The sequence below is a fragment of the Mustela nivalis genome (genome assembly GCF_964662115.1).
Source record: "Mustela nivalis genome assembly, chromosome: 1".
Lineage (NCBI taxonomy): Eukaryota > Metazoa > Chordata > Mammalia > Carnivora > Mustelidae > Mustela > Mustela nivalis.
This window is the reverse complement of record NC_139020.1, coordinates 82,613,417-83,676,255: the sequence shown is the minus strand read 5'-3', so window position 1 is coordinate 83,676,255 and position 1,062,839 is coordinate 82,613,417. Positions and strand designations below refer to the sequence as shown.

The window sequence follows — 1,062,839 nt, the reverse complement described above, 5'->3', positions numbered from 1 at the left end:
GAGGTGCCTACAGTAGGGAAGTTCATTGAGACAGAACAAATAGTGGTTGCCAGTCTCTGGGGGAGGTGGAAATGCGGCGTTATTGTTTAATGAGTACAGAATTCCAGTTTGGGATGAATGAGGTCTAGAAATGGTAATGATGGTTGCACAGCACCATGGATATACTTAATGCCACTGAATCATACACTTAAAAATGATTAAAATGGTAAATTTTGTTCTTACCATTATTTTAGAAATATATCTAAAATAGGCAAAAAATTTTTCCTCATTCCTTTCCTGACTTGAGAATGTTCAGGCACTAGGTCCTGGAGTCTGAATTTGTGAAAATCTTAAATGATAAACCTTTTGGTCTACCTTAATTCAGTATGTCCTAAAATTATTGCCACAAAAGCTTTTGATCACTAACATGAAAACTCTTTAGAAAAAGTCCTCCATGAAGTAAATTTTGGAAAGGTAGATTATAGACTGGGTATATGCATATGCATTAGAACGTGATTACCTTGGGACGCCTGGGTGGCTCAGTTGGTTGAGCGGCTGCCTTCGGCTCAGGTCATGATCCTGGGGTCCTAGGATCGAGTCCCGCATCAGGCTCTTCGCTTGGTGGGGAGCCTGCTTCTCTCCCTTTCCCTGCTTGTGCCCTCTCTCTGTCTCTGTCAAATAAATAAATAAAAATCTTAAAAAGAAAGAAAAAGAAAGTGATTACCTCTCTCACCCCATTTTAATGAATATATTTAGATTTCTTTTATGAAAATATTTCTTTTCAGCGTATTTTTCTTTTTTTTTAAAAGATTTTATTTATTTATTTGACAGGCAGAGATTACAAGTAGGCTGAGAAGCAGGCAGAGAGCGAGAAGGAGGAAGCAGGCTCCCTGCTGAGCAGAGAGCCCGATGCAGGGCTAGATCCCAGGACCCTGGGATCATGACCTGAGCTGAAGGCAGAGGCTTTAACCCACTGAGCCACCCAGGTGCCCCAGCATATTTCTTTTCTTTACTGGAATGTTGCAATGTTCTGTTCTTCATCCAGCTGCTGGGTGTAAGAGTGAGTTCAGTTTGTGAGATATGATTGAGCAGTTTTCTTATAAGTTGTATTTATTTATACATTTTATATTGTTATATTCCAATAAAGAGTTTAAAAAGAAAAATGGTTAAAAGGGTAAATTTTATATTTATTTTACTATAATTTAAAAAGTTAAAAAATATGAAATATGTCTGTATTCTAACCATTCTGATACCAACAAGGTGTTCTACAATTCAATTCTGACATTACCCAGAGTTAGTGTCAGGTCCCACAAACTAGAGGACAGGATCTCCAACCAGACTGCTCGTATTTTAGTTGCCAGCCATATGCAGGGTCCCCAGGATAGCCACACTTCTGACTTGGCTGCAAATTTGAGGATTCCTACCATACCCACTTTAGGTTTGATAGGTCACTATAATGACTCACTGAACTCACTAAAATGCTTTACATTCAACTACAGTTTTATTATAAAAGACACAACCCAGGAGCAGCCAAGTAAAAGAGATGCATAGAGCAAGGTCCAAGAGAAAGGAGAGATCTGGGGGGACAGCAGGGCAGCATAGGGCTTCCATGCCCTCTCTTCATGTGATCCAGGACCGTCATCCTCTCCGTACATTGATGTGCTCACCAACCAGGAAGCTCTCAAAGGCCTTGCTGTCCTGAATTTTTTATCAGGGTTTTATTACATAGGCATATAATTGATTAAATCACTGGCCATGTGATCGAACTCTTTGTCTCCTTGGAGGCCAGGTGACTGAAGGTTTTAGCCCTCTAACCATGTGGTTTTTCTGCAGGCCAGTCATGCTGAAGCTGTCTAGCCCCCTTCACTCACTTACACACACACCACACCACACCACACCACACCACACATATTCCTCATTAGCATAACAAAGATACTCCTATCATTAAGGAAATTCAAAGGGTTTTGAAAGTTCTGTACCAGCCACCCCCTACACCCCCTAGGTCTGTGCCTGTATAACCCTATCCTGCATGAATGGTAGCAGGCTAAAGGGGAGGCACTTGCCAGGCTTGTGTTGTTGCTTGCAATCTAGACAAGCATAGTGGCTGAACCTAAGGTACCTTTCAAAAGTGAAAAGGTTTGGGTATAGATGGAAAGGAGGAAGACTGGCTAAGAATAAATAAATTTTATTCTTCACCTAAGACCAAATACATTCTTTATTATATCACAAGTTATCCCCTAGTCTTTGAACATGGGATCTTTTACAGCAAGGTACATACCTGACTGAGCATAAAAGATACAGCAACATTTAGAAGAGTCAATGTGGGGTAAAGATAAGCTATTAATCAATTTCCCAAAGCATTTGTTTATCAATAGAATTATCTTTTCAACAATGCCAGTGTGTAATAACTTATCACATTATCATATTCATAACCTGAAAAATAGATATTCAAAAGATATTGGCACATTACTAGAGTCCCATCCAGTCTCTAATAATTAGTCCAATTGTCATCACATCCTAGGACCAGAATGTCTCACAGTGAGTGCACTTAGGGTTGCAAGTTTCCTTCCATTTGTCAAGTTTCAAAAGCAGGAGTGGTCTCAGCTTCATACTTTCAGGCATCTGGTATAATTGAGCTAAAAGACAATCTCATCTCTAGCTCTAAGTTTCTTTCCAAGCATTAATATTGGAATTTTCTCATTGCAAAACAAATTTATTTATTCTTAGCCAGTCTTCCTCCTCTCCATCTATACCCAAACCTTTTCACTTTTGAAAGGTACCTTAGTTTCAGCCACTATGCTTGTCTAGATTGCAAGCAACAACACAAGCCTGGCAAGTGCCTCCCCTTTAGCCTGCTACCATTCATGCAGGATAGGGTTATACAGGCACAGACCTAGTCGGGCATTTCTATCCATAGGCTATATGGTTTATTCATTGTTAGGTCCTAAAATTGCCAGGAAGAGTGAAAGCACAGCGCACCCATCAGGCCCTTAGGAATTCTGACAAATATTTTATAACAGTTTGTTGCAGTTTGCTGCTCGGCCCACCCCGAGATACGGCTGCATGGTTCGGTAAGTGGTGCATGTGGCCTGGCTCTGTGTCCCCGTGGTCATCAACCTGGAGTCTCACGCACATCATGAACACCCTCCCAGGATCGTCAACACATACGGCACCTTCGGAAGCATTACCAGGGAGAGCACGGAGGGTCATCCTGCAGGGCACAGTCATCCCCAATGCCAGCATGCCTGCCACCCTGTGGGAGGACTATGAGTTGAAGTGCAATACGGGTGACCCAGGGTGGCGGCCAAGCTTCCTCTCCCCCTACCACCACCACCTGGACTGGCTCATGTGGTTCCTGGCCTTCCAGACCACATGGTCTACAAAGCACAGTAAATGGATCATCCACCCGGCAGCCAAGCTCCTGGCCAGAAACGGCACAGCTCTGTCCCTACGGTGCCGTCTCCTGGAGGCCCTCAGCCCTCCAGAACATAGGGCGCGCCCCAGGTGGGTCCAGGGAGAGCACTCCAGGCACAGGTTCAGCATCCCTGGAGGCCCGCACGCTGCCACCGGGAAGTGGTGTGTCTGCAGGAGGATCTACCCCCACCTCCCCCGCCCAGCCTCCGCAACCGGGAGAACTACTTCCGGTTAAGGGCGTGGCCACACCCGGAACTGCGGTGGAAGCCACCCCAGGTCGGTGCGGCACGGATAAAGCACGAAGGCCTGGGGAAAAAAAAGTTCCTTCTTCTAGCGCTGTAGTTGCAGCCTTGGCCCAGAGACCAGGCACCAGGCACCCCACCCCCATTTAGATAACCAGTGTTCGATTGCCTGTTCTAATCCTTTACCAAAGTACTACCCTGAGGAAGATACAGGAAGGAGTCCCTCTTTATCTGTGGTGTTCGTTTCCACCGTTTTAGATACTGGTGTCAGCCATGGCCCAGAAACAGGTGCTCCTCCTTCTGACCTTTTGTCAGATGGTCAGTAGTCGCCAAACACCATATCCCAATGCCTACATCATTCTCCTCACTTGATCTCATCACAAGAAGGGTGAGCACAGCACAATGAGATATTTTGAGAGACGGAGAGAGATGACATTCCCATAACTTTTATTGTAGTATATTGTTACAATTGTTTTTTGTTTTATTAGTTCTTCTCTTATTGTGCTTAATTTATAAATTATACATTATCCTCGGTATATATGTATAGGAAAGAATATAGTGTACTTAGGGTTTGGTACCACCTGCAGTTTCAGGTAAACATTGGGGATCTCAATGCATATCTCCCTGTGGACAAAGAGGGCTACTGTTTTTCTCTGCCCACTGTTGGGCATGATGGGCTATAGAGTGTGTTCCTTGGTCTGAAGAAATGTGACTCAGTGGTCCAGCTCAGTGCAATACCTTCTACTCCGGTTCTTCCATAGTACTCTGAACCTTTGCCTCTACCACCGGGTAAGCAAAGCTCAGCCCAGAGTCAGTGTCCATTTCTGTCAGGACCCACTTGTAGTCCCTAGTGCTCCAGGCATCAGTCGGACTTGCCGCTGTGCACAACGACTCCCTGCCGAGCAACCTCCCCATAGCCATCTGCAGTCCCTAAATCTCTCTTGTTGGCAGACAACAGTTCCTGTTGGCATTTTGTGCCTCCACAGATGCAAAAGGAATATGTCTAGAGTCAACCCCTCTTGCATTGTTTCAGTCCACTCACTTGATTCACCCAGTGGCTACCTCAAGTGGCACACCTGGGTGTCTGCTCACTATTTGTAAACATCTTCTGATGCTGGAAGAGGGTTCTTCTGATGGGCATTGACATGGCCTGTTTGAATGCACCACCCTTCAGATTTCCACAGTGATTTCCATATGGCCATGCCCTGGAAGAGCACCCGGTTCGTAGTCCAGTCTTCCACTGCCCATCCACCGCACCGTATGGCCGAGCCATTCCAGTGCCTGTGAGTAGGTCAAAATCCAGACATATGGGTAAACAGTGTGCAGTGCAGCTCACTGAGCAATTTGTTTTTTTACCTTTTGTGATCTGAGTGGTGGCCTTCCAAACCCAGTGTCTTGTGTTCCTGTTGGAACTGCCGTCCATAAGCCAAGCAGCTGTTTGTTGGTCTGTTGAGAGCTGTTAACAGGCTCTGTGCGAGTGATGGTAGAATCCTGCAGGTCCTCACATGGTTCCAGAGTCAATCCTGGGGCAGACAGGCTACCTGCTCATGAACATGTTGTGGAACTCTGTGTGTTGCCCTGATGGCGTGTTCCTGCTCAGACCATTTCTGTTCTATCACAGAATCTCCTGAGTGCTACCTTCCTCTTAGAGCATTTCTCTGACATCACCCAAGATAATCCTTATTTTATGTTTTTCAGTCAGAGGCAGTTTCACTTAGTGTCTGGTAGCAAGCTAGTCATTGCTCCTCCAAATGGAAATTGTCTTGTCCAGAGTTCCAGTAGCTGTCACTGGGAGGTGCTCCCACACTTTTGTCACAAGCCCCAGTCTGCACTCCACATGAGGCTCTTGCGCAGAGGATCTGTCCCTACCAGCACTCTAGCCTCTGTTCTATATTGCAAGGGCCTGAGCAATCTTACTCATTCCCATTTAGCGTGTCTAATGACTATGACTTGAAGGAAGGATTTACATGACTTCTGTTTTACAAGGCTAGGTTTATGTTCCCCGGTCAGACACAATATCCATTACCAAAATTCATTCTGATAAGAGTCATAACCACCTCACATAAAGATTGTTGAGATAGATCAATTTTTGTCCAGACTGTTACCTTAATCCCATCACCTCACCTCTTGGATTCCTCTGCCCTCTCCTCTCCATTATTCTTCCAGCATATCAATGTGTTTACCAGCTAGAAAAGTTCTCCCAGTCTCAGTGTCCCAAGTTTTGTTGTAGTTGTTGTGTACTCTTGATAAAATCACTGGCCTTGTCATTCATCTCTAGCCTTTGTCTTCTCCCTGGAGGCCAAGTGGCTTAGGAGTGTAGCCCTCTAATCACCTTGCTGCTTTTTCTAGTAACTAGCACCCACCCTGGAGCTACTAAGGGCTCCTAGAGTCACTTTATTAGTATAAGGTACTCCCCTCTCTCAAGAAATTCCAAGGGCTTTGGAAGTTCTGTGCCAAAAACCAGGGACAAAGACCAGAGATATTTTTTATTATATCACAATATCACTTTGACAGTCATAATGTGTATTTATGTCCTTTCGTCTTACACTTGAAAAAATATCTTATAGAAACATCTTGGTTGATTTAAACTAATAATTTCATACATTTTAGGGGAGCTTTTTAAATGTACATATAAATATTTTTATGTATTTCATAACCATCAAATAAGAAAGATTGTTCATACAGAATGCCTGGGGTCTGGCCCCATTACAGTTAAGTGAGATTTTGGGGGGCATGATGATCCCTCCAAAAATGCTTTGGCACAAAGACTGTGGTACATGGAACATTAAGTTATAATAACTGGAATATGAAACATAAGTTATAATAAAATTAAGAAAACATAAGCAAGTTTTAAAGCAAATGTATTTTAGAAAGTGGTTTACTATAGTAAACGGTTACCATGAATATCAATGGAAGAATATCTTCAAATATCTGTCATTTTTTACTTAGAGAAAATATATTCATTTCTGAAAACATATGGTACATAAATCCTGTTTAGATAAATACCTCAAACATATTTTTCTTGTCAATTCTTATACTGAAAAAAATCAGAATTTACAAGGTACAGAATATTAAAAAGTAATATCCATAATAAAAAATATATGGGTATATGGATTTGTTGATCTGCAGGTAGAAATGTGGCAAAATCACTTGTCAGATTTCTTTAAACACAGAAGCCAAAGAGAAGGTGATGAAGCAACTCTTTTTTTTTTTTTTTTTTTTAAAGAAACCCATCTTTACCTTCCCCTTGCCCACAGCCTGTATATTATCAGTATGTTCTGCTCAGTGGGCCAAAAAAAAGGTATAAGATTTTCACAAGCTTATATTGCCTGTCATTTTCTCATTTTGCCTTCTTTCCTCTAAAGCTACTCTGTTGCCACAACTTGGCCTGAGCTGCTGGACATCACTCTCTGACCATCTTACGCTAACCAAACACTGTATAATCTTTTAAATGTAGTGATTTCTAACATGGATGATTTCAAAATAATTTAGAGCAATTCAACTTTTCAGAGGCGTCTAGATATTCTAGATGATCAAAAACTGCTCTTTTATTCTAATAACTTCTACTGTAAAGTAACATTCATATTAAATTGTTTAATTGGAGAAACACTTTAATAGTTCTATGGAAATAAGGCAAATATAAAGTAGCTGTAAGCTTAGCTCCCATGTTTTAGCTAGCCAGAGTCCGCAGGGCCAGCTGCAGCTACAAAAACTAACCCCAGATCCTGCCTTGTTATTAAAAGGATTTTGAATTCTGAAAAAAGTAAAGTAAAATAAAAAATAAAATAGGGTGTAATGGGGTGGTGTCACTGAGAAGGTACAATTTGAGGAAACACTTCAAGGAAGTAATGCTCAATTTAAAGTTCTGCCAAATAACATATAGGAAAACTATCAAATAAAATTCCTATTCTGTGAGCTTATATAACCCTTCTTTAACATAATTTAAAACATGCTAATCTATAAAAGTCTAATCTATAAAATCTATAAAAATTCTGCATGGTTTTGACATAAATAGTACCCAATCATACATAACATGGCTTATCTGTGAATAGAATTTATTTACATGGTCATAGTAATGTAAACACTGAATATTTGTCTAACCAAATTATAATTATTTAGGTTCATAATGCCATATCTGAAACCCTTGGGCCAAATATGTTTCAGAATTCAAATTTGTGAGATGCATGGGTGGCTTAGTTGGTTAAGCATCTGCCTTTGGCTCAGGTCATGATCCCATGGTCCTAGGATCAAGTGCTGCACCGGGTTCCTTGCTCAGTGGGGAGCCTGCTTCTCCCTCTGCCTGCTGCTCCCCCAGCTTGTGCTCTCTCTTTCTCTCTCTGACAAGTAAATAATATCTTTAAAAAAATTCACATTTGTTTAAGAAACACAATGGATGTTCAAAATTTCTTGTAATACAACAAATAGATAATTACAGAACATCCCTAGAAGGGTCTTACCTGTCACTCCCTAATCAAACGTATCAGTATTTCTGCAGCTCACACATAATAATATTTCTGCAGCTCAATATGAATATTTATATTAAGCAATAAAAATTAGAAGTAGTTTCTCATCCGTTTTGCTGCCAAATGAGTTCAGGTGGGGTGAATTATGAAAAAATGTTTTGGAACTGGGGCTATGGGATTGTGGGTTTATTTTGGAGGAATTGAGTACATATATTGGAGAGGGATAGATGGAAGAGTAAAAAAAATTTTTTTATCTTCATTTTTTTCATAGTGGAAAGCAATAAATAATGCCAAAAAAATCAGGAAATAATAGACATGCTATTTAGTGATGTGGCAATAAACAGGAAGAGGGTCAGCTAAAAGAGCTGGAAGTGGCTGCTTCTAGTAAGAGAGAGGGGCACTGAGAAGGAGCTTAGTCCTGCTGTTTTTTATAGCAGATCTCATAGAACTATTTGTCTATTTAAATCTGTGCATATATAACTGACAAAAACAGAAATGGACTCTTAAGAGGAAGTATGCTAACCCCGTATCTGACAAGGGACTTGCACCAGAATACCTAAAAAACTATCAAATCTGAATGTAAAAAACAAATGATTCAATTAGAAAATGGGCAAAAGATATGAACAGACATTTTACCAAAGAGGATATACCGATGGCAAATAATGCACATGAAAAGGTGTTAAACACCTTAGTCATTAGGGGAATGCAAACTGCAACTTCAGCAATCAGAATGGCTAAAATAAAAACTGGTGATATCATGAAATGATGGTAAGGATATTGAGAAACTAGATCACTCATATATTGCTGGTAGGAACATAAAATGTTCCAGCCACTAACAGAAGGAGTATGGCAGTGTCTTGCAGACTAACCATGCACATACCACATAACCCAGCAATTACAGTCTTAGGCATTTATCCCAGAGAATTGAAAACTTATGTTCATGCAAAAAGCTGGTACACAAATGTTCATAGTAGCTCAATTCATAATAGCTAAGAGCTGAAAACAATGCAGAGAAGATGTTTTGGTGCGTGAATGGTTTAACAAATTGTGGTACATCCATATCATGAAATACTATTCAATAGTTAAAACTATTGCTATACACAACAACTTGGGTAGATCTCTAGGGGATTATGCCAACCAATCTCAAAAGTTTATTTACTGTACAATTCCATTTGTATGATGTTCTTAAAATAACAAAATATGGAGATGGAAAACAAATTATTGAATGTCAGCAGTTAAGGATTAACTGGAGGGTGTGCCTGTGGTTATAAGGCTATAATGGGTGGCATGAGGAGCCCTATAAAATGGAATGATGCTTTGTCTTGATTGTGGTGGTGGTTACATGAAGTTACACATGTGATAAGATTGCACAGAAACAGAAACCTTCGGTGCAAAATAATATTATATATATTTACCATGAATACATCTCTATGAAGTAAAAATATACAGAGAGTATTTTGGAAGGATATTCACCACACAGTGGTTAAAGCTCAAGTTGAAGAAGTAGGCAGGGATTGAGGGTGGTTGTGTTAGCAGGGGTTTTGTTGTAACGTTTTCTTTTTTAAAGAAAGTTACCTGGGTAACTAAAAATTTAATCAAAAAAGTACTGGAAGATCTATACATTTGTTGGAATATCTCAGTGTAGTGGCATAAACTATGGGTTTTAAAACAGGATTTTCTTGTATGCGTCTGTGCGTATTTATTTGTAATAGGATTTTATTACTTTTTTTTTCATTTAAGGACATTATATCATGGACGTTTTCCCATATTAATAGATTTCTTAGCACATCATTTTAAAAGCTGCAGAACTGGGGTGCCTGGGTAATGCACGCATTCGAGGGTGAGACTCTTGGCTGCGGCTCAGGTCTGATCTCAGGGTCATGAGATGGAGCCCACATCGGGCTCCACACTCAGTGGGGAGTCTGCTTGAGTTTTTCTCTCACTCTTCCTCTGCCTCTCCCCACTGTGCTGTCTCCGTTTCTCGCTGGCTACAGAATGTCTCTTTGTATGATGGAGCAGAATTTATTTAATCAGTGTCCTACTATTGGATAATTAGGGAGTGTTCAATACTCCACCATTAGCAGTGCTTCAAAGGTTATCTCTTGCAATCAGATCTTTGCACAGGACCTTGATTGATTATTTCCATGGAATAGATTCTCTGTGGGGGAACTGCTGAAACAAGGCTAGATATATTTTAAGGCTTTTGATAAGTACTAAAGGGCTTCTTTGGATGGATTCTGGAATTCAGGGCCTCCTCAAAGCTCAATGTAGAAAACTCCTTCAGGGCCTCAAAGTCAGACTTGATCCTTCCTTTTTCACCTCATATATAGATATAGATTGTACGCTGTGCGAGGCTGTGAGAGTTTTACCCACTGATGTACTACGTCTAGACTCCTTTTCAGAAGAAGAAATTGAGGCGCGAAGAAGTTAACAATTCAGCTGAAATCACAGCCCTAATAAGCAGTGGATGTGAGGTCATGAGCCTCAACAACCTGGTCCACTGCTGCTTCGGATTTTTAAAATTGATGGCATATAATTGACATATAATGCTGTATTTGTCTCAGGTGTACAACGTAATGATTTGGTATTTGTATATATTGTGAAATGATCACCACAATAGGTCTAGTTAACATCCCTTTTTCTTTATGGCTGAATAATATTCCATCTTATATTTATACACACCCCAATTTCCTTATCGATTCATCTGTTGTTTCTGTGTCTTGGCTATTATAAATAATGCTATAATGAACATAGAAGGGCAGATATTTTTTCAAGATAATAATATCATTTCTTTTGGATAAATACCCTCTATTGGAATTCCTTGATCTTATGAGAGTTCTGCTTTTAATTTTTTGAGTAGACGTCATACTGTTTTTCACAGTGACTGCACTGATTTATATTCCCATCAGTGCACAAAGGTTCCCTTTTCTCCATATCCTTACCAACTCTTGTTATTTCTTGTCATTCTGATAAATGCTATTATAACAGGTATAAGGTCAGATCTCATTGTGGTTTTGATTTGCATTTCCCTTACGATGAGCAATCTTGGGCACCTTTTCATGTACCTGTTGGCTGTTTGTAAGCCTTCTTTGGAAAAATGTCTGTTCAGGTCCTCTGCCCATTCTTAAAATAGGTTTTGTCTTGTTTTTGGTTTTTCTTTCTATTGACTAGTAGTTCTTTTTACATTTTGGATAGTAACTCCTTAGCAGATATATTATTTGCCAATATTTTTTCCCATTCCATAGGCTGCCTTTTCATTTTGTTGATGACTTTCTTTCCTATACAGAAAGAAGCTTTTTAGTTTAGTTTGATGTAGTCTTACTTACAGATTTTTGCTTTTGTTGACTTAGCTTTTGATGTCAAATCTAAAAAATCATTGCCTAAACCTGTGTCTAGGTGCATAACTCCTCTATGTTTCCTCCCAAGAGTTTTACGGTTTCAGGTCTTATATTCAAATCTTTAATCCATTTGAGCTATATTTGTGTATGGTCTAAGACAGTGGTCCGGTTTCATTCTTTTGCATGTAGCATGTGTTCAGTTTTCCCAGGACCCTTTACTGAAGAGGCTACCCTTTCTCCATTGCACATTTTGGCTCCTTTGTCATAAATTAATTGACCATATATGTGTGGCTTTATTTCTGGGCTCTCTATTCTGTTGCACTGACCTGTGTGTCTGTTTTTATGTCAATACCATGCTGTTTTGATTATTATAGCTTTATAATACAGTTTGAAACCAGGAAGTGTGATACCTCCAGCTTTGTTCTTCTTTCTCAAGATTCCTTCTGCTATTTAAGTCTTTTTGTGATTCCATATAAATTTTAGGATTTTTTTTGTCTATTTCTGTAAAAAATGACATTGAAATTTTATAGGGATTGCATTGAATCACTGTTTTGGATAAAATTAACACTTTAACAGTACCAGTTCTTCTAATCCATGAGCACAGAATACCATTTCACTTATTTGTGTCTTTGTTAGTTTCTTTCATCCAAGTCTTATAGTTTTCATTGTAAAGATCTTTCACTTCTTTGGTTAGATTTATTCCTATTTTTTTATGCAATTATGAGATTGTCTTAATTTCTCTTTCTGATAGTTGATTATTAGTGTATATAATTTTTGTATATTGATTTTGTTTCCTTCAACATTATTGTTTATTAGATCTAACAGCTTTTTTTTTTTTTTGGTAGAGTCTTTAGGGTTGCTGTGTGTGTTTAAATATAATTTTTGTAATTTAAAAAAGCAAGAAAATGGCTTTTAAAACACTTGAGGGAAATAACATTCATGGTAAAATACTAGAGAGTTATATAGTCATCCATTCCTCTAGAATATAACCCATTTGGGGATTGGACCAAAGCATTAGGAGTTGAGAGTTACTGCACTATATTATTTAGACTTATTGAAAAAATGCACTGAGCTATAATATTATATCTATAGTGAGTAATGAGGATCTAATGTTTATAAGCCTTATGGAACATAATTAATATAAAAATGGTTGAAAGTTATTCTTGACATTACAGTGTCTTTTTTTTTCTTTCTGTAATCTCTATGCACAATGTGAACTCAAAACACACAAAATCAAGAGTCACATGTTCTGAGCAGCTAGGTGCCCCTATAGTGTCTTCCTTATGAGAAGTCAGAGGAGAAACTTCTGCCAAATGTCAGTTCCAGAAAGATCTGTACTTCTCTCAAGCACCTGGTCTGGTCTTTACTTACAAACACTGAATCCTTTAATTGAACTTTTTCTTTGTATTTCCTGCCAAAAAGCTCAGAACCAAGGTATAACCTTATTTTTGCAGCTTTGCCTTTCTCCAATGCCTTTGTTCCTTCATTTACTTTTGGAGGATCTTGTTTTGTGTGTTCTTTTTGCAAATGACCTCAAGTATGTTTTTTGGTGGGTAGCTGAATGAATAGCGCATGGATGAGTGGATGGACAGATGGAAAGATGTATTTACAGTTTGATTTTTTCTTTTTTTTACCTTTAAGTTCTACCTTTTGGAGCTCTGTAAAGAAAGATTAATTCCACTTCTGTAAGTTTGCCTTTTAAATATTTCATGACAGTTATATTCCCTTGGCTTTCTCTTCTTCAAATTAAAAACTAGAATTGTCTATGTGAATTCTTTTATTTTTTAAAAATTTTTCTTTAAAGATTTTATTTATTTGTCAGAGAGAGAGAGAGAGAGAGAGAGAGAGAGAGAGAGAGCGTTGCACAAGCAGGCGGAGGCAGAGAGAGAAGCAGGCTCCCTGCTGAACAAGGAGCCGGATGCGAGACTTGATCCCAAGACCCTGGGATCGTGACCTGAGATGAAGGCAGGGGCTTAATCCACTGAGCCACCCAGGCATCCTTATATAAATGCTTTTCTATCAGACTCAGTTCTGTCATACCTGAGGTGGGTTTCAATGTCCCATCGGGCCATCCATTTGCTCTCATTGACCTGCTCTTCTCCACCTGTCCTTTTATCCCCCTCAGAAATGTGGACCCTCCTCTACACTTACAGCCGTCATGTCCACTCTCCAGGACCTACTTCCAAGACCACTGTTTCTACTTTGTCCTTGCCCACAGCTTCTCTGTGGATGAAGTCTCAAGATTCAGTATCCCAATCTCCTACTCCACTGGCCTAGCTTTCTAGTGTTTCTTACCTGTCTCCCACTGCACTGTTCCTTGAAATCAAGCTCTCCACACTCTCAACCCTTCCTATATTAGTCTGCCACTCCTGGTCCTTCCTTGCCTGCCCAAGCCCCATTTCTTTTTTCCTACACAGGCTTTCACCCACCGTGTAGTTGAGGCTTTCACCTCAACCAAAACCAGTTGACAATTTTTTAAGTAAAGTTAATATGAGACCTATAACATACCTTATTGTGACACCCAGCTGAGGTAGGTACTCTCCCCATTTTGCAGAAGAGAAAATAGCCTTAGAGAAATTAAGCAACTGGCTATGGCGGTCATATAACTAGTAAATCCAGTGTCTACACATTCACTGGGTAGTCTAAATCATGTTATTTCATATAAAGTCTTAACACACACTCATATTCTACCACAAGAATATAAATAGAATCTTAATTTGGGAAGCTCTTTTGTTCTTGTTTACATATTAGCTGGCACTAAGGATTTAGTGATAATGTTAGACTCTACAGTTCTTGTTTTTTATGCTGCGCATACAAAAAACAATCTGGCTTTTTTTTTTTTTTAAAGATATTGGACAAGATTTATGAGCTATTTTAAAGAAATGTTTTTCAATTTTTCAATTTAACAAAATCAGACTAGGAAGGAGGCACACTTGGTATTGAAGGACTTGGCTGAATGAAATGCAAAAAATAATATCTCTGTTGTATTCGTTGACCATTTCAGGTTTTATCCATAAAACTTTTCTGCCATTTCCACAGTAAAGATTTCTGGCCTAGTTTCTATTATTTTTTAAATAATAGTTCCTTTAAACAGCAAATGACAAATAATAGCTACCTTATTTCACTTGTGAAAAAACAAAAAGTAATTTTTTTTTATATAATTTTTTATTTTTTATAAACATATATTTTTATCCCCAGGGGTACAGGTCTGTGAATCACCAGGTTTACACACTTCACAGCACTCACCAAAGCACATACCCTCCCCAATGTCCATAATCCCACCCCCTTCTCCCAAACCCCCTCCCCCCAGCAACCCTCAGGGAGACAAACAAAAAGTAATTCTAACAAGATGCTGTGCAGCTCGAGCCACAGCTCCAATGGTAAGATATTCTGTGAGGTTAAATTAATTGCATGGCGAAAGTTTAGTGGTTCAGAGTAACAGCTCCGGAGTCTAATAGGCTGAATCTACTTCCTGGATCTTCTGCTTATCACCCATGTGACTTTGGGCACACTACTCTGCCTCTCTGTCTGCACTTTTCTCATCTGTAAAATGGGGTTAATAATCCTTGTTATCTGGGGGCACCTGGGTGACTTAGTCGGTTGAGCATCTGACTCTTGATTTTGGCTCTGGTCATGATTTCAGGGTCATTATATCACACTCCAGGTCGGGCTCTGCACTGAGTGGAACCTGCTTAAGATTCTCTCTCTTCTTCTGCCCCTCCCTTCACTTGTGCTCACACTCAATAAAGAAAATCTTAAAACAAAACAAAACAAACCCTTAGTTCCTCCTGTTATGAATTTTAAATGACATAATATATGTAAGATGCCTAGCCCAGTGCCTGGCATATGTAAGCATTCAACAAATTACAGTTATCATTGTTATAATTATCTTGGTAGCAAGTGAAGAGTGCTACCACCCACAGCAAATGACAAGCTTATGTCTAAAAATGTGCACATTTATATTTTATTCTTTGGAAAAATGGCTACAATATAAGCTGCTACCAAATTTTAAATCAGAGCTAGAAATGCTAGAAATGATATTTAAGTTATCAAAGTAAATTTTGAGAACTCACACACAGTACTATAAGTTTCAGGAATTAACTTATAGATTAAAATTAGGTGTCTACAGAAAGCTTTGGAGCACCCCAAAACAGAACCTGGAACCTGTAGAAACTCTCGGGCTCCTCAAGAGAGTGCTGCAAACACCTGAAGAAAAGGCAGAACTTGTGGAAGACCTGACAGGTATCAGGGAGCTCCCACAAACAAACACCAAAAGAAACAGGAACAAATAAATGGCAATTAGTTCCTCAGAAAGCTTAGGAGTGTGCCAAAGCACAAGCCAGACTCAGTAAAAACTAAGAATTCTGACAGGAATGCTGAGGGCACCTAAAATAAAACCAGAACCCATGGAAGACCTGGCAGCCATCAGAGAGCTCCTACAAACCTAAAGGAACAAACCAGTGATGGTAAGGTCCACGGAAAGCTTAGGAACGCTTGAAAGCAGACCCAGAACCAGTAGAAATTCTAACAGGCATCATCAGGAGGCTGCTGAAGACACTCAAGATAAAACCAGAGCCCTCCGAAGACCTGGCGGGTATCAAAGAATTCAGGGAAACACCAGCAGAACCAGAGAAATACATAAATGGTTGTGATGTCCACAAAAAGCTTAGAACAGTCCAAAGCACAAACCCGAATGATGAGGAAATCTAAGAATATTCAGGGTACAGCTGGAGAAGAACGAGGAAAGCGCAGACTCGGTGGAATATCTGAAGGCATCAGAGAGCATCTAAAAACACCAAAGCCAAGCAGCTACAACCAGAGAACAAAAGCAACAAGAACCCCTCATCTCCCAAGCGGAAATGTGGGAAAAGGTGAAACCTCACTCCGGGTGTCAAGAGACCGCCAAGGGCCTTAGGAAAACTACACAGTAAATGGTGGACCCCAGAATATAAGACAATCAAGAATAAGCTTGGGTTTCTCCCAGAGAGAAATGTGAATCCACTGAACTGACAACACTCAGGAAAATGCTGAAAACTTCTGTGGGAAACTTCTATGTGAACCCAGAAAAGACCCAACAGGCATCAACGGTCAAAACTCCTAAAGAAAAGAACCAAGTAGAAGACTTGACAGGTGTCAAAAACCTGCAAAACAGAGTTAGTCAAAGAACAAGATACACCCTAAAAAAAACAAAAAAGTTTCAAGAATCTGAACATTTGCTAGTCCAAGAGATAGTATGCAGAGATGAATGGAAGAAATAGGAACTTAATTTTCAAGCAGAGCTGAGTCAGCATTGTCCCTCTATCACGGATACAGGTGTAGAACCAATATAGAACTCAGGAGTCTCATTGCTTCTAGCAACAGAAAAATTTTCAAATAAAGTAAAATGGAAAGAATACTGTGCAGAGCTTCTAAGAGAAAAACTCAGAGAAGAGGAAGAACTCAGAGAAGAGGAAGAAGTAAATTGGTATAAATCAGAGAAAAGAGCAACTTGGAGTTCTAGATGTATTTTAGTGAAAACAAGTACTGAAAATTCAAAGCAAAGTAACAACATACAAAGAAAGAAAAATAAGAACTGGGAGAGATCAAGATAATGAAGGTGCTTGGTTAAGAAGTTGAAGAGGAAAAAAGTGATAAACTTTAGTCAGATGGCATAAATGTCCAGCATTGTAAAATTTTTGTTGTAAAATTAAAAGTGAATTCTGTAAGTAAAAAACAATAAATAAAATTAGGTTCTATATGTATTTAAATATAATCAAAGTATTGGTTTTATTTGACATTTGATTATTTTATAGGGAAATTTTTTTTTTTAAAGAAGACATTCTTTCCATCTCTATGGAAGAAAGGATATTTTAATTCCTTACAATTAGCTGGTTGCTGATTCATTCTTTGTTGATAAAATACCTTCCCTTAGCCTACTATCTTTTCCCAATGGATGAAAGGTGAATGAAAAAGTAAATTGCAAACTAGTGATACAACCTTGCCAAATATTCTATTACAGATTGGTTGTCTGCAACGTAGAGTTTTGGAGAGATGATTAATGCTGGGATACTCAAAATAAAACAACTTGTCATTGTTTCTTTCACTCTGGAAATCCAAATTAATTATGTTCATGACATTTTTACAGAAATCAGTGCAGAACATTGTTTAAATCTGAACACCATATTCATGTTTATAACATAATAAGTTCCAGCTGCGAACTCTTTCCTTTATTAATTCCACTTTAGAGAAACTGTATACATAAAGTACAACATTGAGGTACTTAGCATATTGCCTTTTAAACTGTTGGAGGCCATTTCCTTAATATTCCCTTCAGCCTCTACAGTTCAGTCTTGTTTTCCTTTTATAGCACACCTGATGCCTTTTGGCATAATTGCTAAAGCTGTCTTCATGGTTGAATTAATGGCCTCTTGAAACTATTATTCTATTTCAAGAAGACATTTCCCCCTTGTTTATGATATTGAACACCAACAACAAATTGCTTTTAAGCAACAGATTTCATGTGTGTGTGTGTATACATATATAATTAAATAATACACATAACTGAAAATTTTAAAGTCATGCTTTTAAGCAACTGATTTTATATATACATAAATATGTGCATATATATATACATATATATCTGTGCCCTCACCTATATAAAAAAATGTTGAAAACAAGTAAAATCACATCACAAATTATTTTGAGTTGAGAGAATAACTTTTCTACATTAATGCTTTCTACATTACTGTTTTTTACTAGTTCTAGGTAATAAATAACTGCCAGGTGAAATCTATAAAATTGTTACACCTAGATACTGCCCTTAGTGCTTTAAAAATGTTTCTATCCAGGCATTCAAGCACTGTGAATACACAGGTTCTGTGTGTTTTAACAGGGTATGGTGTGTGTGTGTGTGTGTTTGTAACCATGAAACATGTTCATTTGTCACTAAAAAATTAGTTTTTAAGAACTCCTCCTCCCCAAAATTGTGCTTGGTAAACAATGAAGTGCAAGAAAAAAACCAGAGTCAAACTTATTTTTATTAACTGAGAGATGTGCATAAAAGCTTGTGTGCTGTGTAAGAAGAAAACAAGTGTTAAATTTGTGGTGACTTTAAAATTCAGTGGAACCTCACTGCATGACTAGTATTACATTATAGACATTCTGAATTTTAGGGGGAGAAATGTTCCATAGTTGATACAAGGGAAATACACTTGATTCGTATTATAAATGTTTTTACAAGATTAGCTCCAAATGCTAATAACAGCAACATGTAGGATATACTACATATACTGGTACTTGAATGTTCACGTTGCTGTTTTGGATCTGGGTGAATTGTAAGATGTATCTAAAACATACCCTTAAAGGACAAATAATTTAAAAGATTATGGTAACTTTCCTGTTTGAATGGAGGGTGATATTGATAGCCACATGTAACTAAAATTTACAGTGTTTGAATAACATTAATGTGCAGTTACTCAATATGATGTGATTTCATTAAATCTTGTCCCATTCTCAATTTAAACAAATTGTCTCAACTCCTTATTGTTTTGCCAAACAGCTTAAAATTGCTTTTAAGTAAGAAAGAGACCCATATCATATTTTATTACATTGCCATATAGTCACACATCTGATACAGTTTGCACAGAGAAAGATTTTAATGTTTTTCTGTATTTTAATAATACTTCAAATGATTTTAATGACAGGATCATTAGCTTTTAGCAGCTTAGAGTAAACCATTCTCTTCTGTTACAATTCAGACTTCTTAGAACTGTCAGACTTTTTCTATTAGCATTTAAAACTTTAAGTCATTTTCTCAAATTAATTTCACAAATCACTTCTCAAATTAATCAAATCAGTTTCCTCTAATACAATCTCAGGATTGTCAACCTTTTTTCAATCATAAGAACAATGTTTCTAGATACATATATATGTAAGGTTCACACATATAAAATCTTAATATAACACTCATCCTTCTCCAAGCAGAGAAACATTTGTTTTCCTTTTCCTTTCATAAACTATAGTAATTATATGGTATACAATATGTATATATGTACATAGACTGTGCATATGTACATTATACATAATGCATTTTAATATTTTATATTACCATTTGCTTAAAGGACATTTCATAGAATGGTAGAGCTGATACAATGACATTCATTTTTTTCTTAGGATATGTTGACTAAATCCTTCTGTAGTACATTACTTGCACAATTATGGCTTTAAAGAGAAGTCACAAGTTCTTATGTTTTGTGTCATGTTGTGGAAGGTACTTCAAAATAAAGGGAAAAGCATATGACATCATGCTTCATGCCATGGTATGACATATTATGCATCAATCATTTCTACATACAACTATGTGGTGAGTGATACAATTAAGACCTAGACTACACAATCTATGCTCATTACAAAATGTTGTATATTATGCCACCGTACTAAAAATAAAATATATTCTTCTCAAATAGTGAAAATAAGATATCCTTCATGTGTTTTAGGTCACATCTGTTTTCTTCTTTGACCATGCCTCTTTTTTCCCCCATTGTAAATGAAATCATGTCCAATATTTTGTTAAACAATGACAGACAATTCCCAGACCATTAAGGGGAAGAGGGCCATAAAGAAGAAAAGACGTTTATCTTGTCATTAATTGCGCAAGTACACTCCTGATACGTTCAATACATGGCAAAAATACAAAAATAAAAGACAAATAAATAAAAATATCTTCTCAGTTATTGAGAAATCAGAAGTCCAGCTGTACCTTATTAAGAATACGATCTTCGATACACCTAATTCCTGTGTGTCTTCAATAGGTACAGCACCTAACTGGATATCACAGGTATCCCTCCCCGTATTGTGAGCCATCAGCGGTGACTATGCTTGGCCAGGAAGATACCAAGGGGGGGATTTTGGGTTCTCCGCAAGGGAGGGAGGGATTCAATCATACCTAGACGCTGCTCTCCCCGACCGCGCGCAGCAGTCTCCAGTCGCCGCTCGCCCCTACGGCTCCTCGCCCTCCGCCCATCTTGGGAGACCGTGACCTGTCCAGGCGAGAGGCAGAGGTATGGAACTGCGTCCCTTTCCCCGCATCCCCAAAGGTGACAGCCTTTCTCCCGACGCACTAAAGGGCTCACGTGTTCTCTTTGATTCGGAAAGCAGGCACTTACGAGTGAACACAGGTCTGAGGAGAGGCTGAGGGCGGGGACGTCCTTCGAAGTTGCGCTCCAGCCTCGTCCGCTTCTGTCGCCCCCGCCGTGCGAGCCTAACGTTTCCTTGAACCGAATGAAACGTAGGGAAACTTAAGATACCGGGGCAAGCGGGAGTGGGGGTGACTCCAACCCAGGCGACAGGCGATTCGGCCCGGGTGCCAGGCGGGGTCTGAGGCAGTCAGCGGTGGCAGCGGCCACCTCGGTCGTCGCGTCCCACCCGCAGCCCCCCTAGCCCCGTTCGGTCCGTGCGGTCCTCGAGCGGCCACAGACGCTCAGATGAGCGGGAAGCGGCCCTCGCCGCCGTCGGACTCCCCGGCGCCGCCGCCTCGCGGGCGGCCAAGCACCGACACGGGCAGCACGACCTCCCCGGGGCTGAGCTGCTGCAGCCGCATGGACTCCTCGTAGGTGGGCAGGTACTTGACCTCCTCGTAGCTGGGCAGCTGCAGGAAGACCGGCGAGACTACGCGAAGCTCGTGCTCCGAGGCGCAGGAGGGGGCCGAGCGCCCGCCGCCTCCCCGGCCTCGGCCCCCGCCGCCACTGTCCAGCAGCGAGTCCTGAGAGCCGGCGGCCGCCTCGTCGCGCAGTAGCGCGGGCGAGTCGTCGTCGTCGTCGGGCGGCCCCGCGGCCCCCGGCGGCCCTGCGCCCCCCGGCGGTCCGGGCCGTGCCTGCCCTGGCCGCGCCTGGCCTCGCGGGTACCTGCGTGGGCTGGGGCAGATGATGCGCTGCAGGAAGTAGCCGATGGCGAAGAGCACTAGCAGGATAAGCAGCCCAGAGAGCTTGCGGACGAACCAGCCCACGTTGTCTAGGAAGGCGTGCAGCGGCAGCTTGCAGCAGCGCACCGCTGTGGCGTTGGCCGCGTCGCAGCAGCGCTCCCGCTCGCCACACGCCAGCTCCGCGCAGCCCCCGCCGCCCCGCGAGGGCGCCACCAGCGCCAGCGCCAGCAGTAGCAGCAGCGGCAGCAGCGGCGGCGGTGCCGGCGCCACCGACAGGCCCTCCGCTGTGACCCCGGGTCCCCACATGGCCGGCGCAGACCGTCGCTAATGTCCGGGGAGGGGGTTGGGGGGATCCGTCTGTCCGCGTGTCCGTCGGCCCCTCCCCGGGCGCTGCGCTGGGTCCCGCGCGCCGCCTCCCGCGCCTCCGCTACCTGCGGCCGGAGCAGTCCTCACTTGGCCACGCTTGGGCGGAAGGAGGAGCCCGAGGCGCGCCCAGGCTGCGGGAGGCGGCCGCTTCTCGCAGCGGGAGCGGCCTCCTGAGTTTCTGACCTTAACCCCGCGCGCCCAGCCGCCCCGGCCCGCCTCAGGGCTCTCGGAGCCGCCCAAGATGGCAGAGGCAGCCTGTCCGTGACTGTCGTGGGCATTTTCGCCCCGCCGGCCGCACTCTTCCAAGCCCCCCTTGCCACCCTCCGGGGCTGGAAGGGTTAACGCTCCGCTCTGAGCCCGGGAGCCCCCTGATCTCGATTAATTCAGCCGTCGCGCTCTTCCCCGCCGCTCGGGCGGGGGGCTCTTGCTGGCGTAGGTGTCTCAGTTTTAAGTGATTGGATTTCCCCAGGAATGTTATTTAAATTGACTTGCGACTGGGATTCGCTTACCATCTTTCTTGTGATCTTTCTGATTAAAAATGGATGATGGCCACTAATGGCTAGCGCAGCCCCGCAGCCGTCCCAGAGCTTGGGGGATGGGGACCGCCGGATGGTTCCGGGCAGATGTTTGGGGCTGAGAAGTTGGAACTCCAGGAGACCTCCAGAACAGATAGAGAACTCCCCAGAGAGACTCAAGTCGAGGCACCAACACAAGTATCCCCGGGGAGGCAGGGGAGCCCTCTGGCAAGGTGACTCTAGTTGACCAAGGAGAGGACAGGGGGCCCCTATTTCCCCAGCGGCTCATCCTATAAGACCCCACTGCACCCGAGGCACAAAACAGGGATTTGGGTTTTGGGGTAGAAAGAGGCCTCTTCTCCAGCCTGAAAACACATCTGTGAAATGTCGAAGGGGAGTTGTAAGTGGTTGGCACTCTTCCTGAGCATTGATCTGCATAGAAAGGGTCTTTCTCAAGGTTATTCTTCTTTGCAAAGTTTGTCTTTAAAGGGAGTCTGTGGGCGCCTGGGTGGCTCAGTGGGTTGGAGCCTCTGCCTTGGGCTCAGGTCATGATCCCAGGTTTCTGGGATCTAGTCCATCATCATCATCATCATCATCAGGCTTTCTGCTCAGCAGGAAGCCTGCTTCCTCCTCTCTCTCTGCCTGCTTCTCTGCCTACTTGTGATCTCTGTCTGTGAAATAAATAAATAAAATCTTTAAAAAAAAAAAAAAATAAAGGGAGTCTGTGCTCTCTCAGCACAGGGGACTGAGTATGGGTCTGGGTCCTGGAAGTCACTACTTCTTGGGGATGGCCCTGAGGGCACTTGGGAGGGAAGGCAGTTAACCCGGTTTCAGACTCACAGTCTGCTGTGGGGTGGCCTTCAGCCGCCCCTTGGAGCCACACCATGGAGAAGCCAGGAGCTTGTGCTTTTATGAAAGAAGTCTGAAACAGTTATCTTTTTAGGATTAGGATTTATTCATTCCTTCACCCCTTAACCAATAGGACCCCTATAGAGAAATCAAGCAGGAAACTCCATAGTCATTGAGAGAAAAAAGTAAAAGCAAAGGAAAAGTGTAAAGAAAAGCAGGGTTCAAATGTAGGCCAGATAAAAGCAGACTTCTCTCAGAGTAAGTGACGCTGTATCTCCCTAATAGCCTTATGGACCAAGGTTAAGGGTGGTGGTTTGATTTAAACAGGCCATTGCCCTGTCTAAATGAAAGCATTTAAAATATTTCCGCTCCTGGGAACACTTTACTTTGCCTCATACTCCAAAACAATCCTTTCTCCCTCTGGAGAATCTTGGAAGTGTTGCTCAGACAAGTTACTTCATGTGAAACTTGGTTGGTCCTTCTTTCTAAGCTCTCCTGAAGCCACAACATTTCTCCGTGCCATGGTCTATTTCTCTGTAGAGAGACCTTAAACCAATTTTGTAAAGATTGATTATCAAGGGGTTTCAAATTGAAGTCAGATAAAGGAGTGGAAATGATTCATTTTTAAACAATGAACATTGCATTATTCTTTTACTCACTCATTCTTTTGTCAAATTTACATCAAACATCTTCTATAATCGAAGAACTCTGTTAGATATTCACCATTATGGGGAGAAAAAAAAAGAGATTCTTCCCCTAGCATGGAATAAACTGAGGTCTGCACTCCCAGCTGCTGCCACTAAACGGAGTAAAGAAGAGACTCATCCAAGGGCAACAAGTGGCAGTTTTCTCTTTGGTCCTGATTCACTCTTACTTTCCCAAAGAAAAAATGAATTAACAAGTTTCAAACAATCTTGAGGATGAAGGCAATTCATAGTTTGAGATGGGCTTCGATTATGAAGCTGAAGAAAATATCGAGACCTCTTTGGGTTTTTTATTATCCGATCTCTTAGGATTTCTGCTAGTAGTAGTAGGAGCAATGCAAAAATAAAGGAGGAATGGCATGGCTGGTGATACACAGGTGAAAGTGCGGGGCACCAGGGTGGTTCAGTCAGTTAAGCAGCTGCCTTCTGCTCAGGTCATGATCCCAGTGTCCTGGGACTGAGCCCAGCATCAGGCTCCTTGCTCAGCAGGAAACCTGCTTCTCCCTCTCCGTCTGCCACTCTCACTGCTTGTACTCTCTTTCTTTCTCTGTCAAATAAATAAACTCTTAAATAAAAAAAGTAGGTGAAAGCACCTTGCTTATTGTTATTTTGAAATTAAACAAACAGCATTGAATGGTTTAATTTCTGTCTGCCTTTAAGGTGTTAGGATTCGTTTGCATAATATTAGAACAGTAGAAGAACAACATAGATCTTACATAAAATAAGACGGTGTCAGAGTTACTTATATGAAAACAAATAAAAGGATGAGGTCTGCAAAATGAGTATGAAATGGATTTTTATTTGATTTTTTTCTTTCCAAATTGATAGCCTCAAAGTATCATCCATTAAAGACCCTCTACAGAAACTGGCACCTCTGTTTTTTTCTTCTCTAACCTCTCAGTCTCACTTAATTCATTTTTATTTGTAATATAATTTATAGTGTTTAACCTTTCGAAGGAAAGAAAAGAAACACTATAGCTTTAAAAGCTCCAGAAAAGACCTGATCTTTATTACTCAGCATCCTTATTCTTTATACTTTTTTAACACACAAATGAATGGAGTAGACTTCAGCTCACAGAAAGTCATAAATTCAACTTAGTGAGGAAGTTAGAACATAATTACATGTTCCATAGAATAATTGAAAGATAAAGGAAGATGACAATGTAAAAATGGAAAAGAAACCTCATTTTGTTGAAAATTGGCACTAAATTGTGTGTAAGTAAGTGTGTGCAAGAGATAAAAACAGATGGAAGGGGAATGGAGACTGTCTTTTATCCAAAAAACGTGGTGTCTTGGAGTATAGCTTGATAGACATTAAGAATATTAATTGCAGGGTGCCTGGGTGGCTCAGTCAGTTAAGCATCTGCCTTCCACTAGGGTCATGATCTCAGGAACCTAAGATTGAACCCCATGTGGGGCTCCCTGCTCAGCAGGAAGCATGCTTCTGTTTCTCTCTCTCCCTTTGCCTCTCCCTGCGCGCCCCCCCCCCAACCTTGAGCTCTCTCTCAAATAAATAAATAAGATCTTTTTAAAAAAGAATATTAATTGCTTTATCTTGCCATAATGCTTGAATAATTTTTTGAAAAATTTACCTTCCTCATTTATTTACACTCATATGAATAAATGTCAAATTAGCCACACTTTTTCACTTTTCAAAACAGAAGAAAGTAAACAGAATGCAAGAAAACTGGCTGCTGTTTTATTTATGCTTCTCGGAGCCATCCTGATAACTTGAGTGAAACTGGGTGGCCTTATCATTCAACTTTTTGTTCTATCACATGACACCTGGTCCAGAAGGGAATTTTTCTCTGAGCTCCACTGATTGTGAGTTGTACCTTCAAGCCTGTGAAACAATAGTTCTGCACTTTCCACATCCCTTCCTCAAAATGTGTAAACATGGGCATTTGGGACCTTGTAAACCTTCCAGTCTGTAGGAGCTCTTTATTAAGGGTATGTATGCTATTCCCTTACTACTAACTTGTTATTAAAATTGATTTATTAACCTTCTCATTTTATGGTTTCCCTCCCTGAGCTACAATAAATTAAGGGTTTTTTTTTGTAAATAGCATATATTTACATAAATGTGTCTATATAGAAATAATTTGTGATCTGAAGTAATTGGCTTTGAAGTTCTTTTCAGACCGTATTTCTTTCATCACTTATTTAATAAATACTTAATGAGGACTCACTTTTGAGCTAGGGGATACTATATTCTGTTTGGGGGATTCTATAAAAATCAAACTCTTCCCTTTCCCCAGGGAGCTTACTGAGGAGAGGAGAGAGAATAACAGACACTAATCAGTTAAACTAATGAATTCCTCATTCCAACAATGACCAGGATTATAAAGGAGAAGTTTAGCTTACTAACATTTTTTTTTACACTAGATATGATCTGGAAGGGGGGTGTGATAGGGGTATCAGCCAGAGAGTCTTCCCTAAGAAATAGTTCCTTAAGAAAAGACACGGTGAAGAGGAAAGATGTATTCCCAGCAGAGGAAACTGCATGGGGACAAGTTCCCAAGGTGGGAAGACCCTTCCCTCATCATCTCCTATGCTTGGGGGCAAAGCCTATGTCGTTTCTACTTCAACAGTTGAGATTCTCTCCTATATAGGCTTTAAGTAGAGTCAAGCCATCTCCCCCTGTTGTGCAATTTTTTTCCCCAAGATTTTATTTATTTATTTGACAGAGAGGGAGAGATCACAAGTAGGCAGACAGAGAGAGAGGAAGCAGGCTCCCCACTGAGCAGAGAGCCGGATGTAGGGCTTCATCCCAGGACCCTGAGATCATGACCTGAGCTGAAGGCAGAGGCTTAACTCACTGAGCCACCCAGGTGCCCCTGTTGTGCAATTTTTAGACAAATCTGGTTCTCTGCAGTGTCTGTAACAGGTTGTGTGAGGATAGTTACCTGTGCAGTCCTGTTCAGTTTCTTCTTGGAGACCAGGAAAGTTCCAGCAATGTGTCCTATTCTCTCCACCTCCACACCCCGAACTTGAAGTGGAGTTTGGATTTCCTTTCAACTCTATTAGTTGGCAGCTCGCTGACAAAAGGCTTCTTCAAGCCAAATGCTTGAAGTAGGAGAAAAGTCAATGTGGGATGTTTGTATCTTTTGTTCAGATGAGATGCAAAAGGAAATGGCAACCTTTCTCACCCACTTGAAATAAAAAACAAAAGGATGAGTACACTCAGAACCTTATGAACATAATACCTACATTTGTATTTGATCTTTCAGATTTTCAAAACACTTCTGCATGCATTGTTTGGTTTTCTCCTCACTACATTCCCATGAGATGGGCTGAACTTATTCTTACCCCCTTTTCCAGGTGAAGAGAGGTTAAAAAGCACCTGAATTCCAGAGCAAATCGGTGGCAGTCCTGAAACCTGAATCCAAGCCTACCTCAAAATTGTGAGTAGGCATCTTACTTCCTCTTGGCCATGTCTCAAGGGGCCCCTGTGGGGGAGGCACTTGTCTTCTCTCAAGACATTTCCAGTGTCTTGAGAGACCAGCCAAATTATAAGGAAAATGAGAGTCGAGCTGGACTGTGTTCTAGACAAGGAATACGAGATTCTTCTGAGGAAATAATTTCTGTCACTTCTGTGGCCATTTTCAGTAACACATTAATAATGGTTTAGATAATAATACGACAGGCCAGATATTTTTGTACGCATTTCTGTAAATAAAAAATAAATTCCCCTCCTTCATTGTTTCATTCTTTATCCATGAACTAAGCTACCAGTATGCTAAGTTTTATGCTGGAGAAAACAAGGATATATTGGGCTCTGAAACACAGTATGTATGAGTGACTTAACCTTCCCTGTTTAAATTTTGCTTCATACCAATTTATCAGTTAATTCCTCATGGCAAACTTTCTCTTTTTTGCTAGAGATATAAAAACTAAACCATAAATATTATGAGATATATTTAGTGAAGCCAAGAAGATCTGAAATTAGAATTCCAGTTATGTCAGCTGAATGAATTCATTCTCACTCATTCTTTTTTTAAATGGTCAGATTGTTGAAGTTAGAATATATTTGTCAGTAAGCTGATGTACCAGTCAAATGCTCACACTGGCAGAAAAATCATATAGTGTGAAATGAATAAGATGAAACATTTTTACGCTCCATTATTTTAACTTGAAACTAGTAATATACCCTTTGCCTCCCTTTCATTACAAGGAAAAATTGGATGTTAATACTGTCTTCTCAATATTCTCTGTACACCTGGATGGAGTGTGAAGTGATTGTTCTTGCTCTGTACTCTACCCTCAACTTTAGAGTTACGGGGCATCTGGACGAGTAGCACTGACTCTGAGCCGGCCATTCGTCCCAGGACAGGGCTTCCTGCTTCTATCGTTAATTGACATGGATAACTATCTTCCAAGACACTTGTAAAAATAGACCAAATATTCAAATTTTGGGTTAACAATTTCAACTGTAGATTTATCCAACTATGAATTTTTAAAAGGGCCTTTTTTCAAAATTTATTTTTTAATTTTTTTTTATTTTTTATAAACATACAATGTATTTTTATCCCCAGGGGTACAGGTCTGTGAATCGCCAGGTTTACACACTTCACAGCACTCACCATATGTACACCTCCCCAGTGTCCATAACCCACACCCCTCTTCCAACCCCCCTCCCCCCAGCAACCCTCAGTTTGTTTTGTGAGATTAAGAGTCACTTATGCTTTGTCTCCCTCCCAATCCTATCTTGTTTCATTTATTCTTCTCCTACCTCCTTACACCCCCATGTTGCATCTCCACTTCCTCATATCAGGGAGATCATATGAGAGTTGTCTTTCTCTGATTGACTTATTTCGCTAAGCATGATACCCTCTAGTTCCATCCACGTTGTCGCAAATGGCAAGATTTCATTTCTTTTGATGGCTGCATAGTATTCCGTTGTGTATATATACCACTTCTTCTTGATCCATTCATCTGTTGATGGACATCAACAGATGAATAGTTCTTTTCTTCTACTTCAAGAACTATGGTTCTTTGTATAGTTTGGCTATTGTAGACATTGCTGCTATAAACATTCAGGTGCACATGCCCCTTCGGATCACTATGTTTGTATCTTTAGGGTAAATACCCAGTAGTGCAATTTCTGGGTCATAGGGCAGTTCTATTTTCAACATTTTGAGGAACCTCCATGCTGTTTTCCAGAGTGGCTACACCAGCTTGCATTCCCACCAACAGTGTAGGAGGGTTCCCCTCTCTCCGCATCCTTGCCAGCATCTGTCATTTCCTGACTTGTTGATTTTAGCCATTCTGACTGGTGTGAGGTGATATCTCATTGTGGTTTTGATTTGTATTTCCCTGATGCCGAGAGATGTGGAGCACTTTTTCATGTGTCTGTTGGCCATCTGGATATCTTCTTTGCAGAAATGTCTGTTCATGTCTTCTGCCCATTTCTTGATTGGATTATTTGTTCTTTGGGTGTTGAGTTTGCTAAGTTCTTTATAGATTTTGGACACTAGCCCTTTATCTGATATGTCATTTGCAAATATTTTCTCCCATTCTGTCTGTTGTCTTTTGGTTTTGTTAACTGTTTCCTTTGCTGTGCAAAAGCTTTTTATCTTAATGAAATCCCAATAGTTCATTTTTGCCCTTGCTTCCCTTGCCTTTGGCGATGTTCCTAGGAAGATGTTGCTGCGGCTGAGGTCGAAGAGGTTGCTGCCTGTGTTCTCCTCAAGGATTTTGATGGATTCCTTTCGCACATTGAGGTCCTTCATCCATTTTGAGTCTATTTTTGTGTGTGGTATAAGGAAATGGTCCAATTTCATTTTTCTACATGTGGCTGTCCAATTTTCCCAACACCATTTATTGAAGAGGCTGTCTTTTTCCATTGGACATTCTTTCCTGCTTTGTCGAAGATTAGTTGACCATAGAGTTGAGGGTCTATTTCTGGGCTCTCTATTCTGTTCCATTGATCTATGTGTCTGTTTTTGTGCCAGTACCATGCTGTCTTGATGATGACATCTTTGTAATAGAGCTTGAAGTCCGGAATTGTGATGCCACCAACTTTGGCTTTCTTTTTCAATATCTCTTTGGCTATTCGAGGTGTTTTCTGGTTCCATATAAATTTCAGGATTATTTGTTCCATTTCTTTGAAAAAGATGGTTGGTACTTTGATAGGAATTGCATTACATTTGTAGATTGCTTTAGGTAGCATAGACATTTTCACAATATTTGTTCTTCCAATCCAGGAGCATGGAACATTTTTCCATTTCTTTGTATCTTCTTCAATTTCTTTCATGAGCACTTTATAGTTTTCTGAATATAGATTCTTAGCCTCTTTGGTTAGGTTAATTCCTAGGTATCTTATGGTTTTGGGTGCAATTGTAAATGGGATTGACTCCTTAATTTCTCTTTCTTCTGTCTTGTTGTTGGTGTAGAGAAATGCAACTGATTTCTGTGCATTGGTTTTATATCCTGACACATTACTGAATTCCTGTATAAGTTCTAGCAGTTTTGGAGTGGAGTCTTTTGGGTTTTCCACATATAGTATCATATCATCTGTGAAGAGTGATAGTTTGGCTTCTTCTTTGCTGATTTGGATGCCTTTAATTTCCTTTGGTTGTCTGATTGCTGAGGCTAGGACTTCTAGTACTATGTTGAATAGCAGTGGTGATAATGGACATCCCTGCCGTGTTCCTGACCTTAGCGGAAAAGCATTCAGTTTTTCTCCATTGAGAATGATATTTGCGGCGGGTTTTTCATAGATGGCTTTGATAATATTGAGGTATGTGCCCTCTATCCCTACACTTTGAAGACTTTTGATCAGGAAGGGATGCTGTACTTTGTCAAATGCTTTTTTAGCATCTATTGAGAGTATCATATGGTTCTTGTTCTTTCTTTTATTAATGTGTTGTATCACATTGATTGATTTGTGGATGTTGAACCAACCTTGCAGCCCTGGAATAAATCCCTTGGTCATGGTGAATACTCCTTTTAATGTACTGTTGAATCCTATTGGCTAGTATTTTGGTGAGAATTTTTGCATCTATGTTCATCAAGGATATTAGTCTGTAGTTCCCTTTTTTAATGGGATCCTTGTCTGGTTTTGGGATCAAGGTGATGCTGGCCTCATAAAATGAGTTTGGAAGTTTTCCTTCCATTTCTATTTTTTGGAACAGTTTCAGGAGAATAGGAATTAGTTCTTCTTTAAATGTTTGGTAGAATTCCCTTGAGAAGCCATCTGGCCATGGGCTTTTGTTTGTTTGGAGATTTTTGATGACTGTTTCAATCTCCTTACTAGTTATGGGTCTGTTCAGGCTTTCTATTTCTTCCTGGTTCAGTTGTGGTAGTTTATATGTTTCTAGGAATGCATCCATTTCTTCCAGATTGTCAAATTTGTTGGCGTAGAGTTGCTCATAGTATGTTCTTATAATTGTCTGTATTTCTTTAGTGTTCGTTGTGATCTCTCCTCTTTCATTCATGACTTTATTTATTTGGGTCCTTTCTCTTTTCTTTTTGATAAGTCTGGCCAGGGGTTTATCAATCTTATTAATTCTTTCAAAGAACCAGCTCCTAGTTTTGTTGATCTGTTCTATTGTTTTTTTGATTTCTGTTTCATTGATTTCTGCTCTGATCTTTATTATTTCTCTTCTCCTGCTGGGTTTAGGGTTTCTTTCTTGTTCTTTCTCCAGCTCCTTTAGGTGTAGGGTTAGGTTGTGTACTTGAGACTTTTTTTGTTTCTTGAGAAAGGCTTGTACCACATTTATTTTCCTCTCAGGACTGCCTTTGCTGTATCCCACAGATTTTGAACTGTTGTGTTTTCATTATCATTTGTTTCCATGAATTTTTTCAATTCTTCTTTAATTTCCTGGTTGACCCATTCTTTCTTCAGAAGGATGCTGTTTAGTCTCCATGTATTTGGGTTCTTTCCAAATTTCCTCTTGTGATTGAGTTCTAGCTTCAGATCATTGTGGTCTGAAAATATGCAGGGAATGATCCCAATCTTTTGATACTGGTTGAGACCTGATTTAGGACCCAGGATGAGATCTATTCTGGAGAATGTTCCTTGTGCACTAGAGAAGAATGTGTATTTTGTTGCTTTGGGATGAAATGTTCTGAAATATCTGTGATGTGCTTCTGGTCCAGTGTGTCATTTAAGGCCTTTATTTCCTTGTTGATCTTTTGTTTGGATGATCTGTCCATTTCAGTGAGGGGAGTGTTAAAGTCCCCTACTATTATTGTATTATTGTTGATGTGTTTCTTTGATTTTGTTAATAATTGGTTTGTGTAGTTGGCTGCTCCCACGTTAGGGGCATAGATATTTAAAATGTTAGATCTTCTTGTTGGACAGACCCTTTGGGTATGATATAGTGTCCTTCCTCATTTCTTATTATTGTCTTTGGCTTAAAATCTATTTGATCTGTTATAAGGATTGCCACCCCTGCTTTCTTCTGATGTCCATTAGTATGGTAAATTGTTTTCCACACCCTCACTTTAAATCTGGAGGTGTCTTCGGGTCTAAAATGAGTTTCTTGTAGGCAACATATTGATGGGTTTTGTTTTTTTATCTATTCTGATACCCTGTGTCTTTTGATTGGGGCATTTAGCCCATTAACATTCAGGGTAACTATTGAGAGATATGAATTTAGTGCCATTGTATTCCCTGTATGGTGACTGTTACTGTGTATGTCTCTGTTCCTTTCTGATCTACTACTTTTAGGCTCTCTCTTTGCTTAGAGGACCCCTTTCAATATTTCCTGTTGAGCTAGTTTGGTGTTTGCAAATTCTTTCAGTTTTTGTTTGTCCTGGAAGCTTTTTATCTCTCCTTCTATTTTCAATGATAGCCTAGCTGGATATAGTATTCTTGGCTGCATGTTTTTCTCATTTAGTGCTCTGAAAATATCATGCCAGCTCTTTCTGGCCTACTAGGTCTCTGTGGATAAGTCAGCTGCCAATCTAATATTTTTACCATTGTATGTGACAGACCTCTTTTCCTGGTCTGCTTTCAGGATTTTCTCTTTGTCACTAAGACTTGTAAATTTTGCTATTAGGTGACGGGGTGTGGACCTATTCTTGTTGATTTTGAGGGGGGTTCTCTATACCTCCTGGATTTTGATGCTCATTCCCTTTGCCATATTAGGGAAATTCTCTACAATAATTCTTTCCAATATACCTTCTGCTTCCCTCTCTCTTTCTTCTTCTTCTGGAATCCCAATTATTCTAATGTTATTTTGTTTTATGGTGTCACTTATTTCTCGAATTCTCCCCTCGTGGTCCAGTAACTGTTTGTCCCTCTTTTGCTCAGCTTCTTTATTCTCTGTCACTTTGTCTTCTATATCACTAATTCTTTCTTCTGCCTCATTTATCCTAGCAGTGAGAGCCTCCATTTTTTATTGCACCTCATTAATAGCTTTTTTGATTTCAACTTGGTTAGATTTTAGTTCTTTATTTCTCCAGAAAGGGCTTTTATATCTCCCGAGAGGGTTTCTCTAATATCTTCCATGCCTTTTTTTGAGCCCGGCTAGAACCTTGAGAATCATCATTCTGAACTCTAGATCTGACATATTACTGATGTCTGTATTGATTAGGTCCCTAGCCTTCGGTACTGCCTCTTGTTCTTTTTTTTTGTGGTGAATTTTTCTGCCTTGTCATTTTGTCCAGAAAAGAGTATATGAAGGAGCAAGTAAAATACTAAAAGGGTGGCAAAGACCCCAGGAAAATATGCTTTAACCAAATCAGAAAAGACCCCAAATCATGGGGGGGAGAAAGGGGATAAAAAGAGGTTCAGAAAAAAAAATTAAAAAAAGAAATAAAGAAAAAATATAAATGAAATATATGTATTAGATTAACTAGTTAAAAATGTTAAAAAAGAAAAGGGTAAAAGTTTTAAAAAAATTAGCAGAAGAAGAAAAAAATATTGAAAAAAAAATGAAATGAACTGCAAGACTAAAGAATCATGGGGAGAAAGCCATGAGTTCTGTGCTTTGCTTTCTCCTCCTCTGGAATTCTGCTGCTCTCCTTGGTATTGAATCTGCACTCCTTGGTAGGTGAACTTGGTCTTGGCTGGATTTCTTGTTGATCTTCTGGGGGAGGGGCCTGGTGTAGTGATTCTCAAGTGTCTTTGCCCCAGGCAGAATTGCTCCGCCCTTACCAGGGGCTGGGCTGAGTAATCCCCTCAGGTTTGCTTTGGGGAGGTTTTGTTCCCTGAGCGCTTTCCATAGAGTTCCGGAGGATGGGAATAGAAATGGCGGCCTTCCAGTCTCGAGCAGGGCAGAGCCGAGAGCTTGGGGACGCACTTCTCAGTGCACCCTGAGAGACTAGTGCCTAATCACTCCCGTCTCCCTGGCCTCCGGCTGTGCTCTGAGCTCACCCAGCCTGCGACCAGTTCAAGGTAACCCTGAGCTGAGAGCGCACCCCTCGGCTCTGTTTTTGTAGCCAGCTTCCCCGTTCTAATACCTGCAAGCTCTGCGACACTCAGACACCCCCGATCTTTCTGTGACCCTGCGGGACCTGGGGCCACGCTGACCCCGCATGGGCTTCACCCCTGTTTAGCCTCTGGAGCGATGTCCCTCAGCAGAACAGACTTTTAAAAGTCCTGAATTTTTTTTTAATTTTTTATTTTTTATAAACATATATTTTTATCCCCAGGGGTACAGGTGTGTGAATCACCAGGTTTACACACTTCACAGCACTCACCAAAGCACATACCCTCCCCAATGTTTATAATCCCACCCCCTTCTCCCAAATCCCCTCCCCCCACCAACCCTCAGTTTGTTTTGTGAGATTAAGAGTCACTTATGGTTTGTCTCCCTCCCAATCCCATCTGGTTTCATTTATTCTTCTCCTACTCACTTAAGTCTCCATGTTGCATCACCACTTCCTCATATCAGGGAGATCATATGATAGTTGTCTTTCTCCGCTTGACTTATTTCGCTAAGCATGATACGCTCTAGTTCCATCCATGTTGTCGCAAATGGCAAGATTTCATTTCTTTTGATGGCTGCATAGTATTCCATTGTGTATATATAGCACATCTTCTTGATCCATTCATCTGTTGATGAACATCTAGGTTCTTTCCATAGTTTGGCTATTGTGGACATTGCTGCTATAAACATTCGGGTGCACGTGCCCCTTTGGATCACTACGTTTGTATCTTTAGGGTAAATACCCAATAGTGCAATTGCTGGGTCATAAGGCAGTTCTATTTTCAACATTTTGAGGAACCTCCATGCTGTTTTCCAGAGTGGCTGCACCAGCTTGCATTCCCACCAACAGTGTATGAGGGTTCCCCTTTCTCCACATCCTCGCCAGCATCTGTCATTTCCTGACTTGTTGATTTTAGCCATTCTGACTGGTGTGAGGTGATATCTCATTGTGGTTTTGATTTGTATTTCCCTGATGCCGAGTGATATGGAGCACTTTTTCATGTGTCTGTTGGCCATCTGGATGTCTTCTTTGCAGAAATGTCTGTTCATGTCCTCTGCCCATTTCTTGATTAAATTATTTGTTCTTTGGGTGTTGAGTTTGCTAAGTTCTTTATAGATTCTGGACACTAGTCCTTTATCTGATATGTCGTTTGCAAATATCTTCTCCCATTCTGTCAGTTGTCTTTTGGTTTTGTTAACTATTTCCTTTGCTGTGCAAAAGCTTTTGATCTTGATGAAATCCCAATAGTTCATTTTTTCCCTTGCTTCCCTTGCCTTTGGCGATGTTTCTAGGAAGATGTTGCTGCGGCTGAGGTCGAAGAGGTTGCTGCCTGTGTTCTCCTCAAGGATTTTGATGGATTCCTTTCGCACATTGAGGTCCTTCATCCATTTTGAGTCTATTTTTGTGTGTGGTGTAAGGAAATGGTCCAATTTCATTTGTCTGCATGTGGCTGTCCAATTTTCCCAGCACCATTTATTGAAGAGGCTGTCTAAAAGTCCTGATTTAGTGCTCCGTTGCTCTGCTGCTTTCTGGGTGCTGGTTCCCTCCCTCCCCCCCTCCCCCGCGGTCTATCTTCCATCGCTTTGGATTCACTTCTCTGTCGGTCCTACCTTTCAGAAAGTGGTTGATTTTCTGTTTGCTGTTCTTCTTCTCTTCAATCTCCCATTGGATTTGTAGATGTTTGCAATGTTTAGATAAGCTATCTAGCTGATCTCCTGCTACCTGATGTAGTCTCAGCCTGCTACTTCTCTGCCATCTTGACTCCTCCCCCCTCTAAAAGGGCCTTTTGAGTATAATCTTAATCTTCTTTTTTTTTGTTAAAGATTTTTTTACATATTTTGACAGAGAGAGAGAGCGAGCAAGTGCATGTGCATGAGCACAAATGAGGGGAGGGACAGAGGAAGAAGCAGGCTCCCCATTGAGCAAGGAGCCCCATGCAGGACTCAATCCCCAGACCCTGGAATCATGACTTGAACCCAAAGCAGATGTTTCAATGACTGAGCCACCCAGGCACACTTACTCTGCCTTTTCATTTTTATTTTCCACTCCTTCTCTTCCTGCACCCTTTGCTTCAATAAATGACTACCTGACATAGATCTTCAACTCCCTGCTTAAGAGATGTTGTGCCTTCCCTTTGGCTGTGCCCTCCATCAGGGCACAATTCTCTTTTCCCATCTCCGCAGGTCCAAACCATAGCAGATGTAGCTCCAATGTCACCTACCCTCCATAATTTGTACTACGCACCCCCAAAGTCACTGTCCTCATTCAGAACTTATCTCTTTCTTTTAGGAACCTCCTTAATACCATCTCCTATTTGTGGCAATTCTCATTTTCTATCTTACTTCAGGAGGTTTTGTACCTATCTTAACCTTCAGGCTTCTAGAAATCAGTTCATGGCAGTAAGCTTTGTATCTGTGCCTCTGTAGAGCAGTGGTTTTCCATTTTTCTGTGAACTGACCCCTTTTGGACAACTTGGGAGGTCACCTGAAGGGTTTCCCTGCACCCACATTACCTCCTAACCCATTGCTATGCTATCCTATTGTTGGATTGTAACTCCTCTCTGCCTGCCTGTGCTCTCTTAGAAATTTGTGAGGCAAAGTTCTCAAAAGACAGCACGCCATCTTTCTATAGTCCTGATTTGCTGTTGGGTCACTCAGCAGGGTTTATGCTGCTGCACACAAGTCACAGAACGCATTCCGTTCACCCTCCCATGGGACAGGCATCCCCATATGTGTTGGGCTCACATGGGACAGCACGAACTGCTTAGCGTTGAGAAACACATCCATGAAGAGCTTCCAAAGCTCCAGAAAGCCATGGCCGCACCATGCAGGAAACTCCACCTTGGCAACTTATTCACAATAGACGCTGAATGCATTTTTACAGAATTAGTTTACCTAAGTTTATAATCTGCTTATATTTTCAACATGTACCCTTCTGAGTAACTATTGTATGGTTTTGCTACCTGCAGAATAAAGTATTTTACCTTACAAAATAAGCCATTACTTACTGGCAACCTGCCTACTCTTAGCACCTGGACCAGTCTGGGGTGATTTTGCCTTTAGATCCACTTCCAACCTTCACAGCTCTGTCCTGTATCATAGAAGACCTGATCCCTTGAGGGGATCAGGATTTTGGCAGCGTTCAGCCAGGGAGAGACTGGAAGCGGGTAAAGGGAGAAGCTGGGGTGGGAGGCCTGGAACTCTGGGCTCTTCCATGGCTCCCATGGACAGGTTTGCTGTGAGGGCTCTTGTAAAACCATTTCTTCCCTCCCATTGTTGCTAATCTCTGGGCTGCTTCACTCTCTCCTGGGAGTTTCTTAGCTCTTTCTCTGTAACCACTTTCTTGTATTTAATCTAAGTCCTTCTGTTTTAAATACTAAGAATGATTTCTTTTTCTGGTTGGAACTTGACTGATACGGTGGCCCTAAACCCCCTTCTATATAGCTCTAGGGATGTAGGCATAACAAATGATACGATTCCTCTGATTCTACAGATTGAAGGGAGTGGTGTTTTCTCCTTTCTTGCCTAAGTCTAGTCCCATTTCTCCCACCCATCTGCATGAAAAAGTTGGCCTCCATTGCTAGATAGTGTTAGTACAGCTCTGTGACCTTGACCACAGAATCTCTGAGTCTGTATTTCCTCTTCTGTAAAGTAAAGGATATAGTACCTACCTAACGGAGTGGTTATGAAGATTAAATGAATGGATGCATATGAAGTGCTTACAACAGTGCTTGGCACATAGCAAGGTCTATATAAGTGTCAGCTATTATTATTTAACCAAAAAGAGTACATTATCTTTTCTTGCCTGTTATTTTGATTCTGAAAATGGTGCAGTACAAAGCTAATTTGTCTTAGGGCTATCATGATTTTATTAGATTTGTAACTTGTCTTCCTGGATCAGCCAAAGACAAATGGAGCCCATTAACTTTGTAGAATTTAATATTTGGCCCTGAGCTTTATCATTGGCAATGCTATAAGAATTAGCCACATAAATTTGTTACTGCATTTGGAAAATGGCTGGAGGCATTATGTCTCCTATGAAATTTTCCCTTTGAATGATTACTTTTAGAATTCTGTCCAAAAAAGCCTTGTTTTCCTTATGGACTGGACCTGTTAAAACTTTATTCTTTTTCATCATGGTAATTATGTAAATGGCCACGAATCCCTTTTTGCTTTGGTTGCTGGGGAGCTCAGAGCGAAATATAAAGGTTAGTGACTTACATGCTGGTCCCTCCTTTTCTCCCTTCATATTTATGTTTCTTCTTTAGTATAGCCTTGGTTTTAAAAGTCAATTTATTTTTTAAGTCTTATTCATATTTTGCCATTTCTACTTATGTAACAAATTATAGCAAGTATTTCTGGAGTAAGTATGTGATGTAAATAAGTAATGCTAAATTTATAGGGTTTTTAGAGCATGTTGTGAGTTTCCAGTGTTATTCTGCATCACCGAATTTCTTTAGGGTATAATCTGAGTGTAAAAAATTATACTCTTAACTACAATATGTCTTGGGAAGTTCAAGTGGTTTGGTCACATGTCTCAGACATTTTTATCTCAGAACCAATTATAATAGCCCTTACCAAAGTCTCACAGAGGAGGAGTTCTTTGTGATGCCACTGCTATTTGGAAAAATAGTTTGATGACCAAGTAAGTTTGGAAAATGTCCAGTTGCAGAAAATTATGTCAGCTTCTTTAATTCAGGATTTTTCAGAGCCTTTAATTTGTTAAGGTACATTGTGATTCTCTAAATGGGAACAATATAAGTTAACATTTTTCTAATGTATGTGACCAAGGAACTCCCTCCACACTGTACTGACACTTTTTTTCTTAACTGAAACTCCAGTTAATATTTAAGAAGTGAGGGCTCTTTAAGATAGGCCAACGTCCCATAGACTGGGTTTTGCCAGACCAACAAAGCACGTACCATTTTTTCAATAAGTCCACAAGAAATTCTGAAAGGACTGTCCACCATCAGTTAAGAGCATTCCTTAGAATCATGAATCTTGAAGATTTTATTTTTAAAAAGTTCATCTTACTTTAATCATAAAATCAGATTATTTGGAAGGAAATACATATTTTTAGTGCTCAGTCCTCACTGTTTTCTGCTTCAAGTCTACTAGTCTGGACAGAAATATAAAATCAATGACTATGTCACTGACGTGACATTTAAGTTGTTCCGTATCACGGGGCCATGATTTAGTTTTAGACAGAGTCAGATTCAAAATGAGTCTAAAAATAGCATTAAAGGGATCAAGCTGTGAAAATGAGAATTTTTTAAATGACATATTTGGGAAATAAAAGTAATTGCTTTTGAGAACTTTTCCATATATAAACCTCAAACATGAGGCACAATTTTATTAAGATTGACAAGGCTAATCTATAATTAAAGCAGTTTGGAAAGACATTTACAGTGATTTACTTTTTCTTAAAGCTGCACAAAAATGGATCCTGCTAAGTGGAACTGTCTAATAATACAGCATTCTGGCTGCCGGTCTGTGCTTGGTTCCAGAGAGCACTGGCTCCAGAATTCCAGATTTCTCTGTTAATGTGGACATTTATTCCCTGTTACAGCACAGTTTTCCTATCATATTTCGAACACTAACACTTCTTTTGTACTTATATTTACGGAATGCTTGCACATGTGTTATCACGCTTGTTACAGCATGATGGATGAGGAAAGTGTTAGTAGGAACAATTGTGCTGGGTGTTTGGGAGTTCGAGCCATGGAGTCAGACGGACCTGAGCTTACCTGGCTCTAACATCAGTTCCACAGTCTCGGGGAGGCTACCTAACCACCCCAAACCTCGGTTTCCTCCTCTGTAAATGGGAGTAATAATAGAATCTAACTTTTAAGCTAATGTGAAGGTTAAATGAGATAATTCAAAGTGCTGGATGTATAGTAAATGTCCAATAAAAAATTATTTTAATGGATGTAGAAGAAAAATGAGACTCAAGGGTGATTTGTTAAAGATTACAGAAAAAAAGAAGAGCAAAGATTTGAACTCTGATCTTATTCTTTCCAGGAGGGCTTGGGGATCCCTTCCCGCCTGGTGAACTCACTGCTGACCCCACCTGACAAGGCTCCAGCATGTAACCTACCATAGCTTCGGTAGAGATGGTCTAAAGTACAGAGCTTTAGAATTAGGCAGACTTGCATTTATAGCCAAGTGGTGCCATTTATTAGCTCTGTGAAACTGGAGTCATGGTACCTTTTCAGGATCATTGTCAGGATTCAGTGAGATGATGTACTTCAAGTGGCTGGTACATGATAAGTTCTAGATAGATGCTGGTCATTGTTGAGAAGTGATGTGGGGTTATGGGGCCTCCGTCTCCATCTGGAGAGAACAGGAATTGCCCTAGTTCTTGTCCAGTGGGGTGGAGAGTTAGACTTGTATTTTATTCCCTCTACCCAGATATGAAGAAAGAGATAGAAAGGCTTTCTCATCCCCATTATTTTTTAACAACCTTGTTTATAAACTTTATCTGCATAATCCAAAATAAAATATTAAAGCTCCTTAATAGGCTCTTAAAAGTAATATTTTGGCAAGCTCTTCTGAGCATGTTTACTGCATCTTGGGTTTGTAGTTACAGTAAGTCAATATATGCTTCTAGATGTAATTGGAAATTTACACTTAAGTATCAGATGCTTAAAAGAACACCAGAGAATGGAACAGTCAGATGCCCCACCAAGGTTTGACATTAACTACTGTTGATTAGGAGTCATAGAAGCATTTAGGTGTTACAAAAATGATATCTTAAATTCTGTGGGCCTGGCAAGGAGGGCGAGGAGAAGCAGGAGGTACTCCCCTGGGAAGTGGGGGACAGCTCTACCAAAGAAGGGAAATGTGAGCCAGAGCTCGAAGGAGGAGTTGGGACAGGAAAAGACACTGAGAACTGTGGGTCACAATAATGTAAAGTGTGTACAACAGATCTTACAGTCTAAAGAATGAAGCAAATGTACATGAAATGGATTAAATGTGTCACCCCAAAATTAATATTTTGAAATCCTAACCCCAAGTGTGAAAATATTAGGAGATGGGGCCTTTGGGAAGTGATTAGTTTGTGAGGATGGAACCCCCATAAGTAGGATAACTGCTTTCATAAAAGGGACCCCAGAGAGCTCACTTACTCCTTCCATCACATGAGAATAAAATGAGAAGTTGGCAGTCTGCAATCCCACAGAGGGTCCTCATCGAAGCCCCACTGTATGGCACCCTGATCTTGGATTTTCCAGCCTCTCGAACTATGAGAAATAAGTTTTTGTTGTTTATAAGTGACCCAGGCTATGGTACTCTGTTTTAACAGCCTGAGCTGACTACCATAGCAAGGGCCTGAGAATATATGTAACTCTAAAATTGAATCAGCAATTCAGTTCTCCCCTGATCTATGCCAGTAACCATATATCCTTGCCTCTTGCCTCTCATCTCCAGCCCTCAACCCCCAGGGTAAAAGTAGGACATCCAAATTCCTTCAACATTGTGGCAGATTGTGTTTTCCAAAGATAACTGGACTGGAGTGTGTGTGTGTGTTCCATCTCATGTGTTGTTTTTTTTTTTTTTAAGATTTTATTTATTTATTTGACAGAGAGATCACAACTAGGCAGAGAGGCAGGCAGAGAGAGAGAGGGGGAAGCAGGCTCCCTGCTGAGCAGAGAGCCCAATGCGGGGGTCGATCCCAGGACCCTGAGATAATGACCTGAGCCAAAGGCAGTGGCTTAACCCACTGAGCCGCCCAGGTGCCCCTCATCTCATGCGTTCTTACAATGTGATATTAACATGCCTCCCTCAAGAGCTGGAGTTTATGGTCCCTTCCTTTGAACCAATAGAATGCAGCAGAAATGGCTCTGGATGACTTCCAAGGCTACGTCCTGAAAGGTAACATGGCACTTTCTCTTAGGACACTTGCCCTTAGAACTGTGTCGTGAGGAAACTCAGGCCACACAGAGAGGCCTCATGTGTATACTCCAGCTGATAGCCTAATCTAGACCCCCAGCCAACAGCCAGCGTCAACCACCAGACATGTGAATGAATGAGTCTTCTAAGGATTCTAGCTTCCTGCCAGCAGAGGCCACGGACATTGAGGACCAGAGCCAAAACAGCCTTCTGTGCCCCACTTGAATTCCTAGATCTGAATTCTTATTGTTGTCCTAAGCCTCTAAGTTTTTGGGAGATTTTCTTCATAGCCATAGTAATCAGAGCAAATATCTTTTCCCGGTTATTTCTGTGAATCCTGGGGGCGTTTCAAAGGTGTCTCATGAACAGTCCTCTCATGCTCTTCCTTTTCCTGTGCAATGGTTGCTGCTGAAGGGGCCATGCAAAGCACAATGGCTCGCTGCTGTCACCATTGCAGGGGCCCTGGTGTGATTAGCACCAGGTTAGGCTCCTGTGGGACCCTTCCTGTGTTGCTGGGGAATCTTGACAGTTGTTTGAAATAAGCTGGAGAGAAGCTGAAAGACCATTACGTGTGCCATGATTTAGTGGTTCGGGCATGTGCACTTAAGTGCTGTTCTGTGTCCTTTTGAATACAGCCTTGGCAGTGGGCTTCCGTGCTTGAGGTGGGGCAGGGGGCATTCGGTCACGGTGGATGCAGGAAGATCCTTGAGAAGTACAAACCGCAGATGACATTGCCCATTCGTCTGGTGCCTCTTCAGTGCTGGGATACAGCCTGCATACTCCACAGTCCCATCGTTAGGGACCCTCCAGAGAAACTCGGGGGGATGTGGTTTGGGAAATAGGAGCAGCCAGAAGAACTGGTATGTATTTTAGCAAGACGAGCCAGGAAAGCTACTCCCACTTCTGTAGCAGATGGCTTTGAAGGGGAAGCTCTTAGAATCTTGTCTGACTGCCGGCAACAGAAAACCTGACGAAATGGTGGCTTAAACAAAGGTGTGTTTTTATTTTTTTCTCAAGTAAAAGAAATCCGGAGGGAGGCAGCACAGAGCTGGGATGCTGCTCTGGGAGGTCATTTTGATGCCTTATGGTTCTATACATCATCTCCACCTCCAGATGTGATGACATCTGAGTTTCAGGCAGAAAAAAGGAAGAAGGACAAAATATTTTTTTAAAAAATGCAAATAAAGAAAAAAAATTATACTCTAGCTTTCTGCTATTGTCTTAAAAAGCTTTCCCAGAAGCTCTACATAAACAATTCTATTGACACCATATTGGCTAGGATGAGTTATGTACCCACCTCCCAGTTGCAAGGCATCTGGGAGAGGAAGTTTAGTAGCAGGCACATTCTAAACCTAACTAAATCACACTGGGGATCTGCTGGTAAAAAGTAGTGTCTGTCACAGGGGGTGTGGAGCCTCCCAAGTGTGGCATATTCCTGGGCAGATTTAGACAGGCTACATACTATGCTAGAAAAAAACACTAGCGTTGGAGTCGGAAGGACTCAGGTGAAGCACTGTTATGTGATGAGGGTAAAAAAACTCCCTTTTTCTGTGCCTCATTATCCCCAACTATAAGAGTTATATTATTCTAATCAAAAATGCACATAAAGGGGCATCTGGGTGGCTCAATCAGTTAAATGTCTGCCTTCAGCTCAGGTCATGATCCCAGAGTCCTGGGATGGAGACCCATGCCAGGCTCCTTGCCTGCTTCTCCTTCTGCCTACTCTACCTGCCGCTCTGCCTACTCATGCTCTTTGTCAAATAAATAAACAAAATCTTTTAAAAAAATGCACATAAAATGTCCAGTACAACCCCTGGACATTTGCAAAAAAAAGTAGATCCTCTTCCTTATAAGGGTCTCCAAGGGATGTCAGCTAGGATCTTCAGATTCAGGACCAATTAGTCTCTGCCAAGTTCCTGGACTCTTTTGCACAAGCAGGGAGTAAACCTTCCAACCATATTCTCAGTGAGAATGAGGGCCCCAAGGGATCTGAACCCCTGAATGCCTGGGGAGACAAATAAAACTCATGTAGCAGGATTGCAGACCTCAGGACACCGAGGTCCTCTAACTTCTCTCCTGAAGAAGTCCAGGGCTGTGTAGGCATATTAGGGATGCCTAATGAACAGTTCTGTGTTCAAAGAGGTGCTTATCTTAGATGGTTAGCATCTCTCCTTAGCCATAGGATGTGAACTACATGGAATACAGGGTAAGAGTGTCAACCGGTGGCAAGCTTAAAGCCTTAAAGGCCTTGATGAGTTTCTTGTCATGACAATGGAAACCATTTGCATTAAGAGACAATGAGATGGATGCTTATGGAGGAGAAGGCTGAGAGTCAGAAACAAGAAGATCCCCACAGATGCCATTTCCACAGTCTAGGCTTTCACATCTGTGAAATAAGAGCCAAGGCTCTGAAAGTATTTAAGGCTAGGATGGACAGACTTGTACATTGGACTTGTACAACAGAAGTTTACCTCTAGCCCTTAGAAAGTTCGAAGCAGGTCCTGACTGGAGCAAATCTCCTTCAAGCGTGATGTGGGAACCCAGACTGGGTTCACCTTAGGGTCCTTCATCATCAGTTTATCTGCTAAGCTGCCTACAGCTAGTTGAGGGGGAAGAGCATGGAGGATCTGGTGTGGGTGGTTCTTGTGGGTTAGTCCTAGAAGTGATGCATACTCCATTGACTGGAAATCAGTCACATGGCTATGTCTTATTCGAGGAGAGTCTGGAAAGTGCAATCCAGCTATGTACACTGGATTGATAGGGGAAAATGGAGTTAGTGGACTGCTAGCTGGTGGAAATGAGCACAGATACCAGGTTGAAGACGTAACCTTTGAATAATTAAACCTTAGAGCTAGAATGGATTTTTAAAGTGATTTAGTCTATCTCCCCTATCTTGAATTTAGTTCCATTGCAAATCAAGACAACATGCTTTATAGTCACTAGGCTAGACTTTGTGAAAGACCCCAAAAAAGAACTCAGTCTTCTTTGCCCTGTCCTTGCCCCTGTCCTGAAGGAATACACAGTGTGTGGGGGACAGGGGTGGGGAGGGAGCAAGAAGAAGGGGCAGATGTGTGTATAATGGAAGATAAGGCAGACAGACAGATGATTGCTAAGCAATGGGCATTTCAGAGGCATTTAATTTAAATGTTAGTTGTATATATAAGTGAGAAGATGATACTGCAAAGCCTGTAGCAGTTGATAATCATTAACTTTCAGACACGTGGTTCTTGAAGTGTGGTCCCTGGATCAGCAGCAGCAGGCTCATTTGGAAACATGTTAGAGCTGCAAATTCTCAGGCCATATATGAGATCTACTGAATGAGAACCGGCAGGGAAGGGCTCAGCAATCTGTGTTTTATTGAACCCTCCAGGCGATTCTAACAAAGAAAGTTGGAGAACTGTTGTTTTCAAGTATGTCAGTTCTTTACATTTTTTTCTTTGTTTGTTTGTTCTTTGTTTGTTTGGTCTGATGTTTAGACAGTAAGATATCCTACATCATGGGGGCACTTGGCTGGTTCAGTTGGTAGAGCATTTAACTCTTGATCTTGGGGTTGTAAATTTGAGCCCTAATTGTGTGTAGAGATTACTTAAAATCTTTGTTTAAAAAAAAAAAAGATAGTCTAGACCTGTTCTTCTCATGTTTGTTTGATGTTGTAAGGTTATTTCATAATCAAATATCGATAACATCTGAAACCTAATGAAATTACCTGAAGTTATATGGATTGTATTTTCAACAGTTTCCAAACTATTGTTTGTTAATGATCTGCTATTCGTTGGGATCACGAAAGCATTTAAATCTAAAGACCAGTCCTTATTGCACGGTTGGTCCTTGATGGTGTGGTAAACCTGCTATTTCATTTTGGAACTTTAGTTTTTCTAAGCCATGGCTCATATATTCCTCACTATACTTAAAATCAGTGGTACCAGGGAAACAACCAACCATCCATCATTGTCAGTCACTGTTTGAGGTCAGAAAGTTTCATTTGTCCAGTGGATCTCATGGCAATCACACCCTCATCCAAATGTCTTATCAGAGCAAAGGTCAGAGGGCAGTGCCATGAGGGGATGCTGACTGAGCCTTCAGGAAGAAGTGCTAACAGTGACGCTGGGTTAGAGAAAGTGGTGGCTTTTCTGAGATACAGGAGGTTTAGGACACCTGAGAATCTTGCTTCTCAATTCTACTTTTGCCACCACTGACTCTGAGACCCTCTTGGTTTCTAGTTTTGTAAAATGAAAGAGCTGGGTTTGTTCTGTAAGTCTTAACATCTTTGGAGCCATGGTCCCCTTGGAAATCTCTGGAAGCCCTCTGGGATACATCTACTCCCAGGTCCACAAGCAAGCCCTGGATAGGATGGTCTCTCTGAGCCTTTGCAGCCCCTGGTATTGTTCAAAGTTCTGATGCTTCTGTGAAAGCTACAGAAAGGGAAAGCTCATTTCTTAAATTCTGGAGAAGGACTTAAGACATTTTGCCATCCCTCACAACTCTATGGCTGCTTAAGGCACCTTAACCAGGATCTGTAAAGACCACCTTTAATCTAGTTTAACTAATCTAGTTAACAAAATAACCATAGTCTGGTAAAAGTGGTTGGTCTCAGGACAGAGAAATGAGAAACTCGTTGTTATCCTCTAGATGGGAAAAAAAGGCCAAGAATTCATACTTTATTTATGAAGTAAAAATAAAAGTTTTACATTTTCTTTAGGTTTGTTGTCATTTTTTTAATTTTCAACAATGTTAGACAGGAGGCAGCCAATCAGAACTGTGGAGCTCTTTGGTAGTAATTATCCTTCATCTGCTAATTTCTAAGCAGGAAAAATATGATTAAAATGAATTTCCGCACAGCTGTTGATTAGGCATAATGGCAAAGTAATCATCATAAAGCTAATAATCAGAGAGGAGCTAACATTTGGAAAGTTATTGTTGCATAACCAGAAGGCTCAAAAAGCCAAAAACAACAACCAACTAACTAGAAAATGACACCCCCCACACACTTTTTGCCTGCAAGTCAATGTCAATTAAACAGAGCAAATGAAAACCAGTTAATTACATCAATTTTGAGGTCAACTTTCAACAGCTCAAACCTCCATGATAAACAAACCACAATATTGAAAGCTCTTTTGAAAAATCAATAAATAAACAGCCATCATACCAGGAAAAGCTGGAACACATTTAACAGCACGTCAATAAATTCTAAACAAGCCTTGTACTTTGATTAGCTCAAACCCCCTGTTGCCTGCCCTCCCTTGCCCCCGATATACATTCCTGGTCCACTCAGGCAAGTGTGTCTGTGGCCTGGCGGTACCGCAGCTGTTCTCTGTGAATGTACAGCTCCTCCTGGAAAGTGGGGATTAATGAGCTCACAAGTGGGACAACACGTAACTTCAGATCTTGGTGATGATAACAAGGAGCTATTTAGGATGCTTGATAACAGAACCACTTTCTTATATTCATTATCCGGAAGTCCACAGTCAGTGTCATTAATGGAAAGTTGAGCTAATGTAGAGACGTTCTATTTTTTTTAAGTTTTTATTTATCATTTTTTGACAGACAGAGATCACAAGTAGGCAGAGAGGCAGGCAGAGAGAGAAAAGGGGAAGCAGGCTCCCTGCTGAGTAGAGAGCCCAATGCGGGACTCGATCCCAGGACCCTGGGATCATGACCTGAGCTGAAGGCAGACGCTTTAACCCACTGAGCAACCCAGGCACCCCTAATGTAGAGACATTCTAAGCAGAGTAAGAGTAAATGGGGTTCTTGGGTTGTCTTTCCTTATGATCCTGATTGAAGACCATTGGACAAGGTCTGTTAGGGTTCTAACCAAAATCCATTGGAAATCACTGGAGAGTCAAGGGTGAATGAGGGTGAATATATATGAAAGAGGGGTGGTTAGATACCCAGTGGCAGAGAAAATTGTGATCCAAAGGTATATATATTTGGGGTCTCAACATCCTTTGTTGTTTTCTACTTTTGGCTTCTCTTACTTTTTCTGTTTATCCATTTAAATTCCTCAGAATTATCTCCTTCCAGTGGGTAGAAGCACTAGATTTCCTCTGTCAAATGAACTGGGCTATTTCCCATGATGTCTGGTCATTCCAGGCAGATTTTCTCAGTGTAACCAACCCTACACTCCAACATTCTTCTTTTTAACTTTTCCTTTAAAAATAAATGTGCACTTCCAGAAGCCACTGAGTCCCATACTCTGGCCAACCACTGTTTTGAAACCATCCTGATGCTCTGCCATGTGATTTTATATTTTAATAGAAGGCTGAATATGGACTTCAAAATTATCTAACTCCTTTCCCATCATAAAAGCATGTCAACTCATTCATCTTAATTCCTCTAATAGCAGTCTTTTCAAGTGGATAAAATTCCACAATGTTGAAGTCAGTGCTTTACAAAGGCACTCACCACAAGACTCTACTTCCACAGAAACTCCAAATTTTTAGTGTTATGAGTGTTGGTCAATTTGACAACAGAAGAAGTATGGTCAAATATTTGAAACTTAGATAGAAATACAAATCAAAACCACAGTGAGATACCACCTCACACTGGTCAGAATGGCTGAAACGAACAACTGAGGAAACAACAGATGTTGGCAAGGGTGTGGAGAAAGGGGAACCCTCTTACGCTGTTGGTAGGAATGGAAACTGATGCAGTCATTCTGAAAAACCATGAGGTGGTTCCTCAAAATGTTAAAAATAGAACTGCCTTATGGCACAGTGATTGCACTACTAGGTATTTATCCAAAGGATACAAACATAGTGATTTGAAGGGGCATATGCACCCCAATGCTTATAGCAGCAATATCCACAGTAGCCAGACTATGGAAACAGACCAAGTGTCCACTGAAAGATGAGTGGATAAGAAGATGGGGGATATATATATATATATATATATATATATATATATATATTTCTAACCATTAAAAAGAATGAAATCTTGCCATTTGCAAAGACCTGAATGGAACTAGAGTATATTATGCTAAGTGAAATAAGTCAGTCAGAGAAAGACAAGTACCAAATTACTTCACTCATATGTAGAATTTAAGAAACAAAATTGATGAACATAGGGAAAGGGAAGGGAAAATAAAGTAAGATAAAAACAGAGAGGCAGGAAAACTGTAAGAGACTCTTAACTATAAGGAACAACTGAGGGTTGCTGGAGGAGAGGTGGGTGAGGGAATGGGGTGAATGGGTGATGGGCATGAAAGAGGGCATGTGATGTAATGAGCAGTGAGTGTTATATGCAACTGATGAATCACTAAATTCTACCCCTGAAATTAGTAATACACTATATGTTAACTAACTTGAATTAAAATAAATCTTTTTAAAAATATTCAAACTTTTGTTGAGATTAAGGAGTTTTCTAGGTCCCTTCCCCGCCCCCCCCCCGCCCCCCCCCGCCCCGGGATCACTTTGAGAAAAGGGAGGAAGATGTAGAAGTTCTGACTGGGAGAGCTGAGGATGGGAATTACAGTGGCTGCTGAATTAGCAGAAGATAGGCATAAGACTCTGTTGAATAATTTTGGTCAGTATTTTTCCTTAAGTTGTGGGCCTGATACTCATCTTTCTGTGTACAAGTGAGGCTAAGAATCATGTTTCCCCAGGACCAGATGTGAGTTCAGGTCCCTCCCCATTCTTGGTTCTGGGCCAGAACCAATTCCTTGCTACGCCCTTTTTGGAGGGGGCTCTTCTTCCCTGTCTGGTGAGGGATACCTAGCAGTGTGCCAGGAGGTTCCTAGAGAATGTCATGGGGTCTAAACAAGGGAAAACTACCCCATAGTTTCTTCCCTACCTCCTGTACTTCTACTCCCGTGTTTCAGGACATATCTATTAATGTCGTTGTGTAGAATGGCTTGAGGTTGACTAAGGTAAAGTTACTATAATCTTGAGATGTTAAGATCATTGTTTACTATAAGTCTTATTTCGGTAAGCATTGGAAGTTTTGCCAAAGGATGTCTAGGGCCCTCAGAACTACCTATTAAATCTTTGCTTCTCTCAGTCACCATGTTTTAGATTCTAGGTGGCCTCATTTTAGCTTGAATGAATTTCTCAAATTTCACCTGCTGTAGTGCAGATAAGCTTTCTGTCTCTCCTTCCTTTGCCATGGGTCGGAATGGGTGATGTTGAAGTATAGGGGAGAGATTGCAGAAGCTTACTTTGATCTAGTGTGAGAAAATAACTTCATGCTGATTCTCTGCTTGAGCTGATTATTAGACAATTAAGACAGTTTGATGGGCTGATTGGATTGATTGGATCCCCAAAACTAGCTTTTCTTTCTCAACCTTCTATACACTATTGCTACTGGTATTCTCAGCCAAGAGAGAGAGCAAGCATGAGCAGGGGAGGGGAGGTGGGTTGCAAAAGGAGAGGAGGAGTAACTCAAGAAGGCTCCATGCCCAGAATGGAGCCTGATGCAGGGCTTGATCCCATGACCCTGAGATCATGACCTGAGCCAGATATTCAATCATAAAACTTTCTATTTTAATAGGAAAATAGAAGCCAAACTTACAAGTCTACTGACATAAGCCTGCCTTCCCTCCTGTTTCAGTAGAGGAAGTGCCCCCTCCTTGCCTCCCACTTATGCCCTGACTCAACTCCCCTTTCACCTTCTCAAGGACCTTGGCCCTTTGTTTCTTCTCTCTGTCTCCTGAATCTTCAACCAGTCCTGCTCTACTAGATTACTGCTGTCAGCAGACACTCATGTCCTTAAAAACAAAAAATCACCTCCTTCAACCTGTAAGTCTCTCTCATTGCTTTCTCACTTCTCTTTCTTAATGCCAGCATCGAAGGTAGGAATGGCAGTAGGTCACCTGGACAAGGTAGTAAGAGAAGAAAACAAAATTCGATTTCTCACTACACGGGAAGGGGGAGTAGTGGTGGGTACATGTAGATGAGTGTGAGACAAGTGTGAGGATAAGTGTGTGTTTACTCATTTAATGAACATTTAGTGAGTACCTACCGTCTGCCAGATTCTCTGTTAGGTGCAGGGGACATAAGGCTGGCTGACAATTAGTCTCTTCCCTGTAAGGAGGGGGAGTGTAGGTGTAGAAAGGAGGCTTAGAGGACAAGTGAGGAAGTCAAGGCTTCAAGAGAAGTAACGGCCCCACCCACCCCAGTCACACAGATTCACATAGATTCTGGGTTAGTTATTAATGATCACTAGAATTATGGCCTCTCTTTTATGAGAGCTCCTGAGGTTTATTGAACCTCAATTCTATTCTATACAACTGCGTTCTCAGCTTTAGGCCCTGGTACCCTAGAGCACAGTAGGCCTTATACCTAGCCAGCTTTCGTGAAGCAGGTTGGGATCTTATTGGTAGTTAAATATTAGCACAGCTTTCCAAGATCCATAACCTGAAGCAAGTAGTTAGGCTCCAGATGATTCTATCAAAGTGTAAGCCCTGTGGGGAGCCTTCTACAGCAAACAACATGACTTCTTGCTTAAGAGTATATTTGGTTTACGTATAATGGCTATTTTTAAATGAAGGAAATTGTCTCTCTGTGTCCATGCTGTAAGATTGAGATCTTGAGAAGGTGGAGCACTTTTTGTTAAGACCTTTCATGTTCTGTATCATTTAAGGATGGTGTTGGGCTGCAGGCAAGAGGAGACATGACTGGCAGTGACTGAAAGAAGTCAGGGGATTAATTTATTTCCTGCATCAAGCAGTTCTGGGATAGGAGGACAGGCACCACAGGTCATGCCTAGACTTGTGGCAGCCATATTGTAACCAACTAGTCAAGAGCCAGATGTAAATGTAAAGATGGCAGAGCAGGAAAAGAAAAGGGGCCTCGATCCTTGGGGTCTTCATGTATCCTCCCAGATGATAGGAAGGAAGAAAAAGAGAAAGCAATGGGCAAGATGCCAAAGCATATGGCAGCCAAATCAGGGTCCTTTAAAGGAATTCCTGGGATCTCCACCCAGGGAATTTCATTTATATCTCGTTGGTCCATTTATATCTCATCATGTGGGCCTCTTAGCTACAAGAGAGGGGGGGAAACATTTTAGTTTTCTGGCCTTTTTATGAGAAGAAGACAAGGGAACATGATCTATGAATGACTTTTGGGTAACTAACAGTGTCTGCCACACACCCCATGTGATTTCTTTCTGAAGCAGGGGTTCTCAGCCTAGATGTACATGAGTATCCCTGGGGAGCTTTTAAAATTAAAGCCCAGGCTACCCTCAGGCTAGATAAATTAGAATCTCTGGGTGGGACCCAACATCAGTGATTGTTAAAGCTCCTCAGGTGATTTCAACATGCAGCCAATGTCTGGAGTCACTGCTACATTTTTACCTTCACGACTTGAAAGGGTGTCCGAAGCATCAGTTGTGACGTAATTCTCATTAGAAACAGCGATAGATCATAAAATGTTAGAAGTGGGCAGAACCTTAGTGATCACAGGACAGAATTCTCTCAAGGTCAAATATGTAGTCAGTGAACAGTTTGGAGGGGCTCATCTCCATCCCCTATTCCTACAACTGATAATATCCCCGCCACCACCCCAAGTTTCTCACTAAATCCAAACAAATGCAGTGTAAACTATGTGGCAGTTTGGGAAAATTTAACCTTTTTTTTTTTTTTAAGATTTTATTTATTTATTTGTCAGAGAGAAAGAGTACAAGCAGGGGGAGTAGCAGGCAGAGAGAGAAGCAGGCTCTCTCCCTACCGAGTAGGGAACCCAATGTGGGACTCAACCTGATGCCAGGATGCCAGGATTACAACCTGAGCCGAAGGCTGACGCCCAACCAACTGAGCCACGCAGATGTCCCAAGGGAAAATATAGCCTTGATCCAATGAGCACTGAAGGTTGAGGAGAACAGGTGACCTTGGACTGCAGCTGTCTCTTCTCGACTTCAGTAATGACACTCAGCCTGAAATCTAATTTGGAATGAGTAATTTCAATGTGTGTTTAATTCAAAGCCACTTCTTTGTAAAGAGGCTGCTTAGGGGCTTGAATTATTAAGGTTTTCTCTGTGAAAGCCGCCCTCACTCATCTACTCTCGGCACTGTTCACTGGGTATACAATGGCCAAAAAGCCCTAAGTAAACGCCCCTCATTCATCTGGAGGTTCTATCTTCCAAAGCCCAACAGCTGATCTGTCTGAACTTCTGGCAGTGTTGATTGACACAGGGTTTTCTAGACTGTTAGTGTGGAGACTGTCTCACAGATCATCTACCCATGCTGAAGCTTGGGGAGGTGGAATGACACACATTGAGACAATAGCTTCAACCTTTAGGCTAAATTGATGGGATGTTTGTATCTAGCAGAAACCTAATAAATGTTACCAAAGATATATTGGCGTCTACATATTGCCCTCCAACTTTTTGGCATAAATCTTTAAAGAATTCTGGACCCCAAGCAAGCCCATCTTGCGGGAATAACTCAGCTAGTGGAGGGAAAAGCAAACCCATATTTCTCTATGCGTTTCCCGGATTGATTGTTGGTACTGCTCAGCAACACGGGCAGCCCCTGCCAGAACCTAGCACATGCCTGGCCTGTGTGGGTTTGCTCTACCTGTGTGTTGGTCTGCACTGATCCTGGCAAGCCCTTCACTTTGCTACCCATTATTTAGAACTCCTGTGCAGAGTTACTTATTACCAGCTATAACATTTAAAGCAAAGCAATAAGAAATCAACTATCTTTGGGATGTATGTGAAAAAAACTTGTAGTAGCTGGAACTCATAGATAGACTGATGAGTGTTTTACGGTAATGTGCTCTCAAGTTCAAGTTCTTAAGTTCTCGAGGTGACGCAAAATGATTGATTCTGAAAATGAACACCGAGGAAATAAATTGATTCCTTTGAAGTAAGCGGACCATTAATTCTTGACCTTAAAATCTCTAAAATGTTTTAAAAGGAGTTGACTTAGCAAGTTACTGCATTTTATGGAATTAACTCTTTTCTCTTCTTTTGTTAATATATTATCTTACTGGGGGTTATCCACAAGCTTCAGGGTTTCTAGAAAAATAGGTTGGAGTTGGCTATATGCCACAGATGCAGTCAGAGGATGAAGGAAGGCATAGTGGGGGAATTAAATCCACAGAAAAGCTCAAAGCTGCCTTCCAGACCACCTTAGAAATTGGCCAGTTATTTTGGTCACGGTTCTAATTTGATCTTATTAGTGAGGCTGACTCTGTCCTATAAAAATCCCCAAGGCAGACTGACTTGACCCACCATGGCACAAGCTCCTTGCTTGGGATGTGCATATCCAGACAGACTTAGAGGGTCAGTTTTATTCTTTCTGGAAACTTCTCCCAGCTGCCACTGTAGAAGCTCTGGTGTAGGGGCCTAAACTTTATTCACTCACTTGGTCGTTCATTTTTATATTTAGTTAGCTAATGTTTAATGCTTGTCTGCTGTATGTTAGCAGGCCTGCCCCTAACATCTGTCAGGCTCTGGGTGACAGAATAATTGGAGGACCCCATACCACATGTCTAAATTTTAAGTTATAAATCAAAATAATGCACTGTTGTATAGCATACCCTTGTAGAGACCAGGAAGACCAGGCTCAAATGTGTAGTTCTAGGGCTTCTTGGAGTTGTGCATTGAAAATCGGTGGCTCGGAGAGCTTCCTTACCATCTCCAGACCTCTAGCTCTCAGCTGGAAATCCCTCCTTTTCCCCACTACCCTGCCCCCTTTGCCTAGGGGTCTGAGGAGCCTCAGCTGCACAGTCTTCCCCTTGTCCACTCCTCAGGCTCCAAGGTCTCGTACCAGTGGTGTGATCTGCCCTCGGGAAGATGAGGCTTACACAAGCCCTGACGTGGTTTACGGCCACGTGGCCAGGGAATTCCCAGCTCTGGAGTACCCACGGTGTCTACTAGAGGGGAAGGCAGTAGCTCTGGGTAGGCCAGGCCCTGTGGGCTCCTTATCCCACAGCGGGGGCACAGCTTCAAGAGCCTGAGGCAGGTCCTCTGGGGCCCTGGGCAAGGGTCTTAGCTGCAGAGTCTGAGGCTGGTGCTGTGTGCCAAGCGCTGGGAGCCAGTAGCAAACACAATTCCTGAGGTTTTTGCCTAAACGAGGGAAACAAAAATAAACAAAATGACTGAGGTAAGGAACATGAAGGCATTGAGCTGGGTGAAGAGAGAGTGGCTGGTGAATGCTTCCTTAGAGTAACCAGGGAAAGTTTCTTAGAGGCAGTGGTATATCTCCTGAAGTAACATCTTTCCCAGCCAAGGGAGCACAAAGGAGCACAAAGGCCCTAAGCTAGTTTTTCTGAAGCCCAGGGCGGTCGCCAGGGCTGGCAGCAGTGGGAAGTAAGCTGTGTCTGTCAAGGTCAGCAGTGGCTGTGCCATGCCTAAGAGGAGAGAAACACGGGCTAAGACTTAGAATAACAGCTGGAGGCTTGGGTTCTCTGCTCAACCATCAGCTGTCCCTGAGCAAAGCCTGTCCCCTGGCCTCCATCACCTTACCCGTAAACTCAAGATGGCTTATAACTTCCCCGTCTCCCTCAGAGCATTGCAGGAGGACTGGATGGAACACTGCTGCTCCAGATACTAGACGCTAACTAAGCAGTGATGAGCAGAGATGAGCTCGCCTGAGCTGTTTCAGGGGCTGCTGCTGGGAAAGGTTTGATAGTCACAGGAAGTATCTTGCTGTGGCTTCAGTGGGGGACTGTTTTTCAGGCAGACTCAAGGTCACCCCCCTACCTCCACTCGGATGGACTTTGAAGGCCACCTCGTGCACTGTGTATCCTGGCAGAGAGCAGAGGCTGCCCGGCCTGCCCAGAGCCGACGTCATTTGGACAAAGTGGCTCTTCTGCAGTCCTTCCTCTCGTGTCAACAAGTAAAACCCAACCTCCCTCAGAACATTCGCCCGCCAGGAGCCTAGGCAATGTGTAAGACTCAGATCCGGATGTTGGCACAAGGGCGGAGTGGGCCCACCAATCGCTGGCCCACCAGGACTGGCCAGGACCTGCCCTGAGACTGTCAGCCCAGCTGCTTCTGGCTAGGGAAGCTGCTTAATAAGAGGAACCGGAGGTCAACATTAAATCCTCATGTTTCTTTTGCAGGTTATCAGTCTATACTTTGCCTCACAAGTTACCTGTTATCAGCACAGACTGTGAGCTCAGACATTTCCGAAAGGTCCTTCTGCCCTCTCTCTACCAGGCCTCAAGTTAAGGCTCCCTCGAGGTGCTGTGTCATAGGAATGATTTCAGGGGTCACAGCTACCATCTGGTGACCACTTACTACGTGCCAGGACCCGTGCTGAACCCGAATCTCTCAATCACCCTCCCAGGGAGGCACTCATTATTATCCCACTTTCCAGATTTTTATCCCATTTTACAGAGGAAATGGGGACTTTAAGGGATTGAGGTCCCCGAAATATCCCCCAGAGGCCAAGGATGAGCCAAGAAAGGAAGGCCCAGGAGCAGAGTGATCAACAAACTGGATGATCAGACTAATTCGAAGTGGTCACTACTTGAGAACCACCTTGCAGGAGCCTCCTGCCGATGTCAATATCAGAACTGACAATTGAGGGGCACCTGGGTGGCTCAGTTGGTTAAGCAACTGCCTTTGGCTCAGGTCATGATCCCGGAGTCCCAGGATCGAGTCTCGCATTGGGCTCCAACTCTATGGGGAGTCTGCTAGTCCCTCTGACCTTCTCCCCTCTCATGCTCTCTCTCTCTGTCTCTCTCTCAAATAAATAAATAAAATATTAAAAAAAAAAAAAAGAAAGAAAGAACTGACAATTGAACATGAAGGTTAAATGGCTAATTTTAACTCAGTTCCAGTGCTTGGGCAAAATCATCTTAAAAAACATTTGTTTTCCAATGGGAGGAGACAGACCTGGCCCATTCGTTCAACTGAAACCATGTAACTGAAGATTTTCGCCCATTAATGATAGTAATGCTAACGATGGTCCAATTTACCTTAAGGTTATAGTTATCGTGGAAGGCATGGGGGTGAACAAAGACCGTTTGTTCCCTTGCTTAATGCCATAGGTTTAGGTTAAGTGTGTATGATGTGTCAACCCTTGAGTTAGGCAGTCAAAACCCATGTCCAAATGAGGTTTATGTTCCTGTTGTGGGAGGTGGGGGTGTGTGTGTAAATGTCACCACGTACCACACAAGTAATTTTCAAAAGTTTGAGAGTTGGGACATCTGGGTGGCTCAGTCAGTTAAGTGGCTACCTTCAGCTCAGGTCATGATCCCAGCGTGCTGGGATGGAGCCTCGCATCGGGGAGTCTGCTTCTCCCTCTCCCACTCCCCCTGCTTGTGCTCTCTCTCTCTCTCACACTCTGTCTCTCTCAAATAAATAAAGTATTTTTTAAAAAATTTCAAGAGTTGTAAGAGCTAGGTAGGACACCTGTGTCTCTGAGGGGTCTTTCAGTCTCTGAGGGGGACCTTCCATAGAACGGAGGACCAGGAATAGCCATCTGTTAAGGTACAGGAATAAAGGGAATTGGCAAGAAGTGGGGAGTAAGAAGAGGGTGCAAGTAGGCTGGGGCCATGTTTGCAGAGGCTCTGAGACAAGAATTTGGAGTGTAGAGAGAGGGCAGAGAGAAGGCTGGAGTGGCCAGGATGAGGGAATTGGGGGGCAGAAGCCTGGCGATAAGTAAGGCCCATCTAAGGCAGGTTAAGGATCTTTAATGTGAGCCTCAAAATAAAGCCAGAAGTGCAGAGAAGTATTACCAGCAGGACCAATCACATGGCAAGGCAAACCAGGTGAGATTTTGGGAGACAGGGATGTCTCCATTGCTTTTTCCTCAACTCCCCTGCCTCCCAATGTCTGAAATTTCACCACTAATTGCAGTCATTTTACTCTCCCATAATCCCCTGTTGAGATGCAGAAGGCACTCCAGTACTCCTGGGAGCAGGGGAGGGCTGCCAGCTCTAAAGAGGTCGCCACAGCAAAGGCTGAGTGAAGCTTGAAAAGCAGATCCCACAGTGTTTGGAGATAGCAAGGTGGCACAGGTGGTCTCATCGCGGAGGGGAAGCTGGAACAGCAAGGGAAGGGCAGGGCTCTGGGCCTCCTGTTTTCCCCGGAGCAGCCTTGACTGACAGCTGCACTAACTGTGGTTTCCATTGCTGATACATTATTATATGGCTGAATTGATAATGCTTTGGCAGCTCAATGTTTTATGACTGAAGACTCCCAGGGTGAAGGCAACCAGTTAAGGACCAAAACCAAGAATCCATGGAAGCGTACTGTTCCGCTCTCTCTGTGGGCCGGCGGAGCACGGGCCCTGCTCTCCACACAGAGGGGAAGCCCCTGCCAGCCTCCATCTCACGCCAGCTCTGACCTGCCTCTTCCAAGAGGTCTTTCATGCAGTCCCTCTCCCTTCTTGCTCTCCAAAGCCTCATGCTCCTTCCTGAAACCATTGTCAGCCCAAAGGACTTTATTCACAAGAGACCCCTCTAACCCCAAATTCATACATTCCTACGTTAGTACCTGAGAGCCGTGGCACTGAAGTGTCCTTTCCCTCGTTTCTTCTAAGAGATTGAATTCATTAAATGCCCTCTCTATCTGGTTAAGCTCCACATACACCTACCCCATTACTCAGCATGTCGCTCTTAGGGTTTTAGTCCAGAGAAGGGAGGGTGTAGGTTCACGAAAACATGTTTCGTGCATGACTATGGCAGCTTTATTTATAATTACCCCAGATTGAAAACAAACTCAAATAAATGACCATCAAGGTGAACAGATACGCGAACTGTAGTATCTTTGTACAGTGGAATATCACTCAGCAATGAAAAGGAACAGACCACGGATACATGAAGCAGCATGGATGAATCAGAAAGACATGCTGAGCAAAACAAGTCAGAGAGGAGAGCCTCCACACAGTACGATTATACGTAGAGGTCCAACCCCAGATGGAACAAATGTGTGGCTTAGAGGTCAGAATGCTGGTTGTTTCTGGCAGAGGAGGGGATTGACTGGGAAGGGGCAGGGGAAGCCTTCTGGGTGATCTACTTTTTAAAAACCTTAACCCAGGGAGTGCTTCCATGGGCATATCCATCTAAGAATTCATCAAGCTGTACATTAAGATCTGTACACTTTGCCATAGATAAGTTACACCTTGATTTTTTAAAAAAATGTTCATAAGCAAGGCGCTATGCCGTGCGCTGGGCCCAGCTGACATTGCCGAGGAGGGTCAGTGGCTCAGCAGGGGGTCAGAGCGGCTCCTCTCAGTGGGAAGCGGGCATCCCTGGGGGAAGCACTAGCCTGGGCCCCGGGTTCTCAAAGGCTCAAAGATGTATTTGGTGGTCACTGCTGTAGGCCCGCAAGGCACAGCTCTCTGGCATGGAACGGAGGGGGAGCTGAGAGGACCTCTGGGCAGGAAAGAGCCTTACTTCACCAGCGGCCAGTGACATGGGAGCCAGAAAAGCTGCTCAGCCATGGACAGGTGAGGAGCAGTGACCCACAGAGCCGAGAGGAAGGAGGTCACCTTACCAGGGAGATGACACACGGAGGAGCAACCAGAAAGCAAAAAGCAATTCCTTTTGATTTTTGGACGTGTACGGACATTATTGCACTTAGATCTCCTGACTCTGGAATGTAGGATTTGTTAGCCCTTCACAAACGGGAAACCGAGAGCTCAGGGACTTCTCTTGACGTGCTGGAGGGCAGCCAGCTGGTAAGTGCTGCATTCACCCCGGGCTTTGGGACCCCAGCCTCGTGCCCCACCTACTGCAGTCTCTGCCTGCAAGTCAGTTAAGGGCGCAACCAGTTTGATTGCTGATTACACAACCCGTGGGGGCGCATAGATAAAATAGCTTTGTTTTTCTGGATTTCTGTCCCCAACTGTGCTCTGCGGCTGGATGGAGGGCTCTCTTTAGCGTCATCTCAGTCTACTTCTGGAACTCTGCATTATTTCAGTTATTAAAATAGTGAGACCCAGTTGTTAAAATTCAGTTCTGTTTTAGAACTTCAACCTCATATTTGATTTCAAATCTTTCCTCCTTTCCTAAAATTCAGGCTAAGTTTGTGGCTCCAGGGCACTGGAGTGTGGGAGGGGGAGTGGTCTGCTCCCTTCACTGCCCCCCTTCTTTTACCATGCTTCTGCACAGAAGGAAGGCCCTGTCTCCTTAAGCAAGTGTGGCAACCCGTTGCCGCCATTACAAGATGGCGCCGGAGAGCCTCGTAAACAAGTGGTTGGACGCGTGGCCTTAAGCTTATTCTGCCCAGCAACAAGGCTGACCTACCATAGTGAGCCACGTACCCCAGAATGAGACACGCCCCAGCTAGCTTGTATATATGTGCAGCCCTGGCTCTACCCAGGCGCTTCCTGCTTCCATCACCCTACAAACCTCAACCAAGTGCACTTCAATAAAGCGTGATAGAGAAGAATCCTGTGTCGGTGGTCTTCCTTCCTCGCGGGCGAGCGTTGGCGGACCACAGCTGGTGCCGAGACCCGGGATAGTTCGGCGGACACCGCGGGGAGCCTAGAAAGGATTCAGAACTCTACATGCGAAGTGGTCGGCGCCGGTAAGTATTCCCCGGTATGTTATTTTGGACACTTGAGCCTTGGGTAGCTGCTATAGCTATAATTGTCCTTGCAGTTGTAGCCTTGCTTTTTTGCTTTTGGATACGTGAGTGCAAATATCCAGACTTCGTGAGCCCCATACAGGCACTATTAAAAGAGAGGGGGTTAAGGATCTCAGAGAGGACAGTCAAATCCGTTCTTAAAGACATAGATGAGTGTGCCCCGTGGTTTGCCGTGTCGGGGGACTTAAACCTTCCCTGCTGGGAAAAGTTAGGAAGAGATCTGGATGCAGCCAAGGCCAATCAGCAGCTTAAATCAGGCACCCTACCCTTATGGAGAGGTGTACATGCGTGTTTACGGGACGGAAAACACGTAGAGCATCTGAAAAAGGGCAGGCGTGCTTTAGCGGAACATCAGGACAGCCTTTCGGAATCAAGTAGTATAAAGGAAGGGGGAAACAAAAAACAAATGAAGAAGTCAGAAAAGGGATATAAAAGAGGAAGTGAAAAACAAAAGGAAACAGATGATAAAAGTAAGCACAAAAAACATCAGGCAACCGCTCCCAGTGCACCCATCTACCCGAGTTTAGATGAGTTCTATGAGGAATTTGCCGCTCTCAGTGTAAAGCAAGAGAGGGACTCGGGAGATGACTCACTAACGGAGGACGAGGAGGAGGAGTTAGAGGAAGAGGCGGCTAGATATGAGGAGGAGCGATATGGACTGCCGCCTCCGGCAAGAGCTCCGCCTCCGCCTTATCCAGGCAAGCAGAACGGAGGGGCCCATAGGCTCTCTCGAAAAACGCTCAGATGCCTTGCCGAGTTCACCCCGCTGGACGCTGTTGCGTTCCCTGTCTTTGAAAACCAAAACCAGCAAAGATATCATGAGCCCATACCCTACAAACAGTTGAAGGACTTAGTAGAGGCCGCCCGTACTTGGGGGCCCAATGCACAGTATACGTTAATTTTACTGGATAGGATCACCACTGCAGCCCTGACACCAAATGATTGGTGGGAGATAGCTCGAGCGTGCCTAAACACAGGACAGTATCTAGACTATAGAGCAGTGGTTACAGAAGCCGCGCATAATCAGGCGCGAGTGAATGCTCGTACACCAAACACAGCACCCTGGACTGCTGATATGCTACTGGGGCAGGGACAGTGGGCTGATAACCAGACGGCCTTCCCGGTGCCTGTTTATCAGCAGATCGTAGAAATATTTAAAAGAGCATGGAGGATGATACCTAAACGGGGAGAGGTATCAGGAAACCTGACTAAGATAATCCAAGGACCGAATGAGCCTTTTTCAGATTTTGTGGCTAGAATGATAGAGGTAGCTGGAAAAATTTTTGGAGACGCTCAGGAGGCCATGCCTCTAGTGCAACAGCTTGTTTATGAGCAATGCACTAAGGATTGCCAGCGAGCAATCACACCATGGAAAGGAAAAGGTTTAGATGCGTGGCTAAAGGCCTGCAGAGAGATAGGAGGACCACTCACCAATGAAGGACTGGCCAGAGCTATGATAGCGGCTACTAAGCACGGGAGACGTGATGGCTGCTTCATTTGCAGACAGCCGGGACACGTAAAGAGAAACTGTCCTAACAAGGAAGGCTTCAGGGCAAAGGGACCAAATACCAAGCAGCCAGGGACATGCCCAAGATGCAAGAAGGGGAAACATTGGGCCAATGAGTGTAGATCCACAAAAGACATTAATGGACAACCTATAAATAACCCATATGTCCCGGAGTCAAAAAACATGCAGAGGGGCCCACGCCCTCAGGGCCCGAAAATATATGGGGCGTTTCAGGAGGGGATCCTTCAGCCGCCGAGAGCACCCGACGAGCCACGACAGGCTCCGCGGGGCTGGACCTCTGCGCCACCGCCGGACTGGTTTTAACCCCTCGTATGGGTATACAAGCGGTTCCTACTGACATGTCAGGACCTCTTCCTGTAGGCTCGGCTGGGCTGGTTTTAGGCCGATCATCCAGCACCATGAGGGGCTTATTGGTCCTCCCCGGGATCATTGACCCAGACTATCAGGGTACAATTAGGGTTATGTGTCACTCACCTTTTGGCATTGTCTCCATTGCCCCTGGGGACAGAATAGCCCAGCTGGTAGTTCTCTCATCCTTGCATGACCGTTTCCCCGCCCAAAATAAGGTCAGAGGAGATAAGGGCTTTGGATACTCTGGAGTCGATATGGCCTACTTATCTTTGGAGCTAACAGGTCGCCCCATGTGTAGTTTGGAGATAGAAGGAAAGGCCTTCACCGGTCTAATAGATACGGGGGCTGACCGAAGCGTCATGAGCCAACGATTCTGGCCAAGGAATTGGCCGCTGCAAAAGGCCTCTCAAACATTACAGGGGCTAGGCTATCAAAACACACCTGAGATTAGTGCAAAAACTCTACATTGGAGGATGGAAGGGAACAAAGGGACCTTTCAGCCGTTCGTACTGGACCTTCCCATCAATCTCTGGGGAAGAGATGTCCAGAGTCAATTAAATCTAATTCTGACTAATGAGGGAATGTATTCCAAACAGAGCAAAGATTTGATGATGAAACAAGGCTATATGCCAGGCAAAGGCCTAGGTAAATACTTGCAGGGAGAATCAGAGCTAGTCAGTCCTAGCTTGAAAAATGATAGAAAGGGATTGGGTTTGAGCGCGCTAACCGCACGCTTAAAGAACTAATACAAAAACAAAAAGGGGGAATAGAGGCGGTTATGACCCCTCGAGATCGCCTATCCCTAGCAATCTTTACTATCAATTTTTTAATTCTGGATGCCAATGGCAAAAGTGCGGCAGATAGACACGCAGAAGAGGCTGAGGCCATAAAGGAACGTGTAATGTGGAAAGATATCCTGGATAACAAATGGTATGGACCGGATCCCGTGATTAGGAGATCCAGGGGAGCTGTTTGTGTTTTTCCACAGGACCGCTCGGATCCGGTGTGGGTGCCATCACGACTGACGCGAAAGTTGGATGAAAGAACCGATGACAACACCAAAGAAGCAGACATGGACTCCAACCCTGGAGATGCTGATAGTGCTGATGATCTGCCTGACCAGAGTTGAGGGAGCTACCTTTTGGGCCGTTTCAAGAACATGGCCCATCCCCATGCCAGTCACAAACGCGACAAAAACATTACCCCATCTGTATGTTCCAGAATGTGTTTTTGATTTACCCTGTAAACAAATCAATAATAAGGTACAGCGTTATAACGCTACAAATTTCAACCTTCAAGGCACCTTGTGCTTTACCACTCTCGGAGTAGGAGTCATGGGCATGCTAATGTTTGCAGGACTACTGGTGGCTTTGTTCTTAATTCTGAGGGTAATGAGGGCTCGCAGAAGAGAGAAGGTGGCCATAGCGCGTGCCTTTGCCGCTATAGAGGCTGGAACATCTCCCCAAGCTTGGCTCAGCATGTTAAATGAAACATAGGTTGTGCTCTTGCACTCGGAGGGCTTTGAGTAGCCCATTGCACCCGAATAGAGACAACCTTGCATTTTCCGCGGGTGGTTTGCATCTAGGAGTGCACAGGGTGAGCCACCCTGAAAGTCATGAGTGTCTGCATACGGGTACCTCCGTTTCTCTCCCGTCCCTAGGCAAAGGAGGACATGTTTACTAGGGGACACTCCTCTGATTTTAGCCATGACTGCAAAATAAAAGAAAAAGGGGGAGATGTGGCAACCCGTTGCCGCCATTACAAGATGGCGCCGGAGAGCCTCGTAAACAAGTGGTTGGACGCGTGGCCTTAAGCTTATTCTGCCCAGCAACAAGGCTGACCTACCATAGTGAGCCACGTACCCCAGAATGAGACACGCCCCAGCTAGCTTGTATATATGTGCAGCCCTGGCTCTACCCAGGCGCTTCCTGCTTCCATCACCCTACAAACCTCAACCAAGTGCACTTCAATAAAGCGTGATAGAGAAGAATCCTGTGTCGGTGGTCTTCCTTCCTCGCGGGCGAGCGTTGGCGGACCACAAGCAAGAGCCTGCCTTGAAGTTTGGTCCCCTTCTGATTGTTGTCACACGGATCCAGTTTCACTGCTGGCAGCCTCTCACCCCCGTGGTGCTCGATCTGTGGCGCTGGTGGCCCCTCCAAGACATGCCTTTCCCCAAGCTCCTCAGCTCTGCAGGCATTTTTATTCCAAACTCAGCCATCTGGTAACCTTGTAGCCCCAATCTCTTCCCTGCCTAGACTCCAAAGCTCCATGTGAAGACTGATCAGAGGCCTCTTGTATCTCTCTGAGACCTGGGAATGTAAGAAGTATCCTTACACCCCTCCCACCAGCCCATCTACCATGCCAGCTCCCCCCAGGGCACCTTGCCCAATTTGTAAGCACTTGGGTAGGAGCTCAGTGGCCAAGCAAATGGCTAAGGAAAGGACAAGACATCAGTCTTCCTTTCTGGACTAAAACCCAAACTTTACGAGCAAGTCTTTTTGAGGACCTCATTTCTAAACTTCAGTTTTTAATTAGGAATCCCTAAGGAACAAAACACCTACTCTTTCTCCCCTCTAGGGTGGAGAGAAAAGTGACTTACCCTTGTGAGTACTGTTCTCCCTCCAAAGTCCTCCACCTCCTCCTTACTCCCAATCCTCCTCTCCATGATGAAAACTCAAGCCAGCTCAACTATGGGGCTGTTTCTTGCCTGAAAGGGAGGCTTCTTTGAGCTAAGTCCTGGAGAATTTACTAATTTTATCAATGAGGCCTCTACCCGAGGGGTTATCTCTGAAGTACTCGGTACTTCAGATCCAAGGGTAGGAAAAAAATTCAGTCTTAAATTCTCACTAGCTCATAGTCACAGGTTTGCCACTGAAAGCCCTCTCTGTGGGAGCCTATGTTCCTGAGGTGGTAAAGTGGTTTTCTTCCTTTTATACACTGCCTATCATGCTGCATGGCTTAAGAAATGTCAACCCTCCAGGAGATTTGTCCTGTTAGAAAAGTCCTTCCAGACCCACCCTACCTTGCCCAGGGCAGTGGCTGACAGAGTTAGTCATGGTGAATGAAGAGTGCTTTCTGTTCAGGAGCTGCTTGGTGGGGAGGTAGGGATTGGTGGTTTGTTATTCATTTCTTGGGACTTATGGGACCATTGTGGGTATTATTGCCCCAGATTTAGGGGCATAAAACAACGACCATTTTGTTATGCTCACAGATTCTGTGGGCCAAGAATGTGAAATGGGCGCAACACAGATGGATTTTTTTTTCTGTCTGGGGCCTCAGCTGGGAAGACTGGAAGGCTAGGGCGATCTGAAGCTCCCATTCACATGCCTGGTGCCTGGGTGGGGGGGACTTGAAGACTAACTGCCAATGGGGCATCTGCAGGCCTCTTCCCTGCTGGCCTGTGTGTTCTCCCGCCATGGCAGCCTCACAAAAGCTGGAATTCTTACATGGTGGATTAGAGCTCCAAGGGTCAGTCCCTTGCCTTCCTAAGTGACAAGCTTTCCCAGATTCAAGCGGAGATGAATATGAGACGAGAGCTATTGTGGCCATCTTTGGAAAGTACAACCTGTCTTAGGAGCCCTCATGCTGTCTCCAGCCTTTTTTTTTTTCTTTTTAAGATTTATTTGTTTTGAGAGAGAGTGAAGGTGGGTGAGTGTGGGGGGAGGGCAGAGAGAGAGGGAGGCCAGAAGCAGACTCTGTACCGAGCACAGAACCCAATGCGGGGCTCGATCCCACAAGTCTGAGATCATGACCTGAGCCGAAACCAAGAGTCAGAGGCTTAACAGACTGTGCCCCTCAGGAACCCTACATCTCCAGGCTTTGTCATTTCACATTCCGACAGCGGCAGGTCGAAGAACCTTCATTCCAGACAAATGCATATCCACTAAAAGCACCAGGATGGGATCACTATACCACGGAACTACTGCATTCTAGTGACTGACTGAATATTGAAGTGCTGAGTGCAGAAAAAAAGAATTATTGTCCAGCTTGTTTCCCAGATACTCCCTGCTCACAGAAGGGAAGACTTCCCATAGACTACTTGTGGAAGTGCCTCTAAGCTTTACCTCAAGGTTAAAAGCACCCAGGGGCAAATATCTAACTTTGTGACTCTTCTTTGCCAACAGGGCAAAAATCCCTCAGAACATTATTTTGAATGTCTCCAATGGGACCACAAATGCCTGAATCTCCTGGCCCTCTTGCACGTGATGATCAGGACAGGGGCATCCGTGAGGGTCTGTGAAGCTAGGGCTAAAGCAGAGCTTATCCCTCTGAATCGTGGAGTTGCCCAAACCAGGAAGTGATGTGGAGCCAGAGAAGAGATGATGTCCAGGCAACCACATGGGGTTCCAGAGAAGAGGGAAGAAGTATTCATCAAAGTTTTGATTGAGCCTGGTATCTGAGAGATAAAGAGGAATGGGTTGGGAAGGAAATGGAGGAAGGGTCTAGACCTGTGCTGTCCAATGTGGTAGCTGTTAGCCACATGTGGCTATTTTTTTTTTATTTTTTAAGATTTATATTTATTTATTTTGAGACAGAGAGAGAGAGAGCAAGCATAAGCAGGGGGGAGAGCAGAGGGAGAAGGAGAGGCAGAGGCAGGCTCTCTGCTGATCAGGGAGCCTGATGCGTGACTCCATTCCAGGACCCTGGGATCATGGTCTGAGCTGAGGGCAGACCCCAAACTGAGCCACCTAGGCACCCCACATGTGGCTATTTAAATTTAAATTAGTTGGGGTGCCTGGGTGGCTCAGTGGGTTAAAGCTTCTGCCTTCGGCTCTGGTCATGATCCCAGGGTCCTGGGATGGAGCCCCGCATAGGGCTCTCTGCTCAGCGGGGAGCCTGCTTCCTTCCTCTCTCTCTCTCTGCCTGCCTCTCTGCCTACTTGTGATCTCTGTCAAATAAATAAATAAAATCTTTTAAAAAAATTTAAATGAGTTAAATAAAATGTTTAAAAATTCAGCTTCTCAGTCACACTGGCCACATTATAAGTGCTAAATAGTCATAGGTGGCTAGTGACTTCTGTTGTGGGTGGCACAGATTACAGAATATTTACATTACTACAGAAAGTTCTGTTGAACCGTGTTGACTCTAGAACAACAACCTGTAATAGGCAGCTTGTTTCATAAACCCACGTTAGCAGAGTTGAAGGAGAGGGGGGAGGGTAAGGGGCCAAGAGTCTATTGATTTTTTCCAGCATAACACAGAGTTATTGGAGCCAAGTCATAAGCTAGATCTATGGGGTACTCATGCTCAACGAATTTTTGTTGAATTAACGAGTGAGTGAGCCGGGCAGTGCTGTTTGGTGGGGGCGGAGTATAGGGAGGGAGACAGAAGGCATCTATAAAACAGAGAAGCTGAACTTTCTTGTTTTAGCAGCCCACTTACCAAAACAAAAGAAATTCTGAGGAGTTTCAGAGATGTTTTGAGTAGCGTCAGCAGTATTAGAATAAGTATAAAGCCTCTCAAATAACTGATTACAAAGGGACCACATTCAACTGGCTTGTTGTGTAACCACGATTAAGATTCCTCGCCACTCTAGGCTTTGGTTTCTTCTGCTCTAAAATAGAGTCAGGACTAAAGGCCATCTCAGCTTTTTCTGTGGGTCTACAGTTTGGATGTTTAAGATCCGTCTTTATCTTTATTAAAAGAACATTCCTGTCATAACTTGGAGTTGCCATGAAAGCAGAAAATAATCAGGGAGAGCAAATAGGTGTCATCTCATGAGACAGGTCTGATTACTTGGGAGAACTTGCTTGGAAAACTCTGCCAGGAAGAGTGTCAAGACCCTATCCAAGTTTGGATGATTAGCCACGTCTGCCACAAGGATGAGGCAGTGGAACACATGTCAACCCAGGCATTTTAGGTTTATGAACTGCCTAGCCCAGCCCCCGTTCTAAACATTTTCTCCATTGTTTACCTCTCTCACAAGTACTAGAAAACCCGGATATTGGCTTTCCTAGCTTTCTGCATCGAGGGGTGGCCTGTAATTGAGTTCCTATCTGGACATGTGTTGGTGACTGTTTTGTGACAGAGAACCACGGAGGTGCTGCCTCTGACTTTGCAGAGCTGCTAACCCACTGCCCCCAACTGCCTATCTCCAGACATCTTGTTAGGTGAGAAAAATGTGCCCTGCCCCCATTCAATTCAGCCCTCAAAGCTTGGGATTTCTATTATTGCCAGCTGAATGAATGCTTTCCTAATACATCCCAGATCCTACATCTGCTTTTCCAGGACAAATATAAACTGTCGTTGCTAAACTTCTCAGGGCTCTTCTTTCTCACTGAACTTCCTACTGTTGGTGGGGGTGGGGGTGGGGAGGTGTTCCACTTCCTCTCCTTTCTGTGGGAGTTTGAATTTATGATACAAATGATTGCTAATGTTCCAGAGACGTAGCCCTTCATCCACAATATTCTGTGAATATTAAAAACCTGGCTATGGAAGGAACACTGACCAGAAGGTCAGGAGGTGCAAGTTCCAGTCCTATCACTGCCGCCCACTATGTGTGCTCAGGCAAGTCACTTGGCCACACGGAACCCCAGCTGCACGTCTGCAAACTGGAGGACTGAATTAGGACATCTCCAAGGTCTCTTTTAGCTCTGACTCCTATGGATGCTGATGGAAATGGATGCAAACATGGTTGCTTTTTCTTTTGTTTCAAGCTGATTCCTGGGTATCTGGCATATTTTGACATCCAGAGACTCCAATAAGTACGCATTGTCAGAATCCATTCTTGCTGGTGAAGTACAGCTCTTTCTTCGTGCTGGGCGATAGTTTCTTGGCGAGGAATAACCAAGGAGTCTTGGGATGAGACAATCCTTGGATCAGACACAGGGCTCCCTCTCAGAACTGCTGTCCTGACATTTCTGTTTGTTCTGTTCTGCCCTTTGTCTGCCTGATATTTGACATTTAAGCGATCCTACAACCTGGGTTTGGGAAGTTCCCCCATGTTTTGGATTTCTGCTCCCTGGATTTGTCCTGCTCGGCCCCCCTGACTCCCTCTTCATTATTTTTCCACCTCTGATAACCCCTCCCCTTTCCTTAGTGCTCAACATTTCTCAACCTGAAATCTGCAGGGTGAGCCCTGCTCTCACTATAATCCCTGGTGACAGATGGAAACAATGGCATTGCCCATACAGAGAGCCTGAGATCTGTGTCCGCAAGTCCTCCCTCAGACTCCCCTAATCTTCACTACTAGAAGCTCCGGTTGCCTCCTTGTTAATGAGCAAGCATGAGGGTGTGGATAATGTTATCCCTACCCTGGTTCTCAGAGATGGCCAGCCACGTGCAGTCTGATCTACAAAGTAACTGCCTTGTAAACACACGGCAGCCAAGGAAAGTCCTCTCTGACTATGCTTCCTGTGGACTTTGAAACTCAAGTTTTGTTAGGTACACAGCGGATCCCAGCAATTTGATAACATTTCTATAGGAACCTCTTCAGCATTCACGTGAGCCACGCACGCAGGCACCTTGGTTACACCTCTGAGGTGTGGGATGGCGTGCTTATCTCCTGACTTTGCAAAAATTATCAGCTGTCCCCACCTGTGTTTCAATTTTCCCACTTGCCAAGGAAGAGGACTGAGCTGGCTTGGAAACCTCCCATAGATGAACAGCTGTAATGCATAATTCAGTCTATCTTGTTAACAAAATTCACTTAGGTGATCATTAAGTCTACTTGGCAATCAAAGGTTCACAGACTTTGAGTGGGAGATTTTACATCTTCCTGGGAAATGTGAGGAGACCTTTCCTCAGAATCAGATCTGCAGTCCTCGCTGCATTCTCATGGACCTTGGCTCACCCTTACCTGCATGGGTTCTCAGACCTTCTTCAGTGCCTAACTTCCCTTTAAGCTGTGAATGAACTGCCTGGATTTCTGATCTCTTCTGTTATTTGGCCTTTAATAACAGCATGCTCTTTGAAGCTTGTGTACTTTTATCTCTGATCTCTTGCGTGTTGTGGCTCTGATCATTTATATTTTCATACTACTGCCTATTTTTTTCCATTGCTAACATTTCTCTGGAGTAGTCCTGCTCACTATAACCCTTACCCAGGATAAAAGCCATATACAATGATATGTCTGTGTGCATCTACATGTAAATGTTTAATAACAGGCTAATAAATGGTTATCTCAGAGACTGGTTAATATTTCAGAATACAGTATAAACTCTCACATGAACTCAAACACAAGGTAATCAGCTTTCCTTTAGCTTAGATTAGCTAAATCTGTCTTGTAGAATAAAAAAGCAGAACCAGAAGTCTATTAGAATGTTAATGGGCCCACCTCAGCTGTCCCTCCCCTGCAGCCTTCTCAGAACATCTGTGTGGAAGAGATAGAAGTTATTTATTTATACTGCACATGATTATCGGAATAACTCCTGTCAAGTCTTCAAATGGATGCTTAAGTCTTGCTAAATATATCTGATGGAAACTTAAAAAAAATTTAGATCTCAGTTATAGTTGGCCCTTGAGATTCACATTCCATAAAGGCACATATTCGAAGATGAAGGGAGTTTCTTTCTGGCTTGGAAACCTCCCATCTCTGGCTCTGAAACCATTTTAGAAGCAAGATGACTCTGCAAGTTGGAACCGAACAAAAAGGATGTGAAACATTCTGCTGCAACCAAGTATTTCCTTCTAAGCTATGAAGAAGGGCAGATTCAGCACCTCCAAAAGATGGTGATACTTTCCTTCTCAGATTAGGTGATTTCTTCCAACAAGTTAGATAATTTCCCAAAGCAAGCTAAATTACTTAACTTCATTAAATCTTGAAAAATACTGCAACAAAATCCCATCAATGCCATGGATATGTCAGTTTCCAGATTCTGGACTTGGGTGTACTATTCAATGTCTTTACTATTCAGTGTCTTTATAGTGTGCATGTGTGTGTAAGAATAATAATGATTATTTGAACCTAATACTATTTTCTTTGTCATAAAGTAACTGACTAATGTTTAAAACAATAAACATGTCTTCACACCTTGCTGCAAAAAATAGTGAAAATCTACCTCAAGCCAGAGCAATAACCCAATGATAGCCCAAGTTACTCTTTGTAATACATGATACATATTAAGAACCATAACATCTTGAATCACTGAAATGTATAAAACCAATTATTACATTTGTAAGCCTGGAAAAAACTCAGAATAATGACCTGATGTAATAATAGCAATAAAAAAAGCATTTATTTTACAACAAACAGGTTTCCCAAACCAGAGTTTTAAGCAGTCACATTTCTCAGGGAGCAGTAATACTATTGCCATGGATTTTCCAGAGAACATTTCACTTCGTCGTTATTTATAACCTAGCTCAGCCTCTTTCTATTATTTATATTTAAATATAGAAAGAAATTTTTTCCCATTCTTCTCTTTGGATTTGTCTTTTCAACACCCACACAAATCCATGAGTCATAAATGAGACTATGAAAATGAATGGTCCCTGTCCCATAAGAACACTCTTTGGTGACCCATGTGAATTTAGATGATGTAATTGTCAAGGTAAGTTCAAACTGCAAGAGAAACAACGACATAATTCCATTATGTGAATTCCATTAACAAAGGCCAGGAACTATGAAGTTGAAAGATTGTCTATATGTCCTGATACAAAGAACAGATTTTATACACAAACACACTCATTTCTGAACTCTCACACACATACTGTAAAATGCATCTAGCTAAATAGAATGGGAGAGTGGGAGCCCAGCTTCTAATCTTAGCTCTCTGCTTCCTGATTGATTAGGTAATCTATGACCATCTGTGAAGCAGACATATTAATGTCTGTCTCGCCTCCCCCATAGGGTTGTTAAGATGGTCGAATGCAATAAAAAATGTAAAAGTGTTTTGCAAACTATAATGTGCCATCATAATTTTAAGATATGTTTATTACCATTTCTCCACTGAAATTTATTATATAGGCAGAAGAATGACTAGGCAGTGGAGTGAATTGACAGGCAGATTATGAATTTGTCTGCTACTGCAAACATATTTAATGCTAAACTTGGTCCCCAAGGATCTGATAATGAATATGGTCCTGTAATACAAAAAGCCATAATTGATCACCATATGTCAAGTCCAATTCAGCCTGAATGATCCAATGATGAATAAGAAACAAATGTCCAGTACAGAGAGATCTATTGCTTCTACAGATGAACTCAATTTACTTATACCCAAGCATGAGCTGCTCCTGCAAAACTCCATCTCAATGACTCTGCATCTTATAAAATCTTACAAGTGTTATTCCATCAACTTCATAAGAATATCTTTGTTTTAAAGATGGAGGAATTGAAGTCTTCAAATAATTTTCTTATTAAACTATATATTAAAATTTGGTCAGAGTTCTTATTACATGTCACTTTTATTGTATTGGACAGAAGTTGTTAAAGTATTTGAATTGCTTCTTGTTATGTTTTATCAAATGCATGGTTTATCAGATGAAAAAAAAATTTTGTGTGTGAAAAAATTTTCAGTGAATGCTAACATACACAATGAATATTCCAACAATATTAAAGAATATGTACTGAAAAGTTAGTGGCCCTACCAGGGCAACCCCCCAAATATTCAATTACCTTTCTTATAAGAATGTACTCTTACCGATCTGGTGTATCTATACATAAGTATATTACTTTAAAAAAATTCAAAGGGTTGCATAATAAGCATATTATTCCATATCTTTTTGACTTAACAATACATCTTGGGGGAGCACCTGGGTGACTCAGTTGCTAAACGTCAGCCTTTGGCTCACGTCCTAATCCCAGGGTCCTGGGATCAAGCCCTACATCAGACTCCCTGCTCTGCAGAAAGCCTGCTTCTCCATCTCCCACTCTTCCTGCTGTGTTTCCTCTCTCGGTCAAATAAATGAATAAAATCTTAAAAAAAAAATACATCTTGGAGGTAGTTCCGTACCAATTCCTGTAGATTTTGCTCCATATTTTTTTTCATATTTTTAATAGTATATAGTAATTTGTTCCATGTTTGGATGTATAGTATTTTACATACTTCCCTATTTATGAACAATATTTTGCTGCTACCAACAAGACTGAAACCCTGTACTTACATCGGTTTGCATAATATTTTAAAAGGAAAGAATGAATTGATATTCTCAGATTTCCTGAAATACAAATATAAGCAAAATAAAAATAAGGAATTATGCATAAATTTCTTAAGACTGGAAAAACTGGGGTGCCTGGGTGGCTTAGTCATTAAGTGTATGCCTTCAGCTCAGGTCATGATCCCAGGGTGCTGGGATGGAGCCCTGCATCAGGCTTCCTGCTTGATGTGGAGCCTGCTTCTTCCTCTCCACCCCTCCTGCTTGTGTTCCCTCTCTCGCTGTGTCTTTCTTTCTGTCAAATAAATAAATAAAATCTAAAAAAAAAAAAGATTGGAAAAACCTCTGGGTTGCTTTTTAACCAAATGATAAAAACAGGATTAAATACCATAATTTAAATAAATTTGATCCCATGCTGACTAACTTTTGGATGTCACATCTGATCACCCAAAATTCAATTATTCTGCAGCCAAGTTCAAGTGAAACTAGTGTTCCCACAACAGCAAACTTCTCATAAAAAGTAAGCAAACCAAAGTCATCTCCAGCAGGCAGAGGGAAAGCATGAAGAAGATAATTGTCAACTTTGCTAAATGAAAAAAACCTTGGGATTTTGTTATTTGGACTTGTTTCTGTGGCAAGTCTCAGGACATAGGACAACTTTACAAAAATAATATGTGTGTCATTTTATGGTTCAAACACTAGCAGGAATGTGAAGTTAAATCTGGCAACTGAGACTTGTAGGGGACTCTTGGATTATGATAGCAACTTTATTGAGATGTAATTTACATGCTGTAACACTTACCCATTTAAAATGTGCATTTTAATGACTCTTAGTATGTGGTCATCACCATAGACCAGTTTTAGACCATTTTCATCACCTCAGCAAGATTCCTTGTGCCTGCTTACCATTCATTTCCATTTCAGCCTAGCTGCAGGCCACCATTATTCTGCCTCCTGTCTCTAGAGCTCTGTTTATTTTAGGCATTAAATATAAATGGGATCATAGCATGGTATGGTCTTTTGCGACTGTCTTCTGTCACCTAACATAATGCTTCTGAGGTTCGTATTGTAGCATTATTAGCACTTGGGTTCCTTTTTACTGCTGAATAATATTCCATTGTATCAATGTACATACCCATTTTATTGATCCACGGTTCTTACGTAATTAAGGGAAGAATAATGGATTTTGCCTGTTGTAGAATCTGGTCCTCATTTGTAAAGATAGCATGCCTCTTTATGTCCGTTTTCAGGCTGTGTCATTTGCTAGTGGGAAGAAAGCATTTAGAAAACCCAGGTTCACTTTGGAGAAGTGGACTCGGGATATTTTTTATTCTTGTTTCCAAACTGCCTGTCCCTTTATTAAGACCGTACTTGGGAATATAGACAAGGGAGAGGCTTTCCTTGATAGCTGGGCTGCTGAAGACTAGAAGAAAGCATATTCCTCTAGGTTTTCATTTATTCTTTTAATTTTTAAAGACTAGTTTTGTATCTATAATGCAACATCAAAACTATTAGAATGAGCAGTCTTAAAATATGATACCTAGCCATTTTAGAAACTTTATTTGAGAGCGAGACTGTGCACACAGTGGGAAGGGACAGAGGGAATGGAAGAGAGAGAGAGTCCTAAGCAGACGTCATGCTGAGTGTGGAGCCCAGCATGGGACTTGATCTCATGATCCTGAGATCACAGCCTGAGCCGAAACCAAGGGGTTGATGCTTAACTGACTGAGCCACCCAGACGCCCCTAGGAACTATTTAGGTCATCTCTTTATCTACCTTACTTTATCAATCTGTTCCCTCTCCTGTCTTTGGCTTAATAGAGTTATGAACTCAGCGCGGGGTGAGGGCATAAAGGAAGCAAGAATGGCCAATAAGAAAAAGAACAATGGTAAGGTCTGTGCTTATATAGACAATGAGAATTAAAATGAGGTGTGGGCTGGACTCAAGTCTTCATATCTCTCCATTCTGAGGTCTGGCACTGAAGGTGGAATTGAGAAAAGGTCAATGTTATTCTTGTTTTTGTCACTCAGTCACCTTGAGGAATTTACGTAATGATTTTGCATCTCAGTTTTTGCCTTTGTGAAACAAACACTGGCTGCCCCAGAGGCCCCAGGGAGGGAGGGTGCCGCCCTCAGATGAGGTGGCGGGGTCTGCTTTCCCTGGTTCCCCATTCCCTTCACTGTATATTGGGACCACTGTGGTGGTGACGAAAAGGAGAGGGGACCATACCATGTGCCCACAGGTCCAAGACCCTCCTGAGCACACCCAAATGGACTGTACACCCCTCTCTAAGGTCTGGGGAAAGCCGGGCTGACCAGAGATTCTCCCAATTTATGTCTTCATTCAGAGGCTCAGTTTTCCTTACATTTTCTGCAATATTCACCTGATATCAATCTTCCTTCTTTGATGGATGCATTGTTTTTCTAGCTGTTTGGGAAGGATGTATTTACCTAAAAATGAATTGTACTCCTTATTATGCCAGTGCATTCTAGGATGACCCTTTTTGCTAGTGGGTATGAGACATTCTGGGGTCTGGTCCTGCGGTGTCTCTTACTAAGCTCCCCCTCTCCTGAAGAACCTGTTTCCCAAAGTTTCTGCATGGGGCAGATACACAATGGGGCATAAAATGGTTGTGAAAGGCTGAAATTTGTGGCTCACTGTAAAAATGCCAGCTATTTTAGTGATTATTTATCTTTGTTGCTTTTATGGCTATGTAGGTCCCGAGGCCTGATGGGAAGGATGGCGTTCTCTAAAGATGAATTGCACTTAACGTCTCTCATTTTCTCCACAGCCAACCCCGTGTGATTTCACCCTGATCCTAATTCCTTTCATTGGCTTAATGGCCATATTTCCTACTATGGATACAGACTCGGGGCGATGGATGTTTTTTATGGATTTTTCCCCTTTGGCCATATTTCCAAGTTGTAATGCCTCTTATGCTTGTGTTAGAGTTCTCTCAAAGAAGATTTCTAATGACCCTGCTCGCCAGTGTCCTGTTGGCCAAAGGACGTGCTGAGAGCCAGCCAGTCATAAAACTCTGCTGCCAGGAAATGAGACAGCAGTTAACAGACTGAAAGATTAGAGCCCCGCTCAAGGCTCTGTTCTTCCCAGCTCCATTCCTGACAGGCTTTGCCTCTTCTGCCTACTTAAACACATACTGTTTTCTTCTGATACCAGAAGTGAATAGGTGCTTGTAAATAATTCAAACAATCCAGAAACATATAACGTAGGAAGTCAAAAGTCATCTATAATCCCTTCCTCATAACTAATAGTGTGAACTATTTCTCTAGATTTTTAAAATGGCATATACCAACATATGCATTAGTTTTCCAAAGTAGAATCAAATTAGATACACAGTTCTGTACCTTGCGTTTTCACATCACATTACATAGGAGAATTTTTTTATCTTCAAATTTATTTTAGTCTTGTTAAAAGCTGTGGATATGGGGTGCCTGGGTGGCTCAGTTGGTTAAGTGTCTGCCTTAGGTCCTGGGATCAAGCCCCATGGTGGGCTCGCGGCTCAGCAGGGAGTCTGCTTCTCCCTCTTTCCCTCCTCCTCCTCCTCTGCTCTGTCTCTCAACTTTATCTTTCTCTCAAATAAATAAATAAATAACTTAAAAAAAAAAAAAAAGCTGTGGATGTGCCACACTTTAATTAGATCCCTGTGAAGGATATTTGGGTGGCTTCTAATATTTCAGTATTATAAAATGTATGACAACGAATATTTTTGTTTATATTTTTTTATTGGCTTGTCTGTTTTAGCTGGATAAGTCCCTAGATGTTTCAGCCTATTCTTGAACAGTGTTAAATTTTTAACTACAAAATAAAACAAAATATTTTGCCTTTTACTATTGGAGTATTAACTGCTGAATGAAGGCAGCTGGCAAAACAAAAGCATGTGAATAAAATCTGTGGATTGCTTTATTTTTTTTTTTTTAATTTTTAAGATTTTATTTATTTATTTGTCAGAAAGAGATCCAGTGAGAGAAGGAACACAAGCTGGGAGAGTGGGAAAGGAAGAAGCAGGCTTCTAGCTGAGCAGGGAGCCTGATGCAGGGCTCTATCTAGGACCCTAAGATTATGACCTGAGCCAAAGACAGACGCTTAACCAACTGAGCCACCCAGGTGCCCCTATGGATCATTTTCTATGCCTCTTGCCAGCTCTCATGGTTGTGGAGAACATAACAATTCCTAATCCCACTGACTTTACTTCTTGGATTCCTTGTTTAAAAAGGAAATAGATCTGGGATGACAGATTGATCTGGTTCTGGAACTGGTATGATTCCATTAATTATTAGAGAGTTAGTGTGGCCCAGAAGAGGAGAGATAGGGCTCTGAGACCAGCCTGCCTCATCTCACATCCCCGCCCTACTGCTTGCTTACCTTGTGGAAATAGAGGCAATGATAATGTCTACCTTGTAAGACACAGTGGGGATTCAGTGAATTAATACCTACTGAGCACTTAGAGCTATACTGGATGTATCATAAGTGCTCAGTATGTGGTAATTATCTCTACATTGAATACCAAAAATAACTAACCATTTATTGAGCACATATTCTGTTCTACACAGGGAGTAGGCACTTCACATAGGTTGTCTACTTTAATCCTCACAAAACTCTGCAAACGAGGTATTATCATCCCTACTTTGCAGATGAGGAAACTGAGAGTGAAAAGCTTAAATAATATGCTGGTTTCTATCCACCTTTCAATGAAGGAGTTGCCTCTCTGGTGGATGAGAACACTCCCTGCACTCAGTGTGCTCAAGAATTCCAGGGCTTATGTCTGAAGGCAGCGAGAAAGGATTCCATGCGGAATTCTTCAGGACCAACCAATGGCATTCACAATGATCCAACCAATGGATCAGAAACCATTGTCTGCGTGCAGTAGCTGTGGATTAAGAGTGCCCTCAGTGAAGTTTAGCCACAAGTATTTATAAGAAAACCCCATTTGTGTTTGATGTTGGCTGTATTAAAAACAATCTTTATGAAGTGAAAGCACAAGCCATATACTTCACTCTCCCCATTCTTGTTCACGTTGTTTCTCCAGGCTGAACTGATATCCTTTCTCTCTCCCAGAATCCTTTGCTTCACTCTTGTATCTTTGAGGGTCAGCCGATGCTACCACTGGTGAGAAGCCTCATCACTGACAAGGTGCTGCTCCTGCTTCAAAGTAACAGTCCATGCAGTGGTGTTTGTGCTCTGGTATGTGCTTCACTCATCTGTCTTCTATCTCTTGACTTGATCAGCTTGAGGAAAGGGTCCATTACTTACCATTTCTTTCTCATCCAACACATTTTTATTAAGCTTTTACTAAGTGCTAGTTCATTTGTGCACTAGATCTTATTCCCATCCTGTACATTCAAGACTTTGCTCTTGCAATTGTCTTTTTTCTCCCTCACACTCTAATCTTCCACCTCCATCTCCCTCTCTGTGCTAGGGCACTCCCATCAGCTTGCATCAAGTCTGCCTCTAGCCATAGCCCCATTTCTCTCTTCTGCTTTACTGAAGTGCCCCTTAGAAGATTTGCCTGTACTGATGTCTTACTACCTCACCTCCAAGTTCTTCTTTAGTCCACTCCAGTTCAGTTACTCTTTCATTGCCATCATTCCCTGCAAACACTCTGATGAAGCCACCAATGGCTGCCTCTTGTTCAATTCTTTTTTTTTTTTTTAAGATTTTATTTATTTATTTGACAGAGAGAAAGATCACAAGCAGGCAGAAAGAGAGAGAGAGAGAGAGAGGAGGAGGAAGCAGGCTCCCCACTGAGCAGAGAGCCCAATGCGGGGCTTGATCCCAGGACCCTGAGATCATGACCAGAGCCGAAGGCAGAGACTTTAACCTACTGAGCCACCCAGGCGCCCCTCTTGGTCAATTCTTGGCCCTCCTCTTCTGTGACCTCTCAGCCTCACTGGAGATGGTCTACCACTTTTTCCTTTGTGAAAGTCTTCTCTGAAGTTTTACAAGCTCATCTGCTTTCTTGTGAGAAAGTTTTGACTTTGGGGGTGCCTAGTGGCTCAGTTCAACGTCCAATGCTTGATTTCGGCTGAAGTCGTGATCTCTGGGTTGTGAGATTGAGCCTTACATTGAGCTTCATGCTTAGCAGGGAGTCTGCTTGAGATTTTTCTCTCTCCCTTTTCCTCTGCTCCTCCCCCTGCTCATGCACTCTCTCTCTAAAGTAAATAAGTAAATATTTTTTTAAAAAAGAAAAAGTTTTAATTTTTATAAAAGTTATATATGACACATCTTTTCACTATAGTTCCCTGCTCTCCCAGAGTTCATATCTCATTCATCTTTATTCTCTAGTATATATATACTATATAGTGTATATATGTGTGTATATATATATATATATATATATTCACACACGCACACACACACTAGCACAATGTCTAGTATAAGGAACATCTTATAAATTTATATGAAGTTACTTCATATATACATAAAAATGTGGATGTATTTTTGAAAACAGATGAATTGGCCAGAAATGGTTTAGAATTGTTCCATCTCAAATGTAGGAGCAAATAGAATAGAGGGGAAAGGGATGAGGAAGGATTTCTCTAAGCATACCTTTTTATAGTTTGAACTTTTGAACTTCCTAAGTGTTTTACATATTCAAAAAATAAACTTATGTGTATGATAAACACTAAGATTAGATTAAAAACAGAAACAAATCAATATAAGTGTATAACAAATTGATAACCTGGGAAAGAAAAAATAAATTCAGTTAACTTTTGAACACAGCAGTCTTCTTATTTTTAGTGGAGTATTCTGAGAACACAAAGAATGGCAAAGAAAGTTTGGACTTACAATAGGTTTGTGATAAGCAATGGTATTGGTGATGCAATTTAAAAATAATTTTGTGTATATTAATTGGGTTAGATCAAATTAATGAGCAGGAGTGTCTGGCTGGTTCACTCAGTAGGGCAATGCTGTTCTTGATCTGAGGATGGTGCGTTCAAGCCCATGTTGGGTATAAAGTCTTACTTAAAAAATAATTAATGAATATATTAATGCTTTTATGAACCAGACTTTTCACCATGGTTAAAGAGGGAGATACAAACATGGAATGGGGGAAGGCTAAGGGAAAACCCTGTGCTATTGGATTTGAATGGAAGGTATTGAATAAATGTGAGTGATTGTGTTCTAGTATGTACACTGAAAAAAACCTAGAAACAAGGATATGCCCTTATAGAAATGAGCACACCTAGAGCTCCGATCATGATTTCTGAATACCATTCCTCTCTAAAAAGAAACAGGATACCTTGGGAAAATGAGTGATTCCATGTTAAGGACAGAGAAAATACAACATAAGCCTAGAAAATTCCTTTGTGTCAGAAATGGGGTCATGTCAAAAAGCACAGCATGAAGGCAGTCCCACAGCCCAAATCTAACAATGTGAAAATCAAAAAGAATAATGGCAGGAGGAACGCCTGGGTGGCTCAGTTGGTTAAGTGTCTGCTCAGGTCATGATCCCAAGGTCCTGGAATGGAGCCCTGCATTGGGCTTCTTGCTCAACAGGGAACCTGCTTCTCCCTCTCCTTCTGTTCTACAGCTCCCCCTGCTTGTGCTCTCTCTCTCTGTCAAATAAATAAATAAAATCTTAAACAAACAAACAAAAATAATGGCAGTAGTGGATGGTAATTACTGAATACAGAAATTTATGAGGGCATCGTGATAATAAACAATAAAGAGAAAGGGGGAAAAGAAGAGAAAGCTTTTCTTTAGAGTTGAATGCCAGATAATAAATTTAAAACCAATTATAAAATCATTTTCAACCTCTGATTTCATAATTGTTTGAAAGGGTGTTGGGAAACAATACTCACATGGTCTCATGGTATCACCAAGGATTACTTATTAATTCCGAAGGGGAAAAGTATCTTTATGAGATATCTGGCCAACAACCTTAACCAAATGATCAAACTTAGTACTGTGAATAGTGAAGAACCCAGCACAAACCCGGCATTATGTTCTGCCTAATATGATGCAAGAAGAAGTACACAATGTTACCTACGGAGTGTTCTTGCCAAAAATGTTTAGTCTGGATGTAATCATAAGGAAACAATCAGGCTAATCTGGAACATGAGACCTTCCACAAGAAAACTGGACTCTTGAAGAAAATCATTATCTTAAATAGCAAAAACAAGGCAGGGAGACTGTTTTAAATAAAGGAGTCTAAAGAGACATGGCAGTTAAAGAGACTGCTGTAAAAAATTTTTTCAAAGATGTTTGGGGAAATTTGAATATGGACTATATATTAGATATGTTATTGAATTAGAATTAATCTTCTGTGAGGAAGAGGAAATTAAAAAATGGTTTCATTTTGCAAGATGAAAAGGTTTTGGAGATCTGTTGCACAGCAGTATGCATATAGCAAACATGACTGAACTGTACACTTAGAAAAATGATAAGAGGGTAACTTTTATTTTATTATTATTATATTTTCAAGATTTTATTTACTTATTTGAGAGAGCGAGAGAGAGCACAAACAGGGGGAGAGACAGAGAAAGAGGGAGAAGGAGGCTCGTGCTGAGTGGGGAGCCCAATGTGGGACTCGATCCCAGGACTCTGGGATCAGGACCCAAGCCAAAGGCAGAACACTTAATAGACTGAGCCATCCAGGCTTTCCTAAGATGATAAATTTTATGTTATGTGTTTTTTACTACAATTTTTAAAAAATTTTAAATCCTTAAATGGCCTATATAAGGATACTTGTAAAGAAATACATGTTGAAATATTTAGGGATCAAATGTCAAGCTATCTGTAATTTCTTTTCAAGTGGATTACTGGGGGAAAAAATGTGTGTGTGCTGTGGGTATGAGTGTTGAAAGAAAGATGAGTAAGCAGCAAAATGTGAACAAATGTCTCAATGATGCCTGTGCAGATGTTTATCATTCTCTTCTGTCCACTTTTCTATAAGTCTGAAAACTGTCCAACTAAATATTAGGGAAAAAGTAAGGCAATTACTCAGAACTGTATCCTGTTTTAATTTTCATTTCTTTCATAAGTCAGGTTGTATATTTTTCCTCATGTTGAATTACTAATTCTCATTTTAATTTTGTGACAGGTCTATATGACTCTTTATTTTTCAATGAGGTCTTAATTATTTCCCACCTACTTACATAAGCACTTTGTGGATATAAACATTAAAACCCTCAGCCATATTACTACAAATATCTTTTTCTCAGACTACTTTCCTTTAATGTTGGAGATCCTAGGTCTAGTCTGCATCCTCTTCTCTCTGCACTTTTCCCTGAGTAATCTTACTTAGTCCCACAGCTATAGAGATGATCTATATGCTAACAACGTCTAATTTTAGATCTATAACCATGACCTCTCTGGTGTTTTCCAGCAGCACCCCAGGGACAATACCAGACCTTGGCTTCTAAATACCATTTCCAACTAAAAGAAACCAAGCTTCCTTGGAGAAATGGCTAATTCTATAGTAAAAGTAAGGAAAATGTAGAAAATCTTGTATCAGAAAGCAAAGAAGGGTTCAAAGAACAATGGAAACCTGTTGAAGGACACAGGAGCCAGTTTGAAAGGGCTTCCAATGGCCGATTCTAGGACAATTAGAGCATCAAATAAATAATGATGGTCAAGAATACATGAGTCTACATGATATAAATCAGAAATTGGCTTTTCCGATAAAAGGCCTGAGAGTAAATATTTTAGGTTTGATGGGTCATGCAGTCTCTGACAACTGTTCAGTTCTGCCACTGTAGCACAAAAGGAGCCATAGACAGTACATAAATGAATGGCTGTGTTCCAATAAAACTTTATTTACAGAAATAGACCGCAGGCTCTATATGGCCCATGGGTCACAGTTTGCCCACCTCTACATCTCAATAAACAAATGAATAAATAAACAGCGAGAAGAGAAATCTCTTCATACAATAGAATGCCAACTAATAAACACAGAAGGAATAATGGAGTTAAAAATCTCAATGTGGCAACCATCATAGAAATTATTAATTCAGGCAAGAAACATCAATAGATGCTAAAGATAGTGCCTGAAAGAAAGATAAGGAATAGCTTATTTAAATAGTTGCAAAGTAGTTCTGTATAAAATTAATTAGAGAGGAGAGGTGAGATGAGGTGCAGTGAGAAATCTGCAGACCAAGTAACGGGACACATGGACGTCATTTGCAAGCTGACAGGATGCGCTGAGGACAACATAGCATCGCTCCTGTGATATTCCTGCCAAAGATTTATAACTGGGGTCTAAACATGAGGAAACATTAGGCAAACCTAAGAGAAGAACCCCAAGAGTGAGTTTGAGTGACTTGGGGGTTGATCAAGAAGAAAGATAGGCTCACAAGGTGATGTTGCACACCAAGATTCACTCGATAACACTTTGACAGATTTTCATGTGGGGGAAGTCCGTCACGGAACAATGATGTCCACAGGGCCTGTGGACAGGCAAGGAGAACAAGGAATCTCCCCGGAAGGAGGGGCTTTGGAGAGGGGCTTAGTGTCTGGGTGACGTTGCATGATTGGGTGACTCTAGGTCACAGTGCTCTGAAGAACAACAGTGGGCTGGGGGCTTTTATATCTACAGTTTATATTATTTATGACTGGCATATGTTGGGTGTAATTTCCCAGAGTAGGCAAAGTAGGCAGTCTCAGTGGCTAAAACCCTGCTTATCTGGGGCAATGTTGCAAACAAATGGAAGTGTAAAAATTTGAGTTTGGCATCAGTGGGCTTTTGAAGTTCCAGGCTGCTACGTCCTTGAAATATAGGACATACAGTGGAAGGTTTTGGGAATTGTGCCAGGACCAATCTTAGAGATGAGCGCTGCTTTTAGAGTGTAGTAAGATTAGAGTGGTGGAAACACTCTGGTCAGAAAAAAAACAAACTTCCTTACAGAGAGCATGGATACAAAGATTCTTGTGTGACAAAGTATTTTCTAATAGAGAGAACATGTATATTCTTGCTTCTCTTCAAGTGCTAACTTTTAGTCATGAAAGTACTTATGAATTAGTGTGGGTTGCAGCTGTTGCTCATAGTAACTGAAGACTATTTTTCAATTTAATATAATTCATATTACTCTTAAATTTGTATGCATATATGCATATTTGTGTGCATTTATGTGTATTTCTATGTATGTATATAAAACTTTAGATCTAAATTCATGAAACATGATTTTGATTCCCTACACTAGCAGCCGGATATATTTGAATGCTAGCATGGCAAATCATGATTTAAAAAATATTAAATAATATTTCATTGGTTCTTCAAGAAATTAAATAAAATTTAGTTCCATTTAAATCTGATAATTTAAAAATTGGTATATATGTTAACTGTAATTTGTCTGTAGCCTTCTAATTTAAGAGGTAATAAGAATAACTTATTTGCATTAATATGAAAAACAATTTTGATTTTTTTGCATTTTATTTTATATTTTGATGAAAATTTTAAGGTTTTGCAGGCAAGATAAACATGACATCAGGTGAGGTAGGCACAAGGCAAGATTTATTAAAGGTACTCTCCAGCAAAGTTTCAGGGCTCAGGAGAAGGGGAGCCAGGAAAGTTGCTCCGGGGGGAGGTGGGCACCCTTGGGCGAGGTTCCGCAACTTCAGAAAGGGGAGTCAGGGAAGTCACCCTGGGAGGGAGTCGAGTGGGTCTTTTATCTGGGTTAAGAGAGGGAATAGGTTCACAGCCATATAAGGTATGATATTTGGGGATTGGAGGGTTGGGGGAGTCCTGATGTTCCTGTTTCTTGCATAAGTGTCGGGTTACTTGTGGAGACGTGACCTGGGTATACATCCTTATGGCAGGAGAGTCACGGGTTAGGAAAGGCAGGGGCAGGGAGAGGGCCTGGATGATGGCGGCCCGGTGGTCATTTCTATTGTTCCTTCTGCATTCCTGGAGCTGCCGACCCAACAAAAATAAACTCCAATTTTGACTACTTTGAATATGCTTATATTTTATTTTTTAATCCATTAAATCTTTACTATTGGTGGAACATGAATTATGAGAACACTTAGGTATTAAACATAATTAGTGATTTTGCTAAAATAAAGGCACAGATAAACTTTATGGAATAAACATATAATACCTTATGAATTAGTTAGCTCTTTAATTTTATTCATCCAAATATTTCTGGCACATCCACAGAACATCCAGACTTATGCAATAATAAGTAAATTCAGTTATCTTTGATACTTCAATATTCCGTCATATTAAAAACATATCTTTACACGTAATTTTTTATTCTGTCATGGCATTTTATTTGTCAAGGTCAGTAGACAGGATATATTTTATTTTATAGTTTGTCATCTTGAATTATAAATTCTAATTATTTAGACAGTGATATATGAGACACCATTTGTAATATTGATCCATGCCCCACTATTGCTAGGGTCTGGCCTGGACTGAGGAACACTTTGTATTCCACTGACTTCAGGAAAACAAAGAAGAAAAAGCATTAGCCCAGTGGGGCAATGATTTACTTAAGTTTATATCTGTGTATGCTCTATCTCTTGTTATAATAAATTATAATTTTGTCTCTAATATCTTCTGAGAAGGATAAGACAATCTTTGAATTATTCAACCACTACAAAAGGTTGTTGTGAATCTCCCAGCGCTGTAACCTTTAACCATGAGCTTATAGTATCCACAAAGCTTATAAAATATGCTGGTTATAGTAGGTGGTATTTATTAGAGTATATCTCAACACTGAGTTGCTCTTTTGAGCTGTACACAAACTCACTACTGGGGTGTCATTACCTGGAAAAGAAAACAGAAGAGGAAGCATTGGTCTGGGGAAGGAGGACTGGTTAAGGTGAAGTAAATTCATTTTGTACTTTTTTGAGTTTTAGGATATATGAAATCTCAATAGATGGTTGCTCATCCTAAGCTTATGAAGGAAGTCTGAGCTGGAGGTTTAGATTTAGGACTCAACTGCATTCAAGAGGTGAAGACTAGGGGTTTGTGCAGGGCAAGACCATGGAGTGAAAAGAGGAGAGCTCCAAGGCTCCAGCTCCAAGGGCGACTCTAAGCGGTGAAGGAATGGGTAGGGAAAGAGGAACTGACAAGCGAGGCCAAGAGAACACTGTCAGAGGAGAAAGAAACCCAGGGAAACAGGGTGTTGCAGAAGCCAAAGAAGAGAGTTTCCTGAGAGAGTGACCAATCGTTTTGGCTGGGAATATGTGCCAAGGGGAGTGCGGCTGGGGCTGAGAACAAGCCACTGCATGTGGTCAGTGGAAGGGAATGAGAGGGGTTGGGAAATGGTAGTGTCAAAGGGTTGGTGGAAACAGAAGCAAGATTGCAATGAGTTGAAGGGTGAAGGTGTTACTAAGTGGGTCTTTTCTCTGTTTAAGAGGGTGACAGTGACGAGGAAGACTGAGTGGGGAGCATGACACAGGAGGGAGGAAGCGCCTTTCTCTCCCTCCCTCCCTTCTTTCCTTCTTATACAAGTTTGTGGAACACGGAGTGGAGAAGAAAAGGACTAAAGGTACAAGAGGGAATATAATCTATGCCTTGAAGTTCTGAAAGAGGCAGGGAGGATGAGATTCAGAAAGCTAGAGGAGTTATTTATCTCCACAAAGAAATTGAGCAATGTCTTCTTCTGAGGCAGAAAGCAGAAGCAGAAAAGATGATTAAAGATATGTTTGGAGACGGAGAGGATGAAAGCAGAAGCTCATTCCCAAGGGGTGGTTTCCACTTCATGAGAGATGTTTGAAATGGAAAATACCAGATGCCTATTTCCTAGCCCCCCCTTGCAGCCAAGATATTAGGGGCACGCTGTGGGTGCTGGCCAAGAAGACTTTACACCTCTTGCCACTTCCCTTAGACCAGGCACATCCCACCCCCCAGACTTGTGCCTCAGAGCACCCACATTTTGGAGTGCCTGACTCAAAATTTTCTAAGTCCCTGTGACTAGTCAGTGCCAGCAGTGCTGTTCATGAGAGGTGTCCTGAGCCTGGACTTGAATCTGCATGGGTTCTGTCTCTGTTTCTTCCCCTTGGAGGGAAACTGATCTCTATCCTTTCCCTTCATGATCATGGTTTATGAGATTCTGTGAGGTGCCATTAGCAGCAGGAGCAGTGGTTCTACTGCAGCATCCCTGAAGAACGGACATGGGGTCAGTGGCAGAGTGTGCAGAATTGTTCTCAGCACCGAAGGCAGTGGTATCTTTGGACTTAGCCTGGCTTTGGCTTTTGCAGGGCGGGCTTCATGGGCATGTGGGCTATAAAGTCAGCAAGTGCCCTGCACTTAAAAAGACCCTACACTTGGTTTGATGAATGATTGGCCATCGCTGTCTTAAAATTCTTACTAACTTTGAAAAGGGTACCTGCAAATTATGTAACTGGTGCTGCAACATTGATCTCACTGAAGATTTGCTTGTTGATCCTGACTGAGTAATCTAAACCTACTCTTTTAGCAAAATCTGGAAGTTTGGCTAATACTAATGGTGTGTGCCAGTAAACATTTAACAACCAGCTCTTTGAGTAGAAACAGACAAACCACCTGCCTTGTAGTGTTTGCCCATTCCCATGGTATAAATGTACTCACCATTGCTAAGTTCAATCTACCAACATGACATCCCTTAACATGGAGTTGGGAAGAGATATACAAAAGCACTATATGATATTTCTGCCATACAGATGTAATTCATATAATGACTTCAAGAGTATAGATATTAATAAGACATAAAATAATTAAGAGGTGTGTTTTGAGTTGAGTTTTGACCTTTGTTCTTGATACAATTTATTGAATTGTAAGTTTCTATAATCTAATTTAAATAATGGTCATGTTTAGTAATTAGCCCACAAAATTCTTGAAATTCTCTTTTTATTGAATTACTTTTCAGTTTAAGTCAACCAGAGTTGGTTTCTGCTGCTTTGCAACTAAGACCCTTGAGTGACAGGAGCAAGAATCATTAAATTCTTGTGCAGGGGACAGGAGGGCATCACCTCACTTGAAACAGGAAGTAGGTGGCAAAGCAGGAGGCTGACATTCTTGGCCTGCTTGTGATCCCATGGAGATAGGACTGGCCAAAGGAGAGTGAGAAGGAGTTATTAGCATGTGAGGGCAGTCCCAATGCCATGAATTATGTGCTTATATGTTAATTTCCAGGGTTCACACTGTAACTGCTTCAGAACCTTGGAGATGGTTGAGGCCAGTTCTCGGTAGGACAGTTAAGAAAAATTTAAGAGAAGAAATTGGATTTGAGCTGGTGTTGAAAGAGAAGCAAGGTTTGAGAAATCTTTATAAATTATAACAAATTAATATTAATTAATTAATATTAATTATAATAAACTAACTAATATAAATTATAAATGTGGGGATATCTTGAAACCCAGCTGCCCTGAAAAAGCACACTCTTGTTAACTAATAAGCAGGGGATTTTTTTGTTGTTGTTGTTTGTTTTGTTTTGGGGTTGGTTTTGGTTTGTTTGTTTGTTGGCATAGAAACCTCAGGAATATAAAATTATGAGTGAGGAAAGTTGGAGAAATCCAAATGTATTCTTTCCCATCAAGTCCCTGTTGTATCAGCCAAATAGTCTCAGTTAAGAATTTCTTTTTTTTATAATTTTTTAATTTTTTTTTAAAGATTTTATTTATTTATTTGACAGAGATCACAAGTAGGCGGAGAGGCAGGCAGAGAGAGAGGGGGAAGCAGGCTCCCTGCTGAGCAGAGAGCCCGATGCGGGGCTCTATCCTAGGACCCTGGGATTGTGACCTGAGCGGAAGGCAGAGGCTAAACCCACTGAGCCACCCAGGCGCCCCTCAGTTAAGAATTTCTAATCCCAAATGATGAATTCTCCTCATGCAGCCATACTATGAGGCAGGGTCTGTGTTATTCAGATGGGTTAGGGTATATGAAAGTACTGAAGAAGGCCATGAGCAGACAAAAGACCATGGTCACAGCCATCAGTGTTAAATTCTAATGATTATGAACTGATTGTATGCCCCTCCCCCATCTGCCTGCCCCATTCATATATTGAAGCTTTAATTCCCAAGGTGATTGTATTTGGAGATAGGGCTTTTAAGGAGGTAATTAAAGTTAAATGAGGTCAGAAAGTCATAAAGATGGGGTCCTAATCCAATAATAGTGGTGGACTTACAAGAAGAGAGAGAGAAGGGTATCTCCCTCCCACTGTACACACACACCGAGGAAAGGCCATGTGAGCCCAGAGAGAGGAGGCAGCAGTCTGCAGCCAGGAAGAGAGCCCTTACCCAAACCCAACCATGCTGGAATCCTGATTTCAGAGGTCCAGGCTCCAGAACTGTGAGAAAATTCATTTCTATTGTTTCAACCACCCAGTCTGTGGTATGTTGTTATGATACCCCAGGTCGACCACGGCACTAAGAGAAGGAAAAGCTGAAGCCATTTTGTAATTCTGTTTATAACTTTCATTCTGCTCTTATATTTAACCAAATACCTGAGCGATGCGACTCCCGCGAGTTTATATTTCTTCTCTGCTGGGACACGGAACATGTTTTCACATACTACAACTCAACTTAAATTTTAACTTGTCGAATATGAAATTTGTGGTCTCTCTCACTTAAAAGAATCTCCTTTAGAATACCCTGTCTCCTTCAGATATAAGTACATGATTTTCCTAATTACCTCCTGCTTTAAAATATACCTGGGGTTTATTTTAATCAGGTACAATACAGTAAGGTGATAGACACAGAGACAACTTCCTTGATGGAAGAGTTTATCTTCTTACAACTCCCAAGAGGAGGAGGCACACCACAGCACTCAGGCCAGATAGTAGAAACACCAGGGCTGGTTAGGAGGCAGGAAGAGTGAGAGAAATGCACAGGCCAGAGGATTTACTTTGGTTTTCATGGGAAGGAATGGGCAAAGTAAGGTAGATTCCCTGAGCAGGATTATGATTGGGTAGTTTGAATAATTATGGCGAGTCCTGGGCTATAGATATTGTCCCTAGTTGTCTGGAACCTGGCCTGGGGTGGTAGGTCAGGGTAGGATTTGGTTGGGGTATAAAAATTAGACAAAAGAGATGCTTCAGGATATGGGCTCTGGGTAGTTTGGTTTGTATATGAAAGGTACACGGGGAGACAAGTTGTTTACTATCTCTAGGAATTCACTAGTCCTGGGAGGGGCTCTCCAAGATTAGCGAGACCCTAGCAAGAGGTCAAAGCATTAAAAAAACAAAACAAAACAAAAAATATAAATGTGATGGTTAGTTTTATGTGATAACTTGATTGGGCCATAAGATTCCACATATTTGGCCAAACATTATTTTGGATATGTCTGTGGAGATATTTCCAGATGAGATGAACATTTGACTAAGCAGATTGAGTAGAGCAGATTGTTCTTCCTAACATGTGTAGGCCTCGTTCAATCAGTTGAAGACCTAACAAGAACAAAAAGGTCAACTCTCCTGCAAGTTAAAGGGAATTTCTCCTGTGTGACTGCCTTTGAACTGGGATATTGCTTTCTTCCTGCCTTCAGAATCAGATGGAATCATTAACTCTCCGTGGGTCTCCAGCCTGCTGGCTTTGGGACTGGAACTAAACCACCAGTTCTGCAGTGTCTCCACCCTGTGGACTGCAGATCTTGGAACTTGTTAGCTTCCATCATCATGTGACACACAAAAAAATTTCTTTCCTCTTCATCTTTGGTTGTCTCTGTTGCTTGTTGTCTGCTTGGGACAAGCCCTAAGCTGATGCATGCAGAGAGCTGATTGGCCCCATTGAGTCTTCTGGACATCATGCTGCACATGCTTGAAACCTCTGGCTTAGCCATTTGCCTCTGGTTCTGCAGTCCCAAAAAAATGTGGCTATGCCCCAAACCCAGCTTCTTCCAGGGATTATGGAAAATCTCAGTGCTCCGATTCCATCAGATGCATTATGTAGCCATGAGCAAGAATGAGAATGTATTGGCTTAATATCCTAGAATAGTGTTTGTCTTTTGGGTCCTTTCTCCTTCAGCTAAGGGTATGTTGAAGGGTAGGCACACAGTCAAAAGGGTAAGCCACAGTTCTAAATGACTTGTTGCTTCAGTTTGCAAAAGGCAGGTACTTACATGGATATTAACTGTGAAAAAGCATTGCCTGAAGTCTCTGGAGGGATAAATGTCTAAAAGAATGAACAGATACATTACCTGAGACTGTTCTTAATGGAGCAAGGTATTTATTTGGTCCAATTGGAGTGCTTAAAGTCAAAATAAAATTATGGCCAGACCACACTGATTGGCCTCTTGCCAAATCACACCTCAGGCAGAGATCCTGCCTTTCCGGAAGATGCCAATTTGCTAAGGTCACCTGTTTCAGTAGAAAGCAGGAAAAGGATGTGGTAGCAGCACACAAGAACCTTAACTTATGAGGTTCAGCTTTAAATCCCTGATGGGGAAGGAAAAACATGTATTGTTCCTACAGCTGTCTCTGATTTTCAAAAGAAATAAGTGGAAAAGGAATGATTTATTTTCTGTCTATAGTTTGTGTAATGAGCATCTGTTTTTATTTACTCGTTCAGGTCCATTCCCTCCCATTCACCTTCATTTCTCCTTGGAGTTTCCATTGACTGCCTCCTTAGAGAGACAGCTAACGATGTCCCCTGTTCTCCCTACCCAAGGATGGGGGTGGGGGGCAGTCAGTTAGACTTTCCTCTATCCATGCTGTGCAAAATGCAGCAGGGTGGGGGATGGATAGTCCTGGGGTGGGAGTACAACCTAAAATAGGTTGGTCAAGAATGGTCTCCCAGAGTGGGAGGGGTGGGGTGGCTGGGTGATGGACACTGGGGAGGGTATGTGCTATGGGGAGCACTGTGAATCGTGTAAGACTGATGAATCACAGATTGTACCCCTAAAACAAATACTACATTATATGTTTTAAAAAAAAAAAGGATTCTCTGAGAGTTAAGATTTGCCTGATGCTCTCTCCCAGAATAAACCCTGTTCCACCCATCCGGTCTTTCCCATCTCAGTTGATGGCATCTCCATCCTTTCAGCTGTACAGGCAAAAAAACAAACAAACAAATAAAATTGAACAATAGCTTGGAATAATCCCTCCCATTTGCTCATACCCCACATCTAATCAGTTACCATATCCTGTTTACCTTTGAAATATATCTAGAATCAGACCATTCTTCAGCACCTGCACAGTCACCAGACTGACCCAAGCCACCAGTGTCTCTTGCCTGTATGATTATAATAGCTCCTCCCTGCTCCTACCTTTGGTCTCTGCAGTCTGTTCTCAACACCATAGCCAGAGTATCGTCTACACAGAAGTCAGTTGACGTCACTCCTTTTTCAAACCCTTCTGTGACTCCCCATCATTCAGAGAAAGGGCACTCTTTACCACCATGGCCTACAAAACCCTAAATGACTTGGTTGTGTTCATGTGCATATCTTTGGTCATGTTCTCCTTTATTCACTCTGCTCAGAGCTGTCTGGCCTTCTCTTATTCCTCAGGTCTTCATGTACTTTTATGCCTCTCTAGAGCCCTTGCACATGCAGTTCCTAACTTTTGGATTATTCTTCTCCCACATAACATATGGCTCATAGGCTCAACCCCTTGTGTTTTTTTTTTTTTCTCTAGACTAGTCCAGCTATGCAGGTATAGGCAGAGTAGACAGAGTTGAGTTGAGATTGACCATGGAATTTAAACAGGGTGAAGAAACGAATGAGGGGAAGAGAGGACTATGGGACCAAGGTAATAGGGCAGATGGATTATCAGTCCAGCTGAGGTACCAGAAAGAGTGAAATGGAAAGACAGGGGGAGGTGTCAGAGAGTAGACTAGGGAGGTTGTAGGTGTTGCTAATGATGTGACTGGAATATGTCTCTGGATGTGAGTGGCCAAGGTAGGGGGGTAGGACAGGAGCAGTGAATGAGAAGAAAAAAAAACTGAGAAGCCAGCTTTGGGAGAGTCATCTGAGTGGATGTTGAAATCATCAAGAATTAAGGTAGGACCAGAATTGGAGAAAGCGACATTGAGCCAGGAGCTATCATCTTCAAGGTCTCAGGGGTGAGTCCCAGAGTTAGTAGATGACACAAGAAGATATATGGCTGTTCCCACCTGGTGACCTGAGACTTAAAGATGCTGGGGGTGTAGACAGTGAGGAAAGAAGGAGGTGAGGGGCGCCACCTCCCCAGATCCAGGGGCATGAGGCCTGTGAGGAGGACGTAGCTGCCAGGAGAGAGCATGGCAGGGGAGCAGTGTCCTCAGGGAACAGCAGGGTTCCCTGAGAGCAATGTGAAGGCTGCCTCTAGAGAGGGGGCTGGGAGAGTGGGAGATCTTTCTAGTGGCTCTGAGTTTCCTAAAGACCCAGGGGAAGGCTTTAGGAGTTTGGGAATACTGGGTCAGGGCAGGAAAGGGAGGCGACCTGGAGTCCTGGGTTCTTGTGAGGCCACATAAACAGGGGTAAAGGATATAATGAAATGAGTAATGGTGGTAAAACCCAAGTTCCTTCCACTAGTTGAAACTTGAGAAAAAATATTTTTTGAATTTGCAGCTGGAATGACTCAGCAAATCAACTTAGTAGACCACTATTATTAACAAAAGTAACTTTTTAAAGGTTTGTTTTTTAAAAAATATAAAAGCAATACATGTTCATGAGAAAAAATAATTCAAATAATTCAGAAGAGCATAAATCAAAAAAGAACCCCCTCTCCCCCTCCCCATTCTACTCTCAGTGGTAACTACAATGAAGTTTCCCAGGCATACTTTAGGGCATTTTCTACGCACATGAAAGCATGAAAGCATCTGCTTCATGTAGCTTTTAAGCAAATAGATGGGAGCATTACTGTTTCATAGCTTGGTTTCACCCCTTAGCAATACACTTGCTAACATTTTTCATACATATGTAAATTATATAATTCAGCTGCATACTATTTTATTATACACGACCTGTGTAACCAGCTCCCTATTGCTGGACATGTTTCTGGTTTGTTTGTTCGTTTTTCCAGTTTCTGGTGTTTTTTGTTTTTTTTTTTGCCTTATGAACAATTACTTCCATGACCATCCTTGAACATAAATCTTTGTTTTACTTCCAGTTCTATTTGCAAGTACAGAACAGCTATAATACCTAACTATGTGCACACTAGTGAGATTAAATCCATGTTAATGTTTTACCATAATTGCTTTAAATCAACTTTACTAGGTACCCCCACCTTGTTCTTCAAAGAAGCTGTGCCTATTTATACTCTCACCAGCAACTACAGGCATTCTCATTTTCCCACATCTTTAACAATACACGGTACTTTCAGACTTTTGTCTTGCCCATCTGCTGAGTAGGAAATAGTATTGTGTTGCTTTATTTTCATTTTCCTGAGTTTCAAAACCTTCTAATGTTTCTTGGCCATGAGGGTTTCCTTCGTTATGAAAAACCCACCCTTCAAATTTATCTTGATTCTGCTTGGTTACCTGCTCTTCCCAAAAGAGGTGGGATTAAGCTCTATGAGAAACCTTTGTTGAGCTTCATAGCTATCGTCCTTTGCATTCTTTTTTCTTTTCCTGTGATTGCTGTAGAAATCACACGATATAGCATTAACTTTGCATAGCCTTTCTAGAGTTTACTCGGAAGCAGGATGAGTGGGTGAGTGAAGTCTGTAACCACAGAGGCGGGGATGAGATCTCAGCTCTAGTACACACCAGCACAGTGGCCTAGGACCACTTAACCTGGTATATCACCGATTTATGGGGCTGTTGTAAGGATACAAATGCTTAATGCAGAGCCTGATACATAGTACCCAATAAATATTTGAGAAAGATCGTTCTGGTTACTACTGCAGTAGGGGAATAATAATTCATATCTTCATCCTTTTGATGTTATCTGAGGAATATACAGACCTAACCATTCTAAACTGATTTCTCTTTTTGATTCCTCCTAGTAAGTAACAAAACAGGTTATGTGTGATAGTTATCTACCAATAAAGAACTATCCCCACCTGCTGGCCATACTCACAAATTAAAAATAAAGGGCTCTCCAAATGTGATTGCTGAGGAAATCTTTCATTTTGCAGTTAACCATGACTTGTAGCAATCTTGGCAGCAGGGAGCACCCCACTTTTCTCTTATACCCTCCCTTTTCTCTTACCACTCCCCCCCCCACACACACACTCAAACAAACTAGCATCTCATCACACAGTGCTGGCTAATTGTTGACACATTTATTTAGTTGAGGCAAACATTTCTTTTCAGTTTGGAATTCAGATTTGTTTTAGATGCAGACTGGACATGTTTTCCTTCTTGCTGGCTTGGTTGTTTCATAGAGTTGGGCTTCCAAGTCTTGAATCTTGGTCCCAAGAAGGGGGCTGCACCTAATGTTTCTTTCTTTCTTTCTTTCTTTTTTTCCTTAAGACTGGCTCAAGTCACCCTCAGAACCAACAGGCATGGTATATAACTAATGCATTTCATGTTACTGACTACCATTGATGTAAAACAGGAAAGAAAATACCTCTTAATTGGCCATTCTATTTTTTAATTGCTTGAAGATGTTCTAAGACGAGCTAATAAATGGGCTGCTGGGGAGAGCTCTAGTTAAGTTCTGCTTGGAACAAAACTATTTCAGACTGAATCACGAAGGCCATGCTAGGAATTGGCCTTTGAGTCTGGAACCTTCTGAGATCAGTACATTCCATGAGAACTTTCTTTGAGGTACAGGAAAGTGGCCATTCAGATTCTGCTCTCGGTGGGGGAACCCCCATTGTTGCGGGTCACAGGGGCCTGGCTTAGTGCAGTGACTCAGGTCAGGATGGCAGGAGGGAGAGCAAAGAGTTGCACCAGCAGTCGATGCCGAGATCTTGCCTTTGGGGTTCCTAGGTAATTGGTGTCAACTGGTCTGCCCTCTTCTGCTTTCTCGCTACCAAGACAATACGGACTCAATCTGCGCAGGCTGGGAGGGCGCAAGCTTCTTCAGCCATCGAAGTAAATCCATTTCCCAGTTCCCAGCTCACATTCAGTGTGGCCCCACTGCGTGCCTACTCCCATAGGACTCCTCTCTGAGAAGCCCTCTCATGTCCTCATTGTCACTCTCACCCTTAATCACAGGTTTCTCCTGCCACCTACCAACCCTCTCACCATCTCTTCTCTGACTTCTCCCAAATCCCTCCCTATTCCTCCCGTGTCTCTTTCTGCTCTGTCTTGCCCTCTGCACCTCCGCAGTTGCCTGTTTGCTCCTTCTTTCCCTCCTCAGGGTTTCTTTCCCATGCTTTTGTAATGTCTTCAGGCAGCTTTTTGGCCATTAATGACACATTTTAATTTTTTATGGCTTCCTTTCCCCCGTGATACTGTAATACTTTGTTCAAGTTTCTAACATAGCCCCCACCACAGCATTTATGTGTTTGGATTCTTCTAGTCCAGACCCAGGTGTCCTAGATAGTGAGACACCTCACTGTATGCCCAGCTCCCAGCACAGCCCCCAGCACAGTGTAGGTGCTCAGTTTGCTGAACGAATGAGTAGTTCTGTTATTTCAAATCTTACTTGTTGCACAAGTTTGCTCTGATGTTTATTTTCCCCTGATTTCATCCGTGTCTAAAGACTCTTTTAATGCTTTCATTTCAAAGTACTTTTAGACTTTCAAAAAAGTTGTGAAACCAGTACCAAAAAATTCCCATCCACTCTTCCATTACATTCCCCAAACATTACACAACCCTAGTACATCTCCCATAACCATAGTAGGATGTTCAACACGAGGAAATAAACATCGATAGAATAAAATTAATCTACAGACCTTATTCAAATTTTGTCAATTGTCGCATTAATGCAACAATTTTTATGAACCAGGGTCCAGATCCAGGATCACACACGACATCAGGTAGCCACACCTCCTTCATCTCCTATAGTCTGGGACAATTCCTCAGTTTTTCTTTGTCTCTCATGACTTTAAAATGTTTGAAGGGCACTGGTCAGTTTTTTGGTACAATGGTCTCCCAACTGGGTTTGCACAGTTGTTTCCTCTTACTCGTCTTTAGGCTTTACACTTTTGCCAAGAATACCCTTCTCAGCATATCATCTCAGAGGGTGTGTGATGCACATGGGTCATTGCTGATCATGTAAACCTTCATCACATGGCTCAGGTGGTTCTGGTGGGTTTCTGCACTCTAAGGTTATTGTTTTTCCTTTGTAATTAAAAGTTAGTATAATGTAGGAATAAGTAAATATGCTGGTGCTCATTAAAATGCCCACGATTTTAGGATCCGTTGATGGTTCTGGACTGCTATGATTATTATCGTGGTATTTTCCAAATGGTGATCTCTATTTCCAAAGTTTTAAATAAGGCCAGGTAAAATGTCTTGCCCATGGTGAATCATCCAGGACCCAACCCCAGAAGTGACTCTAAAGCATTCTCCCAGTGAGCCTGAGCATTTGACGGAGCCACTCAGGGCCACAGATCTCTCTACACAGCTTGAGTCCATGGACTGACTGTTCCTTTCCCCTTTCTCCCCCCATCCACCCCTCCCCATCTCCTATTTGTAGATACAAATAGGATCTTCTGATGGGTGGTGGTGTTCCTGATGAGACACCAAGAAGGGCTATCACAAGTAAATTGATCACAACTTAATTATTAATTCATGCCCCTAAAGTACATACTGTGGAGATTAATGCTCAAAGCCAAAAGATCCTTGGCTCATTTTTAGAACCATTGTCTTAAAGGAGAGCTGCATAGACTAATAACAAGGTAGCATACAATAAACCAAGACCTACTGTCTTTGGGAGAAATGCTTCCTAATCCATTTGGAACTGTGTCATGATGACCTTGGGGATATTTTTTTAAAGTACCCAGCTAGAATTACTGAGTCTGAGGAAGGAGCTGAAGGTTCTGTGAAATTACAGAACCCTAATGCCATGGATCCTTCATGGTATGTCTGTTGGGCTCCATTAGTCCTTTCAATATAGCATGTTTATTATCTAGAAAAATTTTCGGATCCTTGGGCAGTGTGTCTGAAGAGAGAAAAAATTTCTTTTGTCATGTTTGCAAGAGTTGTTTTCAGTGGGACCCAATTTAGGTTACTAATTCTCTGGTTAGAGAGGTAAAGGTGGGCAAAACTCCAGACTTTTATGGGACTGCAAAGCAGACCACCAAATATTCTTGGTTGCAAGAGGATTCCTTGGGATAAATGAGTAAGTGGTCCTTGGGGTTTATAGACAGGATTGAAATAAAGACAAAAGAATGGCTATCTCTGGATCTGGGGTCCTTGGGCCACTGAAGAGAGTAGGGAAGTCCATGGAGGCAAAAGTCAATCAAAGATATGACCCTGTTTCTAGATGTTGTTTTAGGACCAGTGAAGGAGTCTCTTAATTAAGCTCCCCCCCAAACCAAGGAATTACAAAGGGGAATAAACAAGACCAAAAGGCCAGAGTTTGGCTGAAAGACACGTACACTTGGGGGACCAGTTGTTCCCCTGTCTTTCTCCTGTGTGGGAGCGCTATTGGCAGCCGCTAAGGATGGCGTGTGTCATCTGGAACCCGTGGGCGACGTGGCAGGGGCTGGCGGCAGCCCCAGGGTGACATTTATAGAATCAGGAAGAGTTAGATTCCAGCAACAAATGGGGTAGGGACGGGAAATTAATTCCTGCTGTGATTAGAACCCATGTCTGAGATTTTCCCCCACAGCCCAGGGAAACAAAGGTCACATTCATGAATAAGTTAAAAGCAAGAGCTATTTCTTCTTTTTGGGAATTCCTTCATACTGATCCTAGTATCTTTTGAAATCTGTAAGAAAAAATTGAAAAAATCTTCCCTAGGGTGGGAACAGGAAAAGCTTTATGTGCAAGTGGCAGTCCCGAGTGAATTTTTCAGAACCATTCAAGAACGAACTGCTGAAACACTGCCATAGCACAAAAGTTGTTTGTCATAAGAATCATATCCTAAACAGAGGCCTCCTTTGGAGCCATAGGACTGAGTTTCGTGTTTGGTAACTCATACATCCCTCTGGTTAGGAGCTGAAGATGCCCTTTGCTGAAAATAGTTCTGCCCCAAAGGGATGCACTGTGTAGGAATGAAGCCGCCTTTCTCCTGTTTCTTAGTCGGGTCTCTGGGACAAATGCCTTATGTCACAGCTCTGAGTTGGAATCTGACAAGGTCCCTTTAAGGCCTGGCTTCACCCAGCTGGGTTCTCTGAGAGACTGGCCACAGGGGATGCTTGGACACACATATCACTGCCGGGCACAGTGAGCTTGAAATAAGCAGGGCGCAGGTGGGATGCTTGGCTGGGCACTTGTAGTCAGGGAGGAGGATGAAGTCTGATCCTCACCCATCACTGAGCGCAGTTCGCTCGGGGGCCCGGTTCGACACAAAGGCCGTAGCCCAGAGAAGTGATTGGTGGGGATGCGCACAGAGCTACAGGCAAACGTTTTGCTCAGGACCTGTGTGGATTTGATCAGTCAGAGCTGTCTACAGCCCTGGCCTGACGTTGGGACTTGATCTGGAAAGGCACACTTGAAGAGGACTCAGAGACCCCGGCTGCAGGAAAGGGTAGTGACTGAGCCCCTGTCGAGGCCGTTTTTATTAGTTATATTAATAGTATTATTTCCTGTGTAGGAACCATTAGTTACACAATCCCAGAGGATCCATCCTCTTCTGGAATGCCCTGGGAACACATCAGGAGGAGAAGATAGGGCTAAATAGCCTTTCACTGAGTGTTACGCATTCATCCATTCAGCTATTCATGCTGTTGTTCAATGAGCATTCATCAAGGGCCTGGTAAGTGGCAAGCTCCGCTGGGTGCCAGGAATGACAGCAGTGAACAAGAGAGGCGAGGCCTCTGCCCTTGGGGAACATTGCAATGAGATACATTCTAGATATTAAGTGTTACAAAGGAAATGAGAAATGTCAAGGCAATAGAAAGTGCTTGGAGTTTGGGGAGGGAGGCCTTTGCTAAGGAAGGTCTCCCTGATCTGAAGGGCAGGCTGGGGCTCCTTATGTAAAAGCCTGAGGGCTGAGAATTCCAGGTGATGGGACAGTCTCCTGCAAAACTCCCATGGTAGGCCTGGGTTTGTCAAACCGGAAGAAGGGCAGAGCTCAGAGAGTGAAAGTGGGGTAGGCTGAGATGATGAATCTAGGTAAGGTCAGAGAGGCGGGAGGAGGCAGGGTCCTCAAGGGTCCTGCTACTTCTGATGTCATCCAGGTCAATCTTTCCAAGGTCTCTTCCCTAGACGCCTTGGTTTCATCTAAAGTCCAAGAGAACAGCAGGGTGGACAAGGCTCTGCACCCTCCCCTTACGTCCCCAGTTCAAACCAGAATGTCTCCCTCCCTCCTTCAGTTTTGCACTTTCAGATTCTGTGTATGATTTAGCCTCTCACCGGTTTCAAAGTTGTGGCAGATGAAAGATGGCCAGAAGTTCTTTCACTTCCCCATCAAGAGGTGGACTTTACTTACCCTGCTCTTAATCGAGGCTGCTCTCGTGACTGCTTTGCCCTAAGAATGTGGCAGAAGTGATGCTGCACCAGACTTTAAGATGACTGGCAGCTTCCACTTCTTCTTTGACAAGTGGGCTCTTGGGCCTCCACTGCCCTCGAAGAAGCCCTACCCTGCTGAAGAGACCATGTGGCCGTGAGCCAAGGAACCAGCCAAAGGGTAGACTGGAGGCATGGACATAGGTGTCCAAGTGAGTGGCTGCAGCCATCCCCTAGCCTGGTGAGCCATCCTAGGGGACATGGAGACACTGTCTCAGACATTCTGTCTCCAGCAGATGTCACGTGGAGCAGAGACCAGTCAATGCTGCTTGTCTTGTTGCGGACATCAGAACTGTGTTCAAAATAAAACACTCTTTTCTTCTGTATTCACTAGTGGTTTGTTACACAGCAGTAGACAACTGAAGCAAAGGTTTAAACAGGGTTTGAAAACCCTCCACCAAGCAAAGTCAATGGTCTTACAAGGAACTCAGAGAGCTTACATCTCACAACTAGGGAGGCAGTGGAGTATGGTGGATAGGACAAGAATTTTGGAAGAAGATGGCCTCAGGATTCTTTGCTTCTTCATTCCTTTTTTAGTAAAAAGATTTCTTTATATTAGAGAGAGGGAGTGAGCAGGGGGCAGAGGAAGAGAGAGTCTTAAGAGAGAGTCTTAAGTCTCCATCTGCTGGAGACAGAATGTCTGAGACAGTGTCTCCATGTCCCCTAGGATGGCTCACCAGGCTAGGGGATGGCTGCAGCCACTCACTTGGACGCCTATGTCCATGCCTCCAGTCTACCCTTTGGCTGGTTCCTTGGCTCACGGCCACATGGTCTCTTAAGGACTTCACACTGAGCGCAGTCTGATGCGGGACTTGATCTCAAGACCCTCAGATCACAGCTAGAGCTGGAACCGAGTCAGACACTTAACCAGCTGTGCCACCTGGGCACCCAACCCCAGCTTCTGCACTAAAATGCAAAGAACAATACATGTCTTAGAGACTTAAAATCTGTGGTAAGATCTTTGCACATAATAAGAGCTCATAAACTATAACTATTGCATGGTTATTAGGGCCCTTCCAGTGGGGGCTTGTAACAGTCTGTTGGCTTGGGAAGCCTATTTGGTGTGGCCAGAGCCCTGTCCCAGCCAAAGTCTGTGAGAACTCACAGCGTACACGGCAGCAGGAACAGGCGAGGTAACCCAAGCTCACAGGTTAATTCCCTTCTATATTAAGGCATTCGATGGACACAGAATTTCAACACTGAATTGGTACTGAGGACCCTTTGTCCTTTTCAGTTCTCCTTTGATCCTTCTGAAAAGTCAAAGCATAATTGCTAGTATGACTTGAACATCTAACACTTGCTAACCTACCTTCCTGTCTTTTTGCTTTCATTTTTGCAGAGACAGCTTCATGAAATGTATTTGGAAGGCTGCAGTATCTAAGACTAACATTGTTTGATAGCATTGTTTACTTTTCATTGTACTTAGCTTGGGGCCCATTACTAGCTTCCTTTCCCCCGCCCCCCACACACCTTGACATAAAGATTTCCCTGGAGGTAAGGAGGGAGAAGTAAATCAGCTTAAAGTAGAGTGCGATAAGAAATGGTGCAAGATGTGGCATGAAGGTCACAGAGAGTGGCCGCAAAGGCCACCGCAGCAACCGTCCCCACACACCGTGGGCCCTACTTTGGGTTGTCACCATCAAGAAAAGCTCACAAGCCTATCACACGGGTGTGCTTTCCCGCTCTGGCCCCTGCAGCCCGTGTTCACCATGGCCCCACTGAACCCAGAGGGGTCAGCCTGGGATGGTAAGAGGGAATGCCAGCTTCACGCTCTAACACAGGCTCCTGTTGTGCAGGCAACAGCCTCTTGGTTTCTGAGCCCTGGTGAAAGCCACGCTGGCCCATGAGCCACTGCGGCGGCCCCGGGACTCCTGCCCGGGCCGTTCTGTCGGCTCAGCTCTCTCTGACCTTCCTCCTGTCTGCCACTCTCGCCTCCCTAATGTGCTCAGCACTTTTTGCTGTTCTGTGATAGTCTCAAAGGGCATGGAGATGAGAGCTTTGCTGAAAATGTGCATCTCCTGCAGAAAAGGGCCACGGAACACTTAGAGAGGAAAAGGACAAAAGGATCAAAGTGGTTTTGGAACAGAAGAGGGAAGGAGGGACTATAAAATTTGAATGAAGTGCCTGGAGAAAAGAAGCAGGAGAAAGGAGATGGCTTTGTTCGGTATTTAGAGCTAAGAGGGGAGACAGCACAAGAACCGGGATGGAGATCTTTCAATTAAGGGCTGCTTAAAAAACGAGAAATGTTAATGTCACTCTAATATAGCCTCAAAACCTACCACCGTGATGATCTCGAAGCGAATGTGATCATAGCATTTTTGTCAGTGACACAGTATTTCTCCATGGCTCCTTTGTTCTCCTGGTATCTGCTCTCTGGTACCTCCTTACAGAGGCTTCGGGGAGCACAGGGTCTAAAACAGTGCTCTCCTGTCTCACTAGCTCTGATCCACTGCGTTTTTCTTTGGCACATTTACCATTACATAGAATGTTACTGGGTCTTTTATTTACTATCATTCTCTGCCTGTTAGATCGTAACTCTACAAATGCAGGGACTGGGCCTGTCACTTTGTATTCCCACTTCTCTTGGCATGGAAGAAGCACCTGATAAATAAACTTTGGGAGAATGAATTCAACTACTTAAGATTTATAAAGCCCCTAATAAGTACAAGACAATACTAGGAATCAAAGAGAAATCAGGTATATGTTCTGCCCTTGAGAAACTAGTAATAGTCACTGTCAGGTTTAGAGGACTTCATCCATACTGGGCGCCTATACATACAGTGTGATTTTATCTTCAATAACTAGGGGTGATATTTAATGTAAATATATTTAACAACAAGTGTTGTAGACATGGACCTATCCAAGTACCATGAACTAGAACTCAGAGGTATTAAATAATGTTGCAAAGATCTGAGACCCGGGAAATGGCAGTGCCAGAATTTGAATGAAGGTGTGGCTGATTTCAGTGCTCAGTCTCCTAATCCCACTATAGGGGTACCTATTGTCCTACTTGTAAACGTGTATTGGGCAACTACTGTGTGCACAAAAATTAAAATGATCTCCACCATCCGAGAGTTACGGGTCTCATGGGAAAGTTGAGGACTCTGCGTCCAGATAGCCCCTGGACTGGCCAGCCAACCACTTCTGCCTCTACTATTTTGCCTCTAACAGGTGGTGGGGCAAAGTCTGAACAAACAGAAAGAAGGGAGAAGGGCAGGGGTGTGGGGGAGTGCTGGGCAAACAGGCAGCTCCGAGGACATTTATAGAAGCCCAGAGAACAAGCAGAGGGAGGCTGGGTCCTTGGACAGCCACTGTGTTTCGTAGGGCCACCTCTCTGCTCACCTTCCTAGGTGACCTCCACCCCAAGGGTGCCTAGCCTGCAGTGGCAGTGGGCAGAATTCTCCCCAAGGATGATCTCTCGGGCCCAGCAGCAAAATCTGAATTTCATTTCACATGATGGCTGATACAAACAATACCACCCCACTCCAGGGGAAACTGGGACTGAGCCGTGGGCTGACTGAGAGCTTGCACCATATGCCGGGGTAGGGGATGCCAGCCTGATGTGCAGATGCCTCCTTCCTTGTGGTTCACAGGAGAGGAAATGGGCCACTTCCCATCTGAATTCCTCTCTGCGGCGGCAGTGGTCTGGTGTCACATCTTCAAGTTCACAGCTGTAATATGGAGGACAGCCTCTGACTCCCCTCCAACTTGACCGGAGCAGCAGCAGCAGCAACAGCAGCAACAGCAATGAACATTTAATAGGTCAAACCGCTAAGAGCTCAGGTTGGTTTTGTAGCTGTAGCCCCTGTTAATTATTATCCTAATAGGTCTCCTGAAGGCACTCCGCATTTCCCAACTGTAACAGTCACGGGGGGCCCTATCTGTCATACCCTTCCAGTATTAGCAGGGTTTGACTTCAGCTGCCATGGGCTTGGCTTACAGCATAGTTTCACCCTGGAGCTACTTTTGAGACAGTAATGATAGAATTAAGTCTGTGCTTCTGTGCCCTCAGTAACCTCTACTAATGTATGCCTGGAAATTCTAAATATCATCTGGGTAAGTAGGTAGTCAATTTTGTATCTTTGTATATGTTACAAAGAAGAGAATGTTACAAGAAGAGAATGAGGTTCAGGACAGCCAAGGAACTTGGCCACGGTCCCATGGCTACGGAGTAGTGGGACTGGGGTTCTAACCCAGGGAATTCTGATTCCAAAGTTCATTCTATAGCACCCTGCTGCCCTGACTGACAAGCTGCCCTATTTATTTATTTATTTTTATATGTTGTTTAATAGTTAAGCATTTTAAAAAAGATTTATTTAAGAGAGAGAGAGAGAACATGAGCTGGGGGAGGGGCCAAGAGAGAGGGAGAGAGAAAATCCCCAAGCTGATTCCCCACTGAGCACAGAGCCCCATGTGGGACTGGATCCCAGGACCCTGAGATCATGACCTGAGCGAGAATCAAGAGTCAGCCTCCTAATCAACTAATATCCCCAGGTGCCCCAAGTTGCCCCTATGGGAGATAGTCCATAAAAGGAGAATATTCAGTTATTTTTTTCAAATTTTATTTTTCATTTTTTAGGGAGTGAGAGAGAGCATGAGTGGGGGGAGGGGCAGAAGGAGAGGGAGAAGCAAACTCCCAGCTGAGCAGGGAGCCTGATGCCATGCGGGGCTTGAATCCATAACCCCGGGATCATGACCTGACTGGAAGGCAGACGCTTAACTGACTGAGCCACCCAGGGGCCCCAGAATACTAACCTTAAAGAAAGTAGAGAATGAGATGAGATCACTAGGTGAACCAAGGTAATATAGTTAAAAGGCAGTATTTAAAAAGCACCAGTGTGAATGAAACAAACTTGAAATACTGCAGGCATTCAGATAAAAGAAGAGATAGAGGCATGTGTATCTGGAAATACCAGACCTCCCAAAGCTTAGCGAGTTGAAGGAGGCCAAGAAGGATGGATAAATTGTGGAGCAAGAGGAGGAAGGAAAGTTCTATACAAGAGAGAACCTCCTTGCGGGGCCTGAAAGCGGAACCAGCCTGGGGCTTTCAGGGATCACATGGGCAACCAGCGAGGCTCTGTGGAGATGAGTGGGATGGAGGTTATGCGACAGGAGGTCATAAAAGGCCTGGCTGAGGAGTTTGGACTAGACCTTGAGTCAAGGCAGAGCCATGGAAAAGGAAGGAATCGGTTGTTTGCAGAAGCCGGTAAGTGGAGGAAGGTTGTGGAATGCTGAGGTTTTTAAAAAGATGGAATTGGTCGCAAGCAGTTAATGGTCCAGAGATTTGACTCAAGAAAGACGAAGATCTAGATATCAATTTAGTAGATATCCCATGGTTGCAGTTGGTCCTCCTTCTTGACTAGCAGGCCCCATAATAACTTTCCCGACTATAACTTTGATTGAGAAACGTGTTCATGTACTGTTTCAGTTCTGTGGACTAAAGATCAAGAGGGATGTCCTTCGGCCCTTAGGTCCAAGTCACTTTCTCTGGCCTCAGTTATTTTATCTGCAAAATGATAGCATCAGACAAGTCTCTGGAAGTCATCTGTGGTGATCACAAGCTCTTAATTTATATCCTACTTTTCATAAAGCCATTCTGTCCCCTCCTCCTTTTTTTCTTGGAGATTTTTTTGGGATATGTGAGCAGTTTTCCTTTCTGGGGTCTTTGGTCAGAGGGAACATAAGCCATCTGACCTACTTTTTACAGGGCCTGACTGCCTTTTCTTGTGTTTTGGCCAAAGCCTCACATCTCAAGGAATGTAGTTCTCTTCAACTGCGTGTGTGAGGACCCTAGTAGACCTAGTGTTCAAAAATCACCTCTTTGAATACACACTGAAATATTTATGGATAAAATGATAGGACATCTGGAAAGTGGGTAAGGTCTAGATGAAACCAGATTGGCCAGAACCCGATCATTACTGAAGCCGGGCGATGGTATGTGGGGTTTCATTATACTATCCTGGCTATCTTGGTAAATCTTTAAAACGTTTTCATTAATGAAAAGTTAAAAAAAGAAACACATGCCCTTCTTTGTTTCATGCTGCAGCATCCAGAAAGCCAAACTGTTGAGTATCCACAAAGCAGTATCCCAAAGCGATCTTGAGATGTGGGAAACAGTGAAGTTGATACAACAAAATAATTTACTGTAGAGTGTCTGAGGACACTGGCCTTGGATGACTTGTTGACAAGAACATCTCCATTTATTGCGAGCTGTTATTTTCCTGCCAGCAGTAAGACTCCACCTTCCACTTGTCTTTTCCTTCCCATTCCTTTGTTTGTGAGTTAACTTTCTCCCATGGGCAGAGAGAGCTGCTCTTTCAGGAACCATAAAGAAAGGATGACAGAGTCCTCCAAAGCAGCGGTTTTCTTTTCTATTTTTTTTCCTAAACCACAACTCAGAGTAAGAAATACACTTTTTATCATCACATACAAACACAGCTGGGCATGTAAGTTTCACAGGATAACACCCTTTCCTCAGTGAGGTACATTCTGATATTTTCTGTTCTGTTCTAGTCTAGTCTATTCTGTTCCAATATTTTAAAAGGTTGCTGTGATCCACTAAATTGATTTCAGAATCACTAATGGGTTGCAGCCTGCGGTTAAAAATTTTTGGTTAACGAAAAGATACATTGGGCAGGAAACTTAACATTTAAAACATCTGGCCTGGGGTTGAAGTCAGAGGCAGCTGGATCTCATTTGTATCTGACAGTGGAAAAGATCTCCACACTTTCTTTAAGTGGGTGGAAGGTCAGATCTACAATGCTAGGCAAGGATTGACTAAAGTATTAAATTTCAGGAGATGTGATAATTGATGGGCCCCATAACCAGGGAGGAATCACGAGTTGTGGACTTATGATGGGACTTTGGTTGAATTGGGCTCAGCCACACGCCATCTTGTAGTTTTACGTGGTGAAAATGGGAGTAACCCCATTATTCACACTCCACCATGGCTGTGGCTCAGCAGAAGCACCAGGTGATGGCATGAAGCCATCCATGTCCTTTGGAACTAGACAGACCTGAACTGACACCCCATGAACTCCTAACCACGTGATTTTAGACAGCTCACTCAACTCTCGGAATCTCAGCTTTTTTTTGTCCTCAGGATGGGGGTAATGATGCTACTGTATTAAATGAGATAAAATAGAGCATCTAACCAGAGTCGGACATAAGGGCAGACCTTCAACAGATGTCGCTGACCTCTTCTTCTACTAGCACTAGCACAGAGGTTGTGGAAATTTTCCTTCAAAGACTGCTCCATCTTGTGCCCTGTGTGAGGGATCTATCACCTCTGCTTTGCCTGGAGGTTTGCTGGAAGGGGAAAGAAAGACAGATCACCCATGTAGAAATAAGCATGAAGTGCTTGCCAAGAGAGGAGCCAGGCTGAGTGACCAAGTCACCATCATTCACTGGCTTTTAGGTCTTCAGTTCTTCAGGGAAAGGCTCTGTTCTAAAACTCTTGGCTTGTGTTCCTTAAAGATATTTCATTTCCTGGGCACCAACTCAGACCCACTGAATCCTAATCATCCCAACCCAGTGTCTAGTAATTCACCAAGTCCTTTCAAATTCGCTTAAATATCTCCCCAGGCCATCTCACTGTTTGCTGCCCCACCTGTGCACCTGTCAGTGGCATTCCTGGCTTCCAGTCTTGCTTGCTCTCCATCTGGTCTCTACTCGGCAGCCAGAGAGATAGTTTTACAATGCAAAAGTGATGCGGAGAATGTTGTGTAAAACATCTACTGATTTCACTATGCGTTTGGAACAAAGTCCAAACCCCTGAAATGTCTGCAACAAAGATCATCTTGACCTGGTTAACATTTTTTTTTTTAACCTAGTCAACCTTTGCATCTTCTCTTTTGCTCACCTGCCCCAGCCTCTGGACCTCCAATTCAGGGACGGTGTCTCTCCTGCTATCCATGTTGCTGACACCCAGCACATGGCCTGGAGCGAACTAGGCACAGAATGAAAGAGCAGTTGATGAGCGCCAACTAAAACTTTTCCATAAAGTTATGGCACATGACCCATTTCTGGACAAAATAACTTCTACGTCCTATGGCAAATTGTCTCTTAAAGTCTCTGTTACATTGTCTGCTGGTTGGTTAGAGAACAAATCAAGTGTCCTATAATTTCCAATGTTTTATATTTTGGTACAAGAATAATTTCAAGGTTTTTAATTTTTATTTATTTTTTGTTTTGGAGAATAAATGTAGTTTGGGTGCCTTTTCTATACTCCTCAAAATACTCCAAGTGATTGCTGGTAGTTTCTCATTGTTTCTAAAGCCTGGTCTTGCGCAGACATAATGGCTGAAGATTTCTCCTACTAGGGAGAATGTCACGCATTACAGTTTTCACTTCCGTTTAACCAGATTAAGTATTTAAGTGCTTTGTGCTCTGATTAGAGGTGTCCGTATATGAAGTGCTCCTTGAACAAAAGTTATGGATAGTCAAATGTAATGTAATTGACTAATATTCCATATTAAGGCAAAACCATGCACTTAAATAATTAGCTCAAAGTGGTTACAGAAGCAGAGTTAACAGATTTACTTTCATTTCATCTATGCCACTGGCGTTAGCTAACAACAGAACTCCGCCAACATGCTGTTTCACAGAACACTGGGGTCCAGGAATCTCGGGTTCCAGGCCATGCAAGTACCGCCCAGCCACCTCCCTCAGAAGGCATCAAAGAGCCGTCATCTCGGAATCAAGTTTTCTCCTATGGTTTGTTCCAAAGATTGAATAAGCATTCAAAATGGCACATCCTGGAGAAAATATGGGCAGTTTCCCTAAATTTTGGGGTGCCTACTGGAACAGTCATTCACAGAATTTTCTAAATAGTGATTCCCAAATCACTACGGATTTAGGATGCTGCAGAATCATTGGGGCAGCAGCTACATGTGAGAACAGCAAGCTTAGGCTTTGGGGCAGGCAGAAAACAGTTACTAGTTAGTGAAGCAGGTCACAGGAAACCTAATTTATAATGTCTTAAATAATAGTTTTCCCCACGTCACTAGATATCCAGAAGCAGAAGTTTCAGTAAGTCAAAGATGGGCATGTGGGCACTCGGATGCTTCCTCTTTCCAATCTGCCATCCTTAGTAGGTTGGCTTTCTGCTCCAATCCGCCATCCCAAGCTACAGTTCCAGCCACGTGTCAGCATTCTACGTAACAAAAAGGGAGAGGAGGCAGGCAAGCCACTGTGTCTCCCTTTATCAAGAGAAAACAAGGCTTTTCCGACCCTGCTATGCAGCGGACATCTGCTTGGATCTCACTGACTAGAACTGGGTCACATCCGCCCCACCCCGCCGACACGGCTCCAGCGAGACTGGGACAGTAGGGAAGGGGACTTTTGCCCTTGCCCTAGACTCAACCCTATCACAAAAATGTCCCCTTTTACTCCCTCCTTTCAGTAAACAAATGTTTTGTAATATTCCTTTATCCAGAGAGGCAATGAAGAGATCATATAACTGGTCTAGAGCCATGATTTTAGAAAACTGCCCTAAATGTAACATAAAAATGAGAATTAAGAGGAAATTAATTTAAATAATAGGAAAATAATTTACTTTAAGAAAATGTGTGCATTTCAATGTATAATTGCCTCTGTAGGACTCCGTTAGAAGGCATAATGTCACAGTCATGCGTTTGCACCTATTTTTAAGGAATAGTTGAGAAGAAAAAAGAAAAAAAGATCAGAAAATATTCCATACAAGAAGTACAGGAATATGAAAGAGCAGAGGTTCAAGTGTGCACTAGAATAAAAACCAGAGTAAGTATAAGTAGGAAAAAAACAGACTTGCTTACATAGAATAATAGAAAGGGAGAAAAACCTTAATGGTCCAGGCAAATTACAGGCTATGGAAGTGGAGACTATGAAAACTATGATGTTCTCTCAAGTGAGCCAAGCCTTATTGCTAAGAGCAGTGTCAAAAATGATTGTTATGACATGGGACAGGGAACTGGGGAAGTACCACAGAAAACCCATCTCCTGTCTTGAAGACTTAATGCATAAACACTTAGCCTTGAGGGCCCAAAAACAACACAAAACAAAGCAAAACAAACCCTTGGAGCCCTTGTGCTTCAATAAGCAATGAAACTAGAAGATGTTCTAGAAAAAAAAAATCATAATCAAAGAGGTTCTGGAGAAGGTTTTTGGTACTATCCTGGCCAGAGGATCAACATAAAGCTGAAACACAACAGGCAGACCCCAAATGAAAAAATGTCATTATTCTCACACCATAGATGTGTTATCATTGTGCTAAACCAAAAAAAAAAAAAAAAAAAAAAAGTAACATGGAATTATTTTGAAAACTTGTAAGAATGCATTTAACTCAGATTTCTGTGTGTCATGCATCTCCCTTTATTTAATAATATTCGATTCTGTTAGCAGGAACTCAAGCCCCCTTGGTCACCTAATTCCATGTGACAGCTGCAAAGTTGGGGTGTGGCCCTGTCAACTCACAGAGAAGCAGTGATGCCCAGCGGTGATGTCATTGTCTGTAATAGGGACTAGCTCCTGGTAAATTTCAAAACATCACGAACATAACACAGCTAGCACAATCTTTCCTCAATTTATGCAATTGCTGTACTTCTGGAAAATTTCAGTGTTGATGAAAGCTATGAAACATGTATTTGTCTTTCCTTGTTAAATGGAGTTTGATCGGGAGGCACAAACTATAGTTTTCCCACCTGCATGAATTTCCAGGGGGCATTAGAAGGATGTGCCATCTTTGTGCCACACCAGACAGTGGGGTCCCTCAGTCACTGTGACATTTACAGCCCCTTCCACCTTCTTTCCCCCACCAGACACATTTCCAAAGTCCCCTCTGGTGTGGTTAACCACCTTCCTGGAGAACCGCTGGCTCAGGCAAGTCACTCGTGGCCCACACTGGGTTGCACATAGTGTCTAGATGAACAAAATCAGGGCTCTGTACGCAAAGGGCCAGATGCTGGGCAGGCAAATAGTGATGTCATAGGTGCCACAGGGAGTGGAAGGGAACCGAAGCAGGGCCTCTCTAAAAACCCCTATCATGAAAGAGGAGGAGCTGAGGAAGGGGGGGGGGTGCCCCGTCCAGAGGAAGTGGGAGACAAGACAAGGGGACCTGGGTAAAGTGTGAATCTCAACCCCACCAGGGCCAGAGTCCCACAGAGAGAGGCCAGAGGCCAACCCTGGCACTCACACCTGGCTCCCAGCGGGAGCAGAAGGCATCTCCAAGTATGGAGCTGGTTCTGATGAAGGCGGTGGTGGCTGAGGAAGGCTAAGATGCACCCCCAACCCCAAACTTTGGCTGCACAGCAAACCCAGAGTAGGAACTTGTGCGCCTGGGGAACATGGCGGCAAATCGGGCTGCAGCTGTCAGGCCCCGCCTACTTCCCATGTGCAAGCAGACCTCTAATCTGAAAAAGCAGAACTACAGAAAATCTGTAGTTGGTTTCCTTCCTCCGTCTGTGGGATTTTAACAAGGGACCCACATGGTTGCTGCTAGAATCTATCTCCTCTCCCAATACTGGACACATAGAGACGGCTGCTCTCTATGGAGAAAAACCACCAGACCCAGTAAAAGTTTTTTTGTTTGTTTGTTTGTTTTAATGACAAGGGGGCCACCCTGACAAGTCAAAGTAAAAATGTTCCCTTCCGGAAGTATTATGTCAAGTCCAGTAGTAGGAAACCTTAAAGCATTTCTAATTTGTGTCCTCAGGGAGTTTAAGGGCATATTCCACACCCAAGATGCAGGAGCAGGTGGACACAGCAAAAGGGAGCGAGGGGTACAGGAAGAGTATTTAAGACACAGCAGCCACATCTGGAAAGGCATGGAGGCCAGTGGACACAGCTGGTACTAAATTAAGGCAAGAAGATCAAGGAGACATTTCCTCACAGTTGAACAGAGACAAAAATGACACAGAGAAGAGAGAAACCATGTGGCACAAATCCAGTAAGTCCAAATATATAGAGACTTCCACAATGAGAAAAGAGAGCAGATGCAGTGATTAAATCTGAGTGGATTAAATATGAGTTACTGTTCTTTTCTTCATCATACTTTTTGCTTTGCTTTCATTTCCTTCAAATGTTCATGGAATGTGCTACTAAACCCAGAAGACCATAAACTACAAGCACACAGTTCAGACAAGAAAATCTGTTTGGGGCACCTGTGTGGCTCCGTGGGTTAAAGCCCCTGCCTTTCGCTCAAGTCATGGTCCCGGAGTCCTGGGATTGAGCCCCGCCTCGGACTCTCTTTCCAGCGGGGAGCTTGCTTCCTCCTCACTCTCTCTCTCTCTGCCTGCCTCTCTGCCTGCCTGTTATCTCTGTCAAATAAATAAATAAATAAATAAAATATTTAGAAAAAAGAAAGAAAGAAAGAAAATCTGTCTAGAGGTCCTGTTTTCTTCATCTCTTGGTAGAGAAAAATCTTCTGGGGTTAGAAGGGATCTCCAGCGGATGGCCGGAAGTAAACAAGTATGCTTATCATTTTCAATCAAAGGTGAGCATTATCAGCTGGAGGAGAAGATCATCCGTTTGCTTGTTTCCTTCCAGCTTCCTGTCACATGTGGGGAAGGCAGAGCCAGAGCTGCTGCCTGTGGTCTTCCTCGAAAGCAAGCTCAATCCACGCATGATCTCCCTCATCTCACTGAGGGAGGTTCCTGGCAAAAGGGGATCCAACCTTGTCATGTTTAATTCCAGGCTCGCCGAGCATAATAAACTGCAGCTAAAGCCTGGAGGGCCGGAAGCTCATGTGGCTAATGAGGGAAAGGTTGGAGGTGTGATGCCAAGATGAGACTGGGACTTTTGTGCAGTGGAAGCCCCAGACCTTCTGTCTCAGGGCAGCCCTGGCTTCAGCAGCTGGTCATCAGGTCCTCTGGCCACAAGGCAGGGGCTCAAAGCAACTCTCACACCCGAGAAAACAGCTCGAGTCACTCGCTCTGCTAATGGCATGTAAGGGAGGGAAAGAGTGTCTTATTGCAAGGACTTTCTAGTAGTTCACAGTTTTCTTCTAAGTGGATTTAATGGGACATTTAATTTTCTCATGGCTCTCAATGAGAACAGCATTACACACCCAAGTTCTCCCAGCACTTCCCAAACGATCATTTGCACTATGGAAGGCTGCCCCTCCGAGGATGCAGAGACATTGATATTTTTACGTGAATGACATGGACTGTTTTTTTCATACTTGGATATGAATCCAGTCAGTAACGAGGTCAGTCTTTTTCTTCAGCATAAGCTTCTCAGGCGTATCCTAACAGGGTTGAAAATACTGGCATTTGCAAAGCCTAACAGTCTTCATGATGCCCTCCCCCTTAGTGATAATTAGTCTAGGTAAAGAACTCTGCCCATCACTGATGCCTGGATTGTGAAAATGTGGCACATCCATAAAATGGAATATTATTTGGCAGTAAAAAGAAATGAAGTACTTCTATCGGCTACAAGATTGGTTGAAATCTTTGAAAACATGCTAAGTGAAAGAGGACAGTAACAAAGGACCACATCGTGTATGATGCCATTCATATAAAATATCAGAAGAGGCGAATCTATAGAGACAGAAAGTAGGCTGCCCAGGGATGGTGGCAGGGTGAGGAGACTGGAGAGTTAAGGCCAAGGGTGTGGGTTCTCTTCTCGGGCTAATGAAGTGTTCCAAAATCGATTGTGGTGCTGGGTGCCTAACCGTGCAAATACATTAAAAGCCATGGAATTGTACCTTTTGAATGGTTGAATTATGTGGTATAAGAATTGTATCTCAATAAAGCTGTAAAAATTTTTTAAAAATAGGAAACCAGAGGCAGTCCCTCTTTTCTGGGCCTGTGCTTATACTTTGGGCCAGCTTTTATCTCCTCTTTATGGTTCTCAGATTCCTAGCTTCATGCTTCTGCCTTTGATGCCTGTCCCTTGTTGTCTTGTTTGGAATCTCCCCCCCCCCCCATTGGACCCAGCTTTTCATTTGGCTCTCAGTTCTGCTTGCTCTCTTAATTTTGGCAAATCTGCCGACCTTGGGTGAGAAACCCCACTTCCCTCTCCAGCCCCATGCCTCATCAGCAGGCTGTCCGTGATCTTGCATAATGGATGGGGAATTCAACAGAGGTTGGCCCGCAACCCTCTTCCAGAGTGGTTCCCCCTCCCCCGCACAGCCAAACGAGCTGGTTCTTTCTTATCACTGCCACCAAGTTCTGGGAGCACTGTGCTTTCTAAAGTAGCTTTCCCAGCTCGCCACTGTACTTTCCCACTCTCCGTTGCAATCCTGTGAAGTGGATACAGTATTACCATCCTTCTTGTACAGAGGAGACTGAGCCCCAAGAGGTTAACTGCCTTGTTCCAAGTCCCATATTGGATCACACATCTCAGATCTTCTGATTCTAGCTCCAGTGTTCTTTCCATTGATTTGGGACTCCCCAACACGAAATCCCGCTTCAGGAGGAATCTTTTCACTCCAAAGAAATTGGTTTCTTTGCTCTCTGCCCTGCCACTGCATTCGCTGAGGAACTACTCTGTGTTAGATGCTACTAAGAGCTAGAGATACACTTGAGAAAAAGATAAGCCCCCCACCCCCACAGACTATCAGACAAGGTGGACCCGCCTACCTCCTTATCTTTGCTCAAATAGTATCTCCACATAGCCTGGGCTCCTGTCCATCCCCTGGCCCCCACTACTGCCCACACCATCTGGCATGACTTCCTTGTCCTCTCCACCAGGTCAATGACTACCTAACCTTGAACACTCCCTCCCTAGGATAACACACTTCCTTGATAATACATAACCTCCCGGGAGATTTTTCTGCTTTCCTTTGGTGTTACATATAGGTTTAAATGACCTGAGTGTCCCTCCCCACAGAGAGGAAAATAAATTATCCTCTGAGCCCAAAGGGGCTCAGAGCAGAGGTGTACAAGTCACCTTAAAGATACAGAATGGCTCCCAGGTAGCCCTACTGCTGAAAACTTGATCAAGTGCACTAAATTATCTAAAGAAAGAAGCATCAGTAAGAGGCAGTAGGTAAGTTACGAAATTAGAGAAAGGATAATCCCTGAAACAAATGTTATTGGTACCTATTCGAACACTATTCTGGAAAAGGAGCGCCCAGCCAGACTGTGGTATAGGTATGACTATGTTGAAGTGGTCTAATGGGCCGTCCATATTTGCTGGGACCAAGCCCTTGACTCATGGACCTCCTGCCCTACTCTGAGGCCATGCTGCCAGAGAACTACCAGCAAACCTAGCCTTCTTGGCCTCTGGAGAGGAAGGGACTACTCAAGATGGCCTGTACCTCTGGCCCACCTGACAGGTCTATTGCTCAGTGGAAATTAGCAAATGAACTCATGACTTTGTACATCAGCCTCCTGTGGCCATGGGTCGGACAAATCTGGGACCCTCCCAAGGCTGAGTATCTGACCCACCAGGGCCTAGGACAAGCCCTGGGACCCCTGTAAATAGCCAGGGAAAATGGCCATGTGCGGCTGAGTGAACGACAAACCCACAACTAACCCCTCAAACCAACAACAAATGCTGGTTGGCTGATGCACTCCCCTGGGAGGAAGGCTTGGTGAAAAATCAAGCTTTGCCATTGCTCTCCGGAGGCCTAAGCACCTCTACTGATGTTGCCATTTTTGTTTCAGTAAAACAAAAAGATCAAGACCATGACACTTGATGGGGTAAACCTGGAAAGGACAAGCATTTGAACAAACCCGCATTTTCAGATGTATTTAGTCACAACCATATTTTGGTGGGCAGTGTCTTCACTTGCCATTATTTGATGTGATTTTCAAAAGCTGACCTCCCTGCATCCATGCTAAAGCTCCAACTTCTAGAACTTCAAGAAAAGGCCACCTGCAGAGAGGGACCATGGGCAGAAGTCCCCGTTTTTATTTTTTGCCAGAGGGCTTACCTACACAGGGGTAGGATAAGGTTGTTTTGTTTTTAAATGGGGGCTTTTATGGTCCTTCAGCTACATTTTATTATTTATTTGACCTTGAATGTTTTGCACACATTCATTTAAACTGCAAAGCCTCCATTATTAGATGAAAAAATACCTATTTCAGTCATGGTCACCTTGAACAATAATTTGGCCTTTTGATGAGAGAGCTCTGTGCAGATGCAGAAAGGCATACTGTTGTGGCTGAAGGCTAATGATAAATAATGGGTTACTTACATTAAGGTCTCTTCCAAATAAAGAAAGAAGAATCACATTTGGTAACACAATCATACAAGGGGCATCTATGTTTTCAGGCACCGACAAAATTGGAAAGAACTGTGAAGATTAAAGGAAACTTGAGAATTTTCTTTACTTTATCCTGCGTTCTAGGAGGGAAACAATAGTATCAGGTTGAAATAAATTAGCTTAATTCTGTTGTCTGGAATGTGTTCACTGGTAGTCTCTTTCTTCTATTTGTTGACTAATTGAATATAGATCCCATTAAAAGGCATTGGATTCATTTTTCATTGGAATGAAAGGAGCTCAATTTCCTACCAGAGCTGGCCTGATGAGACTATCTAACACACAGCTCAACGTGCTCAAAATCTGCCATTGAAACCCCAAGGAGTGCCAAGTCTTCTGTGACAGATGAGGGCACCCACCCACCCACACAGACACAGAGTTACATTTAAAAATATTTACATTATGGGGGCGCCTAAGTAGCTCAGTCGTTAAACGTCTGCCTTCGGCTTAGGTCATGATTCCCAAGTCCTGGGATCAGACCCCTCATTGGGCTCCCTGCTCAGCGGGGAGCCTGCTTCCTCTTCTCCCACTCCCCCTGCTTGTGTTCCCTCTCTCAGTGAGTGTCTGTGTCAAAGTAAATAAATAAATAAATCTTTTAAAAAAATGTACATTATGAAATAAATTGGTTGTTAGGCCCTTACAATTATCTTATTGTGAATTAGAAACCCTCTGAACAGAAAGTCTAATTTCAGAGTTTCCTTTTTCCTTCCTAACAAGTGTCTTACATTTATGAAGAACACGCTAAGAATAATAAACAGTCCAAGGGATGATTGTTAGATTTCAAACATGTGGAAATTTTAGCAAAAAAAAAAAAAGTAAAAAGCAGATCATAAATAACAACGAAGCTGAAAATTTAAGATTTTCATTGGGAGTATATTATCTTAGTTTAAACATGGGTAAACTTGAATTTGAATCTGAAATCAAACCTGTAGGGATTTCATTTATCACTTGCCACTCCATGTCATTTAATCTTCTCTTTTTGTATAATATGTATGTATTTTTTTTTTAAGATTTTATTTATTTATTTAACAGAGAGATCACAGTAGGTAGAGAGGCAGGCAGAGGCAGGGGGGAAGCAGGCTCCCTGCTGAGCAGAGAGCCCAATGCAGGGCTCGATGCCAGGACCCTGGGATCATGACCAGAGCAGAAGGCAGAGGCTTAACCCACTGAACCACCCAGGCACCTCATAAAATGTATGTCTTAGTAACAGAAAAAAGTCGATATAGTTTCTCCATGAAAGCTAAATGCATGTCTTTTTTTTTTTTCTTTTTTTAAGATTTTGTTTATGTATTTGTCAGAGAGCTAGGATCAAGCACAAGCAGGCGGAGAAGCAGGCTTCCTGGCTGAATAGGGAGTCCAACGCCGGACTCGATCCAGGGACCCCTGGGATCATGACCCTAGCTGAAAGCAGACGCCCAGGTATCCCTATGTCTTTTTCTTTTTCTTTTTTTTTTTTTCAAACATCTGTCACAAAAAGGCCTGAGATGGACACACAATTATCAAAGGCTGTTTCCCATGTAAAGTCCTCCTGGTTCCCCTTTCAACCAAACAAATCAAAGAGTTTCTACTCCACACTGCTTGCTGGGATCTCATGTGATCTCACAGTCCTATTCTTTGCTTTGCTTCTGGCTGAGTCATCCAAATCAACATACTCGGGGTGCAGAATCTCCGGGTGTCATATTCAGCAACTCGGTAGAGTCATAGAATTCAACCAGGCAGGATAATACATCAGTCTGAAATGTTTCACCCATTGTCCTGGCTCTCATCTGTGTGGGAAGCCAGATCTTTTAACCTGAGGGTTGAATAACAAGTTCTGGTCCCATTCCAAAGTACTTCTCCGCAACCTCCTGAAACCTATGCCCATGGCCCATTCCTGCCTTGAACTTCCACGTCTTCAGAGTTTTCCCAGCCCAGACCTTCACTTCCATTAGTTCCTGGCTGTCTGAGTTTTGTTTCTCTGAAGTCTTTGTTACCCTTTATCTCCACCTTCACAAATAAGAGCTTGGGAACCATGCTATATGTTAAGATGGGAAGAAAAAGAATAATCCCTTTGGGCTCAGAGGACTGGCAGTTGTACCCTTCCTTCCTCTCTCCTCCCTAGAAAATTTCTGGAGGAAAAGAGGGTTTGGTGGGTGGGTAGAAATTTTGGGAAAATGATGATATTGTGAAAGCTAGTGAGGCTTTTTTTTTTTTTTTTAAGATTTTGTTTATTTATTTGACAGACAGAGATCACAAGTAGGCAGAGAGGCAGGCAGACAGAGAGGAGGAAGCAGGCTCCCTGCTGAGCAGAGAGCCTGATGCGGGGCTCTATCCCAGGACCCCGGGATCATGACCTGAGCTGAAGGCAGAGGCTTTAACCCACCGAGGCACCCTCTAGTAAGGCTTTTTTGGTCAACCCTTTGGAGTCTTCTTGGCAAAGGACCAAGGGAGATGGTTATTGCATGGGGAGTTTGGGAATGGTGTCTCTGATGGGAAGGAGGCAGGAAGAGGCTCCTTAGGTCCTGGGCTTCAGGTATAAAGAGAGCCTCCTGGTTTCTTCTTCATGGTCTCACCCTCTTCCTGAGCCTAGAGGGTGGGCAAGGATCCTAGGAAAAGCCAGGCAATTGATCTTCCTAGAGGTTTTATTTTTCAGGATCCTACACTACATGTAGTTCTAGAGAGAAAGAAATCCTAAGCAGTGTAAAGGAGGAAAAAGTTTTCCCCAACCTTCTGGGGGTCCCTGGCTGGGTCTGAAAATTAAATGGACACAAGCAGATGAACAGGAGAAAAGCATACACATTTATTTAATATAGGTTTTATGGGATACAAGAGTCTTCATAAGTAAATGAAGATTCAAAGAAATAGTTAGATCAGAGTATTTTTATGCTAGGTTTGATGAAGAGCAAACAGTCATATAGCCATTCTCGTTGGGCCATGGCCACTCAACACATGCCTAGGAGGAAACTCTTCTGATTTTCCATCTACAAAAAGCTTGACCTCATGTTCATGGGGCCCCTTCTGCACCCCTAAATCGGCCATGGCACACAAGTGAGTCATCTGGGGGCATTGAGCCATGACAGCTCTTCAACCACTTTTCTCTTCGCTGAGCAGGCAAATTAATTTTTATGTGAAGCTTAATAGCATTTATGCTTCATTTCCTTCAGATGAACGTGTAACTGCTGAGGCACCAGAGGTAACATAGATACCGCATTCCAGAGGGCAGGCTTCCAAAGGACTGAGCAGAAAAGTATGGCAGACTCTTGAACTCTTCACCCACATCAAGGACATATAAAGGGCTGAAGGGAGTAAGGACAAGAGAGATATGGGGAAGAGGACTTTTGCAAAAAATATTATGGGTTCACTGGGAGTCTGATCCTGGCCAATGGTCAAGGAATGTCCTCCTCTCAAACCCTATGTAAGGAGTCGCAGGAGAGCCAGATGGGGGTCTAGACAGTTGGGTCACAGTGATCCGGGCTCAACTCTGGCCTGGGAAGTCAGCCTCAGTGGCCAACAGCTCTGGATGGTGAGCACAGGAAGGGCGTTAGGTTGGGACCAGATATTACTTGCACTTTGTCAGGTTAAGAGCACATGTTTCCTGTGCACCAAATGTAGGTCATAACTCAAGAGAGAGCTGGCTTAGGCTTATCTTAGGTTCTCCCCCAGAGATCCATACCAGGGCAAACAGAGCTGATAAGAGGTAGAGTTCCAGCTGGATTCCTGGGGGCTGGAATTCTAGGTCAGGTACCAGTGGAATAAAATGGAACTCACCTAGGGCAACATAGCTGCCAATTGGATAATCCATGTTTTCTGTGGAGGGTGAGCAGAGCTCTCCAAAGAACCTACAAAATATCTATGAGAAAGAGCATCTACTTTAAAAATCTGTCAGACTCAGAAAGCTTGCAGCCCACAGATGACAAAACAAGTCAATTCAGAGCTTTCCTGTGACCCAGTCCTGTGAGGCATCAGAAACCACAGCAGGTGAAGTACTAGAGGCAGAAATCGGTAGGGTAGGAACAAGAGAGAAAACAGCCTCTTCCCCAAACTGAGTCTTCCTGTCTGCAGCTGGCCCTGGGCACCATATACCCAAGGGGAACAGCTCAACTCTAAGCCACAGTTGGAGTTTTGGATTTTAATTTGGGAATAGACATAGTAAATACTGGATTCAGACTGGGTTTATAAGTTAAGAAGCAGACAGAGAAGTCATAGGACCTGCCTGACTTTTTATACAAGGGTAAGGGGAGAACTAATGCCACTAGATAAACTTAGAGCAATGGTGATAAGCACAATGAAGTTGTTATATGACAACATTCCAGAAGTAACATATGTTCATGGCTTGTTTCATGTCGTAAACACCCACTTATTGGTGTACACCTAGTGTCGGGGAGGCAGAGGTGAAATAACCACGTTCCTGACTCTGAGGAGCTTCGTCTTGCCAAGGAAGTGGACATTGCCTCTTCAGGGACATTCAGAGACTCAAGTTGCTTACAACTGCCTCTACGAAGTGGGAAGTGGTCTCACATACTGCCAATTCAGATCAGAAACTCACAGAGCCTCACTCTCCCCAAAGTCCTAGGGTACACCATAGATCAGGAAGGGGCCCCTGTAGGACATACCTCTAGTCATCATTCCCTGCTTCGGTGGCTGACCTCACTACTTGCAGTCTGAGGCTGCAGTCTGAGCCTCAGACCCTTGGGAGGTCGCTGCCAACAGGACTCCTCCAAGGGGAGGTGGAGGGATGCCTGTCACCACCCACGGAGAGTTATTCACGTGAATGTCAGGTCTGAAAGCCAAGCAGATAGTATCTGGACATTGAGTCAGCCACAGGTGTGGCCTGGAGAGGCAGGAATTAAAAAGAAAGATGCAAGGGCGCCTGGGTGGCTCCATTGGTTAAGTGTCTGCCTTTGGCTCAGGTCATGATCCCAGCATCCTGGGATCGAATCCTGCATGGGGCTTCCTGCTCCGTGAAGGGTCCACTTCTCCCTCTGCCTCAGCCTTTCTCTCTCTGTCTTTCATGAATAAATAAATAAAGTCTTAAAAAAAAAATAAGGAAGATGCATACAAAGCCTTATTATAGAGAGGAAAGGATAGAAGAACTGGGTGTAGGTGGGAAGACTGATCAGAAAAAGGTAGGGGGGCACCTGGGTGGCTCAGTGGGTTAAACCTCTACCTTCGGCTCAGGTCATGATCCTGGGGTCCTGGGATCAAGCCCCACTTCAGGCTCTCTGCTCAGCAGGGGGCCTGCTCCCCCCACCTCCCCACCCCCGCTCTCTCTGCCTGCTTCTCTACCTATTTGTGATCTCTCTATCTCTGTGTCAAATAAATAAAATTTTTAAAAATCTTAAAAAAAAAAAAAAGAAGAAGAAGAAAGGTAGGGCACAGGCCAAAGTGTCTCTCACAGGCAGGGTCTGTGAGAGGGATGGGAGTTACAACCGTTTAGCTGAGCGTGAGAAAGCTGAGCAGCCAGGTGTGGGAGTAGCCCATTAAAATAAAATGAAAGTAAATAGTCAAGGCTTTGTCACTGCCTGCAATGGTATAAGCAAGAGTATAAATCACAGAAAGCACCAGCTCCCTCGTAATCCATTTCCCCCTGGAACAGCGCATCAGCCGAGGGACAGGTGGCTCAGGGCACAGGTGGAGTGTTGGAAGGCTCGTCTGGCTGCTGAGGGAGATGAGGGAGCCTCAGACAGAAGGTCAGGGCAGTTCTGTGGCCCCAAGGGCCTGGTGTAAGGAGGGAGAGTTAGGAGTGGAAATTTAGGGAGTACTGAGTCCAAGTGGAGAAAAGGATCTTTACAGTTCTCCAGGTCTTTGATAAGGAGACTTCCAAAGGGAGGCTCCTGCGCTGGGAACTGGGAACTCAGTGTGCGGAAGAGCGAGGCTGGCTGGCAGGGGGGCTGCCCCCCATGTGGCCTGCCAGGGAAAGCCTTCATAGTTGCCTGTGTCGGGCCTGAAAAGTCACGGGTAGAATTTGGAGCTGGATTCTTTCAGAGTATCCAGACAATGTCCCTTCAACAGAGGTTCATGGCAAAATGGCTACGCTCACAAAGAGAGAGAGCCATGCTCCCGAAGAGGGAAACTTTAAACCTGAAATGCTTTCTTCCAGGCTGTCACTGGGATAATCAGTCCAGTTGTGGGTCTGGCTTTATTCAGGAAGGTGTGGGCCATGCCTCGTGCACGCGCAGCCTCTGTGGAAACGTGCGTTGTGCTGCCCAGTTCCCCTCCCTGTCCAGGGGCCGAAGCCCCAGCGAGGTCCAGGGCCCTGGGGTTGGGTTTCCAGTAGGAATGTTGAAGCCCAGGTGGTGCCTTACTTGGAGTGAGCAAACGCGAGGGTCGCTTTAACTGAGCAATGGTCGACTCTGTGGATTTCCATGTTAGGGAGTGGGGTGGTTAAAGATGGCTCTGGAGTCAGAATGTCTGGTTTATAGTCCCAGCTCTGCCAATAACTAGTAATGTAGCTTCGGTTCATCACATAAATTCCTGGGGCCCTAGTTTTCTCTTCTGTGTAACAGGCGTCTCAGCAGTATCTGCCTTACGCGGTTACAGTAAATGAAATGAGATCATGCATGTGAAGTGTTGAGCTGTAATATGTGCCCAATTGCAGTTACAGAAATGAGTTTGTTTATTCGGTTATCTTGGGGAGAGGGAATGGTGAGAGAGTGTGGGGGATGCACATCTCCACACCTTCCCAGCTTCATGGATATGACTCCTGAACCTAGAAGCTCAGTTCCCGCAGGGACAAGGACCTTTCCACCATATTCAAAAGGTATTGGAGAAACTTCAGGTCTCTGCCCAAATCCCTTCCAAGAGCATGTCCTGCCCTAGGTACTCAGGTAGAGGAACTATTTTAAATCTGAAAGGGATTGTCTTTTTCGCTTATGAATGAAGCCTGGTCTGAGAGTGCCTCATTCCAGGAAGTAAACCAACTCAGTGTGGACACCCTTCATTTGTTCCTATTAATAGTAGTTAAAGCTTATATGGTTTAAGACTTGCTTACGAGACATCCTCCAAGAAGAAAAAGGTTTTCTGCTTTTTTGCAATAGTAATTGCTACTCCATAATATTTTAAAAATTAACTTTATTGACATATAATCAACATACAAGAAACTGCACCTATTAAAATGCACAGTTCAGTGGAGCTAAAGGGGATTCTGCCACGTGAAATACGTTGGACACAGAAAGACAAAGACCATACCACTTACATGCAAAAATCTGAGAAGGAAAACAAGTGAATAAACAAACCAAAACCAAAAAAAAAAAAAAAAAAAAAAAAGGTCTGTAATACAAAGAACAAACTGATGGTTGCCAGATGGGAGGAAGGTGGGGGTATAGACAACATGCGTGAAGGGGAGTGGGAGGTACAGTCTTTCAGTTCCGGAATGTGTAAGTCGTGAGCATGAAATGTACAGCATAGGGAATACAGTCAATGGTTTGGAACAGAGTTGTATACCTGTAACCAAGGTAGAATTATGTGTCAGGTCTAGTTCAATTGAAAAGATAAACAGTGACCAGTCCGGTGAGTTTTGACAGATTTGACGGGCCTGTAAGACTATTGCCACAATTCAGATAAAAGAATATTTCTTTACCTCCAAAGGTTTCCCTGTGCCCCTTCCTTCCGGGATCCGGGCAACTACCACTTTACTGTCACTAGAGACAGGCATGCATTGTTTAGAATTTTATATGTAGGGAACGATATAGCATATACTCTTTTGTGTCTGGCTTCTTTCATCCCACATGATGATTTTGGTATTTCTCCTTGTTACATGTATCAGTAGCTCGTCCCTTTGTCGCTGGTCCCTTTGTCGCTGGTCCCTTGCTTGGTTAGACTACATTTTGTTTATCCATTCACCTGCTGGTGGACATTTGGGTTCTTTAAAATTACTAGCTATTATCAATAAGACTTCTAAGAACATTCATGTATAAATCTTTGTGTGGACATTAGATTTCATTTCTCTTCGTAAATATCTAGGAGTTGAGGGGCTGGATTATAAAGTAAGCGTATGTTTCTTAAGAAACTGTCAAACTGTATTCCAAAATAGCTGTGCCACTTTTCATCTCCACTAGATGAAAACTAGAGTCCCAAAAATGTAAGTGTTCTACATTTCTGTCAACACTTTAGATTGTCAGTCTTTTTAATTTTAGCCATTCTAATGTATCTCTGTGTGGTTTTTATTTGCATCGCCCTAATGATTAATGATGTTGAACATTTTTTCACGTACTTCAGCCTTTGGTGTTCTTTTGTGAAATGTTTGCGTGTCTATACTATTTTAAGTTTAAAAATGTGCTTTGGGGTCGCCTGGGTGGCTCAGTGGGTTAAGCCTCTGCCTTTGGCTCAGGTCATGTCCCCAGGTCCTGGGATCCAGCCCTGGCATCAGCTCTCTGCTCGGCAGGGAGTCTGCTTCCTCCTCTCTCTCTGCCTGCCTCTCTGCCTACTTATTTATTTATAAATAAATAAATATCTTTTTAAAAAAAAAAATGTGCCTTGAACAGTAATTTGAACTATCACTGGCCACACAAAATGACAACTGAGAAATCCCTTCTCTAAATCACCAGCATGCCATTCCTGTTAATGCTGCTTTAGAGACTCAACGTTAGAGCATTCCTAATTCTATTTCGCTATATCAATCTCTGTATTTTGCTGGATACCACTCCTCCTGGTCCTTTTCATATGTCGACTTTGAAATAGCCTGCCTCCTAATGAACTAATGTTCAGCTTTATGAATTTCACCGATGTGATGAGGGAGCAGAAGGCTGGGGAAGACACAGCATAAACTGACACCCCACAACCTACCCCCCCCACCCCACGTGTGACATTCTTCCTGGAATCTCCCAACTATCTTGGCATTAATGCCTTGCTAGAGGAGAAAAACAACCTTAACTTGACAATGGCAAGGCCTCTGATATCTTGTAGGTCTTCTTTAGCATATGAAAGTCTTTTGAAACCTCCTTTTTCTTTACTCTGCCAACCCCATGGTATATAATCAGCCACCCCTCACAACGTCAGTGCACCTGCTCTTTCTGTCCATGGCTCCTGTCCTTGTGCTTTAGTAAACCACCCTACCATTTTGCCCCAAAGATGTCTCAAGAATTCTTCATTGGTCGTTGGCCCTGGACTACACCCCACTGAACCTCATCTGTATTCCAAAATCCCCTCAGATGGCACCTGAATGTGGGGCTTTGAGTCTTTATATCTGGGCTCTGAGCTTCAGTGCAAAATTGGTAAGTACTTCCTCTTTTCCTTTACTGTTGTTCCAGGGACTCTTCAAGGATCTTTCCGGAGCATTTTCATGCCAACATCTCAGGCTGCAAGACTAGCCCATGGCTACTCCACGGGGCGGAGAAAGCCCACTTTTTGGCTGGAAGTTAGTACTCTGGTCGGAATGGCAATGAGACCCAGGAACATGAAGCCCTCTCTTTATTCCTGTCCTTACACACAAAGCTGTCTGTCTTGAGCACGGGACAGCCACCTAAGTCACCAGGACGGCTGCCAATCTTAAAACTCCATGTGAGGTTTCATCCCAGTTGATCTAATACGATCCCCCTCCACCTCCCTGGTCTAGCTACTTTTGGCTGGGGTACTTTCTCTTAGAGGCCCAAACCAGCTCCCAACCAGGAACCATTTCCTAGGGAAGTTGGCAGTCCTCACTGACATGTGTTAGAATGTCACTTAGACCGTAATGGATTTCTATCTTTACTGTTTTCTGTTAATGTCCTCTATTAAAGCTACTAAATTTGGTAATTTCCCCCTTGTAAAACTTTTCTAGTATTTTCCATGGGTTAAAATGCCAGGGCTGTATGAAACCTTCAGGACATAAGATAGCACGGCATGGGTGTTTCGGTCTGTTCACCAGGCACCCCTCGGCAGCCTAGGATGCGATGGGTAGGAGGCCAGCATCCCTCCTACGGGCCTTTTACAGCAGGAATGCCTTCACGGAAGGCAGGATTGTGATCAGTAGCGATGTCCTGTTTGAGGGACACTTTTGGTCGCTTCTGACACACATATCCTGCGTGGGATACCACCAAGGAGTTGGGGTGGGGGTGGGGGTAGGTTTTGGACCTTTTTTACTTTCCTGGGACCATGGCCTCAGTAGGCTTCTTTGGTTCTGCAAGGCCTCTACCTTGGGTGCCTTTTAACCCACTGGAAACGATTTGGATTGCAAAACGTAGGAAAGGCCTGAGCTCCTGTAACACTGCATGGCCTCAGTGGGAACTGTCAGCTAGATCTCCTCTGCAGGAAACAGAGCAAGTGGACCTAGGGGACCTTCATTGCTCATACCTAGGCCTTCATTGCTCTACACCAGGACCCCAACCTAAGGGCCTCTTGCAGAATGTGTTTGCCAAAGTACATCTGGCTAGTAAAATCTCTCTGGACGAATTGGAGGACTATTATCTAAGTTTCCTCCTAGTAAACCCAGGTTGGTGGAGGATACACTGGCCATGCCTAGCAATGGGGATCCTGACGCTCTCCTCTTCTACTAGATGTGGGAGCTTCTCCCTCACTCATTTCCCGGGTTAATGGCTGCACTTGGAGCCAACTGTGGTTAGTCTGCCTTGGGACGGGAACTTTATGGAATATTCCCAAGCAGCTGCTGAAACTCCTTTGTTTCGGGGAAATTTCCTGTCTTTTCTGGCCCAACATGGACATTCCCTCTAATTGGTGGGAAAACATGGCGTCTGCTCCTCTGTTGGAGCTGATGAGTTCTAGAACCCGGAATTCTTTTCTCTGCCTTCCGGCAGCACTTTGCCTCTTCTGTCTCCTCCTCCCCTTTCTCCTGGCTCCACACCACCTTGGGTGTGGCCTGCAAAACTGGCTTCTGGACCATCCTCAAGCCTCCTGCACCTTTGGATCCTCCTACCCTCACTGTCAAGGAGCAAAGAAGAGCACCCCATGAACTAATTAACAACGCTCCACTCCAGACTGCCCCACCAGTGTCTCAGGTGGAAACTGATGATGGGGAGGGTCCATGTGGACCACAGTTTCAGTATTTAAACCAAGTTAACTTTGTTGATTTAATTAAGAGACGTGTCTTTAAAGTTAATCAACCCTGAACGTGAAACTTTTATTCTACCAAGGTTTACTGAAGGTCAAATTCATGTTATCTCTGTTGTAATTTGTTAGCAAAAAGATGACTGATATGTTTCATTGTCTCAAAGTTTTCATGGCTAATCCTTAAAATAGCTTTCAAAGTCTTTGGTAACCTGAAACTTCAAAGTTTTACTTGGATGATAAATGGAATTAAGCTTATTGGACATGTAGGTCTTTTCCAGACAGGATACAGTGCTAAAGTCATTGGGCTTTGGTTTTTGCTTCTGACATCTTACTGCAAGAAACTAGGAATATTTGGGTCTCTTGGTAAACATGCTTTGTGCTTGACCAGTTCATAACTTGGCTATCTAAAGAATTCTGGTATACTTAGTTTTCACTGGAGACCAAGGTCTCTAAAGAATACAAAATTCTAAATGTAATTAAGACTGGGAAATCATTGGCAAGGGATTTTAGGGGTAGTCAGGATGGACTAAATTTGAAATGAATGGACTTTAAAGGACACCGGTTCAAGACTGAAATTCTCTGCTCAAAAGACAAGTTTTCTTAAATTGTTCATCTGCTCTGGATAAGAAAATGGTAAACACAGGGTTTTCCTCCTCTTTTTGTCTGCCCAGAAAATCGGTTTCTATAGATTTTATCTTCTATCATGTCTTCCACTACTTGTTTAAAACTTCTCAATAGTAAAGGAGCTAAGTTTTGCTAAGAACTATAGAACCAACCCTACATATTTGCCTTTCAAACCTCTCACTGTCAACCTTGGTTAAATAAAAATTTTTGTAATGATCTCTAATACTATTCAGTCCTGTGCTATAACTTTTCTAAGGTTTTAACAAACTTCCAAGATTTAAATTGTAAATGAATCTCTTTAACTCATTAGGCCTTTTATCTTGTATGCAGAGTCACTCGGGGAAGTACTGTTAAACAAATGATAAGCCTTTGGTTGGTTGGGTAAATGCTGGAACTATTCTGAAGGTTATATGCAATTCCTAAAGTTTAATATAAGTGTTATGTGTCAAAGAAATAAACCTAATTTCCTTGTAAACTCTCATCTCATCAGCTCTTTAACAATGTCTGTTTCTGAGGGTTTTTTTCGTCATTTATAATTGTTCTTACTGTCTTACAAACATCTTCGAGGAGGTTCCTATAAATGACTTTTAGGACAAAAAACAAGTATCAAAACTGAAATGTTTTACAGGACAATTTACAGAACTAACTAAAGCTGTATTCAAACTAAACAAGAATTAGTAACATGGGACTAAATGAAATAAAAGATTATAGGGTTGTGATTCTTGTTTGAAACATTGCTAGTTCTCTTCTGTTTACTCTTCCAGATTGAGGAAAACTCTTACCACATCAGTGATATACAGAAATAATAATAAAGCAAATTAAAGCTTCAACTTTTCTCTCTACTTGAACCCTCAAATTCAAAAGGTCTCAGTAAGTATTCTTCTATCACAATCATAGTCATTTGCATAAATTGAATAAGAATCTGTTCTCCTTTTAACAGGACAACATTGAAAACATTACTATTTTACCAAGGCTTTGACTGGAATGTCGTTATTTAAGAGAGACCTGCATAGACTCAGATATGACCAAACAGCTTTAAGGAATTGAGGTTGGCTTTATAAAACCTGGAGTCATAAAGCCCCTTGGAACTGTTGGCCTGATGCCTTGCTTGTAGAGCTCCCAGCAGTCTCACCAGGTGAGTAAATAATGTCACTTCCTGGCAGGTGCAGGAAACTTAGGATACTTTGAGAACCTCAGTAAAGAAGAATGCCCACATCTACAGGTATTGCAGGCATGTCTGATGATAAGTACTTGGCTTGGCTTGTGGCCTGGAGAGGCTACTAAAAGTTCAACCTAGAGCTTCCTTACAAAAGTTCCAGCAAAGCAGATCCTGAGAGATCAGTCATTATTCTTGCTGAGCTTATGTAAATAATTATGCCAACTTTTTAAAAATTGGACTTATTTTGCAGACTTTAGTCCTGATTTGGCTAGCTCTGGAAATGAGGGTTATTTTAGAGAGAAAAATTATGTTTCAATTGTAAGGGCCTATTTAGCCAGAGCAATTCCATCCGGTTAAACAGTGATTTTGTTGTTTATGCAGTAAAACTTAAACAGACCCTGCACTCCCCACCCCCACCACAGGGGACTTACTTAAAAGCAAGTTGGGGGAAACCAGTCCCAGGTAACAAAGCCCAAATACAAGGGCGGGTCAGGCCAGGTGGAGACATCCAATCAGTGGGGCGCACATACTGTCTCCCTAGCTACCAAGGAGTGTGAGCGCCGCCTTTTGGGTGCCAATTCTGACCAAGGGGATAGGCTATTTCAAATATCAACTATAAGGTAAATTGTGACTCAGTTGGTCACTTGTGTGTGACCTAGCATGACTGTGCAGTTTTCTCTGTGTATTACAATCTCATTGGCCACCTGTGTGGGGCCAGGCTCAACCACATGGGTTTTGCCCTTTGAAAGTTAGTCAGTAAGGCAGGGAGGGGTCACCCTCTCTGTAGGAGGTGACCCCGAACGGTTGGTTTGATGCTCAGTGCTTGGCCTTCTCTTTGTATCAGTCTTGCTCCTTTGATTACGGACATAACACAATAACCCACCATGGCAAATGTTAAATTCTAGATCTGATTGTCCTTAAATGTTTGTTTACCTAAGTTAGGCAACTTGAGGTGAAGTGAACTTCAGAGAAATTTCCACAATAGCCCATAGACAATCTTTGTGCTTTTTATTCTGTAGGACTAGTATCAGGACCCCATGGGCACATGATTATGTGATTGATTCCCCAACAACTGTATAATTCAACTAGCACCTTGACCAATTCTGTGTGGCTGGGGTGACAAAATGCTTCCCTAAAAGCCAGAGCATACGCCATTCCATAGGGTTAACCATGGGCTTGTAGAGGTAATGGATAGACCCCACTTGTGATTGGACTAGATGATGACTTGGGGATGCCCTTATCTCTTGACAAATCTTCCCCCATTTGCCAGCGATTCCTCTCAAGATAATAGGCTAGACCTCAGACAAAGAGGGCTTCTTGATAGTTTCATCCCTCATAGGTATTATAGGTTTTATTTATTCTAGAAGCCACCCCATGAATCTACAATTGCAGACAAAAGCTTTAGCTAAGTGTACAATAGCCCTCCTGGTAAAAGGAGTCTCAAAGCTCACTGTGGGACAGTCCCTGTCTGTAATGGCTTCACATCAGGTCCAGAATGTCTTAGAGACTAAAGGCCACCAATAGATGATGGGTTGCTGACTGTTAGACAACAGGCAATGCTTATAGATATGCCCGAACTAACACTTAAAACCTGTCAGATTTTAGCACAGCTACCCTTACACCTGGACCTGAACTTTGTATTTTTACAGAATGTAAGTGTTTAGAGGTTATTGCTCTCGTTTATTCTAGCTGACCAGATTTAAAAGATGCCCTTATTAAAATTGCAGCTGGTTTACCAATGGCAATAGTTTCATGGAAAAGGTGTTTTTTTAAAAAACAAAACAAAAAACAAAACAAAAACTGGGTGTGGTATAATCAGTCGAATTCAGACTTTTGAGGCCAAAGCCCTGTCAGCAAACACGGCTGCCCCCAAAACAGAATTAATAGCACCCACCTGTGCTTTGCAATTGCCAAAGCCTTAAAAATATTTATATTGACTCCAAACATGGCCTTTTCTAGTCCTATATGCCTGTGGAAAAATTTGAAGAAAAGGGAATTATTATCAAGCCCTAACTCCTAGTCAAATATGGGCCTAAAATTATTGCATGTTCAAAGAATGGCCCTCTAAAACCGAGTAGGCCTTGAAATACTGACTGCAGTTAAAAGAGGCCCTTCTAGAATTCTACTCTCTCTCTCAACAGGACCCAATGGCTATGCAGCCCTAACTTGTGTCTGCAGCTTCCCCCAGGATAGATAGGTCACTGTATTCTGGGTTTTGCCTGGATGTATAGATGCATTATTAAAACCATCACCAACCCAGCCAACCTTCCAGAATTAAACAACGGTGGACATGGTTTGTGTTACATTGGTATGACCACCTAACATCCATCTTATTCCCTCTTCAAGACTGGAGGATGTTTGGCACATGGAAGCTCTTAATCCTTAAATGGTCAAAGCCCTAAATGACCCTCAAAGTAGCCCTTTTCTATGAAGTGCTGTGGTAATACAAATGTGTATAGCAGCTTTACAAAATAGAATGGCAAACTAGACTAGGGATAGCATAAAAACAGGCCGTATATACAGGCCAGATTATTAAAAAATACTTGGGGGTTTCTAACTGACATGAATACTCAAATCGGTGCCTTAAATGATTCCTTTAGTGATTGTTTTAAATTTCTGGACTGGAAGAAATAAAGGTCAACTATCGAAGGTCTTTTCCTCAGACTTCTCTTTCTTTACTATATTAACCTTGTTTGTCATTTCTGGTGTCTCCCTGCCTAGTGCCAAGACTCCTTCACTGTGATTATTTCCAGCTAATAGATGATCCTTTCTACTCAGGGAGGTTCATATATGACCATATTGGATTCAGCTGCCTCCCCATTTTGTGACTCGCCTATACGTTCCCCAGCTGTCCAGTGTGGACACATAGCTAGGGACATCTCTATGCCCCTATTCAGCAGGAAGAAGTTACAGAAGATGAGACCTTCCACCTTCAATAACTTCAAATATATAAGGGTCAAAATTGTTCAGGGGAGAAATGATGAGGGAGCAGAAGGCTAGGGAAGACAAAGCATAAGATGACACCCTGCAACCTTAACCCTCCCGCCCCACTCCTGCCGCCCCGCGGGACATGTGTGACATTCTTCATGAATCTTCCAACTGTCTTCTCCTTACTGTCTTGCTAGAGGAGAAAAACAACCTTAACTTGACAATGGCAAGGTCTCTGGTGTCTTGTAGGTTGTCTTTAGCATATGGAAGTTGTTTTGAAACCTCCCTTGTCCTTACTCCGCCAGCCCCATAGTATATAAGCAGCCGTCCCTCACAACCCCAGTGCAGCAGCTCTTTCTGTCCCTGGGGCCTGTTCCTGTGCTTCAATAAACCATCCCACCATTCTGCACCTAAGACATCTCAAGAATTCTTTCTTGGTCAATGGCTCTGGATTCCACCCCACTCCAAAACCCCATCAGATGGAGATGGATTGCTTATCTAGTCTCTCCAAATTGGGAATTTGTACCAAATGGAAACTTTACAAGCTGTGTTGCAATGAATCTGTTTAAAGTTCAGAAATTCTATAAACAGATTTTATTTTTATCTTTATAGGGAGGATGATTATAGATGGGATAGAAGTAATTGAGAAAGGCAGGAAATGATTAGAGAAACATTTCCTCAGCTTGAAATTGTAATTTCATGCTCAGAGGGCCTCCTGTTCTTGGCACTGCTTTTTCTAGAGATTTGGGTGCAATTACTCATCACTGTGCTCCAGAGGAAAACTCAACCAGGGGATCGAGAGTAGCCAAAAAATGGAACATGTGCATTAGGCCAGATTGCCCTTTGATGAGCAAAAGTCAGGCTGAATCCCTGAAGAGTTGGATAGAGGGCAGGAAAGCTGAGGGACTATTAAGGAAATACAGTCAGCAAGATGAGGGGCTTACCAAGAATTATTACTAAGGGAGAAAAGTTGGAGCCAAGAAAACAGTAGGAACTTGACAAATGTGGTTGAAGGGGGGAAGAATTGTTCTGCTAAATGTTGATGTATAGCCAACCAAGTGTTGGCAAGACTATGCATTCCATATCGTTCCAGATGAACACTGCAGATGGGAGAGGATGTTCATCACCATTTTGTGTGAATAGATAACAGGGCTGAGAAAATTATAAGTATAGGAAAATGAAAAAATACCAGGATAGGAAGAAAACTTTTCCGAACTTATTTGGCCCTAGAGTAGCCTTCAAGGGCTCAGTGGTGATGAGTCTGGAATTCAACAGTCCAGGTGTGGTTACATACTCCCTGGGCTGCTGGTGAGCATGTGGCCTATGACAATTGGCCTTGGAGGCTGGTGATTCAGGGGAGCGGGGATCCTCTAGTGTGTTACCAGCCCAGCATCCAGAGTTTGCTTCAGCAAACCTCACCTCCAAAATAGGCAGTCCTTGGGACTGTTAATCGTGTCTCCTCACCTCCACACCAAGGGGAGTATATACTTGAGCCCCTACTTTTAGATCAGTTAGACTCCTGGTCATTCACTGAATGCTGTTTTTCAGCATAAGCAGGGGAGCGGGAAACAGGGAGAAGGAGGCTCCGGGCTGAGCAAGGAGTCTGATGCGGGGCACTGATCCCAAGACCTGAGGTGAAGGCAGATGCTTAAACAACTGAGTCACCCAGGCAACCCATTGTTTAATTAAGGTATAATTGATAAATTAGTTTCAGGTGTACAACATAATGATTCAATATGTGTATATATTGAGAAATGATCACAGTAAATCTGGTTATCACCCACCACACAGATTTCTTTTCTTTTTTCTTTTTTTTTTTTAATGAAGATTTTATTTATTTATTTGACAGACAGAGATCACAAGTAGGCAGAGAAGCAGGCAGAGAGAAGAGGGGGGAAGCAGGCTCCCCGCTGAGGAGAGAGCGCAATGCGGGCTCGATCCCAGGACCCTGGGATCATGACCGAGCCAAAGGCAGAGGCTGTAACCCACTGAGCCACCCAGGCGCCCCTAGTTTCAACTTTTTGAGGAACCTCCATACTGTTTTGCAGAGCGGCTGCATCAGCCTGCATTCCCACCAACAGTGTAGGAAGGTTCCCCTTTCTCTGCATCCTCACCATCTGTCATATCCTGACTTGTTCATTTTAGCCATTCTGTTTGATGTGAGGTGGTGTATATATACAACGGAATATTATGCAGCCTTCAAAAATTGAAATCTTGCCATTTGCAGTGATGCTGGTGGAACTAGAGGGTATTATTCTGATTTCATTCTGTGGAATTTGAGAAACAAATCAGAGGGTCATAGGGGAAGAGAGGGAGACAAACCATAAAAGACTCATAATCTCAGAAAATGAACTGAGGGTTGATGGAGTGGAGGAGGGTGGGGGGATGGGGTAACTGGGGGATGGACATTGGGGAGGCTATGTGTTATGAGTGCTGTGAATTGTGTAAGACTGATGAATCAGACCTAGGCCCCTAAAACAGTGTATTATATGTTAATTTTTTAAAATGGAGAAAAACAAGATCCTACAGTATTTGTCTTTCTCTGTCTAACTTGCTTCCCTTAATATAATACCATCAAGGTCCATACACTTTTGTTGAGAATGGCAAGATTTCTTTTTTTATGGCTGAGTACTATTCCAGTCTGTATATCAACACATGCATATATATGTATATATATCACATCTTTTCTATCCATCTGTCAGTGGACACTTAGGTTGCTTCCATATCTTGGCTATTGTAAATAGTATCGGAGCAAACATGGGAGTGCAGATATCTTTTTGAGCTAGTGTTACTTTTAGGGGGGTAAGTAGGCTCTATGTCCCACATGGGGCTTGAACTCATGACCCCAAGATCAAGAGTTGCATCCTCTACCGAAAGCCAGTTACCCCGGAGTTACCATTTTTGTTTTTTTCACCAGGAACTATTCTTAGGGCTTCACATATATTAACTCATTTATCCTCAGAACAACTCCACAAGGCAGGTATGTTTTACAGAGGAGTGAACTGGGGAAAAGAGAGCTAGATGATTTGCTCAGGATCAGGTAATCAGGAAGAGGTGAATCCAGGTTTGAACTTGGGCAGTCTGACTGATACTTGCTGGCTGCAGGAAGGACGGGGAGAGAGGTTATTTCAACTTTTCCAGTTTCTAAAGTAGAGACAGGAAAAGAAGGAGGTGGGAGATGTTGAATGAGTCACCTATGATGTCTGCCAAATCTGGTCAGGGTTTTTTTCCCCTCTTATTAACTGTTTCTTCCTCCCTGTCATGGCTCTACACATGCTTTAAACACTTCTCCAGTGTCCGACTGTTTCACACACCCTCATCTTTCAGAAGACTTGCATTTCTGGAGTCCTCATAGTCACGATGACATATGAAAATGACAGATGTGTTGACAGCCCCTGACAGCCGATGAGATACTGACCATGGTCTTTGATCACTGCTATGGAGACTAGTGTGCTTGGGGAGGGATGCTTGAATAAGGGGTGATTTCAGTAGATGGGCACCTCAAGAACTTATTTTCTTTTTTTTTTTTTTTTTTTTTTTTTTAAAGATTTTATTTATTTATTTGTCAGAGACAGAGGGAGAGAGAGTGAGCGAGCACACACAGACAAAGAGGCAGGCAGAGGCAGAGGCAGAGGGAGAAGCAGGCTCCCTGCCGAGCAAGGAGCCCGATGTGGGACTCGATCCCAGGACCCTGCAATCATGACCCGAGCCGAAGGCAGCTGCTTAACCAACTGAGCCACTCAGGCGTCCCAAGAACTTATTTTCTATATCATGTTTGCTTTCCTACATAACCTGGCATCCCAGATCCTTTAATAATGAGTACTAAGGTTGATGTAGGAAAGATGTTGGGATATGAAGTCGACTGCCAAGAAAGAATTCTGAGACATCTTTGGTGCAAAAAGGTGGTCTTACTAAAGCACAGGGACAGGACCCATAGGCAGGAAGGGTGGCCCATTACACACTTTCGAGTTGGAAAGGGATTAGGGATAGCATAAGTCCCTAAGGAATTTTGGAAGCAAGGTTTCCTGGACCTAGAGGGGGTTAGCTATGGTTGGGAAAAAGTCATTTATTACCATCTAATAAAACTTAAGTCATGAGAACCTTCAAATGTGTATTGGTGGGTCATATGCTTGGGGGATGATTGCCAACATGTATCTTGGAGGGGGGGTTAGAGATAAAAGAAATTTCTAAAGGAATTTTTATATATTAGACTTAAGGATCCTGGGGATTGGGCTAAGATTGCCTTTTGCCCTTAGCAGAGCATTAACATTGAGGCAGTTGAGTCCCTAGAGGAAAGTCTCTCTGCCTGTTTCAAGGACTTGTCAATGGGTTGTAGGAAGTACAGAAATGTAATAATTTTTCTTCTGCCTTTGTTTCCCACATAGGATCAAAGAACTCCTCGAATACAGAATTAGGTACCAGAGTAACCTAATATTTTCTTTCCTCCCCAGTCTCATGTCTCCCTTAAAGAGGATGTTCGGAGAATGTGGGGGAACATTTAACAATGACAAGAAAACCCTGTAGGTTTGAGGCCCACACTGGACTCCCAAGCTCATCCTTTCCTCAGGCCTCCAGGCTCCAGTCCATGGCTGGGTTTGAAGTCTGTCAGTGTCTCTAGACACAGCTCTCCTTAACCACCGCTGCTGTGGCCCAGGAGCTGACCACGGTTGTCCCCCTTCCCCCCAGCTACTAACTGACTTGAGCGCAAGGTCCTCCCCCTGTTGGTGCTGGTGTAGGCTGAGCTGCCGGAGCTGTTCTGGAGGTAAAGAAGGTGGTTCTTCCATGATGTTTCACAACCCTTTTTTTAGTCCTGGCATAGGGATATTGGTGATACCTTCTGCTCCCTGACCAGCATCAACTCACTATCTCCTGCGACTCCCTCAGGATACTGAGACAACTTGTCTCTGGATAGATTTGGAAGAATCTGGGGTAGGACCAGACAGCATCTAGCCCTCTACTAAAAGATAATTAAAATCATCATACACACAGAGTTTGCTCTTGGACAACATTGGTTCGAACTGGGTGGGTCCACTTATACATGGATTTTTTTTTTCCAGTAAATACAGTAAAATGCTGTACTATGCATGTATTTATGATTTTATTAATATTTTCTTTATTATAGGAATGAGGTAGATCACACACATAACAAACAAAATGTGTGTTAATCAACTTGTCATAGGGCATCTGGTCAACAGTAAGATTTTGGGGGAGTCAAAAGTTACAAGTGGATTTTTTTTGGGGGAAGATTTTATTTATTTGTCAGAAAGCACAAGCAAGGCAGAGTGGCAGGCAGAGGCTGAGAGAGAAGCAGGCTCCCTGCCAAGCAAGGAGCCTGATGTGGGACTGGATCCCAGCACCCAGGGACCATGATCTGAGCAGAAGGCAGAGGCTTAACCAACTGAGCCATCCAGGCAACCCTACATGTGGGTTTTTGACTGTGGGTGTCAGTGCCTCTAACCCCCATGATGTTCAAGGATCAATTGTATGTTTATGTTAAAGGTTTAATTTTACTCACTAATCAATGAAGAAACTAGGCAGGCATTATAACTCTTAAGAACAGATGCATTTATAGATCAGAAATATTGAAATTAATATGTGATTGGAAGCAAACTGGTTTTTCCACAGGGGCTAGGGAAATCAACTGGACGTTTTACAGGATAACATTTGCATGCTCATGAGAGCATTTTGCATTACTATCAACTATTTACAACTGAAAAGGTTGTAAAAAAAGCTCAGAGAGAGGGAGAGATTAGAATCAGAGAACTGAGGCTGTCCTTTGGTCTCTGCCGGGTTTCCCAGGAAGCAGGATCCTCTTTCTACAACCTTTACAGCTTCTCTTCCGCTGAATAGCCTACAGATTCCTTGTACCGGCCACAGGGTGACAGCCTTAATGCCAGGTTCCTGGATTAACAGGAGCTCCCACATTGTTCTTTTCCTGTTTTTCTCAGGTTCTCAGGGCCACTGGCTCCTGCACTCTTGGAGGCCTGCCAGAGTCCTAATATGGGATGTGGAAATCAGGCCTCTCCTGGAACGCTCGCGGTAAGTTGGACCCTTCATTTGTATTGCTGTATTGAGGGAGGGAAGCTTCTGATGTGGGAAACAAAGGCAGAAAAATTACTAAATGTAGCCCATTGACAAGTCCTTGAAACAGGCAGGGTGACATTCCTCTAGGGACTCAACTGCTTCAATGATAATACTTTGCTAAAGGCAAAAGGCAATCCTAGTCTGACACCCCACCCACCAACCCACCAGGGTCCTGTAATTCTACTTTAATGTATAAAAATTCCTTTGGAGATTTCCTTTATCTCTAACCCTCCCCCCCCCAATATCTGTTTTGGCAATCATCCCCCAAGCGTATGGCACTGATATACTTCTGAAGGGTCTCATGACTAAAGTTTAATTAGCTGATGATAAATGATCTTTTCCCAACAATAGCTAGCCCCCTCTAGGTCCTGGAAACCTTGCTTACAAAATAATTTAAATACTTATGCTGTCCCTAATCCCCACCCAAACTTGAAAGTATATAATGGGCCACTCCTTATGACCCCCCATGCAGCCCTTTCTGTTTTAATAAAATCACCTTTTTTGCACTAAAAATGTCTCAAGAATTCTTCCTTGGCCATTGGCTTCAAACCGTAATAACGTCTTTCCTACATCACTACTGGAAAGACTGGATAGGATCAAGTTGGGAAACATCTTCTGTGTCACACTGCAGATTTTGGTCTTGACCCCAAAGGCAGTGGAGGACAGCCACAGTCTTTCGAACAGATCAGTGCAGTCATCAGGGCTGGGTTTTGATGAGATAACTGGAGGTGGCATGAAGGACACACCGGAGAGAGGAAACCAAAGATATGCTCCAGATAGAGAACTGTCCCCGTAGATAACTATAGTAGGACATGAGCTAGGTATGGGAGACAGGAACAGAGCAAGGCCTGCTTGAGCAAAGTCCTCTATGTCCTGAGGCTTCTGTGTGACCCAGTAGACACTTGTTTATCAAACATTTACTCTCTTTCATTTTCCTGTGAATTGCATTTCTTTCTTTTGAAGTCCCAGACCCCTGTCCCCTTCTCCTTAGTTCAGAATGACATATACACTCCTTTTGCCGGAGTGTCTTTGGAATTTCCATGTCTGTGTGGATTCCCCATACACACAGGATTTTCTTCTGTTAATCTGCCTCATGTCAATTTGATTCTTAGTCCAGCTAGAAGGACCTTGAAGGCAGAGGTAAGTCTTCTTCCCCCATTAAGAAGGGGTCAGTTCATCCAGTCATTTTTGAGACGATTGAGCGACAGGCCCAAAATGGAGTCATTGATATAGGACTGTATCACCAAACGGAGACCTCATACCTAGCCTAACTGCAGTTTCAGCCTTTTCCAGGAATATAATCTTAACCAGACAGTCTGGAATTTCCTGGTCAGCACTAGGAAGGAAATCTGCCTGATAGACCCCTGTCATCCCCCAAAGGAAGGTGACCTTGGCTGAAAGAATCCATTCTTTGCTATTAACATCCTTGACCTGACCCCTTCTGTCTATAAAAATCTCCCAATTTGCACAACTCCTTGGAGCAATTTTCTGTTTGTTAGATGGGATGCTACCCAATTCATGAATCAGTGAGTAAAGCCAAACAGATCTCTAAATTTACTCAGTTGAATTTTGCTTTTTAACAAGACAATAGGAATTTGAAGTGTCTATGTCTGACTTTCACATAGGTAAGCAATGGGGTATCTGCGTGTCTTACCTAAGGGAAAGGTAGTTTTTCACAAGAGCCCTTTCTAGTAACACAGAAGGATGGAGGATTTCAGGAAACAAAGGGTTGGGAGGATTAATCCTCCCCATTTTCCAGAAGAACAGGGATCAGGTAAAGTTCAGTGTTGTCAGTGATTATGGATTTATAGATAAATCAAAGGTCCAGCCTTTGTGTAAAGAAATGATACATTATGGGGTGCCTGGGTGGCTCAGTGGGTTAAGCCTCTGCCTTCAGCCCAGGTCTCAGGGTCCTGGGATTGAGCCCTGCATCGGGCACTATGCTCAGCAGGGAGCCTGCTTCCCCCTACCCCTCCGCCTGCCTCTCTGCCTACTTGTGATCTCACTCTCTATCAAATAAATAAATAAAATTATAAAAAAAATGATACATTATGTTTAGGAGGAAGTTGGAATGTAGATATCCTGACTCCCAATATTGCAACTCACTCTTTTACAGAGGTTAAGAAATTCAAAGTCTCTCTGTATCACCCAAATCTCATTAACAAATGGGGAGGGCCAGGCCCTGCTGTAACCTGGAGAGCGTGTACCCCATCAAAAGGGGGGAATGCTCATGGGAAATGCGGGGCCCAACGTTGAAAGACGTCGTTTTCTTAATTTCAACAAGGGATTCTGATTACTTGTTTACATTTCTACAAATACATTTATTTATACAAAGTATCTAGAAATCTGATGGGAAACCAATTTGTTTTTAATTGAAGTGCAGTTGACATACAATCTTACATTAGTTTCAAGTATACAACATAGTGATTTGACATTTATACACACCAGGAAATGCTGAGCACGGGTGAGTGTTACCATGTATCACACAAAGTGATTAGAATATTATTGACTGTGTTCCCTCTGCTGCACTTTCCATCCCTGTGACTGACTGATTTTATGACTGCAAGTTTGTACCTCCGTCCCCTTCACCTATTCACCCATCTTCCCAGCTCCCTCTCCTGTGTCAAACCACCCGTTTTGTGCTTTGTATTTATGAGTCTGTTTCTGTTTGACTTGTTTTGTGTTTCGGATTCCACACATGAGTGAAATCATATGGTATTTGTCTCCTTCTGTCCGACTTACTTCACTTACCGTTATACCCTCTAGGTCTATCCACGTTGCCACAAATGGCAAGATTGTCAAGTAACATCTCCTAATTTAAGAGTTGAAGCTATCATAAATATCAGGAAACATACCAGGAAGATGACAGTTTGCAACCTCTCATGTAGAAGTCGCCCGGTTACAAACTTCCCTGCTCTTACTCTACTCCTTGCGACCGCCCACAAAAGAGGGCACAGCAGCAGGGACTACAGGTTCTCCAGAGGGGCTGACTGATGGCGTAGGGTTCCCCAGCTGGTAAGTAGCCTCACTCAAGTGGAAGCCAGCTCTGCATGACTGGGCCTTCTCTTCCTGGGTATGCCACACCCTCCCTTGCAGTCTGGTCCCAAGTCCCCTCTTCTATTGAGAAATGGGGAGGGAGGGTGAATGTTGTGTGGATAGCCATCATTTTCTCTCGAGTTCTAACACTCTGGGGGCCTTCTCTAGTTCTATTTGTAATTCCACCAAGGAATTCGGCAGGTTTGTAAGTTAATCCTAGCTCACTCGTTTCAGAAAATAGATTTTTCATTTTTCATTCCCAAGCTGGTCGTCTGTTTTCTCAGAAGCTGCCGTCTTCCCCATGTACAAAATCCGAAATGGCAATCGGAGTCTTAAGAGAGATGAAGGTGAAGAACAGACCAGAAAAGAAATAGTTATTTTATTGGTCAGCTGGCCAAGGAGCAGGACAAATATCAGTTATAAATAACAAAGGCCTTTAACTCACCGAGTTACCTTTTCTCTTATGATCAAGATAAAACTCAAGATTGACGATGTCCAGGGACGGGATAAGTTTTAGTTTCCAGAAAGCCCCCTTTGGCATCACACGAATAACAGGTTCCCAGCTGGTTATACTATTTCTCTGGTTCTTACAAATATCAGCTGCAATTAGGGATTCTCAGAAAGCTCCAGAAAATTGACTCTGTACAGAGTAAATTTCATCAAATGGAGGTTCTTTTCTTTTTTCACATTTTATTTTTAAGTAATCTCTGCACCCAATAGGGGGCTCAAACTTAACCACCCTGAGAGCAAGGATGCTCCACCATCCAAGCCAGCTGGGTGCCTTACTTGGGAGCTTCTGGTCTGGTCTTGTATTCTTGTATTCTCCAGGTCTGTCAAAACTTGAAGAGCTAACTGATGTAACAGGATAATGACACTAGCTCAAATGATTTCTGTTTCCTCTTTACCTTGCTTTGCAAGGAGAATTTTATTTTTCTGTACTGTGTAAGCAAAGTTTGAGAAATCTGGGAAGATAGCCAAGAAATGTAGTCCTCTGAAAAACAAACTGGGGGTATAAGAAGAATGACATTAACTGACTTCTGTGGAAATAACACATTTAAATGATGATGGGTAAGTAGGAAGCATTGGACTAGTGCAACGTTTTTTAAAGTGAATTGTAAATAGAAACTTACAAGAGTTTCATGACCAAATAATTTCTTCAAGTACTGGATTGTGATGTTGAAACACATTCATTTTTGTAGAGTTTCTCAGAACCTTTAATGTATTGATGTACATTGTGAACTTCGAGGAGAAGCTATAGTATGTAGTATTTTCCAAGTGTGTTTTACTATGGAATCATTTTTTAAAGATTTTATTCATTTATTTGAGAAAGAGAGAACACAAGGGGGAAAGGGACAGAAAGAAGGAGAAGCAGGCTCCCCATGCGGGGCTCCGTCCCCGGACTCCAGGATCATGACCAAAGGCAGACACTTAACTGACTGAACCACCCAGGCACCCCTGGAATCACATTTTGTAGACAAATCTACTCTGGCAAGCTCCATACTGGAGTATTTTCTTAATTTCAAAAGGGATTCTGATTTTCTGCTTGTACATATTTCCATAAGTAAGTTTATTTATACAAATAAATATTTGTACAAGTAAGTCTATTCATAAGGTGATTTGTACAGATGAATTTAAATGTCTCAGTATGTGCTGTACTTACAGTTTGAGGGGGAGAGCTGAAAAGAGAATTGGATAAGAGGTAGAATTTGTGCCAGGCCATCTGGGTGTTTCTCTGTCATGGGTGGGCTGCCATCATGAAATACCACAGCATGGGTGGCTTACACAACAGAAATCAGTTTTTTCCTAGTTCTGGAACCTAGAAGTCCAAGGTCAAGGCGTCAGCGGGGCTGGTTCTTCTTCCTTAGCTTGCGGATGGCCTCCTCCTCCCTGTGTCCTCATGTGGTCTTCCCTCTGTGCTTGTTTATATACCAATCCCCTCCTCTTATAAGAATAAAGTCATATTGGAGGCAGCCCACCCTAACGACTTCCTTTTACCTTACTTACCTCTTTATAGGCCTCGCCTCTGAATGTATTCACACTCTGAGGTACTGAGGGTTAGGACTTAACACATGAGTTTTGAGGGGACACAATTCAGCTCATAACAGTGGACTAGCAACATAAATACCCGGGAGCTGGCTATACATTTCACTGAGACCATAATCATCTTTGGACCCCATCCCAGGCCTTCTTGAGCAGGCTTTTTTTTTCTTTTAAGATTTTATTTATCTATCTATCTATCTATCTATCTGACAGTGAGAGAGGGAACACAAGTGGGGGGAGAGGGAGAAGGAGAAGCAGGCTTCCCACCGAGCAGGGAGCCCAATGCGGGGCTTGATCCCAGAACACTGGGGTCATGACCCGAGCCGAAGGCAGCCGCTTAATGACTGAGCCACCCAGACGCCCCTTGAGCAGGCTTTTGAACCTGAGATGAGGCTCAGAGGATGTTCCAGCTGGGAGAAACCAGTCTCACAGTCAGACACAGTCTCTCTGACCATTGTATTTCTCAGGAAACTTAATACATCAGCCTGCTGGTTTGTGAGCTAACCTCTTGAAAGTTTGGTTAAGATGACTTAGTTTCCCTGAACCTGATCACACCTAATTGGATGGATAAAATGTGTTTTTTAAACTAACAAAGCTGGGGACCAGATATTGCCCCTGCTGTGCCTCTACCAGGAGAGCCAAGAAAAAGGAATGAGGTCTGACTGAGGGTCAAGTATTCAGCAGGGACTGACTAGGCATAATAACAACTCACTATCCTGAACTGCACTGGGCCTTTCCCTTCGGCATCATCTCATCTGTTGCTTACAACATCTCTTTGAGATAAAGGTACTGTGATCATCTCTACATTAAAGATGAAGAAAGTGAATTCTACCTCTGAAACTAATAATACAGTATATGTTAATTAAATTGAATCTAAATCAAATTTTTATAAAAAGTTAAGGAAATAGAATTCTAAAGAAGGTACTTATGAGTCATACAAATAGGAAATAATTGGAAGCTTCCAAATGCTCTTAGCTACAATCCCACATATAGTTCATTGATCTCAATTTAGTGGGGGAGCAAAAACTGTTCCTCTATCCCCTTAGGTTCTGGAATGAGGGTCTGTGATTTAAACTGACAAAGGACAGGTTAACAGGAGAAAAGGCAGACAGATTCTATTAATATGGTTATCTGCATGGGGGCTTCACAGGAAGGATGCGAAAACCCAAAGTGGTGGTTAGATTTGGGGGCTTATATGTTATTTTAACAAACAATGATAAATTGTGGAGAAGTGATTAGATAAAGGAAAATGATGTTGGGGCTCTGAAGGACGGTCAAGTGCAGGAAGTTGATGAGGAACTAGGTGGTAGACAAGGGTGGTTTAGTATAATTTACTATGCTAAATCCAACTCCAGGCGCCCTCTGCAATGATTAAGCTGTTTCTCTTCCTGGTATGGGAGAGAGGAACAGCTTTACAAATGGAAATTTATGTCACTTCTGTGAAGGCGAATTTATGCCCTGCTTTTAGGTAGAGATGAGGAGGGCTCTTCCAATGTCTGCTGTTTCTCAGTTGCCTTTTGCTTAAACCAATAAAAATAATCCTTAGGCCAAAGTGGCCTTTTTTCAGGATGAAGTCTCTGGATTCCCTTCAGTTTCTACAATCTAAATTAGAGACAAGGAGAGAAAATGAAGGCGGGAGTCATCCCGGGTGATAAGGTTAATAAGGGGAAACCGGACGGTAAGCGGATCTTTCTGACTTCAGAAGTGCCGATAGATGTACTATATAAATAGAATTTTTAAAAAATAAATGTTTTGTTTCAGAACAGTTTTAGATTTACAAAAACATCACAAAGATAATGTAGTGTGTTCTCATACACTCCGCACCTAGGTTCCCCTATTACGAATGTCTTATATTAGTGTGGTACATTTGTTACAAACAGCAAATCAATATTTATACATTATTATTAACCAAAGTCCATACTTCATTCAGATTTCTTTAGTGTTTATCTAATGTCTCCCTCCTGTCCCATGATCCCAACAAGGAAACCACATTGCAATTGGCCGGGACTCCTCAGACCCCTGTTGTCTGTGTCAGTGTCTCCGACTTGAGTTTTTGATGGCCTTGACAGTTCTGAGGAGTACGGGTCAAGTACTTCGTAGATACTTGGGATTTGTCTCATCTTTTTCTCATGATTAGACTGGGGTTCCTCCTTTTGGGAAAAGGCCACAGAGGCAGAGGGCCATTTTCATCTCATATCAACAGTACGCCTTATCGACAGGATTTATCACTGTGGATGTACATAAGGCTTCTCCACTGTACATAAAGTGAATTTTTTAACTGCCTTTTCCATCTGGGTAGTACTTCATTCTCACATTTCTGTGCCGCAGCGGTCTCCAGGCTCGAGCGTTTACAATAACTCCATTGTGTTGATGTTCCCTGTAGTTCCTGCTTGTCGTTCTGCTTTTTAGGTGAGGGACTTGTTTTTGCTTTTGTCCTTTGTGAGCGAGTTTTTGCGCCTGTGTGGATGTGTGCCCCCACACATGAGCCCGTGTGTGTGTGTGTGTGTGTGTTTGTGTGTGTGTGTGTATGCGCGCGCCAGTGTCTGTGAAAGAGATTAAGTGGTCTTTTGGTGGTTTCGTTCATCTAAGGACTCTGCTGCCCAGAATCGAAGAGTTCTAAGAGGACTCCAGACCAGTGCTGGAGCAGGAACGAGCTGAGGGGACTGAGCAAGTGACCACTCAGGGCATCGAGGGGAGGTGAAAAGATTAGAAAAAACTCCCTGCGGGTCCCCGTTTTCTCAGTGATGAAGTAAGGTGCAAGAGTTGGATTCTGTGGATTCCAAGGTCACCTCGCACTCTGAAATTAGGGATCTGCGGTCAGAGGACCGGACAATAAGGTGGGTTCTCTCTTCCTGTATCAACTTTGTTTCTATAGTAGTTCATTACAAACGAAAGCATTTAAAAGAATCCTGATTCCTAGTCCCTGGAGGTATTTCTTTGGCTGGGGTCCCTGGTTTAATGAAGATGTAAACATTCTTGTGGGAACAGATCCCAGCTCGTTGCTTCGCCCACACTTGCTTCCACGGAGAAGCTTTGTCCCGTGCATTCTCAGCCTCTGCTGTGTTTTCTACATCTTTCTTGCTCCTTTGTGTCCAGCTGTGGTGAGAGAGACTCAAAAGGTTTATCGTTCATCCTCCAGCAGCATTTTTCCAAATCAAGGTGGGAACACACCCAGTACATAATCAGTCCCCTTTCTGGCCAAAGTTTTCCCCATTTTTGCATTTATTTTAACGTAAAAGTCAAAGTCCGAAAATCTTCATTTTTGCTGTGTGAACCTGAGAAAAGTCACAGTTCATTTTTTGTGTCCTTGGTCATCTGCCACAAAAAAACCCCTTGTGGAATGTATGCTTTTTAAAAGTTTCTTTAATTAAATCCTATATGCTAACTCAGTTACACTAAATACTGTGCGCTGTTGCAGTATTTCCTTTTTTGACAAAATACCTTAACAATTATGACAGTTAATTTTGTAAGTTAGCAACTTACCCATTTTAACAGGCACTGAATATGCTACATTTTGAGTCCCGGTAGAAAAGGGAAAAAACTAAGGAAATGTTATCGTACCCAGTTTGTCTTGCATTCATTTCCCTTCCTGAGTGGAGAATTAAGGTTAAATGGAGAATTAAGGTTATTCTTCTATCAATTTTTCCTTGTTTTTCTGTAGCCCCATTTAAGAAAAAAAACCTTTCATTTTGTGTTGTCAATTCCTTTGGGTTCACTTACATCAGCTTTGGCTGGGTTATGTTTAAAACATTTCAGAGGGGTAAATAATTTATTTGAAAGCCAGTGGAGAAAGGCACTTAGAAAAATTAAACCAAGTGAGTGCATTTGAAAGAAAAGATGTTACTGGGAACCAAATAGCTTAAAGGCGAGGGAGGCATCTCCATTTCAAAAGCAAAAGTAAATGTCATTTAAGTGTTAACCTTCTAATATATCCTTTCATGAATCTTGTTTGAATGTATCAATACAGATGAAAGTTACATGTCTGAACAAGTAAATATGTCTTTAAATGTTGGCTTAAAGAAATTCTTCTAAGCTTTGATACTGTCTTGTGACATGTTGATATCATATTACCATTGTGAATAGATTCACTAGTTCTTTAAATCATTAAATACCTTTCATGTTCAATTTGTACAAGTTCTCTGGGATTTTTGTAAACCTACCCTGGACTTTTTAAAATTTATTTTTATTCTAAACTCCCCGTATCTTACTCTACTATAATCATGTCTAGAACTGATTCTGTTATATTTAACAGATTTTCAACTTTGTAGCAATTTTCCGGGGGGGGGGGGGGGACCTGTCCTCAAATTTTTCAAGAAACATTCTTGTTGATTTGCCAGAAAAAGCCTGAGGTCCTGATTGAATGATTTGTCCCAGTGCACTCAAAAGGAGGAGTAAAAACCAGGGGCTTGCTGGATTTTTAGTGAGCAATGGACCTTCACAGGATAGCCACCAGGCCCTCGGTAGGCATGGCTGGAACTGACCTCAAGCCTGCGCCTGGCCTTTAGTGGTTTGGTATGTTCTGCTTCTCTTTTTAATGTCATAACTTTTGCATATATTATTTACTTGAAAATAGTCCCAAAGAAAACAATTGAAAGGCAACTGAATTTACTCTGTTTTATAACCTGGAAGTCTGAAAAGTTAAAAGATGCAGTCAAAATATATTCAGTGAAAGGTTTTGGCTAAAACCTAGCCAAACTGTGAGGTGGGAGAATTAGTCTGTGGATGTCCTTTTTTTTCAGCACCTCCCAAATGTAGTGCCCTCTCTTACAACCCCTTTTCTTCATTCCTCTGACCTACTATGGCCCAATCTATCTTGCATCCTCATACTCTTAAGCTATCAGTAACTGAGGGGTGCTTAGGTGGCTCAGTGGGTTAAAACCTCTGCCTTTGGCTCAGTTCATGGTCTTCATGTCCTGGGATTGAACCCCGCATAGGTCTCTCTGTTCAGTGGGGAGCCTGCTTCCCCCTCTCTGTCTACCTGCCTCTCTGCTTACTTGTGATCTCTCTGTCAAATAAATAAATAAGACCTTAAAAAAAAAAAGTTAACAGTGATTGATAGGGAACTATTTAATTTGCCTCCCACTCCCAACCCAAGGTGGCAGATTCTAAACTCCCCGGGGAGCCTTTTAAAAATGCAGCTTTTTGATTCCACTTTATATATATATATATATATATATATATATATATATATATATATACTTTTTAAACTCTATACTCTTTTTTTTTTCTTTTTGTTTTTTTGAAGATTTTATTTATTTATTTGACAGAGACACAGGGAGGGAGGGAATACAAGCAGGGGGAGTGGGAGAGGGAGAAGCAGGCTTTCTGCAGAGTAGGGAGCCGAATGAGGGGCTCGATTCCAGGACCCTGGGATCACAACCTGAGCCAAAGGCAGATGCCTAAGGACTGAGCTACCTGGGCACTCTCCACCCCGTATGTTATGAATAAGATCTCCCTGGGATGGGGCCTGGAAGTCTTTAAGTTTGAAAAGTTTCCGAGGTGATTCTGATGCTCAGCCTTGTTTGAGGAGCAATTTGCAAGGGGCATTACATTTACATGTCAAAGGGATAGAACTAGAAAGCATCTATCAGCTGTTGGGGGAAGCAGAGAATGGAGATATTTATGGGACCTGTAGCAAGAACAAATTTCAATGTCTATGTGATTGTGAATCATATGTATATATGATTGCAAATCAAACTTATTTATTTATTTATTTATTGAAAAAGATTATTTATTTATTTATTCGACAGACAGAGATCACAAGCAGGCAGAGAAACAGCCAGAGGGGTGGGGGGGGGGGCAAGCAGGCTCCCTGCAGAACAGAGAACCTGATGCGGGGCTCGATCCCAGGACTCTGGAATCGTGACCTGAGCTGAAGGCAGAGGCTTTAACCCACTGAGCCACCCAAGCGCCCCTAAACTGTTTTTTAAAAAGATTTTATTTATTTATTTGAGAGAGAGGGAGCGAGCACGAGGAAGGGGAGAGGCAGAAGGAGAGAGAAAGGGAGAAGCAGACTCTGCTGAGGAGGGAGCCTGATGTGGGGCTCCATCCCAGGACCCTGGGATCATGACCTGAGCTGAAGGCAGATGCTTAACTGACTGAGCCACCCAGGCGCCCCCAAATTAAACTGTTTTTATACTATTTATTATTATAAACATATCTACTAAAAAAATTAAAAAAATAAAATAAAATAAAAAATAGTCAAAACATACATTTGGATATAAATGAAAAGTAACTTCTCCCTGTTGCCTGCAGGAACTTGTCTGTTCTCATTCCTAACTATAGTCTATGGAGATCTGAGAAAATACAGCTGTCTGGCCGCTTCCCCAGAGCTACTGAGTCACAATGCCGAGGAACCTGAGCAGCTGTATTTTTAAAATTCTATAGCTGATCCTGATGTGCAGCTACATTTGAAATCCAGTGGTTCATGAGCTCTTTTATCACTTATTTATAAGGTCATCGGGTATTTGGTTTGGCTGGGAGTCTTTGTTTTTTCCTAAGATCCCTCAGCTTGGGCTCTAAGGAGAATCCTCACAAATCTGGCCAAGAACCTACTTGCCCCACAGTGTTTTTGTGTAACACTGGATCTTTTTGGCTGTAGACAAGCATCATGCAGGAAACATTGTGAAAATGTGATTATGAAATCATGGTAAGCATAGTAACATTAACATAAATCAGAGGAAAAGAAAAAAAAATTACCCATAAACCTTCTATCCACTGCAATAAAATCAAACTACTTTCATTTTTGCTCATGGCTTTTTCTGTCCATGTTAAGCATGGACACATAAACAATGGAAAAGTGAGTGGGCTTTCCCATGTATGTTTGCATCTCTCTGAGGTCAGACCAAAGTCATGGAAGAGTTGTTTTGGTTGGTATTTCCAGATGATCAAGCAATTACCCCAAATTATTTATTTGGCTTGGAATTTTCTAAAGAGATTTTTCTCATCCTCTACCAGAAGCTAAACGATACAATCTTTTATTCTCAACGCAGCTACTTAATATCCCCCGAGAATGTATTTTAAAGTTCTTTCAAAGCACGTTTTCCAAAAATTTCAAATCTATCTTTTTTCTTTCTTTTATTAGAAGCTGATGTGTGTCTAAAAAATGATAGCATATCATTGGATTGAAGGCTTTGTCTTCCAGTGTACCGCTCTGAGTTTGGATTTTTTTGGCATTTATTTTCAAATCTAAATATTTCTTCAATTGATCTGCCTGTAAGTCTGAGAGATGAAGGCGACAATAAATATCTTAAAGTCCAGAATTTAATTTTTTCTTTATTGTTTGAAAGACTTGATCACCCCCATAGTTAGAGTTTGTGCAACGTATTTGTGCTTTTTTATGCTTAGACACATGGCTAAGCAATTTTATCAAACCCACAAGGCTTCCGAGTAATGTGAGCCTCTGTGATTCCCTCAGGTTCTTTTTGATGCCATCAATATTTCATTGTTTACCATTTGCTTCATGGTTTGGCATTCTTCCTATCCTCCTCCCAACCCAGTAAAACTGTGGTGTGAGCAGCAGTTGCAGGGAATGAGGCCAGTGAGGCTGGTTGGAGCCTTCTAAAACAGAGGCCCAGGAACAGACGTCTCTACGTAGCTTAAAATGAGCCCTTTGGACTCTGTGGCCCATGAAAGAGAGCTGTGGGAGCTGGAGTTGAAATACGGGAGACCACGCAGTTTATGCAAAGAATCGTCTCTGATTTACTTGGAACTTCAGTGTTTCTGACATAAAACGTGACCCTTAGAAAATCGAACTGCATGGAAATCTGTTTAAGGATTTATAAGAATGTTCTCGACACAGACTCTAAAAACAATAAGTGAGTTGAGTTGGAAACTGGTTTTATACATTTACAGGGTACATTTCTTTGACAGCTAGCCCAATAAAAAGTGGGATTTTTATTCTGAAGTTGCCTTGGGCATCCAATAAAATTGTCTTTAATTATCCCTGACTTGGATGACTTTTGTCCCTGTGTGCTGCACAATAGGTCTTTATTGTGTATTACTGGCTACCTTTCATGCCAGTAATAAGAAAACTCTATTGTCATCCTCTGAGTATGGCTCCTCAGTAAGAGCAAATTCAGCTTGTCCTTTGATGCCTAAACTGGTACCTATTTCCCGTAAGGCCCTTTTCTGTCTTGGGGGTCAATGTGGTTGAGTCTACCATGCATTGTGTACTAATGGCCTGAGTACAGAGTGGATACATGTTTTGTACTCAGGAATGCTCCCCCCGGGGAGAGATGGGTGGTAGTCCTACGTGGATGTGCTATAGTCTGAATATGCCATTGGGCCTACCATAGCCTTCTTCAGTGGGGTGAGGCCATTCCCAGCGGAACTCGGCTCTACCATGTGATGCCCACTGCTTTATTCCCCCAGAAAGTCATCGTCTTTTCCTGTTCTGCTTAATACCTTGCCATCCACCAAAACAAGGGTAGTGTGTATGTGGGCTCAGGACACTGTGGCATCCTGGGTATACTCCTGCTATTTTTGAATCCTTATGACTGGAGACCTTCATAGGCATTTGATCTTCAAGGTTTACACAGTAATCAGTTGGCCAGAAGCAGTACATACACAATTCAATGGCCCAGTAGGAGTATTTTCTGGACATTGCTAACTTAATGATATTATTGGTACTAGATGTAAGGAAAATAAGAGCCAAAAGACACGGGAACATAACTAGAGTTCTGTTTGCTTCTTAATAATTGGTTCAGTTCATTATAGTAAGTGACTAAAATGTCACCCATTATAGTAGGTGACTAAAATAGCACCCAATGCTACTCAGGTCTGCAGATTTCTACTTGTCCTTGTCAGACTCCAAAAGCAGAGATGGTTTTGGCAAACATATGGCTTTACCCTTTCAGGCACCTGACAGAACTGTGCTAGGAGACAAGGTTCGTCTATAGCTTCGATCCTCACTAAAGGCACCAGCGCAACAATCGGATTTCTCCTGTTGCATAAACCCATTTATTTATTCCTTTACCCCCAGCTACTATTTCTCCTCTCCATGTGTCATTTGTTTTTACCCAAACTTTTCCACCATTTGAAGGGATGTGAGATTCAGCCACTGTTGCTGGTCTAAAGTGTTTCCCCCTCAATCCACTCCTCTACGAGTAGGATTTGTAGAGCACTGAGCAACACAGCTGCATTCCTGCTCAACCTGAATTTTTGCGAGATGAAGGGAAGGCAGCTCAGAGGTCCTTAGGAATTCTGGCACACAGATTTAAAGGTATAGTTAGAGTTCCTTGGTCAGGAGCATCTCTTCTTCCTTCTGCTTTTGGTACCCACAGTTGCAGTCCTGGACCCAGAATGATCACTACCAGTCAGAAAGAAAGTTGGGGTGACGTGGGAATAATCATATAGTCATACTAACACCCTCCCCATCCCCTGTCCCCCCAATCCTCCAGAGAAGCAGAGGAGTCTAATGAGTGGGGAGCCCTCCTTGGCTCCCCACATGCCGAGTGTGAGCACACAGGCCTTTCATGCCTTTATGCCCCCAGTTTTAGGCAATAAATGTTCAATTGTCCCTGCCAACTCTCTATCAAACCACTACTCCAAGAATGACATGCTAAGTCCATTTGTGTGAGATCTCTTTGCTTACTCTTGGGCACTATGGGCTGCAAAGTACATTCTTGCTCTGAAGAAATGTAACCCAGCAGTCCAAATTGTACAGTATCCTCTGCTCTGGTCCTTTGATAGTGTTTTGAGCATTTGCATTACCACTGGGTATGCAAAGCCCAGTCCAAATTAAGTGTCTGTTCCATCAGGACCAATTTATAGGCTTCTAGCTCTCCTGGCAATGGCCCAATATAGTCTGCTTGCCAGCTGTGCCCAAGAGTCTTCTCTCTGGGAATGTGCCCCACAGCTGCCTATAGCTTCTGTCTTCCGAGCTGGCAGACGGGACAGTTCTGGCTGGCATTTTGTGCCTCTGGGGGTGCAAGAGGAATAGGTTGATGATCAGCCCATCTCTGTGTTGCTGCAGCTACCCCCTTGGACCCAGTTGAACAGGCGAATGCACCGAGATAACCACTTGCTGATTCCAATCACCTTCCAATCTGGGAAAGAAATTCTTCGAATAGGGCATTGACATGTCCTATGTAACGCACCCCTTAAATTCCCATAGGTCTTTGTCTCATATGGACATCCCCTTAGTAATCCGATTTTTTCATTGTCCATCTGCCTGACTTTATGGCCAAGCCATGGGCCACTGCCCATGAGCCAGACAGACACACTCTAACTTCTGGGTTCTCACTGTTGTTCAGTTCCTCCATCAACGCAAGGAGAATAGACGTAATCCAGCCAGTTGTGCTGATTGGCTCTCACCTTCTTCAGTTATAGTTTTTCACCAGCTTGTCATCTGCAGCCTTCCAAATAGGATGCTGCTTGTACTGTAAACTGCCGTCCATAAACCACATAGCTTTTTGTTGGTCAGTCAAGAGTCATTTGTATGACACCACCAATGAGTCAGTAGCATCTAGAGGCTCCAAAAGTTGGCCCTGTAGAAACGAAGCCACCCACTCCCGGATATAATGAGAACCTCCCTTTGTTCCTCCAGGAGCATGTTCCTGAGGAGACCATTTTCATTTTATTATGAAACTCTTCACTGTACTGGTTTCCTTATTGGAATGTTTCTGTGACATCATCCAAGATATTATGCATATTTCAGGTTTCAAGATTATTTTGGGTCCTTCAGTTACAGACTCGGTTTCAATTAATGCCCATAAATAACAAGCCAATAACTGTCTCTCATATGACATGTACCATACTGCTGCATCTGGAAATTTTCTGTCCCCAAATCCCAGCAATCACTGCCGGGCAGTATTCATGGGCTATGGCCATAAGCTCTCGTCCGTGTTAAGTGTGAGTTTGCAGATACTTTCAACATTATCTCTGAGTGTGAATTATGAGAGCCCAATATTGATCGGACTATCACTCTTTGCTACTTTGAAGTCTCCCACTCACACAAGGACTCCTTTCAGGTAGTTTTATGAGGGGAGCGAGTGGTGCTCCCACGTGTGGAATCTGTGCCCTCCACACCCATGCACCGCCACAGGCACTGGGCTTCTTACTCAGTTCCAGGGCTAGGCAACGTCGACTGTTACCTTTGAGTTTTCTGTTGAATGTCAAAGGTGGCTCTCGCTCATGCTACTCCTAATAATTGTACTGTTTGGATGGGCTCTGAGATCTTTGCTGGATTTGTCAACCAGCCTGTGTTAGTTATGTGTGTCACCATTTCATTTAAGTAGTCACTCGTTCCTCAGTGTCTGACACTGTCATGATATCATCAGTGTAGTATATTATCAAACCAAAGTATGGCAGTAAACTGGTGACTCGAATAACCCTGTGGCAATGTAGTCATTGTAACCTGGGATCCTTCTATGAAGGCAAACTGTGGTTGGCTCATTTCTGAGACCATGATCAAGAAAAAAAGCATTTGCAAGATCTAGCACCAAGTACTGGTATCTTTGGCTTATATTTTTTGCAGTGTTGAAACCATACCAGGGACTGCTGATGCCGTAGGTGATAGTACTTTATTCAGGCCTTGATAATCTGCTATTTGTCTCTTTGAGTCATTTCTCTTTCTCATGGGCCACACAGGGCAAACCTACAGAGATGTCATTAAATAAAGTGGAAATCTCTTTAGTCTATGAGGCATCCAATAGTTGGGTCATATTAACAACCTGTGTGGGCACCAGCAAATCTATAGATTATGTCCAATTAATAACAGCCAAAGGGTAATTTCATTGCCTTCACTTTTATAATATAATATATAGGAAGTGTTCCCCAGTCAGACGTAATATCCATCCCCATCATGCATCCAGGTAAAGGAGACAAAACTATCTCACACAGTCTGTTCAGACAACCCAGTTTTTACCCAAACTTTGGACTGTTGCATCCTCGTATGCTCCCAAGATAACTGTGGCCCCCGTTAGGACCTCACCAATAGGTTTTGAAATTTCACATTGGGATCCTGCACTTAGGGAGTCCCAGAAAAAGTTGTGTCCAGCCCCTGGCCATTTTGACCACACATGTGCACATGGCATTGGGTCCCCAAGCCAGGGATCAGGCCAAGACACCCTGGTACTTTTATCAACCTTCATCCTGATTAACTTGCCTAACCGTTGGCACCAGTGATACAATGTCATGTTTTTCATGTTGGCTTGGCCTTCCAGCTCTTAAATTTCCTCCAAACTAGGGTAAATAGAGTGGATTTGTTTAGAGCCCTTCAGTGTCAGAGCACCAGCAGGAGCTGCTGTCTGTGCACTCGGTCTCCCATAGTGCAGCATGAAGATCAGTGTTTCAGCCTCATCAGTGTCCTCCTTCTTCGTTCCATTTCCTAATAACCATTTAAAGACTATCCTGCTGGGGCTCTTCCTAGACTATCCTCCTTTTCCCCCGTTCTTTAGTGAATGGGCCTAATTTTCTTAGACTACAGGTAAGCTGAGAAAACAATTCTGACATGGTATCTTGGACTGTTGCTTGTCTTTGCAATGGTATGTCTGTATGGGGTATCTATGCACAAGGGGCTCCCTTAGTCATGGCGTTTGCTATGACCTGGCTGGGGTATGTGAAGTGGATGGACTCTTGATCGTCATTAAGCCAAGCCAGCGTGGATTGCATATGCAGCCTTTGAGCTGTCTCATCTGGGCAGTTCCAGTCAGCGTTTCAGGATTGGGACCACCAAGGTACTAACTTATCTTGTAGATCGATTTCATCAGCTTCTTCACACCATGTCCTCTGGTTCAGTAGTCTTGGTTTTGCATTCCCTCTACACCCCCTGCCCTCTACCGTTCGGACTGCTTTCTTGGTGTCCAGAGATTGTAGAGGTGTTATCTATTGTTCGAGCGAAATTTATCCCTTTGGTAGTGGCCATGAGGCTAGCAGCCATAGCTCTGATGAGCCAAGTGGCCTGGCGCCAGGATTTGTTAAAATGCTCCCCTTTACTTTCACCAATTATTATAGATTAAAACAGCCAAGGGATTGTGTATTAAACTTCTTTCCCATCCTTTTCTATTTTTTTTCCTGTACCCAGTAAAGCCTGCCCTTTGGGAATTTGGTCTATCACTTCTGAATTCCGTTGGTAACGCTTATACCCAGTAACTGAGGGCCGTGTGGCTGCTGTCTCCCTTCCATCCTGAGAGATGAGACAGCTAATGTGAGGAGAGAAAACTAACATGCCCAAGGTCATACAGCAAAGAATGACAGAGCCAGTATTTGAAACCAAGCTTCTCCGACGCCAAGGCCTTGCCCTTAACCTTTAGCAAAACTCCCTCCTGTGAATAGATTGTAAACCTTAGAAGCTAGAAGCTTCTCCTGTTCCATCGGGCATTTATTCCATGATTCCACAGGGATTCCCTCTTTCCCACATTCCCTCCTCCTCTTTTTGTGACGGGCAGTCCACTCAATCTTGCTCAGCTTCAGATACACATTGGGCAACAGGAGCATTGTCTGGGCTCTCTTTGTGCCTTTGCTGTTTCCACCCCAAGGCCTCTGCTGGGCAGGAAGGGGCAGTTCAAATAGATCAGTAATTCTTCAACTTGGCTGCAAGTTGGCATTACTTTGGGAAACTTAAATAAATACTAATACCCAGGAGCACCTGGGTGACTCAGTCTGCCTTTGGCTTGGGTCATGATCCCGGGGTGCTGGGATAGATCCCCATGCCGAGCTCCCTGCTCCGCGGGAAGTCTGCTTCTCCCTCTGCCCGCTCCGCCCCGTCCCCCCTCCCCTCCCCTCAAGCTCTCAATCTCTCTCTCAAAAAAAAAGAAAAGGAAGGAAAAGAAAATTACTAATACCCAGTTCCACCCTTAAAGGTCTGATTTAGTTGGTTGATTTCTGTCTTAGTTTACTCAGGCTGCTGAACAGACTGCTGTAGACAGGGTGGCTTATAAAGAATAGAAATTTATTTCTTATCATTCTGGAGGCCGGGGAGTCCAAGATCCAGGCACCAGCAGATTCAGTGTGTGGTGAGAACCTGCTTCTGGATTTATAGACGGCTGTGTTTTTGCTCTGTCCTCACATGGTAGGAGGGGTGAAGTAGTTCTCCGGGACCCTCTTTTAGTAAGGGCACTCATCCCATTTAAGAGGGCTCCACCTTCCTGACCTAATCACCTCCCAAAGACCCCACTTCCAAATACCATCACTCTGGGGGCGAGGCTTCAACACAGGAATTTGGGGAGTACACGAACATTCATTCTCTAGCAGCTGTTTGTGGGTGGAATGGTCACTCCCAAAAAGGTGTGTTTACTCCCAGAACCTGTGAATGTCAACTCATTTGGAAAAAGGTCTTTGCAGATGTAATTAAGCCATCTTAAAGTAAGAGGAAATCATCCTGGATTATCCCAGTTGGCCCTAAATCCATGGACAAGTGCCCTTAGAGAGACACCAGGGAAGAGACAGAGGGAGAAAAGGAGGCTGCGGGAGGATGGGGTGGAGATCGCAGCCGTGTGGACACGAGCCCGGGAACATCTCGAGACCGCAGAAGCTGGAAGAGATGAAGAATTCTCCCCTAGAGCCTTCAGAGGAAGCACAGCCGTGCTCATACCTTGATGTCAAACCACCAGCCTCTAGAACTGTGAGAGAACAAACTTCTGTTGCATAAGCTACCATGCCTGCGGTAATTTGTTCACCGGTCCCGGGGAACGAACACAGTTGGGGTGTGGCCCGGGGCACTGCGTGTTTCTGAGAGTTCCCCTAGGGGTTCTAGTGTGCAGCCAGGGCTGGGAACCACTGGACGAGGGCATTTCAAAAGTGCCTCCCCTGGCAGTTTCCCTCAGCTTAGGGCTTAAATGCTTTCAGGAATATCATGATGTCTTCTCAATTACATTTGTGTTACCTTCGAGTGGAGTAAATACTTGATGCACTGTGGGAGCAGCTGGGGCATATAAAATCTATAGTGAGGAAATTAAAAGCTTTACATACAGATGTTTTGGTATCTGTACCTAATTCCGTACGCCCAGAATTTTTTTTCTTGAAGGCTCTTTGGGCTGTATCCGCAGCGTTGTTTGCTGCTGCTTTGTTGGGTTTCTGAGTTATCCTGTCTGCTGCTTCTCCTGCCTTCCTGTCGTCCTGCTGCTTGTCTCTGGGCAGTTTACTCAGGACTCCTCAGCACCCCTGGAAACCTGGCCTGAAGAAGGAGAGAGACCATGCCAGGTGCTCTGTCTACGGGGCTGAGGAAATGTTGTGTAGAGTGAGGAGGAAATGGCCAGGTGAGGTGAGGTTTCTGGGATTTTGCCCCTTCTCCACATCCCTGCACGGGGAGATAGTGTTTCCAATGTATATACACCTTTCCATATAAACCTTGAGAAAGAAGATGTTGGGGAATGAAAGAGATGCTTGTATTCAAGTACAGACTTTGTTACTCTTTTAGGGGACTGGGGATCAGTTAATTAATTGAACTGACAGTTTGAGAGCTTTCACGGGTTAGAATTCAACACAAGTTTAATAGTCTCTGAAGCCTGTGATTTCTTCACCATACCCTGCCTCTTCAAAAAAATACATGGCTATGTAAAAATATATATACTGATACTGATGTTTGTGTTTGCATTCTACAATGTGAATGACCCTTACAAACATGATGTCAACTGAAAGAAGACACAAAAAACTACATAATGTATGATTCTATTTATATAAAATGTCCAGGGACGCCTGGGTGACTCAGTTGTTTAGGCGTCTGCATTCAGCTCAGGTCATGATCCCAGGGTCCTGGAATTGAGTCCCACATCTGGCTGCTCAGAGGGGATTTTGCTCCCTCACCCTCTGTAGCTTCCCCTGCTTGTGCTCGCTCTCGCTCACTCTCTCAAATAAATAAATAAAATCTTAAAAAAAAAAAAAAAGTCCAGAAAAGACAAATCTGGAAAGATAGAAAGTAGATCAATGGTTGTCTGGAGTTGGGTGTGGTAATGGGTGTTAACTGTGATTGGGCAAGAGGGATCTTTTTGGGGTGATGGAAATGTTCTAATGGGTGAAAACGTGATGGTTGCACAACCTGGCCGAGTTTACTACAAACCATGGAATGTACATTTACAATTATTTTATAGTATATAAATGATACCTCCATAAACTTGCTTAAATATATATATATATGTATATGTATATATAATCTAATTTAACCCTGTTACTATGAGAGTACATGTTAAATTTTGTAATCTGTAGTGTAGACTTGTGGCAGAGCCTCATTTTCTCTGAAGGGCTGGGCATCATGAACCTGTCTAATCCTGTGAGGTCAAGAGGGTGGCACCTGCTCGAGTAATCCCAAGCCCAGGGAGTTTTTCTCACTAGATCTTCAGATTAGTCTATAGCCTTTCTCCTGCCAGAGAGTTTGGAAAAGTGATGCTGATTTTCTCCCCTTTCAGCATCCTATCAGGATATGTACAACAGTTTTATTGTAGAAATAATATAGGAGATTTTTTACAAGAAAGTCATTGAAACCATACCACTTCTATAGACTCTAAGTAGGATCTTGGCTTTACATTCTGTATCAGTCAGGATGGACTGGGTTATGCTGCAGTAATAAAAGCTATCCAAATTGCAGTGGCTTAAAAGAATAATAGTTTATTATTATTCTGCATTCATACACTGCATGACTTTGAGGGTTGGTGGGAGGGCTTTGCTCCATGTCATCTTTACTCGGGGACTCAGATGGACAGTCTCCACCATCTAAGACATTGCCAGTGTCATGGTATGAGGAAGAAAATATGGAGAAATACACATACTAGTTCTTAAATGTTTCTACCCAGAAGTCACAAACATCTTTTCCACTCATGTTTTATTGGACAGAGCGAGTCACATGACATCACCCAACTTCAAAAGAGCAGAGAAATGTATACCTCCTTCCTGTTGGGAAGTAAAAGGGAAGGGAAAGTGGGTGAACAGTAATGCTTGTTACATCCACTTTCACCAGAAGAGACATCCCAGTGGTAAGGACTCACAAGCTGCCCTCTGCTGGATGAGGGTGACTATATGTTCCCTTTTGCCTGAGGGGTTTTGTCAGGATGAGGCACTTTTAGTGCTAAAACTGGGAGAGTTTCAAGCCAATTGAGATGGTTGGTCACACTAGTTGAGTTTTGCTTTGAGTTGCACATCATGGGTATGAAAGATGGAGGGATCTCTTTGCCCATGAATACTGCTTTCAAAAAATCAAAGTTATAGTCCGGGCCCTAGAGTAAACCAGCAAACCCTTTTGAGTTTTTTTTTTTTTTAAGGTTATTTTAAGATTATTTTTTGAGGGGGGGGGGAAGCAAACTCTCCACTGAGCAGAGAGCCCAACTTGAGGCTCGATCCCAGGACCCTGAGATCATGATCTGAGCCAAAGGCAGATGGTTAACCAACTGAGCTTCCCAGGTACCCCATCCTTTTGGGTCTTTTAATTAAAAATTGAGGTTACTATAGAGACTGCTTTAAAAGTTCTCACTGGTCCCTAGCTCTAATAGGGAATCTGAGTACTTGTCTCCCTGGGCAGGGTCTGGAAAATTCCCTTGTTCATTCAAAAGCCATCAAGTTACTTTACCCCATCTTGAAAAGCTGATGAAGCTGAGCCTTGGAGCTGCTCACTGACATGGAGCCCTTAATGTGTTTGCATGGTCAATGTGTTTTATAAAGTTTTCAAATTAAGATATGTTTGTATTCATTTTCTAAAAGAGGGCTTCCCAAATTATATACTCTTTAGGTACCACAAAAACCTGGACTGATTCCAGATTGCATGAGAACATATCCACTGTGCTTCTCATGCCTCAGATGGAAAAAGGGCATGACTTTCCTCAGGAAAACCTTCCCCATCTTCCTGTGTAGCCTTTTCCCCTATTGTACATTTTCAGAGCACCATGTACTTCCTATTCATAATGTTTGGGCAATTATGTGATTAAAGTCTATCTCCCTTAAGAGGTTCTCCACTCCAGCAAGGCAGACCCCATCTCTACCTTCATTTGGCACTGTTTCTCCAATACCTACCTGCTTGCACCAGAGCTCAGTAAATGTTGCATAAAATAATATACACAGTGTATACAGCATGCATAAACAATTATTTTAGTTGAGTTTATTTTGAAGAATTTGTTGTATGCTTACAAATATCTGGAGACAACCTGAAGTTTTGTCAAATGAGGCTAGTGTCAGTGTTCTAGGCTACTATCTAAATATTGTATCTAGATAATGCAGGTTAACACACATCTGACACCAGTATGGTTATCATTTCTACCTAGGGAAATGAAACCTCAGTTGTCCAAGAATCTGAAACTATCTAATTTTAATATTCCATTTAGCTCCCAGAATTCCTTGAAATAGCCGTAAGAGAACGCACGGCGATAATATGATACCCAGCAAAATAATCCTTGTTATATGCTGACACTCTAATTCAAGTTTTATAGCCATCATACTGTTCTGTTTGTTGTACCTCCAATATAGTGCTTCAGTCATACAGTCCTTTCAGGATTAGCAGTAGTTACCATTTATGGAGCACTTATTTTGTGCTGGGCACTAAACTAGTGACTTTACATGCACTAGCTAAATCCTAACAATATGCTTATGATCCTACTATCCTCATTGTACAAAGAACATAACTGAGGCTCAGAGAGGACAAATAACTTGTCCAAGGTCATAGTCACAGAGAAGTTCAAGGAGGAGAAGGAGCCTGATTGTCCTAATATTCATTTTTCTTCTCTTTCTTAGTAAAAGCTCTCAATTTTAGGCAAATAAATGGATGTGAATAAAACTATTTCAGTTTAGAGAGGATGGTAGTCACATTTATTATCACATATTTGCATAACCAGGACTTCAGAATAGTAAAAAAAAAAAGAAAAGAAAAAGTAATAATCGTTCCTCTACCACTTTAGCTGAAAACTTGATTCCTTGGGCAGGCTTTGCCAAAAATATTTGACCTAGAGACCTCACCCAGTTAAAAACCCCGTTGAAAGGTCTTTCACTTGATGTAACATCAATGACAAAGGACTGGAGTTAGTGGAATTCATAAGAGATGATGAAGGCACCATTGGGTGTGGCCTACTGTTAAAAGAGATAAAAGGAAACTATTGTGTCTTTCTAGAAAATAAAATAGAAAAGACCCATTATTTAGACACTCAAAATAAACACTGATTTTGAGAACAGAAAACCTGAATTCTGGTCTAATCATTGTCCTGGTCCCTTGGCTAGCTGCCTTTTTACCTTCTAGAATTGGACACGGGAGCTTACAGAAGACTTTATAAAGTATGAGGACACAGAACAAATCATTGAATTGGTGGCCTAAAATTGTAGTTCTTCAAAAATAGTTCAGAAGAAATGCTTAACATTTTCTCAGACCCTTTCTGCAGGTGACTGTAAACACTGAAAGAATTTTAGTTTACTTAGTTCTTCCATCTGGGTTCCTGTGGTATTTTTTATTGCTCATTAATATTCACACCAGCATTGATACTAATTATTAACTTTTCCTGGCAGTAGTTTTACCATATCCCAAGGAGAGAAAGGGGATTCTGGGACCCACAGAATCATCATGGTGGTGACTCAGTCCCACCAGGAAGTGTATTTGTCAAACAATACAGGATTGATAAGGAGCACCTTTTACTGGAACAACACATTGCACTTTCAATTTACTTTCACAGGTATTAACTCACGTGACTGTGGTTATGGGTGACAGTAGTTTGAAGATTCGTGGTCTCAGCACTCGCAGACCGACCACTTTGTGCTTCTCTTTTCAGACCTATAAAGCAGACATAACACTACCTTCCTTCTCTATTACACGAGTTGTTCTGTGGCTCCAATGAGAACATGCATATAGGAGTGCTTTGCAAACTGTAAAGCTCAGTGTAAATAAAAAGTCATCATACTAAAATAATATGAAAGACGAGGAAACAGATATTCCTGAATTTGCTAAAGGTGATTGGGTAGGTAATGGTAGAGCTGGGCTCCAGCATTCCTCCAAAAAAGAAATACGTCGGGAGTGGAGATCTGCAGTTTTTTATGGCCAGCCAGCAGCTGCCCTTGCCTATGTTTTGAAGATTCCCTCCCCTTCTGAGGCACACCCCTCCTGTCACTTCTTAAACTGAATATACCGCTCTGTTTCCTTGGCCTCCTCTCAGGTGGGGAGCCCTAGCAACCTTCTGCATCTGCCTTATGCCTTGTCTGGGAAGCTAGAGGGATGAAGAAGGGATTAGACCCACACGGACTCCAGTGGTTAATGGAGTCTGCTGCCTCGTAGTGTCTGCCCAGGCTCCGGTCCTCACTGAGCCTGTCTGTGGGATGATTGGGGTGTGTTCCAGACAGCAATACCCCAAATCTGGCTCTCAGGCCTTCCTGGAGAGTCTGTGAACTACCCAGTGTCTTTAGGTCAGTGCTTCTCATAGCTGTGCAGTGCTTGCAGATCACCAGGAGGTTGTGTTAAAATGCTGATAGGGACTCAGTAGGTGTGGGTGGGCCTGGGATTCTGCACTTCTAACAAGTCTCCAGGTGATGCTGATGTCGCTGGCCTGCGGATCTCACTTTGTGTGGCAAGGCCTTTACTAAATTTGTTCTCAGTGCAAGCTAACACCCTGACCTTACTTACGGATTCTGTCATCAGAAATGAGGAGGTAGGATTTACATAAAATGATACTAAAAGGAACATTTCTAATTTTTCTGGAATTACAATTATCTTGTTGTCTCCTAAAAAAACCAAAAAAAAAAAAAAAACCAAAAAAACCTGGATGATATTTACTTTAAAAAAAAAAAGGTGAGTTAAAATTGTGTTGAGCAATATTTTGTCGTTCTGTACCAGTCCTAGAAATCATTGGAGACACGATGATGTGTCATGAAACTAGATCTGGAAATCAATCTTGGAGTAGTTACACTTCAGGTGCACTATTAGAATGCGGAAGTCAGGGATTGTAGGAGGGAAGAATGAAAACTTCCTAGCTGAAGTTAATTCCCTTGAATTCCTTCTCACACACTTTCTGTCTCTAAGTAAATGAAGACAATAGATAAAGTCTAGCTGGATAAAGGCAGAAACAGAATAGTCCTCCCCAAAATATAGTAACATTAGTTAACAACAGACGGCTAAAGACGAGTGTCCGAGTCAGCTTGGGCTGCCACAACAAAATGTCACAGCCCGGATGCTTAAACAACAGGCATTTATTTCTCACGGTTCTGGAAGCTGGGCAAGTCTGAGGTGCTGGTAGATTTGGTTTTTGGTGAGACTTCTCTTCCCGGCTTGCAAGTGGCCACTTTTGCGCTATTTCCTCACAAGATGAAAGGGAGTTCTGGTGTCTTCCTCTTTCCATAAAGATGCTTACCTCATTTTGGGGGTTGGGTCCCACCATCCTGACCTTATGTAAACCTAAGTACCTCCTAAAGGCCCCACATCCAGTATCACCACATCAGAGGGTAGGGTTTCAACATCTAAATTATGTGGGCAGGGGACACAAACATTCAGTCCATTACAACGAGATTCTTCTAGATAAATGATTTAACTTCAACGCTGGCAGTCTGGCAGTTCTGGGCAAAGGGCCGTGTTGTCAGTAGTGGTGTGTTTCACTGGAAGGAAGGTGTACCATTGTGAGCTCTGACTGACAGCGGAGCAGGGGGCAGCACTCCTTCTCCATGGGAGCTGGAGGACGGCTTGTTTTGTCATTTGGAAAAAACCGGTGCACAGCAAGTCCCTGGATGCCATGAAAAGCATCTTCAACAAAAAACTGGATGCCTCATTCTAGAAAACAAACATTGCAAAACTCCAAGGTGGCTCAGAACCCCAGGAAATAGATCAATGGCCTTTAGGAAGAAAACCAAGAGCTGTTTGAATACATAACTACAGACTTCCACTAGAAAATGTCAGTAGCAAAAGAACTTCTTAGGGTTGATATCTTGGCTGCATCTGCTTTTCCAGGCCTGGTACTGAAAACAAGAGTCTGTGACAGAGAGAAAACAGATGTGGAGAGAAACCTGAGTAGTTTTTGCCACACGTAAATCAGGAAATGCACGATCATCTCCTATTTACAACTTCAAGAAACGATTCTCAGTCCTACAGTATCTTTTTCTTTCTTTCTTCTTCTTCTTTTTTTTTTGTAAGTAAGCTCCATACACAGCATGGAGCGCAATTCAGGGTTTGAACCCACGACCCTGAGATCAATACCTGAGCTGAGACTGAGTTGGATGCTTAACCAACTGAGCCACCCAGGTGCCCCTGATGTTATAGGATTTAAGGAATTCTCCAAGATGGTTTCAGGAAACCCTCTTTCTTCAAATCTCTCTCCATTAACATTCCATTCTCTAAGAATTAAGATAAATAAACCTACTGTTTAATCTAAAAACAAGCACAACTCACATACAAACTTCATATAGTATCTTTAGTATCAAAATGAGATAAAAATTATATGAATTGAATAGTGCTAAATAGATAAATAGCAAAATTTGTCCTTAAGATGGATAGGCCTTTGAGATACACTATAGAGTAAAATCAAACTGAAAAACAATTACATATCACATAATTTTTGAGACAAACATATATAAAAATGGTATTTTCTGTAATATATAGGAAGATTTAGGGAAAAATGGTCTGGAATGAACACTCCTAACCGAGATGAGTACTTACCCCAAGGAAAGGACTAAACAACCACCATAAAACAAAAAATCCAAGCATGGGCTTTATCAACAGGAGTTTCCAAGAACAAGCCTCATTTGGGCCTCAGAGAGAGAAGACACACCATCTTCATGGGTTTAACCATATGTGTTGGGAAAAATAATAAACAAATATATTTAAATAAAAGGAGAGGAGTTGGAAAAGTAATCACTTTATCCCTTGCTGTCCTCTCCCATTCAAATGATGCTTTGGCCTCCACTTCCTCAGGCAAAGAGAGGCCAAAACTGAGTAAATTGAAGTAAATACAAACAATTTAATTCTTGGCCAGGGCTCCCTGATCATTTGCAGGACACAGGGCTATAGTAAAGACTAATCTCCATATGTAATATGTCTAAATATTTAAAGGTTAGATGAAATACATTCCATTTTCCTGACTTTACAGATATTCCTGTAAAATGATGTGGAAGACCAGGTGGAGTTAGACTTCTCAGAGTCCATCACCAGTGTGAGGCAGCATTAGGAGAGCTGGCTCGGGGTCCATGGGCCACCCTCTTGGTTTTCCACTGCTTGCTTTGTGCACATGGTGAAGGGCTTGTTACACACATGTGGACCACTCAGCTCCCACGTGGACCACCCAAGCGCCATCCATATCCCGTCAAGCAGCTGCCCTTGGTCTCCTCTTACTCTGGCCTGTGCACTCTGGGGGTACGCTCTACCCACAGAAAGTTGGACCTGGGAAAATGGTCTCTGCAGGCCCTAGAAGTGGGTTCAGGACCATTTGGAAAGGAAATCTGGGGTCTCCCATCTTGAGTCTGGTCTACAAACTGGGTGGGGGAAAAAGTCTCTAGAATGGCACATCCTTTGGGGCTCATTGGCTCCTCAACCTGTGGGAGGTACAAATGGAGGAGGAGGAGGAGGAGGCCCACAGTAGGGCCCACAGTTGGCCCTGGCCCATGGTCAGTACTGCTCTTTGCCTGGAGGACTCCTGGGCTCAGATATTGATTAGTTAGGGGATTTCAGGGGTTATTTTGACCACATTATATATAGAACCCAAGTTAGTGAATTAACTTCATTTTCTTCACTTTGTACAAAACATGGATAGTTAAAAATATGAGCAGCACAGTCAGCATCCAGACTTGCTCCTCTGTGAGAGATGCCCAGGACCGGGGCAGAGACGGATGAATGAAACCAGACCCACTTCTTTCATCTTACCATATCATTGCACCGGAATAGCAGGCAGAATTGTCAACACTGTGTTAACTGTTCTCTCTCCCTCTTTTGCAAACCAACTAAGGTTGAATTTACCGAAGCTGAAGCACAAGTGATGTGATTCCACGGCACTAACCAAAGCATCTTGTTTCCTGTTTGTATTAGTTATTTACCGCTGCAAAACAAATTACCCCCAAATTTAACAGCTTAAAACAACAAACATTTATTATGTCATAGTTTGCCTGGGTCAGGAATCTGGAAGTGACTTGGCGCACTGGGGCTGCAATCATGAAAAAGCTCAACTGCGGTAAAGGATCCCCTTCCAAGCTCACTCACCTGGTTGTTTATAGGCTTTGGTGCCTCACAGGCTGTTGGATCAAGAGTTTCAGTTCTCTGGGCCTCGGTTGCTTACCACACTACGTGGGCCTCCTGGAAGCCAAAGAAGGAAAATTTTAGGAAGGGGAGAATGGTCAAGTCAATGGCCTATGGAAAAGTATCCTTCAGATCTAGCAGCTGCAAGGTAACTGCTGACCTCAGCAAGAGTGGGCAGTGGGTCAGGAACAATGTTACAATTGGTTGAGAAGTCAATGGGAAGGAGGGAAAGGGAGATTTGGCTAGTGGAGTCCAAACCAGGGTTGGCCAACAGGGGCTGGGTTGGGCCACTTGGGGAGCTTATACAAAATATGCCAATGCCTTATAGTTAGTTATAATGTATTATATATTTGAAAGTTGCTAAGAGAGTATATCTGGAAGTTCTTATCATGAAAAAAAAGTCTGTAACTGTGCGGTGATGGATGTTTACTAGACTTATTATGGTGATTTCGCAATATATACAAATATGGAATCATTATGTTGTATACTTGAAATTGATACAGTGTTGTATGTCAATTATATCTTAATTAAAAAAATACCAGTTCCTAGACATCTTCCCTTTTGCGGGGAGGGACAACAAAGTTGAGGTTGAGAAAAGTTAAGTAACTTGCTCAAATTCCCATAGATAGAAGAGGGCAGAGCTGGGGTGAGAGCTCAGGCTCATCTGGAAGCCAAAGTTTGGTGGGTAGGCAATATTCTACTCTGGCTCCCCACAAGCCCATGTGAACATGAACCAGCCTTTCACTGACAGCTGGTGGCCTGGTGTGAGTTCCATTATATGATCTAGAACCCTAGTTAGCTTGTATGTAAAGAGGGTGTAATATTTACCTTGTGTTGTTATTGCAATGATTAAGTAAATTTATTTTTAATGCCCTCTTGCCAAAGACCACTTGGAATACACCTGTAGTTATGCAAGCTGGATTTATTACTCATTGCAGTGAGGGACACCATGAAGGTATCTCAGTGAAAGGATGTTAGAAAATATTATTAAAGGATCTGGGCTCTTGTTAACAGACTTGGATGCAGGTTTAAGAAAGCAGGGATCGTTCTATGAATGTGTGTCTTCATGAATCTTAGCCATAGGGAGGGCAGATTAGAGTAAGGCTAAGGCCATGAGTGGCCAAGAAGCAGCAGTCCCTCATATTAGTCAGGACAGCCGTGTGTTTGGTATTTTGTGGCTTGGATCATGTTCACATTTTGTCTATGTTCAGACATGATTGGTGAGTCTTGTCTTGTTCTTGTTTCTTGTGTTGTTCTTGGTCTTGTTCTTGTCTTGATCCATCGTGGTCCCTGAGAGGCCTTGTCTGATGCTGATGTTCTGTGAAACTGTTGATGTTCAGCGGGAGAACACCAAGGCCCAGTAAGAGTGCCAGGGTAGCTCTTAGAATATAAAGTATCGACTACAGTATTGGACTCACGTGTGTTCCACCAGCAGGGATTATGACTTTTATTATGCTCGCCCACATTGCCAGCTCAGGACCTTGGGTCATAGTGAGGCAGGCAGGGGGCTGAGACTTTTGCAGGAACCTAAAAGACAGATGTCTCTTCAAGCTGCAATGAACCACTTTCTTCCCCAGCTTCAGGCATTACATGAGGCCATTTCCAGGAGGTTGGGGGTATTTCAGCCTGGGGAGAATTTCAGAAACAGCAAAGAGAAGGCTGGCATCCTGGACTCTGCCTTTGCCTCCTTCCTCCAGTCACCCTGTACTGAGCCAGACCTGGGCTAGGTGCTGTGACAGCCACCACTTCATGGAAGACAGACAAGCAACCATGCTGAAAAACAGGGTAAAAGAGAACAGTGATAGGTGAGAGCCACCAACCGTCTAGGCAGTGGTTCTCACACTTTCCTGAGCATTGGAATCACATGGGAGCTTTAAAAATATTGCTGCCTGGGTCCCACTTCACTGGTTTAATTGGTTTGAGATGCTACGTGGGGCATTGCTATTTTAAAAACTCTCTGGGTGATTTAATACATTGCAAAGTTTGGGAACCACTGGTTTAATCCATCCATCTTCATGGTTTTTTTGGGGGGGGGTTAAGGCAGCTGTTAATCGGATAATAGCTGTGGCACCTCATTCCAGGCACTTGTATTTTAGATTCAAAACCTGACAATTTCAGGGGGTTTATAGATCCCAAGAAGCAAATTTGGGAACCTCTTGGGGGGGGGGTGTGTCTCATGGTTCCCAGCTGAAAATCCCCAGATACTGGAGTAGCCAGCCCCAATCTGGATGACTTGAGCTCTCTGACCCTTCTGAAAGAATGGCGCTGGTCCTTCTTCACAGAAACCGCGGGTTGGGGTCATCAAGCCGAGTTGCCTCAGGGCGAGGGTGCGGATCAGCAGCCAAGACTGGGCCGGTGTGCGCACGTGTGCGAGTGTGCACGCCGGTGTGCACGCCAGTGTGCGCGCGCGGGGCCGCTGGCGAGCGTGCGTTTCCGTTACCGGAGCCTCGGCAGCCTCAGGCTGCAGCGGCCGCTGCGGATGCGCGCCTAGCACCCCCTCCCAGCCAGTCCCCTCCCCCGGTGGCTCTCGCTCGCCCTCTTCCCTCCCCCGTCGGCCGCCTCCGAGTGTGCAGGGTAGCGCTCCCTCCGCGAGCCCCTCCAGCAGCCGCCCCGGCGCGCACTGAGCGCCGAGCCCGGGGCGCTTGGAGCCCCCTCCCAGCTGCAGAGCGACGATGAGCCGCGGCGTGGGGGTCGCGGAGAGCAGGTGAGCGCATCTGCGGGGCTGGGGGGTTCGGAAGGAGAAGGGGCGGAGCGGGCTCGCGCGACGGCTGGGCCCAACGTCGCGGAGTTGCAGAAAAGGCTTTGCTCCCTTCGGCAACCCCCAGACCCTCCCGGGCTCTCCCCTTGCCCTTCGCGGGCGCGGGCGGGGGCGGGGGCGAGGGCTCCACTCCCGTCCCGACATCCCCGCTCCGGCCGCGAAAACAAAGCACACTCCGGCGGCGGCGCCGGCCTCACGCGGGCCCAGAGCGTGGAGAGCCAGCGCCCCCCCCCCCCTTGCCCCACTCCTGCCCTCTAGTCCTGGCCCGGGGTCTCGGCGGGCCGCACCTGGGTAGGGCCCGCGGTGGCGGGGTCGCGCGCAGGTGCCCGCGCGGGAGGCGGCGGCGGCGCGCAGCTCCGGAGGCCGGGCGCTCCCGACCCAGAGGCGGGGCCTACAGGCGGCGCTGCTGTTGCCTGCGGCCGCGTTTCCCTGGCCGCCTGGGCTCGGCACCGCCGCGGTGGCAGGTGGGCCCGAGGTAGTTCTCGACCTCCTGGTGGAGCGGCTGCGGGCGGCCGGTGGGGGCCGTGGAGGGCAGGTCGCCCTGCGGCGCCCCCTTGCTCCCCGCGGTGGACTCGCGAGCTTCCCGCCTCCGCCGTGACTCTCCGCCCTCGAGGCTCGGTTTCTGCTGTCCTCATCTGCCCCTAGCTCCCGGGCTTCAGCTCTCGGGAGCCCCTGCGCCCTCCGTACTGGAAGAGGACTTGGGAGGTCGCTCCAGGAGGGTGCCCGGCGTTTTGCCAGACACTGTCGGCTTTTAAATTGTTGAGTCGAAGTCGAGGGTAGGATTGGTTCCCTTAACGCCCCCTCCCCGCCCCCACCTTGCCCAAGTGTGGCGGCCCTACCCGCGGCAGCCCCTCACCCCCGATGTGGCGCTAACACGTCTCCCGGACGGCAGGCTCCAATTAACATTGCTTGAAGGATTTCTGCTATTACTGTAAAGGGAGCCAATGCCTCTTTGTCACCAGACCTTTAAAAGTAGCTGCTTTTTACATGGGAATGTTTATTAAGAGCTAGTTTGGGGATGCTCTAAGGGTATTGTGGGCGTGTTCTCCAGTTACTATCATTTGCAAAAGGAGCTTTTAGCATCGGATGTAGTATTTCAGCAAGTGTGTGATGGGCACTTTGTGAAATATATCCTTTAGGTAATCCTTTTATTGCCGTTAAGCGCTTGCAGGAAGTCACCCAAAGCAGTGCAGAAACGCTCAGCAAGGATTCAGACTGCAGAAAATTTTCTTTTAGGACAGTCACTGCTGCAGAACCAAGTTTCTACAGGAACAACTAGAGCAAGGAGCGAGTGCCCAAGTTTAAAGTGTCTACGACTTAACTTTTTCGCGGGTCATTAAACATCAGGCCCAGTTTCTCACAGGGAGGAGGGAGGTTTTGTTTTTTTCTGCCACTGCCCTTTCTTTAAAACACTGTTGCAGTCAGGAAGGCAGCCTAGAAAAGTCTGTGTGTAGATAGGTTTGACTATTTGGTTTCCTGAGGTTAAGATCACGGGTAAAACCACAGGACACGAACTGAGTCCACATCGAGTATCAAAAACTGCTTACAGAGGATATTTACCCAACAGCAAGTCCTGGGAATGATTGTTAAAGAGCTCTGAATTAAATCTTTTCTAGAAGTCAAGTTTCCCCCTGCCAGAACAATAAAGAGAAGAAGTGAATTGAAATATAGTATGTGACATTAACACAGTTATTTACACAAACAGAGCTAACTGAATTTTTCTGCTGACTACCCAGAACTACCAGCCCCTGTTGGTATTGCTGGAGGATATGGACCCACCCCAACTCTTTCCACCAAAACTCCTTAGTCCCCCATCTCTGATCTTTCTGGCCTCTTCAGGGAGATTGTTCGTAATGTGTCATTTTCATGTTTCAGTATGGCAACAAAGTCCATAAAATTCAGTATCAGCCAAGGGTGAGGTGCCAGTCTCTGTAAACTGGAAAACACCCCACAGATGCTAGCTACTGTTGCTTATAATTTTTAGTAGCTGCACAGCATTCCCTTCTCACAGTTTTGGCCATTTAAACTGTTTCTTACAGATTTTTAAAAATACTGAGGCATAGAGTCTTTATGTCTACCCTGTTCTTTCTGTCGCATATTTGTTCAATGAACACTTTTTTTCCAGTGCAAATTATATGCCAGACCATGTGTTGGATGCTGGGGTTGTGGACTTCTTGGCTGTACACACCCCTTCACTCTCACTCATTGTTGTTTTTTTTTTTTTTTTTCAGTTCCCAGACTTGGAAACAAATTACAGTAGAGCAGTGCAATAACTGTATTCCTGCAGGTGTATATCACATGTTGTTTGTTCAGGGAGGGGAGAAGAGAAACAGGGTTGAGTCATGGGAATTCCCCCACCCCACACATCTTCAGCTCAGGAGAGCTCTCTTTGTTCACTCCGGGCACTCAGGATTTCTTTCTCTTTTCCTCCTTCCCTTCTTGTCTTCTCACTGCTGGAAATGTCCCAGCTGCCTCTCTTCTCCCTGCCAGCATGGTTCCAGCCCATTTCTCTCCTGGCCCCACTTCCCTTTGGAGTACGTTTTGCAAAGCTCTCACTGACAGGTACAAGGAGGAGGAAGGAAATAAACCCTGAAACTGTTTCCCCGCGTTCCTGCCGCCCCACAGCTAGCTGCCTTTTAGACCATATCCCCAGTGCAGTTAGCCACTTCATCTTGCCCTCCCACCAGCCAGGGTCCTTCTCCATTCACAACTCTGGCGTGTAAAGCTGAAGTTCTAGATACTTTCCTTTTCCTTTCCCTAGATGCCAAAAACCCTTTGTGTGTGTGTACACAATCAGACAGAAAACACAAGCATGGTAAGTTGAACATCACCAAGTGAACATTCTGTAACACACTGCCCAGGTCAAGACACAAAACATGGCACCCTAGATGGCCCTCTCATACTCTGATTACTCACAGTCATGTTTCTCCTTCCCAAAGGAACAAGAGATTAATTTTGCTTGTTTGTAAACTTTCTAAAAATAGCATCATGCAGCATATAATTTTCATGTCTGGCTTGTTTTGTGCAACATTATGTTTGTTTGGGATGGATCCACAGTGTGGGGTGTAAGCAGTTCTTTTCATTGTCCTTGCTCACGGTACTCCCTTATATGATAATGTCACATTTTTGTTCATCCATTTCTTACTCTTAGTGAGCATGATAGTTCCTTCCAGTTTTTGCCTAATACAAATAATATGCAGTGAGTCCTTCAGCCTTTTGTTACCCAAAGACCTACCAGTTCCACCATTATTTTTTCCTATTGGAGTAACTTAAAAAGGGGATGGGGTGGGTGAAGGAGCTGGCCGGTTGAGCCAGCTCCATGCATTTTCCATCTTTGCCAGCGCTAAGGACCTTTGGAAGAACCTAACACTTGCTTTCCTCCTGTTCCTGGGCCTTGATCCACTCTTTCCTGTCTCAGACAGTAGCTGCCCCGCTACTTCCAGTTCTTCTCTCCTGTCCATTTCTGCTGTACTTTGTCGTTCAGCTTAAATGTCACTTCCCCCGGGAGCCCTCCCCAATTCCTCAATCTTAGAGGAGCTCTCTTGTCATTTAAAAGTTACCTAGCTCCCTTGGAGGTTTTGGTCACCTAGTACTACAACTGCCTCTGCAGGGGTACTGGCTCTTGTGGCCTGGGGGACTGAGGTTTTCTTTGGGGAAATGCTTAGGCCTCTGGACTCAACACAAACAGTGTCTTAACCTGCAGGTTGTCAGAGGGTCGTACGCGTTCAGGCAGTTCCCGTGGAAGACGTTGAGGACAGCAGATTCTGGAATCCTGCACTATTGACTTCCTTCTCTGCTTTCACATTTTCAGTCTTCCCAGGATGGAAATGTAGAGACTACTCAGCAGACTGAATAATTGCCACTAGCCTCCTGGGGGTTACCATCAGTTTGGTCTCCCCCTCCCTGACCTTCCTCATCCCCTGCTTTGCTCCCCCTGACCACACTTGCTTTCCTCCTGTTCCTGGGCCTTGATCCACTCTTTCCTGTCTCAGACAGGAGCTGCCCCGCTACTTCCAGTTCTTCTCTCCTGTCCATTTCTGCTGTACTTTGTTGTTCAGCTTAAATGTCACTTCCCCCGGGAGCCCTCCCCAATTCCTCAATCTTAGAGGAGCTCTCTTGTCATTCTCTCAAGCACTTCCTGTCTCCGATACAGGAAGTCAGGCTTCACCATTAGGCTGATGGGCTGGGGAAGGCACAGACCTGTTCCTTTGTTTACTGGTATCTGGCACACACGCTCCACACGTATTAGTTGAATAAATTGATGAAGAAACCAGGAGACCTGGGACAAGTTGTGATATTGTGTCTGCTTATAGCTTGCTCTGTGATCGTGGGTATATATTCACTTACCCTCTCCTAGATTCCCTCTCCCCTTGTAGAATGATGCATCAGACTGGAAGATCTTGTAGGTTCCTTTCATTTTCAGCTTTTTCTGAGCCTAATAGCTAGAGGATCCTGTTTGTGGGGAAGCAGCACTCTTTGAAAATGCAAGATGGCCTTAGCATCATGGTTTAATTGGCTATGTAGTTAGCCATGTGCCTGTGATCTTAGCATAAGAGCTCAGTTCTTCCCAGTTCCTCAGAGCCTGCTCTGGGCTAACATTATACTTATGTTTATTTTTATTTTACTCTCCCTGACTCATATACAAATGTATTTGTTTTCTGATCTGTCTTCTTCCTCCCTTGGGACAAGGTTCATGTGTCTTGTGTTACTTTTATATCCCCTCTGCCTAGTGCAGCACCTGTCATAGGGTAAATAGGCGTTTGTTCTTCTGAGTTGATGGGAAAGAGATCTGTCTTATAGAGAATATTATTTGCATTGGGACTATGTCCTGGGAAGTATAGTTATTTCATGATTGTGCGTTTTAACTCTAGTTTGTGGCTAACATAAAATCTTTTTCACTTTCTTTAACTGATTTACTTATGGGTTTTACTTTACTTGTTATGGTCTGTTTTCTAGAAGGTTGATAGGGGCTAAAAGAAGTAAAACCTGGGGGTTACCATTAGTTTGGGTTTAATTCTGGTGAGAAGTTAGAGGAGGATTTGGGGCTTATTATGGATGTAATTATGCCTAAAAACTCTGTTTACCTACAGTGGAGAATTATCTTCATCGGCAGTAGGAACCTTAGTAGGAAGAAAGACTGGTGTTTTGTCATTATTCTGCTTGGCAGAATTTTTAGCTTTTTGTTGTTAAACTGTACTGATAAAAGTTTGGACTCTGCAATCAGATAGACCATGATTCTTGAATGAGTCACCCAAGATCTCTGAGCATTATTTCTTCTTCTGTGCGATGGGGATACTTACTAGCCCAGTGTTAGGCACTTAAAAGATGGTCATGATGTTTAAATGAGCTGATTGACATAAGGCTGAGTCCTTGGCTTAATTTCCAGCACACAGCAAACATTTAACACATACATAGTAAGACTTTATTTTTACTTTAAGGATTGTTAAAAATCTTTAGGTGGAGACTTATTACTTACAGAGCCAGATTGGAGTGAAATCATTCTTATGCCCAATAGTCACCTGCCCAGGCTGCACAGAGTCAAGCTGGCTGCCAAGGGGGGGAGATGGGGCTTCCTCCGAGAGCTTGGAATGCTTGTGTTCTGGTTCTCCTGCATCGCTCCTGCCCCGGGTGGGTTTGGCCACATGACGCAAGCAAGACCTCTGAGCTGCACGTGGGGATGGCAGTCCTGGCCACGTCTTCCTGGCAGAGTTCGTGTGAGGAACTGGTGCTCTTGTGGTTCTGAAAGCATTCTTGGAAGTTTTAAGGTCCTGAACCTATGTGAGGATTTGGTGTTGCTCTCAGGTTTCATTTAATTGCAGCTATGACTTAATTCTGACAACTGGTTTTACTCATTTGCACTTAGTTTCACAGAATCCACATTTTCCAACAAACAGGTAATAAACACTCACTTAATATTAGCACTTTGAAGTTTTTAAGCCCGTATTTTATGTCCTGTAGCAGCTCAGGAACGCGCATATATATATATACATATATATATGTATATATATACATATATATATATACACACACACACACACACATATATATATGTTAAGATTTTATTTATTTATTTGACAGAGATCACCAGTAGGCAGAGAGACAGGCAGAGAGAGAGGAGGAAGCAGGCTCCCTGCTGAGCAGACAGCCTGATGTGTGGCTCAATCCCAGGACCCTGAAATCATGACCTGAGCTGAAGGCAGAGGCTTAACCCCCTGAGCCACCCAGGCTCCCCGGCAACATTTATATTTGATGCTGGTGTTGGAACTGCAGGAAAATTCTACCTAGTAACAGTGATGAAATCCATATCAGTATTTAAGGATCTTCAGGTGCTAAATAGATGTCCCTGCCCCTTTCCTACTTCTCTCTAGTCCCTGAATTACACTGAGAGCATTTGGACTAGCTGCTCTCTTTTGATAGTTGCTGTGGTTTTGCTTTAGGACAGCGCCCATGATAGAAGAGAGGGTGGCCACCTAGCATTCATTCAGTTGCAAGGGGCCCTGTGGGTCCCCTGGAGTCTGGCTTTTCTGAGGCGGGGTGGGGGATGGGGGTGGGGGAGAGAGTTGCCTTGTTGTGGGGAGAGGAGCTTCGTCCTCCTCATCCGGTCTAAGCCCCACCCCCATCACTGTCCCTCGGTTGGTGCCTGGTGTCTCTGTGTGGGGGAGCTGGCCTTCTACCTCTGGGCCTCACTAATCTCATCTTGTACACCACTCACTCTCATCTACTTCATGGAGAAAATAAAGGCTTTATGCAGAGGCTTTCTGGGTTTTAGCAAAAGTTGTAGTATCTAAGCAGATGGATACATGTCTGAAAACAGATAAGCCGCTGCAGAAAGGGGAAAATGAAAGTGCTAGTAAGGAGAAAAATAGTTTTGTTGAGAACACAGAAGTGGGTTTTAACCAGGCATAATTTATGCAATAAGAATGACAAACTTTCAATCCATGTTCTCATAATTCAAATTAAAAGACATAGTGACTGCATTATAAGAGGTAGGAGTCTAGAGAAAGGAGGTGTCACATCTGGCTTATTCTTTTAGACATTTCATTAAAAACTATATTTTAGGGGCACCTGGGTGGCTCAGTGGGTTAAGCCTCTGCCTTTGGCTCATGTCATGATCTCAGGGTGCTGGGAACCAATCCCGCATCCGCTTCTCTGCTCAGCAAGGAACCTGCTTCTCCTTCTCTCTCTGCTTGCTTCTCTGCCCACTTGTGGTCTTTCTCTGTGTTCAATAAATAAATAAAATCTTTTATTTTTTAATTTTTTATTTAAAAAAATGTTTTTTAAAGATTTTATTTATTTATTTGACAGAGAGAGAGAGAGAGGGAAATCGTTAAGTAGGTAGAGAAGCAGCAGAGAGAGAGGGGGAAGGAAGTTCCCTGCCAAGCAGAGATCCCGATTTGATGCAGGGCTCAATCCCAGAACCCTGAGATCATGACCTGAGCCGAAGGCAGAGGCTTAACCCATTGAGCCACCCACCCGCTCCAATCAATAAAATCTTTAAAAAAAAAAAACAAACCAAAAACCATATTTTAGCCTTTCTTGGTTTCTTAAAGCATTTCCCAATTACAACTTCGCCACCATGGCCTGACCTTTTGAGCAAGAGTTGAGGATTAAAAAACAAAAGGATTTAAGTCTGAAAACGAGGATGTGTATATTTCCTAGAACCATGGAGCTTGGGAAATACCAAATATTTGGGGACGTTTACCTAAAATCTTGAGTTGAGGAGGCTTACAACACCAACATCTGGGCGTCCCAACTGACATGGGAGAAGAAGAGGGAGAGGGAAAGCAGTTGGTCAGCCGTCCTTGCTGGCTGGGTCCTCACTTTGCTCCCAGGGTTGGGATTTGGGGGTGGAGTGGTGGGCAGGGGGGGAAGGCACTGGGCCAGGCAAGTGTGTGGGCTTTGAAGTCATAAAGGGCTAGAGTCAGGTGCTCTTTCTCTAGTACTTAGCTCTGTGACCCTGAGGAAGTTAATTAAGCTGTCTGAGCCAGTCTCTGCATTAGTAAAATGGCCTTCAGAGACGTTTTTTGCGGTGATGGAATGAGAAAATAAAGATTTTAAACATGTATAAGTGCAAATAACATCATTGTTGTTTTCTTCCTCTCTTTTCATTTATTCCTCAAAGATTCTGATTCAGTGGGCCCAAAACAGCAGTTTTTAGAGCGTACCTCAAATAACTCTCATGTTCCTCAGACTATACCATGAGAAGTACTGTTCTTCCATGATGAATAGCAGTTTTGGCATCAAGGGGAGGGCCGGGCTGTCACTTCTCTGCACACACACCTCCCAGAGGTGCCCCAACACCCCCTGCAGAGTGCATGTTCACAGATCCTCCAAAGTTGGGGCACATGATTTGCAAGGCCATAGGCAGTGACCCTAGGTGGGGGTGGTGATACAGAGAGTGATGTGTGTGTGTGTGTGTGTGTGTGTGTGTGAGAGAGAGAGAGAGAGAGATCCAGGGTGTGCTTGGGACACCGAAGATCTTTCACTCTGGGTGAGCGCATGGAGGGGAGACACCAGAGCAGGGTGGAGGTCATTGTGCACCCTCCCAAAGAGCTTAGGTTTAGCTAGAAACCAGTGAGAAGCCACAGAAGGGTATGAGCAAAGGTGTGAGGAGACCACACTGATAGTCACTGATGAGCCAGGAGAGGGAGACTGCAGGCATGCATAGTAATTATGAGAAAATTACCTTGAGGGCCCATGGTGAGAGACGGGGTGGGGGGGTGGAGGGGAGCGCACTGGAACTGAGGGAGAGAGTGTATGCTGAGGAGGGGACAGATTTGAGAGGTGTCTAGAGGGAGGCTCAGGAGGACTGGCTGCTTGATGAGCAAGAGGGGGCAGGAGCTGGTGAGGGCCGAGGTCCCAGCTAGGTGCCCTCGGGATGTGATTCTCTGCAGAGACAGGTCAGGAGGAGCAGGTTCTCCCTGAAGACAGGTAGTAGCGTAGTTAATTTAAAGCGCTTAACAGCATAGCTAATTTAAAATATTTAATTTAAAGACCCTGGGCATCTGGGACTCCAAGAAGAGGACTGGGAAGGAGGTGCAGATTTAGGATCAGAAACCCTGTGTGAAGAGGCACCCTGAGGTGGTGTGAGGTGGGAAGACAAGGGCGCACAGGGGTGACTCCTGATCATGTAGCTGCTGCTACCCTGGGGGCTGATGGAGGCTGGTGGGGGGGTGAAGCACCCAGAGAGGGGGGAGGTCACTGCCACAGGGGAGGTGGGAGGTGGCAGCAGACCAGGTAAGAAGGGACGCGGAAGCCACGGAAAAGCCCGCCACCTGCTTCATCTTGTGAGGCCGTGGTCTCTGAGGACTGCAGAGGGCCCACTGGGTCTGTTGGCCAGGAGTCCGTGGCAGCGTGGGAGAGCAGAAGCCAGGTGGCTTTGAGTGCAGGGGGGATTGGGGAGAGGGAGAGTGGAGACCATGTGCATAGGGCATGGAGAGTTCAGGCATGGAGAGGACAAGGGAGAGGCCTTCTCGTTACATGCTTGCTACAGGAGCCCTCACTATTTGGGTGCCATATGTGAGGAAGAAGGCCAGGGAGGCAGAGCAAGATGACCAGGGAGAGGGAGGATGACTCACGCAACCAGATGGAGGGCTGGATGCCAGCGCGGGATGGGCAGTTAGGACTGTGTGCCTAGGGATGTGACAGAGGAAGGCCAGATGGCTGGGCATGGACTGGCAATCCCGTGAGCCTGGAAGGTGTGGTGCTGGCTCCTGGGGGTGTGATGGGACCAGAAGGGGTCAGGTGCACTCCCAAGAAGCCCCACTGATGAGTTTGGCCTGGCAGTACGTGGGGTCAGGCCACAGGTGGAGAGTGAGAGGGGCAGGAAAACCTTTGAGGAGGGAGAGAGTTCTTTAATTTGCAGCATTTCTGGAGAAACAATATAATGATCATTTTGAAGATTTTTGTAATTATTTTATATAAAATTAGTATCGGTTTTTCAAAGTCTTTTTCTTTTCTTGTTGCAGTGATGACCCTCACAATGCCCCTTCAGAAGGAAAAGGTACGGTACTCCTAAGTCAGTGTGGAGGTGTTAAAAAACTTACACTCTGTGGAGCATTTGCCGTTTTCGAGAATGATCATTTATTTTACTTATGTTGCATTCAGGCATTTCCCAACTGCTGCCTTGCAAGCCTGCCTCCTTACACGAAGGGCAAGGAGTGACTGAAGAAGGAGGCACGCCGCCCCAGACTGGTAGGTGGCAGTTTCCCTAAGCGAGGAAACCGACTAGGAGGCTGGTCTTGGTCTGCTTGGGACTTTGAAGCTGGGTGAATGTTCGTTCATACCTTGAGCGTTGTGTGTCAGGGTGAGTGCTGGCCAACTAAGGGGATAAGACAGGGCCTCCGTCTTCAAGGCCTCACAGACCAACTGCGAGACAAGCGGCCACTGTTTGCCAGTTGGTCCGTGTGACAGGAGGGGTCGCCGAGGAGGCGTGGCTAAGCCGGTGGGGAGGAGGACCACAGAAGTGACTTTGGGCTGGGTTTGCATGGATCCCTGGGAACTCCAGAGGTGAGGCTTGGTGGAGGGACTTCCGGGCAGTGGGAAGGTACCTGGAAAGGCTTGGAGAAGGAGCGGCAGTCATCCTGGCGTTCAAGTTTGGGGACTAGGGGAGTGGTTAAAATAGATTGATTCTAGGCCAGCGGTTCTCAGCCCTGGCTGCACGTGGCAGTCATCTGGAGACTTTAAAGGTAAATACTGCTGTTCAGGCCCCACCCCAGACCAGCTAAATCAGAACCTCTAGGGAAGGGCTGAGTCCGGGCATGGATGTGTTGAGAAAGCTTTCCCGGTGGTTCCAAGGTGCAGCGAGCATTGAGAGCCCCTGTTCTGTGCTTCTAGCCCTGCAAGTGGGCTGGCCTCCGCTTTCATGATTGGACAGTCGTGAGGAGAACGGTGTAAATACGTTGTGAAGTGTTTTACATAAATATATGTAAAGTATACATATACAAAATGAATAAAAAAATGAGTAAATACATGTAAACAAGTTAACATATATACGTGCCTGGCACATAGAACACTCAGAACAAGCTGCTGTGGGCTGCAATTATTCTTGTTCTCGACATTATTCTCAGATCTTTTCCTTCCTCCCTGTAACTGCTGCCACTCCTTCCCTACGAACATAGGGAGGGAGGGTTTGGGAATAATGCTAATAGCATTATTAGGGGGAGGGGGAGGCAGGGTCTGGAAACTGGGAGGTACAGAGAATGAGGAGTGGGGGTGGGGGAATGAGCCTGGCCGGCAGGTTGGGCCTGGGCTGCTCCTGGGGTCTGCCAGGAGAGGCCCAGGTGTCCCTGGAGGTGGCGGTCGGGATCCTACTGGGGAGTTGGTGCCACGCCTGCTGAGGGCTCTAGGGGGAAGAGAGGCTGGAAATGTGGGGCCTGGGGCATTAACTGGGGAGGGGGGTGGTGGGAGAAGAGAGGAGTGGCAAGGCCACCGGTGGAAAGCTTTGAGAGAGGTAGGAGAACCAGGACAGACATCTCGGGAGGGTCTTGTGGGCAGGAGGGAGTGATGGGTGTCTACCTGCAGGAGTTCTTTTCTGGGGGTTAGTGGTCCTTTAGAGACACCAGGGAGAGGATTTCCAGCAAGCTGTGGGAACAGAAGCGTGATTGCAGTGGACTGAGACGTGGAGTTGGGGGTGAGGAGGAGGAGGGAGCGTTCTTGGGGGCCACTTTTTCCAGAAGTAGTTGGATAATAGGGACTACATTTGTCCTGTGCTTCAGTCAGTGGCATGCCCACTCCAGGACTTCTGCACAGTTGTGTCACTGGCCTCGTGTGTGTGACATGTCCAGATGTGCAAATGCAGGAGCCAGACGGGAGCAGGGAGGGCGAGTCACCACTGAGAAGGGCTTGAGCAGCAACCAGAGGAAGTGATTCCCGCAGCCAGAGGGTTAACAGGAGCTCGTACTCAGTATGTTCTGTCCAGTTCCAGAGAAAAACAAGCCCCCTCTTAGAGAAACCAGACTGGTTTTGGACTCAATAGAATTTATTAAATTAGGAAGAAATTAGTTGAGTTTGCATCTATTTTATAATAGATATAATTAAAAAATAGTTCTTACTTTTTATTCACTGCGAACTTCCCTTGGCGTATGTTTCTGTTCAGGAGAGGACAGCAGTTCTGAGAGCAGCTCTGAGAGTGAATCTGGTGAGTAACGTACGCTTTTCCTTAATCACGGAATCCTGGTTGAACCTATGAGCCTTCATTTTTATTTTAAAGTAACGCACACATCCCTTATATGGTTTGAGGACCTATTACTAGCATGGTTTTCTGAAGTCCTGAAGAAGTGCCTACGTGGTAAATACTTTCCAGTTGGCAAGCGAAGTGGGAGGACAGGATGAGCTGAAGAAGAAAGGCAGGAAATGGTTGCTGGTGGCGAGAGCCAAGCATTTTACCTGTTCTCCCATTAGCCCGTGTTTCCTCTTGGTTGTCCAAAGAGTTTGATTTAGACTTCTTTGCTTTTTTGCAGATAATGAGGAACCAGAACCAGAACAAACAAGTGAGTATATCCTTCCTCTCAGTTTTATTTTTTGTTGTTGAAAGGAAGAAAGGGGAGGATAGCCTCTGGGATTTTTACATTACCGATCACTTGCTCGTTATCTTTCTCCCCGTGCAAAATTAAGGTGAACGTTAGGAAACTTCTCTAAGTGTTTTGGAAATGTGAACTCACTACACAGGGCAAAAAAAAAAGCATGTGCCTGTGATGTGCGTCGGTACCAAGACTGTACATGTGCTGTGCTGCTCTGAGGCCCCTGCCTGAGGGGCCGGCGGTAAGCGGCCGCAGCTTGCCTCGGTGGGGCCCGCTGCTCAGGATTGTGGCCCACTGACTGTCTGCCGCTGCAAGTGCTCCATTTGTGCTTGGGGGTTTCTGGCGTGCTGTTGTAGCTCTCCGTGAACAACTTGAGAATGAAACCACTTGAAGGGAATTCTAAATATAAAATATGGTTTTTGTCGAAAGTTTTGTGAGTGACTAAGCTTGTATTTTAAGTCATTTTCTTTTTACTGTAGGACCCTCCTCCCCCCTCCAGTTCTTAGACTCTGATCTGCCCCTGAATGCTGTAGCAGGGCAGTCAGAGGGCTCCTTTGCAGTACTTAAAATAAATGAAGTCTCTTCGCTCATAAGTCCTTAGATAGTCTGATTCTCTCTGCAATTTCTCAGTGGAGAACCTGTGATGGTAACTGTACGTTCTTGCAATCATGTTATACATTGAGGAGAAGCTGTGATAATGTGTGTAATAGTGTGTAGCACCCTCGTGGAGATGTCATATTCTGATAGCCATAAAGCAAAAATGTATGCCAACCCTCTCACCCCCAATTCTCTGTACATTATGGATTATTTCATCCTCCAAAATGCAGTCAAAAGTCCAGCCTCCGTAGATTGGATTAAAATAGAAATCAAACTAGAAAGCTGGCATTGGATCAGGTTTCTGCTGTTATCCCTGGTAATAACTGGGTAAAGGGCCGTAGAGACATGGAGTCCAGAGTCAGGACCCTCAGGGTCCAGAAGCTAGGCCAGGGCCAGGGCCTCACCCAGGCAGGCAACATAGGTGGAATGCAGTGTTCAGTGAGGCTCAAGATAGGCTCAGAATTGGTGCGGTCAGTGTGGTCAGCAGGGAAAACGTGGAGCACCGAGGGGCTGGCCCTTGGCTGGGTTAGACATCTTGGTATTCTCTGGCAGTCCCAAGTGTCCTGGCATCTTCTGTGGGCGGGCTGAGGATGCCTGTCTGTGGAGCGAGCCCCAGGTCATGGAAGAGTCCTGCCTTCCCCCAAGATTATTCTCTTTGTTAAAATGTCTGTGATTCTTCGCCTGCATTCTCAGGTCGGGTGGAAAGACCAGGTGGGCTGCCTTGGACTGTTCGCTCCTCTGTGCTCTAGCTAACAGGGCAGCCTACCCGTTCTCTTCCCAAGTGGATATGCTTGCTACTCACAGGCATGAACTCTGGGGTCACCCAACGATGCTTGAAGGGAAGCTGTGGTTGATAAGTTGGGGAGAATTACATCAATTTCTCTGCTTTGGCTGGGAAGACCTGGTCAGAGGCTCGGTGTTTGCTGGTTAGGATTCTCTGATCTCTTTCACTTTCTCTGCTCCTAAGGCAGAAAACCATGGGCTGTGGATGAAATACAACGCAGACATACAGCCAACCAATAAAGTAGAATTTTATGATCCTTTATAGGACAGTGACTGAGGAAATATGATTGGAGGGTAGTGTGGTGCAGGAGGTGGTCGGTATTTCAGATCTATAGTGTTCTGAGTCCAGGACTCTGAATACTTTTAATCTCTGTTGCCATGTGATCTTAATTTTTTTTTTTTTTTAAAGCTGGAGCTCCCGATAGGCTGACAAATGAGGCAGCTTGTGTGTGCTGGGGTGGAGCGCTGTCCTGGGGGGTGTCTGTACCTTCTGGGCGTGGGGGATGGCATAGGACCTTGTATATGTATTGATGAGTGCCTTACCCATGGGGTGACCCTTCCAGAGGTTGTTCAGACGTCTACAATATAAAACCAAGCATTTGACACATTAGGTCTTGCCGTAAGTGACAGGAATTGTTGTCTAAAATTTGTAAATTTTTTAATGAGTCCCACCTATCACCGTAGCAAAATAATAGTTAATAATAGTTATGTAACACTTACTGAATTAGGGCATGGTCATTTAATTTTCCTTAATTTTGGGGGGGGGATGGTATTATTCTAATCCCCATTTGATAGATGTGGAAAGTGAAGCATGGGGACACTTAGTAATGCCACCAGAGAGGTCAAGCTCATGCAACTAGTGACCAGTGTAGATAATAGAAAAATTCATTGCTGTTCCCTTTCTTTCTTTAAAAAAAAAAAAAGATTTTATTTGTTTATTGAGAGAGAGTGAGAGAGAGAGAGAGAATATGAGAGAGAGAGAACAAGAGCAGGGTGAGGGGCAGAGGGAGAAGTAGACACCCTGCTGTGCAGGGAGCCCAGTGTGGGGCTCAGTCCCAGTATTCCAGGATCATGACCTGAGCCGAAGGCAGATGCTTAACCGACTGAGCCACTCAGGTGCCCCTGCTTTCCCTTTCTTTTTTTTTTCTTTTTTAATTTTTTTTTCAGATTTTATTTATTTATTTGATAGAGATCCCAAGTAGGCAGAAAGGCAGGCAGAGAGAGAGGAGGAAGCAGGCTTGCAGAGAGCTGAAAGCCGGATGTGGGGCTCGATCCCAGGACCCTGGGATCATGACCTGAGCCGAAGACAGAGGCTTTAACCCACTGAGCCACCCAGGTACCCCTGCTTTCCCTTTCTTAATATATTTTGTAGTATGGAAGTCTAATCATTCAGAAAATAGTGACTGAGCACTTACTAGGCCCTAGGGTTACAGTCCTCATGAAGCTTACATTCTAGGGGGGAGAGAAACAGGAAGCAGAAGACACTAAACCACAGTGTGCAAGGTGGGGAGATGCCCTGAAGGAAATGAATATGTCAGGCAGGCCCTGTTTCAGGGAGGGGGAGTGTGCATTTGTATCAGAAAAGCCTCTCAGATAAGGGCACATTTGAGCAGAGACCACAAAGATGTGAGGGGGCAAGCAAGACGAATATTTGTGGGAGGAGACAGTATATGCAAAGTCAGGAGTGTGCTTTGGGGTGGAGACATGGCGGGAGGTGACTGGAGGGCAGCAGGTGCGGGGGGAGGCAGGCAGAAGATGAAGTAATGAAGAGCCAGACCATACAGGGCCTTTATCGGTGTGGAAGGAATCTGCATGCCAAATCAGAGACCCTTACAGTTGTTCCAGTTTAAATAGGCCTAAAATCTGATATCAGTTCTTTTCTTCCAAGCTAATGTCTAACCCTAATAGCTGGAGGGCTGATGCCAGCCGAGCATTATCTTGGGCCGTGGATGAATCTTCAGTGGAGGCTGCCGCTCTCCAGCGGAGACGCTGGCCCTGGGGAGGAATAACTGATGAGGAGATGGCTCATATGCCCTTTCTTGTCTTCACAGATGGGGAGCCAGGAGGGTCTTGCGTGGAGGAAGCTTCTGCTCAGAGTAAGAACAGGGCGACGTGCTTACCTCTGGTTCCTCTGCTGCTCTCCCGTGCTTGTGTGAAAGGAGGACGTGTGGGCCCCGTGTAAGGATGATGGCTGCAGAGAAAGATCACATAAAGTTTTATGTGCCGAGATGGGGCACACCAAAACTCGAGTCGCATTCAAGCCCGTTTTCACACTTTAGACCTAGAGTGGGATCGACAGACGTAGTGTCTCATGTGTCATTGGATTGACGTGTGGAGGTGTTTAAATACACGTTTAAAGTTCTGTGGGTTGGGAAGCTAAGGTGGGTGCTTGAGTCATGTACGATTTACCCCGTGACTGACTCCTGCCAATGCATGTGTGATCTCGTTCACAGCGGAAGAGTGGGAGGAGAAGGAATTGCCCAAAGAGCATTCGCATTCAGGTATAAACTGACATTTTCCAAAATATTCTTCCAAATATTGTTATTGCTCAGGGGCATGTGCCTTTGAACTTTGTCATCTCATCCTGTCACATATACTTACGAAAAAATTTGTATTCGAAAATGCCAACCACATTCATATACATAAAACTTTTTCTCTATCATTTAGAACTTCAAAAAATCCAACCTCACTGTGAACACTGCAATGTTGAAAATGTAAGTATATTTTCATTATAGAGTATGATTCTTTAATTTGCTTTAAGAAAGTAACATTACTTGTGTATTACCTGCTTTTATGTGTGTACTTTTTCTCCAGAAACAAAATGAGCAAGTGACCCCCAGGCCGCTTTCCAGGGAACAGTTTTTGTAAGTAGTTGTGAATAGAGAAGACTTAAACATCATCAGTAACTTAACTTCACACATAAAAATGACCCCAGGTAGGGGAAACACAGAACAACATAATTAATTTCACACACTTTATGTACTTCCTTGGGCTATTTTCTTTGGTAGTGATGCTTCTTCAGAATGCTATAGAATTTCATTAGTGCTTTTGAATGGAATTAAAAACACAAGTAGTTTTAAGAAATCCTCCCCGACCAAACATAAGGACTAAAAAGGTGTTCTTATCTGTCCAATGCAGACTGAAGTTGGACACAGAGGGAACTTACCAGTGCACGGAAACTGGTCTGATATTTGAAGTTAACAGAAAAGTTGACATCAAGTATTGCGTTTTGTCCTGGAGCAAATTTGCAGACCTGGTTGTTAAACCCTGGGTTGTCGGTGGACCCTTGTTTGATGTTAAATGTGACCCAACCTGTCTCACCTCCATTCAGTTTCCACATTCCCTCTGCTTGGGTCGTAAGTACTTGTTTCCTAAATGTCTAATTTTTGTGCATGTGTGTGTATGTGTGTGCAACCCGTGTCCTGCCCAGAGTGCTGATTTACCTTCATATTTTAACAGACCACAATGCCAATATGACGTTCAAAGTCTTACATGTTAAAAGTTCTGGGGCCTCATTAGAATCCACCATGGATCATTCTACAACCCACGTCAAATGGCGCGTGAGCTCTCTTTCTCCTGTGGGGCCGGTTATTCAAAGTGAAGAGACTGTATACCACCACGGGGCCGTGATTCTCTACAAAGCCATTGATCATAACCCATCCTTGTCTTTTCGGGTGTACATAGCAACCAATAACGAGTCGTTCATCAAGGTAAATTTAACGAGAATGAATAATAAGTGTCGATTACTTTGGGTTCCAACATGATGCCATGTGTGTGGGTCCCATTCTTGTTAACTGAAGCGTCTGCCCTCTGTGGGTCTCATTTGGCACTCACCTAGAGAGGTCAGAGGGTCAGTGCCTGGGGCGTGCCAAGTCCTCTGATTGCGGGAGGGTGGTCATTCCGATCCAAGCAGAAGGGGGCGGGGGTCTGGGACTTCAGTGGAAAGAAACGCAACTCACAGGAAAATGAAAAAGAATAAATGTTTGGTAAACAAGTGTCTCTTGGGCCACTCAGAGCCATGGGACATAGAGGACTTTGCTTAAACAGGCCTTGCTATGTTCCTCCCTGTCTTCCATACCTAGTTCATGTGCTAGTGTTGTTATCTCTAGTGACAGTTCTCTTTCTGGAGCAGGTCCTCTATCTGAATTCTTCTTTTCTTTTTTCTTTTTTTTTAAAGATTTTACTTATTTATTCGAGAGAGTGAGAGAGAGCATAAGACGGGGTGAGAGGCATTGGGAGAAGCAGGCTCCCTGCTGAGCGAGGAGCCTGATGCAGGACTAGATCTCAGGATCTGACTTGTGCCGAAGGCAGACGCTAAACTGACTGAGCCACGCCAGCTCCCTGTCCAAAGTCTTTTAGTCAGTTGTCAGGGAGGTTAGGAGCCTTTCCTGAATCTGCTGTGTTTCGGTTGCCTTTTTTAAAAAATTGTTTGAATTAGTTAATTTTTAAAAAAATTCCAGTATAGTTAATATACAATGTTATCTTGGTTTTAGGTGAGCAGTACAGGGATTCATCAATTCTATACATTACTCAGGGCTAATTGTGATAAGTGTACTCTTATCTCCTTCACCTATTCACTCATGCCCTCACCCTTGATTGCTTTTTAAAAATTTATTATTATTATTATATTAAAATTATTATTATTTTTTAAATTATTTATTATTTAAAAATAATCTTCATGCCAGAGTGGCCCATCTTGGGGTACCCAGCCCTTGGCCCCCTCCAAGGTCACACTGCCTATCTCCAGTGTTTTCAGGTTATAGTGTTTTGATGGCTTTAAACACAAGTTATATTGATTGTAATTGGCAATATATATTAAAATTTAAGAACTCTATTAAGTAATAGGTTTTTAGTTTCTTCCTAAGAAGGTAAATATGCTTCCTATAATCTTATTTAAGTTAATACTTTCAGCTGGGAAACGAGTCTTCAAATGGAGTCAAAAGAATCCCATGTAAATTCAATTAATTAAAAGGGTGTTCTCTCTCCTTCCTGGGAAGCTGGGTGAGGAGCTGATTCTGCCGCTGGAACAACGGGCGCACGGCACGGTTAGGGCAGGATGGGCTTCCTGTTGATGCTGTAGTTTTACACCTTCTGGGATTGACTTTTTTTTTCTGTGTAGGAAGATTTCCTTGCACTTTGCATTCAGAAAACCCAGATTTCATGTTCAGCTACATCTACAGCTGCTGCACAAGGGAGCCTGGGCCAAAGTCTCTCATTTGCCTTTGTGGGGCATTCGAACTATGCGTATAAAATCAGTAACCCGTCTGGGACAGTGGTGAGGCCAAGGCTGGAAACACATAGTGCTGGGTAGAAGCAAGCTCTGGGTCAAGGGGAACTGTGTACAATAGAGTAGTTGCTTTCTGTTCACACAATGGACAGATAATCAGTACAAACGTGTAAGGCTGGCACTCATTTAATTTTCTCAAATCCTTCAGAAGCAAACTTTTGGTGCTAGCCAGGGTGTGTGTGTGGTTGCTTTTGGCTGTAGTGCTTGAGCGAAAGAGGTTTGGAAACCTAGAAGCTTGCAGTGCGGGTCCGAGGTGATTTACTAGCCTCTGCGGTGTTTCTTTTTAGGGTGCCTGAAGGTGTTTCCATCACGGTCATTTTGTGGGGGGACATGACGAGAATGCTGGGGGCACGTGCACTGCCTGGGCACTTAACGGTTCTTACAGTTGTTACTGATGCATTTCACAGCCCAAACCTATTTCTGCCTTTAGGATATTTCCAAGTCAGTAAAGCACTCCTCTAAGAAATTCATGAAAATTGACAAGCCTCCTGTTTGCCAGAAGTTATTGGAGAATGGGAAGAAATACAGACTGATCAGTGAACCAGAAGCTGAAATCACCCCAGAGGTATATATCTTAAAAATAACCACTTGGAGTAGCAGCAGGAATGTATATTTTGTAGCTAAGGTTATTTTGAAGGTTTTTAAAAGAATTCATTTTGCTTTCATTTTTATTTACAGGAAAGCCATAGTTTTTCTAAACTTGTAGCTTATTCCAAAGATGCCGTTGAATTTCAGAATTAATTTGCCACCATTGCAGAAATAGGCTATTTAATATTTTTTCCTTTAGAAAGGTTTTACGTTTTCTTGAGTTCTTTAAATTAAATTCTTCAAACAGTGTTAGCTTCAAAGGAATAAAAACCCTCAGTTTAATCTTAAGTCACAGAGCACTGAAGGTTAATGGGAAAGAGTTGCTAACAAGGTGATCGGCTTTTTCTTATTGGAAGGCATTTGAAAAATAGTTATGGGAGCAAATTGTCAGTAGATTTCAACTATTCACTGTATACACCATGACATTTGTAGGCGATTTCGGTTTCCTGTAAGTGACAAAGTTATTTTTGAAACTTATTTTCATTGGGTGCCCTGACTGCGTGCTGCAGCTTAGCTAACTAGACATCTCTGTGGAAATTCTTTTTGTACACCCCTTTGTTTGTTTCTTAATCTGTGAAAAATTAAAAATGTGTTTTGATTCCATTACATTAAAATATGAAAGAAGAGGGAGCTGATGGGGGTGGCCCGTGTTGCATTATCGTATTAGCAGAGGCCTCTGGCCCTGTAGAAGTGGTCAGGTTGGGCAGACAGCCTTCCATACTTTCCTTTCCAGCTGCAAAGGGTTTCTTCCCACCGGGTGTTTTTTGAGTTTCACAACTTTGAGGCTGAAGAGAGCATCCTCCATTAACGTGCAGAGCAGGCTAGCGAGCTGCCTGGGTCCCACACCCAGGTGGCAGATGAGCCTGGCCCTGAGCCCACTCTGCCCTTGGCCCCTAATGCCACCATCTTTGCACTGGGATCTGAGAGGCTGATTCCTAGCCCTTGTGAGCTGATCAAGCCCTGGCAGGTGCCACCTCAAGGTGATCATGAGACACCAGCTGCAGTCTTGTCTGGGGGGTGGGATTAAATTCGAAGGGTTTGTTTAGGATGGTGTGATTCTTGGCCTTTGTTGCAAAATAGAATTTGCAGGGGAGCTTTGAAAAAAGTCTGTGGCCTGGGTCCTACCCCCAGAGATGCTGACTTAATTGCTCTGGGAGTGGTCTCGGCATTGGGCTTGTTAAAGTTCCCAGGGTGACTGTACTGTGCTGCCAAGATTGAGAGCCACTAGGAGAGGGAATAATACACACCGAATGGTCCATCTGTCTGGGAAGGGACTGAGGTGGTCCCTAGAGGTGTCACTTACACAAGATGGTGGTGGCGGGAGGGCTTTAAATAGTCCAGTTCTGTCACCAATTGTGTGCTCTCTCTTTACCAAATCTCTGGGCTAATGGGGCTAATCTCCCAGGATTGCCCTAATGATTATGCAAGGTAGTGGTTTTGGGGTACTCTGAGAGTTGTGAAACTCTGTTAAATCTAAGGTGTTCTTACTGATTTTAGACCATTCGTGATTTATTTAACTGACATATATCAAAAGTACCTATTACAAGTCAGTCTGGGATAAGAGCTAAAAGTTAAAAAATGAGTAAGTTGTGATCTTTTCCTTCAAAAGATGCTAGGATATAGAGAGATATACTATAGTCATGTAAAGAATAATTTTAATGTGTAATGAATTACCATAGAGATGGGTGCAGTGGGTTTCCGTGCAGAGTTCCTATGTGGAGACATTTGTTCTGGGTTGGAGGGGAGAGGGATTCACCAGGATAGACAACCTTCCTGGAAGAGGGAACTGAATGTGCCTAAGTGAGATGATGGGGATGTGCAGCTGGGCTCCAGGCACCAGACAAATGGGAATGGGAAATGGGAATGCAGAGGGCTTTGGGAGAGAAAGCTCTTGGCTTTGTAGGCCTTGGTGATCCATGGCGAGGATAATGCTAGTGGTTTATAATGGAAAGGGAGGGGACAGGGTAGGAATGTTGGTTTTTAAAGGTGATGCTCAGTGTAGTTCAATGATTTTTCTTTTCTTTTCTTTCTTTCTTTCTTTTTTTTTTTTTTTAAAGATTTTATTTATTTATTTGACAGAGAGAGATCACAAGTAGGCAGAGAGGCAGGCAGAGAGAGAGGGGGAAGCAGGCTCCCTGCTGAGCAGAGAGCCCGATGCGGGACTCGATCCCAGGACCCTGAGATCATGACCTGAGCTGAAGGCAGTGGTTTAACACACTGAGCCACCCAGGCGCCCACTTTTTTTTTTTTTTTTAAGTACATTTCTCCCTGCAGACTTGCTAGTGTCTGGAGAGGAGAGAAGGTCCAAGGCATAGGGCGGTCTATGTAGTGGTTAAGTGTAGTGGTTGTGTGTAGGTGCGAATTCAAATCTCCCACTTCCTAGATGTGGATTTGGCCAAGTTCGTTAGCTTCTCTGAGATCTTTATCCATAAAATAGCAATGAAAGGGTTTGTGGGGGCAAGGTGGTGTTCAGTGAGGAATGCGGACGAAATAAACAGTGTGGTTCTGTAAATGTCTTTAAATCGTTTCCAGGTTGTGGAATGATTGAAGTGAAACCAGTGAGGGAGTTTAAGAACACTTAGGAAAGGGTGATTAGTTTGGGAACATGAAACACTGAACCCAAGAAAGCGCTGAAAATTTACACCTTAAAAAAATCGGGCCAAAGTACTGGAAGCCTCAATGAGGGAGAAAAGCAGGTCTGAGTAAAGAAGGGCTGGAAGAAGCAGGAGAGTCAGAGGATCTGTGATTACGGGATGAGATCAGAATCGAAGTAAGCATTCCAGTCAGCGCTGACCCCTTTACCATTCCTTACTTGACATTTTATGTTGCCAACTAATGCAGCTTTTATTTAAAAAAAAAAAAAAAAAATCACTCTTTTTTTTTTTTTTTTTTAAGGAAATTGAATTTGTTGATGGTTCACTTTTAAAATTAAAAAGTTACATTGAAGTGTATTTGGAGCAACCAGTGGAATTTAAATTACTTCTAGTCGAAATGGATTCTGAGGAAATTGTGTGGAAAGCAAAACTGAGAGAATGTAAGTGTTTTGAATCTTGAATGAAAACTCAGGTTTGGGGGGCAGTGGGGGTAAGAAAACAAGTAGGATGATTGTTCCGTTACCATAACATCTAAAGATCGGATTAAGAGATGAAGAGTCCAGCGAGGCTCTGGTTCTCAGGCACCCACAGCCAGACCCCTTGGTCATTGGGTAGTTCAGTGAGGTGTGGACGCTTTAGGCAGCAGGTGGGCTTAGCCAATAGAGGGTTTGGGTTTTATTTTTTTCCCTCTCTTACCTTTCTGAGGTTTGGATCTCAGCCTTTTTTTTTTTTTTTTTAATTTAATTTTATTTTATTTTTTCAGTGTTCCAAGATTCATTGTTTATGCACCACACCCAGTGCTTCATGCAATACGTGCCCTCCTTAATACCCACCACCAGGCTCACCCATTCCCTCAAACCACCGCCCCCAAAACCCTCCCTTTGTTTCTCAGAGTCCACAGTCTCTCATGGTTTGTCTCCCTGTCTGATTTCCCCCAACTCACTTCTCCTCTCCAACTCCCAATGTCCTCCATGCTATTTGTTATGCTCCACAAGTAAGTGAAACCATATGATAATTGGCTGTCTCTGCTTGACTTATTTCACTCAGCATAATCTCCTCCTGTCCCGTCCATGTTGATACAAAAGTTGGGTATTCACCCTTTCTGGTGGAGGCATAATACTCCATTGTATATATGAACCATATCCTCTTTATCCATTTGTCTGTTGAAGGGCATCTTGGCTCCTTCCACAGTTTGGCGACTGTGGCCATTGCTGCTATGAACGTTGGGGTACAGGTGGCCCTTCTTTTCACTACATCTGTATCTTTTTGGTAAATATCCAGTAGTGCAATTGCAGGGTCATAAGGTAGCTCTATTTTTAATTTCTTAAGGAATCTCCACACTGTTTTCGAAAGTGGCTGCATTAACTGGCATTCCCACCAACAGTATAAGAGGGTTCCCCTTTCCCCACATCCTCTCCAACACATGTTTACTGCCTTGTTGATTTTGGACATTCTAACTGGTGTAAGGTGATATCTCAAGGTGGTTTTGATTTGAATCTCCCTGATATCTAATGATGATGAACATTTTTTCATATGTCTGTTAGCCACTTGTTTGTCTTCTTTGGAGAAATGTCTGTTCATATCTTCTGCCCATTTTTTTGACGTGATTATTTTGTGTGTGTTGAGTTTGAGGAGTTCTTTATAGATCTTGGATATCAGCCCTTTGTCTGTACTGTCATTTGCAAATATCTTCTCCCATTCTGTGGGTTGTCTCTTTGTTTTGTTGATTGTTTCCTTTGCTGTGCAAAAGCTTTTGATCTTGATGAAGTCCCAAAAGTTCATTTTTGCTTTGGTTTCCTTTGCCTTTGGAGACATGTCTTGAAAGAAGTTGCTGTGGCCAATGTTGAAGAGGTTACTGCCTTTGTTCTCCTCTAGGATTTTGATAGATTTCTGCCTCATGTTGAGGCCTTTTACCCATTTCAAGTTTATCTTTGTGTACGGTGTAAGAGAATGGTCGGGTTTCATTCTTCTATACATAGCTCTCCAATTAACCCAGCACCATTTATTGAAGAGACTGTCTTTTTCCCACTGCATATTTTTTCCTGCTTTGTAAAAGATTATTTGATCATAGAGTTTTGGGTCCATATCTGGGCTCTCTATCTGTTCCACTGGCCTATGTGTCTTTTTTTTGTGCCAGTACCATGTTGTCTTGGTGATCACAGCTTTGTAGTAAAGCTTGAAATCAGGCAATGTGATACCCTCAGTTTTGTTTTTCTTTTTTAACATTTCCTTAGCAATTCGGGAATCCCTTCTAGTTCTGTACAAATTTTAGGATTGTTTGTTCCAGCTCTTTGAAAAATTCTGGTAGAATTTTGATCAGGATGGCACTGAAAGTATAGATTGCTCTAGGCAGGATAGACATTTTAACAGTGTTTATTCTCCCAATTCATGAGCATGGAATGCTCTTCCATATTTTTGTGTCTTCTTCAATTTCTTTCATGAGTGTTCTGTAGTAAAGACCCCACCACAAAGGAGAATTTCAGACCAATATTCCTGATGAGTATGGATGCCAAGATTCTCAGCAAGATCCTAGCTAATAGGATCCAGCAATACGTTAAGAAGATTATACACCCTGACCAGGTAGGATTTATCCCTGGGATGCAAGGGCAGTTCAACATTTGCAAATCAATGTGATAGAACAAATCAGTAAGAGAAGAGAAAAGAACCACATGGTCCTCTCGGTTGATGCAGAAAAAGCATTTGACAAGATACAACATCCATTCTTGATTATGACAATTCAAAGTATAGGGATAGAGGGAACATTCTTCAAGTTTATAAAATACATCTATGAAAAACCCACAGCAAATATCATTCTCAATGGGGAAAAGCTGACAGCCTTCCCTTTGAGATCAGGAACAAGACAAGGATGCCCACTCTTGCCACTCTTGTTCAACATAGTACTAGAAGACCTAGCAAAAGCAACCAGACAACAAAGAGAAATAAAAGGTATTCAAATTGGCAAAGAAGAAGTCAAACTCTCTCTTCGCAGATGACATGATACTTTATTTGGAAAACCCGAAAGACTCCACCCCTAAACTACTAGAACTCATACAGCAATTCAGTAATGTGGCAGGATACAAAATCAATGCACAGAAATCAGTTGCTCTCTTATACACAACAATGAAAATATAAAAAGGGAAATTAGAAAATCGACTCCATTTACCATAGCACCAAGAACCATAAGATACCTGGGAATAAACCTAACCAAAGAGGTAAAGGATCTGTACTCGAGGATCTCATACATTTTTTTTTTTTTTTTTAATCTCATACATTTTAATATGAATGAGGGACATCCTGACAAAGTCTGTCCCATGACCTGGATGTACATCTGCATTTTGGCTGATCTCCTGCCTCATTTGCGTCCCCCTGTCTATCTGATCAGCGAACTGTCGCTCCTGCTGTGTGATTATGGCTCTGCGGTGGAAACGCTTTTCCTCGTTTAAGATTTTGGTGCTGGGAAGTCCTCCGGTGACAACCTCTTCAATATCCTCTCCTGCCCTGGGAGGAGTTGGAGAGGGCTGCCGCTGGTGTGGGCTGCCTCCGGAAGAGTGGAGATGGAGAGGCACACCCCCTAGCTGCCCTTAGCTGCCTCCTCAGGCAGGTCTGACCTTGACCTCCAGTTCTCTTTGAAGAAGGTTATTAAAACAACAGACATGTGTCTAGTGAGCACATTTTGGAGCTAAAAGGGAAGCAGAAGAGTGGATTGGGAGTGAGGTCCTCTGGGTTCTAGTTCCAGCCCTAGAATTGACCAGCTCTCTGTGGGAGTGTGGACAGGTCTCTGAACCTGCCTGTGGCTGTTGTAGCTTCCTTCACAAATGGCACAGGGTTCCCTCCTGTCAGTGCCACATGTCTGTAGTAGAAATTATTTTTTGCATCGTTTGCATTTTGAATTATAATACCTTAACTCTTTCCCGGTAATCATACGCAATCCAGTATCATTTCAAAAAACAGCATAAGTAGTAAGTGCCATGAGCAGGATATCGAGTTTTAACCCACTCTTCTATTCATTTCATCCTCCAGAATTTTTATTTGTTATACAAAAGTAATAACAACAAGGATCTGTTAAGTATTCTGTAAGCCTCTTCAACATCTGAACAATATTTGAGTCCATTTTCAGCTAGTTTCTTTTGTACTCATCGGGTCATGGATAGACAGATGAATTAGGTCTCTGCTAGTGATGACGTGGTGTGGGTGCTGTGTGCCGGGCACACCTGTATGTCTTCCTGCCGTGCAGACTGCTGCCTGTTAGGTCTGCATTTCCTCTCCTGTCTTTATACTCTAACAGAGAAACGGGATCGAAGCCTTTCGGAATTCTCAGTCCTTGTTTAAGCATGAGCCTTTTTGGTAGATGGGATTGATTCTTATTCTCAGTGTTATACTCTTAAATTAGCTAGTTTGAAGCAGGCTCTTTTATCTGAGCCAAAGTTATTTACCCATAATCTTCGTCGGGGCTGGGTCTTGTGGATTGTGTTGTTTTTTGGGTTTTCGTTATTTGTTCAAATAAATGAGCTTGAAAGACGTTAACTTTTTGGTCACAGCTAATGGTACTTTAATAGAGGTATTCAATATGTAGCAATCTGAGTAACATGTTTTCTGGGCTAAGAACCAGTCTCTTGGTCATTTTAAAGACCACTTTATAAGACCTCTTATGCTTGGTTTTTAAAAACATTTAATAATACTCTGCATGGTAAGGTGTTTCTGGGCTCCACTGTTTTGTAGGGGAGGAAGGGCTAACCTAATGGTTGGTTGAGATCGCTCTAGGGACCTACAGAAGGCCTGGGTGAGGCATAGTTACCTTAGAGAGCAGCGACTGCATCTCACACGGGGGAGGTGGTGTAGAGTCACAATGATGTGTTCAGACAGAACTCCCCAAGTACAGTGTTCCAGAGTGCAGAACAATAATATATGAGTTTGTTTTAGGTGGAGTACATGTAAGTACAATTTGAAATAAACAATGTTTATCTTTATGACTTCCTTATCGATATAGCAAGTGATACCAGTGTTCTGTTTGCAGTAGTTAGAGATGTGAATAAATAGCTTTTCACCTGGCATGTGGGTTTGGTAAGAATCCGAATAATTATATGCAGATGACTTGAGTTTGGGAAATTGCCTTGTAGGACCTGCTGGAACAAGTGCTCAGTATTTACCTCAAAGATATATGCTCGTTGGCATACATACCAAGTTATAATCCCAAACTCATATTTGAACTTCAGAGAGATTGCCAAGACTCTAGAGCTTTATATACTTTGATAAATTGATTTAAGTCAAATTTTGCCTGTTGCCCATTGCTGCTTATTATACTTTAACAGGTGACTGGGTTCAGCACGATCAGAATCAGAATATTTCGAAAAGAAGCACAAATGGTAAGTGCTAGTTAACTGGACATTGAGTGGGTTTTAACCTATTCTTTTATTTACTTATTTGTTTTTAAAAATTTTATTTATTTGACAGAGGGAGACACAGAGAGGGAACACAAGCAGGGAGAATGGGAGAGGGAGAAGCAGGCTTCCCGCCGAGCAGGGAGCCTGATGCAAGGCTCAATCCCAGGACCCTGGGATCATGACCTGAGCCAAAGGCAGATGCTTAATGACTGAGCCACCCAGGCTCCCTTTAACCTATTCTTTTATTCCTTCTGTCCACTAGAATTTATATTTTGCTGGGCAAATGTGATATTGCTACAGTCTGCTAAGTATTCTGTTATTCTCTTAGTCGCCTAAAAAACCTTTGAATTCATTTTCAATTTGTTTCCACCTGAATGATGATTTCTTTAAAAATCCAGGTTAAAGGTAGGTAGAAAATAAGAAACACAAGGGAAAGCCAATTTGGTGATTTTTTTTTTTTTTTTTTTTTTTAATTAAAGGTAACAGGCGACGAAAAATGACTAGCAGCTTACCTGATGAGGACATCTATGACAAGAGAATGAAGCAGGTTGACTCTTCAGGTGTGTAAAAAAGTCATCACTGGTTGTGAATCATTTTCCCTGGTTTTCCCCATTGATACTCATCCAAGCCCCTGTTTTTGGGTCAGTCTTCTGGGGCCACATCCCAGTTGTGCCTGCCCTCCCAGATACCCTCTCTGTGTCCCAGCTCCTCAGGCCTGGGGAAGGGTCCTGCTTGGTCTGCCCCACCCTTTTTCCAGTTTGAGTCCCCACTTCTCCCCTCCATCCAGTCTAAATAGAATGGGGCACCAGGGGGAGCTCCATTACAGTCTGTAAGGGTACAGGCCATCTTTACTTTTCCTGTAGCAATGAGCATGGAGCCTTTTATGTAGAAGATAATGAACGCCGACTGAATGAATGAAACACTGAATGGCCATGTGTGCGTTCCTTGGCTTCATGGTTACTAGCTCTCTCTGGGGTAAAGAGCCTCCAGCTCAATTATTGGAGGCAAGTCTCAATTTCTTACAATTAAATGGCAGAGACCAAGGCTTGATAGTTGTGAAAATATGATAGAGATTTAAAATGTTTAACAACAGTACTCCAAGCAGCCAGAAGATGGAGTATGTAGCTCAAAATTCAAGTCCAGCCAGAATTTACAAACTTAAGTTTAAAAACAGACTCAAATTATGTGACGCTCAAGGTCTCAAGGCTTCAGGGGCCTCCAGTAACTCCCTAAATTAACTGCTTCATCAAAATACCTTTTTTTATTGTAAGGTGTATGAATCTCTGAAAGCAGTTAAACTCTCTGTAAAGTAAAGCAAGATACTTTCTACTTTCTAGAACAGGAGACTGTGAGGATGACATGTGGATAATTTTTACTATGTATCACTGTAGAAATGTTTATTGTTGTTTTGTTAAGTAAACATCAAAATAAGTGAGGCTCTAGAATTATTTTAAAAACCTAACTAAATTGGAATATTTTTTCCTAGTTTTATTGAGATATGATTGACAAATAAAATTGTTTATACTTAAAGCGTACAATGTGATGATTTGATATACATATACATTGTAAAATATTTACCAGTCAAGTTAATTAGTACATCTATCACCTCACTTTTTTTTTTTTTTTTTTTTGGTGATGACAATACACAAGATCTACTCTCCTCAAATTACAAGTATATAATACAGAATTAACTCTAGTCACTATGTTATCCATTAGATCCTCAGACCGTGTTCATCTTATAGCTGGGATCCATTTTATATTAAACTGATACATTGGAAAAGTTTTTCTTGTTATATGCATTTAACTTTTGGCTATTTAAAATGATCTCCAATAGCAAGTAGGTAGAAATAGAATTAAAATGATTAAATGGTACCTGGAAGGAGTAAGGATTTCCAGCCTTTTTGGAGTTGACAGTGTGGTATCAAAATGACTTGGTGTAAGGATTTGCTTTAGTTTAGGAACTTACACAATGTTCTTTGAGATACGGAGTCACCCCCATTCTGGTGGTTTTACTCACTCTGTCAGTGTGATTGATGCTTTTTAAATATGGTCAGCACTCAGTCTCCGTAGAATCACCTGGAGATCTTGTTAAAGTTTAGGTTCAGAATCAGAAATAGTAGATTTGGGGATGGTCCTGAGAACTTGCATTTTTCCTGGATTCCCGGTGCAGCTTTCATTGCAGCAGCAGCAGTTGGGAGAGCTAGGAGCGATGCACCATGTCTCCAAAAGCCACTAGAGGGCGCAGGCCGTGGCTTAGACCCCATTCTTCAATCTAGAAGGTTAAGGATCTGTGAGGTGGGAAAAGGTCTCAGTGCAAAGTTTACATTCCTATTAGTAAATTGTCAGCGGCAGATGAGCCGAAATATTGTGGTTCTAGAGGAAGGGCAGAAAGTATGCTACCTCTCCCTTCTCATTTCACCTCTAGTATTTGTAATCCCTTTACCGATCCTTCCCTGAATGTAGGCAACCAGTGAACTTTGCTGCACTATTGCACAACCAACTGAAACACATGAAAAGAGAAAATCTAGCTTAGTTATAAGGCTCATAATTTTCATGGGGCCTATGGTTTAACAGTGGCAAACGTGTCCCTCCAAGCTTATGATGCTGTTTCTTAGAGATCAACAGATGTTACAGATACCATCTCATGACTCTTCTGTGGGGTGTGCTTTTCCCCCAAATGCCAGGAAATGGCATAATGGAGATTTCAATTCGGATGTCTTGCTGCTTGCTTTACTGGCCCTTCGGGTAGCATCTATGTGAGGCACTTACATTCGGATAAAGACACAGAGCTGGGCAGGGTGTAACTGTATATTTTTCTTTTGGGGCTGTATAAATGATTTTTGGTGTCTGATTTTTTTTTTTTTTTATTCCAACCCACCTTGTGCTGCTTTGTAAACAGTCTCTTTCTCTGAGTGACTGAATTACCATTGTGAACATTATACCCTGGTTTAATGTTATTGCACAAAATAATTCCCTTTGGTCCTTATAATCGTTTAGAAAACAGGGAGTTTTGGACACTTAAATATATTTTACAGGCAGTTAATATTACAAATCATTGCGTCCTTTTTTATAGAAGGAGAATACATTTTCATTATTAATTGCTATAAATGATTGGCATGTTGAGAGGAACGGTGGACTTCCTTGTTTGCTTTTAGATGGAGCAAAGACCAGAACCCTGTTAACAGACGCACAGTTGATCACTCTTGCTGCGAGGCTGGGGAGGGAGTGGATAAAAATTGCCATTGCCAACCTGGAGTTGGAAATTAGTGATATTGATGATATCCGGGAGAAGGAAGAAGATGTTACCATGTGTAACTTCAGGATGCTGAAGAAGTGGCAAGAAAAGGAGCAGGGTAATGCCACAGCCGAGAATTTATCCAAGTGCCTGAAGAACGTTTCTGTTGAAGTCCAAGATGTGCTGAAAGGTGAGCGGAAAATTATCTTCGTTGTTTACTTAGAATCAAGCTGTGTCTTTGCAAATAGCAAGTTTCTACCATAGAATGTGTTCCTTGTTTATTTGTGAGCTTGGGTTCAGAGAAAGGTGGTGAGGTCGAGTATGCCTGTGAACTGCCGTAAGTGGAGATCTAAATAAAGATGATTTGTGGGCGGGCTCAGAGGAATGGTTCAAATCCCATTCCAAGTGCTGGCTGGCTTGGGACTAGCAAATTGTTAACCTAACTGTAAGCCTCTCTGTTTCCCTCTGGCAAATGGATGCAAAAAACTCTATGTCCTGGGTTTATTGTGAGAGTGAAAAAAGATAATGCATGGAGAGCTCCAGGCAGGTAGTAAGGCTGGCAAAGGCAGCGGCCTGGTAGGTGGGTGGGTGGGGTGGGGGGTAGGTGGGATAAAGATGTTTGCTTTGGGTACTGGAGACATTCAGCCTCATAGGCCTTGTGGTGCAGAAGCAGTGCTGGGCGAGGCCACTCGGTGGCACCAGTGAGCCTCCAGTGGCAGAGAAAAGCAGAAAAGGCGAGTCCAGACTAAGGCTAAACTTTATAGACTTAATCCAGAAAACGACACAGTTCCTTCCTTTGTCTTTAATCACTTCTTTTTGTGTGTGTGGCTTGATTTGGCGTGTTGGTCAAACTGGTTCAAACCTTTGTTACCTATTGTTACTGTAGTTGAGGAATGCAGTGTTACTTCTCCACAGCCTCAGTAAGTCAGAGAGAGGGCTTTGTTGGAATTGTTTGGACTTTTTATTCCAAAAAGGATGTGAAGAATGTGTAGATGCCTCCACAAATTTATGTGAATGGTAAAATCATCCTGTGATCTGTCAGGATGCTTTGAGATACCATGATCATGTTTCCTCTGTAGATTTTGGATGCAGCAGCCGCAAGCAGATAGACTATTGAGTTTTGGTACCAATTTTCTCATTCATATTCCTGGATATGTTGAAATTTTGTAAATTACTGAGGCCCATGTGTGGAAATCTGCTTATTTGCATATAGATGTTTCTGCCTGTTGCCGACAATAGCCTCTGTGTTGTCATAACCAAATAATCACAGCCTCTTCCATCAAAGTAATAAGCCTTGAAAAGTCTCTCTCACAGGCTCTTTATAATGGGTTGTTATTCTGTTTTTTGTCTCTGCTCCTGATCTCACTAGACACCTGACTTATTGATACATTAGAACTGTAAAGGGGTTTGTGAAATTTTTTTTAGCGCTGAAAGAGATCGTAAAACTGGCTGATCAGCCCAATTTCCTCATTACATAGGACAACAAAACTCTTCTGAGTTAAAAACAAACAATCCAAAAAAAAAAAACAACTACCAAAAAAAATTTTACCAATATTTTGTGCCTTTGTGTGTGGCCAGAATATCCAGTTAGTTGGTGGAGTTTTGCATTTTTTATCAGGACGTTTTAGTATCTTGTAACCACAGTCTTGAATTTGCGATGGCTTATCTTCAGCTCAGGAAAATGCACCTATCACAGAAGATCGTTTTTGAAATTCCAAGTGATTGTCTATAAAAGCATGCTCCCTTTCCTGCCCAATAGTGAATCCCTGAATCTGTTTGATTCTCTCTGCTTTAGGTTTCTTACAGGAAAGGTGAAGTTTGGAAGATGAGCTGAAAAAGGAAGCCTCAGGAACTTTTATCTGCAAAAGACCACTTCAACTGGTAATTGGGTATGGACTTGATGAGACCTTGAACTGCACAGTCTGAAGGCAGCTCCTTTCACACAGGCGGAAACTCTGCAGCTCACATTATTCAGGGGCACAGAAAATGTAAAATATTTAGACAACTTAAGGCAGAAAAAATCTCTATAACATCGAGATTCATTTATTTATTTCTCTTTTTTTTTGCACCTCCTGCTCATGTCCTTCTTCCCCAACCAATATCTGTCCTTACAAAGGTGCTTAAAATGACTCTACTCAGTCAGGTGAGAAATGTGGTAATTTTCCTTTTGGAGTCTGCGAATTATGAAAGCAATTAAGTGGTAGTGTGCTTAAACTCATGCCGATGTAGTTGAGCTTTTTTTCATCGTGATATTAATAATGAAGAGAGATTTCCTTTTCTTTTAGCCCCCACTGTGACAGGCCTGTCACCAACCCCCCCCCCCCCCCAGGTACAATGTATCTTCTCAGGTGGGATGATTTCCATAGCTCACTTTACCAACCTATCTGGCTAGTGGTCTGTTAAATCGGTAAACCAATCATGTTACCTGGACCTGGAGTGATGAGAAGAAATGTAATCCTGTCCCCATCACACATTGGGGTGCACGCTCAGAGGCGATCTTATCTCAGGCGGTGAAGACGGATGGATGGTCAGAGAGTCCCTGGAAGTTTCATCAACCTTCCAAAATCACAAGGCCAAGCACTACATTTCTTGACTTTCACCCTGGGATCATTTACTTTCTGGGGGGACAAATGCCACTCAGAAGTCGCTGTAGAAGGACCAAGGGAAAACTGTCATGTCTTCTTGAAGAAGATTTGCCCCAGAGAATACTGAGCCACATTGGCTCTTGTTAATTGGTGAAATGGTTTTTTGGGGTCCGTATAGCCATTGTCACTCTCCCAGAATCATGCACGTAGTTGATTAACATTTTGGATATGTTTTGTTAACTTATTTGAAGAAACTATAAATTACCATCAGTCTACTGTAAGCATTAGCTGGAGAATAAAATAAATCTCAATGAATTAATCAGAGAAATACACTTAAACTATTGTTTTGCCTGTGAAGAACAGATTCACTTTATAGGGGAGAACATATTTTTAATTGTCAGGGATCCTGTGGAATTAAATCAGTGTCGCTTTATGAGTTTTTTTTTTAATTGTCCTATATTTTAGGAAACAAGGAATTTTAACATTCAGGAGTATAAATACTTTATTAAATAACTTGAATTTTTAAATGTTTATGATTTTTTTATAAGTTGTTTTCTGAAGAAAAGCATAATTTCAGAGGTGCTTTGTATGTATCTGGTTTCCCAACAATTTTCAACCTTTTTCATACTGTGGATGAAAGGAAGAAAAATAAATCTGTACAGTACTAATGTGTCTCCTTTGCATTATTGTTTACTTACAAAGCATCATATTTCTCGATTGCTATTATCTTGGCTGTTTGGGCATTAGCTGGTTTTGTCGCCGGCTCTCCAGTTCTTGGACTGGGACCCAGCATAAACCATGGTGAGCTGGTTCACCTGGGAGTTTGCAGAAATGCAGAATAACCTGCCCGTCCCCTTGTCCCCCTACTGTCCTCACTCCAGGAATGACAGCGACACTCCTGCCCCCTCGTTATTGGAAGGTATGTTTCTACTTAAAACCAGGTGGGTTCGTATTAGTTCCTTACCTGTGCATCTTCCTAACGGGACTTTTCTGCACATTTGGGACGCATTTTGTAATTTTATTGAATTGCTTTAGGGGGAAATTCTCCTCCCGTTCTTTGACATGTGGAAGCACGTTTTCACTCTCATTTTCTGCAGAGGCCATTGATTTGCTGATTTTTCAAGAGGTTCTCATGAGGATGGTCGTTTTCAGCTGTTGGCCTTGCCCGTTGCCCGTTGTTGGAAGTTCTTGGGGCTAAAGCAGCACACGGCCTGCTGAAGGGTGTGATCCCAACTGGGTAACTGCTGGGAGTTTATCTTTTCTAGCCCACACCCTGTGGTTGGAGTATTTCTGGTAACGGCTCTGGAGCTGCGGTCCTGGATTGAATTCTGAGCACGGAGTTCTGAGGTTTTTCCTGTTTCTTAATGAGGACATGCAGCTCTGCCCTGAAGCCCACTAGTGGAATTTAGATCCAGTGTGTTTCTCTTATGATGTGGATTCCTGGTGAGTTAGTCAGCCATCGTTCTTCTGTGGAAGTCCATTTGTGCTGTTTGCTATAAACTCTGGCTTGAGTTTCATTTTTATTTATTAATTTTTATTATTTATTTTTTTAAAAGATTCCATACATTTATTCAGCAGAGAGAGACAGTGAGAGAGAGAATATAAGCAGGGGGAGAAGGAGAGGGAGAAGCAGGCTTCCCGCAGAGCAGGGAGCCCGACGCCGTGCTGGATCACAGGACCCTGCGGCCAAGACCCAAGCTGAAGACAGACACTTAACAGACTGCATCACCCAGGCTCCCCTTGAGTTTCATTTTTAGAAGAGGGTATGCTGTATGCATTTACAGTGTTGCTTTATTTTCAAGCAAGTTGGGAAGTCTAAGAGATGGTTTTGTTACTTATAAAAACTCAACTGCTGGAGAAACTTGGACTAGTTCAGTGAGTTTTTGACTTTCCCTTAGCTGTAAAGGCTATTTGTGAAATCTCGTCTGGAACCTGCATGGATAAAGCGGTCAGAAGAGGAGCTTCTCTGGTAGGGGACTACTGGGGGTTATTGGGGGTTGTTGGGGAGCTTGGCTGGATCTCTGAACCACTCCTGTCGGGCAGTGTGGGAACCGGCCGGTGAGGTGATCGCCTGGGCCTCTTGGAACTACTGTCGAGAGAGACCGGTGCAAGGGGAAGTGGACGATACTTTGGTTCACCAGTGAGAGGGGTTGGCTTCTGAAGGACAGTGACCACATAATGCCAAGCTGTAGACATGTGGGCTATATATGTATCTACAGGCTTATGTATTTTGGATTTTTCCCAGTATAGGCACGCAAAAATTGTTTTGAAGTAAGCACACATGTGCATTTTTTACAATTAAAATTTTTTTTTGGTAATTGGGAATACTTTGATTTTTTAAAGACTGGAGACTTTCTTTATTCCCAGATTAGAAAAAGAAATGAGAAACATATGGGAGCCCATGAAGATTTGCCCTTCTCTCGCTTTCTACCACCTTTCAGTGCCAGGGCCTGAGAATACACAGACGTGGGTAACATGGCATTTCCTGTACTTGAAGTTTTCCTAGTGTTGCGAGGAGGAGACACGTATAGATAACCATGATGGTGTTTGTATGGTGGTGATGAAAATGTCCCTTGACTTACTGGGGCCCCTACTACCAAAGGTGAAAGGCTGCTATGGCTGCACAGGCCCGAGCCACGCCACCCCAGGGTCGAATCATGGTGTGTCACTTCCTCGTCATGCAAGCATCCATGGTTTCTTACCTGAGTTTCCTCATCTATAAAAAGGGGAAGGTTTCTCCTCGTAGGACTATTGAGAGGATTATATGCATTTGTGGTAAACACTTAGAAACACACCTAGCATTTAGTTAGCACCAAGTTAGCATTAGTTAATGTTGCTTCTAAAAAAGTTCACATGAATATATTTTCTGATGTTAAATTGATGTCATAATCACATTTACATTTTTAAAGTGATTTTATTTATTATTTTAGAGAGAGCAAGCGAGGGAAGGGGCAGAGGGAGAGAAAGAATCCCAAGCAGACTCTACACTGAACACAGAGCCCAGTGTGGGGTTCCAACCCATGAGCCTGATAGCATAACCTGAGCCAGAATTAAGAATCAGACGCGTAACAGACTGACCCACTCAGGTGCCCCTTCATATAGATATATTTTTAAGTAAGCTGTATGTCCAACGCAGGGCTTGAACTCACGATCCTGAGATCAAGACTCATGTGCTCTAATGACTGAGCCAGCCAGGTGAAAGAAGCTATTCCTATTTTTAATATCATATTAAAAAATACATAAATACAACGGAAATTTTTGACCTAGTCTCACCAAATACATTTCAACCAAAAAATTGATACAATTCAATTTTTGAAAATGTGGCTTTTAAAAGAAATTTAAATAGATGTTTAAATTTCTATTTATTTCAGCCAGCTGAGACTATTACAACAAAATACCACAGACTGGGTGGCTTAAATGAAAGACATTCATTCCCCATGGTTCTGAGGGCTGGGAAGTCCGAGGTGAGGGTACCCAAGGATTTGGTGTCTGGTGAGGGCTCTCATGGTGGTTTGTAGACAGCCACCTGTCACTGTGTCCCCACAGGGAGCTGGGGGGTTTCTCCCACTCTCTTCTTACAAGGGCATTTAACCTACCATCAGAACACGCTTATGACCTAACATACCTCCCAGTGCCTCACTTCTAAGTACCATCGCTTTGGGGGTCAGGGCTTCAACATAGGCATTTTAAGGGTCACAAACCTTCAGTCCGTGGCAATACTGTAAAGCACTCTGCCCTAAACTAGGAAGCCAGATCCCGCTGTAGAACCAAGTATTTGGTCTTCAAACAAGGACAGCACCTGAACGGTTCAGGGTGATACTGCCAAGGGGACTCACTAGTTTCTGTCCGTGCTGGCCCCAGACAAAGCTGGATTTTCTTCTCTTTCTGTCCCCATGTTTTTTTTCCTCATTGGGTTGTCTCAGGTGCTTTGGCATCTCTTGAGTTGTCCAATCCCTGCCTTTGGATGTCTGGCCAGACCATTATCCAGAACTGTTTCCTTCATCCTAAAGCTCTGCACCCTCTGGGGGGCAGCTGTCAGCTGTGATTTTTCATCTTAATTCTCTGATTAAGTCATTCTCAGGTGTGAGAAATTCTTTCACTGTTTATTTCCTTTCCAAAATAATTTGTTAATCAAGTGAATCTCTAACAGGCTAAGACTGGGGAATATTTTTAGGGGAAAGGTATCTCCATCCTACCATGTTCCTTTGCTTGCTATCCTTTATTCTGGGAGGGTAGGGGCTTGCACCAGACCCCTGGGGAGCCCCTGATGTGCTGAATGCTGAGCGGGGACCTACAGTTTTCTGAATTTCGCAGGTAAGAAAATAGTAGTGAAGGAGGGTTTTACCAATTCGGCCCAGTCACCAAGCCCAAAGACTACTAATAATTTTTAAAAATTGCTCACATTCATAGTGCATGTACTACATGTCAGGAACAGTGCTAGTGCTCGACATGAGCTGTTCTACGTAACCCTCCCTCTGACCCTCTGAGGAAGGTTCTAGCATCGTCTTCCCTTCTTAGGAGAAGAAACAAGGAGAGGTTAAAACAACTTGGTCATGTTATACAACTTGTAGACTGTAGGCCCAGGATTAAATGGAAAAAGAGAAGAACTAACCACATAATAAAGAATAGAAGAGGTTTCTCGGGCCAGTCATGCGTCTGAAGCATAGGTCATGGTAATTTCTAGAACCAAAGTAACACCTGTGTTCCTCTGTACAAGCCCTGTCCATAGACAGATGATCTGTTTGCCTCTCCTTGTTTCTAGGCACAGACAGCAGGCCAGTCATCATTCCTAGTGAAGGAAGGCAGCAACTCTAAGGCCCCAGGCCCATCACGCCATTGAGCTCTTCTTTCCATTATCAAAGCCACTGAAAACCAAACCCAACACTTAAGGCAAGAAACTCCTGTCTGTGAATCGCTCTCAGGTCATTCAAGTTTGTGGAGGAATCCCTCAAGATAAGGGGAGTATGTGTTGGGATGTAGTTTCTGATGACTTCTATCTGTGTATCCAGTGGGCAGGATGAGTCATTCTGCCACACAGATGAGGGGGCCTGGGGTAGCTGTACACATCCCCTCTCAGTCCTCAGGGATATGAGCTGGACTGTGGTGGGGAAGAGTCACATGAGGTAGGGGGCAGGACCCCCTAATTAGCTCCTTTCTTACGGCCTTTTCAGAGGAAGGAGGAAGATGATTATCAGAGCACTAAATTACATGGTATTTTGCCAGGTGAGTCTTTTAAAATTCACATGGTTTAGATAATTGAAAAGATGGAATTTAATATTGGGTCGTTAGGAGCACATCTCTTAAGTTAAAAAGTGGCAATTATCCATGTGGTTTAGGCAGAAGTTCTAGATCATTTGAAGCAAATGCAGAATTTTTCTCATTGTAACTGGGAAACAGCTTCCCCCTAAGGGCCCAAAGGGTCACAAAAATTAGAATAATTTAACTAGAAGACCTCTAAATGATGTTTTTCCCAGTTGAAGGATATTATGTATTTGTCTAGGGCACACAGTATGTTATGGTGCTGCAGTTAATGGGGAAAAAAACACTTTTATGTGTTTTACTTTTAGATGTAGATGTCGAACAAAACATACTCTCAAATACCATAACTCACTTGATGGCCTTAGTATTAAAGCATATCTAGTCTTCCAAGTCTCTTTTAAAATAAGAGATTAGAGGAAGTAGGACTTGGGTAAGAATATTGTGACATTCTTTCCAAGGAAATTTTGTTCACATTGGTGTTTTCAGTTTTCCCACAATGTGTATTTTAATGCTTAACGTATTCCAATCATATTAGAAAAAATGAGACTTATTTTATCCAATCATTTTATTTTTAGAACATAAGGTATTTCTCAAATCCATTTGATAATAAATACTTTAATAAATATGACATAAATAAATATAAGTTAATTCACATGCCGTCATGAACACAAAATTATATAAATAAGTATTTTAAAATAAATTATGCTTGAGTGTTTGTTTCTACAAACACTCTGGTACAGAAATAGCTTATAAATTCTTGCTCTTCTAGTAAAGGGAAAAGAAGAACATGTTGAGTGAGGACGTTTCCCTCTTTAGCAATTTGCTCATGAAAACTTAAAAACAACTTATCTGTAGAAAATGTGAAGTCTACTTGATCAAGGGCAACCTGGGGATGGAACAGTCACATTGTTCAGATTTTGGGGGGCAACTAATGTAAACAAGCATAAGAATGATCATACTAGCTTAGGCAGGACCAGGTCAAGGCAATCCCTTCTGGTTCTTAACCCACATCCTGTGAAAATATTTTTGATTCACATTATTTTAAGAATGGCTTTAAGGTCTGGAGGGACCTCAGCTTTTTAGGAAGAGTTCAGATAGCTCATCATTCTATCGATGGTCACGGCACGAATTCTGAAAGCATGAAGAAGTATGCAGAGCTTGATTTTAGTTTTATAAAAATCTGGTTCTTCAAGGGAAGATGTCTGTGGCACAGTCACACTGTTGAAATTCAGGGCCTATAAGGATAAATATTAAGGGTGACATACATGATATTCCCAATTAAAACATTCATCCGTAAAAATGGGTGAAGCCAATACATGTCTCAGAGTCTGCATCCCACTTCCTCATTACAACTCCTAAACCCGACCCAGATCTACTCTCAGCCAGATGGCCAGGCAGAACCTGAGAGAAGAAATACTCATTATCCAAGCACATGTATCTTCAGTGAGCTCTGAAAAGACCCTTAAAGCTATTTAGAAAATCGTCAGTGGGAGTTGCATTTTCAAAAGGAACAATTCTGTTCAGATGACATCTGCTGCAATATCTAATTAATTTGTATATGTTATACTAAGAAGCTAAGTCCTTTTTAGAACAGAGAGGTGATGGATCGCTATTGATTGGAACTCCCAGAGTAACGGACCTGTCTGCTACAGGCACTCGTTTGTGCCAGATACATAAACCTGGCCACGGAGTGCTCAGTGTTACCCTTTTATTTGATAACATAATGCAAGATCTTCTTTTTGCACAGGGATCAATATGTCCACTTGTTCCTTGCAAAAAGCCCAAGAGAAAGGTAGGGTGGGTGAAGTCACGCCATTTTACAAGGGAAAATCCTGAGTCCCAATGGGAGTGAATGGTTTGGGCACGGTTGGCTGATTCCTGGCAGAATGGATTCCAGTACTCAAATCATCTGAATCTTGGACGTGAAAATGAAATAACTCTCTAGATGCTAACATTCTTTGATAATTGCAGGCAACTCACTGCTGTATTTCCAGCAATAATTCGGCACAAAAAGAGAACTCATACTTCTTTTTATCCATGTGTTGGCCACCAAGGTATTCACCCTGCTCTTTCTTATGTGACTATTTCTGTTTTGTATTAGCATCCATGCTGGGGTGATTCAGAAAATTACAGAGCCAGTTCTTGTCTGTGAGTGACGTTGTGGATATCCCAGGTGATGGGTCATTGTTTTATGTCATACACATTTTAGTTCAGAAAGGGTCACACCTAGGTATCAGGCCCCACTTGTTTTCTCCCATAGTATTTGCAGATACGTCTAATGGCCCCTCAGTGCTCAGTGTTCAGAGTGAGGCAAGCGTTCAGAGTGAGCGAGAAGCTAAGAGTAGTGAAACCCCTCCGATGTGGGTTTCAATCCTGGCTCTGCCACTTACAAGCCACTTGGACAAGCAGTTAACTCTGAGCTTGGCTTTCCTCCTCTGAACACACCCCACATGGTGGTTGCAGGGATGGTAAGAGAGAATCTGTGAAAACATCTGCAGGGAGCCCAGTGTGTACCACACACTCAACAAGCGGGAGTCTGCTTGTCTTCCCCGAGGCCTACTCACGAGTGCCCCTTGTCGAGAGGCTCGGCAGCGGACAGAGGAGGGGGATTTCCGGCCTCTCCCAATCATCACAGACTCTGACTAGCCATCTCAGCGTGAAGAACGTGCTCTCCCTGGTAGTATGAAGGTCTTACCTGCAACAAGTCATCAATAGCCGTCAGCATGCTTTGATCCAGAAAGATCTGCCTCTTAGGATCCATTAAAAGCTTTGCGTTCATGGCCTTGAACTCCACCTGGTACATCTTCAAGTCCTCATAGATACTGCTAAGGCACAGGGTCTAAGTGATAGGACAAAATGGGGAAGGAGCCACTGAGATGGCTGAAAATGTTTCCCCCCCGCATTGCATCTGAGGAAAGACAATATTTGTGTCTTACCGTCATAAAGGAGGCCTTTCTGGAGGCCAGGCAACTCCCATTCTAGAAGAAAAAATAATGAGACATCAATGATATGAATTCATCATAGGGGCTGAAACCTTTAATTTCCTGACTTACAGTTATCAAAGAGATCTCTCTGGAAGCCAGGCAACTCTCATTCTAGAGAAAAAAAAAAAAAATCACATCAAAACTATTAATTCTTAATATACATTTTCCTGGCTTTTCTCAAACACATCTTTTTCATTGTAGTAAAAAACACATAACATAGAATTTACTATCTTGATTCCTCTTAAGCATACTATAGTTCAATAGTATTAAGTATATTCACATTGTTGTAAAACACATATTTGTTGTATGTCTATACATATTTTTTCAAATTCAGCTTCTGAAGTGGAACCTATTAAAATCTCCTGGTGATGGAGACCCGATACATGCACATTTTTGGAAGAAGATGAGGTTTGATGCCTAGCTCTTCCCTGTGTTACTTGCTTGGGGAAGAAAATCATCCACACCATGGTTAATTCCAGTGGTAAGCAGGCCTCCACGGTGCTGGTTTTATCCTTTGTGATATCTTCATGATCAATCTCTTCAGAAGTGCAGGAGTAAAGTTCTAGGGTTTGTTGGGCCTGTAAGAAACATAAAGAGTAACCCAGTTTATAATATTAATAAGGCACCTGGCCCTATAGGAAGCTGACACTGCAGGCTGCTTCTGACATCCACGTCTTTGACAGGTAGGAAATCTGGGATCTTCCTAAGACAAAAGGAAACAGGTCATTTACATTCTCTCTCCCTCCCTGCTCTCCCTTTGCCTAGGACGAATTTCTCTGAATGATCCACTTTTCCATTATGGAAACAGTATAAATCATTTCAACAGGCTATGCTAATCAGCGTCTACACCATGCTGTGACACTTGCTTCCGGTGAAAACAGGTTTTTTCCCTTTTGTCAAAGCACCTGGGTTTTATGAATATCCTTTTCAAGCAGAATGTCTAAAGGCAGAACTGTTAAGGTCCCAACTTGATGGATATAACAAACATGTAACCTAAAGACAAGTGGTTCACATACACACACGCAACCACACACACGGATGTCATCTTAGAAGCACGCTGGAAAGCACCGTTGAATAGATTTATGAAATTTATCTAAGAAGTCAGTAAATTTGATTGAAGACTGAGATCGTTTTTCCATTCATCAAGCCTAAGGTGTCCAAGGAGTCCCCCCTACTCTTATCTGTGGCTTCACTTTCCTTCACTTTACCTGCCAGTAACCGTGGTCTGGAAGGAGGTAATCTTCCTTCCGGCTCAGAGTCAAAAGCTTCCCAGTAGCCTAACAGCACATCACAATGCCTGTGGCTGCTCACTTCGCTTCAAGTCATCACACGGGCATTTTATCATCTCACATCATCACAAGAAAAAGGGTGAGTATGGTACAGTAAAATACATAGAAACCACATTCCCTTAACTTAAATTCTTATAATTGCTCTATTTTATCATCAATTATTATTGTCAATCTCTTACTGTACCTAGTTTAGAAATTAAACTTTATCATAGATATGTGTGTATAGGAAAAAACACAATATAGGATTCGGTACTGTCTGTGGTTCCAGAGGCCCACTGGGGGTCTTGGAAAGTATCCTCCATGGAGAAGGGGGGACCCACGGTACTAAGGAACAGGACGAAGAAGAGGACTGTCATCCCCCGCTCCCTTCCCAGATTCTAAGTTCAAGTGCAGAGACAGGAAAGTGCCCAAACGACAAGGAGCCATGTCAGCATGTAAGAAGTACTGAGAAGGGTATGAAGTCTTCTCCAGAGAGAAGACATCGGCATTAAGAGGATTAGAAGGCCTACCGGCAGAGGAGAGGAAATTTCAGGCAAAGGGAAGTGCAGGAGCCATAATTAAGGCTTGAGATGCAGAGCATGTTTGGAAACAAGTAGTAAAATCTCTGGGGTAAGCAGAATAATGCCCCATCCCCCCACCCTCCATCCACTTCCTAACCTCTGGAACTGGAGAAGAGGTTACATGGCCAAGGGGGAATTACAGTGGCTGATGAAATGAAGGTTGTTAATCAGCTTGCTTTAAATTGGGAAGTTATCTTGGATTATCTGGGTAGGTCCAATGTCATTGCTGGGTTGCTATAAATGGTAGGCGGCAGGAGTCAACGTCAGAGTCATGCATCGTGTGGGCAGCTCAGCAGGCCACTGCTGGCTTTGAGGCTGGAAGGGGGCCATTTACCAGGGACTGTGGGCTGCCTCTAGAAGCAGGAAAAGGCAAGAAAATGGATTCTCCCCTGGGGTCTCCAGAAAGGGACACAGCTCTGCTCCCATCTGGATTCTAGCTTATTTCAGATTTCAAACTCCAGGGTTATAAAATAATAAATTGGTGTTGTTTGAAGCCCCTTACTTTGAGGTATTTAGTTACAGCAGCAACCTGGAGCTATACACTGTTCCTGGAGGTACACACACACACACGCACACACACGTACACACACACACACACACACACACAAGCACCCAGGCAGCCGCCGTCCCGAGCAGGTGGTAAAGAGTTGGATTTGGAAATATGGGCCCTTCTCTCTTCAAGAGAAGCTGGAAATTTGGATTCTTACATAAAAGGCCCATTTTTTTTCAATGGTATCAAACTCAAAATCAAAGACAAAACGTCCGGGTCAAACTCCACACATCTGTGGGCTGTGAGCAGCATGCGTTTGCCACCTCTTTCTTCTGTAAGAAGCCAGCTGATTTGTTCTAGCAAATTTGACAAAGGAACGCTATAAAAAACTATCAAGTTGAGTCCTGCAATCTTTTGACCTTTAGAGCTGTACTGGGGAGTCGAAGGGTTAGCTTTTTCACATAAAGCATCTATTTAAATTGCAGCTCCTAAATTTTATCCAGATGGAAACTTTCTTCAGGAGTCCAAGAACTTTTCTCTGCAGTTTTCATTTGCTGAGCTGCCTTTTTAATTAAGATTGACTGAACTGTGAGGAGCAATTGGCATTGTGAAAGCCTAGAAGGGGGAAAGAATTCTTTAAGAAGGCCTTGTGGCCTTGGGTATATTTTAAGAGAGTCATAAAACAACAAGCTAGAAAATATTCAGGAAAGATTTACCAGAGAACAGGGAGCCAAAAGACAGCTTTTAAAACATCAGTCTTTGGCTGTTCCAGCAGAAGGTGTAGGTATAGAAGCACTTTCAAAAGGAAAAAAAAGGATGTTTTTGCATTAAAATATGAAACCTAAATAAGTGAATGAAGCTGTAAATTGTATTAGATAACCCGTGACACACCCACTGTCACAGGCCCCTGGGAACATGTTGCTCAGACAAAGAACTGTGTCACCACATTGGAAGCTGGTGAGTGATGCGTGGGGCAAATCTAATTCATCTTTGTAGCCCCTGGAGCACAGGGGCTGCACCTAATAACGCTTTCCTGGATTGATAAGTGTGTCAGAGAAAGAGTGTGGGCCTGACACAATTCCATCTCTGTTGGCAGGCTGCAGGGAACACTGTAAATATCCACTTTCCTCTGTGTAGACATAGCCAAAATGAGTGCCATTATAATTTATTACCACTCTTGCCTTCTCTGGAGACACAATTTCATTGAGACTCTTTAGCTAATAGTTGGGCCCTTTGTAAAGTTCCCTCTCCCCATCCTGACGGCTCCTGATTAACGTCCCCAATTTCTCTGCAGTTCTTTTCAGGTGATCAGGGGTTCAGAGAAACCCCTTCCCTAGAAAGGCCACAAAGTGGGGACAAGGATATTGAAAAACTCACCTTCTGAAGCGTGTTGCTGACAGCTCTCAGCAGGTTTTGGGAGTGGCTGAGGCACTGGAACATTCCTGGACTTGGGGACGCTGTGGGGAGGCTCCTGGCCAAACTGAGGTCGACCACGTGGTTTAGGAGGACCAAGATGGTCAGAAGGTAGAGGCCTGGAAAGGAAGAGGAGCAGGCTGAGCTCATCAGCTTGGTTTGCCCTACTGCTACCTTCCATCCATTCGGTCATCTGCACCCATCCACATCTTACCCTCACCAACCCCCCTCCAGCATCTCCAATCTTCCTTCCACACCTGAGAAATGAATCAAGTTCTTGGAAGGCAGTGCTCTGGTGTAGGGCTAGAAGGCAACTCCCTGTGAGGCCCCCCTAACGAGCTCGGACAAGGCGGCTGAATTCAGAGCTCACCCTCTATTTCACCAGTAGGGAAACTGAGGCCAGGTAGTGAAGTGACTAGCCCAGACTCGGCCAAGTGTTTTGGAAACAGTGGGGTGACAGCCTCACTTTGAAGCTGGCTGGGATCTGCCCTCTTCTAGCTGTAACTGAGGGACCCTGAGAAAGAAAGTTACCGCGAGGGGCCTCAGTTTCCAATCTGTGAAGTGGGCCCGATGGTAGCCCACAAGGCCGCTTCCAGATAAGGAGACAATGTCCTACTGAGCGCGCGGTAAGCACGCAGTCATTCCTTCTGTCACCCTGCACGAGGTTGCGGACTGCCTTCCGGTCTCCGCTGAGCCGGTCCCGGGCTGCTGCCGCGTCTCCCCGGGCTGCCGCCCCCTCCGCAGCCCAGCGAGCGCCGAGCCTCCCGGCGGGCGGGTTACTCACCGCGCGGCGGGCACATGCTGAGCGGGCGCGGCGTGGACCCCGGGCGGGCGCTGGACGCGGACTGAGGACGCAGCAGGTGAGGGCGGTGGTGGGAGGCCGCCCCGGGGGGTCACATTTTTATAATTGTCCCGAGGCGCGGCAGGACTTTCCCGGGACTCCGCTGTCCTGCTTGCTTTCTGTCTCTCTCTCTACATCAGCTTCTCGGTGACACGTGGAGCTGGGCCCGCGGGGTTTGCGGCGCTTTCGGATTAACTCCGCCGGTGCCCGGCCGCAGCCTTCTGGGGACGGCCCCGCCGCCTCCAGCCCGCCCAAAGCGAAAGCGAAATTGGCGCGGAGTCAGGGCGCAGGGTCCCCGGGCCAGCCCGACCCCTCGCCGGCCGCCGTCGGTCCCGGCCTCGGAGGCCCGCCCACCCCGCGCCCTCCGGCCCTCGCCCCGCCGCCCTGCAGCGCCCCCTTCCCACGGAGCGCCGAGTAGTGCCGCTCACTGTCCACCTGTGTCCGGGATGTGCCCTGATCGCGACCGCCCACCCAGCCCTGAGAGGGCCTTCGTCGGTCGTCCGCTCGCCGTGTATTCCTTCAGACGGTCCGCCGGTGCCGGTGCCCGCTGGGCACTGCTAAGCGTTTGACACCCACTGCTGAACAGGTCCCTTGGGGGGCACTCCCACACTAAATCTGACTCCGTGTATTTTATTCGCGTACCTATTTTAAATGTGAAAAGGGATGAAACCAGACTGGCGATGCAATAAACTGTTGTTCCGGAGAGTCCAGTTTCCTACAGGGAGAGAAGGGTATTATTTAGTGGGATGGATACACGGCGCCGTGGGAGAAGCCCAGAGAGAGGACACCTCAGCAGGACAAGGCGGTGAGGAGGCAATGAAGGCTCCGGGGAGCAGGGCCCTCCAGTATGCTTCTAGGGGCAGTAGACTGTGCCCAGTAAATGGGATGCAGGTTTTAGGTCGGGGGAACAGGGGTCTGAAGCACAGTCAGGGAGGGTAGTGGGAAGTGGGGATCTGGGGCTCCTGCCATCAGAGTGTGACGTCAGAGAGAGCGATGGGGCTGTGCTATGAGGGTAGTAGATGCCATGCTAAGGAACATCCGCTCTGAGGGTGGTGGGGAGCCTTCTCAGGTTTTAGGCAGGAGGCATGGTTAGAGAGGCATGATGGGAAGATTCCCTTCAGCAATAGTATGGAAGGTGGATCCCAGGCATCAGGAGTAGAGCACAGGGAGCAGCTGGGAGGTATGGCCAAAGCCTCAGTCAGAATGGGGAGGACAGAGTGGGCCAGAGAGACTTTCAGGGTGCTGAGGGGCCAAGACTTGGTAACTCCTTAGGTGTGATGGGCAGGAAGGTGTTGAGGATGGTGGAATGGGGGTTATCCCAGGGCCTAGGCAGGGGTTAGTGTAAGAGGGGAGCGAGTTTGGAGGAGACGGTGAGAAGTTCCATTTTGGATGTACTGGGTGTGAGGTTCCTGTGGGACTTTTCAGTTCACTCATCTCTACCACAAGTGTTAGTCACCCTGGGTATGTGTAAAAGGGAGGGGTGTGTTTGGTCACCTACTCAGAGCTTCGGATGGGTCTGACAGTGCTCAGGCCCCAGGACTGCATAATGGAGCCATCAGTACCCACTTCTGTGCAGATGAGCCCATCTTGAATAGGGAAAAGCCTTGAGGCTACAAAGAAGAGTAGATGCTTCCTCTTTCTCTCCTCTAGGTCCCTACTGAAGTCAGGATGGATGAGTCCCTGTAAACCTTGAGACACCGCCATGAGTACTAAGCAGGACCCATTGAAGATGGAGCGAAGAAGCCAATTAGAAGAAAGCTATGATAGGCCCTGGTCTGATTCAAGCTCTCTCAGTTGTTAGCATCAGGCTCCCAGGGCGGATCATCTATCTGTTCAAGGGTGAGGAGGCACCCACTATAGGGACTTTTAGATGTGTGTGAAATGAGAGCACTGGTTGCTCTCTAAGGCTCCTTGCAGTGGTGCTGTCTGTGAATTCCCCCATGGGGATAGAGACCCATGTGTTGTCAGAAACAATTGCATCCAGCAGATTGTGTGAAGCAAGTGACAGGTGCAGAGCTGTGTTGTTGCTATAGGGCACTAGGACGGAATTAAATATACTTAAAGTCAGAATGAAGTCAGATTCATCACAACTGAACTATGCCTCCCCTATGGAAAAGTAATTTCTGTGGCATAGATAAGTACAGGGCCTGTCTGCCTAGAATGGATTTTGGACCACCAAACACAATTTCTTTCTTTCTTTCTTTTTTAGATTTTATTTATTTGACAAACAGAGATCACAGGTAGGCAGAGAGGCAGCCAGAGAGAGAGGAAGGGAAGCAGGCTTCCTGCTGAGCAGAGAGCTTGATGCAGGGCTCGATCCCAGGACCCTGGAATCATGACCTGAGCCGAAGGCAGAGGCTTTAACCCACTGAGCCACCCAGGCGCCTCCCAAACACAATTTCTAACCTATGCTCTGTGAAACAGTTCTCTGATATGCTGTGTATAGTACAACCAAGATAAAATTAAAACTTTCTTCTGGGACAACACTGCTTTTTTAGACAAATTCTTTGCCCGTGATCACTACTACAGAGAGTCTACCATTTATTGGAAGTCTTGGCCAATGCTGTAAGGCAAGAATAAGAACACAGAGACTTAAAAATTGGAAAGGAAAAGACAAAATGGTCATTATTTTATAATGGGATACACAGTAGATATCCCCAAAAAAGGGGGGGGGCAACAGAAACAAGAGAAAAATGTAGAACTAATTAGAATTACTTAGAAAAATCACCGACTTCACTGGATGCAAATACCAAATTTTTTAAATCAACTACATTTCTGGAATTAAAAAAAAGAACACTGGGTGATGTATGGAATTGTTGAATCACTGTATTGTACACTCGAAGCTAATATAACACTGTATGTTAACTATACTGGAATCAAAATAAAAAAAAAAAAAACCCCGAACTACATTTCTCTACAACTGCAACAATCAATTAGAAAATATAATAAAAATAATATACCAAATAATGAATGAATGACAATACAAAGAAGATACCGTTCACAGTAACAGCCAAACTATAAAGTTACTCCCTGTAAATTGAGAGGCAGTCCAAGTGGTTAAGAGTATGGACTATAAACTGTTTGAAGCTAGGCTCTGTCACTTACTTTACTTACTTGTTATGAGTTCTTGGACAAGTTCCTTATTTCTCTGGGCTCAGTTTCTTCATTTGGAAAGTTATGGTGATAAAAGTTTAAATGGTGGTTGTGATTATTACATGAGTTAGTGTAAGTGTAGAATAGTCTTTGGAAAAAAATTTAAAAATCTAATCAAGAACATAGAGTGATTTAATTGAAATGGAAACACATTCCATACCCTTGGGAGGAAGATCTTAATACATAAAGAGCTCAAGTCTATTCTAATTAATTCACATATTCAATGCAATCCCAATGCAAATTACAAATAATTTTCTGAGGAACTTAATAATAAACCTACTCTAAAAAATATATATGTAACAATAAAAGTCTGTGAATATCCAAGCTAAACTTGTAGAGGAGGCATAAACAGGGGTATTAGTCCAGATACAAACATGCCATTCAAAGCAATAGTAATAAGAATAGTGTTTAGCAAAAGGATGGCCAAATAAACCATTGAAACGGAATAGAGAAATTAGAGACAGACTCGTACCTATGAGTAGTTAGTATAAGATTCAGATGGCACCCAGGTCAATGAGAAAAGCATGGATTGTTTAGCAGAAAATGTTCACTATGTGGTGAAATATAAAACTGGATTCCAACCTAAAACAGCATACAGAGATAGTAAAGCCACTTGGAGGACTAAATAGGAAAAATGGGAAAAAGTAAAATGGTTATAGTGCTCGATGAAAATGTAGGAGGCTATCTTTGTCACTCAAGAATGGGGAGGACTTCTCAAAAACAGCAAAGCCCCAGGCCATAAGGAAAATACTGATAAATTTGGTTACCGAAAAACTAAGAATTTTTTTTAAAAGATCTTATTTAGTTATCTGAGAGAGCTAGAGAGAGAGAGCACATGTGTGCATAAGCATGAGGGAAGGGCAGAGGGAGAGGGAGAAGCAGGTCCCCACTGAGCAGAGAGCCCTATATGGGGCTGGATCCTAGGACCCTGAGATCATGACCTGAGCCATAGACAGACACTTAACTGACTGAGCCACCCAGGTGCCCCCAAATGAAGAATTTCTGTAGTATTAATTCCTGTTAGTCATGGACAGTTAACAGGCCGCTGACTGATGGGGAGAAGACATTTTGCACTGTCCAATAGGAGAATAGACCTGGACCTCCTGCAAGTCAACAAGAAAAAGACAGAAACTCCAGTAAAAATTGGCAAAGCTAATGAACAGATGATTTACAGAGAGGAAACCCTCGAGGCTAATCAGCATAATGAGATGCTCGGATATATTATAATCAGAAAAACACAAGTGGAAAAACAATGTGATCACTTCATACATATTAGATTGGCAAAAATTAGAACATTGGATACTGACAAGTGTTGGGGGGAAATGTCAGATGGTAGAATGATTTATACAATGCAGGTAGACTGATGCAGCTATGTTCAGTCATGTGGCTCGGTCAGATTAAATATGTGCACACCTGATGACTCAGTGTTCTACCTTGGGTGTCTATCTCCAAGAGATTCTTACACAGGCTCACACAGGGACATATAGGAGAATGTCCAGCAAGTTATTCTTTGTAGCAGTGAGGAGTTAGAAGTAATCTGGGTATATCAGGTTCTGGACAACTCGAAATTAGAATTTTCCCCGAATCCGTCTCACGGGAGGAATGACCCATCTCTTCTGGCCAATACAGTTAGACAGGAAGACATTCAACTCAACTGTTTGTTATCATATACCTCTGTTTATTTGGTGACCCACTGCATGGGAAATTTATAGGGTCTGATAACACTGATCTCAGAGTGAGAAGGAAAATGGGACAGGAAAACACTGGGCATATTTGTACTTCTGAAAGGGAAGAGTTGAATCAGTTTTCTGTTCCCCAATGCTACCTTTTGGCAGGAGACCAAAGCTTTTTATTTAGCTAAGATTTCCAAAGAAACCCCAGGTGAAAACAGCAGCCCGGACCTTTACTGATATCCTACAATTTCATTTCCTCTGTTGTTTTTACATGAAATATCCCAGTGTTTCTTTCCTAAATAATGACACAAATTTACCCGATGTCAAGGGACTTCAAAGAATCTAGAACACATTCTGTATATTTATTCCAGTGGTAGTAATATCCTTTCAGACAACAAACAGAACAGTTTTGTTCCTCTCTAGAGCAGAAGACTAATGTTCCCACACTCAATAAGTATCTATATAAAAAATGTGAATGTATTCTCAAAAACAATTGAAAGTGATCTATTTTGGATTTCAGTAGAGCTAAACCGATTTCATGCCCCAGGTTTAGGGCCTCCATCTGATAAAAGGCTCTCTACAAATGGTTTCATTTATCTTGGGATCTCCTCAACCAAAAATTCTGGGACAGCCGAACGAGAAACTCATTGAATTCCACACCCAGTTCCAGCAGACTTTCCAAATTCATTGGAATGAAATTCTTAGTTAAGTTGCTCAGGGAGATTAAAAAACAACAACAACAAACTAAAAAACAAAAACTATTGATTTCTTTTGAGAGGCTACTGCTAAAATGTAGTAGGTCCCTACCTGTGAGGCCTGTTGGTGAATTATGCAGCTGCTTGCGCAACAACAGTTTCCAAACTGTAGCCATTGCCCCTGAAGTAAATATGTTTCCCTTGAAAGAATAAGAAAAATACCATTACGAAAATAATGTAAAAAGGGCAGAAAACACCTTTCAGAAGATCCTCTTTGCTTCCAGGTGGTAACTACGGAGGCTGCTATTTTCAGAATACTGAGGCTTCGTTTGTGGATACAACTATTGCATGACTTCAGCCTTCAGCTATAAACAGTTTTATTAAACTGGGAAGCTTGGTACTTTTCCCGACTGTGTTAGGGGATTTTGCACCCAGATATTACGTTGACTAGGAGTGAATCGAGAGGAGTGATCTTACTGGTTACTGATACCAGTTGATAGTACTTACTGACTACGTGTTATATGCCAGGGACTGTAGTGGGTGATTCAATATTATCCTTTCATTTAATCTTTATAACATCCTATGAGCTGGATACCGTTACTATCCCCACTTTACAGATGAGGAAACTGAGCTTTCATGAGGTTAAATAAATTTCCTAGGAGAGTGGGGCTGGGATTTGAATCCAGCCTATCTTTGTTAGTCTCTTAGCATATAATGGGGTAACAGGGAGGGTGGAGAGTATAGGAAGGGAGTGTAAATTAATATGACCTTTTTGGAAAGTACTTTTGAAATACTTGACAAAAGATTTTTTTTTTAAAGATTTTATTTATTTATTTGACAGACAGAGATCACAAATAGGCAGAGAAGCAGGCAGAGAGGGAGGAGGAAGCAGGCTCCCCGCTGAGCAGAGAGCCTGATGTGGGGCTCGATCCCAGGACCCTGGGATCATGACCTGAGCCAAAGGCAGAGGCTTTGACCCACTGAGGCACCCAGGCGCCCCGACAAAAGATTTTTAAAATATCATACATTTTGGCCAAACAGTTACACTTCTGGGCTCTGGTTCAGGGCATTGAAAAGAGACAATGATCATGTACAAGAGTCTTCACTGCAACACTGTGAGAGTTTATAATATAGGTTGAAAACAATTGTCTGTAATAGGCACATAATATAAATTATAGCAGAGGCATAGTTAAAACATTACATATCTTTTACTAAGAATATTAAAAACGTTATTGGGGGCGCCTGGTGGCTTAGTCAGTTGGGATCTGACTCTTGATTTCAGCTCAAGTTTTGGGTAGATGGGTTGTGTGATGGAGCTGCGTCAGGCTGCCCCCTCTGTGGGGAGTACACTTAGATTCTCTCCCTCTGTTCCTCCCATAACTCTCTCTCTCTCAAATAAATAAATAAATCTTAAAAAAAGAAATGTGTTATTGGGAAAAAGTCAGAACTTGTCAGGGGAAAAGAAAAATGTAAGACTATGTGTGTATAGTAGGATCAAAATTACATTTAAAATGGAAGAAAATCTAACAAAATTGCAGCAGTGGCTGTACCTGGATAATGGATTATTAGGTAATTTTTATTGTGTACCTTATGCTTTTCAGTATTGAAGCATTTTTCTACAATGCATATGAATTACTTTTATAACCCAAAGAAAACATTACTATTAATTTTGTTTGAAGAACAGTAAATTAACTAACATCGCAATTTCTATTGTCAGCAAATAACCTTTTCTCCTGAAGTTAATATTTTAAAACTTTCTTTGGGTTTTATTTAGTCTTATTTTTTTTCTATTACTTCTAAAGTATCACTGTAGCAGAAATTGTGAGCTCAGGAAGGTATGTTGGGGCAGAAGGAAGCTTTGGGTTTACTCAAACCTGTGTCCTAAATACTGTCAGTGCTCTCTTTTATCACATTTAAATTCCTTGGACCTTCCCCACAGATGTAAGAAGATGCCCAAAGTCAGGACTCAGGGAGCTGTCATCAAAGAGGTTCAGAACTGGAGAAGAGGGTCAGAATGTATCCTCTGAAATCGATGCTAATCACAATAATAGAAGAGCACTTTACAAAGTATAGGTGCTTTTAAAGAATATTTGTCAATACATTCTTTTGTTTATCCAGTAAATATTTATATTTATGCCACCTTCTGTGTTAAAGATTCTTTGTTAAGTGGCTTGGGAAAAATTATTATAAATCAGCTATAATGAGCCCATGTTGCTGCCTGAATTTTTATTAAGATGACAGAGGTTCCCAAGCCCGTGGGTGGCTCAGTCAGCTCAGCATTTGACTCTTGGTTTCCGGTCAGGTCATGATCTCAGGGTCACAAGATCGAGCCCCACATCAGGCTTCATGCTTAGCAGGGAGTCTGCATAAGACTTTCCCTCTCCACACTCTTTCTCTCTCAAATAAATAAATAAATCTTAAGGAAACAAACAACAACAACAAAAAGGTGATAGAGGTCTCCAATCAGGGAAGCAGAGAATTTCTGCTTCAGTTTAGTTAACCTGGAAGAAGGAGCTTGCACATTTGCTTAAGTTAGGAGGTATAGTAAGACCTCATAATGAGACTTATAAAATAAACTTAAGGAAAGCTTCAGTTATCTCCCAGGTAGTATTACCTGTGTCCCATCCTCACCAGCCCCCGGGTGTATGGCGGGAAAATGTGGGGAGGAAAACAGACATCCACTCAACAGTGTCTAATGAATAGGAGACCCAGAAGGGGCAAAACACAAAAGTAGATCTTGTCCCGTCTTTCTCCTTTTATAATACCCTCAGATCCCCTTGGCCAATATCATAATGAATCCAAACAGCTCTGCAAATGGACGGAAGCCCCTCACGGACGCTGCTCCTCGTGTGCACTCTCAGGTCTGATCTGGCTGCGTGTGCACCCACATTTCCCAAGACTCTCCAGCGTCACTGCCTTTCTGGCCTTGAAGCACGCTGCTGCTGGGCAGGTTCCCATGGCAGAGTCTTTGCACTTCCTGTTCCTTCTCCCTGTACCACTGTTACCCTCGGTTACCTTCCAGGACCGATCACAAGGCTCTTATCCTTGCTCCCTCACCACTTCGTGTAAAACGCGCTTTCCCCTCCGCGCACTCTGTGACTCTCCAGCCCACTACTATTTTATTTTGCTTTCCTATCAGTTACCCCTACTTGACATTATGTTACATGTTAGTGGTTTGTTTATTGTCTGTTATTCTATATTAGAAGGTACAGCCCCTGAGGTCAGGGACTATATAGAAAAGGGCGTGGTACATAGTCAATATTCCAGAAATAGTTCTTGAGTAAATAAATGAAGGGATATATTTTTCTGGAGGGCAGTTTGGAAGTAAGTATCAAAACATAAAATTATATATACTTAAAAAAAAGATTTAATTAATTAATTAATTTGATAGAAAGACACAGCGAGGGAGGAAACATAAGCAAGGGAGATTGGGAGAGGGAGAAGCAGGCTTCCTGCCAGGCAGAGAGCCTGAGGGGGGGACTCAATCCCAAGACTCCGGGATCATGACCTGAGTCGAAGGCAGATACTTAATGACTGAGCCACGCAGGTGCCCCATATATATACTTTTGACTTTGCCAATTCAACCTCTTAGATTGTATTTTGGAGATGATTATACAGATGGGAAATTATATGCATAATAAGGTTAATCACAGGATAGTTTATGGTATTAGAGAGAATCTAAATATCCATTAACAGAATATTGTGATATAGACAGACTGACATTATGATATGTAGGTCAATGTTTATCAATATGGAAAAATATTTACAACATATTATGAGGTGAGGAAAATTGATTCTGGAACAGCACATATGGAACAAATTAATAAAATTCTATCATACTTTGTATGTATCTGTGCATACAAGAATGTGTGGAAAGGTATTCACCAAAATAATAACAGTACTCTTGGTGGGTTGGAGTGGGATTTGGGGTAATTTTTACTTGTTTCCGTATTCTCTTCAGTATTTTAAAAAATAAATGAACTTGAATATTCTGAAAAACATTTTTAGGCAAAGCTAACAGAACTGTTTCATAGGTGAAATTTTCTTCTACTTTAGAATTTATGCTAGTGCATCTTAGGTCAAAGTAGCCCCCCCCCCCCATCAGTCAGACTCACTTCCTGTGATTCCAGTGAAAAGTGTTGCAGGGTTATCTCCCAGATCCTAAAGGGGTGGTGCACTGTGTTTCCCGGTGTCATTCTTTTCTGTATTGATCTTGCCACATTAGACTCTTACTGGACATATGTACAGAGAGCAGTTGCCTTCTAAGAGTCTTCCTGCCCCCTCCCGGCTCTCTCCTCTAGGGGAGCAAACCACAATGGCTTCCTGTGACCCAGAGGAAAGTTCAAGCTCCCAACTGGCTGGTCAGCCCTTCCACACAGAGCTTCTTTTTCTAACCTCACCCTCAAACCCAACCGTCTTCTGCCATTATATCTACCCAGTGTGTTTGGCTCTACCTTACATATTCATGCCTACCTTTCTCTCTGGATTTCCTTCCTCTCTACCTACTCTTCTCTAAGGCTCTTCTCACTTTTCATTTGTTTTCGTCTAAGCCTTAAAGAACTACCTTCCAGGAAAGCTGCAGTACTTACAAGCAGTATCAATTCTTAGCTTCTTAGAAAATTGGTTTCTTTTTATTTATGTATTGTGTCTGTATAACTGGTAAACTCTTTAAGGGCAGGAATATTTCTTACGCATCCCTGAATTATCCATAGCATCTATTTATTCATTCAACAAATATTAGTTGAGCACCTTCTTGTGCTAGGTTCTTGACTAGAGCAATGAATGCGCCAGGGCTTCTGATGCAGGAAGCTACTGAGAAGGGCCACCCTCGTCTGAGATCTCTTAACTGATAGTCTTCCTTTCAAACTGCACATCTACTAGTAATATTTTCTCTGTCCCTTTAGCAAGAGAATAATTTGTAGAGAAAAGGGATCAGCAACTAACACTTGTGTTTCTCTATTATTAAGGACTAACAAAAGGATTTTGAAAGGAGGTGGTCTCTTCTCTTGGTCTTTCAGGCACTGTAAACTCTAGCCTCTATAGAGGGAAGCCCCCAGATTTCTGATGAACAAGGTCCTTTAAACCAGGCAAGTTTTCTGCTGAAGAGAGTGGATAGCCATAATCCTGAAGGTGAGATCCTGACATTCATAGATTTCCTCTGTGAAATGCAGCAAAATGTAAGATCATGTCATATTGTACACATCCAAATTTTTCATGGATTAAAAAACCCATGAGGTTAAATCTAAGAATGCGGAGTCTATTGTTTCTTTCAAATACAAAATATGAAGTTATTATCATTAATAAGTTTGAGAAGTTGCATAAATATTAGTAAGCAATCAAATTCTCAACAGCTAAATTAATGAGATGCACACTATCTCAGTACTCACCCTAAGTGTTATCACCCTAAGTGTTATAGGGGGATCCTTGGCCAATAATTTCCCTTGCTTTGCCAGGCCTTAAAGTAAGTCTTTCGTTCTTTTTGGGGGGAAGTGAATGAAAGATTCAGAACCCTGAGAGACAAACATAATTCAAAAGGCTTTTCAGTAGAACTCCTTTTTGCTATCTACTCAAGATAACATTAAATAATAATTGGTAATGCTATTGCTGGATTTTTTCCCTCTGGTTGCAAAAGTCCAAATGGGGACAGACTCCTAACCCTTTACTTAAAACAAAAATAATTCTCAGTAGACATTGTTACAACTTTTCCTTTCTCATTTAAATACTGAAAGGTCAGCTTTATTTTTTAACAGAAATATCACAAGATAGCAAGCATCTGTAAGTTTTTGAGACATAGAACATGTTACAAAATTTTATAAAATGTCTTTTTAAAATTTTATTTTTTATTATGATTTTTAAAAATATTTTATTTATTTATTTGAGAGAAAGAGAGAGAGCACAAAAGCAAGGGGGAGGGGCAGAAAGGGAGGGAGAAGCAACCCCCCCCCCCCCCCCCCCCGCTGAGTAGGGAGCCTGATGAGGGGCTCGATTGGGATCATGACCTGAGCCGAAGGTAGATGCTTAACCAATTGAGCCACACAGGTGTCCCCAAAAATGTCTTTTTTTAAAAAAGGTATCAATATTTTAATGTATTTTTTTATTGAAGCATAGTTGACACACAATATTACATTATTTCCACGTATATAATATAGTGATTTAACAAGTCTCTATGTTATACTATGTTCACCACAAGAGTAGCTATCGTCTGTCACCATACAACATTATTACAGTACTGTTGACTATATTTCCTATGCTATACCTTTTATTCCCATGGCTTGTTCATGCTATAACTGGAAGGCTGTACCTCCCACTCCCCTTTACCCATTTTGCCTATCCCCCAATCCTCTTCCCCTCTGTCAACCATCAGTTTGTTCTCTGAATTTATGGGTCTATTTCTGCTTTTTGTTTGTCTATTTTGTTTTTTAGGTTCAATCTGTAAGTGAAATCATATGGCATTTTTTTGTTTGTTTGTTTGATTTATTTCACTTGGCACAATACCCTCTTTAATCCAACAATGTTGTTGTGAATGGTAAGATCTCATTCTTTTTTGTGGTTGAGAGATCCATTGTGTATGTGTTTGTGTGTGTATGTGTACCACGTGTTATCCATTCATCTATTGATAGACATGGGTTTCTTCTTACAAAGTACCTTATGCTTGCATTAATTCCCTTGTGGTAACATACATTATCCTTTGAGAATGAGATATGTTGCACCTAGAGCTCACATTATTCTCTCCGGAGATAGGTTACAGATGAAAGTAGTATTGTCTCAAGGTAACTAGCCAACAATTTTGGTCTATAGGTGTGGGATTTTTCAAAAAGTATCTTTATCCTCCCCCGCCCCCCACCTTCTTATCTTGGTTGGGAAAAATGACCATAAAGATGGTCGTGCATTGTATTACTAAGGATGTAAATACTGATGTTATTTTAAAGACAAAGGTAACAGCAGCTTAAATAAATTAGGCATTTCTGTAGCTCACTTTATTAACAATGTGGGTGGAAGTAGCCAAGGTGGGTTTGGTGGCAACATGGGGTTTGGGATCCAGGCTACTTTTATCTTCTTGGTCTGCCTTAACATGGAGCTTCCACCTTGTGGGTCAACATGGCTGCTGTAGCTCCAGCCATCACACTTGCATTTCAGGTGTTGGGAAGGGGATAAGTGGAAAGGGAGAGCATACTTCTTTTCCTCAATGGTATAACGCCAAAATTGCATACTTCATTCTATTTTCATTCCACTGGCCAGAATTTAGTCACATGACTACTCTAAGCTGCAAAGGGGTGAACAAAGAAATATCAGCTTTACCTAGGCAGCCATATGACAAGCTAAAGACTCTATTCACATGTGAGAAGATGAGGCTGGAAACAAGGAGACAATTGGCACTCCCATCTGATGTATGAACAAAGAAGGAAAAGAAAAAATGAAAGAATTTGGGAAGTTAAGAAAGAGAGTGAAAGAGAATGGGAGAAGGTAAGTTGAGATTGTATTGATGAAGGCAGACTACATTTTATGGTGTTTCTCATTTTCTTTTGTTCATTTACTTCTAGACTTCAGAGTTTATTTCTTATCACTGCAATTTACAGTGCTATATAACACACTTAAACTTCTGTTTCTTCTCAGAAGCTCTTAATTATTGAACTCCATTCAAGGAATAAGTAGTTGAGAGTGTTTTCAGCAAACTTGAAATTGTGGTAGGTGTTAGTCACACACTGGAGAAGAATAACGATCGGTTTCTGCCTTCAAAGAATGATATCAAAGTTTAGAGGGGGATAGATACCTACCAAATAATTAAACAATGATAATTGATATAAAATGAGAAGTATTATAGGGAACTATAATTGCATAGAGGTGAGTGCCCAGGCTATGCTGGGGAGAGAATAATTTCTCTTATTACATTCCTTTCTGAGCAAGATACCCATAGAAGTCCATTAGAAGAATAATTTTTCTGGATTGCATTGATTCCAAGAATGTTACACTGGAGGCTAAAAGTTCAAGCCCATTTCATTGAATCTAATGAAACAACCATATCTTGAGTATCTACTGTATCCGGGGTACTAGGCCAGACACAGTGGGGGCTACCAAAGAGAGTAAGAGTTGGTCTTGCATCATAAGTAGCTCATGCCCTGGTGAAGGAGACAACAGTGGACCTCAGGGCAACTGAGACCAGTTCTACCATGGTAAGGTCTCTGAGTCTCCAGGGAACTGAGCCTTGGCTAATGTGATGGGGTTAAAAGGGCCTTTTGGGAAGACACAGCTGGAACAAAGGGCAGGAACTGCAGGGTCTGTTTGAGGACTGACATTCAGTCAAATGTAGCAGAAGGGGTGGAGGTGGGGCAGAGGGGTGTCTGGTGACCCCAGGGCCATGCATAACAGATACTTCTGGAAAGGCAGAGGGCAGATGGGGTGGGGAGAAGCTTGACCACAATGCTAAGGAAGCTGAGTGTGGAGAGGAGGAATCTGAGGCCAAGGAAGCTAGAGGAGGCTTTAAAAATGGCTAGACAGAACACAGCAAAGAGAGAGTACTTGTTGAAGATGTTGAAGAGGCATCTTTGGGCTGAGCACCTGTCTGGATATTCACAGGCTTGTGGGTGGGGAGGGGAAGCACAGGAAAGAAAACATGGAGATTTTAAAAGCCTAAGTGATTAGGAAGGTGATGGTAACATTTAATGGTTTAGGGAAGAAAAGGAAGAAAGAGTGATTTATAAACACTACTCATTCACTCACCCCAACAGCATGTTCCTGTTCTTCACAGCACCTTGATTTTGTCAGAGGTCCAGCCCATTCTCAGCCCCCGAGTCACGTTCTAACTTGTGTGAGCTATCAGCTCAAGGCATCCTTCCCTGCAGACTGTTACTGGTCTAGGCGTGGGACTGGGGTGAGGACATAACACTTAAATTGGCTTTATCATTCTGGGTACGTATTGCGTGTTTGGGAAGGTATACATACTCTGGGTTGTGGGAATTAGACAGCACAGGGTGGAACTAAACACCCAGACTGAAAAGGGAATCCCCCAGGAATGAAAATGTATGAAGAAGATCATGGGGACAGAACAGTTCAGGAAATCAACCCCATCCGGTAGCTCTCTACTGGGCTCACCTGGACTTGAATCTCTGTGATCCTAAACAGATTATTGGACTGTGAGAACTGATCTGTGGACTGATGCCATGCTGGTCTGTCACTGGTCACTGGATGGCACACACAGGGTACAGATCTGACTAGCCCCGCAAAGTCACTGAACACTGAACTGTTGTTAGAACTACAACTCACAGAAGGTGGGTTGGAACTTGTGGATTGACCCCAATCAGGTCAATTGCCCGCTAAAAAAATATATCAAAATTTCCCATAGGCTTGAGGCATGAGCCCAGGTCTCCTTACATACATTTAGAATGTCAAAGGTACATTGCTTCTCGGCCTTTTGGCTAAGATCAAGTGTAGAATGTCAAAGGTACAATCCAAAATTACTCGTCATGGGGGTATAGCTCAGTGGTAGAGGATTTGACTGCAAAATCACTCGTCATAAGGAGATCCAGGACAATGTCATCTCACATAAAAAGCTAAGGGACAGATGCCACTGCTGAGATGACACAGATTTTGGCATTAAAAATTTTAAGGAGTCATTATAGAAATGCTCCAAGAAGTAAAGGCAAGCAGTCTGGAAATGAATGGGAAGGTAGAAACACTCAGCAAGGAAGTAGAAAAATATAAGAACTACTTGGAATTTTTAGAACTGAAAAATACAATAACTAAAAAAACAAAACAAAAAAAGAAACAAAAACAAACCAACTCTCCAGATGGACTGAATAGCAGGTCTCAGATAACCGAAGAAAGTGTGAGTACATTTGAAGACAAATCAATAGAAATTATCCAGTCTCAACAACAGAGAAAAAAAGATTTGGAGTGGGTAGTAAGAACAGAGCCCCTTTCTCCCGTGGGAGGAAATCAAAAGGTCTGACGTTCATGTCATCAGAGTCCCAGAAAGAGTGTGGAAGGAGGAAACTTCAGAAAAAACATTTGAAAGAAAAATGACTGAGAATGTCCCCAGTTTTCAAAATGAACAACAGAGACACAGGATAAAAGGAACAAGGCAAACAAAATGTCATAGAAGATGACCAAGGACTGTAAAGGTCTTGAACATAGGAACACCCAATACTACCTCTTACTTATTGTGTGACCTTGGGGAATTCTACATATCCTTCTAGGTCTCAGCTTCATCTGTAAAAATGGGTAGAATAAGACCTACCTAAAATAAAATATTATGAGGATTGAAAGCACTAATCTAATTTAAGCACTTAACGTAATTCCTGGCTCACAAGAGGCATTTAAAAAATAATAGCTTTGGGGGCCCCTGGGTGGCTCAGTGGGTTAAAGCTTCTGCCTTAGGCTCAGGTCATGGTCCCAGAGTCCTGGGATCGAGCCCCGCATCGGGCTCTCTGCTCGGCGGGGAGCCTGCTTCCTCCTCTTTTTCTCTGCCTACCTCTCTGCCTACTTGTGATCTCTGCCTGTCAAATAAATAAATAAAATCTTTTTAAAAAAATTAAAAAATAATAATAATAGCTTTTTAAAGGAGGAGAGTGGTCAGCCAAGATGTCAAGAATGGTAAGGACTGAACAGAGAACACAGGGTTCTGCAAAAAGGGGATCTAAGATGAGTTTGGTAGCATGGCCCGGGGGAATACTGACATTAATAAAAGGATGGAAAGAATGACTTAATATGTGAAAGATCCACACACACCTATAAAGATAAATATCTGAAAATTGCTAGATTTTCTATATACTAACTATAACCAGTGAGGAAACATAATGGGAAAAATATTGCATTCCTAATAACAACAAAAGAGATGAAATGTCTAGGAATAACTTAACAAAAAATATGAAAGATTTATATGAATAAATGACAAGATTTTACAAGATATAAAAGAAGGCTTCTATAAATAGAGCCATACCATGTTCTTGGATGGAAGAACAGAATATCATAAAGATGTCAATTCCTACCAAATTAATTTATAGTTATAACTCCAATCAAAATCCCCAAAGGGTTATTTTTGGAATATGACAAAATCATTCTGAAGTGCGTCTGGAGTATAACAGACAATATAACTAACACATTTTGAGGAAAAAAGAAGAAGAAGAAGAGGAATGTCTTTTACTTTCCCAGAAAGTAAAAGACAACAGAAAAGAACAATAATGTTACCAATTTGTTTCTACTGTTAGCGGAGAGTTTAGTGAAACAGGAGAGGCCGGAAGTAGCCCGTAGAACATCCACTGTGAGGACGAAGATGGTATCATAAAACAGGAGGGCAGCGAAGGGTTCTCTAGTGAGTGGTGGGAGATGTCGGTGGCGGGTGCGAGTGGGGTCGGAGGAAGGGATAGAGGGAAGCTGTTTTCCTGAGTGTGTGCTTCTAGGTACAGGGTCATTCACTGGAGTCCCACTGGAGTCCCACTGTCCCACTCCCAGGCCCTTGCTTTCTCCTTTCTAGAGGAGGGGGAAGGAAATGCCTGACTAAGGCGTTTAGAATTCTAAGAGAAACAAGAGAACTTGGGACTCCAGCTCTTCCTTCCCCATTTGGATCTGCTGGCCTGTCGATAAACTGGCTGCTGGTCTGCTGGCTGGTTATCTAAAATTACATGTTCTAATCAGCTTTACAGAATTAAGAAGACAACATCTGCCCACATTGTATCTTTATCTTGTAAGCAGTTTCTAATTCATGAGGGGGAAATGGTGTCATTGGTTGGTCCGGCGGAAACTCGAAAACCAGAACATTTAGTGGTTGGTTAGCTGGAGGAAATATTTATATGATCACACATGCCGGGCCTGCATATGAAGAACAACTTGCATGAATCTTGAACTATCAGAAACAAAAACTAGAAGACAGTGTCAAATTTCTGGGTCAGGGAAGACTCTTCAAAGCTAAAAGCAAATGCAAAGATTCCGAAGGCAATGATATATAGCTCTAACAAGATTTAAAAACAGTGGGTACAGGGACACCTGGTAGTGCAGTCAGTTAAATGTTGGACTTGGTTTTGGCTCAGGTCGTGATCTTGGAGTGGTGAGATTGTCCCATGTTGGGCTCCTCACTCAGTGCAGAGTCTGCTGAAGTTTCTCTCTCCCCCTCTTTCTGCCCACCCCCCAAGTAAGTCAGTCTTTAAAAACAGACAAACAAAGAACTGTGTATATATAAAAAGGCAAAAGTGAAGGAAAAGGCAGTCATCAAACTGGAAAATTACTTCTGCTGAATGTTACACATAATTACTACACTAAATTTATCAAATGCACACACTAAATGTTTAATAACATGGGGCACCTGGGGTGGCTCAGTCCATTAAGCATCTGATCATGATCCTAGGTCCTGGGATCAAGTCCACCTCGGGCTCCCTGTTCCTTGGGGGGCCTGCTTCTCCCTCTCCCTCTGCCTGCCACTCCCCCTGCTTGTGCTCACTCACTCTGTCTGTCAATATAAATAAATAAATAAATAAATAAATAAATAATGTTTAAGAACATGAATATCTCAATAGATGAATGAGAAAAGAAATATCAATAGGCAATTTGCAAATAGACAAGTACAAATAGTTAATGAATATGTGAAAAAATATTATATATAACATGAATGAGCAAAGAGATGCAGTTAAAATAAAACTATTCCTTGGCTATCCAGTTGGGGGAAAAAAATGATAAAATGAGAACATCTAGTCTTGGTGAGGGCATAATGAAATGATCACTGTGACTAGGAACATAAGTCAGTACAGCTTTTCTGAAAAGAAATTTGACAAAATTTATCATAAATCTTAAATATTTATACCATTTGACCCCAATAAATCTAGAAATCTACCAGACGGGATTCACAGAAAAGTAAAATAAAGATTTATGTCTCTAAGTTTTTATGATAACAAAATAACTGGAAAAATATATCTACATTCAATATTAGTATAGGTTAAGTACACTATTGTATAATGGAATATAACACAGCTATTAAGCTTCAGTTACAAAGAGCTTTTTAAAATCACTTAAGAGGGCGCCTGGGTGGCTCAGTGGGTTACGCCTCTGCCTTCAGCTCAGATCATGATCCCAGGGTCCTGGGATCGAGCCCCGCATCGGGCTCTCTGCTGGCAGGGAGCCTGCTTCCTCCTCTCTGCCTACTTGTGATCTCTGTCTGTCAAATAAATAAATAAAATCTTAAAAAAAAATAAAATAAAATCACTTAAGAACACTAAACCAACCAACCAACCCAACAACTCAAACTTACAACTGTCTCTATTAAGACAAAAGGATTTATTTTTATTTTTTATTTATTTTTTAAAGATTTATTTATTTATTTGATAGACAGAGATCACAAGTAGGCAGAGAGTCAGGCAGAGAGAGAGGAGGAAGCAGGCTTCCTGCTGAGCCGAGAGCCCGATGTGGGGCTTGATCCCAGGACCCTGGGATCATGACCCGAGCCGAAAGCAGAGGCTTTAACCCACTGAGCCACCCAGGCGCCCCACGACAAAAGGATTTAAGGCAGCTTGTGAGTAGACTAAAAATTCAGCAAGAGTGCTTACGTTAGAAGTAGGTGAGGGAAAGAGGCCAACAAATATACGGACAAAGTAAGAGCTGGAAAAATGTATGGTAAAAATGAAAACAACAGCTCAAGTCTGAACGTGGGCTATGGGTGGGCCATCAGTCTGGTTCTATGCAAATTCAAAAAGAAAGGCACTCTAGAACATCACAGTGTGGAATTTGCTAGGGAGGCAACATGAGCTAAACACAAAGATGGCTAGGTATGATCAAAGGCACACGTGAGGTTTAGCAATAGGGTTTTGTGGTGGGTCCACTTGGCAGACCTCAGCAGCCTGAAAATAGCAGAAGCCCCAGCATCAGAGGCTGAAAAAATGAGTGTTGGTTAAATTCAAGTCTGGAAATTGACAACAGCGAAGGTGGGAGAAACCAGGGTAGTAAAGGCACGTGGGGGGCTTGTTTGAGCAATCATTTTATTCATTCAACAGAATCAATAAGTTATTGACACATGCTGTGTGCCAGGCACTGTCCTAGTCACTCTGGGGATACATGAATGAACATAACAAAGATCTCTAACCCCAGGAGTGCGGTGGAGAGGGGACACAGAATCAATACTGAAGACCGTACACTTGTGTGGTTAGGAACAAAAGAAACCATGGGAATAAGGTAAAGGGAACGGGGGGTGTGGCCCGAGGTGGGTGTGGGTGTGTGGGCCCAAGGAGTGAAGACTAGAAGGAGGTGTAGGAGTGAGTCATGAAGATTTCTGGAGGAAGAAATCTGGAGATTTCTTCACCAGGGCTGAAGGCCTCTGGGCCACCAGCATCTAGAATGGGCAGGGAGGAAAGGAAGGTGGCGTGGGCACCTGAATGTTGGAAGGAGAGAATTAAGAGGGTCTAGGTACAGTTCTTGAGGGAAAGAGAAATCAGGAAGCTCTGCCAAGAGTGGGGAATTCCTGAGCTTAGAGTCTTAGAGATTCACAACCCTTATCTTAAACTACTCCCTTTCTTCACAGAACTATTTTTAAAATTTCCAATTATACTTGTCTCCAGAGGTATACTGCTCTTTCTGTGCCTTGATTTTAGAGCAAGTGCTATGTGGGCCTAGTGAAAATTAGGATTTTATAGGAGAGAACTCTTTGATAAAAAATTTTAAAAAGAATTGAGTGATTCACACATTTGAAAGTGCCTGCTTCAGAGGTTTAAAAACAAACAAACAAAAAAGAATTGCAGAGCACATAATTGTATAAACAGGATGATCACAACTTTGTCAGATTACAACATGATCCACAATCATGTGCTAGGACAAAAAAGAAAGGAGGATGGAAGAAAACATCAAATTATCTACTGCAGCTGGCTATCTTTGGGGGGTGGCATCATGTGAGTTGTCTTCCTATGTTCTTCTTGTTTTTTGATACTTTTATGATGGCTGAAGAATCTTCCACCGAAAGGTAGGGGAAGTCCTGCTAGAAAGAAAGAGAATGCGACAGATGAAAGACACAAACAGGTAATTAATGTAGGAAATAAAAACAGTAAAGGTAATATGAAAATAGACTCCACATCACTATAACCAAAGAAATGAAAACCGAGCATTTAAAATTTTATGTTTTGCTTATTACATTGGAAATTAAAATGTTTATATGCGGAACTGAAAAAAAATCAACAAAGAAATGGCTCAACAAAATTTTCTGGAACTAAAGGAAGCAGAAAAAGCCCACCTAGTGGCCATCAACATAGATGAAATCAGACATATCAAGGCATTGTCTCATTAGATTTCGTAACACAGGGGCGTCGATATGATCCTACAAGTTTCTAGAGAAAAGGAAAACAGATTATGTCACAAAGGGTGATGAGTCATAACAGTTCTGGATTTTTCACCAGCAAAACTAGAGGCTAGAAGAAAGTGGAGAAATGTTCTCAAGTATGTCAGAAACAAAATGTTTTACAACCTATAATTCACACCCACCAAGCTCTCAAGCAAATGAAGATGAGGACATTTTCGAGATCTTATAAATTTACCTGTGATCCATTCCTTTTGAAGGAAGGCTGCAGAAGGGTCTGCACCGCAAAACTCAGTAATAAACTAAACAAAAGGGGTGGGGGTGAAAGAAGAGACAGAGAGAAAGGAGCCTTGCAGGATGATGTCATCAGGTATCCCCCAAACGGCAGCTAGCTCTGATCAGAATAGGACAGAAGTCTCTAAGAGAAAATTCTTCCAGACTATGATTTGATACATTTCTCATGTTTCTGAACATCTGGAGAGGAATTTAGATGATTAATGGAGACTTTTTGGTTGAATAAGTAGTATGTTCAAATAGAAGTAAATAAAAATGGGTAGTTGTTAACTCCAGGGAAAGCCCAAAGTTGTACAAGAAAGAGAATATAAATTGTAAAGTACCATCTGACTCAGCCCTGAATAATGCTTAAATAGTCATCAGAGTGTAAACACTGAATATCTCTCTAACCAAAATTATGATGTAATTCTACTGGGAGAATGCAGGACTAGGAAGGGGCCCCTGTTTGGTGGGAAAAAGAGAACGATATCCTTCCTTCCAGAGAAGCAATATTTCTTCCATAATCCTTAAGGTAGATAGACACCCCTTCTCCCTTCGGGTACCCTTATATCTGGATGAGAAGTCGTCACAAGGGCAAGCAGCCTGAGGATCAAGGTGACCCGGTGAGGATAGATGACAGAGCGGAAATACAGAATCCATGTCCTTGGTGACCTGGCACCTACTTGGGGTGCAGGGACCGCCCTGATGACACTGTGAACATCTGTGGCTTACACACTCCAGCACTGTGCACAGCGATCACCACACATTGACACATCTTCTATACAAGACTTTTTGTAAAACTCGAAATGTGAAGAAAGATTCGTTAATGATTAGGACACATTATTTAGCACCGACAATGTGCTACGTCTTTAAGGCTACCTGAACTTTGATGGATTCCTATTCTAAAGAAACATGCTACTCTGTGCTACCTGTTTCAGAAATGCAGGACTGATAAAGAAATGAATACAGTCATTTGAATTTCTACAGGGACTTTCAACTGCATAAAATTACAAAAACAAAAACATTGTCCTTAACATCACAGGGCAAAAAATAAATAAGTAAAGATAAAGACAGAATTTTAAAAAATCATAACCACAAGTATTGGAACTAAGCTTATCTATGTTTGCTGGTATTAGTGGGGATAGCCAAAAAGGAACTCACCCACAACCCTTGACAACAGCTTGTGATTTTTGAGTTCCCGGATGTGGTAGATGCTATATTCAATATTTTACGTGCATCCTTTCATCTAATTTTTACAATTATCTTAGGAAGGGGTATTATTATTATTCCCATTTGTCTTGAGAAAAGCACAGCTCATGGAAGTAGGGTTTGAACTCAGTTATGCTTGGTTCCAGAGCCTGAGCCCTTAACTACTGTGCTATACACTCTTTCAGTAAGTGAAGAAACCTAATGTTTAATATGCCTCAATCATTTCTGAATAGATTTCCATACTAAATATGCAGTGTGGGGTATGTTGATGTGGGTCAGGGCTCTCTGATTGCGGGTATGCACACCTACTCTTCCTCTCAGCTCCAGATCTCTCTTTATGCTCACATGTAGTTGACCCTGGACTGGAGGTACTCTGTAAACACTGCTTTTACGTTTGTTTGGGATTTTAGTATTCTGTTTGTAGTCTTCTACTTACTCACCAAATCGTGATGTCTGGTTTTGATCCCATGCTCCCATAGCCTGGGGAATTGTGTCTCTCTCACCTGCTTGTTTCAGAGTTCCGTCACAGTCTTGAATTTTGCCAATCATTCCTGCACCCTGCAAGCAAGAAATGTGAGTGAGCAGAAGAAGCTCCGAAAGGGGGTGGGGATGACCAGACCCCACCCAGGCATGGAGCCTGGGAGCTGTCGGAACCAAGGGCTTGGGGCAGCAGAGACCCTTTGGGCACCAAAGCCAGAATCCTGGTCTGAATTCTCCTGTTCTGGCCACCGTTAGCCTGCTACCCTCCAAAGATTTTTCACTGGCTTGCCAAGGAAATCAGTACAAAATGGGTTTGTGAACAATGTCCCAGCATGCTCCTCACAAGCCCCGAAACGGGATTGGAAAGCATTAAACAGGATTGTATTGTCAATAAATGATATGTAAGAACGTCAACATAAAAAGCTTTTATGTTCGTCTCCACTATTTAATCTCTGCCGGTTCAGATGCACATCTTTCCTGCCCTGGTGTTAATAAACACTGACATCTGAAGCGAAGTAGGCTGTTTCTGTATCCTTTGAGAAGGGGAACGGAGGTGTCAAGGGAGTGCAGGAAGCAGAAATGGGAAAATGCTGTTCATCATAATGGCTGCTGATTAAAAATGCACAGGAATACCTCTCGGGCCATGCATTTGTGCAGCAGGCCTTCTGGATGGTAACAGTGTTTGTCAGATGGGACCTCGTGCTCTGGGGGCGCGGTCAGCCCAGCTGCGGACGCTGACTTGGAGGTGCTCCCCCAAGTTTCGCTTTTAGGGATAGCCTATACTAGAAGAGACCTTAGAAACCATCACAGTCAGGACACCTGGGTGGCTCAGTTGGTTAAGCATCTGCCTTTGCCTTAGGTCATGATCCCAGGGTCCTCGGATAGAGCCCCGCATTGGGCTCCCTGCTCAGTGAGAAGTCTGCTTCTCCCTTTGCCTGCCGCTTCCCAGGCTTGTGTACTCTCTCTCTGACTGACAAATAAGTAAATTCTTAAAAAAAAGAAGAAGAAGAAAGAAATTATCAGAATCAATGTTTTTGTTTTAGAGAAAGGGGAATATAATCCAGAGAGGGGAGGCAGCTTGCTAAGGTCAAAGTGATGGTCTAAGTGGGTTCATAACAGAAGTCAGGTTAACTGTTGACTGAACAGACAACCATATGGGTTAGTTAAAAGGACAGGCTCATGCTGTGAAAGACGGGTCATCTTTCTCTTAGGCACCCAGACACCTGAGGCAGACACACACAGCCATGTTCTGTTATATCTGAAGGGTCGGATCATGGGTGATTTTAATTTTCTTTTTGTCTCTTTCTTTTCTTTTTTCTTGTTTAAGTAAATAGTATTTTACTATCTCTTTTAAAGTGAGTTTTTATTGCTTTTTGTGCTTTTAAAAATAAGATAAAATATTTAAAACAGCATTTCAGGGTCCAGGATATGACCATGGGAATGGGTTGTTACGATCAAAGTGTGATGAAATTAGGGGTAGGCCTGGTGTTCACAATTGGAGGGGGCGTTGTGAGCTGATTTGATCATGTGGATGTTGAAGTCACTCATGGCAATGGTGTGAAATGGGTCAGAGAGAAAGTTGGAGTCAGGGCCTGAGTCTTCAGTCAATGGGCCAAGGTGGTAATGTGTGTGTGTGTGTGTGTGTGTGTGAGACAGAAAGAGAGAGAGAGAGTAAATCAAGATGGATAGTGGGTGGGGCGGGGTGGCTCAGTGGGTTAAAGCCCCTGTCTTCGGCTCAGGTCATGATCCCAGGGTTCTGGGATCGAGCCCCACATCAGGCTCTCTGCTTGGCAGGGAGCCTGCTTCCTCCTCTCTCTCTGCCTGCCTCTCAGCCTACTTGTGATCTCTGTCTGTCAAATAGATAAATAAAATCTTAAAAAAAAAAAAAAGATGGATAGTGGGTTACTGAGCTAGACAGCATGGATTCCAGTGGAAAATAAGAGTTATGCTCTGAAAGCAGCAACAAGGCCCTAAAAGGGGAGGAGAGAAGTAGATGAGAACCAGATCTCCACCAAGACAAGGAGATTGAGTGAATTATTTTGTGAAAGTTGAAAGTATGGGGAGCTTGCATTTTTCTTTTCCTTTCTTTCTATTATGAAGTATAACACACATAGAAAAAAGTACATCAAAACCTAAATGTACAGTATAACATAATTGTCTGGCATCTGGCCATGTAACCACCAGACTGTTGAAGAAATAGATTATTGCCGCACCACAGAAACACTCTGTGCGTGTTCCTTCCTCATCCTGTCCCCTTGCCTCAACCCTGGAATTAACTACTGCACTAACTTTTGAGGCCATTACTTCCTTTCATTTCTTTTCTTTTTTTTAAGAGTTTATTTATTTATTTATTTATTTATTTATTTGTCAGAGAGAGAGAGAATGCGAGCACAAGCAGGGGGAGTGGCAGGCAGAGGGAGAAGCAAGCTCCTTGCTGGGAAGAAGCCTAATGTGGGACTTGATCCCAGGATCCTGGGTCCATGACCCAAGCCAAGGGCAGACACTTAACCCACTGAGCCACCCACCCAGGCGCCCCTACTTCCTTTCTTTTCTTTGTAGTTATTACATATTATTTTTTTCATTCCATTTTTCCTTTCTACTTTTTTGGATGTTATAGATTACTTGAGACATGACAACTTATATCTTTAATGTATTAGTGTTTAATGCTACCCTCCCAAAGGACAATAAAAACAATTAGGATATTCTAATTCCATTTATTGCTTTCCTGACCTATATGTTATTATGTTATTGTTATGATATATTTTAATGTTCTATATTTTAAAAGCATCATTTTAATTTTCTATATTTTAAAAGCATTAACATTTTAACATTTAAAAGCATAAACATATATTTTAAAAGCAATAGCACTGTTATTATTTTACGCTGTCAGTGTTGATTTAGCTTTACATACACCCCCTTTACTACTTTCTTTACATTTCCTTCCTTCTGGTAGCTCAGACCTTTTACTTGTGGTCACCCCCCGCCCCCGCTTGCAAAAGTTATCCATCCTTCAGAATTTCCTCTCAAACGAGTGTGATGGTAGTGGCATCTCATGGTTTTTGTTAGTCTGGGATGTTTTTATTTCATCTTCTTTCTCGTATGATATATTTGTTGGGTGTAAAATTCAAGTGGCAGTAATCTTTCAGCTTTTTGGAGGTAGGGCTGCATTGTCTTCTGGTTTCCATTATTGCTGTTGAGAAATTGATTGTCAGTTTAATCTATGCTCCTTTGAAGTTGCTGCCTTTCTTCCTCTGGATGTTTTTAAGGTTTTAGTTTTCTGCACTCTCACTATAATGTGTTTAACATTCTTAGCTATATTGCTAGATATTGTAGTGATTTTTGAATTTTTTGATTGACATCTTTCACCAACTCTGGAACATTTTCAACCATTATCTCTTCAGATCTTATCTTGACCCCATAATATCTAACTTCTTCTGACACCAATTAAATACATGTTAGACTTTCTCCCTCTGTCCTGTTTCTTACCTTCTCTTCTGTGATTTCCACTTTTTTATCTTTCTATGCTCCACTGTGGATAATCTTTCTGACCCCTATTTCAGCTTACTAATTCTCTCTTCAGTGTCATTAAAACCCATATACTGCATTTTTTATTTGTTACTGCATTTTTCTTTCACAGAAGATCTATGTTTCTTTTCTTAATACATTATATTGCTTTTTTGGTGGTTTTATGTTCCTTGCAGTTACCTTCAAGCGTATCTTTCATAAACTTTAAACACAAGCATAATTGTTTTATAGTCTTTATCTGATATTTTCAGCATCTGAAGTTGTGCACAGGAGTTTTTGTTTATTGCTCATTGCTCTGGAGTTGCTGTGATTGTGCGTGTGTCATTACAGTTGAAAAAAATTGTAACCACAACTCAAAGACTACTATGAATTCTACAAAAATAATGTTCTTTGCTTCTGCTTCGAACCTTGGGACACTAATAACCTCAGACCAACTTGTCAGATTTAAGGACTGAGGTTCCCAGGGCAAGCCACTTTAGCTTCACTCTGCGGCTGCAGTCCTCGGAAGTCCTAGCTTACTATGGAATTTGTCCCTGTGTCTCCTGTTAGACCCTCTGCCTTGTGCAGGTCCACAGATTGGTAAACATGCCCTTCACCCACAAGGCCATTAAAACCAAAGTTTAAACTTTGCAGAACAGACCCATGCTCTTAGTATGTTTTCGTGCTTATTGAACTTACTGGACCATCAGAATTTCTCTTCAGTTTTATAATTCTTTGCTAACTTCTTTGATTCTTTCAAGAAGACTAAAAGTTAATTCAGCTCTTTTTTAGTTGTTTCCAACAGGAAGTTGTTCCAAACAACCTATGATATTACTAGAAATGGGGGGAGGGGTTTGGAGGTGTTTTTTGTTTTTTTTTTTTTTTTTGTGTGTGTGTGTGTGTGTGTGTGTGTTTTAACACAGAGTAAGGATTCCAGAGGGAATGGTAGAAAGTTCTCTTAGAAAAAGAATTACAGTGGAAATAGATGAGAAAGAAGCTCTAAAGAATACAGAATTAAGAATATGTGAGATGAGAAACTGAAAGCGGCTTTCCTTTTTTTATCATCAGGAATTATCGGATTAACTGGCTTCTAGTTTCCAGAGAAGACAGCCAAAGACCCCAGTGATATCAGTCCAACAACTGGTCAGACTTAGAGACTGGGATTGTGGACACCAGCTTTGCTATGAAAACAGCAAAGCTCTGAAAATCCATTGTTCTGGTGATCCTGGAAATTCCTCTTCCTGGGAGGCTGGGAAAGGAACTCTTAATTCCAAGAATGCTCACCTCTTGGTGGTGCCTGGGTGGCTCAGTGGGTTAAGCCTCTGCTTTTGGATTAGGTCATGATCTCAGGGTCCTGGGATCGAGTACCACATCGGGCTCCCTGCTGAGCAGAGAGCCTGCTTCCCCCTCTCTCTTGGCCTGCCTCTCTGCCTACTTGTGATCTTTCTGTCAAATAAATAAATAAAGTCTTTAAAAAAAAAAAAGAATGCTCACCTCTTGAAAACTTTAGTAGTGGTATTCAGTGGTTTGGAAGCCTCTGTGACCTCACTGTAATCTGGGATATTGGCAGGAATTATGAACATTGCTCATTTAAGAAGACTAATTTTAAATGGCTATAGAACTCTTGTAGTTGTAGCTATGTTTTATGGCACATCATTTGTGGTCCCTGGGATAAAGTGCTGAAATCCAGACCAGAGGATTATCCCAAGTATAACTTTTTTCCATGGGGAATAGACCACGCTTTTAATGTTGTACTTACAGACATATTCACACATGTACAAGGAAAAAAAAAAACAAAACTAAGAAAACACATCAAATACTGACAGGGAGTTTTTAATTCTTTATTTAGACTTTTCTTTGTTTTCCAAAATTTATACAATAAACATTTATTATTTGTATAATCAAAAAATAACAGAGGTTATTTTGGAACAGTAACAAGGTGCTGTCCACTCCACAGCTCAATCAGAACAATCCACATATTCTTTGTAATGTGGGGTTAGGATGTTATTACACCATAATTTTAAAATAGAATGTACTGAAGAGCAAGTACTCGAGATATGGGAGTAGGTATCTTCAGTTCTCAGATACAGGAAATAAGGTAAAAAACCAAGCACCTTCAGAGAAATTGGCCCCTGTCTTATCACAGGGCTTCCATTAGTCAAGGAGTAGTCACGCATTAACTTGAAGCTACTCTATGGAATCCGGAAAGACTTTTGATGGCTTGGCTCTCTGTCTCTGAAGTATTCTTCTGGACAGGAGCCCTGACCTGATCTCGATCTGTACAAAAATCTGAGAGAGAAGTGGGATGGGGCTGGGTGGGGTGAGCAGGAGGATGGGAGAGAGGAAGGGAGAGAAACATTAACTTGTTTCTTGATTCACTCTTGCTTTATAGCTGCACTTGATGGAAATATTTGTTCCTCAGGTAAAGGGTAAACATTTTAACTACTCATGAATCAGATCCTATAACTGCTGTGGATCAGTTTTTGGAAATGAAAACTTCAGAAGTCTCAGTTGGCAAGTTAGAGGGTCCCACTTTGTTTCCCCCCAGAAACAGAAATTCAGTGACTAGCAGCTACGTCAGGAGCTTTGTCATGGGAATACTTTGGGGGATCTTTGCTTTGACTTGGTTCTCTATCACCCAATGACTCTGGGAAAATTAACTCTCTTGGTTTCTGCTTCTGACATCCAGCTTCCTGGTGACTCCCAGTAATTGCTGTCTTCTCCTACTCATACCCATGTATAGTCCCCTCCCACACTGCACCAGGGTAAAAAAATAGGGACAAGTATTTTTTTTTTATACTGCATATGCAAGAAAGTGAGTTGTTGAAAGAAGTGACTTGAATAAATGGGCTAAAGAGAACAAGAATCTGGTGTCACCTGATACCAAATTCACCTTCGTGTGATGCTATTCCTTGGAGGGAGCAGAAATGAAATGAATGAAATCATTCATTTTGCATTCATTCAGATGGTTGCTCACAGGGTTAACCAGTGCCCTCACACCCAGAGGAAATGCACAAACATGTATTTACTCTTCAAAATTCTTTTCAGTTAAATACATTAATAAATGATGAGTAACTTCAAGAGGGATGTGTACCTCTCTATTCTCCCCTATCTTATTAATTAATCAACCCACCCCATTTTCTGTTGGCTCAGAGATAGATTTGCATAATATCATGGTTGCCATGGCTGATAACGTCCTTTGTTAGTTAACTCTTAAAGGAGGAGTTCTGAGAAAGCCTGTAAATGACCACATGAATTATGCATGAGGAACTCAAGTCATGCATATAAAATGGGCATTAAGAACACAAGTTTGACTCTCTTATTCTTTTATAAAGAACCCCACACAGGGCTTGCTAGCCTAATCTGTAGCTCTCTCATAGCATGAAATGGAGTTTGATTTATTGGTTTGAGCGAATTTATAAAATTTACAAAACGGAGATCACTAACCAAGAAAATCAAGTTATATAAACACAGTTAGCATCTGGCAAATAATAACATGCCTTCTACAATTTCTGTGTACCTTGTAGAACATTATATAATATTCTGTGCACATGGTGACTGATGAAATCTAACCCTTTCTTCTCCCACCCAACCAAGAAGAACCAGTTTTAGATTGGTGTGTGATTTGCTAAAGAGCTCAAATGTACCAGAAGAGATTCATATTCAAATCCCATCTCTTGTTCTCTAACCTTACTTTCTATGATCCTTTGAAGACAAAACTGAATTTGCACAGGAATAATCCTAAACCAAAAGGACAGACAACTATTGGTTTAGGTTGCTGTAGATGCAGGGGTGTCCTCTGCTCTTTAGCACGGCAAACAAACTCCCTTTCAATCTCTGCTGTCCAAGACCCAGTCCAGCTAGTTCAAACTCATCTTCTCAAATTCCAGGGCTATTATTCAAGGACATCTCTGTTTCCTCTATTTTTTGTCTGAGACAAAGGCAACTCTAGCATGGTCTGTTGGAAAAGGGCATCCCTACATGATTTGATTGAATCTTATTTGGAAGAATTCATTTTTGTTTTTCAGCCACCAGGTAACTTAAGAACCGCTTGCTGATGCTTTCTCATGAGGGCAATGGAAAAATTGAGATTTGGGTCAGCTGTGTGCATGCCTTGTCCAAACCATCACCCTTTCTCACAAGACTACTGCCACCCCTGGTGTGGTCTCCCTGACCTCACCTCTGACTCTTTGCAGCCCATTTTCCACTCAGCAGTTGGAACCTTCTGTTTTCTCCTCACACTTAGAGCAAAGTCCAAGCTCCTGACCGAAGCCTGTGAGGCCTTCCATGACGTGGCCCTCCTAGCTTTCCTAATTTTGTCCCACCTTCCTCCTGCCCACCATTTTTCAGCCCTTGTTCACTTTTGGTTTCTTGAACATATTATATTAAGTGCTCCTACCATTAGTAAGGTCCTTCATACTTGGTTTTTTGGCCTGGAATGATCACCCCAGTACCCTATCTTCAGCTTTCTAGCTCCTACTCTTCCTTTTCCTATTAAATGTCACTTCCCCCAGAAAATCCTTTCTTGACCATCCAATCTGAATCAGTAGTTAGCACATTACTTGGTTTTATTTTCATCTTATTACTTCCAGATATGTACTTATTTATTCAATCTGTTTTATTGTCTGTCTCCCCTCTACCAAACTATAAGCTTCAAAGGCAAGACCTTAAATTCTCCTAAAATGTTGACTGACACTAGTAGACATTCAGTGTTTGTCAAAGGAACAAAGGAATGAACGAATGCCTTTGTTTTAATTTTTATTGGTCATCTTAAAAAAAGTATGGTTGGTTTATTTCCATTTGGGTTGATTTTGTCATTTTATAAAAACCAATCTTTTCCAGTTTAAGTCAATTCATAGTTTAATAAAAACTACTACATGAACCAGCTCAAACTTTAGTAAGTTAGTTAGCTATACCACTCACGTATACAATTCAAATCTCTGACCAGATTCTTGAAAATATCATTTGAGTTACATTTGTTGGTTCTGAGATTGTTTTACTTTACTTTGGTCTAAGGGCCCATGGGGTACAAGTCCCGTGTCCTCTGTAAGTTTTCTTTGACTTCCTGCCCCCCAACGTACAGTATCATTCTCTTCATTGCCTCTTTCCTCTTTTATAGCACTTAGTATTCCAGTGACTCAGTGGGCTTTGGGTAGAAGTGGCTGTTAGATAGTGTTTGCTCTCTGGGGTGAATTTGCAGATAGGTTGTTAACTCTCTGAGTCTCTATTTCTCCTGGGTTCCTCTCTTGGACCCCTATACTATGTTTGTCCTATGGATAGTCTGTTGACAAGCAGACCCAATTCCAGTAGCTTTTTCTCCAGTTTTGTTTGTTTGTTTGTTTATAAGATTCTTATTTATTTGAGAGAGAGCAAGAGAGCACGCACAAGCAGGGGGAGTAGCAGGCAGAGGGAGAAACAGGATCTTGGCTGAACAGGGAGCCTGATGTGGGGCTAGATTCCAGGACCCTGGGGTCATGATCTGAGCCAAAAGCAGATGCTTAATGACTGAGCCACCCGGGTGCCCCCAGTTTTGTTTATTTTTAAATGAGTGTTTGCACCTAGCAGGGGTAGGCCCCCAGGACAGTCTATCTCTAATTTTGGCCATGGTCAGCGGCAATGGGCAGGGCAGAGTTCAAAGGGGGGCTCTTTCCAGGATGCCTGAAATGTATAGGGTGCTTCCCTTTTTCTTTACTGTTGAGATCACCCAGTAAAGTTATCCTTAGCCAGAAATAGCTCATAAAAAGATGAGAACTATATCCCTTTTCATCCCAAATAGCTTTGCGCAAAAGAAGGAGACCCTTCCAGCTGAGATAAAGCCTAATTTTAGTGGATGCTGCACAGCAGACCCATTACAAGCCCGCCTCCATGGACAGGGATCCATCAGGCTCTCTCAGCAGATAAATGATGATGCATTAGTGATAGACTTCTGACATCCTGGTCCCCTGAGAAAGGGTTTGAGTCTTGGGAGCAATTGTGTCCTTAGTGTAAAGATATGGTAAAAAACACTGCTTTTCTTAGCAGCAGGAGAGCCTTCCCCTCTCCATAGAGAGACCTTTAGTAGAGGTGATTCTTTTGATAAGATGCTCGGCATTAAGGTGGGGCATCTAAATTTTAATCTGGTTTTTGGGGCTGCCTTCTAAGGAAGGTGGTATTAGATGATTGAAACGTGCAGAGAAAACTCCTGCCTCTCATCTCTCAAATCAGTAAGGACCGTCTGCCACAGAGATGAATTCCTTTTGTGTTTTGAGAACTTTTCTGCCTTTCAGTACTTTTATTAAAACATAATTCTCCCTGACAAGGGTAAACTCTAAGACATTCATCAGGTGGTGGGCTGTGGGTATAACTCTCATATACACTCTGCAACGTCTCAGAATAATATAACTGGCTTATGGCATAGAACTCACCACGTTGTTTTTTTTTTTTTTTTTGTGGTTGTGACCCACCAGTGGACAGGACCCGAGAGCACAATTTATCTTAGTTATGTTTTTACCCTCAGGGCCTAGTAAAGTGCCTGGCACATGGTAAGTCCTTGATAAGTATTTCTGAATGAGTGACCAACATCGCTAAATGCTTCCAAATCTAGAAGCCAGCTGAGCCAAAGAGTAGTACACAGATGTTAGCTCAAGAATAGTTGTGGGGAGAGAGTCTCTATAAAGAAAAGCAAGAGGTTCCCAGGACTTCTGAATCTTTCACCCTTGGCCACATAAAACAGGGATGGTGACAAGGAGAGCTGCTTTGGCAGTGCAAAAGGGAAAGTTCTCAGGAAACACCATTGGTGTTTTTAATTTATTTTTTATTTGTTTATTTGACACAGAGAGATCACAAGTAGGCAGAGATGCAGGCAGAGAGAGAGGAGGAAGCAGGCGCCCTGCTGAGCAGAGAGCCCGATGCGGGGCTCGATCCCAGCACCCTGAGATCATGACCTGAGCCAAAGGCAGATGCTCAACCCACTGAGCCACCCAGGCGCCCACCATTGGTGTTTTTTAGACACTAACTTTCTCTGTCCTACTGACACAACGAGGCCCCTCTTTCTGTGACTGTGACACCTGAGCTAACCCTTTTCATCCCCTCACTCATCAGCAGAAGTCTCTTCTTGCTAAAGCATTTGGAGTGTGAATTCCAAAGATAACCCTGAGAACTGCCCTTCTCCAAACCAAGGGGATTAATGCAGGCTTCAGGGTGGGCTGTGCCCGAGATAATCGACAACATGATTTTCTCAGGTCACATCTCCCCCTGCAAGGAGGAGGCTGTTTTTCCTTGCTGGCCACGTGCTGCGGGCGGTGGCCTGTGGTGGCTGTGTGGCGGCACGATGGTCCCCGCGGCACAGGCTGTGAGGGAGCAGCAGGCCTCAGTCCCAGGCAGCCCCAAGCCCATAATGAGGCCAGAAGCCTCTGGCATGATCCCGGGGCCTTGGCCAGAATGCGCCATCCCTACAGCAGGGAGAGGGCAGTCAGCTGGGCAGAATGCATTTTGAAAGAGTTTCTAGTGTGCTGTCAAGAGGCATCTTTGTCACTGGGTGTTGCGTGGGTTCCTCCAGCAACTTTCTTTCCAGGAGCTGTTGCTGCCTCTGTCTGGGTTTAGTAACACCCGCAGCAGCATCTAATACCGATAGCACTTCCTGCGTGCTCAGCGTAGCTCTGAGTGCCTGGAGGTGTTTGAATTCATCCAGTGCTCATACCAACCCTAGGAGGTAAGCTCCAACATGTTTCCCATTTTACAGCTAGGAGCTGTATGACGAAGCATAGTTGAAAGGCTGTATGTCAGCTGTCCTCTTCCCATTGAAGAGTGCTGTATTGTAAAAAGTTGTATTGTAAAGTTGTATTGTAAATAGTTGTGAAGTAAAAACTTCACTTCAAGTGAAGTTGTCGTCCCTAAGACAACTTCACTTGAATTCCCACCAAGATACCTACTCAATTCTGCACCTTTTATCTTTTATCTTCTGCACCTGGCATCGGTTAACCACCATTTCAGCCACTTCTCACACCCCTGTCTTAGGAGTTAATCCACGCCTAACTTCACCACCACTCATGTCAGCAATGCCTGTCACCCTGCGTTCTATCAGCTGCTCTTGCTTCTTCTTCTTCGGGTGTGTTATGTTGTTTCCTTAAGTAGCTTGTAGATCTGGGAAGTTATCTCTAACTTCTATACTACCAGGATCCAGCCCAAGGCTGGGCAGAGAACAAACAGCTCAGAAATAGACTTTGCTGTTGATAGACTGCCATATTGTCTCCTCATAGCACAGGCTTCAAGGATTCTGGGGTCGGATGTAGACCTTCCTTAGAACTGTGGTCTCCTCCATTGTTGTCTGCCTCTCTTCTACACAATCTATAAATCTAGACTGACCTACTTTATTTTTTTAAGAAGAAAGATTTATTTAGTACATTTTAGAGAGAGAGAGAATGAGTCGGGGGGGCAGAGGGAGAGGGAGAGAGAGCCTCAAGCAGACTCTTTGTTGAGCGTGGAGCCTGATGCCAAGCTTGATCCATGACCCATGAGATCATGACCTGAGCTGATGCCAAGATACAAATGTTTAATCCACCACACAGGCACCCCCAGACTAACGTATTTTTTATAAAAATTTGATTTTTTAAATTTTTATAGACTTTTTAAAAGAGCAGTTTCAGAGTCATAGCAAAATTGAGTAGAAAGTACAGTGAGTTCCCATATACCCCTTGTGCCCACACATATCCTTTTCCCTTCATTTTCAACACCCCTCACTGGAGCGGTACATTTGTTAAAAGTAGTGAATGTACACTGACACATCATTATCACCCAGAGTCCATAGTTTACATATAATTCATGCTTGGTGTTATAGATTCAGTGGGTTTGGACCAATGCATAAGGACATGTATCTGTCATTACGACACCATACCGAGTAGCTTTACTGCCTAAAAAGCCCCTGTGCTCTGTCTATCCATCTCTCCTTCACCCCAAACCCTGGCAACTATGGTTCTTTACTGTCTCTATAGTTTTGTCCTTTCAAGAATGTCATCGAGTTGGAACCATACAGTAGATGGCCTTTTTAGATTCAACCTTCTACTTTTCATTTTTCAATTACTTCTTTAGTTGGACCTTTTTTTAAAATCCAGGATTTGGGTCCCTAGATATCTTGGCTAATCACACAGTGAGCATCGCCTGTAGGGTGTCCACATAGAGAGAATACAATGGACTACTCTGAGTGCGGGTCAAGGGTCAGAAATTCCCCTCCCCTCCCACCATATGTTGCAACTGCCCTTTAGGTTCAGATGTTGAAGTTCCCTGTTAAAATACAAACACAGTGGGGCGCCTGGGTGGCTCAGTCTTTAAGTGTCTGCCTTCCGCTTGGGTCATGATCCCAGAGTCCTGGGATCAAGCCCCACATTGGGCTCTCTGCTCAGCAGGAAGCCTTCTTCTCCCTTTCCTACTGCCCCTGCTTGTGATCCCTCTCTCACTGTGTCTCTCTCTGTCAAATAAATAAATATAACCTTTATTGAAAAAGAAAGCCAACATTGGTGGCATCACAATTCCGGACTTCAAGCTCTATTACAAAGCTGTCATCATCAAGACAGCATGGTACTGGCGCAAAAACAGACACATAGATCAATGGAACAGAATAGAGAGCCCAGAAATAGACCCTCAACTCTATGGTCAACTCATCTTCGACAAAGCAGGAAAGAATGTCCAATGGAAAAAAGACAGCCTCTTCAATAAATGGTGCTGGAAAAATTGGACAGGCACATGCAGAAAAATGAAATTGGACCATTTCCTTACACCACACACAAAAATAGACTCAAAATGGATGAAGGACCTCAATGTGCGAAAGGAATCCATCAAAATCCTTGAGGAGAACACAGGCAGCAACCTCTTCGACCTCAGCCGCAGCAACATCTTCCTAGGAACAACGCCAAAGGCAAGGGAAGCAAGGGCAAAAATGAACTATTGGGATTTCATCAAGATCAAAAGCTTTTGCACAGCAAAGGAAACAGTTAACAAATTCAAAAGACAACTGACAGAATGGGAGAAGATATTTGCAAACGACATATCAGATAAAGGACTAGTGTCCAGAATCTATAAAGAACTTAGCAAACTCAACACCCAAAGAACAAATAATCCAATCAAGAAATGGGCAGAGGACATGAACAGACATTTCTGCAAAGAAGACATCCAGATGGCCAACAGACACATGAAAAAGTGCTCCATATCACTCGGCATCCAGGGAAATACAAATCAAAACCACAATGTGATATCACCTCACACCAGTCAGAATGGCTAAAATCAACAAGTCAGGAAATGACAGATGCTGGCAAGGATGCGGAGAAAGGGGAACCTTCCTACACTGTTGGTGGGAATGCTAGCTGGTGCAACCTCTCTGGAAAACAGCATGGAGGTTCCTCAAAATGTTGAAAATAGAACTGCCCTATGACCCAGCAATTGCACTATTGGGTATTTACCCTAAAGATACAAACGTAGTGATCCAAAGGGGCACGTGTACCCGAATGTTTATAGCAGCAATGTCCACAATAGCCAAACTACGGAAAGGACCTAGATGTCCATCAACAGATGAATGGATCAAGAAGATGTGGTATATATACACAATGGAATACTATGCAGCCATCAAAAGAAATGAAATCTTGCCATTTGCGACAACATGGATGGAACTAGAGCGTATCATGCTTAGCGAAATAAGTCAAGCGGAGAAAGACAACTATCATATGATCTCCCTGATATGAGGAAGTGGTGATGCAACATGGGGGCTTAAGTGGGTACGAGAAGAATAAATGAAAGAAAATGGGATTGGGAGGGAGACAAACCATAAGTGACTCTTAATCTCACAAAACAAACTTAGGGTTGCTGGGGGGAGGGGGTTTGGGAGAAGGGGGTGGGGTTATGGACACTGGGGAGGGTATGTGCTTTGGTGAGAGCTGTGAAGTGTGTAAACCTGGTGATTCACAGACCTGTACTCCTGGGGATAAAAATATATGTTTATAAAAAATAAAAAATTATATAAAAAAAATAAATATAACCTTTAAAAAAATACAAACATAGTATTTGGAAGGGATGATAAACATTATTAACATTAATATGCTGGCTTAAAGTAGATGAGCAGAATAGGTAAAGGATATCATGGATTTCAAAAAATGTGGCCAAAAGTTAAGGCTTCTGGGAGTCAAGGAATAGCATGAGGGGTCCGCTGGGTTGTTTGTACTTAAACAGTCTCGAGTCTTTGAAAAGTAGAGAAAGATAAAAACAAAACAAAAACAAAAACACATGGCATGGGGAAAAGAATATGCTTTTGGAAGACAAAGAACAGAATGAAGAGTTCCCTAGTTTACTGGTTATCTATTTCTTTTTCTAATTAATATTTATTTATTTATTTATTTATTGAGATTGAGGGAGAGAGAGAGAGACAGCATGAGCAGAAGGGAGGGAGAGAGGGAGAAGGAGAGAGAGAGAATCCCAAGGAGGTGCCCAGCCCAGAGCCTGACCTGGGCCTCCATCTCACGACCCTGAGATCATGGCCTGAGCCGAATTCAAGAGTCGGATGTTAACTGACTCAACCACCCAGGTGCCCCTATTATTATCTATTTGTGTGTACCAAATTACCCCCACAACTTAGTGGTTTGAAAGAGTAAATATTTGTTATCTCACGGTCTCTATGTGTCAGGAGTTTGAGAGTAGGTTTTGGACAGTTATGGCTCAGAGCCTCCCATAACAGTGCCGTTAAAATGTTAGCTGAGGCTATCGCCACCTGAGTGCCTGACTGGGCTAGACCCCCTTCCAAGATGGCTCACTCACAATGCTGTTGACAGGAGCCTTGGGTTCTTTGCTGGCTGTTGAAAGGAGGTTGTAGTTCTCTCCTTGAGTGCCCTCACTACTTGTCTGTTGGCTTCCCTCAGATGAGTGAACCAGCAGACCCTTCTATGACCTGGTCACTGTGTGGTCATTTCTCCATATTCTGTTTGTTAGGAGAGAGTCACTAAGTCCAGTTCATGCTAAAGAGAAGAAGAATTGGTAGGCTCTGTTTTTTGTTTTGTTTTGTTTTGTTTTTTAAGGAGGAGTTTTGAAGACTTTGTGAATATATTTTAGAAACCTATGTGGTGTGTCCTTATACAGTGGTCACTTGGAAAAGTGGAGAGAGAGAAAAATGTGAAGGACTAGAAAAAGTAATCTCTTTAGTATTGAAGACCCAGCTGGAGTGCAGCTCTTCCACTCATCAGCTGGTGACCCCTAGAAAATCATGAGTGTTCTGAACCTTGGTTTCCATGATCAGAATTGTATGCTTTCCCTACAAGCTGCAAAGAGCCTTATAGAGGTCTAAGGGTGAAAGATATTTGTCCATCACAAAATGCTGTGCAGACTTAGGCTCCTTCTCTGTTCTGGCTGGCTTTCTGTGTAGTGGGGGGAAGAATCCATAGCAAAATTTATCTTCACTCAAGCTTTCCCTCTTCCCTTGTGGGCAGAACCCAAACCCCTATCCCCTTTCTCAACAGAAAGTGCAGGTCACGGAGCTCCTACCCAGTTTTCCTTCAGGATCAGGATTTTAGATTGCGGGGAGGAATTTTTAGGGTTAAGCCTTCTAGTTACACACACTTTCCCAAGCTCCCCTGGAAGCCTGGGGGAAACATTCTATACAAGTTTAGTCTCATTTCTTGCAGAAACAAGTTGACAACATCGCTAATTGAGATCGGATAGACTCCAGTTCAGAAATCAGATTTTGCATTTTTGTGCCAACAGAACATTTTATTTATAGTCTTTTCTCCCTATTGCTAAGCCATCCTGAACTTTCTGTTTTATTTTCTTACATGGTGGCAAATTTTCATCAAAATTACATAAAGACAGATTGGTCTATTGGGGATACTATCATTTTCCCTCCTTTCAACTTGCTTCCACTGGCCACTGCATTTCAGGTCCCTTCTTTAAAGAATTATTAGTGATTGAATCATCAAGCACTGAAAAATGTTTATCTTAGAGGCTTGTGATGAGAAGTTCAAGTGATGTGTTTGTTTAGTCCAAGAGACTGCTTGCCCCCTCCACTCACCTAAACGGTTTCCATGTTGGGAAGAATCTTGGAAATGGAAAAGAGAGTAGACGTTCAAGTTTCAGGGAGGGATAAATGAAATCGGTTTCAGCATTGTAGTCATCCGAGAAAGAATCATCTGAAGCACTTTCTAGATGTACACTTAAGAGGGGAAGAAATACACTTTGCAATTTAGAAATGGGCTCCTGCAAAGTTCATGGTAACCTTTATTTCTCAACCAAGCCAAAACCATCAGCTAATCCTGTGTGGCTGAACATGACACTATATTTTTTAGGTTCTTGATCTACTCAGTGTTTCTATTCCTTTGGAGGATAACGGGCCACAGCAGACTGAAACCAGATTATTTTTAAGGCAAATTTCCCCTGGCAACATACCAGGGGATTCCTATTGTCTTAGGGCATTCAAAACTGTCACAGCAAAATCAGTTCAAATCCTCTAGAAAATATTTAATAATAGATTATGATTTTTTTTTTAAAGAAATAGAAGGTTGGGGGAAAGTAGAGCAAGTGGAGTATTAACATGGCTCAAACTGGAAATCACTGATTTCCTACCCAATCCCCTTTCTTTTCTCTGGCAGATTGTCAGGTGTCTTGATATCAGGTCTCTTCTTTTACACTCTAGATTCTACAGAAACATGCCTCTAGTGCTGGACAGTAGGCCGCCCAATATCACTTGCAGTGAGGTACACCATGTGACTAAGTTCTGGAGCGTGGTGTGTTAAGTAGAAATAGTGTTTGCACCTTCCAGGGAATTTTCTGGAAAGGAGGTTTTCATGTTTTTCTCTTCTTTCTGTCTTCCTAATGACCGGAATCCAGATGTGACGGCTAGAATTGGAGCAGACATCTCGGATCAGGAGATGATATTGGAAATGGAAACCATACACAAGAGAGCCACAGGAGGGAAGGTATGTCAGTGAGTATCCTGGAGAGTGATGGCAGCCCTAGCCCATCCGTCAGCTCCACACACCCAGCTGAAAGGTGGTCCAGCTGGTGTCTTCTTGCTACCACGTTGCCTCAGGAGCAGGGTCATCTGGTGGTCAAGAATGCTAGCTCTCAATGTCAGGTGTTTCTGGCTTCCCCACTCACTGGCTGTATGACCTTGGGAAAAGTGTTTAACTACCCTATGATGATGTATTGCCATGTAACAAATTCCCTCCATTTTGCATACTCGTGAAGTTTAAGGTGAGAAATTTTGATGGGTCACCTATGGGCAGTTTGTCTCTGTTCTCTTATCTCTGGGGCCTTGGCTGGAAGATTCAAAGGTTGAGGGGTAATGTGACGGGTGGGGCCTGCAGTCATCCAGAGGCTCATTCACTCACATGTCAGGCTGTTGATATTAGTAGTCCGCCGGGACCTCAGCTGAGACTATGGGCCAGAGCACCTACATGTGGGCTCTTCGTGTGGTTTGGGCTTTTTCTACGTGGCAGTTGTATTTCAATAGTGAGTGTCCCAGGAGAGCAAGCCAAGTAGAAAGTGGATCACCTTTGCTAACCTAGTCCCAGGAGTTATACAGCATCACTTCCACCACATTCTGTCCACTGAGATTGCTACACAGGCCCAACCAGTCTCTAGGGGAGGAGAAACAGAGGCCAACGCTTGACAGGGAAGTGACAAGGTTTTTGAAGAGCATGCATGACTGGAAATATCATTGTAGTCAACCCTGGAGAAGAGAGTGTGCCATACTCTCCCAGGCTTCTGGTTCATCATCTGCAAATGAGGATAATCATGTGCACATCCTAAGTCAGAGGTCACACTGGAAATATTTAACCACGAGTATAGCAGGGACACCAACCATCACAACCATCTCTGGCTTCAATGGTTTAGTCCTGGAACGGTCCTGGAAGTTCCTAGGGAAGAGGAAAGTGTGAACATAAAGTCAAAGGGTGAACAAGGTGTTGTGTGCAGGGAGAGGGAGGGTGCTGTCACTGAGTGGTCTCAGGGCAGTGAATATGTACTAACTGGTGAAGAGACATGTCAGTAATTCCACAATCGACCCCTGCATCCTGGCCAAATGTCAGCTTTGCTTGTAGGATTGTTTGGAGGATTAAATAAGATACTGCATACAAAGCACTTGGCCCATGGTAAATATGGAATAAACGGCAGCTATTAGTTTTGTTGTGGTTCTCTTGCTACTTTTCCATTCTAATACGTAGCATAGAAATTAAAATCTTAAAAACAGGAGGTCCCTAATGCTTTCTCTTTCTTTTCACATGAGGACACACCCCACTTCCCCAAGAGCTTATAGACCATGTGAGCGTTGGAAGTCTTTACAAAACAAGTGGGTGACCTTTCGTTGGATAGATTATTTGTAAGAAATAAGGAGTCTGTTTCCCCCCCCCCTTTTATTGGAAACCACGAGTCGGTGACAGTATTGCTCTGCACAAGTCTCTTTAACTGCTGTACAAAGCTTGAAAATTTCCTAGATGTTTTGGTACACGTTGTCAGTGAATTGATGTGATAACGGAATAGAAACAAAAAAGTACTCTCCAGCTGTAATTTCAGAAGGGATTCCTGTGGCTTTATAGAGAAGTGTGCTTTGCACCATGGAACCCCACATCCTAAAATTAGAATAGGCTGTGAGAGACAGAGTGCAGATGTATAGTTCCTCATAGGATAGGAACCTTCTTTAATAATGAAATTATGCTAACAGGGCCTGACTCATTAGCACATTTCCTGGACATGAATGAGCCCCTCAGGGTTGGGCTGGCAGATATGTGAATTCTCTGGAAAAATGTGATTGATGCTGAAGGATTTTCCACAATGCTGTGTAGCCCCATTTTCTGCCAAGCCACATCAGTGGGAAAGGTCAATGGAAGGGTTGGCTAATAACTGACAGGAATGAAAGCTAACTTCAGTGTCGAGCAGCTACCCAATCATCTGGACCCGAGCACCCCTCGGGGTTCTCTCCTCAGTCTCTGAGTGACTCCCTGTTCACCATGGTGCCTTCTAGAATACTTTGGCAAAAAATGTAGGCTCCACACATGGTTCGTGCGGGGGTGCTCTGAGCAGGAGCTGCTGTAGCCGGGTTTCCTCCAGTTCAGGGATTAACCCAAGGCCACCTTCATGACGCCAGTACAGTGGGGAGTCTCGCCTTGTGGACTGAGCTTGGCTACGGTCACCTCGGCCCCGAGTTACACCTCCCGAATTAGCACAGAAAGGGTGCTGCTGTCAGGCCTGATTTCTCATTGCCCTCTCTTTCCAGGGCTGGCACTAAATTCCCTGGGGTAAAGTCAGGGTCAGCTCACAGGTGTTGTGTGGGTGAGGTTCAGAAATTCTTCACCAGCTTTCACTTGTTTCCCAGTGTGGCGCCCCAGCATCTTCTCCGGCCTCTGGGTGAGTTCTGAGTCACCCAGGCTTCTCTCTGCGGGGCCGAGCCCACCTTCGCCCCTCCCTCCGTGGCCAGCAGTCTCCATCCCAAACACAGAATCCTTTTTCCTCTGCCAGGCATTCGCCTGCTTGGACAGATGACAGGCCTCCTGGCAACTCTCGCTGGGCCCACCACTTATGAGATGGGAACACGTGTCTCCTAGTTCCTTTCCTGTAATTTGGAGACCTTCACTTAGCCCTGGTAATCAGAGGAAGATAAATTTTAATTGGGTTCAAAGCCAGACATTTATTATACAAGCAAATCTCATTAATCATTTAGTTCATGAAAGGCCCTAACAAAGTTAAATGTGGTCCTTCACCTAGCTGACCTTAACTGACAGTGGATTCAGTCTGTTTTTAATTTGCCAAACATTTACGAAAGGCCTGAGGCAAACAAGACACCACACTGTGGGGCCATAGTGATCGTACAAAGTTCTAGGCACCAGGGGCCCACAGTCCAGTGAGAGATAAATGAGATGGTGTCTGTTCTCCAGCTTCTCCAGTGGGCTCAGCGAGTCGATAAGAAAGACAACCTTGGTAGTGTTTGCATTTAGCTCAGTAATTGTGGGAACTCAGTAGTCCATATTTTGAAGAAACTTTACTTCAAAAATCAATGTCAGTGTTTTTCTTTATTTTTTTAAAAGATTTTTATTTATTTGTTTTAGAGAGAGAAAGAGCAAGCATGGGGGGTGGGGGGGTGCAGAGAGAGAGGGAGAGAGAGACTCCCAAGCCGACTCCACGCTGAGCCTGAGATGATGACCTGAGCCCAAAATCAAGAGTTACAGTCGCAACTGACTGAGCTACACTGGCGCCCCAAGGCCAGAGTTTCTCAAATGTTTACAGGCTGTGGTTTTTACATCATGTTCCGGTAAACATCTATACTTAAAAAAAAAGACTTCCAGCTGAAAATTGTTCCACAAAACAATATTGCTCATAATGTGTGGAACGTACTTTATTTTCTCTCTTTTTCTTCTCCCCCTCTCCTACCCTTTCTCTCTTGATGGTTAGTATCCACTAAAGTGATTTCACATATAACTACCAAGTTGTTTTTTTTTTTAAGATTTTATTTATTTACCAGAGAGAGAACACAAGTAGGCAGAGTGGCAGGCAGAGGCAGAGAGAGAAGCAGACTCCCCGCAGAGCAGAGCGCCCAATGTGTGGACTCAATCCCAGGATCCTGGATTCATGACCTGAGCCGAAGGCAGAGGCTTAACCGACTGAGCCACCCAGGTGTCCCTATAACTAACAAGTTTTTTTTCTTTTTAAAGATTTTATTCATTCATCTGACATAGATCACAAGTAGGCAGAGAGGCAGGCAGAGAGAGAGGGAGAAGCAGGCTCCCCGCTGAGCAGAGAGCCTAATGCAGAGCTCAATCCCAGCACCCTGAGATCATGACCTGAGCCAAAGGCAGAGGCTCTAACCCACTGAGCCACCCAGGTGCCCCAGTGTAACAAACAAGTTTTAAAAGCACAGCTCTAGAACACTGAACCAGAAGTTTTGAATTGTCAAGCATACTCTCGTAACAGCGGAGTGACTCATAATTACATGTTATGTTTGTATCTTTGTACTGTGTCCATGATAAAGGCGATTAGAGCCCAGAACTCAAGGTGGGATCACCAGCTGGTCCAAGACAGCTCACCTGGAGCACGATTCTGCTTTGCACCATTGGGCGAATTTATTTTTCTGTGGGTGTTGAAGCTTGCCAGATTACCCAGTGCAGGCAGCTGGTCTTGCTGCCTCCTATTACAACTTTATTCTATAATCCTTGGAGCTTCCTTGACACAATAAACCTAAACCCTTGAAAATTACTTCAAATTGCGTTTGGAGTCATTTTAGAAAATTCAACTTCAAAATCAGTTTGTGCTCATAATGAACACTCCGCTCGTGTTTAACACCATTCCATTTTTGGGGCTTGAGCCTCAGGAGTTGTTGGAAAAAATCTCTCAGTGTGGTGTAGTGGTTGTGTTTATGCTTGGAAGTCAGGCCTGCTGTTCAAGTATCTGAGCCTTCATTGGCTCATCTGATAAATGGGGGTGATAATAGTTCTGCTCTCACAGGAGAGAGGTGGGGAGTGAACGCTAGGGTGACTGTAACTTACTTTGCAGGGTGCCTGGCTTAGGGCAGATGTGCGGTGGCAACCGGGGTCCTTGGTGTCACCATCCCACACCACTGCGAGCTCATTGCCTTGTCCACCCTCTCACGTCAGCAGTCCCTGCCCTTGGCTCCCAGAGATGGTTTTGCTGACTATAGATACTTGACATTTTGAGACTTCCTTGTTTAGATCCTACTTGTTTCCTCCCCAGGTACTCTCCTTCACTTGTTGAAAGACAGAAGAAAACTTTTACAATAACAAGGAAGTGGAACTTCCCTGCTCTTTTAGGAGGATACGTAAGCAAGGGTGCCAGGCTCAAACTTCCCATAAATATCTTGATTTGAATTTTCATGGGGATGTCCTTCATGTAGGAGACTCACCCCTAAATGACAGAGAGTGACAGAAGACTCTTCAGTCTGCCTGCAGTTGAATTGAAGAGTGACAACACTGATTTGTGACTTGGGGAGGAGGAGAATGGGGAAAGTTGGGGTCCCACGAATAGCTAAAATCTGGAGAGCATTTAATATAAAATCTTTATTGTATACCTTATGCTCACATTACCCTATACCAAAAAACACAGACTTAGTCTTCTAGAAACCCGCCATCTAAATGAGAGTTAAAATGTATGTCTAGGTTCACATTTAAAAATAACCCAAGAGAACTGATGGGCTATTGGATAGTGGCACTTCATGTCTAGGACTTGGTGCAATGTGCTGTGACTTCTAGACATTGTGCAAACAGGAGGTGGGACTAGGGCTGGGTTCTTCTAGGAGTGAACTCTAGATAAGTGAACAGGGATGGTGAGGAAGTCTACACTGTGGCGGAGGGAGTTGTCTTGGGAGAAAGTGGGTGTCAAAGTGGAAATGGAATGGAGCACAGGGTGGTACGTGTAAGCAAATACACTGAGCAGCTGGATGGGGATCTGATCATACTCGATGACCACTATGCCTCATTTTATCCAGGGGTTTCATGTTCCTGCAACAAGCCTTTCACTAGAGTTACTAACAAGTAATGAAAGGACCAGGGCTAGATTAAGGTCAACTGGTACCCTAAACATAGCCAACAATGGTGTCCCCCTTGGCCCTTCCATTGCTGCAAATAAAGGGTCTGTTACACAAATCACTGGTTGGAAATAAAACACTCATGCCATGAGAGATGGAAAAAAAGAGAGAGATATCTGACAACATCTTCAAACCAAACTTAAAAGTTGAGTCACTGTGCCAAACAAAATGCTTGGGAAAAAAAAAAAAAAGATTGTATTTATTTATTAGAGAGAGAGCATGGGAGGTGAGGGGAGAGGGGCAGAAGTAGAAGTTGGCTTCCTACTGAGCAAGGAACCTGATGTGGGACTCGATCCCAGGACCCCAGGATCATGACTGGAGCCGAAGGCAGACACTTAACCAATTGAACTACCCAGGCACCCCAGAAAATGCCTTTTAAATGATACTGGTTAAGGGCACCTGAGTGGCTCAGTGGGTTAAAACCTCTGTCTTCGGCTCGGGTCATGATCCCAGGGTACTGGGATCAAGCCCCGCATCGGGCTCTCTGCCTGCTTCCTTCTCTCTCTCTCTCTCTCTCTCTGCCTACCTCTATGCCTACTTGTGATCTCTGTCTGTCAAATTAGTAAATAAAAAATCTTAAAAAAAATCTATGAAAAAAATGATACTGGTTAAAGGTGAACATAGGCAGATAAAGACAATTATGGGGGCACCTGGGTGGCTCAGTGGGTTAAAGCCTCTGCCTTCGGCTCAGGTCATGATCCCAGAGTCCTGGGATCCAGTCCCACATCGGGCTCTCTGCCTGCCTCTCTGTCTACCTGTGGTCTCTGTCAAATAAATAAATAAATAAATCTTAAAAAAAAAAAAGACAATTATGAAGACATTCCACTCAAGTCAAGAATAGCAGTGAAAGAATTAAGGGCATCAGCACGAGGAGGAAAACTCCAAGGTGTGCTTTCTCTTGGGCAATTAAGTAGAAGGAAGAAAGGAGAGTGAAAACTTTCCAGCGGTAGGTAAGGCTAAGTGGAAGGGGATGGCTGTGAGCTCCTTGAGGCAAGGCCTTTGTCTTATTCATCTTACTCTGACTTAGGCTCTGTCACATAGAATTCAGATTAACATTTATTGACTCTCTACTACATGCCAGTATTTGGAACTAGGAATAAAACAGAAACAAGACTGAGTCCTGCCTTGAGGGTACTCATAACCTGGTAAGGGAGTTAGGTATGTGAGGAGGTAAAATATTGTATGATAAAGTCAATGAGCAATTATTCACAAATAAGGTAGTCCCGGGGAGGTGATATGTGGGCTGGCTCTGAGGAACAGGAGAAGGCAAAGGGTTTATATGTTTTTAAAAAAGGATATTTTATGGGGCACCTGGGTGGCTCAGTTGGTTGAGTGTCTGCCTTTGGCTCAGGTCATGATCTCTGGGTTCTGGGATCAAATCCCATTGGGCTCCCAGCTTAGTGAGAAAGAAGTCTGCATCTGCCTCTCCCCTTGCTTGTGCTCCTGCTCTCTCTCTTTCTCTTTGTCTCTCTCAAATGAATATATAAGAAAAATCTTTTTTAAAAAAGGATATTTTAGACAAATCTGACTAGAAATCAATACATGTTTGGTGAATGAATGAAGAGGTGATTGAAGAACGTGTACCCATAGAGTATACAAACTTGGGATGGGGGCAGACACATAGTCTAGAGAGCAAGAGATTATCATTTTTGGTAAGTTTTGTACATAGAGAAACACTAAAAGCATTAGTCTTGACCTAAGATGCGATATTGCTGCCAAAGTCGCCGTAAGTGGACTATTTCATTTCTGTGTACACTGTGCTGGTAGAGAACTAGTTAGGCACTTTGTTTTGCTTTGTTTTTCAAACATTTTTAAAAACTTTAATTCAATTAATTCACATATAATGTATTATTTGTTTCAGAGGTAGAGGTCAGTGATTCATCAGTCTTACATAACACCCAGTGCTCATTACGGCACCCACCCTCCTTAATGTCCATCGCCCAGTTACCCCATCTCCTCACCCTCTTCCCTCCAGCAACCCTCAGTTTGTTCCCTATGATTAAGAATCTCTTATGGGGGGCGCCTGGGTGGCTCAGTGGGCTAAGGCCTCTGCCTTCAGCTTAGGTCATGATCCCAGGGTCCTGGGATCGAGCCCCGCGTCGGGCTCTCTGCTCAGCAGGGAGCCTGCTTCCTCCCCTCTCTCTGCCTGCCTCTCTGCCTACTTGTGATCTCTGTTAGGTAGATAAATGAAATCTTAAAAAAATAATAATAATCTCTTATGGTTTGTCTACCCTTCTGGATTTGTGTTGTTTTAGTCTTTCCTCTCTTCCCCTATGATCCTGTTTTGGTTCTTAAATTCTGCATATTAGTGAGACCATATGATAATTGTCTTTCCCTGACTGACTGATTTCATTTAGCATAATACCCTCTAGTTCCATCCATGTCATTGCAAATGGCATGATTTTATTTTGAAGGCTGTATAATATTCCATTGTGTGTGTGTGTGTGTGTGTGTGTATTATATATATATATTACACCCCATTGGTGTAATATATTGGTTGGTTCATCAATAGAAAGACCTCAAAGGACCTGTAGAAGCACAAGGTGTGTGTGATTCCAGTTAAAGGACTGGCTTAACACCAATATAAAACTCCCGATTTTTATATATCTATATCTACATCTTTCTCTTTCTCTCTCTCTCTCTCTGTGTGTGTGTGTATCTCATATATATGTCTTAATTATAAATACTTTTCTAAAATAGAAGCAATATGTGGAACAATATAAAATCTCCTAATCCTGCCCCCTCCTTCCCGAGGTGGATTGTTTCCGGAGTTGAGAGGTCAGCCAGACTTACAGGTATAAATCGATGGTTCCAGGAAAGGATCATTCCTATGAGGAATAGGAATGAGTGTACATTGCTTTCTTCTACTGCTGTCTATTTTACTTCACTTTGTCCTCAGGGAGTGGCCAGGGGAGCAGAGTTCTAGGGCCACAAGAAGCAGAAAAAGCTAAGTTGGGTCTCTGTGGCATCCTGCCAGGGTGGGGCGGGGACCTCTCTGCAGCATTAAGAACGAGGCAGGCCTTGTTTTGCAGGACATCCTGGGAGTCTTTATCCCTGATATCGTGACCACATTTACCACGGTGCCCAGCTGGAATCCCCACTCTGTTGGTAATGATATGGCTTGTATTTTTATAGCCCTTCTCAAAGCACTAGCATGCATATTATCTCGTTTGAAACTGACAGTAGCCTTGTTTTGTGCTTTATTTTTACAGATGAGGGAAAAGCAGCCCAGATCTCCAGACTATAAAAGGCCTCTGTGCTGAACCAGCCTGTCTGACTTGGCCAGAAAGCCAGCGTTCTCTCCCCAGAGGGAGACACATATGCCTACATGCATAGAAATTGGCTACTTTTTTTTCATAAAGAAAATGGGCTTAATTTTTTCCTAGTGCCATAGAAACTAAAATGCTTGGACATGTTTTTATATGCAGAAATATCCCCGCATTAGAAAGAAATAAAGTTCATTTAAGAAACAAATATGTCAGGGAGCCTGGGTGGCTCCGTAGGTTAAGCCTCTGCCTTCTGCTCAGGTCATGATCTCAGGGTCCTGGGATTGAGCCCTGAGCTGGGCTCTCTGCTCAGCAGGGAATCTGCTTCCCGCTCTCTCTCTGCCTGCCTCTCTGCCTACTTGTGATCTCTCTCTCTGTCAAATAAATAAAAAATAAAAAAAGAAACAAATATGTCCTTCTATAGGTATATGGAAAAAGGTGGCCACATAACCCAGTTTTGTCTTTTTTTTTTTTTTTTTAGATTTTATTTATTTATTTGACACAAAATAAAGGGGTTCAGGGACAGGGAACAGATCATTGCTGTAGGGCCATTTGCCTGTCATGCCAGTAGGCTCCTGTTTAAAAAAAAAATTCTTAGAATTTTAAACTTGTTCCTAAACTTTGAAGCAAGTTCTTTCACTCATTGGAATTACATACAAGAAAAAAACAAGTTGGCTCTGAGTAAAAGTACGAGGGTCACTGCAATGAGGATGGTGTGTACACTTCTGGCCGTCAATATCTCTTTTGGCCACTTAGACCGTTTCAACTTCATATTTCTTTTTTTTTAAACTTTTTTTTTTTTTAAGATTTTATTTATTTATTTGACAGAGAGATTACAAGTAGGCAGAGAGGCAGGCAGAGAGAGAGAGGAGGAAGAAGACTCCCTGCTGAGCAGAGAGCCAGATGCGGGACTCGATTCCAGGACCCTGAGATCATGACCTGAGCCGAAGGCAGTGGCTTAACCCACTGAGCCACCCAGGCGCCCCTCAACTTCATATTTCTTATCGGCTTCTGATAGTGATTTCTGGATAGATACAATATTATTATAATATTATTATACAATATTATTATACAATATTATTATACAATATTATTATAATTAACTGTACATGCATATAAGGCACAGATGCATGAAAAGTTGTGGATTCTTTTACATATATTGGCTCAAGCATTTTCTTGGCATCCACAGAAGGCAAGAGAGGCAGGTATCTCTAGTAAAGCATGGAAAACAGACAGAGCTCCAGTAAATGTGAATTTGTACCCAAGCTTCTAGCATACATACATACCCCTCAAAAGAAAGCTACTGCATGAAAACCATACTGATATTAAAACTGTGGGTGCCTAATTTTATTTGAATCAGGTATTTGGGGCCAGAAAATAACAATAAATCACCAAATAGTCTCTACTATCTGGGACTTCCCAATCAGTCAAGTTCTGTAAGGTCTATGGATCCTATAAAAGGCGAGTAGTTCTCACCTGTGTTGCTTTTTTGGGGGACTCCATGAAAAACTGATTGCACAGGTAGGAAATATTCATGTTTTGGAGTAAAATATGCATTATAAAATAATTATTTATTTTTATGTAGTTTTGAGTCAAAGATATGACTGACTAAAACATAGCAGATAAATCATATTGGAGGGAAAAAAGGAACGAGGTCAGTATTTCCCAAACCGAGTTCTTCAATATAATAGCGTTCCATGAAATGTTAATTGGTGTTCAGTGAAAAATAAGAGAAGGATCCCATGACCAAGCTTTGAGCAAATCGTCACCCTCTTGGAGATTTATAATGTGCACCAGAACTTTAAAGTTTTTGAGAAGTCTTGCAGATTTGTATTTAATTCATGTATTATTCAATTAACAGTACTTACTGTGTATCTATTGTGTGTCACTGGGATATAGTGATAAACCTAATATTTTCTCTTCTTAACTGATCATGGAATCCTGGCATTAGTTTAATCCACTAACACAACTTGTTTCAAAGAGCGCCATTTGTACAATGTTGGCTAAGTCTTCCTGATCTTATGTTAGCTTTCCTGCCAGTATCACTTGGGAGCTTTTCCTCCCAGAGAATAGAAGTCTTATTCAGGGAGTTGAATTGTGGTATTGGAGCTGATCGGAAACGTTGGGTGGGATTTGCCAATAAGGCTGCAGGGTCTGAAATCAAGGATGAGCCAGCCAATGGACTGGGGCTGAAAAAGAAAACAAACCCAAAGTTTCAGGACAATCGAGTCATCCATCCAGAAGCTCTGTGGAGACTCCAGGTTTGGGGTAAGAGAATGGCATGAGGAAGCCAGACCAGAGGGAGAGGGGTGACGCCAAATACAGTGTGGGAGAAGCCCAGAGAATTCTTGAAATCTGTGAAGCCTATTTATCATCATTTGTATGAGGTGCCAGTGACCTTGGCCATGGGTAACAAGGTAACTTTGAAGGACAGAAGTGATAGCTAAAGTAAAGTGTCGACTCATTCAAAACCTTCTATTTTACCAATGATCTCATATTCTGTAAATAGTGGTTGACAGCTGTTTATCAGTCATTTTTAAAAAAGTGATAGCTACACGGATAGAGCTGTAGAATGAATTAAGAGCATATGTGGCCTTGAAACACAAACTTCCAGGTTCTGTAAATAGCTTTTGGATCAGAGCTTAGTAGTTGGAGGAAGAGAGTGTGCAAAACGGGCTAGAGGACTGAGTGGCTAGTTAAGTGCACTTTCTCATTTCCCCCTGTGGATTCCCCCTGGCTCACCATCTTTCACATAACTTTTTTTTTTTTTTAATTTGATGATTGTTACCACCTCCTCTTCTCCCCAAGGCTCCCTCAGCTTCCCCAGGCTTTTCTTTTCAACTTAGTTCTTCAGATCATTTCTGGAGCCTTCTCGCATCACTTCAGTGATCAGTGATCACTGAAAGAGTCCCTTGGTGTACAGACTTATTTTGAGAAGTCAGAATTAGCCAAAACTGGTTTGTGCCTGTTCTTATGGGTCTCACCTGCATCAAGAAATCCCCGCCTCAGGGCGCCTAGGTGGCTCAGTTGGTTAAGTGACTGCCTTTGGCTTAGGTCATGATCTTGGAGTCCCAGAACTGAGTCCCACATTAGGCTTCCTGCTCAGTGGGGAGTCTGTTTCTTCCTCTGACCCTCCCTCCTCTAGTGCTTTTTCCTCTCCTTCAGATAAATAAATAAAAATCTTAAAAAAGAAAAAAAGAGAGAGAGAGAGAGAGAGAGAGACAGAGAAATCCCCTCCTATCAGAGCCCAGAATCTGGAGGACTGCAAATCCGGGTACTTGAGCTGTGGTGTTAGAGAGCATAAGACATGCTTCCATGGGTGACTTCTATTTTAGACACACCACTAAAATAACTGCTATTTCCTGCTTGAGAAATGAACAAGAAAGTGGAGGTAATGAATTGTTGTTTTCTGTCTTGTCGGGAGAGCTGCCTCATGAAACCCTGGTTCCTGAACAGGAAGAGGAAATTCCACTCACCCTGGCCGTGCTCACCGAGCCACGGTTCACAGCTGTGGGATTTTTTGTTTCCCTCTTTTCTTTCCAACCAACTCCATGCTGGCACCTCTTTTTTTGTTTTGGTTTCTGAAATGAGTCTTCCCCAGGCTGGTGCTAGACTTCCTGAGCCCCGCCCCCACCTGGGGTGAGCTCACAGGTCTTCCCTTCTGTCACTTCCCTCGTGGTTACTGCTAAGCCATGTGGGATTTTTAAACCATTAGCCTGAGTAATGAGGTTTATCTGGGTGGTTTATTTGCCATAGTAATGCTGTTTCTGGTGAAATGCCTCAATGTGTTGGTGTTGCTGTTCATACCTGCTCTGGTGCCAAGAGAAAACGAAAGTTCTTGTTTTCCCTTTTATTTGAAACGCCCTTGCTTTCCTCACACTTCTTCCTCAAACGCCTGGCTTTGGTTCCCTCTGGTGTTCGCTATAGCAAGTGACCAAGTGACCAATGGTCCCTGACCTTGTGGAAATGTTCTGAGTGAAGAGTTTCAACTTGTTGATTAGAAGGTGGAGGGCTTTAGTTTTTCCAAGAGCTGTGACTGAGACCCGTTGAATTCTCACTACCCCACCCCCAGCCAGATCCCATAACTTCTTATTCATGGCCTATGTCAAACAAAATTTGCAACCTTCATCCAAATTGAGCTCTGTGCCTTCTGCCTGTGCAGGCTAAGGTACTCAGGGAAACCTTTCTGAGAAGGTAACATATGAGCTGAGTGAGGGTCAGGTCCCTTACCGACTTGAATATGGCCTGTGGTATGATGAGGGGTCAGCCAGACACACACTTGCTTACATAAAACCCAGTAATGGCCTCTATTTTATTTGTAAAACCAACTTGGGCCATTGTAATCCCTCCAGCCTTTCTCCACATTCCATTGTCAAACCACCCTCATGTTCTTCACAATAATTCCTTGAAAGACAAGAATTTCTTCCTACCAAGGCTTCTGCACAGACTCCTCTCTACCCAGAACACTTTCCCACCCAGTCCTCCTTCCTTTGACTTCTGCTTCGTTAAACGCCACTAATTCTTCAGATTTCAGATTACATAACTCTTCCTCCAGAAAGTCTTCCCTGACCACCCACACTGGGGTAGGTTCTCTAGTCTTGCTCTTCGTAGTCCTGGTCATGATGGCCTGTGAGACCCCACTGGACCACTTGTTCTTCAAAGGCAGGGACCACATTTGCCTTCTTCATCACTTGATCTCTGGTATTGAGCCTAATGACTGGCACGTAGTAGATGCCCAATAAATGTGGAGCAGATGATGGCCTGACAGCAACCATGAGGCCTTATACCTGCAGCAGGGTCAGGGTTTCTCAGACCAGATCCCTGGTATTTTAAGGGAATGAAAAGGGCTCATGTGGACACAGATGGGAGCTGGAAACTCCAGCACAGAAGAGACTAGGGTCTGTTCTCCTCCAGTAGGAAGTAGCTGCAAAAATGTCCTGATGGAGAGATTAGAGTATCTTTGCAACAGACTCAGGCCTGGCAGTCTAGAGGCCTCCATCCAGATTCCATGGGCCTGCCTTGCCCAGGGCCAGCTGGAGTGCTTTGCCTGGGAGCCCCCTCAAAGGGGCTCTGACACCACATTTTGTGAGCCGCCCCCCGGATCCTGTCAGCAGATCTGTCTCAACCCATCTGCTGAAGTTTCTCCACCCAAATGTCAGTTCACATTGGAGACTGAGGATTTGTTCCCTCAAAGTCAGTTAAAGGGCAAAGGAGGCTGCAGGATTTGAAAGAGAAGAATGAAGGGGCTCAGCTGTTTGCTTGGTCCCTGCTGTCGCTGGGGCTTTTTTCTGTGACTTGGGAGATGCTGGGAAACCACTCTCTCTGGCTGACTAAAGGCTGGAGAGCAACACCAGAGAACAAACCCCTCTCTTGTTTATTCTCTGGACTGTCATCGGTAGCATCTCTGCCACTGGCTCAAAACTGACCCTTGTCAGGCCTGTTGGAAGGTGGGGACAGGATACCTGATGGGTGTGTAGGGGAAAGGGCCGGCAACCTGTCAGAGGACCTGAGGTCCGCGTGTTACTCCCTCCCTCCTTCAGTAAGCCTGGTGAGGTGTGGCTGTGGAAGCCTGATGCTCTGCCATTTTTTCCTGGCCGTGTGATCTTACCTAAGTTTCTTAAAAGTTCTTAGGCTTCCTTTTTTCCTATCTCACATTTTAAAAATCCTTGGAATACTTCCCTGCACTTAGTATATCGTGTAAAATGAGAATATTGGACCTCATGAACACTGAGAACCCTTTCAATATACAATTGCTGACCTGCCTGGGTTCAGATCCTGACTCCACGACTGCCCGGCTGGGCATTCTCAAAGTCAGGGACCGATTGGACCTGGGTCAACTCTGTACCCACAGAGGGCCTGGGACAGCACCCAGTAAGTTGTAGGTATGTGAGAAATTTGGAATATGTGCATAAGTTGCTTGCTGAGGCTCCTGTGAAGATGTGGAGAGGCTTGCTCTGAAGCAAGAAGCAGTGGGTGCTGGTTTCCCTCTGTCACTAAGAGCTGGGCTCAGCCAGAGACCAAGGCCTTCAGGAAAAGAGAGGCCTCCTCTGTCTTAACAGATGGGTTTGTGGCCTTGAGGAGCCCTGAAGCCAGGAAGAAAAGGAGAACAACAGGAATTTGGGTGACTCAGAATAGAGGAATATGTGGGGGAACTCATCCTAGTCTATGCCCTCAGAGAGAGACAGGCCCCTAGCTGACCTGGACTCCCGCTGTCCAGGAGAATGGAAAAACTGGCTGACTCAGAGCCCAGAGACCGAAGTGAGAATCCAGCCCTGCTTTGCTCTATTGTGTGCCTTGGAGCAGAGCACATACTATGTTAGACAATCAATTTTAATAAACGAGGCCATGAATTTCAAAGCACTTCTCACAATATTGAGAGAATGGATAACTAAGAACATCACTAAATCCATTATTCTCTCTTCCTTTTCTTTGGATGTCCAATTATGTGATTTTTCCATAAATATTTTTAGTTTTCAAAGTACTTTTAACCATACCTTCCCACACACAGAAGACTCCTGCCCTGAGTCTTCCTTGTGCTCATTTAAAAGACTCAATTCAGAGTGGTGGTTAAGATGGCCTAACTAGTTGGGCCCACATTCACAGACTTCAGACTTTGCTGTCTTTCTTTCCTCTCCGCCTCCCAGCACACTGCACAGATCCCCAGACCAATAAGAGATCTAACTGAAGGGTTGAATGAAGAGGAAATCTGGAGAACATATATGTGAGGTGTGTGTGGGTATGGACGAAACTCTCAGGCTGGTGCCACCATTGCTGAGAACTGGAGACAGAACAAGAGGACCCAGAGGCCAGCCGGCCGAGCTGTCAGCCTTGGAGGCCATTCAGCTCACAATGGTGAGGCACCAAGGAAGGCACTCAACTATTTGCTTACTGAGAGGGTAGGTGGGGGGCTCATGGTAGAGAAATTCTTCTAAAGAAGGAAAAGTACTATCGGAAAAAAATAAATGCAATTGCTTCTCCTTTGGGACATTCTGATATATGTCTCCAGAGAATGTTCTCTCCGTCTGGAAGGGAGATTGGAAATCTCCACTTGGGGGGTTGGAGCCTAACGAGAACAACAAAGAAAATCAGTTATGCGTCTTCACGAGATCTTTACCAGGCAACATCCCGAAACACAGTCATTCATTCCAGATTTCCTGAGCCCCTGTGATGTGCTGAGCACTGTATCAGACATTTTGGGAGATGTAGATTCAACCCAGGTTGAATCCTGACAACCCAGGTTGAAGCCCAGGTGAGTGTCTGTCATCGACGGACTCCCAGCAGCCGAGTGGTATTGTCAGGATTTGATCCCAGGCAGTCTGACTCCATGTTCTGTGCTCTAAATTAGTGCCATGTGTCTCAGCCTGGAGCAATCAAGGAAGGCTCCTATGAAGCAGTATCACTTTTGAGTCGAGTTGAGTCCAGCAAGTGGACAAAGACCGAAGGATATTCTAGGGGAAGAAAACAATATGTTCAAAGGCTAAAAGGTGTGAGGAGAGAAAGGCATATTTAAGGAATTGCAAATTATGTAGAATGCATAATTGCAAATTATGTAGAATGACAATAATAATAATAATAATATTTACATGTTTGAGACAAGACAATGACATGATCAGCACTGTGACATGGGGGCATTGTGTTTAAGGGGTTCTTCTAAAACAGTGTTTTCTGGGTGCCTGAGTGGCTCAGTTGATTGGGAGACTGCCTTTAGCTCTGGTCATGATCCCAGAGTCTCAGGATCGAGTCCCACATCGGGCTCCCAGCTCCATGGGGAGTCTGCTTCTCCCTGACCTTCTACCCTCTCATGCTCTCTCTCTCTAAAATAAAATAAAATAAAATAAAACAGTGTTTCCCAAGCCCATTCACTTACTACAACAGTACCCACAAATGTCTATATTTCAAGGCATATATCTAGTAGTCATCCTTGATTCCTGCCATTCCCACACCATCTAAATTCAAGCCATCAGTATGTTCTCTCTTCTGCTTCTATAATGTATCCCTTTCCATTCACCGCTCTCCATAGCCACCGTCCTGGCCTGAATGATTGTGTCCATCTCATGGTCAGGTTTCTCCTGTCTTCCTCAAATCTAATTTTTTAAGATTTTCATGCAGCAGCCAGAGGGATCTTTGTAGAAATCAGACAATGTCAAGCCCCTACTTATATCTCTTTACAAACAGTTCTCCATTGCCCTTGGAGGAAAATCCAGACTCATGATGGCCATCAGAATGGCGGTCACCTCTTCAGTCATCTTGGAATCTGCTTACTTGCCCTCTTTTGCGACCAGGTTCTGGCCAGCTAGTCTTTTTTTTTTTTTTTAAAGATTTTATTTATTTATTTGATAGAGAGAGATCACAAGTAGACGGAAAGGCAGGCAGAAAGAGAGAGAGAGAGAGGGAAGCAGGCACCCTGCCAAGCAGAGAGCCCGATGTGGAACTCGATCCCAGGACCCTGAGATCATGACCTGAGCCGAAGGCAGCGGCTTAAGCCACTGAACCACCCAGGCGTCCCTGGCCAGCTAGTCCTTTGACAGTTTCTGGCACTTGCAACGCCTTTCTTTGGACTTGCTGTTTCTTCTTCTTCAAACACCCTTTTCTACATGGTTCCGGTGACTTGCTCCTCCTCCATTTTCCAGCTTAAATAGAACTTTTAGGGAAGTGTCTGCATACCTCTTCACAGTGCCTCTCTTTCATAGTGTATATATATATATCCCTAAGCCTAGCACAAAGGCTGGAGGCCAGAGGCATTTAATAAATATTTGCTGAGTGAGTGGTTGAATGAACAAATTGAATGCAATTTACTCCTCTAAGAGCAAGATTTTTTCCAAAGTTGTCTCTCTCATTTTTAAAAAGATTTTATTTATTTATTTGAGAGAGATCGAGCATGAGAGAGGGGAGGGCTAAAGGGAGAAGCAGACTTCCCGCTGAGCAGGGAGCCCGAAGTGGGACTCAGTCCCAGGGCTCCAGGATCATGACCTGAGACGAAGGCAGACGCTTAACCAACTGAGCCACCCAGGCACCTGTTTCTCTTATTTTAATAAGGGAAAGGATGCAGAGTGGAAAAACAAAACAAAACAAAAAGAAATCATTCCCTTTTGTCTTATCTTTTGTCTTTCTTCTCTGCCAAATTTCACTTACTAGTTATAAAGATGAGTTTCTGGGACTGTTTATTCCTCCCCAAGACACTGGTTCAGAATGCTGACTGGTTGAAGCCTGTGGCGACAGCTTTTCATTCAGTGGACAGAGTGTTGCTTGCTCCTGCGGGTCAGAAAACAACACTGACTTATGGCAAGGGAACAAAAACACACTTAGCCCACCACTCAGTGCATATGGCAGAGAGGAAGGGACTGGGGAGAGTGTACCAAGCTCAGTCCCTTGGTTGTACAAAGGAGGAAACAGGTCTCTGAGAGGTCAAGGGAAGAGACTCTGGTCCGCTATTCTCTGACTTCCCCTCCTGACCCCCAATCCTGCTTCTAGGGAGAGTCTAGATCTGAGTGACCTCACTGCCCTGCGGCCTCCCCTCACCAACGTCTGTTCTGATGGGGACACAAAGGGCTGTGTTGTCAATAGCCTGCTTGTCCTTCTTGATCCATTAGGAGTGTACTTGACATCTCTGAGTGCTCTCTGCCACTCTAATTTGGGTTATGTTCCAAGGTCAACCTTCAAATCCCTCTCTGCTCTACCTCTTCTTTCTCTCTCTCTCTCCCCGTGTGTATATGTGTGAAATTGCCCTTTTGTGAAACGTGACTGCATTTAAGATCCGCCTAAATCATTCAGGGTGATCTCATCTTGGTCCTTAACTTACTGCACCTGCAAAGATCCTTTTTCCAAACAAGGCACTTTTAGGTTTCATGGATTAGAACCCGATATCACTGGGGGTCACTATTCAGCCTACTACAGCCTACTACAGGCTGCTCTTGATTTTGGTGTGCTGAACTTGGATTCAGCAACATTTAAAAACTTTGTCTGAGAGTCAACTCTTCTATCATAGTTGCATCATAAGCAAATAATTTTATGTTTACCTACTGATTAAAAGAACGCCTTTTCTTTCTTTTCATTCTCTCTTCCTTTTCTTGCCTTCTTCTCTTTCTTTGTCTTCTTTTACATTTTTTTGGTTTTATTTTCTTATTTTTAAATAATTTAAATGATTTTGAATATTTTTTGGTGTTTTGTAACAGCTTTATTAAGACATAATTCATGTGCCATATAATTTACTCGTTTAAATTATAAAATTCAATGGCTTTAGCATATTTACAGAGTCAGGTATAGGTCAACACAATCATTGTTGGAACATTTCATCACCCCATAAAAATACTGCACATCCCTAACCTCTCTCTCCTTCTGAGCCTTACACAAGGACTAACCTCCTTTCTGGCTCTATGAATTTGCCTATTCTCGAATTTCATATAAATGGAATCATACTGTATGTGACATTTTGTGGCTTTTTTCACTTGGCATAATATTTTCAGGGTTCATCCATTTTGGAGCATGTATAAATATTTCATTTCTCTTTTTATTGTAGTAAGATAAGATGTCTCGCTTTAGCCATTTGTAGGTTTACGTGTCATGGCACTAAGTACATTCCCAAAGTTGTACTATCATCACCACCATCTATATACCTGATTTTTTCAATGCCAATAAAAACATTATATCCATTAAATAGTACCCCTTCTCTTCTCCCTCCAGCCCCCAGTAGCCCATATTTTACTTTCTGTCCATGACTTTGTCTAATGTAGGTATCTCGTATAGGTGGAATCATACATGTTCAATATGTCTGGTTTATTTCACTAAGCAAAATGTCTTCAAGATCCATCCAAGTTATAGCACATATCAAAATTTCACTCCTTTTTAATGACTGAATAATATTTTGTTCTATATATATAAAAATTTCCCTAGGAGTAAAATTGCTGGGTCATATGGTAGTTCCGTGTTTAACCTCTTGCGAAACCGTCAAACTGTTTTTCACATTTGCTGCATGATCTCATATTTCTGCTGGCAACACACGAGGGTTCCAATTTCTGTGTCCTTATCAACACGCATTATTCCTGCCACCCCAACAGGTGTGGAGTGGTATTTCACTGGGAGTCTGCCTTGCATTTCTCTAATGACTAATGATATTGAGCGGCTTTTCATGGGCTTACTGGCCACTTGTAGATCTTTGGGGAAATGTCTATTCAAGTAATTTGCTAATTTTTGAATTGGGTCTTTTTGTTGTTATTGAATGTTAAGAGTTCTCGATATATTCTGGATATTACTCTCTTACTGGATATATGATTTGCGAATATTTTATCCCATATAGTAGGCTGTCTTGATAGTGCTCTTGGATGCACAAAAGTTCTTAATTTTGTTGAAGTCCAATTTATCTCTTTTCTTTTTTGATACCTGTGCTTTGGTTGTCATATCCAAGAAGTCATTGCCAAATCACTTCCTTTCTTTTTGTTGCCAAAAATATTTCATGATATAGATATGTCGTATTTTATTTATCCATTCATCAGTTGATGGGTATTTGGGTTGTTTCTACCTTTTGGCTATTATTAATAATCTGGTTTTGTGTAGACTTAAGTTTCTATTTCTCTTGGGTATAAATCTAGAGTAGAATTATTGGGTCATATGGTAACTGTTTAAAGAATTGCCAGACTGTTTTCCAAAACAGATGCACCATTTTACATTCCCACCATCAGTGTAGGAGCGTTGCAATTTCTCTACATTCTCACCAACAATTGTTATTATCTAACTTTTGGCTTATAGTCATGCTATAAGCCAAACTTCAAACCATGGTGGGTTTGAAGCAGTGTTTCAATGTGGTTTTGATTTTCAGTTCCTTAATGACTAATGATGTTGTGCATCTTTTTATGTACTTATTGGCCACCTTTTCATCTTCTTTAGAGAAATAGAGAAAGTCAGACACTTTACCTATTTTTGAGCCAGGTTGCCTCTTTATTACTGAATTGTAATAGTTCTTTATATTTTTTAGGTAGAAGTCTCTTATCAGACATATGATATGCAAGAATTTTCTCCCATTCTGTGGGCTGTATCATCATTTTCTTAATGGTGTTCTTTGAAGCAGAGAAATTTTATTATTTATTATTATTTTCATTTTTAAATGTTTTATTTATTTATTTGCCAGAGAGAGAGAAAGGGAGAGATAGGAAGCTCACAGGCAGAGGGAACAGCAGGCAGAGGGTGAAGTAGGCTCCCCACTGAGCAAGGAGCCCAATGTGGGACTCAATCCCAGGACCCCATGATTATGACCTAAGAACCAAAGGCAGACACTTAATGACTGAGCCACCCAAACACCCCCCTGATCCTGATGTTAATGGGAAAGTTAAAAAAAATTGTTTTACTATTTTGTTTTGTTTTAATTTTTAAAATTTTATTTTTTTTCAGTGTTCCAAAATTCATTGCTTATGCACCACATCCAATGCTCCATGCAATACATGTCCTCCTTAATACCCACCACCAGGCTCACCTAGCCCCCCCACCCCACTCTCCTCCAAAACCCTCAGTTTGTCTCCCAGAGCTCACAGTCTCTCATGATTTGTCTCCCCCTCCGATTTCCCCAAGCTCACTTCTCCTCTCCATCTTCCAGTGTCCTCCATGTTATTCCTTATGCTCCACAAGTAATTTTTATTTATTTATTTATTTAATTTTATTTTTAAAAATTTTTTTCAATTTATTTATTTTCAGAAAAACAGTATTCATTATTTTTTCACCACACCCAGTGCTCCATGCAATCCGTGCCCTCTATAATACCCACCACCTGGTACACAAGTAAGTTTAATGGGAAACTGTTAGGCCTTCATCTTTCTGTGGTGCTGCTGTTAGTTTTTGATAGATAGCCTTATTAATAAAAGGATGTTTCTTTGCATTCTTAGTTTGTTAAGCGGTTTTTAAAATTTGTGAATGATATTCAAATGTTTTCTCTATATCTGTGAAGACGATCATTTTTTTTTTTGTTTTCTTTTTTAAAATGTTATTTATTTATTCGAGAGAGTTAGAGAGCACAAGTAGGTAGGGCCGCAGGCAGAGGGAGAGGAAGAAGCAGGCTCTCTGCTGAGCAGGGAGCCCGATGCAGTGCTCGATCCCAGGACCCTGAGATCATGACCCGAACTGAAGGCAGATGCCTAATGGACTGGGCCACCCAGATGCCCCATATTTTGTTTTTATTCTTTAAACTGTTAGTGTGTTAAGTCACACAGATGGAGTATTTTCTAATGGCAAATTCTTGTATTCCTGAGATAAGCCCTTTTGGGACTTGCTTAGGTTTTATTTAGGACTTCTGTATCTGTGTGGGTTGGCCCATAGATTTCTTTTCTTTTATAGTTTTGATCTGGTTTTGGTGGCAAAAACCTGTTTTTGGCTTTGGTATCTGACGTCTCTTGAGCATTAAACATCTTTCCAGCCCTACTTCTCCCATCCAAGTACTAACCAGGCCCGACCCTGCTTAGCTTCCGAGATCAGACGAGATCGGGCGCGTTCAGGGTGGTATGGCCGTAGACTCCAGCCCTACTTCTAACTCCTGGATTACCAGTTCCATGCTGGCTTTGTCCCAGGACAACCTCCCGTACCTTGTCTCCGTTCATGTCATGTTCCTCTCATATCCTCCGGCTTTCCCAGTGCACAGGTGTGCGACACCCACAAAACCCAGGTTGCATTCACACAGGTGCACCTGCAAGGGCTGGGAAGTGAGGAGTTGACACCCCTGGGGGAGGACTCTTTTTATTTTTAAGATTTTATTTATTTATTTATTTGAAAGGAAGAGAGAGTGTGAGCATGAGCAGGGGGAGAGGCAGAGGGAGGGAGAAAGGGAGAAAGAAGCAGACCCTCTGCTGAGCAAGGATCCTGATGCAGGGCTTGATCCCAGGACCCTAGGATCATGACCAGAGCTGAAGGCAGTTGTTTAACTGATTGAGCCACGCAGGAGCCCCGGGGGAGCAGTCTTGACCAAGGTTGGACCTTGACCAAAGTGCTCAGGAGAGTCTTTGCTTTTCCCAGGCTGACAGTCCTGAGATGAAATTAATAGGGCTTCTCAATCTTCCTTAGCAGAAGCCAACTCAGTGGTGTATCCTTACATTAGCTTTCATCCTTCTTTGTTTCAGTCTTCTGTCCTTCATTTAGACTTCTCTGGGTCACATTCCAAATAAACGACCCACATGCAAGCCTGAGTCTCAGGCTCTGTTTTCAGGGAAACCCTGAACAGTTTGGTTCCAGGAAATAAGTTGATAACTTTCTTCTTTTCTTTGAAAAATGTTCTTTTTTAAAAAAAATTTTTTTTTGGTGATGGCTGTATTGGATGGAATAGTCTGTTGAATGTTGTTAAAACCTGCCTATGAAACCATACTGTGCTGTTTGTGAGAGGAAAAGGGGGTGCTTCCTTACCCTGCAACTTTCTCAAGTTTTAAGGCAGCTGTTGGTTTATTCAAGTCTCCCATTTCTCTTTAAATTTATTTTTGTAATTTATATTTTTCAAACTTATAATGGTTCTCTCTAATACTTTAAACTTTCGACTGCTTCTGTAGTTATATCTTCCCTTCATTTCTAATGTTGATTTGCACCAAATTTGTGTCTTCTCTTTTTTTTCTTGATCAGTATAAAGGGGGGCTTATTTGTTGTCATTTCAAAGAACTGGCTTTAGTTTCACTGATCATAATTTGTTTCTGTTTTGTATTTCTTTCTTTTTTCCTGTGTTCTTTGAGTTTATTTTGAGTCAAATGCTTCCTGAGTTAACTCATTTATTTTTCTTGAAATTTTTAATAAATGAGATATCCAGAAAAGCAAAAAACCAAAAACATACATATGTAATAAATATCCATGTAACTACCACACAGGTTTTAAAAATCAAATTATTTTCAATCTTACTTTGTTACTAAAGATTTCTTATTTGCCCATAAATGCATTTAAGACTATGAATATCATGTAATATAACATATATTGCATCTTGCAATTCTTGATTTGGAGAGCATTGGTTATCTTAGTTTCCAACATTTTGAATTTATGTTGTAATTTCCTCTTCGTCACGTACACTACTAGAACGGTATCTTTAAAATTCCAAGTGTATTTTCCCTTATCTTTCCATATTGATTCCTAATTTTATTGCTGTGTGGAAAGAGAATATTAAATCTATTCTTTTAGATTAGCTGATACTTCTTTATTGATTTGGAAAGATGTTCAGGACATATTGTTAAGAGAAAACATCATTATGTTAAAAATTATTGCATTGAAGAGAAAAAAGCACTTACATACTTACAGGGAGAAAAGATAAAGGGGTTATAAGCCAAAATATTTATTGGACAAATAGTTACAACCAAAGTGGAAGGATATTTCAGAAAGGTTTTCTTTAAGTTTTTATTTTAATTCCAGTTAACATAGTGTTAACATAGTGTTACCTTAGTTTCAGATGTACAGAGTTAACATAGTGTTACCTTAGTTTCAGATGTACAATATAATAATTCTACACTTTATGAAAGATTTTCTTTTAACTCATTTTTCTTCTTGAATTGTCAATGATTTCTCTAATGACCATGTTCTCTCTTAAAAAATTAAAAATCAGTTTACTGATTTTTAAAAAATTCTTGCTTAACTTCTAAACATACACAGCATACATTTATTAATTTAAAAATTGTATATATGTAATCATCTATGTATTATATACATAGATGCAGATATATGCATATGTAGATATTTCTGCAACTTGCTTTTATCCCTTAAATTACATTATGGAGACTTTTGCTTTGCTGTAACAGACTGACCATATGACTGAAACACTTATTCTCCTGAAAACTCATTGAAATGACAACACGGATGTACCCCCAAAGAGACAAAATTGTGATAATAAATTCTGAAAAGGATAACAAAAGATCAAACCTAAGAAGAGAAAGTTCCTGCCAAGTCTCAGGACATGTGGCACTATTATCAGGAAGGTCGGGGTGAAGTGGGTTGGGGCAGAAAGAACATACCACTTCCACTTCTTGGCCCCAAGTCAAGAGTCGGTTCAGAGACATAGCCCTGGGAAGCCCTAAACTTGGGGCTACCAGGCATGGAAATTTCTCTGGGACATTAGTGAGGGAAACAAGCAAATATGTTGTAGAATGATACACAGGAGGTCATCTCTCTCTCTCTCTCTCTTTTCTTTTTTTTGAACTTTTTTTTTTTTTTAAGATTTTATTTATTTGACAGACAGAGATCACAAGTAAGCAGAGAAACAGGCAGAGAGAGAGAGGAGGAAGCAAACTCCCTGCTGAACAGAGAGCCCGATGCGGAACTTGATCCCAGGACCCTGAGATCATGACCTAAGGCAGGGGCTCCAACCCACTGAACCACCCAGACGCTCCCATCCCTTATATATTAACAAAACAGAACATATGTGCAGAATGTGAAAGCATGGAAGAATCATGGAAAGATACATACAATATCTGTGTCACATGGAAGTTTCCCTCTGCCATGGTCTCTGGGTTCTTTTCTAAATTTTCTCCCTGTTCATTTCCGTGGCTTTAAATTTTTGTCTCCTTGCGGGGGCTCCCACACTGGCTCAGAGAAGCCCACCGTGGTGCTTGCTTTAGGGAAGCACATGAGACTAGAGCCTGTGGGACTTGGTAGAACTCCGAGGCAGACACCTCTTCTGGCTGGCTTTGAACCTGAGAGGGAGAAAGCTCCGGCAGCATTTTCACTCCGAGTGGCACCGGTTCACATTGCCACCCGACGGTTACTAGTTCCAAGTAACATCAATTATTTATTTTTGTCTTTGCCAGTGGGTTAAGAGTAAATATATCTGCTTGACATTTTGCTTGTTGTTAGTGAGGTTAAACACCTTTTTATATTGTGTAGTCATTTGTATTTCTTTTATAAGTTGTCCCTTTGGGTGCCTGGGTGGCTCAGTGTGTTAAAGCCTCTCAGAGAAGCCCAGCAGAGGAAGGCTGCTCATGTTCAAACTCAAGTTCCAGGCTCCAGTAGTGCAGAAGGAGCAAGTCACCATATTGTCCCCCTAGAAATGAATGGTAAAACTAGACAGCATTCTCAACAGCATCCACTTCAAGGCTCTGAAAATAGACCAAAAGCAAACAACAAACTGAGAAGTATTCTTTTCATCCAGAACTGCTATATTTTGGTAAGAAGAATGGGAGGCTATGGCATTCTAGCCTGGCTCCATCCCCTACCCCCCAACCTCATCCCAGCTCAGTTAGTGCAAAATTTCTAGCAAAATGCGGCCAACCGAAAGCACCCACAAAGCAGCTTTGCTGCTGGAGAGAGTACAACCGAATTCCTGCAAAAGGTGGAAGACACCTCCCAGTCATGTATCAGTTAAAGGACCTTGGAGGCAAGTGAATGGAGGAGGCTAGAACTTCATTCACCAGAGGTTGTCGTCCGGGTTGGGAAAAAACCAATCTTATGGCCAATAAGCCAGAAATTCACATTGAAATGAAACAATCATTGAGGGGCTTGAAAAATTCTCCACATGCCCTGGCTGCCACTGAGAGTGTGCAGTGTAGGAGCAGAGAGGATCCGAGTCCTCTACTCACGCCCAGCTCACCGACATGGTGAACTTGCAGAGGACATGTGGATGGGCATGTGGGAATCTTACTGGGTTGATAGAAATATTCTAAAGCTGGATTGTGGTAATGTTTGCACAAGTCTGTAAATTTACCAAAAAATCATTGATTTTATATTCAAAATAGGTAAATGATATATCAGTAACACTGTTAAACATTTAAGTTTTAGTGAATGACTTTAAAGAATGTTGCTTAGAGGGGTGGCTCAGTGGGTTAAAGCCTCTGCCTTTGGCTCAGGTCATGATCTCAGGGTCCTGGGATCGAGCCCCGCATCAGGCTCTCTGTTCCTCGGAGAGCCTGCTTCCTCTTCTCTCTCTGCCTACATCTCTGCCTACTTGTAGTCTCTGTCTGTCAAATAAATAAACAAAATCTTTAAAAAAAAAAAAAGAATGTTGCTTGGAGAGTTTTCCTTTGGTATGTTAAGACGCTGCAAAACCCACTTTTGACAGAACAAATGAACTATTTTTGGTAATAGATATTGGTCATCTGCGATGATTTCTTCAGTCCACTATACGCTGCATCAGAGCTTAGAAAGCACTACCTTCCTAACACCATCAATAAGCAAGACTCACTTGAAAACTATGGGTCACACACGCATATGTGTGGCATCATATGTCAACATTGATGGAGCACAGAGTTTTCCACAGAGGCTAGGAGGCATACTGTTTAAATTTCACAGCCTTTAAGGGGCTTACACTCTTACAGCTCTAAGTTAACTTACAATAGTATGCTAAAGTTAAAAATTACATTACTGTTCCTGGGATAGGGCTGGTAGAAAATGAGATGCTGCCAAACACATCTGCTAAATTATAACATATCCTCTGCATTCATTACTGCACTTAATTCTTGTAACAATCCTGTGGGTATTCCCAAAAGACAGGGGCACTAAGGCTCAGTGGGATTGAGCAGCTTGTTCAAGATCACATGTCTTTTTTTTTTTTAAGATTTATTTTAAAATAAATGTATTTTTTAAAGATATATTTATTTGACAGAGAGAGATCACAAGTGGGCAGAGAGGCAGGCAGAGAGACAGGAGGAAGCAGGCTCCCTGCTGAGCAGAGAGCCCGATGCGGGGATTGATCCCAGGACCCTGAGATCATGGCCCAAGCTGAAGGCAGAGCTTAACCCACTGAGCCACCCAGGCGCCCCATCAAGACCACATGTCTTGGGATGCCTGGGTGACTCAGTTGGTTGGACGACTGCCTTTGGCTCAGGTCATGATCCCAGAGTCCCGGGATCGAGTCCCGCATCAGGCTCCCAGCTCCATGGGGAGTCTGCTTCTCCCTCTGACCTTCTCCTCGCTCATGCTCTCGCTCACTGTCTCTCTCTCAAACAAATAAATAAAATCTTAAAAAAAAAAAAAAAGATCACATGTCTTGTGCCAAAGCTGAGATATGAATCCATGTAGCTGATTCTCAAGCAAATATTCATCAAGATCTGGGATAACTGCCACTCCTACCTGGTTCATTGGGGGGGTAAATTAGTAAAATTTTGGTGGCAGATAAGTTGGTAATATCTAGCAAATGAAAGCTGCTTATATTCTTTGTCTTTGAATTTCCATTTCTAGAATGTTTGTGGTTTGATATAAAATGGTCATCAGTAATGAACTAATTAAATAAACCTCTGTCTAGAAATGGAATACTATGCAGCCATCAAAGGATGTGTATCTGAATATACTGATATAGAATAATCTGTAAGATATATTATCAAATTTTTAAAAAGCTGTTAGTCACACATTTTTGTGTTGTTTTAAAAGGGACTGGCTGCCTAAAGAGACAGGGAGTTGTGGATACTATCATAAAGCCAATTATACAATTTACAACTGAGGTCTGTGGTTACTTTTTATTATTATTATTATTATTATTTTGATTTTCCACAGCAAGATTTTATGCAACAAAGTGGTTATTAAAAATCTCTGTACATATATTAGGTATTTGTTTGTTTGATTATTAACATAAAATGTATTAGTTGTTTCAGGGGTACAGGTCTGTGATTCATCAGTCTTAAACAATTCACAGCACTCACCATAGCACATACCCTCCCCAACGTCCATCTCCCAGCCACCAAATCCTTCCCACACCCCTCTCCTCCAGCAACCCTCAGTTGGTTTCCTGAGACTGAGTCACTTATGGTTTGTCTCCCTCTTTGGTTTCATTTTGTTTCATTTTTCTCTCCCTTCCCCTATGATCCTCTGTCTTGTTTCTCAAAGTCCACATATCAGTGAGATCATATCACAATTATCCTTCCCTGACTGACTTATTTTGCTTATATAATACCCTCTATTCTATCCATGTCACTGCAAATGATAAGATTTCATTTTTGATGACTGCATAACAGTCCATTGCATATATTATGTGGTTAATTTTTTTTAAGGTCTTATTTATTTATTTGAGAGACAGAGGGAGAGGATGAGTTGGGGGGGCGGGGCAGAGGGAGAGGGAGAAGCAGATGCCCCCACTGTGCAGGGAGCCTGACATGGACATGGGATCATAATCCGAGCCGAAGGCAGACACTTAACCAACCCAAGCCACCCAGGCACACCCATAATTAATTCTTAACTAGTGTCTGTGGTTTCCATATTTGCAAGTGGTAAAAAAGTGAGCTGTTGACTAGGGTATGGGATGGCCTTATGATATATAAGTGAGTATTTTTATGGTATTAATTAAAAGGGGTTCTTCTTAGCCTTTCTTACTATATTCTAGAAGCTCTTCTCTTTTCTGTTGGCCTATCCAAATCTTCAGAGTTAGAAGGAAACTTAGAAACAATGTAGTTCAATATTTATCAATAGCAGGTCACAGATTCCCAGTGAATTCTGAAATTAATCCTGTGGGTCAAAACCAGCATTATCTCATTCACTAAATTTTTTTTTGAATTAAATAATATAAACTAAAACCTTATGGATAAGGAAATGGAGGCTCTGACAGGCCAAGTGACTTGCCCAAGATGAGTAATAGGGCTCCAATTTCTACTCTTGTGTCCAGGCTTATAGGTTCCTTCTTTGTTTCATTGTATTTTATAGATGTTTCTGTTGCCAGGGCCACCGAAGGACTTTCAAAAGTGGAAAGGTAGGTCACTGAGATTTTATTTTGAAAAACCACGAGGGTGGACTGCAAGGGACGAAAGTGGGGCTGGGACCCTGGGTAGGAGCTCCGGGGAGAACTGATGACCCACTAAGGTACTGGCTTAATGCCTTCTAAGGAAGAGAAAGGTGTGAAATTTATGTAGAAGGCAGCAATGACAGGACTTGGTGATGACTGAGTTTGAAGTGGTACAGGAAAAGAATCAAGAGGAAATTCTAAGTTTCAGACTTGGGTACCAGGGTAAATGGTAGGGTGGTTTTCGGAGCAAGAAAAAATAGGAGAAGGACCAGTTTTGGACGCAAAGACAATGAGAACAGATTTGAGATGTCTTTGGAAGCTTCACAGAGAGACTTCCAGGAGGGAGTGAGAAATCCAGCTTGGAAAGCAGAAAAGAGCTCAGGGATGGAGCTTATTATCTGGGAGTCATCAGCAAAGGGTGAAGGATAGCTGTGGAAAGATTTCTTCTTTTGGGTTCCTTTGGTCCTTAACCCTGAGTGTGGTTTCCAGGATTTCTTATTGGAAAGCCATGAGCAGAAACTTCTCACCGTACATCACCTCAACCAAATGCCACAGATATGCAAAATGAAACTATTGGGGGCAGACTCAGAAACCAACCAACAAATTCTCTTCTCACATTCTCTTATTTACTTGTTTGGTTTCCATTTGTGCCAGTGTAATTAAACAACTCTTTCTTTTACTTGGAACCTCTTTATTTGGCCACCCGGGACTTCCCTCTGGTAGTGGAAGGAGTCACTTCAAGGACTTACCCCAGAGACCTCAGAACAGAAGCAACTGCATTTCCACTTGAACTGTTATTTCTCTGCCTGAGGGAATCTTCTTGACCAGTAATCCTGCTAACCTTTAATGGGAAGTTTGGCCTCTGGGTTTCATTGTAGATACTAAATTCACAGTGAAACCGTGTAGGAATCCCATTCATTAAAAATTTCATTCATACTCTCCAAGCTGAAAACAAGGAATCGCATTTTGGGTTATAGGCACATCCACTCTCAATGACCCAACTGACCAGTTGTTTCTGTTATGATACATGTTTCCTGTGAATTCCAAGGGAATTAATGAAATAGAAACATTTTCTTATTTCACATTTCATGTAGATGCTAAGGCTTTGTTGTCTGGTTACTTGGGTATGGGGCAGGAATATTTCTCAATGGAGGCTATCAAACTAGGCTACATTAAGGACATTGGATGCAAAATTTGCCTGGATTGGAAGGATCTAGTGTTTCTACTGGCTACAAATGCAAGATATATAACTTACTAGATTCATAACCTTAACAAGTCACTTTGCCTTTTCAGGCTTCATTCTTCTTCTTCAAGAAGATGTGAAATGGTCTTTCTGTGCTGAGGGTCCATATGATTGTCCATATCGTTCTGGGTTCCCATAAAACTTAAAGGGAAACTTTCACAATGTCCGGAGCCCTGGACATCCTCCTGCAAAGGGAGGAGGATGTCCTCTAATTCCTTCTAGCAGGAACCCACTTAGGTTGCACCAACCCTGACTTCCAAATGAAACAGTACATCTAAAAAAGAGAAAGCGATGGCATATTTTAAACCTGAGAGATCCTATGAGAAGCTTCTGCCAGCAGCTGTGCCATTGTTACAATAAAAAAAAAAAAAAACAAAAAAAAACAAACAAAAAAAACATCTCATGTGTGTCATATCGTCCAGGAAGTGTCCCGTGTGCTCTGCTGATCTTGGCTGCTGCTACTGTATCCACTCCGATTGTGGCTGCCTCACCCCTGAAACCTTCGCTAACCAGGTCCAGGCGGCCTGCAGGGGGGCTGTGTCTCCTGGTGGTTACGGATCCCAGGGCTGAGCACCAGCTTCTCACAGAGATGTCTTAGGGTAACCCGCCGGCCATTGCTCTGTGTGACCCAGACTCTACTCAGTGCTGTGTGGACCTGGCCATCCCACACAGCAGCAGGGGAGCTGACGTAGTGGGTCGGAGGCTGTGGATGCTGGCCCAGGAAGTTCTGCACATGCATGGCCCAGGCTCCCCTGAAACCCCTCATGGGAAGCCACTCCTGAGCTCTCCTTCTTCTTCTTCTTTTTATTCTTCAAGATTTTATTTCTTTATTTGAAAGGCAGAGATCACAAGCAGGCAGAGAGACAGGCAGAGGGAGAGGAAGGGAAGCAGGCTTCCTGCTGAGCAGAGAGCCCGATGTGGGGTTCAATCCTCGGATTCTGGGATCATGACCTGAGCCGAAGGCAGAGGCTTTAACCCACTGAGCCACGCAGGCACCCCCTGAGCTCTCCTCCTAACAGAGAGCCTGAGAGACTGAAAAGGAAGAGCAGGCCGCTGCTGCAAAGGCCATGACCAAAGAGGAATTTCCTGGTGAATGGGCTGCCCCAGGTCACGAATTTACTGCTACTCAGCCCCATGTCTCAGATTATGTGAAGGTGTGCATGGGGTCCCCGTGCCTGCCCAGCAGTTCCCAGCCACTGTTCAGGGTGGCTCTGTGGCTCCCACTGCTCAGGCCACTCAGTGCAGAGGAACAACCCCTGAGTGATCCTAAGCTGCTCTTCCACAGACTCTTAAACAGCAGATGGATCTAAGGTTAATGCAAAATAAACAGTTAAAAAAAAAAAAAAGTAGAGGAGGAATGGATCAAATGGTCACTAAGTTTCCTTCTGGATCGAAAAATGCTGTGATTTTTTAAAATGACTCTATAGGGGTCCTCATTTAAAAGACAGTTCATCAGACACTTTGGAAAGATGCCTATGATTCTTTGGCTTGTAACTTCAGTCAATTAAATAAACAAACTGTTTGGAGAGCCAGTTTTGTGCTTGCACTCTGCCTGGAGCTGGGGAAATGTGGAGCAGGGGTCACAGGAAGGGGTCATAGGGCTACAGGAAGATGGGACAGCTGTGTTCCAGGATCCGCAATGGCCTGAGCTTTCTATTTCTGACTCTACCATGATCATGTCCTTAGTTTACTCACTGTAACATGGAGTTAAATTCTGATAATTTATTGTCTATCTCCTCTACTAGCACAGAGGACAGTCTCCTTTATTGATTGCTATATCTCCAATAACTGGAATAATACCCAGCACGTTGTTGGTGATTGATGTACAAGGTGTAATGACGGGGCACAGATTTGAAGGGTGTATTTAGAAGTGGTAGAAGAATGAGCTAATACAATGGTCTTCTGATGTCAGTATGCAAATCCCAAAGAAGTTTACAAAGGCTTTCCATGACAGGGCCGTGGACAGATGGCTTTAAGGACTTCAATTTCCAGATCCTCAACTTTCACACAAACTATTTCTCAAAGTGGATCTGCCTGGAAAGTGCTGAAAAAGTTGTCCTCCTCTCTTTTCCCCCATCTTCCCTTTTACAATCTTCTCTTACTCAATAAAGTAATGGCTTTTTCTCCCAATCTTACTGAGATGCATTCCCTCAGGTGGTAAAAAGCACCTGAGAAGAAATGCCGGGGCGTGTAGGAATGGGTTTAGGACAGTAAATGGCTCTAATGACTGACTAATACATTTTTGCAAGCCAAGTGTTCACCAATTCTTTTGTCAACAAAATTTAAATAGAACCTAATGAGTTGTCATCTGATAGATGGCTAAAAATAGTTTTTGATGGTGGATAAATCACAATGTGATTTTTGGCATATACGTCACAGGGAACTCAAAGAATTGATTGACATTGCTGTAACAAGACACCTTCCATTTCTACCTACTTATTTATGAACAAGGTTTCTCAAGGTTGATGTCTAAACAAACAAAAATAGAAATAGAAATGATGGAGAACTCTTGTCTTATTCTATTAATAAGTTATATTCACTGAATATATGAATGAATTGGAAATGAAAAGCTCCTCTCAATGAAAGGTGCATTTTCAATATAGTTTACCTTTTTATTATGTAATTATTCAAAGCTTAGAATATGTTTATGTTGTTTTAATGGACTGATTAGTAATAGTAATTATAAGAGTAACAACATAGAAGAATTTAATTTTTTAGAACCTTATGGTCACAGGAAACTTAAAAATATTAAATTGGTATTTATATACTATTTTTGTGCAATGAAGTTTGATAGGGTGATCAATAAAACATTTCACTAAATGAGATAAAATTACAAAATTTAAGGACTAAATTTTAGGGGGAAGTGGAATGGAAATATAAATTCATAAGTAAATGATATAAATACAAAATTTCCAATAGTTAAAGAAGAGCTCTCTAGTTTATTCATTTTTTATTTTATTTTATTTTTTAAAATTTTAAAAAGATTTTATTTATTTATTTGACAGACAGAGATCACAAGCAGGCAGAGAGGCAGGCAGAGAGAGATGAGGAAGCAGACTCCCTGCTGAGCAGAGAGCCCGATGAGGGGATCAATCCCAGGACCCTGAGCTGAAGGCAGAGGCTTTAACCCACTGAGCCACCCAGGCACCCCTGGTTTATTCATTTTCTAAAGTCAAATTGCTTTGGTATTTCACTGGATACATTTAAAAGATACATTCCATTAGATGTACCAAATATATTTTTAAATGTTTGTATCTAGAAAGTTCTGGAAATTATATTCCTTGCAATTCTTTAAACATATGATAGATGAAATTTGAAGTGAATTTAGTAATGTATGAGGAATATGTTTTCTTCTTTTAAGATTTTATTTATTTATTTAGAGAGAACACAAGCGGAGGGAATGGCAGAGGGAGAGGGAGAGAATGCCAAGCGGACTCTACCCTGAGTTTGGAGCCCAGTGTGGACCTGACCTCACGACCTGAAGATCATGACCTGAGCCAAAAACAACAGTTGGACACTTAACCGAATGAGCCACCCGGGCACTCCAAGGAGTATGTTGTTTTAAATATTTTTGGAGGACCTACCTAAACAGGTCTGAAAAGTGCAGGGCTGGTAATATGAGTGTGACCTTGCTGCACTTTTGTTATCAAACCTTGGGAAATGCCCTTCTTAATCCCTCTCTGTCCATTTCTCTTTCTTTAAAAACAAAAACAAAAACAAAAACAAAAACAAAACATACCTGCTTGCTTTCCTTTATTCTCAGGAAAATTCTGAGATCATACGAGATAATGAAATAATGTAAAAGGTCTAGATTACTTCCTGGTGGTAAGTTGGACACCTCTGGGAAGTTTCAATAACTTTTCAAGGCTTACAGGATACTGGCTAGTTCCTCAGAAATTGTGCATGGAAGGTATTCTTATTACTACCTTTATGCCACTGTAGTCTCCCCTTTCCTCGGTTTTGATTCAGCCCTGGAATTTCACAAAAGCAGTCTAACTTCATAGGATTAGTTTCCGAATCTCTGCATCAGAGGGTTAAGCAAGAAGAGACCTGGCTCTATCTCAGGGCACAGTCCAGGGTTCTATTCTGGTGGTCAGGAAGAGAAACCATAGACTCCACAACAGGAAAGCCAACAAGCCTAAACTCCCTTCCCAGAGGGCCATGGGGCACATGTATCTTAGCCCAGAGAATATTGTCTGAGGTTCTGAGAATTGTCACTGTTAACACCTATTCAGGTAACTGAGGAGAGTCAATCCACACTACATGGGCCACTTAAGCTTGGTAGATTATTTGACGTATGTTGTATTCAAGTCTTTTCCTCCTTTTTAAAAAGTTTTATTTATTTATTTGTCAGAGAGGGAGAGAGAGAGAGAGAACACAAGCAGGGGGAGCGAGTGGCAGGCAGAAGGAGAAGAGCAGACTCCCCACTGAGCAAGGAGTCTGATGTGGGACTCTATCCCAGGACCCTGGAATCATGACCTAAGTCGAAAGCAGATATTTAACCGACTGAGTCACCCAGGCATCCCTCAAGTCCTTTCCTCTGACAGATGCTTATAATTTTGTAAGCAGTTAATGGAAAGTTAGACCTTCCTGTTCATTAAGTGTATTAGGTTGTGATATCAGGTGGGCCTAACATGCTTCAGAATTGACTTTGCCTCAGAGGTCTTATGAGAACATTGAATTTCAAATGAGGACTTTCAAAACACCTGCAGTCTTGAAAAGTCATGGAGTTTTAAGTTGGGGCATCAGCCTAAGAACTTGTGAGGAACCGGTGGTGGGGAACTGCATAGGAAAAGAGAAGCTAGAGTAGGATTTCTCTAGAAGGTGGGCTAGCACATTCATCCCTTCACTCAGTCAAGGAGTATTTGTTAGCTCCTTTCGTGCCATTTGCAGAAATACAGATAAATGCCCTTCCCTGTTCTCAGGGAGCTTATACTCTGGCTGCTGGAAGGCAAAAAACACTGACAATACTATGCAATTACCCAAATGAGGACACTGTTGCAGCAAAGGAGAATAAACGGCAAATTCTAAGTAGGGAAGCAAAGGAAGACTTTCCAGAGAAGATGGCGTTTGAGCTCAAAACAGGGAGGATGGCATTTCAAGAATAAAGAACGTCATCTCCCTGGAGGCCAGGGGGAGCTTGGGATCAATGAGAAGCTCAGATGTTACCTCCTTGAAATCAGAGGGAGAATGGCTTGAGTTAGGCTCAGTGGGAAGACAAGTATAAGCAAAATGGGATATGATGTCCGGGGGAGGATCTGGCTTCAGTCTTAACCCAAGAACTCATAGGCTGTCGTCAGTTCTTTCTCCTTGTCCCTCACCATCTCTCAGCTCAGCTGCTTTGCTTAGCTTTTGATTCATAGTCTCTGTCTCCAGAGTGACAGACTCTTATTTTCTCCATTTAGCAATTCCAATATCCATATACTAATTCGGGCAAGTTTCTGATTGCCTCTGTGGGGTCATATGCACAATAATAAACCAATTATTAATGGAGGTTGGGGGAACAGGAATTCCATTCTGGGTGACCGCCTGGGCCATTCCTGTGATCAAAGGGGCAGGCACCAAGTCTGACAACCCCAGCAGAATCACAGCTGGGAAAGAGATCTCCAAAGAAACTAGAGGAATGAGAACGTGCACTGGAAATACAAAAAGTATAGCTACCACTGACCACAAGAGCAGAATTTGATTACAATATGGCAGTGGAAATATGAAAGAGATGATAAGCAAAATAGGTTTTCAGGGGCTATAACTGACATCGAGACTTGGTTTTTACTCCCCTGATCTTCTGAAAAATGAATTTCTGTCTTTGGCAGCTACCTGGATGCTGTCACTGGGAGAATATTGGAGGCATTATAGCCAGAAGGGGCTAAGTAAATACGTAGAGATAAACATATAAGTAAAAATAAATAGATAATAGAGATGTTTATTTGTTTATGGTACCTTTCTTGGTCCCCCCAAAGAATTCGAGGCAACTTATAGGGATAATATAGTAAACTAAGAGTCATATTACCCATTTTTTAATCCAATTTATTATAGGTGGGCTGCAAATGTAGTTCTTTGCTTTCTGGAAGTCGAAGCAAAGAGGGCAGCATTATCAGTCAAAAAGTTTCCAAAGATTAAGTGTCTGACCGTTGATTTTTGCTCAGGTCAAAATCTCAGGGTGATGGGATCCAGCGTTGGAGCCTGTCCAAGACTCTTTTTCTCCTCTCCCTCTGACCCTTCCCTGGTTTGCAGCTCTCATTCTCAAATAAATAAATAAATAAATAAATAAATAAAATCTTTTTTATAAAGTTTACGATGCTCATCAGAGAAATTTGATTATTATTGATTCTGAAACCTGAAAAGAATATCTCTTGGGCACTCATAAAGTTGTCATGGTGTAAGGTTGTAGTAATATTGTTCTGTCAGTAAACATAATAATATAATTTGTGGGGCTCTTAGAATGGTTTTCAGTGGTGGCTACTGTCATATAGCTAAAACATTAAAAGAAATAATATACTATATAACAAATCCAGATTATTTTGAAATCTTAGAGAAGTCTTGCAGAAGCCAAGGGAACCCAACAGTTAGATGAGTATTAGCCTTCATTGAGCCGTGAATCTCTTTAGTCAGGTCACGAGTTCCCCATCATTCCTTAGTGTCTTATACCCAATTTATTTCTGTTGCTTATATTATCAGTCTGTCCCCTAAATGCACTTGCATATATGACTTCTGGAAGAGAGGTACACAAGCCAGTGGTCCAAGTCCCCTTCCACACTTCTCTACCTACATACCAAGATATTTTGGTATCTTTTTCCCCCCCCTTCCCAACTGCCTCTTAAACTGGTTTATCAAATACCCCTTCCATCCTCTACCAGTCTTCTTTGGGCAAATCATCCCATTCACCCCCTCCTTCTCTTGGCTTTAGGACTGGGAAGGTAAATCTACCATCTTCCTAAAGACTCAGCACCCCCCCTTGCAGTATGGTGAGACTGATCCATGTTTTTGGATTGTTTGCATGACTGGCCTGGAAACTGAAGCCAAAGGAATTCCCAGTGAAAATGCTTTCATCTTGAGCCAAGAAGCCTGGGTAACTTTGAGTTGGGAATGACCATAGCTGCTTGTCTCGGAAATCTGAAGTAGCCCTAAGATTTGGCTTTCATTTTCTGGTGTGATGTGAAAGCAAGGCTGCTTGCCGAAGTAATTGGTAGTGGAGGAAAATCCATGCAAACACCTGAAATGAGAGTCATTTGTATGTGAACTTCCTGCCTTCTTTGAAATTCAAGATTCTGAGGATGAGTGAGTGTATTTGGCTCCAGCTTTTAAGTACATAGACTCCCAAGATGTAGGAAGGCCTCTGTGAGGTTTTAAAGAACTAGCTAACTGCCTCAGATGAAAACCAACTGTTGGATGATTTTATCGTCTAAGATTCTTGACAATGAATGTAATTTAGGAAGTGATACACATGTGTGTACTTTTAAAAAGAGGAAGTGAGCATTTAGAATTTTTGTTTTAGTGTATTGGGGACAACATTGTTAGCACTATATTGGCACACCAGCTATGCAAATCAGGGGGTTGAGCTGACCATAAAAGAAACAAGAGAGAGAAAATAAGACTTGAAGTACAACTGAGATTTCAAAACCACGGTGATTTATCTAGGACTCTTTTTGATAAGGGGCAAAGGGACAACAAATTTTAAGTATAGTCAAAGAGGGCATAATTAAAAACTTTAATTTTTAATTTTTTGAGGTTGGATTTGGCCCTTTCCTGCAAATCTCATTAGTTTATATTCCCTTAATGATTCTTGCCTGTTTATGGGGAGGTAGCCCCCAGATCAGCTTGGGAAGTAGAGGAAACTCAGAAGAGATTTTTAATTATTTAGATATTGCCTGCGAAATTTATAAATCCTCAATTTTTCAGCCCGTCTCAGGCGGCCTTTGACTGATGCCTTGTATGCCTCAGCATGCCTGCGGTGGGCCTAGCTCTAAGGCTCACCGGGTCCCACTGCCATGACTGAAGAAATGTCCTCACAGGAAATCACCCCTCCCCGTAAGGCACGCTGGGTGGCCCTTCAGCTCTGACTGTCACAGAGGCAACACTCCCCAAAGCACCTGCTTGGTAAATGGGCTCCAGGCATCAAAGAGAGTCTCTTACTGAACAGCACTTCTGTTCTCCTCAGCCCTCACATTTCCCTCTCCTGTTCTTGCCCTCGGCACCAGGAAGTGAAAGCTCTGTGTCCTTAAGGACCGGCATCCCCACTTGCAGTGTGGGAGACCAGTGTGGGAACTCCGAGAGGCCCCATGTTCTCTCCCACTCCCACTCTTGGTTTAGCCAGAACTGCAGGGACACAGATTTATTACTCCCATACAAAACATCCCACGCCTAACTATTCCTCCCGAGGCATGTATTACTTCCCTTAAAAAATTACTTGGCCTGACAGAGTTGCCTGGCACTTCATTCTCAATCTGATTTGCATCTGAGACAATGACATTTCTTAAAACCAGCCTCCTTAAGCAGAAGGGACAAGAGTCCTTCGCATCACTGGAAAGAGGAAACAGATGCTGTGTGATAAATCAGTAAAGTCCTTTCTCCTCGTTGCCTGTAAAAGTCACCACTGTTTTTCACCTTGAACCCTCCTATCTAAATGCTCCCGGCTGTCTTTGAAATGCCATTTCTAATACGTGGAGGTGCTCTGTGACCTAAAAAGCCCCCTCATAAGGTGAGACGACACGTCATTACAGACTGTAATTTCTACCGAGAACTCAGAGACATCTGGAGCGAAGTAAATTTATGAGGCAGAAAATTAAAGAACTCACTTCCAGCCTCGTCTATGCTCTACCAGAATCAGGATACATGCCACTATTTTCTGCAAAGCCAAAAAGCAAATAAGATATTGATTGAATATAAAAGAAGAGAGACTCTAGTAGTAAACAATCACCAAGAAAGTTTGAATGTCTAGTCTGGAGGGTGAGAATAAAATTTCTTTTCCCATAAGTATAGCCTTTCTATCTTGTGTACTTAGAGAGTGGTGCAGGGAAATGCATTGAATAGTTTTTAAACAAAGGCCATGTTATAAACACAAGTAGAATATTGTTCTAGAGTAGAGAAAGGTATGAAGGAAATTACGCTATGGCAAGGAATTTCTTACAACCAATTAATTAATTCTGGTGACTTGTTTCCTACCAAAGTTACTAAATGAAATACCTTTTGGATTCTCAACTCAGAAATTAGGAAGACACTTTCATTTTGCATAGCCCAACCTTGAATTCATAAATTATTTAATATAATATTAATTTATGCCACTTACTGACTATAAACTTCAATTAAAATATTCTGGAAAACTCATTACCCATCCGCCTATCTCATAATGAATGTGTCATATCTTATTTAGAGAAAGTAAATGAACGTCTGTGCAAAAGGTAATTGGGTTTTCTGAGCATCAGAAGTCAGCTGGGATGGTAATAATCAAAATGTGGTCTTGAGGATTATAGAAACCCAAGGCTCTTCCAGATGGACACCGAAGAAGTATCCTGCAGTGACTTGATAAATATTTGTTTCTAGCATCATAATAAAATCTGTTTTCTTGTCTCTGGAATGAATTATTTGTTCATGACAAATCTCACTGTGGCCTCTCTGGTTCTTCCAAATGGCTAGAGAAAAAGAGAGAATGGGGGACAGGATTTCAGGTAAACTGAAGAGGTCTATGTATTGAAAAAGAGGAAGTCACTGACCTAGAGAAGATCTTCTAGAGGAAAGAGGTGAGTCTCTAGCAGTCCCATGGCATGACCAGTAAGAACACAGGGTTTGTCTTCACATACTGGGTTTGTGTTCCAGTTCTTTCTTAAAGCACTGTGGCTGTTCCTGGTTTGGACTTGCATCTGTTACAGTAATGGTAGCCATTGTAACAAGGAGATTCAATGCAGTGAATCAGAGTTCACTGCATAATCAGAGTTCATTTCTCCGTCCTGTAACTGTCTGAGGCAAATCCTATAAACAGCAGGTAGCTGTGCTCATGCAGTGAACTCAGGGACGCAGACTCCTTCTACATTGTGGCTCTGCCACCCTCTAGGTCATGTGATTGCAGCTGGTATAAGGAGAAAGAGAGTGCCTGAAGAATGCAGACCCCTTAAAAACCTTGGCTGGAATGAAGACATGAAGACACCTCACACCCACTAACATCCCATTGGTGAAAATCAATCATGAGTCACATCTCAATGCAAGGGGATGATGAGTGGGGATGCAGTCCCTGTCTGTTCAGTTGCTTGTCAGGAAAAACCCTCTGACTATGAGCATGATGAGAAGGCATACATTTTGGCAGATGACAGGCTATATCTGCCATAGGGCTATTTATCAGAGACAGCAGAGAGGACGTATTCTGTGGAAGGGAAATCATTGGATGACAGATGAAAAGTTTGAAAAGGTAAAGAACTTAAGAAGGAGTCAACCAGGAAGCAGGGGAGTAGGCTGGAGAACAGTGAGATTAAACCTGTGTAAAAAGCCAGGCTAGGGGGCTCATCCCTCAGCTAAGAGGAGAGGCATCAGACATCAGGCAGAGTAGAGTGCCACCAGTTAATGCCAGCGTCAAAAGGGTGGATCCTGATGATCAGACTTTCTCTTCTAAGGAAACCTCCCTACTTGGTTCTGTGCTGGGGGCTAGCGTTACTGGAGTGGCTGAGGTTTGCTTCTACCCTCAAACAGGAAATGGAGACAAAGCTGAATTCAGGAAGCAAATGAGGGTCTTTGGAGGCTGTATAATACACACACACACACACACACACACAGAAACAGTTGCGTCAAAGAAGTGACACGCATGCTCTTTAAAGATGAAATGATGGGCGCCTGGGTGGCTCAGTTGGTTAAGCGGCTGCCTTGGGCTCAGGTCATGATCCTGGAGTCCTAGGGTCGAGTCCTGCATCCAGCTCCCTGCTAGGCAGGGAGTCTTTTTCTCTCTCTCACCTGTCCCCTCTCATGCTCACTCTCTCTCATTCTGTCTCTCTTTCAAATAAATAAAAAATCTTAAAAAAAACAAACCATGAAATGATGACAGATGAAAATGAGTTGTTGTTTGTCAGAAATTGTCCGAAACTTTTGTTGTAAGGAACTGAACTTCCCTACATTGGCCTCACCTGGTCTTTTCTACCTTAATTAGCTCTTTGTACTCTGATGTATTTAAACACGGTATCAAGGGACAGGTAAAGAATAATGAGGTGATCGCAGAATGAAAGCACAAGTAGATGTGAGTACATCCATGCTTATTTCATCACTGTTTGTAGTGGCAGAAATCTAGAAAGATCTTTAATGTCTATCCTTTAAGGGAATGGCTGAAGAAGGTATTTTCCACCATGCTGGGGATTACTATACAGCTATTAAAAAGAATGGCTTAGATCTGTAGATCCTGACCTGGAGGGATGTCCATGGACAAAGCAGGTTGCAAAGCACTGTTCTATGTGATTCCACCACTGTATAAACAAACCGAAGCACAAAAACTATACATGTGTATCTGTTGTGTAAGCACGGAGAAAAGTGTGTAAGAATACATTCCAAGTTCTAACATTGACATTTGGAGGAGGTCTTGAATATTGGAGTTTTTAACTATTTAAATATCTGTCTTGTAAGTTAATGATTAACAAACAAGAAAAAGTCCCTACAAGAGTGTTATAAATCTCAGAACCTGGTAAAATACAGAATTCTTCTTCCATCCAAACCGTGATCATTCTTTCAATAATTACTTACTGAGGATCTACTGGGTGCCAGGTGCTTTCACGGACTTTATTTTCTTTAAGCTTTAGAATAATGCCAAGAGATCTTATTTACAGGTGATAAAACAAGAGAAAACAGAGCTTCATAACTTGCTCAGGGTCACTGGGAAGATGACAGAGTGAGCATTTGTGCCTAATCCCTCTGGCCCCAGAGCCGGTGTGCACTTACCTGGACTGCCCACTCCTAAAATCAGGAAGAGAGGTGGCCTTATTCCCTCTTTCTGAGGTCAGGCAACCGAGCACTCTAACAAAGCCTGGTTAACTAGTAAGGGTCCTAATTTATGAACAGAAGGGGAACCTAGAGCAGGTCAGAATCCTGTTGGGAATAATCCCAGTGCTTGCTGAAAAGCCTAAATGGAAGGACTGGAAAGATTCAATCTTGAAAGAATCCCCTGGAGGTGAGTCACTTGGTGACACCTCTATGAGGACAGAGAAGTACACTGGGTAGAATCTTCTCTCAGGGTCTCAGGGGAGTGGGAAGAACTGCTTTGTCCCCGGAGGTGTTTCTGGGTGCCCTTGTATGTGTCAGCGCACTTTTGTCCTTCTCCAGCTAGGAGATCTCTGGCCATGATGATGGGCTTCCAACAACTGAAGAACTGAGAGGCCATGGGTTCCTTCAGAACACATTTCCAGCCAGAGAGAGCCTTGTGGGAGACAAAGAAAAAACTCATTTCTTAATTTTTATTGGAATTGGCAATTCTGGTGAGGATTTTAAAAACTAGCCTCCTTTCTCTTGGTGGGCTGAGCTTTAACGTCACAACTTGAGGCTGTGAATGACCCAGGAGATTTAGGTCACACTACTGCGCTGATGTGGCCCAGGTTTTTGTGGCACTCTTCTGGGTCGGCTCTCTCCAAAAGTTTCAAATTAGTAGGAATACGTTTTAATTAGACAAAAACATAGATATTTTAGAAAAATGGTTACAGAAAAGCTAAAAAAGAACATCTAAGGCGGTGGTTCTCAATATGAGGATAGTGTTCAGGTCACACTCCGAACCAATTAAATCAGTGTCTGTGGTTTCTACGGTTCCCCAGGTGCTTCCACTGGGCATCTGAAGTTGAAAGCCACTGGCTTACTGACAAATATTCTCACTCAGCTACACAGCCAAGGTCTGGCAGCTGGGCCTGGTCTCTGGCTGAGGTCGCTCCGGGAGATGACTGACAGCTGGTGCAGGACTAGAAGCTCAGTTAGAGGACCCCTCTTTGGGGCCCACCCTTCACTCACTTGTTAGCAACCTATCCTGGTCAAAAGCCAACTCACAAAAGCCAAAATATATTTAAGGACTGCAGTATTTTTCCATTCTATATAAAAATAACTTGAATGAGGCCCATAAAAAATGATTAGTGTTACAATTTTAGATTACCTATTTTGTTACATAGAAGACTGAAGATTGGCAACTCTTATTTAAAATATCTATCTGGGTATTTTAAAGAAAGGGACAGGTAGACAGCTGTCTAGACTTCTATCTTCATGTTATGTGATGTAAGTGATGAATCACTTACATAAATAAATTCTTCACCTGAAACTAAAAATAAAATAAAATAAAATATAACAAACTGTCATCAGATTACATCATGGACCTAATAATGAAACCAGGTGGTCTGTGGGTGGTTCTAGAATGTTGATTGCACATCTCTGCTTTAGTTTATGATCCTCTAATACCTGCATGGACATTACCTAATTAAATCAATTTTGAAACTCTACTTATTGAGGAAAATCTGTATTCTTTATATACTTTAGACTTGGCATTTTTCTTCGTGAGACCAAATAGAAGTGGTTAAAATCTGAAACATGGCAACAACTGGCCTCAGGAAAAGAGTAAACACAAAGCATCACTTGTTCATGTGGCAAATTTGGAAAATGGAGTTTTGATACGCTAACAGGCTCTAACAAGACTAGGAGCTTGTAGATGGTAAAGCACCAACATTCCAGATTGGTAACTGAGCACTGACAGAGTGCTAGTTCTGATGTTGCTCAGGTTTTCTTCTTTGGATCACACACACACACACACACACACACACACCCAGTGTCACACATACTCTCTCACATACACACACTGTCTTATACACACACTCACACACTCTCACATACACACACCCTCTCTCTTTCACACACACACTCTCCCACTCTCACACACACACACACACACACACACTCCGACACCCTTCCCAATCTTCTTGGCAATTCTCTGCTTTGCTTTCCTCTGGAGCACTTTATTTTTTTCACTGACTAAAGCTTCACGATGGGGAGTTCGTTTGAGGAAGTGCGAAGAGGTTAGGAATATAGCCCGTGTCGGGCTGGCTAGTGAGCAAAAAGACATATCCTATGAAACAAAGTTTTAATTTTTATTTTACATATTTATACATAAAACTTTCAAGGAACCCTCTGAATCCAACAGAATGTTAATAGCACATCTAAAAATGAACTTCAGGTAGTCAACATTCACAAAATGTTGAAAACTGATTAAAATGTACTTATTACGGAGAGCTACAACTTCACTACGAGGCAGGCATGTATTTTCTGACTTTATAGATAGCACCGTCATTTACAGTTCTTCTTTAAAACTACAGTGAAGAATGAAAGTAGTCAGTGGTAAAATATTGCTCCAACTTAAAATCTCTAAACAAACAAACAAAAATAATAAAGTTAAAACTACCCTCTTTGAGAACCATGACTTGTGATGGTGTCAGTACTGTACATTTTTTGTAACAATATTTTATTAAAATGCCTGATATTTAGTGGCACAGTAAAAAAATTAAAATAAATTAAGAAGCAAAGGCCAATCACTGGACGTTAAGCTTCAGACATTATCAATGACTAACACTGATATTCGTTTGTTTCTGCGCCACCTTTAGCAACAGCATTTTTACAACCACAGAAGCAAAAGAAATTCTAGCTTGTCTTCCAGTCGGATGGCTTCTTTCACTTGGCAGGCATTTTCTCTGCCATGTGCTTCTGCTGACTTTCCGCATGTCTGTAAAAGGAATCATACGATTATTTAGTGCTAAGATAAACGCTCCAAACTGCTTTCTAATGCACAGTTACAACACTCCCCCAAACTGAGCCCCAGAGTTACTCACAGTGGAAGCAAGAGAATTAAGTGACAGTACTTAATTCAACAGATTTTGCCCCCTTTAATTTGTATATTCTCTGTACGATTCCTTTTATTAAGTTACTAGATTAACCTGCGAATGGTAGATATCATTATTTTTGAGAAGAAGAAGCACTGTGTTTTTAAAAAAGGAGGTAAGTATCTGGGAAAATAGAATGAATGAATGAATATGTTTCTCTGTCCCAGGTACTGTGCCTGGTGCTGTGAATTTGGTGGTGAGCAGACACTGAGGTCTTTGGTTTCATGGCACATATATTCCAGTGGAGAGGGACAAAAAAGGAACCGATAGCAAATAAGGAGAGAGCCGGTAGTATATAAGTGCTAGGCACAAAGTCCAAACCAGGTGTTGTCATAGAGGGGAACCGTGTGACTATTTTATCTAAACACACGCACGCAGACACAAACATAAGCATTCAAAAGGCTCTTGACAGAAGTTAAAGCCAATAGAACCATTATATATATATAAAATATATATAAAATATATATATACGATATATATATACATATATATTAGAAGTTAAAGCCAATAAAACCAAAGCCAGTTCCCCCCTTATGAAAGCTAATGTCTTCCTAACAAACTGTGGGTTTCTACAGATGTCAAGATTTTCCATGTTTGCATACTCCCTCCCTGCCCCCCATTAGTTCTAAAGCCATCATCATAGCAGTGAGGGTAAGTGGCTGGGGGGGGGTGAGTCATTTTAGTCATCGAGCCCTATTGTGGCCCATGAGCCCCACATTCAACCAACCCAGCAGCTGGCCAGTGGAGATGGAGGGGGAAGAATGGGAAAGCTGCTGACATCACTTGAATGTGCGCTAATTAAACATTTTCCCAGAGTGCTAGTGTTTGACGTCTGCAAAAGACAAATGTTTTGAGGGACAATTTTAGGAATTTAAAAATTTGGCAAGAGAAAACATCTAAGGCTGTGGTTTTCAGCTGTTATCAAAGGCTCAGGGGCAGTTTTTGTATGTTGCCTAGATTTGGGTAGTCAATGACGTCAAGTTTAACTCACTGGTTTTGTGCAGAATGTCTCCTATCTGGGTATAGGGGAGGCAAACCACAAATGCTTTCAGAAATAGGGAAGTGACAACAGTGTCCTTGCCACATTCAACAGCCCACAAATAATTGGTGATATTCATTTAATAATAAAGGAACTCAAGAAAAAAAGATCAGCCTTTTACTCCTAAAAATATATGCCCTTCGGTGGACCCTGTCATGGCCCTGATTATGTGTGTAAAACAGCTTTGATCATTTTCATCAAGTAGTTTACAGGCCTCACTTAAATTCAGCTCAAGAAATATTTTAATGCTCACTGAGCTAAGATTCCACTATAGCTAATTAAATGATAGTTTCTATAGCAGTTAAAAAATACACGTGAGTGCACATGTGTGTGTATGCACAAACTAAAAGGTTCTCATCAACTATTTATATGAAAGTCCTTATTAGCATTTGTTTGACTCAAACCTCACAAGAACTCCTTTAGGACCCATGCCTGGCCAGCCCTGTCCTAGGCTCTGGGGACACAGGGGATAATGAAAACGGCCTGGCCTCTGCTTTAGAGGGAGGAGGGGTTTGAGTGCAGTGAGTAAGGAGAACGAGCAGACAATGTAACACAATATGATCAGGCTCCATGTGGAAGGGATGCCATGTGGCCAGGAACACGGAGAGGGTTCTACCCCAGTCTTGGGAGCTGGGGCGGGGGTGTCAGGGTGCACTTTTCTAAAGACGTGTTACCGAAGCTAGTGCATCTCAAATTCGGCTCTGCTTTGGAATCACGTGGAGAGTTAAAAAAAAATCCAAATACCCAGGTCACCCCACAGAATGATTAAATCGGGATCTTTGAGGGTGGGACCCAGGTATCCGCAGTTTATAGACCCCCAGGTGATTTCAATGTGCAGCCGAAATCGAGAACCACTCATCCGCATTGACATCAGGAAGGGCAGAATGTCTCACTCTCTACTGGACAGGTAAAGGACACAGGTGAACAGAACTTCCTAGCCTATTGCCTCTGCCTTCTGGGATCTGGCTGCAAAATTCTGACTTTGTTATATTTACAGACCCTCAGATCCCTCCAGGAGCAAAGTGAGAGTTTGCAGCCAGGAGTGGACACAGGAACTTCTCCCCACTTCCTCCGCTTTAAAGGCGTCCTCTAACACCATTAAGTTAGTAACTCCCTTCCTTTTCATCCCGTGGTTCTGCCTGCCCTGTTTCCCATGATCACACCAAAGCGAAGTACCAGCTTAACACTCTGAGAGGAGAGGGGAGCCTCTCACCAGTGTCCCCACCGGTGTTGAGGAATGCCAGTGCTGCTTTGAGAAAAGGTCTTTGCTGTCGCAGGCAAGTCATGGAATTTACAAAAGAGTTCACCTATTTTTTTGAAGGTGCAGGTTTTGGTCTTAGATTTCACATCATCCTAATACCTATACACAAATCTCTTTGACAAAAAAAAAAAAAAAAAAAAAAAAGGATGTGTCTTGTAGTTGTTGGGGCAGTGCCTGGAGACATGGGTGGAAGGTGGTAATATTATGTGAGTGTTACTGTGATATTTTAGATACAGGCGAATATACTAAGAAGGTATGAGGCCTTCTGGCTTTTTGTTTTTTGTTAGGGGTGAGGCACTATAGTACCCAAAGCACACAACACAGACCACTACCCATAGCTCTCTCTCTCTCTCTTTTTTTTTTTTTTAAAGAAAAAAGCCTAAACATAGTTCTGTAGCATTTGTTTTGCTACCCAAACTATTTTTATAACACTGAATTTAGAAAAATAATTTATCTAGTGTTACACCTTGAGAAGAGGTGTTAAGCGCATCTTCCCTACATGTGTTTTCAAAGCTTCTCTCGGGTGGTTCTAGATCATGTGGTTAATTCCTTAGGTTACTGTGAGAAGCGGTGTTCTTTCTCTCCTTGGGGAGCCTTCTACTCTCTGAATCCCATTTCCGGGATTAATAGTAGTTATTGCCTCTTGGTTTAAAGACTTCACGTGTACTGTTTCAGAAAAGGTAGCAAAGTTATATATGAGTTCATACGCATGCTCACCGTATTTCCCAGACTTTATATACTAATGGGTATAGGCTTTCCTACAAAGAGAACTGCTAAGAAATGCCAGATCTTGACTGGCCTTAGCCTCGTTTCCATCTCCTGATGGGGGGGAGGCAACATTCTTTACTTCTGTTTAGGAGGTGCTTGGAGTCAGACCCTGCTGGAGACTCAAGTCCTGGAGTGTCCCCCACAGTGAGAACAATCTGGTAGCACTGGTGCTGTGGAAAGATGCCAGGGTCCCTGCCTTCTGGACACGGCAGGTGCGGGTGAGATCTGGCTCACAGAGCACCAAATGACACCCTACGGCACCCACTGCACGGCTGCTTGTGTGCTGGATGTAGGCCAGCGTGGAATGGCTTCCGGCTGGCTGCCCAGGAGGACAGTCCTCCAGGAGAAAGTTGTCCTGGTCCAGAACTGCTGACCTGATTTTGGGGACGGGGGGAGGTGGTGAAATCCTAATGTACTGGGAGGACGGTTGTGAAAAAGCAATGCATTTGTGTGTGTGTGTTGTGTGTGTGTGTGTGTGTGTGTGTGTGTGTTTAAGCAGTGCCTTTGGAAAGGAGTTTTAGCCACTTCCTCTCCATCCAGACAGCTGACCCCAGCAGAGGTGAGGTGAGTTACTCATGGAAGTAAGGGGAAGGCGTTCTCTAGAGCCTTAATTCTTCAACTCAGACCACCCTGGGCTTCTTTCCTTCTTTGGCAAGGGAGAGCCTCACTGACCTGGTCAAGTCCTCGATGTCCACCAGCATGGCGTCTTGCTCCGTGTGCAGCTCGTCTCGGATGAGGAGCAGCTGGACCAACTCTTCATTCAAGCCTGGAGCGAAGAAAAGGGGCCTTTACAAACGGATACGATCGCATCCAAGTCAGCTGCTATATGGACCATTGCACAAGTTACTCTGGCTAAGATTTAGAATTCTTACGTTAGCCTTTCACAGCCCAGGAGAAGTCCTTGGTTTGAGAACATGACTAGTTGGCATAATTACAGAAGTGTTGGAAGAAAAGGGGTGAAGTAGGTAGTACTTCCAGTGACAGTCACATTAAAGTGGGAAAAGAAATTGTTAGCTGTTAGGAAAATCGCTAAAATAACAGTGAAGGCTGTTCTCAGTATCTAAGTTCTATCTCAAGAAAAACGAAAGCCAGATGAGTAAGACCTTGAAATCTCTGAATGAGTACCGAGGAGAAGATTCCTTAGGATTTATACTGGGAATAAAATATATGTAGATAGAAACATTTCTAATCCTCCTGAAGTCAGTGCACTGGGTGAATTTGGCTCCTGTTCCTGAAAAATAGGAATAAGCAAGGGGCTCTCTTATTTTTTACCCTTAGACTGAAGCTTTTAGTTCTGGACGCAAGGACACATGCACCATAGCGTTCATTTAGCAGCAAGAGCTCTAGGCCCAGAAACAAAGGAAAGGAAGGAGGTCTTCCACTCTGTTCTCCTTGGAAGTGCTTTTAGAAATCCTGAATTTGGGGCGCCTGGGTGGCTCAGTGGATTAAGCCTCTGCCTTTGGCTCAGGTCATGATCTCAGGGTCCTGGGATCGAGCCCCACATTGGGCTCTCTGCTCGGCAGGGAGCCTGATTCCTCCCTCTCTCTGCCTACTTGTGATCTCTGTCAAATAAATGAATAAAATCTTTAAAAAAAAAAAAGAAATCCTGACTTCAAATGATGCATTGATCTGCCTTTAGTTCAGATTAGCTTCCAATTTTAAAAAGGGAGGGGAAAAAAAATCATACAACGAGGTCTAAATTCATCTACTACTGAAAAAAGCTGGATGATAATTTTAGTATTTAGAAGTCTAAGGAAGACGTTTCAGTGGTAAAATATCAGAAAGCCTTTTCAGTCCTTGAAAGAATTACAGTCCTAGTAATTTGCTCTCAACTAAAATTAAAATGTAGTAGAATTTAAAAAAACAACAACTCTGTGAATCTATGGTTTCTTAATTAGAATGTCAAACACTTTCCCTTGATTTTAAAACAATACTGAACATATTAACTCTGAATATGTCCAATTCTATTTTTTCAGTATGTTTTTAGGATAGTTTAATTTTTTTTTTTCTTAATTCCAGTACAGTTGCTTTTTATACTAGCACTCAGTAGAGGGCCCACATAGTGCATGGAAATTTTTTCCCCACGTGAAGTTTTTCACTTTTTGGTCTGGAAATTTTCAAACTGATACAAAAGCAAAGATGTTGATTCAATGAATCCCCATGCCCCATGCATCCAACCAGCTTCAGAAACGATCAGCTCATGGCCCATCTTGACACATCTATCCCCCCTTCTCTTTCTAGGTTATTTTAAAGCAAATTTCAGACATGATATCATTTCATCTGTTGATGTTTCAGTATGTATCTTTAAAGCCAGGGCTCTCTTTTTTAAGTTAACACACCACAATACTTTCATCATACCTAAACAAATAAATAAATTTTTTTTTCCAGGAGAGAGCATGCAAGTTGGGGGGAGTGGAGAGGGAAAAGAGAGAATCTCAAGCAGACTCCATGCACGGAGCCAAAATCCAAAGTCGGACGCTTAACTGAGCAACTCAGGTGCCCCATCAATAAATCTTATTAAAACATTCAGTCCGTGTACACATTTCTTGGTTGGCTCTTAAGTGCTTCTTTATAGTTAGTTGGTGAATGCATTTGGTTGGTCTCTTAGGTAGTTTTCAATCTTAAGTTCACAGGATTTTATAGAATCTTATGTTCCAAAGGTTGGAGGGCACATGGGTTCAGCTGGACTAACCACACTGCCCAAGTAGGTATGTTCTATGTTCTTTCTTTCATTGGGCCGAGCAACCAGCTGCCCTTCTCTGCGTAACCAGACACCTAAATGAGCACCTCTCATGTGCCATCTACTCGGCCCACTTCTGTTGGAGGCCCTTCTTTATTCCGGGGGCGGGAGGGAAGGCCCATAATTTGTCAACCTGTGATTGTCACACATCAGTCATACAAATTTTCCCCACCTGGAGTCCCACAAAATAAGCTGAATCTGATTTGATGACCCAAAACGAACAGATACACAAGTACAGTTGAGGGTGTAATTGCGTAATTAATGACATGTAACTACCAAATGGGAGTCCAGAAACCGATGCTGCGAGCCAAATACACACATCGTGCTCGGCGCTGGGGGTTTGAGATGAATCAAGAGGACTTCTCACCTCTGTGAACCTTGAATAATTCTTGAAATTTCTGAACACTTTACGGTAAAAAAACAAAAACAGAGCCTTGTGATCCTCTTCCTTCTCTTGTGGCACGCAGGAGGAACCCAAGGGAAGGGACAAAGGAAGTGAATCAAGGAGGTAGTACTATCCCACGATATTTCACATCTGACTCCCCATTTTCAAGCACCCTGCACACTTACTTTCTATCTGGGAATGGAGATCGTTGACTATCACTTGTAGCTGCCCGAGAGTCATGTCCCGCAGGTCGGTGGGCTTTAAACTTCTTTTCATCAGGCATTCGCTTATATGAGGCATGTGTGGCAGCTGAAGATACAGAAGGAAGAAATGGAGGTGTGACCTGAGCAGCCACGGCACTGAGAACAAGACCCACTTTTCTCCTGACAGATCTGCTCTCACCCACTTCCATTCGGGGCCTGTGCTCCAGAGCATTTCCCAGTGTGAGTTCCCCACCCCAGCCCCACACACCATGTTGTCCAAAACCCGTCTGGCGTCAAAATGCGACACTAATCAAAAGCTATCAGACTGGTCTTGAACACAGGCCATGACAACTGCGAGTCTGTGATCATGTCCACAAATGAATGACGAGGGAGCTCCGGGAATACCAATGGCATGGATAAAAATAATATCAGCTCTCTACCCATCTGCACCATGTTATAAGCACTGTGCTGTGTGCTTTAAATGCTTGGTTCACAGAATTCTCACAACCATGCTCTCACACTGGTGTAACTATTCCCATTTTATAGACAACAAAACTGAGACTTCAGTACCTTGCCCGGAGTCCCACAGCAAGTTAATGGCAGAGGTGACCTTCAAAGCCCAGAGCCCTTATCCATTATGCCACACTGTCTTCACTGAAAGGTGGGAATGACAGCCATGGCCATAGTGAGTTTGCCACAACCAGTAGGTTCTAAACCAGTACTGTTTTAATGACATTAAAATATTCCCTTGACAGCTAATAACACCTCTAAGAAATATAGCAGATATTTGAATCCAGGTTATCTATGAATGAATAGATATTGAATCTATCCTTTGAATATGGATGTGAATCCAGAACAGTTTACTTTTGTGTAATCTGTTGCTTATGAATCTTTCAGTAGGAAGGAACAAGAAACGAACTTAAATATTTCTCAATGACAGTACTTTTTACAAACTGCCTTGTAGAAACCCAAGTTTGCATAACTCTGGGAAAGAACTGGGACCACGTCAACCATTTTAGCCACCAAACACTTGCTGGCATTTCAGTGTCTCCTGCTTACGAGATCAGCGACGGGAGACTTTTTCCTGTTCTGTTTTTCCACTTCTACTTGCATTTTGGCCATTGGTTTGGCCATGGCGAGGGCCATTTTGGCTTCGGCTTGCAATTTCTTTTGCCTTGTGAGGAAATCCATGTCATCCAGGGATTCAGATTCTTCTTCCGTAGTGTCTCTATCAGAATAGGAAGAACTCTGTTTGCTCTGTGAAGGGAAAAAGAGCAGCCCTGAGCTTTCTGTGTCAGGCGCCATCTTTGGAGATGGGCTACCCCAGTCCCTGGTCCTGCCCAGAGGGGCTGAGAGACTGTCCTCCATCAACATGACTCGCTACTTGACTTGGTCTCTACGAATCTCAAGTAACATTAAAGCAGAGGATTTATTTCTTCAGTGCCAAGAACAGACTCTGATTTTAGCAGAGCCACATAACAATAGGGAGAATCTGCTTATGATCAACTCGAGATGTCCCTTTGGTTCTAGGTCTCAAAATTTCCTGAAGGGATCAGACACGGCAAAATATTTAACCCAGAGCTAAGGCAGCATGTTGTTCTCTGGAGTGAACAGGATCTCAGGTATCCAGTGAAATTCTGACGTTGCCCTGCAGTCATGGACTAACACGGTTTCCTGCTGGTTGTTCTTTGGTAAGAAAGATGATAAAGCCGTCACAGAGAGTAAAGGATTCCAGCAATAAGCTCCCGGGATCATTAAGCCATCCTTTGCAATATGTACGCAAGGAATGAGCCGGGAATGTTTTACACACATCATCTTACTGGTTTCACTGAGGAACATCCTTGTGTGCTAGGGCTCCCATCCTCACCCGGACCCTGCCCCTACCTTTCAGAATGAGTCCCGCCCCTACCTTTCAGTGGGGACTCACTGCTGGTCTGCACTTAATATTTCTCAGCCCCATGGAGAAGGACATAGAGCATAGGTGAGCTTTCTCGTGGTTCAATATGAAAGTAGTTGCTAACTTTAGCAGAGTTTATGTGTCCTTGTATCACAGCTTTGATTCTTCATTGTCAAATTTTAAGAGCATGCTGTGTCAAGAAATGGCACGAGACATTTCTTTTTTCATCTCTGCCATGTTTTGTTTTTTCCTGACGAATGAGAAAAAAGAAGCTAAATGACCAGGAAGGCACACACACACAGAGCTTTGGTGGCTTTGGACTCACCATGGGAGACAAGGGGGTGTCCAGGCTGGTTTCCGTCTTACTGTCATCAGCATCGCTGTCCTTATCACTGCCACTGTCATTGACGAAACATATCTGCAGGTTCATCCCACTCTGTAGCCTGGATGGAAGCAAGCAGGACAGCCGTTCTGCTCAAGTTGTTTGTTATCTGGGAGCGCACGTTACAACTCTCTGGCTTTGCTAATGGAAAGCAATCTCAGGGAGATTGCTTTCGCAAGGAGAAGAGGGTAACCAATGTCAGTCCCAACTTACCCATGATAACTAAAGGACAACGATGATAACTTAATGAGTTCATAAGTTGATAAAAGATAAAATGCTAACTTTTGCTAATATCATTTTTTTTCCACACCAATTTCATGTTAAGGCAAAGATAATTTCAGGCCACATAGAATAGCCCCTGGCACAACACCAAACACATGGTTGGTACATAATAAACACGTGTGGAGTCACTGAGTTTACATTCCTGTTGATAAAGATGAATGGGGTCCTCAGCATGCGGTCATCTCGTGTCCTGTCCCATAGGGACAATTCAAAGAAGCTCACTAGAGCAGAGCTCTCTGAAGAAAGACTGCTGCTTCCCCCCGCCCCCCGCAAATAGATAGAATGGGGTTGTCTGAGGTAAAGCTATGCTTTGAGCAAGTTGCCAAAAGCCAACCAAGAAAGCTCATTTATGTCATTAAAAAAACACACCACAGGTTCACCCTAGAGAAACCTAAGGAAACCCCGAACTCAGTCAGAGAGGCACAATCTTGGAACCCAGCAGAGCACCTGAAGCACGAGGTGCTGGAGAGGTGGCCACAAGAGAGTCACCCGGCTGTGTGTCTGTGCCACACGAGGTGGACCACGGATATAACTCTCTGTCCTAACCTTTTTTTGAAATTAAACACATTTCAAAATGCTGTTTGGGTCTGAAGACTTTTTAACGAAGTAATTTTTCTTTTTTTCTTTTAAAGATTTTATTTATTCATTTCATTGACAGAGAGTGAGACAGAAAGAGAGGGAACACAGGGGGAGTGGGAGAGGGAGAAGTCCTCTTCGCGAGGAGCAGGGAGCCCTATCTGGGGCTTGATCCCAGGACTCCGGGATCATGACCTGAGCCAAAGGCAGACGCTTAACGACCGAGCTACCCAGGTGTCCCTAAAAAAGTAATTTTTCAAACCTCCCCAGTTGTCCCAGTCTGTGTGTCAGCCTAGGAGACCCCTCAGCAGCAAGGGACCATAAGGAGACTTGTCCAAGCCAGGGTTAGGAAGCCAACACTGGATTGCTCTGGCGGCGTTATTACTGTCACAGACAGAAATGCAAAGAGCAACTCGTCTGATAGTTGACATTAGTATCTTTTTTTATTCCAGTGGGTAGGGATGCTTTGTATAAATTACTCAGATGACTCACAGAAAATGACTGACAATTACAGGGGCCAGAAAAAGAAAATCTACCCATTTAAAGCAGACACCGTCACAGTTACATGTATGTACTGCCACCTATTGGTCACTTCTGGAATTACTAAAAGTCCGGTAGGGAAAGGCCCCCCTTCTCCCTCAGCAGGCCGTTTCTGTTCCCTGCCTGTCCTCCTCTGCAGACAGGGAGCCAAGCCCTGGCTAGGTACGGAAGGGACATGTTCTACTGTGATCAGATCAGGGGGCTTGGAGTCAGTCAGACTTAGGTTCTGAATCCTCACTTCTTTCTCTGGGCCCATTACTTAACCTCTAAGAACCTCAGTTTCCTCATCAGTAAAATGGGGTGAATAATTCTATGTTTTGTTGGAAGGATGACGATAGTTCAGAGCTAGGCATGGGATAGGTGCTCTGTACGTATTCACAGTCCTCCTTTTTCTACTTTCTGAAAGCCCAGACAAAGGAATACAGAATTTTAAAAGTGATTTGGCTTTGTAAAGGGACCGTTAGAGTCACTTACTTGAATACCTTGGCCAGCATTGAGGAGCTCTGACAGAATGTCCTCAAGCTGTCTTAAACTATTAGGCAGCTTGGACTTCTACTGAGCTAGAATTTATCGCCTTTTAATTTTTTTCCATTGGAATTTTTTTTTTCCTAGAGAAATCTAATATATTCAGGTTACCCTTTGATCCCAGATAAATTAAGTTTTAAAATTAATTATCTGTAGTTTGTCAACCATCCCCTCCAATCAACCCATTTTTAATCTAAAATTCAAGATATATGGATTAGGAAATAATGGGAAATAAAACTGCAAATTAAAAAAAAACACATTAAAAGCATATTTTAAAAGTAAAAAGTCATCTTAAATTAAACCTAATTTGAATCTAGGAGTATGTAGCATTTTCTATTTACCGAGCTGCTAAAGTCTTGAAAAGATGTGCCCGACACATTATTAAAAAAAAAATAATAAAATAACCTGTGATACCATTACAAAATAAGGTTTAAATCACCCAGGGATATATATTTTCATTCTGAAGAAAGTCTGATCATAAATTCTGTTGTTCTGCCCCCAACTGACCTTTGTGCTAAGGATCAACTCAGACTTCAATCAACCAACCCATACAGCATTTCTAACTCAGGAAAGGCAAAGAAAAAAAAAAAGGAGGGGGGAGATTTAGTAGTTAGAATGAAATGAAAAAACACCTCAGGTAGAAATTCAGAAAATCGCCTTAGTACCACATTATCACCGTGGGAAACTGAGCAGAGCTTCTTACAGGCTGAGACTTATAATTCCTTATAGCAGTAATCACCAAGAATGTTACTCTCAGGAAAAGGAAATTATATGACATAACAGCTAATGGTTCAGAGGGGATTTTAGTAAAGACATCTTAAAATGGACTCAGGTTTCAAGAAGGATTTGTTTGCCTTTAGCCTTTAAGCAGGTTTTAAGACGGAGATGGCTTTGGGGAAACTCAATCACAGATCTCGAGCAGCAGCCCGGCTGAGGGGTGAGTGGGGCCACCTGGTGCTCTCGAAGGCCTCTGTGTCACAGGGTCAAGAATGATAAGCCTTCTTCTGCACCCCTTCCCGCCCGGGGGAAGCACGGCTATTCTGAGGCTCCCTCCTGCAGCCTGCAGTCGGGGGCCTCTGCCCCGCACGTGCGCTGTAGGCCACCTGCCTCACTGAGACCCCAGCTACCAGGCTTGCAAAATCTGAGCTGCCAGGGGGTCCAATTTGCCTGGATCTCGCAAGCATCATCAGAGAGGAAAATGAAATGTGATCCTCATCTTTTAATTATTTAATTTATGTAATTTAATTTATATTTTTTATAATATATATTTAATTTATATAATTTAAGGCATCCAAGTCAAGGCTGCTTGATGTTTCGAGTGGCATTTATTACAGTGTTGCATGCAAAACGCTGCCTGGTGTCTACCTTGCCTGTCGGTATTGGAGCAGAAAGGTGTGTGTCCTGGTTATCCCGGAAACCACTTCTCTTTATGGACCACGAGGCAGTGAAAAACCACACCGCTGCCCAGGATTACTGACAGGGAGCCCCAGGACCTGAGCAGAGGGTGTTCCAGATTGAAAATGCTCAGAAATACGAAGACACAAAGACTAAGTATGTCCTCTGGGCATCTCAGTGTGAGTGCAGGGGCTTCCTTAGTGACAGTGCCTACCAGCTAGCAGCAGAAAGGCATGTAGCGAGAGGGCGTTCAGTGACAACGTCTGCTTGGCTTTCAAGGCAAGGAACACCTTTACATCAAAACCCATGCTGATATCCAACTACCATTTCTGGAGATACTATTATTAAAATACGCACAACAGCGAAAGGATGTTGGAGGTGAAAGGTTTTTAACTACTAAGAGGACGGTATCTCAAAAACCTAGTCAAGTGATAATATAATCCGGTATAAAGATAATACTTTTATTTCAAAATATAAGGACAAGGCCAGTTTATTCTCTGAGAGAAACAATGTGATTGATGATCCTAAAGTCTGTGATGACTTCTAGTAGGGTGGTAGCCACTGTGAATCTGGCCTTTGGCCTTGGCCTTGGTTTGAGGTGACTGGGACTGGGCTGTTCTGAGGACAGTTCTGAACCCCAGAACTACTTGGTGTTTTCTGATTTTAGCAACAGCTGTCTCCCAGCAACCAACATAGAACACCGGTGTCTACACAGAAACGTCGAAGAGTCTATGGTTTTTATCCCCTATACCGTCCCTTAGTTAACTTCACTTGAACTGTTGCACTCAATTCAAGTTTAAAACGACGTTGGCTTGTATTCCCTTGTTGGGCTGTACAACCACCTGCGATAACAGGCAAGGTGACAGTTACTCAGAGAAGTCACAAAAGCTCCCCAGACCCGTAACAGCCTGATTTATAAAAATGGTCCTGATTCTTCCCTCCCTGCACCTGCCCCCTCCGTAATGTGACGGGCAGCTTCTCCCATCAAGAGCTGGAGTCTATTTCCCTACCCCTAGGCTGGCCTCTGACACGTCTTGCCAACGGGATGCCTATGTGCCAAGTCTCCCCCTCAGGAAGCCCTGCCACTGCCCTCAGGACAAGTCCAGGCTTGCCTGCGGGCAGATGAGTGACTTCACAGCACGGAGCTCGATCAGCAGTTGTCCCACTGAAGCCCAAATGCACGAGAGAGCTTGGCAGAAAAGGCACCTCACCAAATGGGGGGGGGGGACTGCAGACATGAGTAAGCCCATCAGAGCCCAGCTCTGATCAGTAGAACTGCTTGGCCGACCTAGAGGCTCCCAAGCAGAAATCAATGTTTATTATTGTATGCCACTGATAAGGGGGGTTTGGGGATTATACATCGTCATTGTGGTAACAAAAAACTGGTAAGAGGTCACAAAGAAGAGACCACAGGCTGAAACTCTGGTTCTTGAATCCGGGGCCCTTCCCCCCACTACACTTAACCTCAGGTCTGGATTTCTTAGATCTTGCCTGTGCGTCTGGTAATATAATCGTGGTGTGCTTATACCTCCTGCACGTGTTTATCATTCTAAGGCAACTGTCTGGTTTTCCTCAAGAAGCGGAGTGAGAAGGAACTACCCGTATGCTTACGGATTTCAGATCCGCCTTGCTCATCTTCTGTCCACAGCTGGAGTGGCTGTGAGAGCCACTGGCCCCGCTCTCTCCTTTGTTGCTCAATATCCCCAACTCGTTTGTGACTGGGCCATTAAAATGTTATTCCCATCTATTTTAATGGATCTATGATGCATTATTCAAAGACTTTATACATAATAAATAATCACTCTATTTTTATCATATATCTTTTTTTGTTTCATGAAACTTTTAAAAGAGAAGGAATATAAAATCTGGGTTGTAATTACCCAAGGGTAGCTGTAAACACACTTCATTTTTCTAAGGATTTGTCATGAAGAAGGAATGTGGGGACGATTGAGGTTTTGGTAAGCTCCAGAGGTCCTGAATGTGTGCTGGTGTCTCTACAGACTGGGCCAAGGGGGGTTAAAGTGAGGTGCTGCTGTTCCATGATAAAAGACTTTTCCCCGTCCCCACACTCTGACCCCTTCCTCTTCTGCTACCCAGTATCTGTTATTGTGAAAATATTATTCTAAAATGCTATTTCATAAGAATGCTATTCTTATTTTTACTTGAGTGGGATTGTGTTCATTTCTTTTGCTAAGTGGTGTGTAGTGCACGGGATGACCATTTATTGGATTTTTAGAAAAGGCTGGTGTTTACATAACAGGTGTGAATATGGCTGGTCCAGCAGATCTCATCCCTCACACACAAAAGAACAATAAGTGATTTTTTAATATTACAGAAGGGCTGTTTAACTGGTCTCTTCTTCACTCATTCATCTGAGGATCAGGTAATACATGCAAACTCCATGGCACCAATAGGTTGGTGCTGAGCAGCCGCTATCCATTTTGGCCAGGGCGTATAGTTTCTAGTTTGCTACAGTCTCCACTACTCCCTATTGCCTTGTATCTGGGCTTCTTCACTCACTTATGTTTCTTGCTGACCCCTGAAGGCATTTACAGGTCATGACCCCTCCATTAAGTGGATGCATAGTTAGTAGTTGAACCATAAACAGAAATCAGGTCTTTTTAACAGGTACCAAGTACTTGGACCATCAAATCGTAGCATACAGATAGAAATGTGGAATATGAAGAGCATCAGAAGAGAACTTGAAAAACATGTAGTAGATACTCCCTATCTATCTATCTATCTATCTATCTACTTATCTATCTCTTTACTCCCTATATGAGGAAAGAATACTTTTAGGATGTAGACATCCATTAGTAAATAAGGTGTTAACCAAGAAGGGAGACTGAGCAGGGAACTGCAGAAGAAGGGAGGTCTTCAGGGATTTAAGTGGTGGTGGGGGGGGCGGTGGGGATAAAAGCAGGAGAGATGGGAAAGCCTACCCTCTGGCAGGCACATGCCCAGAGAAGTTCACGGTAGCTCCAAATTCCACGCCACAGAGAGAACTAGGGAAAAAAGATGACACTATGTCTATGTCCCACCCTGACTCCACATCTTACAGGGCTCAGGCATTTGTCTTCTTCTGCAAAAGCTGAGGAAGGCAGCTCCAAAGGTGGCTGGGGTGTGAGTGGCCCTCTCTAGTTTTTTTTTTTCTCCTAATCTTGCACATAATTTCTTTTTCTGCTTCCTTTTCTCAGGCTAGTTCTGGACCTTCCATCTGTACACGTTCCCATGATGGCTGGAGGCCGTCCAACATGACACAGCCACAGAATCTTCTCACCACATAAGAAACTGATAGAAAAGGGGAAGTGGCCTTCACCAGCTTTTCTTCGGTGAAGCGTCACAGCCCCTATATCCTCACCCAGTTCTCCCAAGAGCTATAAATACTTGCATTCCCCAGACAGCTGTTGGTTCTAATTTCACATCAGTGCCTAGTTTCTTCTAATGACCGCTTACGTGTAATTAAATTTGGAATTACAGTATCTTCATGTTGAAAAAAATGCATTTCATCCAAAATATTTTCTACCACGAATTGAAGATCAGAATGAGGCTTCTGATACTGGAATAATGACGGAATAAAACAGTCATGTCTCTTAGGTACCAAATGTGGTCTACTTTCACCTTAATCAAAGCCAAATGATTTCTAAGCAATTTACATTCTGAAATAAAAAAGAGTTATTTTTGTTTTCTCTCTCTTTTTAGAGAGGGAGAGAGTGGGGGAAGGGCAGGGCAGAGGGAGAGGAAGGGAGAATCCTAAGCGGGTTCCATGCCCAGCATGGAGCCCTATGCAGGGTTTGATCTCACGACTCTGAGATCATGACCTGAGTTGAAATCAAGAGTCACACGTTTTACTGACTGAGCCACACAGGCGTCCCAAGAGTTACCATTTTGGATCATCTACTGTGTATTAAGGCACTTCATATGTATTACCTCGATCCCTCCAATTCACTAGAGTAAATATCATGACCCTTATTTTGCCTATGAGGAAATGAGGGCTCAGAGGTTAAATTGCACAAATCACAAGGCCGGTATTTTACTCCGGAAGAGTCTGTTTTGAGAAGCCATGGCACTTTAAGAAGGATAGAATAAACTCATAAATGGAAGAAAAAAAGATGAACAAAGAAAGCAAAGCAAAACAAAACAAAACAAAAACTGGAAACAATTCCAATGTCCAACAATAAGAGATTGATTAAGTATGTTTGGTGAAATATAATGACCATTATACACCTAGTAAAACTACATATGATAGAAGAACAGCTAGGAACATGGACAAATGTTCCTGATACGCTGTTAAGTGAAGAAAAAAAATCAGGCTGTAAAACAGTAGGTATAGTATGATTCCAATTTTGTAAACAGAAATGTGAAGATATATTATGCATAGAAAAAAAAGGCAGGATATATACCTAGATCTTTTTTGGTGGAAGAAATTCAGTTGACTTTGAATTTCTCTCTTCGGAGCGCCTCTGAGTTGCCATGTGTGGGCATTTAACAGGAATTAAAAAGGGAAAAGGAGAGAAAATGGGTGAGCTGATTAGCACTTGCGTGTTGGAGGAAAGGTGAGGAGGATGAAATGTTTGACAGCTGGAAGAGGATGGCTGTGTGTCTGACTCAGACGGTGGCTATGCAGGGAGCCTGACTCACATATGAGTCAGGCTGGCCTTTTGGTTTTGGCAGGGGGCTTGGGGGCGGGAGATCCTCTCGGAGGGCAGCAGGAACCATCTTCTTTTAAGGGAACATTTCTGGAGATGGACTCTTTTATTCAATTATTGACATCCCTTCCAGGCCCAGTCTCAGCCCCGTTCTCTACTCAACCCCCCACCTCTGGATCTGCTGTACATTTTAGACTCGGAAGTAACTGATAGACATTTAGGCGGCTGTGTTTTTAAAGCCAGCCTGCTGATTTACTCCTCTCAGCCCAGGGTTCAAACTTGTATTTGTCTGGCTTGCTGATGAATTTCAGCTGCTGGAGATGAACATATGCTTGCTGCTTCTGGATGGAGGACAACGTTCACGTGTCAGGGGTAAAGCCATGGCAGCTGGAGAGTCAGTGCCTGTGCCTGGTTTTGAGGGGTATGACTAGATCGGGTGATGTTCTCAAGTGCAAATTCTTTTACTCTGCTGTACACTGAACCCTGCTCTCACCACTTTGTATATTCATGTCTAAAAACAGCTGGCGATCACCAAGGTGTGGCTGCAGAGTAAGCTTTACGTCTAAGACATTCTTTTTCATGATTTGATTTGTGGTCACTTGAATTACATGCAGTCATTCAAAAGAATGCAGAGCTACAGAATTTCATCAAGTCTACGAAGCGTGGTGGTTCATATTTTGCCATCTTTAAAGTCAGGTGTCTCATAGCCTCGGCCATTCGGGTGGCTGGTGGCAGGGCTGTTTCACTGAGCAGTCCCCCCTTCCCCCACCCTGCGGCCGACTAGCCAGCTGAGGAGCACTCGTGAAGAGGTGGGAACCGGTAGCTCAGGTGGTTGTGCCTTCTGGTAAGAACCACAAAGCTCCAGCATCCAAACCTGTGGAATAAGGCCGGTGGCTTGGAAGGTGACGCCCAGCATCTCCTGACGGCATAGAGGGCATCACTGTGCGGAAAAGTTAAGGCTGACAACTCGGAGGCAAAGTGGTTAAATGGAGAGAGTTGGGTTCTGAACATGAAGAGGGTTTTGGACTATCTTAACCAACATGTTTTACATTTTCTTCTTCTTCTTCTTCTTCTTCTTCTTTTTTTAATACGTACAAGACACAGGTAATATAAAAATGTATATCCAAATGGGTCCAAAAGGCTTCTTTCAATCACTAAAATTAAAAACTCTAAGTGTTAAGGAGGCGTGTGTCACTATTCCATTCGCAGTGGGTTTTCAAAATACCTTCCATGGGATTTTAATGCATGTGATAATCTGGATGAGAACAATGTGAGGGGCACAGAAATTTTACAAGACTGAACAAAGGGGCTGAGTTAGACCTCCAGATGCCACGGCTCACTTGCGGACAGTGGGAGTGTTTCCTTGTGGCAGCGAAGCTTTTGTGAACTCTCAGAGGAGCCCGGTCTTCATTTGAGCTGCATGTGTCCAGACACATGTATGGGAACACTGTCCAAAGGGAGTGCGAACCATAGCAATAAAGTCATGATAACTTGTCAGAGATGAGTGCCAATGAAAAATCATTCCTAGAAGCTCTTTTAATTAAACATTTAGCTGTCCGCTGGAGCCATTTTTAAATATAAAATGCAGCCCTGTGGCCTTTTCCTCCCTGCCTCCCACCCTTTTGCAATAGCTCCGACAATTGAATTCTCATTGGTGATAATAAAAAAATTCATAAGACAGGGTACAGCTGGTTATGCCTCTAGCAAGATGTCAACTTTCGCTCGCACAAAATTAATTGCACCTAATTAAACTGGGGTCATTGGCATTATTGTAAAGTGAGGCTATTTATTAGACAAAGAAAATTTCACAAATACCATTTTGCTTTTCTTTCAGGTTTGTGAGAGAGAAGAATTGCTTACATAATTAAATTTGTTTTGCCATTTTAATCTTACGAAGCCTCAAAAGATCCACTTCAAATCTTGCTTTACTTCTAAAATGGTGGTATTTTAGAATTGTAGAGCTAATCCATGGAGGAGGACATAAAAAAATGATAGGTTTCCCGTAGACTGCCTAACCGTTTTTCAAACAGTATAAAAAAATAATTTGTAAACTACCATTTACAATGACATGTATCTTGGAATTACTTACATGAAGGGTTTCCCAAGCAAATTATTGGTACACGTGTATGAGATTAATATGACATTTAAAAGATATGTTGCATGTTATAAATAGGTTGCTGCTATAGTATGTACCCATTACTTCCAGAAATAGGCCACAGAAAGCAAATTTCATTGCACTGAAATGGGATAACCTCTTTCCTTACCCATGCTGGATATATAGGATTATGCTGCTTCCTTCTCAAGGAAATAATGTAAAAATTATTACTGTTAGAGACAAAAGGGCGATTTGCTTTCCTGGCAAAATGATACTGGTTCAACTTGGGATTCCGTGGCAGATTATATATACAGAGTCCCAGTTCCTCATATCCAAAGCTCCCGTGAATCCAGTTTCTTTAAAAGGCTCTCTTAAGGGGCGCCTGGGTGGCTCAGTGGGTTAAAGCCTCTGCCTTTGGCTCAGGTTATGATCCTAGGGTCCTGGGATAGAGCTTGGCATTGGGCTCTCTAATCAGCAGGGAGCCTACTTCCCACCCCCTCCCCCACTCTGCTTCCCTCTCTGCCTGCTTGTGATCTCTGTCAAATAAATAAATAAAATCTTAAAAAAAAAAAAAAAGCTCTCTTGATCACTGTTATCTGTCCAGTTGGTACGACTCCCTGGGCCGGGTGCCTCTAGGGCCTCCATCCCTAGCCCAAACACAAAACACCAAGAAACCTATAAGAATAACAAAGAAGTGGGCTCTGATTTGGGGATGCTGGAATGGTTGAGATGTGTGAACAGTAATCATTATTCAAACCAGCTGCTCAAAAGCTCTCTGGGGAATTTCTGTTTTTCATAATATTTACAGTGTTTAGAGAAAAGGGTATAGCCTCTTCTGGGTTACACCCTCCTGCTGTGTACTTTATGAAGAAGACTGTATTTATATTTATATGTGTGTCAGTAAAAATCTACCTAGGGGTCAGGTAAGAAGAGAGGAAGAATCAGGTTTATTTTATGGTTGTCTGAGGCAAGGAGAACGGAGAAGGCCGCAAACCTCTTCTCCACAACGTCAGATCAGGTTGTCATGTCTGAAAAAGGAAAGGTTTCCCCACTGTCTCTTACTAATGACAGCTCTGTACTCTCACAGCAGCCACGCCAGCTCCCAGTCCTTCAATAACACTGAGCTGTATCAACTCCGATTCTGAAATGTAACAGTGATTCGAGCTTAATTTGGTCAATGAAAACGTATTTTATAGGAAAGTATGATACCAGTAATAAGAGAAAAGAAGTATTTTTTTTTTTTTTTGAAGAAGTAGATGGCTACACTGAATATTTCTTAGAAACCTATTTCAAAAGTAGAGTAGATAATTCACTTTTCTCCTTTCCTTTTAAGCTTTCACCAAAACATTTCTAAGCAGGGAAAAATAACAAAGGTCATACAGTCTCAGTTCGAAAAGGCTGATTATGTATGGATTAGCACGTTTTGAAGAAAAAAATGGCGCTTCCTAAATTTGCTGTATTTCAGTGTAAGTCAAATTTAATTAGCAATGAAGCAATATCAAAAATTCTTTTGCTGCAGTATTCGGCATGAAATGTCTTTACGGGATTATTGTAAGCCTCGCTTACATTTAACAGCTTGTCACTCTTTGAAAAAGTGCTTTGGGAGACAGCACCAATTAGAAAAATTCAGTGGGGTTGAAACCCAAAGGGCAACTCGGAGGCACTTAAACTCACAGGAGCTGCTCATACACGTCTTCCCAGAAGACCCTCATGTTACTTCAGAATTTCTCACACAGTGTGGATGAAGTTAATTTTTACAGGTAAATGCACCTTCATACATAAATAGAACTCCGTGATTTTGCCAAAGGTCCCACTTCCTTGGGGCCATCTTGTCTTAAAAGTAAGCTTAGCACTTCAGAATTAATTGCTTGGCCAATTAATTTTAAGTCCTCAGCCTCATTTAAAATTGAGCACTGAGCTCTTTGGAGTCGTACAGTCAAAAAAGATTTACCTGGTTCTGTTGACTTAATAATTCAGCATATGTACTCTGGTGCATTCTGGGGCACCATGTTAATGGACTTTCAAGTCTTAACATCCCTCAAGTCCTTTTGTAAGTAAGAGGTGAGGTATTTCCAGCTCAATAAAGAATTTCGGGGATTGTAATACATTAGAAAAAAATTAATTCGAATAGGAATAGTGAATGTGGGTTACACAATCGCAACTGAACATTTCCTGAGGCTTTTCTCTTACATTATCACTGACAAGGGGAAATGACAGTCAGTCTGTGCAGACTTTCCATTTACAGGGAGAAAGTGATATTTCTTAGAAACATTAAGTCTTGTCATTAGCCATCATCTTAAAGGGTACCCAAAAAGTCACCGTGTTCTCACAGAGGATGATCTCATCCCAGAACGTGGAGATGAAAACATCTGAAGAAACAGGATATAAATAATCTTCCTTATGGCGAGTCAACAAGCGGAGCTTGTTATGAGCTACTGTGGGATCCATGTGTTTCGAGAGCTCTTGTCTCCACCGGGGGTAGATGACTCAGTGATTTTCAGATTTGGCTCTGCCTGAGGAGTTCTGGGTGGGCTCGGGGTGGGGGGTAGAGGGAGTGCTGGGGAGAGGCCCTCCCATGAAGGCCTGGGGAGGTGGGCTGAACGGGGAAGATGCAGAGCGGCCCTGAGGGGAAATGACAGGGGGCCATTTTCTGGGCAGGGGTATCCCAGATTCTCTTCTTCCAGTCTTCCCGAACCATAGGAGGACAGTGTGGTTTTGTTTTTTTTTTTTTTTTAAAGATTTTATTTATTTATTTATTTGACAGAGAGAAATCACAAGTAGATGGAGAGGCAGGCAGAGAGAGAGAGGGAAGCAGGCTCCCTGCCGAGCAGAGAGCCCGATGCGGGACTCGATCCCAGGACCCTGAGATCATGACCTGAGCCGAAGGCAGCAGCTTAACCACTGAGCCACCCAGGCGCCCGACAGTGTGGTTTTGTACACAGGGTTTCTGCACAAGATTTTATTTGAGGAGATACTTCTGCTATTAGAAACAATAAAAACCATCCCCCAGGAAGCCATCTAGCCCAAACCCTCATGAGACTTCAAGTTCAACATGGCATTTTGAACACAGGTATTTGCCTAGTTTCTCTTCTGAAATCCTGGTAAGATAATATAAAGGGAAGAAAGAAGGCATTAAACCTCCAGGGGCGAAGAAAGTAGAAAAGGAGACAAGAGCACACAAGAGAGTGTGATGAAATGTTGGAAGATAAAATGCAGGTGGGTGAGAAGTATTTGACTTAACATTTCAGTTCGCTGGGTACGTCTAGGGAACACTGGTGGAGGAAGCACGTGGGTGTGTGCTGTAGAGTCCCAGACACGCTTGGGTACATCTGCAGACCAGGGAGTGGGCCGGGGCTGCACCCAAAGAAAGACTGACGGAACAACCGAAAGGACTGCTCGGACCCTCTATCTGCCCTGCCCACCCGTGGCCTGGCGGAACGAGGAAGTTTACTACCTTGAGAGGTGGAACCAGAGGAGCTCGGAAATGAGACACACTCAGACACGGCTGAAGTATCAAACTGAGGGCCTTTTCTGACATCAAAGGAATAAACAGCATTCTGCATGCTGAACCTTCAACCATTTCCCCGCTAGAGTCTTAAAATCCTGGCAGCCGGATGAGGTTGGAGAGTTGTCTGTGGCAACTCAGAATCCAAAAGAAAAGAGCTTTACATACTTTTATTTGGAGGCACCCTAAGGAAATAGTGGCACTTTTATCTGACCATTCTAAGGGGAAGTTCACCATTCCTTAATTCAGCAAATCTTTAGTGACGATGTATTAGGCACTATTTATTCTTATCATTTTAAAGAGTTATTTATTTATTTATTTATTTGCGAGAGCAAGAGAACGCACGTGAGCAGGGGGAGTGGGGAGAGGGAGAGAGAGAATCCGCAAGCAGACTCCCCACTAAGCATGGAGCCTGACACAGGGCTCGAATCCAGGACCCTGAAATCATGACCTGCGCCGAAATCAAGAGTCAGTTTCTTAACCGACTGAGTCACCCAGGCATCCCCTTATTAGACATTATTCAGTCAATAGTTATGGTGGAGAACAAAATATGGACTCTCTTGGAGTACTAGACAAAGAATGAATCAAAAAAAGAAAAACTATATATAACACAATATCAGGTAGTGATAAGGACCACAATGAAAAGCAAATTAGGGTAAGAGGACAAGCAGGGTAAGAGGAGAGAAAATGATAGGTATGTTGGGTGTTTATTTTTTAATTGGGTGGTCAGGGAAGGTCTCTCAGAGGAAACAATGTATGTCACCAAGCCCCAACTGTGCAGTTCACTTACAGCATTTAGCATTTTACATTAATTGTTGATGGGCAGAAATCGAAACAAACAAAAATAAACTCAGAAAAAACCATGGACGATGTAGAAATCAGAAGAAAACATTTTAAACAATATCCCTATAATTAATACCCATTGTAAAATGAGAAAGCATCATTTCAAAAATTTTTGAAAACTAAACAAAATGGGACAAATTCTTAGAAAAATACAATGTACCAGAACTGACCTAAGAAGAAATAAGAAGCATGTACAACCTCAACACCATCTAAAAACTGGAAGCAGTTAGAGCAAACATGCAAAGTAAATAACAGGCCTGATGTTGATACAGGTGAGAAATAGCATATTCCAATATTATGCAGACTTTTCTTAGACATTATGGAAGAAGGGATAGTAGCCAACTAACTTTTAAGCCAGCACTGCCCTGATATAAAAACAAGAAAAAAATACTGTAGGAAAAGAATACAGCCGACCCATGTCACTCATGAATATAAGTGTAATAATCCTAAATAAAATATTATAAATAAAATTCATAGTGTCTGAAAAAATCCAACCAATTTTGCTTTATATTAGGTATGCAAGGATCGTTCAATATGTTAAAAATCTATACCTGTAATTCATTAATACATTAGCAAGGTAATCATATAATGATCTCAACAGATGCCGAAGAAGCTTACGATAGTTACATACCGATTCATGGTGAAAATTCTTTGTAACTTATGAATATAAGGGAAATAATTAACTCACAAAGAGAAACATTAAAGAAAACCTAAAATTAACATCATTCGAAATAAGGAAACACTAGAAGTACTCATTTAATATGAGAAATGAGCTAAAGATTCCAACTACTACCATTTTTTATCAGGGCCCTAAGCATGTAATAAAAGAAAAAAACCAGATACGTGAGGATTGGAAAGCAATAAGTAAAGTTGCTATTTTTCAGATGATAGTATTTAAAAATCCCTAATGATCTACAGACAACTTTATTAGAAGTAACAGGAGGGCAGACAAATAGTAGGAACACTACAACAAAGTGGGTGTATTTAAGACTAGTATAAAAATGAAGCTGCATTTCTGCTCACCAGCAGCAAAACAATGAGAATGCATTACCAAAGAGAACTTAAAATTATACCAGAATGCCAAGTATCTAGAAATAAATAAAACAAAGGCTGTATAATCTCTCTAAATGAGAAATTATGAACTTTATTTAGAAATATTCAATTATATCAAATAAAGGAGAGAAAGGCTGAGCTGATGGGTAGGGATATAGAATATTGTGGAAATGCATTCTTCCCTGAGTTGATCTATAGATTCAGTACAATTCTAGTCAAAATCCCAAGAGAGTACTTTGTTGAACTTGATTAGATGATTTAAAGTTGATATGGAGGAATACAAAAGCCAGAACAGGTAGCACACTTCTGAAGAAAAAGAGGAGAGGGACTTGCCTGCCTGTCCAGATTTTAGGGCTTACTTTGAGGCTACAGTAATTAAGGCTGCATGGTGTTGGTGCAGGGGTAGAAACACTTACCAATGAAACCGAATGTATTCCCACTTATGTTTCATATATGCAGAAGTGGTCTGTCAGATCAGTGAATAAAAGAGGGATTGTCTAATCAACAGGATGGAAAAAACGGTCATGTAAATGGAAAAAGATGAAATCGGACATCGCCTCCATAACCATATCAAGAAACCAACACCTGATTGATTACAGACTTTAGAAAGTCACTTTCAACTCTTGGTAAGAAATCTAGGTTAACGTCTTTTGAATCTTGGGGTTGAAGATTTTTTGGATGGGATACAAAAAGCATGGACTATGAAAGCTTGATAAAAAGAACCCTGTTCATAGAAGACACAGGGAGGAAGTGAAAAGACAGGCTGCAGCCTGGGAAGAGATTTCTGCAATACATACACCATATTAAGGATGAGTATCATGATGAAAGGACGTTGACAAAACAATTTTAAAAAGCACAAAGAATCGGATAGAAATTTGGACATAAGACCGAAACTGACATTTCACAGAAGGGGAAGCAAAGATGGCTCATAAACACAATGAAATACTATTTAATACCTGTTTAACTAACGAAAATGTAAAAGGGGTTGGCAGTATCACGTGAGAAAGACTACGGACCCACAGGATTTCGGCAACATTGCTGGTAGCAGGGTAACATGTCCGGCATTATCTTCCGGATGTGAACATTCACGTACTTTTCTAGTAGTTTGTTCCTAGGTGTGCACCAAAGAGAAGCACTTGCATATGGACAGCAGGAGATATGGTCAAGAGTGTTCATGAGCAGCACTGCTTACAAGAGCAAAATAACTCTGAAACGACTCTACGGTCTGAAGAGAGGCTGAATGAGGTATGATACACTCACACAGTGGAAGGTAATACAGCAGCCAAAACCGTGCCCCGGCAATGGGAAAAATGGGGTGGTCTTCATTGCAAGACAAACCATGATGTTTCTCAAGTAATCCGTTTACTACATGGTTCAGTGTAAAAAACTGACGATCTTAATGATGTAAACAATCGACCATTATTTGACAACAGATTATGAAATAATTATAAAGGGAGACTATGGGGAGTTACAGTGCCATGTCTGTAGAAGATGTGAATCGCCATGTTCTATAGTTGGTAGTCCGTGAATGGTTATGTAAAGACTAAGAGAATAAGCATTCTACTTAGAGATGTATAAGTAAAATACCAGAAGAAACAGCGAAGGAGTTGAGAGTCATCGTTTCTGGAGAGTGGGAGAAGATAGAGACAGATGGGACAGGGACAGTAACTTGTATTTTGTGTTGTTATCATACATCTTATAGTTATTGTTAATGCTATTTTCAGAGTCTTACGTGTGTGTGTGTGTGTGTGTGTGTGTGTGAGAGAGAGAGAGAGAGAAAGAGAGAGAGAGACTTTGATTTTAAAAACAAAACCTCCCATTTGGGCCAGATGAATGCGACTTAGCTGAGCAGAGAGATGGGGCTTCTAGAAGAAGACCTTTTGGTGCTTTGGGGAATATTAGAGAAAAGCAGTAGAGATCTGTGTGGTCAAATACCCTCATCTTCCAAAGACTGTGGTATGGTACAATGAAACTGTTAAAGTCTCAAAATCAGAAACTGACTAGGACTAATCCCCAGTCTGCTGGTCCCCAGAGCTCCCCCAGCCACATCCTACTGGGAGGGGAAGGAGATGTTTTCCTTCAAAGGGAAGGCTGGCCTTCCAGCTCTGAAATGACACGTGAGAAAAGGGAAGGAATCCTAGGAGACACAGGTGGCACCCAGCCGAGGAGGAGACACCGGGATTCCTCCACTTCTGTCCCCACGTATGAAGCCGCAGCGGTGACCCCTGTATGTGCATATATGAGAGCATGTGTATGCTTTCTGACTTTTGCTGATTCAGAGGAGTCTCTAAGGAAGAGTCTGAAATACAAGGCTTACTGAAAGCCAGATAGAATAGATTTAAATAGACACTAAAGTGTCTAATTCAGGAAGGAGAGAGTGGAGATCTGTTGGTTGAATAAATGCATGAATGTTATCATGCGTCTCCCACCCTGGCTTAACATGGTAAATATAGGCGCATTTTATATAGGGAGTGATTCACATGCATATTAAAGTTTGGGAATCTCTAGTCTATAGCCTTGTTTTCTAGGTAAAATGTTAATTTTAATATGTTTTAACTGGAATTAAAAGCTATGCAAATGATCAGTGGTCTCCTGAAATAAATTACAATAAATGAGCAATGATAATCTGAAATAAATTAAGATAAAGGAAAAATGCCTGGAGGACAGGTTAAGTACTGTAATAAATATTGAATGATCAAAGTGGGAATTGTATTTCTCAGTTACCAGTATTCATTTCAATCAAATGTGTCGGGGGTTGGGGGGGATGCTAGATGCTTTGGGACTGCTTAATGGGAATTCTGGTGGCTTGCCACACTTCTCTAAGCATCAGCTGGCTTGATTAAGAGTGTGGCGAAATTCTCCCATCACAGTGCAAAATCAGAATTGTGCTTAGGGGAAAAAAACTGAAATATAGAAATATGACCTCAAGTGGCTGGGTCAAAACTAAAAAACAAAAAGCAAATCCAACAAGTGGGGAGGGAGCTGTCTAGAATCCAAATAAAGGTGTAGTACTACGGGGAAAAAACACTCAAGGGTTTAAAAGATATCTTTTATTAAACGTATGGTCGGAATGCAAAATCCATTAGGGACATATCAGGAAATCAACTCAAAAGAACACTCACCGAGAGGAAAGGCTTGGCTTCCCACTTTTGCTACAGCTGGTATAAATTCCTGGGCCATCATCAAAGAAACTTCCAAGTGCCAACTTCTGTCGGATAGATTCTCTCTCATTTTTCTGTGCCTAAAATTTCAGGAAAATAAAAAGTGCTGATAAGCGGGCAGATATATCACAACCACAGCCTGTCCAACTGCTAAGTTTCTCAGAACTGCAACCTCAGAGGAAACACCAAACCCAGAGTCCACGGCACAAGAGTACGTGATTACCAAGGCCTGAAACACACCCAGTCTTTCCTGGCTTCACCTCTGGAAGCAATTTCAGTCCTTCAGAGCCTTTCATGATCACGGTCTTGGAAATCACCATGGTGGTACTAAATGGTCGTCACCGGAAGAGAACTAGATTATGGGGTGCTGCAAACTTTCTTCTTGCTACCTGCTAGACATGACAGCAGGAAAGAGGAAAGTTGTGGAGGACAAGCACTTTGCCCCAAATCAAATCAGCTTTATGCCAAATGTGGCCTTTCTCTGGGTCTTCTCTCTTCTGTATATCATCCCTTCAGCCCACTTTCTCCATTGCAAGAATATGAATTCATTCAGCCACCACGCACCGGGCCTCCAGGAGAAGGCAGGTGTCACATTACGATGTGGAACCCAGCCCAGGCTGGAGGACCGCAGCCCCTGCCTGCACCTAGCTTACAGTCTTGGCGGTCTATTCAAAAGTTCTCCTGATCTCACCGGGTTCACACCCTAACACAGGGCCTGGAATAGCTGGAGAATTCTAATTGGGCGCATCTGTTTCATATTTCGAAGGGAAGTCAGGTCGGTGTGCAGAGCAAAAGGATGTGGGAAACTACACTACTGTGATAATTCGGATATGTTTACAACACTTGGCTTCCCATAAAAGTCCCATAAAAACTCACCATGCTGAACTTTTATACCCTTTAAACAACAGGGGAGAAGATTAGAAATGGTTTCCTTAGTTAAAAATAAAACAACTACAAAAACAAACATGAGTTAGAAATCCTGGGGTGAGAGCGAGAGCTTGGTTTTCTGTTCTGTGGGATGACAGAGGATGGGAGAAGCACTGTTGGATGTTCTGAGCTGAAGACGATGAGCATGTTATCTCACCCAACGCAGCGCCCGCACCTGAGTGTGGCTAGGGGAGGCAGGATGGCCCTTGACTCTCCCGGAGGGAGGTTCCGGAGCCACAGCTGCGGCCACGGTACCCAGAAGTTACATTCGAAGCTCGGAGCCGTCATCTGAGCATCCCAGTGTCCGCGGCCAAGCACACAACCCTTCGGAAGGGTGGGCTCAAAAGCGGCCTCTTTCCAGCCCAAGTGAAGGCAGTGCATGATAGGTTAAGTCTGCTCTAACGTGGTGGTTACTAACCACATGTGGCTATTTACATTTACATTAAAAATTAATTAATTAAAGGTTCAACTCCTCAGTCACACTAGCTGCATGACATGAGGTCCGCAGCCCTCGGGGGCTGGTGGGATACCATATTCAACAGAGCAGAATAAAATACATGACCGCACAGTGCAGCTGAGACAGTGGTTCTCAGCTGCCGGCTTCCACAGGTTGCATCAGAATTTAAAATACACATTCGCACAGCGGCTTGGTCTTTTGGTTAAGGTCAAGTGTAAAATACACACCCCAGGCTCCACCAGTGGATATTTATTTTTTAAAATATTATTTATTTATTTGAAAGAGAGAGAGAGAATGAGAGCGAGCACAAGCAGGTATAAGAGCAGAGGGAGAGGGAGAAGCAGACTCCCTGCTGAGCAGAGAGCCCAACGTGGGGCTCGATCCCAGGACCCTGGCATCATGACCTGAGCCGCCCAGGCATCTCAGCAGATACTTGGTTTTAATTGGTTTGTGAACTTCCAGTTCAAGAACAGCTCATCTCTGCTCTCCTTCTCCCTAACATTTTTTAATTCTTGGAAACCATAGCGTTCGTTCTTTCCACTCTCACACTTATTGATTGTATCTATTTATTTGGATAGCTCTCCATTTTGGCATGTACCAAGGGAGTTGTGTCATACTGAAGAGCTACAGCATGTTGCGCGTGCGCGCGCGCGCGCGTGTGTGTGTGTGTGTGTGTGTATGTCTGTGTGCAGGCCACAGAGTAGAAGGCCGCTTTACATAGTTACAAAGGCCATGCTGATATAGGTTCTGCTGGTCAAGTACCGTCCTGAGAAAGTAACAAAGTAACTGTAAGGTTGGAAAGGGGAGTAAGGAGGGGTTACTTAATAGCTGTGCTGCTGGAAAACTTAATTAAAGCGACCCACCCTCCCAAATATGCAGGCTCCTACTTGTGATGGTTCTGCCCAAACAGAACCATTTGGTATCATCTGACATCTTTACAAGTTCACTTCAAAATCCCAGTATCTGCCGTGCAGATTTCGTGTAGTTAGTGAGCCTATTTCTTAATTCACATAAAATACAAAAGAGATCTTCACCCAATCATCTCTATAGTCAGAAAACTGTGGAGTGAAAAAAATAGGATCAGCAGGTAGTAGGAATGCTAATGACTAATGTTCGACAATATGCTGGTGTCCAACATTAGCCCGGCAGAGGTTTTATTTGAAGAAAAAACCTATCCCAGGTGTGAATGTGTGAATGCAGCCTTGATTCCATGTCTATCTTTCTTGATTTACTTGGTACACGAGACCTATCAATCCTGAAGAAGGCCTTAAAACTATTTCTGTTGACATTAATTACAATTCTCTCTACTTGACTATTTCATGACCAGCTTGAAGAACACTGTTTTATAATATGCAATCTCACACACTTCCCTTCTCTTTCTCTGGATCCCACTGAACAAATCAAGAAAAGTGTAAATAATATATACATCACCCACAATCCCACCTAAACACAGATCACTGCTAACATTTTGGGTTTTGGGGCACAGTTCTTTTTAGCTTATGTATTTTTTTCTTTTTATAAAATTGAGATAATTATTGTTCATTCATTTTGAAAATTTCCCTCATATCATTTAATATTCTTTAAAACAAAATTTTTAATGGTTGTATATCATTCCGTCCCATATATGGAGTTACCTTCTTTTGTTAGTCATTTGGGTTGTAATCAATGAAAAATAATACAGAAGTTAGCATTTTTACATAAATCCCTGCCCACGTGTCTGATTATTTCCTCAGGATAAGTTCCTGGAAGTGGAATTACCAGATCAACTGAGTGTGACCATTTATCGAGGCTCTTGACACATTTTGTCGCATTGCTCTAGAGAAAAGTTATTCCAATTTACATGTCCACCAACAACATAAAAGGGTGTGGCTTTCACTATATCCTAGCTAACGCTGAGTATTTTCACTGCAAAAGAAAATATTGTTTTTAATTTGATAGGCAAAATGGTATTCTTTTTATGTTAATTTCCTTGATTACCAGTGATATTAAATATTTATGTTTTTTTAGTTACTTTACTTGCTTTTCTCTGACTTACTCCTAGCATTGCTTATTTTTCTATAAAGATCTGAAGTTTTGAAATTTTTATATTAAGCATATTAGTCCCTTTGAGTTTAAATCCAAGTGTTAATGTAGTTAAGTCAATAGCTTGCTTTCTTTGAAATGTCATTGACGGTTTTGTGCTTGGAAAGCCCTTCCCAGTCCAGAGGTAAAAGATCTCATTGGATATTGGGAGAAAAATGAGGAAATTTATGGAAATTGCTTAGCAGCAGTGGTAGTAATGTAAATGTGTGACAAATGGTAGTTATTATGGTTAATCCTCCAACGATTCATGCTTTGAAGATGAGGGACTGGAGGGGGAAGGAAGGTCACCCTCCTGTTAGAAGACCTAGGATTCAAGTTCATCTTTCTTGTGCCAGATCTTTCTGCCCTTCCACACTGAGTGAGGTGTCCAGGCAAATAATGGTGGGCACCATATTGGAGATATGATGTGGGACTTATGAGTTACGGATATACTTCTTTCCAGAAAGGGGTGTGAGATGCTTCAGAAAAGCAGAAAACATACACACCAAAGTGCAATCATAACCGCAAATATCTACAAAACAAACACCTCATCAGAGCCACTCTCCTTGATACCACTGCTTCATCTTCCTTTTGGAACAAATGCCATTCCTAAGATTTCAAGGATCTGTGATTCAGCTGACTAGTAGAACAGTTTTTCTCTTAAACTTAAACAATTGGAATTATTTTCCTTTTAGTTGCCACATGTATGTGTGGGGGGTCGTTAGGGGGGAGAGAGTTTCAAAACTCTTTTGTTCTCTAAGGAATGATACCTGCAGGGCAATGATGTCCTCCAACCTCCTGAAGCCCAAATGTGCCCCAGTGTGAAGAACAGGGAAGCGTACAGGAAAAGGAAGAGGCTGACTCAAAACTACACTGTTGGCTGGGCTTATGGCATATGCAGACATGTCCACTCCTAAAACGGTCTTGGGAACTACCCTCTTAAAACAAAAGGAAAATATGGACAATGGATAGCTGCTTGCAAAAAGCAAAAGCGCAACTGAGGAATAGTGGCTCATCACTGTGCGACAGAAAGCCTATTCAAGACCAAGAGGAGAGTAAAAATGTACTTAGACATTCATCATTGTTCAGTCATAGGCAGTGAATTTTTGTCCATGCCTGTTGCCTAATTCCCTACTGCCACCCTCTGGGCCTGGGCAGACAAGACTCACAATGGTTTCTGAGGGCCCCACGTGAACCACCATCTCAGAACGCAGACCTCTGAGCACTTTCAGACCCTACACGCCAATGCTCAGCCCTTCCCACTGTGCCACTGCTCTGCTGCCTTTCCCCCAGCTTGATAAGAACAAAGAGGGGTGTTTGGTAAAAGAAAAAGCAAAATGTTCTGCTTGAGTCGATACTGTCCCTCTCCAAATGTGGTATGTCCCCAAGTTCTTTCCACACTTTCTTCAGGACGGGGCGGTGCCTGTCCCTTACACATGGATCCCATTTCTAAGTCCACTCCTCTGGCCTTGCCTATTGTCTCCGGTCTCTGAAGCAGGGGGGAGGGGGAGTGGGGGGGTACCTAGACTTTTCCCATGCTAACCTGCACATAAATTTGTAAATGGAAGACTGGGTGTAACCTGGGCATTTCTAAAATATATTTGACACACTGTATTTTTGTGGGGGTAGCTGTGGGCCACCAGGCCCCTCAGGAACACACTTTGGGAAATAACATCCTAGACCTAACCCAGCTGGTGCTCAGGACACTGCAAACAGCTGCTTCCTTCTGCCTCCTGCACAGATGATGAAACCCACATAGCCGGAAAGGGCCTGATGAAAAGGAAGGAGTTCCTGAAACTCTCCAAAGGAAGAAGACGTTTGAAGAAGTTTGGTCTCGAAAATCAGAGGACCCGACTGATGCGAACAGCACAGCAGTCTGTGGGCATAAAGGCAAATGGGAGCTTGGGAGCCTCGATGATCCGGCCGGGATGCATTCAGCTGTGGGGCTCAGAGAAAGAAAACTGCTGCCCCCAAATTTCTTGTCTTCCATCTTCTCCCCGGATTGATCTCCTCCTCCTCCTCCCCGGTTCCACTTGTTTCTTTTATTTATTTATTTATTTATTTTTAAAGATTTTATTTATTTATTTGACAGAGAGAGATCACAGTAGGAGAGAGGAAGGGAAGAGATCACAGAGAGAGGAAGGGAAGCAGGCCCCCTGCTGAGCAGAGAGCCCCATGTGGGACTCGATCCCAGGACCCTGAGATCATGACCTGAGCCGAAGGCAGCGGCTTAACCACCTGAGCCGCCCAGCCGCCCCTCCACTTGTTTCTTACTCTTACTTGTTCACCAGGGGAGCAGAAATAATCTTTTATTATTGGATGTGCCTTTTTTTTTTTTTTTTTTTTTTAAAGAAAGAGAGCACACAAATGGGAAGGAGGGACAGAGAGAGAGAGAGAAGCAGAATCCCTGCTAAGCAGAGAGCCTGTTTCAGGGCTTGACCCCAGGACACTGAGATCATGACCTGAGCTGAAGGCAGAAGCTTTAACCCACTGAGCCACCCAGGCGCCCCTGGATGTGCTTGTTTGGTAATGCTAACCTTCTCAGCACTCAATTCACTTCTAATTCTGGAAGATCCCCCTTCTGGCATCCTCCTATCTGCACTGCTCATCTGCTGCCTGGTCAGAAATTCTCACACTTCGGGGTGCATGTGAATTACCGTCAAGGAAAAATTCCCAAGAATAGGGGTGGGGGCTGCATTATTCCAGAAGCTGATGAATACCCTGGTCCCCCGTGGCCCATAAAGAAAGCCAGGAGGTTGCTAGAACACCAGTATGCCACACAGAGAACTGCAGAGGTGGGCACACGTACACAGTGGCCCTCTCTCTGTCACAAATATCTTGAAACTGGTAGTTCTCAAACTTGATTATGCATGAGAATCAGCTGGAGGGCTTGTAAAGACACAAACTATTTTTCTCATTCAGAAGGTCTGGGGTGCAGCTGAGAAAACACATTTTTTAACATGTTCCCAGATGCTGCTGATGCTGCTGGTTCAGATACTTTGAGAACCCTGGCTGTAAGCAATTGGACAGATCAAGTAGCTAGATGGAACAGAGTGGGTTTTTTTCTAACTGCGTGCACGTCCATGTTTCATGTTTGTGCGGATGGACAGACTCTGGATCCAGATGGATTTCATCTGCAGCCGCCTGGCCTTGCCAAGGCCTTGCCAGGATGCCTGTTTTGAAGCAATTAATACACCCCTCGCTTCAGTGCAATCTATTGCCTAGTGATATCGGCATCATCACCATTAGCAGCATCCACCAGGGAACGCGAATGGAATTCTGGAGCTCCCTGCGGAAAAGCGCTCTTCCTTTAGGAAAATAGAAGCCACTCTTCTTTCTCCCCTCAGCTCGTAAGGAAGACAGCTTTACTCTGACGTTTATAGGGAGCATTTGAATGCGGAGGAGTCAGAGGCTTTTAAACATTGGGAACCAGAAGTATCGAACTTCAACATTCTTTAGGCAAATTGTATTAATTTTCTTAAAAACAAAACAAAAAACAAAAAGAAAACCCAAGTATACTGATACTAGCTATTTGCCTACTGAAACAACCATGGGTTTGCTGAAAGATCAAAATATGAAAACATCATTCTAGACGAAGACAAACTGTACACTTTAGGATGTCAAGTTCACAAATTTACTGTGCAGGGTTTTTCAAGTTTTCGCATCTTATTTTATCCCTTGGGAAAAACTTTGCAATTATTAGTGGAAACAGAGGTTAAATAACCTGGTATCTTTCCACTGTATCACTGAATGGACACTTTCTGGACGTTTTCTTTTCGTCTGTATTTCTGATATTTTCCATTTCAGACACTAATCAGTCCAGAAAGGTTTCCTGAAATGCTGTTGAAACCTCTCATCTTTGTATCCCTGCGCTGATCTGCCTAAACAAGTCCTCTGGACTAGATGTCAGGCTGGGCTGTTGGGCCATATTGAGGCCTGGGTTCTGCTTGCTCAGCATCAAGACTCCTGGGAGAGCTGGCCGTGGAGACCTAAAGTCCAGGATAGATACCCAAGGGGAACGCTGTAGGGCGCAGGGTCTTCTGACGCCTATTTCCGAGAACTGCCGGACATTAAGAGTGTGGCGATGCTGGTCCAGAGCATAAAGATCTTTGCTGATGATTAGTTGACCCTGAGGATGGTTTTGCCTATTAACTGCATTCCTTTTCCTGCTATAGAGAGGTGACAGAAACAGAAGCCCGTGGACACAAGGGCTGTTGTGCAGAGTCCCAAACAGTCCCTGAATACTCTTACTGTTAAGGACCAGAGCAAAGGTACCTAACACCTAGGGCTGAGGTTTAGTAGCCAATTACCAGCCGAATGGGAACTCGGGTGAAGGTAACCCGAGCCCCAGGTGCAATCTGCAAAGTTGAGTAGGTAGTAGAAGTGTTTCAACATAAACCCTGAGGGGATACCGTTGGAAACTAAAGTTTTCCTCCCCTGTGAGTGGCGTATTCCAAACAGGAACTGCTGGGAGCATCTTGTTTTTTGTTTTTTTAAGACTTAAGTCATTTATCTGAGAGAGAGAGAGAGAGCACATGTGCACGCGAGTAGGAGGAGAGGCCGAAGGAGAAACAGGCTTCCTGCTGAGCAGGGAGCCCTATGTGGGGCTCGATCCCAGGCCCCTGGGATCATAACCTGAGCCCAAGGCAGATGCTTAACCTACTGAGCCACCCCAGGAGCCCCTGCTGGGAGTATCTTGAGCTCTTTTTGGTTCTCACATGATGGGCTACTGAGACTACTTTTTAACACAGGGCAGTATTGCCTGGGAACTCTTTCTAGCAGATGACATTTTAGAAGTCTCTAAAACCACCACTGTCATTCAGTATCACACTGAAAACACAACAGTTCAAAACACCCACTGCATGGTTATGAAACAGCCCAACCTTCATCACCTTCCAGGAAGCTGACGTCCTCAATTTCCCATGTCGGGTGGACTTAGGATCTGGGAGAATCGGTCCCAGGCATGACCAGAAAGGAGGCAGGGAGTTCAGGGGACTTGGGGTCAAGAAGACCCAAGTGAACATCCTAACTCTGACGCTTACGGATGCAAATTATAGAAACACTTTAAGCCTCCATTTCTTTTTCTGAAAGAAGGGATAGTAATACTCACCGTACAGGTTGTTATAAGGAGTAAATGAAGTACTATACAGGAAGGACCTGGCACAGTGCCCGGCCCAGAGAGAAACTTATTCAACAATAGCTGTTGTTAACATTAAAGGGTAGGGATGGGGTAAGCTGGTGAAAAGAGTGCAGAAATGGATAAAAGAGAGGCAGAACTGTCCAGAACCGGCAAATCTATGAAGACAGAAAGTAGGTTAATGGTTGTGAGGGAGGAGGGGAACTAGGAGTAACTGCTAATGGGCACAGGGTTTCTTTTTGGGGGTGACGAAAATGTTCTAGAGGGTGCCTGGGTGCCTCAGTTAGTTAAGCGACTGCCTTTGGCTCAGGTCATGATCCCGGAGTCCTGGGATCAAGTCCCGCATCAGGCTCCCAGCTCCACGGGGAGTCTGCTTCTCCCTCTGACCTTCTCCCTTCTCATGCTCTCTCTCTCTCAAATGGATAAATAAAATCTTCTGGATTTTAAAAATGTTCTGGAATTAGCAGTGGTTTGCATAACCTTAGAAGTATACTAAAAACCAACAAAATGTACATTATGGAATTGTGAATTTTGTGGCACATGAAATACATCTCAAAAAAATACCCCTCTCCCCCACAGGTAACTCACACGCTACATATCTGGAAAATCTAGTTACTTGGAACAACCCATTCCTGACCAGGCTGGCTAACAGAGGTGTGCCAGCAGGGGGATACGATGGAAGAACCCTGAACTAGGAGCCAGGAGGCTTCCTATTTATAGCATCTGAGACCAACCAGGCCGATTCCTCCCTTGAAAGAAAGGGAGACCGTGGCCCACAAAGCTGAAAAGATTGTCCCCAGGTGGCCGAGGTGAGGCTAGGCTCCAGGGTTCAGTAACTCAACAGAGTTCCTCACGCGTATTCAGCCCTTACAGGCAGGAAGACGTGAGGGTTAATGGAGGTCGACGGCTGCTTTTCCTCAGTAATTGTGTGGGGAGGGCAGAGCTCTTGTCTGGAATGGCAGCTGGCATTCTGTGTTCCTGTTTATTGCAGTTTATCTCAAGCAGTCATTTCCATTCACCTTTTAAAAAAAACATGAGGCGCAGCTGTGGCTTCACTTTAAATATTGTTCCTTCCAGCCTTTTAATTTTTTCACGGGCTCCTCCCTAATCTTTCACCATAATTGGATGCACAACACTAGAGACAGCACCTCGGAGAAACAAAGCGAGCAAGCCGGCTTTTCCATCTTCTGACCACACACGGCTGTCCGGCAGCTCCTTCCCCTGCAAGGAGCAGCCTGGGAACAGATCTGCGTCCTGTGTTTGCTCTGCTCTGGGACCAAGTGGCAGCCAGCCTTCTGCAGGATTCTATGTTAAATTCTCCTCATTTCCTCTCTCGGTTTCCCTCAGTGTAAGGTGGATCTTGCTGGGGTCCTGAAACATCAGAGGAGGCGTGTTTTCCCAGGTCCACACTGGATCCGAACGTTCTTCTGGGCAGCGTCAATCCCATGTCAGTTTATTGGTTGGTGGGTCTCCCCACGTGGATGGTAAGCTCCTCGAGGCAAAGCCTGGTCTCCCTTCTGCGAGCCTAGCCCCATGCACAAAGCCAGGATCATGGAGGGGCTCTCAGGAATGATGGGTGAGGAATCAGGACATGGGTCCCATGCTGTATGCCACCGTGGTCCTGAGGACAATCAGCTTTGTGGGTCTTTACCGGAAGGTCAGAGGTTGCTCAGAGCAAAGCAGGACAATAATGGATTGAACATACACACCTGAGATTCGGCCACAGTGCGGGCTTTCCTCCCTATATACTAAGATCTGTTTTACTACTATGACTGAAAAACCGGAGGTCCTTAATGAAACATCTCTCTTACCATCAGGACCTCCCCCCAAGGAATAGGAACAGATGTATATTCTTCTCCTTCCTTTGCTGAGGTGGAATCTAATTTTAGTCATCGGAAAGTGACCTTTCCCCCAAAGGCTGTTTGCCTGACTTTAAAACAACCTTGTAAAATAATCCCTAGACACATGTGGCATTTATTAGTGTGACTGGTATAGGAAATTATATTGTACCTAGCTAGGCAGGGGCAAACCAATCTTCCGACTGATTTTGACAACTGATCTCAAAGTGACAGGAGGTGAAAGAAGAAATTATTAAAAATTTTATATTTATAAACATTTTATTTTACAAATATCTATTTGTGTATAGGTTTTATGTACACAAAATATATATTTACAGTAGTGTATACATATAATTAATGAATAGGATAGAGATATATATCAGAGGTCTGGGTTCAAAAACATTTTACTGATGGATCCAAGGTCAAAAAAGCCTGCAGACCACTACTTTATGGCATTTAATTGAATTTTCTACATAGTCAACTGAACAGCAAAAACATTAGAGAGAAAAATGTAGATAAGATGTGAATTAGGAAAAGTGATTTTTTTTATATTAGGTTCTCTAATTCTTTTTATTTTAAAGAAAGCACATGTTGCCCTGATTCACCAGAAGTTCATGATGAAATTAACAGTTTTTTTTTTAAAGCATAATGAAGCTTTCAGAATAACCAACACATATATGAGTTTGAAAGTCCTTGGCTTAGGAAAAGTAGTTAAAAAGCTGAAATGACAAGAGAACGGGTCTCATGTTTAGAAAAATATGGACTGATCTGTGTATCCTACACATCTAGTAGGTTTCATCCTACACATCTAGTAGGTTTCATCTCCTGGTCCTTTGCACTCCCCTGTTAGATACTATTTCTCCTGAAATCACAGGTGGCATTCTCCTGCCTTAGCTAGATAAGTCACTACACAATGCGGCTCTGTTTTGTTGCCAGTGATGTTTTATAGCAGCTTGAGCCTCACATGTTTGTCATTTTGGTCAGTGCTATATCAGGTTGCCGGCATATCATCGCTTGCTCATTCCAGGCATGTGGGCTCTCTCAGTTTCCAAGGAGGGAAAAACGACAGTGGCCATTACTGGCAGTAAAAAGTCATTACTGTCATTACTGCAGTAGCCACGGGATGTCTTTCATTTTTCCTAAGTGCAAGTTGACCTATGCTTTTCTACCTGAGAAACGGTTTGAGTGTGATCCGTCCTTTGGCACTGGAAACAATGCGGGCTGAGAACTGTGCGCTTGTCTTCAGGGCCGGGTAAGTGACCCACTCTGATGGCTGAGTGTCCTATGCCTCTTTTGCATATGTGCTTCTGGCAGGAGGGGACAGCTGAGAGGTGTCAGTTTCAGTATTCAGCACACTTATCACCTTGGGCCCTCGTTGCCTTCTTGGGGAGTGCAAGGGAAGAAAAATGTGTAGGGCAACATGGCAGGTTATTTAAACCTCTTTTACACATGTAAGTTTTGGGTTCTGGAGAAACGAGCACCAACTATTGTGAACTGCTCTAAGAGATAAAGTACATACTTAAAACATCCCCTGCACGCAAACACAACTTCGTGCATAAGATACAGAATGCCATATGTTACGTTATTATACTTAAACTATCATGACAGAACTTTCTATATCTTATTCTGGGAGAAAAATGTTAATGACATATTTGATCAAACTAAAAATTGAGCAGCTAGTTTTACTGCTCAAGGAGGTGGTGTTACCAAGTATTTACCTCTGAAGGAAAAGAGGTCTTATTTTCCAGGTTGATGACGGAAGGACCCTTACTCTTCACACTGTGACGTGTTGTGACCTACACTTGACTTGTGGAAAATAATAAGGGGGAAAGGATGTAGTGTGGTTTAGCCTTCTGTGGACAGACAAGCATATACTTGTAGTTTAATTTTATGAGCTCACCCATATAACTAAAGCTATTTTTACTTGGGCCTGTTATTTCCAACAATTACCAGATAAAACATTCCAAAAATATATTTACTGTCTTTCAAAAGAAAAGGCTAGCAAAGTTTTAGCAGAGACTACATCAATTTTTCAAAACCCCACCCTTCTCTTGGTAAAACTATATTTTCCAGTTAAAAGAAGTCACTTAAAAGACAAATTAAACATTATAGTAATTATTTACTGTGGGTAAACTGTCAACATACGTCAAAAAATTTTAAAAATCCTTCTTTTACATAAAAAGACTGCCTAGCAACTAAATGCATGATAAGAGTTTTTTCAACTCCAGAATAACAACATGTATATTCCAGTTACTGTTGTAACCTATCAATGAATACAAGCTGGGAAAAGCAGAAAGAAGAGCCCTCCCAACTCAATGCCTCTACTTCTGTGCATTTAGCTTTCCTGAATATACTATGGCAATGGCTACTGCGTGTGGAATTTGGCCACTCCTCAAGGGTGTTCTTTCTCCCAGTGAGAAAAATGGTCCGATTGTTTACAAACAAAAGAGTTCCCCCGCCTTACCTTTTTATAATTCCCCTCCATATCCAATGGGGATTCTTGACCGATGATGTCATCCATTCCATCACTGTCCAAATTCATCCTTTAACTCTTGAGAATTTCACTTAAGTGATAACCTCCCATGAATTCTGCTAGGCTGCTGTGCCAACTGCCCAGTACCCTGGTTACTGCTCATGCTGACGTGGAGAGCCAGCTAAGAGCCTGTGCCTGGTGGTTGTGCATATCCTTGCCCCTGCTCTGGCCCAGGGACACCGCCCTGCCCGGCCTCCCTGCACTGTCCCGAGCTCTGGCACAGGGGCAGCTGCTGTTTCTGAGGTTCGCTCTGCCTCGACAATGTGTTGAATGTCCAGCCTTCCCACTGTCTACTCTCCCCTTCCCCTGAGGGATCCCGCCTAGATCCCTCTCTACAGCACCTTTCCTCCTCCTCTCAATCAAGGGAAAGCGGATTCAACGCCCCCACTCCTCAGTTCAGGGCTGAGTGTGGATTGGAGCCCGGCGAGGAAACCAGCCACCTTATTCTGACCCAGGGTAGTGTGAAGGATAAAAATAGACGCAAAACCCAGCCTCCCAGACTTCAGTAGTGACTTAAAAGCCGGGTATCCCATGACAAAATGAAAACAATATAATTTAAAGGCTAACCTGAAGACACATGTTTGCTCCCCACCCCCGTTTGTCCTATAACCAATCATTTTAAAATCAGATGTGAAAATCTCATCTTCTGGTAGTGGCCCAGCACAAGGATAAAATGTTTTTCCAACTCAGAGAAGGAGCTCTCCGCTTCAGGATCAGCGCTTTGTTCTATCCATATAGGCAAGAGAAAAAGATCCATCAACTTTTCTTTAAAATCCAGTCAGTGGGGAAAAAAAAGCTCCAGCCACTGGCGGGCTTTTTCACAAAAGAGAACGCTTCCTTTCTGCTGCTCTCTTTACCCTTTCCCATGGCTTTTGGTTTTTTACTGGCTTTACATACAGAGAAGGAAAAGGCCCACAGCTGGAGGATGTTTTCTCGTAACCGACAAACAGAAGTGCAAACAAGAGCACACACTCATCACTATTAAATTACTACGACCATAAGCTAAAGATACACACCCTATTTATTTTTGAAAAATGTTACTGTTTGCAGGAGAAAACGGGCCAAAGAAGAATTCAAAGGCCAAGCCCCCATTTAACAAACCATCTTATACCTGACATGCTTGGACAGAAAGCAGCAAATGTCCTACTCAATACATTTTCCAATAGGAATTCCTGACCAAGCTCAGTGCTGTTAAGGCCAGACCTCTAAAGTAAAAATGCCGTTCAAGATGGCCTTGACACGCTCACAATTCAGTTGTCTCTTTCTCTCCGTGAGTTAAGAAACAAAACAAAACAAAAAAGCATCTCAATTTGTGGAAGGCTTGTGGCATAAATGTGTCTTTATGCAGTTTACTGTGGTCCTCTGTCGATAAGGCAAATACCTTCCTGCGCAGTCCCTGACTCAAATCCAAATCCTGCCTTTCGCCCACCCTCATCTCCCAGCTCTGTTCCCGAGAGAATTGGGCGATGACAAGTTGTAATCACAGAAGCCAGACTTGCATCTGGGCGGGGCTTCTTCCCAGCAGAGATCTCCCTCATCTTACTCTCCTCCAGACCCCCACGCCCTCACTCTACACAAGGGGCCTACTACGTGCACGCACGACACCTTCCAGGCCTGGGAGGCAACGCTGGCCACCAAGAGTGGCTCCACCGTGGATGTTCCCATCATGGAAGAATTTTCCAAAGCTAAGGCTTTGGGTCAAAAAGTTTTACTTTTTTACTATCAAATTCTGCCCAAGGAGGTTAGTGAAAGTGAAGGAAGCAGCGTCTTATTATCTGACATATGTTAACATAGTAACGATAGCCGCCCTTTGCGGAGTGGTCGCTGTGGGCCATGCACTTCACAGGTGCCTCTTAACTTATGTCTTTAGTCCTCATGGTAACCCTTTGGAGTAAATATTATTATCAACTGCATGGTGAGGTTCGGGAACTTGCCCAAGGCGAGGCAGCAGGCCAGTGGTCAGGCCAGAACTGAGACCTGTAGCCTCCGCTGCGGAGGCTCACAATCTACACGGGCAAGGTAGACCACCATCCACTGGTTGCCTCAGTAAGAAACAGCTGCACACAATACAAATAATCGAGCCTAGCTCTTATACATCACGGCTTAGTACAGAGAGAATTCAGGCAGCACACAGAATCTCATGGACGGGAACGCACATATGGAACACCCAGCATCGATCACCGCTATCCCCTGATGATTAGGCTTCAAGAAATGAAATAAAACCTCTTTCACTGATGGTCATGACCTAACATGCTGGAGAATGAATTTTCTTTTCTCGTCAGCCACGGTGTTTTTAGTGCCCTGTGGCTTCTTTCCAACAGCTGTTATGGTTGCAAGCTTCTTCTCTAAAGGGGCAGGGATTTTGGCTTATCCGTCTTGCTTTCCCCACAGCATCTAGACAATGTCTTACACACGTTAGGTGGACAGTGAAGGCTGTTGAATAAATACATGAAGAGAGGAGAAATGTACATGTTGTCTAGAATGTTGCCTCTAAATGCTCCACAGTAGGAAACATTAATAGTTGATATTAGAGCTTTTCAACTGAACTCTTCTGTGGAAATCATGTATGTTCAGAAGGTAAAAAATGGGTCTGGATGGGTTGAAGGGGAGGAGCTTCCACAATTTTCAGGAATTTCAATCTCTTACCTAGTTAGCATCCTACTCCACCTATCTATTTATGATCAAGACTTAACATGGATGAAATCATAAACATCTAGATATTTACAAGACTGAGTAAAATACTCAAAACTATAAGCCTAATTGCTAACACCTTTTTACTTTAATTTTAACTGGGTGGGTTTACATATATAGTTAAAATGACTGAACTCTCACTATTAACTATATATATTCAAATTAATATATATACACTAATAATATATTGACCACATACATACATATATATGTATACACACATACACTATTAATATATCATCTCTTGGAGAAGGGCACCTCAAAATCCAAGATGGAAATTTCCCAGCAACAAGGATTAATACTAAGGAAGTACTAAAGACCATTCCTTTCCTCTAACCCCAGTGCCTTTTATTGTCATAAGTGGTTCTCTAATAAGTACTACAAAGAGACAAGTGATAGAACATCTCCCCAAAACACAGATGTAAGAGCTGGTAGGGGGAGGGCGGTGCCCAGTGGAGAATTTCCTTTGTTCCTCCCCCTAAAGGAGTGCTCAGCACATAAACAGGTTCATAGCTTAGACCCTTTCCAGAAGGAGCTATACCACTGTATATACCTCAAGTATATATTGTCTATATCTCGAGTGGTATATATGTGTATATATATATATATCTCAAGTGGTATATCTTGCATATACCACTTGAGATATATAATATCTCAAGATGGCACAAGGGGACTGATCTCTGATGTTTTCAAGAGTTTTGTTATTCAAAGTGTGTCCTTCTGACCACATTTGTATTACTCGGACCTTACTGGAAATGCAAGCCCTCAGGCCCCACCCTAGACTTACTGAATCAGAAATTTCATTTTTAAGAGAGTCTAAGAATTTTGAATACTCCTTACAGTTCAGAAGCACAGCTTTAGACCTTGGGAAAAAATTCATTATAAGTTATTATCCTTCTATTTTGGACCATACTGCCAGGCATGGCAGCAAGACCCTGACTTTACCTGCTTGGGATCAATGCTGTAATTGATTTCACTTCCAAGAGGTCCAAATGAGTAGAGAAAAAGGGAAAACAAACAAAAGACCCCCTCGGAAGACTTGAGCTCGGTATAATGTTTGGTGGTTTTGCAGTAACTACGCAAACAAAGGAAGAACAACTCTTCATGTCCTTCCTATAGATAATTTGCTCTGGTTCTTTCCTCCACTGCTGACCTCTCTAAAACGAACTACGCTGACATAGCATGGGCCCAGATGCTACCACTGCCCTTTGGAAAATGTACACATAGCCCCTCACAGTCCCTGAGCTTGACAGGGCCTCTTCTTCCTCCTGCCCTGAAATTTAGGGACTAGAACGGAGCTTCAGTTTCCTGTCAAGACCATAATCTGAACCATGAGACGCACTGGTCATGTGAGCTAATGCTTTTAAAATGATCATTACCGGCCAGTGGTGAAAATGATCGACTCTGAAAACACTGACTGCATTACTGGGAAATCACTTATGCATTGTCAAAAGATGTTCCTGTTCATAGATGGAAACTGTAGTTCATCCTGATTAACCCTTCAGCAGTTCACTCCTTCCCTTCAGGCTTAACATTCAAATTCCATGTGCTATACAAACTGATGGCTGACTTATAATCTCTTTCCAAATACACCATTTTTTTTTTCTTCTGTGCAAAGTTTACCTAAATTTGCTTTGCTTTTCCATTTAGGTAGCTAGATAACCTATTAAAGCATGCAGGCAATTTAATTAATTAATTTAATTAACTATAGAGAGAGAGCACGTGTGCAAGCGGGAGGTGGGGCAGAGGGAGAGGGAGAACCTCTAGCCGACTTTCCACGGAGTGTGGAGTCCAACCTGGGGCTCAGTCTCATGACTATGAGATCACGACCTGAGCCAAAATCAAGAGTGAGACGCTGAACAGACTGAGCCACCCAGGTGCCCACACGGGCAAGTTTTCCCCCAACAGGCAATTTTTAAGGTGCAGGCTAAACAAATTAAAATAATGGCACTGGGAGAGTAGGGTGGAGGACGTGGAAGTGTTGGCAATAGGCATGTTTACCAGTACCAGATGTTTACCCATATCAAAAAGATTGAGGACCCCAGACGTAAATCTTCTTGCCCAGCTGGATACCTGAGGATAGAAAACACAACTGCAGTCACTTTGATGGCTGCAGCACCGCTTCCAAGTGGGACTGGTTCTAATGCCCTCAGTACGTTTCTCTGTGTTCCTAGCACTCTTGCCCCATTAATGGGCACTTACATCAACTGCCACAACCTCTTTGATGTTTGCTTCTGAATTCAAGTACTTTTGTCCAAGTACTTACTATTTCAGGAAGCTTGGTCATTCCTGATGCTTCTATATACTGCACGGGGAGTATATAGACCTTGGGATTTCAAATTTTCCCTTAGTGTAGAGGACATAAATAAATAATGGGTCTATGGCCACAACACCCTGAATGCACCTGATCTCATCTGATCTCAGAAGCGAAGCAGGGTCGGACTTGGTTGGTACCTGGATGGGAGACTACTTGGGAATACCGGATGCTGTGGGCTTGGGGTACCTGGGTGGCTCCATGGGTTGGGCTTCTGCCTTCAGCTCAGGTCATGGTCCCAGTGTCCTGGGATCGAGCCCCACATTTGGTTCCTTGTTCACTGGGGAGTATGCTTCTCCCTCTCCCTCTGTGTGTTCTCTCTCTCTCTCTCTCTCTTAAATAAATAAATAAATCACTAAAAAATAAATAATAGGATATGGCTCACTTGGGATATGTCTCTCTTAATGTTGAGCATCTGCCTGTGAAATTGTGATTAGTTACCCAAGATTGTGTGTGTGTGTGTGTGTGTGTGTGTATGCATGTGAATATGGGGTCTCTACTCTCCAGAAATCATCGATGCACTGGTCTTTACCATAGAGATATTCCTATTTCCTTCCCATCCCCTCATCGTTCCCCCTTTCCAAGAGTAAATACCAGATCTTCATCTTGAAAATGTGTTGCATATTTATTTCTTAAAATTACTTGATGTCTGAATCATGATGTTTGAAGCCCCAAGTGCTACTTTAAATAGGAATGATGTGTTGTACTAAATTTCTATTTCAGATCAGGCCCATAATGAAACCCTATTGAAATGATTTTTTTTTTTTTTCATCTGCACCCTTACCACTGTTTTCCTTTTGTGGTAAAACATATAAATTAGATTTTCAGATATCTTGGCTAAAAACAAGTGCAGATGAATTTACATCCAGAATTATTTTCTTAATTAAATTAAGGTGATATATATGTTACCTCCTCCTCAGAAAAATACAATTACACATCAACCAGGGAAAATAATGAAGATGAAGTACTCCTCAACACTACTGCCTATAGGAAACATTTTTTTTAATTAAAAAAAAATCTATAGACTAAAACAGAACATTGTTTCATTGAAATTATATTTAAAATCCTGTATGGTGCTCAGGTGTCTCAGTTAAGTGTCTGCCTTTGGCTCAGGTCACGATCCCAGGGTCCTGGAATAGAGCCCCACATCAGGCTCCTTCCTCAGTGAACAGCCCACTTCTCCCTCTCCCTCTGCCTGCCACTCCCCCTGTTTGTGAGCTCTCTCGTTCAAATAAATAAATAAAATCTTTAAAAAAAAAAAAAAAAAAAGCTTGGATCAAATAGAGCACTGTGCTTTCAAATTCCCTTTTCTATTAGGTCAATACATTTTTCTTCCTGGCTATGGATGAAACCAGGCTTAAACTGGGCAGAATCTTAAATGAACTCAAATTTGATATCTTGTTTTCTCATTCACAGGAAGAAGGGATTGGGAAATGAACTCTTACTTGGCCTGATGTCAATAGGAATAGAATATATTTCCTTTCCCTTGTTAACTATTAAGTAACCCACTAGAATCTTGGCAAGTTTAGTAGTTTCTCCATCAAGAATTTAAAAAAATATCTTGATGTACTACTTAAATTTATATACTCCCTAATTTTCTTGTTTGAGATCAATACAGGGCATCTTTTATCTTCTGTGCTGGGTATGACAGTTCAGTTGCACTGAAATGTTTCACCCAAGAAAAACTGCATGTTTCAGAAGGAAGTAAAACTACTTCTCTGCACGGTAAAAAGATTCATTGAAATTTTGCAAAATCTCATACATTAAGAAAGGCAGCTTGGGGATGAGCAACCGCCTCAACCAACCACAGAAATTTTGAAAAGTACTTGGGGATAGTCCACGAAGTTCACCTTGGGAAAATTCTCTGGGTAAAGGAGAAATAGGTACACAGGTATGTTCTTTTTTTAAAAAAATATTTTATTTTAATTAATATTTGACAGAGAGAGACACGGAGGGAGAGGGAACACTAGCAGGAGGAGGGGGTGAGGGAGAAGCAGACTCTCACTGAGCAGGGAGCCTGATGCGGGACTCGATTCCAGGACCCTAGGATCATGACGTGAGCTGAAGGCAAATGCTTAACCAACTGGGCTACCCAGGCACCCCAGAGGTATGTTCTTAATGCATTGTGTCTGGGAAAGCTGGGATGTCTGTCTCATTTTTTTTTTTTTTTTTAAATTCTTTGCACTACATCCCCATTTCTGGCACATGGGATGTTTGAACTGCTGGCAACTGTCTGAGAGGTCCACGAGCCAGATACAAGAAGTGCTGTGGTCAACTTCACCACTTCACCCTGTTACACAGATCTGAGGTTCCCTCTAGGGTTATAATGGGCGATCCTGATCCTGGGGACTCAGAACAGCACCCCAATGTGGAAAATCCAATTCAATCCAACAGCCACTTATTGAACACGCACTCCACGTAGGGAAGAAAAAGAAGGTCCTTCTTTTCAAGAAGCCTGTTGTCTGATGGGGGAGACAGACTCGTGTCACGAGTTGTAAATGGGTTCTGCTGGAAACAAAACCAAAGTGCACCAAGAAGGAGAAATTGTGAGTGTGGGAAGAAAAGGGAAGGTTTCTTGAAGAAGGTGGCATGGGAGCCTTAAAAGCTGCATCACCCTGCAATAAGGGAGAAGCAGGTGGTGTGTGGGCGGGAGCCCTTCTAGGCTCAGGTACCACAGCAAAGCAAAGGCCTGATGGCAGTATGGGGGCGGGAGCGTAGGGAGTAGAGGGACAAGTGTTTCTGCCCGGGGTTCAGATCAGAGTTAGCCCTTGAATGCCACGCAGAGGGGTCGGGATTATAGCCTGAGGAAAATTGGGGAACATTAAAGATTTCTATTGTGCTTCCTCAAGACCAGGTGTGTGTTCAGAGAAGCGTCTCTTTATGTCCCCAAGGGAGGAAAGAGATGAGAGTCATTCACATGCCATTTTCCTTTTTTTTCTCTTTCAAGTCTCCATTCCCACAGTAGCTAAGAATGTGAGGGTGTGATCTATATCTGAGGTCATAGGGGAATTTAAGCGATGGAAAGAAAGGGATGAAAGCATGTCATTGTTTTTATATACACACTAACCCCAAAAACGAACTGCAGGGAAAGAGGAAAAAATATTTGGGAGCTTTTAAGCAAAATGGACCCTTTGACCCAAACTTGTGCTTTCAAGTTAACAATATTTCAAAGCTTGCTCTCAGAGACCATTTAGAAGAATCTGGCCTCTTGAAGGCTGCCAGGTCTGAAGCTGTGGGCAAGGTTCTTTCCTGAAGAGACTGGCTTCCTCCCAAGACTGGAAAATGGAGGTCGATAGCTCTATCTTTTAACACGGCTACAACTAAAAATGACAACACATGCCTCAGTAACCTCTCAGCTAATGTAAATCCTGTGAGGGAGAAGTACATGAAGATGTTGACAACGTGAGAACCGTTCAAAACGAAACAACTATAAAAAATCCTGCTTGAGAATTTCTCTCGGAGCATCCCTCCTTGGGTTAACTTGTTCAAAGCCCTGTGCATCCAAACACTTCAAGCAGGGGTTTTAAAGTCCTCGGTAGCGATAAAACTCTCTTTCTCAAAATTATCATCTACTTGGAAGGGGAGTAAATCAATTATACATCCATACTGTGGCAACATGTGATTGGGAAATGAAGCAATGCAAGGGTTTCCCCGGCTGCTTTTACAATCTTCCCTGAGCCCCTCATGTGATCAGAGAAGGCAGCTCTTAATTCATGGTAACTGACTTATTCCTGCAGAAAGGTAGCCTCTGGCAGGAACAAGGCCAGGATGTTAACTAGGGAAAATCCCATTTCATAGATGAGAAAACTAACAAGAAACAAAGGGATATTCTGGCCCGCAGACACTGAGAACAGTGCAAGCTAATGGTGTACGTGTCCTGCGTGGGTGGGGAGGCAGGACAGAGTAAGACTGAAAGTCATCCCAGTGATCAAAATGTAAGAAACCACGATGCCATAGTATGTTTACAATGCCGTTTTTCTTAGTCACTTTTATACATAGTAGGCCTATCCATCCGTATTACCCAAGGGTTTGTCCTAAGCTCTGGGAAAGCAGACGGATTTACATATAAACATCCCTGCCCTCATGGAGCTTACAGGCGAGGGAGACAGAAAAGAGACGAATATGTAAAACATGTCTCTGAGAGATGGTGATGAATGCCAGGTATAAAAGCAAATTAGGGAAGTGTCATGGAGACCCTGGGCTAGAAACGGGGAGTTGGAAATTGACATAGTTAAGTCCCGAGAAGGCCTTCCCAAGAAGGTGACGTTTCAGCAAAGACCTGAAGGAAGTGAGAGACTTACTGACAGGAAAAATACAGGATGCCAAGTTGAATGTGAATTTCAGAAAAACGGAGAATGATTTTTTAGTATAAATTTACTCGAAACACTGCAGATTATTTGCTAATCTGGCAGCCTTACATGGGAGTACCTGGGGGAAGCATACAGCAGCAGAAAGGACAGCAAGTTCAAGGCCAGGCTGGCACAGTGGGATGGGAGTGAAAGGAAAGAGGAATGTGGAAAGTCCCAGAGGCATCAGGGGCAAGTTGACGCAAGGCCCTTGGGGTCGGGGGCCTTATTCTGAGGAGAATTTTGAGACGAGTGGCATGTTTTGACTTAGGGTTTTTTTTTTTTTTAAGATTTTATTTATTTATTTGACAGAGAGAGATCACAAGTAGGCAGAGAGGCAGGCAGAGAGAGAGGAGGAAGCAGGCTCCCTGCTGAGCAGAGAGCCCGATGTGGGACTCGATCCCAGGACCCTGAGATCATGACCTGAGCTGAAGGCAGTGGCTTAACCCACTGAGCCACCCAGGCGCCCCTTGACTTAGGTTTTAATAGACCATTCTGGATACTGTGTTGAAAATTAGACTACAGTAGGGGGAGGGGGAGAGTTAGAGCAGGACCAGTTAGGAGGCCATTATGCTCTGATGATGATGGTGATGATGATGATGATGATACTAATAATAATATATGCCTAAGCATAGGCACCTAAATGAGCATACAATTTTGAGGAATATTCCCTAGAATTTCATTCATGGATTCTCCATTAAGAAACCTTGGTATACATTTATGGAAGGAATAAATAAAGAAATTCTACTTACTAAAAATGCTACCTTAAGGAATCTGCTTTAATCACTGCATTTTCATCCTTAAAAACAAATAAATAAGTTTTCATTCAAAAAATGGGCAAGTTTCTGAAAAACATCCTACTGTTGAAATAACCAGTGATGATGACATCAAACCAAGGACTTAGAGAAAATGCCTTTTCTGAATCCAAACATGTGTGGTGTCAGGTGGGTTCTAAACCTAAGGTTTCTAAGCAGATTAAGACTTGGCTTCACAGCTAATGTTTTTACTGATTTATGAATAAAGGGAGGGTGTTTCAAACATACACATGAAGGTAGTTCTGCTCTAAAACCTCAGGGACCTACGGAATCGATTGACCATTATTATCTGCCTAATACACTTAATTTTACTGTGAAAATAAGCAATAAATATTTCAAAACTATTAAACACACAATGACAGTGTTATATGTTGTAGTTCATGTAAAATAAAATCAATTCGTCCCCTTTCAGAAGCAGTTGGCTAACAAAATCCCTTTTCCTCAGATAAGATTGCTGATCTCTGACCAATTTTTGACCTATAAGACCAGTGATTTCATGACCAACTTAATGAAGAGGTACAGGGAATAATCTTATACTAGTTTGCCTTTCAAAAGTTAAGTTCTATAGCTTCTCTGAAAAGAGAGAAAATAATGACTTTAATTTTATAGTAATTTAGTCCTCTGGAGCCATGCCATAAATAGGTTAGGCTCTCCACAGATGTTTGGCATTCCCCATTCTCAATCTCTGGATTGCGCGTAAGTGAAGTTTTGGTTTTTACTCAGCATCTTCCCTTTCTCATGGGAAGAATTCTTGTGAAGCACAAGTCTCAATGTTAGGATCTACAGACCTAGATGTACTCTGAAATGAAAATACAGTAAAACAAGCCTGAAATTACAAAACTGCCATCATGAAGCAGAGAGAAAAGTGAATGGGTAAATATATTTTATAGGCACACTTTACTTAGCTGAGAAACTACTGCCTTGAGTCTTGTGCAATGTACAACTCTGCCTGCATACATTTACCTCAGGGAAATCCGACCTAATGAGAAACACCTGCTTGTCTCAGGTAATCCACCTCCCACAAGGAAGCTGCATTGTTAAGTTAAAAAACTGGTCCTTTAGAGCTTCTGAACTGGGTCAGTTGAGTAATCCCCCAACAGTACCCATCCTGGACTTGAATTAGCCATGCCTGCTGCTGCAAAGAGCAATTACTCTGAGAACATTCTCCTTGTCTGCTTACAACGAGGATGCTTTCAATGTTGCCTCAACAGTCCAAGTTGCAGGAAGGAGTTATTATTAATACTCTAGAAGGGGTCTTTGAGATCGTCTGTTTAATTTAAAACTCCACATAGCAAATTAGCACAAAGACAAATATGTAATCCTAAAAAAATTTCCATGTGGAGTTTTTTATGCGTGTCAACACCTTCTTATTTACACATGCTAGTAAAAACAAGTTTGAAAAGATGTACAAATGCAACTTCAAACATCAAGTGCACGCTGGCCCATTTTTGAAAATTTCTCAGATCATCAATTACGCTTATTTACATAACTCCCTTAGAGACAGTCCTAAAAACTGGATGTGAAACCACTCATCTCCTAGGCAGTGAGCAAAAATCGTATTTTGCCATGTTCCCCGAGTGAATTCGGTCCAGCTTTTTCCCCGCCCGAAGCCCCTTAAATTCAATTACAGTTTACAGCAGTTCCTCTTATTTGCACAGACAGAGAACGTGCAAAGCGCAGATCACCTCAGTGGATTTCACAATACGCTTCAAGGGCCAAGGAAGCAGTGCTTTCTGCCCCATTACTCCCCAGAAAACCTAATTACAATTCAGATACTGTATGCGAGGAAGGCCAGGAGTGGAGGGCGGCAAAATCCCTTGAAAATCCGGAAAGAGGCAACCTGCTGCTCTGGAGAAGGCAGGCCTCCTCTCTCGAAAGGCTTCCAGCCTCGCAATCGGGCTTGAAATCTTACCTGATACGAACAGTTCTCCTGATGTACCATCTCAGTGCATCCTAGGGCCCAGACCCCGAAGCAGGACGGCTCCGCGAGGCTGCGGAGGCAAGACGCCGAGCATCCACGGGCGGCGAGAACGCCCTGGGAAGGCAGGGGCTCCCCGCGGATTAAAATGGATGCTGTTTCGCTGAGCAACCTGCGCAGTGGCACTGCCTGTGCCGGGAAGCGCGCAGCCAGCCGAGCCGCTCTCCTCGGAAACCAGCAGTGAGGCTCGCAAACATGGAGCTAGGACCGGGCTGGGGGAGGGGGCGCGCTCATCGCTGGCACAATCAGCCAATTATATTATAGGCACAAAGGAAAGGATCAGTCTGGGGCTGGTGTGACCTTCTGGTGCTTTATGAAGGCAGCTAACTGATGTGGAAACATTCTAGTCCTCATTAAAGGGAAAAAGGCCAGCGAGGGAGAGGGAGAGAGGCAGACACAAATCAATGTTGCCGGTGAACATTTCTAACCTCCGGCATCATCCCGCCAGCCCGCAGATGCTGCTGGCATGGCGCTTGTGAAAAAGAGGCCTCCAGGATCGTTTCAGAACTTCTGACATGCGACAGGGGAGGCAATCTATTCTGAATATGGACACTGAAGGGACGATTCCTGTGTTGAGTGTTGGGAGTGTTTGTCAACTTCATAACTAAAGGGAGGGTCTTCGCTCCTTAACAGGATGTTATTTTGATTCCCCACTTCTTTTTGGCTTTTAGCTGCCTTTGAAGTCACACAGAAATCGGATGAAATAATTATTCCTAACATTTTTTTTTTTTAAGGGAGGGAGCTTAATCAGGTATGAAAGTCAGTGTAAGTCATTCATTTCATGAAAATGAAACTGAACAGGTTTTTTTTTTTTTTTTGAAAGTAAGGTTATATATATATACATAAAATCCAATGCCAGGACTTGAATATACAGACACCCTAGTACAGGACATTCTGTCTTAGAGAAAGACCATTCTACCTAAGAGGCTGTAATGCAAAGAATTCTGGCCCTGCAGATAGTACTCAAGGAAAATATGTGTTTCTGGGGGGATAAAGGGAAACAATTTCTGAAATGCTTCACAGGGTCACTCTGGGATTTTAGGATATATAGAAAGAAACAACCAGCTCTGTAAATTCTTGAAGCTAGCTAATTAATTACACCAAATTAAGAAAATAAACACAATAAAATAAAATTTCCTTATCTATATTACTCAGTTGCTATAGGCAATTTGTTTTGTTGTTTCTTAATAAAATGGCCTGAGCACATAAATGTTAATAAAGACCTGACCAAATTAAAAAAAATTAATAGAGAAATTACTAATTAATTTGTACCTATCTAGCTATCCACCTCCTCAAAAACTCTCACTACTAACCACACAGTCTTCATTATGCTTCTGCCAGAGAAAAACAAGTACTTTATCCCTGAGGAATGAAATCAACATGTTTGCCAAGTTTTTGCATCAAGCTCTATCTTAAGGAATGGTGGGAATTTGTGTTAGGAGTATATGGTGATGTATTCATAATTCTGCAAGAACACCTCTGTTGCTTGGAAAGAGAAAAACCCATTTTTAGAAATATTCTTCATTTTTACCGTCTGAGATTCAAACAGGAGAGAAATTTGCTGCCTGAGTTCCACTCCAGGGACACACACACGTGGAGAGCTTCCTTATGTGTGGAGAGCTTCCCGGTTATGGGAGTGAAGAAGTGGAAGGTAAGGCCGCCAGATGATCTCATAGGTCTGGATTTCGGCACCGGGTTCACCAGGTTCACCGGTCCCAATGAAAAGTACTCTGGAGATCTAGCCTGCAGAAGCTCACGGCCCTTCTTTGTGGAATACAGGAGAAAGACAGACTGTGGGACCGCACGACTCTTTAGTCCTGTTCATTGTCAGGTTGCACAATGAAAGCTGGATGAACGAAGCAGAAACCTGAGCTAGATCATGAGTCTTCTTAAAAGCAGGATGAAGAAAGAGGACAGAAACTTTCTAGGGAAAGAAACACTATTCAATACATCCTCATCCCAAACTCCGTCCTCCTCTATTGAGTTGTCCACACAGGACAGAGGCAGAGATTTCCAGGTGGGGCTTGTTATACAATCCGCTAGATGAAGGTTCTGGAATCATAAGAACATGTAAGCAAAAGTAGGCCCTAAGAGAAGTTCCTTTTGTAAGGTGGCAAATAAGATGAGATGAAAATCCTATACCTAATAGAGAAGGCATACCCCAGCTTTCCAAGACAGAACAGCTTTAACTTCAAAGGCTGTTAAAACTTGACTCAAGTTACTACTTTGACAATCTGTGACCTAAAGACTCAGGAACATGCTTTCAAGCTATAAAGGCCTAAAAAGCCGCTTCCTGGACTCTGTTCTCTTCTGAAAACTAAAGACTCTGGGATAGATTACATAAGCTCCTAAAAACATTTATCATGTGTTGTTTTAAAAAAAAAAAAAGTCTAAACATGATCCCACTCTTCACAGTTGCTATTCCATAAATAGTGGAAGTGACTCAGAGGTGGCTCTGGGGAGAACAGATTTCTGACAATTGTATCCTAAACCCTGTCAAAAACCCCTCTCAAGCGGTATAAACAAGATTAAAAAAAAGGTAATATATCAAGCAAGCTTCCCTTTATTGGAAAGGACTCTGTGTTACCATTTAAATTATGATTTGCTAGTACAAAAAACTTTAAACAGAAACCAGCTGTTCCAAGAACATTTAAGCTAGAATAATTTACCAAACTACAGTAACATTTGTTATTTTTGGACCAAAAGAAATTCTTTTTTCTTCTTAGGTCTATGTAACTTTCCTGCCCATAAAAAGTACTGGGTTTCAGATTTAGACAGGACTTTAAGAGATAGACTGTTATTTTCCAGATCTGGAAACTGAGGCCTAAGAAAGTTGTGACATACCCAAGAATATAAATGCTCCTCTCCTCAAACATCAACAATAAGGCATCAAAATAAGAAAAAAAAAAAAAACCCGCCAGATTTTCTAGGTTCATATCTAGTGAATATGTTGTTAGTAAACAATGTTAAATGAAGGCTCACTAGATTTGGAGAAATAAACCCTTTTGACTGAGCCAGTGTAGGCTGGCCTCAAAATCAAAATCTGTCATAAAATGCGAGGTTGCAGTATGGTTCTACCTAAATCTGAATCAAAGTTATGCTTAAAAGGAAGAAAATTTAGAGTATTTCTTGACTGAGAGGTTTTTCTGGGACTGAGCAAACTATGGTGTCTATAAACCCAGAAAAGTATTTTTTTCAATTGTGGCAGTTAATAGCAATAGAATGAAGATTTTTGCGGTAGTGAATGTAGTGACAAAAAGTCATTATCTACAAGTCATGTGAGCATACAGTTTTAAAGTGAATTATTTGGGTTAGGGACCAACTCAGAGGGAACATGGGGAACTTTCTGGCACAAGCTGTGTGATTTGATAAGGACTTGGCTTACACAGGTGTGTACATTTGCCAAAACTCATTGGATAAGACGTTTTGCATCATATGCAAAATTTACCTGCAAAGAATAAAAAGGATCTGGTGAACAAATTCTGAACTATAGTCAATGATATGCAAGCGCTTGAAATGCATCAATAAATGAGATGAACTGATGGACAGATAGAGACAGTTTGATGGAAATTTCTGACAAAGCAAATTTAGTAAAACTTTAACTGTAGAATCTGGATGGGGCATACATAGGTATTCACCAAAGAATCATCCAGTTTGAAAATGTTCACAATGAAATTTTGGGAAACAATGAAGTTAGGGTGTGGGGAAGATGAGCAAGGAAGTCGTTGTCTTAAGCATTGTCTTAAACTTTTAAGCTTTTCCTTAGGAATTTTGGAAATGCTGGTAGACATTTTTTGGCGCTTTTGGCTATGCTTCTTTCAGGGCAATGGAAGACAAGGAATTATGAGAAAAATCAATCCTGGCCACATTAGGGCAACCAGGTCCTTGAAGGACCTACCAAAGAACACAGTCGGTGTCACTGAGACAACAAACCTTAGAAAATGGCTTTATAGTTCACAAAGTACCGTCCTTGACATTTCCCTCGATCTTTACAGCCTCGTAGTTCAAACAGATTCCTATTTTGTGCCATGTGAAGAAGTGTTTCTGTCTTCAAGGAGTTTAGTGAGACAAATAAAACAGTATACAAATGATTGTTTAGAATGATGAATGATTTGTGCCTTCAAAGAGATGTTGTCTGCTCACTAGGAATTCTGGAGATGAAGAGAACTCTTAGCTAGGGGACACCAGGAAACTGCAATAATCTTATTCATTTGGTTGTTCACTTCTTGAGTACCTATCTTTTCTATGTCTAGATTCACATAAATTTACTTAGAACTTGGATCTTGGTTGGTTTATTCAGTGCTAATATCCCAACATCTGAAATAGTGCCTGGCATATAATGGGCTCTCAATAAAGATTTTTAACTGAATATATAAATGACCATGACCTTCAGAACATCACCTCATTTATAGTGGGACTCAGTTTCCTCCTCTATCAATTGAGGATGTTAATTCCTCGTTTATTGGATTGCTTACCGGATGAAATGAGAATAACATGTAAGACAGATTTTCGGTGCTCAGAAGAGGAACAGAAATGGATTTTTCCCCCTCTCCTAATTAAAGGCAAGGCAACACAATAGGTCAAGCGCAAAGAGAGGCCTGAATGATGGGGGCGACAGAGGGGATGGAAAGGAAAAGACTGAGGGACGCATTGCATGAGACACCATGAAAAATGTACTGATGGATCCAGTCGGTGATCGGACTTGTGAGTAAACAAGACAATGAGTCACGAGGCTTTGAGAGCACTGCTGGAGTGAAGCTGGTGCTACGCAAAGGAACAGGGAAGTCAGAGGAGGAACTGATTCTGGGGGATTGGGTTGCAGTAATGGGTTCTTTTATTTTTTCCCATAAAGTTCTAAGTTGAAGGTGCAGGAGGCAACTGGGACTCAGGAGAGAAGTCAGGTCAACAGATGGAATTTGGGTGTGTTATCTTTTTTTCTTTCAGGGAAAGAATAGTTGAAGTTGTAGAAAATTAGACGAAGGGAAAGACTGTAGAGAAAGAACTAGAAAGAAATAAAGACATCCCTATGGTAAGCACAATAATGACTTCCTAAAGTATCCATGTCATAATCCCCACCTAGGAAAGGCGAACTAAGGTTGCTAATCAGCTGGCCTTGAGATGGGAGATTATCCTGGTTATCTAGATGGGCCCAATGTCATCACAAGCGTCTTTAAGGTAAAAGGAGGAGGCCAAAGTGGAAGGAACAGAGAGATGGTAGTGGGAGAAAGGCCTGGCTCTGTGTTGTTGGCTTTGAGAACACAGGAAGAGCTCACAAACCAAGGAGTTGGAGGCCTCTAGAAGAGGAAAGGCAAGGAAATGGATTCTCCCCTAGAGCCTCCAGAAGGAGCACAGCCCCGACGACATATTGATATTAGTCCACTGAGACTCCTTATGAACTTCTGACCTTCAGAACTACAAGATAATTGTTTGTATTGACCTAAGTCACTAAGTTGGGGTACATTTTTATAGCAGCAATAGGAAATTAATACTAGTCTTGGGTGAAACCTGCATTTAGAGGGCAACAGGAAGCAAAGGGGATGTGGTTAACAGGGTGAGAGGAAAATGAAAACCAATGTAGTGAGGGGATAACTGGGGGTGTTGGCAGAGCTAAATTGCTTCACATCGTTTTCTACAGGGAAGCAGACAAGACTAGTGGGGTGGAAGGTAAACACAAGAGCCATTAGTTCTGACTGTTAGGAAGTCCTCGGTTCCTCTTGAGAGAACAGTCTCAGTAGTAGTGTGTTAGGGTGGAAGCCAGGTCATAAATGGTTGAGAAGTTGAAGGACTGAGTAGAAAGCAGTTTGCAAGCACTTCTGTTGATTAATTAGAGCATTAGGGTGGTAGGCTGGAGTGTAGAGTGGAATCAGAGGGGCTGTGGTTGTGGCTGATTTTTAAGATAGGAGAGACCCAAACATATATGTGTTCAGCAGGGAAGGAGCTAGTGAGAAGGGAAAATTGAAGACAATGGGAGAAAATAACCAAAAGGGCCAGGTCCTGGAGTTAGACCAGAAAGAAGCACATGATGGGTCTTCATTCAGCTGTGGACCTGAAGATATGATGAGCAAAGTTATGAAGCAGTGCTGAGTACAGAGGAGGTCATGGTGGTCACGGTGGAGAAAGATGCTGGAGCACATGGGGAGTATCCTCAGGCCCTTAAAGGAGCAGCGGGTGGTTAAGACCTGAAGGGCAGGGAGGGTTAGGGTGGCAGCAGAGAGTCTGGACCAATATGGTGGAAAGTTTTTCCAAGAGATTTTGTAAAGGGTGTTGCTATATTACCTGAGAATATTCAGTTGACGCTATAGAAGAATAAGAAAAACAAATGGAATGAATGAAACTTACGAGGTGTGAAGAAGAGATGATGAATATGTAGTAGTTTGTCAGACATAAGTGAAACTGCATAAGATGGTTAGGGTGAAACAATGAGTAACCAAGTAGACAGAGGCAGCATTCACGATATGTATCAGTAAGTAACCTGGATGTGTTAGACATGGATCAAGCATTTGTGGACACAGAAAGGAATGGAAAGCATAAAGAAGCACCTAATATTCACAACACTCGAAATAACCTGAGGCATTCGATATTCATTAGATTGTACATTGACTATCCACTGGTGACATCCATTCTGGCCCTATGTGTCCTCTGCCCAAGAAATGCAAATACAATCCAGAACTGCTCATCAGGAGAGGGGGCGAGCTACAGGGGAAGCCAGAGGGACTTGTCCCTGTGTCTCTGATAAGCCAAGTTGCATGTCACTGGCAGGCACCTCTGTCTCATTGGGCCTCCCTTCTCAAACTTCAACCCGGGTTCACAGCCTTATGATCAACAGGGAAGGTAGCTGTGGAAGAAAGGCTGGATATAGAAATATCGTATAACCCAAGATTCAGGTTATATGGTCCCGTGCCATATTCTGTGTATGTCAGTATGTCCCTGTTTCCTTGCTTTTTGATATGCATTTTAAATTGATTCAATGAACTGTGATTTGAGCATGTTAATTTGGTCTGTAACTCCTGGGATAGAGTGCCTTTAAGGGACTTGAAGGCTCCTGTTACATCAAGGTCATTTCTCACATGAGTTACTTCAAGGTCATTTCTCACCTTGTGTCACTCACATGACAGAGAGAATTCTTGGTATCAGAATATTCCCACATGCTCTCAGGCCCAGAAATGGGAAGTGGAGAAGTATAAAAATGAGATAGGTTATAATTTTTTTATCCTTGAACTATAAGGAACTTATCTGAGTCTCACAAACCATTGTAAACAAATTTACTCAGAAGTTTTGGACTATTCTGACCCTGGTTACCTTTGTTCCAGGCATTAAAAATTAGTTTCCTGAGCAAATAATCAGTGTGAATCAATGGTTGTCACGTTTTCTTTTCTTTTTTGGAGTATTAGACCTATTTTTTAAAATGAAAACTGATATACAAAATAATAGAAATGTTTTTAGAGCAACATAAAATTTTTAGTTCAAATTTAGTTCAAATATTTACCAATTATATCCTTTATTGAGAACATGAGGCTGTTTTGTTGAACACAAATATTTGAAACTAGAGCTTATAGATGTCAGTGAAAGTTTTAGTCCCACTGTATTTTTACATTTATTTAGTTTGTTTGATTGCATCACATCAAGAGAATCTGGTTTCACATAGATAAGTAGTTGGAAATGGTAGTAGGCCGTTTTAATAACTTATGTTGCAATCTCTGATAGTCTTCATTGAACATATCTAGAAGTTTGAAAGCAAAGTAATAAGAAATTTATTTCCAGAGTGACTTACTAACAATAAAGAGCACCTGCTCACATCTGTCATAAGGAACAGATAAGAAAACACAGAGTGCCCGATCTTCCAACAGGTCATCACTCTAGAACCAGACCTGCTCATCAGAGAGGTATGGGGCATTCACTCGGCATTGCGCAGTTTAGGCTTGATGAGGGAACATGCCCTTGCCTGGCACAGAACCATGCTGGGCGCAGTGGGCACCTCAGATAATTCTTCTTTCTTGGACATGCCCAGGCATGACTTTTCAGTAAGGCCAGTCCTGGGGTACCACCTACATGGGCACACGTAGGGCACATTTACAGGTTCAGTTTTAAGGACTATAAAAGACTACTTTGCCAGGAGGGATAAATGAATATGCTGATGTCACAAAAGGGGTGGGGCAAAATACTTCACATAGATACGAGGGAACGAATCACTACATTTAGCCTGAAATGTTATATTCTTCTTACCCCAGCTTCTCGAGACCACTCGTCCCCAAAAGCCCAAGGTCTCACAGACAATCTCATTTGTATATGTATTCAGAATTATTTTCACATCTCCTTAATTACCAGTTTGATTTTGGGGGGTGGGGTCTGGGGATGAGGTGTTTAGCAACTCCTAGAACAAGTGCAAGTGAGCCTCCAAAAATATCTCTCGCAACCCTGGGTTTCTACAGACACAGTCTGAAACCTGATGCGTCAGGCAGCACTACAGCAGGCAGCCTTCCTCTCCTTCTAGAATAATGTGATGGTTTATATTTCAATAGAATCTGCCAAAGTGCTTGTTTATTGGACCCAATCCTAGTCCTCTCCCCATAGTATTTTCTGGCCAATGCTGACTGAAATTCACATGCTGTAGAAAAGTAGTAACTGACTCAGATAAATTTGGGTGAAGTCTACATGGTTTCGTCCCAAATTTATGTCAGTTTTTAAGGATCCCTTCTTTTCATCCGTATTTCCCAGCCTTTGGAGTCACAGAGAGCAGTGGTAGGAAAGTAAAAGGTAGTATAAACCTTCCAGGGCTAACACAAGTTAAAACAAAAATAAAAATAAGTTGGTCTATCAAGAGGAGTCAAGCTAGAACTAGCACAAAGTGCACGTGTGTGTGTGTGTGTGTGTGAGTGTGTGTATGTGTGTGTGTGTGTGTGTGTGTGTGTGTGAGTGTGTGTATGTGTGTGTGTGTGTGTGTGTGTATGTAGGGGAAGCAGGGGGCACAATCCCCCTGCATCCCTCCAGGTTTTTCAGTAGCCCAGACAGCTTTACTTACCAGTTCCCATGCGTGGAGCTACAGCACCACATGGAACCCCCATGACAGAAAAGGCTGTTTATTTCTTCAAGGCGGTGGTGCTTGATTTAAAATTAGGTTAGCAGAGCATGAGGGAGCATTAGGGAGCAAGATGACCCTCATCTTGAAGAAAGGTGACCTCTAGTGGACAACTGTGTTTTTAAACCTCTTCCAATTGTGACTAGCACTAGAAAACAAAAATCATGTGAAAAGTGTGCTTTATCATTTTATTGATCTTTCCATTTTTTAAAAAAAGATTTTATTTATTTATTTGACAGAGAGAGAGATCACAAGTACGCAGAGAGGCAGGCAGAGAGAGGGGGAAGCAGGATCCCCGCTGAGCAGAGAGCTGGACGTGAGGCTCCATCCCAGGACCCTGAGATTATGACCTGAGCCGAAGGCAGAGGCTGTAACCCACTGAGCCACCCAGGCACCCCAATCTTTCCATGTTTTTAAATACCAATTATAAACATAAATACGTAAGTCTCCAGTTACATTAAGGAAAGTTTAAAGTGCCACTAATGCTAATACATCCACAGTTCCCATCTAGGCTATCTTGATAGTTCTGGACTTGATGGAGTCTTGGACCAGGAGTCACAGACTGTGCTTTTTGCTGGCAAATTCACGTGGGCAACAGCATCATATCTAAGAGACTCCAGTTTCTGGGATGCCTGGGTGTCTCAGTTAGTTAAGAAACCAACTCTTGACTTCGGCTCAGGTCATGATCTCTGGGTCCGGGGATCAAGCCCCCAGTCAGGCTCTGCACTCAGCAGGGAGTCTGGTTGAGATTCTCTCTCTCACCCTCACCCTTTGCCCCTCTCCACACTCTCACGTGTTCTTTCTCTAAAGTAAATTTAAAAAAACTTAAAAAAAAAATAGGAGCCTCCACTTTCTAATCTACATGAAACGTTTGGACTCAACCTGTCATCTTCCTGCACCTACTACCCCCACTCCTACCTACTTTCAGGCTGTCAAATAGCTATCATTTAAAATTAAGTTTATTTTATATCCTGAGGTTTCCAAATGAGCAACAACTATATAATTAATACCACAGTACATATTAGCATTGGACATGTCAGCAAAAAACTATTGGATTTCAGTTCAAGGTCTTCTTATACAAATGTAATAAAGATAAAGGCACTGATTTTTTTTTTCCTTTTTACATTGTGGAAAAAAATATTTCAAAAGCTACACACACTAGATCATCAGTTTTGATGACATTTTAGCTTATTATGAAAATTAGCCACCATTTTTAAGAGATTTATTTCAAAGAACAAAACAAACTAATGATGAAAAAAGAAACGTGATTTATGTAGTATATCTCTTCTGGAAACTGCTCATCAACTGACATATTTTCTTAGTGTGTCACTGAACACAGGAAAGAGGCATAATTTATGATTAAACTCTATTAATGTAATCTCCAAGGAACTATTAAAATTCTTTAGTGGTACTTAAATCTTATTGTTCCCGCCCCCTCCCCCCAATATGAGTAATGCAGAGATGCTATTAGTTATAATGGGATTTAGTGCTTAAGAGCTTCCTCGGGTATATTCTCTAACTAGCTTTTCTAGGGCCAGTGCAGCAATAATCTGGAATTTACAATCTTTCTAATAGTTGCTTTTCAAAAGGGGGTGTTGGAATGACTTTTATTTGCTAAAGGGGAGGAAAGCAAACATTGGTCCAAAAAGTTTTTCTGAAGTGTAATACAGATGCTAGCATGTCATTTAATGATTTCATACACCTACTGTATCTTAAAGCTATTGAAATAAGAAAATTTCTCATCTTTTAGGAATAAATCTTTCCCAGGATAAAGGTAATGGTTAGGAAGTTATGTTCCTCCAAACACTGGACAGTGAGTTGACTCATTCTTGGTGATGAGGGTTAAAATCCACCACGGATTACTCATAAGCAGGAAAGGTAATCTGCACATTAATCTTAACTCTTCCAAACTCCCTAACTTAAACCAGCTTTCTTCTGCGAATAGCAAAGAGAGCCTCTTTCAGAAACATTGGTTAGGCCAACAAAATGTTCACTTATAAGTCCCTGGTGTTTTCATTGTTTTTTGAGAAAGTCAAGATAGGAATTAGCAGTTCTTTTTGAGGTCCAAGGTGTGGCAGAATCCCTACCCACCTCCTTCTGATACTCAACTCTCCCCTCATCTGAGACCATGGAGTTAGCTTGTTTTCATTCTTAACAGTCAAACAGAGCAAAAGAAGAAGAAAAAACACCCTAGGAAAAGAAATACAATCCATTCTGACCAGACACCAGTGCTTCCTCTCTCGCACGGCCTCTGACTTCCGTGAGAATGGCTTCCAGCGAAAAAGGCAGGCATCTGCTCTACAGATGGCAGTGGACACTTCTACTGATGGTTTGAGCTACCTGTGCTTTGTTCAGAGGTGATTTTTTTTTTTTAAAGATTTTATTTATTTATTTATTTGTTTGTTTGACACAGAGAGAGAGAGAGAGATCACAATCAGGCAGAGAGAGAGAGGGGAAGCAGGCTCCCTGCTGAGGAGAGAGCCCTATGTGGGACTTGATCCCAGGACCCTGAGATCACGACCTGAGCTGAAGGTAGAGGCTTAGCCCACTGAGCCACCCAGGCATCCCTGTCCGAAGGTTTTAAAAATCCAATTCATGTTCCAAAGGAACGAAGTGATCTCTTCCACAGAGCTGTTGCTACAAGTCAGGTGATCAGAGCTCTGGCCTGAGTTTTAAACAGAACACATTTCCATGCATCCTTTTAAAAAGAAATTAAGCCTCGTGCACACCCCCGCCCCGTTTTCCTATTTGATAATTTTGATAGTTGCACGCTTTTTGATTTAGTTCCCAAGTCATTATAAAAAATTAAGTGCCCGCAGCCTTCCCCTTCGTGAATGAAAAGTACTTCTAAAAGCATAAATCGGATTATATCACATCTTGGTCTAAAACTCCTGGTGCTTTCCCAGCACCACATTAGGATGAAACATTCAGCATGCAATAATAATTCCCTTTCCCTGCTGCTCCAGGTCCTGATCTGCGCTTCGGACTTCTCTGCACCATGCACCCAGAGCTCCCTTTGCTTTGGGTGGACTGGCTGCCTTTCGGCTTCCTAGAAAAGCCAAGCTCGCCACGACCCTAAGCCTTAGCATGCACTATTTCTCAACCTGACCATGCCTCCCTCTTTGCCCAAGTAACTTCTGCTGAAGACTGGGGGCCTTTCCCTAGCCCCGGATCTAAATAAAGTCCTGCCTCAAATTTAGTCGGCACATTATGTTTTCTTTCTTAGCTCTTACCATAATTTGTAACTATCAGGTAATTTGTGGGTTTTGTAATGTTGGTTTGCCCCACTAGGCTGTACAGTCCATATGAAAGCAGGCCCATGCCTTCTAAGCCTACCATTATATACCTGGCATATAGCACGGCGCCAGGCATATAAAGCAGGTATTCAATGAATATTTGAATGAATGCATGACATTCTCGAAGTTCTCTCACGTCAGAGTGTTGGGCTTCAGGGCAGGAAGCATGCCTTCCCCCAGCTGGTATTAGCTCAGTTCACTATGGCAGGAAAGCTGGTCAAATGCCCAACTTGTCATCTCCAGACAGCGACGCCTCACCTGGACAGCTGATGGCTGACTGCCAGCTTGGGAGCTCAACCTGGTGAGGTCTTTTGGCAACATTTCCCTCCTCGCTGTGAATTACAGCTTTGGCAGGCTCCATGGGGCCCCCTCACCTGGCTGATGTGTCTCAGGGGGAGGACTGAGTGGGCCAGCTGAAACTGAGGCCAAATAATCGTTTATAGCTCCCCATATAAGGTTAATATGCACTAAGCTGAATCCACTAAGCCTGTGATTTAATTCAAAATCAGTAAGGAGAAAAAAAATGGCCTGATGGGTTTCCCCCCTTCTCAACTGGCTACCTTGTGTAATGGATTCTCGACTCCATAGGACAGCCTGGCAAAATAGCAAATAATTTGATATTGTTAACTCATGCACCCCAAAGAAGGATATGGATAAGAGTACAAAGTCAGAATCCTCATAGTTAAGGAATGCTAGTGTTCCAGCTCAAGACAATAGGATGCCAAATGACCAGTAGGAGGGTGAACTGAGTTTGTGAAAGATTGACATTTTCTAAAATTTCTTTAAAAAACATTTATTTATTTGAGAGTGAGAGTTCGAGAGAGAGAGCACAATGAGGGGAGAGGCAGAGGGAGAGGAAGTAGGTGAGCCAGGAACCAGATCTGGGGCTTGATCCCTGGACCCTGGGATCATAATCCAAGCCAAAGGCCGACACTTAACCAACTGAGCCACCAGGTGCCCCTACAGACTGATACTTTAAAATGTGCCCACTCGGGGTTTAGGCTGGAGGGAAAAATGCAAAAAGTATATTTTTTAGCATGCTTACTTTCTTAGAAGAAAACAACAAAATGACAGCAAAAAAGCAAGCAATAAGCTACAATTTAGCTGCGGCTTTCCAGAAAGGGTTCTAATGTTTAAAAAAGAAATGTTGGATGTGGCTTGAGTCTCTCTGATCCAAATGCTCCCTCTCTGTAGGAAATACTTGCTAGTGTGTATCACAGAATTATCACTGACTCTGATTTCTGCGGTAAAAGAACTATTACCTTGTCAGTATTAAAGGCTCCTGCTTGCCCTTGGTGACAAATTTATCTTGAATCTGGGTCAAGGGTGCATAATCCAGAAAGCCCATATGGACTCTTCATTTAACACCAGTCACCATAATCCGGGTTCAATGGTTTAATCTGTGGAAGGGTCTGCTTTCCTCAGACAGTGAGTGCAAAGAGGCAGGTCTGCCGTGTGCCCCCTGATAAATGATGATTCTGTCTATTCTGCTTCCTGGTCCTGCCCTGCCCTGCTTGTGTCACCTCTTTCTTACCTAAGGCTACTGTTCTCGAATGTACTCCCCAGAGGAAGTGGATGACTTCTGTAAAGACAAGCAGAGAGGTCCTACTTGCAGGTGTGAAACTCAAGGAAGGATTCAATCTTCTCTTTGGCATGAATGATAATAATTCAGTCATGCTTCACTGGGAGTTAAGAATAACTTTCAAATGTTCAGCTTATTAATACATGGAGGTAATGGCAAGAAATGAAGAATCCTTCTGAAAGTGACGCTTGTTCCTCAGGTTGAAAAAAAAAGATTAAAAACTGGGAGTTCATAGGTTTTAGATGAACTCAATTACTTTCTTATTTACAAATGATATGGTTAAGGTGCTTTTCATTATTTTCAAAATCCTCTTCATCACCAAAATGTTGACACATTCATTGATGGGATAACAAATCAAATGACCTGATCCCATCAGGGTCAAGTTTTATCTGTTATTTGCTTTTTTGGGGTAGGGCTAGAATAAGAACAGGGCCAGCTACATACTTTGCAGGGCCCTGTGCAAAACAAAAAATGGGAACTCTTTGTTCCAAAATTAAGAATTGCAGGATGGCAATGGCAGAGCATGAAGCCAAGAGCCCCATGTAGAGGTTACGTGCCATGGTGCTCATCCTGGGCAGGTGACGGAAGAGAAGGGAATCAGACCTACAGTCATGTCGTTTGAGACATGTCTGTCTTGTTTTTGGAAGAAAACAAGAAGAAAACTATGTCGGTTCTTGTTTTTGGAAGAAAAAAAGTTTCTGTGACTTTTAGCATGTGAATACCAATAGAAAGACTTAGCTTCCTTTGCTAGGGAGGAGCTCAGGAGATGAAACTGAAGAGGTTGCTGAGGGGGAGAGGAGGAAAATGACCCTTAGGAAGGACCTACCACAGGTCAGCGGCACGGGTCACTGATCTCTCTTGCTCTAGCATAGGACTGATTCTGCACTAGAACCACAGAAACTGAGGCCAATGATGAGTTTAAGCTTAACTGCTTTGAGTTTAGAAAGAGCAGGTTAAGGGATGCAGACATGGGCCACCTGGGGGTTCTTGGGAACTCTGGATGGGATTTCTTTCCTGACCCCCATCCTCTGCTTAAGACCACTCACCCCCATTGCTATTAGCTCAAACACCCCAGAACTCATCCTTTGCCTTCAACACCAGCAGCCTCCCCTCCATTATTTGTCCTGGAGACCAGCCAGCCTTACCATAAAGTCTGTCCGCTCTTAGTTATGCCCCCTCAACTCCCAGGTCAATGCTTATCCACCTAAGTGCCTTCTTATATGGTGTCATATAAGCCCATATAAGACCTCAGACTGCCCCTCAGTCTTCCACAGACCTTCCAGGGGGCCCCTTCTCGGAACATCCCCTTCACTGGCTCTCACAGGAGCCTGAAGGCTCTGTCTCCCCTACAGCTCTTTCAAGGGTGGTTATTTTCTCTCCCACCTCCCTCTTGCCAAGGGCCTGTAGGAAACCCATCTTCCTTTGTCTTCCTTACTACTCTCTTGTTTCCGACTGCCGTTGCTCCTCCCTAACACCCCATTCTGACTCTTCTACCATGAGACTCCTGAACCCACCCCTGAACAGCCCTCCTAGCTGCGGGCACCTGCTCCCAGCTTACCCACTTCGTACATTAAAGAGTCCCTCTCTGACATGAGTTCTAATTTTTGAAGATTTCCATGTCGGCTAGACATCCTTCCAACATCTTGGCCTGTAAGTTCCTTGACTTCCTTCCTCTTCCATTCTGTCTGAGTGACACCAACTCCCATGGTCCTATCCTGACCTTGCCATCAACAACAAGACCTCCAAAATTTTGATCTCAATCCTCTTATTCTCCAACAATTTCGTTTTCTCATTCTAGCCAGCTCTCTCTAGTATTCCAATTCCAATGATTCTTCAACTGCAGCAGGCCCTGCACCCCATACACTGCCCATCCTCAGTCCCATAATGTCCTCCCTTCTCTCCTACACACCTTAGATTCCATGGGCCCTCATCATAACCAACTTCATACTCAGTTAGTTAGATCCCAACTCTGGCTAATTTAGCTCTTTGCTACTCTGTGCCTCTTTTCAAGCTGATAAATGTGGCGGGAGAAAATTATACAACCACACTCACTTTAAATTCATGACTGCTTACCCCAACTGTGCCCTTGGCACTGCCTGGTTTCCTCTTTATTTCCCCAGTCCATTCATGCTCACACTCTCCTAGACAACCACAATGCTTTCCGAAAGAGTCGTCCAGACTTACTGTCTACATTTCCCTCTACCCTTTATTCTCCTTTGAACACTCTCCAGTCAGTCTTGTCTCCTCCATGCTACTGAAATGGCTACATCTTCCTAAATCCCAACGTCAATTCCCAGTCTTCCTCATACTAGATCTATGAGCACCATTCAACTCTTCTCTAGTTGGTTTCTGAAACAACATTCTCTTCTGGCTCTTTTCCTATGTTAAAACCTATCCTCTGTTGATCTCTTCCTACTTCTTCCACTTTTTGCTACTGGAGTCCAGTATGGAAGCCACAAGGTATGTGTGGCTACTTAAACTAAAGTTTCAAAAAACTAAAAATTCAGTTCTTTAGTTGCACTAGTCCTGTCTTAAGTGTTCAGCAGTCATTTGTGTCTAGGGGCTGTCATACTAGATGGAGCGCATGGGGAACATTTCCATCACAGAAATTTCTAGTGGACACTGCTACACTAGAATACCCAAGGCTCAGTCCTTGGATTTGTCCTCTATCTGGAACTCACTGTGTTGGAAATGCCATCCAGTTTCTTGGCTGGTGACTCCAAAACTTATACCTCTAGCTTGGACTGATCTCTTAACAGATTCCTTCATCTGACTGTAAACTCGCCATTTCTACTTGTATGTTTAATAGATATATTTATTGTGCTTTAGATAGATATATTTATTGTGTTTTAATAGATATATTTATTGTGCTTTAAATATATCTATTTAAAAAATAGATATATTTATTGTGTAGCCCCAACATCTGACTCTCACAAACTCTTTACCCATAGTCTTCTCTGGTTCAGTAAATGACAGTTCCAAGCTTTCAGGTGATCAGGCCTAAAATCTGGGGATCACCCTTGACTCTTCCCTGCCTCTCACACCTTTTAGCCAATCAGCAAATTTTCTTTGGCTCAGCCTTCAAATATATCCATAATCTGCCCACTTCTCATCACCTCCACTGCCACCATTCTATTCTGGACCACCAACATCTCTCACCTGGATTACTGCAAAGGTCTTCTATCCAGACTTTCTGCTTCTGTCCTTCCAAACTGCCTTACTTGGGTAAATATGTAACAAAATTACCAGAATACCTATAAAAGATAATTTGATTATGGTTAGGAAAGTCTGTGTTCTAAGGTGGCCAACCAATCCAGCAGGGGAATCCCAGTCTCAGCCCCAGGGCCATTCCAGGTTGCCCCGTCACCTGCAGGCGCAAGAGAGGCACAGATACTGAAGCAAAACTGTATAAACCACCCCACTTTATTTGTGCTTGGGGCTCAGACCTTGGGAGATTACTCCCTTCTGAGCCCACTGGCGTTGAATAAACCTCCTATCCTCCAAGATCTCCGAGTGCTGCTTGCTTCTTCCATCAGGCGATCCAGTCCTAACATTTGGCTCCCTGACTGGGAAACCCAACTACGCTGGGCCATTCTTGCCACAGGTTTGGGGGCAGGGCGGGGCAGGGATGGAATAAGGGGTCCTCAGGGAGAAGGTGCATCCCGCCTAATCTTTGGCAGTCTCCCATCGGGTTGCCTCAGACCGGCCCTGCTCTGCTGTTCTCGCCAGACTCAAGGAGACTTGGCAGGTGAGGACCTGGTCCCCATGTGGGATTCTGTCAGATCAGGGGAGACTGATCACTTCCCAGAGACCTTTTAGAGGTCTCACAGGTGGGGATTCCCAGGAAGGGTATGTAATAACTTCAGTGTGAATGCATGAGTGAATGAATGGCCTGTTTGTGTTTGTGGCGCCAAGGTCTTGGGATCACGGAGTCCGAGTGGGCCCCAACCTATTCCCTTGTGAATGATCTCATATGATCTATGGCAAGCCCTTTGGAGGAGTGCCATTCTGGGGTTTATATGGACTTGCTACGGCTGAGAGGCCCTCAAGTCTTCTCCCGGAGGGTGGACAGGCGGGCATCTGACTGGTGTCTCCTGTGGAGGGGCACCCATTCTTTGTCTGTCTCTGCACCACTGCACCTGGGAACATCACTATGGGGTCAGGGCAGAGTAAACCTATGGTTCTTGAGACCATGATTAAAAATTTCAAGAAGGGGTTTTCATAAGACTATGGAGTTAAGATGCATCCCGGCAAATTGAGAACACTATGTGAGTTAGAATGGCCCACCTTTACTGTTAGATGGCCTTTAAAAGGGACATTGGATGTCCCAATGGTTCATCAGTTGTGGCAAGTTGTAATAGGAGAGCCAGGACACCTTAACCAGTTTCTGTACATCGACTCCTGGCTAGGAATTGCCCAGACACTGACCCCTTGGGTGCGATTCACTTGCAATAGGGAGGAACAGCCCATGATCTTAATTGGATCCAAGAGGCCTAAAGAAAATCAACAGAAGTCCCAGTCTCAAATCCTAGCTGGAGACCCCAAAGATGAACTGATCATGCCTCCACCGTACATAGCCCCAAGACCATCTACGCCTGGCCCTTAGCTCCAGACACTTCACTGTCATTGGACTCATTAGTCTCATTGAGGCCCCCAGGCCCAGGGGATCCACTTTCTCCAAGACCAGCAGCCAGGCTGTGCCCCAGGCCAGGCACAAGCACCCTCCAAATGCTGGTATAGGAGATGAGGGAATGTGAGAGGCGTGATGAAGACAGGATGGTCCAACCCAGTCGTTCTATAATGCATTATCAGCCTTTCTCCACCACTGACCTCCTCAACTGAGAGACCACAGGCTACAGTAGACCTTATGGAATCCCTCTTCCAGACTCATTGGCTGACCTGGGAAGATTGCCAACAGTTACTCTGCACCCTATTTAACACAGAGGAAAGGAGGAAAATAATGAAAAAAACATGGCTGTACCTAGAAGAGCACACACCAGTGGGAGTCATCAACCCTACTGCCTGGGTTAATATAGCCACACCCCAAGAGCGCCCAGCATGGGACTTTACCACATTTGAGGGACAGGCCATATCCGTCGGTACCAGGAGGCCTCCTCCGGGGAATCTGGGCAGGAGCTAAAAAACCTATGAACCTATGAACTAAGATATCCTTGGTCACCCAAGGGTCAGGGGAGTCCCCTGGGGACTACTACAAAAGACTATGTGAAGCCTACCAAATATAGTCTCCATTGGACCTCAAGGCCCAGCAAAGCCAACAGATGCTAAACATCTCCTTTGTGTCTCAGGCCGCCTCAGATATTAGAAGAAAGCTTCAAAGACTTGAGGGTTTCACTGGGATAAATATTACTCAATTAATAGAGATTGCCAGTAAGGTCTACATGAAGAGGTATAGCTAAAAGAAAGGCTGAAAAAAAAAATGAAAAAGAAAGTCAGCCTCCTCAGCATCGAAAGAATGAAAAGGATAACACAAAGAGAAAGAAGCTCCGACCACTTAAAGGTGGGGCGGGGCACAGAACCCTCCTGGCCAGGGATCAATGTGCCTACTGTAAAGAAAAGGGCACTGGGAAAACAAATGTCCCAACTGGGGAAAAGCTCAGAAGCCCACCCGCTGCAAGGAAGAACCTCGAGAAGGGGATCTCATAGGCCTTGTGGAAATAAGACTCAGACTGAGGGGGACCCGGGCTCTTTCCTTCTTGGCCCTCATGAGCCCACAGTCAAAATGAAAGTTGGGGGCCAACCAGTGACTTTTATGGTTGATACTGGGGCCGAGCACTCTGTTGTCATCTTCTCAGTGGCCCCTTTCAGCAAAAGGACTGCAACCATTCTTGGGGCCACTGGGACACAGGACACACAGCAGCCTTTTGCCAGGCTCATCAGTGTGAACTGGGGGGCCACAAGGTCCAACACGAATTTATCTACCTGATTGCCCCATCCCCCTCCTGGGTCGAGATATACTCTCCAAGCTTAGGGCTCAAATAACTTTTGAGCCTACCAGGCATACCAGCTTCCGACTGAACCCAAGGCAAAAAGAGACGGGTCTCTAATACTAGCAATTACCATACCTAGGGAAAAAAAATAGAGGCTACTCTGTGCCCAGGGCCAACCCAGCAGCTTGCCAGAGTTCAGGCTCGCCCTCCCTTCTGTATGGGCTGAAGACATGCCACCCTGACTAGCCCCAAATCAGGCCCCCACATTAAAAAAAGACAGCGCTCCAGGTACTCACCCAGACTGTCGGGTCCTGGCAACAGCCAGTCGCATATCTGTCAAAGAAACTGGACTTTGTGGCAGCAGAATGGCCCCCGTGCCTCAGGGTACTAGCAGCCACAGTCCTACTCAACGAGGCAGACAAGCTCATCCTGGGACAAAAGCTTAACGTCAAGGTCCCTCATGCAGCTGCGACCCTCATGAACACACAGGACACTGCTTCCTTTCCTGCTCTCGGCTAGCACGATACCAAGGGCTCCTCTGTGCAAATCCGCAGATAACCCTCGAAACGGTAAAAACATTAAGCCCAGCTCCTTTTTCCCCATAGAAGAGGGGGAACCAGACCATGACTGCTTCAAAGTAACTGAAAAAGCCTACGCGAGCATCCAGATCTACGGGCTCAAGCCATACAAATTCCAGAGCTCACTCTGTTCTGCGACAGCAGCAGTTACCCACAAGAGGGTGCCCAGAAAGTGGGTCATACAGTCACCACAACCACTAAAGTCCTGGAGGCTACGGCATTACCAACTGGCTGGTCAGCACAATGGGCTGAAGTACACGCCTTAGTCCGAGCTCTCACCCTCAGTGAAGGCAAGTAGGTCAACGTCCACACTGACTCTCAGTACACCTTTGCTACTGTGCATACACATGAGGCCATCTGCAAGAAGACAGGCCTCCTAAATGCTGCAGGAAAAGCTATCAAAAACAAGGAAAAAATACTAAAACTCCTTGAAGCCATCTGGCTTCCAAGAAAAGTAGCAATCCTGCTACTGTAAGGGACTCCAGAAAGGAGATGACCCCATAGCGTGGGGGAAATCATCCGGCAGATGAGGCTGTCAAGATCGTGGCCAGAAAGGACGAGGACAGAGCCCCTTCCCTCACCATGGTCCTAACACCCCTGGAAAAAGTCCCTTTGCCCAGTTACACTAAGAGGAAAAAAATGGGCCATGGCTGAGGGAACCCCCGACTTTAAAAGGATGGTGGGTGATGCCAGATGGGCGCACCTTCATTCCAACAGCAACAGGACATCTAATCAAGAAATACTACCAACTCACCCATCCAGGAAAAAACCGCACTAGAGGCCTTCCTCCAGGAGCACTGCTACATCAGCCAGCTGCCAGCACTTTGCCGAGCAACGAGTGAGCAATGCGTAACACGTGCTAAAACTAATGCTCGATCTGCGTCGCAGCCCCCGCCAGGTGTCCAGAGAATGGGAGGAACCCCTTCTGAAGATCCAGAAATAGATTTCACACACATGCAGCCGAGCAGGGCATTCAGATATCTCCTAGGAAGAACATGCATATTACTCTGGATGGGTTGAAGCCTTCCGTGGCAAAACAAAGCCAGGAATTAGCCAAAGTCTTCTTGCGGGAGACCGTGCCCTGGTTTGGCCTGCCATTAACAATCCATAGTGACAATGGGCCTGCATTCGTAGCAGACATTGTACAGGTCTTAACCAAGTCTCTCAACATTACCGGGAGACTCCACACTGCCTATAGGCCCCAAAGCTCAAGGAAAGTAGAGTGGATGAATTGTATTCTCAAGGGAACCTTAGCAAAGTTTTGTCATGAGACTAACCTCCCATGGCCAGATCTGCTACCTCTAGCCCTCCTGCATGCCCACTGCACACCTGGGATGCTAGGTTTCTCCCTTTCGGCATGGGGAGATAGATGGCCTCCCTCGTGCCTGGGGAGCCCTCCAGGAAACTTACATCAGGTTGGAAATAAAAAAATTGGGGCCTGAGGCCACCCTAAATAAATGACAAAAGTATACCGCTGAGAGGGCCCCAATCTTCCTAGGGTCCCAGGTGCACTCCTTCCAGGCAGGAGACTCAGTCTGGATCAAATATTGAAAAAGGAACCCCCTCAAACCACAGAGGACAGAGCCTCACGCTGTTGTTCTAACCACCCCTACTGCCCTTAAGGTTTCTGGTGTCACCCAGTGGGTACACCACTCCAGAGTGAACGAAACCCATCACCCGGATGAGGGGTCGCCCCAGTGGAAAATCCAGCTAAACCTTATAGACCTGCTCTGGATTCGTCTTCAATAAGACCCCACTGACGGATAGACACCTGCTCCCCTTGGTTCCTAGCTCTCATGGCGTGATATCCTCATCCTAGGAGTCAAACTCCACCCTGTTGCCCCTTCTGGCTGGACTTTGCCCCAGAGACTTGCCATTGCTCTTGCTTATTGAGTGACCTTAGGGTGTATGACTACGCTTACCTGCTCACAGGTTTTATCTGCTCTCAGGGTAGCCACAATGGCTCCCTCTAAGGTTGTGGACCCCACCTTTATGGGCCCTCTGCCGTCTCCTCCTAAGAGCATTTCACTATGGTTTTCCTGACCCCCAGTCAGTCCTGGTCTTTTGCTACCTGTTGTTCCTCCTCAATGCCTTTAGCTTGCCCGACCCAGCCGGTGGGGGACAGACACCCTACACAATCAATCATGCACGCTTGTCAGTCTCTTACCCAGTCCTTCAGTCCTCCTGGGAGCGATACTCCACTTATATGGAAACCTCTTGGCTGCCCCCCCGACGCTCCCCTGCAGCCATTCCTCTTGTCGTGGGCCTGCTGGCTGCGTCAGGAGCTGCCCTCAGTGTCACTGGCTTGCTTCGGGATGTCACAGGTTCAGTACCAGAGGCTAACTCAACTGACAGCAGATTTTTCTGCCCTCACTCAGTCAACCCTAGCCCTGCAGCGCCAACTCAATTCGCTGGCCTCAGTGGTCCTACAAAATAAGCGTGGTCTCAACTTGCTCACGGCTGCACAAGGGGGACTCTGCCTCTTCTTACAGGAGGAATGTTGTTTCTATGCTAATGAGTCGGGGGTGATTCAAGAAACTGATCCAGTCACAGGATGGAGTAAATCACGGGTGGGAGGCACGTCAGCAGACGACTTAGTGAGATTCCCTCTCACGATGGTCCCCCTGGTTCGGCCCCCTCATTGGCCCCCTCCTCCAGGTCCTCCTCACAGTGGCATTTGGTCCTTGTATTCTTTTTTTTTTTTTTTAAGATTTTATTTATTTATTTGACACATAGAGAGAGATCACAAGTAGGCAGAGAGGCAGACAGAAGGGGAGGGGAAAGCAGGCTACCCCTGAGCAGAGAGCTGGATGCAGGTCTCGATCCCAGGACCCTGGGATAATGACCTGAGCTTAAGGCAGAGGCTTAACCCACTGAGCCACCCAGGCGTCTTGGTCCTTGTACTCTTAATGCCCTTATCAGATAGGTTTATCACTGCGCAAATTGCCAAGAGCCGACTCCAGTTGCTCCTTACTCATTACCACCCCTTAGAAAATGAAGGTGATGCCCTCTAAACTAGGTGTTTGGAGGGCATCAAAGTGGGGAATGATAAAGAAAACCTGTGTTCTAAGGTGGCCGAGGTATCCAGCCGGGGAATCTTAGTCCCAGCCCCAGGGCTAATCTGGGTTTTCTCTCCTGCCCCTCTGGCCGCGGGGGTAAGAGTGGCACAGATACGGAAGTAAAAGTGTGTACCCCCCTTATTAGTGCTCAGGGCTCAGACCTTGGGAGATTACTCCCCTCTGAGCCCGCTGGTGTTGAATAAACCTCCTATCCTCCAAGGTCTCTGAGTGCCACTTTGTTTTTCCATCGGGCAATCCAGTCCAGGTTCCTTCCGTAACAACTATATTATTTCTCAGGTTTGCTCAAAGCCTTCTCCATAGTCTTCATCTCATAAGAAAGCCAGTAGAAGCCAGAGCCCTGCTAAAAGCTCACAGAGATTTCTATCATCTGCTTTCTGGTACCCACAGGACCCACTCTTCCCTTCTCTGGTTTCTGCCACACAGCCCTCTCAACAATCCTCGGTCAAGCTCAGTATTTTCTTACCTCAGGGCCTTTGCACTCTCTGCTTCTGCTTGGAAATCTCTTACCCCAGATAGCCTATGACTTGCTATCATACTTGTCCACGTATCTCCTCAGAAGTTGCCTCAGCATTGAGGTCTTCCCTGACCACCCTGTCTAAATCTGTAATTCTTACTTGATGCTTCCCCCTACCCCCACACGCCCTACCCCCTACCTCTGCTTTGTCTTTCTCTGTAGCACTTGTCACATTTAAAATACCACAAATGTTCTTGTTTGTTTATTGTTTAACTCCTGCTATCATTTCATCTTAGAATAGCAGGGACTTTGTTTTGTTTACAAGCTGTCCCCAGCATCTAGAAAATTAACTATAGCAGTCACTTCAATAAACATTTGAGAGTGAATGATCAAAGAGAGGCACATATTTTCTTTCTTTTCTTACTTTTCCTCAGGTTTCAGTTACTTTGTTCTAGTAACTACCTCTACCCCTTTAGGGTAAAATGCACTTAATTTCAGGCAAAATGAAAGCTAAAGATTTTTAAATATTCCATACTGATAAACTCATTTGAAACTCATTTGAATATTTGATAAACTCATTAGAAATATATATATTTAAAATATATACATTTTTTAAAGCTTAACTTGTCTACGATTATAATTTTTAGAAATTTTAATCATTTCCTCTCATAGGAAAAATCATAATTTCAAGGGTTGAGTCTTGATGTCTGATTTAAGTGGCAGAAGTTCCTAATACTTATTCTGATTAAGGTAGATGCACTGGGGGAAAAAAAAAACACATTGATTCTAGAACTGGTTCTGCTCTCTTCTTCCAAGAAAAAAATCACTTTAAACTATAGAATTAACCCTAGGGCCACCCTCCTGGAGCTACAGAAGTCTCTTCACAGAATGTCCACCTGGAGTCCGGTTGGGGAGCTGGAAATGGCCAACAGCAGAATTCTCCAGTTTGCCAGGTGACCCTGGTAATTAGTAGAGCTTTCACTGAAACCTTGAAATAGCTGGCTGATCCCAGCCAGGATCAACTGGCCCAGGGAGAGATGGCTCCCAGGACCCAATGACCTGAGCCATCTGTCCAGAGCTGGGAATACCAGGCAGCAGGCTTATTCTCCCAGAAGCCCGGGCCTCAATTGGGGCCATAGGAGGAGAAAAGTATGTGGGGGGCCAATCTGTGGGAGAGCCCCAGGTACCAGCTCAGCCTTCTGGTGGCCTCCCTTAGGTCACTGGCCTGTAGGATGAAGAGTGGGAGACAGACTCTGGATTGAGTGCCTGGCTGAAATCAGAGCTTCATCGGAAGGATTATTTTCCAGTCCCTGTAATTTCCTTAGATAAGTAAAGATATTCTGCTGTGCAAATAACCATTTCCTTAGGAAGCAGTTAAGGGGTGGGGAAATGTTTTCCTCACTGAAGCCCCTGGGTGGTAAGGACATGCAAGTGACAGTCAAACAGAAAAAGCAAAGGGATTTACTTTTAGAGGTTGTGTTTTTTTTTCCTTTTCTGTTTTGTTTTGTTTTCCTCAGAAGAGCAGAGAAAGTGGGGTGGTTTTAAATATATGTCCAAAATTCTAGGGCGCCTGGGTGGCTCAATGGGTTAAGCCTCTGCCTTGGGCTCAGGTCCTAGGCCCAGGGTCCTAGGATGGAGCCCCACATCAGGCTCTCTGCTCAGTGGGGAGCCTGCTTTCCTCTCTCTCTCTCTGCCTACTTGTGATCTCTTTCTCCATCAAATAAATAAATAAAATCTTAAAAAAATTAAAATATGTCCCAAATTCTTTCATGCTCTTTCCTTAATGCAGTGGAACCCAATTCCCTTCTTTTTGAGGAAGGGCCAGACTTAGCGACTTTCTTCTCTAGAAAAGAAAAGCAGAAGAGACACACCAGGCACTAGGTTTAAAAAGACACATCTGCTTTCTCTCTCTCTTTCTTTCCCATCACTTGTACTAGGGGAAGTTTGCCACTCTGTTCTAAGACACTCAAGTAATGTATGGAAAGGGCCACACGGATGGTGAGAAGTGGAGGCCTCTGGCCCTTGGCCTCCAGCCATGTGCACGAGCCAACTTGCAAGGACTCACTCAGGTCTTTCGAGGATTGCTGCCCTGTTGGACATTCTGACCGTGACCTCATGAGAGACTCTGGGCCGGAACTACCCAGCCAAGCAGCTCCCAGATTCCTGACTGTCTGAAACTGAGATAATAAATGTTTGTTGTTTTAAGCTGTTAAATTTTATAGTAAGTGGCTACAAAGCAATAGATAACTAAGACAGAGGATAAGGACCACACAGTTAAGCTTTTTTTCATTTTTATTTTATTTTTTTAAGATTTCACTTATTTATTTGACACAGAGAATCACAATGAGAGAGGGAACACAAGAAGAGGGAGTGGGAGAGGAAGAAGCAGGCTTCCTTAACAAAATTATGTAATTTGCAAAAAAGGAAATTATGTAATTTGCAGAAAGGACTTAACACATCTCCATAGACCTGGGCAGGGCCTCTAAGCGGGTCTCACCTGATCCTGCTGAGGGACCTTTGTCCAGAAACTCAGCTTCTCTGAGCCTCAGTGCCTCCTCACAGTGTGGTTATGAGGGTTGCAGGAGTTCATGAGAGCAAAGCCCCTAGCACCGAGGGGCCTGATGGTGGTGGCAGGGATTCCTGAACCCCAAGCTGGCCTACAGCCATGCAAAGGCCCAGCGGACCCCCAGACAGTGCTCTGCCCACAGCTCCAAAATGCCCCTTCCTGGGGAAGAAGACATGAACTTGAGGGGATAAGGATCAGAGAGGAGATGGCAGAGAAGGGCTGATGACAAGTTGTTCAGGGCGTTCACAAGTGGTCAGCCTTGCGACACTCTTTTCCACTTTGCTTTTGAATCTCAGCGTGTTACTGTCCCTGCTTTAAAGGATACCCAGTTATGGTCCCCAGCTTTCCAACTGCTTTCCATCCCCAGGACGTTATTTTCAGAGCACTCTGACCGGGGGCACTGTGATAGGAGCACAGAAGGTACTGCTTTGGTGTAAAATGCTTTCTTCATTTGCCACCATCTGAGGATGGGGGACATTTTCACACAACGGCCACTCACTCCTCTGCAACACTCCTGCGGTACTTGAGTGTAATATACATAAACTTGATAAACACCCTTGCTCATCAGCATGGACAGCAGTGTCTGAATTTAGGGTATATGTCTAGGCTTCCGCTGGCCTCAGCTGCTGAAGGTCTCACCACCAGGTGAGTGAGAGAGAGATGCACGTTTATTTTAAATTCGGGTTCTTAGACTGCAGCACATTGGAAGTATATGTGTATAAAAAAAGAAAATCTAAACAATGGGGGCACAAAAGAGTCTGCAAGACCATATTCCCAAGGCCCTTCAAAACCAAGGTGTCGAGGCTATGGCTGGCAGAAACCACAGTGACAAAAGTCCAGTGAGGGGTCCATCCGGGAGCTGACAGCTTACACTCAATTCCTCCACTGTTGTCATCTGGTTGAAAAGAAGTATTAATCTACTCGGTAATTCACCATATAGGGTCACTTGGGTTAACTTAAATCTGATCTCCTCAGTAGTAAGAAGGCGTTCTTCTTATAGCAATTCATGAAGAAAATAAGCCAAATTGTAGGCATTTTTAAAAAGGTAGCTACGGAAGTACAGATACGGGCTAATACCCAGAATGGCCACACACAAAAAGTAGGAAAATGATTTTCAACCCAGCTAAGCACTTCTTAAAGTGATTGGTTTTCAGGGAAAGAAAGACACAACTCAGTGTCCATGTTACTTTATAGGACACTTAAGGTTCTTAGAATCTTCTTGGTGCTGTTTTCACTGATGATACCCTGTTGCCTACTTTGCCTTTTCAGACCTCACCAGTCATGGATGGCAATCATTCTTAATCCACAAAGAGAATCCTTTACCTGAGCACAGGTTACATTCTTGATGTCCATGAGCTGCTGCTGGTTTAGTTTTATGTATCATATATACTTAATTCCTTCACTTGGTCCATACCTTTCCTTGGTTTATTGAGGGCTTAAGATAAAGCAGGTAAGTTAACAGTACAAGGAATACTCACTTTCAAGGGGCAGACAGACACATAAACAGAAAAGTATACATTGCAGATTTATATTAGTTCAACATATATAACTGGTTACAGTATCTAACCAAGTCTGGGAAAGGGAGAGGTCAAGAAAGATTCTCTAGAGTAGGTGATGGCTGAGCTCCAGTGATGGGCAAGAGTTAACTTGGCAGGAAGGGTACAGAAAACATTTAGGATAGAAAGTACGGCAAAGGCATGGAAGCTAAAAAAAAAAAAAAAAAAGCATGAGTTAGGCAGTTCAGCAGATCGGTTTTGGTACAGTGCAAGAGAATAGCAAGAAATGAGACCAGCGATGAGAAGGATCAAGACATGGGAAGCTTCTAATGCCAAATTTAGGAGTTTAGGCTTTCCCCTGAGGAATTCATTAGAGTGTTTGAGTAGGAAACCCACCTGAACAGGTAAACAGGTGCGTAAGTTGGGGGAGCGATTTAAAGGGTACAGGACTTGGGGCGGGGGGCAGGAGGCCAGATGGGAGAAGCTATAGCACTTGGTACACAGTTGATAGCATTTGTAGAATGGCAGGGATAGCTGTGATGGGGAGGGGGATGATTTGAGACACAGAAGACAAAATTGGCAAGACTTGGTGACTGAATGGTCATGGATATCATGGATATCATGGATATGATGGTGGAGACCACTGCCATTATCTGAGATGAAGGGTACTGGCATAGACTCAAGTCAGAGAAGATGATGATAATGAGTTAGTTTTGAACGTGCTGCATTTGGGATGGTTTATGATTTATTTATTCTCCCACTGTCTTCAATAGGTCAAGGAATGTATTAGTTAAACCATAGTCTAAAATAAAGGTAGCAAGTATTATGTTAATGGGTGATGTCACAAGTCCATCAGAGCACCCTTGCTCAGACAGTCCAAACACAGCTTCAGCATTCTTTTCAACACATTGCTCTGTTCTTGCAAGTCAGCCGCCATCTGTTTCAGCACAACAAGGTGGCCACTACCCATTCCATGAAGATAGCATGGACTGGAAACCCATCCTTCTCCCCAATCTAAGCGCCTGAGAGAGTATCATTCCTTAAAAGATATATGTCGTGATTTGGAGATATCTTTGAATTGAATTATACCTATCCAGATTAAACAAGCAAGATCACGTTGACCTTGAGTACCAAAGTCAATGGGAAGTCTTATCATATTTCTGAGAGATTCCTAACTTAGTTAAAGGTCAAGGCAGGGCAGACCATGATAATGGTTATCATCTGATTCAACATTTACTAACTGCTTGTGCAATGGACCAGGTCTTCTCAATATGACTTCAGCAGGACACAAGCACAGTAGATGCTCTGGGAAGATGTCAGGAGTGGGGAAATGTTGTCCTGATGAGTTAAGGTAAGATTCCCTTCCTTGAGACCACAAGACACAGCAACATATTAAAGACTAAGAAATCTTATGGTAAAGATATCCATTTAATGTTTATAGGCAGCAATGTCCATGATAGCCAAACTATGGAAAGAACCTAGATGACCATCAACAGATGAATGGATAAAGAAGAGGTGGTGTATATATATACAATGGAATACTATGCAGCCATCAAAAGAAATGAACTCTTGCCATTTGCAGCAATGTGGGTAGAACTAGAGGGTATTATGCTTAGCGAAATAAGTCAATCAGAGAAAGACAGCTATCATATGATCTCCCTGATATGAGGAAGTAGAGATGCATTGTGGGGGGCTTGGGGGGTAGGAAAAGAATAAATGAAACAAGATGGGATCGGGAGGGACACAAACCATAAGTGACTCTTAATCTCACAAAACAAACTGAGGGTTGCTGGGGGGAGGGGGTGGGGTTAAGGACATTGGGGAGGGTATGTGCTATGGTGAGTGCTGGGAAGTGTGTAAACCTGGCAATTCACAGACCTGTACCCCTGGGGCTAATAATACACTATATGTTTATAAAAAAATAAAAAAAATTATTTAAAAAATATCCATTTAACTTAAATTTTTTACAAGATTTTATTTCTTTTCTAGAGAGAGAGAGAGAGAGAGGCAGAGGGAGAAGCATGCTCCTACTGAGCAAGGAGCCTGATGCAGAACTCGATCCCAAGACCCTGGGATCATGACCTGAGCCAAAGGCAGATGCTTAACCAACTGAACCACCCAGGCATCCCCATTTAGTTTAGTCTAGAATCACCCAGATTTATCTTGGCATGGAAGCCTCGCATCACATGATACCAACGAATTGCCTTGGAAATCAGGAGTATTTCAATCTTCAAAATATACCCATTTTCCAAATGAGCAACTGAAGCTTAAAAGTCACACAAGAAGAAAGTTGGCAAGGGAGATCTTAAATACAGACTTGTATTTTTTGGCTTCAGGGCACAGTTCAGAGGATCAGATGAATAGGGCAGCAAAAGTCCAGGGTCTAGGCTGATACCTTGGTGACGCATTCACTTCACCAAGGGAATGTTAGGGTCAGCTCCAGTATTCTCATTGGGCATATGGCTAAGCTAAGGCTTTCTCCCAAGAAAGTTCTCTATCAAAGCTGATACCTCATCCTGTTTTTCAAAGTCCTCCACCACTGGGCCCTGTTTTCTAGCCTCTATAAAACACTTTACTCCATTTATTCTCTGCTATAGCCTCAAGAAGAAATCTGGCCTTCATTCTGGCTTTCATTCATGCTATTTCGGCTCCTTGGAAACCTTAGAGATCATTTGGTGCAGACTGGTTCCCCAGGAGGTGGACTAAGGTGGAGGTCACCAGCAGGAACTTGACTAAGGAGCACGCTGGTGATCCACAGCTGGGAGGGACCAGAGGAAGTAATATAGGGCAGAAGGGGAAGCTGCCTTCTGATGCAGCTACAGCAAAGCCTAGCTGATCCTGTAAGGCAGCTCTGGGGCTCGGCTGGCCCATCAGAGTCAACCCATGTTGGGAGAAAGAGTCCAGGCCTTTTATGTCCCAGCATCAACCAGGCATTCGATAAGGGCTGCCCTTCAGAAGGGCATGTGACCTTGGGCAAGGCAGCTCTCTTCGGCCATGGGCAATTCCCAAACAGGTTCCCAGATGAGAAATGTTGACTGCTAACCTTCTCAGAAGCTGGGAGGAATGAGTGCTCCACTTCTGGAGGCGGGGTGGGCTGGTGTCATGGGTCTGGGCTGGATGATAGTCTCCCTCTCCATCATTCAGCTCAGGTTTTCCTACTCAATTCCTCAGGTCCAGAGAGTTGTGTGCATTCTGCAAATGTCAACACAACTTAGTTTCTGGGTTGTGGGCTCTCTCATACTAACTTTACTTTTAGCACTTTTCATGGGTTTTACCTCCCTACCTAGGTTGCAGACTTCCCTAAAGTTTCCTATTTCCCTTGTGTCCTTAGTGGGGTTTCAGAAACTGATCAATAGTCACTAATATATGTAGCACAAAGAAAGGGTAAGGGATTTGGAGCCCGAACTCCAAATTTTAAATCCCATAATTGCCACATATAGATGTATAAAATTATACACATCACTTACTGTCTGTGAATCTTTGTTTCATCATTGATAACATGGGAATAATAAAAACCCTTATTTTACTGAAGCTCCAGGGTTGCTGTGAGAATAATAATATGGTAAAAAGAAAATGCTTTGTAAACTAATAAACTAAATTCAGTGTTTTCACATGTTGAATACTAAACACCCATTAAAGGGAAAAACATTGGGTCAATAAATGTAAAACTAGGTAAAAATTCTTTATGTTGATAATACATGAAACAAACTTACAAATATAAAAAAATTATATACAATCAACTAACTACAGTGAATAGATACTGAGTTATTGTAACAGATGATGTAGCTTTATTGTCTTTTACACATTTGGTACTAATTGTAAAGTGAAGGTTCATTTGGGTTGCCGGTGCGGCTGTCCCTCATACCGGGTGCCCCTCGTGCCAGGTGCTTACTCAGTTTTCTCACCACCATCTCCATTGTCCCCTGTGAAAGTGACTGTTCATCTAATGCATCAAGATGGCATGCAGGCAGGGCGCCTGGGTGGCTCAGTGGGTTAAGCCGCTGCCTTCGGCTCAGGTCATGATCTCAGGGTCCTGGAATCGAGTCCTGCATCGGGCTCTCTGCTCAGCAGGGAGCCTGCTTCCTCCTCTCTCTCTCTGCCTGCCTCTCTTCCTACCTGTGATCTCTCTCTGTCAAATAAATAAATAAAATCTTAAAAAAAAAAAAAAAAGTTAAAAAAAAAAAAAAAGATGGCTGGGCGCCTGGGTGGCTCAGTGGGTTAAGCCGCTGCCTTCAGCTCAGGTCATGATCTCAGGGTCCTGGGATCAAGCCCCACATCAGGCTCTCTGCTCAGCGGGGAGCCTGCTTCCCTCTCTCTCTCTTTGTCTGCCTCTCTGCCTACTTGTGGTCTCTCTGTCAAATAAATAAATAAAATTAAAAAAAAAATTTTTAAAAAAAGATGGCATGCAGGCTTCACAGAAAAGTATTATATATGCATGTAAGTCTACCTCTATTCCTGTAAATTTTCTATTTTAACAGCCAATTAGAACATGAACCAGGACTTTGATTTAGCAGAAGAAAGTCCATAAAACAGTGACTTTAGAAACTAAGGAACAAAAGATGTATGAGATTTATACACTGAAAACTATAAATTATTGCTGAGAGAAATTAAAGAAGACCTAATAAATGGAAAGACATTCTATATTCATGGGTTAGATGACTCAATATAATTACCGAATGGCAATTCTCCTCAAATTGGCCTGTGGATGCAAAACAGTTCCCATCAAAATTCCAAGAGACTTTAGGCAGAAATTGACAAGCTGATCCTAAAATCTACATGGACATACAAAGGACACAGAAAAACATTCTTAAATACAACACCCAACAGCATGATCCATAAAAGAAGAAAGTAAAAAAAAAAACCAGATTTCTTCAAAATTAAAAACTGTTATGTTTCAAAAGTTATCAATAATAAAAATATAAACCACAGTCTGGGAGAAAATATGTGCAGATATTATTTCTGATAAAGGATCTGTATCCAGAATATACAAAGGTCTCTTACAAACCAATAGGACAGATAAACCCATTAAAAAGATGAGCTAATAAGCATGTGAAAAGATGTTCAGTATCATTAGTCACGAGGGAAATAAACACAAATTAAAGCCACAGTGACATCCCATTTCATGACCACTTAGCATGGGTATAATAAAAAAGACAACAATTATTGGTGAGAATATGGAAAAACTGAACCCTCATACATTGTGGGTGGGAACATAAGGTGGTGCAGCAACTGTGAAAAACAGTTTGGCAGTTTCTTTTTAAAAAAATTAAACATAAATTTACCATATGACCCAGCAATTCCACTCCTAATTATCCACCCAAGAGAAATGAAAACACAAGTCTCACAAAGACATGTACGAGTTCATGGCAGCATTGCTCACCTATCAGTGGAGTAGAAACGATCCACATGTCCATGAACCAGTAAATGGATAAAAAAACCATGGGAGAGCCATATGATGGCATATTAGCCAGCAATACGAAAGAACGAATTACTGATATTACCACATGGATAAACCTCAAAAACAGTAAACTAAGTGAAAGGAGCCAGATATAGAAGAATATGATTCTGTTTACATGAAATGTACAAAGAAGGGACACCTGGGCGGCTCAGTTGGTTAAGCGGCTGCCTTCGGCTCAGGTCATGATCCCAGTGTCCTGGGATCAAGTCCCACATCGGGCTCCTTGCTCAGCAGGGAGCCTGCTTCTCCCTCTGCCTCTGCCTGTGCTCACTCTCTCTGACAGATAAATGAATAAAATCTTAAAAAAAAAAAAAAAAGGAAGAAATGGAAGAGACTTCTGTTAAAAAAAAAAAAAAAAAAAAGGAAGAAATGGAAGAGACTTCTGTTAAAAAAAAAAAAAAAAAAAAAGAAATGTCCAAAGGCGGCAAATCTACAGGGACAGGAGGCAGATGAAGCCTAGGGTCGAGGGTGGGATTGGGCAAATAAGATCTTTTGAGGGTGGTAGACTTTTTCTAAATTTGGATTGTGGTGATGTTTGCACAAGTTTGAAAATGTACTAGAAATCACTTAATTGTACACTTAAGACAGGTGAATTTCATGGTATGTAAATTATTATCACGCTAAGGCTATTTTTAAAATCAGCTTATTGTTCCCATATAATAAGTTGTCTGTGGAAAGTCAGGTTGTTGTGATGTTTGTTGGGCTTTTTTGTTTGTGTTTTGTTTTGTTTTGTTTGCAGTCCTTAGAGACTCAGACTCATTCCATCTGCAGCCATCCCTAGCTTGTTTTCCTGCCCTCGTGGTCATAACTTTCCAGGCTAGGAAAGAAGAAAGAATAGAGAGTGCAATTAGCTGGCTAAGTGGCTACCTTTAGGAGTCTTTCTGGGAAGCCCCACCCAGTAACACTTACATATCATTGGCCAGAACAATGTCACATGGCTATTCTTAAATTCAAGGGAGTCTGGGTAATACAGGCATATTGCTACCTGCAGTCAAATCAGGCTTGTTAGTGAGGAAGGAAGAGAGACCAGATGTTGGTAGGGCAGCTAGCAACCTCCGGGGCGGAGAATTATTTGGTGTCAGTGTAAACATAATTAGAACCAGAATTGCTTACATAATAGCATAGTACTGGATTATAAAGTTATAATCCACGGGATCCAGAATATGCTTATTATTAATAGTTTCTTTTCAAAATGAATACAAAGCAATCAAAATCTCAGTGAATATATAAGGGCTCCAGAGAAACCACATGTCACTGTTGAGAAACACTAACTGGAATAAATGCGTGTTGTTGTGTGTTTTATTTTTTAATTTCAGAGACAAAAACTTGAGTCCAGTGCCATTTGGTATGGTAGAAAGAACAGGATCTTTGAGTTTAGAAAGGTCTGGATTCAAAAGTTGGCTACACCCTTTAAAAACTATGCCTGGGGCGAATTTCATAACTTCTCTAGGCCTCGACTTCTTCATCTCTGTAAGGAGAGTAATAAACCCTACTTCAAAGGGTTATTTGGGGACCTAATTAGAGGGCAGGTATGAAGCACGTTCCCGGGCACTTGCTTTCGTCTGTCGCAAATCACACTGCAGCATGGTACCATGTTGCCTCAGACACGGAAACAAAGAACTCCATTTTTTTTTTTCTTGCCAGAATTAAACAGCTGTGCCAGAATTCTCCAGCCATGGTTTCCCCACATTTCTCAGGCTGAGCCTTTTTCTCAAGGGAATTCCTAATTGGTTATTATCTATTCAACACACACACACACACGTGGCGGTATGGGGGAAGCAAAAACCAAACCAAAGAAAACACACTGAAGCTATAAGTAAACCTGTGGATAACACAATTCTAAAAATACTTTTGTTTTTCTACCCAGTGTTGTAACCTTCCTAATAATTAATCCTCCTTTTAGAGAGTCACAGAGAGCTCTTAGAAAAGCACACCAACCAAATTTCTGTACTTGGCACCTTTAAAAAATGTAGAGCCCGTGTCAAGCGCTTGTGAAAGCAGATGTGCAGGAGGTTCTGCTGGCACAAACCCCAGGTCGTCCGTTACTCGCCCATTATTCATTCACGAGCCCCACGAAGCCAACATGGAGCCCTTCCATCACTTTCTCCCTGAAGCACAAATACAGCTGAAAATAGGGCATTTCAAACTGGCTGATTGGGATTGGTTTGCAACGTAAGTAGCTTTCTAAGTCTCAGTGAAACACCGACTGAATACAATCTGTATTTCTGCAAGAACACTGTGAATCGTAGGAGAGAAGAATGAATCCAAAGTGGAATTAAGCAATTTTCAACTGAAAGTGAGAATATTTAGTATCTATCTATCTTCATTCTTAACAAAATACCAAAATGGTATTAAGGATGGTCTTGACAACCAGTAGCATTGCTTTTACCTAGGAGACAAGAGGAGGCTAACAAAACTGGTATAATACTGCAGGACACAATGATATCGTTTGATTTTTTTTCCCATCCGTGACTCCCATGACCACGATGACATGGACCTGCCCATCCCCCCCCACCCCCCCACCCCCGTGCAAAGGGGCAGAGAGAGACAGAGCATGGCTCCTCTCAGGAGAGATCTTTCAGGCTGTGTATCAGGAGAGCCCCTGGACAGGAGCAGCCCCGCTCTTTTCAGTCAGCAGCAGCCGGCCTGCCAAAACCAAACAGCTGTGGGAACTTCCACAGCTGTGGCTGCCACCATTTCCCAGAACTCTCCCCTGGACCTCAGAATTGGGAAATCCTATCTGTCCTTCGGTGCCCTCCGTAGCCAGTGGCAGTTCACTTCTCCTTGGTGGTTTATGCCAAATTTCTCTCATCCCGAGAACTGCCACATTACACTTGAATTGGAAGTCAGTTAAAAGCAAAACAAAATTAAGACAACAACATTATTCAATTTTTCTGGAGATCCATCTTAGAATTACCATTTTTCTGCCTTTCCTCTCAGCACCTACCCCAAAACATGGACCCCAGGAAATACCATGTTACTTCAAAAGCACAGACCAAGGGAAGGCCCCCTCTAACCCAGCTTCACCCACGGCTCAAAAGAGGGCTCCTACTTTGCAGATTTGGTTGAAATAAAAAGCTCTGCATAATCAGTGTCTTCTCTGCTATCCTACTATGGGAGTGGCATCCCGTATCACAAAACATGAGAATTTGGGATGGCTGGAATACTTTCATATTTATATGCACATATTCCAAATACAATCGGTTGCTCAGTAGTTGTTTTGTGAATACAAGCAGGCTGATACATTTGATATTTACAAGTGAAAGCAGTGGCTAGGAAGGGGGGCAGGAGTAATATCTGGGTTCTTCCTTTACTCACACAAGTATTCACTAAACCAGTGTGCCAGTGGCTGGGGGCTTTGTGCTCATCAAAGTACTTCTAGAAGCTTCATTTTGCTCACACCCTCATTGTGCGAGGGGACGGCGAGGACGGCACAGCTTTTGCGATTCTCCTTTCAAAGGTGGAGCCAAATCTTTGTGATTCTCTGTCCAATGCTCTACTTTAAACACTAGGGGTCAGCAGCCTTCCAAAAGTCGTGAGTCAAGGGCTGAGCCCTAATTCCTTGGGTCTTGGGGTGCTGCTAGAAGTGGGTGGGCGCTGATTCTCACAACAGGGACAACCCAGTAGATACTAGATGCTCTCCCATGCCCTATTCCCAGTGTTTTACAAACATAACCTTTATGTTTATTTGGGTACCCACAGCTTCTAATGCAAAGCCCAGGGGCCAGGGGGAAGTTAATCTGGGAGTGGGATTTGTGGTTCAGAGTTTACTTGTGTTAGCCCACTTCCCAGCTTTATCTACTGGGTCAGGGACAAACACCTGACCCCATTTGGACTAATACAGACTGAGGAGAAATTTGCTGAGCCTGGCAGGGAAAGTAGTTTCCTTGCTCTTCTCTCTGTAACCCCTCTTCCCCTCTTCTCCATCCTTACCTCCCTCTCTCCCTCCTTACCCCCGCATACCCTCCAGAAAGATGAAGAAACCCAAAGCCCTAGAGACACAGTCATATCTCTAGGTAACTAGGGACAGCTAGCTATAAGATGAAGGCGACTGAGAAAACAAAACAAAATAAAACAAAATACCAAACAAAAACAAACAAAAAACCCTAGCAGAGTGGTGAAAGCAAGGGACAATAAACTGGGAAAAAACAGTTTTTGCTACTGACCCCCTGCCCTCCCACTGCTGGAGAGCTCTAAGCTCTCCTCTCTTCTGGCTCTCTAGACAGAGGCAGTTCTAAATTCACTGGTTCAGTAAAGAGCCAGTGAAAGGGTCCAGGGAGTCCCCATACAAGTCCAAGGACAAGAAAAACCTCTTTACTTTCCCTAGGCTGCTTATACAAAAAGAAACATTGAATGGGTCCTTGTAGCTTCATGTGTTTTTTAAAGATGGGGGGCTATGGTGATAAAGGACATGGATTTTGGAGTCCACCAGATCCCAGTTCAAATTCCTGTAACTTCCCTTATTAGTTATGTGACTATCTCTGAGCTTCTACGTCTGTAACAGTGAGAAGGAATAAAGCCTTACCTTTTGGAGTCGTTCTGAAGTTTAAGTGTAATAACATGTGTAATGGGTTAAGCATTCAAAAACTAGTTGCTAGGATTATTATTTCAATATTTCTTGAGAGGAAAGAGCACTAGGACAGGAGAAAGCAGAAAAGCAGCCAGCTCCCTAAACATTCTTTCCAATGCCTCTTTTTACGGCCCACCCACGATGAGACACCCTGAGTGTGTGTGCGCATGGCAGAGAGCAGGTCGCAAGAACCTCAGAATCCATGTCCCTCGCGCAGTCTGTATCTATGTCTGGGAGCTCAGACCTTCAAATGGAAGTCGCAAGCTTCTGAAAGTAAGTGCAGGTTTTGAGCTAGTGATTCATTAGTGATATAATTCCTCAGGTAGGTCTTATTTGTAGTGAAGCAGCACTTTTAAGGCACAGGCTCCTTAAGATTTCTATCATTCATTCAAAGGCGGGCACTCAGCTTAAAAGGATCAGACCCACATCGGCACATTTGTTCCAGGATTCCCACCCTGGCTTCCTCCAAGAGAGGACCAGAGGCAATCTTTCTCTGTTACACAGTGATCTCCTTTCCATTCTTTCTGTGGCAGACTACTAGTACCCCAGTATCTGTTCTCTCCCTCTTCCTCATTGAGAGAATATCTTCTCATCCCCACACCCCAGGATGAGACTCCATTTCCTAGTCTCCCTTGCAGCCAGGTGTGTGTTCCACACGTTTGAGTGCATTCTAGCCATGTGAAGCACAGTCCTGTGAACACATTCTAGCTCTCTGGATCTAGACAAAGGTGTCAGGTGTGACTTCTGGAAGGTATCCTGAAAGGAAGGGAGATGTGCCCTTCTTCCTTCCCACCAGCTGGATTACAATGTGATAGAAGGGTTCAAGCAGCCAGCCTGGACCATGAGGAAGGAAGGCCTTTATTGTGGATGAAGGAGCAGCAAAACTGGAAAAAATCTGCAGTCATCTTGAAACTGCCTTCAATTCCTGACCTCCACATTTCTTTTACATGCACGAGAAATAAAATTCTACCTTGTTTGAGGCACTGGCATTTGAGGCTTTTGGGGGAGGGGGGGTTTACTCACAGCTAAACCTAATTCGAACTGATATTTTCCTATATCCATCGTTTATGTTTTCCCCATTCATCTGTGAGACCAGAACTGCACTGTTTTTTTAACAATGACAAGCCACTTACGAATGGGGTATGGATTCATCAGTCATTCCCATCATACTCCCCAAATCCCACTCACATCCTACAGAATGAATTCTACCCACAGTGTAACATCGGAAAGGTCACCTCACAGACATGGAAAGAAATAGATTTCTTTTTTTAAACCAAGAACAAAACCCTTTTGTTTACTTTACAGAAAATCCTATCCAAGATGACTGCTTTCTCCTACAATTTTATGAAACAAAGACTATTTTCTTAGTGACCTAAACCTCTCAAACGCTTACTATCAGTTAAAAATAAAATACCTGCTCCTTGAGAGCATCAACTAGATACAACGTAGTAAGAGACAATATACTCTGGAAGAAGGTCAGGGGCCTTGGCTTTGGGTCTCAGAGCACTTCTTGGCTCTGCCACTTGCAGTATGACCTTGGTAGGTGATTTAACCCTTTCCTACTTCCAGTTTCTTTATCTATAAAATGAAACGTCATACAATACAGCTAACCCTTGAACAACACTGATTTGAACTGTGCGGGTCCACATACACACAGATTTATTTCTAATAAATACAGTATCATACTGTAAGTGTATTTGCTTTTTAAATGATTTTCTTAACATTTTCTTTTGTGGCCAACAGTAAGCCATTAGTAGTTAAACTGGTAGGGGGTAGCCAAATGTTAGATGCAGATTTTCAACCGCAGGGTAGTTGGCACTCCTAAGCCCTGTATTGCTCAAGGGTCAACTGTATTTGTTTGTTCTTTTTGTTATAAATGACAGTCTGTGGAGTTTAGGTCAATAGAACTTTGCCTTAAAATTTTTTAGTCTCTTAAAGCTTACTAGTTTTATAACAATAATGGACTTCAGTTACTTCAGACTCAGTTTTTTCATCTGTCAAGCAGGCTTATGACAGCAGTGATATCAATAATGATAACAGTAACTGTTGACATGTTGCCTGCCTGTCGAATTTCAAGCATTGCACTAAGTCCTTTATTTTCATTACTTCATTAAAACCTGTATATTCTACCTCCAAGAGATATTTTTAAGGATTTAAACAAAAATGAGAAGCTGATTATAAGGATATTGTGTGTAAAACAAATTTACAACACTGTAAGGTACCTACTAACATAGTAGTATTGGTCAAATAGACATTTTCTTTTAGAAGCAAATAGCTTAATTTTTAGAAAGCAAAAGATTACAATCATAAAGGAGATATAAAAATTTGTTCCTTCCTGAAACTTGTATTTAATTTATTTATTAATTAATTTATTTTTTGAATTTGTACTTATTTTTTAAAATTTTCAGTGTTCCAGAATTCATTGTTTATGTACCATACCAAGTGCTCCATACAATACATGTCCCCATAATACCCACCACCAGGCTCACCCAACCTCCCATCCCTCTCCCCTCCAATTTATTTATTTAAAGAGTTTATTTATTTATTTTACAGAAAGAGACAGAGAGAAAGGAGACACAAGCAGGGGAGTGAGAAAGGAGACACAAGCAAGGAGCCCAATGCAGGGCTCGATCCCAGAGTCCTGGGATCATGACCTGAGCTGAAGTCAGAGGCTTAACAACTGAGCCACTCAGGAGCAATCTAAAGCTATATAACATCAGAATAGAGGCACCTGCTTTTATTATTCCTTGCCATAAAAGAGGTAACAAAATGTCTATGCAGAATATATGAAGTTTCTTTCTTTTTTACTTTAAATAGTCCTCACTATTTGATGTTGGAAAAAGTAAGTATCTGACAATTTCTAAGAAAAATATATTATTTACTCATACGTTCTGTGTATAAATATATATTTAATATATTTGCATGCACTGCTTTCCATAAAATGTTTGTGTTCCATAATGTGTTTGTAAATTGACAAGAATTCAGAAATTTCTCCTTTCAGAGAAACGTTTACAACTGTTACTTATAGTTAACTGTTAATACCCCAGCTGAAAATTCTTCCTATATAAAATCCTTGTATATACATAAACTTACTTTATATGTAACTTTTCGAGAAATGCAAGAACATGTTGCCCAATTTTGAGTCACTCCTATTAGATATAATGAGGGACTCAAGGATTCAGTGAGGAGTGAAAAGGGGAAAAAAAAAAGTACATGCCACAAGCAGAGGTTTTTGCAGGACAGCCTTGGAAAGGATAAAGAATGCAGCCCACAGAAGATTACATACTGTTGAGGTACCTGGATGACTCAGTTGGTTAAGGGTCCTACTTTTCATTTTAGCTCAGGTCATGATCTCAGGGTTGTGAGATGGAGCCCTGAGCTGGGCATGGAACCTGCTTAAGATTCTCTCTTCTCCCTCTTCACCTCTCTCCTACCCTCTCTCTCTCTCTCTTTTTTATTAAGGATTTCATTTATGAGAGAGAGAGATCACAAATAGGCAGAGAGGCAGGCAGAGGGAGAGGGGTAAGCAGGCTCCCCGCTGAGCAGAGAGCCCAATGCGGGGCTCGATCCCAGGACCCTGGGACCATGACCTGAGCTGAAGGCAGAGGCTTAACCCACTGAGCCACCCAGGTGCCCCTCCCATACCTCTCTTGAAGAAGAAAGAAGAAAGAGGGAATAAGAAAGAAGAAAGTAGAAGTAGGAGGAGGAGAAGGAGAAGTAGAAGAAGTAGAGATTATGAAGTGTATGTTTAAAAAAACACGCCCTTGGTTGCCAACATTTAAAAATGGAGATTTTCACATTAAAATCCCATGACTTACACTTCAGCACAGCCCCCAAGGAGCTGGCTGTTCCCTGTGCTATCTAGGTCCCCTTAGATTAAGTCCACTGTCTTCATTTGTCAGGGTAGGGTAAGGGTTCCCTTATTTAAGGCATATGAACTTGCATATATGATTGGAGGTATCTTGAATTTGAGCACACACACCTCTGTCCTGGGTAAAAATAATAGCCTGTGGGCCTCTAGCAGCAGAAGAAAGACCTGGCATAGTTCAGTTCTCCTTCCATTGTTGGGACCCTCCCTGCCCACCAGTGGTCAGAGACCAAACATGGAGAATCACTGCCATATTGTCACAGAGCAACAATTACTGTGGAAGCCGGGGTTTCTTAGACCCAATGGTCTCAGGGCAAAGTTGACCTTCTAGAAGGTCTTCAAGGTACCTTCTAGCAATAGGTAGCTGAGTTGATAATGATATTCTGTCACTGTCCATAGTTTAGTTTGTGAGCCTGGCTCTGAGTAGCTTTGAATCAGTCCTTTTCCTGGATCTGTTGGGGGGGGGGGAGGGGCAGCTGCAAGAGTGGCTCCGGAGTAGGGGTGGGGGTGGGAAGAGCAGAAAATTCTGGCTTTTAGGACTCAGGCATGCCATCATCATGGTCAGAGCTATGCACTGACCGTTCACTGGGGAGGCTGGCCAGAGAAACACGGGTTCAACTATATTCAACCTTTCCTTCCAAGAGTGAGATCAAGGAGGTGAGCATCAGCCTGGTCATAAAATCAGGTGTCATGTGTGTTTCATTCGTACTTGTTTGTGTTGTATGCTGAACGGAAGTCCAAGAGGCAGAGACGGTTCACTATTGTATCCATGGCAGTTGGAGCAGCGTGTGGCATACAAAAGATGCTCAATTAAAATATGTGAATGAATAAGTGAATGAATGAAAACACCACTCCTTTCTTCCTGGAGGCCTCTTCTTCCTAAGACCAGGCTGCCATCATCTCTCACCTGGAAGACATCCACTACCTCTCAGCTGAGTCAGAATCCAGGCCTCCGTGTTTCTTCCACTCAGATCCAATCTCTTCCTTGAATTGTCTTTCTAGAATCCAAATCCATTGTATCACTTCTCCATGTAAAACCCTGCAAGAGGTTTCCTCTTATTCTTGAGCTAAAGTCCAGGGGTGCCTGGCTGGCTCAGTCAGTACAGCACATGTCTCTTGATCTTGGGTTTGTAAGTTCAAGCCCCATGTTGGGTGTAGACATTACTTTAAAAGAAAATTTAAAAATCTTAAAAAAAAAAAAAAAAAGGATTAAGTCCAAATTTTTAAATGGAACGTCAACCCGGCCCTCTTAACATGGCCAGCCTTACTGAAGTTCTCCGTGCGCCTTAGCACTCTCCTGCAGGCCCCTTCTTCCCGTCTCCCACCAGACTGGGAGCAAACTCCTCGCTTATCTTTTGGGTCTCAGCATGAGCCTTCCGGGTGTTCTCACCGCTTCTTATTCCCCATTATTACGCCTATCATGTTCCTCTGCTACAAGCTATGGGGCCATCTGTCCGCTGGCCAATTAACAAGGTCAGGCTCGTCTGTCTGGTCACCTTGGTCCCTGGCACTTGGCTCAAGGAGGGCCTGGCACTAAGGAGGCAGCGAGGAAAATTTCTGGATAAGTAGGTTTCATGTTGTGCCAGATTTGGTGCCATGTTCCTTGTGATCCTCCATTTCATGACCTCAGACATAAAAAAAGCTGAGGCTCAGAGGGGTGAAGAGATTTGCCTGGGGTTAGGATTCAGATTCAAGTCAGTGGACCACAAGCCTGCTTCTTCCCACAGTACCATGTGGTGGCACTTAGCTTTCCTTTTCCACGAGAGCAGCCCAGACAGCATACCTGCATCTGAGTGCGCTTGACCGGGCTTGCATCTATTACCTAAGGAAGAAGGAATGCCTGAGGAGATGGAATTTTTGGTGGTTACTCAAGACTGCACACAAATATGAATAAAGCCTCTTAAACACCAGAGTAAAGGAATGTAGGTCAAATAAATTGCCCTGCCCAGCATTTCCCTCTATTACCCAACTTTTCTCACTGCACGTGTAAGGCCACAAGTGGAAGATAGCTAAATGGAAAATTCCATGAGCTTTGTAACAGCATTAAAAACAAAGGCTCAAGAAATCAAGGAAAGGATTTTAAAATCACTTTCCTTTTTTATCATTCCAATTTGCAAGTTCAGATTTACTAATTTATTAAGAGTCAACCAGGTATAGAAAATGGCGGTAGGCCTTTGGAAAAATAAGCCTTGTTTGGCTGTTATGAAAACTGAGTAAATGATGATGACAATGACACAGAAAACTATGATTAGCAATATGGGCCAGGTGTATATATATATTGCCATTCAATCCTCTAACAACCCTGTGAATTAGGTACTATTAATAGCCCCATTTTACAGATATACAAGTCAAGGCACAGAGGGGTCAAGTAATTGGCTCAGGGTCACAAACTAGGAGGGACAGAAAGGATTAGAACCCCGCCTAGCCTGTTCCAAACCCTGCCCTGCTCCACTGCACAGTACCAACTTTCTGATTCGTGTAAGACTCATATAAATGACACTTCCTAATAGATGAACATTTTTAGAAAAATGTGGTACAGAATTGGCCTAACAACATTTCAGTATCAATCTGTATCCTACATATGTGCTGTCTACAGTAAGAAACTTCACAAAGTTGACATAATGCTTAATTTCTTCTAAGGTAACAATAGAAGAAAAAGAAAAATCCCTCAGAGGAAGAATCTGAAGGAAAGACTTAAAAAGTAAGTAGATGCAGGAGCTCCCACTTTTTAACCTAAGAGACACTTAAGGGCATCTAATAAAATCAAGTTTTATAGTGAGCTGCTGGATACCGTTACCAATGGAAGCAAAATATGCGGGTTCAAAAACATACAACGACCTTACCAACTTATCAATACCATGGCTACAGAAATAAGTGGCCCCATTGCCTCCTAACTGCCAATTTAGAGGAATTTAAAAAATAGTCCTTCGTGTTAATAATTTTGCAGGGTTTAAGGCTGAACACCAAGATATGGGTCTCCTGAGCAGCAGAACGCCAAAGACCAAACACGACAGGAAAAGCCAGTTAGTCATGGAAAAATGGACAATTCAGTAGCTGGTCATTTAAGTCCTTATTCTAACTGAATGACATCATCTAGAAGGAAAACACTGTGGTGCTTGTCCAGAAAGTTTCAGTCACTTCTCTCCTTGATATACAGAATGCATGCTTTTAGGTTTTATCTCCCTTTCATGATTTCATAGCCTTGGTATGCTCTCAGAGTGATTATTCATCTCTCCATGGTCAATGTAAGGCTTCTTCTTCACCAAAGTGTTTTTGTTCTTGTACATCTGCTCTTTGCTTTGGCACCATGACTCTCAACTCTTTGCATTGAGATTTATATCCCACATCTCCAAATTCCCTTTTACTATTGTATTACCTAGCAAGTGTCACAGAAGAGCGGGTACTGTAGCTGTGCAGGCGGCTCTCTCCCACATGTCATTGTCCAGTCACGCTGTTTTCATCTCTGCTCTTCTCTGGGGAGCCAGGGAAGAATGGGTGCATAATGGCTCCAGCGCGGCAGGCCTCCTTGGCAAGTAGCAGCTCATCAAAGACTCACTGGATTCCAACCAATCACTTCATGCCAACCTACTCACCCAGACTCCTCTCTGAGTCCCCCTCCCCCACCCACAGACCATCTCTCACTAGGTCCTGAAGATTCTGCATGCTTTATATGGCTTGTGTTTCTGCCTATTCTCTTCTACTACCACCCTCTGTCTTTATTTGGGAGGGTTTGCCCTGCATATCCAGGGCTCCTAATACACACCTCATGCAGCACAACCCTGGAGAAACACTGCTCCACACACATGCTACTCCATGGCCATGTGGTCCCCACGCAGTCTCTCTTCCATGTCTCCATAATTTTACACATGCTGTTCCCGCTGCCTGGAATGCACTCTTCCATATCCTCCCAGCAAACCAGGGTTAATTACTTTTAAAGATCTAGCCCAAGATTCTCTTCATCTGACCTACTCAAATAAAGTAAATCCTTCCTGTGGACCACTGTTGTGCCTACTTCTAGCACATATATTAACCAATACCGAGATGGTTTTCATGGTAAACATCCCTATTTAGGAATCAAATATGGTTTCCAATCCCAGCTCTGCCCCCTTACCAGCTGTTTTAGTTCATTTGGGCTACCATAACAAACTACCATAGAATGGGTGACTTAAACAACAGACATTTATTTCTCATAATCTGGAGATCAAGGTGCCAGTATATTTAGATATAGGAAGACCCTTCTTCCTATATCCTCACATGGTGGAGAGAGGAGAGGGCACTAATACCATGATTAGGGCTCCACTCCCATGACCTCATCTAAACCCCTCCCCTCCAAAGACTCCATACTTGCTAATACTATGACATTGGGGGGGGGGATAAGGGCTTAAACATATGCACTTTGAGGGGGGACACAAACATTCAGTCCAAGACACCAGCTATGATATTAATATCTCTAAGTGCCATTTGAAAATGGAGTGAATAAGAGCCCATTCAGCTGTTGGCACTATCCTGGGAAGTACTGCTGTTAGTGAAGAAACTAAAGCAAAGAGATTAAGCACATTTCCAAACATCACAGAGAAGGAGGGCCTTAGCCCCCAAGCAGTCTGGCTCAGGCCCACATTCTTAACTACTGGAAACCTGTATTCCCTACTAGGAAATGGACTGGCTGAGTTGTTGACTTGCCAAATGTCTAAATTTGGTTCTCTCCTGCTCAAAGGTCACAGAGTTGTTAGCAGACAGTGTTTGGCAGAAGCTCTGGGGCAGAGGCAGAGTGAGCGAATGGACTTAGTGCCCATGTCAGTGTCCCAGCTCCTTAGAACTCTTTCTGTCTCCTTCAATGAGCCCTTGACTTTAGCTATACTCTTGTAGGTCTTCCCACCCTACTTCACCTCTACAAGACCAAAATCAACATCACTTATTCTATGACAGATGTTAGAACTCTTCGGGGAAAAATCAAATCAGAATCTATTGGTATGTTCCAGGCGCTGGTAGTTTTAATGGGCACACCCACCTTCTGCTCGTCATCTCAATAAGCAGTTAGAATTAAAAAACCATTGCCAGGAGCATCCCCTTCCCCCAGGCAGCTTCCTCCATCTCAGGATCATCTTTTTGGTGACACCCACCAGTCTATGAGGATCCTGTTTGTTGGCCTGTCACTGGAGTTCTTGATCATTTTAATGCCATAAGAACTCCCTTTGGCATTCTGGTAAGGTCTGCAGACTCCTTTATAGAACGATGTTTTTATATGCATATAGCAAAAAAACATAGGATTACAAGGAAATGTTTTATTGAAATACAAATATATTGACCATTAGGAGTGGCCTGGTTTGACCCTGATCTTAAGGTCAGAAATCCAGACTTCTCGTATGTTGGGGCTGAACACACACTTGGTGGTCAACAAATGATTGTCAGGAGAATAAATTCAGGAGTAAGTCACGTTCTGTTGAGAATTATTGTTCTAGTGGCAGAAAAGTACTGTATGTGGGGAAAACTTTAGCAATGCACCATTTCAGAGCTGATGAGATTCAAATGTTATGCAGTCTATTTCTGAAATAAGTTCCTAGGCATGTGAAAATTTAAAAATTGGTAGCCTTTTAAAAAGTCAATAGAATCAAATTTCCGAATATGGTATCATCACTTCCAGCCGTTGGAAATGTTCTTCTCTTGCCTATCAGGAACTGTAGAAAAGAGATGTGGCTAACTCAGATGTTTCTGTACTCTAATAAGAAAAGTGGTATTTGAATTCTTTTCCCTGCTGCAGTAGACAGAATAATGGCCTCTCCCAAATATGTCCATGTCCTAATCCCCAGAACCTGTGATTATATTTCTTTACCTGATAAAAGGGACTTTGTAGATGTGATGATTAAGTTAAGGGTCTTGGATGGAGAGCTTATCCTGTATTATCCAGATGTCTAGTGTAATTACCATCATTATAAGATGACGGTAGGTGAAGTCAGAGGACGAGATGTAATGACAAAAGCAGAGGTAGGAATGGGGGGCCGTGAGTCAAGGAGTGCAGGCAGCCTCTGGAGGCTAGAAGAGACAAGGAAACAAAGTGTCCTTTAGAACTTCCAGAAGGAATCCACCTGCCAACAGCTTGATTTTTGCCCTTCAAGACCATTTCAGACCTCTAGACTCCAGTACTATCAGACTCCAGTACTATAATAGATTGTGGCAATTTGTTATAGCAGAGGTAGAAAACTAATACATCTGACCATACCAATGAGCAACAAAATGGCCAATAGATGCAATGTAAGAGAAAGAACAAAGCACACAGGTTTCCTTTATGCTAGTGTTTCCCAACTGGTTGCATGTTAAGCCCACCTGTGGAGCTCAGACAGATAGATACATACACAGACAGCTGGACAGGTATAGATACAGATACACACACACAAACACACACATGCAAGCTAATGCTAGGGTCCCAACTGAATCAGGCTCTTAAGATAGGAGAATAATGACTTGGATTTGAATATTAAAGGCTCTTGGGGTTTGTGATATACAGGCAAGACTAAAACCCCTACCCCATACCAATAAAAGTAGAATAAGATATAGTTTACATACAGTCTTTTTCATTCAAGGTAAATATATGCTATGTATAAACATTCTTATTAATTCTTATAAGCGACTGTGAATCAAGGAGATGGCAAATAAAAAAAATAAGCAAAGAATCAAACAATTTGCCTCCAGTTACTGGCAAATCTCTGATGTGGTTAAACAAAGAATCAAAGTTCTTTCTAAAAATTCAATTCAGTACTCTAGTCACTAGAAGAGAACACATCTCTTCACGCCAGCCCGTATCAAATCTCCATTCAGATTAGCAAACTGTCAACCTGTAAGTAAGGCCTAAAACCCCCAAGGCCTGAAAAATGGTTAAGGCACTTGAGTTATTTATTTTTAATTCTCTTATTAAAACTTTAGGAACGGAAAGCCAATCACCTAAATCCTTTCTGGAGGTAGGAAAGGGAGTTGCATAAATCCTAACTGCACTAATAACTTTAAAAGAAAAATTCCCTTCCAAGCCAATGACAGCTAAGATGCTGATTAACTGTGCAAATGAAATACAAATATCTCAACAATGAAAACTTTACTGCTAAATTCACTAATGTCCAAAATGCCTACCCAAGCTATGAATGATTACCAGCATGGTAATAATTAATAACAACAGGAGCATCCAACTCCTGTTTATGGTTCCAGTCACGATCTCCGGGTCCTAGAATCCAACCTGCCTCGGGTTCCCTGCTCACCAAGAGTCTGCTTGAAGATTTCTCTCCCTCTCCTCCTGCCCCTCCCCCCAGCTTGCACATGTGTAAGCACATACTTTCTTTCTCAAGTAAATAAATAAATCTTAAAGAAAATAATAACAGCATGCTATAATTTATGAAGCACTTACTACCTCCCAGACCCCATGTCAAGTGCTTTTACACACAACACCCTTTAGCAGCCCTATGACTCTAGTGTTTATTCTCACATCATAGACTAAGAATTGAGCTCAAGGAGGTAAGACACCAGCGTGGCAGAGCTGGAACTCAAAGCCAAGTCTGTCCGATGCCCAAAGCCACGGCACTTGACAGGCCCTTAAGAAAGGCTGTTGAACTGCTCTGACTAGGATACAAGGAGGGCACTCTCATTACCGACTCCATAAGCCACAAAGGAATTCTCTAGAGAGATACCATGGAATTTTAATCTTTAGAAAAAAATGAGTCATTTTTTTCCCCAAGACACAAGACAGACACACTGAGAGAAGAGTTATTATGAGGATAGACTTTTACACCCAAATATGAACATGACGTCAAATAAAATCTCAAAGTGAAATGAGATTATCACACAGCATTCTATTCTCTGAGAAACTTCAATGTGGTATTAAAAATAAGTTGAAATTTCGGTTTCCTTCATTAACATAAAAGTTATTTCTTAACGACAACTGGGGAACAATCTGTAGGCTAATCTAAATAGATTGACAGATTCCCTCCATTGTTCTTTATCACAAATACTACCCTTCCTTGTTTTGTTTTTTTAAAATAGAAACAAGTGAATAAAACTGAGAATAAAGACCAACACAGGAAGGGAGAGGGAGGGATACCAAAAAAGCCATGAGCCTCTGCTCTATGATGCTGAGGGGGACTCTATAAACCACATTTCCCAGTCTCCTTTGGCACCTGGCTCCCTGCTAGGTCCTGCCCATGGGAGGCACCGGTGGACTAACCAGTGAGAGCAGAGGAGGGAGATGTTTTGTGAAACCCAGTTCCTTTGCAGCATTCCTCCCACAGCCACCAGTCTTAGGATAAACCTTCTGTGACCTGACTGTGGCTGCCAGTTGTGCCCCAGGATTGGTCCGCAAGCATGGCTCTGTCCCCCCACCTCTACCACCACAACCCTGGGCTCTGGCCCAGCCACATGAGGCCCCTCCAAGGAAGATTCTGGTAACACTATCTCTTCCCTTTTGTTCCCTCAACCCTCAAGGTGGTGGCTGGTGGCTTCTTGTAATTACTAGTCTCTGGATTACCTTGGTATATACTCTTTGTTCTTCCTTCTCTTGCATAACCAATTCTCTATACTAAATCTACTTCCTGAAATTTGTAGAATGGTTTCTGTTGGCTGACTGGACCCTGGGATGGTAGGACAGTGAAAGGAGAAGGTTAAACATGAGAATATACCTGCTTTGTACCGTGTCACAGAGACTGGTGTGGATCTACATATGGTCTATACTGAGGGCCACGCACCATAACCCACAGGCAGTTTCAAGTCCGTCCATCCCCATGTGCTAATGCTATTTAATAAAGATTTTTTTTACAAGAACTCATGGCAGGCATGGTGTGAGGGCTTATGCAGACACAGCCCACATTCTGATTTCTCAGAACCAGTTTTAAGGGTCTTTCTTTATTCAAAGGGCCAAATTTTTAAAGCTGGTAAAGGCAATTGCAGGATTCCAAAATAAGAACACTAAAACAAATAATATAAACATAACTTTTTACAACACAATTTGGTTCAAGTGTCTTTATTAAGAAAAGAATCCCATTTTTTTTAAAAGATTTTATTTATTTATTTGACAGAGAGAGATATCGCAAGTAGGCGGAGAGGCAGGCAGAGAGAGAGAGAGAAGGAAGCAGGCTTTCCACGGAGCAGAGAGCCCGATGGTGGGCTCAATCCCAGGACCCTGGGATCATGACCTGAGCTGAAGGCAGAGGCTTTAACCCACTGAGCCACCCAGGTGCCCCAAGAATCCCATTTTTAATGTAAAATCTAAAAATAGCATGATGGAGGCAGGAAGCCAGAGCTGGGGAAAAATGACTTCTTAATGGACTTGGAACATTGTGAAAATATGAAATGTATAAATGTTTTTTCAAAGTCAAGTTCCCTTCATGCGCAAAGAAAGATGGAAATAATCTTGTAAGGGGAGATTGTACCTTTACTCAAATTAACCACCAAGAAAGGAAACTCAGTATATAAAGGACACACATTAGCAAACTCTAATGCTGCCCAAGTTCCTCTTTCATAAAAACAGTGTATGTTACATCTAATGAAAAGTTGCTATAAAAATTAAATGTTTAATGATTCGCTAAAAGTGTTTCCAATCTCTGTGGACTTTGTGCCCCACTGCTGAGTACGGTTTGCAGTGCAGAGAGAAGCATTCTTACAGACCAGTAAAAACTGAAGCTTTCCACTTAGAGGATCCATTCCCCAGACAATGGCCCTGTCTAATCCTTGTACAAAGTCCAGGGAGGCAGGGCCTTGGCTGGTCAGAACGTGACCATCCTTGGTGGGGGTGGGTCCGGCAAACAATCAATCATCCCATTCCTTGGCTGATTCTGCATCTCCTTCTGCTCAGCCGTTCCACAGAGCTGCCCAAGCAGGGCCTACCCCTCCTAAACTGATGTGATTATTCTGCTCACCGTGCTGGTTTTAGTTCTTATTATAAATCAGTAAATTTGCACTGATATCTTCACATCAGCCTGGTAATCTGGATCTGAGTCCAATAATAAAACTACCTTTCTTAGGATCACAAAAATCAGTTTCTGTGCCGTGAGGCTAAGGAGAAGATCCTGGATAACATAAAGGATAATTCTCAAAGTGTGGTCCTTGGATCAGCAATGTCAATGTCATCCTGGGACTTGTTAGAATTGTGAATTCCTGGGCACAACCCAAGATCTCCTAAGTCAAGGGGGCGAAGGCCAGCTCTTTGTTTTAACAAGGGCTCCAGCGGATTCTGATGTCTGCTCAACTCTGAGAGCCATTAAATTGAAACGACAATAATTATCTGAGGGTAGGTGGAGAATGGATGGTTAATTTTAGGTGTCAACTTGGGTAGGCCAGGTGCCCAGCTGGTTGGTTAAATACCAGTCTAGATGCTGTCTAGGTGGGATTAACACTTAAATTCTTTTTTTTTTTTTTTTAACACTTAAATTCTTAAGACTTTGACTAAAGCAGATGATCTTCCACAATGTGGGTGGGCCTCATCCAATCAGCTGAAGGACTTAAGGGAAAAGAAGAAAGGTCCCCTGAAGAGGAAGGAACGCTTGCCTCCAGACTGACTTTGAACTCAAGATTTCAGCATCAACCTTTGTTCAAATTTCCAGCCTGCTGGCTTGTTCTGTAGATTTGAGACTTGTCTGTCCCAGCAAGAGCCAATTTCTTAAATCAATCAATCTCTCTCTCTCTCTCTCTCTCTCTGACACACACACACACACACACACACACACACACACCCCTACTGGTTTTGTTTCTTTGCTTCTCTGGAAAACTCTAATAATGGTTTAATATGTGTATACATTAGAACTAGGATTCTGTTTTTTCCAGTACTGTATGCTTCAGTGCCTGGAACGTAGTAGGCTCTATATGTTTGATGAATGCATGAACTGCGGTAAATCCACTGAGAAAAGGAAGTGGATAATTTGGCCCTGTCAGGGGCTTCTTGGAAAACAGCTGACCCTGAGGACACATCCACTAAATTCCTGCGAGCAATAAACCTCTCCTCAGGAATCTTCTAGAGTGTCTAGATAACCAACAGGAAATCACATTCAGGAATTGTATTTAGTGTTTCTAAGTTTAATTTCTTACCGGTGAAAGAATGGTCAGCACTCAGCAAGCCATTCTTAAGATTTTGTTCGATCCACAGGACCCACTGTTTTAAGTGGTATGAGCACACTGACTGCGTCTTGTCACTTCTGTTATGCTGTATGTTGTAATCTAGGACATGATTCTAGAGCAGATTCTTACCAGTACATTGGTTTTTTTGGAAAGAGTGAAATTGAAAACCTCGCCTCAAATCCCGTCAATTTTAGTGTCTGCCCCAATACATTAATCTAAAGAATGCACTTTCCTGAGCAATGGCAATAGGGCTCTAGGACGGGGGACGCTGCTCTCCACCTCACCGTCAGACACTCAGCAGAGGCCGCCAAGAACAAAGACAGAGCTTAGTCTCCAGGCTGAGGAGATTGTTTCTGAGGGTCAAAAGTCATCTTGATTAGACTATTTGAAAAGTCTGGGATGGTCATTCTATCTGCCACACGAAATCAGAAAAAGTAAACATTCTTTGGCTAACCTCCACCCCCAGGCGACTGAAGCCCAAGTCAAGTTTCTTTGAAAACATGCCAGATGTTCAGTGCTGGTGGACCGACTGCGAATGAGTGAGGAGCTGGTCCAAAGTGGGCAGAGGCGGCAGAAAGGAGGGCGAGGGCCAACAAAGTAGTCAGTCCCGAGGCTGTTAAACTACAAAGGTATTATTCTCTTTGAGGGAAAAACACTAAGAATTACTTTGTTGGATTTGCTCTCTGTTCACCTAAGAACAACAACAACAACAAAAAACCCACCCCAGAATTGGAGGAAACCAAAACACATTTCACAGAGCATCCCTTCAGCTCCCTAAACTCTCAGCAAGGGCCGGACTCTGGGGCAGGAGCTGGGGCGGGCTGACAGTCCCTTAGCTCCCACAGACTGAACCTACAGGCCTGAGCCAAGTTTGTGTGAACAGGCATGAGCTAAACAGGCACTGGAAAATTACAGGAAGGTGCCACAGCAACGTCCACTGTTTAAAAGACAAGCCAAACAAAAAATGGTTAGAGGCTAGGCAGAGACTCACACCTGACAGCCCAGGTGGGAGCTACTTTGAGACAAATTCCAGGTATTTGCTGCAGAGTTTAAAAGTCTTAGGATAAAAATCATCACATCTGTAATGAACCTTATTAATAAGAAAAAAATGGAATGAGAACGATTTTCTTCTCGAAACTAAGCAAAACCATCTCATTTTGCAACCCCCTCCCCAAAAAGGGAGAGAAACAAACTCATTATTCTAAATCTTCAGACTGTCTAAAACAGTTTAAAACACAATAAAAATGTAAATACACATACAACAAAAATAGAGATGTATTGAAATTTTCTAATTAAATGGGTGTCACAAAATATCACAAAATAAGTCTGATGATTTCAACTGGTTTGTTTCACATAAACTAAGTCCTCATTGTCCGGGAGAGAATAAGTGGTTCCAGTGACAGACAGCTCTTTTGTTTCAGCAAGCAGCAGCGTTCGGTGGTACCCTGGATGTTTTGTTCAAACTTCTGACTAACATCCTCTTTATTCAGACTGAACAGGAAAATATATTTTTCTTTTGACAGAGTTGGGTTGCTTTTAAAGGAATTACTTGTTTCAAATGACATCCTTCCACAGGAGCAGATAAGTTTGACACCTCCTGCACTCCTGCAGAACTTACAACTTGCCTCCTCCCCACCTCCCGACCAAAAAAAAAAAACCCCAAACCCCACTGGCCTGCGGGGATGGCTCTGTATTTACATTCAGCCACACACATCAGCATTTACCAGGCTGAGGCCGCTGGCTGTCAACTCCTAGCTCTTAGTCAATATTTAATCACTGTGCAGTTACGTAGGGAGAAGGAAACATTCCATCTCCCCATACATGCCTTTAATATGAAAAAAGCTTTCATTACATTTATAGAAGCATGGTTGCACTTTTAAGAAAAGCTATCAAATTGAGAAGTTGCACCAGAGTTCTGCTACGGCGTTTTAAGTGTATTACCATTAATAGGTGTTTAAAACGAATTATACATAATTGTGATTATTTTTCAAAGTATTACAAGCCTTTGGGTTCACTCTAAAAGCTTTTTTTTTTTTTTTTAATGGAGAAGGGTTAGAGAAAAACCATGCGATCCTTGCGTGGTTCATAACCTTCAGCCCTAGTTCAGTCTCAAGGTTACAAAGTAAAGCAACCATGCCAAGGCGAAAATTCAGATTTCTTTTGGCTTTTACTTAATGTTAAAAGCTGCCCAGTTTTGTGTTTTGATAGAGATTTGTAAATAATTTTCTTAGACCCAGCATGATGCTATTTTAAGGATAACTAAAGGAACGGAAGCCAAAGGTTAAGGAAAAATCATAATAGAAACTGATGGGCGCCACCCACATTACAGGGAACCCTTAGGCTCCAACCAGACAAAAACATTTCATGTTTCTTGTGTAGCAAATGGCTCTTCTAACAAGATGATCACCTGAGCTGGAGACGTTTTTACCATTTAAACAAGATCTGCAATGTTCCATAGGGAAGACTCATGCATTACTTACAGTGTCAAGATAAAAGGAAACTGGCAGTGAAGGTGAATCAGAGTAATAAGTATTTAAAATGCCTTAGCTCAAAGGCACACAGTTCTCTTTCATTCCTTCTGCTAACCAGCAACAAGATGAACGGGTATGGACTTGCTCAACTGGATGACCTGTGGCAGGAAACGATTCACTTCAAAGTTGCAAACCATATTTGACATTCAACAGGTTTTCATTGTGGGTGGGTAGATGAGAGAATTCAGCTTTACTGTGGCTCCTACATTTCATTGGTCCTACGCAGATGGATGGAGGAAGGGAGAGGTTTCCCTGACTTTCCTGCACCTGCCTGCAGGGCACAGGAGGTTTCTGAGAGGAAGTCCCAAGGACTGAGTGCTCACGTGGCTGACGTGAGAATGCCTGACTCTTTGCCTGCAATTCTGTCAGCATTTGGCATTTCAACATCTCTGCTTAGTCTTGGGTCAGTGTGCCTAAAGCTTCAGGTGAATCACAAGAAGCTCATGAGGAGAAAGGCTGGGACTCTGTTTTAACATATTCCCAGCCCACAGCATCCAGGAGACCTGATAAGAAAACCCCACAAATATGTCAACCCCTTTAAGCCAAAACACCCAAGAACTTTCTGGAGCCTGAGAAGTTTAACATTAATTCACTACTGCATTCAAATATCTTCTTCCCACTTAATTCTCTAAAAGGCTCCATTCTCCGCAGTACCCTAAGTCTGTGAGTATAAGGAAATGGCATTTCAGGCATTGTGTCTATCATTAAACTCTTTGCAGCATAAAAAAAAAAAAAATTAAATTTCCTACAGGAAAATTGCACGGTTATTTTATGGTATAAAAGATGGCTTTTAGAAGTAGAGGTGGAAAGTTCCATAAATGAGGTGCAGACTCAGATGCCTGGGCTGTGTTTGTTAGGAGAGTAATTTTCCTCAGGCTAGCCCTGACTTGAGTTCCACAAACCTTTTCAAACTCCTTTCCTGTGTGCTGGCTGCCACCCTTCCTGCCCCTCCTCCCACCAATCTTCTCCCACCTTGCACTGGGCTCCTCCCCTTCCAGGTCTTAGGTCAGTGGTCCTCCGGCAGCTGCCTCTGCAGGTGGCTGCGCCGGAGGCTTCCAGACTCCCTGAGCTCCCTTCCTAGTGCTTACCTCGGATATTAAATAACCACCCGAGGAACTTATTTAATATCCATCTCCCTCGCCAAAATAAATATGCCACTTGGGCAGAGCTCATAGCCCTCTTATCTCCCTTAGGGTCCAGTAACATGCGGCTACTAAATATGAATGACTGTTAAGTGAGTAAGTACATGAACGGACATGAAAAAAATCACAGGAGGCACTGGCTTCTGCTATAGCTTGTGCACTTTCTACTTCACCCTACCTGACCTCTTCCCTTCCTGGGCCTTCAGATGGCCATTTCTTTTGCTAGACTGCCACAGGTGATTACGCTATTGCTGAATGTGGTCCCAGGAATTCTGCAAGGATAGCTTTCTGGGTGTGTTGCCCAACACATGGCAAGGACTCAGGCATGTCCCACTGTTTAGGGCTGTCTATAACCTAAACGGTCCCATTTTATAAGTAAGACAACTCATGAGGAGTAGGTAGCTCAGGATTGGGTGTCAAGAGGGCAGGAATGCACCATCTTCTCTCTCTGAACCTCCACTCAACCAGAGGATCATTATGACTCCTTTAAACCAACATGCAGGGCAAGTTTTTGACTAGTCTTAATGGACTAGCCAGATTCATGAGAAACAAGCATAAGGGTATCGGTGGGGACCTTCAAAGTGAAGGGAAGAAACATAAAGCCATGCATTTATGTTTGAATGAATTTATTTTTAATTTTTTACTATCTTTTTTTTTCAGATTGTATTTATTCATTTGCGAGGGAGAGAGAGTGTGCAAGTGCAGGGAGGAGTAGAAGGAGAAGGACAAGCAGATTCCACACTGACTGCAGAGCCCAGCAGAGGGCTCAATCCCAGGACCCCGAGATTATGACCTGAGCCGAAATCAAGAGTCAGACGCTTAACCAACTGAACCACCCAGGTGCCCCTTGAATGAATTTTTAATTAATCAAAGTTTCCATGTATGAAGAATTCTCAAATAGCCGCATGTGGGTGTAAGGAGATACTGTATATCCAGAGATTCCAGATTTTCGGATATGGCTGCAGCCATCAGCAAAGATGAGCAGTTGCTATGTAATGAACATCAGAGATGCTAAATCCCAAGTATCTGGTGTAACAGTCTTACTAGTTGAACGTGGAAAGCACGTGGTCCTTGGAGCCAGTGAGACCTGCGCTAGCTCTGTGATCCTGCCAGAAGCCTCAGTTTCCTTGTCTGTGAAATGGGAGTTACAGCATCCACCCTCCCTCACCGTGAGCATTCGGCACAATAAATGAACAGCAGCCAGCTCAGTCCCTGTCCGTCGTCGTCACTCGTAAGTGATAGCTATTGCTATTATCACCAAAACAGGTTTAACGCATGTCTCTCCAGTTCTCACAGGAGCATCACCCTCTCCGACAGCATGTGGCATACTGGTGTGCTTACGGGATTCAGGTCAGCTTCCCCCACTGGGCTGCAGGCTCCAGGAGAGCAAGAAGCCCCATACATGACAGCTTCGTGTGAGCGTCTGTTTATCCTTATCACCACACCTAACACAGAGGAGGCATTCAGTACATCTTCACTGACTGAATAGGTGATGAAGAAAAAATAATGGCCTGTCTTAGGGAGAGGCTTGGCAGACATCATGGTGTGGACTATGCCTTGCTGAAAAGCTTCACATAAGCAATTTTAAAATCTAGCTCTTAATACAAAATGAACTCAGGTAATTTACTCCTTCAAAACTCAAGAGACTTCCTCCACTTACATCATATAACAGCATAGTTTCTAGAAAATAAGAATGGTTACAAGACATTCTTTAATTCACATTAAAAATTTATAGATTTATACCATGGTACTAGTTGTTTTTATCCCAGTAATTATAAGGAGGCTATGACTACTATTTTGGGCCAGGTCTGTCTGATTCCAGAGTCCGCAGATAACCACCTCCTTATACAGTCTCACCTGCATCACAAGAACACATCTGGACTGGCAGCAGAGGGCCCTGGGGTAAGGTCTGCTGACATTTCAGCCTCATGTTTGAATCTTGGTATTAACATCACCAGCCATAGGTTGAACCCCAAGTGGTGCAGTCAGCTTTGATCCTTTCCAAGGCCACGATGTCACCTTTAGATCTGCTCAGTCAACCCATAAATGGATACCATGAGTCCCATGAGAGAGTGAGGGTGTGTGGACAAGATGTCCAGGGCTGATGAGCCATGAGGTCTCCGCATAGGATGTCAATGTTCTGTTTATGACACCTCCAAAGTCTCTCCTGCTCTGTGTACCTATTTCCTCATCTGTAAAATGAAGCGGATTGGGCCAGAGTTGCTTTAAGGTCCATTCCACCTTTGATATTCAATGATTCTGTGAAAGACTCAAAAATATTAGAGACTTCTATTTAGTGATATTGGGCTCACAGATATGATATATGAACTTGATCCCTAAGTCCAGAGACTGTTTGCTGTTATCAATTAGGGTTCCTGATTTCAAACCAATAAAACCCACCCCAGCTGACCTAAACTCAGATTCAACAGGAGGTAGACACTGGAGCAGGACAGAGAAAGGAAGGGAGGCACTATGAAGCCCACTATGGCCCCTCATGGGAAGGGCTTGGCAGCCATCATCACTGTGAGGGCCTCCAGCTGTCCTAAGGGCTTCGAGGGGAGTGCCCTAGACCCAAAGTCCCAGAGAAGCTCCTCCACCTGCCGCAGAACCAGGGAAGGGAGAATCTGGGGCTGAGGTTCTAGAACAGGAGTCAGCTACTTGCAATTATCCTCCCACCAAAATCATACACAGCAGGGAAGGGGTAACTCCCTAAAAGGAACTTGGGTGCTGTCAGGAAGGGTAACTCCTGCTGGGCGCAAAGCCCATGAAAACCCCCCATAGGAGGAAGAACCCAAGAATATAGAGGTCAGTGAGGCCAAAATATCCTGTCCTCCAGCACAGCATCTAATGAATTTTAAGAGTATATAAACTGAAGCCTTTATTCAAAACATTCTGGTCTAGAAAGCACAATTTCCAATGTGACATTATGGGTTTCGCTAAAAGAAATATTTATTTAGTATTATCACAATCCACAATACATTGAACATGTAATTAGCAAAAGAATTCTGGGAAATTTAAACAAGTTTAAGAGGAACTCACTGATTCTGTCAGCCAAGCCCAGCCACCAAAGGCAGAGAATGACTAACTGGGAAACCCTCTTCAACGAGAAATCACTGAGTCACAGGGACCTCCTGCTGCTGACAAAACTCTGTCTGGTGCCCATTAGTAGCTTAGTTTTTTTAAAAATTCTGATGATTCAGGTAACAAAGACTGAACATCTTGACAGGTCGGTTGTCTTTCTTTTTCCACACTTCCAAGAGTTTCCAACCCCCTTCCTGGGTATTTCTAATCCGTGAAATCTCCCACACGTGTTCCTGGAATTAACACTCATTTCGCCTCATGAGTGACATTCATCCCCCAAGTCACTTACAGCTCTCTCTAGTCAACTGTAACTTACTCCCTTCCGCCTGAAATTTCATGCCATTCACAGTGCCTTCGCAATTTCACCAGAAGCTTAACTTTAAAGAAGAATACACCCTTTAAATCATGGAACACTATGGAAATGAAGGAAGTACTGTGACTCAAATATGACTAACATAACATAATAAAATGAAATGAAATGACATAAAATAAAATAAAAGAAGTATACTCCCAAGCCAAAGCTGTTTCCTAAAAACAATCAAACAAACAAAAGATCTGGATGTTGGTGAGCCAAGTAACATTCCCAAGAACAGTGACAATTTGTGGCCGTTCATAGCCCACAGAAAAGAGCTGATGGGCAAGTACTTAGTTTATGCTATCCTTGGGAACGTCCGACACAGCTCCTCACACCCGTGCTCCCCATTAGAGGGCCTGTCCTCTATGGGTCTGCATGTGCTTCTCTTTCTACCTGCCCTGTTCTTCACTGCACACACTTTCCCCACAGGGCAGCTGCAGAGTTTCCACCGAGGAAGGCAACCCGATTGGCAGAGGGGCTAGGAGAATGTTTTTCAAAATACACTTAAAGCCAACACATAGTGGAATATTTGCTTAGGTTCTCTTGAGATGACTTTGTGCGGAGGTAACGGAGACTATGGAGGGAAATAGCTCTCCCCTCTATCAAGCCACAGCCTACAAGGATATATTACTTATTACTTAAGTTGACTTGGTGTAATAACTTTTTAATCATAAAAGCTAATGTAAATCCAAATAAAGCTTGTAATGTAGGTAATAATACTGTGTCCTTGTTCATTTCTTAGTTTTAGCAAATGTGCCACAGTTGTAGGAGATGTTAACATCAGGAGGAGCTGGTTTGCAGGATATGCATGAACATTCTGGACTATCTTTGTGACTCTTCTGTAAATCTAAAATTATTTCAAAGTAAAAAGTCATGTTTAAAAAGTGAAATGAACAGTGTTTCCTATTTTTCTAAAGGAATGTGAATCAAGACCCCAAACTTGACTCGTTTGCATGAAATCTGTGTTGACTTTTTACTTAGAGCCAGTAATTCTAAAGAGGAAGCAAAAACAAAAATTTCCCAACCTCTATGCTTCCAACAGTATATTATGTCATAATAGCTGGAATTAAAAAAAATTTAAACATGATTCAACAATCTTGAAGTTTCATTAGATTCCATATAATAAGAAATTTTATCAAAACTCACCTGTACTACCAACCCTTGAATTAATGGTCTCAGATGAATTTCTAGAAGAAAAAAGAATTAAGACCACATATCCGGTGTGTGTGTGTGTGTGTGTGTGTGTGTATGTGTGTGAGATTGTTTAAGGTAAATTTTTCTTTAAGAATTCCTCCTTGCTCATTATTTATAAATGAAGAAAAATAAATCATGATACAAGTCCCTGAATGCAAATACAAAATCAGTTTTTGAACTGCTTTGAAAGAGAAAAGTAAATTCTAAGTAATGGGATATGTATAAGAATTAAGTGAAACAGAATAAGGTGTATACAGTTATCTCTCCCTCCCACCCCTGGATGTTACTGTTTCAAAGGAAGTTACTCTGGTGTCAGTAAATCAGAACATTTCTTCATGAGTCTTCTTCCCTAACATCTCTCGTTTCTAGTCTCTCACCAGACTTCTCAGCAAGCCACACCCACCTCGCCCACCTCACCTCCACTCAGGAAAATCACTGAATCTCTCTGGGTCTCAGTTTTTTCATCTGTAAAATGAGGAGATTGGCTTTGGTGTGGGATGAGAAGTTGGTAGCCCAAAGGTCATATTTTGAAGAACTGATATGCTTGTTACCCCTATAAAATTATGTTGTTTTTTTTTTTTTTAAGTTACTTGCCAAAGTTTCATACTTAAGATATGTCTCATAAAAGATTGATCTGGGACTTCTCCTGGCATATCAGAATGTTGACTATATTCTGGCATGGTAACAAATCAGGCAGAATGTTAGAACAGCCCCCCTTTTATGGCTGGGACACACTGTCCAGCTCACCCCGGTCCTGCTTCCCCCTGACCCACAGTCCTCATTAGTTACCTACATGGCTCTGGAAGCATCTGGCTTTGCCATCTTTGCTATGGAATCCCTCCTATCTCTAATATTTGGATTCCTCGTGTGATTGCTTATTAGGAAAACAGAGTCCTAATGAGGCCGCAAGCACACTGGAATTTCTGCAGGGGTCTTACTTATACGTTAGTACATACAACAGTTATACATTGGCTCTGTCGAGTGTTTTTGTGTGAAACACGAGAAACATCAATCCAATATTGAAACCACCATACGATAGTAGAGCAGGAATTCAAGAAGTCTTAAAAGTACTGCTACATAAAATTTTTCTTCTCGAACAGGATCTGACTTTAAGGGCTATTTGGGTCAGACTGTGGGGCCACAGTAGGCTGAGTAACAACTTTAACAGGAGATCACTAGTTACATAATTTCAGTATTCAAAAATAAAATCCCAGTGGTCTTCTCTCTTACTCCTTACCAATTTTAGAGTGGAAATAAAAAGGACGGAGCACTTAAGATGCAGTTGCTCATAATAAAATGTCAGACCAGGTCAAATGGACCAAAAATTATGTAAGATTGCACAAAGAAAAAAAAATTGTCTGCAATTTTCATAAGTGGTATAATTTTTAGCTACTGGTGCCATGAGGAGAAAAACAGAAGGCTAAATTGGTTTTGAAACTATTTGAAAACATGTTATTTTTATCGGAGTTGAGATTAGCCTTTAAATTGTCTTCTAAGGAGACACTGTGCAGGTTCCCAGAGGTCCAGACCCTTCTTATTTTAGAAATAACTTTCACTCTACTCTTTCTTTGTGTGGGGATGGCGAGGGGGGGGGGTTCCAGATATTGTGCTGCTGGACTTGACATTAAAAATGCCCCAGCATTTCATAACACAGCAGCTTTTTAAGTTCTGTTTTTATTTTTTAATGCTCTAACCTCAAATCTAAATTTACAACACTGCCGGAGATCTTAGGCATTATAAGGAAATTACCTCATTGCCTTTAAACTTTTTTAGACAGCCGAATTCTTTCCATATATGGCAAACATGAAGGAAGCTGAATCAAATGATGTTAGTTTGGTAGTTGCCATGACTTACCTTTGTTTTGTTCTGAACATGCCCACAACCCATTTGTGAGTGGGGGGACCCCCGCCACAGCTAGCAGGCTGGGGAGAGAGCCCGTCATCAGCTCCTTGTCAACACCTAGTCCATGAGGACGCCTGGTCATGGGCCCTGGTCATCAGAGGACGAGCCACTTGCATACAGACTTTAAGTTGGTTCTCTACACACAGGGGATGTACACACGAATGAAAGATGAAAGAGAGGCGGGCTGCGGATCACGGTGGCGCGGTGGCCCAAGGGAGGTCCCAGTGGGTGTGCACCGTGGAGGGGGCAACACTGTGCCTGGCCAGCTTGCCCGCGCTCAGGGAGTTCCTAATGGGTGACCTGCTGGCTGGAGGCCCAGCAGTGAGGCTAGAGATCACGCTCTGCTCTCCACCCTCTCCTAAGCCTGGGCAAGTGCAGCAGTGCCTAGAAAAGCCCAGCCCACACAGTTTCTTGCTGGATGCTTTTTGGGGAAGAAAAAAAAAATCCCACTCTGAATAACTTACACATTCATTTCTACAAGAGATTTGAAGGCTCAATCATCTCTATTAGGACATGGGCGATAAAACCCTCTTGAATTGATATATTTGCAGAAATCAGCTGCTGACTAATGCATGGCTTTTTGTGATCCACAATAAATGGAGCTTTTAAAAAACATGTATACTATGCTAATATCCCAAGGAAGAAAGATCCACAATCACTTTAAAAAAGGATAAATACCAAGGAGTAGCTTAGAGAAATGGAAAAAAATAAAAGAAGAAAAAAGATGAACTTGATATTTTTGACCATGGATATACCCAAAAAGGTAATTTAATTACAAATAAATATAAAATATTTGGGTGGAGATTCAAGGGTATCAGTAGAATGTACAGATACAAGTGGCAATTAGGAAATCTGATACACAAAACTGGACAGAAGAAAACGGGTTAATTCTTTTGCTTCCAGTAAACTTCGCTGTAACTTCACATCAGTTACAGGCAACTCAAAAATATTTTACAAGTACTTTCAAAAAACCACCAACCTGGAGCAGAACATACACTGGCTGAGTTCATTCCTCTCACCTGAGTATTTCCTGGCCTAAACCATTATCTTTTAAATTATATAAACTTTCTAGAGAAAATACCACCAAAGTAGGGAAAACTGGGAATAACACAAAACAACACCCACGTTGAAAAATAGGTTAGGTGGGGACAATGAGACGAATTTGTGTAGTATGGAAACAGAGAAAGTATGTGTAGTAGGGAAAGAGAGAAAGTATGTGCAGTAGGGGAAACAGAGAAAGGCAAGTGATAAAGACTGGTGATAGAACATGCTGGACATAATGATTTAAGAAATATATAAGGAAAATAACATCACAAAGGTGAAGGGGTAGCCAAAAACATAACAAAGTAAAGAAACAAACCAAGAGCATCTGAAACAATGGGGCTCTTACAGATTTGATGAGGCTTGTCTAAGTGAAACAGAATGGTTATTACGAGTGTCCTGGACCTGACAAGAGTTAGTGATGGCTCAGTTCTCCGCATTTAAATGGGAAACTAAGAAACATCATATGGGGAACATAAAACCCAAACACATCTCCCTTTCAGGATGTCTACTTTTCCATTCCTTGTCATCACCCACGTTCCGATGAAGCCATCCTAATGGAGGCTATCTCATGGGCTACTACCGAACTCCACAAATACTTTTCTTTCTAGTTTTTTCTTGGTTTTGTTAGTTCCCCCTTTGAGAGGCTTACAATCAACTATTCACTTTAAGCTCCTACTTGTACTTGTGGGTGAGTGGCACAGAGATCTTCTCTCCCCTGTCCTTCTGAACCCAGGCTCCACCTCACGGCCTGAGAGTCAATGGAAGGACTCTGTCTGTGGAAGGGTCCCATGGAAGGGTGAGCATGAGAAAATACCCTCACTTCTCACTTCTCCCCTCTCCGCCTCCAGAACTCAGCTGGCTCCTTGCAAAGTTCTCAAGAGCCGGTCATCCTCTGGCCCCACAAGAGGAAAGAACTGTGTGGCCCAGTGGTGGAAAGGAGGCTGGATGAACAGGAAAAGGAGCAATGATGGAACATATCGTCAACCCAGGGAGAGCACTGATCCGTTGGTAGAAATACACACAGTGATGAGCCAAAGTCTGCATGGAAGAAAGTAATTTTATAATTGTCTGGAAGTGCTGGTTTAACAAAATAAAAAGAGAAACAAACAATAAAATTAAAACTTCTGCTCTAGTGCTAAAACATAGAATCTACTTCCAGACTCAGACAGGCCTGGGCTGAGGATGTTGAGGGAAGTTGAATGAAGATGTTTAATCTCCACAGACCTACTTCTGCCTTTGAAAATGGTGAGGGTTTGATGAAATGACCTCTCAGATCCTTTCTATCTTTAAAATCCTATTACTTTTCTATTTAAAAAGTTCAGTTTCATAATTGGCACTTAAATTTCTACAGAAGTTGTATGCAAAATAATCCCCTGGTCACTGACAGTATAAAGCCTCATCTGTCCCACCTAACAGCGGTTAAGAAAAGCATTTGCAAAAGCCCTTTTCGTTGAAATACTTGGGACTGAATTTCAAAAGGAAGAAAACAAGACCACTCTTGTCTTCAGGGGCAAAAGGTCTAAAAGTAAAAACAAATTTCTATTTTTAAATGCAAATGTAATGACACGGAGTTTTGATAAGCTTTTAAGAAAGGACGTGGAACTATGATTACTAGCACCTGGGTAGCTAAGAGACATACCCATGAAAAGATAATTGAGGATATCAATGGACAGTATCACTGAAAGGGCCTGGAAGCAGAGTCAGAAATTGACAGATCTGGTCTGAGTTCTGTCAGGATGGAGGCTTCAGGCAAATCCCTGAATCTCACCGGGCCTCAGTATGACCATCTTTAAAATGGAAACTCCAAAGCAAAGGGCTTTGGAGGGCCACACAGGGCCTTCCTGAGTGAAGCAACAAGGAATGCCAGGCAAAGGATCTGAAGTTGAAAGTGTGGCAGAGGAAGGTGACAGGATGTCAGCAGTGAGATGTTCAAAGAGCACCATGAATGTGTGATGAGAATGCTGACATCTGTTTTTCAGACATGCACCCAGAAAATTTTCCTTAGGGCATTTTAAAGGACCCCAATGTGCAAACCAATCTGTTGGCAAAGATCTCCTTTAGCCCAACTACAACACTTTCAAATGTTCTGCTACAGGATGAACCATGGGATGGTAGCTTAAATACAAACACACAGCCCCAGAACCTGCAACCTAATTTTTTTTTAACCCAATCATATATTTCTTTAAAGTCTTGAGTACACACTAATGGACAGAGAAATCTTTGCAGCTCTTAAACAAATATCAACATACATTAGAAAAACAGGCAATGATGGCATTAAACATTTCAAGGTAAAAGGTTGAAGCAGAGAGTACATTTAGTCCTGGTAGTTTCTGGTTATGATTAAAACACACACACACACACACACACACACACACACACACACACACAGATTTAACAACGTCCTGTAGCGCTCTCTACCAGGAAGAAGTGATAGTTTTGTGCCACACAGAACATTTTCACCGCTGTGCCCCAGAGTGTCAAAGCACATGACTTATTAAACTTACAAATTTACAATATTTTGTAGGAGTAATAAAGACCTCTTAATTCAGTCTATAAAAATGGGAATTCATATAATTTAAACATAGCCCACATAACTACAGAAACGAGCTACTCAGCCATTTAAGCTACTTCAGTGGAATCGTTGACAGGGAAGGAAGACCTGGGCTGGAAGGCTTACAGAATAACACACTGAAAACAACCTGTAATTACTACCATTCCAGGAAGAAATGTAGGCAATTTAAAGTTTGCTACTAGTTAATAGTACAAACAAATAAAAAGACAAATTATTTTCAAGTACTTAGGAAGAAACTTCATCAGGAGAATTTGCTTTCCATTAACACATCAATTAAAATTATTCTTATCTTCTCATTACAAGAGGAAATGCACCTGTCACAGGCACTAAAAATAATGCAACCATAATCAAAATGTGTTCCGTCTACAACTTGAACTCTTCTCTAATTTAAAAATGGGTATTTTTGAACAATGGGTGTAATGACTCCGGTTGGGTGTAAGATGTGATCCTGGTACTCTCACTGTTTTGAGAGGGAAGCAATCACCCCAGGCACCTGAAGAGAGATGTTTACAAGTCCCCAAAGACACAGATGGAACAGAGCAACCAGTGGGAAAGGAAGTCACGGTTACAGTGTGTACATGAATAATCATGGTGACAGAAGCATAAAAGGGTACAGTTTCTTTGGAAAACAGGCAACCCCTAAAGCTGCTGAAACATGATTCAGCCCTTCCACTCCTAGGTATTTACCCAAGAGAAATGAAAGAATATGTTCCTACAAATAAATGAATATTCACAGCACCTTCATTAGCAATAGAAACTAGAAACAACTTAAATGTCCATCAACTGGGAAATAGGGTATCTCCATAAAATGAAACACTACCTAGCAAAAGAAAGTAGTGAGCTGTTGCTCTAGACCATAACACAGTTGAATCATAAAATAATGACATGCTGAATGAAAGAAGCTGGACAAAAACTGAGTACATATTATATGATTCTACTTACATTCATTTTAGAAAAAACAAGCTAACCTCTATAGTAATAGAAATAAGACCAGTGGTTGCCAAGGGGCAAGATGGGGGGGTTGCAATGGGGCACGTGAATACTTTTTGGGGTGAGAGATATGTTCACAATCTTAATTGTGAGGACAGTTTCACAAGCATACATATATGTCAAAACCGATCAAATCACACACTTCAAATCTGTGCAGTGGACTGTCAACTCTACCTCAACAGTTAGTTGTTGTTGTTGTTGTTTTCAAGAATTGAAAGTGGGGAAAGTGGGAGAAAAAGGAGTGTGAGTTTCCAGGGACAGATGAGACTCAGATTGGAGGACCACAGACCCTGAGGAGAGAAAAGCTCACAGTCCTTGAGTAGGTAGAAGAGTGATCTGGAGACAAAGACCCAGGGGAAGCAGACAAAAAGAAAGGGGACTGCCTGGGTCTGTGCTGAGAAGAGGAAAACCGCGTATCCCCAGGATTGCCCAAGCCAGCTTACTAGTCACAGTAGGCAGGGAAATGAGAATTTAGGGTGAATATGGATATGAGGGAGGAGGTCTCCCTTAAACTTGCCACCGCTAGTTCTCAATCTGACATCAAAAGCATAAATCACCAGTGTCTTTCTTTACTCCTTAACTGTGCGTGACCCCTGATGCTGATGCAGGTCCCCTGGAAGGACTGTGAGAAATAGGGGGAAACCAGAGGAGCAGGGGCTGGCCAGCTGAAGGGGGCGCTTCTGCGAGTCGTTCTGGTTGCTGCACTGAACAGTTCACCCTCCCCATGACTGTGTGTCAGGCATTTGTGCCAAGCAGGAGGGAGATACTGGGGATAAGGCAGTGGAAAAAAAAGAAAGCCTTGCTGCCTTCCAGGCTCTGACATCAAGGCAGGGAGGGGTTGCTCTGTCAAGGAAGAGGTTGGGGCACCTGAGGTCAGGCAAGTTTGTCTAACGGGATAGGAGGATGGAATTTCACCTGTGTTTCCTTCAGGCCTTCCTCTGACACCTCAGAGCTCTGACCGCAAAGTTCCTGGCACCGTCCAAGCCCATCCTCCTCGGCTGACACTAAGGGAGAGAATAGCTGCTTAAACCCTTCCACAAAAAAAGGTCAGTCCTAGGATTTAAATGCTACCTAAATGTTGTATGTTTTTAAATTTGTCTCTAAATTCTCCCTAGATTAGGAATGGCTGATGGTCAACATAATCTTGAGATCTCATCCTTCCTTTGGAGGTCTTGCTGCAGCCATCAGCCTATTAAAACCCAAACTAAAGAAGGCCTGTGAGGAGACTCTGAAATAACGGGATTTTGATTATTTCCTAATTTACTTAGGTCCTTAATAATTACCAAGGAAGCATAAAACAGGATTTGTCAAACCTATGGAGGTGGGAGCCTCTTTTCTTCCCTTTTACTTCAAATTGTTTTTAGCCTTAAAATAAGGGAGGAAAAAAAAAAAAACAAACTTAGTCTGGTGTAAGAAGAAAGCTTTCCCTAGGTTACTTAGTGGGCCCTTAAGCAAATCACTTAGCTTCAATGGGCCTCGATTTTCTCAGCTGTTTTTGGCTTAAGTCTGGGGCCTGTGAGCCTAATAAACCATTCATTCATTCATTCATTGAGAACCTACTGCATCCCAGGCACTAGATTTTTTTTTTTTTTAAAGATTTTTATTTATTTATTTGAGAGAGAGACAGTGAGAGAGGGCATGAGCAAGGAGAAGGTCAGAGGAAGAAGCAGACTCCCTATGGAGCTGGGAGCCCGATGCGGGACTCGATTCCGGGACCTCGGGATCATGACCTGAGCCGAAGGCAGTCGTCCAACCAACTGAGCCATGCAGGCGTCCCTCCCAGGCACTAGATTACAGCAATTAAAAGAGAGGCAAGACCTGTACACTACAACTCAATTCCAGAGAAACCAAAAATGAACGGGAACCAAACAAGATAATGTCAGGCAGTGATAAGCACTAAGAAAATACACCACAGTGCCTTACTTTACTTTGGGGATGGTGTTCAGGGCTGTGAGAGCTGAGTAGTCTGGAATGATGGAAAGGAACCAGACACTTGATTCCCAATAGAGGCAATCCTACTGAGGGTTTTCCATGGGGCGGGAAAAGCTTATTTGGTTATCTTCATAGGTAAAGGAGAATATACCTTTCTTTTTCATTTTATACCTTTCCTCCCAGTAGTCTGCATTAATTCATTTATATACACTTTCTATTTTCACTTTTTAAAAAGATTATGTATTTATTTGATAGAGAGAGAAGGAGAGAGAGGGAGCACAAAATAGAAAGCAGCAGAGGGAGAGGAAGGAGCTCCCGGTGAGGAGGGAGGCAGTGTGGGACTCAGTTCCAGGACCCCAGGACCATGACCTGAGTCTGAGCCAAAGGCAGACTCTTAACTGACTGAGGCACTCAGGTGCCCCATGTACATAACTTTTTTTTTTTTCAAGATTTTATTGATTTATTTGACAGACAGAAATCACAAGTAGGCAGAGAGGCAGGGGAGAGGAGGAAGCAGGTTCCCTGCTGAGCAGAGGGACCGATGTGGGGCTCGATCCCAGGACCCTAAGATCATGACCCGAGCTGAAGGCAGAGGCTTTAACCCACCCACTGAGCCACCCAGGTGCCCCTGTACATAACTTCTTAAAGAGAAGCAGAAGTATTTGATTTGAACAACTTCTTCTAAATAGGATTTCTCTTCTGCAGGATTCCTTTGTTATTCTCAAGTTTCTGTCCTCATAGTTATAAATTCTCCCACTTATTCCCGGGCAGGAGTAAACAGGATTTAAATCAGTGTTTTTCAGATTTTATGATAACAACCTACAGTAAAATAAGTGTTAGATCATGACCCAGTGTATAAAACCAAAAGTTTTTAAAACAAAGCTTACAACAACTATCTGCAATGGACAGTAGTATATTCTATTCTATTTCACTTTTTTAAATGCTAAGATGATTTCATCAATAACTTACAGTATGAAAAACACTATTCTAAATCAATAGTGGCTAGTAATTTTGTTATTAACAAACCCAAAAATGGTAAAATTGATTAAACAGCCTCAAAGTCTCTCCTCTCCCCCTTCTTTCTGTACATACTTGCTTTAAAAGAAATGGGTTCCAAATTTCTCTGTATAACTTGTGGAGGAAATGCCCAGAGGGGACATTTTCAGGGGGACTGGCGTGGAGGGAGGGGAGCCAAAATGTGTAAATTGTTCAATAGTTGAAGAGATAACTTGGGTTTCAAAGATTGCTCAAGAAGGAAAGATTCATAGTCTTCAGAACAACCAGGCTGTGGGTGGGTGTGTGTTGGGGGAAGTAATTTACTAAATTTTAAGTTCCTAGAGGTGAGTCAGTCTTTCTTCATTATAACTCAAGTCTTACATGGACAGATAATGTAACTGCAGCACAGAGAATCAGACCTTGCATTTAGCATGTAACACACAGGTGCTCAGTAACATTTTGTTTAATAACTTTTAAATAATGGAGCTCACTGTCATCATCAAATCCTAACTTCGCATGTGCACCAATTATTATGTTCTCCTGGAATGTAAAAATGTCATGCAATAGTAAATGAAATGTGTTTATCTTCAAGTCATTGTTTAAGTCCAGGGAGCTTAATCAGGCATTTTTCTCAAGCACTAAGTGGGAAACGGATGTTTTCCATTGCAAGGCATAAGAGAGCGGATTGGCTGTAATGGAAAGATTCCACATCTGCTAGTGGCCATGGTAAACAGCTGGGATTAGAATGAGTGTGTTAATTTAATAGGTAGTTTCTCAAGGGACACTAACCAGAGGGCTCTGTCAGCCAAGAGCTCTGTCTGATGGAAACCGTGCCAATTTCTCTGGGAATTGCGGTTACTGCCCTTACCCCTGAAGTCAGAAGTGCATGCACCCAATTTCTAGTAGCCCCAGGGCTCTGGAACCGAAAAATTACACCTGCAAGCAAGCGTTCTCCCACACTGCTGCAGGGCCGCCACACACAGAAAGCAGGCAGTGAAGCTGTGTGCCCTTCAGCCCCATTTAGGGACATCATTAACGATTTCAAATTACAACTGTTGCTTTAACTCACAACAGTGATAAAGAGCGAAGCTGCATTCATGATGTTTTTCTTTTAAGTCATTTATTTGCTCTCCTCTCAGGGGCAAGGAAGATGTTGAGACAAGTGCAAACCTGCCCGAGCTGCTGCTTATAGATGCAGCCCTCTTTCTCTCCCTCTCTCTGTTCCACTTCAGCACCCCTCCCTCTCTGGATTTCCTGAACTGAGCCAGTGGCCTCCGGTAAGGAACTGCTAGTGGCTCCTTTTCAAAACGAGAGGGATTCAGCAGAGAGGCTGAAGCGACAGAGGCAACAACCACTCCCTCACCCCAGCAGGTCAATTCACCCCATTCCCCAGGTCAGCAAGAGGTTGGGTTTCTGAAAGGAACGAAGTCTTAGAGGAGGGCGGTCACCCATTCAAATTCAGGAGCATCCGCTCAAACGCGAGATGTGCCAAATCCTGCTGCCATACTGGAGGGGTGGGCAGGCGAATGTGAGCGTGTGCTAGGGGACAGCCTATATATAGGCGAGACATCAGTGGTAACGAAGGGAGACCCGCCACGGCCGACAAAGCCACAACTATTACGACTTGAAATATCACCCGCAGGGCACCGGCTTCGGTGCCAAGCTCTCCCCGGATTTATTTTCAGGCAAGTGACTCACAACCTCGTCTCCATAAGTAATTCCATTAAAATGAGTCGCCGGTTCCACTAACCCGACTTTCCGCTGCCCTCTGGCTGCCCCTCCCTCCTCTCCGCCCATCAGGCAAACCCAGACAGCTCCCAGACTGAGCAACCTGTACCCCAGGGGAGCAGAAGGCAGGCTCTTAGGCCCGGCCCCCACCCTCAGGGAAGGATGAATGGGGCCGGAGGCGGGTGGCAGCGCCAGGAGGGCGCGTGCGGGCAGTGCGCGGGGTGTGTACGCGTGTGTGCGCGCGTGGGCACGCACCCGGGCCAACTTACGGAGGTGGAGTTGGTCCTCGCTTGGCCCTGGTTCCGCACCTCCTGCTCCCGGAACTGCAGTCCAGCCAGATGCTTCTCTAGTGCCTCCCAGTCCATAGGGGGCACCGGGGGCTCCTCCGGGACGCACGTCCCGCAGTCGGTGGGCTGAAGGCAGAGAACCCCAGCTGCCGGGCCCCTGCCGCCGCGTCGACTCCGCGCGGGCTGGGGCTTCTGGACAGCCCGGCGGGGGCCCCGGGAACCGTTGGGCCGGCCGGCCACCACCACCACGTTGCCATTGTGCCTGAGGTCCTGGGGGTCGTGCGGGTGGAGGTTGCCATTGGGCATGGGAGGCGGCATGACAGTGGTGGCGCCCTTGCCCCCGCCGCCGCCGCCGCGGGTCCTGGCGCTCAAGTCCCCCGGCTCCCGGGCCGGACAGCGGTCATCCCGATACCCCCGCTCGTCGCGCTCGTCTTCCTCTTCCTCCTCCTCCCCGTCCTCCTCCGGCGCCCACTCATCAATCACCTTCTTCTGGTAGACCGGGAAGGGCTCCTCATAGTCCTCCAGGGCAGACACCAAGTCCAGGCTGCCCCCCGGCGAAGACGAGGATTTGCACTCGGAGCAAGGGGTCACTTTGGTAGAGTTGGACTGCGAACTGGCGCGGCTGCTGCTGCTGCTGCTGCTGCCGGCGTCACTGCCTAGATCCATCCCATCCTCTCGGTAATCCTGGGGAGTGGGGGAGGAGGCAGAGAGTGAGCTGCCGGGCCGAGCCTGCTCCGGTCGCCCGCCGCCCGCCGCGATCACCCCGGCCCAGTGCCCCGCGCCCGCCTGGCCGGAGGTGCGCCCCCCACGGAGGTCTGGGAATCGGAGCCGGCACCAGCCTGAGGCTTCCCTTAGCCCACCCCCACCCCCAGCATACTTCCTCCCAGGAACTAACCCTCAAATTAGCAAAGGGGGTGCCCAGCCATCAGCAAGGACACTTTCCGTAAGAAGGGCCCCGGGGCGCGCATGGACTTTGTTGTAACCATTTTGCGCCGGGCGCGCCCCGGCACCCCGCCCCAAGGATTCTCCGAGAACCAGACACTTTCCCAGAGAATTATAATTCCCTGGGGGCGGGACCGAGAAGAGGGTGGACAGCCACTGAATTCGCACCTCGATCGGGGCGCCGAGACCACCCCCCACCCGGCCCCGCCTCGCCCCGCCCCCGCCGGCGACGGGGAGCCGGGCTCTGCTCACTAGCTGAGCTTTACTTTCTAAGGAACCGCAGGCGGCTCGGAGGTCTCACTCCCGCCTCCGCGCCTCCCTGACCGGCCCCTCCTCGGCCCGCCGGAAGCCTCGGGCGCTCTCAGCCAGCGCTGGAGAGGGTGGCTCTCGCGGCCCCCAAAGGTGTGCGGGGCCCGGGCGCGGCGGCAGTAGCTGCCTGCGCCGCCGCCGCCGGGGGGGAGGGAGGACGCGCCCTCCCGGCGGCGGAGCCGGTCCCGCCACCGAGCATGCCCAGAGGCTGCCGGGCGCGGCGTAGTCCGCTCTCCCGGTTTTCGCGGCAGCAGGCTGGGGCGGGAGGCCTGGCGGGGATAGGGTTGGAAAGGTCGGTAAAAGGCCGAGGGAAGGGGGCACGCAACGTTGGGGATGCAGACGCAGCCAATTAGGGGCGGCACGCTGGGGAGGGTGGCGGATTTTAACCTCGACGCACTAATATTTTCAGGGCGCGTCTCAAGCCTTCTTTTCCGGGCTCGTTATCCAGCCCAAGCCTCCCGGTACCCCAGAGCGCGGGCGCGGCGCATCCTAGCCCACGCGGAAGTCCCCGAGTGATCCGATGAAGGACTCCCCCCACCCCCAGCACACACGCACGCAGACACTAGCCCATATGGGAGCCCGAAGTGACGTGTGCTCAGTGGTCATGCACCATCATTTCCCTTCCACCTTCCTCGGCCACTTCCTCTCCCTCCACCGCCCAGCTCCGGTCGCCCTGCTGGCTCCCCTTCAAGTTCAGGCTGTGGGCGGAACCTGTTGCTTTAGCTCCGGCTTCCTTCCCCCTCCCGGCCGCGCTCTGAGGTTGACCTCAGAGAGGTGTGTGTATGGGGAATGGAGGGGTTAAGTGTAAAATGGGATTGATACCTCGAATTTTAGAGGAGAATCTGTTCTAAAGGTTCACGCGAACCTCTCAAGTCCCCTATGGCCACGTCCAATCAAGGAGACATTAAAGGAGGGGAAGAGGTGGATATCTGGAGACTTGCTCCTGGCTTGTGCACTGGCTCTATGCCCTCAAATTTTTCTGGAAACCGAGTCAAAGAAACATATGCTGGCTTTTTCAGAATATACACTGGTTCCCTAAGTTTGGCAGCTCATCTAATTAGGAACAAGTTTCCATGCAGTGAATACTTGAAAAGCATGTATGTATGGGTCATAGAACACTTTTTCAGGATTAAGAATTTTCTGTGAACCAAGCGGTTCTGACTTGTAAGAACTGGGAAACTAAGAAATGCTCTCTTCTCTGTTGCTATGAAAAACAGCACTTAGAACTTAAAGGTTCTCACAGGCACAAAACTGTGAGGTGACAGATGTGTTAACTAGTTGGGGGGGGGGGGTTCCTTTCACACTCTATGCTTGTAGCAAATAACCATGGAACACACTTTAAATATTTACAATTTTATATGTCAATTATACCTCAATAAAGCTGATCATTTTCAAAAAAGAAAAAAAAAAAAAAACCCAACACTTAATTTTACAGCAGATTGAGGAGAACCAGTTTCCCTGGACTTCCAGATTTGGGCTGTTACTTATTATTCCCAGGGAATTCAAACCTGGACCAGGCCATTACCCTGGCATAGTACCCTCCCAAAGGAGGAACAGGGGAATGCTTGGAATTCTTTAGTAGGGAGTGGCTGCCACCCTGACATTTCTTCTAGGTCCTAATTGGGACTTGGTGCAGAGACCCTTTGTTTAAGTGACTTCAGTAAAATGTAACTCTTTCCTGTCTTAGGTAGGCCTGAGCCAGGAAAGATAAACTAATCTTTTAACTTGTCTGGCAACAGCAATCTTATGAGTACAGGAAAGGGGGCCTCTGGTCTGGCCCCTTTACAGCTCTTCGTAAAACAGGACTGATTATAATTCAAAGTGTCTTTTATGGTAACATCTGTAAACAGCCTGCCTTGTGCTCCAAATATGGGTTGATTTTGAGGTTGCTATGAAGCACTGGGTCAGCTGGCTGCCCCCCTGTGGGATGGAGGTGACCCTGAGGGTGTTCAGAGATGTGGGTAGGAAACCTCGTGTGCTGGAACTAGATAGCTGCTTTTCAAATCTCCATGTGATTTGGCAAGGTTTAGGTAAGAAGAGCTCCCTGCTCTGTGGCAGGACACAGGTAGACAATTAAGTATTGATCATCTGGGATGATGAAAAAGAGTTGTGGGCTCCGTCCCAATTTTTAAACATTAGGACCTCCTCAGCCACCCACCCAGACCCCCTCTTGGGCTCCAATTCATCGCCCCCACCCCCTGCTGCCCAGATGGTCTGTGTTCAGGGGAATGCAAAATAAGGCCTTAGAAAAACATTTGGCACAAACCCACTGCCAAAAATGTGTGGCATTTCAAAGCCAAGTAGAAACCTCTTTGAATTATCTGTCCTTTTAAATTATTTTCTGACCAGATATTCTGGATCAGATGGGAAAGTACCAGGTTTCCTTTTTTTCTTTTCTCTTCATGCAAGGTGCCTGGCTAGCCCAGTTTCCATTCTCTTTCCAGTTTTCCATCTCCTGCCAAGAACTGTCCCATTTTGGAACAGGAAGCCCTGCCAATTCCTAGGCTGGTGACAGTCTACAGATATGTCCAGCAAGATGGAGAGATGATTTGGAAAGTGATTGAAAGGTCCTGTCTTCTAGTTTATAGGAACGTTTCCTCAAGTTAGAAGCTTGGGCCTTATAGACTTAGCTTTGTCCCCTGCAATCTTAGTACATCAGACATCAGAGATGTGAGTCAAGTGCGTATCATGCAGACCAGCACCTTCTGCTGTCCCCCTCGAATACCCACTGCTCCCAGATTCTAGACCACTCTGTCCTGAAATTACTGAACGGTCTTCCCACTATCTGTGCCCGTTGTCTGTAGGCAAGCATAATGTCTTTCTGAAATGCAAATCTAAGCAGGTCTCTCCTGGCTTTCTCAAAAACCCCCTCAGCTCCTCATGGCTCTTAAAGAAACTGCTTCCTGCACACCTCCCCCACCTTATTTTGGCAAATTTCTAGCTATCCTTTAAGATTAGGCTTAAATGTCACTTCCTCCTGGAAGGCTTCCTGATTCTCTGTGCACCCCAAAAGAGATCAGGTATCTTTCCCATGCTCCTGAGACACTCACCGCACTTTATCGCACACACTGCATTGAGGTTACTGTTTAATTGCTTATCTTCTCTACTAGACTCAAGAAAACCATTTTACATCAAGACCCAGGCCACACAGACATATAAAAATACTGAAAAGCTTCATAAAACCCTTATTTTGTAAAATCTTACCCTTATTCATTAAAAACAAAATCTGCCCACATGTCACCATTGACTTTTTAACCCTTAGATGGATCAGGGTCCCTGCTGCGTGAAAAAAACTCTAAATTCCGGGAAGGGAGGAGCTCTTTCCATTTTGTTCATGGTAACTGGAATGGAATAGAAGCTTCATCGGTATTTGTTGCTGGGATTACTACTACTAATAACACCGAATCCATGTAATTCTCCAAAACCCTCATAAAGAAACTAGTATTCCCATTAACCGGTATGGTTGCTGAAGACAGTAAGGTTTAATACATTGCCTAAGGTCAAAAAGTGGGAAAGCTAGGCGACATAGCCAGGATTGGGACCCAGATAGCCTGGCTTCAGAATCTTGGCTTAGTCACTCAGCGAAAGGTTCCGTGCCCTTTGGCCTGCATGCATACGGATGCATTTACCAAGCAAAATGCCAGAAAGGGTCTCCTTCTAGCAACTTCAAAGGAGTCCTCAGTCTCCTGCCCTGCAGAGAATCCTTGGGCAGTATTTATGCCTGTGCAGAGAAGGCAGCAGCTGGCAGGAGCAGCTGCTCTCCTCTGCTCATACACGCCCCACCTCCTCAACTGTCAACAAGTTCAGCAACGTTCAGCAAGTTGGGAGCCTTAATTGTATACAGGCAGAGTATAGACAAATCAGAAAAGGAAATTTCACATCGTTACGAGCCACATGTTTTAAGCTCCCCCGCCCAAAACAAATCCTTTAAGAAGGTAGCAATCACGAGATTGGGAAAATGGAGTAATACTCAAAGGGAAGGGATGAGAGCACGTTTCTTAGAGGCCAGTGCTATTTATAGGATTTTAATCTGTCTGGGCAACATGTGAGAAAAGATAGGACTGAAATATTTAAATCATAAAGAGTGTAGATAGTTGGGAAAAGGGTTTATTTGCAAAATTCCCACACTAATTCGGAAATGAATGCTCCTCACACTGAACCTTCTATAAGTTGTGGCATTTAGAGTAACAAAGAAATAGCTGGCAAAGAGGTTTGTATTTCATCTTTATTACATGAATTACATGCAAGTCACATTCAGTACACAGATGCTCTCCTGTTTCATCACCTGAATTTAACTACACGGGAATATTTAACAGCACCATGGGGCCAAGTGTCCTGGATATAGAACATCTGGGCTTAGTTTCCAGCCTGGTCTCTAACCACCTTTGTGACCTCAGTTTCCTCGTGACCAGGCTAGATGGCACGATCATGATGGGAAGCAAACAGAAAGAATTAATTGAACAAATGAATATGTGAATGAACTAATAGGCTTCTTCCAGCTTAAAGACCCTAGGGATTTCATCCTAGACATTATGGGAAATATGGTATAAAACTCTCTCTCAATGATTTCATCACCTTCCCTGTTGGGTGATAAAGAAGTTGGTTCCTCCACTAATTCAAAACCAAAGTCTACATCTCTGTTAGGCAGGTTGGACACATGGTATTTCTCCTGTAGAGCTAACGGTCAATCTTAACTTTTAGTCTATGTATAGAATTTTGGAGATGGATCCTATATCCACCAAAAGTAATTTTTTCCCTTTCATTTACAGAGCTCTTTCTTAATGGAAAACATCCCTTTAAAATACATTAACGTCTTAAATATTTTGATTCTCTAGAAAACCATGAGAGTGCATTTCTTTCCTGCATTTGCCTCAATAAAATTGAAATGGCAAAATCTAGCTAGGCAACCTCAGCCCTTAAAAGATAGCTCCAATGACCTATTTTCCAAATCTGAAACCAGGACACTTGGCTTTACAGATACTACAGTGCTTACAAAAACTAGGTGAATGTATGAAATGAAGATTACTCTAAAAAGTCTATAGGCATCAGTGAATAAGGCAACTCTAACTTCAGCATGGGATGGCTTCTTTATCAGGGAAAAGTCACATAGGGGTGTCAGTCAGGACCTCAACATATGACCACACAGATTGTGCCCTGTCTGTTGCCAGGAGGATTGTGATCTGTCCCACGGGTGCCAGCTGGGAGGAACCATTTGGCACTTTTGCCTAGGTGGCGACGTAAATGGCGCCCCCTGCAGTTATGCAGTGCACAATCTGCACAACAGTACACAGAGGCTCTCTATTGGGAATCCCACTGGAAGGAAATTTGTTCCCTGTTGATGAGTTTGGAAGAGGAAGGCTGCTACTCTTTTCCTAATAAAGTTATACCTCAGATTGGATGGCAGTAACAAAAATTCAGCTTATTTAAACTGTCGTCTTTCTTTTTCCAGAACTTCTTTGTCATCCTACTCTACTATTCCTTAAGTTCTTGGCAATGCTTGAAAATGCAAGTCTGTAAACAACTCTGAACTTACTTTTTTTTTCTTAAATTTTATTTATTTATTTGACAGAGAGAGATCACAAGTAGGCAGAGAGAGAGAGAGGAGGAAGCAGGCTCCCCACTGAGCAGAGAGCCCGATGCGGAGCTCGATCCCAGGACCCTGGGATCATGACCTGAGCCGAAGGCAGAGGTTTTAACCCACTGAGCCACCCAGGTGCCCCTGAACTTACTTTTTGAGCTTCATTAAAGGGCATAAATTACATAAAAGGACATTTAGAAAAAGCTAGGGGTATGCCTGGGTGGCTCAGTTGGTTAAACATCTGCCTTCAGCTCAGGTCATGATCTCAGGGTCCTGGGATCGAGCCCCACATCGGACTCCCTGCTCAGGGGGGAGCCTGCTTCTCCCACTCCTCCCTGCTTATGCTCTATCTTGCTATCTCTGTCTCTGTCTCTATCTCTCAAATAATAAAATCTTAAAAAAAAAAAAAGCTAGGAAAGTTTGTAGACTTACTGCGTGAGCTCAGGGAAGCACTACAAGTGATGGGCACTGAAACCATGGGCACATGACTGCAGGACGAGCTGAACTGCCTCTGAAACTGTGTGCCTTGTGCTTTGATGTGGGAGGCTTGTCAAAGAGCAACATCCTCACGGGATGCTGTAGAAAGTAAAAGCCATGTTCTGGTCACTTCTCAACATAGCTTGGGAAGTGTTATCAAATCAGAAAATAACTGCTGGCATCGTCAGTCTCGTGCGAGCGGGAGGAATGCATCTGAAAGCGAAGAAGGGGGCGGCTTGGTGGAACAGGAGGGAACTCTTCCAAGAGCCTTGGCTCTGCCTCTGATTAGCTCTGCGTTTCTGGGCAAGGCAGTCCTTGTAGCTCTTTGGGCCACCAGCCTTCTCATGAAAGGAGAGTTGGATGAAATTGTCTGGCGTCTCAAGGGTTAGGCAGGTAAGGTAAATGAATGAAGTAGGCAGCGTAGCGTGGGTGACAGGGAGTTCCAGAGTAAGTCAGCGAGTCATTGGACAGTAAAGCAGAAAAGCATCCATATTAAAATTCAGAACAAAAAACATTTTCGTCTTTATCCCTGGATCACCACTACAGCCTCTGCTCTCAGCTCTAGATGTCCAGAGTTCTGAGACTACATGAAAATGAAAGAGTTAGGGAAACCATCCATCTTGGCTTGTATAGGATGGTCCTGCTTTATACCTGCTGTCCTGGCATAATTATGAATAGCAACTTTCTTCACTCCCAAAAGTGTCCCAGTTTACATAATAAATTTCATGTAAATTTCAAATTCAAATTTCATATGATTGCTCAAGTAATGGGGAAAATGAAAAATGTCCAACTTCACTGGTAATCAAAGAAATGCAATTTCAATGATAATGAGGTAACATATTGTCTATAAAATTATTCAAAACTGTAATACTCAGTGTCAGAATGAGTGTGAGCAAAGAAACAGTCATGTACTATTGGTGAGCTTATAAATTGGTTGATACAGACTTTCTGGAATACTATTTGATAATACTCTTTGACAAATGTCTTCCTAAAATTTATACCCCATAACCTGTTAATAATGCAATAAGTGTTTATTGAGCACCTGCTACATGCAAGGCATTGGGAGATATTGTGGAGAAAAAGGAGGAACGCTTTGCCCAAAAGGAAACATCAGTCTAGTAGAACAACAGACATTACAGGGGAAAAAAGATACACAACAATTTAGATTATAATTTGTCATAAGTACCCCAAAAGTAGACTCCTACGACGCTGAGAGAGCATGTAGATAGTATGCCTGTTGGAGGGATGCATCAGAAAAAGGTCTGGTCCGTTGAAGGAGGTGGGTGTTCAAGGCAGAAGAAACCCTTTAAGCAAAGCTTTTGAGGCTGGAAGAAGCTTATCTCCATCGAGTAGCTGCAAGGAAAACGCTAGGTTGGAGCAAGAAAGTAAGGGGAAGAGTGGCAAGAGGAGCAGCTGCCATTAAGATCTTTATCCCAACAACCACTTCAGGATTGTACAAGCAGACTGACATTTTTAGAAGTGCTCTCCTTGTCAGAGAATGAAGAAGCAGATAGAAGGACAGAGCAGGACCAGAGTAGATGCAGAGAGATCCATTAGGAAGCCAATGTATAGTCCAAGGAGTAGATAAATATGCCTTAAGTGGGGATCACAGAGATGGAGAGAAATAGAAATATTAAAGATATATTTAATGAGAGAATTAACAAGACCTGGTGACTGAAGAGATAGGGGTAGTGATGAAGAGAGAGATGTCACTGATGGTTTCCAGTATCGTATCATAAGCAATTGAGCGGAAAGGTGATGTCTCTTTACAGAAATAGGCAATAAGGAAGGGAGTTGGGTAGGGAGCAGAAGAAGGGAAGATACTGAATCCTTTTCTGGACATTTTCTATTTGAGATGGTATAAGACTTATGAGTGGAGTTTACAAGTAGATATCTGAATATATGTGTCTGGAGCTTAGAAGGGAGATCTGGGGCTGGAGATGCAAATATGGGAGGTTGTATATGTTGAAGCTTGGGTATAGGTGACATCTTCTGCAGACAGAGAGAGTGAGAAGAGAAGGTCAAGTTTCTAGCCCCAAGGAACCCCATCATTTACAGAGCTAGAAGAATATGTATTGTAAGAAAGACAAGGAACAGAATGAGGGGAGGAGACAATAGTTACTCTTTTAAAAATCTGGCCTAAGGACACAGAGATGAGGATCTAGATTTATGCATAAAGACGCTCATTGTGGCATTTACAATAGTAAAAAATTAGTTTCAACCTAAATGTCAAAAAATGGTAAGATGTTTAAATAAATTGTGACATATTCATCCTGTGGAATAAATGCAGTCAAATAAGATGTTTTGAAAATTATAACATTAAATGAACAAAAAGGGATATACTATCATACATACAACATGATCCACATTTTGAAAAATTAAATGTTTATCTGCCTAGAAAAAGATGTAGCCACATGTCAACAGTGGTTAATGATTGATTTTTTTTACCTTTGTATCTATTTGGATTTTTCAGTTTCTTTACAATAATCACAAAATGGGCAGTAATATTTTTATGAAACCAAAACAATGTGTACATTTCTTTTACTTAAAAGGGAATGGTTCTAGGGTGCCTAGGTGGCTTAGTCGTTGAGTGTCTGCCTTCAGCTCAGGTCATGATCCCAGGGTCCTGGGATCAAGAACTAAATCAGGCTCCCTGCTCCACGGGAAGCCTGCTTCTCCCTCTCCCATTCCCTTTGCTTGTGTTCCCTCTCTTGCTGTGTCTCTCCCTATCAAATGAATAAATAAAATCTTAAAAAAAAAAAAAAAAAGAAAGAAAGAGAGAAAAGGAATGATTCTGAATTTGTTGAAAATTTTCATTAAAAACAATTGTTCAGGGGCACCTGGGTGGCATAGTCCATTAAGCCTCCAACTCTTGGTTTCAGCTCAGGATACAATCTCGGGGTCATGAGCCCTAGCTGGGGGGTGGGGCACTGTGCTCAGCTCAGCTTGAGTTTCTCTCTCCCTCTCCCTGTGCCCTTCACCCTATCCTCTCTAAAACAAATAAATAAATCTTTTTATAAAAAGTTATAATTTATTTGTATAAATTCTGTGATGAGTCCGCTTATAAAACAGATAATTATCTGGTTCCATAATCACTTACTAATTTGAAGTTTTTGAATGTCATATTTTATTTCAAAATATAGATTGGATCAGCACACTTCTGAAAAAACGTTTGGGGTTTTAATGGATTGAAGCAGGGGTCAGAAAACTTTTCTGTAAAGGGCTAAACAGTAAACATTTTTGGCTTTGTGGGTCATATAGTCTGCTGCATTTTTTTAAGCAATGCTTTAAAAATGTAAACATTCTTAGCTCAGGTCATATAAGAACAGGTTGCAGGCTGGATTTCGTCCCCAGGCTGGATGTGGGCCACAAGCCATAGTTTCCTTCCTCTGGACTAATGGATGAATGCACAAGAACAATGCATGATATTTTTTCGTTAAAAACTAACGTAACACTGGGACCATAGCTAGGTGAATCATCAATTATTAGAGTACTACCATTCATTTTCAACATGAAGCAGAATAAGCGGAAAAGGTCTAAAAAAACCAACACTTTTTTAAAAAGTTTATATATCTTTAGAAAATTGATCTTATGCAAATATGCCAAGTCGGCATTTTTCACCTAGAAAGTCAAAGCTAAAGGAAAATATATTTATTTGCAAAATGAGAATCTTTTCATATTTCTTCTGCAATCTTAGATTGTTGGTATTATGAGGGAAATGTTATTTACAAGAATCCATTCATTCATTCTATTCACAATCTATTCACTATGCCACAAACCTGGGGGCCGTCCTTGTTCCCTTCTCCCCCTCCCCACCAACACCAAATGTACTTAGTCCTGTTAGTGCTCCAAGCAGGCCCCTGTTCCTGGCCACCACATCCAGCCCCCAGCTGCTGTGAGTGTTGGCTATAAAGGCTCACAGCTGTCCTCTGTGGTGCAATTTATCCATCCACCTTCATCAAGCCAAGCATACCATCTGATCCATATCCTGCTTCTCTCACTTCCTTATAGATTTATCTCTCAGTAAATCACCTGCATCCAAATCCCTCTCTCAGGCTCTGCTTCTGCAGAACCTGACCTAAGACACCAAGTCTTAGCGAATCTGCTTCCTAAATATATTTTTCTTTCTGGCCACTATGTCTGCTTAGAGAAAAGCCTGGACCACATTACACTTATAATGCATACACTTATTCCAATCTATGAATAAATTTCAAGATTTAGTGTATGATGTCAGTAACTTTCGTGAATACAAGGAAGTGATTCTTATACAATTATGCATCAATGATCTGATAAAAACACCCTTAAAGATAAACAAAGAACTTGGAAGAGGTTTAGCTTTCAATCGACATTACTATACAGAATTATTGCTAATATTATTAGCAATAATATTATTAGTGAGTGGAAACAGCCGCATCTCCAATACTATCAATTTTGCTAATTGTTACTGCTTATATTTTAAAATTACACTAATAACTAATAGCCTATAAATAATCTTCTATTATAAGACCTTTCCTATAGTATAATAGGTTCACTGATGCTTAGTATGATGTGACTATTTGCTGACTCTGAAGAATACCTTTATTAGGATATGCACATGTGTTCAATTTATCTTCTCAATTACAGCTACATTAAAACCTTCAAAATTAGGTTTGCAAAACCAGGCTCTGTACAAGCAGTGGAGCCTGAATGACTTGTGACCTCCTGCTCTATTGCATTCTGGCTAATGATTCACAATCACCTTCAAGAATAGGCACCAAGTAAATCAGAGGGTTTTGCATGGCTCTTGGGGAAATGTTCGCATCTGTGCCTAGCAGTCTGAGGACCAGACCTTGTGCAGGATGGGAGCTGGAAGTACCATGAGCCCCCATCCATACAACCGTCAGGGAAATGACACGCAGAAGCAGAGCATTTTTCTAATGGAACGTCAACAGTTTCCCCCAACTCCATCTAAAATGATTCTCTCTTCACTTCCATTCTGGAAGCAGGAAATTAGCAACTTCTGTGTTTTGTCAATGAAATACAATTTGCTTCAAGTTGTTCATAATTATATCTGGTAAATTTATTATGAAAAACAAAGCAGACCATTCTTGGGCTTAATAATCACTGAAACGGTTTCATGTTTAGTCAGCCATTATTGGTAAATAAATTACTCAGCAAGAGAGGCTAAAATGAGGGCACCTGGGTAGCTCAGTGGGTTAAAGCCTCTGCCTTTGGCTCAGGTCATGATCCCAGGTCCTGGTATTGAGCCCCACCCCGGGCTCTCTGCTCAGCAGGGAGCCTGCTTCCTCCTCTCTCTGACTACTTCTCTGCCTACTTGTGATTTCTGTCTGTCAAATAAATAAATAAAATCTTTTAAAAAAAGAGAGAGAGGAGAGAGGCTAAAATGTTCTTTTCTCCTCCTTATTTCATGGAGAATTGGTTAAAAACAAAAAAAATAGAAACCTCTCAGTATGCTGTTATTTAAATAGAGGCAAATCTAGATTATTTCAATACCTGTAATGAGTCTATTTCTTAGGAATTTCTTTTCACTCTTATAAAATGACTTCAGTGAGTTATAGCCTCATTCCTCAACCTGAGCAGAGACATAATTGCTCAAATCCCTCTCCCATGCTCGGTGGAGGAGACAGGATCTCCCTTAGAGTGCGCAGTGCTGGAAAGCAGTGGGCTTGGCCTGAGCTCGCAGGTGGGGTCAACAGGCAGAATCTGGTTCTAGGCAGTTAGAGCAAGTCACAGCCACCTCAAGGATTTTCACAAAACTCAATATTCTACATCTACTCCTATTTATGGAGTGTTTTTCTTTAAACCAACTCATTTTTAAATGCATTCAAAAAAGAGACTTTATATCACTATGGTAAACGGAATATAAGTATTATCTGGTAAATACAAGTAAAGTGTACATACACTGCATTTTATCAGTTTTAAGCACACTTTGAAAAATAACTTTAAAATTCCAAAATTGGGATGTCTCTTAGAATCAATGGCATCTTGCAATTATAATTACCAACATGTCTGTTCTTAGTAGTGCATGAACTAATGATGTGTTTTGCGTATCGATGGCATGTTAGGTTTGATGAAATATAGTAAATTCTATAAACACAATGTTATTAAACTTGTAAAAATGAAAAGTAAAAATGCCAAACAAAAAATAGAACCAGTCAAATTGACATATAAAATGTATGGCTGAAAATAAGTTTCTAATTGAGAGGAAAGGCACTTTTTTTTTTTTTAAGATTTTATCTGTTTATTTGACAGACAGAGAGAGAGAGAGAGAGATCACAAGTAGGCAGAGAGGCAGGCAGAGAGAGAGGAGGAAGCAGGCCCCCTGCCAAGCAGAGAGCCCGATGCGGGACTCAATCCCAGGACCCTGAGATCATGACCTGAGCCGAAGGCAGAGGCCACACAGGTGCCCCACGGCACTTTTTGATCAAAATAGCTAGATAACCTAATTGATGGTTTCAGATAAAGTTGATAATTCACATCAATGAGACAAATCTGTCAGTTTCTATGTTAACCCACAATAAAAATCTGAACTTGCATGACGATATGGTTCGACAGCTCAACAGATATTTGACGATTTCATCTGTAACAGATAACATATTTAAAAGTACATACACCCTAAACCTCAGAAATGATATTTCAGTATATCCATGAATAAAAACCAGAGGTGCCCATGGAATTCAGGATTTGGGAATCCCTCCCTATTGGTGTTATTCCTGGCTGTCCATACCTCTAATGGGCTTGGTCGAGGGTTCAGTTCCGGAGGGCTTGGAAGATTGATGATGATGTTTGAGCACCTTGTCTCTGGTCTATGAGGTCCAGGTCAAGTTGATTATAATGGCACTACCTGTATTTCATCCTAGGTGATATTCTCTGTGATATCATGATTTTATGTCCTGGTTTCCCCCTCCTCAAATATACATGAATATAAATACAAGACTATCAAAAGACACTTGTCTGAGTATCACCTCAAAATTACTGTGTACCACACTCTGGGAAACAGTCACCTGAAAGTAGAACCAAACAGGCAGGGCTCAGCAGAAACAGGGAATATTGGGTTACAGCTAGAACCAGATGGGTTAAGAAGGGCAGTTAGGAGGCAAAGACTAGAGGGAATGCAAAGAGCATTGACCTAGACCCCTAGAGAAGGTGACCAAGTAGGAAGGCGCTACCTTAAGGAGATAACAGCATTCATTTATCCATTCCTCTGTTCATTCCACTAAAGACCTACTATGTGCCAGGGACTGGGTTGGATTTGGAAAGAAAGAGTTGAAAGAGGTTAAAGAGATTTACAATTTAGAAAGGAAACAAAAAATACCCATGATTTCAGTTGGGTTTCAAAGTATTTTGGTGGGCATAGTCAAAGAGTGCTATGAAAAAAGGTATTTGAGAGAGAATTTAATTCAACGTGGAGAGCTCAGAGAAAGGCTTCCCAAAGGAGTCATGCTTGAATTGAGTTTTGAGGTACAATTAAAAGTTCCAGAAGTTCCCAAGGGCCAACCGATAAAAGGACATTCCAATCTCAGGGAATAGTATGGTCAAAATTTTGGAGGTATAAGATTTGGTGAGTGCTGTGAAGTGTGTAAACCTGGTGATTCACATACCTGTACCCCTGGGGATAAAAATATATGTTTATAAAAAATAAAAAGTTAAAAAAAAAAAAAAAAAAGAAAGCATGGTCTATTAGTTACAAATAAAAGAAATTTGGTATAACTAGAAAAGATAGCATGAATATATACAAGAGAATAGCAGAGAAAGAGTCTAGAAATGGTAGGAAAGCAAGAGTTGGATGTGAAAAATACTAAACTTGGATTTGAACTTGAAATTGAAGTATGGTAAACCAGAAGTGGCAGGATTATACGTGTTTCATGTTTTGACTGATGTTCAGAAAAAGTGAATTCTGTATTAAAACATAGCCTGAAAGCCTTAGCTAGAGTGCTAGACAGTCAGCACACAGAGATCTGTATCATTTTAGAAATGATTTAAAATATAATCAAGGGATTATGCTGCTGACAAAGAGTAGAAGAGTAGAAGTGCCGGCGATTAGCATTGCAGATATGAGGCCTTGGACAAGCCACATACCAGCAACATGAAAGCTCCCAGGTGAGAATGAGAGTTTGGAAAGAAAGGAAGAGGAGCAGCAAGTGCTAGACTTCACAATGAATTTAGAGGGATGGCTGAACCAAAAAATGACAATGACAAGGACAGCTGGAGTCCTAACATAATCCATACGATCAATTCTATATCTATCTATATTCTTTTAGTTTTTTAAAAATAAATTTTTATTATGAAACACTTCAAACACATAATTGAATAGTAAAATGAACCCTCACATACCCATCACCCAGCTCCGGCAACTATCAACCATGGCAATCTTATTTTCCCTATAACCCTCCTACTCCCCCCACTCCCACTAGATTATTTTGAAACAAATCCCAGACATCATATGATTTGAAGACAATGGTCTTTTTTCTCAACCCAAATCTGTGTTGGAAATCACAGGATATGATGAATCTTGTACTGTGGCTAATTAGGGAAACTCTGAAAGTTAACAAATACAAAAGCAAAGTCAATCTAATAAACAAAAATTAAATATAAGACTATGAAAATGATTATCAGTTATTTAAAGAAAGGGGTAAAATAGAATAACTTATAAGTAACGCTAATTTGGTGATCAAGGTTACTAGCAAAATCTTATGACATGGATTAAACTAGTGAAGCTAAATATATGAGCGGGAAACATAAGGAGATTTAATTTAAAAATGTGTAAAGCATCGAAGAAATAAGCTATGAAATAACTATGAGAAGAGAAAAAAAAAAAAAAACCCTGAAAACAGAAAGGGACCTGGGCTGTGTGTGGGATGGGGAAGCAAATTAAGTGTGAGTTCGAATATAGCCTAGCCTATTTAAAAGGATCCCAATTATTTTCTCCATTCCGTAATTACTTATGGAGCACCTGCCATATGTAGGGCGGTGTTTCCTTCTCTGGAATGTCAGGTGCCTTTAGTAAACCATCTTCGCTGCTTAAAGAGGAGGCAACAGGTGACCTGGGGGCAAGCAGCTGCATCTACCTGATTCTGCCAGAACCTCATCCAGATTCTTAATAAACACCTGGCTTCTTGAGTCATGGAGGCAACTGGAAGGCGTTCAAAGAAGTGGAACAGAAAATAATTAGAGGAAGAGATTGATTTTAACAGAAAGATCAAAGGAGCCAAATATAGGGAACTTGGCTAAGGTAGGGTTCAAGAAAAAATGAGCTATTTGAGGCATGTAAAGAGGGAAGCAAAGTAAGAAATACTGAGCTGGTGCGCAGAGCGTAACGGAGAGCAGCACAGGGAAAGGCAGGCAGAGGCCAGGGCAAGGGGCTCACCGCACAGCGCGGTCCCGCAGCCCCACCGAATACATTCTGACATTAAACAGACTTCTGTCCAATGGCTACCTTGTGTTAGAACAACAGCTTCCAGAGAGTCCACGTTATTTTTAACCTTTCAACTTTGGAAAAGAAAGTGTGCTAAATCACTCCTGCCCTGGCAAGCAGGATTGGGGGGGGGGGCACAGGGGATTTATTTTCTCTCCAATGTAATTCATAGATGAGTTCTAATGTCCTCAGCCCCACAGTTTTTCTCCAGTCAGCAAAAATTTTACCAGTGAAGGCAGAGAGATACAGGAGAGAGGTGATAGGAGTGAGGGGTCAGGGGAGGGGGAGGGGAAAGTGGTTGGGGGCACAGAGAGATTGACATCTGTACTGGGTCTATGGTTTCTGTTTTAAATTTTCACTGAAATTCTTACTGGCTTTATTTGAGCAACTATCTTTAGCTCCCAATTTCTTTCAGACACTGGGTTTTCATTTATCGGAAGGAGTTAACTTTATCTCTTTACTTTAAAATATATCATACATATGAAGAGAATATAAACACATATATGCACCGTTCAAAGAATCATGATAAAATGAACGGCAGCCTTCCCCACCTGTCCATTTTAAGTCAGATCATTTTGGCATCCTTGAAGCTCTGTGGGTATCCTACCCACAGATCACATTTTTCTCTTTGCTTCTCTCTCCCACTTCACGACACTATCCTAAAATTTAGCTTAATCCCTTGCCTTTCCTTATGCTTTAACTGTAAGGTATTGTTGAGAGTTTGGCTAAGTTACCTCACAGTATGCTGCCTTGTCATCTATTTTGTTGGCCAAGTGGCCTGTGGGGCCTTCAACGGACACTGATTACTTGAGGCAATCACGGGCCCTAGCTAGCAGCCCACAGAGTCATGAGCAAATATATGCTCCTGATATGACCTCCCTAATAGCCCTTGTGGTCAACAGTGTCTCCTGCTTCTCAGGGCTTTTCCTGCCGTGCCCCTTAGGTAAGACTCCATGGAGCTTACCAAAATTCTGCTCTTTTTGGTTTGAATGCGGTTTATCATTGCCATTAAACCTATAAATGAATACTCATGGTGGTCCCATCTCCCATCCCCAGGACAGCACTAATAAAGGACTTGCTTCTTAATACAGTGGACAGAAAAATTAAAAATTATTGCGATCATGATGCTTGTTGCTCAAGATGGAAACAGGGCTTAGGAAAATGGATGGATGAGCTATCCGTGGCATATCACCGTGACGAAGAGGAGATGTTCCGTACTTTTGTCTTGTGGACAGTATCTTGGAATTCAGAATCCTTTGGGGACAGCACTATCAATGCCACACTTTTGGGGGCAGTGTCTTCTTGACCCAGCCTTGGGATAGATCCAGTGACAGCATCTTCTCCTCAGTGCCTGGTTCAAGAAAGAGGCACACTCAACTGTGTTTCCTTTTTTTGACTTTTCTTTTACTTCCTTCCTTCCTTCCTACCTCTCCCTCCCTTCCTTCCCTTATTTATTAGATTATTTATTTATAATATATAGAGAGAGCACACACGCAAGCAGGGGGGCAGGGCAAAGAAAGTCTTAAGCAGACTCCATGCTGAACATAGTGTCCGATAGTGGGCTCGATCTCATGACCCTGAGATCACAACTTGAGCAAAAACCAAGAGTCAGTGGCTTAACCGACAGCACAATCCAGGCACCCCTTGACCCCTTTCTTGAGGCTGGAATTACTTGTGCATGGTCCTCCCTGGTTAGTCTGAACTCATCAAACATTTGGCCACTGACCTAAAGTTTTGACAATGCGCCCTATCTCAATTCCCTCAAATCCAAACTCCAGGAACTAGAGCAGGCTTAGCTTTGTCCTATTTCAGGCCCCCTCTGCTATGAGTCCCTATCCCCCTTCTCAGCACCACCCCCTGCAAGGCTTAACTGTGTTAATGATTTGGCTAGACAGGCTGGCAAGCCGAGGGTTTCATCCCACGTGGCCCTCCCTAGGTTCTTTAGCAATTATGAGGCCATGGAGTTTACAAGTTTTAAATAAGTGAAAGGATCAAAGTTTTTAAAGACAGGATGCAGGCAGTTTTAAACTTTCTGGTTTTTTTTTTTTTTTTTTCTGGAAACAGCTTAAAGAGGCATGAAGTTATAGAGAGAGACATCTGGAAATTTCTACTCATCATTTTTTTAAATTGGGGTAGAATTGGATATAACATTATATAAGTTTCAAGTATGCAACATTATAATTAGACATCTGTATACACTACCCAGGGATCACCATCTAGTTACCACGCACCCATACAATTGATACCCATTACCCACCTACTCAGCAATTTCATACTAGCTCTTTATAAATATAGGACATTCCATAAAGACTAAGTAAAACTCTAGTATTTCTAAAATCCTGTGTAACTAGTATAGCTCAGTGGAGACATAGGGTATTAGAAGCTGTGATACCTGAAAATTATTGCTATAATATCTAAAATTCCCTCTTTCTTCTCTCTCTCCCTTTCTTTCTCTCTTGCTCTCTTTGTCTTTTTAATTCTAAGAAGTCCAGGATGTTGGGGTGCCTAGGTGGCTCCATCGGTAAGCGTTTGCCTTCAGCTCAGGCCCTGATCCCAGAGTCCTGGGATCAAGTCCCGCATTGGGCTCCTGCATTTGCAGGAAGCCTGCATCCCCTTCTCCCACTCCCTCTGCTTGTGTTCCCTCTCTTATTGTGTCTCTCTCTGTCAGATAAATAAAAACAATCTTAAAAAAAAAAAAAGAGGTCCAGGATGTTATGGGCAGAATATATGGCTTTTAGAAAAGTTGCCTCTTGAGCTTTAACTTGGTTGAGTCCCATCCTTCTCTATTTTGATATCCTTTCTTTCCCTTCATTCAACAACAAACATTTGTTGAACATCTAGTAAGTGTCAAAATTGGGGTCTCCAAGCACTGGAGACTCTTTTTTTTTTTAAGATTTTATTTATTTACTTATTTATTTATTGTCAGAGAGAGAAAGCGAGCGAGCATGCACAAGCAGGGGGAATGGCAGGCAGAGGGAGAAGCAAGCTCCTGACTGCACAATGAGCCCAGTGCGGGACTCAAACCCAGGACCCTGGGATCATGGCCTGAGCTGAAGGCAGCCGCTTAACCAACTGAGCCATCCAGGCGTCCCAGTTTTGGAAATTCTAAAGAAAAACAAATCTGTGGCATTAGCGGCTCTCTTCAGAGGAGCTTAAGAGCTACTAAAGGGACAGAGATGTACAAAGAAAGATAGTAAAGTAATAGTGTTCTAGTTGTGTTACAGGAGCCAATGAGGACAGCATGAAAAATGTTATTAATTCAAGAAGAAGAGAACTAAGACTTGGGGAGGTGGATGGTTTGGTTTGCAAGAGGTCTTAGGGAAGTAGTGAAGATCTTGAGCTGAATAATGAAGTATGTTCTCAGAGCCTATCAGAGTCTGAGAGAAACTTTGATCAACCCTATTTCTCAGGTTCAAGAAAGTGACCTTGCCCAAATCTGCATGGTTAGTTGGTAGCTGGGACAGGACTTACTAAGGCAAACCATTTGCTCTTTCCTTCCCAATGCATGATTCTGGTTTCCCTTTTTGTGGCAGGCAGCGGTGTGTCCCACCTCTTATAGGACCTCACGTGTGCCTAGAGATGAAGGCAGAAATTCCTCCTTTTTGGTTTTTATAGGTAAGTGAGATATTTTATTTTATTTCCTGGAAGCTTGGCTTATGGAGATTGGGTGATGGGTTTAAAGATCTAATGGAGGATGGGGATTCTTATCTGGTTTCTGATTCTTCTTCAGTTTCATCTAGAAATTGGCAGGCAGGATGTGTTCAGGGACTACTTGGCTTCATCAGTTCTAGCTGGAGGCTGAGATGCACTGTTCCACTCGTCCCACAACCAGTCTCCCAAGTTCCTTTGGTGACTACCCTACTTGGTTCTCAGAACACAAGATGCTGGTGGGAAGATCCAGCTCCTGACTTCCATACTCAGTGAAACTATTCACTAGTGTGGGTATGGCCTCCAGCAGCAGCCTCCTCGTTTCCTCCAGCCAGCCCCTTCAGGTCAACCTGGAAGCCAGGATGCTCCCCACCACCCCCCTCCAGTACATGAGTGGTGGGTTCCTCTGGAGATGAACCCTGAAGTATTCTGGGGGCCACTTGCAGTGGGGGTGCAGTGAGAAGAGATGGTGATGAGAAAAGAGAAGAAGAAAGCAGTGAGGGGCCTTCTCAAAAATTCTGGAAGCTGACTTGCCTTTGTAGGGGGAGGAGATGATACACCTGAAAACTATCTGCAAGGCTTTACTGCTCAAGTGAAATTAGTACTGCAATGCCTGTGATCTCTTCAAGAGATTTTGATGTTCACTTAATGTTTCTCTTTCAGCAGAATAAATATAGACTTGGTCCCTGTTATTCATGCGATTAGGCACTGGTTTTGTAAAATGATATAGGTAGGCTGATTCTTATTGACCCTTCAGAGAAAGAAATCATATATTGTTATTCAAGAAGCACGTGTAATTTTATCTCTTTTTAAAAGCCCAAATCAAAGAGATTACCTTTCTGAGCTATGAACAACTTGAAATGCACATGGATTTGCAAGGTTAAAGAGCAAGAGGATAAGGACTTGCATTTGAAAGAGCAACATCTTCTGTCATTGGGTGCTGCAAAAAGTCTCTTAAATCAATGTGGAGGAAACCAGCTGATTTTGAAACTGAAAACTCTCTCTCTCAAAAAAGGGATAGGTGTGTCACAGAAAACAACAGTTTAAATTTGTCTAGCAGTCTTCTCGAGGGTGAAAATACTTCCCCAAATCTCACCATTCCACCCCTGCCCAGGCCGCCATCACGTCTGCTCTGGACTACTGAGAGAGCTGCTCACTGACCATCCCTGCTTTCACCTTTGCCCCTGTGGGATTCACTTTTCACTCAATAGCCAGAGCTATTTTTTAAAGATCATTTTTGAAAGCTTACAAATCTTCAAGAGCTTCCCAATATAGTTAGGATACAATTCAAACTTCTTATCTGGGCCTTAGAGGCCCTTGGGATTTCCCAATAGGGACAACATGTACAGCACAGCATGAGCAGGCAAGTATCATCCCAAGCAGTGCAAGATGGTAGCATCCCTGGTCCTTGCCCATTAAGTCAGTTTGCTCAACCCCAGCCTTTTGCATCCAAATCAGCACGTGCATATCTTCAGTCACCCTCCAGTCAGGGTTGGGAGGCGGTGCCATCACCCCCAGCTGAAAACCCTTATTAGCCTACTTGATCTGTCCCCTGCTTACCTTCAACCCGGGATTTTTGCACAGACTGTTCTCTCTGCTTGGACAGCTCCACTCCCAGACTATCCATATTTGCCTCTTTTTCTACTTTCAAGTCTTAGCTTAAATGTGACTTCCTCAGAAAGGGCTTCCCTGACCACCCCATCTGAAATAGCAGCATACACATACATGCACACACATGCACACAGAGTTACTCTCTTACCATGAACACGTACCATTATGCACAGTTTTCTCTTTATTTGTTTACTGTCTGTCCTTCCTTCCAGAATGTAAGTTCTACAAGAGCAGCCTGTTTTGTTTGCTGCTATATCCCAGCGCCCAGGCATAAATTTTTATAAATATCTATTGACTGAATTAGATGCCATGAAATTATAGGTCACTTAATCACATATATAATAAATATTAGGAAGAAGCAGAAAAGCATTATCAAACTCATTTTTCAGATAAAGCACTGAGATACTAAAAATAATGAATCCCACACGGAATAGACATGATGGAGGGAGGAACAAAACTAGAAATGTCATTACCTCCTTATGAAGTCACAGCGGATTATTCAGTATAAGACAATCATTAGAGAGGCCACACAGAAAGACACACAACGTACAAACCCCATAATTAACATAGTCCCCTCGTCCCCACCACTTTAAAGCTAAATGTCCATGTGAAAACCACTATCTATATACCGGTTGTATTTCATTTTACTTTAAGGGCTATCACATCTTCTCACATCTAGGCTCAAAGACTTACATTCACCTTCAGAGAAGGGGAGGAAAAATAGGTTTCATTGTTCCCTACAGAACAGATTTAAATGTTCATCTCTCACCTAATCCTAGTAGCTAACAAATGACCCATGAATGAAGCATAGCATAGGGATGGCAAACACAAGGCACCAGGGTTGCCCCCTCTCCACTCCTGCACCCTCTGTGAGCACGGCTCACCGATTCCAGAACTCCCTCCCGTTGAGCACCCAGTCCATTTGGTAGGCTCTTCAAACCAGTGCTCCAGGCAGTGGCTACCAATGAATTAGAGTGGACATACAAGCTAAACATCTATTGCTAGCCTTGGAATAGCGGAAAGGGCAGATCTTTCCAGATAAATCTGAGTTTAAATACCGTATCTGTTCTTTGTCCCTTATGAGACCTTGGTTTTTTACCCTCTTTCTGTTTGTTTCATGATATCAGACTTGTAGGGTGGTTGGGGACATTACAAATAATGGATATAAGGTGCTTAGCACAGTGCTTGTTACAATTAGAATTCAGTAAATAGTAATATTTAACTGTGGTTCGGAGAAGGCTCTATTTCACTCGCAGGAATGGAGCAGGTATAATTTTAGAAGGTGGGAGGAGTGCAGGTCACTAGAAACACTAGAGGGAGATTTAGTATTGGACTAGAGGGAGTGGTTCCCAAAGTGGTTCCCTCACAATCACCTGTGAACTTGTTACAAATTACAGATATTCCGCACCCAGCCCAGACCTACAAATCAGAAGCTCTGGGGATGGGTCCCAGCATTCTGTGTGCTAACAAAGCCTCCAGGTAACTCTGATGCACACTGTCTCTCGTTTAAGAACCACTGTAATAGAGAGAAGGATAGGGAGGGAGAATAGAAGTGATGAAGCCAGGGGAGAAGAATGTCTGTTCACTGGGATTAATTAGAGAGGAAACAAGGGGTGCTGCCCCTCAAAGAGGCTGTGACCCTCTCAGCAAGACCACCCTCACTCCCGCCACCCCCATCAGTGGCAACGTTCTCCAGGCAGGCCAGCAATTTGCCATAATACACACGACAGAGTAGAACTTGCTAAGAGAAAATGGGCTTGTATTACCAAGTTAGGGAAAGCGATAACTTCCCAAAGGCAGCCCCAGCACAGGTAGACAACAGACAGAACTTGAAAGGCTCTTTCCTTTAGCAGAAGTGGGTGGCCATTGTTTTTGGTTATTTCAGATGCAGCTTTGACAGAGAGAGAGAAGTTGGTGTAGACTCTTCCTCAAGCTTTTCTAGCTTGGCACTTTCTTGAACAAACTGCATCTGACAGTTCAGGGTGAATGGGGGTCAAAGGTGAGGGTGGGAGGAGGCCTGTCAAGAGATACAACTCCTCTGGGATTTCTCTACTCCACCTGTTCCATCTGGACCACTTGCTTTTCCCCAAGCCACTTCCTTCTGCCAGACACCCAAGTACTTCCCATGCAGCCAAAAGTTTAAAATACGTTTAAAGAACATAACCAATCTGAAGCCCTGTTTGACCCAGCAGATTTTAAACCTGTTTCCAAAGTTAACCCAAATAGCAAGATCTACACTGACTTACCACCTACTTCTCTTTGGTTCCACCTCATTAGAAACTTGAGTTTTCATTAAAAATTTAGTTTATACAACCTTAGACACATCCTCACTTGCAGAATGTTCCAAAGGGTGAAGACAAGATCTAGAGCCAGTTATCTTGTTAAAGTACAAGGAGGATCTTGTTAGAGACTATCAGAAATTCAGCTCCAGCATGATTATTGAGCACTTACACTGCCAACTTTCCTGCCTTTCCCACAATCGTGTGCATACGGACCACTGTCATGTCCATACTGCAGCATGTAGAATATCGGCTCAGGCACAGGAAGGAACTAGCCCAGGGTTCCACAGCTACTCTAAGTGGCCAACTGTGGATCTTCAACACCAGCGTCCTGACAGAGGTGGTGTGCAATCTACAACTAGAAGATCAGCTACGGGGTGACCCTCCCTTAATTTAGTTAAAATGACACTTCTCCATTCCCAGCTGATGTATGTGCTGTGGTTTGTACTTCCAATGAAATGTTTCTGCTGCTGAAATTTATCACCACCTTTCCAAACTGGTGGAAAGCACGTTTTCATTTCAAAAGTATGTGATGCACAGCCATCTTGCAAGTTAGGCAAATTGCTCTTGGCTTGACGTGAACAAGGAAAACTGTAAAACTAACACTAGCCATGTTCTTAATGACAGCGGTGTGAATGTGTTAGGAGATTTTACAAAAAAAAAAAAAAAAAACAAACAAAAAAAACAGCAATTGGTTATAAGGGAAATACTGGGAACAGGTGCCTCATAACAACAACAACAACAATGTCCTTCAAAAATGCTTTTAAACTTACTTACTTTTGGATAGATCACCTTCGCTGAGATTCTAAGAGGGCTTGCTCTTATTCTTCAAACATATAGAATATTTTTATACCAAAGGAAACCAACCAACTGTTCTTTGTATCTCTGAATGCAAAATATGTGGAAGAACTTCCACTGAACCTGGTTAATAACTAGGAGTGGGTTTCCCAGGAAGATGGGCATCCTTTTTTGAAGGAAGGTGAGAAGAGGGGATAAACTACACTTCTAAAGTTATGCTGTGGAGCGGGCTTCCATTCTCAGAACACATTTCCTCCCTCAAGGAACAATATCATTTCCTAAGTCATAGAAAAAGAAAAAAGAAAAATCACATTTTTGGAGGATCTTCTGAATTCAGTTTCCTCTAATTCTTTCGATATTGTTAATCATTTACTCTCTTGACAAATAGGAAACTGAGGCTCAGGCTGGCAGTGTAATTCGCCTAAGCTTACGGAATAAAAGAAGGGACTGAAAATAAAAGAAGGGACAGATCTGTTTAATTCCAGTTCTAACTGATTTCTCCACTCCACTGAAAGTCCCTCCCGATAAGGCACAATTTTAATGGTGAGGAAACTGAGGCACATATAAAGTAAAAAAGGTTGCCTTCAGTCATAAAGTCAACATGGAGACTGAAGGTCATTGTGTGAAATGTTCAGGAAGCCACATAGTTTTTCCTTTTACATGCCTTGATTTAGCTTATGAAAGATCACAGTATGTTACTTTCAGAGATTTTCCAGCTTTGGGGATGGGCCTTTTGTTTTTCTTGGCAGCATTCATATTTGAAAGCAGTATATTTGACACTGCTTTCTGGATTTAGCTTGATACAAAACGAAGCGAAGTTAGACCCACGCACCCTGCTCTCTTCCAAATTGTGAACACGTTAAGTTTACTTTTTTGCTCCGGGCATCAGAGTTTCTAAAGTAGTAAGGCCTGAGTGGAGTCTTGTGATTTTGAGAATCAACAGATCTTGCTATTTGGCAATAATCCCCATTTTGCCCACCCATCAGAAGCGAGAAGAGAGGGAACTCTTGCATTAAAGAATCCCTGTTGATAAAACAATCTTTTTTCATGAACATTCTGTCTTCAGGAAACAAGGGATAGAGGGCACTTGTTAGTTAATAATAAAAAAAAATTGTCAGTAAATACTCAGATGAATGAATATTTTTTAAAAGCATGGAGTATGTAAAGAATGTTAATCCAGCCTCTGTTATTCATTCCCCTACACGACAACTGTGAAGAAATCACTGGCCTCTGAATGATGAATGGGCCCCAGACTCAACTAGGAGGGAAGACAATCCCAAGCCCTATAATTTAGCATCTCCCTTTGTAAATTTCTGGGTAGGCTTCCTTTTTGGCTCTAGCTGATGAATGGGCTCAGTTTAAAGGCTTTGGGATACACTGCAAAATGACCATCAAGTATTGCTCTTCATATGCCATGCCCACCTCTTTTCATCCTATCAAGAAAATCTCAGCCCCAAGTGTATACATCTCAGCCTTTCCCAGACACATGCTGTTAAAAAGTTCTATCGGTTAATTTCAAATTAATATCTTAGGCAGCTCTAGGTGGTGGGTTGGGGGGAGGGGAGGAATCAGAAAGCTGAATCAGTAAATGACAGAGCAGTAATCAGTTTAAATGAGACTTCTTCCAGCCCTTTTTCTTGCTGAAGACACAGAATTTGCAAGCCTAGAAAATCTCTCTTCTCGGCAGGTGGTACTATGGGGATGCCAGAGATTGCCTCCACAATCTCTGTCTTACTCATTTATTTCATCTTCTGCTGCAGTCCTCCATACATGCACCCACACCCCCATCCTCACTCCAGAGCTCTGTGCAGTCCAACCCTACCTGCTAAACAGCCCGCTGCACGAAGGGTTAAGGCTGCAGCCTTCCTTTCCAGTAGGCATTGCAAACATTCCGATGTACTTTCTCATCTGCAGTCAGCCCTGTAGCTCCGGCTCCTGCAAAGCCTTTAGCACTTGCAGAAATATTATTTCCTCCCAGCTATGTTTGGTTTAAACTTGCAGTTGACCAGGTTCTCCTGCACAGGATCTTAAACTTAACCCTGCAGGCTTTTCCCTAGAATCTGTTCATCTGCCTAGGCTGAATTTGTGTCCCCTGCCCTGTCCTGGAATGCCTCAGGGCCCTGTGTAACCTTGATGCCTCCTCCCCACTGGAAGTTAGAAGCATCCTTGCCTGCTGCATTACTGCACATTACCCTAGTAACCTTGTTTTTTCCATCAACTCAAACTTCTCCAAACACCATCCAGCTGACCCTGAAATTCTCTAGCTGTCAATTATGGCTTTTCAACCCACTCTGTCTCAAGAGATATTGTAGAGGGCAAATTGTGGAAAGAAGGTTTGGGAACTCACCTGCACAGCTGCAAGGATCAGACACAAGGATGGGGCTGCCGGCAAACTTCCCAGGGACTGTCTGCAGCCAAGTCTCTTGGCCTTAAAGGCACAGGGCACTTTTCACCATATAAGGAAGGCAGTTTCACTTGTCTGCTTTGGGGCCTGTTGGGGCAAAGCAGTTCCTTCTCTTGATGATTATAGAGGCTTAAGCCTTCTGGGGAAATCTGCAACCTGTCAGTTCTCAGAGATCTGTACCTAGTAGGCAGCTTTAGTAACAACGGTATAAGGCACAAGAATGGTATTTGGCAGGCCATTTTCAGAGGCCAGAAAACCCTTTATATGGAGCTTTTCTCCCTACAGGAAAGGTTTAAGGTGACCAGGAAGACTTTCTCAATTAGATGAAAGGGCTTCTGCTTCTATTTCAGGTTTGGCTTCCTGGAAGCCAACCATCCTGCTCATCTCAAAGGGGAGAGCAGTTTTATCCCCTTTGTCCTGACTTTGAGACAAAAGAGAGGAAACTCAAGAGTGATAAAGCCTGTAGAGTGAGATTTTGATGAAGCACATTAACAGTGCGCCCTGACAATGAGGGAAGTGGAGATGATTTTGTTATTTCAGCTGGTGGAGGCCCTTCCTAAATAGATGAACACACACAAACCTCAACCAAGGCCATGTCCACTGCCGGGGGACCTTCCTGAGCTCCTGCAGCTGAAGCCCAGGGCTGAAGTTGGAGGGCTGCTTTATCTCTCAAATGTCAGAGATAAGAAGGTATTTTAGCAAAACCAAACATTTTCTGCTGATGATATTCAAACGCAAGTCTGTCCTGTTGGTTTGGGGTGGATTAAAGGCAGTTATAAAATGTGAGATTCTAAGAAAAAAGTGGAGCTTAATTTAGTTATCACTTGGATGGTTTACACTTTTTTCTTCACTGCCAACTGGATATTGTCTCTTTATTGCCTGGCTACTATGCCTAATACCTAGCATCTGTATAATATATTTGGGATCTTTTTTTTTTTTTAAAGGTTCTATTTATTTATTTGACAGACAGAGATCACAAGCAGGGAGAGGCAGGCAGAGAGAGAGGAGAAAGCAGGCTCCTTGCTGAGCAGAGAGCCCGATGTGGGCCTCAAACCCAGGACCTTGGGATCATGACCTGAGCTGAAGGCAGAGGCTTTAAACCACTGAGCCACCAAGGTGCCCGATTTGGGATCTTTTTAAAAATTCAATTTGGCACCTGATTATATAGTCTGATACTACTCTCACATCTTACCTTCTTACAGAGATTTTGATTCTCTAAGGACAAAAACCATTTGTATTCTTCCATTCTCTGCCTTACACCTAGCATGGAACAAGCATATAATAGATTGGGAAATAATTGCTGAATTAAATTAATTGGATGGGGGCACCTGGGTGGCTCAGTCAGTTAAGCAACTGCCTTAGACTCAGATGGTGATCTCAGGGTCCTGGGATCCAGCCCAGAGTTGAACTCTGTGCTCAGTGGGAAGTCTGCTTCTCCCTCTCCCTCTGCCCCTCCCCCCGCTTGTGCTCTCTTGCGCGTGTTCTCTTTCTCTCAAATAAATAAAATATTTTTTAAAAAGTTAAAAAAATTAATCATTTGGATGAAATCCAGGGTTTTTGCATGTCTTCATAGTTTTATGAATAAAATGGGTTTTTACTAAATTTATTTATTGTCTAATAAATGCATGATTGCTTTATCATCGCTTTTGTATGGAGTAGTATTTATTTTCCATACCATCAAATTCTCCTCAAGGGCAGAGGTTAAAAGAATTTCTTTAAAAGGTAGTCATTGTGATAAACTCCTTGATCCAGCAATCCGATTCCAGGGAACTTAGTCTAAGGGAATTATTAAGCGGAAGCAAAACATTATCTAAACAAAAGCACATTGTACTGGTGTCTGTAATAATAAAAATAGGAAATGACCTGAAGGCTTATATAACATAATGATAGCTCATACCCATTGATGGCTCCCCATGTACCAGGCTCTGATCTAAGAATTTCATGTAGATCATTAGCTTATTTGATCATGCCAAACCCATGTGGTAGGACTTGCCATCATCCCCATTTTATTGACTAGAAAACTAAGGCACAGAAGAAATTTGCATTCGAATTGAGGTATTCTGGCAAAGTACTTCTAGTGCTAGCATCATTCTAGGTTCTTACCAAGACTTACTGAGCATTATAAGAGGCACTAAGGATAGACAGAGTAATAAAATTAATAATGGCCTTTGTGTGACCATTAAAAATAATAATTATGAAAGCTTCATACAAACATGGAAACATGCTTATGCTATAGAGCTGAGAGGAGCAGAATATAAAATATCTATGACTGCTACTAGCTAAAGATCTATAAGAGATGGAAAGCAATACACGAAACTGAAAATAGTTGTATAATAGTGTTGGATTATGATGTGAATTTCTCTAAAATTATCTGAAACGTTTTTACTGTTTTTATTTAAAAATTAATACAAAGTTAATTATTGCCACAAAAACTTTGATCTTGGCATTCTTATTGCCTTTCTTTCTTATTTATTTATTATTTTACTTATTTACTTATTTTAGTTTCAGGGGTAGAATTTAGTGAGTCATCAGTTACATAAAACACCCAGTGTTCATTATATCAATTGTCCCCCTTGATGCCCACGAGTTACCTCATCCCGTCACCTACCTCCCCTCCAGCAACCTTCAGTTTGCTTCCTAGAGTTACACATCTCTTATGGTTTGCCTCCCTCTAAGTTTTCATCTCATTTCATTTTTCCTTCCCTTCCCCTATGTTTATGTTTTGTTTCTTAAATTCCACATGAGTGAAGTCATATGGTATTTGTCTTTCTCTGACTGACTTATTTCACTTAGCATAATACCCTCCCAGTTCCATTCATGTCATTGTAAATGGTAAGATTTCATCCTTTTTGATGGCTGAGTAATATTCCATTGTGTATATATACCACATCTTCTTTATCCATTCATCTGTTAATGGATATCTAGGCTCTTTCCATAGTTTGGCTATTGTGGACATTGCTGCTGTAAATATTAGGTACATGTGCCCCTTCAAGTCACTATGTTTGTATCATTTGGATAAACACCTAGTAGTGCAATTGCTGGATCAAAGGATAGCTCTATATTTATCTTTTTGAGGAAACTCCACATTGTTTTCTGAAGTGGCTCTACCAGTTTGCATTCTCACCAACAGGGTAAGAGGGTGCTCCTTACTCCACATCCTTGCCAGCAACTGCTGTTTCCTTTTAGCCATTCTGACTAGTGTGAGGTGGTATCTCATTGTAGTTTTGATTTGTATTTCCCTGATGTTGAGCATTTTTTCATGTGTCTGTTGATTATTTGTATGTCTTCTTTGGAGAAATGTCTGTTCATGTCTTCTGCCCACTTCTTAATTGGATTATTTGTTCTTTGATTATTGAGTTTGTTAAGTTCCTTATAGATTTTGGATACTAGCCCTTTATCTGATAAGACATTTGCAAATATCTTTTCCCATTCTGTCAGTTGTCTTCTGGTTTTGTTGACAGTTTCCTTTGCTGTGATGATGACGTTATGATCGTTCATTTTTGCTTTTGTTTTCCTTGCCTCTGGAAACATGTCTAGAAAGAGTTGCTGCAACTGATGTCAAAGAATTTGTTACCTATGTTCTCCTCAAGGATTTTGATGGGTACCTGTCTTACATTTAGGTCTTTCACCCATTTTGAGTTTATCTTTTTGTATGATGTAAGAAAGTGGTTCAGTTTGATTCTGCATGTGGCTGTCCAATTTTCCCAACACGGTTTGTTGAAGAGACTCTCTTTTTTCCGTTGGATATTCTCTCCTGCTTTGTCAAAGATTAGTTGACTATAGAGTTGAAGGTCCATTTCGGAGTTCTCTATTCTGTTCCATTGATCTATGTGTCTCTTTTTGTGCCAGTACCATGCTGTCTTGATGATTACAGCTTTGTAATACAGCTTGAAGTCTGGAACTGTGATGCCACCAGCTTTGCTTTTCTTTTTCAACATTCCTTTGGCTATTCAGGGTATTTTCTGGTTTCATACAAATTTTAGGATTGTTTGTTCCAGCTCTGTGAAAATGCTGATGGGATTACATTGGGATTACATTGAATGTATAGATTGCTCTGGGTAGCATAGGCATTTTAATAATATTTATTCTTCCAATCCATGAGCATAGAATGTTTTTCCATTTCTTTGTGTCTTTAATTTCTTTCATAAGTGTTCTAAAGTTTTCAGAGTACAGGTCCTTTATCTCTTTAGTTAAGTTTATTCCTAGGTATCTTATGAGTTTTAGTGCAATTGTAAATGGGATCAATTCCTTGATTTCTCTCTCTGCTGCTTTATTGCTAATATATAGAAATGCAAATGACTTCCATGCATTCATTTTATATCTTGCGACTTTGCCAAATTCCTGTATCAGTTCTAACAACTTTTTGGTGGAGTCTTTTGGGTTTTCCACATAGAGTATCATGTTGAATTTCATTCTTATTGCTCTAAATTCATCCATCCTTCCATAGTCCTCTAAATGTTGGTATAGTTTTTGTATCAAGAGGTTCCCTTGATGGTGCCATTATCCTGAGGTTGCTCTCAGACAGCTGAATGTAGAGCTGGGGCCCATGTGCATCACACAGTGCACATCTACATTATCACCTGCCCTTGAATTAACTCTATATCAAAGTGTTATCTTACAATGCCCATTTTTACCTAATATTTTATGATTTGTGGACCTGGCTGGGATAAAGCATTGTGCTACAGTGATGGTGAGGAAATGTGTCTCACCAAATTTTTCCTTATGTAGGAAGGCTTCCAGCAGCAAGGGTTCTAAATCTGAAAATGTTTATCAGTAAACAAACAGATATGTTTCAGAAGATGAGCTTATTCGATGAATAAAAGAGAAAACTTTAGTATAAATTAATAAGCAATTAAAAATTATATAAAATGCTTACAGCTGTTGAAGATTGTATTAAATTAATGCATTTATACCTTGTATTGCAAACTCAAAGAAGGGAAGCTGTAAAAAGCAAACTGAAAACTTGCATCAGGAGGTATTAATACTTTTATAGCCTTTGACCCAATACCATATTTTCTTTCCTAAAATTATTTCAGAAATTTTCTCTTACAGGAGAAAGGGAGAGAAAACCATGTGAATCAAAATGAATGGGTACATGAACTAAGATTTTAATAAGCTTAATAAATGTTTAAAGGAAAGTAATTGTTCTTTTTCCTGATTAAATGTTAATAATGTAAACTAAACTTTATCTGTTAAAGATGTAAATTGACCTAATTTAATATTCTTTTTAACTAAATACTATATAATAATATATGACCCATTTTGAAAAACCGAAAACAAGTATAAGAAAAAAACCAATCAAACAAAACAGACTAAACACTAGGTTTAGTACAATGGTTATTAATCCTCTTGTGGTCACAAATCCTTTGAACATTATGGTGAGAAGCATCAGAAAATACCATTTTACATGTGTTATTTTTATGTTTATGTTTAAGGTTGTTTATTCTTAGGAATGTCACAGTTTCTTTGTATTCTTACATTTACTTTTTGGTTTCACAAATTAAAAAAAAAAATACATAGATGCCGATGTTAAAAGTATAAGTGAGAAGGTGAAATCCTTCCTAAAAGGACCTGGAATTATCTGTTAGAGGTTACGGTGGAGGCACAGAAACACATTAATCCCATCATTTCTCCCTTATGCAAAATTCCCAGGAGCCCATGCACAGGAGAAGCTTCAGAATGGGAACCAGAGAATAATGTTGCTAGTGGCTATAAGTGAGTTCTGTACCCCAGTAAGGAGCTGCAAAAGGCCAGGTTGGAGCCAAGGTTACATCAGCAAACGGGCTGATTCACAGCCCAGATCAGAAACAGCTATTCCCTCAGGAGACAGCATGGAAGGAGATGGGGAGAAGCAGGTTTGGCTTGGAAGTAAATAAAATACTGTCTGACTCAGGCATCTATTATTTATGGCGTTGTATGCTTCCTTCCATAATTTTCTATGCTTATGCAAAAAATTACTACTACATACATTGTCCTATCATTTGATTTTTCACTTAATAACATTATAACATGAACATCTTTTATGTTATATAGGAACTTATTGCTTCCTTTTAACTTCTGCAAAATACTTAGCTGTACCAAAATTTATTAAATATCTCTCTGCCCTGACATGAACAGACACTTCTCCAATGAAGACAAACAAATGGCTATCAGACACATGAAAAAGTATTCATCATCACTAGCCATCAGAGAGATTCAAATTAAAACCACATTGAGATACCACCTTATACCAGTTAGAATGGCCAAAGTTAGCAAGACAGGGAACCCTCTTACACTGTTGGTGGGAATGCAAGTTGGTGCAGCCACTTTGGGGAACAGTGTGGAAATTCCTTAAGAAATTAAAAATAGAGCTTCCCTATGACCCTGCAATTGCACTGTTGGGTATTTATCCCACAGATACAGATGTAGTGAAAAGAAGGGCCATCTGTACCCCAGTGTTCATAGCAGCAATGGCCACGGTCGCCAAACTGTGGAAAGAACCAAGATGTCCTTCAACGGATGAATGGATAAGGAAGATGTGGTCCATATACACTAAGGAGTATTATTCATCAGAAAAGATGAATATCCAACTTTTGTATCAACATGGACGGGACTGGAAGAGATTATGCTGAGTGAAATAAGTGAAGCAGAGAGAGTCAATTATCATTGGTTTCACTTATTTGTGGAGCATAACAAATAACATGGAGGACATGGGGAGATGGAGAGGAGAAGGGAGTTGAGGGTATTGGAGGGGGAGATGAACCATGAGAGACTATGGACTCTGAAAAACAATCTGAGGGTTTTGAAGGGGTGGGGGGTGGGAAGTTGGGGGAACCTGGTGGTGGGTATTAAGGAGGGCACGTATTGCATGGAGCACTGGGTGTGGTGCATAAACAATGAATTCTGTTACACTGAAAAGAAATTAATTAAAAACAAAACAAAACAAAACAAAACCCAAAAAGATCTCTCTGCCCTGCTGATGGAGATGTTTCCAACTTCTGTTATTATAAATATTTATTCACAATCTAAGTAGTAGGTAGTATAGAAAAAGATAACATTTTAGTTGCTGTCCCCCACCTCCACCCTGCAATGCCATGTCTTTCTGTCCCTGTACATGCTTATTTATGCACATGGGCAACAGTTTCTCTAGGATGGGGAGAAGTTGACCAGCTAGTAGATATGGGAATGCTCACCTACATGTTAGTAGGTACTGTTAAATTGAACAAGTGCTCTTTTTTAAGTCTATGTTCTTCGTTCTTTTTTTACTTAAAAATGATTTTTTTTCTTTTGAAAAGTTAAGACATATACATAATAAAAACACCAAATGGCATAAAGAGGATATATGGGGAAAGGTAAGTCTTTTTTACCCTATTCCCCATTCCACATCTCCACTGGCAAAGTTTCCTGGGTGCTTTTTGAAGTGTGTCTGTGTGTGCGCGCACACCCGCAAGCACACAAATGAAATCCTCTCTCTCTGTATATATCTGTGTGTGTGTATATGTACACATACACAGATATGTCATTTGTATGTGTGTTTCTGCAAGTTGATCTTTACATTAATAATATATCTTAAAGATTATTCCACATCCAGGCCTGTAGATCTCCCTTATTTTTTTAAATAGGAGGATACCATAATGGCATCCTTTGGGAACAGGCCATAGTTTAACTCATCTCATCTTGACGTACAGATTGTTTCAAGGCTATTGCAATTATAATAATTCTGTAATGAAGATCTTTATTTGCCACCAGAAAAATCTAGTTGACATTTTTACAGGTATTACATTCAGTTAATAATTTAATTTTCAGAAGGCACCTGGGTGGCTCAGTTGGTTAAGTGGCTGGCTGCCTTTATCTCAGGTCATGATCTCAAGGTCCTGGGACCGAGCCCCTTGTTGATCCCCATGTCCCGCTCACTGCTCAGTGGGGAGTCTGCTTCTCCCTGTCACGCTCCCTCTGTGCCTTCCCTCTCTCTCTCAAAAAATAAATAAAATCTTTAAAAAAATTAGTTTTAAGAACGTTAACATCTTTATAACACTTATTTTTAATTTAAACATAGCAAATGCCATTTTATTCTCTCAAGATTCAATCATATACATCTTGCACATTTATTATTACTTCTACTTTAAGGTGTTTTATTCCTCTAAGTACCGTTTTATTTATTTATTTATTTTTTTAAAGATTTTATTTATTCATCTGTCAGAGAGAGTGAGCACAGGCAGAGGCAGAAGCAGGCTCCCTGCTGAGCAAGGAGCCTGATGTGGGACTCGATCCCCCGGACGCTGGGATCATGACCTGAGCTGAAGGCAGCTGCTTAACCAACTGAGCCACCCAGGCGTCCCCTAAGTACTGTTTTAAATGGGACTTTTTTCAATACACTTTTCTAACTTGTGGTTCTTATATAGTAAAGTTACTGGTTATTAGTTACCGCACTTAACAACTAGTTTTCCTACTGTGTTATTTTATTTCCAATCATTTTCCACGTGGCTCTCTTTCAGTCATGTGATTATATCATTTATAAATAGTTATCATTTTGGCTCATTCTTTCCCATTCTTATACATTTTTTTTTCTTTTCTCTAATTGGGTAGTACTTAATATCAGTTAAATGTGTTAACAATATTATCTTTTTGTTAAAAAATGTTTTATTTATTTATTTGAGAGACAGAGTGTGGGTGTGCTAGAGCACAAGCAGGGCGGAGAGGCGGAGGGAGTGGGAGAAGCAGGCTCCCTGCAGGGAGACTGATGGAGGTCCAGTGGAGGCTGGGCCCTATCCCAGGACCCCGGGATCATGATCCGAGCTGAAGACAGATGCTTAATCTACTGAGTCACCCAGGTGCTCTTATCTTTTCTTCCACAGTTTAATGGGAAACCTTTTTGTATTTTACCATTAATCAAGTTACTTTCTTAGAAAAAATTAGAATAAATGGAAAGCTCCTTGCCACTATAAAAATAACATGTATAAAATTTCAATTTGACTAAAAGTTTTTCTGGAACAAGTTAATTTTTAATGACTAAACTTGGTAGCTCAAACACCCCATGTCCTGGCTGCAAGGGAAAATTCTGCTTCTAACTGCCCCTCAGCGTTTTCTTCAGGTTTCCAGGTGCTCTCAGAGGCCATTTCAAGCATACCCAAGGCAGGCAGGGTCTCCTTATTTTCTGTGCCCTGCTATCATTACCACAAACGGCTTTCAGAACATGCTGTTCAGGATGGATATCCTCTGCTGGTGACACTGCAGCGGACCCCACGCTGGTCTCACTGAGGATGACAGGGAACCCTTCTCCCTTCTGTCCTTCCAACCAATGCGAGATAGATTCTCCCCTTCATCTCACTAGACAGCTGATATCAGGATTAAACATAACAAGATGTTATTAGACTATGAAGTGAATGGAAGAGAAATAGTATCACATATCCCAGACTGACCTTAGGGGTTCTCTATGGGGCTGTTAACTTGCCTCAATCCTCATCTGCTTCCAGATGTCAAGAGAAACTTTTCCTCCTAGACTTTGGACAATACTAACTACCTGCCCAGAGAGAGAAGGAAGGTAATCTCTGATATAAATGTAGGTCAACTTCCAGAATTCTTATTTTCTATCCAAGATTGATAACTTCTAGAATGATAGTCAGAAGATCCATTCCCTTCTAAGAAGCGCTCATACCCCATTCACAGACATGTGGCCTATCCCCAAGGCACTGGTAAGATAATCACAGTGTAACCTGACATCACGAAGATTACAGAATTTAGAAGTGCCCTTGAGAGTTAACACCAGGTGAAGGTCTCTTTAAATTACTTATAGATTATAGATTGACTTCTTTTTAAAGACTGGATTTTTAAATTCGGTGACCTGGGCTGAGAGGGCAGAACTGGGAACGATCTGGACACCCGTTTGGAGGAAGAACTGACCAGTGCATGCTGCAGGGTATAGGAAGTGACCTGAACAAAGGCTGATTGACTTGTTGACTGCCACGAAGGCTTTAGTAGCAACAGTGCATTTCATATAAAGTCATACGCATGGAAAAAATATTCCCTATATGTACTCCACAGTGTGCGCTGCCCCCTGGTCCCACAGTAGCCAGGAAACTGAGGTCAAATCTAATCTCTTCTAGGAAACTTGATTCTTTCCATAAGATCTATCAATTCTTCGGGGTGCCTCGGTGGCTCAGTGTGTTAAGCCTCTGCCTTCAGCCCAGGTCATGATCTCAGGGTCCTGGGATGGAGCCCCACCTGGGGCTTTCTGCTCAGCAGGGAGCCTGCTTCCCACCCCCCCCCCCCACCTCTCTGACTGCCTCTCTCCTACTTGTGATCTTTCTCTCTCTCTGTCAAATAAATTAATTATTTAATTTTTAAAAAATCCATCAATTCTTCGAGGCTCTATTACTTTGTTTGAACTCCTTTTTACTGAATAGATACATGAATATTATTGATACTTGGGGCTTCATTTTTCTGTCTTTTGAGTCCACGGTCTCTCTGAGAGTAGGGATTTACTCATCCTTTGACAAGATTGTTGGAAAGTCATGCTGGACTCTGTTCAGAATCCTGGGGATACAGCTATGGACAAAAATGGTCAAGGTCTCAACATTCCAGGAGCTTACATTGTTTGGGAGACAGACCAATAAAGAAATAGAGGAGAAATGTCAGGTAGTGATAAATTCCACGATGAAGAGAAAATAGGGTATGTGAAGGAAGTGACTGCATGTTGATCAGGAAAGGACTTTCTGAATTCTTGATTTGTAAGCTCATCACATCTTTCTTCTTGGTCCCCATAGCACTTGCAAATGGTTGATACCCAAGAAGAATTAGAGAATTGTTTATTTATTTTTCAAAACCTGACACAAGTTTCAGAAAGCAAAATTTGGTCTTTAATCTCTAAATCAGATGGCATTTTCAATGTTTTTTTTTCAAAAGTAATTTATTTATCCATTTATTCAATAGCCTTTTCATGTAAGCTTGCCCTCCTGTATTTCCAGTATACTGCCTGTTGTCACTTACACTAAAAGGGCATATGCAAAAATAAAGTGATCTCAAATTCTGGTCAAGAAACATCTGCTAAATAGTTGGCATTATTCTTAGACAATCTTCTCTTGGAGCAATTTTGGAAACTCCCTAGTTGTACTTCTGTAAAGGTTTGCACCTGGGAAATGGCACAGAGGCTTTTATGAGGGATGCTATTATAGGCCTCTCGCCAGTGCTGAGAGAAGAGAGGCTGTCGGGAGCTCTATTTTATGCTACAGTAAGGTTAGCCATTTACTGTTCCCATAAGCTATTTCACTTGCAATAAAGGTCAATGGGCCTTTTTAGGAAGGAGAGCTAGACCTCTGTCAAAAACTGCTGTCTTCCATAGTCAAAAAGACAGGCTTCTTTAGATTCTTCTGAAAAGTTGTAGGATGTTTATTTAGTTGGCAGAGTGGTTCAATATGACCGGCTGATGAGCAAGGTAATAAGAATTCGCTGACTTCAAGGTGGAAAACTTCAATCCTAAGGGATCTTAACCACAAAGCAAAGCAGGGTGTGGACAGCAGTGGCTCTGGTTGTCACCTTGACATGTGAACTCTACAAGAAATACACTTCTGTACCTGGAACTCCCTATCCCTGGACTTCCTAGGAAGGTGGCATTATAAATGACTGCAGTGTGCAGCCCCCAGCAGCTGCAAATCCACTACAGCAGAAACGGTTCTGCTAACGATGTATTTTTCTTTCTTTCTTGTTAGCTTTTAAATGAAATCAAATTGGGTAGGCGTTTCCCTAAAAATAGTGCAGGGCACTGGGCTTCAATATTTTTGTTCACTATTTCTTAAAGGAATTTTGAAAAACTATCCTTTTTCAGTTTTATGTTGTAATGTAAAAAAAAAAAATAAGACTTAAAATAAAAATCATCTGGATTGAGCCGTCATTACCATTATTACCTGGAGTACCTGTGGCAGAGACAATGCTGTGTTCACCACTCCCTCTTCTCTTCCTACAGGTATAAGAAGATTATACTTCTCAGTTTCACATTGGAAGTATGAACTAAAATGATATATTGCTTCCTGTCCTAGGCAGTTAAAAGTGGCTTGAGTTCTTATGCTTTCTCTTGTCTTCCAGCTGGAAGCTGGGAACTCCGAGACCGCAGAGATGCAAGATGGAAGCAGAGTTATCTACCGTCAAGGAGAGCCTCCTTGTCTCTGCTGGACTATGATATGGACGAGCAGTAAATACTGTTGTGTTAAGCCACTGAAGTTTTAGGTTTCTTACACTATCCTGATCCATATATGGCAGAACTGATCAAAACAACATGGACATATTGCCACTTTTGATAGGTCATTATTAAGAAAAGAATTTCTTTGTAGAAAATGAATCTCTTAATAAAAACATTCAGAAATTTTGCTCATGTAGATGGGAATGAAGGCAGGTATAGCAAACGTCACTCAATTCCCATTGAGTTATATGCACACCTGAGTGCAAATCACCATAGCATAATTTTATAAAATGGGAGAAACACTACTGAAAAAGGGAGGTAGGAAAAAATTTCCTAGGCAGTCAATCTTAGGCACAAGTTACATGAAATTTGGAGATCTGGAAATTAGTTTCCTTAAAAAATATCTATGTCGGGGCAGCTGGGTGGCTCAGCGATCTAAGCCTCTGCCTTCAGCTCAGGTCATGGTATCAGGGTCCTGGTGATCGAGCCCCACATTGGGCTGTCTGCTGGGCCTGCTTCCCCCACTCTCTCCCTGCTTTCTGCTCTGCCTACTTGTGATCTTTCTGTCTGTCAAATAAATAAATAAATAAAATCTTTAAAAAAAATAATCTATGTCTACATACCCTTTTGAAAGTCTGTGAATGCCCCGTGTAACACTTGTACCCCACATTAAAAATAATTCTAGAAGGGGGGTCATGAGGTGGAGTGTCCCTTGACCTGATCCTCTTTTGGCTGCAGACATTCAACCCAAATCCTTGGTGCGTCTTTTCCTGACCTTCCTTCTGATTCTACCAGCTCACAATAAAATAGATCAAGATCAAGATTAAAGTCTGTAACATATAAAGTTATTTTAAATCGATAAGAAAAATATGACTACTTCAACAGAAAAAGATGGGCAAATGATAGGAACAGGCAATTCACAAAAGAAGAAATACAAATGGCCAGTACCTACAGAAAATGTTAAAGCTCACTTGGAAATCATAGATGTGCAACTTCAAACAATGAAATACAATTTTGGAAATCAAACTGGATAAATTAAACTTCAATGGTGGTTGAGGGAAGAATATCATTTCTAGAGAGTAATTTGGTAATACACATCAATATTCTTTAAAAAATGTATAAAGTTGAGCTAGAATCCCATGTCTAAGAATTAACCTTTTTAAAAAAAATTATTCATTTATTTCAGGGAGAGAGAAAAAGAGAGAGAGCAGGGGGAGGGGCAAAGGGAGAGAAACCTCAAGCAGACTCCCTGTGGAGTACAGAGCCTGGCACTGGACGTGGGGCTCCATCCCACAAGATCAGAACCTGAGCTGAAACCAAGAGTCGGATGCCCAACAAACTGGGCCATCCAGGCACCCCTTCTAAGAATTATTCTAAAGAAATAATCATGAATAAGTAAAACAAAAACAAAAGCAAAATGACTCAACCTCAAGATTTTATCACAGTGTTTTTTAGTCAAGTTTCTTTTGGTTCCAAGTATTAGGTTGTAAGGCATCTTTCATTTAAAATGCCTCCTCTCAGCTACATTTTCTGTGTTTCTTAAGTTAAAATTATTGAATGATTTAGACTAATTGCTTGCTGAGTGCCAATAGGGTGGCTTTATCCAATCGACTGTTGCTTTCTGTGAAGAGAACCGTCATAAGGATGCATAGGATTACTTCTTACAGGGGCTATATGTGGGGTTAGGTTTCAGTACCCTGTGCTCCATAAGAGAGAGGAAGTGATATGCTATGTTTACCCAGAATGTTAAAGAATAGAAATAATTGAAAAGCCCGACCAGTATGTGAATAAAGCACCTGACACCATGTAGTGAGACAGTCATCCAAGATGTTCTTGTAGAAAACTATTTAATGACATGGAAATGTACTTGTGATATATTTTTATTTTTAGAGAAAAAAAAAAGCAAGTCCAAAGAGAATAAACAGTTTAATCTCATTTTAAAAGTTTACATTTATAAAGGAGTAAAGTACTATGGATAGAATGTGTCTGCTCTTTCTACTCCAATTCATATACTGAAGCCCTAATCCCCAATGTGATGGTATCTGGAGGTGGGGCCCTTGGGATATAACTGGGTTTAGATAAGGTCCTGAGGATGGAGCTCACATATTGGGATTAATGCCCTTATAAGAAGAGAGAGAAACCAGAGCTCTCTCTTTCTCCACACATCAAGAAGGGAGTTTGCAAACCAGAAAGAGGGTTCTTACTAGACAATGAATCTGCAGGTACCTCGATCTTGGACTTCTCACCTTCTCAGTTCCTCCACAGCTGTGAGAAGTAGATGCTTATTGCTTAAGCCACCCGGTCTATGGTATTCTGTTGTGGCAGCCTGAACTGACTAAGAAAAGGTATACATCAGAACTTCAGTGGTAGAAATATTTGGATGAAACCAGCATTACTGCAGATTTTTATTTTCTATCTTTATGAAGGTATTTTCTTCTAAATTAATTACAACTAACATATAAAAGTATCTTAATAAGAAAAACATTAAGGTTAAGGAGTAGTTCTCCAAATGCAAAGAAGACTGAAGAAAACCAAATCAGAACCTAAATTCTGGATGGACTAAAGAGGCTGCTAAATATTTACCCTGCTCCTGGAGCACTGGACACACACAGGCTTTGGTCATGAGCAGATTCTAAGCGCCAGAACTGGAAGATGAAGAGATGCTACTGAGAGAAAACACCTCACCTATTCTTTGTGCTCCCCACTTTCCAGGAGCTGGGATGTGAACTCTAAAGCCCTTCAGGTAAATTTTTTGACTTCTATATCAAGGCACACAGTTTAGGGAAAAGAGGACTGGACACAGAAGACCCAAATCCAGTCTGATGGTTTACTAGTTGGGTTTCCTTAATGAAGCCTCTAAACCTCTTTGAGCCTCTTTGGAGATAATAATAAGTAAGCTACTAAGCATCTGACTCTTCATTTCAGCTCAGGTCATGATCTCAGGGTCTCTAGACCGAGCCCTCCATTGGGCTCCACGCTCAGTGCAGAGTCTGCTTATAGCTCTCTCTTTGCTCTTCCCCCTGCTCTCAGCCCCATGCATGCTCTCTGTCTCTCTAATAAATAAAATCTTTAAAATAAAAATAGGTAACCTGCTTTTGTGACAACTGAATAAGATAACATGTTTAAGTGTTTGAAAAAATGAAACGATACAAATGTGCATCTGCACTTATGCTCACAGGTCACTCTCTCTACACACACGTGTGCACACACACAAATATATATATATATATATATACTACAAATATCTCAAATATATATATCTAGATATAGATATATATAGATATATCTAGATATATATCTGTGGAAATGATAATTAGAAGCTTAAGCCCCTGCTTTGACTTTGGCTAAATGTAAATGAAATTATAGATCACTATGGACTTGATGAGTTGCCTTGAGAAGACAACGTCTTGTTGACCCAAGTACTTTGAGAAGTGCTGAATATTACTCTCCTCCATAAGATAGGAAAGAGAAGGTTAGAGAATATTTACTTACTGGTGAAAACAGGAGCACAATAAACAAGGAACATTGTTGAAAGATAAGCTAAAGGAACAAAGGTCTTATTTAAATTTAAATACTTGCCAACAGTGTTTTAGAATAAATTATTGTCCCCTTCTTGAATGTTGAGAAAAGGATGACACTAAGATATTCAAGTATGAGCAACAAATATGACCATTAACCACAAAGTCTAAGATTACCACAAGGCTTGTAAAATATATCTGATATAGGAAATATATTTGTTTGCTTGATTATAAAATGTTATGGAAATTATATTTGTTTCCAGGCTGAATATGTACTCTCTGCTTTGGACAGTAAACCCATTCCTCAGTCAACAGACTCACCAGCAATATATACTGGATAGATTCTCATCAGCAGTTAACCCCCTCCAGCTGTGTATATCAGGTAGATTCTAGCATGAATTCAAACGCTTCAAACACTTGGTTCTAGCTTTCTCTTGGAAGACCACCTGGCAAACCCCCAGAAACAGAGTGCTTCTAGAATATTCAAACACAGCAAAGTTTGATTTATTTCACAATGTTACTGAAGGTTACATCTGAGGAGTTGACAATGCGAACGAGAGGAGAAAAATAAATTTTTACTGTATTTGTGTATTGTTGGAATCTTATTTCATCAAGAATTTACTAGTAATAACTACATTTAAAGCGTTCTCACTGGGGTGCCTGGGTGGCTCAGTTGTTAAGCAACTACCTTTGGTTCAGGTCATGATCCCAGGGTCTTGGGATCCAGCCCCGCATGGGGGCTCCCTGCTCGGTGGGAAGCCTGTTTCTCTCTCTCCCACTCCCTCTGCCTGTGTTCTTTCTCTCTCTGTGTCTCTCTCTGTCAAATAGTAAATAAAATCTTAAAAAAAAAAAGGGTTTTCACTATAGCATAGCACTATATAAACTGTTATTCATGTATCGGCAGGTGGGAGGGGGTAGGGCTTGAGCCTTTCTTCTTCGATGAGCTGAAGTGTATCAAAACCTATCCTCCAGTTAGTTGCCATGAAGCTGAATCTGTTCACAGATGTATCTCATCAACTCCCATATTACTGGCCTGCCCATTAATTTAAAAGTAATGATTTAATTATCAGCATTTAAGAGCTCAAGTGATTTCTGCATAAAAATACAATATGATGCTAAAATGGATTCTTGCTCTGCATATGTTCCTCATGTCCACCACCCGCTTCCTCCACACCCCCGGAGGGTGAGCAGTTAGAATTCCTTTTGTAATCTGGGCAACCAGAGCCATTTAGCTTTAGCTTTGAGTGGGCAGATGCATTCAAGTGAGGTTTGAAAGGTCGAGATCCCCACTGCCCCTGTGGCAGGCATGATCAAGGATGCTTTGGGATTTTCTGCAGGAGCATTCTTGTCACCAGCTTTGTGAGGATCAACAAGTGAGGTCAGCAGCATCTTTCAGCTGTTGTTATTTTTGTTACCAGTATGGACCTAACAGATGAAGCTTGGCTCCAGGGCCAACAGTAACAGCATCAGTAGCTTCCTGATCTCTACATTGTTCCTAGAGTTAATGGTGCAGGGGAAACTTCCTGATTTCCCATCTTCCTGACTAGCAGAATTGGCAGCTTCCTTGGGGGCGGGTTCTTCATTGTTCCTCTGGCAGTTAGCCTTGCAAGCCCAGCCGCAGTACACTGTAAGCACCTAATTCCTTGTTGGAAGCCCTTTGCCCTTTGTGCTGAAAATAGCCAGAGTAGTTTTTATTTTCTGTAAGAGAACTCTGACTACTGCAAAGGAAAAATAAGAAATCTGGTAACATCTGGTCCTGATTTTGCTTACGGTAACAACAGGCTGGTAGTGAGCAGGAGGAGGCTCCAACTTGCAGAAATCCTACCACACCTCAGTGTAGCCCCCAACTGGAAGCCATTTATAAAGCACCATTTTCCACTATTTGTAGTGTCTGCATGGTTTTTTTTTAGCAGACATCCCATCTTTCTTAGTTATTATACCTCTCTGGACCCGGTAGGGATTTTCAGTTTGCCACCTCACTAATACTTACCTAAAGCTAGTTTGAAAAACATTTTTTGATTTTCTAAAGAACACAGTTTTTCCATTCTAAATATACTCCAAAATGCCCCCAGGTCAAAACTAGAAAGCTGTACCCTTAACTTCATTTTTTAGGTCCCTAATAGAACTGTTTTTGCTCAACTCTGAAACTAGTTGTCTTATTAACCTTAAGGATGTTGTTGAGTAAAGTGTAATGTCTCTACTATGAGGATGCAGCAAAGAGGTTTCTTCCAAGTCAAGGTTTATCTTATAACCATGTAATAGATCATGTTTTGCTTTTGCATTGGCTTTTGAAAAGGTGGGGCTAAAGGCTACCTGAGTGACTCAAAGCACATATGATGTCATACTTGCTCAGTGTACTAACTCTACTCCTGTGTTTCATGGTTCCTACTGTGATTTTCTCTTCACATATATATTTTATTTATTTATTTATTTTAGAAAGAGAAAGAGCACATGGGTGGGGGGAGTGGCAGAGGAAGAGAGAATATCTTTATTTATTTTTTATTTGAATTTTTTATTTTTTAATATACATATAACATATTTTTATCCCCAGGGGTACAGGTTTGTGAATCACCAGGTTTACACACTTCACAGCACTCACCATAGCACATACCCTCCCCAATGTCCATAACCCTACCCCCCTCTCCCAACACCCTTCACCCCAGCAACCCTCAGTTCTTTTTTGTGAGATTAAGAGTCACTTATGGTTTGTCTCCCTCCCAATCCCATCTTCTTTCATTTATTCTTCTCCTACCCCCTTAATCCCCCATGTTGCATCTCCAGTTCCTCATATCAGGGAGATCATATGATAGTTGTCTTTCTCCAATTGACTTATTTCGCTAAGCATGATACCCTCTAGTTCCGTCCACGTCATCGCAAATGGCAAGATTTCATTTCTCTTGATGGCTGCATAGTATTCCATTGTGTATATATACCACATCTTCTTGATCCATTCATCTGTTGATGGACATCTAGGTTCTTTCCATAGTTTGACTATTGTGGACATTGCTGCTATAAACATTTGGGTGTACATGCCCCTTTGGATCACTACGTTTGTATCTTTAGGGTAAATACCCAGTAGTGCAATTGCTGGGTCATAGAGTAGTTCTATTTTCAACACATTGAGGAACCTCCATGCTGTTTTCCAGAGTGGTTGCACCAGCTTGCATTCCCACCAACAGTGTAGGAGGGTTCCCCTTTCTCTGCATCCTTGCCAGCATCTCTCATTTCCTGACTTGTTAATTTTAGCCATTCTGACTGGTGTGAGGTGTTATCTCATTGTGGTTTTGATTTGTATTTCCCTGATGCCGAGTGATATGGAGCACTTTTTCATGTGTCTGTTGGCCATCTGGATGTCTTCTTTGCAGAAATGTCTGTTCATGTCTTCTGCCCATTTCTTGATTGGGTTATTTGTTCTTTGGGTGTTGAGTTTGTTAAATTCTTTATAGATTTTGGACTCTAGCCCTTTATCTGATATGTTGTTTGCAAATATCTTCTCCCATTCTGTCAGTTGTCTTTTGATTTTGTTAACTGTTTCCTTTGCTGTGCAAAAGCTTTTGATCTTGATGAAATCCCAATAGTTCATTTTTGCCCTTGCTTCCCTTGCCTTTGGTGATGTTCCTAGGAAGATGTTGTGGCTGAGGTTGAAAAGGTTGCTGCCTGTGTTCTCCTCAAGGATTTTGATGGATTCCTTTCTCATGTTGAGGTCCTTCAACCATTTTGAGTCTATTTTCGTGTGTGGTGTAAGGAAATGGTCCAATTTCATTTTTTTGCATGTGGCTGTCCAATTTTCCCAACATCATTTATTGAAGAGGCTGTCTTTTTTCCATTGGACATTCTTTCCTGCTTTGTCGAAGATTAGTTGACCATAGAGTTGAGGGTCTATTTCTGGGCTCTCTATTTTGTTCCATTGATCTATGTGTCTGTTTTTGTGCCAGTACTATGATGTCTTGATGATGATAGCTTTGTAATAGAGCTTGAAGTCCGGAATTGTGATGCCACCAACGTTGGCTTTCTTTTTCAATATTCCTTTGGCTATTCGAGGTCTTTTCTGGTTTCATATAAATTTTAGGATTATTTGTTCCATTTCTTTGAAAAAAAATGGATGGTATTTTGATAGAAATTGCATTAAATGTGTAGATTGCTTTAGGTAGCATAGACATTTTCACAATATTTATTCTTCCAATCTAGGAGCATGAAACATTTTTTCATTTCTTTGTGTCTTCCTCAATTTCTTTCATGAGTACGTTATAGTTTTCCGAGTATAGATGGAAGAGAGAATATCTTAAGCAGGCTCCACTTTCACTGCAGAGCTGGAGGCAGGGTTCTGTTCCAGGACCCTGAGATCATGACCTGAGCCAAAACCAAGATTTGGATGCTTAACCATCTGAGCCACCTAGGCACCACCCAGATTTCTTCACATATTAAAAAAAATCCTATTGTACTAAGTTTGAAATCCATTTTAAGTCCTTCTTGTAATATAATGAAGAATAAATAAATATTCAAATAAACTGCCTTCACTTTCGCTGCTCTATTCCTTTTTTTTTTTTTTTTTTTGACAGACAGAGATTACAAGTAGGCAGAGAGGCAGGCAGAGAGAGAAGGGAGGAAGCAGGCTCCCTGCTGAGCACAGAGTCTGATGCAGGGCTCAATCCCAGACCCTGGGATCATGACCTGAGCCTAAGGCCGATGCTTTAACCCACTGAGCCACCCAGGTGCCCCTGCTCTATTCCTTTTATTACAGACACCTTTTATAATAGACACCTGTTCCCTGGCTCTCTCTGCCTTCGTATGCTTGGTGATGTACTTCTGCCAATGTCTTCACAGACCAAAGCTATTCACAGGTCTGATCAGGATTTTGCAGTCTAACAGAAATTTTAAAGATGTAGTGAAGTTGAAGAATGAGGAAATTTTAGCAAAAACCAATTTGTTCAGTGATATTTCACTGACTAGGAATCCCAGGCAATTTCTGTATAAACCAAATGGAAGACAGTCTTTCTGGGAAGCAAAGGATTATACTTCTTTTGAAATATCCAGTATCTATCTGATTTTAAACTCACCTGATTTTTCCACTTTAATTTAACTTCTTATTTTGAGATAATTATAATTCACTAGCTGTTGTAAGAATAATATGAATAATCTCATGTACTTCTTACTCAATTTTTCCCAAAGGAAGTATCTTACCAAACTATAGAACATCACATTTAGGATACAGATACCAAAACAGTCAAGATACAGAACATTTCCATCACCAGAAGGATCTCTCTGTTGCCCCTTTATAGCCACACTTCCTTCCCTCCCACCCCCACCCCTGAGTACCACTAATCATCTCTCCATTTCTACACGTTTGTCATTGCAAGAATAACTAATTTCTTTCGATGACATAAATGTTCCTCGAGGTGAAAACATGACATTTACCACCATCCACCCCCAACTTTGATTCCTTATCTGCCCTTCTTTAACCTACTCTGTGCTTGAGAAGGCTGACCTTTGAGGACTATATTTGACTCTCTTGTTCTGTGGCTTCCAGAGTCCGTCGTGAGAAGCACTGGCAGAAGATGGAAGGAGTGGGAGGAGAGTGATGTAAGAATATTCATTCCCTTGTGCATTTACCCTTCCCCCATGCCTTATGGTGGTGGTGGTGGTGGTGGGGTAATGGTGGAGGAGAAGGGAAGGAGGAGGAGGGAAAGAAGGAGGGAAAGGAGAAGGAGAAGAAACACTACCACCCCCACCAGAGAGGAAAGTTCCCAGGTGGGGAGATGGACAGAGACTTTAGCCAGTTGAGTTGCCTGCCTTCAAGGGGTGAGGCTTGGATAGTGAAATAATCAAATGACTGTGATGGATTGAAGATTAGAATTTGAGATTGAATTCCTTGATTTGGCACAATTCTTTGATCTAACAAAAAAATTCTTGATCTAGGTAAGGGTAAGTTTTAATTAGATTCAAAGCAAAATGGAAAATCTTTTCGGGATTTCCTTTAAAGTTTGTAGATGACAGTTCATACTCCCTATCATTAATGGTTTGGTGCTCTCTGCCTCACTGCTGGGTACTCAATCCCAGAATCTACTGGTTTACAGTTTTTGAAAGGCTTATGTTCTGCCTTCAGTGAATAAATTGTCATTGTCATGTCATGTCTATTTATGGATTATAGCCAAAGTTTAATAAACAGTAGGTATTAGGCATGGGATGAGCATTTTATATTCGTTATTCTATTTATCTTAGCCCACAATCTTGTGAGGTAGATATTTTCCCAATTTGACAGATAGGAAAACTTAAGTTCAGAGATCCTAAATAATTTACCCAAGGACACACAACTCATAAGTGGAGGATATGCAATTCAAGTCTATCTTTTAATAATTGTGCCATATTGGCTCTCAATGAGGTGTATTGTTTTCCACCTGGAAACAGAAAGAGGGGGCTGCTGCTTCCAGTGATCCTGATTGCTTTTCCCTTCTTCTCCTGGTAGCTCCTACACTTTCTTAATCTCTGATCAAGAGTCATATCTTCAGGGTGTTATCCCCATCGTCCTGCCTAGGTCTACTCCTCATAACACTCTCATAGTGCTGTGGATTTCTCACTTGTAACAGTTGTCTCACGGAAATTCATATTTGCTTGTGTGATTTTTTTTTTTGTCAATGTCTATCTTCTCTCCTCTAGACTATAAGCTGCATTAGAGAAGCCATTTTGCTCCATTACTTCTTTACCAGTTACAGCACAACAGCTGACAAAGAGTGAGTGACCAATAATGAAATAGAATTATAGATCCTCAGAGTCAGAAGTCACCCCAACTGCTAACTATTCTACTCATCCATCAGAAGTCCTGTGGCATTATTGTAAACAAGTGCAGTGGTTAACCAACTGTTCTTGAACCATCTTTGGGCCACTCTGACTACTAGAGCTAGCCATCGTTTTGGAGAGCACACTAATGAGTTCCAGCTCTATCTACTTCCTCCTCCTGTCCCCCAAAAAAGAAAACTTCATCCAAGTCTTCTCTTCTTCAGACTGCATGTATCTAGGGCCTTAGACTATAAGGCCCTATAAGACTATAATCATAGACAATTATAGATAAGACTATAATCATCTTGTCCACATTCTTCTGAATGGGTGCTTCTCATGCTCAGTATTCAGGATAGAGACCTGAACTTTAGATATGTTCTGACCAGATTTAAACTAAGATTATGCTAACTGAATTGCATCTCTGACTGACACAGAGTGTGAAGGAAACTTCAATTCCATTTAAAATATGTGTAATGGAGGTAATTATTTAATCACTCTATCTAGTGTTTCCCAAGTACCTGTGCTGGGCCTCTCTCTTCTATGCCACGCTATTCTCCTTGCCTCCCTAGAAGCCAAGGATTCTCTTATGCACCTATGTAAAGGATGAGTAGGAGGTTCATGGGTATCTTGAACAATCAAGAAATGGGATTTACTTACATGGGACAGTAAAGATAGAACTCAGAAAAGTCTTGGGGTACAAGTGAATGTTCTAAGGCTAGACAAACCACAGGTGGCATGAAGACACCTGCTGATAGAAGGAATAGCAAAGTAGCTCTTCTGTCTATGCCTCATGCAATGGTCTTTAAAGTTATTAGTGATCTCAGCTTCCTCCTGGTTCTGGACTCCAACAATGGTGGGCAGTCTTCTGATGTTGACCAGCCTCACCTCCCCCAAGCCTCTTCCTATTGTACTTCACGGGTACCCCAGGTCAGGTACTTTTCTCTTCATTTCTTGACCTCAAGTGCTATCCCATCTCTGTATCTGTGGTCCTCCTTAGGAACGGTGGGGGATGGTGGCTTGGCCCTTCAGTTAATCTCTTTCTACTTTAATGTCATGATCTCTGGGCTCCCTCAAGATAGTCCTTTGATTTTCAAAAGTCTGCCTCAGAGTTGCAAAGCTGAATATGTACAATTCTTCTCTTTTATTCACAATCTAATCATTCTACTTTCTTTGAAACATTGTGGTCACATAAAAGGAAGCTGAGAAAAGAAAAGCAATAAATTAATTTTTAAAGATATTATCTTGTTACAATTATATTGCTACTAAGCCCTATCTGTACTTGTGTCATTGATTCTTTTGGCTTCAAGACCAGGATCCAAATACTTTTAAATGTAGGTCCTTTTGGTGTTGAAGAGATTATTTTCTGTAAAAGAAATCCTATTTTAATTTCCAACAGAATTGTCTAAGACCGAAAAAAAAAAAAAAAAAAAGCCAGTCTTTCACTTTAAAACTTGATCATTCATTCAAGAAATATTTATTAAGTTACTGCTGGGTGCCAGGAAGTTTGCTTTCCCATTTCTGTTCTTTAAAGAAAGAGGAGGTACCTGGGAATCATAGGAATCAATATACTGGTTGATCATAAATAAGACAGTCTCTGTTCTGGGAACTAACACCCTAGTGGAATTTTATGGATATGGCTACACTCATTCATTTAGTTGGTCATTTGACGTCTTTTCTGAGTCCCCGCTCAACATGTGATACTAAACACAGGAAAGACATGTCACCTGCGCTCACTGAGCAACAGTTAAACAGATAAAACAATAATTACTTCAAAGTATATTTAAGGTTATTTAATGCAGAATAAGAAGGCCTTGAGAGAGGGCATCATGGAAGATCTTCCAGAGGAAGGGAAGCTTGGGCTTTACTTTCATAGATGAGTAGGAGCTTCAGAAAGTAAGGAAATGTGGAAGGAGCTAGAATATGCAAAACACAGATGCAAGAGAAGCAAGACTATGTTTGGAGAGTGACAAAGTACACAGATTTAGGTCAAGTAGAATGGCTTTTGTCCCAATACAGTTCAATGCACAAGAAAAAACTCAAGTTCTCTGAATTCCTGTGTTCCCTCTTTCTTGAGACTAAAAGCTTGACTGTGCAAGTGGAAACCATTCAAATAATTGCTGGTATGGATGACCTACATTATGCTGAGAGACACTGGTGCCTCGGAAGTGTTTCAGAGCACTAGAAAATAGAGAGGTGGGGGTTGGCTCCAGTACTACTTGGGGATCCAATTTCTGTAAAATATGGTGGTCTTGGCTTGTGTGATCTTTACATCAAGCCTCAAGTTTTTTGTGTGACATAATTTACCCATATCTCTAGGGTGGTTCAGCTACAAATCTTGGACAGAATTCATCCTAAGCTACTGGCAAACATCACTTACTGTCAAGCTTAATTCAACTTCTCCTCTACCATGTATTCTTAGGTTAGTAAGGGAGAAGCAATTTTGGAAAGAGAACATTTACAGAAGAAAATTTGAAACACTTTCCTTCAATGTAAATGGTTAATGGAATAAGGTTTTTCACTCAATCTATAAGCACCCTGGTTACTGCAGCTCAGGTTCTTTATTCACTCAGTTCTTTTGGGCTGATCCTCCTTTCTTGCTCCAGGCCAAGCAGAAAGGTACTACACTGGGTTCTGATCACTGATTGAATTAAGATTCAGAGTTATGAGCTCAGCTCAAGGTCCCAAATAATAGCCTCTTCCTTTATGCCTCAGTACTCAGAGAATGGCAAACAGAGAAAGAATAAATGCATACACTCTGTCAATTATACTGAACATTGTTTAAGGAAGAATTGTCATTTCCATAAATAGAAATGCAAGAAAAACCAAATCATTGATCGCTTTTAACTGATAAGTCTACTTGTTTCAAAAGGTCATCACCAACTCTTGCTACACTTTGGTTTTGAAAATAATCCTTTTAATGAAAAGATGAAAAAGATATTAAAACATGAAATATATATGGAAGAATACACTTTTAAAGTTTTATAATGTGTAAACCATGCTTAATAAAGTTTGTATAGTTGAGCCATGGAAAATTAAGTGCAAGAATGTAATTGCACTTTCGGTTTCAAATGCTGTACTCATTTTCTGAAAATTTCAATCAGAAACTAACCATCAGGTTCTAAATTCACCTGCTAGGAGGAATCTGGGCAATTTATTTTCAGAGTGCACTTTTTTCCTTAAAGAGTTCATTTTAACTTCTTGCTTTTGGTGGCTGATTTTTTCAGATGTAGAGAGCTCTGTAACACATCTGAAGTTAGGGCATGGCTGTATGGTTGATAACTACAAATGTTCTCTGCTTAACAACAAATACTTTTCTCCTTATCCCAGTGTAACACTTCTAGGTTATTTTCTGGACAGATCTCAGAGCGTTATAAACGTGCAGGTTTGCCATTGTGAACAAACATCAATTCAGAATCTGCTCTTTTATGGAGTAGTCTGGTCCAACTCACTGTGGATAGTTCTGCAGACCTAACTTTTTATTTGAACCAAAGAAAAATCTCCAGATCATTCCTTGCTGCCCCTGGGTCTTCTAGAGCCTTGTTAATGCTGCGTGGGCTTTTGTATCTATTATAATAATTATATTTAAAACCTCATGTTTAGATACAAAGAAGTATCAAGCCACAGCTGTTAAGTGCTTGTGAAGGTGATCATGGTTTATCCAAAATACTACCTTGTTTGTGATTATTTGGTACAGAACAAGGGTTACAGTCTTCCATTCCTATGGCAGACACGGAGATGACCTTAGTGTGTGAAGTAGGCTAGAGGCACACTAAGGCCACTTGAGGAGTACACACTCCATCTAAAGGAGCAAAGGCTTCTTAATTCTGGTTGGCTGAGACCATACAGGAAAGTGAGCCCCAAATGTTGTATTTTCTGACTCTTCCAGATAACCCCAAACCCATACTTCTCACTGGGTGTTATATCCAACAAATGAATCATTAAACACTACATCAAAAATTAATGATGTACTATACAGTGGCTAACTGAACATAATTAAAAAAAACAAAAACAAAAAATAAAATCTCTCAATTAAATGTTAAAATACCATATGATCCAAATGTATGGAGGTCACCTGTGGTCAGCCTCTATTATAAAACTCTGTTAATTCTTGCTTTGTTTGTTTATTAAACAGGCTAGGATTCCTTTTACCATGGACCATGTCTTACCCATTTTGTTTTTCCCCAAAAGTCTAGAACAGTGCCTAGCACACAACAGAGGTCCAACTATTTGTTATTAAACTGAACTGAGCTCTGATAAATGAAGGCCAGAGAAGGGTAGTTTTTTAGAGCTGGACAAACTTATTAAATCTAGACACTTTGAAAAATTAAACATTTATTATAAACCATGTCCATTCCATGCAGAATGTTCTTTTCTGCTATTTATATACTTTAAAGCTTACTTCTTTCTTTGTATTTTGTCATGAGAAGATTAGGTTTGGCTTTATGTACTTTTGTGAAAAAAAGAGATGAACAGAGTGTCTTAAATAATTTATGGAGGATAGTGATAGGACCAAGCATTAAGTAAAGCCCCTTTATTATTTTGACTACTATTACTTTCTTGAGATATTAGAAATAGTATGACTGAATTAAAACTTACCTAGTTTAGTCGGAGTTTACTCATAAAGTGAGAGCAGTGGAAAGCTCCTCTAGTGCCTTTGAAAACTGGGGTGATGAAGCCATGATTCAAGAACACTGACTAATCACACTGTAATGACCACTGGGGATTTCAGCTTAGCTAGGAAATTGTTTTCTTTTTTAAATATTTTATTTATTTATTTACTTATTTATTTATTTGATAAGGAGAGAGAAAGAGTAGAGGGAGAGGGACAGAGAGAATCGTAAGCAGGTTCCACGCATGGCACGGGGCCCAACATGAGGCTCAACTTCATGACTTTGACATCATGACCTGAGCAGAAATCAAGAATTGGATGCTTAACCAACTGAGACACCCACATGCCCCAGAGATTTTTTTTTTTTAAAGTAATCTCTATACCCACTGAGCACCCCAGGAAAATAATTTTTATAACTTGTTTTTTATTACTACAAGTAGGTGAGGTCTCTCAAGCCCATATGTTATTCAAAGTCAACATTGATTTATTTCCCAATTAAGACTTTTGGAAATTTTGTCCGGATTTTTGTAATAGCCCCAGTGTTTACCCCAAGGCACCTCAAGGTGTTGATTTGGATTGGGGTAGGTACTATTGTTGTCATCAGCCACATTTTACAGATGAGGAAGTTGAGGTTAATACCTGGTAAGCTTTCACACTGGTTGATGTCTTTCTAATTTCCCCATTCCCCTTTCCCCTATGCTACCATATGTAAACAGTTTACATAAAAAAAAAATAGACTAGAAGGCAAAGAAGATCAATGAGGATTAAGATGACCACTACAAAACCCTGAGAATACAAGAAAAATTACAATAAAAATGGACAAATCCACAATCATAATCACCAATTTTTAAATATATATATATATATATAAAACTGGGGGCATCTGGGTGGCTCAGTGGATTAAGGCCTCTGCCTTTGGCTCAGGTCATGATCTCAGGGTCCTGGGATCAAACCCCACATCGGGCTCTCTGCTCAGCGGGGAGCCTGCTTCCTCCTCTCCCCCTGCCTTCCTCTCTGCCTACTTGTAATCTCTATTAAATAAATAAATAAATAAATAATCTTTAAAAAAATAAAATAAAACTGGTAACTCTGTATGTTAATTATACTTGAACTCAAAAAAATATATTTAAAAAGAAAATGACAGATCACATAGAAAATATCTAGAACCCTGCATGTAGAAAATATGCCTCTTTTTAGATATTTACGATATATTAGATTACATAGGAAAACAAAAGTTTAAATATAAATTCTTATAGGATGGAGATCTCATAGACTATTTTCTCTAGTGATAGAACAATATCAAATTATCACTTAAAAATACCATTTATATGACCATTTAATATCACACCCAAAACACACATGGTTCAAAAAGAATACATAGCTGATAGTGGGGAAGGCTGTATATGTGTGGGACCAGGAGAGATATGGGAACTCTACTCTCCACTCAGTTTTGCTATGTACCTACCACTAGCTTTAAAAAGTTATGTTTGTTCATAGTTTTTTTTTTTTTTAAGATTTTATTTATTTATTTGACACACAGAGAAAGAGATCACAAATAGGCAGAGAGGCAGGCAGAGGAAGGGGGGAAAGTAGGCTCCCTGTTGAGCAGAGAGCCCGATGTTGGGCTTGATTCCATGACCCTGAGATCATGACCTGAGCTGAAGACAGAGGCACCCAGGTGCCCCTGTTCATGTTTGTTTGTTTGTTTAATATACATATACACTCTTACAATGAAAATGACAAAAATTTTATAGTTTAGTGACAATGAAAGTTTATCTAAAATTAAAATTAAAAAGAGGGAAAATCCACAATTTCTTCTCTAGATAGCTATAACTACTCTAGAAAGTCTGTTTTATATCATAGAGGGATATATCAAATGTTTACTCTGCCAGGTCTTGTGCTTAACATTACTATATTTAATTCTTATAGCATCTCCATGAGATATCTCTATCTCTATGAGATAGGAACTATAATCGTCCTTATTTTAAATGAGGAAATTGAGTCTCAGAGAGATTAATTTGCTCAATGTCTAAGAATAGAAAGTAGCTTTACACTAAAATCTAGGTTTTCTGATTACTGTACCATATTATACCATATATACTTTTTTTCTTACTTTTAATTTACTCTTCTGTGTCAATACTGGATCTTTCTCAATGGAGCCTAGTATTTCCACCATTACAAACAATAGAGCAATAGACACCCACATGCATATACCTCTCCTCTCTTGTTCAATTATTTACTTGAAATGACCAGATACATTAAAATCAATATCTATAAAGTATATTTTATTCTATAACCCATCTCCCTTTATTTCATGCCATTAATTTGTTGGAGAAACTGAATCATTTGTGGTTGAAGAAACAGGATCACTTGCCCTATAAAATATTTTATATTCAGGATTTAGCTGGTTACTTGCTTGTGATATCATTTAACATTTTCTCTAATCCCCTCTACTTACTATTTATTATTTAATGTAGTGTTTTGATTAGATTAGATTCACGTTCTTTTTTTAAAAGCAAGAATACTTTATAAGAGCGGATTGCATTTTTTTTTTTTTTAGAGATTTTATTTATTTGGCAGAGAGAGAGCGTGAGAGCGCACAAGCTGTGGGAGCAGCAGGTAGAGGGAGAAGCAGGGTCCCCACTGAGCAGCGAGCCCAATGCAGGGCTTGATCCCAGGACACAGAGGTCATAACCTGAGCCAAAGGCAGATGCTTAATTGACTGAGCCACACAGGTGCCCCAAGAGCTGACTACATTTTCCTGGTGAATGCAACCCACTTTTGATGTTTCAATATCATCTTTTGTTAAGATTAAAAACTTTCTGAAGAGTAGGCGTGGTTACCTCTGAGGTCTTTACCATATGAAATGAGATGGCCTGGCATTATAGAACACCAGACCGACAATGCTTGTTTTATTTACTAGCTGTATACCGGAGGCACATGAGATCTCTGCCTAGTACATTTCATCCACCTCTTCTTTCCTTCTTTGACCAATTTGGAAAGCCTCTCTAATGTGCCTTTCACGAGCCATTGAGAGAAGCTCCAGGACAAACTACTGGCCACCAGTTTCCTGGGATCCATTTTCATTGTCTTATAGATATTTTCACTTTATTTACTTCTGCCACCACTAGATACTCTTTGAAGAATTTCTACATAATCCTGTCATATCTGGCCTTAATGAAGAAGACTTGGAAAGAACTCTGCTTCGATTCTGGCTACCATTATCACTGTTCATCTTCCCATTTCCAACCTTGCCTCTCCCCTTGGAGGTGATACTTCATCAGACTTACCACCACAATCTGAGCAGCACTGCAGCACAACTTTGGTTCTCCCTTCCTTGTTCACCTCTCAAGTCTGAATTTTTGTGGGTAAACACCCTGATGGCTTCATCAAAACCTCCTCAGTTAGTGCTACCTGCTTCTTTTGAGTTCATGTCAACCCTCAGAGTGGAACCTAGCCAGAAATCCAGATATAACATAGTGGTTAAGAGCACAGGCTCTGGAGGCAAGCAGACCTGGGGTTGAAATCAAGCTACAGCACTTTCTAGCTGTCAAGTTTCATCTTCTATAAAATGGAGATATTAATATTTGCTATATAGGGTTGTGCTGTGAAGATCAGATGAAATAAAGGGAGATGCCTAGACTAATGCCTGCCACATGGTAAAAGCCCAAAGATTGGAAGCATTGTTTTTAGAGTTTTCATATTCCCATATTCATGCTACTAGGTCTCTAGACCTTTAGTTCCACTGGGCATGGAGACATAGTTAGGATGTCAAAAATTAGTATTTAATAGAGAACAGATAAAATAAAATAAGGAAGCAAAGTCAAGTTTTAATAAAATCTACATAGTTTAATATAATTTTCCTGAGAATAGAATAATAAAATCATAGAGCTGGAAGGGGTCTTAGAGGTAACCAAATCCAATCTCTTACTTTACAGAGAGAGAACTAAGGCCCAGATTGATAAAATGATCCTCTTTAAGTTCTTCAACCTACAGAGCAGGTACCTTGTAATGTGAACCTGTGTCTGACTTTGGCCTGCTTGTTTTCCTCCACAATTCACTCACTTGATAATGACTCACTTCGTTATCTTTTGGCTTTGTATTAATGACTGAGATTATGATGCAAAAATTGGGGAAAACAATCTCTGAGGTGTATTTCCTATGTTTTCCAATGAAATGAAAGAATCAAGAGAAAAAACGAAACATACTTAAAGAGTAGTGGGGGCATATTCTTTGAGTAATGGAGCTGATATCCATTACCACTGCTGGCAGGCACTGTTTGGTTCCAGAGAATGTATTCCTACATTTAAATGTTATGTTCAATAATGTTATGTTCAATAAAAGAACAAAAAGATTCAAAGACTTCCCTTTGAAAATAATTACAAAATTACCATGATAATACACTGGAGGAGTTTTGTTGTGTCCCCGCATTTAAGCTCTGTGAGGGGAGCAAGTGGAAAATAGAAAGCAAGCCACCATGACAGGCCAGTGGTGAAAGCAGGATCCCATGGTGCCAAATGTGCACTTTAAAGGTTGCTCGTTTTTTGTTTTTCTTTAACTATCCCTTTAATCTCTTTGTCTCTTGCTAATTATTATGCATAGACAAATATGATTATCAAATTTTAATTGCACTGTCACAGACACCGTACAAATGATGATAATAAAATAGCATTTGCAATCTGCTTTGGTAATTTTTGGACTGTAACTGCCTTAATTTGTACAAATGCAATGCATTTCATTTGTCTTCAAAGTAGTTATTATTCTATCCAACTTTTTTTCAGATTTTCCATTCCAATGCTGCTTTTCTAAAAACTTGGTTGATGCATACCAATACTGTAACAATTTTTATCTTTAATATTTTATATTTAGGCAGATTTTCAAAGTAGGCTGCATTGTATTTCACACTGTTCATTTATTTGTTCAATTGAATTATCAAAGCACCTACTCTGTTCCAGACATAGTTAATATTAGACCTTGCAGATACAGAGGTAAATAATGGCCCTTACCTTACTAGACCTACTACCATTATGGGATCATATCCATTTTCTTGGCCTTAATTCAATCTATATATGTGCCAATGACTTTCAGATCTCCATTTCCAGACTTATCTCCATCTTTTTCTCTGCTCTCTAGATCCTGGACCATTCTACTTGTTTGTTTTAAAGATACCTCAAAATCCATAAGTTTGAAACTGAGTTTATTATCTTTCTCTTGAAACTGTCTCCCATCCAAACACTCGCAATAAAGGCATGGCACCCATAATCATTTAAATCCAGAAATCTGGGATTATCCTTGACTCCCTCTTCTTTCTTCTGATATGCCAAGACATTCTACAAGCTCTACCACCTAAGCAGCTTTAAAATTTGTCCATATTTCTTCATGCCTACTGGTACTATCTCAACTAGTCCACTATCATATCTCACTTGGATTGAACAGCGTCTTAATTAGTGCCCCTGTATCTAGACTCTCCCTGCCCCCAAACACTCCATTCTCACAGGCAGCCACAGTAATTCTTTTTTTTTTTTTTTAAAGCTCTAATTGGCTTTAAGAAATGCACAAATCAGACAGCATCCCAAATAGCAAGTAGAGGGGAACTCCCCACAGTGATTATTCTGAAAGGCAAGTCTGATCATGTCATTCCCTTCCTATCATCTTCTAATCATCTTTTTATTATTGGGGAATAAAAATATAAATTCCTTAAATAAAGTTTCCTGAGCCATCCACTGGCCAGAGACTCCTTTACCTCTCCAACTTGGTGTGTTGCCAGCACCTTGCTGGTCTCTGTAACAAACTTCCTTTAGACACCTGAAAAAAGGCCTCATCCATATGCTCTCTTACTTCTAGGCTTGCAACGGGCCTTCCTTCTCCTAGAACATGCCTCAGCCTCCACTAAAGGAAGGTCTTTGGGGAACCCTTTCCTGACCTGGTAGTGTTACAAACCCCTATTACCCACAGAACCTTCTACTTTCCCTCCACTGATACTTATTCACTTTATCGTTGTTCCTCAATTGTCTTTCTTCCTTGGTCGATGGTAAGACTGGAGAGTAGAAAACTTGTCTAGATTTTCTACTATTGTATGACACTCAATAAATAAAAGTTGAATAAATAAATGAGACTTACAAAATAAATATGTTATCTATTATAGATGCTCTAACAGAGGTAACAGCAGAATGCTATAGAACAGAACTGGGGGACATCTAAATAGGAGCTGGGGCTCAAGGGACACATATACTGCTCTTTTTTTTTTTTTTTTAAATATATTTATTTATTTATTTATTTATTTGAGAGAGAGAGAGAGTGGGGGGAGGGTCAGAGAGAGAAGTAGACTCTCCGCTGAGCTGGGAGCCCAATGTGGAACTCGATCCCAGGAATCCAGGATCGTGACCTGAGCTGAAAGCAGTTGCCTAACCAACTGAACCACCCAGGCACCCACATATAATGCTCTTTGCACAGTGCACACACATGGTAAAATGAGTTTGAAGGGCCAATAAGATTACTATGATTTGACTCTTCATGTGGAAGGGCGGTAAAATATGACACCCCAAAGTGTGCCTTGTAGGCATTGGATTATTTTGAGAAACACCAGACACAGGAGATACTTTGAAAACAGTAAATGTTGCCCTTATGTAAGGGGAAAAAATATCTATCTATCTATCTATCTATCTATTTATCTATAGATATCTTCCTCCTTTTCTTTGTTTTTCTCTCTGTCTCTGTCTCTCTCAGAGAAGGATGACTTTAAATCACTAGAAACTCTCATCAATGGAGATTTAAGAGAACAGAAATCTGCATTGCAAATTCAACTTTTCATGCTCCCCTCTCTATAACTGGCCACTCCAAACACTTTTTTTTTTTTTTAATCTCAAGATGGTATTTAAGCTGCCTCTTTAAGAGTTACTCATTTCCCCCTCCCTATCTCCCATGCATACATGATCTTAATCAACTTCTGTTTGTTTTCCTCTTGTTAATCTGTCTTTGTTACAGGGAACTGCATAAAAGAAGTTAGAAAGATGGAAGTGAAGTTATTTTTTCCTCCCCTACAATAGGATGAAGGGCATCCCAGGTAGAGGCAACAGTCAGCACTTGTGAGATAATGGAGGGGTGAGTCAGAAACAAAAGTTACCGGAGCTGCCGCTGTTCTCCATGGGTGGAATAAAGGGAGCATGGGTGGATGGTAGGTTGCTGGAAAAGGAAGCTGTGAATGTAGGTGGGACCTAATAATGAACCATGTTTCCTGAGCCCAGGAGTGTGAACGTTATTCTAAAATCTATGGGAATTCAGGCCAGGAACTGACATATATTTTGGAAAAATATACCATGGTTGCATTCAGAGGGATGAATTTAATAGGTGAAAATGGTGATGGGTGATGGTAGATTTGACTAATTTGTTGGGGGGAGGGAGAGGGTAATAATTCAGGCCCAAAGTGTTAAGAACTTAAATGATGCAGTGGCAGTGAAGATAAACCCATAGGGCTTGGTGATGGAGAGGACAAGGATGAATTAGTGAGTCTGTTTCAGGCGAATGTATGAATAGTGGCCTCCTCACCGAAAGTTCATTCTAGCTGGGGGATGGGGATGCATAAAGAAGGTAGTGGGTTGTATGGAGACATTTACCAAGAGACGCAATAGGACAAAAGTGGCTAGATCCTCATACCGTTACCACAAAGCTTATTTAACCAGAATGTAGCCAAGGAGGCTCAAATCTGAATCCCTGATTCCTTGAATGCCATCAGGCTCTGAACTGTTCAGAGAAAAAAGCCCCATGGTGTTTTGGGTCTCTTTGTCTCTTGAACACTTCAAAAACTCTAGGGAAGAGGAATAAAGGTAGAAAAAAAATAATGAAACTAGGTATGCAATAGAGTAGCTGGGCAGTCCTAGAAATGGGAAGCTGGAAGCAAGACTGAGGGGAGAGAGGGGATCAAGTGGGAATGTCTTTGGTAATGGGAATGAATTAGGAAAACAGGGAGGAATGAAGACTCTGGAGGAAGAAAGGGTCAGTTGCAGGACAAGACCTTGGAATGTGAGATGAAGGCCTATAATGGAAGAAGAAGACATGGCAGTGGTCATTTTGAAGCCAGTGTAAGGGTTTGGTAGCTGAGGATGGCCTAGGAGTGGGAACATTTCTTTAACATTGTTCACTATGCTATGGATCCTTATTAGAACCCATTTAGTTACAGGGTCAACATAGGGCTCCCAGTTCCCAGCACAACTTCTTCCAGAGAGCAGGAACTCTGTAAATATTTGTTGGATGTATTGATAAATGGACACCAAAGATACAAACAGAGATTTCATTTAGGAGGAAATCTTTCCATGGAAAATAATGGAACAAGAAGCTTTAGAGTTTTCATGATGGAGCTTGTCTTTCATGGTGGGACAAACTTCTAAATAACTTAGGGGCCTGCTAATTGCACTACACAGCAATCAATCAAGCACTGGGACCTGGTGTGATAGATACATTGGGCACAATCAACTAATCTATCAAGAATCACAAAGCAATTGAGAAGCTCAGTTGGAAGGGATGGAAGTACTGCTGTGTGAACCCCAGATACCTGGTTTCAAGGCAAATTGAGCTGAAATATCCCCTTATTCTATTAGCCTGGTTTCTGGAATTAGCAGTAGGCTCAAGAGGAGACATTTTTCTTTTGAATTAGTGACAGGAATGCTATTCGGTCATAAACTTAGAGGATTCAGGTTATTTCAGTATGTGATCATTTGTTTTTTTTTTTTTTAACATGCAGTTGGTCATAATTTTCATTACAAAATATTTTAGTACAATGTCTGGAATCAAAAGTCCTGCAAAAGGATCTGTTGATATCAAGCTTGAAGGTTAAGTATATCAACACACGATAAAAAGGAAAACCTAGTTTATACAGAAAAGATCCTATCCACACAAAGGTGTACGTGTGCTCCTATATTCACCTACTTGTACTTGCCATGGCCATGGCCACAATTTACTAGCACGGCTGAGTAAAGCACAAAGTGAGGATTCGAGCGAGATAAAGCTGTAGTTGCTGTGGAAACCACAGCACTGATCTTCATGACACATGTACCCTGAGCTCTATCATTCTGTAAATGACTTAATAATGGATGAATCCACGGTTTGGAAACAATTTTTAAAACTTACTAACAGAAATACTTTTAAAATGGGAAGTTTTTATAGTTTTTGCAAATTTTAGCTCTAGGTGAATTTTTCTGCATACCTGTATCTCTGAAAATTGGAGGATTTTGTTATTGTTTGTTTTAAATGCAGATGAACAAAATAGATGCTGATTCATGGGACTGATGTGGACTATAGTCCACAAACAAGGGGTGTGGGTAGACAATGTCTGGAATCAAAAGTCCTGCAAAAGGATCTGTTGATATCAAGTTTGAAGGTTAAGTATATCAACACACGATAAAAAGGAAAACCTAGTTTATACAGAAAAGATCCTATCCACACAAAGGTGTACGTGTGCTCCTATATTCACCTACTTGTACTTGCCATGGCCATAGCCACAATTTACTAGCACGGCTGAGTAAATCACAAAGTGAGGATTGTTGTTCCACAAACAAGGGGCCTGGGTGGTTCAGTGGGTTAAAGCCTCTGCCTTTGGCTCAGGTCATGGTCTCAGGGTCATGGGATCGAGCCCTGCATCAGGCTCTCTTCTCAGCAGGGAGCCTGCTTCCTCCTCTCTGCCTGCCTTTCTGACTACTTGTGATCTCTGTCTGTCAAATAAATAAATAAAATCTTTAAAAAATATGCAAACAAAATCATGGATATCTCATGTATTCTTAGTGCTTCCTCCAGTTAGTCTTGAAATTTCAATCCTAACTGAAACAGGCGCTGTACTTTCTAGTCTAAAACACTAATAGCCATGACTGGTTTTTGATAAAGTGTTCAATGATTCATTAGTTGATGTACTATACAGTGACTAACCGAACATAATAAAAGAATGAGGTACTATACCTTGGTTAATTGAATTTAAATAAGAAAAAGAGAGGAAGAAAATAAATAAAACATTAATAGCCAGTGTACCAAATGTGGCAGCTCAATTTCATATGGATTGGGACCCAATTAATCCTTTCTGATAACTTTACTTGGTCTATACTGAAGACGGCTGGCTAGAAAATCATTTCTGAATTTCTTTCCAAATATAAAGTTGGCAGATTTCATCTACTCTCTCTTTATATATATATATATTTTTATCCTTGAAGGAAAGAAAGATTTTAGGATTTGCATTTTTTTGTGTGTGAGTGAAAACTGTTTCTGCTTCAACGAAACCCAAACTTTTTAATAATGTTAAATATTGTCATATTTTTAGGTAAGTTATTTTTGAACTACCAATTTATGGTATCAATTCTTGTTAAGAAAAAAATCCCTCCCGGGGCACCTGCATGGCTCAGTGGTTAAAGCCTCTGCCTTGGGCTCAGATAATGATCCCAGGGTCCTGGGATCAAGCCCTGCATTGGGCTCTCTGCTCAGTAGGGAGCCTGCCTCCCTTCTCTCTCTGCCTGCCTCTCTGCCTTCTTGTGATCTCTGTCAAATAAATAAATAAAATCTTAAAAAAAAAAAAAAGAAAAAATCCCTCCCTATTGACATTTAGGGGTGATATAATCATGGCAATAGCATAACACGCAATTTCAAGATTTAGAAAAATTAATCCTGTCTTCTTAGCTACCTGTGAAAGTAAATATAAATTTTTGCTCAAATCTTCAGTTATCTCAATAACACTAGTTTTGACCTACAAGAACTGTATACTAAATTAATATAATTGCCAGTGGCCTGCTCTTGAAACTTACGTGCCATCCAAATCCTTGTATAATAAAATACTATGGTCCCCACATATTTGTCACAGGGTAATTTTGTCATACCAAGTTCATTGTTAAATATGCTTTCTTTTTGTAGAGATTGAATAAGAAAAGTTGTTGATGCAGTAGAATAATATTTTGAAATGTTACTGGGTATTTTTCTATTTTAGTAATCCCCCTTTATCCTCAGCCTGAGAAATACACACAATCTAGAGAGAATACAAAGAAGCTGGTGAGAACCCAGTCATACTCATAGCTTTGAGTTTTCATAGAAAATCTTCAAAGACAGAGCTTTTGACTCTGAGTGCAAGATTATTCATGTAAGAAAAATTTTTGATGTTATTATTTGTTTAATTCCAAAAGTTGGGTATCAATGTAAAGTATGGAGGTCTCAGAGCGTAGAATTGATACAATAAACATAAAACAGGAAGAATTAGTCAATAAACACAGAGTATTTTCCTGCAATGTAGAGAGGAGACAGAAGCAAATCTGGGATGGAGGTTAAGCTTGACAAAGAGGGAGATGAGAAAAGAGTTGTCTCCTTCATTTTGCCTGAGTCTTGGTAGGAAGGGCAGTGGGATCGTGAAAGACAAAACACTCAGAGAAGTCCACTGGTCTGAGTGTACAGGGGATGTGGGCCTTACTTCCTGTCTGGGAAAATTTAGCTTCCCAGATGTGGTTTTGGGCAGAGAGGACCTGAGGCAGATCACATGGCTCTAGAGGATAGGCTAGCAGCTGGGAATATTCCATGTATTCTAGAAGGCACAGGTTAGGACTAGGTGCAGGTCTGTTGACCTAAAGGGACCTTATAGTTGGGATAAATAAGAATTAGAAGAAGAAGTGCAGAAGCGAGTGTGGGTGCTTCTATAGCAGACACAGTGAGGAAAGAGGCTAATGAATGTCTAAGAATGAAAAAGGTAGGGCAATTACCCAGAAGAGGACAAATCCCATAGATCAACCCCCTTTCTAAGATGTGCAAAGGCCTGGAATTTATGTTAGTTCAGAGTTACTGAATATTTATGCCAAGAGACTGAGTGTAACCTGGAGAGGACTGAGTTACCTTTAATCAATACTTTTGAAATTTCCTCCACTGGCAGAAATAAGGGCCCAGGAGCTAAATTCAATTATAAAAACAAAGACATTTATCTTTTTTATGTTCATTTTTGTATTTTTTAGTTTCTAGAGATTCTATCTTTTTACAAAATGCTTTGATAATTTCTATAGCTCGCTCCTTTCAGACATTTTCTCACTTTAAAAAATTCTTTAAGTATATAATGTGTTTCCTTTAATAATCTGATTGTGATAATTCAACATCTGAGTGTCAGTTTCTGAGTGTCTGATTCTGCTGTCTAGTCTTCCTGCTGCTTCTTGCTCATGGTGCTTTGTTTCTTTGTGTACTTGGTTACCTTTGCTGTTGTGTTGCTCACACCACTTCAGAAGTATATGTGAGAATTCTCAGAGGATTAATAAGATAACATCATCTTCCCCTTGGAGAAGGCTTGGGATTACAGTCAGTCTGATAACCCTCTAAACTAAATTTTTTTTGCACTGATACAAATTTGGGGTTGCACAGACTTCAAATGTTCCCATAGCTACAGCCTCTCAGGGCAGGATTTCCTTTTTCTTTTCCTCCCCTCCTGCTCTGTCCTAGGAGAAAGCAACTCTCTGTGGAAGGGGGATGGCAGGGGATGGGCTTCCCTCCAGTGTGGTCCTTGGTGTTCCACTTTAATATGAGGTTCATCTATTACATTCTCCACATTTGTGGGCCTTGGGATTTGATTTCCATCCCTCTCTCCCTAGGAATCCACTGAAGTCACAGCTCAGTTTCACAGTCCAAATAGGCAAATGGACTTGGAACAAAAGCAGTTTCTAGTGTGTGGCCTACTTTTCTGTGTTCTCATTTATTCTAGGTTTTGGCTTGGTAACGCCTTACTATGTTTTGGCTTATTGATGTTTTTAATAAAGATGAAAGCATATTTTATTCAGTATTTTTAGAAATGTTCAGTGGGAGAACTGCTCTGAATAAATTAGCTCATCATTGCTGGGCATCAGAAGTCATACCTCAGTTACAGGAGTATAAAATTTCAGGTTCACTATATCTATTGTGAGGCAAGAAAAAAAAAACTGTTGTGGATTTCAGAAGGGATTAAGAAAACCAAAAGAGTAATATTTTCCTTTTTTTGAGTTCATTGTAGTTTTTGCAAGTAAAGTAAATTGGTTAGGTAAGTTTGGGAATTTAAACAAGCTCTTTTCACAAGAGTGGTAGAGCTATTTAAAAAAGAAATTGTGAGAAAAATTATACATCATGTTGATTGCAGAATTGAATAATTGTAAATAATTATCATTTTTCTTACATAATTTTGGGTCTTTGATTCTAAACAGTATCTGAAACATAGGCAGGAAACAGCTAAACCATTATTCATAATTAAAAAACAAAACAAAGCAGTAAAAATATCCTTTACTTTCACATTAAGACATGAAATAGCTTTGTCCTGAATTGTGTGTCAGGCTTCTTATAATGAATTTAATTTTTTATTTTTACTAAGACCTATGGAAGAATGTAAAACTAATAGGAGACTAAGTTCTTATTGTAAAATTTATAATCTCTTTGGAGAGGATATGCATCAAAAAATAAGCCCTACAAGAAGCAGGGTTTTTTGTTTCTTTGGTTCAGTACTACATTTTCAGGGCCAAGTGCAGGTCCTGCTACATAGCAGTGACTCAATAAATATTTGTTGGATAAAGGAAATTGTTGGGATGGTTATAATTTGACAAGTTGGGAAGGAAACTGACCCCACTTGCAGTGAGTTCACATGAGTTCAGGATGATAAGAAAAACCCTGAGGTTGGCAGTTTAAGTAAGACCCAGCTGCATCTTGAGCAAGGTTTTGAAGTTTGATGGATGGGTCATGGATTGTGGACAAAGAAGCCTCAAAGTGGGTGAGAGGAGAAGGAATTTTGTACTAAGGAAATAAAGTCTTTGTAGACAGGACATTTTTTGTTTGTTTTCTTTAGTTTTAGATACTAAATGTAGATTTTTAAAAAGATGTTATTAATTTATTTGACAGAGAGATATCACAAGTAGGCAGAGAGGCAGGCAGAAAGAGAGAGGAGGAAGCAGGCTCCCTGCCAAGCAAAGAGCCCAATGCGGGACTTGATCCCAGGACCCTGAGATCATGACCTGAGCTGAAGACAGAGGCTTAACCCACTGAGGCACCCAGGCACCCCTGTAGATTTTTTTTTTTAATTCCTCAGTCTTACATAGTACCCAGTGGTCATTATATCACATGCCCTCCTTAATGTCCATCACCCAATTACCCCATTCCCCCATTCCCTCTCCTCCAGCAACTTTCAGTTTGTTTCCTATGATTAAGGGTCTCTTATGGTTTGTCTCCCTCTCTGGTTCTGTCTTGTTTTATTTTTTACTCTCTTCCCCTATGATCCTCTGTTTTGCTTCTTAAATTCCACCTATCAGTGGGATCATATAATTGTCTTTCTCTTCTCTGATTCACTTATTTCGCTTAGCATAATACCCTCTAGTTTCATCTACATTGTTGCAAATGGCAAGATTTCTTTTTTTTTTTTTAAAGGATGAGTGTTAGTTTATTGTATATATATATATACCACATCTTTTTTTATCTATTCATCTTTCCATGGACATCTGGGCTCTTTCCATAGTTTGGTTCTTGTGGACATTGCTAATATAAATATTGGGATGCAGGTGCCCCTTCAGATAACTACATTTGTATCTTTGGGGTAAATACCCATTAGTGCAATTGCTGGGTTGTAAGGGAGCTCTATTTTCAACTTTCTGAGGAAACTCCAGAGTCTAGGACAGTTTTTTAAAAAAGATTTACCATACCTCTACTGGGGTCTTGCCTTCAAGTGATACTATGAGGAAGCACATGGAACTCTAATTGGAATGGAGACAGAAAGCCCTTGAGCCCATCGGCCACCTTCTCTTCCCCAGTGGTAGCCCCTATGGTCCTCTTAGGAGGCTCCAGAGCTCCACTGAGCACCAACTGAAGGTTGCTTATGCTGTCCCAAGTGGACAAGCGCATAAGCGATGAGTTGGGGACAGGGCCTGTGAGAAGCATTGGGAAAACAGAAGGAAGGCCTTTCACCACTAAAGATTAAGTCTAATTATAATGAGGTGATCTAAAGGAACCAGGCTAGGTTCTCATTGAAGGATGATATGATAAATCTAGAACCTCAAGGAGAACTATTTCAAAAATGATGGAAGGGAAATACAAGGGCAGGATAGCAAGTAAGAGACAGCTGCAGTGACCCAGGCATGAGTGATGAGAGTCTGAACCTCCATTTTCATGTGAATTATCCAGGTAGCTTATTTAAAATGCAGATTCCTAAATCTCACTTCCAGAAATTCTGTATCAATAGGTTTGAGATGGAGCTTGGGAATCTGAAGTTTTGTTTGTTGTTGTTGTTATTGTTGTTGCTTAATCCAAGTATAATAGACACACAATGTTATCTTGGTTTCATGTGTACAACCTGAATGTCAAATCACAACTGGTGATTCAACAAATTTATACATCATGCTATGCCTGCCATAAGTAGCTACCATCTGTCACCATATAGTACTACACAATACCATTGACTATATTCTTTATGTTGTACTTTTTGTCCTTATGATTTAGTCATTCCATAACTGTATCTCCTACTCCATTTCCTCCATTTTGCCCATTTCCAGCCCTCTTTCCTCTGGCAATTATCAGTTTGTTCTCTGTACTTATGCTTATGCTTCTGTTTCTGCTTTTTGTTTGTTTGTTTACTCTTTTACTTTGTTTTTAGATTCCACATGTAAGTGAAATCATAGAGTATTTGCCTTTCTCTGTCTGACTTATTTCACTTAGCATAATGCCTTTAAGGTCCATCCATGTTGTTCAACTGGCAAGATCTCACTTTTTATGGCTGAGTAATATTCCATTGTAGCTATATATACTGAATCTTCTTTATTGATTCATCCATCAATGGACACTTAGTTTGCTAAAATATCTTGGTTATTGTAAATAATGCTGCAATAAACACAGGGCTGCACATAACTTTCTGAATTAGTGTTTTTGTTTTCTTTGTATGATCCAGTACTGGATCATACAGTATTTCTATTTTTAATTTTTTGAGGAAATTTCACACTGTTTTCCATAGTGGCTGCAGCAATTTATATTTACTAAAAAGTATACAAGGGTTTTTTCCCCTCCTTATCCTTGCTGATACTTGTTATTGGGAATCTGAATTTTAACAAGCATTTCTGATCATTCTGATGCAAGATCAAACTTGGAGAAACATTATTATAACTGAATATTTCTCACTTCTACTTTTCTCCTTTGTCATTTTATAGTTAAAAGTATATCAAGGGGCACCTGGGTAGCTCAGTGGGTTAAGCCTCTGCCTTCAGCTCAGGTCATGATCTCAGGGTCCTGGGATCGAGCCCCGCATCGGGCTCTCTGCTCAGCGGAGAGCCTGCTTCCTCCTCTCTCTCTGCCTGCCTCTCTGCCTACTTGTGATCTCTGTCTATCAAAAAAAAAAAAAGTATATCAAGAATAAGAAAGAAGGAATTACTTCAGTCAACACTATATTAAACTGAAGGCATCAGTGGAATATATGAAAGAAACAACTGTTTGAATGTCAATTATGAAATTTGAGCCCAAAGCACATTTTATGGGGAGTGTGTTGGTAGAAATTACCCCAGCTGCCAAGGTGCCCAGATCAAGTAGGCACGCTCAGATGCTATGCTTTTTCTGTTGCTTAGGTCACCAGATGGTGAATCCAGTCCAGTCATTTTTCTATGATAATATCCTTAGGGGATGCCCGGAAGAAATACATAGTTTCCTTCTAAAATCTAGATTGTCAAAGATTTGGCATATCCAATCATCCTATATTATTAATTTATCACAAATTCATTTAAACTTTTCTTGATTTTTTCTTTTTTTTTTTTTTTAAAAACGTTTATTTATTCGAGGTGGGGAGAGAGTAAGATCATGTGTGTGTGCAAGCAGGGGGAGGGGCAGAGGGTGAGGAGAGAGTCTCAAGCAGACTCCCTGCTGAGTGTGGAGCCCGATGTGGGGCTCGATGTGGAGATTGATCTCATAACCCTGAGATCATGACCTGAGCCAAAACTTAAGAGATGGACACAACCAACCAAGTCAACTAAGTACCCCTTCTTTTTCTGTAGTTCACTGACATCGCTACAACCCACATGTAAATGGGCATTAAGTAATCAAGCATACGAGATGCACCAGCTGCTTTCTCATGTTATTTATCTGGAACTGAGGTGCTTTCTGAAGCAGCATTTTATGCTCAATTGGCTTTTCTGGCAGCAACTACCCAACCTTAGCAGTTGACTTCCTTAAGCACTTGGTATTTATCTAACATGGGAAAGGAAAAGGGAAGGAGAGAAAACTACTTACTGAGTGCTTATGTACTAATCCTTTTAACTATGTTATCTCATTGAAATTGTACTATTTTTTATTTTAAAGACGAGGAAAAGGCCTCAGAAAGGATAAGTACAGGTTTAGAGACGTGAGGTGAGATAAGGTCCTTTACAGCAAGATAACAGAGGAACTTAAATAGGAAAGGAAAGAGAAAAGACTCATGGCCATGGACAATGCCCCTGGCTATTGAGAATAATGTGGATGCTCTGCTGGAGGGTTTAGGCTAGTGTGGAAGCTTCTCTGTGAATTCCAACATCCCCTTCTTGGAAGTCCAGGGGCTAGACTCCATGAGACACTCGGATGAGAATGCCTCAGGTTACCCTCTATCCTTTCCCTTATCACCCCAGACATTCATGCAGACTGTAGGCACTGGGTTCAGCTTTACCTTTCCAGAATCTATCTAGTCCAGACCCTCACTGTATAGATGGAGTGAACAGCAGGGCAAAGGAAGCAGTGATTTCCCCCAAAGTCATAAAGAAAGACTAACGAAGTGGGGAGTAGCAAACAGACCTCCAGTCCCCAAGCACCTGACCTGTTACTACCTCTAATCCAAAACTGAGAAAATGTAGGCTTCCATTTGTTTACTTGGGGGAATCTATCTATGAAATGAATGGGAGAGTTTAGAGATCCTTTTAGGCAGGAAAGGAAGATATGGAAATGGTCCCTAGAATAGGACTCTGGCTGGAGAGAGCCATTAGAATAGTGCTTATCCACCAGGTTCTAGGAAACACAGATGTTCCCTCAGATTTTCACAATGTGCTGCAGGAAGAGTTCTGATCTGTGGTGATCAAGGTTTGGGAAAGCTGAATTAAAGTGCCTTCTCTTAAAGACCTCTCAGGGCCTTCAATCTACTAGTGTAAAGCTTAAACTCCAAGGTGTGTTATATTAAATATGGAGCTTTCCACATACATTTGCAGATAGGATCCCCTTCTCATTGTTCCCCTCCTCTTCCCCTGGGTGCAGGACAACTATTAGTAGCTCATGGAAAGGTCTGTGGGACCTGTTTGGGTAACACTAAATTATGCCAAGTTGGGTTACTAAATCGGAAGATTTTTTTGAAGTCCAATTGATGATAAGTCCATCAAAAAGAAGAAAGAAGTAGCTCAGAAAGAAGGGAAACTCCCCCTGAACAGTAAATGTGGCATGTTAGCAAGTCAATGGAAGTTTCTTCAGGCATAAAAATATATTTTCAAAACACTAAGATAATGTGGATAATGTTTATAGACTATCATTAAGCAAGAAAAAAAAAAACCTAAAAATACAAAATTTCTCTATGCTGTGATTGAAACTATATGAAAAAGTACATGTGTATGTGAGTAGGAACTAGAGAGAAATATTGAAATAATGAAATAAAATCTTGATTAGGACCAGAGATTCACCAAAGGCTGTTAAAAAATTCTATTACTTTTGATGATGTCAGTTTTACAATAAAAAGTAAAATAAAGAAATGTCACATGAGAATTTGATTTCTCCTTCTTTTTCATTAATGACCCCCCCCCCCTTCCTTTTCTGGGAACCCAAACCTTCTGCAAGAGAATAGTAAGTTTGGAAAAATGGTTTTGTGATTGCTTCCTACACACACATACACACACACACACACACACACACGCACACACACGCACAAAGAGAGAGAGAGAGAGAGAAAGAAAGAAAGGCAAAGAAAAAAAAAAAGCAATTTCTGATTAAACTGTGCAAACTTCACTTGCTGAAGAGAGATTAATACCCATGTTCCCGGACCACGTGTGATATATGATTAAAACTACAGCTTAGGAGACACTGGGGGATCAGTAGTCATTTCTTGTACATAACACTTTTCTGTCTTCTTTCAGATAAGTTAGAGCAGTGAATTACAGGGCCAAAATCCTGAAAGTTGATATTTGGAACATATGTAGCTTTATACTGGCTTTAGGATCCTTAGTTATAATCATACTGAATAAAAACAAAATTTAAAAATACCTGTTTTTAGACTGAGCATTCAGAAGAAATCTAGGAATATTAGCTCTCCCAAGTTGTACTGTTCATGGTCTACTGTGTAAAATCCCTCAGGATATTAATCATTGTAATACATAACTTTAATAATACACAGTGAGGCAAAGCATATGCTATTTTAACATACTTATTCAAAAACATGTATTGTATGCAGACTACGTGCCAGGGGCTAAGGATGCAGTGGTGAAAATTCCCTGCCCTCACATGGTTTATATTCTAACGGCAAGACATAAAATAAAGTAGGCAGATAAGTGAAGCATATACGTGCTAGGGAGAAAAACAAAGCAAAGACTGGAGCTGGGAAATGTGGAAGGGAAGATCTCATGAGACATGAAGTTATCTGAGTGAAATATCCAAAGGAAGGGGGCTTGTGTATTTCTGGGGTGGAGCACTGGGGCAAAGGAAACAGCAGGTGCAAAGGCCCTGAGAGTGCCTGGTGTGCCAGAGAAGGAGAGCTGAGACTGGGGCCTGTGGGCAGATGGTCAGGGCAGTGCCGCTCTGAGGGAGAAGAGATGGATAAGAAAGTGCACATTTTCACAAATGTGTGAACAACCAGCCATGGGCTCATTGAGTATGGGCTCCCTTGAGTCTTTTATCTCTGAAAACAGTGCTGGTTAAGAAATCCTCCCCACCTCCTTTTGTGTTCAGGGAAATGGCTTACTTCAAAAAACCACCCTTCTCCACATGACTTGGATATGGTAAATGAACGGCCCCCTTGTTTACCTAGGACAAGGCCAGACACAGAACCTTCCAATTCCTATTCTTTGTGTCATAAGTGATTAGCTATTATACCCCCCCAAACTAGCTAGACACAGAGGTAAACATTCCCTATTCCTGACCGACTGAAACTCCCCATATGACAGAAGCATCACAACTAGAAAGTCATGTTCCCTGTGACTTGTCAGCTCCTCCCTAGACAAGCCTAAGACGAAACTAGGCTGCAAAGGTGTTCTGATTTTTGCATTTGGGGTGCTCCCCTGATAGCAACTGGGAGCATAAAATCAATTTCCTTCCTTTTGTCTTTGATAGGGTATTAGATATATTATAAACCCATTTGAGGAATTTTTTTCCTCTTAAAACAAGTTTGCCAACAAGTCTTCTCTAAATTTAAAAGTAACCCTCTTGGGTTGAAATCACCTTCATGCAGGCTTCAAGAGTAGAGACAGTCATGATTCAAATTTAATTATTGAATTCTAAAGTCATACTCTGAGAATTAAATTGGGAATCAGAGGAAATAGTTCATCAATAGAATCCTTTGGGCAATGTTCACCATTGAGAAAGTGAATTTCTCCTGTTTTGCCAGCCAGTGTCATTGATCCAATAAATAACCAATTAACCTTAATTAGTTTATTTTCTCTTACTGGGATATTTGTTATGTGAGGGTATTTTACTACTTTGGTCTTCATTGTAAATTGATAAATTATAAAATTAAAAAATGTTTTATCAGTATAATAAATATTTGCTAACACTTTTTTTTTTTACCAAGAAAAAGGAAAGATCCTTACATACTTTGTTTTTAATATTTGTCTATAACATCTGGCAACTGAAATTATTTTGTTTAACTAGAATTTTGAAGTAGTCAGTTGTACCTGATGTGGTAAGAAGACTATTAATCATTCACACCTTAGTATGAATTAGTTGCTGTAGACTTTTAACTGGAGAAATCAACTTCAGGGAAGAAAGGGGACTCTGAAACAAAGTCATAGGTGGAAGGGAGAGCTGGAAGATTTACAGGAATGCCTGTTCAGGTAGGAATGCTGTTGTGTAGCGGAGATGTTGGGTAGCTAAGAAGAGCTAAGAAGAGCACCATGGGTCCAAAAGAGGCAATGAGATGGACCCAAAAGACAGATAAGATTTATTCATTTCATGTTCCTGCCTCAATTCCTAATGCTTGCACAAGTTTGTGAAATGCCTAGAGTACTAAAAACACATCTAATAAAGGTCCTGCTTTCAAAGTTAGATTTTGGGTAACTGAAGATGTACACATTGAGAATTGTCTGTGTCGGTGTAACTGATGAACTGAGGTGCAATCAGGAAGCAGCTCACCAGGTAGTGTAGACCCAGGTGATGTTACAGAAAAAGGATGCCCACCAGACCAGGAGATCCACCAAGCTCCACTGGAGATTGCCCTAGCCATTCCCACTCTGTACCACTGGTGCGCCCCAGGCCAGGAGTGCAGATGGAGGCTCACATACCATATGTTAAAATATTTAGAAGCTGTTAATTAGTCCAATAAACTGTTAAATATATATGTTATCTAACATTTCTCCTATCTTAACAAATATCCCTTAAAACTACCTGGAAGATTAGGTTCAAATTTAGGATTCTATAGTGCAGGGGAAGAGCAGGCTCACTGACGCTCAGCCTGCAGTTGGACTCCCTTCTCTTTCCACTCTGACACCATGGGCTTGTGGATATGTGTGCAGACCTCTCCCCACCCCCTTACCATATGTCCAAATTCTATCCCCATCCCATGCCAACAGCCCCTACTGCCTCCCTCCGTGCCCCCTGCCCCACAAATGACCAGTTTGGGGCCTCTGAGCATGTATGTTGGTGACCCAGTCTGCTCGAGAAAAAGAATGAGGGGTAAGAGGGCTGTGTAGGTCAGTGAGGTCAGGGATGTAAGTTTGGGATCATCTGAGCGGGGGATTCTTGGATCATCACCTAGAAGGGAGGGCTTGGGTTCTAGGTAGACAAGACCCCTTGGTCTCTTGAACTCCTCATTATGGAAAGTGGGGACGTCATTAGGAATATGGCCACAGGATGGCCAGAGAGGGATCCTCTAAAGTGTATGGCCCTTTAGGGACCTTCTAAAGACCTTCTTGCCAGAGTCTAAGGGCAGGCTGTTGGTGGGCATAACCCCATGGCAGTCTTGTTTTCTACTGTTGTGTAGTATACTACATACCTAGCAATTGTCCAATGAATGGACTTTATTCCATAATGTGGATTGAGCTCTCAAGGAACCCTTGCAATTGACTATATAAAATCTCGAGTTAAAATTGTAGAGAAGCTGTGCAGCTGAACAGTTGTAGAGCTCGGAGCACACAGCCTGGGTATCGGCTCTCTTAGACAGTGCTGCCCAGTCTACTCAGCTGGTGAGTCACACCTTCCCACAAACCCTCCATTTCTCTACTCCTAACCCCTTGACCCCTGCTTTTTGAGGGCCTTGCCCACAAAGGGCAAGGTCTTACAGTTTTACTCAGAAAACTCCATGTATGAAAGGAATGCCTACTTGAAGACTTGGGAGTTTCAAAAATGATCTGTATTGTTTGTTTGTTTGTTTGTTTGAAAGACTCTGAGGAAAAGCTCTGTTGCCGATTCATACCAACTAGATAATATTCTATGTCATGAAAAAAACTCCTTGGAATAAGGGCTCCCAAGCTTTCATTTTGACAGTGAAGTAGACAATTCTGAAGTGCTCAATGAGTTTAATTTGTTAAATAGTAATTAGCTACGATTTAAATAGAAGATTATTTGAAGAACTGAATAAAATAGCACTGTTTATCTTCAGCATAATAATCTGAGTAATTGACTACTCTCGAACTTCGACGTAGATAGAAGGAGCTACCATCTGTTTCCTCAGGAAGACTATTTTTGAGAGGAAGAGTTGTAAAGGCTAAATTCTTCCAGAGCTTGGTGCCCCTCCACATCCACGGCAGTACTTAGAATTTCATATGTAAATATTAACACACACTTCTGAGCCCAGACCTGATTCCAAGTTTTCTGCCATGAATAAGAGTAGCCAAGCACCATTTCTCTTCACATAAGTTTTAATTTCCAAAGGGGAGGGATTTCTGCTCTCTCTCAGGTGTGCTGGGGAGGAGTTTTATGAAAGTAAAACTGGCACTGATTAATAAGTGAAGTTTATTAGGGTGATCAAAGCTCCTGACCGCCCTCACCAGAGCTGCCCAAACACATAGTGCCATCCAAACCCACAGTGTTGACCAAGTCAATGAAGACCCACAGGCAGTTTCCCTGCCTTTTGTTGGCACAGTCCCCACAGATCTCACAGTGACTCACACTGTGTCTCTCCCACTTAGGGTAACTATTTTTAGAGTGTGAGGAACAAAGACCATGATGTGCCGTACACATAAGGTAATGTACTCATCATCATAGTGGGGGTGGTGTCATCCTTTGATACATATGAGTGTTTCAGGGATGTCTGTGGCTCTGCTTTTCCTTAACTTACAGGGACTACACAGTCTAATAGATGCCATTCGCCCCTTCCTCATTATCATTAGCCATAATAAACGGGATTTTGTAGAGCATAGAGCAGCTGTGCCCTCTAAACTTAGCAGTTTCTGAGTCTTGGACAAGACACACACAAGTGTGTCCAACTGACAAGTTCAACATTCTGCCTCTGCACATCTAAACACATACAAAACAGCTGCCTCTGTACTGTTTCCTCCATCCTGACTTCTGCCCCAAAGCCAGGCCCTCAAAGCAAAGACACCCACCCCCGCAAAGTACAAACCCGTGTCTGTGGCTGGGGTTCTGTTTGGAGCCCGTCTGGTTCTTAGAGTCCTCCTCTTCCCTCCTGCCGCTGTTGGAACAAATTTGCTCCCAAACTTGAGCTCTTCAGACCCTGTTACCACAGGATTCTTTATTGTCTCCTTTTGATCCCTGCCTATCTTGTAAGTTATCATTGGTAAGGAGACCTGGGCAGGCCCTGCGGGGAGGGGGAAGCAGGTACCCCTGAGTCATATCGTAATTGGAACTTGCTCAGCTTATGAATTTTCTTTTTCTCGGTTCTTATTTACTGCTCAGTGGCCTTGCTTACGTATGTATCATTCCTTCATCCTTATTTTGCTCTCAAGTCTTCTTTAATTTAATTTAAAATTTTTTTTTAAGAGATACCTTTTCCCAACCCTTTCTGGAGATTTGAATCCTGACCTAATATTTAAGGGCAGTAGCTCAAGGTTCTGCGACGCGTGGACAGGTCTTCTCCAAAGACAGCTGTTATGAGTCCTGCTATGACTTTCAAAGACTGCCTGGAATTACACTTGTTGTGTCTGGTTCACCTACTGGATATGCCAAGAATAGATACTGGGAATTAGGCCCCTGGGGGGTAAAATTGCCCCTAGCTAGGAATCACTGTTCTTAGAAAGTAGCTACCCTCGTCTTTGAATCCAAATCAGTCTGTCTTCAAAGCCAACTCTTTCTTAGAAACCAAATTAACATGTAAACATCAGCACTCATGTGAAGAGACTGCCTTGCAGGGCAGTAGAAAGATTCAGTGTATTCTGGCTGTTATAGCAATTAATGTCATTTTGAAGTAAAGGAGCTTATAATAATAATAGCTAACTTTTATTGAGAGTTTACTATGTTCTAAGAAGTGTGTCAAGCACTTTCTATACATTGGTTCCTTCAATCATCTCCACAACCTTACAAGGAATGATATGCCTGCAGAGTCAGCATATAATAAAATAGATTCAGAAAAGGAAATTTTGCCATTGCAGCAGCATGAGAGCATCTGTAATGGCTAATAATTTTTCAAAGTTCAAGTCTGGAGTCCTTGTGAGATATTAGATTTTAGTGACAACTACAATTCCAATTATCCCCAAATATGGCATGTACCTGGTCAGGCCTGAGCTGTCAAAAAGGATTGTTTTGAACAATTTTCATGGAGTCAACCAATTAGTTGATAGGATCACACATCCTTTCTGGTACCAGGCACTCTCTCAGTGCAGAACTGCAGGTCACCCCCTCCCAGGAGAGAGCCTGAAGATTGCTGGCAAAATGGAATCAGTTAAAAATTGGCTTCTTGCATTTGTCAGACTCTTGGTTCCTTAACACTGTCTCTCTTAAAAAGTCATGGGTTTTGAAAGTGTTTTCTAAGTCATAGTCTCAGGAAAAAAAAAAAAGTGATTGCAAATGCATTAATTTAAGTTAAGCCAATGACTTAATGGTAATCATTTCAGGCAGAGAAATTGAAGTCCAATGCCAGCAGAAGAAAGCTTAGGCACCAGCACCATGCTCTAAATAAATGAAGGCTGGCTCAGAAGTTCATCTAATAATTTGATAATACACCAATCCGTATTATGGTTCCCACAGACAAGAATTCTGACTCAGAGATCAATTACTCAGGCTGAAAATCTTTATTGAGTGTACTGTTGAGGGCTGGTTTGTGGAATAAAATGCTTTGGACACGGGATAGAGAGAAAGAAGAGCCTGAGAGAATGGAGGAGGGATGCGAATTCTAAAGCAAAAGCCTCTGGACTGGTGAAAAAGGGGAAGGAGAACAAAAAGAAGCATCAATGAGAAGCCCCAAACGGCCAGGGCTCAGAGTGGGAGGCTATGCTACCAGATCTCTGATGGGAGGCCTCCTGAGGCTTCACTATGCCCACAAGACTCTCGGCACCCTTCCGCAAGGCAGACTGGGTTAGTTGGGCATATGCAGAATTTGTAAGCTGTACAAGAATGTGGGGGGTGAGAATGGGGAAAGCTTGAAGTGTCAGTGAGGGATGGTTTCTGGGAAGTGTGAGAACCTGTACAGTTTTCATATCTCCACACAACCCGCTCCTTGAGCCATCAGTGGGCTAGCCTTATGAACGCGGAATCTGTGAAGTTTAGGGGACCCATGCTCAGAAAGACCTGCACTTGGTCTCACACTCTGCTGTCACTCTGCTGACATTCTGGATAGTTTTTAAACAACGCTTCCCAGATCTTCATTTTGCACTTGGACCCACAAACTACATAGCTGGTCTTGGGCAGCATATGCTGTCCCAATGTGTCTCTGTGTTATGCCATCTCTGCATTATTCCAGGACCCTAGGGAGGATGGGACCGTTTGGGAGGGGCTCAGGAGTTAACTCAAGGGTTGTGTACCAGGCATTGTGTGGACAGTTCTTAGCGGAATCAGTGAAGTATCCTATTTCCTTAATTCTAAGATAATATCAAATAGGGCACTTGGTTGGCTTACTGATAACTTCTTATCAAAGAAAAACAAATGCATTAGCTAAAATATCCAACTTACACACTAATTTCAGAAACATGAAATTGTGAATCAAAAAGAAAAGAGCATTTTGAATAGCAGAAATCATAATTCATGGTGAGTTTTCATCAGCCCTCTGACTGAATTCTGGACAGCAAAGGGAAGCATTTACCTTGCACTGGCTGGTCTTTTTTTTTTTTTTTTTTTTTTTAATTTTTTTAGGTTAGAGAGCTTTTTGGGCTGCTTAAATCCAACTGAAAATTGGTTTATTTCACAAAAGAGCAATGAAGGTGCTCTTTGACGTGTGATAGGTTGAAAAACAAAAAAACAATGGGACACGGAGGCTCTGAGGGCTAACTTTGATGTTGTTGAAAATTAGTGAGAAGAAGCCCTTGAGCTTCTCTTTGTCATGGGTTTGTTTGTTCTGCCTGGGATAAGCCGACTTAATGATTTTAGTGCCTTGAATGTTCTAATCCATCAGAAAAGCAGCCAGATATATCATCAAGATTTTGCCCACAAGTGGAGCATGGAGCCCTTTAAGTCAGATCATTTTAAGAGTTTTGGTTGACATCTTCCCTCAAGGTGAATGCTTCTTTAGCTGTTCAGAATCTGTGTGGTCTGATAAATCTCTGCTCCCTAGAGAACCCCTTAGCAAGAAGCTAGTTGCCTGCAAGAGACACTGACTCACAGGTTCACTTACGACAAGCTCAGCCACCACATTCCTCCCATATGCCTCTTACCAAGGAACTTGAAAAGATTCACCCACTGCTTCCTCCCACAGCTCAAGGACAAAACACAATGAGTTAACTCTGAAAACAGCCTCAGCATTTGCTTTTTTACCCTCCATCACCAATAATGCCTTCAAAGTACCCGGGGTCCGATGTAGTGGCCCAGGATTGACTAACACCTGCATTGACCCTGACCAAGCTTTGCTAAATTCCTGTTGTGTGTATGGAGCAGAGCAAGGTGGGGGGGTGGAGAGAATCAGGAGACAGAGGATACAGAGCCTCTGACGTGGATGGGGTGAGAGGGCACTTAATCTGGTAAAACAGAAAAGGTCTGTGTCTAAAACCTGTACTGATGAGGAAAGTGGCCCAGTTCCTCCTTCCCGTGATCTCCTCACTTTGCATCACCACATAGAGTTCCAGCACTTCTCATCCACGTCCTCCATCTTAAAGACTCTCCTATTGGATAGACACCGGGTCTAGACCTCTTAATAAATGATGGGAGCAAATGACAGATGCACAAGCACTTAAAGATGGTGACAAGAGTAATGATCCATTTCCTGTTTGAGTGTAATCAAAATGACCTAGCTTTCTTTGGGTCCACCTAAGAAGAACCTTATTATAACTATGACAGTGACAACAACAATAAAACAACTGCTGTGTCTCCATGTGGCTTACACTCACCTTTTTTATATACATTGCTTCTTTCCAGTATGACTACACTGAGAGCTATTTATCATGATCCAGTTTTCCTGAAGAGGAAATGAAATGCTAGGAGCTGGAGTTCAGGCACGGCTTGCCCTCACAGCACCCCACAGCAGCCCTTCCTTCAGGGACAAACTCTGGGCTAGTGCAGCCCCACCTCCCCACAGGAGCACCCAGGACGAAAGCTCAGGCCCTGTAGGAGCGTTGAGAAAAGAGCTGTGGGAAGAACCAGGACTGTATGGCTTGGAATGGAAATTGCAAATGTTAGGGTAGAATGTACTGTTTCATAAACGTATTTTTCTCCTGGGCAAGCATTAGTGTTCTAGAACAGCCAGAGCCCGCAGTTGCTTCTAAAAAAGCACTGAAATTTTTTTATTGAAAAAGTCTAATGACACAGAGGGAGGAAAAGGAAGAAGAAGTTCTCTTCTGTGGTAAGAAGAAAGAGAGAAGGAGTCTAAGGAAAGCATTTCTAGAAAATTCACTTAGTAGCCTGAACTATTTTAAATAGCTACTCAGCTCTTTCCAGCTGATGAGAACACTCTGAAGAGAATATTTTTGGAGAAGCCCAGTACTCCAGGCCCTGCCAGAGCAAGCAAACTCGACATCTCTGTTATCAAGGTCCTTGTGTAAGCCCCATTAAGAAAAGATATTCAAGGAAGATAATGGGACATTCCACCCACTCACCCCTCCAAGAGTTTCAATTTCCACTGAGGTCACTAGAATATACTTGAGGAAGCTAATTTCAGTCTAGGTAAGACAGGTCAAGTTTGGTTAAAATAAGTTTTTTTTGAATGCCTACTTTGCACAAGGCATGCGGGATTTAGAAATAGATCTTGTCTACTGGGGTATCAGTGATTTAACCCTCTTCAGCCCAATGTTTGCTGCCACGCTGCATCATGAAACCCTTTGCATCTATCCCAGTAAACCTTCTCTTTCACTGTTTTGGGCCCAGGATTGCTCCAAAAGGGCCCCTGCCATCTTTTCCATTAAAATAGTGTTTTTGAAACATACAAAACACCATTAAAAAAATTAAGTAGAATAGAAATAACATCCAAATGCAGCATACATTAAGAGTAAGCACCATCTTGTGCAATTATGTTTGGTTATACGTGTATGCGTATCCTGGATGTGATGTAAAATCAAATTCTCACTGTGGTTTGTGGTTTGAAAAGTTGGAAAAGTACTGCCTTGAGGGAGTCCTACAGGCTCTATGTTCCCAGCTCATCTCCTCTTCCAGCCAGACCCCCTTATCCCTTCCTTTTGGAGGTCATTGTGGTTTTGTGCCTCCCTCTGAGACTCAACATTTCAAACACTCCTTCCTTCCAGGAGCTGACTCAGGTGTAGGATTTTGATTCTTGTTCATGTTCACTGTTCATGTTTGCTACTTGTGCCAGCTCATCCCTCCCCCTGCCACCCACCACACATATGGGGCTGTGGCCTGAAGCTCCAGCTTGGCCAGAACACTGATGCCTTGGTTGTCCATGGAGGGGCAAATCAAGAACCTACCAGACATACAGGTTCCTCTGCATTTGCCCTACACTACTGTCCAGCTAATAGCTATTGCTTTACAATGCCTCCCACTGGTTGCAGAGAGTGATGATTTAAAATAAAACACAGCACAACACAACACAACACAGGGGTGCCTGGGTGGCTCAATTAAGCATCTACCTTTAGCTCAGGTCATGATCCCAGGATCCTGGACTCAAGTCCTATGGCAGGCTCCCTGCTCAGTAGGGAGTCTGGGGCCCTCTCCCCACTCATGCACTCTCAAATGAATAAAATCTTAAAACAAACAAACAAAAAAACCCTCAAAGGCTTGCCTGAGGGGGTGGAATCTGGGCCTAGCAAAGGGTCAAGAGCACAAAGACTGGACAGCTCTCCTAAGATCTCCAGAAGGTTCCTCACCTGGGGCTCCCTGCCCTGTCTCCTCAGGCATTCTTCTTTGGCCATGTCAGTGCTTAACTTCAGAATTTGATCCTAGCCACAAGCTTTAGCTCCCCACCTGGGGTTCAGTAATGAGAACTAGTATTTCCTGAGGGCTTACTGTGAACCAGATGCTACACTTAGCACATCGTCACCACTATTTCACATATGTTCCCAGCAAGAGCATGGCCAGGCACAATTTCACCCCCATTTTACAGACAAAGAAACAAACTCTTCTGTGGCTGGCCCAAATTCAATGGGATCTGAACCTGGCCAGCTGGCTTCCATGCTGCAAGCATCATCCTACCTCAAGCAGGTTTGGGATTGCCTAAGGGATGGCTGGCAGGGCTGCCACATATGGCTGTGCAGATTACGTATGGCACAACTCCAGGAGATGTCATTCACATTGCCATCTATGGAGTTGCTCAGTGTGCAACCTGCGCATCTGTGTGCAGCAGCTCAAAGAGTTTAACTGGGCTCATACAACTCTCTGCTTTTCATCAACTAATTGCGGACTAGGATTTGAGTTGTTTGAAGAAGAGGTGGCTGTGAAACAGGGAGGTATTTCATTGCTTCTGTTTCTCTTCCAGGCAGAATTATTCCTTGCTGGATTAAAGTCTTAGGAAATGTGGGTGATGAGAAGAGCCCCTCTCTGTTCCCTGTGCACAGTAGCACAGAGGCTGGGGGGCAGGGGAAGGGGGAGAATGGGCCCACGGAGATGTTAAACTGAGCAGACAATCAATCATCTAAGAAACTCTTTCAAGTTTCTTCTGGCTTTATTTTGGGCATTAATTGGAAATGTCTGCCCCTTCACAGAGTCTGTTTTCTCACTAGAAAGGAAAGAAGGTTCTAGCTGAGCCTGGGATGCTGAGAAGGGATGTGATAACTTTTCACACTCTTGGCATTCTCCACTGCTTCCTCCTCCAAATCCTCACATTGGGTTGCTTGTATATGCGACCTGTCACCTACAAGGAGAGTCCTTTCATCCGGGCTCCCGTCTCTGGAGACCACCAAGCAGCAGTTAGAGAGGATTGTATAAGGGTGTCCAATGTCTGGCTTGTTCTTATTAGTTTTCTATTTTTCAGCTTTGTTGAGATAGAATTATATATCTTTGGCCAACACAAAACAGGAACACAGGCTTTTCTGAGAGTTCCTTCTGGAAAAGAAAAGGGGTGGGGGGGCGGGCAGGGAACTGAGTTCTGCCTTGATCCCATAGCACTGGCTCAACGATCTTGCTGGGATCGTAATTAATTTCTCAGAAAAGGTTTGTTGGAAATGGTATGATATGATATGTTAGAAATGATATGAGGTAAAAAGACCCCACTAAAGAAAAATCATCTTAAACTGGCTCCGCCATAGAGGAGTCCTGTGATTGCTCACACTGTATCCTAATCTGGGCCCATTACCTAGTCTCAGGCAATTTACTTCTCCAAATCTCAGGTTACTTGTAAAACAGGAAAATAGGAATGATAATAACCTATTAATGCTAATATCTGCGTCATGGGATTGTGATGGAGATTGTAAAAGATAATGCTTATAAAACACTAACACAAAGTGTAGGGGGGACCAGAGAGAGCAATGCCACCGCCTCCCTGAGCTCAGAGGAGCGTAGGGTTGGAGGCCATCAGCTCATCTCATAGGGACTGGTTTCTTATGTGCTGCTTGTATCTCAGCTATTAAGGGATGTTCAAGAGTGTTTGTGACTATCTGATTTTCAATTCATATATGGTCTTTAGAATCCAAGCTGTCTCCCCTAGGGTGTGATCCCACCAGAAGTGCTCGGTACATGGTAGATGGTAGTGTTCATTATCAAAGGTTGCCCAATTAACAAGCGTCCAAGGATGTGTGACAAGTGAAGGCGATATTTGAAATTTAAGAAATAGCTGTCTGTTAGACCAGACGGACAACAATTATTTTATTTCTTTAGTTCATAAGGTAAAGTATGTAGCTTTATTTTTCTTTATGGATACTTATTTGGTCCCTCCCTTCCCTACTACTTTCCCCCCTCCTCCTGTTCTTCCTGCCCCCATTCCAAATAATTGTTTTGTAAATTCAGTTTTTAAAAAATCGGGTTATTTTGGGCCCATTTCTCTGACTGTTCAGATGGTAATTTAGTTTGTGTCACACAGTAATTTACCTCATGCTATTTATGCTAAGAGGACTTTCTGTTATTAAGAGTCGTGGAAACATGGTTGCCAAGGGCATGGGCATTAGAGAATGGGTGATGTAAATTACAGATCAATGTCCCTAATGCTTAAAGTAGAAGGGGGATGGTTATCAATGAATTCTCTCTGAGAGTAAAACTTGCCCTATGATTAGCATGTTACACATTTCAAAATGTTAGCCTAAGGCAGCAATTCTCAACCCTGACCCCATGCTAGGACAATCTTGTGAGCTTTCAGAAAATACCCATGCCAGAGTCTGACTCCTAGACTTAATTGATTTGGGAGTGGGGGATCAGATACCTGTATTTAAGTCTTCCCAGCTGATTTCAGTGTGCAGGCTGACCCTTTCAGTATGGTCTACACTCCTGGTTCTCAGACCATGAAAATCAAAGTACTAGAATCACCTGGAAGGCTTGTTAAAACACAGACTGCTGATTCCCAGCCCCCGAGTTTTGATTCAGTATATCTGAGATGGGGCAGAGTGTTCCCAGGTGCTACTGATGGTGCAAGCTCCAAGCCATCCTTTGAGTCGATCACTATCTACACACAGGTATCCTCTAATGCTTGCCTTAGACTTCTCCAGAGAAACAGAACCCATAGGATATACTGAGATAGAGCCGACCCTCCTTATCCTGAAGCCGCAGATAGCACCAAATCACATGCATACTATGTTTTTCCCTGTATGGCTGACCCTTGAACAATGCAGGGCTGTGGTCAGTGGCACTCTGTGAAGTTGAAAATACACATGTAACTTCAGAATTGCCAAAAATTTAACTACTAACAGCCTACTATTGACTGGAAGTGATAACATAAGCAGTCGAGTAACACATATTTTGTATATGTATTATATACTGCATTCTTTTAAAAATTTTTAATTATTTTAAATTCAAGTATAATTAAGAGTGTTATATTAGTTTCAGGTGTATAATACAATGATTCAATGTATACTATATTCTTATAATAGGCAGGCTAGAGAAAAGGAAATGTTATTAAGAAAATTGTAATAAAGAGAAAATACATTTACAGTACTACACTTTATTTATCAGGGATAAATACACATAAAATAAATTACTGTATTTATCAGGGATAAATACACATAAAAAAATGTGGATAAATTCCACATAAAAAAAGCCATGGACCTGCACATTCTAATGCTGTTGTTCAAGGGTCAACTGTATATACATACCTATGATAAAGTTTAATTTAGAAATTAGTCACGGTAAGAGATTAAGAAACAGTAACTAACACCAAAATAGAACAAGTATGACAAAATACGGTAATACAGGTTATGAGAATGACACCCCACCCCCAATACCTCATTGTACTGTACTTGCCCTCTTCTTGTGATGATGTGAGATGATAAAATGCCTACGGGATGGGGTGGAGTGAAGGGAGTGACAGGCGTTGTGGCACAGCGTTAGGCCACTATTGACCTTCTTGCCATACACATCAGAAGGAAGGTCATCTGTGTGCAGACCGTGGCTGACCACGTGTAACTGAGGACGGGAAGGGGAAACCACAGGGAAGGTAGGGAGGACTACTGGATATAAGAGGCAATTTATTATAGGAGTTGTTTCACATGGTTGGAGGCTGAGAAGTCCCACCACCTGCTATCTACAAGCTGGAGAACCAGAAGAGCTGGTGATGGAATTCGGAGCTGGGTTGGGGGTGAATGCGGGAGGCTGTGGGTTAAGTCCCAGCGTCTAAAGGCTGGAAAACCAGGGGCTGTGCTGCCAGGGGCAGGAGAAGATGAACATCTGAGCTCAAAAAGAGAGAGATTTGTCTGTCCTTCCTCTGCTTTTTTGTTCTAGTCCGACCTCTGTGAATGAGAGGATGGTGTCCACCCACACTGGTGAGGGCGATCTCTTTGTCAGTCTACTAAATCAAATGCTAACCGCTTCCAGAAATAACCTCAGAGACACACCCAGGAATAACGCTTTACCAGCTATCTGGCCATGCATTTGGTGAAGTTGATATGTAAAATTAACTATCATAAGCCTTATTTTTGCTTCTCACTGTTTTTACACCCTCTTGCACCCATCCAGAATGTATGTTCCTCTAATAAATACACTGTGCTCCTTCCACTCTTTAGGTCTCTGAACACACCTTTCCTTTTGCCTGCAATACCTTCCCATGTCTCAAAACACACTTCCTTGAGAAGAGGCTGTAAAATCAATTTTCACTAATTGGCATCACGTTTCCTCCAGCAAATGTAAAGTAGGGAAGCTGTCCTGAATCTGTAATGTTAATATATACACTTCCACAACACATAGCTTTTCATTGAATGACGTTTTATTTCCTGCACTGATATAAATACAAAAATGAACTATGGCTGCACTTTTTTTTTCAACACTTGGGATGTTTTAATACATTTCATATGACATCATTATAAGCCTTAACAAAAATCCCTAATTTGTAAAAAACAAACAAGGAAATAGAACTGCTTTACTATTAATAATGGAACCACAGATGTGACACTGAGTCAGTATACATCAGTATAAGTAAATATAAAATAGATTCTAGGTCTCTTCACCCTCCGCCCACACTCAGCCAGACTCATTTCTCTCCTGGTGACTTTGCCTCCGGGGAAAGGGCACAGACAGTGCTGATCGGGAAAGAGATGAATGAAACGCCCTTTTCTCCTGCAGTTTCTGTGCAAGTTTTCCTGGTCAGTTAGTGCCTTATTACCCTTCTTGGCTCCCACTGCTTCCATTATATCCCTTCAGATGGGCCAAGTAAAAAGAGAAAAGCAAATAAACCCCAAATGATGGAATAGGAGATACTGCCCAATTTAAACTTCGTGGGTTTTTTTCACACTGAGTTAGTGATTTTAAGAAAGTAAAGAAACCTCTTAGAAGGTCTGTCAAAATTGAGGTCTAAAGCAATTATTTTTACACCTTATATCCCACTGTAGCTTGTTGAAATGAATAATTTTGACGTGTTTTTTGTGAGCAAGGAACTGCTGGAAAAATATGATTAAAGCATTCTATCTATTCTCTCTCTCTCTCATCTATCATAGAGTTTATATTCCTCCTATTGCAATGAAACTGGCTTTAATTTTCCTGTCCCAGGGTTTGTCCGCCTAGAGAAATAATCTGAGGTGGGGAATTAATATTTGAAAGACTTTGTCTAAACACTCAAAATAGTTACAGCCTATAGAATATGTCATTGTTCTAAGTGATGCATATGTGTGTATATCAGATATTTTATATATTATATATATATATACTACCTTATTTAAGTCTCACAAAACTCTGTGAGATAGGTGTTATTATATATACATTATTATTTCGATTTTACACATAAGGAAATTGACTTGCTTAATACAGAAGTTAAGCAACACATCTACAGTCAAGCAGCTAATCAATGGCAGAGCTAGGATAGGAGCTCAATCCATCTCTAGAATCTATGCACTACTCTACCATTCTAAATTGCTTCTTTGGATATCTAAATCTACTTCACCAAATGGTCATCTAAAAACAGAAAAAATAGTAGAATCGCCTAGACAATGGAATTTTCACTTTTTACTGAATTGTGCTGCTTTTATCTACATCTAGGATCAGCTGTGTCTCCTTTCCACCTTTAGCTAAAAAATAATGGAGTGGTATTGTGGGGGATGTGTGTAGTGGGTAGAAAGGTTATCACAGCCACTCAGGTAGGACCTCCTTAAGATCTTTTGGAAGGTGGGGACTGAGAGTGAGGTGTTTTGTTTTATTTTGTTTTTGTCCTTGTGATAGTTTTGGTCAGAAAAATCCTATCGGACCTTTAAGATTTCTAGGTCTCTAGGGACATTTGTGGCTCAGGACCTAATCCAGAGAGATAACCCCTCTTGGTGTGAGTATATATGAATGCCCTTGAGGTCATTCACTTCAGTTTAACTCAATTAGATCTGAGGTAGGACTTTGAAGGTGGGAAGAGAGGTCAAAGCTTGACTCATCCTTGGAGTGTGTATGTGAATGTGTCAGTTGGCAGGACGAGTGCGGAGAGGTTCAGGGGAAGTTCTGAGGTAAGCTCTAACAACGAGTGGAAGACAGATGGCTGTGAGAACAGCTGAGTGAAAGGAAACCTCCCCCTCTTGCATGTGACCTCCGCTTCCTGAAAGTCTATTTTTTATATATTTGAAGAAAACACCTCCCGCACCTGGAGCATCTCTAGAATCCATTGTGTATCTAATTCCTACACACTACGCAAGCTTCAATTTAGTATCTTTTCCAGAAAGCTCCCTCTGACTACCCCCTCTCCTTCACTGAACACCACATTCCCTCACTGTTGGCTCTATCTGGGCTACAATGAACTCCCGTGAGTCTCCAAAAGTCCAGCGAGTCTCTACAAGTCCAGATTCTCTATTCCCATCAACAGATGTTCTGATTCTGTAGGTCTGGGATGAGGCCTCACCCTTGAACGACCTCCCTCCCCAAATAAGTGCTAATTGTCTTTATAGGGAGTGGTGTGCTGGTAAACTGGTTTGCCATAAATGAATGAACAAATGCCCCAATTTTCATGATATAAGTACTCCCACCATGACTGATTTCAAGCTCTCAGTTTAACAACTGGCTTGCAAGATTCTTGCATATTTAACAATTGTCTTTTGTGAACTGGTACAGACTGCTTTCAGAACACCAATGTTGGGCATTTTAGAAAACTCTATCACATGGAATTGAAAGTTCTTTTTCCTTAGACTCAGAAATTCCAAGATACTATCCTGCCAATATGCTTACATATGGAGGCCAAGGTATATTAGAAAGATATTTGTAATAATGAAATACTAGAAATAACCTAAATGTCTATCAAGAGGGGATGGGTTCAATACATTATGGAATTTCTGATCAGTGAAGTACTATGCAGCCTTTAGAAGAGTAAGGCAGATCCATAAGTACAGTCATAGAACCTTATCAACTATTCACAAGATGCAGTCAGTGAAAGAGTAAAACTACTGTGGTGTCATCTCTTTTTGAAGAAGTGCAAAAGATATAAAAACATGTATTTACTTTTTTTATGTGTTCGAAATTTTTAAAAGGATGCAAAATGAGTATTAACAGCTTTGGTGTGGAGGGTAGAAAACTACGATTTTAATTATATACCCTTTAGAATGGTTTGATTCTTTTAAAACAAGTACATTATTCTTTTTTTTTTTTTTTTACCCCCCAATGACAAGCAGAGTGTCCTCTTGTTTTTTTTTTTCCCCAGAAAACAAACAAACAAAGGCTGCTCAGATGATTCTGTTGCATGCTGTATTCAGAGCGCTAGTGGGGTGCCTACTCCTGGTGATGGCATGTGGTTTCCGGGTAGTTAGGCAGTCTCCATATCTGCATGCCAAAGTCCTAAGCAAGGGCCATTGAGCTATCAAGTGCTGTGACTTTGGGAAGTGAATTAACTCTCTTGGGCATTTTTCCTCACTCATAAAAGGAAGGGCTTGTGCCAGGATGCAGGGAACATTAACTCAAAGCCTTTGGGACCCAGTTATGAGTGGGTGTCCTGGAAAACAGGATTCACCACCCCGCTCCTGCACGCCCTACTCACAACGCCTAAGGGAAGCACTTACATTCAAATTAAACTAAAGAAAATACTATGCTGGCCAACAAGACATATTTCACTTACAGACCACCGTGAATTAGGCAATTTCTAATGTCTTCCTAGACTAACAACACTAGTCGTAGGTATTATGTTGTTGCAGGCTGTTAGTGACTAAAATATATATCTGTAATACAGATTATCATATACATTATGATGATAAGATGAGGATAATTATAATCATCATCATAATAATTATTATAATAACTTGAAACCGAAAGCTCAAAGTCAAAAGCTCAAGTCTTAGTCTTCGTAAGTGTATATAGGTGTGTCTGTGTATAATTTTATTTTTTTTGTAAAACAGGAATCACAATATTTTCTTTTCCTTTTTTGGTAAGATTTTTAAATTTATTCATTTAAGAGAAGGAGTGAGAGAGAGAGCATGAGAGAGTACAAGCCAGGCGGAGGAGCAGAGGGGGAGAGAGGAGCTGACTCCCTGCTGAGCAGGGAGCCTGATGCTGTCTGTTTCCCAGGACCGCAGGATCAGGACCTGAGCCAAAGGCAGATGCTTAACCAACTGAGCCAACCAGCGATCCAAGAATCACAATGTTCTCTTACAGGATTTTTGCTATACAATGATGTGAAACTTCTTTGCACAAGGCTTGGCACATAGTAGGTACTTAATTTAAAATCCAAAAGTATTATTCGATTATGAGCATGGCCTATTTTTAAGCAAGCAATGTATATGGTGTTTAACAAATGTATTCCTATAATTTGCATTTGGCTGGGCATGAGCTTGAAAATTAGGTATTTATTTCAGTTCTTAAAATGTGAAGTGATACTTACTGGAAAGTGCTTCTAAAACATGTAGAAAGGCTTATATAACTTTTGTGCTGTAAATAAGGAACTAAAACAGCTAATTTAGCTTTCGTGGAGTGTAGTCCTTAGAGAAAGGAGTGGCATTCTGACTCTTCAAAGACTGAACTCTTGGATGGCTTCTTACTGAGTAATAGTTGTCTCCTCTCTGCATACCTAGAGCCCCTACTCCTGCTTGGTCACTGCTCAGTGAATGGTGATCAGATTGTGTGTTTCCTCGCTTCTGTCACCTACTGGGCTGTGAGCTCAGCGAAGAGAGCGGTTCTGAGTTTTATTACGTATCCACGGATCTCCCACAGTGCCTGACATTAGCATCACTCAGTATACGGATGGATAGATGGAGAGATGGGGGATGGATTACCCCTTCCCAGACTGCAGACTGTGCCTGATCCTGTGGGCTGATTTTCCCTAATTTTCCTTTTGTTTTAATCCCTTTCGGCCAATGTCTAAAAGACAACCTATAGCAGATAATTTATGGATTGATTCAAGTACCTATTGATTTCTCTTCTCTACTGAACCTCTGAAAGAAACCTTTAAATTCATGGTCTTCCTGAGGTTCAGTCTTACCCTAATCACTTAAACCCTCATTCTTCATTAATTTCAGCCTTGAGCATACTCACAGCAATTTTCTTTTAAGGTATTTGTTTTCCTGCACTATTGAAATAGATTCATTATCTGGGATGTTATATATATGTTATATGTATGTGCACGGGTGCGTGTGCGTGTGCGCCTATGGAGTATATCCAACAGATCTAGCAGAAATTCAATCTCACTCAGACATATTCGGTCATGAGAATCTATGAACGGCTGAAAGAGACTTCGCTCTTCTTCAGCACACTATAGCTTTGTTTTCAAAAGTGGCTTAAGGTACAAAGACAACAGAGAAAGGGTATTAAAGCAGAGAAGTAGCTGTGTTGGCTTTGGCTTTTATTCCTGGCCTACTCACAGTCATCATCCGTACTCTGAGCTTCCTTTCAGATCGTTCCATATCGGATTTCCATCGTCATTTGCGTGGTAGAGATAAGGACAGCCTACACTAAACCAACTGCCCCTCGTGCTGCTTCCTGCTTTCCCTTCTTCTCAGGGACCATTCCTTTAGGGTTTGGAGATTTGAGTTCAAAAATAGACTTTAATTCACTGGGCATCAAACATTCAGTCTTAACTCTCCCCAGCAGCTGCCAGAGTCAGAAAGAACTAAACGTGGTGTCAGAAGATTTCAGTATAATCCCCTCAAATCAACTAGATGGTGTCCTAGGTTGCTCGAACTTGAGTTAACCTTCCAAATGCAAGGAGATCTCTGGACAGCACAATGTATGATTCTGTCTTTCCAGAAGCCCCCTTTCACCGGGTTTTCATGCTTCAACCTTTGCGAGAAGGGAAAACAAAACAAAACAAAACAAAACAAAACAACCCCACTGATGTCTTATTTGAATTATTCATGCCACTTTTTGTTCTGCCAATTCCAGCACAGATTTGAAATCATTAATATGTCATGACTTTCCTTCATCTAGCTTTCTCAGATTTTTTAGAATCATGAAGAACCACAAAAAGGCTAATGTTCTCATTAACAAGGATATTATTTTTATATTTTTAGTTCATTATTTTCAGCCTTAGCACAATTTTAGAAGTACTGAATGTTCGATGAGGTAGGTACTGAAAATTGTACCCGTCAGAAGGCTGTCGTGAATAATCCTAGCAGGCACACAGTGGCACTTTGAAATGAAGCCTTGTGGTTTGACAGTGCTTGGGGCTGTGCCATGTGGGTAAATATCTCATCCACTTGCTACAGTCTCATAACCAGCAAAAGAAAAGATCCACCATTTTGGTATGCCAAGGGTCCAGTCTCATCCCAACCACTCTGTTACGCATTCCCCAGGATCTCTCTTCTCTTACAAGCTTCTTAAGTGTTGATTCTGAGCCAGACCTTGTGCTGGCACAGAATAGAAAGCAAGGCAGGCATGGTCTCTGTCCTCATGGAGCTCCTTATTCTAAGCAATCAGATCACCACAGCACAAGGGGCTACATCAAGCCCAAAGGCCTGAGATAGCAGGAAATGCCAACTAGGAATGCCAAGTTATTTGGCTCAAGCAACTGAAATGGGATGATTTAGTGAAACAGAGAAGATATATGAAGAACAAGATTGTAGGGAAAGATCAGGAATTCAGTTTGGGGTTTGCTTGACATGCCAGGTCAATGACTGAGTAAGCCGTTAGTTGGATGCATGAATCTGAGTTGGGGTGCGATGTCCAGGGGTGTTAAAAATGGCTATCTGGAAGTAGTCCTCACGTGAATAAGTTTAAAATTGTTAGATCTCCAAAGGAGTGAGTGTGGACTTAGAAGAACAGAGGCTCTAGGGTTTAACAGGGTCCAACCCACAAAAATTGGGGAAATGAGAAGAAGCCCTCAAGGCCATTAGGAGTGGGGTGTCCGAGAATCAAAAGAAGACAGGGCATCATTGCTTCCTTTATTTGTCTCAAGCATTCTCAAAGTTTAAAACACGGAAGAATATCTGAACAACGCATAAGTCATGGGGAGGTAAAGCACAGCATGTAAGTGTGGTTCATAAAAATGTGCTGCATATTTGAAAGTGGCTAGAAGAAAGTCCTCATCACAAGAAAAAAGGAAAAAAATTGTAATTATGTATGGTGATGGATATTGACTAAACTCATTGTGGTGATCATTTCACAATGTATACTAATACTGAATCATGTTGTACACCTACAACTAATATAATGTTATATGTCAATTATTTCTCAGTTAAAAAAATCTGAAACAGAACACATAAAATTGATGCATTGTAATTGATTTGAAAATAAAAGATTTTCAACAATTATTTTTAATGTTTGCCATTTTTCATCTTTTTCACTGACTTGAGAATCCAAGCCTCCTTCCCAGGGTCTGATTTTAGGAGTGGCTGCGCATCGTCATCTGGACATTACAGTCATGGAAGAGAGACTGTGAGAAAGCCAGATATGTTTTTGTTTGTTTGGTTTTTTATTTTTTTTTTTTTCTGAATCAGAAAGAACATCAGTATTAGGAATTGCAGAGTTCTATGAAATAATTCACACAATCCCCCATTAGGACATCAGGGCACCCATGCATCGTTTTCACACACACTGGCAGGCACTTTGCTGCCCTTTCCAGGTGGGAGGCAGTGGGGCAGGCACCATTCTTGGAACATTTGCCAGACTTGAAGAGCCTTAGCCCACAAGCCACTGATTCTGCCAAGACAGTGCTGGAAGCAAAATAGCCTTTGATGGGACCCTGGAAGCTTCATAGCTGCAGGTCAGGGTGAAGGTCTTCGTGTAGACCATGACATCCTGATCCCATGTGTCTGTCCTGGTTTCCAGCTTCTGTCTTCCGGAGAACAAACCCATCACCATAGTAACTGCAGCCACACAATGTACCTCCTGGTGCCCCTCAAATCCTTTCAGTTGATTCTTCCCCACTGATGGCACTTATTAATTTAAAATCAGATCTTGCAATTCTCTTGTCTTCAGGAGGCTAATATCTCTTTTAATCCCCACTTTCACACTTTCTACTGAAAGGTTCAAGACCCTCAGCACTGTTTCCTGAAGAGTTAAATGGCATTCAGGCAGCAGGAAACTTCTGCCAATAAAATCAAAATCTAAACTAGTTGCCTTTTATTATCACTTAAATTATTCTTTCCACTTGACATGGATTTATTGGTCAGTTTAGACTCTGTGACAGATTTGGCTGTAGTCACATGGAGCGTGACTAACAGCCTTAACTACAAGCCTATAAACGGAGCGTGATGTACGTGTACATTATCACCATCTAATAATATCTGTGGGCTAATTATATAAAGGGGAAAGTAAATGAGCATCACAGCGACCGCCATACTCGAGTTCAGAGAGTGCCGTAAATGTGCTTCAGCAGCTGACCAGGGCTTTCAGGTAGAGCTAGGGTTACCGTGGAGGTCACTGATCTGTGTCCTGCACTGTTTATTGGCACCACCTCTGTTTGATGATGGTCGCTTGCACCTCATTTTGGTGATTCTGAATCTCAAAGTTTATTTTAGCTAAAATATGTAGGCCTATACTAGTGCATGTGGTCATACACGGGAGACCCACGATGTTTCTAGTCATTTATTTGGTGTGTACATTCAAGACTGGCACTATGCTCAAGGAAGGAGCCCCTCTTCATCACCTGCCCCACCAACTCACACAGTGTGAACATGATAGGGCAGGCCATGTGACTCAAAGGTCCTCAGAAGTCGCTGAAAGGAAGTGGGAAAACACATGGGAACACACTGCCACATGGGCTTTGTGGACAGGAAGCTCCACACGGGTAGCTCTGGTGGCAGAAGACCTGGCTTGGAAACCTGTCCCTGACATTCTGAAGCTGTGTGACTGGGCAGTCTACAAACTTCTCTGAGCTTCAATCTCTTCGTCTGTAAAATGGAGGCAGTGCCTTGTATTTGAGACTTGAATGAGCTAATGAAAATAGTTTTAGGCAAAATGTTTTTGTATTTGATTTTCATAAAACCTATGAAGTAGATATGATTATTGTTCCCATCTTATAGATGAGGAAACTGAGGTTCAGAAAATCCAAAGGACTTGCTCAAGGTCACATTGCAAACAAATAATAGAGACAAGATTCAAACCCTAAATGCTTCCTGTTGACTAGTATATTGCATTGCCCTGAATAGACACTGTAAGTAACTAAAGGCATAGCCTTCTTGCCCAATGAGAGGAGACAGGTTCATGGGCAGTAGAAACCAAGGTGATGTAACATGGCAGGAATGTGGCTGGTACCACCACCTCTGGTCAGCCCCGCTCATCGTCACTGATGGATGACAAATCAATATATTGCTTTGAATGTGGGCAGATTGTCTTTGCATGGTTTATGAGGAATTCTGGTACTCAAAGTTTGTTACTTCTTATTTTTTAAAGGAGAAAGTAATTGAAATCCGAGTATTCTGGAACTCTATTCATGCTCACACCACAACTCCACGTGGGCCTTGACTTCCTCCTCTTACTCCCTAGCACTCATTCTCAGCTCCTCCTTGCACCTGCTTCCAATTTTCCCCCTTCCCACCCAGACCCATATCCTCAGATGATGGGCTCGCAGACATACAGGCCCATGCACTTGGAGAGTAAGGAGGTAGAGGCAAGACCAATCATGAGAGTTGGTTTGTAGATTGTGAATCGTAGACCATGAACTGTTAGGAATGAAAAAGACTTTAGAGATAATCTGGGCCAACTGCCTAGTTTTCCAGATGAGGAAATGGATCTGAGGTGACCCAGCATTCTCACTGGGTCTGCAGAGTCAAATGGCAAATGAAAAGCGAGCATCGAATCTGAGAGAGAAGGAACAGAAAGTGGCAAATAGGAGAGGGTGAGGGAGGCTGCCAAGGGAGCACTCACAGTGCCAGATAGTAAAGGGTAGTTCATAGTTTTCTAAGGTTAAAATTTCCTAACTGAGAAACTGTAGTGGGGAACTGTCTCTGACATCTTGATGTGATTTGCAGGTGACTATCTTCCCAATTATTTATATTAGTAATTTATTTTTTATCTTATTAAGATTATATTTATTTATTTGAGAGAGAGGAGGAACAGGGGGAGGGGCAGGAGCCCAGAAGCTGCCCTTGGTCACAGAACCCTGAGATCATCATCTGAGCCGAAGTCAGAGGCTTAACCGACTGAGCCACCCAGGCGCCCCTATGTTAGCAATCTAAAGAACAAAATTCTCTGATTTGAGAATGATAAAAGCAGGAAATAATGACTGACACCAAATATTGAAAACACTGTCCTGAGTATACACAATAGTATATTTTAGACTTTTTAAGCAAAGTCTGAGCTTGGACTCTTAAGTTGGTCACTTTGATAGAGGTAAGATTTAATCAGTATTAGAAGCTAACCCTAAACAGTTAATTTTAAAGATCACCTCACCCTGCTTGTAATATGACTTCTAAGATGTCTCATTCTTTTATGTGGCTTACCTCATTCTTGCCCTTCAGGTTTTAGCTCAGATGTCATTTCTTTTGAAAGGTTCCCTGGCGGTCATCATGGTACCTCCCACGCATCCCTGTGATCACTTTCTTTCGTAACACCCTTAGTAAGTCCTTCGTGACACTCATCATGGGTCACAGTGGTCTTATTTATGTGTCTGCTTCTTTATTTCTCTCCCATTAGGATGCAAGTGCCTTTGGGCCACGGACCACCCCTGGCTTTTCACCAGGGGGAGCAGACACCCATTGAAAACCGAGCAGGCTCACTACAGGCTGAGGTAAAGCTAATTTTTGAAACCTGAAGATTAGTAGTGATTTGGTTGGTTTTATTTCCCTTTAAAGCGTATGTAATTCTTAACAGGGCTATTACTACATTAAATGTGGTGAAGACCCCCATAACTGCCTTAGCCAAAGATCATAAATGCAAATGCAATTTTTCCTTCAAAATGTACAATAAATATCTCGAGGATTCTAACAGAACCTAATGAAGGTGATGGCCTGAATAATGAATAAACTGCTTTTATTCAATAAATATGGGCCACGTGTACAAGGAAAATGTAAAGGCGCATTTTTCCCCGTCTCTTGAGGTTAAGTTGTAACATGTATACTTCTAGCTCTATTTATGGTAATATTTTGAGTAGTTTCACAATAAAATGCTTTAGGCTTTCAAACTTTATGATAGACTATTTAGGAAATTAAGTTTGCTTACTAAAAAGTAATAGAAAATGGTAAGAAAAATTGGGTCTAATGCTTTCATAATCATATTATTTGCCTTTTGTCTTGCAATTGCTCTTTACAGAGATGCTAATGGAAATTTTTAAACCTCTCGTGCACTTAGAGAAAATTTTGATGTGGTCGAGGCAGAAATCAAACAAGCATATCGTTAGTGTTAATGGTAGCGAAACTGCCTAGGATGTTGTGTTCTTACAAATGGGTGAAGAGATGGCCACGTTTCCTGTTATGAGAGGTTTCCAGGAGATGTTCTTCACCTATAAGAGATCAAATGCATGCTGACATTTCCAGATTTACCTGATATATTTTACTAAAAAAATTCTCCCTTTTTTTTTTTAAGTTTCGGTCATCTGAGTTGCAAAAGTAACACATATTTGTTGCAGCAATTTAAATGAAAGTATAGTATCTCTATAAAACTGTCTGTTTTCCTCTCTAATTCCACTCTTCATATAACTGATGCTAAATATTAGGTTGCAAACTCCTTATTTTGTCCTTTGCTTGTATAAACATAAACATTAGGTATACTAATAAAAATAATAACAAATAACACTCTTCCAGTGCTTAGGATAGGTTAGGGTTTTTTTTTTGTTTGTTTTGTTTTTTTGTTTTGTTTGTTTTTTTAAAGACTGGACATATATTATGCTATACATATAACCCTATGAAATAAGTATGAGGCATTATTCCATTTTATAGATTAGTAAAGCTGAGGCACAGAGAAGTCAAGTAATTTGCCAAACATCACACAGCTAGTGTGTGGCCCACATAACATTCAAATGCAGATAGTTTTAATTACTAAGCTATCTCTCATGCTTATCTTTCTGTGGTTTTGTGTAGGGGATTGTACCATATGTTTCGTATAACTTTTTTGCATGTCTAAAAAAATACCATTAGCTTTTTTCTAGGCAATGCAGAGAGATCTAAGATATTCTTGTGCCTATTGGCATCGATTACCATTGGGTAGATGTATCATACTTTGTCCAACTACTCTCCTATTATGAACATGCAGATAGTTTCTATTTTTTTTTTGCCATTACAAACAATAAATAGTCTTGTACATACTTATCTATATACTTGCACTTTTATTTTTCTCAGAATTGGGCTTTTGGGGGTCAAAGAATATGCACACATTTTAAATCTAAATAAATACTACCTGTTTATCTTCTCCAAAGGTGGTGAAAATTTAGAGCTGCACCAAAAATGAATCATCGTACTTGTGCCCCATACCCTCTGTGGGACTTTTCTCACTACCTAATACTTAAAATGAAAGGGGTTTTGTGGATATGTAACTTTTATAACAAATCTTTTATTTTATAGTTTTGATATTTTGTCCTATTCCTGAGAAAACATTTGTGGGCCAGTCATAAAATGATTATATAAACACAAGTAAAATAGTTAAATGGTGGAATTATGAATCGCTGTTGGGAACTTCCCCCTTTTTCCTGATTTCAAATACACAGTTTTTGTTTTCCCCTGCCAACAGTGTTCATTTCTTATTATTCATTCTCTTCTATCTCTATCATGCTCCAGGGAGGATCAAGGGGGGATAGACCACCATCTGTCCTAGATAGTTTATACCAGATGATCTCTTCAAGTCCCTTCCAGCTCAATGGTTCTTTGAGAATATGAATTTTAAAAAATCAAGTTACAAATTCCAAGATGCTGGCTTGTGATTTTATGGAGCTTGTACGTGGTTCTATAAAAAAATGTAGCCATGCTATTAAAACAAGTAGAGTGTGCTCGTATCTTGGGAAAATAGAATTTCTGGAAATACAGCAGCAACCAGAATTATCTAGAGATTGTACAGTCTGGGTTGTTTTAGGTAACACTCTGACGCAGGACCCTCTCCACTTTGGTCCTTTTGATTCAAAGGTCACCTTAAATATATATATCTTAATCAGAACTATAACCATGGTGATAATTTTTCACTGAGGAAACTATTCCGGAAATGGACTTCATTAGAGCAAATGCAAATCTTTTAATCAAACGTTTACGTAATATAGTTATGTCTTCTCCCTTTTGTTCAAAATTTTTATTTTACTTAAATTATTTGTGTTGGATTCGATTCTTTCCCATTTAAATCAAACAGATTTGATTTATCAGTTTTGTCTATATAAAATTGCAATGATTCTACCGTCATTTTTTGGATGAACACTATTGCCGCAGAATTCATATTTGAGTCAACTTTTGTAGATCTAAATTTTGCGATGAAGATTTGGTTCTTCTGTCATTTTTCTTCAATATTATACTTTACAACATGCTGTTTTAGCCATCATTAGTTTTGTGTTGACTTTTCAGCCAACAATATTCATTGTTTTTCATGAATTTGAACAAAAGGCTGGTGGTTTGCCTGTATTTTCTAGCTAATCCATGATAAAATTGTGAGCACTTTTGTGAAAGAGAGAGAGAGAGCAATGGAGAATGGAGACAGACATAAAAAGAAAACATCACAATCCTGAGGAATCACTGCAGAGTTCCTGAGTGCACAGAAGGACCAAAACATCTGCAGGTTTAAGGGTTGGAAGCAAATGCCTTTGGGGTCAAAATGGCAGAATCAACTGTTTTCTTTTGGCTGATATGAGCGCGGATATCCACATCTCTAACTTCTCTCCTTGGCATTTTCTCACCAGTGTTCTTACACGGATCCCAAGTCCCACTCTGTCTGCCTTCCACCCCCAAGATCAGAAGGTGGAAGTGGCGTATGTGAATTAAGATACCTCTTAGGTCTGAATGACCGAAAATCCAGAGTAGATAGAACTCTGTTCTCACTGACCTGCTGGCAGTTTCTACTAGTGGGGGAATCTTGGTGTAAACAAGCCAGACAGCAAGAGAGCCTGGCAGAAACTGTCTCTTAGGGTCAGTTCCTAGGGCAAAGAGAAGGGCAGAAAATGGATTTGGGGTTTGCGTGCAAATGGAGACTATCCAGCCTAAGGAGAGAAGACACAACTGATTTAAGATGAGACAATGTTCAATAAGAACCGTAAGTACCAGTTTCTATAATAATCCTATTAGCTCCTGTTGACTGAATAGTTAGCTGCCTAGCACTGTGCTAAATATGTTTCAGGCTGTATCCCATCCAGTCCTCATGAGCCATCTTGTGAGGTAGGCGTAATCATTCTTACTTTAAGAAACAGTAGAGCAAGGAAGCCTGGGTGGCTCAATCGGTTAAGTGTCTGGCTTCAACTCAGGTCATGGCCCTGGGGTCCTGAGATTGAGTCCTGCTCTTTCTCTCTCATTCTCTCTCTCAAAATAAGTAAATAAAATATTTAAAAAAGAGAAATAGGAAAATAAGACAAGAGATGTAAAGAATATGCAGAAGATTATACAGCGAGTGATAGACACTAGGGTTCTAAGCAATTTTTTTTTTTTTTTAAAAGATCTTATTTATTTATCTGTCAGAGAGAGCAAAAACAAGCAGGGGTAGCGGCAGGCTAAGGGAGAAGCAGTCTCCCCAGTGAGCAAGGAGCCCAATGTGGGACTCAATCCCAGGACCCTGAGGTCATGATCTGAGCCGAAGGCAGATGCTTAACTGACTGAGCCACTCTGGCATCCTGGGCTCTAAACAATTCTGCTTTGCCCCATAGTCATGCCCTCAACCACAGTGATTTCCTACCCGCGGGTCAGCAGCAGCACATGGCTTCCAGGTGGAAGCGTGCAGCAGCCTCATTCTATCTTCCTATCAAGGGTCAGTCCCAGTCATTTCCTCCCAGTTTTTTTTAAGAAAGGGAAATTGGGGGCCGGGAGCAGAGGGGAGTGTGTCAGGGACCATGTGACAATTTCGATTTTTCACAATCCATTCCTGTTCCCTTCAAGAAGCTCTTGCAGCATGAGGAATTTCAGAGGCAGGGCAGAGGGTCGTGGGGGGTAGGGAGTGAAAAAATGAAACAAGATGAAACCAGAGAGGGAGACAAACCATAAGAGACTCTTAATCTCAGGAAACAAACTGAGGGTTGCTGGTGGGAGTGGGGGGGGCGATGATGGGGCGGCTGGGTTATGGACATTGGGAGGGTATGTGCTATGGTGAGTGCTGTGAATTGTGCTAAGACTGATGATTCACAAACCTGTAAGCCTGAAGCAAATAATACATTATGTGTTAATAAAAAATAAAATAAAATAAAATAAAATAAAATAAAATAAAATAAAATCCTAAAAGAAAAAAAAAAAAGAAGCTCTTGCAGCTTCCTCTCTTAGCACAGGCTTTGCTGGCAGCCACTTTCTGAGAAAACCTGAGCCATAGGCAGGTCCATCTCATTGGTCTGGTGGAGATAGGTAAGGAAATGGTTTACCTCTTACCTGCCTCATGAGCTTACTTCTGGGCAGAGATCTTTGGGTAAATCGGTTTCCCCAAGATCCTGTAAGAAAGAAAGCCTATTTGTTGGGAGGAGCTTCTCAAAGATAGAGAATGTATTTAAAATTACAAAATCGGGGCACCTGTATGGCTCAGTGGGTTAAGCCTCTGCCTTCAGCTCAGGTCATGGTCTCAGAATCCTGGGATCGAGTCCTGCATCAGGCTCTCTGCTCAGCAGGTAGCCTGCTTCGCCCTCCCCCACCCACACCCCCGATGCCGCCGGCCTCTCTGCCTACTTGTGATCTCTCTCTGTCAAATAAATAAATAAAATCGTAAAGAAAAAAAGAACCACAGACTTATTTCTATAAAAAATAAATAAATAAAATTACACAATCTTTCCTGCTTCTCAAAGAAACCAAATTGGAAGAAATCCTGATTGAGTTCGACTGGTTTTCCATTTTCGTTTCTGTCAGCAACTACATGCAATTGAGCTTCTAGACAGGACATAAGAAAATGAACCGTGCTGAATAATTGTATTATTTTGGAGCAGTCCAGTGGGCAAAAGTAGTAAAGAGCATCAGAACATTAGCTCTAATGGCCTTCCAGAGCAAAGTGCAATGGCTATGAAGACACACAATTAGTAAAGTCATTTGTTCTGACAGATACTGGTGGCCAGTACTTTGTATACGGCCAGAGCTGTCATTGACTTCTCCATATGAAATTACTGTTATCACCGAAAGTTCTCACAAGCATACTGTGTGCCTCTAATCACAAAGAACCCAAGAAGGACTGATGGTTCCTTTACAGCAACGGCTCTGTCTCCTTCAATTCAATTACAAGCCTCCTGAGAGAATGCTGGGCACTTGGGATCTGGGCCTCATTTCCCATTCAACTCTCAACTCCCTGACAGCTTGACCCTCTCCTTCTCCAGGCCTCCCTAATTTTTCCATTGAGCTCATTTCTCTTGGGAATTTGCTTGACCTCAGGAGCATTTGTCATTGTCTACTACTCCCTTATTTCTGGATTTTCTCTTTCTCTTTGTCTTCTGATTTTCCTCGGCCTCTCTGCCTTTCCCCTTTGCACTAAGTTTTCTTTTCACTCTCGCTTCCCCTTAAATTCTGATTTGCTTTTTGGTTCTTTCCTTGGCTATTGAATCTCCTCCCTTAGCATCCTCTCTATATTCAGTTTCCACTACCTTACCTTCTAACCTTCTAGTCTTTACCCAGTAGCCACATGCTAAGGCATCCAATCTCTAGCCCTGGTCACTCTCTTGTTATTCCAGCTTCCAGATACTCAGCTTCCTTCAGGATGTAGAAGACATTATTGGTGCTCTGCCCAGACTTCCTTGGGTCCCTTTTAGTATTTCTGTGTGTCACAGGTTCATGCTCCACTCTTCAAGCCTGACTTGTGGCTTTTTCCAAGGGCTATCTTAGATTATCAGAGCAGCTCTGCCGACATACTTTGTAGGTGTTTATGTGCATGCCCACCCTTTCCCCTAATCTGCCTCATTGTCACCCTTTCAAAAAAAAATTCTTTATTTAAATTCAATTTAATTAACATATAGTTTATTGTTAGGTTTCAGGAGTAGGATTTAGTGATTCATTAGTTGTTTTTTTTTAATCGTTAGGCTAGTCGCCATACAGTACATCAACGAGTGTTTTTGATGTAGTGTTCCATGATTCATTGTTGCATAAAACACCAGTGCACATTGCACCAAGTGCCCTCCTTAATGCCCATCATCCAGCTACCCCAACCACTCCCCCAATATCCCCTCCAGCAACTCTGTTTGTTTCCTAGAGTTTGGCATCTTTTATGGTTTGCCTCCCTCTCTGATTTCATCTATTTTATTTTTCCTTCTGCCCAATGTCCCTTTTAGGCAAGGATGGGTGGGTAGAGTATGAAAGCCCAGCTCCCTTGTATTGAGTGGTACACTGGGTCTGCCAGGAAGTGGATGCCAAGGTGAACTTAAAAGTGGAAGTAATTCTTGGAGGGTAACACCAATGAAGGTAAAGGACGTTGGAAGTGAGAGTAGGCAGAGAAAACCTTCACAGGTATGACATCTGGGAAAGGAGAGAAAAGAAGATTAGATAGAATGAGCCTCAGACTTCAGTGTGGTGCTGAGAAAGTCTCAGCTAGTCCAGTGGGATGCTCTAGTGCAAGGTCTGTAGAGGAGTCCCAGAAATGCTGAGTCACTGTAATGATTCCTCTGTGCTTAGTTGGCTAGAGACTGCTTAGGAGGCATATGACTTCTCCGCTGGAAAGCCAAGGCTGAAAACACCAATAATCAATTGCTAACAGCTACTTGCTTTCTTGAAAAGAGGACTTAGTTGCTTGTTCAACTGGTTGCCATAGGTGGGGGAGCTGTGAGATGTATCTGACCCATCAGAATTTAGGCTAAAGCCTGTGTTGCCTCCCCCATGCCCTTATCAATCTCCCCTGGGAGCAATTCCTTTATAAATAACTTGCACATGAATTCTTGACTCATAAGCTGTTGGGGAAGACCCAACCTAAGACATAGACAAATCCAGTGTGATATTCTACAGACTCTTAAAATACAACATTATCAAAACTGAACACCTTGTCTTTCCATCTAGATCTTTCCTTCTCTGCAGTCGGTGGCACCTCTGTCCAACCAGTTACCCAAGCCTGAAACCTGGGCACCACCTTTTGATTCCTATCCTTATTCCGCACATATAATACATGACTAAATCGTGTTTATTTTCACCCATTAATATTTCTCAGGTCCGTATCTCCTCTCCAATCCTACTGACATGGATACCACATCACAATCTTTTTGCTGGATTATGGAAACAGCTCCCTCATTAGTTTTGGCCTCCAAGATACCCTGCTCTAATCTGTCCTCCACATTGCAGCCAGAATGAGCTACCTAAAAGTACAGGTGGTGTCTGGTGGAGACAGAATCTGTAAATTGTGGGAAGAGCACAGGTGTCATTCTGAAGGTTGCAAGCAGTCTTTTCATTCCACAGTGCAAAATAAAATTTACTTTGAGAGTAACCTATCCCTTGTTCTAAGTTTGATTTGTTTCTTTTGCCTATGTAGATAAGTCTTTTTTTTTTTTTTTTTTTTTTTTTAAGATTTTGTTTATATGAGAGAGAGGGAGGGAGAGAGAGCACATGTGTGCACACAAGTGGGGACAGGTGAGGATGGACAGAGGCAGAGAGAGAAGCAGAGCCCCACAGAAAAGGGAGCCCATGTGGGGCTCAATTCCAGGACCCTGGGATCATGACTGAGCTACCCAGGAGCGACTGCCTGTGTGGATATGAGGCAAGAGCCAACTCACTGTTTTTGAAAAAGTCAATGAGATGGGTACTTATTTCTTGGCTCAACAAGATCCTATGGCAAGGATACTGCTGGGGAGTATAATAGACAGCATTCCATGTTTCAGATAAGTCTGATCAGAGAGCCAAGCTCGGGTTGCAGTGGGGGTAGGGTATTAATTGGAAGGATCTTTTTCAACTTCACGATTGAGTCATGGCTTTTCTTTCTTTTTTTTTTTTTTTAAAGATTTCATTTATTTATTTGACAGAGATCACAAGTAGGCAGAGAGGCAGGCAGAGAGGAGGAAGCAGGCTCCCTGCTGAACAGAGAGCCCAATGTGGGGCTTGATCCCAGGACCCTGGGATCACGACCCGAGCAAAGGCAGAGGCTTAAGCCACCGAGCCACCCAGGCGCCCCGAGTCATGGCTTTTCTAACTCTGGCCTGTATGAATTGTCTTATCTTCTAAAGAATTTCTAAAAATGAAAACTGGCCTTTTTTCTCCATTACAATAGTGATTTGTTAGATTAAACAGAAAACAATATCAAATTATATGTATGTTTTTAGTTAAGGTGGATGTTCTCTACCTCAAACTTTTGGGGGCTGCTGGCCTAGCTATGCTTTGGGAATGTCATTGGGGGGGGGGGGTACAAAAATTAAGCTCAACAGTTTCATTACAATCTTCCCAACTAGAGTGTTAGCTTCTAGGGAACAAAATTTTTGTCTGCTTCAGTTTTTATTCCCTTAAATTCCTAGCATACAGTAGTTGTTCAATATTTCTGTCTTGAGGATAATCTGATTCTTACTACTCCAAGTTGCAGAATGCTTAGGTTCCAAGTATCACAAGATAAATGCAGAACTTGAAAAAGTAAGGGAAAGATAATCTTGTGATTTTATAAAATGATGAAGTTAGCTTTTAATCTGAATTCAGTGAGCATTATTCAGTCTGAAGAATTGTGTTCTACTTTGTTTATTTTGGAGTAATAAGTACCTTTACAGCCCTATTTATTGATCAGTGTGAGAGGAGCTAATCTTATTTCAATCCTTCTGTGGTCACCAGTGCAAAAGAAAAATGGCTCATACAAAGCTCCAAATGGATAAAGAGAAAAATCAAGAAGGAATGTGGCTGATGCCTTTGTATCACACTAGCATTACTGATAGCCCAAATAAAGCAGAGAAAATAATCATCTGTAGGATATCAGTCTATAATGTGTACCCCAGTATTTACACAGTTCCTGATTAATAACAAACCAGTTTCAACATGTCTGGTAGACTGTAATGATGGGCCAAAGCAGGCAAAATGAAATTTAATTGGAACAAATGAAAAATACCAATCAAAAGCTTGAGATATGTAGCTTAACTTAAAAAGACAATTTTAGAGAGTTTATCCGAAGCTCAAGATAAATTAACAATGCAATTTTGCTGCTAAGAAAACAAATTCTATCTTAGGATACATTACTAGAATATAATACCTGAGAAAAATGAGTGGGCCAGTTGTAGTTTCTGCAAGTGCATCAAACCATACTAGAAATACTGTGTTTGATTCCAGGTGTGACTTTTTGAGATGACCACTGACAACCTAGAAATGTCCGTATGTTGAATGGGAAGAGTTTAAATTCACCGCAACTGTTATTAGTAAAAGGGGGCTGTGAGGCAGACTTTGCCCTGTTCATCTATCTCTGCCCATAGATAAAGTAGGGTACTCTAATAGAGCTCTTAGAGTCAAACCATAAAAGTTAACACAAACCGGATGAGAATAGAGAGATCCTGGATTCATGAAACAGTATATAAAGTGCTACTTATATAGTATTAATATACATTAAACAAGTCTGAGAAAGAAAACATCTATTAGAGAGGTGGGAGCATGGAAAAAATGAGTCATAAAGGAAACAATGAGTCATTCCTAGCCAAGCCCAGTTCAAGACAGAAGGGGTCTAAAGTTATGGAATTTTGCAGAGAGTCAAGCATTTCTACTGTGGCTGAAGAATACAACCAGCTCTCATAATTTGATACCATTAAACATTCAAATCATCTATTTCCTTGTGTTCTGATTCTGTGCTCACCAAGCTACCTTCTGACTACAAATTGACTTCCCAAATGGGTTTGCCTACAGGGAGGGAATGTGCCAGAGTGCCATCTGAGTATTCTGGGGTGTGTGACAATAACGGCTCTCATTGTAAATGAGTCTGTTGGCATTCTGTATCTCATGGGCTTGCTTATATGAGTCTGCCCTGGAAGGTCAGAGCCACTTTTGCTGTGCTTACAGAATCTGGTCTTAGAAATTGCCAAGCAGAGCCACAGACTCTGGATCACAGTATATTCACGAAGGTAATAAATTCCACTTCACTGAGCGCTCTTGGGAAACAAGAAAGCCTTCTGGAAGCCAGAACAATAACCTTCTTAGGAATACCCAAAGCAGGTATTGTCATTTGATTTTTAGATATTATTTCATCAAATCTTGACTTCTCTTCTTGAAGGGGCTAAATTTGATTCAATAGCCAGCACACAGAAGTTTCACCAACTAATAGTCCATCCTGACTGCCCTAGATCTGACCACCCACTAATCTTCATGTTCAATGTTTATTCAACTTTCTATCCCTCTACTCCAGTAAAACAACTAGGACTAATCCCTTCCTCAGCAATCTCCCCACCCCCCACCCAAGAGCAGTTATTCTAGTTAGTGTTACAGCCATTTCTCCATTCTCCTATTTTACGCTACAAACCTCATACTTGCTTCTATTTTTGTTTTGAGTTCTTGTGTTCCATACCGTCTCCCATCTGCCAAGTACCCTTGGTTCGTGGGCTTCTATAAGGTCCAAGAGGCCATCTCTCTCGTTGAGTCCATAACCTGCAGCCTGTGGGCAAGTAGTGCTCCGTCCCTGTGTCCAATCTAATGTTTTATATTGTCAGATAAAGTATTTAGTTCTTAATTCCAGCCTGAACCTTACAGCTTCTGAACCTCTGCTTGACTGAGATAGGTGATCAGGCAGAGACATCTTTAAGAGCCTTGCACGGGATAACCCTTTATTGAATGTTTGTTGACTGAATAACCATATCACTTGAGAAATTTATAAACACTCTGGAGAAAGTTAAAGAGATGAAAACCCTTAAGAAGATGGAGTTAAAGTCTTCACGCATGGAGTGTTATGTTGTGCGAATAAGGAATTCTGTTTGTTATGCATAGAACCAAAGGGAGGTATAGACAGAAATTTCATGGAGGTGGAGGCAGGGAGGTTTGAACACATTGCAGAAACCTTGGTACCAGTATTACTAGTATCCCTATTCATAGTAATATTACCACATTGACCTTAAAGCTTGTTTAGCACTTTAGAGTATATGAAGGGCTATTTACACATATTGTTTTATTTAATCCTCCTAATAAATAATGAAATAATTTTTTGTGCTTTGCTATTTTACATACAGAAAATAGAATCTCCGTAAAAACCACTGATCATAGAGTCCGTAAACGGCAGAGACGGGATTCAACACCAGGTCCTTGGGTTTTAAATTTCCTCCTCCGCATTTCCCCTCAGTTGTACTGCTTACATGATAAAGCAGCAAGAATAAACTCTGTTTGGAGATCCAGCTCAAGTTGAGATCATAAATGATAAAAATCGTTTAATGTAAAAGTGTAACAAAATCATCCCCTTCTTTGCTTTAAGGTGGACTTCCTTGTGCTACAATAAAATGTCCATAAAGAATTTAGCACCATATTTTCTTTTCTTAGACACTGCCATTTGTTTTTCTTCCTTGGCAGTCTATCCACTGTGTGGAGTGGGCCTCTGAGTATTTCCCAGCATGCTGCAAACTGCACACGTGCCACCCATTTTGGTGAATTACACTCACTTAGGAGCCAAGGCAAATGTCAGATGCTCATTCTGTAATCTACGCTTGCAATTTTTCTGAATTTCCTTTGAAACACTGCCTTATTTGGGTGTCATTTCTGAGATAGGTTATGGGTTATGGTTGCCATTTTCAAATGAAGATTTGAAAATAAAAAAACACTATTCAGATCCAGCCACAGAAAACCGTTTAAACTCATCTCCATGAAATTCATGTTAAAATTTAAGAGCATAACTGTATTAACTCTTGAACAAATGAGAAAATAGAAAAGACTTTTGGAGAATATTGCTCTATGCAAATACAGGGGAAGGCATGATTGCTAAAACTTTATACAGAGGTAAATCTTCAAAATCTAGCTTTGCAGCAGCAAAAATCATTAATGCTAAATAACTAATTATGCAAAAGAATATAAATCCAAATTAGCAACAAATGGTTCTAAAAGCAGACTCCGTCAAAATTCCTGGCTGAGGGGATAAGGTAGATCTAGGAATATCAACCAAAATAGCAAACTTGATTCCATGAAATGGCTGGTGCAGATTCAACACCTGTTGAATGGCTACCATCTAGACATTTCTTACATTTGTTCTCTCAATCAGGTCTTCCAATAAATCTATGAGGAGATATTATTTCTTCCATTTTACACATAAGACAATTGGAGCTCATATGTTAGACTCTTACTTAATGTCAAATCAGTAGTAAGTGATTCTAAGTCAAAGTCTAAGGTAAAGTCTACTTACCACTTTCCAAACAGACCACACAATTTAACCATTGTCTTTCTAATGTTCGAAAGAACTGCTTCAGAACTCATTAACCTTCTATGTATTTCTGTTCAGAGGGAGCTATAGCTGGAAAGGCTGCTCTTTGGAAGGCATTTCTGTCCCCAGAGGGGCATGGAGTGTGGGTCTCCCTAACCATTCAATGGGAATGCAAGCAACAGCGAGGTGGGCCATGCATTTCAGGGAGACATTTCAGCCATGTCAGATTGCAAGGCTGTACTTTTATTCTATCTGACATTTTTGAGGAATCTGCTTTCTTGTGTTGGGACTAAAGATTAAAATTCAGACCCAGGTTTCTTACAGATGAAGGCAGAGAGTTGCAGAAGAGTGAGTTGACCATTTTTGCTTTTCGTTCATGCATGCATGCTCTCACACAGAATCTATTTGGCCCCATATGGAGAGAAAAACAAGTTCCTTGCTTCCCTCTCAAGAAAAAGATAAGGTTTATCCCCAAAGATGAAGGCCAGAGGATTACCCAAATCACCAAATGGAGAAGATTAGACCTGACCCCCAGATGCAGAGACCTGCATTGTGGAACTGACCTGAGAAAGGATTTGCCGGTCTATCGTACACAGTCACTGGTATAATCAGGATTAGAGAACCTCCACTTCTCATTTGTACCTCAGAACTCAAGATAACTTCAGACCCTGGGAATCGATGTTTTGTATGCTGGAAAAGTGGACAGGACTGCACAAACAGACTTTTTGTTGTTATTGTTATATTGTTGTCAAACTATGTTATCTTTAATCTCCAAAATGAAAGAAGCATTACAGTACCATTTACTTCTATGAAGTTAAATAAAATTATCAAAGTGTAGGAGATTATCTGTATTAGTCAATGGATAACTATTGAATACTTACTCCAGAGAAGATATTATGCTAGGTACTAAAAGGGAAGGAGACAGAAAGAAGGTGGGGGGGGGGTAGAGTGAGAGAGAGAGAGAGAGAATCTTTAAGGATTTAAAAGAGTAGCCCAAACATTCGCCATTTATTCAATATCTGCTATATTCTAGGAACTGTACTAAGAGCTTAATATACACGCCACCTCCACAACAAGTTAAAAGGTAGACTGTATCCTATTTTGCAGAATATGAAAGTTAGACTCAGAGATTAAGCAAGTCAATTGTTCAGGGTCACACAGACAGCTAATGATGGGGTGGAGGTTGGAACTCTGGTTTAAAGTCCTCTGAAGGCTATGGCCAGCACACCATACTGCCTTCCAACCTAGAGGGGAGAGAACTATGATGAGGGTCTATGATAAAATAAAACAGATTTTTTTAAAACCATAGGCTCACGTTTCCCTTTAATACGTAAAGTGTTATACACTGATCATAAAGATGCCCTCAGTCCTCTTTGGGTTTACTGTCAGAATTCCAGAACACATCAATTTAAATAGTCTCAGGGATGGTAAATCTTTGATCTTTTCTCACTTTTTTATATGTGTCTGGTTTTTGAAAGTAGTCATTAATCCAGTAAATGAATTAAACTGATAAGATAAAAAAGAAAGAAAATAAAGTGTGATCATAAAATAATGAGAATACAATTATACATACTTCTTGGAGTGTTTGTTTCTGAATCAGCACTACTGTCTTACCTCAAATGCATGTAAAGAAAAGAGAGAGAGAAAGATTTTACAATAAGAAGGAGACCATATTCAAGATCCAATGAATGGTAGAGAAAAATGAGTGATGAGGGTAAGATTTTGGAGGGCTAGAATGGGTCAAGTTTAGTAATAACAACTTGATCTGAAATTATTTGTTCTGTGAACTTTTCCCTCAGTTACCTCTCTCCCCGGCCTAAAAAGGTAAAACTTACCACCTCACATAAACATATAAACTCATGATATAGTTTTCTAAATATTTTAATATTTTGAATAAGAAGTTACTAAGAATCATAAAAGATTAGAAAGGAATAGACTTAAGATATAAATGTGTGGTTCATTTAAAGTTAGCACTTTAACCCACTGAGCTACCCAGGCACCCCTAAAGTTAGAACTTTAAAGCAATTGTCTCAAAGTAGGGCACTCAAGGTAACCCACAAGGGTTTAGAAAGAATATTGTAACTTCCCCTTCTATTCATTTTTAAAAATCTCTTCCTTTTAATATTTCTATTTTTATATATATTTTATAATCTATATAACCTGTTAGTTCAATATTACATGAATATAATTGTTAAAAAGGCAAACACAATACAGAAATATAAGAATATACTAAATCTATACTATCTGTACTATATCTATAAACTATATTAATGGATGAGGTGGTAGGTGATCAAAAATCTTTGAGGACCACTGCACTATATCCAGTCAAGAAAGACTGAGTAGAGCAGGGACAATATACACAATATAGAGCTATCAAATGGCAGATTCAACACCTCCTTTGTGTGATTATTTTTTCCTGAAATAGAGCTATAGAGCATTTTCCAATGCTTTGGCTGTTTACCATCTTAAGAGTCTTTCATGTTCTTTCTGCACTTGACTCGGACTTAGGTTGATGAAGTTCAATGAGCCACTCTTGTTGGGTGAAAGCCAATAAAAGAAAGCCTCAATCTAATGTGCTCCACTTGAGGGTGGAGAAATATGATTATGATGGAAGTGAAATGGCCAAGATAGGCTACAACTAATAAGACGTTTGATCTCCGTGGCTGAGATGCATGCTGAAGAAGTGGTTTCATTGACTGGTGTTGGGAAATCATTACGATGCCATGTTTGGTATTGTCAAGCATGAGATTAAAAGAAAAATTGTAAAATAACTGTTACAGTTGAAAGAGCTTAGAGGGTCATCTGGTCCCCTCTCTCATTTTATTATAAGGAAACTGAGATCCATAGAGTTAGAGTTAGAATGTTACATAAGATTATGTTATATGAGACTTTGTTTTGTTAATGCAGGAGGTCTTCTGGGCCAGCGCAACTCCTAGTTAGTTGGGCTTAGAGAAAGGAATTAGTACTTGAGAACAAGAAAATGTTTTACTTTATAAGGAATGAAAATTCCACATGGCTTATGTTAGTATGTTTTTCACAATTTATATAGGAAATTGTTATGAGGACACAATTTTGAAGAATCCACATTGTGATATATGGATGGACTACATACAATGCTCCAGAAAATATTCAAACAGCAAATCTTGGTTTTAGTCTATGGATATAAGCCATTTAGCATTTTATTTATGCTCTCAGGTCATAAATATTAAATATTACAGAAATTTTTTGCAATGGCCAATGTTGGAATTATCCCAAGCATTTTTATGGCTAATCCTTGGAAGTGTTTCCATATATATATTTTTTTATTGAAAGCAACTGAGAACATAATGCAGTGATAATTCTCAGAAGGAAAGTGTTAATTATTTTACTCCGTATGACTTTTCTGGAAGAAGATTTTTAGCCTGTGTGTCCATTAATTTAAACATTTCCTCTGAGGATTTCCAGTCTAAGTTTATGCTTCTGCAATATCACATGCCTTTCCCATATTTCCATTCCCCTTGTCTAGAATGTCCTTCTTGCCTCTATGTCTATATTTCCTTTCATATATAGCTCAGGGATTGCTTTAGAGACTTTCCCTTGGCTACTCCTGCATTCCCCCCTTAGCAAAGAAAATGAGTCTTTTTCTTTCGGAGTACTTATCAGGCTCTGCTGAAATTACCTGTGAAATTGTCTGCTTCCTATGCTAACTCTTGAATTCCAGGATAAGAACAGAGAGTATCCTCTTTATTTCTTTTCTTTTTTAAAATTTTTATTTATTTATTTGACAGAGAAAGACAGTGAGAGGGAACACAAGCAGGGAGCCCAATGTGAGGCTGAATCTCAGGACCCTGGGATCATGACTTGAGCCAAAGTCAGACGATTAATGACTGGGCTACCCAGCTGTCCCTCCTCTTTATTTATTTCTACAATTTCATTGCCTAGCAGTAGTCTATCTAGCACATGGTACCTGCTGAAATATGTTATTAGAGAAACACAAATTATTTTCAGAATCTTATTAAAGAACTGAAAGTATCCTAAGGTCTAATGTAGACTAGTTATAGTAACTTACTATTTATTTCAAATGATGAACAGCTCTTTCATTAAATAAACCATTCAGTTGCTTTGAAAGGAACATCCTGCATTTGACTCATATCAGCAGTATGTTTTTGATAACTGAAGTCTGCTTAGAGCTTTGGAGTGAGCTAAGAGAATTCTAGATAATTATCTTTTGAGAACACAAGTTGTTAAAACTACAACTAATAAAGTACTAGAAAGGCAAGATGATACTCTGGTCTCTGTGTCTTCTTTGAAAATTGTTTATTTTGGTCTGTTTTTATCATCTTACATTAATACCTATAGTTCAAAAGGAATTATTACTTTAATATACTAGATTTTTTTTTTTTTTTTGTACAAGACAGCCATGAAATGCATGTTTTAGAAATATAGTCCCTTGATAAATGTATTTCATGCCAATTTCTCTCTGGATGAAAAATAATTGTTTTAACCTATGATTCCATGTTTCTGGTCCTGATAGGTTGACACATTATAGATGCATATCACTTCTAATTTAAATTAAAGAAGGAAAATAGCTGTAAATTTTATGACCTAGATAAAATCATATTCTTTTACAATCTTTTATCCTTATAGCTTGATAACTTCTTAGGTTTTGAGAATTGATCTAAAAAAATCTAATTTCCTTCTATTTATGGATCTCTCTCCCTTTCTATTTTTCAATTAGCACTGGCAGGGAAAACAAAGACTTGCCAGTGTGATGCTTGAGGTTTGATTTTCTTCTACTAATTTAAACTTAAACTACTGCAAAATTAAAATATTGCCAATGAAGTCCCCATTTTTCAAAAGAAAAAATTTTAGCATGAGTCTTTCCCACTGTACTCCATATCCACCGAACAAAGCTAACAAACTAACAAAGGATATACTTTCATCTTTCTCCCAAATATCCTTTATGCCAATGATAACTTTTTTCAAGAAATAAGTCTGATCTGTGTATGTATGTTCCTAAGTCCCACTGTCCCCCCAAACGACTAGATTTGTGTTTATGAAAAGTACCTCCCTACCTAAATTTTAGCATGTTTAATTTCAATGGGGGGAACACTTTTTATGTCATGATTAAGGAAGCCAGACTAAGAAGGTATGTGCATGAGTAACTTACAGACAGGAAGTGAATCACGAAGGGGTGTATTTCAGAAAGCCCAGATATGGCCTTATCAGCTGTTCAAACATTTAAATACCCCCATACTGATTAATTATAGTTGCTTTCCAGGCTTCCCACACAGTCTTCGAGTCCCTCAGTCCCCTGCCAGCGAGTCCCCTTCTATCATTTCTCTCATGGTCCAGTAGCTAAAGGTGGAAAACAGGAGCCAACCAGGAGCTCGAGCTCTTCTTCTGCTCTGATGAGCCTTTGTCTGGGCATTTCCGGTTGCAAAATCTTTGGCTTTTCACCCTTAGACAAATGCTACAAAGAAGACAACAGATTCACGGGAAAACATGGAGTTTCCAACTGGATCTCAACTCCCTGAGAAGTCAGAACTGTAAAACATGGAGTAAGAAAAAATAGATGAGACTCCATTTTGGAGCCCAGGTAGGGGATTGTCTTCAGAAGATTCTCGTTCTTCTTATTCTACACAAGCCAAGGTTGTGTGCTGGGCTTACTACTAAAACATGTGTGCTTTTATACATCAGGTGGAGCCTCTGGAAACACAGCCATGGAAGTTTTAGTTCCTTTGTTTGCCACCTATCATTTTCAGCTTGTGTTGTCAAATTTGCATTTGAAGCCCCTATTAAACCACAGCATCAAAATAATGATGACAGTAGCTGCAAAATATAAGAAATCAAAAGAAAAGAAAAAAAAAATACCCAACCTCTGAAGAGAAGAATGGCTCCAAATGTGGTAATTATGCAGAGCTGTGAAGAGCCTCATTCACATATAATGCATACTTGGCGTGAGAGAGGAAGTGCTGTACAAACAAATCTGAGCACAACCTACAATTCCCATCCGCCAAACATGGTGCAGGGGCCGCTCTTACAGTCTAGACGAGAGGGACTCAGAAAAATAAGTAATTTGTAGAGGAGCATAGGCACTCGTGGAAATCTGTCAAAATCAGTGTGGAATTTGGAACAAAAGAAGATAAATTTGGTTTGTCTGTCTTTGTTAAACCAACCACTGAACTGAGAGAGGTGGGTCTCTGTTTCTAACAGTTCAGCATTTCCTGTTTGTTTATTCTGGCTGGGAAAGCTTTGATTCTTACAGATTTTCATGAAATCTATATGCTCGTTAAAAAATAAATATTTTAAATCCCAAATACTACATTGACATAGGTTTTCTTTTCTGTTTCTTATTTTTGTTGTACCGAACGGAATAAAAAGTAAACCAATCCTCTTTCCATTCCCTCATTTCCATCTCTCAAGGGTATCCCATTTCGACTCTTTTCACCACCTTTTCTTTTGGAATACGCAATCTTTCCACCTTCCTACCTAGCATGCCTGGCCAATTTTCCTGTTATTAAGCAATCCAACTCACCTCCCGAACCCGTGAAAAACAAATCCTCTATCATCCCCATAGCCTATCTCCTTCACATGTTGCAATAGTTAGATAAATCTATATTTAGTGCTCACATTTTTTCAGTAAATATTACTCCACTGCTGAGCTAAGGAGTCTCCTAAAATTACAGATTTATTTTTGTCAGGAGTTAAGACTTACCCTAACCGCCCCCCAGTTAGTCCCAATAGTGCTTGGGACCACTATTATATTACTTTTCTCCCACTCTAAATTTTTCAGATCTGTCAAATCACCTATCACTAATATTTTCTAAATATTTAACAATGTTGGCTAATCTGATAGTCCCATCCTCCCTCTTTAAAAGAAATTTTTCTTCCATAACCTTCGGTCGCTCTTCCAGCCTTGACTGCTTCTCCGTCAGCCTGTTGATGTCCAGGACTTCCCTACATCTTTCTTTGACTTAGATTCTGTCATTTCTTGCGCCTTGTGTCCCCCTCTTTTTTGGTTTACTCATTTATATTGCCAAGAATGGATTCTCAATATACTTCCTAATCAAGAATGCATAAGAAGTAAGTTTTTTTTTGTTTTGTTTTGTTTTCTTTTCTTTTTTGGCCCTTGAATAGGTAAAATATCTTTTCTTGCCCTCACTCTTCAGTTTGGTATGCCTTGCTTCAGGTTTCATGCTAAAACTGCTCCCCTCAGAATTCGGAAGGCATTACTCCATTCTTTTCTAGTTTTCAAGAATGCTGTTGAGATGTCTGATGACATTAGTATCTCTTTTCTGGGAGATACTCTCAATTTGACCCTCCAGTTCTTGCACTTAATGTTTTTATTTTTGGTTTTACATTTTCAGGATTTTCTTGTTCTCGTTGTTCCTTTTCCATAGCAATTGTGGCAGACACATGCTAATTTGACCCAATGAGTTATCCTCTAATAAAATTTCCTCCTCTTGAATTCAGGCTTGCTTCTAGCCAATAGAATATGGCAAATGCAATGGGATAGTCATTCTCTTGATTTGGTTATGCCATACTCTAAAAGGTTGAAGTTAAACTCCTAGAACTATGTTATTTTATATTAAGACTGTCTTAGTACAGTGAGAGATTCTCCCTGGCCTTGAAGAAAAGAGCCATCATTAGTGAGAGGGCCTAGAAGAATGCCACTGGTTGGAACTGCAATCAGCCTCCAGGAGCTAAAAGTAGAGTCTCCTGCTGACAGCCAACAAAAGAACAGGGATGTATGGGGCGTCTGGGTGGGGCGCCTGAGTGGCTCAGTGGGTTAAGCAGCTGCCTTTGGCTCAGGTCATGAGTCCAGCAACCTGGGATCCAGTCCCACATCGGGCTCCTTACTCGGCAGGGAGCCTGCTTCTCTCTCTGCCTCTGCCTGCCTCTCTGTCTGCCTGTAGCTAGCTCTCTCTCACTCTCTCTCTGACAAATAATTAAAAAAAAAAAAAAAAGAACAGGGATGTATGTTATATTTTGATTGAACACAATCCTTTATTCTACTATTAAGGTATTTAATAATAAAAGATTAACAATTTGTTTAAAAAAGAGAAAGGGACCAACAACTCTCATAACCACAAGAGACTGAATTCTGCCAACAACCACATGAGCTCGGGTGAGAATTCCAAGCTTCAGAAAAGAACACAGCTCAGCTGACTCCTTGGTTGCAGCCTTCTGAGACCATGAGCAGAGAAACCTGCTAAGCCATGCCTGGACTCTTGACCTACATAAACTATGAAATAATAAGTAGTTGTTCTAAGCTTCTAAATTGTGGTGATTTGTTATGTAATAATAATTACCATACAGCAACTTACTACTCTAACCTATAGTTGCAACATCACCTCTTATCTTTTTGACGATTTCTTTGCTTTCCTAATTTTTTTGTTTTCTCTACTTTAAAAAAATATATTTTTTATGGCTTTCATGTCAGAGATTTTCCACAAATCTCTAATAAAAATTGGATGAAAGTTCACAGTTCAAGCAAGGAACAAAACAGCTACTTGAAAGTCCTGTGATGTATCAGCTTTTTGTGTCTGTTTGTTAAGGAACCCCAAACTGTACTAATCATAGACATTTATCTCTGGGTTCATTTAGTTCTCAAGAGGGGAACTTCCAATCCACTGCCTCATGGTGAATGCCTGGTTCCTGCATTCTGGGGTCAACGTAAAGGGAAGAAATTGGTTATGAGAGTCCTAAAATGCTGCTTTCAATGTAATCTTTCTATCTTTAGTTCTGAGCTTCACACTTGGTCTCCACAAACAAATAAACACTCACCCAGGTTTTTAGTTTTTGCTGATTTCTGTGTGTCAATAATCTCCCTTGGCTGATTTCAAGTTACCAATGTGACGTGAATATGTGAACAGAGTTGGGAAGAGATGCGTACATTTGGCTGTTGAAAGCCCTTATGCGTTGCCTCTAGCACAGCACTGGGTCCTAGAGTCCAAAGAGTCTCCATTTCAATTTCCCTAGAGAAAAACCTGTAAATATACTGCATGTGTGTCAGTCACTGCAACAGAGAGTTGGATATTGCAAAGGAGAAACGACATGGAAAATGAGGGTTTGGAGTTAGAATTTCCCAGGTCCCAACTCTCAATTCAATTTTGAAATCACAGGACCTCAGGGTTTGAAAACAAAAGAATGAAATTCCAGGGTGTAGCCATGAGTTTTCTCTGACATAGGAGATATTCATACTGGAGCTTGTTCTCCACTGTCATATTGGATGACTGGCCGAAATCAAGATTCAGCCTTATAGGTATACTCCAAGAAGAAAAGACAACTTTGATCCTTACTGTCTTAATTAGAAGTCTCACATGTGTGCCCTTTAACATTTAAAAGGCTTTCATATTAAGGGTCCACATCTCCCTGACTTCTGGTTTAGACATGTCTTCCTTTGTGAGCGTCATTTGCCTAAGTGACAGATTTCCTGGAGCTCATCACATCTCCCTCCTCCCCTAGCAGTTCAGTTGGAACCCAAGTCAAATCACGTTAGAGCAAAATCCTGGACAAACTAGCAATGCCTCAGGTCCTTGCCGGATGATCCAATTCCAAAACAAGGCCCAGTTCCAAAACTTTTGTTGCAAGTTTGAGAGACAGGGTTATAATACAATAGAATACTATTCCTGCTTTCTCTCTGACAAAGGAAAGGGCAGCAGGGACCAGAGGCCATTTTACTAAGACAACAAAACGAGCTTCTCTTCTTTCCCTTAAGTAAAAGTGGAAAAGATTTGGCAGCACCCTGAGGGTGATGGAGTCCTGGGAAGAAACTGGCTAGTGTCTCTATCCCTTCTCCTCTCTACTTGGGGGTTTCTGTCTGGCCATTCTAATCTCTGCAGAGTCCACCAGGCCAGCTGGGCAGTGGCATTCCAAGAAAGAAGTGCCTCTTTGAAGTTGGACACTGTAGATGTCTTGCCCTATGTCTTGCTAAAGCTCTGCAGAAAAATCAAAATAATTGAGACTTGGGGTGCCTTCCTTCCAGTAAAGGTTTCCTAGGGCAAGATGACACATGGCCACATTTTGTGAGTCCTACAAACAAGCCAGTTGCAAGGTGGTTGATAGGCCAAGTAAAATCCAGATGGCATCCTCTGCATTCCCAAGGTACTTTGTACATACACAGACAAAGCACAGCTCATTTTTTCTTACCATATTGGTTTTGTTTGCTCCTTTTTTGAAGGAGCTTTTATTTGAAAAGTGAAATTTTGAGTTTGTTTCTTAATAAAAAGTAGAATATGTATGCATTGGGGGAAAATGTAGAGAATTCAAACAAGTGCAGCGAGAGAGAGAAAGAGAGAGAATTAGGTTATTCCATACTGTAAAGGTGTATTGCCTAATCCTAGAAACATTTTTTTCATTGTAGTAAAATACATGTAATGTAATATAAAATTTACCAGCTTACCCATATTTAAGTATTGTAATTCAACGGCCTTAGGTACATTCACAGTGTTGTGTAACAATCACCACTACCTATTTCCAGAAATTTTTCATCATCTCAAGTGGAAATCTACAACCATAGGTCATTAACTCCCTATTTTCTATCCCCTCTACACCCTGGAAATCTCTATTCTACCTTCTGTCTCTATGAATTTGCCTATTTTAAATAGTTTATATAAGTGGAATCATATAGTATTTGTCCTTTTTTGTTTGACTTAGATCACTGAGCATAGTATTTTCAAAGTGTATCTATGCTATAATATGTATAAAGACTTCATTCCTTTTTATGGCTGAACAACACTCCATTTCGTTTATCAAAATGTTTTGTTGAACAAAATGTTTACCACATTTTGTTTATCTATTCGTCTGCTGATTAAGCTTAGATTGTTGCCACCTTTTGGCTATAGATCATATCCTCGGTCCTAAATCAGGACTCAACCGGTATCAAAAGATTGGGATCATTCCCTGCATATTTTCAGACCACAATGCTCTAAAGCTAGAACTCAATCACAAAAGGAAGTTTGAAAAGAACCAAAATACATGGAGACTAAACAGCATCCTTCTAAAGAATGAATGGGTCAACCGGGAAATTAAAGAAGAATTGAAAAAAATCATGGAAACAAATGATAATGAAAATACAATGGTTCAAAATCTGTGGGACACAACAAAGGCAGTCCTAAGAGGAAAATATATAGCGGTACAAGCCTTTCTCAAGAAACAAGAAAGGTCTCAGGTACACAACCTAACCCTACACCTAAAGGAGCTGGAGAAAGAACAAGAAAGAAACCCTAAGCCCAGCAGGAGAAGAGAAATCATAAAGATCAGAGCAGAAATAATGAAATAGAAACCAAAAAAACAATAAAGCAAATCAACGAAAGTAGGAGCTGGTTCTTTGAAAGAATTAATAAAATTGATAAACCCCTGGCCCGACTTATCAAAAAGAAAAGAGAAAGGACCCAAATAAATAAAATCATGAATGAAAGAGGAGAGATCACAACTAACACCAAAGAAATACAAACTATTATAAGAACATACTATGAGCAACTCTACGGCAATAAATTTGACAATCTGGAAGAAATGGATGCATTCCTAGAAACATATAAACTACCACAACTGAACCAGGAAGAAATAGAAAGCCTGAACAGACCCATAACCAGTAAGGAGATTGAAACAGTCATTAAAAATCTCCAAACAAACAAAAGCCCAGGGCCAGACGGCTTCCCGGGGGAATTCTATCAAACATTTAAAGAAGAACTAATTCCTATTCTCCTGAAACTATTCCAAAAAATAGCAATGGAAGGAATACTTCCAAACTCATTTTATGAGGCCAGCATCACCTTGATCCCAAAACCAGACAAGGATCCCACCAAAAAAGAGAGCTATAGACCGATATCCTTGATGAATACAGATGCGAAAATACTCAACAAAATACTAACCAATAGGATTCAACAGTACATTAAAAAGATTATTCACCACGACCAAGTGGGATTTATTCCAGGGCTGCAAGGTTGGTTCAACATCCGCAAATCAGTCAATGTGATACAACACATCAATAAAAGAAAGAACAAGAACCATATGATACTCTCAATAGATGCTGAAAAAGCATTTGACAAAGTACAGCATCCCTTCCTGATCAAAACTCTTCAAAGTGTAGGGATAGAGGGCACATACCTCAATATCATCAAAGCCATCTATGAAAAACCCACCGCAAATATCATTCTCAATGGAGAAAAACTGAAAGCTTTTCCGCTAAGGTCAGGAACACGGCAGAGATGTCCATTATCACCACTGCTATTCAACATAGTACTAGAGGTCCTAGCCTCAGCAATCAGACAACAAAAGGAAATTAAAGGCATCCAAATTGGCAAAGAAGAAGTCAAATTATCACTCTTCGCAGATGATATGATATTATATGTGGAAAACCCAAAAGACTCCACTCCAAAACTGCTAGAACTTATACAGGAATTCAGTAAAGTGTCAGGATATAAAATCAATGCACAGAAATCAGTTGCATTTCTCTACACCAACAGCAAGACAGAAGAAACGGAAATTAAAGAGTCAATCCCATTTACAATTGCACCCAAAACCATAAGATACCTAGGAATAAACCTAACCAAAGAGACACAGTATCTATACTCAGAAAACTATAAAGTACTCATGAAAGAAATTGAGGAAGACACAAAGAAATGGAAAAATGTTCCATGCTCCTGGATTGGAAGAATAAATATTGTGAAAATGTCTATGCTACCTAAAGCAATCTACACATTTAATGCAATTCCTATCAAAGTACCATCCATCTTTTTCAAAGAAATGGAACAAATAATGCTAAAATTTATATGGAACCAGAAAAGACCTCGAATAGCCAAAGGGATATTGAAAAAGAAAGCCAACGTTGGTGGCATCACAATTCCGGACTTCAAGCTCTATTATATATGAACATTAGTCTGCAAGCATGTGTTTGAGTTCTTATTTTCAAGTCTTTTGCATCTATACCTAGGAGTGGAATTGTTGGGTTGTATAGTAACTCTACATTTAGTTTTTTGAAAAGCCACCAAACTGTTTTCCAATAGCTGTTTCATTTTACATTCCTTCCAGCAATACACAAGCTTCCTTGAGGGCTCCAATTTCTTCACATCCTTACCAATACTTGCTATTTTTTTCTTTTCTTTAAAAAATAATCACCGTTCTAGTGGATGTGAAGTGGTATTCCACTGTGGTTTTAATTTGCATTTCCCTGATGACTTATGATGTTGAGCAACTCTTCATGTGCTCATTAGCCATTTGAATGTTTTTTTAGAGAGGTAATTATTTAAGTCCTTTGCCTATTTTTTAATTGGGTTGTTTTTCTTTTGTTTCCAGTCACTTTTGTGTATTTTTTAAAAAATTCCATAGATGAGATCATACATTATGTAATTTTGTACCCTGATTTTCCACAAAACTATTAAGATTACTTGTTTGTTTTTCTCCTTTATTACAGTGAGTCCTGGAAGGCCAGTGACCAAGATTATGTTCTGAAGCTCATATTTTAATCAAAGAAGAATTATAATGCTTTTTCATGCTTCTGGGTCTTTGCACTCCCTTTGGCTGTCATGGTCTTCACAACCTCCTTTATTTGCCTGATAATCTCCTACTTGTCCTTCAAAACCCAGACTACCCTGACTTTTGTTTATTTATTTATTTATTTATAAAAGACTTTATTTATTTCTTTGAAAGAGAATGAGAGAGAGAGAGACAGAGAGAGTGCATAAATGGGGGGAGGGGCAGAGGGAGAGGAAGAAGCTGGGACACCCTCCCCCACCACCGTGAGGAGCCTAGAGGCAGTGCTTGCAGGGGATGGGGGGAGGCTTGAGGTGACCCAAGTTAGGGTTCAATCCCAGGACCTTGAGATCATGACCTGAGTGGTAGGCAGTCACTTAAACAAATGGGCCACCCAGGAGCCACTGACCTCCCTGACTTTTAAAGGGGAGTTGATAAGTACCTTTTTTTGATCTCACCACTTATCACAATGTATTGTAATAATTTATATACATGTATATCTTCCCTCCCAGTCTGTGCAGTCCTTGAGGGCAAAGTGATTGCTTTATTGATCTTTGCATCTTTAGTACCTGTCAGGGATCCTGGAACATCACAGATATTTAATAAAAGCATGTTGAATGTTGTGTGAAGGAAATGTGGAAATTTATTTTTAAAACATACAGTATTTGTCTGCAAACATAAATGAGGTTCAATTCCTTCCTTCTGTAAGGGGATCAGAGACAAAAGTAGCAAGGACTAACAATTAAAGAAAAGCTTTGTGGTTTATAAAGGGTTTTCATATGCTCTACTTAATCTCTATAATAACCTTATTCAGGAAGTGGAACTGACCCCACTTTATAGATACAGAGGCTCAGGGAGGTTGTGACATGACTAGGGTTATACAACTGGTGAGTGTTATATTGTAGCAGGTTGTTCTCATTCAGGAAATCACACTCTGTTGCTTTGTTGATTGTAAGTGCCAAGGCTGCTAATGGACAAGATTTATTCTTAAAGCTAATTTCCCAACCTCTGAACAACTAAGAATTGGTGGGAATAAAATGTTAATTCAGAAGCTCAAAGATAAACTGGAAGTTTTTTAACAAAATGGAAGAGAGGCAACCAATCTCTAAAAAAAGCAAATCTCTGAAATAAGCAAATAGGGAAGATTTACCCAGAAAAGGGAAATTCAGTATCTTCTTAAAGATTAAACATTATTTGAAAAGCACAGAGTCAGGTGCTGCATTGAGATATCTTTAATACTTCAAATTTTATGACCATGTTATCAAGCACTTATGTGATTTGTTATTTTTAACCTATTTTATTGCCTTTATTTTATATGGAGAAAATGCCTATTCATAGCTGTGTCCACGTGTATTGGCTTTTCCTGAATTCTGAGTTTAAATGAATAGGTTTGGGTTCACGTATCTGTTATATTTCGTTCTTGTATTTTTCCATTTCTAGAATTTTCACACGATTACTTTTTATAGAGTCCAATTCTCTGGTGAGATTCTACATCTTATAAGTTTTTTGAACCTAATAATCATTTTTTTAAAGTTGGTATCTGAAAAGTCCAGTATCTGCATCACCAATGCATCAGCTTTCATTGTCTTATTTTATTGACATGCATAGTAATTTTTTATGGAATGTTAGACACTGTCAATGAAGCATTGTAGAAGCTCTGGATGATGTCATCTTTCTTCAGAGAGAATTTTACTTATACTCTGGCAGGCAGTAGCAAATTACCACAATCTAATCACTTGAGGCCTGGTTTCAAAATTTGTGAGTTTTTTCTTATTTGGTCACTCACACTTCTTGAATGTAGTTCTCTGTGTGCTTAGAGTATTTAATGGGGCTCCTCTTTGGTAGGACTTGAACTTATTTTTTTTTTGGTCTTTGGTATTATGACACTGCCAAAAATTACACTCAATTTCTCAGCAATGGTCTGTTTGGCTTCTTAGCTTTTGCTCTGTGTACCTTAAGAATTAACGATTAACTTGCATAGAATGTTGGGCTCACTTTTATGCATTATCCTCCTTTCTTGGGACCATGGCTCCTGAAGTTCTGGCTGTGTTAGTTAGCAAGTCCTTTTTTGTAGTCCACTGAGCAGTATGGGCTTATCTACATTTTAGTAGCTGCATTTAGCCCTAAACTTCTTAATCTCAGGAAACAAACTGAGGGTTACTGGAGGGGATGGGGATGGGAGGGATGGGGTAGCTGGGTGATGGACATTTGGGAGGGTATGTGCTATGTTGAGTGATTAAATCAGAGACTGATGAATCGCAGACCTGCAGCCTTGAAACAAATAATACATTAAATGTTAATTAAAAAAAAAAAAGAATGAGCAAATGCCCTAAGGACTATAACAGAGCACACAATATTGGGATCATCTCAGTGAATTTCTCTTCTCTTTAGTATCTTTGATGAGGGAACAGAAGCCTGGCTGAGGACAAAGCAGAAACTGACACCCAGCAACCTTCCCCCACCCCCATATATGGGACATATATGACATTGTTTAGGAATCTCCCAACTATCTTAATGTTAATACCTTGCTAAGAAGGGAAAACTTCCCTGGTATCTGGTATCTCTGTAGGTCCTCTTTAGCATATTTAAGTTCTACTGAAACCTCCCTTTTTCCTTACCTCCCCCAACTCCATCTCACATAAGCTGCCACCCCTCACAACCCTGGGGCAGCAGCTCTTTCTGTTCATAGGTCCTGTCCCCATGCTTTAATAAACCACCATTTTGCACCAAACATGTCCAAGAATTCTTTCTTGGTCATTGGCTCTGGGCTCCACCCCACTGAACCTCACCTATTTTCTAAAACTTCATCATCTTGGTTCTCAAGTCCTAGCAACAACCCTAGGTGATTAGAGAGTGTTGGGACTTTCAGTATCACCCCACCCACCTCCCAATCCCAATGGAGTTAGAGTTTGAGTTTAACTGCCAATGGTCAATGATTTAACCAAGCATGCCTGTGTAATGAAGTCTCTATAAAACTCCAAAAGGACTAGGTTTAGAGAGTTTCCAGGCTGGTGAAAATGTGAAGGTGCAGGAAGAATGTTGTGCTCAGAGGTAGCCTGGAAGCTCTGTGCCCTTTCCTCCACACCTCACCCAATTTATGTCTTCCATCTGGTTGTTCCTGTTATATTATTTTATGATAAACTGGTAACGAAGTAAGTAAATTGTTTTCCCGAGTTCTGTGGGCCACCCTAGCAAATTAATAGAGCCCAAAGAGGGAGTCATGGGATCCTCAGAGTCATAGTTGGTTGGTCAGAAGTTCAGGTGACAACCTGGATTTGCAACTGGTATCTGAAATCGAGAGCAGTCTAGTAGACCCAAACCTTTAATCTGTGGGATCTGATGCCATCCCCAGGTAGTTAGGTTAGAATTGAGTTAAATTATAGGACACTAGCTGGTCCTATGAAAAACACACACAGTGGTGCCTGGATGGCTCAGAGGGTTAAGCCTCTGCCTTCGGCTCAGGTCATGATCTCAGGGTCCTGGGATAGAGCCCCACATCAGGCTCTCTACTCAGTGGGGAGCCCCTCAGAGCCCCCTCAGAGCTTCCCCCTCTCTCTCTGCCTGCCTTTTTGCCTACTTGTGATCTCTCTGTCAAATGAATAAATAAAATCTTAAAAAAAAAAAAGAAAGAAAAACCCACACTTCTGGTGTCAGATTGTGAAAGTAAAGGAGGCACACAGGAATGTATTTTTCCTTTAAATAGTATTTTCCTCATAAGGTTTAAATGAGGTACTGTGCTAAGAACAGTGCCTGGCATACACTTAGTGCCAAGTAAATGTTGCTTCCTTGCTCTTTCCTTGCTTAAGGCCACTCCTATGGGTTAAATATATCTGCCTCACTGTACAGTTTGAGTTAAAAATAAAAAAGGACAAATAAATACTTTAGAAGAACTTAAAAGATTCTTTGTTTCCACAGTGACTTTGAAAAGCCCATGGTCTAAAATTTCACTAGTGATTACAAAAATCCCACTGCTGAATGGCAGCTGACCACCAGCACTGTCTTCCCTCTAACACTTGGCAATCTCAAGGTGTATATAAAAGAGAGGGCAGGAATGCAATCTGGACCAGCTTTCTCAGGGCTTACCTGAGAAAAACCATACAGCAGCCTATAGAATACCAGCATGAGAGGACATTTCTTGTAACTGGTTTGACCTGAGTGTGAAAAAGTCAACCACTACATCTACTCTCAAGCTCCATATTGCTTCCTAGGCTTCGTTTGGTGGAGGAATTAAATCTCTTAGATTTATTATTATATAATATAATAGGTCACTCATGTTCTGGTGGAACACGAATGGGAGTTGGTAAAATCATGTCTGGGTAGATCCTCCAAGAACATAGGCAGGAATGACAGATTCCAGGTCACATCTGATGCAGTAGCTGAAAGGGCACACAGTCCCTGATATGAATGTGCAGATGGACTCAACAAGGCTTCATTTCCAAAAGAAGTAAGTTGCTTCCTTTGATTTTTTTTTTTTTTAAGAGAGGAGGGGGAGGGTCAGAGGAAAAGAGATAGAGAATCTTAAGCAAGCTTCATGCCCAGTGCAGAGCCCTATGTGGGACTCGACCTCACAACCCTGAGATCATAACCTGAGCCAAAATCAAGAATTGGATGCTGAACCAGCTAAACCAATCAGATGACCCTCCTTTAATTTTTTTAAGATAAAAAACTGGGCTGGGATCCAAAGTGGAAAACCCTTCAGCGCTAATTTTAGAAAATGCTATGAGTTTGGTATAAAGTAACCATGATCATTGATGTCAAATCCTCCTGGGGTAACTACTATTAAACCAGATGGGTTTTGATAGCATCTCTCACCTATTCCACCAAAGACAGGTCTGCCTTTGCCAGCTTTGTTCTCTGCTCTTGTCAATGTCTGGTGAGAAGCACAGTGGGCCCACATGTTGACGTGCTGAGGCAGAAGGGGGAGAGTGAAGGAAGGAAGGAATCTGTGAAGCCTGAGAGAGGAGGACGAGTTTCTTTGGGGGGTGGTGGGGGTCGGAGGGGGAGAAACTGAGAGTCAAAGAGAAAGGCTTTGGAGCAGTTGTGTGGTTGAAGCCATGGTACACTGATGAACCAGTTCTTAGGGGAAAAAAAAGAGTCCTGACTGGTAACATTTGCCAAGTTCTACCGTGTAAAAGAATCTGACCAGTGCCAAGTCAACTACATAGAAAAATTTAGCATACCACTGGGTGGGAGGGAAGTAAAGAGAAAGGAAAATATGTAGTATTTTAGTTGCCTTTAATGTCTTTGAGAAATAAGATTGAAAAATCCTGTTACCTTGGACTCTTGAACTATGTGTTTAAAATATAATGCTATTCTAACTGGTCCAAAAGAGTCTCCTGGTTAATAAGGTTGACTCTCAGAAGGAAAGCAGGAAAGAGACCAAAATGTGTTGAGTTCTTATTGTGTGTCAGGTGGTTCATCTACTTTATGCCATTCACACCACACAATAACACTAGGAGGCGACAACACTAGAATTGGTGTCATTCTAAGACATGAGGAAATGTCAGGTTCAGAGATTCGTAGTAACTTTCTTAAGGTCATACTGCTAGGAAGTGGGCAGTTCCGGGCCTGAACCTGGTCCTTCTTGGCTCTAGGACGCATGGTGTGTTCAGCACATGCCCTTGCACAGACCTCTGTTCCACTGGGTTCCAGTGTGAAGGTCCAGCATGCAGGGGATTACAGTGTCATCTTCTGTTTCTCATTCATTTTTTTCCACTCAGGGGATACACTTTCTCCCTCAAACCCCAGTTCCCATGTCTCTTCCTTCTCAACTGCCTCTTCCTCTCTTGTAGCCTTCCTTTGATCCCAAAGTCCAATATTCGATGTTGGTTCAAGTGCACAGCTAACTTCCCTCCTGGTGTGAGGGTTTTAGAGGCACAAACCTTGCACCCAGCAGAAGCTTCGAGTTTAAACTCAGGCTACTCAGGGAGCTTCGCCAGAGCCCCACATCTTAAACAAGTCCCTCACCTACTGTGGGCTACAGGCTTTTCACATAAGGCTTTTCTATGCCTTCCTTAAGGCTCTGAGCCTCCAGATGGTGGTTCTTACTAATTTAGCTTAAGAATGTTTCGTTGACCCAAACTGAGCTATTACTTGTAGCTGTCTTTTCAGTCTCTGGGTAAAGAGGTGCCTGTCTTCTACCTCTAATGTCCATGGCCTTAGGAATCATATTTTAAGTGAACAAGTTCATGGCCCATGAATTTTGGGTTAAACACATACCCCTGCATCCAGCTATTATTCTGTCCTCTGCCAGTTTCTTTTTTTTTTTTTTTTAATTTTATTTATTTATTTGACAGAGAGAGATCACAAGTAGGCAGAGAGGCAGGCAGAGAGAGAGAGAGAGAGAGAGAGGGAAGCAGGCTCCCTGCTGAGCAGAGAGCCCGATGCGGGACTCGATCCCAGGACCCTGAGATCATGACCTGAGCCGAAGGCAGCGGCTTAACCCACTGAGCCACCCAGGTGCCCCCAGTTTCTTGTTTTCTGTGTGGCTTCTAATTATTCTGCAGGAGTTGTCTGTCCTAAAAACAGATCACCTCCACACTGGGAGGATCGAGACCCTCTTTTGCAGTGTTCCTGTTCATGGTTCATATTATCAACATCTCCAAGTTAAAGGAAATTGCTCATATATCTAAGGAAAGTCTCATGAGTTTTAATGTTGTAGAGAGTTACCTTCTTAGAAAAGTGCTATAAGTTTAAAGTACCTGGATGAGTACTCGGAAAGGTAGAGAGTTTAAGTCTGTTAGAGGATGGCTTCAGAGTCAAAGACCACATAATTTTGGTTTCATTGAACAATGGATCTTCAAACCTCATGTTCTTAATCTATAATACAGGACTACAAAAGGAACATATCCTAGAGGGTAGTTGTGAGGACCAAATGTAATAACACATATCTAATGATTAGCGCAATGCCTGGTCAAATAAATTATATTATTTCATAATTATTTCTTAAGACATAGCACCATACATAATTTTCACAAGTGCCTCTGATGTAGAAGATGCTCAGTAACTGTTTGCGCTTTGATTATCTAGTTACACATTAACTTGGCAACACCGACTTGTTGCGTCATAGGAGCATTCTGAGCTTCTTACAGTGAGAAGTTAACACTCAGATGGGGGGAGACTCTACTGAGGGGAGGGGAGGATTTTGCTTACAGGCCTAAGCATTCCAAAATTTTATGTTCTTGTGGGAGATAGGGCATGGGGCAGAGTAGAATAGATTATTTTTAAATCCAGGCAGAGCTTAAACCTGTCCCCAGTAGGGTTTTCTGGGATACATTATATTCTCTCTACAGGATTCTTTTATCCACAACTTTCCAAATTTTATGCCTTGGAAAAAAACAGAAATGAACAGCACCCTACAGTGTGCACCTGAACATTTACATTTCCCACTAAAGATAATGTAGGAAGCAGTTGCCACAGAAAGTGGAAAACTATTGTTTTTACTTTCTCTTTCATCACTCAAACAACATTATAATGACATTAAATAAATACTTGAAAGAAATATATACTTCTCAAGTTTCCCACTCATTTATATAAAGATTCCCCCTTCAGCCCCAAAATGTAGTTTTTTCATATTTCTTTTCAGGTCTTGTCCGTAAACATTATTTTGACACAATTACTACATAATAATAATTAGTTTGTAATTGTGTAAAAATAGTATAAAACAAATAGCATAAAATTTTTGCATTAAAAAAAATCTATTACATCATGGGGCGCCTGGATGGCTCAGTGGCTTAAGCCGCTGCCTTCCGCTCAGGTCATGATCTCAGGGTCCTGGGATCGAGTCACGAGTCGGGCTCTCTGCTCAGCGGGGAGCCTGCTTCCTCCTCTCTCTCTGCCTGCCTCTCTGCCTGCTTGTGATCTCTCTCTGTCAAATGAATAAATAAAAAATCTTTAAAAAAAATCTATTACATCATGAACATTTCCAAGTCTCCTATAGCTTCAAATATATTTCTTATCATGCCTGAACATTATTCAATGGAGAGAATTTAACTATGGTTCAATCAGTGTTTTCCTAAGAGGGTATTCAGGTTGTTTTTAACCTTCAGATGACACTATCATATACATATGTATATGTATACATATACATCTTTTGGATGTATATGTATTTATACACACACACACACACACACACACACACACGTTTCCTCCATTTGCATTATTCCCTTGCAAAAAATTCTTATATTTGAGATTATTGAGTCAAAGGCAGGAACATTTATATAGAAGTCGATGTTTTATAGCATTCACTTGCGAAGATTAGTGAAATTACAAAGGTCTTTAAGATCTTGGATAAAGAGGATTCTAGCTATACTAGAGGTCTAATAAATGACTCTCTGAATTCAATAAAGGTAGGTCTGGCTTGGATGAAAATCATCAGAAATAAACATCATTTCCTTTCAGATCAAACACCTTTTCTCTGGCTACAGAAGTTATCGTTTACATAATTACGTGATCTGGAAATTGGCAGAGCCCTTTAACCTGGCCTGGGACTCTACCAGGCGGACAGATGTGCTGACATTGCAGGGTTGGCTGTGCGCCTGGCTCAGCCCGTTAGCGTCCGGTCAGCCGTGCCCCTGCCGTGCGTTCCAGGGCTGCACCGCCCGCTTCCTGCTTCCCAAGCACCACACTGGCTCCCTAGGCCGAAGCCTGAGGCGAAGCCGGGATCTGGGAAGGCTAACTGACACCGGAGCTGCTTTGGGCTGTTTTCAGAATCTCCAGCACTGCTCACTTTCCCACTCCTGCGATAGAGTAGGATGCTGCTGCAGCAGAGGTGGGGGTCAGAGGCTGCACGAGGAGACTGATGTCCCTGCGAAATATACACGCACACCCCTTCTGCTTCCGCTGCTTTTCAAAAAAGAAGCAAATAGAGCTGTTACCTTCTCAGAAAATGAAAGGATTAGCATCCTCCCCGGGGAACACAGCGGTTCCCTCTAGCTGGCTCTGCTCTAAGTTCCAGAGATGCCAACAAATACCACGAAAGAGCAAGAACTGAAGGCAGCTGAGTTATATCAGAAAGTGGAATTCCAAAGATTAAGAACGTTCGGTGCCTGTGAATAGTTTTTCTGCCCCTCAGAAGCCCCGAGTCCTTTCAGCTAAGGAAGCAGTCCTGCACGCCTGTTTGAAAATCTCCAGACCTCTCACGTTATGGTATTCATTGTGAGCTCAGGACTGACACAGTAGTTGCTTCTCCGGGCATGTAAACCCTTACGATGGTGCCCGTCCTCTTGTCACCTTTCTATCTACTGTGGAAACTTCCTGTCACGAACCTGCCGGTTTTCAGGTGCCAGCGTGGGGCACACCTGGCAGTGATAGGCTGATCCCACACCAGCTCGTGTTCCTCATCATGTCACCTGACTGTGCCTTTCCTCAGAATACAGGGGGCAACAGATGACATGGTGCGGATACATCAGAAAGGTGTTGAGTGTTTGCGCACTTCAAAGAGCATATTAAAATGTAATATATTTTATGTGCCTGACATAGTTGTGAAAATAGCAGGAAGTACAAGCTTAGGGTTATAATCGGATTGCCAGGCTAATTCCATGCTTAGATAGTTTGAAGAATGTCATGATAAGAAGGATTTTTTTTTTTTTTTAAACAAAACCTGAAGCTACAATCATGGAAAGGAAAAGGCTTTGCTGCTCTGGTTCTGTCACTTTCTTGTCATGGCCAGCTGCTCTCTACACCCAGCAAGTTACCCACGGGCACTGCACACCCCACTAGGGTACAGATGTGCCAGGCAAAAGGACATAGTCCACAGCATCCCCTCTGCCTCCAGCGGTCGGGTCACAACTTCCTGCAAAGTGCATCATTTCCCGAGAATTACCGGGTCAGTTTAACCGGGTCAGTTTACTTGAAAGAGTCGGAGCATTAAAGGAGAGAAGAGATATGGATGCTCTGTTACTTTTCCTCTACATCTTTCCAGCCAATACAAAACTCTGATGGTGCCATTGTCTGTTTCCTTCCCCAGCTGAAACTGGGCTTTACGCATGTCATAGTTTCCAGATGAATTAAATCGTCAAAGGAATAAGCTATGTCACTGAAGTAAGCACGACCTCTCATTGTAGTTCTAAGTGTCATTTTTCCCCTCCTCACAGTTACTCCATTCCTGTTTTGGACTAATACAAAAGCATTTTGTCTGTAGAGGCTTTCACATGAAGTATTTTGTTTCAAAATTAAATTAGTCTTGGGGCGCCTGTGACTCAGATGGTGAAGCATCTGCCTTCTGCTCAGGTCATGATCCCAAGGTTCTTCATGATCTGAGGGTCCTGGGATCAAGCCCAGGACTGCACTCCCGGCTCAGCCAGGAGTCTGCTTCTCCACCACCCACCCCGCTCCACTCCTGCTCTCTCCATTTCTTAAATAAATAAACTCTTAAAAAAATTAAATTAATCTCCAATATCCTGTAATGCAGGGAGCAAGCACAAGGGGCAAGAACTCTGGGACAGTGACAGGGATACTGATCCATCTCTAGCTAATTCTGTGATCTTAACATGGGTGTTCTTGGCACGGCTGAGTGCTATACACTCAAACAGTATACCCACCCATAAAACGGAACATACATATCTTTCACTTACTAGATGAAGTTTGTCATGAAGATCAATTTGGTTTTATTAATGCTTTTGCAACTCGGCAAAGAACTGCTTTATACACCCTGGACTTAATGTTTTCGTATTCCTCTTTTGTAAGATTTTATTTTGAAGATGATCAAGCCAATACCCGACATCAGAAAACTCTCATGTATGATGTTACACAGAGCACTGCTAGTTGTTTGCTTTTTTCCTGGCCAAACAAAACTAGAAAGTAGAGCGTAACAGTTCACTCATGCTGCAAACTTTGGACTGCGGCCTGGGTTAAAAAACAACAATAACAACTAACAAAAAGGGTACAGTTTCCTTAGCTACAGGAATTGTCTTACGGGCGCCAGTAAATTCTTGGCAAATGAAAAGTATGAAGCAATCCGCAGTCTGTCTTTGGCAGAGGCCGAAGTTCACCCATTTACGGGGATGGAAGACAGTTTTCCTTGAAAGAGATGGGTGCTGAGGTTTGGAAGAAAGAGGCATAAGCATGCCAACCCCACTGATGCTGGCAGCTCAGCCAGGATCTGTCCCAGGCTTTGCTAATCCTTCAATTTTCACAAGCGGTGGGGGAGGGCACCGATGGCCGTGTTTCACGCTGCAGCCCAGAGGGGAAGCCTGTCAGGCACGCACGTCTGCAGCCCAGAGCACAGGGGTCTGTGTGAGGCGATGCTGGCCACACCGAGGATTTCTCTATTTCCAGGCATTATAAAAAAGGATTGTAAACCAGGCTTCTGAAATCCTTCTGTCATTTGCTCCTCAGGGGCATCTTTTCCCTTTTCTTTTAAAAAAGGAGAGAGAAGAAATATTCACCTTTTTTTTAAAGAAAGGAAAAAATAAAACCCAAACAACAACAAAAAAAGAAAAAAAACAAATGACACTTTTATCCAAAGGTGAATGTCGGTGGAAACTTTACTTTCTGTATTTCTTTCTTCTTTTTGAATTGAAAGACTTTCCGTGGTTGACCTGGTATAAATTTATAGCTCAACCTACCAACCCTGAAGAAAATCTGCATACATATTTTATTGGAAGTCACCTTTAAAATCGCTGAAATGGCGCTGTTTACTCTGCTAAGGAATGCTGCAAAGGGACCGAGAGGAGGAATACTTAGGAGAGAGGATGTGGTTTATTTGGCCAATCAGAGGAATGGAAGAGCTCTGGAGTGCTGCTTCTGGCTTCTGGGATGCTGTTGAGAGGCAACCAGTGCGGTAAAAATGAAAAAAGACTGGGAAATAGCATATTCCGTCTCCATAGAAAGCATTTCTGGTGCTTTGAAGTCAGGTAGACATCTGTTGGTTAAGTCACTTAACCTCTCTGAATCTATTTCCTCATTTTGAAAGTAGGAATTATAATGTATGTGTGTATATCTCTCTATATATGTATATAGATATATATCTATAAATGTATATCTATGTATACACCTATATATGCATATAGGTGTATACATAGATATACACACGTACATCTGTATTATATTTAGATATATATAATACATCTACAGAGGTCACTGTGAAGATAAAATAAGGTTTATCACCCCAAGGAAGGGAATGTCATTACTATAACTGTCATTCTTTTAATTCTGAACTCACACCTTGCTTGTGATATCTTGTTCTCTTTTCATATTTCCCAATTATGACTGCTTCTTTCCCTGTTCATATCTTGGATGATAATGAAGATAAGGGGGAAACTGGGAGCTCTTCTGAAGCCACAAATGGGTGGTTGTTTGTGCTGCTCACTGAATATTTCTGGCTCTCTCTTTTCTAGGTACATGGTGGAATTGGCACTTTTTGGATCTTAGATATTAGATGGGATCACATGACATTTAGTTGTTGGCATACTAAGTCCCAATGCTCTAACTCACCAGGTCTGGTACAACCCACATTGTCCAGTCATGTAGCTACTGGCCATGTGGGGTACTGAGCACTTGCAACATGGCAAGTGCAAATGAGAAATAAATTGTAATTAATTTTATTGAATTCTGATTAACTTTAATTTAAATATGAGCAACCCATCCACGTGGTGAAGGACTATGATGTCGCAGAGCATAGCCGCAGAGAGTGCTGCTCCATCAGCTTGGATCCAGGAGGGAGGACACGATGATGTAGGGCAGAGTCCCAATCAGCTGGTCAGGGACCTGTAGCAGGATTGAGAAACCATCTCTTCTGTCCTAAGCCATTGGGATTTGGGGGTCATTTGTTACCAGAGCATAGCCTATCTTATCTTGACTGATATACCATAATAATTCCCCAGCCACTATCCCCTCTATACGACCTTGTGTCTAGTTCTAGAGCTCCTGAGAGGAATCATCCATGACCTCAGCCCTCAAATGGCTGATCACCTCCTTGGTCGTTTCTGCTGTGGTTATTATGCTCTGTCCAAAGATGGATAGGCCTCTTCTGTCCTAGATAGATATGAGACAAAGTGTCAGAAATGTTACCTTGTCCCAGGGCTTGGGAGCCCCAGACTCTGGTCATAATATTCTAATATCCTCAGGAAACAAGGAATGTGCCATTGGCTCTATGGGAGGGTTTGTCTTCTGAGCTTCCACATTCCCACAGCTTACTAGGGAAAAGGGATATTAAGTCCGGATTTGATAGAGTGAAAGAAGAAATACTGACCTTCTTTGGAGCTTCAGGCAGCTATAGGTATAGAGGAAGCTCTATCCCAGAGGATTAGGCACTGCTGATCATCCAGAAGCCCCTCACAAGAGACAATTGTATCTGGATGCCCTAGCACACCTGAAAACATTAATTCTCACATGTTTTTCTGTTCTTTGAAATCTATTTTTTTTTAAGATTTTATTTATTTATTTGACAGAGAGAGTTCACAAGTAGGCAGAGAGGCAGGCAGAGAGAGAGAGGGGTGGGGAAGAGAAGCAGACTCCCCGCTGAGAGAGCCCGATGTGGGGCTCGATCCCAGGACCCTGAGATCATGACCTGAGCCGGAGGCAGAGGCTTAACCCACTGAGCCACCCAGGCGCCCCTCAAATCTATTTTTATTATGAAATTTTCTTTCTTGGTATATACTATCGCTACTCACATATTCACCCAAACTAGAAATCTGGGAGGTATCCTAGACTCATTTTTCTTTCATCTCTCATGTCCCCTCCATCCTATCATGTCACCTGCTTCCTCCTCATCTTCGCACCATTGCTGAGGCCAGTGCTGGGGTGAGCAGTTTGTGCACTGTACAAGGTGCTTTGGGCCTGGCTGAGGCTGACGACAGTTATTTGCATCCCAGACAGTGAGCTTTGTGGCCAGAGGGGAGCATTTTTCTGAAAGTGTCTACAGTGGGAACCATTTTCTAAACTTCATAAAGATGCCAGGGAAGCCAACTGTAGCTCTCTCAGTTGCTTTAGCTTCCCCTCAACATCTTAATCAGTCTGACTAATGAGCCACCTCCCAACTGGCCTCTCTGTCCCTTAGTCTGCTTTTCCTCCTATCCAGGCTATAGCCTGAGTGATCGTCCACAAACACAAATTTGACATTGGTACTCTCTTGCTTAAAAACCTAAAGCCTTTATAAACTATGCACTTACTGATGTAGCCTACGAGGCCTGGTATGATGGGGGCTTGGTTATCTCTCTGGCCTCCTTCTCCCTGCACACTCCTCCCCACCTTACCAAACACTAGCTGAACTCCCTGGAGAACCCAGAACAGGCCCTGTGATCTCTGCCCCTGTCTACCTTCTGCCTCGAATATACCCACTCCCTGACCCCAATTCCTGGGATGCCTTGAAAACTCTTGGAGTCTCAGCCAAAGCATCCTATCACTGACATAACTTTTCCTGACTATCAGCAAGGAGGACTGACTCTTCCTCTTTCACACCCTCACTGAACCTATCATGGCACCGTTAGATTCTCACATTTGTCCGGCTGACCTTCTTGATGGGTCTCCTGCACTGAGCACAGCCTGGCAGGGAGCAGGTTCTTCTTAAATGTCTGTTCAGTAAATGAACACATGGGTAAAACTCTGTTCCACTTTATTCTTAGGGGTTGAATGCGGAGTTTTTCAGTGAAGTTTAACAGACGTTGAACTTATTTTAATTTTAAGCGTCCCCCTCACCTTTTCATTTAAACACAGTGGTTTAAACTCCAAAACTGCCTTTCTGAATCTGGTCTCTTTCAAAGCCTTGTCCGAATTGTGAAGGGTTGAGCTGGGAGGAGTTGAGGATGAAGGAGTCATAACGGAGTGTGCTGGTATTATTCCATCACTTCTCTCACCCGGTCCTCCCAAAATGCAAATGGAAAAATCAACACTGAATTATGTTCAAAGAGATAAGGCAGCTGTGACCCACAAATGGAATGAAGAAAACAAGATAAGGACATTCACCTAGAATTCTTGAGGGACACTGAACTGCAAACAGCAATTAAATTGTAGTCAAACAGGCCAGGGAAACGTTAAGATGAAAATATAAAAGCCCATGAAGGAAAGGGCATATTTTAATTTAACCTGAGAAATCACGGTCTTCAGATTTATAGTTACAGGTAGCTGTCTTCCACATTAAATAGAAAATTTCTGCCTAAAGTTCTCAATCAACTGCTATAGAAAAAGAATTTAAATTTCTACATGCAATCATCCTCCTCTCAAAACACACACTATGTTGGGGAGGCTACACTGTATAGGTTTTGGAGCCATTCTACTTGTACTCAAATAGTGGGTATGACATTTTCTAGCTCTACGATCCTAGGCAAATTCTATGACTTCTCTGAGCTCTAGTTTTCTCATTTGTAAAATGGGAAAAATAATAGCATCTATTCCATGATGTTTTAGTAAAGATCAAATACATACAAGCTTGGTGTCTCAGTAATTGTTAGCTGATAATATTACCATTATTAATTAAAATTTATTTTATTATTTGAAAGCCAAAATCATTAAAATCTGCAAAGCAATGCAGTTCCTTTGGTCTCAGACTTTTTTCTTTTCTAAGTGACTATGCATGAAATCCAAGTTTTTGTTTGAAGGCTTACTTTTTCATAGTCAAATATATTATTTACACAGAAAAGTGAGTAGGAATGGCCACATTCACTTTTTTAAACTTCATTTTGATGGTTCACAACTCCATCCAAGCTGGGAATGAGAGGATTGGACAGCAAACCTTCCCTAGTGGGTTTGCTGACTACTGTAACCTGACAGTTCTTTCCATGAAAGCGACTTCTGAACACATGCTCTTTGTACTCTGCTAAGAGCCCTCAAGATGCACCTTAAGTTCAATGTGTTGGTCATGTCAATCATCTTGATAGAAAATGGAAGTTAAAGTAAATATTTTTAAATAGGAATATCTTCAGTAATGTTTAATGTTTTAAGCAAAATTAGATGTACAGTAAATGACAAAACTGGAAGAAAAGTTTTACACAAAATGAGTTCATAAACTACTGATTGCTTAATTAACCTCATTTTATACTGATGGTATAAAATTTTGTTTGTGAATTGCCTCACTGTCTTATTCTCTTATGATTGCTTTGGATGAAGTGTCTAGTTCAATATTAAGCGTAACTTAAATATTCTCTCTGCTCAGCAGCACAAAATAGATCCTACAGTGTCTATTTTTCCTACAGATTTTCATAAATGAAAAAAAAGTTTTTTTCTCAGCTTATAAAATAAATCAATTTTTATTATTTATTAAAGTGACAACGTATCTGTGGTTAACTATGTCATTTATATGATTAATTGTCTAGCATTTCATATTCTATGCTCAAAAAGGAATCTTGCCTGACTTACTTTTATGAACTTTTGATTTATGCTGATGTGGAATTAAGTTTAAAAATTTTAAAGAATTTAATACTTATCTGGTTAATTATAGAATTACAGAACTTTAGAAACAAGGTGAAAATAATCTATTCCAACATCTTCAACTGGAAGACAAAAAACCATAAATCCAAAGAAGACATTTTCCTGGCTAAGGAAATGATTTCCAGGTTTTCAGATATACCATGTTTACTGGTAGAGAGTTTTTAGAGTCTACTGCTTTTAGCCAAATATTTTGAACACAAGGATATTTTTAGTCTGAACATTTCAGTTAGAATTATACCAACATTGAATAATTTGGTTCAAGAAAGCATTTTCTGTGGTGAAAACCATTAGGGCAATTTAATTCCCTGATTAATTTTCTATAGAGTGCATTTTATAGTTTTCATATTTTCTACTTTCATTTATATTTTTCTAAAATTGTTTTCACCAAGATCAATTCTTTTCACTTAAGTTTTATGTCAAGTATTCATTTTGTCATTGATATGTTATTTTTTAAATGATTATAGCTTTGGTCATAATGAGTTTTTCTCTTAATGGTCATTATTTCTACAAGGTGCAAAATTGGGTCAATTTTTTCGTAACTAAATTTTCTCAAGAGTATTTGATTTTTCCACTAATTTTTAGTTAACACATTTTATTAAGTACACTTTTAGTGTTTGTAAACTTTTGATGCTAACAGTAATATTAATCATTCCTACGAGGATTAATTCATAATAAATTTTATAAAGGACTGGTAGTATTTGTTTATTTCTTAGCTAATCCATGAGAAAAATTGTAAGGAATGTGGGGGTGGGGGGAGAGAGAGAGAGAGAAAGAGAGAGAGAGAGAGAGAAAATGATGCCGACATATACAGAGAGCTGACGAGAAAGGCAGAGGGGAGGAGTGGAGGGAAGAGCAGGGAGAGGCCCAGCGGCAGAGATGAGAGAAGCAGAGGCTCTTCTGGTATATTGATGGGCATCCTCTTCAGTGCACTGCTGGCATCAAAATATTCATATGTAAAACATTAGAGGGAATTCAGCTATGCTCTTTTGGCAAAATACTGGCAGAAGCTCATAGTTTTCATCAGGCACTACTTGTAATCCCCCACACATTTAATGAGCACCTAGTGTCCAAAACACTAGAAATCTGAAGATGAAAAGATAGTGTCTGTATTCCAGAAAGACTTAGCTTATAGAACTGAGCACTGAATGTGTCATACAACTTCCCATGGTCTGATCTCTGACAAACGGAGGAACTGGGGCTGTCGGCTTACCTCCCAGAACTTGACTATGGCTAAGGAGTTGAGATATTTTTCTAGTAGTTTGTGAAACACTCTATCCAGAGTTAAAAATGAGAAGCAATTTGCTTTTGAATTACACTTCTGCCCTGCCTATATAAGCTTTCTGCCATATAGCCCATGGCCCATCACTGAAGTTTCTTCCCTATAAACCAGCTTCTGGGAGGAGAAACTCCAGTCTGGAAATACTATAACCTTTCTTATTATCTGAAAAGTGCTTTTCATTCCCATAAATGTTTCTCTAATATTACAGGTGATTTCATTTCTTGGGAATAATGACATTTGTTTACAAAATGATCTGGGATGCTTGAAGGAAGGCAAATATGTGAAGGCACAAAATATCATTTAAGAGTCTATATTTTTGGTTTCTCATATTACTACATATTGTTTCGTACTTATAGTAGGTTGTTATAAAAGTGAAGATTACACTGAGGAGATATGTGACCTTTGAGCCACTAGCCAAAAGGACTTAGACAAGTCATCTAAACACTTGAGCTTATTTCTTCTTCTATAAATGGGGATAATAATTCTTACCTTGCCTGCTTCTTAGAGTTCTTTAGAGAGTGAAGTGTCGTAAGAAAGAAGAAATTATGCTGAAATTTGTGGAGTGCTAGATACATCATGCATGAGGTTCACTGTTAACAATACAAATACATGTGCCATGAAAGGTTAAGCTTGTATCCAAACTTTTTCTCTGGGTGTTTCTCATGCTCTGCTGACCATTGACCAGAATTTTATTATCTCAGTATTATTGCATTATTTACAACACCAATCTCAATGAAAACTACCTTCCATATGAGTGAGAACTAGCAATGAAGATTCTGAAATACCTTCCATACTAGACCACTGGTCCAAACAAAGGATGAAATATTCCACTAATGATGGCCCAGAGTAAAATAAACTGACTTCCAGCTTCCCCAAAAGGCTGCCAATAGATTCGGTTGCAAGCTCCACATGGTATGTGTTTGATGTGGAAAAGGAGATGGGAACATCCTAATGGAAATAGAGGGAGGTGAAAAGTCTTTGGAAACACCCACTGTAAGTGTCCCTGAATAATAAGAAACCAGACTCCTAGAAAGAGAAACAAAAATAAACCGAATAAGCCTTGAAAGGAATAACAACAAAAAACTGAAGCCAACTTAAAAAAAAAAAAAAAAAAGAAGAAGAACAGGTCATAAAGTCCACAAAATCTTGGATTCATTTCTGGCTAATGAGCCAGTGAATGGATAAATCTTGTTTTCTTAGAAATTCTTAATTTCTAAGTCAGTCTCCAATGCCTATCAGTTTTATTTCTGAAATGTATTTCATATCACCTGCTGCTCTGCTTACCACTACTCTATCATCCCAGTCTGGACAACTCCACTCCCTGCGCCCACCACCACGTCATTTCTTACCTAGGGGCAGACTGGTGCAGACCGGAGAAGATCAGTCTTGGGGACAGACAAACAAGATGTGAATTTCAACTTTGCTGCTAAGGAGACTCGGGGTATGCTTAACCTGCCTAAATTTGGGACTCCTCATCTCTAAACTGGAAATAATAATAGTATCTCTGAAAGTTATTATGAGGATTAAATGAGACAATCTTTAGTAAAATGCCCAGTACGGTATCTGGCATATCTGGCCATATCTGGCCTCCCATGGTATAGGTCCCTCCATCCCTTGTCTCTCTGTTTCCAGTCTCTCTCTAGTTCAATTCTCCCATTACATAGATATGCTTAATCAGGTCATTCTTCTTCCCATATTCTACAGTTTTGCAACTTTTTACTGAACAAATTCTTAACTTCAGAATGTGGCTGAATTAGTTAGGGAATAGGGTAATGTGCTGTAACAAAAAGCCTGAGAAGCACAGTAGCTTAAATGGGATAGATACTTCTGTCTCACATAACATTCAGGGGTGAATGGTCAAGGGCTAGCAGGACAACTCTACCATTTCTAGGTTTTAAGTGGCTGTTCCTGTTGTTCCCATCTCCCAGTCAGTGGGAAGGGGACAGGGGCAGGGAAACTGATATACATGCTTAGTGGAACATTCTGGAGGTGGTGCTTATCACTTCTTATAATCTCATGGCTAGAACTTAGTCATATAACCACAGAAAGGCCTACAGAAATGTCACCCCTAGTACCTTTGCATGTGTGCACTTCTCTTCTGCCTACTTGGTAGTCTCCTACTCATTGAAGGATCGCTTTAGCTCTTTATGGAGTCTTTTCTGATGCCCTCACTCTGCTGGAAAATTTTATCACTATACTTATCTTCTCAAGGGCTTTATCTCTAACAAGTACTGAACTTTATTTATGATTCACTCTTCTCTCTAGGCTGGAAGCTTCTCAAGAGCAGGGGTGTATTTATTCTAATTTTGAATCCCTACAACCTGGTATTTGCTGGGCTCATGTTTTGTCTAGATATGATGAATGGATGAAGTTTAAATAAAAGTAGAACAACCAAGCCGGTGATTTGCACATTAACTGCTACAAAAGTTAAGATGGTGGACCATCTTAATGGTTCCTTTCTGGCCTCCATCATTGCTGTTATGTTGGCACAGCAAATACATGGAAGAAAGAAAAGAGAAGAGAAGGAAGCTGGAGTCTCAGTCATTCATGGACTTACATAGAACACCAGTTTCTTGTTGCTAACAGAGTCTTAGACAATCAGTTTGTTCATTTGTTGATGGGGAAGTTGAGGTCCAGATAGAAAAAAAAAAATGTCCTTGGTCATTCAGGTCTTCAAAGCAGAAGTAGACAAGATCTTGCTGAGAGCTCCAGATTTTCTTTGAAAAACTCTGTCTGTTATATCTCATTGCTCTAAAAAGAATTTGATTGCAAATATTGAAATATTTAACAGGTTGATGGTGAAGTTAGGTGGGTTTATTTGAAAGGATTTTCAAAATCTTGAGTAAGTTAGTGAGGCTTTAAAACTCAACCATAATCTGACACACTACATTTTGAAATCGAGAGTAAAAGGGAACAGTGTGTTGTGTAGGCAAAATAGTATCTGTCTTAGTCCAAATAGTGTATTAGTGTTGTAGTCTAGTAAAAACTGAAAGATCACTATTTCTTTTTGCTAATGACTATCTCTATCTACCTATGTTAGGGGCTAATTTCTGGCAAATGTAAATTTAAATGATGTGCTTATAAAATGCAGAACATTAGCACTGTAGATAGCATAAAATTTTCCACAAATTTAGATTCTACCACAATTCCATAAAGGTAGGTAAATGAACTACTTGGGTCCTGTTGACCAATAGCAGATCCACGTTCTTGAATTACTGGAATTTAATGTTTAACTTAGATGGGCAATATAATTACTCTGTCTTGCTGAGACTTAAATAGCATTGGCTTGATGGAGTGCCTAGGTAGCTCAGTCAGTGAAGTGTTGAGCTCTTGATTTTGGCTCAGGTTATGATCTCAGGTCATGAGATGGAGCCCCACGTCAGGCTGCGTGCTGGGCATGGAGCCTGCTTAAGATTCTCTCTTTCCCTCTCCCTCAGCCCCTCCCCCCATCTCTCTAAATACATACATACATACATACATACATACATACATACATACATACATAGCGTAGCATAGGCTTGAGCCACCATCTGACCCTCTGAGGGCAGTCCACTGGTTTCCACAGGTGTCCTGTGAATTTCTGAGGGCTCATATTCTCTTGGTCACTTAGAGCTCCTAGTGTTTTCTGTCTGGATTCTCAGTCATGCCAGGGTCTCTCCTTCCACAATTGTTGTCTTCCCCTACTTCCTGCTAAGCCCTAAGTGCAACTCACCAATTTTTTTGGTTTGTCCTCACACCATCCTCAGAAGACATTTATATGTATATATGGCTTGAGTCAATGGAGTAAACATTACATCATAAAATATGAAACAGGTTAGAATTAGACAGCACTCACCCTCTTCAGAGCCCTCTGTTTTTCCCAACACTGGTGGCTACTATTCGACTTTCTGCCATGTTGTTCACACCCTCTTTCACTTAGTTTTCTTATATCTTTTTCCCCTGTTTTCTAATTCTTGACATCCTCTGAAAATTCAGTTTTTTTCACATCATTACACACAACCATTGTGCACTTATTCTCAGTGGCCCTGGGTTCCTCTTTGGATGCACAGAACCTCATTAATATGCTTAGAGAAAAGAAGATCTTCTGCCTTTTGTGAGGAAGAACGGGTGACAGGGTCTTGACATCTGAAAGCTTCCTGTATCCCTCTCTCATCAGTCTCTGTTATATTTTGGGGATTAACTTTCTGCTGACATGAATTATGTTACCTACTTCCTTGGAAATAGCTTATATAGGTTTCAGTTTTACATAAAAATTTTCCCTACGATCACTATATCTGATTTAAGAATAAGTCAATAAGACAAAGTGCATGAACAATTATTGGAACTGAATGACTAATAGTTAAACATCACAAACATCTTTGGGACAAAAAGTTTTACGAAACAAAGTTTATGTGTATCTAGAATTTGAGTCATATATCACACTGAAATCTTCAATTAAAAAATGGCATTAGAAAGGAAACATTGGGACAGGAAAGGGAACACTATGAAAATACTCTCATACCTGTTCTTTTAATGATTAGCCCATAAAATAAGTTCTAAGTTTCTGACAACTGAAGGACCTCAAAAGTAGAGGGGTTATATTATATTATATTATATTATATTATATTATATTATAATCCTGGGATTATTAGCTTTATGTTGATTATTCTCCATTTCTTCCTTTCCCTCCACCACCAGACCCATTCGTTATTCTTTTTTCTACTTTTGGTCTCAGAGGCTGACCCCTGGGAATCATACTACCTGGCCCTCCTACTTCCTGGCTTCCAGAAGGTTTGGACCAGTAAAAGGCTCAGCAAGAACCCAGAGACAAGATAAGAAAGAGGTCAAGATAGACCTTTTCAGCTCCTTCCCCACTCCTTTCCTTCCATTTTTCTGGAAGTGACCAAATTACTGCATGACTACAATGTCTGCCTGGTCCTTCCTCTAGGGCCCCAGCTCTCCTGGGTCCTAGTTACACTACTGGTAGTCCTCAGGCCAATGGGTTAGAACAGTTTTTCTTTAGTGCTTGTCATTGTCCTTGTGTCCTTAACTCTGCCCACACCTCTCTAAGTAGTACCACAGGAAAACTCTCTCAATTCCTCTTTTTTGGGATCTGTTTCTTTTTGAAGAGGTGAAAAGATATTCTGAATAAATATATGTGGTGGTAGAGATATTTTCTAATGGAATAAGATCATAGTCTCCAAATGCCATTTGTGGACCTACTGGAGATAATCGTGACAAATTTTCATTGGTCTAGTATGAAATTGCAGAAAGAGGGACAATACAGATTTTTCATAAAGTTGAACTTACTCAGCTTAGAGTACTATATTTTCTACTACACATTTCCTTTCTACTTTCTGGGGTGTGAAATGATCCTTTTTGCATGATATGTATGTAAGTTTTTAAAATGCCCTTACCTGGCAAAGTAGAAAGTTACCAATGAGTGGCTAGAATTGATATGAAAATGTACCAGTCTATAAAATGCCAAAGTTGAGGGACCACTGGACTCTGTGCCAGTAAAATGTTTATGAATGATATCCACCAGAAAGACATGTACAGAGACTGCCAATTCTGCAGAACTTCATGAACAGAATTACCTGTGGAATTTCGTATAAGAAAGACTTGCCTCATCTGTCACAGTTCTACTGCTTCCCTGGCAAATGAGGCAGCTGCGTCTTAGTTCAGTGTTTTCCTCCTGAAAAGCTGGGACGGCGACTTGAGATTCCCAGAGATGAACCCTGTATGGTAGGGCCTGCATCTGGGTTCCTCACAAACCTGGAATAGGGACATGGGGCAGAATCACTTTTCCTATTTTTCCTGGAGAGCGCTTTAGGCGCTCGAGGCATCCTCTGGGATCCTATAGCTACCCACTCATCTGAGGAGAATATCTTTATACGATCAGAGTGGACAAGAATGGTTGTCCTCAAGTAAATGATTCTTATTGATTATTAAAATAAGCCTTACCCTTAATTCATCAGTTTGATTGACTCTACTTCCTTAACTTTAACACAGCTATTTTTTTTCTACAAACGTGATTCCATCATTGGGCCCCTGTCATCTCGTGTCTTAACTTGTCAAGTGTTTATACTTACCATCAAGTGTAGATTCTGTTTTCTAATGGCCACTGCCATTAACCATCTAGTGACCTTAACCCCTCAGATACTCAGTTTCCTCACATCTTAGGGATGATGGGGTTGGTCAGAAAGATCTCTAAATTTTCTTGCAGTTCTAAAGTCTGTGAAATGAACATCAATTACTTGCTAGTTCTGAGTTCACTCAGGAGTTCAAAACCAGTTCAGACCCCTACATTAATTAGTGGGGTTTTAATTCATTTTTGCTAGCATTTTAATGCCTGTGCATGTGTCACTGTGAAATCTAATTTGGCAGATTAGTAACATATCTGATTAAAATTCTTGTTAAAATGATGGTGCTTCCCGAAGCCTATGTTCATTGTTTCGCAGCCCACCCTCCTTCTAATGCTTCTGCTGTTTAAATCTTGTCTCTGACTGTGGAACTGAAGGTTTTAGCCTCATCTAACTGTTGGCTTCACCAGTTTGGGACTCCCTGCTTGTTGTTCTGGAGCAGCCCTATTGGGTGCGTGTTTTGTTTTCCCTGTGGCTCTTGATTATTTTTTTCTGGTAGAGGAAAAAATTAATTAAATCAGTGACTCTGTCGCTGAACATCACTGAAAATTTATTGGGTCAGGAAGTGGCTTGTTCTTATTTTATAATCTGATCATTTTAATGGTTTGAGGTTACTGGTCACCATCTATAGGAAATTAATTTCCTTGGTTTGTATTGATATATGTTCAAATAACCTCCTGGAACATTTTAATGTAAAAACCGCGGTGATTTGGATCTGGATCCACGTCATGCCAAATATTCTAATGGTGAGAAATAACACGTTAGCAAAACATGGCCCAAGGTCTGATATTTTTACTTTTAAGTTCTGTTTAGGTACTGAAACCACTTCAAATGTAGATGGAATTCATCTGCCTGTTTCTATCCCTGTCATGGAAAGATCATAATGGACCTCAGTTGCTGGTTTACTTGAATAACTTCCCCACTAAGCTGTGAGTGGGCTTCTCGGGCAGGCCATGGTCATCTGCCTTCACTTATCTCAGCATCCCCAGCCCCTGGCACAGTGCCAGGCACAGTGGAAGCACTCAGCAATGCTGGTTAAATGAGTCATCTCATTGTTGGTACCTGCATTATGCTGTTGCCCTCTTGTGACGAAGCTCTTGTCATGAGGGGAATCTCAAGGAGAGGGACATCTGAGCCTCACTTATCTAAATGGTTTCCTTGGGTCTCCACACTATATCTACTCAAGAGAAGATGCTACAGTAGCCACCAAGGAATTCTCTGGCTGCCTAGTACTTCCTTAGGAAGGTGGGGTTAAGGAAAGGCACGAGGCAGAGGAAAGACAAAGATAGATGCTGACTTGTTGTGGTATTTCACTCAGATGTATCGAGAAAATTGCCAAGAAATGACTCCCAGTTATGTTTACATTTTAGGTTAATTTTTCCCTTTCAATCCTGTACTAGATCATGGGGACATATGTACTGGGTGGAGCAAGAAATGATTCAATTATCAGGAAATTCCTTAAAACATGATAGAGACTTCTCCAAACCTAACCTTTTGTTTTTGTTTTGGGCTGTATGTGTGTATTTAAGAAAGGTCTATATAACACAAAGATATTTTGTATTTTACATATTTTATCATTCACAACAACACCTTATGTCATTTGATTTCCACAATAAATCTGTACGGTGTGCACTGGGTTGGTAATGTGTTCCCCCACTTTACAAGAGTAGAAAATAATTGATAGTTGGAGGAAGTTGAGGTAGGTTAGGAAATGACTTGTCAAGATCTCAACCCAGGTTTTGAATTCAAGCCTAGGGCTTGTTTTCACTCTGCCATGAAGCCAACTGGGTCCTTTGGTTAGATGTTATATTTTATTTAGTTTGTCCCAAGGACAACTGGATGCCAGGCATCTTCGTGGCAGATCCTAATCTTAAAGCAAAGATACTCATTAATGTTTCTTTTTAGGTTAGGACAAAGCAGTTTCTCTTTCCATATCTAACTTGGTATTCTTTCTTCAAATAGTAATGCTTTGGGGAAATAACACCCAGGCTTGAAAATCTAAAATTTCACCTTAAAGAACCTATTGACTATGTGTCTGATGGTAGAACTGTAACCACTGTCCAGTGCCTTGGGACCCAGGTTTGCATGACTTTTGAAAGGAAGTGGACCTCTCCAGAGCCAGGCTTGACACTCTAGTCTCCCCTTTTATATCCTTCCTCACCCTCTGTGGCTCCTACTCCCTGCATCCTGTCATTTCTCAGTATCTGCATATCTTTCCCTTCGCTTATGCCATCAGACATTTAGAGCTTTAGTGTGAATTTATGTCTGTCCTTCATCTCACTCAGAACCTCTGTTTTACTCAGTGGGTCAGCTGTGAGTCAATCCTGGTTAGTTAACTGTGGATCTTATCTTCTGTGAGTCTCAGGCTCTTCATCTGTGAAGCAGGCACAATTATTCACCTAGGGTGCTGAGTGTCATCCAAGTGCTTCTTTAGATCCACTTCTCACTTTTCTCTGTTAGAAGACATATCAATAAACCTCCCTGCCCTCCGGCTTCTGGTTGGGTTTAGCCAGTGGAGCGCACCAGCAGTAGGTAGTTTGGAAGGTGGTCGGAGACGGATGGGTTATTTATTCCCCTGGCTCCCACTCTGGGTCACTCCTATTTGGCCATTTCTCTTGTTAGATGGCCCCCACAGAACATCTACTCTCTCTGGGTTCTAGTAATCATTCTGTACTCTTATCCTTCCGGGCCTCAGATGGAGGATACTCCTCACTTTTGTTTCCTCCAGGACAGCATAGTTTTCAGTTTTCCTAAATCCTGCTCTACATGCTTGTAAATAATGCCTTTATGGTCTTTTTGGTACCGGTCTAAGTGTGTCAACTCTTTCCCATGTACAACTGTGATAATGAAATGAGACCACATTTGTATGATCTATCACAGAATGCCGAGTCTCTATTCAATAGATGCCATCTATTTTCCTAGCCCACCCTCCTTTCAATCTTTCACCCTTTCAAATTTTGTCTCCAATGATAGAATGAAAGGTTCCAGTCTCACGCACATTTCCGATACTATTGGAACAGTTGATGGATCTCTTTGAAGTTGAAGAACCTTAATCAAGGTTCTGAAATCACTCACGTGGGGCTGTCTGCTAAGTCTGTGGTTGGCTTTGCTGTCAAGGAAGGAGTAACATTCACCGAATGATGAAAGAACACTCCCAGACAATTAATATAGCTATATTATAATAATATATTATTATATAATATATAGTATATTGCTATACACCGAATTTGAGAGCCACGGACACATGTCCCTCCATTCTAAGGACAGCTAGACAATAGAAAGAAGGTCAGTAGGCCTGAGACTTGTTCTCAGCAGTCACACTGGGTCAGCAGCACAGGGAATACTCTCCCTGGACTTGCATTTCCAGCTGCTGCTGAATGCACGCAATTTTCGTCACCAGCAGACGATGCCCCAGGCAGTAACTAATTGAATCTTATTTGCTTCATTGCTCACTGGGTGATTGAAGTACTTTCCCTTAAATATATGACAAATGCTGGCCAAAGACCTCTTCAGAAATTGGTAGATCTTTGGTATTTTAAGAGAATTAAGTTCTGGGGTTCCTTAGTAGACATAGGGGCGGAGATCTGACATCCTCACCATTTTTCATCTCTGCAGATCCAGCAACACAACAGCCAATTAAGTGAACAACCACGCTTCGTGCTTTATCAGACACTGTTTCCATCACTGAAGGACTGAGCATACTGAACAATTTGTGTATTTGGGGTAAACATATTTCAGAAATGAATGCACTCAGCCATCTGAGTTTATATTGAGAAATAAAATTATGGTTAAATATAGAATCAATTGGCTTCCCTTTATGCTGAAGACATGGGTAATAAATTTTCTAGAGATGAGCACCATAGTTTTCTATACTCCAGGGATGCTCAGGAGTCATGGTTTATAGATTCCCACACTGTTGTTTGTGATGGACACAGAACTCTGGGTGACTGAGAGCCGGTTTCTTAGCTGGTTTCTTCTAAAAAAGCTAAGCTTTTAGAAACATTATGTGTGACTGAGAAGAGTCCCTTTGGCTGTAATTTCAAGTGTCATTTTCTACCTGGAATGGACAGAGCCCAATATTTTCATTACTAACTTTCCTCAATTAACTTTCTTTTATCTTAGCAGGCAAACATGTCTTATTGTTGCTCAGTGTCAGAAGGCAATTAACCCATTGACATAACATGAGAAATAAATGTTCAAAGACAAAGCCAACATGCCTGGGAAAAATTAATTGGTGATTTTCTCTTTTTAATTTATTTCCCAGACTTCAGAGCCCGCCTTTTGTTTGGCTACTTTCCTTTTTTATAAAGTTGCCGTTTTTTTTCCCAGCCCTGTAAACACAGGAAGCCAACGAATTAATCTAATCCATACCGTAACAAAAAGATGGAGGCAGCCGCATCCCAGGTTTCTGTGGGTTTCTGGAAATGTGTCAGTTCCTTTCTGCGTACTGAAAGCAGCCAGGGGGCAGTAGAGGGCGTTCCTTGAGCAGTTCCAAGTGAGCAAAGGATTGGGGGTGGGGTGGGGTAGGGGTGGAAGCGGGGGTTCCTCTATGTTGTACAGGTAAGGGACCGGCCAGCAGGAGAGATGGCACAGAAGCAATCAAGAGAGAGTCACATCTGCCAAGTTGAGCCAGGAGCTCTGGACATAGCCCTCTGGCCTGTGCCTTCCATTAGTGCAGAAACATCCTAGAAAGAAATAAACAGGGTGCCCAGAAACTCTATCTATACGAATACTTTCACAATACAACTCCTTGCCTTTTCCATCCTGATTCCTGCTAAGAGCACAGCATTTCCAATCATGGTCCTGCTCTTCTCTTTCAGAACTCTTTATCCACAGTTCTCCTTATTCTATCTTTTTCCCACAGAGGTAGGGAAAAGAGTCAGTGTTTGTCTGTCCAGGATAGCCCTCGTTTATCTTTGCTTTGCACTGGGTCACCTGATCTGCTGAGGCAGACACCCTAAGGACTTCTCCTAGCTTCATTACCTCTCTTGGGAGGAGCATCGAGGATGAGACCCGGGAGGCCCAGAAAGGTTGAGCTGCTTTTCAGGTTCGCACAGCTGATTGGTGACAGAGGAAGCTTCCTCCAGAATCCTTACTCTTGCCCAAAGTCTGGGATATTCTGGGCTGTAGCAGTGGACCCTAGAGATAAAGGCCCTATATCAGATTAGTCCTGCAGGCAGGGTGGGCTGGAGGAAATTCTGTAAAGAGGGCAGCCTCCATGTCCAAGCTTCCTTGTGGAGGCTTCTTTCAAAGGTCACGTCCTCTGGCATATCATCCCTGGATTCCAAAGTCAGGCGAAGTACCCCTCTGTGATTCCATTTAGGCATCTACCTTGGTATGTTCAATTTTTGTGTTCTCTAATTCAGTAATATTAATGGTTAATTTTTATTAAACATTTATTTTGTGCCAGGAACTATTCTAAGGACTCTAAAATAGCATCTCCCTTAGTTTCATAGCAATCCTATAAGGAAACTTCTATTATTATCCTTTTCTGTAGATGAAGAATATCAGGTAAGAATCTTGCTCAAGGGCATGTAGTTAAAAGTGATAGACTTTGGGGGCACCTGGCTAGCTTAGTCAGTGAAGCATGTAACTCTTGATCACAGGATTGTGAGTCTGAGCACCATGTTGCATGTAGGGATTACTTAAAAATAAAATCTTAAAAAAAAAAAAGTGACAGACTTTGGACTTCTCATCTCCTCCAGGGAAGGCCTTTCAGGGTAATACTAAAAAACTGTTCATTTGTTCCCTCTATTTTTTTTTTTTTTTTTAAGTAGTTCAGGTAAGATCCACTCTGGAATAGTAGAGGGGCTAGGAGGGACCATTTTTGTTATTTAGATGAGCATAAATATCAACCTCCTATTATTTCGTCTCAGTTCATTTAGTTTAGTGTGTACCGAACATCACACAGGGACAACTGGCCATGACTTGCGCACCAAGTGTTAAGTAAACAAAGTGCAGGGAGCCACAACTGCCCGGAGAACAAGAGAGATTTCACAGAAAAAAACAACCTGGTACCTGAGTCCTGAGCAGTTGTAGGGGTCCTCCAGGTGCAGGAGGGCATAGAGCCTGCAAGAGAGGAATAGCAAGTGCAAAGGTACAGTGGCAGGGAAGGGCCTGATGCGTTTACAGAAAGGACAGGCCTGGTTGTTCTGCCAGGTCAGGGATTTTAAAGACAAGGAGGGAAAGGAAAGGGAAAACCCAGTTGGGAAAGGACCTTAGACTGTGTTAAGATGTTTGGAAGTCTTGTCTAAGCTATTATTTAGAGTGTAGGATAAAATTATAATTATTTGAGAGGTTGAAACACTTTATAACTTGAGAACATTTGGATCCAGCACAGAGCCACTGAAATCAAGATATTTTCATACTGATGATTGCATTATGTACCCCGAGGTCCCCCAGTTGTCTTTTTCTATTATACTCTGGGTTTTTATGTTACAACGCATTAGGGGAAGGTCAGCTTAAAGATTTTACTACTATCCAAAGGGCACAGTCACGTATCTCCTTACTGTTTCCTGACTTACATCTATCTACCAAGGCAGGTTATGCTTTTGTTGTTCCTGGTAATGGTTAATGTTACTCCAATGAATGAAATTTCTTTATATAAAGTTGATTACATTAAATAAAACAAGCTGGAATATTCTCAAAGTTTTGCTTTCAAATGGAATCAGGTTAGATTCCTCTGATTTGAAATGTCCATGAAGACAGAAAACTCATCAAAAGATGGAAAATCAGCATTACCAAAGTCAGGGTTAATCAAACAACCAGAATACCACCAAAAGGCCCAGAGAACTGAACTGAAAAATTCAACCGAGGCCTCGGTCATGACTTGCTCAGTTGAAAGCTGAGGGGAAGGCCCTTCAACTCTCTTGTATTTGGAGTCTTTGGTTTTAGATATGAGAGAGCTCTATCAGTCTCTATACATACCAATAACTGGGTCTTTCTACATCTGAGTTCCCAGACCTACTGAATTAGAATCTCCATGGGTAGTGCACCAGACAGAGACCAGGGAGTGAGGAAAATTTTGGAGCAAATGCATGTTGGGAAATATCCTGCCCACAAGTAAATCAGAGAGAAGAAGGGTCCTGGGAGCACAGTATATTGGAGATTACAGATTTTTATAGATCCTTTCTCTTCGACAAGTCAAAACATGGGAAGGTCCCATTTCAGTCTAGCAGAACACATATAGAATGAAAGCTTTGCTATCGTGGGTAACAGGGACAGCAGCTAGCACGTCTGCTTTTGCTGTGAGGTGAGCAAGGGATTTGATGAGCTCCCAAGCATATAGAAAGCAGGCCAAGGGTAATCCACACTCAGTCTCTATAGGCAATTGTCCAGCCATGCTCTAGGAACCAGAAGAAAGTTTTAGAGTACCATTTGCAGTCTTTGGTAGGGTACAATAAGCTACAGCCTCTAAGAAACAAGAGCAGAAACCATAAGGAAAGGAAAAGTAAAAGCAGGATGAGAGCAAAAGGGAGATGGGTAAGACGAGTCAGGATTTCAGGATGAAATCCATGCGGGACATGGTAAAGTCAGAACTGAAGTTATAAAGTCAAGCCCTGGGCAAATGTGGGAAGCTGCCCCATGACTCAGAAGAAGGGGAAAAAGAGAGAAAAATGATGAGACAATGATAAATGTGGAGGAAAATACATGGTTGGGCACCATGCACATAGGAGGGGCTCTTAAGAATTGCAGATGGACTCCTGGGTTTTACCTCTGACCGAGTGGGTCAGAGTTTCCAGAGCTAGGCCCAGAATCTATATATTTTTTAAAAGATTTTATTTATTCATGGGGGGGGGGGGGTTGGAGGCAGAAGCAGGCTCCCCGAGGAGCAGGGAGCCTGATGCAGGAGTTGATCCCAGGACCCCGGGATCATGACCTGAACCGAAGGCAGATGTTTAACCATCTGAGTCACCCAGGTGCCTCAGAATCTATATTTTTTAAAAGATTCCCAAGTGGTTCTGATGCAGCTGAGTCGCACTTGCCCGTGGACTAGCATTTGGGAGCCAGCGACTTACAAATAGCGAGGCGCAAGCTTAGACTCCCCAGGTGTGGAGAGACACTCCCTCTGTGTGCTGACTTGCAGGCGAGAACTGTAATGAGGATTAGTAACCACCTTTCTAAAGTTAGCTGTTGCCCAGGAAATTTCCTAAATGCCAGTACCTGTAGTCACGCCGCTCTGCTTATTTCAAGGAGAGTTACTGAAGTGTTTTAAAAAGGATATTTGGAATCTGTGATGGAAGGGGTCCAAGCCTCACCATCCCCACTGAGGGCAGCAGCCCTGGGATCTGCGGAGGAAGGCCTTGGACCAGCTGCAGGCCTCGAGTCAAAGTGGGATCTGTCCTGGTACCTTCTAGACACCCCAGGAATGGAGGCTGGAGAATGAGCCCAGCAAGTTGGAGCCATCTGGGTAGAAGGCTGAGCCTTACAACATCCAGAAGAACTTTGCTGAGATGCTTTCCATTTGTAAGAATTTAGGTTTAAATGTTAACAAATGTCTTTGGAAGCAGCATTTTGTAAACTGAGACAGAGGCAAGAAGGAAGAACAGAGCTAGATGACTCACTAGGAAGCCAGGCAGCCAGGAGTGATTTGCATTCCCTCTGCATTCTTTCAGTTCTAGGCATAGTTTTTTAATTTACTTTTATCAGTGGATCCTGATTACATATGCAAATCAGGGCCCAGTCAGGGCTAAGCTGGCTCATCCCTCTAAGCTCATCCCTCACAGAGAGAGGAAAAGGGCACAACCCAGCAACCTTTTGCTTCCCCTGCTGTTGCTGCTCTTTATCTTCTGGGGCAGGAGGCAGGCTGGCTGGGGGAAACAGACACTTCTGTGGCCAAAGTACCTGGAGACAAATATCCTTATCATTCAGTTTCCCTTATCTGATCACCTACACATTTTTTCAATTACAAAACCTCAGGCTTATTTGACAGATTTAAGTTGAGAAAAAACCAAAGCTGATTAATTCATTTCTGGAGTTTCAAGGGACTGTTTATCCTAGAGCTGAATGAAGCAGCCAGGCTCAAACTTCTATCCTTGTCCATTTGTCCATCCATCCATCCATCCATCCATCTGTCCATCCATCCATCCAGTAACATTATGCTAAGCACTGGGTAAATAGAGATAATGAATAAGAAATGGTGCTCCTTTATAGGTTGTTCAGCCTAGCAGAAAAGATAGAACTATAAAAATTATAATCAAACATTTTAAATGCTTACACATAGGTATAACTCATTAACTTTGGAAGGTTAAATTGATACAATATAGTTGTATGAGCTGCACTCTCAAACCAGATCACTACATTCAAATCCTGTCTTTTCATATGACTTCTGTATAAACTTTGGCAAAATAAGTAACTTTCTATGTCCCAGTTTCTCATCTATTAAAGGAGGATAAGTGAGGCATCTACCTTCTAGTAGGATTAAATGACTTAATATATCTTTATTTTAAAAACTTAGGAATAATAACCTGTAAGGCAAAAATACAACCAAGCAGGGAGTTTGCACAAATATTTCTAACTTCTACCCAACATCATTCTTTTTTTTTTTTTTAAAGATTTTATTTATTTATTTGAAAGAGAGAGAGAGATCACAAGCAGGCAGAGAGGCAGGCAGAGAGAGAGGAAGGGAAGTGGGCTCCCTGCTGAGCAGAGAGCCCCGATGTGGGGCTGGATCCCAGGACCCTGGGTTCATGACCTGAGCCGAAAGCAGAGGCTTAACCCACTGAGCCACCCAGGTGCCCCTGTCCAACATCATTCTTGAGCCTCCTCTACATCATTTTCCTCCAGCCTTCCCAAGTAGTGCACACCTTTATTCATGCGCATGAAGATAGTGGTGAACACATTGTTCTTTTTTTTTTTTTTTTAAAGATTTATTTATTTATTTATTTTTAGGGAGGAGGGGCAGAGGGAGAAGAGGAGAGAAACTCTAAGCAGATTCTGTGCTGAATGCAGAATCTGATGTAGAGCTTGATCTCATGACCCTAGGATCACAACCTAAGATGAAACCAAGAGTTGGATGCTTAATGGAATGCTCCATTGGTTTTCCTCTGTGAAAGACTATCCAACTGCCTCTGGAACAGTCTTTTTATCCCTTTTTAAGGTCATGGATCCTTTTGGTTATTCTTTTTTTGATTTAATAATTACTTAGTGAGTATTTAATCTGTGCAGAACATTATTCTAGGCATGCAGGGAACAAAGCAAACATTGCTGCCCTTGTGGGGCTTAAATTCTGGGGCTGGGGGTAGACAATAAGCAAGAAATATGAATTACCCAATATGTAAGAAATGATCCATGCTTTAGAAAAATAAAAAGTGGATAGTAAGGAGGTTAGGTTAGTTGGTGGGGGTGGGGAGGTGCTTAATTTAAAATAAGGTGATAGGAGTAGCCCCACTGGTGAGGGAGCCAGCTGCAAAACATATGAGGGAAGAGGGTATGAGGCAGAGGCAAGAGTCAATGTCAAGGTCCTAAACCAGAACATGCCTCCGGTGTTGCAATGAGATCAGTATGGCTGGAGCTGAGCAAGGCAGAGAGGAGTAGGAGATGGGATCAGACTACCTGACGAAAGCTAGCCCCCCTTCCTCTGGAACAGTGATTCTCAAATGTTAGCATGCATCAGGGCTCATGACACAGGCTATGGTCGTCCCATCCCAGACTTTCTAACTTTTCTAATAAATTCCCGGGTGATATTGACGCTGCTGGTGTGGAAACCACGCCTTGAGAGCTTCTCTCCTAGAACATAGTTACTGTATTTTATACATGTGTTAATGGTGTTCCTGTACTCCTAAAGTTTGCTCGGGATCACAGCTTGGGAATCCTGACCCCAGGGAATTTTGGACTGCATCACTCATCCATAGACCACTCAGAAGCCCTACATCAATCTTATCTTTCCAAACAGGTGAAGAACATATTTGACCTCTGGCTCAAGTTAGGATAGAAAAACTTCTGGTAATTTCTGATTTAACTTCTCAGCCACAGTGGTATCTCTTCAGCCCTGCCACAATCACACTTTATTCTATTCACTGAACAAGAATTTGTAGGGAACTTTGGTACAAACACAAATTTGGGCCTCTTAAAAGAAAATGCTAAGAGGCACTAAAGGCCTTTCTGTAGGGTACACAATTGGCTTGACTTAATACCTTCTGAAATAGCACACAGCTCTCTTTGTGTCTCAAGAGAGGAAGATTAAAGACCTAGAGGGCCATTGTGTCTCATCATCAGGATGGTACTCCGAAGTTAAGGAAAAGGAAGCAAGAAATCCTCTAGAGTTCCAAGTAATAAAAGATTTTTATGACTGTTTTTAAAGAGAAGCTGAAGTAGTATTCAAAAAATCAAAATGACCTGGCAGTATTTGTTGTGAAGAGATAATGGGGAAAATACCAAGAACAAAACAGGAAAATGTGAAAGCTAGAGTCAGATAACTAAATCATTTGAAGATGAGGTCTGAATTATGCGTAACCTACTTTGTATTTACTTGGATTTGCAAATTAGATTGGCGTTTGATCTATTGGCTGGGATTGGGCAAGTATGCATCACTAGGACACCTTAGAGAAGACAGACTCTGGGAGACAATAGAGAGGCAATTGGCATGTTAGGAATGGAAATAACAAGGACACAGACATGCTCTGATGGGTGAGTGAGAACAACTGGGGAATGATTAAAAACATGCACAAACTAATGTAATCATTTCTTTATGACAAACACTCGCTGTTCCTACCATGGAGAAGCCTATGCAGCCAAAAGCATTCATTGACTCAGAGATACTGATTTCCAAGTACAACTGATTAAGGAATACCAGGCCTTAGGGAGATTAAAATTAAAAATCAGTGTCTCATGTTTTGGAGCAATTACCAAGTCATTTTCAGATACGTGTTTTTTGTTTCATCTGTCTCTGCTTTGTTACGCTTTGGATTCGGAGACAGTCCCCCTCTTCCAGCTGAAGTCAAAGGAACAATATGCTATCCATTTCAGCTAAGCCTACATCTCAAATAAGTGCCCATAATGTTTACTGATATTATACCTGTCAAAAGAAATAGTGAAGGGGGACTACTTTTTTTTTTTTTTTAAGATTTTAATTTGTTTATTTGACAGACAGATCACAAGTAGGCAGAGAGGTAGGCAGAGAGAAAGGGGGAAGCAGGCTCCCCACTGAGCAGAGAGATGTGGGACTCAATTCCAGGACCCTGGGATCATGACCTGAGCGGAAGGCAGAGGTTTAACCCACTGAGCCACCCAGGTACCCGGAGGACTACTTTTTTATTATTCATCTTTTGTGTAGGTATTGTTACAGGAGTATCAATTCCAAATGAAAGCATTCTTCAATCAACTGGACTACTTTATAGATTTGCAATATTCACCTACAGAAAGTCAGTTTGGTGCCTGGGAAAATTTGATATGGGGCTATGGTGTGCGGGTTAGTCTTTTTCAAGGCTGTGTAACATTAGGAAAATCACTTACACTCCTTGGAAAGTGCATAATGATTTTAGTAAAGGGGTAGTTGGAAGTAAATGTTGGCTTGCGTAAATGTGTTTTTAAATCCTCAAATGTTGCACAAATGTTTGATATTCGTATTATCTATGTATGAAAATCTCAATTTTCAGTTTTGCAAAAATGTTGCAGAAGGACACACAACTTTTAAATAAATTGATTGTTCACACATCAACAAATTATTGCATTCAGAGTAAAACTGAATTAACTAGTTGGATAGTGTGCTGACTGTATATGGCCCCCTCTAGAAAAGAACAATTACCAACTATATTAATTAATGTTAGTTGACATTTAGTGAACTGTCCTGAATTAAAATTGGTTCCCATAAGCTGTGAATTTTGAGAGTATGCTTTTTGCCTTAAGAAAAAAAGGGTGCTGTATATATTACATCTATATTTTACAATGTTGCCCTGACCATCTTGATCTTATTATTTGTTGACACAAGTAATTCAGACACAGGGTTTCACTTAAAATACCATATGATTCATCTTCAGGGTACAACTAGAAATGGAACTTTTATTTCTGATTTTACAATTTTTTCTTATTTGGTCATATTGCAAAATTATCTAGATAATCGAGTGTAGTTGAAGCCGTCTAGAGAGTTGACTAATTTGGGCTTTGCATCTGGATTTTAACTTTACATTTCATATTTATAATATTTAAAAACACAAGGCTAAATGTTACATAAATATCATCCACAGTTCAGTTTTAATTCATCTTTACTACAGTGTGTGAAGACTTTGTATAGGGAGAAAACCTCTCCACTCTCCAGGAGTATTTTTCATGTAAACATAAGTTCATAAAAAACAGGAATAATGAGCAAATAACATGAGTAAGTTGGTCATAACACAAATAATTGTTCAAAACTTAAGTCTTTCATTTTGAAATAACTGTAGATTCATATCACTCATCTATATGTCTACCTCTCCGCCAATACTACAAAGTCTTGATTATTATAGCTAGCTAATAGTTCTTGAAATTAAGTAGATCGTTGTCACCTACTTTATTTTTTTTTCTTCAAAATTGTTTCAGATAGTTGAGCTCTTTCTTCTTTCCATATGAATTTTAGGATGACTGCTATCATGAGGTGAGGGAAAGAAGTCCCATCTAACTGGGTCTCATGTAACCTGTTGGGGTGATGGTACTGGATTCATCTCATAGCCTTGAGAGAGGAGAAGACTGGGCTCTGCCTCCCTTCTTTGCTGGTATGAGTGGGACTGGGGCTCCAGTTTTTTCTATAGTGTCAGGTTAGGGTAGAGGAGTTATTACCTTAAACTTTTCTGTCTTACAAAGGTGCCTTTGCTGTTTCCTTGGGTAGAGAGAGCCAGCCTTTTTTGAGCTTTTTCTTGCTTGTACCCAACGGTGTTCCTGGTTGCCTGTTTCTTCAGCTCCAAATCTGGGATGTAAAAGGCAACAAGCAAACGGGAAATACAGCTGTGTTGTTTGTTCTGTGGGACCTAGCCATTCTGCCTTCTTTTCTCCTCTTCCAGTGTCTTCTTGTCTGTTTTATCTATAGCCTTTAGAATTTTTAATTGCGCTTACAGAGAGGATTAGGGATAAGTATGTCGACTCCACACTCCCAGAAGCAGAGGTCCTCCCCCTGATAATTTTAAATATTTATCTATAAGAAAGTGCTATCAACATTGCTTAGCCTTTAACATGAATTGTAAAATGAAGATAGTAAAGAGGGCTAAGCATATCCACGGCAGGCTTTTCAGGGCAGTAGGCTGAAATTCTAAAAACAACAACAACAACAACAACAACACAACTCCAAAAAACAAGAAACCAGGTTTTCAGAATTCCCTGCCTTCCTTCCCATGAAGTGGGAAGATGCACAGATGCTAACTTGGTTCACATTTCTGAGAAGTAACAAGGATCATGAAAATTATAGGAGTTCTGGTTTTGACTCTCTTTTTGCCACTCATTTTAATTCTAGAAAAGAAAACCATTTCTCCCAGAGGTTCAAACTAAGCCCGAGCCATTGAGGAAGCCATAGGGAGATCACTGGGCACTTAAACTTATGTTTTAGTTCTTTGGTAAGGTGGCCAAATTCTGATGTTCTCAGGAGAGAGGCTGAGGCTCTGACCTGACCAAAATGAATTTCCATGGCAGTGAGCATTTCTTTAGCCTTATTTTATTGTTATTTTTTGTTGAAAATATTTGATAACATCCATGGGACTTTCTGTATTTCATCCAGTAAATAGTTTATGAGACATCTCAATAGCCTTGTAAAGAGACAGTAGTTATTATGCTACTCTGGAGTGTTGGGAGCAGCTCCACCTCCCTGGGTCAGCCCTCTCTATCACAGCTCAGTACAGGCACCGTCCTCATCTACTCCTTCTTCCAATTGGGACCAACTGCTGTCCAGTCACATAAGCTCTAGTACAAGCCAGAGTGAGAGATCTTATGATAGTGCAGGTTCTGGAAATGCCTGGCACTATGGATACTTAATTAATAACCATGACAAAATAAGGCTTTGGATTTTGGGACTGTTCCCCACAGGTTCTTCAAATTGGAATCCTGGTAGTGCCCTCGGGGCAAAGTTGCTATTTAATAGATGGATGGATGAATACATAGATAGGATGATAATGTGGTTCTATGTATAATTTATGGATATGGAAATTTGCTGCACAAGTGGTATATTTAGGCCATAGCAGAATCTTAAATGTTTTGAAATGTATAGTAAGTTAGACTATATGCCTTCAATACCCTAAAACTATTGGCCAGTTTCTGTTATTCTGACAAGTTAGTTTACGGTTGTATTCCTCAAATCTAAGCACGAGTTATTTTGTATTGTAGACAGGAAATATGTGGAGGAAAAAACAGCAATAATTTCCATTTCTTTTTTTTTTTCTCCCTTGCCCTCATTTTCTGTGTCCTTCACTTCATTGATTTAGCCTCCAAGGTTAATGTTTAAGAAATGGGAGAAAAAGGAAACTCAATACTATCAACTCCAGTATTTAAAAATGTGCCTCTTAAACAAAATAGAAGAGTCACAAAATTGTTTGGAATTAATGTCTAAGGTAACCAGATTAATTTCTATTCTTAAAGACCCAGGGCATAGTCTATTTCTTTCAAGGAATTTTCCCTGATCATTTTGAGCTAAGAGGACCTTACCAGACTATAGGTATTCCTCCCTTTTAAACGCTTATTGTGATTTTCAGACACATTACACTATCACTGGATTTTAAGTCACCTACCCAGACTTTATCCTTTACATTTATTAATTCTTTATATTCATTACTCTTTGTGTGCCAATTAAGGGGGGACAACTGAGGGCCATGAAAGTCTCTTGAATTAGGAAAATCCAGAAATCTGGATTTTTTGCCAATATTTACAACCATAAAACCTGTTTATATGACACTGAATCTATGCTGGAATCAGAAGTACTCCACTTAAAAATAAATCTGTATTACAATGTTTGACATTGTAATACCAAGATAATAAAATCCCTTATTTTATATTCCTGACTCCATTTGTATAGTGATTAAGGTGCACATCTGGCTATTGTTTAGTGCAAAACTAGTGAATTATCTAGATCAGTGTTGTCTAATAGAAATGGCGTAGACAAAAATGATGCCCCTTCCCCAGAAATGTCCATGTACTAATCTCTGAAATCTGTGAATAGGTTATCTTATGTGGCAAAAGGGACTTTGCAAATATAATTAAAGATCTTGGATCAGAGATCATCCTGGCCTATCTAAGTGGGGCGAGTGTCATCACATTATCTTTATATAAGGATGAGGTAGGAGAATCAAGATGAGAGGAGATGTGATGACAAAATCAGAAGTGTGTGTGCGCACACGCCAGAAAGACAGACAGAGACAGACAGACCAAGATAGAGAGAGATTGGAAGATACTGTGCTGTTGGTTTTAGACAAGGGCCATTAGCCAAGGAATTCAAGTGCCTTTAAGAAGCCAGAAGAGGGGTGCCTGGTTGGCTCAGTGGGTTAAGCCTCTGCCTTCTGCTCAGGTCATGATCTCAGGGTCCTGGGATCGAGTCCCAGGTCGGGCTCTCTGCCCAGCAGGAAGCCTGCTTCCCCCTTTCTGCCTGCCTCTCTGCCTACTTGTGATCTCCCTCTGTCTGTCAAATAAATAAATAAAATCTTAAAAAAAAAAAAAAAAGAAGAGGCAAGGAAACAAAGCCTTCCTTAGATCTTGCTAATACCTTGATTTTAGGACTTCTGTCCTCTAGAACCTTATGTAAGACAGTAAATTTGTTTTAAGTCACTAGGTTTGTGATAATTTGCTCAGCAACAATAGAAAACAAATACAGAAACAATGGGAGCTACAAATATAAACCACATATGGAATTTTAAATTTTCTAGTAGTCCCATTAAATACAGTAAAAAATAAAAGGTGAGATTAATTTTTTGAGAGAGAGAAAAAAATCAAGCATGTTCAAGTGGTGGTGGGAGGGGCAATGGAAGAGGGAGAGAGACAATCTTTTTTTTTTATTTTTTAAAGATTTTTATTTATTTATTTGAGAGAGAGAGAGAGAGTGAGAGAGAGCATGAGAGGGGAGAAGGTCAGAGGGAGAAGCAGACTCCCCGTGGAGCTGGGACCCTGATGCAGGACTCAATCCCAGGACTCCAGGATCATGACCTGAGCTGAAGGCAACTTGCTTAACCAAGAATCTTAAGTAGGCTCCTCACCCAGCACAAGCCTGACAAGGGGCTCGGGGCTTGACCTCATGACCCTGAGGTTATGACTCGAGCTGAAATCAACATTATGTCACTTAACCGACTGAGCCACCCAGGCACCCTGAGATTAATTTAATAACATTTTTAATTAACCCATATTTTTTAATTAACATGGAATAAAAATTAAAAGTTAACATTTTATAAATATTTTTCTTACTCATCAAAATTCAGTGTGTATTTTATAGTTTTAGCACATCTCAATTAGGATTAGCCACATTTCAAGTGCTCAGTCACCACATATGGTTGGTGGCTATGTATTGCACAGCCTAGTCCCAGACTGTTCAAGTATAACCCATTTTATCTCAGTCAATTGGGTCTTTATCTCTCAAACTGAGGATAACTGACAAGTTTGATAAGTAGAATCTTCGTGATCCCCTTCCCATTACCCATCTATGGAAGCAGAATGTTCATTTTAACAAGAACCCTGGGTGATTCATATGCTTATTAAATTTTGAGAAGCAATGCTCAAGATGTTGGATAATGTCTTTTTTTTTTTTTTTTGCTTGAATTATCTATGTGAAAAGTTGCTTAAATATTGTTTTAATCAGCTCTTTCTCAAACGGTCAGTACTTCCTGATCATTTCTTTGTAACATTTTAACTTGGGGAAGTGCAGGATTTTCTGTGAGAATTCTGCTGTTTATTTGGTCCTTCACAGTGAAGGACCGTTATTAAGGTAATCACTTGCAAAAGGATGAGATTTGGCCTCTTGTCTAACTGCCTTCTAAGTAGAATAGTGAATGAGTCTATTCAGGAACTGCTATGACACAGTGAGTAGACTTGCAGTCCCAAGTGAGAATGGATGAGAACAAATCCCCCTAGTTTTTCATAATTGTGTGGAAGGTACTCCATGAGAAATTTGTTATAGAGTGTCATCATTCAACCCTACTGTTCATTCATAAAAGGAATGTCAATAACGTTGAAGGCTCAACAGTTATACTTTTTCTAAATTCCTTAGAATAGCCAGCATCTTTTCTCTGGAATTTTATGATTTTCACACTTTAAGATGAGTGATTCATCACCAAATTGAATACAATAAATTTGGGTGCTTAGAAATGTTCATGGAATTATTTGAGAAAATGAGTGCCATTTAAAACTTCAAGTGAACTTCAGTAACTAGGCAAAAGAAGGAACTGAGTGTAATCCCACAGGGCTCACACTTCATCTTTTGTCTGATAATTTGTCTTTTTTTCTTTTTTCCTCTTTGGTTGAGAGGAGAAAAGTTGAGAAATAAATCCTTAGCTAACAGTAGGGAAGAACAAGTTCTATAACCTTTTGTAATACTTGAAAAGTGTTTTGGAATAATGACATTGTTATTATTTAATCATATGTCTAGAACAAGGGAAAGGGCTGAGGGAATTTTAAAATTATAATTTAAAAACTAGAGTTCTGTTTTTGGTGATATTGTTGTCTATATTTTATATGTGCACCTTTCAACTAAAAAAGGACTTATACGTGTTAAATAAAATGCAAGAAATATCTCCTCAAATGTATACTTAAGATCATAGGAATGTAAGGGGAACTCCAGGGGCAAAACCAGAATCAAAATGGTGTCTAGAGGAAGCTGCCCTGCTCTCAGGGTGTATGCCTAAGGTAGTAGAGTAGGTCTTTAAACAGATACCCGCAGAATGTGGGGGTAGATAGGGAAAAGGAGGCAAAGCTTTGGTCCACTTGAAATCAGAAGTTGAAACTGAGACCTCTTAATAAAGCAGTCAATGATCACAGAAGGGCCACACTTCAATGAAAGGTAGACTAAAAAATTCTGCAGGCAAAAGGAGGTGACAAAGTCTCTACTAGAATGCCAGATGGAGAAAATAAAAAGAATGGGGGGTAATTAGCACATTCAAAAAGATGTTGGCTGACAGTTTTGCAGAGCTGATAAACAAACTGGACCCTCAGAAGCAGGAACCATAGTGAATCCCAGCAGATAAATAATAATGGGTCCGCATATAGACACATTAAGTGTAACTTGAATAAAAGGACAGTAGTGCATATTTACTAAAAGAGCATGAGAGACCAAAAAGCAGCTGGGAGAAAAGATAAATTATTTCAAAGGACTCACAATTAGATTGATAGCAAAATTCTCCACCATTAACGGGAGTAAGAAGACTGTGCTCAGAGTGCAAAGAGAAAATATATAACAATCTATCATTCAAGTAAAATGATGTAATAGTCATTTTATGGTAAAAAAAAAAATCTGTGAACCAAACACTGAATGAACCCCCAAAGAATGTACAGTCTGAAAAGTTAAATTGAATCTATAAGAATAATTATAGGTATAGGAAGGACAAAAGAACAGAGTAATTGGAAAACATGAGGTTATATATAACCAAATACTGATTGTATAAAACAATAACAAAAATGATATTAATGACTAACTTGTGGTAGAGAAACATAGTGACAAAATACTAAAAATTTAATACCATGTGATCAAGGTTGATTTTATTAGGTGGAGTATAGAAGTATTGCTTAACTTAGATTTTATCTTAAAGATTTATTTACTTATTTTAGAGGGTGTGAGAGGCAGTGAGCGAGTAGGGGGAAAGGGAAGAGAAAGGGAAGAGGGAGAGAGAGAATCCTGAAGAAGACTCCCCACTGAGCGTGAAGCCCTACATAGGGGCTACAATCCAGGACCTGAGATCATGACCTGAGCCGAAATCAAGAACTGGCCACTAAAACTGACTGAGCCACCCAGGAGTCCCTGATCAACTTAGATTTTAAAAGTGACCACTCCAAGCAAGGAGAGGAAAGAAGGAAAAAATAGAACAAAAAGAATTCAATCTAACTAGTGGGAAAGAAGCGGGAAAAAAAAGCACAAAAATTTTAGGGAAACTAGCACAAAATAAAATGGTAGAACTCAAATTTAGTGAAAACTACAATGAATTTACATAGTCTAATGCTGCTAGTGAAAAGACAGATTGTCAGACTGGACTGTAAGAAGTCCACCTATAGTCCACTTTTGAGGTGCACATTTAAAATATAGGGACACAGGAATGCTGAAAGGAAAAAGATACAAAATACACTGGGTAAATTCAAACCAAAATATGAGCTTTTGCTGTTAAATTCATATTAGATAAAATAGTTTTTAAGGCAAAAAACATTATCAGAGCTAAGGAGAATCACAACAAAGATAAAAGTTTCATCTCAATAGAAAAGCATAACATCTCTAACTTGCATATGTTTAATAAGATAGTCAGGGATAAAATTTACCTGTTATAAGGAGAAACTGACTAATCCATAATTGTTAAGGCAGATCTAAATACATTAGAGTAATTAATAAATTAAACAGACAAAAAGTTGGCAAGGATATAGAAAATTTTAACAACCTAATTAACAGCCTTGATCTATCAGACACACACACACACACACACACACGCACACACACACAGACTTGTACCCACTAATTAAAAGACACATTTCCTTCCGAAACAACATGGAATATTAAAAAAACTAACCACAAAATATTAACAAATCTATTCTAGCAATCCATTAGAAAGTACATCAAGACAATTAAAATATTCATCAGTAAAATTTACCTTATAAAATTTAGAAAGTAAGCCCAAACACACACACACAAAAACCCCACCATACAATTATATCAAAAGTAGAAGAGGCATTTGATAACATTCATCATCCATTCTTTTTTTTTTTCCCTCTTTATTTATTTTTTTTTTAATTTTTTATTTTTTATAAACATATATTTTTATCCCCAGGGGTACAGGTCTGTGAATCACCAGGTTTACACACTTCACAGCACTCACCAAAGCACATACCCTCCCCAATGTCCATAATCCCACCCTCTTCTCCCAAACCCCCTCCCCCCAGCTATGGAAAGAACCTAGATGTCCATCAACAGATGAATGGATCATCATCCATTCTTAATAAACATACAGTATCTTTTCTTCACAGTAATTATACAATGATGAAATGTTAGACTCATTCTTTTTAAAATTAACAATGAAAAAAAAAATAACCCTATCTTTGCTTTAAGATTGTACTGAGGTCCTAGTCAATGACTTAAAATGAGATAAAGAAATAGAATGTATATGAACCACAAAGGAAGAAATAATATTGTTTTTATTCTCAGGTGCTATGATTTTTTTTAGAAATCATATTGATATGATATGAAATCTATGATATGATTTTCATAGAAAACCCAAGAGCATCTGTAATAAAATTATTAAAATTAAAGAGAGAATTCAGAAATCTTACTGGGTATTAGATCAATGTAAAAAAATTCCAGTCCTTATTCATCAGGAATAAACAATCACAAAATATAAAAGCAGCACCAAAAATCAACAGCAAAAATGGCTCTTAAGAATAAATCTAACAATAGATGTGCATGAAATACATTGCAAAAATTATAAAACTTGAATAAATGGCATTAAGCAGTACCTAAATTAATGAAAAGTTATGCCACATTTGTAATAAATAGACTCAGTGTCATAAAGACACACATACCTGTAAATTCAATGCAATTCCAATAAAAATGCCAAGAGGTTTTTCTATGGAATTTGAGAAAATAATTTTAAGTATTTCCATGAGAGAAAAAAGTCAAGAATAGCCAAGACAACTTTGAAGAAGAACAAAAGAAGTTGTCCCCTTATTCAAATATATTATCTCAAGATTCACTATAAAGCTGTAGCAACCAAAATAATATACTACTACTGTAGAGAAAGAAAATTGACCAATAGGAGAGGCTAAAGTATCCAGAAAGATACCCACACTTTAAGAGAAACTTAATAAATTATGAAAAAACTGCCATTTCTCTAAAAAGTGTGGTGGGACTAGGGCAGTTGATTAACCATGTGACAAAAGAAAAAAATCTTTACCACATACCATCCCAGAAAGACATAATTTCTAAAATTAAAAACTAAAATTTCAGATCATTAGGAAAAAGTACAGAGATAGCAAATAGCTTGTACATAGGAAATGATTTAAACAAGACAAGAAGCATAAACTATAAAGGAAAAGATTTACAAAACTGAATATATTAAAATTTAAAACTTCTGTGCATTGGTACATACCATAAGGACAAAGTAGAGAAGCTACAGACATGGAGAATACAATAGCAGCATATTTAATTGACAAAGGATTTAATATTCAGAACATATAAAGAAGTCCATGTCAATAGGAAAAAAATGAATATTTAATAGAAAATTAGAATATGAACAAGATTTACTAAAGGAGGAATCTGGAGAAACAGATGAAAAGATCTTCGAACTCACCAGTTGTTAAGGAAGTATCTATTGAAACTATAACACATAGTATTTCATATCTGTCAGAAGACCAAAGGTTTAAGTCTGAAAAAATCAAAAATTGGAAGGATGTAGAATAACAGGAACTCAAATAAAAGCTCATGAAAGCATATACTTGTACACTTAGGAGCAATTTGGTAATATCTAGCAAAATTACATATACTTATATGTTACATCCCAGCAATACCACTTCTAGGTTATATACCCTAAAGAAACTCTTGCACATGGACTCATGGAGACATGGCCCTCTGGTATACTCCTGGTTACCTCTCTGATGCTATTTTCTATTATTCCTCCTCTAACTCCGCATCAGCCATGCAGGCTTCCCTAATCCTAGAAAATACCAGGTACATTCCTACCTCAGGGCCTTTTCACTTGCTGTTTTCTCTGCCTGCATTGCTCTTTCTTAAGGTATCTCCAGGTCTCCTTTTGCATTTTCTTTCAGTTTTGACTTGAATGTCAACTACTCATTAAAGTCCTTCTATCTCGTCTAATCTCTATTTCTTTCCCCAATTTAATTTTTTTACATTAGTAATTATGAACACAATATAAATTTTGTTTATTTACTTATTTTTGGGATGGAAGTTTATAGAGGCAGGATTTTGTTTTGTTTTTGTTCACTGCAGTATCCCTAGTATTTAGAATAATACCTGGCCCATAGTAGATGCTCAATAAATACTTGTTTATGAATAAATGTGCACAAAATATTTATTACAGTGTTGTTTGTAATCTTTCCAACACTTTGTGAAATAGAGTAGGACAAATAACATTCCCATTTGTACACTGAAATGAAACTGAGATACGGATGAGAGGGGCTTATCCGAAGTTAAAAGGCAAGTGTCCATGGGGATAAAAATATATGTTTATAAAAAATAAAAAATTAAAAAAAAACAAGCAAACAAACAAACAAACAAAGATCAAGCAGAAAAGGGGAGAGTTTATGGAGTTCTTAAACATGCTCATCTTTTTTTTTTTTTTAAGATTTTATTTATTTATTTGTCAGAGAGAGAGAGAGAGAGCAAGAGCGAGCACAGGCAGCGTGGCAGGCAGAGTCAGAGGGAGAAGCAGGCACCCTGTGGAGCAAGGAGCCCTGGGAAAAAGTACAGAGATAGCAAATATCTTGTACAGAGAGTTTAAAATTCTTGCTCTCAATGGGCTCATGGCTGGTTATGAGTATACCACATGGACAAAAAGATTTGCCTTCCCAGGACTCTGGGATCATGACCTGAGCCGAAGGCAGCTGCTTAACCAACTGAGCCACCCAGGCGTCCCCATGCTTATCTTTTTATCTAATTTTGTCATACATCTGTATGGTTGGTAGAAATAAGTATTAAAAATATGCAGACTGTTGTACCGTTAAAAAAAAAAAAAAAGGCAAGTGTCCAGCAGAGTCTCAAGCATAGGAAGCTGCCCTATCTTTGACTTGAATAAATTCCACATTTCAATAGATACTAGTAAGAAAAATATTAGAATGGCAAATAGGTTTATTCCCTTAAATATTATGTAATCTCCATAAAATGTATTACTTTGGAGGAAATTTTCTATATATTTTATAAATAAGAATTACTTCAAGCAAAATAGATTGAAAAAGCCTCTCAGTCATGCTTGGTCTCATGTATATAAGGTAAGTGGTTAGCTTACTGTGAATTTTACTGTGAGAATTTTAACAATAAGATGTTCGTTATATGGGGCATGTGAAGAATGTTGAGAGTATAAATGTTGTGCATTACATTCATTTACTATAACCACATAATATGGTATCATTTCATCAAACAGAACTTTTTATTCCACTTGGTTTAAAGCCTAAAATGAAGACAAGAAAAATGCATTTTAAGGAAGATTATAATTGAGCTTTTCCTTATAAAATACAGAGGCCTGCATACTCCATTAAAAACACTGAATGGTTTTTAGTGTTAATAGAACTTATAAGCCCATGTAAAGATAAAGAAGCCTCTGTAGTGTAAAAACATTTATTAAACACAGTTTATCTGTATCCACAATTGTTGTCTGTCTTTGTGGAGAAAAAGGGAGGGAAGGAAAGAAAGACAGAATGGACATGTTTCTATCATGGCAGAACATAGGAAAATGGGCTACTAGTAAGTTAGGGCACACACCAATGCCCAAGGCAGAATTCCATAGCTGTTAATATTATATTATAAACATCTAAACCTGGATTCTTCAAGGGAGGTAGAAGGTGGGATGGATGAGTTGAGAAACTCCAAAAAGTAGTTTAAAATTCTTGCTCTCAATGGGCTCATGGCTGGTTATGAGTATACCACATGGACAAAAAGATTTGCCTTTTTCCCAGCTGAGGTTGATGAGATAAATAAGCTATACTAACCCTTAGGACATGGGAATTATATTCCCTAAAGAAACTCTTCCACATGCACTCACAGAGAAATGAGTAGGTGGCTACTGACCCATAGGCTGAGCAGGGGGAGTTGGGTGTGATGTGGTTGTCCACCAGGCTAGATGTCAACACTGACTGCCTACTCACGACTGACCAGTGGGGAACTCCAGCTTGTGAGAATTCAAAAATCAACCTAACAGGCTCTAAGAATTATTTGGAATTCTCTATTAATGCTGAGCATACGCACATATATGATCCAACAATCTGACTCCTAGATATGCCTAAAAGAAAAATGTTCTTATGCTCTCCAAAAGACATATATAAGACTGTTCATGTCAGCACCACTCATAATGGTTCCAAACTGGCTAAACCAAATGTCCATCAAAATTCAAATGGACAAGAATAACTGTTCAAGAAAATACTATATAGCAAGGAAAATGAACAAAATACTGCTATATGGAGCAACATGGATTAATCTTGATATTATAATGTTGGTGTAAGAAGGCAGACATCAAAAAAAGACACTGTAAAGCTGACAATAACCTATGGCGTTAAATTTCAAGAAAGTGGTTCCTCTTGGTGGAGGTGGGAGAAAAGCAACTGAGTGGAGCATGATGAGGTTGCTGATGGTGCTCTGTTTCCTGATCTGGATTTCACTTTGTGAAAATTCATCTTGCTGTACACTTAGAATTTATGCACTTGTCTGTGAATTATACTTTGGTAAAATTTTTATATTCAAAAACAACATATGGGCAAGTATATGTGAGTGCACAGTACAGAAGTTTGGCAAAGTGAATTTTGGGATGGGGCTGATAAAGAAAGACTGGTTGAGGAAGGTGAATTTTGAGATTCAACTAAAGAATGTGGGTGGCTTAAAGCAGTAGAAGTAAGTATGCTACATATTGAGAAGGGGGGGAAATAGGGCATGCAGAGGGCATGTAATTTCTGCTTTGTTGAGTCAGAAATCCAACAAAGATACATAAAGAGAACTGTATATGATGAGACAAAATGAGGAGGAAATTTAGATTTTGAATTGCAATAGGGAACTTGTGTTCCTCCTTTCACCATTTTAAATTTTTAAAAATAATTTTATAGGTAGCATATGCTATATTTTTTTGCACATAAATGTAATTATTAAATACTTCTATGTAAATATAAGTAAATATGTACATTTATATACATAATTATGTAGGTAACGTATGCTAACTGTATATGGAAAATTTTTTTAAAAATAGAGGAGTATAAAGGAAAAAAAAATCACTTAAAAGTCCCTGGAGCCTCTGAGTTTCTACATTGAAAATTATGGAGATAATCTGAGGATTAATATTAATCCTATGGAAGTTTAAGATAAAAGGAATTTAAGCAATAAACTCAAATGAGTCAGGAGACCTTTAAGCTTTGCATACTTCCCAACTCCGGCTTGCTGCCATGGAGCTGATATTATGTTAAGAACAGCATCTGCATGATGCAATCCCTTTTTTCTTTTCCCTTCCAACAAACTGAGTTATAATATCTCTAGTAAAACAAAATGTCTAAAGATCTCTCACCCAGTTACAAATCACACCCCTCCCAAATAAAGGTATCCATGGGAAAGGTGAAGAACTTTTGCTTTTTCCTATACATCTTACCAAGTCCAGAGTTTGGGATTTTGGAGTTGTGGCATGGGGGGCAAAGGATTTTGGCCATGTTCTAGCTACAATACCAAAGACTGAGTTTCTATTACAGAACAAGATAGGATGAAAGAATTCTTACGAAAAAAGGTAAAAATTGCAGCAATTGTAGGATCACATTCATTAATTTTGTCTCTCTTGGTATAATTTCCATGTCTTCTGCCACGTGGTTACTTTTGGCAGGGAGGAAACTAGGAACAAATTTGTGAAGTTATTCCAAGTTGAGAAGTTAAAAAATCCTCATGAAAGTATCTCCTGGGCATGGGCTAAGGCACTACTTAACTCTCAAGGTATAGGGTACAACTCAGAATAGCCAACAAAATCTCCTAATACCTGGACACTCAAGCTCTGTCTCGATATATTTTTCCATAGGAATCAGAGAGCATAGCTCCAGAGGATCCTGAGAACTGAGAGAAATTTACTCTATTCTCAGTATGTTTCTATACACAACTGATGAATTATGAGTGGGTTCTTTCTTTCCTCAAGAACAGCTTCCTCTAACACCCTTGAGGTTGACTCCTTGGGAAGGACACTCACCTACACTGGAAATGGTACAAACTTTGCAACACAATTTGGCTATGTGCTATATTTTCCTCAACAGTGAGCATTTTAGAAGTAATTTTCACAGCAAGGATGGTGTTTGTTTATTATATAGATAGGAAATTTTTAATGAAAGTGGAATATGGCATAAGTTGTTGAAAACGAAGAGGAAGTAAATAATCCAAGGGCATGACAGCTGTTTGTCCATGAACTGGAAATAAGAACAAAGAATTGAGGGAATTTAGAGTTGAGTCCAAGGTTGTAAATTAGGAAATGCAAAGCCTGCTTAAGGAGCATTCAGAGACTAGAGGTAACATTTTGAACCTCATCTCAGGAAATGCAAGGAAAGCACTTGTGTACCCTTGTATGCTTAGTTCAAGGATATCTGATGCTCATGTGGTTTGCTAGGAAAGAATTCCGGTGCTTTTCACAAATATAAAGCTCAAGTTTACTCTGAGGAAACAATTACTGGGAAAGGTAAAACCACTGCGGGAGAGGGGAAAGGACCTCCTATTCTCATATCAACTCATATTAAGAATAATAGCAGAGTTCTATTGTTCCAGAGGGACTAATTTGTCCCCTTGTTTCACTGAACAGTTGCTAGGATCCCTCTAGGTGGTTCAGAAAAGTGTGTCTCAGACCACCATCCATTTAAGCCCATTAAAATTGATGTGTCCTTCACTTCATGCGAACTCATTTCTAAAGTCTTAAACTTACAAATAAAATATGGATTATTTGCATTATGAAAGAATTCTTTACACAAAGATAAACTATAGGATTTCTTTAGCTAACAATTACCCTGCTGTGTTTTACAATATGATTTTATGTGCTGTAATTTGATCTACATGCAATTTTTCTAGGAGCACATCTTCAGGGTCAAGAGTGGAATGCCTGTATATTCATGATGGTCGTCAGTGTGGCTAAATGCCCCTGAATACAACGTATTGGTCTGATGAATTATTATAGTAGCAACTTCCTGACCACTGCAGGGTGTTTAAGGATACCGGCCTCATAGAAAGTTTGTATTATAAATGTTCATATGGGGGGGGGGGTGGGGAACCCAGAGGAGAAGGAGCAAGACAAATTTTGCATGAGCCTTATAAAAAGATATTCTCCTGGTTGACTTCAGTACAGACAAAGTATAGTTCTGAGGGCTCCCTTGCTATAGTGCCTGCAGATGTCTTTTACTTATGTAAGAAAGGGAGAATCATGATAATAATGGCTAGGGTTGCTGCTAGCCTCAAATGGGGCAATGTATGGGAGTGCATCTACAAAGAACCATGCTATACAAATATCAGTCATTATTATTATTCTATTATCCCAGTGTTAATCATAACAAAGACACTTGACTCCCATTTGTAAAGTGAATAAACACTGGGTTTGTTTCTGCTTCCAAAAGATAGCACTGAAAGTTAAGTCTCCAACAGAAAAATATTTTCCAAAGTATCATGTTCCAACTTAAAAAAAAAAAAAGGGAAATAAAATGGAAAGCCTATAGGCTCATTAACCAAAATGCTGATGGAATGTTATAAGATTTACACATCGCTACAGAGCTGTCCTGCGATGAGCATGACTGGAGCCCTACTTCCATCTGCTCTGGAACGCACAAAGAGCAATGAGCCCAGTGAACTGTCTTGCAAGTGCTTCGGGCCTCTCGGTATTTTGGGCACAGCTTATCAGCAGGAAAAATCATTAAGCAGCAAGAAAGAGAAACAAAAAGCATAATAAGTGAAGGGAGGATGACTGCAGCAATGAGGAGAAGGAGAGGTGGGAATTTACATGAAGCAGCAGCAAGTTTGATGATGGCATTCCCTCCCTTGATGAGGGAAAGGAAGCAGGGGGCGGTGTGTGTGTGTGTGTGTGTGTGTGTGCCTCTGTGCGGACAGACAAGGTAAAGAGAAACTTGAAAGAAAAATGATTCAACACGATAAAGAAGAAGAATGATATAAGCTACCAGAAAACAAAAGCAACAAACACTATAGAAAAGACCATGTAAGGAGACTTCTGTAAAAAGGCCATAGGAGTCAGAAACTTCCCATTTAATTTGCAAAACAATGAGCCAGAAAGTTGCTTCCTTCAGGCGGTTGCCACTTTAGGAGTAGAATTCACTCTCATGACCCATTAGGGTACCATCACTGAGCGCAGTGAAAGTAGCTTGCGTCCCGCACTGGAGGAAGAAATGCACCTTTCATGGTTCTTCCACCCAGGAGTGGTTAAATATCTGGCAAGCTCTAGTTCTTGTATTTATATATTTTTCCAGGGCACCATAATATTAATAAGTATCAGTGACCTGGCCCAAAAGAGCTCACACTTAGTATCACAGTCTGCTCTCTTTTGTTTTGTATTCTGAGACCAGTAATCACATGGGGACCATATTCAGAACCTGAAGAACTTTTACCTTGAGCCTCCACCATGAGACGAATGAAATAGCCTGACTTTTCAAGCAAGGACAATGTGTACTTTATTTCTTATCCAGGCTATTAGATATGAACGGGCAGGAAGTGAAGATGACTTATGCAATAGAATGAGTCTCCTTTTACTCATTTATCTACAATAATCAGTCACTTAGAAATGTTAAATTTTTCTTGTGTTAAAGCCAAATGTCCCTATAGTGTGACTGGCCACAGAGGTTCATCTCTAAAACCATTACTTGCATGACTTTTTGGCAAGCATGAAAAATACTCTCATCTAGGAAAAAAAATCAGAAGAGTTATATAATTCTGAGGGAGTTTGGAGACTGGGACTGACTGGGAAAGGCATGAAGGAACTCTCTAGAATGGTGGCAAAGCTAGACAAAATTTAATATAGAATACTGTATCTTGATAGGGATTACAATTATACAGATGTATATATTGTTAAAACTCAGATTAAAAAACTCAGATATTCGCTTAATGTTTGTGCATTTTATTATATCAAATTTTACATTAAAATCTATAACCAAATATTAATTTTTAACTAATCATATATATGCCAAAATATTTAGGGAAGAAATATTTTGATGTCTGCATCCTGAAATGCATAAAACAGTGAGTTTATTGACAGCTAGAAGGATTCATAGATGCATAGATATGTGACAAAGCAAGCACAGTAAAATATTAGTGATATAATCCAGGTGGCAAGTATATGGATTTTAATACTAAAATATTTGTGTTTGTTATATGTTTGAAAACATTTATAATAAAAGCTGGGAATAAAAAGAGAAGAATCCTCTTTCTTTGAAAATGACTTTGTACTGAAGACAATTTTATAATATCAAAGAATTTTGAGCTGAGACCTGGACCTTGAATGCAAATTAGAGACCAAGCCAATAGCTCTCTGTCTAAGCAAAGTCAGGTCTCCAACTCTTGAGAAGATACTTTCAATTCTAAGAGAGAAATTCCTTTTAAAAAAGTGTACCAAGCACTTGGTATCCCAATCTATCTTGCCCACATCCTATTCTTCTGTCCTTTGGAATATTCTTGTCCATTACTTTTGAAGAAAGCATTGAACTGAGAGGGCAGCATGAGAAATACTATTACTACATTCATGAAAAGTATGTGGTTGCCATAGTTATAAATGATACAGAGTTGTAAAGGAAAAGAATGGAGCAGTTTCTACTCTTCATGGTGTTGTAATGGGGTCAAGAGAGGTGGATTAGAAAACAAAGTTAAACGACCTAATAACCAAATTGCTAAATAGAAAGTGTTTTTTCCTGTAGACTGTGTTGGCATTGTTACATTTGTGGAGTTGGAGAGCTTGGGGCAACTGATGAGACCCCGGGTGAGGAAAGGCACCCATTTCTGGATGTTTATCTCCTGGGCTTCTCTTTCTTATGTCCTCAGCCTATAGCTATCTTCCTTAGCACTTTTCCTCAAACTCCAAGTTTTGCTATCCTTCTTTCCTCTCTTATCCTCAGATTTCTTCTCCCCTCAAGCTGGGATATCAAGTTAGATGTAGTCTCACCCAGATCTCTTTCCTATTGTCTTAGAAACAAGAGGAAGCAAGATTTTCTTTTAAGGGGTTTGCTCTTATTTATTATAAAAAATTAGATGAATAAGTAATAGACATAGAGAAACTGCAAATGTTTAAGAAGTCACACGATTTCTCACTGTCAAAGTTTGTGATGTATATTGTCTGTTTTTCTTACCAGCTGGTATTTGAGAAACCATAGAGAATTACCTTCTAGTTTTATTTTTCAAGGGAAGTTCTTCAAACCTCCCTATGGCTTTTGATGCTTGTTTTCTTCTGATCTCTTGATATCTGGTGCTACAGACTCTTTCTTGCACAAACATCCCAGCTGAAGGTGCAGAGGGAATTTACAAGGCACATGCCATTTAGGCTCACATTGTTCCCAAATGGGTGGCTACTCTTGGTCAGTGACTCTTTGCCCAATAGCCTTCGTAATCTACCCAGGAACCGCCTCTCTAGCTCTTTGCTCACTTGGTAAACTTGTTTATACAAAAGATATGTACTTATTTTTACTAGACTGATTTTAATCTGGTTTTGGGAAAGGCTAGTTTATATCTCTTCCATAGGGAAAGACTATGTACTGTGATTTCTTTTTCTTCTATATTCTTCTGAGTATATTAGTGTAGTTCAAAACAAGGAAGATGTTTTTAAAAGATCTAACCCCCAGCTTCCCCAGTTTAATTGTGTATGAATTTAGGTTCTTAAATGCCTACTATCTCAGTGTTTATTGTTTTCTGGATAAACCAGTGACCATTCTATTCTTGCCTAGTCTTGCAGATTAAAGAAGGCAAATGAAACAAATAGAATCATTCCTTGAAGCAATGAGGAAATGTTATATTTTGATTCAAAATACCGTAGACTTTCTGGTCTAATTCTTATTTACAAAAATTTTAGTTTTTTTAAACTAGTTTCTTTAAAATTGTGACATGTGCATATAATATTATAGAATTTTTTATACCCTTATAAGAATGATTATATAAGTAAGCTTTAAGAACATTTTTATAATTTTATTTTATTTTTATTATTTTTTAAAGATTTTATTTATTTATTTGAGAAGGAGAAAATGAGAGAAAGAGAAAGCATGAGAGGGGGAAAGTCAAAAGGAGAAGCAGACTCCCTGCCAAGCAGGGAGCCCAATACAGGATTTGATCCCAGGACTCCAGAATCATGACCTGAGCCAAAGCGGTCACTTAACCAACTGAGCCACCCAAGCGCCCTTTAAGAACATTTTTAAGCAGAGTTCTTTACCATAACATGTATCCTAGATCTTGGTTTGGAGAATAGTCACTATAGAGATAGACACATGTGGCCCAGATTACAACATGCTCTTAGTTTTTTAATTTGAATTATAATAATTACACTTATTTTGTATCATAAGGATAATTAAGAATTTCAGGTCAAGTCATGCCCTTCAGTAGAGAATGAAAGTCTAATTTAAAACACCAGACCCAACTCTCCCTCCCAGTGCATATGTATACATGATATATACACAGGTACACACACATACACAGAGAATTTGCTCATCAAGAAAGCACAGTTATACTGGTTATAAATTACCCAGTATAGTTTGTGCCAAATGACATTTAGCTTTGCAGAGTGCCCAGTTCCCACATACTGTGACCATTAGAAAACCACTCAGTAGTTTTAAGAAGTAGATGCTTTTAGCTTTGAACTCTGTAAAACAAAAGCCAGAAGTAAAAAGAAAATGCATCAAGTGCCAAACAGCAGTAAGCCTAATGACCACAAAGACCATTAGGAAATGGGCAAACAAAATTAACTCTCAGTGGGAGCTTTAGGCTCTCCAAGCACATATCTTTGGCTTCATTAACCTCCCACTACAACCAGGGCCAGAGTCACTATCAATACTGAATCTCACTTGTATCTTTTGGTAGATACAAAAAATTAACTCTACCCACAGACCTAGGAGCCTAGATGGGAAAATGGTGACAGTAGTATTCTAAATTTAACTATCTGAATTTCAATTTAACAAGAAAGTAGAGGTCAGGAAGGACAAGTTAAAACGAGAAAATTTAGTGTCTTGTTTCTTTCAATTAATATGTGTGTGTGTGTGTGTGTGTGTGTGTTTGCGCTTGTGTGAACGTGCTCAAGTGCTGGTAAATATCAGTTTTGTTTTTATTCTCCTTTTCCTTACTTTTATGTATCCACATAAATTTTGGTCCCTTCCTTTTCTTCTCCCTCTCCTAGGATTGCAAGTTCCTTTTGATTCAATGAAGGAAGTAGAAGTGGGAGCATACTGAGGGAAGTAGGCTTAGTATTTATAATACAAATTAGAAAGTAAATGGAGATGCCCTAGTTTAGGTGATAGAGGAACTGAAAGAGCAAGTCGGGAAAGGTGAGGCAGCCCAGAAATGAGCAACTTCTGGATGCCAACACCACTCCTAGTGAGGTGGGAAACAAAGGCAGAAGAAAAATTACTACGTTTCCTCACTACCTATAGTCTGTTTCAAGGACTTGTCAATTGAAACAGACAGAGTGACATTTCTCTAGGGACTCAACTGCCTCAATGTTAATACTTTGCTATAAGGGCAAAAGGCAATTCTAGCCTGACCCCACTGCCAGGATCCTGTAAGTCTACTTTAACATATAAAAATTCCTTTGGAAACGTCCTTTATGTCTAACCAACCCCCACCCAAGATATGTTTTGGCAATCATCACCCAAGCATACGGCCCACATCTGAAGGGTCTCATGACTAAGGTTTTATTAGACAGTAATAAATGACCTTCTCCCAACAATAACTAGCTGAAAACCTTGCTTCCAAAATTCCTTGGAGACTTACACTCTTCCTAACCCCTTCTCAACTTCAAAGTATGTAATGGGCCATTCTTCATGACCCCACTGCAGCTCTTTCTGCTCATGGGTCCTGTCCCCATGCTTTAATAAAATCAGCTTTTTGCACCAAAGATGTCTCAAGAATTCTTTCTTGGCCATGGCTTCGAACCCTAACATCTTTCCCATATCACCAGGACTGAAGAGACAGAGAAGAGAAGCAGTGCATTAGATTCAGGAAGCTAGAACCATAATGGATCTGCCCAGAGGAAGTGGAAACAACTGAGCAGAAAGAGTTGCTGCTAGGGTAGCCACCAAAGCATGAGAAGAGGAGAAACAGCCTGGCTTTTCATTTTCTTTTGCATCCTATCTGCTTCTAGTATCTGCCATTGGCTAAAAGTAGCTGGAAGACAGTTGGCAAAAGGGATTTCCCAGGGTCAGAACCCCTGCAATACTATACAGGGGGACGTGGGAAATGCATTTAAGGGCAGAAAGACAAAGAAGGGTACAAAGGCTTGCCTGGGTTTGCTCTCTCTTTCCACAGCCCCCACTCAAAGGCCCTGGTTATGTAAAACCTCTTCTATGCATAGATGTGTTAGAGAAGACAAGTACGATATACGGAAGGCCATGGCTAATTCTCTTCTATGGCTTTATGACATCCAGTTCTCATCAGAACTGGATGAGTTCTGGAGATCAGGAGAGAGTAGATACTATGAATCCTAAGGAAGCAAAGTGGTTTAAAAGTATAACTTTTGTCATATAAGGTTGAGAGCAAGAGGAGAGTTTAAATAAAACAACAAAAAAGTTAAAAATTATACTAATCAAAATTTAAAAAAGGTCTCTTTATCAAAATTTTTATTTTCTTTTCCCAGGAAGAATAACTTAATAATGACCATAATTCAAAATATCAATAAAGGTCATACATTGAACATTTAAACAATCATCAATTCCTGCCAAGAAAAAACTCAAGAGTTATCTCATTACTAAATCAGTGCTCAACATTTTTGTGGGAGACGGAAATCCAAAAGGTAATCCTTTTGTCTCATCTCTCATAAGATACCAGGGTCAAATTCCTTCTTTTCTGTGCATTTTCCCCCCACTTTAACCTCTGTTTGAACAATCACTTTTTCCTAAATACCAATTTCACTTGCTTTGCGCTAAACTAGTTGTGCTATCAAGATTTGGCTAAAGCACATATCCAAATAACCTCTATGTATCTAAAAAAAATTTGTAATTAGAAATGCTTGTTTATGAGAAAGGAAAATTATTTTCCTGGCTCACACATAATAGGTCAACCACGTACTGTCTTTCAGTTTTCTAATTTGTAATGTGATATGATGACACTTTTTGACAGTAACTAAAATGATCTATGGCCATAAAAATATAGTCTCATGGTTATAAGAAAGATTTATGATTCTGGTTACGAAAGATATTTTACTCCTCAGCAACATTATAGGCATGGCTGAAAGCCCAACAAAATCAAAATAAATGTACAGAATGAGCAAGCTTGTCAGGTAATAAAGGAAGTTCTTCAAATCAATGGTAAGGTTACATAAGGGGCTGGGGTTAGATTACAGACACAGTTTTATTGCCATTTTATAATTGTATCTCAACTATTTCTAGCTTGCATCTGCTTATATTTAGGAAAGTAATTTCCTTTAAAAAATAACTGAAAGGCAAGAAGGATGGATTAAGCTCCCTAAAAATACTAATCACATAATCCTTGGGCCTAGCATTTGTTTTCAGGGGCATGTTGACTTTATGTAAAGAATGTTTCCGGAAATTGCCTCTGTTCATCCCTAGCTACTCTGTAGAATGGCCTTTTAAAATTGAATGGGCTGCAATCTAACATGGAAGTAATATCACATTTAGATTCAGGCTTGGAAACTAAAACTATTCCCTTTTGTTGATTCTTTCTTTACCAGAGAGTGATGATTAAGAAACTCAAGGGGAGCTGAGTTATTCCTTGGTCATTGTCCAAAAATGAAGGATCCTAATTAAAATGCAATGTGGCAGCCTGAGGAATAATGGTTCACGTGAATTACTATACCAGAAGCAAGAGCAAATTAGGTAATTTCACATTTCTCCCTTTGTATGTATCACAAAACGTCTAGCCAAAAGCTAATTTTGCAAATAATTTAATGCCATATTACACTAATATCAACTGGGCATAACTTGCCTCCAATCTGAATTTTGGCATGTCTAATGTGGTTTCATGTACAGACATAAAGCAAATCAACTTGACCTCGTGATTACTTTTTAGCCAATTTTATTGAAATTTGTTAATTCTTTTTTTTTAAATAGAAAAGAACCAGAAAACTACAAACAACATTTTGATAGCATCATAGTGATAAAATCTCGATGGTGGTGAAATTCAACAAATGTCAGATCTGAAAAATACATAAGCTGTAAATACTTATATTGAACAATCTAGAGGCTTCAAAATGAAACTACTTTATAATTCATAATTTATTTTAAAAATTAGTGGAAGAATAATTTTTATAGTTATTGGTTCTAGTAGAAGTCTGTTTTTCCTTCATAATAACAGTCTTTTCAATCTTGATTTTTTTTCCACACAGTAAACTAAAGCTGGTGATAAGTCAGGAAAAGAACCCAAATTTATAAAAAACTGCCCAAACTGCAGGCTATTTGAGGTAGTTGGATTGAAATAAGAGTTCAGATGATATTTAGTATGGTGCAAATGATCATATCCCATTGTAAAATTTGGTATTACTCTTTTTTTTATGTTATACTATTTTTTATTTGCTCCTAAAATTTTTTTTAATTTTTAATTTTTTATAAACATATATTTTTATCCCCAGGGGTACAGGTCTGTGAATCACCAGGTTTACACACTTCACAGCACTCACCAAAGCACATACCCTCCCCAATGTCCATAATCCCACCCCCTTCTCCCAAACCCCCTCCCCCCAGCAACCCTCAGTTTGTTTTGTGAGATTAAGAGTCACTTATGGTTTGTCTCCCTCCCAATCCTATCTTCTTTCATTGATTCTTCTCCTACTACCCACTTAAGCCCCCATGTTGCATCACCACTTCCTCATATCAGGGAGATCATATGATAGTTGTCTTTCTCTGCTTGACTTATTTCACTAAGCATGATACGCTCTAGTTCCATCCATGTTGTCGCAAATGGCAAGATTTCATTTCTTTTGATGGCTGCATAGTATTCCATTGTGTATATATACCACATCTTCTTGATTCATTCATCTGTTGATGGACATCTAGGTTCTTTCCATAGTTTGGCTATTGTGGACATTGCTGCTATAAACATTCGGGTGCACGTGCCCCTTTGGATCACTACGTTTGTATCTTTAGGGTAAATACCCAATAGTGCAATTGCTGGGTCATAGGGCAGTTCTATTTTCAACATTTTGAGGAACCTCCATGCTGTTTTCCAGAGTGGCTGCACCAGCTTGCATTCCCACCAACAGTGTAGGAGGGTTCCCCTTTCTCTGCATCCTCGCCAGCATCTCTCATTTCCTGACTTGTTGATTTTAGCCATTCTGACTGGTGTGAGGTGATATCTCATGGTGGTTTTGATTTGTATTTCCCTGATGCCAAGTGATATGGAGCACTTTTTCATGTGTCTGTTGGCCATCTGGATGTCTTCTTTGCAGAAATGTCTGTTCATGTCCTCTGCCCATTTCTTGATTGGATTATTTGTTCTTTGGGTGTTGAGTTTGCTAAGTTCTTTATAGATTCTGGACCCTAGTCCTTTATCTGATATGTCGTTTGCAAATATCTTCTCCCATTCTGTCAGTTGTCTTTTGATTTTGTTAACTGTTTCCTTTGCTGTGCAAAAGCTTTTGATCTTGATGAAATCCCAATAGTTCATTTTTGCCCTTGCTTCCCTTGCCTTTGGTGTTGTTCCTAGGAAGATGTTGCTGTGGCTGAGGTCGAAGAGGTTGCTGCCTGTCTTCTCCTCAAGGATTTTGATGGATTCCTTTCACACATTGAGGTCCTTCATCCATTTTGAGTCTATTTTCATGTATGGTGTAAGGAAATGGTCCAATTTCATTTTTCTGCATGTGGCTGTCCAATTTTCCCAGCACCATTTATTGAAGAGGCTGTCTTTTTTCCATTGGACATTCTTTCCTACTTTGTCGAAGATCAGTTGACCTAGAGTTGAGGGTCTATTTCTGGGCTCTCTATTCTGTTCCATTGATCTATGTGTCTGTTTTTGTGCCAGTACCATGCTGTCTTGATGATGACAGCTTTGTAATAGAGCTTGAAGTCCGGAATTGTGATGCCACCAACGTTGGCTTTCTTTTTCAATATCCCTTTGGCTATTCGAGGTCTTTTCTGGTTCCATATAAATTTTAGCATTATTTGTTCCATTTCTTTGAAAAAGATGATGGTACTTTGATAGGAATTGCATTAAATGTGTAGATTGCTTTAGGTAGCATAGACATTTTCACAATATTTATTCTTCCAATCCAGGAGCATGGAACATTTTTCCATTTCTTTGTGTCTTCCTCAATTTCTTTCATGAGTACTTTATAGTTTTCTGAGTATAGATTCTGTGTCTCTTTGGTTAGGTTTATTCCTAGGTATCTTATGGTTTTGGGTGCAATTGTAAATGGGATTGACTCCTTAATTTCTCTTTCTTCTGTCTTGCTGTTGGTGTAGAGAAATGCAACTGATTTTTGTGCATTGATTTTATATCCTGACACTTTACTGAATTCCTGTATAAGTTCTAGCAGTTTTGGAGTGGAGTCTTTTGGGTTTTCCACATATAGTATCATATCATCTGCGAAGAGTGATAATTTGACTTCTTCTTTGCCGATTTGGATGCCTTTAATTTCCTTTTGTTGTCTGATTGCTGAGGCTAGGACCTCTAGTACTATGTTGAATAGCAGTGGTGATAATGGACATCCCTGCCGTGTTCCTGACCTTAGCGGAAAAGCTTTCAGTTTTTCTCCATTGAGAATGATATTTGTGGTGGGTTTTTCATAGATGGCTTTGATGATATTGAGGTATGTGCCCTCTATCCCTACACTTTGAAGAGTTTTGATCAGGAAGGGATGCTGTACTTTGTCAAATGCTTTTTCAGCATCTATTGAGGTATCATATGGGTCTTGTTCTTTCTTTTATTGATGTGTTGTATCACATTGACTGATTTGCGGATGTTGAACCAACCTTGCAGCCCTGGAATAAATCCCACTTGGTCGTGGTGAATAATCCTTTAATGTACTGTTGAATCCTATTGGCTAATATTTTGTTGAGTATTTTCGCATCTGTGTTCATCAAAGATATTGGTCTATAGCTCTCTTTTTTGATGGGATCCTTTTCTTGTTTTGGGATCAAGGTGATGCTGGCCTCATAAAATGAGTTTGGAAGTTTTCCTTCCATTTCTATTTTTTGGAACAGTTTCAGGAGAATAGGAATTAGTTCTTCTTTAAATGTTTGGTAGAATTCCCCCGGGAAGCCGTCTGGCCCTGGGCTTTTGTTTGTTTGGAGATTTTTAATGACTGTTTCAATCTCCTTACTGGTTATGGGTCTGTTCAGGCTTTCTAATTCTTCCTGGTTCAGTTGTGGTAGTTTATATGTTTCTAGGAATGCATCCATTTCTTCCAGATTGTCAAATTTATTGCCGTAGAGTTGCTCATAGTATGTTTTTATAATAGTTTGTATTTCTTTGGTGTTAGTTGTGATCTCTCCTCTTTCATTCATGATTTTATTTATTTGGGCCCTTTCTCTTTTCTTTTTGATAAGCCGGGCCAGGGGTTTATCAATTTTATTAATTCTTTCAAAGAACCAGCTACTAGTTTCGTTGATTTGTTTTATTGTTTTTTTGTTTTCTATTTCATTGATTTCTGCTCTGATCTTTATGATTTCTCTTCTCCTGCTGGGCTTAGGGTTTCTTGGTATTACTCTTTTAAAAATAAACCTTATCAAGGCAAGATTCTCTAAAGGCATTACCTTCTCTGTTTCATCTGGGCAACTGAATTTAGATGCTGGTGAAATAGAAGTGGTCTTTAAACTTTTTTGGGGTCATGGACTCTCTTAAGAAATAGATAAAAACTTTAAGCCCTTTTCCTAGAAAAAATGCTATCACACATCCACAGAAAATTTGGTATAAAATTTCAGCTCATACATAGCTGCTAAAAGAGGTTTGTTGATTTCGTATTAACAATCTCTCATGTATTAGATAACTTGGAGTCATTCTTTAACTTGAAACTTTATAGACACAATAGAAAGATCTCATTGACAATAAATAAATAATTTTTGGAATAAAGAATATGAAACTAATTCCTATATGTATATAAATTTATATAATGTTAATAATTATTTTAATGTTAATAATAAGTAGAAATATTATATGCAGGGGATATACCGATTTCTAATGATTTACTTCTGTTCAGCAAAGATTTCTTTAACTACTTCCAACTTCTTTAGCTTTTGACGTGTGCCACATGTTAAATCTTGTGAAACTCTAATGTCTGTCAGGGTGCCATTTCCTTAAAATACAATTTTTCATAAAATAATTAAGTCTGCTTCTACAGCTCTCAGTTGGACATTCCACCTTAAGTAGAGGATTGAGTTCAGTTGATTCTGTTATCTTATAATATGGTCAACTGAATGCTTGCTCTTTTTTGGCCTTTTTTTCCCCCCTCATCAAGTCATGGCTTTTCACTTGATATGGGGTTTGCTTCTCTGCTTTGGGCCCATATGTCACCTATTTAGGCACCTCCATGTTATGCCTGTTCTACAAAAAGTGGTTTTATGGCTATCTCTTTTGATAGCTAGTCCCAAGCTGAAACTGACTCACACAAAGAAGGAAAATATGATTCCATTATACTTCCCTCCTTGTAATAGCCATGTCACTGGTAAAACTATATGGGATTTATAGTTCCATACTTCTAAAAAATCTTCATCTGTGTGAGAGTGGGGACTCTGTTTTGTGCATTACTGTACCCATGATTCCCAGAAGAATTCTTGTTATTTATGTATCACCAAAATAATATTTGCTAAAGTTATTTAAATGACAAAGTAAAAGATTTTCCTTTAAATTTTACTGGCTATATTTAAACAAACTGGGTCACCATTCAGAGAAAGATTAACACTTGGTTCTTTAATATACGTCAAAATTTTTAGTCTGTGATTCAGTTAAACTTAAAAATCTTAAGGCTTTAAAAAACATTTCTTCATTAAAATATATATATATATACACATATATATATCTCATATATGTATATATACATCTATGACTCCAGCTATGGTAGACTGAGTTCACTAGTTGAGCCCTACAACTGAGATAAGTAGAAAAGGAGAGAAAGAAAATAAAGATTGAAAAATTGATTTGAAAAGAAGAATTTGAGATGCTAAGATCCCAGAGACAAGGAAAGCCTAGAGAGATGAGTCCGGTATTTGGCAAAGCATATGGCAATTTTAATGTAATATCAGAGAGGCTGATAAGGCAATCCCAGAATTTTGGTGGTCTCAGGGGATTGAGGACATAAAAATTGGAATTCAGTACTCACCAAGGAGGAGTACCCCTGCCAAACACTCCAGACATTCACTTGTACTCCTGAAGGGCCATATCTCAAGATTAAGAGTAAAAGAGAAATTGACCAACCCTCACAAGGCTGGAGCTCAGCTTTAAATAAGTGCAATGCTTGCTTGAAAAGTAAGTGACTCTTCTTCAAACACATGCCAGAAGAAAAGAAAATCCTCATTGAAGGACAATATCATCAACCATAGCATTAAATGATGTTAATTATCACAAAAATTTTCATATACAACATTCAACAATTAATAAAACATAAACAGGCATATTAAAGATAAGAATTGAAAAACAAAAAGAAAAAATAGACACTAGAAAAATAGACTCAGAAAAATCTTATATTGTAGATATCAAAAAAGGACTTAGAAATTAAATGGCAAGGTGGATAATTTTAGCAGAATACTGGAGATTCTTTTTTAAAAGATCAAATACAAAGTCTAATACTGAAAGACATCAAAATCAATTAAAAACTGATAGATTTAACAGAAGATAAGTCACCGAGAAAGAATGCCTGAGTTAATAGATAGGTTAGACAAAAACATCTAAAAAGAACCATGGAGATAGAAAAGAATTTAAACTACAAAAACAAAACAAAACAGAAAAACAAACCAAAAAACCTGCAGTGACACATGGAATATAATAAAATGGTTTAAAAACATATAATTGGTGTTCTGATAGGGAAGAAATATTATTTGAGGGGACAATGGTTAAGAATTTCCCCCCAATTGACAAAGGATAAAGTATTAGAATCAAGAAGCTATGAAAATGAAGGTGGTAATTGAAAAGAAAACTACTTATAAGGACATCACAGCAAATTCCTGATTTAAGAAACTCTTCAGATTCTGGAGAAGTCATATCACTTCAAAGGAGCAACAATAGCAATGGCAGTAAAGTTTTCAATAGAAACAATGGAAACCAGATGACTGGAATAGCTTCAAAAACTGGAAGAAAATAAATGACCTCTGGAATTCTACCCTGAGCAAAAATATCCCGCAAAAATAAAGGCAAAATACTTTTCTTCAGATAAAAATATGATAAAACAAATAAAAACCAAAACTAGATTAATTTGTTAATAGTAAATCTGCTCTAAAAGAAACACTAACAAGATTTCTTTAGGCAGAAGAAAAATAATCCCAGATGGAAGCAGGGAAACAGGAAGGAACAAAGAGCAACAGAAAGGGTAAATATATGAGTAAATGTAAATTAATTTTGACTGTATAAAATAAAAATTATAATGCGTTATGAGCTTTTAAACACATGTAGAATTAAGATCATAATAGCAATAGAACAGGAGGGATAAGGCGAGGAGAAAGATTTAAATTGCTCTGGGGTCCTTACATTGTCTGGGAAATGGTAAATGAACAATTTTATGTTAGCTTTAGCAAGTCAAGAATGCAAGTAATGTCTCAAGTAAAATTATAGGAAATATTAAGCAGAATGTATAAATAGCAAGCTAAGAGAATGGAATAAATTTTTGTTTTTAATTAACCCAATAAAGGTAACAAAGGAGAAAAAAAACAAAATATGGCACAGGATGGACAAAAAGAAAGCAATTAGATAGATTTAACTCAAAAAATATATCAGTAAAGATATTAAGTATAAATAGATAAAATACCTCAGTATTCCAATTATGGGATGAAGATAACTGGGCAAAACAAATTTGGATACAAATGCAGATTCTAACTTTATGCTGCTTATTTAAAAATTTTTTTTCTTATGCTGCTAATTTTAAAAAGACTTAAATAGAAGAAAACAGAAAGCTTTTATTTTCTGTGTGGAAATGGAATACAAAAATTCTATATAAACAATAAACTAAAGGAAGCTGGGTTACCTATAAGAATATAAGACAATATCAGGGGCATCCATGGGTGGCTCAGTTGACTTAAGCATCTGGCTATTGATTATGGATCAGGTCATGGTCTCAGGGTCATGAGATCGAGCCCCACATTGGGTTCCAAGCTCAGCAAGGAGTGTGCTTGAGATTCTCTTTCCCTCTTCCTCTGCTCATTCCCCCTGCTCTTTTTCTCTAAAATAAATAAGTAAATCTTTAAAAAAATAGAATATCAGACAATATCCGATATGTAGTCTTTTTAAAAAGATTTTATTTATTTATTTTTGAGAGAGAGAGCAAGTGAGTGAGAGAGCACAGACCGGGGGAGGGGGGGAGGGCAGATGGAGAGGGAGAAGCAGGCTTCCCATTGAGCAGGGAGCTCAATGAAGGGCTAGATCCCAGGACCCTGGAATCATGGCCTGAGCCAAAGAAGCTTTACCTGACTGAACCACGCAGGAGCCCCTCAGATATGTAGTCTTTAAAACAAGAAGTATTAGTAGCAATAGAGAAATATTCCATACTGTTAAAAAAGATAATTCTCTAGAATATAGAATAATTGAATTCCAGAAAAATCAAATCTTATAATAAACAGAAAATAATAACTAACAGAAGAAATAGACATTTCCATAAGATTTTAATAACATTATTCAGTAAATAATAGAATAGTCAAAAAAATTAATAAGCAATATAAAAGATTAGAAAGTACCAGCTAACATTAGTTATGTGTTTATAAAGAAGGGTGCAAAATAATTAATGATCTAAGTCCATTTCTGTACATTGGGAAAAAAACAGTAAACTAATCTTCCCACACAAACATAAAAAGGATAATTAAGATAATCATCTTAGGATATCTAAAGATAATTAAGATAAAAACAGCAATTAATGAAATAGAAAACAAATATATAGTGGAGGGATTCAGCAAAGAGATGGTTCTTTGAAAACAGAAATAAAATTGAGGGGTGCCTGGGTGGCTCAGTCGGTTAAGTGTCTGCTCAGCTTAGGTCATGATCCCAGTGTTCTGGGATCTAGCCCTGCCCTGCGGTGGGGAGGGGGGGATTGGGGGGTGGGAGGGTGTGTCTCTGCTCAGTGGAGAATCTGTTTCTCCCTCTCCCCCTCGCCCGGCTCATGCTTGCTCTCTTTCTCTCCCTCTCTGAAATAAATAAATAAAATCTTAAAAAAAAAAAAAAGGAAAGAAAATTGATCAACATGGGTCCTATTTCTCTTATGGTCTAGTAAACTCCTACCAAATCTGACTCTTCTCCAGAAAGCAAGTATAAACTTTGGACAAAATACAGAAGCCAAGAAACCAATAATCTGAAGCCAAGCAGGCAGATTCCTTGTCTCTATGTGACCAACAAATAGAAGATGAAACAAAAACACCCTTTACAACAGCATGGGAAACATGGCATACCTATAAATAAATCTTATAAAAATATGTAAGAACTTTACAAAGAAACTACAAAATATTTTTAAGAAAAATAAAAAAGACCTCAACAAATGGAGGGGCCTACTCATTTCATGGATTGGAATTTCAATATTGTAATGATGTTAATCATTCCCAAACTGATACACAGATTTAAGGAAAGCCCAATAATCCAGCAGATTTACAAATGTGTAGACATTTATGACAAAGGAGGCACTGCCCAACAGCATATAAAAGATAATCTTTTTGATAATTAATATTGAGCAAATTGAATAGGGAAAAAATGCCTATTGATCATCCACAAATATTGATTCCATATAGATTACAAGTTTAAAGGTGAAAATAAAACAAAAAACTTCTAGAACATAGCACAGGAGAATATCCTCATGACCTTGGGGAGGCATGGACTTTTTTTAAAGGACACAGAAGACTCTGTATATGAAAGAAATGATGACTACATTAAAATTAAGAGCTTCTCCTCATCAAAGGCACATTTAAAATGTAAAAAGGCAATCTACATAATGGAAGAAGTTATTTGCAATATATAAAACTAACAAAGGACACATATATAGAATATGCAATGAGTTTTACATGTCAGTAAGATAAAGACAATGCAATTTTTAAATATTGGCAAGGAGGGTGCTGTGCGTAAGTGGCTCAGCTGGTTGATCCTCCGACCCTTGATTTAGGCTCAGGTCATGATCTCAGGGTTGTGGAATTGAGCCCTGAGTGGGGCTCCTCACTCAGTGTGGAGTCTGCTTTTTTCCCTCTGCTCTACCTCCACTCCAACCCAAGTAAACAAATCTTTAAAAGGCTAATTCTTAAGCAAGATGGCCATACAATGATTTAAGTAACAAGAATTTATATATTGATGGTGGAACTGGAATTCGGTACAATCCATGTTGAAAAACTCGCATTATCTACTAAACCTTATCACTCAGCAATTCCACTCCTAGATATATGTCCAATATGTGTAAGAATGCCCTTGATACATTGCTAATAGTACCCTAACACTTGTAATAGACCAAATATCCTTAAACACTGAAACAAATAAATTGTAATATATTCATTCATAGCAATGAAAATAAAAAAAATATTGTGTGAAGGAATCTCATGAACATAATGTGGAGTGGAAGAGTTCATATACACACATAAACACATATATATGTATATGTATTCATATATATATATATAAACACGAATATATACATGTACATGAAATTTAAGGCATGACAGTAGTCTTATAAAGCTCAAAAACAAAACTAAGCCATTGTGATAGACATCAAACTAGTTGTTACCTTGAAGGATAAGGGCAGGATAATGATTGGGAGGTGACGTTCTAGGGCTTTCTGAGCCCTACAAATTACAAAATGCAATATTGTTGTATTTCTAGATCTAATTGGTGGTTGCAAGGTTATATTCATTTCATTCATCAAGTTTTTCACACGTGATTTATAATTTTTCTGTACGTATTACACATATCATATGCATATAAATTAAATATTTTCTGTATTATTTTTTTTTTAAAGATTTTTTATTTGTTTGACAGACAGAGATCTCAAGTAGGCAGAGAGGCAGGCAGAGAGAGAGAGAGAGGAGGAAGCAGGCTCCCTGCAAAGCAGGGAGTCTGATGTGGGGCTCGATCCCAGGACCCCGGGACCACGACCTGAGCCGAAGGCAGAGGCTTTAACCCACTGAGCCACCCAGGCGCCCCAAATATTTTCTGTATTATATATTATTCTGTGTATGATATCTTTTTCTGTATTATATAATTACATATTTTATATACATAAAATGCTCTGAATTCATTTTTATTCCAAACCATTCTTTAGCATCCTAGTTTCTAGTGCTCAGAATAATAATCTTTTAAATACCTTCAAATCAACAAAATTTGGAAAAGGTCCAAAAACACCTGGGTCAGTTGCTTTTATTAATTTTGTTGCAGCAACAACTATACTTGTAATCTGCACTATTCATGTTAATTTCTATATTTTGATCTCAGTACTGAAAGACCTAACAAATCACTCAGTGGGAGGCAGAACTTCATTTTCTCAATTACAGGAATCATAGCTCGAAGGCTAAGTTCTCAAATGGCAGGTTGAGAAATTCCTTTGTGGGAGGATATAACCTATCATTAAGCATCCCATCATGCCTCTTGCTGAACACACCTGTGGGTGGCACATTCCTGCTAACGCCAACTCAGTTCCCGGGTTCTTTTCAATAGAGGGATCAACATCACCCGAAGCAAACTAAATGGCACTTTGAAAGGCCGGGTAAATGACCTTTGGATATTGCCCAACAGAGGATTTCTGCATTTCACTGCTGAGGTCAGAGCTTCCATTCACTAACACAACACTTACAGAACTTTGACGTTCTTTGTTTTCACTTATAAGGGAAAATAGGAGGAACGGAGAATTAAAGGAGAGGAGAAACAAAATCCCCCAATCCTTGCCCCTCCTCAGCCCCATATGAAAGGTTCTGAGCTTCATCCATATATTCCAACTGGGTAAAGCTTCAGCCTTGAAAATGCGTGCTCTGCATATTTCAAACTAATTTTACAGCTCCTTCTAACTTTATTATTTCTGATTTTTTCCCCCTCTCAGAATAAACCCCGAGTTTATCAGTTTGGGTAAAAGAGAATGTTTTCCCTTACAGAAGGCAAACTTCATGGAACATTTCAACATGTGAAAAAGTTTTGATCCTACTTTACTTGTAAGATGTTTGCAATTCAAAATTCATTAAAGTTTTCTTCAAAACTGGAAAGCAGACTTGTCTTAATTTGGGTCAGTTAAGGAATGGCCCAAGTTTCACGTATACATTTATTCCCACCTATTTCCTTTCTTCACCTCCCCCCACCAGGTTTTCCAGACTGAGATCTTATCTGGGAAATATCCATAAATCTATCAGCCACAGGGTAAATTAGTCATCTTTCACAGGATTTGCTACAGTGGATCTATGAAAGTCTATTTAAGTATCTTCTCTCTGGGAGGTAAATTAATCAAATAAGAAAAAGTGAAGAACCAGTTATAACTCCTTCACTTTAATCCATTCCAAGATCCAACAGCACATCTTCCATAAAAGCGCTTAAAAAAACTACAACATTTTGGAACGTTTATGCCCCTGTAGCCATCTGCTCCAACTCTTCTTTGTATCATTTTAGTTTATGATCTCCAAAACACATATTACCAGTTTTCTGAATGGGCTTGCTGATACTCTTTGCTGTCAATTTCATCTAACTCCCAAGTCCTCCACATTTGTGATTCACAAGGGCAACTGATGTGCCCATCATTTGGAACTGCATCAGCAGTTCAATCCTTAGGCTTAACCTTCTGTTGAGCGTCTTTATTACTCAGCAACTCAAGAATATGGCTGAGGAGTGAGTATACTGGTTCATCTGCAGCCTGTTACACTAATGAGTTTCTAGGCAGTATTTTATCAAAGCAATGTGTCAGAGCCTCTCTGTTATTGCTTCTTGTTTTGATGGGTTAGTGTTCGTTATTAAAGGAGAACACACATTTTTTTCCCTCTCTTTGACAGGCAAGTTGAGGGCTCTCAGTAATAGGTGCCAGAAAAGAAACATCTGGTGTACATTTAACAATGCATTGTTGCATTGTTAACTTAAAGCTGTTACACGCCTTGATAAACACATAATGGGCCTCAAGAAATTAAGAGAAAATTAAAATGTAAATGTTTATCTACACCATATTTCCCTTCTCTTTTCATCAAGCCATCTCCACCTGCACCTTATATGTAAGTAAAAGAAAAGGTTAGTGTAAAATCCTCTTCTAACCCTCTATGGGTCATGTTCCCAAAAACTAAGAGAACTTTTTTTCCCTTTTCAGACAGAAGATATAGCTGAGGTCAAAATGGTACCATAGTGGTCTTGTGGTTATGTAAGTGTTGTCTGTGTGTTCTGAAAATAAGCTAGGCCATTTAGAAAATTCGCTTCCCCTTGGGACAAAGGACCCATACAGGGTTAAGTATACTGTAAATATGTTGGAAATATTTTTATCATATCACCAGTTTTCAGCTCCAAATTTTGCTCATTTATACAGGTGATGGTTAAAATGCATTGGCCTCCTTTTAGTTACTTTGTTAGAAAAGTACACTATATAACAGCTGTTCCTACAGGGAAAATTCACAGGTCGGAGAAGAGAGAGTACATTTCTAGGTCATCACCAATGATTGGGTTCTTTTTCTTAAAACATCATACCTCTGTATTGTGCAAATTGTGGCCCTCTTCCCTTCTTTGAAGAAGGATGGGATGGAACCCCTCAAATGCACTGAAATGGTCAGAGATGTATAAGGGAGAGCAGGCAGAAGGGATGGAGGAATAGATGAAGGAAGGGAAATGTAAAGACAGAGAGGAAGAAAAGGAAAAGCAAAGACAAAAAAATTTTTTTTTTAGGCTGTAATTCATAGCACTTTCTACAAAATGAAATGCTATTATAGATGTTTTGATAAAACCTGTAACAAGATGATAGGACCAGTTTTGTGTTTTTTTAACATTTTATTTACTTATTAGAGAGATAGAGAGCACAAGTAGGCAGAGCACCAGGCCAAAGGAGAAGGAGAAGCAGGCTCCCTGATGAGCAGGGAGCCAGATGTGGGACTTGCTGCCAGGACCCTGGGATCATGACCTGAGCCGAAGATAGCCACTTAATTGACTGAGCCACCCAGGCGTCCCTGGACCAGTTTTTGAATGAAAACTATATCCTGTCTAAAATGGTTATAATTTGACATATGGACTGAACTCTGACTCAGAGATATTTAATTTGATGTAAACTGCCTTATGTGGTTATTTACATATTTCCAGTTTTTTGACATATTTCAGGTCTATAGAAACAGCTTGACAGGGTGAGGGTTTTTTTTTTTTTTTCTACTTTTCAGTTCTCTGTTTAAAGTTATTTTTAAATTTAAGCCTAATCTGGAAAAAAGCTCCATATTGGATGTATCGATTGGCTACCCTTGTGTGATGTTATGTTATATTATGAACTGTACAAAGCAAACAGTGAAGTTTAGAAAGAACTTTAAGTTCTCTCTTTTTTTTTTTTTTTCAAGTTACCAGACTGTCTGAGATAAAAACAATGAAACCAGTTTGCAGATATCGACAGGGCTGGAGTCACTCGCAGGACTAGGGAAAGCTTTTCACAGGAACCAAGAATAAATATAAGAGCAAATGGTTTTTCTAGTTTGAGCTTAGAAAATCTATTCAGCTGACACCAGAAAATGACTAAAATAGTTTAATGAGTCTCTTTATTCTGCTTCCATCAATCCTAAAAGATGCTCATGGATCTTGTGGTCACTCACAATTTTAAAAATAAACAAACAAACAAATGAAACTGAATGTTCAAGCCATTTATGTCCAGGCAATGCAGCAAAGACTATTTCATATTCTTGGCCTTCCTCCCCCATTATTTCATTAAAAAGGCAACTCTTTCACTCACATAAAGTTCTTCATGGCAAAGATAATGCAGGTTTTTCTCCTGTAAATTTTTTGAAAATGGGATGCTGACCACTTCTCCTGGATATAATTTTAAGACTGGCTCAGGATTTCGGAAGCTTTTTTGAAATGAACTCAAGATAGCTGCATGGAGGGGGCAAAATAGAAGAGGGACTAAATTTGGTAGATGAATGTGAAACCAATTTTCAGGGAGTTTAAAAAGTCTTTGACGTGCTCCTATGAGAGCCTAACCCTTAATTACCTTATTTCTGGTAGCAGATAGGGAAATTCCTGTGGGTAGGAAGACTTCTCATGCATTCCTAAGATGATGGGAAGGAAAAATGGCCAAGAATTGACAATTCTTGAACAGAAATGCATTATTATGTGTCTTTTGTAAAATCCCTTATTTTATAGCATAGACAACATTAAAAATCAAGGAATGGAAAAGATAAAAGTGACATAAGGAAAGACAGTGCATATATTGCTATTAATAGTTCCTTCTTTGAAATTGTATTTGATTTCTATCCTTCAGAAATCCTGATGGGGAAAGGAAAGAAAAGAAAGGAAGAAAAAATATATATGTGTGTGTGTGTGTGTGTATATATATATACATACATATATATATATATATGTATGTATATATATATACACACACACACACACACATATATATGCTGTTAATATTTCTTTTAATTAGACTTTTTAATTTAAAGGGAGGAGAAAGTAGAGAATTACGTGTCTTTCCTAATTTTAAAGAAACTCTCATTTCTTCAGAATAACACGTGATGGCATTGTCTCTGAAAAGGAACCATCTCTTCAGAGTACCCACTGCTCTCACTGTAAGATTTACAGCAAACATATTTTTTGGTTCCTATCTGTTGTAATGTACGTGCTGTGGTGATAGTAAATTTTTTCCCTTTTGCTTTGTAGTGTATACAGTAATGATTAAGTAAAACTGGGGAAAGCATGCAGAAGAGGAAAGAATGTGCAAAAGGAAATAGAAAAAGCCAGAATGGGAAGTGAAATTTTGTTGCTGTATCATTACTGAGTCCTTCTTACATGGTCCCATATAATAGTACAGATATTCTGTAGATACCTAAGCACTGTGTATGTAGCCTCAAGGATCTGCTATTGTTAAGAAGATTTACGAAGGGGGACAGGGCAGAAAATATGCTCCCAATACACCCACCACATTTTACACAAACATTCAGTGGTTCATTACACATATCGTTCCAATATTATTGTTGGCTTGTACACATGTTTGTATGTATTCTAAATCTCATTTGAAGCAAAGAATGCTACAAATAAAAAATAACACTGAGTTAATGCTGATCATTGAAGATTGAGTAATATTATTGACTACTGAAAATGTAGGACAAAAGTATAAATTTTAGAATAGATAGAATAGAATAAATATAGATATACATTTATTTATATATATTTATATATATTATATATATATATTTGTATATATAGCTATATTGATAGACAGCAGCATCACCTGGTAGGTATAGATATACAAAACAAACACTTTCTAAAACTTCAGTACCTAAGGCTACTGCAATGCTCCTTTTATCTTTTTATGACTATGCTTTCACTATGTCAAGGTTGAAGCTATGAAGTATTTCCTTAGCTTCTTGGCTAATGCAAGGTATTATATACAGTAAATTATTGCTTCTGTCACACAAGAGAAGGTTTTAAATGTTTGGAAACAAAAAGTATCCCTTGAAAAATTCTCAAGTACCAGTTCTGTACAAAGAATTTGAAAGAGGACATAAAAATATATTTTTACTTAGCTAATTTATTATTTTATAAATAATTTATAAGTAAAGAAAATAATGGGGATAAAAATCAATTCTTTAAATCACTATTAGGGAAAAATGATAAAACTTTTAGCCCAGTATTACCTTCTCATCAACAAGCTGCTACTGCAACTGTTTCTGAATTATTTCTTGTATTTGAATTATTTATAACTGTTCCTAAAATTTTCCTCCCTTTTCTCAACGATCTTGACTAATGCTTGGATTGTCTTGTTTAGAATAGTGACTTCTTATATTTACATGGTTTTCCTTTTTCAGTCCAAGGGCTTCTCATTTTAATCATTACAATTACACGTAAGTGAGGTACTCTGCTTCTGCAGTTTCCGTCACAATGAGGACACCAAAATCCTCACTCCAGCAACGTGGCTAATCTCCCTTGATCCATGAGAGTTATAGATCAGGTCACCAAAAAAAAGAATGATAATTTGTGTCAAGGGTTAAATGAGTTTGTGTCTGTTGGCTTCTGTATTATGCATAACTTTCATTATTTTATTATTTGGTCTTCTGTGAACTGCCTTTAGTATAATACATATGGATATTTCTGCTACCCATAACTATACTTCAACTAGGTTGTTTAAAACTTATAACAGTTAATTTCTTCTAAGCTCCTTGAAAACGCCACTCTTTTTTTTTTTTTAAATACTTTTTCCAAACTTGAATGTAGCATAAAAGTTAATCTTGTGCTAAGATGCCATTCAGAGTTTGGTATTGAGGCCAGCCTTCCTCTGTCTTCCACAGAAGTCACATTAATGGTTCGGTACCCATACCCATGTGATCATGGAAAGATACCTGGAAAGGGCCTCAACAGGACTGTTCAGAACGGGAAAGGTTAGGGTCAGATGGCCAAACTGTCAGGTTATGCTAGGCCCAATGAGTGCAGCATGACAGGTATCTACTACCATAGCAAGAGCAAGAATTTATTATCAGAAAGAAAATCTGAAAGGATGAGATTAATCTAGAGGAAAAAAAGATAGGAAAGAAGCAAACATTAGCTATGACTGAAATAGGATCCATAACTTATAGCATCTAAGTAATGATGGGGTAGAAAATCAGGGAAGGTCAAAATGGCAAGTAATTGACCCCACAAGACAGGTGTTTGGCCATAAAGAGGTGGCCTGGCAACAGGTATCCTGGTTGAAAGGCACCGAGGCAGACTGGTTCAAGGTGTCGGGGAAACTCTAACCAGGGGGATGTTTCTTTAGAATTGAGTGAATTCTAATCAGCACTCCGCTTCAGGAGCAGAGGTCTGTAGTTGGCAGAAATTTTCTAAATTCTTAATCTGAATTCCTCTCCTCTGCCCTTCTTTGATGGTATCTCATATTTCCCTAATACTCTGTATTTTCTTCCTCTCCTTCTCTTCTTCATCCTCCTCCTTCTCCTCTCTCTCTCTCTCTCTCTCTCACCCTCTCCCTCTCTTTCTCTCTCTCTCACTCTCTCCCTCTCTCTATCTCTTTTGGCTTTGTGGAGGAGCATGGTATTCTGGTATGTGTTTAACAACTCACTCTCCAGATTAAAAACAAACAAAGAGACAAACAATTCAGATTATAGTGTCTGCCTTCTTTCACGGTCTAAGTACTCACACCATGGCCAATTTCAAACTACCAACACGACATCCTTGGACATGGAGTTGGGATGTGCAACAACAAACTATTATATATAATATTTCTATCACACATATACAAGAGACATGTATAATCTCAAGAACATAGATGATAGTAAAATGTAGTAAACTAGTTAGGGAGAGATGAGTTTATGTATTTATTCCCTTTGTTTTTAATATAATTTACCTAGTTATAAGTTTATGTAATTTCTTTCTAAATAATGGCCGTTTAGCCACAGGTTCAAAGAATTCCTGAACATATAACAACCGGATATCATAAACTAGTAGGAGCTGGCTCAAGCTCCCCTTAAACTGCCCTCCTTAGTTTGTCTGCTTCCCAATCCCCCTTTGCACCCTCAGTGTTGCCTCTGAGAGGGATAATGTCTTCTCGGACAACGCCCTTTCCCTGTTTCCATTCTCTTTTGTCATTGGGGTACAGGTACATTGTTAGAATGAGGATTCCTCCCTTTCCCTTTACTTGCTGGGGGATCAAGAGCATCTTGGTGTTGGCCTTGCAGAGGGATGCCAGAAGTTGGGAAGGGTACAAATAACAGTAAGTGCAAGGCTCTGATCTAGAAGAGAGGTTTCAAAGGCTGATTGTCTAATTTCTATCAAAAGCCCAGATCATTATAAAACAAATAACTTGTGGTAAAATTCAAGTTTGCCAGATTGCAGCTTCATTTCTCCTGATTACAACCCTGCTGCTCATGAGGAAATTGCGTAGATTATTATTATGGCGACGGTGGTGAGTTAACTGGGAGGAAAATGGAATAGATATGTTGAGGGGATTACAATGTGGAGAGGGGATTAGTCTAAACAAAACACTGTGAAAAACTTATTAGTTTGAGCCAGGCTGTAGATAAGTGCTGTCCAATTGAATTTGTGGTGATGAAGGAAGTATTCATTGGCTTTGTTGTCCAATATAATAGCCAATAGCTACATGTAGCTTGTGAGCACTTGAAATGTGCCTATTGAATTAATACAACTAGTAGGATATTAAACAATTTAAAATCATTTAATTTTATATTTAAATAGTCACACGTGGCTAGATACCATCATACTGAACAAGGGCCGCTCTAGATCTAGGGTCAGCAAACTATGACCCGCAGGCCAAATCCAGCCTGTCACCTATTTTTGTATAGTCCCGAGTTAAGCATAGTTTTACATTTTTCAATGATTGAAGGAAAACAAACAAGCAATATGAGACAGAGACTGTATGTAACCTGCAAAACCTAAAACGTTTACTATGTGCCCTTTTACAGAAAATGTTTGCTGACCCTTCTTCTAGACATGGCAATTAATTACTTCTCTAATGACAGTGAGCATAATGAGGTGAGTCGATTTTCCCAAGATTCTACAATTCAGACTAGTTTGTGTCTTTTCTACATTACTCTGAGGTTCTAAAGTGAAGGTCATAGCGAACTTAGGGGAGTCCTGAAACTGATAATATGAGATAGGCACCAAACAGAAGGAAGCCACTTACAAGGTATGGGCCTATTGACTGGGGATCAAAGGACCAAGTTAGAGCAGAGGCAAACTCAAGAAGAGCGTCAGGACAGGCCCTCATGACTACCAGCTCCGCGTCAGTTTCAGCCAGAATTGCAGCAAGACTGAGCTCCAGGAAGGACTTAGGCCCAGCTTCCAAAGTTAAAATAGGAGCCCGTGAGGTCTTTCTAAAATAATAGACACTCCTCCACGACTATATACACCTCTGGAAGAACGAAGGACTGGTGAAAGACTTCAGAATCTGAGAGAGAGAAGTGGGGAGATTACTAAGGATTATTGGATGCCATAATGCATGCTCATTCCCATTGTGGGTGCATACAAATGTCTTAAGCAATTTTATCTGCCTCTATCATAACACTGTTGCCATTGTCTTTTCCACAATACAGTGCCTGCTTTAGCTTTGAATCATGGTACACTACAAATGCTTAATAAATGTTAACCTAAATATTATCCTTGCGTTATAGTGGAGAAAACTAGAAACTGAATGATGGAGAGCAGTAGTGTTGACTCTGATCTTTATCTGAGATGATGTATTGTTAACAAGCTGCTTGTTGTCAAAGGGAGAATTGGGAGAAATATGGAATGTTCTTCGGATCTGGGGAGTATAAGAATAAGAGAAGTCTTCATAGATATATAAAACTGGCTTTAATGTCAAGGCCTGGATTATATTTCCTCATAACCCAAATTATCAGACTGAATAGAAATTTTAGAAAAGAAAGAATTTCTTTTCTATTTTTTTTTATTTTTCTATTTTTAAATTTTAGAAAAGAAAGAATTTCTAAATCCTTCTGGTGACTGAGACTGATGACTGGTTTCCTGTGTCTCTTTCCTTGGTGGCACACAGCTAGAGCACATGTCCCATTCTCCCCTGAAGTTAGGTGTGGCTGTGTGACTGAGTTCTGGTTAAGAGACTGTGGCAGAAAGTCCACTCCCAAGCCTGATCCACAAAAACCCACCTGATCCTCCATTCCCTTCCGTTTTTCCCAACTGTAGTTGGATATTACATCCAGGACGGCCTTGGGAAGCACATGTTGAAAATAGCAGATTTTCAGTCTGATTTTCTGAATGATGCATGGAACATAGCCTACCCCATACCATTATTAGAATTTTGAGAGCAAGACACTGAGTCAAAACACTGAGATTTCAGATTTCATGTGACAGAAGTCAATACTCTTAAGCAAATCCTCACCTGCTTTCCTTCTGTATCAACACCATGAACATATTACTTATATAGTTCCTCTAATGGCATGACCAAGTATGGTTCTTTCATTTGGAAGTTCAGAAGTAGGAGCAGATCATTTTGCCCTGGAAAGAAACTTACTCTTGACTGAATCTTATAATAACTCTGAAGAAAGTGAACTATTAAAAGGACAGAATTTGGGACACCTGGGTGGCTCAGTGGGTTAAAGCCTCTGCCTTCGGCTCAGGTCATGATCCCAGGATCCTGGGATGGAGCCCAGAATAGGGCTTTCTGCTCAGGAGGGAGCCTGCTTCCTCCTCTCTCTCTCTGCCTGCCTCTCTGCCTACTTGTGATCTCTGTCTCTCTGTCAAATAAATAAATAAAATCTTTAAAAACAAAAAAAGGGACAGAGGTTTTGGGTGGCTTAGTTGGTTAAGCATCTGGCTTTGGCTCAAGTCATGATCTCAGGGCCCTGGGATGGAATCCCAGGTTGGGCTCCCTGCTCAGCAGGGAGTCTGCTTGTCTATCCTCTTCTCCCTCTGTCCCTCCCTGGCTTGTGTTCTCTCTTTCAAATAAATAAAAAGTCTTTATTTAAAAAAAAAGACAGAATTTTTGAATAAAATAAATACACTAGCCATTTTTCAAAATGAAAAAACCAAAAAAACAAAAAAATAATTATTTTAGATTAGTGTTCTGTTTTCTTTCACTATATGAGGCCTGCAGCTGGCTGTGGTTTACAAAGAATGAAGATGGCCAAATTATTTGCGGTTATAGAGAGGATCAGGTTTGGCTTCTGCACATGAAACTATGGTTGGACTTTCTAAATCTACATTTAGCTCAGAGTTTTGTTACAAAGTGTTCTAATCTACTTTTCTGCCTAATTCTCATTTATTCTGCAGCTTTACTGATGTATAAGTAACAAAATGGTAAGGTACTTAAAGTCTGCATTGTAGTAATTTGACATGCATATATCTCTGGCCAATTCTGGGTTCATATAAGATGCTGCACACTAAAAGTTGCCTCCTTTCCTCTTTCCTAGTGTAGCTAGAAAACTTCACAATTAAGGCCTTAACTATGCTCACTGAAAACCCTAAGTTTAAAACTGCAGCATTAACAACCCATCACTGATCTGAAGGGAAACTAATGTTCCCTTGAAACTATGACCAGGGGCGCTTGGGTGGCTCAGTTAAGCATTTGCCTTTGGCTCAGGTCATGATCCCAGGTCCTGGGTTTGAGCCCGCACAAGGCTCCCTGCTCAGTGGGGAGTTGGCTTCTCCCTCTGCCTCCTCCTCCTCTCTCTGTCTCTCATGAATAAATTAAAAAAAAAAAAAAAAAGAAAGAAAGAAAGAAAGAAAGAAAGAAAGAAAGAAAGAAAGAAAGAAAGAAAGAAACTATGACCAAATAGTTTCACACACTATTTCAGTATTCTGGGGCAGAGAACAAATGTGGCCAGACAGATCAATAGAAAGGCTCTGGAGTGAGGCCAGCGAAGGTGTGAATTATTCCTTTGCCACATATTACTTGTGAACCTCAGCCAGGTTACAAAGCTTGTTCCTTCAGTATCCAAATTAGAAAAATGTCTGCCTTGTTGTTTGCTATGAGAAGAAAACAAAATGATGTATTAAAGTACCTGAGGTAGTGCTCAATCTTTAATTATTTTTATTTTAATAATAAAGATAATAAATACGGTGAAAATGAAATGGAGTGCTATCTGAATTCTATAAATTAATTTTATTTGTAATGGTAATCTTTCCTATTAAAACTCAGGTAACACCTTCTAGGAATACTGTCAGCCTTACAAGGCCTGGGATGGTTGGCTCCTGCCTCCCTCCCCACCTCACCTCTGCACTCAGTGCCCCAAGCCTTCCTCTGCTTCTTTCAATGCACTGTGTTCTCTCTCACTGGGGAGATTTTACACCTGCTGTTTTCTGTCCACCTCTTCAACCACCTGCTTTGACCCCACTGCCTCTTACCCTCTAGTCTCAACTCCAGTTTCCACCGATCTTCCAACCCTGGTCAGCCTCCTTGGCCCATGTGCTCTCACTGAACCCTGCTCTTGTCCTTTGTATCACTTCTCTCCCCTTGCAGTTTATAACTTCATTTGTGCCATTATTTGAATATGTTCATTTTTCTCACCAGGCTAGGAAGCCGTGAGACAGGCACAAAAGCAACTGCTAATTAGTTACTAAACTAACTAGTAAAGTAATTCATTTGTGGATTATTTTTTACATGGTGTAACACTGCACTATTTTTTCAAATGAACTTCATAACGTGATTGTTCATCACAGATACATAACTAAAAGCATCTTGTGTGATTTGGACTTTGTTTTGGCACTTAAAACCCACTCATACACAATCTTGCTTCATCTTCTCTTGAAATGTAACCACGTGACAGCTGCTTAGCAGACCACCCACCCAACAGTTTCAGTGATGGGACAGAGTCCAGTGGCCAGACCACAGGAGGCATTTCCCGTGGGCAGAATAGACTGAAGTAATTACCCTAGCTGGAATTTGGTCATGACATTGCAACAATACAACTCACCCCCAGAAAACCTATAAAATTAATTTTCTAGTGCAGCCACTGCCTTGATTTTTAGACATCTTTCCTTTAGGAAACTCCATTATATTTACTTTCCTCCCGTATATCTTTCCATGATTGAACAAAGAAAAATTAAGGGTAGCAATAAAAACAAATTTTCAAATACTAAATATGTTTATAGCATAGAAAATCATGACAAAGGCTCAGATAATTCACTGTTTCGCATTTGCAATGTGCACATGAGTGAGCCAAATGCTGTTTAGATTTTTCTCGGTTCTTTCTCAATAATGGGTCAGATAAATCACTGTCTGATTGCCTATTACATTCTTGAGATTGCATTGGGAATGACTGGCAGTAAAAGCCCCCAATTCAGACTCACTTGTGTGCAAACAATAAACATTGTTTACCATTTTTATATTTATACCAATTGTTATAAAACAGTCAACAGCTAAAAGATAGTTAGAAAAAAGCATCTTGCCTACAGAAAGCAATCTTTGACAAAAAATTTTCTCTATTTCCACTTGATTATGTTACTCTGCAGCAAGGAAACAATGTAAGATATGCAACAATCCCCAAAGCCATTTATAGCTTTGCTATCAATTACAAAATAATAAGCTAGAGAATATAAATATGCTGAATAGTAAGGAAAAACAATACCTTTGGTTCAAATATTATATTTCTAAGTGCATGCTTCAGAATCTCAGACCAAGCTTACTGCACAGATTTTTCCTGTGCCTAATTTCCTTTTTCTTCATTTAAATAATACTGGTGATTACTAACACTTACATCACTTATGAGATCTTTGCTCGTTCATTCTCTCATTTAATTTAGTATTGTACTTTAAAAAAATGAGGAAAACGATTTCTAAGACATGTAAAATAACTTGTCTGATTTTTGGTTAAATGGCCAAACACAGCTTGAACTCCTATCTCATTACTTCCAATCTGAATCTATATTTTTTAGGCAAGGATAATACTACTTGGTAAACTTAAGCTTCAGTGCATGACTTCCAGGGTTCCAAATTTATGGCTTTATGCATTGATTGATTAACTGATAAATTGGCTTTCTTGGTCATTTATGCATTGACCCATCAGTTGTTGTGGATATGGCATCTTGTACTCTGTGGGGGAATTTCGTCTTTAGTATTTAAGCTGCTTTAGTAAGCTCTGCAAAGAAAACACAAGAGAAGAGATAGTGTTAAACCTAAAAGAACTTCATAACAAAGTGACCTGAATGCATTTATGTGCTAGTGGGGCTGGAAAAAGAAGGCTGCTTGGACGAAGTAAGACTGAAGCTTGCTCTTGAAGGAAACAGTAGTCTTAAATTATCAGGGAGAAAGCAGAAGGGCATCCCAGGTGGTGGAGACTGCATGAAGTATCCCAAGGAAACATTTTAATGGTTGTAGTGCGTAATTAATGTGGTTATTCCCTTAGTATGTCTGCACACTTTGCATTTTAAATGATAATTTATCATTATAAGTAGTGTCTGATTCTCATGAGTGTTAGTTAAAAATTATTCCATAAAGATTTTATTAATTAAAAATTATTCAAGTTTCATTATAATATAATCTTGAAATCTTTTATGGTCTCTTGGGATAAATCTAAGCACTATACACCACAAATCAGTATATATGTTCAATTTTGGTGAGGCTTTGAATGAGGGCAGTGAACTATCAGAAGGGGGTTTTACTTCTGGGGACTTTTAGAGGCAGAATTGTGGTTGTTGTTACCGTGTTAAAAATTATTGTTCCCTGGGCGCCTGGGTGGCTCAGTGGGTTAAGCCGCTGCTTTCGGCTCAGGTCATGATCTCAGGGTCCTGGGATCGAGTCCCACATCGGGCTCTCTGCTCAGCAGGGAGCCTGCTTCCCTCTCTCTCTCTCTGCCTGCCTCTCTATCTACTTGTGATTTCTCTCTGTCAAATAAATAAATAAAATCTTTAAAAAAAATTATTGTTCCCTTAGTGACCTAGAAGGGTACTCGTGACTCTTTGCATGTGGATTTCAATCTCCTATCTCTGGTGAGTAGAATGTAATGATATTCTTGACAGGGCAATGCCCACATGGGATACAGACAGAAGGCAAACATGTAGAGGGGCAATGTGAGGTTTTGTCCCCTGTAAGGGCTGGATGTGTTTGAGAAAGCAAGAAATGGGTTTCTGCCAATGCTTACTGCCAATTCATTACTCTTACTTCCATGGTGGGCTTCCATGATAGCACTCCAAGGACACAGTAAAGAGAAGCTCAAAATGAAACCCAAGGATGAGTCTGCTCAGTGTACACCATGGGGAAGTGGCAGCCTGAATAGGGAGAGAAGATGAGTATTTCCAGGAAACAGGAAGACTGGTGGTGGAAGAGATTGTAGGAGTAGGGAAAAGATGGGCCATTTGCTAGAGTATGGGAAGAAGTACCCCAACCTTGAAGGGGGCTGCCATGGGAAAAGGGTGATGGTGCCAGGCCTAAGATGGTAGTCAAGCCAGCATGACCTCCTTCAGCAACTCCCTCTCTCAGGCTTGTACTTGAAGCTACTAGTCCCAAGTGTTGCGGTAAGAGAGGTTTGGGGGAGGCCAGATTGCTGTAACCTCAGATGGCTTGAGAGTAGCCACCTGCTGGGAGACCAAGACAGTAGGTAGGAGCCAGCAAAGAAGGGTGGTATTGTCAGTTGCTCAGGTGTCACGGCCTTACTTCCAGCCTAGTTTCTGATTTATGCCGTGGTCCTCTATTCTGACTAGTGATTTGGTCTTCCTTATATTTTTTTATATTTATTCAATATTTCTTTATTGATCTTATATTTATTCAATATTCGCTCAAAACGTATTTAGTTAAGGAGGGGAGGGAGTGATTTTCTATTAATAAAAGTAGTATGTACATAATGAAGGACTGATATGCCTTGACGTTACCACCATTTTCATCATTTGGATATCCCTTTACTTCTATGGCCTTTCTATCACACATACCTGTGTAGTGTTTGGCATCATTCATCTTCTATAACAACAATAGAAATGTACACGGATGTGGGTACTAAGACTTAGTACTGGTAAAGAGTAGTATTCAGTTTCTGAAGAAAGCTAACATCAGAGGCTACTGGGTAGCTAGTTTTACTTTGGTGATCTACTCTGAATACAGGAATTGTCATGTGTACATAGAAAAATTATTTAACAGAGGTTGGAATGTTCTGGTGAAGATTTTTATTTCGGTTTCCACTTTTCATTTGAGGAGGCTCTCTTCCACCCTGGGAGCAGGACCAAATTACATCGTGCAGGTTAAGGAGTCATGTGTGGACATGTGTCAGATTTATTCCCATGGTGACACATCTCATTCCCATCACGGCTGGTGCTCCAGGCAGCTGCCTGGCTCCCCAACCCCCGATTCAGCTCATGGTATGGGGTACTCTCAGGCTGGTCAGGGCCCATGAAACCATTTGTCTCCAAAAAAGGTGGGAAGAGAATTTTGGGAGGAGATTTCAACAGAGCTACTGGAGTGTGCATCCGTGCATGTGTGGGTGTGTGGGAGAGGGAGGGGTGCGGGAAAGGACACATTTGAGCCAGGAATGGTTGAAAGGAGGCCAACAGACAAGAACAGAGTAAAAGGAGAGACCCTACTGCCAGCAGTTCTCTCTCTGCATTCACTAAGGGGGTGAATGCTTTTTCCTTCCACAAGGGAGACAGGATCTATACCTGCATCCTGATGATCTTAACATTATCCTCTTCTCTCACTGAAGGCTACTGGTTGTTACAGCATCATTGATCTAGATTTCTATATTCTCAGCAAGGCTATTTTACCACTGCTGATCTGCCTAAGAATGTAAATGAGTACATTTAAATATCACATTCTCAACAATTTTATGTTTTGTTCTAAGCTCAAAATAAAGCTACCCAGGTGTTCTTTTATAAATAGGACTGCATGAATTTAAACAAACCTTTGCATTATTCATTGCAACAAAGGGATTGGAGTTCCTTCTCTAGATATAACTAATTTTAACACTTTTTAAAAGTAATAAACCACCTAAGGTAATTAGCACATCACTAAGCATTTTCTTTCACAGATGTATCAAATTTGACTTGGAAACCATTTTGTTACATGAACAATTATTCTGAAACTCACTAAAAGTTATCTGTCATTGCTTTTTGGCCATGATGACTTTATATTATAATAAATTGTTTTAAATTCAAGCCTTTGGCAAACAATTTAAATGAGATTTGCAATGTAAGAGTGCTAATCTCATGGTTGAAATATTAAAACCTCATGCATGAAAGATTTATCCTTTTAATAAGATCAGTCACATTGGACATCACTCACACTCCCCAATTAAAACCCACTTAATTCACAAATAATTTATTTAAGAAAATCTGCCTAATACAAATGCATATTAGCATAATAGATTTTCTGCCCCATTTAAGATGGGCAACAACTGGCCGTCTCTAAACTCAAGCTCTTCTTGCTCTGTCAAAAGTTCTTTATTAATAGATGGTTGAAGGGTGCCTGGGTGGCTCAGTCGCTTAAGTGTCTGCCTTTGGGTCAGGTCATGATCCCAGAGTCCTGGATTGAGACTCACATTGGGCTTTCTGTTCAGTGGGGAGCCTGCTTCTCCTTTTCCCCTACACCCTCCTCACCCTGATCATGCTCTCTTCACTATCTCTCTTTTTCTCTCTCTCAAATAAGTAAATAAAATCTCAAAACAAAAACAAAAACAGAAACAAAACCCAGATATACAAAGGAGCATGCAGTAATAAAGAGTTTTAATTCAGTAGGAATTTTCAACATTAAATCCATAGATGCTCAGAGAATTTGTTTGGTCATTTAGTCATTTGTTTTTTAACATCACCTTGGCGCAAAGGTCTCTGCTGGAGAAATACCTTTAAGCAGCCCCTCTTAGTTCTGGACATGTAAGGCCAATGATACCATACTGGAGAAGAGTGTAACTGGGCGCTTGCTAGCCTGACAGAGGCCTTGTTTTCCCATCCATCTTGGTTGTGAAAATCAAATACCCATGGAGAGGGAGCAGATAAAACTTGCATGGGGACCAAAGGACCTCCTTGGAGAAGAGGAGTTAAGATTATGATGCCTTCTGTTTTGAGGTTCAGTGTTTCACTTGTAAGAAGTATCCCTAATAGAGGTCAATTGTCAGAATAAGATCCCCAAAAACTGTGAAAGAAAATTTACCTGGAGGTTGAGGGCATCTGAACAAAGGATTTGTTCTTGGAACATTCTTTAGGGAGAGTTGGAAACCTAGCACAGGGAAAATACAGGTGTGTGTGTGTGTGTGTGTGTGTGTGTGTTTGGTGTGGTGGGTGGGGACAGAGGTATGTATTAAGTGAAGAGGTATAAATATTGGATTGCAGGAGCATGGTGACATAGGTGATCATGGCAGAGTTTAACATTGGAAGAGAGACCTCCTCTTGCTCCTTCTTCTACCCTGACAAATTACAGTCCTGGATTGCCAGTCTACATTGCATAGCAGTGTCCACAGCAGGAAGAATGGAAAAAGAGAAAGGACTGTTCAGAATGCCCAGTTTTCTCCATGAGATGATTGGACACAAAGCTGGGTAATTCAGGTTTCTAAATGCCACAACTTAACAAAAATGGCAAGGTGCTAATTGGTTGAGTACCAGTTGGAAAACCGTACTTTTCAAAAACAAAAGAAGATGCTTTCCCTCCATACAACCTACGTCTGCTGTGGATATTGGAATCACAGACTTTCATCTAATATCTTACAACCTGCCAGTTGGCAGTCCCTTACTCAGAAGTTGCAGTCAGCTGAAGTAGAAACTGAATAAAGCATGTACTGGTGAAGTTTCATAGGAACAAATTAGTGATTTCATCCATTCAACTTTATATCCTTCATTATGTCTCTCAAAAAGTAGTCTCATTTGAGAAATGGATGTTAAAATCAAAGGCAAAGAGAGAAAAGTAGAAAATATTTTGTCAACATGAAGTTGAAAAAAATATATATTTTGAGCATACCCATGTAAGTGAAGTTTATTTTCAGTGAGTTAGATGACTAACAGTATCTAGTTATGAGTGGTAGAAAAACTATGATGTGAAGAATTCCAAATATGTTAAAATATGGTGGTATATCAAGGAATAAAATAAATAATACTTCATATTGAATTTAAATTAAAAGTTTGCAATTTTTATTAATAAAAGTATTTTTCCACATTCTCATTAAATGAATGTGGAGTAAATATGTGAAAAATAATCATTTAAGGGGGTATCGGCTAATAAGCCCTTCCAGGCTGCCCGCATGTCCTGGCTGACCCTGGGCATGCCCACAAGAAAATCTGGTATCCTGCCAGATGATGCTGCCCTGAGATCCGAGCACTACTTCGGTCTACACAGGTCACCAGGTTTAAACCCAAGAAAACTGCAAATGCTATATAACCATGTCTCTTTCCTCTACAGCATTTTCTTCTTATTACTCTGAGCATCCTTAGCACAATGAAGAATTTTAGCTTATTCTTGTCTCAGTTTACCACACACTTAACATTCCCAGTACAGTTCATAACTGTGAGATATACCTTTGCTATCATCATTAAAGTATCATTGCATTTCGGTGTCTCAAAGCAAGAGCTATGCCTTATCTGGTGTCCCACAGAAGTCTTCCTAATTCTTTGAGAGAGGAAGTCATTGATTGATTCAATGATTCATTCAATGTTTACCAAGCACCTACTACATGCCAGGTACTTTTAGGCACTAAGAACACAGCGGTGAACAGAAAGACAAAATTCACACCCTCATAAATCTAACTCACCTTTTAGGGAGAAGATGGGAAACAGGAAAAAAAGCAAACTGCTAAAGAAAAAAAAATATGGTGTATAGCAAAGTGAAGAAAAATTGCCTAGGGAAGTTAATAGGAAGAATCGGATATGTCTCTGTGTGTGACATTTCTGAGAATGGGGGTTGGAGGAAGGCTTCACTAATGAAGTAACATTTGAACAAGGACCTGAAAGAGGTGGAGTGTGAGCACCAAGGGCACGTAGGGGAAGAACTTCAGGCAGAGGAAACTGCAAATGCAAAGGTCCAGAGGTGGGATGGTGTCTGGTGAGGAAACAGGGAGACCAGTTGGAAGGCCATGGCATTGATCCAGGTAAGAGACAATGATGGCTGGAGCTATGGTGTACAGTGGGAGTGAGGAAGAGTAGTCAGGTTCTAGAAATATTCTGAAGGAGGAGCCCACAGGATTTACAATTAAGTGAATATGTATTGTAAGAGGAAGACTCGCTCTCTGTAGGATAGCTAATTGACCAGCCCACCACATTTCTCCAGGTTCCATACTGACTCCTGACTGCCTGTATCGGCTCCTCCCTTCCGGATTACCTAGGATCCAAATTTTCACTTGAGCTTAGCCTTCTTTTCAGTTCCCAGAGTCACATATTTCAGATTTACTTACTATAGATTCCCACCATCTCCTAAAAAGGATAGCTTGGGTATCAGTGACGTAGGATGTTTAAGGAAGGCAGCAACTCCAGAGGAGCACACTACAGGTCTTTGGATCCACCGAGATAGATCAGTATGTGTAAGCAGAGGCTCACTGTAAATTGCCTGGATAGGAGTGACACAGAAATCTGGGCAAGATGAAGTCTTACCACGCTGGAGAGAGGACCTGGCTGCAAGGCTTTCCTGACCTGACAAGGATGCGTCAAAACTTCCTGTGGGTTATTAAAAAGGATTATATGAAGCTCTCAGCTAGACTGAAGAGAAAGAAAAGGACTTTCATTTTTTTAGTGAAGAAGTATTACTATAGTACTGAAGAAGTACTACTGTAAAGCCAACTTTTTGTTCTAAGAGTATGGAGGAATATCTACTGACGCACGGCTGGGTCACATATGCTTTGTCCAAGTGTCCGCCTGTACATGCTCACTATGTGTGCAGCTGTCCTTTCTACATCATGCACAGTGACCTGGGTCTCAATAGATGCTTTACAAATATGAAGTTAATTGATGAAGGTGATAGTGTTTGCAGGTGCATAATGGCCTCGGATCCATGCCTTCTGAAGAATAGAAGTTGTGTAATAAGAGGGTATTTTTGTTCCTGTGTTAGAAGTGCTGAGCTGGAAATAATCTTCAAGGCATAGAATGTCCACATTGACCCAGAAATCAAGTACAGATCTAGAAATCAATCATGAAGAGGCAATTCTTTCTTTGTTGTGTAACTGGCTGCAGAAAGAATTGGAGAGTCTGTCGCATTGTATTTGTTTATAGTTCTGAGTCTTAAATGAGCAAGCAGCTTGAGGGCAGGAAGCAGTGTCTTATTGGTAGGCCCCACTGGCTATAGGAGTGCTATCATTTAGTGTTCAGAGAGTGCTGTTGGAATGGATGGATGGATGGATGGATGGATGGATGGATCAATGGAAGGAAGAGTAAATAAATGAATGTCTGCAAGAGTAAATGAGTGATCAAATTGTTGCCAAATATTCCTAAAAAGGATCCTGAATCTCACATACCCATATACTCATTTATAAACATTTCTACAAACATCCATTCCCCTTCCCCCTATTTTAATTAGATATTATTTTTTCAAAAAACAAAAACCAAGTTTAAATCTTATTTCCTATAGTTATAGTTTATTTTAAAACCTAAAGAGTTTTATGAGTACAGTTCAAGAAAAAAAAGAAATAGAGAAGGAACTTAACAACATAAAGCAACATAAAACACAAAATAATACTTACAATGTAAGTATGCTTGCTGGAGGAGAGGGGGGTGGAATGGATGGGGTGGCTGGGTGATGGACATTGGGGAGGGTATGTGCTATGGTGAGTGCTGTGAATTGTGTAAGACTGATGATTCACAGACCTGTACCCCTGAGATAAATAATATATTATATGTTAATACAAGGTAAGTACCTTATTTTAAGCCTGATTTTTTAAAAAAAGCTATAAAAATTATGACATTTATAAGACAATTGGAAGTTAGAATGCAAATAGGAAATTTGACAATATTGAGGAATTATTTTGTTTTTCAGGTGTGATCATGGTAGTGTTGTTATGTTTAAGGAAAAAGACATCTTTCTAAGACATGTACTGAAACATTTATGGATAAAATGTTATGATATTTGGGATTTGATTTAAATTAATTCAAAAGAGTCAAGGTGGTTGGGGTTGTTGGTTTGGCAGTATTGGCCAACATGTGATGGTTATTAAGGCTGAGTGGTGGGTACATGGAGATTCCTCACACTACTCTACTTTTGTGTATGTTTGAAATTCTCCTTGATAAATACTTAAGGAAAAAAAATTAGGGGTGCCTGGGTGGCTCAGTCATTTAGCATCTGCCTTTGGCTCAAGTCTTGATTCCAGGATTCTGGGATCGAGCCCTGCACTGGGCTCCCTGCTCAGCAGAGAGCCTGCTTCTCCCTCTTCCACTCCCCCTGCTTGTGTTCTCTCTCTCTCAGTCTGTCTCTGTCAAATAAATAAATAAAATCTTTAAAAAAATTTAAAAAAAGAAAAAACACTAAAGTAGATATTAAGATCTGGAAAGCTGGAATATCAGGCACTCTTGTGTTTTAAGTTAATGAGATTAGCACACTTCTAAATTCTTTACTCATTTAATCTTTTGTTACCATATATGTATAGTACAGGACAATAGATGATTTGGTGAAGAAGGAACTTATTTTTATCTCAGAAGTCATTGAAGTAAAACAAACCTTTAAAACATTCTCTTTCTTATTTGTCATATAAATCACTTTATATAGAATATCTTAAGACCCATGCCTTGTGCTTTATAGTAACTTTATATTACTTACAAACCTTAGCATAAATCCTCTTGATATGTTTAACTAAGATTTACTAAAATAAAACCTCAGGCCGATTTCTTCTAACAAAGGTATGTGCTTATACTCCTATCATTTGTTCAGCTTCCTCCTGAGGGTTTTGCCGTCTTTACTCTGCATGATTATATTTATGTTGCAATTGGAAAGACTTCAGAACACCTATTTCACAGACTTTAATTCCTGCATGGTCTTGCATAACTAACTGCCTGCAGAATTCTGACACCATTCACAGATATATGTCTAATTACACTTTTGAACTTAATGAAATGAATATAATTCTGCCCTCAGATCACAGGCTAGATATTTAAAATTTTTAATTGGCTATTATTTTTCTAAGTAAGCTTATTACAGTTCGAGTTTGAATTAAATTAGAAAGTATGTGTGAACAAAATTCTAGTATTTCTTGTTTGAAGTCCATTGTTGCATATATTTCTAATAATAGCTTAGCAATTACATTTGTTGCTATGTGTATTTCATATAGGGATTTTGTATATATTTATGTAAACACATTATGATAAAGTCTCTTTATAATGCAGAACTGTCTAGTATGCACCAACTCAGAAGCCCTACTGTTGTTGATATATTTTAGAGGTCATGGTTTGATCTTCAGTACATCTAAATCTCCGTTATAAGTTTGTTTCAAGAAAATTCTACTTAGGGTAGAACTTAGGGTAGAGTTTCAAATTCACATGCTGACAGGGGTAAAGCAGGTAACATCAAAGAGTGACCCAGGTAGGTGGACTGTGTAGGTGGTCACCGCCTTGTCTGAAGGGGGCAGCGTTTGTTAGCTCTAGTTGGTTGTATCTGGCGAGTATACTACTTCCAGATATTCTATTTTTTTCTACAAGAGCCATAAAACCAGATTTTTTTTTTTACATCAAATCTCCTGATTTATTAAAAAGGTACGCAAAAGAAGTCATCCCTCCTGCATGGAGCAAACACTGAACTAGGATAAGGAGCACTAGGAATTTGCCTCTGACTGCTTGCTACTTTAGATTTTCCACAGCTTGCTTAACTTGTCAATATATGAGTGTATTTCTTCTAATCAGGATAAGAGTATCTGCTTTCTAGTCATCTCACAGGAACTTCTGTATTCTGACTACACATGTCCAAGCAAGATATAGGGCCACTTTATAGACCAAACCTAGCAGTGTGGATTGAAATAACTAGGAAGATGGAGGAACAGGCGTTTGCTTCACATGAGGGTGGGAAGATAAACTGGAACAAATTCTATGAGAGCAATTTGGCAATATGTTAAATTTTTTTGAGAAATATACTTTTTTTGCTCAACAATTATACTTCTATAAATGTATTCACAGAAGGAAAATCACAGATGTTAAATGATGTAGTATTTAAATCACAGAGGTTCATGTAAGGTTGTTTACCTCATATAATTTATGATAGTAAATACTGAAAAAAACCCAATTTTTAATAATATCAAAATGCTTAAATTATGATGTACCACATCACTGCTATAATTAGATAAACACAAATAAATAATATTTTAAATGAAAGACAATGAGTTCTATGCCAATTATCTGTTTTAAAACATCATTAGGATGGGAGTAAGTTGAAAGTTGTCAGTGCTAAGTGATGCAAGGAAGTACTAGTAAACCAAGAAAAAGAAAGTAATGAGTAGGACTGATGAGTCTAATGGAAGACACACTAGAAGGCAAAAATGGTCCCAAGCAGAACATCAAGATCTAAGTTAATCTAAGGGCCTAGATAGTATACATATAGAAGACAGGAGTTTATTTATTTATTTATTTATTTATTTATTTTAGTTTTAGCTGAAGTGTAGTTGACATATACTAAATTAGTTTCAGGTGTACCACATAGTGGTCCAACAACTGGATACATTATAAAGTGCTTGTCCCAAGGGTATGCTGTACTTTTTCTTTTTTTCTTTTAATTTAAATTCAATTAGCCAACATCTAGTACATCATTAATTTCTGATTTAGTCTTCAATGATTCATCAGTTGTGCATAAACATTCAGTGCTCATCATATCACGTGCCCTCTTTAATGCCCATCACCCAGTTACCACATCCCCCATCCACCTCCCCTCCAACGACCCTCAGTTTGTTTCCCTGAAAAAAGAGTCTCTCATGGTTTGTCTCCTGAAATTCTTCCCATTCAGTTTTCCCTCCCTTCCCCTTTGTTCCTCTGTGTTATTTCTCATATTCAAAATATAAGTGAATCATATGATAACTGTCTTTGTCTGATTGACTTATTTCACTTAGCATAATCCCCTCCAGTTCCATCCATATCATTGCAAATGGTACGTATTCATTCTTTCTGATGGCTGTGTAGTATTCCAATGTATACATAACTATATCTTCTTTACTCATCCGTCTGTTGAAGGGCACCTTAGCTCCTTCCACAGTTTGGCTGTTGTGGACATTGCTGCTATGAACTTCGGGGTATAGGTGTCCCCATCGTTTCACTACATCTGTATCCTTAAAGTAAATGCCTGTAGTGCAATTGCTAGGTTGTAGGGTAGCTCTATTTTTAACATCTTGAGGGACCTCTATACTGTTTTCCAGAGTGACTGTACCAGTTTGCACTCCCACCAACAGTGTAGAAAGTTTCCCCTTTCTCTGCATCCCCGCCAACATTTGTTGTTTCCCGTCTTATTAATTTTCACTATTTTAACTGCAATAAGCTGGTTTCTCATTACAGTTTTGATTTTTATTCTGTAGTTAGAAGTTTCTACCTCTTAATCCCCTTCACTCATTTTGCCCATCCCCCTTTCCCCTTTGGCAACCACCACTTTGTTATGAGTCTCTCTTTCTCTTTTTGGTTGTTGTTATTTATTCATTTTTTTTTTTATGTTATGTTAGTCACCATACAATACATTATTAGTTTTTGATGTAGTGTTCCAAGATTCATTGTTTACATCTAACACCCAGTGCTCCATGCAATACCTGCCCTCATTAATAACCACCATTTGTCTTATTTTTTAGATTCCACAGGCAAGTGAAATCATGTGGCATTTGTTTTTGTCTGTCTGGCTTGTTTCACTCAGCATAACATCCTCTTTGTCTACCTATATTTTCACGAAAGGTAAGATCTCATTCTTTTTTATGGCTGAGTATTATTCCATTGTGTTTATATACCACACCTCCTTTATCCATTCATCGATCAATGAACATTTATGTTGCTACCATATCCTGGATATATTGCTATGCTGCAATAAACATAGGAGTGCATATATCTTTCTGAATTAGTGTTTTCATTTGCGTAAATACCCAACAGTGGAATTACTAGATCATATGGCACTTCTTTATTTAGTTATTTGAGAAAACTCTATACTGTTTTTCATAGTTAACTGTACAAATTTACAATCCTATCAATAGCGCATAAGGGTTCCCTTTCTTCCACATCCTCACCAACACTTATTATTTCTTAAGACAGGGCTTTATTGATTTGGGCTATTCCAAGGCTGGTGGTCATATCTGTAGCTGTAATGCTAGACCACAATATACAAGTTAGATCTGGTTTTTTGAGGAGTCAGATCTAACACCAAACTGCTTGAAGCTCCATAGATACGTTAGACTCTTTCTTGTCTTTATACCCCAGACATTACTACCCATGGGCCTAGAAAGCTCCTCCTACCTTCTCCCTACTAACCCCTATTCGCAATTACAAGTTCAGTTAAGGCATGGTCTCTATAAATCCTCAGTGGTGTTAAGTTTTCTTCTGTGACTGTTTCCGTCTTTGCACTCCCACATTCATTTGTAATGATCTATCTATGTGCCTGTTGTTGCACTGTCTTCTCCTCTGAGCTGGGAATTTTTTTGATGAGGGAGATGATGTTTTCCTCATATTCATATCTAGCAATAACACTATCCATTACACAATATAAGAAAATAGCTCCAGACTTTCCCCATCATGGTGTATGTGAACTGTACCACATGGGATTGTGCTGTGCCCCAACTGCACAACTGTATGTGGTGGCCCTGAACTTCAGTAGGTTTTAATTACATGTATATATTTGTCTTTTTTTACATACTAAAATGCCTTGAGGCTCTGCTCTCTGTCTTTACAGAGAGTGAATACCCAGTACCTTTCTCCTAACTGCACATATTTTTTTCCACCGATTCTCAAAATAATCTTATTATTGTCATTTTACAAGTAAGAAAAGTGAAGCTAAGCAGGTTTATAATGACTTGTCCAAGTCACACATATAATTGGGTATTTCTGACCACAAATCCTCACCTCCTTACACCTTATCTGAAAGCTTTCTTTAATTGTGTCTCTTCCTTTATTTAAAAGGGGATAATGTGCCTCTTTCAGCAGACTTTGAATCCACATTTTTTTCACTTACTGGGGTTCTCCTCACCTTTGAGTTGGAGATTCAATCACAAGCTTTTAAACTTGGATGACCTCTGCTAAATTAGTATTAGTATGTTTTTATTAAATTTTGCTTTTTGAGTTCTAATACTAGGTAAGCAATGTTAGTATTACAGAGTTTGGTTTCTTAAATGAAATTTATCTATTAAATAAACTGAAAAGAAACATTTCCCCAAGTTGAACAAATAGAAAGCTTTCATTATCTTGGCTTAGACATGTAGATTTTCTACCAAATTTTTACTTGGGTTTCTTGGAAAATCTAATCTGAAATCATCCTTGACATGATTTAATGAGAATGGATTGTTTTATCATTACTAATGCATTTTTGTTTGATTTTCTTATGAATATGGAAAACACTGTGGTACTAGAAATCGTTAAGACGCATACAGAAAGATGCTTAGAGTTCAAAGTCAAAAGTACTGATCTGCTCCTATTCCCATCCCCTATATTTTTATCTGCTTTTAGATTCTGAGAGGTTATATCCCTCTAGCTTGTTTGGCTTTCTCGTATTTTATATTTAACACTCCGAGGGAGTCTCCTCAATGGCTAGGAAACATGATAATCTATACTTTCAGAAATCCACAGCAGTTTCATGCCAGCTTTCTAAAATTAATAGAGCATCTCAGAATGTTTTTGCCACAGATATGTCTACAAATTTGTCATTGCTGTAATTTCCTCAAAGGGATTTTATAAGAAAACCATTTTCAATAGCAGAAAACATTTTTTAATATGAAATGTTTCAGGTGTACATAAAAGTACAGAGAATAATAAAAGAAAAACTTACATATCCACTACACAGTATGAGTAATCATATGAAAATAATTGCTGACCCCCTTCAGAGCCCTCCCCAGATCCCATTCTCCCTCCTCCAGAAGCCTCATTTCTTTGAATTTGGTGTGTCTCACTCTCATGTATGGGTTTCTGTTTCTATTACATATGGACGTGTCTGTAACAATAAATTCAGCATTTGATGTTACTTTATATGTTCTTAAATAATATATATGGTCTCAACATTTAAATATGCCTCTGCAACTTAGTTGTTTTAGCTAAAAAAAATGTGTTTTTGAAAATTTAGCCATATGATTGCACATTGCTCTATTTCTTTCATTTTTGCAGTTGTATAGAATTACGTTATATGAATCAACCACAGATTTGTCCACTTCTATAGTGATGCACATTTAGGTTAATTCATCTTTTTTGCAATTACTAACAATGCCCCATTGAACATTTGCTCAAAGATATGTAGTTTCAAATGGAAAAGTGCATTGTTAGCTGCATTTACTAAGTCTTTTTTCAATTCCTGCCCCCAGTGAGACTGAAGTTTTCTATTTTATTTTATTTTTTTAAAGTTGGCTACCGTCTCTGAATATATACTTCCATTGAATGTCAATCAGTTGCTTCTGGATACTATTTGGAAGGTTTTGATGTGTGATACACACATATATGTACACACACACATGGGTTAAAAAAAAACAATGAAAGTGTTTATTTGGAAAATTTCAAAACAGGTTAGAAAATTATTTTCCAAGTTTTTAAAGCATACAGATGAAGCATTTTAATGTGAGACACATATCAAATCAGCTATAACAACTTGAAACAATGAAAACATTTCTATATTTTCATTCTTATTCTATTTATTTAAAAGAAAGCAATGCCAACTCAGCGTTAAATTTGCCAACTGTTTTACCAAAATTTTTGTATAATAAGGAGACTGTGATCATTACTCATCTCAGTATCGAGTATAATCAAATCCTTCTTTTACTGATAATATAATCCATAAAACCTCTTAGTTGGCACATTTAAACAAAAATTTCCCACATTATGTTGGGGTTTGATCCCAGGACCCTGAGATCATGACCTGTGCCAAAATCAAGAGTCAGGACACTTTACTGACTGAGCCACACAGGTGCCCCACTACTTTAGTTTTCAATATAGTTTTTGCTTCGGGGCACCTGGGTGGCTTTGTTGATTTGGTGTTTGTCTTTGGCTCAGGTCTTGGTCCTGGGGTCCTGGAATCAAGCCCCTGGACAGGCTCCCGGCTCAGTGGGGAACCTACTTCTCCCTCTGTCCTTCTCTCCTCCGGCTTTTGCGCTCTCTCTCTCTCTCAAGTATATAAAAAATAAATAACAGTTTTGCTACACATAAGCTTCTAAACTATACTATGATAAAGAAATATTTCCATTAAAGACAAAGAAATTATTATAAAAGCAGCTCTCTTGTACTGACCACAAAACATATGGCAGGTGGTTTATGTAATTTACTTTGTAGTCAATGTATGTATCTCCATTTTACAGATAAGGAAATCAAGAAATTAAATAATTTGGCTAAGTAAACTATTAAGTGGCTGAACTGGATTTTAAACTATGACCTGCACCCTTACTATGGGACTATGCTGACTTTGAAACCCAGAAATAGAACTCCTGATTGATTCATTAATGGATTTTGTCAAACAGGCCAGAGGAGGGGGAATGGAAATAGACGAGGAAATAGATGGGGTCCTGGTCTGGTTTGTGTGCTGAGTGTGAGGAAAAACTATTAAAGGGTTTTGAGCAGAGGAGTTCCATGATCTGTCTTAGTTTAAAGAAACATTTTGACTGCCGTGTTGAGAATAAACTAATGGGGACCTAGGTCAGAATAAGGGACAGGAGTTCTTAGACTACTAAAATAATCCAGGCAAGAGATGATGGTGGATTAAAACGGGGTCACAGTGTAGGTGGTGTTGAAATGTGGTAAAATTCTTCTTCTTCTTGTTCTTTTTTTTTTTTAAAGATCGATTGCTTGATTTTTAGAGAGAGAGAAATCACGAAGAGGAGGGGAAGAGAATCTGAAGCAGATTCTGTGCTGAGTGTGCAGCCTGATGTGGGGCTCAGTCTCACAACCCTGAGATCACCATCTGACCTGGGACCAAGAGTCAGATGCTTAACCGACTGCACCACCCAGGTGCCTGAGAGGTGTCAAATTCTTTTTATGTTTTGGAGATAGATAATAGGATTTCCTAAAATATTGGTTATAAAGATACATAAATGGAATGTAGAGGAAAGAAAGGAGTTCAGGAGGCCTTTCAGATCCACATTTTTAGTTTTCCCTGATGGCAATTTTCTGATCCCTTGTGTTCTAGGCCTGCCCTGGAGAATAAGCTCTAAGGTTTTTGGCCTAAGCAATGAGAAGGATGGACTTGCCATTAACCAAAATGGGGAATTCTTCTAAAGAAGCAGTTCTTGTAAAGGAGTAAGAATATCTGTTCCAGACACGATAAAATTGAGGCATCAACTATATATATTCTAATGGAGATGCACAGTAGACAGTTGGATACCCAAGCCTGGAGTTCAGGGGTAAAGTACAATGTATTAGCTGTATTTGAAGCCATGGGGCAGGTTGAAATTCCAGTTGTACTTAGAAGCAATGGACAAATAGTCTTCAATAAAAAATAATGTTTAATGCTTAAAATATTCTGGCTACCCTCATCTTTTTTAAAATAGAAGGTCAGCAACTATAGAAACTTAGAAGAATCACATGAGAAAAGTGAGCCACAGCTTCACTGTACTACTTTCTCAGCAAAGAAGCCGTGGTTAATCCATTCATTCAAAATGGTAGAACCGTCAGGTATAGCCGTGCTGACTCTGCTCAGTGAAGGACGATCTCAATTTGCTAATAAACTGTGTATGTACTGAACTGAAGCCTTGTTAATAATTCATTATAAATTACTTTATGAACAAATATGTAATTCCTTTCAGGAGTTCATTTGAACTAGCTGAATGCATTATAGTGACTAATTCCAAAAGGCTAATAGTTATGAAAATGTGTCAGCAAATAAGAATTTCAGTGTATCATCCATTGATACATTCCTTGCATTTCTCTCTGCTCAACAAAAAATGGAAGGGAGGGCCTGTCTGATGCACATTTGTAGTTTTCAATGATGGTGGCAGTTTTCTGAACCCTTATGTTCTAGGCCGCCCTTGGGGAAAGCCAGTTTGCCTGTGAAAGGTGCTTGGGCCAGAAAAAAGAGCTGCTACTCAGATGTCCTTAAGTTAATTCCACTTTGAAACCATTGTCATGTCTTTCAGCCTAATGTTTGGTTCATTTTATATCTTGCACCTGAATTACCACCAAGCTCACCTAATTTGTTTTTATGGAATGCTGTTGTCAAACAGACACAATATTTCACCCCTAAAGAGACCAGTGTTTTAATCATGCCCTGAGTGGGGATTTGGAACACTGCAGTCTAGCGACAATGACTGTTAGAATTAGTGCCTTGAAATGTGTGAGGAGGGAGGGCGCTCAGCCTCCCCGCACTCTGCCCCATCAATGCATTTCTGTAGTTACTTAAGTGGACTCCACTGACCATCAGCTTCTGCTATGGAAGCATGCTATCTGCTATGGAAGCATTCTATCTGCTCTGCTCTGTCTAGAGAGTGCTACTTGGAGCAATCTGCAGCCCCTTTCTCCCTTCAATCAAGTCATTTCAGACAGTCACCATGGCACGAGTTCTTTCCCACACACTGAGTGGCAGCTGGGCTGGTAGAAGCCATGGTGAAGGTAAAATGGCTGGTTCCAGTCCTGGTTCTGTCATTCAATTAGTTGACCCAGGCAAGTCACTTCATCTAAGTCCTCCATCTAGAAAAATGTTACTAAGAAGATAAAATGAAATAAGAAATGTGAAAAGTCTTCTTATTCTGTCCCATCACCACCCAGCTCTCTGCACTGCAGCCATCAGCACACTCTATCCTGTGAGCCAATGCATCATGCTGGCCTCCGTCCTCCTGGTCTGTGCAGATGCTCTTCCCTCTGTGTGGCACACGCTTGCTTCCTCGCCATCTCCTTAACTTCTGCTTGTTTTATTCTTACTCCCTTGAGAAGGCTTACTTGTCTCTCACGTGTGGCTTAAATGCTGTGCTCTGAACATCCTTAGCATCTCCCACACCTCCCATCATAAGCTTCATCACAGGATATGAAAATTTCCTGTCCCTAATGGACTGTCAATTCATCATGGAAGTCTCCCTAACACTGATGGATTCCCAGCATCTGGAACCTGGTTGGTACTCAATAAAAAAATATTGTGGAGTGTATAAATACTGAATTTCTACTAGAAGCAAGTCCTTGTAACAGAAAGTTTGGGGGTATAAAAAATTAACTGAGCCCTCAGGGAGAGAGCTCGTGGTATGGTGGGCTGATTAGACTTGTACATATAAATTATAATACAAAATAAAATGTAAGAATTATTGGATTAAAGATAAGCATATAAAGTGCTATTGTGTTAAGATGGCTTCCCAGACTTATTAGAATTAGTTTTCTATTGGATGTATTTCATTTTATTATAATTTCTGGTGCGTTAAGTTATTTTATATGCAGTTTAACTTCTTTTGATATTTTCAGCAACTTACCATGATGTGTTAAGATTATAGAAACTCTAATCCCACAGCAGGTAGGAATTGATTCTGGCTTCAAATGTGAGGTATGCTATAGGAGAAGAATTTTGGCAAAGCAATTTCTGGTTAGCCTTCTTGTTGAAGACTCCTTACCTTATTTCTTTATGACAGTTTTAATCTTTAGTAGAGAACTTCATGCTTCCTAAACATGATTTTAAAACAAAGAAAGTGACAATTTCATTCTTTTCATTGCCTGAATTTGGGCTCTGATTATGTTTTCCCCAGATTATTGCTATGTTTCTCTTTTTTCTCTCCTCTACCTGTTGTCTTCTATGACCCTTCACTTAAAAGTCCCAAAACACAAATCTAAACAGTTGGTCCTTTCTTTAACTACTTGGAATGAATGGCTAGTGGCTAAAGCATCAAGCTCAAACTTTTAGTTCAGCATAGAAGGCCTTTCATTTTTTTTTTTTTTTGCCAACTTATCTTTCCTTCCCTCTTTTCCACTTTGTATCATAATTATTCACTTTTACAATTCTCGCCCTATCTAGACTGAGTTCCTCAAAGGTAGAACCCTGTGTTATTCCTCATTTTATCTGTGATGCCTCCCACCTAATGGTTAGTCAGTAAATGTTAGATGAATTACTTTTATGCAACTCCTCAGGAAAGTTTCTCTAAATTCTCAATGTATTGGTGACTACACTGAAAATGTCATGTGTCTTAATTAAATGTTGAAAAGTACAATTGGTGTTACTTGGCCAGAATAAGCTAATTTAGTAAAATTCGCAATTATTTATTTATTTATTTTTTGAAGAGCCATCCACTGACAGCCACTCATGTGACTAAACACTCTGAATATCACATGGAAGGGCTGAGTTGTGGCTGAGCCAGTAGGACTGAATCCAGGAGACCCCTTCAAGGCTTTCACAGTCAGATTCCTGATGCAATGAAAATGGTCACTGACATCTTACGATATTGCCAGAAGGATATATACATGTACTAGAAAAATAACATCTGTAAAAGTTGAAGCCATGTGTCCTTCTATGGTTTGAAAGTCTTTATTATTATTCACCATGTATAGTAAAATCAATGAAAGGAAAACAAAAACTATTGCATGGATGCAAACTGAGGACAGGCCATAGTTTCATACTGCCTCCACTGTCTAGGACTTGGCCAAGGAAAAGAGAGCAAGCAAATAAAGAGTCTATGAGCTGTCAAAAAAGACATGTCACCATGCCTCCCAAATGAAGGGAGGGAGGTACTTCCACATAGCACTAAGCCTAGGGAGCCATCTGTGTGTAAGGGATACTTATTCACCTGTCCCCAAATTTTGATCAATGTCAGGAAGAAACACTTTACCTCCAATATCCCTCTGTGTTTCCCTGGAGCAACGGAACAGTCTATTCCTCAAGAAAGAAAAGTATGGGGGATCACTTCCAGTGTCTTTCCAGGGTATAAGTCACAACTTACCTGATTAGTGACTTTGGAGAAGGAGCCAGCCATACTCCCACTTAGCCCCTTTCAGACTGTCTTTCCTTACAATCAGTCTTTCCTCTTCCTCCTATAAGTCTGCAGAGGACAGTCTGCCCCTGTGTAGGGGAGCCTGTGGTTATCCAGAATGACTTGCCCAGCTTGTGAAAATGAAAATCACAAGCTGGGCAAGTCATTCTGTCTAACTAAGAGCTAAATGTTAGGCCATGTGGTCACACATTTAAGGTGCATGCACCTACTCAGACATTCTCAGTAATAAACCTGATTTTTATCATTTTGTGTCTGCCCTTTATACATTCTCAGTAATAAAACTGATTTTTATCATTTTCTGTCTGCCCTTTATAGCTCAGTTGGTTAAAAATTTGGGAGGAAAATAGTGGATGTCACTTATTGTCCTTCATCCCACCCCTACTCCCAACACTACAATCACCTGTTAGTCCCACCTGTATGTAAACACCTTGACATACCCGTTCTTCACACACCCTCAACACACACACACACACACACACACACACACACACACACAATATAACATTATAAACCTATTGTCTATATCTCATCTGTTTCCCCTCTCCCCAGAAGTAACCAGTATCACTGGGTTGATATATCTCCAAGTCATGCAAGTTTGAGACCAGATTAGTGGTTGGCTAGATTTCTTTATCCCTTTTGTAATTGCATGTTAACACCATTATTAACTTTATTTTCTTAAATTCACATCTACTGACTTTCTACAAACTGAAAATTTTCTTTACCAAGTTTGTTAGTGCAAATGACTCGTGGAAGGGACAGAGGGACAGTAACTTAAGTTAGAGGTAAGGATGGACTACTGAAGTTTGAAAAGAAGGAGTTATCAGAAGACCTGAGTCAAAACTTGCTGTGTGGCAATGAACAGATCAGACTCATTCAGTTTCACTTATAAAATGAGAAGCCCTTTGGTCATCATACTGTCTTATAGGATTTATGTGAGAACCAAATAATCATGTGTATGGAATGCTTCTTTTAAAAAGATTTTTTTATTCATTTAGACAAGGAGAGAGAGATAGAGAGAGAAAGAGTGAGCACCCACATGAATGGAGGCAGGGTGCAGAGGGAAAAGGAGAGAGGAAATCTTAGGCAGGCTCTATGCTCAGCACAGAGCTGGACCCAGGGCTTGATCTAACAACTCTGGTATCAGGACCTGAGCCGAAACCAAGAGTTGGACACCTAACCGACTGAGCCACCCAGATGCCCCTAAATACTTTAAAAAGCATAATGTGACACAATGGTATGTCTAGTTTTTCAAATGAATTAATGTATCAACTAGGAAAAAAGGAAAGCAGGTAGTATACTACTTGTGTTATAGATATGAACGTTACATTTCAGAACTGCTGTATGTGAAATGGATAAATAGCATAACTCTAGTAAAAAAAAAAAAAAAAGTATTACTTCACTATACCATACTGTTTACTAGTGAAAGCTTCAGAAGTATATGGTATTCGTATATACTGTGAGTATACCAGGTAAGTAACTAATACATAAATGGAAGTCCAGAGTCTTCTGCTGTATCTCTGAGGTGGACACTGTTAACCTTATTATTTTAGTCAAATGGGAATTAAGAAAGTTTCCACTGTGTTATTTATCAGCAACAAAATGTGAATGTACTTTTTGGGAAAATGATAAGGTTTGAGCTGGCAGGAGTTCTAAAGTTTGTGAATCTGTCCTAAATTAGTGAAGCTACAGAATTCCTTTAGTTTTCAAACTTTAAAATCATGCAACTATTTGTCATTCTATCTAGTTAGCTAGCTAGCTATCTTTAAAGATTTATTTATTTTAGAGAGAGAGTGAGTGAATGTGGTATGGGGTAGAGGTAGAGGAAGAGTGAAAATGAAAATCACAAGCTGACTCCCCACTCAGTGGGGAGCCCCACATAAGGCTCGCTTCATCTCATGACCCAGAGATCATGACCTGAGCTGAAATCAAGAGTCAGATGCTCTACTGACTGAGCCACCCAGGCGCCCCTACCATCCTTTTTAATAGATGAGGTAATAAAGGTCCCCAATTGGGGGTCAGTAAGCTGTGAGAAGTCACAGCAATAGAACACAGCCCAAATCAGATGACCTAGTCCATGAGTTTCTGATTTGAAAAATGAACAAACAACACAGCTTTCCCTGCAAAGTACAAAAAGTTACTTTGGGGGCACATGGGTGGCTCAGTCAGTTAAACACAAATCCCACATTGGGCTCCCTGCTACTTGGGGGTCTGCTTCTCCCACTCTTCTCTCTCCCTCTGTCCTCCCTTCTCATGGGTGCTTTCTCTCAAATAAATAAATAAAATCTTTAAAACAAAACAAAAAGTTACTTGTCCTGGCCCCAGATTACTGAGATTTTCCAGGAAAATACTGAATGAATTTATAGAATTCGTTTGTCTGAAAAATTCCAAACACTACAATAGATAACTGCTTGTATACGTATATCTCTATCAAGAGCATCACTAGTAATTAACTGATTAAAACAAACATGAGAGGGGCGCCTGGGTGGCTCAGTGGTTAAGCCGCTGCCTTCAGCTCAGGTCATGATCCCAGGGTCCTAGGATCGAGCCCCGCATCGGGCTCTCTGCTCAGCAGGGAGCCTGCTTCCTCCTCTCTCTCTCTGCCTGCCTCTCTGCCTACTTACGATCTCTGTCTGTCAAATAAATAAATAAAATCTTTAAAAAAAAAAAAAAAACATGAGAAAAATAAAGTCCTAATTTGTGTTTGGAACCTGGGATAGCCTATACAAGTACCCAGCTTGGAATCTGTAAATAAAGAATTCAACATATAAGTATATGATAAAATTATGAAAACTGTGATTTAAGGGAATCTAAATAGCATTTTGCTTTTTAGGTAAATATTCTACTGTTAAAAAGGTACCAAGTGTTTTCAAATATTAGCCAACCCTGGGATCAATAACACTTTTGGTCTTTTTTCTTTAGGGCATGAAATAATAACATTTATTTTCAAGATAACAAGAACACTTTGATACAGTCAGTAAGCTAACTACTTAAGAAATGTCAACAATATGGATCTTATGTTAATACAAATGGGCACTAGAGAGAACAGTTTGACATGCCCTGGCACATATCTGAGATCCTTGAGTATTCTGGGGGTAAGGAAGGGTTGGAGGATGGAAAAGTATTTTCCCCTGGAACAAAAAACCTGTTCTGAGAGTAACATTTTATGTATATCCTTTGTTACTTTGAAATCAGAGCTTCCAAATTTAAGGGCTGTTGCTATGATGGAAATAGCCTCAGACTAGAAGCTTCAGGAGTTCAGAGTCTCTTAAGGTTTGTTTCCCTATTTTTACATTACTTTATTTTTCTTCCCTTCCACTATGCTCATCTGTTTTGTTTCTTAAATTCCACATATGAGGAAATCATATGGTATTTGTTTTTCTCTGATTTATTTTGCTTAACGTAATACACTCTCGTTCCATCCACATCACTGCAAACTTGTCCAGCCACTCTGGAAAATGGTATGAAGTTTCCTCAAAGAGTTAAAAATAGAATTACCCTATGACCCAGTAATTGCACTACTAGGTATTTATCTTAAGGATATGAAAATAGTGATTCAAAGGGGCACATACACCTCAATATTTATAGCAGCAATGTCCATGATAGCCAAAATATGGAAAGAGCCCAGAGGTCTACTGAATGATGAATGGATAAAGAAGATGTCATAAATACACAAAATGGAGTATTACTCAGCCATTAAAAAGAATGAAATCTTGCCATTTGCAAACACATTTGAATTTTAATTTATATATGGATCCCTAATGATTTCCTAATGACTTAAAAATATCACAATATGATAGGGTTTTTTAAAGGAAAAGTTATTGCGAATGCAGAAGAAATCCTGCCATACCCTAAATAATGGAATTAAGAGTAGTAGAAATTACATCCACAAATCAGTCAATGTGATACAACACATCAATAAAAGAAAGAACAAGAACCATATGATACTCTCAATAGATGCTGAAAAAGCATTTGACAAAGTACAGCATCCCTTCCTGATCACAACTAATGAATCGTTGAACACTACATCGAAAATGAATGTTGTACTATATGTGGTAACTGAACATAATAAATAAATAAATAAATAAATATGCTTTCCAAATGAAAACCAAATAATAATGGGAACAGAAGTTCAGATTTGTAAGATGAAATGTTCTCAAGATCTGTTTCACAGCCGTGTAAATACACTTAACACTAGTGGAATTTATACTGAAAATACTTAAAATGGAAAAATCAATGTTCAATTCTTTACAATTTTTAAAAAGTAAAAAAAAAAAAGAGTAGTAGAAATTGCCAGATTCCTCAGAGTAGATCACAGAATTTTAAAAGCTGGCAGAATAGATGTGCCTGATTTATGCATTGTGATGGTCTATCATCAGCACTGAACATCTCTGCCGAAAACTTCCAAATTGCTTTGAAGATAAGCTATTGAATATATGGTGTGAGTAATTTAGGAGAGGAAAGAAGAACTCCAACTTTAATCCTAGAGGAAACGCAGAGAGAACTCAGATACTTTTTCAGATACCTAGAAATTAAATGGTCAATTACAATGCTGTCAACAGGGAGGGTTTTGAAATCAGGGCCCGAATTAGATAAGCCAAATATCCCTCCTGAGTCACAGAAGCTGCTCGAAGTAAGAGGACTCAGATGAAACTTCATCCTAGGAGAGCAGATAAAGAAGACTCCAACCTCAATTGTAAGAGTGTATAATTGTATGATAATTTGCAATGTTGATTAATCAAAAATATTCGGTAAACATATAATTTGCTGTGACTTTTCCACCCAAACAAATCTGTGAAGTTGTTCCTTGTAATCAAAGACAGCTGAAAAGCAAAGAAATATGACATATATTTGCACCACAGTTTATTTGGTGATAGTTTCCAACTGTTGCTATCACAAAGAGAAATGCTGTGAGCACCTTGGTCTCTCAAAATTGTACTATAACTGATTATTTCCTTAGGCAAAGTGTGACTTGGTCTTGAGGAAAGGCTATTTTGGAAATATGTAGGTGGGAACAGAGCATTCATTGTCCCTTTTCCCCAAGGTTGAAAACGGACACTCCTGAATTTCTGCATAAAGAACCTGCCACATTGCAGACTCTTCTACCCAGCTCTGTGAGTTATTGCTTTAGGAAGGAGAAACCAGAGACCAATTCTACTTCCTTTTTCTCTGACATTTATAGAGGTAAAATGATTAGATTATTTTAGTTAATCTTTCTAACCTTTTCTTTCTTTTGCAAACTGAAGCAATTTTCTCTCATAGTATAAGGAATTATTGGTTATTCTTCGTTTGCATCTTTTTCATATTCATGGATAGAATTGCTGCCCTTTGAATAAGACAATTATTCCCTAAAAGATAAAAATGAGTTTACTTCCCCTATGGTTCTGAAGTAATCATATAAACAAAATTTTAGAATGCAAGTGAGAATAGCAAAATAGGAAGAACTGTTGGCAAAGTTAATTGGCTCATCTTCTTATGAAGATCTAATTTGGGATGTCAATTGAATTTTTGGAAATCATTGCTTATTTCCTTTGAGAATTATTTATTGCTCTCTGTAATTTGAATGTATAATACATAGTTTGTTCACTTCTGTATTATAGCTTGATTGAGAAAAACTATTTCTATCAGGGAGAGATAAAAAAATATTTTTGAATCAGTTTTCTACATTTCTAGTACTGGTTTAAAGAAAATATACAGATGTAAAACGAGCACATAATGAATTGTTAAATTTATCATGGTTTCATTATTTCCTGACATTGGAGGGACAGTAGTGACATAGTGGGAAGAGTACTTCAAGCATGGGAGCTTTGTTCTGGGTTTTGCCACTTGCTAGTTGTCACCCTGGCAAACTCAACTAATTTCTCCAGTCCTCAATTTTAAACACATAAAACAATGTAAATGATAACAGTGTTTTCTTCTTCCTTCCTTCTTTTTCTGTTCTCTCCCTCCTCTCTCCCTTCCACGCACCCCACCCTTTTATTGGTCTTTGTCTTCCTCTTCATCTTTTAGGGTACAGTACACTGCCTTCAAAATTAGACATTGTTTGCCTCTTACTTCTGCTACGTGATCACAGGGGCAGTTTGTCTAACCCCACTGGGCCTCAGTTTCCTCTGCTGTAACATGGTAATAATATGTACTTGCAGAGTGAGAGAGTCTATGTAAGCAGCTGGTATGACAGACACATATTGGGCCCTCAGTACAGAATAACTGTGGGTGTCAAGGACATGTGATACAACATTTACAAAAGCCCTTTCTCCATATAAAGAGTTGTATAAACTTGGAATGTGGAAGTTTCCCAGTTGTCTTATTGACAAAAACCTCAAGGTTAATTCCCTTCACTCCTCTCTATGACACCCAAACCTTCCTCCTGTGGAGCTGGCAGTGTAAATTTTAGAGTTCGTTTCCTCCCCATACACAACCTTCTATAACCACAAGTCTGGCAGACCTAAATAGAACATCAGTTAATTCTTACATTCATTATTTCCACAATATCTATATATTTTTGTGTATGCACTTACATATTTATCTTAGCACTGATGAGTTTAGGTACATAACAAATGTTGGTTGGATAAATGATTAAATGAAGCTGAATGAAACGGGTATGCATGTGTGTGTGTGAATGTGTGTGTGCTCATGCATGTGTGCTGCTTGGTAACATATGTAACTGTAAGAACTCATTTAATAACTCTTACTTCTGTTTTATCTTCCTGATATTTCTCTCTTGCACATTAACTTGTGGTACTCATAAATGCTAGTTATTTTTTGAAACTAAAAATTGTGCACACTATTCTATTTTTAAATTTGAGAAAGGTAAAATCCAAGATGTTTTTAAAAATTACCCAACAAATGCTTGAAAGCATTCTCATTGTAAAAGAATCAAGTTATTAAAAAATTATCCCAACAAAATGCTGAAGACCCTCTTCATACTCAATCCTCTCACCCCCATTGTACTCCCCAGAAGTAGCTAGAATTGACAATCTGGTAACATCCTTCCAGTCTCCCTTCTCCAAAATTATACATATAAAATACAAATATATAGATTTTTCCATATAAAGGAGATCATACCATATGCATCGTTCTACTATCACCGTGTTCATCAACATGTCTTGGTATTCTTTCTGCTACCTCTGTACACACTGACTATCTTTTTTTCTTTTTAAAAAGATTTTATTTATTTATTTATTTATTTATTTGAGAGAGAGAGAGAACACAAGTAAGCAGGGGGAGGAGATGAGGGGGGAAGGAGAGAGAGAGGGAAAATGAATCTCAGGAAGACTTTATGCTGAGTGCAGGGCCCCACAAGGCCCGTGATCCCATGACCCTGAGACCCTGACCTGAGCTGAAATCAGATTCAGATGTCCACCTGACTGAGCCATCCAGGTGCCCTATTGACCATCTTTTTAAATGGTTATAGGATAATCAGAAGTGTAGTTGTCTTGATGGCTGCATAGTATTCACCATAAGTGACTCTTAATCTCACAAAACAAACTGAGGGTTGCTGGGGGGAGGGGGTTTGGGAGAAGGGGGTGGTATTATGGACATTGGGGAGGGTATGTGTTTTGGTGAGTGCTGTGAAGTGTGTAAACCTGGTGACTCACAGACCTGTACCCCTGGGGATAAAAATATATGTTTATAAAAAATAAAAAATTATATTAAAAAAAAAAGAAGAAGTGTAGTTGTCTTGTAGTTTATTTGACCACTTTTCTTGGAATAACTTTTGGATTTTTCCCTACATTTTGCCTATCATAAGCCATTCGGCAATACTGAAATTTAATATTGTAAATATGTGCAAGCATTTCAGTAGGACCATCCTTAGGCATGGATGCTGGTCAAAGAGCATACATGCTTAGAGTGTCGATACATGCCACCACATTGATTTCCCCAAAGCTTAGCCAATTATTTATGCTCTCACTAAAAATTTTAATGATCCCAGAGTAAGGCATTTCCACTGTGAAGAGGAAGATAGTTAATTATCTCCTCATTATGAATTATGACCAAATATATTCGGTGATTGTATATATATGTGCGTAAGTGATGTCGTATGTAAGCACAGGACATTGGCCCCTTTATATCAGACTAATGTTAAAAAGTCTCCCTACAAAAATAAACATTTCTGAATCAGTGGTTACAACATCTAGTAGGACCACAAATTCACAGAGACAGAAGGAATGGACATGGGCAAACACTACTATTCATCAAGATATGAATATCAGCACCTCATTCTTAAACAAAATTTTAAAGGAATATACTCTAAAAGTATTGCATGATTAAAATAAAGGATGGAAAGGACTTTTATATTGTTTAATCAAAATGTAAATTTAATGAGTATTATGGCTTGAATTCTATCACTGCATACAGAGGAGCAAGAGCAATTAAAACATTACATTAGCTCAACACTTATGAATTTGGGCAATAAGCATGTACTAAAAAAAGACCCTAGAGGAACATGTAAGCTTAGAATTATCTTTTTATTCAACATGTGCTCTGTTATCTTGGGAACTCCAGAATCAGTGGCAAAACTCTCACAGCTAGGCTAACTACTTTAATAAGACCTGCTTTATTTAAAAATAAATCTAGAGCAGATGCCAGAACTGGACCTAGTGACAAATATTTATCTTCTCATGGTGGTATTTTCCCCCCTGTGGTATTGCACAGTTGGTTCCCAATCTCCATTTTGATGGTACCATGGGGTAGCATAGTTCTTGCTAAATGCAGGCAAATAGAATGTCTATTTTCTATGGGGCTGCTCTGGACTTTTTCTGTGCCCTCTCTGCAGATACCTAGATTTCCCTAATGGCTGTCAGTGCTTATCCTTAAAGAGCCATCTCCCTTGTCAGTTTTGCCTTTCTAAGATACTCCTCTCCTTCATTCCTACATCCTATCCTCTCCCTTAACTTGAGCCAACATTCACTGATGCCTCCTCTGTGCCCAGTTGGGCATGGGATGGACCAGGCCTGGGATATAAGAAGAAAATCCAATTCTCACTTCCAGGAAAATTTCAACTTAGTGGAATTTTCTAGAGTTAATTTGATGAACTTATCTAAGATCAAGTGTTAGGAAAGATAAAGATAAGTCACATGCTATATAGCATTCATAATTTAACAGGGACCATGTGAGGTTAAATAATTAAAAAACTTGGGATGCCTGGGTGGCTCAGTTGGTTAAGCAGCTGCCTTTGGCTCAGGTCATGATCCCAGCGTCCTGGGATCGAGTCCCACATCGGGCTCCTTGCTCCGCAGGGAGCCTGCTTCTCCTTCTGACTCTGCCTTCCACTCTGTCTGCCTGTGCTCGCTTTCGCTCACGCTCTCTCTCTGACAAATGAATAAATAAAAAAATCTTAAAAAAAAAATAAAAAACTTTAGCCACTGGGTCAAGGTCAGTGAGTCACCCTTTTTATTTTCTCTTGTATGGAGGTTCACTTTCAAACCAAGAAGGTGGCTCTACCTCTTTGAGATCCCCTCTAGCAACAAGAAGAGACACTTTTCTTATGTGGGATTACATCACACAGATCTGCTACATATATTAACATTTATTTTTTGCATTTACGTTGCCAATCTGTTTTATATACTTGATTTATCATCCCTCCTCAGACAGAGAATTCATAGCAATACCTATGGTCTGTGTAAGTAAGGTCATGCTTATCTGAATAGGATTTATATTGCAGTCAAGTGTTCCCCTTTGCACACAGAGGAAAGAAGCTCTGACCATGAAATGCAGGGCGATTGCTGGTTGCCCTGCATGTGCTCGGCCTGGCGGGATTTCTATAAACCGCAAAAGAGAGCCCAGAGGTGTCCAGGACAGTATGGAGAATGTCCTCAAATTACCTTGGGAAGTCAGACCTCCGCCCATGGACCATGGGCATGGAGGTGCTGACTGACAGAAGTGTGTCAGTCTGGACACTTGAGGCATTTGCAAATCTCAGAAAACCAAAATGATCAAACCAAACAAAACCAAACCAAAACAATCACCAGAGATATGAATTCTTTGCTCAGAATGCACACTTGCATATTCCCATATCCTGTGAGTAAAACGATAAAACAAATAGTACCTTATTCCACGTTTGTAACAATGCTACAATATACACTTCAAAACTTGTTAAGAGGGTATATCTCATGTTATCTGTTCTTTTTTTTTTTTATTTTAAAGATTTTATTTATTTATTTGAGAGAGAGCACAAGCTAAGGGAGCAGCAGGCAGAGGGAGAGGGAGAAGCAGGCTCTCCACTGAGCAGGGAGCTCAATGCTGGGCTCTATCCCAGGACCCCAGGATCATGACCTGAGTAGAAGGCAGACACTTAACCAACTGAGCCACCCAGGTGTCTCTCATGTTATCTGTTATCTGTTATCTGTTCTTAACACACACACACACACACACACACACACACATAGAAGACAGTCTGAACCTTATAATTATAAGAACTCTCAGTGCAAAGTCATCTTCTGAAGCAACCTGAACAGACCTCTGCTCTGCTGGAGGTGCCTCCAGCTCATTCTCACTGGCACACCCACCAGGAGTCCACATCACTGTGGCAGACGGTGTTAGCCAAACAATGTCTACACTCCCCTCTTCCTTACAACCAGAATCCCAGTTTCATCTGGGGCAAATATATGTCCACTTAAACATTCCTCCAGACTCCCTTGCAGCTAGGGGGTGGCTCTGTGACCCAGCTCTGGCCTATGAAATATGAACAGAAGTTGCCACCCTATCCACTTCCTTCCTTCCGGAATGTGTTTGCACAGTGGCCGCGAAAACAAAAGCTACATACTGAGGAAGAAACAGCAGGTGCATGGAGCAGCTCATGTCACTAACAGTGCTGCTGGGTGGCAGAACCTGCTCTGGATGGTTCTCTCCACGTCTTCTGTGGGAGATCAAAACATATTCCCCTGTTTAGTCTGGATTTCTTCTACTTGCTGCAGAAAGCAGATAACTGACTGGGCCAATTTCCTGAGGCAATGCCTTCTTTTGGCATTGTGTTTCTGGGACTTCAAAAGTAATCAGAACTTTAAGTTCCAAAGTAGATGGTGCACATACCTAACATTCCTGGGAAGCAGGAACTGTTAAAGGTTTCTACAGACTGCTTATGGGTGTTGAGGGAAAGTATTTACTGACCCATCTTCCGGAAGAGCAAAAATAGTAAAGAGGTTGGCAGCTCCTATCTGCATAGCGCTACACAGATCACACAATATTTCACAAAACAATGCTCCTGTCATTTATCAAGTCCCTACTATGTATGAGGAACTTTGGAGAAATTAACTCTAGATTAACATGGTAACTCAGCAGTGGAGGGGTTATGGTACCTGTTTTACAAATAAGGAGACAGAGTAACTTGCTCAAGATCACAGAGCTAGTAAATGAAGGGCTGGGACTCAAGTCCTTCACTGGATGCCAAAACCCATGCTCTCTCAAGAATGTTTCCCATAAGTATATTACTTAATCTTCCCTCATAGCCAGCCCATTAGGATATTTCCCATGTTATATAGGAGAAAATAAGTATTCAGAAATTATTAGTTACAGGCCTCAAATCTCACAACCAATCATTTTTAGGTTCCAAGAGCACAGCCTTTTTTTACTCCACCAAAATGTAGCCCTTTAGAGATTTCTGGAAAGTTCCCCCCAGTCCCCAACTAAAATGTATTAAGTGTTTACTAGGTGCCTAGTTCCTTTTACAGATGAGGAGACTGATGCTCAGAGATGAGGTGATTATTCAGTCACCCAGAGGGGTAAGTGGGTGACTGGGGATCTGAACCCAGGGGCTGGCTCCTCAGTGTGTCTCATTATTGTCTCACCACCTCTCTGCCTCTCTGCCACTATAATGCCATTCTGAGATAGGGGGCAAGTGGGGGAGGACTGCTGTCCAGGAATTGTGAGGGAGCAGGCAAGAAAGGATTTCCTGTAATCTCCTTGAAACCAAAGTCTGATTTTGAAATCTCTGATTCTGTTTGGCCCAGAGGGAAGGCTGGTGTATGTTCCTCAAGGTCAAATATATAAGGTACTAAAGACAGGGTTGTTAAATTACTATCTATGTCTTGGATGTAAAATGTCCATTTACTCTTTAAAAACAGAAAGGGAGAAGAAAACCCAACACATTGAAAAACTAACTGTTATCATCCTTAATAACCCAGCTTGGAAATTAATGAGCTGTAGGAATCGAAAGAGTCATTTTGCTTTGGCTCAGGCAGAAAACACTGATGGAATTCTGTGCCGATGCATTGTAGAGCTTTGTAATTATTCCCCTAAATGGTCAATAGTTTTAATTCCTATATAATACGTGATTTTAATCAGCCTAGGCAACTGTTTATGCAGGTTTTTTTTTTTTTTTAACAGAAGCTGCAACATGAGCGATACTTAAGTAATTCCTCTCATTTGATTTTTCAGAGAGAATAAAATGCTGTATTTAAGCAAACAAAAAAGTTTTCTTTGGGTTATATCAACAAAATATAGATGCGGTCCTTTCATACCATGCAATGACACTGAATTCTGATTGTGATTTAGAAAAACTTCTTGGCATCAACTGGCCTTTGTCATTTTATGCCACTGAGATTTTTATCTGCATTTGGAAGACCCCAACTACCATGAAAATTGAACTCAGGCCATCATTACCTCTACCACAGTAGGTTTAACTACATGGATTGCTTCTTTAACTGAATTTTCACTTTTCAACCGATTTTAAATGATGTCATACTGATACAGCCTAAGGGTAAAAATGAGAACATACTTTTAATAAAAATCATAGCAAAATTTTAATTTGTATTAAATGTTTGATAAATGAGGCAAGTCGTTAGTTGAATGATGTGGTTTACCAGCTAACATAACATAATATGAATCATAATTTTCAACTAATCAGAACATAATATAAATCCCCGTGATTACGCGTATAATGCGATCAGTCATTGATTCCGGTCCTTTTCCTACTCCCATTTTTAAAGAAAGGAGAAAGTGATGCCTCTTTGGAACTGTCTTAGTTTACAGTATGGTGTGTAAGGTATAACAGAAGTTTGACTCTTTTTGTTTCATTTTGTGGGCTTTTGAGGAACATTACAGACCAGATGAAAATACTGTTTTTTTAATGTACTGCACAATAAAGTGGCCCCACATTTGGACTCTTTGACTCCAATTACCTCATCATAATGGTGTTCTGCTTTCCTCAGTAATAACAATAGTTATTATTTGTTGAGCTACTATAATGTGTCAGAACATTATAAACATTTATATTAAAAAGTGCATATATGTATATAGCATACATATATGTTTATATAATTATTTATGCTTATGTTTGTGCATTTGTTTACATATATAAATCTATATACAGCCATGCATAGGCAGTACATCAAGACTCATTTATATGGGAGGCAAGTATATATATTTGAAAAACTATCAATTTCATCACCAATTAATTCCAAATACCAGTGTGTCTCTACTTAGTAGAAACAAAATGCAAGTTTAAAAAATATATTTCATAACCTTTCTGGAAAACATTAGGTTGTTCTCACTTCTCCCACCACTTTCTGCAGATTAAACTGAATTATATTTGGACCCAGTAAAGAAAGGAGATCATTATGTCAAGCAATCCTTTGTCTTTCAGTTAGAAATCACAAAAACAGCATCTTTGATAGAGAAGGGGAAATGACAAGAACAATTTGAGTACTTCAAAAAAGTGACTCCTAAATTTGAATTAGTTTAGGAAAAAAAAATCCCCCCAAACAGCTGTTTGGTTAATGGCTAGTGAAAACTGTGGGAGCTGTCAGCGATCCCCAAATTACAGCTACACTAATTGTTTGGGAGGCTGCTTTGAAGACAGATACAATATATTGGCCAAATTTTATGGAAAGTTACAAATGGTAGGAGTCCTCCGCTGTTCCTTCTTCAGACACCATAAGGCAGTCCAGATAATGGAGGCCTCCTTCTCCTCTCTCCCTTTCTGTTGCCCCACGGCCCGTGATCCCACTGCCTGGGCATTGGCTCATTTGCCATGGAACAAAAATTACTACTACTCACAATCAGGCACAACCAGAAGTGTGACTGCCTGCCGCTTCTCCACTGTCACTTAGCCTGCTCTGAGGTGGGGACTGAGGGGTAGAAGAGGCTGTTTGATCTTCATGTTGATCCATTCATGAATCACTCTCCTGTCTTAAATTCTCCTGCATTTCAGAGGTAGGAGATAGGGTGGGCATTTGACTCTTTACGTCTCTTTCTTTAATCCATAGCAGCAAAAGCATACGTATACTAGAAAAACAAATTCAAAATAAAACAATTTCTATTACCAGCTATGAAGTGTGTATTTATGTAAACTAGAAATAAGAAATACTTCTGCCATAATTTTCACACTGCTTTACATTTAGTACCTGCAGGTCAGTGTACTCAGTAGGATGATTAAATTCATGGGCCACATTCAGCTGAGTCTCTCTTGGTTCCTACTATATCTCACGGAATCATTCAAGGCTTCAGCAGCTTGTTGTTAGAAGATTCCCATGCAAGAAATACTCAGAATTTAACTTTAAACTCTTTAGAGTTGAGGATGGACTTTTTCTCTTTTAAAAAGGTATTCATGTCTTCTTGAAGGAAGGGCATGTCCCTAATATAGTTAGGTGCATTCTTTCATCAAAGTGGGCAAGACAGAGACAATGGCTTCATGAAGAATCACAAGTAGGACAGGTGTATATGTGTGTAAGATTGACATGAGTGCTGAACTCCCTTGTCTCCAACATTCGTTTCTCAAAAAATGTTTTTGTAATGTCATTAAGATGAAATATAATTTATGTAAAGACTCATGCACAATGCCTGACATGAGTAGGAACCCAATAAATATCAGTTTCCTAATTTTTTTGGATCCCTCCCCTATGCCCCATCCAAGCAGACACCTATTTGTATACACACGCACACACACACACACACACACACACACACACCAGGCTAAAAATTTAGCCCTAGTTCATTCAAGGCATGCTGGTTGTCAGTGAGCACTTTTATAAGTCAGCTTCCCCAACCTCCAACTTATTTTGTCTCATTCTGACTGATTTCCTGAAATTCCCTCAAGAGACTAATGGGGAGGACACCTTGTGCTTTCCTAATAGGCTATTAGGTTAAAAGTAGGGGGAAAAGGCATTATCTTCTTCTGTGATACAAAATAAACAAGTAATGTTAAGTGTAGTAATTACTGTTTTCTCAAATCACAGCATGCAGCCCAATGCTTATAAAAGGCACAGGCATAAATTACATGGTTCTTTCCTTCCAGATTGACCTGCTGCAAAATCAAAACAAGGGAGGTCACTCAGTCCCACCAAACTGTAGCTACTCCTACCTCTCAGAGCTCAATTGCAGAAAAATGGGTTAGTGATAGGGTTGCCAGATTTGGCAAATAAAAATACAAAATACAGGTTAATGTTGAATTTTTTTTTAATTTTTTATTTTTTATAAACATATATTTTTATCCCCAGGGGTACAGGGAGACAAACCATAGGTTAATGTTGAATTTCAGATAAACAACAATTTCTTAGCTAAGTACATCCCATACAATAATTGAGACAAACTTAGATGAAATTTCTTTGTTGTTAGCAAGACAGAAGAAAGGGAAATTAAGGAGTCAATCCCATTTACAATTGCACCCAAAACCATAAGATACCTAGGAATAAACCTAACCAAAGAGACACAGAATCTATACTCAGAAAACTATAAAGTACTCATGAAAGAAATTGAGGAAGACACAAAGAAATGGAAAAATGTTCCATGCTCCTGGATTGGAAGAATAAATATTGTGAAAATGTCTATGTTACCTAAAGCAATCTACACATTTAATGCAATTCCTATCAAAGTACCATCCATCTTTTTCAAAGAAATGGAACAAATAATTCTAAAATTTATATGGAACCAGAAAAGACCTCGAATAGCTAAAGGGATATTGAAAAAGAAAGCCAACGTTGGTGGCATCACAATCCCGGACTTCAAGCTCTATTACAAAGCTGTCATCATCAAGACAGCATGGTACTGGCACAAAAACAGACCCATAGATCAATGGAACAGAATAGAGAGCCCAGAAATAGACTCTCAACTCTATGGTCAACTAATCTTCGACAAAGCAGGAAAGAATGTCCAATGGAAAAAAGACAGCCTCTTCAATAAATGGTGCTGGGAAAATTGGACAGCCACATGCAGAAAAATGAAATTGGACCATTTCCTTACACCACACACAAAAATAGACTCAAAATGGATGAAGGACCTCAATGTGTGAAAGGAATCCATCAAAATCCTTGAGGAGAACACAGGCAGCAACCTCTTCGACCTCAGCCGCAGCAACATCTTCCTAGGAACAACACAAAAGGCAAGGGAAGCAAGGGCAAAAATGAACTATTGGGATTTCATCAAGATCAAAAGCTTTTGCACAGCAAAGGAAACAGTTAACAAAATCAAAAGACAACTGACAGAATGGGAGAAGATATTTGCAAATGACATATCAGATAAAGGACTAGTGTCCAGAATCTATAAAGAACTTAGCAAACTCAACACCCAAAGAACAAATAATCCAATCAAGAAATGGGCAGAGAACATGAACAGACATTTCTGCAAAGAAGACATCCAGATGGCCAACAGACACATGAAAAAGTGCTCCATATCACTCAGCATCAGGGAAATACAAATCAAAACCACAATGCGATATCACCTCACACCAGTCAGAATGGCTAAAATCAACAAGTCAGGAAATGACAGATGCTGGCGAGGATGCGGAGAAAGGGGAACCCTCCTCCACTGTTGGTGGGAATGCAAGCTGGTGCAACCTCTCTGGAAAACAGCATGGAGGTTCCTCAAAATGTTGAAAATAGAACTGCCCTATGACCCATCAATTGCACTATTGGGTATTTACCCTAAAGATACAAACGTAGTGATCCAAAGAGGCACGTGTACTCGAATGTTTATAGCAGCAATGTCCACAATAGCCAAACTATGGAAAGAACCTAGATGTCCATCAACAGATGAATGGATCAAGAAGATGTGGTATATATACACAATGGAATACTATGCAGCCATCAAAAGAAATGAAATCTTGCCATTTGCGACAACATGGATGGAACTAGAGCATATCATGCTTAGCGAAATAAGTCAAGCGGAGAAAGACAACTATCATATGATCTCCCTGATATGAGGAAGTGGTGATGCAACATGGAGGCTTAAGTGGGTACGAGAAGAATAAATGAAAGAAGATGGGATTGGGAGGGAGACAAACCATAAGTGACTCTTAATCTCACAAAACAAACTGAGGGTTGCTGGGGGGAGGGGGTTTGGGAGAAGGGGGTGGTATTATGGACATTGGGGAGGGTATGTGTTTTGGTGAGTGCTGTGAAGTGTGTAAACCTGGTGATTCGCAGACCTGTACCCCTGGGGATAAAAATATATGTTTAGAAAAAATAAAAAATCATATTAAAAAATAAATAAATAAATAAATAAAATCTACCTGGGAAAAGTAAAAAAAAAAAAAAAAGATGTGGTATATATACACAATGGAATACTATGCAGCCATCAAAAGAAATGAAATCTTGCCATTTGCGACAACATGGATGGAACTAGAGCGTATCATGCTTAGCGAAATAAGTCAAGCAGAGAAAGACAACTATCATATGATCTCCCTGATATGAGGAAGTGGTGATGCAACATGGGGGCTTAAGTGGGTAGGAGAAGAATCAATGAAACAAGATGGGATTGGGAGGGAGACAAACCATAAGTGACTCTTAATCTTACAAAACAAACTGAGGGTTGCTGGGGGGAGGGGGGTTGGGAGAAGGGGGGTGGGGTTATGGACATTGGGGAGGGTATGTGCTTTGGTGAGTGCTGTGAAGTGTGTAAACCTGGCGATTCACAGACCTGTACCCCTGGGGATAAAAATACATGTTTATAAAAAAATAAAAAATTAAAAGAAAAAAAAAAAAGAAATTTCTTTGTTGTTTATCTGAAATTTTCATTTAATGGGAATGCTAACATTAATTATTGAGTATGCAAGAATTAAATTATTGGAGAAGAATAAATGAAACAAGATGGGACTGGGAGGGAGACAAACCATAAGTGACTCTTAATCTCACAAAACAAACTAAGGGTTGCTGGGGGGAGGGGGTGTTGGGAAAAGGGGGGTGGGGTTATGGACATTGGCGGGAGGGGGGGGGTGCTTTGGTGAGTGCTGTGGGGTGTGTGGACCTGGCGATTCACGGACCTGTACCCCTGGGGATAAAAATATATGTTTATAAAAAATAAAAAATTATATAAAAAATATATGTTTATAAAAAATAAAAAATTAAAAAATAAATAAATAAAAGATTTATAAAAAAATTATTAGGTTCACTCCTAGTGATCTTTTTAAAGCTCTGGTCTGTTTCACCTAAAAACATTAAAAAAAAAAATTTTATACGCAGATAGCTCTCACACCTAGGTTACCTAAGAATCATCTGCAGGGTTTTTCAAAACCATAGTTTTTTGGCTCCCCAACTCCAGGATTTCTGATGCAGCAGGTCTAGGGTAGAGCCTGAGAATTTGCATTTCTAGTAAGATCCCCGATGATGCTGATGCTGCTGGTCATAATAGACATCGAGATGAGCTTTGTTTATCCAGCTCAACACGAGCCAACCATGAAAGAGCCTGGTTTAGCCAAAGAGGCAGATGGAAAAAAGGAAGAGGGCAATGTTTGACGTGGATCTTGCTAAATTAGAGGAGGTGGTACTCGGTATTTTATACAGAAACAAGTTTAAATTTTCCAAAGCCATTATCCATCTAACCCCTCCTCAACAGGCCATGATTTATATTGAAGTCAGCCTAAAAGCAGTAAGAGAATTCTATTTATCTCACCATGATTTGGTAAGGAAGGAGCATGTAAAAAAATTAATGAGTACTCTTAACACCAAATACTACTAATGGCATCTTCTGAGGCAGGTGCAGTTTCTAGAAATTTGCAACAATAGTAGGTCAAAACAAAATTGATACATACAAATACTTACACTATACCAAACAGGAAATTTGTTCCATCCTTAATTCTTTCAGGATGGAGCATTTTTTATACCCAACCTCAAAGAAAAATTGTTTTAAGATATGGCTTGTAAATCTGGCTTTCAAGATATGGCTTGAAAATATCCAGTATTAAAATGTAATTTAATGAAATAAAAACAAACTATCCAGCCAGTTATCTACTATTATGAAAAATAAATGATTTGATTATTTCAAAGCTAAGCAGCTTGTTTAACCGTATACAGATTCAACCTGACTATATGAAGGAAAGAAAAGGGGCAGCCTTCTTGGAATACTTCAAAATTTATGACATAAGGGCTATTCCACATTCTGAAGATGGGATCCTGCTGTCTTAGCCTTCTTGTACATGCTCTACAACTATGCCAATGGCACCTGGGAAAGTCAGCATTCCCAGAGTCAGATCTTATCAAACGTGAGGGGGTTGGTATTAGAAAACTAAAATATGAGAAAATTTAGAAAATAGAAAAAAATATAAAAGGAACATAATCATCAATAATCCCTCTCTCTAGAGATAATCATTGTTAAAACTCTGACATTAAACTCTAATCCCTCTTCTCAATTTTTTTTCTGTTAGCATAGCTTTGCTTTATTTTTGGTGATATGGTCTATGCATCATAGTATATAAAATAGCTTAAATAAAAATTAAAACCACTGGATCGGCTTTTGTAAAACCTTACTATACCCAGCTATTTAGAACCTGTGTCAACCAAAGGCAGCCATTCCCTCCCCAACCACAAATGAAAAGCCTTCTATAAAGGAATCTTTAGTTGAGGAATTTAAGGCCTTATAGAAAAATATAGGGCTGGAGGATGGACATTAAAGGCATTATAAATACTGACGACAATAAGCTCTATCCAGTATGACCTCAGGATCCTATCAATGGATGCTATATATTGTAAATTAATGCTACTGGGTACAGTACAACCAGTTTGATTTACCATCCCTTGAATGCCTTGAAATATCTTAGATTCTCCTTGGAGTCTCATTAAAAAGACTGTAAAGTCATTTTGAATTGTCACAAATGGGCTGCCCACTGAGAGGCATAGTTGTTCTCCGACTGGCCCTTCAACCCAAGATGCTTTGAGTTTTTCCAGCTCTGAGCTGTTAACTTTTAGAGGCTTCTATGTCCTATCCAGGCCCCAGCTAGACGCATTGAGGCACCGCCCCTCAGTCTCTGGCTTACACAGCTCAGCATCTGTCCTCCTGCAGACAGAATTGTAGATCCCCACACTTCTGTAAACAAGTAAACAAGTAGTTTACTTGTTCACAGCTCCCTTTATTTCTCCTAAGAGTTCACTATAAGTTTCAACTCCTGCCATAACTTTTACCTTACTTCCTGTTTCTGTTCCCAGACCTCTCAAATTCTTCTTTTCCAGGGTGCCTAGGTGGCATAGTTGGTTAAGTGACTCTTCTTTTCAACTTAGGTCATGATCTTAGGGTCATGGGATCAAGCCCGCTATTGGGCTTTGGCTCAGCATGGAGTCTGCTTGAGATTCTCTTTCCCTCTCCTTTTGCTCCTCCTGGTCATCCTCTCTCTCTCCCTCTCAAATAAATAAATAATTATTTTAAAAAATTTCTTCTTTTCCTAATTACCTCCAACTGGAGTGACTCCAAGATAACGGAACAACATTATTGAAATTGCCAAAAAGAGATGCAGACTTGAGACCACATTTATGAAAAATTTAAGAATAAGAAACTTAAATGTGGATAGTGGGTTTGAGGGTTAAGTTCTATATTTGTCAGCACAAAGCTTTTAAAAGAAAGTAAAACCAGGGCATCTGAGTGGCTCAGTCTGTCAAGGGTCTGACTCTTGGTCTTAGCTCAGGTAATGATCTCAGGGTCCTGGGATTAAGCCCACTTTCAGGCTCCATGCTGAGTGAGGAGTCTGCTTGAGGATTTCTCTCCCTCTTCCTCTTCCTCTTCCTTTGCCCCTCCCCCCCAAAATGAATTAATAAATCTTAAAAAAAAAAGAAAATAAAGTTAAACCGGTAAGAAAATAAGCCCATACCAATGCTTATTTTTATTAAGATGCAACTTAAATACTATAAAATTCTCTCTTTTAATGTATACAATTCAGCAGTGTTTAATATAGTCACAGCATTGTGCGAGCATTAATTCCAGAATATTTTCTTTACTTCCTCCACAAAATCCTGTGCCCATTACCAATCATGCCCCATTCCTCTCTGTCCCCAGCTCCTCTAATAACCATTAATCCATTTACTAACTGCATGGATTTATGAACTGTGGATATTTCTATAAATGGAATCATACAATATGCAGCCTTCTGCACCCAATTTCTTTCAGTTAGCATAATGCTTTCAAGTTTCACCCATGTTATAGCAGTACTTCGTTTTCTGTTTTATGACTGGGTAATTTCATTGTATTATATACCATATTTTATTTATCCATTTATCAGTTGATGAGCATTTGGGTTGTTTCTGCATTTATAAAATGCTGCCATGAACAGTGTACAAGATTTTGTATGGGTGTATGTTTTCTATTCTGTTAGGTATATACTTAGGGATGAAATTTTGGGGTCATATGGTAGCTCTATGTTTAACTTTTCAAGGAACTGCTAAATTGTTTTCCAAAGAAGCTGTATCGTTTTACATCCCATCAGCAGTGTGTGAGGATTTCAATTTTTCTGCATCCTTATCAACACTTGGTATTGTCCATCCTTTTTACTGTAGCCATCCTTGTGGGTATGAAATGGTATCTCGTTGTGGTCAAAACTTAATCTTAAAAGTAAAAGTCAAAAGACATCCTAGGATGGGTATAGGACATATTCAATTTGATAATTTGTACTGGAGGTCTCTGATTAGTATCCTCTGGGAGCTAGATTTGGCCAGTGAAAGGGTTTTGTTTGATCATTAGCTGGGGTCTAAATTATCCACTCCTTCACATGTCTTAGAGCTTTCCCCACCTTAGCTAACATGTGTCTAGATTCACCCCTTCATGTTACCTGCCAGGCTCACAATTGTGCAAGAGTTTGGGACCTCATCTATACTTCCTGTATTTGGATGTCTTTATTCCATTACTGTTAAAACACTGTATCTGGATATAGCTTAGAAAATTTTTGAAATACTGAGTTTTGGAGATTAAGCTCTCTGAAATGGAAAACTAAAGTTAACCTACATACTTAATTTAGGATATACTATAGAATCAGAACCTTGAAATTGTTTCTACAATTGTAGCATGTTTTGGCACATTATTTTGGGGATTGGAAAAGCCCACTGTCCAAAGACCACTGGGCACATACCTCGCAGTCACAGTCCACTTTACCTAATTGTGTTGCTTTCAGAAATCTTGAGGTTTGCTAAAAGACTCATGGTCTGATAGATTCTATAAAATGGTCCAAAACAAGCCAAAGCTGAAATTACAATTATAAAAACAAATCATTGAGGCATTAGGGATCCTTTAAAACTGATTCACAGACCTGTACCCCTGGGGATAAAAATATATGTTTATAAAAAAAAATAAAAAATTAAAAAAAAAAAACTGGGTTTTTGGTTTTGTATCCATAACAACAGGACTCTAGGAGATCAAATAGAAAGTGAGGACTAAAGATTACCAAAAAAAAAAAAAAATGCTTCAAAGAAGATCAATACACTTACTAAGAGATAAGAAGTAGCCTGTTTCAGAGTGAATCTGCGTCAAGACACTTTTTATTTAAACACATTCTTAATACATCCTATTTTGAAATAAGAGGCTATCCGTACTGAAGACTGAAAGAAAACGGGGGTGGAAAAAAAAAGGGAGGGAATCAAATTATTCACAAAGAAGATAATCTTTTCAAAATATGTTTTTATAATCTACTTAGCACTTGAAATATTAGCCATACAAGTTTCTTCTTGATTTCAGTCAATATCTACTTGAAATTCAGTCTGTGGGTACATCAAAAATAAAATGTCTACAAATTCAGATAGTCTGTCCATTCACTTTTTAGATTTAGATTTCTTAATAAACTTTTAGATTTTAGACTTTTTATTTTTGGTATTTATCTTCATATTTAGAATTTTGTAGTCACATTTCATATAGTGTAGATCTCAGGGCATTAGAAACCGCTTTTTCTCAAATAGGTTTTTAGCAGCAGATACACTGCAACAATTGTATAGGTTGTAACAAAATCTGCTATTAAGAATTAATAGGATTTCCCAAAGGACATATTTTCCTGTCAAACCTAATCCTCATGATCAACAACTATAGCTCCAAGTAATTCTTTATGATTTCTTTTATTCACATTTTTTCTAAGCTTATTCTTACATACCCTCCAGGGTAAGTTTTATTACAAGAATTGCTGGCTTTTCTGTGAAAAAGAAACATGCTTTTATATTTAGATGACAAAGTAAGAGAGTCAATGTTGTTTTTGTTCCTACTGCTATTTTTAAAAATATGGGCAATTTTTATAGTTCTGATTTTTTCCCCAATTGCCCCCTAAAGCATTAACAGCAAATTGTCTCATCTTTTTCAATAACTGGCAATAAATTACACAACTTTTGTCAATAATGTTCTGGTGGACTTTAATAAGTAATTTAGCCTATAGCTATATGTACAACTAATATAGCTGTTCCAAATGGACCTGGGGCAATATGTCTTTTATTGAGTTGAGAAAACAGAACCATATTCTGTTTCCAGTATTTTTTCCATTTTTCTATATGATACAAAATAACGACCATATACTGGGACTCGTAATTCAAATTTCTTGCTACCTATTGTATAAATAGTTAAGCCCAGGCAAATCAGACAGGACCAAACATTTGATTCAAGTGCATCTAAACCCTCTATGTAATTCCACAGAATATACTTGCTTCTTGCATGGAGTCTAACTGACTTCAAGGTATGGCCAGTCAAGAAACGGGATAGCCATTCTGTTCCCTCATACTCCATATGCTTATGCAGAACACACATTGGCTTCCCAGTTGGTCAGTTTCTCTCAACCTTGAGCCCGAGGGCAATTTCCTTTGGCTTTGTTTGGTGGTTGTGATTCCTTCATATTCTCTCATACCTTCCACCCCTTCTCATAAAGCCCTTAAATACTTTCTACCCAAACATTTATAAAAAGCATGCTTCATTAAGAATATTAAAGAAAGATTGGAAAGGAGAAGTCATGGGTAGTATTATCACAAAGACAGCCTAGCACAATTACATCCACTTGTGTGTTTCAGGGAGTATGGCACACTGAAGCAATACAGGATAACAGCTAACATATTGTCTGAGTTTAAATACTGGCAACTGCACTTCATAGCTGTGTGACTTTGGGAAAGTTACTTAACTTCTGTGTAGCACAAGTTCCTAACTGACAATATAAAAGTCATGGACTTGTAAGGATTCAATGAGATAATGCACAAAAAGATTTTAGAATACTGCTGTGAGCTGTATAAGCACTTGCTGTGATCCCTACAGTAGTATTTGCTGTCTTTTTTCTCTAGTAGATAATACGCACACAAGATTGTGTTATGCTTGTTTCATTTAAGATCATAACAATTACTTCCCATGCTGTTTTATAGTTTGCATAATTAAAATTGTAATGACTGCATACTATTCTATATAATACAAGGGTTAACATTTAAATTGATTTCCCTTTCTCATTATTATAAATAATGCTATAATAAATATTTTTATGCAAATATTGTCTTCATTTACTTAAAATGTTAAAGACAAAAATGGCTAGAAGAGGGAATGTTTCTATATTTCTGAAGTGTCTTTTGGAATGGGATGCACAAACTTTTACCATCAAGGGCAAAAAAATACCTCATGAAACTACTGTATACATAACAAAATAGGATGCTATGATCAAAATAATATGAATTTTTATATGTACCATATTAAAATACTTCCATAAATTTAGTTTGATGGTTATATTTAATTTTGTGGCTGATGTGATTAAGTATTTTGTCCAATTATCTACTGCGCAGTTTAATACTTTCTTATTCATTACCTTGTACTGTAGGACAGCAAACATATGACCCTTTTTCTTATTTTCTGGGAATGAATACCTTCTTCTACTTACTAGTTTTCTTTTTAATATTTTACTTATATGAGAATGTATGTTCTAGATAGTTGGCTTTATTTTTGTCATTTATAATATTTCTAAATTTAGAGTCTTGGCAAATGATTTTATTTTTAAGATTTCATATTGATTATGCAAAAATCCATATAAAACTCATTTTACATTATATGAGGTATAAATCTAAATTGAAAAGCATTCACCAGTTCGTAGTCTACAATAATTTACTGAAAACTCTTTGTTTGTCTTCATTAGTTTGGTGAGAACTTTTTAACATGTATTTAATTATCATGTAGAACGAAGGTGTGTTCATATCTTCTCTACTAGTGATCTATCCTCCTGTAAATGAACCATTGCTTTAATTCTTTTGTTTTTCAATACGTTTCGCTATCTTATAGGACTGGAAGCAAACAACTCCTTTTCAGGAGGGACTTTTTAAGGTTTATCTCTTTTTCTTTTAAGCATGTGTTTGTTTTATTATTGCATTTTGTTTTATTATTTATTTAGGTACAACTCACATACAGTGAAGTTCACCCTTTCTAAGTATATATCTATATAATACTATACAGTTGGACAAATTTAAATAGTACTATAACCACCACCAGCCCAGAAAATTCTCTTGTGCCCTTTTGTAACTAGTTTCCTCTCCCTCCCTCAGGCAAACACTGGTTTGACATCTGAAACATACTCCAACAGGACAGAATTACCAAAACTAGTTTACTATGATAAAACTAAGAATTAAATTAAAAAAGTAACTTAGATTCTGACAAATAAACCAAATTTAGCAAAATCAACTTGTACAACAGGCCATGAAACCACATACTTTATAATAAGCAGTCATACTCAGAAACACTGAGGTCACAGTAATGGGAAACTTTTTGCATAAATATGACAACAGGACTTAACTGATGACTAAAAAAGCGAGTTATTCAGTACAGTGTGAGGAGAAATGAGAAGAGAGAACTGCATAAAGTGGATTAAATTATTACCAGCTCACAAGTTCTCTATGGAAGAGACTTAAAATGATCAGTTTGGCTCAACATTCCATAATAACTCATCAAAATGTCAGATAATTCTGCTAGAAAGTCAACTGGTTAAATTGTGCACTCAGGTATTTTAATGAAAAAGTTTGGTTAGTTTAATTGGCAAGACTTCCTATAACAAAGAGAGAGTCAATTATCATATGGTTTCACTTATTTGTGGAGCATAACAAATAGTATAGAGGACATGGGGAGATAGAGAGGAGAAGGGAGTTGGGGGAAATTGGAAGGGGAGGTGAACCATGAGAGACTATAGACTCTGAAAAACAATCTGAGGGTTTTGAAGGGGCAGGGGGTGGGAGGTTGGGGTACCAGGTGGTGGGTATTATAGAGGGCACGTATTGCATGGAGCACTGGGTGTGGTGCAAAAATAATGAATACTGTTATGCTGAAAATAAAAAATAAATTAAAAACAAAACAAACAAACAAACAGAAAAAACAACCAGTTTGATCATTTTTTCCTTTCCATATTCTTTCTATTGTTAAGAGTTCACCTGATACAGAAGCACACATAACTACTTCTAATTGTATATTCCCATTTTTAAAAATGTTAGTTTCAAACATTAATTTTAAAAGAGCAGCTATTTTATTTATTATGAATGTTAATATTGGGGCTAGTTCTTCTTTAAAAGAAGTTTTTTTAAAATGAAATTGTGGAGATTTTATGTGTCATTTCTGGCTTTAAATACCAAAGTTTTAAATGTGCATATATTGCTTAATTCCTTTCCCATTTCTAAGAATTTTTCTTAAAGGGATAATCATATAAGTGGGCCAAAAATGAATGTAAAAGGATGGTAACTGTTGCATTGTGGTACTTTTTAAGAGAAAAACTGGAAACAAGTAAAATGTCTATAAAAGAGTTTATTAAATTGTTTTAATATTTCTACAATCAAATGAGATAAGCTCATTTAAATATAGTAAAGTTGCTTTTTACATGGAAAGATATTTATGGCATATTAAAAATTTTCAATGTAAAGTATAATCTTATTTAGATCATATTACATAAGTGTGTGTGTGTGTGTGTGTGTGTGTGTGAGTGTGCATATGCATGCACATAATGAGAGAGGCAAATGGAAAGACAAAGAGATACAGAAAACTTTTGAAGGACCCTAGCCAAAATATTAACAGAGGGTTCTATGTTAACTAAAAAGTGAGACTTTGGGTGATTTTCATTTGTCTTATTTTATTTTGTTTACTTATTATTTAAAGTTATTTTTCAATTGAAATAAAATAAAACAGGTAGAAGTGGTATGACAAAGGAGACCCAGAAAAAATGGTTGAAAATGATTTTAAAACCTGGAGGATATATTAACATGATAATTAATCAAAGAGAGAAAATTAAGGAGAATGTGCTCAGGACCATGGCTGGGTAGATGACTGCTATTTTATTTGCAGCTGTAATGTTCATTACCTCTACTTTTATCTACCAACTAACAAAACCCTAGTCCTCTCTCAAACTCTAATTCAAATTCTACCCCTCCCTTGAAGAGCTGACTTACCATGCAACCCACTTGTAAGAGCTCTGTTTTCTGAAATGAAGACAAAAATAATGTTTCATTCCAAATCCAGTAATCGTGTACCTCCCTGAATCACCTCCATAAGAGTATTTTCATCAGTCACTTAAGTAATACATCATTAAAACAGATTCTACTTTGGGAGGGCTCTCTTTTTGCTAGGTACCTTTTCAGGGCTTTATAGAGTTTTAATTCTTATTATAATCCTATGAGGCTGATTTTCTTACCTTACTTTTATGGATTAGGAAACTAAGTCTCAAAAAATCTTTTTGGAGGTCACAGTGTCAGAGCTGGAGTCCAAACTCATTAAGATTTCAAATCTCATGTTCTTAATGGTTGCAAAATATTGTATTTGCATGTATGTTCTGTTTTCCCCAATTAGATTATAATCTTGAAGGTATATCTCTATGTTGTTCATAGTCCCTAACTAAGTAACATTCAAAAAAAAATATATATATATATATATATTTACTTACTATGGTACAATTGTTTTTGAGAGGAAAACACTTATTTTCTAAAAAATAAATTGTATTGCACAATGCATAATATGGAAATGCATGAGGGAAAATAATTAGCTCAATTATTCATTAGTGTCATACTTAAACTTTTGTTAAAGCTAATTATTTTATTTAAGTCAGTAATGCCTGCTCATTGGTCCATTTAAATAACTTGAGCTTTTCATAAATGAATTTTCTTCATCTTCTATTTCACATTGGGGACTTGAGCCACGCCCAACTTTATGCCAACATCTACCATCAGATCTTGCTAAGCCTACAGTGATTACCTTTTGCAGCATTAAACATAAAATAAAGATGCCTTAGAAGTAGCCTGATAATTTTATTTCTCCTGTGGCATTGGATTATATTTAATCATTTATTATAACATAAAATCTTATGGGACGCCTGGGTGGCTCAGTTGGTTAAGCAGCTGCCTTCGGCTCAGGTCATGATCCCAGTGTCCTGGGATCAAGTCCCACATCGGGCTCCTTGCTCAGCAGGGAGCCTGCTTCTCCCTCTGCCTCTGCCTGCCATTCTGTCTGCCTGTGCTCGCTCTCTCCCCCTCTCTCTCTCTGATAAATAAGTAAAATCTTTAAAAAAAAAAACCAAACAAACATAAAATCTTATTACAGGGTACAGAAATATTTATTACAACTCCAAGGAAATATTGACCTTGGGTGGGCCTTAGCCAGTATTTATTCTCTTATTCTCCCTGGTAAATAAATTTCAGTATTTACTTGGGCAGAAATCAAGATCTATTTACTGTAAGTCTAGGACATCTCACTTAATTACTACATCATGCTGTCATACAGTATCCATTGACCAAAACTTTTTATCTCCAAAATCCTAATTATGGTTCAAAATTAATTCTCTCTTTCATACACACACACACACTCTCTCTCTCTCTCTCTCTCTCTCTCTCAAACACATCAAGCTCGTTGTTAAGAGAAAGGACAGTAAAATGTACATTTAATTATTTCTTTATTACACATTTTTTTGGTCCAGACTTCAGTTTCATCTCTGGCCAAAAAAAAGGCATGTTTCTTTCTGGAGCAGGAGCACAATACTCAGCTTCCTGAGAGTGAGCAAAACTTTACACTGAGGAGAATCATCGTCTTGACAATACTCCTCTCCTTGTTTTTGGAGGGAGGAGGGCAGAATCCTTGGACTGAGTCCTCTAGTTCCTGGGAGGGTGGGGGAAAGAGATTGCCTTCATGCAGGGAGAGAGGCTGTAGTATCTTGCTTTAGGAAGCATTCTTTCTTTCTTTCTTTTTTTTTTAAGGTTTTATTTATTTATTTGACAGACAGAGATCACAGGTAGGCAGAGAGGCAGGCAGAGAGAGAGGAATGGAAGCAGGCTCCCTGCCAAGCAGAGAGCCCAAGCAGAGAACCTGATGTGGGACTTGATCCCAGAACCCTGGGATCATGACCAGAGCTGAAGGCAGAGGCTTTAACCCACTGAGTCACCTGGGCACCCTAGGAAGCATTCTTTCTGACATGAATACGAGATCCAGTCTCTTACATCACCCATAGAAAACTATACTTCCAGCAAACATCCTGCAGTTCTCATACCACAGTTTCCATATGTATATTCTAGTATTAAATGCTTAAGGGGAAAAAATAACACCATGGAGAAGTTTAACTGTGCCCTATTCTCATGGACGAGCATGCAGCAAAGCAAACAGATGAGTTTGGATAAATGAAAATCAATACACTCGAAAGACTTCTTTCATTCAATTGATTCAAGCTCAATGGGTAATAGCACAGCAGAATATGAAATGGTGTTAACGTAGCCTTGCCATAAATTCCATTTACAGGAAATACAGTAACTAAAGTGGATAAAAGCGTGAGGGGATTTAATGAACCATAATGAACTCTTTACCATGGACTTTTATAAATGTCTTTAATATGGTCTTATCACCGTACCATTTGAACTTTCAATGAGGCAAGATAACCCTTTACGGCATGTGTATTATTTTTCAAAATCTAAGAGGTCAGAATGACAAAACGTTATTCTGTCTTCAGAGTTAAGAAACATGGAATGTAGCACTGGAAGAATCTTATTTATAGAGAAGAAACGCAAGTCACCAGGGGCATCATTTATTTCTCAGGATCACAAAGCAACTTGGCGGTCAAAGCATTCACCAGAACTCAGGCAATTCACAGCCCAGTTTGCTTTTCATCTACAAGTCAGTTTGGAGATGATGGAATGACATGTGTGCAGATAGTTCGCAATGCCTAGGAGGGTTGTGAAAGGGAAACAAAGCCGCAAGAGTCCAGACAGCTGGTTTCTAGATCAGATTCTCTCACTACAGCTAAAACTCTTTGAAATTCTGATATAGGAAGAGGAAAGGACCTATATATTTATTTCAATTAGCAAGTCCATTTCTGGGAATACAAACTTGCAAAACAGTCTCACATGTATACAGACATAAATTTATATGATGATGCTCATTTTGGCATTGTTTATAGTAGTAAAATTTATAAACGACATAAGTGACCATCCATGTTAAATGATAGCACATCCATACAATAAATTACAAGAAAGATGTTGACAATGCACTTTTAGGTATGAACAGCTGGGTATATCAGTAAAGTAAGACATAGAATGATACTATTTATATAAGAAATAATAACTTTAATATGTGTTTCTGATATATCTCTCTATTCTGATCTTCTCACCACATCATACTTCTGGATATGGGGAAAGTTCTGGAGAGCAGAACAATTGAGTGTGACCCTGTAAGACTGGGAAAACATATTTTTGTGGCTGTACTCTTTTGGTAAAAATGACACTTCATTATTATGTAACATAATGCCTATGAATATGGTCTTTAGAAGTAGAAAGCCTGAAATTTGAATTCCATCTCTGTTTCTTACTAGTGGTTTGACCCTGGGAACAAATCTTCAAACCCTAGCCCTCTTCCCTAGCCTTCAATCCCTAGTTTACTCCTCTATGAGGGTGATGATAACCATCTTAAAGTTTGGTTGTTAAGACCAAATAAATTATTATTATCATCATTATCAGCATCATTTTGAGAGAAAAAGAGAGCCCGTGCAAGTGTGTGTGTGTGTGTGTGTGTGTGTGTGTGTGTTTGTGAGGAGGGATAGGCAGAGATATAGAGAGAGAGAATCTTAAGCAGGCTCCACACACTGAGATCATGACCTGAGCCAAAATCAGGAGTCAGAGTCTTTAAACAACGGAGCCACCCAGGCACCCCAGGAACAAATTATTAAATGCAAAACACCAGACACAGTAGTATTTGGCAAATAGCCCTCAACAAATGGTCACTTCTATAATTGTGGCTATGTTTATAAAAATTCAAATTAAATAAAAAAGTACCAAGAACAAAGTAAAAATCAACTAAATTCAACCAAGTGGAGTTTACCTCTGTTGATTATGTGTTTCCAGAAAGCTCCACAAATATACATGCTTTTAAAAAAAGTATTTATAAAGTATTATATAACCTACTCCTTTTTTTTTTTTTAAAGAATCTATTTATTTATTTGAGAGAGAGAGAGAGCACAAGAGGGGAGAAGGTCAGAGGGAGAAACAGACTCCCCATGGAGCTGGCAGCCCAATGCAGGACTCGATCCCAGGACTCCAGGATCATGACTTGAGCCGAAGGTAGTCCTTCAACCAACTTAGCCACCCAGGTGCTCTAACCTACTCTTTTGATTGACAATATTCTGTAGACTTTCCCTGTGTCTATATAATAAGCAGTATCTATATCATTTTAACCTTTGTAACTGTAGTTCATTTTGGATACCTGCATTTCCATAATTTATTTAATCAATCTCTTATTGGTAGACATTTATGTTGGCTTTAAGTTTCCCTATTATAGACTTGATTACAATGAACATTCTTGTGCAAGCATTTTCTTATATGTATTCTAGTGTCTGAATGAGGGGAATTTTAATTAATGAAAATTAATTAAATTAATGACAGTATTCCTGTCCTGTCAGAGAGAACAATATGAACTAGAGTTGAGGGGAAGAAATTTCCCAAGGGAACAATGAAAAGTTTAGTTTCAGTTCAAAGGTTGGCCTCTTTTTCATAGGCCATGGGAGGTCACTGAAGCTTTTTTGAACAAAGCACTAACATGATCAGAACTAGGTTTTAGGGCAGTTAAACCAGATCCTGTGGGGAAGCTGGGTGCAAGGAGGTAGAGAGGAAAAGAAGTGACAGCCATTAGGAGGCTACTGCCACAGAACAAGGGTGAGTTAATAAGGGCTCAGCAAGGGTGACAGTGGTAGAAATGGAGGGACAGGTACCAGAGACCCTGCAGATGCACAAGTGACAGGAGGGTTTTCTTTGCAACATACTGGGGTCTTCCACAGCAGGGAGGGTGCTGAGGCAGGTTGGGGTAAGCTTCTAAGCGCAGTTTCTGTGTCTGCATCAGCATAGGAGCCCAGAGAGAGGCCTAGTAGGCTGTTCCCCAGACTGTGGTACCTCTGATGGTAAAATCTCAGATGGTTTTCTTATTGTTCTTTATGTTTATCTGAAATTGAAAATTTGAATCGTAAAGATGTATATCTTTATTTGGAAAGTAGTTATATATGCTTATTCTATAAAAATCTGAACAATAAGGATATACATAAAGTGAAAAATAAAGAGATTCCCCTCACCCCCATTTCTTACCAGACATTTTTAAGATCATAACTCTTAAGAGTTTGGAACTTCTGGGCACTTTTCCTATATATTTTCATATATGTGAGAATGCACATACATTGTTTTTATAAATATGAATCATTCTAAATATCCAGTGCTTGCCACTTTGTTTTTTCCAATCTCTTCTTTTCAGTGGTCCAGTGTGTTCCATAGTGTGGGCGTGGGTGACTGGGAGGATAGCAGCATTCTCAACGGATGTAAGGCAGTAGACAAAAGAGGTAATACTGGAGGGAATGAGCAGTTAGTGGTAGATATTATAAGCTGGAAGCCCAAACTGCTATAATGGTAGTTCAAAATGAAGGTATGAAGTTAGAAAAAGAGATAGAGATAGTTTTAGGAGATAGATATACAGAGAGATAGTTAAGGCAAAGAAGGAATTCAAGTTGTGAAGGGAAGCCTGATAACCAAGACTCAAGTAGTATTTGTGGAGCCTCATAATGTGCTCAGCAGGGTGCTGACCTTTGACACCAGAGAACAATGGCTCCTAGTCAGAAGGCTTGACCTGGAACTTTCTGCTGTTCCCAAACACTGTATATACCTCAAGTTCCATGAACTTCTTGAAATAGGTCAAGTTGCAAAGTGTCCATGGAATTCATATTATTTATCCAGAGTCCCTTTATGCTCCATAGAATAATGTCCTAAGACTTACTTTTACAACAAGTATTTCAGAGGAACAATACAAATTTTCTCTCCAGTACAAAGTTCTGTGCATAAAAGGTCCTTCCTAATTAACTTCAACCAACCTTTCCAATCTTATCTCCAGCCACTTTGCCCCATAAACTTTGCCCATAATTCTACAAACATATAGTGACCAACCATTCCAGTTTGTCCAGGACTAAGGGTATCCTGGGATATGAGATTTCTATTTAAAATAAGATTTAGTCCCAGGACAAACTACCTATTTCCCTAGGGCAAAAGGGGTTCTCAGGATGTGTGACTTTCAGGACTAAAAGCTAGAAGTCTCTAGCAAACTGGGACAAGTTGATCACCCTACCAAATACAAGAGGCCCTTTTGTGTCTTCTGTACCTTCTCATATGCTATTTCCTTTGTCTGGATTGTCCTTTGAGTCCTTCTTTGTCAGATTAATCTCTGTTAATTTTCTAAGACCCATCCCAATTGCCTGTGGGGTTACTTTTGCTCAGCTTCCCAAGGTAGACTTATTTGATTCCTTTCTTTGGATCTTTGTTGGTGATCTCCATAGTTGTGTGCCTCACCAACATGATTTGATGTTGATTTCCTTTGAGGACTTCACCTTCTGTGGTTTGGGTGGATGTGACCCCACCCATCTTCAAGGGTAGGTTCTGACTGGTTTAAGCTAATCCATGGATCACATTCCTCAAGCATGGCAACTGTTCAGACAAAAGCATAAGAAAGAGTGAGAATCCTAAAATTTGTGGCGAGCTACCAAACATTTCCTTTTGTGGCACCTGGATGACATAGTTAGAAGCTATAAAGTCTAGAATAGCTGATGGTGTTTTTGTAGCCCCAAGGGTGGTGTCAGGAATTAATGGGAGCCACCACTAAGCTTCAGATGGTACCTTGTATTAGTTTGCTAGGGTTGCTGTAGCAAAGTACCACAGCCTGGGTGGTTTAAGCAACAGAAATTTACTTTATTATAATTTGGAGGCTAGAAGTATGAGGTCAAGATGTCAGTAGGGTTGTTTCTTCTGGAGCCTCTCTCTTTGGTGGCTGGATGTCTTCCCTCTGTGTCTTCACATGGTTTTCCTTCTATATATGTATATGTCTTAATCTCTTTTTATAAGATACCAGTGAGACTGGCTTAGGACTCAAACCCGTATGACCTCATTTTAACTTAATCTCCTCATTAAAGCCCCTATCTCCAAGCACAGTCACATTGTAGGTTCTAACAAAAATGTTAGGTCATCAACATGTGAATTTTGAAACACAACTCAGCCCATAATATACTCATATTATAGAAGGCAGAATAGAAAGATAAAGAAAAACCAGGACCTTTTTTCTTACTTTTGAACGATCTTAGATCAGAAATACTGGTTTTAGTTATAAAGTTAATAAATTAACTTTGCTGTTTGGGATACATTAAGTTTTAGTTTTACTGTGTCACTTGCATTGAAATATGACTATTTAATATAGCCTCATCACATATTTTTGGTTATATAGCACTTTTCACATAAAACTATAATATTTTGTTTACACGTCAACCTACTGCACTTGGTTGTTCTTCATGCAAGGACTCTGTACTCATATCTCTTATCTCCAGGCCCTTAGACAGACTCTGTGAAGTTTGTCAAATGAATAAACACTGATTATCATTGTGATCAAGAAGCCTGGAAGAGTAAGACTAAGAAGTGCTCCTCTCAACTTTCATTTTATTCATTTTATTAACTTTTTGATTAAGGTTTTCTGGGCCATAACCTTGAAATGGCTATAATTAAATCACTGAACTCTGATGCCAGAATTATAAAACCACCACTGGGTTCCGGAGACAAAGTACCTGGGATAGCAGCAATCAGGAGCATGGGAACTTTTAAAGTGGTAGAATAATGGGCAAGAAGAGCAAACATGATTGAGTACTATGTTTAAAGAAATAGCAAATGTGCCCTCCCTATATTTTGCATAATAAAAAAAGGAGAGAAAAGAAACTTACAATTATCTTTTTGAATTGTCAAATATGTATGTAATTTCAGATGCCAAAGTTTAGAGCAATGGTGAATAATATATGCTCACAGAAATAGCATAAAGGTATTCATTAAAAATGCAGAAGTACACATGAAGATGTATGTTAAAGTGAATTTTTTAAAAAGTCTTTTTTTTTTTTTTTTTTTAATCAGAACACAATCTCAGGGAAGTGCTGCACTTCCCAGGGAAAATGCAGCTCCTCCATGATTATGTTTTTTTCATTCTGAAGGCAGATAAAAGGATAGTTTTACTCTTTCTTTCCCACCTCCCTAGCACATATGGAATAGAGATTAATTCCTGAATGGCATTTCACCATCATTTATTGTGTTAAAATGTCATGAACTGTTCTTCTTCAGTGTACAAGTTCTCTGAGCAATTACCTTCATGTGCTTTTCCACTGAAGTAAGTTCAGCTTTAATCCATGAAACTCTTTTACTACCTTTTACAGGAGCTATTTCAACATCCCAAACCATTAACTTAAAAAAAAAAAAAAGTCAGCTCATATCTGTTATGAGGTTGAACTAAACGTACGACTTTTTAAAATCACTGATGCTGAGTCCAATTACTCCTTTGTCCTTTGTTTTCAGGAGCCAGAGAAGGCCATTCTTATGCCATGAAAACCTTCTGATATCCAGCATGCCTCATGAGATTGCTCTTCTGGGCTATAGTCCTTTGGCTACATGTGGGAGTGTACTTGGGGGCCAGAGGCAGGTCTGGGGAAAAGGTGGACCTTTTTTCAGGAGAGAGATGCATGTGGGGCAGATCTGGCCATCTGTTCCTGAGAAAGAATCACCACTAGTGAAGAAAGGAGAGGTGTCCCTGGATGGATGCCACAGAATCATACAGATGGATACAGTTGCACAAAAATAAATCGTGATGATTTCATACTATTTTTTCTTTTAAGTTCTGGATGATTTCCTCAGAATTCTGCATTACTTTGAAAACATATACATGATAAAGTGCTTTAAATTCCCTACACCGAAGACATCGTCAAAAGTTTTATTAATTGCTAAGCCAATTTTCAGGTTTAATATATTTTTGCTAGCATTCTTTAAAAATATTTTTTTCCTCTGATATTTCATATTTTTAATGATAAAATTTGGCTGAATCAACATTTGATATCTATATTTTAAATCAGATATTAATAAAAGTTAACATTTTCTTTATAGCCTCTTCCCTTTCCTTTATCAAAGGATCTCCCATTAAGATCTTCTTTTCCTTACTCAATCAACCTATACTTGCTCACTAGAAAAATTCTCCCAAAGCACAGCATCAACTTTGCAAGTTTCTTACCTCCAAAATGATATACATATTTTAAAAATGTAAATAACACAAACATAATAGAAAACAACAATTACTAAAAATGTGAAAGACAGATATTCACCATATTTCTACACCAGGATATCACTTCAAACATTAACATGCATCATTAGCACAATTCACAAATACATTCTAATTTGTTTATAATGATCTTCAATTAGATAACCTATTATTCTTGGCAATCTCCTACATTTTAAAATCATCATTCCCTAATGAGAAAGTTGAGCTAATTAAAGGCATGGTTGTCAGTACGATGTCCAAAATTCTAAAAATATCAACTATATGTGTATATATCATATATATATTTATACAAAGGAAATAGTTGCATCTATAAGCTATTTAATTTATGGCAAAAATTCTTATTTTAAAAACAACCCAAATCATAATATGATTGAGGGTTTTATTTTGCTACTTAAATTCAGATTGATGAATACATACTGTGTGAAGACAATATCATTTTATTTTTAACAACACTTCTGGTATTACTGTGCACTTCTATAAAACCTTTTATTAAAAATCATGATCTTTAAAACTTTCTACTCATTTCTATGAGTATACACACTTATTCAAAATGGCTACACGTGACTGTCTCACTCTTGGATACTTCAATACTACTAAGGCCAGGTCAGGATGACCAGCAGGTTTGGAGTAGAAAAATTCCCATCAACATTTTTTTTTTTAAAGATTTTATTTATTTATTTGACAGAGAGAAATCACAAGTAGATGGAGAGGCAGGCAGAGAGAGAGAGAGGGAAGCAGGCTCTCTGCTGAGCAGAGAGCCCGATGCGGGACTCGATCCCAGGACTCTGAGATCATGACCTGAGCCGAAGGCAGCGGCTTAACCCACTGAGCCACCCAGGCGCCCCCCCATCAACATTTTAATGAATTGTTTTATGAAGTGGAAGTCTGTTACCTATTAAACTCTAATCTCATACTGAATACCTATTAATAACTTCTTTAAAATTTCAAATGCTCTTCTGTGCTCTCTTTCCCACCCCCTGCCATGATCTAGACAGTTTATACAGGCATAGCCATATTGATTCAATTACCTATTACATGTGAAACCATAATATGTGAAAGCGTTTCCACTTTCTTGCAAAAGGACCTTCTCAGTGTGAATATTTGAGTAGAGAAATTGTGTATGCTGCTCACTGAGAAGACTGTTTAGTAACCAGATATAGAATGGGTTGGATAAGCAAGGAACTGGATGGAGGACAACTCAACAGAAACAAGAGTGAGGAGACCACTGAAATGATCCAGGTGAGTATTTGCCATGTGCTGGGTCCTCGGATGCTTTACACAAATTGACTAAATGTTCTTAACCACCCTATAGGTAATTCCCATTTTACAGATGAGAAAACAGAGGCAAAGGGAGGTTAAGTAACTTGCCCACAGACACACAGATGGTAAGTGGCAGAGTCAAATTTCAACTCAGATGGTCAGGCACCAGAGTCTGCACTGAAGAAATGTCCTGTTTTCACAAACACGTGGTTTATTTTTCTACATTAGAGCTTTTGTTAATTAATGTATAAACATATCACTTTGTGAAAAATGATCACAGTCTTCACAGGCTGGAGAAAATGTGGTTTATATTTCTTATAAGATCATTTTTCCATAGAGGAGACTTTTCTGGGACATAAGGCATTTAGTTGGTTATGAATTTGGGTTCATCTTTCCAATTCAAAGTATGAAAGCTCTTGGTATCCACACAAATGAAAAGATCAATTTATCTGATTTTCTCTAAAATGAAGTCCATTATTCTATCTTACTATTCTCTCGGTGTAGAGAAAAGTCACAAAAATACTTTTACTCTTTATGTTAAACAATTTATGTAAGTCCCACAATATTCATCCAAATTAAATAGAGACACAAACCATACGGCAACATCATTCAGATCCTGCCACAAGCCAATTCAACAAGCTCTACTGAAGGGAAGATGAGGGAGCAGTGGAGGGAATGTGATCTGTCATCCCAAAACCATCTGATCAGAGTGAAAAATTCCATTAAGTTGTTTTATTAGGTCAAGGCTATATCTGAGTGGTCTTTTCAGAGACAGACTTAGCTCAGTTAGCTGAGCTGTTCAGGTGGCTAGATGCCCTTCAGTGCAGGTACAACCTGGGCATATAGACAAGCCAGAAATGGTCCTTAATAACAATATTTCTGCCTCATCAATTCAACTGAAGCGCCAGGCATCTTCCCTACTTCTACCCTTTTTATTATCCAGGAACCCAGGAAACTACATACCAAGTTCGGCAACTAAGGCTTCTCAAACCTGCTTCTTAGTGCTGTTCTTGCCAACTCTGGTCTCCTGTCCTCTCAAATCTGCCTACCATTCTTTGCCAGATACTGTGTGTGATAGTAAAATAGAGTCTAAATAGGAAATAAGAAACTTGATAATAATAATCATTATTATTCTTGCGTCATCTTGACAAGTCACATGATCTTACTGAACTTGCTTTCGACACCTAAGAAATTGTTATCTCCAAACCACAGGGCATTCATAAAGTGTCTTTTTCTCTTAAAATAGCTTGAGTTGTTTCTACCTATTATGTGGCCCTTGCTTGACTTGTATACTTTTCTAAGACATAGCTACGACAGTGCCTAAAAATGTTTTATAATCTGTCAAATACAATGCCAGGTATTATTTTTATTACTTTGTTTGTTTTCCTGTTTAGCCAACTCCTCAAGGGAGATGGGTCTCCTGGTGGCTCACTTTTGGCCTGATACTCACCTATATGGAAATAGTATCTACTGCAATCAGAGTGAGTCTTTATACCAATACGCTACCTCTAGGTGAAAAATCTACCCAAGACCACTAACTGTACTCTCCCAGCAATCACAGAGCAAAGATCACTAATTCCTCTCTAGCTAACTGGAAAAAAAAAAATCCCCAAAAGCCCCTAGATTCATTTTCTCTTCTAATATAACTGTCAAGCATCAGACCCTTACCTGCTAGGCTTCCACTTTTTTCTTTTAAAGATTTATTTATTTATTTGAAGAGGGGTGGGCAGACAGAGAGAATCTCAAGCAGACTCCTTGTTGAGTGCAAATCCTGACATGGGCTTGATCTCATGACCCTGAGATCATGCTGAGCCTAAACCAAGAGTTGGATGCTTAACCTACTGAGATGTGTGCCCCACTTTTTTTTTTTTTTTAGGATTTTATTTATTTATTTGACAAGACAGAGAGGCAGGCAGAGAGAGAGAGGGAAGCAGGTTCCCTACTGAGCAGAGAGCCCGATGCGGGCCTCCATCCCAGGACCGTGAGATCATGACCTGAGCCGAAGGCAGCGGCTTAACCCACTGAGCCACCCAGGTGCCCTGTGCCCCACTTTTAATAAGGTGTCTTGATCTACAGTCTCAAAATGAAGAGTTTAAAAAGTATTTGCATCAGTCAGAAATTTTCTGAAAAACAATCTACTTTGAGAGTTTTCTGGTAGCTCTTGACCTGCCTTTAAATACTTCACATTATACACAAGGTATTTCCACCCCTATTGGTGGAGTATGAGAGAAGACTTGAACCCTACTCTTTTTTTTTTTTTTCAGTCCTCACATTTTTTTTTATTAATTAAATTTATTTCAGCATAACAGTATTCATTATTTTTGCACCACACCCAGTGCTCCATGCAATCTGTGCCCTCTATAATACCCATCACCTGGTACCCCAACCTCCCACCCCCCCACCACTTCATTCCCCTCAGATTGTTTTTCAGAGTCCATAGTCTCTCATGGTTCACCTCCCCTTCCAATTTCTCCCAAATCCCTTCTCCTCTCCAACTCCCCATGTCCTCCATGATATTTTTTATGCTCCACAAGTAAGTGAAACCATATGATAATTGACTCTCTCTGCTTGACTTATTGATTGGTGAAAACACTAAACAACCCTGAACCCTACTCTTAACTCTGCCTCCAACTTGAACAAGCCATTGTCCTCTCTGGGTCCCAGTTTCCTTACATGTAAAATGAAAAGGTTGGCCTTTGATATTCTTGCCACCTTCATTTCTGATTCTTTATCAAAGGCTTTGGACATGAGAAGATCAAGTCTTCTTGGGCTCAGAGTGAGTCCAAACTTGTAGATATGCACAAGTAAGAATAAGCTAAAAGCTGATTTTGGAGGTCCATAAAAATCCTGATCTTGCTCACTGTAAGGAACACTGTGTCCATTATCTTTAACTATCAGGGTCTTACCCTCTTATACAACCCAGGATGGGATAAAAACAATGCCTAAGCTAGAGGCCCACATTTAGTCTTGCCACTACCATCCCTTTCTTTGGTGAGTTCTGCTACCTAAGACCTGCTCCATTGGACTAAGGAACCATTTTGAGTCAGTCTCATTAGGACTTAGGACTGGGATTATGAGCATTGAACATGTTTCTCACCTTTGTTTTGATTTTGGCCACCACACCCAATGCAGATGAAATGTACGTTGTCACCAAACCTCACTCCCATCTCAGTTTACAGTTTGGCTGGGAAAAACCCCCTGTTCAGTGTTCTCAACCTTGGCTACATATAAGAATCACATGGATAGCTGTGAAAAATCCTAATGCCCAAGCTATACTCCAGATCCATTATATCAAAATCTTTGAAGGGGGGACCCAGGCATTCTTATTTTTTCAAGTTTCCCACATGGTTTCAATATGCAGCCGGTGTTAAGAATCACTGCCCTCTATGAACCTTCTAAGCATGAAGTGAGATGGAAACAGCTGGGCATTTGGAAAGTCTAAGCAACAGAGAATTAAAGGCTCAGGGCAAAGAGGTTTTGAAAGGTCAAGACTTGACAATATTGTAGCCTGTCTGGAGACCAAGATCAGGACCATGGCCTGAGTGGCTTGGTTTTGCAGCGGGATTCCTGAAATGATGGGGAGGGTTGAGTGGAGCACTCCAGAGTAAGGGCAAGTGCTGTATCAGCCTCATTGGTCCCAAGGGACTAGGACCAATGAGGCAAGCAAGGCTTGAAGGATAGGATGACCAGAAGGCTTGAATCCTTAAAGGTCAGAGCATATGATAAGCTACATCCAGGGAGATAGACTGAAGAGCAAGGATCACATACTCAGTCAAGGAGTCTAGGTTAGGAATGCAGGTTTGAAGCCTCTGTATGGGCATAACAATGAGTATTTATAGGATAATTTAAGTTTGTTAATTTCTTTCATATCCCTTTTTCTTATTTGATTATTATAGTGTAGCTCTAAGACAGACAGGACAGGCATGATTCCAATACCCATTTTTAGGTGAGGAAAATGAGGTTCAAAAGGGTCTAATGGCTTCTTTGAGGTCACACAGTTAAGAAGCAGAAGGAATAATGGTCTAGGTGACAAAGTAAGTGTTCTGCCTCAGTAAGGAAAATTTCTTGTTTGGGACAAAAACCATTTGCCAGTGGTGATGGTGCTAGCACAGACACTCACTGATATTTAGGCAGCACCTTACAGTGTAAAGACCATACTCATGCAGCTTATCTCATTGGGAATGCACAGCAATCATGTGGTGTTGTCATGACATTGCGTAGATGAGAAGACAGAGGCTCAGAAACAAGACGTTACTTATTCAGGGTCACACCACTGGTTGAAAGGAAGAGCCCTGACTCCAGTTCCAGGTAAGCACTCCCCTTTTGGTCCCATACTTGCCTCCACTTATGGTTGCCCTGGGTTCTACAAGTAGAACTGGTTGGAAGTCCCTAGCTGAAATGAGCAAAAACATGAAGAGATAGCAGCTACTGACAGGGGGCTCTACAATGATAGGACTCAGTTTTGACTTATGTCCCCAATTCGATTCAGAGGTCAGCTCCATGTAGCAAGGTTTATGAAGTTAAATAAAAAAGTTTGGTTTTCTAAGAATTCTGAGCCAACTTAACTTCTGTCATCTAATGTTTTACTAACTTTCTTTCTGCATTTTTGTATTCTCTCTTGCTTTGACAGTAGAGAAAATCTGTTATAAGAGATGTTTCAAGGTTTTTGGGGGGCACTTTATTGTTATCGCTGAATGAAGTTAGGTAGCTACGTGAAATAATTGCAAACAACAAGACCATTTAGTCCATGTGATTCACTTTCTTGAGCACTTCTTTGTGTAATCATCCTCATAGTAAGATTATGAAAGCCTGATTTCCTTTTCAGGAAGGGGGAAAAGAAGTAAGTTTGGGGGTCAAAATCTAACCATTTTTTAAAAATTTATATATTTTTTTAAATTTATTTTTTATTTATTTTCAGCATAACAGTATTCATTATTTTTGCACCACACCCAGTGCTCCATGCAATACGTGCCCTCTATAATACCCACCACCTGGTACCCCGACCTCCCACCCCCCGCCCCTTCAAACCCCTCAGATTGTTTTTCAGAGTCCATAGTCTCTCATGGTTCACCTCCCCTTCCAATTTCCCCCAACTCCCTTCTCCTCTCTATCCCCCATGTCCTCCATGCTATTTGTTATGCTACACAAATAAGTGAAACCATATGATAATTGACTCTCTCTGCTTGACTTATTTCACTCAGCATAATCTTTTCCAGTCCCATCATGTTGCTACAAAAGTTGGGCATTCGTCCTTTCTGATGGAGGCATAATACTCCATAGTGTATATGGACCACATCTTCCTTATCCATTCGCCCGTTGAAGGGCATCTTGGTTCTTTCCACAGTTTGGCTACCGTGGCCATTGTTGTTATAAACATTGGGGTACAGATGGCCCTTCTTTTCACTAGATCTGTATCTTTGGGGTAAATACCCAGGAGTGCAATTACAGGGTCATAGGGAAGTTCTGTTTTTAATTTCTTGAGGAATCTCCACACTGTTCTCCAAAGAGGCTGCACCAACTTGCATTCCCACCAACAGTGGAAGAGGGTTCCCCTTTCTCCACATCCCCTCCAATGCAAGACAGGAAAATCTAACCATTTTTTTAAAACAACTACCATAAATCCCACCTATTCCTTCAGCCTTTTCTGATCTCTGTCTTTTGACAGGCTCCAGTCAAACCCTCTTCTCAGCTCTCATAGCCCTTTACTCATGTATTCCTTGTAGTATGTTCTGCTTTACATCATGGGTCTCTATGTGCCTCTTATTTTCCCTTCTAGATTCTAAGCTCCCTAAGGGTAAATAGTCTTACTTATCTTTTCATCTTCCATGGCCCCAGACAGATTATTCAGTCAATAAACATGTGTTGACTAAGTGCTTAAGCAGTTCTGGATAGATTCAGATGGCAACCAAAAATTCTTGGAAGTGAATTTTAAAGAAAATATTGATTTAGTCTTTTCAGATGCATACAACAGAAGTTGTATAATCTAATTTACAATGAAGGTCAGTTAAAGCATAGTTCATGCTTTTTCTAATTGTCTGGTTAAACCTAAAATGACAAAATAAATTTCATTATCAAATCATCAGAGTGGAAAAGTGTATTCTTAAAGACGATACAGATGAATGGCTATGATTCTCATGTGGTTTATCCCCCCCTCTCCCTGTTATTTTGACCATAGTCACTTTGTCCAATACTCTCTTGCCCATTAATATAATCAGATAAGTGTCATCAGGATTAAGAGGGTAGAGTAAACAGTAACTTACAAATGACCACTCCCATAGACCATAATATTTATTCTCCAGATAGCATAGACTTCTGTTCCTAATTGTATGTAAGTATCAAAATCTCAGCTTATTTTAATGAATTATATGTATTATTATATAATGAGTTCATAGAATTATACAAAATCTCATTGCCACAATAAGAGTATTAATTGTGCAAAATTAGGTGTTTTGTACATCTTTAATGTAATGATTTTGTTCCAGTAGATGTTCCAAAATTTTGTTATGGGGTTATCTTAGGGGAGGGCATTAGATTGAAGGGGAGAAAGCCAGTTGGCTTGAAGCTGCACTTGCAAAGCAAGTGTCATGCTTCTGCTTTGATTATATATAAAATATGTTTGAGGAGCTTCTGGGACAAAGGCTGAAGGAGACTATAAGAAGACCTTTTACCACCATAGAAATCCAAAGCTCAAGCTCTGTAGCAGATATGTGTCAGAACATGCTCCTTGTTCCAAAACTGAGTTGACTTTCAAAAGCCTTAGTTATCCTGAATAATATTAGCAATACTAGTTATGAGTGGTGCTATTGCTTGTTGGAACTGTGTATTTAGAAGCATATAACTAAAGTTTTCTACCAACATAAGTGATTCCAAAGGCAACCTGGATTTAGAGGCACTTCGTTGATGCTTAGATGTGGGCAATAGAATTCACTGATGAAATGCTGCTCATTTCATATGCCTCATAGAGTTACTTAATTGTAAGTTTATGGTATGAATCCCTTCCTGTGATTTTACTGTCAATCAAAACCATGGTCATATAGAACATGACTGAATGTCAGACAATATTTTAGCATAGGGAGGGTGAAAACACTTTTAAATTAAGTAGACCAATTCACTACACTTAAAACCTTAAAATTTCTTATTTAAAAACGAGTCTCCTCTTGCCAATGAGAAATATATTAAAAGCTTACTATTAAGAGACTTTGATTCCTTCCGGTTACTAAAGATATACTCTTCCCTCTCTTTTCTTCTTTCTCCTCCCCTCCTTTTCTCTTCTCTTCTCTTCTCTTTCCTTCTTCCTCCCTCTCTCCCTTCCTCCCTTCCCTTCTTCCATCTCACTTAATTCACCATCTCTATTCCATAGATGACTCTATTCCGTAGTTTATTTTACAGGCTGGGAAACTGAAGTTCATCAAACATGATTCCCTGCAAAGAAAGCTCTCCTGGCTTCCTAGATACCCTTTAAAACAGTGTATTTTATGATAAATCTTAAAATTATACAGCACATAATAGGCTCATCAGACATATATGCCTACATTAACCTTGTCCTCAGTTCCCTTGTGACTGATAAATGAGAAGAATAAGCGGAAGAATAATGTTAAAAGGCTTTTAGTTTGCCAAACCCTAATATACTCATGAACTTACTTGATCCACATAATAAAATCATCAGGTGGTCAAAGAAGAGATGATTACCTTCACTGGGAGCTGAGCAAACTGAGATTCAGAGGCTAAGTTACTCATCAGTCAGCAATGGAGCTAAGAATCAGTTTCCCAATTCCCTAAATAACTCTATTTCCCTGTCTACCCCTGCCTGGATCCCTAAACTCCTGGCTGCACAGGACATAATGAGACTCTGATTATGCTAGGGGAGGGTAACCTCATAGCCCCGAGGCCCTAGTAATGCAGAATCAATACATATGTGAAAATGAGTGCAAAAGAAAATGGTTTAGGGCTTACAGTAGGGGGTGTCAAGAAACTGCAGATTTATACAATAAATAATATCTCCCCTCACTCATAAGCTAATGTATTTTTGCAAATATGTGCATGGTACACTTGTTATAACAGTCTCATTAAGACTTGGGAACAGAGTGGGAGAAAAATCAATATAGAATTAATGCTCATGATTTACTACATTGAGAAAGATTCTGAGGGCTCACCTAGGCTCAGTATAAAATTGTGATTTGATTTGTTTGATAATGTCTGCTAATCACGTGGCATAGCAATAGGTAACCCAGAAAATAGTCTATAATGGTGGCTAGAAACCAGGACTGGCTGACAGAATCTGGCCTGGAAAGATGTTTTGTTTGGAGTGCCCAGGGTTTTAATATTTTTTTTAATTTAAAGACCTGTATATTCTCCAGAACTCCCACAGTCTCCACCGCTCCCTAATTTTTACCCTGACCACCTCAAACTTTTACTGACTCCCAAAGGTATTTTGGTTTATGATCTTGCTCTATATACCAGATTACTTGGTCTGGCAATGAAATCTTTCTGCAGCTTGAATCCTGCTACTTTCACAGCCTTATTTTCCATTAAGGCTTATAACATAACCCTCTTCTCTGGCTTGACTTCATGACTGTCCAGTTTATTCATACAGAAGTCAGGCTCCTATTCCTTACTCAATAATATCTGAGTCATTCTTCATAGCCAAGTTAAGCCCTCTGTCTGTGTACCATTCTTCACCATTTCAGCTCAGACTGATCATTCCCACCACTTCTAAACAACTACAATATTCATTATCACAAACTTCATCCTTGTTCTTAATCCATACTCTCTGGCCATATTACTTAACCTGCATAATTTATATGTGCATTATATACATAATATTATATACAGAGAATCTGACTTTACATATAGACTGTAAGATATTTCTAGAAATTTCAACTTCTCTGTCTTCCTCATAACTGACATTTATAGTATATGTTTAAAAAATGGTTGTAGAATGAATGATTAGATAAACAAAGGAGTAAGTATGTGGAATAACATATTGTGCTTTAGAAGGAGTAAAGGGAAGAACTATATAGTATACTATTTCTCATAAGTTTTAGTCTCATGGTTCCAGTTAAGAATATATAGAGATACATATCCCTTTTTCTATAAGAACTACACCCAAAGTAAAGAGATACAGTTGACTTTTGAACAAAGTGAGTTTTAACTATGGAGGTCCACTTATGCCTTTTTTTTTTCAATAAATACTACTGCACTGTACATGTATTGTCTCTTCCTTATAGTTTCCTTAATAAAAACATTTTATTTTCTTTCACTTACTTTATTGTAAGAATACAATATATAACACATACAACACACAAAATATGTGTCACTTGTTTATGTTAATAGTAAGGCTTCCAGTCAACAGTAGGCAATCAGTAAAGTTTTGGGGGAGTCAAAAGTTATACATGTATTTTTAACTATGCAGAAGTCAGCACCCCTAACCTGCATTGCTTAAGTGCAACTATACAAACTGTAATGTCCTTGGAATTTCCTTTATATAGAAGACTATAGGTCCACCAAAGAGATATTCTCATCTTATCTAGAATTCTTTGGAACTTTGCTGTTCCAAAGGAAAGACTTGAAGGACTTTCAAGATCTGCTCTTTAGGGCACCTATTAATAAAATATCTACGATTTCTCATTTACTAAGCTTCTATCTAGGGTCAAGAATTTTAATAAATTGTATCATTCAGTCCTCACATTTACTCTGTAAGGCAGCTCTTATTATCTCTATTTTACAGATGAGCAAACTGAAACCAAGGTGAATAACCTAGTAAGATCAGAGAGTATTAAGTCTCTTTCTGCTTCCAGACTTAAAGGGGTCCAATGCATATTAAGGAATGTTGGCCTAAGAGTCTAGATTCTTTCTTCTATCCTTATATTAAAGAGAGTTTTTTCCCTTGTCCCAGAATACCTTATTTAGTTTCTTGCCTTCTTTGCCACATGCATAAGCAGTGTGGCAAATGGCCTTAACACTTATTTGCATGCACAGAAAATCCCTTAGCCATGGAGAACCACAGACAACTGGTGTCACTGCTCATGCTCTTAACAGAGCCAATGTCAGATGTGATGCTCTCCTCTGAAAAACCTCAAAAATGGTCTACATTGTCTTAAGATGATCAACAACCTTCTTTGATTTCTTGGTAAACTTCTAAATATTAAAATTTGGAAAGGGGCAGGTGCTTAACTGAAAGTATTGAGTGGATTACATCTACTGTCACTGACCTATTTACTTGCTAGCCTTTTGAATTTGAGGTGGTGTTTGAGGTCTCTCTATTGCCCTGTCTACGCTTGTTTATATATACATAAGGCAGCATATTGCAATAAACATTGTTTTGTTTTCCTGTTCTACCTCTCTCTACTTGTCCTTTGCAAATTGTACCCTGCTCTACACTATGACACATGACCCATTATCTGGCTTAAAACATATCATCATAACAGTATGTATAAAGTGCTGTGTGTGTGTGTGTGTGTGTCTGCTGCAGCAAAAATAAAGTTCTCATTTTAATAAAACAAGTGGTAGCATAATTTAAGGGTTGCTGGTGTCCCCATGTGCCTGATACACTATTTGCAAGGGCAAAGGTCAACAAACCTGAACTTGATGTTTAAGATTCTTCACAATTTGGATCCAATAACATTGTAATCTGGCTTCAACTGCTCACATTCTTTCCCCAGCGTCAGGTTAGATTGACTTAAACCTTGATCTTTCCTTCCCATTCTCTGTATCTGTGATTCGGTGATTCTGTTTCTTTTCTTTCAAAGTGCTTATTTGTTATGTTAATGAGGTGACTTTGTAACATACCTTTTGGTTACCAGGAGAATCACCCTTTCTCCCCCCCCCCCCCCAATTCTTTTTTGTTGTTGTTGTTAAGATTTTATTTATTTATTCATGAGAGACACAGAGAGATAGCGACAGAGGGAGAGGGAGAAGCAGGTTTCCCGGTGAGCAGGGAGCCCGATGAGGGGCTCCATGTAGGGCTCTATCCAAGAACCTCGAGATCATGACCTGAGCTGAAGGCAGACACTTAACTACCTGAGCTACCCAGGTGAAATATAGCTATTCCATGGAATGTCTGCCCTCCTCATCTCCGCTTGTAAAAGCCAAGTGCTGCCTTCTCTAAGAAGGCATTCTTGAGTCTCTCTCCTTCTACCTCTCCTTCTGTACCTGACTTGTTAGGTCTCTCAGCACTTTGTCTCTTGTATTAGATCTACTTGTAAATACATCCTAACTCCTTTATTAAATTATAAGTGGTTTAAAGTATGATCCATGGCTGAATAGCTACTCTGAGTGCCTCACTCAGAGAAGAAATCAATCTACCTCATTTAACATAATGGCAAGTTCTTTAAGGACACTTACTGCTGTGAGTTATGCTCTGTTTTTTCTACACAGCAGTTAATTTTTCCCAGTTCATTTTGCATCACCTGCTGTTTGTGCCTGCCCATATCCTCTGGGCCTACTCTAGAAGTCGCCTGTATAGAAGCAGACAGTTCTTAGGCACTCAAATGGCTTCTTGGGAGCATGCTTGCTCTGCACTGGAGCAGGGGCAGGCCAGAAGTACTAAAGATTTAGCGCCCTTCAACAAGTGAGAAGTTGATGAATAAATGTCCCAGCTTCCTCTGCCCTCAGCCAGACAATTCTGAAGTGTGTCCCACATAGTCATGTGAGAGTCCTTAGTGGGCCTGAGCTTGCCAGGTCAATAGCCGTACTGCTCACAAATGCATCCTTTTTGTCTTTGTTCCTCTCCTACTCTCACTTCACTGGTGCTTCCTAAATAAAACCACTTGCTCCGAAATTCTTATCTCAGGGTCTGTAAGTGGGGGACCCAAACTAAGACAATTTCTACCATCTCCCTACTGTCCTCTGGTACTCAGATCTAGGATTAGAATATGGAACACAGTAAGCCTAACTGACTGACACAGAACTGGCCTCATTATCTTTGGCAGATCCTACAAAGAACTTGTCCAGAGAATACAAGAGACGTGGCAGGGCTGGTAGAAGAAGCTCACTGAAAACACCAGAACTGGCTGGGCCTGTGACCAGAATGACCTCACCTTGAAACTACTGCTGTTTCCAGTATTTCGAAAAGTGATTGGCTATACTGAATGACTTGAAAAAAATCACCTATTACCGTTTGGATAGTAAAATAAAACCAGTTATCATATACTTAGGAGTTCTCAAATGTGCTTGCTTAATAACACTAAGAATTACAGAACCAGAATCTCAGCTCAAAATCAAATACCTGATCAGAAAGATTAATGTTCTCCACAGTAATGACATTTTTACCATTGCAAAAAGAGCAATTTACTTTTCCAACTTCCTCTTCTTCCTATCCTAGCCTGTCAGAGAAAATTGCAGTCTCACACATGAAATATTTTCAAACTAGAGGTGGCAGGTTTATGGAAAATTACTCTGAATGTATTTGGGCTCAGACCAACTCTCCTAGCTCTATATTATTCATGATAAGCATGACTTCCAAGCCTTGGCTTTGTCAGATTTTCCTATTAATTGTTAATGTAACAGCTCAGTCTCCCTGGAGTGTGTGTTATTTTCTCATTTATAAAATCATAAGCCTTGGGATAATCCCTCATTAGATCAATAATATTCTCATCAAATGAATGTAACACTGCCCAAGTGAGGGATGTTCTAGGTAAGCATGGCAGTGAAGTGCTATTCCTCTTACCCTGGGAATCTGCCTGCTCACCTCCAGTCTGCACACCTACTCTGAAGGCAGCTGTTCTCACCTGGACCAAAGCAGCAGCCTCTTAGCCAGACCACTGGCCATCCTCTGAACTGCTCTCAACAACACCCACCATGTTGTCAGGGAGCACCCACTTCTTAGATGTAACCACGTGATTGCACTGCTCTGAAACCACATGTAGTACCTACGGAGGAATTTGTTTTAATCTACCCTGTAACCATTCTCCTTCCCAGCAGATCTCCCTTCTTTCTTTCTGGACAATTACTCTTACCTTTGTGTGAAAAGCTGAAAGGGCCTCTGGATGTTCTTCCCACAGCCCTTTTCCTCAGGCCCAGGGAGGACAAGGAAACTAAACTCACCAGCTGGGTCTTATCCTTTCAGATTCTGAATCATTGATGTGTATTGGAGGACAGAAACATGGTTGGAGTTCTCAAATCCTGACCAGATTACTCCTGCTACGATACTACGACTGGTATTTCTCTTTCCTGGCTCTGTGGAGCTGCCATTCTGCAAACGGTTCTGGTCAGTCCAGAAGGCTGCTTCCCCAGGCTCCCTATAGGCTTTGTAAGCTCCTAGTGTGCTCCCCACGAGTTTACTTTAGCTTAACATAGAGTCTGTTTCCCTTGCTTGCAAGCAAGGAACACTGGCTGATGTAGTTCACCATTGCTTCAGGATAGACTTTTAATCTCAGCTCTTGCCAGTTTTCCCATTGTCACACTACACTTTGGCCACACCAGCCTAATCACCACTCCCTGGACAGGAAATAACACATAGCCACATAACTGTTAGTGCAATTTCTTACTGGACTGTCCTTCTCCTCTTTGAGAATTTTCTCCTACCATTCAAGGCCAACAAAAGGCCTTTCTCTGTGAGGCTCTCAGGAAGCTCTCTCTGATCCCTGCCAGGCAGACTTGATCCTTCCCTGGCCCAGGGCCCTGCAGTTTATTATTCCACATAGCACTTACCACTCTTTATCAGACTGATATATTGGTATGTACGAGAGTCCCAAAGACAGAGTCTGTCACTTAGTATTTTTAATCTTCATCACCACACATAAGTTCTATCAGGTGGAGACATGTCATATGGTGGTTTAGCATACAGGCTTAGAGTCTCACATACCTGGGCTCAAATCCCAGCTCTTTTTCTAACAATTTGATTTCGTGTAAGTTATTTGAGCTTTGTACACAGACTCACTTATACAATGGAGATAGTTGTGCCCACTTTACAGGATTGTTGTGAAGGTAAATTAAAAGCTGGAGACAGGAGTCATCACCACTCAGTACTCAAAAAATGTTTGTTAAAAGAATAAATGAGTCAATTATCATATGTTTTCACTTATTTGTGGAGCATAACAAATATCATGGAGGACAAGGGGTGTTAGAGAGGAGAAGGGAGTTGGGGTAAATTGGAAGGGGAGGTGAATCATGAGAGACTATGGACTCTGAAAAACAATCTGAGGGGTTTGAAGTGGCGGGGGGTGGGGGGTGGGGGTACCAGGTGGTGGGTATTATAGAGGGCACGGATTGCATGGAGCCCTGGGTGTGGTGAAAAAATAATGAATACTGTTTTTCTGAAAATAAATAAATTGAAAAAATTAAAAATAAAAAAGAATAAATGAACAGGTTCAAGCTTGTCCTACCATTCTGATGAGAACAAATAATTCACAAATGAGACATGCAAGTTATTTATGGGTAACAGGAAGCACAAAGACCACAGGATTATAAACATGCTCACGTGTATGCACATGTGTGCCCACTGTTTCATGGCCTCTCTTTTGGTCAGAGTCTAGCAAAACATACTAATGGGAAAGACTAGTTTTCAGTGACCACTCCACATGATCTCATATGTAACAAAAAAGCTAGAAAAGCCTACCCTATACACCCATGGGGATTATGGTTCTCTGCATCCAGACATACAAAGATAATTCCCCTATTTCTTGAGAAAATAGCTCATGCACTTTGAAGTATGATACCTGGGAATAGGCTTGTGATTTAAGAAACAAAGATATATTATTTTCTCCACCAAAGTGGACTTCAATTACTAGCAAAGGAGCCATTGAGTTGAGTGAGGATGTTAACCTGTTCCGAACATCTCTGCTGACTCAACCAAGTGGGAAACAGGGACGATAGGAAAGGTTGGGTTGATCTGAGCATATGTCTGTTTCTATAATAAGATAAAAATTCTGATTTATTAAATGGTGTAGATGTACACAGTATGGTCATAGCTTGCCTGTTTTGGGACAATGTGAGCACTCAAATAATAGCAAATTAGGATTAAAGATATGCTTTATGATGAATTAAGGGTAGGGAGATTCTTAAGATATTTGGGAAAAGGAAGTAAAAAATGAGTGAATTCCAGTTCTAATTTTACCAAAAGGGTCATGGAAAAATGCATAGTAAAATCACATCTTAATTTGTTGGTTTTTTTTTTTTAGCCTCTAAGTTATAAATTTTGGAGTCTGCAGAAATACACTCTTATATTGGACAGAAGACAAAGAGGTACAGCCACATCATTTAGCAAAAATTTTGAGTGGCTACTCAGAAATCACTACAGAAGATGGAGTGGTACTCTGCAGCCCTGTCTTAATTCTGAGTCCTATGGGGGCCACAGGGTGGGGGGAGAGAGACCTGGACTGAGAACCATATGACCTAGGCCCCAAACTACTATTCACTGGGGGGTTCCTATGGGGCCTTGGACAATTCAGGCCAAGGCTGGGCTGGGTCTCAATCCTCCTTCTAGAAAATGAGGGGGTTTGGAGTATTATCAGAGTTTCTCAACTGGGTTCTTATAGCCCTAGACTTAAAAAAAAAAAAAAAAAAAAGAGTCCTTAGGAAAAGACAAGGATGAGCTCTGGGCTTCATCCCAGCTCCCTCTTCCCCCATCTCAACATAACAGCTCTGCATCTATATGTTTTATAAATGGGCTTCCATGTGTGAAAGAAAAGATTATAGCTAAGTATTTAAGAAAATTCTGGTCTAGACAATTATGAATGAGAATCATCACTTACATAATGCTTACTCTCAGGCCCAGCTCTTTTCTAAGTATTTTACATACATCAAATAATTTCATCTTCACAACTCCTATGAAGTAATATTATTATCTCCATTTTATAGCTGGAAAAACTGAGCTATTGAGCAATGTGCCCATGTTCATAAAACTTGTAGGTGGTAGAGTTGGGATATGAACCAAAACAATCTGGTTACCTGATCGGCATTCTCTCTCTCTCTCTCTCTTTTTTAAAGATTTTTATTTATTTACTTATTTGAAAGAGAGAGAGAGCACGCACAAGCAGGGATGAAAGGGAGAAGCAGGTTCCCCACTGAGCAGGGAGCGCAATGTGGGACTAGATCCCAGGACCCTGGGAACATTACCCGAGCTGAAGGCAGACTTTTAACCAACTGAGCCACTCCATGATTGGCATTCTTAATGACTGTGCTGTATTACTATTCACTAGCATCTTTCTCAAAAATTCCATGATTCCAATATCGAAACTTGGTTTCATCTTTAAATATAAACCTTGTCACATAGGAGCTTTCTTTGAGCAAGAATTCAGACTTATTGCCCTTTGGTTAAAGGTGGGAAGGAAAATGATTTTGGATCCCCTTTGCAGGAAGTATACTTTTGAAAAACAATGGGGTTTAATTTCCTTCTTCACTCTTCCCTTCCTTGCTTTCATATTTACTGACAATCCGCCATAGGCTAGAACCAAATTAAGCAGTGGAGATGAGGGAACTGAAGTCACAGTTCCTGACTCTAAGGACCTCAGAGTCTACAGTGAAATGAAAATTTTTAATTCACAGAATAAGTCCTAAAGCAGGCACAGGCCAGGATGACACATCAATAAAGAAGACAGAAGAGAATCCTAGAGGAAGTACCTTTACATATTTGAGGGTCAGCACAGGAGGGTTTAGCCATATCGACAAAGCAGAAAAGGGCAAAACTGGTTAAAGGTAGAACAGAAAGGCGTGCAGATAGAGGTGAGACATTTCTTAGGGCCTTTGAAATAGCTGGTGTGATTAGAAGCTATCAGCTATCTGGAATATCAACGAAGATGACTCAAGAGAAGAGCCAGGAGGTAAGGGAAGACCTCATATACTAAGGAGCTTGGATTTTTGTCTATAAGAAAATAGGGGTCCCATTAATTTCAGTATGGACTTATCCGAGGGCTATAGAAGCCAGGAGTAGAAAGGATGAGCAGTAGTTCTATTACCAATCTGTCAACAGTAATTGGGTACCTATAATTCAAGGCTAAGAATTGTTAGGAGTTGGTCGTGCTCACTAGGGCTCATTTTACATAGTAACTCCTTAGAACTGCCTGGAGGATAGATACAGGACCCTAGAGATGGATGGCCCCATGAAAGACAGACTCATGCAACATGTCATATGCACTGACTAGGAAGAAAACTGACATCCAGTTTGAGAAACTTCATTCCATTGTACCTGCCACATAAGCCCTTACTGCTCACATAATAATTTGCCACTTCCCCTTTAGAATTTAATTTCTTTTGCAAATACCTTTCAGGTTACCTTGAGTCTTAGTCATTCTTTATCTTTTATAATCTGGTCAAAATTTAAGGTTCAATAAAATAACTAGAGTGTACATGAGTTTTTCCCAAAATTAATTTCATTAGCCATTAATATTTGGAAATAGAAAGAGAGCACAGCTAAGAAAAAATACAAATATCCTCTAGTCCTGGTGAAAAAGGAAGGGAAAGGAACTCTTATTGACTATTACTGATCACTTAATATGGAAGCAGATTCTCTGCTGGAGTCTCACTAGAGATTATTTCCCTTAACCCTCAGGGCAAGCTGGTGAGGCAGGTATTCTTTCATTTTACAGTTGAAAAAACTGTGCTGCAAAGAAGTAAGTATCAATCTAAAAGTAGGTACTAAAAATCCAAGCCCAGGTCTGCTTGACTGCAAAGTCAACATTAAAACTCTGTATACACAACTTATCTTAAAAGATTGGAAAATGTTAAAGAAATTATGTGCAAGAATGTGCATGGGTGTGTAGAAAATTCCACATGCTTACTTGGATACCAACACTTATTAAATCACTTACAATATTTCAGGGTTTCTTTAGGTGACCACGCCTATAAGGCATTTAAAAAAATTTTTTTTAAAGATTTATTTATGTATTTGACAGAGATTACAAGTAGGCAGAGAGGCAGGCAGAGAGAGAGAGGAGGAAGCAGGCTCCCCACTGAACAGAGAGCCGGATATGGGGGCTCTATCCCAGGACTCTGGGATCATGACCTGAGCCAAAGGCAGAGGCTTTAACCCACTGAGCCACCCAGGCACCCCCCTATAGAGAATTTTTAACAGCTTTCTGTTCTCTATCATTTTCCAGTTGAAGCTTTCAGGTTGCACTGTCAGATTCCATCAGTTAAGACACATGCTTAGAAGGTTCTTATCATGCAGACAGGACTAATCTGCTCTTCTATTTGGCCTGGCTCAGTGTACCTCCTGCTGGGTGATATGATTCAATAAGCTCAGTTAGTAAAGAAATTGAGTTACATTTCAGAAAATAATTATACTCCTACCTCTCCTCAAATACCTCCAAGGATCTGAGCCTGGTAGAAGAGAACTTCACACCTGCTCAGTGTGAGGAGCAGCACATACTTTGTCTGGGGAGAAGACATCAAGGAAAGTATGGCATTTCCATGAGCATAAATGAACATGAACACAGTCTTATTAGCATGTTTCAAATATTTAGCAAAATTAAGACTACATTTACCTGCATACTGTCTGAACTAATATACCTTCTGTTATGAATGAACCTTGAAATTGTGAGTTGCCTAAGGCAAAGGTCTTCTCCTGCCTTTCTCAGTTTGTGTTTAATCATATTGAAGTTCTTCAGAAGTCCAAGAGGACACAAAAAAACAAGAGCTCACATGCTAGCACATGTAGTCAGAAAACTGGCCACTATGATTACAATGAGCTCAAAGTTCTCCAGGAAAACCAGCACTTGTCACTGTGGGTAGAGAACAAATATTTGGGGGCTTGTCTTGAGTGTTCTGCTGCTTTGGTATGGTTGTTTTCATAGCAGAGTTGTGTAAAGAGGTAATGATATCCATTCATCAATGAACATTTAGGTTATTTCCATATTTTGGCTAACATAAATAGTGCTGCAATGAACATGGGGGTGCAGATAACTCTTTAAGATCCTGATTTCAGGGGTGCCTGGGTGGCTCAGTGGGTTAAGCCTCTGCCTTCGGCTCAGGTCATGATCTTAGGGTACTGGGATCAAGTCCCACATCGGGCTCTCTTCTCAGCAGGGAGCCTGCTTCCTCCTCTCTCTCTGCCTGCCTCTTTACCTACTTCTGATCTCTGTCTGTCAAATAAATAAATAAAATCTTAAGAAAAAAAAATCCTGATTTCAATTCCAGAAGTGGTATTGCTGGATCACATGGTGGTTCTATTTTCATTTTTTTTTTTGAGGAAACTTCTGAGTTTTTTCCATAGTGGCTTAACCACTTTGCATTCTCCTGAACAGTGTACAAAGATTCCCTTTTCTCCACAACTTTGCCAAAACTTTTTAATAAAACAATAGCTATCCTAATAGGTATGAGGTGATGGCTCACAGGTTCTTTTGCTTTCATTTTTAAAAAATTTTGATTAAAGTTAATTTATTAACATATAGTGTACTATTAGTTTCAGAATAGAGTTTAGTGACTAATTAGTTGCAGTGCTGATACTCATTACATCGTGTGCCCTCCTTAATGCCCATCACCCAGTTACCCCATCCCATCACCCCCTTTTCTCCACAGCTCTCAGTTTGTTTCCCATAGTTAAGATTCTCATGGTTTGTCTCTCTCTCTCTGATTTTGTCTTAGGATATCTCATAGTTTTGATTTGCATTTTCCTGCTAATTAATGATGTTGAACATTTTTTCATACACCTGTTCATACCATTTGTATGTTTTCTTTAGAGAAATGTTTGCTGAAGTTCTTTGTTTAGTTTTTAATAAGCTTATTTGTTATTTGTTTTGTTTTGTTTTGCTATTGAGTTGTAGGAGTTCCATCATCAGATGAATAAATAAAGATACATACAAAGGAGTATTATTTATCCTCAAAAAAGAAGAAAATCTTGCCATTTGAGATAACATGGATGAACTTGGAGAACATGAGTAAGTGAAATAAGCCAACCACAGAAGGACAGATACTGCATGATTCCACTTATATGAGGTATCTAAAATAGTCACACTTGTAGAAACAGCGAGCATATTGGTGGTTGCCAGAGGCTAGGAGGAAATGAGGAGTTATTATTCAATGGATATAAAGTTTAGTTACGCTAGATGAGTAAGTTTTAGAGATCTGGTGTACAATATAGCACGTGCAGTTACCAATATTGTACTGAACACTTCAAATTTGTTCAGAGGGTAGGTCTCATATTAAATGTTCTTTTTTTAAAAAAAATTCGTTTATTATTTATTGATTTATTTGAGAGAAAGTGAGAGCGAGACAGAGAGAGCACAAACAGGGGGTGGAGGGGAAAGGGAGAGGAGGAAGCAGACTCCTCAGTGAACAAGGAGCCCGATGCAGGGCTAGATCTCAGGATCCTGGGATTATGACCTGGGCCAAAGGCAGACGCTTAACTGACTGAGCTACCCAGGTGCCCCATATCAAGTGTTCTTATCACAGGGAGAAAAATAAAAGAGACATAAAGATAACTTTGGGAGGTGCTGGGTTTGTGTATTATCTTGTTTGTGGTAGTGGTATCATGGGTGTCAAACTGTACACATTAAATATGTGCAGTTCTGGTTATATCAATTATATCTCAATAAAGCCATTTTTTTTCTTCACAAAGAAGTAATAATAGCAATAGCTTACAAAGAGCATCTAGCTCAAATCCTTCTTGAAAAAGCAGACTATAAATAAACAAAATGCAAATCATACTGAATATCTCATTAAACCCTCAAAACAACCTTGCTGTCTGTAATTATTATTTAAATGATAAGAACTCTGAAGTTTGGAGAAGACATGTGACTTGCCAAAATCCAAGGTTAAGATTAGCACTTAGACCTTTTGACTCCAAATATTCCATTCTAATGTAGCAAAGTACACATAATGCCTGGCATATAGTAATTACACATAGAGGTATAACTGGTTGCGATCAGTCCTTTAAGTCTACGGTTATGGATTTACTGCTTTTAGAAAAGCAAACCTGGATAAACCCTTAAGGACCATCTACACTATCTACTCATTTTACAGGTGAAGAGACAGGATGTTGTTAGGGTACAGACTATCAAACAATGCCTATCTCCCTTTCTTCTCAAGGTTCAGGGAAAAGAGAAGAGCAGGGCTAATCAGAGAGCAGTAGACACTGTTGATTGACCACTGAAAAGTCATTCCCAAGCTCCCTCCTCTTCTTCTGTCATTTTTCCTCACAAAAGCTGCACAAACCTGAACCTAAATTCCCTAGCTTCCCTTGAAAGTAGGAATGCCATATGAGTCCATCTTGGACAATGATGTATAAGAGAAGATGTGCTGGAGTGGTCTGGGGGAAAGAAACTCTCTCTGTGTGAAAAGGACAGAATAATGGAACTCCATTATTCCTGCGTTTGAAGATGATGGTGTGAGGACACAATGCCTGGACCTTTGGCAGCCATCTTGCTACCTTGAGGGAAAGGCCAAGAGAAATACACTAATGTATCATCCAGACCTCATGAAATTAATGGATCAACCTCAAAATTACTGTCTTCAGACTTTTTGTTACTTGAACAATATGTACCCTTAAGTTTTAAGCCACTGTTAACTGTGTTTCTTAATATCCACAGTCTAATGCATGCTAATCAATGTGGAGCAGAAATCAGCAAACATTAAGTTCTCTCTTCCTTTCCTCCCTTATCAACTGTCTTGGAGGGATCCAGGATTCTGGAAATAGCTCCACTAGATCATGAACTTCATTACAGCAAGGATGGTGTCTATCTTGGTCAGTGCTGTATTCCTATACCCAGCAGAGTGCCTGGTACATAATAGTGCTTAGTAATAATTGCTAATTTTTAATTCATTCATTAATCTCTCCACAAATATTCATTGTGCACTCATCTTATACATGAGACACTAAGATAGATGCTGATGATAAAGAGATAAATAAGACATACACTCTACCTTCAATATGTTGATAGTTCAAGTAGGGGAGGCAGATTGGACATGCAATTATTATGCAATGTAAGAAGTGTGTTATAACTGTCATAGGAATATGGGAAGTAGAGGAACTAATGCTGTAATGGGAGGCAGGGTGAGGATGGAGTCACCTCTCCTCATATATCCTGCTCTTAATTTTCAGTCTTGGTGTTCAGTTTAGATAGTGAATATTTATTCAACACCTACTTTATACATGACATCATTCTTGGCAATAATTAATAACCATTACAAAAAGAGCTAACCTTTATAGTGCTTATAATGCATCAGTCTCTGTTTTTTGTGGCTTATATATATTTATTTCTTCCCCACAACAACGTGATGAGATAGGCACTATTGTTTTTCCCATTTTACAGATGGGGAAACTGAAACAGAGAGAAATGAAGTTCGTTTACACGGAGAGTAAGTGGCAGAGTCAGAGCTCAGTCCAGACGGTCTGGCTCCAGAGAGCAGGTATTAGCCAGTACTTGGAAGACATGTTCACTCTTCTGTAAATATTTCCAATCATTTGAGAAAAATGGAAATGGATGCTTTCATCACTGCCCTGGTTCCTGCTTTGATTTGAACACATATTTTGCTGGATTTTAAGTCTAGCCAAGAACATAGCACCAGCATGTTCTTTCCTCCTCAAGCAGTCACCCCTTTCTTACAGAGCATACAAATAACAAACCATGACTACATCAATTTCCATCCTTATTTTAAATGTGGTGAACAAAGGATCAAGTCTGAGACTGGGCTGAGAAAGTCTCTGTCCGTGGAAAATGAGTTTAAAGACACTTTCCACTATGGACATTTTTTTCCTTACAAAATTCTCAAAATGTGAAGTCTAATTACTTGGCTGTGCCAGATATGCTTTTTCAGCTTCTGCTAGACTTAGCTCAACACTAACTGTGCTTACCCTTGCATACAAAATGAATCTCATTAATTCCTTCTTCCTTCTTTCCAAGCTCACAGAAGGAAAATGGAAACAAAACTAGTGGCAAATTCTCCTCTTTAAATGTGTCTGTTTTAGAAACCTCCCTTCAAATCTGGCTCTTTCCACTCATAAAAGGGCTGCCCTATGACTGGCTGGTTCTGAGTTCCTGAGGTAGGAACTTACAGAAATTCTGTGACTAATATGATTGTTTCTCCTGTGAAAAATCTCACGAAAGAACACTCACTGAGGAGCTCTGCAAAGAAACCAAGTTACATTTAGAGCCAGGGATGCATCCACTTCCTTCCCTGTCTTCCCTTCCATGATCAGTATCAGCACTGTATTCTCTTAGATGCCACAGCAGATATAATTTGTTGATAGTATGCTCAGAATGACACAGACTTTCTTAGGTATATATAGTAGAATAACATGACATGGTATATATATATATATATATATATATATATATTTCATTATTTCACACCTAATGAATTTCAGATCATTTAATGATATTGATCATCTTCAATGTGAGATTCACCAAACTTTTTACTTGTAACCACTCCAAGATCTAACTGCCAGTGATAGTTTAAAAAGATGTCCATAAATTCTTTGATACTTCTCTTTTCCAAACATAGAGCCCAATTCCCATCTCCTTAAGTTTAGGGACTCTTTAAGGACTCACTTCTAATGAACAAAACGTGGTAGACATGAAAGTGTGTGACTTGGAAGTCTAAAGGACTAAAAGATTTGCGATTCCCTCTTTTTTCTCTCTTGCTCTCCCTCTCTCTCCCTCTCCTGGATCATCTGCTGAGGAGAAGCCAGCTGCCATATTGTGGTAGGCACTCAACTGGCCCTCTTAAGAAGTACATGTGGAGTTCCCAAGTTGCCTGTCAACAATCAGCATTAAGTTACCAGGTGCATGAGTGAGCTGTCTGGAGTGGGGTCCTCTAGACCTAGGCAAGCCTTCGGTCCCAGCCAACACACTGACTACTCTAACATCCAGACCCTGTGTCAGAACCACTCCTCCAAGCACTCTTAGGTTCCTGATCCACAGAAACTGTGTGAGATAGCAAATGCTTATTGTTTTTTGTTTTTTGTTTTTTTTTTCTTTTTTTTTAATATAAATGCTTATTGTTTTAAGCTACTACCTTTTAGAATAATTTGCTACTCAAAAACAGATAATTAGCATACTGACAGAATAGAAAGATAGATGACCTACAAAAGAATGACATCAGACTGACAGACTTCTCATCAGTAATAGTAATGCCTGAAGATAATAGTGTCTTGAAATGCTAAAGGAAAAGTCACTGCTTTTACTTATGTCTTTTCAATGTTCTCCTTCACTTACTTTTGAGTCCCATCTTTTCTGCCTCCTCCTGGTTTTTGCGCTATTACTGTCCTTTGTATTTCAATATCTCTTCCTCTGACTTCCTGCCTACAGACAAATATCTCTTTTATCCTAAAATGACAAAACAACTACCAACAGATTAAACTCTTTATTTGGTCTGGTTTCCCTTTAATTCTTTTGTCCATTTCCCTCACCTTCTCTTCCTCTTTCTCCTCATCTACCTCTACTCCCTCACAGCCCACTCCCTTTTGAACTCTACCACACCACTCTCCCAAGCATCACCAAAGACTTCCTAATTGTCAAATACAAACCCAATGACCTCTCGGACTTTATTGTCCATGACCTTAGGAAGCACCAAAATTAGAAAACTGTAGCTTGGTCCTGGGGCCCTCTGCCCCTCCACATGATATGTTCACAGTTGAGCCAAACTGGCTCTACCCATTCACTGCTCTACCATTCTAGTCCTCTCATATCTCCTTTAGTGGTTCTCCTTTCTGGTGCTCTTTTGTTTTGTTTTGCTCCCTCCACTATTCCTTAAACTATTAAAAGCCTCTCCATAAGAGACACTCAACGTATACTTCAAGTTAGTCTCAAGAGTCCTGGCCCTAAAGTAGATTTTTCTCTTTAGGACTTTGGCTTCAACTCCTACTTATCATTCTAGCTTGGAGTTCTCTCTTCATTTCTTGAATCTCAAGATACGCTTTGCTTGCCTGGAGCATTGTTCTGTATTTCTGTTAAATGTATGATTATTTGGGGTCATTTCTGTGTATTATAGTGGGACAGGGACAGGGACCCTCCTGAGTAGCTCCATTGCAGAGGTCTACTCTATTGCAAAAGATAATACCCTTAGTGTCTTGTAATTTAGACATATGTCTACTTGATTTATCCCTGCCACTCTATAGAAATTCCCTGAGGGCAGTGCTCTATTTTATCCTTTTTTGGTAGTTTTTGATCTGGAGCTTTCACCCTAGCAGTGCTCAGATGGATTAAAAAAAAAAAATCAAATATTAAGCATCTTAATTTCTCTTTTGAACCAACTTATCAAGCTTAATAACTGTTTATACCCCCCCCCTTTCCTATTCAATACCCTAAGGAGCCTACAGTGCCCTAAATAAGCACAAAAAAAAAAGAAAAAAAAAAAAAAAGTCCTGGGAAACCAGAGCAAGCTGAGTGCATAGAACCAGAGCAGAATGTAGCCTCAGGAAGAATTCTTTTTTGTCTGGTATAATCACTAGTTATGATGACTTTCCTGGCTTCTGGTTTTACAAATGTAGGTTGTATCTAAAATTAAAGTAGATTACTCCATTTTTATAAATCATAAATATGAAATGACAGAAAATTTCTACAGGCTTAGGCTTTCTTCCATTAAAAGGAAGGGGAAAAAGAAGATGGGGGGAACCAGAGGGGGAAACAAACTGAGGGTTTCAGAGGGGAGGAGGTGGAGGGATGTGTTAGCCTGGTGATGGGTATTAAGAAGGGCATGTGTTATAATGAGTACTGGGTGTTATACACAAACAATGAATCATGAAGCACTACATCATAAACTAATGATGTACTGTATGGTGACTAACATAACATAATAAAATTTTTTAAAATGATAATTTAAACTGAACTTCAATCGCGGTTAATATTTGGATATAGACAATTAGAACTTACATGTAGTATTATTATTTTAAAAAAATCATAACCAAATGCTCATTTCTAATCACACACACATGAAGGAACAGATATCACTTTGTTTTCTCTATATTTATAAATTTCAGTGTCATTTCACCCATGCTCTTTTTTCTAACCAATTTCAAAATTTTCTTCTTTGGATTGGAAAACAAACAAACAAAGCCAGTGTAACCAACTTAACAGCCTGCCTTGATCCCATGTTAGAAAACATTTAGTAATTTTTCCTTCTTAGGGTTCTTATAAGCTTTCCCAGGAGCATTCGCATCATTGATATTCATGAGCAACCACTGTGACAGTTTAGTAAACAAACCTGATGATAAATCCATCTTTCCTGTCATATGTGACAAAAAAACCTTCAGAGGCTTTATTTATGCAATTTAGATCTCCAGGCTTAAAGTATGTGGTAGTTTTATTTCACAAAGGCCCCAGGCAGCAAAGTATTTATTTTACACTCTTGGACCTCATCAAGGGACTGGCATAACCTGTTCTTGTGTTTATCTTTTTGCAAATGGGCAACATAATATGGAGATGCCACCTGCTTCGTGGTGGGGAGAAAGTGGGGGGAGAGCAGGAAGAGAAAGGTGGAGGATTAATTAGTTAATATCTATGAAGTACTTTGCAGATGGAGAGTGATATGCAACTGTGAATTTTAATTATGGTTCCCTGCCCTCCTTGGCAGATACAAATAGGATAATTTCTTAGAATGAGAAGCAATGGTCTAACTTATCACTCAGATGCTTTGATTTTGGGGAGTAAAGTTCTTTGTGGGTTTTTGTGGTGATAGGAATATTTATACCTCACTCCATTCCTCTGCGGGGGAGAGGCGGGGAGAAAAGGAAAGTAAAGGACATGTAATTGCAATCCTCATGGCCCCATCCAGAAGTGGAGGGCCCTGTGGAAGCGGCTTTGTAGTCCTCTTATGAAATCATCAAGAGTTTAAGACTATCACTAGATTCTCTCACCATCATATGCTTTTTTTCTCGATGATGCATATGTATGTTTTCCTTTTCAGAACATACAGAGTTCACTTAAAGAAAAGTATTAGAACCTGAAATTCCATTTCTAGTTATATAACTAACAAATGTCTAAACATTTCCATTGTAAGTCCATGCACTAGAATGTTCACGGCGGCATTATTTGCATTAGCCTTACACTGGAAACTGTCCAAATTCCCACCAAAAGCTGAAATGGTAAATAAACTGTGATATATTCACCCAGTGGACTACAATACAGCAATGAGAATGAATTATCTATAACTAAATCCAATGAAAACATATATATCATCAACATAAAAAAATGAAAGATACCAACACATACATACTGTATGATTCTAGTGATTTTAAAGAACAACAAAAAAGACAGAACAAAAATGCAGGATGAAATGCATGTTGTTTCTAGTCAAGATAGTGATTAATTTTGATGGATGATGACTAGTGATTTGATGAGACCACAAGAGGATACTTCTGAGCTTCTGACAGTGTTCTATTTCTGAACTTGGGTGTTAACACAAATGTGTTCAGATTGTGAAAATTTATTGAGCTATAAGCTTATGTAAGCTTAAGCCCCTTTTAGATAATAAATCTCAATGCAATATTTTAAAAGAATAGTACTAATTGATCTACTAATATTAGGCTAGTTGGATTCCAAGTTGTCAGATGTTCCTTATTTCTGGCCTATACCTTTTTAGCATAACAAAGCATTTGCTAGGTGTGTCTGGAAAAACCAATAAAAATTGGGAGGATTTCTTTCTTTCTTTCTTTCTTTTTTTTTAATAAAATTAGTGAGAATTTTCCCAAAAAAACCTAAGTCAGAGGATAAGTAGGTAACATGTTCCAAGTCTTTCCATTCCCTATCTAGCAATTCAACAATGAAATTGAGCAAGGCAGCTTACATTTCTAGTTGGCATATTACTATTTACACATGCTAAATTGAGATCCATACCAGATAAAATATCTATGGAATGCCTTCCCTTATGGAAAAGATGCTGAAAATGACCCCAGGGTTTAAGTTCAGCAACTGAATAACAAAATATAATGCAACTTTCATCTAAATATATGGCATTATCTCTCAAAAGACAACTGGTATTGGAAAATTTTACCTTCATTTAACTTACTTTCCATCACAAGCCTCTCTCTGAAGTGTCATAGAGCTGAAAAAATTGCACCATGGTTTACTAGTGCTCTTGAAGAGTTTGACAGAAACATGCAGTGGACTCCTGGTGACTTTAGTTACTGGTAGTAGGCAGTGGTAAGTTAAGAATTCCTTGTAAAAGCTGAATCTACTAAATGAACTGGTATATCTGGACCAATCTATTGAATATTGGTTATCTTGCAATCCCAAACTCCAGTGGTTAAAAGCAATATACAGAATCAATTTTTGTAACTGAGAGATAGAAGAGTATGTTCATGTCCTTTTCTATTGCTTCTTCTAAATCAAAAAGTCCTGACCTGGTATCATTAGACACATCCAATGACACATTGCTATGCATGTGTCACATCTCAACCAGTATTTTAAAAATAATTTAACTTTAATGGCTCTTTTTTTTTTTTTTTAGTATAAAAGTCATAGATTCATAGAATAAAGAAAGATGCCACAGAATCAGATGAGGAACTGATCCCAGGAGTGTGTGATAGAATGTAATGCCCCAGGATGTGTTGTTGATATCACTTATCCAGGTAATAGCTCTTCAGATAGTTAATGCTCTCAGACTTCAGGCATAGTTCCAGACCACCAAGAAATGGTAACAAACAGAGCAGACTAAAATTTGTGCCCTCTTGAGCATACATTCCATCAGGTAAGACATACAATGAACAGTAAATTTAGCAAACAAGTATATAGCATGTTAGAAAGTGATAAATTCTATAAGAGAAAAAAAAAATCAAGGACAGAAGTCTAAAATGTAGGGTAACTGTGAGAAGGGGACAGGTTGCAATATTCAATAGATTGGTCCAGATCTCAGGCCTCACTGAAAAGGTGAGGCTCGTCCTTGATGGACATTGGGGACCTTAATGAGGTAAGACTCTTAGATTGATGGGTTCCCTTGCTCAGCATCAGGCAAGCTTGCCTAAAGAAATGGGCTGGATCTACATGAACAAATAATTGCTTGTACTTTAAAAGTTGTATACCATATGGCCAAGACAATGTGGCCTTGTATGATCTTCAAAGCAGGTGTTAGCAATTGCCCACCACAGCCACAGAAATGTCTCTGTTAAATCTTCTCAGTAACCAAATGAATCAACTTATTTCTTAGGGTTATCAAATTGAACCAATTACATTTAAAGGACATCTGCCAAAAATAATGATCTCCATTTTTGAGTGGCTGATAATTATGCCATTGTTTCCAGTAACAGATTGCAGGACAAACTGTCTTCTGAGACCTCTTCTAGTTCTGAATAATCAGATCAAATCATCCATGAAGAAGAAATTTCCCTCCTATTCTCAATGGCCTAAATGGCAATCATCCACAAGCATTCACATCATTAATTTATGAATTAAAATAGGGAGGGACAGACCATACAACTTTAAGGTCAGAATCTATGTTATACCTAACTCTTTCACCTTTCTTTGCCACACTACTTCTTTATCAGAACCCAATTGCCATTAATATTTTTCCATACCTTTTTATGTTTTTACACTACTCCTTTGTTCCAGCTATCCTCATGCCAGAAAGAAGGGGGAACCCTTCTTCCCAAGTCCTATCCTCATTTTAAAGCATCATGATGATTTTCCTTTTTGTGAGGCAATCTGAACCCTCACCCTTCCAGCCACTTTTTTTTTTTTTTTTTTTTTTTTTGCTTCCTGAAGCATTTATATAGTATCTGCACTATTTCTTGGCACCAGCCACTCTTGTACAGTTAATTATGTTTTATGTCATTTCCCTATTTCCCTAGTGATATTGTAAAACTCTTAGGCTTTTGCATTTCTCAGTCTTAGCTCTGATTCCTTTACCTGTTAGGTGCTTAATAAATGTTGGGTATAACATATGGTAATGAAAATGGCACTAGTAGAAATGATCAGTTTTCAGCTGATGAGTGGGAATCCTAATCGTTCTTCAAATGGCCCTTAAATGGTCGATGAACTGAGCCATTGAGAGGTTCTAGTTGTCCATTTATGTCATCAAGTTCCCCACGCACAGACAATGACACTGTGACAGCAGCCTGACTGACAGCATTTACAAAATATCATTGATATTAAGTCACAGAACATTTTCAGAGATATGAAAATGTGGGGAATATGTTCCTTAAATTATATAAAAGACTTTAGAAGAAAAAAATGAGGGAAAGTAACAACCATTCATTTATGGTCATGAAATTCACACAAATAAAATTACTAAGTACCACTATTAAGTGTCTACTGGGAGCCAGGTCCCACACTAGGTGCTTCAACACATAGTACTTTTAATCCTCAGACCAGCCCTGCAACTCAGGTTCCATGTTTCCATTTACAACAGAGGATAAAAGTACAGGGAGATGAACTGATACACTCAAGATCACTCAGCCACTAAGAGGCATGTTGAGCCTTTCTACTCAGGTTTGTAGTATTCTCTCCACTTCAGTAGACATCCTCAATCCCATGGTACAAATGCTCCCGTGGTTACCTCATGTTTTTATTTGTTCCCGGCAGCAATACATATGAGAAGAGGACTAGATTTCACAAAATGTTGAATATATATTTCATCATCTTCTTGAAGAAGTTTCCTTGGTGAAGAAACTAAGGCCCACAGATTTATTTATTTTTTTAAACTATTTTATTTATTTATTTGAGATAGAGCAACAGCAAGAGAGTAAGTGAGAGAGAGAGCATGAGCAGAGTATGGGGCATGGGGAGAGGCAGAGGGAGAAGGAGGTTCTCCCCTGAGGAGGGAATCCAATGCGGGGCTTGATCCCAGAACCCCAGATCATAACCTGAGCCAAAGGCTTAAACAACTGAGCCAGGCAGGCATCTCAGAGGCCCACAGATTTATATAACATGCTCAAACACACACAGTACGTAAAGGACAAAATCCTAACACAAACTGAATTTGGGTGAACTCTAAAACCCTTGTTCTCTCCATTACCTAATACCAAAGAGATGTATGTGTCTCTTGTGATGAGAGATTCAATGTTGGTGGCCATTGAGGCCAACCATCAACTTCCCCTAACTCTTCATGCTACCATTACATCTTAGAACTGAAGCCTTCTTAGGCTTCTGGTCCTTCATGGGAATTTTCCAGGTCAGACATGCTGAGCAAATGAAGTCTGACCTTGAGAACATAATTTCTTGCATTTATTTATTTATTTATTTATTTTCTTGCATTTAAAAATGATAAAAAAAAGAAAGAGATAAAGAAAAGCTCTATATATCAAAACATAAATAATGATGGCAATAGTCAATATTTTGTATAATTTGAAGGCAAAACATTACAAGCCAGAGTTAATAAAATTTAGAAGTTAATAAATATCATATTCCTATAATATTCTTTCAAAAAGATGTATTACTCTAGAAGAGGCTGAAAGGCATTCTCATCTTTAAAATGAAATCAAGAACTGGCAGAGATACATTAGAAACAAGGTTTTATGACAATCATCAGCAAAATTTAAAGTGCACTTGTCCTTTAGCCCTGTAATTCTACCTCTAAGAGTTTATTCTTTGGATCAAGGTGTCAAGTATACGAGATATCTGTCTGCATATGCTCTGTGTAATGTTGTTTGACTAGTGAAAACCTGGAACAATAAAAATGTCTATCTATAGAATGAATTGAATAAATTAGAGTACTTACATACTATGGAATATTTTTCAGTAGTTAAAACAAAGGAGGTAAGTCCTTATGTTCCACTGTGGAAAGAGTTACAAGACATATAGATCAGTTACCTACCACCATAATAACATTCCTTAACTAATTATCACCAAATTCAGTGGCCATATAACAAGTTCAAACCCTAAGCATCTGGTGTCAGATGGAGAGAGAAGAGGTAGTCAGAAGACCACTGATTATGACTGGGCCTACTTACACATCTAGTGGTGGCCAGGCTGTTGACTGGTCTAAGCTAGGTTAGGATGGGGAGTCTAGGAAAACTCCACTCTCTCCATGCGTTTTTCATTGGCCAGTAGCCAAAGCAAATGACACAGATGAGTCTAGTGTCAAGAAATGGGGCAGGTGAACTACCCATGGCAGGAGAGCACAGTTAACAGGAAGGAGTGAAGAACTGGGGCAATCACTGCAATCTACCACACTATATAACTTGAATTATTTTCATGATTTATCCCATTACTATCCAACCATCTATTTACCTAAGCATTAACATAGACAGATATATATTTATCTGTCTATAGAACATTTTTAGAAGGATGGCAAGAAAATTTATATTAGTGACTAACTTTAGGGGATGTAGGTAGGTTCATGGAGGTGGGTGGGATAGATTTTTAAATTTCATTTCCCATCCTCCAAGAATATATAATTTACAAGCTTATCATTAAAAAATTAATTTTCAAAAATTTTTAAATGCTTATTTTACTGAGGTATCTAAGTTTGTGAGATTTAGAGCAACTCTTCACAGCTGGGTGACTTTGAACCCTAAATTCTTTCTGTCAAACCAGTCTCCCAAGATTTGAATGGTCCTCCAGATCCTTCTGCTATTGACTTGGGCCCCAGCTTGGAAAGAGCTACTCTGCTGGAGGGATAGCTCATTAGTGAGCAGGATAAATGACCTCCAGATTTGTCTTGAACAAATCCTGCCAAATGAAGTGGACTAAAGGGATTGAAATATGACACATGTACTAGCCAGTGCTGGGGAAGCTCTTCTGGCCTGAAATCCAATATCCAACCTCTGTTCATTTTCAGCCACATCATAAATTGAAGTTGGCTAGAATCATCACGGAATTTATATTTCTTAAATATGACTGTGTCTGGCTGCATCTTTCTGTCAGAAACCCACAACAGTCCTATGCAAAGCTAAAGACTGCTTTCCCTAGAGGAAGCAATAGCACTAATCATAAGTGAATAGATCATTTTGTCTGATGAAACCTCAGGTGTGTTATTAGTATTCTGTGATTGCTATATAATTTAAAGCCTTGCACAGGAGCCCCATGTAGCTCCTGTAACACCATATGCATTTGTTGGATGCCAAGAAGTTGTACAATTAATGGCTTCTTATTTTCAGTGGACTCTTCTACAATAAACATATTAAATTAAGATTTTAAATGTGGAAATTGATCCAAATGTAAAATTTATTCAGGTATGTTGATGAATTATCAACTGTTTGGGGACAAGAAATTGACAAAAGTCCAATTAAATGAATACATAATATTTATTGATTTTCTTCTAGTAGAGTAAAACAATTCAAGAAGTTACAGGTAACAAAGTGAAACTTTGGTTATTCATTTATTCAACAAGTATTTAAAAGGTTGTTATGTGTTAGATACTGTTGTAGGCCCTAGGGATGCCAGAGTAGAAATAGAAAATTGCCTGCTTCACAGAGCTAACATTTTCCTGGGTAAAAATAAATAATAACTAAATAAATAGATAACTGAAATAATTTCAGATAGTGATAATGCTTTGAATAAAATTAGTCACAATAATAGGAGGGACAGCAATGGGTGGATGCAGGGACATGATCTGGAATGGGGTGGTCAGAGGAGGTCTTCCTGAAGAAATCACATCTGCTCTGAGACCCAAATAAATAATGAGAAACATATTGGCCATATGAAGATTTTGGGAAAGAGAGAATAGTTGACGCAAAGGTACTGGGTTAGAGAACTTTGGGGTCCAAAAATAGTAAATGAGGGGTTCCATGGTAGGAAACAAGGCCAGAGAGATAGGAAAGGCTGCATTACATGAAATCTAAAAGGCCATCAGTTTGACTGTTTGCCACTGGAATGGTTTTAGCCCATTATAACCCTATGAGTATCTTGCATTAATGAGAATATACCTGAAAATCAAAGCAAAACAAAAGTAGACCTTTGTTATATGCATTGAAAATATCACTGCTGTTCTTTCTTTTTAGTAACTTCATAATTGAAGTGTGTTTTCTTATATTAATAATAAAGAAATTTATTTGGCTCTTACTATGTGCCAGGTACTGTGTTAGGGGGTTTTATATATTTTAATTTCAATATTTAATTTGCATACTTTCATTTATTACTCAAAAATATCCTCCAGTGTGGGGAGCCTGGATAGCTCAGTGGATTAAAGCCTCTGCCTTCGGCTCAGGTCATGATCTCAGGGTCCTGGGATTGAGCCCCGCATCAAGCTCTCTGCTCAGCAGGGAGCCTGCTTCCCCTTCTCTTTCTGCCTGCCTCTCTGCCTACTATGATCTCTCTCTCTGTCAAATAAGTAAATAAAATCTTAAAAAAAAAAAAATCCTCCAGTGTACTGTTTACAGAAACTCAGAGAGTTGGGAGTAACTCATCCAAAGTTATGATGCTTTTAGATGCCCAAACTGGTATTCAAATTTAGTCTCTGAATCAACGGACTCTGTTCATTTTTCTTTGCAATGCTCATACCAAATCAAGTATTCCTCATTCATTTAGCCTAGAACTTTGATCTAAAACAAATCAATCCTCGGGGCGCCTGGGTGGCTCAGTGAGTTAAGCCTCCTTTGGCTCAGGTCATAGTCTCAGGGTCCTGGGATCGAGTCCCATATCAGGCTCTCTGCTCAGCAGGGAGCCTGCTTCCCTTCCTCTCTCTCTCTATGCCTGCCTCTCTGCCTACATGTGATCTCTGTCTGTCAAATAAATAAATAAAATCTTTAAAAAAAATAAAAATAAAACAAATCAATCCTAATTCATATGACTTAACTGAATTCTACAGATGTAGGTATGACAATTCAAGGAGAACATCTGACCATCTACATGTACTGGGCACTGTGCTATGCATTTATTTATATCTTCACAGCTGGGTGGCACACAGGTGGGAGGGCTGGGAAATACCCAACTGACACTGAAATCACAATGCACAGAGAGCTGGTGGCAGCTTGTGGCCTGAACCCAATTGGTCAGTTAACTGCTAATATGAAAACAACAATGTTCTCCATAGAATTTAAACAACAGAGTCTCAAACATAATGTCCAAAATATCTAGAACATAACCCAAAATTACTCAACACAGACACACAGACACACACACACACACAGACACACACACACACACAAACCCCCAAAATTGTAACTCACATAGAAGACAATCAGTAGATGTCAATTACAACAAAATTATCTGACAAAGACTTTGAAGAAATTCTCTTTAATTAGCACTTCTATGTTATTTTTAATATGATAATACTATGAGGCTTAATGTGAAGAAATAGAAGTTAAAATTCTGAACATATAATTATTTTTGGAGTCTTTAAGCTGTATTAAACATGTGTGGAGAGCCCAGAAAGGTAAGTATGTGGAAAGGGTAGTATTCTAGACTCAAATGGCATCTCAACTCTGGTCCCTTCTTAGCTACTTAATCATGAATGGTTTACTTGCCCTTTCTCATCCCTAGTGTTCTCATCTTAAAATTCAAAGTAATAATGCTTACAGATAGACTCCTTGTGAGCATTAGAGGTCAGATATGTAAGTCACTTCATAGTGCGGACATGTAGAATGGGAACATTAATGTTCATTTTCTCCCTCCCTTCCTTACATTAGCTTGCTAATTGCTGCCGTCCTGACTTTGAAATGGTGACATTTTCTTCTTATTCTGGAAAAGAGTCACCATCTTTGAAGCTTATTTCTCCATTTCAGATTCAAGAATACTAAGAAGGAAAATAAAATTTCTCCCTTAACTATGGTGTGATGCCACCAAATGGTTTCTCTGGGGTACTGGTTTACATAAGGCCCACAAAATGCAGAGTAAGACTTTTCTGGAGTAGCTGGCAGTGGAAAGGTCTATTGCATGTGGGGTGCATTACGATACCTCCTGATGAGCACCTCGGTTGATTTATGTGTTTGACCTTTTCATTCATGTTCAGCATATGGAAAACATCAAATGTGTTGCTTTGAGATGGATTCAGATTTTTAATATTAAAAATGGAAAAGTTAAATAAAGAGAGGCATTGCCCTTCGCACCAACCTGATGAAAATGACAACAGAGTGACAGGATTTTAGAGCTAGAAGAGGCCTGGGGAAGTATCCAGGTCAGTGCCCTCATTTTGTACTTGAGGGAACGAAGGAGAGGGAATATAATTTTCATGACTTAGCAATTATTGTTTATATAAACACCTTTTTTTAAGGGCCATTTTCCATAAAAGCACTTAGATACACTCAAGAATGAGGTCAGGGAATGTGTCCTGTTCACCACTATATCCCCAGCTCCTATAAGACTTTCTGGGACACTTCATGGGCTCTCAAAAAATATTTGTTGAAGGAATATAGTAATATTAAGCTTCCAGAGATAAGTATGCTTTTGTGATGGTTTAAAAGTATATCTGTGTAGAAAATTTTAGAAAGTTCCTTTTTAGTTCATAAAAATAATTAACTCCCATAGAAAGATCAATGTCTAAAAGGAGTACATATAACTAACATTGAGGACACTCTAGTTTAGCCTTGCAGCCTTATTTTTCTCTGTCTCTCCCACTTTTCCACCAACCCTAATCTCTAAGCCTCTACCTTTCTTGCCTCTGGTGCTGCTCTGACATCCTAGTCAGTCTAGCCTGGACCCATCCAGATGCTGCAGCTGTGCCTGTCTCCTGTTTAGCAGAACTGCTTTATTGCTGGACCAGGGGTGTTGGGAGCTGGCTTTGTAACTAGGTCCCAGCTTTTCATTGAAATAGTTTCTTGCCTCTATGAAATTTTGTAGTTCAACCTTGCTCCACAAAGTCCCGAAGCACTATTTTGGACCCATAGAATTGATTGATCCCCTTCAAACCAGGAAAATAGACTTTCTCTAAGTGCACTAGAGGTCTGTTAACAAGATATATAGATAGATATAGATATAGATATAGATATAGATATAGATAGATAGAGATAGAGATAGATATATATCTCATAATGGTTACCCTGCAGGTGTTTGTGGTATACCATTTAAGCATGTACTCTCAACTGCAGTTACAAGCTGGTATTTGAATTCTTGCTATATATATATTATGTCAGAATGTAGAGTGGAAATATATTTAATAGGCTGAGCATATATCTCTGTTTCCCTGGGACAGTCCTGGTAAATGCCCAACAAAAAAGACTGTACCCTTTTATTGTTAAATGTATTTTAGTCTGAGTGATAACTCTTCTGTTAAGAGATGTAGTCTGATCTCTAATAGGACATTAGCTGATAGGACATTAAATTTAGAATAAAGTCATGGATTGGTTAGTGGTTAAGAGCATGGACTTTGGGTTCAAAATCTGACTGTATCGTGCACTAGTTAAGTGATTTTAAAAGAAGCTGCATATCCTTTCTATACCTCAGTTTCTCAGCCATAATCAGGGGATTGATAACAATAACTACCTTATTGGTTTGCTATTTAAATAAGATAATATATTCAAAGCATTTAACACAATTCCAGGCATATAATTATTCCATAATAATAATAATATATTGATAGTTATATTAAGTGATAAGTGGTTTCATTTCTTGCCCTGATTTTCCTCTCCTCTTTCATTTCAACTCTGGGCTTTGCTCTATGACTACACTGCATTTTCTTTAAAATAAAATGTTCATGGTCTTGGTCTTCACACCTCATGAATGGTGTCTGGTTCAATAACTGGAGCTTTACAAAGTGACTTTTAGGTCTAATGAACACAGGGCTTAATTCTAGTTTCTGTTACAAGGTAAAATGAGAGCATATGATCTGTGTGACTCAATGCCAAGCCACAAGGGTCCAATAATGACCTGAGAACTGGATCAGGTTATTATTTGGACCCTTGTGGCTTGGCATTGGCCATGTAGGTGATAGGTCTAAACAGACATGGATAAATGACAGGAGACTTCATAGACTTAAGTTTAATAAGGAATTAAGGGTTTCTTATTAGCAGTTTTTAAAGGCTATTTTTTTTTTTTCTTACAGGGAGGGAGGAAGAGTAGAAGGAGAGGGAGACAGAGGTCTTAGGCAGGCTCCATGCCCAGTACAGAGCCCGACATGGGGCTCGATCTCAGAACCCTAAGACCATAACCTGAACCAAAACCAACAGTCAGATGCTTAACCAACTGAGCCACCCAGATGCCCAGGGATCACAATTTTAAATAGTGTGGTCTTGGTAAGGTCTCACTGAGAAGGAAAAATATGAGCAAAGCCTTAAAGGAGTTGGACATGCAGATTTGGGGAAAACATTACAGGCAGACAGAATAGCAACTGCAAAGATCTTTAGGCTAAAGTGTGCCTAAGTGCTGGGGCCACAAAGGTGAAGCCAGGGTGGTTGGAGTGGAGTAGAGTGTAAGGGTAGGGGCTGGGGTATAAGGTTAGGGCGGGAACAAGTTCTCTGAGCTGTGCTGTAGCCTGATCATATTGTCCTCAATTGTTTGAATAACCCTTTACATGTCAAAACCATAGATCGTGGATCTAACCATTTATAAGACATTTCCACCAGAATGCCCTAAAATACTCAAACTCAACATAAACAAAACCTCAACGTATTACTCTCTGCACCGACACCTTCTCCAGTCAACCAAACCAGAAACTTGAGAGTCATCTTTGAATCTCTGGACCCCTCACTCCTCTTTTCACCAAATTAAATTATCAAGTCCTAGCTATCCTCTGCAAAATACCTCCCAAATCCTTTCATGTCTCTGCATTTCTACTACCTCTGAGCTTGGATCACATACACAGACCACCAAGGTCATTGCTGCTGCCTTTTAATTGTTCTCTCTGCATCTAGTCTTGTATCCACGCTACAACTCTGCTGTCACACTCTCCTAAAGTTACTTTTTCAAAAGATCCAATAAGAGGAGTCATTCTTCAACTTGAAACTCCTCTGTGACTAACCTACCAGAACCTTCATCTCAGCTCCCAAAGCCTTTGCTAACTTGTTACAATCATAGAACACCTTGAGAACTGTTCTGGTAAGGACACTGTCTTAAATTTCAGTCATGTTTACCTGTCTTTATTAGGGTAGTACTTCAGACACTGATGCAATCACATCTCCATAATCCTGCTTTGTTGAGGGCTCAGAAATAGCACTGCCTGCTCTGAAATGAAAGAGGTAACAGCTTATGATTAGCAGCCGAAGGAGAAATATACTAGCTCTGGGGTGCTTCCAAAAGTATGGATACTTAAACAAAACAAAGCAATGATAGGACTTTTGGCATCTCTCTTTTCCTCAAGAAGAGGAAAAGCTAACAGCCCTAGTCAGGTTACCAGTCTTGGTTTACCTTTTCCTAGTATTATAAGACTACATCTGAAAGGCAAGCTGGCACAATGAGAGAACTATTGCATTTAGAGTTTGAAGGACTGGATTTTCCATCTGGCTGTCATGCCATCAACGTATGTGGCTGTGGACAACCACTTCAAAATTCTAGGCCTCAGTTACTCCATCTGTGAAATGTAGAATTTGGCTTTAATGGTGCAAAAAGTCCAGCTATGTTATTCTATAAATCCACGATTGTTGGGCAAATAGAAAAAGGGATAGCGAAAGACAGTTTATCTTTGTTTTCCCACTGATGGAATAGCATAATGGATGATATTTTCTATGTGCTCATTTGTTTAATAAATATTTATCATGTATTTACTAGGAGCAAGATCAGAGGCTAGAACCTTTACCTAAGAACTGGACTTAAAAGTATATCAAGTTGCAGAAGTGGCTTTTCTATAGATACACATTGTACAGCTTAATTGCTTTCAGACAAATGCTCCACTGAGCTTAGATATCTAAAGGGCTTTCTTAGAGAATATATCATATTTTAAAACTGTAATTGTCCCCAGTATTATGTATTAAAGCCCTGCAATAAAGAAAAAGAGGCTCTGACCTGCCACCTTGAAATCTAACATTTGGACGAAATAATTTTAATTCATGAATTCATCAGAATTGCTATCAAAATGATTGAAAGCAGCAAAAAAATTCTAGTAGAACTGGACCTTTAAGAACTGATTTTTGTTGGCAGAGGAAACATGTCCACTATAATAGGACAATTTAAATGCATAACTGTTAAAACAAACTCTTTAAACTATTCCCTGCATGTCCCAACATTCATCATGTTGACTAGCAAGACATCAATTTTTCATAAAATACTGTATAACCGAAAAGGAGACATTTAAAAGGGAGAAAAAATTGAATTCGCTGTTTCAGCTCAGGCTCTGATGATTTTGGCATTTTGTAAGGTGATTAACTGATTGTATGGGGGGGAAGAAGCAAGTGGTACTTCACAGAGCTATACAGATTGAGTTCTTCTATTTTACATTTTTTTCTTCCTTAACCACCTTGATTTTTTCCCTTCCCTCAGGCACTGCATATGTCACAAGAAGAATGAGTTGGCTTCACGACAAAGTCTATGCTATTGTGCCTTCACATCTGCCTCAACAAATACCAGTGTTGGCAGCCCACATGAGGCAAAATGGATTAGAACAGGACACAGCTCTATTTTGCTGAAAGTACCCACGATGCCTTTTACTTTGGCAAAGGGGAAAAAAAGGTTAGGGGTAAAAATAGTTTTTTAAAAAATATTTCAAGGGCCATTCCTAATATTTTATCAAGGAAGCTTGTTTTTGTTTTGTTTTGTTTTGTTTTGTTTTTTAATGACTTCACTCCAATGCCTCAATTTTTTGGTGTCTAAAATCTCCTTCTCCTTTAGCCTAAATTTCACATAAAGTCCCTTTTAAAGGGCCTTGGGGTTAGAGAATATAGAAACTCCAGTAAATGTTCTCTGGCTTACCTGGTTTTTGGGCACAACAGATAAGCCTCATCCTTGTCTCAATACAGAGTTAAACAGTATCAACAAATAAACCTTATTCTTGTCCACAGCATAGTAATATTTACTTTGATTTTGAATAAAAACAGATGGTTAAGGCCATAGCAAAGACCACGAAATAAAGAACTTCTTGTCTCATAAAAAAGCAACTACGCCAATAGTATGCTGTTGTGTAATTTTCAGAAAGGTATAATCCTGACTCATGAAATATAAAATGACCACACATCAAAGGTTGTTTCCAACTCATAAATTAATAAGGGAATCCAGAACATGTTAAGGCCAAAGGAGAGCTTAAAGAACAAACATATATATATATATATATATATATAGGCAATCAGAAATGGTGAAATGAATGTGTTAATAGATGCAAAACTGGTTAATATTCCTTGAGGCTGTAAGATGTAATGTTTTAGGCTTTTTCTATGGGGTAAAAATCAATTACATTTCTATGGGGCATAGTTCATTTGCATTCCTATGGACAAGAATTATTTGTATTAATGTTCATTTTCTATAACTTAACTTCTTTCTTTACAGAGTTACAAAAAAAGTCTAGTCAATAGAAATATAAGGAGACAAACCATAAGTGACTCTTAATCTCACAAAACAAACTGAGGGTTGCTGGGGGGAGGGGGTTTGGGAGAAGGGGTGTGGGATCATGGACATTGGGGAGGGTATGTGCTTTGGTGAGTGCTGTGAAGTGTGTAAACCTGGTGATTCACAGACCTGTACCCCTGGGGATAAAAATATATGTCTATAAAAAATAAAAAATTAATTTAAAAAAAAAAGAGAAAAGAAAGGTTCACACATAGAAGCATACAATCCATGGAGAGTCCACTAGACATCTACACTCCATTAAAGAATACCTAAGTAATCTCTTCTGTCCATTTCCTGCTCTTGAACACTTTTTTGAAACAATTTTTTGAGGGGGAGGAGGGTAGAGGGAGAGGGTGAAAGAGAATCCCATCCTAAGCAGGATCCATGCCTGGCGCAGAGCCCATTGAGGGGCTGGATCTCACAATCCTGAGATCATGACCTGAGCTGAAATCAAGAGTCAGATGCTGGGGATGCCTGGGTGGCTCAGTTGGTTGAGCAGCTGCCTTCGGCTCAGGTCATGATCCCGGGGTCCTGGGATCGAGTCCCGCATCAGGTTCCTTGCTTGGCAGGGAGCCTGCTTCTCCCTCTGCTTCTGCCTGCCTCTCTCACTCTCTCTCCCTCTGTCTCTGACAAATAAATAAAATCTTTAAAAAAAAAAAAAGAGATGCTTAACTGACTCAGTCATGCCGGCACCTCAACCAAACAATTTAAGGTAACAAAGCCATCGCATTTCACCGTATCACTCTTGGTTTGTTAGAGTAATACAACATTTATATTGTTCCAACTTCCTTTTCTTGTGAGAAACATTTTACTCATTATCCTTATGCATATATTTTAACACACATTTGCTAGTATTTATACAGAAGAGTTTCCCATTAGTACAATAACTAAGTAAAAATGTATGATCATTTTTTTAAGGAGTAACCAAAGAGCCAAACTGCGTTCCAAAGTACTTTGTTAATTTTATTCCTAATAAAAAGTATGTGGGGGGTGACCATATCTTCAAATTCTGCTAACACTTAACATATTTATTTAAAATTTTCACTCTGCAAGGAAAACAATGAGATATTTGACTCAAGTGTGTATATATAAAATATACGTGTGTATACACACACGCACACACACACAAACACACACATATATATATATGTACGTAGTTATACGTATTTGTGTGTGTGTGTGTGTGTGTGTAAAATGTTCCTTCTTGGGTCCAGGATTTTATGATTTCCTATAAATGGCTATTTCCCAACTGAAGTATATAAAAATATTTTTCTAATTCTTTTATAAATTCTTAAATATTTAGACCTGTAGTCTATCTGGAATTTTTTTCATATATGGTATGAGGAAAGGATGTAAATTTACATGTTTGTCTTCAGATGGATAAACTATATCAAGATAATTTATCAAATAGTATATCTGGATTTTCAAATTTTCTTTTTCATTCCAGTATAGTTAACATACACTATTATATTAATTTCAGGTGAACAACAGAGTGATTCCATAATTCTATGCATTATTCAAGACTCTACATAGATCTACCTTTGAAGTCTATATTCTGTAACAACACTGATCCACTGCTTATTTTTTGAAACTATACAACACTACTTTAATTACTGTAGCTTTATAGGAATTCTATTATTTGGAAAGGCAAATCCCCTTTAGTGTTCCTCTTTTCCACAATTTACTTAGCTCTGCTTTCATACATAACCTTCCCACTGAATTTTAAAAATCACCTTGTCCAGTTCCACAAAAAGCCTACAGGGATTCTGAGTGTGTTTACATTGATTTTATAAATATACTTGGAAAAAAATGGAAAATTTTAAGTTATTGAGTCTTTTATCCAGAAACCCAACCACTTAATTTATTTCGGTATTATTTTATGTCTTTTAGTAAAAGTCTTGTGGTCTTATCACTTAGGTTTTATGAACTTCTTGTTAAGTTTACTCCTTGGCATTTTTAGTTTCTGACCCATTTATGAATGAAATCTTTTACCCTTACATTTTATAATTATTATTGCTGGTATATATAAAAGTAATTTATGTTTTTAAATGTTTACCTCATTGTTGGTTTTCTAATTCTTCAAGTTTTTCAACTGATTCTCTTAAATACTCCAGGTAAAGGATCATCACACTTTTTTTAAAATTGTTATGTTAGTCACCATACAGTACATCATTAGTTTTCGATGTAGTGCTCCATGATTCATTGTTTGTGTACAGCACCCTGTGCTCCATGCACTACGTGCCCTCCTTAATACCCACTACCTGGCTAACCCAACCCCCCATACCCCTTCCTCTAAAACCCTCAGTTTGTTTCCTGGAGTTCATAGTAGCATAGTTCATCTCCCCCTCTGATTTCCCCTGCTTCATTTTTCCCTTCCTTCTCCTAATATCCTCCATGCTATTCCTTATGTTCCTTGTTGAACATAAGGAATAGCATGGAGACCATCACACTTATAAATACTGATAGTTTGGTCTCCTTCTTTCAAATAACTATACCGTATTTCTTTTGCTTTCTTATTCCATTGACTGGGATTCTCAAAACATCACTGAGTAATGGAAGTAATGCCAGACATTCTTATCAGGCTCTATAATGTTTTGTCATTTTATGTATTTTTATGTGTTTTTATGTATTAAATAAAGTATTAAAATATTTTAATGTATTTTGCCATTAATGCAGTTATTATATTATTTTAATAGCTCTGCTTTTTTAGGAATGGATCTATTGGAGAAAAGCAGCAACTACTGGGATAACTGACTTTCTTGTCCACTCCTTTTAAAAGCTATATTCATGGTGCACCTGGGTGGCTCAGTTGGTTAAGCATCTGCCTTGTGCTCAGGCCATGATCTCAGGATCCTGGGATAGAGCCTCACATCGTCTGGGCTCCCTGCTGAGCAGGAAGTCTGCTTCTTCCTCTGTTTCTGCTATGCCCCCTGCTTGTGCTCTCTTTCTCTTGCTCAAATAAATAAATAAAATCTTTAAAAAAATAAAATAAAATCTATATTCATATAACTTGGTATTATTTAGAGTAAGCACTGCTTACTCTAATTGTTGGTGAATTGCAGAGATCAGGAGGAACTATACACCAGAAAATCCCAAGTAAATAATTAACACTTTAGAGATTCTGAAGGATATTCCAAAGACTCATTATTCTAGATTCACTCTTCTTGGCTACTCTTTGAAACAGATTACCAGAATTCTCTATATTTGGATTATCTGTCTTCTCAATAAAATTGACTTTACAAAATTATAAATTAATTCCTTGGCATGTTCATCAAAGAGTGATATAAGAAATGCCCATAAATAAAACAGCACATTTTTTGGTAAAAGGGCCAAAATCCAAACCAGTTAGGACTGATGTGAGTAAAAGTACTTCTGTCTTAATGAACTGGTATGATCTCTTATTAGGCAAAGAGAGCCATTTAAAACACTCATTTTTTGGCCTTCACTGCCAGGTAGCTTAGATCTAAGTTATGATATTAATAAGTATATTCACTTATATCTATTTCTTCTCTATTTTTTATACACAAAAGAGTATAATTCCCTATTCCTTTGGAAGTAGGTGTGGCTGTATAACTTATTCTGTCCCACCAAGAAGAGGTGACTACAAGTAATATGAGTCACTTTTAGGTTAAAGCATTTAATTGCTAGAGGTCAACTCTCCAGCCCTCTTTCTTCAGCTGTATTAATCAAGAGTCTAGAAGATGGTAGATCCTGTTATCCTAGATCTAAAACTGATCAGTCAGAGGAGAAGGCAACTCTCAAACCATACTGGATGCATAACATGAATAAGAAATAAATTTGTATTGTATTTGATCATGGAAACTTTGAGATTATTTGTTATTTCAGCATAATCTAGCAAATTTTATATGATACCTAGATTATATTAAGTTGCTTAAAATATCATTTTAAAAAGCATATTTCTACATCTATCCTCTGGTATTTAGTTTTCATCCTTTTTTTAAGTGTTTAATTACTTGGGCCTTTGAAAGTAATCTGCTCCTCATTTTTGTTATTTTTTTAGTCTCTTTTAGAGGTAGAGTATAAGAAATATGAGCACAAATTTATGAATATTTGATCAACTTGGTCAAAGTGATTGCTCAACTACATAAAATGAAAGGATAAAAGCAAATCTGACTATAGGAACTGTACATAAAGTCTATACTAGGTTTTGTCATGGCTCTTCGCTTTTATATTTTATAACTAGTTAGCTACAGAGAGTGGTCCTCTTATTGTTGTTTTTATTGACAATCTTTCAGGATAGATCTGTGACTAAATTTTTATTGTTGAATCTCTTTACCTTTTGTATGCTTCTAGGATTATGTCTTTGTTAAGGAGTACCTATAACATCTGCTGATGCTGATACTGGTCCTTTCATGCTGCTGTTGCTTTGAAGAGAAGCTGCTACCACCAGAAATGAAAGGTATAACTTGGGAAAAACATAAAGGTCACTGTCTTTTGAACATCATTTAATCCCCAGAGAGCATGTGACCCTCCTGGTGCAGACCCAGGCCAGTCCTCAACATCCTAGAAAGAGCCAAAGTTTTATTATATCTCTCAAATGGTCATTTGTTTCAGAGACTAGACAATGATGCCAAAGCCACCTCAGTCCAAAATGCTAGCCAAATGTCAGCTTTGTCTACCATGAAATTATCCACTAACATAAACATAATGCTTATGAAATCTCTGCCAAATGTTAAAAGATAAGGTGGAACCATTATTTTTCTTTCCCTATACTGGTACCACACCTTCATTTATTCAACATTATGCAAATATTTACTGAATACCTACAATGTGCCAAACCCTTTCCTAGGCCCATGTGGTAGGTCAGTGAGTGAAACAAAGGTCACCACTACTCTTTGGCTGGCCTGCATTCCAGTGGCATAATCAGTCAGACGGTGGGCATATGAAGCTGATAAGTGCCATATAAAAAAGTAGTTGAACAGGGTAAAGAGACAGATTGCAATATTAAATAATATGGAAGGTTAGCTTCACAGAGAAGGTAACATCTGAGCAAAAACTTGAAAGAAGTGAGGTAAGTGGCTAGGCAAGTATTTGGGGAAATCTCCCAGGCAGATGAAGCAACCCGTATAATGTCCTGAGGGTGGAGTACGCCTGGGAACTAAGTAAAACAGCAAGGGATCCAGGAGGCTGAAATGGGGGGGGGGGGGAGTATGGTAGAAAAAGAGGTCAGGGAAGCAAGGAGAGGAAGCAGGTCTTGCAGGGTGTATAGGCTCTTGCCCTGAGAGAGATGGGCACCCAGTGGAGGGTTAGAGCAGAGGAGGAACTGGCTGACTGAGGTTTTAAAAGGATCATTCTGGCTGTTGTATTGAGCACAGAACATAAGGATAAGGGTGAGGTAGGGAGACCAGTTAGGAAGTTATTACAGAAATCCAGGCAAGAAATGATGGTATCTCAGTTCAGAGTATAGCTGCAGTGATGGAAGAAGTGTTCATGTTCTCAATGTGTCTTTAAGGTAGAGACATCAGGGTTTCTGGATGGATTAGGTTTAGGATATAAGAAAAAGAAATAAAGGATGACTCCAAGTTATTTGGCCCAAACTAAATATGGTCAGGAAGAAAGTCAGAAAGTCAGGAAGAAAGAAAACCCATAGTAAATAAGGTTCAATTCAGATTTTTTAAAAGAAAATCTTTATATTCACTAGAAAGTTGGTCTTGTGAAATGAAAGCCAGTGATACCTGCATCAGGGTTACAAACAGGAACCTTTAATTTCAAGGGTCACCTCTCTTAACCTCATAAATATGCTGGGTCCACCTTGTTTTGAGTTTGCTTGAAATTTTTCTGCTCGTATTTTTTTTTTTTTAAGATTTTATTTATTTGACAGAGAGAGACAGCCAGAGAGGGAACACAAGCAGCGAGAGTGGGAGAGGAAGAAGCAGGCTTCCTGCAGAGCATGGAGCCCGACATGGGGCTCCATCCCAGAACCCTGGGATCATGACCCCAACCGAAGGCAGACACTTAATGTCTGAGCCACCCAGGTTCCCTGTGTTCATATCTTTTAACCCATTCCTTGCGTAACTGTGAAAATAAACTGTCCTAAATGATTCACCTTACTCAAAAGCTCTCATAAACAAACCACAGTAAATTAGGCATCTTCCTGTAAAAGTAGTTCATGAGGTAGTTAAAATTTGCCCACATGAAAATGACACTTATTTGGCACATTTATGGCATTTAACAGAGACTAAAATAGCAACCACTTCTTAAGCTCTATTATGAACTGTGGTAGACTGTTATCCCATATACGACACATCTTTTACTAGACTGTGGTCCACTTTCTAAGAAAAAGATGCAACAAGATATGGTGAAAATTGCTTAGGTTTTGAATCAGCCCAGACTGTACTTGAATCCTAGCTTTGATAATTACTAGCTATGTAACACTGAAAAATTTGCTAAACTTCTCTGAGCCTCACTCATTTTCCTTATCTATAACTTCGGAACAACAATTTCTGTCTTGCTTGGATGTTGTGAGGATTTAAAATAACATATGTAAACCCTGGAGCCTGAAAAGTGCTAAGCAAATAGAGATATTATCATAACATATGATACACATGTATTAATGATTACTATTATATATTGGCATATAAATTACTATATTTTAATAATGGTATTAATATATTATTATTAATCAGGCCAAAGTATGAAAATAATAATAATAGTAATAATATGACAATGACACCTAAGGCAGATTCAATGCACAATTAATTCTATATATTTTATTAGAAGAAATAAGAAAGTTGTATCAGACCATATCATGTCTAGAGTTTGTTGGTCTATAAATCACTAATTGTTTGGATAAAAAAGAGATACACAATTGAAAATGTGTTACCTTAAACACAGCAACAACTGATAACAAACAAGGTGACCAAAAGCCCATTTCCTGATGTGATGTCGTGACTGCAAGAGCTGGAAAAGAGAAAAATTGTTCTACCCAAGGGCCACCTGCAAATAGGATTTGTGCTGTCACCCACTCCCTAGGATTTGAGGACTGCCTATCTCTTAGAGTCAAAGTGTTATTCAGTGGCAAGACTTGGCAGATATTTCCAGAAACCTCTGACACTCAAGGAAACTTTACTTAGCATTTCAAACTAGATACATTTCTGCCACTTTTCCCCTCTAACATTGATTGGTTAGCTTGGAATTGGGTTGAAATTTTAAGTTATATCCATACCCAAAACATTAAACTAGGGTTCAGAAATGCAAAATTTCATTTGTGATTTCTTGCTAGAAAGCAAAAGGATGATATCTGGGGACTTCAAAGGGGCCACAGCATTCTTTCTCTTATTATTGGTATCATTAGCATTCTTGATTTTTTATGCAGCTTTCTTGGAAGAGATAAGGAAAAATCAGACCACTTTGTGGCACACACTGTGGATGAGTCAGCAAATGAAGTCTTGATTTACTGAGCACCTCTTACTGAATCAACAACCGTGCACAACACTGTCATAGACATTGTCTCACTGGTCTTAATAAGATAGATGTTATAACTTCCATTTTACATATGAAGAAACTGAGAATGGGAGAGATTAGGTTACAAGCCAAAGTTCACACACCTGATATATGGTACAGCAAGGACTAGAACACAGTCTCTTCTGCTTTCCCAGGGAAAACTCTCTCTCCCATTTCTTCTCACATTTCATTTCTTCTTCCCATCTTTTCCCCACGGGATTAGGTGTTTTTTCTGTCATCTGGGATCAACACTGCCACTATGGTGGCCACTCGCTGAGTTACAGGATTCTAATGTGACCCTCAGCGAAGGGTTGAGGAAGAAACCTTTGGAAGTTCCCAGCATACACCGTGGTTTGTGTTGACTAATAGGGGACTATCACTGCATTATTTTGAAGCTGACTTGAATCTTCCAAATCAAATGAATGCCCTAAATATCCACTGAGGGAATTAAAACTAGTTATTTCCAGTAATTACAAATTATATTACTCCATTTTATGCATAGGTAGTTAAAAAACTACCACAGGCTATAAAATTATTGGCTAATGAAAAGAACATCCTAAGGTTTTGATTTATTGTCACTGCTATCAGAGACGACCACAGCCACTGTTAGAAATGTATAAACAACCTCAATGAAGGTTTAATGTGTTTTTATCATGAGCTTCCATTGCCTGCTCCCTGTGAGACGAAGCTTTGTGCCTCTGTGCATTGTGTAATTAAAATCCTTTCACTCAAAAGAGAAGCATAGACAGTTATCAACTAATTTATGAAAGAAACAGGAAGACTCTTACATTACCAGTAAGAGCAGTGGTAGGAATTTTTATTTAGGTGTGAACATTATTAATTGCCACTGAGACTTTGGAGGCAGACTTCTCAGATACAAAGCCTTCAAAAGAGGCTGTGTCTAGGTGATAATAGCAGATGATGGTGAACAGATTCAGCTTCCAGAGTTGTTTTCAATAACCTGCTTTCCCTGCCTGAGAGAGCTCAGAGGCTTCCTGAGAATGCTGTACCCAGAATACAAAGAGTACAGTGTAAACCTGACATAAAGACAAGAGTGCCCTCACAAGCCCCATGACATGACACCAATCAGGGCAACCACACAACAGAAAAAGACACAAATTTACTACTGTGTTCTCCTTTGAGAGTGAGTGTGTCAGTAGGATTAGATGTGATCAGAGAGGAGATTAACATCTCCCAAATATTCTGAGTTAAAAACAAACAAACAATAGAAACAATCGTACTATGAGTCAATGATCTCTTTGATATTATACCTCCAGAAAAGGTTTCCTGAAAATCAACACCACCACCACCCCAGGAAGAATTATTCTTTTTGCCCAAATGACTCTTTTGCCACTTTATTGTGGCTGGAACTGATCGGCTAATGCGGCAAAGCTCAGCAAACCCCAGCAGTGCAGAGTGAATCACTGATGACACATAAATACCGAGATTAACCTTAAACATTGTTTGGGCCGCTCCCCTAACCATTACAAATCAGGTAACAACAATGCAGACATGTGGGGCTGCTGAAGGCAGTTTATTTTTCTGCCAGAAGTCACCTAAGAAAATACTTATGTTTTTGAAGAGTTTTCATTGTTAGGGATGGATCCCGTTTTCAAAGGGAGAATGCCACAGTCACTGATTCTGCCTTTTTAAGCTCTTAATCATTCCTAAAATTTATTCCTATTCTCTGACTCCATGTTTCACTCCACCTGACAGAACCTGGCCGCAAAGTGACCAAAGGCAGTACACAATTGAGAGGAACAAAAGATGCAGTACATGTTCATTGTCCTTGAGATTAAATGGCATGATTACTCCTATTAATCCTCTCTTTGTGGTTCATACATCCCTTCCTTTGGTTTATAAATTCTAAATCCCAAGATTTCTCCTAATATACTGACTTGTTAATAATATACTTTTTAAAAAGTGTTTAAATGCCACAGGCTAATGAAAGGCTAAAACACAAAATTAATTTTGCATTATATAGTTTCAGATGAAAAAATAAAAATTGCTCCAATATAAATGACTCATTATCCTTGCAAGAGGTATTAGCCTTCAATTACTTAAAAATCAGTCACTTCTTCCAGTTACTTGGCATCTCAGACTACCAAAAAATAGATGACTGAGACAATCCAAGACAGAACAAAGCAATAATTTGTGGTTGCCTATTCTTCCTACTTAACTTGATTTCCCCAGTGCTTATGGGATATAGGGCTGTAGACTATAACAAATCACCTGGGGGGGGGGAAGGGGAGATAATCCTGTGAATTCCAGAGTGTGACCATGAAGAAAGCACTTGGGAAAAAATACTTCAGCCATGTTGTTCTTCAGGAAACGAGGACCAGGATCGGACACCGGGCTTTTTGGAGACAGGCTAAAATTGTCCAGCTTGTCTTGATTGGAAATCAGGAAAATTAACTGGAGTGTATAGAAAGTGGGTTATTTGTATAAACAGGAGTTCTTGGTTTTCAGAAATATTCATTCTACATTCCACAATTCAGCCAAATAATTAGTTAATGCACCTCTAACTTCGAGCAATCAAGGCTACTTTTTGGTTCAAAAGAATTAAGGAACTGAAAAAGAATAAAGTAAAAACTGAGGAGTACTGCCATCTTTTAAAATTCAATGAATGGATAAAGAAGATGTGGTCCACATATACAATGGAATATTACATCTCCATCAGAAAGGATGAATACCCAACTTTTGTATCAGCATGGATGGGACTAAAGGAGATTATGCTGAGTGAAATAAGCCAAGCAGAGAGAGTCAGTTATCATATGGTTTCACTTACTTGTGGAACATAAGGAATAACATGGAGGACTTTAGGAGAAGAAAAGGAGAAGTGAAGGGGGGAAAATCAGAGGGGGAGATGAACCATGAGAGACTGTGAACTCAGAAATAAACTGAGGATTTGAGAGGGGATGGGGGATGGGTGAGCCTGGTGGTGAGTATTAAGGAGGGCATGTATTGCATGGAGCACTGGGTGTTATACATAAACAATGATTCTTGGAACACTATATCAAAAACTAATGATGTATTATATGGTGACTAACATAACACAATTAAAAAAAAAAAGAAAAATCAATTTTGGTATAACAATGGAGTAGTTAGCATGTGAAGAGAAAGTCCAAACTCTTAGATACCACATCTGAAAATTATAATATTAAGGGTCAAAAACAGCCTTTTCAATGGAAGCCAATGCATTACCAAGTTCTTAAATAGTGTGTTCCTCTCAGTGAGCATTTTTAATATGGAGTCTACAGTTGGGGCTATTGATGTAGAGACCGAGGGTATCCAGGTCCGTCAACTGTGGTACACAGGCCCAGAGGTGGAACAAGACTAGAATCATGACATGTTCATCTGAAAAGGACAGGCATGGAGGAGAAGAAGGTCTAGCCAAGAATATGAAGCACAGCATTTAGATGAGACAAAAGACAGTGGCACGTGCCCATTCAAAAGATGCTGAGGTTCAAGGAAGTGCTTTTTCAAAGTTTTGTTACTAGATCTGGAATCCAAGGTCAGAACATATATGAAGTGATATTTAGTTAAATAACATGCTAAATTAGGGGTCCTTAAAGTGTTCCTTACTTAGGAAACACTTGGCTCTGGGATGAGGGGTAGTGTTGAAGCTTTTGTTGGGGAACTAGCTGGCCACAGCTACTGTCAGAACAGGACTCTTCTAGCAGGAGCCAAGCAATGGTTATGCCAGGATGATCAGTTCCTGGTGCAGAACTGACCATGAAATATGATTCCTTTACAAAGCCCTTCATGCTAAAATCATTTGTCTCTTTTTCATGAAGATTACATAAAACAATAATATAATATAATAAAGTTGCAGTCTCCTACACAGTGGAATATTGCTTGCTTTTTGCATAAATAATTAGTGAATTACAACTGACTGAAGTAGCCTCTGTGTGAGTAACATATAAATCCTCTAGAAAACTATTTTCTGTTACTTAAGAGGGGTTTTGACTTTTCAACACCTTTCTAAGCATTATCTATATTTTATACATATGCAACAATATTATGGGCCCTTCTTTTGTTTGAAAGGCCATAAGTTAGTTGATTCATGGATCAAATGTGAAGGAACAGTCAGTATCATTCCTAAACTTCACATTAGGTTGTCTTGGAGAAGGTTCATTTGGTGTTTATAAGTGCTTTTTCAACATTTGTTGAAGATGACACATTTTCAAACATGAGATCAGGTTTAAAATTTCCTTCACTCTTTCCTTAATGCCTGACTTACAAAGCCCTTCATTAGTGGCCTGTGACTACCTCTCTAGTTTAGTCCCACAAACCCACTCTACTTTTAAATATACCACACTATTAAGAGTTTCTCAAACATAAGCTACTTCAAACAGCTATGCTTTTGCACATGCTGCATTCTCTACCTGGAATGTTCTGCCCTGAGTAAAGGTTATCTCCTGTTTATCCTTGAGGATTCACCCAACACATCTTCTCTTGTTGCAGGCTCCTCCTTCCTGGGCTCAACTGGGCATCTTGCCTAGATGCTGCCAAAGCAGTCCGTGTTTATGATTGTCATCTGCCATTATTTATTTATTTATTCATTTATTTGCCTAAAATGTGAGCTCCTTGTGGGCACTCATTCTCATTCATTTTAATAAAAATCTATGTAACTCAGGATATCTAAAATATTATTTTCTCAACATGTTACCAACATTAATAAACTATGACTGAAACATCTATATTCTTTTTGTTTCATAGTAAGTCTTCACTCCAGTGCTTATTGTATACATGGGATACACAAGAGTTGAGCCAGATACAATTAAAGTGTTCAATATGTGGCTAGTGGTCACCAGGTTGAACTATATGGTTCTATTTCATTGCTCTTATTGCAGTGTCTAGAACCCAAAAGGTATTTAATAAATGTTGCTGACAAAATTCAAATGAGTCTCAAGCACAAGCAGCATTAAGTATTGTATCTTTAATGCCAAAAAGTTGAAATTTCCATGTAAGGTCATTATGATAGTCAATTTTGGAATTAAATCTTTCTATAATCTCTGGATTTTTAATGATTCCTTAATGCATGGATTGCTTTAGTTAGTCATGTCTCATCATAAGTAACAGCATGACTAATAATCTTATTGTACTTCAGTCTGCTCCTTTGTGAGGTATGGAGTTACTTAGGAAGAGAATGCTTTTCCTACAGCTAATCTACTTTTTAGGGGCCACAGATTCTCACAGGGCTCAGAGATATGCTTCTTTTTACCCTAACTTGTTCAATTTTTTTAAGTTACCTTCTGTCAAATCACTCAGTTGTCCATCACTCTGTTCACCTCTCCTACCCTTACTGCTTCTTTATGTTTGCTTCGTTCCCCAGCTCCTCTAACATCAAAGAGCTGGAGGCAAGAGTACAAACGGATCCCTGCCTATACCATATGTCTAAATACTTAAATTTGTAAATTAAGTCAACAATCTGTTAAATAAAATATGTTCATTTCTTCCCTATTGACAAACGTATTGAGAATACCAAAATTCAAATGATTCATGCAAAGCAATGTTTTGTTATTGGGCCAGTGATACTTAGAAAAGTAATAAAATAAAAGTCTCCTTGATACATCATTATTTATTTAAAATATAAATAAGCTGTTTATCTTAGAGATATACTATGTTATTATAATCAAGATGTCTTGATTTTATTTTTTCTATTCACAGAATGACCAAAAGCTGGAGCCAGGAAAATAGTAAATATTTTTAGCATTTTGGCCCTTAGAAGTTTATCTTCACTACTCAACTGTGCTATTGTAACGTGAAAGCAACGTGTAAACAAATGAATGTGTCTCTGTTCTAATAAACCTTTATTTGTTTGGATTATTTGCAACATGGGGGCTTAAGTGGGTAGGAGAAGAATCAATGAAACAAGATGGGATTGGGAGGGAGACAAACCATAAGTGACTCTTAATCTCACAAAACAAATTGAGGGTTGCTGGGGGGGAGGGGGGTTGGGAGAAGGGGAGTGGGTTTATGGACACTGGAGAGGGTATGTGCTTTGGTGAGTGCTGTGAAGTGTGTAAACCTGGCGATTCACAGACCTGTACCCCTGGGGATAAAAATATATGTTTATAAAAAATAAAAAAATAAAAAAAAACCTTTATTTGTGAACATTAAATTCAGAATTTCATGCAGTTTGATATGCCACAAATATTACTTTTTGAAATTTTGCCTAACTATTTAAAATGTTAAAAAAAAGTTCTTAAAATGCAGACTGTACAAAAACAGGGGCGGATTTGGACTGCAGGGCCTAACCTGCTGACCACTGATCTAAATGACTGAAATACAAAATACAATTGATTTCAAAGTATACAAAGTCTGAGTATATTACAAAAAATATAAGTTAAAGTAAACATAAAAATACAAAAATAAATAATTTCTCATTTTCTAAAAAGTCTTTTTCCAAAATATTAAAAATTATTTACTAAAATAGAAAGACAATATACACATTTCAATCAATACATATAAAAATTTAAAGTCAAACTTCCTTAAATATTTCAGAAATTCTCAAATTTTTATTTCATATTGCATAATTCTTAGCTCTTTTTTAATGCCAGTGTCAAGCATGGTCCATTTTCACTTTTAATTTGAAATTGAAGGTCTTTATTTCAAGCCCCTTCTGTTCACTTCCCGGTTCTAATTAACAATTTGTACACTTGAGAAATACAGCATGGCTTATTTTAAGACTAATTTTTTTCAGAGTGTCCTACTTAATTTGTAGTCATCCTGAAAAATCAGAGATAACAGCATTTAATTACTGAAAAACAGGTTTAAAAAATGCTTAGGCATGCTAAACATTTCATATATTCTTTGACATATATTCTTTGACCAATATGAGTATCTCAATTTTGATTGTCTATTCCAGTAAAATTCAAAAGTGCATGACTGTCTTTTGCCATAATGTATCATAGAATATTCTGTGATGCCAATGGGAAAAAGAAAAATCAACACATGTGAATAATGATAATTCATAGACTTTTTTATTGCACTAGTTTGCAAAGCACTTCCATATACACTGTTTCCTTTCATTTTTTAAATTCCTGATATAGGGAATGCCCTTGAACTTGACCTTTTTCTCCCCTTAGCACTCTTGTCTTCATCCAACTGATGGAATGCTACACATCTCAGGTTAAAGATTCCCTCCTCTATGAACCTGTCTCAGTTTGTACAAGAGTTTGATGCTTCAACCTCCATATGACCAATACTTCTTGTATCTTATTAAACTTGCCCAGCTTTTTGGCAAGAGTTGACTCACAACTGCATAATGTGACTTCCCTAAGGATTAGGATTGCAATTTTATTCACTTTTGGATTTCAGCAGCCAGCATGATGTATGGCAAGTTACATATGCTCAGGCAATCCATGATTGATTCATTTATTCATCCAATGGTTATTTGTGAAATGAACTAAAAGTTCCAACTATCATTCTAGGCGCTGGAGATGCAACAGTGCACAAAACAGATAAAAATCTCTGCTCCTGTGAAGCTTTCATTTTATGAGAAGAGTCAGACAATAAACAAGATAAACCAGGAAAACTTATGGTATGTTTGGTGATTACTAAGTGTCTTGGAGAGAAATGAAGCAGGGAAGAGTACAAGGAGTGTTGAGACAGGACTGCCTCATTAAGAATGGACATTTAAGGGCTCCTGGGTGGCTCAGTTGGTTAAGCAACTGCCTTCGGCTCGGGTTATGATCCCGGAGTTCCAGGATCAAGTCCCACATCAGGCCCTCTGCTCATCAGGGAGCCGGCTTCTCCCTCTGCCCCTCGCCCCTTTCATGCTCACGCTCTCTCTCAAATAAATAAAATCTTTAAAAAAAAAAAAAAGAATGGACATTTAAGTGAAAATTTAAGAAAGGAAGGAAGAAAACCACTTGGATAACTGAGGGAAAGCAGGAGGGAGTATGCTTTTCCTACTGGAGGTAGGTGTGCCTGGGATGGACTGAGCAAAGAAGAATCAGTAAGGAAGCCATATCTATAGCCTCAAAGACTACTACAAGCACTGCAGTCTTTACTTTGACTAAAATCCAAACTTTTAGTTATAAAATAAATTAGTCATGGGGATGAAAAGTACAGCATAGGGAATATAGTTAATAATACTGAATAACTTGTATGATGACAGATGGTAAAAACATTGATTATGGTAAGCACTGTGTTATATATATAATTATTGAATTACTATGTTGTATACCTGAAACTAAACATAATATTCTATGCCAGCTATACTTCAATTAAAATTTTTTTAATTAAAAAATCCATTGGAGGATTTAGAGCAGAGTACTGACATATTCAATTTTGGTTTTATCAAGATCGTGTTCATTAAAAGTATGTACATGTGGAGCAACTGATTAGAGAAAACATTTGCCTAAAGTCATACAGTTAGAATTTGGAAAATATAGGACCAGAACCAAGCTTAGCCCAAGTGATTCTTTTTCCAGCACTGTTCACTGAGAAAGAGTTCTCAGGAGTGCGACCATTGTTGAAAAGAATGATTTTGTTTTCCTTCCAATTGCTCATTGATTATGTCTAGGGGTCGCTGATTACTTGCAAAAAAAAAAAAAAAAAAAAAGAAAAAGAAAAAAAAAAAAAGAAATCAATCAATCCTGATATTTTAACTGGATAACCTCAACTTTCTAAAAACGTTGCATATTTAAAAATGTGCATACGTTTGTCATTGTCCAGACAATACAACTGGATGTTAGAATGAATTGTTCATTTTTTATTTGGCTGGTCATGGGTTATTTATGCACCCAACTGGTCTCTTCAGTTTTATTTACATTCATGACAAGTAACACTTGGGGTTAATTATTTATGAATTTGAATTATATAGCTTTATGGCATAATTTTCTTTAAAAAATCCTATGTATTTGTACATAAATAATAGCAAACAAATTTATTTTATTCTCCCCACTCTCCAATATTTGAATCCTTAGCTACTGATGATTAGCCTGATGTTTAGGTTATATAGACATAATATTGATCACTTATCTCCCTAAAATACTATCTCTATTCTTGAAATGAGAAATAATATCCACTTGAAAGCTGATAAGTGATACACATGAGGTATTATTATTATTACAATATTATTAATTTGTCATTATTAAAATAAAATTTTTGAACAGCATATTTATATTATCATTTCACTGGCAAAAAATTATCAGAGATAATGGTTAAATAAATTATTGAGGTAAATGAAAGTGATGCCAGACTAAGAAAAGAAGAGTAGCAAATATTTAATAGGTTTTCATTGAATAAAATGAACTAAAAAATAAAAATTAATTGCCATTCATATCATTAGGTTTTTTAATACCATTAGGTTTTTAAAATTTTCACCTTTATTAAGGTATAATTGACATATAAAATGATAAGGTATTCAAAATGTACCTCATGGTAATTTGATACATGTATGCATTATGAAAGGATTTCTCCCATCTAGTTAATTAACACATACATCACCTCACAAATTTATCTATTTTGTGCATGTATGAGAACATTTAGGTTCTCACACAGCAAACTTCATTTATGTGATACAGTATTATCAGCTATAATCACCATGTTTTATATTAGATACTCAGTCCTTTATCTTTTTTTTTTTTTAAAGATGTTATTTATTTATTTATTTATTTATTTGACAGACAGAGATCACAAGCAGGCAGAGAGGCAGGCAGAGAGAGAGAGGAGGAAGCAGGCTCCCTGCAGAGCAGAGAGCCCGATGCGGGACTCGATCCCAGGACCCTGAGATCATGACCTGAGCCGAAGGCAGAGGCTTTAACCCACTGAGCCACCCAGGCGCCCTCAGACCTTTATCTTATAGCTAAAAGTTTGTACCCATGAACAACCTCTTCCTAATTTTCCCTAACCCCAGCCCCTAGGAACCACTTTAACTCTCTGTTGCTGAATTTTACTTGACTTTGCTTTGGGGAGTTTTTCTTCTTGTTTCTTTGTTTGTTAGCTTCCACATATGAATGATACCATGCAGCATTTGTTTTTGTCTGGCTAATTTCACTTAACATAACGTCCTCAAGCTCAATCCATGTTGTCACAAATGGCAGGATTTCCTTATTTCTTATGACTAAACATTATTTCATTCCATACGTATGTATATGTGTGTGTGTATAACATATATAATATATATAACATATATAATATAACATATATATAACATCTTTTTTTAAATCCATTCATCTGAGAATGGACACTTGGATTGTTTCTATATATAGAATATATCCTAGCTATTGTGAATAATGCTGCAGTGAACACAGGAGTATAGTTGTCTCTTTGAGATCCTATTTTCATTTCATTAGGATATATACCCAGAAGTGGTTTTGCTGGATCATTTGGTAGTTCTTTTTTAATTTTTTGAGAAACCTCCATACTGTTTTCCATAATGACTGCACCAATGTATATTCCCACCAACAGTCCACAAGAATTCCCTTTTCTCCTCACTAACACTTGTTATTTCTTGCCTTTTTTATAATAGCCACTCTAACAGGTGTGAGGTGATACTTCATTGTGCATTTCCTTGATTATTAGTGATGTTTTGTATCCTCTTATGTACCTCTTAGCCATCTGTAGTCTCCTTTGGAAAATTTTCTACTCAGATCTTCTGCTCATTTTTTAATTGGATTATTTGGGTTTGGTGGAGCTTTTTTGTTTCTTTGCTTTGTTTTGTTTGTTTGTTTGTTTTTGTTTTTGGTTTTGGTTTTTGTTTTTTGGTTTTTTTTTGGTACTGAGTTGTAAGTTCTTTATATATTTTAGGTATTAACTCCTTATCAGATAGGTGATTCACAAATACTTTCTCCCATTTAGTAGTTTTCTTTTCATTTTATTAATGGCTTCCTATGCAGTAGCTTTTTGATTTAATATAGTCCTATTTGTTTATTTTTGCTTTTGTGTCATTGCTTTTGGTGTCAAATCCAAAAATATCATTGCCAAGAGCAATGTCAAGGAGCTTATCCCCCATGTTTTCTTCAGGAGTTTTATGGTTTCAGGTCTTATGTTCAAATTTTGAATCCATTTTGAGTTGAGTTGATTTTTATTTATGGTGTAAAATAGGGGTCCAGTTTTCCTAGCCCATTTATTGAACAGACTCTCCTTTCCCTGTTGTCTATTCTTTGTTCCTCTGTTATACATAATTGACCATATCTGCATGAATTCATTTCTGGATTCTCTATGTCCCATTAGTCTATGTGTCTATTTTTATGCCAACATAACACTGTTTTGATTATTTTAGCTTTTTTTTTTGTTATGTTATGTTAGTCGCCATACAATACATTATTAGTTTTTGATGTAGTGTTCTATGATTCACTGTTTGTGTATGACATCCAGCAGTCCATGCAATACGCAACCTCCTTAATACACATTACCAGGCTAACCCATCCCCCCACCCACTCTTAAACCCTCTGTTTGCTTCCCGCAGTCCATAGTCTCTATTGTTCATCTCCCCCTCTGGTTTCCATCCCCCTTCATTTCTCCCTTCCTTCTCCTAATGTCCTCCATGCTATTCCTTATGCCACTGGAATTCTGATAGAGATTGCACTGAAGCTGTACATTGCTTTAAGTAATACAAACACTTTAAAATGTAAATTCTCCCAATCCATAAGCATGGAGTATCTTTCCACTTATTCATGTCTTCTTCAATCTCATTCATCAATATTGTGTAGCTTTCAGTATAAAGTTCTTTTACCTCTTCAGTTAAATTTATTCCTAAATATTTATTCTTTTGATGCAATTGTAAGTGGGACTGTTTTCTTAATTTATCTCTCTTTTTAAAAATTATTATTATTTTAAGATTTTATTTATTTATTTGACACAGAGAGATCACAAGGAGGCAGAGAGGCAGGCAGAGGGAGAGGGGGAAGCAGGCTCTCCGCCGAGCAGAGAGCCCCATGCAAGGACCCTGAGACCATGACCCAAGCCAAAGGCAGAGGCCTAACCCACTGAGCTACCCAGGTGCCCCTTAATTTCTCTTTTTTGATAGTTCATTATTAGTTTGTAGAAATGCAATAGATTTTGTACATTAATTTAGTGTTTTCCCAAAATTTACTGAATTTATTTGTTAGTTCTACTTATTTTTTGGTGAAGTCTTTAGAAGTTTCTATACATAACATCATGTCATTTGCAAATAGAAACAGTTTTACTCTTCTTTTCCAATTTGGATGATTTGTATCTCTTTTATCTTGCCTAACTGTTCTTGTTAAGACTTCTAATACTATGTTGAACAAAAGTGGTGAGAGTGTCTTTGTTTTTTTCCTGATTTTTTCACCATTGAGCTTTTCACCACTGAATATAATGCTAGTTGTCAACCTGTCATATATGGCCTTTATTATGTTGAGGTACATATCTTCTACATACATTTTTTTGAGTTTTTATCATAGTGGATGTTGAGTTTTGTTAAATGTTTTTCCTGCATCTATTATTGAGATACTCATATAATGCTTATCCTTCATTTTGTTAATGTGGTATGTCACACTGATTGTTTTTCAGATGTTAAACATCCTTGGCATCCCTGAAATAAATCCCGCTTAATCATGGTATATGACCCTCTTAATGTACTGCTGAATTTTGTTTGCTAATATTTTGCTGACAATTGCTGCATTGATGTTCATCAGGGATACTGACTTGTAACTTTCTTTTCTTATCGTGTCCTTGTCCAATTTTGGCATCAGGGTAATATTGGCCTCATAAAATGAGTTTGGAAGTATTCCCTCCTCTTATTTTTTGGAAGAGCTTGAGAAGGATTGGTATAAATTATTCTTAAATGTTTGGTAGAATTCCCCAGTGAAGCCATCAGTCCTGGACTTACACTCATTGGGAGGTTTTGATTACTGATTAAACCTCCTTATTACTAATTGGTCTGTTCAGATTTTCTATTCTTCATGACTCAGTCTTGGTAGGTTGTATGTTTGTAGGAATTTATCCATTGCTTCTAAATTGTCCCATTTGTTGGTATATAACTGTTCATAGTAGATATCATTAATTTTTGAAGGCCAGAAAAAGGGCCCCTACTTTTTCAGATACTAATATAAAATCCCAGAGAGGAGAAGCCCCCCCAGTGGGTCAGTATCAGGGCATGACCTAGACCCTGATTCTGTAGTCATCTTCCATTCCTTGTCCAAAGGCATCAGGCACTCAATCAAAAGAGTATGATGTAATCAGCTACATAATTGTATTATTATTATTGACTTATATATATCAAGCTCAGAGGTTACAAAGTGCAGTCACATACATTATTTCATTTAATGATGTATCAATTTGGTTATACTAATAACTTACTGATTATTATAATTAGTAGTTTGTATCTAGACATAGTTAGATACATAAGTTAAGCTTACTTACTGACTCTTCAAACCCATCTTTCACAGGTCCCTCTGGAGTTAATTTTAAGCATCATTTAATAAGAGCTAAGCAACAGTGTCTCCCTGCCCACATCTACCAGTATGCTCACCAACCCAGGAATTGTTGGAGGTATGATTTGTGTGGGTCAACAACATTTCAAAAGATATGTTTTGCTGTTAGTATTAGGGACAAAGGTTGCCAAATTGTTATTTCATCAGGTAATGAAATTTTTTAAAGTACGTATTTTTAGAATCACCATTTTACTCTGTGGTTATCACTGAATCAATGGCTTGTTCAAAGTTAGCCAGTATGGCGCTCTTTAGGACTTAAGCTTTGGTCTTCTGACTCTTATGCCAGTGCTAAGAAGTAAAGTTTAATTCTTAAAACAAACAAAAGACAAACAAGACACTTAGGGCTGGTAACCAAAAATCACCACGTTTAGACATCAGAATGAGAGAATAAATGTGGTAGAAGGAAAAGCAATGAAGTGGGTTTTAACAGGTGGATGAGAAATGTTTAGTCAAGAAATAACAGAGATAAAATGTCCTTATGGTAGCCTGAAACCAGCTGGGAAAGAATCTTAGGTAAGTCAATAATTGGGAGTCTGAGAAACATTGGAAAGGATATAACCAACTTAAGGTGGTATTTGATGAAAATCTTTGTATCCAGTATAATAAGAAGTGGAAAGGCTTGACCAAAGGAGTTAGAAGGATTCAAGATAGTGAAAAAGAAAAGGTGCTGGAGGTGTATTTAAATAAGAAGATGAGGAGTTAAATAAGAATCAGAAAATTGGGAAAATAGAGAGAGCTGAAAAATGTAGTGAAGGCAGTAACATGCTGTTTTATGAGCAAGTTAACGTGGACGTTCAAAGCACCAATGAACGTTCACTAATTCAGGGCTACTAAGCCACAGATTTTTCAGTGCCATTAATTTGGCAATTCATCATATGCTGTCTTGTGATTTTCCTTATATTGTTTGAACAGTTATTATCTCTTCTGTTATTTAACTTTTTATGTCATTATTCTTTATCTCTTTAGGATGTTCTGGGGTGAGGGCAGTACAGGTGAAACAAGCTGGTTGGAGCAAAGACAAATTCTGTGTGAGATAAAAAAAAAATCTGGTTTGTGAACAAATTTTATGTGGAATATCCAAGGTAGCCTGTAATTCCCGACTCTCTATGGATTATACAAATGAAGTGTCTAGGACATAGGTATTATCTGACCAACAGTGAAGAGATACTAAAGTGAATGAAGAAAAGTTATAAGCTACTACATATGGGTCATAAGGTTTCACAGGAGATTAAAATTTCTCTCAGAGAGTAGAAATGACCACTATAAAGAGTATTCAAAGGAGGTTACAGAAACCTCCCTGGAAGATTTTAAAGAGATAAGGTTGAGATTATTTAGGCATGGTAGAGAAGGGTTTTCAAATGACAGACTGGACCAGTGCTTGTTTCTATGAAATTTTTACATGTATCCAGTGAAATCAGAAAAATAAAACAAAGTCAGTATAACAGATAAAGATATGGATTCATAAATGACACAGTACAGATATAGTTGTTAGATATTCTTTTCTGAGAAGGACTTTTTGTTCTGTATTCCAAGATATTATCCTTTTTAGTTTTTTGGGGGGGTTAAAATATTTTTTAGTTAAATCATGCTGATAGTAGAAATTGGTATTTTTAACATGTTATTACATGTTAAAGAAAAATTAGCATTCTTATGATGTAAACTACCTTTTCTCTTTCAAAAAATGTCTTTTTAAATGTTGCTGTCCCATGATCTACAGGCAGGCAACCCCTAGATTAGAGGGCATAGTGGAAGATGTACAGTGAGGGGAGGACCATGCAGCTCAGCTGTTACCAGATGATTCTTAACTTTAAAGCCAGTGGGGCCTGTGAGAGATAAGTCTGGGGAGGCAGCAAATGGTTCAGTCTAAAGAGGTATGTCTAGAATTATTAGTAATATTAATAGTTAATCATTATTGAATGTATATGATACTATTAACTCATTTTTTACAGGTGGAGAACTAATTGCCAGGGAGATTAAGCTACTTGCCCAAGGGCACAAACTGGGAAGTGCTGACACTGGCATTTGAACCCAGGTTCACCTGAATTCCAAGTTCTTACTCACCATGATATTCCAACTTTCATTAATGTTTAAGTAGTTATTAAAAACTCTGAATACAGAAAATACTGCCAACAGGACCAATATGAAAGGATGAAGAGGGGTCCTTAGCAGAAGATATGAACAGACACTTCTCCAATGAAGACATACAAATGGCTATCAGACACATGAAAAAATGTTCATCATCACGAGCCACCAGGGAGATTCAAATTAAAACCACATTAAGATACCACCTTACACCAATTAGAATGGCCAAAATTAGCAAGACAGGAAACAATGTGTGTTGGAGAGGATGTGGAGAAAGGGGAAGCCTCTTACACTGTTGGTGGGAATGCAAGTTGGTGCAGCCACCTTGGAGAACAGTGTGGAGAGTCCTTAAGAAATTAAAAATAGAGCTTGCCTATGACCCTGCCATTGCACTACTGGGTATTTACCCCAAAGATACAGATGTAGTGAGAAGAAGGGCCATCTGTACCCCAATGTTCATAGCAGCAATGGTCACGGTCGCCGAACTGTGGAAAGAACCAAGATGCCCTTCAACGGATGAATGGATAAGGAAGATGTGGTCCATATACACTATGGAGTATTATGCTTCCATCAGAAAGGATGAATACCCATCTTTTGTAGCAACATGGATGGGACTGGAAGAGATTATGCTGAGTGAAATAAGTCAAGCAGAGACAGTCAATTATCATATGGTTTCACTTATTTGTGGAGCATAAAAAATAACATGGAGGAGATAGGGAGATGGAGAAGAGAAGGAAGTTGAGGGAAATTGGAAGGGGAGGTGAATTATGAGAGACTATGGACTCTGAAAAACAATTGAGGGTTTTGAAGGGACAGGGGGTGGGAGTTGGGGGAGCCAGGTGGTGGGTATTAAGGAGGGCACGTATTGCATGGAGCACTGGGTGTGGTGCAAAAACAATGAATTCTGTTACGCTGAAAAGGAATTTTTAAAAAAATGTAAAAAAACAAAAGAGAGAGTGGGGTCCTTAGCCAAATGTAGTGGTTATAGCAAGACACAATGATAATTCACTCTGTTTGATGTGAGAAGTATAAGCACAGCAGCTATTACTTTTAGCCAACCTGAGGTCACTAGAGACAAGGAAAATGAGAAATTTATGGAGTTGTTTGGATGGAAGACATATTGGAAAGAAGGTAGAGCTACTGATTCAACTAAATATCATCACTGAATTCCAGTGGATGACTCTAGATCAGAGTAACCAGAAAAATCATTTGAAGCAGTACAGAGAAAAGACATTAAAGCAAAGAGACCCATGCTCAGACTTAAGAGTATCACAGAGTATATCACTGATCAATAAGTGTTTTAAGTTTTTATCATAAGTCAGATACTGTTCTAGACACCAAAGAACAATGGTGAACAGCCAGACAAACTCCCAGTCCTTCTGAACCTTACACTCTAGTGTGAAGGAGGAACAATAAACAATAAATATATGAGAAAGTGATCAAGACAAAGGGATAGGGAGAAACCGAGTGGATGCTATTTTAGACACTTAATGGTGAAATGCATCATACACACCAGCCCTCAACTCCCACTCTCAAGAAATTCAGTACATCTCAACACACCATGCCATAACAGAGCAACATCAGGTAATAACTTGTGACAAACAGTTTCTGTTACAGAATATTCTAAAAGTGGAATATCTGTCTACAGAGCAATATCAATACAGACAGACCAATATGATTATACTTCATATCAGAAGACAGTCCTGTCAAGTCTGCCATCTCTTGGGCACCTTCCCCAATCCTTCACCCTTTAGGGTGTGGAGACAGTAATGAATTCAGCGTTATACAGGCATTGCTCTGCAGCATCACTGTCAGGCTCAATTCTTGCTATGAGACTAAATACCAAATTTAAGAGCTAGTGGAGGGGATGCCTTAACTCTAAGCCTCTTAGGTGCTTTGTTTTGCACTGAGATGGTTTTGAAACATTATCAACAAACCAAGAATATCCAAGGGAATGTGTGGAACCCCTCTCCCAATCCTATGCACACATATGCATTAACTAGAAAAGTATCTGATGACTATGAATTTGATAAACACTCAGTATCAATTCTATTTCACCCTAGGAGGGAAAAAGCCACATAAATCCCTGTAGGATATTGAGATTAATTAGTCAAGTGGAGGATTTATGATGAACTTTGAACTCATGAGTCACTACCACATTGCTCTGCCCAAGTCTTTGTACTAGTTGCATCCTTTATTTCCACTGCACAAATTGCAGAGGTGACAATTCAATTTCTCTCCATGCCAAACCGCAAAGTACTTTTAAATCTCCTATAGTAGAGGGGAGAAATACAGTCTCTCAGAAAGCCACACAGAGGATATTATAATCATTCACTGCTACAGGTTAATTTTTAGAAATGTTCATGGAACACCTACTATGTGTTAGACTCAAAGTCTTAAAGACACCGACTTTTCCTTTGCAGTTCAAGGAAGAGAAACCAAGATTCCTTTCTCTTTGAGTCACTGATTTTATTGCCATTGATCACTTATATGTTGTTCTAATTCCTATCCTGTTAGTTCTAAGAAAGCCATTTCTTTAAGGCCACAGAGTCTTTCATAACAAATCAGAAAGTATTTTTATTTGGTATCTAGTATGTAAACTTCTGAAAGTAATGTTCTCTTAGATTATATTTTATTGGTCTTTTAGAAGGCTGCATCAAACTCCAAATCCCTGTTTCCTAGCTTTGCTAATATGCAGTTCTTATCTTGAGCTCAATGGAAAGTAGGGTGATGATAGCAAGATACACCGTAAACAGAAAACAGTACAAAGTGTTCTTCCCTTGGAAAGTTCCCAGATTTTGTATTAAACTATTACTGGAGCCAGGAACAAGAAAAATAGGTATGCAGCACTGTGAGAAAAATTAAGAGTACATTTGGCTATTTTAGAATTAGCTTGTCCAAAGAAATTCCTAGTTTTCATTACACAAAAGTTGAAGAGTTTCTATTTTCCTACTTGGCTTCAGGTATAGTCTGTTTTCCTTCTTTATCCTTCCCCAGGCATATAGTAAAAATAGAACTCATTATCAGTATAAAAAACTATAGTTTTATTTTTCTGACAGAATAGGGAGAAAAAAAAATATGACTTTCCACAAGACAATGTCAATTTGCAATCCCAAACATCGACATGAATTGGGATTGCCTGGCCAAACATTAGAGTTTATGGAACAGAGATTCCAGGTAATAGACCTGTTTCTGTAAAAAGTAGCTGTTTGGGTAGTGATTGAGTTAGTGGGTGTTTTGTTAGGGGTCTCACAGAAATCCAGATAATGAAGTATGATCATTTTATCTACCAAAACCTGCCAGATGGCTATTTGCACAGATGTGATTCTGTCTGGTAGGGCAGGGAAAACTCTGCAGTATTTATTCAATATTTTATTATTGGACAACTTTTGAGGGCCCTTCATCCTTTGGGTTTATTACTATCACATCACTAGCTTTCAAACCAATGCAGCAGCTGTTGTGATCATTTATCATCTTTCTATTCATATTTCACCTTGCTCTTTATGAACGAGGAAATTTTGCCTACTATCTAAATATAATGTCCTTGATTTTTTATTTTCTTATATACCACATAAAAATACTATTTATTAGGGGCGCCTGGGTGGCTTAGTAGCCTTAGTAGCCTTAGTGGCCTAGAAGGCCTCTGCCTTTGGCTCAGGTCATGATCCTAGGGTCTTGGGATCGAGCCCCACGTCGGGCTCTCTGCTCAGTGGGGAGCCTGCTTCCCCCTCTCTTTCTCTGCTTGCCTCTCTGCCTACTTGTGATCTCTGTCTGTCAAATAAATAAATAAAATATTTTAAAAAATACTATTTATTGGAGTGACTTACTTACCTATTAGGCCATTTTTCTCTTTTTTTCTTTGATCTTTTTATTCTACTCCTTTCACTTTTTAATGGATTTAATTCTACTGTGGCTATTTATTTCCCTTGTGAACCTTCACTCAGATCTTGGTTATTACTAACTATATACACTTAAGAAGAGTAAGCATGAGTTTATTTTCAAAAGAGCTATAATTGGGAATTCTGGACATAGGAAACTGAGATGGAGGAGAGTGAAACAGGGTAAGTAATGGGCATTACAGAGGCTCCTTGAACACTGCTTTGTTTGTGAAAATTTCCCCAGAAAAACCCACTCACCCTGGTTACAGGAGAAGGTGGGCAGAGGCGGAAGCAGTTGGAGGGAGAGTTCTATTAGAGGGATCAGCCCTCTGGACCCAGGGGTGTTGAGAGAGTAGTCTTGAGAGAGGCAATGAACAGGGTAAAAGCAGAATGTTCCCCTGACTGAGGTGCATACTCAGCATTAGAAAGGCTGAAGTGAGAAGGAATAGTTACTGTAGAATGGTGAACACAAGAACATTTTCCACATGATTCCCAGCCATCTGTGAGGCTAGTTTTGGTTTCATGGGAGAGAAAAAGCAGGTCTTGGTTAAACGTAACTAATCATATATTGCATTATAAAAAAATCTGTCTTATCCTTGATTCTTGGCCCTACTGGGCAACTTTAAGAATACAAACACTTGAGAATTGGTATGTGAAATGAAAATAAGCAATTGTCTCCACATGCTGTGCAAAGATTTTTTTAAAAAATTTTTTAAATTTATTTTTTAATTTCTTTAAAGTGTTCCAGAATTCATTGTTTATGCACCACTCCCAATGCTCCATACAATACAAGCCCTCCACAATACCCACCACTAGTCTCACCCAATCTCCTACTGTCCTCCCCTCCAAAACCCTCAGTTAGTTCCTCAGAGTCCACAGTCTCTCATGGTTCATCTCCCCCTCCAATTTCCCCCAACTCCCTTCTCTTCTTCATCTCCCCATGTCCTCCATGTTATTCCTCATGCAAAGGTTCTTTAGTAAAACTCATTGGCAGCATTCTCTTTCACCGCAAGTACTGGAAAATTCTTCACCATCTTCTTCAATAAAATTTGGAAATGGGGCTTCCTGACTCTTTTTTTTTAATTAAATTTATTTATTTTCAGCATAACAGTATTCATTATTTTTTCACCACACCCAGTGCTCCATGCAATCCATGCCCTCTATAATATCCACCACCTGGTACCCCAACCTCCCACCCCCCAGCCACTTCAAACCCCTCAGATTGTTTTTCAGAGTCCATAGTCTCTCATGATTCACCTCCCCTTCCAATTTTCCCCAACTCCCTTCTCCTCTCTAACTCCCCATGTCCTCCATGCTATTTGTTATGCTCCACAACTAAGTGAAATCATATGATAATTGACTCTCTCTGCTTGACTTATTTCACTCAGCATAATCTCTTCCAGTCTCGTCCATGTTGCTACAAAAGTTGGGTATTCATCCTTTCTGATGGAGGCATAATACTCCATAGTGTATATGGACCACATTTTCCATATCCATTCGTCCGTTGAAGGGCATCTTGGTTCTTTCCATAGTTTGGCAACCGTGGCCATTGCTGCTATAAACATTGGGGTACAGATGGCCCTTCTTTTCACGACATCTGTATCTTTGGGGTAAATACCCAGGAGTGCAATTGCAGGATCATAGGGAAGTTCTATTTTTAATTTCTTGAGGAACTCCACACTGTTCTCCAAAGAGGCTGCACCAACTTGCATTCCCACCAACAGTAGAAGAGGGTTCCACTTTCTCCACATCCCCTCCAAGACATGTTGTTTCCTGTCTTGTTAATTTTGGCCATTCTAACTGGTGTAAGGTGATATCTCAATGTGGTTTTAGTTTGAATCTCCCTGATGGCTAGTGATGATGAACATTTTTTCATGTGTCTGATAGCCATTTGTATGTCTTCATTGGAGAAGTGTCTGTTCATATCTTCTGCCCATTTTTTTTTATATGATTGTCTGTTTTGTGTGTGTTGAGTTTGAGGAGTTCATTATAGATCCTGGGTATCAACCTTTTGTCTGTACTGTCATTTGCAAATATCTTCTCCCATTCCATGGGTTGCCTCTTTGTTTTCTTGACTATTTTCCTTTGCTGTGCAGAAGCTTTTGATTTTGATGAAGTCCCAAAAGTTTATTCTCACTTTTGTTTCCTTTGCCTTTGGAGACATATCTTGAAAGAAGTTGCTGTGGCTGATATCGAAGAGATTACTGCCTATGTTCTCCTCTAGGATTCTGATGGATTCCTGTCTCATGTTGAGGTCTTTTATCCATTTTGAGTTTATCTTTGTGTATGGTGTAAGAGAACAGTCGAGTTTCATTCTTTTACATATAGCTGTCCAGTTTTCCCAGCACCATTTATTGAAGAGACTGTCTTTTTTCCACTCTATATTTTTTCCTGTTTTGTCGAAGATTAATAGACCAAAGAGTTGAGGGTCCATATCTGGGCTCTCTGCTCTGTTCCACTGGTCTATGTGTCTGTTTTTATGCCAGTACCATGCTGTCTTGGTGACCACAGCTTTGTAATAAAGCTTGAAATCAGGTAATGAGATGTCCTCCGTTTTATTTTTGTTTTTCAACATTTTCTCAGCGATTCGGGTTCTCTTCTGATTCCATACAAATTTCTAAATTATTTGTTCCAGCTCTTTGAAGAATACCGGTGAAATTTTGATCAGAATGGCATTAAAAGTATAGATAGCTCTAGGCAGTATAGACATTTTAACGATGTTTATTCTTCCGATCCAAGAGCATGGAATGGTCTTCCACCTTTTTGTGTCTTCTTCAATTTCCTTCATGAGTGTTCTGTAGTTCCTCAAGTACAGATCCTTTACCTCTTTGGTTAGGTTTATTCCCAGGTATCTTATGGTTCTTGGTGCTATAGTAAATGGAATCGATTCTCTAATTTCCCTTTCTGTATTTTCATTGTTAGTGTATAAGAAAGCCACTGATTTCTGCACATTGACTTTGTATCCTGCCACGTTGCTGAATTGCTGTATGAATTCTAGTAGTTTGGGGGTGGAGTCTTTTGGGTTTTCCATATAAAAAGTCATGTCATCTGTGAAGAGAGAGAGAGTTTGACTTCTTCATTGCCGATTTGGATACCTTTAATTTCTCTCTGTTGTCTGATTGCTGTTGCTAGGACTTCTAATACTATGTTGAACAAGAGTGGTGAAAGTGGGCATCCTTGTCTTGTTCCTGATCTCAACAGGAAGGCTGCAAGCTTTTTCCCATTAAGGATGATATTTTCTGTGGGTCTTTCATAGAGAGATTTGATGAAATTCAGTAATGTCCCCTCTATCCCTATACTTTGAAGCGTTTTAATCAGGAACGGATTCTGGATTTTGTCAAATGCTTTTTCTGCATCAATTGAGAGGACCATGTGGTTCTTCTCTCCTCTCATATTAATCTGTTCTATCACATTGATTGATTTGTGAATGTTGAACCATCCTTGTAGCCCAGGGATGAATCCCACCTGGTCATGGTGGATAATCTTTTTAAAAGAGTATGCGACCACCAAGCTGACACTGCAGGAAATATTAAGGGGGGTTCTATAAAAGAGGAAAAATCCTAAGAATATCATTGAACAGAAATATAGAGACAATTTACAGAAAGAAAGACTTTGAAGATAACACGATGTCAATAAAAACGTATCTCTCAATAATCACTCTCAATGTGAATGGCCTAAATGTGCCCATAAAATGACACAGGGTTGCAAATTGGATAAAACGGCAGGACTCATACATATGTTGTCTACAAGAGACCCATTTTGAACCTAAGGATACACCCAGACTGAAAGTGAAGGGATGGAGAAGCATCTTTCATGTCAATGGGCCTCAAAAGAAGGGCGGGGTAGCAATTCTCATATCAGATAAATTAGATTTTAAACTAAAGACTGTAGTCAGAGATACAGAAGGACACTACATAATCCTTAAAGGGACTATCCACCAAGATGATCTAACAATTGTAAATATCTATGTCCCCAATATGGGAGCAGCCAATTACATAAGAAAACTGTTAATCAAGATAAAGAGTCATATTGATATGAATACACTAATTGTAGGAGATCTTAACACGCCTCTCTCAGAAATAGACAGATCATTGAGGCAGAACATCAATAAAGAAACAAGAGCATTGAATGACACATTGGAACAGATGGACCTCATAGATATATACAGAACATTCCACCCTAAAACAACAGAATACTCATTCTTCTCAAGTGCACACGGCACCTTCTCAAGAATAGACCACATACTGGGTCACAAATCAGGACTCAACCGATACCAAAAGACTGAAATTATTCCCTGCATATTCTCAGATCACAATGCTTTGAAACTGGAGCTTAAATCACAAGGAAAAGTTCAGAAGGAACTCAAACACCTGGAAGCTAAAGGCCACCTTGCTTAAGAATGCTTGGATCAACCAGGAGATCAAAGAAGAACTGAAACAATTCATGGAAACCAATGAGAATGAAGACACTTCGGTCCAAAACCTATGGGATACAGCAATGGCAGTTCTAAGGGGGAAATACATAGCCATCCAAGCCTCCCTCAAAAAAATTGAAAAATCCAGAACACAGCAGCTTTCTCTACATCTTAAAGAACTGGAGAATCAACAACAAATCAAACCAACTCCACACATAAGAAGGGAAATCATCAAGATTAGAGCTGAGATCAATGAGGTAGAAACCAAAGATACAGTAGAATGTATCAATGAAACTAGAAGTTGGTTTTTTGAAAGAATCAATAAGATCGATAAGCCACTGGCCACACTAATCCAAAAGAAAAGAGAGAAAGCCCAAATTCATAAAATTATGAATGAAAAGGGACAGATCACAACTAACACCAAGGAAGTAGAAACAATCATTAGAAGTTATTATCAAAAGTTATATGTCAATAAGCTTAGCAACCTTGATGAAATGGATGCATTCCTGGAAAACTATAGACTCCCGGGGTGCCTGGGTGGCTCAGTGGGTTAAGCCTCTGCCTTCGGCTCAGGTCATGATCTCAGGGTCCTGGGATCAAGCCCCGCATCGGGCTCTCTTCTCAGCAGAGAGCCTGCTTCCTCCTCTCTCTCTGCTTGCCTCTCTGCCTACTTGTGATCTCTCTCTCTCTGTCAATAAATAAAAAAAGAAAAAGAAAAAGAAAAAAAAAAGAAAACTATAAACTCCCAAAATTGAACCAGGAAGAAATCGACAACCTGAATAGACCGATATCTAGTAAAGAGATTGAAGCAGTGATCAAAAACCTCCCAAAAAACAAGAGCCCAGGAGCTGACAGATTCCCTAGGGAATTCTACCAAACTTTCAAAGAAGAAATAACACCTATTCTCCTGAAGCTGTTTCAAAAAATTGAAGCAGAAGGAAAACTTCCAGACTCTTTCTATGAAGCCAGCATTACCCTGATCCCCAAACCAGGCAAAGACCCTACCAAAAACGAGAATTTCAGACCAATATCACTGATGAATATGGATGCTAAGATTCTTAACAAGATCCTAGCAAACAGGATCTAACAGCACATTAAAAAAAAGATTATCCTTCCTGACTCTTTAAATGTGAATAATCAAATATCATCTTCATTATTAACTAAGCCTCATATATATTTAGTGACTGACAAGTATTTCATTGTGAAAAGAAATGGGATTATATGATCAAATCAAAAGTATACAAAAATCTTCTGCCCATTTTTTGATATGTTTATAGCAGCAATGGCCACGGTCGCCAAACTGTGGAAAGAACCAAGATGCCCTTCAATGGATGAATGGATAAGGAAGATGAGGTCCATATACACTATGGAGTATTATGCCTCCATCAGAAAGGATGAATACCCAACTTTTGTAGCAACATGGATGGGACTGGAAGAGATTATGCTGAGTGAAGTAAGTCAAGCAGAGAGAGTCAATTATCATATGGTTTCACTTATTTGTGGAACATAACAAATAGCATGGAGGACATGGGGAGTTAGAGAGGAGAAGGGACTTGGGGGAAATTGGAAGGGGAGATGAACCATGAAAGACTATGGACTCTGAAAAACAATCTGAGGGTTTTGAAGGGGCAGGGGGTGGGAGGTCGGGGTACCAGGTGGTGGGTATTATAGAGGGCACAGATTGCATGGAGCACTGGGTATGGTGCAAAAATAATGAATACTGTTATGGTGAAAATAAAAAATAAATTTAAAAAAAGTATACAAAAATCTTTCCTCCTTTCCTCCCTCCTCTTCTCTTTTTCTATTCCTCCTCCTCTCCTTTGAATGGAGGAAGTTGGTGTTGTTGGATAGAAAGCACAGTGGAGTGCTGTATTTTGTTAAATGTTTTTTCTGCAATTATTGAGAGAATTGTATGGTTCTTGTCCTTTTTCTTTTTCTTTTTTTTTTAAATTAAGATAGCACCAAGAAACTCTTTTTCACAGAGGAGGAACAAACAATCCTAAAATTTGTATGGAACCAGGAAAGACCCTGAATAGCCAAAGGAATGTTGAAAAAGAAAGCCAAAGCTGGTGGCATTATAATTCTGGACTTCAAGCTGTATTACAAAGTTATATTCATTAAGGCAGTGTTGTACTGGCACAAAAACAGACACATAGATCAATGGAACAGAACAGAGAACCCAGAAATGGACCTTTAACTCTATGTTCAACTCATCTTTGACAAAACAGGAGAGAATATCCAATGGAAAAAAGACAGTCTCTTTAACAAATGGCATTGGAAAAATTGGACAGCCACATGCGGAAGAATGAAACTAGACCACTTTCTTACACCATACACACAAATAAATTAAAAGTGAATGAAAGAACTCAATGTGAGACAGGAATCCATCAAAATCCTTGGGGAGAATACAGGCAGCAACCTCTTTAACCTCAGTCACAGCAACTCCTTGTTAGATACATCTTCAAAGGGAAACAAAAGCAAAACTGAACTATTTGGACTTCATCATTGTTTTTGCACAGTAAAGGAAAAGTAAAAGACAAGCAGAATGGGAGGAGATATTTGCAAATATCTTATCAGTTAAAGGGTTAGTATCCAAAATCTATAAAGAACTTGTCAAACTTAACACCCTAACACCAAAAAATCCAGTCAAGAAATAGGCAGAAGACATTTCTCCAAGAAATACATAAAAATGGTCAATAGACACATGAAAAAATACTCTACATCACTTGGCACAAGTGATGAAACACGAATCAAAACCACAGTGAGATACCACCTCACACCAGTCAGAATGGCTAAAATGAACAACTCAGCAAACAACAGCTCTTGGCAAGGATGCAGATAAAGAGGAACCCTCTTACACTGTTGGTGGGAATGCAAGCTGGTACAGCCACTCTGGAAAACAATATGGAGTTTCCTCACAAGTTGAAAATAGAGCCACCTTACGAGCCAGCAATTGCACTATTAAGTATTTACCCAAAGGATAATAAAACCATAGTGATTGGAAGGGGCATGTGTACACCAATATTTATAGCAACAATGTTCACAATAGCCAAAATATGGAAAAAGCGCAGATGTCCATTGACAGATGAATGGATAAAGAAGAGGTGATATATATACACTGCTCTTAATTCCATATATATATAGAGAGAGAATTCCATTATATATGGAATTAAGAGCAGTGATATATATATACATTATATATATATATATGAATATTACTCAACCATCAAAAAGAATGAAATCTTGTTATTTGCAGTGACATGGAAGGAGCTAAAGGATGTTATGTTAAGCAAAATCAATCAGTCAGAGAAAGACAAATATCAGATTATTTCATTCATTTGTGGAATTTAAGAAACAAAAAAGATGAACATGGAGGAGAAGGAAACATAAAATAAGACTAAATCAGAGAAAGAGACAAACCATAAGACTCTTAACCATAGGAAACAAAGTGAAGGTTGTTGGAGGGGAGTTGGGTGGGGACAGTGTTACCTGAGTGATGGACATTAAGGAGGGCACCTGAAGTAAAGAGCACTACATGTAGGCAACATGATGAAGCACCAAATGCTACCTCTGAAACTAAATAATACACTATATGTAAATTGATTGATTTTAAGTTAAAAAATTTTTTAAAAAGTACAACAAGGAAAAAAGAAGAAAGCACAGTGGAAGGAAAGAAGAAGTAAGGGAGGGAGGGAGGACCACTACTGAGAAAAAAGTAGGTCAAACTGCAAGAAATATTTATTATCTAAGAGAATGAGACCTTCCCATCTTGTTTCAGATTTCTAGTTCAGTTTAGTTATAAAAGCTCAAATAGGAAGATGATCTGGTACCTTTTCTGCATGATCCAGTCATGACTTTAAATACCAATTCTATGCCAATAATTCTCATATTTATATCTCTAGCTCATGTTTCTCTTCCAAATTTCAGATATAACCCAAATCTTCATAGATATCTAATATCTAACTTACATTCAACATATTCTTAATTTCTCTCTCCAAATCTGTTATATTCATGCTCTCTCATAACCCATTTAATGAGAATTTCAAACTATCCATTCCTCAGGCAAAAATAAATGGAGTTATTTTTTAATATGATTTTTTCTCTTTTAATCATAACCCACATTCAAATTCTTAAGAGGATCATGTTGGATCAATCTTAACAATATACCCAGAATCCAACTTTTCTGACCACTGCTCTTAATTCCATGGTCTTTACCACCATTATCCCTCTCTTGGATTACTACAATCAATTCCATATATCTCCATTGCCCCCTACCATCAATTCTCAAAACATTTGCCAGAGAGTTCCTTCTAACATGAAAGTCAGGTCAAGCAATGCCTCTTCTCAAAACCCTGCCATGGTTCCCATTTCCCTCAGAGTGAAAATCAGATTCTTTATAATGACCTACATGGCCCCACGTGCTCTCAGTCCCCATCAACCAGTTACTTTTATGATCTCATCTCCTACTATCCCACTGTCTCTGTTCCAACCAATCGGCTCTCCTTGCTCTTGCTGAAACACTCTGGGCATTCTCCTACCTCAGGACTTTGCATTGTCTGTGTCCTCTTCCTGAAATGCTCTTTCTTTAGATAACATGACTCATCTTCTCATATCTATCAAGTAAATGTCACCTTTTCTAGAAATAAATAATTTAAATAGCAACTCTACCCTCCTCTTGCACTTCCTTATTTTACTTAACATTTTTTTTCCATATGATTCTTCACTTTCCAACATACAAATTACTTATTTATTACATTCACAGTTTATTATTTGTTTCCACCAGCTGGACCATAAATTCTATGAGAATAGGAGTTTTTCTTTTGTTCGCTGCTTTAATTCCCAGTGCTAAGAGTGGTGCCTGGAGCATAGCACATGATCAAATGTTAAATAAATAAATGTGAAAATAAGTCAGGTATTGTCTAAAGAGAATTCAGAATTCCATAGTAGACATCTGGCACCAGGGAGCAGCTGATGGACAACTTATTGCTTCTCTATAGCAGAGACATACATTCCAAATCACCAGCATTGCACACTAGATCACAACTTAAAAATAAGTGTTGAATCACTATATTGTATATCTGAAACTAATATTATACTGTATGTTAACTAATAGGAATTTAAATTAAAACTTGAAAAAATAAAGAGAAAAAGTAAGTGATCAGTAAATGATTGTGGAATAAAGTTAGGGTCCACAGGTGATAGAAAACTACTGATGTCCTTGAAAGGAAAGGCCTAATGCAAAAAAAGCATTTATGAGAACATAATCCTGTCAGTCTCTTGTAGTAAAGAATGTAGAAAAAATACAAGGTTCATTAAAACAAATTCTGTCTCCAATTGAATCTGAGTTTAGTTTTCTTTTGATGTCATGGTCAACTTGCACTTTTATAATAACTTGTCATAACTCAAAACCAAAACCAGCAACAAACACATAAAAATTAACTCCATTTATAGGAAATTCTGGAAAAGGCAACACTTTATATATAAGAAACAGAGGCAAGATTGCTGATTGCCAGGGGTTGGGGATAGGAGAAAAGTCTGGCTATAAAGGGTATTAGGATTGGTCTGCTTTCTATTTGTAGTGGTGGCTACAACATTTCGGTATTTGTTAAAACTCATAGAACTATAGGCCCGAAAAAGCGAATACCACTGTATGTAAATTTTTTAAATGACATTCCCCATTTACAAGATACTGCTGATGCTCTGCTAAAATCTAAGCTATAAGTCTACACACCCATAAATTTAAGAGAAAGTGGAAGCTTAATGGTCCCTGGGCTCCTTATAATGTTTGCACTGAGCATCTTTAGACAACCAGAGAGGGCTCCTCTGGGTCCAGATATTTACATTTGTCCAGTCATGCACTATTTGGCAGTGAAAAGTTCTGGGTATGTGTTTGCTCTAAGGTGTCATTTATTAAAGCTTCCCTGGCCTGTTACTCTCACACTTGTGCTGTCAGCTAACAAACTAGAGGCCTACACAAAAGTCACACCTATGGGTCTTTGTTTTCACAACAGGCCTGCTGATCTAATAACTGTGTGAGACAAGATCTGCTTTCCCTTTTCAAGGCTTTACCTACTTATGAATTACGTGACTCATTCTTCTACAGAAGACCATTTTCTTGGAGTAGCATTTAGTCCTTGGATAACTGGTTTAAAGAATGAGCTTCTTTCTGATTTTTACCAACTCTATCCCACCATCACCTTGCATTTTTGCTTTTACTCTAATCCCCAGTTCATAGGACGTGTTATTTACATTCAGGTAAACTCCTCTTTGGAAATTTTGAAGTTATCATATTAATTATTTTGATAATACCTTATCTTTAATGTGTATCTTACAGTTTACCATATACTTTTATGTGTGGCATCTTTAAATCTTTATTGTAATCAATTAAGTTCACAGGCAGGAAGTATCATTTCTAGTTTAAAAATTAAGACAAAAAAATTAAGACAGAGACTCAACGTGGTTAAACAACATTCTCAAGGTCACAGAGCCTATCAGAGGCAGGGCAGGGACTAGATTCCTGTTAAGTGTGAGGGATCACTTAATTCTCATTTCTCTTAAAAGAAAAAGGAATTCTCATACCATCTGATGCCACTCTGAAAACTTTCAGCATATAATCATGTTATTTCTAAACTTGTCCTTTAAAAGATAGGTAAATACTAAATTATATAGACAATTGACTCAAATATCCTATGAAATTCCATGTGCAATTCAACTTACAACACTGTGCTTGCAATATGTCCACTACAAAGGGACACTCTCGCAAGTGCACCTTAGTATCTCTTAGTCACCTATATATCACCTATTTTCTAAGTTGCCTTGTAGAATTTTTACAGATTGCACAATTTTAAATCAACATGACATACCAACTATGGTTCCCTCCAGTTTTTAGGTGCCTGTTCCTGGCACATGTCTTTGACACACTGTGAAGTATTAGCTTGGGAAGCTTAAAAGCCAAGCAAGTTCTCACTGAAACAGTTTCATCAATAACAGAGTGACTCCTTTTGGAAAGTGTGGACTGTATTAGAGCCTTGGGTGTCCCACTGGCCCCTTGGAGACCCTGCCATGCAGAAGGCAATCCTGTCACAGGCAGGTCTTCTAATAGGTACGGCCATGGCACTGCTCTTCAGGCCCATGTTCCAAATTCAAGCCACAACTGCTACTTGCCATTTCCCAATTATACTGAATTTTAGCCTTTGCACAGACTGGTCCCTCTGCCTGGATTACTTTTCTCTCACTTGTGCTAGGGACTTGCCAGACACGGTCATTTACTTTTATGGGGGTCTGCAGAGGTGGGAAGTACTACACCAGGTGCCATGTATAGTGACAGTTAGTCGACAACGCAGGTATGTCCAACAAAAATTTCTAAACTGACTGCCCTCACCCCTCTTAACTCCCTCTCCCTGGGCCCTGCTTTTGCTGCCATGACAGGCATTTTTTGGATCCTGCTTTTGTACTAAATCAAGTCCCTTCTAACTCTGCTGTTTGGCTGTTATTCAGGCATGGACATTTCCCAGATACTAACTCTAATCCTTCAAAGTTGGGTTCAAATACCACCCACACTCCCACTCCCACACTCCCACCCTCCCACCCTAGCAAAAGCCCCCTTTTGTATATCTCCCAGTGGGGAGCAGAATCAGTCGTTCTACCCCGTGTCCTGTGACCATCTGCACATGAGCCCTCATGGCACTCTTACCTCAGTCCTTAGTTCACTGTAGCTTGTAACCCTGCTGGAAGGTGAGGTTCTGAGGGTAGGAGCTATGTTGTATTTGTCTGTGTTTTCACTACATATCCAGGACACTATCTGCTGCTTAGTAAATTCTCAATAAGTGTTTCTTACTTCAGTAAATAAATAAATATAATTTTATTGCTTCTTAAGAAGGCTTTATGCATATTGATATAATAGAGAGACAAACTGAAAACTAAAAATAAAAACTCCAATGAAGTAAGAATGCTGACTCCAAAAACAGGATGAATGAAACGGTTTCATTCCAGAAAATTCTCTATCAGAATTCATTCCTAACCTTTGGTTAGATATTTGAGCCAACCTAGTCTACACAGTAATTTTCCTCTGAAACAATCTGGTTCAAAGGGCAATAGTTCCTGTCCTCTCATCGATTAAATTCACCAGAGTCTATGTTGATTGGTTATCCAGTGTGTGTGTGTGTGTGTGTGTGTGTGCATGCAGATATTGTGCCAAACTCATTATTTGAAAAATATACATTTGCCAAGAATTTCAATTATTATTGGCAATCTTGATACATGTAAGAAAAGAGAGCTTTATCCTCAGTCTATTCTGTGTTTTTACATGTGGACATCTGATTCTATCTTAGCAGGTTCTGTGGGTCTCTCTCTTGGCATATATTTTCTTAGCTTTATTTCATTAACATAAAGCACCATTGTTAGTGAAACATTAAAAATGCAAGTGATATTAATGATAGGAAAGCTGTCTCTCCATCCTGAAACAAGTGTCTCTCTTTCTCTCTTTTAAAAGCTCATTCAACAAATATGCATTAAGGTGTTTTATCTTAAATTTGATCTAACCCAATTCAAATAAGGAGAATGCAGTGAAATTATGGGAAAGAAACGCATAAAACTAGGTTGGTTGTCCAGATTTATTTTCCTTTAGATATTCAATTTGCTTTAAAAGAATTGAATTCCTTTGCCATTTTCTCTTTGGGAAGCATTGTGAGAAGTATAATTTAGAATTGCTCTTTTTTTTTGCATGATCTCTGTAAGACATAAAGGGTGATCACAATGCATGTTTCTACTATAGTGAGGGCTCTGTTCTGTTTGCCTCTATGTGAATTGCTCCTTTAGATAGAAAGTTAAAAACTGTGAGTCAAAATGCTCCCAGGGCCTAAACTACTCCTAGGGAATAAATTGTGCATATTTGGATGCTTAACTCTTTCATACCCTAAGATACATTTTCTTTTAAAATTGCTAATCAGGGGCGCCTGGGTGGCTCAGTGGGTTAAGCCGCTGCCTTTGTCTCAGGTCATGATCTCAGGGTCCTGGGATCGAGCCCCGCATCAGGCTCTCTGCTCAGCAGGGAGCCTGCTTCCTCCTCTCTTTCTCTCTCTCTGCCTGCCACTCTGCCTACTTGTGATTTCTATCTGTCGGATAAATAAATAAAATCTTAAAAAAATAAATAAATAAAATTGCTAATCACTCAAGAAACTTGATTCTATGGTCAAAGTTGTCTAATTAGCTAATGAGGGGTAGGTAAATTCATGATCTCTTCAGTCTAATTTTTCCATATTGAAATGCCTAATTCAAACTCTAGCAAATCAAAAATTTTGTCTGGTTTCTCTGTCTACTACTCTCAGAATAGAAATAGCAACAGGGACTTGCTAATTAGCAACCACTACCCTCCAAAACAAAACAAAGAATCTCCACTGAAGCCTGAACATTGACCAACCAGTCTGATGGAATTAACTAAGGTTTCATTATAAAAGAGAAGGCAGGGTCGTCTGGGTGTTTCAGTCATTAAGCGTCTGCCTTTGGCTCAGGTCATGGTCCCAGGGTCCTGGGATCAAGCCCCACATCAGGGTCCCTGCCCTGCCAGGAAGCCTGCTTCTCCCTCTCCCCCTGCTTGTGTTCCCTGTCTTGCTGTGTCTCTCTCTATGAAATAAATAAATAAAATCTTAAGAAAAGAGAGAGAGAGAAGGCAGACTGGCATGGCCAAGAAGAACACATGTTTCATGAGTATGTTGAGGTTCTTTCATTGCCTACAAAAATGTATTCCAGGGGTAGTACAGGACTAAACAATAAAGTACTCAGCTCTAAAAGGAATTTGTTTGAAGAACAGACTGGCCTTCAAAGAATTCTGAATTAAACTACTCTTGGTTTCTAAAATAAGCAGTGAAAAAAATGATTCGTGAAGCAGTAGTAAAAAGAGTAGTACTATCACAAGGTTTGTAATCTCCCCAAAGAAATTCTAATTTAAATCATCCAGGTTAAATTTATCCTCATCAGGAAAAATATAGTAAGGTGGGAAATGGCAGAGATTTGATGACATGGGAGGCTGGGGGGAGGGTGTTAGTGGGTAGGTTGGAGGGTTGCACAGAAGAGGAGCCAGGAATTATTATTAAGATTACAGGATGGAGAAATTATTTCTCCAAGAAACTACATATAATTTTGAAGAGGATAAATACTGAGTACAAGAAGCACAATAGATGTTTATCAAGTTTCTATTTCATGCATCTGAGGAAATTGATTTTCAGATTTCTGAGCACACAGCTATCTGATCTTATACAGCATCACTTTCTTGTGCACTAATGACTAAGACAGATGTCCCCAGCCCTGGCTGTTTTGATCTAGTCATTTCCTTGTTTTTGATCTGACACAGTAATGGTTTGGGGGGGTTCAATGCAAGGGACACACTATATTGGAATGAGTGTCATTGATTTATGCCCTCTGACAGACTTCCAGGGAGTAAATTATGAGGTCCCTTTTCATCCTTTTCGAGGATTTGTTCAGTTTCTTGTGTGGGCTTGTATGCCTGTGTGTATGTATAAAAGCATCTAATCCATAGTGTCCAGTCTGAATTGTTTCAATGTCTGCAGGGCAGGACAATTCCAGAGAGCTGATGGTGTGACCCAAAGCCTCCCTTAACCTGTAAGCTAGGCAAAATTGTAGCAGATTTAGTGGATTTGGCAAAGGTTTTATCAATAAACAGAGACAAAACCACAATCAGTCCTTAGGAAGCAATGAACTCAGTCTTGCCAATCTGTTTACAGTTAGCCTGTTATCAGGACAGAAAAGGCAAGAAGTTCTTTCAATAGAATCCATTTCTTTCTGTGGTTCCTTTCTTTAAATATTGTCCTGAAGAATCAACAGCATCTTTTTCCTGACTAACATAGTTCTAGTACTATATGTGAAATAAATGCTTCAAGTTCATTTCTTATAAATAGGTATCGAGTTTAGCATGCATAAAGTTTTAAAATTCTAGCCCTATAGTTCTTTTAGTATAGTTTTCTTCTTTTCTCCCACCAGACTTGAAAGCAAGGGTCACCCTGGCCTCAATATTATTTCTTCAATTTAATTTTAAATCATTATTAAGTCATTTTCACATGTGCTCTTTCCTCAGGAGAAAAATACTCTACATTCTTCAAACTTTTAAGAGGAAGAATGTTATAGAAGTCTAGTTAATAATATTTAAAGCATGAAATGGAGTTTTCTTCTTTTCTGAAATAGCCAGAGAAATTCCAGAAGCATTTTTCTGAAAGACAATATGCACTGCCTCTTTTCGTAATATTCAGGGGAAAACTCCTATGAATTAATGCAGTGATAAGTACTGCAGATATAGCCTCTAGATATATAGTAGCATGATGTTTCTAATTAGATGCAAGATTCTCAAACAAAAAATTATATTAAGAGCCAAAATTAGAATAACTCGTATTAAAGGTTATCCTAACTGTAACATCAACCCATTGCCATTGTGTATTTTCAGTAACAGCTGACTAAATTTATTTTTTTAGAAAGTAATGAAATTATGGAGTGAGTCTAGTTGAAATAACAGATTTGTTTTTAGTGTTGTAAGTCAGTGAGTAGCAGAGTTTTTCATTCAATTTTGCTGTTGTTTAGAAGTTCGTGGGAATTGAAAACAAATAAAAATTTAAAATAACTTTAGTGCTAACAGTTCTCATAAAATGCAATTCACTGGAAAGTGAAACAATTCGTAACTTTTAGATTCATTGTTAAAATAGTATAAGTTATCCTAAATTAAATCAATGAGTATCCAACAAATATTTATTGAATACCTACTTTGTGTACAGCAGAGTAGAAGGTGATATTAATGGAATTGATGTTGCATTTCTTCTGAATAAAAATTTACTTCAGATTCAGCATTTGGTTTTAGTTTACTAGACAGAAGATAAATAAAATAAATTCTGGATAGAGAAGCTATTCTCATTTACTACAAAGATTGCCTTGATAAAGTAAATGCTAAAAGATCTGTACTTAAGATCTCTCTCTCTCTCTCTTTAACTTTGTATCAGTAAATTAAAATCTGTATATGCTCAGCTCTGTAGAGCTGTAAGTGCAGGAAGGTCTCAGGAACTGTTCACAGGGTTGGTTGGTTGGTTGACAAGTATTTTTCCCATTTTGTCAACTCTGAATACCACTATCAAACTAAATTATGAGCTATCATTTAATGATTACCTACTACATGGGTGCCTGGGTGGCTGAGTCCATTAAGCAGCTGCCTTCGGCTCAGGTCAGGATTCCAGGGTCCAAGGATTAAGTCCCACACAGGGCTCCCAGCTTAGTGGAGGCCCCGCTTCTCCTTCTCCCTCTGCCTGCTGCTCCCCCTACTGTGTGCACTCTCTCTCTCTCTGTCAAATAAATAAATAAAATCTTAAAAATTATTACCTACTTCATGGCTATCATTGTGCTACACACATCCCATTACCTAGCAACCCTACTCCTAGGATTTACTTGATAGAAATCCATGTGTATGTGCAGCAAAAGACATATTGTAGCAGCATTTTTTGTGACTACCCAAATACTATCTACAGTAGAATAGAGAAATCATACTAAGGTCACACTATACATAAAATTCGTAGGAGTTGTGCTTTATATACTATTACTACTTAATAATCTTCAAAACTCTGCAAGTACTATCAGTCTGTTTTAAATAAGCAAGTGGAAGTTCTGAAAGCTAAACTGATTTGTCTAAAAGTATTCACCTAGTAAGTTTTGCATCCAAAAACAAACTCCTCAGATTTCCAAAGTCCAGACTTAATAGCTGCCATTCATTAAGCCCTTTGTGCTTAACTCTTAGATGCTTTACATATATAATCGCACTTAATATCATCTCGTTTTAATCTCATAATAGCTCTACAAAGTTAGGAAATTGAAACTCAGAGAAACAAGAAAGTGGGAAAGTTAATATTAAAACCCAGCTCCTTCAATCTCAAAGCTCACATTCATTCTGCAATGACACAATATCTCATATAGTTTAATCTACTTTTGTTTTTCTTTAAATAAATTTATGAATCTAATGATGAAAATATTTTATGTGTAAAATCAGAGATTGTATAGTAAAAAATTTTTGATTGTGTTTTATTTACCCTAAAATGTAAAATTAGGTCTATTAAACTTGATAGTCTGTTTTGATTTCTACCCTTCACTTTTTTTTTTTTTTTAACTTTTTATTTTTTATAAACATATATTTTTATCCCCAGGGGTACAGGTCTGTGAATCACCAGGATTACACACTTCACAGCACTCACCAAAGCACATACCCTCCCCAATGTCCATAATCCCACCCACTTCTCCCAAACCCCCTCCCCCCAGCAACCCTCAGTTTGTTTTGTGAGATTAAGAGTCACTTATGGTTAGTCTCCCTCCCAATCCCATCTTGTTTCATTTATTCTTACCCTTCACTTTTAATTTAAAATGGTAATATAAAAAAAAACCTAGAGAAAATTAGTATTTTTCTTATGAGGAACTTAATATCTTAAATGTTTATTTTCAAAATAAGACTACCTAATGTTTTTATCTGAATTTTTTGGAAAAAAAATAATGAATATTTTCAAGGTTATTTTCATTTTATTTTTTTAAAAAATCCATACACTGATTAAGAGAAAGTACCTTATAAAAAAATATAAAAAATGTTAAAATACAGTGATAAAGAAGGGCCCCTGGGTGGCTCAGTTGGTTAAGTGAGTTGGTTAACTGCTTTCCATTCAGGTCATGATCCCCAGGTCCTGGGATAGAGCCCCACGATGGGCTCCAGGCTCAGTGGGGAGTGTGCTTCTCCCTCTCCCTCTGCTGCCCCACCTGCTCATGTGTACACACTTTCTCTCTCTCTCAAATAAATAAATAAACAATCTTTTATAATAAATAAATAAATCACACATAATTGTATATGATAGTAAGGACATGTAGGTAATAACTCAATGCTATTAAGAGCAAGAATATTTTAAATAGTAATACCTCACATTTTCTCAACCCTTATCCATGTCAGGCACTGGAGTGAGCACTTGACATACATCATCTCCTTTCATTTGTAGAACAACCCCCCACTAACTGGCATTACTGTTACTACTTTTTTCAAGATGTGCATAACAATTTTAAAGAACTTACCCAAGGTCACGAAATCAATAAAAAGCAGAGCCAAATTGATACCCAGTTCTGTCTGTCTGCAATGAGGGACTCCTGGCCATCTCTTAATGTAGAACAATACTTGCTGAGTTAGAGTATTAAAGTACATATAAAACTCCCTATCTCTATCTTCACTTACACTTGAAAATATGAACATCTCTACAATATGGGTGAAAACACTGGTGAAAAATAAATGAGCTTCTGGAAATTTGGTTAGCACACCAATCATTGCCAATCCCGAAAAACACAGCTCTGAGAATGAGTGTTATCTTTGCAGTAAAAAAAGATGGCATTCATTTAAATAAAATAGAAGGTCCTTGCTCTATAATATCCCAATTCCATGACAGTCACCTGTCATTAACTCAGCATGTAACTCTTTCATTCAGGCTGAATAATGTTCTGGAAAAGGCAGCCAGACTACTTAAACATTCATACCTATATTGGGTAAGAATTCATTTTTTCAACCACTGAGCACTCATTCCTTATGGACAAAAAGAGTAAGATATGAATGAAATATGTATTGAGGAAGGAACTATTTCCCCAGGACAGTTCAAAATAGGTGGAAAGCACCATAGTAATTTCCTTGCAATTGCATAGTTCCTTTGCTTATTAAATTTTGAAGAGGTTATCAATTTGGAATATAACCTAAAGAGTTTATGTTTCATAATTTTACTTTATTGCTGAAATATTTATGCAAATATTCAGTGTAGGAAGATGCTGCCAGATGGAAATGCAATAGTTGTGGAATTCTTCCTGGCATTTCCGACAGAATATATAATACCGAATCGCTTTATGCTAATGTTTTGCAATGGAATACATATTTTATAGCTACTTTGAAATGCAAATTTAAAAGATCTGAACACTTTAGAAATCATGCCAATGCAAAGTAAACTAATATAAAAAGTAGGAGTTAGATAGATAAATTATAGCAGTGTCATATCAACTGCATTTTGGTAAAAGTAATGAGCCATGTCTTTACAACCTTTGTGTAAATACACTTTAATATTTAGAAGTAAAACAGTGTTTTGGCAAGATTAATGTTAACTAACCTCAAGATATATGTGACACCTGTCAAATAGCTGACTTCTAATCGAAAAGGTACACTTAAATATACTTAACTTTCCTACTCCTCCTTCTCACACTATTTTCATCATAGATAAATTCTGTGATGTGAGGTATGTGGCATCTTTGCTGCATCCAAAATTCAATAGAAAATTTAAAGTGTTGGTCACAAATGAATTTGAGTTAAAAGAGGATTAAATTTTTATTATTATTGAAAGTCTTTAAGTCTGAAATTTGTTAAATTTCTATTACTTGTCAGTCAATTTTGTCTCACTATGTTATAACACCTTGCAAGAAGCAATGCAGTATCTTAACCCTGTTGTTTCTTAAAATTGCAGTCAGATGCTCAGTGTTTAAATACCAAAACACTCTTTAAAAGACATTAGAAAGAACAATCTTCTCATTGACTCTATTAAACAATTTCCTCTTTTCAAATTGGGATATATTTCAACACAGAATTTTAAATAAAATGACATCTTGTTTTGAAAGTTATGGTTGTTTTTGACAATGCATTCAATTTATATTCTCATTTTTTGAGCTATTTTGAACATGACTCAGGAACTGAACCTAGGCAAGAAAAAAGAAACTGTGAGTGTCTCATGAATGATTAAAATTATAAATGGTTAAAATAACTATTTAGGTTCATTTAAGATCCCAAAATACCCGGACCATTTTCTCTTTTGCTTCATTCCTCCTTAGTCTCACAGAGGATATTAAAAAACAAACACTATCAATGCCATGGGACTTTTTTTGCACAGTAGAATATTCAAAGCCAAGAAAAGCAATTTTGTTGAATTCACTATTAATAAATTATATTATGCTATTTGACCATTACAAGTTGTCTTAAATGTCATTATTCCAATTGTTCCTTACAATTATTATAGGAGGTAGGTATTATTATTTGTTTTCAGTGGGAAATAGACACCTAGAGATTAATTGGCTCACCCAAGTCACATCCAGGGAATGCTATTGCTGGTTTCTTCTGATACTTAAAATTTGATAAATTAGGCTTAACTTAAGGTCATGCTGCAATTGTGAATTGGAATGCCTCAGTGTTAGTTTCATTCTGCCACTCTAACTGGGGAGAAATTCTTTGAAACAACTGCTATCCTGTGATCTACCTTGCTTTCTCTCAGTATAGTCTATACAGGTAGAACTATACTTACTATAGTCTAGTCTAGTATACTAAACATAGTACTATCATATGGTAATGTATATATGTACTACAGTAAGTAAATGTGGAACATGTGAAATATTTGTATGTGTGGAGGACAGAGCTTGTGAAGAATTCAGATTTGGTCATGAAGCCAGTGAGGTATAAGTCTTTGGAAAAAAAGTAAGGGAGGAACAGTATTATTTCTCCATCCTCCTTTACCTGAAGCCCTGTGAGGGGGAAACCCTGGCAACAGTATTTCTTATCTCTGAGGCCTGGCACTCAAATGTGATCCTGCATTTACAAACTTAAATCTGATATTGCAGGGGTTATATTTATTAACAAAAGCACTAGTACATGCATTGAAGTTTTACACAAAAATCTTACTCATGCCATTAGAATTTTCAGGTGAATATCTGTATGACACATTCACTAATATCAATGACTATGCCGCTATACACCTAGTTACCTCACTTAGAAAGGATGCTGTGGCTGGTTATTTTTTATAATAAAATTGCTATTCTCTACAATGCACAAACCCAAGCTAATCAAAAATGAATCATGTGGCTTCCAACACATTTGAGGTAAATTAGGAATCACCATCTGGCAGAGAGCTTCTCTTCTTAAAATTGCTCTCTCCTTTTTTAATTAAAATGTGTTTTAATTAAAAATAGACATGTCAAGAAGCACTGTATATCAATTACATGACTGACAATATGCTTTCATTTTTTCCCTAAAACATATGAACCAGAAATGGGATGTCATCGTTTCTCTCAAGAGAAACCATAAAATATGAGAGAGAGTTAGAGAGAGGGAGAGAGAGTTGCAACTAGAAGCCATTTCAGCTTTATCAAAATCCAATCATACCTTTTCTTGAATGTTTTTTTAATTAAAGAAAACAATGAAATGTTGTTTATCCCTCGTTTTTTAATGCCACTAATAGTATTTTTCATTCTCTCTGAATCAGTGGTTTCAGGAAATTGCTCAAACGTTCTTAGCCATTTTCCTCTTAAGTAACCTGGGATATTCTAAGAGCGATCCTCACTGCCCAGGCCCTCCTTTATCCTTTTTCTGTCCATGCTCCTTTTCTGATACGCTCAAAGACATAGCAGATTTCTTTTGTGTAGCCAGAGGTACAAAGGGTGGGGGTGATGGTGTAGAAGGAAGCAGCAGGAAGACAGAACAAGAAACCACAGCAAGGATCAAATGTATCCCCCCGCGCACATACACAGTGTAAAACTAAAAGAGAGTGAGTGAGAGAGAGAAAGGACAGAGACAAAGAGAGAATGCTGTCAAATAAACTGGACCTTCAATCCATAAAACTGGCATTTGAACCTTCCTACCATTGTCTTAGGCAGTCCTAGGTAATTCCTTCAGAACATCCAGCTCTAAACATGTAAAGGTAAAATATTAATGATCATAATGAGACATACTTAGCAATTGTCAAATGATTTTTAGTTTGGATTAGTTTTCTCAACTGTTACAATTATTTAATATCACTGTAATTTTCTGTCTTTAAAAAATCTGTTTCCAGTATTTGGCTTTGTCTTTTAATTTGTTTTTATTACTTTTCCTTACTTTATATCACTGCAATTTAGTAGTTTTCTTAAATAGACTTGTTTATTTTAGAATAGTTTATATTTGCAAAATAATTATAAAAATAGTATGGAGTTCCCATATCTCACACCCAGTTTTCCTTACTATTAACATCTTACACTAGTATAGTATATTTGTCACATTAATAAATGAACATGGATACATTATTATTAGCTACAATTTATATTTTATTCATATTTTCTTACTTTTTACCTAATATAGTTTTTTTCTGCCTCAGTATCTTATCCAGGATGCCACATTACAGCTAGCTGTCATTTCTCTTTAAGTTCCTTTCGGCTGTGACAGTTTTTCAGACCTTCCTTATTTTTGATGATCTTGAGAGTTTTGAGAGGTACTAGTCAAGTATTTTGTTAAATGTCCCTCTACTGGAATGTTACTGATGTTTATCTGTGGTTGTGTCTTTTGGGAGGAATAATGCAGACATAAAATGCTACTTCAGCACATCATATCGAGATTACATAATATCAATAAGACTTACTACTCTTGATGTTAGTCTTGACCACCTGGTTGAGGTAGTGCTTGCCAGGTTTCTCCACTGTAAAGTTACTCCTCTTTCTGTCCCTCCATCTTTTTCATACTTTTCCCTTTATTGGAGAATGGCATTAGAAACCAAGATAAAACTCAACATATGTATATATATATATATATGTGTGTGTGTGTGTGTGTGTGTGTGTGTGTTTAGATAGCCCACCTTGCTTTAAAATAATTTTGAAGCACTGAGGCATCTGTGTGGCTTAATCAGTTAAGCATCTGCCTTGGGTCAGGTCATGACTCCATGGTCTTGGGATCAAGTCCCACATTGGGTTCCCTGATCTGTGGGGAGCCTGCTTCTCCCTCTCCCTCTGCCCCCCTCCCCAACTTGTGCTCTCTCTCTTGCTCTTTTGTTTTCTCAAATAAATAAGTAAAATCTCGGGGTGCCTGGGTGGCTCAGGGGGTTAGGCCTCTGCCTTCAGCTCAGGTCATGATCTCAAGGTCCTGGGATCGAGCTCCACATCAGGCTCTCTGCTCAGCAGGGAGCCTGCTTCCCCCTCTCTCTCTGCCTGCTGCTCTGCCTACTTTTGATCTCTCAAATAAATAAATAAAATAAATAAAATCTTAAAAAAATAAAATAATAAATAACTAAATAAAATATTTAAAAAATGAAATAATGCTAAAGGCTTATTAGAGTTATCTTCCAAATAGCAGCAGATCTTTTATTTAAAAATTAAAGAATTGATAAAAACACTTAAATTTTATCCATAAAAAATAATCTCCACTTGATAATTTATTATACACTTCAATTTCCATTCTACATCGGACCTTCACAGAACAAATTTGTCATGTGCAATGTTGATAATAACAAGGAAAGCATTCTATCCATAGCATTCTACAGATAGTATCTGATAGACTGAACCTGTTGTTAGAAATATCTTCTTCAAATGGATTGTGGTCTCTGGGGTGGGGAAGGAGCTGTGGTCAGAGACAGGGGCAAGAAACAGACTAACACACAGGGAAGTACATGGAGAAAATAAATCCCCATTGCAGTTAGCTGGGAAAACAAGAGGGGCTGAATTTCGTGAGTTCTTACAACCAATGGGGCTTAAGGTCTGGAGTTCTAAAGGTCAGCAGGCTTGGCTCAGGGAGAGCCCAGAAATATTGAGGCTACTCTTGGAGAGAAGGCAGGCAAGTGGCCCATGAACATAGAGTGTAGAAACAGTAACCTGAAGAGCACCTGGGGCTCACGAGGGGGAGGTTATTTGCTCATCTCAGAGCATGTCCCAGTTTAAAGGCAGCATTCCCAGAGAAACCCCTCCTGGAGAAATGGGAACGGCCATTTCCCTCCCCAACCCCTCCGGATAAACACAGAGCCACCTTCAAGACTAGTACAGTGCTGGCATTTACTACCTAACTTGCTTACACCAAGCTCTTCCCCCCATCCTCTTGTGGAACCACCCTTCCCAGTGAAGCTTGCCTTAGTCTCAGAACAGGGGGCCCCTCTCCCAGAATGCTGGACAAAATCCCTGCCCACAACATGTTTTCCAATCTGAGAGTTGTGCAGGACCTGAGTTCTGGCAGCAGTGGTGACAAGTCTCATTTCACAAGCAGACCAGAGCATACCTAGTTAAAACTCGCTACATTCAGGCCAGGAACCAAACACTGTCCACAACAGGCAGTAAGAGTCTCTGCAGACAACTACCCTGAAGGATAAAGCAGTCAGGTCACAACAGCAGAGCATACGCAGCACACTTCAGAAGGTCTCCAGGAAATGCCAGCCCCTGGAGAGCAGGGGACCCTACACTGCAGGACACTATAGACCTCCTCTCCATAAGGCCATTACCCTCAAGAACAGAAGTGGCTGACTTTTCTAACACCCAGAAACATGCACAAAGATTTAGAAAAAAAAAAAAATGAGAAAACGGAAGAATATGTCCCAAATGAAAGAATAGAACAGTGTCATGGCCAGAGATCTAAGTGAAATAGATATAAGTAACATGCCTGATGGAGGATTTAAAGCACTGATCATAAGGATTCTCAGTGGACTTGAGAAAAGAGTGGAGGAAATCAGTGAGATCCTTAACAGAGAGATAAGGAATAACTTGGCAGAAATAAAGGGCTCAATAAATGAAATGAGAAACATGCTCGATAGAAGGAACAACATGCTGGAAGAAGCAGAGGAATGAATTAATGACCTAGAAGACAAAGTAATGGAGAGTAATCAACTGGAACAAGAGAGAAAAAAGAATTATGCAAAACAAGAATAGATTTAGGAAATTCAGTGACTCTCAAATGTAATAACATTCTCACTATAGAGTCACAGAAGAAAAAGAGAGGTTAAAGGGAACAGAAAATTTATTTGAAGAGATAATATCTGAAAACTTCCCTAATCTGGGGAAGAAAACAGATATCTAAATCCAAAAGGAACAGAGAACCCCAACAAAATCAACAAAAGCAGATCCACACCAAGACATATAATAATTAAAATGGCAAAATACAGTGATAAAGAGGGGTGCCTGGGTGGCTCAGTTGGTTAAACATCTGTCTTCAACTAAGGTCATGATCCCAGGGTCCTGGGACAGAGCCCCACATTGGGCCCCCAGCTCAGAGGGGAGCCTCCCTCTTCCTTTCCTTCTACTGCTCCCCCTCTTGTGCTTGCTCTCATTCTCTCTCCCTCACATAAATTAAAATCATAAAAAAATACAGTGCTAAAGAAAAAAAATTTAAAACAGCAAGACAAAAGAAGACAGTTAAATACAAGAGAAACCCCATAAGTTTACCAGGGGATTTCTCAGTAGAAACTTTTCAAGCCAGAGGCAGGCACATGATATATTCAAAGTGCTGGGTGAGAAAAATTTGCAGCTAAGAATGCTCAGTCCAGCAAAGCTATAATTCAGAATAGGAGAGATAAAGAGTTTCCCATACAAACAAAAACTAAAGGAATTCATGACCACTAAACCAGCCCTGCAAGAGACATTAAAGGGGACTCTGAGTAGAAAGGAAAGACCTAAAGGAAAGGCCAAAGGTGACAGTATGCAGGTAGGAAACACAAAAGCAGCAAAAATAAATATTTTTGTAAAATATCAGGGAAGTAACTCACAAAATTAAAGGATATAAAATATGACACCATATACCTTAAATGTGGGAAAGAGAGGGATAAAGAATGGGTTCAAATTTACATAACCAACAACTTAATATAGACTACAATATGCAGAAGGTGTTATATACAAACCTAATGGTAACCACAGATCAAAAAACACTAAAATATGCAAAGACTAAAGAGACAGACATCCAAATATGTCATTAAAGAGAACTAGCAAGTCATGAAATAGAAAAAGACAAGAAAGGATCAGAGAAAATCTTCAGGAACAATCACAAAACAGGTAACAAAATGGCAATAAATACACATCTATCAATTCTCACTCTGAATGTAAATGGACTAAACACTTCAATGAAAAGTCATAGGGTGACAGAATGGATGGTAAAAAAGAACTCATCTATCTGCTGCTTACAAGAGACTCATTTTACCTTAAAGAAACTTGAAAATTGGAAATGAGGGGGATGGAGAAACATTTATCATGCAAATGAATAGTAAAAGAAAGCCCAAACAGAAGTATTTATATCAAACAAAATAGACATTAAAACAAGGAATATAACAAGAGACAAAGAAGGACACTACATTATAATAAAGGGAACAATCCAACAAAAAGATATAACAATCGTAAATATTTATGCAACCAAATGGGAGCACTCAAATACATAAAACAGTTAAAACGAACAGAAAGGAACTAATCAATAATACAAAAATAGTGGACTTTATCTCCCAGTTACATCAATGGACAGATCATCTAAACAAAATAATCAATAAGAAAACAATGACTTTGAATGACACACTGGAAAAGACTGATTTAACAGATCTATTCAGTGATCCTGGGTGGCTTAGTTGGTTAAGTCTCTCTCTGCCTTCAGCTCAGGTCTTGATGCCAGAGTCTTGCGAATGAGTTCTACATTGGGCTCCCTGCTCAGCTAGAAAGGAGTCTGCTTCTTCCTCTGCCTGCCATTCTGCCTGCTTGTCCTTTCTCTCTCATGTTCTTACTCTCAAAGAAATAAATGAATTATTTTTAAAAACCAGATATATTCAGAACATTTCATCCTGAAACAGCAGAATACACATTCTGGAACATTCTCCAGAATGTATCACATAGTAGCCCACAAAACAAGTCTCAACAAATTCAAAATGACCCAAGTCATACCATGCATCTTTTTGGAGCACAACACTATGAAAGTAGAAGTTAATCACATGAAAAAAGTGGAAAGACCACAAATAAACAGAAACTAAATAATCTGCTACTAAACAATGAATGGGTCACCAAGAAATCAAAGAAGAAATAAAAAATCTCATGGAAACAAATGAAAATACAATGGTTCAAAACCCTCGGGACACAGCAAAAGTGGTTTTAAAAGGGAAGTTTATAGCAACACAGACCTATCCCAAGAAGCAAGAAAAATATCAAATGAACAATCTAAACTTACACCTAAAAGAGCTAGCAAAAGAACAAACAAAACCTAAAGTCAGCAGAAGGAAGGAAATAATAAATGATATGGAAACTAAAAAAACAATAGAAGAGACTGATGAAATCAGGAACCAATTCTTTGAAAAAAAAAATCAACAAAATCAATAAACCTTTAGACAAACTTACTAAAAAAAAAAGGAGGAAGGACTCAAATAAATAAAATCGCAAATAGGAGAGGAGAAATGCAACAACACAGAAATACAGTGAGAGAGTATTACAAGAAACTACATACCACAAATTGAAGAACATAGAAAAAATGGAGAAATTCCTAGAAATGCACCTACCAGAACTGGTTGAAACTGAAAATTTGCACAGACCAATTACTAACAAAGAAATTGAACCAATTATCAAAAAACTCCCAAAAAACAAAAGTCCAGGACCAAATGGCTTCACAGGCAAATTCTACCAAACACTTAAAGAAGAGTTAATGTCTATTCTTCTCAAGTTATTCCAAAAAATAGAAAAGGAGGGAAAACTTTCAAATTTATGCTATGATGCCAGCATTACTTCAATATCAAAACAAGATAAATAAACAAAACAACAAAAAAGAGGTCTATAGGCCAGTATGTCTGACAAACATATATGCAAAGAAAAACATCAACAAAATACTAACAAACAGAATCCAGCAATACATTAAAAAAATCATTCACCATGTTAAGTAGGATTTATTCCTGGGATGCAAGTGTGGTTTAATATTTATAAATCAATCAAGCATGATACATAATATCAATAAGATAAAGGATAAGAAACATATGATAATTTCAATAGATGCAGAAGAAGCATTTGACAAGATAAATGATAAAAATCTTTAACAAAGTGGGTTTAGAAGGAACATAAAGTTCATATATGAAATATCATAAAGTCCATATATTAAAAAAAAAAAAAACACAGCTAGTTTTCATCCTTAATGGGGAAAATCTGAGAACTTCTTCCCTAAGGTAAGGAATAAGACAAGAATGTCCATTCTCACCACTTCTTTCATCACAGTACTGGAAGTCCTAGCCACAGCAATCAGACAAGAAAAAGAAATGAAAGGAATCCAAGTCAGTAAGAAAGAAGGAAAATTTTCACTATTTGCAGATGACATGATACTACTTACAGAAAACCCAAAAGATCCCACCAAAAAACTACCAGAACTGATAAACAAATTCAGTAAAGTTGCAGGATACAAAATCAATGTATGGAAATCTACTATATTTTTATACACCAATAATGAAGTTGCAGAAAGAGAAATCAAGGAATTGAATCCATTTAACCAAAGAGGTGAAAGACCTATACTCTGAGAATTATAAAATTCTGATGAAAGAAGATGAAGATGATACAAGGAAATAAAAAGACATTGTACAGTCATGGACTGGAAGAATAAATATTGGAAGAATAAATAATTCCAAAAAATTGGAAAAAATAAATTGCTAAAATGTATATACTACCCAAAACAATCTACACATTTAATGCAATTCCTATCAAATAGCAACACCATTTTTCGCAGAACTAGAACAATTCTAAAATTTGTATGGAAACACAAAAGACCGTGAGTGACCAAAGCAATCTTGAAAAAGAAAAGAGCAAAACTAGTGGTATCACAGTTCCAGACTTCAAGTTAAATCAGGAAGTTGTAGTAATCAAAAGAGTATGGTACTGGCATAAAAACAGACACACAGATCAAGAGAACAGAATAGAAAACCCAGAAACGAATGCACAACTAACTATATGCTCAATTAATCTTCCACAAAGCAGGAAAGAATATACAGTGGAAAAAAGATAGTCTCTTCAGTGAATGGCATTGGGAAAACTGGAAAACAACATATAAAAGAATGAGACTGGACCACTTTCTTATACCATACACAAAAATAAATTCAAAATTGATTAAAAACATAAATATGAGACCCCAAACCATAAAAATCCTAGAAGATAATAGAGGCAGTAACTTCTTGACATCAGCCATAGCAAATTTTTTCTAGATAGGTCCTCTGAAGCAAGGGAAACAAAAGTAAAAATAAACTATTGGGACGCCATCAAATAAAAAGCTTCTGGACAGCAAAGGACCTAAAGTGTCAAGAAAACTAAAATGTAATCTACAGAATGGGAGAAGAAATCTTCAAATGACATACACAATAAAGGGTTAGTATCCAAAATATATAAGGAATTTGTACAATTCAACAGCCAAAATTCGAATAATCTAATTAAAAATGAACACAAGACAAAAACAGACATTTCTCCAAAGAAGACATATGGATGGCAAACAGACACATGAAAAGATGCTCAACACCACTCATCACTAGGGAAATGCTATAAAAATATATGTTTATAAAAAAAAATTATAAAATAAAAAAAAAACCACACTGAGATATCATCTTGTACCTGTTAGAATGGTTAAAATAAAAACCACAAGAAACAACAATTGTTTGCAAAGATTTAGAGAAAAGGGGACCCTCATGCATGGTTGGTGGGAATGTAAACTGGTGCAACTACTTACAGTGTAAGTGGAGAACAGTATAGAGGTTCCTCAAAAACCTAAAAATAGCAATATCGCATAACCCAGTAATGCCGTTACTAGATATTTAACCAAAGAAAATGAAAACACTAATTCAAAAAGATATATGCATCCATATGTTTATTCTAGCATTATTTACAATAGCCAAAATATGGAAGCAACCCGTGTGTCCATCCATAGAATCTAAGAAACAAAATCAATGAATTAAAAAAAGAGACAAATCAAAAACCAGACTTAACTATAGAGAAAAAACTGGTAGTTGCCAGAAGGGAGGTGGGCAGTGGGATGGGTGAAATAGGTGAAGAGGATTAAGAGTACTGAGCAATGTATAGAATTGTTGAATCAGTGTATTGTACCTGAAACTAATATAATACTCTGTATTAATTACACTTGAATTTAAATAATTAATTAAAAAAAAAAAAAAGATAGGACAGGATTTGCCAGCACTGGTCCTGGGGCAAGGCTGAAGGCCTAGCAGGTACCACATCAAACCCAATATACAGTTGTCTCTTTTAGATCCATGATCTTTACAGATTATCTTCACTTGCCTCTCCCTTGGACCATTGCAAAAACCATTGAAACAGTCTCACCCACAACATATTTATACACTTCAGATGATCTGGAAGGCCAAATTAGAATGGGAAGATATTATCAAGCAATATTTCCACATGAAATATTTCAAGCTGATTCTTGAATGATATAATCTCTTACGGCTTTACAAGTTTAGTGGGTATGTAATACTGGATTTTTTCCTCCACAGAACATGATCTTCAGCAGTGTGTCTGAGTAAGCTATTGTGCTTACTCTTATTGTGCATGTTTCAAAACTGAAAGTAAGTATGTTTTTAATATTTGCTTTCTTTTATATTTATTATCTTTTCTAGTTCACTAGAAGGATGTCCTTCATTCTGGGAATTCAGAATTAAGCATTTGGGCCATAAGCCCTGCCTATCACAACTAAAAACTTGTTAATTTCTTTTAAAATTTCAACATTTACTTGAAAAATCCCATGAATATTAGTACTTTCCAATTAAATATGTATAATTTGCTTACAGACAGAGTAGAAGGAGAAAGGATCCTATCACATGTTGATGATATCAGACTAATATAAAAACTCAACTTAAAGGTTGAATTCAGATCAATACCTTTAAAGCAGGTATTATAAGGTCCATAAGTAAAAGACTAGTTTTTAGTATCTTTTTTGAATCACTCCTATCTGCTATGTTCTTTCAGGATTGAACTGTGAGTGTTTGATAAATCACAAATTTAATTTCAATCTCATAGGAAAAGTCAATTCGGAGTGTGTGTATGTGTGTTCGTGCATGTGTGTGTGTGTTAAAGAGAGGGTAGCTGCTAATAGTTGAGCACTGACTAAAATCAGCATTGTAGAAGAACAAGTTTTCATTTGGTAATTGTCTTTTTGATAATAATTTTAATGATAATTATAGCAAACATTCATAAATTATTTATATAGTCCATGTACTATATTAATGTCTTACATTCATTTTCTCATTTAGTTTTTCTCATAAATTCTCATATAATATTTAAATCTTCCAAGTGTTATATTTTGCACCGGAGGGCCAACTGACCCAGAGTTTAAATGGGTGTAAAAAAATCATACATCTGAAACTTTGGATTTATAGATAATTTAACGCCTTCTCTAAATAAGTAAGTTTATATTTTAAGTTCCACAATATAAAAGCAAAAACAAAAAGAAAAAAATCCTCATGTGAAGCTGACTTGAATTTACCTTGGAAAATTATTTCCTTATAATTTCCAAGGTACATGCTTTATTTCAAAAGTAATGTTCTTTCAGTACCATCTCCTCTTTTGTTGCTTATTTATTTCTAAATCCAATGAGCACTCTGAATTTCCAGCATACTGAAACTGATGCTGACTGTCAAGCATGGACTGTGGTGTATAAGTAGCTCTTGCAAAATACTAGGATCCATAAACAGTGCAGTAAAAACTCAGAAACATATCCATTTAACTGCTTTGTAATTGATGGATAATCATTTCACTTCCACAATCAGTGATGTATGAAAATTTACTGCTTATATTTCCAAATCTCCTCACCCTGCTCACCCCCTAGGCCCTCACATATATTCTCTTGACTGTCAAACTGACTGATGCTTATTTAAATTCCACAAGCTCAGAGGCATCACAATTTAACCATGGATATTCATTTCCATGATCTAACCCCCATACATAAAATAAAAGTTCCACTACAAAGTCACAGGCTACTCTCAGTGAACTCTATACCAAACCTTGCAGGATTGTATTCCGGGTAGCTAAATATTTCATTTCTAGAAGCAGCTAACTGTGAATGCATTAATTTACAGAAAAAAAATCTTTAAATTCATAGTTTTTTAAATTCATAGTTTTTTAAATTCTCAAATTGTGAAACAGAGAAAATGTTTAGTGTTTTACAATGGTAAATATTAGGATGATTTAATGGAGGGAATATGGGCTTTAGAGGCAGATTTGAATTCAAATCCTGATTTGATCATTTTTTAGCTCTGTGATCTTGAGCAAGGTGTTTACTCTGCCTGAGCTCAAAATCTTTATCTGTAAAGCAAAGATAATAATACAATCTCATAGGGCCCCATTGGGGAGAAAAGAAGATAATTTTGGCAAAATAATTAATTCAACAACTATTATCGAGCATCTATTATGAGTAGGTACTGTGTTAGGTACTAGAGATTGAGACTAATAGTGAAACTCTGCTTTTGGGGCACTTAGAGCTGAGTTGAGGGGATGGACAAATAAGTAGTCAATAACACTAGTGTTAAGGGATGTGAGCAAGTACAGCCACTGCCAGGTGAGAAGTCAGGATAAGGCACCCTCAGGAGGGGATACCTCACAGATGAATCAGGATTGGGCAGATTCTATGCAAAAGTCCTAAAACTGAAGCAGCTCAGGGTGGTCTGGGTGCATGGCGAGGTAGAAAAGTGACATGGGATGAAAATGGCAATACCATGAACAGCCACATGAGGGAATTTAAACCTCACCCTGGACATCCTTAATGATTTTAAGCAGAGAAAAGACATGGTCAGATGTATGTTTTGGAACTCATCCTGGCTTACTGGTTCTTGAACTTTCACATCTGGAAGGAGTAAGGCTGGTAGAGGGTATGATCAGTAGAGAGACTAGTTAGAAAAGCAAAACAGGAAAATAATGAAGGTCTAAAATAATGTAACCAGTGCTGAGGGGGCCGGGGGGAAAGAACAGTTAGGATCTACTGAGGCAAAGTTGGTAAGATTTAGGCCCTGAAAAGGAAATGGTGGGATGGATCTCTGTCTGGATCAAGGAGTAAACTATAGCACATTCCTTAGGGTATGGAGAAAAAACAAGTTTGGGGGGTCAAGTATGGATACCAAGAGCTTGATGGATCTATATGACATTTCCATGGAAAATGGCAGCCCCAGACTCTGTGGTACACTGACCGTAATCTCTTGGGCATGAACTTGTGACTTTTTACCTAAGTTTCCTCTCTTCCATGTGCATGGATATCCAAACCAACATGATGAAGAAGCTGTCTTCTGGCCATGACAAAGGCAGTTGAGGGATACATACCCCACCATGTCCCCTCCTCCCTCTGGGGGAGAAAAAATCCAAGATGCCTTCTATACTATCTTCCAGAGTGCCACATCAGGACTGAAGTCCAGTTGCACATAAGTTGTATTCTGCTTCATGATAAATCCTTGATTCCTATATCATTTCCTCATTCCTCTGTGGAGCTTTCTGGAATATCCTCCCAAATTAACTACTTTCATTCAAACTCCTGTCTCAGGGTCTGTTTATAATGAGAGATCCCATCCAAGTCATGCCTCGTAGGCACTGGGGCATATGGATCAGTAGAGGAAAGAGATATCTGGGTAGAAGATATAAATTTAGAAATGATCAGCATAAATAAAATTGTTGAAGCCAGAGGAAGAAATGAGTTCATCTTGAGGAACGGAGGAGAGGTGAGATATTGGTACATAAGAGAAAAAAAATTAAAAACTCAAGCACAGTATATGAAACCAGAATTAATACATACCCAGTTCATTTTCAAATAGTGATCTCTGGCAGAGAAGTTCTCAAACAAAGTTGCTGGAAATACTGGACTAATTATTTTATAGTTATGTAATCAATTTAATTTATAGTTCTTCTGCTGTACCTGGAAAATTGGGTATTTACTGGCTCTTTATGAGCTGTAACATTTTATGACTTGTCAGGGCATTGATTGATATGGTACACCGAAAAATAATCATATAAGATTACCCTAAAATACGTATCAGTATCTGTCATTTTGACAGTGGAATTGCAATACTATAAATCTACAAAGATTAGAATTTTTAAGTGGAATGTTCTAAATTGAGTATTTATTAAAATACCCCAACACACTGAAAGAAGAAACAAATTGCTAAATTGACTTGAAGAAAATTTAAGTCTGGAATTTTAGGTCCATATGTTTATGGACCTAGAGTTATCTGCCATTCTTACCACATTTCTCATAACAATATCTAGACTAGTGTGCAATCTTATGGGATACCATCTCTCCAATTACATATCTAAACAATGACTAGAAATAGAAAAAGGCATTCTTGATATATGCATGCCTTAGTAACAGTCTACCCCCACAATCGGGAGAAAAATATATAAAATTGAGGTCATCTTTCAACAATCTTAAAGAAAACATGGTGGGGGTGCCTGGGTGGCTCAGTGGGTTAAAGCCTCCGCCTTCGGCTCAGGTCATGATCCCGGGGTCTTGGGATCGAACCCCGCATTGGGCTCTCTGCTTGGCGGGGAGCCTGCTTCTCCCTCTCTCTCCGCCTGCCTCTCTGCCTGCTTGTAATCTCTGTCTGTCAAATAAATAAATAAAATCGTCAAAATAATAAAAAAAAAGAAAAGAAAACATGGTGAACTGGTTTTATCTCTCCATCTCCTACAATAGTCCTGCTATGGGCCAGTGACTCCTGTCTGTTTACCTGCTAGTATTCATTTCAACTCCCCAAGGTTTTTCAAAGATTTCATGCATTAATGACACATTCTGAAAATTAATTTTCCAATGTTTTTTTAATCAGTGGTAAACAAATCTAGTCAATCAATTGAGGCCTTTCAATCAATAGGACATATAACCACAGCCATCATCTCTGACTTGAGAGAACTCTAGCCAAGAGGGTTTTTAAAAAAATTACTAAGGGTCTTTGTTGCCCTCAATTTTCTTTCACTGGTATGTGGGAATTGAGGGTCTTCAAATGGGAAATACTGCTATAGATTTACAACCAGGACTAAGGTCTAATGTATCGTCTAAATGCAATTTTCAGCAGTTAAGAGAAAACAGGAAATGTTGGAAAGTAAAAAAACTGGAAGCGAGATGATGGCCATAGAAAGAAGTAGGATTTGTCATAAAATTGGAATAGAGATGGTTTTTATATAAATAAATATGAAATCCAACTGACTCCACAGACCGTGTTCTGCATCACTTGTACTCCTCACACAGAATGCATCATGTCCTTCCTTCATACAGCCTTCCAGGAAGGAGCCCCCAGGAGAGTCTCTAGGGAAGTTTAGTAGGTGTTTTGCTAAAGACTTCATCTCTTTCTACCTCATAACTGTACCAGGGACCACCTTAATTTTCTTTCTTTTTGTCAACATGATCTTCTTGGCCCCATCAAGTTTCTGCTTTTAAGCTTGCCCAATCCCTCACTGAAAACTAATCCCCAACAAACACCCCCCTCCCCAACACAGGTTATCTGATGCTAGAACCACCATGCAGCTTAGAATATCACCTTGGGTAGGAGAGATTATGCTTGGGGGATGGGTAATACCATAGTTAACTTGTGTTCTTGTCCTACTCATCTATACATTCCTACTCTCACTCAACATTAAGGGACATTAGTTAATTAAGATATCAATGTATCTCTGAGAGCCCAAATGGACATCAGTTTTTTTGTGTTCTTTGCAACAATAGGCCAAAAAAAAGGATTTAAAATTTGTTAGACATGTATTATGTACCACAGACTATACTGACTGCTTTACCTGCATTATATTATCTCAGCCTCTTATCATTCCTATGAGGTGGAAATAAGGCTCATTTTATAAATGAGGAAATTGAGACTCAGAAAATTAAATGACCTGGCCAAAGACACAGTGAAATGTACAGCATTTAAAACACTGATGCTTTGACAACAAACTCTAAACTTTTCCCATTCCAATTCATATAAATCTGACCATATAATTCACTCTCCTGTTCAAAACCCTTCACTGTCTTTTCATTGCCCAAGAGACAAAGTCCCCAACCTGTGGTGCAATGACTAAATGCTCCCAGTCTGGCCCCACCTACCTCCCTGAGCTCCATTCTGGCTGCACTCTTCAGCCATACTAAACCATAAGCATTTTTCTGAATAGTCCACACTGCTTCACACTTCCTTCCTTCCTTCTATCTTTCGTTCTTTCTTTTTATAATTTTATTTATTTATTTGACAGCGAGAAAGAGAACACAAGCAGGGAGAGTGGGAGACAGAAAAGCAGGTTTCCCGCTGAGCAGGGAGCCAGATGTGGGGCTCAATCCCAGGACCCTGGAATCACGACCTGCCTGAAGGCAGACACTTAATGACTGAGCCACCCAAGCGTCCCTGCTTCACACTTTCTTGATTTGCTTATCTGCTTCTGCTTATAATGCTCTCCTCTATCTTTGACCACCTGGGGAAAACCACTCACCCTTATGACTTAGGTCATTTCTGTATCCACTCTGACGTCTTTTCTGAAGAGCTGCTTTTTCTTCATCCTCTAATTTGGCCACCATCCTTTTTAAGCCTCCTTACCCTAGTCTCAACCCCTGCAAGAGTATGTTGACATATTTCTATCATAGCCCCATCTCTTGAAATGTGACTTGTGTAACTGAGGAACTGAATTTTTTTTTTAATTTTTTTTTTATTTTTTATAAACATATATTTTTATCCCCAGGGGTACAGGTCTGTGAATCACCAGGTTTACACACTTCACAGCACTCACCAAAGCACATACCCTCCCCAATGTCCAGGAGAAGAATAAAGGAACTGAATTTTTAATTAGTTAGATATTTAGCTAATTTAAATTCAAATAGGCACACATGACTGATGGCTATCATACTGGATAATGCACCTTTAGAGCTTTATGAAGGTTTTGAGAAGTAGTAGGTTATCAGTAGCTATTTGCTGAACTGTACAACTATTCATTTTAGGTCACCCAAGGTTTCCACCTAACCAAGCCCAAAAGCCTTTGTTATATTTTCTAATTCCGCTCAGCCACCTTATTGATGAACATTTTCTGGGCCATCCTTCACATTTCCCATACACTTTCCAGACCTAGCTGGAGGAGCACCCCTCTCTTTCTTGGAACTCTTTCTGACCACTGATTTGCTTCCCTTGCTGTTTTTTTCTGCCTCTCATTTCTACAGAGGCTATAAAATAGGATTGTATTTCCACCAGAGCCTCATTCCACAATGTGTAACCATAAAACACAGAAGCAGAGTTATTAAAGCCTCAAGGGAAAATGTATGAACAAAATATCAGCCTGATTCATTATGAACAGTTATTATTATAAACAGTGGGCTTGCTAACAAATGACAGGAAAACTAATTTGCATTTGCAACGAAATTACACCACACACATCTACCATGTTCCCATTCCTTCTCCTCTCCCCCACCCCAGTATTACTAGGACTCTTTAAAGAAGTACTGACAACTTAGAAAGCTTTACGGTCTGTGACTCATATTCATGAGGGTATGACTTGAAATTTTTGCTAATAATCTCAGTTTGCCTAGGTTTCCAGGTGAATAGAAAGTCCACTAGATTCCCAAGAAGAGTACCTGAGCCTGCAATTTCGGCATACTTACAACAATCTGGGCACTATGTTAAAAATTTCACCCTCCCTCAAGAACTTCTGAATTGGTATTAATATTTCCATTGAACCAATGAAGAAGAGGAGGGTGAGAAAGGTCACTAATTCCCCTATGGTCATCAATGGCTGAGTTGGGAATATAGTTTGAGTTGCCCAACTCTGAAGCCCATGCACTCAAAACTACCTAAGTGTCTGTTGATGGATGAATGAATAAAAAACTATGGGGAATAGTGAAGATATATATATATAGATATATTTATATATATAGTGAAGATATATATAGATATATTTATATATATATAGATATAAATGTGTATATATCTATACATAGAGACGTATCTATATAGATATATCTTCACTATATATCTATATAGATACATCTTCACTATATATCTATATAGATACTCTATATAGATATCCATATCTCTTCTATATACATAATGAAATGTTTTTCAGCCATAAAAAGGAAGAAAATCCTGACATTTGCAACAATATGGATAAAACTTGAAGTTATTATGCTAAGTGAGATAAGTCAGACAGAAAAAAAATACTGTATGCTCTCACATGTATGTGGAGTCTAAAAAAGTGAAACTCATAAAAATAATGTGTAATTTGGTGGTCGTCTACATGAAGGATGGGGAAAATAGGGATATGTTGGTCAAAGGGTAAAAACTCTGAATTATAAGATGAATAAGTCCTGGAGATCTAATGTGTATCATGGTGATGATAGTCAATGAAACTGTATTATATACTTAAAATTTGTAAGAGAGTGTATCTCTTGTCCTGTCCTGAATGTAGGTTGAATTTTCAAGGTGTTAATTTCAAGTTCCAGAGACCTACTCTCTTATCAATACCCTCCTTGGCCTGGGAGCACTTAAGAATACCTTAATACCATGGACATGAACAGACAACTTACGAGGAAGAAAAACATGATTTAACACATGAAAAAAAAATTCTCAACCTCATTCAAATTAAGCTACAGTGAGACACTATTATTCTTTAACCTATCAAACTGGCAAAGATGAAAAGTTTGGTAATGCACCCTGTTATATCCCCATAAGGCTATAAGGACTATAAATTCATGGAAACTTATATAAAGCAATCTGACAAAATATACATAAATTAAAAGGCATATATCCTTGATTTGGAAATTCCACTTTCAGGAATTTATCATACAGATGCATTTGCATATGTATTAAGAGACTGACTATGCAAATAAACAATGGTTGCTCCGTATATAAAACTAGAACTTTGACCCACAACCTTAAGTGACTGCCCAGGAAACCAACTCCTTATCTGCAATAAATAGCCCAGGAAGCGAGCCTGCTATGTGTCCGACTTGAAAGAAACTGGACTAGCTATTTCTAGTAATAACCCAGGAAGCTAACCAATTGCTTCTCTAATAATCAGTTCAAAATGTTTAGGATTCTATTAATAATTAATAGATTCCCTAATTTTTGTCTCCACTTCCAACTTAAGACCAATCAGAAAAAGACAAATATGCTCTCCTAACCAATTACATAGGATTCCCTGGTTAATGCACCTCCAGCTTCCCCATGCCAACAGTCTCCAATCAGGGTACACGGGCAGCTTTCCCTTTTTTCTACCAGAAAGCTTTCCTACTCTTCTGTCTGCCTTTGAGCCTCTGCCAAAATGCAAGTGAAAATGACTGCTCCTTAGCTATAGCAAGACTGAATAAATAGCCTTTGCTTTTCTCATTTGGTTGGTCTTTACTTCAACAGTATGCAAACATGTATGTAAAAAGATATTTATTCTAGCATTGCTTTATGTAGCAAAGACTGACGATAACTCGAATGTTCATCTATAAGAGAATGAAAGAACAAATTATGGTTCATCGATAGATAGAATACTGTACAAAAATTAATGAGAGAGTTCAAGGTAGATATATATGTGTGTGCAAGGATCAATCACTAAAAAAATCATAATTAAGGAAAAAGCTAGCATTGGAACCACATCTATGATACTCTATGGTGTACAATCATTCCATGATGACCTCTGTACATTTTTGAAAATGACAGAAATTAAAGAGTGTCCTTTAAACAAAAAATGCACTTCGCAAAGAGGAATGACCAAGATTATACTATTTCTAAAGAAAAACCAGGACTTACCATCATACGTCCAAAATAAATGGCTCCTGAGTACAAAATTCCAAGAGACTCGACCTGCATCAGATTGATGGTCAGAGGTAAACTACTAGAACCAGGTTGCCAAGAAAACCCATGTCTCATTACCTGTGCCACAGGGGGATGTTATTACAGCATCAACAGAGCAAACCTGTGACATGTTAAAACACTTAACTGGCCAACATTAAGTATTGCCTGACACATTCAAATGAAGAGTAAACCATGATTATAAAAGGAGGAGGCAATGTATGTATCATTAATTATATTTGAAAACTAGAAACCAACACATGGACAGATGCTTTAAAAAAAAAAGTAATAGATTTCAAAGCAAATTGAAAATAAGGCATTAATTCAGAGACGATAACTGCCTAAACAAGTGGATTTTACACATTAACATCACTGCCTAAGAAGTTGCCCCTACTGACACCTTAATAAAACCTTAACATATTCACCGGACAAATTATCTGGCCCAGTTCTCAGGCACAATCCATGGGCATATAAGCACACCCTAAATAGATACAGAAACCTGCATAGATATTCATAACAGGCATTTAGGTTACGTACAGGAAGATAAGTTATTTTCAGGGGTTTTGAGGCGGTTTGTCTATCTTACGGTTATCTCTCTCCACTCAAAACCAACAATTAAGGCTTTTCATGCTCCAACTTTTGGAGCACTGATGAACTTAACCGCTGCTTACAAGTCCAAGTTTCAGCATGTAGAGAGAAATGAAACATTTTCTCCAAAGAAGTTTCCATATCACCACTGCTCATATTCAAATGTGAATCAAAGAGATCCTTCCATCAAGGCACCTCTTCTCCAGGGTGTATGGGAAATGATTTGAGCTTCAGGGAGCCCTCATGAGCGACAACTGGTCTTTGGGTTTTGTGTGGATGACAACCAATATTTGGAAAAAAAAAAAGAGAATATAAATAATATTCTTGAGGAGAAAATAAATAACCATAGAACCAGACAAGGATCCCACCAAAAAAGAGAGCTATAGACCAATATCCTTGATGAACACAGATGCGAAAATACTCAACAAAATACTAGCCAATAGGATTCAACAGTATATTAAAAAGACTATTCACCACGACCAAGTGGGATTTATTCCAGGGCTGCAAGGTTGGTTCAACATCCGCAAATCAGTCAATGTGATACAACACATCAATAAAAGAAAGAACAAGAACCATATGATACTCTCAATAGATGCTGAAAAAGCATTTGACAAAGTACAGCATCCCTTCCTGATCAAAACTCTTCAAAGTGTAGGGATAGAGAATGTCATAGATGGAGGGAAAATACAGAAGCCATCTAACTCTATTACTCACTTTATAGTGAGTAATAGAGTAAAGATTTGATGAGTAAATGAGTAAAAAGAGTAAGATGATTTGAGAGTAAAAAAAGTAATGATTTTGAGTAAAATCATTTTACTCAAAAAGATTAAATGACTTGACAAAAGTTCAAAAAGAGTAAATGATTTGACAAAAGTTCTTCTTTGCATCATGCCTTTTTATGAATCTCCTATTGGTATGTTTCATTTCTCACATGTTATAAGATTAAGCCTTTTCTTTTATCTTACTATTCTACTTTACAAAACAACTCTATCCTTAGAAGTGGACTAGAGCTTATTCTTTGGACAAAGTACACTTAAGCTTAACATAATTCCTTTTTCATCACTTTACTTCCAAGTACATTATAAAGACCTTGAGTTTATATGAATATTAATTGTTTTTAGTAGTTTCTCAACAATTTGCATCCAGGCTATGATTTATAATAAAGAAATTGACATAGAATGAATATGAATATAAACATTAATATGTATATAAAGATAATTTGTCACAATGTGATACCACTACCCATACCCTGAATCAAAATGCCTAAATAAAAGCCTAATAATACCAAGTGTTGGCAAGGATGTGGAGCAATTATAACTCTCACAATCTTTATTTATTATTGTGTTCAATTAGCCAACACATAGTAAATCATTGGTTTTTGATGTAGTGTTCAAGGATTCATTAATTGCATATAACACCCAGTGTTCATCAAAATATGTACCCTCCTTAATACCCATTTCTGGTTACCCCATCTGTCTCCACTCTAAAACCAACAACTAAGGCTTCTCAATCTCCAACTTTTGGAGCACCGATGAACTTTACTACCTTCCTCCCCTCTAAAACCCTCAGTTTGTTTCCTGGAGTTGAGTCTCTCATGGTTTGTCTCCCTCTCTGACTTCTTCCCATTCAGTTTTCCCCCCCTTTCCCTATGGTCCTCTGTACTATTTTCTATGTTCCATATATGAATGAAACCATATGATAATTTTCTTTCTCTGTTTGACTTATTCCACTTAGCTTAGTCCCCTCCAGTTCCATCTATGTTGATGGAAACATCCTTTCTGATGGCTGAGTAATAGTCCATTGTATATAAGAACCACACCTTCCTTATCCAGGACATCTCAGCTCCTTCCATAGTTTGGCTATTATATACATTGCTGCTGAACATTGGGATGCATGTACCCCCTCTTTTCATTACAACTATATCTTTGGGGTAAACACCTAGTAGTGCAATTGCTGAGTCATAGGGTAGTTCTATTTTTAACATCTTGAGGAGCCTCCATACTGTTTTCCAGAGTGGCAGTATCAGCTTGCATTCCCACCAACAGTGTAAAGCGTTCCCCATCAAAATGCCATCAACATTTTTCACAGAGCTGGAACAAACAATCCTAAAATTTGCATGGAACCAGAAAAGATCCAGAATTACCAGGGGAATGTTGGAAAAGAAAACCAAAGTTGGGGACATCGCAATGCCTGACTTCAAGCTATATTACAAAGCTGTGATCATCAAGACTGCATGGTATTGGCATAAAAACAGACACATAAATCAATGGAACAGAATAGAGACCCTAGAAATGGACCCTCAACTCCATGGCCAACTAATCTTTGACAAATAAGGGAAGAATATCCGAAGGAAAATAGTATCTTTGATGAATGGTGCTGGGAAAATTGGAGAGGCATATTCAGAAGAATGAAACTGGACCATTCTCTTATACAATCTCAAAAATTTTTGGTGAGAGGCTAAATTGATACAGTCTTTTCAAAAATATTTGGTTGTATCTATTTTTAAAGCTGAACACGCACATAGTTGATTACTGAGCAATTTCATTCTTAGAAATACACTGAAAAGAAATGTGGACATATTCACCAAAAGACATGTATTAAAACATTTATAGCATCACTGTTCCTAAAACTAAGAACTGGTAACAATTTGAATGCCCATGAACAGTAGAATGGATAGAGAGATGGTAGTATATTTGCCTAAAAATCATACTTCACTTAAAGTGGTGATAACAGTTATAAAACCTCAGATCCAAGTAACTGAAAAACCAAGGATCAAATTGAGCTTAAACATTAAGGAAATTTATTATTGAACATAACTAGAACTCCATAGATAAGCTTGATTCCATAGGTGGTTAGAATAGCAGCTGAAAAATGCCGGTAAACAACTGGTTCTTTCCAGGTTCTTTTTGTTCTGCTGTCCTCAGTGTTGCCTTCCTTTTCTTACTAGAAACAAGATGGTGGTCAATCATGTGGTCAAGTCTCAGACAATACATCCAGAAACAGTTACATACAGAGGTAAAAGAAGGTGAACTACCTTTTACTTACTTCTTGTATAAGAAGAACAGAAATTTTCCTTGGGAGGACCATAGTACAGTTTCCCTCAAATTTCATTGGCCAAAAGTGTGTTTCATCCTATTTCAGAACCAATTACTGGCAGGGTAAATGAACTGATAAAATTTGACTAAGACTGATCTTCTGCAATGGACTGGATATTGGAGTACTGACTAACATGACAACTAATTAACAGTAACAGTTAATTTTAAGAGTATTTATTTAGGGCTGCCTAGGTGGCTCAGTTGGTTAATTGTCTGTCTTTGGCTCAGGTCATGATCCCAGCATCCTGAGATCAAGTCCTGAGTCAGGTTTTCTGCTCCATGGGGAGTCTATTTCTTCCTCTCCCTAGGCTTCTCTTCCCAGTTCCTTCTCTAAGTAAATAAATAAATAAATATCTTTTTTTTTTTTTAAGAGTATTTATTTAAACCTCAAATACTGGATTTTTTAGTTTTTGCTGAGAGGTGGAAACAACAACACTCTCAAACTTACAACAAAAATGCTGAATAAACAGCATATTCACAATTTTTTTTTACCCATCAGAGTGCTGAGGGTGCAGGGCAACCAACTACCTAGAATCTAGGGGAAAGCAGGTGTCTGTAGTGAGACACGAGACACAAACAGTGACCAAAGTATTTCCCCCCAAATATTTATTAATGAGAACATCAGTATCTTTATAGTAGAGAAACCTGACAGGTATCACCTACCCAAGTGATAAAAGAAAACATCACTAATAATAAGTCAGTTCGATACCATATAGCTCCCTATATGACACAATAAAGCAGTTACTTTACTTCTATGGCATTCTTCCCTAAATTCCATAACCTTAATTTAACCCTGAGAAAAACCCATGCAAATCAAAATTGTTGACTATTCTACTAAATACCCAAAAATATTCTTTGCAAAAGTTAAGATGATGGAAGACATAGAAATAATGAGTAATCAACATAGATTAGAGGAGACTGAGACATGACAATAAAAGGCAACATAGGGTCCTGGATCAGATGCCCATACAGAAAAGGACATTAGTGGAAAAAATGATGAGATCTACATAATGTCTAGGGTTTGGTTAACAGTATTATACAAAGTTAATGTCTCACTTTTGAAAATTGTACCATGGTTATGTTAGGTGTTAACATTAGGAGAAATTGGGTGGAGAGTATATAGGAATTCTCTATACTATGATTGCAAATCTTCTGTAAGTCTAAAATTATTTTGAAATAAAACATTTTTAAACTGTTTATTTGCTATTCTTTAATTTTTATTTCAGGATTCAAAACTTTAAAAAAATATTGTCAGACCTTCACTTATTTTCCCAGTTCTCTACACTGGTCATGTTTGTGCCAACAAAATGAAGTGATATCTTTATGGTTCCTAGGCACTAAAGATAAAAACAAACAAATGTAAAGTGCCCAAGTTTAGGGAGGCATAGGAAGATATAAGCCAGTTAACAATAATTTGAATGTCAGGAAACTAATAATTTTGCTTTTATACTATTTCCTTCTCTCCTATGTATCTTGGTTAAGAAGTGATTTTCTCAACTCCTTTAATGCTTATAAATCTTCCATAAGCCTTATAATCACTGATAAAGAAGTTTTTTCTCTTATTAACTCCATTATATACTTTAAAGAATAAGGACTGTAGAGGGTCTAACTTAGTAGCTGCATAGTTTCTAATCTGAACTACAAGAGAACAAACAGATTTAATATATTCTTAATATGATACAAATACTTGGGTAGTTTCTCAAGAGGAATAACCATGAAAAGGAAAGAAGATGACATTTGTGATTGAAGTTAAAGAATAATGCAATGTTCTATAAAAGCAAAGGCAAGAAAAATGCCTTCTATTTGATTATTATCTTTCCCTACAGAAAATGTTAACCATGATGTTTATCCCTAGTCCACCATGATTTACTGAATGTATGGAGAAGTATGGTGGGGAGATAATTTGCCTTTCTAGTTCATGGGTCAGCAGGTTATAAGGAGCCATATCAGAAACTGATAAAGAGAACTGGCACCTCCCAGGATTATAGAGTTTGAACTCCATGCAGAAACTATATGAGATTTCCTTAATCTGTGTAAAAGAGAAAGAGTCAAATGAGTACTTGGTAACCAGAATGGAGGAGAGGGATAGAGATTACAATGTGTTCACCAAACCCGATTTTCACTTCCTCCTAGTGGTCAGCCAGAGCACATTCCTTAGTCTCTTGTGAAGCTAGATGGGGTCATACAATTGAGTTTTGGCCATGGAATATAGGAGAAAGTGAGGCATATCATTTTTAGAATTGGCACATGATAAATGTTCAGTCCAACACACTCTCTTTCTTCTCCCATCTCTTAGCTGAGTGTTTTTTATCAAAGGCTATCTTGCTTGTCCCAAGTTCAAGAGAAGGGTGCCTCTGTTTGCCTTTGTTGCTGAACATGCCCGTCAGTCACCATTGCTTTATCAATTTATACTGAAAAATAATGTGAGTGAAAAATAAACATTTATTGTCTTATGCCACTAATATTTTGGATTTATTACAGTGGTTAGCCTACCCTGACTAATATAGTATTCCTTATGATTTAATAAATAGTGATATGAGAGATTATCAACTTTGAACCTGCTAAGTGATACATGTTCTGTCTAGAGAGATCAAAGTTAGGCAGGCATTCCTGAATAGTTTTTTTACTATCCCTTCCTTCTAATTCCTTCTTTTTCCTTTTGTCTTATCTTGCCTAGTCTATGGTTCTGTTGTACTGAGCATTGGGATAACTGGGGTGACTATATGCCCCAGCATTCCTGGGATAGGGCTAGTTTATGTCTATGCCTCAGTATGATGATTAATATTAACCCTCTCATGTTTGAAAGTTTAGATGATAAATTATACGGGCACTCTAATGATAAAGCCACCTTATCTTCTTCTTGGGAATGAAAGAGACAAAATAAAAGAGTAAATAAAATAGATTTATCATGGAAAGCATTATATTTATGAGTATTTGCAGTTGCATTCCCCCTATTATTTTTTAGATAGCCAAATATATGATGCTTTGTCTCCAGTGTATCCTACAACATCATCTTCTTACAAGTTTATCAATCATAATGATTAGATAAAGATTAAGTGGGAAGCCTCTAGAATATAATGCTGAAATTCTTTCAGTGATTTAAGCCAAACTATTTTGGTGTCTGTTACATGATATTATTATAACTTATTGTGTAATAAATCAATTTATTACATACTAATAATTATAAAACTGTGGCCATAATAATTTGGATAAAGATAATCTACATATAAATTTAGGATTCTCAGAAGAAATATAACAAGAAGAGAGATCTGGATCACATTCATACCTGGGTAGTTGAAATTTAAGTTTGCATTAAAGGCCATGTTTAAAAATTAATTCCATGTGAATTTTTTCCATTAAAGGGAATTTCAAACTGATAAAGGTATTTTTCATTGGCAAACTGGGGGTAATTCTTGATTTTCTGGATCATTAACTGCAAATAGACATTTCTTCACACTCCTTAGAGACAGTTTTAAGAAATGACTTAAGTTTAGACCATTTTCCACAACTGGTTTAAAAAAGAAACAACAAAATGGAAGCCCTAGTGACTATGATTAAGTTAGGGTTAATTAGAAATGAAAATTAAAAATAGTTTCTTTTTAAGCAAGTACAATGAAGTAACTTCTCTCTCAGAAAGGGAGCGTATGAAATGAGCTATAGTGAATATGGTATTACAAAATCATGAAAACTATCACGTGAATGAAAAGGATTATGAACAGGCAAGTAGAAGATTCACCTTTGCTATACTTTCCACAATAATCCAAACCCTGGTCATTCTGAAGATAGATTATGTCTCTATTTTAATTCTGGCATGTAAATCTTATCAATTTTATTCAGGTTGCCACCTGAACCTACATTACTGAAATCTCCCTCACCTCAGCTCTAATTTATTGTAAAAAATGTCATTAACCTTTCATGAGAATTAATCACAAAAGATGTTGAAATTTTTGTGTTATAGCCTGTACCTGCAAGCCTATTTGAAACGTGCTCTACTACATTGAGTTTCTGTCTGAAATAGCTGATTTAAGCCCTTGATATAGTGGAGCTGGTACCCCATTCATTGTGTTATCATTTTATACAGTCTGTCCATAAAAACCCCAAGAGAAGAATGCACTGTCTGTCCATGAAAAATAACCCACTGTCTGTGGCTTATGGAAACAACGATAGAATTTTAAATACCTTGGAAAAACCAGGCATAGCCATTTACAGGCTTTTGCCAGCACTCTTCTGGTTGAATGGCAATATTCAAACATAATGAACAAAGGAACACAATTAAATATGCACCCTAATGAGGAATGAAGAAGTGAGACTTTTGTCATTTTTCTAAAACAAAAGCTCCCAAAATTTAAAATAATGAAGGAACATGGCTGCTGGAGAGAAGTAAGGGATGCATTATTAGACACAGCAGTAAATGTCAAATATAATATACTACAGCAATATTCTTCAGTTTGACTATGGCTCTTTTATTTCTTGTTCCCATGTATCTCCTGCTGTTAACTGTTCATCTCCCATCAATTTTATTCTCATCAGTAGTTGCCCCGGTCAGGCAGAGAAACTGTATTTAATTAAATGCCCCCACTAATAAGAATAAGCTAAGCAGACTTGCATGCCTAAAGTGCCACTCTCACATTTGAGCAGGTGGTGACAAGTCTTGCGCTTACACTGAACTCTCGGCTTTATTTCTGTTTAACTTGAAGATATGAAAACTAATCTTTTTAAAAATTTCTCTAAATCTTTTGGTCCTAAAATATGAAAGTAATTTATGCCAAGATAATTATTATTGGTTTTTGTTACATGGAACACTATCATAATGACTTCAGATATATTATGCACCTAACAATTTTGCTTTGAGTATAACTGTAATCCAGATACTGTAGTGTGGATCTAGTAAGGTGTTTAACTAAATACAGTTTATTAAAACTAAAGTTTAGGTATTGAAACATTCTGAGTAGTTTGCAGGTTGAGGGATAATGCAGGCACATTTGATTCATCTTTACCAATTTCAACCTGATAAGAGGAAGATGAACAAGGAGGAAGAGAAATAGTAGTGTGTGATCTGATAACCTGGAAGGTTACACGATATCTTCCACACATGATCAGGAATCCAAAGGACCAGGCTACAGCATTATCATTATCAGATGAGCATGACTCTATGTATATCTTTGTAGCATGAAAATGAGTCTAATTCTACATCTGGTGGAAATTGGGTGAGCAAGGGAATGGTAGCAGAGTCTCAGCAACCCATGAGCAGCCAGGAATGTAGAAGCATTGGTTCTGTCTGTGGGGTCCCTGAGAGGAGTCTAAGAGCATGGATTGAGTCAATTCACTTGTTTGGACTGAAGGTGGTTGTCTAAACTGGAGATAGACGTAATTTGTAGGATATTGTAAAAGTGATTGTATTTTTCCATTGGTTGTTCTTTATTGCATATGTCATAAAATTTAAAAAATGGATCCACAATCCCCAAATACATATCCAAAAGCATCAGTTATTTTCCCTTGCCCATATTTCCTGCCAGTCCTTGACATATGTAAAGGTAATAGATCAGTATGCCAGGTGATATCCTGGGCACTGTCTATATTTGCTCATTCAATCCCCACAATGACTCTGAGAATTACCCCCATTGCACATGGGTGACTGAGACTTAGGAAAGTTAAGCAACTTGCCCTACATTGTGTGACAGATTGAAAGACCCTAGAATTGAGTTCTGTGGGTCCAAAGCTAAAACCTCTACTTTTGGTCGTTCTGTAGCATGGCCTGCTGTACTATGTGATCAAATCACGGGTGGACTTTGTATACTGCTTTATTTTTCCACTTTATGTTAAATGAATTTATCTCCTTTATTGGCTGCACAAAATTCATTTGAAGAAATGTATCATACTTTAACTGTTTCACTATTCATGGATTTTTAAAGGGATTTTATTTATTTATTTGACAGAGTGAGAGCATGCACAAGCAGGGAGAGGGGTGACAGGCAGGAGAGGGAGAAGCAGGCTCCCCACTGAACAGAGAGCCAGATGTGGGACTCAGTCCCAGGACTGTGGAATCATGACCTGAGCTGAAGGCCGACACTTAACCAACTGAGCCACCCAAACACCCCTATTCTTGGATATTTATGTTTGTCTTAATTTCTGCTTATATAGCAAGCACTGCAATGATCATTTCCTTGCCTAATGCTTTTTTTTTTTTTCCTTCCTCCTTTTGAATTGGTTCCTAAAGATAAATTTCCAGGGCTGATGTTATTTGGCCAACGGATATAAACATAAAATATTTAATTATTTTAAATACATCTACATACATTGCAGGGATTTTAGAGAACTTTTAATGAAGGGCTAAGAAATATTATATTCTTTCAATATTCCTTATGAGTTTTTGCTACATGCTGGGTACTGAGCTAAACATTAGAGATACAAAAACACCAGAAAATCAGATTCCCATCTTCCTGGTACTTCAGTCTTCTGAGGTAGGAAATTACATATTTATCTTAAGTATATATTTTCTTCATAAGTTATATGATGACAAAATTTAAACGAGATCATTCTAAGTCATTAGAAATTTTAAAAAGCCTCAAATAGTCACAAATTTGTGTATTTTTTCATAAAGAAAGGCAGCATTTATAGATGTCTAGTATAATACCAGCCCCCATACTTAAATGGCATGTTCTTGGGCAATTTACTTAATCTTTCAGTTTCTACATGGAAATAATGTATGTAGGATTACTGAGATAATAACTCTGAGCCCTTAGAATGGTACACAACACTTAGCAGGCACTCAGTAACTGTTAGCTAATTCAATAATGTGCTAGAACCTGCTCAGATATGCTTATGATTGCTATATTTTTAGGAATTTTTTAAGATAATTATTAAACACAGATACTATTAAATACTCCTTATGGTGGAAGTATTTATGTCACAGACATTGGCAAACTACTAATCAACAACTTTTATCCAGAGAGCAGTAGTTAAGTGTTTGCCATCATACTACTACCACTTATTATTCATGTATATATTACCCTTCCTCTGGAAGTAGTTGCTGCAGATGGTGATTAATACCCACACATTTAGTGGGTAACGAAACAAGCAGTCAGTAAGGGTTCTTTCTGTAATGCTTTAGATAATGTGTGTTCTAAGTTGGTTAAGAAGCTAATGATTGCATATTCAATGTGTAGATATGTTTTAAATAATTCCTGCACAGACAATTGACCAATAAACTATGCTGAAGTGGAATTTAAGCAAATCATTTGTTTTTGATTAACAAATATGTTTGTGAAGGAAAAGCAAAGGGAACATGGAATGGGCTAATGGAGGTAGTATTCATGGTTTTGTCACAGACCAAGCCAGTTTACTAATTTAAAACATTCGTTAACCTAAGTCTTGGCTTTCTTATTTAAAAAAAAAAAAAGTCCATGCCCTCTATAATATTATAGAGGGCACAGATTGCATGGAGCACTGTGTGTGGTGGAAAAAATACTGATACTGTTATGCTGAAAATAAATAAATTTTTAAAAATAAATAAAATAAAAGAATAGAATAGAAAATACCAAAAAAGTCAGATAATAACACTTAACTCATAAAATTGTTATGAGAATTAGTTGAGATAATATGTTCTCCAGTGACCAACATACAGTAGGCACCTAATACAAATCTGTCTTTCTTTCATGCTTAAAAAACAAACTGAGGGTTGCCAAAAGGGAGAAGGGTAGGGGATAGGGTAACTGGCTGATGGGCATTAAAGAGAGCATGTGATATGATAGGCACTGGGTATTATATTGAACTAATGCATCAGTGAACATTATATAAAAAACCAATGTTGGACTATACCTTGGTTATAAATTATATATAATTTATACTTAAATAATATATATATAACTTTATATATAAATTATACATATATATATATATATACACACATATGTCCATATTGAAAGAAGGAGCCAGTAAAGATGAAAGAGAACTTATTATTGATGGGCATGATCTCAGAGGACTCTGGAATGGATAGTATCAGTGGAAGATGGAAGGATTATCTTTGGACAGGAAGAAGAATCATACTTTCTCTCAGAAAGAAAAGAGGAGTTAAATAAAAATGAATTTGTAGGTGTAGGATGGAAAGATCAAGAAGTTCACATCTGAAAGCCTCAGTCTTCTCTGCACTGTTAAAGGAAAGTTGTTTAAGAGCTAGAAGCTGGGGGAGAGGAACCTGGAATGGCCCTGAAAGAGGCCCCAAGAACACAGCTTGGTGCAAGACCACATTTGTAAAGAGACCATCTTCTACCCAACCCCAGTGGGGCTTTGCACCAGATGTGGGAGTGGAGGAGACACCCAAATGGACTGATCCAAGAATCAGAATCAGCAGGGCGGGGGGGTGGTAGAAAGATGAGGCAGGAGAGGAGGATGCTGTAAGAGAGGATGAAGCTGGCTTAAAGTCTTGAAGAAAGGGGATGTGTCAAGGAACCAGAGACCTCAACAGAACTCAAAGAGTAACAGTCATGGAGGGATAGGAATAGGGAAGAGATATGGTAGGACTGGGATAGGAAATGGGCTGTTTGCAGAAACCGTGAGGCAGAGGCAGGGATATCTGAGCTTAACTCTTCTGGCTAGTAACAAGGGTTTGGGTCCAGCCCAGTGTTATTCAGAGCCAAGTCCTCTTTTAAAGGTTGGCTTATATTATTATGTCTTAGAAAGTTTATAATATGTCATATCTTAAAATATAAAGCTATAGGGGCACCTGGGTGGCTCAGTGGGTTAGGCCACTGCCTTCGGCTCAGGTCATGATCTCAGGGTCCTGGGATCTAGTCCCGCATCGGGCTCTCTGCTCAGCAGGGAGCCTGCTTCCCTCTCTCTCTCTGCCTGCCTCTCCGTCTACTTGTGATCTCTCTCTGACAAATAAATAAATAAAATCTTTAAAAATATATATAAAGCTATAAATAAGATACGAATTTATAGATAAGATGCAAGACTAATTTTGGTGGGGGGGTAACTCGGGCTCTTTACGAAGAAGAAAACAAATCTAAAAGTTTAAAGGAATTAAAAATGCCAATGAAATAAGTAAATAGTTCTCAATTTTTTTTCTTTTTAAAGAAAACAACATGCACTTGTATATGTTACTATGTGTATGCTTCGGTGAAAAATAAATCTTGTTTCTTCATAGCCTCATGGCAGCTAAAGAAAGACAACATAAAAGAACCCAATAAGATGTCATAAGTGACTCTTAATCTCACAAAACAAACTGAGGGTTGCTGGGGGGAGGGGGTTTGGGAGAAGAGGGTGGGATTATGGACATTGGGGAGGGTATGTGCTTTGGTGAGTGCTGTGAAGTGTGTAAACCTGGTGATTCACAGACCTGTACCCCTGGAGATAAAAATATATGTTTATAAAAAATAAAAAATTAAAAAAAAAACATATGCAAAAGAAAAAAAAAAGATGTCATTCTAGCTTCATTTATGAAAGGAAAACACTGGAAACTTGAATATCAACAAAGCATAGTGGTTAAGGGAACTGTGGAATATACCTCTGATAGAATATTGTCTGGTTGCTAAAATGATGGTTATAAAGAACTATAGAACAACATGGGAAATAGTTATGATAATAAATTAAGTAAAATCAAGTGCAGGATTCAGATACATAGGCACACCACAATTCTGAGTGTTTAAGAAACAAACATAAGACAAAGACCTAAAATTATACTTGGTTTTAATTTATTTTTTTCTGTTTCCTTTATTTTTTTTCTGTTTCCTATATGAATATGTAAAATTTAAAAATTATTGGGGTATCTGAGTGACTCAGTCAGTTAAGCATCTGCCTTCAGCTCAGGTCACAATCTCAGGGTTTTGGGGTGGAGCCCCATGTCTGGCTCCCTGCTCAGTGGGGAGTGTGCTTCTCCCTCTATTTCTTTCCTTCCGTTCTTGCTCATGTTCACTCTCTCTCTTTCAAATAAATAAATAAAATCTTTAAAAAATATTAATATTCTATTTCAACTCTTTCTTACTCCTCAAAAATTCTCTTGGACATCTCCAGACTTCCTTAAACAGCCCAAGAAAGGAGCTTACAAATCTTCACTCCCTGCTTCCAGCTTCAATCCCACCTCCTCACCTAATAGGTGACCTTGCCTTTGACCAGAGACTAAATCTCTCCATGGAAAGTCACTTTCTTTCTGTCTTCCACTCTCTTTGCCTTTGCATTTAATTATCTGCAATATCAGACAAAGGACCCCATCCCCTTTCCAGGCTAATTTCTTCATGTCTCTGGAGAGAGAATGCTTGGCCTGTTCTTCACTCCAGACAGTGGCTTGTGATTTCCTTTTTTTTTTTTTAATTTATTTTTTATTTTCAGCATAACAGTATTCATTATTTTTGCACCACACCCAGTGCTCCATGCAATTCGTGCCCTCTATAATACCCACCACCTGGTACCCCAACCTCCCACCCCCCGCCCCTTCAAAACTCTCAGATTGCTTTTCAGAGTCCATAGTCATCAAATTTTCTATGTTTGCCCAGGACTTGGGGGTTTCCCAAGACATGAAATTTTTGGTGCTAAAACTGGGAAACATTCCAGGTAAATTGGGATGGTTGGCCACTCTGCCTTGATGCCTAAGATGATGTTTTACTTGTTGTAGGTGCTTAAGGATTTTTTGTTGAATGTATTTATATGTACAATACAAGCAAAATGATGATGAGCACACACAAATATTTTCTGTTAAACATAAATCTAAAAATCTGTATTCACAGTGGGACAATTTCTAAAATGGTGAGGTCTCTTTTCCTATGTTTATATGTCAACTGATATAACAAATCCTTTTTGGACAGATATATTTAAACAAATATATTTAATGTGTAATATATTTAAACAAATGATATATTTAAGCAAATGATATATTTAACAAATGATATATTTAAACAAATCCTTTTTTGGACAGATAATGTGTTCTGATATTATAGGCAGCTCTTCCCTTTTTTATTTTACAATATTATTAGTCTTCTGTAATGATTTGTACCATCCTTTGGGGAGAAATAAACTTTTAAAACTCTTGTTCAAATTCTAAATCTGTATAAATTGACAGATTTCTGTTCACTCTTAAAAATGACTAGATTATAATTAATTGTTTCTGTGGTTTAAGTTATTTCTGCAGGTACCTTTCTAATTGCCTAGAGTTGCAGATTCCTGACCTCAGAAAAATTCTAGCCAATAGAATGTTCGGTTGAAGCAACTTGTCACCTTGACATCACAAGCTTAGGTCTCCTCACTACCCCTAGCAACCAATATGCAAACATAGCAACGGCAGCTGGTGCACCGGAACAGCATTGTTTAAAATAAACACTTTCCCAGTTGGCATTTGCAAGTAATCTTTTTCTTCCCCTCATTTAAAATATAAGTGTGAACATATCATAAGATAAAGTAAAACAAATGAAAATGAAAACTACTTGGAAAGGTAGGCAGGAGAACAGAAATCATAGGAAAATGGTAACTGCCAAAGGGATTTATGCTTTGACCTCTACCACCATTGGAAACTCCATTATCAGATGTATTGGAGGGGCTTTTTCCTAGGGGTTCCCAAAATTTAGAATTCAAGGACCTTCTGAAAAAATTCTATTGTTCAAGCATCTGTAGAGTGCCTACCATGTACTAGGAGACACAGGTACGCAGAGATGGAAGAAAGAAAAAATCATAAGATATTTATATAAATAACTACAAAATATAAGGTATATAGATAGGGCAGATTACACATTAATCGTTCAGAACATGGTATCTCAAGCCATATTTGAGAACTATGGCCTAGCCATTTAATAGTGGGAGACTTCATAAGTCACTTATCTTCTCTGTGTTGCATTTCCTTATCAGTGAAATAAGGGGGTAACTGTAGCACCTACTTCTGAAGGTAGATGTGAGGCTTAAGTGAGTTAATTTACATAAATGCTTAGAATAGGGCTTGACACATAGCAAGAGCTATAAATGTGTGTGCTATTAATTTAAAGATTGAATGTGACAGGTGACAGAGACAGTTTCAGAAGACATGCAATGGACATTTAAGAAAGAGCTTATCTCAGGACAGCAGGGCAAACTTTAGGTGAACTGGATTTTAAGTAGGTGATAAGGACAATAAGAGAAGTATAAGCAAAGTACAAAAGTGACTGAGCAGAGGCACAGATGAAGCTTTATAACTTGAGGAGGAAGAGGGCAGAGAGGGAGCAAGGGGACAGGAGGGGGACTATGCCAGCATCATCTGACCAGATTTCTCCTCACTGGCTCTCTCAGACTATGCACAACTCTGTGAGACCTGAAGGTGAGAACATGCCATTACAGCCAGTGCTAAAGCTCTGAATTTGCGTTTAACTCCATGCATTTGGAAAACGTTAAGAGCTCAGTTTTGGCCAAAGGACAATTGCATGGAGTTGAGCTGAGGGTTGGGTAAAGGGGTACAGGAGAAGAGCAGAAGAAGAAGCTGAAGAAGACCAGGGAGGCCAGGAAAGGCCAGGAAATCCACCAACGTCACACTAAGGAACTGGGCTTCATTATGTAGGCTGGCATTTCTCAAAGTGTGTCTCCTCAGAGTCTTCACCTTACAATCTACTATAGTGGGTTAAAAATGCAGATTTCTTAGGAGAGAAGGATATTAAGTGAAATGGTTGTAGAAAAATGAGGCAGCAAGTTGGCTTAGAGAAGGAGAAAATAGTCCCATAGTCATCTTGTGAAGTTCCTGTTTCTAACCCTCACCTTCCCAAGATCTTCCTTCACTGTAAGGTACAAGAAGATTGGATAGCTAGATCAATTATACCTCTCCTATCCTCCCTCATGGGTTTGTAACTATCACCTGAACTCCTGAACGTATGTTTAAACCTTCTTTGAGGTTGAACATATGAGAGCTCACTCCCCTAAAAGGGTAACCAAGGCCCCATCAGAGCAGAAACTATACTCTGGTAATTTGTGTGCATCAGAAACATTGTGCTATATCAGGAGTGGCCTGCAGACAATCAGGGATTACAGTGAGGATCTCTCACCTTATGGTGGGCCCCACTTAGATGGCCAGAAAGGGGTGACACTACACAGATCATACCATGCTATATGAAAACAATGCAATGGAAACAGCAATGCTAACAAAGATGTCAAGGATATCAGCTGCAGACCCAGGCAAGTGAAAAATACACATTTCTCTTAAGCTCTAGTAATCAATCTAAAGAACCTTCCTCTTTGGTGTAGTAAATGCCTATAGGAGGCTGTCACTGTAGTTTGATGGGTGTCTCTTCAAACTTTACTCTTTTGCCTTCATTTTTTGTTGTATTCAAAGAACTATCTGTATCCTTTTCTCAATTTGAGATAACAGAGGCTGGGTCTGTTGTGAATTCTATTACTCAAAGCAGCACCTGTACAAGCTCTCTCTCATGTTTCTGTGGGTAAAAAGAAAAACAGTCCCATTGAAGCTCAGACTATCAGAGATAAAGGAGATCTGGAGGACCAAAACATAATGGGTATGTCTTCCTTTGGAAATAACTGGACAGTTCAGAGAGCAAAGTACACACAAAGTACACAAAGTACACACACTTGTGCACATGTGCACACACACGTAAGCAGCCAAATAATCTTGTTTGTAAAACCAATGAAGAATTCACTAAACTGTGCGTTTTATAATTGATGATTTAATGCTGTCTCTGTTAGAAGGCTTGAAAATTTTCTGATTTGTAAATATTTTAGAATTTGTATCATGGAAAAGTAAATCCAGAACTTTCAACAAAAAGTTAAGTGGTAAGGACATTCATGCACTGAAAGTATGGGGGAAAAAAGGGAGAGAGAAGAGAGAAACTTTAGACCTCCACAATGCCTGCCATGTTCCATACACTGTCCTAAAATCTTTTTATGTGCATCACTTTATTTCGTTCTTAAAACAATCCCATAAAAGCAATAAAAGTTATTCCAGATAGTAGTTTCTTTACAAAGACTCTATAAAACAATATTTCTGATATCTAGTACCTGGAAACAGTATGAAGATAATGATAATCAACATTCGGGTGCATGTGCCCCTTTGGATCACTACATTTGTATCTTTAGGGTAAATACCCAATAGTGCAAAAAATAATTATGTGTACAAGCCATTTTATTTCATTTAATTTTTTACTCACAGAAATGTTATGACAATGAAGGACAGAAATTGTGACCTCTGCTTTTCTAAATACAATAAATACAGCTCAGATAAGATAAGAGACTTAACCAATGAGGCCTAGTTGAATATAAATCCCAATTATTGAGATTTCCAGGCCCACATTCTTTTTCTCAAAGTCAATTCTCAGTAGAAACTGATGTTGAAGAAATCAGCACCACCCAAGCTGGGTCTAGGGTCATCCCCCACACTCTCCCTACCCTCTCTTCCAAAAGCGACCATCTCACAGATGTGTCTTCCTGCCCCCCCGCCCCACTACTTGGAAGGCATTACAAGCAGATCAAAAGCCTCTGCCCCCATCTTAGCACACAAATATAAATACTAATGATATAAAACAATACAATGGACTATTAAACAAAAAGATATATACACTTACTAAAATAGGTGTTTAAGATTAATTAAGTGAAAAAAAGCAAGCTACAAGATATGTGTGATCCTTTGAGGATTCAAGGATACATACTTTTTTTAGAGACTACATATACACATGTACATGTATATACACATATAGCAATGGAGCACATTCCAGACAAAAGCTAACAGCTTTTTTAAAGCAGTTCCTTTCAGGAGTTTGGGGAAGGCACCACATGGTAATCATAGGGGCTATGCCATGGTGTTTGAGCACTCAACCTCTAGAGCCACACCATGTGGTTTTGAATCCTAGCTCATATAATAGCCATGTGACCTCAGGCAAGTTACTCTGTACCTCAGTGTCTTCATCTGTAACATGAAGATGATAATAGGGCTGATACAAGGGCTAAATGATGTAATAACATATAAAGCACTTAGTGTCTGGTACATAAAAAAAGCTTTCAATAAATGTGAGGCTTTTATAAGGAGAATATATTACTTATATATCTTTTTAAAAACTTAAGCAGAAGAAAATAAAGATGATCTGGCAGCAGTTAAAAAAAAAAAAACTTAAGCAGAATTTGAGATAATGAGAAGATAGGTGATTTAGTTTCCTAAAATGTCCACAACAAAAGTACTGCAGGGTGAGTGGCTTAAACAATAGAAATTTATTGTCTCCCCATTCTGGAGGCTGAAAATCTGAGGTCAAAGTGTCAGGAGGATGGGTTCTTTCTGAGGCTGTGATGGAGGATCTATTCCATCTCTCTCTCCCAGTTTCTGGTGCTTTGCTGGCAACCCATAGCATTCCTTTGGCTTGTAAGTGCACCCTGATCTCTCCCTTCATCTTTACCTGTTGTGTTTGCCTCTGAGTTCAAATCCTTTTTATAAGGACATCAGTCATGTTGGATTAGGCCTGTCCTAAAAAATTTATCTGAACTGGATCCTCCGCAAAGACCTGATTTCCAAATAACTTCACATTCACAGGTACTGGGGGTTAGAACTTCAACATCTTTTGAGGGGACACAATTCAACCTGTAGCAATGGGAGAAGACCAAATAGAGGGCATTGCAGTAGTTCAGGTTTTTCCTTGAGTACTGGCCAAGTAGATTTTTTTAAATGAAAAGAAATAGTAGGGGTGCCTGGGTGGCTCAGTGGGTTGAGCCTCTGCCTTCAGCTCAGGTCATGATCTCGGGGTCCTGGGATTGAGCCCCTCATCAGGCTCTCTGGTCAGCAGTGAGCCTGCTTCCCCTCTCTCTGCCTGCCTCTCTGCCTACTTGTGATCTCTCTCTCTCTCTCTCTCGCTCTGTCAAATAAATAAATAAAATCTTTAAAAAAAATAAAGAAAAGAAATAGTAAGACTTGGTGATTGGAATTAATGTAGAAAAGCAGAGATACTGGAGTTTCTGGCTAAAGCATCTCAGATGCTGGTACTGGCATTGGCTGAAATGAAATAAGGGCTAGACAACCTGAGGGCAAATACTAAAAAGTCTCCAAAATTAGCTTTAACAAAATGCCCATTTAGCTTCATTCTAGAGAAGATGTGGAATAAGCCTACCACGTTTATTTTAAAACATTGAAGCCTGATTTTTATATTTTATTTCCTATGCTTTTAGTCTCCTTCATCGCTTCTGGTACTTGCCTTTCAGTGTTGTAGGTCTTTTACAATCACTTCCATGTTGTTCTCCACGGAGCTTTCTGCAATCCCTTGGCTTTGAGTATCAAGTGTTCAAATAGTTTCAGGTGCAGACCTGGTCCACAGGATTAGGACTGATCCACTTTTCAAGCAATGGTGGAGTGCCCATTCCTTTCATTGTTCCATCTCCACTTAATTTAAAGGGCCCTTAATAAATGCTCCCAGCATAAGCAACTAGAGTTGTAAAGTAAAGCTAAGCTACTGGAGTAGAAATGGGGAGAAATCTTTCATTAAAGTTTGTTTTCTCTCTAAAGTGCAGACAGTACTGAAGATGATATTTTTAATGGGACAACTCTTAGTTATTTTGAAATAAATATGAAATTGAATGAAAAGAATAATCTGAGGACAGTTGTAAACTTCCTTATTAGACACTCCTTTTAAAAAGCCCAACCTTGATTCTATATGAAGACTTCACAATGTTTTGATGGTGGACATTTCAGTAGCAGAAGAAATAACTCTGAATACTTTTTGGCAGGATTTGAGTAAATTTTCAACTTTCTGCAACATATGCAGACAATAACCAGATAAAATTATGAATTATGGTATGCCACTTGAGAGTTTTGTTGAAAGAAAAAAATGTCATCTCAAATCTCAGTCAAAAGGTAGACTATAAATAAGTACTTATAGGTTCTCCAGTTACAATTTTCAAAGTTGTTTCATGATACAAAGGAGGATATTTTAACAGCATCTCATTAGCAGTTCCAATTTATAAGAGCTCACTGAAAATCCCGAACTGAATTGATAGTACCAGTACTTGTCCTTTACTGTTTGTTGATGCAGAGATGGAACTACATAGACATTTTACTAGTAGTAAGATAAAACTAACCCACATTTATCAAATGCTGTTAAAACAAATGTTTGTGGGTTTAGGAAGCATACTACTTGCCTAGTACATGAAGCCATCACAGAGTACTTCCCAAATATCTTAATGAGCAACTAATCCAACTGCCTTACTGTATAAATGTGGAAACTGAGTCCAAGAGTGGATAAATAACTTGTCCACATTGTTCAGCACCACAGGATCCATTCCAGATAGATCATCACAATGCTCCAAAGACATGGCATCTGCAGAATACTGTCTGTAGTTAGGATGAACCCAAGTTCACTGCCTTGTAGCTTCTGACCTTATATCTAATTCTAATCTTTGTGTCCCTTAGTTCTTGGAAGACTTTTCTCCCTCCATACCTCCTTTTCTCTATTGTCCTGGATATCAAATTAACTGCTGAGCTTTCTTGAAAGCCTATTATTCTCAGGATATCATTCAGACAATTTGACTCAATATTATTGAATGGAAAATAATAATTTCTCTATCTCTATTACTCTGTGGGAGGGAGAGAGGTGAGAGGGAAATAGAACCTTCTTTCAGATGATTATTTTCTTTAGAGGAAAATTGAAGTAACACAGGGAGACTTTTTGGGGTACCGAGAATAGTACCTGCCCCCCTGCCCATCCCCAGGTCCTGTCTCAGGAAAGATATTATTTATTATTGGAAATTGAGGGTTGGGACAATGGAACATAATTGTGCAACCCAATTTGAAAAGCAAGCATTGATAATCCCTGAAGTTTCTATCCTTATCACATTTAATCATCATTTTATTTAATGTTTTCCCCCTATCACTGACATGTATGAGGACAATATTAATTATATATTAAGGAAGATATATTAAAAAAGATTTTTTAATGGATGCTTTTTGAAGACTGGGTGAGAACTGGAGGGGAACTCAACATCGGAGAACTCAACATCGGAGATTAAGGTTATGGTGGTGATTTGGTGACATATGATGGTGGCTTAGGCCAATGTGTTGGCACTGTTAATGAAGAAAAGTTATATACTTAAGAGACACTTTTCTATTTTTAAAAATTAACTTATAATGTATTTTATGTTTCAGGGGTCCAGGTCTGTGATTCATCAATTTTAGACAATTCACAGCACTATAGCACATACCCTCCCCAATGTCTATCATCCAGCCACCCTATCCTTCTCACTCCCTTCCCCTCCAACAACCCTCAGTTTGTTTCTTGACATTAAGAGTCTTTTATGGTTTGTCTCCCTCTCTGGTTTCCTCTTGCTTCATTTTTCCCTCCTTTTCCCTATGCTCCTCAGTCTTGTTTCTCAAATTCCTCATATCAGTGAGATCATATGATAATTGTCTTTCTCTGACTGACTTATTTTGCTTAGCACAATACCCTCTAGTTTCATCCATGTTATTGCAAATGGCAAGATTTCAGGGGTTTTGATGGCTGCATAGTATTCCATTGTATAAATATACCACATCTTCTTTATCCACTCATCTGCTGATGGACATCTAGGTTCTTTCCATAGTTTTGCTATTGTGGACATTGCTGCTATAAATACTCGGGCGCACATGCCCCTTCAGATCACTACATTTGCATCTTTAGGGTAAATACCCAGTAGTAAAACACATGCTATTTTCAGTATACAGAGTCATGATATTGGCAGAACACTTCCAGAAGTATGATGTGATATATTGAGATCCTTAGAAAATTTTTTTAAGATTTTATTTATTTATTTGACAGAGAGAGATCACAAGTAGGCAGAGAGGCAGGCAGAGAGAGTGAGAGGGAAGCAGGCTCCCCACTGAGCAGAGAGCCTGATGAGGGGCTCGATCCAAGGACCCTGAGATCATGACCTGAGCCAAAGGCTTAATCCACTGAGCCACCCAGGTTCCCTGATCCTTAGAAAATCTTAAAACAATTTCTATTCTGCTTATAGTAATCTCTTGTAAGTAAACAAATGTAAAAATACATAAACACCCCTAATACTGATGCTGTTGATATCAACAGTGGCATGGTTCAGTGAATTATAGCTCATATGTCTATATGATTTAATATTATACAAACATTCACCAGTGTGAATGTTTGAGGAATATTTCTTAAGGTCTACATAATATAAAATTTCTACTATATATGTATAACTCCAAGGAATTCATCAAAATATTAATAATGGTAGTTTCCATCTATTGGATAAAGGGTGAGATATATTTTTTAAACTGTCTAATTTTCTAAAATGAGCATAGATACACATTATAATTAGAAACAAATAAGCATTGCTATAAAATAAGCCAGAGAATTTTATAATGTAATTAAAAACATTGCAATTGAAAATATGAAAAACAAAAAAAGGTAACCTGCCATTATTGGTAGATTTCACTTAAGTAGAATCCTCATTTCCTAAGTTTTAGATTAACTAGTTGTCACTGTTTTACTTTTTATTTATTTTTTAAGATTTTTTTATTTATTTGAGAGAGAAAGAGAGAGAGCATAAGGAAAGGGAGGGACAGAGGGAGAGGAGAAAGAGAGTCCCTGTTGAGTGGGAACCCAAGGCATTGCTCTATTCTTGGACCTTGAGATAATGAGCCAAAGGCAAATGCTTAACTGACTGAGGCACCCAAGAACCCCTGTACTTTGTTTTAAAGTCAAAGTAGCACCCTTCTACCTACAAAGCTCGGGTTTGTTGGTCTATATAAAGATGTAAAACATATTTACATGAGAATAAGCAGGTTTGAAGCTGGACATTTCAGCTTTTGTCACTGAACAATTTCTATTAACCTCTTTTACTTGAATTTATAAATGGCATATTATTATCTTTACGATATATATAAACATGTCTTTTAGGTACATATGTAGAAGCCCTTGTATTTGCAAATGATTCTGGTCCAAAAAAGGGAGACTATTTAGAACCTTTCTGTATAATTATTATCACATGGCTTCAATTTCAGTGACATAAATAAATGCTACCTTGGATTCCAACAAGTTTTCCTGCCTTCCTCTTCCTTCCAAAATCATTAATAGAAGTTTCAAAGCTACATACTTCTCCTCCCTATCTTCTAATTAGTCTACTTGGTTTAATTGGCAAAAGTGACACTTGCACCACGGATAGATCTCCTTCAAAGAAGACTATGATGGGCGTGATTTTCGAAGGTCTATAAAAGGTTCTGTGGCCTTCCGTAGGGCCCATCTGACCATTCAAATGGAAGCCAGCCAGCCACAAACAGTCTATGTGTCAGACAGGGAGCTTCCTTAACACATGCATATATCCCATCCCTTTTCTACTGGCACAAGTCAGAGGTGCTGTTCCAAGTGTGAAATGTGGGTATGAGCAGCAATTTACAGAGTGTGCGTTGCTTTTTTTGTGTCTGTTGGTGGGACACTGGAAAATGGGTCTGGCACAGTTCACCCCTCACAAATGCTTAATGCCATCCCTGGGGACAGAAATATCACAAGCCCAGAAAAACACAGCTTTTAGCTGCTCGGTACTGAAAATTTCAGGCAAGATTCCAAAAGCCCTCAAAGCTAATGTCGAATTGACAAAGTGCCAAAAACCTCTCTAGCATTAAGTTTCCACTCTTTATTTTCTCCCTTCAGGTGAACAGCTTGTGAAAATACTAATGTGATAATGCCACCCTGTGTTCCAAATATCTCAAAGCACCATCTTGTTAAGCCTCTTGGTGTCCCTTTGAGACTAATGGGAATTGAGCCTACTCATTCATTTTACAGATGAGAAAATCCCACAGGAGGCAGGTCAAATATCTGGGCCCTGGTCATGAAGACTTATCACATACATCCCAGGTCTGAATTTTGTTTTCAAAACAATGCCAAAGTATTGTAGGAAAGAACCTGAAAAGTTCAACTAACATCAAAAAGGGCTAGAGCAAGTCTCAAGAAGAATACTAGGTGGGTTGAGATAATAAACTTGTGAAAGTGATCAAAACACATCCCAGGAGAGGGACGCCTGGGTGGCTCAGTCAGTTAAACGTCTGCCTTCAGCTGGGGTCATGATCCCGGGGTCCTTGGATCAAGCCCCACATCAGGCTCCCTGCTCAGCGGGAAGCCTGCTTCTCTCTCTTCCACTCCCCCTGCTTGTGTTCCCTCTCTCACTGTCTCTGTCTATCAAATAAATTAAAAAAAAAAAAAAACACATCCCAGGAGGAATAACAATAAGGCACAGTCTAGGCGTGAAGCCAATTAGTTAGCAGTAAGAATTGGTGAAGGCCATTAGTAGATCTAATGTAGCTCTAGGGGCATCTTAAAACAACAGGCATGGTAGATTTCTGTCCTTTATTTTTAGTACATCTGAGCCCCCATCTCATAATTATAGAATCCACTGTTATGGAACCCCAACCTGCCACACCAACTACAAAAGTAACTTTCCTTCCCTGAATCCTAGCAATCTGGCTTTGAATACATGATCTAAACCAGTCAAGGGGATGGCCCTATTAGGACTCTGAAACTGGAGGAAATGTCCCAGGGAAGCAAGGGATGTTTTAGAGCTCCTATGACCACTGTATCCACATCCCATGAAGCTAATAGCACCTGAACAATGTCTTCCTGTAGGTGTGCCTTTGAAGTTCTGGTCAACCACATTCCCTTGGTGCCCCCTTCTCTACTGAGCATGATTCTCTAGCTTTCCTGTCAATCCAGTGAGATAGCTGATAATAAAATACTTTTTTCTAATTAATAAAATTTTATTATTCTAATAAATTAATTTTTAGCTGTAATTAACTAGGGTCAGGTTCTGTAATTTGTAACCTGGAAGACTGAAGTAGGCAGTGTCCAAGGATGTAGAGAAATTAACATCAAGCAAATCCAGAAGCATATGTCAAGCTTGTAGCGGCAGGAACTATAGGTTTGGAGGAGGAACCCCTTCCAGGTGGAGGAAGTACAGGTAATGGTACAAAGTACACAGACTAAAATCCATTCTCTTGTTTTATTTTTATGTATCCTATAGGACTATGTTTTCCAGTCTCCCTTGCAGTTAAGTATGTCATCTGACCAAGTTCAGTAAAAAGAATGTGAGTTGAGTGATGTGTGTCTCAATCAAACCTGGCCCACTAAAACCTTCCACATGTGCTGTTCCATTTCCTTTTCCCTTTCTGGTTTGCTGGAATGTAGATGATTTTAGGGTGGCCTTGGAGGCCACTTGTTAAAGGTGGCAGAGCCCCCAACATCTCCCATCTGCTAAATGACTCTATGAAGAAGGACTGTCCCGCTGACTTACTCACCAGTCCAGTATTGATACCTAACCAAGAAAGAAACTTCAGCTGTGTTTGAACTATTGTACTTTTGGAGATTTATTTGTTATAAAATAGCCTAAATATACCACATATGGTAAAAACTTAATTGGTCAAGAAAGACATTCAAATTCAGAGCAGGGCCAAAAGAAAGGCTGTTATTTTTATTTAACTATGAAATGAGAGGTAAATACTGAGTCTTTGAATTGATGAAATTTCCCTCAATTAGTAAAAGAAACTCTAACAGTAGATATGGCTATACAGGTTGAAAGGATGCAAGCAAAAAAATCTCATTAGAGATTTGACAATCCTGAACAGAATTGTAGAATTTATTAGAGATCAATAAACTTAAAATCTTTGTTTTTTAATGCATTGAAGTATCTCCACACCAGAGATAATGACAAGATAAATTCTAATTCTGATTCTGCTTTTTCCCCGTTAACCTTGTTTTCCCTTCCTAAATAGATTCAAAAAGTGATGCATTTTACCCTCCCTCCTGGGTGATTTTTTTTTCCCCATCCTCTATCTTCATTAATTTCTCAATTTCTCTCTGTCTTACTTCTTCTCAGGTGAGTAGTTCCAAGGGGCTCAGTCAAATCTGGGTAATCATATTAGTTCTGAGATCATGCAATGCCTTGAGCATGTACCCCAAAAATGTTTGTTGAATGAAGAAATTATTCTCATTCTCATTTTTAGGGAGACAACATTGCACTAATGTTGACTCTCCATGTTCAAGTTGAAAGAGATCTTGGAGATCAGTTAGTCCAACTGTTAGACAAATAGACAGACACATACACACATACATTATAGAGTCTATCCAGTCTGTGCATGCATATTTCTGATGATGAGAAGCTCACTTCTTTATAAAAAAGCCTATATCACTGAAGCATAGCTCCAAAGCTTAAAAAGTTGTACTTATTTTAAATTTTAAAATTTCTTCATAAAACTTCCACTGATTACTTAGCATTGGGGTTTCTTGGTGACCACATTCCCCAGTAGAAATTCCCTTGCCTGGTAATCAAAAAACCTGCTTTCTAGTTTCCACTTCAGCTGACCTACTATCTGACCTTTGACAAGTTTTTTCTCCTCTCCTGTGAATGAAATCTCCTCAACTATGAAATGAGAGGTAGGAAAAAAATATATTTAAGGTCATTGATTAAAAATGACAGCCCATTACATATCACTAGAGACTTATCTCCAGGCTAACTCTGATTAATTAGTTAACACTATTTTGATTAGTCTACTTAACCAGTAAAAATGAACCAATTTGTATTATTGTTTCATCCACAGTTTTTTATCTTCTCAAAGATATCAAAAAAATACTTCAATGTCATATTGAAGTCCAGATACAATGCCTTTATTAATATTTCTAGTAATTACAATAAAACTTAAAATGGATACATTTGTATGACTTCCTCTAAGGCACTGAAGTTTGAAATTCTTTTCTAACTACCCTCAAATTGTTAGGCTGAGTCTATCTTTGAACAGTTACTAAAATTATTATATACATATTAAAATATTATAAATATTATATAGATAATATATCATGGATTGTCAACAGACCGGCTTACTATGCCAAAACTCTGACCTGCCCAGAATAGGTTGATCAGTTCCAATGCACCCACCATGAAACCCTAGGTGGAGAAATGTTTCTTTCCTGCCATTGTGCTGCACAGGGGTCAGAGATCAAGAACCAAAAGAGCATCCTGGAGAAATATGCTATTGATATCACTGCAGAATGTCGAATTCAAAATGGGTTTTCTATCAAGATGGGTCTTATTAATGATGTCAGGCATAGTGCAATGTAGTGTTTCAAGTGCAGAAGTGCCAATGAGATGGTGTCAAAGATCTAAGTAAGATGAAAATTAGGAGCACAAAACAAATTAGGCAAGATGTAAATGACCTCAGTTCATCCCATTAACTGGCTACCTGGTTATGCGTTTGTGCTTTATATGCTCCAGCTTGAGTTTACTTATGGGAGGGAGCCAGATTCATTTAGAGGTACTGAGATTTAAAAGACTAGTTAAAATGAGAAATGCATGGTATTCAGACTTATTCTCTTTAGAGGATATTTTTGTTCTTTCAGTTACGTGGACATTTTCCTTAGAGAGTCTCTAAGCCCTTCTCAGTTCTCTGAAATGGTTCCAGTTTCTCCATATTTTCTAATAATATTTAATATAAATTTCACATCAGTTAGGTCATATCTACTTAGGCCCAACACGTACTAAAAAGAATGTGTCTTGTGAGTAAAACTGGGAGAGGAAGGAACATTTAATGGTAAAATGTGACAACTAAAAACAAAAATGACTTGGTGGAAATCTCTGTGCAGAAGCCTCAATGCAGGGTGATATTCTAGAAAGCTGAAGAACTGCCCTTGGAGACCTGATGTCACCCTATCCATAATGCTAGAACCTTACTGAAACCCAGAATCCATTAGGAACCAAACAGGGTCCTACTTCATTAAAATAATCTCAAGACTCCCTGTTTCCATCTAAGAAACTACCCTTTGGGATTTTCCTACAACATGTTCCACTTTTAGGCTCTTCCCTAATGAGACTGGTCCTGTTGGGACACTAGTTACAAGAGCTGCTTTCAATAGGAAGCTGTGATGGAGACTGTTGCAACAGAAATGAGTCTGTGAGTATTTGGGATGTAAAAACAATTTCCAAAAGCAACTTAACCTTTTTTGTGCCCCAAATGGGTTGAAAATAGCTGTAAGAATCTCACCTGTCAATCAGCTCCCTCTATATTCAGCCACCCTGCAAAGCCTCCTAACTTGGGTGGTTTTCAGCTAAGTAAATATGCCCTTAAATCCTTTGTAGTCAAAGGTTATCAAGACTTTGCAAGGATGGGTGGACCATGAAAAAGAGATCCATGAGCACATTTTCACATTGGCAAGAAAAGCAAAATGTCATTCACCAAATTTAAGATTGTTCACACACAGCTGCTACCACCAGAATGTTATAAACAGAAGAAAAAGAAGAAGAGGAGGAGGAGGAGGCAGAGGAGGAGGAAGAAAAGAAGGAAGGAGAAGGAAGAAATGTGAATGTTCATAGTCTTGATAGCTCCACATATATTTCTATTGTTCAGATGACTTATGCTATTTCAAAAATGATTGAAAGGCTATCAAAGCAGAAGCCAAACATGTTTGTAGTTTGTCATATAGGAATTATTTTTTGTTAAATAAATACACAGGCAACCGTATCTCAACTACAAAATGTATGTGCTAGAGAGCTGTTATTATAAATATATCACTAAAATGTGTGTAAAAGGAAATATAAAATGTTAAACTTCCCACAATCTCATAAGTGAATCACATCCTTGTGAGAGAAGTACAGAGACAAAGATTGCCAGAGAATAAATTTCTGAATTGGGTAGATTTCTCCACATTTCAGGACATAAAACAGATGTGTTTTGTGACATAAGCCTCAAATACTCAAAATTAGGATATTACAGTATAATCAACCAGAATGATTTGTCCAAAGTCCAATACCAGCAGAAAATTAATGCAGTTTATCATAAAGAAACAAAGTTTTAAAGTCACAGAAGTGCACACAACAATTATTTCCATAGTGTATGAAAGGCACTACTACACATCTGTAACAATCAAAGCAGGACTATAAAATTTGGGAAAATGAAACTAAAAGAACTAGAGTCATAACTCTACCTTTCACTCCTTTCAAAAATGATTTCTTTTATATATTGACACAAATTAAAGAAATCACCAGTGGATTTATTAAGCCAAGCAGTTAGAAATGTATGAAAAGACCTCCTTAATATAAAATTAAGTCTCATCCTCCAAAATCTTGCACTTCATACACTGTCAAAATGTAAATGTCATTTATCTAAAAATCAAATGCCAAATTACTAAAGAGTTAAGGAGCAACACCAAATTCACTTAGAAATTATTTTTAACAAAAAGAAATTAGTTGCATTTGAATTAGGGGTTTAGCTAAGTAAATTACATTTACTACTGGTTTTTACATATGAGAAGGACTATTGAGGAAAATAAACTCCATATTACAATAATATAAAAAGATAGCTTTATTAGACTTTAAAATAAACAGCCCATTGTGAAAATAAAATAAAAAAAAAGTTCCAAACCTCACTTAACTGACCTGAGAAGAGATAATTATTTGTTATAGTACATTTTTATAACACTATGTTCTCTGAAACAAATTTGAATAGTTAATCAAAATATCAATTGGGGTCACTCTCAGCAGTAATTTGAAGTTTTTTTTCTTCACTGGTTAAGTGGTATCATATCATAGAACTACACCTTTGACAATCTTAAGGAGGGTATTTAAAGACATTTTTTAATAAACCATTTCTTTAATTTCTGGCTTGAACAGTTAATTTGGACTATTTTGAAACTAATAAAATATTTTCAATGATGCCTAAAGGTATGTCTTTAGTGGCCTATTATCTAGTCATTTTATAAAAGGATTTGTCCTTTCCACTTAGTATAGGTTTTTACTGTATATATTTTATACCACTAAATTTAAAATTTTGATAAGTTATCCAATATCCCCAATGTGTCCCAAAATTAGAATACTTAAAACATGTGCTCTTTTTGGTAACCAGAAGTATAACTTGGAATTAAAAAATTAAAAACTGTCTTTCTAAACACAAATCAAAAACTACTTTTCAAAAATAGTTTTTACAAATGACAACAAATCACATAGTTGGGATTTTTAAATTGTGTACATAAAAACGCTATTTCCAAAGCACTTGTTTTGTTCAACTGCCATGCAATTAATTTATGGCAAATTAAAACAAAAACTTAGATTCTAAAACTTCAAAGCACCAAACATTCACATATCAAGTGCTGGAATGAGAAAGTAATTTTTCAAATTAATATATTAACACTTCCTAAAATAGTATCTTTAAGTGATTAATACTGAATTTGAAATGGAATGAAAGCCATCACTTTTTACAGCTAAATTTAGCATAGCTCAGTTAGACATCAAAGTTTCCTTTCTATGTATGCAAAAATAGGATACACGTAAAAAACATAGCAGACATTTAGAAAACTTACACTTTCAGATTGCTTGCTCTGGTCACAGCCCCAGGCTGCCTTCGTCCCACACTGCCCAGATCTCTCCATGGTGCTGAAGAGCTACCCTTGCCCATTTGAGAGGAAAGTTATTTATTGAATCTGTAAAGAGTTGCCTGCATTAGCAAGTAAAGTTATCTGAAGAATTTCTGTAACACATACTGCAAAGGAGACGCTTTGCCCTTCAGTTATCAACCACGATGCTCAGGCGGCTCAAAGAAGATTTTGGAGCAGAAATCTTCAAGTATTGATAAAAAAGGGAGAGAGTTCTGTGGGAAATGAAGTTTGCTGATTTTCTTCAGTGTTCTTCAAAATACACACACACAGACACATACACATACATACAGAATACAAGACTATCCAGAGAACTGATGATTCCATAAAAGTTCTTGATCTTAATGCAGAAAACGAGCTCCCACTAGTCCAAAGCATCCAATTCACTTCATCTTATCATTGCATCTACTTTCTATTGAAAAACAAAAAAACAGTAAAATGAAATAAAGCTCAGAATTCAACAAGGCACTGCACACACTATGTAAACAGGTTTGCCTTACTGTAGCATTAGCCTCTGTCTGCTGAAGATTATCACAGCAGAAATCAGGCTCTTGCGGCTTTCACAGATTATCTCTTTCTGAAGCTGAAACGTATAAAGAGCCACATGACACCCAATGATGTCATCTCTAAAGCAGGTCACAGTTGCTGCGGTATGTAGATGAAGTTCTTCTAGTGAAGTGTTTGGCATAGTGATTTCCTTGGAAATCTACTTGCATTAAATAGCATGGTCTTCTATCAATATACTTAACCCTATCAAAATACTGCCATGAAGAGAAAATCAATTTATTCCTCATATGTGAAGCAGCTTGTCTGTTTAAGTTAAAATCAGCTTCTGGCACTGCTTTGGAAATGAATAATTGTAATTAACTCAGAGTGAATATAGTGAAGAAATTGTTATGAGAACTAGAGGAATTGTAGAGACATATAATCCACTCCTAAAAAATCTTTCAGAATTTTTAGCAAGTTAAAAGAAACATTCTTTTTAAAATAAATCCACGAAAAATTGCAAAATAAAAAATAAGGCAACCATCTTCAACTTCTAACAACATTTTATGCAATGAAATTTCTTTTTTAAGATTTTATTTATTTATTTATTTGAGAGAAAGAGCAGGGTGAGTGAGAGAGAACACGAGGCAGGGGAGGGGGAGGAAGAAGCAGGTTCTCCACTGAGCAGGGAGCCTGTTGCGGGGCTCAATCTGAGGACCCCAGGATCATGACCTGAGCCGAAGGCAGATGTCTAACAAACTGAGTCACCCCGGTGCCCCTATGCAATGAAATTTTTTAAAAAGTTTCAAAGACATAGAAAAATCTTAATGAAAGGATCTGAATATGTCTTCAAATGTTGGTAAGAAATTTTAACTTACTACTTTTAGATATTTTTCAGCTCTGAAAAAAGTAACAATTAAAATTTTAACTATACCTACTCTGTACATGTAATTGGTGATAGTAAACATAGATACTACTTTAAAGAATGTGTAATAATGAGAAATGCCCATTTCTATTCTGTGTAATGCATTTCTTTTCTCTTTCTGAAATATGTAGTCACACATCACACTTGAGGATTTTCAGTCATAGTTGACATTCCTGTGAGCTAATAGTTAAATAATCTAATCCCCTTTTATGACAACTAAATAATCTTCACAACCAAAGTGAAGAATAACTTAAAACTAATCAGAGTTTACTGAATGTATACCCTTTAATAAAAACCAAACTGAATCAAACAACAGAAATCTTTCTTGAGGAGCATAGAATAAACTGTCACGTTTTTGAGAAAGAACCATAAGTTTGAAGAAGAGAAAATGGAATTTGCAAACACAGTGCCACTGGGGAAATTCCATTAAACAATAGTGACTGTTTTGGTATCAAATCAGGAAAATTTTGCTTCAGCACTTCCCCAATGTATATCTTTGCCATGCTAAAACTTTGAAATAAAAATTGGGAGAAATATATTGATCACCTGCATGTTCTGTTCACATAAGTTTACTAAATAAAAGTTATTACTTTTTTGTAATTCCTATAACATAGTAACTTTAATACTTTAATGATGATAAGGATTACATTTTTAAAAAATTTTAAAAATACAGAATCTCGGACCTCTTCTCGGATATTCTGATGTAATAGATCTGTTGTGGTTCTGAAATCTCTATATACTTTTTAAAGTTCCCAAAGGAATTTTTACTTGAAAAACATTGCAATAATTAATATAGTACAGTATATACAATCTTATAAAAATCAAAACAGGTTAAAAAATTTTGATATTTATCATAATAAAAGGTCATGCTACATGAAGCATCCAATGTTGGGGGCTCCTTTCTTGTGTCCTCAGGCCCTAAATACTCCCACACATCAATCCTCTCCATGAAGGTGGAATAAGTAACCCTGACTGGAGGATTAGGTAAAGGGACTGGGAGCCCAGTATCATTCTCTTTCCATCTTTCTATGGGATCCACCTCCCTGCACAAGCTCTGTGGGTGAGGTTGGCAGTTTTCAGTGCTCCCCACGATTGGTAGCTTTGCCTACAAAAGTCAATAGTAGGAAGCTCAGTGTTGTCATAAGTCAGAGTTATACCCTCAAATCCAAGTTTGACAGTAAATAAAGATGAGATTTTGATATAATTCTTCCTAAATCTCTTGCCTTTCAAAATAAGTTCCTAAATCAAGATGGGGAAAAGGAGTTATTTATTGGCTTCCTAAAACTACATCTCTGACACTGTTACATTGTTAACTAGGCTTATCTTTTTTATTTAAACTCTACAAGCCAGTTACTGTAACAAGTTTTACATGTGAAGTAAGTTAATTATATTTGTATTTGCATAATATAGTTTTATATAAAAATCCTATAAAAAGGAATGTAAAAATTTCATTGAAAGTTTCAAAATGCATTCTTCAACTCCTATTAATTTTATTATTGAGTCACTGAGAAATTCCAGCTCTTTGAATTTTTATTCAACAAGCACTAATTCTAGAACAGCATTTCCTGAAGTGTTCCATGACTCTTAGTGGGTTTTATGGTCAAAGAAGTTTGGAAAATATGAAAAACAGCACTTCCCCCCACACACACACAAATTCAAAATATGTGTTAGGTTAGGAAGTCTCTAAGATGTCCTGGTATAAATAATTGGCTTATTTTACCCTTTCCACAATTAACATCCATCTATATCCAATGAAACTACTATTCTAGGTACCATATTATGGGAAATTCTGCTCTAGGAGATATTTTAGCAGTCAGATTTTTATTAAAAATAATACCTAAAACCTTCTATACAATTAATCAATAAAATTTTATGATCTATTATAAGTTACCAGTGCCTCTGTGACAAGAATTGCCAACCAGGACCAGGGAATTATGTAAATTTTGCAAGAGCAAAGGTTGAGTGTATTTGGGTGATTGTATTGCCAGTGCTTGGCAAGGGGCCAGCACACAGTAGGCACTCAGATATTTGTTGAATGAGTGAACAGACAATGCAGACCCAATATAGGCATGTGAATAACTAACCCCCTCCTATTGATATCTTATTTACAAAAAAAAAAAAAAAAAAAAGAAAGTCCAAAAGAGCCTTAGGCCAGTGAGCTTCCAGAATGAAAGGAATAAAAGAGTAGATCTTCCTCTAGTGCAACCACATCCAACTTCTCCTTGGATCCTAAAGCATCATTCATACTCACCCAGTGAATGAATTACTGATTTGTAATACTGAAAATGGATTTTATAACAGAGGGTGCACTCTTGGTCTTAACAAGGGGATTTGACACTATAGCTCACCAAAGCTGCAGAATAAGGATGGGATCTACATGAGGACAAAGACTGAGATAGGACGTGAGATAAAGTGGAAAGCAAACAAGTTCCTTCTCAACTCTGTGCTTTATCAAAATTGAGGTGCTTGATGCTTAGGTTTTGGCAACTATACTGAAACATCAATAACTTTGAGATTGCTAAGGAGGCTTGATTATATTATTATGGATGAGTGGATCTGTTATCAAACAATGAATTGTAAATTTTGCATACCATTCTTAACCCCAAAAATGATCGGTATTAGCAGTTCTCAAAAAAAATTGTAATCCCCAAATTGAAACAACATACTTATTTTTAAATCTGTTGAGAAAAAGGTCTTCAAATCCTTAAGTTAAAAGGACAATTTGAGAAAAAGAATCTGTAATATAAACCAATATTCAAAGATATAAAAAGGAGTGTTTTGGCATAAAGATAACAAATATTTTTATATATAAACATATTAATTCAAACTGTCATATAAGGTTATAACGTAATTTCTAAAACTTCGGGGAAAATTTGTTCTCTAAGACCCTAGTTTGAAGAAAAGAGAATTCTATCTACTTTTATATAAATCCCAAGAAGTTTTCTCTTTTTACATATGATTACTATAGTCTCTGAACCCAAGTTTGGGGTTAGACTGACAATTTGTGCTATTTGGGGGTATGAGAGGCTGGATGAAACACAGAGTTTGGATAACAACCATTAAAACTCCTGGGACCTAAGTTTATAACAACAGCTGGGCATAATACTGTAACTTGTCCCTGACCTGGAAAATCTAGGTTATTAAATTATTGAGTAGCACAAGGCTTACATTCTCTATAATTTCACAGCTTTCAAGACTGTAGTGGAAGAAGTCCCAGGAAATCTTTTAGGGTCTGAGTTCCTCCCCCTACCTTGCCCCCCCAACACAAGTGTGACTTTATGAGGAGCCTTTATCCTTTTAGTCCACAAATTTTTCCTGATGTATATAAAGCCTAAAAGTTGTAAATTTCAAAATGGCCAATAAAACTTGAAGATAATAAAGCAGTCTGAGTGCGGGTGTACATGCCATGTTTGGCAGATAGAACCAGTACTGGCTTTTGGTAGCCAGTATTTGGGAAGGTGTGGTAGATCACTTGGCTGCCTGTTGCTAACTATCCAGCAACTCTTGCTAAAGGCAAGGGCAATCCAAGCAGCCCCAACCATATGAGGGCTCCATGGGCTTCTCTCCAGGACAACCAAAGTAATGGGGTCTTTAGCTGGCCCAGACCACTGATCTTTGAACCTGCTCAGAACTGTAATTTTTCCTGACCAGGAGTGAAGTAAGTCATTGTGGCTGGAGTTGTACAGCTGCTGGAAGAGTGCTATGGCATTGACCTGCCTGTGAGATGAAGCCACATAACTCTGTTCACCCCAACATGCTGCAGATCCCTCCATTTTTCCCCCCAAATCTGAAGACAGCAGAGAAACCTAGACTTGCTTTTACTACGTATATGGGTGTGGTCTCTCACAAGAGGCCTGCCCACTGAGAAGCAAAAATACTTTCACCTTTGGAACTTGAAAATTAGTCTTTACAAGAAGCAACACTAAAACAAATTCTTGATGTATTACTTTGTATTGTACAGTTCCAGTCTCAGAACATACATACATATTCTGAATATATATATTCTAAGATACAATTTGGTTCTCCTGTATTCATCAATCTGAAGCAGGCAGTCTGCACCTTAATAGGAACAGAGTTAAAAATTCCACTTTTGCTCTTCACGAGATTTGCGGTGTTTTGAACAAATGGAGTGTTTTCAAAAACAGATACAGAATCCACTAACATTTATTGAGAGCCTTCAGGGTCTCACACTCTGTGCTACATTTTACATATGTAGTGCTGTTTAATCTTCACAGTGATATCAATCCATCTTTAAATGGGCGTTACTTCAAGTTTGCAGACGAAGAATGGTCTCTTAGGTGGTACACTTCAGACTCACAAAAATTGTGGCAGAGCTTCTATTAAGTCATGTACTGTTACTAAGCCAGGGCTTTGTTCCATGAGCCACAGAGACTCCTACAGGTCACACCATAATAATATGGGAACACATTGGAATAAGTGGGTGTGGCCAGAAAGATACATCCAAATAGAAACAAATGGAATTTAAAAAGTCGCCAAATAATCCAAAGATTCTTCTGAAATCTGAGGGCTATCCTAATGATTTGTGAAAAGGTTACCTAGTCATTTTGAAAGTACCATTTCACAGTTTCTGTCCATGATCTTCTATTAGACAAATTACAGATTTTTCAGAGCTGGGAACTAAAAGTATAAGTACTTGGTCATGTGGAATTGATTAATAACAAATACACAAATCACTTTCCACTATTGTCCTCTATGCAATAACTAATATTTTTATGATAAAAAGTTCTTTTTTTCTCACTTTGATACCCACAAGCTCCATTACACAATAACTTGCTATTCAAAATTGCTATCCCTAAAATAAATAAATTTTTCTGTTACCTCATGATATATTGTGGTATAAGGACATTTAACATTCAAATTGCTAACATAATTTCATATAGATCTTCCCTCCTGTTGCTCTTTAATTTGGTACTGAGCAGCTGAGGTTTGAGGTTTTAATCAAAGAGCATTGAATGAGGCAATTTATAAAATCAAATGAGGATTCTTTTTTCAATTATTTCATTCACTGTTTATACCTACTAAATTGTAGAATAGTCTTAGAAATGCATTGATGCACAGATTATTTCTTCCTCTGCTTGACCATGTCTAAATGCAGGCTTATTTTCAAGTGTTACAATATAGTAGAATAGTGAAGCATGACGGCTACAGCCCAATGAGTAACTCAAGGCAAGTTAGTTTCTCTTTAGGTCTCATTTTCATCAACTGTAAAATGGAGATACACCTCCTTCATATGGTCAGTGAGGGGATTAAGTGAAATAATCCATGGAAAGAATTAGCAAGGTGCCTGTCACATCACAAGTGCTCAGCTCTTATTAAGATGATGACTTTGAGAGCTCATACTGAAACATTACTGCTCTCATATATTTTTTAGAGCAGAAATATTCTCAGAACTATATTAATCATTATGCTTAGCCAAAAGAGAGCAAAAGCACGCAAGAGCATCATTCTCAGCTTGGCACAGGGACTCGCCCAGCTCAGGTTGTTGGCTTCCCATGCAGCACAGGCCTGGGGCAGACGGCTCCTATAGGCAGTAACTGCAGTTCCTATAGTCATGGGGCAGGCAGAGCAGCTGGAAAGGCCCACGGGTTAGAGAAGGGCAGACTGGCCTCCAATTGAGGTTGTGTTAGAGGACAGTAGAAAGTTAGTAGTAGGGGCAAGACAGGCAGCTGATCAAATTCAAGAAGACAGACAACAGTGTAGGCAGCAACAGTGACAGATCAAGCCCAGAGAAAGAGGGCTGAGTTCAGCTAGCTGGAGATAAACGGTGGGAGTTAAGGTCCCAGAGAATCCCCCAGGGAGATACCTCATTGAGAGCATTTGACCTGGACTGCAGGCTTTTTACCCCTGAAGTTCCAAATGGACTCATTTTATTAGAGAAAACTCATCTCTTTATCATAGACAAGGTGGGCCGGGGATCATCCTTATCTTCTCCATAGACTTGAGGTCTATCGGTCAGAGAGTAGTAAGACCAAGTCTGCCTATTTGGAACTCCTTCAAAGTATGTATGAACCCGTGGTGTGGTAGGCTGATCAAAGTAGAGCAGAGTCACTTTCATGGGGCTGTGACCACCAAAAGATGTAAGAATGAATCTTCTGAAAGAGGTCCCAAAGTGATGATCATGAGAAATAAAACAACTTTAACTAGACATACCAGCTCCAAACAATGAAGCTTAAAGTTTTTAAAAATTATGAAATGGATATTTTACTTGCCTGACAAACTAGAGACTTGGGGATGTTCCAGCCACTTATATTTTCATATTTTATTTTGCATATTTAGTGTCACGTTACTGCCGTCATCCATGCCAAAGCTGTTGTTATAATCAATAACCTCTACTAGAATTCTGGGCAGGGTCTGTTTGTTTTCTGAAGCTAATTCCAATAATGTTTTCTGAAAATGTCTTGATTCTCACTGTTTATAAGCAATCGGGAGTGAGCCAGACTTCCACACAATGAAGAGAGTTATCCTGGTCCCATGAGCACAGAGATAAGGTATGATGATACTGTGGTGGAGCAGGGTTCCACTCCCAATTCATCCTGAGACACACAGAAGAAACCAGCCTGCTGAGGACATTGGAGCGAGGAAATCTGCTCTACTAAGAAACATCAGGGGACCTAGAGGCCAGGCTAAATTAAATAAGGTAGAACTGTTAGCAAAGCTGTACAAAAGATATTGCACATCACGTTTATATGATGACCCATGGGGGAAGAACGTGCATTGATGCACAAAGATACTTAAGGTGCTAGAACCTAAGTGGTATAGCAGGCTATATATAAAACAAATGTAGATTATCCCAGAATTTCAATAAGGTCAAAAGTTAATCACCCTATTATCTTAATCTCACAAAACAAACTGAGGGTTGCTGGGGGGAGGGGGTTTGGGAGAAGGGGGTGGGATTATGGACTTTGGGGAGGGTATGTGCTTTGGTGAGTGCTGTGAAGTGTGTAAACCTGGTGATTCACAGACCTGTACCCCTGGGGATAAAAATATATGTTTATAAAAAATAAAAAAAAAAAAGTTAATCACCCTAAAGCAACACTAAAGCCATCACATATCACTGGACCCAGCAATGGTTGATACTGTCAGGAACTGGGGCTTTGAGAAAATCGGAAGGCCATAAGTCCAAACCTTTAACACACAGGCAGAATGATTTCTGATACTCAGTTTCCGTCATTCAAATAAAATATTCAGTCATTTAATTCCTATTAAATTAATTCTATTGTCATTCCCAGCAAAGGCACCCTAAACACTTAATTTTCACATTACTTTGGACTTGCAAATCATGAGATAATTTCATACTTAACTACAACGTTTTCCAATATGGCTCATCAACGCCCTCTAGCGATCATAAGATCAGTTCAAGTCAGTCATCCCCCTCACCAAAATTGTTTTAAAAAGGCACCAAGTCACTGAAGTGTTCAATTTTTGATGCCTGCTAAAAATAGATCTTCTGCCACTGTTATTTGTACTCAAGTTACTGCTCTTTAGAATCCATAATAGACAAAACCACTTATTAAGGAACATACAATTCAATCATCTGAAAACATGTCAAAGCAACCTTTGCTTGATCTCATTGTGAACATCAGAGAGCCTTTTAACCATGAATAAACATGATTACAAAGTAGTTAAGAAACATCTTTTTTTTTTTTTTTTAAATAATACACTTGTTTAGTTACTTCATTTCTCTTCCCAGCTTCTTTCTATGTATTTCAATGACTATCATACATGATCGCAAAGGCCATATTCACAACAGTCTGTATTACAGTTGCCTGGTCATTTATTTCCCACCACATTTGGTATGTTTGTTTGCTTGTTGTTGTTGTTTTTAAATAAAGACTTTCAGCAGATGTTCCCATTCATTAACTGTGTACCAGGGTTCTTAAACAGGTGGCCTCTAGGAGCATTGATCTGCAGGTATGGTCTAGTCACATTTTAAATTTTCTTACTAGTTGCCAACACTTAAATATCTGAATTTCTGGCATCCCTTAAGAGAAGAAAGCACATTTGGCAGTGTCTGTCTATCCAACATCCCTGCTTAGCAACACATCCAGGATCTAAGCAGGACTCCCCCATTAGGTAAAGCCTGTGTTCTCCAGGAGCCAGTCACAGCTTAGCCTACAGCAGCCACAAGGATTTCTTACCTGGCCCCTCCAGGCATCTGAGTTTCAACTCCTGAGTTTGTGACCCATTTGAATTCTTCCTGTAAAAGTTTTCTTTATAATCCTTATAACCAAACTAATCTATCATATTAGCACAACAAAACTCTACCAGAGGCACAGACTAAAGGGAACACACTGTTATAAAGAAAAGGAAAAAGATATTCTTAGTAATAGACAAATGAGTAGTCTAGGTTGAGGTCAAATGCAATCGATTCCCTCAAACTTGATGAAGTTTGTGCTTATGAATTAAGTCTTCATTCTCAGATGACAAAACCTCACCACGGGTTCATTTATAGCAAGTGAGCAATAGTGATAGACTTAACAACAAGCTACCTGTTCACATTTCAACATTTCCTTCTTAGAACCAAAGACCTAATGATCAAATGATTGGCAGTCAGACCATAAAGAGAAAACATGGCACTCACAGGTGTGCTGCTGTCTGAGAAGGTGTTCATGCTGACAGAGCTGCTCAGCTTCTCTGAGGACACAGAGGGTGGGGACGGGCTTCTCTTCTCGAGAGGGTCCTGCCGCTGCAGGTACTCACGCCAGGCTCGCTGAATGCTGGAAAACAAAACAAAACAGCATGCGCTCTGTCACTACTTGGTCACAGACTCAGAAAAGCACAAGAAGTCTGAAGGAAATGGCTTTGGAAACGGAAAATGTAACACACAGAATGTGACACAGGAAATCGGAAGACCTGTACTGTTTCTCTCTTCTACTGATTTGACAATCATGGACTAAGTTAAATCAGTCTACAAGAGTCATCTTGGCCAGAAAAAGTCATCAAAGTGAAACTAGTTTGCACATGTAAATGTACTTTGATTTATGGGACACAAAACCTTTCAATTTCTCATTCTACGTTTCAAATGAGAATAATAAATAGGCTAGCATATCCCTTATTCGTGCACTAATATAGCCTTGTTGAGAGACACTTTGAGACAAGGTCAGCCCTAGGCTCTGACAGTGACTTCAGTGCAGCTCGAGAGGATGCCATCTGCACAGACCTCAAGATGAAGGGAATCCCATGATGCTATGGCCCTGCTCTGGGGACAAGATAGTCAAGAGCCCTGTGGTCATGGATTTTTACATACTGTGGAAGGAAACAGGTAATATATGATAAGTAGAGGAATGGACAGAGAGGACAGAATATCTTGAAGTGCTATGAACTATCCAAAAGCTGAAACAACACAAGATTAGGTGGCTGTTGGAGATTTTACCCAAGGAAACTTTTTATTTCCTGTGATTAGTATCAAAACAAAGTCTTCTGCTTCCTATAATAGAAAGCTCTTCTTTGTGAAAGAGAAGTAATTTTTTTTTCTACCTGAACTGGTTTCTAATCTTTGAAATTAACATCTAGTTTTTCACAGGTGATCAGTGAATATAGTTCTCTTCTGGGAATTAACCAAACGTGAAGACCAATTTTCAAGATTCAGCCTTTTAAAATAGTTTTAACTAGTTGCACTAATTCCACTACTATTTCTTCTTCACTTGTAGAAGTATCTGATCTTCTACAATTCTTCCCAAACCCAATCAAGGCAATCAAAGTTGTCTCTGTATAAACAAACTGATTTATTTGTATTTGGCTGAATGGTTCAAAAAGCATCAATTCTCAATGGTCAGAGGTTAGAAAGGGCGCCAAAAAACTACGACGTTACAAAATTTATACATGTCCCTATTAAGGCTCTGAATTATAATGCTCAAGGTAAAGTCCAAAAGCCACAGTTAAACAATACCTTTGGGTCAGAGGCCAATTTCCCCTGAAGCTATGAAACACAAGTTTCAAGGGCCCTTACAAGCCAAGGTTTTCTTCTAAGACCCTAAGAGGGGCTCTCCATGGTTTGCATAAAACTGCAAAAGTAGAAAACTTCTAGGATTTTTTTTAAGAGCACTCCAAATTATATATACACTTCAGACCCTATTAAGGCAGGATATGGTCCTGCTTTGGATTATATGTGGTTTCTGTTTAATTATACAATGCTTGCTCAAAATACATCCTTATTTATTTACTTTTCTTCAGTTTAGGTATTTTAAACCGAATCTCAAGGAAAGTTCTGTAAGAGTTTGGTAGTCCTGCTGCTTCTTCAGGGATCCTTTTTATTAGGGAGTAGAAAAGTTTTGGAAACTGTTAATAATTTTTATGTCATCTAAAGTACTTAGGGTCTCCCAGCGTCCTGATAACAAGTTCAGCCACTGGAGGGCACCTAATGTTTGTAAACCTGCCTATTAAGGGCTTTAAAAAAAAAAAAAAAAAAAAAGTGTCACCGTAAAGGCTATTTTAAAAATATAAAAAATTAGCAAGGCATGGGACACCCATACATTTGGTGGTATTGAGGTGTTCTCTCTTTCTTGCTTATCGTCTTGATTATTTAGAAAATATGGGAAAAAAACGTAGTAGCCAGGTGAGTTTTTATTTTAGCTTATTGAACACCAGGGGGCAGTGTGATGCCTTTAAAGAACCAAATAATGCCCGGCAAAACGGAAGTGAGATGGGCAAAGGTGAATTTGCACTTAAAGCATCCCCTGCCCCCTTTTAGTTCTGTGGTGCCTGGAAAGTGACATTATCACTTTTCCTTAAGCTAAAGACTAAGAAGACAGCATTCCTTTCTTCAGGTGGGTGAATATCCTCTTTTAGTTGACAGAAATGTGACAAAACTAAATACCTTTAAAATGTGTATTAAAATCACCTCCTCCTCCTCACCTCTTTAATACAAAAGCTATTTTAAATTTTTGAATATTTACCTTCTATCCTTGTCCACATATATGGAAACAATTTTACTTATTTGAAAGAGTATTATACTATATTTTATTCTTTTTTAACTCAGAAGTTAAAAATGAGAGGTCAGGCACATCACTATTATCTAAATTGCTACATTGGATATTTTTAAAATGGTAGATATTTTTTAAATGCTATTATGCTATTATTACTCTCTGAATCATAGAGAACTATTTACATCACACACTGTTTACTCCCATTTGGCCACTTTGTAGATTAAATTGTTCTATTATTAGCTCTCTGAATACAATCCCCAAATGCTATTTTACCGAAAGAGGGAATTAAAACAAAACGGAGAAGCACCTCATCCCTCAGTCATGGAGAATCACTTTTCAGCCTTCTTATCCCAGCTGTACCACAATTCCTACTCACAAGTCTCCTTCAAGGCTGCAGAGTAAACCCTGAACACCAACTACCTTGACATATTTATTTCTAAAACTAAGCCTTGCTATCAATATAACTCTTTAAAGGCTGGTTGCAGTAAAGGAGAACATCTTGTGTGTTTCTATATTTTGAATTATGAATATAGAGGCTTATTTCAAAGTACATGAGAAATACATTTTTCAATAATTTTTTTTGCTTGTCTAACTCCTGTTTATCTTCTATCACAGAGCCTGCCTCTGCCATTTCTCTGTATGTTCCTGTCCGTCTCACAGCGCCAGTGGCTCCCTCCTGCGCTCATGGTCACTTGATGTCTTACAGGTTGTGCAGTCCTGGTTGTCACTGGCTATCCTTACATAGAAGATGTCCTTGCCGAGAAGACAGAGCTCTGTGAGCTGGGATGCTTAGAGAAGGTTTGAGGGAGTCCTAGTGCTTTAATTAGCCTCGAAGGGTGGAGGGATTTAGACTAGTAAGAAGGATGAGGAAAGCCTAAGGGCAAAGCCTTGGAAATGAGGGTACCAGGCAGAAGGTAGGAGGTTTCCAGAGGAAAGGAGTGGGGCATGAGGCTGTGAGGACAGAAGAAGGATCCCAGATGTCTCTGAGGGTGAGCCTGGGGGCAGACTGGGCAGTACCTGCCCCTTGGGAGGGGAACCCCATCCTGGCACAGTTGATTATTGCCAGATCTTACTACTTATCAAGAACAGTCAGAACTCTGAGTTCTTATATGAAAGTTACTATTTCCTAAATCTTACCAAATAATTTCTTAGTATATGTGCTGCCGAAGCGAGCACGTTACCAAATAATTTTTATGACATCAAAATACATTATTACCCAAGTAGGCTAAATTTGGGGATGGGAAAAAAAAAAAGGAAACCATCAAAGAAGACAGAAGTCTGAGCATATTAGGACATAACATCTAATTACATATAACCCATTTTATGTGTATTCTTCCATTCAATCCTTATCACAAGTGGAATGTGAGAAGGTGCATTACCATCATAATGGTAGTTTTTGCCTGCCTGATATTAATTTTTCCTTAATTTTGTTCCAGCATTCATTTTTCTTTGGGGACCCACCAATCCATGGGCACAATGTTGGGAGAGCCCACATAAGAATGAAGCTATAATGTCCAGAGCAGAGCTTACAGAAGAAGGAGGACAGAGATATCTGATGATGCTTGACTACCTGGGTCCAGATATGAGGCCCTGGATGTTTCTGTTAGGTGATCTAATATAATCTATTTTTTATTAAAAAAAAAAGTTAGTTTGAGTTGAGTTTCTTTTACTTGCAACCAGGAGTCCTCGACAAGTTACAGGAAACAAGATGAGAGCTAACTGACAGACCTGACATTTGGACCAGATCCCCTGTCTTTCCATTACATTGTGTTCCCTCCTCATGGTTTGGCAAAAGGCAGAAAGGGAGAAGAAAGCAAGGTGATGGATTTGGCTTGTCACATACTGACTCTGAGTAGATAAGTAGAACCCCTATTTGTTTAAGCCTGTTAAATTTTCTATGTGCGACTAAAAGCTACCCTAACAGATAAGCTGAGATTTCATTATTTGGTGTCTGTCTCTATCCTGTATCCTGATACAGACCTGCCCAAACACCACTGAAGGGCCGCTGCATGCAACAGGCAGGTTTCCCACAGCATTTGCCTGTATCTCTAGCCTGCTTCCACTCCATTCCAGTTTCTGCCTAGCTTGTAACTTCTGACCTCATTTGATTGTTGGTACTTCTTAAGCCTCATGGGTTATGCCCTTATGGATCTTTCTGCAGGTTTCTTCACCTCGACAGTCCCCAACTCCTAACTCCATCACAAATGGCATTTGGGTAACTTGGGCCTTGGCTCTATAACACTCTTCTTTCTGAAGATTGAGAAAGCACTCTAGAAATAAGGCACCTAGAGACTACTGCGTCTGAAAGAGAACAGCAGCTCTCGGAGATATTAACCACGCAAAAAGAAGAGTGTCAGAGTGAAGTAAGTCAAGCAGAGAGAGTCAATTACCATATGGTTTCACTTATTTGTGGAGCATAACAAATAGCATGGAGGACATGGGGAGATGGAGAGGAGAAGGGAGTTGAGGGAAATTGGAAGGGGAGGTGAACCATGAGAGACTATGGACTCTGAAAAACAATCTGAGGGTTTTGAAGGGGCAGGGGGTGGGAGGTTGGGGGAACCAGGTGGTAGGTATTAGGGAGGGCACGGGTTGCATGGAGCACTGGGTGTGGTGCAAAAAACAATGAATACTGTTACGCTGAAAAGAAATTAAAAAAAAAGAAGAAGAAGAAGAAGAGTGGCAGATTAGACTAATCCAGACAACTCTTTTCCAAGAAGTCTTCTGCCTCCACTAGACTGTGACTCCCTTGAGGGCAGTGTCCATCATATTGTCACAGTTCTAAAAATATGGTAAGTAGGTGATCAACAAATACATTCTCCTAACATTGTGCCCCAGAAATAACTCAATAAATCTTCAAACAAGAAAAAGTTTTCCCTCATGAGGAAGTGTGCTTAGAAGCTAAGTGTGTTTATTTTATTCAGCAGCTCTGTGACCTCTGTTTGGAACTTTCCTATGTTTTCCATCTCTTCATGGAAGTTCTTACTGTGCTCATCCAATCTTCTCCCAAGTTCAGTGAGTACATTTATGAGCATTACTTTAAACCCTTTACTATACAATTTACTTATCTCTGTTTGATTAACCCCCCCCCCCCCAGGCTTTATCTTGTTCTTTCATTTGGAACATGTTCTTCCGTTTCTTCATTTTGCTTGACACTCCCTACTGGTTTCTAAGTGTTAGATGAAACAGCCGCCTCTCTGAGTCTTAAATGGTTGGCCTTGTGCAGCAGATGAACTCTGCCCTAGCTGTTGGCTATCTCTCAAACTTTGTGATTGTTCAAGCAGCCTGTTTTTTTAGTAGTTCCCAGTAGTGGAAGTTGTGCCAAGACCAGTCCGTATCCTAAAGAGGAGGATCATAATCAGAACCTAAATTCAGGCTGACTAGAAGCCAAACCCTTAGGCAGCAGCTTTTGAAGTATGCAAACATATACGTTCCTGTGTGGCTATAATTGTAAACTCTGCTGGCCTCCAGAACCAGGTGATCTGGAGATGTTCCCTGGGTGACAGTAGCGAAATCTGGAGCTCTAGATGAGTATATTATCTCCTCTCTGGGAGATGTGGGTGAGCTGCAGTGACATACAGAGAAAGCACAAAGATGGCATCCCCAGGCTTCTATTCCCTGGGACCATCTCTGTAGCTTACAGATGTGTGCCAAATCTGAATTCTGCCCCTAAGGCCCACACTCCAGGTCAAGCAAACAGACCTTTTTCACAGAGAGGCCAAGGCTGTGCTTCATCTGCTGCCTATTCAGGGCCCCAGAATGGTAACCTGCCAAGAATTAGTCTCTCCAATTGTTACAGTCCCCTAGGACCCAGGAATGCAAGCTCCCCTGGCTATCAGAGCCAAGCAATCAAGAGGTTTCCCCTGGGCAGCAGCCACAAAAACCAGGGCAATAATGTAAAGACTGGGATACCAGACATGTATATGAGCTCCCTTCCAAGACATGTTAGGACTCGGAATGTGGCAGAAGGAGAGTTTAAAGATAGTGCCTGCCCTCTGAGGTCTTAGGAAAGGTTGACAGTCAGTCCTTCAATGTGTATTTAATTAAAAGTCTGCCCTTGGGGCTGCAGCTATGACGATAAGCTAATAGACCTCTTTCACATCAGTACTGAGCTCCTGGGTCTGTTGCTCTTGCTGTGCCCTGGGGGTGGTAGCTGTTTAAGACTCCTTCTCTGTTGGTTACAGTCCTATGGGGACAGCTAGTGCCACCAGAGCCAGTCAGTATAGAGATATTCCCTGGCAGCAGCAGCAAAAATCAGGGCCCTAAACAAAGGTGTAAGCTCCTTTCTCCAAGATTCCAGTGTGCTGGAGCAAGGCAGAGGGACAGCACGAAGGTGGCATCCGCTGGCCTCCATTCACTGAGGTCCCCACTATACGCTCCCAGATTGATTTAAAACCAGGAGCCTGTCGCTTAGGCCAAAGCTCCTGGACCAGCAGCAAATAGACCTCTTTCTCAGAAAGGTGGGTATGTGTTTCAGTCAGCTGTCTGTGCCGTGTCCTGGGAGTGGTGGTCTGCCAGGAACTCTCTCTAATTGTCACAGTCCTGTGGGATACAGGAATATCAAACCCCCTGGCCTCCAAAGCCAGGTGATCAAGGGGTATTCCCTGGGTGGTGGCCACCAACACCAGGCCATCCAATCCAGGCCAGCTGTCCTCTGGGAGATACCACTGTTCTGCAGTGCAGAAGGAGAACACAAAGATGGTGCTCATTGGCTGAAGCAAGAAAGAGGGGGAGTGCAAAGATGGCACCTGCCAAAAACAGAAAAAGAGAGAAAGCAAGAAGGAAGGGGAGGAGAAGTCAAAGGAGGAGAGGGAGGAGGAGAGGAAGAGCAAGAACAAAAAGAGAGAGAGAGAGAGAAAAGTGAAGAAATAAAAAGAAAAAAAATTTAAAAGATGGTGCCCACTAGCTTTAGTAAGGCAGAGTAGGAAGAGGGCTCCCACCATTCTCTGACCCCAGAGAACAACACCCCAGCAGGCCTCTGGCTCTCAGACCCATACTTCAAAATTAGGAGACCAGTTTTTTTCACATGAAGTCTGGGCACTTTTCAAAGGGCTCCTTCTGCATGGGACCCTGGGACAGGTGTCTGCACACAGGCCCTTTAAGAGCTCTGCCTTACCCTCAGTTGGCCATAACCCTGCAGGTCTCATGGGCACTGGAACCCCTCTCATCTCCAAAGCCAAGTGTTTTACAGACTTGTGTCTCGGGTGCTGGTCTTAGCAGTTAGGGTACCTGATGCAGAGTAAGATCCTTCATTCTTCAGGAAGAAGTTCTGTGTTTTGAGTTCCTTCCTGATTGTGAGTCCCTGTACTGGGATTGGGATTTACAGAAAGATTATGTCCCAGCATTTCCTACCTGTTTTGATGTGGCTTCCCTCTCATCTGCCTGACTTAAAGGGGTTGCTCTGCCAGTTTGGGTTTTTTTTTTTTTTTCCCCAGGGATATTGTTCCATAAATAGCTGTAAATTCCGTGTGTCTATGGGTGAATTCAGAGTCTTCCTGCATTAGGCATCTTGAACTGGAACTTCCCAGAAACTAAGTGTGTTTAGAGACATATAGGTTTTGATCAGTTTACTTCTCATTAGTTGTGATCTTTGGGTAAAATACTAAAGTTATTGGCCTACATTATGCTTACTCACAAAACAGGAATAACAATAACCTCTGTGAAATTCTTGAAAGGAACTAAGGATAAGGTATCTAAGTCAGTCTCAAACTTGATAAATAGAGGTCTTAGAAGATCATCATAATTACTTAAAAAAACCAAACACTTTCAGAAATTTTAAGTAATATGTGCTAATCATATATATTAGTGTGATATGCTGGATTCCTAAGGATCCTTAAGGGAACTATTTCATTAGCCCAATTTGGCATAAAAACATGTTTGAAAACAGTATAACTCCATGGAAAAGATACATTAGGTCAATTTTTTTTTTAAATTTTCTCATTGAAAGCTTACTACAATCCTTTTTGACAGGGTTAATATTATTTTATAGAGGAATGCAACTGTGGCCGATAGGCAAGCAGTGTTCCCACGGTCACACAGTGGGTAAAGAACAGAGCTGGGATTTCTCCTATTTGCTCTAACCCCAGGGTCTATGCTCTCAACCATTCTTCTCTCATTTCTTCTTTTAACTAAACTTCTGATCCAACTTCATGGGCATAACTCTCAAATGAATGTTACTTAGCAAGGCTTTATTGAGAAATATCTTTGAAAGTCTTCTGGGAATTGTCTTTTTACTGTCTGTCTGTGTTTATCTCTCTCGCTCCCTCTCTTTTATAGAATCTAAATGTTATTTCATCACCAAATCATCAAATACATTAATAAAAAATGAGGGAAACTGGGCACATTTAACAAGTAGATGTTCAAAAGATGACTTGTAGTCAATAGATGCCTATATTGTGCATAGCAAAATATTTATTTTGCTAGAACATCAGAGAGGGATTGCACACAGTTAGTGAACAACTGTTAAGTGATGGTTTGTATTCAGAAGATGCATTGTAGATCTTACTACAACAGGCAAGATGTGACCCCCATGTGAAGGGCAGCAGTTTTATGGGATTTGGAGAGTCCATTTCCTTCCTTTCAGTCAGGCCACTGTGCTGAAGCCTGTGCTCCTTGATGTGTGCCTTCAACCCCAGGCCCCCAGGCAGCCTTGCCTCTTAAGAAGACATTTGTCTTCACTCTTAGACTTGTGCTGAGGGACTTTGCTGTGGTACTTTCACTATTACTTTTGCTTTCACTGAATTTTCTGACTTGCGACGCTTGCCTTTGCTTGATCTTCAGAAAACCTGCTTTTCACCTCCCTCAAACGACTTTTTTATTAAAAGCTGTGCAACCTTGATTGCTTTTTCCCTTTTGACACAGTCCTTTGATCCTTCAAGTCTGAAACTCAAAATTACCTGTGAACGGGTGCATTCATGAACCAGGCAATGTACCCTTCCCGACATTTCCTCTAAATTCCACCCCCACACTCACATGCGTTCTTTCCTGGCAGGTCTTTACTTCTTTCACGGACACTCTGCACTCCACAAAGAGGTTGAGACTTTCTTTTTCTTTTCTTTTCTTTTTTTTTTTTTTAAGATTTTATTTATTTATTTTACAGAGAGAGATCACAAGTAGACAGAGAGGCAGGCAGAGAGAGAGAGAGAGAGGGAAGCAGACTCCCTGCCGAGCAGAGAGTCCAATGTGGGACCCAAACCCAGGACCCTGAGATCATGACCCGAGCCGAAGGCAGCGGCTCAACTCACTGAGCCACCCAGGCACCCCAGAGACTTTCTTATCAAATTCTTTTCTTTTCAGTTGGGCTGCGTGTGAGGAAACAACTGAGAGTCTTTCCTGCCCCACCTCAAGTTCTCACTAGTGCACGTGTATGATGGGGGCAGCCCACACTTGAGAACAGTCTCATCCTCCTTATTGTCTTGTATGCTCACAGATTGGCCGCCAAGGTGCATCCCACCTCAGGGCTTGCAGAGGTTGGAGTGTCCAGAAAACCTTCACTGGAACCTTCTAACCCTCTCCGCCTCATCAGGGAAGGGAGAGGAGAGTTTCCAGGAAACCAAGCAGATCTAATAATATAGTAATCCTCAGCAGGTTCCCACCAACAAATGCCAGAAGACCCTGAGAGAAAGCCTATGAAGTCTGACAGTGACTCTGGAACCTGGCACAAGGCCCCATCTTTCATATCCAGTGCTATGAAGGACTAAAGAAAATCCTTTGGGAAGTGGGAATGAGGGTTTGCCAAGATCCACCTTGTTGTGAGGATGCCCAAGGTCAGTCTGAGGGAGACAGTCCCAGCAGAGCAAGGGGCACAATGAAATGCACAGCCTGCATCATTGGTGGGGACTCAGGGGAGACCAAATGACCCTTCTCACAGGGCCCCAACACTTAAGAGCTATTTTTGAGGAAACAACTGACGAGGAACTAAGTGTTACCATTAGTGGGAATCCTGGGGCAGTTGGGTGTTTAGCACATGAGGGATGGGAGAGGTAATATCAAGGAGAAGGGGCAAGTAGAAAGAGGAGAGAATACAGAGGAGAACAAGCTGCACAATTGTAGGAAAGATCTAATGTGTGTAGAGGGGAGATGTTCAACCTGTCTTGAGAGTTAAGAATTTAATAACCAGATTAGGCAAGAGTCACTGAACTGGACTAAATTCTCCGATGGGACTCAAATTCCATTATTGGACAAGATTAAGCTTTCTCTTCCTCATCCCCCTCCAGTGAGTGGAAATGGGGTGCAGTGTTATTTGAAGAGATAAAACCATTCTGTTTGCACCTCACTGAGCTGAGACTCCTCTATCGAGCCAACCACAGGGAAAGTCCCAGACTCTCTGAGCTGGCTGGAATCTCATCCAGAGATTTTTTTTTTTTTTTTTTTTCCTTGCCTGCTCCTCTTCCTGGCACCTGTCCCTCTGCCTACTTATTAGGGATGCTGAAAACCAAAAAAGACCAGACAGGTTTCTTAGCTTCATTTCAGCATTCAAATCAAACACTCCTATTTTTCACACACACAACTTTCCATTCTAGCACTTTTTCATTTAAGAGGATGTTATCTTAATGAGAAAATTCCTAAGAATAAAGCAACCTCTGTTTGAAAACTCACATCCTGTGTAGTGAGGCTGACACATTGCTTGCATAAAATTTGGTAGCCTGATTTATTATTCACTTAGTAAGCATGACACAGAGCTTCCTAGGAAGGGACCCAACAGGTTCAGAAGCTATGTTTGAACTTTATCTTGAAGGTATCTCTATGTTTTCACTCAGAGACAAGCTTTTTATTGATAACCAGGGTTAATGTAAATTGGCAGGGGTTTATGTTAATATTTGCTTTTATCCAGCAGGATATTATATATATGTGCATCATTTCTGTTCCTAAATCCATGGTTTATTGTTCTTCAAAGTTGTACACCTCAAGCCTCCCTTCTTCAGGGTGACTTATTTTCTAAAAGATTCCTCTTAGGGCTTTCCTGCAAATGATCAGTTATCAGTTATGAGTAGCCAACCTCAGACATGTTTAAATTCTCAGATACATGCCTCTCAGAGTATTAAGCTTGTGTATGTGCCCACGTGTGTGTGTGTGTGTGTGAGAGAGAGAGAGAGAGAGAGAGATATTATATAGGCTCTCACTGAAAATTCTTATATGCACTCCTGAGGGAAAATCAGAACAGGAAAGGATCACAGAGAGTGAGCATAGTTTAAAATTGCCTCTAAGGTGATTATGATAGGTCCCTTCTCTACTTAAATATGGTTTTAGAAAGTTGTTGTTTTGTTCTAGAATATAGCCTGTCTCACTCTGGAAGTTACCAGTTTCATTTTTGTTAATATTCAAGTGTTCTTAGAATCATCTTTTTTTTTTAAGATTTATTTATTTATTACAGAGAGAGATGAGAGAGAGAGAGAGAGAGAGAGAGAGAGATTGTGAGAAAGGGAAGGGGCAGAAGGAGAGGGAGAAAGGGAATCAGACTCTGTGGAGGAAAGCAGACTCCGTAAGGGGCTCCTGACATGGGGGCCCCAACCCAGAGGCTAAAGCAGAGCTTGATCTCAAGACCCTGAGATCATGACCTGAGCTGAAATGAAGAGTCAGAGGCTTAACCAACTGAGCCACCTGGGGGCCCCATTCTTAGCACTATCTTTATATAATAGTCATTTGTAGTTGGGACAGAGATTCACATTTGCCCTTATTAAGAAAGAATATAAAGGAACATGACAGGAAGTGAATAGGAAAAGAAGAGATTTTTTCCAAATTATATGGATGAGAGGTGGAATGGAAATAGGAGGAAGAGGATTAAAAGTGTTTAGGTGTTTAATAAAAAAATGGCCCAATGTAAAAATAGCCAAGTTGTTCCAAGGTGGAATTAACCAAGTTACTAAGATGAAAGACAGCGGCAAATGCTAGTGGATGCTAAAGAGGTGCATTCTGCCTTAAAAAGGGAAAAACCAAGAAATGAGGCCGTGATGACAACAAAATAGTCCCCCATATTATCCAGTAGATGGTGCTGTTTTCCCAAAACAGTTTTGTTGCCGCTCAGAACAGAGGAAATTATCTTTAAAATATAGATGTGAAATACATAAATGCTTAATTCTTGTATCCCCAAATTCCAGAGTAGTCTAGAAGTTCAAAAAACAAGAACTGTAAAATTACTGCTTTAATGTAAACTTTGAAATAACTTACATTTTCACCTTTGATTCCAAGGGCTGTAGATTGAGGGGATACTTTTCAATATTATTCTCCATATCCATGGCCAGCTGGTGACTAGAAACAGAAATAATGCCTCAATATAGCTGAATCTAGACAACCTACATGGCAATAAAACTGATAATTTATATTTATTTGAAAAAGCAGATATACATCCAATTTTGTTCATTTTAATTAATTCAAAGAGGCCTAAAGGTTGCTATTGATGGATAATGGATAAATAACCATATCATAAAAAGAAAATATTGTTTTGCCTTTTACCTTTTCTGTTCTTTTGATTTTTTCCTCTTAGTTCAATATTCATATTTAAGGCATGAGAGTCATTTCCTTTAAGCAAAGAGGAAAACAAAATATTGGGCCGTTTAGGTGGGGCGGGGGGAATATAAGAAGAGTGTTACAAATCCCATGGCATTGTTCAAGTTGTAAAGGAGATTTTATTCATTCTCACTCCAATGGCACCACTGTCATTGAACCTTTCCTCCTTTCATTCTGTAAGCTTCACAGAGCTCTCACAACGAGAAAAGCATGAATCTCCGCCTTGGAAAACTCCTGGCAGGGGTCTATAGATATAGGATCACTGCTCCTCTGGGCTTATTGGGCAATCACTGGGTGCTACAATGGTCAAGGAAGATTTCATGGAGATGGTGGTAGTTGATGTGGGTTTTGAAGAATGGACAAGAATTAAGTAAGTTGAGATGTGAAAGGTAATACATATGAGAGAGATATTAAAACAAAGGATTAGGGGTGATAAAATTCAGGCTATTTTTAGACAATAAAGAGCAATTTGGTGAAAGTGGAGGATAAAAGTAGGAAATAAGTTTGGCTAAGCAGAAAACCAATAGTCACTGGCCACAAATTACATATAAAACACTATCATAGATATTATACATGTATTATCTTAATTCTCACTGTAGCCTCTACCAATTATTTTCCCCACTGTACAGCTGAGAAATCAGAAGCTCAAAGAGATTATGTTCTTGTCACTATACAGCAGAATCCACATTGAAACTCAAGTCTCACAACCACAAAATATGGCTTGAAGGATTTTAATAACGTATTTACTAAACTTAATCGTACTGACTGGTTTTCATAGGTCAAATATTTGGCATCCTGATCCATTACATGCATGTGCTAAGGGTGTTTGTGTGTGGTGTGTGTGTGTGTGTGTGTGTGTGTGTGTGTGTGCATGTGCACGCATGTGTATTTAAAAGGAAACAAAAATTTCAGGGTACATTATTTCCTCAACTACATGTAATGTATGCTGATATCTTTTATTATATTTTAGATTTTAAAAATTATATTTCAGTAGTGACCCATCAAATTGATTTAACAAACCATCAGTGGATTGCTATCTACAGTGTGAAAAATTGCTGCAAGGGTGCCTGGGTGGCTCAGTGGGTTAAGCCTCTGTCTTCAGCTCAGGTCATGATCTCAAGGTTTTAGGATTGAGCCCTGCATTGGGCTCTGAGCTCAGCAGGGAACCTGCTTCCCCCTTTCTCTCTGCCTGCCTGTCTGCCTACTTGTGATCTCTATCTGTGCCAAATAAATAAATAAAATCTTTTTAAAAAATTGCTGCAGGGAAACAAAGCTTTTGGGGTAGGGAAACTTGAATGGGATGTTTAAGGATGTTGTAGGAGTAAGAAAGGAGAATGATGAAAAATATTTAGGAAGGTATTCAAATTGGTCTGATAATAAAGACCAGGACTATGGTTTTAGAAAAGAAAAGAAAAAGATTAAAAGCAATGTGCTGAAGTTATCTAGGATTTTCTCCTCTTTCCTCTTTCGAAAGGAATAACCAAGAGATGGGGAAACACATAGTGGAATAGATAAATTCCTATGTGTTCTATGTAGATGGTGCCATCAGCACAATATAGCTTTGTGGTTGCCTAGCTGGGATGTCCAGAAGTAAGGGAAAAAAGCACTCTTGTTTGCTCTGCACCATTCGTATTCTGGGTCCATTATTAATTCATTCTTATTCACTCATTTGTAAATGTATTGTATGTTTTCTGTATGTGTCAGAAATGATGCAGAACACGAATGATATAATGGTGAAAACACTAGACATGGTCCCTGTTCTATGGTTTTACAATCTAGGAGACAATAGATATTAAACAAATAATTACAAGTTGATGGATGCTATTATAGGGGAAACACAGAGGGACCTAATCCAGGGCTGATGGGCATGGAAATTCTTCTTTTTACAAGTCTATGATCTTGTAGGGACAACAGCCTTACAGTAAAGATACTTTAAGATTTTGTTAATTAGGAGTGCCTGGGTGGCTCAGTGGATTAAAGCCTCTGCCTTCGGCTCAGGTCATGGTCTCGGGTCCTGGGATCAAGCCCTGCATCAGGCTCTCTACTCAGCAGGGAGTCTGTTTCCTCCTCTCTCTGCCTGCCTCTTGGCCTACTTGTGATCTCTCTCTGCCATATAAATAAATAAAATTTTAAGAAAGAAAGATTTTGTTAATTAAACCGCTTAATAGCATATTAGCAAACCGGGCAACAGAGATACATGTGAGGTGTTGTGGGTCCTGTAGTTATGCAGCAACCAAAGCCAAAGGTCAAGTTTTCATAAAAAAGAAAAAAATTATAACATTAATAAATTTGCTGACTTGGGGTTATAATTTATATAACCTCAACAAACTCTAAATTATGAATACCTGTAGGTTTAATTGGATAGCTTTAGCTCATTCCATCAATAATTACCTGTGGGTAATAAAATGATGATATGTGAGGTGAATGTGTGACCAACAACACACATTTCCCACCAGAAAGCCAGCCTGATTCAGTATTTACAACAAATAGCAATCACCCTGAGGTCTTATTTAAGTTAATAAATGATTATCAAAAATAATACAGTCATAAACAGGCTCTTAATTAATGGTCTTACTAATTACTCTTCTTTCTATGGGCACACAGGAAGCTTTACTGAGTGTGTATATGTATGTGCACAGCATGCACAGGACTGGCCCTGCATACAGTCTCCAGTAGAACAGAGTTGCGGCTTACCCTCCCTTCACACTGACTGTCTACCACAAAACCCTGTTGAACATTCAGAATAAATGTAATGTTCCAAGGGGGAATAACTGATCAACTGCTATGACACCACTATCACTTAACTTACGGTCATTTCAAGTAGCTGAGATGATTTACATCAGCACCTAAGTCAGCTACAGCTATAATGAAATGCCGAACTGCTCCCTCAAAGTATACCAATTTTTCAATCAAGTCTGACAGCTTTCAAGGACACAGCCCCGCCCCAAAGCCAACCAGGAAAAATCTCTAGAATTCCAGGCAAATGGGTATAGGTTGTTAAGGCTGGGAGCCACTGTTTTCTCTCTGTCCTGGACAAATATGAAAGGGAAGCTTACCCCACACGTCTGTGTGCTTTGAGGGGAGACTTTAATTCCCATCTCTGGAATTCCTCAATCATGATAAGGAAAAATAAGCATCAAAGCTGATTGGCCATTTCCAGGGGCTTTTAGCTTCTCCCTGCTTCTGGGTAACAAGGAAAGAATAGGGGAGGAAGGAGGAGGCAGAAGCCCACATATCTGCCATTAATCTTCACAAATCTTCCTGAGAGCAGAGAGCTGGGAAAAATACATGCTGGCACTAGTGAAAAGTTGAATACAGAGTTGTGGGTCAATTAGCAAGGAAAAAACTTCTGGAGTTCACTTTTTATATTAAAATCAATAATGAGATACCAACATAACCAAATTTAATAGATAAAAGTGATAAGGAGAACAAAGGCAAGAGAAATGTAGATAAAATTAAATTTCCTTACAACTTGCAGCCTATTGACAAATACCTAAGATATGCAGAGTATAATATTCCTCAGGGAACTCCTGGCTGCCTTAATAATGTTGGTATTTTGCCAGAGACTAAAAGCAACTTGTGTTTGAGAACAGCCAGACCTCCAGGATCCTGTAAGTCTTCTTTAGCATATGGAAATCCATGTAGAGACTTTCTTTATCTCTACCCTCTCCCCACAACCTAAATGTATATAATCAAAAGCTCCTCAAGATCACAGTGCAACTCTTTCTGCTCACCGGCCCTGTTCCCATTTGCTTTAATAAAAACACATTTTTGCACCGACAATGTCTCAAGAATTCTTTTGTTGACCATTGGCTCAGTGGCCCCATGTTAAAAGAGATGAAAGTCACAGAGAAAGTGTGTCCTAAGAGAATTAAGTTACATGAGATTATTGAATAACCAAAAGGAATCTAAAATGTACCAAGACCACTGGTTCTCATCCCCAGCTCCTCATTTGAGTCACATGAAGTCAGCTTTTAAGAAATACTAATTTTCATCCCCAGTGATTCAGATTCAATTTGTCTAGGGTGGAGGTTATGCCAAAGCTTATTTCATTTTTTATTAACTCCCAGGTGCTTCTAAGGGCATCCAGGATGAAGAACCACTGATCTAATGTCATTACCACACTAATCTCTGTAAAGGAAAACCTTTCTAGTTACACAGCCAAAAACTTTTTAATTATTATTGTTTACATATTGCTAGTGGTGATAAGGGGGGTGGGAACTGAACTGATTTAGTCTTAGTTATTCATATTAATAAGAGTAGACATGATAAGTATAAATTAAATCTGAAGATAACTCAGAAACTTCATTTAATCAAAGGGCTGAAACTGTCCTTCAAGTGATAACATGGCAAATTCTTAGAATCATGGAGACAGAATGAATCTGAAAGTGTCTAGTCCAAACAACCACAGGGCTGGAAAGAGAAGGAGCTGACATGGAAGGCACGGTGCTATTGTGCACATCCTATTTAATGCTCTCACTAAGACTGTCAAGTCAGTGTTACTATCTTCATTTTTATTTTTATTTATTTTTTTAAAAGATTTTTATTTATTTATTTGACAGAGATCGCAGTAGGCAGAGAGGCAGGCAGAGAGAGAGAGGAGGAGGAGGAAGCAGGGTCCCTGCTGAGCAGAGAGCCTGATGTGGGGCTCCATCCCAGGATCCTGGGATCATGACCTGAGCAGAAGGCAGAGGCCCAACCTACTGAGCCACCCAGGCACCCCACTATCTTCATTTTTAGAGATGAGGAAGCTGGGTTCAGGGGGATTAAATAATTTTTCCAGACTCACAAAGCTAGGATAAAATCAGAAAGAGGAATCACATCCAAGATTTCCCATTTTTAGGAATGCTTTCAATAGCACTTCAGATGGATGGTTATTTCACTCTTGGGAACCCCTAGTATCTGTCATCTCACTCTTTAACTCGGAAGTCCATTCTGTTGGGCAGGCAGCATTTTTATAAAAGTCATTCTTTTTCTGAGTCACAGAGCAGTCTCTCTATAAGTGCTGCTCACTGATTCTTGTTATGCTCTCTAGAGCAAGAAAGGCAATTTAGCCCCCTTTTTAATAGGAAAATTCCTTCAAATGTTTGAGGAAAGCCATTATGTTTCCTCTGAGATTTCTTTTCTCCAAGTACACATACTCAGCTCTTTGTAATAGTTTCACATTATTCCAGAATCCCCATAATTTTAATTAACCTCTTCTGATGCTTTTGGGAAGGTCTATATGGTTTTTATTTTATTTCATTTTATTTTACAAAGACAGAGAGAGAGAGCACATGAGTAGGGGAGAGCAAGGGAGAAGGAGAGAGAGAATATTAAGCAGGCCCCATGCCCAGAGTGGAGCCCGAGGAGGGGCTTGATCTCACAGATCCTGAGTTCAAGACCTGAGCCAAAATCAAGAGTTGGATGCTTAACTGACAGAGCCACCCAGGTGCCCCTGTATGTGCTTTTTAAACGTGATGACCAGAGCCACTGGTGACACCCACATGGGCTTTGCACTGGGACTTAGCTAGAGGTTGAGAGCACTGGTGGCATCCAAATTCTCACCCTCGCTGTTCTGAGCTAAATATCCTTAGATAAGTGCTGACAGCTCTCTGAGCCTCTTTCCCTGTCGATAAAATGGAAATAGTACCTATGTAAAAGGCTGTAATCAGAATTCTATGAGGAAACATCTGTAAGCATTCACGAATATTGAGGATATTGCAAATGCTCAGTAAATGATAGTTCATTTTCATTTTTTCTTTTATCTTGACAATGCATGGCTATTGATCAGTCTTATGTTGTAGTAATATTTTTAGAAGCCATATAAAATCATGGTCTCATGTTGGCAACAGATAAGACCTCAAAGCATCTATTCACAAACTGAAATCAGAATATATCCCTCACATGCACTAATTGCACAATCTTTTAAAACTCTAAATGAAAAATTCACTTGTATCCCTGTTAAAGTTCATCTCTTTCTTGCCTTTTTTTTTTTTCAGCACGATTTTGTTCCATTCTGTAATGTTATTTAAAATATCCATTCTATCGGTCTTACTTTTGTTACTTTGTCCTTTTTGAAAATTTTATGACTGCCTTCCATACACGTCATTGATTAAAAGCCAAAAACAGGGCAGGATTGTCAAGTTTTAAGCCTCAGACATAGCACCACATCTCCATGCATCATATTATTCTGCTAATCAGTATATTGTGTTTCATAGCTCAACTAGGCATACATCTATCTACTGTATCAAATAAGCCATATTCCTGGGTTCTGATTACAACAATATCATAAGAAACTGTGGAGTTTACTTATTTATTTTTGTCTTGCCAGGTATTTTTTTTTCTTGCAAGCTTTTTTAACCTCAAACAAAATAATTTCTTGTATTTTTTACTTACTTTTCAAGTAAATATTTTCCATCATTAACTTGTTCTAAAGGATTCTGCAATCTTTTCATTTCTTCCTGTGAAAAAGAAAAGAAGTATAAATTGACCCCATGTACTTGTGGGTAATAATATTTGAGTACAAATGTTTGCAAATTGAGATAACACACTGCTAAGAGTTCTGGACTTTGCAATGGATAAGTGCTTAAACATACAATAAAATTTGATCCTTGATCAAATTAGAATACAAAACTGCCAAATTGTGTGATTTTTTTTATGCCACTAAAGATAATACTTCCTGTTATTTTCCCAGAGTAGGGATGTGTTTATATGGATCCACTCACGCTCTTCCTAAATCTACTCTGTCAACAGTGTTATGTTTGCTGGTTGCTGGGTGAAGGGCTCTAATGAGTGTGTGCCAGGTTTGGCCATTCAGCAATCATCCCCTCCTGTCTCTTGGTAACTGTAGGTAAACTTGTCCCTGAGTCACAGTGTGCAGAAATGCATGACACACACACACACACACACACACACACACACACACACACACATCCCTTCTCTGCATTTTAGGCACCCATAGTCTCTGTAATCCCATTCTTCAGGCCATAGTGATTAGTTCAGGGCTATGACAGAAGCACTACTTGCCTCTTCACAAAAACTATTAACGTGCCAAGAGGAAGCCCCAATTACACACATTTGTCCCTACAAGACCATCAGGATGAGTCTCAACATGCTTCTCAGCTACCAGAACTCTAAGTCTCCTAGGTCATCCCCCATTACTCATTTTCTTTAACTTTTTACTGCATTGTGCATCCTAGAATTTGACCCTGTCACCCACCTCTCTCCAATCCCTCCAAGCTTTCCACTGAGCCTTTTGGAATTCATAGTCTGTCATCAGCAAAATCCTCTATCCTCTCTTTGAACATTCTCTTTAACTTATTCTGACTGTACTCTGCCTCAATGCTCTGGGAAGAGCTAAGTTTTTGTTAAAGCAAGAAGAGCAAAGAACCATTTAGAAAAGAGTTTTAGGATATAGGGGACTTGCTGATGACACATTTGGCTGAGTCCCTGAACACACCATCTCTCCTGCAGTCTGCTTAAGAGGCGGTCATTTCTATCCCACATGTTATACCCAGCACAGTCTAAAGGAGGTATGGGACCCCTTCTTCCCCTCACTGATTCATCCAAATCAACCTCACTCCTATGAAATCTTAGCTCCTCTGGAAGTATGCCAGGAGTTTATCCTAAGCGTCTGTCCTCTTCCCTGTCAATCCTCACCCCTTAGGAAGTCTTATCCAGTCCTATGGCTTTAAATTTATATTTGCACCTGACCTCTCCTCTGAAATCCTCCCTTCTACACTAATTTCTTACTTGACAACTCCAGATGCATGTCCAATGGGCATCTCAAGTTCAAAACCAAAGTCTTGATTTCCTTGCCTTCACCCTCCCGCCCCAAACTCCTTCTTCACCACTTTTTCCTCATTTTAGCAAATGGCATCACTATTCACCTAGATATGCAGAGATAAAACCTAGGAATCATAGTTTGGCTATTGTGGACATTGCTGCTATAAACATTCGGGTGCATGTGCCCCTTTGGATCACTACATTTGTATCTTTAGGGTAAATACCCAATAGTGCAATTGCTGGGTCGTAGGGCAGTTCTATTTTCAACATTCTGAGGAACCTCCATGCTGTTTTCCAGAGTGGCTGCACCAGCTTGCATTCCCACCAACAGTGTAGGAGGGTTCCCCTTTCTCCACATCCTCGCCAGAAAAACAATCTGAGGGTTTTGAAGGGGTGGGGGGTGGGAGGTTGGGGTACTAGGTGGTGGGTATTATAAAGGGCACGAATTGCATGGAGCACTGGGTGTGGTGAAAAATAATGAATACTGTTATGCTGAAAATAAAAAATAAATTAAAAATAAATAAATAAATAAATATTCCCAGAAAAAAAAAAAAAAAAAACCTAGGAATCAGGCTTTACGCCTTTGTTTCTCTCACAACACACAATCAACTAATCTTGTTGATTCAATTTCAAAATATATCCAGAACCGACCTCTGCTTCTCAGTGTGGTCTAAGTGAACTCTGAGTCTCTTATCTCTGTTTCCCATATTAGCCAACTTCAGTCAATTCTCCTTACATCAGCCAGCATCACCTTTTAGTTCCTAGCCTTTTACTTTTTAGTGCATGAAATGCACATACCATAAACATACTTTTTTTTTTAAGATTTTATTTATTTATTTGACAGACAGAGATCACAAGTAGGCAGAGAGGCAGGCAGAGAGAGAGAGAGAGGAGGAAGCAGGCTCCCTGCGGAGCAGAGATCCCGATGCGGGGCTCGATCCCAGGACCCTGGGATCACAACCTGAGCCAAAGGCAGAGGCTTTAACCCACTGAGCCACCCAGGTGCCCCCATAAACATACTTTTGACAAATGCATACACTGGCAGAACCACCACCCAAAAATGAAATAAAGAACATTTCTTTCTCTAGAAAGTTTCTTTCCAATTCTTCTAATTCCCCTCTCCTGTTCTGATTTCAATCATCATAGATTAATTTGGCTTATTCTAGAACTTCATATAAAATTATCTATTCTTTTGTGTCTGGCTTAATTCACTAAACAGTATATTTTGTAATTTGTTGCTCAACCAATATTTATGGTTTAAACTGCACTTTGGTACCTAGAGAAGAATTTCTATTTTTTTTTTTTCCCCCTCTGAATTCTAAAGTATAAGGATTTTGAAGTGTGAAGAACCCTGGAACAAATGCAAATATTTGCTATGGTAAGAGCTACTAGCTGGAAGAAAAAGATAACATAGCAGAAAGGATGAAAGCCAAGGAAAACAGCTAAGAAACCAATGCTCTAGTGATGCTGTGAACATCTTGGTCAAACTAGAGCTGGAAACCAACATACTGATAGACTTGTCAGCTTTACAAGCCAATAGATTCTCTCATTTGCTTAAGGCACTTTTGCTTAAGATTTCTATTATCTTTCAGTTGAAAGAATCCAAACTCAGAAATGACAGTATGAGCCATAACCTAGGGCTACTATATACAAAACCCTAACTTAGATGAGGCATGGAACTATAAAAGTTCAGAACCGGGCAGTTCTTGTTTATTTTGTTTTGTTTTGTCAGTGTCTTAAAACATGTGTTATTCAGAAGAATAATGGATAAAGCAGGTCATGGTATTCAGTTCCTTTTTATTAAATACTCCTGCTTTTATATCCAATACTGGTATAACAAACCTCACATGAAGAATAATTCTGCATCTTCTGCAAAACTGCTTTATAAGACACTGTATGTTTTGTTACAGTTTCTCTCGTATAAAAGAATAAAATTTTAGGATTTACTAGGAGGTGATATTTTCCCCTTCTGATACAATATTTCACTTGTCTTCATCAACAATAACAATTTATAAGTCTTACAGAGGTTGTTTATTTTGCCTTGAAGATTAAGCTAAATTAAATACTCCATTGTCAGAATGTTTTCCATGCTGTTAGTACAATTATACCCTGTTCCTTCACTATATGGTGTGTGAAATTCTTTATTTTTACTTTAACTCTTTTACATATGTGCTTTTCACAGTAAGTGGAAGCCAGCAGGATAGCAGCAGAGTACATATATGACAAATGGGTAAGAAAGAGAAATATGTCGGGCTCTCTGCTCAGCGGGGAACCTGCTTCCTCCTCTCTCTCTGCCTGCCTTTCTGCCTACTTGTGATCTCTGCCTATCAAATAAATAAATAATAAAAAAATACTTTAAAAAAAGAAAGAGAAATATGATTGATAGGTAGGTAAGTAGGTAAACAGAACATCTTTTTCACTTCTATACGTGGCTTTTTATTTTCAAGGTAAAACTAACTCTTCAGTACTATATACACTGGTTTCTTACTCCAAGAACAAGTCTCCATATTTATCCTCTATTTTCCCTCAAAATTCCAACTCTCCCATCTAATCCTTCATCATTTCCCATCCCACATCCAGTGACATAGCAATAGATGAAGCAGCTGCTATACAGAAAGGAAACAGACTGAGTAAGAATCCATGAAATCCTGAAAACCAAAGGAGGATTTTTAGGTCATAAACTTGTTCTTTTTTTACCCCCTGGATTATGATTAGGAAAGAGACTGAGCTGTTAGTAGTCCCAGGACTTTCTTCTCTAAGATGTGCCTGTGGCCTGCTTTCTTCTTTTCTTTTTCCCTGGGGATTTGGGGAGCAGGAAATAAAGGGCTTTTGCACTCTATGCCAGCCACTCTCCTTTCCGTGGTTCTTTCATTGCAGAGAGCTTGCTGTGTGGGGAGGGCTTTGATGCAGCACTTTATTCAATCTGACTATCCACGTTCTAGGAAATCGTATTAAACATAAGGTCAATGACTAACAAGAGCTTTCTGAACAGCTGTTCTGCTGACAATTTGGAGGATTGATTTCATCATTTGGTTATTTAAGCTAACTATACAAAAACACTTCAATTCAATTGGCCTGGAATTTCCAAACCATGTCCTCATTTTCTTGGAAATGGATAAGGAAGGTGCTTGCTCAACAGATCTTCACTTGGAGTTTAACTTTTTGAAAGTTTTGTTTCAATTTACCATTAAAAATATATACAAATTGGTCTTTCCCATCACTGGTTTCTCCCACTAGTCCTTTTTGTCTCTGATTTCAAATCTGGAAACGTCATTTCCCTACTAGAAACCAACAGTAGCTCCCCACTGCTTTGAGGACAGAATCCAAATTCCGCAGTCAAGGTCTGGAGCAACAGGGCCCAGCAGTCTCTCCCCACTCCACCTCATATGCCCTGCCCCACACACTTCGTCCCTAAGTCTGGTCATATGAAACTTCACATAATCCTGGAACTCACATCCTCTCTTACTGAACATTCCATAGCAGTGTGCCCCCAATTATTCTACTTGCCCACTCCCACTCTTCCTTCAGGAAGCCCCCAACATTATTCTTTCCCATAGAAGCTTTTGGAACTCGACAGGAAGGTCGGATACCATACCTTGCTTCCTTAGCAAACTATGGTGATCCCTATTTTAACATTACCTCTCTACCTGATGCACCCTGCCACCACTAAGACCTCTGAAGTTAGGGATGGTGACTTGCTCATGATAAGATGCTTATTCCCCAATAAGGCATTTAGGAGTGCTTAATAAATATCTGTTGAATAAATGAATAATAAATGAATTGAATGTATTGTTCTAACTGAAGTGAAAAGAAATCTTAGTAGCTTAATGCCCCTAAAAATCCCAAGAAATTTTATGTCTTCTGCTGACTCTTCTCTACCTCTCCCAATAAGCTTTTTTTTTTTTAATCATTCAGTAACTTTCTTTTTTATTTAGCATTATATTTTTCTAGCTTTACTGAGGTATAATTGACAATTTAAAATTATATATGTTTAAGGTGTACTATGTGATGATTTGATATATGCAAACATTGGGAAATAATTATCATAATCAAGCTAATTAACATATCCATCACGTTACAGTTAGCCTTCCCTCCTCCCTCCCACCCTTCCTTCCTTCCTTTTTTCCCTTCCCTTTTCTTTATTTCTTTCTTTTTTTTGATTTTATTTTATTTTGGGTTTTGGTGGGGTAAAAACACTTAGGATCTACCCTCTTAGCATATTTCAAGTTACACTACAGTTTTATTAACTGTACACTGCTATTCATTGGATGTCTAAAGCTTACTTATCTTGCATAACTGAAACTTTGTTCTGCTTGATCAACATCTCCCTATTCATACTCTTGACGCATCCCCACTCTCCTCTGAGTTCTGGGAGGTTCAAAATTTTGGGCTATATGAACCTGGCCCCTTTGTCCTGTGGCCTTGGATAGGATTTGAGCAGTGGGAGGCACTGCATAAAATCAGAAGTTAGCAGAAGAGAGAAGCTGGACTACTTACTCTCTTTTCTCCAGTCTCTTATGAAAGCACAGACTGGTGTTACTAGAGGCTACAGCACGCATGGGGTGGCCTCTCCCACAAGGTGGTTCTTGTCCATAACTGCTTCCATTTCTTGACTGTTCAAGGCCTTTCTTTTGTTTTCTTCCTTTCCCTTCCTTATTATTGCCCTTTCTAGCTATTGACAGACCCAGATGCATCACCATCCCTTGCAATTTTCCGTACTCTGCCCATATCCATGTAGCCACTCCATTAACTCTTTCAATCACTCTTTTAAATGAGTCATATGTCGTCTTACTGGACTCTGGCTGATATGTCTCAAGGATCTTAATTTTGCTTTTGCTTGAATTATTCAAGCATAACCAAGACATATAGTATTCCATATCTTTACTCTTATTTTCCCAAATAAAACTTGTGTTACAGGAGGCTGTGAAATGCAAGCTGTACAGTTAGGGGGCATAATTGATTGATTATTTGCCAAAGCCTATGCTTCGCAATATCATAAGAGTTGTTTTGAAGTAACTTGGATGTAAACTGCTAGACTAAATGGCAGATGCTAGATTTTGTTCTTTTGTATCTGGCTGTCCCTCCTACCTTACTCCTGCTGGTTTTTCTCCTGTCACAGACAGAATATAGCTAAAAGGTTAGGTCAGCTCATCTTTGTGGCTCCTTGGTCAGTCCCTTAATCTACCCAATAATAAAATATTGCTCTTTTATTATTTTTTCTGTCCTTGCCACTTCTACTGTCTCAACAAGCAGGATATGTCCTTTGAACAAGTTTAAAATAAGAAATTCATTCAAAATTATTTTTTCTCTAAAGTGCACTTATATTTTTTCCTTTTTTATTTTATTTTATTTTATTTTTTAAGTTTCTTATAAACATATTATGTATTTTTATCCCCAGGGGTACAGGTCTGTGAATCACCAGGTTTACACACTTCAAAACACTCACCATATAAAGTGCACTTATATTTAAACACCAAACTTTAACCTTTCTGACTTATATCTTTGGCCATTTTATTCCCAGAGTATCCCAGAGAATTTAAAGTAACTTAAAACATGGAAACAATCTGCAATTTACTTCATTGTGTAGCTATGGGTGACAAGGCCTGTGCCACTTATATACATCATTTTTTGTGTGTTGGAAACAATTTCATGTTAACCTAAAGGTAACTATTTAACAAAAGTTAAGAGTCAAAATTACTTTTGACTATTCTATCATTCAATTAAATATCACCAATCTTCCTTACTGTCCCTCTACATTGGCCTTTTTTAAATGGAAATGTAATAAAGGTACTAAAAAAGGGGCTACTAATGTTTGCATAATATGGAAAAGTAGAAGACACAAAATCTATACTAATTTTAGCTCTGCATCATTAAACATGAAATATTGATTATTGCTCTTTACAACAGAATTTATGAAGCTAGCTAGGCTGCTGTGTCCACATAAAGTGATTCTGATGCTTTGCCCTCAGATCTCAGTGGCTGTAAATGATGCTCCTTGGTGACAGCTGGGAGGCTGGCATTCTGATCCACAGCCTTAAGAGATACATTTCCCAGATTAGACCAGGAATGACCCAGCTGCACAACCCAACTTCAGAAAATTAAATTGGAGGGAGTCCAACCTCTGTTGAAATAACTGTGTGAATTACAATGTTTCCATGGGCCTTGTTATAATGTAAATGTACTTTACAATTTACTGTCATTTCCCTTCTGCTCCTGCTGTGAATATGGGCATTAATAGTCATCTCATATATTTAAAGGCAAAATGGCATCAAAAATAAAAATGCAAGATTCATGTTTCTCCCTTGGAAAGCAGAGACTAAACTCCTTTCTTTTTTGCTTTTGCCATTTTTTTAAAAATAGCATACTTTTTGTTTATGTATTATGCATTAATGGTTTTTATGGCTGAGAGACCTGTAAATTTCACACAGGAAGTTATCTTACAGCTGAACATGAATTTCTTTGGGAGGAAAAAGTGGCTAATGGGACATCAACAGCTCAATTAAAGGATTCATTCAGGTAAGTTATGGGCATATGAGGTAGTAGACTTAAAAAGAGATTTGCTGGTTTCTAGTACTTTAAGGACATTTTGAATGTCCAACAAGATGCAGAGGGGCTGTGATTTTATAGTGACAATCACTAAGTGAGGTAGTTCCAGGCCTCACTATGCCAGTTCTCAGTGGCATTTTTATTTGCTACCTCATACATAGTAAAACTTACAAACTTACCTACATAAGATATGATGATGTGAATTGTTGTGATAGTTCATTTTTTATTCTTATTTGACCAATCAGGCTATGTTCATAGGCTTTAGGACATAAAAACACCCTTGACTGCGAAATTCTGAGAGTGCCAAATACCTGAACTCACTTGAACAGATGCCAAAGATAAACATATTAAGTAAAAACCCAGTTATGGCTGTATATGTCATTAGTCACCTTGGATCTGAGCTGATTTCAGACTTTGAGATTCTCATGGAGTAGAAGTGAGGAAGGATACTCATCTGGAAGAGTATACCTACCACCATACCATCCACATCAGCCCCTTGCCCTGATGTGAATAATTACCTACAACTTCATGCAGATGCACCAGACGGCCCCAGTGGATCTAGGATTGTCAGACAGGTATTTATACCACTTAGGCTTAAACGTCTCCTTTCTCCTTTCCGTAAGATTATGCATGGTCTCAAGAGCTTTTGCTAGTTTTAGATCACAGACATTCTAAAATTATAATTATAAAATAAAATGCTCAGGGGTGCCTGGGTGGCTCAATGTGTTAAAGCCTTTGCCTTAGGCTTGGGTCATGATCCTGGAATCCTGGGATCAAGCCCTGCATAGGGCTCTCTGCTCAGCGGGAAACCTGTTTCTCCCTCTCTCTCTGCCTGCCTCTCTGTCTACTTGTGACCTCTCTCTGTCAAATAAATAAATAAAATCTTTAAAATAAAATAAAATACTCAGCTCATTACAAAAAGTCTAACCACTCCTACTCAATCTAGGATGTGAAAAATTAAAACACTATTAGCAATAATTTTAAAGTAATCACTCTACTCAAAGTTAATTCAGCTTAACAGCTAGACAACCATGAAAACTCAACTGAGACTGAAATACTAAGTACAATCACTGGGGTATAGATATTTTTACATCTTATATATTTCTATATTCTGGGGGAAAAGTCCTAGATACCATGTGTTAAGTGAAAAATTCACATGCACGCAAGCATAAATGTATACATGCCATCAGATAAACAGCTGTTAGAATGCAGACAATAGCAAAGATGGATTAGTGAATCCATACACCAACTCCAGATTTCCTGTCCCAAAGGACAAGAACAAAGCACAGGTAATCAGAACACCATGTAACACCCAAATCATTTATATCTGATTCTAAAATGTATTTCATTATAGTGTAGCAAATGCTGTTCAGATTAGATTTTTTCCTAGTCCAAGTGGAAAATGAATTTGCAGTTCTTATTTTTTACCAAGTGATATTATGGGGAAACAACCCAAATTCATGCTGGGAAGAGCTCTCCTAACATGCTGTGCAGTATCACAGACTTGTCCTCTTTTTGTTCCTTCCACTAACACCCATGGTTGGGACCATAGGGTTCTCATCAGAACCATTACATTGGGTTACCTAATTGTTTTTCTTTAGGTACGTTTCCAATAATTTAATTCTCCTACTCATAAACTCTAAACAAAAATAATATCCAGGAGTAAAAATATTCTTAATCCCACAACTGCAGTACTGTTCCTTCTATACCTTCTGAAATCCCTTAAAGTTCACTTCAAATGCAATTTTATAAATGTTAATATTTCCTTCCATATTTAATGTCATGTAATTTTTTGAACTACTGTTATCACTACTAACATTTATTGAATTTTACTAGGTTCCAGCCTCTTTGTATAAATTGTCTTTTAAAAATTATGACTGAAGCCCCATAAAAATAGGAAAAGATACAATTATTATTCCCATTACTTGGATAAGAAAACAGACTCAGAAAGATTACAGAACTTGACCAAGGTCTTATAGGAAACATGGCATGTCAACCTAAGCAGTCTGATTCCAGAATCTAAACTCTATCCTCTCCACTCTTTTCCCATGAATGACATAGAACATGCAACAATGTGAGCAGTGGCAGTAATTCACCAATGAGGCCTATAAACAAGAAGTTGTAGTGTTCTGCAAAATATTCAGATTTCTTATCTGAACCAGACTTGTCATCTACTTGCTGTGTCATCTTAGATAACACTCTTTCTAGGTCTCAGTTTCAACATTTGTAAAATGATAACGACAATGCCTACTCCACAGTGTTATGTGAGGATCAACTAAAATAACTGATTTAAAAGCATTCTGGATGGGACTGGAAGAGATTATTATGCTGAGTGAAATAAGTCAAGCAGAGAGAGTCAATTATCATATGGTTTCACTTATTTGTGGAGCATAACAAATAGCATGGAGGACATGGGGAGTTAGAGAGGAGAAGGGAGTTGGGGGAAATTGGAAGGGGAGGTGAACCATGAGAGACTATGGACTCTGAAAAACAATCTGAGGGTTTTGAAGGGGTGGGGGGTGGGAGGTTGGGGTACTAGGTGGTGGGTATTATAAAGGGCACGAATTGCATGGAGCACTGGGTGTGGTGAAAAATAATGAATACTGTTATGCTGAAAATAAAAAATAAATTAAAAAAAAAATAAATAAAAGCATTCTTTGTACAATAAAGTACTGGCCACCCATAAGGAGATTCTCTAAGTGCCTGTCTTACTAAGGACAGCAATCAAGTCTCACTTGTTATTCCTGTGGCACCTACCTCTGCGCCATTCTTGCTGTGTGATCTTGGGCTAGGAAAGCCCTTTGAGCCCCAGTTTCAAAAACTTTTTTTTCTTTTTTTTAAAGATTTGTTGTGGTTGTTGTTGTTTTATTTCTTTTCAGCACAATAGGATTTATTGTTTATGCACCACACCCAGTGCTCCGTGCAATATGTGCATAATACCTACCACCTGGCTCCCCCAACCTCCCACCCCTTGCCCCTGCAAAACCCTCAGGTTGTTTTTCAGAGTCCATAGTCTCTCATGGTTCATCTCCCCTTCCAATTTCCCTCAACTCTCTTCTCAGTTTCATTATCTTTAAGATGGAGACACTAATTATACAAAATTCCAAGAATTGCCGTGCTACTTGATTAAAAATTCACGTAAAGCATTCAGTTGTGCACTGGGGACATAGTAGATGCTCAATAATGTTATTTTCATTATTATTAAATTTTTATTATATCTCTCTAGCCCATTCAAAACATGGATGTACATCTAAACAACTTCTCCTGTCTCAGTCTAAACTCATTTCCAGTAGTCACTTAGTTCTGTCAATTCCATTTTCTAATTGTCTCCAGAGCATACCCTCCCTCTTTGCAATGTCCTTAGTTAAGGATTTATTGCCTGCCAGAGTGAACAACCTAAAATGCCAACTTCATCATTAGTTCAGTCACTTGCTTGAAATCCTTCTTGCTTCCCTTCACTTAGCTGATGGAGCCTAAGTCTCCAGGTGGGACCTCATAGGATGGTTCTGTGTAACCTGCCCCATCTGTCCCTCCCGTTCCTTTCCTAAGAGACCCACCCCCACTACACTTAATCCTCTTGGAACATCAACATATCATTAAAACCCTGAGTTAAAATCAGGTGCTCAAAAACTTGAAATGATTTGGTCCATGTGTTGAAATAAAACAATGATAAAGAGAAGTTTTTTGAAAAAGAAACACATGAGTAATAATACATTATGGTATACCTGTCATCATTAAATAATAAACACAGCATTACTTCAATTATCAGGACAGTGGTCTCTCAGATACATTGGAACACGTCTCCACACCCAGATAATTGGTTTTCTGCAACCCAAACACCTCTCACACAGCCCCTAAACTCACCTGTTTTACCTGAAATTCTTCACTTAGAGACTTCTTTAGAAAGCAATTATTAAACAAGCCTAATTTTGCTTCATGACTTGTAGCAAATAATTCATTAAAGACGAGATTATAAAATGATGTGAAAGAGGTGACACAGACTAGGTGTGGAAGGAGGAAATAGAAAACTAAAAAGTAAATCCTAATCTATATTTTCATTGAACACATAAAGGAAGATCCTTAACTGCCTGGAATGTTGCTTTCTCTTGAAAACTTTCTGGAAGTTCCCCCCTTTTGAAGTAAATTTTGCTTCTCTGAAATATTACAGCTGTATATGTCATGCTGAGAACAGCCCTTAAGTTGACCATATAAGTTGTATTTTATTTTCCTCAATATAGCTTAGGAGTTTTGGGGTAGAATTCTTTTTTCATTAAGCTTAAGTGACTTATCAAACTTACACACCCTATTTCTGGACTTCACAAATGCGGGTGTGCCAGCAATAGGCTAGGGGTATGTGAAGCTTTAGATCAGGGCAAATATACTGAAGATGTTAGTTTTACTCCACGAATAGCAAATGCATGGTTGTAAAATGGAGTTCAAAGTTTTCACTACTTTTAAAGTGAAAACAGGAGTTGTCAAACAGTTTTAGGTTTGCATATTGCTATTCTTTCCCATATGCCTCCAATAATAATACTTGTGCAATTCTCTGCCTTCAAAACTTCTAGGTGGAGAATTGATAAGCACTACTCTGGTCAGGATGGAAAGTTAATATCAGGTATTTTTAAAGTTAAGATTGCTGAGAAATATGTAATGGTATTATTTCTAACAACACTCCATGAAGCAAAAAACATTTTGTAGTTATAAGGGTAACATTTTTTTTTTTCAATGACATAGGACTTTATTTCTACTTCCTTTATGGAACTCAGTGGTTGTGGAGGGAGAAGGTAGAATCCATGTATATCTGTCCATATAATAGCAAATAAAGTAGACACTACTATACTTAGGGAAGGGAAAACTCATTCTTTTTTTAATTGTTTTTTCTTTTAATTCAATAATAGTTAATATAGAGTATTATATTAGTTTCAGGTGTACAAAATAGTGATTTGACAATTGTATACATCATTACTCAGTTCTCATCATGGTAAATTCACTCTTAATCCCTTTCACCTATTTCACCCATCCCCCCCACGCACTTCCCCTCTGATGTGCTTTATTTTAAACAAGTACTCTCAGTTAAAGTTTTTTTTTTTTTTCAACGAGAACATTATTTACTTGAAGTATACTTCAGAATACATGGTTCTAAAAGATATATATAAAACTTTCCATCCAAGAAAAACAGAGTACACATGTTCTTTAAGTACACACAGAAGAATCCCCCAGTTAAATCACATAAAGAGACATATCAAATATTACAAATTTAAGAAGACTGAAATCACACCACATATATTTTCCAAATACAATCATACAAAACCAGGAATACTCACTTCTATATCTGATCGCATACCAGACTCAGTGGCTGCTGAGCTTTCTGAGCTTGGATTATGATCTCACAGGCACATCAAGCATGACACATTTTAGCATCCAGCATAATTCTGAGCAGACAGCAAGAAGTTGGGTGTTAAGAGGGATATTCAGTAAAATTCACTAATGGAAGAAAGAGACACTTAGGAGGTTGAATGGAGGAGCGCCTGGGTGGCTCAGTCAGTTAAGAGCCTGCCTTTGGTTTAGGTCATGGTTTCAGGGTCCTGGGATCAAGGACTGCATCAGGCTCGCTGCTCAGCGAGAAGTCTGCTTCTCCCTCTCACTCTGCCCCTCCCCTCTGCTCATGCTTGTGCTCTCTCTCTTTCTCTCTCATGCTCTATCTCAAATAAATAAATAAAATCTTTTAAAAAAAAAAAGGTTGAATGGAATCTACAACAGAATAAATAGACTTGAGAGCAGAACTTGAGAGAGAACAAGAAAAAAAAAAAGCACTGCAAGTCAGCAAACTTTCCTCTCATCATTATTCATTGTTCCATTCATTCCTTAACAAAAATATAGTCACATATGTTAGGTACTGTGCTAGGCATGAGGATATAATGAGGACATGGGAGAAGACAAGCAGGCACAGCTCTGTCCTCCTGCAGCTTGAAAAGTTGAATACAAGCAAAGAAGGAAAGATGATGGGTTTTTGGTTTTGTTTTTAAGATTTTATTTATTTATTTGAGAGAGCGAGAGCAGGGAGGGACAAAGGGGGAGCGAGAAAGAATCTGAAGCAGACTGCATTTAGTGTGGAGCCCAACATGGGGCTTGATCTTTTGACTGGGAGACCATGACCTGAGCCAAAACCAAGAATCAGACACTTAACTGACTCAGCCACCCAGGTGCCCCAAAGAATTAACAATGATCCCTCACTTAAAAAAAAAAAAAAATGGTTTAAACATTTTGCCATTCAGGAAAGAAGGCAGATTAGTCAAATAAGCCTGACTCGTGTGTGTGTGTGTGTGTGTGTGTGTGTGTGGCAACAGAGTTTGAAAGATAATATTCTAGAGAGGGCCAAAAAAAGATTTGTCAACCTGTGTGCTTCTGGTGGGACAATTGTTAGAATTTTCAGAATGGTATGCCTGTGTACAGAATGTAAAAATGGTAATGGCAATGCCATGAGAGTTGAAATGCAAAATTCTGGAGTATGAATTAGAGGCTTATTCAGTAAGAATGGTATTTATCGAGGAAGATGACACAAAGCAGGCAGACAGATGAGAACAAAAGAAAGTGTGTCCACATCTGCTTTGTCAAGCGATGAGCCATGACATCATTACAAATAAGAATGCCCATTTACACCCTGCATATTATAATCTACTAAAGATCAAATATTACATGTGTTTGGTAGTATCAAAAGCAGATCATGCAGAAGAATAAGTCTTTCTCCTATAGATTTATCTATTCTAAACCAAGGGTTAATTTTCATGAATAGAGAAACCCATACAGAAGGGAAAATATTAGGTTTACATAAACAGAGCATCATTTTTCTACACCAACAAGAAATTCCCATTGAGTTGACTTAATTCTGCCTATATGTGAAATTCCCCATTAGATTTGTATCATTAGATTTCATGATTTTAGTGATTGCCCAAATTGCTTCATAACAAGTAACTGAACAATCTTGGTAAGAAGTACTTTACTCTAAATCAAGGCATGTTAAAATTGATATTGTTCCTCAGACAGACATGGCAGAATATTCAGAAAGAACACTGAAGTGCCAAAGAGGAAATTAAACCTCAGTTGAGCTCTCTGCTATTAAAACAACTATTGTATCTTTAGACATGTGATCTCTATGTACTCAAGACACAGTGTCACAACTATTATCAAAAAACCAAGTGGAGATATATAAGGGGGAAATAGCTGGTTTTCCATAGGTAGATGATGAGGAGAGGGAGAAAGGGGAGAATAACAAATGATTGGGAAAAAAACATAGAATGGTATTCTCTACTACTCAGGATTGCTAAATTCATGAGGGCTACTAACTCCCCTGTGCTCAGTTCATTGAAGTTCCCGTCCCCAGTCTGGTGACTAGACTACTAGACTACTCTTGTCTTTTCTCACTATTCACATCAAATTGCCATAGCAACTACACTTAGCCTTATATTCAACATGAAATTGTCACTCTCTATATCTGTAAAATCTTCAAATTGGGATTTCATCCTGAATTCTCCAATGACTGTGTTCTTAAACTCTGTTCTTAACACCTGTTCTGCAACATCCAAGTTCCCCCCTATATTGATTGGAAAGCTCTTCTGAAAATGCATTCCTTCTTTGATAAAACATTTACACCATAATCACTGGATAAATGTTTCTCCTTTGCTATGTGGAAATCTTGAAGAATGCTCTTTGAATAATGCTACGGGAAATATCTTCAAGATAATCTTCGAGAAAATAATCTTTGAGAGAAGCCTGGTGCATACCATAGGCTCCATTCAGCTGGCATTTATTTAGAGTCCACTCTGAACCTGGCCATTTTCTGCCACTAGGAACTGTTAAGTGCTAAGGTGGGGAGACAGCCATCAGATCCACAATGCCACATTTAAAGGCCATTGTAATATATCCCAGCATTTACCCAGATGAAAGTTAAGCGAGAAGACCAAATGCATTCTGGGACATTGCCTTAAAGAAAAGAATCCTGATATTTCATCCTACCAGGAGCCCACACAGAAAATAATAAAGATGCTCACTTTATGTAAGAGGTCTTGAAAATATCAATATAAGTGGTTATAAGCCTTAATAGACCTTGGAATCCAATTAGCAACAATTTTGTGGTGGCTTAATAATTTATGATAATGGCAAATTCATTAGATTATAATTCCCCACAGCCAAACCTATGGATTTCCTGGTATCTTTAAAAATATGTATTCTCAAGGTGAAGCATGGTGTTGTCTATGTTCATTGCTACCAAAATACTCTAATTTTAACAATTCAGAATACATTCCATTACTTAAACCTGGATCATTTGGAGATTTTCCCTGTTAATGCAAAGACATAAACCTAAGAGCATTGCACCAGTTCATTAAGCCTCCCAATTTCAGCAGCTGTCTAGTATTAGCTGAAAGCAATCTACTGTGTGTGCTGAAATGGCCCCTATTCACCTTTTCCTCTGCTCCACAAACAAAAGCAGATCTAGAGAAAGTATACATACATGTGTGTACACAACAGAGAACACTTGCACAAAAAATGCGTAGTTTGGTGAATTATTATAAGGTAAGTTCCTATAACCATTTCCTAAATCAAGAAATAAAACTTCACCGAACATGTCAGAAGCCCCCTCACATATGCCGTCCTGATTATAACTCTCTCCCTTCCTCCCTCCAGAACTAACCACTACTATTACAACTTATATAGTAATTACTCCATTATACTTCACTGTAGTATTCTCACCCAAAGGTGCATTCTTTTCTTTTCTTTTTTTTTTTTTTTAAGATTTTATTTATTTATTTGAGGGAGAATGAGTGAGAGAGAGCATGAGAGAGGAGAAGGTCGGAGGGAGAAGCCGACTCCCCAAGGAGCTGGGAGCTGGATGCGGGACTCGATCCTGGAAGTCTGGGATCATGACCTGAGCCGAAGGCAGTCGCCCAACCAACGGAGCCACCCAGGCGCCCCCAAATGTGCATTCTTAACTACGACCTTGCCAATTCTTTAAAACAAATTTACTTATTTATTTATTTATTTATTTATTGGACAGAAAGATGGAGAGAGAAAAAGAGCTCACGAGCACTGAGGAAGGGCTGAGGGAGAAGCAAACTCCTTGCTGAGCAGGGAGTTCAATGGGAGATTCGATCCTAGGACCCTGGGATCATGACCTTAGCTAAAGGCAGACACTTAGCCAAATGAGTTACTCAGGCACCCCAGCCTTGCCCATATTTAAACTTCTTTTCTGAAATAATTATAGATTCACAAAAGTTGTGAAAAATGCACAGTGTGGTCCCACTCACTCATCACTCCTCGTCTCCCAATATTAGCAATTTGCATAACTACCGTACACTATGAGCTCCATGGAATTGCCACTGACGCATTTCACAGAGCTTATTGAAATTTCATCAATTATATATTCACTTGTTTGTGTGTGTGCATGTTTATAGTGCTATGTAATTTTATCACATGTGTCCCTTTGTGTAACCATCACCACAATCAAGACACAGAACTGTTACAATACTATAAGACTCCCCTATGTTACCTCTTTAATAGCCACAACCATCTCTTCCTCTCCCAAATCCCAAAGCTTTTTTAACAAAAATTGTTAAATTTTAACAAAATTATTAAGCTATTTTCCAGAGTGACTATACCATTTTACATTCCCACCTGCAGTACATGAGTTAGCCTGTTTCTCTGCACCCTTACTACTATTTTGTGTTTCCCATTTTTCACAATTTTGATAAATTAAATTTCTTTTAATTTACATATTCCCCCTCCATCTTCTTCTTTTCCTTAAAATATGTTTGTTGAAAAACCCAGACAAGTTAAACTAAAGAGTTTCCCAGCATGAATTTTACTGATTTATATGCTCATGGTGAAGTTCATATTCAAGTTCTCTAGCTGGATCCAAAATCTTGATCATATTTTACTTTGACTCCTTTGGCATGGCCTTAGGCAGAGGCATGTTCTTTCATCAGGAGACTCATAATGGTCTGGTGGTCTCTTTTTTTTTTTTTTTTTTAAGATTTTATTTATTTATTTGACAGAGAGAAATCACAAGTAGGTAGAGAGGCAGGCAGAGAGAGAGAGGAGGAAGCAGGCTCCCTGCCAAGCAGAGAGCCCGATGCGGGACTCGATCCCAGGACCCCGAGATCATGACCCGAGCCGAAGGCAGCGGCTTAACCACTGAGCCACCCAGGCGCCCCTCTGGTGGTCTCTTTATCTCTGACGATAGAACCACTGGAGTTCCGTGCTTACATTCATTAATGGGGGGGGTTGCAAAATGGTTATGTGCTAATTATACAATTTTATTGCATTTATTATATACATGCAATAATTTATATAATATATATAAATAATTTTGTAAAGAAAATGTATTTACTATCGGCTTACCCACTAGTATATTCATCTAAAAGAGGCGGGATAAATCTTGATTATTTTCTCTGAGCAGTTTACTAGATCTGTTTACATGACAACATCTCAGCCATGTCACAAAGGTAGTCAAGTTTCTTTTAACATCACTAAAGTATTTATGAATATTAACAGATTTGATTTTTTCTTGTTATTAAATATTAAGTATTTCTAATTATGATTTTTCTTATTATTAAAACTCTACCCCATTTTGGGGCAGCGAGAGCCTCTTCAAGTTGACTCCTGACTCCTTTTGATATAATCCCAGTAGGCTCTGATAACTTCCTGGCTATTTGGTTTGACAAAATGATCCAAACTTACATATTGTCTAGCAGAAACTAGGAATCAGAGAGAGGAGTCAAGATGGTGGAGAAGTAGCTGGCTGAGACTGCTTCAGCTAGCCAGAGATCAGCTAGATAGCTTATCTAAAGATTGCAAACACCTGAAAATCCATCGGCAGATCGAAGAGAAGAAGAACAGCAATTCTGGAAACAGAAAAACAACCACTTTCTGAAAGGTAGGACCGGCGGAGAAGTGAATCCAAAGCGACGGGAAGATAGACCCCGGGGGGAGGGGCCGGCTCCCGGCAAGCGGCGGAGCAACGGCGCACAAAATCAGGACTTTTAAAAGTCTGTTCCGCTGAGGGACATCGTGCCAGAGGCTAAACCGGGGGGAAGCCCACGCGGGATCAGCGTGGCCTCAGGTCCCGCAGGGTCACAGAAGGATCAGGGGTGTCTGAGTGTCGCAGAGTTTGCGGGTATTGGAACGGGAAAGCCGGCTACAGAGACAGAGCCGACAGTAAGCTCACAGCTCGGTGTTACCTTGAACCGGTCGCAGGCTCGGTGAGCTCGAGCACGGCCGGAGGTCAGGCAGACAGGAGTAACTGGGCGCTGTTCTCTGAGGGCGCACTGAGGAGTGTGGCCCTGGGCTCTCGGCTCCTCCGGGTGGGAGACCAGGAGGCCGCCATTTGTATTCCCATCCTCCGGAACTCTACGAAAAGCGCTCAGGGAACAAAAGCTCCTGAAAGCAAACCCAAGCAGATTACTCACCCCGGCCCTGGGTAAGGGCGGTGTAATTCCGCCTGGGGCAAAGACACTTCAGAATCACTAGAACAGGCCCCTCCCCCAGAAGATCAAGAACAAATCCAGCCAAAACCAAGTTCACCTACCAAGGAGTGCGGTTTCAATACCAAGGAGAGCAGCAGAATTCCAGAGGAGGAGAAAGCCAAGCACGGAACTCATGGCTTTTTCCCTGTGATTTTTTTTAGTCTTGCAGTTAATTTAATTTTTTTCTTTTTCATTTTTCATTTTTCGTTTTTTTTTTTTTTCTCGCCTTTGGGTAAAATTTTTTTTTTAACTGTTACTTTTTTCTTTTTTAACGATTTTTTACTAGTTTATCTAATATATATATTTTTTCTTTTTTACATTTTTCTTAGGTATTTTCTTTTTTTAATTCTTTTCTTTTTTTTTTCTTTTTTTTTTTTCTTTCTTCCTTTTGAACCTCTTTTTATCCCCTTTCTCCCCCCTCACGATTTTGGATCTCTTCTAATTTGGTTAAAGCATATTTTCCTGGGGTTGTTGCCACCCTTTTAGTATTTTACTTGCCCCTTCATATACTCTTATCTGGACAAAATGACAAGACGGAAAAATTCAACACAAAAAAAAAGAACAAGAGGCAGTACCGAAGGCTAGGGACCTAATCAATACAGACATTGGTAATATGTCAGATCTAGAGTTCAGAATGACAATTCTCAAGGTTCTAGCCGGGCTCGAAAAAGGCATGGAAGATATTAGAGAAACGCTCTCGAGAGATATAAAAGCCCTTTCTGGAGAAATAAAAGAACTAAAATCTAACCAAGTTAAAATAAAAAAAGCTATTAATGAGGTGCAATCAAAATGGAGGCTCTCACTGCTAGGATAAATGAGGCAGAAGAAAGAAATAGTGATATAGAAGACCAAATAACAGAGAATAAAGAAGCTGAGCAAAAGAGGGGCAAACAGCTACTGGACCACGAGGGGAGAATTCGAGAGATAAGTGACACCATAAGACGAAACAACATTAGAATAATTGGGATTCCAGAAGAAGAAGAAAGAGAGAGGGGAGCAGAAGGTATACTGGAGAGAATTATTGGAGAGAATTTCCCCAATATGGCAAAGGGAACGAGCATCAAAATTCAGGAGGTTCAGAGAACGCCCCTCAAAATCAATAAGAATAGGCCCACACCCCATCACCTAATAGTAAAATTTACAAGTCTCAGTGACAAAGAGAAAATCCTGAAAGCAGCCCGGGAAAAGCAGTCTGTAACATACAATGGTAAAAATATTAGATTGGCAGCTGACTTATCCACAGAGACCTGGCAGGCCAGAAAGAGCTGGCATGATATTTTCAGAGCACTAAACGAGAAAAACATGCAGCCAAGAATACTATATCCAGCTAGGCTCTCATTGAAAATAGAAGGAGAGATTAAAAGCTTCCAGGACAAACAAAAACTGAAAGAATTTGCAAACACCAAACCAGCTCTACAGGAAATATTGAAAGGGGTCCTCTAAGCCTACAAGAGAGAGCCTACAAGTGGTAGATCAGAAAGGAACAGAGACCATATACAGTAACAGTCACCTTACAGGCAATACAATGTCACTATATTCATATCTCTCAATAGTTACCCTGAATGTTAATGGGCTAAATGCCCCTGTCAAAAGACACAGGGTATCAGAATGGATACAAAAACAAAACCCATCTATATGTTGCCTCCAAGAAACTCATTTTAAGCCCGAAGACACCTCCAGATTTAAAGTGAGGGGGTGGAAAAGAATTTACCATGCTAATGGACATCAGAAGAAAGCAGGAGTGGCAATCCTTATATCAGATCAATTAGATTTTAAGCCAAAGACTATAATAAGAGATGAGGAAGGACACTCTATCATACCAAAGGGTCTGTCCAACAAGAAGATTTAACAATTTTAAATATCTATGCCCCCAACGTGGGAGCAGCCAGCTATATAAACCAATTAATAACAAAATCAAAGAAACACATCAACAATAATACAATAATAGTAGGGGACTTTAACACTCCCCTCACTGAAATGGACAGATCATCCAAGCAAAAGATCAGCAAGGAAATAAAGGCCTTAAACGGCACACTGGACCAGATGGACATCACAGATATATTCAGAATATTTCATCCCAAAGCAACAGAATACACATTCTTCTCTAGTGCACATGGACATTCTCCAGAATAGATCACATCCTTGGTCCTAAATCAGGACTCAACCGGTATCAAAAGATTGGGATCATTCCCTGCATATTTTCAGACCACAATGCTCTAAAGCTAGAACTCAACCACAAAAGGAAGTTTGGAAAGAACCCAAATACATGGAGACTAAACAGTATCCTTCTAAAGAATGAATGGGTCAACCGGGAAATTAAAGAAGAATTGAAAAAAATCATGGAAACAAATGATAATGAAAATACAACAGTTCAAAATCTGTGGGACACAACAAAGGCAGTCCTGAGAGGAAAATATATAGTGGTACAAGCCTTTCTCAAGAAACAAGAAAGGTCTCAGGAACACAACCTAACCCTACAACTAAAGGAGCTGGAGAAAGAACAAGAAAGAAACCCTAAGCCCAGCAGGAGAAGAGAAATCATAAAGATCAGAGCAGAAATCAATGAAATAGAAACCAAAAAAACAATAGAACAAATCAACGAAACTAGGAGCTGGTTCTTTGAAAGAATTAATAAAATTGATAAACCCCTGGCCAGACTTATCAAAAAGAAAAGAGAAAGGACCCAAATAAATAAAATCATGAATGAAAGAGGAGAGATCACAACTAACATCAAAGAAATACAAACTATTATAAGAACATACTATGAGCAACTCTACGCCAATAAATTTGACAATCTGGAAGAAATGGATGCATTCCTAGAAACATATAAACTACCACAACTGAACCAGGAAGAAAGAGAAAGCCTGAACAGACCCATAACCAGTAAGGAGATTGAAACAATCATTAAAAATCTCCAAACAAACAAAAGCCCAGGGCCAGACGGCTTCCCGGGGGAATTCTACCAAACATTTAAAGAAGAACTAATTCCTATTCTCCTGAAACTGTTCCAAAAAATAGAAATGGAAGGAAAACTTCCAAACTCATTTTATGAGGCCAGCATCACCTTGATCCCAAAACAAGACAAGGAAACCACCAAAAAAGAGAGCTATAGACCAATATCCTTGATGAACACAGATGCGAAAATACTCAACAAAATACTAGCCAATAGGATTCAACAGTACATTAAAAAGATTATTCACCACGACCAAGTGGGATTTGTTCCAGGGCTACAAGGTTGGTTCAACATCCGCAAATCAGTCAATGTGATACAACACATCAATAAAAGAAAGAACAAGAACCATATAATACTCTCGATAGATGCTGAAAAAGCATTTGACAAAGTACAGCATCCCTTCCTGATCAAAACTCTTCAAAGTGTAGGGATAGAGGGCACATACCTCAATATCATCAAAGCCATCTATGAAAAACCCACCGCAAATATCATTCTCAATGGAGAAAAACTGAAAGCTTTTCCGCTAAGGTCAGGAACATGGCAGGGATGTCCATTATCACCACTGCTATTCAACATATTACTAGAAGTCCTAGCCTCAGCAATCAGACAACAAAAGGAAATTAAAGGCATCCAAATTGGCAAAGAAGAAGTCAAATTATCACTCTTCGCAGATGATATGATACTATATGTGGAAAACCCAAAGACTCCACTCCAAAACTGCTAGAACTTATACAGGAATTCAGTAAAGTGTCAGGATATAAAATTAATGCACAGAAATCAGTTGCATTTCTCTACACCAACAGCAAGACAGAAGAAAGAGATATTAAGGAGTCAATCCCATTTACAATTGCATCCAAAACCATACGATACCTAGGAATAAACCTAACCAAAGAGACACAGAATCTATACTCAGAAAACTATAAAGCACTCATGAAAGAAATTGAGGAAGACACAAAGAAATGGAAAAATGTTCCATGCTCCTGGATTGGAAGAATAAATATTGTGAAAATGTCTATGCTACCTAAAGCAATCTACACATTTAATGCAATTCCTATCAAAGTACCATCCATCTTTTTCAAAGAAATGGAACAAATAATGCTAAAATGTATATGGAACCAGAAAAGACCTCGAATAGCCAAAGGGATATTGAAAAAGAAAGCCAACGTTGGTGGCATCACAATTCCGGACTTCAAGCTCTATTACAAAGCTGTCATAAGGACAGGATGGTACTGGCACAAAAACAGACACATAGATCAATGGAACAGAATAGAGAGCCCAGAAATAGACCCTCAACTCTATGGTCAACTCATCTTCGACAAAGCAGGAAAGAATGTCCAATGGGAAAAAGACAGCCTCTTCAATAAATGGTGCTGGGAAAATTGGACAGCCACATGCAGAAAAATGATATTGGACCAGTTCCTTACACCACACACAAAAATAGACTCAAAATGGATGAAGGACCTCAATGTGCGAAAGGAATCCATCAAAATCCTTGAGGAGAACACAGGCAGCAACCTCTTCGACCTCAGCCACAGCAACATCTTCCTAGGAACAACGCAAAAGGCAAGGGAAGCAAGGGCAAAAATGAACTATTGGGATTTTATCAAGATCAAAAGCTTTTGCACAGCAAAGGAAACAGTTAACAAAATCAAAAGACAACTGACAGAATGGGAGAAGATATTTGCAAATGACATATCAGATAAAAAACTAGTGTCCAGAATCTATAAAGAACTTAGCAAACTCAACACCCAAAGAACAAATAATCCAATCAAGAAATGGGCAGAGGACATGAACAGACATTTCTGCAAAGAAGACATCCAGATGGCCAACAGACACATGAAAAAGTGCTCCATATCACTCGGCATCAGGGAAATACAAATCAAAACCACAATGCGATATCACCTCACACCAGTCAGAATGGCTAAAATCAACAAGTCAGGAAATGACAGATGCTGGCCAGGATGCGGAGAAAGGGGAACCCTCCTACACTGTTGGTGGGAATGCAAGCAGGTGCAGCCACTCTGGAAAACAGCATGGAGGTTCCTCAAAATGTTGAAAATAGAACTGCTCTATGACCCAGCAATTGCTCTATTGGGTATTTACCCTAAAGATACAAACATAGTGATCCAAAGGGGCACGTGCACCCGAATGTTTATAGCAGCAATGTCCACAATAGCCAAACTATGGAAAGAACCTAGATGTCCATCAACAGATGAATGGATCAAGAAGATGTGGTATATATACACAATGGAATACTATGCAGCCATCAAAAGAAATGAAATCTTGCCATTTGTGACAACATGGATGGAACTAGAGCGTATCATGATTAGCAAAATAAGTCAAGCAGAGAAAGACAACTATCATATGATCTCCCTGATATGAGGAAGTGGTGATGCAACATGGAGGCTTAAGTGGGTAGGAGAAGAATAAATGAAACAAGATGGGATTGGGAGGGAGACAAACCATAAGTGACTCTTAATCTCACAAAACAAACTGAGGGTTGGTGGGGGGAGGGGATTTGGGAGAAGGGGGTGGGATTATGGACATTGGGGAGGGTATGTGCTTTGGTGAGTGCTGTGAAGTGTGTAAACCTGGTGATTCACACACCTGTACCCCTGGGGATAAAAATATATGTTTATAAAAAACAAAAAATTAATTAAAAAAAATAGCACATATGAAAATCCATGTTACATGGGCATAAATCTGTTCAAATAAAACTTAGAGTGTTAAATATGTTATTAAACCAATATTAATAGAATTAATGTTGTAAATATTTAAATTAAATTATAACCATAACTTTTTAAGTAGGTTCTTAAAAAAAAAAACTGAGGATAACTGCATGAAATATATAAATTAAGGAAGAACCTGAAAATAAAAACTGTAAAATAAAAAAAAAAAAGGAAACTAGGAATCAGCCATTATTTTACAAAACCCTGGTTTCTTTTAGTGGGCAATGGTATTTTTAATATTATAATATGGGTAATAGGAATGCTCATTATCACTGCATTGGTCATTGTTTCTAAGACTTTTCAGTGACAGTGTTAGGATATAAAATGAACTACCTCATGGGCTCTAACTGAGATTTCCAAATCAATTTCAGGACTGCAGAGTTTTAACTTAACCTCCTTTATAATATGTTTATATTGCCATTTCCACACTAAAGTCCTAGTTCTCAAGGACATAGGAGGTAACAGAATTAGAATATTGCATAATTGTTCACTCCATAACTATATTATATACATAAGAACACATATGTAACATTACTAATATTATTACCATCCATTGTGATTGCTCAAAGTAGTTAAACTTTTTATATACATTATGCTCACTTTTTATACCTCACTTCTATTTTTTTTAGAGTAGGAAAATTTATTTGCGATCTGTATAATCAAAGTTATAAATCAAATCCAGCATATAATTTAATCCCTTATTCTTTTAATAATTTTATTACATTATACATTACTGCATATGGCCATTATATCCTATATTATCTCTCTTTGACCCTTATTTAATCTTAATTTTTCAGTAAGTATATATTTAATGCCTACCACCACTCATCAGCTCATGTGTCTCTAGTCAGTTTGGTTGTCTGAAGCTTATTCTCTAGTTAACTCCTCTTAGAAGTAAAATTCCCTAAGTTCTTATATGTCTATAAGAGTTTGTATTCAAAGAGGAGTTCAGGTCATGCCACCCTAAAATATGCTGCTTTGGTATACTTATTCTTTTGAGCTGAAGACACTTGAAAAGTAGCAAATGCTGGGATAGGCCTTCTCTGAACTCCTTATCTACAGATATTCCTAAGGAAAACCCATAAATCCCCTCCCCTGGGATTTTATCCAACCAAGGAAGGTAGATTTGTACTACAGGAGAGAAGACTAGAACTCCATACCACACCCAAACTTTATCATAAACTATTGTATCTCCCATCTATTATTCTAATGGTCTTTCATATTCCCTAAAAATCATTTGCTCTCCCATAAATTGCCTACATCTTCTCTCTTCCTTCCCTATTATAATGATATATAAACTCTCAAATCTCACAGACTTCTTGGCTATTCATTTCCCCTCTATAATGCCTCTGTACATGTAATATAAAAATTTGGTAAATTTTTATTTATTATATTAATTTCTCATTAACCTCCCTGTTGCCAGTTTATTTTATAACCCCGGTATCAAACCTAGGAAGGTAAAGTCTTTTCTCCCTACAGTTCTCTTTATACTTGGAAGTTTTGCTTTCAAATATACTACATCTTTGGTATACATTTTTTTCCTTAAGAATTTTAAGTATTTGAGTTACTCCATTTTCTTTGTGTCTAATGAAAAATCTGAAGATAATATAACTTTCTGCCCTTACAAATCACATGTTCTTCTTGCCTGGATATTGAATGGCTGTTTTTCTTTTTCCTTTCAGTTGAGAAAGTACTAGAATGTGTCTTGGAATTTGTCATTCTGGGTTGATTAGTCTTGGGTATACGTGGTCCTCTTTCAATATGTAGTTTCAAATCACAAGGATTTCCTGATGAATTATAATTATATTATCAGTTCCCTTGCTTTCATCTACTTCTTTAGAGATTGAATGTGTTGAATCTTCCTGGCATGTCTATAGTATTTGTCATATTCCCTTCTCAAATCTCTTTTTTTTATTCCTTCATTTCTTTTTGATTTTAAGCATCCTCCTCCTTTTCACCTTTTACTTCTCTTAAGTGCCTACTCACTCTTGTGTGTCTTGTCATTTAGTGTTCAATTCTAAAATTCTTTCTTTCTTTCATTCTTTTTTTTTATTATTTTTTTTAAAGATTTTATTTATTTATTTGACAGAGAGAAATCACAAGAAGATGGAGAGGCAGGCAGAGAGAGAGAGGGGGAAGCAGGCTCCCTGCTGCGCAGAGAGCCCAATGCGGGACTCGATCCCAGGACACTGAGATCATGACCTGAGCCGAAGGCAGCGGCTTAACCCACTGAGCCACCCAGGCACCCCTATTTCTTTCATTCTTTTTTTTTTTTTAATTTTTTTTTTATTAATTTTTTATTCTTTATAAACATATATTTTTATCCCCAGGGGTACATGTCTGTGAATCACCAGGTTTACACACTTCACAGCACTCACCAAAGCACATACCCTCCCCAATGTCCATAATCCCACCCCCTTCTCCCAAATCCCCTCCCCCCACCAACCCTCAGTTTGTTTTGTGAGATTAAGAGTCACTTATGGTTTGTCTCCCTCCCAATCCCATCTTGTTTCATTTATTCTTCTCCTACCCACTTAAGCCTCCATGTTGCATCACCACTTCCTCATATCAGGGAGATCATATGATAGTTGTCTTTCTCTGCTTGACTTATTTTGCTAATCATGATACGCTCTAGTTCCATCCATGTTGTCACAAATGGCAAGATTTCATTTCTTTTGATGGCTGCATAGTATTCCATTGTGTATATATACCACATCTTCTTGATCCATTCATCTGTTGATGGACATCTAGGTTCTTTCCATAGTTTGGCTATTGTGGACATTGCTGCTATAAACATTCGGGTGCACGTGCCCCTTTGGATCACTATGTTTGTATCTTTAGGGTAAATACCCAATAGTGCAATTGCTGGGTCATAGGGCAGTTCTATTTTCAACATTTTGAGGAACCTCCATGCTGTTTTCCAGAGTGGCTGCACCTGCTTGCATTACCACCAACCAGATAAGGATCCCACCAAAAAAGAGAGCTATAGACCAATATCCTTGATGAACACAGATGCGAAAATACTCAACAAAATACTAGCCAATAGGATTCAACAGTACATTAAAAAGATTATTCACCACGACCAAGTGGGATTTATTCCAGGGCTGCAAGGTTGGTTCTACATCCGCAAATCAGTCAATGTGATACAACACATCAATAAAAGAAAGAACAAGAACCATATGATACTCTCGATAGATGCTGAAAATGCATTTGATAAGGTACAGCATCCCTTCCTGATCAAAACTCTTCAAAGTGTAGGGATAGAGGGCACATACCTCAATATCATCAAAGCCATCTATGAAAAACCCACCGCAAATATCATTCTCAATGGAGAAAACTTAAAGCTTTTCCACTAAGGTCAGGAACACGGCAGGGATGTCCATTATCACCACTGCTATTCAACATAGTACTAGAGGTCCTAGCCTCAGCAATCAGACAACAAAAGGAAATTAAAGGCATCCAAATCGGCAAAGAAGAAGTCAAATTATCACTCTTCGCAGATGATATGATACTATATGTGGAAAACCCAAAAGACTCCACTCCAAAACTGCTAGAACTTATACAGAAATTCAGTAAAGTGTCAGGATATAAAATCAATGCACAGAAATCAGTTGCATTTCTCTACACCAACAGCAAGACAGAAGAAAGAGAAATTAAGGAGTCAATCCCATTTACAATTGCATCCAAAACCATACGATACCTAGGAATAAACCTAACCAAAGAGACACAGAATCTATACTCAGAAAACTATAAAGTACTCATGAAAGAAATTGAGGAAGACACAAAGAAATGGAAAAATGTTCCATGCTCCTGGATTGGAAGAATAAATATTGTGAAAATGTCTATGCTACCTAAAGCAATCTACACATTTAATGCAATTCCTATCAAAGTACCATCCATCTTTTTCAAAGAAATGGAACAAATAATGCTAAAATGTATATGGAACCAGAAAAGACCTCGAATAGCCAAAGGGATATTGAAAAAGAAAGCCAACGTTGGTGGCATCACAATTCCGGAATTCAAGCTCTATTTCTTTCATTCTTAATTCTTTCCTGGCTTCTGTCACCTTCCCAGCAGAGAAGCTGGCTTGAAGTTAAGCCTACCAGATTGGAAGAGTGAATGGAGCTGAAACTCCTTTTAAAACTAGTTTGCTCTGGCTTAAGGGACTGAGACAGCAGGGGGTTTTGCTACTTGGCAGAATTTGGACTAAGCAAAAAGCTGACAGGCATTCTATATTCAACCTCCATGAAATCTTTGAGATGTTGAGCAGGATATTATGCCCTTTTAAAGCCACAGTGTTGCCTCTACTTAGAGAAAATTGTCGTAATTTATAATGACTTCATTCTCTGCAGGAAAACACTCAGGGACAATCACCTTCAGGCCCTTTCCTCCAGAATTCTAGGACTGCAGCAGAGACCATTTTAAGAACAACTTTTCAGAAAAGCATTACTTAACCCTTGAAGATCTCTTGTTCACCATTGTGGTATTAGGGAAGGGGCCTAGAAATGATAGAGCACCTACTCTGCACCAGGTACCTTACATTTATCACACAATTAAATTCTCCCACACAAGCCTATGAGACTATTTTAATCATCACCATTTTAAAGAGGAAGAAATGAAAAACTGAGAGTTTAGGTACTTGTCCAGTATTACACAGAAGAGCAGGCATTTGAATACAGTCTTGTTCTCACTCCAGGACCATAAATAATGTTACCTTCTGTTTGAAACTTGAAAAAGAAGCAAAAACAAAACCAAGTTTTGCCCTCCCCCCAACCCCGGACTTCTTAATTTATCTGCTTTCTGCTGTTTTATTCTAAGTTATCTTTCAAATGCTGGCAACCTGAATTATTCTCTCCATAACAGATTTTCCCTTCATATCTTCAGGCTTCTCAGATTCTGAAAGAATTTGAAGGGTATCAGGATATGCCATCTAAAAAAATATGCTGCTTTGGTATATGCTGATTATTTGAGTTGAAGGCAGTTGAGATGAAGTGGATTTAAGAAAAATTCTCTGTCCTTCCCATATTTGCCTAAAAGCAAGACATGAATTTACATAGGTGCTTCCCCCCTCCCTTCTCTACCACAAAGGATAGAAATTAACCCCCAGAGACAATTCTAGACCCTTATCACTCCAGTGACTGGCAGAGGAATCTACTTAACCCATCTTCCTAAAACTAGGCCTTATCTACCATTAGTTTTCCCATGTATTTACCTTCCCCTAATTTGCTGCCCTAGAAACTCAAAGTTCTTTTCCACTGTCTTATCACTTCTATAAAAATGTATTGCTCTTTTGTTAAGATGTTATATAAGCCCAAGTTCTAACTACTCTCTTGAGTTACTCATCACTGACTACTCCCATGTGTACATACAATGCACATGTTAGTTAACTTCTATTTGTTTTTCTCTTGTTAATCTTTCTTTTGTCAGGTTAATATATAGGGCCCCAGGCTGAGAACCTGAGATGAAGAGAAGCAAAATATTTTCTCCCTCCCCCACAAACAAAACATGTATATGACAACTGATATATAGACAGCATGGCACAGTAATGGAAGCTTTAGTTTAAGGGCCAGAAGACCTTGGTCAAATCATCTTGAACTGTCAACACTGTTTATTAAAATAACAACAATCATAGTCAGCACCAGGATATGCAGCCCCCAAATCTTAGTGTTCTAAAACTACAAAGTTAATGTTTGCTCATGTTCCATGTTCATCACAGGTCCACAGCTGGGGTGCTGTATCTTTACTGCGCTGATGTGGGGCCTCTGGCCAATGAAGCAGCCACCATTTGAAGTGTTTCTAATCCCCATGACTAGAAAGAAGAGATTGTATTAGTTTCTAAGACCTGCCATAACGAAATACCACAGACTGGGTGGCTTAACCAACAAACATTTCTGGAGACTGGAAGTCTAAGATCAAAGTATTGGAAAAACTGGTTTCTCCTGAAATTTCTCCACAGAGGACTGCATTCTTGCTGTGTCCCCACGTGGCCTTTCCACTGTGTACATACCTCCTTGGTATCTGTTTCTTCTTATTAAGGACACTAATTTTATCGGATTAGCCCCCCCCCCCATGATGTCTTTTAACCTCAATCACCTTTTTAAAAGTCCTATCTCCAAATGCAGTCACATTGAGCATTAGGGCTTCAATATATGAATTTTTTTTTGGAGGCGGCAAATTCAATAACCTTACTTCCATTTTTAGGCTGCTCCAGAGACTGTCATTTAAAGGCTGACAATGGGAAAATGAAAAAGGAATTATCAAGGAGTACATGTCATGGAAACCTGAGATCAAAGAAGAATAAAACCACACCCACTGTAGACTCAGTCCTTGTCCATTAGGTTTTATTCATCCCTCAACAGAGAAAAATTTCAAAAACATAAAGAGCAAGCAAACTTCTCCAGAGATACTGTTGAGTGCAGAGGAAAGCATCCTATTTAACTAGGCTTTATTTTTCATTCAGCAAGGGCCTCATCTGGTGGGATAGACAATAGGAGAATACTGCAGACTTCAACATGAAGTGGAAAATATCAAGAAGTCTTTTTAGACTGGACCAGAGTCATTACTCAAATACAGATGAATGAGGCAGGCAGTTTATATGTATCTCCTGGTGAGATCAGCCCCTCCATATTAAGGCATGGACACAAGTCAATACGTTTAAAAAGAAAACATTAAAATCTCTAGCAAAAGAAAGATCTTTCATGTTTTACTGGGAAAATATTATGATCTTTTTGAAAGATCTGGAATTGGCATTTTTTTCAAATAACGTTTTTTGAAGTTTGCTAATTTAGTACTACAAAACTTACCTTCATCTCTTGTGCCAAGCATCAAATGGTCATGTGTATCTAGAGTATGAAGAGGTCATCCTTCCTTCTGACCACAGAACACTGTGGTAGGGGAGGGGGTGGGGTTCCTACCCTACACTCATGTATGAAAGAAAGTCAGTCATATTCTGTTTAATATGTACAGAACTGAGATGTGGTCATTTTAAGTTTCTGGGTGAAGAAGACTCCCCTCCATCTTTCCTACAACTAAATTCTAATAAAGAGCAGCTTCCTTTTAAATTATAATATTGAAAAAAAATTCTGAATCTTTGGTTTTATTTTCTACACTATTTTCAACCAGATGTAACATATAGGGTGGGGTCCTTTGGCTAGACATGCTTTTCTTAGAGATTGTTAATGGTTATAATAGACAGAATAATGCCTCCTGCTTCCAAAGATGAAATCCATGTATATTTTCCCTTACATGGCAAAAGTGACATTGTAAATGTGATTAAGTTAAGGATCTTGAGATGGGGTGATTATTTTAGATTATCCAGGTGGGTTTAATGTAATTACAAGGGTCCTTATAAGAGGGAGACAGGACAGTCAGATTAAGAGATCTGATGACTCTTAGCATCATAGCAGCAGATATGCAGCTGACTTTGCAGATGGAATAAAGGGCCAGGAGCCAAGGAATGCAGGTATCCTCTACAAGTTGGAAGTATATTCTCCCCTAAAGTGTTCAGAAGGAATGCAACCTTTCACACACTTAATTTCAGCCCACTGAAATTCTATTCATACTTCTGATCATTAGGTCTGTAAGATAATGTGTGCTGTTTTAAACCATTAAATTTATAATCTATTATAGTAGCAACGAAAAATTAATAGAAAGATTCAATCTATGTAGCCTCCAAATAGGATTTAAAACAGAGAATTCTTGGGGTGCCTGGGTGGCTCAGTGGGTTAAGCCGCTGCCTTCAGCTCAGGTCATGATGTCAGGGTCCTGGGATCGAGTCCCGCATCAGTCTCTCTGCTCTGCAGGGAGCCTGCTTCCTCCTCTCCCTTTCTCTGCCTGCCTGTCTGCCTGCTTGTGATCTCTGTCTGTCAAATAAATAAATAAAATCTTTAAAAAAAATAAATAAAACAGAATTCTTTTTTTTACGGCTGGGTAATGAATGAAATCTTGCCATATGCAATGAAATGGATGGCGCTAGATATTAATAGGCTAAGCGGAGTAAGTCAGGCAGAGAAAGACAAACACCATATGAATTCACTCAAATGTGGAATTTAAGAAGCAAAATAAATGAAAATGGGTGGGGCAGGAAGAGAGGCAAACCAGGAAACAGACTCTTAACCATAGAGAACAAACTGATGGTTACTCAAAGGGAGCTAGGGGGTGATGGGTGAAATTGGTAATGGGGACTAAGGAGAGCACTTGTGATGAGCACCAGGTATAGTATATAAGTGCTGAACCACTAACTAATTCTATACCTGAAACTAGTATTATACTGCATGTTACCTAATTGGAATTTAAATAAAAGCTTAAAAAATAAAAATAAAATAGCAAGTTCTGCCTGCTGTTTATTTACCCCACTGATAATATAAACCATTCTGAAACTTACTAATTTTCAAATCCTTTTTCTCCTGCCAGGTCACCTAGGGAGTTTCAAATGGTCCAATTAAACCAAGGTAGATTATGACACTTCTTTTTGCTCTCTCTTCTTATATAAAAGACAAACTGTTTCAAAAAGCTCTGGTACAGTACTATAGTTTTATGTTTCTGACTTGACCCCTGGGCCCATCCCACACATGTCATTGACTGACTTGTCATAATCTTGCATCTTTCTTGTGTGTTTGAATTTTTGACAAAATTCTCTCTCTCTCTCTCTCTCTGTGTATGTGTGTGTGTGTGTGTGTGTGTGTGTTTGAGAGAGAGAGAGACTCTGTCTCTCTCTCTCTCTCTCTCTCTCTGTCTGCACCCAAACCCCTTAACACAAACACATTTCTCTTTTGGGAACATAGGTTTATCACTGTCTCAATCTTTCAGTATAACAACTTAGGGCACACCTAATTGGGAGCTACACTCACCATGCCCCTCGGCCCTTGTGACTCTGTAGTCACTCACACAGACTTGTTTATCCAGTATATTTATTGAACTCAGACTCTGGAGCCAGACTGTCCAGGATCAAATCCTACCAACTTTTCTTCTTAAGTTGTGTGAATTTGAATATTCAGGTGAATTATCTTTTTTATTTTGTCTCATTTCATCATGTTTAAATGGGAATAATAGCAGTAACTTTCAGGAAAGGCTGTTCAGGAGGCTTATATGGAGAGATTATACAAAGTGGTTGAAACAGCAACTGCCACCAAGGCTCTAGTAATGAAAACAACATAGCCTCTGTTGTCAAGGAGCTTTCTAGTGGGAGAGTCGGGTAAGAAAAGAGGCCAGTGTGACTCAGGATGGATGCTTCAATGGACAGGCTCTGGGAGTTACACAGGGGGATGCAGAACCCCAGGGGTGGGGTACAGGTAGGTAAGGCTACTGAAGGAAGGTAATTCCTCAACTGAGACTGGAGTTGGCCAGGTAAATGATGAATTAGGCCAAACAAAGAGTTGGCCAGGTAAATGAAGAATTAGGGGAGGATGCGGTGATGTGGAACAGCCATAAAAGGGAAAAGAACAAGAGGTTCTGAGTAGTGGGAATTAAGTATAAAGATGCTCCCTAGAGGATGGACAGTATGTGCAGGAAGGATAGTATCTTGCGTTAGATACTTGATTTACTGTAACACTGCAAACTGAAGCCTGTTTTGAGTACAATATGCAAATTTAAGATTACACTTCACATGTAATAGAGATTGAGTGAGAATCCATGCTTCTGATTCCTACATAACAAGAATTATACATACTCACAAATTCTTAGGTTACCATGATTAAATCTAGCCAAGCATGTCATACACACTCAACTAATACAAAAGATATCATTTTATTTTTCTGAAGAAAAATGTCTTGATAGACCACCTTGAAATCTAAATGACAAATCAGTCAACCAATAATAAGAAAATCACAACTTAATGTTATTTGTAAGAATTCTATAGATATAAAAAGTTAGAGTTTTTCAACCCTGGTTAGACATTAGAATTACCTAGGGAAATTTTGTAAAATTACCATTTCCTAGGCCTTGTCTCAAACCAATTGAAACAGAATTATCTAAGGATGGGACCAGTTCATTGGCAAGTTTTAAAACTTTCCTTAGTGATGGTAATATGCAGCCAGGGATAAAAATTACTAACTTAGCACTATCTGTAAGGTTTTAAAGAGTTTTGAAATATTCTAAATTTTTCTATTAAGTGATATACTCCAATTTATATTACTGTTTCAACCCAAATTTGTTGGACAAAAAGGGTAGAGGTGACCAGGCTCTTAAATTGGTAAAATGGGAGCTATTATTTCAACAATTAAATTGATTTTGTGGTTTGGATTATCTCTACTTTCATCTATATTCAAAGCAGTCAAGTTATTGACATCTATTTTTTATCACTTTATTTTGTTTTTAAAGATAACATTAGGGATTGTTTTGATAATACCCCTCTGACATTTCACTGTATTGCCAAACTGAACACAACATTAATGGGAAATGGACTGTGTGCACTTACGTACTCATATATTTTGAAGAAAAAAATACATGCATGTCAGTCAAGAAACAAGTCAAAGGCAGCAGGAAAAAAAAATGTCCTGCTGAATAGAAAATTAGGCAATGGGCGGAAACAAAGGGCACCATAATGGAAATCTTTCAAGCTTGAATTAGGTTACTGACTAATGAGGATCCTGCAGGGAACAGTAATAAGAGGGCTGGATGTTTATTAAAGAACTATTCATGTAAATTACCTGACTGATGGTGTTGCTGGCAAGGCCCTTAAGATCCCCTGATAAGGCAGGACCTAAGGGGCAGCAGCCATTAAGCAATTTAGATACAGAAGCATCTGAAAAGAAAATTAAGAATTTTATTTACATGTACTCCAGAAAAAGAGCTGGCATTATTTATCAAAAGAAAGATACTTTGGCAAATATGTCTTAAGGAATTATACCAGATGACAAACAATTTAAAAAGAAGGATCTTTTATTTGGAGTTTATCTACAACAGTGTTATGCATCAATGATGCAGTGACACTGCAATTAGTAGCAAGTCTAGCCAAAGCCTGGAGTTATCAGGAGAAAAGTGAAGGGCAAAAGCATCTCAGTTCTTCTGAGTCGTTTGTGTGTGTGTGTGCACACGCATGTATATGTATATACATATACATATATACATTTTTTTCATACTTTCTTTCTTTCCCCCAAATTCTCCCTCTTTAAGGGGGGGAGGGAAATCCTCTAATTTCTACAGGGGCACTTAGCTTTCATTCATTCCATCTGCAGTTAGAGATTTCCAAGTAAAATAAATTGTTGTAAGCACTGGGTATGTAGCAATGGTTTGAACACAACCCCTATTCCTGAGAAAAATTTGAAATAGACATGAAACAAATAATTACAGCATATTATAGGAGGAAACTGTGCTTCCGTGGAAAACTGTGGAGTATCTAAATCTACTATATCCTTCACATTATCAGGTCTAGCTATTTATTGCCTTCCAGCTATTTTACAACTTTGTAAATTGTAGATAACAGGTAACAATGCAAAAATAATCCTTGTCTATAGACAGCTAAACTCTGTCCTGTCCAAGGGAGGTTCAATTGACTTCTTTCTCTTCACTAGGTAAGGGGTTAGTTTTACCTTTGTTTGTACCTTCCTTTCAATATTCCTGATCTATAAATGTGTATGGCTTTCAATTTCTTCTTTGATTTGGTATAACATCTTTGCTGGTTTTCTCATTAATGAGTTAAATAAATCCTTAACAAGTCTATTTGTAGCTCTATATGAGAGTTGTGATTTTATACTCTTTTGAAATTATTTTTTAACAATGGATTTCCCTTAAGTGTGGCAGATTGAGAGTGGATAGCAATATACCCTCTGTCTCCAAACACATGGACTTGCTGGATCAAATTTTTAAAAACAATTGTAGATACAGAGCCAAGCTCAAAATTAAGAAAGGAAACTATCCAGCTGCCAGAAACAAAGAAGCCACCAACAGCCACAGCTATGAGCCAGAGCTCAAATCCTGCAGCTCACAAAGACACTGGGTTAGTGCATACCTCATGGGTAGGTTTTTATGTTTGTGCATGCCCAGTACCTGGTGGTAAGGTAGACAGGGTCTTTTCTATAGTACTGGAACCCAGAAAGAAATGGGACATATGTACATGGGTGGGGAGAAATCATTGCCAGCAGCCTGCCCTTGGCCACATGGAAAAATTGAATCATCATTAACAGGGAGGGACCTAACGTTTATGCTAGTAGATGAGAGGTCTGAATTTGAAGCATTTATTTGTTTAGAAATTTGTTTAGAAACCTCAAGCCAAGAAACTAAGCTTAAAAACCATACAGAACCAGTGAATTTGGTGAGGACCCTAATGGAAAGATTGGGAATAGTTCAAACAAGATTGTTGAAAGTTGAACTTGGGCAATTGCAGTGAGATCCAGAGAAGATAGGATGGAGCCAAGAGATCTTTAGATCTTTAGAAGGCCAAACAACCTGGGCTAGCACTTGATAGAATCAGGAAATGAGGGAGAGTTGTCTATAATAATTCCTAAGGTTTTGGCTCCTGGAACAGATATCATTAATAAGAATGGATAGAGAAAGAGAGTGAGAAAACAGGGTTCGGGTGGGGACAGAGGAGATTATTGTTAGGTCTGTGTTCAAAGGAATGAGACTGATACAAAGCAAAGGTCAAGCAAAGCTTTATTTTGCGCCAAGCATCAAGAATCAAACCAACCATTCGGGGCCACCTCTTACAGAGAGGGCGACCACCCACCCCAGCCTCACAGACTAACTTGTATAGAGCAAAGGCCATGTGGTTGAGCCTGGTCACACACAGATGGCCAATGAGATTGTAATACACAGAGAAAGCTGCACAGTCATGCTAGGTCACACACGGGTGGGCAATTGAATTACAATTCACCCTGTAGTAGCTATTTGAACTAGCCCAAAAGGCAAGGCCCACATTCCTTGGTAGCTAGGGAGACAGTATGTGCCCTCCACTGATTCGATGTCTCCACCTGGCCCAACTCATCCGGCATTCAGGCTCGTTGTCTCCACCTGACCTGACCTGCCCTTGTATTTGGGCTCTGTTATCAGGGACTGGTAGACCACATTCTACTGGTTTCCTGGTCTTGCTTTTAAGTAAGTTCCCCTGGTGGGGGGGGGGCGGGCAGGGCCAGGACCAGTTTAAGTTTTACTACATAAACAAAAAAATGGCTGTTCAACAGAGGTGGAGTCTCCCTGGCTAAATAGGCCCTTACAATTAAAGGTCCAGTTCTGTGTTTGTTACATTTAAGGTCCATGGATATGTCCAGAATACAGGTCCGCAACTCAGGTGATGGTCCAGGATAGAGAACGAAATTTGGGTACAAACAGGTAGTAATAGGAAAAATGGGATTTCCTAGGGAAAATGTGTCAGGTAAGAATAAATGAGAAATAAAGATAGCTCTGAAGGACATGAACATTTAAGGAATGAGCTGATGAAAGAAAGTCCACAGAGTAGATTGAAAATCAGCAGCCAGTGAAGTAGGAAGAGGAAATAGGGTCATAAAAGTTAGTAGTTTCCAATAAGAGGGCACCAAAGACTAAAAAGATTATACTTGAAAGCTATCTACTGGTCATGACAAGTAGGAGATTCTTTGTGGTGGCAGTAAATTTCACTTCTGTGGTTTAGACAAGCCAGATTTCCAGGGGAAAAGCCAGATTTCTGTGGTTAAGGAGTAAATTCCTCTTTCCAGAGCCCTCAGCTACTAAAGTTGGCCTAATTTCTCCATAACAGTATCATCCCTTTGAAAGAGTGAGACCTGGAGAAGTGAATTGCCTGCACTTGTTCACTTGTTCATTTGTCCATCCAGTAAATATTTATCAAGCAAGCACTATTTTTTTTTTTTAAGATTTTACAGAGAGAGAGTGAGAGAGAGAGAGAGAGAGAGAGAGAAATCACAAACAAGGGAAGCAGCAGGCAGAGGGAAAGGAGGAAGTAGGGGATGCAGATTTGATCCCAGGACTCATCCCAGGACCTTGGGATCATGACCTGAGCTGAAGACATAGGCTTAACTCACCGAAGCACCCAGGTGCCCCAAGCACACACTACTATGAAGAACTCTGCTAGACAGTGGAATGTATGAATCTATAATACCCAAATCTTTAACAGTAGGAGTTTGAAATGAGTAGGCAAATAAAATAAATAGTTATAGTACAGGACAGGCTGTGCATAGGGCCTTGTGAGAGGATGCCCTATGGTAGCCTAGAACTAGAATCAGGAAGCACTCCCAACAGGAGATTATTTCATGAACTGAGTTTTAAATGATAGTTAATTTATGAAGCACTTGTTAGGAGGCAGCTTCCATTCCAGATACTAAATATTTAACTCATTTCATCTTCATATCACCACTAACTCACATTTTCCAGATAAGAAGAAAGTCCAGAGATTGATTTGCCTAGGAACACACAGCTAGAAAGTGATAATGCTGGGATTTGAACCCAGGAACTGCTATTGCAATATCAGTGCTTAAAACCACCATTATACACTGCCTTTTAAAAGACAGCTTGGAATTTGTTCATTGGATAAGAAGGGAATGATTGTTCCTAATCCAAAAAGGGCATGCACTAAGACAAAGAAAAGTGGAGGACCATGCACAGTTATGCTAGGTTTCATATACAACTACCCTGGGAATAAAAATTCTTTGATGGTTTATGTCATCCTGATCTTACCTGCTATCTAACTCAGATTATACCTTTTATTTTGAATTTGATTTGTAGATTTATTCTTTGCATAGTCAGACACTCTTCTACTGAACTGCAGCTGCCTTTACTTACATGACGCATCACAAGAACATCTTTGTCTCCTTTATCACCTTCCATTTTCTTCCCTTCCATTCTACCTGACTTGACTCCAGTTCTGGCAATTTTCAAATTTCACTTTAAAACTTCTCTTCTGTCTAGATTGTGTGTCATCACCATTGCATTCTTCCAAAGAAATAGAAATTTGATGATGCACACCAGTGCTTCTGAAAGTCTCACTAATGAAAAGAGTTGGAATTTATTCCAATTTAAATGGACTCATAATCTCCCTTCATTTTTCACTGGTTATTCAATATTTATAACTCACAATTGATAGTAAAGCTATCAATTGCCATTCTTTTTAAAAATTATGGTAATTTTAAAGTTTATTTTATTATTATTATTTAGTAATCTCTACACCCAGCATGGGATTCAAACTCACAACCCAGAGATCAAGAGCCTCACGCTCTTCTAAGTCAGCCAGGTACCCCAATTGCCACTCTTATTAATAGATGATTCTTAATGTCCATTTATTTAGAACTACAAACAATACTTCCATTTTTACACTTAGTTTTGTATGAGCACAACTTGCCCCTCCTCTAAGGAATAACAAATAGGAACAGACTGGAGAGTGGAAAGAAGCTATGATGCTGGGTAACAGGTTTAAACTAGAGGTGTCCTACACAAACCAGGACATACGGCCATCTTAATTATTTACATAACTTCCTTCTTTGCTGTAAAATATTTGTTAAAATAATGTTCAATTTAAGTAGGATAATTTTAAGCAACAGATTTAAATTTGGAGAAATGACTTGAGTCGCCTGGGTGGCTGAGTGGGTTAAAAGCCTCTGCCTTCGGCTCAGTTCATGATCTCAGGGTCCTGGGACTGAGCCCCACATCAGGCTCTCTCCTCAGCAGAGAGCATGCTTCCTCCTCTCTCTCTGTCTGCCTCTCTGTCTACTTGTGATCTCTCTCTCTCTCTCTCTGTCAAATGAAATCTCAAAAAAATAAAATAAAATAAAATAAAATTAAATAAATTTGGAGGAATGACTTAAAACTCACCATTCCTCAAATTCTACATCTGCCCTTCCTCATTCACACAATGATGAAACCTACCTATCTGATACCGAAGGCATCATTTTCAACATCTTACCAGTACAATAAAATTTATTTTCAGAAATAACCATTTGATAATGAATAATAACCATATTTTCAGGATTTACTCTTTGGCCTTTAAACAATGATTTTTAAATAATTCATTTCAATTTTAAAGATATTCAAATTCAGTAAAAAATTTGATATATGAAATATAATTTGTACTTATCAAACAAAAGTAATATAATTCCACTGTTTTAAACTCAATCACAAATAAAAATTCAAAGTAGTTGCATAGAGTAACAGAACTGAAATAACTCAAGCTGTTCCGTTGTCTTTAGAATCTGTGTGGTATCATTGCTTCTTATGAATTTACTACTTACACACAAGAATATGTAGTCAGGTGTTGGAGACACAAACTGTGCCCACAGTAACCTCAAATAATTCCTCCTTGTATGCACTGACTCTCAAAACAAGTACATGCATATCAGGGGTCAATTGCATAACTTGAATTAACTTCAGTGTAAAATACAGTGTTTATTAAAGGCTAAATAATAAAAATGTTCTACTTTGAAACATACATATATAATATTAAGATCAATATGGCAGCAATTGTTTAAAACTTATACCAATGAGGGGCACCTGGGTGACTCAGTCGGTTAAGCATCTGTCTTTGGCTTGGGTCATAATTGCAGGGTCCTGTCTCTCTCCGTTTGCTGCTCCCCCTGCTTGTGCTCTCTCTTTGTCAAATAAATAAAATCTTAAAAAAAAAAACAAGAAATACAAACAATTATAAGACCATACTATGAGCAACTCTACGCCAACAAATTTGACAATCTGGAAGAAATGGATGCATTCCTAGAAACATATAAACTACCACAACTGAACCAGGAAGAAATAGAAAGCCTGAACAGACCCATAACCAGTAAGGAGATTGAAACAGTCATCAAAAATCTCCAAACAAACAAAAGCCCAGGGCCAGACGGCTTCCCAGGGGAATTCTACCAAACATTTAAAGAAGAACTAATTCCCATTCTCCTGAAACTGTTCCAAAAAAATGGAAACGGAAGGAAAACTTCCAAACTCATTTTATGAGGCCAGCATCACCTTGATCCCAAAACCAGACAAGGATCCCATCAAAAAAGAGAGCTATAGACCAATATCCTTGATGAACACCGATGCAAAAATTCTCACCAAAATACTAGCAATAGGATTCAACAGTGCATAAAAGGATCATTCACCACGACCAAGTGGTTTTTATTCCAGGGCTGCAAGGTTGGTTCAACATCTGCAAATCAACCAATGTGATACAACACATCAATAAAAGAAAGAACAAGAACCATATGATACTCTCAATAGATGCTGAAAAAGCACTTGACAAAGTACAGCATCCCTTCCTGATCAAAACTCTTCAAAGTGTAGGGATAGAGGGCACATACCTCAATATTATCAAAGCCATCTACGAAAAACCCTCCGCAAATATCATTCTCAATGGAGAAAAACTGAAAGCTTTTCTTCTAAGGTCAGGAACACGGCAGGGATGTCCATTATCACCACTGCTATTCAACATAGTACTAGAAGTCCTAGCCTCAGCAATCAGACACAAAAAGGAAATTAAAGGTACCCAAATTGGCAAAGAAGAAGTAAAACTATCTCTCTTCACAGATGATATGATACTATATGTGGAAAACCCAAAAGACTCCACCCCAAAACCGCTAGAACTCATACAGGAATTCAGTAAAGTGTCAGGATATAAAATCAATGCACAGTAATCAGTTGCATTTCTCTATACCAACAGCAAGACAGAAGAAAGAGAAATTAAGGAGTCAATCCCATTTACAATTGCACCCCAAACCATAAGGTACTTACGAATAAACCGAACCAAAGAGGCAAAGAATCTCTACTCAGAAGACTATTAAGTACTCATGAAAGAAATTGAGGAAGACACAAAGAAATGGAAAAATGTTCCATGCTCCTGGATTGGAAGAATAAACATTGTGAAAATGTCTATGCTACCTAAAGCAATCTACACATTTAATGCAATTCTTATCAAGTACCATCCATCTTTTTCAAAGAAATGAAACAAATAATCCTGAAATTCATATGAAACCAGAAAAGACCTCGAATAGCCAAAGGGATATTGAAAAAGAAAGCCAAAGTTGGTGGCATCACAATTCTGGACTACAAGCTCTATTACAAAGCTGTCATCATCAAGACAGCATGGTATTGGCACAAAAACAGACACATAGATCAATGGAACAGAATAGAGAGCCCAGAAATAGACCCTCAACTCTATGGTCAACTAATCTTCGACAGAGCAGGAAAGAATGTCCAATGGAAAAAAGACAGCCTCTTCAATAAATGGTGTTGGGAAAATTGGACAGCCACATGCAGAAAAATGAAATTGGACCATTTCCTTACACTGCACACAAAAATAGACTCATAATGGATGAAGGACCTCAATGTGAGAAAGGAATCCATCAAAATCCTTGAGGAGAACACAGGGAGCAGCCTCTTCGACCTCAACCGCAGCAACATCTTCCTAGGAACATCGCCAAAGGCAAGGAAAGCAAGGGCAAAAATGAACTACTGGGGTTTCAGATCAAAAGCTTTTGCACAGCAAAGGAAACAGTTAACAAAATCAAAAGACAACTAACAGAATGGGAGAAGATATTTGCAAACCACATATCAGAAAAAGGACTAGTGTCCAAAATCTATAAAGAACTTAGCAAACTCAACGCCCAAAGAACAAATAATCCAATCAAGAAATGGGCAGAAGACAGGAACAGACATTTCTGCAAAGAAGACATCCAGATGGCCAATAGACACATGAAAAAGTGCTCCATATCACTCGGCATCAGGGAAATACAAATCAAAACCACAATGAGATATCACCTCACACCAGTCCGAATGGCTAAAATCAACAAGTCAGGAAATGACAGATGCTGGCAAGGATGCGGAGAAAGGGGAAACCTCCTACCCTGTTGGGGGGAATGCAAGCTGGTGCAGCCACTCTGGAAAACAGCATGGAGGTTCCTCAAAATGTTGAAAATAGAACTGCCCTATGACCCAGCAATTGCACTACTGGGTATTTACTCTAAAGATACAAACATAGTGATCTGAAGGGGCACGTGCACCCAAATGTTTATACCAGCAATGTCCACAATAGCCAAACTATGGTAAGAACCTAGATGCCCATCAACAGATGAATGGATCAAGAAGATGTGGTATATATACACAATGGAATACTATGCAGCCATCAAAAGAAATGAAATGTTGCCATTTGCGGCAATGTGGATGGAACTAGAGCGTATCATGCTTAGCGAAATAAGTCAAGAGGAGAAAGACAACTATCATATGATCTCCCTGATATGAGGAAATGGTGATGCAAAATGGGGGATTAAGGGGGTAGGAGAAGAATCAATGAAACAAGATGGAATTGGGAGGGAGACAAACCATAAGTGACTCTTAATCTCACAAAACAAACTGAGGGTTGCTGGGGGGAGGGGGGTTGGGAGAAGGGAGGTGGGGTTATGGACATTGGGGAGGGTATGTGCTATGGTAAGTGCTGTGAAGTGTGTAAACCTGGCGATTCACAGACCTGTACCCCGGGGGATAAAAATATATTATATGTTTATAAAAAATAAAAAAATATTAAAAAAGATAGAACTTTCTAAGAATAAAATTGAAAGTGCTTTTCTGCAAGTGAAAAAAAAAAATACCAGTGAACGATTTGTGGGTAGCAGCACTGTCTCAATGATGTAATTTCTAATTGTTGGACCATAGTGATAATAAAAAGCAGACTGACTTTTAGTTGGTTTTATATTTTTTTTAGTTCCATACAGAGTATGTACTCATTCCCTGTACTGGACAGACTGTTCCTGCTGGCCCACTCTTGATCAGACACTACTTCCATAAGACCATGAAGTTCCTCCACTCCATTCAACTGCTCCTTTCCTATGAACTCTGGCCCATTTTTTCTTAGGTTTTTAAGTTTATTTTGCTCTGCCTTGCGTCTGTCTTTACAGTTAAGATAGCTCACACTATAATAACATGACATTTAAAAAAAAGTGTGCTTAGATCTTGTGCTGAAAACTAGAACATAAACTCCCTAAGGAGGAGGCAGATTCATCCCTCTCAACCTCAAAGTGCGAATTCACTAGTCTTTCCTTGTTTAATTTGTTTTATCCTCACCACTAAGGCCCACTCCAGCTATTACTGTATAAATCCAAGTTAGTATTGAACAGCTTGATCCAAGCCCATCCCTGGCTGAAGCAGACAATGTATTAGTTTCCTAGGGCTGCTATATGAATAATCACAAATTTGGTAGCTTAAAACAACAGAAATTTATTCTTTCAGAGTTCTGGAGGTCATAAATTTGAAATTGAGGTGCCAGCAGTGCCATACTCCCTCCATATGCTCTAGTGGAGAATCCTTGCTTGCTTCTTCGAGCTTCTGATGGCTCCAGGCATTCCCTGGGTTGTATCTCCTAACTCTAGTCTCTTTCTCTGTCTACATATGACCTTCTTTCTGTGTTCCTCTTCCTCATGGCTGGGTCTTTTCTTATAAGGACCTCTGTCTTTGGATTTAGGGCACTCCCTAATCCAGGATGACCTTATCTCTAGAGATCTCCAGATCCTTAATTACATCTATAAAGAATCCTCTTCCAAAGAAGGTTACATTCATAGGTTCTCAGGGCTAGGATATGAACATAATCTTTGGGGGGCCACTATTCAACCTACTACAGGCAGTGACAGTGTTGGCAAGGTAAGAATCTCCCACAAATATGAAGTAGGACAAAAGAGAAGTCTTCTTTGTAAAATGAGGACAGTTAAAAATTGAGCAGACTTTAGTCCACTGGCCAGGAATTCTGCCCTGGGACCAAGTACCTTGGAAAGAGACTGAAAAGTACTCAGAACTCAAGAGGCCAAGAAAAGAGGCTTAGCTTTTTGTTTGGTGTCCCTACAGGGGAGAGTAATAGGAGCCACAGGTATCACAGAGAATACCGTGTGTGGGTAGAATGTGGACAAGATAATTTGTGGCCCTTGCTGGTGCATGCAGGAGCAGGTGACTGCTGACCTGATCCCTCTTACGAGGGAATTGGGTAGAGTGGCATGGAAACCATAAGGTATTCAGTATGAGTAGATGGGCAAGGTAAAGTTGGAAACAAAGGCTGAACATGGCATGGTTCTTCTGGGGGGATGGCTTTTCCTTGAAGAATAGTCTGGGCCCTTTCTTGTCATCTGTCAAGAGCTCCACAGAAGCACTAACAAAGAGCTCTTTCACACTGAAAGTTCTCTGGACTTGATGGTCCATGAACACTCAATGAGCTCATTTTTCCTTCCTTCTAAGTTACTCTACTCCCACAATAGCAAATGCACATTCATTATCTTGTCACAACTGTGCTAAAGGGTAAATTTTTAAATAATGTTGCTCTGCACCACAGCCCTAATTGCCTCCAAACTACTGTATGCTTGCTTTTTTAGAACATGTACAAATGAAGTCAGAAGATCTGGCTGCATTTGTTTTTCAACTTGCTCAGCTAGGGATGCAAACTGGAAAAATCAGTGCAATTTCCAAGTGCCCCAAAGGTTCAAGATGAAGTTAGTTATTACCCCTCCCAACACCAGCCAGATGGAACTATATTTCTAATAACTTCTACAAACTTCCCAAAAAGATACATATTTTCAAAAACAACTTCCTGGCCTATTTGTTATATTCCCCAAACACGGAACTTCCTTTCTTATCAACTTTTGATGAATGATCAGAAATATTATTTACAACTTCTACGAGTGAGAATATGACTCTTTTAGGGCTGCTTATTTCCAGGACACCAGAACAGCAATAGTTCTGAAACCCATCAATGCAAAGTGGTTTTCAAAGTCATCTTTTTATTTATTTTTCAAAAATAGTATACTGGACATTTATTTTTCTCTTTGATCATTTTATAATATCTTGAATTTCCCCACAGCTCTTCATTTTGAAATACCATAGCTTTTAACTGCCCTATTTTATTAATAAGGAAAAAAGTTGATGGAAAATAAAACAATATAGCCTTTACTGTTTTTCATGACAATGCATAGTTGAATGCTATAACCACTTGGGTTTTGAAGTAAGGTTCTGAAATACGAAGAAAATCACAGAAAACTAACTATGAACTTAACTGTTTCGATTGATGGCATGAAAGTGAAAGGAGTTACAAAATAGGGCATGTAAACAGACTCTGTGCCTAAACATGTCTTCTAGTATTGCATGGAGAACACAGCTGCTGGACTCAAAGGATTTGTACAGCAATTATACACTTATAAAAGCCTATTATGATGTTGACCATTAAGTTATAATATCTTGGGATCTTATAGGAGAGCAAGATAGAGAAACTAAATTATTAGGGTTCAAGATTTGAGAGGGAAGCAGATAGTGAAATAGCAAACACAGATGTCTCAAGAAATTTGTGAGTGATAGAACTATATGGACTTTTTAAAAAAAATTTTTATTTATTTACTCATTTATTTGAGAGAGAGAGAGAGAGAACACAAGCAGAGGGAGGGAGCAGGACAGGCCAACTTGGAGCTGAATGCAGAGCCTGAGGCAGGGGTTGATCTAACCACCCTGAGATCACGACTTGAGCCAAAATCAAGAGTTAGGTGCTTAACCAGCTGAGTATGGGACTTGTGATGAGTTATATAATCTTTCTGAATTTAAACTTAGTTAAATTACTATTATGTTATATACCACAAACAAATGTTACACTGTGTCAGCTATACTCACATTTTTAAAAATTTAAAATATATAACTATACTTGAATTAGTTAAACTAGAAAGTTTGTTCAGTACATATTAGCTTTCCTCCTTCCCTGTACTTTACAAGATTAATGGAAAATCAAAATGTGCCATCAGGATTCTTTGGTTTCTAGTGGCAAAACTGACAGGCTAACTTAGGGGAAAAGGAATAATTTATGAAAAGTTTAACAGAATTAAAAGAAAAACTGAGGAACTAGGTCTTAGGAAAATACATAAACCAATGCAAGGCTAGAGGATGCAGATAGCAGAATCCCAGGGTCTGCATGTTCCATCAGTCTCAGGAATAAACATATGCTAACCACTTTCAACTTTGTACCACTCAGATAAGATTCCTGTTCCAGGGGAGAGCGCCTGGAACTGGCCAGGCTCACACAACTCTTTAGTAAGAACAGGGAAGGTATTTTGATTGATAATCCTAGTGGATTGCTAGCCCATATTGGAGAAGACACTACTCTGCAAAACTTGGGTGTTACTGCTTGACAAAAAGGAAATAGCTAGCTAGGTACACAAAAACAACAGATCCCACCATGATATGCAACAGTATTTGGTAAACTACACAGCACCACATATATGCAAGTTGGAATCATTACAACTCCACTCCTGGAGAGAATTAGGAAAAAAATAAAAAGAAAAAGGAAAAGGAGGAAATAGCTTAAACTGAAAGTTTAAACTGTAGGTTACCAAAATAGAGAAAATGGTGGCTAGGAGGAATTGGTGGGTTTAAGCATACCACTGAAGAAGGAGAAACTGACACTGAAAACAGGTAATAACTGAGGACTGAGAATAGAGGACTACTCCTCTATTTTAGGGGATAGACTCTCAAGGGTTGAGGGAGAGGTCCAGGCCAATTCTCAATTAGGAAGCAGGGAACAAAGAAAAGGGAAGAGGGAAAATCTTCTGGCAGAGATAAGCTGAGACACTGCCCACCCAGGTCATTCATTTCTTTACGTTTCTAACAAATTAAAAAGAGGGGTTGCAAAGACCACTGGGGAAAGAAAGAAAAGAAAACCTGAAATGTTTCACAATTTTAAAGCAGAAAACATTAGTTGCCAGAATTTACATACTACAAGAGTAACATGTTATATCCTAATTCCTAAATGTCATTCAATATTTCTCTGATGTATTCTCAGAGTATTCTGTAGGTAAGAGGTAACCATTCACACTGCTGGCTATCTTCTCTATATGAAATTGCATAGTAAAGAATTTAACCTTACTGAAAAAGATGTCTAGCCTTTTCTCTCAGCTCCTATATGACAACCTTTGGTTGTGGTCCTTGAACAAGCCAAATTACTAACAATATGAAAAAGGGTGGGGGCTGGCCATTCCAGAAAGACCATCAGTATGATTTAGGGTAGGACTTTGGATCATATACTATTAGTTGACTTAGAGACTAAAATTAACCACATAGAAAACTAATCAATTATACCAACATAACAGAGTCCCAACAAAAACTCTGATCACCAAGGTTTAGATGGGTGTTCTTAGTTGACAATATTTTCTGGGTGTTGTCACGCATTGGTGATGGGAACATAACATGGCCTGAACAACATGGGAAGAAAACAATAGAAGCTCTGTATTTGATACTTCCTTGTCTCTGCCTTATATGCATCTTCCCTTGGTTGATTTTTAACCTGTTTGCTTTCCCTGTAATAAAACACAACACTGAGTACAAGAGGTTTCAGTGAGTTCTGTGAGTCCTTCTAGAAAACTACTGAAACTGGGGGTTGGTGAAACTCCTTACACATTGCATGTTGTTAAAGTACTTCCTGTTTGTCAACCTGGAAACAAACATATGAGACCAGGAAGAAAGAACAGAGTGGAAGCTAAAGGAGACCTGATACCTGGTGATTCTGTTTGAGAGTGGATCTACTGTGGAGCAGGACCTGCCTGGCAAACCATCCTTTACGACAACAGTTTACCACCCAAGGGTACCAGAGGGGACAGGTGCAGCCTATAATGTGCAGACTGCAGAGGCATGGCATTCATTCAGTCCTTTTCAGAAACTTCCTCATTCCGTTAGATTCTCCTACCTCCACCACACTCGCTTTGGTCATTTATGTCTGGAGTCCACCCAACAGAAATCACCTTTCCACACACACACGAAGATCCTGACCTCCACATACCCAAAGACCAAGCCCTGTTACACACACAGACTCATCCATCATTACAGCAGATGCAGATGTAATGACATGGCCATAAATTTTCTGACACTTCTCCCAATGAAAGATGGAACGTTTCATCCCTTTGAATCTGGGCACGCTGTATGACTGCTTTAATCAAAAGAACATGGCAAAAGTGACACTGCCATTGTGGGGCTCGGGCCTTGAGAAACACAGCTTCAACTTCTTATCTTTTAGAGCACTAGCTCAAGAAGCTCAAGCTAACCACTTGGAAAGTTTACTGGGCAGCCTCAGCTGTTCTAGCTAGCTGAGCCTAGGTGCCAAACATGAGCGTGAAGTCCTCTTGAACATTCCAGCATCAGCAGATGCAATGTAAAGAAGCAACAAAACTGAGATGCAGACATATGACTTTGTAAAGCCATTCTATCATCTAGTCACTTGAGCCATCCCAGATGAGACCACAGTCATGCAGGAGGAGAGATGAACTATCCCTGATATGTCCTGTGAAGATTTCTGACCCACAAATCTGTGATATATAATAAAAGGATTATTGTTTTATGACATTAAGTTTTAGGAAGTTTGTTATACAATAATAGATAACAATACTCCTTTGTAAATGAGGCCCAGTCTTTCATACATGGGTCTCTGCCTTCTCATTCTTTTTTTTTTTTAATTTTATAAAAAATAAAAAATAAAAAATAATTTTTTATTTTTTATAAACATATATTTTTATCCCCAGGGGTACAGGTCTGTGAATCGCCAGGTTTACACACTTCACAGCACTCACCAAATCACATACCCTCCCCAATGTCTATAATCCCACCCCCTTCTCCCAAACCCCCTCCCCCCAGCAACCCTCAGTTTGTTTTGTGAGATTTAGAGTCACTTATGGTTTGTCTCCCTCCCAATCCCATCTTGTTTCATTTATTCTTCTCCTACCCACTTAAGCCTCCATGTTGCATCACCACTTCCTCATATCAGGGAGATCATATGATAGTTGTCTTTCTCTGCTTGACTTATTTCGCTAAGCATGATACATTCTAGTTCCATCCATGTTGTTGCAAATGGCAAGATTTGATTTCTTTTGATGGCTGCATAGTATTCCATTGTGTATATATACCACATCTTCTTGATCCATTCATCTGTTGATGGACATCTAGGTTCTTTCCATAGTTTGGCTATTGTGGACATTGCTGCTATAAACATTCAGGTGCATGTGCCCCTTTGGATCACTACATTTGTATCTCGAATAGCCAAAGGGATATTGAAAAAGAAAGCCAACGTTGGTGGCATCACAATTCCGGACTTCAAGCTCTATTACAAAGCTGTCATCATCAAGACAGCATGGTACTGGCACAAAAACAGACACATAGATCAATGGAAGAGAATAGAGAGCCCAGAAATAGACCCTCAACTCTATGGTCAACTCATCTTTGACAAAGCAGGAAAGAATGTCCAATGGAAAAAAGACAGCCTCTTCAATAAATGGTGCTGGGAAAATTGGACAGCCACATGCAGAAAAATGAAATTGGACCATTTCCTTACACCACACACAAAAATAGACTCAAAATGGATGAAGGACCTCAATGTATGAAAGGAATCCATCAAAATCCTTGAGGAGAACACGGGCAGCAACCTCTTCGACCTCTGCCGCAGCAACATCTTCCTAGGAACAACGCAAAAGGCAAGGGAAGCAAGGGAAAAAATGAACTACTGGGATTTCATCAAGATCAAAAGCTTTTGCACAGCAAAGGAAACAGTTAACAAAATCAAAAGACAACTGACAGAATGGGAGAAGATATTTGCAAACGACATATCAGATAAAGGACTAGTGTCCAGAATCTATAAAGAACTTAGCAAACTCAACACCCAAAGAACAAATAATCCAATCAAGAAATGGGCAGAGGACATGAACAGACATTTCTGCAAAGAAGACATCCAGATGGCCAACAGACACATGAAAAAGTGCTCCATATCACTCGGCATCAGGGAAATACAAATCAAAACCACAATGAGATATCACCTCACACCAGTCCGAATGGCTAAAATCAACAAGTCAGGAAATGACAGATGCTGGCGAGGATGCGGAGAAAGGGGAACCCTCCTACACTGTTGGTGGGAATGCAAGCTGGTGCAGCCACTCTGGAAAACAGCATGGAGGTTCCTCAAAATGTTGAAAATAGAACTGCCCTATGACCCAGCAATTGCACTATTGGGTATTTACTCTGCCTTCTCATTCTTAATGGACCCTGGTTCTCTCTCATATGCAGAGCTGTGACCATCTCACAGCCACAGAAAACCAACCCTGGTATATGTACAAGAATTCAATCCTCTCCCACCTGGGGTACATATCCTTACACCACAGAGGGACAAAACTCTTTCATACATAGGGAGGCAACCTTCTTACACCCACAAGAAACCATAATTAACACACACTAAGGATTGAATCCTCTCCCATCTGGGGGCTGAGCTCTCACACACCTAGAAGAAGATCACCCTCTTAGGCCCGCTTGGAGAGTGGTGCTCATTTTGACGGCCTGCCTTCCATGATCAGAGATACCTCTTTCTCTCTCTCAAACAAGGTTATTCAGTTTTTTCCTCCCTCGATCCTTCCGCCCACCTCTACCTCATGTACACACACACACACAAGCATTCAGCACCATCTTGTACACTGTCTTTCTCTCTTCAGCTAGCACTTAACAGTGGCCTATAGAGACCATGATGTGACCTTTGGAGTCCGATATATAAGTCACTTCTAATGACAGACATTCAGGAACCTTAGGAGGAAAGATGAATTAGATTGTTGGGCAAATGAATCAGGGTTGAGGGTGATATGTGGAGCCATATTGTAACAAATGGAACATACACTGAACCAGAAAACTCAGGACCTAGGATGTCCATTCTTTGTTCCAGTGAATTTGACAAGTGGCCTTATCTCGCAAAGGTGTACTCTCTTTATAACTAAATTGGGCAAGGTCACTCCACAGACTGTACCCTCCATAACTGTTGTTGACATGCTAAATCTAGTGTCTCATGTACCTTCAGTAAGAAAATTATATTAAATGACCAATGACAAGGAAACAGAATACCCTCTTCAACTCAGTGGTGCTGGGAGTTTACATCCTGAACAACGGAGGGAAAGTCTTCATAAGTTATTTAATTTCTGGGTAAGAATGAACAGCCAACAGAAAGGGATCTATTTAATGATGTATTTCCTAGAATCCTAGACCAACTAACCTTTTTGACCAACTAGGGTCAAAAAGCAGTTAGAAATGTGAGAGTCAATTAAAAACCCATTGTACCTTATCAAAAAGAATCTATGTTACTTGTCTGTGAGCTCAGCTGTGATTATTGAGCTAAAAAGAAAGCTGACTGAGGCAGCTCCCTCCTTCTCCAAATGGCACACACAGCAATCTGCACAATTATGCTCTACTGCTGCTTAGACAGCCCCAGAACAAGCGTGGTGATTGGGCATTTACAATTTGCTTAGCTTGCCGCCATACAGCCTTCCTATGCTTTGGCAGTTGAGGTGCACACTGGAGAAAGCCAACAGGATTTAAAAAAAAAAAAAATGAAAGAACAGCAACTGCTTTATCCTTATCTGTTTCAAGAGAAAGTCAAGTTGGACCTGTCAGAAAGAGGGGATCTGCAGGAGGCAACCAGGGAATAAAGTCAAGTGAATGGAAATATCTCAGGGAACACAAACTGAGAAACCTGCTGTTAAATCAAATCTTTATATTTCGATTTGCTTCTGTTTTGATAAACCATCTGGCCCTAGTTTTCATGTTTAGAAAATGAGGTTGATCCTTCAAATGATGTTATCTTCCCTTCTAGTTCTCAGACTGGGAACTATTCTTGGTTTGAAACATTCTAAAAGGAAAACTAGGGTTTATAGATAAGAGAGTAAGTTTTAACCAATAGAAACTTAAAGGGTCTTTCAAGTTGCAGATGGATCTCTGAGAAACTAAAGAAGCTACAGACACTCTCCCACAGAAAATATGAACATGAACTTACACACAAATTTTATATACAATTTCAGGAAACCTACAAGTGAATAGGAAATCTTAGAAGTGAAGTAACTTTCCGAAGGTCACACACTAGCTAAAAGGAACTGGTATAGAACCCACATTTCCCAGCTTGTAGAGCAGTATATTTCATGCTCTTACATTCTATGCATTGGAAGAACAATCTTCCAACTGAGTCAACCAAACTTTAAGCCCCATGAGGGCAAGAACCATAGTGGTTCTTCTTTCCAGCCTAGACCATAATTGACTCATTCACTTACTGATGAAGATTTTTTAAAAAATCAGATTTAGAACCATTGTCAACAGTTTTGTCTTTAAAAATAGCATTTGAGGGGCGCCTGGGTGGCTCAGTGGATTAAGCCGCTGCCTTCGGCTCGGGTCATGATCTCAGGGTCCTGGGATCGAGCCCCACGTCGGGCTCTCTGCTCACCAGGGAGCCTGCTTCTCCCTCTGTCTCTGCCTGCCTCTCTGCCTACTTTTGATCTCGCTCTCTGTCAAATAAAATAAATAAAATCTTTAAAAAGAAATAAAAATAAAAATAGCATTTGATACTTACAACTCTTGGCAGATTTGGTCTTCTATTTGACTTGTCCAAAATAAATGATTTTTCACATACACGTATATACATCCATAAAGAACTATCCAGGCATGCTTACATAAATGCATTGGCATTAAATATATCATAGAATCATATTTTAATGATATTTATTCTAGATCACATCTCCCACATTGGCATGCTTAATTATTCACAAAATACTTTTGGTTAGGATTTTCTGGTTCCTACTACTATATAAAATCCAAAGCTTCGCTTTTAAAAAGAATAACAGACGGGCACCTAGGTGGCTCAATGGGTTATAGCCTCTGCCTTCAGCTCAGGTCATGATCCCAGGGTCCTGGGATGGAGCCCCGCATGGGGCTCTCTGCTCAGTGGGGAGCCTGCTTCCTCTTCTCTCTCTGCCTGCCTTTCTACTTGTGATCCCTGTCAAATAAGTAAATAAATAAAAATCTTAAAAAAAAAAAAAACAGAGTGGTCTCTGTGGAATTAATCAGATTATCATTAATTTTAACTTGTATGTGTATATATACATAATAAGCACAGGTTCTCATATAATTATGAAATGTAATCAGCCAATTACTCTTCAGTTTCTATACTAATGCCTTCTCTTCTTACAAAAACATATGTGCTCTGCCTCCTTTACTTCCTAATGATCCAACCAGGCTTTTTTCAAGAACTCCTTATGATTTACTGAAGAATTTCTCTTAACTTTCATTTTATTTCCTTCTTCACCTTTTACACTTACTTTTCTCTTCACTCTTAGATTCCACCTTACTATTAAACTATGGTAGCTCCTTGTTTCTTTAACCATCTTTCCCATAGCTAATTCTATATCACCCAAATTAGCCTAGATAGGATCCTCTCCTCTAGCTTTCTCATCTGTCCTTGAGGCTTTTTAGAAGTCAGCAAAGATGTGTAGTCCTATATATAATCTTGATATGATGGAGAGACCAGATGTTAGATCCTTTTCCTCTTTGTTACAGGGAGAAGAGCACATATAGCTAGAGCTTAATGAATTAGATGTTCTCTTTCAGGATTTTGAACCTTGACCAAGAGACACAAGGACAAAAGAACAAGACTCATTTAGTGATCCCACCTTAACCTGGGCCTTCCTGCTAGAGGTTCATGGTGGGGCTCCTGCTTCTGGTGTCTCCAGCTTTCCCAACAATCCTGAGAGCACGCCAGTTACAACCAATCCTGCCAATCAGCTCCCTTTCACTTAAGTCAGACAAGCAGTTTCTGTGGTTGCAACCAAAGAACCTTAATTGATTCATAAAGAAATCCAGGGAGTAGGCTAAACCAGACCACTTCACTTCTCCAATGCCACAGCCACATCATACCACCAGAAGATGGTTAACGTTTTTCTTCTACCACCTATTTCAGAAGGTCACTCTGTCTAATGGGGAAAAAAGAAATCTCTGAACCAGGAGGCCAAAACATCTGGAGTACTGGGGCGCCTGGGTGGCTCAGTGGGTTAAGCCGCTGCCTTCGGCTCAGGTCATGATCTCAGGGTCCTGGGATCGAGTCCTGTATCGGGCTCTCTGCTCAGCAGAGAGCCTGCTTCCTCCTCTCTCTCTCTGCCTGCCTCTCTGCCTACTTGTAATCTCTCTCTGTCAAATAAATAAATAATAAAATCTTAAAAAAAAAATCTGGAGTACTGACTCTGACTGTCCAGTGACCAACTATGATAAATATCTCAATGATATTTATTCATGCTCTAAGTAGCAAGTAGTAGTGCTTACACTCACTGAGCACTTACTGTGTGCCAGGCATTGCTCTAAGTGCTTTAGATATATGACCATTTACTCCTCGCAATAATCTTATGAAAATACTATAGTTATCCCCTCTCTCAGGTGGAAAACTAAGTCAGGGAAAGGTTAAATATCTTGCTCAAAGTCATACAGATATGAAGTAAGTTGAACCTAAAAAATATGAAGGATATGCACTCTTAGCTACTAAACTATACTGTCTTTTGGGGTTTTGGTATCTTTTTTCCTAAGTTGTAATTGGACTACTTTGAGCATACTTGGTTTCTGCTTGCAAGAGATACATACTCTAGTTGTAGGCCATTGTGAACTGGTATGATGGACCCAGGTCTGTTCCACATGTAAGTGTTTTAAACTTTAGTCCCATCTGGAAGACTTTGGTTACTCCCTTCAGCTTCCAATGAATGAAATGAGTGAGTCCTCAGGCCTATTTAACCAAGACAGATGGCCCTAGTTATAATCTTCACCTTAATTGTCTGTTCCCATTGTTGCTGTAACAAATTGCCACAAACTTAGTGGCTTAAAACACCACACATTTATCATCTTACAGTTTCAGAGATTCGAAGTGTGACACAGGTCTCATTTAGGCTAAAGACAAGGTGTTGCAGGATTGTGTTCCTTCTGGTGCTGGGAGTGATCTGTTTCCTTGCCTTTTCCAGCTTATAGAGGCTTCCTGCATTTCTTGGCTCATGACCCCTTCCTCCAACTTCAAAGATAACAGTAAGACATCTTCAAATCTTTCTCTGAATATGATGCTTTGCTTTGGTTATCACATCTTCTCTGACTCTTTTAAGGATGCTTATTATATTTAAGGCCAACCTGGATAATCTCCTGATCCCAAGGTTTTTAATCACGTCTTTAAAGTCCCTTTTGCCATGTAAAATATCATACTCACAGATTCCAGAGACTAGGATGAGGAAAAGTTTGGGGGCCATTATTATGGCTACCACACAGTCTGAATAAAACCTACTACAACAATGGAAAATACTGTAGATACCTAAGCCTGGAAATAATGGGAATTCTGTATTTCTTAGACTTTTTAAAACATATATTTATTAAAGAGACTAATTCTTCCACTGCTTGTGGCAGAAACATGGAGGCAGGAAACCCTGAAGAAGGGGAAATCACGAGTTGCGACTCCCTCTGATTAATCACAAAAACTGTATGAATTTTTATTGTTCAATTCATTCTTTAGTCTATCTTTTATTGCTTAAATTCAGAAGCAGTTGGCTTTTCAATTCCACTAAAGCCCTAAATTTCTGGTTTCTCCATATTCGCTTCCATTTTTTATCTCAAGCTAGCCAATTTTTACTTAAATATCTTATCTAATGAAGCAAGAAAAACCATTACCAAATGTTCTGCCACTGGGTTTCCAACTTCTCAGCCTGAAATATCTATTTCCTTACTGCCTGACTGCAAATTAAGAACCACATATTTTAGGTTTTTATATAGCAGTACTCACTTCATGATATCAATGTCTATATTATAATATAAATTGTAACAAATAGATGTCAAAGGGTATGAGGTTTAATTAAACACAATTAAAGTTAATTTTTTGCTGACATAGACCAGTGTGAAGGTTCCAGGTTGGTAAGTGGTTTTCTGTCATGAGATAATTCAGTGACCTGGGTTCTTTTCATCTTGTGGCCCTGCCATCATTTCCCTGGTCCTTGTTGCCATCGATTTATATCTATTTCACAGAACGACCAGCGGAAGGGCATATCTTTAAGCTTTTTGGCCCAGAAACAGTATATTCCTCTTAAGCTCAAATTCTATCAGTTAAAACCTAGTCATATTGCCATACAGATCTGTAAGAGAGGCTAGGGAATATAGTTTACTTCTGTTTTCAGAAAGATGACAAAATTCATTTTGGTTGGTTTATTGGCTCACCAAAGAGAGAGTGAGTACTGGGGCAACTGCCCTATTTGCTCTAGTCTGTATTAGAAGGTAGTAGAAAATACTTGGGAGCTATGTCTCTTTTCATAGATTAAGATCCTATGATTTTCCACTTATGATATTCTTCAGATCACTGATTTCAGAACAGTACCACCCAACTTTAAGATTCCTTCTATTTGAAGTGGAGAAATGGTGGAGTTCAATGGAAGGAACACAGATTTTAGCACTAAACAGAGTTGTGTTTGAACCTTGGGTTTATCCCCTTACTGGCTACTTAATCTCTGGTGAGTTACTTTTTTTCTTTGAACTACGCCCCCCCCCCTTTTTTAAAGATTTTACTTATTTGTCTGAGACAGAGACACACACACACACACACACACACACACACACACACAGAATGCATAAGCAGGGGAGCAGCAGGCAGAGGGAGAAGCAGGCTCCCCTCTGAGCAAGGAGCCTGATGTGGGACTTGATCCCAGGACCCTGGGATTATGACCTGAGTCAAAGGCAGAGGCTCAGCCACCGACTGAGCCACCCAGGCACCCTGAACCCCCTTTTTAAAGAAAGACAGACAGAAAGACAGAAAGACGGAAGGAAAGAAAGAAAGAAAGAATAAATTTTATCCATGATTATCTTTCTCGTGTATCTCACAGTCTAGCCATCTTGTCAACTATTACTTAGAACATGCACAGGGGAAGCAAGGGTTCATCCAGCTATATTTCTAAGATTATATGGAGAATTGATACCATAGTTATTTTACCTAGCAGAATGCTTTGTATATTGTAGATGCTCAGTAATGTCAGATTCCGTTTTTTTTCTTTCCATTTTCCATTGGCTTAGAATCAAGGAAACATGTTTCTGTGAGGAAATGTTGGTGCAGTGAACTACACATGCTTTTCTACTTGATTAAAATTTCACAGTCCATCTAGTTACCCTATAACCATTGAGGAGATGTCTCCATTTCAGCCACACATTCTTAGTTTAATAGGATAAAGCTCATTTCAGAGATTGCTGGAAAGCACTTTTCATTAGGATTTACAGGACCTACTTTTAAAACTCAAGGCCTTGGGGTATTTACAATTCAACCAGAGAGTCAGAGTACATGGAGGAGAAAACAACTTTCCCTAGACCACTAGTTGCAAACTAGAGGCCACAGAACACATCAGCCGCCCATGGGCATGGTTTGTTTTCTGTACTGTGGTAGTAAAAATTTTTACTTGGTTTCCAACATCAAAAAGCCAGGATATATCAGCATATTAAATTTGAATTTCTGACTTATGGAGATAACTGGGAAAAATCTGGCCACACCAAGCCCACCCTACCCCAGGTAAAGATGTGCTTAGTTCAGAGAACCCCCTGCCTTTGTACCAGGTAGAAACTCTTGTTTGCCTCAGCTCCCCACCTTTAACACCTTTAATGAAGAAAAACAGTACAAGAGAATGGGCAATGTTAGTTCTCTTCTTTGAAGGGCAGGGCATGGGAGAAGGCTGGAGGTGGGGAATGATAAAGAGTTTAGTTTGGCAGGTAAGATTCAAACAATGGATAGAGATGTCCAGTGATAGAGTATAATAGTCAATCACATGGACTCTAGAACCAGAATGCCTGGGTTTGGATCCTAGCTGTACTACTTCCTACCTGTGTGACATTGGATAAGTAAGTTACTTAACCTCTCAATGCCTTGATTTCTTCCTAAAAAAAAATGGGAATTAACAAGCATGCCTACTTCATAATAGTAGTACAGGAGTGAATCTGGAACCTTAGAAAGAGACGTTGAGCCACTATAGGCATGGACAATGAATGTGCTTCCTTGGGACGATAATGGAGAGGGAAGAAGAGCAAACGCAGAGCCCCGCAGGAGGAAGAGAGGCAGACAGAACCCTAGGACAGCAGTTCTCAAGTCTGACTGCATACTGTAATACCTGGAGTACTTCCAAAAAAATACTGTTGGTGGTCTTACCACTGGAGATGCAGATTGAATTGTTCTGGCATGTGGCCTGAGTGATGGGAGTTTTAATATTTTTACCCAGGTGATTCTGATGTTCAGCCAATTTTAAGAACCACATTCCTATAGGAAGACACAAAAAATGTAGGATTTCTCATTTTTAAATGGACCGCATCCATCAAAATGTAGATTTAATGTAAATTGCAACAATTCCTTTCTTATAGCATTACTATATATCCATGACTTGTACAGATATAATAAAAATAATAGCTAACATTTACTACCAATTAGAGTAAAACAATGTACTGATTGTGAGCATGAGCTCTGAAATTAGACCTTGGTTCAAATCACAGCTTTACCATTCACATAACTGTGTGAATATAAGAAAGATACTTCTCTTTTCGTGTTTTAATTCCACATCTGTAAAATAAGTAAATTAAGATCACATAGAGTTATTTGTGGAATGAACACATTATTACATGAAAAGAAGTTAGAGCAGTGCCTAGCACAGAGTAAGCATTTAATAAAACTTTGCTATTGTTATTCTTATTGTCATTGTACAGTGCTAATAATCTGCTAGGGACTGTACTGTGAACTTTGTAAGTAACAGGGTGAATTACAGAGACTTTAGTTGGTGTCTTGTCTTTCTAGCCCTGAGGGCCTGGTCAACAAAAAATAAAGATTAATTTTCTCTTTTCTTCCTGAGACATAATCTGATAGACCTTTGAGTTATGAGTTTTGTGCTTATTTTCAGTGTGGGAGTGACAACTTTTGTGTCTCAGGCCCAACTAGGAAGCTTCACACCAGGTATGCTGGATGTTGTAGTCCATTCCTGGGATGTTCTTTTAGGACCAAAGCACTCATTCCCCCAATGTTGGAAGTGCTGGCTCTTCTGGCAAGAGGAATCTGCTTGGCAAGAGGAACTGCCTTCACCAAGATCACACATCCTTTGGGGGGCATCCACATCCAAAGACTGATCAAGGTAGGGATACAGAGGCCTAATTCTTCTGCATCAATTTAAGATACCTCTAATGGTACATCAGCACTCCAGACTTCTCAGTGGGATCAACTGAAGCCTCATTGCCATTTTTTGCCTGTTCCCCTCTCCCTTCTTTCTGTGATTCCTTCATGGGCATTGTCCCTGAAAACATATCCAGATATATTTTCTGTACAAGAACCTCCATCTCAGAAATGTTTCCCAAGGAATCTGAGCTAAGACAGTGAAAAGAAAGACCAAGGGTGATTGATACTAATTTAAGGAGAAGTATAAAATCCAGTGGGCCAAGGCATCTGGGTGGCTCAGTAAATTAAGAGTCCCACTCTTGATTTTGGTTCAGGTCATTATCTTAGGATAGTGGGATCTAACCCTGGGCCAGGCTCTGTGGTCAGCAGGGAGTTTGCTTCTCTCTCTTTCTCTCTCCTCTGCGTTCCTTCCTTTCTCTCTCTCTCTCTCTTAAATAGTTTAAAAATCTTGAAAAAAATTTCAGAAGCCCTCCTAGACAAAAAAATAATTTTCCTCTCCAGGGTGGTTGGAAGTGGGAAGGAGGAGGGAAGTCAGAATAAGCTGAGGCAGGCTAGAGACCTAATCACTGTGGTAGCAGAGTTCCAGAGAAGGCTGAATTCACTAACTGAGCAAATATGCTAAGAAAGTTCAAGGCCCTGTTTGAGGAGGAATGGGACCTTGAGACTTGGGCTAGGGACATCTGGGTTTGACATACTTAAAAATTTTGAAAACCCTGATCCCACTGAACCATTTGGGCTTACGGAAGAGACCCACCCATCTCTGTTGAAAGTTACCATTCCCTGGTCACCGGGTGATAATACTACAAAGAATTTTGACTTGAAAGACAACATGTGCTTGCTTCTTCAGAGTCTACCTATGTAATCCCTAATCACCACCTGACAAGTAACTAGGATATAAGTTAAAACCTAACCAACTGAGTGAAGAAAGGCACTGTGTCCTGAAGAAGACAAAGGATCTAGCAATATATACCAGCAAGATCCAGGAGAGGATGCACAGGACTAGATCTTAAGGATGCTGGCTAAAGGAGCAGAAAATAAAATTGGGTAAGGAAGAGTTTATAGAGTTTATACAGGAACACAATCCAGTGATACAAGATTTAAAACCTGACAAATACTTTCAGAAATGGTGCTAGCATGACAATAGGAAGGCTCAAGGAAGTTTGCATGGCTCATATTAAGTCATGTCATAATTGTTATGTCAGAAGATGGAAGGAAAGGTCAAAGTGCTCAGAATAGTGGCATGCTAGAATGGGTATACTATATAAACCTAGAAAATCCTTCAGTCAACTATGTTCAATGGGCTCAGAGAGCTCAAATGGCACTTTGAGGGTCAAAAATGACAAGGAGGGTGTCTGGGTGGCTCAGTGGGTTAAGCCGTTGCATTCGGCTCAGGTCATGATCTCAGGGTCCTGGGATCGAGTCCTGAATCAGGCTCTCTGCTTGGTGGGGAGCCTGCTTCCCTCTCTCTCTCTTCCTGCCTCTCTATCTACTTGTAATCTCTCTCTGTAAAATAAATAAATAAAATCTTTTTAAAAAATGACAAGGAATATGCTGCTGATAGGGATATCAGCATCACGGAGAAGCTCAGAAGCGAGCATCCGTTGTAGTCCAGAGCTATTGGCAGGAGATGTTGTTATAGAATTGGGCTCCTTTATAGCAACAGACTTAACAGGTTCCCAAAGTAATGACCAGGTGGTGACACTTAACATCCGAAACAAAGTAGGTACAGTTATTCCAGTAAATCAAAAGTCAGAGCAGCTTCCAGAGGCACTTAACCCACAGAGACTATGGAAATAGTTAACAGGATATACCATCCCTGGGGCAAGATAGATGCAGAGACCACCAGGGTATTGCATAGGTATATAATCAAATTAAGGATGGATTATCAGGAGGTCCAGGGTAATCAATAAATTTTTATAATTCCTCACACGACTTTCATATCTGAGAAAGTCTTCAGCCCTACAGCCTACCATTCACATAACTGTGTGAATATAAGAAAGATACTTCTCTTTTCGTGTTTTAATTCCTACTGGCTGTAGGAGAGGCTGGTTTACCAGGAGAAAAGATCCTGAAACACCACGGCAATTGCATATGGTAATATTTCTTCAGTCCTCCATAATGGATTCTATGAACATTTACTTAAGTATCCAAACACTGAGGAACGAGAAAAATCAATACATTTTGAAGACTCTCTACATTGATAACCCTTCACAACTAAGTATACAGAATGACTTAGGCACTTAGCCTCTGTCACTGGCCATGCCAATTTGGGCACAATGACCATACGAACAAAATAGCCATGATGGCAGGAATAGAAGTTATACATGGACCTGACAGCATGGGATCCTACACATCAAGTTGTACCTAACTTTTACGGCTGACAAATGTCCCATCTTCCAGAAAAAAAAAAAAAGACCAATGACTTCCATATGGCACCATTTATTGAGAAGATCAAGTATATACTTGGTGGCAAGTTGATTACATTAAATCCTTTCTGCTTAAGAAGATAATGATTTATCTTGACTGGAATTGATATGTATTCTGGATATGGATTTGCTTTGTCTATCCACAGGGTCTCAGTCTGCATTACTATCCAAGGGTTTACAAAATGCCTGATCCACAAATATAAATCACACTGAACCAAGGAATACACTCTAGAGCAAAGAAGGTAGAATGGTGAGCATATGAGTATTGCATCCAGCTCTCTTAATCACATGCTGTACAACTCACAAGCTTCCTCACTCAGCTGACATCTGGGCGGCTCACTGAGCTATCAGTTTGGAGATGACACTCTTCAATGGCAGTATGCTACCAATAGTTAAAAATGCATGGATATGAAACACAGGTTTGGAAGCAGGAATGGCCTCACTATCATTACTCCTAGCAACTTACCTGGGGAAGTTGTATCTCCCATCTTCACAGCTCTAGGCTATTTAGGTCCACAGATCCTGGCTTGCAAAGAGGTAATACTTCCCTCTGACCAGGTACCTAACGGGGCATCTCTTGATCTGCCCAATTTTGAAAGTCAAGTGTAGCAGTCACAGACATAGACAGGCATGGTACCTAGGGATTCAGACCCTTCAGGGAAGAGGGTCTGGGTTGCTTCACAACAGAAGCTACTTTGACTGCTAGAGTTTTGAGGGTGTGTGATAGGTAGTAGAGAAGGGAAATGAGAGTATCAGTTGGGACCCTGAGACCAACTGCAATATAGGGGCTGAGGTTTATCTTCTAACCTTCCTCTTAAAAGTTTTCCCTGGAAAGAGGCTAGCCAGAATTCTTGAGAACCTGTTCCCAAATGGAGTGAACCTAGTATCTGAAGACAGTGGATTTGAGCATGGAAGAGGTGAACAACAGCAGATGCTGTGGTGTACTGCCCAGGTTGCCCTTCAGAAACAAGACATACCTTCCTCGAGATGCAAAGAGTATTGGCCAGTAATGGTGCAGAGCAGAATTCCTCCCAGGAATTACTCTTGTCTTAGAGGGCTTCCTTACTCAAAGTTACACTGCCTCCCACAGGCAGTCCATATCCAATGGCTGGTCAATGCAAGGATATAAAAGCCAGACCCTTTGACCTCAACTCTGGACAACTCTGATGAGCTATTTTAGTTCCCAAGTTCCCAGTGGTACTGGCTGAGACCTTGTTGCAATTGCTTCACAGTTCAGCTTCTCCCTGTGCCCAATCTTCCTTCCTTTACTCCCTCAGATGAGTGACTCATGACAGTTCTCTCCTATAAATGTCTGACATGCAACTATCCATCTCAGAGTCTGAGGAGTGAATCTATAGCACCAGAATAAAGGTTTCGTACTTAATGAATTACAGAGAAACTCTCTTCATCCCAAATTTTCCCTTGATGAGAATGGCGATGTCAGGATTCTAAAGGATGTCTGTTTATCTCCAAAGCATGTAATTATTATAAGTAAAAATAAAATAGGTATTCCAGAGAGAATATGCCTTTAGGAGCCAAAATTCTAATTTTCCCAAACAAGATTACCTACCAAGATACATTAAACAGCAGAGTCCTCCTAATGCTTTCAGCATAAATTTACAGTAAACTTAGTAAGTGGAAAGATTTTGCTCTTACCTCTCTGGACTCATAGGACAGTGTCACTCCTCTAGGAGAAAATTTTAACTTCTTACAGGAAATAATTTTCTCCTAAAATATCTGAAAGTGTTTCAATGACATGACTGGTTTCTTGTATGAAGAAATATACTAGAGATATGGCAAGAAAATCATCATAATGATAAAATATAGACCTCTATATAGACCTTAATGGGAAGAATGGAAAACAGAGCTTGTGTCCAACTGCTACTTTTTCCTGAACAGAATTTTTAACCTTGGCCAGAGTGTTTTCAGAACAGCTTTATACCAACTTGTAATAGAGATAAAATCTCCCTGTTAAAATAGCTATAATATTAGTCACCTCAGGGGGATGCTGTCAGGCTTTGTAAAGTGCTTTGTAGATTCTCAGATAAAAGCAGAGATAAAGCTGCAGTGTTATTATTTTTAAACTTGGAGTGCTATTTGGCTAACCCCCTGCATGAACTCACTCTAATAAACCAACTCAAAAGCCCTTTATAAGCTATAAATTCCAATATCCACTTCATTTCGGCAATGACAAGGGAAAATAAGATGACCACTTGCTCCCTGAGCCTCAAGGAAGTGTCAGACTCCCACCTAGGGAAATATGAGAAGCTAAGTAATGAATTTCAGATGCATGATGGGGGTGTCATTGATGTTCCCTCCAAACCATGATGTATTTAAACAAAATCTTGATCCTCAATCTAGAGCCAAGATACTCAATGATCAGACCCCAACCTCCTCCTCCTCCTCTTCTTGATCATCTTTCTAACCAACAGAGGCAGGAATAGCTAACTGTGTACCAAAACCCATGCTCCTCTTCTTGGGCATAGAATTGTTCTGTGAAGCAGCTGCCACCCAGGTAAGGCCATGGGACCTGTTCTCACTAAGTTATATGTGTTGTCTTCAGGTCTGAGTAAAGGTTAAGAAGAGTTGTGTTTTTCCCATTTCCACAGGCTGACTAAATGCCATGGGCTCTGAGATCTCAAAGGATGGTGAAGTCACTGAATTGAAGAACCCCTGAGAATAGGAGCATGCTCATAGCACTGTTACATGAGTGAAAAATAGACCTCTGTTAAGAACTGAAATTTGTAGGTTTATCTGATACAATGTCTAGTGGTACCTTAATTGTATAAGACTACTTTTTGGTCCATTGCTATGTGTCATAAACTTCCAAGAATATATCCTAGATATCTCTTTTAATCCTGACATCAAGCTTATAAATTAGCTACTATTATCCTCATTTTTACAGATAAGAAAATGAGACACAGAAAAGTTAACAAAATGTCCAAGGTTACATTGCTGGTAAACAGTGAAACCAAATCTGGGACCCAGGGCTGTCAGTGCAAGATCCCTACCAGCCCCAAGATTTTGCTGATAATTCTCTCACTTTATTTCCTTTTTGTGCTTCTCAGGCTATAGCCTCACCAGGTCATACACTTCATGACAAGTTTTGTTGTTGTTGTTGTTGTGTTTTTTTTTTTTTTTTTAATATCCAAGAGTAGCTTTTTTTTTTAATTTATTTTTTATTTATTTTTGGCATAACAGTTTTCATTATTTTTTCACCACACCCAGTGCCCCATGCAATCCATGCCCTCTATAATACCCACCACCTGGTACCCCAACCTCCCACCCACCCGCCAATTCAAACCCCTCAGATTGTTTTTTAGAGTCCATAGTCTCTCATGGTTCACCTCCCCTTCCAATTTCCCCCAACTCCCTTCTCCTCTAACTCCCCATGTCCTCCATGCTATTTGTTATGCTCCAGAAATAAGTGAAACCATATGATAATTGCCTCTCTCTGCTTGACTGATTTCACTCAGCATAATCTCTTCCAGTCCTGTCCATGTTGCTACAAAAGTTGGGTATTCATCCTTTCTGATGGAGGCATAATAAGAGGTAAAGGATGTGTATTCGAGGAACTACAGAACATTCATGACAAGTTTTTGTGATGGAAATGATTTTCCTTTTCTCCATCTTCTCCTGTCTAATCCAATAAGGCACTGCTAAACTTCCAGATGCTTCTGAAGCAGTCCTTCCCAGTCAGGATTCACCCCTCATTTCCCAGCTTCACTCTGTCCTCCACTTCTCCTTCTGTAGCCAGAGAAGAATGAACTCCCTAATAGGCCTCCTTGGCAGAATGACTTGTTCCTAGGTAGGTATCCCAGATGAGACCATAATCCTGGGAATTCATGCTACCTTTCCTACCTCAGAGACTCACACATCACCTGGAAGAAGCAGGTGCTAGGAAATGCTTATTGAAGTAAACACATGTACCTGAAATACAGAGCAGTAAGACAAGTGGTTATTTTCTTCAATAATATGCTGAAAGAAATAAAAAAGTCTCACTTGGGAAAGGACAGGCTTTCTCCAAGTCACTGCAGCTGAGTAGGTTACTAATCCTGACCTCCCTTCTTGGCTCTGGTCATATACAAGGTGGGGTTTGGGTACTTAAGTCTACATTTCAGAAGCACTGATATTAGGAGGGATCCTACCTAAAACTGTATCCACCCTCCACACCCTAGCCATACTGTATGATGTCTGAAATTCTACTACTAGAGGTTCATCTCTTAACAAGGTTCAAGCATTTGCAGATATTCATATCCTGATATAAATGGGCGTGTTAGGCCTTTTCCTAAGAGTAGGTTTTGAAAGGGAAATGAGAGTGTGAAAACCCTAGCATAAAGGCACTACAGCTTGAGGAAGGAGGGATCAGAATTAGCAATGAGGAAAGAGCTGGAAGAAGAACAACTGGGACATAGAACACCAGTTTTTCCTACTTCACAAGGGTGCTCATCGTTGGTCTGAGCCTGAGATTGGCCCCTGAAAATATTCTATACCTGTTTACAGAAGAGGGAAGCCACTGACAGCCTCCCTGACTTACCCCAACCTGAGTCTTCTTGTAAGAGACTCCTACCCTTCACCAGGACTAAGCACTAACTGCCCTAGGTAATCAAATTCCACACAATTCATTTTTAGAGCTTCACTCAGGTTCTTCGTTAGTTTTAGGAATTGCCTGTCACTATCTCCCTCTAGTGCCAGAGGATGAATATGAGCAACATAAAATGATGAAAAGAGCCATAATTTGCTAGGACCATCCTAGACTTAGATTTCCCAGAGCTAAATGTAGAGTTGGCTTTTAGTAAACTTGCGAAGGGCTAAACATTAACTTGTAAATTACAGATAGATAAATCAGGCTTAAGAAATTATCAATATTTTCCCCCAGCCTCAAGGTCTAAGAAAGATGTATAAACAAACAAATAATCACCACTTATCATCTGCAAGAGCCCTTTTCCAAATTTACCTTTTCTTAGACAGGATAAGGCAAGTGGCCTGTAGTAGCTGGTATTTCTTTAATTTTCCCTCCCAAACATCCCACATAGTTGCTATCTTCTGAATACTATCGTCTTATTATGTCAAAGTTCTGCCCATGACATTTGACTTCACATAAGCTTGTCTCTGTAGCATGAATTCAGGTGTGCCATGAAATCCCCAACGACTAAAAAACCTCGCTTCCAATCCCATCACCACCGCTGCCCCCAACTGAACCTGTGATTTCATGCTTAGAGCATCATCTACTCTGATTTAAATTAAATTCCAGTTTAAGATGCAAATCCCCCTAGAGGGAAAATTTCTAAAGCTATAAAAGGAACTGGGACTATAAAAGTCATAAATGACTCTTAATCTCACAAAACAAACTGAGGGTTGCTGGGGGGAGGGGGTTTGGGAGAAGGGGGTGGGATTATGGACATTGGGGAGGGTATGTGCTTTGGTGAGTGCTGTGAAGTATGTAAACCTGGTGATTCACAGACCTGTACCCCTGGGGATAAAAATATATGTTTATATAAAAAAAAAAAGTCAGCTTTTCCTAATTCAACTATCCAACAAGTAATTTCTTCAACTCCTACTATGAGCTGGACACATTGATTTCATAAAGGTAACACTTGATTTAAGTTACAAGATGAAGGAGCAGGATACCAAGGAAAGTCTAAGAAATTGCAACAGCCAAGAGGAGCCTAAGAAGATGTAACAGCTATCTGCAATGTTGTATCCAGAATGGGATTCAGGAATAGAAGAAGGGCATTAGATGAAAATAAGAAAATCTGAATAAAATATAAGCCTTACTTAATAATAATGTATCAAATATAGATTTATTACCATCTAATTTAAGGTGTTAATAATAAGTGCAGTATATTGGGAACCCCTTGTGCTAGCTTATAATTTTTCTATAAGTCTAAAACTGTTCTAAAAAAAAAAATAAAGTCTATTTTAAAAAAAAAATTAGAAGTCTAAGAATGCAAAAGACAACACCATGGCAAAGGCATGCATAGCCTCTCTTTTTCATCTCAGTGCCTGAATTTTGTTTAAAAAATCACCTGTCGCTTAACCTCAGTGGGTAGCTTGGGTGGGACTGATCCCATTCCAGCTTCAGTGAAGAGTTCTGACTGGTTTTAAGCCAGTTACCATATCCCACCCACCGTGACAAGTTCAAAAAATAGGCTTGTAAACCAATCAGAGCAGTAGGATTCCAGAAGGTGCTTGCTGAAGCCTTTGGAAATAAAAGCTTTTACTCTTCTGGGGTGCCTAGGTGGCTCAGTGGGTTAAGCCTCTGCCTTTGGCTCGGGTCATGGTCCAAGGGTCCTGGGATCGAGCCCCGCATTGGGCTCTCTGCTCAGAGGGGAGCCTGCCTCTCCCTCTCTCTCTCTACCTACTTGTGATCTCTGTCTGTCAAATAAATAAGTAAAATCTTTATTAAAAAAAAAAAAAAAAAGCTTTTACTCTTCCTCCAGATCAGGGCATGAGAATATGATGTTATCTCATACCATGAAGAGAATGAAACCAAGGGATGCTATGAGGTAGCTTATATCCAAAGGAAGCAAAGCTGAGAAACTTGGTCTGGTGCCATTATTTGAGCTCCCCTATGACTTCTCCTAAAGACAACACAATTGTTTGGGTTTCTGCCTTTTGCAATATGAAAAATTCTATCTAAACTTGTGGATGTATACAGTTCACGGTGTTCATGGTGGCCACCTGACTAAGCAGAAGAGGGTACTCCCCTTCTCCCTAGAAGTTCCTTCCATGCTGAAGTCACTGGACCTGTGGCAAAGCCAAGTTCATCTGAAAGGGTACACTCAGTCAACTTTATAGTGTTTGTTGAGTTTGAGTCTAGCTGGAGGTTTCTAACCATGTGGGCTCTCCAAAGAGCTCCTTGAATTGTCCTTCTAACATGATTGCTAGTTTCCCTCAGATCAAGTGTTGCAAAACATCCATCACAATCAAGTTCTCCTCCATTTCTGGGCAAGATGAAGAAAAGCTCAAAAAGTAATACCTTTTTTGAGTTTGATACTGAGTTTTCAATCAGGAATAAAAAGCTGGACCTTAACATCTATGGAGGCAAATTATATTTTTCTCTTATTTACCCCGTATCCCCAGGGCTTAGCACACCAGCAAGAGTCTAATAAGAGCTCCTTAAATATACTCTGAATAAAATACATTGCTGAAAATTGTCTTTACTTAACTTTGGAAGAATTTCTTTAGATTGAAAAAAAATACTGTTATAACAGCATGTCTAATCCAGTGACTTAAAAACATAAACTTTGAGGCATGTTCCAAGACTTGCTCAATATCCACATTAAAGGGAAGCTCAATGGTTTCTCAGAACTCTTTACCCAAGCAACAGATTCCTGTCACCCCAAGTCTTGCTTTTCACTTGCCAGAAAACTAGCCATGTGCTTCACAAAAACCTTTCAAAGATGTCCAATCTGATGACATTCTGTTTTTTCTCACCAGCTCTCTCAAAAGTGCTATGTTGGTTTAGACCTGCTAGTTCAGATTGATGAGTGAGAAATTTGCTGCTCTGCCATTAACTGCATCTTGCTAGACAGGAAGTAACTTTTCAAAAATAGCAAGTGATTCAAGCTGGTGAAAAAGGAAAGTAAGATAGAACAGTAACAGTCACCTTTCATCCCATATGAATTTGCTGAATCTAGAGGGTGAGAACATTTTCTGCTTCTCAAAAGCCATGGCTGTCTCCTAATAATATCTAGAGCATGTGGGGCTTTAACTTGCTCTCCACTATAGGTTCTATTTGCTGGTTACAAATCCTCAACAACATATACATGAGAGTTTCCACTTGGCTTTCCACAACATTTGAGCTTTGTGTACTGTTTTGAAATGAGCTGTCTTATTATTAAAGAAGTAATTCGGAACCAGATACAAACAAATTGGTCACTGAATCACCATAGTTGAAGGATTCATTTAATTATGGTTTGGGATCCAAAAAGTTGACAGTTATTCATCTGGCCATCATTTATCCAGATTCCATCAGTCTTTCCATCCTTTATCCGTTCAATGTTCATAGTGTTTACCAAGTATTGCAGTGTTTACATGTACAAGATGTTAGAGATACATAATTACTTATGCTGATCTAGATCTCTGAGACCTATTCTAGACCCCAAAAGTTTAGCCCACTGAATCAACATTTACTACAGAATGATTCTCATTCTAACAATCCCCCTGCTCTGTGAACCCTTGATGGGTAAAGGTAACTGTGGTGGTTTTTATATATATCCACAAATCCTGTTACTTTTCTCTTCAAAGGTAGAACCTAATTCCCTTCCTCTTAAGAATGGACTGGACTTAGGAATTTTACTGATGTGATAAAATGCACGAGTTACAATGCTAAATGAAAAACAACATCATATAAAGATGTACATAGAATTTTATGACAAAATTGGGCAAAAAGATCCATATATCTAAGAAAAAAGACTGGAAGAGAATTCATTCAAATGTCACAATATGTTAATGTGGCTATATCAGACTGGGAGCTTATGGGTGTTTTTTATTTATTTCTTCTGCCATTTTTATATCATCCATGTTTTCTCCAAACTTTAATGGAAAATATGAAACAAAAAAGAGTTATAGTATAAGGAACACTCACATATGCTTCACTTGGAACCCATATGCACTGTTTAAAATTTAATTTTATTTTTCCAGCTCTCCAAGATTCACTGCTTGTGCAACACACCCAGTGTTCCGTGTAATACGTGCCCTTCTTAATACCCACCACCAGGCTCACCTATCCTCCCATCCACCTCCCCCCCAAACCCTCAGTTTGTTTCTCAGAGTTCACAGTCTCTCATGCTTCATCTCTCCCTCTGATTTCCTCCAATTCACTTTTCCTTTCCTTCTCCTAATGTCCTCTGTATTATTCCTTATGCTCCACAAGTAAGTGAAACCATATGATAACTGACTCTCTCTGCTTGACTTATTTCACTCAGTATAATCTCCTCCAGTCCCATCCATGTGGATACAAAAGTTGGGTATTCATCCTTTCTGATGGAGGCATAATATTCCATTGTATATATGAACCACATCTTCTTTATCCATTCGTCTGTTGAAGGACATCTTGGCTCTTTCCACAGTTTGGCGATTGTGGCCATTGCTGCCATGAACATTGGGGTACAGATGGCCCTTCTTTTCCATACATCTGTATTTTTGCGGTAGATACCCAGCAGAGCAATTGCAGGGTCATAGGGATCGTGCAATTTCTTAAGGAACCTCCACACTGTTTTCCAAAGTGGCTGTACCAACTTGCATTCCCACCAGCAGTGTAAGAGGGTTCCCCTTTCTCCACATCCTCTTCAACACTTGTTGTTTACTGTCTTGTTGATTTTGGCCATTCTAACTGGTGTAAAGGTGGCATCTCAATGAGGTTTTGATTTGAATCTCCCTGATGGTTAATGATGATGAACATTTTTTCATGTGTCTGTTAGCCATTTGTATGTCTTCTTTGGAGAAGTGTCTGTTCATGGCCTCTGTCCATTTTTTGATGTGATTATCTGTTTTGTGTGTGTTGAGTTTGAGGAGTTCTTTATAGATCCTGGATATCAGCCCTTTGTCTGTAGTGTCATTTGTGAGTATCTTCTCCCATTCCGTGTGTTGCCTCTTTGTTTTGTTGACTGTTTCCCTTTGTTGTGCAGAAGCTTTTGATCTTGATGAAGTCCCCTTATGTACTAATTATTAATATGTTTTACATGTTTATTCTCTCTTTTTCTATATCTCTGTCTCTCTCTTTCCTTCCCTGTCTCCCTCCACCCATTTTTCTATCGATCCATTCATACATACATCCATACACTGTACTTTATTCTTCCTTAAGAAAGGTCCATATATAATATATGTGTTATATATACATATATACACTCTTTTTTATTGAACCATTCTTAAGTGGCAGACATCATGTTCTTTTGTCTTCAAATATTCCTCCTGAGAATAAGGGCATTTTGAAGAGGATAATTTTTTAAATTATACTAATTATACTACATGTATATGTATGCACAAATCACTAGGGTTATCTGTGTGTGCATGCATGTGTGTTTGCATGTATTTGACAGAAAGTCAGAGAGAGAGCACATGTGAGAGTGCTAGCTGTCAGTTTTGACCCATGGGTGAAAAATGATTTCAAATAAACTCCAGGATACAGAATTTTCATGTTTTGTTCTCTGCTGATAATACAGAATCAACATTTCTATTTAAGCATATGTATCATCTACAGATAAACATCCCATATGCCAAAATAGTCCCATCTTTCCTTCCAAGCCCACCTCAGAGGCAACATCCTCTATGAAGCCTCTTCTGCTTATAGCCTATGTAAGAGTTATGCTTCTTAACAAATCGCAAGACACATTCGTTCATTCTCTTCTTATAGATCCCATCATATCTGCCATGAATTGTTAATTCTCCACTTGCATAGGCTTTTCTCAGGATTCCATCTACATTTGAATCTACCTGAGTATGAGCTGTGTCTTGTTCACAAAATCACAGCAAAGGTAAATCTGGATTGGAATCACAGCAAAGGTAAATTTTAGTTGAAAATAATATTTAATCTCTAAGTTTCTGTCCCTCATTCAAAATGTCCTCATAAGCTTGTTGTGAAAGTAAAGGAAATAACATATTAAAGCTATATCTTTAGTAAATACTTATTAGGAAGTAGTTATTCATAGTCTCTTTTCATAGAAATGTAAACTAAATACTTGCATGATTAATACTAACTTATTGGTAGCTGACACTGGCTGAATATCTCACATCTTTTCTCCCATACCTGCAACAGATACTTTAAGCCAAGAAGAAATAATGTGAGAATTTAACAGATATATATTCCAGTGACATGATAGGCCTACAAGTGCCTTTTCATTTTCCCTCAAATAACTGCATCATGGTAACTATCACTTACACTGGTTAAAATCAATATTACTACTAGCCTACCAACTGGTTACCAGTTTCATAGATCCTTTGAAAGGTGTTTGAAAGCTGGAAAAATCAGAGTGGACATAAAACTTCCAGGTCACAGCTGCCAGAAGTAGAGACTTTATGTAGGAAACTTGGACCATATCAAAATAGTTCAGGGGCTCCTTGGTGGTGCATTTGGTTGTGTCTGACTCTTGGTTTCAGCTCAGGTTATGATCTCAGGGTCGTGGGATCTAGCATCACATCAGCTCTGCACTCAGCCTGGAGTCTGCTTAAGATTCTCTCTCTCTCTGCCCCTCAACCCAATACAGACTCTTAAATGCAAATCAGGCAACTGCCACATTGCTGCTCTTTGTTCTATGTCTTATTCCATCTGAACTGTATATTAACAAATCGAGTGACACAGAGACATATACAAAGGCAATTGGTATACAGTATTTGGATCAAAGAAGGAAACAGATATCATTCTTTCATTTAACACTGGTTCTGTATAACTCTTATTCATGGGCATTGTGCTAGAGATGATTTGGGAATAAGGGTTCTGTACCCTGTACTCAGAATATCATTTAAAGTGAAACAAAGCTATGTCACCACTCATAGCTTCTTAGACCAAAAGCTAGCACAGTTAGTAACAAGGTATCATGATAAAGTTGAAAGTGCACTGGACAAGGGATCAAAAGATTCAAAACTGAGAATGGATTCCATCCCAAATTTGTTGGGCAACTTACAACCTCTCTATAGACTCTTGTTCCTTCCTGAAACTGAAATAATAATATCACCTTTATTTACCATACAGCACTGTTTTGAGGATAAAAAAAATCAAAGTGCTCAACTTGATCCCAAAACTAGACAAAGATCCCACCAAAAAGGATAACTACAGACCAATATCCCTGATGAATATGGTTGTAAAAATTCTCAACAAGATATTAGCCAATAGGATCCAACACTACAGTAAAAGGATTATTCATGTTGACCAGGTGGGATTCATTGCTGGGCTGCAAGGGTGGTTCAATATCCACGAATCAATCAACATGTATACATCACATGAATAAAAGAAAGGACAAGAACCCTATGGCCCTCTCAATTGATACAGAAAAAAAAAATTTTTGAAAAAAAAAAATACATCGGGGCACCTGAGTGGCTCAGTGTGTTAAGCCTCTGCTTTCTGCTATGGTCATGATCTCAAAGAGTTCTGGAATCAAGCCCCGCATTGGGCTCTCTGTTCAGTGGGGAGCCTGCTTCCCCCTCTCTGCCTACTTGTGAACTCTGTCTGTCAAATAAATAAATAAGATATCCAGGATCTATAAAGAACTCCTCAAACTCAACACACACAAAACAGATAATCATATCAAAAAATGGGCAGAAGATATGAACAGACACTTCTCCAATGAAGACATACAAATGGCTATCAGACACATGAAAAAATGTTCATCATCACTAGCCCTCAGGGAGATTCAAATTAAAACCACACGGGGGCTTAAGTGGGTAGGAGAAGAATAAATGAAACAAGATGGGATTGGGAGGGAGACAAACCATAAGTGACTCTTAATCTCACAAAACAAACTGAGGGTTGTTGGGGGAAAGGGTTTGGGAGAAGGGAGTGGGATTATGGTCATTGGGGAGGGTATGTGCTTTGGTGAGTGCTGTGAAGTGCGTAAACCTGGTGATTCACAGACCTGTACCCCTGGGGATAAAAGTATGTTTATAAAAAAAAAAAAACATTGAGATATCACCTTACACCAGTTAGAATGGCCAAAATTAGCAAGACAGGAAACAACATGTGTTGGAGGGGATGTGGAGAAAGGGTAACCCTCTTCCATTGTGGGTGCGAATGCAAGTTGGTGCAGCCTCTTTGGAGAACAGTGTGGAGATTCCTCAAGAAATTAAAAATAGAACTTCCCTATGACCCTGCAATTGCACTCCTGGGTATTTACCCCAAAGGTGCAGATGTAGTGAAAAGAAGGGCCATCTGTACCCCAATGTTTATATCAGCAATGGCCACGGTCGCCAAACTGTGGAAAGAATCAAGATGCCCTTCAATGGACGAACGGATAAGGAAGATGTGGTCCATATACACTATGGAGTATTATGCCTCCATCAGAAAGGATGAATACCCAACTTTTGTAGCAACATGGACGGGACTGGAAGAGATTATGATGAGTGAAAGAAGTCAAGCAGAGAGTCAGTTACCATATGATTTCACTTATTTGTGGAGCATAACAAATAACAAGGAGGACACGGAGAGATGGAAAGGAGAAGGGAGCTGAGGGAAGTTGGAAGGGGAGGTGAACCATGAGAGACTATGAACTCTGAAAAACTACCTGAGGGTTTTGAAGGGGTAGGGGCTGGGAGGTTGGGGGAACCAGGTGGTGGGTAGTGGGAAGGGCACGTATTGCATTAAACACTGGGTGTGGTGCAAAAACAATGAATACTGTTATGCTGAAAAGAAACTAAAAATAATAATTTTTAAAAAATCTTAAAAAAAAACCACATCATCCTTTCTTGATTAAAACTCTCCACAGCATAGGGATGGAGGGAATATACCTCAACATCATAAAAGCCATCTAGGAAAGACCCACAGCAAATATCACCCTCAACAAGGAAAGACTGAGAGCTTTTCCCCTAAGATCAGCAACAAGACAGGGATGTCCACTCTCACTACTGTTAGTCAATATAGTAGTAGAAGTCCTAGCCTTACCAATCAGACAACAAAAAGAAATAAAATATATCCAAATTGGCAAAGAGGTCAAGAGCTGGACAAACAATTCTAAAATTTGGATGGAATCAGAAAAGACCCCAAACAGCCAGAGGAATGTTGAAAAAGAAAACCAAAGATGGTGGCATCACAATTCTATAATACTGGGTATTTACCCAAAGGATATAAAACTGTGATCCAGTAGGGAACCTGTACCCTGATGTTGACAATAGCAATGTCTACAATAGCCAAAATATGGAAAGATCCCAGATGTCCATCAATAGATGGTGGATAAAGAAGAGGTGGTATACAGTAGCCGAACTGTGGAAAGACCCTAGATGTCCATCAACAGATGAATGGATAAAGAAGATGTGGTAAATATATACAATGGAATACTATGCAGCCATCAAAACCCCCAAAATATTGCCATTTGCAATGACGTGGATGGATCTAGATGGTATTGTGCTAAGCAAAATAAGTCAATCATAGAAAGACAATTATCATATGATCTCTCTGATATGAGGAATTTGAGAGGCAGGGCAGGGGGTCATGGGGAGAAAGCAGAAAGATGAAATAAGATGGGACAGGGAAGAGAGACAAACCATAAGAGACTCTTAATCTCTGGAAACAAAGCGAGGGTTCCTGGACAGTGGGGAGGGATAGGGCAGCTGGGTCATGGACATTGGAGAGGGTGTATGCTATGGTGAGTGCTGTGAATTGTGTAAGACTGATGATTCACAGACCTGTACCACTGAAACAAATAATACATTATATATTAATGAAAAAAAATGCTATGAATGAAAAAAAGAGGTGGTGGTGGGGTGTGTGTGTGTGTGTGTGTGTGTGTGTGTGTGTATTACTCAGCCACCAAAAAGGATGAAGTCTGACCATTTATAAGAATGTGGCTGGAACTAGAGGATATTATTGCTAAACAAACTAAGTCAATTAGAGAAACACAACTATCATATGGTTTCACTCATATGTGGAATTTAATAAATAAAACAGAGGACCATGGGGAAAGGGAAGGAAAAATAAAATTAGACAAAACAGGGAGGGAGGAAAACTATAAGAGACTCTTAACCATAGGAAACAAAATGAGGGTTTCTGAGGGGGAGGTCAGTGGGGGGGGATGTAATGAGCACTGGATGTTATATGCAACTAATGATTAACTGAACTCTACATCTGAAACTAATGATACACTATACATTAACTAACTGAATTTAAATAAAATAAGACATAAAAAATTAAAATGCTCCATAGCCATGAAACACTATACAAATATAGAAGTTATTTTCTACCTGGATGTCCCACAGGTCTACTCCCTTCAGGGAAGAACACAATGAAAAGATGAGACAGCATACAACCCAGGGGCAGAACATAAGAAGCAGATAAAGAAAAAAGCTATTGGTATAAAGCACATAGAGGTATAACCCAGAAGGTGTGGCACTGTGAGATAATGCTTTGGTCACTCTCTGAATATTCAGTTGTTCCAAGACCTGCTTCATTCCCATCAGAAATGACCTTATTGGGCTGATTGTAGGACTGTAATGGCTTCTATCATCAGAGTGAGTGGTTTCATTACTAGGTAACAAGTCATTCACCCAAGATTAAGCAGCTGCCAGTCAAGTTGGGTCTTGTACAGACTCATCAGTGCTAGAGATGTATGATACATCTTACCACACTCTTTCCCATGATGGGCCTTTTCCTATTACTTAGTGCACTCTTATACTTAGTATCACCTACTTCACAGTGAATTCACTCCAAGGGTACTCACATCCCAAACATGAGAATAGAAATGAATACATATTTCAAAAGCTGTTACTGCCTAGTGTCCCTTCTGAACAGCTTCCTTGGTTTGCTTAAAAGATTTACTTATTTGAGAGAGAGAAAGAGAGAGTAAGAACAAGAGAGCACAAGTAGGACCAGGGTGAGGGAAGAGGGAGAAGAGAGAAACAAACTTCCCACTGAGTGGGCCCCCATGATGTGACCTCCAAATGGGGCTGGAAGGGTGGGAGGAGGCTCAATGGAAGCTCCATCTCACAAAGCTGAGTTCATAACCTTAGCTGAAATCAGGAGTTGGACTCTTAACTGACTGAGCTACCCAGGTGCCCCTTTTTGGGTTTGCTTTAAAGAAAACGTGCTTAAAACTGTATTTACTTAGCTTTAGAAAATAAATTATAAAGATGTTAATTATATGCCTGAATATGTCATTAAAAACAAAAAAGTACATTGTTTCCTAAAGTTAGCAACTGTCTTACTATCTATTCATGGACCAAGAACAGTATCTGACACAATTTAGGCAATCAATATGCATTTGTTGAGTTGAATTATGCCAAAGCAATATTGGTTTCCAGGTCAAATCCCATTACTTTGTATGAACTGGTGTTGTATCATATTTATACTCTATTACCTTTGTCCCTCCTTTGGTCCTAGCATTTAATAGTAACCCAATACATTTGTTTAGTAATATCTACAGTAAAGGTCACTATTTTTTATGTATGACTCTATGAGTCTGGCAAATGCATAAAATTATGCAACTATCAATGCAATCAAGATAAAGAAATGTTTCATCACCTCAAAAAATTTTCCTGAGTTTTTTCATAGTCATTGCTTTCCTCCATCTCTAATTCCTGGAAATCCTTGACTTGTACAGACTTGAATTTTCAGTCACTTCAGTAAATACCTCAGAGTAGGACTGCTGGGTCAGGTGGTAATAAAGATATGTTTAATTTTATAAGAATGTGTTTTCCAACAATAGTGCAGGAGTTTCAATTGCTCCATGTCCCTTCTAGCACTTGGCATATTTAATTGTTATCTTTCACCAGGCATTCTAATAGGCAAGCAGTGACCTAGAAAATTGCTATATGTGGATTGCTGAACAGGGGACGGAAAGAAGAGCACATAACCAGATTCTAATATAGTGTGGGAATTTTGTGATAAACCATTGAAAACCATTCAGAAGGAGCCCCATTGATATGGGTCATTGAATAGTAATACTGAAAAACTATTTATTCCTTTGCCTGCAGAAAGAAACTTGGGTGTGCAGTTCTAACAGAAAGCCTCCCTACTGTTTTTCATTTAATGATGAAAGTATTCTCGTCACTAACAGGATTTCTGAGATCTACATCCACTTTCCAGGGTGTAATAAACAAATAGAGCTTTAATAAACTACCCAATGGCATTTCCAAGAAATCTTCAAAGCTGAAATTATTTTTTTATATTCCCCTGGCTACCCAGTTGAATCTCATATATTTTGTCAACACTTTGTATGGCATTGTGTATACTATAGGAGATTATTAAATTGAAATAAATTTTGTCTTTCCTCTAAAATATGTCCTGGCCAATAAATATGACTCACTACTAGTTATATGTGCCCACTGAGTGCTTAAAACGTGGCTTGTGCCACATTTCAAGAAGTGTATGAAAGAATCTAAAATATCTCATTACTTTTCATAGTGATTATATGTTGAAATGATAACATTATGGGATATATTTCAGTTAAATAAAATATATACTAAAATTAGTTTCACCTTTTTCTTTTTTTTATTATGTTCAGTTAGCCAACATACTATCATTAGTTTTTGATGTAGTGTTCAATGATCCATTAGTTGCATATAATACCCAGTGCTCATCAAAACATGTGCCCTTCTTAATACCCATCACCCCATCACTCCATCCCCCATCCCCGCTCAGATAATCCCCATTCAGATAATCTGAACAGATTAATAACCAGCAAGGAAATTGAAATAGTAATCAAAAAACTCCCAAGACACAAGAGTCCAGGGCCAGATGGCTTCCCAGGGGAATTCTACCAAACAATTAAAAAAGAAATAATACCTATTCTGCTGAAGCTGTTTCAAAAAACAGAAATGGAAGGAAAATGTCCACAGTCTATGAGACCAGCATTACCCAGATCTCAAAATAAGACAAAGACTCCATCAAAAAGGAGAATTATAGACAAATATCCCTGAGGAACATACTCAAAATACTCAACAAGATCCAAAATACTCAACAAGATCCTAGCAATAGGATCCAACAGTACATTAAAAGGATTATTCACCACGACCAGATGGGACTTATTCCTGGGATGCAAGGCTGGTTCAACATTCACAAATCAATCAATGTGGTAGATCACATTAGCAAAAGAGACAAGAACCGCATTATCCTCTCAATTGATGCAGGAAAAGTATTTGAAAAAAGACAGCATCCTTTCTTGATTAAAACTCTTCAAAGTATAAGAACAGAGAGAACAAACCTCAAAATCATAAAAGCCATCTATGAAAAGCCCACAGCAAATATCATTCTCAAAGGGAAAAACTGAGAGCTTTTCCCTTAAGATCAAGAACACAACATGGATGCCCACTCTTATCACTATTGTTTAAATAGTACTAGAAGTCCTAGCCTCAGCAATCAAACAAAAAGAAATAAAAGGTATCCAAATTGGCAAGGCAGTCAAACTCTCTCTCTTCACAGACGACATGATACTTTATGTGGACTAACCAAAAGATTCCATCCAAAAGATTCCATCCCCAAATTATGAGAACTCATGCAGCAATTCAGCAATGTGGCAGGATACAAAAGTCAATGCACAGAAATCAGTTGCATTTTTACACACTAACAATGTGACTGAAGAAAGAAAAATTAAGGAATCAATTCCATTTACAATTGCATCAAAAACCATAAGATACTAAGAATGAACCTACCCAAGGAGATAAAGTATCTGTACTCTGAAAACTACAGAACACTTATGAAAGAAATTGAGGAAGACACAAAGAGATGGAAAAATATCCTATACTCATGAATTGGAAGAATAAACATTATAAAAATGCTGTCCAGAACAATTTACACTTTCAATGCAATCCCCAACAAAACACCATTGACATTTTTCACAGAGCTGGAACAAACAATCCCAAAATTTATATGGAAACAGATAAGATTCCAAATCTCCAGCAGAATGTTGAAAAAGAAAACCAAAGGTCAGGTGTCATCAGAATGCCTGGCTTCAAGCTATATTACAAAGCTGTGATCATCAAGACAGTATAGTACTAGCACAAAAACAGACACATAGATCAATGGAACAGAATAGAGAGCCCAGAAATGGACCCTCTACTCTATGGCCAAATAATCTTCAATGAAGCTGGGAAGAATATCCAATGGAAAAAAAGACAGTCTCTTCAGTAAATGGTGCTGGGAAAATTGGACAGCCACAAGGAAAAGAATGAAGCTGGACCATTTCCTTATACCATACACAAAGATAAACTCAAAATGGATGAAAGACCTCAATGTGAGATGGGATCCAACAAAATCCTAGAGAACACAGGCAGCAACATCTTTGACCTTGGCCACAGCAACTTCTTGCAAGACACATCTCTAAAGGCAAGGGAAACAAAACAAAAACGAACTATTAGGACTTCATTAAGATAAAAAGCTTCTGTATAACAAAGGAATACTCGACAAAACTAAGAGGCAACCAATGGAATGGGAGAAAATATTTGCAAATGACATTACAGATAAAGGGCTGGCATTCAAGATCTATACAGAACTTCTTAAACTCAACACCCCAAAAATGAATAATCCAGGTAAGAAATGGGCAGAAGGCATGAACAGACATTTCTCCAGAGAAGACATGGAAATGACCAATAGACACATGAAAAAATGATAAAGATCACCGGCCCATCAAGGAAATATAAATCATAACCACAAGGAGATACCACCTTACAGAGGTTAGAATGACAAAAATTAACAAGATAGGAAACAACAAATGTTGGTGGGGATGTGGAGAAAAAGGAACCCTCTGACACAGTTGGTGGGAATGCAAGCTGGTACAGCCACTCTGGAAAACAGTATGGAGGTTTCTCAAGATGTTAAAAATAGAGCTACCCTATGACCCAAGAATTGTACTATTAAGTATTTACCCCAAAGATACTTATGTGAAAAGAAGGGGCACATGCACCTCACTGTTCATAGCAGCAGTGTCCACAAACTGTGGAAGGAGCCCAGATATCTTTCAATAGATGAATGGATAGAAAAGATGTGGTTCATATATACAATGGAATATTACTCAGCCATCAGAAAGGATGAATACCTACCATTTGCATTGACATGGATGGAACTGGAGAGAATTATGCTAAATGAAATAAGTTAAGCAGAGAAAGAAAATTATGGTATGGTTTCACTCATATGTGGGTCACCTTTTTCTTTTAATTTGTTAAGTAGTTACTTGGGAAGTTTAAATTATGGATATAATCACATATGTGGTTTGCCTTACATTTCTGTTAGGCAATACTGCTACAGAATACAGAGCTATTGCTATTGTTAAAGAAAGTTAAAATTTAGTCACATTTTCAACAAGAATAAGGCATTTCAATATCTTGTGTTACTTTTATATAGATATATATGCAATTATTAAATAGTAAGGTAAGTTATTTACTAATTAAATATTAAATTTTAAAAACTCATTCATTCTATTGGTATTCTTCTAAAATGCATATATCAATGTCAAATATTTTTTTAAAAAGTATTTTTAAAATGGAAACATAATAAAAACCAAGACATTAAATATAAAATCAAAAATTAAAAACAGAAAAATTTACGAGGCACCTGGGTAGCTCAGTCATTAAGCATCTGCCTTTGGCTCCAGTCATGATCCCAGAGTCCTGGGATCAAGCCCAGCATCGGGCTCCCTGCTCAGCGGGAAGCATGCTTCTCACTCTCCCATTCCCTCTGCTTGTGTTCCCTCTCTGGCTATCTCTCTTTGTCAAATAAATAAATAAAATCTTTATTTACAAATAAATAAGAATAGAAAAATTCAAAAAGACAATTTGAGTTCTTTAAAAGGCATTTTAAGAAAATAAAAAGGTAATCCAAAGACATTCACAGAAAGGGACTCCAAGGAAAATATTTGAAAAATATATATCTTACTGAAGAATTTTGTTCAGAATACATAAAAAAGTCCTACGATGGAATATTAAGAAGACAATTTGTTTTAGAACAGGCAAAAAATTTGAACAAAAACTTTACTGAACAGCCTACATGAATGGAAAGTGAGCACATGAAAAATGCTCTACATCATTAGTCATTAGGACAATGCACCCACCCACTTAAATGATTAACATTAAGAGTGACAATTTCAAGTGTTGGCAAAGAAGTAGAACAACAGGAACTCTAAGGTATAAATAGTAGGAATCCAAATGGTGCAGCCGCTTTGGAAAAATAGTTTACCAGCTTCTTACACAGTTAAAAATATACTTACCATACAACTCAGAAATTCTAGTCCTGGATATTTACACAATCTACACAAAAGCTTATAGATGAATATCACTTCTATTCATAATAGCTCCAAACAGGAACCAACCTATATTACCAACAATCTTCCATCAATATGTAGATTATCTATATGGAATACTACTCAACAATAAAAAGAAACAAACTACTGATACATGCAACAACATGGATGACTCTCAAAAACACATTATGTTAAGCAAAATTCTAGGAAAAAAGAAAACTAATGATTGAAATCAGACAAGTGCTTGCTAGAGACTATGGGTGGGAAAGGGGAGTGGTCCAAAGGGGCAAGAAATAACTTTTTGGGTGATGGAAATGTCTCGATCCTAATTATAGTAGGGTGTATGTTTCTGTTAAAACTCAGTATTGGGGGGCATCTGGGTGGCTCAGTGGGTTAAAGCCTCTGCCTTCGGCTCAGGTCATGATCTCAGGGTCCTGGGATCAAGCCCCACATCGGGCTCTCTGCCCAGCGGGGAGCCTGCTTCCCCCTCTCTCTCTCTCTGCCTGCCTCTCTGCCTACTTGTGATCTCTGTCTGCCAAATAAATAAATAAAATCTTAAAAAAAAAAAAACAAAAAACCTCAGTATTGCATGGAGCTCTGGGTGTGGTGCATAAACAATGAATCTTGGAACACTGAAAATAATAAAATTAAATTTTAAAAAACTCAATGAAAATAAAGCTGATTTTTAAAAAACAAAATCACCAAAAATTATCAATCACAATGTGGAGAAATGGGAATTCTCATATATTGCTGGTGGAGGAGAGTATATAGATCAGTACAAAATTTAGGTAACAATTTGATACTATCTAGTAAAGTTGAAAATGAACCCAACTTATAACCCATGTATTCCACTTTAAATACCCTCTACTGAAAAATTCCCAAACAAGTACACAATGAGATATGTTCATGAATGTGTGCTCCATAAGCACCAAATAGATCTCAAAAATATGGCTAAGATGAAGAAAGGATATTGCAAAATAGCACAACAAACTATTTTTTTTATTTATTTTCAGCATAACAGTATTCATTATTTTTTCACCACATCCAGTGCTCCATGCAATCCGTGCCCTCTATAATACCCACCACCTGCCACTTCAAACCCCTCAGATTGTTTTTCAGGGTCCATAGTCTCTCATGGTTCACCTCCCCTTCCAATTTCCCCCAATTCCCTTCTCCTCTCTAACTCCCCATGACCTCCATGCTATTTGTTATGCTCCACAAATAAGTGAAACCATATGATAACTGACTCTCTCTGCTTGACTTATTTCACTCAGCATAATCTCTTCCAGTCCCGTCCACGTTGCTAAAAAAGTTGGGTATTCATCCTTTCTGATGGAGGCATAATACTCCATAGTGTATATGGACCACATTTTCCTTATCCATTCGTCTGTTGAAGGGCATCTTGATTCTTTCCACAGTTTGGCGACCGTGGCCATTGCTGCTATAAACATTGAGGTACAGATGGCCCTTCTTTTCACTACATCTGTATCCTTGGGGTAAATACCCAGGAGTGCAATTGCAGGGTCATAGGGAAGTTCTATTTTTAATTTCTTGAGGAACTCCACACTGTTCTCCAAAGAGGCTGCACCAACTTGCATTCCCACCCACAGTGGAAGAGGGTTCTCCTTTCTCCACATCTGCTCCAATACATGTTTCCTGTCTTACTAATTTTGGCCATTCTAACTGGTGTAAGGTGATATCTCAATGTGGTTTTAATTTGAATCTCCCTGAGGGCTAGTGATGATGAACATTTTTTCATGTGTCTGATAGCCATTTGTATATCTTCATTGGAGAAGTGTCTGTTCATATCTTCTGCCTATTTTTTGATATGATTGTCTGTTTTGTGTGTGTTGAGTTTGAGTTTGAGAGTTTTTTATAGATCCTGGATATCAACCTTTTGTCTCTACTGTCATTTGCAAATATCTTCTCCAATACCATGGGTTGCCTCTGTGTTTCGTTGATTGTTTCCTTTGCTGTGCAGAAGCTTTTGATCTTGATGAAGTCCCAAAAGTTTATTTTCGCTTTTGTTTCCTTTGCCTTTGGAGACATATCTTGAAAGAAGATATGCTGTGGCTGATATAGAAGAGATTACTTCCTATGTTCTCCTCTAGGATTCTGATGGATTCCTGTCTCACGTTGAGGTCTTTTATTCATTTTGAGTTTATCTTTGTGTACAGTGTAAGAGTATGGTCGAGTTTCATTCTTCTACATATAGCTGTCCAGTTTTCTCAGCACCATTTATTGAAGAGACTGTATTTTTCCACTGTATATTTTTTTCCTGTTTTGTCGAAGATTATTTGACCATAGAGTTGAGGGTCCATATCTGGGCTCTCTACTCTGTTCCACTGGTCTATGTGTCTGTTTTTATTCCAGTACTATGCTCCCACAGCAAATATCCTCAATGGGAAAAAGCTTGCAGCCTTCCTGTTGAGATCAGGAACAAGACAAGGATGCCCACTTTCACCACTCTTGTTCAACATAGTATTAGAAGTCCTAGCAACAGCAATCAGAAGACAAAGAGAAATAAAAGGTATCCAAATCGGCAATGAAGAAGTCAAACTCTCTCTCTTCGCAGATTACATGACTCTTTATATGGAAAACCCAAAAGACTTCACCCCCAAACTACTAGAACTCATACAGCAATTCAGCAACGTGGCAGGATACAAAGCCAATGTACAGAAATCAGTGGCTTTCTTATACACTAACAATGAAAATTAAGAAAGGGAAATTAGAGAATCAATTCCATTTACTATAGCACCAAGAACCATAAGATACCTGGGAATAAACCTAACCAAAGAGGTAAAGGATTTGTCCTCGAGGAACTACAGAACACTCATGAAAGAAATTGAAGAGGACACAAAAAGATGGAAGACCATTCCAAGCTCTTGGATCGGAAGAATAAACATTGTTAAAATGTCTATACTGCCTAGAGCAATCTATACTTTTAATGCCATTCCGATCAAAATTCCACCGGTATTCTTCAAAGAGCTGGAGCAAATAATCCAAAAATTTGTATGGAATCAGAAGAGACCCCGAATCGCTAAGGAAATGTTGAAAAGCAAAAATAAAACTGGGGGCATCACATTACCTGATTTCAAGCTTTATTACAAAGCTGTGATCACCAAGACAATAAACTATTTTTATAAATTTTGAGAAATATCAAATAATAAATATTATGGAAACATTATTGTGTAATATATTTGAACAAATTTGTTTAAGTAACATAATTCACATTTTAGGACAGAAGTTAGCCTTTATAATGCAATAGAAGTAACCTGATGATAAAAATGTATTTTAAGCATATTTAAATATAAATTTTAAGTATCTATAATGTTTATTACTCTTAAAATAATCTGAAGTATTTATAACAAAATTTTAGCATTTTTTAATTCCTAAAGGTGTAAATATGGGTGTTTATACTAATCTCTCCTTATGAGTACATTGGAAATATTTCCTCTTTTATGTAAAGAATAATTTTGAAACCTATCGTTAACACAAAACATAGGTTAAAACTATAACCAAAGGAGATTTTATACTCAATGAAAGAGAAATACTTGAATAATCAGAAAATTTTGTTGTTTAAAATCTTTAAATAAATTAAAGGACAGCATCCATAAAGCATAAATAGGACCTCTTGGGTGGCTTAGTGGGTTGGAGCCTCTGCCTTCGGCTCAGGTCATGATCCTGGGGCCCTGGGATCGAGTCCCACATCGGGCTCTCTGCTCAGCAGGGAGCCTGCTTCTCCGCCTCTTTCTACCTGCCTCTCTGCCTACTTGTGATCTCAAATAAATAAATAAAAATCTTAAAAAAAAAACCAGAAAACTCAAACAGGAAGATACAAAAAAAAGCAATTAAAAATTTTATAAATGAAAAATGAAGTCATTAAAATTTTTAAAACTCAGTAGATGAGGGAGATGGTGGTGGGATTATGGACATTGGGGAGGTTATGTGCTATGGTGAGTACTGTGAAGTGTGTAAACCTGGCAATTCACAGACCTGTACCCCTGGGGCTAATAATACATTATATGTTTATAAAAAAAAATTTTTAAATTATTAGAAGAAAAAGAGAGAAATAAAAACTCAGTAGATGAGTGGATTAAAAAAGAAGTACAAAGAGATTCAATGAATTAGAAGTTAGAATGGAGGAAATCCCAGATAATGCAGCAGAGAAATACAAAGGGATGAAAATTATGAGAGAGAATTAAGAGATCTGGAGGATTCACTGAAAAGTTTTAAGATACATCTAAGAGAATTTTCAGAAGGAGGCAATTGCTAAGAATCTTCCAGAACTAGAGAAAAACAAGAGTTGTCAGATGGAAAGGATCACATAATACAGAAGCAGAATACATACAGTTTAAATTCACATCCATATATACTATAGTAAACTGGCAAAATATCAAGGAAAAGGAGCATGGACAGAAAAAAAGGTTGCCCAGAAGAAATGACAATCACTTGGCAGCAAGCTCATCAGCAACAAAAGAGGCAAAAGACAATGGAGAGTATCTCCAAAGTGCGCTAAGAAGATTTAAAATTTTTTATCCTAACTAATTAGAGACTGGAAATAAAGATATGTTCATGTGCATAAGAATTACTACCCACAGATATCTGAAAGGAATGTATTTGAACAAGAAGAGAAATTATCCCAGAATGTTAGCATGAAATAAAAGGGTCAATGGTCAGCAAAAAAACTGGTAAAATTTGTTTACAAATTGAGATATGTTTCTATTATAAATAATAATATCATAATATTAATAATATCTTCCAAAATGCAGAAAACCCTTGGGTTAAAGATATAAAAATCACCCTGTATTCCAAGGACACTTCACTTTTTTTTTTTTTTAACTTTTTATTTTTTATAAACATATATTTTTATCCCCAGGGGTACAGGTCTGTGAATCACCAGGTTTACACACTTCACAGCACTCACCAAAGCACATACCCTCCCCAATGTCCATAATCCCACCCCCTTCTCCCAAACCCCCTCCCCCCAGCAACCCTCAGTTTGTTTTGTGAGATTAAGAGTCACTTATGGTTTGTCTCCCTCCCAATCCCATCTTGTTTCATTTATTCTTCTCCTACCCACTTAAGCCTCCATGTTGCATCACCACTTCCTCATATCAGGGAGATCATATGATAGTTGTCTTTCTCTGCTTGACTTATTTCGCTAAGCATGATACGCTCTAGTTCCATCCACGTTGTCGCAAATGGCAAGATTTCATTTCTTTTGATGGCTGCATAGTATTCCATTGTGTATATATACCACATCTTCTTGATCCATTCATCTGTGGATGGACATCTAGGTTCTTTCCATAGTTTGGCTATTGTGGACATTGCTGCTATAAACATTCGGGTGCATGTGCCCCTTTGGATCACTACATTTGTATCTTTAGGGTAAATACCCAATAGTGCAATTGCTGGGTCATAGGGCAGTTCTATTTTCAACATTCTGAGGAACCTCCATGCTGTTTTCCAGAGTGGCTGCACCAGCTTGCATTCCCACCAACAGTGTAGGAGGGTTCCCCTTTCTCCGCATCCTCGCCAGCATCTGTCATTTCCTGACTTGTTGATTTTAGCCATTCTGACTGGTGTGAGGTGATATCTCATTGTGGTTTTGATTTGTATTTCCCTGATGCTGAGTGATATGGAGCACTTTTTCATGTGTCTGTTGGCCATCTGGATGTCTTCTTTGCAGAAATGTCTGTTCATGTCCTCTGCCCATTTCTTGATTGGATTATTTGTTCTTTGGGTGTTGAGTTTGCTAAGTTCTTTATAGATTCTGGACACTAGTCCTTTATCTGATATGTCATTTGCAAATATCTTCTCCCATTCTGTCAGTTGTCTTTTGATTTTGTTAACTGTTTCCTTTGCTGTGCAAAAGCTTTTGATCTTGATGAAATCCCAATAGTTCATTTTTTCCCTTGCTTCCCTTGCCTTTTGCGTTGTTCCTAGGAAGATGTTGCTGCGGCAGAGGTCGAAGAGGTTGCTGCCTGTGTTCTCCTCAAGGATTTTGATGGATTCCTTTCGCACATTGAGGTCCTTCATCCATTTTGAGTCTATTTTTGTGTGTGGTGTAAGGAAATGGTCCAATTTCATTTTTCTACATGTGGCTGTCCAATTTTCCCAATTATACATTTATACATTTTCTTCAATTTTATTGAAGAGGCTATCTTTTTTCCATTGGACATTCTTTCCTGCTTTGTCGAAGATGAGTTGACCATAGATTTGAGGGTCTATTTCTGGGCTCTCTATTCTGTTCCATTGATCTATGGGTCTGTTTTTGTGCCAGTACCATGCTGTCTCAGCAATCAGACAACAAAAGGAAATTAAAGGCATCCAAATTGGCAAAGAAGAAGTCAAATTATCACTCTTCGCAGATGATATGATACTATATGTGGAAAACCCAAAAGACTCCACTCCAAAACTGCTAGAACTTATACAGGAATTCAGTAAAGTGTCAGGATATAAAATCAATGCACAGAAATCAGTTGCATTTCTCTACACCAACAGCAAGACAGAAGAAAGAGATATTAAGGAGTCAATCCCATTTACAATTGCATCCAAAACCATAAGATACCTAGGAATAAACCTAACCAAAGAGACACAGAATCTATACTCAGAAAACTATAAAGTACTCATGAAAGAAATTGAGGAAGACACAAAGAAATGGAAAAATGTTCCATGCTCCTGGATTGGAAGAATAAATATTGTGAAAATGTCTATGCTACCTAAAGCAATCTACACATTTAATGCAATTCCTATCAAAGTACCATCCATCTTTTTCAAAGAAATGGAACAAATAATGCTAAAATGTATATGGAACCATAAAAGACCTCGAATAGCCAAAGGGATATTGAAAAAGAAAGCCAACGTTGGTGGCATCACAATTCCGGACTTCAAGCTCTATTACAAAGCTGTCATCATCAAGACACTTCACTTTTGAACACTGTTAATGTCAATAGCTTAGAAAAGAAACTATTAAAAAAAAAGTATAATTAAAATCTTAGCATCAAGAAATATAGGAATTTTTGCCAATTTGAGTTCTATGTGCCATCCTAAGGGTTATCCACAGTCTAGTCCTAAAGACTGTAGGTTTGTTTCTGGCAGGTGATCTAGTCTTAATAAGGTCTGCAAAGCAAGATTACCCCAAGACATGTACATCTGTCATAGGATTTTACGTGTTATACATTGTCTTATACAGTGACTTAGAAAAATAACTCTCAACTCCTCTGGTGAACCAGCACAGTACCAAAGAGTATAATTGGAGCTTCTTACAAATCCTTTAGAGATTTCAGGCATAATGAATAGAGATGAGTTTCATTTGAATGCCTTATCAATTATCATAAAAAAGAAACATCAACATGCACCCTGCCTCTTTCTTTGGCTGCTCTCTGCCTAATAGGAACCTTTAAGCTTTCTGTGTCACCTCTGAGGTAATTAACATCACTCAGAGAATTTCTGAACAGAAGCTGTAGGAGACAGCATGTGCTGTCACTTAGGAGAAGTTGCAATTAGGAGCTGCAGGCAAATGCGAAATTCTTAGAAATTTTCCTTCAAACCAAGATAAAACCACATTATCATGAAGAAAAGTGGTAATGAGTAACTTGATGCCAAATATAAAAATGTATATATGTATAATGTAGTTATAACTATAGTTATAAAATTGATAAACACAGTCATAGAGAATTTGGAAATGAAGGAAAGAAAAAAAATCCCATCATCTTAATATGACATTTACTGTTTTAGTTTATATCCTTCTGATATTTTCTTCCTATGTGTACTTTTTCATGGCTGTAATCATAAGCATTTATACATTTTTATGAGGATTTAAATCACGACACTTTTCCATGTTGCCAATTTCACAGCTATCATTTTTAATGACTACTCCATGGGAATGCACCATGATTTATTAAACCAATCACCTATTTTAGACATTTTTAGCTATATAATATTCTGACCATTATAAAAAGCAGTGCTGTGAACATCAAGCTTATAGCCATTTTCCATACCTAGTCTATTTTCGTAGGATAGATTCCCCAAAGTGGAATTACTAGACCAACACGGATGGAGGTGTTTATGATTCTTAATATTGCTACAATACATTCCAAAAATGTTTTAATTTTCAGTGACACTAGTGGAAGTGTTATGGATCAGTCAGCCAGCACAGATCATAAGAGTCTAAACTTTGAAGCAATGTCTCTTAATGGATGGTCTGTGAACTAGCAACATCAGCATCACCTGGGAAGTTGTTAGAAATGCACGTTCCCTAATCAGCCACAGACTTACTGAATCAGAAACTCTGGGAGAGGGGCCCAGCAATCTGCTTCAAAAAGCCCTCCAGGCAACTCTGATGCACACCCAACTTTGAGAACCACTGGATTACAAGCATTGGCCCATACCTTTAGCTGCACATAGGAATCACCTGTGGAGTTCTAAAACCTACTGAAACCTTGGACACATCCCCAGAAGTTCTGATTTATTTGTCTGTACACACGTACATACATACATACATACATATCATCAGACCCTACCCCAGAGTCCTTGGGAGGGGGTCCAGGAATCTGTATTTAATAAGCCCTCTAAATGATCCTGATAGATTTTGAAGTTTGAGAACCACTTGTCTAATGGTCTGTTTCAAAAAGAACAGTGTCCAGTGGTTCTGGGACACAAATGTCTATACAACTATCTGTACATGTGCAAATATATGTTGATGGCTGGAATCAGATAATTTGGATTTAAATCACAACAATTTTCCATGTTTCCACTTTTCACAGCTATCATTTTTAATGACTAGTCCATTATGAGGATGTACCATTAATTTATTAAATCAATCACCTGCTCTTGGAGACATATAAACATATGCATGTATATTACATATACATACACATTTTATATACATATACACATACATAAGTAAATTCATGTATGTAATCAAACTGGGAAGTATATAAATACAAGGCTATACACAAACAGAGACTAAGATAGAGATAGAAGTATTGGCTAGACTCCTGAAACCAATATTACACTATATGTTAACTAGAATTTAAGCAAAAATGACAGAGAGAGGAGTTAAGATGAAGTAATAATAGGGGTATCTTGAGCTTGCCCCATCCCTCAACCATAACTAGATCACTTTCCTCATCTCTCAAACACAGCTAGATTAACATGCAACTATTTTGAACAACAAGAATATGATCTGAAGATTAAGAAAACAATCTACACAGTTAGAGGGAGAGAATGTGGCTGATGTGAGGTTCAGAGCCATGAATTGGGGGAGATGAAAGCCAGGGACCTCAAAGGGGAGGGAACCCCTTTTGTGAAGCAAAGTCAGGCAGAGGGAATGAGTGGGAGAGAGCACAGTGTAGGGATCACACAAGCCACAGTGAGGAGATCCTCTGGGTCACACTGGGAGAGATGGCTCTCCTTCCCAGAGTACATTTGGAAGGCTGTATTTTGCCTTTCCAAGGACAAAAGACCAGCTGGGAACCTTTGAGTGGTGCTCAACAGCACGGACAGAGGTGTACACAGAGGGCAGATAACTTTGTACAGCTTTTCACTGTGAGCCACAATACCACAATACACTTAAACCATCCTGTGTACACCAAGCAGCTGCTTTTCTGGGACAGAACTGAGCACAGAGCAGATACAGGCAGAATGCAGATAACTGCTTTTCACTTTCTGCCACAATAGATTCAAGCCTCTGTGTGACTGCTCTTCTGGGACAGCATGGAGTAGGGAACTGAATCGCACAGAGCAGATAATCTAGTTGCAGATTTTTGCTGTGCATCACGATAAACTCTAGCATCCTGGTGCACACTGTGTGACTGCTTTTCTGGGATAGGACCATGCTGGGCAGGCCGCAAGCCCCTCCTCCAGAGGAGGAAAGTGGGTTCACACCTTGTTAGGCCATTTAAAATTTGGAGTTTTGAATCCCAACCAGCAGCCAGAGATAAAATACAGCACATCTGTAGTGCTGGGTGTGTCAAGGGGTGGGAAACAGGTTAAAGGCAGAGAACTGAAGAAAGCCTGGGACACAGGAGATTGCTCACTTTTCTGAGAAAGTCTCCTGAACAGCAGTAGCCAGGAGTTCCCCTCCTCAGAGACAAGAGGGTGGGGTGACACCATATTCTCCCTCTACCACCACCCCTTCCTCCCTCCCCACATCAGAATGTTTGGACTTCAGAGAGAAACACAGTGGCTCCAGTGGAGGTTGGAGGCCCCTACACTAAATCCAACCTCCTGCACCTGGCTGGGGCATCTTTATCAGGCTTGTGAGCTAGCCCAGTAGGACTTTCTCTCAGAAGACCAACAAATAACCCCCGACAAGAACCAACTCTATTAATTAAAGAGTGCTCCAAAACGTCAGCTTCTGAGGATTGGAAGATAGAACCAGGCTTGCTTCTTTTTTTGTTTTAATTTTTAAAATTTTAAAAACTTTTATGTTTGTATTTATTTTTCATCTTATATGTATACTGTTTTGTTATGTATAATCTATAATATATATTACATATATTTATTGTTATACATAATATGTGTGTGTTTGTGTATATATACATACACTCTTTTGTTTTGTTCGGTATCAGGCTTATAATCTTTTTTGTTCATTTGTTGGTTTGTTGGTTTGTTTTCTTTTCTTCTTTTTCATATCATGTTTCTTATCCTTTTATCTTTTCTTCTTCACTTACTCCTTTTTCCTTCTTTCTTTCTTATTCTTTGGACTCAAGCTTATCGTTTTTTGTTTGCATTTTTGATCCTTTTTCCTTTCTCTTGTCTTGGATCAGGCTCCCCACCCACCTTTTCCAGACTTATCTTAAATCAAAGTCCACCTAGTTAAAGGTCCAAACAGGAGGACATGGGTGGCTCAGTCATTAAGCATCTGCCTTCAGTTCAGGTTATGATCCCAAGGTCCTGGGATTGAGCCCCTCATCAAGTTCCCTGCTCAGCAGGAAGCCTGCTTCTCCTTCTCCCACTCCCCCTTCTTGTGTTCCCTCTCTTGCTGTCTCTCTCTGTATCAAATATATAAAATTTTAAAAATTAAAAAAAAAAGGTCCAAATACTCCCCACTACAAGCAAGGAAGAACTCTGTAGAGGATGGACAAGTGGAAAAGAACAGCCAAAACACAACAGCAGAGTGTACATAGCATACACCAGAAACATTTCCAGAAGTTTTACTTGTTGTTATTATTATCGTTTTTCTTTTTTCTTTTCTTTTCTGGACAAATGATGAGATGGAGAAATTCAATCCAAAAGAAAGAAAGGGAAGTAGTACTCAACCAGGGATTTAATCAATAGGATATAAATAAGATGTCTAAAGTAAAATTTAAAATGATTATAAAGCTACTAGCTACCCTTAAAAAAAGCATAGAAAACACCAAAGAATCCCTTACTGTAGAGATAAAAGATCTAAAATCTATCCAGTCTGAAATTAAAAATGATATAACTGAGATGGAGTCCACATGGAGGCCATTAAAAATAAGGATGAATGAGATAGAAAAGTGATTCAGTGATATGAGATAAAATTTGAAAAATAATGAAGCTGAAAAGAAGAAGGAAAGAAAACTATTAGATCACAAAGGCAGACTTAAGGGAACTTAGCAATTCCATAAAACAAAATAGTATCTATATTATAGGAGTCCCAGAAGAAAGGGGGCAGAACAAATTTGTTTATAATTTGTTTATTTGAACAAATTATAGTTGCTTATAATTTGTTTATTTGAACAAATTATAGCTGAGAACTTCCATAATCTGGGAAAAGAAACAGACATTCAAGTCCAAGAGACACAAAGAACTCCCCTCAGAATCAACAAAAGTAAGTCAACACTCTGACACATTATAGTGAAACTCACAAATTGCAAAGATAAAGAGAAGAAAGCAGCTAGGGACAAGAGGTCCTTAACCCACAAGGATAGACACATAAGGTTGGAGCAGACATATCCACAGAGACGGGGCAGACCAGAAAGAACTCAGATGATATATTCAGTGTGCTAAATGGAAAAAATATCCAGCCAAGAATACTTTATCCAGAAAGGCTACCATTCAGAATAGAAAGAAAGATAAAGAGTTCCCAGGGCAAACAAAAACTAAAGGATTCTGTGAACACTAAACCAGCACTGCAAGAAATATTAACAGGGACACTTTGAGCAGAGAGATAGACCAAAACTAACAAATACCAGAAAGGAACAGAGAGTCTATAGCAACAGCAACTTTACAGGTAATATAATGGAACTAAATTCATATCTTTCAAAAATTACTCTGAATGTCAATGGACTAAATGCTCCAATCAAAAGACATGAGGTATCCAAATGGATAACAAAACAAGACCCATCAATATGCTGCCTACAAGAGACTCAGTTTAGACCTAAAGACACCTCCAGATTGAAAGTGTGGGTGTGGAGAACTATTTGTCATGCTAATGGATGTTAAATTAGTCAGAGTACCCATAATTATATAGGACAAACTAGATTTTAAACCAAATACTGTAATAACAAAAGAAGGACACTATATCATAATAAAGGGGTCTATCCCTTTATTAGAAGATTTAACAATTGTAAATATTTATGTCCCTAACTTGAGAGCAGCCAAATATGTAAATCAATTAATAAAAAATTAAAAAGAAACTCATTGATAATAATAAAATAATTGTAGTGCATGTATTGCATGGAGCACTGGGTGTGGTGCATAAACAATGAATTGTTACGCTGAAAAGAAATTTTAAAAAATTAAAAAATAAAAAATAAATGATATTAGGGGACTTTAACACCTCACTCATAGCAATGGACACAACATATAAGCAGATCAAAAAGGAAAAAATGGCTATGAATGACATACTGGATCAGATGGACTGAACAGATATATCCAGAGCATTTCACCCTAAAGCAGCAGAATACACATTCTTTCTGAGGGTACATGGGATATTCTCCAGAAAAGACCACATACTGGGTCACAAATCAGAGCTCAACCAGTATAAAGACAGATCATACCATGCATATTTTCAAATAACAAAGCAATGAAACTTGAAATCAATGACAAGAAAAAATTTGGAAGAACAATGAATAATACATGGAGGTTAAAGAACATTCTACTAAAGGAAATTAAAGAATAATTTAAAAATGCATGGAAGCAAAGGAAAATGAAAACACAAAAGTTCAGAGCGTTTGGAGGCAGTAAACATGGTCCTAAAAGGGAAGTATATAGCAATACAGTCCTTCCTCAAGAAGCAAGAAAAGTCTCAAATACACAAACTAACCTTACACCTAAAGAATTTAGGCAAATAAAGCCTAAATCCAGAAGGAAAATAGAAATAATAAAGATTAGAGCTGAAATCAATGATAGAGAAATTTTTAAAAACCCAGTAGAACAGATCAATGAAACAAGGAACTGGTCCTTGGAGAGAATTAATAAGACTGATAAATATTTACCAAAAGAAACTTATCAGAAAAAAAAAAGACCCAAATAAATAAAATCATGAATGAAAGAGAAGAGATCATAACAAAAACTTAAGAAATACAAACAATTATCAGAGAATATTGTGAGCAATTATATGCCAACAAATTAGGCAATCTCCAAGAAATGGGAAAACCTCTAGAAACATATAAACTATCAAAACTGAAACAGAAAGAAATAGAAAACCTGAATGGACCCATAACAGCAAAGACATTGAAAAAGTAATCAAAAATATCCCCACAAACAAGATTCTAGGGCCAGATGGCTTTGCAGAAGAATTCTACCAAATTTTAATGAAGAATTAATACAGACTCCTCTGAAATTGACCCAAAAAATGGAAATGGAAGGAATACTTCCAAACTCTTTCTATGAGGCCAGCATTTCCTTGATCCCCAAAATAGACAAATAACCCACTAAAATGGAGAATTATAGGCCAATATCCCTAATGAACATGGATGCAAAACTCTCATACTAGCTAATAGGATCCAACACTAGTAAAAGTATTATTCACCTTGTCCAACTGGGATTTATTCCTGGGCTGCAATGGAGGTTCAACATCCATGAATCAATCAATGTAATATACCACATTAATAAAAGAAAGGACAAGAACCATATGACCTTCTCAATAGATTCAGAAAAAAAATTGAGAAAATACATCTCTTCTTGATAAAAACCCTCCACTCTGTAGGGATCGAAAGAACATAGCTCAACATCATAAAAGCCACCTAGGAAAGACCCACAGCAAATATCACCCTCAACAAGGAAAAACTGAGAGCTCTTCCCCCTAAGATCAGCAACAAGACAGGGATGTCCACTCTCACCACTATTAGTCAACATAGTACTAGAAGTCCTAGCTTCAACAATCAGACAACAAAGAGAAACAAAAGATATCAAATTGGCAAAGAAGTCAAACTCTCTCTCTTCACAGATAACATGATACTTTATGTGGAAAAACCAAAAAGACTCCACCAAAAAGTTGCGAGATCTCATACAGAAATTCAGCAAAGTTTCAGGATATAAAATCAATGCACAGTAATAAATTGCATTTCTATATTTTAACAACGAGACAGAAGAAAGAGAAATTAAGGAATCAATCCCACTCACAATTGCACCAAAACCATAAAATACCTTAGAATACACCTAACCAAAGAGGTAAAAGACTTGTATTCTGAAAACTACAGGACATTTATGAAAGAAATTGAGGAAGACACAAAGAAATGGAAAAATATTACATACTCATGGATTGGAAGAAAAAATGTCTATACTATCCAAATTAACCTACACATTCAAAGCAATCTCTACCAAAATACCACCAGCATTTTTCACAGAGCTGGAACAAACAATTCTAAAATTTGTATGGAATCAGAAAAGACCCCAAACAGTCAGAGAAATGTTGAAAAAGAAAACCAAAGATAGTGGCAACACAATTCTAGACTTCAAGATGTATTACAAAACTATAATCACTAAGACAGTGTGGAAATGGCACAAAAACAGACACAGAGATCCATGGAACATAATAGATAACCCATAAATGAACCCTCAACTCCATGGTCAACTAATCTTGGACAAAGCAGGAGGAATATACAAAAGAAAAAAGTCTCTTCAACAAATGGTGTTGGGAAGAGTGGACAGCCACATGCAGAAGAATGAAACTGGACCATTTCCTTACATCATACACAAAAAGAAACTCAAAATGGATGAAAGACCTCAATGTGAGACAGGAATCCATCAAAATCCTAGAGAACACAGGCAGAAACCTCTTTGACCTTGGCCACAGCAACTTCTTGCAAGACACATCTCCAAAGGCAAGGGAAACAAAAGCAAAAATGTATGTTTGCGACTTCATCAGGATGAAAAACTTTTGCAGAGCAAAGAAAACAATCAACAAAACTAAAGGGCAACCTTTGGAATGGGAGAAGAAATTTGAAAATGTCTTATCAGATAATGGACTAGTATCCAGAATCTATAAGGAACTTATCAAACTCCACACCCAAAAAACAAAAAATCCAGTCAAGAAATGGGCAGAAGAGGGCACCTGGGTGGCTCAGTGGGTTAAAGCCTCTAACTTCGGCTCAGGTCATGGTCCCAGGGTCCTGGGATCGAGCCCTGCATCGGGCTCCCTGCTCAGCGGAGAGCCTGCTTCCTCCTCTCTCTCTCTGCCTGCCTCTGTGCCTACTTGTAATCTATCTGTCAAACCAATAAATAAAATTAAAAAAAAAAGAAATGGGCAGAAGACATTAACAGGCATTTCGTCAAAGAAGGCACGGAAATGGCCAACAGATATATGATAAAATGCTCAACACCACTTGGCATCAGGCAAACCACAATGAGATATCACCTAACACCAGTCAAAATGGCTAAAACAAACAAGTCAGGAAACAACAGATGTTGATGAGGATGCGAAGAAAGGTGAGAATGCAAACTGGTACAGCCACTCTGGAAAACATGACAATTCCTCAAAAAGCTAAAAATAGAACTACCCTATGACCCAGCAACTGCACTACTAGGTATTTAGCCAAAGGATACAGAAATAGTGTTTTGGGGCGCCTGAGTGGCTCAGTGGGTTAAGCTGCTGCCTTCGGCTCGGGTCATGATCTCAGGGTCCTGGGATCGAGTCCCACATCGGGCTCTCTGCTCAGCAGGGAGCCTGCTTCCCTCTCTCTCTCTCTCTGCCTGCCTCTCCGTCTACTTGTGATTTCTCTCTGTCAAATAAATAAATAAAATCTTTAAAAAAAAAATAGTGTTTTGATGGGACACATGCACCCCAGTGGAATATTTCTCAGCCATTAAAAAGGATGAGACCTTGCCATTTGCAATGATGGGGATAAAACTAGTAGGTCATTAAAATAGGTGAAATAATTCAGTCAGAGAAAAACAAGTATCACATGATTTCACTCATATGTTGAATTTAAGAAATAAGACTGAAGGACATAGGAGAAAGGAAGGAAAAGAATAAAATAAAATAAGATAAAAACAGAGAGGGAGGCAAGCCATGAGACTCTTAACTCTAGGAAACAAAGTGAGGATTACTAGAGAGGAGGTGGGGGGGGCAAGGGTAACAGGGTGATGGGCATTAAGGAGGCCACTTGAGGTAATGAGCACTGGGTTTTATATGCAACCGATGAATCACTAAATTCTACCCCTAAAACTAATAATACATTATCTTACACTGTTGGTGGGGATGCAAGTTGGTGCAGCCACTTTGGAGAACAGTGTGGAGATTCTTCAAAAAAAAAAAAAAAAAATAGAGCTTCTCTATGACCCTGCAATTGCATTAATGGGTATTTACCCCAAAGATACAGATGTCATGAAAAGAAGGGTCATATATACCCCAATGTTCATAGCAGCAACGGCCACAATAGCCAAAATGTGAAAGAGCCAAGGTACCCTTCAACAGACAAAAGGATAAAGAAGATATGGTAAAATATTATGCAGCCATCAGAAAGGATGAATACCCAACTTTTGTATCAACATGGGCGGGACTGGAAGAGATTATGCTGAGTGAAGTAAGTCAAGCAGAGAAAATCAATTATCATATGATTTTACTTACTTGTGGAGCATGAGGAATAACATGGAGGACATTAGGAGAAGGAAAGGAAAAGGGAACTGGGGGAAGTTGGAGGGGGAGATGAAGTATGAGAAACTGTGGACTCTTGAGAAACAAACTGAAGGCACTGGAGGGGAGAGGAGTAAAAGAATGGGTGAGCTTGATGGTGAGAATTAAGGAGGGCACGTATGGCATTGAGCACTGGGTGTGCTGCATAAACAATGAATCTTGGAACACTGAAAAAATAAAATTAAATTTTAAAAAAACCAATAATATACTATATGTTTTGTTTTGTTTTGTTTTGTTTTGTTTGTTTGACAGAGAGAGATCACAAGTAGGCAGAGAGGCAGGCAGAGAGAGAGAGAGAGAGAGAGGGAAGCAGGCTCCCTGCTGAGCAGAGAGCCCGATGCAGGGCTCGATCCCAGGACCCTGAGATCATGACCTGAGCCGAAGGCAGAGACTTAACCCACTGAGCCACCCAGGCGCCCCAATAATATACTATATGTTAACTAAACTGAATTTAATTAACATTTTTTAAAAACTTGGGGAAAAAAGTAAAAAAAAAAAGTAGTGTTGGCTAATTTCATGATGTGGGGAGATGTTGAATGGTATCTTATTCCTGGTTTTATCCTGTTTCTTTAATGAGACTAATCATGGTTCATATTTGCTCACCTATTGGTTCTTAAGAAAAATGACTTTACATATAAAGTGGGATGTTTTGATCAATACAATTTTTTTAAAGAAATGCTGATTACTGTGGTACCTGGGTGGCTCAGTTAGTTAGGTGTCCAACTCTTGATATAAGCTCAGATCTTGATCTCAGGTTCATGAGTTCAAGTCCTGCACTGGAAAGCTTACTTTAAAAAAATAAAAATTGGCTGAGTACTATATGACTAACTTATAAAGAAAAAGGAGAAAAAACTTTCCACAAGCATAAGGAGAGATCAGAAATGTTATTTAAATACAATCATGCCTAAGAGAATGAGGAAAACATAGCACCTTAACTGAGAATGGAAAGGTAAAATTAGATTATACTAAAATGACAGATGAGTTTATTTTCACTGCTCTTTTTTTTTTTACACTTGGGCTTTAAGAGAAGGCTTATAAGGAATCCACAGGTAAGGCTTTCAGGCCAAGCAATCACCATGCACAGAAGATCCAAGGTTAACTCCCTCTGTTGTCCATGATGGCAAGAAGGGTCATAGCACCTTATCCCAGCTGGGATGATCTCTGACTCAAACCACCACAGTCAAGTTAAAACAGGAAAGAAAAGAGAAAGCAAAAGGGAAGAAATGGGAAAGAAAGAGTAAAATTATAACAGGCTAGGAGTCAGGAGGGATGCCTAGCCTTTAGTTTTCTGAAGATCTTCTTGTTACTTACTAAAATTTGTTTAATCCATTAAAACACACAAAGAGCTCATTGGCTATAGTCTCATTTCAAAATAGTAAATTGGTCAAAATTGTTCATGGCCCCTCCTGGTCATTAGAACTACCCCAGTTAAACTAATACTCAAAAGTTATTTGCGAAAGTGACCACTTCTGTTGGAGAAAAAAGAAAATGAGTATTGTTTGAGTACTCATGGCCCCTCCCTTCCCTCTTTCCTTTCTTCTTTCCTTCCACCCTTCCTCCATCCCTTCGTTTCTCCCTTTCTAACCTACCTAGAAATCTTCAAAAATATACTGAAAAAATTTCATCTTTGAGACTGAACATACATACTTGAAGATTTCTTCTTAACTCAGGTTCCTTGACCTCTTGCAGAAGTGTGAACAGGCTGTACAGAGTCTCTGAATGTCCTAATATCATAAATAATGAGTTGTGTGCAAGCATGTTATGGATCTTTTTCTGTGGTGAGAGATTACAGGGTATATCAGGTGATCAAAGATATCTGGCCACCAAGAAAGGCTGCTAACCACTTGCTGACATAAAGCAAACTTTCTTCCAGAACTGAGTCTCCAACGTATATTCAGGAGGTCAGTTCTAAAAATAGTGGCAAATAATTTACTTGTAAGTATTGAATCAGAAGGTAAGTTGTTGAGGTGTGGTGGCCTGACATTGGATGGTCTCAAAAAGGTCAGAATTTTTACATCTCATCCTCCCTAAACCACTCAGGAAGGACCTTTGAAGATGGCTAAACACCTCAGGGCTATTCCCTCCCTCTCTCAGTACTGCCTCTATATATCCCCAAACTCTGACCCCCCCCCAAATTACTCCCAAGTTCAAGGAGTACAATTGGGTCCAAGTAATCTAAGCTAGAGTCAAGACCCTGAAAGGGGATGGGACAACAAACCAAAGCTCCCAATGATTTTCTTTATTCCTATTTGTTTTGGAAAATTGCTAGAGCTGTGAGATGATAAAGAACATGGGCTTTAGGGACATTTAGATGCATGTTCAACATTTATTTCTAAATAATATGTTCTTTAATAAGTGACAACACGTTTTGTTTTTTGTTTTTGTTTTTGTTTTTTTTGCCATCTAAGCCTTGGTTCCTCAACTACAAGACAGGAATACCAAATGTATCTCTGCTATAGAGCCAAAATAAGAAATTAATGAAGCAACACATGAAAAGAGATCAGTATGGTGCCAGAGTGTCCTTGAGATATGTTATATGAGTATGAGCTAAAGAAAACTCATATATTATACCATAGTTACCATCACGATCATTGTGAGAGCTTGGCCGGCCTGGCACTGAGAACAATCCCCATTCAAGGGTAACTTCAGTTGTTTGGATCCATTAACTCTTTTAAACTAAAATTTTTTGGGCAGGGGTGGGGGCGGGTAGTATTTGGTCTTTGTTCTTTTGGGTTCAAAATACTTTAAGAGTAGTAACCAACAGGAATAAAGGCTGTGGAGTATTCCTGTCTTCAATGTTAAAAATAAATTCTTTCATGCAACAATGAGAGATAGATGTGCAGAGTGCTCTATTACTAATCTCAAGGATGAAATAACAAATGCACTTAGAGGCTATGAAAAAAGTCAGTCATTTATATGCCTTCTCAAAATTTAGTGATTTTGTAAAACCAATGTATAGTCAGCTATGACCAATGAAACCATTTTTTTAAATTTATTTCTTTTCAGAAAAACAGTATTCATTATTTTTTCACCACATCCAGTGCTCCATGCAATCCGTGCCCTCTATAGTACCCACCACCTGGTACCCCATCCTCCCACACCCCCGCCACTTCAAACCCCTCAGATTGTTTTTCAAAGTCCATAGTCTCTCATGATTCACCTCCCCTTCCAATTTACCCCAACTCCCTTCTTCTAACACCCCTTGTCCTCCATGATATTTGATATGCTCCACAAATAAGTGAAACCATATGATAATTGAATCTCTCTGCTTGACTTATTTCACTCAGCATAATCTCTTCCAGTCCCGTCCATGTTGCTATAAAAGTTGGGTATTCATCCTTTCTGATGGAGGCATAATACTCCATAGCGTATATGGACCACATCTTCCTTATCCATTCGTCCATCAAAGGGCATCTTGGTTCACAGTTTGGCGACTGTAGCCATTGCTGCTATAAACATTGGGGTACAGATGGCCCTTCTTTTCACTACATCTGTATCTTTGGGGTAAATCCCCAGTAGTGCAATTGCAGGGTCATAGGGAAGTTCTATTTTTAATTTCTTGAGGAATCTCCACACTGTTCTCCAAAGAGGCTGTACCAACTTGCATTCCCACCCACAGTGGAAGAGGGTTCCCCTTTCTCCACATCCTCTCCAACACATGTTGTTTCCTGTTTTGTTAATTTTGGCCATTCTAAACTGTGGTTTTAATTTGAATCTCCCTGATGGCTAATGATGATGAACATTTTATCATGAATGATGAACTCCTCAAACTCAACACACACGAAACAGGCAAACCTATCAAAAAATGGGAAGAAGATATGAACAGACACTTCTCCAATCAAGACATACTAATGGCTATCAGACAATGAAACCATTTTTAAGATCACTTTGTACTGGTGATTGTGGTAGATGGAGAACCACAATTATATTTCACTGAGTTTTTATTATAAAAACTTACAAGTATAACTGACAAAAGGTTTCAAAACCGTAGGTCACTAGTAATTTTGTAAATCACTTGCAAGTACATAGTATGTATACTATAGGAAGATTAAACTGTAGGAGTCTCTGCTCTTTACTGGTTCATGTTTTAGTAGGACTTCCTTCAAGAAGCTTCTTCACATTCCTTCTCATTCTCGTCTACCTCTCTGAAGCCTCTATACTCAAGCTCACAGTATACGGTGAAAGGAGATGAGTAAGGAAGGAAGGATCCAAAACAATAGGTCTCTTCTACAGATGGGCCTCAAGCAGGACTGCTTGGTCCTACAGCCTGTTCCCTCAACAAAATCAACATCCTTTCTCTGTGCACTGCATCCTCTTTTCTAAAGCCATGCACATTCCCATAATAAAAAAAAATAAATTAATTAAATTATAAATTAAAATAAAATAAAACAATATTTTCTCTGCCCAAGGATTTTACTGATAGCATCTGCTAGTCTTCCTCATCCTTTTTGATTGCTCCAACAAAACTTCTCTGATATGAATAATGACCCCCAAATAGTTTGAAACCCCGTGCAATAAAGTTTTATCTCTTGTGTTTTCTTCTCTCTCATGATCAGGATCCAATAATCTTACCCAGGCCCTCACATCAGAGGTAGTTTGGATAAAGACAAAATATATTAATTTTATGAATACAAATGAGCTGCCTGGTGTACAAGATACATGAGAGTAGGGATCATGTCTGTTTGTTTCCTATTGTAACACCAGGGACAGTCACATGGTAGAAACTCAGTTAATAACGACTTATTCATTAGTTCAAGAATTCTTCTTGAAAATACTATCCTCTATATTCTAAAGAATTCACAACGCCTGAAATTCTCACATTTATTGGTTTTTTTAAAGCAGGGCATTATATTCAAGATTGAGAGTCAAATGTTCCTTGTGAAAAACAATGCTTTAAGAGGACCAAGGAAAATTTAATTTTTTTTTAAGTTTATTTGATAGAGAGAGAGAGACATCACAAGTAGGCAGAGAGGCAGGCGGGGGTGGGGGGGAGCAGGCTCCCTGCAGAGCAGAGAGCCTGATGTGGGGCTTTATCCCAGGACCCTGAGATCAGGACCTGAGCCAAAGGCAGAGGCTTAACCCACTGAGCCACCCAGGCACCCCTTTAACTCAATTTTTAAAAATAAGCTTTAATGTATTAAGCTAACATATTCATTTTAATGTATTGATTAATCAAACACTTAACAGAGCTCACTGGAGACACAAGACAGAAAACTTGTGAATTCAACTGAGCATGGGGAATTCTAGGTTCCAATTCGAGCTCTACCAAGTAGATGACCTGTTTTCCTTATTGGAAATTGTAAAGAAAGTACCCTGCTTTGCCTTGTTGATAGGATTGCTGTGGGAAGTAAATGATGTAGGGATGTTAAAACTCATTTTATAAAGATGTATGTATCTTGCATGTGTATGTTTATGTGTATGTGTATACACACACACACACACACACACACACAAGAATTCTCACTAGTCGAATCCAGTGGACTCTTATGTTTAGATGGCAAGAGATACCTGTGCCAAGATTTTAGGTAACTAGAATGTTCTCACCTGACACAGAAGAGGAGATAAATAGGAGTCAAAGACAAATGCTGCCACTTCCCAGTTTGATCAAAGGCAGCCTGTATGTGCAAGATCACCAACTGGACTACAGAACTTAATTATATGGTATGGTTAAGAGTAAGTTTCCATCATTTCCACATGTACTAGACACATGCCCCATGGGCACCAGGCTCTGCCCCAGCTTTCTAGAGGTCACTCCCTAAAACCTCTAGAAGCCGTGCCAGGGGAGTGTATCTTGAATACCAAAATTTCTTCCATCTTTCCTTAAGGAAGAATTCTAGACCTCTGTGGTTCTTAAAATCAACTACAAACTGGTTAGGTGAAGTCACTCAGCTCTCTTTGCTTAATGTGTTCCTGGAACTCTAAGAAACCATCTAACTGCCATCACACAGCAGGAGAACTGAAAACTATATATAAATGCCCTCAATTATGTTGTTGCACTTGGTGCTGAGAGGAGTAGTATTTCCAAATTACTGAACTAATTCTCTCATATCAGATCACTTGATTTATTTTTGGATGTGAGAGAGCTAGCATTAAAGTTTAACTACAATCCAGTGCCAGCAAAGAATCCACTTTTCAGAAGTACCCAAGACTTGTTCTAACATAATTTTAACTCAAAGAACATAAAAAATGGATTACAAGAATCCTTGTAATGTCAGACTGGAAAAGCCATAAGTGAGGAATTCTAACTATATTTTCTATGTTCCATGGTTAGCTTGACCCAGGTCTAAAACTACACCTTTGAAGATTGTGGCTTTGTTGCTGAAAGTTACAAGGATAGGAAACAGAAACGAATGATGTAATTTTATAAGCTGTGTGAGTTCATTTAAAGTTGGATGGAGAGTTGTCTAATTTTTTTGCATGTTGCAGACATTTTAAAAGGAAGGTTCGTTTGGATTTTTTTTTTTAACACTGAAAATGGTTGCTTAACTACTCCTTCCTGCATTACATGATGCTGTTATAATTTCCACCTGCTGGAGTAAAACATCAATAATATTATTTCTTTGCAAATCAGAAAGTGGGAAAATGAGCCATTGACTCAAATGTATGCACAAAGTACTTGGAAGATTCCAAAGACTTTTGAAGATACATATGCATTTACTTTTAAAAAATAGCAATTATATTTTGGGTTGCCTGAGTGGCTCAGTGGGTTAAAGCCTCAGCCTTTAGCTCAGGTCATTATTCCAAGGTCCTGGGATGGAGCTCCATCTCAGGTTCTCTGATCAGCAGGGAGCCTGCTACCCTTCCTCTCTCTCTCTGCCTGCCTCTCTGCCTACTTGTGATCTCTGTCAAATAAATAAATAAAATCTTTAAAAAGTTTTTTAAAAATAGATGTTTTGTTTTACAAAACGTACTTGAAAATAATTTAATACTCTTCCCAAAATGAGGTTGTTTCAGTATGGTTGCTGTTATAACATAAAATACAGAAGCAGCTTTATGCTCAGATGTAAATAACCCAAAAAGTCCTACCATCCCAAAACGTCCCATTGAAACACAGTACCTAGAGTTACCACCCTTGAAGGCAGTCTCCGAGTTGAAAGTTCATATTCAGAAGACCCTGTCAACACAATGTGCTATCTGGAGGAGCCAACACCTTAACACTCTGTGATATGTACTATAGTCACACTATATCCAGAAGATTTATTTTCCTCATAAGACAACCAAGTTTAGGGCATGCTGCCCTAGTGATGTTTCAATCATAATGAAAGCATTCAAGCAGTATGTATGGCAAAGGCTGCTACTTACGTGCTTATATCCATTTTCCCCTTCCGTGGCTGTAGAACTCTTTATTTTTAGTTGGTACATTTCTCAGTCTCCCCTGTCTAGAAGTGAACTTGAGCCTAATTTTGCCCTGAAAGATTTAGGCACCAGTATTTTGTGGCAATAGACTTCATTTAAAAGTTCAAGGGCCAAATGCAAAATAGTGGAACCAAAATCTGGAAAACACCTAATTATAGGTTTGCACATTCCAAAACCACTTTGGAAAAATAGGCCTCCATTGTATTTAGCACACAATTATTTTGAGTTTTCTGTCTCATGCAGCTGAATCTAAGCCTAATTATAGTAGACTGATATAATAAGGTAAAGCGTGACTGAGAGGGTACAAGCATATTTTCCCCTCATACTTTTAAAACAATAATACAAAGTAATGTTCCTGAACTTCAGTAGCAAAGAATAAGTGGAACTCCCTACTTTACAAACATCTGATTTATACAAATCCAATACTGTAAAAGACAGGTCAGTGAGGAAGCAAGAAGTCTAGCTAGAGAGTGAGGCTTCTTTCTTTTTTTTTTTTTTTTTTTTAAGTCTCGAAGAGTTTATTACTGCTTTATACAATCAATATTCTTTTTTTAATTTTTTTTTATAATTTTTTATTTTTTATAAACATATATTTTTATCCCCAGGGGTACAGGTCTGTGAATCACCAGGTTTATACACTTCACAGCACTCACCAAAGCACATACCCTCCCCAATGTCCATAATACCACCCCTTCTCCCAAACCCACTCCCCCCAGCAACCCTCAGTTTGTTTTGTGAGATTAAGAGTCCAATTGCACTATTGGGTATTTACCCTAAAGATACAAATGTAGTGATCCAAAGGGGCACATGCACCCGAATGTTTATAGCAGCAATGTCCACAATAGCCAAACTATGGAAAGAACCTAGATGTCCATCAACAGATGAATGGATCAAGAAGATGTGGTATATATACACAATGGAATACTATGCAGCCATCAAAAGAAATGAAATCTTGCCATTTGCGACAACATGGATGGAACTAGAGCGTATCATGCTTAGCGAAATAAGTCAAGCAGAGAAAGACAACTATCATATGATCTCCCTGATATGAGGAAGTGGTGATGCAACATGGAGGCTTAAGTGGGTAGGAGAAGAATAAATGAAACAAGATGGGATTGGGGCTTCTTTCTTATTGTAGCAAAAAAGCCAGTAGTGATCAAAGCTCTCATAGAGCAATCAAGGACAGGCTTTTGCTGTGACTCAGTTACTTTGAAGTTTAATGGGCCCTTGAAAGATATACAGATTAAGGTTCAAAGAGGTTCAAAGGGTGAATCTAACTTGCCATCAAATTCATTGACAAACACAGTTTAATCACACCTTGAATTTATTTCCAGATTTCTTTTTTCTAAATCACCTTCAACATTTATCATAGATTTAGGGTCTTCTGGGTCCAACAACTAACTACTCCCTTATTTATACTCAGGTTGGCTTCCAAGCTTGAAAGTTCAGACAGTTAATTACTATGAAGTCTTAGTAAGAGAAAATGCTCTCTTTCTGATACACATATTCAGAATATGGGTCCCAAAGATGCTTGTATCTCAAGCATAGTATATGTAGTATTCACGATGTGGGAACTGTAGCCACAGTACCCAACTTCAATATGGCTCTGTCACTGATATGTGACCTTGGGCAGGTTATATGCACACCATGCCTAGGTTTCCTTACCTGTAAAATGATGATAATAACTACATCTATATCATAGAATGGCTATGAGAAGCAAGTGAGATAATGCATAAAAAATGTATACAATTGTGTTGGACATGTGGTAAGGATTCAATAACCACAGCATTATGAATATCTTCTACACTTAGCACAAGGTCAGGTAGAGCAGGTTAAAGCAGGTGAACACATGGGTGCTTGTGGTGAGACCAAGGCAGAATCTCTTGTAATAACTTGTTCCAGTCCCAAGTTTAGGTAAACTTAAGTCCACAAGAAAGAAAAATAGAATATGCAGTACAACTAGTAGGATAAGAAATCAAATCTCTCTTTAGAGCTTAATGTCTTTGAGCTGTGGACCATTTGACATCTGGTGAAGACCATGGTCTCCTCAGAACAGTGCTCATAAACACAGAAAGCAGAGTACAGAGAGTTACAAATGGACCTGATTAGAATGAAATACAATCATTAAAATATTTTTTAAAGCACAACTGTAAATATGTATTACCTGTGCTTCATTATCAATTAATTAATTAATTAATTAATGCATTAAATAATAAATATCTAGCTGTATTAAGTAGAATTATTTTCTGTATTTTTGATGCTCTGGCCTTTGGAACCTTGATCCTGGAGAGATGACCGCTTCCAGAGCTGGGTAATTCCTAGAGATAGCAAAAGACTCCCTTTACACATTTTGATATACAAACCAAACAATCGAGAGCCCACACCCTCAACCATCTCCTTTATTAGGGAGCCATTACACACCGAGCCAATATTCCCCCTAACCCAAATCACCCCAGGTCAGGTACAAGACAATGAGAGACTGTCTCTATAACCCAGAGCCTGCTAAATGATTCCTACTATCTAATCCTAAATTTGCTCAGCATACCTAACTCTGCTTCACCCATTCTTTCCCTTGAAAACCCCAACAAAGGCTTTGGGTCATGCTCTTCCTTCTCTTCCTTCTCTTCCTTCTGCCTCCTAACTAACCCAGGTGTTCCCCATGTGGCACTGCACAGTGTAGCAAACCTTCTATTTCTAGAGATTAGTGAGTTCCTTTATTCCTTGATGACAGCTATTTCCATGCCCAGTCTTACCATACTGAATTAAAACACGTCTTGGATACAAATTTTAGAACACTGGCAGAGGATCTAATTAACTTTATCATTTTGATATAATGATGAATGTAAATAATGTTTTGGGATATCTGCAAATGTTATAATGTGATATGGATACAACTATGATTTCTTTCAGTGACAAAGTCACAGGTACTGTCAATTCTCTTATGGTTTTGCCTAAATTCACAATTTAAAAAACTGTTTAATTTCAGACAGAGTTTAATAAAAATAAAAATCTATATTTCCCATTTAAGTTCACAGATTCCTAAATTTTATGATCTATGGATTCTAAAGAACTCCTGTAAATAAATGTAACTATCTTTTTTTACTTATTATCAGTATAAAACTCAGATCAGATTTGAGTTCTTAAAACTTCTCTTGTAGACAACCACCAAGGAAAGAAGGCTAGTGACATAACTAGGAAGTTTTACTACTCTGAGCACACAAGACTTCTTTAAAGTGTTCAGAATCAGAAATACACACAGAAACCTAGTAACAGTGGTAATCTGCACGTGGGGCCACAGGGATCATGTCAATGTTAGAAAAGGACAGGAGAGAATTGTTCCCTTTTACCTTTATACATACTTACACCTACATAACTACCCATATACATATATTTAAACTAAGATTATATGGAGATAACACCTATTTAAAAAAATATTTCAGAGAATGCCTTCATGCTTTTACCTCAAACCTACCAATAGGCTAGAATGAGCTCATTATTCACAATGTATAAAGATAAATGTTTGCTTAAATAGTAATATTGCCAAAGGCTTCCTTTGACCAGAAACATCATTAAATATTTGTTTTTACTGGAAAAAAAATAAAAACAATCACTAGAAATAAGCATATAGGACAGGGGTGAGACACATAAAACTTGTATTCATGAATTTTGAAGGGAACCACTTATAAACATATTGATTTTGAATCAACTTGTAAAACAACTCTGGTCAGTTAATCATACCACAGTTGTTTGTAATTACTTGTGAGAGGATAGACCACAGTGCAAATGATGTGTGTCAAATTCCAAATCCTGAACCAGTTTTCCTAAACAATAACTCTTCTCCCTTCATTTCTTCTCCTCAATCTCCTTCCTCTCCCCCCAACTGTCCAGCCATTGTGTGCTCTGGGAATACAAATTAAGTTCAACATTGGACTAAGCAAAACACAATTAGGAAGGTAAATCTGTTCCTGCAAAGATCCAGCAGCACAGTACAAAGCCATATTTTAACTGACTTTTGAATTATTTGCTAGTTTGAAACACTCAGTCCATTGGTAAAAATTACCCATTAGTTTAAAAAAATTGTTGTTTAAACTTAAGAAAATGGAAAATAGCCACTCACTTGCTTCCATTTGGTAGCCAAGTTGAGCAGTGAGTCTTTATAGGTTACCAGTGCCTAAATGGGCTGAAAATTCTTTAACATCTTTTCATTGACTGTGACACTGGTTTTTGCACCTTTACTTTAGTAGTGGAACCCTTCAATGTCTTCTAAGCCCATCCCAAGGTCCTGATCAATGCCCACTTCTTTCAAGAAATCTTCCCAGTTGTCTCTTCTTTACACTTCTGGGACACTCACTTGAACCGGCCATTTTATTCATCTCTTATAAGCACATTCCATCTTCCCAATAAAATCAGAAGCTCCTCGAAAACAGAATCCAATTTTGCCTTAGATTTCTCTCATTTCCAAGATCTAGCACATAGCAGGGCTTAAGAAATATTTGATGAAAACATGTAGGGAATTAGATAAAATCAGGAGGCTCTTAAAATGCAGAGTGCTAAATATGTGTATATATTTAGAAGTAAGATGGCATGTGTTCAGTGTCTCTGGCATTCCTTTCAGGTATATGTTATGGCTACAGTTCAATTTTTAAAGTACATTGGGTAATTTTAACACCAGCCAAAGAAGCCAAATTTACTATTTCAGAGATCATCTACAATCACTTAGTAGATGTTCGCTGGGTACCAGTCTGGTCTCTGTACAGTTGTTACTTTGGTGAAATGAGTAATTACTTTAAAAAACCATAAGTTAGGGTGGTTGGGTTATGGACATTGGGTATGTGATATGGTGAGTGTGTGAAGTGTCTAAACCTGGCAATTCACAGACTTGTACCTCTGGGGCTAATAATAGATTATATGCTATTATATTTGAGGAATACATGTGGTCTGTAAAGTTCTTGGAGTTGGAAGGTGGGATCTATATTACCTAAATGTTTGGCAAGAAGAAATGACAGATCAGTTGTTGCTCTTCATGGAAGACCAGTCAGAGGCATCATTTAGCAAAGATTGCCACAGAAACTTCACCTTTGTCTTCAATGAAGGGAATTTCTGCTACATTTCTTACCAGGACTTCAGCTGCACTGGCCTAGAAGAGGGAAGTGTAGAAACAAGGAGGGGAAGGGCTGGAAAGGCTGAAAAGAGGGTTAGGGAGACAAATATGAAGGAGAAAGTAAAATGAAAGAGAGAGAGATAAAGGAAACAGAGGGGAGAGAGAAAGAGAGGAAAAGAAAGAATAGGAGGAAATGATGTGAGGAAATAGGAAATCTATGTATGTATTAGAGGACAGTGAATGTTGAACTAGGCCACTGGCTCCAGCTATGACACCAGACAGTGTGACTACAGTGCTGGATGACACCCTGACTAGAGATTACCTGAACTCACAATAGCTTTAGAGAGATTTTCAACCAAATGAGCTACCAGAGGTAAGTCCTGAAACAGCATCTTGAAGTTTAAGGAAGCCTTGCTAAAAGAGATAGGCCAAGCCCTTCAACTGCCTGAGAGGCAGAGGCCCTAAGAAGGCACTGGTCGGGTATGAGGAGGAGGTTCCTCCTTGAGAATGAGCAGGAATAAATATAGTAACCAGGACTCTTGACAAGCATACAATTCTAATGGTTGTAGCAGACATGCATAGCCCTTATATCCTGAACCTTCACTGTGCTGTGGGCATCTGTCAGATTATTTTACAGAGGGAGTAGACAGTTTCAGTTATTTGGGGAGTTGATTAAGAAAAGTTAATGAAGAGGTCTTCTACAGAAAATTTTCTTACTGTCATTAAGGTACTCATTGTAAGGATGCAAAGTAATATTTTTATTTTCTTTTCCTTAAAGTTTATATCTAATTTCATGAAATTTTAACAACTGCCAAATCATTTTTTTATCTGACCTACACAATAGTCCTAAGAAAAAGGAAGAATACACATCCTATTTTACATCTGATGTGGCTCATTGTGAGTAAATGACTTGAAATACTTATGCAGCTAAAAACTAGCAGAGCCAAAACTAGCTCCCAGACCTGTGTGTTCCTAGTTTGCCATTCCTTCTACCTCACTACTTATCTTTGTGCCTTTGCAGAAAATGGCCCTCACAGCTCTCCAAAAGTGACTAACACCCAACATACTGCCTTAGCTCACTTCTTTGCAGTAGATTCTTTTCTACCAGACTATGATGTAATTATTTGTTTCTATTTCAATCTTTCTTACTAGAATGGAAATTGGGGTGGAGAACAGATTATGCCTATTTTTTCTTTGCATTCCCTCCCGCCAAGCTTAACACAATAATTGGGCCTTAGTAAGTACTCAAAAATTGTTTATAGAATCTGTTCTTATATAATACTGGAAAGTGGGTATTATCCCCATGTTACAGGGGGGAATTCAAGGTTCAAAAAGGTGAAAATCACACATTTTGTCAATGGGTAAGAGAGTATTTGACCCAAAGTCTTTTTTGTCTGCCTTTATAACCTGTGGTCTTCCCTCATCTAGACACAAAGAAACATATTAGAAGGTCCTAAAGGGTCACCTACAACTTCCCTCATACCACAGCAGTCTGTTAAGAGAACCAGATTGTGGAAGTTAAGATCTTCAGAGAAGGGGGGACCAGATCTTCAAGTAGTCAGATTTTGCAGTCTTTTTCAGTATTTACTTCCCATCACAAGGCTCCAATAATGCCAATTGTGACCTGATTTCACAGACATCATGACCGAACAAACTCCAGGATTAGTTCTTCACTTTCCTTTGCCAGCAGGACCAGTTGATGACCATTTCTCTAACCACATGGTGGGTCCTAGAAACAGGAATCATTTTACTCACCCCTCTACCCAGCTTAGGGCTTTGTATCATTCAGAGCTCACAGAAGTGAACACAGATTGCTAACCTAGAAATTAGACATCTGTGGCAGGGAGGGGTAGTGGGAAAAAGCTTAGGTCATAGAATTTGAATCTGAGGCTTAGAAGGAGCCTTAAAAATAACTTAGTCTTGGGGTGCCTGGGTGGCTCAGTCAGTTAAGCATCTGCCTTTGGCTCAGGTCATGATCCCAGGGTCCTGGGATCAAGTCCTGCATCAGGCTTCTTGCTCAGTAGGGAGCCTGCTTCTCTGTCTGCCTGTGATTCCTCCTGCTGGTATATTCTCTCTCTCTCTCACACACACACACAATAAATAAAATCATTAAAAAATCACTTAGGTGGAGCCTGGGTGGCTCAGTGGGTTAAAGCCTTGCCTTCAGCTCAGGTCATGATTCCAGAGTCCTGGGATCGAGCCGCTCATCAGGCTCTCTGCTCGGCAGGGAGCCTGCTTCCTCCTCTCTCTCTGCCTGCACTCTGTCAACTTGTGATTTCTGTCTACCAAATAAATAAATAAATAAATAAATCTTTAAAAAATAGTCTGACCGCCTTTGTTTCTTATTTGTCTATAGGGGGCTGGACCAAGTTCACTCAGGGCCATGGCCACAAGAAAGGCAGCACCACAGAGGACAGACTACAGAGAAAGGAGGTGGGTGGTGGAACAGTCAGAACAGCAGGTGGAAGATGAAGAGACAAAGATAGGCTGGACAACACAGTGGGGAAAGTGCTCTAAGAAAACACAAGTCCATGGCTATAACAATTCTTCAGATAGAGCTAAGCCAGTCAGACCAAACTAGAAGGCACAGGCCAAGTAAGCTGGATCCAGGACTCAGCAGGAGGCCCTCAACTCAAAACACAAGGAAGACTGGCATTCAAGGAGGACACATACAGACGACAGGTGTGGGCTTCCCATACCACTAGGCTGAAAGATTATTGTTTTCAGGAAAGGGGCCTCTATTCTTGCCCAAGATTTGAGCAGACTTCCTGGTGGAAGAGAAGCTGTTTCTTAAAAAGAACAGGACTCTGGGAGTGTCTGTCACCCAATTTTGTTGTGTTAGAGGAGGAAAGTGGAAGGCAACACAGGAACTAAAATCGATTCCACACTCTACTACCTTCCCATAGAGCCACTTCCCCCATCACCACTTTACTACCTCACTTGAAAAGGCCTAACAGAGTGAGCACATCTCAGAGTAGGGATGGAACTGGCCACGATACTCCTCTAAAAGTAGAAGCATAAAAGCACCAGGGTAGTCATTTCACATATGGAGTGACTCTCTGAACCATTAGAAGGAAGGAAGGAGACCAAGGTGCCTTAATGATTGGTAGAATGTGCTTATGAGGAGGCACCAAAACCCAAAACTCAGGGTGGGTCTGCCTAATAGGGCCATTCGATCATTTCACACTCAATTCTTCAACATATATTCACTCTACAGTGATGATGTCACAGGCAGACAGAGACGCAGGTTGCCCATTGAGCAAGGACCCTGATGCAGGACTTGATCCCAGGACCCTGGGATCATGACCTGAGCCAAAGGCAGATGCTTAACTGACTGAGCCACACAGGTGTCCCAAGACTAAGTTATTTTTAAGGCTCTTTCTAAGCCTCAGATTCACAGCACTCAAGAGTTACTATGTGCTGAGCATTATGCTAAGATACAGAGGGCATGGAGATGAATATGAAGCAGTCCCTTACCCTCAAATTACAGAAGTACAGCACCTGTGTGTGTATGGATGCACGTGTGCGTGCGTGCGTGCGTGTGTGTGTGTGTGTGTGTGTGTGTGTCTGGCAGTAGTAGGGACAATGCAATAGATGCTCTGGTACCAGACACAAATGCCCTTGGTTCTCACTGCTTTGGTACTTATCCTTGCATTCTACCAAGTGCATCTGCAATTCTCCACCAGCCTTCTTTTCACAGCCTTGCACAGGTCAGAATCGACAAGGATTCAGTACCTCTAGGAGCAATCCTCAATGACATATGGGAACTAGAGGATATAATTCAACTCACTTCTTCCTGCATGGTCTAATTTTGCAATGGCTCCCAGATTCCCCTAGCAGGTTCCAGCATCAGTTGCCCACAGTAAACTGCTTCTAATATACCTTCCACTGGCTTCCTTCACTCTTTCTCACCCACTTTCCTACCGGTACTTCTTAGAATCACTTCCCAAAATACTACTGGCATTCAAATTGTTGGCTCAGAGTTTATTTCTGGGGAAATTCTCTACTCCAGGCAATCAATAACCAGTTCTGAGGAGGGGATGAGCACTAACTTAAGTTTAAAGGATGAGGAAATAGGTAAGGGCGAAAATGGAGGTGTCAACGAGTAAAACATGCTGGCATTTTAGGCAAATATAGCAAGTGCAAAGAAAAGAGACAAAAAAAAAACCTCCTTGACAGATGGAGAACTTGACGGACTTTGGAATGGCTGGGGTATTAAGTGAAGAGGGTGTAGAGGTGATTTAGGAAAAGTTAGGAGGAGCTGCATCTCCCTGCCCTGTGAGGCCTCCAGAAAGAGCCTTGTTTTTCTCCTTGAGGGTAAACAGAGACTCAAAGCTTAATGTCAAATGGGGCATTAGAACAATAGGATCAGCAAAATAAATCCCTTCAATCCAATTTACTTAAGATTGCAGTGAATGAGAATAAATGTTAACTCTACTCCCCTCAACAATGTTTACAATAGAACCATGCTAGGATTTTCAAAAGCCCAGTCCAGTTTCTTAGGAATATCGTATTCTCATTATGGTTCTCTGTTTTCTGTTTTACCTGGAGAAGTCTTAGAATTATGCCCCAAACAGCCTCTTAGTGTTTAATGTTTTGCTAATACAACCCCACCCGGAAGCACTCAAGAGCAATCTGGTATAGAAAAAAAAATTTCTATTTTTAAAACGCCAGCAAAAACGACGCTGCCTGTGAAACTGTACCATAGAAACTGTTCACATCCAATATCTGAAAGAGCTACCATTGGTATGAATAATTCAAAAACAGCTCCAGACAAATGATCCTGGGATTATATGGAAATTGAAAAAACCTCCGGAGTCTGCCGCTCCTTTTATTAAAGCCTGGTTCACATTGAACACTGTTTTCTCTGGGGTTATTTCTACTACAAATGAGCAGTCAATAAGGCAGAATCTCTCCACCATCACGGCAACATAGGAGCCGGAAGGGAAGTCATTTTGATCTTCTATTCATTTTCACCTTGTAAATTATTAACTAATGTGGATTGGGTAAAAATTAAAAGTAAGCAAATTAGTCTTCATTTGTTTTATTTTAATTATTTAGCGGGCTCACAAGCTTCATTATTCCAAAATATGCAGAAGGATGAATCTTCCCCTAAATATATGTTGTTTGGTGCACAGATCTGACACAATTAAGAACTGCTGGAGGTATCATCCATAAGTTAAATAAAACAGGGCCTTGGTGACCCAGATCATATGGCAGACATCAGGCTCTGTTCTGATTTTGTTAATTTTAGTATTGCCGCCAAAAGTGTCAGAGCCATCCAAAGAAGTGGTTACTGTGTTTTTGAATGTCCCTAAAAGATGACATTTTACAAAACCTTTGACATTACCCATCTTAGAGCACTTGGAAGAAAAATCCTTCTTTTACAACCAAATTTTGGCTCTCAATGTGTTAATAAAGCCATTAGGTAGAGGTGATTTTGCAATGTCAAAAAGAATGACTTTGATGGCAAGGGAATCCTTGATGAAAAATTGAACTACCATTAGGAAAAGACAGTATGTCTAAGAGGTAAATAGGACTTCAGTTTCAATGTGTTTAAGTTAATGGATCACTTTGTACTAGAAAGATGTCAGTATGTGGGAGCTATCAGATAAAATGAGTCTGAATAGTTAAGTGTATGTCTTACAGATTCTCTCAAGAATATCCCAAATGAAGTTTTTAGTTTGTACATAAACACACTGAGAATTGACACCATGGAATTGTATCAGGTCAACTGACTCAGGTTAATTAAAAAGTTTTCTTATTTAATACATGATCTTTCAAAAATTTCAACACATAACATAATTGTGTGGGGAAACTGGGGCAAGGGACAGTAAGATTTGAAAATGAAAAGAGAACTGGGAAGGAGATCTTGTACAAGGCCTCAAATTTGGCTCTAAACTTCTAGCAGGCAAAAATAAAGAGGAAACATAGTTTTGAGAGGAAACCTTAAATTTTTTTTAAGATTTTATTTATTTGAAAGAGAGAGCATACACACAGAGGAAGAGGGAGTGGGAGAAGCAGTTTCCCCGCGGAACAGGGAGTCTGATGTGGGACTCGTTTCCAGACTCTAGGATCATGACCTGAGCTGATCCTGAGCCAAAGGCAGACACTTAATAGAATGAGCCACCCAGGCACCCGAGGAAACATTAGTTTTAAGAGGAAATACTAGTTTTAAGATTAGTTATAAGAGTCACAGAACCCATGAGGAAGTAGAACAGGAAGTGAAGAATAAAGTAAATATAGTAATACAGACAAGTAATCTCACCTTCCCAAAGTCAGATGCTATTCAACTTAGTTCAACAAATGAACATACCAGAAAATGGAGATGCCATAACTTAGTGGTTCTCAAACTGCAGATTGTGGATATCTGAATCACCTGGAAAGCTTAAACAAGCAGAGCTTCAGGTTCGACCTCCTGGAAATTCTGATTCAGTAGGTTTGGTGTGGAGCCCAAGAATGTGCATTTTTTTTTTTTTTTTTTTTTAAATTTACATAGTGAATTTCTTTTTTTTTTTTTTTTTTTTTTTTTTTTTTAATTTATTTTTTATTTTCAGCATAAACAAGTTCCCAGGTGCTGTTGATGCTGCTGGCTCAGGGCGCACACTTTGAGAACCACTGGTATAAATGGATTTTGTAAGTTTATAGTTCTCTCACTATAGTTAGCATCCTTAGAGACTATGTAATGCCCTTTCTTATAAGTTTCAGAGAGATTCAGATGTAAAAATTATGTAGGCAAGAATTCATATATTGGTTATGTTGGAATAAACTCAGACAGTTGATTAAACAAATCAATCACAGTGATTATTTCATAAAATTAATTCTTACTGCTTCCCTCTCCTTAATCCCCCAAGCCCCAGTCTAACCCTCACCAAAAAGAGAAGTTGTTGAAGGATGGACTAAAATTTGTATTTCAGGACCTAGGTCAAATTCAGTCCCGTAACAAGGGCATAAACTTCTAAGAAAGAGAACAGATAAAGTCAATGAAATTGATACTTGTACTTCAGAGGTCTTGGATTTTCTGCCCTAATATGAGCATATAACTTATTATTCTGTCTCGAGATACTGTGAAGAAGGGGAGAGCCAAAGGTAGTGACTGTAAAGTTAAGTGCAAGGCTTCAGCTGAGCACATGCTTTACAAAATGTTGCAAATGATAGCCTTTATGCCACGTTGAATATTTTAGGCAAAGTCCAAATTCCAGGAGCAAATGAATAAATAATGCTCCTTTCCACTAAACAAGTGCTCTGTCCATTCTCCCATCCTTAAACTAAAGAAGCTCAAATGGAATATCAGTTTGCTATGAATGCTTGACTCCAGTAAAAATTAGCATAAATTCTACACTGACATATTAAAGAGAAATTATACAACTTGAAAAATGAATAGAATTTTCTCAAGGCTAAATCCTGGCACTGAATGAGGAATGTTATTTAATTCATAGATGCTAAAAAACTCAGTGTGAAAAACAGGGATACAACCTTTGTTCATTTATTTTAATAACTGACATTTATTTTAATTATTTATGATAATTCTTCAGAGTGTATTTTTAATAATAATGAAGTCTTAAGGAAGCTGAGCCCACCTGACAGCCCTTGACTATTTAATCTTGGCTGAAAGATGTGGTAGAATCACAAAGTTCTTAGTGAGCATTACACAGCTTATGAATTAATGAAGTAAGAATTAACATATTTCCTTTCTGTCTGAGGCTTTCACTTATACAGTTGAAATGTATTTTAAACCACTATAGCCCTTTCTGATTCCAATATTATGCTCTTATGAACTACTTGGCTGACATATAAGAAGTTTTGTCCTGACATATAAGAAGTCCCAGGAAGTTAAATGACTTGTCCAAGGTTAAACACAGTGTAAGTATCAGAGCCAGCCTCAAAATAAGTATGTATTTAACCTCACTCCTCACTGTCTATGGCTCCAATTCTGTGTGGAAGCACAGTTAAGGGAAAGTTGTATTATGAAGAGCAGAACTTACTTCTCTTCATTCTTTCATATGACTGAAATCTAAACCTTCAACATTTCACTGCAGAGGAGAAGGCCCAGAAAATAGTCTGGGGTGTGAAAGAAGTGACTATACCCGGCTTGGTATTATATTCTATCGCATTTACACTGCCTCCTTTTTTTTTTTTTTTCCACTCTGATTTTGAGCAGCTACAAATATTTATTTCCAAAGCCTTCCCAACATCACCTACACCCAAGCCCAGATCAAGCTGCCATATCTTCAAGTTATGTCAAATTGATCTCCTTCCAAAGGCCAATAATGTGAGTGAAAAGTGAAAAGCATTTCTTTCTTTCTTGTTATTTTTTTCCAGCTTTATTGAGATAAAATTGCTATGTAACTGTTACTGTTTTTTTTCCATTTTATTTTATTTCTTTTCAGTGTTCCAAAATTCGTTGTTTATGCACCACATCCAGTGCTCCATGCAATACATGCCCTCCATAATACCGACCACCAGGCTTACCCAACCTTCCACCTCCCTGCCCTCTGAAACCCTCAGTTTGTTCAAATGGCATCAGTCTCTAAGGCTGAAAGAAGGCAAAGTAATCAACTCTTTTTAATCACAATTATATACATTTCCCTCACATTTTTCTTCCCTCTATCCCACCTCCATGCACCCATCAAGGTCCTTCATGTCCTTATTTTTCTCCCAAATATCTCCTTCAGGCAGAAAAAGCTCAATAGCTCTGATGATTACACACTTCATTGCAGTGATTCTGGGTTTAAACTACCCCCCCATCCCAGTTTATAATCACTTTGAAGACAGATTTTACCCAGCTGTGCATCCCACACCAACCTGCATGTTCCTTGTGCATAGTTAATGCTTAATAAATATATGTTGAATTTATTAATATTTATTAAACATTAATATATCTGGAAACTGGTAAAAAATTGATAAAGATTTGTTGAATGAAAAATGGATGGAAAGTTGGAGAAATGAATAAATGCATACAAATGAATTCATTCATCTACTTTTTCTCCAGATAAGTCTTTCTCCTATCATTTCAAAAAAATCTTTTTTTTTAAGATTTTTTTTTTTTTAATTTATTTGTCAGAGAGAGAGTGAGCACAGGCAGACAGAGTGGCAGGCAGAGTCAGAGGGAGAAGCAGGCTCCCTGCCGAGCAAGGAGCCCGACGTGGGACTCAATCCCAGGTTGCCGGGATCATGACCCGAGCCGAAGGCAGCCACTTAACCAACTGAGCCACCCAGGCGTCCCTCAAAAAACCTATTTAATAAAGCATAACCTTGAGAACTATTTCAAGAATCAAATGTTTCCTGTCACAAAAATTTCTTTTACAATGTATATTAACCATTCCTGTTCCTAGAGAAAAAAAATATCTAGGGATTTTTAAGGCTACCTTAGATGTATTTTTCCACCCATGTAACAAAAACATTTTACTGCTTCTTCTCAAATGCAAATTGGCCATTTGTGATCACTGTGGATGAATTAACAGTAAACTTACAAGAAGACATGACTCTATCCATGAGTAGAAGAACCATAGTGCCCTCCCCAGTCCTGCATGCCTTTTCCTCAGTCTGACCAGCTTCTCCATCACTCTCTTCAATACATTATTTTCCCTACTTCACTTTCTGTCTATATTGGTAGAGAATCACCATAGCAACAATCTGAAATAAATCAATTCAGCTACTATTTTCTGGATGTTACAGCTTTGTTCAGAGGTCATATTTCAAAGAAAGCAAAAGACTAAAGATCTTAACAGATGAAGGAGGCAGACTTTCCTACTAACTTGAATAACACCAATGAAAGGAAACAGAAGGTGATCTCATTGCTAAGCTTGGAGTAAGACAGCTAGAAAGAAATAGAGAAAAAGAGAGAGGGAGGAAGGGAGGGAGAGAGTAGGGAAGGGAGGGAGGAAGTAAGGAAGAAAAAAATGAAAGAAAAGAATATGATCACTCAGAATTCCTTCCGCAGAGACTTTTGATCATCTCTGAGCAATGATGTAAGAAAAGGTGGAAACAATTTAAGAAAATTGAGAGGATGAAGATTTTCCTTATTTCATATGAGACCATTTATTTCTTCATATCCAGTTTCTTAAGGATAAACACATTTCCTTCAATGATAAGAGTGGTTGATTTATTTCCTCTTATAGGTAGTAAGGTTCTTTTCTGCCTGAAGAAGATACCAAAATCTTGCAAAATTCTACCCATTGTACAATAGGAATTATGTGTGTGTATGTATGTCTATATACAGAATTTATTTATTTGTTAAAAGATTTTATTTATCTAGTTATCAGAGAGAGCACAAGCAGGGGGGGCGGCAGACAGAGGGAGAAGCAGATTTCCCGCTGAACAAGGAGCCTGATTTGGGACTTGATCCCAGGACCCTAGGATCATGTCCTGAGCTAAAGGCAGGTGCCTAACTGACTGAACCATCCAGGTGTCCCTATAAATAGAATTTAGCAGAAAGCCTGAAAATAGACCAGAAGTCAATAGCCCTAGGAATTAACCTGTGGCTCAACCACTTACCCAACAATGTGACCAGGAAGAAGTCATTTAACATCTGATTCCCACTACTTCATCAGTGAATAAGACTAATACTATCTGTCAGTTTACAGGATTGTTGTGAGGACTGGTGAGATAATGTGTATGGAAGGATTCATCCACTATAACACTGTTCCACCTATAGCCAATATCAGAGATCCTTATGATTCCTTAATCACAGCTAAGGTCTGCTGACTATTCTATATTTGCATACACAAAACCTTCAAGTCTAGAATGCTAGCACATCACTGAAAACTCCAGACAACTAGTCTGCATGATCAAAATAAAAGTGAAGTATCAAGGAGCTTGAGTTCTAGTCTTGGATCTGCAAGTGAACAAATGTACAACACTGTGGGCCACCTCACCCATGACAGCATCAATTTCTTCCCTGATGTCTAGTATACTTCCTGGCTCCACTATTCCTAAAGAGCACAGTAAGAACTGGTTAGAATTTTGAATAAAATGCTTTTTTTTTTTTTTTTGCTTATTTTAGAGAAAATTATTTACACATAGAGTTTCACACCCTTCTTTTCTTCCCCCAAACTGTAAAGCTCACTTAGGCAACTACTGTTGAGCTTCCCTTCCCCAACCTTTACCCTGTTTCTCTGAGGACAGCAAGTGTCTGTGGAGTGTTTGTGGCATGTGTGATATGAAGTATCATGCAGGAAGGGGCAATAAAAAGAAGTGAATGATAAAAACAAAAGTCAGCATAGATGAGACAGAAAATTCTCTTAGGATGGGGGGGTAACATCAAATGTTACTGGAAGGTTCATGCTACTAAATAGTAGAAATAACAGTAAAAATCTGTGTAGAGTTCTTTAAGCAGGAGAAATAAAAATAAAGAACACATTTAGGCCCTGATTATTTAAGTGTAACCCCGCTCTTGACCACCTGACCACAGATTTATAACCACTGCATACCAAATGCTATGAGTGACTTCTCAAACCTCCCCATTGGCTATGTGACATTGAGATGTGACTTCAGTGTTTTGCTCTAAAAACATAAATTTCCTTTCTCAAGAGCTGGTGTGTGGGTATGCAGCATAAGTCTATCCAAAACAGTTGTCCAAATGTCATTGCATCTTGTATTTTCATGGAAGTCATTTTGGGCAGAATGATGACAAACACATTGATGACAAACTACCAAAACCTAATATATATCAATTATAGAAATATATATCAAAGCCTTATATATAACAACTGTAGTACCCCCTGATGCTATGTATCTATAACTTAAGAAATCAGTTGTAATAATCAAATTATTAAGACTATAAAAAGATTCATGGAATGAGAGCAAGTCAGTATCACAGATTTGGGGCCATCATTTGGTACTACATACCAAAAATACAACAAAATACAAAAATACAACAAAATATAACTCCTGTCCCCTCAGTGCCTCTAGTTGACAGCTCCCTGCTTAGCATTTACCATCATTAATATTTAAACAATACAGCTTTCTCACTGATTGCCCCTGGGGCCTTTCATACCTACTGTGAAGAACACAAGATCTCCTGGTGTGCCAACAACAAGCAGTTGTCACCTCTGAACAATCCTTAGGAACCTCTAGGAAATAGACTAAACCATGATCAGTTCAATTGAAAGTCATAGGTTTTTAACTAGGACTACAAATTAAAAAACAAAATTGAATGAAATACTTATCCCCCATTTCAAGGACCTGTGACAACCAGTTGTTCAAATGGAAGAAACAGTAATAACGTAGTCAGGCTCTACAGAGGCAGGACTGGTAAGGATTCTGCAAAATTCAAGATAAGTGATTATTCCGTACCTCAAGTTACTCAAACCAACTGAAGAACACTCTAAAGGAGGACACTAACCCCTTATTTTTTAAAGCAATAACAAAGAGATACAACTAGAACTGATTAAATTCTATACACTCAGAGTAATCAAAGGACAATGGGACATGTTCTAATATGTCATAATAAGTAATTTATTCCATAAAAGTAGTTACATTCATAACAATATAATTAAAGCCTAACTATATGGGATATCTTTAAGGACTTCTAGCAGGGTTTATCATACTGGAGAAATGTCAAGAATTGCCAGTAAAGCAAAAGAAACTGGGAAGAGAAAGGAAAGATTCTCTCTTAGAGGTTTGAAATGGGGCATAGCCCTACCAACACCTTGATTTTAGATTTGTAGCCTCCAGAACTGTGAGATAATAAATTTCTGTTGTTTTAAGCCATCCAGTTTGTGGTATTTTGTTATTAATCCTAGGGAACTGATAGATATAAGCATTGTAATTCTCATTTTACAGATGAGAAGACTGAGGTCCAGGGCAGTAGACAACATGCCTAATGTTTCACAGTTAATGTACAGCAGAGTCGAGACAAAAATCAAGTACTTTCGTTCCAGAGTCTGAACTTGAAACCCCTATATATTCTTTCCCCTCTGTTGAACTCACTCTTTCACATTTCATGCTTTGCTTTTAGGCATCTCTATGGAAACTATCTAATAATTTAGCATTATGAACATGGGCCAAAATTTTAAAAGTACAGTATTACTCAAAAACTAAAGATGCTTGAGATTTGTAACAAGCCCAGAATGTAACCCACAGACCTTTGTAATAGTCTCTATGGAAGTCCAGACACAACTGTCCATCTCCAGGCCTTCCCCTTCCTACTTCTGGGATTGCTGGTCAATGGGAGAGTCACTAGAATGGGAGTCAGAATATATTTTTTGTTGCCTTTTTAAAAAATCTGTGAAACTACTCTGTGTAATACCATAAAAAGGGATGCATGTCATAGTACATTTGTCAAAAGCTATAGAATGTATAACACCAAGTATGAATTCTAATGTAAACCATGTACTCTGAGGGTTAACTATATGTCAATATAGCTTCATCAGTTGTAACAAAGCACCACTCTGGTGGGGGGTGTTCATAAAGAATGAGTCTGTATGTGTGTAGGCAGAGGCAGAGGAAACTATATTCAATTTTGTTTTGAACCTAAAACTGCCTAAAGCTTATTTATAAAATGTTTAATTTTATTCTATCATTTTCAAAAAACATGACTTTTGGGTACTCATCAGAAGACCTGGGTTTGTATCTTAGCCCTGTTCATCACTGGATATGAAACTTTAAGCAACATGTCTCTGATATGATGTGATGTGATGTGATATGATATGATATGATATAAGATATGATATAACTTCATTAGTAAGATGACCATAATACAGCATGCTAAATCTAATCCTCAAATGATCTGTGATAAAGTTACAGAAAAGCACTGAGTGTAAGACCAAGTAGAGAGTGTAAGTTCTCAATAAATATTTGTTCAAGGCCTGCCTCATTAGTGGTTGCTTCAGGTAGAGGTAAGTGTGTGAGGAGGATTGTTCTATTGAGTTGTACCCCAGTAAGTGTCCCTGCCCACTGCTGCTGCGCTCCTGGGCTCCTTAGCAAGTCCATCAGGCATTTCCCCTGCTGGTCTCCACAACAATTGCTTCAAGAGTTGCCAACCTATTATCCCCAGCTAGTGAGCAGGAAGAGCCAGCCAAGCAGGACTTTGGTAAGTAGGCTTCAGCCTTCAGGGAAGAATGGTGGGAACCAGACCTCATGTAAGGGGATCATTTATCAGTCTGACAAAAAAGGTATGTGTAAATAATACCAGGAAAAAAGAAACTTCCCATGATACAGTTGTGAGAATTTAGGGTGTATCCAAGTCACGGTCTCACAGTAAAAGGGCTAATAATACAGGACAACATAAAATGTATTTTTCCAAATAAACTATTTTGAAATATAGTTCTATAAAAAGGAAATAAACAGAAAAAAAGAGCTGATTTTTTTTTTTTTAATTTTGTTACCTCATCAAGATCAAAAGCTTCTGCACAGCAAAGGAAAACAGTCAACAAAACAAAGAGGCAACTCACGGACTGGGAGAAGATATTCACAAATGACACTACAGATAAAGGGCTGATATCCAAGATCTGTAAAGAACTCCTCAAACCCAACACACACAAAACAGATAATCACGTCAAAAAATGGGCAGAAGACATGAACAGACACTTCTCCAAAGAACACAAACAAATGGCCAACAGACACATGAAAAAATGCTCATCATCCTTAGCCATCAGGGAGATTCAAATCAAAACCGCATTGAGATGCCACCTTTACACAAGTTAGAATGGCCAAAATTAGCAAGACAGTAAACAATGTGTGTTGGAGAGGATGTGAAAAAAGTGAACCCTCTTACACTGCTAGTGGGAATGCAAGTTCACGCAGCCACTTTGGAATACAGTGTGGACATTTCTTAAGAAATTAAAAATAGAGCTACCCTACGACCCAGCAATTGCCCTACTGGGTATTTACACAAAGATACAGATGTAGTGAAAAGAAGGGCCATCTCTACCCCAATGTTAATAGCAGCAATGGCTACAATCACCAAACTGTGGAAAGAGCCAAGATGTCCTTCAATGGACAAAGGAATAAGGAAGATATGGTCCATATATACAATGGAATATTACGCCTCCATCAGAAAGGATGAATACCCAACTTTTGTATCAACATGGACGGGACTGGAGGAGATTATGCTGTGTGAAGTAAGTCAAGCAGAAAGAGTCAATTATCATATGGTTTCAATTACGTGTGGAACATAAGGAATAACATAGAGGATATAGGGAGAAGGAGAGGAGAAAGGAGCTGGGGGAAATTGGAGGGGGAGACAAACTATGAGAGACTGTGGACTCTGAGAAACAAACTGAGGATTTTAGAGGGGAGAGGGGTAGGGAGTTGGATGAGCCTGGTGGTGGGTATTAAGGAGACACTTAATTGCATGGAGTACTGGGTGTGCTGCATAAACAATGAATCTTGGAACACTGAAAAAACTAAGTTTAAAAATAATTTTGTGGGGTACCTGGGTGGCTCAGTGGTTTAAGCCTCTGCCTTCAGCTCAGGTCATGATCTCAGGGTCCTGGGATCCAGCCCCACATTGGGCTCTCTGCTCGGCAGGGGGCCTGCTTCTCCCTTCTCTCTGCCTGCCTCTCTGTCTACTTGTGATCTCTCTCTCTCTGCCAAATAAATAAATAAAAATTTTTTAAAAAGTAATTTTGTTACTTCAAGGCCAAAGTGTTGACAGAACTCAGGACTCACTTTTTCAATATGTCAATGCCAGTGCATAGATATAAATAAAAATGTTAAATAAAAATCCAACACACTTACTAAGCTGAGCTCAAGGAAGAAAAAAATGTCCCTTTATTTCATATCCTTTCCTTATTCAGGAAAACCCATTTTATAAAAATATGAATGCAAATGTATAGATTTACTTAAATGTTAATTTGGCTTCTTAAGGAACGAAAGGCATTATTTCAAGGTATTGGAGAAAAGATAATTGTTTGATTTTAGGCCAAGTAAATGGGATTAGTGCCCTTATAGATGAGGTTTGAGAGAGCTCCTTTGTCCCTTCTACCATGGAGACAGGTGTGTTAAAGGATGGCAGAGCCACAAAATGGAAGATGCCTACGTCCCAGCAGCACTGTATTTATGGGAGAGTTGCCTGACCAGGAAACTGCATTATCTTGTTGTGTCCATAAGAAATAAATTCTTATTGTATTATGCTCCTGAGATTTTATTTCAGTAAATAGCAATGCTATTCTAATCACACCGTCCAGTATTTCCTGCATGGGCTGTATATTGGGGTAAAGTCTTTATAACCTTCAGTGCCTAGAGGGGATGGCTGGGTCAAAACAGGTTGGGCTAAGATCAGATGCCAAGCATGGATGACACAAAAAACCTTATCTAGAAAGGAAAAGAGAGTTATGGGGAGACCAGAGATAGATACCATATAAAACTTGCCACAAATGTCAAATGTAAAGGATAATCACAAAAATCTAGGAGAAAGTATGAGCTAAGTATGGTTGCAGTCAGCAAAGCTGCCAAAGGAATAAGAACAAGCAAGGTCCAGCTGGTTTCAGATAATTCCTTACAAGACAGCCATCTCTCCTGTCCTCCTCTCCCTTTCCTCCCCTTCCCTCTCTTCTCCTTTTCTTTGTTCTCTTTTCCTGTCCCTTCCCTTTTCACTTTCCTCTTTTTTATTTCTCTTCTTCTCTTTTTTTTTTTTTCAGAGCTCCTGTTCCCATGAGCACAAGCCAACTGTCCTAAAAGTGTAGTTTTCTAGCCCTACATTTATCATAATGTGCCCAAACATCTTCCCAGATGGGTTTGCCTCAGTGACTAAAATCCTCATAATTCTTACAACCCTAGACTGACAGTATTGCCCCCTATTAACATAAAAACACAATCTGTGCTGGATAACAAATGAAGTCATTATCAGCTCTGAATACTTGAGTATTGTAGCTTTATAAGAACAGTTTCCCAATTGCTCATAGGGACCTAAGGGAATGGAATGAGGTATAGGTAATTTTTGCTCATGGGAAGGGAGTTCATCTTCTGCATGGACTGCTGCTGAGAAACACAAGTTTGGATATGCTACTTTGGGGGGAAATATTAACCATTTGGGTAGCAAGCCCTCTGCAAGGGCTCCAGGAAGGAGGAAAAAGGTCATACCTGAGAGGGGTATGTATAAACTTTTTGTAGAAGTGTGGTTCTGGTCACTCTTGAGTTTGCTCCATGACTCTCTCCAGAAATAGAACTGGTCTAAATGCCAAATCAAAAGGCTGAACCAATTCATGCAAATGAACAGATTCTTAGTATTATTTGTTATTGGAGAACCTCTAAGTGGCCACCCTCTGATCCCCACCTCCTTTTTTTTTTTAAATTGAAGTATAGTTGGCACACAATGTTACATTAATTTCAGGTGTACAACATAGTGAATCAACAACTCTATACATTATGCTATGCTCACCATAAGTGTAGCTACCATCTGTCACCATTCAATGCTATTACAACTCCACTGACTGTATTCCCTATGCTATAACTTTAATACCTGTAACTTACTCATTCCATAACTGGAAGCCTGTAGAAGGTATTCACACTTTTGTGTAAATATCTCCCCGTCAGTGTAGAAGGGAATTATGACTTGCTTCTAATGACAAAGGCAATGGGATGCCATTCTTATAATTACATTATGGTATATAAGACTGTCATGCTATCATATCAGACTTGTTCTAGAGACTCTCCTTATTGACTTTAATAAAGTAAACAGCTGTGTTGGGAAAACTAGCATGGCAAGGAACAGCAGGCAATCTCTAGAAATGGTGGGCAGCCTCCAGCTGACACCTAGCAAGAAGGTGGGCCCTCCATCCTGTCCAACCACAAGAAAATGAGTTCTATCAACAACCTGAATGACCTGAGAAGCAGATTTTATCCCAGGCAAGACTCCAGATGAGAATATAACCTGGTTGACACTTTGACTGCAACATTCAAGAAACTAAAAAGAAAACCATTCAAGTGATGCCTTGAGCCTTGACTCACAAAAATTGTGAGATAATTAATGTGTTCTTTTAAGGTGCTAAATGTGTGGCAATTTATTATTACACAGAAGAGATAACTAATACAGTCTGTTAAGAGAAAGAATGACCGGGGTGCCTGGGTGGCTCAGTGGTTTGGGCTGCTGCCTTCGGCTCGGGTCATGATCTCAGGGTCCTGGGATCGAGCCCCGCATCGGGTTCTCTGCTCCACAGGAAGCCTGCTTCCCTCTCTCTCTCTCTCTCTGCCTGCCTCTCTGCCTACTTGTGATCTCTGTCTGTCAAATAAATAAATAAAATCTTTAAAAAAAAAAAAAAGAGAGAAAGAATGACCACAGCTCCCTTCTACTCTGTTAATGTTACCTTTGCAGGGCACTACTAGAGAATCCCATTCTAACAAACTATAAAGTGTTTCTCCCACTTATTATCCCCTAGTCACATTTAAGTCTCTTAAAGGTCCCATGTATTCTGATACTCTTGGAAGCTACAGCCCACATGATATAAATATAACACACCCAAATCACACATTAAATATAATTTTCTCAGCAGGAAAATGAAAATAAACATGAACATTTTTAATTTGCAATTTTACCTTGAAAATTATTTAGCTCAAAAAGTCACTTAATTTAGATTGTCAATGATTTCTTGGCAATTATCATGCATACTTGGGAACTTGTGAAACGAGAACATCTCCCCTTCAAATGTTTCACAATATAACGCAATTTTTATACATACTAAATTAAGCACTTAATGAAGTTGACAATTTTATTTTAGAAGCTGTTTAATTAAATATGTATTATTTTCATTTTTGTAGGGTTCTCTAAGAATTTTAGAGTCAATTATGTCTTGTTCAGGCCTCAATCTGTTTCATTGTTCCCTGAGAACCATCACCTGGACCTTGTTCCAGTAATACCTGATGAATAGAAATGCTTTGCTTACATACTTTCTTTTTTATTAGATTTATAAATTTCCACACAAGCAAATCTCATGGATACATCGAAAAAATATTATTAAAAGAAAATAATGAAAGAATACACACACAGAAATGCCAGAAAAATTGGAACTAAAAAATCATGGTTCTTAGAGGCTGCTAGAGAAAAAAACAAAGAAAGCAAGCATGCACATGGAAGCGCGCACACACAATACAGATGTGCATTGGGATTTTCTTCTTAATTTAATAGTGTGTCAATATTCTCAAATTTCTGTTTTTCATTCTAAAAGAGTCAGTGGAAATGGGAACACTACTCCATAGTCAAGGTCCTGAGGTCAACAGCAACTCTTAGATTACACTTCTGAACTCATGATCCCTAAAAAACTAGAACGATGTTTTTCCAAATGAGCAAGGCAGTTTCTGACTTTAAAACTCAGTAGCCTTATCTGGAAGAGGGAGGAATGGAGTCCTGATCAATAAGCCTCCTTCTGTCTCTAAAATCCCAAGAATCTAAGCATCCACAGGCAGAAAACAGACATTAATTAGACCCTGAACACTGGCAGTGATATTATTTGTCTCTGTCATGCAACCTCATTATTTGTGAATCTTTCTCATCTTAGAAATAATATAATTTAAAAAAATAACTTGCAAATACCAAAAGAGATTTGTAAAATTAATTGTGCTCACTAAGTTATTTAGGGAAAGAAGAAAAATCCAACCAGAAATCTTCAAATGGCATTATCTTAACCCATGCTTAGATATCATGAGGGAAGTAGTAGAGGTTTTTTTTTTTTTTTAATTTCTTTTCAGTGTTCCAGAATTCATTTTTTAGGCACCACACCCAGTGTCCCATGCAATGTGTGCCCTCCATAATACCCACCAGCAGGCTCACCCAACCTCCCATCCCTCTCCCCTCAAAAACCCTCAGTTTGTTTCTCAGAGTCCACAGTCTCTTGTGGTTTGTCTCCCCCTTCGATTTCCCCCAACTCACTTCTCCTCTCAGTCTCCCCATATCCTCTGTGAAGTGTTAGAGTTTTTAAGAATTTTTTTCTCCAAACCATATTCCTTAATTACCTAGAGCTTGAAAGGATTGTGTACCCATTTGCCATTAGTGTTGTTGAGATGTTGTATAGAAGGGAAGCAGATGGAGAATACCCCCAGGAAGCTTCCAATTCTGAGCCTAAATCTTTAAAGCAACAACAACAACAACAAAATTTTCTCAATCAAAAAGCAGACTATAAAACTCCAGTAGAAGCTAGGTTAACTAGCACATGATTTTTAGCACTTAGTACAAGAAAAATAATAGTTTACTAACTAGTATGGGGATGAGAGTCTAGGAATTCACTGGAAGGGCTTGCAGAAGAGAACACATGAAAGTGCAATCTGTATGAAAAATCAGGTTTTGGGGTACCTGGGTAGTTGGTTAAGTGTCTGACTCTTGATATCTGCTCAAGTCAGGATCTCAGGGTTATGAGATTGAACCCCACATCAGGCTTTATGCCCAGGAGGTATCTACTTAAGATTCTCTCTCTCCCTCCTCCTCTGCCTCTCCCTGTATCCCTCAAATAACAAATAAATAAACCTTTAAAAAAAAGAAAAAAGAAAAATCAGGTTCATTTTATGTGGTTAGTGTAAAAAAGTAGATTTGATGTAAGCCATGAGAAGTAGAAAGAAGTTACTCTCTGCACAAAAATGAAGCAAAACAATGTAGAGAGATGAGAGTCCAAGAGCCCATGTTTATTATTATGTGCTAGATCCAAGGCTAAATAATGTTCATTTACACTTAAATTTAATCCCTTCCCACATATACAGGTTGGGATTTCAATAGGAATAGTAATTAGCACACCTGATTCAAAGGAACAGAACTTAATGAAGAATACAGATATACAGATGGGGTTCACAGAACCATAATGGGTGGCAAGGTATCCAGAGACTGACAATACTAGGAAGCCATTACCACCCCCCAGGAAAAGATAGTGTTCCTGAAGCAAAGAGGAACTGGAACTGTTGGGAGAGGGACTGTCCAGGGTGCTGAGTCCAAGGAGGGATATAATCCTTGCCAGAGACGAGGCACTGAACCTGAAGGCAGCAAAGAATTACCCAGCCTCTCTTTCTTATCATCATCTGATCTGCCATTGCCTCCCATTAGCCAACCTGAACTGGTAGCGAATTGGCAAGTAAGTCTGGATTCATTTACAGTTATCAGATGTTTAGGGCACTGAGAAAAGCGGAGAAAAGTTTGGGACAGTGAGGAAGAGGGCATGGAGAGTAACCAGACACAACCGTAAGAAAGATATACATACATAATAGCATTTCTATTTGACATGTTAGGAAACTGAGACTCAAGGTAGTTAAGTTACTTGTTCTAAGTTGCACAACCAGTACAAGATGGCAGGGCTGGGGTTTGGACACAGAACCGTCTGGTTCTAAGTATGTGCTCATTCCTTTTTGCTACTCTCAGTATACGTAAGACTTTAATGTTTACCAATTCTTTTTACATATTTTACCATATCTATTCCCTAAAATAAACCTGAGGGGTAAGAAAGTTAGATTTTAGAATATTCTACAGATGAAGGAGCTAAGGATCAAAGAAACAATTAACACTTTTCTTCCAAAAAGTAGGTGATAATTAATGTCTTTGATTGAAGAAAAGAAGGGAATAAGCAATAGAGTGTGGGGCTTCCTGGTACATAAATTAGCAAAACAGAAAAGATGAAGCATTGACAGATAATATGTGAAATTTAAAATGAGAAAGGCACTAACAGATATTTGTTATGATAATTCTTATTAAGTTTGCATAAGTCTTTCATCACTGCTCTAAATTTTATTTTTCCCTAAGAATTCATAAACAGAGATAAGAATTAACATCTAGCTAACTGAGTACTGCTATTTGAATGGCATACCTTCTAAAAAAAGATCACCCAGTAAAGCTCTAGACTACATAATGTTAAAGGTGTGATACAAAACTATTTCTAATTCTCTAACATCTTACAAGCAAGGTATTGCAATCTTTGTCAATTAACAACATGGAAGGAATTGTTAAATGGTAACAAGGGAAGGATATTTTTAATTTACAAAAAAAAAAAAAACCTTAACCAAGAGAAGTATGACTCTACTTAAAACCTCTACTTTTGTAGAAAAGTAGATCAGACTAGATTATGCTCTAGCCCTGCTTCCATATGTCATCTGAAAACACATTCCTGTTAACTAAAAGTGGATATTCTATAAAGGTCCATCTAGCCTTGCTCACCATTTTCTCTGACCTGGCACTTCTAGCGTATAGCAGATGTTCTATAATACACAAGGAGCTATTATGTTTCAAACCCTATGTGCCAGAAAAGGCGTGCAATATATATATATATATTTCATGCTCATCCCAACCCTATGAGGTTGACATTATTATCACCCCCACTGAAGAAACTGATCTTACACAGCTAGCAAGTTCTATGATCTAAAATGCACTCTGTCAAATACTGCCTAATGTGATACCATCTATGCCCTTCTTACCCCTCAAAGACCTAGGTGTGAGGGCCTCAAAGATCCACCAGATCCATGGTCTTTGAAACTCAAAGCTCTACCTAAAACTTCTGCCAGTTCCCAGGAATTTGCTTTCCACCACATACTGGCTGTGCATGGCCTCAGCTATAAAGGCAACAGTGGGAGCACAGACTGTCTTCAAGATGACATAAGGAAAAAGGAGGAGATGATTACATAATAAAATTTCCCACCAAACAACTGAAAAAGTCCTATTAAAAGTTTCTGTTTACTATATGATTACACTTATATAACACTGTTGAAATAAATAACAATTACAGAGCTGAAAGACAAGTTAGTAGTTTCCAGAGGTTATCAAGGGGCAGGGAAGGGAGGTGGCTATGGCTATAAAAAGGCAACACCAGAATCTTTATGATGGAATTCTTCTGGGTCTTGACTATGGCAGAGGTCGCACTAACATATACACACACACACACACACACATTATATATATAAGAGGTCACACTAACATATATATATATAGTATATATATACTATATATATGTATACTATACATATATATGTATACTATATAACATGTATATATACTAATGTATATATTATATGTATATACTAATGTATATACTAATGTATATTACTAATATATATACTAATATATATATATATTAGTGCGACCTCTGCCATAGTCAAGACCCAGAAGAATTCCATCATAAAGATGGAATTTCACAGACATGTGTGTGTGAAAACATTGCATACAACTAATTACAAACGGGCGCCTGGGTGGCTCAGTTGGTTAAGCAACTGCTTTCGGCTCATGTCATGGTCCCAGAGTCCTGGGATCAAGTCCCACATTGGGCTCCCAGCTCCATGGGGAGTCTGCTTCTCCCTCTGACCTCCCCTCTCATGCTCTCTCTCACTCATCTCTCTCTCTCTCAAAATAAATAAAAATCTTAAAAAAAAACTAATTACATACATGTGCACACACACAGAACACACATATACATGCAGATACACACAGTCAACTGAAGACATATAAAATCCAAATAACATCAGTGGGTTATAGCAACACCAATTTCCTGGTTGTAGTATTGAACTACAACTATGTGAGATGTTACCATTGGGGGAAGCTGTGGGAAGAAAACGTAGGATTTCTTATTATTTTAGATTTGCATGAGAATCTATTACTATCTCAAATTTTAAAATGGAAATATTAATAACTATATCATAGACTTTATTGTAATTTTTCTTCTCTATTTTCCAAAATTTGTATGACATTGTTTTAGTGATTTTTCTAATTAAAGTTAAAAAAAAGTATTGTTAAATGTGGCATGAGTTGGCACTTCCAGTTATTTTTACCATAGGATAGGACATTAGCAGATGAAGACAGGGATAAGTAAGACAGTTTCAGGACTGATGGACCAGAAGGAAAAAAGGCACAAAGGCAAGAGAGCAAAGAACACATATGTTTAGGAAACGAGGTAAACCCCATTTTAATAGAACACAGAGGAATATGTAAGATTTGTGAGAGAGGTAGGAGAAAATTGTGAGTCGGTCTGTACTATGAAGAGGAAGAAATCCACTCTTAAGTCATTGTGTGAAGAAGTGTTCTGTGTATTTAGAGACAGAAAGGAGGGTGACATCTTCAGAGTGGAGTTTTGGGGAACCTAATTTGACCACAGAGATGGACTAAAATGTCTGTGGACTGGAAGATAAGAATGACAGTGAAAGATCTCTCCGGCCAGAGTCTAGGCAAGACATAACAAGGAGGGAGGTTAAGTCTAGAAACAAAGGACCAATGTGCCAACACAGCAAAGAATGTGGAATGAAACTCACATTTGAGAAGGCAAATCCCAATAGGCATGACTAGAAAAATATTTGTGAACTCTCGATATGTGTATTCTCATATAACAAAAAGAAAAAACATATTTCTAGCATCCATTCCATTATCAGATGGATAAGAAAGAATATTCTTTTCTGTACAAGATGAAACGACATGGGCAGTCTGAAATTAATTCCTGATGTCTAGACTTCTATTCATTCCTCTGGCTCCTATATAATATAGCCACAACCCATTCTTATCTCAGTTACTACTAATTTTCAGCCCTAGAATGTACTTCAAATTCACAGATTCCAAAATTTTTCTTATGAATGTATTCTGTGGTAGTCTCAACTTATTATCCCATAAATTTTAACATGTACCTTTGCCTGATAATAAAACAGAACCATCCCACTAGAATATGGTTTACTCAGCCAAAATGAAATGAAAAAGGAAATCTGAGATGCTTTACAGCTTTATGAAGATGGTAACCAGGAAGCAATGATTTCCAATATTTCCCTCTACAGCCTTTCAAATACAGTATAATAAAAGTGACCGAGGTCTCTTTTTAAAAAGACAGCAGTAATAACTTATGAGAGATCAATGATAACCATTTATCACATAAATAAGCACTGTGGAATTACAGAACTCCCAGATTAAATGAGAAGCATTTATTATAGTTCTGCATTGCAGCAAAATCTTTGGTACATAGTGTACAGAAAACCCAAAGACAACCCCCCACTGGTTTTTAATTAAGTGTCATTCCCACTGAGTTAATAAGCATGCTATCAATAATGTGACTTTCCTTTAAAGTTTTGATAATAATAGTTCAAGCTATATTTTGTAATTACTGATAATAGATCTGATAAAATTCTCTAATTGCCACCCTCTCTCAACTAACACAACCAGATTTATTATGCCTTCTATGTCCAAGAACAATCAGTCTATCCATTTCTAGAGCCTTAATAAATGCAAACCATGTGAAACTGATGTTTACTCTGAGAATAACACACAACTGGGAAGTTCAGTCTTGAAACACAGATTACGTTATGATTAAAAGAATAAATATTTTCAAAACTTTAAACAACCACAGTTTCCTAAGTGCCTCTTCTCTACCAGGCACTGTACAAAACCTTTATAGGAACTTTTATAACCATTGTCATAAGGGCTTATGCAAATAAAAATCAATATAATATACAGAGGCATAAACAGAGAGATTAGCTATCTGGTCCAAGTTCCCACAGCTGATTAGTGGAACCAGAATCCTAAAGCCTGTGCCCTTACCACAGCCCACCAACTCCTTCTGTAAGGTAGAAACTTTGTCTATTTACTAAATGAAGAATGCAGTAATTGGTTCCAGATGAACCATGGCTTGGGTAATATCACATCCAATTGTCTATGATGATACTCTGCCAACAACAGGCACTCAAAACATGCTTACTAACTACATGGAATTCCTTGTTACCAAATTAATGAAGCACATGAGCATCATGCCCACTTGCCTCACTTCAGTGCCCCCAATCTATGCCATAGAGTGGCCAAAAACACAGCACCAGTGCCCAGAGTGGCTAGTGGCCAAGTAAATCTGTCCAGGGTTTCCAGTGAGGGGTCATCAATGACTAGCTGACCCCCATGTGTTAATCACTGATATCTGGCTTTCTTTAATTTTCTGTCCTCCAAGTGGCCCAGGCTGAAAAAATGCAGTGGCGAGCTTATTTCTGTTAACTTAGAAGCATTTTATTAACAGTTGATGATCAAAGTCCTTTGTCAAACACTGAAAATAAGTGTCAGTATGTTGGCTAAGACAACCTCTACCTAGGTTGAAAGAAAGCCGTAGGCAGCTTCCAGGGGTGATCAGGTAGACTTGTCAACTATAATCTAATTCCCTAACAGTAATAATCACTTGAAAAACACCCAGACTTCTCAATCAGTTTAATTCAATTCAATTCAGTTTAGTTAAATTGGTCATTTGTTCAGAACCTACACTTCTCTGTTTCAGGCATTGGAAATACAAAGATAAATTAAACATGATTCTGGCTGAGAGTTAAGCTGGCAGAATAGTAGGAGGACCCTATATGCTTGTCTCCTCGTTAGATAAATTTCAATTCTGAACATTCAAGAAATCCATTTGAGGACTGCAAGATCAAACTGTACAACTAGAGGGAGAGAAGAAGTCATATTGTAGAAAGTAGGAGGTGCAGAAACATGATTTGGGGTTGAAGAGGATCACAGTTGCTGCAGAGGGGAGGAATCCCTAACGAAGAGGTACAGGGTGGAGGGAATGAGAAAGAGAGTAGCACACAGGGGACTGCACAAGAAAAATGTTTGCCCAAAACCACTGGCTGGGAAAATGAGAAGAGCTGATTATTGTGAGTTTTTACAACGAGTGGAGCTCAAAGAATGAAATTTTAGAAGTATGCACTGTGGCTGGTATTGAGCCTGGCAGATGCTACAGTGCTCCTGTGGAGAAGAGGGCAGAGGCCCAAGAATGGATGACATGATCTGGAGATCTCCTGGGATTCACTGGGAAAGACAATTCCCTCTTCTTGGAGTGCATCTTGGAGAGGTGGAATTGCCTCTCAGCGCACAAGAATTGGTAGGTGCCATTACTCTCCCCTGTGCCTTAAGCATAGGGACACAGACATCTGCCAAAGGCAGCTAACCTGGACCCAGGCTATTGCTGCACTTTACTCTAGACTCCAAATTCCTACACACTGGTGAAACTACCCTTCCAGGGTAAAATGGCACCAGCCCCAGCACAGGAGACTCTTCCCAGAGGACCAGCATGGGTCCATGCCACACCAGATGTCTTAAGTATGGAATTTTGAAACTCAACTAGCATGTCTAGGATAAAACACAGATGTACTGTGCAGCTGGGAAAGCAAAAAGCCCAAATACAGACCAGGTGAAGGGAAGTGATTTGAAGGATCCCAGGCACACAAGGGACATTGTTTGTTCTTCTGTGAGGGCTTCCCAGAGAGCAGCAGACATGAACTCCCCAGAGAGGGAGAGCTGGTATCATTTTTCTCGTCTGCCCATCAGCCAGACTGACTTCAGTAAGCAGCACAGTGGCAATAGTGGAGGCCTGAGCAAGTTACATCAAGCCCTGCCTCCTACACTCTGTAGGTGCTTCTTTACTAGGGCAAGAGATCCTGAGAACCAGAGCAACAGGCCTTTCCCCAAGAAGGCCAGCACATACACCCCACACACGACACGTCTACTGACCATAGAGTGTTGCAAAGCTTCAGTTCTAGTGGAAATAGCATTGGGCCTCTTTTAACAATCAAACCAGAGCACATCTAGTTAAAACTCACCGTTTTCTGGACAAGTTTCAAATACTCCCTGTGGTGGGCAAGGAGAAAAACTGCAGATGACTGACCTGAGGGGAAGAGCAGCCAAAACATAGCAGCAGAGTACACACAGCACAATAGAAACATTTCCTGAAGAACCAGGCCTTGGACAGTATAGGACCTCTTCTTCATAAAGCTATTAGTCTCAGGAGCAGGAAACATAGCAGGCTTTCCTAACACACTGAAGAAGACAGAGAATTAGACAAAATGCCAAGATGAAGAAATTCATCCCAAAACAAAGAACAAGAAGGTCCCAGACAGTGTTCTAATCAAAACAGATATAAGTAATATGCCCGATCCAGAATTTAAAACAACAATCATAAGGACACTAGCTGGGTTTGAGAAAAACAAAGAGATACCAAGGAGTCCCTTACTGCAGACATAAAAGACCTGAAAACTAGTCAGGCCAAAATAAAATAGGCTATAACTGAAATGCGAAACTGACTGGATGTAATGGCCACAGGATGGAAGAAGCAGAGGAACAAATATATAAGATATATAAGGTGATATATAAGATAACATTATGGAAAATAATGAAGCAGAAAAGAAGACGGAAATAAAAATATAGGATCACAAATGTAAACTTAGGGAACTCAATGACTCCATAAAGCATAATACATTCTTATCATAGGAATCTCAGAAGAAGAAGTGAGGGAAAAGTGGGTTGAAGGTTTATCTTAACAAATTATACCTGATAACTTCCTTAATCTGGGAAAGGAAACAGACATCCAAGTCCAGGAGGCACAGCGAATTCACAACAAAATCAAAAAAGTCTGCCAACACCAAGTTGGTAAATTGGTCAATTTTACCATAGTAAAATTTATAAAATACACATATAAGGAAAGAATCCTGAAATCACCAAGAGTTAAAAAAAAAAAAAAAAGTCCTTAACCTACAAGGTAAGACAAATAAGGTTCATGGCATATCATATTCTCCACAGAAACCTGGCAGGCCAGAAAGACTCACATGATATATTGAATGTGCTAAATGGAAAAAATATCCAGCGAAGAAAACTTCATATACCAAGGCTACCATTCAGAATAGAAGGAGAGATAGAGTTCCCAGGACAAACAAAAACTGAAGGAGTTTGTGAACAATAAACCAGCTCTGCTAGAAATATTAAAGGGGACGCTTTGAACAGAGAGAGAGAGAGAGACCAAAACTGACAAAGACCAGAAAAGAACAGAGACAATCTATAGGAATAGCAACTTTACAGGTAACACAATGGCACTAAATTCATATCTTTCAATAATTACTCTGAATATAAATGTAAAAAAAATGAATGTAAAAGCTCCAATTAAAAGACATAGGGTAGGGGCACCTGGGTGGCTCAGTGGGTTAAAGCCTCGGCCTTTGGCTCAGGTCATGATCCCAGGGTCTTGGGATTGAGCCCCACATCAGGTTCTCTGCTCAGCGGGGAGCCTGCTTCCCCCAGCCCCCTCTTTGCCTGCCTCTCTGCCTGCTTGTGATCTCTGTCAAATAAATAAATAAAATCTTTAAAAAACAAACAAACAAACAAAAAAGACATAGGGTATTTGAATGGATTAAAAAAAAAAAAAAAGACCCATTTATACGCTGCCTACAAGAGACTCAGTTTAGGCCTAAAAAGACACCTACAGATTGGAAGTGAGGAGGTGAAAAACCATTTATCATGCTAATGGACATCAAAAGAAAGCCAGAGTAGCCATATTTATATCAGACAAACTAGATTTTAAATGAAAGATTGTAAGAGATGAAGAAGGATACTATGTCTTAACAAAGGAGTCTATCCATCATGAAGCTCTAACAATTATAAATATTTATGCTCCTAACTTGGGGCACACAAATACAGAAAACAATTAAACAACAAATGTGAAGAAATTCACTGATAATATTACAATGACAGTAGGGGACTTTAACACCCTACTTACAACAATGGGCAGATCATTTATACAGAAAATCAACAAGGAAACAATGGCTTTTAATGACACACTAGACCAGATGGACTTAACAGATATATTCAGAGTGTTTAATTCTAAACCAGCAGAATACATATTCTTTTTGAGAGTATATGGGACATTCTTGAGAAGAGATCACAAACTAGGTCACAAATCAGGCCTCAACAAGTGCAAAAAGACCGAGATCACACCATGCATATTTTCAAATCACAATACTATAAAACTTAAAGTCAACCACAAGAAAAAATTTGAAAAGACCACAAATACATGGATGTTAAAGAATATCTTACTGGACAATGAATGGGTTAATCAGGAAAATAAAGAAGAAATTTTAAAAATACATGGAAACAAATGAAACTGAAAACACAATGGTACAAAACTTCTGGGATACAGCAAAAGCAGTCAGAGGATGGAAGTATATAGCAATACAGGCCTTCCTCAAGAACAAGAAAAGTTTCAAATACACAACTTAATCTTATACCTAAAGGAGCTAGAAAAAGAAGAGCAAATAAAGCTGAAATCCAGGAGAAGGCAAATAATAAAGATTAGAACAGAAAGAAATGATATAGAAACAACAATAACAACAGCAAAACAATAGAACAGATCAATGAAACTAGGAGCTGGTTCTTAGAAAGAATTAATAAAATTGATAAAACCCTATCCAGACTTACCAAAAAGAAAAGAGAAAGGACTCAAATAAATAAAATCATGAATGAGAGAGGAGAAAGCACAGCCAACACCACAGAAATACAAATAATATAAGAGAATATTACGAAAAATTATATGGCAATAATTAGGGTAATTTGGAAGAAATGGATAAATTCCTAGAAACATAGAAACATATAAACAAAAACTGAAACAGTTAGAAATAGAAATTTGAACAGATTGATAGCCAATAAAGAAATTGAATCAGTAATCAAAAATCTCCCAAAAACCAGAAGTCCAGGATCATATGTCTTCCCAGGGGAATTCTACCAAACATTTATTTATTTTTTTTTAAGATTTTTATTTGTTTATTTGACAGACAGAGATTACAAGTAGACAGAGAGGCAGGCAGAGAGAGAGAGAGGGAAGCAGGGCCCCCACCGAGCAGAGAGCCCCATGTGGGACTCGATCCCAGGACCCCAGGATCATGACCCGAGCCGAAGGCAGCGGTCAACCCACTGAGCCACCCAGGCGCCCTCTACCAAACATTTAAAGAAGAGTTAACACCTATTTCAAAGCAAAACAAAAAACAAACAAACAAACAAAAAGAAATGGAAGGAAAACTTTTAAACTCATTGTACGAGGTCAGCATTACCTTGATCCCAAAACCAGACAAAGACCCCACTAAAAAGGAGAATTACAGGCCAATATACTTGATGAACATGGATGCAAAAATTCTCAACAAAATACTAGTAAATTGAATCTAAGAGTTCATTAAAAGAAGCATGGGATTTATTCCTGGGATGCCAGGTATTCACAAATCAATCAATATCATATGCCACATTACTAAAAGAAAGGGCAAAAACCATATGATCCCATCAGTAGATGCATAAAAAACATTTGACAAAGTATAGCATCCATTCTTAATAAAAATTCTCATGAATGTAGGGATAGAGGGAACATACTTCAACATCGTAAGGGCAATATATGAAAGACCCACAGTTAATATCATCCTCAATGAGGAAAAACAGTCAGGAACAAGACAGGGATATTCATTCTCACCATTGTTATTTAACGTAGTACTGGAAGTTCTAGCCTATGGCAATAAGACAACAAAAAGAAATAAAAGCATCCAAATTGGCAAGGCAGAAGTCAAACTTTCACTACTCACAGATGACATGATATTCTGTGTAGGAAACGCATAGACTCCACCAAAAAATTGCTAGAATACATGAATTTAGCAAATTTTCAGGATATAAAAATCAATGTAGAGAAATGTGTTGCATTTCTATACACCAACAATGAAGAAGCCAAAAGTGAAATCAAGGAATCAATCCCATTTGCAACTGTACTAAAACCTGTAAGTTACCCAGGAATAAACCTAACCAAGGAAGTAAAAGATCTGTACTCTGAAAACTGTATTTTGAGAACCTACTATATGTCAGGCACTGTCCTAACCCTAAGGTTACAATGAGCAAAAGCAAATACAGCCCTGACCTAGAGAATGTAGTGTAATCTAGCAAGAGAGAGAGATTAATGAAGTAATCACACAAATGAATATGTACTTCCAAATAATGATAAGTACAATGATGAAAAGTCATGTGGTGCTATGAGGGCATATTCCAGGGAAAACTACTTATTTCTTCTCTGAAGTGACAGTTGAGCAGGCAGCTGAAAGACGGAGCCCTGGGGTACACATGACCATGGAAACAACTGTGAGAAGAGCAGTGTGAGTAGGGTATAGAGAATGAAGAGGAGAGTAGTATGATGGGAGTCTGCATGGGTAGGCAGAGCCAGAACAGATGGAGCCTGTGGACCACACTCTGGATATTTATCCATAGTACCCTCTGCAGATTTTCAAGCAAAGAGTGACCTGATTCAATATCAAATATCAAAGAGATTACTCTAGCCACAGAGTGGAGCCAGGATTGGATGAGGTCAGCATAGATGTGGGGAGGCCAAGCTTCTGCAGTAATCCATGTGATAAAGATGATAACTCATACCAGACAGATGGTTACAAAGAAATGAGAAGCAGAAGGACTCCAGAGTGGGACACAGACTGGGAATGAGAATGAGGGAATCAAAACTATGAAGCATGACACTACTTTACTGTCTTGGAAGGCAGTGATATTTAGGGAAGGTGACACACTGAAAGAAGACAGGTATGAAACACAGAGTACGTGAAAGGATGATGCAAGGGTGTAGAAGAAATTAAGGGCCAGGTGGAATAAGGACCCTGAAAAGCCCCTGAAGGAGTCTGGACATTGTACATCAGAACAGAGAGCAGACAGAAATATCTTAGGCAGGCCTGCCCTTAAAATTTTCATGGCCTGGGGAAAGAGTCTAGATGGAGTTCCTAATTCTATATGTCCTAAAACTCTCCCTCATCATGACTCAAAAAGAGGCAACCTCTAACCCCAAGGGTCTCTAATCCCTCACCCTTAACTGTACTTTTTTATGTCCTTTAAAAGAACCTGAGGCTGGAAGGTTAAAATTTAGACTTCCAAGACTCCCTGGAGTTTAGTACTTGAATGTAGAGATGTGAGGAATGTCAGCCCTTAGCTCCTGGTCCCTAGCCCCTGGCCTGCCTGCCCCTTTGTTTCCACCCTTTAAACTATCCTATGCTATGAAAGACCTCAAGTGTAAGTCTATGGATAATCCTGCCCACCCATTCAAGTTCTAAATCATTTCCCTTTACAACCTCTGGGAAAAGCAGCTGTCCCTTGGCCACCACTTGGGTGGCCAGAAGCCACTTGGGCAGGAGTGTCCAGGGTCCTGGACATCAACAGTGAGGTCTATAACAGGGACATATATCCATGTGGGTGCTGTGAACTCTTCTCCCACTTGATGCTTGTTTTATGTCAGTTACATTCCCCATTAACATCAATACACTATTGTATTGCTTTGAGCATAACTTACTTACTGCCTGTCACATTTAAAATTTACTATCTTGAAATAATAGAAAAATGTAAAGCCCCTACCTTCCCAAACTCAATGACTGACTGAGATAAATGCTGCTTCCCTCTTAAAGTCCAAATAAAAGAAAAGCCATCATCATAATAAACATCATTGCCATTCATCTTGGTGGTAATTACCCATTCATGCCAACCCCCCTCAAGATTTAAACTCTAGTTAAAATGCAGAAAAGATGAACAGATTGAAGAATGTAGCTTATTTATTTACATCCAAAGTGAAAGTGCAATTCCTTACTCCAAAGACTTTAAGACAAATCTGACAGCCTAAATTACTCCCCACTAAAGGAAATGGTTTTGATAGAATAAGACATTAATAAACAATCTGGATTTTCCTCATTTAGTTTTACTTTAGTTTTTATTTCTACTCTCTATTTCAAAAGGCAGTTTATGATAAAAATCCATACACAACAACAGATAGCTAAAAGTGAAGTTAAGAAAAAAGTATCTGAATCTATTTAGAGAAAAATGGGAATAATTTTATCGGGAATCTGAAATAAGATATTATTCATGACTACTAAATTAGCTCCGAGTTTCCTAGCAGCCAAGGTAAGGAAACACACACACACACACACACACACACACACAAAACAAAAAACTGAAGAGGCTTATAGATCTCTAAGAGCTTGAAAGGAGCACATTCTCTGTTCTTTAAAAGAGACACACCTCGGTGCACCTGGGTGGCTCAGTGGGTTAAAGCCTCTGCCTTCAGCTCAGGTCATGATCCCAGGGTCCTGGGATTGAGCCCTGCATTGGGCTTCTGCTCTGCAGGGAGCCTGCTTCCTCCCCTCTCTCTCTGCCTGGCTCTCTGCCTACTTATGATCTCTGTCTGTCAAATAAATAAATAAAATCTTTTAAAAAAATAAAAAAAAAGAAAGAGACACACCTCCCCTCTGCCACCAAAGTCGTATCAAACAGTGCCTCCAAGTAGCAATGTTTTTTTTTTTTTTTCTTTTTTTAACTTTTTATTTTTTTATAAACATATATTTTTATCCCCGGGGGTACAGGTCTGTGAATCACCAGGTTTACACACTTCACAGCACTCAGAATGTTGAAAATAGAACTGCCCTATGACCCAGCAATTGCACTATTGGGTATTTACCCTAAAGATACAAATGTAGTGATCCAAAGGGGCACATGCACCCGAATGTTTATAGCAGCAATGTCCACAATAGCCAAACTATGGAAAGAACCTAGATGTCCATCCACAGATAAATGGATCAAGAAGATGTGGTATATATACACAATGGAATACTATGCAGCCATCAAAAGAAATGAAATCTTGCCATTTGCGACAACATGGATGGAACTAGAGCGTATCATGCTTAGAGAAATAAGCCAAGTAGCAATGTTAATGGCTGCAAAATTTCTTCATTTCATTATTAGCGCTACATATAATCTAAATGTATGCCAAGAAGACATGTGTATGGCGAATAATCTAATGTCGAGCACATGCTTCCTAAAGAACAGACTGTTGCAGGGATCAATATTAGAGAATCCAGAATATAGAGATCTGGTGTGTCCCTGTTGCTCTCTGTCACACATCAATTGCCCCAGGAGCATTTGTAACCAATACAACAGTGAGCTTTAAATGCTTGTGCTCCCGTTAACTAGAAAATGTGTTTCAAAAGGTTTATATTATAGTTAGCTAAAAGGAAATACACATGTAAAGAATTCCAACCTCTAAGGAAATATGGCTTAACTTCTAATGCCATTAATAAGTGATCTCAGCAGACAAACTGAACCCAGACAAAAAAACTGTAAAAGCCTAAGTTATGCCTTGGTATATGTTCAGCTTGGTAGTATACCAGCCTTCTTTCACCATGATAGACTTATACAGAAACTGAGATTTTTGAATTACCAAATGGCTGTAGATAGTAGTTTTTCTCTTTTTTCTAAGTAATAGAACCCGTAATTTGTCCAGGTTAGCAATATACTCAGCTTAAAATAATCATTTTCCATTCCCTTGCAGCAATGGCTGGATATGCTGGTCTTGGGACACCGTTATGGCCAAGGAAAAATGAGCAAAGTCTACCAGAAGGGCCTGTCGGGAACTAGCTAAATAGGACAAACTCAACTCACACTTGCGCTTTTTTTTTTTCCCTCTCCATCCTTCATCTTGTTAGAAAACAAACAAGATATCTGGAGAAAGACCAGCCATCTGGGGACAACGAGTATAAAAACCAGAGATGAGAACACTGAAAAGGGAGCTGGAAAGAGCTTGGGTACTTGACAACTCCCTCAAGCAACTTCACCAGCTCTGGACTGCCTACCCCCGCAATTCTTCTGACATGAAAAAAATAAAATCTTTTTTAGTTAGCCACTGTAGATGGGTTTTTGTTAGACTCAGCAGAATGTAATCCCTAACTGAAGAATAGGCACATACCCACCTCTCTAAATGCCTCATTCAACAAACTGAAAGTAAAATTGAGACTTCATGTCCAGGGAGAATGGGCAGAAGAGAATAAATCTCCCCTTCAGGATAGCATTCATTCTGGTGCCAGAAGCATTGCAGGTGTTCACCAAATCCTGTTTTCCTCACGGTCCCACTGCTGAGCACATTTCACAGCTTTCCGCAGATGTGGCCATGCATCTGAGTTCTGCCCAGTGAAACAGGGGAGGGAGTAATGTCTCTGCCATTTGCAGATTTGGTGCATTAAAACTTTCCTTTGCAATTTACCATGCTCGCTTTATTCCCACACTCCAGGTGAATGTAAAAGAGGAAGAGCTCCTGGAAAATGACAGAGCAAAACAAAGAGGCCCAGGTCCCGGACCCAGAGGGCAGAACCCTGCACTTGCAAAAAAGCTGGACAAGGACACACAAAAAGAAACACTGATTATGGGGGTGCCTGGGTGGCTCAGTGGATTAAAGTCTCTGCCTTCGGCTGGTCATGATCCAGGTGTTCTGGAATCGAGCCCTGCATCAGGCTCTCTGCTCAGCCATGAGCCTGCTTCTCCCTCTCTCTCTCTCTGCCTGCCTCTCTGCCTGCTTGTGATCTCTATCTGTCAAAGAAATAAATAAATCTTAAAAAAAAAAAGAAAGAAAGAAAGAAAGAAAGAAAGAAGCACTGATTATGTTAAGTCACTAAGACTTTGAGGTTGCTGTTACAGAAGTCAGTCTACTATGAATATAACTTGAGGAATGGTCTCCAAAGTGGATGGTAAGCACTCTAGGAGGTACACAAGATGATCCTCTGGGGTATAGGGTAAAAATATTACAACTGCATTTTTAATTAACCAATTAATTAACCAATTAAATGTGTATAATATGTTGGTAAAGCACTATATAAATATACTTATATTGAAAGTATGCTCAAAAAAGCTTTTTACTAAGTGGGATGCACAGTTCTAAAAAATCATGAATGCCATTGTTCTAGAGAATTGGTTTTAAAGCATTTTTTTTTATTAGCAGTTAATTTATAATTTTTTATTTTTTATAAACATATATTTTTATCCCCAGGGGTACAGGTCTGTGAATCACCAGGTTTACACACTTCACAGCACTCACCAAAGCACATACCCTCCCCAATGTCCATAATCCCACCCCCCTCTCCCAAACCCCCTCCCCCCATGAAAGAATCTGGGATTGGGAGGGAGACAAACCATAAGTGACTCTTAATCTTAAAGCATTTTTAAGACACAAAACTCACTCTTCAAAAGAGAACTTCCACATGAAGTCATTAGAGAAAACAGGTGATGGCACTGCTGAGGGTTGAAAACCCAAACACAATCCCTTTGCCCCACCCCAGAAGAAATGATGCTACATCAACAAAGAAATAGAAGTCTCAGTATTGAGGTTTTATACAAGACTTTGATTAGAAAGAGGATGACATTGTTTACTTTTTAAAAGCAAACTTGCTATATAGAATCTATGGAACATTCTAAAAAATCCCTGGATTTGACATATATTTCTTGGTTTAAATTGGTTTAAATTGGTTTGAATTGGTCACTTATATACTGGCTCTTACTATAAGGTGAAGGGGTTAGGGAGACCTCACCACTTAGCTTTGCTTAGTTCTGTTGTGAAATTTCTTCATCTTCATCTAAACTGTAGAATAGAGCAGGAGGATGGGAAAAAGAGAGGAAATGGCAAAGCTAAGAAAAGGTGATAGTGTTTCTCAGGCTCCTTGAAAAAACAGCAGCTGCTTCAACATCTCCGGCTTCTACTTGCACATGTACAAATGGGCCAAGCAGAGGCCCGTTCCTCTTTCATTAGGTTGAGGGTGCAAAAGAGCTCAGAATTTAGCCCAAAGAAACTATCTAAAACCATTCAGAAACAAGAAGTCTTGCGTGAAATTAAACCTATGTTATGGATAACTGTGAAATATAAAACAATTATTTACAAAACAAAGAACCCCAGAAAATACAGTATACTGTTTCTATGGCAAAATTATCCAGAAACCCACATGCACTCAGGGAACGTGGAGCCTGTTTTTTTTTTTCTTCCTTTTTTATCTATCTATCTATCTACCCACCGACCTACCTATTTCTTTATATATTTGAGTATGAGCTGGGGGTGGGGGCTCAGGGAGGCGAAGAGGGAGAAGGAGGAACAGACTCCCTGCTGAGCAGGGAGTCCGATGTGGGACTCGATCCCAGGACCGTGAGATCATGACCTGAGCTAAAAACAGGTGCTTAACTGATTTAGCCACCAAAGCTCCCTGGAGCCTCTTTCAATCATTCTCTAATCCATAAAAATGAGGTCAGCAAATTAGCAAGTGTCAGTTTGAAGCATACAAACCTCTGACTAATTTCTCCTTTTTCTTTAGGGTGGAGAGAAGGAAAAGGAGATAATAACAAAATTACCCTTGGCAGTCAAGTATGAACTGAAAGGAAAAATCAACTTGAACTGTTATTTGACTTCCTATTGCCTCTAGCAAGCTTATGTTGTCAAATATTTGCATCTGTTTTTAAGCTATGACGATCTCTTAATTTTTTAATGTTTTTCGACTTTTCCCCTATTATGGCACTATCCATCTTATATACTACTTCAGGCTCCATCAAGTCCATACAATTTATATTGTCAGAGATCACAGAATAAGCAGTAGTTAATTAGAGTTGCAGGTCTTCCATCCTTAAGTGCTTTCCCCAGCCAGTGCCTCCAGTTGGGTGCCCAGCTTCTGACAGGTACCGATGATATAATTACTATCTCAGCCTACTGTATCGAGGTGCCAAGGATATTCATATCATCAGTATTGTAAGGGCAGAGCTATCTTTGAACTCAGTGTTGCTTATTAAGTGAACACAAAAGGACAATAAAAAGCAATTCTTTAAGTGGAATGTCCCTGTAAGAATATTCATTTGCTTCTCTGTGACAGATGCTGTCATAAGGGTTATTCGTAACTTCTCTTTCTTTTCCTCCCCTTGAATATGTTTGCTGTCCTGATGATAAATCTACAGTCTATCCTGAGCTGAAGAAAAATAGCTGGGGCTTTTCTGTATGCCAAGGCTGTGGGCCACATCTATCATCCTCTTGCTTTGTTTCCCTTTTAATTATCTCACTTCAGTCAGAAACTTCAAATCATAAGCCTAAGGAGAAACAAGATTTTAATTTACAGAAGTACAGCTAAATATTTTTGTTCTAAGTCTGTATTTCATAATAAAGATTGGAGCCCCAGGGCTCCTTAAACCAAATGGCAACTATAAACATTTTTCTTCATGGCATGTTTTTTTGTTTCAAAAAACAAACCTGACTTCACCTACAGCCCATCAACCAAAAAGTTATTATAAGATCACATTCACCTTTTCCAGTCTGCCACCCAGCACACAATACCCTGAATTAATCACACATTAGAGATGAATTTTCTTAAATGGGTCATTTCTTCAGGAACTTTGAAGGTTGATTTAGACTCTAGCTGGGGCTAGGTGACCTCTTTGAAGGAGGGCCCACTCTGCTCCACCTACTCAACTGGGAAAGCACTCCCTCTTTCTCTTTCTTATTTTCCCTCCAGCTTTTCAGGTCCCACCCACAAACAAGCTTGGTCTGCCTTAAGACTGCTCAAACAAGCTCACCCATTCATTAAGTGCAAGGTCTGTCCAAAGCACCAGAAGTGTACTTCCCAAATAGCTGAGTTCTTCTAGGTACCCCAAAGCCCCAACATAACAGTGAGCAGGACTATGGATCAAGTCCCATGTATCTCATAGTTCTAGAGAGATTTCACATCAATTAAGAGTACTGATGGCCTCAGGATCAGAGGGAGGGGAGGGAACAGTTAACATTCCCCAGCATTCTGCCCAGCAGCCTTTGTCAGAGATATTAAAGTCTTTCAAAGGCGATATATTGGTTCTATGTGTCCAGAGCTCTGGGTTAAGTGCTTTCCTTTTATATTTGTTTTCTTTCAAGGGGAAAAAAAAATACTTCACAACTTTCAATAAGAAAGGTAAGTTCACGTTTCAAGAAAACTGAATGAACTCAAACATGTGAGTATAGTCAGTGGTGTAAAAGAAGGTAAAAAAAAAAAATCCAATTTTATGGGTCAGGTTGGGTGATAGGGTGGAAAAGTAAACAAATGGCAGAAATCTGTCGGGTAGGCTCAAATTTTAGAGATAGAAGGAGCTAAAAGATCCTTAAATCCAAGCACCAACTCAGTTAGCTAAGGAATCAGAGTCTGCAACTTGCTCACAAAAAGCAGGTGGCAGAATGAGGGTCCTCCTCAGGTAATCAGGGACTGTTGAGCACCTATGGCATGCAGTATTTAATAAGGGTTCTTTGGGTACTAATGAACTCTTCCCAAAAACCCAGCAACATAAGTAGGACCCATTATAGCATTTCTCAAAATGGACTAATTATATGGTTTGCTTTCAAAGAACTCAAAGAAGGGAAAAAAAAAACCTCAAGACACAATACTGCATTACACTAAAAAATTAAAATGTTATTTAAATATGTACAATGGGGGCACCTGAGTGGCTCAGTGGGTTAAAGCCTCTACCTTCGGCTCAGGTCATGATCTCAGGGTCCTGGGATTGAGCCCCGCATCAGGCTCTCTGCTTGACAGGGAACCTGCTTCCCCTCCTCTCTCTGCCTGCCTCTTTGCCTACTTGTGATCCCTGTCTGTCAAATAAATAAATAGAATCTTAAAAAAAAAATAAATATGTGTAAATGTAAAATTAAATCCCTTATGCTTGTTGTTCTTTTAAGCAACTATCAAACCAGAACAAATTTGAAAATTAAGTGCGAATAAAACTACAAAACCAATACAACCCAATTCATAGCATTATTTTAATGTGACAAATTTATGTGCTTTTGCTAAAACCAAATCACCTTTGGTGCTTACTGCTAAGGCACAAGTTCACTTGTCTGAGCAGGCCCATTTCACCACGTACAAGGGATCTCATTTGGCCAGCTTCTGGCCTTCCTCCCGAGTCATAGGAAGTTAGGATCATCTGGCACCAACACTAGCATGTATGCTAGTCCAGTGTTCAGTTACAGGATGGTCCAGAAGATGCTTAGTCTAATTTTTATACTAGTATCAAAACAAAAGCTCTTTTTTTAAAAGATTGTCATAGAACATGCACTATAGCCTCAAGAATATAGTCTCAGACCACTCTGAAAGATACTGATCAATTTATTATTTGAAGTTACTTTTTCATTGTTTTCTACTAAAAATCCTGGAGTAGAAAGTTGGCTCAAAGAGGAATATTTTTAATATGATGTGATTAAGACAGAAGAATTTTTATTAGATAGTTTTATATAATTTCAAGTGAGAATATTATTTTAATACTTGAACTCTACCCACTACCATGAATGCACTTCATCAATTTTCTGGTAATAGACTGTAGAACATTCTCTATATTCACAAAGTTTTGTCTTAGAGCTTAGTGGAAATATGAAAATCTTAAATGTAAATCAAAACTATGCAGCAGTTACATATAAGTCCCTAGTGAAGCTAAACCACAAGGTGGGAATACTGGCAGCATAGAGGATTACAGCAAGAGCAGTAAGACCCAGGGCGAGTATTTAAACCCATGATTTGCAAAACCACATCAATAAGGTTTGCTGTAAGCATCTTCTATTATCATAAAGGACCTAGTCATCTTCTTATGCATGTCATTTTCTTTTAAGCTTTGTTGTATACAAAGCTGCACTAAAATTCCTTTAACCATAATTTCAGATTGGATACTATTGAATACAAAAACAGATTTCAACTTGATGCAACAGATAGAAAGAAGACTATTTTTTGTTAAACACCCTGAATTCTCAGATTTACAGTCCTTAAAACTCTTTTATACCAATGTAGTGCAGCCTGTACATGTTAGAAGTTCAACTGAGGAATCATCCATGGGGTACCCATTGTCTGACAGGTACTACACTGGATGCTGGGAATACACAATGAATAAAAGGAAACAGTTTCTTGTAATGGTCACAGTCTAGACAAGGAGAGGACGTTGACTCAGTCAATAACCATCGTGGGAGGGCATCTAATGTGACATCTAATGAGAATCAAGCACAAGGTGAAGAAGGAGCACTAGAGGGGAACACATCGTTTTGCCTAGGCTGGAAGTAAGGAAAGCCTTCCCAGAAGAAATGACTTTCTAGCCAGGATTTGAAGAAATAAAAAAGAGTTCATTAGAAAGAAGAACAAATGGGAGAAGATGCAGAGGAAACACAGATGCAAAGGCACATAAAGATAAAACAGTGTAATGTGATGATAATGAGGATAATCATAGAGCTAGCCTTCACTGAGTGGCTCTGTGCATCAGGCACTATTTAGACACTTTAGGTGCACTATTTCATTTAATCCTCATAACAGATTTATTTCTATTCTACTGGTGAAAATTTGAGCATTAGAGAGATTCATCTGCCAAAGAACTTACAGCTAGTAAGTGGCAAATTTCAGGTCAAACCTAGAACAAGGTCTTCATAGTCTACATTTCCCACCTCCTGCTCCATAGTTCAGAAAGCTATAAATAGTCTGATATTGTTAAAGCATGAATTAGAAGGCAGAGAGAAAAAAACATATCTGATTGCTAGAATATTACATTTCTATCAACATTGATATGTATGAGCATAAAATATTATAAATCCCTCCCAGATGTTGTTGCAAAACATAGGAGTGATGCTTCATATACAACCTATTATTAGTGTTTATATGTATTAGAGATCTTAGTTATATAATTTCTAATATCATTCTTCTCAGGAAATGTAGATTTTTGTTTGTTTACTTATTATTTTTAATATCTAAGTAGATATGATAAACATCTTCATAAGTTAGTCATGTGTAAATAAATCATAAATAAGATAAAATCCTTTATTAGTACAATTCCATGTGTGGAAATCAACATACATACACACCAGTTAAACCAAATATAGAACCCGAGGCTTTCTCTATCTAGAAACCAATAAAATAACAGGGAATATGATTATTTGTTACTGAAATTGTAGAGCTTTTAATTGGCGAACAACACAAAATTACAAGAACTGACATGTTTCTCAGCTAATAAAATTAAAGTCTATGGCACTATGTGCTCTCAGCCTTTGAGAATTTTTTTTTCTTTTTTAATTCTTTATTTTTTATAAACATATATTTTTATCCCCAGGGGTACAGGTCTGTGAATCACCAGGTTTACACACTTCACAGCACTCACCAAAGCACATACCCTCCCCAATGTCCATAATCCCACCCCCTTCTCCCAAACCCCCTCCCCCCAGCAACCCTCAGTTTGTTTTGTGAGATTAAGAGTCACTTATGGTTTGTCTCCCTCCCAATCCCATCTTGTTTGATTTATTCTTCTCCTACCCACTTAAGCCCCCATGTTGCATCACCACTTCCTCATATCAGGAAGATCATATGATAGTTGTCTTTCTCTGCTTGACTTATTTCGCTAAGCATGATGCTGTTTTTTTGTTTTGTTTTTTTTAATTTGGCTATTTGAGAGTTAAAGTGCAGATTTCTCTACAGTTGAGAGTAAGTAAATAACATTAACATAGGCTCCTTAGTAAACCAAGAGTTAACAGTTGTGGGTTGTATGATCATTTCCTTAAATGTCCTGCTCTCCTCAAGTGAACCTGACAGAAAGGGTGGATTTATGTATTTAAATTACCACAGTTAGAGAAAGGCCTTGTAGGGGAGCTAATCCTTCTACCCAACAAAAGGGGAAAATCATAACAAAAACAGCAAGCATGAAAACAATTTTCCAGCAACCTACTCAGTAAGTGCCAGGTGCTAGATTCATTTTACCTGGTTTCTACCCAGATCAAGGCTGCCATAAGACTAGAGATAGGCAGAAATGCCCACGTATAAAGATTTCTGGTTGAGCTCAGTGCCTGTCATTGATAAATCAAGATCAATTTATCCACCTCCCAGGGCTGTTGGAAGGCTTACATTAGATAGTGTGTTCATAGGGTCTAGCAGTCCTGGGACCCAGGAGCCATCCAATATAGGTTGATCCCATCCCCCTCCCACACAAATTCCATTCTCTCCCTACAATCTCACGGGGACCTTCAAATACTACCATTTTTCCTTATAGTAGTTTCTTAGAAATCTGAAGACAAAATTAAAAAACAACAAAACACTAGGAGTAGGGGAACCTGGGTGGCTCACTGCGTTAAGCCTCTGCCTTCAGCTCAGGTCCTGATCTCAGGGTCCTGGAACAGAGCCCTGCATTGTGTTCTCTGTTCGGTGGGGAGCCTGCTTCCGCCTCTCTATGTGTCTGTCTCTCTGCCTACTTGTGATCTCTGTCAAATAAATAAATAAATAATCTTAAAAAAAAAAAAAAAAACAAGGAGTTTATAGCATAATTATTTGATGTTTTTGTAACTTCAAATAGTTGCTTCTGTGACTAAGTGGTAGGCATGAAAGGGTATCAAGATAATGAGAATTTACTGCTGAGCCCCATCTTGGGGCATGAAATTCACCAATAAATTACTGCAGCACAGTTTCACAGCTAATACAGCTATGTAAAATGACTGTTTGAGAGTCCTTTTTTTTTTTTTTTTGAAAGACTCAATATAAGTAATCAAAGAGAATATAAGGTATTTTTGCAAACAAATCTCCTGCTCCAAAAAACCCTCTTCATTGTTTTCTTTCTTCATCACCTATTTTATGCATTCCTCTTTGATCCCAAAAATTAAACAACTAATAGGCCAAAGAATTGTGTTTACTTTTGAGTCAAGGAACACTATTATAAATTTAAGTTCCTATCTCTCCTAGTCTTGTTGCCATCTCTAATTTTTTTTTTATTCTACAAGATGAGAAAATATCAGGTCTATAGGCAATGAGTGATTAACAAAATGCATGCAAATCAAGTAATTAATTTTAACAGACCTTCAGTGTCCTTACTGCTGACAGAAAAGGGGAGCTGGGAATTTTAATCTCAATTTGTGAATACTTATTATCTCTAAATAAAACAGCAATCACAATGGCATCTTCTCAGGGCGCCTGGCAGACACTTATATTATGCACGTTTTCGATTCACTTACTTGAACTAGAGATTAATGTCATCTTCACCAACCCAATATTAAAGTTCTTTTCACACCCATAAAGTTGTTTACCAAATTTTTTTTAATTTTAAAATTTAAAATTTTATTTCAAATTTTTATTTTAAAATTTAAAAAAACCCACAAATGCACCATGCACATGCTCAGTTCACACAGCTATTTTGGGACAACGTGGGTAAGCAGGAGTTGGGGATGAAAAGAGAGTTCTTCGGGTATAGATACATTTATCCCTGTCACGAGTGCAAGAACTTAGAGAGCACCCAATGAAAGAATGAATACATGAACACAATCTGTTTTGATGGTTAGAAAGGTTAGGCTTTGGGTCTTAGTACCTCCACTTACTAAATGCCTGACCTTTGGCTACTTACTTACCCTCTCTGTGCCTCTCTTTTCATAAAAGAAAGTAATACACAGATTTACGCTGTTGTGAGAATTTTTAAAAAGTAAATGAATGGAAAGCACTTAGGATAATGCCTGGCATATGGTAAATGCTTAATAAATTATTATTAGTATTACTTTCAGCCTTATTACTATTATTACTTAATACTTTTCAGCTTATTAATATTACTATCAGACTCAATGGCACTGTCCTTAAACAAGTTGGAGAGAAGCTTCATTAGCTGGTAGATGGTCATTTTTCAGAAATTAAGTATAAAGACTTTAAGGATTTCAAGCAGTTAGGTAGATCAGGTAAAGTAATGAGTTTTACTTGAGAAAGGAAAAAGACATCTCTATATGAATCACATTAGAAAAATTAGCAGAAGGGGTTGTGATAATTTGCAGTATAACAGAAGAACTGACTTCACAAAAGGACTCCCTTCCATAAAGTCATCTTGGTAATAGGATCTTTTGGGGCCTAAAGCAAAACTTGATTTATAAAAATATAAACAACAAACAAAGAGCATGTACATTAGCTTTTCAGTCATGGAAAGCGGGTCTTGGGAAGTCATTCATGAGTCTGGTTTTTGCCAATTCCAGCGACCAGTGTCCTTTCAAATGCCTATCACATAGCTGACCATTCTCCTTCCTAAACATTTTTTCTACTTTCTCTTTCTGTCTTCCCTTCTACCTCAATGGCTACTCTTTCTCAGTCTGTTTTGCTGGGCACTCTTCATCCTAACTTCCAAATGTTAGGTATTCTGGAGCTACAATCCTTCACCTTTTTCTCTTTCTTTACTCCCTGGAACCTGGCTTTAAAACTATCTATACACACACAGTTTGCTCTCATGTTTGTATCTCAAGGCCTAAAGTTTCCTCCAAGCTCTTGGTTGTTTCTCTACTTTATTAGGTCCCTAGATGTCTAGTAGATATCTCAAATAAAGCATGTCTAAGACAGAGCTTGATTTCCACTTGAGGTCCTCTCCATTCTAAGCATGGATCCTTAGGACCCCATCCTAAGTCTTTCCCATCTTATTCAATGGCTCCATCATTCCCTCTGATCAGCCCACTTTGGTTCTTTCATTTCCCTCATTTCCCTCATCACACAATCACACAATTATACAATTCCTCCATACATACATTCAATAAATTACCAAATCTTATTTGCAGTATTTTGAAATGTATTTCAGATCTGACCACTACTTACCATTCCTACAGCTACCAACTTGGACTATGGTAATATCCTCCTAAATGCTACCTCACCTTTCAATTTTTTTGTCCCTATAATCACTCAAAGTGATCTTTTTAAAATATTAAGTCAGATCACATAACTCCCTGGCTTAAAACCTTACAATGGCTTCCTGACACACAATGCCCTCATCATGGCCTAAAAGACCTTGTGAAGTATCACCTGCCTCACCATATGCTATAGTTTGAATGTTTGTGTCCTTTCCCTGCCCAAATTCATAAGGTGAAATCCTAACCCCCAAAGTGATATAAAGAAATGAGACCTTCAAGGCAGTTATATCAAGAGGGCTTTACTTTCATGAATGTAATTTGTGTCCTTATAAAAGAGGCCTAAAGGGGTTCTCTTGCTTATTCATATGAGGAAAAAAATCAAAAGTTGGCAGTTGGCAAGCCAAAAGAGGGTCCTTACCACAACCCAACAATGCTGGCACCCTGACCTTGATTTCCAGCATCCACAACTGTGAGCAACAAATTTCTGCTGTCTATAAGTCACCCAGTCACCATGGTATTTTGTTATAGCAGCCTGAATGGACTAAGACACCATGTACCTCCTTTCCACTTGTTCACGAAGCTGCAACCCCATGGGCTTCCTACTTGTTCCTCTAACCACCAAGGCTATTCTCCCCTCTCAGCTTTCAAACCTCCTCTTCCTTCTGCCTGGAACATTTTTTGGCCTGGATTTTTCTCTGAATAGACTCTTTCCATTCTCATTTATTCAAATATCTTGACTAATGAATTTAAATTATCTACAACCACCACAAGTTTTTCTCAAGCCCCTTAATACCACCTGAAACTATATGCTGACTTATTCATTGTCTCTCCCATGAGAATATAAACTTGAATGGAATAGAGATTTTGCTTGTTACCTCTACCACTGTATTCTCAGCACCTTAGACAATGCCTGGAATATAGTAGGAACTGAATAGAGATGTCTTGATAAATTAATCTACTATCTTCCTCTTCAGTCTAGAGCTCCAAAGAATGGATTAGGTATCTGCAGTTAGGACAGGATTCAATGTAACAAAATTATCAGTAATAAAAAGTCACAGACTAGTCCCCAAAGGCTTCTGAATCTAAAATACCACCACACACAGTCAAAGATGTATGGGTTTGAATCTCATCCCCATGTTTCATCTGAATATAACTTTAACAATTTATTTAATCCTCCTGAGCTTCAGTTTCCAATAAAATGGGGATGCTATTATTAACTGGCTGTGTCATTAGGAGAACTATGAGTTCTTGGATTCAGCAGTCATGTCTTGATTTCATTCATGCATTTGTCCACTCAAGCAACATCTTTATAGAGTATCTAATATGTTCTAGACAATGAATTAGTTACTGAGAAATTAATCATCCAATTGTGAGCACAGCAGACATGATTGAGAGCCTTGGGAACTTATTGGCTAGTAAAGCATTATAATAAAGTGCTATTTTCACTTCAGTACAGGAAATGCAATCAACATGGAATGGGAGCCTAAGCATACTCTGGAGAGAAGATCAGGAAAGACTTTTTTTTTTTTTTAAGATTTTATTTATTTATTTGACAGAGAGAGAAAAGTGAGAGAGGGAACACAAGCAGAGGGAGTGGGAGAGGGACAAGCAGGCTTCCTGCTGAGCAGGGAGCCCCATGCAGGGCTCAATCCCCGGACCCTGGGATCATGACCTGAGCTGAAAGCAGATGCTTAATGACTGAGCAATCCAGGCACCCCCAGGAAAGACTTCTTGAATTAAATTACATTGAAGGATAAATATTAAAAATGTATAATTATAGGTGTTGTGTAGGTGGTGAGTATGGAGACCACACAGGAATGCAAAGACTTCTGATACTTTAGAGGGATACTTTAGAGAGATTTAGAGCCAATATGGCTAAATTTCAGGATATGGAGAAATTTCGGGATATGGAGAAATGATGGGAGGCCACTGCAGTGAGCAGGAGCTCTAGGAAAATAGAAAAGTAGAATATGGTAAATTTTTTTTTTTTAGATTTTTTTTTTTTTTTTTTTTTTGACAGAGAGAGATCACAAGTAGACAGAGAGGCAGGCAGAGAGAGAGAGAGGGAAGCAGGCTCCCCGCTGAGCAGAGAGCCCGATGTGGGCCTCGATCCCAGGACCCTGAGATAATGACCTGAGCTGAAGGCAGCGGCTCAACCCACTGAGCCACCCAGGCGCCCGAATATGGTAAATTTATAACATAAAAACCTATGCAGAATTAGAAGCAATAAGCTAGCTGTATGCATATGAATAGATATGCAAAATGTATTGAGAAGAAAAAGGTAAGAAAGAAGGAGAGCTATAACACAACGACACTTGTACAAATTTAAATATACACCAAGACTGCATATTTTAAAAGGAATCACACATCAAACACACACATTTGACTGAATGTCTTGGAAGGGGAGAATGAGTGTGGTAATCAGAGATTAAGAGGAAAATAAATTCATAAAGCAAGAAAGGGACCTTGCATGATCTGCTGATGAAAGTGTCCAATGAACTGAGAAGTGGGATTAACACAATTCTGAATCTAAGTCCAAAGGGAAGGAACAAAAGGAGGGGGGTAAAAGAAGGCCAGAAACTAGATCACCAGGAGACCAAGGAGAGAACACTTAAGGCATGTTTGGGGAAGAGCAAATGGTCCTGTGTGGCTGACGTCCCCCAGAGATCACAGATATTTGCTTTGCTCATTTCCAAACTGTCAATTCCCCACTAACTAGCCCTGCTGAGGCCTTGGGCCAAGAAGCACAGACACTGGACAGCGGTTCTCTCTGCCTCACTAGCTTGTCCTTGAAATGAAACAAAGAAACCCATGTAGGTGTGTGCAAATTTAATATTCGTGAAATTAAATCACTGCAGGGTTTCCATTTCAAAAATGGGAAACTAAAACGACCCAGAATTATTCCTTTTCAAAAAAAAATTATTCCATATTTCAGCCTCACTAGTTACTAGGAATTTAAAATGTCTCTGTCTGATGTAAACAGAAATGAGGGATACATCTGTCACAGGAAATCACTAACTTAGATATAAAATACAGCAGACAAGTAGGTGATTAAATGTCAACTCTGGGAAGATCCCTCACAGACTTCTATAAGAAATACCAGCATTACAGAATTTTAGATTTAGCCTCATAAAAAGAAAACACAAAACATGTTTCATTAATATTTTAACTTAAAATTGCATGTTTTAGTTTGGGCTTTTTGCCCTAAATTACTCTATAAAACATATTTGCTCCTCTTTTTCATTTTTTTTTTATTCAAACAGTATTACATTAGTTTAAGGGGACAATATAATGATTCACAAGTTCTAAACATTTCCCAGGGCTCATCAAGATAAGTGTACCTTTAATCCCCATTACCTATTTCACACCTCACCTTGCCTACCTCCCAGCTGATTGTTGCCAGAGAAATACAAACCATTTAGTTTGTATTTAAGAGTCTGGTTTTTTTGTCTTTCTCATTTATTCATTTATTTATTTATTTATTTATTCTTGTTTCAAGTTCTTATTTAAATTTTAGTTAGTTAACATAGAATTGTATGCATTTCAGGTGTAGAATTTAGTGATTCATCACTTACATATTACACCCAGTGCTTATCACAACTGCTCTTCTAAATACCCATTACCCATTTACATTTAGCCCATCACCCGCTCACCTCCCCTCCAACAACCCTCAATTTGTTTTCTATAGTTAAGAGTCTTTTATGGTTTGCCTCCTTCTCTTTTTTTTTTTCTTCTTTTACCTATGTTCATCTGTTTTGTTTCTTAAATTCTACAGATGACCTATTTCACTTGCATTATACCCTCTGAGTCCATCCATGCTGTTGTAAATGGCAAGATTTCATTCTTTTTTATGGCTGAGTAACACTCCTGTGTGTGTGTGTGTGTGTGTGTGTGTGTGTGTGCACATGTGCACATCTTTATTCATCATCTATTGATGGACATTTGGGATGCTTCCATAATTTCACTCTTGTAAATAATGTTGCAGTAAATACAGGGGTGCATATACCTTTTGAAATTAGTGTTTTTGTTTTCTTTGGATAAACAGTCAGTAGTAGAATTTCTGGATCATATGATAATCCTATTTTTAATTTTTTGAAACAACTCCATATTGTTTTCCACAGTGGCTATACTAGTTTGTACACCCACCAACAATACATGAAGGTTCCTTCATTTCCACACATTCACCAACACTTGTTATTTATTGTGTTTTTTATTTTAGCCATCATCACAAGTGTATAGTGATATCTCATTGTTGTTTTAATTTGCACCATGACTGAGCATCTTTTCAAGTTTTGTTGGCCATATGTATGTCTTCCTTAAAATGAAAAACTCTATTCATGTCTTCTGCCCATTTTTTAGTTGGGTTTTTTGGTTTTTTGGTGTTGAGTGGTTTACGTTCTTTATATATTTTGGGTATTAACCCCTTACTGAATATATCATTTGCAAATATCTTCTCCCATTCAGTAGGTAATCTTTTTGTTTTGTTGATGATTGTTGATGATTTGTTTTGTTGATGATTTGTTGATGATTGTTGATGATTATTGATGATTTGTTTTGTTGATGATTTCCTAGATAGGTCTGCTGAGGCAAAATTAAACTATTGGGACTACACCAAAATAGTTTGCTATTTTAAATAGTTAGCGAACTATTTTGATGTAGTCCCAATAGTTTAATTTTGCCTCAGCAGACCTATCTAGGAAAATGGTTCTGTGGCTGATGTCAAAGAAATTACTGCCTAGTTTTCCTTCTAAAAACTTTATGGTTTCAGGTTTTACATTAATGTCTTTAATGCTTTTTGAGTTTATCTTAGTGGATGATGTAAGAAAGTGGTCCAGTTTCACTCCTATGCACGTATCTGTCCAGTTTTCCCAATGCCATTTGTTGAAAAGACTGTCTTACTACATAGAAATAGAAGTGATCATCCCAAACCTTATAAAGAATATCTTACAAAAAAAATCTAAAACTAATGTCATATTTAATGGTAAAAGATTGAATGCTTTTCTTCTAAGATTAGGAACAAGGCAAGAATTTTGGCTCTCATTATTATTCTAGCCACTGTAATAAGTCACTTAAAAGCAATAAAAGAGATATTGATTGAAAATGAGAAAATAAAACCCCATTTCCAAATAAAAAAAGATTACTTTCTCCATTGCATATTCTTGCCTCCCTTTTGAAGATCAATTGACCATAAATGGATTTATTTCTGGACTCTCTATTCTGTTCTATTGATCTATTTTTTCTGCCAGTACCATACTGTTTTGATTACTACAGCTTTGTAGTACATGTTGAAATCTGAGACTTTAAGCTTTTTTTTTTTTCCCCTGAAGATTACTTTGGCTATTTGGGGTCTTTCGTGGTTCCAAAGAAATTTTAGGGTTATTTGTTTTACTTCTGTGAAAAATGTTTTTGGTATTTAATAGGGATTGCATTAAATCTATAGATTGCTTCAGGTTATATCAACATTTTAACAATATTGTTTCTCCTAATCTATGAGCATGGAGTATCTTTCCATTTGTTTGTGTCATCTTTAATTTCTTTCATCAGTGTTTTATAGTTTTTGGAGTACAGATTTTTCACCTCATGGTTAAGTTTATTAAGTTAGATATTTTATTGTTTTTATTGGTTTTGGTGCAATTGTCAATGAGATAGTTGTCTTATTTTTTCTTTCTGCTACCTCATTATTAGCACATAGTAGTTTTGTATATTAATGTATATTAATTTTGTGTTTTGTCATTTTATTGAATTCATTTATCAGTTCTGGTAGTTTTTAATGCAGTCTTTAGGGTTTTCTTTATATAGTATCATGTGATCTGCAAATAGTGATAGGTTTACTTCTTCTTTGACAATCTGGATACGTTTTATTTTTCTTGTCTGATTGCTGTGGATTAGGGCTTCCAGTACTATGTTGAATAAAAGCTGTGAGAATGGACATCCTTGTCTTGTTCCTGATTTTAGAGGAAAAACTCTCAGTTTTTCACCATTGAGTATGATGTTAGCTGTGGGTTTCCCATATATGGCCTTTCTTATGTTGAGATATGTTTACACTAAACCTCCTTTGTTGACATTTCTTATCATGAATGCATGTTGTACATTGTCAAATATGTTTTCCACAACCATATTATTCTTTCTCTTGTTGATGTGATGTATCATGCTGATTGACTGGCAAATATTCCTGGGACTTGCATCCCAGGAATAAATCCCATTTGATTATGCATTTAATGTATTGCTGGATTCAGTTTGCTAATATTTTGTTGAGGAATTTTGTTTCTATGTTAATCAGACTTACCAGTCTATAGTTCTTCTTCTTCTCCTTTTTTTTTTTTAAATAGTGTCTTTTCTGGTTTTGTATCATAGTGATGCTGGCCTTGTTGAATGAATTTAGAAACTTTTCTTCCTCTTCTATTTTCTGGAATAGTTTGAGAATAGGTAGTAACTTCTTTAAATGTTTGGTAGAATTCACCTGTGAAGACTTCTGGTTCTGGACATTTGTTTTTTGGGAGTTTTTTGAGCACTGATTCAATTTATTTGTTAGTATTTGGTCTGTTCAAATTTTCCTTATCTTTCTGATTCATTTTGGAAGATTGATATGTTTCCAGGAATTTACCCATTTCTTCTATGTTGTTGAATTTGCTGGCAAATACTTTTCTTAATGTTCTCTTACAATTCTTTGTATTTCTGTGATATAGGTTGCTACTTCTCCTCTCTCATTTCGGCATTATTTGAGTCTTCTCTCTTCTTTTTTTGATGAGTCTGACTAAGGATTTATTAATTTTTTTTTTTATCTTTTCAAAGAACCACCTCCTCTCTTCATCAATCTGTTGGACTGATTTTTTTTTTTTTAGTCTCTATTTTATTTATTTCTGTTCTAACCTTTTTTTTTTTTATTTTCAGCATAACAGTATTCATTATTTTTTGCACCACACCCAGGGCTCCATGCAATCCGTGTAATACCCACCACCTGGTACCCCAACCTTCCACGCCCCCCCCACCCCTTCAAAACCCTCAGATTGTTTTTCAGAGTCCATAGTCTCTCATGCTCTAATCGTTATTATTTCCTTTCTTCTCATTTTGGGCTTTGTTTCTTCTTCTTTTCTAACTCTTTTAGGTGTAAGTATAGGTTGTTTGAGGTATGCCTATACTGCTATAATCTTCTCTCTTAGAACAGTTTTTGCTGTATCCCAAAGATTTTTGTGCCATTGTGCTTTCATTCTCATTTGTCCCTCTGTGTTTTTTAATTTCCTCTTTGATTTCTTTGTTGACCGATTCAATTTTTAGTAGTGTGTTATTTAGTTAGCTTCCATGTATTTGTGTTCTTTCCAGATTTTTTCTTGTGATTGATTTCTAGTTTCATACAATCGTGGTTAGAAAAAATGTATGATAAATTTCAATCTACTTAAATTTATTGAGCTTGTTTTGTGGCTTAACATGTGATCTACTGCACATTCCTTATGTATACTTCAAAAGAAAATGTATTCTGCTCTTTGGTGATGGAATGTTCTGAATGTATATGTTAGGTCCACTTGTCCATGTGTCATTCAAAGCTACTGCTTCATTGTTGATTTTCTGTCTGGGTTATCTAGCCATTGATGTAAGTGGAGTGTTGAAGTACCCTACTATTATTGTATTACTGTCAATTTCTTCCTTAATATCTGATAATAGTTGCTTTATGTGTTTGCTCCTTAGTCAAAGAGAATGTAGACCTTAAAACACCCTTAAATCAATCCATAAGCTATTATTACCCTATTTTTCTTTAACTGAGTCACCAAGTACCTCAAGAGTGGAACATGGCATATTTCAGGAAGCTTAAAAATGTCTGTCAAATCATAGGTCAGTGCCTAACAATGGAGTGCCTAAAAAGTCAAGTCAATACACCTACAAAAGAATTCTCCAGGTTTTAAAAATATAAAATGGACACTATAAATTTTCTGCAAATTCATAATTTTTTACACATTTTGAAACTGAGAGAACATTTAGTAATATTAAATATTAAGTTTATACTAACTTATGTGTAACTTTCATATAAACATTATGAACAAAAGTAAATATTTTCTCAGTGTTCTGAACCACAGACATATCTGAAATATACCACTAATACAAAATAGCTGAAACTTTGCTATGAAAATAAACGAAAAACCTAGCGTTAGATGTAAGATACATCAATGTATAGAAATGGACTCTGATTTGAAACAAAAAAAATAGAGAAAAACTTATAGAAATGGCAAATCATTTTATAGAGCTTTTATATAAGTGAAGTTAGATCAATACAGGATGATCAGGAATAGAGAACTAAACTTTATTACTTGTGAAAGAGAAAGAAAGAAAGAGAGAGGCTCTCACTCAAAGCAAAAATGTCAGAAGTCACCAGGAATTTTAATTGCTCCCATACAAAATCAAGAAAAGAAAGCACAATATCTACACCAATTAAAGAATAACAGCTAATGTTCTTAGCAGTACCAATTCACTAGTTATTGCTCTGTTTACACATCCCCTGACAAAGCTAATAATTTGTATATTTTTTAAAATGGTGTTAGCAACTTTAAAGCCATCAGAACCAATAAAGGGTAATATATTAGAGATGCCACAGGTGAGGACTGGTGTCTAGTTAAGTACGCTGGACTCGGTTTATCTAGCATCTGCCTGTATGAATACATATGATCAGTATAGGGCATTTCAACTGGAAAATTACTATCTTTCCCAATTAGAAGCTAGATGCTCATTCATAAATTAATTATTGTTCTTCCCACTAAGGATATTAGTTACTATTATTTCTAAGCTTTTAAATACCTGCCCTCCTTCTGCAACTATTTTTCCCTGAAATTTTGAATAGATTTGTCTTATCACTCTTCCTCCTAGGTACTTAGAGGAATAAATGCTATTATCAAAGTGTACTGCAAAAGTGAAAACATTTTAATAGGATTACGATAAAAGAATCTTTATCCAGTGACTGTTGCAAAGAGAAGAGAAAAGGAGACTTGTTTTAAGATTAGAATATAGACTTTGAAAAGAAAAGAGGATTATCTTATTAGCTTGGCAACTGATGTACAGCACTCAAAATCCTGTTTCTTGTTTAGGAAAGAATCATTTCAGGTAAACATGCTATGACATTCATCATAGCAAAAGAGCTAGGGAAAATATAGTCAAAGATAGCCATTCTGCAGATTCATGCCAGCTGTGATTACTTTTTTCTGAATCTGAAAGGCAATCTAACATCCCAGTAACTAAATATGTGCAGCTGCTATGTATAAATAGTAGATAAATGAAACTGTATACAGAAACATACTCTCATGGAGATTTGGACAGAAATATTTTCACTTGAACTGTAAAATAAGTTAATGAGTTTAGCTTTTCTGACATCTTAAAAAAATGTTTAATTGAACACGAGCTAGGGACAGAGTTAATGGCATTAAGAAGGTATTGATCCCAGAAAGATTTGAGCTATATCTGGTGAAACCACAAGAAAAAAAGAGTCCAAATCTGGAAGACATTAAATGGGTTCAAGACCATGGCCCAAGAGAAAGTCACTATCAGGAGTTATGTGAACACAGATGGAATCAAGAGAAAATCAATTAACTGGAGGCTGCCTTTAAAGCAAAACACATTGATAAGACAGCTGATATCCACCGACCAGCTCTCTCTTCCACATGGAACAGACTCATTCCCTGCAGGATGATCTACCAACATGCATAGACTATCCCCAGTCTGCAAGGTACATTGTGCTTGGTTCTGACTTAATTCTCCTCTTGACTGATGTTCTCTATACTTCAAAAAGAGATATCTTCTCTATCAAGCATTCAGTAGTATTATCTATATACATTTAATTTTACTATTTTAATTAGAAAACTACTGACTGTGAGTTTTCTCTTTTCCACTTAATGTCACGATTTTGAAATAGTTTTAAAATTTCTCCCAGTTCTAAACTGTGAAAATATTTTAGAGGAAGAATTGAATGACTGATTGGCATGAAATTAAAAACTAAAATTAGTATAAAAAGGAAGATATTCAAAATATATAACCACCATTTTCTTTGCTTTGCCAAACATTAATCTTTTGGTTGATGAATTTTGGATATGGGGACAATAGAACCAGTTTCAGAGAAGGTGCCAGGAGAGTAGAGACAAAGGATCTCACAGAGTAATGGTTATTACCAAGTGATGTGGAAGTATGTCAATATTGTAACAATACTGGCCTTGCTGTACAGGTGCTTACTAGATAAATACCAACCTGTTTATGACAAAAATGATTTATGTCAACAAATAGTTGATAATAAAGAAAATGTCTTTAAGATACACTCATGATTTGATCCATCCAAGATCAAATCTTATCTCCTAAAACACAATTCCATAAACTTAAAACTGGATAACTACCAGACATCTTTTAGCAGCATTAATTTCATCTTCTTATTCTAAGAGTTCACAAGAGGCTCCTCTGTCACTCTTTGCTCCTCCACAAACCCATCCAGTGGTGACACATTTGGCTCTCTCCATTTTACAGCTGTGCAAAGAAAGCAACAGTGAAGGAAGTGGTAGTGTGAGTTGTGGTATGGTATCTGTTCTTTTGACACTTCTCCAGGCCTGTGCTTGATTCCAGAATTAGTCATCAGAAACACATATTTCTGCGGTGATGCCACAATTCCCAGTAGTGAATAGAAACACCCATTTTTCAAAGGAATAGCAGGTTCTTTCTAGGAAATGCCAGAGATTTATGAAAATAAGATCCTAAAGGCCACAGAAGTGACTTTAAGTAACTTTCTCTACCCTTCTTTTTTATAATACCCAATCTATAACTAATATAATATCTAATTTCTATATGGCATGTCTAATGTCTAGTTCTTTTTATCACATAATAGCATTTTGAGGCCAGAGACAATAAAGTATTTGTCTTTGTCCTCAATGTCCAGTCTTGGCCTGGACATACAGCATATTCTCAGTCAACAAATGTGACTGAAGGAAATACCAGTGCAGGAATGGCTAGAAGCACAGGATTAGGAAATTGCTGAGACATGTGTAAAGAAGTCACACTCAGAGTACCAGGTGGCTCAGACCCCATTCCTATCACTCACCCATGAATTACCTGTGTGGCACAGCTCATTTCTAGCCTCCATCTCCCTGTCATGAAAAGAAGGAGGGTGGCCCCCTCAGAAAAATAAATAAAATATATATTTTTAAAAGAAAGACTGTATGAGATGCTGTTAACTGTGGCTTCCATTTTATGGAAAATGGGGGAGACAAATCTTGATTTTGGAAAAAATATAAAATTTTCATAAGTATCTTTTATTATCAAATAATTAGTTAACCAAAATCATTAGAAGTGACTTTCTGAACCATTAGAACTTGACTTTTCTCTAAATGCTTTTTCTCTAGAAAGCTAATGAGTTAGATTCATTTTCAAGCAAAGGCTAGCTGGAAACAAGAAAAAGATGTAAATGCCTTTTGCAAAATCATTATAGGAATCTAATAAAATGGTAAGGATCATGCAGGCTTATTATGCCAATGTACACCAGCTGACCAAGATGCGGGAAAAGGACAGAGGAGGTTAATACAAATCTAGGCATTTGTTTCATCATTGCTGAGAAGGTATGAAGGTGAAAAGAAACCAAAAAGCTAATGAAATGGGAGACAGAGTTTGAGCTACCATAGAGAGATTTTTAAATTAACTCTCGTAACTTTGAGAAAAGTCCAAATGAATAACCAATAAATTAAAGATCCAAACATTGTATCAGACTTAAGTCCATAAAAAATTTAATCATTTGAACATAGATCTTGATATGTATGATATGATACTAAAGATTATGACACTTCAACCCTAATACTTCATCTATATCTTCTAAGAATAAGAATATTCTCTTACATCACCTCAATACAATATTCCAAGAAAAATCACATTAATTCAATATTATCTTATATTCAGTCCATGTTTAAATTTCTCTTGTTTTCTCTAAAATGTTTTCTATAGCCTTTGCACAAAGTGGGAGTGGGAGATACAGCATAGAAGCAGCAGTCTGAAAAATGTCGGGATATACAAGAAGGAGATCTGTTTACTTATCTCAGAGTATGTGCTGGAGAAGCAGGGATCTTTGGGAGACTTCTCCAGGAAAAATAAGCTGGTGGGGCAACTTCCCTCCTGCACCACCCAACCTAGACAACTGCAAGAAATAGCAGAGCACCAACAATCCTACCTAACTTGCTAACAGTGAGCCCCGCCCTCTGTTCTCCTGCTGACACACCCACTCCAGCCAGACCTTATTTCCAGGTCCCTTTCCACTGCAGACATTCACAAACTTTGCTAATACCTTGCCCTATCCCCATGTACTTCTGCAGATCCACCCCTTCCAACACAGCCTGCCTCAGACACTAGGTACAGGTCCCCTCCTGCAGCAGAGCAGTGCAGACCTTGTTGGCACAGCACACTCCATCCCCTGTTCTCCTGAAGACCTGTCCCCTAGTTGTGCCCTTGGCCAGAGCCCATCCACAGTGGTTCCACAAGCCTGGCAATATGCAAGTAGCTAACACAGGGTCCAGTACCATACCAAAGTAACTCCTGCTGCAGGTAGGAAGGTCCCTACATACCCATTCAATTGTGGCCTCAGCAGTAGGCTGACCAACAAAAGCTTCTCAGGGGAAAACACAGGGAAAGTATTCTGCAGTTTGGTGCTACTGCAACTCTGGCAAATTCCTGGTCTGATGACTTAAGCTCAAGGCAGACCCAGACTGTCCCACTAACCACACAGGAAGAAAACCATGCCTACAACAAGCAAAGACAGCCACTCCATATAATTAAACTGAAGGCAAAAGTGGCTCAGCCACATTAGGGCATACACAACACACAAAGGAAATGCCTCTTAAGTGTCAAGTTCTGGTGAACAGGGGACATCAATGAATAGATCATCCAATCAGAAAATCAAGAAGGAAACAGTATCTTTGAATGACACATTGGACCAGATGGATCTAACAGATATATTTAGAACATTCCATACTATAATAATGAAATACATGCTCTCTTAAAGTACACACGGAACAGGGATGCCTGGCTCAGTTGGTTAAGCATCTGCCTTCAGCTTGGGTCATGATCCCCAGATCCTGGGATCAAGGCCTGCATTGGGCTCCTTGCTCTACCACAAGCCTGCTTCTCTCTCTCTGCCTGCCTCTCTACTTGCTTGTGCATTTTCTCTCTCTCCGACAAATAAATAAAATCTTTTTTTTTTAAAGTACACATGGAGAAGTGTCTGTTCATATCTTCTGCCCATTTTTTGATATGATTATCTGTTCTGTGTGTGTTGAGTTTGAGTTCTTTATAGATCCTGGATATCAGCCTTTTGTCTGTACTGTCATTTGCAAATATCTTCTCCCATTCCATGGGTTGTCTCTTTGTTTTCTTGAATGTTTCCTTTGCTGTGCAAAAGCTGTTGATCTTGATGAAGTCCGAAAAGTTCATTTTTGCTTTTGTTTCCTTTGCCTTTGGAGACATATCTTGAAAGAAGTTAGAATGGCCAAAATCAGCAAGACAGGAAACAACATGTGTTGGAGAGGATGTGGAGAAAGGGGAACCCTCTTACACTGTGGGTGGGAATGCAAGTTGGTGCAGCCACTTTGGAGAACACTGTGGAGATTCCTCAAGAAATTAAAAATAGAACTTCCCTATGACCCTGCAATTGCACTACTGGGGATTTACCCCAAAGATACAGATGTAGTGAAAAGAAGGGCCATCTGTACCCCAATGTTTATAGCAGCAATGGCTACAGTCACCAAACTGTGAACCAAGATGCCCTTCGATGGACAAATGGATAAGGAAGATGTGGTCCATATACACTATGGAGTATTATGCCTCCATCAGAAAGGATGAATACCCAACTTTTGTATCAACATGGATGGGACTAGAAGAGATTATGCTGAGAGAAATAAGTCAAGCAGAGAGAGTCAATTATCATATGGTTTCACTTAGTTGTGGAGTATAACAAATAACATGGAGGACATGGGGAGATGGAGAGGAGAAGGGAGCTGAGGGAAATTGGAAGGGGAGGTGAACCATGGGAAACTGTGGACTCTGAAAAACAATCTGAAGGGTTTGAAGTGGCGGGGTGGGGGTGGGAGGTTGGGGTACCAGGTGGTGGGTATTATAGAGGGCACGGATTGCATGGAGCACTGGGTGTGGTGCAAAAACAATGAATATCGTTACGCTGAAAAGAAATAAAAATAATAATAATTTTAAATAAATAAATAAATAATAAATAAATAAAGTACACATGGAATCTTCTCCAGATTGATCGCATATTAGGCCACAAAATAAGTCTCAACAAATTCAAAAAGACTAAAATCATATCATGCATCTTGTTCAACCCAAAACTAAGAAAACTAGAAGTCAATCACAAGAAAAAATCTGAAAGAACACAAATGCATGGAGGGAAGATAACAAGCTACTAAACAATGAATGTGTCAACCAAGAAACCAAAGAGGAAATAAACATATACATGGAGGCACATGAAAGTGAAAGCACAACAGTCCAAAATCTCTGGGATGGAGCAAAAGCTGTTCTACAAGGGAAGATTATAGCAATATAGGCCTACCCCCGAAGAAAAAAAGTTTCAAATAAAGAAGTTCACCTTAGACCTAGTGGAGTTAGAAACAAACAAACAAACAAACAAAATCTAAAACCAGTAGGCAGGAGGAAATAATAAAGATTAAAGCAGAATTAAACAAAATAGAAACTGAAAAAAAAAAAAAAAAAAAAGAATACAACAGATCAAAAAACCAGGAGCTGGTTATTTGAAATAAAATCAACAAAATTGATAAATCTTTAGCCATAAAATATAGGGAACTCAAATAAACAAAATCAGAAATGAATGAAGAGAAATAACTGACACCACAGAAATACACAGGATTGTAAGAATATTATAAAAATTACATGCCAACAAATTGGGCAACCTAGAAGAAATGGACAAATTCCCTAGAAATATAATCTCCCATGATAGAATCAGGAAGAAATAGAAAATGTGAACAGACCAATTACCATCAAGTATACTGAATCAATAATCAAAAACTTCCAGCAAACAGAAGTCTGAGACTAGAGGCTTCACAGATGAATCCAACCAGATATTTAACGATTTAACTACCTATTTTTCTCAAACTATTTCAAAAAATAGAAGAGGAAGGAAAGCTTCCAAATTTATTCTATGAGGCCAACATTACCCTGACACCAAAACCAGATAAACACACTACAAAAATAGAGACGTACAGACCAGTATCTTTAACAAATATAAATGTAAATATCCTCAAATAAAATATTATCAAGCTGAATCCAACAATACATTAAAAAATTATTTAGCATGATCAAGTGATATTTATTCCTGGGATTCAAGGATGGTTCCATATTCACACATTAACTAATGTGATACATCACATCAATAAGAGAAAGAATAAAAACCATATGATCATTTCAATAGGTAAAGAAAACACATTTGACAAAGTATAACATCCATTCTTGATTTAAAAAAGAAAAAATCCCCAGCAAAGTTTACAGGGAACATTCCTCAAAATAATAAAGGCCATAAATGAAAAAACCACATATTTGATGGTGGAAAACTGAGGGCTTTTCCCCCAGATCAGGAACAAGACAAGGAGGTCCATTCGCACAACTTTTATTCAATATGGTACTAAAAGTCCTAGCCACAACAATCAGGTAAGAAAAGAGAAATAAAATGTATATGAATTGATGAGGAAGAAGTGAGATTTTATCACTTTTTGTAGAGGGTATGATACCAAATATAGAAAACCCTAAAGACTCCACCAAAAAACAACTGGAACTGATAAATGAATTCAGAAAGAGTACATAGCACAAAATAAGTATATAAATCCATTCCATTTTTCTACACTAAGAATGAGGTAGCAGAAAGAGAAATTAAGAAAATAATCCCACTGACAATTGCTCCAAAAATAATAAAATATCTAGGAATACACTTAACCAAGAAGGTGAAAGACCTATACTCTAAAAGCTGTAAAACACTAAAGAAACGAACTGATGACACAAACTAGTGGGAAAGTGTTCCAGCTCATAGATTGGGAGAATAAATATTGTTAAAATGTCCTACACTACCCAAAGCAATCTAAAGATTTAATGCAATTCCAATCAAAATACCAACATCATTTTTCATAGAACTCAAACAAACAACGCTAAAATTTGTATGGAATCACAAAAGACCCCAAATAGACAAAGAAATTTTGAAAAAGAACAACACTGGAGGTATAAAAATCCCAGATTTTTTTTTAATTTTTTATTTTTTAAAAACATATATTTTTATCCCCAGGGGTACAGGTCTGTGAATCGCAGATTTTAAGATACACTACAAAGCTATAGTAATTAAAACAGTTTGGTACTGGCACAGAAATAGACACAGAGATCAGTAGAAGAGAATAGAAAGTCCACATATAAACGCACAATTACATAGTCAATTAATCTTCAACAGAGAAGGCAAGAATATGTAACGGGAAAAAGTCTCTTCAACAAATAGTGTTGAGAAAGTTGGACAGCTATATGAAAAGAATAAAACTAGACCACTTTCTTTTACCATACACAAAAATAAACTCAAAACAGATTAAGGACCTAAATGTGTGAGACCTGAAACCCTAAAAATCCTAGAAGAGACCACAGTCAGTAATTTCTGCAATATCAGTCATAGTAACATTTTTGTAGATGTCTCCTGAGGCAAAAGGGAAACAAAAGCAAAAATAAACTATTGTAAATATATCAAAATAAAAGGCTCCTGTACAACAAAGAGAACAATAAAACTAAAAGACAACCTACTAAATAGAAGGTATCTGCAAATAACACATCTGATAAAGAGTTAGTATCCAAAATATATAAAGAACTTATATGACTCAACACCAAAAAACCCCAAATAATCCAATTAACAAGTGGGCATAAGACACGAACAGACATTTCTACAAAGAAGACATCCAGATGGCAAACAGATACATGAAAAAATGCTCAACTTCACTGATCATCAGGGAAATGCAAATCAAAGCCCTAGTGAGATATCACCTCACACCTATAAAAATGGCAAAAATAAAAAACACAAGAAACAACAAGTGCTGGAGAGGATTGGAGAAAAAAGAACCCTCATGCACTGTTGGCGGAAATGCAAACCGGTACAGCCACTACGGAAAACAGTATGGAGGTTCCTCAAAAATTAAAAACATAACTATCATATGATCCAGTTATTACACTACTGGGTATTTACCCAAACAATACAAAACACTTTCAGAAAGGATATATGCACTTCTATGTTTATTGCATCATTACTTACAATAGCCAAATTATGGAAGCAGCCCAACTACCCACTGTTAGATGAATGGATAAAGAAGAAGTAATATACAGAATACAATGGTATTCTACTCATTCATAAGACATAATGAAATCTTGCCATTTTCAGCAACATAGATGGACATAGAGAGTATCATGCTAAGCAAAATAGGTCGGCCAGAGAAAGACAAATACCATATGATTTCACTCATATGGGCAATTGAAGAAATAAAGCATCCAAAATAAAAGGAGAGAGAGAGAGAAATCAAAAAACAAACTCTTAATTATAGTGAACAAACATGGTGATAAGAGCAGAGGTGGATGGGACAGGGTGGTGAAATAGTCGAAGGGAATTAGTGGTACACATATCTTGATGACCACCCAGTAATGGAGAGAATTGCTGAATCCCTGTATTGTACACCTGAAACTAATATAACACTGTATGTTAACTATACTGGATTTTTTAAAACGATACCAGCCACTTGTCTTATAAAATGGATTCTGGACTTGTCACATTATTCTATGATTACATACTGATTTAAAATTTTTATCAAGAGTACTATATAGGTGATACTGTATTCTTCTTACACATGAGGAAATAGTTAATGTCAGCTGGTCCCACTTTCAGCAATGCTAATTTGTGTAACGTGGTGTCTTCTGAATCTCTTCACTATAAAAGCACATTTCCCCCTTGGTAATAATTTAAGTCATATGAGAGGTGATATGTTGAGATTCTGAAAATGCCCTGAATCCTCAAATGACTTTCACATCCCACTGATAATCTACTTTATCAGAAATTTAGAAGAGTTGTCTAATTCTATCATTTCTTTTGCACTCTTTCATCCTTTCTCTTTATTTTTAGTATCACTGTTAACCCATGGACATCTGAAAATTTTATTTAATGTTGTAACCTTTTAAAGTTATTATTATTTTGATGTTCAAATGGTCCTGAAATATGCCAAAGGGAGCTCCTTCATGTAATCATGTGTGTGTATGTGTGTGTTTGTGTGTGTGTGTGTGTGTGTGTGTTTAATGACAGTTTGAGGTTTTCAGAATTCCTTTGTTTCTTTTTTCCAGCTTTATTGGAACATAATTGGCAAACAAAATTATAACATATTTTTCTCATTTGATATATGCATACATTGTGAAATGATTCTCACAATCAAGTTAACATACCCATCACCTCACACATTTACTTTTTTTTTGTGAGAATGTTAACATCTTCTCTTGGCAAATTTCAAACAGACAGTAATACAGTATTATTAATTATAGAAACCATGTTGTCCATTAGCTCCTCAGAACTTATTCATCATGTAACTAAAAATGTGTGCCCTTTGATCAATCTCCCTCCATTTTACCTCCCCCCTGCCACATCCCCGGACCCTGGCAACCACCATTCTGCTCTTCATTTCTATGTGTTTGTATATAAGTGATACCATATTGTATTTGTCCTATGTCTAGTTTACTATATCCTATTGGCTTATCCATATTGTCATAAATGGAAGAATTTCTTTCTTTTTAAAGACTGAATAATATTCCATTGTGTGTGTGTGTGTGTGTCTTTTATCCATTCATCAATCAATAGTCACTTAGGTTGTTTCTATATTTTGACTACTATGAATAATCCTGATTAAAACATGGAAGGCACAGGTAACTCTTTGAGACAGCGATTTTGTTCCCTTTAGACACAAACCTAATAGTGGGATTGCCAGATCATATAGTTCTATTTTATAATTTTTTAAAGAACTTGCATACTGTTTTTCATAAAAACTGTACCAATTTACATTCTTACCAACAGTATACAAAGGTTCCTTGTTCCATATACCCTCATCTATGCTTATCTCTTGTCTTTTTGATAATAGACATTTTAACAGGCATGAAGTAATATCTCACTGTGGTTTTGATTTGCATTATCCTGGTTATTAGTGATGTTGAGCAATTTCTCATCTACCTATTGGCCATTTGTATGTCTTCTTTGGAAAAACTTCTAGTCAGGTCCTTTGCCCATTTTTCAGTTGAGTTATTTGGTATTTTTGCCATGGAGTTGTATGCGTTCCATATATATAACAGAATAAAGTGAAAAGGAATAAAATAATGATATTATTATATAATATAATTTTATATGAATAATAACCCTTTGTTGGCTATTGGTTTCCAAATATTTCCTCCCAATACACAACTTGCCTTTTCATTTTGTTTCTTTTGTTGTGCAGATTTAATTTGATGTAGTCCCATGTGCTTATTTTTGCTTTTTTGCTTTTGTTTTTGGTGTCAATGTCAAATCAAAAAAAAAACATTGCCAAGACCAATGACAAGGAGCTTTTTACTGTTTTCTTCTAGGAGTTTCATATGTTTAAGTCTTACATTTATGTCTTTAATCCACTTTAAATAGATTTTTGTTTATACTGTAAGATAGGGGTTCAATTTCATTCTTTTGCATATGGATATCTAGTTTTCCCAATACCACTTATCGAAGAGATTACCCTTTCCCCATTGTGAATTCTTGGTATCTTTGTCAAAAATTAATTGATTTTAAATGCCTGGGTTTATTTCTGAGCTCTCTATTCTATTCAATGAATCTATATGTCTATTTTTACATCAAAATCATACAGTTTTCATTACTATAACTTTGTAATACAGCTTGAAATGAGGAGGAGAACTGCCTTGATTTCAGGCACTACAGACTCACCTATATTTCTCTGCTCTACACCTATAATGACCCATTTATCCTAGGGGTATTTTTTTAAGCAATGTTATTATAGTAAAAGCTGAAAAACTGAAGAACTAGAAAAACAACAGTGCTAAAGTACTCAATAATACGCCAAAAAAAATCAAATTAGGGTTAACATTAATCATTAATATAATTTTGAAAAGTTCCTCAATTGATTCTTTTCAGTATACTGTAGGGATTTAGTTGTTTTTTTTTTTTTAAGCTATATCTTCAGGAATTAAGATAAAAATCAACAAAAGCTAGATGGGTGAAGGGTATCAAAGAGGGCCTCTGTTTTGATGAAATCTGGGTGTTGTATGTAAGTGATAGATCACTGAATTCTACTTCAGGAACCAATACTGCACTGTATGTTAACTAAATAAAATTTAAATTAAAAAAAAATAAGTGAAAAAAAAAAAGACATTCCTTTTTCCTAAAAGCTGGTGAGGTTTTTTTATGTTATGCCCACATGAAACCAGACAACTGGTCAATTTGACTGATTCTTTCCAGTTGGCCAGTTTAATAAAAAGAAAATGTAGGAAGCCTAAGATTAAGTCAGACAAATGGGTTTATATTGACCTCAGCTCTGCTTCTCCAAGGGAGGGGATCTTGTAGAGAAGATCTACAGGAAGGCCGCTGCAGGCCATCTGCAAGCACTGGACAGCTCCAGAATCATCTCATTTCATCCACTTGCACATTGGTGTCCTCATAGCTGACATTTACTTCATCTCATTCCTTTCTTCCTAGTTCTTCCATTATGATACAACCACTGCATGCTTCCCCATTTTCAGTGTGGGCCAAGTCTCCTGATCACTGCTCTTTCTTCCCTCCCTTGGCCCTTGGTCCACTGACTCTAGTAAGAAACTCAGTAGAAGCCCCACCCACAAGCTCTGTGGACCACATGCTTAAAGAACCAACCTGCCTATCTATCAACCTCGTGCACCCAGAGTCTCCGTTCCCCCTTGGTAACACACTGAAAGACAGTATTAGAATAAAATCGCATTAAAGCTCAGGACACAAAACTGGGTGTAATGAAGTTACCATTTTTGTCACTTTCATGAGTTTCTCTTTTCCTGCCAAGACTGGCAATAACTGCTTTTACGGGGGGCTCTTCTCTACTACTGGAGGCAGTGTAACCTCTGAAGTCACACAGACTAGCTCCTCTTGTTACCAGCTCTGTGAACCTGAAAAAGTTACTTAATGCTTTTAAGCCTTAATTTTCTCATCTGGAATTGGATATATTAATAGTAGGTATATTATGGGTCCAAAGGAGTTGCACAATATCTGGCACTTTGTAATTCATCAATTATATGAGCTCCCATTATTATTATTATGGCTTTATTCTCACTCCCAGGGAATTTCACCAAAGACATCCCTAACCACTTTCATGCAAACAACTTCCAGATTTATTAACTCCCTTCATCCCTAACATGCTCTTTAAACTCAAGAACTTTCCTAGATCAAAAGCTTTTGCACAGCAAAGGAAACAGTTAACAAAATCAAAAGACAACTGACAGAATGGGAGAAGATATTTGCAAACGACATATCAGATAAAGGACTAGTGTCCAAAATCTATAAAGAACTTAGCAAACTCAACACCAAAGAACAAATAATCCAATCAAGAAATGGGCAGAGGACATGAACAGACATTTCTGCAAAGAAGACATCTAGATGGCCAACAGACACATGAAAAAGTGCTCCATATCCCTTGGCATCAGGGAAATACAAATCAAAACCACAATGAGATATCACCTCACACCAGTCAGAATGGCTAAAATCAACAAGTCAGGAAATGACAGATGCTGGCGAGGATGCGGAGAAAGGGAAACCCTCCTACACAGTTGGTGAGAATGCAAGTTGGTGAAGCCACTCTGGAAAACAGCATGGGGGTTCCTCAAAATGTTGAAAATAGAACTGCCCTATGACCCAGCAATTGCACTATTGGGTATTTACCCTAAAGATACAAACGTAGTGATCCAAAGGGGCACATGCACCCGAATGTTTATAGCAGCAATGTCCACAATAGCCAAACTATGGAAAGAACCTAGATGTCCATCAACAGATGAATGGATCAAGAAGATGTGGTATATATACACAATGGAATACTATGCAGCCATCAAAAGAAATGAAATCTTGCTATTTGCGACAACATGGATGGAACTAGAGCATATCATGCTTAGTGAAATAAGTCAAGCAGAGAAAGACAACTATCATATGATCTCCCTGATATGAGGAAGTGGTGATGCAACATGGGGGCTTAAGTGGGTAGGAGAAGAATAAATGAAAGAAGATGGGATTGGGAGGGAGACAAACCATAAGTGACTCTTAATCTCACAAAACAAACTGAGGGTTGCTGGGGGGAGGGGATTTGGGAGAAGGGGGTGGGATTATGGACATTGGGGAGGGTATGTGCTTTGGTGAGTGCTGTGAAGTGTGTAAACCTGGGGATAAAAATATATGTTTATAAAAAATAAAAAATTTAAAAAAAAAAAAGAAGGGATGGATACGATAAATTGTTTTTAAGTTTTTTCTGTAACATAGATCATGGTTCTGTGGACCTTGGAGCCTCGTCCATCTTATCCACCTTGCCCATAACATTATATATGTGTCAACAAAAGTATACAACTTGCAAAGCAATTTTATCTTTTTTTCTGTAAAAAGTATCTATACATTTGGGGTGCCTGGGTGGCTCAGTGGGTTAAAGCCTCTGCTTTCAGCTCGGGTCACGATTTCAGGGTCCTGGGATCAAGCCCCACATCCGGCTCTCTGTCTGTCAGGGAGCCTGCTTCCTCCCCTCTCTATCTCTCTCTCTCTAACTGCCTCTCTGCCTACTTGTGATCTCTGTCAAATAAATGGATTAAATCTTAAAAAAAAATTTAAAAAAAAATTAAAAAAAAAATTAAAAAAATAATGAAACCAAAAAAAAAAAAAAAAAAAAAAGAACTGTCCTAGAAAGATCCTCTGAGGCTTCTTTAGCTCCCCAAACTCAACATTTCCAAACAAATCTTCTCTAGTACACTCAATTTTTTTTCTCACAATATTTTTCACTTTTTATTTTTAGACAATTATGGATTTGCATGCATTTGTTAGAGATGATACATGAAGATCTTATATACCCTTTACCTAGTTCTTTGCTAGAGAAATGTGATAGAAATTGGAAGGTTTTAATAGATAGACTATACTGAAAAAATGACATTTGCAGATGGTAGTAAAACTTGTTTTACATTTCTCCCATTGAAGAACCTCATAGCATACACACTATTAAGAAAAAAAAAAATCCCCAAATCTCCCCCAAAGAGTGTTGGTAGCACTTTCAGTTGCTTCCTCCTCCCACCTGGCCCTGGTTTCAGGGTTCACTCTTTCCAGCCCTGAGCCTATTGGTCTAAGTCATTCTCCATGCCAGTGTTTGGTTTAGGAAGGGGCCCATGACACAGCTCTGGGCATAAGGCACAAGAGAGAATCTAGTGGGCAGTTTGTCTTGCCCTTAAAAAAAAAAAAAAAAAAAAAAAAAAAAAAAAAAAAAAAAAAAACAAGGGCAGGAGAAGGAGCCATCTCATTTTTCTGTCTCTGAACATTGTTTTATAAAGATGTATTCAGAGCTCCTAAAATCACCACACAACTATAAAAGGCAGATATGAGCCAGCACTGAACACAGCAGAGCAGTAAGATGGAAAGAACGTAGGTCTCTAATGAAATCACTAAGCCTCTGAAAATACGCAAAACCCCTCTGTCTCAGGATATCTTGTTAAGCAAGATCGTGGGTGTTCTGTTTGGGGCCTACAAGAGTATCCCAAATAAAACAGCAATTATAAGTGGATCCAGTCTCCAAGCCTGCCTGACATGCTGATTTTTAAGAGAGAACCTATAGTTCAGTTGGTTAACAGTGTGTTCATACTCAAAATGAATATTCTAGAAGAGAAACAGTCAGCTCTGCTATATAACTGGTAAGAAAGAGCAGTATAAAAAGCACAGGCTCCAAAAGCAGGGAACCCAGGTTCAAATCCTACCTTTGCAGCTCACTAGCTGTGTGGCCTTAAGCAAGACAATTTATTTAAGTTGTTCATTATGCCCATGGTAATACCTACCTCATAGGTTTATAGAGAGTATTAAATGCAATCATGTAATAATAAAGGGCCCAAATAAATGTTAGTTTCTTTTCCCCTAATTAATCCTTTGCCAAAATGAAACACTAACTCAGTTTATTAGACCATTAATTCAGACATTTTGTTTCCAGCAGGAGTTACTCTGACAGCAGAGCTGGTGTCATCAAGAGTAATTTCTACTGAAAAGGTTCCAATCTTAACATTTCCACTGTGAAACCTAGTGTGGTGCAGAAAGGATCGGGCAGGTTTACTTTCAACTCCAGAGAAAATTGATGTGACGATAACCGCAGTGGAAGGGTTTATATGTCCTTGATTGTTTTATTCTCACACCTTAAAAAGGTATGTGAGTGGAATTAATGGGCTGCAGTGGAAGTGTGCTTGTAACAACTTTTCCTCCAACTTATTTCCAAATTCCGTAACATTTCATCAAAAGCTAATCACATTATACTGATATCATTACCAGACTCCCCAGAAAAATCAACAAACTATTTTATGGATATGTTGTGTTTGAAGTATGAAAACAAAAATAGAAGTTGGCATTAAAAAGAAATACACTTTATTCTTGGCAGAGAAATACAGGCTATTATAAAAGTATTCACCTTTTATAATAAATGAATACAAGTTTTATTTACTTAAATAGTCAATGATCTAGTTATACTTGTGCACTAACAATAATTAGGATAAAACTGGTAAAAATTTACCTGGAAGACAATTTGACACCAAAATCTTTAAAAATACATTTATACTTTGACCTAGAAATTCCACTACTAGGAATTTATTTTAAAGAAAGAATCAAGGATTTGTACAATGATTTTTTTCAAGAAAAATTTTTCTTGCAGGAAGAAAACAACCTAAAGATTCAACATTAGACAATTAGTTAATATTCTTTGGATGGAAATGCCCATCCAAAGGAATACTACACAATCATTAAAAGGAAGTTCTAGAAAAACATTTATTGGCATGGAAAGGTGTGCATGATATATTGCTAGGATTTCAAAGGCCATAAACTATTTATAGACTGCTTTACAGTTTTGTTTTTTAAAATATAATTATTTATAAAAGTATCAAAAATGCATACCAGAATAAATGCAAATGATGTTTCTTTCTAAGAGTTTTTATTTCTTCTGTTTGATTCTATGCATTTTATTCAGTATGCAAAAATTAATTTTATAGTAAAGAAAATTAAGTTTTAAAAAGCTCAAAAGAATTAGTAAGTTTACTTTGAAGCTAAATAGCAAATAAATCCCCTCACTATTCATTACATCTGAGCTCTGGTTTCTCATATTTCCCCCAAAATCTGATTTAAGAAGTTAAAATTTAAGAGACTCACCTACCTCATCTTACTGTTGATCACAAACTGGAAAACTGCTGAGTTCTATTTCTGGCTGGAGGTGGTCTCTTAAGTCAAAGATTCCTACGCTCCTGCAATGAGGCACAGTGAAGTTTTAAACACTACCTGTTTAGTTAGCTCTTTATGATTCCAGGGTAGCTTTCTCTAAAAAGAAAGAAACTGGCTGGTGTCCACCCTGGGATGCTGCTCTTGGATGTCATCTCCAAGTGCACAAAAGCTCTGGTCTCTACTAGAGTCATGCCTGTTGTATCCACCTGGACTCTTATTTATTTATTATATTATTAATAATTATTATTGTAGCTGGTGTTTATTGACCCTTGCTCTAATGTTCCATATATTCTACCAAGCACTGTTCATACATTATTTTGTTTAAACTCTTAAAAGCATCCCAGGAAGATTAATGCTATTCTTATTCCCATTTTATAGATGAGAAAACAATTTGCCCAAGATTACATAGTTAGTAAGGAGTAGAGTCAAAATGGGAACCTGGATCTACCTCAATTTTATTAGATGTCCCTTAGCCATTTAAATGAGTGTGTTTATAATTCATATTAGAGAGAAATTTCAATTGGTCATGCCTGGGTCTTCCTAAACCAGAATAAAAATGATTTCAAGAAAATATTAGATCAATAGTACAACCAAAGTAATGACTCTGCTACACAGCCATGACCTTGGCTACCAGTGGCAAGGACAGCCAAGACATAACCAGGATAACCAAGAGCCCTTGTGAGTTCAGCTACACACTGACTTGCTTAAGCTTGTCACTTAACCTCTCTGAACCCCAAGTCCTTATGTGGAAAATGAGCTTTATTATACTTCTCTTAAATACCTCATTTATGAGTATCAAATGAGACAATGTATGTGTAAGCACTTTTAAAAGCACAAAGGGCAAAAATCTTGATTAACCTCTCCCTGCAAATTACTTCTGCCCTCAAAACCCAAAAGCAATGTAACTTTTATATTGCATTTTGCAAAAGACTAAGTGACTGAGGGGCTTTAGATACAGAGAAACAATGTTGGAGGAAAAAAATCCCATGTGTAATATTTTCCCATGTTTAGCATTCAATTAAGTAAGTCCTGAGGAAAAGTCACTGAATAGATGTTACATTCTCCCATCTGAGGCTGTTTGACTTAATGTTTCTTCTCCAAGTGCATAAACTTTTGAACAACAGGAATTTTTGCCACAGGACTTAAGACTCTCCTGTGACTTGATGTCAAGAAATCTCCTTAGTCATTTTGGTTTCTGCTCCCTGGGAGCAAAGTTGAGGCTTTGTCTCTGAGTTGTTACACATTCTGTTTTAACTTAGGATAACATTTGGCTCAATAATTCAAAAATATTACACCAAGGTTTAGGATTATACTTGCATGATGGAATAATTTTTTAAAAAATTAGTATCTGGGGAATAGAGGAAATGAAGGGATTTTTCTTGACCATTTTTTAAATTGACCATTTTAAATTAAATTTAAAAAATTTAAAATTTTTTAAATTTTAAATTGTAAGAGCAATACATGCCCATGTTAAACAATTCTAATAGCACATGTACAGTGGAGGGTAAAAGTGCCCACTCAATGCACAGTTCCACTTCTTCTTAGTAAACACTACTGACAGTTTCTCGTATATATTTGGAGAGTTTTTCTATGTTTAAATAAGCAAATGGATATAAATATATCTATTTTTTTAACAAAAGCAGTATCACTTATTCTACACAGACTGCTCAAAAAAAAAATGCTCTTTTTTCCTCCTAAAAGTACACTTGTTTAGTTTCTCATATCCACCGCTATGGATCTAACAGTTTTTTTTTTTTTTTTTAAGATTTTATTTATTTATTTGACAGAGAGAAATCACAAGTAGATGTGGGGCAGGCAGAGAGAGAGAGAGGGAAGCAGGCTCCCTGCTGAGCAGAGAGCCCAATGCGGGACCCGATCCCAGGACCCTGAGATCATGACCTGAGCCGAAGGCAGCGGCTTAAACCACTGAGCCACCCAGGCGCCCCGTGGATCTAACAGTTTTAAAATCTCCTCTGCAGTATTCTATTGCATGGCTCTACCATAAATTATTTAAATTTTTTTTCTGTCTATATATTTAGTTGTTAACAGATTTCTAACATCACAAATAAGTTTGCAAGCAACAATTTCACCACATCTTTACTCAATTATGTATTTTACTTAGAAGTAAAATTGATAGGTCACAAGAGATGTGTATTTAAAATTGTGTCAGATATACTGACAGCATTTTTCACAGAACTCGAACAAACAATCCTAAACTTTATATGAAATCAAAAAAGACCCCAAATAGCCAAAGCAATATTGAAAAAGAAAAACAAAACTGGAATTATCACTATCCCAGAATTCAAGATATACTACAAAACTAGAGTAATCAAACAGTATGGTACTGACACAGAAACAACACGGAGATCAGTAGAACAGAATAGAAAGTCCACATATAAACAATTACACAGTCAATCTTTGACAAAGGAGGCAAGAATATGCAATGGAAAAAAGTCTCTTCAACAAATGGTGCTTGGAAAACTGGAGAGCAATACGCAAAAAAATAAAACTGGACCACTTTCTTTCACCATATACAAAAATAAACTCAAAATGGACTAAGGACCTAAATGTGAAACCTGAAATTATAAAAATACTACAAGAGAGCACATGCATCGAACATAGCAACATTTTTCCAGATATGTCACTTATATGTGGAATTTAGGAAATTAAACAAACGAAAGGAAAAAAAGAGAAATATTGAAAAGACTCTTAACTATGGAGAACAAACTGATGGCTGCCAGAGGGGATTTGGGTGAGGGAAGGGTGAAATAGATAAAAGGATCAAGAATGCATTTATCTTGGGGCGGCTGGGTGGTTCAGTGGGTTAAGCCTCTGCCTTTGGCTCAGGTCATGATCTCAGGGTCCTGGGATCGAGCCCCGCATTGGGCTCTCTGCTCAGCCGGGAGCCTGCTTCCTCCCTCTCTCTCTGCCTGCTTCTGATCTGTCTGTCAAAATAATAAATAAATTCTTTAAAAAAAAAAAAAAAACTTCGGGACGCCTGGGTGGCTCAGTTGGTTAAGCAGCTGCCTTCGGCTCAGGTCATGATCCCAGCGTCTTGGGATCGAGTCCCACATCGGGCTCCTTGCTCAGCAGGGAGCCTGCTTCTCCCTCGGCATCTGCCTGCCATTCTGTCTGCCTGTGCTCGCTCTCTCCCCCTCTCTCTCTCTAATAAATAAATAAAATCTTAAAAAAAAAAACTTTAAGAATGCATTTATCTTGATGAGCACTGATTAATATACAGAATTGTCAAATCACTATATTGTACAACTAAAACTGTACATGTAACATTGTCTTTTTAACTATACTGAAATTAAAATAAAAATACTAAAATAGTGATAGATATTCCAAACTGCCATTTAAAGGTTGCTGTACCAATTTAATCTTTCCTTACAACTAGTACTCAAGAGCCTAACTTTCACCAACAACAGTATAGACTGTACAAGAAACTGTTAGACTGAGGTATATATAATATCAATGACTCGGTGGACACTGGATACCAAGAAATTTTAAATTCCTGCCTTTAAGTATACTGTGAATTATCAGTCTTCTCATTCTGAAAAGAAACAAGATTGCAGCGAACCCAGCCTCATCAAGAGGGGCTTAACACTTAACACGCTTACCCTGTGCCAGGCACTATTTCTAGTGCTTTACTTGCATTAAGTCACATGTTCCCCCCACCAATCCTAAATGGAAGATACTTTCATCATTCCCATTTTACATGCGAAAAAACTAAGCACAAAGTTAAGTAAATTTCTCAACATCATGCAGGTGATAAGTGACAGAGTTCAGATTTGAACCTAAGAAGCTTGAGTCCAGAGTCAAGTTTTTAACCAATGACGCATCTATCTGGCTCTGCACTTAATGATGTGCCAAACATTTATTAAATGCCTGTTCAACGCACGGACTATCTTATCCTCACAACAATGTGAGTGCTATCCCTATTCCTCAGAGATATTAAAGCGGCTTGCCAAAGTGACAGAGGGAGAATTAGTATGCAGGCATGTCTAATTCTGAAGTTTCTATTTATTCTACAGCACCATACTTCTTTAGAGAAGCTAGTTGTCATAATATCCATTTTACAGTTAGGGAAATCAAGTCTTCAGAATAAGGTGTATAAGGAGGCTAAACAGGAGTTGTCCCTATCAACAAACAGAGGTACGAGGGGCTGTATCATACGTAATTCTTCTTTTATCAGAGTTATATAAAGTTCGAGTGTTTATGTAAAAATGTGTAAAGAATGAAAAAGATATAAGAAAATATGATGTGCAAATAGGATTTCACAACTGATTAAAGAAGGAGGTGAGGACGAGAGTAATCAGAGGGGACTTAACACAAGTTTGAACTGGGTAACAGGAGGCTGATGTATAGAAATCAGAAAGGTTGAAAGTCTGGGCTCCAGAGTCTGGGTTCAAATTTCAGCTCAGGCACTTCTGACTTTGTATAACCTTAAATAAGTTATAGAATTCTCAGTACCTCAGTTTCTTCATTTGTAGTATAAGGATTTTAATAGTAAGTGAGGACTATACAAGATAATGCATTGAAAGGATTTAGCACTGTGCCTGGCCCATAGTAAATATTCATGAAAGGTTATGTTATTGAATAGACATTGAAATGCTATTTATGGAGGTTATTGATTATGATAAAATAGAAGAAATGCTTGCTTTCACAAAATCTTCCACAGGATATGATAGAGCTAATGATGATTAATTTAATCTTCAAATTATTCTACCTTCAAATATCTCAAACTCAACCCTGTGATTTTTTTTTTCAATTTCACTTCCTATCACTCCCAATATGGTGTCTCTTCTCTATGCAACGTTATCACCTTGTTGTCTCCTGCTAACATCTTTCTTTTCCCTTCACCCCAAATGCCTATTCCTCCTATTTCCATCAGTTCCTGGTAATAATGTCCTTCAAACTCACCTTCTCCAGAGCTTCCTTGACCAGCTTGCCTGCTCTAACCACCCCAGCTGTGATCATTCCATTCTATGGGCAAACCCTAGAATGGTATCATTTTGATATATATACATATATATGTATATATATCTACACACACACACACACCATGCAGATAGATATATGTATATCTATATCTATATGGTTCTCAAGCTATGTTGAAGGTGTGTGTGCCTCCATAAATAATTGTTAATGATGAAATAGGAATAGCATCTCCTGTCTAAAGAGACAGATAAGAACCCTCCTGCTCCACTCACTCTTTTGTCCAAGGATAGAAGATGGCTTGGCAAAGCTATGCTCAATAAATGCTTACTTTAAGAATGAATGTTTTCAGTTATAGGTGCATGGTCAGTCTACAAATTATATTTCTAAACACTCTTTCTATATGTCAGCCTTAAGAAATGAAATATTTCATAAAACAATCTCAGTCATATAATGGGGAAACTAATGTATAGAGGAAGCGTTCTACAATCATTTCAGGTATTACAGATAATACAAATGTGTTTTATACAATAAAGGCCTGGTCTACCATACATCTAAAAGGCAGTAGGAAATCATAATTAGAAACAGAAACAAGGCATTTTTCCTTTCACTATTTAGTATATGCAATATTCCCTACAAAATGGCACTGAATGTTTTCCTGCTGCTACATAGTGCCATATAGGCACAGAAAAATAAGACCTCTTTTTATACCTATGAAACTGACTTCAAATAAAATAACCAACTCGAAGGTTGGTTGAATGCAAGGAATGTTTTTACACAGCCCAATATTTGTATATATGCATTAATGCATATTGCAATACATATTTAAAAAGTGCTACTAAATCTCCAACCATCCACTACATTCAATTTGAAACCCTCATCAAGATATTCACATTCAAAGACAAGGTTCCTACTTCAAATAGGTCACAATCTTAGGTGCATTTAAATACTGGAAATGAATGGTACCTAAAATAAAAATCCTTTATATACAGAGCAATACATGAGTATAACGTTAATAGCCCACACAGGTTTTTAATGGCTCCTAATATAATATGCCCTTTCAAGGAACCATTCATACATATTGAAATGCATTTTTACTATGCTACTTGGAGTAATTACGAATTGAACAAGGTTGACAAAAATCAGCCTTAAAAGTTAGGTAATTTTCTTAAAATATACATAATATTCTGTAAGTTCACAGCTCTCTAAGTGATAAAATATTAGATCCTGAATGCTAAAAAGTAAAAGTAGCATTCAAAATGATTTTTAAGACTATACATTTTTATTGTTACAATTCAGTAAACTATTTTACCAAAGTTTACAGTCATCTCCAACTCAAAGCCAGTAAAAAATCAATTGTTTGTTTTATAATCAATATCACAAAGCAAAAGCAATTAATAGTCAATGTAAAATAACCTATTTACGACCTCATTTTAAATGTAGTGAGGAACTTAACAAGAATGCATTAATATTTTCCTAGTCTATTCCACTTAACAAGTTTACATTTAAGATGTTTCCATTTTCAAATATCAAACCCACTGTACATTTAGAAAACCTACTTGGGAAAATCTATTATTATTTAATTTCTCAAAAAACTCCACTTCAACCTACTTTTCTTTGAATTCTGAGTTGCTACACTATTCTCATCTTTACAACAATAATTATTGATCTCTCAGGAGCAAGAACATCATGTAAAGTGAAAGAATTATTATAATATGAAGATAAGAAAGTGAATAATAATTAAGTTGTATATCTTAAACACAGAGCACATTATAGTCATGATTGGCTTACCACCAGTTAGAAATATATATACACATTTTTCAAAATAAGCCTTTTAAATAAAGTGATACAAGCATCTTTCTAGCTTAAAGATTTGAAATAGCAATTAAGTCTGAACCTTAAATCATTCATCTCTATAACTAGAAGAGCAAGTCCCAAGGATGTAAATCTCACCCAATGAGACAAGGGATGCTGAATATATTATTAATTGCTAAGTAATTTCTTAATTTTAGAATCTACCTCCCAACGCAGGCAAATAAATAATGTGATTTATGAGCCCAGACTCTCATGGTGCTTTACTAGAGTTCAATAAACACATGCACATCCTAAACGTACAGTGTAAATGTGATTTCTACAAGCCAGGAGACATAGCAGGACTCGCAATAGCAAATCTACCCCATCTACTTATTATTCAAGCAGTAGTATTTAGAATACCTAAAATGCCTGCTGAACACTGCAGCTCAACGTCCCCCTGGGGTTACTTCTAAGCAGAACCACATCTCTTCTCCTCAGTGATTAGTGAGTTTTAAGAAGGCAGGTAACACGAGGTAGAAATTCTTATGCAGCAGGAAGATAACTCTTCTCACCAAATTTTCAAAAACCAACACCCTCACACCCCAAATACACACACACACACACACACACACACACACACACACTCTCTCTCTCTCTCTCTCTCACCTTTTTTTTTTTTTTTTAAGAAAGAAAGGAGGGTTTTTCAAATAGGTACTTAAAACATGTCATTTGCAGGGGGATGAAAAATGTATTTTTCCTCTACCTGCTGCTATGTAAGATATTTACAGATCTGATTAGAAAACCTGTATGTACGTGAAAAGTAGTGCTTTCAGGGAGATTTCTTTAGTGAAATATGCCTGTGCATAATGTTATGCAAACATGCCTACATTAACAAGGACACACACATGCACATCTAGACCAATAATTAAGATTCACTGTTCTACAATCCCCCTTTGACATTTTTTAGCATGCATGTTATTCAGAAGACAGATTTTTTAAAAAATAATAAGCAGCTGCATATAATGCATGCCAAAGTGGCATGTTTAGAGAAGCAAATACATTACCAGACGCATTTTGAAGTTTCTGGAACACCTGCAGGTAAAAGGAGGCTGTGAATCGGAAGCTGGCACACGGTATTCCTCAGAATCACAGAGCTCGGTGTGACTGTGGGGGAATGTAAGGCGAGTGTGAGGCTGGAAACCTTTGAGTTGAGCTCACTCTAAGCATCAGAAAGCCTCAAAGAGGGGGAAGAAAAAGGCAGCCCACAGACAGCTAGATGAGAAACTTCTGGCACCTCTCCAGCTCAGGAATGAATTCTCTGTAATTTGGAGACGTATAGTGATGGAAATGAAGAGAAACTTGGATTTACGGGTGCATTTGCTCAGCCATGCAGAAATGGGCAGGTAACAGTCTCTCAGCTCATTTTAAAACAGTCATTCAAGAACAAGACTGAATCAAAAAATTAACAGGCATCCTTTTTTGAAAAAATAAAAAGGCTACTCTAGCCAGTTTCCCAAGATGCCTTTACAAACTTCAAATGGATCATTCCATCAGCTATTTGTTGCACATTTTATTAATCCCAGTGCAGAGGTAAACTGGAAAATCTAATTCCTTTTATGTAGAAAACTGGATTTACTGCTTCTTTTTATAATGCACTTTAGTCATATAAATACACAGATTTACTTACAGAGTTCTCATTCCTTGTGTAAAACCACTACTGTTTGGTCCAGATAAAATGTTAAAAGGTTTATTTGCAGCTTTTCAAGGAAGTAAAGAAAGAATGTTTTAATACTCAAAAGGTAAGCTGAGTACAGATATTTAAATGTTGAATTTGAAGCAAAGAGAGTATAAAGGAAGAGCCCTGAGCCATTAAGTGGTACATAAGAGATATGGTACATGAGCATTGAGCAGGCAGGTAGCTCAAGTCTATAAATATATACATAATTAAGGGTAGGAAGAAAAGAGCTTTGGCAAATTAACTTCTTAGAGACAATAGCTGTGATTTTGTTTAGGCTTACAAATAAGTCAATAATGTCTGGGGAGCACATGTGGACCTCACCTTGTCTGAAAAATTCCACAGCTCACGAATAGAGAGTAAGGTTGGAAGAATCATACACTGGCAATCTATATTCAAATGTAATGAGGAGAAGGACGGTATTACCATGAAGAATGTTGTCATATTACATTGTGCCTATGTGGCTTAACTACTCATCCAACCTTGCAAATAACCATTTGTCTGGACTCACTAGCAAATGTGGTATCGATGGGAGGGTGGAGGTGGGAGGCAGATTTTATTTTTTTTTACAACATATGCACCTTTGGGAGTCTCGAGGATAAAATGCATGGGATGAATGTAGGAGTGATTCTCTTTTCAAGGCCACATTTATGTAAAATAAATTCAAAGTGCAATTAATAATGACAAATTAAGCTATTTATTATTTTAACTCTTGAGGTCAAGGGCACAACAGTATTTATGTTTATTGATAAAAGGTCGATGGCAAGACGGCTGAAGATGGCTGGGCTCTCCTTTAATCACTCTCAATAAACATGTATTGACTGAGCAGCCTTTGGGCTTCCTCACATTTCAGTGCCCAGTCTTTTTTGTCTAGGATATTTATTCTTATCTCTCCACTGCCATCTGCTTCATCCATTTATTCAGCAAATATCTAGTGAATTAGACACTCTACTTTGTGGGGAACACAGAGACGCTTAAGCTCATCCCTCAAGGAGCTTACCATTGTCAGGTAACCACAATAGGTCCCAGTAAGGGATCACACATCGGAATTACTTACAAATACCGGTGCTAACTGCCATCTCTTCTTCTATTTTGGATTCATTTTTGGTGGGGGGAGGCAAGCAGAGTTTGTACACATGTTCTGAAAATCTCCCCAGATGATTCTGATTTAAATCCCCTCTTCCACGCCATGAGACTAACAACAATTCAAGATGATTATCAGCCCTCTAGTAACTGAGAGGAGGATATCCCATCCACCGCTGCATTACACTCAAACTCAACAACTACTCAAGTTGACCTGTACTCCTGTGTCTTTCTTTGCTCATTTCTCTACTACGGGGACGGCCCATATGTAATCAATGTGACATAGAGCCTGAGTCTGCAAGGTTCTAAAGGGATTTGGAAGCCAAAGCTGAAGGAAAAAAAAAAAAAGCCCAAATCTTTTGGTTCATTCATATAACTTCTTCAGGTCTGTTTCCTTAGCTATAATTTCTTTACCAAAATTTATGAGTACCTTATTTGAGAAACCCAGTTCTATGCCATGCTGACACATACACAAGAGCACATCTGACATAAAAATTTAGAATTCCTGACTTCTACTATCTTACTGCTTAATGTACCTAGTCAGCAAATCAAATCTCATGATGGTGAAACTTCAGCCTGAAGATCTAGGGCCTCAGCACCATAGGGCTTCTCCTTCTCCATTTTCCCTTGGTGGGGACCATGGAGGAATTCAGAGCATGAAAACAAGCATATTATCTGCCAACTCCACCCTCTGCTTCAGCAGCTACCTCAGATCTGGAGGAACCTCTCGTAAATGACATCCAACCATCAAGCAGAATGGTCTCACAGCTAGAAAACAGGCTACCATCTGACCCCCTTCTCCCATGGCCATCCCATTCAAATAAGAAGGTGGTTTGAGCCCTTATGAGAACAGCTCCTCCAGGCTCTACTTCTAACCTGTGGTGGTGGAGGAGTATCCCATGCCATTCCTCAGAGGTATAAGAACGGAATATGGCCACGACATCCTCAGAGGCCAGTCTGCTTGCCCTTTTGGCTTTCATCACAGTTCACTCTATGTCTCATAAGCCCACCCAATGACCATAAAAATAGCTCAAAGAGGAGGGCTCATTCAGCCTCCTTCCCCCACTGATTGTCCTGTGCTCAACATCACCTTCATTCACTCAAGAAGAATCCAACCTCAGCAGATATTTTTAAGATAAAGCTCATGTGATCAACTAAAATATAAACCTCTTCATGTAGCAATTTTATGAAAAAGTGAATGTTTGCTATATCCTCTAGTTCTCAGCTAAGAAAATCAGAAAAGCCTGACCTTCAAACACTAAGAGAAGGAAAAGCACAAATTCCCGAAGATGGTAGCACTGCAGAGACATTAAAGATAAAAAGACCTGAGTTTGAAGACAGGATTCTCTACCTAGACGATATGTGTCTTTGGGTAAGCTGTTTAAATTCCCTCATCCTGCTTCCTCTGCTGTAAAAGAAAAAAATACCCTCCTTATCAAGTTATGTTGAGAGTTAAAATATGAAAAGTTCCTGAGGCATCATAAGTTAACTACGAAATAGCAACTCATGTCTTAATGATCAAAAGTATCCGATTGTCTTCAATATGCCATTACCCTATAAAGAAAGGGACTATGTTTTAGTTATTTTCATATTCTTCCTACCAGTATGTCATGTACATCCACACCCATTCCATAAGTTTTTTTGAGCACCTGTCACTCCCACATTTCACCTAGGTGCCAGGGATACAGCATTGGGCAAGACAGTGGTGGTTCCTGCCCTCATGTTGTTCACAGTGCATCGAGGGAGACAAAAGTTAAATAAATGCCGTGAATAACTAAAATATATGTCTTAGTCTACTCAGGCTGCCATAACAAATACCATAGAGGGGGTGGCCTAAACAATAGACATTTATTTCTTACAGTTTTGGAGGCTGGGAAGTCTGATGTCAAAGTGCCAGCAGATTTGGTTCCTGGTAAGACACTTCTTCCTGACTTGCAGACAGCCATTTTCTCACTATATCCTCACATGGCAGAGAGGAAGTTCTGGTGTTTCTTCCATTTCTTACAAGGACACTAATCTCATCCTGGCAGATTCAACCTCATGACCTCATCTAAACCTAATCACCTCCCAAAGGTCCCACCTCCCAATAACCATCAGGCTAAATGTTAGGGCTTCAATGTATGCATTTTAAAGAGACAAAAACATTCAGTCCGTAATACTATATAAATGAATTAATGAATTAGTTAATGATAATCCTTTTAGTTGTTTTATTTATAATAGCCCACACTATGTCAAGGGCACAAATGGGAGAAAATTTGGGACTGCTTCCAATAATTATCTTCAAGCTTAGAGACTCAGGCTGATGGGGTGGGTCTCATTAAGTGGCACGTTTCCCCCAGGAGCCATCCCCTGAGACCCATCAGGCTAGCTAGCCCAGGCAGCACTTTGATCCGTCCTCAAGGTCCCTTCCATCCCACTGGCAAAACGTTCTGGTTCCTGGACTTACTGTTTTACATCCAAGCTGTCTGAAATGCAATAACGTTTTTTTAAAGAGCAACCGGGATTTTAATTAAAGTACCAGGGATCCAGCCAAAGACATTTTTCTAAAAGAGAAGAAATATCTGTTTTTGGAGACAGAACATTTCGTAATAGAGATCTCATATATTTTGATGAATGATAATTAGCGACATGGACTGTACCCTCACAAGAATCCAACCGCAGGGTTTATGTGTGTACTCATATGCATGTATGCACATATGTGTGTGTTTAGTGCTCATCCTGCCTAATGAAACTGGGTCACGGAGACAAAGGCACTCTAGTTACTTAAACCAGTCAGATATTTAAGGCAAACAAGGTTAATGGAACAATGTAAGGCCTGTCTCTTAAGGGCAAAAGATTACCTTTTGTTCTCCCTGAATTCCTTTGATTTAAAAGGCTTTGGCTCCAAGACTCCTTGCAAACAGCACTAAATAAGAATTCAACTTCTGCAAGTGCTGGTTGGCAGAAGTTTACCATATACCTAATGCTGAGGGAAACCATGGGGGATACTGGAATTCCATGCCACTCATACTCATAGGTAAAGGAATTTAAAATAAAACAAAGCCCCAGTATCCTAAGTGACAGTCTGGCAAAAGTATTCTACCTCTGGGATCTATTTTTATAAACTCATGCTTACTGCTTGGAAAATCCCTGGCAATTCCCCACACATCAAGTCAGTCACACCAGTCAGAAGCTAAAGAAAGTAAGCTTCAAAACCATCCAGCTGCCTCCATGGACCTGAAATCCCCTACACATACCAGTGCAGGCAACGGTGCACCCATGTCCATTTTGGGGCCATCTGGGGGTCCATAGATACTACACAATTGAGGCATTAGTGGAATACTTGTAGGAGCTGGCAGACCATCTCAGGCAGAAGGGCTGGAGGCTTAGAGGCCTCTGGTGCCTACCCATCCCCAGAGGCATGGCACTGCCATGAGGCCAGTAACACAGATGGTGCCCTGCACAGACAGCTGAGAGGCAGACGGCCATGGCTCTGTGTGAAACGTTAGCCAAGTTGCTGGCTGGCTGCCATTATTGGGCCTGTGGACCTGGAACAGAAAGGTGGGGTGGGGATATTAGCCCCTTTTCCCTGACATTATGGGTGTTATTTCTCTGGACCTAAATGGTGAAGGATAAGGAAGTGATTTTATGAGAGGATAATAGACGTTGTCATGCTAGAGAGACATCTCAACCCTAAAAACTAATTTACCTGAGGGAAAATTGATATGATCCCCCTCTCTGGTAAAGCAAAATCATTAGGCTGAAACACTCCTAACCAAGCTTTTTACATTGATTCCATCTGGTGATAGCAGATATAAAATCACAAGATACTATAATACACACACATACAAGTCTATATTTATTGTTATGTATTTTGCTATAAAACAAATATAGTGTATTCTTTAAGTGACAATAGCAAGTGACAATCTTTCAAGCCCTGAAAGGCCAACCAGTGGAAGAAAATGAGAACAGTATGCAAACACCACCCACAGAAATCCAAAGTATGGAAAGCAAGTGACTAGGAGTCCATTGCCAACTGCAGATTAAAGAAGTGACATCTATGCACTGATTCTCAAAGCGTACAGAGCATGCAGCGCTTCATGGCAAACACAACTGATCCTCACTTCAAAGGAGATGGGCCCATGTGCCATGTGCTACAGGGGACAAGCACTGGACCAGGAGTCCAAAGATCCAGGCTCTCACTTGCTGCTCCATCACCTAGCGCTGTGACCTTAGCTTCAGATTGCCCATCACTGTGGTGGGGATTATGTCCGCCCGGACCACATTATAGCGCTGCTGTACAGAAGACAACAACATGTATACCGATTTGTGTATCAATCGAAACACAGCATACAAATGTATTGTGGTCTTATTGCCCTACCTCAGCCCAAAGCATCAGAGTATCGCTAGTAAATCACTACTATTCTAGCCCCATAATGTCTTAGCAAAGGGATAAAGTGTCTATAAAAACCCTAAGAAGGAGTCAGTGTATGGAGGATTAAACCATAAGAAAGAGAGAGACAAGAAAATCAAACTCCCATCCCCCATGCCTAACAATCTGGCCCAGTCAGGGGTAATGCACTTCAATTAAGCGCTAGGCTTCCAGAGAGCCTTGTAGATTGACTATCAAAATTCTTGCTCGACTGAACTGAAACCTTACAAAGTGGCCACCACTAAGACTCACCAAGGAATTCCTCACATAAACAGTAGTCGATGTCAATTAACCTTTGTGAACATGAAAAATAAATGGAAAGGTTGAGGAATTAACAGGGAGACAAACACAGATGCCATACACAAGCATGATGTTACAGTAAATGCTACAATCACATGGTAGTTAATTTTAGTATAGTAGGAATGGCTCTCATGATAAAAGATCTTTTCTAAAAGTGGAAGTACATTACAAATAGGGGCTGAGTCTAATCTCTATTTTCCCCTATTATACTCTGATTAGTCCCACATCTGCACTGAGTACAAATATTTATTGAAGATACCATATTGATGTCTTCCAAATGTCTGAAGAATCAGTAAATATAACTGCATTCAGCTGTGTATCTTCCAACTTCCTTAATTGATGATTCGAACAAAATTAATTAAGTTCCTGAATGATGAAGAAAGCTTTTCTCCTAAAGGGAAAAATGGATAGAACTTTTGGAGTATAGAACTGAGTGAAAACTTAACTTGAATCCAATACCAACCTGGGGTAATAATGCAGTTGGAACCTACCAACCCCCCATCCCTTGGCCTAGCCCCTTTCTCTTCACATCCCCACCTCCATTGAGCAATATGTGGAGCCTGACATGTGAGTGGGCAACCCA

General features: G+C 40.1%; 6 protein-coding genes and 2 long non-coding RNA genes across 20 annotated transcripts; 3 read left to right on the top strand and 5 right to left on the bottom strand.

Annotated features, from left to right (window-relative positions):
* Positions 1–17,611: 17,611 nt before the first annotated feature.
* Positions 17,612–22,820, bottom strand: LOC309870386 (putative membrane protein C3orf80). The gene is made up of 2 exons (XM_082742519.1): positions 20,580–22,820; positions 17,612–20,453 (listed from the first exon to the last, which is right to left on the bottom strand). Exon 1 carries the CDS (start codon positions 21,638–21,640, stop codon positions 20,894–20,896), a length of 747 nt encoding a protein of 248 aa, XP_082598645.1. The 5' UTR covers positions 21,641–22,820; the 3' UTR covers positions 17,612–20,453; positions 20,580–20,893.
* A 146,629-nt stretch (positions 22,821–169,449) lies between these two features.
* On the bottom strand, positions 169,450–171,446 carry LOC309856002 (uncharacterized protein). Its single transcript, XM_082716621.1, has 2 exons — positions 170,985–171,446; positions 169,450–169,712 (listed from the first exon to the last, which is right to left on the bottom strand). The coding sequence occupies exons 1-2, from the start codon at positions 171,330–171,332 to the stop codon at positions 169,578–169,580; spliced, it is 483 nt and encodes a 160-aa protein (XP_082572747.1). The 5' UTR covers positions 171,333–171,446; the 3' UTR covers positions 169,450–169,577.
* Positions 170,305–204,936, top strand: LOC309855936 (uncharacterized protein). Its single transcript, XM_082716530.1, has 17 exons — positions 170,305–170,643; positions 180,666–180,700; positions 180,805–180,891; positions 182,795–182,836; positions 183,159–183,188; positions 186,650–186,694; positions 187,052–187,099; positions 187,266–187,312; positions 187,413–187,462; positions 187,737–187,954; positions 188,058–188,308; positions 190,316–190,450; positions 193,369–193,507; positions 198,377–198,430; positions 198,928–199,008; positions 201,604–201,873; positions 203,479–204,936. The coding sequence occupies exons 1-17, from the start codon at positions 170,612–170,614 to the stop codon at positions 203,496–203,498; spliced, it is 1,584 nt and encodes a 527-aa protein (XP_082572656.1). The 5' UTR covers positions 170,305–170,611; the 3' UTR covers positions 203,499–204,936.
* Positions 204,937–210,077: 5,141 nt separating this feature from the next.
* Positions 210,078–217,475, bottom strand: IL12A (interleukin 12A). Of its 2 annotated transcripts, none has more exons than XM_082687468.1 (7): positions 216,795–217,475; positions 216,228–216,382; positions 212,976–213,089; positions 212,581–212,622; positions 212,464–212,505; positions 212,223–212,366; positions 210,078–210,762 (listed from the first exon to the last, which is right to left on the bottom strand). In XM_082687468.1, the coding sequence occupies exons 2-7, from the start codon at positions 216,288–216,290 to the stop codon at positions 210,607–210,609; spliced, it is 561 nt and encodes a 186-aa protein (XP_082543594.1). In that variant the 5' UTR covers positions 216,291–216,382; positions 216,795–217,475; the 3' UTR covers positions 210,078–210,606. The 2 variants fall into 2 exon arrangements, with proteins under 2 accessions (XP_082543594.1, XP_082543593.1); XM_082687467.1 differs by having other exon boundaries at positions 217,048–217,475.
* Positions 217,043–318,428, top strand: LOC309842776. 3 transcript variants are annotated; one of them, XR_014299774.1, is made up of 3 exons: positions 217,043–217,123; positions 257,187–257,275; positions 318,095–318,428. It is a non-coding gene; the product is annotated as an uncharacterized lncRNA (long non-coding RNA). The 3 variants fall into 3 exon arrangements; XR_014299775.1 differs by lacking the exon at positions 318,095–318,428 and adding an exon at positions 291,418–291,636; XR_014299776.1 differs by lacking the exon at positions 318,095–318,428 and adding an exon at positions 266,103–266,323.
* On the bottom strand, positions 302,098–833,324 carry LOC309842676 (schwannomin-interacting protein 1). 9 transcript variants are annotated; one of them, XM_082687207.1, is made up of 8 exons: positions 833,241–833,324; positions 428,094–428,795; positions 330,165–330,283; positions 311,523–311,640; positions 310,360–310,557; positions 309,283–309,406; positions 306,645–306,738; positions 302,098–302,747 (listed from the first exon to the last, which is right to left on the bottom strand). In XM_082687207.1, exons 1-8 carry the CDS (start codon positions 833,307–833,309, stop codon positions 302,696–302,698), a joined length of 1,476 nt encoding a protein of 491 aa, XP_082543333.1. In that variant the 5' UTR covers positions 833,310–833,324; the 3' UTR covers positions 302,098–302,695. The 9 variants fall into 9 exon arrangements, with proteins under 9 accessions (XP_082543333.1, XP_082543335.1, XP_082543337.1 ...); XM_082687209.1 differs by lacking the exon at positions 833,241–833,324 and adding an exon at positions 455,516–455,572; XM_082687211.1 differs by lacking the exon at positions 833,241–833,324 and adding an exon at positions 429,990–430,052.
* LOC309863188 lies at positions 405,608–413,220 on the top strand. Its single transcript, XR_014310921.1, has 2 exons — positions 405,608–405,692; positions 412,691–413,220. It is a non-coding gene; the product is annotated as an uncharacterized lncRNA (long non-coding RNA).
* IQCJ (IQ motif containing J) lies at positions 805,669–1,055,942 on the bottom strand. 2 transcript variants are annotated; one of them, XM_082687497.1, is made up of 5 exons: positions 1,055,792–1,055,942; positions 862,554–862,618; positions 855,837–855,917; positions 843,326–843,461; positions 805,669–805,834 (listed from the first exon to the last, which is right to left on the bottom strand). In XM_082687497.1, the coding sequence occupies exons 1-5, from the start codon at positions 1,055,798–1,055,800 to the stop codon at positions 805,832–805,834; spliced, it is 294 nt and encodes a 97-aa protein (XP_082543623.1). In that variant the 5' UTR covers positions 1,055,801–1,055,942; the 3' UTR covers positions 805,669–805,831. The 2 variants fall into 2 exon arrangements, with proteins under 2 accessions (XP_082543623.1, XP_082543622.1); XM_082687496.1 differs by lacking the exon at positions 1,055,792–1,055,942 and adding an exon at positions 875,813–875,847.
* Positions 1,055,943–1,062,839: the final 6,897 nt, after the last annotated feature.

Coding starts and splice junctions, on each gene's coding strand:
- IL12A (XM_082687467.1), bottom strand. Junction 212,623..212,975: donor TACCACTGGAATTAACCATG/GTGTGGATGATT, acceptor TTTTTTCTCTAG/AATGAGAGTTGCCTGGCTTC. Junction 212,506..212,580: donor GAGAGATCTCTTTGATAACT/GTAAGTCAGGAA, acceptor TTTTTCTTCTAG/AATGGGAGTTGCCTGGCCTC.
- LOC309842676 (XM_082687207.1), bottom strand. CDS start 833,309: ATGGAGAGATCTGGGCAGTGTGGGACGAAGGCAGCCTGGGGCTGTGAC. Junction 330,284..428,093: donor CGAGGACCAACTCCACCTCC/GTAAGTTGGCCC, acceptor CTGAAATTTTAG/GCACAGAAAAATGAGAGAGA. Junction 302,748..306,644: donor GACATCGAGGACTTGACCAG/GTCAGTGAGGCT, acceptor TTCCTTTTACAG/ACATGCGGAAAGTCAGCAGA.
- LOC309870386 (XM_082742519.1), bottom strand. CDS start 21,640: ATGTGGGGACCCGGGGTCACAGCGGAGGGCCTGTCGGTGGCGCCGGCA.
- LOC309855936 (XM_082716530.1), top strand. CDS start 170,612: ATGAGCCGCGGCGTGGGGGTCGCGGAGAGCAG. Junction 186,695..187,051: donor GGAGGAAGCTTCTGCTCAGA/GTAAGAACAGGG, acceptor TCTCGTTCACAG/CGGAAGAGTGGGAGGAGAAG. Junction 187,955..188,057: donor ACATTCCCTCTGCTTGGGTC/GTAAGTACTTGT, acceptor ATATTTTAACAG/ACCACAATGCCAATATGACG.
- IQCJ (XM_082687496.1), bottom strand. Junction 855,918..862,553: donor GGAAAATATTTACTTGAAAA/GTAAGTAAAAAA, acceptor TTCTGTTTCTAG/TCACCAGCTGGCCATGGATA. Junction 843,462..855,836: donor TTGGAATCAAAGGTGAAAAT/GTAAGTTATTTC, acceptor TTTGTTTTCCAG/CATTCAGCGAGCCTGGCGTG.
- LOC309856002 (XM_082716621.1), bottom strand. CDS start 171,332: ATGAGGACAGCAGAAACCGAGCCTCGAGGGCGGAGAGTCACGGCGGAG. Junction 169,713..170,984: donor CCACCGCGGGCCCTACCCAG/GTGCGGCCCGCC, acceptor CCTGTTTTTCAG/CATGGTTGCTTGTCTGTCTT.